At 42.6% G+C, this 1,151,668-nt stretch overlaps 8 protein-coding genes and 5 long non-coding RNA genes across 63 annotated transcripts; 4 read left to right on the forward strand and 9 right to left on the reverse strand.

Annotated features, from left to right (window-relative positions):
• Nucleotides 1–61,966: 61,966 nt before the first annotated feature.
• On the reverse strand, nt 61,967–76,999 carry LOC120391654. 2 transcript variants are annotated; one of them, XR_005591428.1, is made up of 3 exons: nt 76,852–76,999; nt 68,115–68,463; nt 61,967–62,855 (listed from the first exon to the last, which is right to left on the reverse strand). It is a non-coding gene; the product is annotated as an uncharacterized LOC120391654 (long non-coding RNA). The 2 variants fall into 2 exon arrangements; XR_005591430.1 differs by lacking the exon at nt 76,852–76,999 and adding an exon at nt 68,553–68,685.
• Nucleotides 77,000–100,142: 23,143 nt separating this feature from the next.
• LACC1 (laccase domain containing 1) lies at nt 100,143–144,802 on the reverse strand. 11 transcript variants are annotated; one of them, XM_039521055.1, is made up of 7 exons: nt 144,739–144,802; nt 144,183–144,226; nt 107,841–108,465; nt 104,833–105,014; nt 104,091–104,256; nt 102,225–102,450; nt 100,143–101,567 (listed from the first exon to the last, which is right to left on the reverse strand). In XM_039521055.1, the coding sequence occupies exons 3-7, from the start codon at nt 108,412–108,414 to the stop codon at nt 101,393–101,395; spliced, it is 1,323 nt and encodes a 440-aa protein (XP_039376989.1). In that variant the 5' UTR covers nt 108,415–108,465; nt 144,183–144,226; nt 144,739–144,802; the 3' UTR covers nt 100,143–101,392. The 11 variants fall into 11 exon arrangements, with proteins under 11 accessions (XP_039376989.1, XP_039376986.1, XP_039376993.1 ...); XM_039521052.1 differs by lacking the exons at nt 144,183–144,226; nt 144,739–144,802 and adding exons at nt 111,096–111,242; nt 112,626–113,072; XM_039521059.1 differs by lacking the exons at nt 144,183–144,226; nt 144,739–144,802 and adding an exon at nt 118,006–118,098.
• CCDC122 (coiled-coil domain containing 122) lies at nt 121,888–131,370 on the forward strand. Its single transcript, XM_039521062.1, has 5 exons — nt 121,888–121,906; nt 122,037–122,152; nt 126,504–126,902; nt 130,125–130,241; nt 130,841–131,370. The coding sequence occupies exons 1-5, from the start codon at nt 121,900–121,902 to the stop codon at nt 130,988–130,990; spliced, it is 789 nt and encodes a 262-aa protein (XP_039376996.1). The 5' UTR covers nt 121,888–121,899; the 3' UTR covers nt 130,991–131,370.
• A 4,509-nt stretch (nt 144,803–149,311) lies between the features above and the next one.
• Nucleotides 149,312–670,410, forward strand: ENOX1 (ecto-NOX disulfide-thiol exchanger 1). 21 transcript variants are annotated; one of them, XM_039485148.1, is made up of 18 exons: nt 149,312–149,432; nt 206,793–206,862; nt 270,647–270,720; nt 327,299–327,376; nt 476,643–476,783; nt 477,259–477,396; nt 526,627–526,797; nt 528,906–529,112; nt 537,999–538,232; nt 555,242–555,454; nt 582,205–582,311; nt 586,958–587,075; nt 613,306–613,490; nt 631,401–631,508; nt 636,243–636,299; nt 660,315–660,417; nt 663,552–663,637; nt 669,486–669,617. In XM_039485148.1, the coding sequence occupies exons 5-18, from the start codon at nt 476,774–476,776 to the stop codon at nt 669,615–669,617; spliced, it is 1,869 nt and encodes a 622-aa protein (XP_039341082.1). In that variant the 5' UTR covers nt 149,312–149,432; nt 206,793–206,862; nt 270,647–270,720; nt 327,299–327,376; nt 476,643–476,773. The 21 variants fall into 21 exon arrangements, with proteins under 21 accessions (XP_039341082.1, XP_039341138.1, XP_039341214.1 ...); XM_039485217.1 differs by lacking the exons at nt 149,312–149,432; nt 206,793–206,862 and adding exons at nt 173,260–173,548; nt 387,133–387,195; XM_039485164.1 differs by lacking the exon at nt 149,312–149,432 and adding an exon at nt 205,623–205,678.
• LOC120370498 lies at nt 219,203–287,377 on the reverse strand. 3 transcript variants are annotated; one of them, XR_005583769.1, is made up of 7 exons: nt 287,264–287,377; nt 283,867–283,931; nt 283,485–283,653; nt 229,623–229,689; nt 228,635–228,789; nt 221,233–221,392; nt 219,203–219,259 (listed from the first exon to the last, which is right to left on the reverse strand). It is a non-coding gene; the product is annotated as an uncharacterized LOC120370498 (long non-coding RNA). The 3 variants fall into 3 exon arrangements; XR_005583773.1 differs by lacking the exon at nt 287,264–287,377 and adding an exon at nt 287,028–287,166; XR_005583770.1 differs by lacking the exon at nt 287,264–287,377 and adding an exon at nt 285,955–286,049.
• LOC120370511 lies at nt 323,004–339,519 on the reverse strand. The gene is made up of 3 exons (XR_005583777.1): nt 339,443–339,519; nt 325,219–325,308; nt 323,004–323,084 (listed from the first exon to the last, which is right to left on the reverse strand). It is a non-coding gene; the product is annotated as an uncharacterized LOC120370511 (long non-coding RNA).
• On the reverse strand, nt 340,323–353,247 carry LOC120370505. Its single transcript, XR_005583775.1, has 4 exons — nt 353,189–353,247; nt 345,168–345,289; nt 342,681–342,755; nt 340,323–340,371 (listed from the first exon to the last, which is right to left on the reverse strand). It is a non-coding gene; the product is annotated as an uncharacterized LOC120370505 (long non-coding RNA).
• Nucleotides 670,411–714,743: 44,333 nt separating the features above from the next.
• DNAJC15 (DnaJ heat shock protein family (Hsp40) member C15) lies at nt 714,744–760,480 on the reverse strand. Of its 5 annotated transcripts, none has more exons than XM_039520859.1 (6): nt 760,192–760,408; nt 743,919–743,992; nt 743,339–743,375; nt 729,034–729,110; nt 718,493–718,563; nt 714,744–714,983 (listed from the first exon to the last, which is right to left on the reverse strand). In XM_039520859.1, exons 1-6 carry the CDS (start codon nt 760,267–760,269, stop codon nt 714,913–714,915), a joined length of 408 nt encoding a protein of 135 aa, XP_039376793.1. In that variant the 5' UTR covers nt 760,270–760,408; the 3' UTR covers nt 714,744–714,912. The 5 variants fall into 5 exon arrangements, with proteins under 5 accessions (XP_039376793.1, XP_039376792.1, XP_039376794.1 ...); XM_039520858.1 differs by lacking the exon at nt 743,339–743,375 and adding an exon at nt 746,297–746,348 and having other exon boundaries at nt 760,192–760,376; XM_039520860.1 differs by lacking the exons at nt 718,493–718,563; nt 760,192–760,408 and adding exons at nt 746,297–746,348; nt 748,013–748,095.
• Nucleotides 760,481–790,351: 29,871 nt separating this feature from the next.
• Nucleotides 790,352–871,027, forward strand: EPSTI1 (epithelial stromal interaction 1). The gene is made up of 12 exons (XM_039522119.1): nt 790,352–790,679; nt 801,716–801,774; nt 806,324–806,407; nt 812,340–812,413; nt 814,122–814,205; nt 824,113–824,186; nt 841,984–842,077; nt 845,643–845,726; nt 857,791–857,864; nt 861,754–861,859; nt 868,013–868,057; nt 870,457–871,027. Exons 1-11 carry the CDS (start codon nt 790,486–790,488, stop codon nt 868,031–868,033), a joined length of 948 nt encoding a protein of 315 aa, XP_039378053.1. The 5' UTR covers nt 790,352–790,485; the 3' UTR covers nt 868,034–868,057; nt 870,457–871,027.
• Nucleotides 871,028–938,166: 67,139 nt separating this feature from the next.
• FAM216B (family with sequence similarity 216 member B) lies at nt 938,167–951,481 on the reverse strand. Of its 10 annotated transcripts, none has more exons than XM_039497106.1 (6): nt 945,585–945,702; nt 943,669–943,777; nt 940,754–943,135; nt 940,445–940,554; nt 939,958–940,078; nt 938,167–938,462 (listed from the first exon to the last, which is right to left on the reverse strand). In XM_039497106.1, exons 3-6 carry the CDS (start codon nt 940,848–940,850, stop codon nt 938,332–938,334), a joined length of 459 nt encoding a protein of 152 aa, XP_039353040.1. In that variant the 5' UTR covers nt 940,851–943,135; nt 943,669–943,777; nt 945,585–945,702; the 3' UTR covers nt 938,167–938,331. The 10 variants fall into 10 exon arrangements, 3 of the variants coding, with proteins under 3 accessions (XP_039353040.1, XP_039353041.1, XP_039353042.1); XR_005587501.1 differs by lacking the exons at nt 938,167–938,462; nt 939,958–940,078; nt 945,585–945,702 and adding exons at nt 945,716–945,857; nt 950,421–950,505; nt 951,360–951,481 and having other exon boundaries at nt 940,551–940,777; nt 940,874–943,135; XR_005587498.1 differs by lacking the exons at nt 938,167–938,462; nt 939,958–940,078; nt 945,585–945,702 and adding exons at nt 945,716–945,857; nt 947,217–947,335; nt 950,421–950,505; nt 951,360–951,481 and having other exon boundaries at nt 940,551–943,135.
• On the forward strand, nt 944,232–958,462 carry LOC120378187 (snaclec bitiscetin subunit beta-like). Its single transcript, XM_039497105.1, has 6 exons — nt 944,232–944,273; nt 945,736–945,823; nt 947,645–947,868; nt 951,322–951,459; nt 957,054–957,189; nt 958,259–958,462. Exons 2-6 carry the CDS (start codon nt 945,763–945,765, stop codon nt 958,339–958,341), a joined length of 642 nt encoding a protein of 213 aa, XP_039353039.1. The 5' UTR covers nt 944,232–944,273; nt 945,736–945,762; the 3' UTR covers nt 958,342–958,462.
• Nucleotides 958,463–1,013,845: 55,383 nt separating this feature from the next.
• On the reverse strand, nt 1,013,846–1,040,118 carry TNFSF11 (TNF superfamily member 11). Its single transcript, XM_039520923.1, has 5 exons — nt 1,039,858–1,040,118; nt 1,033,279–1,033,446; nt 1,023,393–1,023,441; nt 1,023,215–1,023,313; nt 1,013,846–1,015,647 (listed from the first exon to the last, which is right to left on the reverse strand). The coding sequence occupies exons 1-5, from the start codon at nt 1,040,080–1,040,082 to the stop codon at nt 1,015,226–1,015,228; spliced, it is 963 nt and encodes a 320-aa protein (XP_039376857.1). The 5' UTR covers nt 1,040,083–1,040,118; the 3' UTR covers nt 1,013,846–1,015,225.
• Nucleotides 1,040,119–1,054,033: 13,915 nt separating this feature from the next.
• Nucleotides 1,054,034–1,090,913, reverse strand: LOC120395862. 5 transcript variants are annotated; one of them, XR_005592857.1, is made up of 8 exons: nt 1,089,706–1,089,748; nt 1,086,447–1,086,555; nt 1,083,736–1,083,802; nt 1,074,490–1,074,580; nt 1,070,669–1,070,900; nt 1,069,357–1,069,506; nt 1,055,603–1,055,728; nt 1,054,034–1,054,930 (listed from the first exon to the last, which is right to left on the reverse strand). It is a non-coding gene; the product is annotated as an uncharacterized LOC120395862 (long non-coding RNA). The 5 variants fall into 5 exon arrangements; XR_005592858.1 differs by having other exon boundaries at nt 1,083,736–1,083,811; XR_005592860.1 differs by lacking the exons at nt 1,083,736–1,083,802; nt 1,086,447–1,086,555 and having other exon boundaries at nt 1,054,037–1,054,930; nt 1,089,706–1,090,913.
• Between the last annotated feature and the right edge of the window lie 60,755 nt (nt 1,090,914–1,151,668).

Genomic DNA, 1,151,668 nt, shown 5'->3' on the forward strand with positions numbered 1-1,151,668 from the left:
TCACCCCTGAAGCCCGAGGCCCCCCCCCACCCCCCGCCGGAGGCCCAGGCCACACCCCCACGGCTGGAGGAGCCCTGCCAGCCTGCCCCAGCTTCCCCAAGTCACTGGCCAGCCCACCCCAGCTGCATGGGCCAGCCCAACCCCGGGGCCACTGGATGGCCTGAGCACTGGGTCGTCGGTTGCCCAGAGCAGCCCTGGCCACCCCGGCCCCTGGCCGCCAGCACGAGCCCCAAGCTTCAGGCTGCTCACTGGAGCTGAGCCCCCGCCAGCTTCAGGGGAGAGGGGGAGAAAGGGTGGGGCCTCGGGACGGAGCATGGGTGAGGCCACAGCCTGGGTTATGGGAGGCTTAGCCTCCCCTGGCCTTTGATACCTGCCACGCACATCCAAAAGTACAGGAGCTAGATTCACCATTGGGAAGGCAATTTGTATCCTATTGCGCCCATGGGGACAGCTGTGCTGGGGGAGGAAAGATTCACCACCAGGGGTTCTGACATGGGAGCCCCGTCAGGCACCGCTGCTGAATGAGCACATCGCCATATAGCTTAACCTCCTTAACCTGCCCCACTCATTTTGAGGGCTGAGCCAGACACCTTAGGACAGGGCTTCTCAACCTGGGGGTCGGGACCCCCTAAGGGTGTCGTGAGGTTATTACCTGGGGGGTCGTGAGCTATCAGCCTCTACCCCAGGCTCCAATGCCTCCAGCATTTATAATGGTGTTAAATATGTAAACAAGTGTTTTTAATTTCTAAGCACTCAGAGGCTTGCTGTGTGAAAAGGGGTCACCAGTACAAAAGTTTGAGAACCACTGCCTTAGGGTCTCGCAGAGAGGAGGGGTTCCAATCGGTTACATTTGAAGAACATGGTGGTGCATTGATTAAGCAGTAATTCCTGGGACACGGGTTAATAGTTAGAGCAGGGGACTGGGAGTCAGAAGGCTGGGCTGTATTCCTCTGTCACAGACTTGAGTTAAGCCTTTAGTGTGGTGCACAGAGCCTGGAACAGGCCCGCTATACAGATGCTTCATTCCCCAAAGTGAAATGTCATTTGTTGCACTGAGCAAATGTTTTAATGTCCAACAATACCTTGTGCTTTATAGTATCTTATAGGTGAGTTTCTCAAAGCACTTTGCAAGCATTCGTGAATTCCCACAGCACCCTTCTGAAATAGCAAGGGGAACTAGTCTCATTCTCATTTGACCGATGAGGAAACTGAGTCACAGAGACGGTCACATAACCCCCTCAGGATCACATAACAAGTCTGCGGCAAAGCTGGGAAGAGAAGCCAGATCTCCCTGACTCCAAGTCACATGCCTTAACCACAGGACAACTCTTCTGCTTAAAGAAGCAGCTTCAAAGCCAACAATGAACTGACAAACAGAGCTTATGTTTTCAGTGAACATTGTGCTAAATATTTCTGTGAACAAAAGTTGGATTTATGTAGCTATCCTTGCAGCAGGCTAAAAATGAATCCCACTGTACCCTTATGTATGTTTGCCATGGGCAAGAATACAGAGATCCAAAATATACTGACTATAAGGGCAGAATTTCAGTAACTTGTAGTGTGTGCAATAGGTGTCCTTACTAGTTTACAGGAGTCTGGAGTAGATGGTTTAATTCGCTTGGAGTAATTCCTTCATTAACCCTTTCCCCCTGTGACCTGAGCCTCAGTCCTCCTGTGTGGACTTCAAAGAATGCACAGTCAGCTCCCATGGTTTAAAAAGATACCAGCTGGCTTTAGCATGGCCCTTGTAAACCTGGTTCATCTGCAGAGCTGGCTGGCAGTGGCAAGGCTTAGTGCAAACCTGAGAGACTTTAAGGAACTTGGCTAAATCTGGAGTTTGAATAGAGAAAGTCCAGTAGAGTCAGGATCTCCCTCTCTCTCCATAATATGTGTGTGTGCACAGTATGAACGAGCTAAGTCTTTGAGATCTGGGGCTGATATTCAGAGGTGCTTCAGTGAGAGCGGCAGGTGTCCAGCATGACTGAAAATGCATCTTGTTTTATTTAGAAGCCCCCCCCACAAATGTAGGATCTGACTATAGGCAGACAATGCTGCTTTTAATGTTTATGAGCTACAAACATTGCATCATTCAGATGTAGTTTCTGTAAATTTGCTGTACAGAGGCAAAACCAGCCAGTCCCCCACTTCCTCCAGCACTGACGCAGAGTTTATTTACCACATCTGAGTCTTGTCATTTGAAATGTAATATGTATTTGCTAATAAAACTCAGGAAATTTGGGGGATTTTTTTTATTTTGCTGATGGCTAGAAGCAACATATTGACATGTTCTGTGCAGCGTCTGAGCATAAACGAACACTGGAGCTCTTTGTTCATGGGATAGTTTCTTTTCCTTAAGAGAAGCCATCATTATAACAGCTTGTGGTACATGTTCAGGAGCTTTATGAGTCATGCCCAGTTGTTGTTTTTCTTCACAAGTGGCTGCAGGTTTAACATTCTGTAGCTGGAAGTGGGCAAGTGAATTTGTGAAATGTTGGCACCTTCAATTATTAATACACCCCTACCCAGATATAATGCGCTCCTCGGGAGACAAAAAATCTCACCGCATTATAGGTGAGACCGCGTTATATCAAACTTGCTTTGCCCCCTCTTGTTCCTTGTTCCCTGACCGCCCCCTCCAGAGATCCCCTACCCCTAATCACCCCCAGGACCCCCCCTGCTCCCTGTCCCCTGACTGCTCCAACCCCTATCCACTCCCCCACCCCCAGGCAATCACTGGCAGCCTGGCCCCAGCCCACTCCACTTTGCCACCTCCGAGCTGCGGTGCTCCACTTCCTGCCCCTGGTGAGTGCGGGGAGGTTGGGGAAAGGATGCCCCCCTTGGTCTCACCTGTGGTGGGAAGTGGAGCAACATGGCCCCAGCCCACTCCGCTTTCCTTGCCCCGGCCCCAGCCGTGTCACTGGGGGGGGGCGTGGCTGGGGAAAGGTCCTGCACTCACCTGTGGCGGGAAGCGGACCACCACGACTGGGAGCTGGTGGAGTGGAGCTGGCTGGAGCTGGGCTGCTCCACTTCCCGCCACCGGTGAGTGCGGGGAGGTTGGGGAAAGGACATCCCCCCGTACTCACCTGTGGCAGGAAGTGGAGCGATGTGGCCCCAGCCCGCTCCACTCTGCCACCTCCCAGTCACGGCGCTCTGCTTCCCGCCGCCATTGAGTGCAGGGAGGTTGGGGAAAGGACGCCCCCTGTACTCACCTGCAGTGGAAAGCGGAGCGCTGTGGCTGGGAGCTGGCAGAGTGGAGCTGGCTGAGGCCGGGCTGCTTCCGCCACTGCTGGTGAGTGCGGGGGGGATCCCTTCCCCCAACCCCCCTCCCCCAAGCAACACAGCTGGGGCTGAAGCAAGGAAAGTGGAGCGGGCTTCTCCTGGCCCCCCGCTAATCCCCAGGGCCACTCTGGGACTGCGGGCCCCCCAAAAGTGTCCTCACACAGCTCCTGCCCCCCAAACCCTGGGGCGGGGGGAGCCCCTGGCCGCCCCTGAGACCCTCTGCCCCTTATCGAACCCCTTGGCCCAGGCCTGGCCTGGCACCCTTAACACGCTGCTCAGAGCAGCGTGCCAGAGCTTTACCGCCTTGTATGCGAACCCGCGTTATATCGGGTCACATTATATCGGGATAGCGGTGTATTTAGATATAGCAATGGTAGTTGCAATGAGAGAAGGCTGGAATGGGATAGTTATACAAGAAAATAGGTCTATTATTGCATGCTATTATTTAACTCGGTATATCTTCCCACTGGTATGGGAAATGCATTGGAGTTATATACATACCAATGCTACATTCCTGCGAACTACATATTTATATGCAGAGTGTACACGGATCTGAATATAAGGTTCCTGTTTAGTCCCTTGCTTCTGAGCTGGCAAATGCATGGGAAGCATATTCAGCCCTTTGGAGAGGGAGGTCCTTGTGGTGTTCTCTAAATACCACACAGGGTAGCTCAGGAATGTCTTCACATGTTCAATAAAGAATTACAACCAGTGCTCCTTGAATGGAAGGCTGGTTTGGTCAACATAGGGGTAAAAAGGAAGACAGGAAAGTTGTGGAGATTCCTGGGGCTTCCAAAGGCACTTGAAGGAGTGAAATATTCCCCTGCACTCCCCATCCCAAAACCCACACAAAACTATGTACAGTGTGGGATGCTACTTTTACCTTCCTCGGGCTACAGTGAAGGGAGGGATCATGAGACCACATATCTTGGCTTTACTAAGATAGTCCCCGTTTTTCATATAATGTGCAGGTATTCCAAGATATTTTGAGACTCCTGAAATGGCCTGGATTTTCATTGCATCGGTCAAGATCATCACTTTTTGAAATATGTTGTAAAAGGTGCAGCGTTTAGTGAGTGTTTGCCAGGAAAGCACCGTTCAGTGGCTTGAATGTTCACTGTTTGGGAAGAGAAAAGTCAGATGAGTTTAGACCCTATTCCCAGCTCTTTTGCTCAAAGTGAATGTTAACAACAATTGTTCGGTGTTGCGTGCTAAATTTATTCAGTCTGGGATTTTCCAAAAAGCTGTAGGGGAGTTACGTGTCTAGATTCCATTGATATTCCATGGAAGCTGGATGGTTCAGTAACACCCTTAGGTTATGTGACAATCTCAAACTCTATTACTGGAAAAACTCCTCATTCTCAGAAATATGTCCAGTTGCGGCTGAGTCAGAGATTGGCAGGAGAAGCAACAACATGGTTTTTCAAATAAAAGATTCATAGGCTATGTCTACACTGCAATTAAACACCTGTGGCTGGCTCGTGTCAGCTGATTCTGGCTCACAGGGCGCAGGTTATGGGGCTGTTTAATTGCAGTATTAGACATTTGGGCTTGGGCTGGAGCCCTGAGAATCCAGAGCCAGGCTCCAACCCAAATTGGAATGTCTACACCACAATTAAACAGCCCATAGCCCACACTCTGGGAGCCCAAGTCAGCTGACATGGGCCATCCTCAGGTGTTTGATTGCAGTGTAGACACACCCATAGAGTGTAAGGCCAAAAGGGACCATTGTGATGATCTAATCTGACCTCCTGTGTACCATGGTCCATAGAACTTCCGCAAAATAATTCCCTGAGTGTATATTTTAGAAAAATATCCAATCTTGATTTAAAAAATTGTCAGTGATGGAGAATCCACCACAACTCTTGGTAAATTGGTTCAATGGTTTATTACTCTCTCTGTTGCAATATTATGCCTTATTTCCAGTCTGAATTTGTCTAGCTTCAACTTCCAGCTATTGGATAGTACTATATCATTCTCTGGTAGATTGAACAGCCCATTATGATATATTTGTTCCCCGTGTAGATACTTATAAATGGTGACTAAGTCACCCCTTAACCTTCTCTCTGTTAAACTGAATAGATTGAGCTCCTTAGTCTATCACTAGAAGGTGGGTTTTCTAATCCTTTAATTGTTCTCATGGCTCTTCTCTGGACTCTCTCCAATTTATCAACATCCTTTTTGAATTGTGGGCACCAGAACAGGACAGAGTAATCCAGGAGTGGTCAAGCCAGCTCCAGAAGTAAAATAACTTGTCGACTCCTTCTCGAGATTCACCTGTTTCAGTGCCCCAGGAGCACATTAGCTCTTTCAGCCACAGTGTCACACTGGCAGCTTATGTTCAGCTGATTAGCCACTATTTAAGAGGCACTGCTTCCCAGGATAGAGTCCCCCATTTTGTAAATATGGCCTGCATTCTTTATCCACATTTACATTTGGCTGTATTAAAATGCATATTGCTTGCTTGCACCCAGCTTACCACTCTATCACTGACCTGTCCTCTTCACAATTTTTGTGTCATGTGCAAACTTCATCAGTGATGATTTTATGTTTTCTTCCAGGTCATTAACAAAAATGTTAAATAGCTTATGGCCAAGAACCGATTCCCGTGGGACTCCACTGGAAATAGACCCACTCGATGATGAGTCCCCATTTACAGTTACATTCTGAGATATATCAGTTAGTCAGTTGTGTAGTACTGTCTCATGGCTCTATAAAATGTTGCCACATACTTGTCTCCGTTTTTGATTTTGAAAATCTGGTAATGTAAATGATAGCTCACTTGGGGAGAAGCCTCAAGTGAGTTATTTAGTCCTGCCTCTCCCAGGAGTGAGCCAGTGTGTATAAAAGCAGCATCTGACCAACACCCGTTTTGTGTATTCTTTATAGTACACTTTTATAATAGCTATCTTTGCAATTAGCAATTCAAAAGCAACGGGGAACAAAATAGAAATGCTGTCGCTTCCTTATCATCTCTGCCATCACTGCAGTCCAATAAGGATAATAGAAGCATCCTACATTATGCATGATCTTTTGTGGTAGGAGGTGGAGAATGATCGCACGCTTGCTTTGGAATCTCCGCAATCCGCCTTTTTTCCCCTAATCTTGCTTACTGCTAGGTAAGGATACTCACTACCATGAGTAGTCCCATTGACACCAATGGAACTAAGCCAAGTAAGAAGTGTTTGTGTGATGGCCACCTTTTTGGCCAACACACTGGGGATTGAACCGGGGACCTCCAGAGCTAAAAACATGAGCTGCTATAGCTTGAGGTAAGGAGCCATAGTTCTGTAATTTGGGACTGTAACAAATAATAGCCACAGAGCGGGATCTGTAATGTACACTCACCAGTGGCTAGGGAACTAAATGCATTGGGAAGCGGGGAAAAGCAAGGAAGTTGAGAATTGGAGAAGACTGAGAGGAGGACAAAATTAATGTCAAAATTTCCACATCAGCTTCTGTGTTCAAACTCTTGGGTGCTTTCTAGAACAAAATGTTTCAGATTCTCCCATTAATTGTTCATTCTTATAAGAATCATTATGGTTAATGTAACACTTGGTTGTATAGTGTTACATTACTATAAAAGATCTAAAGTAAGAGTTCCTACCCAAAGGAGCTTATAATACAAACCAATGGACAAGAACTCAGAGGGAGATCTGGAAGGTACTAGTTCAGGAGACGGTTTTGTTTGTTGCAGTGACATCCTGATTGTCATGCATTAGCATTTGGAAAGCTCATAGAAGCAGTGAGTTTTCAGAAGGAATATAAGTGAGGAGTGTGTGGATGCCTGGATGCGGTGGAGGGGGCATTCCAGGTGTACGGGGCAGCATGGGGAGAAGAGAGAGGGAGAAGTAAATGCAAGGAGGAGATATAGTTCATTAGTGGAGCTGTGGGTGAGAGAAACAAAACCAGAGACATAAGCTGGGTGTGTTGGGCAGTATTCCATCCCTAATCATCTATTAGCAAATAACAATGGGTCTGATTCGCCATTGTCCTAATACAGTGCAAAGTGGTTGTAAAATGCTACTGAATCAGAAAGGTACCATTCTGCAACTACTTTGCCCTGCTGTAAATAACTACACAAGGTGCAAGACAACAGGGAATCAAGCCTGCAGGGGAAAATCTCCACTATCTTGTATCCTGGTAAACAAACTGCCAGCACTGGTATTCTCAACAAGTCTTCAGATGAAACGAGTGAATTAATTTTTAACAGATCTAATCGCATTCTGCATGGACATGATCAAAAACATTTCCCAGCATATGCTAGCAATAAAACTGACTTTGTACGTTTGGGAAAGCAGTGCCCCTCTGCAGAGCGTTACTAGAGTCAGGCACGGGAAATAATGTCTGAGTCACCAGTTTAAATCAAAAGCTTTCTGTTCAGCACACCGTGACAGTATTCATTTGACTCCTGTATTTTTAGACTATGCTTGTGCCAGCTCTGAGTCAATTACTGAGCACCGAGGGCCTGATTCTCCACTGCCTTAGTCCTCGTTTAGTCATTTAGATCTGTGCAAATGAATGTAAAGCACAATCAGACCAGAATTGTATCTTTTTATGATTTATACTACAGGAACCCTAAGGCCAGGACACCATTGTACTAAGTGTACGTGTAGCCAGAGTGAGAGACGATCCCTGTCCCAAAGAGTTTACAAGCTATATAGACAAGACAGACAATGAGTGGGAGGAAGGCAGTACTAGTATCCCAAGTTGACAGGTGAAGAACTGAGGTATAAGACTTTGCCCAAGGTCACGCACAAACTATGTGACAGAAACAAAGCCAGATGTCCTGGGTCCACAGCCTTAACTACAAGACCATCTTTCCTCTCTAAACTCACTTTAAATAGGTATCTATGACAGCACAAGCTGCAAGGCAGCAAGGAATCAGGCTCCAGCTGTCGCTGCTCATGTGAAATGTTACAAATGTTAACAGGGCTCAGCTTGAGGCTGTATATTGGTGACACTACTAGCTTTGGCCCACCGCCAGATCAAGGATCTGACTCAGGACTTGTCTACACGGAGCTGCAGTGTGCTCTACAGAGTGTGAATGGCAGAGTGCTTTAATGTGCTGTGCTCTGATTGCCCTGTGTAAATGCAGCTGGCATGAACTAAAATGTACCTATTTGGGGGTTAAAATAGTCTTGTTTGAAATGGGACTACATCAGCACAAACGAGGCACCTCTTAGTTCACACCAGCAAGGTTTACACAGGAGCAGTTAGAGCACAACACATTAGAGTGCTCTTATAATGCACACCTCTTTAGATAATACTGTGGTGCTGTGTAGACAAGCTCTACACAAGTAAGGCAAGTATACCGTAGAAATACATAAGAATGGCCATTCTGGGTCAGCCCAAAGGTCCATCTAGCCCAGTATCTTGTCTACTGACAGGGGCCAGTGCCAGGTGCTTCAGCAGGAATGAACAGAACAGGGCAATCATCAAGTGATCCATCCCTGTCAGCCACTCCCAAAATAATAATGGTTCTGTCATATGAAATGAGGGAAAGATATAAGGACTGATTTTGATTCCCCTTCCACCAGGATGATGCCACTGAGTTTAGCAGAGTTACTTCTGATTTATGCTAGAGTATGTGAGATCAGTACCAGAAACTAGCATTCTGTTGTTACTAGAACTGCTTGGAAATGTTCAGAGTGAACGGTTTTCCATTGCAAAATGCTGACTCGTTGAAAGCAAAACATTTCACAGAAATGTGTCAATTTTGAGAAAATTTCATTCACAAAGAGAAATAAAAGTATTTTGACAAGGTCAAAATAGAAGGTTTCCATTTTCTGTTTCCACATGGCTTTTTTTCAGTTTCTTAATTTTGTATTATATAAACATTTTTTTTAAATGTTAAAATCAAAACATTTTGATAGACATGAAAAAACATTTTTCTACAACTTTGTTTCACAGGAAATGTTTTGGTTTTGTTCTGTTTCAGGATGATTCCCCCCCCCCCCAAATTACTGATTTTCCAACAAAATGAAAAACCCAGTTCTCAGGCATCTCCAGTGTGTATTTTTTACCACTGGGCCTGACCCTGCCAACTCTCATACAAGTCAGCGGGGCTACTGTATTCAGGATGAGTGGGTCTGTTCAGGTTCTGTCACCTTACAAAATGATATCACGTTCAAGCACAAGTATGACAAGTCGAGTTAGCAGACATAATGCTCATGAATAATAATAATAATGCTGACCTGAAGAAGAGCTCTGTATAGCTTGAAAGGTTGTCTCCTTCACCAACAGAAATTGGGCCAATAAAAGATTTTACCTCGCCCACCTTGTCTCTCACAAATAACCAGTCAGGGCAGACCACGATGAACTGTGTTAGTGTCTTGATAGCTAGTGGTGAGTATTGCAGTCTTGCCAACGTTCACAAGTGAATCCTGAGGCTTCTGATATCTGGTGTTTTTATTAAAGACTCAGCTCCTGCAGTTAGGTTATTATGTGAGAATCTCAGGTGTCCTTACTTTTTTGTTTCTTTTTTTTAAGTAAGTGTAACAGGGTGTGTGCTTTCCCTTGCAAGTGCCACAGGGGCCTGTGAGCAGCCAGTCCTGCCTGGAGAAAAGCTCAGCAGGTGGTGCACAGAATCATGGGACCCAGCTGGGCAGCATCAGGTAACTGGGTCTGATGACTACCAGCTAGAGGAGGCAGAGGAAGGCCTCAGCTCCATTAGGGGAGACTGAGACCAGGAGAGGGCTATGAGAATGCATTCCTCAGTTCCTGTAACTACAGACCAGGCTGCAGGCAGTGCAGCGGAGGATTGCATAGGGGCAGGAGGCCATGTGGACATCCCTAGGCTGGATGGAGGCCCTGGCTACAAAACTGCCAGAAGCAATAGGACCCACAACCTGTGCTAGGACAGGACCATGGCTATATGCTTTCACTCAGGGCTGACAAGAGGAGGGCAAAGGGAGAACAATTGTACCGAGGCCCTGAGCTCAGGGGTTCCCCAAAATGGCTGTAGCATCTGTGTGAATAAAGTGAAATGGGAGCAGGGCCGGCTCCAGGCACCAGCATTCCAAGCTGGTGCTTGGGGCGGCAGTCTTCAAGGGGCGGCAGTCCCTGTTGTTTTGCCCCCAGCAGCGCGCCGAATTGCCGCCGCGGGGGCAGTCCATGTGCCCTTAGGGCGGCATGTGTGTTTCCACGGTGGCGGCAATTCGGCGGCAGCTTCTATGTTTATCTGTCCGTGACGGCTTCAGCTAAACATAGAAGCTGCCGCCGAATTGCCGCCGCCGCGGAAACGCGCCTGCCGCCCTAAGGGCACCCGGACTGCCCCCGCCACCCGCGGCGGCAAAATTCGGTGCGCTGCTTGGGGCGGCGAAAACTGAATGAGCGGGATTGTGGTCTCAGTAAACATGCTCTACTGGGGCTTCAAATATGTCTCAATGAGCTTTTTTCACGCCACATTTTTCTTCTTTTGTGTTGGACAATTATCAAAGCCCCGACGAAGCCGAGGGCTATGAAGTGGGTCTGGCCTATTATCTTCCCCCAGGCTGGTGACTGGGCCCACCAGGCTACCGTAAGTTTCCAGCCTGTGGGATTGTGGAGAAAAGCTTAGAAACATAAACCACAAAGGCTCAGCAACAAGAAGGCAAATAAAGAGAACCCAACATTTATTATTTTTTAAAAATCCCCTGATTTTAAAACAAATCTCATGATTTTGGGGGCCTGACTCATGATTTTTGAACCCCTGGGCTTGGCAATGCTGGGAGTGAGTCCTAGTCCTATTTGGGTCCAATTCCAGACACAATATGGTGCACAGCTGATTTGCTGTGCAGTTGTGACATCGCTGAAAAGGCCCAATTACACAAAGCAGGTGGGGCTGGCTGAGGAGGGAATAGGACCAGGACACCCAGGAAATGCACAGAATCAAAGCATCTCCTGGAGAGCTGGGCTGCTATGAAGCTCATTTGAAATTTTCCTTTCACGGACAGAACCCCAAGGAAGAAGAGCAGGTAATAATTTCCCCGCTGTCACAGCTGTCCCTATCGGTGCCAAAAGCTGTGCAAATTTCACCCTCCTGTCTTGCGCATGCAGGAGAAAATCAAATCCTCTCCAGTTCCAGGGCCTCAGTATAAAACACTGATCTATAGTTAGCTGAGAAGAGGAAAGCACTCTGTTACCCTTGTACTCATGCTGACAAGTATTTTTACTGAAGAATCAATGTAACCAAAAGCAGGTGGATTCAGCAGGCACTGAATGCTGAGCAGTGGAAGGCTGGTGCTGATCCTGAGGGGCGACAGAAGTGAACGTATATCCGAAATGTGCAGCATGAACAACAGAAGACCTGAATCCTGTATTTCAGTTTAGAATGCCTCCTACATGCCCAAGAGCTGCAATGAAATATATGTCCTAAAAGAGGGGAGGGGCAGAGATGTGTTTGGTGGATTATCCTTCCCTCTTTGGTTGGCTGAGATTTGGAAAAATAATTGTAGCTACACAATTCCCACTGAAATTAAATTTCAGCCTATAGAAAATCCCAACCATTCACCTTTGAGTGAATGCTGTCTTTTGTATCCAGATATCAAGACTAAGGGGCTAGTCTACACTTACCTGCCGGGTCGACGCGGTGAGTTCTACTTCTCGGAGTTCAAACTATCGTGTCTAATCTGGACGCGATAGTTCAAACTCCCCGCGCGCTCTGGTTGACTCCGGTACTCCACCACTGCAAACGGCGGTGGCGGAGTCGACCTTGGAGCCGCGGACTTCGATCCCGCGGCGTCTGGACGGGTAAGTAGTTCGAACTAGGGTACTTCGAGTTCAGCTACGCTATTCACGTAGCTGAACTTGCGTACCCTAGTTCGACCCCCGCCCTTAGTGTAGACCTGCCCTAAGTTTGTCTGCACAGGACACAGAGCTTGCTCGGAGGTCAGCCTGAGACAGTGGAATCGTAGAAGATGAGGTCTCTTCCAACCCCAAGGAGGTCATCTAGTTCAACTCCCTGCTCAAAGCAGGACCAACCCCAGCTAAATCATCCCAGCCAGGGCTTTGTCAACCCGGGCCTTAAAAACCTCTAAGGATGGAGATTCCACCACTTCCCTAGGTAACCCATTCCAGTGCTTCACCACCCTCCTAGTGAAAAAGTTTTTCCTAATATCCAGCCTAGACATCCCCCACTGCAACTTGAGATCACTGCTCCTTGTTCTGTCATCTACCACCACTGAGAACAGCCTAGCTCCATCCTCTTTGGAACCCCCGTTCAGATAGTTGAAGGCTGCTCTCAAATCCCCCCTCAGAACTTCCCCAGGAACTCAGGACCATCACAAACCTCCCCATCTTTCTTCCCTCCTAGTGCAAGATGGACTTCCTTAACCTTGTCTTCTCTAATAGAAACAGAGAACACCATGTACAGATATTGTAAACTGCCCCCCCCACCCCCAAAAAAACCCTACCAAAAACAAACACTACTCTGCACGCACGCTTCTCTGCCTGGAGAGAGGATGAGAGAAGAAATCACTCATGACAGATGTGTAGTCACATTGCTTAAAGCAGTGCTGGAAGGTGCTCAGTGATGAGCAGGCATAAGAACCTATGTAGAATAAAATTGAAATCCATCAAGAGAACTTCGTTTACTGGGATTCCCCCTGCCCCCCGTGTTTTCTGAAAGAGCTGGGTGAATACCGCAAGCATTTCCCATTCAATTTCACTTTGGCCAGGTGCATATCCTTCTGTGTTTGCTTTTCACAGATGCTTACTTTCTCAAAGTTACATAAACATTAACAATGTTTAATATTCCCATAGGCGTCTGTCTAAGACCAGAAATAAAAACAGAGTGAGGACCTTACGATGTCATCCACGGAGAGCTCATTCTGCCTTTTTTTCTGTATGCCAGAGAGAGAAAAGGAAACCAAGAAAGAAAACTGATCCCAGTACTTTGGAATTGGCACTCAGCAGGCAATACAGAAGATAACCTAGTACTGTTGACTAGAGTTTGCTTGGGAAAGGACTCTGTAAAAGCCTTAGCTTTTAGCTCCAAATAAATAAGAAAATGCTGGCTTGTTTTCAGCATGGATAACATAGGCTCATAGATTTTAAGGCCAGAAGGGATCATCATGTCTGACTTCCTGCAGCACAGACCTCACTCACCCACTCCTGTAATAGACCCATAAGCTCTGGCTGAATTACTGAAGTCCTCAAATCATGATTTAAAGACTTTAAGTTACAGGGAATCCTCCATTTACACTAGGTTAAACCTGCAAGTGACCCGTGCTCCGTGCTGCAGAGGAAAGCAAAAACACCCAGGGTCTCTGCCAATATGACCAGGGGAAAATTCCTTCCCAGCCCCAAATATAATGATCAGTTAAACTCTGCGCATGTGGGAAAGACCAGGACCCTCCCCATCTAATGTCCCATCACTGGAACATTGGAGATATTTGCTACTAGTAATTACAGATCGGCTACACGCCATTGTAGGCAGTTTCATCATACCATCCCCTCCATAAACTTATCAAATTCAGTCTTGAAGCCAGTTAGGTTTTTTTGCCCCTGCTACTTCACTTGGAAGGCTGTTCCAGAACTTCATTCCTCTGATGGTGAGAAACCTTCACCTAATTTCAAGACTAAATTTGTTGATGGCAAGTGTATCTCCATTTGTTCTTGTGTCCACATTGGCGCTCAATTTAAATAACTCTCCTCCCTCCCTAGTATTTATCCCGCTCATGTATTTATAGAGAGAAATCATATCTCCCCTCAGCCTTCTTTTGGTTAGGCTAAACAAACCAAGCTCTTTGATTCTTTTCCCATGAGGTAGATCAGGGATCAGTAACCTTTGGCACGCAGCCCGCCAGGGTAAGCACCCTGGTGGGCCGGGCCGATTTGTTTACCTGCCGCGTCTGCAGGTTCAGCTGATCGCGGCTCCCACTGACTGGTTCACTGCTCCAGACCAATGGGGGTGGTGGGAAGCGGCATGGGCCAAGGGATGTGCTGCTCTGGCACGCTCTATCTTTTGTAAAAACAGGTTGTATTTTATAACAATTACTGTTTACCTCTCTGTCCTTAAATACTTTCTCTTTCAAAATTTGTTGCAAGACACTGCATACAATTGAGGTCAAACTAACAGGTCTGTAGTTTCCCAGATCACCTTTCCCCCCCCTTTCTTAAAAATAGGAACTATATTAGCAATTCTTCAGTCATAGCGCACAACTGCCCCCGAGTTTTAGATTAATTAAAAATCCTTGCTATTGGTCTTGCAATTTCATGTGCCAATTACTTTGATATTCTTAGATGGAGATTATCGGGGGACCCCGATTTAGTCCCATTAAGATGTTTGAGTTTGACTTCCATCTTGGATGTGGTAATTTCTACTTCCAAATCCATGTTCCCATTAGCCACCCGTCACTACACCTAAACTCTTCATTAGCCTTATTAAAAACTGAGGCAAAGTATTTGTTTAGGCATTGGGACATGTCTAGATTATCTTTAGTCTCCACCCCATCCTCTGTGTTTAGTGGTCCCACTTATTTCCTCATTTTCTTCTTATTTATATGGCTATAGAACCTTTTGCTGTTGCTTTTAATTTCCTTTGCAAGGTCCAACTCTGCTTGACTTTGGGCAGTTCTCACTTTATACCTACACTTTCTGACCTCCAAGAAGTAGCTTTCCTTGTTGATCCTTTCGATCTTCCATTCTTTGTCAGCTTTCTGTTTTCTCTTACCCACCTGTTTGAGATGTTTGCTCATCCAGCTTGGTCTGCAACCCCTACCTACATTTCCCTCCCCACCCCCCTTGCTTGGGAGGCAGGCTTCTAATAGCGTCTCCAATTTTGACTTAAAGTAATTCCAAGCCTCCTTCACATTCAGATCGTTGAGTTCTTCAGTCCAGTCCACCTCCCTAAATAAATTCCCTTAATTTTTTAAAGTTTGCCCTTTTGAAATCAAGGACCCTAGTTGCAGATCTATTTTTGTTTATCCTTCCATTTAATTAAAACTGACTTAGCTCATGGTCACACAAACCAAACAGTTCTTCAATGAGGTCCTCACTACTCACCAATACCAAATCTACAATGACATCACCTCTTGTTGGTTCAGAGTCTATTTGGTGAAGAAATCTGTCAGCTATCCCATCCAGGCTAATCTGGGCCCCACTATTATTAGTAGCACTTGTCCTCCAATCTGTATCTGGGAAGTTAAAGTCTCCCATTATCACACAATTCCCAGTAGTGTTTATTTCATTAAAACATTAAAGAGGTCTCTATCCATATCCAAACTGGATCCTGGTGGTCTGTAGCACACCCCCACTACTATATCGGGGAACGTCTAGTTGCTTTCTTCCCCAAAGTGATTTTGACTCAGACAGACTCTGTTTAATCCATTACATCACTTTGAATTTCTTTACAGTCTACTTCATCTTTAATATATAATGCTACTCCACCACTTTTTCCTTTATTTCTGTCTTACTTCAACAGCACATGCCCTTCAATACCTGTACTCCTGTCATAACTACTATTCCACCATTTTTCTGCTATCCCTATAATATCACGTTTCACTTCCTGCACCAGTAGTTCCTCTATTTTGTTACCCAGGCTCCTAGCATTGGTGTACAAACATCTTAGTTGTTTCTGCTTGGCTTCAGCCACATTCCTCACCCAATTGAATACAGTCATTCTACTGCCAGTATCACCTGCCTGACTGTTAGTCCTCTTGTCTTTTATTCTCCCTTGCAATCTTCTGTGAGTCACCTTGTAGCCTCCTGGCGCTCTGAACTCTGGCTCTCTCCATTGACTTTTCCCCTCTTCTTATAGGACTAGCTGCTCTTCTCTTCTTCCTTGCGCTCCCACCTTCAGTTACTGCCTTCTGTGCCACTTCTTCATTTTCCAACTCAGCAAACCTGTTCCTGAACTAAATCTCTCCATCATTGGCTGGTCTTTTCCTCTGCCTGGTTCTTGTAGTCATATGCTTCAACTGACCACTTTCCTCACCCAGCAGTCTCCCCTCTGAGTTCTTCATGATGGAGTGGATGCTGGTACTCAAAAAGTCCAACCATGTTATCTTCTCTCTTCCCATAACTAGCCACGTACTTGGACATTTTGTTCTGACATGGAAACCATAGATTCATTTTAATGAAGTCCAGCCACTCTACTGCAAAAGACAACTTAACCTGTTGGTAAGTGTAACACATGCAATGGCTAAATCTGGTCAGAGTAAATCTTCAGTGTAGGGCAGTAGAGGTGTTGTACAGTTATATGGAACAGGGCCAGCCACAGATGCATCTGGAGCTGCAAGTACTTGCAAACAACAATATCCTGGAGGAGAGGCCATTTTTATCACCCATTTTTGCAGCTTAAGGGTCAGTGCTGACAAGCCCTAAGTCCTCTCAGCTGACCCGTAAGACTCGCCTTCCATCTGAGATGCTACTCTCAGGCTACTGTTGCTGTAATTCTCATGACTGGCATCATGAACTAAACCGACCTTCTCCCTAATTATGGAATAGGCAATGGTCCTTATAAACATGTTGGACGGGATTCACAAAGGTACTTAGGCACCTTACTCCAAAATCAGTGGGAGTTACACACTTAAGTATCTTTATGAATCCCACTCATTAACGCTAAAATGTTTTTTCAATTGTGATTCTCACTTGGTGCTCTTGCAATAGGCCAGCCTGTTTATTTCTATTGCAAAGTGTCACTCGCTATGGAGTAACTGATCGACCGGGAAAAATCACCACATGTAAATGTTCTAAGCATGCAACAGATTTCCGGGGGCTACCACATCTAAATGAACCCACCAACATCCACACTTAAGAAAACATCCACTGAAGACAATTCAAGCAAAGGAAACTTTACTCATTTGGGGACATATTCAGTTTGCTGTTTTCACAGCAACAAACTCTTATTCTTGCCACCCACTGATGTAAAGCTAAAGATTATTCCTTAGCACAGGGATTATAGAAAGAGCATTATTCTGGTGAAAACCAAATTCCAACTGTGCTATTCTACCAGAAAAAGCCCCCCCCAGTTCATTAGTCATAAAAAGCCAACCCTGTTACCACAAAAGGGTATCTCTGATCATGAAGCTGAATTGTGTAGGCTGTAAAAATATCGGGGAGGACCCATATGGACTCACTTCGGCAGGTGCAGAGTTGGTGCCTAGTAGAAGTTTATAGTTTATTCACCAAAATAAAAGGAAACGTAAAGACATCATGCAGTTTAAAACTGGAGTTACCCTGGAAAATACATGACATAGAGTTACCACTATGATCTCCCATAGCCACCCTTCTAAAGAGAAAGATCAGTCACTGAGAACTGCAATTTTCTTTTTGTATTATGGGTGGGTAACATCCATGTTGCACGGAGTCCCAGGTGCTGCTTTATGCCCCAGCCTATCACCAGTCTCCTGGAAGTGACCTCTTTAGAGGATCCACAGAGGCAAGCCTGTTGCCTCCAAGACTCCCAGACTTGGCTGTTGGCACCAGCAGTCCCCGTCTCTTTCTGTGGCTTCCTGCAGCGAATCCAGCCAACCCAAACTCATGCGGGAAGTTTGTACTCTACTCTTCTCAGTGAGTATTCACAGAGACACAAGCTGCCTTTTCAAAACAAGGTAACCATTTATTATTAACCTGGCATAATGAATCTGAAAGTTCTTAGCTTAGCATAGAGAGGTAGAAATTAAGCCATAGTCCACCCTCATCAGACAAGTGCCCTGGTGGACCAGCCAAGCTGTGATGGACTCCATCTCTGGAACTCTTACTCATCCTTTGTCTTCCTTGGTCCAGGCTCCCTCCAGCTCAGTTCCCAAGTCTCACCTGCTGGCATTTCCTACTGTCAGGTGTTTGATTTTTCAGTCCTTGGGGCATCTCTTTGTCTTGCTGGACTTTCTGTTGATTTGGGTCAGCTTGAGCCAGTTCTTTAATGACTCTATTCATTCTCCCCAGATAGCGCACATGTGCACGCACACACACACTTCCAGTCTACTGCACTGTTCCAGGAGCAGAGTTAACCCCTTTGCACCCATTCAATAGCAATGCAACATACAGAGGGAAACTGAGGCATTCCTAGAATTTATAGAAATATTGCAGAAAATTCCCACTTTGTCACACCATGTGCCCTAGGCGCAGGCCAGACAGCAAACCAGTGTTACCTAGCACTCACTAATAAAGTGCTTTTCTGCCAACTTCCTTTAACACCTCCTACCAAAAATCAGTCTGGGAATTTGATTTGTATCAATTTAACCACAAATCATTAAAAGCCTGTGCTCCTAAATTTAACTGTGCCAAAACTGCATGCATTTCCAATACTGCTTCCATCCGCTTTATTCTGTGATGACAAATCTGGAGGCGGCAAAGGAGTGTGGGGAAGCAGTGTCAGTTAGCAGAGCTTCTAGTCTAATTACCATTTAATCAGCCCCAGCAATGTCAAAAGGAAGTGCAGAAATGTCAATCCATTTTCAACCACTGTGTCCCTGGGAGCTCAGAAGATCCCCTTAAGTTTGTACATTGGAAATGCAATCTTTGGAACTCTAGCTTCTTCTTCTAGTCCTGTCCCCCCCCTCCAAAAAAACCCTAAAAAAACAGTTTGATCACAGTTCCAGACAGCAACCCGACCAATCCAATATAGCCCCTGAGAAGCTTCCTCAATGGATGTTTCCAATCTGACAGAGATTAAATGGGAAATCTACTTGAGAATGATGGAGGTTAAACAAATAAAAAAATCAGTCCGGTGAAAGATTTGCTTACAATTATGTCTTGCCAGAGAGGATGGGTTTAGCTTCCCCTGAATTATGACAGAAGTCAGGGAACCAGAAAGTCATTATTAAACTAGAGATGGAACTGAATCAAAACCACAAATCCAACCATCCCCAAACTTTGAGGAAGTTCTGATATGGTGAATGACTTTGCTTTTGGCCCCTGCTTCTGTCTTGGGCCAGATCAGAAGCCTTGATCCAAATCATAGAATCATAGAATATCAGGGTTGGAATGGACCTCAGGAGATCATCTAGTCCAACCCCCTGCTCAAAGCAGGACCAATCCCCAGACAAATCCCCCTGAATTTTCGGAAGGTTTGGATCTGGATCTACATTTGGCATTTATGGGTTTGATCCATCTTTGTTTTAAACCTTTTGAGCGAATTCTGGTTCCCCCACTTCAGTTGCACAACAGGGAGCCCTGTTCTGTCACTACATATGGCAAAGCCATAAAGCCAGTTGTGGCATTCAGCTATGTGAAGGGGAAGACAGACCAGCTTAGCCACTTGAGCAGTGCAAAGGAGAAACAGCAGGGCCAAGGATACAACTGTGTATTGGAGTGTGTGTGTGTGTGTGTGTGTGTGTGTGGGCGGGGTGTTAACACTTATTTAGCTCAAACTTCTGACTAACACTAGAGGGAAAAGTTCTCTTTGTGAAGACGCTATTCAGGGCAAGAGCCCGGCTGACAGCTGGCAGGAGAGCAAACAGTCTGGTGTCAGCACTTCACCTAAAAAAACCCCTGTTAATACTTAGCTAGCTGCAATAGCCAAGCACACCAGCCTTCAACTGAGGGCTGGGAAAATTTCTTCTCCAGACTGTCAGTGAAAACAAGTCTTGATATTTATATTTCTAAAATAGAAAAACAGAAGAAAATGGCCCTTTCTAAAAGAAACTGCTCAACAAGTCTGTCAAGTTCTCTTTAAACACCCAAAAGCAGCAAAAAGGGGCAGATACATTTATTTTTCATTTTGAAGATCGCCGTTAGCACACCCAAACAACACAGTGGTTTAATGTGAAATCCCCACACATAAAACTTGGAGCCTACCATCAGAAAAACACTAGATTGGTTCTGTATCCACATACACAGGACCCCAAAGCAGCAGTCTATGGGGAAAACCAGTAGACTTGGCAGGTATGAAAGTGTTTATTGTTAAAGATGCTTCACCTATGAGCGCAGGCATTTCTGCTAACATTCCAGAGCTACTGCAACTTGTTTATTATGAGTAACTCGGGGGGAGTTGTCACATGGTTCCATTCCCAAGATGGGATTTGATTGCATTTTATTATAGTAGGAGACATTTCATGATATGCTGAAATGCATCATAATTAGAGCTGGTTGCAAAACGTTGAGTCTTTTCCCTATGGAAAATGTTGACTTTTCGTCAAAAAAATTAAAAATTTGGCCAAACAGGTTTGGTTTTCAGGTTTTAGGTTTTCTAACTAAAAGTTGACAATTTTCAAAGAAAGGGCCTTGGGCTGTTGGTTGTGATTTAACCACAAGATCACCTTTCCTCTTTACACCAGCATCTCCTCTAGATTTGGGTCCCAATCAGCTGCTCTTCACCGAGGGGCTCATCTTGCTCAGGCCCTGGGAAATCTGAATGGTGGGGCTGGGGTGTCTGTGTTTGATGTGCACTGGAACTAGACTTTTTTGGGGGGCAACACCTAATTCTTTTCTTTCTGTTTTTGTTTGTCTGCATCGGAGCTGCCCACCTCAAGAGTTACTGGGGACTGTGTGTGTATTAACCACATGATCATTACTTTGGAGCGCCAAACAGAAATCATCATATTCCTTGTTCTTTTGTTTCCTGGAAAAGGCACCATCTTTCCAAAAGGCAAAACATCTGACTGCTCAGAGCAGTAGTACAAGGAAGACAATGTGATGCCTATGATTGTGCCTTTGTATGGAAACTTGGCAAGAGCTGCACTGACAACAACTGGCTGGCGAGCCCTGAAGGGCAGATATTTGAATGGCTGTGCTCACAAGGACCAAACATGTTTTTAGTGGGTTTCATTTTGCTAACAATGGTGCTAATATTGCCAAAGCCACCGGTGACACTTTCTCAATAATGTTTTTTACCGATTGCTTGAACTTGCTACTGAAGTGTGACAGTTTTTCATAAAACAATGGTGGGCACTGTCAAGCCAAATATTAACTCTTCATATCTGCTCTATCAAGGCCTTTTGAATGTACCTGATTGGTAGGGAAAAAAATCTCTGCTAGTTGCCTGTCACAGAAGCCAGTGATGTCATCAAAAAGAAACAAAGTTTTCCATTGGTCCAGTCTCTGTCAGAAAAGAGGGATCCATCCAATCAATAAATTTTAGTCTTCAGGCCTCCATTTATAATTTTTACATTTGCTAATTGCAGCTCCTTGGAAGAGTCTGTGTGGTGGTGCGTGTATAGGGTGTGGAACTCAGTACTGGAAGGCAGAAAGCTAAGAATCATTTTATTTATTAAGGGCTTCCGAAGGCACAGCCTATATTAAAGGGGTGGTGTGCCATTGCAGTGCTCCAAGCGTAACACTGGAAGACAGTCTGCAGAATGGCTCCTTGGCAGACACCCAGCTTGCTATGACCCATCCTACAGACAGCTGGCTAGCCGGCTCTGCTGCCAAGAGTATTGGTGGGAGAAAGGATAGTCCTGCCTCTCTCCTATGTCTTCAACCCTTTTAGTATGCCAAGGAAGTACGCACAGCTCCTGTGCTCCCCTGAGCAAGGAAAGGAAGCTCTTTATTATTACGCTGTTGCCAACTGTTGCATTTTCATCCTGAGTATCACAATATTTTACTCAAAGGCCCAGCTCCTGATTACTTGAGAATCTCCACTTTTCTTGTTTTTTTAAATATGGAAGTTTCCAGCCATCATAATTGGGGTGAAAGGGGAGAAAATGTGATCTCAAATCTCCAAGACCAGAAGGGAAATAAGAAGAACTTAAAACTTATTTAACCCTCCCCCCCCCAAAAACCTCATTATTTTTAAGACTGTCTCATGTTGTTTTGACTGATTGATTTTTTGAATGCTTGAGCTATCTGGTACTCAGAGATTAACACACAAAGGATCATCAGATTAATTGTGGCAAATCCACTCTGCCTGCAGCAAGCCTGCAGTTGACCATGCAGATGAGCACTTCTGTGTTCAAGGTGAGGCTCTGTGAGCTCGGGCAGCTACAGTCAACAGTTTTGCATATGCAAATACTCACTGGCATTCGCAAATATGAGTTTTTTGCATATTCACCCATTGCTTCTTCCTATGAAAATGTAGCTTATAAATAGCTACATTCAGTTTTAATAATTTTTGACTCATCCCTAATGATACCTTCCAACATGCTGCCTCCTCATCATGTGAGCCCATGGTTGGTATTATTATTATTATTATTCCTTGGTATACCTAGGAACCATAATAATGGATCAGGCCCCACTGTGCGAGGCACTATACAAACAGTGCAAACTGTCTCTCTGGGCATCTGAAAAGCAGAAATGGCTTTACAACATGCCTGGGAATCAATTTTTCACAATGAAGTTTTTTAATTTGTTTAAAAGTAGAGTGTGTTCAAAGCAATTCACTTTATCCTGCTCAAACTAATTCATGATGATTTTCAAAAGTTGTGAACCTGAGACCTAAAAGCTTTATGTGTAATCAAGTATTTTCCAGCTCTGGTTTAAAAGTATTTTCTTTTTGGAACGGAATTTTATTTAACAAGGCTCTGGTTTCATCACAACAATTTTTCCAATGTGAACTTGTTTTCTGTTTAATTTTGATAACAAAGAAAGGAAATCTGCAGGAGACATATCACAATGGAAGTATCCTGAAACCTCTGGCCCATTTCACAGAAGCCACTAATAATAATAAATAATAATAATATTTCTATACTGCAGTTCATCTTAAGCATTTTTTAAAATTATTTTCTGATTTAGAGAAGCATAAACAAGCGCTCACTCTAAGCTCAGAGCAGTCAGGCATAATTTAATGTCACCCCCCTCTACAAAAATTACAATGGCTTCCTCTTTCAGACATAACCAGCAGGCAAAACTGAACTGAGAACCTCTTCAACCCTCCCCACTCCTTAAATACCCAGGAGAAAAGATGAGTGCCCAGACTGATAACAAATCCAGGCTCTGGCAGACCAGGGTGCAGAGTGAATCTCAAAGGCAACGCTCCAGCTCCTGTACCTCAGTTGAGCATAGCTGCTGCAGTGTGGTACTGTGAGAGACAGGGGGTTGTCTCCCAGGTAGCCACTTCTCAAATTGTCGAGGGCTGCACAGGGAAGGCAAACACCTTGGATTCCTCTCAGGAATTGCCAGGGAGCCCACTGCAGATTCTAGAACGCTGAGGTAATTTGCTTCCAGAGTGAAATTGAACTTAATAGTCTGGCTGCTTCAGTTTGCCAGTGGTCTCAGTGTACAGAGCACATCATATTAATCCACACTCGTCTCAGGCAGAGAAGAAAAAAGTGCCATTGGTCACTGTCATTCCCTGAGCATTCAGAAAACCAGAATCTAATAACACACCTAGCGTGCACTCCTGCATTACAATCACAGTCTTTCAGCAATCACAGGCCTTCAGCGGGGGGCAGTGGCATAAATTCTGGTACCCAGCCCCAACCAGCTTTCTTTCCTCTCTGGTCAGAGCCACTATCAGCCAGCCCTCACCCAAGCCCCACGCTCATGAAGACACTGGAATATTCATTCCGCTGCACAAGCCAAGTCAGAAGTGAGAGATACTTAGACCTGGGTGTCATCAGCAGGCTGAATACATTGCACATCTCTTCACTAGCCGCCCCCTTCCACCCCCGCCGCAGCAGTCTCATGTATACATTGAAGAACGGGTGACAAAGTAGACCTCTGTGCGTGCACCCTTCATGAGAGAGGCCTCAGGACAGAAGAGCACTTTCCCACTTCTCCTTTCTGGGTCCTCTCAGAACAAGGGGAATTGGCATCTATATATCAGATGTGTGCTAGGGCCTGCAGATGTTTCCACATGCCCTCATGGTCAAGGGTCTGAATGGCTGCTGACAGATCTAAATGAAATCAGTACTGTCATTCTGTCACCATCTGCAGAGAATATCATTGACTAAAGCAAATGGTATGGTTTCTACCCCACATTCAGGCCTAAAGCTGGCTCATGTTTCACAATGATTCTGAAATACTCTAGAGTATAACTCCCTTTGGCCACACAGTCCTCCACACACCTTGTTAGATAATTGCTAATATGCCCGCACTGCTGGACTTGTGAAATGTTAGAGGTTCAATATTTTCAAGAGGTCTTCTGAATGTTAACACATTTTTAGGACCAAGTCCAGCTACAGCAGATGGTAACATACCTGGATATCCATGCAACTGTGGTCATCAGCAGGTCCCCTGCTGAATAGGCATGTGGCTGCTACTGTGAGCTGGTCACATCTGAAGCAGTTATGCATGAGAATCCATTCTGTTCATTGAGAAGGGCGATGATGCGTTGCTTCACCCTGTTGACATTGTTGCACTTGTATCAATTAGAATTCATGTGAATTGTGTGCAAACCAGTAATTATTGAAGCAGTAAGATATAACGGTGACTGATATCTAAGCAACAACACATCACAGGGTGTGTTTTCATCAGTCCAGGAATAGTCAGAGAGACCACAGCTACTGGGCTAAAGGTTGTATAAAGCACTTGCTTTGTGTCTCCAAGAGATCTGAGTTAAAATCCTGTGTAAAAATAATACATACATGAAACTGAGCTTGTTGGTCTCATCATAGTCCTGCCATATTTGCCACATCACAGAACTTTGAGTAGTCCTACATGATATGGCCTGATCGTCAAGAAAACCCCATGCCTGGGATAGCAGGGGTGCTGAGCACAGTGTTGGGTTTTTTTGAAAAAGTGAACCTCAAGTCTTAGTATTTCCCACAGTCATATGGGAGCTCAGGAGTCATTTCCTAATTTCAGTCTGCTGCTCCGTGGGCTGATAGGAGCTTTCAGATTCAAGAAGGAAGGACTGGCTAGCATGAGTCAACAGTGATACTTTTGTCCATACCTCTGAACCCATCAAAAATCAAATGGAGACTGGGGACAAAAGACCATGTGCAGGATTATGTTCATTAGCAACTTCATTATAAATCATTATCCCTGCAAGGAACCCTCAGGCAGGAAAGAAATGGCCATCCTTGGGCCGCAATAGCCAGGGATTGTTGTCCTTCAGAGCACCCTACCAGATGCATCTTCTTGTCTGGGCTGCTGGACAGGTTGGCACTTGATGTGGGAGGTTATTTATGGGGACGGAGGGTTGGTGGGAAGTCCTCCCTATTGCATTGTGTTGGGAGTGAGTTTTGCTGGAGCTCTTCCTGGGAGTTTATTGCTGGGTTGTATTTTTTTTTTTAAATATCAAAGGCACCCAGAGTAGCAGATGGGCATGACACAGTGTGGTGTTCTCCATTACAATAAATAAAATAGTCTATTCATAATTCTGCATTCCCACAGAAAACAACTGAAAACCAAAAGGGAGCTCCCTATGTAAGGGACACCTTGAGAATTTTCCCAGTGGCCACTTCAAGTGAGGCACTGATTGTCTCCAAAAGGAGGTCAAGCCTGTTCTCCAGAGCTGCCAGCAGCAGGTGTACAAACCGAATGGCCAGATTGAAATCAATGGGATTACTCCAGATTTACACCAGGATAACTGAGCTAAAAATTTGGCCCTGCTGGGAGGCACCGATAAGAACAGACACAACCCCTTTCAATGCCTGTAAAATAAAAACTAATAACCTAGTACTGCAGTTGTATAGTTACAAATGGAAACAATAATGGACACTGAATGGGTAAATATAACTAAGATAATCTTTAGGAAAAAAGACATGATTATACAGTGTATTTAGTGAATCAGATTAGTTCCTAGAAAGAAGGGGATAAAATCAATTGACACAGTTACCTAATTATGCAGCTTTTGCTTTTCTTTGCAGAGAAGGTAATGAAAACGGCACCAGGAAAAGCTGCTTTAGTTTCTCTTAGAAATCAGAACTAACAAGGGGAACATGCTCTGATTATAGAGTATCAGTGTCCCTTTTCCCGACATCTGAAATAAAAACACTTGCAGGAGATGAGCTGCCTGGACACTTTGCTGACTCAGCCAGCGTTGTTTGTTGGTTTGCAGGCGAGCTGATGGGGCTCATCAATCTGGCAGACTCTTGAGACTCAGCACATTAAGTCTGACAGGGCGCACCATAACACTATAGTATCTGTCAGCAGCATTTCCCTGGGTACTTTCCATTCTAGCTGGGCTAATGCCAGTGCAATCATTTACATTGTTACATGCTATTATATAGACACACATTCCCTTGCACATTGTGAAAGGCCGGACCTGAGGCTCCGTAGCACGCTCCAGAGCATGACTAAGCATTAACTCACTGTAATATAAACAGGCAGGGGGCAGAAACTTGTTAGTCTTGTCAAATAGTTTGGAAAAGGAGAATATGGTTTGTTCCCTCTGCCCTGTGACCCACTCCCCTCCACACCAACACTGAGAACAAAGAGATAGTGACAGGTCTCAGAGTGATGCCTCTTGGTTGTCGGGGAATGAGGTGGGGGTGGAGGGACATGTGTGACACTCATGTGAAGGCCCCTAGGCCTCACTGAACACTGACAAGTGCATATCTGGAAATCAGTCTGGCTCACCTGTGTGTTAGTATTGTTAAAACAGGCATTAGATTTATAGAGATGTGTTTAGTGTGTGGACTTTGTGAAATGCTTGTGAGTTGCTGCCTGCCTTAATCTCACTTACAGTATCTGGATTCCATGTTATAAGGTCATATTTAAGTATTTGCTCTGTAACCATAAAAGTGGTTGCTCTGAAACTGGAAACCCCCACAGCCAGGAGGGAAGCATTACTAAGCGTGAATTAGGAGCTCACCAGTAGAGATGTCATCCCCTGCCCAACAAAAGAAGGCATACAGACCCCAGACAAACCACTGTGGAACATCAGTGGACAAAAGGCTTTGTTGATTTCTCCTTCAAACATCTATGGAGAGGGAACATGCATAAATCCTCATCCTCTCCCAGGTTGAACTTTGGAGGACAGCAATAAAAATCTCTGATGGATGTGTATCGCTATGCTGCTTGGAATTTGGAGAGGGGAATATTTCTAAGCATAAGCAAGGGATCCCCAAGCTGCTTAGCTTAGGCTAACCCTAAAGGACTTCTAGAGCTTGCATATTACAGCAGCTTCTATTGTATTTTGAAACCTAAGACTAACTAATTTGTGTGTGTATGTTTACCTGCTTTAACCTTGTAAATAACTCTCATTCCTTTTTCCTAGTTAGTAAACCTGTAGTTAGTTTATTACAGGATTGGTTTCAAGCCTTGTCTTTGGTGAGAGACCTAAGATAAATTGACCTGGGGTAAGGTTTCAGACTGGTAGCCGTTAGTTTGTATCAGCAAAAACAACGAGGAGTCCTTGTGGCACCTGAGAGACTAATACATTTATTTGGGCCCAAATAAATTTGTTATTCTCTCAGGTGCCACAAGGACTTCTCATTGTTTTGACCTGAGGTAAGTGACTGATCCTTTGGGCCTCGGAGTAACATTGTTGTGATTTTTGGTGTAAGGGACCATCTATCAGAATGGTAGGCTTGCCTGGGTGACAAGATAGACTGGAGTGCCCAAGGAGACTGTCTGTGACTCCATGTTAAGGCTGTTATAGTGCTTGAGGAGTTCACACTTGATACTTGGTTTGTGAAATCTAATTATAGAACATACATAGAACATGGTCTTGAGCTACTTGTGACGGGGGTATATGAAGTTTTTCCTACTCTGTACACTAGTGACAAATGTGATAGTTCCAGAGATCTCCCCAGACCTGCTCTCATGACCTAATGCACTGAAAGATCAAGTCAATGGTTAATGAAACATGTATATTTTTCTTTTATATTTAACTAAAATTTCCCCAGTCCAACACGCTGTAGCTGAATGAGGAGGCTCAGAGGGAACTGCATAGTTTCAACAAATTGGTTTGATGTCTCCTGGGTATTTGGGCTTTTCTGTAGGAAAGACTGAAAAAAAATTGCAACCTCCTCACAACTAGGGATATTGTTGTTAAATAAAAACAGGAAGCAAGTGCTACCTGAGTAAAAGCTTGTGCAATCTGTGTTTGATTTGCAATGTAAAGTGTACAGCACTGAAAAGGAACTACTCTGCCTTCGGAAAGCCAGGGTGGGAAATAGTGTAATAGTGTTGGTTGGCCTCTTCATTCTAAATATAGAATTCGGTGCTGGTGAAAGGGCCCCAGTTGATAGGAATGTAAAGTGAAGTTCTCTATTCATCTACACAATGGGTACAGTCTGGACTGGGCAGTGAAAAGCTTCCTTCACTTTGCTCTGCCAGTCTACCTCAGCCCTACCTTGAAAAGACCATCTCTAGGAGGTCAGAGGGTAGGTTAGGCCCTGTTCCTATTGAAATTAATGACAACCTTCTCACTGACTTCAGTTGTGCAGGATCAGGTTCTTTTGCCACAAATTTTGCTCTCAGTGCATTGTAAATCTGGAGTAACTCCATGAAAACTGACATGCCATTTTCACTGGTGCACTCCAGCTGCTTTGCACCGTCGTAGCAGTACACAACAGCTATGAACTAAGCTCAACTGGATAGCTAAGCTGAATTTTCAGGTGTTTTATGTTACAGGCAGCCAGGGCATACCACTGAACCTAGCCAAATGGACTAACTGATGATTTACACTAGCATAACTGAGAGTGGGATTTGACCCTGTGGGCCTAATTCCCCAGGGGTGTTCCCTTTGGGCAGCCGTTTATACCTGTGTAAGACGTTCCCTTGGAATACTCAAGCCACTGGGTGCTCAGATTACTTGGGTGTGACCATTTACCAACTTGGAAAATCCCCATGGCATTCAACTACCATTTGAGCCCCCAGAGAGGTCAAAAAATTATTTGCACCTTCCCAAGCCTTTGAAAAGTCTGACCTTGCTGTGCTGGGGCTGTGGGTAAAGTGGTCAGTTACTGAATGCCATTTTTGCACTTGATTTTCATAGTAAAAAAAAATCTATATTCACAAAGAAAACACTAGGTAGGGGAAGTGCGTCCGTCATTGCGCTTATCTCCTCTGCGAGTGACATTTCCATAGGATCCAGAACTCAGTCAAATAAGGTAATGCTGCAACAGTTGAAATCCTGGCTGAGGTTCATGGGGGTTCTTCTGCTGATGTCCTTGCTCACAATCAAATTTGCAAGAGATAAATACAATGGTCAGATTTTTGCCTTTTTACAAATGTGCTGTAGCTTTGCTCCATTTCCTCTCTCGCTTACTGTTGTTTGGTTGGTGAGAAGATAGCTTTCAGAGTATCAGCTCCCACCTTGCAGTCTGCTCAAAGCATATCCCCTGGTTTTTAAAAAGAAATGGAGGTAGCTCTTTTGTCCAGGAACAGTTTATTTTCATTGGAATGGTTCTGCCTATTGTAACCCAGGCGCACTCCAGTGTTCTGAAGCTTTGCCAGTTCTGATAGGTTTCCTTGACATTACTGTAGCAGACAAGGCTGAGCACAGCTGTCTGGTGCCTGCAATCCTTAGGAGCCCTGCAGGACTTGAACAAGTCAAATAAACTGAACTTAGACATAATCGGGCCAAGGGTTTCTTCAGCCAAATCCAGTGTAAATAGGCAAGAATCAAAGTAGATACAATGGGTCAAATTAATCCCCCGTGTACCTCTGTTAACTTCAGTGAAGTTATATCAGGAATGAATTTTCTGCAGTTTGTCCTCTAAATGAATCCAAATAGTAGGGGCAGGCTAAGTAAACCAGAACCTAAGGCTCAGCCCTCAGATTTGTTTTATCTTAATATATTTGAGTTATGGTTTTTAAAACTACCAAAACTCAAGAAATGAATACAATTGACCTCAGTCCCCTGGGGCACTGCAAGGAAGAGTTGGCAGTAGTGGTAACATACATTGAATAATCCAGTTCATATTTCATTTGGTGTGTGTTTGTTAGCCCACTGAGCTGGGAGTGGCATAAAAACGTAGTTGGACAATGTATGCCAAAGCACTTGGAAATGCTCAAAAAGCACACGAACGTTTCATGCAATTCTTGCTTGGGAGAGGGGGGATAGAGATCAGTGTGGAAGGTCTTTTTTTTTAATTGGAAGAACATTTTGATAAATTACCAAGTTTTAGAGACAAGTGGATCCAGAGCAGCTAGGTCAAGAGCTAGAAGTACATTCCAGATGGCTGTGCATAAGAGACAGACATGTGGGAAGATCTTGATAAACTGATGCAGAATGTTTAGAATCCTGAAGCCAGGGTGCTACCACAGCCTGCCTAGTGTTTAAAGACTGTGGGACTGATTTTTCCTTTGTGTAAGCTTCGTGGGTGAGGGACCATCTTTTTGTTCTGTGTTTGTACAGCCCCTAGCACAATGGAGTCCTCGTCCATGACTAGCGCTCCCAAGCATGACCGTAATACAAATAAATAATACTAGAAGTCATTGTGCTAAAATCTTATCAAAATTCTCTACGCACATCCATGGTAGCATTTTGCACCCTCTTTGCAAAGGTGTAAATGACTACACAATGTGCAAAGTAATGGTGAAGCAGGTTCTCTGGCTCCCAGTTGTATTTTCTGTCATAGGGAAGGTGCATTCTCAAATGGGGATGCCATTTGGAATGTATATCATGGCCGTGGTGCACAGGCTAAAGGTTCATGAGATGACATCTCATGTGGTATCAGTAAATGTTCTACTGTTGAGTCAGATTCTGCTTCCAGTTGCACTGATACAAATTGTGAGTAACTCCATTAGGGAAGATTCATCACTATGCTCTGGCTGCTTTGTGCCTTTGCATCCAAGGCTCTTACCCCAAAAGTCCCCCCTTAGTTGCAGTGACAGGATTACATGCATGAGCATTGTGCGCTGTACTAGGAGCAAAATATGATTCAATGATTTTGCTTCCTTTACCACACAAGGCACAATCCTCCCCTGTACCTGAGCTTCCAAGTGCCTGATATGCCAATTAGAAGCATTATGGAAATGGTGCGCTCACCCTGAGTGACAGGCGAAGGAATCAGATTCAGGAGAGCATTGCAACTGCAGTTGCATACCAGGAAATGACATTAAAAGAAGACAAATGGTGAATGGGGGAAGTTTAGGAAACCTTCTAATCAGCAAGTTCTTATTTTATTTTCAAGTTTACTGGCTTATAATCAATCACTCAGACCTGATTATTTAATGACACTAGAGAACCCTAACATTAAATATAATACTTGAATAGTGTTTGGGGGTGCTTACAAAACTTGGACATGTCTGACTATTTAGAGTCCATGTGGTGGTTTGCATAGCAAACATTTCATCTCTCATGCAGCCTCTCTCCTGTGTCCTCTCGCTAACTTTTTAAAATGAATGTGCCAAATGAGAGGTAAGTCCAGGTGACACAAATACTTTTGTCAATATATAGTCACAAAAATATCAGTGCTGGCAGTGTGCACACTACCTCCTTGAAAGCCCTCTGATGGCTTGCGGGTTTCTCAGTCAGGGAGTAAAAACAACACCATGTGATTTAAGTGGCCAGTAACATGGCATGACTAGCAAATTACAAACAATGAGTACGCAAAGCAATAATCATAGCAAACAACTGGCAAGAAATCCACACAATAAAATATGTTTGCACAAACCACTTGGCAAATAATAGTGAATAATACAAAAAGGATGGGCTAAATTCCTCAGCAAAACTGTACCCTGCATATAGTTCTCACCAACCTCTAGCTGTAAACAACATTGCAGCCTGGTTCTGGTCTCTCTCTCTCTCTCTCTCTCTCACACACACACACACATGTACGTGTCCCAGATAAAAATCATATTCATAGCAAATATTGCAATTTCTTTTGACAATTCAAAAGAATTGCCATTCTACTTTGATTGCCATTCTACTCACCTTCCAGAGTCTGGTGTGTTTATTAGAAAATACCACAGCTACTCTTTGAAGGGCCACATGATGTTTCTAGAAAAATGCTTTTTTTGTTAAAACGTATAAATAAACACGTACTTCTAAAGTATATATCTATATTATAGTAGGCACTTGAGGTTTATTTTCCCAAGACAGATCGTGTGCCCATATAAAGTCTACCTCAATAACTGCCAGCTGTTTATTATTATTTTTTTTTAAATAAATGCTGTTCCCTTGCTGGAAACCCAGCAGGAATATTACACTCAAAGGCATGTTCTCTTGTGTAGGAAGGGATCCATGTTTGCTCAGCTGTGGTGAGAAAAATCCAACTGTAAAAAATTTTCTGCTATGGCCAAATAAAATTATTTAACAAATATAATGGACCACATTCATCACCCCTGTAACACCACTGAAGCTAATGCGGTTCTACCTTCTTGTACCGAGGCTGAACTTTTTCCTGTACATTAATATAAATAAATAGAGCATACACAGTTAGTCTAGATAGGCTGAAATTACAAAAGCTATCAATCCTCATGCTTCAGGGCATAATCTGATTACCAGATGAGGTCAGCTAGAAATTTCCCCTACTGGTATAATATTGCATAATTAGATTCATTATGGGCATTTTATGCCTTTCTCCAAAGCATCCGGCATTAGCCACTAGATGGACCATTGCTCTGTTCTGCTATGGCAATTCCTATGTTTCTAATCTACAAAGCAGTTGGCAATGGACAGCATGGTTCCTGTTTTATGCGTCACTCAGGCAGCCATGCACCAGATGGAACTCGGCCTATATCCCAGCTCTTTCTCAAAAGGCTGCTGCTACCTGCAGATGAAGCTTCAGTCTGGATGCAGGGGAGGAGAAGAGGAGGAGGAGCTTTTCTGCCACAACGAGAAAGTCTCTGGAATAATTTTCTTTATAGTGGCATAAATGGAAAGACATCATTTAACCTGTAACTCAAGTAACAGCAACACATAGTGGCTTTAAAGCGTGAAACTGAAGTCTATAGACTAGAGTAGATATTCCCAGACTGGTCTGGGGACGATTGATGGGTGGAAGGGAACTGGGCAGTCATATGGTATGGTCTCTTCTTTTTTCCCACCGAAGAGAAACAGAACAGATGGGGGAGGGAGAAATGAAATGAAGAGTAAAAGTAGATTATGTGATCAACTGTATTCAATGTACTAAAGACAGCAAAATTATATAACTATTTCCTGAATATCACTTTTCCATGTAAACAAATGTTGCATTTGTTCAGGGATATTATATGATCACCAATGGGAGTGAAGAGGGGTGGGGGGATGCCAGACAATTGTGAACTGGGCAGGGATGACTGTGCACAAGATAATGTCACTATTAAAAGGTGGGCTGGAAAAATGAGACTGTTGTCCCCTATCTTGTTGAGTCAGAGTTCTAGGTTTATGGCCTATTCTGCACCTGTTGCCATCCCATTGCGAAGATATCCCAGTTCAACAACACACAGACTCGACGTGGCGCAACGCTGTTCTTTTGGCTGCTTGCCTGGAAAGCGGGAGACTTTTGGACTGTGTGCCTCCCCGTGACCTGGCCCAGTGAAGTGATCTGTACTCTCACTCTGTCCGAAGCAGTGACAGCTACAAAGTAGTGTCCTGCCACCTCCTTATATGGAAAATACTAGTGCTAGGTCAGGGATAAAACTAGTCACATTAAGCCCCCTTTATACCATGCTGGTGGAGTAGGGGCTGTGAAGGGTCCTTAGTGTACATGAGAATCACCCCCTGCCCCAGTGAGCTTAGCAAGTGGAATGTGGGCGTTACTCATTAAAAAGAAGTTCTTGATAGATAAACATATCAGTCATGAGTCATTTTTACAGGCTACCTCCACTAACATTGAAATAAATATTTGTTTGGATTCCATTTGTTGCTTCTGTTTATCCATGAAGAGGAATTCAGCTCCCAGTAGTTCTTCTGTCACACCTTATGTCAATTGCCACCTATGGAAGTTAGAACCATGCTGCTGGAGTACCTCTGATTTCCCTCAGAAATAAAGCTGGCATCTCTGTAAAAGTTTCTGGGTGGTTTTGTGGAATTACCTTTAAGGGCCTGATTCTCATTTACACTAACTCCACTTTGTGACATTCTGGCAGCTGAAAGGGGCCTTTGACTCACATCCACTATAAGAGCCGTATAAAGTGGCCCCTGTATAAATGAGAATCAGACTTAAGACTTTAGTGTCATTTTTACTAGCATATCCTAGAAGTCGCAGATGAAAATGAGGGAGAAAGGCATTAGCCTTAACACAAGATACTCATTTTGAAATTGTTTCTCGGGGTACCAATTTCCTCTAGTGTAGCATAAGGACATTCAGGAAGTTCACACCAGCATAACTAGAATGCTTTGGATGGAAGGAGCAGCAAGAAATGTTCATCATGGGGCAATTTCTGCCTTTGCCTCTGCATATGCACGGGACTGAACATGCAGCTAGCCCAGTGTAGTTTCCCCTGAATGGGGTGACAAGGATTTAGGAGGATACACACCTTCTGTAAAGCACAGAGCTCAAATCCAGAGAGGCTCTCTGCTTGCTGTCATGTAAGTGGATTTCAGGATGGAAGTCTCAAAATCTGCCACTATGCAAAGCACCAATAAGGAAGAAGAGCCAGGGGGAGGCAGTGAAAGGGTTGCATAGCCATGGGGCTGGATTTGTAGCTACAAAGCTATTCTGTGGCCTGGGGGAAGATTTTACAGCTCCATGCGTTTGTGAAGCTCTCCAGCCCTGGTGAGAGGGTAGGGGTTTACGAGCACAAGTTATGCTGCCACCACACTCTCCCTGTGACAAATCTTAACCAGGAGAAATAAGAAGTGACTCACAGGATTTCATTGTATTGTTTGTACTGAATTTGGTTCCCATGGAAGGTGCCAGATCAACAGCTCTGGAGACTCAAGGCTTGTATTTCTCCACAGGAAAAGAACAGCAGAGTGTTGGAAGTGCTGGCTTCCCCCATACTGTCCTCGCAGCGGGCCGTCATCTGAACGGAAAGGGGACCACCTATAAGGAGGCAGAAGTCTCCATTTCCATGAACTCATGGCAGAGACTATAGCACTTCATCCTATTTCTGATTTAAAGCATGAGCCATTTTCCAAACGCTCTCTTGCCAGGCATATAAAAAGAATCTAAACGTGACTTTTAAAAAAATTAAAATAAAATGTAGTTTAAAAAATGATTCAGGACCCATTCAACCTTTAGATGTGGGTTAAAAAAAAATCAATACGTTTGTAACTACACTCCTGGTGAGGTGTAAATTTCCCACCCACATTCCACATCACAGACAGGAAGCCAGCTGGTTGAAAGGGCCATGTATTTACTGTCACCATTGTACAATTATCATGGTGGTTTAGTTTTTTCACAGAGCTAACTGTGACTGGTCCAATTTTTAATTCTGCCTTTGCCTTTTTATGTTTCAGATCAACTGTGCATTTCATCCACCTCTTGCCCACCAGCAATCATGAAATATGAGACGTTGTGGGAAAGCAGAGTCATAGAAAGAGTTTCTTGTTCCAGACTCCCCAGACCAGCTGCTCTCCGGGCAGCTTTTGTGATGCTAGGGACAGTAAACATCAGCCTAAAAAAAATCAGACAGTTTGGGCATTTTGGCTTCCAGCCATTGGACAGCTTCTTCTTATTACTGACGCATGGCTATGAAAATAAAAGGGCCCTTTAGTGCTAATATCTTTGGAAGCTGCTATGTGATATATCTGGAATCAGTCCAGGATATTCCTACCTGCTCTGCATCCTATGCTATAAGCAATCAAAGCGATTCTCTTCTTCCTCTATGCCTCAATCTACACCAATTTTAATCAATTTTAATTTCTCCTTCCATTAAATTGGCCTGTCCAACCAGACTCACAAATAATGCAACAACATTGAGTTTCTGGAGCCCTGTATTGACCGGAGTAACTAGACATATCTCTTCACATCTGGAGTGGTGGATATGGCACAAGTATTTTTTCTTAACTGCAATACAGGGAATTAATTTATTTATATATATTCCATTTACAGGAATGCCACACATCAGGCTTTCACCCTGTCAATTTGTATAACAGGATCAGAAGTGGCAGGGAAAAGGCAACACTCATTTCTGAGCATTTTTCGTTTGTTTTTTTCCTCAAGTAACTTAGTTAAAGACATATCAGATTTTAACTGTCAATGGGCCAAATTCATCCCTGGAGTAACTATTGACTTCAGGGGGCTTATAGGAGGAATGAATTTCTTACCTGCCTCACAACCTGCTCAGTTTCCACTTCTAAATTCTATCCTTAGCCTCCGCGTTTTTAGTTCTTCTCTGAGGTCTTATGTTAATTCTCTCAGTTCTGCTCAGCGCTACACTTCAGGAATCCAAAGACTGGCAGAAAAATGCAACCTTGGCATCACTGGCAGTTTGCCACACCAATTAATGTCATGCAAGGAGCTCAGATACCCTGGTGATGGGTGTGGTATAAGAACCTGAACAGAACATCATGAATAGACTGTACTACAGCTATGCTGTGGATAGCAGGCATATTTCTAAGTGCAGGGCTGGCTCTAACTTTTTTGCTGCCCCAAGCAAACAAACAAAAAAAGGTTCCGCCCCGCCACAACAACCCCCTCGAATGCCGCCCTGATGAAACAAAAACAACCCCCCCGAGTGCCACCCTACCTCGAAAAAAAAAAAAACACCGAGTGCCACCCCGCCCAACCAAAAAACCCAAAATAACCCGAGCACCGCCCTGCCATAACAACCCCCCTGAGTGCTGCTCCACCGAAACAAAAACAACACCCCCAAGCACTGCCCCACCAAACCAAAAAAACCCCCCGAGTGCCGCCCCGCCCCACGAAACCAAAAAAAACCCCAACCCCGAACATCGCCCCGCCCCACCAAACCAAAAAAAAAAAAAAGCCCTGAGCGCTGCCCCGCCAAAACAAAAAAAACCACCCAAGGGCCGCCCTGCCGTAACAACCCCCCCCCCCAAGCGCAGCCCCGCCAAAACAAAAACAACCTCTCCTGAGCGCTGCCCCACTGAAACAAAAAATAACAACCAAGAGCCACCCCACCACCCCAAGGTTGGCCGCCCCTTACAAGGTGCCGCCTCAAGCATGTGCTTGGTTGGCTGGTGCCTGGAGCCGGCCCTGTCTAAGTGACTGTTCTGAGTGGATATACATGCAGTATTCTGAACATATTTTTAATGATAAAGGATTAAATTCACCCCTGTGCCAGGGTCTAGCAGAAGTTAAGTAGGATTTCAGTGGTGCTGAAGTGGTCAACATGTGGAGATCTAGATTTGATTCCTGACCCTGCCACAGAGTTCCTGTGGGGCCTTGGGCAAGTCACTTAATCTCTCTGTGCCTTTGTTTCCCAACTGGAGGATAATAAGACTTTGTTTCACCCACTCTTTGACTGCAATGCATATTGTAAGTTCTCCAGGGCAGAAGCTGTCTCCTATTGTTGTACAGTGCTTTGTACAAGGGGCTCTGGTGTAATCTGGGGCTCTATGTGCTACAGTAACAAAAATAATAATTAATATGAACCACCTGACTAGTTCAAAACATCAAGTCTTACTTCATCTGCTACACGTTATTGTGATGAAAGATATTATCAGACTCCATAACCACACCAAATAGCTTTCTGGCTCTGGTGCACAGTGGAGGTAAAACATACTGACTGAAGTGCTCCAGTCCTTTCTGGGTGAGCAAAATGTAGCATCCACTGTCTGGCTTACATCAACAGGAATAGTTCATGCATGTATGGAAGCCTTCTGTATGTACAGTAGCAAATGGAATAGACCAGTTTTCTGTGATCAGGATTTCTCTGCCAAAACAGTTATTCTTGTGTCTTCCCACACCTTAGGAACACATCTATGAGAGCAGTACAATGAGTCTATCCATGGAATAATCATCTGTTGGAGTGAAAGGCCTGTCAAGACTAATGGAAGCCGTGCACGGAATGTTAAGTGGAGTTCTGTACATCTGATCAAGGACTATATGACCAGTCCGGTCCTCCGTCTGTTTCCCAAAAATGGCCTGGACAGTTCTTCCTCTCTGCCACTGACCTGTTCTACAGTAACAGGGTTACATGTGCCAAAAGTCCCCTTGCAAAGTTGGAACAACAGTTAAGTAGGCCCTCAGCTGAGCTCGTCTGGAGTTGTTCCTCCACAGTGATCCTTTCTTATTACATTAGCTATTGTCCAGTTTTTAAAAAATGGCTTTGGAGGGAGTGGGATTATTCAGCCTATAGTCAGGAAAGGGGTGGCTCAAGCTACCTTAGAGCTTCCCTTTCCATTTCCCCAAATACGAGGTCATCAAGAAGGCAAAGAAGATTCATGGAATGTTATGCACTGAAAATGAAGTTATTAGCGTGCAGTCAGAGCATGATGTGCTCAGTATTCCTTAGAAAGCCGTTGTATAGCCATTCCGTGGTGTATTCTTGTCTTCCTTGGAAACTTGGACTTTGTAAAACCCAGATGCTACTTAAATATATCACGTATTATGTTTCTCGGACTAAAGTACATTGAACTAAATGAAAGTCAGTTTAAATTACAAGGCCCTGTTGTGAAGTTCAGATCTGGGTCCAAATCTGAACTGCCCTGGGACTGTCCAGCTCTAGCTAGTTATTTAGCCCAGTATATTTTATACTACCTTTAATTATGGTTGATCTGAGTTTGGGTTCTGGCCCATAGCTACTTATATTAGACCTGATCCAAGGTTCATTAAAAATCAATAAAAGTCTTTCCATTGGCTTCAGTGGGCTTTGGATCAGGTCCAATGTTAGCAATTAGAATGTATCATAAATGTATACTTTTGAATCTATCCTCTCCAGAATATCCATAATTAGGATTTAAAAACATATATCACCAACTGCTGAAATTTCAGATCCATCACTAATCCCTCTTGTCTTCCAAGACTTGCTGTGATTTTTGTTAAGGTGTTTGATAAACTCATCTGACTGGCTTCCTTTCCTTTTGCCTATATTTTATAAACATATCCTTTAGTTTACCCCCCAGTGTAGTTTGTTGCAGGAGTAATCTGCTTGTCCTGAATTATTAATTCTCATACTTGTCCAGAATACCAATATTCTGATACTTGTCCAGAATCTAAAATGGAGCTTAGCCAAATCTAATGCTTTTAGTACTGAGTTAGCCCATTTTTTTTTTTTTTGGCAACTTGGAGACAAAAGATTAAGTACTGGTTGGGCAATTAAAACTGGAAGATTAATGGCACTGCTTTAAAATGTGTGTCCCTTCCCTGAACATCACATCCTAGTTCAGGGGTCGGCAACCTCTGGCATGCGGCTCGCCAGGGTAAGCACCCTGGTGGGCCAGGCCAGTTTGTTTACCTGCCGCATCGGCAGGTTCGGCCAATTGCGGCTTCCACTGGCCGCGGTTTGCCATCCCAGGCCAATGGGGGTGGCGGGAAGCTGCAGCCAGCACATCCCTCGGCCCGCACTGCTTTCCACAGCCCCTATTGGCCTGAGACGACAAACCGTGGCTAGTGGGAGCCGTGATCGGCTGAACCTGCCGATGCAGCAGGTAAACAAACTGGCCTGGCCCACCAGGGTGCTTACCCTGGCAAGCCGCGTGCCAGAGGTTGCTGACCCCTGTCCTAGTTCTTCATGGTAGGGAAAGAAATTGTATGACTCACCAGCAGCTTCTCTAAGTTAGAATTTCTTTAAAAAATGAAGAATATAGTTGATCTTATCTCCTGTAGCCAGGATTTTAATTCTCTAAAGGGGGTCTGAAACAATGTATAAACTAGTGCTATTCACACAGAATCTTAGAATCATAGGACTGGAAGGGACCTCAATAGGTCATCTAGTCCAGTCCCGTGCACTTATGGCAGGACTAAGTATTACCTAGACCATCCCTGGCAGGTGTTTGTCTAACCTGCACTTAAAGATCTCCAATGATGGAGATTCCACAACCTCCCTAGGCAATTTATCCCAGTGCTTATCCACCCTGACAATTAGGAAGATTTTCCTAATGTCCAACCTAAACCTCCCTTGCTGCAATTTAAGCCCATTGCTTCTTTTCCTATTCTCAGAGGTTAAGAAAAACATTTTTTCTCCCTTCTCCTTGTAACAACCTTTTATATACTTGAAAACTGTTATGTCCCCTCTCAGTCTTCTCTTCTCCAGACTAAACAAACACAATTTTTTCAATTTTCCTTCACAGGTCATGTTTTCTAGACCTTTAATCATTTTTGTTACTCTTCTCTGGACTCTCTCCAATTTGTCTACATCCTTCCTGAAATGTGGCACCCAGAACAGGACACAATACTCCTGTTGAGGCCTAATCAGCACGGAGTAGAGTGGAAGAATTACTTCTCAGGTCTTGCTTACAACACTCCTGCTAATACATCCCAGAATGATGTTCACTTTTTTGCAACAGAGTTACACTGTTGACTCATATTTAGCTTGTGGTCCACTATGATCACCAGATTCCTTTCCTAGGCCGTCATTTCCCATTTTGTATGTGTGCAACCGATTGTTCCTTCCTAAGTAGAGTACTTTGCATTTGTCCTTATTGAATTTCATTCTATTTACTTCAGACCATTTCTCCAGTTTGTCCAGATCATTTTGAATTGTAATCCTATCCTCCAAAACATTTGCAACCCCTCCCAGCTAGGTATCATCCTCCAACTTTATAAGTGTACTCTCTTTGCCATTATCGAAATCATTTATGAAGCTATTGAACAGAACTGGACCCCACTCATTATGCCCTTCCAGCATGACTGCTAACCACTGATAACTACTCTCTGGGAATGGTTTTCCAGCCAGTTTTGCACCCACCTTATAGTAACTCCATCTAGGTTGCATTTCCCTAGTTTGTTTGTGAGAAGGTCATGTGAGACAGTATCAAAACCTTACTAAAATCAAGATATACCACATCTACTACTTCCCTGCTATCTACAAGGCTTGTTACCCTGTCAAAGAAAGCTATCAGGTTGGTTTGACATGATTTGTTCGTGACAAATCCATGTGATTGTTACTTATCACCTTATTATTTTCTAGATGTTTGCAAATTGATTGCTTAATTATTTGCTCCATTATCTTTCCAGCTACAGAAGTTAAGCTGACTGGTCTGTAATTCCTTGGGTTGTCCTTATTTCTGTTTTTATAGATTTGGCACAATATTTGCCCTTTTCCAGTCATCTGGAATCTCTCCCGTCTTCCATGACTTTTCAAAGATAATTGCTAACGGCTCAGATATCTCCTCAGTCAGCTCCTTGAGTATTCTAGGGATGCATTTCATCAGTCCTTGGTTACTTAAAGACATCTAATTTGTCTAAGTAATTTTTAACTTGTTCTTTCCCTATTTTAGCCTCTTCGCTTCTTACCTCATTTTCACTGGCATTCACTATGTTAGACGTCCAATCACCACCAACCTTCTTGGTGAAAACCAAGACAAAGAGGTCATTAAGCACCTCTGCCATTTCCACATTTTCTTTTGTTATTTTTCCCCCTCATTGAGTAACAGGCCTACCGTGTCCTTGGTCTTCCTCTTGCTTCTAATGTATTTGTAGCATGTTTTCTTGTTAACCTTTATGTCTCTAGCTAGTTTGATCTCATTTTGTGCCTTGGCCTTTCTAATTTTGTCCCTACATACTTGTGTTATTTGTTTATATTCATCCTTTGTAATCTGACCTAGTATCCACATTTTGTAGGACTCTTTTTTGATTTTTAGATCGTTGAATATCTCATGGTTAAGCCAGGGTGGTCTCTTGCCATACTTCCTATCTTTCCTGAGCAGTGGGATAGTTTCCTCTTGTGCCCTTAATCATGTCTCTTTGAAGAACTGCCAACTGTCTTCAATTGTTTTGACCCTTAGACTTTCTTCCCATGGGACCTTACCTACCAACTCCCTGAGTTTTCTAAAGTCTGCCTTCTTGGAATCCATTGTCTTTATTTCACTGTTTTCCCTCCTCCATTCCTTAGAATCATGAACTCTATCGTTTCATGATCACTTTCACCCAAGCTGCCTTCCACTTTCAAATTCTCAACCAGTTCCTACCTATTTGTCAAAATCAAATCTAGAACAGCCTCTCCCCTAGTAGGTTTCTCTACCTTCTGAAATAAAATATGTCTCCAATACATTCCAAGAACTTGTTGGATAATCTGTGCCCTGCTGTGTTATTTTCTCAACAGATGGCTGAGTAGTTGAAGTCCCCCATCACCACTAAGGCCTGTGCTTCGGATGATTTTGTTAGTTCTTTTAAAAAAGCCTCATGCACCTCGTCTTCCTGATTAGGTGGTCTGTAGTAGACCCCCTACCATGACATCACCCTTGTTTTTTTACCCCTTTTATCTTTACCCGGAGACTTGCAACAAATCTGTCTCCTATTTCCATCTCAATCTGTTCAAGTGTGTACATTTTTAATATATAAGGCCACACTTCCCCACTTTTTTCCCTGCCTGTCCTTCCTGAGCAAACTGTACCCTTCTATACCAATATTCCAGTCATGCATATTATCCCATCAAGTCTCTGTGATGCCAACTATGTCATAGTTGTGTTTATTTACTAGCATTTCAAGTTCACACAGTCCTACTTTGTGTTCAGCCAACCACTAAGTCAAACAAGTTTGTTTACATTTATTGGAGATACTGCTGCCCGCTTCTTATTTACACTGTGACATTGTACCCCATATTCTTCACAGTGATATTATTACAATATGATTATGGCATAATTATCATATATTTTATGCAAGATAAGGCATGTGCGATTTCATTGAAAAGGTTATAATTTATTCAATATGATTATCCTATTTGTATGCATGTATCATTTTTGTATCTGAAGTTAGGAATACTGACTGTCGGCAAATGACTGGCTGGCTGGGAAGGGCCCATTCAAGTTGGATGGCCCATCAGGGGAACACTTAGCTCACAATGGATCATGGAAGACACCCATCTACATCTAATGGGCTTTCCTGTAAATGTTCTAACTAAAGTATGGGGAATGGCCTCTGCTATGACTAAGGGAAGCATGCATGGGCATGTGACTTGCCCACGTGACTGTACAGGAACATGTGACCAGGTCACATGGTACTGGACTCCATCTTGGAATACCAGTGTTTTTCCACTGACTGGCATGGGAACAGAGCTTGGAGACAAAGGGTTCCCGCCATATGCAAAAGCTTTTTAAAGCAGGAGAGTAACATCATCATGGTTCTTCACTGACACCCCTCCCAAAGAAGACTCCTAGAAACACCTGAGGAACAAGGACTGAACTCGGGGAGAAGGGCTGAACCCAGGCTGAAGGGATTTTTAGCTTGAGAAAGGAACCCCTGGGGTTTTTAAACTGTAAGCAAGCACAGCTGGCCCCTTAAGAATTTTGCAGCCTGCTTGAATCATCATCTAGGGTGAGAATTGGTATTCATATCCAATCTCTTTAGTATATTAAGCTTAGTGTGCGTATTTTGTTTATTTGCTAGGTAATCTGCTTTGATCTGTTTGCTATGCCTTATAATCACTTAAAATCTATCTTTTGTAGTTAATAAACTTGTTTTTGTTTTGTCTAAAACCAGTGTGTGGGAGTCATAACTTGGGGCAAAAAGCTGTTGTATATTTCCTCTCCATGTTGAGGGAGGGGGCGAATTTCATGAGCGTACACTGTACAGATCTCTGTGTAGCGCAAGATGGTATAATTTGGGGTTTACATTCCAGAAGGGGGGGTGCACTTGAGCAGCTGGGTAGTTCCTTAGCTGTAGCCTCCCCATGTAGAGCTGATCACAGCAGTCTGTATGTACTGCAGCGAGGTGTGTCCTTACCTGTATGTATGCTGGAGCCTGGGAGAGGGCTTGGCAGGCTGATCACAACAGTACAGTGTAAAGGGAGCCCAGGCTGGTGGGTCAGGGGGGCTCCGGGGTACCCCATTTCCAGGTGGCACCTCGGGGGGTGGGGGAACAGTCACAATTGTGTCACCTGAAAATGAAAACAGGCATTCGCATGGCACTGCTGTAGCCAGTGTAATAAGGTATTTATGTGCCAGATATGCTAAACCAGGGGTCGGCAACCTCTGACACGCGGCTCGCCAGGGTAAGCCCCCTGGCGGGCCAAGCCAGTTTGTTTACCTGCTGCGTCCACGGGTTCAGCCAATGGCGGCTCCCACTGGCTATGGTTTGCCGTCCCAGGCCAATGAGGGTGGCGGGAAGCCACGGCCAGCAGAGCCCTTGGCCCGTGCTGCTTCCTGCAGCCCCCATTGGCCTGGAGCGGTGAACCACGGCCACTGGGAGCCGCGATTGGCCGAACCTGCCAACGCGGCAGGTAAACAAACTGGCCCGGCCCTCCAGGGGGCTTACCCTGGCGATCCTCATGCCAGAGGTTGCTGACCCCTGTGCTAAACATTTGTATGCTCCTTCATGCTTCGACTTGTAGATTGCACCATCTTTTTTTTCATCTTTTTTATAGTGCAAATATTTGTAAGCAACAATAATAATATAAAGTGAATTGTGGCACAAAGATTCTGGCACAAAGTCCTGCCATACTGAGGGGAACACAATTGCCTTGTCTGGTGCTGAAGTCAGACACAGTTCCATCAGCTGGGGATCATGGCAATCCATGGGACAAGCAGCGAGAATTTCCACCATGTAGGTGACCTTCCCAGTCTCAGCCATGACTGAGGATTCCTTCCAAGAGAGAAGGGGTATCTATTGGATTGACCACATTCAAAGCTGTATTACTGGTAATATGTTATAGATTTGTATTTGCATCGCATCACTAGTGTGCAATCTAAGGATCCTTCTTGCCTGACTCACAATAGGATCAACTAACATAATTGAGAGTAATCATCTGAGTAAGCCAATCAGGGTTAACAAAACAAATAACAAACAATGACAATAGATTAGGCTGAGCTGGGGGAAGAGAAGGTGGTAAAAGACAAACATTCAAAGATCTAAGGGACTAGATCAGTAAGGAGCAAATTGTTTTACACGAAGCTCATATAAGCTATTGTGCATTTTTGATCCGGAACCTGCAAACCCTTTCTCACTTGAGCAGTGGTTACTCACACAAGTAGCTCCACTGAAGTCAATGACTCTAGATCATCCATTTGTATTCTAGTCCATAGCAAGGGGTAGCGTATTGCTGCGCCACTCCTAGAGCATCCTGGGAACCACCACCATCTCCTTCCACAGGGTATGCCCCCTGAGACACACTGGCAACTACACTGCCAGGCTCCTGGGGGGTGCACAGCCTAGGGTCTGTCCTCTCCCACTTCTTCCCACCCACCTGTGGGAGGTGGAGGTTTTGCTTCCCTTTGCACGTTGGAAATTTGCAGGATACTTGGTTTGCTAAGATATTTTTTGTTTTCTTTAATAATTTCTGTCTGAAAAAAAAAATTCTGTTTTGCCCATTTACTACTAAATTACTGGATTTTTTTTAATTCCACCCCTTTCCTGTCCCTGTTTTACAGCCATTACCTTAGTAATGTAATCCTGCTACACACACCGTGCAACCACTCAGGAGAGGATCTGTAAATACAACAAACCCAGGAGAAATAGGATTCGAAGAAAACCATTTACTCATGAGACATGCGGTAGTGCACTGGCAGGATGAGATCACATCCTGGAAATCAAATAAATATAGACATGCCCATTCGAAACAAATATATTATACACGTAGTTTCAGATGGGTATAAATATAACATGCTTTATGCTATGGGACGTATATCTATAGGACGGATATGATCTCGTATATTGACTCATACAGCATGTGAACTAGTATGGAAACGGCCCCTTCCATTCAGTACTGTCCACACACATATGTGCCACAGATGAAAATAAATGACATTATCTATGCACATGAAATACACGTGTATTTCCACATGAGTCAGTTCAAACCAGAACCTTGATCTGACACCCCTGGCACTTTAGGAACATCCCCCAGCCCTATAAATTTCACGGGCTGACCCATTATAAAGCACAGGCAGGCAGCTAGTCAGACTGCAGAACATTTCTAACCTTATACATGTGCACACAGAGGGTGCCTCATGTTGTGGAACTAATTGTTCTTAGACTGTTCCATTTTAAGATAACACCAAAGGATATGCAACATTCTTCCTTGATTTTTAAAAATCTCTGATTTTGTGCATTATGTTTGTTTTTTTCAGAGCTTTAGAATACATTCACAGATTCCCATGTTTCTCCTGAGGAGTGTCACCTCCACAGTTTGTTCAGAATAAAAATTGTTTTGGTTTGCACTCTTCTAGCCTGACCCAGCACTGTTAATGAGAAATTCTAATGAATGAAATGAAAGTAACCCTCCAGGCACCATATGAATTTATAGCAAACACTGCCAGTGCCATCTAGAAAACAGTGCTCAATGAGAGGGATCAAATAGCGGCACACACCCTATATAGCAATGCAGATGTTCTATGGAAGCTGACTTTGCCATAAAAGACACACACTCCTTTTTTGATATCAATTATATTTCACACTGATATTGTATCTGACGAAGTGGATATTCACCCACAAAAGCTTATGCTCCAATACGTCTGTTAGTCTATAAGGTGCCACAGGACTCTTTGCTGAATTGATATTGTAGTGTACAATGAAAGGAATTCAATATATTGTCATGCCTCAATGTAGAGACAGACAAAACAGAGTCTGGATTCAATTAAGAATTATGGCAGCAGATTACAGTGTACTGTGTGTGTTGTTTTGTCTTTTTTTAATACTGTCACAATTCTGTCCTAGTTATGCACCTGTATAAGATTAGAAATACTTTGCACTCTGACTCGTTGCCTGTAAGTGCAGAGATGGGTCAGACCATGAAATTAGTAGGGTTGGGGGATGTTTCTAAAGTGCAAAGGGCCTTGGATCAGGATTCTGGTTGGAACTGACTCGTGGAAATTCAGCTTTAACATTAATTTACAGCACTAACTTCGTCAAGTCCATGTGTGACAGTCTCTCTTCAGTGCCTTTTCCTTGCAAAGGAGGGTGCAGTGCTCAGTGTTAGAAATCTTCCCTGCTTGAGATTTCTAACAGCAGATGTGGTGTTGTAGGGAAGACATTGACTACCACGGCAATGTTAATTTTGTAAAGATGTTAATTTTAGGTTCCATTACTTGGGGCTTTGGAAGATAATAAACAATCTAATAAATAATAACCTAACGGCAAACACTGCACAGGCGTTTAAATGCACTGTCTTGAAGAAGGAGCTCTCCACACTGCTCTCAGTTCAGCACAGTGTTTGAGAGCCATGCCAAAACAGTGGCCACCATTAAATCTTTAAAAGCACCTCATGCATCTTGCCTCCTGGGGTTCCCTGATGCACAGGAAGAGTATGGCTGCTGTTACACTCCGTTAGGTGAATGACTGGTAGTCAGAATAGGGGACTATGGTCTCACCACTAGTCCCTCCTCAATCCTTTTAGGGTCACTGTTGCTGCTTGTAGTCAGAGGTGAAAGTAAGCTGGTCCGGTCCAGTCAGGCATACCGGCAAGAGCCAGTACGTCGTGCCGGACCACACCAGCTTCCGCGGCCGGGATTAAAAGGGCTCTGGGCTCCCCGCAGCAGCGGGGAGCTCCAAGCCCTTTAAATCCCACCCACAGCTTCGGGGCCAGGCTGGGGCCGGGTTTTAAAGGGCTCGGAGCTTCCGGCCGCTGCGGGGAGCCCAGAGCCCTTTAAATCCCACCAGCAGCTTCGGCGGCTGGGCTGGGGCCAGGATTTAAAGGGCTCAGAGCTCCCCACAGCCGCAGGAGCTCCGAGACCTTTAAATCCCAGCTGGAGCTGTGTTGGGGATTTAAAGGGCCCAGAGCTCCATGACAGCCAGAGCCCCAGGCCCTTTAATTTGCCCATGAGCCCCGGGGGCTCCCAGCCACCTCTGCAGCTGGGAGTCCCGGGTTGATTTAAAGGCCCTGCCAGGGACTTTAAATTTTGAGAGGCCCCGCCTCTTCCGGTTGAGGCCACGCCTTTTCTGGATGAGGCCACACCCCCTCCAGACTCCAGCAGTACCGGTATGTCCTGTAAGTTACTTTCACACCTGCTTGTAATCATAGCCACACCGAGTCCTTGCAGTGACTAGTGACATTGCTGTTTAGACATGTTAACTCTACACCTGTTCTTAGCATGCAGTGTTTGAAAGGTTTCCAGCCCCACCACTGTGATATTGTGCAGATTAGGCCCCATTATTAGACTGAACACCCTGCCTTTTGTTCCACCCACTGGAGGTCTGAGGAGTTGGCCTTAAGGCAGAGGTCCCCAAACTGTGGGGCGAAGAACATTCAGTGCAGCTGGGGTGCAGGCCAACCCCCACGGGGGGTGGGAGCACCACCCAGCTCTGCTCCTGGTCCCGGCCACCAGCCCCAGCTGCCAGCCCCCCACCAAGGGTTTCACTACTGGTCCTGCACCCGGGGCCCCAGCTGATGGTGTCAGTCCCCCGGTCTCTGCTCTGCTCCCACCCCGAGCCCCAGCCCCAGATGTCCCGATTTTATAGGGACAGTCCCGATATTTCACGTTTTGTCTTATATAGACACCTATTGCCCCCCACCCCCATCCCAATTTTTCACACTTGCTGTCTGGTCACCCTAGTCCCAGCCCCAGCTTGGGTCCAGACTTGGACTCTTTACCCATGTCTGCATCCCCTCCTCCTGGAGCTGCAGCCCCACTCCTGGCCCCAGCTGGGCTGGGCATGATGCAGATAGGGGCATGAGGGGCGCAAGATATAAAGTTTGGGGACCACTGCCCTAAGGTTTTAGAAGTCCCGCTTACCCTTTCTAAGCCCCCTATATATCATTTTGGGGCATGTGCATTTTTGGCATCATCAGCCATTTTGGAAAAAAATGAGATTTGTTTTCATTTTTATTTAATTTATCCATACTGGAAGCATTACAAATAAATGAATAAATATTAATTTTATCCCTTTTCCCCCATTTGAGAGGGAAATATGGTTTTTGCATAGTTAGTATGATTCTAAATAAAGCTGATTAAATAATTGCAAAAAGGCCCAAAATATTAGTGACAGAGAGAGAAGACACAATAGTTACATGTGTGCAGGGCACAATTTCAGACACCTTTCACAGTGGCCAAAGAAAGTTTTAAAGAAGTACAGAAAGGAAAGTTAGAGAGAAGAGAAAAGCAGGTCACCCCTCAAAGTGTCCTCAGCCAAATGGCAAAATCCCCTGTTCTGGAAGCTTATGACAAACCATGCCTCACAAGCCAAGCCAATTAGAAGGTATTCTTTAATCCTGCAGCCTTCTGCAAATTCAAACATCATAGATTATTAAATTGCATCATATTGTCCTGAGCCAGTCTGAAGGCTATTCTAACCTCATGGCCTTTTATGGAATTATTCACCGTAACATATTCAAATGTAAATCAAACCTAAAATATCAGAAGGGTAGTCATGTTAGTCTGGATCTGTAAAAGCAGCAAAGAGTCCTGTGGCACCTTATAGACTAATAGACGTATTGGAGCATGAGCTTTCATGGGTGAATACCCACTTTGTCGGATGCATGAGGTGCCACAGGGCTCTTTGCTGCTTTTGCAAACCTAAAATGCCATTCAAAAGGAGCATGCATGTAGATTTCTTCAAACTTTTTTACAAAATCTATGTGAATTTAGCAATTAACCTTATTTCTCTTTTGGTTCTGGACCATGAATAAAATGTCCTCTTCCTCCACAGTAAACTTCAGCATTTGTCTTTAAAAACTTGTAGAGAAACCCTAATTGAATCACGCCTACACTTCATTCCAATTTTCCTTATTTAATTTCCTCTTTTATTTCTTTATAGTTTTTATATTCATTAGAAATTAACGCTTACTGGCTTAAACTATATTAGAGGTCTCAATTTTAGTTAAGTTTTTGAGAGACAGATAAATTAAAACAATATTTTAGCAAACATACCACACACACAGCACTAAGCCACTCACTCCTCCTTCCCCAAACAATTAAACATATGTTCAAGGCAACTTGTATACTATTTTATAGATAAACCGCCTCAGGCACACGTTTAAATTAGTTTAATATCATTTTATAGAGAGTTCCCCTCCCACCAACCCCCCACACATACAAAAGGCTCTCAGTTGTGGCCGCTCACTGACAAATTAACTCAGAATTGCAGAGATCCCTTGTTTAAATTGTCCCCATATTCATAAGAAAAGTTTCAGGGGGAAAAAGTTGTTGGGGGGTGGGGGGAATGTTTGAACTTTTCATCAGTTGTATGCCCTGTAACAGAGAGATCTAATTTCTATAAAATACAGGAAAAAAAGTTCAATTACTTTCCAACATATGAATAGGAAACTTCCCCCGCTTACTTCCCCCCACACTTAGCATCAACCTCTATGCCTCCCTCCTCCTTCCCAAAACAATTAACATTCAAACCAAATTGGCTTCTGTTTTATAGACATACCACCATAAGTGTACATTCATATTAGTTTTATACTATTTTATAGATGTCACCCCCCCACACACACATTCCTAGTTGTTTTTCAGTATTATTTTATATAAAAAGCACACAGCCAAATTTAAAGGAAGTCTAACTGTTAATTGGTTAATACACCAATGAAACAAAATGTATGCCTATTTTAAATTTTTCTATGTAAAATAATAACACTGTGCACTTCTCTTTCCGCAAATTATGTTTTTTTGTTGTTGTTAAGGTAAACCTGGAACTCTTTCAGAATTTATGAGACCCATATGGAACATAGATTTAATAAATAAAATAAAAAGAGCAATGGAGTTTTAGGGAAACCTATATTTCAGTATTTGGGAGGTAGTCTATACAAACAAAATATTCTCCTTAAGATTCAATATATCTTAGTTGCTTTAGCAGTAAATATTTTGCATTATTAACTTATTTGGCATATTTAGCACAGTATAAGAAGATATTGAAAGTCATGAAACCATTAGTGAGAGCGAGAGAAATCCAGTCTTTTAAAGAGAACATGGAAAAATAGGGCAAGGAGATGATGTAGAAGGCTTGGATACTGGGGAAAACTTTATCTGAAATCTCTCTTTTAAGTGAACCAATTTTATATTCATCCTTTGGTAGTTGTTATGCTTTAGCCTGGGTAAATGTGTGACACAGAAACACTCTCCAAAGTCAGAAGGCATTATATTCCACCCTCTGGTTTTCCAGACTTTTTAATCACTTTTTCCACAAAGGACAAGAAATAGTAAATAAATAAAACTTACAGTGGAGCCCAAAAGATGGGGTATACATACTGGGGCAAGACTGGTCATTTCTGGCTGGGATGAAAACCACTGTAATGTAACAGAACTTTTGTCTTTACACGTTTAATGACATTTTATAGAAGTACTTCAAAAGCAAGACTTTTTGTTTTCTTAATGCTCAATGACATATATTAGACTCTAAAAGGAAGATAGAGGGGGGCAAGACTCTGGAGATCTGTGGTTGGTGGCCCATACCCCGGTTGGGGTGACGGGCATGAATGATGATGATGATGAAAACCATTGGCAGCACAGTGCAGCCATACTGGTGCAAAACTCCAAACCCAGACATTTTTTGATGGATAAAAAGAGCCCTGTGATATAATCAAGATGCACCAACATCTTTACATTTGGACTGGTGTCCTCTAGAGGTAGCTGCAAAACATTTTTTTTCATTTTATTTTCCATCACATTGAAGTGGCCCCAAAGAAGTAATTTCCCTGCACTCCTATAAAATTTTACATTTTATAATGCCTTTTTATACATACTGGAACCTCTAGCACTCTCACCCTATATTTCACCTCTCCACCAGTTTGGCTTGGTCTTAAGCAAAGAAGAAGAGGTCTAGTGAAATAAAAATTACAACATACTGTTGGAAAGAGATACTATCCCAGCCTTTTAAAAATATCCCAGCCGTATTAGCTGTTTATTTTTAAAGTTTGACCTAAATAAATTGCATAGCATGCAAAAATCCCCAGCCAAACAAAACTTCTCTAAATGCCGTTTATCCAGTGTGATAAACTCAAGACAGATGGCTGCAAGGGAGGAGGGAGGGGAGATAGAAAACAGTCCCAGAAGGTTAAAAGGCCCTCCTGCCTATCAACTGGGGAAGGGTGGTTACAGGTCAATCAGGTTCAGCTGAGAAGGGGTTACCAGCGATCAATTAGGATCAACTGAGAGGGAGTTACCTGAGGTCAATTAGGATCAGCTGATTCCAACTAAGGGCTGTCTGAGACCTTTTTAAACCCTCCCCCGTTGGGAAAAGAGGGGGGGGGGAGAAAGAGAGGGGAGGAAGGAGTCAAGTTACCAGTAGGTGAGTAGCAGCAAGGGCGTAAGCCTCTCCAGGAGAGGAGGCTGCATCCCCTCCCATAAGGGAGAAAAACAAGCCCAAAACACTGGCTGAGAGAAGGACGGACTGCCCCGTGCAGCCAAGAGGGACTGTTTTACCCCAAGCTCGTCTCACCAAGGCAAAAAAACAGCTGAGGGTGGTGAGACCGAGAAGGTGCCTTGCCATACCATATCTAAGGTCATCATTTGTAAATTGTGAAGAATGTTTCAGATTCCAGATACAATATAACTCCCCACATTTGACATTAAAAATAAAATTTGAAAAGTCATAGCTTTCTTACTGCTTGAGGAACAGAGATAAAGACAGCATCTGACATCTGCACCCACCCCTCCTCCTTTCCTGAGTTTTTTGCTCTTATCTTATAAAACCATACCCCCTGCAACCCCCGTCTCCTCTCTTTTCCTGACTCTTTTAGCTGGTATCTAAAACTGCCATCTTCTCTAGCTCCTTTTGCTAAACATACTGTTTTTAATCAAAGGTCTAAAGAAATTAAAAAATGACATCAATTAGGATAGTTTTATCTTTTAAAACTTAAAACTTTTACAAGTATAACATGAGAAAAAACAGGGCATGGGGATATTTTTTCTCTTTCTCTAATATTTTGCCACCTTTGTGCGATTAATCAATTTTATTTAGAATTGTACTTGGTGCATCAAATATTTTTTCTAAACGAGGAAAGGGCATGATTACATATCTGTGTAGTAACACTCTTTTCTCCTCTGACATTACGACTTTATATAATTGAATAGACTTTATTTATAATTATGCTAACTGCATAAAAGACAAATTTCCATCTGGAAAAGGCATGAAATCCTTTATTCATTTATTTTTAAATGCTTCCAGTAAGGATAAATTAAATAAAATTGTTTAAAACTCTTTTTTTTTCTTTTTTAAACTAGCCATGTCCAAAAATGATATCTAAGGGCCCTGGAGAGGGCAGAAAGGGTAGGAAGGACGTCCAAAACCTTAAGGCCAACTCATTGGGCAAAAAGGGGATGGGACAGAAGGCGGGGCATGCAGTCTAATTGGCGCACTATCACCCAAGGAAGGCATGGAAACCTGGCAAAAAATATCTGCTGAGGAATGATATGGAGTTATTTCTACTTGTCTACAAACCCAGTGGTCCAAATTCAGCTGTTAGTCAGAGTGTGACAATTAAAATAACTTCAGAGATTTCAGGTCATTGATTTATACTAACCGAAGGCCTGTTCTACATACAGATTTTGTACTGGTATAACTATGTTAATTAGGGGTGTGACTTTTTATGGCAAGAGTTGTGCATGTGCCATCCTTATTATGGGTGCAGTTGTATTGGTATAATAGTGCCTTATACTGATATAGCTTGTAGTAAGAGGAGGCCCTAAGATATAAACCTTGGTATAAAGGCCCAGTATGAGGCCTGAGGCCTGAACTAAAGTAATGGTCAAGACTTTGCTAACATAAAGCAAAGTTAAGCTGTAAGCCAGAGGTAGGCCCTGCTCACAGAAGCTGGCATGAAAAGGGCTGATGCTGCATAAACATATATTCACCTAGCATAAACACAGCACTAGAACACACTATACTGAAACATTCCATAGATAACAGGAGGACAGGCCGACCCATCCCAATGACAGAGGCAAAGGGGTAAAATGATGGATAGAGTTGTTGATCGAACCAACATGTACAAGGTAGAAGGCGGCACCTTAATACGTAGAGGGGTTGTACCTTGCTACGTAGAGGGGTTGCACCTCAATACGTCAGGTGTGATGTGTAACTTGTTTGTATTTGTGTATAAGAATGCATCCCTAAGGGGGTGTCGTTGTCCGGCCGAAGGGGGAGTGGAAAGTCCCGCCACTGAGCCGGGTCCATTGCCAGGAGGCACTCTCTCGCAGTACGCCCGGTAGACTAAGTAATCTACGGGGACCCTGCACAGGTGTCCGAGGTCGCAATAAACCTAGCCAATGTGGCTTTGCATCTTACTGGACTCTGTGGTTATTGGGGATTCTTGTCGGGTCTGCTGTGTCAGCTATCTGCGCAGAGCTGGGGCAGCAAACAGAGGGAACACACACACGCAGCCGAGTGATATCAACAAGGAGAGCATGGTGCTCTGCTTTCTCCTTCACTCGCTCCGGGGGGCCCGGAAAACTCTTGTGGGGCCGGGCCCAGGAGCTTCTTCCGCTCCCGGTCTTCGCCAGCGGGGGGTCCTTCCACTCCGGGGTGGAAGGACCCCCCACTGGCGAATTACCGCCGAAGCGGGACCTGCCACCGAACTTCAGCTCGGTCTTCGGTGGTAATTTGGCGGCGGGGGGCCCTTCCGTTCCGGGACCCACCGCCGAAGTGCCCCGAAGACCCGCGGCGGGGGGCCCCCGCTGCCGAATTACCGCCGAAGACCAGGCTGCACTTCAGCGGCAGGTCCCACTTCGGCGGTAATTCGGGTCTTCGGGGCACTTCAGTAGTGGGTCCCGGAATGGAAGGACCCCCCGCTGCCGAAGACCCCAGGCCCCCGGAATCCTCTGGGCGGCCCTGGTTGAGTGTCGCATCAGGAGCGGAATAGGGCACACGAGAGAAAATGAATTGGTTTGTTATTTGCAGAAAGAAACCACCATTGGTAGCATCAGAAACTGATGAAAGAAAAAAGGAACATGAATGAAAGAAGCATTGCAGTTTGGCAGTAGGAGGCAGAAAGGTACAAGTTGACTGGAAAGAAATGTTTGCCGTTATAGAAAGAGATGGGAAGCCATTTTGTTTGTACAGCCCTCACTGTGTGCAAAACGTACAATGTAAAAAGACATTCTGAGACAAAACATCAAGACTTTCAAAGTAAATACCCAGAAAAATCTGAAGATAGAAAGTTGAAAATTAGTCACCTTGAGAAATCACTAAAACAATTAGCAGAATGTGTTGCGTGCCACATTTACAGGAGCAGACGCTGTGACACTTGCATCTTACAAAAATTCTTGGATGCTTGCCAAACACGGAAAACCATTTAGTGCTGGGGAGCTAGTAAAAGAAAGGTGTTTTTTTTTTTTTTTTTTTTAGAATCTGCGGATTCTCTCTTTAATGTTTTTGTTTCTCATATCAAAGCCATAAGAAGGATAAAAAAATCTGCAGTTAAGCAATGACATAATGTGGTGGCTTTGAACAAAGGAAGTTGCCAGATCCCCCACTAATGTAAGTATTAGACAAAATTAATTTTAAGAGTTAATGTTTTGACTTATTTTGATAAATTAAAATTCTCTTGGTAGACATTTGCCAGTGTTGAAATGAAAGGTTGAAATGAAAGATTTGAATCGCATTGTTGTCAGATAACAAATACCAAACCTTATTTTTTGTAGATTGTACAGGGAGTATATATATTGTGTGGATGAGGCCCTCATAACACATATGTTAACACATGTGAGAGCTGCATATGTGGCCCACAATGTTAAATAGGTTGAGAACCACTGAACTAGAGCTTCAGATCAGCAATGTACTGGAGCAGATGCTTCCCTTCTTTAAGCATGTGTTTAAGCCCCATTGACTTCACTTGCACATAAGTGTAACCCTTCTGCCAGGTGGAGCCGGCAGCAACCAGGGCTGGGTTCACTATCTAGGGGTTACTTTTCAGTAATACGACACAGAACCAGCTCGAGCCCTTGTGACGGAGTGGGGAGTATTAACCTGGTAATGTTGCATGGGTGTTTTACTGGTTTACTGTCTTTATAAACAGCTGGATGGTGCTGGATGGTGGTGGGATATCAGGGAGTGACTTCACTTGAGGGATGATACATGAGCATGTAACCTGAGCCCAGGAGGGGGTTGCAGCCAGGTGACACCATCTGCCCAGGAAACTGGACAAAGGCTGGAGGAGGAGCCAGGGGGGAGACTGCTGGAGGGGGTTTCAGTTTGGAGCTGGCTGGGGAGACAGAGGGGAGGCCCAGAACCTGGGTCTGGGCTCCTCACCCCCCAAGATGGACCTGACTGAGGGGTCCTGTTCTCTGTACCTAAAAGCTCTGTTTTAGACTGTGGTCCTGTCGTCTAATAAACCTTCTTCTTTTACTGGCTGCCTGAGAGTCACGGTGAATCGCAGGAAGTGGGGATGCAGGGCCTTGACTCCTCCATACTCCATGACAGACCCCACCCAGTAACATGGGAAAATTACACCCCACTCCTGGGTGCACATGTACTTAAAATTAAGCATGAGCTTAAGTGCTTTCCTGAATCAAGTTCTACAGCAATAAAAGACAACTGGAACCTTCGGAATATGCCTATTCTGTGCATTAGCACAATACGAAGCAATATGCTTAACTTCAACTTACATTATGTATAATGAAATAGAAGGATTCATCTAGTCATGGATTCCAGGGCCAGAAGGAACCACTGTGATCATCCAGTCTGACCTCTGGTATAACAGAGACCATAGAACTTTCCCCAGATAATTCCTAGAGTAGATCTTTTAGAAGAACATCCCATCCTGATTTAAAAAATCAGGAGGTGGAAAGTAAATCTTTGGCAAAGGCACTAGCTTAAGATGGCCAGGTAAAAAGAAATAAAAATCACTTTAAAACCACTAAATTACACCAGGCAAAATAAATTGAAGCTGTCACTGTAACAAAATAGCTAAGAACTCTACACAGGAAAAAACCAAAACAAAGCTGTTTTATATCAATAGCCAACATCAGAAAACAAAGCATGTAGGAAAAGAGAGTGTAAAACCATTTTAATAGGTCCTGACTGCATCAGACTATGAAAAAAAGTGCAGATTAAATCAACTATATTGAAAGAGATTTTATCAGGTGCATTAATAGGAAAGCAAGACACAAAGGAATTCAACCTCTCATCGATGTTACCGCACAGAAACTGACAGCCTCTTTTAAAAGAGAGGCACTTGATTCCCTAGTGATGTGTGTGCCAGTTACATGAGTTTTCTGTAAGATTTGATTTAAAGTGGGGGAGGGGGGGGAACCACCACAGACCACAGGAATGAATAAGGAAATTGTAATTTAATTTTAACAAGCTACCAGTCCCAAGGCAGCAGATGCTGTAGATAGAAGGGTTGCATGAAAAAGTCTTACATGTAAAGCAGAAGTGGGAAATGTCTTTTCAACAATTTCATACACATAACAGTATTTCTGATCCTCCCTTTCTTGTGGACATCAATCTCCCATTGATTTTAAGGGTAGTTTTGCATATTCAAAGAATACAGGATCAAGCTATAGAAGTAATGCGACAAAATTAAGAAAAGGGGAAAAAGCTCCCCAGGTCTTAACAATGGAGTTATCTCCTAATAACTCATTTTGGCAGTAAAAGTCTCCCAAAGAAGTATTTGACATTATATTGCTTGAAATATTTACTAGCCTGGACAACCCCCAGAAGCATATACCATAGTGCACAAGCCTGCAGTGGCAAAGGAATGAACTAGGTAAAGCAGGTGTTGGCAATCTTTCAGAAGTGGTGTGCTGAGTCTTCATTTATTCACTCTAATTCAGGGGTCGGCAACCTCTGGCACGCGGTTCACCAGGGTAAGCACCCTGGCAGGCCAGGCCAGTTTGTTTACCTGCCATGTCGGCAGGTTCAGCCGATCGCGGCTCCCACTGGCTGCGGTTCACCATCCCAGGCCAATGGGGGCAGTGGGAAGTGGCACGGGCAAGGGATGTACTAGCCGCGGCTTCCCGCCGCCCCCATTGGCCTGGAACGGTGAACCATGGCCAGTGAGAGCTGCAATCGGCCAAACCTGCTGACGCAGCAGGTAAACAAACTGGCCCGGCCTGCCAGGGTGCTTACCCTGGCGAGCCGCGTGCCAGAGGTTGCCGACCCCTGCTCTAATTTATGGTTTCGGGTGCCAGTAATACATTTTAACGTTTTTAGAAGATCTCTTTCTATAAGTCTATAATATATAATTAAACTATTGTTGTATGTAAAGTAAATAAGGTTTTTAAAATGTTTAAGAAGCTTCATTTAAAATTAAATTAAAATGCAGAGCCCCCCGGACTGGTGGTCAGGACCCGGGCAGTGCGAGTGCCACTGAAAATCAGCTCGCGTGCCACCTTTGGCACGCATGCCATAGGTTGCCTACCCCTGAGGTAAACTAATGTGTCTTTTTAATCTCTAAACTTCCATGATTCATGTTTTGAAAAATTGGCTTTGCTTATAAATAAAATACAGTATTACCAGTAAAGCCAGCTGGCCTTTTAACAAAATCAAGCTAAAGGTGCACTTCATAACAAAGGGAAGAGCTAAAAATCAATCAGAAAATCCCTCTTGCTGTGAGTTGTTTCCCTGAGTTTTGTTTGAGACTTAGGATCAGTAGCACTTCCAGCAAGAGAATGGAGTGACTCATGTGGGTATGTCAGGAACTGGGAAGAGAAGAGCATTGTAAAGTTCTCATAACATAAATGGCTTCTCGTCCTGCCCTTTGTTCTTTAAACAGATGCTCTTGGCACTGGTTCCTATTCCAAGGAAGAAGGAATGTCAGCAGGAGGCTGAACTGAAAGCCAGTTCCCCTGGCATTGCAGCCATATTGAGAGGCAGAACAATTGTTCCGAATGGACATGTTTGCAAAGAGGGCGAGGCAAATCACTCAAATAAAAACGAACAGCCCCAATTCATTGTTATGTTCTTTGCCTAATCATTTAGGCCAGCGCAAAGTAGATGTAAACCACTATCATTCTGATTTGATAGCATTTCCCACTCACTTTGCATTGCTGTAAACGATAAGGTGCCAGGACAACAGAGAATCAAGCCTGATGGCAGCAGTTGAAATTACCAAATATTTCCTTCCTCCCTATCTCCCAGTGTGCCTGACCTTGTTATCAGTTATGTCAGTGCCTGTTCCAACGATAGAATAACAGTAGTCACAAGAGACAGAAGGATTTTGGTAGGGTCCAAAACTTCAATTGGTCTATACATGGTTCCATTTCTCAGAATCTTTCAGTCCTGAATCCCAGCTCTAGGGTTGGGAACTGAATGATCTTGAGAGATGAGTCATGTTCTTGAGTGGGAAAGGTCTTATTTTCTGAGATACTGCTGTGGAGACAAAGCCCAACAACTGCTCCCTCTGCCAGTGCACCACTGTTGGCTGGTTGAAATGGTGTCCTCAGGCAATGGTAGAATAGTCAGAGGTACAGGATGGGGGCAGATGTCAAACTCCACCGGGACCAATTAAGGCTGATCATATCAAGTTTTCAGTAATCCCTGAAGGATGTAGATTTCTTCTTCTTCTTTGCCATTCTGCATTTTTGTTTATAGGAACATCGGAAAGGAAATGTACACACAGAAATCTGTTAATATGATCTCAAGGGTCTGGCTTTTATAAAACAACAGAACCAGGGACTCTTATTTTCCTCTTACTTTTAGGAAGTGTCAGTGAAGGGGAACTCCATTGGAGTCAATGGAATTTCTTATATCGAAGAAATACTAGCACAAGGCTGCAGTGCCACACAGATTTTGTACCAATTAAACTATATTGGTGAAGGATGTGATTTTTCTACCAAATAATTGAGGCACTATAACCCCTAGTGCGGCTGCAGTTATAATGGTGCAAAGGCACATTATTCCAATGTAGCTTCCTCCCAATGGTGCAAGTGGAATCCATTTCTTATTGGTACAGGGTGGGTGGGGTTGGAGGGCATGTGACCGCCTCACGTGACCCTCCACGTGACTTCTCCCCACCATGCTCCCAGTCTGGGGCCCCCATGCTCTCCCCGTCCCCTCCTCATGATCCACCCCCCTTACCTGGGGGGGCTCTTTCCTCCTGCTGCACCAGAGACTTCTGAACCACAGCAGGGAAGGGAGCAGAATGACGGCAGCACCCCATGACCGCCCCCGCCCCCAGCCCTGTCCTCCAGCTGTACAGATGGAGGAGACCCTGCGTGGAAGGGCTGGAGTGGTACAGCTGCGCAGAAGGAGCTGCCGGCATGGGCCCGCCACATTCTGCTCTTCCTGTGTCTTTCTTGTACACCGAACCAGCTATAAATATCTTGCTGGCACAGCGTACTGGACCGTACCACCCTACTTGCACCTCTGCTTACTCCCCTTTCCATACAGTATAAGCTATCTCAGTATAAGCACCCTTTTACTGATATCATTGCATCCACCTTAGGAGTTGTATTGCCTTCATTATTTCAGTATAGTTAAGTGGCACAATTTCTGAGTGTAGACAGTCCCTTAGAGGAGAACAAGGCCCAGGAATTCTAAATTGGAGGTAGCCTGAGCTGGCTTTTGCACTAACAATGCTAGCTGAGTGATGTTTGATATGAGTGGACATAGTAAAGTCTTTGCTTATTATTACTGCAGTCCTGCTTCATGGAAGAAACATCACCCCACATCTTTGCTGTATTAAGACTAAACCATTTTCTGCTGATTTTTGTGTCAACAGAGATGCTTCATCATAATTAGGAGTGGCATGTCAGTCAGTTCATAGACAGAATACTCCCAGTTATCCGAATAGCATGGGGGATATGGATTTTATATGGCTGATCGGGAGTTTGAGCATCAAGAGGGCAGGAGCAGCAACACAGGGACCCTCTGCAGCTCCACTGTCATGTCCCCCTTCCCGCTCTTGTGACAACAGGGCTGCAGCTCCCTGAGCTGCTGCAGAAGCCATTCAGCAGCAGTGCGGCCGCCCCTGCGACCAGGGGTCTCTACTCTGGTATCCAAACCTCCGCATTACCCAAATCCCTTCATGTTGAGGTAATAGGGTGTCGGATAATCAGGATCATACCGTAGTAGGTCACTTTGTCTTTGTGTAGGCTCTTTGGCTGAAGTAAATAAGCAGTCAGTAGAATTAAACTGGATTTGTTTATTCAAGCAAATTAAAGCAAAACAACCACCACCCTACCCAACAGGTCTTTCTCTCTACTGACCAGCCTCTTGTCCAGTCATTTATTTCAGCGCACAGTGAGTATAAAATGCCACCATTCTCATTCACCAAGCTTTTACACCCAGCTAGCACTGGGAAATCAAGCCCTACGCTTCCCATCATCTTAGATAACATTTACAATATGCATGTATTTAAACATACGCTGTCCCAGACCTAAAACGTACAAGCACATGGTGTTTCTATCCTGAGACAATGCCACATAGGCATTCTTCGCTATGAGTCTCTTTGAAGCAGATGTAATTGACCTATTTTTACTATGATACATTGCCACCTAGAGCTAGCCAGGGGTAGCTTAATGGAATCCACACCCCCTTTTTGTTTATCCACAGGAGGCCCCTGAGGAGATAAGCAAAACAGGAGTCCCCACGCCAGCTTGCTTGTGGCTGAATGAGTCATCAGGGTGGGGAAACATGTTCTACAGCCTTCAGTGACTGCTGTTTGCATGTCGAGGTCTGAATGGAGCCAGGTCTGGGTTCTTGATATACTTTCAAGGAAAATTTAATGTGAGAATTTGAAGATGGAGGGAATGAATCTCTCTCTCAGGCAGCATTCTAAGGGAGGAATCCATTAGTGAGCACAAATACTTGTAACAGTTCAGTGTAAAATTAATGAGAGAAGAGTCATGTTAGGGTAGGTCTATACTTACCACGCGGGTCGACGCGGAGAGTTCGACTTCTCGGAGTTCGAACTATCGCGTCTAATCAAGACGCGATAGTTCGAACTCCTCACGCGCTCCGACTCCGGAACTCCACCACCGCGAACAGCGGTGGCGGAGTCGACCTTGGAGCGCGGACTTCGATCCCGCGGCATCTGAACGGGTGAGTAGCCCGAACTAAGGTACTTCGACTTCAGCTACGCTATTCGCGTAGCTGAAGTCACGTACCTTACTTCGACCCCCCCACTTAGTGTAGACCAGGCCTTAGACTCTTATTTTCAACCAACCTCCAAACAACATGAATACTCAGGTTGTTGCACAACATTAGGCATTGTGTGAGTGCACGTTCCTCTGATGGGCTTCAGAAAAAGTCAAGTCTCCGTTATTAACGAAAAAAAATCTAAGGGCCTCATTTCAAACCCCACATTAACTCGTGTGATTAATTCTCTGATCGGTGATAGGAAAATGCTTCAGCTTAGATAGAGAGAGACCCAAGCTGCACAAGTCTCATTACCTGTGACAGAAGTGGCAGATGCAGGAACATCTGCCCCGTTTGGGTTTGATCATTGTAAAATTCATGCTTTAGTCATTGCGATTTTGGCAATTGTTTTGTAAGCCTCTGAAGATAAAAACAATTGGTCACACTTAAGAGGGAACCTTCTGTATTAAGAAGTTACCAAGGGACAAGCATAACTCTGCTCTGTCTTTATTAGAAGACTCTTTTCATAAGCAATCACCTTTTGTTGATCCCTGGAAGTAGACCCACCTGAACCAAAAATTAGCACTGGAGGGGCTAGCCTGGTGGCCTGATGAAAGAGCAATGTTTTTGCAAAGGACATCCAAATGTAGATCTCAAATGCAGTCCCTTGCTGCCATGTCAATAGGTGGGAGTACTGCAGAGATTGCATGCTCAGCTCTAGAAGGCAGAGGGATTGGCCCAATCACTAGCAAGCTACCATCCCAGCCTATCTGCAAGTACGGTTGATGGCGTCGGGGAGAAGCTTTGTTCCATCTGTCTCAGCTGGTATGACAGGTTGCTCCTGTGTTTGGTCATTAAAGGAGGAGGAAATAAAGCAGAAAGATGGGGAGTCCCAAATGGGGAAGAGAAGCTCAGAGCTATCCAGGCAAACACACCCAAGAAATAAACACAGCAAGGAGTGGTCTGTTCTGAAACTATGTGAAGCACACAAACAACTGCACAACTGGGAGTGATGAACTTGCAGCATTTCCTTCATGACCGTGCAGATTCCTTCGAGACAGAAAGAAAAGAAAACAAACGTTAATTCAATTTTCAACGAACATAGAGACATATGCTGCATGTTGTTTCCATGTAGCAATCTAAGTTACACAACACCTAACTGAGCCTGTTATACTACATCCATAGTATATGATTTATGAGGGGATGCTGAGGGAACTGGGCTTATTTAGTCTGCAGAAGAGAAGAGTGAGGGGGGATTTGATAGCAGCCTTCAACTACCTGAAGGGGGGTGGAGCTAGGCTGTTCTCAGCAGTGGCAGATGACAGAACAAGGAGCAATGGTCTCAAGTTGCAGTAGGGGATGTTTAGGTTGGATATTAGGAAACAATTTTTTACTAGGAGGAGGGGGAGGGGGGGGGGAGGGCCCCGGGGGGGGGGGGCCCCCCCAGGCCCCCAAGGCCCCCCTCAGCGCCCCCGCCTCCTCGGGCCTCGCCTCTCCTCCTCGCCCAGCGCCGCAGCCTCGCTCGCCCGAGCCCGCCCCCCGCCCCGCCGCGGGAGGCGGCGCAGGGGGAGCTGGCTGGAGGCTGCTGAGGCGCTCTGTGCTCCGCTCAGCCCCACCCCTCCCCCCCCCTGAGCCCTCAGCATGGAGGAGGGGCCTGGCGCAGCTCAGGCCGGCTGCTTCTGGCGCTGAGGCGCGAGCCCGGAGGAGGAGGGAGAGGGGAGAGAGGGGGGGGGGGGGGGGCGGGGGGCGGGGGGCGCGGCCGCCCTGCGCGGCCCGGGCGCGGGCGGGGCGGGGCAGGGCCCTTCCGCCCCGGGACCCGAAGCGAAGCCCCGCAGCCCCCCCCCGCGCCCGCCGACGCCCCGGCTGCAGCTGCAGCGCGGCGCGTCGGCGCTCGCGCGGTCGCCGGCGGGGGCCGGCCGGGCCGGCGGGCACTTTCGCGGCGGCGGGTCCGTCGAAAGGAAGAAGCCCCCGAAGACCCCCCCCCCCTGGAATCCTCTGGGCGGCCCTGCAGTGAAGCACTGGAATGGAGTACCTAGGGAGGTGGTGGAATCTCCTTCCTTAGAGGTTTTTAAGGTCAGTCTTGACAAAGCCCTGGCTGGGATGATTTTGTTGGGAATTGGTCCTGCTTTGAGCAGGGGGTTGGACTAGATGACCTCCTGAGGTCCCTTCCAACCCTGATATTCTATGATTCTATGATCTCTGCTGCAGTGCAGCCAGTGAAGGCAACAATTTTTTTCAGTCTATGGCAACAACATCTGTGTGATAAGTGAATAATAAAGCGATTAACTGATTGTGTGTTATTCAGGATGGATGAGCAGGTGGTAATAGTGAAACCTAAGGGTTGGTCTTATACAGAAAAAAAAAACACATAGCTGCTTATTTTATAGACACAGATCAGTTGTCCCCGAACCTGGTTAGAACACGAGTTGGTTTTGTAGCATAGATGGGCCCCTAGCCATGTAATCAAGTCCCTTAAGTGGTTATTTTGCAGTGTGCACGGGCCTTATAGCAGGGGTGGCCAAATTTGCTGACCCTCCGAGCCACATATGGCTTCTGAAGTTCGAGAGCCATAAGACATGCACACAACCTGCCTGCGGAGTGGTGTGCAGGGCAGAAGCCCTTAGCCCCACCATCCTACCACAGGGCAGAAGCCCCAAGTCTGGTACGTGGAGAATAGGAGGGAGGTGTGGGAGCTCCATGAGCCACACTTTAACTGTAAGAGAGCAGCCTACGAGCCACAGTTTAGCCACCCCTGCCCTAGAGTTCGGTAACTCAACCAGAATTCATACTTAGGACCAAATCCCGCTTCATTTGCCCCATGTAGCCCCATTTATGTAAGTAGCACTATGCAGGTAAGTGAGGGCAGAATTTGGCCCTAAGGGCAATATTTAAAAAAAATAATTGGCACCTACAAAATACAAATGAACAAAGTAGTTATCAGGGATTGGCTCAAGTTGTACAATTTGGATCCAGATCTGAATTTCTCTAGAGTTTGGGGTTGTTTGGATCTGATTTTTGGTCCAGAGCCATATCTGGAAAGTAAATCTTTCTGTGTATATGGTGGGTGAACTAGGTGTGTAGGCTATTATCGGTTCACACAGGGATTCACATGCTTTGTTTCTGAAAATTGAGCCTGCAAAGTCCAAGGGAGCTTCTGTCACTGTAGAACATGCTGTTGGAGTTGTGGAGAAGGGTGACTGAAAAAGGCATGTCCACTGAGGATATTTTTACAAGTGACAGCCCCAGCTCCACCAACTCCCAAGAGAGATGTCAGTTTCTAACGTGTTATCCCACTATACTCACTTGGCCTTTTCTTACAGCTGTGCAAAAAGAGAACCTGAAGGAGGATCAGTTCCATGCCAATCTCTGCTAGATGTGTTGTGTGTAACCCTGGTTTCTGTTTCTCTTCTAACAATAAGCTGCAGCTGCTGCTTCAGGGAACCAACAAGGCAGTATTTTATGCTATATCCATTTAGAAATGACACACTCTTTCCATTCTGGGCCTTTCATGTAGTAATCCACCCACACATAGACTGTATACACAAACACACACATTACCCGGAGGCTAAGACTTGCTGCAGAAATTGATAGTAAGCTGTTGTTGTTTTAATTATGTGCTGGCTTCCTTAATTAAAACTATGCCACAGGTCATTTACTGTAGTACAGAGTCCATGGACATCAAGCCAGGCTGTGTTCTGGAATTGCAAAGTTCTCATTAGCATAGTATTGGCTGCAAGTGAAGTGTACTCATCTGAAATTCTTTACAAAGGAATGTAAATTAGCATCAGTGGCCTCAGTGTATTATTGACACAGTGAATTATTTTGCTGACTAGAGGTGAAAATGAGCAAGGCAAGATGGAATTCATATTTGCAGCTCAGTAGACTACACTAACTGTTTGCTATAGGGATTTGTATGGGTCTATCCACAGACAGAGAACTCCCAAATTATCTTCTTCACTATATCATCAGTTTTGGATGTTGCAATTCCTTGTTGCAAGGGCAAAGCCAGGGAATCTGTGTACACTGAAGTAATGACTGAGTATAAAAATGCTTTATAATGCCTTGTTAATTTGGTTTTTTTTATAGCACAAAAACTCATACTAGGAATAGACCCTAGGAGAATTGGTTTTGAACCCTATTCTAACAAAAGGATTTTACACAGACATATTGCCTCCCTGGTCAAATCATGTGAGAACCCAGTTTGGCTACAGCCTGGTATAAACTGTGCTTTAGAATGGTTTTTAACTTTGGCTATTACATGAGTACAGAAGGGCCTTGATACCAGATAAGCCAATTAGTTGATGCTGAAATGGAGGCAATCCTTTCGGGATGGAAGATTCAGCATCAAAACTGGCAAGACGCTGCCTGATGGATAAGAAGTGGGACCACTAGCTGAATACCCACAGACAGGCAATTGCCAGAGGATGTTATGAAGTCCAAGACTATAACAGAGTTCAGAAGAGAACTAGATAAGTTCATGGAGGATAGGTCCTTCAATGGCTATTAGTCATGATGGGCAGGGATGGTGTCCCGAGCCTCTGTTTGCCAGGAGCTGGGAATGGGCGACAGGGAATGGATCACTTGATGATTGCCTGTTCTGTTCATTCCCTCTAGGGCACCTGGCATTGGTCACTGTCAGAAGACTGGATACTGGGCTAGATGGACCTCTGGTCTGACCCAGTATGGCCATTCTTATGTTCCATGCTCAAAAGATAACAACAAGAGGAAGACGCACCCACAGCATTTCTAGTTTGCCTACAAGATCCGCAAAATATTTTCCTTGTCATTCTCATGTTATCCCTTCCATAGCCACCAGTAAAGGAGAGTAAAATGTCTTCTTCGCTTTTTTCAATGCTTTACACTTTTGTGAGCCTTCCTGAAAAGATCACAAAGCACTTTGCAAACAACTAGTGAAACAAAAACTCCACCCCAGGAGGCAGGTTTGTGGTATCCCCATTGCAGAGATGGAGAAACCAAGGTGCAAACAGGCAAAAAATCTGACCGAGTCACACAGGAAGTCCTTGACACAGCCAGGAATAGAAACCAGGAGTTCTGACCCTCAGTCTCTTGTTCTAACTCTCAGATCACACTGGCTCTGTATTTAATGGCTATGGCAATGTCGAATTTGGGGGACTATACCGTCATCAATTAATTTCCTACAGGAGACTGTTGGGTTTAGATCAGGGGTCGGCAACCTTTCAGAAGTGGTGTGCAGAGTCTTCAATTATTCACTCTAATTTAAGGTTTTGCGTGCCAGTAATACATTTTAACATTTTTAGAAGGTCTCTTTCTATAAGTCTATAATATATAACTAAACTATTGTTGTATGTAAAGTAAATAAAGTTTTTAAAATGTTTAAGAAGCTTCATTTAAAATTAAATTAAAATGCAGAGCCCCCCGGACCAGTGGCCAGGACCCGGGCAGTGTGAGTGCCACTGAAAATCAGCTTGTGTGCTGCCTTTGGCATGCATGCCATAGGTTGCCTACCTCTGGTTTAGATAGTAGAGCCCATCTCTTCCTGGATAATTATTTCACTAGGATATCCCCCTTCTGATCAAAAGCCAAACCCCTGGCCTGGGGAGTTGCACTACCGCTGCCATATGGGAAACTCAGTTTCAAATTAAGGATTCCGTTTCCTGATGGTGGATGGGAATACTGCACAACCAGGACTTCAATCCCATGAGGAAAGTTGCTATAGTATTCCACCATCCTGGGCCAAAATGCTAATTTTACAAAAGTGATAGGGCAGTAGTAGTTTATAAGGGTGAGGAATGGGGGCAGTGAGTGACAGGGCAAGTCCTGTTTTTCTCCAGGAGTGAAACTGGCTTGTTCTAAAGGGTGACCTTGCTAGCAGTCTTAACTGGAGGAAGAATAGCAACTCACGGCTGTCCCTAGCAAAGAGACTACATTAAAATGTGTGAAAATGGCCAGGGATCCTCAGGCCCACAGGCATTTTTACCCAAATCTAGATATCTAAGGTACTTATATTTCCCCCCATTACTGTGGTATCTGAGTGCCTCACACCACCTGTGTGATGTAGGGCAGTGCTATTATTCCCATTTTACAGATAGGAAACTGAGGCACAGAGAGACTAAAAGACTTATACAGGAAGTCTATGGCAAAGCAGGGAATTAAATCCAGGTCTCCCAAGTTCCAGGTTAGCACAGTAAGCACTGGGCCATCCTTCCTCTCATGGAAGTGAGGAATAACTATAGCCAAAATGCTAAATCCCCAAATGCTGCCAAATCCCATCTTGAATAGTTTGCAGAGAGCTTTTTTTTTTTTTTTTTTTTTAAAGTGTTCAACCACCTTCTGGGAAGTAAAAATGTTTTTCTTTGAACTTCTGATGGGATATCATGTGTGTGTTTTCTGTCAGCTCCCATAAAATTAGCTTTCCCAGGCACAGCTCTACTTTCATCCTCCATTTGCTCCCGGTCCCCAGTTATTATTACTTTGATGATTCAACAGTGACATCTTGGGATCAACAATCATTTGATCTTCAGGCTAGAATACAAAGAAGGTACATGCTGGGAAACATCTCCAAGGAACATCTGAGCAGCACGATAGGAGACCATGAGCTGAGAAAGACCCCTGTTGCTCTTCCAGGATTTGAATATATTTTGCATTCTGTGGTTTCACACCATGTATCCTGTTTTTACTGCAAACAAATATTTACACTAGTTAGAATGAAAGTGAGGAAGGGTTATACAGAATATATACAGTAGAATGTTCCTCATATGCACTCACCAGTCCTTGCACTTCAAACTCCATGCTAAAAATCTAACCCTCAAGAATTGAGAATTGCCTCTCTTCTTCTGGGTTCCAGGACCAGCTGCTCCAGAAACAGTCATTTAAGGTGTCAAGAAACTTTATCTCAGCATCCCTTCCTGAGGTGATATGTACCCAGTCAATATGGGGATAGTTGAAACCACCCATTATTATTATTATTATTATTATTGAGTTTATTTTAATAGCTTCTCTAATCTCCCTGAGCATTTCACAGTCACTAACACTATCCTGGTCAGGTGGTCTGTAATATAGCCCTACTGCTATATCAGGGGTCGGCAACCTCTGGCACACAGCTCACCAGGGTAAGCACCCTGGCGGGCCGGGCCAGTTTGTTTACCCGCCACGTTTACAGGTTCGGCCAATTGTGACTCCCACTGGCCATGGTTTGCCACTCCAGGCCAATGGGGGCTGCGGGAAGCGGCGCGGGCCGAGGGATGTGCTGGCTGCGGCTTCTCCCCGCCCCCATTGGCCTGGGGTGGCAAACCGCAGCCAGTGGGAGCCGTGATCGACCGAACCTGCAGACGTGGCTGGTAAACAAACTGGCCCAGCTTGCCAGGGTGCTTACTCTGGCGAGCCGCGTGCCAGAGATTGCAGAACCCTGTGCTATATTCTTATTTTTCAAGCATGGAATTACTATCCATAGAGATTCTATAGTACAATTTAGTTCATTTAAGATTTTTACTTCATTTGATTCTAGGCTTCCAGTTACCACATGCTCCTCCGCATGTTACATTAATAAAATACCACCAACAGGATCTTATAAGAGGGACAAGGCAAAATGCCACATTTATTGCAAATACAACAAAATAGTTTTGACAGCTGTTATAATCATTTACTCACACACACACTCACACAGGTTCTGCAAAGATAATTTATAGTTACCAGCCTAAGCGTTGCTTATGCCAAGTCACTGGCCAGGTGGCCTGGACACAAGAGTGGAGCCAAGTCGTGTCAGATGCGCATCCGATGCTCCTGGAGGGTGGTCGCAGAACCAGACTCAAAGAACACAGTCCAACGTGCACCTATTCGTTTCCCCCCAGCCCTTAGCTTAAAAACCCTCGTGCCTCACCTCTCAGCAAAATAATTCATAGAAGCCAGTGGATTTCAATATGCTTTGCATTAGGCCCATAATGAGTTGTCCATCACTCTGCCTTTGCTATTTTTACAAAATACAGACTATTTAGGGCTTGATTCTTCTACCCTCGTTCACAATCATGGACTTATTCATGGACCTACTCCTGCGAGTAAGTGCTACTCAATGTGCATAAGGCCTTTTCTACTACACTGTGAAATATCATAAGTAATTAAAGGCAAATGATCATTTTCAAAGTATATTAACAAAATGTGTTTGGTCATGATTTATTCTTGCTTTTATATAATATTTAATTGCTTAAACACTAATTTGCAATGGGTCCTCCCCAATATTAGTTTAAATTAGCGAGGTTCTCATTTGCTTTGGTCTATTGTTCGTAGATTTCAGGGGCCAAGGGCCACTTGATCATCTCGTTTGACCCGTGTAACACAGCCCTCAGAATTTCACCCATTGACTCCTGTAGTGAGCCTAACAACTTGTGTTTGAACACAGCAGATCTTTTAGGACACCCAGTCCTGGTCTGAAGACTCTAAGAGATGAGGAATCCACCACCTCCCTTGTTAGTTTGTTCCCATGCTTAATCACCCTCACTGTTAAAAATCTGTGTCTCGTCCTTCTTCGAAAAGCACCTCTGTCATGAGGCCTATAAGAAATAAGCCAGTTAAGGATGGTTAGATTGAGTGGAAATTGGAGGTTATTTACAATAACCCTCTGCCAAAAAGCATATTAAAATTCTTGGTGTTGACTCTGTGCTCATCCATCTATTTGTGTCTCTTGTCTATTTTAGTTTGTCAGCTCCTTGGGGAGGGACTGTCTTATGCTCTGGGTAGTGCCTAGCGCAGTGGGGCCATGATCTGCTTGGGGCCTCTCGGCATTACAGCAACATAAATGCGAAATAACGAAAACATGGACAAAGTGCTCCTGCGCTCAGAGGCACATTTTCAGGAGCAGGGAGGGAGACAGGACATTTCCTGCCACAATTTTCAGTTGGGGAAAAGCCCTTGGTATGGAGGGAACATAATGGGGACCTGAAACAGATGTCCTGTGGGAGGCTGGAGTGGAGATTACAAAGAGCACCTGGTATGAGAGATGCCAGGGGTGGCTGATACAAAACCCTCAATGTGGAGCAGTGAATGGCTGAAGGGACAATACAGGCTCCCTGATATTGTGGAATCGGGGGAGGCAGAGGGGTGCATCCAGCTCTTCGTCCCCCCACAAAAAAAAAACCTGTTGCATCAGAATTGCTCTGCCTTTTAACTTATGAATCAATGGCTTATAGCCAAAGAGATTTCATCCTATCAATACGAAATCTACCCAGATCGAGCAGTCTTTGTTCAATTCACTGAAATGAATGAGCTTTTCCAGAGTAAAGAAGGGCACATGATTTCGCCCGTGATGTCCCCCCAAGAACAGCGCCACCAGTAATTACTTTGTTCTGATTTGCAGAGGCAGAAAGGAGAAAGCAGGCCATGCCCATTTTGCTCTCAAAGCACATAGGGCACGGAGAACCAGCCTACCTTGCTTTCGAATGAAGGCACAGCAGCATGCTCCCCAGAGGCATTGCAGCTGCCTGAGACAGTGTCTCCCAGAGCACGCATTGTGGCACTGCACCTCTGCTCCACAGCCAACCTGAGGCTGTGACTTAAATCACCATCAATCACAATCACGCCATTAATTGCTTAACTAGGGTCACACATCAAATCAGTTGGTGGGGAAGGAATCCATATCCTGAGGCTCCTACTAAATATATGAAAAGCTAAAAAACAGTTTCACACGAGGGATTGACAAAAACCTCTTGTTTTACACACGTTTTGTTTAAAGCTGCAATGTCAATGTTTTTTTTGCAGCAAAAACATGTTTAGTCACCTCTTGGCTGACTTCTCCAAAATATCCATTTGGCACACAAGGAAATTAGCAAAGCTAAACGTGTCAGTTTTGCCTGACTCTCTAAGGGCTGAAAGGAGAAACCAGGGAGAGGTGGGGAAGAGAAAGATACAGACTGTCCAAACATAAATAGTAACATCTAGAATTGGCCAAAAAATATCAGAACATGAATTTAAAAAGTTGGCATTGTTTCTGTTTCACAGGGTTGAAATTTCCCATTTTTCAGAATATAAATTTTAGTAAAATGTATACAAAAATCTTTTTCAAAAAATTGTTGTTTATCAAACACCTTCTCAGTTAAACAAACCCACAACATTTTCAGTAAATGGCCATTTAAATAATGATTTAGAAATTGATTTTGATTAAAACAAAGTCACTGAAAAATATTGTGGAAAATTTTGCAAAAAAGAATATTTTAATAATATTGATAAATTTCATGAAAAGTTTTATTTTTGGAAAAAAGAGGTCATTTTTATGCAGGAAAATAAGTAGGGGAAATTTCAACCAGCTCTGATTCTGAGCATTATGGAAGATGGAGTGACAATGTTCACATTTTAAAATCAATCCAACACTTTGGCTCAGATCCTCAAATGTTGTAAAATCATCCTCAGACCTTATATACTGGTATATTGTAAGCTACATCCAGAATCTTCTACGCTTATAGTGGTATTCTTTCTCTGTCTAAAGACTTCACCAGCACTGTATGAGAAGCTTTGAGTGGAAACAGCCTAAGATACTGTAATGCTCTTATATTGTTTCCCTAAGGTAAAGCATAATAAAAAATACCAGGAGAGGAATTAATGCATTCTGAAATACCGTCAGAGTGCAGGTGAAACTCCTGTGATGTCACAGATTATTTTGCAGTATCTGTTAAGCATTCCTGGACAGACAGTGCCACTCAGTGGATCACGCTAGTCATTGCAAGATCTGCTATGTAAATACCATTGCCAGCGTCAGCAGCTAAAAACAAAGGGACCACTGCAATGCTGTAACGTGAAATGATCATGTCTCTGCATTTTGATCCTAGTGCATATACAGTCAAGTCTTGTGTTTGGGCCTGATCATGCCAGATGCTAAGCTCCACCAGGACTGGAGAGAACCGAGCACTTTGCAGGAGGAGCCCAGCCCCTCGCAGGATTGGGCCTTGTTGCTGGACAAGACAACTATCCTGGGGCACTAAGAGGACTGGCTGGACTTTTTCAATTGGCTGCTGCACCAATCAAAGGGTGCTTCAAGCTCTGTCCCACTTTCAGGAATGAAAGTGGGGCAATGACTCTGGGGTTCACAATCTGCTTGATACCCACATGGACAGTAATGCATAGTAATGCTAATGGGCCCCCTCCTGAGAGGTGCCCAATGCCTCCTGAAAGTTAACAGGAGGTGAGAGCAGTGAGACTCTCAGATCCTATCTGTGGATTGCCTTCCATTGAGAACTGAATTTTATACACTCATAAAATACATCTTGAAGAGGTCAAATAGCTCCAGTGTTTTGGCCCACACAGAGCCTCGGCTCAGAACCTGTGAGGTCTGAGCCAGTAGAATGCTGTTTCACAGAATCACAAAATATCAGGGTTGGAAGGGACCTCAGGAGGTCATCTAGTCCAACCCCCTGCTCAAAGCAGATCCAATCCCCAGACAGATTTTTGCCCCAGATCCCCTTTGCCAGTTGACCATGGCAATGAATAGATGGAAATGGATTGTGCCTGTTTAGGTGTGGATGGGATGCCTAAGGACACTTTTTAGGCTGTGTCATTATTTTGGTCCTGGACAGACTTGTTTTCCTTAGAAGACCAATAGAAATGAAGTGAGATTATTCCCTTTTTACCTATAAGGGGATATGATAAGACCTTTTGATTCTGCTATTTGTAGGAACCTCTGTTCCATAAACTGGGGGCAAGCAGGCACGGTCTTATACTAAGTCTGACACAAATAGGCAGGCTGAGGAGGCAGCGAGGTCCTAGTGGCCAGGGCAAAGTGAGGTCCTAGTGGCCAGCTGCGTTACTGACCTGGGAGACCCTGGGCAAGTCACTTCACTTCCTTGTGCCTTGTTTTCTTCCACCTTTTTCTCTTTTGTCTATATATAGGTTAGCTCTTCAGGGCAGGGGCTGTCTCTGGCTATATGTTTGTACAGCACCTAGCACAGAGGTCGGCAACCTCTGGCACGCGGCTCACCAGGGTAAGCCCCCTGGTGGGCTGGGCCAATTTGTTTACCTGCCGCCTCCGCAGGTTCAGCCGATTGCGGCTCCCATTGGCTGCGGTTTGCCGCTCCAGGCCAATGGGCACAGCAGGAAGCCACGGCCAGCACATCCCTCACCGCTTCCCGCAGCCCCCATTTGCCTGGGATGGTGAACCGCAGCCAGTGGGAGCCAAGATCGGCTGAACCTGTGGACGCGGCAGGTAAACAAACTGGCCCGGCCTGCCAGGGTGCTTACCCTGGTGAGCCACGTGCCAGAGGTTGCCAACCCCTGACCTAGCACAATGCAGCACCAGGCTTGGTTGGGATTTCTAGATGGTACCATGATAGAAATAGTAACAGACAGTAAATATAACATGAAAAAGCTACAACAAATTCAGGGTGCAGGATAAACATTCGCCTATATCGCAGTGGCAAAGGGAATGAAACAAGAAGCTTTCCTCCACTCCAGCAAAGAGAAAGTCTCCAGGGAGAGCCCAGAGAGGAGGATTCTCAGGCTACTCTAGGTGTCAGAGAACACCATCCATTCAGTCATTCCAGAATAAGCAGCATGCATTTTTCTACAGTCAACCCCTGAATCTACAAATGAATACTGTGCGATCATTGTATTAGCTGCTCCAACGCCCACCTGCCCCTCCCTCTCCTTTAAAAGTGACTGAAGTGAAGCCCAGAGGCGTTTAATTGGAACTTAGGTGTGCACTCTGTGGAGAGTGGATCTAGTGTCACAATACAATGCAGATTCCACACATGCTACCCATTCTTCAGAGGTCTCTTCATCACAGAAAATGAAACTTATGAGTATGGGGCTCAGTGGCATTTCACCAGCCACTCTTCTGGCATTCACTCAGGTTTTAACTTCTCTCTTAGCTGGTTGTGTCCCTTTTAGAGAACTAAAAATTATCCTGCAGCCTCTTGAAATATCCTACAAAAAGACCCAGAAAACTGGAAGTAATATTTCGAGAGAGCAGGCCTGATTCTGCTGTCATGTACAACAATGTAAATCAGGAGTAAACCCACTGACCTAGATAGAGCTATACTAGTGCAACTGAGACCACCAATATTTTGGACCATTCTTGTGTAAGGTCCCAATTCTGCAAACACTCACTACCAAGGCATACCAATTACCACCATAAGTAATCCCATGTAATTCAATGGGACTCTTCCTGGTATGCCCAGTAGCGTTTGCATTATCTAGTTCTAACACTGTCGTGCTTTCAATCTGGGTAGCCTCCCCACTTTTTCTGAGGACCTCAACAGATGTTCCTCTCCCTCTTCTACCAGCCATAGGCACCAGCTTTCGTTCCAGGTGAAGATCCCAGCCTGGCTTCGGCAGGAGCGGAACAGTCAGGGCCTTTCCTGGCCTCCATGATTTATTTCTTCTGCAAGAGCAGCATAGCCCAACTGCTGAGGTCACTCCTGAATCTAGGGTCTGAGCAGGAACAGTGCAGCAGAGATATGGCAGGTGGCATGTCTCTTTCCTACCTGTCATGCTATTTCAGCACAGATTCTGGAAATAAATTCATCCCACTCTCTTGGCTGCCGTGCCGTGAAAGATCACTGGCAAACAAAGACTGCAGTGAACGTATACGTCAATGCAATCATCATATGAATGAGAGGAAATAAAAAGGGGATACATATCCCTGCTCTGATTTCCTCACCAAAACACACAGACATACCTGAAAATGTTCACAAAAAGTAAGCATTCATAATCTGATTATCTGCACCAGAAACCTGATTCTAAAACTTATTCCCATGCCATCATGCTGGTTGTTGGCACTCTTTTTACATGCCGTGGGGAGGATTCCGTTTCCCCTGCAACACCTACATTACTGCCTCTTGCAAAGAGCTTTGATGGAGGATTTGCAAGGGGATCAAAATTTCACCCAAGCTTTTTTCCTGTTTCCCTGATGCAGTTTGCAATAACTGGTTTAAAAAGCAGGAGGGCTTTTGGGACACAGTCCAAGTAAAGTTCTCTGTTTTTTTCTGTTACATCAGTTAACAAAAAGACACAGTGTTCTCTGTCCCCAACTGACTCTTCTTAACTGAAGTCCCCTTCCCTGCAGTTGTCTCTAGCTATTAGATCACGCATGCCTGGGTTTACATAACAGAGCAGAGCTGGCTGTGAGTGAGAGCCACCCACACAAAGAATGAGAACTGTCCGCAGTGGAGATGTTAATATATGAAAATCAGGCTACCTACTGTATGTATGTTTGTCCAGCTACATACACGCACAGAGAGCTGGCTAGACAAACACAGATCCTGGAGACGTAGCTCTCTCTCCAGTGCACTCTCATACATATGTATGTATGCATGAACAGTACATCTTTTTTCTTGATATATAGTGTATCTTTTGCACAGACACAGAGGAGAGGAGAACAGTCAAAAATAGCACTATGTGACTGCAAAACCATGCAAATTCATAGGCAGGTCTAGAACATGAGGCTACCTTTAAATCATTTTTTTTAAATTGACTAGTTTTCAATGTAACAGTATCCTTCCCAACTCCCCCCCCCTTTATTTTTTCCTGGCAAAGTCTCCTCTATTTTCTAAACCTTGGAACAAATTCTACCTTATTTACACTCACACAACTTAATTTTCTATGGCAGCTGCACAAGTACAAGGTCATATTCTGCTCTCATTACACCATTGACTCAGTGGGTTGCATTTGAGGGCTGAATTTGGCATTCACGGTACAAATAACAACGTTGTATCACACACTTGCCCATGTTAGAGCACCTGCTTTAGGAGCTACATGGGAAGCATACATGTGTGAGTTCAATTAACCCTGCCCCAGTCGATGCTGCATAGGGTGACCAGATATCAAGTGTGAAAAATCAGGACAGGGGGTGGGGGGGTAATAGGGTCCCATATAAAAAAAAGTCTCAAATATCGGGACTGTCCTTACAAAATTGGGACATCTGGTCACCCTAATGCTGCATGGTGTGTCCTTCTAACTGGCCAGCAATCAACCCTCTGGCCAAGGCCTCTTGGCTCTTTTGTCTCCTCTTGGGGGGGGTCTCAAGTGAAACAACAAAAAAACCCACAAACAGCAAATGAGGTTAAACAAAAGAAAAGAAAACAGAAACCTGTAAGCAGCTCCCTCCAGGGTAGGGGTCTCTACTGTCCACTTCATAGTTCACTGGGCTCCAGTGCAAATCTCAGCCATGTCCCACAAGCGTAGGGGCTCTGCAGGCTGTCAGCCCTTTCTTAGGGACTGGAGAAGTTCAACAGCCTGCTCCCTTCCCAGGGTTGCCCCAGCTGAGCAGATTTTCCTCATTTTAATTCTTCCTCCAGTCCTGGCATGATCCACAGGTGTGGAGGGGCAGGTCCACTCCAGCCCAAAGCAGTACCTTAATCTCTTTCATGCCAGTGCATGGTTTATCTACGCCATCAAATTCTGCCATCTGCCGTACATTTTGAAGTAGTTTATGTTCTCTAACAGAGGATAGCTCACTGTGCTTTGAGAAACAAACAAATACATAACTAGGCACATATGTGAGGTCTGATTTTCAACGAGGTCTCAGCCCAGCTTCCAGCGGTGCATACTCAACTTTGCACATGCACATCTGCATACACATTTAGTTTCTCTTCAATGGCTTATCACCTTGAGTGCTCCTTTAGCATCTCGATCGTCCAGTGGCCCCACTGGTTCTTTAGCAGGCTACCTGCTTCTGATGAAGCTTTTCTGTTGCAAAATTGCCACTTTTAAGCCTGTTACTGAGTGACCAGAGAGGTTGAAGTGTTTTCAAAAACCAGTAGGAGAATACTTCAGCCTCTCTGGTCACTCAGTAACAGACTTAAAGGTAGCAATTTTGCAGCAGAAAAGCTTCAAAAACAGATTCCAACGAGAAACTGCTGAACTTGAATTAATATGCAAACTAGATACCATTAACTTAGGCTTGAACAGAGACTGGGAATGGCTGAGTCATTACACAGTTTGAATCTAGTTCCCCATGTCAAGTATCCTCACACCTCTTGTCAACTGGCTGAAATGGGCCATCTTGATTATCACTACAGAAGTTTTTTTTCTCCTGCTGATAATAGCTCATCTTAATTAATTAGCCTCCTAGAGTTGATATGGCTACTTCCACCTTTTCATGTTCTGTATGTATATATATCTCCTTACTATATGTTCCATGCTCTGCATCTGAAGAAGTAAATTATATTATAGTCACTATTACCAAGTGGTCCAGCTATATTCACCTCTTGGACCAGATCCTGTGCTCCATTTAGGACTAAATCAAGAATTACCTCTCCTCTTGTAGGTTCCAGGACTAGCTGCTCCAAGAAACAGTCATTTAAGGTGTCAAGAAACTTTACCTTTGCATCCCATCCCAAGGTGATATGTACCCAGTCAATATGTGGATAGTTGAAATCCCCCATTATTACCGAGTTTTTTATTTTAATAGCCTTTCTAATTTCCCTGAGCATTTCACAGTGACTATCACCATCCTGCTCAGGTGGTTGGTAATCAGGGGCGGCTCTAGAAATCGGGCTGCCCCAAGCAGCGCGGAGCGCTGCGCCGCTCGGTTGAGCTCCTGCCGGCATGCCTGCGGCAGGTCCACGCAGGTCCGCTTCGCCCGGCCCGTGGACCTGCCGCAGGCATGCAGCTCCACCGAGCCAAATGCGCGCCTGCTTGGCGCGCTGGTGTCTAGAGCCGCCCCTGTTGGTAATATATCCCTACTGCTATATTATTGTTGTTAGAGCATGGAATTACTATCCATAGAGATTCTATGGTACGGTTTGGTTCATTTAAGATTTTTACTTCATTTGATTCTAAGCTTTCCCCCTTTCCCACTCCCCCACCAGCACGACCTGTTCTGTCCTTCCAATATATTTTGTACCCAGGTATTACTGTGTCCCATTGATTATCCTCATTCCATGAAGTTTCTGTGATGCCTACTATATCAATATTCTCATTTAATATGAGGCACACTAGTTCACCTGTCTTATTATTTAGACTTCTAGCATTGGTATATAAGCACTTTAAAAATTTGTCACTTTTTAGCTGTCTGCCATTACATGATGTAATTGAATCAGACTCTTTTTCATTTGACTGTTTCTGATCATATCCTACCTGTATTTTATCATTTCCATCCTTTCCTCCTTTCTAGGACATAGAGAATCTCCTTTAATAGATCCTCCCCTCAGGGATGTCTCTGTCCGAACCATGTGCTCTTCCGCACCTGTTGGCTTCCCCCCAGCCCTTAGTTTAGCAGTTTGGTGGTGGGTCTCGGGGCAGAAGGACCCCCCACCGTGGGTCTTCGGGGCACTTCGGCGGCGGGTCCCAGAGCAGAAGGGCCCCCCCGCTGCCAAATTGCTGCCAAAGACCGGAAGCAGAAGAAGCTCTGGGGGCCTGGGCCCCATGAGCGTTTTCCGGGGCCCCCAGAGCTAGTGAAAAACTCCAGGGGCCCTGAAAAACTCTTGTGGGGGCCCCTGCAGGGCCCGGGGCCTGGTGCAAATTGCCCCACTTGCCCCCCCTCCCGCCCCGGGCGGCCCTGACATATTCAGGATGTAATGATAGATAAAGATATTTGTGCAATACTATTCTTTGTACAATATTGAAAATATAGTTATCTCACGGATTCCTTGCCATGCTCAAAATGAAGCTGCGCTGAAAGTCTTTCTAACTTTCCTGTTTATCTTTTTCTAGGGCCTGGTGGTAATGTTAATATTTTTTATGGTTCTTCATCTCTCTGTTGGATCAAAACAACAGCCTCAGGAACCTGTTTTTCAACCTTCTGTCCCCATTGTTTACAGGTGGGAGGAGATCACCCTTAATCAGCTTAATCCTTCCTGCCTACTCAAAGTACAATCTGTACAGTATTAGGTCACATGCAAAACATCTTAAGTAACCTTTTTGAAACAAGCATCTGATTTATCTGAACCCTGTATAGGCCCTGAAGCAGTAGAGCACTGGAGTGGGCCTACTCCCATGCCCAAAGATAAGCACATAGGTACATAAGTGCTCTGCTGAATCAGGTCTGTAGTGTGTACTAGTATCTGTGACAAAACCCTTGAACTCTCTCAGGTATGAAAAATTCTCAACAATTGATGAACATAAGAGCCAGTCTGGAGGTGCAGATGGGTAGTGATGGCATGGTAACACTAGGTGGGGAATAGAGTTCAAGGTACACAATCAGCTGTGGAGACCACAAAGTCTCCACTTATGCTCAGTAGGTAGGATGGGCTTCGTGTCCCTCCATGATGAGGATGCTGTTCAACCCAGCAACAGTTTTGAAGGGCTCTACACTCCAGAGAGCCCCTTTTTACTGAAATTTAAGTAGTAAGCTCTTTGGGGGAAGGGACTGCCATCTACTATGTTTGTACGGTCCCTAGCACAATGGGGCCCTGACGTTGTTGAGGCCCCTAGGCACTACCACAATAAAAATGTTAAATAATAATCACAGTAACTAAAGTTTATACAGTAAAGACTGAAAGCCTTTGAGAGTGGGGTTAAAACATAAGGCAGCTCTTTAAGTCACCTCCATGAGAAGTGTAGAGTCAATGTCGATGTACTTAGGTCAACTCAGTGTCAGTGTAGACACTGCGTTGCTTACATCGACTGTTGCTGTCTTTCAGAAGTCGTCCCACAATACCCCATACTGATAGTTCAATAGGTGCAAGGGCTCCTGATGAAGATGTGCACCGCCGACACAAGAAGCAAAGTGTAGATATGCACAAGTGATGTAATAACTGCGGCAGCTGTATGCCAATGTAGGTTAGGTTGACTTAATTTTGTAGTGTAGACACAGCCAGAGTGTCACAGCTAAATCCAAGGTGAAACAGATTGTTTAGAGTACATAAGTAGTTATTGCATATTTCAAGGGACCATTCGAGGTGAAGTGGCCCATTAACACTCTTCCAGTCATAAGGTTTTTCATAGATTCATAGATTCTAGGACTGGAAGGGACCTCGAGAGGTCATCGAGTCCAGTCCCCGGCCCTCATGGCAGGACCAAATACTGTCTAGACCATCCCTGATAGACATTTATCTAAACCTACTTTTAAATATCTCCAGAGATGGAGATTCCACAACCTCCCTAGGCAATTTATTCCAGTGTTTAACCACCTTGACAGTTAGGAAGTTTTTCCTAATGTCCAACCTAAACCTCCCTTGCTGCAGTTTAAGCCCATTGCTTCTTGTTCTATCCTTAGAGGCTAAGGTAACAAGTTTTCTCCCTCCTCCTTATGACACCCTTTTAGATACCTGAAAACTGCTATCATGTCCCTTCTCAGTCTTCTCTTTTCCAAACTAAACAAACCCAATTCTTTCAGCCTTCCTTCATAGGTCATGTTCTCAAGACCTTTAATCATTCTTGTTGCTCTTCTCTGGACCCTCTCCAATTTCTCCACATCTTTCTTGAAATGCGGTGCCCAGAACTGGACACAATACTCCATCTGAGACCTGACCAGCGCAGAGTAGAGCGGAAGAATGACTTCTCGTGTCTTGCTCACAACACACCTGTTAATGCATCCCAGAATCACATTTGCTTTTTTTGCAACAGCATCACACTGTTGACTCATATTTAGCTTGTGGTCCACTATAACCCCTAGATCCGTTTCTGCCGTACTCCTTCCTAGACAGTCTCTTCCCACTTTGTATGTGTGAACTTGATTGTTCCTTCCTAAGTGGAGCACTTTGCATTTGTCTTTGTTAAATTTCATCCTGTTTACCTCAGACCATTTCTCCAATTTGTCCAGATCATTTTGAATTATGACCCTGTCCTCCAAAGCAGTTGCAATCCCTCCCAGTTTGGTATCATCTGCAGACTTCATAAGTGTACTTGCTATGCCAATATCTAAGTCATTGATGAAGATATTGAACAGAGCCAGTCCCAAAACAGACCCCTGCGGAACCCCACTTGTTATACCTTTCCAGCAGGATTGGGAACCATTAATAACTACTCTCTGAGTATGGTTATCCAGCCAGTTATGCACCCACTTTATAGCAGCCCCATCTAAATTGTATTTGCCTAGTTTATCGATAAGAATATCATGCAAGACCGTATCAAGGTGGAGAGGAAAGGTGGGGAAAGGCAGCTTGGAGGTGGTTGTTAGTGCGTTATAGATTGTTGTCAGAAGCCATAAATCCAGTATCTCTGTTCAAGCTATGATTTTTAGTGTCTAGCAACGTTATGAATTTAAGCTCTCAGGCTCATATTTCGAAAGTGTTGAGCAAATTTCCTTTAGAATGAGGACTGATAGATCAGAGATAGTGGGATTACTCTTGAATGAACTCACACAGGAAAACGATAAAAGAAACAAAAATGTTATATCACACTTTTCACAAAGCAATAACTTCACCTGGAATTGTCCCTTGAAACATGTGTTAATTACTTATGCTAAACAATCCGTTCCATCTTGTGTTTAGCTATGACACGCTGAGGCCTGGTCTACACTACAGAGTTATGTCAACACAAGGTAGCTTACAACCTAACTCTGTAAGTGTCCATACTAAAAAGTCATTCCTGCCAATAATAACTTGCCCACCTTGCCTATTTAATAACTCCACCTCTGCGAGAGACTACATGTAACCCATGCCTGCTTGGTGGGGCACTCTGTTGCCCTCTAGTCAGGGGCGGCTCTAGGCACCAGCAAAACAAGCTGGTGCCTAGGGCGGCCAAATCTAGGGGGCGGCAGGCTGCGCCGGCGGACCTGCCTCAGTCATGCCTGCGGGAGGTCCACCGGAGCCGCGGGATCCGCGAACCGGACCTGCCGCAGGCATGACTGCGGAGGGAGCGCTCATCCCGTGGCTCGGCTGGACCTCCCGCAGGCATGACTGCGGCAGCTCAAGCGGAGCCGCGGGATCCGCGAACCGTCCGCAGCCGCGGGGTCCAGCCGCCACGCGGACCAGCGGACCCTCTGCAGTCATGCCCGCGGGAGGTCCGCTGCTCCCGCGGCTCCGGGGCGCCTCCCGCGCATGACTGCTTGGGGCGGCCAAAACTGTAGAGCCGCCCCTGCCTCTAGTGGCACCTTGCCTAGCTAGAGATTGATGAGTCTGCTACAGCTTTTAGCTTATGCAGTAGAGAAGCATAGTGTGGATATGCAAAAGTGATTTAATTACAGACGTGGCTGTACGTCGACGTAACTTAGGTCGACTTAATTTTGTAGTGCAAACTTGCTCTTAGTGCATTTAAGAGCTCTGTGTAAGTTTAAAAGCTTCTCTCTCTCTCACCAGCAGAAGTCAGTCTAGTAAAAGACATTACCTCACCCACCTTGTCTCTAATATCCTGGGACTGAGATGACTACAACAACATTGCATGCAAAAATATTGGTATTATAATAATAATAATAATTATATTTATTTATTTATTTACAGCATCCCAAAATATGCCAAACACTTAGAAGATATGAGGCCAGATCCAGGGATCTGGATGAACTACACATGACACAGGTCTGGGGAGGGTGCTATAAAGGTGTCATAAAGCTCACCTTTTCCCTCCCTTGATCATGGACTGATTGTGTACTGAGCTGGTCTCCAGGCATAAAGGGTGATCTGAGTTCTGCCAGTCACCAAAAGCCCCAGAGCACTTTAACAGCAGCCCTAGTGATGAAAGCAGGGGATCGGAGGGATGTAAGGAAATCCCAGCCATGCCCCCTTTCCCCTTGCCATGTTCATAACAAGGAAGGTAAAATTGGTGTAGGAAGATCCATAGCATGAGAAGATCCTCCTATTTTGAGGTGATCCCTCCATGGCCAACTGAGCTGGGTTTACAGCCAGAATTTCTTGCTGGTACAGTGCAAAGAGGCATTGCCACACCACAGTTTCCAGCCCAGCCTCGTTGAGCTTGCAATCTACAGAAAAGCATGACACAACACATGGATTAAGAGGAACAAAAGGGCAAGATGGAGCAAGAAGATCAAGGGTTACAACAACAAGTTTGTGTGGTTGTTTACTGTCTAACATATGCATCTTAATGGGTTTTTAAGTTGTGATTCATTTTGATTGGTTCCGTTTCTATCTTTCTTCTTATCTTCTTGTCATTTTGACATATTTGTTAAAGGCCAAGAAGCGGGGGAAAGCAACAAAATAAAAACAAACAAAAACATCCCCTATTATTGCTATTTCCAGCTCATAATTTAAAACTGAAATGTAACAAATAATCTGTGTTAGGTACTTAGACTCAATATGGAATCATTTAAATTTGAGAAGGCTATTGTCATGGATTAAGTCGATATAGATCTAATCTAAGTAGAATTCAACTTTTCTTCTCAACAGGGGCGGCTCCAGGCCCCAGCACGCCAAGTGCGTGCTGGGGGCAGCAAGGTGCGGGGGGGCGCTCTGCCGGCACTGAGAGGGCGGTAGGCAGGCTGCCCTTGGCGGCTTGCCTGCAGAGGGTCCGCTGGTCCCGCGGCTTCGGCGGACCTCCCGCAGGCGTGCCTGCGGGAGGTCCGCCGAAGCCGCGGGACCAGCGGACCCTGCACAGGCAAACCGCCGGAGGCAGCCTGCCTGCCGTGCTTGAGGCGGCAAAATTTCTAGAGCCACCCCTGCTTCTCAATCCATTCAGGAGGTTTTGCTGAAGTGAAGTAGGGTTGAATGATTTCACATTTAGGAGAGTTCAGAGTTTCAAAACAGCTGTGACCAGAGTTCAGTGCTAACTCAGGAAATCAGTGGTTTGCCTCACTGGGAAAGGTCAGGCAAAACACATATTGAAACTACAGTTTGAGAACTGTGAGAACATGACTATGGTTGCATAAATATGTAAATACTTCCGAGAATGGACTAGCCAGAGAATTATTGTTTGACCGCCGGCCTAAAATATAGAATAAAACCCCCCAAACAAACTCAGAGAGTTACTCTTGCATACATTTTAAAACATTGATGCACGCATTGTGGCAGCAAAATGTGCATTTGCATGCGTGCAGAATGGGTATGCATATATGATCTATGAATTTGATCTGATTAGTACCTGTGTGCTCAGAGACTGTACCCATTTGTACACTCCAGGATCTATTTTTAATTGCAAATGAGAGTTTTGTTTGCACAGTTCCCTGTTTACATATTCCCAAATGCAAAATGAACTATTCTGAGGTGCTGAAGACCTTTGGTTTAGTAGCTGGCAAAACTTAGGCCCTGATCCTACACAAATGCTTAACTTCAGTAGGAGAATTAACAGTGCATAAAGTTACATATTTGTTTTAGTCTTTGCAGGATTGAGGCCTTTGGAGCTATATTTGAAAATCTCACCCCCTTTGTTAGTTCAGAAGTGACGAAGTGTAGCCAAACAATACAGAGTTATACTGTTACGAATTAATGTAGAACCCAGGATGTCTTAGAATGACAAAAGATAAAGAAGAATCATTAAAGATTAGAACAAGAAGGCACAGAAATTGTCAGCCTCTGGAATATTTAATTTACAGTTCTTGTCCCCTAAGAATTTTTTTCTTTCTTCCTTTAAATCCCTCCTTCAAAATATTCCCTATATGAAACTTTCATATGCCGGTCATGTTACCAGTATATCTCCTCAACTGCACTGCTATCTGATGTTTGTTTTCTGTCTGAATTAATGCCCCATGTAAGCATACCAGAGCCGCAGGAGTCAATCCTTACATTGTAAGCTAGTTATTACTAGAGTTGAGCCTGAACCAAACTCCCAGACTCAAACACATCAAAACTTGAAAACAGACATTTATAACTAGGCAAACCAAAAGACAAGGTCCAAACATCCTCAAATTTGACTTCAAAATCTGGATCCAGATCCAAATGCTGAGGCTTGAATTCTCTTTATACGTAATATTATTAACAACAAAATGGACAATGATGTTTTTATTGTGCTCATTATACAAAGTGATCTGTGAAACTCACTTTCACTGAAACTACTATGCTATTAACACAACACTAATTGCTACTGAAAGGAAAGCCCCATACCTATGGGTGGGACTCTCCATCACTTACATAAGAAATGTTTTTATAAGAATCATAGAATCATAGAATCATAGAATCATAGAATTCAAGATCAGAAGGGACCATTATGATCATCTAGTCTGACCTCCTGCAAGATGCAGGCCACATAAGCCGATCCACCCACTCCTTAGCAAGTGAACCCTGCCCCATGCTTCGGAGGAAGGCGAAAAACCTCCAGGACCATAGCCAATCTTCCCTGGAGGAAAATTCCTTCCCGACCCCAAATATGGCGGTCAGCTGAACCCCGAGCATGCGGGCAAGACTCTCCAGCCAAACCCTCTGGAAAAGGTTACATCATACCAGGCACATTGACCTATTGACTAAGCCCGTTATCCTATCATACCATCCCCTCCATAAACTTATCTAGCTTAATCTTAAAGTCGTGGAGGTCCTTCGCCCCCACTGTTTCCCTCGGTAGACTGTTCCAGTATTGCACTCCTGATGGTTAGAAACCTTCGCCTAATTTCAAGCCTGAATTTCCTGACTGACAGTTTATATCCGCTCGCCCTCGTGTCCACATTAGCACTGAGCTGAAATAATTCTTCTCCTTCCTGGTATTTATCCTCTGATATATTTAAAGAGTGTAATCATATCTCCTCTCATCCTTCTTTGGTTAAGGAAAACAAACCGAGCTCCTCAAGTCTCCTTTCATACGAAAGGCCTTCCATTCCTCGGATCATTCTAGTGGCCCTTCTTTGTACCTGTTCTAGTTTGAATTCATCCTTCTTAAACATGGGAGACCAAAACTGCACACAATACTCCAAATGAGGTCTCACCAGCGCCTTATATAACGGGACTAGCACCTCCTTATCCCTACTAGAAATACCTCGCCTAATGCAACCCAAGACCGCATTAGCTTTTTTAACGGCCACATCACATTGCCTACTCATAGTCATCTTGCGATCAACCAGGACTCCTAGGTCCTTCTCCTCCTCCGTTACTTCCAACTGGTGCGCCCCCAGCATATAACTAAAGTTCTTGTTAGACATCCCTAAATGCATAACCTTACACTTCTCACGATTGAATTTCATCCTGTTACTAATACTCCAGTTTACAAGGTCATCCAAATCTCCTGGAGAATATCCCGATCCTCTTCCGAATTGACAATACCCCAACTTGGTGTCATCCGCAAACTTTATCAGCCCACTCCTACTCTTGGTTCCCAGGTCAGCAATAAATAGATTGAATAAAATCGGACCCAAAACCGAGCCTTGAGGAACTCCACTGGTAACCCTCCAACCGGACAGTTCCCCTTCAATACTACCCTCTGCAGTCTCCCTTTAACCAGCTCCTTATCCACCTCTGGATTTTCACTTCGATCCCCATCTTTTCCAATTTAACCAGTAATTCTTCATGCGGTACCGTATCAAACGCTTTACTGAAATCCAGATATATGAGATCCTCCGCATTTCCCTTGTCTAAAAATCTGTTACTCTCTCAAAGAAGGAGATCAAGTTGGTTTGGCACGATCTACCTTCGTAAATCCATGCTGTAATCTATCCCAGTTGCCATCGGCCTCATGTTCCGAACCATTCTCTTTTTAAGATTTTTTCCATGACTTTGCATACTACAGATGTTAGACTAACAGGCCTATAATTCCCGGTCACTTTTTTCCCTTCTTGAATATAGGAACTACATTAGCTAATCTCCAGTCAGTCGGTACAATCCCGAATTTAGGGATTTATTAAAGATTATCGCTAACGGGCTAGCAATATCCTCGCCAATTCCCTTAATATTCTAGGATGAAGATTATCCGCCCCCGATTTACTTCCGTAAGCTGTTCCAGTTTGGCTTCTACCTCAGCTACTGTAATGTCTACCCCCATATCTTCATTCCCATCGGTCCTCTATCACTATTCCTTAGCCCTTCATTAGCCTCATTAAAGACCGAGGCAAAGTATCTGCTCAGATATTGTGCCATTCCAAGATTATCCCTAATCTCCACTCCATTTAAAGTTTTAAGCGGTCCCACTTCTTCTTTCTTGGTTTTCTTCCTATTTATATGGCTAAAAACCGCTTTGCTATTGGTTTTAATCCTTCGCTAGATCCATCTCCACTGTCGCTTGCCTTTCTCACAGCTTCCCTGCACCCTCTGACCTCAATAAGGTAGGTTTCCTTGCTGATCCCTCCCATTTTCCACTCCTGGTACGCTTTCTGCTTTTTCTTAATGACCCTCTAAGACGCTTGCTCATCCAGCTCGGTCTAAAACTGCTACCTACGAGCCGTTTCCCTTCTCGGATACATGCCTCTGACAACTCCTGCAACTTCAACTTGAAGTAACCCCAGGCGCCATCTGCCCTTAGATCCCTAAATATGTTAGCCCAGTCCACTTCCCTAACTAGTCGCCTTAATTTAGTAAAATTAGCCCTTTGAAATCATACACCCTAGTCTCAGATGCACTATTGATTATCCTCCCATTTATTTGGAAACGAATTAGCTCATGATCACTGAGCCTAGGTTGTCCCCTACAACAATGTCCTCAACAAGGTCCTCGTTACTCACCAAAATCAAATCTAAAATGGCATCCCCCCTCGTCGGTTCAGCAACCACTTGATGAAGGAATTCATTAGCTATCACGTCTAGGAAAAGCTGAGCCCTATTATTATTACTAGCATTTGTTTCCCAATCTATATCCGGGAAGTTAAAGTCCCCCATGATCAAGCAGTTCCTATTAGTGTTTACCTCCTTAAAAACATTAAAGAGCTCCCTATCCATCTCTAAGCTAGATCCCGGCGGTCTATAGCACACCCCAATCACTATCCTGGATGAGGCTCTGGTAGTTTTCTTCCCCAATGTGACCATTGCCCAAACAGACTCTGTATTGTCCATTGCAGCGCTAGTTATCTCATTACATTTTACCTCATTATTGATATACAGTGCTACTCCCACCTTTACCTTTGCATCGGTCTTTCCTAAACAGCACATACCCTTCCATACCTGTACTCCAGTCATGGCTACTGCTCCACCATGTTTCTGTTATTCCTACGATATCCGGTTTCAATTCCCAGACCAGGAGCTCCAGTTCCTCCATTTTGTTACCTAAGCTTCTCGCATTGGTGAACAAACATCCTAATTTTTCCTGTTGGGCTCCTCTCACTCTTTTACCCAACTCGGTAGGGACACAGTACTTCCAGTATGACTTGTAGATCTAGAATCTGTCCCCACTCTTCCTTACACTTAACTGCCCTCTCTGGCTATATCTGTTATCTTGTTGTCCTACTCCCAATGTGAAAATTTGGCGTGGAGAGCACCAGGACCTCTCCCGACCGTCTCCCCAGTGTCTAGTTTAAAGCTCTTTAATCAGATGAGCCAGCCTCCCTCCTAGAAGTCTACTTCCTTCCCTACTTAGGTGGAGCCCATCCCTTGAGAACAGTTGTCTGTCCCCAAAAGCCTCCCAGTGCCCATACATCCCAAAGCCCTCCTTGTAACACCACTCCCTCAGCCAACTATTAACCATCACGATCCTCTCACCCCTTTGGCGCCCTTCCCTAGGGACAGGTAGAATCCCACTGAAGATCACCTGAGCCTCAATTTCCTTGAGCGGCTTACCCAACCTGGCATAGTCTCCTTGATCCTCTCTAGCGAGAATCTAGCCGTGTCATCTGCTCCCACATGAAGGATGATCAAAGGGTTCTACCCGCTCCTCTTAGGATCCTTTTCAACCTCAGGTCCACATCCCGTATTTTAGCACCCGGTAGACAGCACACCCTTCTGTTCTCCGGATCGGCCCTGGTCACAGGCCTGTCCAACCTTCGCAGTATGGAATCCCCAATCACGTAGACCTGCCTTCGCCTGGGGACAGCACGGTCCTCTAACCTATCCTCCGTTCCCCTGGTCGCAAGCTCCTTCCATTCCTATCATCCCTTGTGGTTCCCTTAAGCCATCCTGTATCTCCCTGGGCCCGAACTTGGTGCTACTTCCATCGACTCCTCCCTTTATCTATGGACTGGCCGCCGCCTCTTTTTCTTTGGCCTCTCACTGTCAGTTACCACTTGCTGTACCCTTCCTCATTCTCCAAACCTTCAAACCTGTTCCTTAGCTCAATTTCCCCTCACTGGCTCTCCTTTTCCTTGGCCTGCTTCTCACGGTCACATGCTTCCACCGCCCATCTTCCTCCTCTGGTGGTCCCCCTTCCTTGGCCTCAGCCCCTGCTCCCCCCTGTGCCCCTGGGTGTTCCCCCTCCGTTACTGCTTGCCATTGCTCCATCAGCCTCTCAAACCCCCTTCTGTTCTCTATCAGGGTTTCCACCTGCAGCTCTAGGCCCTGGATCTTTTCCTCCAGCAGCTCTATTAGGCGACACTTCATGCATATATAGTACTGTTCTGGGTCCCCTGCTAGGACCAGGTACATACCGCAGCTGCTGCATGCTCTCATCCTCGGTGTGTCCTCTGCTGCTTGGCTCATGGCTGCTGGCTGCTGCTGTCTTGGCTCCGCTTGGTGTTCTTCCCTGGGGGGCGCGGGGCCTCCCCTTCCACCTCCCCCTGCCAACTCCCACGCTAACTCCCCTGTTGGCAGCCCTGTTTGCTGCCTCCTGTGCCGCTGCTCGCAGCTGTGCCGCTGCCTGGCTGGGCGGCCGCTTTTATAGGCCCCTCCTGGCCTGGCTCCTCCCCCTACTCAGGGCTCAGCCAATCCTGGCTCAGCTGCCCCTTCAGCAGCCTGCCCCTCTGGGCCTCTACAGCGAGATACAAACACTACACAAACAGACGCAAAGACACTCACCTGCTCCTCCAATGGCAACTCCCACGCTAACTCCCCTGTTGGCAGCCCTGTTTGCTGCCTCCTGTGCCGCTGCTCGCAGCTGTGCCGCTGCCTGGCTGGGCGGCCGCTTTTATAGGCCCCTCCTGGCCTGGCTCCAGAGATATTTCCTTCTCTGACAAAAATGCATTTTAACACTCCCTCACCTAAGAAGCGTACAACACATGGACGGCCTCATTACAACAGTCTGATTGCTCCGAGTCGAGATGAGAGCACTAAGGGTGCTCTAGGTGAGCCTTGCTCTGCCCCGTTATCATTACATATTATAGCCCCTTCAGTGTGGTCCTCTCTCTGTGAGTCTTGCATGTCAAGGATCAAATCCTGTCTCCTCCTGGGGAATAGGACTTGTGAGCCACTTTGCTCACAATGGGCTGTGCCGCAGCAGGGCAGAGTTACCCACCTAATGGTCCAGGAAGCATGCGTAGGGATGTTGCTCCTGCATTTGGCACTGCTCCACAAACCCATGGTCTTCTCCGTCGGGCATATGGTCACATCCTCAGACCACCAGGGCAGGTGCTGCTCTTTGGTAACAAACTTACTCACACAGGAGTGGAAACTCTGTGGGTTTGCACTCTGGTAGTTCCCCCCCTGATTCTCTCAGGAGCAAGGTAGAGTTTGAGCCACCCCTCCCTGTGGCAAGGGCAAGGTACTCAACCACCAAACCCAGCTTTTGAGGGATAATGCTGAGACTTCTGTACAACCCTCTCCCTCCCACCTCTCCTGACAATCCTTTGATATAAAGGTTGCCAGAGGCCTCTCCAATTACTGCCACTCCAGTAGAATCCCTTAAGCTGTGGGAGGTCGCAGAGTGGAACACAGACAAGTTCCAGTAGAGTGAGTGCAGGAATTTGCTTGGGTCTAGCTAGCCCCTGAATTGTAGAGGAAAATCCAGCAGAACCTAACAGAACCAATGTATTCCTTTCCACCCTCTCCCTAGCGCCAGAGCTGGAGCCCTGCACAGAGGCTTCCATGGCTTAGTGAGGAAGTAATACCCCATTTTTCTGCACCCCCTAGGTACTGGCAGGATCTGCTAGATAATGGCCTTGCTCTGCTCAGAAAGGGCTAGTCTCTGCCACCCTTCTTACCTGGTGTTTTATCTTACCCCACCAATGAGCCCCTTGTTTGCAGTGTCACCACTCGCAGAGTAAGGTACTTCCCAGTGTGAGTCAGAGTGGCAGAATCTGGCCCCAAAGCAGTGGGGAGCATAAGACCCTGAATTAGAAACTCCGGATTTGGTCCGCAGCAAGCAAGAAAAGATTCCTGAGCAATTCTAAGCTCTCAACTCTTGAGCCAAACACACCTCACGCCACTTGCTATTACAGCTGACGGCAGAGAAATATTGTGGTAGGAATTCTTTCACATCTGCACAGAAGCTGAACAAAACAGAGAGAAGTTTCTTTTTAGTATTTTCAGTCCAGAAACACATAAAGAGATGGAAAGAACAGAGGCTCACCATTCACTGCTTCCCCTGTCATCCTAGGAAATTACTGTGGATCATCTCAGGCTCCAGCAAATCACTTAAGCAGATTCTTAGCCTTATGCCAGGACAGCATAAGTGTATTGCTAAACTGGGGTCTCAGTGCTTCCTAGGAGGATGAAAACCACTGTATCCTTCCCTGCTGATGCACACCCCTTTGGGGGATGGGAGTGAGGAGAGAAACCTTTCTCAGACTTGATTTGGAGATTGATTTAATCCTGTGCAAGTGGGTATGAACTTCAACTGCCAACTCCGGTTCCTTGAGCCTTTCTAACCCTTGAGCCTTCAGGCACATATCTTGTTTCCCAGCTGATGGCAATCTAACCTTTTCCTCTGCATCTGAGTTTCATGCAAAATAAATGGTGTCAAAATGAATACCTCCTGTTTGAGCAATGCGATGCTAGGTTGGTGCTGCCCACAATTAGGTGTGCCTCTCAGGACATTTGCCAGGTGCATCCAAGTAGATTGTGCAGGTGTCGCAAATCCCAAAGAGGAAGAGGAGGTAAAAGTAAAAAGGAAAGAACTGAGACAAGCCGATGGGTGATGTGTGTCCCATACTTTTAGCAAACTCAGAAAAAATCGACTACCTAATTTAAAGTAGCCGTAAGCATCATGAGCATTTGTGGCCAATAACTTCACAGAGGAACACTCCGGGCAGTATTATTCACCTACCTTGGTGACAATTACGGGGGTCACATTTTCACACAGATGAACTGTTCCTGAACTACCTCTTCAACGTGCTGTCATAGAAATGACTTCATCCTCTTTCCACCTCTTGTTTTTCTCCACAATCTCTAACCATTAATGTTTAATGTCCTCTGACAGCATCCCAGGGCAGATTTTGTTCCTCACTCCTGTCCATTTACAGGAACTTTCCTTATCATGACTCCAGAGCCATAGAGTGACAAAATATTTATCGCTATTTTTCAACAGCAGTTATTGTGCTGAAAGGAGGTAGCTCATCCTCAGATTGGCAGGTGAACATCTCTATGGTGAGTGACCCCGAGACTATCTGCCTATAGCATGCACTGGCACTGGCAGCACAGGACATAGATCAACTGCCCTTCTTAGATTCATAGATTCCAAGGCCATTGTGAACATCTAATCTAATTCCAGCTTTGGACCAATAACTTGTGGTTAAATTACAGTATATATTGCTAAAAGACATCTAATTTTGAGGTAAAGACTTCAAGTGACTAAGGATATGCCTCAATCTTAGGTAAACTATTCCAGTGTATAATTTCCTTCGCTGCTAAAAATGTGCAACTCTTTGGTTTTCTATTGTCAACTTCCAGCCACTGGATTTTGTTATGTCATTGTCCGATGAACTAAAGAGCCCTCTCATCTCAGATGCCACAGCATCAGGAATACCACCAGTTCAGCTGAGTAAGGCCTGTCCTCCCCCCACTCACGCAGGTTGCTTGTGGAAGAATACTATGGATTATGAATTATGGCTGGGGAGGCTAAAATAAATAATTATTAAAGCGCAGCAGGCTATGAGTCCTTTGCAAAAGAAGAAGAAGCCAGAGGTTGCTAATGTGGCTCACTGCTCCAGAGTTTGGTAGTGCTGTGTTGAAAATTAGGTATGAATTTGCTGTCTAATGGGAAAAGACCAGTGCAGTTTTACACAGCCGATACAAGGGCCTCTATGCTGCTCTGGGGTGACTGCACTTGGAATAATGCATCAGTTCAATTCTCATCCTTACCTGAAAGCTACTGATAAACTGGGAATAGCTCACAGAAGAGCAGAGGACTAGAGGGGTTGATTTATGAGGAAAGATTCAAGAAGCTAACTATTGTAAATAGGTTAAATGATGGCAAGGGGGAACATGATAAGTGCTTATAATATGTGAAGGGTGTAATCACCAAGGACGAAGAGGGGTTATTTTGGATCTTTCAGAGCAGTATGCACAAGAAATAATTTGAGCTGTGAGGAGAACAGAACTTCCGTTTTGTAAAGGGCTTTGAGATTTTTTGATAACAAAATTCCATTACAATTCAGAATGAAACCCCAACGTTTTGAAATTCTCCATGATTCCAACTTTGTTTTAGATTATACTATAATACATAGTACAATACAATATAAGTTGTTTCAAAAGGAAAAACTTAAACTTTTCATTTAAAAAAATGTTGAAATGGGACATTTTGACATTGTCAGAACTCCTCCCCACCCCACATACACACTCTTTTTTTTCTCCACAACAAAATTATGGCAAAATTGACATGATTTCATTAAGTATTTCTATTTCAACCACACTTCATTTTACAACGGAAAGCTGTTCTCTAAGATATTTTGCCAGATCTAGAAACAATAGAAAGTAAGAAAAAAACATTAGTTGAATGTCACAGTTTCTGACAGAGTGATGTATTAATAGTCTGGAGTGGCCTCCCAAGAGGAACAGATGACAGTCCCATATTTCAGAACAGATAAAGTTAGGCCATGTTTACACTTAAAAACTTACAGCGACACATCTGTAAGAGTGCTCGTGTAGCTGCATTATGCCAATGGGAGAGAGCTCTCCTTCAACATAATAAAACCAGCTCAATGAGTTGTGGTCGCTATGTCAGCAGGAAAGCATCTCCTGCCGACGTAGCGCTGTGCACACGAGCACTTATGCCGGAAAAATGTACATCACTTGGGGTGTGTTTTTTTCACACCCCTGAGCGATAGATGTTTTGTTGACATGAGTGTGAGTGTAGACATGGCCTTAGAATGGACAAGATACTAGACCAGGTATCGGCAACCTTTGGCACGCAGCTCGTCAGGGTAAGCACCCTGGTGGGCCAGGCCGGTTTGTTTACCTGCCACATCTGCAGGTTCAGCCAATCATGGCTCCCACTGGCCACGTTTCACCATCCCAGGCCAATGGGGGCTGCAGGAAGCGGCGTGGGCTGAGGGATGTGCAGGCCCCCGCGTCCCGCCGCCCCTTGGCCTGGGACGGCAAACCGTGGCCAGTGGGAGCTGCGATTGGCCTAACCTCTGGACACAGCAGGTAAACAAACCATCCCGGCCCGCCAGGGTGCTTACCCTGGCGAGCCGCGTGCCAAAGGCTGCTGATCCCTGTACTAGATCACAAACCATGTGGCCTTGGCAGGGAGGTGGACTGCATACTCTAACAGATTTCTTCTCTCTCTTAGAAATTAGATTTTGTGAAAAACAAGAGATATATTCATTACTGATTTATATTCTCTGCTCTCAATTCAGTGGCCTGGTCTATAGTGAGCATTTCTTGAAAAAAACCCTACCATTACTGTATGGGATTTTCACATTTGTCTCATTGATGCTTGTTCTAAGCAGGGTTAGACAATATAAACACCAATAGCCAGTCTATGTTAGCGTTCCCACCATGGCTAGCACGGATGTAGTTGCAGCTATAATACTGCAATGGTGGGAAAATTTGAGAAATATCTCAGTGTAGTACCAGCCAAAGGGATTGCACAAGATATAAATGCAGATTTGGCAATAAACATCCATGAGGCTAAGGTGGCTTGCTTAACTCAGGTGAACTCCTGAAACTCTCGTAAAGCTTTCTACCAAAATTTGCTAGAGAAGGAACTGAGACACAATTATCTGTATAATCATCATTTTAATACAGATTCTATAAAGCATTGACAAAAGCATTGTAACTAAAAACATTCATTAGGCCTGATTCTCCCATTACACTGGGTTTTACAATGTTGACTTTAACTGAGTTACTTGTGATTTACATCCATTTAGGGGAATCAGGCCCAGGGTCTTTCAGATAAAAACAACAAAATATTTTCATTACACAATGATAACAACATCTATAAGAGTCCCTTTAAGATGGAGTTTAGTGCCTCCACGGGAAGCACTGAAGCACTTATCTCAGGTTTCTATAGTACCATTGTCAATGACATATTACATTTGTTTTAACTAAACACCAAAGCAAAATTTCGCAGCGCTGCCCAAAGGCATTATATCAGATGAGAAAAAATAAATTATGTATATTTAAATGTAAAGAGTTCTTAGAGCCCACATTATAAAAGAGACATGTTCAAGTACTATGTTAGGTTCCCTTCTTTCAAAATAAAGGATGTCAAATTATTATAAGTCACTACAGTCATTCAGTCCTATGCTAAATGTAGAGATCACACTGCTAGAAAAACAATCTCATTCAATATTTACTAGCTCTGAATTACATTTGCAGTAGAATAAAGGAAACAGTCCCTTAGGTATAATTAATTGTGAAAATGAATCCTAATAGTTTAGCACAGTCCATATTGATTTTGTCTCAGATCTCTTTTATGTTGCAGGAATCAAATGGAAATCCATGCAGTGTCCTTGTTCCCAGGATTGCCAGAAGACAGGTTGCCTTAGAGATATGATGTCACATTTGTAAAAGTGGAATATAGATATTTCAGCCAAATTGCTCTTGATAGATCAAGCCTCTGAAATTCTTCTTGGCAGGGGCGGCTCCAGGCCCCAGCACGCCAAGCGCGTGCTTGGGGCAGCATGCCGTGGGGGGTGCTTTGCCGGTTGCCGGGAGGGCGACAGGCGGCTCCGGTGCACCTCCCGCAGGCGTGCCTGTGGAAGGTCCGCTGGTCCCGCTGCTCCGGTGGACCTCCCGCAAGAGGTCCACCAAAGCTGCAGGACCAGTGGACTGCGGGACCAGCGGACCCTCCGCAGGCATGCCTGCGGCAGGTCCACCGGAGCCGCCTGCCGCCCTCCCGGCAACTGGCAGAGCGTCCCCCGCGTGCTTGGGGCGGCGAAATGTCTAGAGCCGCCCCGCTTCTTGAGGTCTCTTTTGAATGGATTACAGGGAGAGAACTCACACAAATAGATTCAGCAAAATATCTGTAACGTGTGATACTACTGTAAACTAAACATTTTGTAATGAAAGATCACTTTAAAGGCTAATTCCCTATTATTCTCAGAGTGACATTAGGAAACACATAATTATGCTTTCTAGCAGAACCAAGAAATGTATATTGCATATTAAAGGGAAAGCAAGCAAGTGAAACCTTTTAGTGTTACAAAAATGTGCAGTACTGTATAATAATTTATAACATCCTGAGTGCATTTGATACACATGCCTAAAATAATTCTTAAATTAAATACTTCAAATGAATGCCTAAATTATTCACTCATTGGAAAACTCTGGTAAATGTCTGCTGGAAATGGAAAGTACAAGTCAGTTAAACTGTATTACACTTGGGTTGCCAGGATTCTTTGGCGGCACGTGTCCCTTCCAGCAAAGCAAGACATTATTTTTCCTGTCACATGTAGAATTTAGCATGCCCATCAATGTAGCGTACTGTTACGTTGTCACACAAGAGACCCAAGTTCATGAAGGACTATGGGACTCAAAGGACAAAATCAGGGCACACATGATGCTAACACATGCAGCCTCGGGATAAGTGAATGCAGTTCATCTCTCTCATTGCATTACTCAACAGCAACTGATCCATGAAGTGAAATGAGGACAGCATAGACTGAATCTAGGAATGTTGACTTGTTTGCTTTATAGGCTGATAATGGGGGGCCATTGTGAAACCATCATATGGGGTATGGCCTTACAAAGATCCTGTGCTCAGGAGGTAGGCTCCATGCTGGCTCTATGCTATTTTAGAGGGGACTGCTGGGGCTATGTGTGAGAGAGCACAAATAGCTCCACACATGGTTCCTGTCTAAGAACTGCTGCATAGAAAGACAGACTGTGCAAAGGCTGCACTGCATCCCCACAGGGTAGATTCTGTCTCCTTAAACACCTGCTCCGGACAGTCATATGAAACTCTTTTATTCCATTTACAGGGGCCTTTTGTGGCATTTGTGAATTTCACCATACAAAAAGATAGCAGAAGATAACCACGAGAAGAAAAAAAAATAAAGGAAGAAAAGACCCAGTGTGCAAAATACAGTGCTGTCTGGGAAAGGTGAAACCCTTCCGGCATGTTAGTGGTTGTAATTTTTGGTGCATATGTCACTGTGTGTTACACCAGTCAGTGTGTATCACATGTGCTGCTCTCTGCTCAATCCACAGAGGACTGGAGCCTATTACAGCTCTCAAGCTCTGACCAGAAGACCACACAGGAAAATCGACACCCCCACTTCAGAGACCTGAAGGTTACCGCTCAATGCTGAAGCAGCGCTGTTCTAATATAACACCTGATCATTCATTTCTCAAAGCCTGCTCAATAATTGGAATATATCAATGCAAATGAAAAGCTCTGTCCAGAATTTACAACTGCACTGAATGTTAATTATGCTGTATATTTACAGAAGACAGTATTCAGTATGATAATATACTCACACTCTCCTCACAGCCCATCCCAGTAATAATTAATAATACCATTTACTAACTTGATAATAGCTCAAATATTATAAATTCATACTAGAAGTTAATGGGTGGGAAGGGTCATTAAACAAGTATGTCAGAATAATTTATGAAACAGGTTAAAAGTTCCCCTAGAGGTGGTGAGCCTCGGCTGCTACTACTGATCTGTTTATTAATACAAACAGCAGCAAAAAACTCTACGCTTACAACCTGTACACACAGCTGTGAAAGGGCATGCTCATACCATTGTTATCCAGTCTTCCCTGCATCTTTTATGTCTTGTCTTAAACTAAGATTATAATCCCTTTGGAGCAGGGACTGTATTTGATTATATGTAAATATATTTGTTACATAGTGCCTAGTGCAATGGGACGCTGACTTGGTTGGGATCTCACAATTATTATTTATTTATTGTATGGTGGCAGCACCATCATGCTAGGTGCTGTAAAAAAAACCCCAAAGCTGGTCCCTGCTCTGAAGTATAGTCTAAGTCATGTAGTGTAATAGAAATAATGGACAAGGATGGTAACAATGGCTTGTGAGGCTCAGTGTGAGCAAACTTTCAGTGGAACTGCTCACTTTGCACTTGTTCTGTGACTTGGATACCTTTCTTACCTTTAAATGGTAATTTTTCCAGCAGACAATGTAATGTCACACTTGAACAGGCATGAGCGACCTGGAGGAACTGCAGAATGATCTTAAACCTCCACTCACATCCCAACTGCAAATGCTACAGCACTAAAGCTACAGCCAGAAGCCGAGATTATAGCTAAAGAATAGTTTCAGCAGATCGTTTGTCCATAAAGTCCATTTACAAAAAACCCCCACAGATTTAAAAAAAAATCTATTTCCAAGTGGACAAGGAAAGTCTCTAATTTGCTAGGCAGTGAACAGCAGCCCCACCAGGAGAACAGATTACTGTCCAAGCACAGATGCCAGAACGACTTGGCCGAAGAACTATTGGCAAAGTCATAAGAAGTGTCTACTTTAGAGTGTCTTATAAAAGTAGCTTTGGAACACCAAACTGCAGCGCCACAGATCTGCTCCAACCAAGCATTATCCTGGCTAAAGGGATGGAAAGCTGAGTGCGTGAGCCCTGATCCCCTAGGGGGCAAAATGTATCCTGGACGGTGCAAGGGACTGCTTGAAAAATAGAAAAATAATTTCCAGACATTCCCCCCAAGACTTAAGCCAGAGAACTCTGCAGGTTACAGTCCTCCTAGAAATGGACCTGGCTGATAAATGACTACAGTACAGGGAGGCTCTTTTCATTCGTATATGATGATCAATGATGTCTATTGTAAAACCAGAATGTCCAGATGCACATTTTCAGTAGGAGCATAAGAAGGGTGCATAGTTAGATTTTACTAGCAGAACAGATAATGGGGTTAAAACAGGTTTCTTTTTGATGTATCTAGGTTCTTGAGTTTAGATCAAGCATAGAAGATAGTGTCTAAAGTAAGCTCAAGCTGGTAAGAAAGCATTGGCTACTAAGACCAAGCAGTGTGGGAGAATAAGAAAGTTTCTGAGCTTTATTGAGATCTACCTGGCCACATCCCCCTGAACAACAGAACTATGCTCTATGTTTACTGGAGCTATGGTTGCAGATTTTATCTACCTCAGGATCTGCTGCCAAAAGCAGTTGGTTTAATATAATAGAGCTGGGGTAGGCAACCTATGGCACAGGTGCCGGAGGCGGCACACAAGCTGATTTTCAGTGGCACTCACACTGCCCGGGTCCTGGCCACCGGTCCGGGGGACTCTGCATTTTAATTTAAGTTTTAAATGAAGCTTCTTAAACATTTAAAAAATCGTATTTACCTTACATACAACAATAGTTTAGTTATATATTATAGACTTACAGAATGAGACCTTCTAAAAACGTTAAAATGTATTATTGGCACGGAAAACCTTAAATCAGAGTGAATAAATGAAGACTCGGCACACCACTTCTGAAAGGTTGCCGACCTCTGTAATAGAGACACATCCAGGCCAAGTCGCATTGCCATATCACAAGAGGAGTTCTCACTTGACCTTTTTCAGCTTTGAACCTTGCTTGAACTGTAAAGGCCTAGTGAGACCAAGATGCTGAGAGGAGCCATCAAGCTTACCTGGAATTGTATAAATTTGCAATTCCACTGATTGTTCAAGCCTGAAACTGACCTTGTTCACTAAGAAAGGACTTAGTGTCCAGTGACGCTAGCTTAGGAACTTTAATCATCTTAAATTAAAATCCACTGGGAAAAAATAAGCAGAAACCAAATCATGAAACTGTGGTTATTTATTTCTAATGATCCCTTTGCAACTTTCATAATGAGCTCAAACATTTCAGTCCACCGAGCATACAGGCAGGGGAAGCTGAGGGCCAAAAAATATACACAATAGAAAAGAAACATCCCCTCTCCAATATGTCCCTCTCCTCTGATTCTGTGTCTCTTAAAATGGCATGCCCATAGCTAGAGCTTGCACTCCTTTTTACTGACCTCTTGGTGCCTGCCAGCTGCCCGATTACTAAGTAGCATATAATGCTCTTGGCTGCTCAGTGCAGTGGGAAATCAGTGTGAGTAGAAAGGCTGGAGGAGTGGGCACATAGAGAGGAAAGAAGGATTTGAAAATACCTCCCCATTGTGTAGATACCAGGGGCTTCAGTGCAGAAGCCCAGCTTCATGAAATTGGTAGGAACATGGCCCGGGACGGAGAGGAGTCAAGGAAATAGCAGCTCTACACAGCATGCTCTGCTTTCAGGGCAGCACAATCGATGTTGCAGCTTACACTGAATGTTACTGCCGCTCTGAGAGAAGCAGTAACTCTCTTCAGGGACTTTCCCACACTACAGAGGTCTGGGAATATGGGAGGTAGAAAATGGAAGTCAGACAATGGAGCCATGTTGCTGGTATAATTCAGAAAGGTTTGGGGGTGTGGTGCACGGATGGTCTAGCTCCCAAAGATCTTCACTTTCCATGAGAACTTCCCCATGCAACCCTGTCTCTGGCTCTTTCATCCAGCTGCTGGTCTCGCCTCCCACAGGGGAACAAGGCATCCCAACAGTTACAAATCCCTTATGATAAGTCCACTTCTTCCTCAGCGCTTATCAGGTGAAGGAAAGGGGAGAGGCCTACTATCAGGAGAGTAAGATGTCAGGCAATGCTAACAGTTATTGTCCGGTTACTACCCAAGGATAAGAGACACTATCTCAGTCTCTGATCGATATGAAGCCAATCTGTGTGCCAAAGTTAGTGCCATCGCGAACGTGAGAGTAAAATGTATCAGGGTGGCATGCTGTGCAGAAAGTGAGACTTTGGTTGTGGTCAGTGACAGAGTCATCCTGTATGTTCTGAGGCAGAATCCCTCCAGTCTCTAGAAGAATTCTTAAAGGAAGAAAAAGAAAAGATGGAATATTTTATCAAATGGCACATTCCTTAAGCCAGTGTGTTACTGCTATTGCAATACTGTAAGACAAACTGTGTTAATACCATTTTTTCTTTAGATTAAAATAAGTGGTTTTGCTCAGACTTTAGGACACATACTTAAGCTTGAACATGTATACAGAACAAAGAAGCTACTCTTAAGGCATAAAATAGCTGAAAAATAGCAACATTTGAAACTAGAAGAGTTGGTTCTGTCCTGACTTGCTATTAGAGGAAACTTGATACTTTGGCAACACATGCAAAGCATAACAAAACTTTGCTTGTAATGTTGTTATCCAGGAAAGCGAAGTTCAGTATATGATGTTCTTGGAGGCAGTGGGGATTTTTTTGTGTCCATCCCACCCAATTTTTCAAGTGGGATTGAGTGGTACACAAGGTGAGCAAATATCATCCCTAGGTTCATTCATTAAGGGCTTGATACTGCAATGCTCCCATGAAATTCTGAGGGCCCTCAACTCCTACCCAGCAGGATCACACTCCCTATCAGTGACTAACTGGGACTAGAACCTAAATTTCTTCTGATTCAGTCTTTTATCCTCATCCCTAGACTACTTAGCTCAACAAACCAGAGCACAGAAAAACACATATCAGACTTACCGTGTTGCCCTTCTAATATCAATATAGGGCCTTGGAGATTCAAACTGTCTTACACAATTTGGATCAAGATTGTAAAATTCCTTTGCTGATTCCCGAGGAAGTGTAAAACAGCATGGTCCAACAGATGGGCCCAGCACCACAAGTATATCCTTAACATTACAGCCATATTCTGTTATCATAGCATTTACTGTAGCCATAGCAATTCCTAATAAAGTGCCTTGCCATCCTAAGGAAAAACATAAGGGGAAAAAATCCTGTAAGATTGTTTTTTAATTGAATGGTTATAGAAAATTATTATTATTAATTATTATTATTATTATTATTATTAAGGATCTACAAGCCAAATACATGGAGGAATAATTAGCTTTTAGCAAACATTAACAGTCCGCAGAGCATTCTTATGAAGTAGCCGTATTACCATTTTACAGATGGGGAAACTGAAGGAAAAAGGAACCTTTAATTGCCCAAGGGCAGAGGAAGTCAATATTACAAGCGGGCTTAGAACTCAGGAATGCCTTGCTCCCAGCCCTGATTTTAAACCATTCAATTACACCTCACTGTTCACTCTGTGCTGCAATATCTCATGGGTTAACTGTAAAAGTTTCTTTACAATCTCACATGACAGCACTGTGGAAAAATATTATTTAAAGACAAGGGAAAAAACATTTTATATGAAAAAAAATCTCCTTATCTGTGCTACTTGGCTGAAGCAAGTGTAAACTGTGCTGCATGCCAGGATTGCTTGGACTACAAGGAAGAAAGCCTAGCTCTGACTCCCTGTGCCTTACACAGAGCTCAAGACAGGCTTTGCACAGAACTGAATGTGCCTTAAAGTAGAGGCAAAGGTATTTTGTTTCTTTTTCTCCCCTCCTTTTCTGTGACCCCTGGCTACAGTCTGGGCCACAGAATGGTATTTAGGGGTAGTCAGAGCAAGGTTTAAAGCTATTTTTAAATGTTTATCAAAATAATTTGACCTGCTACTGACTTCAGGCATGGATTTGGGGAGCGCCAGGAGGATGGAGATGGGGGAGAGAATATGTGACTGGTCAGGGACATGGTAGAATACAAGGCACGTGGATTGGAGAGAGGGGATTGGGTGACATGCTACCTGGTCTTGGAATGGGAGGGTGAAGCAGCTGGAGGGGGTGCATGGAGAGGGCACAGGAAACTGGCAGAGAATGGACAGGGTGCAGCAGCTTGGGAGTCAGGGAAGGAGGGAGCAGGTAACTGAAGGGGGAACATAGAAAGGGACAGAGCATGCACAAACTCTTATCCACACTTTTAACACTTAACATTTCTAGATATAAAACTTCAACCTCTTAAAATTGTCAGTGTGGATAAAAGCTTCTCTTTTATCCCCGCTTCGTTCCCGTCACCACTCACTTCCCCCATGTATATAATACACACACATACACCCGGTGTAGATCCCTGCACACATACATCCTTCCTGTATGTATAAAGCCTGCAGAGGGAAGCTCCACTCTGATGGGCCTCCTAAGAGCTATTAGATCCATTGTCCTCCGGCACAATCTGATTGAAATGTTTGATTCTCACACTAAAAACTGGGCAATTCACAAATACAAACCTTGTTAGAAACAGTTAAAGTTGCAAGTGTGTTTGACTGGAATCCAGCTAACTATTACATGCTCTTCAGAAGAATTCTGCATCTTTGAAAAAGAATGATATTAGGAAGCCTGGAAAGGAAAAGTTAAGGGATTCAGCCTGGAATCTTTCACTCACTGGCTCTTTAAACCCAGCCTTACTACTTGATTATTAATGCTGTTTACTATTCAAGGGATCCATTCCCAGTACTTGCCTAGTATTATATTACTTTGATTATGTGAACTGAATACTACATGCCCTTACCAGAATGAGCAGCTCCACATGCTTTTTTGACAGGATCAGCAAAAAGCACAGGTATGCAGTCAGCGCCGGGAGCTGCTATTGTAACATCTTTCTGATTTGTTACTATTCCATCATAGCTGTCAGGCTGGGGCTTTCCCATAATCCAAACATCACTGGCATGATTGACCTGTCAGTACAAAGACAGATGAAGCACAGTTATAAGGCAGTGAAAAAAAATTAATTCATACTTTGCTGAATGCCCTTTCTCCAGCTCTCTTGTTCACACCCTCTTCAGGCCAACCCTTATGTTTAGAACTCCATCCCTCTTCTTGTTCGACAAACAACCACTGTCTTTGCCTTCAGATCCCTTCTTAAAACACACATCTGGTGTGCAACCCATCCGCCTAAGAAAGAAATGATTTAAAAAAAAAAAAGATATCTGCACCACTTTGATTTTGGATCTTTATCTGGTCATATATGGTATTATGTCACTGAACTAACTGTATGATCTATTAGAACAAACTTCTTGGGAGCGGGACTGAGTCTGCCTCTCTATATAGCACCAAGTGTGTTGACAGCCATGATGACAGTTTCATCATGATAAATTGCCACAATAACTGTCTTAAAAAGTTGTCCTACCACTTATAATCTCTTGCTAGGAAAGAGAAGACTAATGCATAGTTAAAAAACCAAAACATTCACTGCTACACAAAGCAAGCTCTGATTAGTTAATATAGGAGTCCACCACTATCTGATAACATACCTTCACACTGTGAAATGTCTCGGGGTCAAAACCTGCAGCATTAGCTAACCTGCGCAGGTTTTCTTTAACCACAGCCTTTGGATCTCTCCGCTTGGAACTGCTGAAGAGGTTGAAGGAGCTGAGCGTTGGTATATAAGAGATCCCACCTGTCCTTGTGGTGAACCCATGTAGGAAGATGTGACCTGGTGAAGAGAGAGAATTTGTTTGAAACAAATGAGAAACCTGAAAATTATACCAGGTTCTGCCAAATGGAAGGGGTATCAGCCAGTCAGATTGTTGGATGGCTGATCCTTATTTAATGATGACATTTAAAAACAAGGATCCCATGCTCCCTTCTCCTTCTGGAGAGTAAGTGAGAAAAACTGTGACTCTTGCCAGGGTAAAGCGTGGAGTGAGTAAGAGCTAGGACAGGGGCATGTTCCCTGTGATCACATTATCCCTGAACTCCACAGAGCTCCAGGTCAAGGGATGTGAGTCAGCAGGCTCTCTGCTAGATCTAATATTACCCTCTCCCAACTTCCAGGGTAAACCCAAGCAAATTACTGGTGTCCAAGCCTCTAGCAACTCCTCCTCTGAAGATACTTCTGGGAGCACCTGCAGTGGAGGGGTCCCTAGCACACAGCTCCAACAGGTGAAATACTGTCTAGGAACCACAGAAGCCTGGGTGGGGAGCTGAGCAGCAGGGCAGTGGCAAGGGATTTTGGGGCAAATGGCGCTTCCCTCCACTGGAGATCTCTAAGGAACTGCAGGCTGAGGGAGAACCAATCTTCTGCTAGGTGGATATGTGCAGGGAGACCCACTCCTTGTGCTGTAATAAAAATCCATTCTATGATTGCTTCATCCAAGCCAGGACTTAGATGGACACGTGTGGTGACAATGTGCAGCAGAGGCTGTGGCAGGGGCGTGGCCACGGGTGGCTTGGGTGGGCCACGGTCCACAAATTTAGCATCCAGGTCCACCCAAATCAGAGCAGGGGTTTAGTGCTGCCACAGCAGCCCAGAGCATCACTCGGGCACCTGAAATCCAGGATGGAGCTATGTGCCCACCCTTCAGAAAGCTACACTCCAGCAGCTCTGCCTTGACATTTTCTGAGCCGCCCCATGCACGTTACCAGCTTGGCAGGTGAAGTCCTATGTCTGGGGACACCAGGGCTAGGAAGAGGGTGTAGTGTTCGGGGAGAAGCTGATCTAGCACAGTCTGTCATTGCCCATCCACCAGAAAGTTGGGGCCCACCCAAATTTCCACTTCTATCTGTGCCACTGGACTGTGGCTATGTCTACTCTACAGACACCAGAGCGACATATCAGTGGTGCTGCAGATGTGCTGTGGTGACACAAGGAGTTTTTCCATCGTTTTAGTTAATCCACTCCCTCAAGAGGTGCTAGCTAGGTCAACAGAAGAATTCTTCCATCAACCTAGCAGTGCCAATATCAGGGCTTAGGTCGGCTTACTTACGTCCCCCACAGGAGTGAATTTTTTGCACCCGTGAGTGATATAGCTAAGTCAGCCTAAGTTTTAGGTGAAGACTGGGTTTGTATCTGTGACCTAGGTAGCTAAGGAGAATTACAAAGTGTGTGTGTGCGTACACGTGACTGACAGAGTGAGAGACCAGGCACCCTGAATAAAGAATTCCCTGTGCATTCTCTGCAACCAAATCCTCTACCTCCTCTGCCACAAGGGATGCTGTGCTATAATCTCCTGCCCCCTGAAGGAAGAATTCCAGGAAAACTCAAGTTGAAAAATCCCTTTTCTCAAGCTGGGAATAATGTACATAAAGAAAAATGAGGTAACAAGTCTTTGAATAACTACTGTAAGGTATAACTGATTTTCTGACTGGCTAAGGCATGTAGTGGGTGTGTTTTTGAAGACAGTTTCAGCAGTCCATATTTGTTATCTTAACATCCGAACAGATACAGGATATAGCCAGATAGAGATCTTCCAACAATTCAGTTCTTTGACTTGGGGAGTGTCATTTCAAGTAGCTGGAATATGAAGAAGGTTGTTTTTATCTAAACCGTGAGCTGCCCCCCTCCAACAGTGCAGGAAAAAATAATATCCAAAGATTTAATTAAATGTAAGGTGTGAGTGCCGGCAGAGCAGGATACAGGCAGGGCCGGCTCCAGGATTTTTGCCGCCCCAAGCAGCAAAAAGAAAAAAAGAAAAAAAAAAAGCCACGATCGCAATCTGTGGCACTACCACCACCGGTTCAGTCTTCGGCAGCAATTCAGTGGCTGGTCCTTCGCTCCCAGAAGGAGTGAGGGACCCGCCGCTGAAGAGCCGGAGGTGCCGCCCCTCTCAGTTGGCCGCCCCAAGCACCTGCTTGCTGGGCTGGTGCCTGGAGCCGGCCCTGGATACAGGGAACCCCTTGCCCACTGCTTCCTACCCAGAACTTCAACACAAGACACAGCCCTCGTTTGGCTGCTTAGAGCCCACAAGCGCTGGGATGGAAAGCAGTTAGATTAAGGGGAGCATTGTGCTCTATGGCTCCACTCAGACAGGTGTTTGCTTTTTGTTTCTTCCCCATAAGAACCATTGCTACTGTCCCCATCAGCTGAGATGGTGTCTCTGTTTTCTGCGTCAGCACTAACACTGAACACATAGAATCTTACCCTATGTTGTGCCATTCTTTAAACCACATTTGCTTCTTCCCAATTTTGGACTGCTCCAGTGTGATTTAGGCATCCTGTGGGACTAAGTTATTCAGCAGTGCCACTCAGAATCCCCAGAGTGCTACAGGCCCACCCCTTTAGGCCCCTTCTCTACTCTCTGTGCCTGGACTTACACGGGCGGGCTGCATAGGACAATCTATGGCTATCTTATCTGATGTCTGCACTGGGGACTTCTCCCCTGGCTGGCTATAGGGATATCACAGCAGCAGAGAGAGATTTTGGGGATGAAAAATTCACCCCTAGGACCTCATGTTGCTAACCCCTGAAGTAGAAGAATCTGTAAACTGAAAACTGAATGAAATAGGTTTAAAAATCCATAAAATCTGTTTTCCAGTTTACCTGGGATCAAGGAAGATTTTAGAATGGTAAGCTTCCCTTTCAGGTCTGGCAGACTTTCCAAGTATGTTTGAATCTCACTCCTGATGAGTTCCATCTCATGGGCAGGAAGTGTTTGTATGTCACTCTGAGGTTCAGCTATTTGTTGGAGGTTGTTTCCTTCACAATCCACCCCAAAATCCTCAAACTGAAACTGGTAAACAGCAGTGAATAAGTGGTCTATAAACACTTCCATTAAGGCTTTCCTTTGTACTGGTAAAATGATTTTAATGATGCTTAAATCCTTTTCATCTAGTTTTTGTTTAATGGTGTACAAGGCAGCAGCTGTACTTGTCTTGCAGACAACCTCAATTCCTTTCTTCAGAATCTGAAAACTGCTGATTACTTTAAGTAACGAATCTTGTTCACTGCTCCTTTCGCTTCTCGGAGTTTGGTAGCACATTATGTAAACAAATGGAGCACTGGCAGAGAAGTGTTTTTCAATCCTTTCTAGTGTGCTACATAATAACTTCTGAATGCCATTAGTTTGTGAGTTCATTTGTAGACTGAACAGATCAATCAGTACTGCTTCTGCCATCTTCCAGTTGATTTAAGGAGTCCTAAAGGTACCAGATATTGAATAAAATGCCTTCCAAAAAAAAAGGAGAACATTATTAGTCTAAATAAGCAAAGTTACAACTTATTATTTGTTGTTTAACATACTGAAAAGTAATGTAATTTCAAATATATTTTCCATTGCATCCAGTGTTCAGAGCAAAAGGAAACTAAAACAGAAGGGAATTGTTCTGCTTGTGTTTAAATGCCCCTACTGCATTCTTTTTGACTTTCTCCAGATCTGAGATGTTAGAAGTATGGCCCACAATATAATCTGGCTTTCACAAATGCATTTTAATGACCTGGGCTCCTTTCCTCCCAAATACAGCTTCTAAGGTGAACTTGAGGTACAGCTTCATGAAGCAGTTGGTGCCTCTTTGTTAACTGTATGCTCTGGAACAGTGGTTCTCAGCCAGGGATTCAGGGCCCCCGGGGGGACCAGGAGCAGGTTTCAGGGGGTCCATCAAGAAGGGCCAGCATTAGACTTGCTGGGGCACAGGGCAGAAGGCTGAAGCCCTGCCACATGGGGCTGAAGCGCAGGACCCTCAGCCCTGCCATACGGAGCTGAAGCTGAAACCTGAGCAATGTAGCTTTGCAGGGGCCCCTGTGGCATGGGAACTCAGGCAATTGCCCTGCTTGCTACTCCCTAACACCGGCCCTGGCTTTTATATGCAAAAAACTAGTTATTGTGACACAGGCGGGCCGTGGAGTTTTTATAACATTTGGGAGGTGAGGGAGGGGAGAAGGGTGTCAGAAAGAAAAAGGTTGAGAACCCTGCTCTGGAGGACATTGAAACCTGGCTCCAAATCCACATGACAAATGAAGAACATTCCTGGATTTCATTGTCACCTTTTTCAAAGCTGGTGTGTCATAGTCCTAGTGGAACTCCTCCAACTGAATACTTATCAAGTTGCTGTATTTGGATCCCACCGTGCTGGATTTGTGTACTCTAAAGCTTCCCTTGATCTGAGTAGGCTCCAACACTGCTCTTTCCTTCACCTCTCTGGCACAATTCTTAGGCACAGGCTCTCTGCCTATTAGCGCTTCATGGAAATGGGACCTCACAGGCCAGCTGCCCTAGATCCCCAAGACCTGTCCTGAGCCCCTGTTGCTTAAGCACACCCATTTCCAGATCTCCAACACTGTGGACACTCTGGTTTACAGCTACCTTTCCAGGAACACGTGATAGTTGAAGCACATACTGCACAGACTTTGCAAAAGGGATTCTAAAACATTGACTCTTTACTTTAGGACAGTGATTCTCAAACTTTTGTACTGGTGACCCCTTCCCACATAGCAAGCCTCTGAGTGCAACCCCCCTTATAAATTAAAAACATGTTTTTATATAGTTAACACCATTATAAAAGCTGGATGCAAAGCGGGGTTTGAGGTGGAGGCTGACAGCTCGTGACCCCCCGTGTAAAACCCTCGCAACCCCGAGTGGTCCCAACCCCCAGTTTGAGAACCCCTGCTTTAGGTGGCCCAAGCGATCTAATATCCAGATAAAACAATAAAATATGTACATACCCTTCCCTGTCTCCAGCACTCTTAGGGCTTAGGTCAGAGACCTCTAGGGCAGTGTTTCTCAAACTGGGATCCCCAGATCCCTGTGGGTCTGCAAGGGTGCTCAAGGGGGGCTACGGGCACCACTGATCAACACCTCCTCCTCCTTCCCTCCCTCCCTCCCAGTGCCTCCTGCATACGGGGAAGAGCTGTTCAGCAGTGTGCAGGAGGTGCTGGGAGGGAGGGGGAGGAGCGGGGACAGGGCACGCTTTGGGGAGGGGATGGAATCATGTCCAGGGCCGCTGGCCCTGCTGATCAACTCTTCCAGATCCTCACCCTTCTGTTCCTGCACAGCATTGCTTTCTCCTTCTGGTCTCTTCCCCCTCTTTCTAAAATGGCTATCGAGAGTTCCTTTTTATAAAGTTGCAGTTTCCTCTGTCATGTGACCTTGTCAGATGTTCAAAGTCCACCACCTGGTGATCTGTTGCCTGAATACTAGGCTTCCTGGCAGAACCGGGTTTTCTTGGTTTGGCCACCTTATTTTTTCCAGGTTTTTCCCATTTGAATAGAAGACTAATCTTCCATTGCTAGCCCTGTGTCATCACCTCTTGGAATTTCATCCCAAAATGGAAGTAAAACACAACAGAGAAGCCAGACTAGCCTTACAATCAAAATGAAGTGTGCAGTTTGGTAAAGATACATACAGAGTTCATAATCTCAAACAGGATTCATAATTGTATGTAGACAGATTCCCCAAATCGTCACAGGGTGTTACAGAGAAACAATCTGTACTCATTCTGTCTCTCATGGGGACTTACAGTTTGTTCCTTTCTTATTATTGTTTCCCTCAAACGGAATTTAAAGTCATCCTGACTAAAAGTGCCCGTTTTCTCTTTGTGTACAGAATACATAAAATATTTCATTTGTGCTATCAAACGCAGAGGACTTGACTGGTCTACTTGAAATACGCTTGGACTCATGATCAAAACCTGACAGCTGGTGACAGTGTCTGTCAAGGGATTTATGACTCTCAATCTCCCTTGGAGTATTATTACATACAACTGATGACACCTACTAGGGAAATCTGCTTGCTAATGAAAATGCATGAGGTAGGTCAAGGCCACAGACCCAACAGCTGTCACCAGAGAACTCAGAACGTACCTTAAGTTACAAGCGGCAATAATAAGGTGGCAGTTGCAGTAGGCACCTTCCTTGCCCTGCTGCTCCCAGTGGAGGGTGCCTGGCCTGTTTGCCTATCAGAAGATCCCAGTTGAATTATAGGCAACATCATACCCCACAAAAGGAAACCTGTCTGGGACAAGACAGGAAACTGCAACTCCCTCTTACCTCATACATATGAGATGGGGAGGGCAAGCAGGGGTCACTGACTCCCACATCTTCCCTCCTTCCTAAAGAAAACACCACCCCTGAAATGAAGGAGGGAGGATGCCTGTTGAAGGAGAAATATCTACCAGCACAATCATTAAGATGTGCGTGTACAGAAAGAAATCCACTAGGGCAAGTATGAGGCTGTGCACAAATGCACATAATGAAGCTGATTTGCTAGTGCATTTGGCCAGTTTTGCATCATATAGCTCCATTGAAAACAATGGTGTTGCACTGGCATTATTTTTATTGCAAATACAACATTTTGTTTACATTAGAGTGGAATTTGATGACTGCTTCTTGAGATATTCACAAAACACTGGGTACTGCTATACAGCCCATTGTGTGACAAGCAAAGCAGTATGTTAGGTTCTCTATAATGTATCATGGTTGTTAAAGTTTGAAAATCCTAATGCTCCATAGAATGTGCAACTGCCAATTCCTTCATCAGAAAAGATTTATTAGAGAGCAGTTCATTGCAGTGCACAGTGAAGGTCTGTAAATTCATGCAGGTTTGAAGACCAAACCTGCAAATTCACTCTCTTCTTCTGCACACCCTCTGAAACACTCAGTACACAAAGCTGGATGATAAGCAGAACCCATGCCACAGACCCTGTCCAAAGAAAAGAAAGGAAGGATAAAATGACAGGAGGGGAGGATCAAAGAGGGAAAAGAGTGGTGCGGACAGCTAGAAAAAGAAAAAGAAGAGAGAGAGAGAAAAAAAAACATTAAATGAAAAAACACAAGTGGTAGAAAAAAGCCAGGTCAGAATAGAAAAATATCATGACAAAAATTTACCAAAAAATTAAACTGAAATCTGAAAATGAAAATAAACTGAATATATTCCCAGTGTTGGACTAGCAAAGACTGCCACTTTCCCTATATTGACCTCCTTTGGAGCTTATCTATCACTCTTATTTTATTTTTTGAAATGTAAAGAGGTATGTGCAGTTTTGAAAAGAGATAAAAAAGCCAGAAAGCATTAACATCTTATGTTAGGTTACTAAGTGAAGACATGCATCAACTCCAGAAAAAATACGGAGGGTGTTTATAGTTCCACACAACACTTTTAATAAATCACTATATATCAACAAGCGGAAAGCCATGGAAATGTAGAAACCACTCTTAACTTAGGAATATTTATGTGTATAAAAGAGACAGAAGTTAGCATTTACAGTTACAAAATACGAAGTACATCCAGTTTCCATAAATAAATATAAGCTCAAAGACATAGGTACACATATTTACTTACAGAGGTGGACAATCCTTTTACAGCTCCCAAGAGAGATCATACAAAATACTCACATACTGTTATGAGCCTTATATATCTGCATAATTGTAAGTCCTGCAGTAGATTTGTGCAAGATGGAAATTCCCTTCCAGGTGAGACGTGAGTGGGGGAAACCCGCCTTTTCTCTGCCTGAGGCCCTGAGTTGCTACTATCACTGTACACCGGAAATCCCAAAGGATACTCAAAGGCACTAACATGATTAATTCTTAGGGTAATACAAAACCAGGAAGCAGTGTTAACCCTGCCATACCAGTTCTGGGCAGCAAGCAACTCGTTGTAATGATATGTGCATCTGCGAGTGATCTGTTCATGTATATGCAGCTTTACATAGCCTCAGAAATGCCTGGAGCCCAAAATAAGAAAATAAATACACGAAGTAGGGGGAAAGGCAGCATAGAAAAATAAAGGCGTTCTCTCTGCTATTGCGTAACTCCCTGCTCTGCGGAGAGGTTTGGCAGTAAATCAAGAAGAGAACAGCCACAGAAAGTTAACTCAAAATTACCGAAAGAGAGAAGGGGCTACAGGAACAGAGATAAGGAAGGATCTGCCTTAGATGCACGGAAACACGTGAAATATTTTTAAAAGGCGTCACTAAAAACAGGAAGTGCTTTTTCATTTTCATAGGAGCCAATAATTCCTGTGAGCCCTTCAGAAATTTTTAACTTCACTGGTACATTAGCATGGCCACAAGAATAAACCATTTCCAGCGATTTTGCAGCCAACAATTGGATTGTGTATGGTACCCGAAGAAAAGTACAGAAAATAAAACTATGATAAAAGTAGAAGACACCACGATAACAGCTGGTGAGAGTGCAGCAAAAGAGGCAAACAAAATGTTAAGAAATAAAAAGACTGGAATACAAAATAATGCCAAAAATATTATAGTGACATGATATTAATTGATATTACCTCACCACCTGAAATATTGTGTTTAGTCTGAAGAGGAGAAGAGTAACAAGGGACATAGTATTATTGAGTAAAATAATGAATGGTGTTGGGAAGGAAAATCAGGTCCTCCTATTTAACCTCTTTCATAACCAGAGAACAAGGAGAAGCCAATGAAACTGATGTTCTCAGCAATTTACAATGAATGCCATCAAATTTTAAAACTGATTAAAAAAAAATCACATTTTAACACAATGAATTAGTTAAGCTAAGGAACTTGTTACCACAAGGCAACATGGAAACAAAGAGCTTAGCATGATTTAAAAAAACCCCCACATTTATACAGATAATGATACCATCAGTTAAATTAAGTAGGATAAAAATTGTAGGGATATAAATCTTCACATTTGAGGGTTGCAATGACAAAAGCATGACCTTTTCCATTTTTTGAATTGCAAAAAAAATCATTTTTCTTATTACTGGAAATGTGAAAGCCTAATTAATAAGAAATTTAAAATTAGAAATGGATACACCTTCATGTTAGAAAACGGAAACAAAAACATTCCCCATAACCCACATTTTACACAAGTTTCTAGAAAATCAGGGTGAGAGTCTGTCCTTCTATGTATGTCTTCACTGCAGAGTTAACTTGTGCTCTTACTCAGATGTTGCCCCTAATCCCACTCCCATCCACACACAAAACCCCCTCACACAAGTTTAGTGGTGCTTTAAACCTCGGCTAGATGGCACAGCTGGGGGCTTAGGCCAGGGCCCAGGTGCTGCTTTCACTCTGACAGGTAACTTGCCCTCTTTACAGTGAGGATTCAGGCTAGGAGATGTAGCACAAAACTTACAGCCCATGGGGTGGGGTAGCAGATGGGGGTGAGCTAAGGTGGTTTTAATACACCTTTATGCCCAGCTGAGCCTGGGGTGTTTTGGGGGTTGGAAAAGCCCACTGGGTAACTTACAAAGCCCTGGCCTAACTTTTCTAAGGCCTGGTCTACATTGGGGGGTGGGGTGGGGTCGAACTAAGGTACGCAAGTTCAGCTACGCGAATAGCGTAGCTGAACTCGAACTACCTTAGTTTGAACTACTCACCCATCCAGACGCCGCGGGATCGAAGTCCGCGGCTCCCCCGTCGACTCCGCCACCGCTGTTCACGGTGGTGGAGTTCCGGAGTCGACGGGAGCGCGTTCGGAGTTCGACATATTGCGTCTAGATGAGACACGATATGTCGAACTCCGAGAAGTCGAACGCTACCCGCCGACCCGGGCGGGTAGTGTAGACTTACCCTAAGGGTATTGCTACATTTCAAGCTGAAAATGTAATGTCCAGCTTAAGGAAGCATGCCCTCACTAGCTCTGATCGATCTATAGTACTAAAATTAGACTGTAAAGGAGCAGGGGCTATCCATCCTGAGTACAATCCCATCCAAGATACTCGTGCATACCTGGGGTGGCTAGCCCCTTCTGCTGCTGCAGCTATCCTGTTTTTAGTGGGCAAGCGCTGACTGAGCTTCCGCTGATCTGTCTCCTTAAGATGGAATTTACACGTCCCGCTCAAAGTGCAGACGTACCTTAAATTACAGCAGCCTCCTAAGGCACAGGTCACTGTGCAGTGCTGGTGAGACGAGAGGCAGACAATTGTGCCAGGGTCCTGAGCTCAGGGTGACCCCCAACACTGTTACGTAAATAGAATGAATAGGGAGAGGGTGGGGCCCCAGTGAACAAGATGTACTGGGCCCCACATGTCTCTTGATGGGCCTGACTGCACAGCCAGGAATCTCAGCCCCACCCCTAAATTAGGGCTTGCAGAGGAGTCCTGTAGCTGTTCATATCTTTCTGCCTTGATAAGTTGCTTACTCTCTTTATTTTGTCCTCTCTTCTCCACCCCTGCACTCCCTTTTGTTTTAATTCTTACACAACCCTTTTCGTCATTTGCTGACACTTCTTTTATATGGTTTTCCCTTCCACTTTCCTTCCTTGTTTGCCAGCACATCCAGACACGCCACCTCTCGCGAATTTATCACGAGAGACGCACTAAGTAAAATTAAGTCCCACTCATGATCTCGCGACAGAACTCTCAAATGTCAGGATTTTTTCCCCAAATTCTGATATTTGAGAGTTCAATCATGAGTGAGGCTTAATTTACTTTAAAATTGCTGTAAGCCCTGGGCAGCGGGGGCTCCCTGCTGTCAGCCAGGGAAGTGGGAGAGGGGACTTTACCGCAGCCCCCCAGGCCTGGGGAGAGTGAAGAACCCTAAGAGGAGCAGAGATGAGGCTGGGAGGGTTGAATTATGGCCTGGGGCAGGGATCGGCAACCTTTGGCAACCTTTGACACGTGGCACATGGTAAGCACCCTGGAGGGCCAGGCTGGTTTGTTTACCTGCCACGTCCGCAGGTTAGGCTGATCGCGGCTCCCACTGGCCGCGGTTCACCATCCCAGGCCAATGAGGGCTGCGGGCAGCAGCATGGACCGAGGGATGTGCTGGCCGCCACTTCCCGCAGCCCCCATTGGCCTGGGATGGTGAACTGCAGCCAGTGGGAGCTGCAATCGGCCAAACCTGCGGACGCAGCAGGTAAACAAACCAGCCCAGCCTGCCAGGGCTGGTGCAACCATTTAGGCAAACTAGGTGGTCGCCTAGGGCGCCTAGTGGTTGAGGGCGCCTAAAAGCCTGCTCAGGCGAGGAGGTGGAGTGGAGGTGAGCTGGGGTGGAGGGGGTGAGTGGGGAGGGCCACCCGCAGTAACGGGGGTGGGGGGGGGGCGCAGAGGGGAACCGCTCCCTGCCCCAGATCACCTCCACTCTGCTTCCTCTGCTGAGCACACAGCCCCCGCTCTAAGTCTCCTCCAATCGGTGCCGCAAGCCTGGGAGGGAAGGAGAATTAGAGCAGTGCCGGCGTGCTCAGCGGAGGAGAGCTGGGGAGGGCTCCCCAGGCAGGGTTAGCTGCCGCAGCGGGCGGAGTTAGCTTCCACGGGGGGCTCCCCGGGTGGTGTTAGCTACCGCGTAGTGGGGTGGTGTTAGCTGCCGTGGAGGGGGGCGAAGTTAGCTTCCACGGGGGGGGGGCTCCCCAGGCCGGGTTAGTTGCTGTGGAGGGGATTCTCAAGTGGGGAGTAGCTGCTGCAAGGGGGGGCTCCCCGGGTGGGGGGAGGGTTAGCTGCCACGGTGGATGGGGTTAGCTGCTGTGGGGTGGGGCTCCTCATGGGAGGGGCGGGTGGGCGTAGTTAGCTGCCACGGGGGGGGGCGGTAGGTGGGGTTATCGGGGGTGGTGGTGCAAGGTGGATGTTTCGCCAAGGGCGCGAAACTTCCTTGCACTGGCCCTGCAGCCCACAGGATGCTTACCCTGGCAAGCCACAAGCCAAAGGTTGCCGATCCCTGGCCTGGGAGTTTCCTGAGGGGGCTGAAGTGAGGAGGGTGGGGACTGATGGGTAGAGGGGCTGTATTGATGGTGGGTTCTGAGCATATGTGGTGAGTTCTGGGAGGGTAAACTGAGGGCAGTGGGGGTCGATAGTGTAGGGGCATTGAACTGATGGGGTGGTGATGATCGGGCTGGGGGACTGAACTGATGGGGGTCTGGAGGACAGGATTAATTGCTGAGCAGAATATGGGCAGATGTGGGGGTGAGAGCACCTGCAGCAGGGGCCAGAATAACCTTATCCGGTACACGTGGAAGAGTGGGCAACACTAATTGTCACATGCACATACCCTGGGGACAGGCCAGGTGGTTTTTTGTTTGTTTGTTTTCAAAAATCAAGAGACTGGCCTAAAAAACATATCATTTTTTAAAAATTGTTATGATTTTTTGGGCCAATCCCAAGATTTTGGAGGGTCCAACTCACCATTTTTGATCTCCTGAAGTTGGCAATACTGCATTTCCCCTTTACCTCCTTGTCTCCCTGCCGGCTCTCTCCTGCTTAGACGCTCCCTTCAGCTTTGTCGATTCTTCTCTCTCATTTCGCCCCTCTTTAGAGACGCTCCCTAACCCTGGCAGGGGCGAGCCACCACAGGTTTCCTGCCCTGAGGGAGCAGGCAGCAGCAGGCCCTGCTCTGGGGCTGTGTGACACTGAGGCGGGGACCGCAGCAGTTTCCTTTGCTTCCCCCCTCACCCCAAGGTGCACAGGGGTTGGTTGTGGCACTGCAGGTGACCCCGCCACACACACACACTCCCTTTTCTTTGTTTGCAGGTTTCTTTTTAATGCCACAACCTCTAGCCCCCTCCCCACTGCCTGGTGGAATGGGAGGGGGCACACCCGTTGGCTCTAATTCATACACCACACCCCGGTTTCCTGGCACACTCCTCCCCTCAGAGGGGCTCTCACAAAACCTTTCTCCAGGGCCATCAGAGCCAGCGCTAGGCATAAACAGACTGAGCGATTGCCTAGGGCCCCAAGCAGCTCAAGAGGGCCCCCTATTAATTATTAGTATGTGTGTGGGGGAATATTCCTGCTTAGGGCCCTCTGTGGGCGAGCACTGCCTCTGAGGGCAATACTAACTGATGCTTAGCCACTTACTGGATGACTTCTGTATTAGAATTAATCCTGAGTCAACTCCTATGGGCAGCCCCCTGGCTGTAAAAGGCCCAAAACACACATGTCACATCTCCCCTGCACATAGCCGCCAGGGAGCAAAGGCCGCACAGAGGGAATGTGACTCCCACACACTATGGAGCAGATCTGTTTAACCTCAGGTTTTCATCAGGGGAATTTCTCAGGGCTGCAGAACAGCCAACCCTAAGGATTAAAAATATTTTTTTTAAAAGTCATGAATCAGGCCTCAAAAAATTAAATGATTGTCTTAAATATCATGAGCTTTTCTTTCAAAAATAATAAATGTGGGGGCCTTTTTATTTTCCTTCTGATTCTTGAGGCTTTAAGGTTTTTGTTTTCTCTGCAAGCACCAGGGCCAGAAATTTACTCTTTAAAAAATGATAACTTAGATTCTGACACAATAATATTACTTCAGAAGCTTGGGCTTTAAGCAAAACATAAAATATTATCGTGACTCATAATACCATCCTGTGTGGTAATATTAGGACTGCTCCCATAATTTCAAGACTATTTATTTATGCCACAGATACGTCGTCCACAGAAATTGCAGCTGCCAAAGTAATGTTGAATAGAATAGAGGGTGAATTAAGAATGTAGACAGGCCAAGGGTTCAGGAGTCCCACTAGTATTCAGTTTCACCTAAAGAAGCAGGCATAGTTGTTTTCCTGATTTAAAATAAATTGAAATGTATTTGATCATTATCCCTGTCCCTCCCTTAACTCAAAATGGTATAGAGAAATCATCTGAAAGGAAAATCTCTACATTTTTCTATTGTGGACAAAAATGCTGGAAAATGGAGTACTCCTCAGTGGCTCTCCTAATTGAGCTATGGCTACATTGTCCATACACAGCAGATCTCCACGAGGCCAAAACTGTATGGGGAAAAGCAGCTGCTCATGTCCAATATTCCCCACAGACCCAGTTCATGGCTAAATTATGTGCTGGTGACTGCAGTTTAGTACTGAAGATATCCTTAATATGTGCCCCTTTTGTGAACATTTTTTTTCCAGAGCATTTAGCCAGTTTACTTGACTCTACAGTGATTTTCTGTATTTAATTAACCTTTATTTGAAGTGATACAAACAATATCAATAGGCTTCAGGTAAATGGTTGTAAATGAAGTCAATCTGACAAACACATTGTGTTCTCTATTATTGTTTCATTACTGTGTCTTTTTTTCAGTTTTTTTGTTTTACCTGAAGAAGGGATAAAGGGGTAAATAAGCAATTTAATTAGGCCTGTCACTTAATCACAGTTAAGTTACGTGATTAACTCAAAAAAATTAATCGTGATTAATCACAGTTTTAATCACACAGTTAAACAATAGAATACCAACTGAAATTTATTAAATATGTTGGATGTTTTTCTACATTTTAAAACATATTAATTTCAATTACAATGCAGAATACAAAGTGTACAAGTGTACAGAGCTCACTTTATATTATGTTTATTATAAATATTTGCACTATGAAAATGATAAACAAATAATATTTTTGAATTCACTGCATACAAGTACTGTAGTACAATCTCTTTATCGTGAAAGCGCACCTTACAAATGTAGATTTTTTTTTGTTACATAACTGCACTCAAAAACAAAACAATGTAAAATTTTAGAGCCTACAAGTCCACTCAATCCTACTTCTTGTACAGCCAATTGCTAAGAGAAATAATTTTGTTTACATTTACGGGAGATAATGGTGCCCGCTTCTTATTTACAATGGCACCTGAAAGTGAGAACAGACGTTCACATGGCACTTTTGTAGCCGGCAATACAAGGTATTGTGATACAGCATGGCCAGAGGGCAGCAGGAGAGTGTTAGCAGGGAGCCTTATTCCCTGCAAGGGGAGGAAGGTTTGCTATAGATTAACTAGAGCACCTGAAGCCAATTAGAGCACCAGCAGTCAGTCACATGATATAAACCCTCTGCTTCAGTCAGACAGTGTGGGTGTTGGAGCAGGAAGGTTTGGTTGGAGCAGAGAGCGGTTTGAAAGAGTTGAAGCAGAGAACAGTTTTGAAGAGAGACAAATGGAAAGTTTGGAAGAGTGCTGCGATGGGCTGAGAAGTCCAAAAACCCTAGGTAAGGGGCACCTGGCTTGTGTAGAAGGAAGGCAAGAAGCCCCTCCACAAGCTGAAGGGCAGGAGAGGGAAGTAGCCCAAGGGAAGGAACCACCAGTTCAAGTGGTTCATCACTAACCTCAGGGCCCCTGGGTTGGGACCTGGAGAAGAGGGCGGGCCCAGGTCCCTCCCTCTCCACTGCACTCCACTCCTCAAGGACACTAGTGGGGTAATTAAAAATACCGGTTCAAAGGCAAGCAATGGCACCCTGAACCTTCCCCAAAGAAGAGAAAGCGCGAGACCCAGCATAACAGTACCGGCAATTTGCCACAGTATTTATGTGCTGAACATGCTAAACATTCATATGCCCCTTCATGCTTTGGCTGCCATTCCAAAGGACATGATTCCATGCTGATGATGCTCGTTAAAAAATAATGTGTTAATTAAACTTTTGACTGAACTCCTTGTGGGAGAATTGTATGTCTGCTACTCTGTGTTTTAACCACATTCTGCCATATATTTCACACTATAGCAGTCTCGGATGATGACCTAGCATGTTGTTCCTTTTAAGAACACTTTCACTTCAGATTTGATAAAACACAAAGAAGGTACCAATGTGAGATTTCTAAAGATAATTTCTAAAGATAGCTACAGCACTTGACCCAAATTTTAAGAATCTGAAGTGCCTTCCAAAATCTGATTGGGATGGGGTGTGGAGCATGCTTTCAGAAGTCTTAAAAGAGCCACACTCCAATGCGGAATCTGCAGAACCCAAACCACCAAAAAAAATAAAAAATCAACCTTCTGGTAGTGGCATCTGACTCAGATGATGAAAATGAACGTGCATTGATCTGCACTGCTTTGGATCGTTATCGAGCAGAACCCATCATCAGCATGGACAGACGTCCTTTGGAAGGGTGGTTGAAGCATGAAGGGACATATGAATCTTTAGCACATGTGGCACGTAAAAATTTTGCAATCCTGGCTACAACAGTGCCATGAGAATGCCTGTTGTTACTTTCAGGTGACACTGTAAACAAGAAGTGGGCAGCATCTCCTGCAAATGTAAACAAACTTGTTTGTCTTAGCGATTGGCTGAACAAGAAGTAGGACTGAGTGGACTTCTAGGCACTAATGTTTTAAATTGTTTTATTTTTTAATGCAGTTATTTTTTGTGCATAATTCTAAATTTATAAGTTCAACTTTCATAATAAAAAGATTGCACTACAGTACTTGTATTAAGTGAATTGAAAAATACTATTTCCATTATTTCTACAGTACAAATATTTAAAATAAATATAAAGAGAGCACTGTACACTTTGTTTTGTGTTGTAATTTAAATAAATATACTTGAAAATGTGTAAAACATCCAAAAATATTTATATAAATGGTATTCTTTTATTGTTTAATAGCATGATTAATCACACGATTAATTTTTTTAGTCACTTCACAGCCTTAAATATAATAGGAGTTTATGATTAAGTTGCATCAATCATACATTGCTGTTGCAATGTTAGAATTACATTAGAATTGTAAGCAAACAATATGGGAACAGATCCTTAGCACACGTAGGGACCATATGCAGCTATGACTGTTCATACCAGATGAGGATCTGCCCCATGAACCAGCAGGAAGAACATTTATAATGCTCAAAGGACAAATTTTAGTTTTACAGAAGAAACACAGCAGTGTAGATTTTGAATGCTCTATCATCATTTCCTTTGAGTTTCAGACCATTCATTATGTTTCCTTGATGATCAAAAATGGACCAGGAGGAATAATTTATTGATCTGGGTTCTTATATGAAGAGTAAGTCCAAGAATATTTTGAAAGTATTGTCCTTTGTCTTTATCAACTGTTTAACATGGGAATCAAACTAGACTATGTGAAAACAATATATTTTTATTCTGTGTTCTTACAATATTACCCTTTTGTCTAGAAATGGCTAAGCAAAATTCTCCATCATTAGTTGAAGTTGTAAAACAAGTAGCAGAACAGCAATATTCGCAAGCATCAGAAATAGAAAAAAGCAAAATAGTTCTTTCTCAGTTACAGGTAAGATCTAATTTAGAATGTTGAATTTACAATGTAGTACAATAGACAAGGATGTATTACTATGAATAAGGGAAGCTGATATTTCTCTATTTTTCTGGGGTATCTTAATTCAAAGTTAAGGCAGTTAGTCCATTCTTAAAAACAATGAGGAGTCCGGTGGCACCTTAAAGACTAACAGATTTATTTGGGCATAAGCTTATGTGGGTAAAAAACCCACTTCTTCAGATGCAAGTCTCCATGCATCTGAAGAGGTGGGTTTTTTACCCACAAAAGCTTATGCCCAAATAAATCTGTTAGTCTTTAAGGTGCCATCAGACTCGTCGTTTTTGTGGATACAGACTAACACGGCTACCCCTCTGATACTTAGTCCATTCTTAATTTACCGCGTTGTACTTAGGCTTTGTCAAAAATTATATATGCCTATGTCATTATGGTGCAGTTTTAACAGAAGTTTTATTCTTTTATTTTGCAAAAATTTAATTGAATGGCAAAACCCAAAACATAAAACATAAGCTTAGGCCATTTTTTCATGGTGGATTGATTTAAAAAAATGAAGGGTTTGATAAAGAAAGGATAATAAGAGTTTAAAAATCACCCTATAAATTTTTCCACTGGATTATGTCACTTTTTGGTATCCTTTTTCAAGAAACCTAAAATCCTTTGGGACATGTGGGTTTTCACTGGATGGGGTGTGTCCTGCCTCAGCCCTCACTGCCGTGCGTGTAGGTTTTGTTTGGTAATGTATTATATACTGGATGTATATAGCTCTGGCTAAGATTGCATAATGGTTTCTGTTCTGATCCTTGCAAAAAACTTGCTTGGTTTTTTGAAACTCTCACCTTTTGGACTGAACTATTCAGCTTTGATTTCTATCTGAAAGTTATATTTTTAACATGGGGAGAGTAAAAAGGAAATACATTATTCCCAAGCTAAAAATATTCTTGCAGCTATTTTTTGGAATAGTCCTACATATAAAACAACCAAGGTTTGAAATTTTGTATGAAAAGTAATTCCTATTAGAGAGCAGTGTACACTTTTCCTCCTGACAAAATCTGTTTTGATTTGACCAAGTTACATGTATTGGGAAATAACATATTGAGTATGCATATTGAGTAGATTGTTTTTGCTGAGCTCAATGGGCACCTAAGGAAGATAGGTTTCAGAGTTGCATGTGTTTATTAATAATAATAGGAGATGTACCTATCTCTTAGAACTGGAAGGAACCTTGAAAGGTCATTGAGTCTAGCTCCCTACCTTTACTAGCAGAACCAAGTACTGATTTTGCCCCAGACCCCTAAATGGCCCCCTCAATGATTGAACTCACAACCCTGGGTTTAGTAAGCCACATTCAAACCACTGAGCTATCCCTCCCCTTCTGTAGTCTGTATTTGTAAAAAGAACAGGAGTATTTATGGCACCTTAGAGACAAATTTATTTCAGCATAAGCTTTCGTGGGCTACAGCCCACTTCATCGGATGCATGCAGAGGAAAATACAGTAGGAAGATATATATATATACACACAGAGAACATGAAACAATGGGTGTTACCATGCACACTATAAGAAGATAGTTTCACAATCAGTGGCAAGTCACCCATACTGCTGAAATCATAAGGAGAATCACCACTGAGTGATGGGCTCCTGCTGTCTTTTTAAGGTGCATAAGTTAGGGGCCCCTTTATTACCTTATCAATCTACTATTTACCTTAGTAGCTCCCCTGCACCTTCCCCAGTTTGGGAGCTCTAAAGTTGCACAGAAGAGGAGTCCCCTCTTTTGGATCTTCTAAGGTCTGTGGAACAGTAGCTTCCTTCTTTAGACCTTCTTGGGCACATGACGCAGGGATTCCTTTCTGCAGACAATTTTTATGGCTCACCAGAGGGAACCTTGCTCTGGCATGCCATGAAAGCTTTTATCACCTGCAGGAGAGGTGCCTCCTCCCGCAGACTTCCTAAGGGGTGTGCAGCAGAATATTGAGATATTGTTGCAGCAAATAGTTCTAGATTATAATATTTACACAGGTTATATGCAACTTTTGGGAAGCCCACAGAGCTTCAAAGTCCTGGACAATTACACTCATTCATTTTCTTTTAGTTTCTTCATTTTTTGAACCTAGAACATTCCATACAAAAGCTAGCACTAATGTTAAGGTTGAATAGTTATGAACTCAAAAGTCAGGAAACACCAAAATTAAGATTGTATGTACATCTCTAACTCTACTTCCTTATGTGTATTTCACAGAAAGCACATAAAACAGTCGTTTCTTCTCCAAAATTCAAGATCTTTGCCATTAGGACCTTTCACTTGTCTATCCTAGATGGCTGGTAGATCAGAGATGATGCCCAGTTTTATTCATAGATATTAAGACCAGAAGGCACCATTATCATCAGATAGGCTGATTTACTTAATAAAGGTCATAGAATTTCATGAACTGATTCCCACATCAAGCCCATAAATCTGGCAGAGCTACAGCTTGATTTAAAGTGATTGAAAATCCACCACAGCCCTGGATAAGTTGTTCCAATGGATAATTACCCTCACTGTTAAATATTTTCAAATTATTTCTAGTCTGAATTTGCTTAATTTCAGCTTCCAGCCATCAAATCTCATTATGCCTTTGTCTGCTAAATTAAAGAGCCATCTATTGTCAGAAATCTTCTCCCCATGTAGGTACTTACAGACCTTAATCAAGTCACCTCTTAACCTTCTCTTCGATTAACTAAACAGATCTCACTTCTTTAGACTCTCAGTGTAAGGCAGATTTTCCAGACCTTGAATCATTCTCATAGATCTTTCCTGAATCCTTTATTATTTTTCAACATCCTTTTTAAAATGTGGACACCAGAACTGGACACAGTATTCCAGTAATAGTCTCTCTAATGTTGTGTATGGTGTTAATACCCTGCTCCTACTTGATATTCCCCTGCCTATACATCTAAGAACCATATTTGCTCTCAGCATCTGCATTACAAGGTTAGTGTTTAGCTGGTTGTCCTCAGGACCCTTAAATCCATTTCTGAGCCTTCCAAAATACAGTCCATAGTCCTATTAATGTGCCCTAGATTCTTGGTTCCTAAATGTATGACCATGCATTTAGTTGTATTAAAACATTTTGATCAAGTAAGCCCAGTTTACCACAAAATTGAGATCTCTCTGTAGAGATCTCTCTATAGAAATCTGTCTTTATCATCATTTATCTCTCCACCAATTATTGTGTCATCAACAAACTTTACCAGTGTTGATTTTATATTTTCTTCCAGATTACTGATAAAGAGATTAAATAGCATTGGGCCCAGAGCAGATCCCTGTTGTAGCTCATTAGAGATGAGTCATTGGATGACAATTCACCATTTACAACTACATTTTAGATGAATCACTTAGCCAGTTTTTGATCATTTTAATATACGATTTTGTATATTGCTATTTTTTCCCCTCAGAATGTCAGGTGGTACTAAGTCAAATACCTTCTAAAAGTCCTGGAGATCACAAGATTTAGGCTTATCTAGACTAGGAAAAAGTGGTTGATGCTAGGAAGATCTGAGTTAACATAAGTTGACAGGAACTAAGGACCATCACTACCTCCCACTGCAAGTGAAAGGCATACTTCCTTGACCTAAAATAAACACATAGCAGTACATACATTTTTACAAAACTCCATACCTAAACAATAAACCTTACACTGCACATGCAATTCTCCCCCTCGGGAGAACATGAGAAAGAGAGAACAAACTTCACCTGACAGATGTTATTCATGTCACTTAATGTATTATTGGAAGGCACTCAGATATTATGGTGATGAGAGCAGTGTAAGAACCCAGATCAAACTGAGTTAGCTAAACCCAATTAACTCAGCCACTTTTCCTAATATAGATGCAGAGCAACACCTTTACCTTGGTTTTAGTCTGTTGTCTCCTTATTTTACCCCACATCCACAACAGGAAAAGTAGTCGAGTTTAGTTTGGCCTAAACTCCTAGCTTAGATAAAACATTAGGGAGACTGATACGGTTAGGGTCTCTGACACATCCAACTATACATCATCTGAATATGAAGAAGCTGAACCCATTTGAAAGATACCAGATTTCATGTACACTTATCTTTAAGACCAATCCAATAAAACCTCAGATATTGTCACTTATCATGTCTGTTCGTGATGATTTTAGGAAATGGAACTCTAGTGAGCTATTCTATTCAAACTATTTTTAAGTTGCATAGATTTCTTTATTGTGTGTTCTGTATTAAATGAAAAGAATTAATTCTGTTAACTAAATGTAGATGATATTGTTTAAATAGCTTGCTGCTATACTCCCAAACATTGGCTCTCCACTGATAGGAGAATATTACAATATTTTACAGGCTGAGCTTCAAGAACTTGAAAAACAAATGGAGTCTACTTTATTAGAAACAAAGGCAACAGAAAGGCAAATTTATCAGCAAGATGATGACATAGAAACTACAAAATATCACTATGAAAGTCTGGAGTCCCAAGTGAGATCCCTGTATGCTGAAAAGATAAAGCTGAAACTTGACACGGAAGCAGCACAAGAAGAATTTGAGATGATGCTTGCAAGAAATGGTGCATATCATGAGAAAATAATGGCTCATAAAGAGCGTTATTGGGAAGCAGAAAGCAAAATGCCAGTTATGCTCGAACTTGCTAAAAAACGAGACATGGTTAAAGAGCTAAAGACAAAGAAAGAAGAATTAATGAATGACCTCCAGAATCCTGAAGGACAAGTTATAAAACAAGTGCAGGTCAGATGTTTCTGTTTCTAGATACCTTTCCTATTGTGTACAAAAATATTTTACAATTTTAAATAATAATCTGGTCTACCTTTGCAGTGCTTGCTATGGTGTGCGGAAACGTGTAATATCTGGGTTCATTGCCCAAGCTAGATTGAGTAAATAGTGATCTTAGTTTACAGTAAAAATGGTACTGGCCACTATTCGTGATGTTTGATTCCAAAAGCTAAGTTCACCTGATATAACAACATTAACTTGGCTGTGAAAAACTACAGTGCGGTCAGCTAAAATGCATCAGTTGCTTCCACGTTATTTGTAGGATACTGCAAGGTCTTTGATAAACCTACATATACACTTTTCAGAACACACACTGTATATCCCTGTAAATGTTACTACATTACCACTGTCAGCAAACAGCACAGTGCTTAGTTGGTAACAAATTGTACTTGAGCTATGTGAGAACAAAAGGTGGAGGGGTGAGAAAAGATGACAGAAGAAGGGAGAGGAGAAAAAATATCAATTTTGATATGTATAATCTCTAGCATGTGTGTGTGTGTGCACATGTGTAATTTTAATGCTTTATTAAATTTGTAAAAGTTAAAGCAGTCTGAGCTGCAAAAATGTACAGCTATAGAGGAAAACTAAGTAACTGCATATTTGAAATTGTCTCAGAATCACAGAGTGTAGTTCTGATGTAACTTACACTGGTATAAATCAGAAGTAACTCCACTGGAGAATGGAGTTACACTATTATAATAGTAATGTGAGATTAGATTAAACCTACAGCTCTCAGACTGAAAAAAAACAAATTTCATAATAAACCAAGTCTTGCAACAAGATTAATGGACAAAATTAAGGCTTGACATGGGAAGGTTACGTCTCATACTGACTACAGTGGGGGTTGTACCTGCTTATGTAAGGGCTAAGTTTGTTCAGGGTTTAGTGTCTCTTTCTTACATAAATGGCATTGAACTTTTACAATTGTTCAAATATGCCATAATCTGTACTTTCCCCCGGCTCAGATCTATAGTGGAAAAAGTGTATATTACATAGGTGATCAAGTGATTATATGCACTATAGCTTAGAATTTAAGGTTTATGTAAATATATAGAGACATCTATATTCACATCTGGTGCTATAAAGAGGAACATGGAAGATATGCTGTCTTTTTGCTGCCTGTAAACTCAATTAATTGTTCTGCATTCATTCTGTGGCTTGTGATTGCATATACTTTAAATTCCATGTAGCTTTTCTACAATAAAAAAGCCTATGTAGAATGAAGGTTTTATCTTGTTGTAATCCCCTCTTTCTTCTCTGAGAATGAAGTCTGTATAGAAGCCAGCTTTTTTATTAGAAATCATTTAGTTATGTAGGCGACATTGCTATTTGAGCATTATCATAGAAAATTACAATAGGTGAGATATGATTTATTATGTGTAAATCCATTTACAAATGTGACCCTTCTACCAGGTGGAGTCAGCAGCAAAAAGGGCCAGGTTCACTATCAAGGGGTTTATCTTAACGCTATAAAACAGAACTGGTTTGAGCCCCCACCCAGTAATCTGGGAAAATTGAACACTACCTCCAGGCGCCTTTAAGAGGCAATACGTACGCACTCACAAGCACTGAATCTATGTCTAACCAACAAGAACTTTTATTAAAAGGGAAAAGGAAGCAAGCATTAGTTTGGGAAAACACCACAATCATATTCAAAAGTAGGTGATCATGTGATCACCCCACCCCAGAGTACGCTGGGCAGTGTCCTTCGCCCCAGGTTCTCACCTGACAGTGTGAAAGTCCCACAAACAAGTGTTCCTTTAACAAGCCACTCCCCTCTCCCTCCACTGCACCCCACTCGCAGTTGCTGTCCTGGGTCAGCAAAGATCTAGAGCCATAGCCACAGCAATTGGCTCATAGTTGCCACCATTCGCTCTGTATCCCTGCCCGCTGCCATCACTGCACTGCCGTTCGCTCTACTCCCATTGGCTGCTACACCATCGCTTTCTCTGCTGCCACCTGTAGCTCTTCTGTAACCTCTGTGACACTATGTCTTGAGATCCAACCACCTAACCCAGCTCTCAGTGATTTCTGCAATTCATGGGAATCTCACAGCCTCTGCAGGCTGTTTTGCTGAAATGCTGCCCCACAGCAGGTCTAAGAGCAGGTCTACACTTAAAATGCTGCATGGGCACAACTGTGCCACTGTAGTGTAGACCTGGCCTAAGGATTAGCATTTGGAACTTGTTTTCAGAGACTTCAGCTATAGTGATCGCTTAAAAAATCAAAAGACTCTCAACTGAATTTAATTACCTCTGTCTTTAAAAAGTGGGGAGAGGAGTATCAAATAGCATCTAAGACATTTAGAAAGAACCCACGCCACCAGGTCACAACCACAACCACAACCGTCCCCGTCCCCGTCCCTGCTCCCCTTTCATTGAGATTTGGCATCCCTATCCGCTGCTTAGCAAGTGCAGTTCAGTTGAGGGTGACCCTCTCAATCAGCACGTGCTAAGCACAATTCTGCTGCCCTTTACTATAAGGATAAAATTTATTTACCCCTGCACTCAATGCTAAAGTGATTTTTAACCTGACACCAGCCAAAATTGATCACTTTGGCAAAACAGTTTGTCTGCTGAATACTGAGGCAGAGTAGGTGTGTTCATGTAAATACAGTGGGGTCCTCAAGTCTTTTTCCCCCAGCTCATCACTAGATGTCAGGGGAGAGCTCATTCCCTGCTTACACTTTGATAAGCACAATAGCCATAATTCCATCAGCATTAGATTTCACATGGGAGGAGAATGTAGTTCACATATTATGCACATTATTCCCCATAATTGAATTTTTAAAGTTGACTATTAGTCTTGTATATATTCACACTTCTAAATACTTTTTAAAAAAAAAAAGTTGTGTGCAATAGTGTGCTAGATAAATTCAAATGGTTGCATCCTTGTAGCTGTAGTCATGTCCCTGAGCAATACTACTGTTTAGTTTTTGTAACTTTATCAATCCATATGATTTGCTAGGTAGGCAGGAAGTTTAAGTCAAACTTTTAAATTGTTGAACTTATTTCTTTAGCTAAAGTCAACGCTTATGCAAATAGATTGTTAAAATGACATTACAGAAGGTAAACCATTCGTATTAGAGTTATCTTTGTTTTACAAATGGGGTTTGGGTTTTTTTTGTTTTTAATTGTAATTTTTGTTTTTGTTTTTAATTCCCACTTGTATCTTCAGGAAGAAATTACACATTTAATAGAGGAAGTTACTATAGTAAAAGAGTCTATCAATGAAAAGAAAAAAATGCTTGAAGAAGAGAAAAAAGTGCATGCTAAGCTTAGAAAAGAGATTGAGGTAAGGTTTAGAGTTATTTGACTAGAATATAATTACAGTCATATGACAGAACATACATATTGTAATTGAAGTTGTAAAATATTTTACTAAACAGGTTGCTACATATCTAAGCATATACATTAACCAATGATAACACCATTAGACTCAAATCCTGAAGAATATTTAATATTGGTAGAACTCATCTAACCTTGAGAGCAGATATTTGAATTTTTGAGAGCATGGGAAAAATTTTAGTCATCAGCATTCAGGGCTTCAGCTTTGGCACTGGGTCCCTGCATGTCTAATGCTGGCCCTGGGGACCCCATTAAAATAGGGCCATGACCCACTTTGGGGTCCTGACCCACAGTTTGAGACCCACGGATCTAACTTATTTCTCTAGTAAGCTAAGTTATCGTCAAATCCAGTTTTTGAGGAATGAAAAAGTATCTTCATCCTCTGCTCTTTGTATCGTCTATAGTCTTTTCTGTACAAATTAACGTTTGCCAGAGCAGTGCAGCTTTCCTGACCGTAGAGCCCTGCCAGCTACATTAGTCTGAATCTTTGTGTTTCATGTGTTACCTGCAAACAGCCCTCAGATGTATTTTATTCTATTTTATTAGGTACAGAATAAAAGATGTGATGCTATTCTAAAACGTTTGCATTGCCAACTGAACAAACTCCAGTCGAACAGAAGACAGTGGCACTGGAATATTCAACAGATGGAAAAAAAGGCAGCTGAATTAAGAAAGTGTCTTGGAGTAACAGAGTGATATATAGTACAGTACAATAAAATGCTCAGCAATTTATAACATATGTCATCCTTTATATATAACAGGTGGTTGTTGGAAATAATCCCTTGAACCTTGGACTAAGGATGAGTGATTTTTCCTGCTCTGTGCCCTAGAATACTTTGTGTTCTGTGCCAACTTTAATGGCCTAAAGCAATGTTCTCTTTTGTTCATGGGGCCAGTGACTTCTCAGGAAGGAATTTATTACAATTCCCAGACTGCTTTCAAAATCATCTACCAACATTTGCAAATCCCTTAAGACCATATAAATTTGGAAAGTTCCTTTTTGTTTGGTTGGATTTTTTTAATATTTTTTTTAGATCAAGTTCTGCATTGTTTTTCACTCTGGGAAATTTATATGAGGTGGATAATTGCATTTAATGAGATACAAAAGCTTCAGATCTTTCATGCACAGCTCTAATCAGTGCAGTGTACTAAGTAACTCTGAGCTCTCTGGTAGTATTTTGCCATGTGGAAGAGTCAGCTGTGCAAGATACTATAGCTTTCCTGCTCTCCGTGTGCCAGGATTCCCCTTGCCCTAGCACAAGTGTGTGGGAGAGAAAGAAGACATATATAGTCTTTCCTGCTTGCTTACCATGAAAGGGCCTGGGAAAATCATGGTTTAAGGATTGCACCTCCTAAAACAATCGCTCTCAGAGCTCCTGGTAAGGCTGTGCAGGACTACACTACCCCTTATTCAGAGTTGTGGCTAAATGCCACAGTCTAACTCTATGGAGGCTAAAGCATGGGTAAAATTAATTCTAGTAAATAAAGATGGAGACCAGTTTTGTTTGAAACACACAGATGTATGTTTTCTGGGGTTGGGTGATGCAAGGAATGTAAAGAGTAAAATGGCAGTTTAGGATAACATGATGCTGCAAATTCCTCCATCCTTCTGAACCAGTTCCTATGTTAGGGCCTGAGACTATTCCTATTAGTACCAATGAGAAAACTCTTCTTGAATTCAGATGGACTAGGATCAGACCCTTGTGGTGCGCTGTTGATCTATGTCACAATGAAAGAAGAGGGAGACAACATGGTACGATGGCCTTTTCCCTGGCAAACAAATAAACAAACAAACCCAAACATTATTTAAACTGTAATTTTTTTTAAAGTCAGCTTTGTGCAGACTTTTTTACTGCTCTGGATAATAGAAAATGTGAAAGTTCAGCACAACATTACCAAGTTTTCTCAGTTCACTTTTTTCTTGGCTGTACTGAGGTTTTGTTTTTACAGAACTGATCACTTGTTTGTCTCAGACTTCAATTAACTTTCTGTGCTCAAAGTCAAAGCTTCAGAGGAGCACACAGCATTGTAATTACAAGACTTAAGTCATGCATTTCCCCAGGACTTTTGGGAAAGAAAAATGAACACCAAATCACCATTTATTTGAAACTTCATGTCAGAACCTTAGTGAATAACCAGTTTCTCTGCATAATAATGTTTCTCTGCATGATTTGTATTGTTTTGTGCTTTGCATTTCTGGAATTTGTATTCATTGTTTATTCTTATAGTTTAGATGACAATTCACTCTTGAGCCAATCAATAATATTCATATTTATTCCAGAAAGTATTTAATATTGTGGTTGATGAGGTATTGGTTTATGTAATTTACTTTTGCCTTTAAGCATATGTGCATGTATTTGAGCAAGTTGAATATTTATGTTTTACTTAGTTTCTTTTTATTAAACTGTCTCGATACTGTCAGTTTTAGGAAGCTAAAATTAAATGCATTATTAGTGTTTTAATTACTATTTTATTCTTAGTAAGAAAGTTCATATAAACATCTATATATTTTAAAGAGTATGTGTTTTCCTTCCTATAAACTGACAGGTTTTCCTTCCTATAAACCCATCACAATGAATCTCAAAGGGTCAGTATCACTTGTTTAGTCCACAAAATTTGCCTGCCTTAGATAAAGGTAAATTCCCCATACTGTAATCCACCTAAGACACATTTTTAACACAATAACCTAGAAATGTAAAGCTCTATATCCTACTGCAATTGCCTGAGATGAATAATTTGCTGAGTTAAAATAAATTCACACTGTTTGATTTTAAAAGAAGACAAAGAAACATTACTTAAAGCAACACCATCCACCCCAGAGTCCCGTGAATGTCTCCAGTATAAGTCTCTGCTCCTTGTTAGCCCAAGGGATTGGTGTTCTCCTTTCTGGGATGGCAGAGGCTTTTTTGGCTGCCAGACTTCTCTCTGGGCCCTGGCAAACTCAACAGTCTGTTCCCTTCCCAAGGGTAACCCCAGCTGAGTGGAGTTCCCCCTTTTTAACTCCTCCTCCAGGCCCTGATTTGCAGATGCAGAAGGGTGGGGCCACTCCAAGCGAAAGCAGCTCCCTAACCCTTTGCATGCTGGTATAGGGTCTGTATACCCCATCACGGCATCCAGTCTTGATTTGAGGACAATAAGAGATGGAGAATCCAACACTTCCCTGGGCAATTTGTTCCAATGGTTAATCACGCGCACAGTTACATTTTTTTTTCTTTATTTCTAATTTGAATTTGTCTGGTTTTAACTGCCAGCCACTGGTTCTTGCTATGCCATTAGACTGAAGAACCCCATCATACCTGGTATTTTCTCCCCAGGAAGGTATCTATACACTGTACTCCAGTTGCTTTTAACTCTTATTTGATAAACTGAACAGACTGAGCTCTTTAAGCCTCTCATTGTAAGGTGTTTTCTCCACCCGTCGAAGAGTTTTTAAGTCTTGATTCTGCTCCATCTCCAGTTTTTCAAAATCTTTTTTAAAATGTGAGCACCAGGACTGGACACCGTATTCCATTGTCAGTGTCATCAATGCCATAAAATTGCCTGCCTACTCCTACTCACTACTCCCCTCTTTAGACAGCCAAGGATTGCATTAGCCCTCTGCTCACGTTCAGTTGCTTGTCCACTATGACTCCTAAATCCTTTTCAGTCGCTTGTTTCCAGGATATAGTCCCCTTGCATTCTTTTTATCTAGATGTAGGACCTTCAAATTGGCAGTATTAAAATGCATTTTTGTTTGAGTGGGCCCAGCTTACCCAGTGATCCAAATCAATCTGTATGGCTGCTTTGTCCTCGTCATTATTTACCACTCCATCCATCTGTGTCTCATCACAGATGTAATGAGCAGCGATTTCTTATTGATATCCAGGTCACTGATAAAAATGTTAAATCACATTTGGCCTAATACTGATCCCCGTGGAACGCCACTAGAAAACCCTCTATCTGAACATCACTTCCCAGAGTTAGCCAGGTCTCAGTCTATTTAATGCTTTATACATATTGCATAGCACTAAGTTTTTAATCAGAATGTTGTACAGTACTAAGTCAAACATCTTCCCAAACCTAAGTGTATTACAGCTACGCAGTTACCTTTATCATATGGTACAGACAATAAAATTCTCCATTATTGTGATTACTCTTTACAACCCTTGCTAAATGCTGCAATTGTAGGCTTGGATCATGCAAACAGTTAAGCATGTGCTTAACTTTCCTACTGTGAGTGGCCCCATTGATTTCATTCCATTTCCTTACAGTGCTGACTGCTCACTGAAGATTTATTGAGTCCATTAAAATTTGTGTTCAACAGGAGTTTAAGGCTCTCAGGACTTCAGAGCAGGTGTTCAGTTCTTTGGAGGAATAGGCCCACCTTGCTGAGACCAAGAATTAACTTCTTTTTAAGTGTAATTCTGTTTTACACAATATTTTTTAAATTTTTATCGTATGTGGAAATTCACATCATCCCAGCTTCAGGGGTTTAATATTTAAGAAATAGTGCACACAAGAAAACAGGAGTAAAACCTTGCAATAATGAATTGCAGTGTATCAGGAGAGAGCGTTGTTTGAAACAAAGGAATGTATATCATTGCCTGCTCCTGAGCCTATCAGCATTCTGTGCAAGACAATGCTTTCAAAATGTTTGAGTTGTGTTTTATGCTGCCCTTAGAATGCTGACAAATCTTAACGGGGTGATGAGGCAGTTAATTCTCGGTGTAGTATTCAACAGTAATCGTTTTCCCCAGGGGCATTCGTTCCTTCAGCAAGCAGACACATACAACTGGAAATGACATCTAATAAACAGAAATAATCCAGTGCACGTACATGCCCATTTTTACGTTGTATTCTTACACATGAACATACTGCAAAGCTTTCCCTCTTTCTAGCCATTGTGCCTTTTAACAGTTATTTATATACGGTAGACATTAGTTTTATGTAGTATGTGTGACAAATAAGGCAAGTTCCTGCAATATCTTTGGAAGACCATATGGTATTAAGTGTATGAATGGTTTATATATCGTTGTGGGCCAGGATTGTATGCACTCCAAGGGGTGCGGGAGGAGGGTTACCACAGCTCCACCAGGAAATGAAAACAGTAGGGGATGATCAAGGCAAATGACTCAGGTTATAACACCTCCAGGGAGGCACCACCTCCTGGGAAGGGTTGCTTGGTTCAAACTGGATTCCCCAGAGACCAACAGACAAAGGAAAGACTTTTCCATTAATAGCTGGAGCTTCAATTGACTCAGGGCATTTATCCTGGTTACTGATCTAAAGACTGATATGTATGTGTCACCGCGGGGAAAACCCAGTTCTGGGATTTGAAGGACTGACAACTCCCAGAGCCCTATGTTGGAGTTGGAGATAGCTTTTTAGCATGCATATAGGTTCTTTGATCATAACAATATGTTCTCTCTGTAAGGAGGAATAAAGCTGCTTGCTTAAAAGGAGCTGTGTGGAAACTTGAAAACTGCTGGTGATACACTGTCCATAGCCCTCAGAGAGAGAAAATTGCAGATGCTAGTCTCTTAGGCAGACTGACTTGCTGGGAATATCACGGCGTAGACCGGGGAGCAGCTGTGTGGCTTTAAAACCCTGGTCAGAAGGGAGTGAGAGGCCAATTTATGCCCAGGAGAGGTGACAGCTGGGAGCTGGAAACCTGTAAGTGGGTGCCCTTGAAGGATCTCAGAGAGAGAAATACAGGTCAAGTTACCTTGAAGCTCTGACAATGTGTATTCATTTTCCCCCTCTCTGTCATAGAATCATAGAATATCAGGGTTGAAAGGGACCTCAGGAGGTCATCTAGTCCAACCCTCTGCTCAAAGGAGGACCAATTCCCAACTAAATCATCCCAGCCAGGGCTTTGTCAAGACTGACCTTAAAAACCTCTAAGGAAGGAGATTCCACCACCTCCCTAGGTAACCCATTCCAGTGCTTCACCACCCTCCTAGTGAAAAAGTTTTTCCTAATATCCAACCTAAACCCCCACTGCAACTTGAGACCATTACTCCTTGTTCTGTCATCTGGTACCACTGAGAACAGTTTAGGTCCAACCTCTATGGGACCTCCTTTCAGGTAGTTGAAAGCAGCTATCAAATCCTGCCTCATTCTTCTCTTCTGCAGATTAAACAATACCAGTTCCCTCAGCCTCTCCTCATAAGTTATGTGCTCCAGCCCCCTAATAATTTTTGTTGCCCTCCGCTGGACTCTTTCCAATTTTTCCACATCCTTCTTGTAGTGTGGGGCCCAAAACTGGACACAGTACTCCAGATGAGGCCTCACCAATGCCAAATATAGGGGAATGGTCACATCCCTCAATCTGCTGGCAATGCCCCTACTTATACAGCCCAAAATGCTGTTAGCCTTCTTGGCAACAAGGGCACACTGTCGACTCATATCCAGCTTCTCATCCACTATAACCCCTAGGTCCTTTTCTGCAGAACTGCTGCCTAGCCATTCGGTCCCTAGTCTGTAGCAGTGCATGGGATTCTTCTGTCCTGAGTTCAGGACTCTGCACTTGTCCTTGTTGAACCTAATCAGGTTTCATTTGGCCCAATCCTCTAATTTGTCTATGTCCCTCTGTATCCTATCGCTACCCTCCAGCGTATGTACCACTCCTCCCAGTTTAGTGTCATCTGCAAACTTGCTGAGAGTGCAGTCCACGCCATCCTCCTGATCATTAATGAAGATATTGAACAAAACTGGCCCCAGGACCGACCCTTGGGGCACTCTGCTTGATACCAGCTGCCAACTAGACATGGAGCCGTTGATCACTACCCATTGAGCCCAACAATCTAGCCAGCTTTCTATCCACCTTATAGTCTATTCATCCAGACCATACTTCTTTAACTTGCCGGCAAGAATAGTGTGGGAGACCGTATCAAAAGCTTTGCTAAAGTCAAGGAATAACACATCCACTGCTTTCCCCTCATCCACAGACCCAGTTATCTCCTCATAGAAGGCAATTAGGTTAGTCAGGCATGACTTGCCCTTGGTGAATCCATGCTGACTGTTCCTGATCACTTTCCTCTCCTCTAAGTGCTTCAGAATTGATTCCTTGAGGACCTGCTCCATGATTTTTCCAGGAACTGAGGTGAGGCTGATTGGCCTATAGTTCCCCAGATCCTTCTTCTTCCCTTTTTTAAAGATGGGCACTAAATTAGCCTTTTTCCAGTCATCCGGGACCTCCCCCGATCGCCATGATTTTTCAAAGATAATGGCCAATGGCTCTGCAATCACATCTGCCATCTCCTTTAGCACCCTCGGATGCAGCGCATCTGGCCCCATGGATTTGTGTTCATCCAACTTTTCTAAATAGTCCCGAACCACTTCTTTCTCCACAGAGGGCTGGTCATCTCCTCCCCAAGCTGTGCTGCCCTGTGCAGCTGTCTGGGAGCTGATCCTGTTCGTGAAGACAAAGGCAAAAAAAGCATTGAGTATATTAGCTTTTTCCACATCCTTTGTCACTAGGTTGCCTCCCTCATTCAGTAAGGGGCCCACACTTTCCTTGACTTTCTTCTTGTTGCTAACATACCTGAAGAAACCCTTCTTGTTACTCTTAACATCTCTTGATAGCTGCAACTCCAAGTGTGATTTGGCCTTCCTGATTTCACTCCTGCATGCCTGAGCAATATTTTTATACTCTTCCCTGTGACACCGATCAGCTAAAAAGAGTTACTTGAAAAAACAGTACCATTTTGTTTTCCTTAGGAAAAGGGGTGGTTTGTGTATTTCCCAGGATTTCTTGTCTTCCTGTGCTAAACTTCAGTGTTTCAAGTCTTGGGGACACTTTCTGAGCATGGTGGATCGAGATTATCTGTTCCATTGATCTTGCCTTATGCCCCAATTCAGCAAACTTACTTAAGCATGTGCTTAAAATTAAAATATAATTAATATTACTTTGGCTATCAAAGTTGTTTGTAGTGTGGTTATAGTCATGCTAGTCCCAGGATATTAGAGGGACAAGGTGGGCGAGGTAACATCTTTTATTGGACCAACTATAGGTGAAAGAGCCAAGCTTTCCAGCTTATAGGGGTGATCTGAAGATCTCTGTGTAGCTCAAAAGCTTGTCTCTTTCACTAACAGAAGTTGGTCCAATAAAAGATGTTGCTTCATCCACCTTGTCTGTCTATCAAAGCCTTTCTAACATTACTTTGGTTACTGCATAAAGTTAAGCACATGATTAAGTGCTTTGCTGAATGGGTCATTAGTCTTGCACTAGTGGGGAAGAATGAATAGTTTTCCAGTCACAACTCACAGCATAAACTCTGCATCTTCTCAATAGACCAAAAAACAGTTACGGTTGAGGTACAGGAAGCATTTCTTCTCTCCTAACCTCTCTCACTGAGCTGCCTTTACAACTCCACTGGCTGAAGGAGCAAAAGGCCAAACCAGGAAACAAACTGAAGTCTCTTTGACTGCAGTGCACTGCACTATTATTAGGCAGCCAAGTTTGCATTCTTTTATAATTGACACATGCTGCACTGAATAAAGAATACATATATACATGAACTTGCTATGCTGCTAGCCTAGTAGGACTTATCTTTTAACCTCACACATCCATAGCTCCTAGACATCATATCCCATCACATTGTGCTCCCAGGTCACCTCGACAAGGTGTTTGGGGAGGTGGCTAGAGCACCAGCTTTGAGCCCCATTGATTATGACATATTTGCCAGGATTACTGTTAGAATTATTCTTTATGCAGGGTATTACCACACCACCAATTCAATGATAAATTCCATTCTTAAATTCAAAGACTTAGTGGAATTTATACACTTGCTATAAACATGCCTCAAAAGCGTAAACGATAAGCCATTCATTACATCCAAACAGTAACACAACATTTATAAGTATTTGACCAAGTTACTTACAAATGAACTAAACACAGGGGTGCTTAGACCCATATTGGTCAGCTCCAATTTGGTCAGCCAGATATTAGCAATGCATCCTCCAAGAGTTTATTTTTCTGTACCCTTTAGCAAACAAGTGGTGTCATTGCCAGTTATACGACCTTATCTAAGGGCAGGTGAAGGAGTTCCTTATATAGACAATTATTTACTGCACCTGGTACCCAATTAACTGTGTTTTATTTCCATTACTTTAGCTCAAACCTTAAATAAGATAACATTTGTATTTTGAAGGGTCACTACAAGTTTAACACAACAACTTCTTTCCCATGCTCTCTTCCTTTTTGGTCACATGCTTTGGGACATTGCTCATGCTAATATTCCATATTAACATAGTTCACCCAAATCTAACGTGGGTCTATATTCCTACAGTTACTCACACATAGAGTATGTGGTAGGGTCAGAAGCCGATAGCAAGGTTCACACTAGTGTAACAAGTAAAGAGTGTGGGCATAGGCACCGACTCCGTGGGTGCTCCAGGGCTGGAGCACCCACGGGGAAAAATTAGTGGGTGCTCTGCACTCACTGGCAGCCAAGCTCCCCTCACCCCACCTCCTCCTCCCGTACTGAGTGCGCTGCGTCCCCGCTCCTCCACCTACCTCCCAGCGTTTCCCACCCAACCGCTGCCAAACAACTGTTTGGCAGCGTTAGCACACTCCAGGAGGGAGAGGGAGGAGTGGGAATGTGGCGCGCTCAGGGGAGGAGGCAGGGAAGAGGTGGGGCTGAGGCAGGGATTTGGGAAAGAGGTTGGAATAGGGGCAGGGAGGGGGTGGCATTGTGGCAGGGACTTTGGGAAGGGGTGAAATTAGGGTGACCAGACAGCAAGTGTGAAAAATCGGGACGGGGGTGGGGGGTAATAGGAGCCTATATAAGAAAAAGACCCAAAAATCGGGACTGTCCCTATAAAATCAGGACATCTGGTCACCCTAGGTGAAATGGGGTGGGGAAGGGCTGGGAAGAGGTGGGGCAGTGGCGGGGCCTCATGGAAGGGGTGAAGTGGGGGCAGGGCCGGGGCCAGAGGGGAGGTCGAGCATCCACGGGAAAGAGGGGAAGTCAGCACCTATGAGTGTGGGGCTTTTGTTTTGTTTTCTTTTGCTGGGATATTGTATGAGATAATCACGGTGTACAGTAACAAATCAACAGTCTTCAATGCCGGAAGCTGCCTTGCAGGACTCATAACGAATCAACAGTCTTCAAGGCTGTTTTATTTTGTTTATTTTGGCTCATTTGTGCATAAATGATTAATGAACTGAGCAGGCACGGGGGCATTGCCTTTGCAATGAACTCTGACTTGAATGGGGCCCCGCAGCCTACTCTCCACTATCTTTTTAATAAAGTGTCCAGAGGAATGATGTCAAGAAATTAATCAGCTGGTAACTCAGAACATCTAAAATGTACACAGCCCTCACACTCAGAGACGTTCAATATGTGACAGTATCCTAACACATCACATGGCCTCTTCTGTTCCCTATTAGCCCTATAAATAAGTGTCTGAGCCTCTCTTTCACTGAGGTTGAAGTGATTTTCCAGTTCTTGGATCTATTCTTATTACAGGTTATACAGCATCCAGGGTCTGGTTTGTCCCCAGAATAAATTAGAGCAACTTCAGGGCTGTTCCAATTTACATGGGCTTGTAGTGGCTCCCAAGGGACATGCTACCTCTCTCCCCCAACATTTTCCAGCATATTCCCTATGACACTGTATTGTGGTACAGCCTTATGCCACCTTGGGGGATCCAGAGCTGCCCCTAGCTTCTCGGCCATTAGAGTAGCACCAAAGTATTGGAGCATGAGACAGGATCTTGCCCATAGGATCTACCATACTGCATGATATCACTGGTCAGTCACGTATGGTATCTTGCCATAGACCATATGTGATGCAGAAGAAGGTGTTTAAAAAAAACAACAGCATCATGCACTTGATCAATTGTGCAATGCTGCCGATGGGGAAAAAAATCCTTCTTGACCCCTTTGTTAGTTGGTTTACTCCCAGACACATGAGAATTGACTACATTGCTCTTTTCAGCTGCTACTAATGTCAGCACTGGTAATACAGTGATCCAGCCCTTTTACAACATCCAGCTACAGTATTTAATTCTGAGGCCCCTTGAGGCAGAGAATTTCAGAAGAGGAATTCCAAGCAGACTGTAGAAATAATTTTCTTCTATTTGTTCTACTGTGCGGGAGCCAGAACTTTCTCCAGGACCAGGCCAAGACTGTGGAACTAACTCCTCTAGGAATTAAGGGCCAACACAAACGTCACCACCTTCGACTCCAAGTGCAAGTCACATTTCTTTGTCCTGCATTCTCTAAGATAAGCACATAGTAACATGTATATTTAAAACAAACAAAACTCTCTCCAAACAAAACCACCCTACCAACCACTGCACAGACTTCTCCCTTAGGGAGAGGATGCGAGAACAAACAACACATGACTGATGTTAGTCACTTTACTTAATGTTCTACTGGAAGGTACACAGATACCACAGTGAAGAACATGGTATAAGACATAAAATAAAATAGAACAGAAAACGTTTACATGTCATTAATTTAAATTAGTGGCCCTTTATTTTAGGGGACATTTTTCACACAACTCTTTCTACGTATTTCATTTAATCCCTTTAACTTTCCTCTTTACCATGCTAAATAATCTTATTTTTAAAAAATCTCTAATTTTATATAAATCTCACCATACTCCAATATTTACTGACTAAGTGTTAACACAAAAGCTCTCATGTTCTGATAAAAAACAGTTAAATTTAATGTATGACTTAAATTATTTTCAGCTAAATTACAAATGATTTCCTTATGTGCAAATAGCACTATTTACGTGAAATGTGTTCTTTGAATTTGTTTGGGCTTATGAGTGCTTTCATTCAGATTTTCTGCCATTTTTGTCCAAAATTCAGTGTAATGGTTCCCTCTAGTGGTCAAATTTTGTCTTTACACATGGTAACATGAAAGTCTTTTATTTGAGTTTTATGGGAGAGTGTTAGTACTTTTAAAGCAGTGTGTCAATATGTCCTGTAAACTATTCTTCTGCATATGTTCTTTTATATAGTAAAATGGAAAAATCTGAAGGAGCCATGTGATGGTTCCAAGCAAAGTCCAACTCTTACAACAATGAGACAATGGCATGAAGGTTGGATTTTTTTTCCTTCTTAGTTATTTGTTTTAAAATTAAGCAACAGCTTCCATCCAAGATGCAGAATCTTCCACTTAAAACAACTCTAAGTAATGGAAAAGAAAAAAGACAACATTTGAAAAGCTCCCCACAAATTTTCTCTTCTATTATTACTACCTACCTCTTATATAATGCTTTTCATCAATAGAGCTCAAAGTGCTTTACAAAGGAAGTTAGTATCATTGCTCTAATTTTACAGAAGGGGAAACTGAGGCACAGTACAATGCTGCGAGTTGCCCAATGTCACCCATCAGGCTAGTGGTAAAACCAGGAATAAAAGTGAAGTTTTCTGAATCCTAGGCCAGAGTCTAGCCATCAGGCAGCACTGTCTTCTACAACCTAATGACTTAAACTCCTCTGTGAATAATATAGAAAGGTTTCTTTTTTCCTAACAACTTTTTAAATGTGTTTTCTTGAGATAAGAGTGAAACCTGGGTTCAAATTACTTGTCTTAGTAGTTACTGTTGGCAGGGCCCGATTTAGAGACCGGCAACCCAGGTGACCGCTTGGGGTGCTGAGTTTGGGGGCACCGGGCTTGGGGTGCTGTTTTTGTTGTTAGTGACAAAGGGGAAAATAGAATGTCTGAAGTAAAATGTTTCAGGTATTCTGTATGTGGATTCATTTTTCACAGACCTCTTAGAATGTTCTGGACCTTTGTAGAATCTTGTGGAAACTTCCAAACTTTCTGAGAACTACATTTTCCTCGAACCTCCTAGAATGTTGTCAGCCAGGCCGTCCTGGGTATATTTGCTTATAAATGGCATGAACAAATACAGATTTACACTTCCTAGCATGCAAATTTATTGTCTTATATGACAAGGATAAATTATGCATGCAAATCGTTCATCAAAGTAATGAAATGGGCTACAAATGCAATAAAAATAAGGTATTCAAAAATTTAACCAATGGAGGTGGCAGGTGCTGAAGACGCTCCTCACCTGGAGTGCCATTTGGTTTAAGGCCAGCCCTGACTGCTAGTCTTAGAACTATTAGCTGTTTTGAAAAATGTACTGTGTTTTAAACAGATTAAAGGCTAGCTAAAAGAAACCCAGCTGATTAAAACTGATTAAAGCTGGTAGTGCCTCCATTAGTTAGAGTTTTAGGGTATTTTCCAGTATAAGAATATTTTTTTAGTTGTTTATAACTTTGCCAGACTTTAACCGTTAGGACAGAAATTTTCCATGCTGGCTGTCTACTTCAGGCTAAATTGTTCTGGAAAAGTTTCAACACAAATGGTTCAGCCATTTCCAAGAGCAAGATTAAGAGATAATGCTTTGTTTTTCCCATGTTAAAAACATTCTTACTTCCATTTCACTAAGAAGCTGTAGCATCTCCATGATTTGAAGCATAGACTTGAAATTCGACAGATGGTTGGCCTTTCTGTCAGGGTTGTGCTTTTGATCTCACCATGAAAAACTGGCCAAATATGATCAGCTTGAGAAAAAATTCAGTTCACAGATGCTCAGTAGAGACTTGTTGGAGTTTGGCAGCTAAATTTCCTGAAGATTCCATCTGCACGGAGCATGACCCAGCCCACAGCTTCAGGCCTGAGCAGCACTTTCCCTGCAGTTGCTGTTCTCAGTGGCTACACTGTGGTGCTGGCATCCCCCTCAGTCTAATGATTCTTCGGGTCTTAATTCATTTTATAATTAAGAGGTGGATCATCCCATCCTGATATGTTTAAACTGCTGCCATACACTGCCCAAATGGAGTTAAATCCAGTTGGCCATTCTTGTTGCAACAAGGGATTATCTGCAATCCATAAAACTACACATATTCAAGTACTAATCACCCCCAGCACTTACATTATCTCCTGCATCTGGGAGATGGGCTGTCTCTCCTCCAGCGTCTTTGTAAAGATCAGGGCAATAGAAGAACAGAAGCAGAGAGTCTCAGTAATTCCATCTTAGTGACTAATATTCTAAAATGTTCCCCCTGGGAGATGCAGTCTGCTGTATCCTAGACATCAGTTACATTCTGTATTCTGGGTCTTACTGTATATCCCAGCAATAACTCTGACTTTTTCCTGGGCAATTTTCCACATGAGAATCCATTTCCACATGGTCCTCGGGGAAGCCCACCTGTTTGCAGTCAGAAGAACCAAAGTAAGCAGGGCCACTTAGAGAAAGGGGAGGCAAAAGGTAGGGTGACCAGATGTCCCGTTTTTAAAGGAACAGTCCTGTTTTTTTGGACTTCTTCTTATATAGGTGCCTATTACCACCCACCCCCTGTCCCGTTCATTTACAGTTGCTATCTGGTAACCCTAGCAAAATGGAAAGTCTGGCTTGGGTCCCCTGTTTGAGATGGCCCCCAAACTGAGCAGCATTGTGAACCACTGTGTGGGGTCCCAACACCACTCACTGAAATTTGGCCCAGCAGCCCCTCTGTCAGGATGGAGGAGTGGGCAAGCCAAACCTAAGTGGCACTACAAACCAGCATGTCAGATCGCAATGCCACTCACAGAAATTTGGCCCAGCAGCCCCTCTGTCACAGAGGGGCAGCCAGGCCAAACCTGAGTGGTGCTGCGACCCTGCACGCCAGGTAACAATGCCCAGCGCAGGGAGCCAGGCCCAAACCCCACAGGACTGCAGGATGAGTGCAATGCAGTCTCGCTCTCCAATTTCAGGAGGGTTTGTACTCAGCATGGCTAAGCCGTGCCTTTGCTGCCTCTACCCATGCTACCATAGTTAACCTGCTTTTTATATTCAGGCTAGCTTGATGAGAGCTACCACAAATATGTAGACACAAGCAGGGAAATCACACCCCTAGCTTGTAATGTAGTTGTAGCCCAAGTTGACAAGAGATGTATCATTTACATTGAATGAATGGGCACTAAGGACAAAGCCCACAAGCAGTGATGAGCTGCCAAAATTTTAACAACCGGTTCCCTATAAAAAGTTCTGATTTAAGGGGGAGGGCAGGGGAGGGGAAGGGGCAGGCGGAGACATACTTGTGGGGCCGGAGGCCCCTGCAGGGCCTGGGGCAAATTGCCCCACTTGCCCCCCCAGCAGTCCTAGAGCTTGCAGCCCCTTCCCCCCTTACCTTGCTGGCAGCTCAAAGCAACTCCGGAGCTCAGCTGAGCTGCCCAGCTGGTGCCGGCGGCTGGCCACGCTGCAGCTGGTGGGAAGCGGGAGAAGGGCCAGAGGAGCCTCAGCCTCCCCAGCTGGGAATCCTGGGAGCAACAGGATGGTCCGGCCCGCGGACCGGAGTTCTTTGCCCACCCCTGGCCCTTTAACAACTGGTTCTCCATGGAGGTCTAATTTTAGCAACTGGTTCTTGGGAACCTGCTCCAGCTCACCACTGCCCACAAGTGTGTGTTAGCCAAATGGGTCAGAAAATGTATCTGTGTATTTTACTTGCCTTTCTTTGATGTTAATCATTGTTGTATCTAAGCACCTCACAAACATTAATTAATTCGTCCTTACACGTCAGGTAGGAAAGTATTATTATCGCTATTGTTCAAAGGGGGAACTGAAGCACTGAGAGTTTCAGTGACTTGCTCAAGGTCACATAGGAAGTTTGTGGCAGAGCGCTAAATAGCATCAGGGTTGCTTATAATGCATAGGGCCAGCCGTGTAGATAAAAGATCCGTACCACTGGAAGAAATGTCATTTCTTGTCCTATTTCTGAAACTGACTTTGTCCATCAGAAAAACATCATTTTACAGCTAAGAAAATGTTTCTGTTCAGTGTGTTTGTGTGAGCATACACAACTAAAAGGTCTCCCAGTTGCTGGAAAATGTCCCTTTTATACCTACACCCATTTTTAATTAACACCTCTTTTATAATTGTTCAATTATCCCACCTGCTGTTCAAGGAAACCAGCATAACAATCATCTAACACAACCCAGGGGCAATTAGCACCCAGAAGACAACAAGGAAACTCATCACAACTTAGAGTTTCTATATAACACAGGAAGAGGGATCAAAGTATGACATCAAAGTCAACTCATTACAAACCTCCAAATGGAGCTTGAGTTCTTATGGCAGTGACCATATTTTGGTGTTTCTGAATTCTTCAGTTATTAAAAATAATATTTAAAAAGAAGATACAGTCATCATTTTTACATTTTATCTAACTCTCTTTGCCCTCATACTGCCTGTTCAGCTGAAGATGGCATCCTTTTCATTTTAATGACTTTTTGAAGAGCCTGTACATTTGCTACTTTTTTTCCCTAGGAATTCTGTTATTTTATTGCTGATGGCACAGGGGATTTTAACTACTTTTTAGGTTGTTGGCATCAGAGACATCCTTAACCATGCTTATTAGACCTTCAAGAGTGCTAATTTCCTTGTACAAAGGGGGTTTTGAGCTTTCATTAGGATATTTCCCAGATGTTTTAATTTTCTGATACCATTTAGTATAATTATGTTTGCTTTTAGTACATAACATGGAAAATAATGTGCATTAGGAAACAAACAAACAAAAATGCTGTCATATTAAAGCATAAAAAAGAGCAACTGATAAGGAAAAACAGCCCTGGCAACATTGTTTTAAAAGCCACGGGACACATAAAGAGCAGACATATTGTGATAGTAACAACTTGAATTACCCACGCGTAAATAAATAAAAAGAAAAGATAAGGGAATATATTAATATGAGAAGTTCAGGGATGTGCAAAACTAAAACAGAAAATCCCGATGAAATGTCTGAGTTGAAAGAGATTTTTCAAGAGTGGCAGCCTATAGGGTATAGTACAAGACATTTGCATAAAATGACCCTGTTGCTTTGAGTCAATAGCAAGGTGGGTATTTCTTTTCACTGGGGAATAGGTGGTGATGAAAGGGAATGGTCTGTGCTATGACCATTTGTTTTACCCTTTCGTCAGTGTGCCTAATGATGTCATGTTGCGTGTGATGTACATTATTAGCTAGATAAATGAAGATTTTGCATTGTTCTACTCACAAATTCCAAATGATTTTTCTTCAGGCAAAATTCTCCCCCTCTCTCCTTGGAACACTTAGCAGCACACCTATTCACTCCCTGCATAGCTGCAGAGAGCTCTTTGGCAGTGAAACTGATGCTGTTCCACTAGGCAAGGATAAGGACAGGATGTGCAGGAAATCACTAGTATGTAAACCTCTTATGTGCTCAGAGCCCAGCAACGCACCTGGGGAGTGCAAATTGGGACAAGAGCAGAGCTAGAAGATATGAGCTGTGAGAATGCTCATGTCTCCTGACGAACAGGGCAGTAAGGAGGGCAGATAGGCCCCAGCACGGCTTACTTAAACCACAGACCAGTTCTGTAGCTGCTCCACGGCATGGATTCTTCCTCCATCTCTGTCTCCAACAACCATTTTCCCAGCATCCAGCCTGACTATTCAGGGGAGCGGCTGGGCTCTGGCTTCTGGGCTTACTGAAGATTTTATTCTTGTTCCATAAGCTCCCATACAGAGTTCTGTATGTGGAACAAATGGAAAAATATATTAAAAAAATGTCTGTAATGTGGGTAAGAGATCCATAAGGGGCATGAGAAAGAAGACTACAGATATATCATTTCAATATTTTTCAGCTTGCTTTGTTTCCAGTTGTTTCCTACCCAGAGCATGCTGAGCAAGCTAATCTTCATATTCATAGGTCCTAATTTAAGTGCTAGATGTGACTCCCAAATTCTCAATGTGTAGTACCTTACTCCACTAGTATTCCCATTGACTCCAGTGGTGCTATATTGTATACGGTATTGTACAAGGCACTATTCATGAGTAAAAGTACCACAATCTGGCCCTGGATAATTCTAGGATTTGGTCTAGTGAATAACACCCTTATGGCACTTCCTGTTAAAATACCACTAGGGATAATCTGTCTTCTTGAATTTTGTTGAGATGGAAATGGTGGCATTCAGGAGAGCCCAGGCAGAGAAGCTTTTCTCTTTGATTTATTGCAGCATTGCCATTTGCGTTGATGTACTGTATTGATGGCTCTGCCAGCATTTCACATCGTGAGCTCCTATTTTTAGAACTATAGAGCTCCCTCATAAAAAAGAAAAATGTGGAACTTGACCCACCAGAACCCAGACTGAGAGCGACCTTCATTTTAGATAATTAAACAAATCCATAGGGTGGTTTTTGAGTATTATCTCTTCTTCTTAGACATTAGTGGTTTAAGATGATATTTTGCATCCCTGTAACTTTTTTATTTATGTCTTTAAATGGTAAGTGACTAGTCTGTAATAGAGGTATTTTTCAAGTTTAATTAAGATGGAAACACTCCAGTCCTGCCCTTAAAAAAAAACAGACCAAAATTAGTAACCATGCTTCAGAGGGAAAGGTTTATAGAGCTGAGTTCTTGGATTTGGTTCCTCTTCCCAGCCATTACAATAGTAGCTTCATAGAAGAGAAAGATACCTCAAAGAGATTACACTCCAAGACTGAGATCCTCAGCTGCAGAGGCTCACATCCTGTGGGCAAGGATTGCTCCGCATAGCTCAGGAGCAGGGGGAAATGCAAAGGTGGCTTACTGCTGAATGCCAATCCCACAGTGTAAGTTAGAACAGCCTCATGATGGTTTTTACGGGTTTCAGACCATTCAGAAACCCTTCAGTTGTAATAATGGCTATTGGGATTTTTAAGAGAGGTGAACGTTAGTCTGTGACAGTACTACATACTTAATACTGCTTTCACTTGACATGTATGAAGAGAGAGAAATCCCTGGCACGCATCATTTGATCTGTTAATAACATGTCTGAGTGCAAGATGCCACACAGCACATGTATTTTGTACAGTTAAAGAAAATGCTTTTTAGCACTACACTCTCCTGTTTTATTTTGTTTTGTTTCAACTATCTATAGCTCTCTGACGTGGCAGAGTGGGGAGTATGAGGTCTCTGTCCATCAAGGGCCAGGCATAAAAAAAGACCACTTAACAATGTCCCTGTCTATGTCATAGACTGGGATGTGGGCAGTCATACCTCGTGGTCAGAGCAGTGGTGGTCAGGGCTAGTGATTAGCATGAGAGCCAGGAAGCAGAGGTCAAAGTCAGAAAACAAGCCAACGGTCAGAGCTGGCATCAGTAACCAGGAGCTGGGTGTAGAAGCAGGAATCTGGAACAAGGCAAAAGGTAAGGCCAGGCTAGGCCTGGCCCTCTAAAACCCCATCCAGACTCCAATATTGCAGTCAGACAGGGATCCACCTAGTTGCTCAGATAACTTCCAGTGCCTCCTTCTGGCTTAAACAGGGAGTCTGAGCCAATCAGAGAGGCTGGAATTCTCCAGTTGGAGCTTCATGGGTGGTGCCTATGGTCCACCAGCCCACATTCCTGCAAGCTGCTAGCTGCAGTGTAAGAACTGCCTGGAGACCTGCATTCAATACCTACAATCCCTCACAGTCTAGTATCTAACCTTGTGTTTGCTTCCTGCATGTTATCAGAGCCAAGCATTGAACTGGTAACCTCAGGGTTCATAGATAACAAATCTCTCCAGTGTTCCACATTGTGCAAAATGCTTTTGATTTGGGTAGGACAATGAAAATCAAAATCTTTCCAGAGCTTCTCCTTCTTGTGTTTAGGTTTCTTATTTTAGAGAAAATTCATCCTGTGGAGAGAGCCAATGCAAAGACTGCACAACACTTAAGACCCATCTAAGACTTATTTTGAGGACTTGCGCTGGCCCTCTGTACAGAAGTGAATTAATTTTCATGCCCCAGCCACTTCTAGAATCGTGACTGATCTTGTGGAAGGAGTGGACATATAGGGAGTTCTCTTTCCCAGGGGACAAAAGTATCTGCGAATGATAAAGAACGAAGCTAGAGAGAGAACGATGGAAGCAGAAGGAAAAGAGAAGCTGTGTAAGCCCTACTGGAAGGCTTTATCTAGTTATTTATAAAGCTCTAGCCAGTGCAGTATCCAGGCACTGACAAAATTCAGCACTGGGTAAATCTGGTGAAATGAGGGGAAAAAAAAGAATTACACATTCTGTATTCTCTTTCTATTGATAGGAAAACAAAACCAAATCCATTAGCTGTACTAAGGAAATCACACAGTGCTTATTCATTTTCTACTGGCATACCCATGCAGTGCTTTGAACACATAGCACAAAGTGACTACTATGAATCTTAGCCCTTTGCTATACCTTTTTGGAAGTCATGAAATCATAGAATATCAGGGTTGGAAGAGACCTCAGGAGGTCATAGTTCAACCCCCTGCTCAAAGCAGGACCAACACCAACTAAATCATCCCAGCCGGGGCTTTGTCAAGCCGGGCCTTAAAAACCTCTAAGGAAGGAGATTTCACCACCTCCCTAGGTAACCCATTCCAGTGCTTCACCACCCTCCTAGTGAAATAGTTTTTCCTAATATCTAACCTAGACATCCCCCACTGCAACTTGAGACCATTGCTTCTTGTTCTGTCATCTTCCACCACTGAGAACAGCCTAGCTACATCCTCTTTGGAACCCCCCTTCAGGAAGTGAAAGGCTATCAAATCCCGCCTCACTCTTCTCTTCTGTAGACTAAATAAGCCCAGTTCCCCCAGCATCTCCTCATAAGTCATGTGCTCCAGCCCCCTAATCATTTTCATTGCCTTCCGTTGGACTGTCTCCAATTTGTCCACATCCTTTCTGTAGTGGGGGGGCCCAAAACTGGATGCAATACTCCAGATGTGGCCTCATCAGTGCCTAATAGAGGGGAATAATCACTTCCCTCGATCTGCTGGCAATGCTCCTACTAATGCAGCTGAATATGCCGTTAGCCTTCTTGGCAACAAGGGCACACTGCTGACTCATATCCAGCTTCTTGTCCACTGTAATCCCCAGGTCCTTTTCTGTAGAACTGCTGCTTAGCCAGTTGGTCCCCAGCTGTAGCAGTGCATGGGATTTTTCCGTCCTAAGTGTAGGACTCTGCACTTGTCCTTGTTGAACCTCATCAAGTTTCTTTTGCCCCAATCCTCCAATTTGTCTAGGTCACTCTGGACCTTATCCCTACCCTCCAGCATATTTACCTCTCCACCCAGCTTAATGTCATTTGCAAACTTGCTGAGGGTGCAATCCATCCCATCATCCAGCTCATTAATGAAGATGTTGAACAAAACTGGCCCCAGGACCGACCCCTGGGGCACTCTGCTTGATACCAGCTGCCAACTAGACATCAAGCTGTTGATCACTACCCATTGAGCCTGATGATCTAGCCAGCTTTCTATCTACCTTATAGTCCATTCATCCAATCCATACTTCTTTAACTTGCTGGCAAGAATAGTGTGGGAAACCGTAACAAAAGCTTTGCTAAAGCCAAGGTGTATCACGTACACTGCTTTCCCCATATCCACAGAGCCAGTTAATTACAGAACATACAACCAGCTTGGGGTGCCTGCCCTGCTTTTTGATAGTCTACCCTCAGATTGGCACTCACAGTCATGAACCCACTCCAGACAGCATGACGCCATACATACGTCACGCAAGAATATTGATAATCAGTGAGTGACTAGCTTTCCAATGACATATCACATAACACCTTTTAGATACAGATTATAACAGAGAGTCAGGGCTGCTGAAACTCATTGCTTGATACCAGGGAGCCTCTTGCTTTCTGGCATAGGAATGCTCTTATGGTCACAGCCACCATTCTGGTTGTTTAAAAAAAAGTAATGGAAACCAACCTTATTAGGAGAGTATACATGCTCAGATCTGAAAGAAAACATCTAAAACTAATTACAAAATAAAGGGTTAAAGCGCCTATTAAACTGACATTTATAATGCATCCTTAACTATGGAGTCTTACCCAGCAACTCCATGATAGTACCTTGCACTTCCAAGAATCTCAGATGAATCTATGAGGCACATAAGTGTGATCTTCATTTTACAGATGTGAATCTGAGACACAAAAAGGTTATAACTTGTCCACTAGCACACCGCAAGTTGTGGAAGCAATAAATCCCAAGACTCCTGACCTCTTCCCCCAAGTCTTCTGATAAGATGCTTCCCGACAGATTACAACCACCATTACAAAAATTGATTTGCATATTATTATAGATTTTAAGGGGGCTAACGAGCATTATCCAAAGATATTGAAAAAAACCAAACAAACAAGAAGATTTTGTGCCAAATTCAGCTCTCAGTTACACCAGCACAGTCTCCTGAGAATCAATGGGATTGTAACTGAAATTAGAATATGGCCCAGCATTTGAGACACATTCACAGGGCCACTTATGTTCCCATTCACACTGCTGTATACCAGGAATAACTGTGCTGAGATCTGGGAGCAGAAACAGGCTTATAATTTCCATATCTATCTACACTGTTTCTGTGAGTGCTGCTTTGTTTTTTAAAAAAAGTGGCTGGGGCAGGGACTAAAAGAAACAGCATCACTCTATAACAAAGTACTTTTACTGAGATTTTTAAACATGGACATAAATTGGGAACATCTGAACCACCTTCTCTCTGTACAGTCTCATCACTGCTGGGGCAACAGCCTTCCCCTGTGCCATTCCTGCCATCTGGGTCAGCTTAATTACATCCCTCTTCCTCATCAAGCCTTCATCCAATTTCAGTTTTCAACTAGAGACATTTCAACTAGACACCTTGTAATTTCTCTCTCTTCCTGTTAGTGTGTACTATTTAACTTTGGAATTGTTTGCTCTACAGAAGCTGCTGTAAAGCATTCGGAGAGGCGATGCATATGAAACATACTATACAAAATAATATGAGTGTGATTTCTTTTTGAATTTTAATTCCACTTGCAGTAGCAATACTGTATAATCAAAACCTGATGGTGAGCCAAAGCAAAAAACAACCAGTAGATGGCACCATTTATTACGTTATAAAAGATTCATAACTACAAGCTAGAGGCCCCCACCCCTAAAACCTGGTTGTTAGTATAACATAAATCAAACCTCCATTTTAAGAGATGTTTCTTATAAGCTCAATATAGCCCTAACTTTATGTCCCTTTCCAGTGCTTCCTGTGGAAGATTTGGTGGTGATCCCTTAAATGGAAAAAAACATTTTAGAAACAATAATGGATCTAGAGGGCAATAGGACACTGCCCAGGAGAGTTTTCTTCTGTTCTGCTCTTAAAAAAAACAGGTTACTTCTTTTCATTCCTCTGTTAAATAATAGAGCTGCTTCAAGGGACATCTCCCTACCCGACTGACATAACTTAGAAAAGGTTTAGGCAATGGGCAGTTATAAACACGGTTATAGCCATTTTATAACAATAAATAATAATATACACTTACAATAAACAGCAGCTGTTACCCAGGACTTTCAAAGTGCTTTGGAAACATTACTTAATTAAACAACACCTCTATGAGACTGGGAATCCTAACACTCCAGTAATCCTCTTGACCTCATTGGGATGTCAATGGTTCTGCTTGTATGAGTAAGCGTTACTCATGCGGGTAAGGACTGCAGGATCAGAAGTAAATACTGTAATATGTTTTCTGCTATTACAGGCATATTTCTTCCAGGAGGGAAAAAGGAGGAAGTTTGTTGTGTTCACTTTCTAGAAATTAATCCCTGCAAAATATTTGTCAGTGGTTCAGGGTGTGTGTCATTTAGCTATAAGCTTCAAATCTGTAATGTTTGTACTATGTGTGCTTAAAAGGCAGACTTAGTGGCTTCAGCATAATTTACTATTTAAGGTTAAAAGCTGTTGCTTTCTCTAATCTTCTGCTCCACAGCCAATGCAACTTTAATAGTGCAAGCCTGGGAAGAGGATAGAAATGCATTGCTGAAACATTTAGCATGATACAGTTTTCCATCTTTATTTTAAGTTATGAAAACTGTCTGAAAAAGCTAGTGAGTGTTTCCAGTCAATGATAGTTTCCTGGCATCAAAAGATTAAGAAAATGAACTGAAATATCCAGAGGAAGAAATACTGAGTGGAGAAGATAGATTACAAAAAAATCTTGTATTTTCTATATTTATCTGTATGCTATGTGTATCTGCTTTACTAGGCTGTCAATTTCAATTGGACTGAAATCTGCAGCACTAGTTTAATTCAGAATTCCTGTTGTTACTTCTTCCCTATATTCCACTTAAATAAAAGTGTTGTAAGAGTAGTGATGTTAACCCCAGTGTCCTGGCATAATTCCAGCTCAGATACTTATGGTCTGCCTACATAAATTCTGCCTTCAGTTTCATCTGAATACTTTATTCTTCATTTCCTTCCCTAATGTGTTGTATGGCATTGCTCTGTGTTGTTAAAGAGCTGCTTTACAACCCAAAGGTGGCTGCATTTTAGTGGTTTGAGAACTGATTTCTATACATTCCAGATAAATTAATTAGCAAATGTTTGCTATGTGTCCTGAGATCCCTGGATGAAAGGAAGTGTAGAACCACAACATATTATTATTTGTCCCTGAAACAGAGAAGCTAATTATCATTCTTGCCTACCTGTTTTGGTGGGCTGTGAATTTTTTGTTTTGGTGGGTGATTATTGTTGTTTGTAGCTTTGCTACAAAGAGGGTTAAAAAGGAGTTTGACTTGGCAGACAAGACCCCATGTAAAAGACAGTGGAAATCAATTATGGTTTCAATTTTAAATGATGGAGCACAGGACAATAAGATCCTCCCTGCTCAAATAGAATTCCTGCCTATTTGCAAATCGTAAGGATGCCATGTGTGCCAGGCAGAAATCACGTGAACTGAAGGTTTGTTGCTTTAAAAGAAATAACAATGTATTTTGTCTCAGTTTTACATACTGTTATGGTTTGCAGGACCATTGTATTGCAGTGATGTCACTGCAAAAAGCAACATAATAGTGAATATTCGTGTGGACTACTCAGAAAGATCTTCACATGCAAGATAGGCCAGGAGAAATCTTTGACTTGGAGAAAGTAATAACCCTACAGTGGGCTACAACTTGACAATCTTCCCAGTAGGTCTGTGAAAGGGGGGAGAGGGGGATGTGATCACCTGAAGAAGGAAGGAGAAAAGTCTTCTGACTGATGGGTTGCAAAAAACTGTGGCAGTGCTCCCTGACTGCAATTTCTAGAAATGGAAGGATTCCATTGGGTAAAGAATGTTATGCCCAACTAATAGTCCCCAAGAGGAGACTAGATTCCTGCCCCTTGTTTTTATAGATTTCTACTGGCCTAGAAAATAAAAATGTATAAAAGGTCAAATCCTGTCTCTATACAAATGCATTATCTCCAGATACCTAGTTTTGTCTATGTTTTTTTTAAAAAGGTTAGCGATATCTGAAGAGGGGTATTTTCAGAAGCATTCAGCATTTATTCAACTCTGCTTGCAAAACACCCAGCATTGAGTTAACTCAGCTCCCATTGACTTCAAAGTGGGAAAGGTACCGAGACTTCAAAGTGGGAAAGACTTTTGAAAACCCCACCCTATAATATTACCCCTGGTACCAGATAGTACAGTGAGGGATGTCTAGAACTATATGTAATGATAACGAGGATTATTCATTCCTTTCCAGAATCCTGCTCTGAGTGAATTATAAATGAAATAAAGTCCATATTACAAAATTGGCAGAGATAATAAAATACAACTGGAATTCAGGGATCAGCAGAAAAGAGACAGCACAAAGGTCAAAACAGCAATCTTCTCTTTCAAAAGAGCTCTTACTACACAATGAGGAGAAGATTTTGCAAGGTACAAATGGCAGTTAGGTACCTAATTCCCAGTAAATTTCAATGAGAGTTAGGCACCTAACTGTCATTTGTGCTTTGGAAAATTTACCACCTAGTCAAGCAGAGGACATCAGTTAACAGAAGGTATATTGATATGGTAAAATAGCTAAGCAGCACATTACCAAATATTGGAACTGCATTTTAAAATGTGTTAATGTTGTTATTACCTGCATTGGCTTCCCTTTCTGTATTTACTTTACTTACTATTTCCTCATAGGTTGCTTTTGTATTTTGTCCTTGGGAAATCCTGAATAGCGTCTCTTAATAACAAGACATATAGCTTGATGCAGCACCTGACTCACCTGAGTAATCCTTACTCTTGTGATGAGCCTACTTGAATTCATCAGGACTCCAGTGGAACTACTTGCCTGTGTGAGAATTACCCATGTGAATAAGGGCTTTCAGGATTAGGCCCAAATCCTGTCAAGTGTTTTCTGTTTTTTCCAAGTGTAAGTCTTCAAAGGTGGGGAGGAAGAAGAACAAAACCTGTTGTTTTTCCTTTCTAATGGCGACTGGGAAATTAAATACAAGATGTGAGGCTAGTCATAATGCATAACAGTCCTCAGAACTGACAGCATTAGCTTTTGTTTCCAGCTGTACAGCAACGACGCAAGTCTTAGCACACAGTACATGGAGAACTGTCAGCTCTGTAGAAATCCAATTAAGTTACATGGTTTCTAAACCTAGATGATTTGAGGAAGTTTAAAACAGAGAGTGAGCACTGTGCTGGCTCAACTGTTGTGCCAATTATCCGGTGGGATGTTTTTGTAGCTCCGGCTGCTATGGTATTTTCAGAGCAAGACCAGGGTGAATATATTTCAGGGTTAATTATGAATTAGCATTATTATTTATTTATTAAATAAGATGTCTAATATGTATTTTAAAGAGATATTGGCACCATCTGAAAAATGGGATGAGTGCATCCTACCTTTTTCAAAATGATTATTGAAAAATTGAATAAAAAAGTACCTCAATGGTAGTTAAAGTGGAGTCAAGTGGCGTTAATGCCTGTAGAGTCCCTTCCAGAATGGCTGCTCTGTGGGAAAAGCAGCATGACTCTTGCCAGAACTCTGCTGTTTCTATTCTATTCCATCTGGTTTTTTGTTTTTTGTTTTTTAATCAAGGCCATCAACATAGTATTTGAAGTGGGAAGATAAGAGTAAGAGCAGCAACATGGACGGGCAGCCTCTTCATGGAGCTACCTTTTACCTCTTTACAACAGGGGGCTCTTTTCTCCATGGATCTGCACAGGGAAGAGGAAGCCATGGCCTCTGCCCACTCTGAGCCCTTCCCCCAATTTAACCTTCCATGCAGGGAGCAGTTTCCTGGAAGCTCAGCCTTGCAGTTAGCTAGATTCTCCCCCTCCTCCTCCCCCCCACCAGTCCTCTTTCCGCAGTCGTCTTCACTGGAGAAGGCGAATAGCTCTCCTTTATTTATCAGTTTGTAAAATGAGCTGAATTACGGCCTCTTGGGATATATGTGCAATATTAAAAATAAATACATCTCTGATAACTGACATCAACAAAAATAGTCTCCCCCTTGCCCCAAAGTCATCTAAATATGCTGTATCTAGCTCCAAGCCAGTTGTATGCCTGAGAAAAGAGATGGACCTGACATCATGTTCTAAATGTCAGGAGTTCAGCCCTGTTGGTCTAGTATGGAAAGGTAAATTCCAGTCAACAGCTGTCTAGTTAATGCATTCTGCTATCGCTATCCCAGAATGAAATCCTGACCCTATTAATGTCACTGACAAAACTCCCATTAACTTCACTGGGGATGGGATTTCACTGGGGACAGATATTTAATCTAGGAACAGTTATCTTGAGCACCTCATCTGATCTCAGCTGCCACTTCATTACATAGGGAGTGAGGGCATCATCTGCAGAACCAGCAGCACCTGCACAGCCTTGAGAATGCCACTGCCTGGGGGCTATATTTTAGAAAAGTTGTACTGCAGTAGTAATGTGAAATGTATAAAATGAAATAAAAAAGCAAATAACAGAACGATAGCTCTGCTTGTTGACTAGCTATTCCTGTTCTAATTCTGCTTTGCATTAGGGTGTAAATCCCAAGTAACTCCACATTTACACAGAGTAAGTGAGAACAAGGTTTGCCCTTGTGCGCTTAGGAAGTGCCTAATGAAGTGCCCAACTCTAATGAAAAATGGAGTCCTCTATTGATTTAATGCAATACAACTAGTTTAGTGCACAGAGTTCTACCAATTGTTGTCAGATGCTACCGGTGTGGTGCTCTGCTTTCTCCAATGTTAATATCACTCGGCTGCGTGCGTGTGTTCCCTCTGTGTGCTGCCCCAGCTCTGCAGATAGCTGACACAGCAGACCCGAAGAGAACCCCCAATGACCACAGAGTCTAGTAAGGTACGAAGGCACGTCGACCAGGTTTATTGCCGTATTGGACACAATAATAGTTCCCTGTAGGTTTCTGAGCCTAACTCAGGGCATACTACGAATATGCACCCACGGTCAATGGACTCGGCTCAGTCAGTGGCAGGACTTTCCACTGCCCCCTTGGCCGGACAAAGACATCGCCCCAGGGATGCATTCTTATACACAGGTACAAACAAGTTACACATCACACCTTACGTATTGAAGTGCAACCCCTCTATGTAGTGAGGTGCCGCCTCTCACCTTGTACATGTTGGTTCAAACAAAACAACTCTATCCATCATATTACCTTTTTGCCCCTGTCATTGGGATGGGTTGGCCTGTCCCTTGTTGTCTATGGAATGTTCCAGTATAGTGTGTTCTGGTGCTGTGTTTATATTATAATACACTAGGTGAATATATGTTTATGCAACATCAGCCCTTTTCTTGCCGACTTCTGTGAACAGGGCCGGCTTCCAGCTCACAGCTTGCTTTTTGCTTTTAGCTAAGGCTTGACCATACTTTAGTTCAGGCCTCAGGCCTCAACTGGGCCTTTATCAGGGCCTGCACTTACTACATTCCCCCACTTTTTGTCTTTTTTATGGGGAGGATGTTTACCCATTGTCCCGGAAAAGCATAATGTACGGACTAAAGATAACCCAGTGGGCTAAACACGGTTATGTGGTTACCTTATTTTACCATCCATACACTCATGCCCCATCTGTCTTTATAGTCTGCACATTCCCTTGTACGACTATTAGGCAGATTTTATTATCCAATTAGTTCTTAGTCCCTTATGTTGGGCCTGGGAATGTTAGGCCCGGGACCATGAATACGTGGGGGTCAGTAGCCTCTCTAGTGTTTTATTGAGGGCCTCGTGAGAACATACAAACTATACTCAAAATATAAATGTGAAATATAGAATATACATATTATATATAGATATGTATATTATGTAATATATAAAATATAGTGATATATACTAATCATTACACCTATGTGTAGGTATATAGCTTATAGATGATTGTTACAAATTTTTTAATTAGTATGCTTTAACTCCCTATTCCATAACATGATTGTTTGGGTGTACCACAGCAGTGTTGATTGCCATTTCCATTCCCTTGTTCACTCTACCTTGCAACTTGGCTTTTTTTGTTTGATGGAACATATAGGAGCACATGCCTATTAACACCACAACCGTTAGGGCCTGGATCCCCATTAGGAGTATGCTTAGAGTGCAAACTACTGGATGTAAGGTCACATCCTCGGGGATTGCCCACCAGGGTGTTTCCACCGCCTGTTGCACTGCTTCAATTTCACACATTTGCTGTTGAATTAAATGGGTTATTGGTATGAGAGATTCCTTAGTTCTGGCCACTAATTCATGTATATCTAAATGTAAGAATTTAACAGGTGGAAACAGATCAACCAATAAGCTTTGCAGGTGTTCATGAATAATGACCGTTTCAGTGACAGCCTTACCCTTTTTTGTTGGCCAAAAGGCATGGGCTCCTATCTGAATAGTGCCTGTTACGGGCACACAGAATCCTGCCTCACTTGTGGGGCAGATATTGCCATTTATAGAAAAATTGTGATACCCTATGGCGCAAGCCATGTCCTGAATGCGCACTACCTCCTGAACCAATTCCTTTTGTACTAGTCATGCCCAGCCTTTTTAGTGGCATTAATGTCAATTTTGGCATAGCATTCACACAGCCACCAGCCATTATGCTTTGTGCAACATGCTTGATTGATTTCTGAGCCAGTTTCCGTTACCAAACGCACAGTGGGGTAATGCTGCACATATGTTTTATTCACCAGCGTCCCCACACTATTAGCATAGTATACTTTAACTGGCTCCTGTATCCATCTAGGTACCGCCATCATGAGGTGTATGCACTTACGTTCTCCCTGATTTCATTTAGGTATGTTATCAAACTTAGCAAACCCTAGAAAGATAGGCATCATATGGTCTATGCCCTGTTGTATTTGGTTCATAATGGTTGCACGGTTTAAGATACGTGGCCAATTTTGAAGCTGCAACTGCAGCAAACTTTGCTGTACTATCTCTATTACCTTATCACCATAGGCTGTACAGGCCACTGCCAATGAAATGTCATTATTTTGTATGCTGTTAATAAGGGACAAAACAGTGGCATTTAGGTGTTAAAACCCTTGTGCAATAACATGCATATTGTCAATAGTGATTGCATGTTGGTCCAATAACAAGCTACTAACACCTCCCCCTGTTTTAACTGCTTTACCTATTCCATCCACTACGGTGCTTATTTTCCAATTAAGATTTTTAATATCCGCCAAATTCCATAGGGACATGCCAAGGCTAGACCCTCCTAGGGCTGTCCCTAATATATCTCTCTTGTATTTATTTTGTTGTGGGATAATTTGAGACCCCTTCCAAAGTTGTAACTGCATTTGCAGCTCAGAGTTAAACCAATTTTTATAATGGCTAGGACATTGTTCCGGCATGGCCATTCCTGCAAAATCTAGTTTTAGTGGTACATAGAGCCATCCTACATTTTCTACCATATATTCTACAGTGGGGTGTAGGAAAATCCCGGATACAGGCCACGGCTGTATAGCTGGGCATCCTTTCTTTAAGCTGAGATCAATGTGTGGAGGAAAGGAAGGAGGTGGTGTGGGGCCTATACTGGGACAGGCATCTTCACAAACCTGCACATATCCCATAGCCGTAGTATTTAATATCTGATATAGGACCAATTTACACCAGCTTTTGTTTCTTTTTTGCTGGCTCCTGCCGGGTGTAATCTGTGTTTAACAAATCCAGTATGATTTGATCACTTAGTGGATTTAGGAACAGGAATCTTGTCCCTAAAGGGACAGTGGGTACGTTATTAATCCATGAGATGCCTGGTCCCAACATCCACAACGGCTGTTTTCCAACTTGGTCCAGTATCCACACAGAAGTGTCCTTGTCATTCCACCAGATGGTGATCATATTACCAATACCCCAAGTAAACTGACCTTTTGCACATAGTTGTCTGACCGAATAAGGTCTAGACAATTTAAAGTGTTTTAATTGTCCCCAAGCGATGTACAATAACACGCAGGGTGCAGAGGGAGCTCTGAGATTAAAGTTTGTAAAACTTCCATTATTTAGCTGGAAGGTTTCCATGTTACTTACCGTTCTTGCTTATCCTGTATATTTTTCTGTAAAGCAAGCAAAGACATGTAGCATACATGTTTAACCCTTATATTCCTTCAATTGCATGGCATGTTTCCAGCGCGGCTGTTTGTCTATATCAATCAGGTATAGGGAGGGTCCTAATTTTTCCAGAATGGGCCAAGGCCCGCACCATTCTGCCTTTGGAAATCTTTTCTTGGGACCTGATTTAATTTTAGCCATTACCTGGTCCCCAATTTTCCATTGTTTAATGTCACTATGTTTATCAAAAGCCCAATTCATCTTTTGCTGTTCTGCAGCCTGTTGTGCTGCAGCTGCTCCTTGAACTGTGCCCAACCAATATTTAAAACTATTCATCCAGGTGGTAGTTGCAAGTGCTGTAATTGTTTCCCAATCTGGAGGGTAAAACAAGTTTTCCCAACCTGGCATAGATCTTCCAAAAAGAATTTCATATGGGCTAAATCCTGTCATGCGGTTTGGCCGGCTACGGATCCTCATTAGGACCCATGGGAGTACCATGTCCCAGTTTGTTCCTAATTCATTACAGACTTTAGACGATTCAACTTTTAAAAATTTATTCATTCTTTCTACCTGTCCTTCTGCCTGAGGGTGATAGGGAATGTGTAGCGGTAGGGGAACACTGGCCCAGGTACCCATATCCCGGTATACCTGCCCAATAAAGGCGGGACCATTGTCAGAATCAATGCTGTGTGGCAAACCCCATTTTGGAAAAATTTCCGCTATTAACAATTTTGCGGCGACCGCACTGGACTCTTTCTTTGTAGGAAAAGCTTCGACCCATTTACTAAAACTATCCACAATTACAAACAAGAATCTGTTTCCCCTAGAAGTGGTAGGTAGAGGTCCCACGAAGTCAACCAGCAACTGTTGAAGGGGACCTTTTGGCGCCTGGTGCATTAATTCTCCCCATCTTTTCCTTCTAGCAGGGTCCTGTTTGGCACATGTTAAACAGCTGTGAAGATGTAAATTTAAATCCTCTCGCATTCCAGGCCACCACCCCAATTTTTTAAGTTTTTCCAATGCTTCCTCTAATTTTGGGTGACCTCCCACAATTGATCCATGTCCCCATTTTAACAGAAGGTACGTCAATTGTTGTGGGATTATCATAACCCAGTTATTGTCCGGTTTAGCTAAAATAAGCTCCCCCTCCTTTTTTAAGGGGACACCCTGCCACTGTGATGGGCACTCAAGTAACCATTGCTGTATTGAATCATCTTTTGCCTGAAGCTCTTGTAAATCCTGTATCTCCTTCTGGTAGTTTGCTTCGTTTTCCTGTTTTAATTTTGCCTGTGCTCTAGTAGTTACTGCCACAGGCATTGGTTCCCACAGAACACCGGTAAGGGCTGCCTCCTTAGCTAATGTATCTGCTTGTTCATTTCCCCACTGTAAGGGTCCTTTTTTCTTATGGGCTTTTATTTTGACCATATGGATTTTTTTATACTGTTGTGACAATTTTTCTATTTGCTGCCAGAGGGTTTTGTGCTTGATTTCTGAGCCGTCGGTCCCTGTAAACCCCATGCTTTGCCACCACGGGAGGTAAATAGTGGTACCCTTATACACATAATCAGAATCAGTCCCTATCACAATTTCAGATTGCTTGCCCTTCATTCTATTTAAAACTTCCAAAACCGCTGATACCTCCGCAGCCTGGGTTCCTCCCTTAGCCAATTTATACTGGAAGGACTCACCGCTTGATTTATTCCCATTTAAACAAATTCCTGCAAAGCCAGTGACTCGTTCTCCTTCCTCATAGTACGAGCTACCATCCACAAACCAAATGGTTTTTCCAGTCACTTGGTCAATTGGGACTGCTTTAAACACAGGATGAGCCCTAGATTCCGTTTGAGGCTCACATATATGTTTTTTACCTTTTACAGTCAATCCCCATACAGATATTTCTGGTTCTTTTAGTGTGACTAATTGAACATTTTCTGACATGAGAGTGAAGACCCATTGAATGGCTTTATCAACTCTCACATGTCCTTTTGACAGATTTTCCTGACTGAGTAACTTTCCCAGTGCATGGTGACTTTTTACAATCACCTTGCTCGCTCCTACAATTGCCTGGGATTTTTGTAGCGTCCAGTAAGCAGCCAGAGCAGTTTGCTCACAAACCCCCAGTTTGCTTTCTGGGCTGGTTAGCGCTCTGCTGTAGTACGCAATAGGTCTTTCCCCAGCCCCTGTATCCTGGGCAATCATGCTTACGATACAGACATTTTTGACACTAGGATACAGTACAAAAGGGAAATTATTAGGAGCGGCCAAGGTAGGTGCCTCCATTAATCCCTGTTTTAAACTTTCCAATGCCTTAGTTGCCTCCTCTGTCTATGTCCACTGTGGTCTTTTAAGTACCTCATACAGGGGACCTGCCTTCTCAGCATATCCAACCATAAATTCTCTGCAAAAGTTAGTTAGCCCCAAAAAGGACTGCAGGGACTTGGTATCCACCGGCATGGGCAGGTTAACAATGCACTTTACTCTTTCCTTATCCACAGACCTTCCCCCAGAACTGAGTCGAATTCCCAGATACTGCACTTCTTTCTGTTTAATCTGAGACTTCGAGGGGTTAAGTTTTAAGCCGAAAGCTTGGCAGCAAGTTAGCAGCTGCCGCATTAACTGTTCATGTTCCTGCTCTGTTTTACTGACTATTAAAATATCATCTACATATTGAACAATTCTTCCCGTCTGCAGTAACCCCTCTCTCTCCAGCATATTTCTTACTACAGTATGGAAAATTGGTTGGTGCGTCACAGTACCCCATTGGCAAAACATTCCAGCAGTATTGCATACCTTGGAATACAAAAGATGTTCGATACTGAGACTCCGGGTCTAAGGGTAAACTCCAGAAGCCATTTGCCACATCGAGTACTGAGAACCACTCCATTTCAGGGGTTACCACCTCCAACAGTTCGGGGTAAGCTGCCACTATGGGTACCCCTCGTTTGGCCGTTTTGTTTAACCCCCGATAGTCAATCATTAACCTCCATGTACCATCAGGTTTTTTAACTGGCCAAATTGGTGCCGCGTTAGGCGCTGAGCACCTTTTGATTAAATTTCGTTTTTCCAATTCTGTTATTACTTGCCTCAATGATTCCTTTGCCTCCTGGGGTATTGGGTACTGTTTTATGAATGGGGGTATATCTCCCTCTAATGTAACAGAGGTCTGCATTTTGCCCGTATCTAGGGAGTCCGCTGCCCAGACGGTTTGAATTTCAGTCCACCAGTTTTCCCAGCCATTTGGTGCGGGAGGTGGTTTTTTAGGCTTTATTGCTTTCACCGTCTGTGTAGCCAGTCCCATAGGAATTAGATTGGTATCATTTGTGCCTTGCATTACAGTGAGAGTTTGTCTAATACACATGTTTGGAAAATCCAAGATTAATCCCAGTCGCTTAATAGTTTCAGCTCCAATTAGATTCTCTCTCTCTGCAATAGCGCACTTCTCGTGAACAGTATGCATTCCAAACTGGAGGGGAAGGGTTTTAACATCATACGTTTGATTAGTTCCAGATATTCCCTGTATTTGCACCGACTCTCCAACTGGATATGCATTAAAGTCACCTTTTACTATAGGAATTCCAGCCCCCGTATCCAACAAGAAATCTACTAGCCCCTCCCAGACTCGAATGCTTAAATGGGGGCACCCCCAGACATCTACTGTCATGGGTTGCTGGAAAATGCATTCTGAGTCATGGGTAGGACTGTCCTATGCCACTAAATCAGTAGCGACTGGGTCGTTCAATCCTGATGTCAGGACTGTCGCCCTAGCTACCTTCGTCACTGTCTTATCTTTTTCCTGTTGAGACTCCTTACCAATCATACACGCCTGCAGCTGTGCCTGCAGCCTCTCAATTTCTCCTTTAAGGTTTAAGTTTTCCTGTTTTAACACTCCAGAAGGTACCCACACACTCTCTCTATCACCTCCTCTACCTCTATTCAGTCCACGACCTCTCCAACCCCAGCCACGACCACGGGGAGAGTATCCAGGACCCTCTGTTTTCCACTGTCCTAACTTGAGTTCGCAGCTCACTGACAGGAGTTCCTTCCTGCTGTTTAACTGCTGTCTCTACCTTCGCAATCCATTCATCCCAAGGTACCTCTTTACCTCCATTCTCACACCAAGCATTCATCCAGTCTAACACACCGGGAGGCAGCGCCTCCAAAACAATTTGCTTCAAATCTTCCATGTTAGTAACCCCTGCTGATAATCTAACATAGGTCTGAATCCTATCTGCCAGTTTAGCCGGAACTTCCCCTGGCAACCATGCCATTCCTTTAAGGGTTGCTAACTCACTAGCTAACTTAAAATGCTTTTGAACTACGCGTTTAAGCATCTGTGCAACATCATCATCAAAACCAAGGGTATGACAGTTGAGGGTCCCCAGAAGGGTTTGTACCAGAATTGGTTCCTGCAACATGTCAATTCCTACTGCTTTGAGTAACTGCTCGCCTTTATGGAGCCATGCCACAAATTCATTAAAATTTTTAGAGGGGGGAGGTCCAACAGCTCTGGCTAATGCAGTTAGTTCATTAATCTTTAAAGCGTCGAGTCTGGCTGTTAAGCCGCTCACACGTGGTTTGCGGGGGGTACTTTTATATTTGTGATCCTCTTTCCTCTCTGCATGGGCACGGCGGAGCCATGGATCTTTTAAATAATCAGCTAATTTTTTTGTTTCAGTTTCCACTTCATTCCATAACCTTAATGCGGGGGGGTGGGCTATCTGTACGTGGGGCTTTATCGAGGGTAAAGTGGGTTAGAGGATCTTCACTAGGGTTTTCAGTCCCATTTTCACCCATTTCCCCTGTTTTTACCGGAATTGATCTAGGTTTTGGGGAGGGCTTGCCCAGAACCTGGCTCACATCGTAAGGTGGCGGTTGCGGTGCGGTAGCCCCTGCCCATGGGTCACGAAAGGATGTTTTAACAGAGTCATTCCACATGTCCCCATTGCAACACCCATCCCAACTGTCCCATGTTCCATCTTTTATTTTGGCAAGATCCACCTGTTTCCATTTCTGTCCCCATTCTTCAGGCACTGTAACAGCACCTGAAGTACGCTGAACCCCAGGGGACGGCACTTTTTGTTTTTGCAGGTTTTCTACAGCTGTTTCCAATTTTTTATTTTCCTGCTTTACTTGCTCGAGCATATCATGAGTTTGGACCACCTGTTGCCCTGCTAAAAGAGCTTGGGCTTTCCAGTGCTCGACTGCCCGGCTTGCCTCTTCTACTTCCCCTCTATTTTCCATGACTTGTTTGGCCAGCATGCCAGCACACTGTCTAAGCCATCTCACTGCCATAGACACGAGTTGCAAAATTCTTGCTTTTTTACTTTTATTACTATTTCTCAGAGCCTCGGTTTCTACCATTGCTCTACATATGCCAGTCCATGTTTCCCCACTCTCTTTTTTAAATTCATATGGACCCCCCTTACTGGCAATCCAGCGGGTCCAAGAGTTATCAAACTCTGTGGGGATCTTAAGGGAGGGGATCAGGGGGTTCCCTGACTCAAGGTTTTCTGCCATGTTAGATTGCGATTCTTACAGCGGACAGCTCACCAGATCAGCGGTCGGAGTCACCAGTGTTGTCAGAAGTGTTGTCAGAGTGCTACTGGTGTGGTGCTCTGCTTTCTCCTTGTTGATATCACTCGGCTGCGTGCGTGTGTTCCCTCTGTGTGCTGCCCCAGCTCTGCAGATAGCTGACACAGCAGACCCGAAGAGAACCCCCAATGACCACAGAGTCTAGTAAGGTACGAAGGCACGTCGACCAGGTTTATTGCCGTATTGGACACAATAATAGTTCCCTGTAGGTTTCTGAGCCTAACTCAGGGCATACTACGAATATGCACCCACGGTCAATGGACTCGGCTCAGTCAGTGGCGGGACTTTCCACTGCCCCCTTGGCTGGACAAAGACACCGCCCCAGGGATGCATTCTTATACACAGATACAAACAAGTTACACATCACTCCTGACGTATTGAGGTGCAACCCCTCTACGTAGTGAGGTGCCACCTCTCACCTTGTACATGTTGGTTAGAACAAAACAACTCTATCCATCATATTACCCTTTTGCCCCTGTCATTGGGATGGGTCGGCCTGTCCCTTGTTGTCTATGGAATGTTCCAGTATAGTGTGTTCTGGTGCTGTGTTTATATTATAATACACTAGGTGAATATATGTTTATGCAACATCAGCCCTTTTCTTGCCAACTTCTGTGAACAGGGCCGGCTTCCAGCTCACAGCTTGCTTTTTGCTTTTAGCTAAGGCTTGACCATACCTTAGTTCAGGTCTCAGGCCTCAACTGGGCCTTTATCAGGGCCTGCACTTACTACACCAATGTGCTAGAGTTCTGCTACAGCAAAAGTCCTCAGGTGGTTCGGTCTTCAATACTTATTCAGTCTTGGGCTTCTCTGATAAGAATGCCTATATGGTGCTGGTTTCACTGGTGGTTTTTGCAGTGGTTGAAGTAAACTGGCTGAAAAGTACATTGACTCATCCAGCCTCCATACTACCCCGCATGATAAGAGCTTATACTTTTTGTTTATATTTTGTTTCCAGGCTGAATTTGGAGGAAGAGGGTGGATTTCTTGTAGTGTGGATAAACAATATAAATGCAAATATATGACAGTTGTTATAGGAATAAGGACCCCAATGACTTGTACAGAAGAAAGCGTGAGAAAGGGATGAGAAGAAACACACAAATATGATGCTATTTAAGTCACTGGCAAAACTCCCATGGGAGCAGAGTAAGGCCAGAAAGAAGGAAAGAAGTCAGAAGTGTTTTTGATCAGTTTCATGCCCCATTTTCTTTTGTGTTTGTTATTTTTCTTAATCTCTTTCATGTACATTTTGGAAGTTTTATGCATCATCATAACGGAATGAGCAGATGAGGGGGGTGTTTTGGCTGCTGGCTAGTAATCTGAATATTCAAAGCACAGAAGCCAATCAGAACAGAAGGATTATAATAGGTGGAATAGTGATATTTGCATATTCAAAGTACAGTTATTGGAAAAATCACTGTACAATAATCATACAATGCCCAGCAATCTGATTGGCTGATAGTCATTATTAGCCAATCAGAGTTCAGGGATTCAAATAGCATATGGCTATTGAGAGCTAACCATACAGTAATAGTATAAATCAGATACCAAGAACCAGAGTGCAGGGAACTAAGTGGAAGAAAACAGCTTGGTTATGCCTCTGTAAGTGTATAGCATCCCTGTCCTCTGATTGGTTGAGACAGTTCCATTCCAGTGTAATGTATCATATTGTGTATATTAATGTTTCAGCTTTACAGTTCCATTTCCATTAGGGGAAGATTGCCTATGAGCCTCTTAGTGGATAAATAGGAATTTACAGCTTTCAAAAAATCTCTTAAAGCTTGCAGTATCCAAAGAAGAAGGAATTACATATGACTATTTTTGAAGCTTTAAAAGTCCAGAGGGCCTAATTGTGCCCTTAGCTGTGTCTGTGCAATTCCTATTGAAGTCAGTGAATTTATGAGGGCTGAAATGAGGTCTGGTGGGGTTTTTGGTTTTGTTTACACTATCAGTCACATTTTCTGCTAAAAACAAAGCTCCAGACCAGGCCTAGGGGAATTCACCCTTCTGACTACAAAGATGACATCAAAAATAAATTCTTTCCATTTTTAAAAATCATCAGTAATTAAAAAAAAAAAGATTGTGATGTCTTCTGGGCAGGGGATGTGTCTTCCTGTGTGTGTACAGTGCCTAGCGCAGTGGAGCCTTGCTCCTTATCAGGGCCCTTAAAACCTACTGAAGTACAAATAGCAAAATGCTCAAATGGACTAGTTCTAGTTAAATTCATATCAGATAAAGTCCTTTCTGCGTCTCAGGAGGTATAGACGTGTGCAAAAAGAGTTCTGTGAGCACAGTTGAGAGAATATAAGACAATAAAAGGGACAACACTTAATTGCCAGGAAAAAATAATTCTTTAAAAATGTCATCACTGTAGTCAGATATATTAAACAATTTCAGTGTCATTTGTAAGATTATATATTAGCTCTGTTTTATATCACTCTCCACTTACATAATTGTCAAACGGAGCTTGTTTATACTGGGTGGAGTCTTTTTGTTTTTTAATTTTGTTTTTATTTTCAAACCAAACAAGCAGGAAGACTAAGAAGCAAAATAAACAAAAGTAAACAGACAACTGGAGAGTTACTTTCAGAGACTGGGGTTTAGGACGTATTTGTTAATTATGCCCTGATCCTGCAGACACTTATGCTTAATTTTAAGCATGAATAGTCCCGTTTGTGGTAATGTACTTGAGTGGGAGTACTCATGTATATAAAGTTAAGCATATGCGTAAGTACTTGCAGTATTAAATTTTAACATTCTGTAACATAATTCAATAGGTTTGTTCCAGTGTAAATAATATAGGAGTGCGTGTTCAAATTATGACTTTCTTTCACCAGGACTGCATCTGATAGAAATGCCTCCAGCAGCTATTCTTTCTTAGTTATCTGTGTCATTGTCCAATCCAAATCAAAGGCAAACTGGTGAAAAATGAACTACAGTGAGAAAATGCAGGGCATTCATTCCCATCTTTGCATTGGTGGGTGATTATTGTTTGTTTTTTTAGAGTATAGGTTGTTAGCACTTACCTAAAGCAGTGAATTAGTTTCTATGCTTTGTCCTCTACACGGATGTCCTTGTGTTGGTTGGTATAAATTGTGTCAGTATTGCTTGTTGTCATTACTCAAACTGAAGCTGTGACACTAACCCTGCCAGCCAGGGAAAAAAGCCACACACAGAGGCAATGCAAGCCAGTACCGTTTAAATCAGGCAAGCCTAGTGGTGTGGAAATGACTTCTGTTGCATAAAGTGTATTTACTGGTAAACACAAAATGATCTGGTAATGTAAATACAAAATTAGCATTACACCTTTGGATATATTATAGTGATGCTTTAATGAACGAAGACCCTCAGGAATGAAACAAAATATAAAACAACAATCCAACAGCTTTCTACCACTAGCAATTTAGGATGTGTCCAATATATATGAAATGTTTAATATGCTACTTTAATATCCATGTTTCATACGATTACTTTACATTTACCAAAGTAATTATCAACCAGAAGTATTCTGAACCACATTGTAAACTGATATACAAAGGCATCACTTTATCCAGCACCAAAACACAGACACCTCAGCTGTTTGGAGCACATGACAACTCTGCACCACCATTTAGGAAAGGATTTGAAGAATTCACTTTTCCAACTGAAATTGCAGGATGAATTTAGATTAGTAAACACATTCTGCATGAGCTTAAATTTGGCCACAAAAACAGTATTAACACTTCGGCTCATACTAGGTGTGCCATCTAATTGTTAATAATAGTACTTAGTTCATACACAGTTCACTTTTCATCTCTAGGACTCAGATCCTCAAAGATATATCTTTGAGGGTCTGAGCCTAGTTTATTAAAGATCACTACATATGTACATTTGTATAGATAGGATAAAGAAAGCACAGAGAGGTGATGTGACTTGTGCAAAATCACAACAGGTAATGTTAGGAACACGACCCAAGGTTTTCTGACACAGTGTAACGCTCTGTCTGCTGGATAATACTGCCATAGGCAATCAAGTCCTTCTGTAGGTTTATGTCCCATTGGAAAAAAGCACCTCCAGCAGCAGTGCCCTAATATCATGACTGATAGATTCTAAGGCTAGAAGGGACCATTGTGATCACCTAGTCCAGGGATCGGCAACCTTTGGCACGCGGCCTGCTAGAGTAAGCATCCTGGTGGGCCGGGCCAGTTTGTTTACCTGCCGCATCCACAGGTTTGGCCAATCGTGGCTCCCACTGGCCGTGGTTCACCGTCCCAGGCCAATGCGGGCTGCGGGAAGTGGCGCAGGCCGAGGGACTTGCTGGCCACCGCTTCCCACCGCCCCCATTGGCCTGGAGCGGAAAACCACGGTCGTTGGAGCTGCGATCGGCCGAACCTGCGGACGCGGGAGGTAAACAAAGGTTGCCGATCCCTGACCTAGTCTGACCTCCTGTGTAACACAAACCATAGAATTTCCCCATAATAATACCTACACCATCTCTTTTAGAAAAACATCCAGTCTTGATTTAAAAATTGTCAGTGATGGGGAATCCACCATGACCCTCAGTAAACTGTTCCAATGGTTAATTACTTGCACTGTCAAAAATGGACACCTTAATTCCTGTCTGAATTTGTCTAGCTTCAACTTCCAGTCATTGGATTGTTATACCTTTCTCTGCTAGACTGAAAAGCGTGTTATTAAATGTTTGCTCCCTAGGTAGATACTTATAGATTGTGATCAAGTCGTCCTTTAACCTTGTTAAGCTAAACAGATTAAGCTCTTTGGGTATGTCTACACTGCAATAAAATACCTGTGGCTGGCTTATGTCAGCTGACTTGGCCTGGGGCTGAGGGCCTAAAAAACTGAAGTGTAGACATTCAAGATTGGGCTGGAGCCTGGATTCTGGGCCCCCATGATGAGAGCGAGTCCACAAGCCTAAGCTCGAGACCAGGCTCTAGCCCAGTGCCTACATTCCAATTTTATAGCCCTGCAGCCCAAGCCCTGTGAGTGCAAGTCAGCTGGCACAGGCCAGCCACCAGTGTTTTCTTGAAGTGTAGACATACCCTTTGAGTCTCTCACTATACGGCACTTTTTAAATCATTCTCATGGCTCGTCTTTGAACCCTCTCCAATGTATCAACATCTTTCTTGAATTGTGGGCCAAATACAGAGGTAAAATACATGTCCAACAGGAGTAGAGAGGTTATGTTAAGGACATTGATTTAGACTCCATACTAACTCAAGAGGTCAGAGTGCTACTAACATTACTTCCTGTAGCACCAAATTCTCCTTGGAAGATTCCTGACCCAGTCAAACTGGGCATACATTTGGACAACTGAACAGGAGAATAAAGTGGTTGCCGATGTAAACCATTCACAAGTGTTCTTTAGTGCTGACCTGTGTGTAAACTCAGGAGGGCCTAGAATGCCAGATAAAATGAGCAGAAATAGCAGTTATATTTTTGCTTTGACAGCCACCTCGTCCCCCTCACTCCTTCCTCCCCGTGGAAGATAGCCCTGTGGGGAACCTCCTACAGCTGCTCCTCTATTAATTCACTGTATAGTTGATGCTGTAACTAAGCAAACAGAATTCAGTGCCCCCTTTCCTGGGAGCTAATGTAACAGAACTTTCATGGAGTGAAATGGGGTGGATATATTTTAATCAACGCCCCCCCCCCCCAGAGTAAACTAAAGTGGCAACCTGCTGTCCAACGTTTAACACAATAGGAGACACAAGGAGGCTCTGGGCATCAGCTATGAATGAGCCGGAGTCTCTTTATTTAAAGCACTCCGGTCCCTTCTGTCCTTCTCCCCCAGAGCTCTAGGCTGAGGGCTAAGTCCCTTCGTGCCCCCCGCCCTTACAAGCATCCCCTCCTATTCACGGGCTGCCAGCTCAGTGCCAGTTTGCCCCGGCGCCTTTCAAGGTCGCCGTGGCGTCCGTAGGTGACCGATTCACCACTCGCTGCCCTGAGGAGCTGAAGCCGCTGCCGCTGCCTCTGCTTCCCCGCGCGCGGCCCCGGCACGGCGGCAGCTGCCTGCTGCTCAGGCGGATCCGTGCGCTCCCTCCCAGGCCCCCCTGCCCCCGCACCAGCCGCCAACCCCCCTCCCGCTCCCTCCCCAGCACACCTGCTCTGCCAGTTGTCTACGGTTTTCCTAAGCGGGGGAATTTTCCCTCGCTCCCTTGCCGCATCCCTCACACTCGCGCGCACCCCGAGCCCGACACTGACACACACACACACACGTTTTGGATCAGAGGCAGCTGTTTCTCCAGCGCCCCTGAGCCGGCTCCGCTCGCCGCCGCTCGCCGGGGCTTTCCGCCGCCACGGGGCGTCCTCCGCCCGCAGCGCTGCAGGCTCGCGCGGCCGGGCTCGCGCTCTGCCCGGGACAGGGGTGGGGGCTGCGCGGCGCCGGCCGAGGGGGAAGGGGCCGCGCCGCGCCCCGGCAGCTCCGCACCGCCAGCAGGTAGGGAGCGTAGGGCCGGGCGGCGGCGGCAGCATCATCCCCCGGGCTGCGCCGCTTCCCGCGGCTGCCGGGTCCCCCGCCCGGCTCGGAGCGGGGGCGCTGCCGCGCGGGGGCGGGCACGGGGGGCTCGCGGCTCCCCCGCTTTCCAGCGCCCATCCGCAGCTGCTGCCTCCTCCCCGCCCCCGCGCCAGCATCCCTCTGGGTGCGTGTCCCTTCCCCAGCAGCGCCCTGGCCGCCGCCTCCCCTCCCCCGTGGCGAGCCCGGCCGCTGGTCCCCGGGGAGTCAGAAAGTTTGTTCTCCTCTCCAGGGGGGGCATTTCCCTTTTGGCAGCCGCAGGGACGGGCTGGTCCCTCCCGGGCAGCTGCTGGCACCGGGAGTGGGGACAGGGCAGCTGCGACCCTCCCCCGGGCCACGCTCGTTCCTCCTCCTCCCACCCAACCTGTCTGGGCATCCCCCCATTCCCATAGTGTCCCGCACGCGTGGCGCTGACAGGGCCCCCCCGGCCGCACGTCTCCTGCCCACCCACCCTGTAGGTCGGGCACCCGGGGCTCCCCCTTGCTGATTGGCTGGAGGGGCAAACCCTCTCCAGCCCGGGGATCCTGCCCTGAGGACCAGCATCACTTAGACCCTGGGTGAAGGAAGCCATCCTTGGAAAGTCTCTCTCTGCAGCTTCCAGGACAGTTTGGTTGTAACTAAAGAGCAGCTGTACTAGGTGACTGATTTTTTTTTCCTCTTGGTCCCCTGGGTGATTACTTAAGACAGGTTTCACTGAAGTTGGAAATGACAGGACATGGGTGTGCGGCCAGCCAGGGGCAGAGAGACCCTTAGGTACCACTTGAACAATATCGTTTGTGGTAGCATATTCTGCCTCTTGGCAAGGGGATGGATTTGGTCATGTCCGTCTCTAATTTCTCTGTTCCTATTGCTAGGGTTAGTTTATTGTTGTGTGCTATGTAGAGAGCTGGCTTGCATTTCACTCTTACTCTTAATTTTAAATGTACATTGGTAATGACTATCGGGTTCTTTAAGGAAAGGGTAGACATTCGAATAAATTCAACTCTGGGCTGAGGAGAGAAGGAGCTCTGAGATCATCCCTATGATTTGTGTATTTTATACGCTGCGTGTATTATTTTTAATATCAGAAGTTCCATTGTAATATGTCAAAGCTTTGATGTCTTTTGGAACATACCTCATTCATTTTTTCTCTCAAATTTAATGCAACAAAAAAGTAATATGCATTGATAAATTAAAAAAAACTTGAAAGGCCTTTGAAATACTATGTGTTGTAGGATGTGAAATTTCAGGTATGCATGATAAAGTAACAGCCACTCCACAGGTTTTATTTAAAATCTTTCTTTGAGGCTATATCTGTGCATACATATATTCACCTGTCACTCTATTTCTAAGTATGATTGCCTTCTACTAGGTTCTGATGATGCCATCACAGGCACCTACATTGTCTGGCAGTAACAATCTTTTTAATTCCTTGTTTAGGAAGCTTTGATAGTGTAAAAATATGTGACATTTTTATGGTTAGAATTGTTGTTTGCAATTTTAGATACAGTATCCTGCATTATCTTTTGTTATACTGAACACAGGAGGAACCTCACTTAGACTTTTCTATCTATCGTATACAGAACTTTACAGTTCACAACAATAACTCTAAAGCAGTAAGGGGAGGCATGTTCCACTTGGAAAAGGATATACAATATTCTTTGACAAGTTAGGGAAATAATATAGATATGATTGCAAAAAAATGATTGTGTGTGTGTGTATTTCAGTAGAGTACTTAAATTAGCTTGTTTTGGTTGTCTAGGGATATTTGCATATTTTTTCTTTAGTAAGTTTTAAAAAGGCATCATGAGATTCTTATTCTTTCCCTCTGTCTTTATTTTTCTTATACATAATAAATTAATAAGTGACCTCTGTTAAATTTTAGAAAGCATTATTGCCAGGCAAACTGGGCAATAGATCATGAAATCACACAATAGTATTTTGTTCCCTAGCAACCACATACTGTGAAAAGAAAACAAAACGGTGGTGGATGCTTCCAAATCATGATAGTCATTGATCGAAATCCTAAAGCAGGTGCAGAACGATAAGTGAGACTTGCTCCTGTTCATTTCCTTTTAAGCTGCTTTTTAAATATTCTACTTTGGCAAAAAAGGGATTTACTATGTTTTGCAATTAAACAATTAAAATTTCACTCAAATGCTTATATATATATATAGAGAGAGAGATACCCATCTCATAGAGCTGGAAGGGACCCTGAAAGGTCATTGAGTCCAGCCCCCTGCTTTCACTAGCAGGACCAAGTATTGATTTTGCCCCAGATCCCTTAGTGGCCCCCTCAAGGATTGAATTCATAACCCTGGGCTTAGCAGGCCAATGCTCAAACCACTGAGCTATCCCTCCCTTATAATGTGACAGTTCTGCATGTAAGAATAAAAGGACATAAGACTGGTAATAACGAAAGTTTTTACAAATAACAATTCTAAATAGTTTTTAAAAATATTTTTATCGCTGGTTTTTATAATAAAATATTACCAGACCTTTAAAAATCTGACTTAAATCTATTTATTACCCACTATAACTACTATGCAATATTTGTTGGCTATTATAGGAATGAAAAAGAAGTATAGCATGTGCTCTGTCCACTGTATTTATTACAATTTAACATTTCTTTGAGTGACAGAAAGTCTAGTAAGTAAAACCTCTGGTGCCTCAAGGTCTTGTGGCCCAACATAGTCCCATGGAAATTAATGGATAAACTGCCACAGTGGGTGCTAAACTATTATCCTTATAAAATTTATTTTGATAATGCACTAATGCCTCTAATTTAAGACTATAAACACTGAAATGAAATCTTGACACTGGACCATATTTTAATCTTAAATGCACTGTGTGTACTGCCATCTATCTGAAAAAATCCATTATTGCATGTTGTAAATCTAACCCAGTATCTGTGCTGCTTGCCTATCAGTTTACAACTTTTTAACAAGCTTTAGCGCTCAAAATTCTGGTGGTGATATTGAACTATGGCAACAAAGGGAGTTGTATAGTTTAATGTGATGAGGATTTTGTGCATTATACTTCTTGCTCCTGTCCCCCTATAGGAGAATGTTACTCTGAGTGGCCTCCTCCTGGGTGCTCCCTTGTGGCATCAAGTCAGCCCTGCAAACAGCCCCTCACCTCAGTTTCCCCTCTTAGTTCCTCAATAACCCTCCCAAATAGTTTTTACAAATCCAGTAACTGATCTCCTCTAGGGTTCAATTTGAAATGTTCAAAAAATAAACTCAAAAGTCTCCCTCCAGCCTTAAACTGGGCACAGCTTCCAAGTTCTCTGCTGTCTCAGCATCTTCCCTGGTTTACAAGGCTATGCTCAGACTTTCCCTCTCCCAGTTGTGTGCTCCTGCTTTATTTTGAGTGTTTATTGATCTAATGAAGTTTTCAAGTCCATCCATTCTCACAGGCCTTCCTGGTTATCTCACTCCCCAAGTTTCACATTTTTCTATTGGAGCCTACTCACTCCCAGCAGCCTATATGGATATATCTGTGCTGATTCTGGGGAGTGAGCCTCCCAGCCCAGGTCTACAGACTCAGGGATTATGCTAGCCCAAGCTCCAGCCCAGCTCAAGTTCCAATATCTACACTACACAGTTATTTTAGGCACACTAGCAGGAGTCTGACAACTTGGACTGGGAAACTCACTCCCAGATGCAGTGTAGACGTATCCTATATTTCACTCTGTTCTCTCTGAAAACTCTCTCTCCAGGGCCAGCAGCCTGGCTTCTTCCTGCTGCTCTTTTAGGGTAATCAGGTAATTCCTGCTCAATTGTGCCTCCTTAGTAAGCATGGCTGGCTGGCCCCAGGCCTCTAGCTCATAAGGAGCAAGACACCCTGTTAAATTTACAAAAAGTTCTTCATATAGCTTTATGTATCCATCTTCTGTAATATAAACAGACTATGTTGTGCAGTGGTTAATTGTCTTATTCACTCCCAAACTGGTTGCAGACTTGAAGCAAGTGAAATAGAAGTACTTATTACATTCGAAAGAGTTAAAACATCTTGTATTTGCAATCTATAAAATCACAAGGAAGATTTGATACTGGGAGAGCAGCAAACTTTGATCATATATGCATTATTAAACAGCAACATTTTGTATTCGGCATGGAAACTGGATACCCTGAGTGACTTCTGGGGGTTCACAATGTTTCTTAAAAGAGCCAATATGCTGTCATATACGATTAATTGATATCACATACAGGTGTGTTCCTAGCTCATTTAAAACAGTAAGATTCACACACAATTTGAATAAAAATGATTGAAGTTGAATGGTGAGAGAATATTATAATTCTGTCAAGTATCAGTGAGTAGCTGTTTTCATATATACATTTCAAAATGAACATTTTAGTAGTGTAGCAGATGTGCACAATTTGGTGTATAGCATATTAATCTAGTTTTGGTAGCCTGCGTGATTTTGTAGCAAATAATAATTTCTTCAATATTTTTCTAAAGTGGCACTCCTGAATCTAGAACCTTACAACCAGGTGGTCGACAGACTAATCTCACCATGTCTTAGAAGAGTGACAACAATTTCACATCCCCTCCCTTTCCTACCCCCTGCCAGTTTACAGAAAGTAGATGAAGAAAAAGGAAAAGAGAAATGTGTTAGAAAATCAAAAAATGGGAAGAAAGAAAGCAAAAACAGGAAGAGAACGATAACTCAGCAGTTCTGCACACAAACCTAAGGCATTTAGAAGTGATTTTTAAATACTCGCCATGAAACTCCTGTCATGACAACTGCTATGGTTTTACTAGTGGTGAATGTAAACTCTTGGATTAAAATTGTTGTGTTATTAGGGTTTTACTCTTTGCTGCACCGTCCTTTTCACGTCCAAAGGGTGCTGCCCTTTCTCCCTCCTAAATTCCATTCCATTCAAGGGGAAACACTCAATAGGGTGACCAGATAGCAAGTGTGAAAAATCAGAATGGGGATGTGGGGAGGAGGAAATGGGGGAGGGTAATAGGTGCCTATGTAAGACAAAGCTCCTAACATCAGGATCGTCCCGATAATATCGAGATGTCTGGTCTTCCGAACACTCAGCCTGGCCCACTTCATGTAAAAGTGTTCAGCATGCATGAATTAAGAATTTGACATTTTTGTTCCTCAAGAGCTCCTTTTCTGTCTGTGAAATGATGGGCCTGACTAGTTGTCACAGTTTCACAGGTCTGGAGCTCTGGAACAGCCCTTGGGAGGAACTCCCTTCAGTGTGCCAGCCCTCCTTGAGGGTTGCACTCTCTATCTGAGGTAAGTCCCTTAGTGTCGCCATCTCCTGGGACCAAACCTCAGAACCTTCAGCACCCCTACATCATGCCATGAGCTCCCCTCAGTAAGTCCATTCAAATTGGGCACCTGGGGAAGGCTTGCACAACCAAAGGGAGCAATACACCTCGACTTTCTTCGACTGGAGTGACTCTCCAGGCAGTGTTGTAAAAGCAGAAGGGGTTTTTAACTGTCTAGAAGACAGTGTAGAAAGTTCTTAGGTTGGCATAGAAAATGGAAGAAAAACAGCAAAGTCCATCTGGGTGGGTACTGAGCTCAGAGTCTCTCTTCTCTGCCCCCTTCTGAGTCCGATGCATGTGGCTTGCTTCACTGTACACTGTACTATCCGCAGTGGCCCTCAGTTCTTTGTTCTTCCTGGGCAATGACAGTCACATGGTCATTCTCCTTAGCATCTTGTTCTCATGCTGGCCAAAACTGGTGGGCTTCCTGAAGAGGGTGGGTCCCAGGGTCGTCAGTTGCTGAGTTACAAAATATCTGGGCCATTGTCTGAGCCTAGGCAGCTAGACGACAGTCACACCTGGATTACTACAAAGAATAAACCACCTTATTCCCACCACCTACTTAAACATGCAGCACATAGGGAAACTGAGGCGCACACAAATTTTCATACAAAATGTTATGAAAAAACTCCACTTTGTCACACTAGTGGACTAGCAATGTGTTCATTCCAGGCTTTATCTGAGATTAACTGGCTGTAACCTTGACTTGTGATTTTTCATTGACACATTTTTCTCTAAGGATGGTCACAATTCATAATAACTTACTGGAAATTTAAATCTAAAATCTTAATGATTGTTGCTTTGTTGCATGTTTATTTCAATTTATTTAAAAAAAAAGGGAAAAAAAGAGGGAGTGGGGTCCCTATCCTGAGACCTAGGAAATGTTAACACAGTTTAAAAATTAAATTCTACAATAGCAAAAAACCTAGCAGCCACTGCACACCACATACCAAAAAAATCCAAAACAGCCCCCCCTCAGCCAAGCAGTTATAAACTGAAAATACTGAATATATTCTATCCTCATCTGTTACTGACCTCCCAGAGATCCTAACTCTCAGACATCCTGACCCCTACCCTGCGTCCAAAAGCCTAGGGGGGGAAAAGATGGATTTTGCAGCATATCATGAAGAATGACAAATTTGGAGCCAGTGTGTGGGGAGTGAGTTCCAAAGCCAAGGGAATTACCTTCTAGGAACCCTCCTCCTTCCCTGCACATGCATTTTAAACTTTCAAAGGGAAGGGGCCATCTCTCAAATAGGCAGGTTCCCTCTGCCATTTAGAGAATTGTTGTAGGCCTCCTGCTTCGTGGCATTGAATTTTCTTTTCTTATTTTTCCTTGTTTTTTTTTCCTTTGGAGTGTGTGTGTGTGTGTGTGTGTAAAAATGGAGGGTATGTCTACAATGCAAAAAAAACCTCCATGGCAGAAAGTCTCAGAGCCTGGGTTAATTTGGATTTGTAGGGCTTGTGCTACAGGGCTGAAAATAGCATTGTAAGACATTCCTGCTCTGGCTGGAGCTGGGGCTCCAGCCCATGCAGGCACATCTACATTGCTATTTTTAGTCCCACAGCATGAGCCCTACAAGCCCCAGTCAGTTGACCCAGGCACTGAGACTCTCTGCTGTGTTGTTTTTTCTTTGTTTGTTTTTGGCAGTGTAGATGTAACCTGAAGCCCTGATTTAACAAAACTCTTAAGTGCATGCCTAATTTTAAGCACATGCTTGAGCCCCATTGGCCTTGCTGAACAAAGAGGAATTTAAGCATATGTTTTAAGTAGGGTTGGCAGAACTCAATTTTGATTTATTTTTTATAATTGTGACAGATAACATCAAAGTTTATTTTTAATATTTTTTTTATTTGTATCAATTTAAATTTTCAGTTGCACAAAATATGGGTCTTGAGCATTTTTCCAACTTCTATGTATTTACATTTTCACAGTTGTGGGAAATTATGGGGAGGTCAAACAGTGGGCGGGGGGGTCAGACCATAATAGTTTAATGACAATAGATGTTGAGATTAAAAAAATGAAAGATTTATAAAAGACAAATGTCAGCATTACGTATCAAAATATAGAAAGTAAATATCCTTAAATCAATCACTAAGAAGTTCTCAAGCAGCATTTTTTTTCTTACTTTGCCTATCTGTAAATTTTCATGATCATCAATGGACATTTTTTTCATTGGTTTTTGTTGGCATGCAATGAAATACTTTGTTGAATTTGGGCTGGAAGCATTTGTATTTTGGGCAAAACATATAACCTTTCAAACTAACAATATTTTAATTAGTGATCTAGGAGGGGGAGTAAGAAGAACAAAAATAGTGAGATAACAAAATTGGGGAAAAGTACAAGTTCGTGGGGGGGAAAGGACCTGAAACATACACACTTGATGGGAGGGAGAAACTTGGGAAGCAATAATGGTGGAAGAGAGCTAAGAGTGATATCAGACAGCAAATTATGCATGTGTGCGATATGGTTACAGAAAAGGCCCATTCACCTTTGAGCTGAATATGCAAGGGCATTGTGTCACAGAGCAAGGAGGCGGTAATCCCTTTCTGTTAGATGCTGCTGTGAGCACACCTGGAATTTCTGGACACATTATTACCAGAAAGCTGTTGAAAATTGGATGGAGTTCAGAGAAGAGCAACAAAAATACTCTGGCCTGAAGGCATTGGCTTATGAGGAAAAGTTAACAGATATATATAAATAGAGAGAGCTTGGCAATAAATACGGTTAACAGTGTACAGCTATTTTGAGAGTGTTAATGTAAAGAATAAAAATGATTATTTAACGTGGTACATGGGGGAATTCCTGGGAGTAATGGGATGAAATTAAGAAAAGGGTATCTTTGGCTGAACGTCAGGAAAAACTGCTTGACAATAAGTTGTACTAGGCTGTAGAATAGTCAAGGGAATAGTGAAAGCCCCATTGACTGGGACATTTAAAACTAGATTGGACTAATCACTAATAAATGTACTGTAGAGAATAATCCTGCATTTTCCAGGCGATGGAGTGGATGATTTAATAGATCTTTTCAATGTGTAAATTTCACTGTTGTAATTTAAGGTGTGGTAGAAAGTAGGACACATTTTGGGTCTAGCATCCTTGACACAGTCTCTCTATGCCTACAATATTTATATTTTGGCAAAGTAATTTCCAGAGTAAGAAGAATTGTTTTGAGCTTTGTAAACGTGTATTGTGACCCTATCCTAAGTCATAGAGTCAGCCTGAGTTAGAATTTTAATAGGGGACATGCAAGAATCACCTCCAGCAGATGGCATAGGAAATGCTATTGACTTTTCCACTCAATCAGCAACCTGTAAGGGTAAGGGACATTGTGCTGTGAGAGCATCCATTTCTTAGTTGAGAAATCAAATCAGACCCAGTGCTACTAGGTGGCATTTGGGGGTGCTGCCTCCCTATTCCTGCCTCTGAGCTCATAGCAGCTGCCTCATGTGATCTGGGTGTACTCTGGACAGCTGCTCATCAGTGCCCCTCTGGCTGACTGCCACATTAGTGGAGGGGAGGAGAGAGAGAAGCTCTGCAAGCCTCAGAGAACAGGGTAAGATCTGGACTGGCCTTGCTTGAGCCCTGATGAAGAGAGCATCTAACTCAGCTCCCCTTCTCACGCAGCCTGGATAGGAGGAGGAGAACCTGGACAGAAGCCTGCAGGTGAGAAGCTGTGGCACTAGCTCTCATTATATTTGGTGTTGGGCTTGAAGCCCCAGCCCCTGGAGTCATGTAATTACCAAAGAATCTCCGGGTTCATTTAAAAAACAAGCATTTCTAGCTGTCACGTTTTCAGACAAAAGACTGCAGTGTGACCTGCAAAGACTTGGAACCCCGCAGGCTGATCAAATTAAACAGGAGCTTGCCGCTTAGAAACAAATCCCATGATTCCTAAGTCAATCTCAGGCTGTGCTAGGCTCCAACTCACAATTTTTGCACTCTTGGGGTTGGCAGTGCCGAAGATGAAGGCCACGAATCAGCAGGTCTGCGTGCAAGCCTGTTGCACTGAGCTGAGGGAGGCAGGAGATTGGCTAACTGGGGTTGTTGTAGGGGCTAAGGATGAAATGACTGGGGTTGGCAATGCATTGCCGAAGGTAGAGGATCAGTTAGTTGATTGGGGGATGCCTGTGGGGCAACGAGTGGACTGAGTATGGGACATGGAATGGTTGGGTTTGGGTCACAGAGAATTGCAAAGAGTGAAGTTGGGGCAGACTGAGAATGATTGAATGGATAACAGATACAGATTGGTGAAAATAGATAGTTGAGGAGATGGCAGAGAATGTACTGGCTTAAGAGGGCTACTTGTGTGTGTTAAAGTTACTGTCACACACAAATGTTTGTAGGATCTGGGTTTACCTATTGGTATTCTTTAGAATGACAGAGTAAGATTATTATTATTATTCTGTCTGCCACTCTTCCAAAGAGAAATAATGCCATCAACAACCTTAGTTACAGTTTGTTAATGTTTATGTTGTTTTTATGTCTTTTTTTTTTACTTTTAACATGAATGATTTTTTTAAATTAATAGTACTTTAGCATGGCCTAATATTGCTTTAGCGCACAGCACATTATGCTTTAGGTGTACTTGATCTCATCAATAGACAACAAGAAATATGTTCTTGTTAAATATTTGTCCCTGCTCAGTATGATTTTAAAAAAGCCAAATTGTCAAATAAAAATATTTGGTTGCCTAACATTTTGTGTAAATTTTAAAAGGGAGCTCAGCTCATAAGTCCCAACAAACAGCGGGAGAAATTTAGACAGGCAGAATGTAATTATTAGAATTGGAATTTGGCCAGGATATCAGTGTTAACACCCTTTTATGAAACCAAAAGATTCCAAGGGGAATGTGAGAGTAGAGTCGACTTCTTCAAGTCTTAATCCTTATCTGATCATTTTTAAAAAGTTCAAGAAAACACACACACAGCCATGAGTGTTATGATTTCAATAAAAATCTTACATTTCTATATGTAGGATGCTAAAGTGCTTTACATGCTGCACAGGAATGGTTCATATACAGTTGAAGGGCAGTCACCTCTGGAGTGGAACATGACAGGTGTTTAACAGCATACTGCAATTCTATTTAGACATTTCTAATACACCTGTCAGTGTGGTATACAAAAACGCTCTCATGGGAAGTGAGAAAGAAATGAAACTAAGTATTATCCAACTAAAATTACTGGCTGGATTTAGGAGGATAGAATGTTATTAGTTAAATTAGATTGCTCACAACAATGATGCTAACACACCAGATCTTATGAAAAATGTTGAGGGATCTTTAATGATGTCAGACAGTTCTATCTTTCATCTGAAAGTAGCAGAGTGTCTCTTAATATTATGCTGGTGACAGGATGGTGAAGGCTGCTGTCATCTTGTACTGATTGGTCTGCATACAAAATAAGAGCTTACTACTGCTACCAGCTAAGGGAGTTGCCCTCAAGTGGGAGAGGCCCATGCTTTGGTGCCAGAAGCCCTTGATTTAATCTCTGCTGATGACCCAAGGTGGAGGTTATAACGTTATTTCAAGACTGACTCAGAGGAAAGAGTTATAGTTACTAAGTGACCTACTTAGTTCATGAGGGTTTTCCTTGGCAGTGTGGCCCAACTTAGCTGTGAGACCTTATCAGGTCACAGACTAAGCTGGAATAGTTATAAACACACACAAAATGGTTACTTTTACAATCCTCTGCTGCTGGATGAGGATGACAGGCACATACACACAAACTCTCTTGACACATTTTCTCGAAGCAGAGATGCAGCATGTTCATGCTTATTCATGCCTCCCTTCTACACGGATGTCTTTTGTGGTCTACATAGTAACAAGGTAAACAGAAGGGTGGTCAGCAGTTTTATTTGAATGACAGTTTTAAAAACTGGAAACTGTTAAGTACAAAAGAGATGGAAATTAATTCTCATTTCAGATGTTTCTTGAGTTTCTTAAAAATAAGTGCTCCTCTGGCAGATTTCTTCTTGAAAAATGAAAGAACATTTTGCCAATTTAGGTAATCAGAAAGTGCACATATATTAAAGATGTGAGGAAGTACCAGGAGTGATGATATGTTTTTTGGGATATAGTCATTTGTCTCTTAAGAACCATAATGAAACAACCATCTTATTTCACTAAAGAGCCATCAGCTGGCATTTTCAGTCATAGAGACTTGGTCTAAAATTTAACTGGTAACCTACATAAGTATGGCCATAGTTGGTCAGCCCAGTGGTCCATCTAGCCTAGTATCCTAATGCCAGATGCTTCAGAAGGAATGAACAGAACAGGGCAATTATCAAGTGATCCATCCCCTGTTGTCCAGTCCTAGCTTCTGGCAGTGAGAGGCTTAGGGACCCCCAGAGCATGGGGTTGCAGCCCTGACCATCTTGGCTAATAGCCATTGATGGACCTATTCCCCATGAACTTATCTAATTCTTTTTTTAACCCAGTTTTAATTTTGGCCTTCAAAATGTCCCCTGCCAATGAGTTCCGTAAGTTAACTGTGCTTTGTGTGAAGGAGTACTTCCTTTTGTTTGTTTTAAACCTGTTGCATATTAATTTCACTGGTTGAACCTGGTTCTTTGTGTTATGTGAAGGGATAAATATCCCTTCCTTATTCATTTCCTTCACACTAGTCCTGATTTTATAGACCTCTATCATAGCGCGCCCTCCCCCCCCTTAGTCATCTCTTTTCCAAGCTGAAAAGTCCAGTCTTATTAATCTCTCCTCATATGGGAAGCTGTTCCATACCCCTAATATTGCTTAGAAAGTAGAGAGTGGAGTTGTGAACTGCTAGAATGGGTTTGATTTGTTAAAATCCTGAGAACTGAAAAATCCTTTAGGCAGATTTAAAGCTTTCAGGTCCACTGCTAGATTCTGCAACTGAAGAAACAGAGGGAATGTTGAAACAAGAAGAAAAAGAATCAACATTGACATTAATGCAAGATGGTTGGTTGAACATGAAAAATGACCTGACAGTGGCGACAAGCATCCATACCAGGAAAAATGCATCCCTACTTAATGCTATCGATTATATCACCTGAAAAGAAAACCACAAAATATTGTGTCCAAGTTTTTGAATAGATCAACCAAGAACGCTGAGAAAAGCATGAGGAGGTGTTCTCCAAATACTTAGAGAACAGCTTCCCTTCTCCCCAACAAGAAATGGAGATCTCTTCAAGTGCAGTCTTTTTAAATTTCTCATGCTTGGGTGTTCAGGACATTTTTTAAATCTCATAGAACAACAGTCCTAAAGCACTTTGTGTATTTCAATAATTCTTCCACAACCACCATCATCTTCATTGGTGGATGGAAAAAGGATGATTTATGCCCTCGCTTCCCAATGACACTTGTTGGAACCCTCAGGAAGTTTGTCTCTATAGTTGATCTAGTTATACCATAAGTGCATATAAATTAGTGTTGAGCATGATTCTTGCAGGACTCTGATCAAAACATAGTATGAATCTTGTACAACAAGGGATTCTACAGAGAATCTCAAAACTTAGCAAAGCAACTGAAGATGATTTCAGAAAGACTTTGGCAGATTACAGGCTGATGACACCTCAGTCTCAGTGGAAATCTAGCTTGATTTAGTTAGTAACCAAAGATGTGGAGCCACAAAAGGACAAAATTGAAAAATGATTCAGAGAAGCTGTAGTAGCTTAATTGCAAGATTGGATCCTAAATATAAAGGTCAAAGGTTGAGTACAAGAAGAAACATGAAATATAGATTATTCGGGCAAAATTCCTTTCTGTCACTTAAAATTGAATATCCAGATTTCCACCCTAAATCTATGTTTGAGGGATGGTCACAATTAATTGCATCAAATAGTGGAAAATTATGGAAGTAAAATCATGGAAGACAAGACAAGTGACTTCAGATATCTTTTAGTTTTGAAAAGATCTGCTGTCCTGTCCAGCCAACTCCTTAATTGTGCATTCTATTATCTCATTTGTTCTGATTTAGTTGAAACATTGTATTGGGCTGGGATGCTGGGAATGTGAGCAAGTTATTAAAAGTGTATCTGTATATAAGGGTAGATACAAAAGAGCGAGAGGCCTGACTTGATGATAAACTCATGTCTCAGCGGTTGTATTCTTGTATTTACTTATAGAGTTGCAAGCTTTTCATTTTGAACAGTGTGTGAGCATTTTCATGACTGAGGAATAATCGTGTTTACAAAGTGAATTGGATAACGTATTTTGTGTTTAATAAAATCTTTATAGGCTTTTTGTAGGGTGTTGTTTTCTCTCTGGCTGTGTACTTGTGGGGAGGGAGAAAGTTGTTTTTAGCAGAAGGGGGTGGATAATGGACCCCATATTTTACCAATTTAAAATACACAGTAGCATCAACATCATTTGTGAAGAAAGTAGCACTTAGGTTAATAAAAATAGCAGGCAATATTAGGAGCATCAAGGCAAGACGACTCCTTTTGCAATGTTTTCTGGACTGTCCTGCGAAATAAATTAGTTCCTATGCATGACACATTGATGGAGATTGCCTCCTTTTAGGTATGTATCGATCAAATGTTCAGATGGAATTAAAATCTATGAGGCCAGATTCTGATCCATGCTGTTTTAAATCTGGAGTAACTTCACAGACTACAATGGAGTGTTTCTTGATTTACATCAGAGCAATTGGTCACAATTTGGTTCTTAGTCCTTAGGCTTCTGATACGGTCACAAAAGGATATTCAACTATACGTTTTCTAAATCTCTGGTCAGTTAGTTACTTAATTCAATGTTGTATTCATTCTGGAGTGAGGTTGCTTAGCTTGGATTTGTGCGTGTGTGAAATACCACACAACTAATGCATAGTGGTGACCTTAACTAATTGTATAATTATCCAGATACATAGTGCTATCATTGCCTTGAGTTACAATGTAACTACTGTTATTTCAGTAGAGAGAAACCCTATTGTTGTAATGAAATAAAACACTTTATTTTGCAGTAAGTATGCAGTTATCTCATATAACCTCTATGCTTGTTGTGCCTTGTAGAAGAGCCAGGGTGACATACAGGTATGAGAACAGAGACCTGGAGACTGAGGGGACAATACTGAAGTTAATATCAGAATTCACAGTAGCTGTCAATAAAATGTCTATAAAGCATCTAACTTACTAGTGCCATGTAAATATTAACAGATAATTATTGTTTCAGTTATTTTTTTTTTTTTAGTATTCTGAAGGATGGAAAGAATAACTGGATAAAATTGGGTGGATTGCTGTTTCTTGAGCACTTTTCTGTGCAGATATTTTAGTAAAAAGTGTTATCCACATCAAACAGTATGAAATCTGTTGTCACACACACAGTATCAGGGCTGCCCATAGGATTCAGGGGGCCTGGGGCAGGGTCGGGTCTTCGGCGGCAATTCAGCGGCGGGTCCCCCTTGGAGGGAAGGACCCCCCCCTGAATGCAGCCGAAGAATGAAGTGGTGGCGGTAAAGCATCCCAAGTGCTGCTGATCACGGCTTTTTTTTTTTCCCCACCGCTTGCGGTGCTTGTACTCACTAGGCGGCACTCCAAGGCTTCAGCAGCACTTCAGCGTTGGGTCCTTCACTCGTTCCGAGTCTTCTGCACTCAAGGACTCACCGCCGAAGACCCAAAGTGAGTGAAGGGCCTGCCACTGAAGTGCCGCCGAAAACCCGGAGCAGCTCATGGGGCCCCTGTGGGGCCCGGGGCCTGGGGCAAATTGCCCCACTTGCCCCCCCTTCTGGGCAGCCCTGCATGGTATCCATTACATGGATCATAGTTCATGTTGTGCTCCCTGTCAGTATCTGGTCCAGGTTGGGAAAGCTAATGATCCAACCAGCAGACCAAATTTGGTGATGAATCCTGGTCACATGCCATCTGAGGCACATTGCATACACGTTAAGAAGAATAAATTGACGTTCCCAATGCAATTTATTTCTTGTACAATCTTCAGGTAAAAGAATACATTTGTTTGAATGATTAAAGTAAAATTAAGTTTTGTATGCACTCTTCTTGCCTCTAGGGTTTGTAGAATGAAAGGTATAGTAGCTTTGTATTATTAATTCTTCACAATAGAAACGAGAAGTCCTTGACGTCTACAATGCAGTATATTTCATTTAACTGGGGCATGGTTAGCCTTCAGAGGACACTGCCGGCTCTCATTTCCTTGCAGGAGGCCGTTAAATTGTTGAGTGACAAGACTGGTAATCAGGAAAACCACGTTTGCTAGGCTCATGTAAATCCTTGTGTGGTGTGAAGCAAGGAGCACAAGGTTTTTAAACTCCAGTTCAAGGTAAAGCATTGGGTGTAGTCTTCCATGGTAGTATCAACCCTATCTGACATGCTTTACTGCCAAGAGCACATGATCAAAGGGAGAGCAGGGTTGATGGAGAAATGTGCGGTAGCATAGCTATATGATCCCTCTCCGAGTATGTACACATTGCGACTTGAGATGTGATTGCAGCTCAGGTAGACATATCAGTGCTAACTTTGCCTGCACTAGCATGGCTAAAAATAAGAGTGAAGATGCAGAGGCACAGCCTTCAGCACAGGCCGCGCAAGCATACTGGGGACCCTGGGGACCTAGTTGCATTGCTAGCTGGTGCCCCTGCATCAATGCTGCTATTTTTAGCTGTGCTAGCAAGGGTTTGTTTACCAAGCTGCAATCAGACCTTGCAGTGCAGTGTAACCCTATCCTTCATCCTTGGCTGTTTCTGTTAGGCATGAGTAACATGGAAGTCTCACAAAAGAGTTCTCATTAATGTGGGATTGGCTTCTGCTGCATTCCCATTCAGGCTTATCACTTTCTACCTTTGACTTATAGATGTAACACTTAGTGCCTGTGCAGTGCAGGTTGAAGTCCATAACTGGGATGTCTGTCAGAGAACTGATTTAGTCTAATAATTGTGAGTGATGGCTATTTTAGTGGAAGAACTTTGACAAAATTTGTGCACAGCGGTAGACACATTTGACCAGTTTTATGAAATTAAGTGTTTTTAATTATCTCTGAAATTCCAACCTGTGGTTCCTTAACAACAACAACAAAAATTGTCAAAGGTTAAATGAGAAAATAAATGCTTTTATTTAGTAAAATATTATGGAAGAGCATGGGTGGTTCCATAATTAAGGATGAAGGTCACTTGCTATTATTGGGCTAATTTGCAGACTTCCCTAACTTCACTAAAACCAAACCAATCCACCTCAGAGACATCACATCTCAGACTAGCTTTTTTTCTGAAAAGCATGGGTCAAGTCAAGAAAAGAGTTTCAGAAAGGCAAGAGTTTAAAAAACATACCTGTCATTCACTTTTCAAAGGCTTTCCTCCCACTGTTTTGACCCCATATTATTTCTGAAACAGATACAGTTTCAAACTTTACTTTCTCAGTATAGCCTAAGGACTAGAAGTGATTTAAAAGTGGACTTTAAGGTCAGGTTGCCATGATTTAGATATGTAAAGGTATTATTGTGTAAATACCAAAACACAGATGCCCCTGCAGTTAAAATATATACCCATACGTTATGTACATGTGTAATTTCAATGGGTGTATTATATTACATGCACCAATTAAACACAAGCTTTTTCAAAAGTGTGTGGGGCTCAGATGCTAAAGGCCCTTATGAGGAGAGGGAAGAGTGACTATCTGGGAGCTACACAGTAGGGCAGATTAGTAGACCAGGGGTCAGCAACCTCTGGCACGCGGCTCGCCAGGGTAAGCATCCCGGCGGGCCGGGCCAGTTTGTTTACCTGCCACGTCCGCAGGTTCGGCTGATCGCGGCTCCCACTGGCCGTGATTTGCTGCTCCAGGCCAATGGGGGCTCCGGGAAGCGGCACAGGCTGAGGGATGTGCTGGCCGCTGCTTCCCGCAGCCCCCATTGGCCTGGAGCGGTGAACCATGGCCAGTGGGAGTTGCGATCAGCCAACCTGCGGACGCGGCAGGTAAACAAAACAACCCGCCAGGGGTCTTGCCCTGGCGAGCCGTGTGCCAAAGGTTGCCGATCTCTGATGTAGACCCTTAAGGCTATGTCTACATTACAAGCTAGGAGTGTGATTTCCCCCCCACCCCCCGCTTGTGTAGACATACTTGTGCTAGCACTCACTGAGCTAACATGAGTATAAATAGCAGTGTAGCTGCAGTGGTATGGGTAATGTCATGGTAGGCAGAGTTTAGCTAGCCGAATATGTACCTACTTGTTTCAGGTGAGTTTGTACTCAACACGGCTAAGCTATGCTTCTGCTGCCAGTACTTGTGCTACTGGGGTTACAATGCAACTTTGTACTTATGCTAGCGTATATGTACACAAATAGGGGAAATCACGCCCCTAGCTCAGTACCAGATTTGCCATGGCACCGGGACCACACTCCAAAGGGGCCCTGGCCTGGCCCACTCTTCTCCGCTCCCTGCTCTCTCCTGCAGGGGCAGAAGCTTGGTGCTGCTGGCTCCTGAGGCTCCGCTGACAGCCAAGCTCCTCCCCTGCCTCTTCCCCCAGTGTGCTGCATTCCCACCTCTCCCTGCTGCTGAACAGCTGTTTGCTGGCGCGAGGGAGGGGGAGAAGCAGAGCAGCAGCATGCTCGCCACTTGGGGGAGGTGGCAGAGAAGAGGCAGAGGTGGGAAGGGGCTGGAATCAGGGCATATCGCCTTTAGCCCCCTACCGTGAGCTGCTCAGGGCAGAGGGCTGGGAGCACCCCCACGACCCCAGCCCACACCCCCAGCCCCTGCCCTGACTCCTGAACCCCCCTCACACACCCTCACAACCCCAGCCATGACTCCTGCAACCCCCACATACCCAGTCCCCCCACAGCCAGTGCCCTGACTCCTGCACCCCCCCACATTCCCACCCTCACCCTGAGCACCAAACGGGAGCTCTTGCGCCTCCACCCACATTCCCACCTGCACCCCTTGCACCAAATGGGAGCTGCCCCAGGTAAGTGCTACACACCCCACCTCCTGCCCCAACCCTGAGCCCCCTCCCTCACTCTAGCTCCTGGCCAGACCCTGCACCCCAACTCTGAGCCTGCTCCTGCACCCTATCTCCCTCCCAGACCCTGCACCCCCAGCCCTGTGCTCAGTGCACCCCCCACGCTCAGCTCTGTGCAGAGAGAGATGAAAAGAATGGGCTAGAACCAGGGAAAAGGAAAGTACCTGATCCATGTGGGCAGGGGTGGGGGCGGGGGAGGAATCCTGTTTACTCCTTCCCCAGCCCTGCTGCGCTTGCAGTTTGCCCCTGGTCCCTCCCTTGCTCCAGGGATGAACCCTAGCTCCCACCCTGCTGTGCTTTTGCCCTCAGCCCCTGCCTTGCTCTAGTCAGCAGGGACTAATTCCCCCTGCCCCCGTGTCCCACTGTGCTCATCTTGACCCTGGCCCCTGCCTCGTTCCAGCTGGGGACCAATCCTCCCCGCCTCCCATGCCACTCTGTCAGTGTGGATAAAAATCAATGACTGTTTTTATTTTTTTAAAAAATCTGATTTTTTTTTAAATTTAAATCAGATTTTTGAGGAAAATACCTATCTAAAGATAGTTTTAATTAAGATACATTATATCTCATCATGGAATAGGGATTATAAATTCTAATTCTATATTATGAGACAATATATTCATGTAATGTTTAAGAAAAGTTTTGTAAATGAGTTTCACTAGTTCATGGATTAGGGACCCAATTTTATAGGGTTCCATAGTCTTCTGTATAGATTATTTAGGTTAATCTTTCTATCTACCCAATGAGACTCAGTGCTCAGTCTAGAAGATACCATTAGAGATGCTTAGTTTTGCAGTTCTCAGACTGATTTGTGTCTCCAGAGGTAACATGCTTGTTAACAGCAAAAATGTTTTAAAATAAATAAATAATATATAGAGGTGAGAAATAACAGAACTCAACTCTATTGTCCCTCTGCAAATTTGTGTACACAGTGTCAATCCCTTACCTCTTTTTTTAAAAGTAAAAATGTTTCAAAAAGTTCAATGAATAGAAGATTGTTGGGGGCGGAATAGATCTGGACAAGGAGAAGAAGTCTGGAGATAAATGTGAGAAGTGAGGGACATATGCTTTTTTGTTAAAATATTATGTTTGCTGTTGAAGAAAAAATCCAGAATAGTTAAATAAAACAATGTAAATGTCTGTCTGGTGATGTTCTCCTCCTAATACAGCCTGGCAGGAAAATCCTCCAAATATTAATGATTTACCTCTTGAACTGGAGATAGTTCACCTCCCAATGACTTCATAAATATCTGCTTCAATTATCTTTGGTAAATGAAATAACCAAACAATCATTCATTTTCTGATATAGCTACTCATCTGAAAAGTTTTTTCAAAATAAATCACTGTTTAAAAATGTATAGTGTGTACCTTCTAAAAATGAAACCTACATCTATCTCTGAGTTGTGAAGAATATATATTAAGATTAGAACAACCAACAAAAATGCACTTTTATGTAGAAAACCATGATTAAATCAATTCTTCCTGATTAGTGATTTAAATCATGATTTAAATCAAATCCACCCTGCCTGCTGTGCTCTTGCCCGGCCCCTTCATTCCCCAGGGGGGCCCACAGATGTGTTTGGCGCCGGGCCCAGAAAAAGTTAATCCGGCCCTGCCCTAGCTTGTAGTGTAGACATAGCCTGAGATAGGTGAATCTGGCCTGCAGGAAACACCAGAGGAAAAGCCACATGGGAAATGAAACACAGCAAGCCAGATATGGAGGCAGAAGGCTGTCTGTAAAAGAATAGCTTTTATCCCTGTGTACTTTGAAAGGTCAGTCAGAGCACCTTGCAGTGTCTGAAGGAAGCCTTCTCATTGAGCAGTTCTTAAACATTTTATTAGCCTAAGACAGCAGTTCTCAAACTTCATTGCATCACGACCCCCTTCTGACAACAAATATTACTACATGACCCCAGGAGGCGGGACTGATGCCTGAAACCCCACCCAAGCCCCGCTGCAGCAGGTGGCGAGGCTGAAGCCCGAGGGCTTCAGCCCAGGCAGTGAGCCTGTAACCTGATTTCCACCGCCCAGTGCTGAAGTTCCCGGTGGGGCTCGCGCTTTGCCTTTGGCCCAGGCCCCAGCAAGTCTAAGGCAGCCCTGTGAGCCCATTAAAATGGGGTCCTGACCCACTTTGGGGTCCCAACCCACAGTTTGAGAACCGCTGGCCTAAGACATTCTGAGGCAAAAGGCTTACTTAATATGTGGTTAAAGTTGAAAGAATCTGTCATTTCAGACAAAAACCTTAAGAGAACATTGCAATTTTCTAAAAAATAAAAATAAAAAATCCAAGTTAAGGTTCCATTTTACAAAATCAAAAAACATTGTAAAGTATACAAATACATATTTAGCTGTAAAGGTCACCAATACTACCTTAACAGCCCCTATCACCCCAAGAACAAAGAGAAACAGAGACCATCATATCCATCATGCAGTTTCATCTCATTAGTCACCACATAAATGTTAATCTCTTACTTTATAATATTACTTGGAGCAGGGACTGTTTCTTACTCTGTGTCTGTGCAGGCACTCGGCACAGTCCTGCTTTAATGACATTAGCGGTGCATTTTCATGCAATCTCGTTAATTTTTTTTGCGAAGTGGCCCTTTAGATTGGAACTTCCCAGCTAATGCTTGGTCTTGTTTTAATCTAAGAAGACACATTTCGTTAAGATATTTTAAAATATTTATTGATTACAGTCTTTATTTTCTTATAAGCCTCTTCAGAGTTTTTTGAAGGAAGGTTTCTCTCTCTCTCTCAAATCGTAACAGCCACGTCATTGGAATGATAAGATGTTCACTGGTGTATCCCAAATAAGAGTGTTCTACCCTATCAAAAAAACCCTTGAAAACCTTCAGTAAAGCAATTTCATAGAGATTGCTTGGCTAATTGGCTTAACAGTCCATAACCTGTTCTGATAAATTGGCCATTGACAGGTGATAGAAGGATTTATTAGTACTGTACGCTATAATAAGTGGTTTGATATCTCTACTTAATGACAGGCCTCCTAATTACAAGTGCACAGTAGTAATTGTGTTGGTATGTGGGATATTTTGGCAGACTGTGAACCTTTTTATTCTCTTGGCTATTGAAGGCTGGTCATCATCAAAGGTGCAGAGCTGATCTTATGCCATACATGGCACCAGGCATTCAAGAAGTGGAAAAATCAGTCATGAGTTGCCTTTTTACTCAGTGAGATTACCATGAGAGTTAAAAAAGATCTGGCACGAAGTCCCACTGCTGGACAGGAAGCCATGAGTGTAGATCTTGAGTGGAAGCTTCAGTAGCTCAAAGATATCCACACTTTATTAGCTCCCCTTTAAAAGGTTTCCTTTGTCATTTTCAGGGGAAAAGCTATGGCGTAGCAGTGTTGGATATTCACTATTTTATCTGTTTTTTCTGTTTTCTCCTCCTCTCCATTCTTTCTTCTTTGTCTCTCACCTTGTCCACCTTTATTTCTGTTTAACTCTCTCCTTCTTTTGGCTCTGGATTAGTCTGTCTTTTTGTTGGTCTCTCTTTCTTATGTTCCTCATTTTCTTCTGGCTCTTCTAATTTGCCTCCTTTCTTTCTCATCTTTTCTTGTTCCTCTTTTTCTTCTGTATAATTTTATCCTTCCTATTTTCTGCTTCATTCTCTTTTTACTAATTGTTTCCTCTTGCTCACTTTCTTTCTTTTTGTTTTTAATCAAAGCAAGCTCCATGTGTGAAGTGTTCTTGCTATGGGATGCTACTTCATCTGTGCCTGTAGCCCATTGTGGTATTACATGCTGGTGGCAGACCACTAGGTATGCTCATGTCATGTGTGATGAAGACTGATAATGTGTGCAGTCTAACGGTGCATTGTTTATTTCCACTAATGTCCATATTTAACCTTTTCTTGTATTTATCATTAGATGCAGGTACTTCCCTCAAAGACTATTCCATTGCTTGATTACTCTTACTATCAAGAATACTTTTCTCATATTCTAAACTTTTCCTTCCTTAAACTTGGGTCATTGCTTCTTGTCCTACCACATGAGTGGCTGTATGCACTTGTACAGTAGTATTAGGTAATTCACAGAATTTTGATACAGTTTGCTCAAAGAAAGCTGCCAAAGAAAACTGAATAGGGATCCTAACTTTCACGTAGTAGCTATACAGAGGAAATTATTGGTATAGTAGAGTATTGCATATCCTTTATCATTGTGGTAAGTCAATAGGAGAAATGCTCTTGTGTTCATAATGTCACTAATCCTAAATGTTCAAAAACGGTACTCATGTCTTCAGTTTCAGAATCCTTGTGTGAAATATTTAGTACCATAGGAAAGCTAAATTAGTGGTGAGTCAATGTAATTAAGGGAAAGAAAATAATCTCCAAGGTTCTCATTCCCCATGAAACTAATTTCATATCTTATCCTTCATGTGTTTTAAAAATAGTTCCCTGCTAATTCAAGATGCTTGTGTACAGTGTTTGTGAAGTGCACTTCAATTCTATTGAAAGGATGGTAGATTAGGGAGTTATTTTCAATGGATTGATTTTTTTTTTAAAGCTAGACATTCATTTTGACAACATGAGTGAACAAACTGTGCTCTAGAAACCGAGCATCTGACACACATGCTCTAAAGCAGGTGATGAGCCAATAATATTGTGTTAATTTTCAGCTAGACAGTTAATTTGATTTTAAATATAGGGACAGTAGAAGTATTTTTCTCTCCCAAGATTTTTTTCATTATGCTAAGCGATTGATTATACTCCATGCCATTTCTGTTTACCTATTTTACCTCCAGTAGTCTGTTTCTTCTCAGTGACCGTGCCATTGGGAATGCAGATTATTTTTGTTGATTTTTTGCAATGATGGAACCCTCCAGAAAAGACAAGTGGAAAGTATTAATTCATCAAAAATACTGGAGAGCTGCAGCCCTGAATAGCCCCAACATAAGTCTGATGGTGACTCAATGGGAGAGTTACTGTTAACTCCATCAGTATCTCTAGTAGTCCCCTTAAGAGGACTAATGCATGCTTATGACGTGTCTCCTGTTGGCTGCACAGAAGAAAATAAATCTTAAATGTATGTGTGTATGTATTGCCCTTTAACTCCATACATTTTCAACTGACCAAGGAAGGTTGAACATGTAACCCACATGTGGATTTCTTCCTCTTGGACACAGAGGAGTAAGTAATGATGCGAAGCAGGAAGACTGAAAGAGTCGGGGACCATCAGGATTCAGATGTACATTGTACAACACATATGGTATACTGATGCTTGTGTACACACCTATACCAGCAGAGGATCTGTAAGTGTTAAAAAAGCAAGTACATAGGCTAATTAATAAATTAATTTCTAGAGAGAAGTCAGAGGAAGGACTTCAGTCTGGGTCGGCAGCATTCCCAGATGAGGTAGTGAAGCTACTCCAATTACAAGAGACTCTCTGATTTATTACTTGCAGGTCCTAACATTAGTTTAAGAGGATCCAAACTGTGTGGTTGTATCCTGCTCTCTGAAATCGCTGAGGAGTTCTATGCGAAAAGTTACTGCTAGGCTGTGGCCCTGTAGGTTTCGTGAAAGGAGGAGACCATCAGCTGGTATTCCTGAGAGCAGGTTAAAATAACCTGTTATCTTTAGTGGAAAGCTGCTTTTTATTCATTGATCAAAGAAAATGGTGAAAATAATTGGCAAAATGACTCAAGGGAGGGGAAAAGTAGAATTGAGGAGTATTAGTAGTAAGTTGATTCTTAAATCTTTCATATACTTTATGTGCTGTAAAGAACAAGCCTTCCGTTTTTTCCTGAGAAAAGCCCTGATGCTATCTCAGTAATTGAAAATAATCTTCTAAAGTTGCTCTTTAACTAGACTTACACAATTCCCTTTTAAATCACCTGTTATCTTTCAGTGGATTTTGCAGTAAATGTTGCTGCGTGCACTTGGACGGTGTGGTCCTGTATAACAAACAAGACTAAGTGCATTCTACTCATGACTCCAAGCAGAGTGTTTCTAGCCCAATTACAGTGGCTCCTGGCAGTGCTGCTGTAATTGAAGGTGCCTGTTGGTGTTTCCATTATAAATTGTGTTTATGAGGGTACTTGGATGGCACCAGGCAGAAGCTTGACAGTCTTTTCAGTAAGGCAAATTTTTCCTTCACTTAAAAAAAAAAAAAAAAAAAGAGAGAGAGAGACTTAAATTGGGAAAACAATGTTGACTTCTAGAATATAAAAACATTTCCCCCATTTTTAGGCACTTTTTAGTCACAACACAAAGCTGTTATATAATGTACATGGTTACAATTTATTTAACTGTGTAAACTACGTCCACAGACTTTGTCTGTTTTAATGACACAAATCCTTCTATTTAAAACAGGGCTGGGAAACACACAAAAGGTATGCAGTTATCTCCATCAAGCAATCTGCATGTACTCTCCTCTTTGAGAAAACAGGAATAATTGAGTTGCCTAAGTTAAGTGCCTCTGGGCAACGTTAATTTATGGGCTTCTCACTTATGAGAAATATTGCCAGATGAATTCCTCCGATTTTCAATAACACTGAACAATCCCTCTAGACATCACTCAGTAGTCATATCCATCACAAGCCATATTTATGCACATTAAATATCCTGTCCTTGCTCACTGCATGATGACCACTATTAAATCTAGTTTTATTTATTAGTCATTTTTGGATAGGGGTCAAGAAGGGATAAAACACAAACTGATTAAATTGGGCCACGTTTCAAAAAAAATGCTATAAGGCTGTTTTCTCAACAAAATGCCCAGTAAATTTCCTTTCAGGCTGTGTAGAAATGCTGGTAGTGGCAGGGGTTTTGGAGGAGGACGATCTCATTTACAACTCTCTCACTTTAGACCCTGCTTAGAGTCATAGCCCTGGATCCACAAAGGGACTTAGGCATTGCAACATTCAAGGAGAGGGAGGGGGAGAGAGAGAATGTGACTGACTCTATAGTGTGGTATCTAGGGCACACTTATCTGGGAGGTGGGACATCCAGGGTCCAGATTTCCTGCTCCCATGACTAATTAAGTAAAAAAGTAGAACAGCATCCACAGGAAAGATTGTAAGAGACCCACATGAGTATATGCCTTAAATTAGTGATTAAAGCACTCTCCTAAGAGGTGAGGACCGTGTTCATATCCTTTCCTCCTGATTGAACCTGTTTTCCCCACATCCTGAGTGACTGCTCTAATCACCAGGCTAAAAGTTTTAAGGGAGGCACCACCAGCACTTCCTCTGGATGGATTTTGAATGGTTCCTGATCTGGAAGGTGTGCTCAGAGCAAGTCTACTGAATTGGGCCCCTCAGGTGAGATAGGAGAGGGGGAGCACCTATCTTCATCTGGTTTGAGGATCCCATTGGGGCTTAGGCATGAGATGTGTTTCTGGATGCCTAGAGTGAGGCATTGTGCACATGCTCAGTGGCAGAAACTGAGGCTCCTTTACAGTGAAAATTTTAGGTGCTGAGGGATTATAGGTGCCTACAGGGTTATGTGGCAGCCAAGCAGGGGGATTTGAGGATCTCAGTAGTGCCTACATTTTGGATTTAGACACCTAAAATGGGGAATTAGGTGCCTAAGTCCTGTGGTGGATCTGGGCCACAGGGCATGATTCAAAGCCCACTGAAGTCAATGGTGGGAGTCTTTCAACTGACCTTCCAAAGCCGTGTCTGCCGAAGTCTGAAGAGGGACTGAAGCAATGGTTTTGAGAGGCATAAACTGGATCTATAAATCTCAATGGGGCATTAATTCCAAACCACAATGATGTGAAAACAAAGGTAGAGTTTAACTATGACACTGCTTGTCAAAGTGCGGGAGACTTGGGAGGGACAGTCATGTGAGGAAGCGCTAAACAATCTAATTGCATGTTTTCTTATTTTGCTTCTCATGTTGGCGGAGCTTGTTTATAGGAGTTGCTTGGGAGATTTCTCTTCCAGTTTGACATCTGATTTGCCTTCATATTTATAAATAATTTTACTTTTTGCACCATACTTCTTGGGCTTGTGGAAAAGCTTTGACAGCAGTGTCTCCATAAAATAGAATAAATAGCCCCCATTACTAACAAATTAACATTTTTGTAAAAGCTCTTTCCAAAAAACTATTGCATATCACTGTTTTAGTAATAATGGGTTTTCAAGCATATGCATTCTAGGACATGATTGTGTGTGCAGGAATAAGTGTATGCACACAAATTGCAGATGTATGCATTGGGAATTTGCACACAAAAATCAGGTGTGCACAAAGCCATGTGCACACACATTTGAGAAGTTGGGCCAATAATATTTTGCATTTCTATATGATCTATAAATCTTTGGAATCCTATGATAAAATCATGTAAATTTTTTTCACAACAAAGAGATTTTTTTTAATATCATATTCAATTTTATACAAAAAATATTTAGATCTCAGTCCTGTATGAACTGTGGTCCCCCACCACTCAAAAGAGACCCCATCCAAATTTCGGAGTGTCCTTGACATATTTTAAAAACACAAGAACATAAGTAAACATACAGAAATTAAAAATGGACCAAAGCAACACTACTTCTTACTACATTTCATTTGCTCATCAGTCATGTAACCAATATGGCTTAAAACCCACATTGCAGTTTTCATCAGATATATTCCATCCTCTGTTGCCTCAGTCCTCCACCAATGATTGTTCGGCAGATGGTCTTTGCAGCATGTCACAAAGTCAACAAATATTAATGTATTCCAGCTCAAATGGAACATTGGGGGAGAAAACAGTCATGAATAGTAGTATGAGAAAGAGACAAGAAATGGAATATACTCAGAAAGGTTTTACATTTTAAAAAAAACAGCCTGTTTTCCATTTGTATGGGAAGTGTACTGAGTGTTAGCATTTTACATATTCTGGGGTGGGAGGAACAGTAAAATTCTGAAGTGTTCTGCTGGAAGAACAACCATTCAACCTTCTAAGACTTATATTTGTCATAATACCTTGTTCCAACTTATTATTTATCTTTTGATATATAAAAGCTCATTGCTTCATCTCTCACAGTATATAAAAAATACGTAACTTACTCTCCAACACTGAAATTTTTTTGAAAGACTCACATCACTCAGCTATATGCCACATCCATAAACACACTGTCAGGCAGTAGTCTGAGAGAAGAGGGATGGGGGCATGGGAAGTGGGGTGTGCATACATGTTTCCCCCACCTCATAGGAAAGCAAGTAATTTTATGTTGGGTCTGTAATTCTCCCAGCAGAGCAGTGACTCTCAGGTGACCACAGCAGTATCTGTTCATGCACATCTCTTGTCCAATGTATTCTATGAACCCTTCTGTTCTATTTGTAATACGTCTATACAGCATTTACTAGAAAAGTTTTGAGCACAGTCCTGAATTGGTACCGTTGATACACAAGATTTTAACTCTTCATAATGTTAAAGCACAAAATAATAGACGGACATACATATAATGTGGTCAGAACACTGCTATACTTGTGCAGACTCTGGCTCATATAATGGCTCCTTAGGAGCGGTTACCAGCTTGAGTAACAGCTTGAAAGTTAGATTAGTGTTGAGGCTGCTCTAAATTACCCAGGTTTGAATTGGTCCCTGTGCAGTCCCCCGATTAGGGGCAGTATAAAGGTGGGACTCAGGGATCCCCTTCTCTAGTTTCTATGTTGAGTGAAGCTCAGCCAACCCAGGCATTGAGCGCAATATTCCCAAATAAGAGATTTGAGAACTTCAGTCAGAACACACTTATGATCTTCTGGATAGGTCTTGTTTAGTCTCATCTCAGACAGATGTTTCTTCTGTGCCTTTCTCTAAATGAGAAACTACTTATATTAAACCAGAGATCAGCAACCTTTGGCATGTGGCCCGTCAGGGAAATCTGCGGGTGGGCTGGTATGGTTTGTTTACCTGAAGTGTTCGCAGGTTCAGCTGATTGCAGCTCCCACTAGGCACGGTTCACTGTTCCAGGCCAATGGGGGCTGCGGGAAGCAGCCAGCACATCCCTTGGCCCATGCCGCTTCCCGCAGCCCCCATTGGCCTGGAACAATGAACCATGGCCATTGGGAGCTGCAATCGGCCGAACCTGCGGGCCCAGCAGGTAAACAAACTGTCTTGGTCCGCCAGCGGATTTCCCTGACGGGCCGCATGCCAAAGGTTGCCGATCCCTGTACTAAACTATCTGTTCAACCTTATGTTTAGCTGTTACACTTTGAGTACCTTTTCTAGACCTGAAGAAGAGCTCTGTGTACCTTGAAAGCTTGTCTCTCTCTTGAGAAATTTGCCCAATACAACATATTACCTCACCCACCTTGTTTCTCTAAATGATTCAGAGTAAGATCTCAGGATCTAGAATAAGTTTTTATGGGAATCATAAAGCTTCCTTTGCTTTATTAGTTTATTATTTGTAGTTAGTGAAATCTTGTTTGATGTTTCTGATTTTTTTTTTAATTTTGTCTTGTGTCATGGGTTTAAAATAAAGATAGATACAAAATTGGAATATGGACGAACGTGGTTCCTGTTGTATTAATTTCAATGAAATAAATGGGCCAAAGGTGTTAACATCACCAAGGCACTGTCCAACATAAAACAGTGTTAAGGAAGGCCCAGGGTTTAATATATAGAGACCTCAGCCTGCTTAGTACCATGGCAGACACACCATTGAAAATCCTTTTAATTTTTTTTAAAGATACAGAAAAGAAGGGAAAAAAAACAGTTGAAGCATTTTGAAATGTGAAGTATTAAGTAAGGCTTTCATTTTAACTACATCCCTTGTTCCCTTTCCCTTTAGCTGTAGAGAATTTTTAGAAGGAACCCCCCCCACCCATTTCTCCCTGTTTGACAGTCTCTTGGGTGGTAATAATGGTCCCTTTGGGGAAGAAGAGAAAAATTTAGTTGAGATGGGTGAAGATGTCATTGCTGCAGTTACTGTTAAAGTCCAGTCTTAGAAGGAATACTCCCCACCCTTGTTTGACAGTCTCTTAGATGGTATTAAAGATGGTAATAAGTGTCATCCCATGTGGTATTTGGGATTAAGCTGGAGCCAGTAAGGGTGGTTATGTCACCTGGGTCCCTCTCTCTCTGGCCCAGTCCGGATCAGGATGATGGAGGCCCAGGGTCCCAGGAAATGGTGGGGGTGGAACTATGACAGTGAAGCTCGCTTCAGTCATCTTTGTCTGTTCTTCCTGATTGTTCTTTTTGTTCTTTCATACTTTCCCCACAAAATCCCATTCTTTTAAGGACCCCCAAAGGGAGTGATAGGTGGAATAGCCCATCCCCTTATTATTTTGTCCACCAATTAGGCTTAATATCTGACATGGCAATTTTGGCTCATTAACTTCCAGTTTCTTATCTCCTGCTTTTTAACCAGTATAATTTCAACACAGTTTTTTAATCTATTCAGCTTGGCCTTTTTGTTTAGATTAATCAATTATTCTTTTTCCCTTTCATATCTTTTCCCATCAGCATTTTGTTATTATAGGTTATTGTAACCTCTTGTAAACTTTTACATACTTTTTACAGTTGAGATCACAAGTTGGATAAATTTGTAGGCCCCCTGCTGAGTTTGAAAATTATGGGCTTGGTTCTTCGTGTTTCAACTTGCGTTTCAAGGACAACATGATCAGGATCAGTATGTTAACCAGATCAACACATTAGTCTGGGAGGTTGTTACTGTGGCAGAAAAAAGACTAATGGTGCAACTTCATTTTTATTATCTGTGCATGTTGTTCTACTTCCATAAATAATATGAATGGGACAATTATCCTAGGGGATATAAATTTTCATCTTTACCTCTAGAAAGGTCACTGATAATTGTGGCTTAACTTTTTGGAGAAGATGTCTTCAGATCTGCCTCTGCGTGTTCATTTTCCACAGATCTGCATGCATGGGGCATCAAAAAGTGTGCACAGTAGAAAACTATTGTCTGAAATAGTGCTGCTTTTTTAGTATACAGTAAAAGCTTTGTTATCCGGTATGTTGGGGGGATTTGCGGGTGCCGGTTAGTCAAAAATTCCGGTTAACTAAGAGTTATACTTACCAATGGAGGGAGGGAGTTTGGGTGCAGGAGGGGGCCCAGGGCTGGGGTGTGGGAGGGAGTGCAGGGTGCAGGCTCTGGGAGGGAGTTTGGGTGCGGGAGGGGGCTTGGGGCAGGGGCACTGCAGGAGTTTGGGGGTTCTGGATCTGGGCGGTGCTCACCTCAAGCGGCTCCCTGGAAATAGCAACATGTCCCTGCTGCTCCTAGGTGGAGGCACAGCCAGGCAACTCTGCACGCTGCCTCTGCCTGCAGGCGCCACCCCCGCAGCTCCCATTGGCCAATGGGAGCTGCGGAGCCAGCGCTTGGGGTGGGTGGGGACAGTGCACAGAGTCCCCATGGCTGTTCCTCTATCTAGGAGCAGCAGGGACATATTGCCGCTTCCGGGGAGTCCGGTAGGGAGCCTGCCAGCCCCGCGCCAACTGGACTTTTGGGAGATATCAGAAATGCCAGTTTCTAGAGCTTTCTGGTTGGTAAAGTGCCAGATAACACTGCTTTTACTGTATTTTGAGAAGAGAGGGAGGATGAGGACAGTCTTTTATTTTAAATTTTCCCCAGATTGCTGCTCCCTCCAGCTCCCCCTAAACCAGAATTTCTTTTAAGACAACAGATCATGGTGACTCTCCTTTGGCTGAGGAAGATTGGATAGTACTCCGTCAACACTGCTCAGAGATTGGAGTCCAAATATTTTCATTTTGGGTTCATCCAGGGGCGGCTCCAGGCACCAGCGCAGCAAGCGTGTGCCTGGGGTAGCAAACTGGGGCGGGGGGCGGGGGAAGGGCAGCGTGCTGGTCGCTGTGAGGGCGGGAGTCTGGCAGCCTTCAGTGGTGTTTCTGTGGGAGGTCTGCTGGTCCCGCCGTTTCGGCGGTGGGTGTGCCGTAGGCACGGGACTGGCAGATCACCCGCAGAACTGCTGCCAAATCTGCGGGACTGGGGCAGACTTCCTGCAGAAACGCCGCCGAAGGCTGCCTGACTGCCACGCTTCGGGTGGCAAATAACATAGAACTGCCCCAGGGTTCATCAATGTTTTTTGGTAAAGAATCATGGGCTGTCAACATCAAAATGTATTAAGGAGCTCACTGTAAGAGAGCAGAATGATGGTATTCCTTCTTTCAAGATACGTTTTTCAGATGAGATCCAAAAAATGTGGTTTGTTTGAGTTTTCAGCTATGATATGTATTGCAGTGAAATAAATCACTCTGACTTTGTTTGAAATTCCTGATTGTTTACATATGGGTACAAATCCCACCTGCATGCCCTACAAAATATGCATTATCATGCCCCAAGACAGATTTTCAGGAAAATCTTAAGTCAATTTTAAATAAATATAAAGAATCAAGTGTTTGGTATCTACTAGGCTACATTTTTCACATAGTTATATCTGTATAATCCCATTGGAGTTGCCTGGGTGAAACTGAAGGGAGAATTTGACCTACTGTTTCTTTTATAGGTTAAGGAAATAATGTCTCTGGTTATTTTTTAAATTAGATTAAAACACACTGATTATCAGGTGAGGAGAGAATCTAGTTTTCCTCCTGGGAAGTAGGTGGGTTCTCCTTCGGCTACTCTATTAACATACTTACTGTATTACTATTACTTTTTAACCCAGCAGGGTATTTCTGTGGCTACTTTACTTTGCTGTAATCCATTCAATAGATATTCATCTCTATTCACCTGTGTTAAAAATCAGACTCCGAAGAATGTTAAGAGATGGTTTTGCTTTTAGAACACTTTGTTATACTCATGCTTGATATGATTATGCCAATGAGTGATTTGTCATTTGTTTATTTCAGAAGCTCATTTGGAAAGGGTGGAAACTGGTGCAAAAAATACAATATCTGATTCAAATCCATTTCCTTAAGCAAATGTAAGATATTTACCTTAAGAATTTTTTTAATGGATGTTGATTCATAGTATTGATTTTTGATTTGTGCTTTCAACTATTCCAAACACCTGAATCACCAGGAATTAGAATACATACTTTATTTATAATAAAGGGTGAATCTATTCTTTTACTTTTTCACCTAACACCAAATGATAGCTATTTGTACTTGTCAGGTACTAAATAGGGATGTAAAATGTTAAGCGGTTAACCGGTAAGCATTAGTCTTACCAGTTAACCGCCTTAACCGTTAATCCTTGGGCTGACTGGCCTGCTGGCCCCAGCGGCCCCACACCGGCTGGCCCAATGACCCCAGTGGCCCCATGCCACAGCCCGAGCCCCAGCCATGCTGGCCCCAGCCGCCTACTTGGTTAACCATTTAAATGAAATATTTTTTAATAATGTAAATGGTTAACTTTTTAAACGGTATTTACATCCCTAGTACTAAATATGAATCTGAAATTAATGCCCTGTAGACCTTGTTAGTTCCCGCTCTGTCTGTGAGATCTGAAATCCCTTAGCAAGTGTGCATTTGCCAGTAACTAAGGCTTCCATAGTGTAAAATCCATTAATCAGCTGTTTGTGTAGCTCCACTATGCGGTAGAGCCAACAGGGGATAAAAATCTGGACTGTCACTTCTTGGAATCACAAACACTAGCAAAGACAGCCAATGCATTTGGTGAGAGTGTGTGTATGTATATGTAAGAGGCCACCATAAGCCCACGTCTCACTAAAAAGGCTGTTTGCGGTGTCCAAGTCTAATATGGCCAACTGACTGCATGACTTATACAGAAATTTGTGCTATATACTGTTCATTTCTTTGATGTTGGTGGGGAAAATAGGAGGCAGCACAGCTCTTCTAAACCACGGAGGGGATAAAAACCACCTTTTACGCAGCCTCCCTCAAAACCCCCTCCTTCCTGTCCAAATTTTAATTACTCCTTACTAGTTTAGAACTGTTTGCCAACTGTTTGCCTGCTCGATCCCAGCTTCCAAAAGAAATGGACAACTGTCAATCTCTTATCTGTTTGTAGGTGCCATCAGATAGTTAAATATCTAAATGCCTTTACTTAACACCTGCATTTTTTTCTTTAAACAGTTTCTCCCTTCACATTGATTATGGACATACTGCACAGTTGGAGAGGTTTGGAGATGAGCACAGAGAATGAGTAAGGGCATGGAAAAACTCTCAGATGAAGATTGATTGAGAAGCCTGGAAATGTTTCCTTTAGAAAAGAGATAAATAAGAATGGACATGATAAAAGTGTACAAAGTAATGAATAGAGAAGGCAGATCAGGAACTTCTTTCTAGTCACCCTGTCTTGTAACACAAAACTAGAGATACCATTCAATGAAATTGGAAGGTAGCAAATTCAAAACTGACAAAAGGAATTTTTTTTCCAAACAATTAACCAGTGGAGCTCCTTGTCACAGGGTTCTAGGCCAAGAGCCTAGCACGCTTCAGAAAGTATAGAGACATTAATATGGACGAGAAAAATATCTAGGGTTGTTATAGTAAAGGTTAACAATTTAGTATCCCTTTTGTTTGATGGCCTAAGCTGACCTCTAATTATTGAGGGTTTGGAGGAAACTTTAGAGACAGACTATCCCATGACCGCCTGCTGCCACTGCTGGAGACAAAACACTGGACTAGATGGAACACTGGTCTAATTGAGTATCACAATTCTTGTGTTCCTTTGAGGGTGCTAATTTGGAAGACTTCTTTAAAACTTTAGCCCAAAAAGGTTTAAATATTAAACCTAACTTCAACATAAAACTAATTTGTGAGTAAGCTTTCTCATGTTTCTTTCTCTGAATTCCTTAGGAGAACACTGCCTTCTCTCTGGCTAGCTTGTAATATTGTTGATAATTCATAAATACTAATATGCTGTTTAGCTATGATTTATATTGCAAACTTTGACTCATCACATTCCTTAAGCAGTTAAGCACCAAGGAGAGTGGTTACATGCTTTAGGTTGGGTTCAAGGTCAGTGCTAAATTTATCTTGTTTAGGTCTCTGTCTCATATTGTTGGCAAGAGTTGATTGGTCCATAATGGGTGAAAGCAGAATACTGTATAATAGTGCTTGGAGTGCTACAGACCCCCATGATCTGATTTGGATATGGATAGAGACATATTTAATATTTTTAAATGAAATAAATACTGCTGGGAATTGTGTGGTTACAGGAGATATAGATTGGAGGACAAACTTACCCTGGCGAGCCGCGTGCCAGAGGTTGCCGACCCCTGACTTACGTGAATACTATGCAACAGTTTTTAATAAGGCTAATGAGGATATTAGGGGTAGTGGCAGGGTGGTTAATGGAAATAAGGCTATGGAAGTAGAAATTACAACATCTGAGCTGGAAGTCCAACTCAAACAGCTTACTGGGACCAAATCAGGAGGCCTGGATAAGCTCCATCCAAGAATATTAAAGGAACTGGCACTTGAAATTGCAAGACCAATAGCAGGGATTTTTAATGAATATGACCCCCAAGTTTACATACCCTATGACTAGAGGATTGCTGATATACTACCTATTTTTAAGAAAGGGGGGAAAAGTGGTCAAGGACATTATAGGCCTCTTTGTTTGACCTCAGTTGTATGTAATGTCTTGGAACAAATTTTGAAAGATGAAGTAGTTAAGGAAATACAGGTAAATGGTAATTGAGGTAAAATACATGGTTTTATAATAGGTAGATTATGCCAGACCAACCTAATCTCTGAGAAGATAACTGGCTTTTTAGAAAAAGGAAATTCAGTCAATTTTATCTACTTGGATTTCAGTAAGGCATTTGATACATTTCCACATGGGAAATTATTAATTACATTGGAAAGGATGGAGATTAATATGAGAATTGAAAGGTGGAAAAGGAACTGGTTAAAAGGAAGACTACAACGGGTCATACTGAAAGGGGAACTGCCCGGCTGGAGGGAAGTTACTAGTGGAATTCCTCAGGGATTGGTCTTGGGACCAATCTTATTTAGCATTTTCATTAATGACCCTTGGCACAAAAAATGGGACTATGCTAATAAAATTTGCAGATGTCACAAAGTTGGGAAGTATCGCCAATACGGAGGAGGATCAGAATATCCTACAAGAAGATTTGGACATCCTTGAAAACTAGAGGAATAGAAATGGGATGAAATTTAATAGTGCAAAGTGCAAGGTCATGCACTTAGTGATTACAAGAAGATTTTTTGCTATAAGTTGGAAGTGACAGAGGAGAGAAAAACCTGGGTGTACTGATTGATCACAGGATGACTATGAGCCACCAATGTGATGTGGCCGTGAAAAAGGCTAATGCAATTCTAGGAGGCATCAGGCAAGGTATTTCCAGTGGAGCTAGGGAAGTGTTAGTACCGTTATACAATATACTGGTGAGAACTCATCTGGAATACTATGTATGATTCTGGTTTCCCATGTTTAAGAAAGATGAATTCAAACTGGAACAGGTGCAGAGAAGGGCTAATAGGATGATCGGAGGAATGGAAAACTTACCTTATGAAAGGAGACTCAAAGAGCTTGGCTTGTTTAGCCTAACCAAAAGAAGGCTGAGGAGAGATGATTGCTCTCTATAAATACATCAGAGGGATAAGTACCAGGGATGGAGAGAAGTTATTTAAGTAAGCACGAATGTGGATGCAAGAACAAATGTCTATAAACTGGCCATCAACAAATTTAGGCTTGAAATTAGGAGAAGGTTACTAACCGTCAAAGGAGTGAAGTTCTGGAATGGCCTTCTAAGGGTAGCAGTGGGAGCAAAATGCCTAATTGGCTTCAACACTTATCTTGATAAATTTATGGAGGGGATGGTATTATGAGACTGCCTACAGTGGCATGTAGCTGATCTGCGATTGCTAGAAGCAAATATCTCCAATGGCTGGTGATGGAACACTAGATGGGAGGGCTTTGAGTTATTACAGAGAAATTCTTTTCCAGGTGTCTAGCTGGTTGGTCTTGCTCCAGGTTCAGCTGTTCGCCATATTTGAGGTCGGGAAAGAATTTTCACCGCAGTCAGATTGGCAGAGACCCTGGGGGCTTTTCACCTTTCTCTGCAGCCTGGGACATGTCACCTGCAGGTTTAAACTAGTCTAAATGGTGGATACTCTGTAACATGAAGTCTTTAAATCATGATTTGAGGACTTCGGTAACTCAGCCAGAGGTTAGGGGTCTATTACAGGAGTCGGTGGGTGAGGTTCTGTGGCCTGCAATGTGCAGGAAATCAGACTAGATGATCAGTTCTGGTGAGTGGTGCAAGTAAAATCAATTTCTTACCGGTACCGGGGAGGACCAGCTAAGTGGGGGGGGGCATGAAACCTTCCCACATGACTCTCCATGTGACTCCTCACTGCCCTGCCCCCAGCCTGGGGCCCCCACGCTCTCCCTGTCCCTTCCCCATGATCCATCCCATGTTACCCAGTGAGGGATGGAACTCTGCACCGGAGACTTTGGGACAGGGCTCTCCCAGGAACCGCAGCGGGGAAAGGAACAGAAGGAAGGACGAAGATGCAGCTCTGTGCATGGAAGGGCAGGGGGCAGAGCTCAGATTTCTGCCCCTTTCCCAGCCTCGCCTCCCCAGCCTGTCATCCTGCTGCTGTTGTAGTACACAGACGGAGAAGACGCAGCTGGTGTGGGGCTGCCCAGTGGCTCCATGTTCTGCTCCTCTCCCTGCTACAGTTCTGGAGAGCCTTGCTATGGTGAAGTGGATGCTGATTTCTATCCACAGATATCCGCATCTGCAGATCAGTGCCGTAACAAGGGCGAGGCAAGTGAGGCACTTGCCTCGGGCGTGCAAAGCGGAGGGGTGCAGCTCTACCATGATCGGTGGCCCTGAGTCCCTCTCGGAGGGAAGGGCCTTCTGCCGAATTGCTACCGCCGCTTCATTCATTCTTCGGCGGCAATTCGGCGGTGGGTCCTTCTCTCCGAGAGGGACTCAGGGACCCGCCACCGAATTGCCATCAAAGAATGAATGAAACAGTGGTGGCAATTCGGCGGCAGGTCCTTCCCTCCGACAGGGACTCAGGGACTTGCCGCCAAAGAGCCTGGAGCTGGCCCTTGCCTCAGGCGCAAAAATTCCTTGTTACGGCTCAGCTGCGGATAGAAATTTATATCTGGTCAGGGCTATGAATGCTTTTAGCCTGCCCATACCTAAGGCCACCCTGATCTGTTCAAGACAGTTGATTGATCGCTGCTTGCCTGTGGTCTCATCGTGATGGTTGAGGAGCACCATGTGCTCCTCCAGTTCAGGCTGCTCTGGTCCCCACATTTCCCTTTCATATTTGAAATCCCCTGACTGGCAAAGTGACCCACATATCTCCTGGTGACAGCCCACCATGACATTTAACTCTGAATTCTGCTGGGACAACTGCCTCCTGACTTCCAAACTTGAACCTTTGCCTGGGCTCCAGAAACAGAGAGAGGTGCTCAGGCAACAGAGCAGGCTTCTCTGCTGTGAGGGTCAGCCATCACTCTTCCCATGAAGTACCAGGAATGTTCACGTCTTCAGAAAACAAAGCACAGACACACTGCCCCCTCACCAGCAATATGACCATCTGAATGACTTACAATCTGGAGCAAGATTCTGTTTGGCCAAATATACTCTGTGTCAGAATCCAAATTAGCTGCTCTTCAGAATTATATCCACCAGGATCTTGAAAAAAGTTTTATCCAGCATTCCACCTTCCTGTCCAGGGCCTCTGTCCTCTTGACCGCAGCTCTGGACTGCCCCCAGCCAGCTTTGGTCAATGGGTATTACAGTTACACAGCATTCAATTTTTTTCTCTGTTTCTTGCAATCAAAGAAGTACTCAGACTTCACGTTTATTTCAGGTAGCCTGAACCATGTCTTGCTATTAATTAAGATCTGCAGAGTTAATCTGAGATGGTTTAAATAAGGATTGAAACTAAGTGCAACAGACCCCATCTTTGGGCTAGTAGGCGCTTCAGAGACACTTACAAACCCTTCTGCAAATCTTTTTTTTTGGGGGGGGATTTTTCTTGTTTTTTTTACTGCTTATTAGTGTTCCTTAATAAACAAACATATGAGGCATCAAATGTCAGAATCAAAATGTTCCCTTGCTCTAGATTTTACTAAATTAGGCTATTTATTTAAAGGGATAATTTAACTAATTATAAAGGACTTATTACTAAGGTTGGAGGAACTAAGTTAGGGATCTAGGGGGGTTTCAGGAGAGTTGTCAGAGGAGTTCAAAGAGAGAGGTAAGGAGAGAGAGTAGGGAGAGGAATCGAGCAGATCTAGAGAAGAGGATTAGAGCAGAAGAGGAAGAGAAGATGAAGAGAAAAAAAGAAGAAAGAAAAAGAGAAAAAGGCAAGGAAGGGAAAGAAAAGGAAAATGGGAGAGATCAGAGAGGCAAGAGAAAGGAATGAAAAGCAGGAAGCTGAGAGAAAGGCAAAGCGACGAGGGGATGGGACTAAAGGAGAGGGGATTAAAAATAATTAAAAAGAAAACTTTAAGAAAAAGAAGAAAGAAGAAAAAAAAAAAAGAAAAGGAAAAGAGGAGATTAAACGGAGTGGAGATAAGGGAATAATATAAAAGAGAATTCTTTGAGGCTAATAATGAATGGCTAAATCTGGATGGAGGGAATGAGGATAATGAAGGAGGAAGGGTAGAAGGGAGAGGGAATATGGAGAAGAGGTGAGGGGGGGTAGAAACGAACTTGAAAACTGTAGAAAGGGGACGGGGAGGAAGAGAATAATAAAAATATAATCGGATAATCTATATTGGATAATATTATCTTTAATAAATCCCTAAATAATAAATAAACCGACTAACTGGATGGGAAATAAATATAAAATTAAAATGGGGGAAAAAAAAAGTGGAAAAAGATAAGTAAAAAAAGATTAGGATTATATAAATAAAAAGTATGGAAAAACAAAAAAAGAAAAAAAAGTCATGAAAAAGAGAGTGGAGAATGAAAAGAGAGCATGTGATGGTGAGGCATGGGATGGAGATGATTAGGGAGAAATTTGCCAAGAGAATCAACTTGTAGAAAAGATTTTTCTTCTTGAGAAGAGTCAGATTTTTTCTCATAGGATTTTTTTTATATATCATTATCTGGATTTCAGATCTGATATTTGTACTGGAAATTTGGAAAGAATGGGGAGTTAAATGAAAAAAAAAAGGGAAAAAAAAGAAAATCCAAAGGGGGAAAGAGAGGAGTTAAAGGGGAGGGAGGAGGGGAGGGGACTGGAGGGGGGGAGGGGGGGAGGGGAGAGGGTTGAGTGGGGATTTTATTTTTTTTTGGGTCTGATTTCTGGGAAATCTTCTGATGCTGATGACCAAAAGTTGAGATGGGGCTGGGAAGGAAGTTGGGGAGGAGAAACAGGGAGGGGGGATTATTGGGGAGAGGAGGAGACAAGGAGATCGGAGGGGGAGATAGATAGGATGATTGGTAAATGGATGATAGTGTGGTAGATGAAAGTGTTAGAGAAGTATAAGTACAAGATTTTATGCATTTAGGGAAGAACTTTGGTTAAGTTAAAGGAGGAGAGGGGGAGGAGGAGGAGGGAGGAGGAGAGGGAGGAGGATGGAGAAGAGATGATGATTGGATGGTAATAAAATGTAATTAATATTTGGGTTGCATGATTATAGGTATTTTTAATAGGGATATGAGGTAGGAGGAGGAGGTAGTAGTAGTATAGAGATAGGATCAGGTTGAGTATTATTTGTTAGTGAGTGTTTGTGCAGTTTTGGTGGATGAGTTTGAACTAAGATAGAAACAAACAAGAACAGGAAGAAAGGAGAGAAGAAGATGAGATGAGAGAAGAAGAAGGAGAGAATGGAAGGGAGAGGAGAGAAGGTTTTTTGAGGAGAAAAAAGAGGGATAAGATAGAGAGATGGATAAGAACTTATATATATCAGAGGAAATAATAGGGAGGAAGGAGAGAAATTATTTCAGCTCAGTGCTAAGGTGGGAGACGAAGAAACGACAGATATAACTGTGTCAATAGGATTTCTCAGGAAAAAATAGAGGTAAGGTTTCTAACCATCAGGAGTAAGAATGGAACAAACAATACTGGAAACACAGGGGGGGGAGAAACCTCCATGACTTTAAGATAAGATAAGTTTATTTTTTATGGGATAATATGATATAGGAGAGGGCTTAGTCAATAGGTCAATTAAAGTACCACACTGGTAACACAACTGGTCAATGGTATGGTATGATGATATTTTATCAGATTTTTTTTGAGAGAGTCTTGCCCGCATGCTCGGGGTTCAGGGTTCCATATTGGGTGGGGGGAAGGAATTTTTCCTCAGGGGAGGAAGGAAGATGGCTGTGGTTTTTTTTTTTTCTCCTCCGGGAAAGGGGGGGGGCGCGCTTGCTGGAGTGGGTGGTGGACATGGTGTGCCTGCATCTTGCAGGAGGTCAGACTAGATGATCATAATGGTCCCTTCTGATCTTGAATTCTATGATTCTATGATTCTATGATTCTAACCTGCCCTCTTTGGACAAGGGTATTGAGAAAGTGACACAGAGTTGACTGGCAGTATTTAAGATTTCAGATTTCTTTATTCTCTGTTGACCTGGCTCAGGTCTGTGTATGACACACAGATAGCATTGCTCTTGTTGGTTGATGAACCCCTCCTAGAAATGGATAAAGGTCATTTGTCCATGTTTACTCAAAAGCTGTTTATACATATACAATGCCTTTGACAGTGCTCTTTGTTGAACTGATTGCTGATCTTGACATGGATGGAAAGGAATATTTTTGAGTGTGTGTTCCTTCCTCTCAGAGGGATCCCAGAAGGTGAAGTTGAATAATTATCCACACTAAGATATTTTTATCTTGAGCAGTTCTGCTAGGTAGGTTCTGTTCTAGCACCACTGCTGCTTAATGTCTCTGTAAGGGAGCTGGTTTGGGGCTATGGTGCGCTTAGTATGCTGATGATGTGCCAGTCTGCCTTCTTTTCATTAGATCCAGATGGTAACTGTCCAGTGCTTGAGGGAGATAGAGACTTGGACATAGGTTAACTGACAGAACTCAGTCCAGATAATTTGAAGATGCTGATGGTTGGATTCTGGAAACAACTACAATGTTTGGCGAAGATATACCTTTTCTCTTCTTCAGCACTCTCCACCTCCAGCTTTTGAAAATGTTTGTCCACTCTTTCTTAAGGGGCTTGGCATTCCAAGTTTATTTTATGGACTCCTGATTGTTATATATGGCTTTGGTGGTAAAGAGTGCACATTTTCATCTGTGCAATGACTATGAACGTTTCTTTTGGATTTGGTCCTTACCACAGTTATCCATCTTGTCATGTCCAGATTGGATTGCTGCAATGGGCTGCTCATGGGGCTATACTTCTAGGCCACTTGGAAACTTCAGCTGGTCCAGAATATGACAGCTTGGTTACTTTGTGGGATCAGCTGTAGAGATCAATAGATTACTCTAGCTTCATGTTCTTTCTGGTTTCAATTCAAGGCACTTCATACTGAACGGTGAGTCAGACCATAAATACCTCACAGGCCACTGATCTCTCATGCATCTCTGCAACATAAGTGTTTTTATTGTGCCAGTCACCGTAGTGTCTAGATACCACATACAAGAATTAGACTCTGCCGTACTCATAGAAGGACCATGTTTTCTCCACCCCACCCATGGAGGAAATGTTTATTCCATAGATTGTGTTCCTTAAGGGAGAGATGTGTTGCTTGCCAATTATGAGGTTTTCGTTTAATTTCTATTATGGTAAGGCCTCTGCAAACAGATTTGTTGCATTGTCTTTTAAAGAAGGAAATACATGCACTCATCCCTCCTGACCTTCTGCAGTAGGAGTGCACATCTAGCCAACGTGGGCCTGTGTTCTTCAAACTGCATTGTCCCAGTTGATAATGGGATTCTTAAAGTAGTGTAAAGAGAATAGGTTTTTTTTCGGTAGTCAGACCACAGCCCTCAAATTTCATCCAGTAGTAGATTGGGAGCTGGTTTAATGCACACAGCACTAGTATGATTATTTTCCCTCCTCTACCCCTCAACTGATGGGTCCACTTTGGAGACATGTGGCTGCATGTTTTATAAGTTAGTTTCCACTGTATGTAGAAAGCTGGTAATAGAGAACATTGCAGCACCTCTTTGTAGAAGTGACAAAGGAATAGATCACTGAGGTCAGGATCTGCCTCTGATGGAAGCAGGTGAAATCCTGTCTTATGGAGGTGGTGGGGAAAAATATTTCTGGCCACTGTTGCAACTAAGGTGTCCAACCATACAGATGTATATGAATCTGAACATGCACCTAGAGGTATAGCATCTAATTCAAAGCACAGGTAGAAATACTCCAGTTGACCTCAGTAGACTTTGGATTCAGCCCATAATGAACACTTTTGAATTCTGAAAAATAAATAAATAAAAGTAACTTAAGCAGAGGACCTTTTAAGAAGTTAATTTTCATGCATGTGTAGTTTGTCATCTTGGTTGGCCCATGTCAAAACTCTCAGACGAAATGGAATTAAAGGATTATTATTATTATGAAGCGATTTGTAAATGAGTTAATGAAAACATTACTTTGCTATACATGTCATTGAGTATGGGTCATTAAACAGGGTGGTAAACATCTTTTGATACATCTTTCTTTAGTAGGCAATTTGCAATCTATTTTCGTTGCCATGTATATGTAGGAAGAGGGGTAGAAATAAACAGTAATTAAAATAACTTCTTTTCCTGCGGGATTTTCCTCCTTCATTCTTCTTATGAACTTGCTATATTATATTTCCTTAGCTTTTAAGCATTTTATAGTGGTGTATTTGCTTGTGTTGTTGGGCTCTGTATCATTTTATTTTAAAACCTTTTTTTTCAAGGATATATGACCTTAAAATAAACATAAAAAATACTTCCCGAGGTCCAAACCTAATCATCCAAGATCATCCTGGAAATAATGCCTTAGGTATAGGGTTGCCAATTTTGGTAAGACATATTCCTGGAGGTTGCATCACATTACATAATCTTTAATTAAAGATTAATCTTTAATTCCTGGAGACTCCAGGAAAATCCTGGAGGGTTAGCAACCCTACTTAGATCCCAATCTTGCAATTACTTACAGATGTGCTTAACTTTAAACATGGAAGTAGTTCCTCTGAAGTCAGACTGCTCCCATGCTTAAAATAGGGCATGTGCATAAGAGTTTGCAGGTTTGGGGCTTTAATTATGAGCATTCAATCCCTTACATGAAGTACAAATTTTGAGTTGTAGTATATCTAAAGGATAGCTTCCTGAATTGGGGCTATGCTTTCTTCTAACAGACCTAGAAGAAGAAAGTGGAAAAGAACCAAGGTCTATTGATGGCATGAAATTGATCATATGAGAGAGACTACACAGTCACTCCTTTTACAGCATATACTCCCATTTATTCATGCATTTTTAGGTGATGGAGTAGTGTGACAGCAGCAAAAACTCACAGCTTAAATATGCTGGCCCTTCTTAACAATCAGTGTTTTGGTTAGTAAATTTGCATGGTGAATAAGAGGGTTTAATATGTGATGCTCTATTTTAACAGCTGTTGTAACTATTACATTATGGTATTGCCCATTAAATCTTATTAATTGCTGCAAATTACTTCTAAAAAGGTGATTTTCCCTCTCCTGCCCCCCAGGAAAGTGCTATTAACTTCAACAGAGAGTTGCTACTACCAATGGTTCCATTTTTTAAACTGAACCAGAAATCCTCTTGGTTGCAGGTTTGGGTGTTCTGGTAGCATTTTTTTTTAAAAGGTTGAGGGTAGAGGGGAAAAAAAGAAATAGGAAAGCTAGAAACAAAGCTGATGGTTTAATAGGTTACCATAGGCAATGGAGATAAAGGGGGAAATGTGGAGATCTGGAGCAGAAAGGAAGAGGACAATGAAATAAGAGAAGGGTGTGTGTGTGTGGGGGGGAATAAAGTGGCCTGCTCTGTGATATGCAGGGATTAGTGTATAGAGCTCCTAGAAATACCAATGGAAGCATAATTTTTCACATGTTGGAATGAGATTGTACCCTCCTTTATTTTTTTTTAAATCCTATTCTGCTTTTTTTCACTCTTCCAAAATATGTTTTGCCTAGGATTTTTTCTCTGATTCTTGCTTCGTCTCTGGAGCTAGAGTCTCACTGATCATGACTTCCTATAACAGCTATATTTCACTGGAAAAGTGGAACTGTCAAGCTTTTACTGTCAACTGTAAAATTTGTATGTGCAGGTGATAGGGCTTTCTTGGAAACTAACCAAGGAATCTGAAACTCACATCCAGAAGAGATGGAACAGACAAGGATGAAATGAATTATGGTAAATTTACAGCAAAATACAAACACCACTTTTTTTGTACTTAGTCTATTCACACTAATGCACACTCTCACATCCTGCCTCTGCTCTGTGAGTGTGTGTGAGTGAGAGAGAAAGAGAAAGATGTGATATGTTCACTTACAGTTTTGCAAGGCATTGGGAGAGGAATGGAGATACCTGAACCAAGAGAGAGTTCTTGAGCCATAATGAATTAAATCTGTAAATTAAATGAAGCAAATCCTCGCAGGGGCCTTACCTAAAGAGAAACTCCTAGAAATCTAGGATGACTCTTTTTTAAAAAAGAGGCTATGAGGAAAGAGTATAATAAATGTAGTAGGCACTAGAATGCAGTAGACTCCTCCAGTTCTTCCAATTTAGAGTTCTCTTCTTTTCTCGAGGACAGTGATCTACTAGAGTTGGAATCTAAAAAGTCAGAAATGAGAACCCAGGAGAAATTACTTCCCCTCGAAAATCGTGGAACTTTTTAGGTTTGCCAGCTGCACTTTGCTACCATAAAGTTTATCTCGTCTGCAGCTTGCAGCAGGAATAGAAGGAAATAATTCCACTTGTAGTGAAATATTCCCCTAGTATTATCAAGAAAGGAACCCAGAATGTCTCTTAATCTAATCAAAACAGTAAATCAGAAAGGAGAGAATAATCTATGAGCAAGTGGCTAAATGGATAGCTCATGATATTTTCTACCTTCCAAAAGGCACCTCGGTTCCTTTCCAGGGTCCCCGTAATCAAACTGGCGGTAGCAGTAGATAGAAAATAAACTGTAGTATCAGTGGACTATGATTTTTTACTGAAAGACCAGGTAAATAAAAAACTCAATCAAAAAAATCAAACCTTCACTTATGAGGAGTTAGGGAAAAAAGTAGCCACAAAAGTAATTGAAGTGAACAGTCACAGTCTTGCTTAGATCCAGAAGTTGCAGTTGAAATTAGGTCTGATAATTAGCCCTCAGCTCATCTTGTTTTTGGAAATTATATTGGTGTCCAAAAAGAATAATGGGTGTTCTTGCATATTATGCATGCTGTAGTCCTTAGGCACAACATGGTGAGTTAAGGACAGAATGTCAGGCATAATTTTCATCCTCAACTCTGAATTTGCTTGCTGTTGTGGACTTGTGTCAGACTATTAATACTTGGATGTAGTTTTTTTTCTGGTTTCCTGCTTTTTTTAATGTCTCAGCATGCTTTTTTCCCCCTCTTCAATTTCAATAGTGTAGAATTCTGACATTAAACAGTTTGTCTCCTGTTTTCATTCTTCTTTATTTTAAAGAAAACACCCTGTTAAAATAAACAGTATAAATTTTAGTGTTTATTTCACTTTTGTAAACACTGCAGTGTGTTTTATAGATTACATTATTACTCTATCATGTTTTCTTATGTATGACAAAAGTATTTTGGGCTGGTCAGTAAATCTATCTTCTATCCATATAACTACTTGTAAAGGTCACCTCTTTTTCCTAAACAATATGCTTGCCAATATGTTTAACCACTCCCTAGCTTGATTTATCTTGTGTAGTAAAGCAGTTTGCTAAATGTATTTCAAAAATTGCCAAAGGACTTTATTTCACAAAAATGAATAGCAGTTTCTGTTCTTTCTCCCATATCTTGCTACTGCAAAAATATTAGCCAGTTTTGAGAACATATACCATTGATTTCCATTTATTTTCTGTTATTAACTTGGCTTACATATTTTACACCTAAAGCCAGTGCTTAATGGAATGAAGATAATTTCCCAGAGAGAAACACTGCTGTGTTTGAGAAAAATTTGCCTTAAGATTATATCTGGAGCTTCCAAACAAATGGAGGGAGACTAAAACAGTCTCTTCCTTGTTTTAGTTTGTTTATAAATGCTGGTGATACACATGTGCAACCCCAGGCACTTGAGTGTGGTGCTTTATGCATTGTTCATTTGAAATTAATTCTACTGTGAATGTTTCAGAATGACACATTGTGTGTGTGTGATCTTTGTTAGAGACAGGCTAAATTAGACAGTGACTTATACCCCTGGTAACCCAATTGACTTCAGTTCAGAGTTTAGTCTATTGTTTCAAATGCTTGTGCTCTGTGCTAGATATTTTGGTTTGCTACTATAATCTGGAGAGAGTAGAAACCTGTAAGCTTTTTGTTGCTGTTCTTATTACTTGGATATGATTTGTTGCTCCACGCTTATGTCTTTCCTTCATTTAGACCCTTGTCCTGTTTACCCTGCCCCTTGTCCTTGCTATTAATATATAGAAAAGTCAACGAGAAGGAAAAAACATCAGGCTGACTGGAAAGCCGGGAAGCCTCCCAGTGTTTGTACTAGAGAGAATCTATTCCATGAGGCAAAGAGTTAAACTGAAAGACTTCTGTAGACTTACACAGCCAATTAAGTATGTGCTGTCTCTTACTCTGCATGCATGCCCTTGTGCAGTAAAATGTAATTGATGTTAGTAATGTATGCTGTCCCTGCTTAGTGACCTGGGCTCAAGCTGTGACATATTCAATACACTGTGACAGTGAAGAGAGAAGACCTACATATATACACATGCGTAAGACTGGATTCTTAAAACTGGAATAGCAAGGTAAAGTTAAAGACTGTATTGTCTGCTCTTTCATTGCAGGCAGACAAAAATCAGATCTTAAGATATATGCTTGTTCTTGCAAGGTCCTTGGACAGATATTAAACTGCTTGGTGTCAGAAGGACCTGCCAAGTTGGCAACTAATGAGAATTAACCTGGGTAAGAATTTTTTAAATTAATAGTGTATGAAATTGTAGACACTGGATTCGCTTGTCTCTTTGCTGCTTCTATTAGCTTTTAAGCATTTAATAGTTGGGAATCTGTCAGTTACTTGGAGGTGAATTTATCTGAAATGGTATTAAAAGTAGGGGGGTCATTTTCTGTTTCATAACTATTTTCTGAGATTTGAGAATGTGTTTGGCATCTTTTAAAGGGATGTACACAGATGTAATGCAGAAGTAGTAGATTTTCAGTGTTAGACGTTTTGCAGAGAATATTTTTGGTGTGTGTATATGCAGTATCTACTGAAGCACATGTACTATATGCCTACCTCGTACTTGTACAAATATGTAAAAGATGCATCTGAATTTCTGTGATGCACTCAGATTTATAAACCAGAAACACTCACTGTATTTTGTCAGTTGGCATAAAAAAAGCTAACCGACAAACAAAACCCAACAATAGCAACACTAGAAGACATTCTCTCTATTTCCTACCATTAACTCATGATTATTTCTTAGTGACTTAACTGTTGTCTTTATGCTATGTTTGCTTTCCATTTTGGAAGGTGCTGCAGACCTCTCTGATGTATGAGTTGTTTATACTGGTCAATGCTATTTAATCCATCTAGCCATGTTTGCCACTCATCACTGTGGTATTGGTCTGATTCAGAAGCAACCTCAACAAAGGCTTGAATGAGAGAACATAAATGAAGAAACATATTATCAGCACTGTAGAAGCTTAGGACACATACTGTACTTGGAGATTACCTTAAAGAATAGCAGAACTGATGGCTGAAGCCATATTAGTCTATAGCTACTTTTGAAATTCCTTCTAGGAGTTGACTAATAGCAGTAGCATGAGCACTGTCAAGAAGAAGGTGGCCCTATCAGAGAACTGCATGCTGCCTGGGGAATACTGTTTTCACAGGGGTGAGTTATACATTTATGAAGCCAAGTAGAAAAACAACTTGAGGGAGTTAGCTGCAGCCCACCCTAAGTTAAGCATGCACTTGAAATAACCTTGTATTAGAATTTAAAATGTGCAGAACCTATTACTAGGCTAGTAAATATGTATTCCAGTGACCTTTACAAAAATGTTCCTACTTTATGGTTGTGCTAGTAGAGGTTACTACAGTGCTAGTTTTATATCCCCAAAGTACAATGATACTGGGAAGAGCTGATTTAATGTTTATTGAGAGTTAACTTTAGGCAAACTAATCAGATCATCTGCATCAATGGAGGGGTTCAAACATACCATACAAATCCAGTAGAAAATGGAATGGGTAGGGAAAGTTTTTGATTTGTGTGAGAGTGGATTAAAAGTTTCTCTGCAATATAACGCTCAGCTAGAACCTGTCCGATCTTTAAGTCTTAATGGCAGAAGCTGTAGGATCTAACATTTCATATGGCACAAATTAAGCTAAAGGCACAAGTATAAGAATGGGATATTATGTGAGTAGCTCTTTATTTTGTTCCTGCATCTGGATTTGAGGAAAAGAAATCAAGTATGCATTCCTGCAGGTGAGTTTATAGGGGAGGCAAATACTACAGTGGCAGGAAGAAACCCCTTGCATCATTCAGCCTTTATATTATCTGTCCACTTTGGAAGCAGAGTTGATGGACCTCACAGGGGGTGGCATCTGTTCTTCCTTGACTTGAATGGTGATGGCTGCTATGCAAGCTTTAAGAATTTAGGGAGCAGGGAGATGGAAAAATGTGGTCCCTTGGGGCTTCAAGGGGTGCTCAGGAAAGAAAGAGAGGATGTGTGGATTTCACTCAGTTATGGGTAGGGCTGCAGATTTGTCTCAGCATTTTTTAAAATAAAAAAATCACAGTGCAGTCATTGTAAATGTAGTAAAGGTCACAGGTTTAATGAACTTGATTTTTACAAAAATGACAAATGAGGAGGGGCCCTGAAGGAGAGGTTAGAGGGCAAGCCCCACCCCACACTCACCACACAGTGGTAGCTCCTCGGCTCCTGTCCCGTGGGGCTGGGCCCAGCTCCCCACTTATGGATTTGGGACCTAGCACATGGGGTTGCAGCATTGCCTGGTTTGGCCTCATTGAGATCTTGTGCATGGGGCCGCAGTGCTGCCAAACTGAGTGGTGCTGCGACCCCATGTGCCAGGTGGTAACTCCTGGAGCGGAAAGCTGGGCCCAGCCCTATGGGACAAGAGCCACAGGACACAAAGCCAAGTCACAGACACATGGGGAAATCATGGTATCCATGACATTTTTCCCACTGTGACAAACCTGCAGCCCTAGTGATAGGTTCTAGATCCTCATTTGATGTAAATTGGGATTGCTCCACTGAAGTCAATAGCTGTGCCAGTTTACACCAGCTGGCTCTATATCTACAAGAGAATTGAGTTTTCAGGTCAGAATTTATATAAAGCACATGGGTATTAGATACACTTACAAACCTTGAGGAGACTTTCTGTTATGGGTGGCCCAATTTAATTCTAGGAAGCCAATTTTGTCAAATAGAGAGTCTTAATCTTGAAATTAAAAAAAAGTTAGAGGAATTTTGGGGCAAGATTATCCCTGAGTTATTTGACACATCATAATATAATCATAGATCTGTACTGGTAAAGATGAAGGCAGTATGTCCTGTCTGATACTAGTTATAATATGTTTATAAATACCTAGCTAATGTTTCAAATGAGGTCATTCCCAATTAGGAGTTTTGGCTCCTAATTAATGAAGAAAAATATTTCAAAGTCGAATTCAACTTAAACATTAGTAGATCGCTGCTGATGGCATAACTTTGAGAGTTAATGATGAGGGTTAATCCCTATATTTAAAAAAGAAAATTAAGCATGCAGCATCATAGTGCCCTTCATTTATTTTGACAAGTGTCAGTTTTAATGTAGGGTACTTCATACTATACTAGTAATGTACTGTTGTGTAATTTGTAAGCAAAATAGTAATAGGGGACTTTGCTGTTGTTAAGTCTGTGATGAAAAATGAGGGAAGATGCTGGAGGGTTGTATGGATGTGTGAGATAATTTATGTAAAATGGAATTAACCAGGTTCTTCTGTCATTTATAGAGCCTTCTCTATTGTCTCCTTGATCCCCGGGATTGGTAGGGGATGTTGTAAAGGTTATGGGCCAGGTTCTGATCCACACTAAGGTCCATTTTGTGCTGCAGGAGCAATGCAAAAGGGTCTCTTATAACGAGCCACGAATAGGGAGCTGAAGATTTCCACAGTGTGAGGCAATCATCAGCTGGTGATATTGGCTGTATGCCAGCCTCTCCTGTCCCATTCTCTTCCTCCCATTCTCCCCCACAAGCATATGGGCTCTATGTATATGTAAAAAAAAATCTCTACTAAGACAAAACATGCTTCTCCTCCTGGAGGGAGGATTAGAAAAAAAACCACATGACATAGATAAGTCACATTGGGTAATGTGCTACTGGAAGGTGGTCATAGTGATGAGCGTGGTACAAAAACCTACACAGAATAGAATATGTGGTAAAGCTGGAGCACACTCAGCGCTGGTGATCCTTGCTAACATGTAATGGTCCTTAAGGCGTATTACAAGCTGGCACTAGTTAGAGCTGCCCTTTAGACCACTCCAGCTTGCACTGGAGGCTGGATCAGCCTCAGGATTGGGTACTGGGAACGGAAAGGTCATTTAGAGCCACCTTTGTCTCTTCCCTCCACTCAGGTGCACTGAACTCTGCTGCCACAGAGCTAGGATTATTTAACCCTAGGTGAAGAGGTTATCTGACAAATTATACAAGGTGGTTAAAAATATTTTATATTTAGGGAGAAAGAAGAAAATACAGAGAATTGCAGGCAAAATTAACAAGTTAAAAGGGATTCACAAACTATTCCAGGACAATATTTCCTAGGTGAAAAAATTGTTGTGGGACAGGAAAGAGAAAGTACTTGAGAGTTAATTGCTATTGACACAACACTTCTTATGTACAGAGTCAGGCCTTGTTGCTATGATAATAAGAAGTTCAGCTGAATGCAGAGGCCTCCTCCAAGGCCCTTAGCACCACTTAAATTGCACAGTAAAGGCTTAAGTAGGGCTTACGTGGCATGTAGGGCCCTGTGTGGGGGTTAATTTCAACTATGTAGAAGATGTTGATTCAGTTCATTAACTCCATTCCCTCTAAGAAAGCTGAACATACAGTCTCTACTATATATACAGCTGCCAGAGAGACTGTTCCTGGGGAGGGGAAAGAGTCAGAGGCATTTCAGTATCTTTAAATGGATTCATATAAATTATCATATAAATCTAGAAAGATTATCCTGGAGTATTTGAAGTGGGGTGAATAATTGAGAATAAATAAGGATGACAAAGAAGTTTATTTGCCAATTTGAGATGTAAATCCTGGAGGACATTAAAACTTTAACCCAGGTAAAAATATGGATAAATCAGTCCCCTGTGGAATTTTATAACAGCTCTGTGAAATATTGATCCTATTACTACAAGAATCTTTTGGATCAAACTCTCCAAGCAGACAGTCATCTTTCTTCACTGTGTAAAGCTTTAACTGATTTTTTTTTCCAAAGGTTCTTCCAAAAAGCTTGGACTAAATTTTTCCAAAACGATTTATTAAGACCAGGTGAGATTTTGGGGAAAGGTTTATTGGGAGGCAATCTGTGAAAAATGTGACATCTATTTCAAACATTATTAAAACTGTGCAGTCCTGCCACGGTGCTGTCCTTGGCCATTGGGCACTGGATTAAACTTTAATGGTGACATTTGCATCCTCATCTATTAAGCATCTGTCAGTTTGTTACACAGATTCATTTCAGGATCAGTATTTGATACATGCAGCAATGATGGCCAGTGGGATCTGGTACCCTTTTGAAATTTTTACAGGCCATGCAAGCGGAGTTTGGACTCTTTCAGCAAAATTAAAACACATATGGTGGTTGCGATAAAAAAATTAGCACTTACCAACACCTGGTGGGATATTTTTTCCATACTTGGAATGGTAGACAACTTTGGAAATTTATATTTAGTAAAAGTGGATTTATTTATTTATTTACTTTTCATAGCTTCTACTCCATGTGTCAGAGGATAAGTTGTGGTTGCTGTGAGAAAAGTGAAGGAATTTTCTGACTTCTGTGCTTGTAAAACATTTGAATCCTAACATTGCATTTTGTGTGCTGATTATACTAAATAGTGTCTATATATACATACTATATGTAAATAGATTCACATGACTACCTGTAATAACCACAGATTTTAACAGTGGGGAAAACAGAAATATTGTATAAATAATAATTGTGTAATGTTTGAATTGTAGTTACACTGTTGTTCTTCCTCCTTGTTTCTTCTAAATAAAGATGTCTTGAAACTAACCCTTAAAACTGAATGGATCTCTACTAGGGCTGTCAAGTGACTGAAAAAATGAATCATGATTAATCGTGCTGTTAAACAATAAAATACCATTTATTTTAAATATTTTTGTATGTTTACTACATTTTCAAATATATTAATTTCAATTACAACACAATACAAAGCATACAGTGCTCACTTTATATTTATATTTATTTTTATTACAAATATTTGCACTGTAAAAAACAAAAGAAAAGTATTTTTCAGTTCACCTCATACAAGTACTGTAGTGCAATCTCTTTATCATGAAAGTGTAACTTACAAATGTAGAATTATGTACAAAAAAACTGCATTCAGAAATAAAACAATGTAAAACTTTAGAGCCGACAAGCCACACAGTCCTACTTCTTATTCTGCCAATTGCTAAGATGAACAAGTTTGTTTACACTGATGGGAGATAATGCTGCCTGCTTCTTATTTACAATGTCATCAGAAAGTGAGAACAGGCATTCACATGGCACTTTTGAACCAGCGTTGCAAGGTATTTACATGCCAGATATGCTAAACATTCGTATTCCCCTTCATACTTCGACCATTCCAGAGGACATGCTTTCATGCTGATGATGCTCGTTTAAAAAAAAAGTGTTAATTAAATTTGTGACTGTACTCTTTGGGGGGAGAATTGTATGTCTCCCACTCTGTTTTACCCGCATTCTGCATATATTTCATGTTATGGCAGTCTTGGATGATGACCTAGCACATGTTCGTTTTAAGAACACTTTCACAGCAGATTTGACAAAATGGAAAGAAGGTTTCTGAGATTTCTAAAAAATAGCTACAGTACTCGACCCACGTTTAAGAATCTGAAGTGCCGTTAGGGTGACCAGATGTCCTGATTTTATAGGAACAGTCCTGATTTTTGGGTCTTTTTCTTATATAGACTTCTATTACCCCCTATCCTGTGTCATGATTTTTCACGTTTGCTGTCTGGTCACCCTAAGTGCCGTCCAAAATCTGAGTGGGACAAGGTATGGAGCATGCTTTTAGAAGTCTTAAAAGAGCAACACTCTGATGCTTAAACTACAGAACCCAAACCGCCAAAAAAGAAAAACAACCTTCTGCTGGTGGCATCTGACTCAGATGATGAAAATGAACATGCGTGGGTCCGCACTGCTTTGGGTCATTATCAAGCAGAACCCATTATCAGCATGGAAGCATGTCCTCTGGAATAGTGGTTGGAGCACAAAGGGACATATGACTCTTTAGCGAATCTGGCATGTAAATACCTTGCAATGCCGGCTACAAAAATGCCATGCAAATGCCTGTTCTCACTTTCAGGTGACATTGTGAACAAGAAGCAGGCAGCATTATCTCCCATCAATTTTTTGTATTAGTGATTGGCAGAATAAGAAGTAGGACTGAGTGGACTTGTAGGCTCTAAAGTTTTACAGTGTTTTGTTTTTGAGTGTAGTTATGTAACCAAAAAAATCTGCATTTGTAAGTTACACTTTCATGATAAAGAGATTGCACTACAGTACTTGTGTGAGGTGAATTAAAAAATACTATTTCTTGTGTTTATCATTTTTACAGTGCATATATTTGTAATAAAAATAATAATATAAAGTGAGCACTGTGCACTTTGTATTCTGTGTTGTAATTGAAATCAATATTAAAAATGTAGAAAAACATCCAAAAATATTTAATAAATTCCTATTGGTATTCTATTGTTATAAGTGCAATTAATCGCGATTAATTTTTTAGGTTAATCACGTGAGTTAATTGTGATTATTTGACCGCCCTAATCTCTACATTAGAAAATTGAGAGCTAGATTCTCCATTGGCTTAACTCTCTTTTAGTCAAAATCTCTTTTCCCCCCTATTATTATTGGTTCAGTTATGAATAGGGTCCTACCAAATTCATGGCCATGAAAAACGCATCACAGACCATGAAATCTGGTCTCCCCCCGTGAAATCTGGTCTTTTGTGTGCTTTTACCCTATACTATACAGATTTCATAGGGGAGACCAGTGTTTTTCAAATTGGGGGTCCTGACCCAAAAGGGATATGCAGGAGGTACACAAGATTATTTTAGAGGGTTTGCAGTATTGCCACCCTTACTTCTGCGCTGCCTTCAGAGCTGAGCAGCTGGAGAGTGGCGGCTGTTGGCCGGGCGCCCAGCTCTGAAGGCGGCGCTGCCGCCAGCAGTAGCACAGAACTAAGGGTAGCAGTATCACGACCCTTCCCCCTCCAACTCCTTTTTGGGTCAGGACCCCTCCAATTACACTATCATGAAACTTCAGATTTAAATAGCTGAAATCATGAAATTTACAATTTTTAAAATCCTTTGCCCGTGAAATTGACCAAAATAGACAATGAGTTTGCCATGAGCTCAGAGTAAGGGGCAGTGATTTGTGACCAAAGCTCTTACCAGTCTTACCCTGTTGCTCCCACCTGTACAAGGTCAACCTGTAGCAGTTCTGTGGAAGCTGATTCCCGCAACTGCCGACTGTGGTGCCAGTGCCCAGCATATGCCCTGTTTCTTCCCACCCCACTCCCCGCCCTCCTGGTGACACTGCATTAACTGGGCCACAGGTTGGCTCTCCACTCCAAAAGGAAAAAATATACCAATAAATCGTGCTGTATGGTCCTGATATGAGCATCCTCAGCTCCTGCTGAAATGTGCCTGATCCTGCAAGGTGCCCAAGAGCACATGTGACTCCATTGACTTCAGTTGGACCGGCGGGTGTTCCACATCTTTCAGGATCAGATCCAGGAAATGCCTAGAAAAACAAAAAGTTAGACTCTTTCCATATAGGACTAGATGCTGTGACCATAACTGCGTCCCCTCCCATTCCCCAAGAGAAGAGAAAACTCAAGTCAAGGGAAATGCCTAGTAAGATGGAGCCACCCTCCAGGACCTTATCCCTCAACATCTGTGCTCCTCAGGAACAATTAAATTGTCTGCCTCGAGGATGAAACTTGTGTTTGTTGGAGACAGAGCTTTCCTGGCTGCTAGCATGTGCATATAGCACTCGCTCCCACAGGATGCCAAAATGACCGCTTTCAGGCCCACATGAAAGACTCATTTCTTTGACCACTCAGTTCCATTCAGCAACACACAATTTCACTCAGCATTTATGACAGAGCAAATGAAAGCCCTTATAATTCCTAACCAAGGCTCAGCAGCAAGCTGTATCATCGCTGTGCATCACAATTCCTGGATTCTGCACCACTCTGATGTGGCAGGCAGGAAATTCTGCTGAATTTATATTTAGAAATACAGGGGTTGTAATTTAAATATAATATGTAATAATACAGTCAATACACTAATCTCTGTGGTGTTTACTTTCATAGCACATTCAGTTTATTTTACATTGTCCTCCCAGTTGGGATATGCCAAAGATTTTTGGAGTTGATAACGCATCCTACACTGGAGAGAGTGAAGCTGGTGGTTTTGGTAGTTGAGCAGGAAGAAGATGAGGCTTTGGGGCCCCGGGGAAGGTGTAGGAGGCAGTTGGGATTACAGGATAAGCACAGTACTTAGCACAGTACACAGCACAGGATAAGGAACACCAATAAAATGGTTAGCAATGTTGACATTTTAACTTGTCACCTTTACAGATTTACCCTCTCATTGACATGAACAGGGTGGAGCACACAGGGCCTTGCTTGTAGATCTCCTAGTCAAAGGGCAAGAGAAATACCAAAGATTAGATCCTTCTCTGGGCTCTTGCCCATAAAGTGCTTAGCTACTGTGGGTGAAGGATGTTGTAAGAAATCTCCATAAAACAGAAGTGAACTATCGTATGGTCTTTCCTTTGCTTTGGTCTGCATAACTCACCAGTGCCAGCAAAAGATCTGAGTAGTGGGTCTTTCCCATTGCTTAGGAAATGTGCTACCCTTTGTGGCTGAGAGATCTTACATTTGCTAATGATTCGTCTAATCAAATGGAATCAGTAGGAGGATAAGTACTGTAACTTGGATTGTATTAACAACAACATGAAAAATGGGTTCTTTGCATCATTTCCTGGTGTTCACAATGTTATTTAAAAGACCTAATGTGCTGTCACATATGATTTATGCAATGCAGATATGTTTCTATTACATTTGGAGCAGATATGTATTACAAATAGTATATTGCGATTTTGAATATAAAGATATTGCAGTGGTGTGAGGTGATATCCCAGAAAGTTGTTTCTCAACACTTGACTGGGACTCAGGAGACCCGGGTTCTGTGCCTGACTGCCACTGGCCTGCTGGTGACCTTGGGCAAGTGACTTTAACCGCTATGTGCCTTAGTTTCCCCATCTGTGGAATGAGGGGACTGATACTGACCTTCATATAGCACTTGGAGATCTACTGATGCAAAGCGATATATAAGAAGTAGGAGGTATTATTCTACAGAAACATGCAGCCCTCTACCTTTATTCTTCTCCAACAAAATGTTTGCATGTTTATTTTTTCTTAGGCCTGGTCCACACTAGGACTTTAATTCGAATTTAGCAGCGTTAATTCGAATTAACCGCGCACCCGTCCACACTACGAAGCTATTTAATTCGACATAGAGGGCTCTTTAGTTCGACTTCTGTACTCCTCCCCGATGAGGGGAGTAGTGCTAAATTCGACATGGCTATGTCGAATTAGGCTAGGTGTGGATGCAAATCGACCTTAGTAGCTCCGGGAGCTATCCCACAGTGCACCACTCTGTTGACGCTCTGGACAGCAGTCCGAGCTTGGATGCTCTGACCAGCCACACAGGAAAAGCCCCGGGGAAATTTGAATTCCTTTTCCTGTCTGGCCAGTTTGAATCTCATTTCCTGTGTGGACGTCGTGGCGAGCTCAGCAGCACTGCCAACGATGCAGAGCTCTCCAGCAGAGGAGTCCAGGGAATCTCAGACTAGAAAGAGGGCCCCAGCATGGACTGACCAGGAAGTCTTGGATCTCATTGCTGTGTGGGGCGATGAGTCTGTGCTTTCGGAGCTGCGCTCCAACAAACGGAATGCAAAGACCTACGAGAAGGTCTCCAAAGCCATGGCACTCAGAGGATACAGCCGGGATACAACACAGTGCCGCGTGAAAGTCAAGGAGCTGAGACAAGGCTACCAAAAAATCAGAGCGGCAAATGGACGCTCCGGAGCCCAGCCCCAGACATGCCGGTTCTACGAGGCACTGCATGCCATTCTCGGTGGGTCTGCCACCACTGCCCCACCAGTGTGCGTGGACTCCGACAATGGGATAGTGTTGACGGCCAGTTCCTCGGCGATGTTTGCGGACGGGGAAGATGAGGAAGGAGATGAGGACGGGGCGGGGGGGGGGGGGGCAGTCGAAAGCACTTACAACGCTGATTTTCCAGACAGCCAGGATCTCTTTATCACCCTCACTGAGATCCCCTACCAACCCTCCCCAGCCGTTACCCCGGACCCTGAATCAGGGGAAGGATCAGTCTGTAAGTGCTTTAACCATGTTAATATTTATTTTTAATGGAGCAGGAAGAGTTACTAGTTGAAAAGAAGGTCAATATATATGGGGATGGAACAGAAATCCTCTTGGGAGATTTCCGAGAAGCTCTCCTGCAGGTAATCGAAAAGCCTCCGCATGAGGTTCCTGGGGAGAGCTGCCTTATTGGGTGCTCCGTGGTAGCACACTTTTCTGCGCCAGGCTATCATCAGGTACTCCGGGAGCATTGCCTCCACGAGCATGGCAGCATAGGCCCCTGGTTTGTGCTGGCTTTCACGCAGCATGCGCTCTCTATCTGCCTCAGTGACCATCCTCAGGGTGATCTCGCTCGGAGACTCCTGCATTTAATTACAGTAATTTGTGTACTATTAGTATTGGGAGTGCTTCACTGTTCCTTTGCATAACAATGAGCGTCACTTTACAGCCATGTGGTGGAGGCTGCAGAGTGGCAGCATACAGGGATCTTTCCCAGGGAACAGACGTGAGGGGGTGCAACAGGGGCAGAGTTTATGCTTTCAGGATTGCCTGTAGCAAGAGGACAGTGGTATACATTGACTTTTAAGCAGCCAAAAGTTTTTGGCTTACCATGCCTGGCTGCTCCACGGATTCTGCTGTCCTGCCCCGCTTGTCTGATCTGCAGTGCAATCCCCCAGGCAATGAAAGCAAATTCTGAAAATTCGAACTTTCCCTGAGTGAGTGCTGTGCATGGTCTTGTTCACAGAGACTGACTAGACTATGTTTCTTCTTTGCAAAAATGTATCTTTGTAAGGAATTCACTCCCTTTTTCCCATCACACAGCTGCAACTGTATCCTGACCTGCTCCAGCATGCCCCTCACAGAGGCTGGCGCAGATTAGGTGGCGCAAGAAAAAGACACGGGACGAGATGTTCGCAGAACTTATGGGCTGCTCCCGAGCCGAGGCGGCCCAGCAGAGCCAGTGGAGGGAGAACTTCTCTCAGCAGCAGCGCTCACACAGCGAACAGGAGGACAGGTGGCGTCTGGAGGACCAGCATGCGACTCAAACGCTGCTTGGACTAATGAGGGAGCAAACGGACATGCTCAGGCGCCTTGTGGATGTTCTGCAGGACCACAGGCAGGAGGACAGAGCCCCCCTGCACTGTATCTGCAACCGCCCTCCCCTGCCACAAAGTCCAATACCCCCCTCACCCAAAATAACAAGAAGGAGGTGCACCAGGGGCCGTGAAAACTGTCACTCCACCCCAGCAGAGTGCTCAAGTACCAAAAAGCTCTCATTCGCTAAATTTTGAGAAGTCCTTCCCTTCCTGGATCACCCAAGCCCAAATCCCAGTTTCGTCCCCTCACTGTGTAGTTGATTATTAAAAATAGTTTGCTGTTCATTACTGTTTCCGTCATGTTTCTTTACAGAAGACTTTGTGTGAAGGGGGGGGGGAGGGATTTGGTAATTGCATAGGACGGTCACCATTACCTGGGTACAGACACGGGGGCAGGATCTACAGCAGGTCACACACACAGTGCAGTCACTAGGCACCCTGGTCAGTCTGGGAGGTGTTTTTCATGTTCTGTGCATAGGCGGCAGGTGCCCTGCTCCAGCTATATTTGGAGCTGGGTCTCTCCCCCGGCCCTGCCTGGATCGGGCCCTGGCCCCCACGGGTCTGCAGAAAAGCAGTCTGGTGCCACAGCGTCCTAACCCCAGGCATACACAAATGGCAAGGCAGGCTGCCCTTACCCTGCCCTTCCACCATAGCCCTGAGCCTCTCCAATGCCCCAAACCCTCAGCCCCAGCCAGAGCCCTCATCCCCCTACACCTCCTCCCCCTTCCCACACACCCCTCACCCCTTCCTACGCCCCCACCCCCAGCCCAGAGCCTGCACTCCTCACCCCTTCCTTCACACCCACCTGTAAACATCCTCCCCCCAGTCCTCCCCCGCCACAAGGCCACATAGCCCCCGCACACAGAGTCCCAAAAAGGAGGGATGGCAGGCTTCGTTGAAACAACCAGTCCGGCAGTGCAGACCGCTCTAGGGGCAGGAGCCTGTCATTCCTCAAGTGTAGAAGCGGTCTGTACATCACTGCACACCCTACCCACCACAGTCTGCATCCCTGTTTCAACCCTTTAACGCGAATTCATTAGTAAAGAAAACATTGTTAATTAAAATATTCCATTAACTTTATTTTTAAACGTGTGTTGGAAGGGGGAAAACATGGTGAACGGGCTATGTAACCGCAAAAGAAAGTCAACAGTAACTGAAAGAGGGGCAGGTTCAGCTTCTCTGTAAAGAACCTGAACAGTCACAGGTTACCCTGCAACCTGAGGAATCTATCTTTCAAAGCCTCCCGGATGCACAGCGCTTCCCGCTGGGCTCTTCTAATTACACGGGTGTCTGGCTGAGCATAATCAGCAGCCAGGCGATTTGCCTCAACCTCCCATCCCGCCATAAAGGTCTCCCCCTTGTTCTCACAGAGATTGTGGAGCACACAGCAAGCAGCAATAACAATGGGGATATTCGTTTCGCTGAGATCCGAGCAAGTCAGTAAGCTTCGCCATCTCCCCTTGAGACGTTCGAAAGCACACTGCACCATTCGGTTATATACTGGCTGGCCTGGTGGGCTGGTCCCAGGATAGGGATGAGAATCGCTGGCACCATAGCATGAACATGACCCATTGCAGCATGAGCTCCACGGCGGTGAATACCCACTTCTGAGAGGTCTGTGCCACCCTGAGACTTCATGTCCTCAGGGCTGCAGGCCTGTATATATAAGCATCTGACTGTTGAAGAGGTGTAGAGATAACGAGGTTAGATCGCCATAAGTGCAGGAGGATGAGGCCCATGTTCCAGCAGCTGAGGCGTGCGCTGTCACTAAGGGAGGAAAAGTGGTTCTGATTTGGCAAGTGATGGTTGACTGCTGACAGTTACCCAAGACCACCCTCGACACAGTTTTCCCCCCAGCATGCATTGGGGGGGAAATCCCAGAATTCCAATGGGCAGCGGGGAGTGCGGGAACTGTGGGATAGCTTCCCACAGTGCACCGCTTCCAATTTCGACGCTTGCCCCGTTAGTGTGGACTCACAAAGTCGAATTAGTGTCCTTACTGTGGACACACAAATTCGACTTCGTAAGGTCGATTCTACAAATTCGACTTAAGTTGATTCGAACTACTCTTGTAGTGTAGACATACCCTTAGACAAAAGTACACTACATGACAATCTTTTACATGCTTTAATAAAAAAATGCAAGAGAACTGAAATAGAATATAGATAATTTGAGAGACAGCTCTTTGTGAAAGATTTCATTTTGAAGTTGTAGATTACCCTAGATTTTTACAGAATTCAATGTCATTTAACATTGTATAATTTTGTAACTTTTTTGTGAACAACAAAAAAAAATCTAGTGAGTGATATTTAAATCCTCTGCTCCTTTCTAAAATCAATATTTTGCTTTTCTCCATGAGCATGCAAGTAACAGGGAGCAGTGATCTGCTGCACTATTGTGTACCCCCCCATGGGCACTCACATAACTACAACATTGAGTGGGAGAATAAAGCACCATCCTTTAAGCTTCATCTCACCAGAAGTGTAACATTGTCTCATGGTGATTTCTCCTGTTCTGCTGGTGGATGTGATGTTTAGCTCGACTCCTAGAGCTAATGTCTTACAGCACTGGTGTTTGTCTTAGCAGCGAGGGACTGCTGTGTGTGTGTGAAGTAGCTCATTGCTGGATTCTGCTTGGATCACTTGTACTATATGCATATACAGTCAACCCGAACTGGAATTGTACTCCCAAATCTCCCAGATAAAAAGGGGTCATTCCATTACAGCATCATCAAGTTGGTTAGAATAAGTTAGGATGGTATTGGATACAATATTTTCTTGAGATGGCTGGGGAGCATGCCAGGCCAAGTACTGAGGCTGAAATGTTCAAACTCAGGTGCCTAAAGTAAGGAACCTAAATTTACACTTAAGCACCTAAATACAAATGGCCCAATTTTCACAGGTGCCTAGGTACTCACAACTTTGCAGTCAATGGCGCTACAGCTACTCAGCAACGCTAAAAGTTTAGGTCACTTTTATATAGGTGCCTCTGGGATAGCCCACCACCTTACCAGCCCAGGAAGAAGCAGTGACACGCCAAAGTCTGTTTTGGCCCTTGCCTTTGGCACAATTTATTGTTCAAACACAAAAAACTCATGAAGTAACACTAAAAAAGTGATTCCCCGACCAAAGCTGTTGCAGTCCCCAGAGGCCTTTCCCTTTGCTTCTCTCATCCCTGCAAAGAGGACACACCCTTTTCTTCAGTCCTTTGCTGAGTCCCGTGACAGGTAGCCCTTACCTGTTTCCTTGCTTTTTCTCCCTGTCACCCCACTCTCCCTTGAGACTCTCCCTTCCTGGAAAATCTGCATTCACATGGGAAGCACCAGATCTGTGTTGCACCATGAAAGCGCAGAGCCAGATACCAGCCTGGGGTTGGTCTCCTTCACAGATTGCAGACATTTCAGGGGGCAATGGTCAATCAACGGAGTAACAGGTGCCCCAAGCAAATAATAGCTCAAGGCCTCAATTGTTCATTTTATCACTACACCCTCCTTCTAGACTGCCAAATAGTTGTTCTTTCTGGGAAGGAGCTTTCTACTGAGGTGTGGTGCTAGGTGCTCTCCGCCATCTAGTGCCTGCTAGAGAAGGACCCCAAACCCTGCCGAGTCCTTAACCCTTTCCTGGCTCTTTCTCCCTGTCACCTTGCTTAACTTTGAAGTATCCCAATCCGAAAATTTTGGACTACTCCCATTATCTGTGATGGCATGATTTCAATCCACCTCCGACTAAAATTGCAACCCATACACCACCCTAAACAAAGAAGAAAGTTGTCTACTATTTTCTTTGTGTTATTACATTCAAACATCATCATTGTAGTAATATTTGTTACCTTTAGCCTTAATCCTTGCTTTCACACTGATACTTAAACATACACTTATATATTTTGACATCTTTACTAACTCCTGCTTTTCCACTCTGCTTGTTCGGCCATCTAAATTTATGTCTTTGCTTCATTTGCTGTCTGTTTAATTCCTCCAAGTGCATTGCTGAGCAGGAACACCCTCAAACACCTCTTTAATTCTCTTTCTTGATGCAGAGCTTCATCTGCTTCTCCTGTCTGTCTCTACCTTGACAGTGAATTCTGTCTCATTCAGTATGTCTCATTAGTGCTTCTAAGGCCATGTCTAACAGGATTGATGCTGCTGCTATCGATGCAGTGGGGGTCGATTTAGCGGGTCTAGCTAAATTGACTGCAGAGGGCTCTCCCATCGACTCCGATACTCCACCCACAGGAGGTGGATTACGGACAGCGACTGGGAGAGTTTTCTCCCAGCGCTGGATGCAAGTGTAGCCAAAGCCTAAGTCGACCTAAGCTACGTTGACTCCAGCTCCGTTATTCACATAGCTGGAGTAGCGTAACTTAAGTCGACTTAGGCCTTGTCTACACTATGGGGGTAACTATTGCCACCTTCACAACATTACTCATTACACCAGTGCCTCTGTATTGAAATCCACATCCATTCGTCTGTCTCCTCTTGCTTCAGATAACTGTAACTCTCTTCCCTGTGCTATTCCACTTGTCTAGGATTGCTCTTCTCTCTCTCCTGCCACACCATTGTGCAACCGCTTCGTGCTGTGAAAGGATACTTTGGGAGTCAGCCAGCCATTTGAATGCAGCAAATACAAAATTAACAGTGGGTTGAAGGAAGCAAGTCACTCACAGAGTCAGTTGGACTGTATGTTCTGGGGCTGTTTTAAGTACGACAATGCAAAGGGAGAATTTCAAGAAGCAGTGAAGAGTTACCAATATTAGGAGGCAGCGCCTTCCAAAGTGCTCTGCACTCCTGTCTGCTGCTTGGAACCAGGCCTGCTCCTGCCTCAGCACAGGCGAGTAGCAGGAAAGGCTGTGGTTAGAACTGCTATTGGTGTCCAAAGCAGTGTCTGCATTCCCTTCCACTGCTCTGCCTCTCAGACTACACTTAGCCCAGCTGGAACGCTTATAATGTCTCCTTTGCCAGCACGTTTTAGTTTTTCATTGGCTACTAATTAACTCTGTATTTTTGTTTTCTACTGTAATTCTTCAGAACAATTTGTGGCACAATACACTTTTTATTTTTAATACAGATTGTTATTTATTTATTGTTCTGTAGGAATTTATTTATATTACTGTAGTGCCTAGGAGCCTTAGTCATGGATCAGGACCCCATTTTGCTGGATGGTGTTCAACCACCGAACAAATGGCAGTCACTGCTCCAGGGCTTACGATCTAAGCCCCAAACACTTCATGACAGTAGTAGGGTTGGCCATAGGTTGTGTGGAGGGAAATGCAACAAATTAGTTTTGGGAGCCTTGGGGTCATTATGCCGTTGTCAGCTGGATACGTCCTTTCCTGGATATGTAAATGTTGTTTGCACTCGCTCAGTAGATATCCACATTTCCTGAAGGAAGTAGAGTTTCTAATCCCCTCTTTTAAATTACATCTCTTGAAAAAAACTGCAGAAGAGAGTGTCTAGGAGAAGACTGTACATGTCATTCAGTTAAGTCTTTTGCACTGGTTCTTGCACATCTTTCATTAGTACCAAAATAGCAGATGAATTTGCCTTTAAATAGCACTGTTTTTTTTAATGCTTTGTTTAATGAGAAGTCTAAAACTGCAGATTTATTAATGTTGTACATTAACATGATTCATAAACATTAGGATCTATTAAACACTTTGTAAAGCCTTCAGGGAAACCTTTAACAAATGTTAGTTTGTATTTATAATTTAGAATCCATTAGAAATTGAGTTATCATTAGTTTCCTGTCAAGGTAAAATGTTCCAGAAGAGTAGAAAGGGTGATCGAACATGACCTAGAATGAAAGTCTCAGTGAAAACCTGGTGTGTAGCCTGACTCTGATCTTGCCTTTGAAACTGGTGTATCAGTGGACCCTTGGCATTAACATCTAAGCAAATACAAGGGAAACAAGAAAAAACCTAGGTAGAAATTGAGGTTAGAGTTTGCACAACTATAATTTAAAAAATGAGTGGAAATATAATCTGATTACTTATTAGATTGGCAGAAATCCAGCTCAAGACAACATAATACAGAACATGGCAAACCTTAAATATTCAAAACAGGAACTCGCTTCTTTGCATTTGTAAAATCGTGGTATGAAAAGATTTGTATGCTCTTGTAGCATACAAAAACTAATCTAGCAATGTGCGAAAGTAATTAAAGCAAAGCAAATAATCTCCAGTGTTCTTATTCTCCAGAGAAATTGTTTAATATCTTATCTTTCAAAACTAGTTTTCTAAAAATTCATGATGTCTGTGTAAGATTCTTCAGTATTCATGCAAGGGTTTCAATAGTGAGAGAGTATCTCCTAACTATTATGTGCTTTGGGAACTGCCCCAACTCCAAAGAGACTTTTTCCATAGAGTGGAAATGCAAAGCATAAAACCAGCAATTGAAATTCCTAAATTGGCAATTGCTGTGTATAAATTGGAGAAGCTTTGTTTTACTGGTGTTGGTGATTCAATAGATAGTACTTGCTTTAAGTTAGTGATGTGCCAAGGCCCCTGCTGTTGGAGGCTGTGGACCTGATTCTGATCGTGACGTTAGGGCAAATTATTAGTAACTCCATAGAAGTAAATTGAGTTACATCAGTGTAAAATTCACGAGATAAGGATCAGAGTGTCTTATCTTTTGTTTGATGCAGACATATTAGGTTCTGATTACATACGGTTGTTAGAGTTCCCTTGGTACTTTTCACAACAGAAGTAATATTATCCCCAGTGCTGTGGCCAGATGCCCATTTGGGTACTTGCGGGCACACTTTGGATACCTACATTTCCTGTGCTATTTCAATTGGATATTGTATCCTTTTTGCTCTCCTTAAATGTTGCTCATTGTTGCTTTGTACTGTTAAACAACAGCCAGGTTTGTTTCAGTGACGGATGAAATGAACCAGGTCCAGTGGTTAGGGCATTAATTCTGCAACATACTTCTGTGTGACCTTGAACAAATCAGTCTCTCAGCAGTTTCCCACTTGTATGACCCTACATCACCAGAGTGTTGTAAGGATAAATGCATTAAAGACTGTGGGGTACTCAGGTATCATGGTACTGGGGGGCCATATATGTATCACAGATAGGTTCGGAAATGACTCCTGTGTATAGGAGTTAGTCTTTGTATAGTGAAGACTTTTTTTATTTTATTTAACAATATGCAAATTACAAGTTATTAGTCCACAGCTCTGAAATTGAGACTCTGATTCTTTGTATCAGAGTTGGTTACAAGAAGCTTCCATTGCGCATGCACAGGAGTGGGAGGAGAGTAAAATTTTTTGGGACTATTTGTGATAGAAGGCCCTGTGAAAATGAAATATTTTTGAGGTACAGATTTAATTATTTTCATATATGAACTAGTATCTATACAACAGTTACTGTAACCAGGATCATGATCATCAGTAGTATGCTTTGAATTACCAATTTTGAGCACACAATTTTATTTTCAAATGTTAATTTGTCCATAGTGAATAGTGCTTCTCCTCAGGAGAACTTTCAGATAGATATGCCGAGCAAAATCAGCAGAGCAGCTTCCTTTTAATGTTTCTTGACATTAACAGCTCCATTTCTCAATTAGAATAGGAAATAAAGTTGATTATGCATGTCCATGGGGTGACTGTACATTTGATCAGTAGCTGTAATGTAAACTGGAAAGGTCACTATAAATAATGTTTTAGTTTAATTGTTCCTAGAAGGACCACAGTGACTCACTGTAGCTTTTTCCTATGGCTAATAAACACTGTTTAAAAGAGTAATTTCTACATATTTATAAAGGATTGCAATTTGACAACATGACCATGGTATTTCAGATACTTTCTAAAAATATCACTATGCTTGTTCTCTTTACTAGAGTTTGCTTATTTTTAAACTCATTAATATGTTATTTTATTTTGCTTGCAGTCAACACTACAAATGTGAGCTGGCCTATAAAAACAACTTGTAGTCTTCCTACTTCATATATTATTTGTAATAGCAACTACATTTCTATATTATACACTGCAGATGGTGATATTTGAAGTAAATAGACTTTGGATAATGATGGCCCTATAAAAGTGACAATAATAAAGACTTGTTGGAACTAATAAAAACTGATGAAAGAATCCAAAGCAAAAATGTTTCAGTGTTCGTCTTTATTTTTATTGTCACCAGTTATGCTGGACTCATTTCCCCAAGAAGGAGATCTGATTATTTGTGCTAATTAGAAGTACATCACTGCTCTGAATCACTTTTGTAATTAGTAGAAAGTTTGCAAGTGGATGGCAGAGATTTCCTGTGTGATTTGTACTGTTAAGTTACCCCTCCCTCCCACGTCTGTGGATTTACTGGAAAAATCAACAACAACAACAAAAGAACAGCCAATTCTCTTTCACAGACAATGTGCCAGAAAGTGCTCCATTTTCTTATATTGCTATTCCTTTTGCTCTTGGTTGAGATGTGCTGAATTTTTTGTTTGTGGACAGCACTAGTGTGTCATAAAGAAAATAAGTGGTGATGGGAAGCCAGAAAATAAACCTGTTTGCTCTTGTCAGTTGCTGTGCCTGGTAATTCACCGTACAGAAGTGCTGGAGCAAAGAGCACTCCTCTAGACTTGCTGCCTTGGTTTCTGAGACAAATAGCAGATAAAAATGCTGGAGCAGGAGAGAGAAGAATTTGAAGGAAGGCTAGCAAGAAGCAGGCCTGGGACATGGAAGAAAAAGTGAGCCATCAGTAGGCTGTTTTAGTGTACCATATCTTATTGATTCCAGATTGGAAGTTAGATACATAGGCCGCCCCCCCCGCCCTCACTGTGTGTAAAATGAACCAACGAATGGCTGCTAATGTAGATGACAGGATAAAAATGGCAACCATTCAAGCCATGAGCAATCAGCCTATGGATTTCTGGCAATCTTAACTGCATAGATATTTTTGTCATTTACTTGTACATGTGCTCTGGAAGGCTGGAGCCTATGTGCCTGTTTCCAGCTGTGCTAGGGTTGCCAACTTTCTAATCACACAAAACCGAACACCCTAGCCCTGCCCCTTCCTGAGACCCTGCCCCCTTCCCTGCCTCTTCCCTGAGACCCCGCAGGGGGTTGGGCTGTGGGGGTTGTAGTGAGGGCTCTGGCTGGGGGTGCAGATGCTGAGGTGGGGCCGGGATGAGGGGTTGGGTGCAGGAGGGGGCTCTGGGTTTGTGAGAGGCTCAGGGCTGGGGCAGTGGGTTGGGGTGTGGGCTTACCTCAGGCAACTCCCAGTCAGTGGTGCATCAGGGCTAAGGCAGACTGCCTGCCTGCCCTGATTCTGTGCTGCACCCGGAAGCAGCCAGCAGGTCCAGCACCTAGGCTTGGGGGCCAGGAGGCTCTGCATGCTGTTCTTGGTTCCTGGCCAATAGGAGTCTGGAGCCAGTGCTCAGGCAGTGCGTGGAGCCCTGTGCCCGCCATGCCCAAGAGCTGAACCTGCTGGCCTGGGCTGGTAGGGACTAGTCTGCCTTAGCACCGCAGTACTGCCGACCAGACTTTTAACAGCCTGGTTGGTGGTGCTGACTGGAGCCACCAGGATCCCTTTTTGACTGGGTGTTCTGGTTGAAAACTGGACATCTGGTCACCCTAAGCTATGCATACACATGAAATAGAGAAGCAAGCTAAGCCACCAGTCTCAGTGCTGCCCGCAAAGATGTGCATGTAAAACACAAACATAATTTTCTTCTCTGGTGGTTGAGACCTTAGGCTGCTGTTCATACATATATTTGTCAAGGGAGACCCTCTCTTCTTATAAAAAAAATGAAATATGGGGAAGATCCCAAGTAGGGACAAGTATGCATGGGATAAAACCCAGGGATTGAGGATCCCCAAAAGAAATGGAGAGTTGCATTAAGTGCAAAACTCTCAAGCTATTCAAATAGCTCTAATGTATCTCTGTAAATAATGGCTCCATAAATATTGAGAGTTAAACTAATGTTCATCTAGAACAAAATGTGCTATTCTCCTCGGAAGAAGACAATGGCCACAGCTAGGCCTTAGGCCAAATGAAGCCGTTCCCAGTTGGCCACACGTTCCTTACAATACGTGTAGAGTAAAAATCTACATATGATTTCCATTAGTCTCTGCCTGCTCCTGCTGTGTCTACACATGGCTAAGAAATAAGTTGAGACGTGTCTGAGTCACTCTTTCTCTCGCTATTTCTGACAGAGCCCCTCTTAACCCACGAATAGCTGGGAAGTGATGTCAGAATCCAAGTTTTACTCCATTCAAAAATGAGAGGTCTTTTCATTCACAGGATAATTGTCAATCACAAAGGAAAGAGATATCCCATCGTTTCTATTGGAATGCCGCACCTGTTTACTCTTTGCTAATGAAACGTCTTCATTTGACATTCTCCGGTGTATGTGTTCCTCTCTTGTTCCGCTGGAAGCTCTTTCTCATATTTAAGGATTTGAATTTGCCAAGCACACTGACTCATTTCTCTGCTTTTTTTTTCTTTAGTGAAAACGCTAAAAGCAAACTGCACAAGTGCCTCTTAGCGATACACTCACTACCTTTGCACACCTGTTTTGACTTGATTGACACAGGAATTATCCACAGCAGTTCTAGGTGCAGCACCTGTTCCATTAGCAGTCAGTGCCTACTCAGCCTTTCATTAGCACATACAACACTTCACCTCTTATAGGACCTTTTCCACTATGTAATCTAGGAAGGCTAGGAGGAAACAAACTCATTCACCAGAGGAAAGTGCCAATAATCAATGTAATCAAACTTTTCCCAAGAAGGAGGGCATTACTGGTGGAGGAGGCAGTGAAAATGTTTGTTCAAGTGGACCCATTTGAGAATCCAGCTCTTTGGCACAAAATAATGGATAAAATATTTTCCATGAAGATTAACAATAGGGATCTTGGGAAATCAGGCTGATGCAGCAGGATTCACAGAGACAGTTGAGGGGGAAAGTGTCTGGACTCAAGAGATCATCAAAGTAAACAGGCAGAGAGTTATTCTAGGTTCCAAGCTTGACAACCCAGAGAGATGCATTGCTACAGCCCTTAATCAGATAGCTGTAGACTGCCAGTTTTTGACATCAGCATTTCTCTACGACATTCAGATAATAAAGGCTCTATTTTAAGATCCATATGCACTTCTTTGAAGTCAATTTACAGGGACATGTTGTTGAGAAACTGTCAGTGAAAGCAGGGATGGGTATAAACAAAATATCAGCTTTGAGGGAAGGGAAGGATTTCAAAATCTGGATCCAAATTTTCTGGCTCAGGATCAGTTTCTAGTAGAAAATATTCCTGTTTGTTTACAGTCTCTAGGGCTAAAGGTCATGGGGAAGATGGGTCATTTATTTAGTTAGTTATAAAGAATCCTCAGAAATATCCTCTTAAAGAGTGAAAAATGGAATATAGAGTTGATGCCTTACACTGTTTGGAAGAAGGCAACCCTTCAGTTTTCACTTTCTCAGGGGAGCTTGAAGGGGGCTTTCACATACATGGAGGTTCACATCCCTACAGGTGTAGCTGAAGAACTTTGAAGTCACTGAATTTTCTCAGCTTTCCACTTACCTGACCATTGGCATTAGTTTTGTGATGAGTAAATGATGGAGACCCTGTTACTCTGGCATGCTAAGTTTGTATTTAGAGCCCATGGTACTAGGATTTAGGGACACAAGGAAAACACTGAGGTGCTGCAGAACTTGTGGTGAAATCAGAGGTACTCTGATTAGGCCAGGTTAGGTTTGTTCTGTTTACTTTAGTTCTTGTACTGAGAGCAAGACTGCTGAGTGGTTGTCTCAATAAATATGATCCCTAGTACAGGCTTGTATTTTATGGCTTTTGTTTTGTTATCTGATCTGGTATCCCCATGGCCTGGTGATGTAACTAAACAAAATCTGTATTCATGCTGCTGAGTAAACATTGTGATAAGAACCTACCTGCAAAACTGAGTGCCGTTAATCATTTCTTTTCCTTTGCTTCCTTTGCTTCTTTTCCTTCGTTTCCTTTGCTTCAGTTAATGTTCCTAAATGTGATTTAGCAGGTTCTTGCACCTCCTCCTATTTAGGCTGTCTACACTAGCCCTTTTCTTGGTAAAACATTTGTTGGTGAGGAGTGTGAAAAAACAGCCCTCTGACTGACAAAAGTTTCACAAATGAAATCACCAGTGTGGAGAAGCGCTATGTTGGTGGGAAACGCTCTCCTGTCAACAGAGCTATCTCTGCTCGTTGTGGGTAGTTTAATTATTCCGGTGGGAGAGCTCTTTCCCGTTGGCATAGAGCAGCGGCACAGCTGCAGTGGTACAGCTGTGCTGCTGTAAGGTCCGTAGTGTAGACGTAGCCTTAGACGTGGTGCATTAATTACCCCTGGATATCCAGTAGTGATCAGTTACTGGCTATGATATGCACAACAAGGCATGCACAAGTATCATGGACTACAGAATAATGAACCAGCCAGTTCTATACTACAACCTGAATCACAATTTTAGAGTGACCTCTACCCACTCTATAACTTACATGGGTAAGAACTATGTGGGAATTTAGAAAGAGAGTTAGTTGTAAGTCGAGACTTCAGAGTGACACCATCTTAGGGAGCATGATAACTAAAGTTTTTTGTCCTCACCTGAAGTCTTACAGTCAAGCTGCTAAAGTAGAGATGGCAGTGAGATACAGTGGTACCAATTAGCCACCTGTGTGAGCTTTTGCTGACTCAAAGAACTAATGGAGGGCTGATTGCGTCTTCATGTTTGTGCTGCATGACATGATCTTGGGTGCTTGTCTGCCATATTCAGGACCTGACACTTGGCATTGCACACCAATCTCAATCATTCTCATTCACTATGACTGTCTAAGAAGCAAGTTGTGTGTGCATCTGGTAGTTCCCAAGGCAGCTGGAAATTGTGGCATGCTATAGAAGGTATCCATTGGTTGGTGTTATTGCTATACTTATATGAGAAATCAAGCATATTAAATAGTTTTCTTCAGAATATCCCCAGTAACGCTAAACCAGGGGTCAGCAACCTCTGGCACGTGGCTCGCGAGGGTAAGCACCCTGGCGGGCCAGGCCAGTTTGTTTACCTGTTGCATCCACAGGTTCGGCCGATCGCGGCTCCGACTGGCTGCGGTTCGCTGTCCCAGGCCAATGCGGGCTGCAGGAAGTGGCACGGGCCGAGGGATGTGCTGGCCGTGGCTTCCCGCCACCCCCATTGGCCTGGGACGGTGAACCGCAGCCAGTGGGAGCCACGATCGGCCAAACCTGCTTACCCTGGCGAGCCACGTGCCAGAGGTTACCGACCACTGTGCTAAACTGATATGAGTAATGCCTATAGAATCTCTTACAATGGTTTAACTTTCCAAGAGCTCAGTTCTGCCACCTTTGCTCAAGAAGTAGGTTTACTTTGTGAGTAGCTGCATTTATTTCTGGTGCGCAGTCCCAAATGCTAGGCTTTGGATTTTGGTTGTATTACATGAAGAGGAAGGTGCTGTCAAGCTGTTTGGAATGACTCAAATGCCTGAGTATGAACCTTAGAGCAGACTGTTAAGAAGCAGCCACACACCCTAAATTGGTGAGTTCTATACATAGATTTCACCAACTAAATATCAAATGTGAACTCAAGGACTACAGCAGCCTGAACATGGAGTCCCAGACAGTCCCCTTGGGCAGTCTGATCTATCTTGCCACCCAGCTAAGCCTGCCTTTGTAATAGATAGTCCCTTGCACCAAAAATCACAGTACTATTCAGGTTACTCCCAGTCCTAAAGGACCAGTCACTTACCCCTGATCAATTGCACTTTAGATCTTGCACCAGTGATAACGCTTGTGTCAATCCTATAATAAACTAAACATTTATTAAGTCAGAAAAATAAATGAGTTATTTATGTGGTTAAAGCAGATAAACATACACACACAAAGGAGTTACAGTCTTGTGTTCCAAAAGGTAACAGAGGGCTGCTCAAATTATATGTCCTCTAGGACAGTGGTTCTTAAAGCCGGTCTGCCGCTTGTTCAGGAAAAGACCCTGGCAGGCCGGGCCGGTTTGCTTACCTACTGCGTCCGCAGGTTTGGCTGATCGTGGCTCCCACTGGCTGTGGTTTGCTGCTCCAGGCCAATGGGGGCTGCGGGAGGGGCAGTCAGCACATGCCTTGGCCTGGGATAGCTCAGTGGTTTGAGCATTGGCCTGCTAAACCCTAGGTTATGAGTTCAGTCCTTGAGGGGGCCACTTAGGGATCTGGTACAAAATCAGTACTTGGTCCTGCTAGTGAAGGTAGGGGGCTGGACTTAATTAACTTTCACGGTCCCTTCCAGTTCTATGAGATAGATATATCTCCATACATTATATTTTACCTGCTTTAACCTCTCAATAACTTTCATTTCCTTTTCTTAGCTAATAAACCTTTAGTTAGTTTACTGTAGAATTGGCTGCCACCATTGTCTTTGGGGTAAGATCCTGAGACCCAATTGATCTGGGGTAAGTGATTGGTCTCTTGGGACTAAGTGAAACTTGATGTGGTGTGATTTTAGGTTTAAGTAACCTTTTCTCACAAAATTCCATTTGTTTGGCAAGAACGGCTGGAGAGTCTAAGGCAGGGATCGATAACCTTTGGCATATGGCTCGCCAGGGTAAGCGCCCTGGTAGGCCGGGCCAGTTTGTTTATCTGCCATGTCCGCAGGTTCGGCCGATTGTGGCTCCCACTGGCTGCAGTTCGCTGCTCCAGGCCAGTGAGGGTCTGCGGGAAGTGGCGGCCAGCACATCCCTTGGCCTGTGCCGCTTCCCGCAATTCCCATTGGCCTGGGATGGCGAACCGCTGCCAGTGGGAGCCGCGATCGGCCAAACTGGCTGACACGGCAGGTAAACAAACCAGCCCGGCCCGCCAGGGTGCTTATCCTGGCAAGCCGCATGCCAAAGGTTGCCGATACCTAGTGTAAGGGGACTCTCTGTGACTCCATAGTAAGACTGGTATAGTGATCCAGGAGTTCATGTTTGTTACTGGCTTGGTGAATCTAATTATAAAATATACCACAAGTTTGGGGTGTCTGTCCTTGTTTTCTGACAGTCTGTCCTGAGAGAGGCACAGTTGTGAGCCACTCCAGACAGCATGAAAATGGGATACCAATATTACAAATGGGATTAATGCATGCAGCATCCTATAAGCATTTCATAAAGCAGGCCTGCACAACTCGTAAAGCGGCGAGGGCCATATTACTCCAAAGAAAACAGCCGACCCCCCCTCAGTGCCACCAAGCAACCCCCAAAACACAGCACCCCCCCAGCACTAGCCAGCCCCCCTGAAATACTCGCCCCCCAGCACCACCCACCCTGTGAAAACAGACCCTCCTTCCCCAGCGCTGCCCCACCGAAACAGCGGTATTGAACCTTGGTAATATGTTATAGTGGGCCTCTAAGGTAGTATAATTAAGGTAAAAGAAAAATGTCTTTTTGCTAGAAGTAGAATAAGATCTTCCCCCCACTTTGTAATCAATTGCCCTGTTGAGTGAATGAGGTGTGAATGAGGAAGGCGTGGAAGGCAGGCACCTCCAGACAGCTGCAACCCTTGGAGAGGGGATGGGAGCCAGACCAGATCAGTAGATCAGGTCAGCCACTGACTCCTCGCCTCCTCAGCCCCCCATCCCCCCCCGGCTCGCCTCCTCACTCCCCGCCACTGTCCGCCCGCCTCTTCAGCCCCCCACCCCTCTCCGGCTCACCTCCTCACTCCCCGCCACTGTCTGCCCGCCTCTTCAGCCCCCCTTCCTCACCCGCCGCTTGCCTACTCACCCCCCATGGGCCGCACAGTGATCCCACCTACTCACCCCCGTGGGCTGCACAGTGAGCCCACGCGGGCCGCATGCGGCCCCCGGGCCACATGTTGTGCAGGCCTGTCATAAAGTCTAAGCACCAATTTAACATCTATTTTAAATATTTCGGAAACCAGCCTGGTTTTCAATTTTGTGTTGGTCAGCGTTCTGTTGAGGCCTAGGGGCCTCAACTCGTGAATCTGGAGTTGGCTTTGCGGTTAAGAATCATCTTGTCCGCAAACTTGCCAGTCTTCCCAAGGGCGTGAACGATCGACTCCTGACACTGCATCTTCCACTACCGAGAGGAAAGCGAGTTATACTAATCAGCGCTTACGCACCCACAATGACGAATCCGGATGAAGTAAAGGACAAGTTTTATGAAGATCTCGATGCCCTACTTTCATCCGTGAAGCGCACTGACAGGCTGATTCTACTTGGCGATTTTAACGCGAGAATAGGATCCGATCACTCTGCCTGGGATGGCGTCATTGGAAAAAATGGAATCGGCAAATGCAACAGCAATGGCCTACTACTATTGAAGACATGTGCGGCTCGTGATCTGATCACCAATACCATCTTCCGCCTGCCCACTCGCAAAAAGACGTCCTGGATGCACCCACGTTCCAAGCACTGGCATCTCATTGATTATGTCATCGTGCCGAGGAAAGACAGACAGGATGTAAGGGTGACTAAGGCCATGCCGAGTGCTGACTGTTGGACTGATCATAGACTTATCATCTCTAAATTAAGCCTTCACATCAAGCCAAAGAGACGTCCGCAGGGAAATAAAGCTCTGATGAAAAAGATCAACGTCAGTAAACTGAGGAACCCCAACACAGCAGCTTCACTAGTAGAAGATCTCGACAACCAACTCTCAGAGCTGCAATTAGAGGAAAACGTTGAGAGGAACTGGGAACGCTTCTGAAATATTGTGCACTTTTCTGCACTAAAGGTTCTTGGACCCTCACACAGGAAACAGCAGGACTGGTTTGATGAAAACAACGAAGAGATCAAGGCTTTACTTGCTGAAAAGCGCTGCCTTCACCGTGCTCATCAGAACGACCCGTCGTCAACAGCTAAGAAAAATGCCTTCAACAACATTCGCAGGACCGTACGGAGCAAGCTTCGTAAGATGCACGACTCCTGGTTGAGTGCCAAAGCAGATGAAATCCAGAAGTTTGCTGATAGAAACAATGCCAAACGGTTCTACGAAGCCCTTAGATCCTTGTACGGACCTCAGCCTTCAGGGAGTTCCCCTCTACTGGATTTAGATGGTGTAACTCTCATTACTGAGAAGACTCTGATTCTACAGCGTTGGGCTGAGCATTTCCAATCCGTACTGAACCGCCCATCTTTCATCAATAATGAGGCGATTGACAGAATGTCCCAGGCGGATATTAATTACAGCCTGGACGTTCCACCATCAGAGACTGAAACCCTACAGGCCATCAGTCAGCTGTCTAGTGGCAAGGCCTCAGGATCTGATGTGATTCCAGCGGAAATCTATAAGGATGGTGGTGCAATGCTTGTTGACAAACTCACTCAGCTGTTTCGGTCCTTCTGGAATCAAGGGTCCATTCCTCAGGAATTGAAAGATGCGTCCATCGTACACCTCTACAAGAGGAAAGGAAATCGAAAAGTCTGTGATAATCATAGAGGAATATCACTGCTTTCTAGTGCAGGTAAGATCCTTGCACGAGTGTTGCTGAATCGCCTGATTGACCACCTGGAACAGGGTTTACTACCCGAGACACAGTGCGGCTTCCGCAAAGAGCGTGGCACTGTGGACACGATCTTCGCAGTTCGACAGCTCCAAGAGAAGTGTCAAGAGCAGAATCGTGAACTGTATACCATCTTCGTGGATCTTACCAAGGCTTTTGACACAGTCAGTCGTGAAGGTCTGTGGCGCATCATGTCGAAGTTTGGGTGCCCTGACAGATTCATCCTAATGGTACGTCAGTTCCATGACGGCATGACGGCTCGTGTTCTGGACGACGGAGAAGCTTCAGAGGCCTTTCCCGTCGCAAACGGCGTCAAGCAGGGGTGTGTTTTGGCACCAACCCTGTTCAGCATGTTTTCAGCCATGCTGTCAGACGCCTTTCAGAAGAGTTCCTTGGGAATCAGCCTGAGATACAGGACTGATGGGAAAGTGTTCAACCTGCGAAGACTCCAGGCTGTCACCAAAATAAAGGAGTCTGTGCTAAGAGACCTTCTTTTTGCTGACGATTGTGCCCTGAATGCTGGATCAGAGCAGGAAATGCAAGCTAGCATGGATAAATTTGCAGCAGCATGCGATAACTTCGGCCTCCTCATCGACATAAAGAAAACCGAAGTGATGCACCAGCCAGCTCCGAAAGCCCAACACCAAGAGCCCACCATCATAGTGAAGGGGCAAAAGCTGCAAGCAGTGGACCAATTTACATACCTTGACAGCACCCTTTCTCGCGCAGTGACAATTGACATCGAGGTCAACTGCAGAATCGCTAAGGCAAGTTCTGCATTTGGCAGACTGTTGACCAACGTGTGGGACCGCCGTGGAATAAGCCTTGCTACAAAGCTTAAAGTCTACCGAGCAGTAGTGCTAACTACCCTGATGTATGCCAGTGAGACTTGGACTGTATACAGGAGGCACGCTAGGCAACTGAACCACTTCCACATGACTTGCCTCCGCAGACTTCTGAGGATCCGGTGGCAGGATAAGGTGCCAGATACAGAAGTCCTCTCCAGAGCAGGCCTGCCGTCAGTTTACACTCTGCTTATGAAAGCCCAGACACGCTGGGCAGGCCATGTTGTAAGGATGCCAGACCACCGCATCCCCAAACAGCTCTTTTATGGTGAGCTGTCTCAAGGAAAGCGATCGCACGGGGGACAAAAGAAGCGATACAAAGACACGCTGAAAGCCTCTGTTAAATCCCTGGATATTGACATCACCTCCTGGGAAACCCTGGCACAAGACCGATCGACATGGCGTACGCTGATCCATCAAGGCTGCCAGACATCTGAAGCCAGAAGGATAACTATAGCACAAGAGAAGCGAGCACTCCGTAAAGCCAGAGCTGTAAATGTTGTAACAGTGGTGCCCACACATGTCTGCCCGACATGTGGCAGAACATTTCGTGCCTGTATTGGCCGTATCAGCCACCTGCGGACGCACTGTAGACAGCTCACAACCTGCTAGATGTCAAGGTCTTCTTCGAAAACGATGGACGAACATATACATATAGGGGCCTTGGCATGAGCAGGCACCTGGTTTGCCACGAGGGTTGCCAGCCCTCTAGGATTGTCCTGGAGTCACCAGGAATTAAAGATTAATTTTTAATTAAAGATTATTTTATGCAATGAAATCGCCAGGAATTTGCCACTGTTTGCCACTGTCACAGATGTTACTACTCTGCCAGAGTAAGAGTGGCAGAGTAGGGTTGTACATTTTCTTGCAGTTCCTGGCATGGGAGATAAGGAGTGGCAGTGGTCTGCTTACCCAGATTTCCATCTTTCAAACAATTCAGTGAACTGAAGAAATGACAATCCGAGACAATAGTTTCTCCTGAAAATAGATATCACCGTCCCCAGAACAGCCATTGTTTCAACTAGTGCTAGAAATCTGGGTGGCTGCTTGGGGTCAGCTCAATGCACTGAGGATAATTGCTTAGTCATTCATGCTTTTTAATATAGACTATTAAGACTTCAGTGGTAATTTTTGATTAGCCATGTCCATATTGTTAAAGGGGGGATGTGTGTGGGCAGATATTTAACTTGTGTGGCTCTTGACACAGAAAGATGAGTCTCTTACATCTCTTCCGAGTACAGTAATCTACCCCCCCGGGAATGCAATGTGGTGGTTGGAGAGGGTTTTTTTTTTTTTTTTGCATATCTAATCCTTTACTCTTGGGAAAGTTGTGAGGATCTGTACCTCTAAAAACTCATTTTCTAATATACAAGTTCTGCATAATGCTTTCAATATCTAGCCCTCTGTGTCTTAGGAAGGCTTAAACTGAAAAATCCAAACCATCTGGGGTCTGGTGAAAAGCTGGGAAGATTTGCTTCCCTTAAAATATGTTGAGTGGCGTGCTATGCAGGAGTGAGTATTATCTAACTGATGGGGATAATTTTAAAATAGGATGTGCCTGTATTGCATGAATAAAATTGGCAGTGGCGAGTTTATTTGGGTACACAGTTGCATTGCAGACACTTTAACATTTAAGCACCAATTAATACATGCAAACTTCTTGTATTTTCATGTGTAGTTATGATGCATTTAAAAACTGCATTTGTAATGCATTAGTCTCCATTTCTTCAAGTCAGACTACTGAGGGATTTATTTGATTTTGAGATCATTTTTTGAAGGGATTTTAGGGCTTTTATTTTGTTTTAAGCTAATTGGTACAACTGTGCAGTGCTGTGGTATATCAAGTCTTTAAGGTACTAGTAGTGCATTAGGTGTCCCACAGCTCAGAGGCAAGTACTGAAGGTGCTTCAGCTGCTAGGCCCTTATAGGTACTAACAGGGGTGGCTCTAGGAATTGCGCCGCCCCAAGCAGGGCGGCACGCCGCGGGGGGCGCTCTGGCGGTCGCCGGTCCCGCGACTCCGGTGGACCCTCCGCAGGCATGCCTGCGGGAGGTCCACCGGAGCCACCTGCCGCTCTCCCGCGGCACGCCGCCCCAAGCACGCGCTTGGCGCGCTGGGGTCTGGAGCCGGCCCTGGGTACTAACCCTGGTGGGTCCCCCAAGACATGTGGCTAAAGCGGAGTATTTTACTAGGGCTGGCAAGAAAGGGAAAGCTGCAAATGCCATAAATAGAGTGTCTTAAACAGGTACAGCTCAAAGTAAAACAATAGTGGTTCCTATTTGGCCCTTGGAGGGGAAGCGTAGTCCAGTTCTTTATTCAAAGCAAATAAGGGGCTTCAGATTTCCAGGTCAGGCTCAGGTATCGTGTGTCATGTTGCGGGCCCTTTGCACTGGCTCCCTGCCCAGTCTCTGCTGCTTCGTCAAAAGTTCCACACAGACCTGAACCTGCCTGCAGTGTCCAACTATCACGCCCTGTTTCACACATGGGTTCCCTGGCTGCTGTTGCAGCCTTCTCTGCACACAGTTCCCTGGAAATTTCCCTGCATTCAGCTGCTCCTGGCTTGCCTGCAGCTGCTGCTTCACCAAAAACCAGGTTACTTCCTGGGTCAGGGTGTTTCATAGCATTTCTGTCGTACTGGCTAGGGGAAAGGGATGTGGCCTGCGTATTCACCTCCAGAGGGCCCTAAATCAGTGGACAGAAGGTTGATGGGAATTGTAATTTCCGGTTTTGTAGATTAGTCTATTGGAAATAGATTGGAAAGAGCAAAACTATTTTATTTAAAAACTCAATAAGTTAAAAAGGAAATTGGGAAAATAAAATAAACTGTGACAAGTATCAGAGGGTAGCCATGTTAGTCTGGATCTGTAAAAGCAGCAAAGAATCCTGTGGCACCTTATAGACTAACAGACGTTTTGCAGCATGAGCTTTCGTAGGTGAATACCCACTTCGTCGGATATCTGATAAGGTGAATACCCATACCGTCGGATAAGGTGCCACGGGATTCTTTTCTGCTTAAACTGTGACAGAATACTGTGGATCAAATCCTATGGCCCTCTCTGTAGTCCCTTAATTAAAACAGATTTCCTACTGACATTTTAATGAAGGTTTTGCCTGAATAGAGACTGTAGAATTTGGTCCTACACATAAAATGAAAAAGTACATACTTCAGCAGTGTCCAATCCACAGATAACAATGCTGTTAAAGAGGGAGCATCACATATACTCACAGTTCAAGGACATATGAAAAAGATGCAACCTCTATTCCAGAGGTTGGCAACCTCTGGTATGCAGCTCGCCAGGATAAGCACTCTGGCGGGCTGGGCCAGTTTGTTTACCTGCCGTGTTGGCAGGTTCAGCCAATCGTGGCTCCTACTGGCCGCGGTTCACCATCCCAGGCCAATGGGGGTGGCGGAAAGCCGCGGCCAGCACATCCCTCACCCGCGCCGCTTCCCGCAGCCCCCACTGGCCTGGGACGGCGAACCGCTGTCAGTGGGAGCCATGGTCAGCCGAACCTGCCGATGCAGCAGGTAAACAAACTGGCCCGGCCTGCCAGGGTGCTTACCCTGTCGAGCCGCATGCCAGAGGTTGCTGACCCCTGCTCTATTCTATTCTGCATGGGTGCTTACACTGCGTTCATCACCATAGTATCTTAGCACCTTCCAGTAGTGCCTTAGGTGACATGACTAACATCTGTCACATGTCGTTTGTTCTTTCATCCTATCCCTAGGGGGAGAAGTGTTCGTAGTGAAGCATTTTGGTTTGGTCAAGGGTGTTTTGTAGGTTTTATTTTGTTTTTGTGTTTTTATATATGTTACTATGTATTAGAGGAGTCAGGTCAAAGACATGCACTTTGCACTTAGGGTGGAAGGTGATGAGGTTTGTGATGGTTCTTAGTTCGTGGGGGAGTTGATTCCACGGTCTCGGATCAGCCCCCAGGGAAGTTCTTTCTCTCTCACAGATGAGCTTTACCCTTACTGAAGAGGGTTCCATTGTCCCAGTGATCTCATATGTTACCGTGAGCAGTGAAATAAAGGGGAGAGATGAGTGTTTTACCCTACTAATCTGGCAGAGATGAAGTGGTAGAGTCTCTAGTGTCTTTATGGCACAGCCAGGTGCTAGGGGCACTGTGGAGGTACACTGCCCCAGCCTCCTTTAAGTATTGTTGCTGCTGCAGGCACAATGCTTTCCAGAGCTTTGGGGATCACAGGGTGTGCACACAGCCACTCTGTCACTTCAGAAGAGGGTGCAACATCTATTTTCTATTGGGTCTGGCCTGCTCTGCTCATGCCTGCTCGCTTTAGACAAGCTACTACCAGCAGTGGCACTGGCCTCACTCCTATCTATCCAGCTGTCTAGCTTCTTACGTTGGTAGCAAGCAGTGTAGTATCTGGGCACCAGTATGTGCTAGACAAACATTTTGCCTAGCTCTGGTGTGCGTGCACAAGGTTAGAGAGCTTTCTTGTGTTGTTGCCTTCAATCTCATCCCCTTTGTGGACCAGCATAGAAACTGAACATGGTCTTATCTTTAGTGTTTTTCCTTTTTCTTCCTGACAGTTATCTTGGGGATAAGCATTAAAGGTGACTCTAAAGTATAAAATTCTAGTATTTTAATTTAACATTTTTGTCTTAGTATCAGTGTGTGTGTGGGCAGTTGTAGCCTGCTATAAATTTCTTTAGTGTTGGTGAGCAAAATCCAGTGGCTGAAGAGGAGTGTGGGAAGGGAAAGGATCTGGCACAATCTATTTGCATCACACAAAACTGGAACAAATAAGAGGGGACAGGATCAAGGAGATATCGATCAGTGTCCAGTTGTGCAGGCATAGATTTCCATTAATGTTTTGAAAATCAGAAATTCTGCATCTTCTGTTTTATATTAATGGAGCACTTCGGGCACAAAACAGCATGCTGATACATTCCACATCTTCAGCTGCATTTCTTATATTGCTTTAATGAAAATATGTCTCTTGCTGTCGCATCTTAAATGGATTCTTTGAAAATGCAGCCCTGTCCATCTTGGGGAAGAAACTTATTCTGCTTTAAAAAGTCAGAATGCTATGGGAAAAGTGGAGTTAGAGAGGATTGGTAGGAGGCTACTGTTACACTTGAAAGCACGTTCCTCAGTATTTGTATGTGTGAGTTATTGAAAAGATCTAATGTTTCCTGCTAAGGGAAATCATGATCCTTTGAACGGAATGGTGATTCTTTATGAAGACTCCTCCAATTTGCTGTTGCAGTGTTACAGACCAACAGCAGTAAGTACATTAAGTCTGTGGCTCCCTCAAGTTTCTTTTTAAACTAAAATTAATCTACAAACCTCTTCAAAATTTATTTGAGCTTTCATATAGAATTAAAAATTAATACAATTATTTAATGAACATATTCTGGTTTTTTCCCCCTTCAACATGTAGCTTGGTTAAGTGGAGAGATGTACCGAACAGATGTTTTGTTTGTGTGTGTTGCTTGACAGCAAATGGCACCTTACATCGGGAAAGCTTAAACCAATTATGAATAGCTGACATAGCAAAAATCAAGATCAATACAACACAAGGTCGATTTTTTTCTTGTAATATTATTTTGTTGAGGAGTTGGAGGGAGGTTAGGGAGGAAGGAACAATAAAATGTATGTTTTTGCACTCCTATTTTTATGACTGCAGAGTGCAATCAGTGTGTCTTGTGACAGGGAAGTGGTATCTCATATCTCTTTAGAAACGGCAATAATTGTACATAAGAACAGGAGTGCAAAAATATACATTTATTGTTCCGTCCTCCCTTACCTCCCTCCAACTCCTCAACAAAATAATATTACAAGAAAAAAAATCATCTTGTGTTGTATTGATCTCCTTCAGAGCTCTTCCTGTGCCTTTATTCTTGATGTGGAATACACCCCTACTCCAAGTAACAGGTGCAGTCTCAGTGTGTACAGAATGGAGGTTGTTACAATGTTCTCTGATAGGAAGTAAAGCTGTCGATTTAATTGCAGTTAACTCACGTGAGTAACTCAAATAAATGAATCATGATTAAAAAAATTAATCGTGATTAATTGCAGTTTTAATCGCACTATTAAACAATAGAATACCAATTGAAATCTCTTAAATATTTGTGGATGTTTTTCTACATTTTAAAATATAATGATTTCAATTACAATACAGAATACAAAATGTGCACTGCTTACTTTATATTATTTTTATTACAAATATTTACATTTTAAAAATGATAAAAGAAATAGTATTTTTCAATTCACCTCATACAAGTACTGTAGTGCAATCTCTTTATTGTGAAAGTGTAAGTTACAAATGTAGATTTTTTTTGTTACATAACTGAACTCAAAACCAAAACAATGTAAAACTTTAGAGCTTACAGGTCCACTCAGTCCTACTTCTTGTTCAGTCAATCGCTAAGACAAACAAGTTTATTTACATTTACAGGAGATAATGCTGCCCACTTCTTATTACCATGTCACCTGAAAGGGAGAATAGGCATTTGCATGGCACTATTGTAGCTGTCATTGCAAGGTATTTATGTGCCAGATATGCTAAACATTCGTATCCCCATTCATGCTTCGGCCACCATTCCAGAAGACATGCTTCCATGTGGCTGATGCTCTTTAAATAAATAATGCATTAATTACATTTTGACTGAACTCCTTGGGGGCGAATTGTATGTTTCTTGCTCTGTTTCACTCGCATTCTGCCATATATTACGTGTTATAGCAGTCTCGGATGATGACCCAGCACAGGTTGTTCATTTTATGAACACTTTCACTGAAGATTTGACAAAACGCAAAGAAGGTACCAATGTGAGATTTCTAAAGATAGCTACAGGATGGTATGACTCAGATTTTGCCCCCCGGCCCAGAGTGGTGGGGCTCAGGTGGGCTCAGGTGGTTCCTCTCCTGGGGTCATGTCATAATTTTTGTTGTCAAAAGGGGGTCGTGGTGCAATGAAGGTTGAGAACCCCTGACCCAGGCTATTTCCCTATATTGTTTATGAGAAGGTCATGTGAGACAGTATCAGTTGCCTTACTAAAGTCGAGATATATCACATCTACTGCTTCCTCCCTATCCACCTGTGAAGGGCTTCTTGATATCTCCATAATAAAGATGAGTGGTTGTGAGGTAGACTTTGGCCACCTTCACTTAAAAGTACTTGGCTGTCCTGACATTGCTTTAGTAGCACTTCACTGGTCCTGTTCTGCCACAAGTCTGTCTACTAATAACTCTTTCCCTGGCAAAGTACTTGTCAATATTTCCGGCTTCTCAACAGATTCATTCTTACACCCAAGAAACAACAACTTGTAACACCTGGGTCCTACTCCTCTCCTTTTATTAGGTGGCAGAGCCAATCACTGACTAGTCTTTTTGGACCCCTCTCATTGGCTAGTTACTCCTGTTCCCCTTCAAAGCTCCAGTTTCCTCTCTGCTGCTGAGGCAGATAGGGAAGTAGACTGTGGTAATTACTTTCCTTTCTTCTCTGTAAAGCTCCTTTCTGTTGTGCTGGATACAAAATGAAAGGCAAGGAAGCATCAAGACTCTGAGTCCCAGTTGGTTTCCACCATCAAAGGGATCATTTGCAACAAAGGAGGGGGAATTGGTGATCCTTTAGTTTTTCCTCAGCCTCCTTGCCCCATTGTGAGGTTCCCAGTTAGTCACTCATTAGTGGCCACATCTGGAGCAAAGCCAACCCAAACCACCCCTTTTTTCCAGCCCCTGGTGCTGAAGAAGAGAAGATTAGCCTGCCAGAGGATGAGAAACTGTGAAACTCCAGGGTAAGCTAGCAATTGAGGTTGCTACACTGTTAGCTGGCCTGCCCACCATTTAAAACTATGCATGCAGGGAATAGATGGCACTGTCAGGTATGTCTCATCTCTTCCTTCCTGCTAAAAATAGAACAGATCTAGAGACGGACCATGGGATTAGCGAGTCTTCCATCCAGTTCTGTGAGGATAACTCATTTGAGGAAGTGGTCAGCTTAACAAAGATAGTTCCAGCATGCTGATGTGGAGAGATGAGGCATTATTCTGAATTTGTCACTGCTGCCTATGTAGAGAATGAGGTTGATCGCTCAGAAACCTTGCAGTGGCATCAAAAGTTGAAAAGTTGCTACGGAATATAAACTAGAGGACAAGAATACCTTACTTCACTTACTGAGCAAGACATGATTGTCCTTCCAAGCCCATTAAGGAACATTGTTGTCCTTGGAAGATATAAGAGAAAGTATCCTGCCTGTCCACTGTTCGGTAAATTCTCTATCCTCCATCTGGAGCACCCCAATCATAAATTCTTGATCTCCATAACTCTCATACACTATGATGCCTTATGGAAAAGAATCAGGCCATTTGAGGAGTATCCTTCAGCAGTCTCTGGTCCTACCACAGGTAACACCTCGCTGGATGGCAACATATTCCCAGGAATACGGTAGACAAGAAAATGTATTGAAATTTCAAAGAAATGTTTGCACTCCCTAACTATTTCTATGGCTTTCTCAGAATGTGTTTCAACCCGGCTGTTGAATCTGTCATCCTCCCCAGTAAATCCCAATCCCAAACCCAATTTGAAAGGCACATTCCTTTTATAGCCTGGCTGCAGAAGAGGGTGTGCTAAGAGTTTCAGTTTGCAATACAATACGGTGGCTAAGAACATGGAATGATGATTTATCTGAGTCATGCTTTACATTTTTAAATCCTGTCATCAAGAACAGATATTCTTTCAGTGACTGTTCAGATCAATCTCTAAGCAATGTTTCTGAAGAGAGGCTGTCTTCCAGACAAGCCTCCCAGAAGTACCAGTGGTATAAGGGAAGTCATCCGATAACTGTATTTGTCTGGTTCCTCCTTTAAGCAGGTCTGTGAGAATCTCTGTTAGTGTAAGGGGGTCTAATTTACACCACCTTACATATGACATCTAAAATTGGCTCTAGATTACTAAAAGTGGCCTCTATTCTGAACCTGCTCAGATTGCCCTTGTAGACATAGTCTCGAACTATGTAGGTTGTATTCCACTCACTTGAATCCCTGGAGTTAGTTTCCCCCATTTTAATTTCCTTTCCATTCTTTGAATCTTCTTCGTCTTGGTAGCTGTCACATCAGCTGGAGAAGGTTGGGGTTAGTGAGTTATTGGACCTATCCTATTCCTTGCTGTAACCCAGTCTTTCATCGGGTTAAAACAGTATTGTGTGTTCCTGTCCTCCTTCTAATAAAAAAAATCTGCATATTTCCCTCCTCAGTTTCTGCTCCAACCTCTAGATTGCAAAAATGACACTATTGTTTTTTACAGTTTCTCCTCCCTTGGTGTTCACACCTCAACTGCTAGAAGAGGGCCTCATCCTCCCTGATTGAACTAACCTCATTATCTCTAGACTGATTCTTGCCTGTATATTTATACCTGCCTCTGGAAATTTCCATGACATGTGTCTGATGAAGTGGGTATTCACCCATGAAAGCTCATGCTCCAATACATTTGTTAGTCTATAAGGTGCCACAGGCAGGGCCGACTTTATGCCGATTCCCTGGAATCGGGCCCCGCACCGAAAAGTGCCCCGCACCCGCGCCTAAGGGGGCCCTGCTCCAGGGGTCTTCGGCGGCATTTAGGTGGCGGAGGGTCCTTCAGTGCCGCGGAAGACGCAGAGCAGACCCTCCACCGCCGAAGCCCCGGACCGCTGCCGAGTATTCCAGTCGGGCCCTGCAGGTCATAAAGCCGGCCCTGGCCACAGGACCCTTTGTTGCTTTTTACAGATCCAGACTAACATGGCTACCCCTCTGATGCTTTTTCAGTGTATCTGAGGCCCTTTTACACTTTTGTAGCAAGGCAGCTTAGACATTGTATTATCATTGTATTATCCTTAGCCTTGCTGGATAATGGGGCCATTCTGCTTGTTGGACCACTACTTCTTCCTGGGCACAGGCAGGGGAAAAGTTTCACTTGAGATATTTCTACGTCAGAAGGCTGAAAAACTCTTTGTGCTTTCACAAAACATTTCAGGTTGGGAGTCTTTGCATTTTCAGGTTCTGTGTTTGACACAGACCATAGGGCAGTGACCCCTTAGTTTTTCTTAGCTCTCTTTCTGAGAGTGGATTTTTGAGGGACTTCTAAACAGTTCCCAACCATTAGAAACTGGTTTTCCTTGGGTATAGGGTTTTTTTTAACCCATTAATTTCTTTCTTCATCAGGGAATATCTGTTTGTAACAACTTGTGTTAAGGATAGTCAAATAGGTTTTCACTTTATAGTCAACTTCACTTTAGTTCAGGACATTCCCAGAGCCATTTGTTGCTATTGCCTCAGCTGATGCCCAGAGTACATAGTTTCTTTGGAAGTATTCAGCTGGTGCTGCTTAGAAGAGCAGGCATTGGTTAATAAACAGGGGGCTCAAAACTGTCTAGCTGGTGATTGGCTCTGATCCTTGTTCATCTACTTCATTACCTGCAGCACACTCCATTGCACAACATATGAAGGTTATTTTGCCAGTGATGCACATGCTAATATATTTTATTGAAGCTATTTTGATATACTGAAGCTGAAGTCATCTATACAGACTTTTCTTAAGTCTATTAGACATTGCATCTTAAGAGAGCTTTAAGAAGATGTAATCCCAGAGGTTATCTTTTACTCCCTCTTCCAGGGAAAAGTTAGAATGTTTCATTTAATTTATGGTAATTAGTATAATTTCATCTGGGTTCAGGGGATAAGAGAGGAGGTGGGAGAGACTGAGCTTCCTTAATTTGCCTTTATTAACTACGTCAAGCAGAAACCTGTTCCTCTTGATGTAGATGAAGGGTAGAGTAAAAGAAGGGAAATTTTGCTGTACTTTCAGATTTATGTTAAAAAGAGACTGAAAATATGAATGATAATGATGGCGATGGTAAGGGAAATCTGAAAAATTAGGTGTGTGATGATGTGTAGTACAGCAATACTTGGCATATTCATTTATTTTTCATATTTCAGTCTTTGGCTATATGTGCATGGGACTCTCTGAAGCCAAGGGGAGCCACCGGCATGCTTATTTAAAGGGAAAATTAGGCCTAAGTATTATAACGAGCATCCTTGTTAAATTCTGGTGCATCTTAAATGGGTGTCAGATTATTTACACAGTTAACATTTGATTGTCAGCTGAGAATTCAATGGTGTAAATAATAAAATAGAAGTTTAGAATAATGTTACCAAAAAGGCATTTTAGTATGTATTCACTTGTAGAGACAGAAGAGCCATTTTCTACCATATTTGTCAAACTATTGACTCTTCAGTGTAACAGAAGTGCAAGAGTTATACAAATTAAAGCTTATTATTGGGAAAATGAGGTGTTTGTAGTGATTTTTTGATGATGTATTTCAACCTGCGCTTTCTGTTACAAAGAATTTAGTTCATTTCTGCTGTTGATCCAGATCCTCTAATTCAGAGATGCAAAAGTTTTATATGGAACACTGTCCAATTTTGTCATTTTGCCTAATGAGATGAGTAAAACCCGTGTCTGTTTGTTAGCTATGGTAAATACTTCTACAGTAGTATGAAATGGGTAAAGGATGACCTGATACTTGTTAGATGAGGATACTTATCAGACAAAATCTGTTTGTTTAAATTTTTAAGATTACTAACAAGCATCCATGCTATACTCAAATAATGGACTGCTCTTGATGCACATATTAATAACCTTATAATTGTTTATTAGTAGGTATTTTTCTTCACAATCCTATCACTAGAAACTTTTCTCTAGACTGTCAAGGTTGGAAGGGACCTCAGGAGGTCATCTAGTCCAACCCCCTACTGAATACAGGACCAATCCCCAACTAAATCCCCCAAATGGTCCCCTCAAGGGTTGAGCTCACAACCCTGGGTTTAGCAGGCCAATGCTCAAACCACTGAGCTATCCCTCCCCCCATAATGTAAGCCTTGATCCTGCAGAGTTTGATAACCTCTGTCAAGATGAGTGGATTTTTCCAGCCCTGATATGTGGCATCTAAAAGAATTGATGCAGACATCTTTGGGGCTTCTCCATCACTGCGAGATCATCAACAGAAAGTGCTGTTTCTGTCTCATACACAGATCAAAAACCAGAATGATCAGGATCCAGGAAATCTGTAGCTTTCAGTTGCTGCTGGAGTAGCTTTGTCACAATCTGCTTTCCCAAAAATATGATACACTTTCTTCTGAGAACTCTCATTGTAAAGCTGTGAGTGGAAACTGCCTAGCCTAGCCTTTAATTCCAAGTGTAGCCTATTGGCCAACTGCAGTCCACACAGTTCTACCTTGTGGCCTAGGCTCTCCTCTTCATTACAGAGATGTGGCCTGAAGAAACTACAGGTTCCAACATGCAATGCTCATGGTGGCTGCCATAGCTCATGGAGACATGCTGGGGTCTCTAGACATATGTCTCAAATATATCACGGTTGCTGACATTCCGATACTAGTGTAAGGAATGTGGTATAAACATTCTATTGCATAGGTGGCAGGACTGATTGAAACGTAGCAATTATTTGTCGTTGGAAATTAAAAAAAAAAAAGTATTTCCCCCATTGCATTTGCCACAGTTTTGTTTGTTTGTTTTTTTTTAACAAAAGATTGACACCTAAAACCAAAACATCATGGTTTCTAAAAAGAATTTTTAGGAAAAATGTTCAGATTTCAAAAATTAAGAAATTGTACCATTTTTTTCAGGTTTTGTTTGTTAATTATGAAAATCTGGAAAATGTTGACTGAAAAGCCATTTTTCACTGAAAGAACTGGTTTTTTTTGTTTGTTTTTTTTGGTTGGGGGTGGGAATTGACCAACTCTACTACCTACTGTTTAAAAAGAAAGGCAGTTGCAAATTGGGCTTCTGATAATTTTTGATGCACCTGTGATTGTAAATATTAAGAACGCCCATACAACACAAAACTGAGCCTCACTTTAAATTCTGACTTCAATGGTGGTAAAGCTTACAGCGCCTGTGAAAAATAGGGTGTGTGTTTAAATTCAGCAGGCTTGGAAGTAATGATTTAAAAAAATGCCAAGATGTCAAAACAACTAGGAAAAGATTGAAGTATACCAGCATGTAACAGTGCACTTCTAGTTTATCTGTTGCTGAATTTTTTCAGTTTAATAATCCTGTCTTCCAGGGTCTAAAGTGGTGGTTCTTTGTATGTAATGTTTTACTGTCACTCCACCAGGCATTAAAAAAAAATTGCAATTATCTTGAGGAAACCAAATCCCTTTATTGCAAAGACAAATTAGATTGATGTATCTTACCATTCTCTATAGATTTCTTCATAAGCACATCACTTGTTGAAGTGGTACCAGACATTTTGTATATTACAGCAATTTGCATACATTCATTAAGCTGTACTTTGTAAGACTTACTGACAGGGGCATTTGATGATTTTTTGTGTGTGCGCATTGTATTGTGTCTTTACACAGGGCAATCTGTTAAATTATGCCTTTGTCCTTTAGTTTGTCAATATTGATAAATGAAGCAAATGTTAGTAACTGTGGGAGGGCTTTTGGTGTTCGCAGAATAAAGTGGAAGGCATGATTTGTTTGTGAAAATTGCAGTCAGTGACAGTAAAGAAAGAAGAGCACTACAAATAAATACTTTTTCCAGCTTGTTGTATATATGTATATGCTTTCAGGATGGCCTGCTGAATAACCACTTCAAAAATAAATGCTACTCGGTACCAGGATCCAGAATTGAACTGGTGGTGAGAGAGAAGAGGTTATTTCCTTGTGCTGTTCTCTACATCTAAACAATTAAATGTTCATGTTGTTTTCTGTCACTTTTGCAGTAGAGTACTAGGAAGGAGCAGCCTTCTGCAGGCTGGCTGATTATCTGGGTGGAAAAATGTGACATTTTCCCAAATTTTGCCTGCAAACCAAGTTCCACCTACTTGTGATACCTAAATAAGATGCCTCTCCTAGTGTGCTGTGCATAAGATGATTGTCCCTTTTGTTTATTGCACGCTTTCAGTAAGGCAACTATTTCAGCTGTGAAATAGTTCATAACGTTGACATTTAAATTGTCATAATGGAGCTTCAAAGTTAATTTCCATTTGAGATGAATGGCAACAGTTCACCTCCCTCAGACCTATTGTTTCAGGCTGTCTGCAGATTCATTTGAATTTTATTGTGGTGTTTTACACTCAGTTCACATTCTGAAGGCAATTTTCACAACTGTAAGGTCCAGAGAATTAATTTTTAAAAATAAATCTTGGCCTCTAGAAACCAATATAGCAACCTCTAGGAAAAGTACTGGCTCACAGAGTCATCCCAGTTCAACCCATGTGTGCACTTAATAATGTGGAGTAAACACTATGGTAAGAGACTGGGAATAAAGAGGAAAGATATGGACACCAAGAAGGGTAAGAGATGAGAGAGAGAGAGAGAGAGAGACAAGAGGGGAAAGGGAAGACTATAGACTGATGGTAAAGTAAAGGTTACCCTTTTGGTCACTTAGGAAGTCTTCAGTTGCTCGTCATGGTACATGTACTAAGTAGCTTATACCATTTTGCAGGTGATATTTTGCTGGTTTTTCACAGTAGCTTTAGTGGGATTTCTCTTTGTGATTCCTATATTTCTCATATCTGAAGAACTGACAGGTTTTGAGATCAAATAGAGCAGAGGTCAGCAACTTCTGGCACTCAGCTCGCCAGGGTAAGCACCCTGGCGGGCTGAGCCAGTTTGTTTACCTGCTGTGTCGGCAGATTTGGCCGATCGCAGCTCCCACTGGCTGCAGTTCACTGTCCCAGGCCAATGGGGGCTGTGGGAAGCGGCGCGGGCTGAGGGATGTGCTGGCCACGGTTTCCCACCTACCCCATTGGCCTGGAGCGGCAAACCGCGGCCAGTGGGAGCCGCGATCGGACGAACCTGCCGACGCGGCAGGTAAACAAACTGTCCTGGCCTGCCAGGGTGCTTACCCTGGCGAGCCGAGTGCCAGAGGTTGCCTACCCCTGCAATAGAGGATGCAGAGATGTAGTTCTATTGTTCATACTCCTTTATGGTGGATTCTAAACTTTCAAGTCTGTCTTGTCTGCATTTGACATAAACATTAAGAATGGCAAACCAGTATATAGAGTGAATAATCCTGGAAATTGTCATATTTATAAAGATTTCTTGAATACATAGAGCAGAGTAGTGTGTGGGGGAGTTATTTGTTCTTGTTGTTCTTGTCTGAGTGTGTTTATGCATGTTTTAGCCCAACCCGTGGTCTCCATCCTTCCCCTCCTCCCACACAGAACATCAAATATGAGCATATGTGCCCTTTGAACACATATTCATGCATACAGCTGGGATTATGGGCTAAAGCGTGAGTTTTGCTGTAAGGTGTTCTCCTACCTTCCCATCTCACAGTAAAGATGCCACTAACACACATGTTGTTGAGCTCGTGTTTAGATAGTTCTCCAGTGCCATCCCACAACTCTTGGGGCCTGTGTGTTCTGTCCCTTCTACCTACTCACTTCCGACACATCTCCTATGCACTGCAAGCTATCTGCTGTGTTCAGTGCGAGGAGCCCATCCAACATGTAAAGAGTATCTACCACAAGGCTAAGGATGGCAAATCCAGCAACAATCTGTCTGTGTACTCTTACCACAAGGTATTCAACTACGTATTTACCGCTGCCCTGAGCATGGAGCCTTCAGTACTGCATAACATGCTTCTAAGCAGGGCACGTTTGATTTTTTTGTTTGTTTTTTTTTAAGACCAATGCAAAGATATAGGTGCACAAGACATCCCTTATTCCATTGCTTCCCTGGACCCAGCCCCAGTAATGACAGGCACACCTTTTGGTTGCTTGTATGAAGCCTGCAAACCAGCAGTGTCTTGAGTTCACTCCATGGGAAAATTCTAGTCCTTATCCTCATGGATGTTGTGCCAGCCACACCATAGATGCAACTGGCTGCAGTGGTATCCAGACAGATTTGTAGGCAGCACCAGCTTGCTTTCAACCTGCCAGATGCACACTCCAACACCATCTGCAACTGCTAAGTGTGTAATTAATCCTTCTTCTGCCAGGTGCTCTGTGGTGAGGGTATGGTTTCATAAGCCATGACAGTATGGGGTAAATGAGATCTCCTAAAATTATTGAGCACAAATACCCCATTGATAATCATATTATTTGGAGGGAATAAGGTCCCTGCTTGTCCAAATAGAGAAACATCAAATCTCCTCAGCACCCTGGTGTCATGCACGTTTCCTGTACATCCCACATTGGTGTTCATGAACCTGCCTTTGTGATTGACCAAGGCCTGCAGAACAATACGGTAGTACTCTTTGCAGTTGACATATTCATGTGCTCCTTGTGGTAGGCAAACTATGGGCACTTGAGTGTCGTCAGTGGCCCCAGCGCAGTTTGGAGACCCCATTCTCTGAAAGCCAGTTATTATTTCAGGCATATTAGCAATGTCTACCACTTGTGGGGAAACCACAGTATTAATGGTCTCACAAACTACCACCAGCACATCATTGACAGTTGACTTGCCAATAGTAAACTGTAGTTAGGGGTAGCCAGCTTCCAGATGGCAATAACAACCTGCTTCTGGACTGCTATGGCCTCCCTCATCTGCAGTCCTGGCCCTGGAGGGTCGGTAGAGGCAAGCTCTTTGTACAGATCCAGGAAGGTGGTCTTGATCATGCAAAAATTCTGTAGCTACTTCTAGTAATTCCAGGTTTGCCTGACAATGTGATCCCACTGCGCTGTGCTAGTCGTCCTGCATCAAAAGCACTAGTCTGTATAGGAAATCAAAGTTGCAGCATGCAACAGATATCTGCCGTCTGCCGTGAATGAGCTCTCCTCCAAGTCTTGTCACCACCTTCCATTCAGCAGGAAATGCTGCTGAAATGTCACTCACCGTCTTCTAGACCCTCTGTCTGTACCCTGTTGGAATAACAGTTCAGCCATAAGTAGAAACAGCTCATCCAGTAGTTCTGGATCCATGGCTTGGCACCAGCTGGAACAGACAGAGCCGGAAGTGCCTCTGCTAAATGCTACACCCCCTACCACACGCCTTTCAAGATCCAGGGGTCCTACACATGCCTATCACAACATGTATTGTACCTCATCCAGTGCACAGAATGCCCCGATAACAGCTATGTGGGTGAAACCAGACAATCACTGTGCTCTTGAACGAACTCACACAGGAAAATGATAAAAGACAAAAACACCCTGTCACCTGTGGGTGAACACGTTTCACAAAGTGACCCCTCTGTATCTGACCTATTAGGCCTCATCCTCAGATGAAACTGCACAACACTTTCTAAAGATGAGCCTAGGAGGTTAAATTCATAACTTTGCTAGACACTAAAAATCATGATCTTCATAAAGACACTGGATTTATGCCTTATTATGACAATCCATAACCCACTAACCCCCCTTTTTGGTCCTGTGATTACAGGGATGTTAACGGGCCACTTCACCTTGAATGGTCCCTTAGAATATGTGTTAAAACTTATGATTAAGGCTGCAAGTCTGTCATGGAGGTCACGGAAGTCACGGACTTTTGCAGCAGCTGGTTCTGGCTCAGGAGCTGCCCAAGCCGGGGCTCGGGGCTCGGAGCAGAGGGCTGCGGGCGGGTGCTTACCTCAGGTTGGGGGGCTCCCACTGACATGGCTCTGCAGCTCCTAGGTGGTGGAGGGGCCGGAAGGGGGGGCTTTGTGCCATGTGGTGCCTGTGCCGCAGGCCCCGTCCCTGCAGCTGCCATTGGCTGTGGTTCCTGGCCAATGGGAGCTGCAGCAACCAGTGCTTGTGCTCCTCCACTGCCTAGGAGCTGCAGGGACGCGGCGCCGGGTAGGGAACCCCTGCCAGCTCCGCCAACCCTCCCCGCTCCCAGTGCCAGTGGGGTCCTGGGCCACCTCCCCCGGCACCTGTGGTGCAGCCGGACCGCCCCCCTTCCCCCCGCCGAGCACCTACGGCCCCCACCCAAGGTTTAGGCATAGGTATTTTTAGTACAAGTCATGGACAGGTCAAAGGCTATGAATTTTTGTTTTCTGCCCGTGACCAGTCCATGACTTTTACTAAAAATACCTGTGACTAAAATGTAGCCTTAGTTATGATAAACTATCTGTTCAAGCTTATGTTTACCTGTGACACTCTGAGTACTTTTCCCAGACCTGAGGAAGAGCTCTGTGTAGCTCAAAAGCTTGTCTCTCTCACCAACAGAAGTTGGTCCAATAACAGTTATTACCTCACCCACCTGTCTTTCTAATATCCTGGGACTGACAGCTACAGCCAGACTGCATTTTGCTAATTGGGCTGGCTAGCTAAGAACACATCCTCACAGAGGCCCAGGAAGGACAGACAAGTTCTTCTACAATACACCAACCAATTCCTAGGGTGGCTTAATTTAGTAAGGCACTAAGAACACTGGGATACACCCCCAAAACATATGTAACTGCAGTGTCAATGTTGATGCCACTAGATGGGAATGGGGCATGTGCAGCTCTCTAGTGTGGATATTTGGCGGTGGGTTTGGCAAGCACATGTGCATATACCAGGGATCGGCGACCTTTGGCACACGGCCAATCAGGGAAATCAGCTGGCAGGCCAGGACGGTTTGCTTACCTGCAGCGTTCTCAGGTTCGGCTGATCACAGCTCCCATTGGCCACGGTTTGCCATTCCAGGCCAATGGGAGCTGCGGGAAGCGGCTGCCTGCACATCCCTCGGCCCACCCCGCTTCCCACAGCCCCCATTGGCCTGGAACGGCAAACCGCAGCCAATGGGAGCTGCAATCGGCTGAACCTGTGGACGCTGCAGGTAAACAAACCACCCCGGCCTGCCAGTGGATTTCCCTGATGGGCTGCGTGCCAAAGGTTGCTGATCCCTAGCATATACGTATGAGCCAGGATACACATACACTCTGCAGTGTAGACATACCCTTAGAAATCCTTAAGATAGTGTGGTAGACAAACTGATGGAGCCACCAGGTAAGTGTTGGTACAGAATAATGACCATTCCCACCTCAGTCTGGCACTTGAACTGTTGTCTTTTCTGCTTTCTTTCTTTTTCTATCCCTTTCCATGTCAGTTAAGTCTTTTTTGTTTGTTTTTTTTCCTTCTTTTGCCACATCTTACAGTTTTAACTGTTCAGTCTTTTCTTTTTCTTCTTTCTTTAGCAACTGTATAATAAAACTAATTTGTTTTGTCAAATGGATTATGCACTGCACAGTGCTGATATCTGTATCACTGTGTCAGAATCACCAGGAGAATTTATAGAGACTCTAGATACTAATTGTGGGTAAGTGCTATGCACATGCACATGCCTGAACATGTGTCTGCTTTAGGGACAGGAATATATGGAGCCAGATTATGGAATCCATAGTAGAATTGTCATATTTAACCTTTCTTAAGGATAAAATGGCAAACAAAAATGATGCCCTTTATTGATGCATGGTTCTCTAATTCATGCTGTTGCTCTGCTGCAAATCAAAGGCAGAATGTGGCTCAAATGTATGTCAGTTTGTAGGTTTTTTGATAGATTTTTATTTTCTGCCATACCACTAGCCATTGTACATATTGAATCTGTTGGTTTTAGTCTATCATTACTGATAGTTGTCGTACAATTACTATTCTGAAACTTGATGTTTGCAGGAACTATCCTGTACTATTTTTGAATTCCCATAAGCAAGCTTACTTAAAAGCTTTATGATACTGTATATGTCTTATATTTAATATTTAATAGATTATCCCACTAGTCATCATTCTTATCTCCCACAACATGCATTGCTCTACACATAGCTGTAAAGGACAATATTTTAAACTTATTTCCAGATGGAAGTTTAGCAGAATGGTTTTGCTCTGCTTTTATGCCCAAACTATATACTTTCAGTGACATATTTTTAATGTCTTTGCAGATCTTGGTCACTGAACTTGAAGCAATCTTTGGATACATGCTTCTACAAACTTGGTGAAGATATACTACAAACAGGTACTGTATAGGATAACTCCAGAGTTGGTCTTGCATTGTTTGGTTATTGATCAAAGTTTTTATGACTATTTGTTGTAATGTTGCACTTCTTAAATCCACTGAAAAATCTCAGTTGTCATTAATGGAGTAATGTGGTAGATCTTTGTATGCTACGTTTTTGGTAATGTATGTAGTATTTGTATTGGAAAACAAAGAAATGCATGATGCACATGATTGTTTAGAGAGAACTTCATAGAACTAAATATACAGGTTTAATTTCAAAGTGGGCACAATTGTAGGTGTACATGAGCACCTAGGCAGTGGGGTTAAGATATAGCCCTGCATTTGGGCCCAGATCTTCCAAACTCTGACTTAACTTTGCTTCTGTAAGTAGTCTTGTTGATTCCAATTGGAATTATTCAAGGTAGTAACATTAAACCTATGAGTAAATGTTTGTCGAATCAGGGCTGTAGAGGGTGAAATCCTGGCCCCACTGAAGTTAATGACAAAACTCCCATTGACTTCCGTGGGGCCAGGATTTCTCCCAGAATGCCTGTGGCGAATGCACAGGCAGTTTAAAAAATGTGTACATTCATATAACTAAGCAATTATTAGATGATTTGGAGTTATTCAATTAGGTCTCAAAAGTTGGGTCATGCCTTGTGACACTTGAAAATATTGTGCTACTGGAGATGAAGAATGTGAAATGAGAAGATTTAGAACAGTTTATTCATCCAAAAGGATTTACAGAGCTAGATAATCTTTCTATTTTATATCTGAAGAGAAGCAGAGTTTTTCAAAGATATGGATTTGACAAACAAACTTTATTTGATCCTATATGAGGAGCTTAAAAGATTTAGAGGGGGAAAGGATGAATTGTTCTTATGAAATAAAAACTAGGGTCAGATCCAGGGTATAGTGGTCCCCCAGGCAAAGATGGGATTTGGCAGTAACCTGGTTGTTCCTTAATAGGCCTGTCTTCACATGAGTAATTGGACACAGGTGACTCCTTATTTCTTGGGGGGCAGGATTAGGGAGGTAAATGGATTAGCAGGCTGAAACAGAAAGTCTGTACTAGCTAAAATAAGGGGGAACATCCAGTGAATGATTTACAATGGACAAGATAACAATGGGTAAAATAAGCCTGGAATATAAGGTGAGGTAAAGAGTAAGTTGCACATGGACAGTGCATGCTGTACAGTGGTTTTGGCAGTGACCAAGCCCATCCCAAAAAGTTTAATGAAATGTATAGTTTCATCTATAGATTTTAGTGTTTGTTGAAAAGCTGGAGAAGTACCATTATCTCCATTTTCTGGAGGAAAAAATATGATTTTTTTAAATTAAAAAGATTTTTTAAATTTAAATTGGATTTTTTATTTAAATTGAATGTTTGTTTATAAAAATATTTACAATTAAATTTGAAATTTACAACTTATGTTAAGTCCTAAACTTACTATAATCTATTAAATCATTTAAATTAAACAGAAAAATAATACTAAGAAGTACATATTTGGTGCCAAATTCTAAAGAAACAGCACTGAACTGGTGGAAGTCACTCAAAATCAGAGTTTGCTGAAGTGCTAAACCAGCTTTTGACAGCAGTAACCTCTTCTGCAGGTACAGAGAGAATATTTTGTGCATTACAGTGTATTCAACTGGTTTTGCTCAGTGATTAGTTCATTCAAAGTTCAGAAACCAATAGGGACTTGGACAAAAGCAGGAAAGCTTGTTTTTCCTCTTCCAATCTGTGGATAAAATTTAGGTGTGAGAAGATGAGATCTACTAATTCTAAAATCTTGAAGCATAAGGTGACCAGAAAAAATCAGTTCAATTTGCTAAGCATAGAATAATGGTTTAGATAGATAGATAAACTGTTTAATAACTTTACTTTTAAATGCATAACATGTTTTGATAAACCTTATTTTCTTATGTATTGGGCACACTGAAGGTACTTTATTTAATTTTAAAAAATAATTAAAATGCTATTTTTGTGCATTTTTAATTGATTTGAAGAGAGCTTGACACAAATTGCAAGTAAAAATTAATTATCTTGTAAATAAGATATGCAACATTCACCATTTTCTAACATAATAAAAATGTAAAAAATAAGAATCTGAATAAATGCAAGTTCAGATATCTAATTGCTTAAATAAACGTGTATTATAGTAGTGCAGTAGTGCCACTATCGTTAAGGTTCCATAACAACTTTTATTTAAACCTAGACCTTTCTAAGTCCTATAATATTGACATGCATTGTCAGAGTCCTTTGAAATTTGATGCTCATCAGGAGGGTGCAGTATAGGAATAGTGATTGAAATTTGGGATCATTCGAAATAGGGGTTGCGGAGATATAAACCCTGAAAAAAAACATCTGTTTTTGAAAAAGTTTTTTATTTGCAGAGCTAGAGATAAAACTGTTGATGTGATGCAGGTCAAAATCATCTCAATCTGTGAAGTTTTACCCAAGGTCATTTATGACACCCACTAAATCTTTGGGGTCCCCAATCTGAGCATGGTACATAAGAACATGTTTGCTTCTTTGCTTGCATAGATGTGTAATCCAGAAGGATTGTATTGTGCGTGCACCAATAAAAAAACAACCTTGAGAGGATTTCTGTGCAGCCACTTTGTACTTGCCTGGTTAGTTTGAGAGAATGTGTCAATGCTACTGCCTCTGGTGAACATCCCACCATTTACATTTCTAATCTGTACACCTGTGCAATAAAGATTTAATAATTCATATTGCTTGCTGCAAGTCGTCTCTGTTATAATGTGTTTTCATTTTATGGGGAGGTTTGCTGTGAACAGAAGAATATTTTTGTTGTATCAGCTGGGGAGGAGCCAAAGACAGCAATTGGTGTGTGTATGGAGGTGGAGAGTGGCAGGACAAGGACAGGGTGTGGGGTTGTGGCTGCAGAGGGGTTGGGCAGTGAAGATGGATGTAGGCAAGCCTTGGACTGGTTGTTTGAGGAAATATCTGTATTGTAATCCCCTGAGGAGCTGGGAAGGGAGGGAGTGGCTACTTGCTGAACTCAGGGTAGGTTAATGTGGTGTTTTTAAAGACCCATAACATGGAGGTTTGGAACTGACAGTGCAGGTACCTTGACCACTGAGAGAGAAGAAATATGTGCGCTGCCATAGTTCCAGCGTGTGGATTCCTGGATCGTGAGGTTGCAAAAGTTTGCGGGAGAGCAAGGGGTACAGCATGACATGGGGACTGCTAACTGCAGGCTGATTTGGGAGGAGAGAGATGGCCTGCATTGGCATCATATTTTACCCACTCTGCAGCATTTATGTGGTGCCAAAAGAAGTTGTGATCTACTGGACATTGGGTGATTCACTCGGGCAGAAATGATCTGGGACTTATTCCTGGTGTACACATCAAACTATGTCTGAGAGCATATTTGGACTGCATCAGTGATTTGTGTCCAAGAGCAGTGATGGCTTTCTCTGACTTGTCTGAGCGTCTACATAATTGCCTCAGTGACAATATGAAAGCTATTAATATGTTCTGGAAGAACATTTTTGGGGAAATTTGAGGATTCATGGTGTCACAGTTCAGGGCCACTGCACTTTCCTTCCACCTCCCTGGTCCAGCGAGGGATATGAGCCTCTCCCTCCTGACCAGGGTATTTCCAGGCTGCACAGTTCCCTGCCTGCACTGTGAATTCCCCAGCAAGTCAGACTGCCTAAGGAGGCCTGCTTTCCCTTCTTCTCAGATGCTATAAACAGTGTCATTGGCCATGGTTTAAGGTTACCATGCAGCTTTTTCTAAGCAAGCACATTTATTCTTAAGGGACAAGCATTACAGAGAAAACATGTTAAAACAATAAAAGAACCTACATGGATATTAAGTTTACCAGAAATCATCTACCGCCTCTCTCCATGAGGGCTTTGGTAGATGTCAGTCCTTCCTTAAGGATTGGCGCCTGCCCTTTGGACAGAAAGTCCTTTCCATTTGCTGGGTCAGAACGAAGGCCCAGAGTCAGTTTAAACTCTGGCTATTTATCCAAAAGTCCTTTCTTTGTCTGTTGGTCTCTGGAGAATCCAGTTTGAACCAGGATAATTTGAAACTTGACAAGGAAGTGTTACCTCTTTGGAGGTGTTACAATCTAAGTGAATTTGCCTAAGCCACTCCTCCCACCTCTGTTCTTAGACCCTGGAGAGGCTGTGGTTACCACGCTTCCCCAGGGAATTACAGGCAATCCCTGGATTCTATTGCATTCTGGAGGTACACATGCAGCTCTTCCCCTTATTCACACACGTCAGAGTCTTCAAACGTACATCTCCTCATATAACCATGGTTCTGTCACACACCTCCAAGTAATCCATGTGTGTTGCAGGCCCAACTTCTGCCTCCACTATTTAGTGTCAGAACACCTAATACACTGACTGCACCTGGACTGTATATAAATAATTCCCATTGGTTACTGCCAGCTGTAGGAGAACAGAGGGAATATGATGTGGACAACTGATTCTTTTTTCTTTCTTTCCTTTTTGTCCTTTTAGTGTTAGATGGAATCCTCTGGGTGAGAGTGGGGCTGGGGGTGTAAAAGGAGTTAGAGAGCCTGTACATTTCAGCCACTGTGGGGTTGGCAAAGGAAAGTCTTGCACTTAAGAAGGAAGAATCCCATGCACTGCTACAGCCTGGGGACTGACTGGCTAAGCAGCAGTTCTACAGAAAAGGACCTGGGGATTACAGTGGATGAGAAGCTGGATATGAGTCAGCAGTGTGCCCTTGTTGCCAACGGCATATTGGGCTGTATTAGGAGCATTGCCAGCAGATCGAGGGAAGTGATTATTCCCCTCTATTCAGCACTGGTGAGGCCACAGCTGGAGTATTGCATCCAGTTTTGGTCCCCCCGCTACAGAAAGAATGTGGAGAAATTGGAGAGAGTCCAGTGGAGGGCAATGAAAATGATTAGGGGGCTGGGGCACATGACTTACAAGAGAGGCTGAAGGAACTGGGGTTATTTAGTCTACAGAAGAGAAGAGTGAGGGGGGATTTGATAGCAGCCTTCAACTACCCGAAGTGGGGTTCCAAAGAGGATGGAGCTAGGCTGTTCTCAGTGGTGGCAGATGACAGAACAAGGAACAATGGTCTCAAGTTGCAATGGGGGGGGGTCTAGGATAGATATTAGGAAACACTATTTCACTAGGAGGGTGGTGAAGTGAAACACTGGAATGAGTCATTTTAGGGAGCCGGTAGAATCTCCATCCTTAGGCCCGGCTTGACAAAGCCCTGGCTGGGATGATTTAGTTGGTGTTGGTCCTGCTTTGAGCAGGGGATTGGACTAGATGACCTCCTGAGATCTCTTCCAACCCTAATATTCTGTGATTCTATGAAAGGTATGTGTGTGAATCGGTCTTAATGGGGTGTTGCTGTAAGAGGGCAGAGTTAAGGTTGCATGAACAACTTTAACTGTGCATTTGCTGGTTTTCAGAAGTTTGTTTTGCTCTACTGAGTGTTCTTCAAGGGTATGATATACCACCAAGCACCTTAACTCTGCATTAACATAGTTTTTTGCCATAGAATAGATATAGTGTACCCTTCTGGTTTGCCAAAAAAAGCATCATATTTAGTGTAAAAAGTATATTTGGTTGCACATCAATGTGTTTTAATGCTTACCAACTAATGAGAATCAACCTTTCTTTAGGAAAATAACTAAAAAGTACAAATACAGATCATGAGTAAAATCGATGATTTAAATCAAGGTTTTCTGTTTGCTGTTTTAAAACATGATTAAAATTGATGATTTAAATCCATTTGATTTTAATCAATATACCCTGATGAATGGGGGAACCTCAGACAGAGAGAGGCCAAGTGTCTTGCCCAGGGTGATACAGTGAGATAATTTCAGAGCCAGCAAAAGACACTCGGTACTTTGCTGCCAGAATTCTAGCAGTAATGCAACTGGTACAAAGGATCCTGAAATGCAAATTTTTCTGATTGTCTCTCCCTCATACTTCCAGCCTCTAGTCACTTCTTTCCTTTCCTTATTTCTCTCCTTTTCATCTGTTCCATCTTCATGTTGTGCTTTAGTTCTATAGTTTGTTTTTCTTCCCTGTTTATTTTGCCTTTTCACATCTTTAGTGTTTTACTTGCCTTTTTAATTCATTTTGGTAGTGTTATACATGGGAGGGGTTGCGGATGACAGATGGAAATTCACTAGACCCAGTTTCCTTTATATATATATCTACTCTTCATGGAGCCTGTTCTAAAAGGAAACTTGCAGGCATTCTTGTAAGTTTCCCTTTGCATTCAGCTCTGTTGGGTGTCCCCTTTGACTTTGTGCCTTATGGGCACCTGCTTTGCAGTTTATGTCTAAACCTAACTGGAATAAGAACAAACTTGAACCTTATCCTATTCCTAAATAGAACTTAAACCTTTATTAAATGACCCAAATTCTCCTTTCTTAGAGGAATTTAAATTCTATACACTGATCCTAGCGTTGTCTCTAATGTGACCCATACTTAGGCATGCACAAGCAGATATATACTAATGGGGCTGCTACTTTGTCTGGACTGTGTTTTGTTTTGCCTTGTGTGTCTGTGCTGGGGCTGTAGCAGAACTCCTGGAGCAGCAGCAGTAGCTCTGAACTAGAAGTTCCAATTGTTAGTAGGGGAACAGGCAGCCATGGTTCATCTGTGGACCTGCAGTCCTAGAACGGGGGCAAAATGGCCTTTTCCTGTCTTACTTCTACCCACCAATGCCCTTTCCCAAAGTGAGGTGAGTTGCTCTCCTTTTCTTACTGTGCAACACCATCAGTTACTGAGAATTATGCTTTAAGTTTTACAGCGATACAACGTGCCAGAAGTATAGCACTAAGCAATGCATGACTTCTTTGGCTTAGTTAATTTTCCATTGCTCCTGGGAACTACTGACTGCATGCACACAGCTGTTTGGGCACCACCCAGTGACAAAGTGATTCTTCACAAATAGCAAGCCTATAAAGCCATCAGTATTCAGGCTGTAGTGTATGGAATGCCAAGCACTGATGAGGCAGCCAAATTCTCTGAATCCTGTCATTTTGCCCAAGATTCCAGGAAGGAATGATTACATATGTGCACACATTCTTTGACAATCTACCAGGCATAGAGTATTTGTAAATGTAACCTCCAATGGAAATATGGATTTGTATGATTTTTTTTAAACTAACAGTGGTTGTGTAAAAGTGCATTCCATCTGTCTCTTTGTCTGAAGTACTTTAAAAGTGAATGGGATGCACTGTAGTGTTTATGGCACATATGTTTGTCAGGAACATGAAAGAAAAAGTAAAAGATATTGTGTCAGATTGACCTCAGTTTATGTCAGCATAGTCTTGGTGGAGTGCCCTGATGGCAAACTCTTTTGCAAGAGTTCAGGTTATGGTGGCAGGGAGTGGCTGTAAGTAATCTAGTTGATGAGGAGGGTGGATGTGATCAGCCAATGCAGTTCTAAATTGACAGCTCAGACTTTTTGAAAAGGCGCATAGCCAGGTTAGCCAGGGAATGCCCCAATTCAGCAGTTTCCCTCAAGGTTCCTATTGGCAGAGTTCTAGCAGGAATAAAAGCATCCCCACTTGCTGGAAATTGAATACAGAACAATGATGCCTTCCCTTCCCTTCCCTTCCCATTGGCCATAGAAGACTTAGATGGCATAAGATGGTGTACTTGGTCTGTTATTTTTTGAAATTAGCTAGCAAGAGACTGAAGTTTAATGCATGGAACTCTTGTTTGTTTAAATCAAATATAGACCAGAAAATGCCTCTCTGTTCATAGATGCACTTGTTACTAAGGAAAGGGTGTTGTCAGTCTTACTGGGCACTTGCCGTGTTAAATTGCTAAAAATTATTAAGTGAAGAAACTGGTCATTTTTAGGGGGGAAATCTGTGTTTCATCTGTGAAAGCCTGTGCAATACAACAGAAGAGGTGAAAATTTGGCTCTTGTAACCTTGGAAATGTAACAGGCATATTTTTACTGTCGCTAAATCTGAAATATTAAACACAAAACTGGTGTTAAATTGTGACCAATTGACAGAAGCCGGGAAATTCATGCTCAGGACTGACAGGGAATCAGATGAAGTGTGAGTTTAGGCAGCTTTTCAAAGAGCATATTAATTGTTGTGTATTTGGTTGTCATGGTTTTGTTGCTATGGCAACTGAGTTAGATTATTATGGGTTAGCTCAACCGGTTTCAACCGGTTGAGGAGCTCTCTGTATATATGTAAATAAAATGGAGGTTTTGGTTAGCTGCCTGCTCTCTGGCCTCAAGTGATTGCTTCCTACACCGGCTGCCCCAAGGATATAACACTGGCGACGAGGATGGGATTCCGGTGCTGCTCCAGTAACAGAAGGAAGTAGAAGTCAAGATAAAGACCAAACAAAGGAAAAAAGCTGCTTCTTTGCACTGACTGTGAAAGTGAAACTAAAAATCATGGCTACTCTGACCAGGCCCCTGGAGCCTTTTGATGAGAATACAGAGCAGTGGCATGTTTATACTGAGCGTTTTGAGCTTTTTGGTATTGCAAATGACATTACAGAAGCGAAGAAGGTGCCAATATTCTTAACTGTTGTAGGGGCTTAAACCTACTCTCTGCTACGCAGCTTACTACACCCTGTTAAGCCTGAGACTAAATCTTACAGTGACATTGTGGAAATCCTGGGGTCTCATTTCTCCCCAAAACCACTGGTAATTGCTGAAAGATATAGGTTCCACAAAAGAGACCAAAAGGAAGATGAAACAGTTGTACAATTTGTAGCCATTTTAAAAAAGCTAGCAGAACACTGTGAATTTAAAGAAATGTTACATGATGCCCTGCGTGACAGGTTAGTGTGTGGCCTGTACAGTGAAGCTATACGGAAGCGCCTACTGACAGAGGCTCAGCTTACCTTACAGAAGGCTGTTGATATTGCTGTCTCCATGGAACTGGCTACAAGGGAGGCACAATACATCGGTGCACCCCCTAGGGTGCAAAAAGTGTCACAAGAACCGACCCACAAAACTGTGCAGAGTCAAGAATGTTACCGCTGTGGTAAGCCGGGTCACCAGGCATCAGAATGCTGGTGTAAGGACCTGGTGTGTCGACACTGTGGCAAAAAGGGACACATTCAGTGTGCCTGTAAACAAAAGAAAAAGAGGCCTGTGGTCTGGCCGACAAAAAGAGGAACCCTGCATACCCTAGAGCAGACCCAGGATGATCAAGGTGACACCTCATCGCAAGAGGAAGTGCCACTGCATGTTTTGTCTTTGGCAATGGGCTCACATGAATACTGGGTAACCCCGTTATTGGATGGCAAACGTATACGCATGGAACTGGACACCGGTGCAGCCGTCTCACTGATCTCCGAGACTGTGTATAAAGAAAAGCTACAGCATCTTCCGCTTAAGGCAACAAAAACTGTTCTGAAGACGTATACGGGAGAAGCTGTGCCTATGCTGGGCACTATTGATGTTAAGGTGGAGCTCAATGGACAGGTGGCTAAATTGCCACTGTTTGTGGTGAGAGGTAACTACCCAGCCTTAATGGGTAGGACTTGGCTTGGGAAGATTCAACTGAACTGGGCAGAAGTGCACCGGATGACTAAAGAAGAAACCAGTCTAACCCCTATACTAAGGAAACATGCTGCTGTTTTTGGAGATGATTTGGGAAGTACGAAGGGAATCACTGTGACATTGAAGATTAAACCTGGCAGTCCACCAAAATATCTGAAAGCCCGAACTGTGCCATATGCCATCAGGCCAAAAGTTGAAGCAGACCTGGAGCGCCTGGTCACCAATGGAGTCCTAATACCAGTTACCCATAGCTCATGGGCCACTCCTATCGTTCCAATCGTGAAGAAAGATGGCTCTCTCCGGATTTGCGGTGATTTTAAAGTCACTGTCAACCCAGTGTTGTGTGCAGAGCAATACCCACTTCCCCGCATCGATGACCTCTTCGCAGGCCTGGCTGGGGGACAAAAGTTCAGTAAGATTGATCTGAGTCAAGCATATTTACAGATGCACGTCGATGAAAAGTCCCAAGAGCTGTTGACTATTGTGACTCATAAGGGGCTTTATCGATACTGTCGTCTACCCTTCGGAATAACATCTGCTCCCGCCCTGTTCCAGAGGGCTATGGACCAGATCTTGTGTGGCTTGTCAGGAGTTCAGTGCTATCTGGATGATATCCTGGTCACTGGAAGAAATGACGAGGATCACTTAAAGAATTTAGAGGCTACCCTACAAAGACTGGAAGAGTATGGCCTACGAGTTCGCAAAGACAAGTGTGAATTCTTCAAGCCCTCTGTTGAATATTTGGGACACATCATTGATTCTGCAGGTCTTCATAAGGCCCTGCAAAAGTTAAAGCTATTGTGGAGGCTCCCCACCTCGAAATGTAAGCCAGCTGCGCTGCTTTAGGACTCCTGAACTATTATGGAAAGTTCATCTCACAGTTAGCCACACTGCTAAAACCACTTCATGAGCTCCTTGGGCAGAACAAGGCCTGGAAGTGGACTGAAGCCTGTGATGTTGCGTTTAACAAAGCTAAGCATGCATTGCTAAATTCTGAAGTTCTAACGCACTTTGATCCATCCTTACCACTGCAATTGGCCTGCGATGCCTCCCCTTATGGAGTGGGAGCAGTCGTGTCACATATTATGCCTTCAGGAGAAGAGAGACCTATTGCTTTTGCTTCACGCACTCTAAGCAAAGCAGAAACTAACTACGCCCAAATCGAACGTGAGGCATTAGGAATTGTTTTTGGAATTCGGAAGTTTCATCAGTACCTGTTGGGCGAAAATTTACTCTTCTCACAGATCATCGACCTCTGACATCAATTTTTGGACCTTACACAGGCATTCCCCCATTAGCTGCTAGTCGTATGCAACGTTGGGCATTGTTACTTTCAGCACACACATATGAAATCAAATATCGGAAATCCACTCTACATGGCAATGCAGATGGCCTCTCAAGGTTGCCTTTGCCGGTCAAACACCACGATAGTGCCCACAAGGAAATCTTCTACTTTGAACAGGTAGAGAATACACCCATCACTGCTACTCAGATAAAGAAGGCAACTCGCGTTGACCCAGTATTGTCCCACGTTATGGACCTGGTGATGCATGGAACATCTCGACAAACCTCTCCGGTCTCATCCGACCTTGTTCCCTACATGTCCAAGCGGACGGAGTTATCGGTCCAATCTGGTTGTTTGTTGTGGGGGAGACGTGTCATTATTCCACCACCACTGAGATCACAGATGTTAGAACAGCTACAGTCACTGTGGAATAGTGCGCATGAAGGAAATTGCACGAAGCTATTTTTGGTGGCCTGGACTGGACAGCGCTATTGAAGAGAAGGCAAAAGCTTGTATGTCATGTCAGGGTGTGCGGAATGCACCCCAGTGGGCACCCCTACACCCATGGGACTGGCCTGAAAACCCATGGCAACGTATTCACGTTGACTTTGCTGGCCCCCTTGAAGGAAGCATGTTCTTGGTGGCAATAGATGCCCATTCTAAATGGCCAGAAGTCTCTATAATGCAGTCCACTTCTGCAGAGAGTACTATCCAAAAACTACGAGGACTCTTTAGTCGTTTTGGTCTGCCAGAACAACTTGTGAGCGACAACGGACCGCAGTTCGTTTCTCAGGAGTTTCAAAATTTTATGAAAGCAAATGGGATACACCACATCACGTCAGCACCATATCATCCGTCCTCCAACGGATTAGCTGAAAGATTTGTGCAGACAATGAAAAACGCTTTGAAATCAGCAAGGGGACATCACTCCATTCAAAAGCATCTGGATACCTTTTTACTTTCCTACAGAAACACACCTCATGCTACGACCCACGCATCTCCGGCCTTTCTAATGATGGGACGACAGCTGCGCACTTGCTTTGATCTGCTGAAACCTTCTGAACCCCGACAAACTGTGCAACATCAGCAGCAATATCAAGTCATCAGACGGGCACCCAGAGCAAAAGACCGAACCTTTAGCCCGGGACAGCCAGTTTTGGCTCGGAATTATACTTCCAGAGCTAAATGGGTTCTGGCCACAGTCATCACTCAAACAGGACCTGTTTCCTACACAGTCCGGACTGCAGAGAATCTTACCTGGCGGCGACATGTAGATCAGCTGTTGCCAGGTCATGCCAGTCCTCAGGACCCATCTGCAGTTGAGGGGTCTCACTTCACCTCTTCTGGTGAGGGATCGAATCACGAGTCACCTGTTTCTGACTGTTCTCCTCCATTACTGCCGGTGGCTGAGATACCCCTTTGCCCAGCACGAGCTGATACCCCCTCCTCACCTGTTCGTGCTGCGGACCCTGAGCCCCTAGTGCTTTCGGGTGCAACAACACCAGTAGTTCGCCGTAATCCACCTAGAGACAGAAGACCTCCTCATCGGCTGGATCTTTAGCTAGGGCGAACCCACGGTTATGGGGCAAAATAATCCCCAGGGTTTAGCCGGGAATGGAGGCAGTCTACCCTCCTTCTCTAGTCTAGTGTGTGTTTTATTTAGGGGATGTTCTTATTAGGGGGGGAGGAATATGTTGTGTATTTGGTTGTCATGGTTTTGTTGCTATGGCAACTGAGTTAGATTATTATGGGTTAGCTCAACCGGTTTCAACCGGTTGAGGAGCTCTCTGTATATATGTAAATAAAATGGAGGTTTTGGTTAGCTGCCTGCTCTCTGGCCTCAAGTGATTGCTTCCTACACCGGCTGCCCCAAGGATATAACATTAATGTCCTCAGTTGAGTGAGACTACTTGCTATCTTGTAATTTTTTGTAATCTGTCCTAAGTTTTCTGAGTGGAGTCTAACCTGTAGTCACAAGGCTGAATCCTGAGCCCTGCTCTGGCCATTTTGCGCTCTCCAGTGGTGCATGCTGGTCAGAAAAATGGCAGATCTTCCTGGGTAGCATGTGTAAAATCTGTGTAGCTGATTCCTACACCACCTCCAGCCCCTTTTTGGCCTCTGGAGTAAGGCGGTCCTGGGGGTGGGGAGAATGAGGGATGGTCAAAACATAGAACTGTAGTTTGTGCACTAGATCCTTGGGGCCATATCCAACTGGATATAGTTTAGAACAAACTTGAGGCTGCTGCAGTATACAACAGGGGCTGAAACAGACCCCAGCCAGCCCAATAATAGAGAAGCTGAAAACAGCTTCTTTGTTCCCTCCTATCCAGATGTACCAACCTCTTACCTTGAGTCCTGATCCAAACAACTCCCTTTCACTTCAGTGGGCTTTGAACAAGGCTCCTGGTGCACCTGGGGATTGAGGCAATACTGTATTTTAGTTAATGCCAATGGGCAGTAGTAGTTTTGAACGTTTGTTTAGATAAAGCATCAGTTTCTGCAGTTTTCCCATGATTTGTAATTTACCCTTTGCTTTCTAAAATAGGTAACCGTTCCGGATTTTCTATCAGAGAATATATTTCTGCTGTGATGTACCCTATATTTAACAAAGTTGTGCAAAAATAGTACCTGTTGACAATTTTATTTATCTTATGCTGTACTTTTTGGGTTAGGTGTTGCAAATATTTGTCTCTGTTAGCAATGCTAGAAAGTGTGTTTAGAGTGGAGGATTACAAGCTGCAATACTTGGTTTAGTAATTCAAGTCTGAAAGCAATTCTTCCCTGTGATTCACAGGAACAATTGTGGGCGAGTCACAGTGCGAAATACGCCATATTTTATCAAGTACCATACTATACTATAAATTGAAGATGTCAGTACTGCATTACACAACTGTCAGACTTTAAATTAGAGCAATAAATAGGAACTTTGAAATTGTCTTGGTTAATATTGCTAACCATTTATAGTTCTAGTGAAACCAAACACAGATTTCATTTTAAACTAAGAAAAGTAAAGGAAAACGACTATAGTCCTTCTACTTCTGCAACTTGATTATTAAGGTGTGCGTATAGTAAATGTATGGTACCATCATGGTGCAAGTGAATTTGGATCACCTAGTAAAATCCAGATAACTGGATTATTATGTAACTTCACCAATCATAACTGTTTCTCAGTGACAATCTCTCATCCTGTAAACAGTTACTGCGTGTCATGCATGCACGGTGGTGCATGTAATCCAATATATTTACACACTCAATATAGATAATGAAAGGCTTCTTACACGACCATTCAAGGAACTGATACAAAGTAATTGCTTAACAGGTGTGGTTGTCTACTAATTCTTTTGCGCCTTTGTACTTGGTGTATTTGGGGATATTTGAGGCTGTCTCTTAAAATAGAATGTAACTATACATACTCATACTCTACATACTTTCTATATAGATATTGATCTTGTACTCTTTATATATTCTGGCCCCAATGTATCACAGTGATATATGTTGATATTTAATTCATTACGTTATGATTGGATCCATATTATTCTAGTCACTGTGGTTAACATAGGACATGAGTAACACATTGTTTTGTGTGAAGACAGCCTACTAACCAGAGGGTGCCATAAATTGGTCACTGGCAGTAAGTCACTTCGATGATGATGAACCATGGCTAATGTCAACTTTTTGAACAGCTTACTCTTTCTGCCCTTGAAAGCTGCCTCTTGTAGAAGCTAAATTTGAAAATGTAAATATGATGTGATTTGTTTGTTGTGATGTGATTTAATTAGGTCAATAGATGGAGGCAAAGAAAAATTAGACAATTAAAAACAGTTAAAAATGGAACCACTTTCTTGAGAAATTCTCTACCAATAGAGTTTTGAGAAATCGAGCTTTTTTATTTTTGGAAATAGAGAGGGATGAAAAGTGGGCTTACAAGGTTGACAGAAGGAGGAGTAAGGAGTAATGGTCTCAAGTTGCAGTGGGGGAGGTTTAGGTTGGATATTAGGAAAAACTTTTTCACTCAGAGAGTGGTGAAGCACTGGAATGGGTTACCTAGGGAGGTGGTGGAATCTCCTTCCTTAGAGGTTTTTAAGGTCAGGCTTGACAAAGCCCTGGCTGGGATGATTTAGTTGGGAATTGGTCCTGCTTTGAGCAGGGGGTCGGACTAGATGAGCTCCTGAGGTCCCTTCCAACCCTGATATTCTATGATTCTATGAATCTATGATTCTAAGGTAACGCTGGTTACAGCTTCAGTTATGGAAAGATTACTTATCTCCATAATTACCATTATATTAACAGAAAGTTTTCATTTATTTATTTTGAAGTGTTCTTTGTTTACAAACCATCTAAAGAGTTCTAAAGTTTGAAAATCACTGGTCTCTTATCTTGGGTCTATGGTAAGGAATAAGTTTCAGCTTAATATTGCAGATATGCTCTGACCTACCTGGGGAAGAGCAAAGGTTGATTAAATTCACAAAATAAGGTTCTTTCCAGTTTTCTAAATATGTTACTTGGCTTAAAATTAATGCAATTATTTACTAGTCACACACATGCTAATGAATCCTGATAGTCTAAATTGGCCCATTGTGAAGAACTTCACCGTCATCTCCATTATTACCCTGGCATTTTCCCGAAAAGGAAATAATTACTCTAGTGTTTATACATGTAAAGCAAAATGCTTTTGGATTTTTTTAATACATTCAATTTCAGGTTACCATTAATTTAATTACATTTAATTAGTAAGACAATAAAAGAGCCACTGTATTTTTGCAAGCCTGTTTTCTAAACTTAAATCCCTAAGAGACCTGAGAGAAACTGTGTTAAACAACAGCTGAATAGGTTTGGGGGCAAAAAAGAGACTATTGTACTGAAGCTGAGGGCTGAGTTTCCAAATGAGGGTCTATTATATTATGTAAGAATGAGCTCTTAGGAAAACATTTACAAAAATGTAGATTAAAAGAGTTTGGGTATTAATATGATTATTCTTTTTAGGTTTGAGTCAATATTAACTATGTGCAGCCAGTAGCTTCCGCTAATAATGAAAATAAAATATTCATTTAAACTGTAAAATATTGAAATTTTTTAATATGCCAAGTGATACTGGTTTGTAAAAACTCAGATTATTTTACAATTATAATTATCAACAATTGTGGGTATATCTTTACTTTCAAAAAGAATGGACTGGGATGTTAAATAGTGGCTAGCTTTAGCCCTCCAAGTTTTTTTTTTTTTAAAGCTTTGTAGAGTCCTGGGTAAGAATCCCCCTTGACTTGCAAGACAGACACAGCTGTAACATGAGCAGGGATAGATGGAGTACCAGTCTAGCTGAAGAGATTTCTGGCCTAAGGCTATTTCAGGCAGGAAAATGGATACTTTGTTTAAAAAAAAACCTACAGGGCAATGTTAAGCTATTTGCAGACAGCTGCATGTTCAGCCTTTTTGGACAGTATGGTTAAGTGGTTAATTAAGTGGACAAGTCAGATCTCAGCAGGCCCTCAGGGAGAAGGCTGCCAGTACCTCAGCTTCCCATGAAAATTTTGGCAGCTGTGGGTCTGATGCCATAGCAATCTCATCTTGCAGAGTGGCTATGTGTGTGATCTTCTGATATGGCTTCTCAAACCAATTTTATTGGATTTCCCCCTGTCGCTGCCACCCACAGGCAAACATTTAAAAAAAAATGCAACTTTTGAAACCAAAATTCCACTGCAGCGACTTTTTGTATTTTTCCCCATTGTACATAACTAATAACATACTTGTGAATAAGTGAAGATTGTTCTTGTAATTGCTCTGACCCTCTTACCCAATTCGTTCAGTGACACAAGCTGTAGATTATGACCTAACAATTGTTTCCTTGACGACAAATTGCAGTACTACAAGCTGCATGTTCAGGCATCAGTGGATGAATCAGGTAAGAGCAGGAGGTTGATTAAAAAAGGAGAAACTGCCTACTTTCACAAAGGAATCAGTACTGAAGGGGAAACATTTGTAGGAGCGTGGCCCAGAGCCTTAATGAAACATGATAACACACCTAGAGTTTTAGGTGCTTCCAAGGTGCCCTCAATATCCCCATGTTATCTAAGTACAGAAGTATCTGTGTATCTTGGAACTGGGGACACTTTGCAAGTAACTAAACAAATAAATAGTCAGGGCTAATTCTTCATCTTCAGTGGAGCTACCAAATGTCACCAGCTGAGGATCTGGCCCAATGAATTTAACTGCAAAAAACTGAGGGTATCCGTGTATTTCCTGACTCACATTCCATCAAATAGGTAATAGGTAATAATTGGAGATATACCAATCTCCTAGAACTGGAAGGGACCTTGAAAGGTCATCAAGTCCAGCCCCCTGCCTTCACTAGCAGCAGTAGGCTTGTAAACTCTTTTGCACTGAGACACTGTATTTCTTTGTATTTGTACAGTAGCTAGTACAATGGGGCCTCTGAGTTCTGCAATATTGAATATATAATAAAGCTTTTTAAAGTATATTCTGTAGCATACAGCACTGTAGAACACAGTCATTTTAATTAAGGTTTATCGTGTCAATATTTGCATCTTGAAAGGTCTTTGCACAATTAGTGCCATAAAATGGATCTGGTTCCGATCTCACACTAACATAAATCTGGAATAACTCAATTAAAATTAGTGGAGTTGCGCCAGTTTTATAGTACAAGAGAGATCAGAATCAAGCCCAGTCATTTCAGTGGGGGTTTTCAGATCAAAAGTCATCTTTTCAAAAAGCCCCAAATTAAAATGTTACACAATATACTGTATCACAACAGCTTTAAGGGAATATGTAGTTATTTGGGGTAAATGTTTTACGATTCCAGAAAAAAAACAAAACCAAAACCCCTCAGCATTTACCTCAATAATAGTTAATTTCATTCTCATCATGAGAGCTTGCATTGGGAATATTGTGCATTGCCTTAGCTCAGATGTTATTTCCAATAAATATGGAAATAATGGCTCACAGTGCTGCAACCTGTTAAGAGATCTCGTGGGAAATCTCATAAGATTACGTGATGGGTTTGAAATTAATCCATGTCCCCACTGTATTTACACAATATACTATTGTTTCTCTGCCTGCTCACAGGGAAAGGTAAACACTGCAGTCCTAAATTGGTAGGGAACCTGCAGCAATAAATTCTCCCAGTAGGAACTAAATTTCTTTGTATTAAAGCAAGCAATAGACAAAATAGATTATGTACCTTTTTTACACTATGGACATCAGGCATACCGCTGTTTGTCCTTTTAAATTACAGTTTGTAACTCTCTTATTTGCATCACTTTCTGCAGACATTAATTTGCATTATCCTTATCAAAATCTGAAGGAAATAAAGAAGGATTAAAAGTGAATGAAGAGCATCTTCCTTTTATTAGTGGATGTTGCCCAGCCGTGTACCTACCATCTGTCATTCTTAGCCTGCTTCTGTTCAGGTTTGTAGGGCTGTGACTCTTTTAGCCAAACCAATCTCCCCATTGACTTTACCAAGGTGCAGCACGGATTATCAAGCCAGAGATATTTTGTCAGACCTGTAGCCAGTGAATCACCCTGTGACACTGGCTGACCACGTGCCAGCTCTTGCCAAGGTTTTAGGCCTTAGCCGAGCACTGACAGATTCATTGCTAGAAACCAGTCTGTTTCACATAAGAATGTAAGAACGGCCATCCTGGTCAGACCAAAGGTCTATTTAGCCCAGTATCCTGTCTTCCAACAGTGGCCAATGCCAGGTGCCCCAGAGGGAATGAACAGGTAATCATCAAGTGATCCATTCTCCATCGCTCATTCCCAGCTTCTGCAAACGGAGGCTAGGGATACCATCCCTGCCCATCCTGGCTAATAGCCATTGATGGACCTATCCTCCATGAATTTATCTAGTTCTTTTTTTAACCCTGTTATAGTCTTGGCCTTAACAACATCCTCTGGCAAAGAGTTTCACAGGTTGACTGTGTGTTGTGTGAAGAAATACTTCCTTTTGTTTGTTTTAAACCTGCTGCCTATTAATTTCATTTGTGACCCCTAGTTCTTATGTTATAAGAAGGAGTAAATATCACTTCCTTATTTACTTTCTCCACACCAGTCATGGTTTTATAGACCTCTATCATATCCCCCCATTAGTTGTCTCTTTTCCAAGCTGAAAAGTCCCAATCTTATTAATCTCTCCTCATACGGAAGCCGTTCCATACCCCTCATCATCTTTGTTGCCCTTTTCTGAAGCTTTTCCATTTCCAATATATCTTTTTCGATATGGGGTGACCACATCTGCACACAGTATTCAAGATGTGGGCGTACCATGGATTTATATAGAGACAATATGATATTTTCTGTCTTCTTATCTGTCCCATTCTTAATGACTCATAACATTCTGTTCCCTTTTTTGACTGCCGCTGCACATTGAGTGGATGTTTTCAGAAAACTATCCACAGTGACTCCAAGATCTCTTTTTTGAATAGTAACAACTAATTTAGACCCCATCATTTTATATGTTAATTAAGTTAATTAATCATGAGATTATGTTTTCCATTGTGCATTACTTTGCAATTAATCAACATTGAATTTAATCTGCCATTTTGTTGCCCAGTCACGCAGTTTTGTGAGATCCTTTTGTAGCTCTTTGCAGTCTGCCTTGGACTTAATTATCTCAAGTAGTTTTGTATCATCTGCAAATTTTGCCACCTCACCTGTGTTAGTATGGTTAAAATGGGTATTGGATTTATAATAATGTGTTTAGATTTCATGAAGTGCTTGTAACTTGCTGCATGGATGACTCTCAATTATAATTTCTTTATCAAATGCTATAAGATAATATTTAAGTTTTTGCTTTATGACAGTAAAAAGTATTCGCTCTGAAACTGAGAACCCAGTCAGAAGGGATTGTCTCCTAACCATCAAAAAAGGTCCATCAAAACTAAATGGGCCATTGTGGGACATCTCAATACAAAGACTTTGATTTCCCTGTCATGCCCATGAAGAGGCTACATGCGAAAGGGCTCATCCCCTTAGCTTGAATTCTGGAAGAAGGAAACAAAGATAGCTGTCAAGAAAATTTTTCATCTCTCTTCTGCTGTTTGGACTTTCATGGGGCTGGAGCTACAGAACAGAAGGAGAGATCCCCCTCGGTCAACCTAGGTTAGCCCTAAGGACATTCAGAGCTGACATATTGCTACAACTCTGTCACCTTTTAAAATCATCGACTGTAACTCATTTGTTTATCAATGCTTGCTTGCTTTAACCTTGTAATAACTTTCTCATTTCTTTTTCCTAGTTAATAAATCTTTAGTTAGTTTATTACAGAACTGGTTACAAGTATTGTCTTTGGAGAGAGATCTCAGGTACAGATTGACCTGGGGTAAATGACTGGTCTCTTGGGACTGAGAGCAACCTGAATATTTTGTGATTTTTGGTGTATAGCAGGGGTCGGCAACCTCTGGCACGTGGCTCGCCAGGGTAAGCGGGCCAGTTTGTTTACCTGCCGCGTCGGCAAATTCGGCCAATCACGGCTCCCACTGGCCGCAGTTCGCCGTCCCAGGCCAATGTGAGCTGCGGGAAGCAGTGGGGGCCGAGGGATGTGCTGGCTGCGGCTTCCTGATTGGCCTGGTACAGCGAACTGCGGCCAGTGGGAGCCGCGATTGGCCGAAACTGCCGATGCGACAGGTAAACAAACTGGACCGTCCCGTCAGGGTGCTTACCCTGGCAAGCCACGTGCCAGAGGTTGCTGACCCCTGGTGTATAGCAACCAGCTAGCACTAAGTCCAGCTTGCCTGGGTGGCAAGACATACTGGAGTGCCCAAGGGGACTGTCTGTGAATCCTCAGTAAGACTATTATAGTGCTTCAGGAGTTCTTGTTACTGGGTTGGTAAAATCTAGTGATAGAACAGACAACCAGTTTGGGGTCTGTGCCCTGCTACATGACAGTTTCCCCTGAGCAAAGGTGCTGGAACTAGGGGTGCTAAGGGTGCTGCCACACCCCTGGCTTGAAGTGGTTTCCATTATATACAGGGTTTACAATTTGGTTCAATGGCTCCCAGCACCCTCACTATACAAATTGTTCCAGCATCCCTGCCCCTGAGGTTGACACCCATAGTCATGAGCCACACCAGACAATAAGCAAATGACAGTCCCTAGCCCCTGGGTTAGTATCTAACAGTGAAACTTGAATATTGGCTGATTTTGATCCAATAAGCTAATACTACACTATGTGCACCTAAACCTTTATAACTGAGTGTTTTCTGAAGTCTGGTTACATGGAAGTCCCACAGAAGATGTGCTGTTAAAAGAACAAAAACAAAAACAAAACATTTTTGGCTTCATGTACTATAATGTGTATTTGTTCAAACAAGGAAATGCTTATCTGTTGAAAAGATAGCAGTGATATATTACTTTGGCTTTCATGCTTACCTACTATTTCCTTTTTGGCATTAAATCCTTGGCTGAATCAATTGAGTAGATAGGTCTAGACTCAAAAAAGTTAACTTGATGCCTTTTCCAGCAGAGCTTCTATAACCTGGCGATAAAAAGGAAAATTAGGCATCCAAGGGGCCATCTAGTATAGGTTAGACATCACTGACTAGATAAAGGACTGTAGCGTTTACCTTTTCTTTTTTTAACTGTATTAATTTTCAAAGGGTGTACAGGTCCTCTCCTTTCACTGTCATGAGTGTGACACATTAGATATCAACAGTGTAGCCAACCATCTGTTGAATCTAAATAGCATGCAAATAATTCTTCTTTTCATACTTTTCCTAACTAATTAGGGTAATATTGCATATTCTCTCTTAATCCATCTGAAAAAGGACTAACTCAACAATAACTTTTTAGTATTCAAGTCATTTCTTAAATTCTTTTGTCACTGACTTTAAAGTTCAAGGGCCTGTTTTATTTTGCATCAGACAACAACAATTTCTCTCTGTTGAACACGAAGTATGCAGAACTTGTATTTTCCATTTTAATGACTTATTTTGAGATTCATCGGTCTTTTCCCCCTTGGTGCATACATGGTTTGCAGGACAGGAGTATGCAGCTCAAAAAACAAAACAAATAACAGCAATCAGTTTGAAAAATGGAAAGTAAATAAAACAAAAATTAACAGTATTAGAATATTTGTGTCTAAGATCTAATAATTAGGAACACTTATACCATTACTGGTCAACATACTTGTTGTACAGATAAAACTACACAGGATCTTTTCAGGGGGCAAGACAAAGATGCCACATTTATTATGATAACAATTTGATTTATGACCAATAACTAATATCTTAATCCTTATACACATACATTAAACCTAATACCTATACACACACACATTCCCACACATACACATCCATCAGATGTTCTGCAGCTGCTGCATAGTTACCAGTCCTGAAGATAGCGTAAGTTCATGGCTTGATTTTGCAGCTTGGGTTCGTAGCTTGTGGCGGCTAACTGGCCGGGAAAGCCGGGCACAAGGACGAGCTGGGTCTCTGTTGGACATGTACCGATGTCCTTCCATGTTGGCAGCAGAATGTTACCCTTCAAAGTCTTCCATTCCACCCATCCTTTTTGTAGGCTTTAGTTTGAATCCAGAGTCTATAGGTCTTGTTGTGTCACGCTGCCTCTGGGTTTGGTGATTGATCACCCGTCAATTGCAGGCGTGACTTTCAGCCTGGGACCTGGCTTTGATCTTCCTTCTATTGTACCTTTTCTTTTTAGGGTGGACTCTTCTTACTTTGTTGGGGCTCTTGTCTGCATCTTCAGCCGGTGGGGTTTGAACTTTATTTCATCAGGACAGGCTGGGGCTGGAGGTTGATTCCATCATCCATACATACCTCATTCTTCACACATCTAAACTAACTAATAAGATTACAGCAGGGTTTGCAAAAATGAAGGTTGGAGGAAGCTTTTACAAAATGGAGTGAGCGTTTTAAAATGGGGTTTGAATTACAATATGGCAAACAGTGAACAGAAGTTACATTAATAAAGTGAACAATTAAAAACAATTTCATTTATCAGTTCTACATATCATACTTATTACAGTTATTGCCATATGCTTGCTAAAACTTACTATATAATACAATGTTATGATCCTTAAAATACAGGAAAGTGAAATTCCTGTACATCAACTTTGATCTGACAGGCCAGCTTTTTCATGTGGGATGATTCTATACTCAATTATTTTTTATCTCTTCCTTTCCTATGTATTGTGATATGATTATCAACATAAAGGATAACCATGAGTGAACTCTCCAAAAGAATTACTCTGTTGTTTTTAAGCTGGAGGGAGCATAGTCTAGTGACTAGAACACAGAAATCAGAAGTTCTGGGTTCTCTTCCTTACTCTGCTACTGAGTCACCTAGTGCCTTTCTACAAGTCACATGTCTATGTCTGTGTGTGTCCCAGTTTCCATATCTGTAAAATGGGGATAATTGTACTGATAATGATTATTACAATTATTATTTGTAAATTTAGTATTATTATAAAGTATTCTCTGAAGTGTGATTTTTTTTCTTTTTCCCCTTAAGGCACAATCCTGCATGGTTCTGTAAGATCCTTACAGTAGGTTCCAGTGGACTGCTCCATGCTCCTCAAAGGAACTCCTTTTTAGAGCATGATCCTACAAAGGCAAAAAACCCCTCAACTCCCATTAAAATCAGTGGAAGTTGAGGGCACTCGGCACCTTTCAGGAACTGAGCCCTTCTCAAGTTCAATGCTCTGAGCTAGAGTTTTGGTACATCTTATTTTTTGCTTCTCACTCTAATGAAACGAAAGTAACAGTAGTACTGCCTCATAGAGTTCTTAAATTATTAGGTTTGTGCTGATCTTCTGCCCAAAAGAAAATATTCTGTTTGTAAGAGCTGCCTGACAAAATGTTTTTGGAAATGTGAACTTCCCCACATTGCTTTTGATAAAAAGTATCTCCAGGACCTTAGTATCCATGTCATTGATGTACAGCCAATCGTTTAACAAGGTGCTCTCCCCAGAACTTTCTTAGTCTCTAAAAAACCCTTGTGTGCCTGGGGTGCATTAGCTTACAGAAGGGAGGGAATGGGGAAACTATCAATATATTTTCAAATTTAAATAAAAGGGATTTTCTCTGGATCATAAGAACAAAGGTAGTTCTACTTGGCAAACAAACGTCTGTTAAATGCACTTCACTGGAAATGTTTATAATGTTCTGTGACCTTGCTGTCTTTTTATTGGTGGTTAGCACAAATGGGTACATTCTCCAGAAAAATTACAGCAGTCACTAGTTAATTAAACAAAAGAACAACCTATTGCTGGAAGAGCTCATCTCCTGCCACTGGTGTGGCTGACACCCCAACTTCCTTTCTGCATTACTTCCTGAGCCTGGGGACCTTCCCATATGGGAGGAGCCATGCTGCTTGGGAGCTGTTAGGGTTTGTGCCCTGATACGCTCGCTCACTCGCTGAGCCAGCACTGGCAATCTGTTACAATACATTCTTCCTGAAAAAAAATATTCTGAGTATGTCAATAATGTTCAACCTGGATAGTTTGAAATGGGAATGAAGGAGGCAAAGGCTTTTTTGTGAAGCCCGGGGGCATCATCTTTTGGGAAACCATGTGACATTGGTTGGAATCCGGTCCATTGCACACATGAAGAAATTGCTCTTCCAAATATTGTGATGAGCCTTAAGGGTGAGCCATCTCCGGTAGGTGTAGTTTTTAATAGCATCCTGAAAGTTATCAGAGTCCATCAGTGACAGGGAAATCTCCTCAAGCCACTCTTTACTGTTCCCCCTGAATTTCCTGCAATGTCCCTGTCACAGATCTAGTCAAATGCCCTCTCTCTGACATCACTAGACTACTCTGTAGAGATCTAAATGCTGAATCCCTCATGTGCTTTAAATCTTGGGTGTCTAAACAGAGTCCAGGCGCTGCACCTGGCTTGCAATCTCTAGGCACACTTTTGAGATGCAGATTTTCTGCCTAGCACTCCTCCTGAAAGTTGAGACCTCCGCATCCAACTGCCCAGCCCCTGGGACTCTTCAGGTTCCTCCATAGCTTGAGCACACCCTCACCCAGAACTCCAGCTGTGTAATGTTTGGGATCCTCAGGTTAACTCTTTGAGGGCAAGAGATAGGTGTAACATATCACACAGTCAGACTTTGCACAGGATTCTAAATCACCATTGCTCTTTACTAATAGCACAAAAATACACAGATCTATACAAATATAATAAGCCTTATGTGCATTTCCCTGCCTCAGTTTCCTTACCACTGTGGCACACTCTTTGGGCAGGGATCAGAGTCCGCTGGGGATGTCCTTGATCCTTCTGATACAGGACATAGCTTATTTTCTCAGCCTTGGAGCACCCTCCATCTCTCCCCAGGTCTGCTTGCTTCTACTGATCTTGGTTGGTTCTGCTGCTAATCTGCTCACCCTGCTACAAAAGCATTACCATCTCTTCTCCTCTCCTGCTGAAAATTTCTTGACTGGGTCTGTGAGTCTTCTCTCTGACACTGACAGTCTCTGTGGTTTTTAAAGGCTAGCATCATCAACATCATCTTGGCTTTGTTCTGCATTTGGGGATTTGGTAGGATAAAAATGGACATTTGTTGAATTCTGAGGACCCACCACTGTACGTGGTCTGGTGTTTGATAGCAAGGGTGGAATCCACATAGACATAGAGGTATTAAAAATATAGCAATACCATTAGAACAACTTCATAGCATCATCCAGCATTTCCAAGTTGTACATGCAGATTCCCCAAATCATCAAGCTCTGAGTGACCTTTCTAGCATGTCACACTCTATCTGAAACTTCATTGCAATGAAATCATCAGGGAAACAAAGAAATCTATCCCGGCTAGGTAGCTAGTACTGTGTTACTAAGAGGCAAACATTTTTGGAACATAAAATTTCAGTAGCTCTGTTGTGACCACAACATTATTCTGTCTTTCCTGTCTCTCCGTGTTAAAAGTCTTTTTTCTAAAATGGTCATGAGGAAATGAAATGCTCTGTGATCAGCAGCCTGCCCTTGTATTGACCTCCTTCTAATGGTGACCCTGTGTTTGCTGTCATCATTGGCCACCTGCTTCCCGTCAAAGCATCCTCATGCAAAACACAATCAATTCAGAATAATCGTTGTATATTTGGAAATGACAAAGCAATTCTCAGAGTCCACTGATTAGGTTGTATAGCATCCCTACTGTATGTTGTCTCTGCTGCTTGAAAGGCTCGTAGCTGTTTGGCAAGCTGCAGAAAAAGTGCTTTTATTTTATTCCAGAGCGTTATATTATTTTTCTAGTGGTGTGACTAGTAAAGAAAATACACATAAAGCTAAATAAATTATTTATAGTATTGTGGACACTAACATAAAATGGTTCCAATGATTGTGTACATTCAATTTACGCTAGGTTTTTGGCTCACTCCTTTGTTGCCCAGAAATTTTTTCCTGACTACCAATTATTTTATTACAAGAAAATTGATCCAGGTCTCATACTCAGCTTTGTATAATACTAAGTCTCTATCATTTTACTTGCCATTTCTGAAGGTAGATGGATCTTCCTCATATTTCAGTTGCTGTTTTAACACTGATGATACTTCTAGGGTGACCAGATAGCAAGGGTGAAAAATTGGGGCCGGGGGTAATAGGCACCTATGTAAGACAAAGCCCCAAATATCGGGACTGTCCCTATAAAATCAGGACATCTGGTCACCCTAGATTGTTCTAAGAGAGTGAGCACAGGTGGATTAAAGCAGGATCCGGCTCCTGGGGGCCCCCAGGAACCAGAAAGCCTGGGTTCAAGAGGAGTGTGGGAGGGCATCAGAAGAGGACACTGGAGTCTTTAGAACTAGGGATCCGGAATATCACTGGCACAGCGTGGAGACAGGAGTGCAAGGAGCACTCTTTAGGTTGGACAAGGGGAGCTTTCTTTTGTTTGGGTGCCCATTGGCTGGTTTGGATCCAAGCCCCATTTTCTTTTAAACTAGTGCCGCATGTAACAGTACTTATGAGTCTCATTGAAATTCCTCCCCAAACTCATCTCATCTTTTTTCAATCAGTTTTGCAAAGTGAGCCAGGTTTCAGAGTAAGATCCGCCCTTACAAAATCTGGGGCAATAAGCAGGGGCGGCTCTAGCCATTTTGCCGCCCCAAGCACGGTGGCACGCCACGGGGGGCGCTCTGCCGGTCGCTGGTCCCGCGGCTCCGGTGGACCTCCCACAAACATGCTTGTTGAGGGTCCGCTGGTCCCGCGGCTCCGGTGGACCTCCCTCAGGCGTGCCTGCGGATGCTCCACCGGAGCTGCGGGACCAGTGGACCCTCCGCAGGCATGCCTGCGGGAGGTCCACTGGAGCCGCCTGCCGCCCTCCCAGCGACCGGCAGAGCGCCCCCCGTGGCGTGCCGCCCCAAGCACGCGCTTGGTGTGCTGGGGCCTGGAGCCGCCCCTGGCAATAAGGCATTGTGAATGTGGATCAGTGTAATAAAAAAATCAATATGAAAATCATGTTAAAATGTTCTAAAAAGTGTTTAAAAGGTCTGCATTATGATGAGCAAAATACATTAATGAGCTAGAATGACATATAACATTATTCCAGTTTAAGGGCAGGTCTACACTAAGGGCGGGGGTCGAACTAGGGTACGCAAGTTCAGCTACGTGAATTGTGTAGCTGAATTCGAAGTACCCTAGTTCGAACTACTCACCCGTCCAGACGCCGCGGAATCGAAGTCCGTGGCTCCAAGGTCGACTCCGCCACCGCCGTTTGCAGTGGTGGAGTACCGGAGTCGACCACGGTGCTTCCGGAGTTCGAACTATTGCGTCCAGATTAGACGCGATAGTTCGAACTCCGAGAAGTTGAACTCACCGCGTCGACCCGGCTGGTAAGTGTAGACTAGCCCTAAGAGAGAGAGCAGATGATTACAGTCCCAGAGGTTGAGCCTCTAAGACACCGAGCCAAGCTTCATACTGCTGGAGACTTGCTTGCTTTGGAAATTCAATGGTGACTCATTGTTAAACCATATTGTGTGGTGACGAGACTATTTTAGAAAACATGAAAAGTCCTTTGTATAATAGCCTAGGTGCTTGTAACATTGTTCTGCAAAGACTGTAAAATATACGGACTCCATAGGTAAAGAAATTGCAGGGGAGGAGGGGAAATGGGGGAGGGAAGAACCTCAGAAGAGGGGGCTTCTTTGTGGGTGGGTAACATGCATCTTTCTAATCCTAAAGAAATCCAAAAATACTTTGGTGTGTCCTAATAGTATGGAGAGACTTGGCCAGACATGTAGCTTGAAACTTGGGTCTAGGGAAATATTAAACAGATAACCATTCCCACTGAGGTTAACAAGATTTATAAAAGCGGGGATGTAATCATTTATGTTAAGGGACCCTACATTTTCATGTTGAATGAAAACAGAAGTTTTTCCGTATCTGCTGTTTGTAATCCTGCAGAGCCTAGTATGGAGAGTGTAAAATTCATTAACCAAAACAAATAAATAAAAAAAATAAATAAATCTCCAAACAGTACATAAGAGCTGAGAACACTTTGACTTCATAACATCACTCTAAGAATTACCTCAATGGTCTGTTCCTGCTAATATAATTTACATTGTTTGAAAAGCTGCTACCTCAACACCCTCTGCTGTTAGTGTTCTGGCACATAGTCTAGCAGTGGCTCAAAGGGCAACTTCTCTATTTTCATATGCCAAAAAGAAGAGGCCAGACTTCAGTCCAAAGGGAAAATGTTTTATGAAAATATTGTTTTCTGTAGCATAAGAGAATTGGGGGTGGGGCTGAGGGAGGGAGGAATCACAGGTTTGGAACAAAGTTCAATAATTTATCAGTCCTTTGGGATGCTATGACCAGGATGTAAGAGAATTAAAACTGTAATGGAGGAGACTCCTCAGGGATGTTTCAGAAAGGCATGTTGTTCTTGTAACCTCTTACAGTGGTTTTCTGAAAGAACCAAGCAGGAGCCTTGAGTCAAGATTTCCCTTCTGTGGGTAATGATAAATACATTTTCTAGGAAAAAGTAAAGGAAACGTGTAATAGAGTATGCAGTAGCCATGCCCAGTGGCTAAGGAACTGCTCCAAAAACATACAAGAATAAACCAGTAAACTTCACCAATAACATAGCTCCTGGATCCTTGCTACTATGAGTTAGAGAATACATGAAGTCAGTGTACAGGGGCAGCCCTACCCCAGGTGTCACAATAAAATCTCAGAGTTACAAACTGACCGGTCAACCACACACCTCAACCCAACCAAAAGTACGCAATCAGGCAGCAGCAGAGAGAGAAAAAAAAGAGAGAGCAAATATAGCACAGTATTATGTTAAATGTAAACTACTAAAAAAAAGGGACAGTTTTAAAGAAAAAGATTTGACAAGGTAAGGGAACTGTTTCTGTGCTTGTTTCATTTAAAGTAAGATGGCTAAAAGCAGCATTTTTCTTCTGCATAGTAAAGTTTCAAAGCAGTATTAAGTCAATGTTCAGTTGTAAACTTTTGAAAGAACAACCATAATGGTTTGTTCAGAGATACGAACATTTCAGAGTTATGATCAACCTCCATTCCTGAGATGTTAATAACTCTGAGGTTCTTTTGTATCTTTTTTTAAATCTGTTTATATTGTAGAGCCTCTAGATCAGTGAGGTCTTCAGGTAGCCCCTTGTGAAAGCCCCTAGTGTCACTCCATGGAGAGGATGTAGAACAAATAATCTTGTGGCATTTTCAGTAGTTATTTCCCCCACCCGCTGTGGGTTTTCCTTTGGGAGGAGCACATCAGGCAAAGTATGCTCATTAGTCATCATTAGATTTTCCCTTGTAGAGTATTATGTAGTGTTAAAATTTGAGCCAAATTATGCCCTCATGCATATGCTAGGACTCCACTGATCTTAGTGGGAATTGTATCTGAGGGCAGAATTTGGCCCAGTTTTGTGTATTAGGCACATTTTTCCTCTGGACTTTTATTTTTTTAGAACTGAAAATGACCTCTTTATTGCAGCATTGTTGAAGAGTCTGAAAACATTTACTTTCCTTTTCTTGTATTTGGATTGGACTGCATCGCACTGGTCTTGCTGGTATTTTATTTATGTGTATTATAGTAGCCTCTACAGAGGCAGACCAAGATTGGGACCACATTGTACAACATAGAATAAGAGACAGTTCCTGCCCTGATGTGCTTACAGTCTAAATAGACAAGACAGATAAACGGTTTGGGGGAAAGTATATAACATGTGAGCAGACTGAAAAATGGGATGGTTTGCAAATGTCGACTTAGTGCCACAATTTTTTTTATATATTTAGAGTGGAGATTACCTAAACAGAGAGACAAAGGAAGGCAGAGAGGACCCTGTCGGGGAGGTAAGGGAAAAGTGGGGGAAGAAAGGAAGCGTGGAGAACAGATGGAGTGAGGTTGAAGTGAAATGACTGTGAGGAAAGGGGTGGGAGGGAGTTGGAACAATCAGCACAGTGGAGAGAATGCCCAGAGTAAAATCTGTAAAAACCAGTCAGATGCTGTCTTAAGGCATGCTGCAGCTACTTTTCTCTTCTCTTGCCAGGAGACAAAAGCCCCCTAAGAAAATATGCAGCAGTGAAGACTTGAAACTCAGCTTGGCTTCAGTCCAGTTTCAAATTTGTGTAGGTGTACAAATATTATAGTGTAATTACACATTTGTTTAGCTAAATGGGAACAGTTGTGGGCAGCTAGCTACCCAGTTAACACGGGCAAAATGAGAAGCCACATTTTAATAAGCCCTTTCCCTCACTTAACTTAGATGGAATAATGATCATTTATAGTTTTCACCTGTAACATTACCAAGTACGGGCATATAAATTAGACTGGAGTTTGGTGCAGTCCTCTAGTTGTGCCATTGTTAATTCTTAACGGTTGTTCAGCAAACTTCATGTTTCCTCATAAGGGACTTCAGTAAAGCATTTAAAAATAAATAAGTTTGACATAACCGCTGTATTAAATGGCAAAGACACATGCATTCCAAAGCTGGGTCTGGTTGAAACAATGCAGATGTTGGGGAGGCTTCATTCAGATGGCCGGACCTGAGAGTAAAATAAAAAAAACACAACAAGGGTGAGACAGGCTTTTCCAGTGATTTACTCCCGTGTGTGCTGTGACTGTGATTGTGCTTTTTAAGCACAGCTTATCCGATGGTTATGGATAGAAAAAGAAAGGATTCTGGTATTTCCTCAGAAATAATATGGGGAATAGGACAATTTGAGACATTCTATATCAATTGTTGTGAGTGTATATATATCAAGTAAAGCACTTGAAATACATCAAGATGATGATATAGTATGTGGTATGTACTGTATTAGCATGACCCAAAGATATAAATGGGCAGTGATGTAATATATATACTTTTTCTTTCTTCTAAATTATTTTAATTTCATGTTTATTATTTCTCCCACACATTTGTGTGTCTGTATTGTTTATTTGGACTGTAAGCTGTTAGGGGCAGAACCAACTTATTTCATACAAGTAGAATGCCAGGCACCCTCTTGGGGAGTAATTACATAAAAGCAGTAATAGCCAGGATATTTATGAAAACTATACTCTAAACTTCAGCATAATGTCATTTAAAAAAAAACCTAATCTTTTCTAATAATACTTTGTCCATCTGTAATGCTTTTCATATGAGGATCTCAAAGAACTATCCCAACGTTAGAGTTAGAGCTAAATTTAAATGCATTCCCACATGAATGTATCTTTTTTGGGGGGTAAGATGTTCCAGAGCCAATAAGTAGCCCTGGGAATGGAAACCACAAAAATGAAAAACAGCAGATGTGAAGCCGTGGCTTTTGAGAACACATGGCTTCCGGTGTCGGCACACCAATGTGCTGACTTAATAACGCCAGAAGAACACCCTTCGAGGTCATGGAAAAATAACACCAAAGTCATTTGCTAAAAGAAAAACAAAACCCAGCAACAACCAAACGTGCATTTGTGCACACAGAAGTAGATCCCTAGTAAATATGTTTCTCAATATTGCTTTATGATTTCTCTCTATCCAAATGAATTACTGTGAAGAATCAAAGCAATCTATAGTGTGGGTGCAATTTTTTTGAGAGAGAAAGAGAAAGCAAGCTTCACACTTGTACATCTGGGTTATTTGCACTGACAGGAGGGAAAAGGGTAGTGGTGGCACCCACAAGGTACAAAACTTCAAGCAGTAATTCCCTTCAAAAGTAATAATTACTAGAAATTTTAATCCAATTACACTAGCTGGCCTGTGAATTAGCAGGCTTTCATTCTGCTGGTATTGTGTGGAATATTAGTTGAGCTATGCAGCTGAATAACTTGAGGATTTAATTATGACCGTTACTGGTGTTTTTCAGAACATCAAAGACCTAGCTAGCAGATTATGAAGCCAGATGTATTACATGAAGTAAAAGTTGATCACAATTTTCTGGATATTTGTATCATGTATTAGGCAAAGGTGTAATTCAATGCTTATTGCAAGAAAATGTTATAGCTTTTTATGACAGTTGCCTTTATCTGCTGAAATTTGAATTTGCCCTTAAGAGAACTAGTGAAAAAGAAGCAGTCGTTTTTAATTAGTCCAGTACAATCTTGTTAGACTCAAAAGTTTGTGGTCCTGATGCACTAAAGCAAGAAGTAAATTGGTTTTATTTAAGACTCAGGATTTTCTAAATGATGCAACCTGAGTAGAAGTTTTTCTTCAGAATTAATTTGGGATTCAAAAGCAATGTAAATATCTCTTTTAAATCCCTGTTCTGAAGTAGGGATGTTGAGAGACACTGATGATTAGCTATAACATAAGCACAGGTATTTCTGTCAGTGGGTTGACAGGTAGGGTTGCCAACTTTCTAATTGCACAAAACCGAACATCCTTTTCCCGCTCCTTCCCCAAGCCCCCTCCCCTTTTATGAAGACCCACCCTTCTCCGAGGCCCCACCCCCCACTCTCTCCATCCCGAGCCCCTCCGTCACTCACTCTCCCCCACCCTCATTCACTTTCACTGGGCTGGGGCAGGGGGTTGGGGTACAGAAGGGGGTGAGGGCTCTGGCTGGGGATGTGGGCCCTGGGGTGGGGGCCTGAAATCAGGGGTTCAGGGTTTGGGAGGGGGCTCTGGGCTGGGGCAGGGGGTTGGGGTAGAGAAGAGGGTGAGGGGTGTGGGCCCTGGGGTGGGGCCAGGGATGAGAGGCTTGGGGTGCAGGAGAGGACTCAGGGATGGGGCAGGTGGTTGGGGTGCGGAAGGAAGTGTGGGCTCTGGGAGAGAGTTTGGCTGCAGGAGGGGGCTCAGGGCTGGGGTTGGGGTGCAGGAGGGAGCACGGGGTGTGGGGTGCAGGCTCCAGCCAGGAGGTGCTTACCTCAGGCCTTCCGGGTCCATGGTGCAGCAGAGCTAAGGCAGGCTTCCTGCCTGCCCTGGCTCTGTGTAGCTCCCGGAAGTGGCCAGCATGTCTGGCTCCTAGGCAGAGTGATGGCCAGGCAGCTCTGCATGGTGTGGCTGCCTGCACCCACAGGCGCCGCCCACCGCAGCTCCCATTGCCGCAGTTCCCAGCCAATAGGAGCCACAGAGCTGGCGCTCGGGGCAGGGGCAGCGTGTGGGGCTTCCCTGATTGCCCCTGCACCTAGGGGCCACAGGGACATGCCGGCCACTTCCGGGAGCTGTGCGGAGCTGTGCTGACTGGAGTGCTGACTGGAGCCACCAGGTCGAAAACCAGAGGCCTGGCAACCCTGTTGACGGTATCCTGCTTTTTTGAAAAATAATACATTTTTATATGGTTTCTTTATTATTATCAACTAGAAGCTACTCATGAAATGTTTAGACTTTTATAGGAGTAATAGTAGATCTCATATCTTCTGTAGACTGCAGCCAGTAGAGAGTGACAGTGATACACAGGACTGTCAGAGGCCGGAGAGGTAAATGTGTATTATATAGTAGATAATGTCTTTCAGTTGACCTTACAATGTGTTAAATTCTGATATTATAATAACTGATAATATACTAAACCAGACATATTATCCTGAAATTATAAGACCACTACTACCAACCAGCATAATAATCATGTTTCAGCTATTTAGAATCAAAATTATACACCAAATTCATTGGTGGTATAAGTGTGTGAAAGACCATTGACGTCAGTGGAGCTTATCCCATTTACAGCAGCAGAAAAATTGGCTCGATTAGGACTTTAAATGTATTTCCCTTTGTTCCTCATATCTTCCCTTCTATTGATACAGACTGGTATAAATCCAATGTAGTATATGATACAGATTGGCACGGGAATATTGTATAGATTAGTATAGCTCCATTTTCCTCAAAAGTGCTGAATTCATCACATCTTTCCAACAGCCCTAAATAAAAGTGATTTAGTTTATATCCATAAGAACTTCTGTGAACAGCTGTAAAAACAATTTGTACAAGCTTTTAAAGAAAAGCATAATGTGTTAGGAGAAGTATGTTTCCTAAAGATAGCTGAGAGTTACAGTACAATAGATATTTCTTCTATGATTTGCCATGAAGGGGTTGTATTAATTGTAACAGACAGTTGTGAAAAATGTCCCTTTATATGCTAGTACTGCTGGAAAAATTCTGTAGGGAACAATCCTTCCTTGGGGGGGGATGGATTAGGCCTCTTCTATCTAGCAAGCCTTTTCCATTTCTGTTTACAATAATTAAGGGAAATACTTGTTCAGATTTTATTGGGGAGTCATATAATTTATGTGAGAAAACTACATCTGATTTTAATGGAAACATATTTTGTCAGCAGCAAGATGGCATGTCAGGACTCATCTGGAGAGGGTGTGCCCAGTTCTTCTCCTGACATCTGTTTAGTGGCAGACATGAAATTCCCCTTGTGAATCACTGCAGTGCTACAGAGCCTGACTATCCATGTTCCTTCTCTCTCAAGTCATTCATTATCACACCCATGGATGGGGGGAGTAATGGTTTACTTAAGGAGAATTCCAATGGAATGAAAGATGTGAGGAACTTGAGGAAATACATTTCAAGTTCTCATTTTGCAGATGTTTTAAAGTTTAGCTCTTGTTTATGGCATTACTTCAAATGATCTTAAAACTGTATTTTAATTTTTTTAAAGTATTAATGATTGCTGTAATTTGTCCTTTCCTAAGTATGTAGTTTAGCTGGAGAGTAATTAGCAATAACCGTAATGGCAAAGTGGGGATATCTGTGTTTTAGAATCAAGAAAATTAGAGCCTTAATAATAAATTATAATGTATCAGGCTTTTGGCTAGTTCAAATTTCCCTCCTTCTGGGTTTCTATGTCTAACAACATTTCATGTCCCTTGGAAATTACATATTGATTTTATACATTAATTATTGTGAATATTAAAGTTGAAAAATGCCAGATCCTAGACATATTAAGCAGTTTTACAAGTGGTTGGATTTTTATTATTTCCATATACTTTTGGAAAGAGTATATCCAGGTTTGTAAGGAAATACTGTACAATAGAACTGATGTGATTGTTCTGAAAATGTATGTAGGCAGATGTCACTCTTGCTGATAGACGGGAAATGATCTCTAGTATGTTGCGTAAGTTGCTGCGTTAAACAGTCTGCATTTTCATTAAGAAACAAACAAGATTCTTCTCCGGCAATTGTCATACACAAGTACAAATGCAAATTTTATTATAAAGACTGTCAGAATGCAGTCTTGCCAACTCTTATGATTTTATGCAACTGTAGCAATTTTGGGGTAGTCTTTTGTCTGTGTCATGATAACATGATGAAAGGCTGCAAACTCTCAATTTTCCCCTTATTCAATATGGCCATTATCTCCTATTACTGTCAATGAGGTTGAAGCCAGCAAGATGGCCGCCATTGCCCTACAGTGACTCTGCATGTGGAAGCGAGGCTGCCCTTAACAAAGTTGCCTGCTGCCTCCCCCTGTTTTTCAATGGGATTGAAGTTATGTCTGCAGGCAAAATGGCTGCTACTCTAGGGTTCGGGGTCTAGATGCTGACACAAGAACTATGAGGCACTCAGAAGAGAGCTGAGATAGGGAGAGTGAAGGGTGGCAGGACACTGGGGTTAACCGTTAAATTTAGGGGGTACAGGGTGACTTGGGGAGGAGGAAGGAGACTGGGGGTGTGCAGAGGATAGTGATGGGATGGGGGATGGAGGGATTCGATGGCAGCTCTCTCACCCAGGTGGCAGTAGTGGTGGAGAGTCCCCTCCAGGCAGCCAGAGGAAGTACCTGTCGAAGGAGCTTCTGTGATGATGTGAGAAGTTCTTCTGCTCCTGTGGAGGAGGGCTGGACAGAGCTCTTTGTGAGAACCTCAGGGCTGAGGGGACAAACCTGACCTGCCACTGAGCTCTGCTTCCTTCAAAGTATGATTCTATATTGTTGAGAGGGTTCTGAGGCAATGGGAGACCCTGGGCCTAGCAGCATCACTTCCTGCCTTCCACTGCCTTGGAACTTCTCCTCTACTTGGGATCTGGGCAGAGGACAAGCCCTGCAAGGTATACCGCTAGGCAAGGGAGAGGAGAAACTGGGGAGGCAGTGTTGCTGGGTCTGTTACCTGGGGTTCTCTCAATCCAAAGCTCTTGGTAACTTTACTGTTTGCGAGGTGGTGTCAGGAAATAAATCAATGGGGACACGGCCCATCTGTCCAATTAAAAATTGGCACAAACCCAAAGTGCTTTTAATCCAAAATTTTATTTTAGATCTATTTTATTAGATCTCCAGCACATACAGATATGCAAAAGGTTAGAGGTCCCCAAATCTATAGTTACCCACAATCTGGAGAGGTCTTGAGTGTTGAACAACAAGGTTCAGGTGGCCAGCCCTCTGCCTGTCGCTGGGGATTCCAAGAGATGTCCGGAAGGTCAAATCCAAATCACTCAGACCTCTTTCCCTTTTTATGCTCAAAATGTCACATAGCTTGTCAGTCACCAATAACCACTGGGCAAGCTGTTTGTTAAGAAGTTTCAAGATGTTAGTTATGTAGATGTGTTTTTGGAGCGTCTACACTCTCAGGGGCCCCAACACATACACCAGAAGTCAAATATAGATAGACTTCCTGTCTTTCCAAAACCACATATTTCAGCAGTTTGAAAGAAGCAAGACAGGATGGTGCAGGCTCATGCTCAATTCTCGTGGTCACTCCCCCTCCCCTTCTGGCCTGCCTACTTATGCTAAAGCTGCTGCAAAGGCCTTACAGCTGCTTTTGGCAATAAGCATAATAATCGATATTCCAATACTGGCAGTGGCCTAAGCATTTTGCTGGGCTATCAAAATCTCCCCTAACAGGTCCAGGGAAGGGGAGAAGCCCTGGGGGGCAGCAAGATGGAGGATGGGAGTTGGCTGAAAGTCAAGACAGTAGTAGGAAATGTATGGCAGTTCCTCTATCTTAGGGGTGAGGAAAGGCTAAGTGGAGTTTCCAGCGGGCAATGGCATGCATTTTTGTGTGCAACGAAGACTGACTTTTCAACCTAAAATTATCACACACACACATAACCATAAGACTAGAGGGAGGTTAAAAACTCAGAAGACAGACTAAAAATCATGGTTTAATGGTGTTGTTAAAATCTTATGATTTGTGGGGCCAATCTCGTGATTTGTTGAGGATCTGACTCATGCTTTTTGATCTCTTGAGGTTGTCAATACTGAAAATGATAAACTTTGAGTTTGCTTTTTCATAATGGCCAGAGGGGAATAATTGTCTTTCGTTCACTGTAATATCCTGACAGTATTCAAAATTACTCCACAGCTTGTAGAATTCATGGCTAAATTCACGCTAGGGCAAAATGTCTGACATGGCTTATTCACCACTTAAGGCCAAAGATGGGGCTTAGGTGAGATTTAGGTGGTGCATAGGCCCTTGCAGGTCCTCTGTGTTATAGCATCCCAATAGAGGACACTAAAGTATGTTTATGTTTAGGAATTTAGAGTAGTCTAAGGAACTGATTAATGAGAGAGGACAGTATACGCGGAGAAAGGAGTAAAGCTGAATGTTGTGCTATCTTGGTGCTCTCCCTCTTTAAGGTTGAATATTGAACATGATGTCACCCATGAGTCGGCTTCTGCAGATACATGAAATCAGAAAGTAGGAACATTGGAAAAAACAAAAAAAATGAAAACAGTAATTCTAGCAACCTACAAGAATCCTGTTCCCAAGCAAATTAATGTGAAAAGGGGCATGTTTAGGCAATTGGACATTCTTTAGATCATAATGAGGAAATTATGAAATTGTAACAGGGAAGGATAAAGAGGAAAACAAAATACTCTATTAGCTATAATGGGCAAAGGCCACCACATATTCCAAAGCATCTGGAACATGTCAGCAGCAGACTGGTGGGACCCACTGAAAATCCTAGAAGTGCTTCCAAAGTATCTTCAAACTGTGTAAAATGGCTAACTTGTGCAATTACTTAAAAGATTGACTAATTTGTGAAAATTAGCAATATGGATGGAAGATTCAGGAGCTAGAATAAGAATGCTCACTAACTCTTCCTAGAGGTAGAGACATGTGCATAGTTACTGAACAAGCTTGCATCCAAATTCAGAGCATACGTGGAGTAGAGACAGAGCTAATTCATGAAATAGCACAGATAGAGCATGAAAAAACAATGAAAAATGCATCAAAATTTATGCAAAAGTAAATGCTCAAATATGAAGCATAGAAGACAAACTAAATGCAAAACTGATCAATACGTGCTCCGGAGAAAACCATGGTGAGGTCATATTGTTCCCTTTTTGCCTTTTTATGGATACAGATTTGGCCTTAAGCGGCAAGGTATGAGTGATTAATTGATGAGGCAGAAAGTGGCACCTTTATCTTTATTGAAACAGTGCACAAAGATATTTGCATGAAATACCTAATCTTTGTGGAAACTAGAACTTGCAGCTGATTATACAAGTGTTTTCAAGATCAATTTCCCAAACAAGACTACTTACAAATTAGCCGTTTATCGCTTACAACTTCCCTCTTTTTACACATGACAGTTACGCATGTCCCCTTTGGTACACGTTGCACATTTCCAAGTGCATATAGCGATGTTCAGATTTTCCATACTAATGGGATTAGTACATTTTATGGTTAAAAACACTTACTTTGATAAAAAGGCTATTATACTTAACGACTAAACTTTGCATTCTTAATACTATCAATAAAGGTCAACAATCTTAGTTTCATCACTCTGCATTATTATTATTACAAATTATTCTTAAAGCTTGCTAGGGGTTTGGTTCACTTAACAATAGGCCTTTACTTAACAACAGGTCCTTTGGCCTAATGCTGAACAATATGCAATAATTGTGACAAGACATATCATTATGCCTAAAAATTGCAGACAAGAAAAACAAAGAAAACAAAAACGGCACCGTTTTGAGGAAGCAAGTAGTGATTCAGAGGATGAGATTTTGCACATATGACATGAATGCAGTGTAAAACAGAAAAAGTAAATGGTTTGAAAAGCTCGTACTAGCCCCAGATGCAAAGACAAGGCATCCAGCACACAAACAAACAGGAAATTGAATTCCAAACAGACACTGGGGCATCAGTGAATATGCGAGGCTACGAAGACTTCATCAGTATTATGCAGGAGAAGAAAATGAAATTGCAACCAAGCAAAGCTAAATTAAAATGATATGATGGCACAATTGTATTACCACTAGGATAATGTAAATTACAAGCAGAATACCGTGGAAAGGTATACAGGCTGAAATTCCAGGTAGAAGGCTTTAATAGCAGCTGGGTACAAACTTGAAGTCAAGATGCACACTTTCCTTGATCCGTATAGCCCTAGCTTTATTACAATCAGCAGTGGAAGGAGTAACAAGCAAAAAAGAAGAGAGACTCAGAGGCCAAAGCTTATTATGACTGAAAAGTGAAGACCTTTCAGAACTACAACCCAGGGACCTTGTCAGGATTAAATTGTTTCCTCAGGATAAATCATGTACTTCAAAGCAAACTATGTGTGTTGAACAGATAAACCATCACTCATGTAACATAGCAGTGGATAGGCATATATTTCACCAAAACTACAAATATATTCACCCACTATGAACACAAGGCAAAAACACAGATGTGGAGGATGGTGAAATATTCACTCGGTCACGTCTTGATCAGTAGGAGATGGAAGGACTACAGGCCTATAAGCAACCAATAGATATTGGAAAAGACTATCAAAACACCACACAACCAGAAAAACCCAAGTGCAAGATAATGTCTCCTGTCATCACAGGCTTTTGCTCGCTCCAACACCAAATGGCTTGCAAAGGTATATATAAAGCTTTGTACAATACTGAGGCTTGAAAGAACCCTCCCAAATCCAGAGGAAAATATCCTAGATGTCAAGCAAGTTGAGTTATTTAATTTAAAAAAAGTTGGTGTTATGTTTTATATATGATGACATAGGCTTTATGGGGGGTTTAATAGAATGTATGTAGAAGTATGTAACCTGGTTATGACGTTCATGTTTAATTTTGCTATCTCAAATATGTGACAAAAATGATGTTACAATAACTAGCTTCCCAATAGGGGGCTCTATAGTATGCTTGTGCATAGGAATTTAAAGAACTCTGCTTTCAGGAATTCCCTGATGAGCAAGAACAGCATCCTGAAGGAAGGATATTAGAAAATATCTGGTTCTCATATAATACTGTTACACAACCTCATGGTCTATTTCTCGGTGGTTTATCACAAACAGGCAGAGTCCCCAGAGCTGTGGCATAAGCATGATCTCAGTAAAGAAAGGAAGCACATCTATTTATGGTTGTGAGTGGTTGACAAGGCAGTTCCCTTCAGCTGCTGTTGGTATGACTAAAGTATTACATATTACTAAACTATTATGAGATACACAATTGGTTGGGCTCACTTGTAGGGCTAACGTGACAAAAGCATGTGGCAACTGTCTTATTTTATTCTCCAACCAAGCATAAAACTCTAATTTTAAGAGGATTCTATATTTGGTTTAGACTTATTTTCATTTTACAGACCCTATTTAAATCTACTTTAATGAGATGATTATACAGTAAGTTATATTTAAGTTGGGTTTTACTTGGCTTGAAGACATGTACATACAGCCACAATGAAATTTTAATGACACTCACTCTGTTAAAATAACGGATGGTCTATGAATTATGGTAAAAACACCTGAAATATAACTAATTTAATCTACCTACCAGCCAACCAGGAACTGCCTGCCTGCCTACCTGCCATGATTCTGAATGTGGAATGATCAGGGAATGGAGATGCCCCTTGCTCTGCTGCTACTTGGGATCAACACTGCATTGTTGTTGTAGTGTGTGTAGTACAAACTTTGATACTGTTTTTAGTTCATGGTATATTGTTTAATGGGGAAACTGAAGGTGAATACTAATTATATTCTAATCAGCACATCTAATTACCAAGGTTTAGTGAATTTTTTTTTAATTAAAGGGTAAAATTTTGGCTGGCATTTACTCATGGATGTGTGTGAGAACAGTTAAGACCAGAGTGGGGATGCAGGATAAAAGTGACTGACATGATTCTGATTCTCCCAAACTCATGGTTAGATGGCTTCATGGAACCTCTGTGAGTGGTGGAAAAAATGGTGCCTCAGTAGAGATCTCAGAGCAGTGTCTAAGGATCAGGAGGTATAGCACATGGATGTTAATCTGCACAACTCCTGAGATGACCTCTTGTGCTCTTGCTATATGCAGTTTTTTTTATTGTGGGGGCATTGCTTGGGGCTGGTGCCAGCCACAATCCAAGTGAAGAATAATGTTTCTTTTGCGATATTAATGTGTGCCCACTTCCTGGCCAATCCAGAGTTTGTCTCCATACATGTTTTCAATATAATAAACAAAATACTTAAAAATCAAATAATGATTTGCTGCCTTGACCAGCTGGCGATTCAAACCGAGATGCAGGAAATAACACTTAAAACTGTTGTAAGTTTCCTTATTCTTTTCAAAATAATTCAAATAACGATTATATTATTTTTATAGACATTTGTTTAGACTTACAACAGCTTTGAAAATCTGTGCCTATCCTATGGGAGTGAACCACTTTTCAAATGAAAAAAAGTTCCATTCAATTACATCATGTAATGGCAGACAGCTAAAAAGTGACACCTTTTTAAAGTGCGTATATACCAATGCTAGAAGTCTAACTAATAAGATGGGTGAACTAGAGTGCCTCATATTAAATGAAGATATTGAAATAATAGGCATCACAGAAACTTGGTGGAATGAGGATAATCAATGGGATACGGTAATATCAGGATACAAAATATGTCATAAGGACAGAACAGGTCGTGCTGGTGGGGGAGTGGCACTATATGTGAAAGAAAGCGAAGAATCTAATGAAGTAAAAATCTTAAATGAACCAAACTGTACGATAGAATCTCTGTGGATAGTAATTCCGTGCTTGAATAATAAGAATATAGCAGTAGGGATATATTACCGACTACCTGACCAGAGACATTAGAGAGACTATTAAAATTAATAACTCAATAATAATGGGAGATTTCAACTATCGTCATATTGACTGGGTATATATCACCTCAGGATGGGATGCAGAGATTAAGTTTCTTGACACCTTAAATGACTGCTTCTTGGAGCAGCTAGTCCTGGAATCCACACGAGGAGAGGCAATTCTTGATTTAGTTCTAAGTGGAGCACAGGATCTGGTCCAAGAGGTGAATATAGCTGGACCGCTTAGTAATACTGACCATAATATAATTAAATTTAACATCGCTGTGGCGGGGAAAACACCACAGCAGCCCAACACTGTAGCATTTAATTTCAGAAAGGGGAACTACACAAAAATGAGGAGGTTAGTTGAACAGAAATTAAAAGGTACAGTGCCAAAAGTTAAATCCTTGCAAGCTGCATGGAAACTTGTTAAAGACACCATAATAGAGACTCAATTTAAATGTTTACCCCAAATTAAAAAACATAGTACGAGAACCAAAAAGTGCCACCATGGCTAAACAATGAAGTGAAAGAAGCAGTGAGAGGCAAAAAGGCATCCTTTAAAAAGTGGAAGTTAAATCCTAGCGAGGAAAATAGAAAGGAGCATAAACTCTGGCAAATGAAGTGTAAAAATATAATTAGGAAGGCCATAAAAGAATTTGAAGAACAGCTAGCCAAAGACTCAAAAAGTAATAGCAAAAACATTTTTAAGTACATCAGAAGTAGGAAGCCTGCTGAACAACCAGTGGGGTCACTGTCTGATTGAGATGCTAAAGGAGCCCTCAAGGATGATAAGGCCATTGTGGAGAAACTAAATGAATTCTTTGCATTGGTCTTCATGGCTGAGGATGTGAGGGAGATTCCCAAACCTGAGCCATTCTTTGTAGGCGACAAATCTGAGGAACTGTCCCAGATTGAGATATCAATAGAGGAGGTTTTGGAACAAAATGATAAACTAAACAGTAATAAATCACCAGGACCAGATAGTATTCACCCAAGAGTTCTGAAGAAACTCAAATGTGAAATTGCAGTAATACTAACTGTAGTCTGTAACCTGTCATTTAAATCAGCTTCTGTACTGAATGACTAGAGGATAGCTAATGTGACGCTAATTTTTAAAAGGGCTCCAGAGGTGATCCTGGCAACTACAGACTGATAAGCCTGACTTCAGTACTAGGCAAACTGGTTGAAACTATAGTAAAGAACAAAATTGTCAGACAACATAATTTGTTGGGGAAGAATCAACATGCTTTTTGTAAAGGGAAATCATGCCTCACTAATCTACTAGAATTCTTTGAGGGGGGTCAACAAGCATATGGACAAGGGTGATCCAGTGGATATAATGTAGTTAGATTTTTAGAAAACCTTTGACAGGGTCCCTCACCAAAGGCTCTTAAGCAAAGTAAGCTGTCATGGAATAAGAGGGAAGGTCCTCTCATGTATTGGTAACTGGTTAAAAGATAGGAAACAAAGGGTAGGTATAAATGGTCAGTTTTCAGAATGGAGAGAGGTAAATAGTGGTGTCCCCCAAGGGTCTGTACTGGGACCAGTCCTAGTCAACTTATTCATAAATGATCTGGAAAAAGGGGTAAACAGTGAGGTGCAAAAATTGCAGATGATACAAAACTACTCAAGATAGTTAAGTCCCAAGCAGACTGCGAAGAGCTAGAAAAGGATCTCTCAAAACTGGGTGTCTGGGCAACAAAATGGCAAATGAAATTCAATGTTGATAAATGCAAGGTAAATACACTGGAAAATATAATCCCAACTATACATATAAAATGATGGGGTCTAAATTATCTGTTAACACTCAAGAAAGAGATCTTGGAATCATTGTGGATAGTTCTCTGAAAACATCCATTCGATGTGCAGCGGCAGTCAAAAAAGTGAACAGAATGTTGGGAATCATTAAGAAAGGGATAGATAATAACACAGAAAATATCATTTTGCCTCTTTATAAATCCATGATACGCCCACATCTTGAATACTATGTGCAGATGTGGTCCCCTATCTCAAAAAAGATATATTGGAATTGGAAAAGGTTCAGAAAAGGGCAACAAAAATGATGATGGGTATGGAACGGCTTCCATATGAGGAGAGATTAATAAGACTGGGACTTTTCAGCTTGGAAAAGAGACGACTAAGGTGGGATATGATTGAGATCTGTAAAATCATGACTGATGTGAAGAAAGTAAATAAGGAAGTGTTATTTACTCCTTCTCATAACACAAGAACTAGGGGTCCCCAAATGAAATTAATAGGCAGCAAGTTTAAAACAAACAAAAGGAGGTATTTCTTCACACAATGCACAGTCAACCTGTGGAACTCTTTGCCAGAGGATGTTGTGAAGGCCAAGATTATAACAGGGTTCAAAAAGAACTAGATAAATTCATGGAGGATAGGTCCATGAATGGCTATTAGCCAGGATGGGAAGGGATGGTGTCCCTAGCCTCTGTTTGCCAGAAGCTGGAAATGGGTGACCGGGAATGGATCACTTGATGATTACCTGTTCTGTTCATTCTCTCTGGGACACCTGGCATTGGCCACTGTCAGAAGACAGGATACTGGGGTAGATGTGGATACTTTGGTCTGACCCAGTATGGCCGTTCTTATAGTCCTACTGGTATAAATCAATCTGAGTTCCCACAGGAATAACCAACATATGGTTGCTGCAAAATCTGAGTTCCAGCGGTATGAGTCACCAACTCAGTCACAAAGAATAGTTAACAGAAACAGGTCATGTGTCTTAATTATATGAGCAAGAGAGAGAGAGAATCCACGGTGAAATAATGTATTTTAAAGGGTTGTTGGCATAAATTTAGGATGGCTACATTACTCACAAATGGTGGAATGTAGAGGACATTAAGAGGTACAATGGGTATGATTAAAAAGTTAATGCCAATAAAACCTTTAAACTATACCACCTAGTCCCCCTTTGGGGCGGCAGGGGTTGGGAGGATTGTCACATATTACAGAAAATCTGTTGCAGCTTTCTTCCTAAAATGTTAAAATTGGCTACGAATAAGGTTTTGAGGCCCCAGCTGGATATAAGGGAGTAGGGCTGGCTCCAGCTTTCTTGCTGCCTCAAACAGCAAAGAAAAAAAAAAAAGGTAAAGCCGCGATCGGTGGCACTTTGGTGGCAGTTCTACCGCGCCACCGGTTCTTCCCTCTGAGAGGGACTGAGGGACCCGTCGCCGCAGACCCGTACGTGCCGCCCCTTTCCATTGGCTGCCCCAAGCACCTGCTTCCTGCGCTGGTGCCTGGAGACGGTCCTGTAAGGGAGCGATGTGTGGCCTTCTGGACAGAAAGAATCTAGGTTGTGGGCTGGACAGTTCTGAGGGAGGAACCTTAGGAATCGCAGTTCCTATGGTGAAGGGTTGAACTTATCACTGTTACATTTGTTGTTCCCTACCTGCTTCTTAACTGAGCTGAACCCCAAAAGAGGTGTGTGTTTGGACCTCATATAAAGTGTGAACTGTGTCTATAGTTGGGAAAAGAGGCAATGTCCTAGTCAAATATATCAAATATTATGATCAAAAGAGAGAACAGAAGAAAAGCCTAACAATCTCTCCCAACCCACATTGGCTACCTGCAGTCCAGTGGGAGCACTCTGCATGCACAGGAAGGAGGACTGAGTTTGAATATCATCCTCTTGTTCCCCATGCTAGCTGCTGCCTTGTCCAATCACTGTTTCCAAGTTGCTTTACCAGTATTTTAGTAAATGTGATGCTATTTGCTTCCTGACTGTTGCTGGGTTGCAGGTCAGGGAACAGGATTGGGAATGATCAGAATTGGAAAGCAGTGGAGTGGGGAGGGTCATGTTAGCTGCCCTATGTGCACTACAAGATCACTTCATGCCTGGGCTGATGCCAACTTGTGGGAAATGCTGGCATTAATGTGGTGGGTTTATTTAATTTCCAAATGTAACAATACCCTCCCAGAGATTAGCGGGGTTCTAGAGTACTAGGAAATCTTAGTCCTTATCCTTTTCTCCTGCTTTCATAAATCTTCATCTCACCTTTACCTCTCTTCTTCCTCTAACTCATGCTAGCTCTACTGATACTGGTCTAAACCTGGCCTTCGATCATGCATATCCACATTCTTCACCGCCCATTGTCATTCCCACGCTCTACCCTATTAAATCTGTTGCCATCCACTTCCTTCCCTTCTTCTGCTCCCTCTGGAACACATGCTACTGCTACATGAAAAAAATAAAAAAATAAAATAGTAGTAGTATCAAGATGTGTATAGAGTGAACCTAATTAACCATGTAATATCATTACAATCCTTGTCCTCCCTTCCCCTTTTCTTTCCCCTACTGTTTATTGTTCTCTTTTGCTGCATCACTTCTGAAATTAGCTTGTAAACTCCTTGGGGCATGAAGACTCTCTTTTGTTTATGTGAAGCACCCACCCACTTTAGACACTATACTAACAATAATCCTCCTCATATAAAACTATTTGCACTGACTACTCACGGTGTAGCATCTGCACCTAATTACTGGAGAAGTCTGCCTTATTCACATTAGTTAAACAACAATTAATCTTGATAGGGAACAAAATGACTAATAATAACTGGCTAGTTCCAGCATTAAGACAAACCAGATTGCTGAGAATAGTTGAATGTTTGATAATGGACAGGAATGGAAAAGGGACCTTGGGAGCCCAATTTACTGAAAATGCAAAGGAGCTTTATGGAAATCCCACATACTCTACACTGGATGATATTCTGCACTAATATTTCAGTTTTATTATTAGACAGAAAAAAATAAAGTTCCCAAGATGCAAAAAACCAAAAAGGGCTAGATAAAAATGTGCTTACTCAATGCATAATGCATTAACTATATTTTGTTCCATTTGCACAGAGCAAAAGAGAACAAATAACCAATATTTTTGGCCCCTCCTGGGCCTTTGTCAAGAAGAATTTCCCTCAGCAGTTTGGTGGGGGAAAAGAATTAAAAAAAAGAAAAAGACGTAGACAAGTTTTTAAATGGGTTCCTCACGTGAGCCTACAAATCTGTATCTACAATTACCTATGTTTTTCTTTTTCTGTGCACAGTCACTTTTAGTTGTGAATAATAGAATGTATATTTCTAGGTATTGAATTAATGGGTGGAAACTCATGCCCACTGATCATATAGTCCAGGCTCAGTCCTGCAGACCTGACTGTTGCAAGCAGCTGTTACTCAATGCAAGTAGTTGTACTGAAGTTAACGGGGCTATTTGCATGTGTAAGGGTTTGTTGGATGAGGCTTTTACACACACATGCTATTATTTGTACCAATGAGTGACTGTCCTCAAAACTGAGAGTGTAAATTTAGAAACTGTTTGTCATGAAAGTAGATTTAAAGGCTGTAACTTAAAACCAACCTTTTTCTTCTGAGAGAAGCGCCTGCCTACTGTTCACTGCAAAATTAACTTAGGTTCTGACTCAAATGCTGTCCCCAACCCAAATTCTGTCCACACACAAAAACCTCTTGCTCAAGTGTGGTGGTGCCTTACAGCTGAAGTAACTGGGCCATCTGGGAGTGCAGGCTTAAGCCTGAGTTTGGCTTACACTCAAAGTGCCAACAGGGCTCTGCACTGTGGATGTAGGCAGGATTTACTGTAGACTTCTTCATGCCATCTCCTGAAGTATAGAACATATGGCAAGATACCATCAGTGGAGAGTAACCAGTGGTTTTAACAAACACATCTGAACAGTGACATTGATTTGCTTGCATTTTTGCATTTTTCCCAATTAGTGTTGGCCATACATCTTTTCATCCATAGAAACTGCATTAATTTCATTGCAATTCCTGAAATGACCTGTGACTATCTTTGTATTTCTTTGCGTGTGTGTGTGTGTGTGTGTGTGTGTGTGTGTGTGTGTGTGAGAGAGAGAGAGAGAGAGATGGATGGCAGGAGAGAGATCACTTGATCATTACCTGTTAGGTTCACTCCCTCTGGGGCACTTGGCATTGACTACTGTCGGTAGACAGGATACGGGTCCAGATGGACCTTTGGTCTGACCCAGTATGGCCATTCTTATGTTCGTGTGTGTGTGTGTGTGTGTGAGAGAGAGAGAGAGAGATGCAAGCAATCAGGTGTTTCCTGTATGCCTATTTTTAAGGGACTCTTCAAAGGTTTGTATAAGGATTTTTTTATTATGCTTCCTCTTAGCTCAGCCATTTGCTTCCTGTATGAAAGATATTTGTATATCTGTAAACTAATTTTCTATTTTTATAGTATTTTCTGTATTGAGAATCATTATAAGCTAAATAAGTCTAAAGATTAACTTATAATTGATGATAATGTGTGAAAATATAAGCTATGCATTTCTGAGAAATGTCACCATGTTTGATAGTTTTTGTGAGATGACAAACTAGTCATGTGATGCTGCCCTTGTGGGCTAGCACTGTCTTTGAAAATGCCTTGTGGTTCTACTTTCTTGCCAACACAGCTTTTCAGAGGTACAAAGAGGCCTCTCACTCTGGATAACTACCTCTTAAATATACTTAGAACAGATTACAAGAAGCCTTTAGGTCAAATGTTCACAGTGGTTTCCATTTGTGGTAATACAGCCGTTGTGTATATAAATCACTTGTGCATGCAGTTTTTGAGGGTTATTAGCTCATGGCTCCTAAGGTATATCTACACTGCATGCTTTTTTGGGCAATGCGTAGAGTGCATACACAAATAGCCTCCTTGCATTAGTATAAACTGCCTCAAGGGTGTGGGTTTGTCAACACCCTACATAGCTCTCTACTTCAGGGCCGCCTTGGGGGGGGGCAAGAAGGGCAATTTGCCCCAGGACCCGCAGGGGCCCCCACGAGAGTTTTTCAGGGCCCCTGGAGCAGGGTCCTTCACTCGCTCAGGGTGCCCCCGAAAACTCTTGCGGGGCCTGGGCCCCTGGAACTTTTTCCGCTCCGGATCGTCATTGGCAATTCAGTGGTGGGGGGTCCTTCCTCTCCGGGACCCACCGCCAAAGTGCCCCGAAGACCCGCGGCGGGGGGTCCTTCCGGCACTTCCAGGACCCGCTGCCAAAGTGCCGGGTCTTCAGTGGCAATTCGGCGGCAGGGGCTCCCTGCCGCCAAAGACCCCAGGCTCCCTGAATCCTCTGGGTGGCCCTGCTCTACTTGCCCAGACCCTGCCTCAGTCTCAACACTGCTGTTTTTAGCTGTGTAATGTCCTACTCATAGGCGGCAGGTTTGTATAATTTTTGGTGGGGCCCAAAATGGTGGTGCCCCCCTACTCCCGCCCTGTAAGCCGATATAAAATGAAGCTACAACGCGTCAGTGCCACAAGATTACAAGGGTCAATTAAAAGTGGAAAGTCAGAAGCAGCACTTGCCTACTTCAATATACAGTATTATATTTTGTTGCACCTGTTGTGATGAAGTGGGAATGTTCTTAATATTTTCTCTGAATACTGTGTGGGTGCCTCAGTTTCCCCTGCAAGATGCCAACTGAAGGTGTTGGGGACAAAGAGATCAGGTGGCCTCCTTGTCCAGAAGAGACACAGAGGCCAGAGGAGGGAGTGTCAGTTTGGAGCTGGCTGGGGAAATGGGGAGAGACCCAGAACTTGGTTCTGGGCTCCCCACCCCCCGAAGATGGACCTGACAGAGGGGTTCTGTTTTCTGTACCAACAAGCTCTGTTTAAACTGTGTTCCCGTCATCTAATAAACCTTCTGTTTTACTGTCTGGCTGAGAGTCACATCTGACTGCGGAGTTGGGGTGCAGGGCCCTCTGGTTGCCCCAGGACCAGCCTGGGCAGACTCACTGTGGAAAGTGCATGATGTGGAAGGGCATGCTGAATGCTCCAAGGTCAGACCCAGGAAGGTGTAAGCTTCTTGCCCTGGAGACAGTCTGCTCCGAGAGAGGAGGCTCCCCCAGAGTCCTGACTGGCTTTGTATGGAGTTGTTCCAAAGCATCACAGCATCCCCTTCCACACCGTGCACTTCCCAGAAGTCCGCACAAGCACTGACACTCCCTCCTCCGGCCTTTGTCTCTTTTCCAGGCATTAGGAGGCCACCCGATCTCTCTGTTCTCCAACACCTTCAGTTGGTACCTTGCAGGGGAAACTGATTTGGGAGAAATGAAGTAAAAGCTGCCCAAACCGAGCTTGAGCACTCCTGAATTTTGAGGTGTTCAAATCCGGAAGGCAGGTGCTGGGGGTGGGAGAGGGCTGTGGGCTCCATGGGGAAGCATGGCAGCAACTGTCTGGAGCTGCACGGAGCCAGACACGCTGGTCTGAGTGGCACAGTAAGCGGTTTGGGGGTTGGAGAAGAGGTAGGGGGTTCCGGGGGGCAGTCAAGGGACAAGGAGCAGGGGCGGTTGGATGGGGCAGAGGTTTGAAGGGGCAGTCAGGGGACAGGCAGCAATTGGATGGGCATGGGAGTCCAGGAGGTTTATCAGGGGACAGGTAGGGGGTGCGGTCCTGGGGGGGAAGGTGGGTGGGGTCTCAGGAGGGGGCAGTTGGGGACAAGGAGAAGGGAGGCTTAGATAGGGGCTGAGGTCCTAAGGGGCAGTTAGGGGCAGGGGTTTCGGGAGAGGGTAATCGGGGAACAAGGACCAGTGGTGCTTATATAGGGGGTGGAGGTCCTGGGGGGCAGTTGGGGCAGGGGTCTGGGGAGGGGGCAATCAGCGGCCAGGGGCTGGGATTCAAAGGGCTCTGGGCTGCTGGCAGCCGCGGGGATCCCAGAGCCCTTTAAATCCCGCAGTGGGCAGCCCAGAGCCTCCCTGCCCGCTGCGGCGGGGAGCCCAGAGCCCTTTAAATCTCAGCCGCGGCTGGGATTTAAAGGGCTCTGGGCTGCCTGCAACCGCGGGGAGCCCAGAGCCTTTTAAATCCCAGCCGCGGCCGGGAATCAGAGGGCTCTGGGCTGCCCGCTGCGGCAGGGAGCCCAGAGCCTTTTAAATCCCAGCCGCGGCCGGGAATCAGAGGGCTCTGGGCTGCCCGCTGCGGCTGGGAGCCCAGAGCCTTTTAAATCCCAGCCGCGGCCGGGAATCAGAGGGCTCTGGGCTGCCCGCTGCGGCGGGGAGCCCAGAGCCTCTGATCCCAGCCGCGGCTGGGAATCAGAGGCTCTGGGCTCTCACGCGGCAGGCAGCCCAGAGCCCTCTGATTCCCGGCCGCGGCTGAGATTTAAAGGGCTCTGGGCTCCCCGCCGCAGCGGGCAGCCCAGAGCCCTCTGATTCCCTGCCGCGGCTGGGATTTAAAGGGCTCTAGGCTGCCAGCAGCGCAGAGCAGGGGAGAAACCTAGCTCCAAATATTGCTGGAGCAGAGCCCCTGTCTGTGAATATTCCTGGGGCTAAAGCCCCAGGAGCCCATATAAGTTGGCGCCCATGGTCCTACTAGAGGAAAAGCTCCGGCAGGGGAGAGGCATCAGGGAAAGGTTCCATCAGGTCCTTGCTGCTGGAGACTTTCCCCACTGCTTCCCCCTGCCAGAGCCTTTCACTGATATGTATAGCTACACACTGCCGTGTGGACACAGCTTGCTTTTCACTGCAACGTGTAGCTACACATACCTTACCTGAGGCCAACACTAGTGTGTAATATAGAGCTACCTCTAGATTCCACAGTGTTGGACACATTACAAAAGTGTATAGATGTGACTTTGCAAACACAAGTGGAATTTACATGTGCAGAACATGGCCTTCATTTGTGTGTGTGCAGTAACTTGTGTGCAAAATGTTTTAGGCCTATTTTTTCTACACACTAATGATAGACTGCACATGCACAAAAATGAGTGCTTGCACAAATTGAACATGAGTCAAATACAGAAATGTTTTGTATGTGCATGTGGTTGCACAAAAACTGTGCATGTATATGATTTGTATAGGCAAAATTATACTTGCACAAAAGGAAGCCATTAGCTACATGTCTACACTGGAATAAAATACCTGAGGCACAGCTGTGACTGGCTCGGGTCGGCTGACTTGGGTGCGTGGGGCTCAAGATGTTAGCGCTCGGGCTGGAACCCGGACTTTGGGATCTCACAGCACAGAGTCCAAGAGCTTGGGCTTCTGCCTGACCCCTTCTACACAGAAATTTTACAGCACAGCCCAAGCCCTGTGAGCTAACTGGGGCCAGCCACATGTGTTTAATTGCTGGGTAGATGTACCCTTGAAGGCTCCTTTGAAAATATAGCTCTACAATCTTTTTGATTTTTTTTTTACCTGACATTTCCTCTGTGAAACTAGTGATTAGAACTTCCAGAAGGTTCCCAAAGGCTGAGGTGGCATGGCAGGAATGAATCTGAAATCAAACAGTGAAGGTTTTAGGATCCTAATAATACTGAGGTTTCATAAAGTCTCCATAAGACTGACTCCTGGATAAAAAGTAGCTTGTTAAACTGAAGCAAGTTGGTGAAGGTGAAAAGGAAGTGTCTTGAAGAATAATGTTGTGTGATCTTGTAGTCTTCTCCATGGAGGGTTAGTGAAAGCAGGCAGAGTCCCTGGAGTGATGACATCGGCATGAGCTCAGTAACAACAGATATGTATTTATTACTGGAAGGATGGACAGCGTCAGCTCCCCTCCTGCTGCCGCTGACTCCAAAAAATATTTTCAATTCCCTTGGACAGGAAGCACCTTCCTTTTAGGGCTTGTCTGTGGATGTATCACACACACAGACTCAGCCAGCATAGTAACTTGGTTTCAATAATGACCCCTCCTTCCAGTGAAGGTATATGCCCTCTTATTTTATGATGGTGTGAGATCTCAGAATTCTTCTGATGTTTTTGCTGCTTCTGCATTTCCAAAGAACCAGAAACACCTTTTTCCATCTCAGGCTGGACAGGAGGCTACATGCCTGTTGGGTATGGACCCTGTCAGTGTGATCTGCACATGCACTACTTGAGCCTGGAAGGAATACTATACACTATACATGGTAATGAAAGTGGAGCCTATGAAGAAGCTTCAATTGATCTAATGCAGAGCAGTTTATCTACTAAGGGCTTTCTATACTTAAAACACTACAACGGCACAGCTGCACCACTATAGTACTTCAGCGTAGACGCTACCTACAGGGATGGGAGGGATTCTTACATCTGTCTCAGCTGAGAAGCAGTAGCTACGTGACCATTGATGAAAGAATTCTTCCGTCAACCTAGCTCTGTCTACACTTGGACTTAGGTTGGCTTAACTGTGTCACTCAAGCATCTGGATTTTTCACACCCTGACCAATGAAGTTAAACCAACCTAATTTTCTAGTGTAGACCAGGCCTAAGTACCACAGGTTAATGGGAACATTTCCCTCTAGAGCTTTGCTTGATGCATTATCTCCCAGTCCAATAATGAATACAATTCCCTGTCCTGTTTTCATTCATCTGAGCCCTAAATGATATATGCCTAGCTCTCTAAAGGATTACTTCTCTCTCTCTTCATGAACAAGAACAACAGGTACCATCAATGGGTTAAGTTTGCAGGGCCAAGTACAAGCCTTTCTCTATGGCGTTTGCTTGGCTTCAGAATCCTGTTCAACAAGAAGTCAGATTGAGCCCAGGTCGTAGCCTCTTACAGCTAAGTACTTGTAAGCAAAAGTCTTCCCATAACAACAGTGTAAAAATGGCTGGCAAACTGGAAATGAGTAGACAGAAAAACTAGAAGATATGCATATGTGCCGTTTATTTAAAAGGATGTCCTCCCTGAGGATTCCTGTTAACTCTTACTAATTTCCTACTTTTTTTCCTAGTACAAATCAACATACTATAGGTTTCATGCACCAAATGTTGGGTAATAACACGAGGAAACCATGTTTCTAAAATTAAGTTAGATATTTATTAAAAGAACCATTTTAAGAGATGCTGCAACTTCAGCTACCATTCAAGCTATGTACATACAGATTCACTTCCTCCACACACTTCCCTCCTGCAAACTATGCTCTTGCCTCCAGGTTTCACGCAGTTTGATACACTGTATATTGGTGGTCAAGTTGGGAGAAAAATGTATTTGAAGCATATGACAGAACTTCCTCTTGGATTTAGATAGAAAATTGTGTTTCATAACATGCTTGATTTCTTGCCAGCGATTGATTAGGTCATATTCTACTTTCAATTACGGTAACATAACTCTGGAGAAACACTGTTGTAGTCAGTGGATTTACACCTGTTTTGTCTCATTCAGACATCTTTGTAACCTTTCTCATCGTCACCTCCCTGAGGACTCTCCCATGTGACCTCTGCTTTTTCCACCAACCCAACTCATAAATTATTATGTTTTTAAATAGCACTTAGGCTGTCGTAGCTGCTGGTAGCCTTGAAGATTTGTAGTGTACCCTGTAATTTTGAGATGAAAAAAATTGGTTAAGTGACAGAAGAAATATTGCACTTCAAGATAAAACTACTTTTGTATTTCATTTTCTGTTCAAGTCATTCATATCCCTGTCACTAACCTCATTAGGTCAAGGGCTTGAGGCAGGGAGCGGGCATAACATTTTTGGTCATAGTGATCCATTCTTCAGCATCCGAGTATTTGCAAATATCTGTAATTTCAAAATTGAAATGAATGTTGTATTTATTCCACAGGCAAATATTATAAATACAATGTGTTATTGAAGTTTACATTCCTCTGGAATTCGTAATTAACTGGCAACTTTCGGCAATTCAAACACACATGACTTGGCGCTTGTTATGCTGGACATATTAATGAATCTGCTAGTGCCAAGGCAGTTTCTTAGGATGCCATCCTTCTGTCTGTGAAGCAAATCCTACATTTTCAGAACGTATAGGAAATTCTATGAGCCAAGTAGTTGAAATAATAAAATAAAATTAATCAGGCACATATTAAATGTGAACCATGGAATGAAGCATCTGCAGCACTCAGTGGATGTCTGGATAACATACTTGCAGTGCTATTTTGCCAGCTTTCGTCTGGAGTGGTTCATCAGAACAGAACAGATGCTAGTGTGAAATAGGTCATTAAAGCAGCAGGGCATTAGAACAGAGACATTTCTTTTTTCTTGCAGCAACAGCTATTCCTTTTTTATTCACATCAATTATGAAAATGTTAGCCAAATCTGAAATATGAATGCATGTATTGTGACAAACTAATACTTGCAAAGGGCATCAAGGTAAAAGCTAACTCAGTGATGAAGCTTCACAAAGCAGTCCTTTTATAATATAGATAAAGGAACCTTCACAATGCTCATGTAGGCTGTTTCTTGTTTTGTTTTCTGTTTTTTCTGTTTTAGTATAGACGTTACTGAATGCCTTCTTGGTGGCAAATGCCCAGAAGCAGAGATGCTAATTCTCATGAGTTTCATCAGTCATTTCAAAGGAGAGGTCACACAGATAAGAAAAATGAACAGCACGCAGTATGTGAAGCAGTGACATTCAATGAGTCCTTGTCACTAGCAGCCATTAGCATGCAAGCCTGCTGTTATGTTTCAGTGCTTTATGTGCTTTTCTTGACCAGGCAGGGAGCCTTGGAGCACTGTAGCAGTTAATACCAAGCAAGTTATTGTTTCTTTCTTGAATGCCTTATATTTTTAGTACCATTGAGATGCTTCTTTGTCCCCTGTGCATCTAAAATTTTAAAGAGAATCAAAGAATGCATAATTTATATCTTTCCCAGAGGTAATGGAGTGACTCAGTGATATCTGTGGAGATGATTTTAAATTTCATGTCTTATGCAAGAGGTGATTTTTATATGAAAATTGTAAGAGTTGGCCTCGGGGATACCCAGATAATTATCCTTACAACAGTGGGTGTGGATTCCAGGGGGATTGTAGCTGAAAGCTATAGTGTATTAGATTTACCCTTGTGTATCATAGTTGCCATAATGGAAAACATAGCAACTGATGCATCTTGGGGAATAGAATTTGTATTTTGACTCTGAATAGCATACACTGGAGATATGAGAAGGCAGGGTTTCCATGATTGTGTTGAAGAATTCATAAAAGACTTAGGCATTTGTTTACCACTGAAATTCTTTCTGTCAGTTAAAAGAAAAAAAAATTGTTTACTGATGTAGGGCAGGACCCATCACTACATCCTTTATCACGTAGCACAGCTCCACTAGACTATTTCTGGTTTCATCGAACTAAAAGCCTGGAAGTGCCATGGCTAGAAATAAAGGTCTGCTGCTTTGATATGCTATATGTTTGAAAATGCACTTTAAGGTCTGTATAATAGACATTTCAAAGAGAATATCAATTGGTGCAGCATTCTTATTTTTACAATCCAGTTGTATGTATCCATTGCAGTTTTATCAAAACTGTTTTCAGTAGTGTTTTTAAAAACAATTTCATGTTATTTTGTATTCTCCTTTTTCTGAATTATAGTAAATAAACCCCTCTGAACTTGGACTTTCCAATATTTTGGAAACCCCTCTGATCTTGGTGCTTCCATAGTTTAAGACGTTTAACAACCTCTACACCAATGCTACAGTCAGCTTTTTAGCATTTAGTTCCTGGAGAAACAATGATTTTTTCCCCCTCCATTGTTTTTAACTTTTGTTTCTTGATCTTATAGGACTGGCCATGAGAATTTTTTATCTTCCTTCAGAAGTACGCTAATGGGGCTGCTGATAAGCAATCTGCTTTTGTAAAGGTCTGTAATTTATATCGAATCCCTGATTATTTCAGCATATACTTTACTGCATTGATTAGTATATAATCTGTTTATTACTTTTAGAGCATTGATATATATGAAATAAGTAAAAAGTTATAATTTTATTCAGGAGGGGCTAGGTTTTGAGGGAGAGATGGAATTATTTTTATTTCTTGCAAAATTGTTAGGTCATAATTCCATTCTGTTACACTGTTGTAAATCTGAAGTGACTCCATTCATTTCCCATTTCAATGGAGTTACTCCAGATTTACACTACTGTACTTGAAAAAAGAATTTGGTGTCTAAGTAACTTGACCAGACAATAGTGTCTTGTAGTATGTGGCAAAACAACATTATCTTAAAAGTCATTGTAGTTTATTGCTTGCTTCTGCCATTCCTGTGGTTAACTTGTGAGTAGTTTTGCAACTAACACTGCAGATGGTGCCAGGAATAGAAGAACAGGGGTTGGCAGAGAGTCAGTTGAACTGTTTAAGCTTTTGGGCCATAAGATGAGCTCTGGCTCATGGAATGTTTCAATATATTTTTTAAAAGGTTTTGGATATTTTAAGAAACCATAAAAAGACCAGCTTGTTGCATGTGAATTATGAGAATAATAATGGTTTGAGTCCTGAGGTTATAGTGTGGTAAGGGATGGTGAAGGGATCAAATATTCTTGTCAGATATAATTGAAGTCTAATAAATATGGTAACCTAAGACCAAAATGATTTAAAGAATAGAAAACACTGTACTGCATCTCAGTATATTTTTAAACATAGGTAGGCATTCTTACAGTGCTACGTTTTCTATAGATATTTGGTGGGAGAAGTTAATAGAAATCAACCTACCTATCAAGCTGCTTACGACTGCCATCACTACAGTACCTGAGCACCATAGACTTCAATGGAAGTTGTATTGAACCTAATAACCATTTCTAAATGAATATCTACATCCAAAATATGCCCTATTTATTGAGTGTGTTTATTTTGGGATGGATGTTTAAAGGTATTTAGGTAAACATCTGACTTTGTGCTTGAGACAGCACTCTTTGTATAGTCAATTTCACGGTTTCCTATGTATATAATTATGTAGTTACAGAGGGAAATTTGCTTGTAAACGCAAATGTTAGCAGGGGGATTTGGACAGGTGTAATACCTGAAACTACTTTTAATTCATTTTTTAAAATTGACTACATTTGAAGTTGAGTGTCTTTTTAAGAGGGCTCCAGGTCTGAACCACCTCTAAGGCAGTTTGGATCCAGATCTGAACTTCACACAGCTTTTATATCTATAATGGAATGAACAAAAATCCCAGATCTGGCCCATTTGAAACTGAATAGATACAATGAATTTTATGTCATTGTGTAATGGAAAGCTACATATTCTGAATTTGGACTACTCAGAGTTAGAGAAAATTGCATAACCATCAAAGATTCATGTCACTCTCAGGCTTTACAAATTCTTTGCTTCTTTCTTGCAAGCTGTGACCATGATATTCCCTGGGGCAAAACTTGCGTTTTTGTTTTTGAGGAGAGAAAAAAAAGTGCAGACACTGAAAAGGATTCAAGATAAAGGGAGAAAACTTACTGTTAGTGTTGGCATTTGGAATGTAAATCCTTTACTATTAACTGTGATTTTTATAAAATCTGGCATTCCAGACTTGCCTAGGAGTGACTTTGGGTCATGGTTCACTAAAGTCTTCTAAGAATTATGGCTGAGTCTGTTTAACAAAGTGGTTGGGATTGTTTATCCTTTTACCTGTGTGTCTGAAACATTTGACACAAATTGAGGAGATGACTATTGTGCAGATGTGGCAAGATTAGTCCTTTGTTTAAAGATACATTTTAAGGAGGGAAGAGCTCTTAGGTTCATTGTTCACAAGTCTGATTCTTGAAAAATAATGGTTTCTGATTTATATATAAATTAGGACTATTTAGATTAGAGAGCGGACAAAGAAGAATTGAGATGATATACATATATTAAAATCATAAGTGGCATAGAGAAAGTAGTTTGAGTACTCCTATATACACCTTTCTTATAATTCAAGAACAAGGGACAACGAATGACATTAAAAGGCAAGATGTTTAAACTAAAAAAGAAATACATTTGTACACAGTTATTGAGGCAAAATGTTTAGTAGGATCTTGAAAAGGGTTAGACATTTATGTGAATAATTAGAGTATCAGCCACAATTACATTGTTTACACTAAACATTTATAAGGCATATCAACTTACATACTTTAGGACATAATTCAATCACCCACTGACTAGTTTCAGGAAGAAACTTCTGTAATATCCATGTTGTTGTATAATTGTCCATTATGGGGGTTATACACCACCTTCTGGTACTGCCTGTGGTGGGAGAGAGGATGCTCCACTGCATGTATCATTGATCTGATCCGGCATGGCAGTTCCTGTCTTTTATGTTTAATTGCACACTTTTGTTATTTTTTTCCTACTACTATTTTCCCTCTTTCTGCACAGGTTTTTTTTTTGCATTCAGTATTTTTATTTCTTGCTTGTGATGCCTCTCACATTCTTTCTCTAAGCCTCTTTTCACTTTCTCTTCCAGATTTTTTTTTTCAGTTTGCTACTTATTTGCTGTTGGAATTTCCTAATTCCCCTCTCGGTGTTTATCTGCAGAGGACACATCTACCCAACAGTCCTTCTGTGGACATTCTAAACTCTACCCATGATATTCCTATGGCAAAATATGTTTCGATTTTAGGGGAGAAAAAGTATAAACATTGAAAACAATACAGACTAAAGAAAGGAAACTCATTACTGTGCTGGAATAGGAAAATCTTTTTAATGCACTTTTCCCCCCATCTCTGAGTTGTGTTTCCCTCTCCCTCACTTCCTCTTGTTCTATAGCTTTCTGCCTTTATCTCATTGCTTTCTCTTGGTTTTTCATTCTGAATATGCTCAGATTGACTATAATCCTACTTCAAAATAGAACATTGAGTCTAGTGAATGCCACTCGGTTGTTGGTGAACTCAGAACGGATTTAGGAGCAGCAGGCCTTCTCTAATATAATGAGATGCAAGCATGAAAATACCAATTTCACAAAGGCCGGGGAGGGCAGTTTTCCTACAGTAGTGTAAGCATGGCAACCCACTACCTTCGATCTTTCTTTCAGAGCCATGCATATATCTAGTATGCCCTTCTGCTCTCATACATTTGGAAATATATACGGTTAAAAAACAGGGTTTGTGTACATCACAACTTTAAACGGAGATCTTCAGGGTCACCAGCCTCTCTTCCTTCACTGGTAGCTGCAGGGCTTTTCGGGACGTCTGCTCACAGCTCAGTTCTCCTGCTAGAGGCTGCAGGAATGATGGAATGGCTACTCATGAAGGATGTTAGTAACTTTGCAAATATGAAGCAGGGGAAAGTAATGCATTAAACAGAGAGGAGTGGAGGGAAACAGGAAGAATTTGCAAATTCTTCCATCAACCTACTCATGTCTATATCAGGGGTTATGCGGACCTATCTGCAGTGCTCAGGGTATGACATTGTTCATAGCCATGAGTGACATAGCTAGGCCAATCTAATTTTTAACTATAGGTCAGGCCTATGATGCGAATTGTTCTAGAATCGGATTCCTCATTGATCACACCTGGTGATCAGTCTCCTCCCATTTCAAAGGTGGCTGTTAGTTCAAACATCTTAGCCAATCTCAACTATCATGGTATCACAGAAGAAAGGCTGTCTCTAAAGTAGGTTGGACAAAAGCCATCAGTGCTCACATGCCACATTGATGAGCCTATATAAGAACCAAGATAGAGAATTACCCCTGCCAGAATATAGAAGCCAGTGCAGTTTTAGTAGCCCAGGTATAATGTGTTCTCTGTGAGCAATGCTACTAAATAAGCAGTCAGATGCATTCCACACCAGCTAAAGTTTCACAATTATTTTATTTATTTTCATTTTGTTAATAAAAAGGATGCCTCAACAAAGCATCTGGTGCCCTGCCAATTATAGCTTGCCTCTGTCGCTCCTCTGTCCCCTGCCACTGGCCTCCTGGCGCTGAGCTTCTCACGTCCTTCTCTCTGTTTCCTCCGAAACTCCTGTAAGAGGAGTTTTACCAGGACCCACTGTTCCCTTGTCATCTGCCCCAATAGTTCGTGCAAGGCCCACTGTACCTCCCACTGTCTCTCCTGGTTCTCCCAGACAACCCGGAGCTCGGTCTTACGCTGCTCCTGTGTCCTGCCAGTCCTCCTCTGTTGGGGCACTGGCACCGGAACCCAGCCAGGGACAACACAAGAGTCTTCTGCAAAGAACACCTCCCTGTATTTGGGATCCATCACCCCTTTGCTTCCCTGCTTGGCAATAGTCCCAGTCCTTGCCTTGCCCCTTAGAGTCCCCTGGTATCAGGGTGGACCGCACATGCCCACATTCTCCACCACCTTGTAGCACGGCGTCGACTCACCAGTGCCGTACCTCCTGCTGGTTGTCCAGGGAATTAGGTTTTCCAGCCTTGGAGCGCCCTCTGCTGGCCGGTATCCCGCATGTCTCAGGCCCCCGTGTCCCTCCCAGACCTCGGTGCCCCTTTACCTTGGGTGGTGCCCCCTGGCAATACCCCCACTCTCTGGGTCTCCCCACCCAGGGGAACCTTCAAACCTCTATCCCCACTTTGCATCAGTGGCTACTGCCAGCCATCGTCTAGCCCCCGCTCACTGGGGCAGGCTGCAGTCTATAAACCACTCATCATCGGTAAGGGGAGTTTGGACCTGCTGCCTTTCCTAACCCTGGGCTGCACCTCTGCAACCCAGTACCTGCTTTGGGCCTTTAGCCAGGCCTGCAGCCTGGGGAATTGCCAGGCTGGAGCTCCGCTGCTCCTTTGCCTTTCCCCAGCCCTGCTTTACCTCAGGCACCCTGCTCAGCTCCCAGGCACCCAAGTCCTTCTCTCTCCATTGCTAGAGAGAGACTGCCTGAGTTGCTGCCTCATGGCCCTTTTATAGGGCCAGCTGTGGCCTGAATGGGGTGTGGCCCCAGCTGTGGCTGCTTCCCCAATCAGCCTAACCTATTGGCTCCCAGGGGCAGCCCTTTCCCAGGGCTGTTTTAACCCCTTTCAGGCCAGAGCGGGGTAACCGCCCTGCTACAGTAGCATAAAACATATTCCAGTTATGTCATATTTACATTCATAAGCATATTCCATAAAGCATTATGGGGTGCAACATCACAACTCCCTCAACCAAAGGAACTGATATTGCCTTTGCCATTTCTTACTGATTCTTCCAAGCCACCATCATCATCATCTCAGTTTCCTGAGGATGGAGCTTCTTCCAGCTCATTCTCATCTAGGCTCCAGTCTGAGCTAGTTTCCAACTGGGACCCTGAACCACATCATCTGATTGTGTCTAAATAGAGACATAGAGGTGGCTGCCATCAGCATATTGAAAACACCACACCTAATGCCTCATAATGCTCCCCTGAATATGCTTTGAACAGAAAGAGTGACAGAATGGCACTGCACAGCACCCTGCTCACTTGAAAGCTTTTTGGGAAGTGAAGCAACTATCCTCAGCTACCCACCAGTTCTCTTTGAGAGAAAAGAATGGAGCCACTGATAAGCAGCCATGTCCACGCTCTCCAGGGTCCTCTGGTGAGTCAACAATGCCTCATAATCAATGGTATCGAAGACAACTGATGATCTAATAATACCGGCATTCACATTTGGTCTTCATCCATCGTCGGGGGAAATCATCAACCAGCTGAATGAATTCAGTTTCTGCACCAAACCAGAAGTTTTCAGAGATAGCTCTAGGTAGAGCATGCTGCAATAATCCAAAATGAAGGTGAGAAAAACATGCATTACTAGGGTGAGTTCAATATCCAAAAGGAAAGGTAGCAACCTTGCAGCCAACAAGATGAGAAAAAAGCAGTCATGGTCACTGCTACTCTCTGAAATATCCAAAAGGAGCCGTGGCTCCAATAAGACCCTTGAGTTACAAATGTGAGAAATGAAAGATGGTCTAGCTCCCTCAAAGACAGCAGTGCTATGAAAAATATTTTCCCCTTTCCTACAAAAAACCCATCCCAACATTGGAAAGTGCAAATCCTTTCTCTTTTGCTATTTATCTAAAAAAGTGCAAAAAATTGGTAGATTTAACATTAAATGTGCCATTGAAAGTCACTTTACTGAAGTGGAAGAAGAGAACATTGAGTTTGATGATCTTACAGTGGATACATTTGCAATTCCATTGCATTAGCAAAACTAAGCTGTGATGATAGTTCCAGCAACCTTTGGCATCAGCTTCATTCAGGAGCAATCTCTGTTCATCCCCAACACTCAAAAAATCTTCAAAGTTCCATCTATGATTATATCATAAAAGAGCCATAAGACAAAGACTTTGATACGAAAGTTGCAAACTACTTCTAGGTTATCAACATCTCCTTCAGTGTTGTACAAAATGAACATTTTAAAGAAATGATTGAAGCACATCTCCTGGGATGTACTGCTCCAGGCAGATATAGATTCCTGGGATCAGTTATTAGCAGCTACAAGTGGAGACGCAGAAGGGATAAAGAATGTAGAGCTAAAAAGAATCCATATCAGTATTTAATGCAAGATGGTTGGTTGTATGGGAAAAACAATCCAAGCATTCAGGGAATAATGAATTCCTACTTAATGTTATTGATTCTACATCTGACCACAGAATATAGTGTCCAAGATGTCTTATAAGAACACTATGAGAAGTGGGACAAGACAGTTTGGCTCAGACACAAAAATAAAATACAAAAGATGAGAGAATGTATCGTGCAGTCACCCTAAAATTCACCTGTCTGGGTATTCAGCACACTATTAAAAATTCACTGAGAAAATCAAAATGCATAGCACCCTGAAAGTATATTATGGAGCTTGAAAAGTTCTTCCACAGCTACCCTCTGCCTGGTTGTCATGTGAAAAAAGGGGATTGGTGACCCCAGTTTCCTAATTACACAATGTAATTCTCAGAAAGATTGTGCCTTTATATTTACATCCATCTAGCGTAAGGACGGTGACATTTTGCACTAAGTAGGAGAGACATTTGACTGAAACATGACACACAATGTACAGAGCAGGACTGCACAAAAGTGCATTAAACTTATGAGAGCCATTAAAGAGGAACCTGACAGATAACAGGCTGATGACACTATTGTCACAGTCTCCGTGGAAATCTGGCTTGATGTAATTAATAAAGAACTTGAATTTGGAACCAAAGGCACACTTATTCTGAGAGGCCATGGAACCTTTCAATTTCTTAGCTAATGAGACTGATTCCAAATACAAAGGTCCTAAGTTGAATCCAGTAGAGGGGAGAAGATGAAACATGACTGCTTATTCATAAACTTGAGTATTGGTATTCTTGTGTTTTTACTTACAGAATTGCAGCCTTTTCATTTTGGGAAGAAAAATGTGTTCCTTTTATATTTGAGGGATAAATATGCTTACGAAGTGCATTGCACTGTTTTATCTCTTTCATTTAGTGAAACCTTTCATGAGTTTGGCTTTTATTTTGGAGAGGGAGTGTTCTTCTCCACACTCACTTGTGGGGTTTTTGCGGGGAGGGGGGAGTTGGGGAAAATTACAGCAGCCTTGCAAGAAAGGGTTTCAGACATAAACTCTGTTTGTTCTAGTTGTTTTCCATGGCCTGTCAGCATTATCTGTCTCTTATCCTGGGTGAGGTTCTGCAGACCAGTTGCTATCAAGTTTTCCTCTCCACCAGACATGAGGAAAGTCAATCAAATGAATTATCTGGGTTCAGTGAAATAGAGACCTCGAGCTGGATGTCTTCTGTATGCAGAAAGAAGCACAGTCTGCACTGCTTCAGTATTTCCCTAAGATGCTCATATTTACATAGAACAGGAGGGTGACATTGAAAACCTTTGATGCCTCACAGGTAATAGGATATACATCAGACAGTATGATCAATTGCCAAATATTACTCTTTGGGTCTTCTCAGAGGAAAAAAAGAGAAAAACCAAATGAGTACCGCAATGTCTCTATCTCCTACAATCTGCAGCCATGTCAACAGTACCTTGAAGTTAGTGGTGTCAAAGACAGAAGAGTGTCTACATGGACAGTCAGACTAGTACATTCAAAAGCAGGAATCTGACTTAGAAGCACAATTCTTATTGAAAGTTTTGAAAATTCTATTCAATCTTTTGTTGCCAGAAAGAGGATGTTGACCAGTGAGACCAGCCCAGTCCAAGTACTGGACCTAGGACTAAAGCCAGTTTGATAAGTGTCAAGGAAATCTGAGTATGTCAGATGTTGCTTGGTTACCACCTTTTCAATGATTCACCTTTCACCTCTCCTCAAAATGAGGCAGATTTTAGGGAAAACAATAATTGGAATAATTCTCAGTTTCAAGACATTACTGTTTGAAAAAGCTGAACAATTACTTCTTTGAGATGCTGTCACCCTGCCCTCCAGAAAGAAAGAAATGAAAGTGTTTTCCAATAACAGACCTGATATCTCCCTCCTAGAATTTATCAGGCAAGAAACACATTGATCCAATTTGCAGGTTGCAGCCTGAAGGTCCCTAAGCACATCTAAAACCTCAGTGTGTGACAATGGCTTAAATTTAGAGAAGACGCTGCATTTGGTCCCTGGCATTTGTCCCACGGTCCAGGCCACCAATCCCATTACAGTCTGAACAGCCTTGTCCATGAAGTAGATGAAACTTCCTCTGCTTCACTGGTCAGTTTCTCTCTTGTTTATAGGCAATTCTACTGCCTCTCTCCCCTTCTTTGCTATCATGCACTAGCTCAATGCTATAATGTTCGGGTTGCAAGTACTGCATGGAAATGTTTAAATCCAGGCCAAAACATTTTTAAAAAATCATAGAAATATTTCTGTTGCTCTTAGGTTTTGTAGTATGTTGTCTTTCAAATTTGTCTTAAGACAAAATTTTCACTTAAAAAGACAGCGTCAGTATGATTTAATTTCCTTGTCTGCTTTTTAAAAATCACCTGAGTATTTAAATTGACGTCTTATCCCTCTCAGAAAGCCTTGTTGTAACGATTCATTATGCTTTACCAGCAATAATAAAATCATTTGGTTTCTGATTGATTTAGAGTTAGAAGATAATTCTTCCTTTGTTGTTAGAGACAAGTTTAAAAGGGCTACTATGGCAACCAACATTAATGACAAACATAGAGGCTGTTAATCATGCAGACTGAGTGGAATAAGAAAAGCCTTAATCTTTACTGACCCCATTTAATACCATTCCAATTATTTGTGTGAAGAGTTAGTAGGTGCATCTCTCTAAAGAGTGGCTGGCACCACTGACCTCACTGACTAGAAAAAATGAGGTTCATGATACTAGGCAGAACCTTTGTGGTGGGTCCTACTCCTGTTGATCAGATGGGGCATGATCCATGGTCTTTGGATTATGCTCATAGTGGGCCACTCCCATCTTATTATTTGTCAAGTGCTGATAGTGTGCTTAGTGCTTAGACAGTTTTTGCCCCAAAGAGTTTACAATCTACAAGGCAGACAAATGCCAGGAAAAAAGGTACTGTGGGATCCAGGCAACCATGGTATCATAGGGTATGTCTACACTGCAGTAAAAGACCTGCGATACTGAATCTCAAAGCCCGTGTCAATTGACTTGCGTTTGCAAGGCCCAGGCTGCAGAGCTGAAAATAGCAGTGTAGACGTCCAGACATGGGCTGGAGTCCAGGCTCTAAAACCGGGCAAGGGTGAAGGGTCTTGGAGCCCAAATATCAACACTGCAGTTTTTAGCTGCGCAGCCCAAGCCCTGCAAGCCTGAGTTAGTTGACCCAACCTCTCAGACTCAGTGCTGTCATTTTTTCTTTTCAGAATAGACGTACCCTTAGACTGCTTTTTAAAATATTATTGGAGGCTATAGTGATGCGATGTTGATGTGTGTTAATGAGCCTGATGTGACAGACAGGACAGCGACACCTCTTCGTAGAAAAGGAGGAGTCTTCAGAGCCATGCAAACAATTAAATATATAAACAAATGGTTTTATATTACCAAAGAGGGCCTCTTATGCGCTATAAAGCAGGATTGATCTATTTTCTGCCGTGTGAGAATTGGCCAACAAACTGATTCTAGACATGCTTTGTGGACAGGCTGATCTGTTATCCTTTTGGAAGAAAATACATCCATAGACAGAATTTAAAGTATGCAACATAGATTAACTGTTCATTTTTATCTGTGCATTTATCTCAGGGCTCCAGATGTATGGCTGAATCCCATATGGTCAACACCCCATTAGGTTGACAACCATATGGCTGAAAGCCTACGTTGCCAGAAAATTGATGGGGGGCTGGGAGGGAGAGTTACATATCTGCAGGTTCAGAGTGCAGAGAGTAGCTGTCACTTAGCAACATGATGCTGACTCTCCTCTTCCTTTGAGGCAGAGGTGTCAGCTTTCCAGCCATATGGCTGTTGACCTTATGAGGTGTCAGCTCTATGGAATTCAACCATATGAAATACAAAGTGAAGAATCAGAAAGTACCCACTTTGATTTCCATAACAAAATTCTTAACTTTAAGTCAAAAGGAAAAAGTTTCCAATGCTGTGATAGAAATGAAAAGCAACAACTTAAAGAGCTAAGTAGTATTCACTCTTTTACAGCAGCTCTTCAATAAAGATCTAAACTCAGCCTGACTAAAGAAAGCTATAGATTAGAATATTTGCTGCACACTGTGTAGTATTTTGTCTGTAGGCCCTTTATGTTCAATAGGCACACAGGCACCTGTTTTATTTCACCCTTCCTCAGTAGGCTGAGATATTAATCCAATAACTAAAGGATTAATTATATGACACAGTAATAGATAAATGACATATGTAATACAACCCCAAACCACTGTTGCAGTTACTCTATTGTGGTTAATAGCAATACATAAACTTGTGACTCCATGTTGTTTAATCTGTTGTGGCATATCTAACTCCAACACCTATTACCTATCTGTTGTCAGGGAGTCATCTACTGTACTAAATATATAGATCAAAATCCTGCAGTCTATACTCAATCAAAACTCTCACCAATGTTAACAGGCGTTTGCCTCAGAAGGAGTGCAGGATTTGGCACATTGGAACAAGAGAGCTAAAAGTCATTGTGATATCCAAACTGTGAACATGTGATGTTTTGTTTATTTCGAATTTGGCAAGTGTTTGAAAATTTTGCAGTCCCTAAAATAGCTTTCAGAATGTTTCCTCCCTTCCCTCCTTTACCAGAAAAACATGTCAGATATTTAAAGATAATATAGGTGGATGAAGAAAGAAAATGTTGTGATTAGTTGGAAATGGATTATTTTCAGTATAATAGTTAGAATACCAGAGACCGCCATGCCCTCACAGCACTCCCTTAGCTTCTGCCACCTATGATATCTATACTAAACACAATGTCATCGGTTAGCTACAGTGGTGCAGGTTCATACATATTTACCGATTTGCAAATTATGCATGTGCAGCTCTGAACAGAGCTGTTCTTTCTTTGTCTTTCTGCTTTTCTTCCTTCACTAATGATTCAAACTGCTTACACGTCTGGCATCAGAGGGTTGTATTCTGAGCTTGTAGTTTCCTTTGTACACCAATTAGGTCTTTAGCATTTAAATTACAATTTTATTTGCTGATTTGGAAGCATCCTTTTTGGTAGAATGAGATTTTCTTAATCCTGCAACTGTTCTTTGATATAATGATTTATTAAGGTACGAGGAGAAATATTGATCCTGCTAATAGCTTCTGCCTTGCCACATAATGCTTTGCATTTTACTCAGCTGAAAGGGCCATATTCCTTCGCTCATCATCTGATTGACCATAAATGCTTTGGCCTTTCTCCAGCAATTATCACACTTACCAAAGCAGTGGGTAAAAGTCAAGTATTTATAGACTAATTAGAGAAGTCAACACGTCCAAATAGTATACTTTACATAACACAAGGAATCATTAGCTAGTGGTGTGTGTGAAATTAGGGAGCAGTTCTATACTGTTTAAAAGCAAATTTAGCAAATTCATAATTTTTGTATGTACATTATTGATTAGGCCTCTCTTTTGTGGGGAGTTATACCCTACAGCTGTGATTTATTAATGGCATTTATGCTTACATTTCATTGATATTTTCAGTTGTATTCTCTCTCCTGTATCCTCATCTCCTTTTGAAAAAGCTTTCCAATGTTATTGCCTATAGAAAGATGGCGAAAGATCAATTGGAACCGATTCCTATTGTGGTTTTCACTATTCAACTTGGAAAGCGCATTATTCCTTTAGTAATGGTAACAGCCATTGGTAACCACCTCTATTGGAAGGGGGGAAAAAAGACAACTAGATGAAAAATATAGAACAAAGCTTATTTTTAAATGACAACAGTCCACACTACTTTATTCACCAAAATGAAGTCAAATGCTCATTACTTCTGAAAACTGCACATGCTCATTACTTCTGAAAACCAGGTCTTTGGTGTCCCGCGTTGGGTGCTGAAAACCATAGACATAAATATTGATGGATACTTTTTTGAAAACATTGTCTTAACCTCTTCTTTACCTCAGTTTCACCTCTTGTAACTTGGCATATTAATACCTACCACTGAGGGATATAGTGAGGCTTAATTATTAATTAATGTAAAAGGTGGCAAATTAAAAACTAATAATGTGATTTTTTTCCCCACACAGTGTGTAATTAGACTTGGAACTCATTGCCCCAGGATGTTGTTAAGGCTGAGAATTTAGCAAGATTCAAAAACAGATTTATTGTTTATATGTATAATCAGAATATCCAGCTATAGTAATTAATGCTAACAAAAAGACTAGAAGAGATATAAGCCTCATGCATCAGGGTTTTAGCCAATCTTTAACTATTAAAGGTGAGGAGAAGACCTAGTGCATATAAGGGGCAGATTATATATAAATATCTACTGTAGGATACTTTCATCTTCCTCTGAGACATCTGGTGCAGTCTGGACCTCTGGTCTGATCCGAGGTGGCAGTTCCTGTGTTCCTCTATTCTAAAATGATCTGAGAACCTCGGTGGGAAAGTTCTGTGGAAACGTAAAGCATTATTACTGTCCCAGTTGAAGTTTCTGTTTATAAACACACTTTTAACACCCAATTTAAATACCAGATGGCGTCTCTCTCTCTCACACACACACACACACGCTTTTTTAATGGTGAATTTAATATTTGTGGAGATGGTCAGAGTGACAGCACTGGACAGTGAAATGCTTCACCCACAAAACATGTACAACATAGGTGGCTGCAATTGAAGCTCTACTGCCTAACCCCTGTGCCTTACCTCTGACTTGAAAGTAATGCACCTCATTGTTCAGTCCTGGCAGCCTCTGCTAAGCAAATGCTAAGCAATGAATAACTTATTTGACAAGTGTTTTCTGATTCTTTTACTGTTTGCTAGCTATTTGCAAACAAATCATGAAATTTCAAGTGTATTCCTTATTCGTAGGGTTGTTCAGTGAATAATTCTTTTATTATTTGTGAATAGCAAATATCTGCATTTTGTGCTGTCTTGGTTGGTTATGGGGTTGATTTTCTCCAGTTTGTGATTTTTACTGGGAGTATGCAGTTCAAAATTTGCTTTCAGTGAATATTTTTAAGCTTCAAATTGAATTGTTTCCACTGTTCTGCCAGCTCTGTTGCCAGCAAAAGTGCCGCCTAGTGCTAGTTGTGATGGTGTAATTTGTTATGTTCTTAATTATTTGTTTAGGAGTTGGCTTAGAGACCGCCAACTCATTTGACAATAAGACACCAAGTATCTGATGCTTTTGATTACAATTGACCCACAACTGATTTGAACTAGTGAGACCAGATCCTCAGGTTGTCTAAATCTGCTTAGCTAATCATTGATGTCAGTAGAGCTGTGCTGACCTGTATCTGCTGAGGATCTGGCCCATGAGCTGGAGGTGATTCAGGCTATTCCTGAGTTACGTTACTATGTTATTGCATCAGAAATGGATTTTAAGCAGTAGAAATGAGAAAATATTTTATTTTAAACTGTTCTCTTGGATGTGTTCCAACTTTTCCAGGTACAGTAACTGTTGAAGTGTCAACAAAGTCTCAGCATCTAACAGGAGGAAGGAAGGGGCAGGAAAGCGAGGGCATGTCTGCACTGCAGTTAGATACCCACAGGCTGCGGCTGGTCCATACGGGGCCTGGGCTAAGGGGCTGTTTAACTGTGGTGGAGATGTTGGGGCTTGGCCTGGAGCCTGGGCTCTAGGACTCTGCAAGGTATGAAGGTCCCTCAGCTTGAACATCTACACCACAATTAAACAATTAAACCTTAGTCAGCTGGCTTGGCCAGCCGCAGATTTTTAGTACGCTTAGATTGAGAGGAGGATAGACTTGGCAGAATAGGGGGAAGCGAGTAGACATATAGAGAAAGATGATCATTGACATAGATGGAAGGGAAAGAGAGCAATATTGATGTGAATTTGAAAGAGGCTTTATGGGTGATTTTGTACTATGGAAGATGGACTACAACTGTGTGGCTTCCTCATATAAATTTCAAGATATCTAGAACTTGTTAGGCTGCATGATTTACATTATAGCCAGCCTGGTTATATCTATGATACTGTATTCCCCTTATGGCACCTGATACAAAACCCACTGAAGTCAATTGATAGACTCCCATTGACTCCAGTGGGTTTTGTATCATCCCATATTCAAGGTTGTCAATAGATGCTTCTGCATTTTATTTCTTTAAGTTATGATATCCTCTCCAAATGCTAATTCATAATCTATGTATTATTATTTATGATGAGTGCACTCAATAATTCAATTCTCAACATTTAAATCAATGCTTCATAAATGACTCTGCCTTGTCAGCTTTTAAGATCAAGTAACAGATCCAAAATTGACATAATATAATTGAGAACAACAAAATCACATCGGTAGGACTTGACCCTGCAAACACTTACGGGCACAAGTAATTTGACACATGCGTTGCTCCCTTTGAGCTCATTGGGACTAAGTGCTTGTGTACAGTTGCTCATGTGTGTTTGAAGGATGGAGACAATAGTATGTATTTTATGTTTAAATCAAATTATTTTATATTCACCATATGTTCAAATGAAACTAATCTATCTGATGCCTATCTGGATGTTTATTAAAAATATTATGTAACTGTCAAAAAGAGAAAATTGCTATTGAATCAGAGGACTAGCAATGCACAATTTTATGGACAATTTTTCTATCAGGATATTAAGGTAAAACTGTAACTGTGCTTATGGTACCAGATGCAATCTTAGTTTGTATACACAACATGCAATCATCAGACCTTATTAAATATATATAAACTAAATTTGATTAAATTGTAATTTAATTTTAAAATATAAACCTTTCATTGTATGCAATGGCTTTGGTTTTGTAAGAAGGTCAGTCACTTCCTGGGGGATAAATATGCCATGTAATCCTGTGAAGATAAGCAAACCCATATGACTCAATTTTATTGCTCCATCATGAAGTCTTAATATGGACAAATGTCAACTGCTTTCTATGTGAATGTTGTGTCTGCAAGAGGATTTAAGAAATATTACTCCTTGGGAAGATGCTGTGTTCATATATAGCTTTATTGAAAAGAGGAAAAAGAAACTAATAAAATGCCTAAGCATATGTTTTTAATATTTTAAACATTAAAAAATTATCTAAGGTTCTCCTTTAAAACAAAACGTAGAGAACTATCTTGAGGCTATTGTAAGTGTGTTTCTTAAATAATGCACAGATAATCACAGAGGTTTCAATGTCTGAAGTGAGTATAGTTTATGATCTAATGTCTGAAGACCATTAACTAACATCTGCTAGTAGCTGGAAAAAATGGAGAAAAAAGCAAATTTTAACTCTTCAGTTATTAAATAACCCTTCTTCTATAGTACTGTTAGTAATGAAGAGAAAATCTTGGTGAAGTCTAAAGCTACTATTTGTACCTAACTAAAATTAGGTTGTTCTTTGTCATTCATAGTTGACCTAGAGAAATCACTTAGTTTTTCTTATAAATCAGAAAGTGGTTGTTATGCTTTTTTGTCTTGCATCTTTTAAATGGCCTCAGGCAGCCATGAAGGCTTTTAGGCAGGAACAAGTGTGTTTTGGCCTGTGGGCCATCGGCAATGGCTTCTCATGCACTACTTACTCTAATATTGTAATTTTCATTTAATGTGTTGAACATTCTAACTTGGAGCCAGATTCTGATACCCTTACTCATGTTGAGTAGCACCATGTGTTTCAATGGGTCTGTTCTTGGAGCAAAGTACTATTCAGTGTGAGTAAATCATTTGGAATCAGTCCCTTAATGAGAATTTCTGGATATGAGATATGCCAATCCAGGACTTGTTCCGTTTGGTTATATAGCTTTGTTTGGCAAGAGGTTAAGAGTTCACATAAATCAGATGGAAGCTGGAGAGTGCTGCACATATAGGCTGTATTCACAATATATACATGCACTGTCTTCTGTTTTCTATTTATGAGTAATTCTTACACTCACAAGTTTTTCCACTGATCTCATTGGGCTGCTTGCATGAGGAAGCTTTGCCAGATTGCATCCTTTAGAAAGGAAGACTACAGATAGAAGTGCATCATAGTACATTATGGATGACATTTTCAAAATAGGGACATCCTATTGAATTCTGCTGTGTCATCACTTAAATGTTCACTTTTTCATGAGACGTATTCTTGATTAAAATGTAACACAAGCATTTCCTTCAGACCTATGTTATTTCTGTCCTGACCTGGATTTAAACTCAACAGTTTAAAATAAGTTTAAATAAAGATGGTGAAATAACATCAACTGAATTGTTTCAGTAGGGTTACATTTAAAATAAGTAATTTCCTTTTATCTCTGTTCTCCCATCTGTAAAATGAGGATAAATAATATTTACCTATCTCGCAGTGTTGTTATGAACATTAATTCATTATTGTTATAAAGCACTTTGAGAACCTTGGTTGGAAGGCACTATTGAAGTACAAATTGTGGTATTTATTTATTTAATGGTGAAACACTTTCAAAACCCTTTGATTTGCAAAGTGAACATGAATGTTTAAGTTTACTGAGAAGAGCAGAGGTGAAATCATTATTGCATAGCCTTTAGGATTACTAAGTTAAATTGTCCTTAACAAGTGCTATAAGCCAAATGCTTCTCTTGGCTACATGGACTGGTGACTCTGGATATCTCAGATTGTCCCCATGCATCGTTTCTTATGGGTAATTGAGAAATCTGCAGTTGTTCGCGTGATTCACGGTGCTGTGGTCCAAAGAGAAAATGGCTTCTGGGAAAAATGAAAAGAAATGACAATACCTGTACATTTATGTTTACATTATCACAAAAACAGAAGAAGTCAGAACATTTAAAATTCTGTCTGATGTTATGGGCCAGATCCTCAGCTGATGGAAGTAATCAAAATCAATGAAACTACGCTGAGTTAAAATAGCTGGCGCTCCGTCACTCCATCTTAACTGACATGCTTCATGTAAGAAAAAAGTCACCACAGAATGGATTAAAGGGTAGATTGACTTTTTTTATTAAGTTGAAAATCAAGTGAATATATTAAGAATTAGTTTTAAATTAACCTTGGTCAATTAATTTATTAAAATATCCTTTTTGTCTATCTGTGTGTATTTAGTGCTTTTGAAAATTGCTACCTGTACCACCAAGGAAACTGGATTCCTTTTTAAACCACAGCTCTAGTAAAATATGGGCTAAAATATTGTGACCTTCCCTCCACTGTCCTACTAATGTGCCTCAGGCTTAATGGAGAAGGCCTACTCAAAGATGGTTCACTTTTATGTGGACTTGGCCAGTTCTTCATAATCATCAAGCAATCCTTCACTCACTTTTCCTTGGGAATCCCTCCCTCTTCTTAATCCTGCCACCTTCAGTGCTCCTCATACCAACCACCATCCTTCGAGTTGAGTAGGACTGGATGGACTGCCCCTTTGGAGTGCTCCAGTATGTGCTGTGAAATGTATTTTAAAAAACATTAATGTGCAAGCACAAAATACTGTGTTTCTAACTTGACATTTTATATGCATATATAAAATGCCAAGTCAGTAACACACCATATATTTATATATATAAAATCACCAGGCATTGTCAGGCACCACTCCACTTTATGGACCAAAGTTTATTAGAAACAAACATGAGAACTACTGGTTCTGAATTTTATAAGTTTTAAAAAGATATTAGCGACTACAAACTTCTGTTTTTGTGTTTTCAGAGTTGTGTAATTTACCAATGTTATAATCACATTTTTTCGTTATTATGGAGAAGGAGAAAACTGCCCTTGGCCTGTGGTCATACTGAACACAATTTTATGGTGGTATTATAAACCCCTTGGACCTAGGGATTTGTAAATTCAAAGGTACATGCAACTTTGAAATGTACAGTTTCAGCATTGTTGTTATCGTAAATATGGGCCATAAGGCAAACCTCTCCTCTGAACCAGATTGGATCAAGCATCATTGCTGAGACTCATTTACTTTTTCCTCATGTGCTTCCACTGAGCATCTGGTTCTATACTTCACTCTTCTCCGTTTCAAGGTTATGTTTTGTTCCAGTGCTGGAGTTAAGGAATTGTCACATTCCAAGGGGAATCTGTTTTATTATTTAATCTATCTTGCTGTAGGTTGCTGCAGCAAGTAGCTTCAGTAATCCATACTGATGAGTTGTCCCCTCTCAACATATGGCTGACAGGTAGACTTACGAATGAGGAAAAAAAAATCTGCCACAAGGGATCACTGCTGCTAATGCACGTAGGAACTCATTTCTGCCCTGCTTCATTAAAGAGCAGATGCTGACATGTAACTTGCCTCAGAAGAGCTTTTATTCTTCAGAAGATACCTAAGAAGAGGATGAAACAGAGAAATAAGAGGGCTTTTACTAACTTCTCTGCCTACAATGGCCAGCTACCCAGATAACGAAGGTCCTGCATGCCTAAAATTCTTGAGGTTAGACTTTATCATTATATAACAATAAAGCTTTGGCTAATGCACTTTTCAGACAGAGTTTTCAGGGCTGTAGCAGAAAAAGGAATTGTTAACCTATCTGGTAAATAGGTTTCTGTGAGAGTAATGAGTATAATCTCTCCAGTAATTCATACACCTGACCACTTACTGTTATACCATGTAGCTGAATGATGATAATGGTTTCTGTTACTGTGTTAATTCTGGGTCTCTCTCTCCCGTGGTCCCCGTGTGCACTAGCAGCAGGGACCTCTTTTGGTGATAGATACTTCTCCCTTCTGCTTGTCTGTCTGCTTGTCAATCACATGTAAACGGAGGCATGAATCTTGTTAGCATGGATTAATGGAGACCCTATTACGTTTTGCAGGTAGGGTTCTTCTTGAAGTTCTGGTGCTTGTTTAATATGTAAATGTTATGAGATATGATTGTATATGAATCTCTAAAAAGCCTCATTTTGTAGCTTCCCTAAGTCACTCAAAAATACATGAGGATTTCTTGTTTTGTTTTGGCATACAGTATGTGAGTGGTTCCTTTAGTCCCACCAGAATAAACAGAAAAAAGCTCTTCTCTGCTATCTGGTGATAATTTTCTTAAGGTCAGTGTTGTCAATTCCTTTTACAAGAAATGCTGCCAGTCAATTACTGCCCAAAAATGCCATGAAGATACTGCTTTTCATTTCATTCCCAGGAGCCAGAGCAATGGAACTTTCCATGTCCAGCTCCCCCTCAAAACCACCTTTCATTCACTGGTTTCTATGCATTGAGCAAATGTTGTTTTCTTAAAAGAGATATCACCATCCAAATCATCTCTGTCCAGGCAATTGTCCTCTCTCCTTCAGATTAGTTAAGAAAACCCTTGCAGATGTATGGTGTAGGTTCTCAACATGACAAAGTTTGTTAATTACTGATGTGGAAATTCCTTCCCTTGTTTAAAAAAAAAGAATTTGAGATTCATACAAGGCAAAGAGGATATAACTTACTAAGTAATTACTTCATCTTTGACACTTAGAGGTCGCATGTCATTGTCAATGTTTGGGCAGGAAAAATGAACAGACTAACATCACTTAGGGAAAGGAACATTTTAATTTGGATTAAACAAGTATTCGTCTCCCTGAACTGGTCAAAGGTCAAAAAGAAATTCTTTTTTTGCTCCTGATCTACTAATTACGTGTATAGGCAAACCCAAATAAGCATTCTCTACGTGCTTGATCATTAAAGAACGGAATATGACTGATTGAAATTACTGTATTTTCATCAAAGATTTCTGTGGGTCAGATTAGCTGGCAGGCTTTATTGGCTAAAAGAGAGGAGGTCAATGGATGTCAACAGTTAAGAAATGTGTAGTTCTGTTGGAGGAGGCATCCTTTCTTGAAAGTCTTTTGGACATAAAAAAATGAATTTCTCTTTTCTTATTTTCTTTTCTTATTGCTAGCATCTCTTCAAGCCCTGGCACAGCATGGACATTAATTCTAAAATACTGTAGTTTCTTGTCAATTTTTATCCTTTCAACCACCAAGAAACACTGTCTGAGGTGCACACTTTGAGTCCCTCTCTCAGAAAAGAAAGCACAGCAGATCATGATGGCAACATTTAATTTTCACAGATTGCGTTTCATTTTAGGACTTTATTGTCTACAGTAGGGCTTCGGTTTTCCTCAATGTGAGCAGAGATGCAATCACTTTCTTACTGTAATAACTGTCTTCTGTCCCCTCCCCTGGCCTCACAGAAAAGTAGATGAGAATGGAATAGTGAGGAGAAATATGACAAAAAGAGTATTTCTGAGGGTCAGTTTCATGGATAGAAATAACAGTAAATGACATCTAAGGGTCAGCAGCACAGGAGAATCATTTAGGGAAAGAGGAACATCTCCATTTACTATTTTAAAAGGGACAGAGAAATAACTTCGGAGCATCCTTTTTTCCTGTTGTAAAAGGTATTTTTCTAACTCTTGATTTCATTTTTTTTTTTAAATGGTTATACACTCAATTTTGAAAGCCCCAGTAAAGCACAGAAAAATTACAGGTGTCAGACACCAAATCCTATTTTCCAGGTACAGAAAAGAAACCCCTGTAATACAAAAGAATTTCAGAAGGATGAGGCTGTAATTGGCAATTTAAAAAAAAAAGATAAACACATAAGTTAGTTGACTATTGCCAGTTTCCTTATCAACCAACTTTATATGTGGCATGGAAGTAGGACCAGAAAGCCAAGGACATGCTGTAAGGCTCACTTTCCCAAGCCATTTTAACCGTATTATTTCCATGTTGGCATGAGTAAATTCACTAGTACATCAGAATAGTACAAAGACTGGCCCTAATTCTTGATTGAGGGTAAATAGTTGGCTTAGTTGTATCAGTGGCTTTGAAGGTCCAAATGAGTCAGATGCACCTCTCTGATTCTCCAGCACTCACACAGATCAGGTATTGCAGTCTGGCATGTGGCCATAAGTGGAAACCAAGGTGTGGTGTAGGAGGCCACACCCATCCTCCTCTGTGTGTTCCTTAGCCTCCTCTGGCTCCCAGGGACTTTGGAGACCTAAAGCTGGTTGTCATGTCAGCAATGCTAGGGAAACACACTGATCACCAAAAGGAAAAAAATAATCTCAATGTTACCTGTGTTGAACAAGCCAGCAGATTTAGCCATCACAAAAACTGATCAGATCTGTAAGAGCAAACACCAGTTTGACCACAGCTGAGTCATCCATCCCATGCCCATCGGAAAAGTCCATTTCAATTTGCACATGAGAGATACCAATTTTCCAGCCTGGAGGTTCTATATGGAACATCAGAGTGCTGCTTTGGTGACCTGCTGGGTTGTAAAAATAGCCGTGAATAGTTTCCTGCAGAGATAGTGAGTTAGTGGATAGTTGCTAGACAGTCATTAAAACGTAGTACTGCCGTAAAATAGAAATATTCAGCAATGTTGCCCTGTATAATCCATTAACTATTACATGTGCAATAATGATATGGTTTTTATTGGTGCATGGAGCATTTCCTGGCAGTGCATGGAGAGCTGGCAAAGCAAGCATGTCTGTCCCTTTGTTTGCAGCCGCTTAATTGCATTAAAGGACAGCTAGCAATACATTACTTTCCTAATGTTTTTTCTCTGTGAGCAATTTCTGAGTGGGCACAAGGATTCCTTGGGGTTGTGAATGGGAGAGCAAGTAAACCATGAAATAGTCGCTGTTAAAATGTGATCCATATCTTTGAGAAAACCTGTGCTGGAATATAATCTTACTTGTTCCCTCACCTTTCTGCCTGCTAGTCCATGTAGTTTGCAGCACAATCTGGAAAAGTAAGCTATTTGTACAGGAACACAGGAATTGGCATACTAGATCACTCAGCAGTCCATCTAGTCCCATATCCTATCTTTGACAGTGTCTGCTCTCAGATGCTTCAGAGGAAGGTGTGAGCACTGTGTAGTAGGTAGATGAGGGGTGGAGCAGACCACTTCACGACATTAGGTCTCATCCTGGTCTCTAATAGTCAGAGATTGGCCTAAGCCCCAAAGCATGATGCTTAATATCATTTCCACAAACTTTATCATTAATTAATTATAATTGTATATTCTTTATATCCATATAAATGTCCAATCCCTTTTTGAATCTTGCTAAATTTTTGGCCTCAATGACTTCCTGTGGCAATGAGTTCCACCGTTTAATCACATGTTGTGAGAAAAAGAATTCCCTTCTATGAGTTTTGATTTTCCCACCTTTATAATTGAATTGAATGTCCTCTTGTCCTTATATTATGAGATAGGGAGAACAGAAGCTCCTGATCTACCTTCTCTAGACCATTCATTATTTTGTGTATGTTTATGTCTTCTCTCATTCATCTCCTTCCTAGGGTAAACAATTTCAGACCTTTTGATCTCTCTTCATATGTGTTTTTTCCAGAGCCTTGAGTTCAGCAATATGCATTTTGAGAGTAGGTGACTGCGCACACAATTCCAGATGAGTCTGCACCATTGATTTACATAAAGTCAGGATAATATTATTGTATCATTAACCATTCCATTTCTTATATATCCTGACATCTTTGTTCCTTTTTTTGACCACAGGCATACATTGAACAGAGGTTTTCATTCAGCTGTTTTCAGTGACACCCAGGTCCCTTTCCTGAGTTGATACAGTTAATTTTGAACCCTGCAATGTGTACATTGTTCCTTGCAATGTGCATTATGTTTATTTATCAACATTGAATTTCATTTACTGTTGTGTTGCCCATTCACCTACTTGTTTAGATTTCTCTGAAGTTTCTCACAGTCCTCTCTGGTCCTAAATATCTTTGTGTCATTGGCAAATTTTGCTACCTCAGTACTCACCCATCTTTCCAGATCATTAATAAACACATTAAACATAGGACCTAGTACAGAACCTTGAGGCTTTAACGCTGCAGTTAATCTTTTGCCATGAGGAAAATTCACCATTTAATCCTGCTCTTTGTTTTCTGTCTCCCAGCCCATATTTGCTCCACGACAATACTTTGCCTTTCACTCTGTGACTACTTAGCTTTTGTAGTGGTCTTTTCCGTGGAACCTTGTGAAAGGCCTTTTGGAAGCTTAATATTTTTATGTCAGGTGGTTCTCTTTTATGTTTTGACACATCCAAAGAATTTTAAGGCATTAGTGAGACACAGTTTTCCTAAACTGTGCTGGTTTAGTCTGTCATATCAGTCTTCAAAGTGTTTTGTCGATGTTTTTTTAATTATTGTTTAAACCAGGTTGCAAGGTACCAGTTTACTGGCCTGTAGTTCCCCAGATCACCCCTAGAGCCTTTTTCAATTATTGGTACAATGTTTGGTACTCTTGAAAAGTGTTTGCATAGTTTTGTTAGCAGCTCAGCTACTTCACACTCGAGTTTCCTCAGAACTCTTGGATGTACCATCTGGACATGATGACTGATCATTTTTCTCCAGCTTGTCTTCTTCTGTCACCTCAGTTTCCTAGAATACCTCATATTTATTGCCAGAAAAGAGCAGGACCAGTGTAGGAATCTCCCCAACAACTGCAAAGGTGAAGAATCATATAAAACAATAATCTAGCTTCTCAGCCATGTCCTTATTTTCCTCAATTGCTCCCTTTAACTTCTGGTGATCCAGCAGGCCTGTCGTTTCCTTTGCAGGCTTCCTGCTTCTGATACAGATAAAAAAAGATTCTTGTTTGTTTTTACACCAATAGGTGTTTGCTCTTCATAATCCATTTTGGCCCTTTTAATTTCCCACTTACAAATTGCTTGCTGTAATTTATACTCTTCTTTACTGGCTTCAATATGGTCAGATTGCCATTTTTTGAAGGATTTCTGTTTAACTTGAATAGCCTTTCAAAACTCACCATGTAGCCATACTGATTTACTCCCTGCCTTCCTGGTTTGGGGGTTGGATTAGATGACCTCCTGAGGTCCCTTCCAGCCCTGATATTCTATGATTCCCTTTTTGTTCAGCAGCACACATGCCTTCTGAGACTCTATTTTCTTAAAGGATTTTATTTCCTTTCCTTTTGAGTCTTTTTGACCAACCTATGCATTTTATTGAAATCTCCTTTTCTGAAGTTCGGTCTCTGTCACCTTTTGGTGCACCTACCTGCTCTTTGGATGTTGAAACTAATTATATTGTGGTCACTATTACTTAGTGTCTCAGCTAATGCCACGTCTTGAATTAGGTTCTCTGTTACTTAAGACGAGCCTGTCCTCTTGTGTGTTCTAGAGCTAGCTGTGCCAAGAAGCAGTCACTTAATGTATTGAAAAATATTTTTTCTAGACTTTATCCCTTTGGGCCATTTGACTAGTTTGTATGTGGGTTATTGAAGTCCACCATTGTTACCATTTTGTTAGATTTTTCTGCCTCTTTCATGTTTCTCTCAATATTGTTCTTTCAATTTCTTTTTCTTGATCCAGTGTAGCTCTACTGATATGTCTACATTGTTACAGCTTGAGATATTAAAGAAAACTTGAAAAGTTGCGATCACTTTTTTATTTGCTGGGGAAGGAAAAATATTATCAGTTGAAACTGTGTGTGTGTGTGTGTGAGAGAGAGAGAGAGAGAGAGAGAGAGAGATTACCCCCCCCCCAAAAAAAGGTGGGGAAATTAATCACAGTCCTGAAGGGTGGTAGGTTTGAAAAAAACTATTTGACATAGTTGTCATTTCCCAATAAACACTTCTTTAGTAGCCCTTTACTTTAGCTCTGAATATTCTTTCCCAGTCACAGTCCTCATTAGTGTTTCCCACACCCTCTTTCCTAAGGCCCATTTCTTGCTCTTTCATATCATGGAGACTTTGCTTAGGGGGTTAAATCATCTCTGATTGGAGTCAATGGGAGTTTTGCAATTGACTTCACTGTATGCATGATTCAGCTTTAAGTGCTTAAGTGCTACTTGTGATGGTCCCTAGATGTCCCCAGATTTGAGGCACCTCACCACGACCTGCCCTTATCATGAAGAAGTCTTGTCTGTTCCTGCTGTGGATCAAGTCCCTGAAACCACCAGCCTCTGGCAACACAAGCCCTACCTTCCAGACTTTCTCAGGCCTCACTCTCTCTGTTCTAGTTAGCAATAGGTATACACCAATCCCCAAGTTCTCAGAGCATTCCCTGTAGTACCCAGCCCCTAATCCACTGAACACTCACAGAATTACAAGGTCTGCTGTTCCCAAAGGAACTGTACACATCATCTTGAAAGATTCAGCTCGGGACCACCACTTTGCTTAGTACCACATCACTTAGATTTATTTTTGTGTTAACTGTACATATGTTTATCATCAAAGAATAGAGGGATTCAAGTGAGAATGAGTAAGAATATTGGAAATGAATGGTTACATACAAAATGAAATCATAATATGCTTTTTAGAGACTAAACTTTACTAACAAGTTATCCTCCTGTCTAAAGAAGCTTATCTCACCCAAAGTTCTCGACAGCAGCTTTCAGCCAAGCCAGCCTGAGACTCCTCTTTCATGAAGTTTGAAATATTTATACACAGAAGTAAACAAAGTGATTAACAGATCATAATGGTCAAGCATAATCAAACAAGATTCTACAGGATAAAAAACAGTTAAAATGTAAATTAGAAAAGACAAAGGAGGAGATGGCTACTTATTGGCAGAGTTGATTAAAAGTTTCAGACAGAGACACATAGTCTGAGAGTTAAGTTTCAGTTCATAAAGAGTTCAGACTCAACATTCCTCCATTTGTAGCTTTGGGATAACTATTTAGCATTATCTTCATAAAGAAAATAAAAAAAAAAAATAAATAAAAAAAAAACACATGTTAAAAAAAAAAAGGTCCTCTTTTTTTTTCGTCAATTTAAGTCTGATGTCTGAAAGAGGTAAGCTGGTCCACTGGTCAGAGGCAGTGTCCCTGAGGCCACTTTAACCCTGTTTCCTGACAGTATTTAAACAAAACCAGTAACATAACTGTCCCGGATGGTCTTTACAGTGTACAACTTCCTCTAGACATTTCCTGTCTGTACTGGAGTTTCCTTCATTCCATAACTTATTTACAATCCCCAGCGGACTCTCAAGAGGGAAGTAAACAAAGATTAACACAGATCATAATGGTCAAGCATATCAAAACAAGATTCTACAGGATAAAACAGGTTAAAATGTAAATTAGAAAAGGATTAAAAAGTTCAGAGAGACATGTAGTCTGAGTTAAGTTTCAGTTCATAAAGAGTTCAGACTCAACAAAGTAAACTCACTGTCCATTTACTTCTCAGGTGAAACATGCTGGGTGTCTTCTTTGTTCCATAAATATACTAGAGCAAACTTTTCATGTGCATTTTAAGATAGGCTTCTTCCTGCCCCAGATCCTCCATCAGTTTACTCCTTCCTGGTACTTTTCTCTCTCTGAAGTTTTCACACTCCTTCATTAGCATTCGGTTCAGACTGGTGAGTGGTGACCCATTGTGAACTATACGGTTCTTAATTTACATGTAAACAGAGAGAGAGATAAATGTTGCTTGTCTGACAGCACACCTGTTTTTCACCTTTGCTGATGAACAGTCCCTAGATACAGAACATAATAGAATCATAGACTTTAAGGTCAGAAGGGACCATTATGATCATCTAGTCTGACCTCCTGCACAATGCAGGCTACAGAATCTCACCCACCCACTCACTCCTGTATCAAACCTGTGTCTGAGCCATTAAAGTCCTCAAAACTTCAAAGCCTTGAAGTTCTGGTTTAAAGACTTCAAGGTGCAGAGAATCTTCCAGCAAGTGACCCGTGCTGCAGAGGAAGGTGAAAAACCCGCAGGGCCTCTGCCAATCTGCCCCGGAGGAAAATTCCTTCCCGACCCCAAATATGGCGATCAGCTAAACCCTGAGCATGTGGGCAAGACTCACCAACCAGACACCCAGGAAAGAATTCTCTGTAGTAACTCAGATCCCACCCCATCTAACATCCCATCACAAGCCATTGGGCATATTTACCGCTAATAGTCAAAGACCAATCTCATTATATCATACCCTCCATAAGCTTATCAAACTTAGTCTTGAAGCCAGATATGTCTTTTGCCTCCACTACTCCCCTTGGAAGGCTGTTCCAGAACTTCACTTCTCTGATGGCTAGAAACCTTTGTCTAATTTCAAGTTGTTCAGTGTACATACATAATTCCTTACACAACTTCTGTGTATGTGTTTCACAATGAAATTGATGACCAGTGTGACACCAGTTTTGATTTGAGACCTCACGTGACATTCTCTGGTGAACTAGAATGTACATGCCAGACTCAGGAGATTCCTGTTACCCTTATGCACCCCATCTGTGCCCCTTGCTAGTTGGCACAACCTGGTTTCTGATTCGCACTACTCCAGTCCAAAGGATTATTATCCTCTTCTTTGAATGGAAAGATGCATCCTTAGTAGTTTTCTCCATCTCTATTTAGGGATAAGGCTTGTTTTACTGAAGAAAATAAATAAAGACCATAGGGAAAGAATTTTTCTTCCTGTGTGATGCAGGAATGAAACCTGGTCACCTGATATACCTTTTTTTTGAGTTGTTCTTTTGTTCATATATAATATAAACATTGGGCATAGGGTTATTTTCAAACCAGCTTTATAAAAAGGCAAGATGTTTGATAAAAAGATAGAATATTAATAGAGAAAATCATCCACCTATTCATTTACAAATTCTTTATTAAAATGACTATAGCTTTTTTAAAAAATAGTTTTTGAAGTCCTTGAATTTACCTTCTTACTTTAAATATAGTTTCTTGTCCCTTAGTGCCCATTCTTATAGCTTTAAGGCAAGTGGGGTGAAAAATTATCAGGAATGAGGAAGGAGGCCATGTGCAAAATGTCACCTCTGGTATTTAAACATAAGTTAATCTTGCTTTGATGCTATTAACATTTGCTAGTTATTTTGGAGAGGTAATTTGCACTGCTGTATGGTAGTGTAGATATCATTTGGTTTTGGGCCAGTTCCACCTACAAGCAAGTTTCACTGTCTTCACATTGCCAATTTAGACCTCACCTTGTATGGCTTTTCCCAAATAGCAGAACACATGTATGCTGCCACTTGTAGGCAATTTTATAAAATAAAAAGTCACATGAGTGTATAGGTTGGAAGAATGGCAGTCCTAGTTAATTGTTTAAAGAACAGGTACAGTTGTGGGCAGAGGCAGTGCATGTAGGGTATCCTGATTTTATAGGCGCAGTTCTGATATTTGGGGCTTTGTCCTATATAGGCAACTATTAGCCTTCAGCCCCTTCCCAATTTTTCACACTCGCTACCTGGTCACCCTAAGTGCATGCTTCCCATCACTGCCTCATCAATGTACTAAAGCTTTACCTAAGGACATTACCTCTATGGCTAAAGGGTAATTTCTACTGAGACTGCCAGTTGCAGTTATGGTATTTTGGTATGGTATATTCTTGTAATGTGGACATTAGTCAAGTAGGAACTGGATATAGATCACCAAATAACTTTTGATCACTACTGATTTTGAATGTATTTGTCTTATGGAGAACAAGCTGTCTAACCAGTTACCACTTCCTGAGTCATCCATTCCTAAGAGAGACAGTTTCCATTTATATCCAGTCTCACATTATATCTATTATATAAACCTTACAGATATGCCATATGTATCTAAAGGTAGAATTTTCCCCTTCCAATAAAGAAACTGGTGGAGCTTGTCAATGCTAGGTTTACAGGGCTTTCCCTTCAGGGCACACTATATATATCCTCCTTCCCCTCCAGTAATGATAGCTTTGGCAACACTCTCAGACTTCATTCCCCAAAAATAACATGTTTATTTTTTTAAAGCTAAAACTCAGCAGCTTTTGTTTTTGCCCCGTGTCTTAAAAAACAAAACTGAATTCAGGATCAAGTCTGATACATTATTTGCAATGTATCATTCCAAACACTGGGGTCAAACATCACCAACCGGGATTATTTGTCTTGAAAACTCTGGTAGTTTTATTTCAGAAAAAAAAATTAATTTCATTCTGCTAGAGTTGTCTTGTGCTATTTTACTTAGCTTCGTGTACAAGTACACTAGTAAAAACATGTACATTTACTTAGCGATTCAGTCTATGAGTGAAGGTGGGTGAATGTGTGTGTTTTGCTGGGGGTGTGCTGTTGATTTATGTGGGGATTGTTTCATGCTGGGAGAGTTGTTTGTTTGTGCAAGTGGTGTATGGGGGCGTTGTGCAGTGGGGAGGGGCTCTGAGTGTTTGGGTTATTGCATGAGCTCTTAAACTTTAAGGTTAGAAGGAACAATCATGATCATCTAGTCTGGTTTGAAGAACTGTGGTAGTTGGGCCCACTAATTCACCATTTGTGCAGCCCCCTTCCATACAACCAATGAAATTGCTGCATACAAAATAGCTGTAGAGGAAGGGAGGTGATTGGTGGAGACAGTTACTTCTGGGATCACAGTGGTCTAGAACTCTTGGCATGACATAGATACATGCTTTGTTGTTGCATGGATGTAATTCTTAAAGTCAAAATGGCTGAGAATGTAAACATTGTACTGTAAAAATACTGCACATCCCAGTGATGACTGAACTTGGTGATATTCTGAGCGTAAAGAGCTCTCAACCTTGCTTGTAGCCACTTCCATCGCATCACACTGACTTGACAAACATTCTAGGCTACAGAGTGACACTAGGGTTGCCAACTTTCTAATGTCTGAAAACTAGGGCTGTCAAACGATTAAAAAAATTAATCGATATTAATCGTGTGGTTAAACAATAATAGAATACTATTTATATAAATATTTTTGGATGTTTTCCACATTTTCAAATATATTGATTTCAATTACAACACAGAATAAAAAGTGTACAGTGCTCACTTTATTTTTTTATAAATATTTGCACTGTAATATTAAAAGAAATTGTATTTTTCAATTCAATTAATACAAGTACTGTAGTGCAATCTCTTTATCATGAAAGCTGAATTTACAAATGTAGAATTATGTGCAGAAAATAACTGCATTCAAAAATAAAACAATGTAAAACTTTAGACATGCGTCCATGCTGATGATGGGTTGTGCTCGATAACGATACAAGGCGGTGTGGACCAACGCATGTTCATTTTCATCATCTTGAGTCAGATGCCAGCAGCAGAAGGTTGATTTTATTTTTTGGTGGTTTGGGTTCTGTAGTTTCTGCATCAGAGTGTTGATCTTTTAAAACATCTGAAAGCATGCTCCACACCCCATCCCAATCAGATTTTGGAAGGCACATCAGATTCTTAAATCTTGGGTTCAGTGCTGTAGCTATCTTTAGAAATCTCACATTGGTACATTTTTTGCGTTTTGTCAAATCTGCTGTGAAAGTGTTCTTAAAATCAACAATATATGCTGGGTCATCATCCGAGACTGCTATAACATGAAATATATGGCAGAATGCAGGTAAAACACAGAGCAGGAGACATATAATTCTCCCCCAAGGAGTTCAGTCACAAATTTAATTAATGCATTATTTTTTAAACGAGCATCATCAGCATGAAAGCACTTCCTCTGGAATGGTGGCCAAAGCATGCAGGGGCATATGAATGTGTAGCATACCTGGCATGTAAATACCTTGCAATGCCGGCTACAAAAGTGCCATGTGAATGTCTAAAGTTTGACATTGTTTAATAATAATCGACATTTTAAAGTTGCACTTTCACAATAAAGAGATTGCGTTACGGTACTTGCATGAGGTGAATTGAAAAATATTATTTCTTTTGTTTATTACTTTTACAGTACAAATATTTGTAATAAAAATAATATAAAGTGAGTACTGTACACTTTGTGTTTTGTATTGTAATTGAAATCAATATATTTGAAAATGTAGAAAAGCATCCAAAATATTTAATACATTTCAATTGGTATTCTATTGTTCAACAGTGCAATTAAAACTGCAGTTAATTGCAATTCATTTTTAATCACAATTAATTTTTTTGAGTTAATTGTGTGAGTTAACTGCTATTAATCAACAGCCCTACTGAAAATCAGACCGCCTTACCTCCCTGAGGCCCTTCCCCCGGCTCCGCCTCTCCCCCAAGGCCCCACCCCGCTCCACCTCTCCCACAAGGTCCCACTCCGCTCCACCTCTTCCCCAAGGCCCCACCCCGCTCCAACTCTTCCCTCGAGGTCTTGCCCCCCCACTCGCTCCTCTATCCCCCTCCCCGCTGCTCTCTCCAGCATGAGCAGCCTCAAGGGAATTGCAAACTCCAGCTCCAGCAGGCCGCCTGAGAGTGCAGGTCAGAAGAGCTCTGCGGCTGCATGGGAGCAGCCAGGCAACCCCACTGGTGAGCTAGGATATTTCCCGCCCTGGCTACAAAGGCCATCCAGCGGGAGAGGAGGGGAGGGGGACGGACGAGGACGACTGGACTTCTTGGACTCGGTCCCTCTCGTCTCGTCACACGCCGGCGGGAGTTCTCTGGGGCGGCGGGCCCTTGGGCCCCTTGCGCCGAGGAGGGGGGCTGTCGGGGTTCTCTGCTCTGTGTCCCCATTAGGCTCCCTTCTTATCTTCCCTGACACCACTCCTGTCCCTGTTCTTTTATTAGTTGTCCCCGCGCACAGTGGGGGTTTCGGTGGCCCTGTGCCCCTCCCCCTTAGGGGGAATCCGTTAGTATGGGGCGGGCTTGCGCCCGCCCCATTTCCCAGGAACCCAATAGATACATGGCAGCCTCCTGCCTCCCTCTGCTCTGCTTGCCCAGCAGCCCCCTTTCCTACATGCTTGAGCCCTCCCTGCCCCATAGCTGCTTGGGAGCGTGGCATGGGGAAGTGCTGGCTGGTGGGGCAGCTCACATTCCTTCCCGCCCATGGAACATTCAGTGCCTGCTCAGAGCCCCTTACCCCTGCTTGCCATAGGCCCTCACGCTCTGTCCTCCACTGCAGCCCTGCAAAATGTGCTCTTCAGAGGTGCCGCCCGAACCAGTGATTGCATGCTGCCGTGGGAGCTGCTGTTTCAGAGCTGGGCGACAGGCTGCCACTCCCCCCCACTCCCACTCCCCCCCACTCCCAGCGGTAACCAAACGTTTAGTGTTCAGTCATCTGACCGCACGCTGCTAGGTCCCCTTTTCTACTGGCCTGTCCAGTCAAAAAACGGACACTTGGCAACCCTAAGTGACAATCCTGGAATCTTATTATATATATGAAAGTGAAAGAAGCAAATAGTAGATAATCACTCAACATTGCGGCTCATACAGTAATTGTAGGTTGGCATATTGGCTGTAAATTATCATGGAAATACAGGGCAGGAGACTGTGCTGTGCAGTCCAGAAAGGTAGTGGGTCCTAATATAACTTTGTCATCTTTGCCCGCTCCCAAATCTGGGTTGCTTTGGGACCCAAGTGGCCCCGGTGTTCTTTAGGGCCATCTAAATTAAAGCAATATGTCCCCAGCTGCTTTTGGGAAGCAGTGCCTCCCTACCAAGAAACTCTGCAATGCTCAATGCTGCAGCGCTGCCCCAACGTGCCCCATATGCAAGAGCCTGAGCAAGAATCATAGAATTCAATCTGTGTCTGTTTTCCGCAGTTCTTGCTCTGGGTAAATCATCCCCTGACTGGATCCAATGTTACATAGCCCCTTTACTCTGCTCCAGGCTCTCTACCTGGTGTCCTGGGCCAAGATTTGGAGTGAGAATCTCACCCAAGATCTCTTACTCAAGCTAGAAATGCTTTTTCCTTAAAAATAATGAGGTGCAAGTTATCTAGCACCCTCAACTCTTAGTGAGCTCCTTGCAGGATTGAGCTCAAAGAAGGGAATTCGAACTCACAGAAGAGTTAAACTGTTTAAATGCAGTGTTGTTGTAGCCTTATTGGTCCTAGGATATTAAGAGAGACAAGGTGGGTGAGGTAATATCTTTTATTGGACCAACTTCAAGTTTACACAGAGCTGTTCTTCAGATGTGGGAAATGTACTGAGAGCATCAAAGCTAAATACAGTGTCACACAGATTGTTTAGCATAAACAGTTAACACATTTCAAGGGACCATTCAAGGTAAAGTGGCCTGTTAACACCTCACCAGTCATAGGGGAAAGAAAAGCTGGGACGAGTGGTGGGAGGTTAAATGGATTATAGATTGTTGTAAAAAGATATAAATCCAGTGTGTCTGTTCAGTCCATGATTTTTAGTATCTAGCAAGTTATGAATTTAAGCTCCCAAGCTCATCTTTTGAGGGTGTTGGTCCAGTAAAAGATATTACATCATCCACCTTGACTCTAAACTATTTAAAAATAGGCAAACCCATATACTACTATACAAACTTCCTGAATAAAGGTGCCCACATGTCACTAATGCAGGTTCATTTTCCGAGAAAGAGAAAAACAAACAAAGATTGTTACTTAAAAAAAAAACCTCAACAAAACCTGAATATTTCGGATGGGTGGGACTTATCTTTTTCGTGCACCACCATGACCCTAAAAGACTATGAAATATTACACAGAATTCTGTAGAGCTCACAGGTTAGCCAGCGAGTAAGGCTGTCAGAATCAGTACCTCTCCCCCTCGGTCAGCCCTATCCAGTTGTGGATCCGAGTGCAGGGGTATCCCCAAGCACTTGACACAGTGGGCACTGGCCTATGCAGATGCAATGCCCATTTTGGAACTCATGGGGTTTTCCCATTATGCAGTTGCCCCTTTCCAGGCATTCATACTCAGTGGTCTCGAAGAGGAGAGCACCTCAGTCCCTTCGGCCAGCACCAGACCTGGGCTCCAGTACCAAACTTCATACCGACCCTCAGAACCTTGACCCGTGAGACCAGGTCAGTGCAGAAGGAGAGGAGGAGGACCTCCTGCTGGTGCAGGCCTCCTCTTCCCCTTCCCCAGATGAAGCAGTGTGCGGGGCGTGCATATCACCTTCCCATGACAACTTCAGAGCTCATCAGGAGCTGTTGAAGAGTGGCCTCAAAGCTTGAGCTGGAAGTGGAGGTAGTCAAAGAGTCCTCCCACAGCCTGGTCAATATTTTGACTCTTCCATCTGAAGGTGCATCGCTCTTCTCAGAGCAAATGGATGCGAAGCTCCATGGCCTGAAAGACTCCAGAGCCACCTCATGTCCCTGGATCTCTATGCCCTGGCATCTTTAAGGAAGCACTTCAGACCCCAGCACTCCACCTGTTTCTCAGCTCTGCCACCTGATCAGGACCTGCAAAAGAAACAAATCTGGGGGTTTAGATGCAGGGAACTGCCCCCATCCGCCTCAGCATCCCTCCCCTCCCAGATACTAGGGGCCAGCCGAACGGAACTTTTGATAGGACGCCCAAGAGTGTTATGTCCATTCCTGTGCCACTGGATCCTGTCGTTCCTTTGGTTTCAAACTGCTTATCCCACTTCAGCTTGGCATGGTTTCTTATCACCATGGACTACTGGGTGCTGAACACTGGAAAGAGGTTATATGCTCCAGTTCATTTCCATTCCCCTGCCATACCTCCCTCCTGGTCCCTCTTCAGGGACCCTTCTCACAAGCAACTTCTGGCCCAGGAGGTGCAAACCCTCTTCCAAGTGGGATCCATGGAGGAAGTTCCTCAGGACTTAAGAGGGAAAGGGTTTTACTCATGATATTTTCTAATTTCAAAGGCCAAGAGGGGTCTCTGACCCATTTTAGTCCTGCGCTATCTCAACGGCTACTTCAAAGAACTGAAGTTCCTTATGGTCTCCCTGGCCACCATCATTCCATCCCTGGATCTGAGGGATTGGTAGGCTGCCCTCGACTTGAGAGACACTTATTTCCATGTCTCAATTTTCCAAGGCCACGGGAGGTTCTCCATATTTATTGTAAACCAGACACACTACCAATTTATGGTTCTCCCATTTGGCCTTTCAACAGCCCTGTGGGTTTTCACAAAATGCTTGGTGATAGTGGTGGCCTTCCTCAGAAGAAGAGGTGTACAAGTCTACCCACACCTCAATGGCTGGCTGGTCAAGGGCCAGTCCTTGCACAAGTGGAGACCAGTATTGACTTCATACAGTCAACCTTTCCGGTGCTGGGCCTGCTTATAAATGAGCAGAAGTCTCCTCCTGTCCTGGTGCAGAGGATAGAGTTTATTGGAGCAGTGCTCAATTCCTGTCAGGCCAGGGCTTTCCTCCCAGAAGCCCGTTTCCAGACAACGGGGTCATTGATAGCACAAGTCAAGGCCCACCCAATCACGACTGCCTGTTTCTGCCTCAGACTGTTAGGCTGCATGGCCGTGTGTACATACACAGTGCAGCAGGCAAAGCTATGCCTCAGACCCCTTCAAGCTTAGCTGGCCTCAGTGTACTCACTGAGTCACCACTATCTGGAGTTGGTGCTCACAGTTCCTGTCCTTGTCTTCACCTCCCTTGACTGGTGGAGGGATCCTCTGTTGGTCCTCTCAGGAGTCCCCTTCACCAGGTGCCAGCCTTCATTATTCCTAGTTTTGGATGCATCAGATCTAGGATGGGGGGCTTACCTAGGGTACCTCAGGACACAGGGCCTGTGGTCTCTGGAGGAGCTCTCCGTGCATATAACTTCAGGGAGCTAAGAGCAGTCCACCTGGCCTCTCAGATGTTCTTACCACACATCGCGAACAAGAACATGCCAGTGCTCACAGAAAATACAGTGCCTGTATTTTACTTCAACAGGCAGGGAGGGGCTTGCTCTTCCCTCCTGTTCCAGGAAGCTGTCCACTTGTGGGAGTTCTGCATAATGCACTCAGTCCATCTTAAAGCTTCTCATCTTCCAGGACCCTGAAACAAGCTGGCAGATCACCACAGCAGTTACTTTTCTCCGGTCACTATGAGTAATCCTTTCGCTCCGATGTAGTGAGGTTAGTTTTCCAGTAGGGGGTAGACCTGTTTGTGACCAGGCAGAACAGGAAACATTACCAGTTCTGCTTCCTGCAAGGCCACAGCCTGGGCTCACTCATGGACACTTTTCTGCTTCCTTGGATGGGGCACCCATTCTACACATTTCCCCCCTATTCCTCTCATGCACAAGGTCCTGCTGAAGTTCAAGCGGGACAGAGCATGAGTCATTCTCATAATCCTAACCTGGCTCCACCAGCACAGGTTTACCACACTGTTAGGTCTTTCAGTAGCAGTTCCAATGCTGCTTCCTCTCCCTCTCCCTCTCCTCCCAGACCTGATATTGCAGTCAAATGCTCTTCCCAAAACCACATGCGAGCAGGGAGGAGCAACATCTCCCCACATTGGCTTTTAGATGCACCCTGGCTTTCTATATTGAGAGGACAAGACCATTCCATAGATCCATGCAGATCTTTGTGGCAGTAGCGGAAAGGATGAAGGGCCTTCCTATTTCAGCTCAGAGGATTTCATCCTGGATTACATCGTACATCCATACATGCTACAAGCAGGCATGGATCCTGCCACTGGGTATAGTGCTGGCCCGTTCTACAAGGGCACAAGTTTCCTCAGCAGCATTCCTGGCCCAGATACTGATCCAGGACATCTGCAGAGCAGTAACTTAGTCGTCGATACATACATTTTCATACAACTATGCCATCAGCCAGCAAGCTAAAGATTACGCTAGGTTTGGTCGAACTGTGTTGCAGTCAGCGTGTCCGTGAACTCCAATCCCACCTCCTATGGTACTGCTTGGGAGTCACCTAACGTGGAATGGACACGTGCAAGCACTCGAAGAAGAAGAAATGGTTACTAACTGTAACTTGTTCTTCGAGATGTGTTGCACGTGTCCATTCCACAACCCACGACCTTTCTGTCGCAGTTGGCCAGAAAGAAGGAACTGAGAGGGTGTGGGATCGGCCAGAACCCTTATACCGATGCATGAGCACACGGCAGCAGAGGATGCTAGAGCCGACCTGATGGATACCACTGAGGGAAAAATTTCCAGCAACTGTGCACGCAACACATGCACACCTAAAGTGGAATGGACATGTGCGACATATCTCGAAGAACGACAGTTACAGAATGGTTAGTAACCATTTTTTTCCTGCTTCACAAAAAAAAAAAAAAAACCCCAAAACCACAGATAAAACATCACCCACCTACCACCACCAAGAACACACCACCCACTCTCTTCTCCAGCTTGTGTAGCAGAACGTGGAGTGGGACCAGATGCAGCCCTAATGCTATGGGAATGTGAAACAATTACAAAGAGGAGGAGGGCTATCCTTGCCCAAAACTGCTACAGTCCGGGTGATTGTGACCCATAGAAGGTCAGGAACCCTTTCACCAAAGCAGCAGCTAGCAGTAGCACTTAGAGGTTGAGCAAGGTACAAAGTGAAAAAGCTCTCCTGGCTCTGTGGTTCCTTCTGGAGCTGTTTCCCCCAATTTTCCCATACATGCCCCATAAGAGTTTAACCTGATCACAAACCCTAGAGATAGTCATGGGCAAGCATCCTTTCAGCACCCCAAAGTGATTTCAGTGCCTGATGATCCACTACCAGTTTGCAAGTGTCACCAAGGGTATGTGTGTACTGCAGCCAGGAGGAGTCAGTGCAGCACAAGTTAGCTTTGATCTGGCTTGCATATTAATAGCTGTGAAGCTGCAGTAGCATGGACTAGTCCTGACTGCCCAAGACCCTGGATACATGCTTGAGTGGCCACCATTCGTGCTGGCTTCACTGCTGGGGTTACTTGAACGAGTTTGATCTAGCTAGATCAAAGCTAGTGTGGGTAAGTCTACTCACGCTGCAATCACACTTCCTGATTGCAGTCTGAACGTAACCTAAGACATGTTTCAGGATAGACAAAAGGTTGCTACACTTTGGCTCCCTATTGAAATGATATAGACAGTTTAGACTTTTTTGTACAATAACTACTTTCATTTTCAGATTTTTTCTCCCTGTTCCTTGTATGCAGCCCTTTCTTCCACATTCTTGCCTAAGCTGAATGGGAGCCAAATGGTATTTGAGTCTTACTTTCAAACCCATGATGTTTGACTAGATATGAAATTAGGCAAAATAAGTTAGTCCATCCCTAGTTTTAATAAACTGTTTTTCTGATTCTGATAAGGAACCCTATTAAAAGCCATGGAGTCTATTTTAATAACATTACTAAATGAGGCACATCACAAATTAAAGATTCACCATGAAAAGAAAAAAATGATATACTGTGGTTTATTAACTTGAATTCAGGATTCTGTAAAGAGCATAGCACTCACTTCCTCCCGCCCCCTGTTTTGACACCAGTTTCTTTGCTCCATAGTCAAGCAAACCTCCTGTTAAGAGCTGGGAAACAGTTCCACAGCAGTTCTGTGGACTGAAGGAAATGGGAGGTTTGACTGAGGAACGAGGGGAGAAAATATTTGCTGTGAACACTTTATTCATCAGATCCCCCTATTTTCTGTTGTGAATTGTTTTGTAAACAGATTGTGATTTCCAGAGTTGTTTGCTTTTCAGAACTCAACAGATGTTTTATGTGAACATGTTTCAGCCCGTGGGTTTCTCATGAGCTTTACTTATAGCTTTGAATATCCAGTGTTTACAGTTTGAGATATGTTTGTTGTCTTCTATCTTCTAACTACATGGGGAAACCCAGGTTTTTGGTGTAAATACGTTCACAAAATCAGAATTTGCGTTCTGAAACATTTCTGTAACATTCACTTAGAATTCACTATTTTGGCAAACATTTCTGCTAGTAAATTTGTTGGCTAGAATATTTGGGGAAATCCAACTCAAAAGGATTGTGAACACAGACAAAAGAAGCTTATTTAAAAGTTCAGACAATTGTGTGCAAATATTTTTTGACGTCTTCTTCCTCAGTTTCTACCTCCCTCAGTCAGAACTAAGGATTTAGCCCTTAATTACATAGTTGAAGGCAAAAAGGGAAAATATCTATACCAGTCCAAAGGTATGATCACAAGTGTAATGATCATGCTTTTACAACAGTTTTTAAGTGAAAATTAGAGTATTTTTATTGACACTATCCTATAAACAGTGATATACTTTCCACGAATGTCTAAATGTCATATGCATATTAAGTACCTATTCTCCTGCCACAGTTTAGTAAAATTTATATTTTGATTTGCATGGCAGTAAATCAGAAAAAGACTGGATGAATGCAAGTGCTTTAACTTTTCTAGCTAAAAGAACAAAATTGCATATGCAAAACTAGTTACCTGCTTCATTAAGAAATATGAGTGCAGACAATTTATATGAAAAAATTATGGGAAGCAATTGGCTAGAGAGTGATTGCAGGAGTTACTCTGGGTACTAATTGGCTTGTTCAGGGCATACCCCAAACCTGATTTACCAATCATTTCTAGCTTTAGTAAATGATACAATATTATGGCAATTAAAACATGATTAATTTTCCCAAGTTGTTTATATATTAACTTAAAATGACCATCTGGGCTTAATTCAGATTAAAGAAAAATAGACGTAATCTATTTTAAAATGTTACCTTTCATGTCTTATTTTTCTATCAACCCTTTGAGTGTCTATCAGTGTCTGGCATACTGAAAGTTCTCATCCTCAAACTGCTGATCTTAAGGATATTTACATGAATCAGACCTTCCTCCTATCAACGTTTTTCATACTTGAAGTCATATTTCAGCGGAATGTGGTATCAACAGCTATTTCTGCAGTAACAAACGTAATGTCTTTTGAAACTGTGATTTCCTGTTACAGAGCAAAGAGCGCTAGAACATCCCACAATGGTGTGTGCATTAGAGAAACATAGAGTGATGAAAGGAATTGAACAGGCTGAACCTTGAGGTATGTGGAATGTAATAAGGATGCAGTGAATCAAAGGTGGGGAAAAAAGGCTGAGGCAGAAGAACTTAATGGTGAGATCTGTTAGATTGTGGAGTCATCTCCCAATGAAAGTGGTGAAATTCCCTTCTTTGAAATGAGACTGGATGAAACAAATTACCTATAGAAAACATTCCAAAATCTCTTATTTCTGTAGTTGACAAACAAAGGTGGTTTAAAGGAAGAGCCTAGGGATCTGGACTCCGTGCTGTGAGGAGATCTATGCAGCATACTCACACTGAGAAGACAAGTCTATCGGTTGGGCAAGGGGCAAGCCTGAAAGGGCAAGATCAAGGAGTCTGATAGGTTTGGAGGGAGACAGTGAGGATGAATCAGTTCCTGGGAATAGGCTGATCAACTAGAGCTGACTCAAACTTGGAATTTCCATTCCATGGGAAATTCTGACATTTTGAAACAGTGTCATTCCGATTCGGAACAAATCCTAGACATTTCAAAATTTGCCATTGAGGAAGGGAAATTCTGAAAAAAATTGTGTTTAGGAAAAACGGAACCATTTTGGTTCCATTTTTTTCAAAATGAAACGGAGCAACTGGCTAGCCTGACTCTGGACAGTTCCTGTGGAGGCAGGGGAGTCCCTTGCCACAGAACAGGGAGCCTAGAAGCCCTGGGTTGAGCTGGGGACTCTCGGAGCTTCTAGTCTCCGTGTCACGCCACAAAGAGCTCAGACCTTGAGAGGCCCAGCAAGAGCTGGGGCCCAAAGGCTTAGGGCAGTCCACTTGGCAGGGCTGCCCCAGAGCCATGGAGCCAGGAAGCCCACAGTCCCCAGCAACCTGTCAGGTGAGTTGGCTGGAAACCAGGCAGGTTCATGATGGAAATCTGCCTGGAGGGAATGGGATGGTACCCTGCCTGTTTTTCCGCAGAAGATAATGGAAACCAAAACATTTCTGTAAAACATTTGGATTGTGATGAATTAGCATTTTCCAATGAAAAATCACTTCTGAAAATTCCTGACCAACTCTAGCGGGGACATAGTGGATTTAGTCTTAACTCAGTCTTGGAGGGTGAGAGGCGTTTTACAGTTATTTCCAAGTAGATACAAGAATAAGAAGCAGAATCTGATGCAAACAGATGAAATGTTTCTCAGAGTTTGTAAAAGTTACAATGAAAGATGGGCTGTGACAGCTTGATTCTTATTTGCCTATGTTTATACATCATGCTGAGACTTCTGTGGGGCTGTGTGTTTGATTGTTTTGGGATTTAAAAAAATCTATGCAGTTTCAACAAAGTAAATTCTACAGATTTCATGTTAACAAAACCCTTTTATCCCCTCTACATTTTCTCTTTCCTACTAAGGCAAGACAGAAGTGAAAGGTGCAAGCAGGGGAGTTGCTGGCTTACTGTGGGGTTAGTTATTGCATCTTCCTGAATCTGTGCTTACGAGATTCACATGGTTGTTTTCCAGGCTGTTCATTAACACTTGCCAGTATGGCACTGCATGGCTGAGCTTTGCAGTGATTTAGTTTTGGTCGTAAGCTGAACAGAGTTATTGTATTTACATAACAGAACCAATTTATTTTAGTACTTCAGGCTTCTTATGCAAAGGACAAACATTTGTCAGTATCTATACTTCCTCTTAAATATTAATCTAAATCTCTGCCCTGATCTCCAACTACATCTCTGCTCAGTGCTCTGCTGCAGACTCCTTACCCCTTGTCTCTTTCTCCCACTTGCATGCATGCTTTTTTACTCGTAGATAAGCATTTCCATAGTCTATCATGTGGAGTTGCAGTTGGATTTTAAGTTTTGATTTATAGTTAGCTGTGTACCATTAAAACTAAATTGTTTTGGAGAAAAATATAACTTTTTTAGTTTCTGAAGTGTTCTTTAAAGACTCTGTCTTATTTCCACTGACATGAATTACAAAACTTCCCTTGACTTCCATGGTGTGGGATCAAGCCACTGATGCATATGACACATAGAGCTAGATTTAAAAAACTGTTCAACATCCACAATTGGGGCCTGATTTTCCAAAGTGCTCAGCTTCCATTTAAGGGTCTAAATAAGTGGCCTGGTATTTTCAAAAGAGATCAACATGCTCAGTTCTTTTGAAAATCTGGGTCCAAGTGTCAAATTGAGAGTGGTTGTGTGCGCTAAGCTCTTTTGAAAATCTGGCTTTTATTTATGTGCACAAATTGGATTCTTTTGAAAATCTGGCCTCACTTGAGGATGCTGAGCATGTGAAAATCTGGTGTTGAGTTCTTTCCGGCCTAATGAAAGGTTGTATCGCCATCATCACCAGAATGGATGCCTGTGCAAAAATACTAACTCTGAAGCAATTGTACTCAGTGCCTAAATGCTTGATTTTTAAAGGTTTATTTTGGAAACCTTCCAGTATTTCTAGCAATGTCAAAATCTTTTGTCATCTTTCTATATATGCTTTCTCCTGCTGTGTCTGCTTAGCCTCATTGCTTCCACAACATCAGACTGTTTGGGCTATAGCTGATCAGTATTGTATCCAATGTTCAGTGCAAATAAAATTTGGTGTGGATAGTTTACAACTGTCTCAAGGCAGTATTAGTTCAACCACCACACCGAGCATTAGCTTAATAGTAAAATATTATCTGTCCACTGGAGAGTTTATCCTATGTGCTGAATTATATCTTGAACTGAACTCAAAACATCAGCCTTGCTCATTTGAAGGTTCTTGCTGATTGGGTTGTGTTGAACAGCTTATCATTACCTGTTCTATTTGTAAATATTTTGTTAGTAATCGACTAGTTCATAGATATACTTAGTAACAAATGTACACAGGCTGGCCCATATACTTCAGGCAGAATAATGATAATTATAATACCCACTTTTATATGCTGTCTGGAGTGGCTCCCAACTGTGAGTGCCAACCTCAGGTCAGACTGTCAGAAAACAGGACAGACACCCCAAACTAGTGGTATATTCTATAATTAGATTTCACTGAGCCAGAAAAAAATGTGCACTCCTGGATTACCATATTAGTTTTGCCATGGAGTCACAGACAGTCCTGTTAGGCTCTCCAGCCTACCTTGCCACCCAGACACACTGGACTTTTTTATATTGGTTACAATACCACATTTCATTAGGTTGCTCCCAACCCCAAAAGGCCAGTCACTTACCCAGTGTCAGATTGGTACTCTGGATCTCACCAAAGACAATGCTGAAGCCAGTTTCTCTAGTAAACTAACTAAAGGTTTATTAGCTAAGAAAATAAATGAGTTATTGAGAGGTTAAAGAAGGAAAAATATATTAACAGGTGAGTCAAAGTTTGATGGCAGAGATGTAGTAATCTGCTAATTTTCCATAAATCTCTCAGAGTTACCCACAATAATTCTGAGGATCTCTATCCACTTGTTCAATATTCCACCTTGTTAGAATCCAAAACAGTTCAGAGATACAGGATCGATCCCTGGATCAATTCTTATAGTGTCTTTCCACGGAAGGCAATTTGACAAGTGTATTCATTCACAGCATGATGGGCTCTTCCTTTGTTGATAAAATGTAAACAGAGTCTTTGAACTTCCATTGTTGAACACAATGACCCATGCTTTGAAGTTAGCAATCTTTTACATTTCTAAGGCTCCAATCTGGTGTGATGGGTAACGTAAAGTAAACACAATGTGATAGCCAGAAACAATCCTTCATTAGTTTTCATAAAGTTTGCACATCAAGTAAATTCTCATCTTAATACTAACACACACTTTTGATCTAGGGTTAATGAAATACAAGGATCTATATAATGTAGTGCAGTGGTGGGCAACCTGCGGCCCGTCAGGGTACCCGCTGGCGGGCCACGAGACAGTGTTTACATTGACCGTCTGCAGGCCTAGCCACCCCCAGCTCCCAGTGGCTGCTTCCCACAGCTCCCATTGGCCAGGAACGGCAAACCGCGTCCACTGGGAGCTGTGGGCAGCCATGCCTGCGGACAGCCAATGTAAACACTGTGCAGCAGCCTGCCTGCGGATTACCCTGACAGGCTGCAGGTTGCCCATCACTGATGTAGTAGATAGCAATCAACAGGTTATAGATAAGTGAAGACAGTATCATTTACATTTCCTCTGAAGTAAATTAACATTCGAGTGAATTAGTACACTTAACATTTCTTTGGTATTCACGCAAGTGAATTGGCCTATTGTGCTGACCTGAGCTGGCCTGTCAGTGTCACAAGCACTTTTGATATTTAAAGTGTTTTGCAAACATTAATTACAACAACCCTATGATGTGACCATGTATGTATCATTTCTCTATTTTTCAGATAAGGAAATGAGGAACTGTGAATGTAAGTGACTTGCTCAATGCTACAAATGCCAGTGAAGGAACTTGAATTAGCTCTGAGAAATTTGTAGCTCCCAGTCTTGCGCTCTGACCACTAGACCAGTGGTTTCCAACGTTGGGGTGTGCGCATCCCAAGGGGTGCACAAGAGGATCCTGGGGGGTGCACGCCAGGAGGAGCGCTTTTTTTTTTTGCTTTGGCAGTTCGGGCAGGAGTCTGTGGTTTTTTTTTTTGCTTCGGCGCGGCAGGGGCTGCGTGCTCAAAAATTTTTTATGGATAGGGGTGCGCGATCAAAAAAGTTTGGAGACCACTGCACTAGACCATGCCTGTCTCACGTTTAAAATGTTTTATTAAAATATTCACGACTGTATAGTAATATGCTCATAAGCAGCTTAATTTAAAAGAAATACATGCCAAACTGGAAGATAGGTTTTGGACACTGCAGGCTCACTATATTTCTGCCTGCCTGACTGTTGCGACGTATTTATTATAGACTTGAAATATGGAAACTGATATTTTGAAAAGACTGGAAATTCAACATTCACAAGAGTCGGATACCTCATGTAGGAAAGACAGCCTCGCAATTTTAGAGTTTCTCTGCACTTGGCCATTCACTTCAATAATTCCTTCCTATTAAAAAGTAATAATAAAATATTTTTATTTAGCAACCTACCTTTTCTGAACTGTTCTTGAGTTGAATCACTGATGGCCCTGTCTGAGACCCTCTGCCTGCTGTTCTTAATGATATCACATTGCTTATCTTATAAAGTCTTATATCCAGCATCTTTATTGTTTTAGTTAGTTGCTTTTAATGTAACAGTATCTCAAATTCCCTGTACCACCCCAAGCTCTGGGCTGTGATGGCAACCAGTGGACAATCTTATTGTAATTTTACCATTGCTCAGCTCTGTAGAGCTCACTGCAGGGTTCAGTCCTAACCAGAATTTACACAGCAGTGTGGGGAATGTAAGCTCCAGGTAGTTACATGAAGTGGCTTCTGCACTGAGCTTACCTATTCAGAGAGGTTGGCTTGACTTATAAGCTGAGGAAGAAGGGAACTGAATCTATTTTGTTCAGGATGGAGTTGCAGAGCTGTTTAGGGGGATGGAGAACTCCATGTAAATGAGCTCCCTATCCACTAACCACAAGTAGCATTGGGAGTATTTCTGATTCCTCTCTCCCACTCTGCTGGGAAAAGGAGTTACCAGCACTCATGTTGTAGCAACCCCTTTGCCGTTCTAGTGAAGCAAGTCAAGGCTGCATTCCCATGCTTTTTGATTAAAAAAAGAAGTGAAAAACTGTCCATTGTGTGTGTTTGCCCAAACATTATAGTATTCTACTGATTCATGAAAATGTGAAAGTGAAATGGACTTGTCTGTTTTCATTGTCCAAGCTAAGAGACATGGGGGAAAAGAAAAAAAAAAAGAACGAAAGTAAGTAAGTACCAGCATAAATGAGGTTGGGAAAACTAGGTTTTAAACTTTGTTTTAATAATCTAACACACTGTAGTTAAAGGAAATTGTGTTTTTTAAATATTATCTATTTTCCTTCAAGTGTCTTTTTCAGGCCATGACACAGTACCATACAAAATAAAGATTAAGAACACTTCTGAATGCTGGGTTCAGAAATTTGAATAATATAACACGATACGAAATGGCATAGCCTTCAGTGTCTTTAATAATGTTAGTTAATTTCCTGCAAATGCTACTGGAATGATGCTCTAGTCAACTGGAATATTTTATTCATAATCATGAGGTGTTCAGTGCCTGTAATTACCAATTGTATTCCAATTTGTCAAGCTTCATAAAAGAGAAATGGTAGTATAAACTACAGTTTGATTTATCTAAGGGTCAGTGAATCTTTCCCATTATAAATTCTGGCTTTCAGGGGTTTATTTCTTAGTTGTTTCTAGGTTTAACATTCACTGTGTTACTCTGCTATCTTAGGGTTTTAAAAAAAGTTACAGTAGCCAGTTTGAAATTACACTACTTCATGACTAAAACAGACTTCAGAACAGCATTGAAGTTTAATTTGAGAGTAGGGAGAGGGAATGTCCCCTTGTGATCTTTCAGAAAGAGCTGGCAATGGAATAAATTGCCCTTCACTTTTCATTTGGGGCCTGATCCTGTGAAAGGTTGAGCTCCCTGTATCCCCAGTGTTTTCTGTGGAGGTTGAGAGAGCACAGCCCATGACATGAACAGGGCCTTAACCTGTTTCTCATTCACATGTACCCTCTTTCCCCTTCTCTTCCTTTTCCTGCTTAAATCCATCCTGTAGGCTGATAGCTATATAAGTGACTGCAGGACATGATCATCACACTAATTCTTGAGTACCTTGACATTAAATCACAATCAGGCATCCAAAGGAGGATAATTAAAAACAAACAAACAAAACCAATCAATGGTTCTACCAAATCAGTGGCTCATTCCCTGCTATCAGAGTAAAGCTGCATAATTGCATCAATTTTCTTCTCCCCTGAAGGTGAGCAAAATTTGAAGCCTGGGTATCAGGAAATCAGTCTTATACAGACCACCAAGGTTTCCTATCCTGCCTGGTGCATGTGCCTATGGTTATTGTGGGGAACAAGCTGCTAAGAAGACTTCAGCCAATGGTTGCATTCATTTTCCATATCAATCGATTTTGTGTTTAAAAACCCCAGTACAGCAGTACTGAGATGATGCTGGGTTGTTGTTTGTTTGTATTGTGGTAGTGCCTAGGAGGAGCCCTAGCCATGGACCAGAGTACCTTTTTGCTACAAAGACACAAACAAAAGATGGTCCCTGCCTCTAAGAGCTAAAATTAGAATGATCTGTGACTCCGTCAGCTGTAGTTTATTCATAAACTATCCCTCTTAGTCTGATTTTATAGAAGCCTCTGGTGTCACAGTCATTGAATTCTGTGGCATTGAAACTGCAGCCCGGGTTTAAAGGGGTGGGAAGGGAGGGATATTTGATTGTTCTGCTTGGATGCCTGTAATGAGGAAAAAGTAGTGAGTTACCTGGACAACTAACTGTAAGCACCTTGCGTCTCCTAAACTAGTTACCTCGTATAACCAGCACCCTTTTTTATGCCTATATATTAATGAAAATGAATAAAAGCATTTTTTGGGAAAAAGGGAAATTTAGGCTGTTCAGCTAACTATGGTATTGGGTGACAGAAAAGTGGTAGCTCAGTCATCACAACTAGCCAGTAAATATGTAGGCTTGTGTGTGGAGTTTGTTACCTTGTAATTTTATGTATGCTTGAAAATCGTCGTCTCAGTCACGGAGTAAGTGCAGTAGGGACGGACAAGATTCCTCTCACTGCCTAACCAATGTGCCCCAAACCTGCCTTGAGGGAACACCTCTAAGGGTCAGAAGGAAATTCAGATTCCATGGCTTATGGAGTCCCTGGGCTTTTTGCTGACACTACCAAAAATAACAGAGCCAACTATGGTGTTGGCTTGTATTATGTGGCTACCTTTTCACTAGCAACTGTGTTGAGATTGCTGAGTCATTTCACATAGGTAACACTGTCAGACAGAAACAATTGTTCTAGGCAGGATTCAGAGCTGAAACCTAGATCTGAAAAGCTCTGTATGCAGTTACCAAACCCTTAAACTATCCAATCAACTTCACACTCCATAGGGTTGCCAAGCTTCCAGGATTGTCCTGGAGTCTCAAGGAATTAGAGATTAATTAAAGATTATGTCATGTGATGAAACCTCCAGGAATACGTCCAACCAAAATTGGCAACCCTATGCTCCAGAGAGAGATTTTCAGTTACTTTTCCAAAAAATTTCTTCTTTACCAGCTTTAACACCGAACTGGCTTTTCTTAGCTCTCTCCTTCTGACTCTGGTGTTGCTCCCTGTTTCTGTTCAGCTATCTGTAGTCTGCATGCTCATTTATTCTACTATACGTTTCATTGCCAGTGCTGTAAACTATTTTGTCAGGTTTTCAAAACAATGTATTTTGAAGGGTAAATGTGGCGTAATGTGTCTGATTGACCCAATATTCAAAATAAATCTGTATTTTTATGTTGGATGAATCATACGAGCAAATATTTTTGTAATGAATGTTTCCAGACTTTTTGTATAAATAGTAAATGTCATAATAGTATTCACAATATGGATGGTATTTTAGGAGATAGAGAGTTTACTGCATCATTGCCCAATAGACTAACTCAATGGAGTATTACAATTCATATTTAAACAATTTCCATTCTTAAAACTGTCCCTGAGTTTTAAATCCACACACTGTTGTAACCACAAGTCTCTTCTTATTTCAAGTAGTGCTAGATTGGTCCATGTGTGGTAAATCTTATGGGTTAGAAATGGATGCAGAGCCATCAGTTCCTAGGCTACCAGTTCAAAGCCTGGCGAGGCTGGCAGTAGTAAAATGTCCTAACCTTCTAAGGGCAGATTAGATGAACTGTTAGTGATCTCTGTCCATTTGTATTGGAAATGTATCCCCAGCATATACAACAAAAACATAGTTGATACTGCCAATTTTGTTGGCACCTCTGCAGTCAGACTAACATATGGTGATGGTCCATAGTGGTCACAAGTAAATAGCTAACACTTGTGATGAGTTATCACATTGTGGGATAGAAGATTGCCATAGTTTTTCTTGCCTTTACTTAGAACAGGATATAAAATTGTGTGATAAAGTATTTTTTAATACTCTTATTTTATTATTTCACAGTTAGGGTGGAGGTACATTAGCAGTTCATTGTGGGATAGCCTGAGCTGCTGCTACCTAGGGACTGACTTATTCTGGGTATAAAAACAGGAGTTCAGTTTCTTAGTGTTCTCATTCTGTCACTTGATCCTTCTTATGAGCCATAAATTCACTCCCACTCCTGATTTATTTTAAAGGGATATTGACAAATAAAGGTTGCCCTCCTTAATGGTGAATAAGGGAAGGGAAGTGGAGAGGACAAAATATGAAATCTTCAGCTAAACTGTTCCTTACCATCGCTGGCTGTAACACTTTAAGACAATATGGCATACATGAAATGAGAAAATCTCCCATATTCTTGTTTCATATTTGTCAGGTATGTAAATTCCTCAAATTATTTTTCTTAAATTATCCGCAAAGGGGTTTTATAACTAGTTTCTGCATAAAATATAGTTGTAGTTCTCAGGTTATCTTTTATGTAGTCAAACCATTTTCTTGTTTGCAGGCTAATCTAAACTTCACTCTTCATCACTGAATAACTTTAGTAGCCTTAGTCTGGCACTATTATGGTATTTTGCTTTGGAAAGAAAAATGAACGTGTCTGTTTTTCTTAATCTCAAATTCAGTCTCCTATTTCTTTGTTATAATTCCTTTGATGTGAACAAAACTCAAAATCCATTTTTTATGAAATGTAAGTAGCAAGTATATTTAAGAACCCCTATGTATTATCAACAACGTCTCTGTAATTTAATGGTTAGTAAAAGCTGGGGAACTACAAAATTCTGTGTCTGAAAAGGTTCTTGTTTCATGCCTCAGTTTTGATTATCCTTGAGATGCAATTTCTAATTTCCAAATGAAATATAGGACTTGCTGTTCTTCTTCGAGTGCTTGCGCATGTCCATTCCACATTAGCTGTGTGTGCACCATGTACACCCTTGGCAGAGATTTTTCCCTCCGTGGTATCTGTCGGGCTGGCTCTAGCACCCTCTGGTGCCACATGCTTATGCACCAGTAAAAAGGGCACTGCTGGCTCTGCACCTTCTCAGTTCCTTGTTACTGTTTGTGATGGTTGCTGGAACATCTCCTCTTGCTTCGGCAAGGTATTTTTAAGTGCTTCTCTGTAACTTAGTTTATTAATCTTAGTATAGTTGTAGTGTAAATACTGTTAATAGTACTATTGTAGATAGTTAGTCCCCCTCCTTTATTGTAGAGGGGCTCCCTTCGCTCCTGTCCCCGGGCTTCAAACCTTGTGCTTCCTCTGGCAAGCCTATGCCTGTGCGTGACCCACACTCCAGTTGTCTGAAGTGTGGGAGAGAATCACATAAGAAAGCGCTATCAGATTTGTTGGGACATTAAGCCTTGTACGAAGAAAGACAGAGAGGCTAGACCAGAGGTCGGCAACCTCTGGCACGCGGCTCGCCAAGGTAAGCACCCTGGCCAGCCGGGCCAGTTTGTTTACCTGCCGTGTCAGCAGGTTCAGCCGATCGCGGCTCCCACTGGCTGCGGTTTGCCGTCCCAAGCTAACGGGGGCAGCGGGAAGCCACGGCCAGTATGTCCCTTGGCCTGCGGCGCTTCCCGATGCCCCCATTGGCCTGGGACGGTGAACCACAGCCAGTGCGGAGCCACGGTCCGCCGAACCTGCCAACGCGGCAGGTAAACAAACTGGCTCGGCTCGCCAGGGTGCTTACCCTGGCAAGCCACGTGCCAGAGGTTGCCGACCCTTGGGCTAGACTGAAGGCTGACTTAATAGAAGCTGCTCTTAGACTGGTGTTGGAGCCAAAAGGCTTGGATTCAGCATTGAGCATTTCAGGCTCGGTGTAAAGCACCCCTCTAGCACCACATATTTCCGAGAACCATTCTCCATCTCTGGTGTCAAGGAAGAAACATAAAAAGCAGCGCTCGGAGAGAGGGTGCTCTCCGGTGCTGAAGAAAGGCAATTAAGTGAAGGAAGTGGAGTGCGACCCACGTCAGGACATTCTTCCAGCCCTGATCCCTTGGTGGCACTGTCGACTCCACCCAGAGGGACATTGATTCCAGTGCGGGACCCTCCCCTGATGCCAGGAAATTGTCACGGTGCCTGTGGAATCACAGTGCCTTCTACCCTGGAGGCCTTTGCAGTGGCCAGGGATGTATTATCACTCTCAATATCACCAACTCCAGTGGAACAGCCGTTGGTTCCGATGAGCACAAGCAGAAGAGAGCATGGTGCTCTGAGCTCCTTCCCAGCACCAGGTCTCTTGGTATCTTCCAGGGACAAGCCAACCCTACTTTCTTTTATGAGGTCGTCTCTGGCCTGACACTGGTCCGTGGTCTTTACCGTGGGCCTCCAGGTCTTTACGAAATGCATGGCAGTGGCAGCAGCCTTCCTCAGAAGGTGAGGGGTCCAAGTTTACCCACACCTCGACAATTGGCTGATCAAGGGGCACTCAGAGGCTCAAGTAGAGACCAGCATCACCCTGGTCCAAACTACCTTCCAAGCTCTGGGCCTGTGGATAAATGAACAAAAGTCAACTCTCATTCCAGTTCAGAGAGTAGTTTATCTGGGCAGTGCTAAACTCAATTCAGGCCAGAGGCTTGATGCCAGACAATGTCAGACCTGATATCCAGGGTCATGGTCCACCCAATCAGAATAGTCCAGGTTTGCCTCAAGCTCTTGGGACATATGGCCATGTGCTCTTACTTGGTATGTGCCTCAGGCCCCTGCAGCCGTGGGTAGCTTCAGTATACTCACCGAACAGACACAACCTGGACTCTGGTCCACACCTCCCTCAACTGGTGAAAGGCTACCCCATTGGCGATGGCAGGTGTCCCCTTTGTTGCTCCCCAGCTGTCAGTTTCCCTAGTGTCAGATGCTTCAGACCTAGATTGGGGAGCCCACCTCAATTTCCCCAGGACACAGGGCCTGTGGTCCCAGGAAGAGCACTCCCTGCTCATAAACGTCAGGGAGCTCAGAGCAGTCTGCTTAGCTTGGCAAGTGTTTCTCCCCCAGATCACAGGCAAAGTGGTACAAGCACGCCTCTACCCTGATAAAACGCGGTCCTCGGGAGTCAAAAAATCTCACCACCTTATAGGTTGGATCGCATTATATTGGGTTTGGTCCGGTACGGACTGGACCGGCTTCCCTGGCAGTGATTTAAAGAGCCCGGTGCTCCAGCCACTGCGGGGAGCCCCGAGCACTTTAAATCATCACTGGAGCTCCGGCAGTGGGGCTTGGGTGGTTATTTAAAGGGCTCGGGGCTCCACATCAATTCGGATATAATGCGGTAAAACAGCGGGGTTCAGGTGACACTTTAAAGGGCCCAGGGCTCCCCACTGCTTTACCGTGTTATATCCAAATTCGTATCAGGTCACGTTCTATCGGGGTAGAGGTGTACTGATGGACAACACTGCAACCATGTTGTATATCAACAATCAGGGAGGAGTGTACTCCTCAGCCCTGGGTCAGGAGGCCATCCATATATGGGATTTCTGTGTGAAGCACTCCATCCACCTTGAGGCTTCCCATCTTCTGGGAGCCTGGAACACCCTGGCAGATCACCTCAGCATATCTTTCTCCTCTCACCATAAGTGGTCTTCACAGGTCACCAGGTTCATTTTCCAATGGTAGGTGTCTCCCCAGATAGATCTATTCGCAACCAAGCAGAACAGGAAATGCCATCAGTTTTGCTTGTTGCGCAGGTACAACCAGGACTCCTGTTTCCATGGACAAAATTCCTATTCTACGCATTTCCTCCAGTTCCTCTGGTTCACAACGTCCTTCTGAAAATCAAGCAGAACAAGACGAGAGTTATTCTTATAGCCCTGGTATATGGCCACGCCAGCACTGGTTCGGCACGCTGCTAGACTTATCAGCAGCACCCCTGTTACTGCTCTCACTCCGACCCAACCTGATCTCAGAAGGCCACAGTCGTTTACTCCACCCAAACTTTGGGACCCTTCACCTGACTGCATGGAAGCTCCATGGCTGAACCTGGAGGAACAGCCAGTTTGGAACAAGTCCGCCATCTACAAGTGCTACCTACTTTGCAAAATGGAAGCATTACTCGATGTGGTCATCCCAGCAAGGCCTTTCTCCAACTCGGTCTTCCCTTCCATCTATTCTGGTTTGCCTGTTCCATCTAAAACAGCAAGGTCTGGCCCTCACATCTATCAAGGTGTACCTAGCAGAAATTTTGGCCTTTAATCCACCAGTGGGTGGTAGGTCAGTTTTCTCTCACGAGATGACAATCCACTTTCATAAAGGATTAGAGAGGCTTTACCCTCAGGTTCGCGAACCAATTCCCCCATGGGATTTAAACCTGGTCCTATCAAAACTCATGAGCCCTCCCTTTGAGCTGCTGGCATCGTGCCCTCTGCTTTTTTCTGTCCTGGAAGGTCACTTTCCTGATAGTGATTACCTCAGCCAGAAGGGTCTTGGCAATCAGGCCCTTACCTCAGCACCACCCTACACAGTGTTCTTCAAGGACAAGGTTCCCCCATCCAGCCTTCCTGCCAAAGGTGGTCTCGCATTTCCATACCTACCAAGCCATTTTTCTGCCTGTTTTCTTCAAAGCTGCACAAGAATTCTGAAGAACACACACAGAATAGTGAACCCTTCGCCAACTTGCACCAATGGGTCTCTGTGTCACAATAAGCAACTTATGAAGGATGGTATGAGAGGGAAATGACCCAATACTCAGACTACATCTGGAACCAGGGGTACACAATCAGGCAGCAGAGACCCCCACAAAAAAAAGCAAATACTGTAAAGTACTGTACTGTAATGCCGTACGGTACTGTGTTAAATGTAAACTACAGAAATAAAGGGAAAGTTTAAACAGAAGATTTGACAAGGTAAGGAAACTGTTTCGGTGCTTGTTTCATTTAAAGTAAGATGGGTAAAAGCAGCATTTTTCTTCTGCATAGTAAAGTTTCAAAGCTGTATTAAGTCAATGTTCAGTTGTAAACTTTTGAAAGAACAATCATAACGTTTTGTTCAGAGTTACAAATGTTTCAGAGTTATAAACAACCTCCATTCCTGAGCTGTTCCTGTACTTTTTTATTGAAAAATTTATTGTTTCTCTTTGAAGTTCTTTGGATCCAAAAACTGAAGGGTTGACGTTACTTTTTTGTCTGTTCACATCATGGATTTTGGTATGTGTTATTGCTTCCAGAACAGAGTTTGGTTTACATGTAGCTGAAGTAATAGACACACGATTCAGTAAAATGCTCATTCATTATGACTCAATAAGGCTAGAAATCTAAGTGGAGAGGAAAGAGGTGAAAGAAAACTGGATATTCCATTTTGCAGGAAGTAGCCATTTGAAGCCAAGTGAGTTGTTATTAGGGCAATCATCATTTACTGCTTTATGTAAATCTGTCCACAATTAATCCAATTATAAATAACTCCTCCAATAAAGAATGAAAGCCAAACAGTGGTAGTCTCAGAGCTTCTCATTTAAATTGTGTTCTGTATTTAAAGAAAAACAGCTGAGGACAATAATGGTCATCATGTGACACCCAATTAACATATGCAGTGTTTTTGATTCTGTTAAAAATTGTGAAGTTTGTAAAATGCTGGGACCAAATGTTCTTGATCAAAGACTATCCTTAATGCCAAATGATGACATTTTATTGAAAGCTCTAAACAAGCAGTTTGCAGCAATAGATTAATATAAAAGTTTTTTAAAATTGAGTAATCACTGAATGCTTTTCCAGGGTTGTAATATTTCCTTACCCCTCTCTAAAAAACACTTTTTTGGAGGGGACCCAAAATAGTGACACTTTTCCACCTTTCCCCAAAAGTCTTTATAAAAAGAAAAGAAAAGCTACCAATTTTAAGCAACTCACTTCATAATAATATTTATTGCTCATACCAAAAAAGTGCACACTCTGTCTAGAATGCAAAGCTTGCAATTCTGTAAGAAAAGCATAATGATACAATAAGCAAGTCCCCTGTCTGCTAACTAGCCAGGCCTACCACACTTTTGTGTTGGCCATTAATTACAAATGCATTTTTACTGACATTTTCTTTTCCATCATCGACCAAAAGTGTTGACCAACCATTCTGAATGGGTTAAAATAACATTCAATTGATAGGTGAGGTTGGTTGGGTAGCAATGTATATATTTTTAAAACTAACAAAATTATGAATTCAGAAGTCTTCTATGATTTCACATCCACAGTTTCCCACCATGTTGATGCAGTGGAATGTGATATTACTTCCTTGGCAAATATAAATTTAGGTTAGAAATCTGAGTCCACAGTTTTAAATTCTGGAATAGATTAAAGGAACTCTTGAGTTATATTCATTTAGTCATTTCCATGCCATTTTTCTTGTTTGGGCTTAGACTTTGATCTTTGTTTTTATGATCAGTCACATTGGCTACGTGATGAAAGGGCTCCTTAGCTTCTGTGAATCATGTTTGTCCTTGTGCAATTCCAATACTTTATTAATTAGATCGACCCATTTTATTTTTGTTGGCCAGCAAATGGAAAAGACCTCCAGGTCATAGTTTTCATTCTTGGCAGCCATCTTCAGCAGCTTGGATGTGATGGGCCAGATTCTCAGACCAGGCAAGGAACACTCAGCTCTGTGTTGCACAAGGGTGCAATTTGCACTTCCCTGACCCGGGGGTCATTCTGTGCTGGCATGGTTTCCCAGCTCAGATTAGAGCAGTTTGAGAGCAACTTTGGTCCCCCTGAGGCTCTATAGAAGCTGAGAATTGAAGGGTAACTGTGGAGCCCCAGTCACCCTCCCACTGCACTGGCAGCTGGGAAGCGGGCTGGCATAGGAGCTGCTACAATAGTTCTATGCTACTCAAGGATCTCCCACCCAAATTCAAGGGAGATCTTCTGGGAGCTGGATCCACTGGATTTAGGCTGCTTTGTATCTCTGCAGTGGCACATAGATCACAGCCAGTAGTCTCTTGTTTTCTTTTCAGACACAGAATCAATAGTATTAAGTAGAGATGCATTTTTCCCTGTATGGATGCTTGTGACCATTACTGGATCATTTCTCATGTGCGACTTTTCTTCACTTTCAGCATCTAGTAGTGGACCTGTGAGTTTAAACCTGTCTGGAGAACAATATCCAGGGTAAAGTGCTTCAGTCATGTCTTTAAATTGCTCGTTTTCATTGCAGGAGAAGTTGTTAGCAGAAAAGAAAGGCCAAGACTTGAACTTGATGTAACTTTTAGTTTGTCATAGCAGTTGGAAATTTGGCACCGTTGTTGATTGATCTTTGCCCTTTGAGAGGATGGAGAAGACAAAGAGATGCTGCCCCTGAATGAACCTACCATTTAATTGCTCCTGAGAGGCCTGGAAGAGTGATTTAAATTAAGGTGGTGGTGGTGGTGGTGGTGGTGATGATGATGATGATGATGATGACGATGACGATATAAAACCTGTTTTGTGTGCAGGATTATAAATTTAATCAACATTGTGCTCTTCTATTTCAATGGACAAAGTTTCATTCGCTGGCACATTTTATTTTGAATCAGAGGAAACCAATTTCTGCACCTTTTGAGATGGAAACTAATTTTATCTGTGTTCTGCTTAAGAACGACCATGTTTACATTTTATTTTAGGAAATTGTTTTCATTATTTTAGACTATTCAACCAGAAATTTCCAACTAGTTGCTTCAACTTAGGCATGTCAGATAAATACATAAACTGTTGTGTAATAAACATTACTGGACCTTTTTTTGCAGTTTTGATCAGCAGCTTTCACATCTATTACAGTTTAAATGAGAAACCATAGCAAAGAATGAAAAATAAAATGTGAGAGTTGCTTTTATATAGAACAGTGATATTAGAGCTTCCTCCCACCTTCCAGACATTTCTAGTTTCTAGGAAATCAAGTTCCCTAACAGGCTTCTATTCTACCCACTTTTCTTTCTTCAACATCCAGTACAAGTTAATTGTAAGCATTTCCCACACTCCTTTATCCAATCATCAGTGACTCCATTCATTCACATTTTCACCACTGCGATTCCAGACAGTTTGAATACTTTCATGTTGTTTCCTAAGAGGCCTAATAGACATAACAAGAACACTTATGTCCTACCCCGTGAAGTCTCCCCTTTTAACTTTATTCAAAAAAAATTTATATACAGATTGAAATTAGAATCCAATGTTTCTAGAATCAAAAATATTTCCATTACCTGCTCATGAAAATACTTAAAATGGCAGAGATGTTCAGAAAATAAAGAAAACACAAAAAACCCCTAATAAATCTGTGATTTTTTTATTATATAAAAGAAATATTTCTTTTTCTATTACCCATGTATTTCACAGGCCTGAACTTTTCTGCAATTGTTCTGGAAGAAACTACTAATAAAATAAATCCTTCTGGTTAGACTGCTTGTAAAATTTATGGGCAGATTTTGGTGAGCACCTGAGCTATACACTGTATTCCAATCTAAATTGCTGTATTTCTATCCACTAGTTACATATTTATAACTATTCAGTTTTATTAACTTTGAGCCACAGAATTAACTGCTTTTGTGTTGTTGTTTTTTTAACAATGTTGTTGTTGGGCTGGAATAAGTCTGAGTTTTAGTTCACAGAATAAGAGATGGTGCAGAACCATGTGTCAGCCTACAATAGTTTAGCGCCTGACTGACTTTTAAGCCAAAGCCTGTGGCAGATGGTGCATGCTGCAGCAAGAGCCTCTGGGATGAATTCAGAATGTGTGTGCTGCCATCCTTTCAGTGGGTGCTCCTCCACCTGCTATTTATCACTGGCTACTCCATCAGCTCTTGTGACAGGTGCAAAGGGAATGGTTGGGCTATGGCCCCACACACTTATTCTAACCCTTTCCAATAGCTAGTGCTTGCATGCCCCATTTGGATTATGCCCGCTTCCTGCGTATGGCCAAGTTGGGAGACAGATTCCTTTCACCTCCTCTCCCCTCTTTCTTCACTACCAAACAGCGAGGAATACTCCTAGCAGTATACCCATTGTGTATAACGTTAGCATGGAGTGGAATTTGTTTACTGTCTTTAGCAATTTGTCATATCAAGACTTAAGTATAGCAGTTCGTAATGTACTGCACTTTCGTGTCCATTAACAGAATTTCTGTTACTTTGTAGTGTTAGTCTTCAGGCACTTGCTATGCCTTTGAGCAAATACTTGATAAAAGCACAACTGGTATTACAGTCACTGTGCTTTCTCCTGTAATAAAATCTCAGTGCTCTTGGTTGGGTTCATCTGGAGTTTTAGAGGCCAAGTCTGGAAGGAGGTTATTAAACTTGCTAACAGTTGCTGCTGGTGATAGGTTTCCCACTGAAATGGACATGGAGTGATACAGACCACTGGTCTGATACCTCCCAAAGCACTAGAAAGAGGAGAGAGTAAGAATCAGTGAATCGGCACAATACAGACTGTGAACTTGTTATTCTGAAGATACAAAATGCCCTAAACTATGTTGCCTGTTTTTAGATTTTGCAACTTTTATTTCCCTCCCATTTTTTTGTAATCTCAGGGATTCTTTGTCATGCCAGTTGATGTCATCTGCAACCATATTGATCCTAAATTTTTATCTATCTTGATATTGGGTCCTATCTGAACAGTCCTACTGCAAGAGCTGCAGCCATATATACTTTTTTATTATTAAAAAGACAAAAAGATCCTTGCTACATTTAGAAGTAGCAAAGCCATGCATTGTGCTAGGGAACAATTTGTTTGTATTTGTGTGTTTATGGTGTACTGAAAAGCAGGTAAAATGCTCCCATCATGGCAAGGAAATGGAAAAATTTCTAGGCACTCAGAGATGGGAGGGATATATAAATTTCCTAGAGAAACAGATAATGTATCTCATAGACCTTACAAGTGGCACCGCTATCAACGTAGATCAGTTTTTAGCCATAACAGCCGTGTCAAAAACCCTTTAATGATACCAACACTAAACAAATCCACACAGAGAGCTTAAAATTACATTTTTCCAGACTGTGTCAGAGACAATATTTTCTTCCCAAGACCTTTCCCACTGTAATGTGATCTCATTTTCCTCTCCTTTCTTAATTAAGCCTTTCCAAACTCTCTGCTTCAAGAGTTTGACTTTTCTTTAATGATTTGGAGCAGAATACTGGATTTCATACCACCCATTCTTCAAACACAAGTTCTCTACTCTGGTCCAGAAGAGGATTAGTTTAACTCATATTAGCACTGTGCTTGGAAAATATTCAGTTGGGAAGAGAAAGGGAAATTATGCAATTTCTTTTCCATTTGATGTATGAACCAGAATTCATTTGGTCAACCTCTGTGTGATGCAGAGAAATTTCAGTTGAATTAGAACATCAGAAGTTTGCCTTACCACAGCATCTTCGGGAAAAAATGATACATTTATAAAAGTGCTGCTCAGACCTCTCAGCTGGAGATGGTACAGAATGTACCTCACATTAGATCTAAATTTAATCTAACTATAGTCAACTAAAATCAGATGCAGCATAAGTCATATAAGTGGGACATAAATAATCAGGACAGACAGCCACTTTACTGGAGCAATCTTTAAGGAAACAGTTTTTTTCTATTAACTTGTACGATTACTCTGTTGCTCCAAAGGGATGATCACAACTGATCAGACCATTTTGTTGGGATATTTCTTGTCTGAATTACTATGTCAAATTTAATAAGAGGTGTTTAGTATTATGAGAAAGGGTCATCATTTGCTTGTGGCTCTTATTGTCTGCCTGTCTCATTCAATGACAACTAGGAAAAGTCTAGTATATACTGGATTTTTTATGTTCATTTCAGCATTCTAATATTTCAGATCAGTATATTGCAAGTTAATCATCTTTATGCATTTTTAAGGTACATATAAAACATTACCATGATTCAGCTGAAGGAAATGATTGCAGAGCTGGTATAAGAACCGTAAGTAACATTAGAATACATGTCATTTAAATGAGATCCCTTAAATGGGACAAAACTGTATTTCAGAGCATCCCTATTAAGCACCGTCAACTGTACTTAATTTCTGCATCATTTGGGACACATACTATAGGGTAGTATTTATTCTTCAAAATTCCCTGTGGTTTAAATGAATGTCATGTAGTGTGCATCGCTCTTGGTAAATTATCTGACTCTGACCCCACAGCATGGGGAGACGCCCAGCATGGGAAATTTACTCCAGAAAGGACGGCTTCGTAGCACTGTTGAATGGGACGGGGGAGCAGTGTACAAACCCCACAGATCACTAGTTCCATGGCTAGGATTGCCTCTCTTCCACACTGTTCCCTATCTAATGGCATGAGAGGAGCATTTTCAACTCCTTTATGAATTTCTGATTGGATTTCCCCCAAGTCCCCAGGGAACATGATATGGTGAGTGGCTGCTGCCCAGCCCAAACTCCAACACACTCCTGTCTCAGAGAGCTCCAACTCTGTGGTATGCACACAGAGCAGTTTTGAAGGTTACTAGAGAGTGGGGCGAATGAATGCTGTTGAACTAGCATATCTCGCTTTCATATTCCCAAGCCCAGTTGCATCCAATTTTGATTCTTTCTGCCAGTACAAGTGGAGGGAAGAATCAATTGAGATGTCTTTACTTTGGAGTGTGGATTATTGCACTCATCTTGGGTTGTGGACCACCTACAGATATGAGATCCAGAAACATACAGATTATGACAAAAAGGGAAGGCAGGTAGCTCAAGAAAAGTTATTGATTTTTTTACCTATGTTCCATTTTGGAAACACATTACCAAATGCCAATGTGAAAATTAAAGTTATCTTGGCCAGCTCTAATTACATAAACTGATCTATATCTAACAATAGCCGTCTTCCTACCCCAAATTATTACCGACACTAGTCTATAGTATTGATTACATGATGTATAATTATGCTTTGTTTTTAAATAGTGGCTGCATCAAGAAAATATTTAAAGCAATTATATATTGTACATGTTAATTTACTCTTTGGCTTTGGGTGCACTAGATGAAAGATGCAGAGCTCTCTCTGGCCCTCTCCTCCTTTCCAGTATTTTTTAATGTATTTTGCAGTTACTTGTTGATGTGCATTTTTGAACTTGTATATACTCTTGGCAAAGCTATGAAGTTTAAGTGCCAGTCTGTGCAGTTTACCAGAGGAGAAAGGAAATAAGGTGCAAGGACATTCTCTGCCTCCAATAGGTTATTTGCTATGTGGCAGAGCTAGATATTGCATTTTTCAGGACAGATTTTCTCCTAATGTCTTGTCACTTAAACATACGAAAAATCTAGAGACCACATTCCAAAGTGCTGAAATTTTGCTTGGTCGCTAAAGATTCAATCCTTGAAAGTGGTGAACATCTTTTGAGAGGTGCTGAATGCCCACAGCTCTCATTAAGAAGACTCTCGGGAGGTGTTGAACACTTCACAGGATTGGGCACACAAATAGGTCCACTCTTGCTTAACATCTATTTCTGTGTTATGCAGAAAACATGCCCCTTGAGTTGTGTAATCCTCAGACAAGGGGGAATAAATATGCATTTGTAAGTATAGTACAAAATATTAGAATTTAGCCCTTAATGTAGCTAAGTGGCAGACTTATTTCATCTGAAGGACACAAAGCTCACATAAATACCCATTATTTTCTCTAATTCTGGAGAAACAAAGCAACAATAATATTGTAGCACTTCACCATCAACAATCTCTCTTGTTCTGTAAAATGTAACAAAGAGGGCGTATATTTTCTCTATATGGTAACAAAAATCTTTTTATTCCCAAATGAAACCCTGAGAAGGTCACATTGGAAACTTGACTCACAGGCTCTGTAATTCAAATGTGAGCTAAGTTTAAAAAATGATGTGTCTGCAGGTTGCCAAGTACCATTAAAGTCTACAGTGTTCATTTGGATTCAAGTCGAATAGAAGAGGACCCAGTGGGGAACTGTACTTTCCTGAGCCGTGTGTATGGATTTTTTCCTACATACCTTTCCAGTAAATATTACTACAGCAGAATTCTAATTTCCCATGAATTCTCTGTTTAGGCTTAAATAGTATGTAAAAATCTGATTTCACGGGTTGGTTCTGACACAAGTAGTTAATTCTCCAGTTTATCAATTACCATTAGAGAACTGTATTAACACATGTTTTTATGACTGATATGCTTGAAGCTTTCTAATGAATATAACTTGTAATAATGAAAGTCAGCTTATTAACGGAACCCAAAACCTCTATTATACGATAAGGAATTAAAAAGAAAATATTTTAGATTTCAGTCTCAGAAAGACGACTCTGGTTTTGCTGTTTAGATCCATGGTGACTTCAACCTCCTTCCATCAGACATATAGATTGACCACTGAACAAAAGTCAATCTTCTCTCTGGTTCCATTCTGTTGTTCTTCTAGGGATGATTTTTCCTTCAAGTAGTGTCCCTATGGGTGCTCCACTGTAGGTGTGTCTGCATCCCTGCACTGCTGATCAGAGAACTTCAGTAGCAAGGTCCATTAGGCCCGCACATGCACTGTCTCTCCTCATGCTGTGCCACAAGGCTAGGATAATCCTCCTCAGTTCCTTTCAACCCTCCCTGGCTAGAGATGGAGCCATTAGCTGTCTATGAAGACTAATTGTTCTCCTGTTTGCATTAACACTTAGATAGTTTCCCCAGTTCTAGTTATAGTTTTAGTTGTTAACTCTTTTTTCCGGTCTTAAAATTTTTTTAAAATCCCACAGATCTTTATTTTCTTCCCACCTTTTCTCCTCACCGGGGGCCCTTCCCCTCAGCAGGGTATGCCCGGCTCCCCAGGTTTCAAGAAGTGCCGCACCTGCAATGAGGCAATCCCTGTCCAGGGTGCATCCACTGCCCTGGCGAGGGCCACATCCCACAAAAATATACCCTCTGCCAGCAGCTTCGGCCGAGATCCTGCAAGGACAGAGATCACCGCCAAAAAATTATCTTCACGGAGGCAGCTCTCCGACCTCAACCTCCCAGAAGACGTGAGTCTTCCCCAAAGCCTTCAGCTTCTATGGGCAGTGGTTAAAGAAGCTGGATGGGGACTCCTTTCACAAGTCTAAAAGGAGAGTGAGAAGTCCCTTCAGTGAGCCTAGAGGTAGCTGCAAGCGATCATCTCGCTTGGTATCCTTGGCATCGAGACCAGTTCAGCACCTGTGCCTCAGGGTGACCATCTGTATCCGGTATCACTGACAGGCTCACAGCCCCTTTGGGCATAGGCACTGAATCTTTGGTACCAAGAGACAAGAGCAAACACCCTAGGAAGATGCTCTTGGTACGCAAGTTGACCTTGGTACTGCCAGTGGTGGCAGCCCGCCCAGCACCGGAGAGACCAGTGCAGACCGCCACCACCACTAGGATGCTGAGTACCAGCAGAGTTCCACCAGACCAGAGACTTCTCCATGATAGATGCACCATGAGAGATCCACCCTGCTTCTCATGGGTGGTGGATATCATAGGCTGGGGGGGGCTGTGCCTCCTCAAACAGCTAGGCATGGCCTTGCTCACGCTCCACCCCCAGGCCCCTTCCTGCCAATTCCCCGTCCCTGTGCTGTGGCCCTGGCTAGGATTCTGGCTGCAGCTGCGCCACCCACCCTCCTGGCGCTCTGGGGCTGGGGAGGCTGTGGCCACGCCCCCCGCCCCCTGGTACTCCAGGGCTGGAGAGGATGGGGCTGCACCACCCACCCTTCCCAGCAATCTGGGGCTGGAGGCGCTAGCCTGGGGTGGGGACTGGCGGCCGTGGTAGGGGAGCTCTGGGCTCCGGTGGGGGTGAGAGCAGAATGGGCAGGGTCTTGGGCGGAAGGGGCAGGGCTGAGGGCTAGCCTGCCCCTGCCAGTGGTTCCTGCCCCACCCATGCTGCTTCTCAGCATAGACATTGCAGCACTGAGACTTTACTGGCCACAGGGCATATCCCACAATCATGCCAGGCCCCTCCACTGTCTAGCATGGGGTTGGACAGTAAGCCAGAGGAGGTGGTCTCACAGTGGTCCACAATCCACCCTCCTGCTCTCTACTCTGGAGTTCTTGTCAATGACACTGGGGTAGAGAAGACTGAGGAGGGTTAGCCCGTGCGCGCTGACTACCCTTGTGGTGCAGCACAAGGAGAGACAGCACTTGTGCGAGCCTAACAGACACTGCTACTGAAGTTCTCCGACGCAGACACACCTCCAGTGGAGCACCCATAGGGACACACCTCTCGAAGAACCACTGTTACCGCACAAGGTGAGCAAACTCTGCTGTCTCTTATATCAGTGTAAATATATAGTAAATGGACTGAGACTACTGTAAAAACCAGTGTGAGAGGAGAATTTAGTGTTATTCTTCACTCAGCCTCTGCACAGTTCAATTGCTCCAAATAGACCAAAATTGGTTTATTACTTAGTAATGGCTCAGGTCTACGTTTTTCTGAGCATGCCCTTCGAGGACATTTCTGGGACCAGGACTGGTACTGGCAGAGTTATGCCTTTGCTACAGGCCAAAATTTCTGAGTTCAAAGAAATAGAACGTGAGGGTTTGATCTTGAAAGGTTCTTAGTACCCACAACTTCTTTTGACGTCAGTGGGAGTTGTGGGTGCTCAACACCTCTCAGGCTGTGGTCCCTGCTGCTCTTTGTAGGTTCATCCTCAGTCCTGTAGCCTTTTTATAGCCACCCATTTCTGAACAGCCTGCAAGAAAATCGATAGCACGGAGAGGCAGATCCAAGTCATAATGACTGACATCAGCCGTACGGTGGGAAAACATTGTGCTTAGATAGCAATGGTGAGACCTGGGTTCTCTCTGAATGCAATGACACTACCCTGATAAAGAGTCTTTTGCCTGATGCCACATTTCTGAACATATTGGTGTTCAGAGCATGAATAAAGCTATACTCTAATGTGTTTTACACTTAGAAAGCAAAGAAAATGTGCCAAGTGTTAAAACTAATAACAGCTGCAGAATGTAGGATTCATGTTGCTAAGCATGACTTAAAGTGCAGTTCTCCTCTGAAAAGTGGCTGTTAATATGGCACCATCTTACTCAATGGATCTAATCCTTGTGTGTATTCAGAGGCCTATCTTCTAATGCTACTGACAAAAATAAGGGTTTTTTCACTGCCTTTTATTTCTGATATCACTGTAGAACCAATACAGCTAAGAGTGTGGATTCTGTTCCTTCTCACATGTCAATAAAATTGTTATCCAAGTTCCATTTAGAAAGCCAGATTCTACTTCAGTGGTGTGTGCTGAGGCATTTGAGTTGCACAGATATAACGGAGGCTGTGTCTGTATTTTGAGCTATGAATGTGATTCCCCTGCTTGTGTGCACATACTTGCACTAGCTTGATGGGAGCTAGTGCGAATATAAATAGTGATATAGCTGCGGTCGCACAGGTAGCAGCACCAGAGCAATGGCTTAGCTGTGCTTAGTACAAATCTGCCTGTAGCCGGTGGCTAAGCCATGCCTCTGCTGCGGCTACCCATGCTACCATGGCTACACTGATATTTATGCTCATGCTAGCTCGATGAGATCTAGCATGAATATGTGTACACGAGCAGGGGAATCTCACACTTGCCTTGTACTGTAGCTGTAGCAGAAGAGAGACTAGAGGGCAATGAGATTCTGTAGGCTTAGCTGAAGACAACAGAATCACACTGTTAGAACCCAGGACATAATTTAGCCTATAACATCTTCGTTACTGGTGATGTTGTCTGAGAGGAAAGAACACAGGTTGAATTGCAGAGTGCAGGTTGAGTTTTCACAGCTGGTAATTAGAAAAGCCATATTTTGACTTGCAAACTTGAGCAGATTGATCCTGAAAGCTGGAGTCCCAATAACTTTGATCTGAGGGAGGAAGGATGATCTAGTGGGTAAGGCACTGGACTGCGATTCTAGCTTTGGGTTCAGTTCCCAGCTTTGCTATAGAGTTTCTGTGTGACCTTGGGAAAGTCACTTTAACTTTCTGTGCTTCAGCTTCCCATCTCTAAAAAGTGAATTACTGCTTCCTTTCTCCTCTATTTTTACTTTATCTAAACTGTATGGTATTTGGTGCAAGGACTGAATCTACATAGTTTGTACAGCACCTCGCACAATGGTATCCTGATCTCAGCTCAGGCCTCTAGGCACCACTGTAATACGAATAATAATAATGTGGAGCTGCATTTTCAGAGCCTTTTTACTGTATAAAACTACTCTTCAATATGTGTATGACAGAAGTCAATAACGTTACTAGAGGACATGGCACTCATACAATGAATACATTTGAAAACCTGGGTGAACAATGCATTGGAAGTAATCATAAAGTTAAGCATCATCTATGAAATTTTTGTTTTCTCATTGCCATTGACTAGTTGAGAGGATGGCAGGAGACAAAGGAGAGGGAGATGGGCCTTGACATCTCAGGCAAGTAATGTAGTGTGAGCTATGTGGCTTCATCTTTGTTAGATGGAAAAGTGAGGAAAATGCTTTTGGTGTTTCCCCATCTCTGTTGCAAGGAAATAATCTGGAAGAGTCACACAAACTGTGGTATTTAGTATAATTTATTATTTATTTTATTGTTGCTATGAATAAACTCATCAAACAATAGCACAGCATACACCTTGCTTGCTGTTAGTTCTGCTGTGGAACCAGAATGTCTGACTTTTTAAATCCCATCTTCACCTTTTTTCAATTGCTATTGTAGGAGGGTTTTACTTCCTTCACTGTTGCAGTTCATTGATTAGAGATTCATTAGCAAACCACATGAAAAATGTGATGGTTTCTAGTTATAGTCATTTCCATGTGTTTTTGGAAACACCCTTTAGCCCAAAGAATTTTAGCTCAAAAGCAGAGCAGCAGTGAAGCAGTGGCAGAGCACGTAAATGAGTATTAGTGTAGCTAAGTGCACGTGGGTCCTTTCCCCAGATAAATAAAAAACAACACTGTACTCTATCTTCAAGGGTCAGAAAAATATTCACTTGTATGTGCTTGTAGCAATGTCATTGTCCATGTGCCTACTGATATACTGATAGGCATACTATTAGAATTGGGAAAAATACTTAAACTTGTCTGCTTTCACATTTTATTTCATTCAACTATTTTCACCCAATGAAGGATAGAAATCTAGACCATATAATCAGATCATACATGCAATTCCCACTTCCTCCATTTGTAGCAGTCTCCAAGGATGACGGAAGATCCAACCTTTCCTCTTATGAATGTCTTTTATGTAGATGAAACTGTGTTTTCATAGTCATAGATTAGCACAACGAGGCCTTATGATACTCAGTATGATTTATTTTGCTTCCAGAGGAGGAGCACTTTTAAGATTTATGAAGCATTTCATCTTTTATTACTAAAGTTCTTACATAGTCTTGTTGACTCATTTCTAGATAAGACATTGACTGTGGTTGGATTAGAACTTCAACATCCACAAGTTGTAACATTTTAAAATAAATATGCCAATATATCAAACACTTATTTTATAAAATACTATTTCAAGTGCATCCATGTGTCATGGAGAAGGTAAAAGCAGGTTCAACATCAGTAAAGGATCTAATATTTATATCAAAAGAGAAGTAATGATAGCAAACTGAAGAAAGCTTTGTTATAAAATGACCACTGGACTCCAAAGCCCAGCTTTTTAAAGGTATTTAGGCATTGCTATGCTTAGTATTGCAATGCCTAACTGATTTAGGAGCCTAAAATCTCATTTTCAAAAGGGATTGGGGATTTAGTAGCCTAAAACCTATCAACTGTCAATGGGATTTTAATTCCTAAGTGCCTAAATCCCTTTTGAAAATGAAATGTAGGTTCCTAAATCAGTTAGATGTTACTACACTGATTACCGCAATGCCTTAATAACTTTAAAAATCTGGGCCTGATTCCTCTGGAGAAGGAAGGCTCATGATCTTGTTATGGTGATGGAGCATAGCATATGGTGATGGTGATGGTGCACAGCATCCCATTCATCTTGCTCTGCTGAACAGGGAGCAAGGCATTGAAAGTCATTCGTAAAATACAGGATATTGCACAGACATGGTGGATGAGGTAATATCTTTCATTGGACCACTGTCTCTTGGTGAGAGAGACACACTTTCGAGCCACACAGAGCTCCTCTGGGAAACATACTCCCAGCGTCACAGCAAAATGCAAGGTGGAACACATTGTTTAGCATAAGTAGTTAGCACGTATTGTAAGGAACCATTTAAGGTAGAGTGGTCTGTTAAAACCTCTGCAGGCGCAGGACAAAAAGAGGGAGTTAGTAGGTTACAGATTGTTGCAATAAGCCATAAATCCAGTGTCTCTCTTCAGTCCATTAATACGGTATGTCCACACAGCAAAGAAAAACCTATGGCTGGCCTTTGCCAGCCAACTTAAGCTGCAGAGCTGTTTCATTCCTGTGTAGACTTCTTGGCTTGGGATGAAGCCCTAGCTCTAGGCTCCTTTGGGGTGGGAGGGACCCAGAGTAAGGTTGCCAACTTTCTGATTGCAGAAAACCAAACACCCTTGCCTCCCTACCCCTTCTCCAAGGCCCCCCCGCTCACTCCATCCCCCCTTCCTCCATCGCTCGCTCATCCCTACCCTAGCTCACTCGCTCATTTTCACTGGGCTGGGGCGGGGGGGGGTTGAGGTGCGGGAGGGAGTGAGAAGTGCAGGCGCCGGTCTGCGCTTACCTCAGGCGACTCCCAGAAGTGGTGACAGGTCCCTCCGGCTCCTAGGCAGAGGCATGGCCAGGCGGCTCTGTGTGCCGCCCTCACCTGCAGGCGCTACCCCCACAGCTCCCATTGGTCAGGAACCATGGCCAATGGGAGCTGCAGAGCTGCCATTCAGGGAGAGGGCAGCGCATAGATCCCGTGGCTGCCCCTGCGCCTAGGAGCTGGACATGCTGGCTGCTTCCAGGAACCATGTGGGTCCCAGAGTTCAGTCTCCAGCCTGAGCTCAGAAGTTTACACAGCAATGAAACAGCTCTGCAGCCTGAGCCCTGCAAGCCTGAGTTGGCTGGCACAAGCCAATTGCGTGTTTTCTTTGCTGTGTAAACATACCCTTAGTGTCTAGCAGAGTTATGAATTTAATCTCCCAGGCTCTTCTTTTGAAAGTGTTGTGTAGGGTTTTCTTTGAGGACGAGGACTGATAGGTCAGATATACAGTGATCGCTTTGTGAAAACTATTCACCCACAGGTGATAGGGTATTTTTGTCTGTTATCATTTTCCTGTGTGAGTTCAGTTGAGAGCATAGTGATTGTGTGGTGTCACTGAATGCAACATATTTTACAAAAACTTGTAGACTAGCTCCAATTCGTTAGACATCTTTAATTCCTAGTCTGGGCAATGGCTTTCAGTGCCAGGGGAACTAGAAAATGATACCAAAATAAAATCCCCATCAGTTGCCCAGGTACCCATTAAATGTACCCATTCTGTGGGTGAGTCAGACACATTTTTTTAACTATCCTCTGTGATATCTATTTGCAGGGTTCGTGCAGGGTGAAAGGCAGGAAATCCAGGCAGGCATGGTTATGTAGAAATCAAAGTAAAGTTTCCTTTCATTTTTCCATTGTTCAGTATTTTATATGTCAAATTTTAAAGCTCACTAAAAAGTAAAAGAATGCATTAGTGCTTCCAAGAAAAGCTGTTTTATATGTTTGGCGCAAAGTGACCTGCCTGCTAGCAGAGAGGCCAACAACTGAATAAAGAAGAGAGATAGACAGCTTCCCTTTCAGAAAGGATAAATTGGCATTCTCTGGATTTTATGAAAGTTTGTGTCCTCAAGACCTCAGTAGAATGGTGTTCTGCATTACAATAGTTGGATCTGAAGAAAAGAAAGAAAGATAATTTTTTTTTCATTTTACTTCAGGACATTAAAATATCCAACTGAGCTGTTTTTCTGGATAACTTAATTGCCATTTAGGAGTCAAAATAGAGTGTCCTGTATTTTTTTAAATTATTTTTACAGTTGAAATTTAAAAGCACCTCAAGATTACATGAGTGTTCTTACATATGAGAGAGTATTGTGGATGAGAAATCAAGTCCTCAGGACTCAGGAAATTGTAAAAGTCAAGGGCTTCACTACATTAATTTGCTTAGTTTGCACATCCTGTGCATAGATAAAATAAACAGTAAAACATTAAAATTTACATTTATTAAGAAAAAAAGAGAAACGGAAAATAGTACGTGTGTTCAATGCAGCTGAGTATTAAGAACTATTACTTTGGAATTTCCTGAGGATTCTGTGCTTGACTTTTTGTCCTTAACATTGAATTAATATTGGGTTTCTTCTTTTAACTTTTTTTTTAATAAAGAAAAGGGAAAAAAAAACTATAAATGCTTTAAAGATGCCTCAGTGGTGCTAAAGCACTTTAGGAGCACCTCAGTGTAACCAAACACCTCAGCACTGCTAAATCACTGTAACAATGCATTCTTATCTGTGTATCTGTCTAAATATGTAGTCTTAGAGGCCTTATCTGTGCATGTCCAATGTTCTAGATCTGTCTAAGATAAGGGCAACAGAAAAAAAAAGGAATAGGAAATGTTAAAGAGTTTGAAAATGCTAAATACACTGTGACAAATGTACCCCAGTGTAATCTCATTTCATTAGTTGAGTTATTGGGACTTTTGACTTTAGAAATACTAAACCTAGTGTCTTATTGTTATTTATTACAGTAGTGCCTAGAAGCCCCAGTTGAGATCATGACATATGATGCTAGGCTCCATACAAACACATAGTAATAGACAGTCCCTGCCCTAAATAACTAACCATCTAAATAGACAAGACAGACAAAAGATGGAACAAAGTAAATACTATTCCCACTTTGCAGAATGGAAATTGAGACGCCGAGCGCTTAAGGCCAAAATTGTCAAAAGTAACTAATTTTGGATGTCCAACTTGAGACTTCGTGTCTAATTTTTCAGAGTACTTAGTATTTTTGTGTCACTTTGTATGATCAAAGCACAGCTCTCATTGACTTCAGCTGCAGCTGTGATTGTTCAGTTGGACGCCCAGAAAAGGAGGAACATGCAGTGGCCACTTGTACAAAATTTGTTTTATGGTTTTTGCCCAGCATCTCAAAGAAACTCTATGTTAGAGGCAGCGATAGAATCAAGTTCTCCAGGGTGGAATTCAACAGCCTTAACCACGAGCCCATTCCTTCTCTTCCTACAATCCCCTGCCTCATTGAGACAGACAACAGCCTCTTTAACAGCATAACTCAGATCCATTCAGTAAGCACAATCCATCCTGTGCACTGAATGAAGCAGTTGTCCTGTGGGGGAGGGGGGAATATCTTGGGATTATGTAATTAATGACTGTATCATAATACATATGCACAAGAGGGTCTAATTAAGGTTACCTTAATTCCAGCATTTCGTAATTATTGAGAGCTTGACTTTGCAACCTTCATGTTCTTTTAATGTAGTTTTTTAAGATGTAATTTCCTAGGTCTAAAAAACTGACTGAAAGAAAAAAAAATCTGCCATGTGGAATCATATTGGACCTCCCCACAGGTTAATAGTAGCTCTGACACACAGATCCAGAGCACAGACCTCTACCATTTGAATTAATGGAATAACTAGCGATAGTAGTAGGCGGTTGGTCCTCTGTGTTGGCCAGGCACTAGATAAGATACACATTTTGCCAGAGAGTTTCACAGATGTTTGCTAGCAACAGAGGAATGTTATCACTCAGGAATCCTGGGTTCGGCTCCAGATTCTGGAGGGGAGTGTTCTCTAGTAGTTACAGACCCTTCTGCCTCTCTCTCCTGCAACCTACTACCTTCTTCCCCTATCCCCTAGCATGTCCCTCCCCAGCCTGTCTCATTCATCCCCTATTCACCCTGCTCCTTCTCTTCTCCCTCGTTTGGCTCTCAAGTGAGGATGCGTCCTCCTTTTTTTCCTGCACAGGGGTCACTGAAAGCACAGAACAGACAGTCTCCATGCTCTTAGATCGGGTGCTCAGCACCACATCAGCTAGAAGGAGCAATTGTAGCAAAAGTCCTGCTCAGCCCTGGGCTGGATAATGTGGAGATGGAGCATGCTTGGTGTGGTTGGAATGGAGCTGTATAGCTCATGCTTGCAGCAGGTGTAATGTATGAAACATTTGCTGCTTGATCTTAGAATCCTATGCAAACAGTAATTTTCAGAGGATTATGATGCAGCCAAAATTGAGTGGACTTTCATATGGACAGCAAATCGCCTTTCCCTGACCCCACGGGAAATGCAACAGAAAAGAATACTATCATGCAAAGTGTTATGTACCCTTAACTACAGGTGTCACTACCAGCTCTACTTATACCTATGAGGGGTGTACCAGGTGTTTGATCCCCCCCCCCCACCTGAGGCCCCAGTGCTTTGATGCACCACACCTGAAGGGAGTGTCCTTTGGGAGGGAAAGAGCAGTCAGTCAAGTCCTTCAGGAGCTGCCTAGAGAGGCCATTAAGAACCAGCTGTTGATGATATCAACAAGAATTGGTCCACTAGCAGCCGGAAAGGCCATGAGCAGACAGAAGCCAATAAGGGCCCAGCAAGCAACATAAAAAAAGCTGATTGCCTCCTCCAGGAGATGGTTCTTGATGAATCTGGAACAGGGAAGGAAGGATCTTCCCTGTTTTAACCCCAAAGCCTGCCACGTCAGGAGCCTAACTCTGACTATACTTTTTGGTTGAACCTGCAAAAGATAGTTTTGGTTTACATTGTGGAATTTAAAGCTCAGGGTGATGTCTATGCTGCAATTAAAAACCCACTGCTGGCCTGTTCCAGCTGACTCAGGCTCATGGGGCTTGGCTGAGGGGCTGTTTAATTGCAGTGTAGATGTTCAGGCTCAAGCTGGAGCCTGGCCTCTAGGACCCTGTGAGGTGGGGCGTTTGCAGACCTCAGGCTGCAGCCCAAGCCCGAATGTCTGCACTGCAATTAAACAGCCCCTTAGCTTGAGCCGTGTGAGCCTGAGTCAGCTGGCACGGGCCAGCTGCAGGTGTCTAATTGCAGTATAGACATACCTAAGGTGGCCATGCTGAGTTTGGGTATTGATTGACTGCTTTAAAATTAAAGGGAGCTTGTTTTGCAAGATGCTCCACTGGTTCAGGTCATTATCATACCACATACACTTCCTTTTTGCTGCAGCTAGAGGTGTGAAAATACCTCACCCAGGACCCAGAATCCAGGCAAGGGCTGTTCAATAGGTTTATATAATAAGTCAACAATAACATAACAAGTACAACACAATCATCAATGTTTGTGTGGATATTGTTCTTTTTTTTGGTCTGGCTGAGAGTCTTGCCATTGCTGGGGTGCAGCAGCTGATCGCCATATGGGGGTCGGGGAATTTTTTTCCAGGGGGGTATTGGTGGTGTGGCCCTGTTTTTTGCCTTTTGGGGGGGGGGGGGCTGGGCTTGCTGGATTATCTGCTACTTGAAGTCTTTAAATTGATTGATTTGGAGCATTCAACAGCAGAGTCAAGGTGAATTTAGTTCAGAGTGGGTGGATGTGGCATGTGGGCCTGCATCTTGCAGGAGGTCAGACTAGATGATCATAATGGTCCCTTCTGATCTTGAATTCTATGATTCTATGATTCATCACCTTAAACAACTTATAACTTATATTTTGGGTCCCTTATCTCCTTGAAGCAGTGAAGATAATTACCATACTAGTCCAAGCAGAAGTTGCTGACTTTTCACCAACTCTTTCAATCCAGCCTACTTTGCCCTTGTGCTATCAAACCTTTTAGGAGTCATGCTAAGTAGTGTGCACAATAAAATGAATAAATAATAACAGGAGTTCCTGCTATGGAAGGTACTATAATTTTAATGGCATAGGACCTGGAAATTCATTACGAAGAAAGGGAATGTTCTGCAGTCTGATTACCTAGTGTGTACTCCATCACAAAGGCTAGGCTCTGTTTCTTTATTTTTCAAAAATAAAATAAGCAAGAATAAAGCAATACATGTCCCATATGTGACAGAAATGTGTTATTGGACAAGAGAAATTTAACTTTAAAATAAAAACGTAAAGGTTTCCATTTATCTTCATATTAGCTTGTGATTTAAAGCCAAATGACCCCATCCTCTGTTTGTTTGACTCTGTTTGCCAGAAGCTGGTAATGGGCAACAGGGGATGGATCACTTGATGATTACCTGTTCTGTTCATTCCCCCTGGGGCAGCTGCCATTGGGCATAGTCAGAAGACAGGATACTGGGCTAGATGAACCTTTGGTCTCACCCAGGATGGCCGTTCTTATATTTTTATGTTTTTCTTGTGCACCAGCAGCAGTTTACTATATTTCAAGTAGTTACATCTGGGCAAACACACTGAAGGCAATGGGGCTGTACAGATGTCACTGAGGGTAGACTTGAAGACAGTGGGATAGTAGATGTGCAAACGATGGCCTGATTTGCTGCTGATGATAATGTGGAAGGAGGAAAAAATCCATCGCATTTTTGGATCCACGTTTGAGTTTGCAGAGTTGGAAGTTAGGAGAAAAAAAATCTTTTTATTTGTAAACTGAGCACGTTGTATATGAAGTCATTGAAAGACAATAAATATGAAACCACATGAAGACATTCCACAGTATAACTTTTCTTTAAGCCCATTATACATGGGTTGTAACTTGATTTGACTGTTAGGAGTGCAGACACCGCGGTATGAGGTTTTCAGGATCACCAGTCCTAGGCACCATTGCTTCCATTCATCTGTGTGTGTCAGGAACACATCAATACAGTATGCTAAACCATGTGTAAAATTCTGTTCTAAACCTCCACTGGAGAATTTGGAAAACTTTGAAAATCTCATGGATATAGGGAGGACTGTATTTACTGTTGTGAAATTAAAGTGTATTTTAAAAGGGATAAAGTTGCTAAGTCAAATTCATGTTTGTTTTTCCCTTTAGAGTTCCAAAAGTGATTGTAGTATGCAGTTCTATGGATTTACCACTTGCCAAGTTTCATATTTTTTTAAATCAAAGCCATTTTCTATTATAAGACCACTAAGAAGCATTAAAAATGTCTTTTGCACTCCTAGCCACATACAGATGGCCCAGATTTAATTTGTTTGTGACAAGAAAGTATTCCCAGGCTGAAGTCTTCTGTGCCAAGTGTTAGTTTGTAGTGTATGTTTAAGGCCAAATTCTAAACCATGGCATAACAAGGTTTATGATGAAGATCCAGCCTTGATTACATCAGTGTTGTTGAGCACAATCGTACTATTTAGGGTTTGTCTACACAGGAAAAAAGCCTGCAATAGCTGGTGTGCACTAGCTACTACTCTGCACTAATTCCCAGTGAGGACACTCTTTGGGTATGTCTGCACAGCAAAGAAAAACCCACAGCTGGCCTCTGCCAGCCGACTTGGGCTCAGGGGGCTCAGCTGCGGGGCTGTTTCATTGCTGCATAGATTTCTGGGCTCAGGCTGGAGCCCAGGCTCTTGGATAGGGTTGCCAACCCTCCAGGAATTAAAGATTAATCTTTAATTAAAGATTATGTCATGTGATGAAGCCTCCAAGAATATGTCCAGCCAAAACTGGCAACTCTACTCTAGGAGCCTCGGGTGGGAGGGTCCCAGAGCTTGAGCCCAGAAGTCTACACAGCATTGAAACAGCCCTGCAGCCTGAGCCCCGTGAGCCTGAGTTGGCTGGCCTGGGCCAGCCGCCGGTATTTCTTTGCTGTGTACGCACACCCTTATTGCTCACTAAAGAGTGCCTTGGTGTGCATTAGCTTAATGCACTTTGGAAGTGTACTATGCTAAACCACCCAAGGGCACTTTTAGTGCACAGTAAGAGGTAGTGGGGAGTAGCCAGTGCACTTTAAATTCACACCCTAGCTTAGTGTGCACTAACTTCCTTGTGTAGCTAAGCCCTTAGCCTTTCCAGTGTATCCATACCCAGTGCATTCATTTACTAGCTCACTCATTTGTATAACAAGTCTTTTAATTCTACATTCATGCTCTTTCAAACCCCACTAAAACTGTATTGGTTGATTGGGTTGTTTTGGTTTTTTTTTGTTGGGTTGGTTGTTTTTTTGGGTAGTGAAAATGTGATACAAACATTCTGAATGTACATTGTAGCCAATGTGCATGGAACCGCTTTCCTTTTTATCTATGGTTACAAAAAGCTTATATTCTAGTTCTGATAAACTGTCCATGCCTGTTGTCTGTAAAGTATTTTTTTCCTGCATTGTTCATAAAAAAATTCACAGAATGCTTCCCATCTCTACCCAGGGATACCCAGGGCTATACTATACTGCCTAGCTCTAGAAGCAGATGAGTGTCAGTCATAAAACGGGAATGGCTAGATCTGTAGAAAGGAAATGAGGCGTACAAGGTTCTGAAGGCTACTTCAGGTGATGGAGAAAAAAAAATCATGGTCAATGATAACAAATGCCACCCTAAAGTAAAGAAAAAAAATAGGAAAGAGAAATAAAGATTTTTTCCCCTAAGATTTTGCTAAGAAAGGAAACAGAGAAGATGTGCAAGGTGAAATCAATTATACACTTGTGGATAATGGAGGAGTTACATTCAGAGAACAGACCTGGAGAAAAGCATGTTTGAGTGAGGATGGATGAAGGGAGAGGAAATGAGTCAATTGGATAATTGAAATCTGGTTGTTTGGATTACAATATGGATAAGGGAGAGGAGTCTGCTATAGAAAGGCAGGGATATGACGCTCTGCTCTCAAATATAAGGATGGGGAGAGTATCAAAGGGGATAGGGAAAGGGAAGATAAACAGGGAAGTCTGTCAACAGGGTTGTCAAGAGCTTTGAAATCCATTATATTTTTCATTCACTCTGTTGATTGTGGGTATTGAAAGTGATAGGCTAAGGCTTGAGGATCACTATTTTGCGGGATCATTTTTTCATTCACACAGCAGGGATTTTGACACACACACAGTGCTGCATATTAAACAGTGGCCACCGGTGGAAGGACAGGTTTTTTCATTATTATTATTTATTTTGGGGGGTGGGGGAGTTATTTTTCAGGGAGTCCTAAATCTAGTAAAGAATAATTCTGGCATGATCGTGAATTAAAGCAATTGTATTTTTTTCACAAAATAGAGTTTTAAAAGAAATAACTTAGTTTCAGCCTCATGTAATAATATTTTTAACTTATAGAGCACCTTTTATATACTAAGCCTCACCACTTCTCTCCCAGACTGGTAAGTAGAACTATTGCAATTTAAGGAATTTGAGGAAACTCAGGCACAGAGAGCGATTAAGGCCAATGCTTTAAAAATGTCCATCGGTCTTTCTTCCTTCATTTTTCTGTGAGTGGAACAACTGACTGGTGGAGCTCAAGTTAACAGCCTATGAACACAACTCTTCCACTGCCATTCTCTCCCTTCCTCCCCATTTTTACTCTGTCCCCTTTCTTGTTCCCTCATTCCCTTCATTCACTCATTCCCTCTTTCTGGTACCTTCCCTTGCAGAAGTCTTCCTGCTCATTCTTTCCATATCCCATATTCATCATTACCTTCTGTCCACCACTAATTCTCTCTCTTTTCGGCCTTCTATTTTCCTCTCTCCATCCTGCACGTGACTCAGTGTGTGTGTGTGTGTGTTTGTATATGTGTGTGTTCAGAGAGAGAGAGAGAGATTTTTCGGTCACTCATCACTATCACTGCTTTCATTTTACACTGCAGGGAAAGGGGTAGTCCCACAGAACCTTCCTCCCCACCATAGCAAGACCTGATACACCACATGCAACAGCTAAAGAATGGGATCCCTTGAGCCCCCTCCGCCCCAAAGAGCTAAGAGTGCTGGAGCAGCAAAGGGAAGGAGAAAGCTCAGAGCCCTTTCCCACCACTCAGGGTGATTATCAACTGGAGTGGCTGGAGAAAAGAGAGGCTTGGAGCCCCTTCCTGCCTCCCCACAGGATGGGAGACAGCAAGAGCAACTGGGGAAAGGGGGGAGGCTCTCCCACCTCCCCAGGACCACCAGCACCAATAACCACTAAAGGAACGAGTGGAGTCCCACTTAAAAAAAAAATCTCCCACAAAGACCAGAGGCAGCCAGGGAAAGGGAGGAGTGGGAAAAGTCTGGTGAGAGGATGGGATCGGAGGATCCCTAGAGGGAACATGAGACACCAAAAGCCTGATTTTCGGAGGTGCTGAGTGTGACAGGGTGTACACACCCCGCATCAGCACGGAAGGAGTTAAGGAGCTGCTGTGGTCCAGAGCGACCTCTGGACCTGCAAATAATGCCAGATTGGAGGAGGAGTTAAACAGTGGGATCTCTATTCAGATGGGAAGGAAACTGGCTGCTGGGCATCCCAGCTCTCAGAGAGGTCTGACAGCCAACAGCCTTTGCCCTCGCAGAAAGGAGAACACCAATCCCCTGGGTTAAGAGGGGAAAGAGACTTATACTGGAGACCCACCCAGAGAACTCTGGGATGATTGTGATAGTTCCAAGGCCCTCTGAAGTAAGAGAGGCCAATACTAGGCCTGAAGCCGCCTGCAGGTTTTCTTTCTTTTCCTTCATGCTTTTACTTAACCTTGTTTGTTTGCTGACTTAGGACTGTTTGGTTTGTTTCACTGGGGACCCTGAAAAGGAAAGAAACAGCCTGAAGGCCTCGTCTGAAGGGTCAAGCAACAGCCCTGCTAGACTGAGATGCCCCGCAGCTCCTGCAAGGGTGGGGGCAATTGGACCTGCACATTTATGCTTAGCATAGCTCCCAAAAGGGGTGCTCTGCTGAGGACAGATTCACAACGCTGAGCGAGCACCCACAGCTCCCACTGACTTCAGTGCTGAGGAAATGTGAAAATCCAGCCTTGGTGTCTCACGTTGCTCGCTGCCCCCTCACCCCCCAGATACTGAGCTTTGCAGAATTAGTGGACACTTATGACATACTTTACGTCAGTGGCTTGCCCAAGGTGTCTCACAAAGTGACAGAGCTGGGGATTACAACCAGATCTCCTGACGCTCCTACTCCTCTGCTTTAGGCACAAGACCATCTTTCCCCTCTTTCCCATTGTGACTAAATACAAGTAGCAAATGAATCTGTATCTACGCAGAGGCATTTTACTGTCATGTTCTATGTTTTAATCTGATTTTAAAATGTATGAATCATTTTTAATTATCCTATTTTTCCAGAGTGTAACATTATAGATGAGGCCTGTGACTCAAACTGAAAAGGATAGGCACTGTACTATGTGATAACATCCTACATTCAGACAACTGTATTATAAGTGCATTCTCATAAAAAACACTAGCATTAATGGAAAAAAGTTAAATATGGAGATCTGCATATGTGTTGCAAACTGCTCTTATTGCCTCTCTTAAAAGTCTTGCCTGGAGAGATCTTGCCTGAAACAGATTAGGCATAATCAATCTGAAAAGAGCGATGCGAATGGTGGAGGGCAGGGAACTGCATGGATGGGCACATGTGTATTAAAGTTGCATATATTTATGCATGATAAAGTCAAAATGGTTAGTCACATTTCCTGGTTTATGAGCACTTACCATGCAGCCTTTACATTCTCTTAATATAGGGCTTTTCTGGTGGAATTATATTTTAGTTTTTTGAAGCCCCACTGATAATCATTCCCCATATGGCTAACTTCCATGTCAGTGTGACCTCCAGAATGTGCTATGCTTTGACATAAAAGATATTATGAAAACCCTATTGGAGCAGGGAGCCATAGCGCTAATTAGTCAGGTACAGCATGTTCTGTTTTTAAAAATATACGTAGTTTGGTGCTTTTCTAGTACTTTAAAAATTATCCGTATGTCCTAAAGGGTATGAAATAATTTGTAAAAGCACTGACGAGCCATCTAAGAAGCTGACCCCTTGCTCAAGCAAGGTTTATGGTAGCTGCAGTATCTCAAGGCTTGTCTTCACATACAGTGCTACAGAGGTGCAGCTGCGCGGCTGTAATACTTTAGTGAAAACACTACTATGCAGACGGGAGAACTTCTCCCATCAGCATAGTTCAGCGTAGTGGTGGGCAACCTGCGGCCCACAGGCCTCATGTGGCCCATCAGGGTAATCTGATTGCGGGCCGCAAGACATTTTGCTGACGTTGACCGTCTGCAGGCACGGCCCCTTACAGCTCCCAGTGGCCGCAGTTCGCCGTTCCCGTCCAATGATAGCTGCAGGTTGCTCATCAGTGGTGTAGTTAATCCACCTCCCCAAGAGGCAATAGCTACATTGACAGGAGATGCTCTCCCATTGACATAGCACTGTCTACACAGGGGGTTAGGTCAGTATAACTACGTTGCTCAGGGATGTTTCACACCCCTGAGTGACATACGGCAGGTTTACACTACAGGGCTAAGTCGACCTATGTGATGCAACTCCAGCTATGTGAGTAACATAGCTGGAGTCAACATACCTTACTTAGGTTGACTTATTGCAGTGTCTACACTGTGCTGGGTCAACGAGAGAAACTCTCCCATTGACTTACTTTATGTTTCTCGTTCTGGTGGACTACCGGAGTCGATGGGAGAGCGATCAATGGTCGATTTAGGGGTCTTCACTAGCCCCGCTAAATCGACCCCTGGTGGATCGATCGCCGCGCATCAGTCCCCCGGTAAGTGGAGACAAGCCCATAGTTATAGGTCTGTAGCATAGACCTGGCCTCAGGGTGGTGCATATGAGGACATTACATCTGAGCAAGAGTGAATTGGCCACCTCGGTGATGGACATAATATGACAACTAAAGAAGAAAAATACATTTTGAAGTAATATTGTATTGAATAGATTTCTTCAACAGCCTGCTTGAGGACCTTCCCCACACATTAGTAAGGTTACTTTACTTTTACAGGTCACCTTCACATTTTCAGGAGAGGAGCCTAATGTTGATCCTAACTGTCACACCCTATATTTGGTACAGCCTGTGTTTAGCAACTGATGTAGAAAGGCACCAATTTTTTATATTCCGTCAAGCAAGACAGGCCCACAATTAAATTGTTTTTAACTGGTGTGTATTTATAAATTTCCTAATAGGCAATCCTGGAAAGTGTGAACTTTACAGGAGAATAAATGGGAACTATAATGTTATTCTTTTAGTCTGCAATTGTCTGAAATACTTGTCAATAGAAATAGTTGCATACATTTGTCTTCATTAATCATTTCAAGGTGTTGCACTTTGATGCAGCTAGCCTATCAGTTCACAGGCACTTTAATTTTCCAATTATTGTACCTGTGGCTCAGAACAGATACTGATTAGTTTCACATTTTGCTCGATGGGCAGCTTAATGTTCTTGTCACCTTATATTGAATTTTAAATGTTCAGAGTATAAGAGAATGTCAGATGTGTTCCAAAGACTTTTGGGTCATGCTCAGTAAGTTACTGAATACAGTACTGATAGCTTTCTGAAATAATGATGAAAGAACAAAGTATGGAGCCAGAATCCTACCACAAAGGAAACGATTCTTGTAAGACGGGTGTGAATGATTTCATGTCTCATTCTATTTCACATAAGAGTGCTTAGGTGAACATGAACATAATACTGCTTGAGTCATATCACAGCATTAGTAGTAAGACTTATAAAATCAAAGAAAGCTGTGATTTTTTTTCTGTATTTACACATAACTAAAAGACATTTTACAAACTGTTGTACTGAGATGTCTAGGAGAAAATATACACTCTGAAAAACCCTAAATATAAGCCTAATTTTATAACAAATACAAATGTTGCTTGCCTACACTTTGTCAATAGTATACCAGTAATGACTCATTCATTCATTATTTTGAAAATTGCCATTAAAAAAGTTCCCTTCAGAAACACAAAACCACCCTGAACATCTGCTGTCTAGGTAGCCATTAGATCTTTTTGCTGTGCTTTTGGTGAATTGCCTGGGAGTGAAGTTGAAGCATTTACTGGGACTTAACTTTGTGCCAGTATTAGTAGCAAAGATGATGTAACATTTTGATAAAAAGAATGGGAAATGTGAAGCATGTAGCTTCCCAAACATAAACTTTATTTACTGGTCTCTGGTGTAGTTTGTTTGCCTATAGTGTTGCTCACACAACTGATAACAGAAAACGTATTTAATAACTCCTCAGTGCTAATATGCTGTAGTATGCATGGCTGCCTAATTTAATTTATCTCTGATTAAGCCTATTATGTTTGAGATCACTTTACAGAAGAGACTTCTTTTTGCCAGCTGTAAGCTTATTTGAATTGTAATATAAGTTAATAATGTGTGAAATAACCAGTGGTGCCTGCTTCTAAATGTTAATTTTACCAAATGACTTCCTGAGTTAGTACATAGACAGCTCATCCTTTGCAATGCAGTTAGTATGTTTGGACAAGAAGACGGTATATTTAATAAGGCAGGGGGTCAGGTGAATGATATTTTTGCTGATGAAGAGCAGAGAACAACAACCATGGTATTGCTAATGGTGACACCGTGTCTATTTGGTGACAGTGTAAATTCAGGGCAAATGGTTGCAAGTAGTTCAGCTATGTCACTACATATATTCTGTTAATTTGAAAATGTTCATTAAACATGTGCTTAATGAAAGAAAACTGCAATAAGCACAAAGTGCAATCAGCAATACCCAGAACAATATCAAAAGAAATAAACTAAATAAAAGGATCTGAGGGGAAAAAACAATCACTGAGTTGGTTAAAAAGCAAAAACTAAATGATGGGTAGATTTGTATCTGGAAGGCTGCACTTTTGTGGGATCCTGGAATTGTCTCAAGCTGAGTATAGAGCAGACCCCTCAGAGTGGCAAGAGGAGGAGTGAAAGAAAACTGCAGGAACTTAGGATAAAGGGAACCCATCTCTCATCAAGAAAACTGCTCTTCCTCGGGAAAGGAAGAGGACTGCATCTCCTTCCTCCCAGGTAGGGAGAGGAAGGAAAATAAAATATGCTCAGCACAATATTTGCTTTTATTCTTCCATCTGCATTGTGGTTACCATGGTCTTCTGGTAGAGAGTGCATGTTCTGCAAAAAGAAAGGCCTGGTTTAATTTAGAAATGTGCATGTTATGAGCAAACATGAACATTGCTAGTGCCATAGTGATTTTCTACCACAACTGCCTCCTAACTAATGCTTATCCTTCCTGGAAGAATCTGTGCCCCTGACTGCATAGATATGGAATGAAATGGAAAGCAACTGGTATTGTAAGTGTACATGCATGTCTGTGACTACACAGCAACACACACTGAAACTCTAGCAGTTGATTGAAGCCTTATGACATCCATTGTGAATGAATAACTGAACAAAGCAATACAAAACATCACAACAGACAGCAAAATAGGCTGTGATCTTGCAAACTCATAAGGTTGTGTGTAACTTTACTCATATGAGTTGTTACAATGACTTTGGACTGTTTGAATGAGTGAAATTTTGCATGTGCTCAAGTGCTTGCAGGACTGGAGCCATAGTCACAGCTGTTTCAAAGGATCCAGTGCAAGATGTAATGCCAATAGTTCAGATACAGTGCAAAAAGACTGATGGCATCCTGTCACTTGCCTGGCATGAAGGGAAAATTGTCACACACAATTTCCTTTTCATGTCATTCTTTCTCCACCATGCAGACACCTCTGGCATGTGATAACATACAGTATGTCAAACCCAATTGTTCACATTTTGTACATAGTATCACATTTATTTATAGGTCAGTGGTTTGTGAGTGAGTCAAATGGGACTCTGGTTCTGAGTTCAAGACTTCCCTTCCCTCAGTGGTATATATCACTTCTGGCTCAGCTTATGTGAGGTCTGTCAAATGCTAGTTGACAGGACAAAGGTTTGGCTTTTATAGTGGTGGATGTCTGAATATGTATATATTACATGATCAGAGACATTAATGAATGTGTGATGCAGAGACCAAGTTTCTAGTGTTAAAAACTATAAAGGTATTTTATGTAGGATCCTGCACCGAGATTTCAGGATATTTGTTCTATAGTATTTGTCATACCTGAAATATCTTGTATTTGTCCAGAATAAATCAATCAACACATTACTGAAGGGAATAGCTAGTGGGAGCCGGCTCTTCACATCAATCATGGATGTGACTGATAATATTATTAACATTAACTGAATGTTGTTTCAGATAGGGTCAGTCGCAGAGAACATATTAGATCTGTTCTCCAGACTTTATACTGGCTTTTGACTTGTTTTCAAGTGCAATTCAAAGTGTGGGGGTTGATTTGTAAAGGCCTAAATGGTTTGTGCCCTGGCTACTTTAGAGATGGCCTTTATTTCCCTATGCACAATCACAACTGTTGAATCACCTGGAGGTGCTAGCAGACCTGAGATTTGAACATCTAGAAGCTGGAGACAGGATGTTATTGTGGGAAGGGCCTTTGGTATCAGAATTGCATTGCTTCACTGGCTTGCCAGAGACCAAGATTGTTGACCCACAGAGGAAAGGGCATCTGTTTTCTCTTGATTTTGCCTAAGTGTGAGGAGACTATTCCTCTTCCTGTATTTGAGCAGTTTATTTAAAATGAAGATAAATTATCAATTGTGGAGGGATTTTTTTAAGCATAGTTGCGCTCTGAAAGGTGTCTTTGTAAAAATGGCACTGTGAGCTTCCTGGTTAATGTCTCAATGATTTTCATATCAAATGCTTCGTTTAGAAATGAAAAGATGTTACGCTCTGTACTAACTACCAGTCCTGAAAACTCAGTTTGGGATCTGAGAGAGAAGTCTTTTTTTTCCCCATCTTGTTCATCATCACCAACATAAAGGTACTGCAGGCTAAATTAGATCTCCTTTACACCTGTGCAACCCCGTTGTCTTGCAGGTATGCCCTCAATGAAACCTGTGAATCTCCATTGCTTTCAATGGATTTGAAAAGAGGTAACGGTTTGGAATTTAGGTAAATATTTTTTTGTTGCTGTACATTAAGGAATAGAACTGGCAACTCTTACTCCCTTAGGTTATGTCTATACTCTGAGCTAGAGGTGTGATTCCCACATTCTCCTGATAGCTTGATGAACTAGTGTGAGTATAAATAGCAGTGTAGCCATGCTAGCACCGGCAGCAGCAGCAGATGTATGGCTAAGTCATGCTGTGTACAAACCCGCCTGAAACCTGTGTGTATGTACTGGAAATGGCTCAGCCATGCCTTCACTGCCTGTGCAACTGTGGCTACACTGCTATTTATATCAGGTCCCGAGTTCATAATGTAGACACAGCATTAGGGTATATCTTCACTTCAGTGTTCACTCGGGGCCGTCTGAGCACCTGGCTTAGACTAAGCCAGGTGTGAGCAGCCACTGGTGCTTCACTCACTCATGAGAGCCTGTAGGACTTCTGGAGGTGTATCCTGAATTTCTTTGTGCTGCAATAAGCTGAGCCGCTCTGATTCTTTCCCAGTGAATTGTGGGGGAACTTGTCTGTCCTGGGGGCACTGTGAAATTGTGAGAAATCATTGGAAGACTGTCAGCACTTGAGTGATTTGGCCTGTGTTCACACTGCAAAATGGGGGTTACCAGTCCAAATGAAAGCAGCACCTGGGCTTTTGGCTTGCTAGCTAGCAGCCAGCTAGCTCAGACAGAAGGCATCGTTTAACTCCAATGGGAGGGTTTTGTGTGGGGATGGAAGCGGGAATAGGGGCAGCCACCTGTATAAGAGCCCCCACTAACTCTGAAGCAAAGACATACCCTTAGGTGTGTTACCTTTTCAATGCTAACAAGCAGTAAAACAAACACAAATATTAAGTTTAAAATAACAAAACAAAACAGGGAAACGCCTCAAAACTTTTGACACTAAAGTCAGGAAATCTGACAGAATGTGTACAGGGAGTGAGTCCATTGAATAAGATGGTGCCTTTTTTAAAAAGACACTTTTCAAAGTAGAGCACATTTTAAATGTGGTGAAATATGATGATGGACCTGTATGCAGAAGACAAAATGGGTCAAATATATCTCTGTTATTATGCTGCTGTTTTGAATGTGGCCCAATGAAGGAACCAGTATACATATGACAGGGAAACAAATATTTAGAAAGCACCTAGAATATAGTGGGCATTAACTTCCTTCTGGTATAATAATGACCATTTTTATAGAAATGTGGATTTTTGAAACTCGACCTCTAATCTTATATATACACAGATCTGTGGTGACCTAATAGGCAGATTATGCTATAATTTATATACCCACTCCTGTTGCAGGAAGACCTACCCATATTTGCCAGTTATGCACATTTGGCGCCAGGTAGATAGAATTTGGTTCATATTTACTCTTCCTGTGCAGAGGAATTGTGATGAAAAACAATACAGAAAAAGTGTTTAAGTATTAGCTCTCCATACATTTTCAAAGAGTTTCACACTTTTAGCAGGTTCGTTCCCTGGTTGTTTTGAAAATATACCCATTAGTACATGCATTATGTACCACTATCAACAAGAGAGTCATTTCTGTACAAAATCCAGTTCGCAGTTCAGGTTCTCTTGCTCTTTCTGTTGCTGAGTTCAGCACAGAAGCCATCCAGGTATCAAGAAGTGTTACTACTTTTCAGAAGACTATCGAAAACTTTTGCCTCCTCCTTCCCTTCCCCCATTTCTTTCCAAATACTAACTGAATTGAGATCCCCAAAATGTATCATTTGACAGCAGAAATGTTAATCGATAGAGCCAGAGAATCACAGGTGGTGTGTATCTAACTGCATAGAACATTAAAGGCTGCTGAGCCATTGTTTAGCCTAAATTTACTTTTAAATAAAGATTAGCAAGGATAACTTATGTACAAGGCTGTAAATCTGCTTAGTATTCCATGACTGTTGTAGGCAAATAATGCTTCCTAAACACAGTCTTTGAACATTTCCGAAGCTACTCTTCTAAATGATTAAGATATAAAAGATAATAGGACCATTTCAGCTCAGAAACCAAATAATCTTCAATATGTTAAAATATAGAAGGAAAAAACCCCAAAACATACCATATATATTACTTAACCTTGTTATATTACCGCTTAATAGTATATACATATGTTTTTTAAAAAGTTACACTCCATAAAATGTCTTTATGAAGTGTTTATTTTGGCACAGGTTCTTAAGATTTACCTTCTGTTTAAAATTATAAATAAAATCTCTTTCTAGGTTTCACTACTTTAGGATTTATTTCTAGCTTATTATTTGAATTTTCATCTAGTATAAAAAAAACCCCACACTGGGGCTCATGAAAAAACAGACTTCAGTGAGGAATAACATATATTATCTACCATTACAAAAACTGTACTTGTTTGATTTGATAAAATTATGAAAACAATAGATGTATGAACGGTCAGGGTTTTTTTACAGCAGTGGTTTTTTTAAAAAAAAGAAAAGTACTGCTAGAGAAAAGCTTTTTATACATAAAATGTGATTTTGTTTAATTTTTTAAATTTTCATTGTAAATATTACATAATGCTTTCCTTTTGTTTTCAATAACCTATCAATCTAATCAAGGTAGCATTTTATTGTTACAGACTCAAAACCATATGGCAGGGATAAGTCTATTATTTATTTTGAAACAATTCACTGTTTCCCATTTCTTTTCAAACTGGTCCAATTTTGTGATGTTCTTGCTGAGACTTGCTCTGTTATAAGGTTTACTTTGATCAGGTTGAGCCGTTCAGTTCTTTGTGGTCCTGCAGGGTTTGTCCATGCCATCAGAAATGCTTTTTCGGCCATTGCTAACAATAGTAAGAGATCGCTTTTATCCATTTTCTGGCATTTTAACATTTCAGCAGCGTCTAGGGTACCCAATTGTGGTTTATAAGGCACAAAAATCTCCAACACACCTTTCACTATTTGTGTCATTTCTTCCCATGGAAACAGAAAACTGCTTGTAATTTACAAAAGTCTGACGAAGTGGATATTCACCCATGAAAAGCTCATGCTCCAATACGTCTGTTAGTCTATAAGGTGCCACAGGACTCTTTGTCGCTTTTACAGATCCAGACTAACATGGCTACCCCTCTGATACTTGTAATTTACAGTTATTGCAAATGGTTTTTATTTCCATATTGTATCATATAAACCTAAGAAAATAAAGCTCCTATGGAGTGTAAAGTTCTGAATTTGCATTTGTGCATTATTTCTGGAAATATGTTTAATTTAGTAAGCCATAACCATAATAACCTGCAGCCTGCCAGGGTAATCCGCTGGTGGGCCGCGAGACAGTTTGTTTACATTAACTGTCCACAGCCACGGCCACCCACAGCTCCCAGTGGCCACGGTTCGCTGTTCCCAGCCAATGGGAGCTGCAGGCAGGGCCGGCTCCAGACACCAGCCGACCAAGCACGTGCTTGGGGCGGCACCTTGTAAGGAGTGGCCAATCTTGGGGTGGCGGGGCAGCGCTCTGGGGTTTTTTTGTTTGTTTGTTTTGGCGGAGCAGCGCTCAAGGTTTTTTATTTGTTTTTGTTTTTTGGGGGAGGTTTTTGGTGGGGTGGCGCTCAGGGTTTTTTTTTGTTTCAGTGGGGCGGTGCTCCAGGGGGTTGTTTTTGTTTTGGCAGGGCGGTGCTTGGGGGGTTTGTTACGGCGGGGCGGTGCTCTGGTTTTTTTTTGCTTCGGCGGGGTGGCGCTTGGGGTTTGGGGGTTTTTGGATTGGCGGGGCAGCGCTCGGGGGGGTTTGTTATGGCGGGGCAGCGCTCTGGGTTTTTTTTTGTTTCGGCGGGGCGGTGCTCGGGGGAGTTGTTTTTGTTTCGGCGGGGCGGCGCTCCGGGGGGTTGTTATGGTGGGGCGGTGCTTGGGGGGGTTGTTACAGTGGGGCAGCGCTTGGGGGTTGTTGTTTTTTTGGTTTGGCAGGGCTGGGCAGTGCTCGGGGTTTTTTTTTTTTTTGGTTGGGCGGAGCGGCGCTTGTTTTTTTTTTGGGGGTGGGGCGGTGGGGTTGTTTTGTTTTGGCAGGGCAGCACTTGGGGGGGAGGGTTGTTATGGCGAGTGCAGCACCCTGCAGCACCCCCCGCACTCTTAGTTCCTGCTCCTATGCTTCCAGAATCCTCTGCCTTCTGTCTTCCTTCGCTAATGAACAGGCAGAATCTCTGAGATCATTTAGAAATTCTTCTCTTTTACCACCCTTCAGAGTTGCATGGTTCACAAGTTGGCCTTCTATTCCAAAGACATCCTAGCTGTTTTAACTCAGCCAAAACAATCAGTCCTAGGACACATGTTCATTTTCATTATCTGAGTCAGATGCCACCAGCAGAAGGTTGGTTTTCTTTTTTGGTTGTTCAGGTTCTATAGTTTCCTCATCGGACTGTTGCTCTTTTAAGAATTTTGAAAGCATGCTCCACACCTCGTCCCTCTCAGATTTTGGAAGGCACTTCAGATACTTAAACCTTGGGTCGAGTGCTGTAGCTATCTTTAGAAATCTCACATTGGTACCTTCTTTGCGTTTTGTCAAATCTGCAGTGAAAGTGTTCTTAAAAGGAACAACAAGTGCTGGGTCATCATGTGGGTAAAAAAGAGCAGGGGACATACAATTCTCCCCCCAAGGAGTTCAGTCACAAATTTAATTAACGCATTATTTTTTTAACGTGTCATGAGCGTGGAAGCATATGCTTTAGAATGGTGGGCACACGAATGTTTAGCATATCTGGTATGTAAATACCTTGCAATGCTGGCTACAAAAGTGCCATGCAAATGCCTGTTCTCACTTTCTGGTGACATTGTAAATAAGAAGAGGGCAGCATTATCTCCTGTAAATGTAAACAAACTTGTTTGTCTTAGCGATTGGCTGAAGAAGAAGTAGGACTGTGTGAACTTGTAGGCTCTGAAGTTTTACGTTGTTTTGTTTTTGAGTGCAGTTATGTAAAAAAAACCCTACATTTATAAGTTGCACTTTCACAACACAGAGATTGCACTACAGTACTTGTATGAGGTGAATTGAAAAATACTGTTTATTTTGTTTATCTTTTACAGTGCAAATATTTGTAATCAAGAATAATATACACTTTGATTTCAATTACAACACAAAATACAATATATATGAAAATGTGGAAAAAATCCAAAATATTTAATACATTTCAATTGGTATTCTATTGTTTAGCAGTGTGATTAAAAGTGTGATTAATCGCGATTATTCTTTTTAATCATGATTAATTTTTTGAATAATCACTTAACTGTAATTAATCGACAGCCATATTTTTCACACATTCAGGTTGATTCTGATACTCTTGAAAAGACCTAGTATTGCTCTCAGCTTCAATGACACATTTCATGACCTTACAGTGTCAGTGATGAGACTTTCCATGTTCTTTGACTTATAGCTATGCTAAGGTGGCAATCATGCCTATGGCTACGAGTCTGTCATGGAGGTCACATGACTTTCCGTGACTTCTGCAGCGGCTGGTGCTGGTTCATGCCCAGCTTGGGCAGCCCTTGGGCCAGAAGCAGCAGTTTGGGTTTGTGGGAGGTGGCTCAGGACTAGGGGCAGGATGTTGGGAGGATGTGGGGTGCATTTACCTTGGGTTGGGGGGCTCCCCGGCTCCCACTGGCATGGCGCCCCCATAGGCCCCACTCCCCACAGCTCCCATTGGCTGCGGTTCCCAGCCAATGGGAGCTGCAGCAGCCGGTGCTTCTTGCGGGAGCAGCGGCACCCCTGCCCTGGCCCCTCCGCTGCCTAGGAGTTGCAAGGACACAGAACTGGGTAGGAAACCCCTGCCAGCCCTCCCCCCACCAGTACCAGTGGGGGCCCGCCCAGCACCCACAGCCCCCCATCCCGCCCCCCCGAGCACCCGTGAACCCCCCACACACACCCCAGAGCACCCGTGGCCCCCCATCCCACCCCACAGAGCACCGGTGGATCCCAACCCTGCCCCCCAGAGCACCTGCGGACCTCTGCCGAAGTTTTAGTCACGGCACGTATTTTTATTAAAAGTCGTGGACAGGTCACGGGCCCGTGAATTTTTGTTTATGGCCTGTGACCTGTCCAAGACTTTTATTAAAAATACCCGAGACTAAAACGTAACCTTAATCATGCTCAATGGAAGTCTAAAAAACAAAAACAAAGAAACCAAAAAAACCCACACACAACTGTTACACACACACACACAATTTGTTAGAAAACAGCAATGGAATGTACAGACAACATAGAACAAGTGGGCATAAAATTATTAGCATTTAACCCATACAAATTATTGCTGCTTTTGTACATAAAGTAAAAAATGAATCTGAGGTTATTCCAATAGTTTCTGCTGAGATCAGACCATCATTACATTTTCCTGCAAATTCTGACTTTTTTAAAATTTATATTTTGAATTTAGGGTACATTTCACTTCCACTTCAGGCTAGTTCCCAATGTAAATTTTATAGTAATATATTTAAATATTCATTTTTAAGATGACACAAGACACTTCATACAACCCTCTAGACCCCAAAGTAGAAAAACCTATTAGATATTACTTTAAACTTTAATCCATTCTGGGGTTCATGAAATGCTTTATCTGTAATGCCGTTTATATTAATCATTATAAATATTTTATCCTTTCCAGAGAGGATGTGCTGACATATTGTCTCACTAAGAGAGAGAACTTGGCTCAGCTACTTTAAAATGCTTGCTTAACTTAAAGTGAGTACCAAAATGTGCCAGCAGAGGTGTTACTCATAGGATTGCCAGGGGTCCAGTTTTTACCAGAAAGTCTGGTTGAAAAGGGGACCTGGCAGTGGCCACTCAGATGTACCGCAGGCAGACGGGGGAAGGGGAGGCACCAGGTCATCAACCCATGCCAGCTCCTGCTTAGCTGGGACCACCTCCTACCTGCCTCTCATGGGCAGGGAGGCAGCAGGCTCCATCCCAGCCCTGGAGCAGAGGGAGCCCAGCTTCAGGGGAGGGAGGTGGAGAGGATCAAGTGACAAGGAAGGGGGCAGAGGGAGAGCAGCGAGCGATGGGTGGGGAGGGAGTGAGCAGGTGTTGGGGCCTTGAGGGAAGAGGTGGCATGGGGTGGGGCCTTGGGACGAAGAGGTGGGGTAGAAGGACCAGATGTTCCCATTTTATAGGGACAGTCCTGATATTTGGGGCTTTCTCTTATAGGTGCCTATTACTCTGACCCTCTGTCCAGATTTTTCACACTTGCTATCTGGTCACCCTAGGTAGAAGGTCCAGTTTTCAGAAATTAGAAAGTTAGCACCCTAGTCATGCAGATAATAAAGGGAAGAATCTGGGTAGAAGAATATTATTGTGCTGTTTGCTTGCTTGGTGTTTTTTAATTTGCAGAAAATATAGTTGACTTTCAGTTCAGTTATACAAATATATTATAGGCAACAACCCCAGTTCTAAAACTGGCAAAAATGTGGGGGGCGGGGGGAAGCAAGAGCATTAAAGTATGAAAATGTATTCAAAAGCAGATGGTTATTTACTTGTCCTATTGTTTGTATGCCACGTTATAAAGAATGGTACTGTTGACAAGTTTGACCTAGCAGGACTAAGCTAACAGAAATTCCATAGCTGTGCTCGGCTTATTACGAAGAGAGGGAGAGAGCAGAGAGAATGGTCTAGGAGCTTGAGCATCGGGCTGGGAGCCAGGAACTTCTGTTTTCTAACGCTTGCTCTTCTATTCATTTGTGTGAGCTGGGATATGTCATGTAGGGCCAGATCCTAATACTCTTATTCGTACTGTGTAGTACACTGATCCTCAGGAAGTCCCGTTGATCATAACAGGACTACTCTTACAGAAGTTACTACTCAATATGGGCAGAAGTTTTAGAAGCTGGAGTTAAATCTTGGCTCATTGAAGTCATTGCCTGGCCTTTAGTTGTAAATAGGCCCAAACCAAAACCCCAGACCCAAACTGCAGATCTATTGTAACCTTCGAGTGGGCTAGAATTCACTTCATTGTGCCTAAAAAACCCGACTCCCATAGAAAAGTAGCTGGAGACCCAGAGTTCAGTTTTTAAGGATTTTCAGCAAGGATTGCACAGGGTCAACCTCTCCATATTCAAGTCCCGAAAGGAACTAAAATTAATTTAATTAAATAACTTTATAAAAATCTTACAATAAAGAAACAAATAATCTAATTGTTACATCATAACATGGCTATATTATAATCCACAGACATTATCTTCACAGTTATACATACATGCCTGACTAACCTAATTGCCTTCTATGAGGAGATAACTGGGTCTCTGGATGAGGGGAAAGCAGTGGATGTGTTATTCCTTGACTTTAGCAAAACTTTTGATACGGTCTCCCACAGTATTCTTGCCGGCAAGTTAAAGAAGTATGGGCTGGATGAATGGACTATAAGGTGGATAGAAAGCTGGGTAGTGATCAATGGTTCCATGTCTAGTTGGCAGCTGGTTTCAAGCGGAGTGCCTCAAGGGTCAGTCCTGAGGCCGGTTTTGTTCAATATCTTCATTAATGATCTGGAGGATGGGATGAATTGCACTCTCAGCAAGTTTGCAGATGACACTAAACTTGGAGGAGTGGTAGATACACTGGAGGGTAGGGATAGTATACAGAGGGACCTAGACAAATTAGAGGACTGGGCCAAAAGAAACATGATGAGGTTCAACAAGGACAAGTGCAGAGTCCTGCACTTAGGATGGAAGAATCCCATTCACTGTTACAGACTAGGGACCGAATGGCTAGGAAGCAGTCCTGCAGAAAAGGACCTAGGGATTACAGTGGACGAGAAGCTGGATATGAGTCAACAGTGTGCCCTTGTTGCCAAGAAGGCTAACGGCATTTTGGGCTGTATAAGTAGAGGCATTGCCAGCAGATTGAGGGACGTGATCATTCCCCTCTATTCGACATTGGTGAGGCCTCATCTGGAGTACTGTGTCCAGTTTTGGGCCCCACACTACAAGAAGGATGTGGAAAAATTGGAAAGAGTCCAGCAGAGGGCAACAAAAATGATTAGAGGGCTGGAGCACATGACTTATGAGGAGAGGCTGAGGGAACTGGGATTGTTTAGTCTGCAGAAGAGAAGAATGAGGGGGGATTTGATAGCTTCTTTCAACTACTTGAAATGGGGGTTCCAAAGAGGATGGATCTAGACTGTTCTCAGTGGTACCTGATGACAGAACAAGGAGTAATGATCTCAAGTTGCAGTGGGGGAGGTTTAGGTTGGATATTAGGAAAAACTTTTTCACTCTGAGAGTGGTGAAGCACTGGAATGGGTTACCCAGGGAGGTGGAATCTCCTTCCTTAGAGGTTTTTAAGGTCAGGCTTGACAAAGCCCTGGCTGGGATGATTTAGTTGGGAATTGGTCCTGCTTTGAGCAGGGGGTTGGACTAGATGACCTTCTGAGGTCCCTTCCAACTCTGATATTCTATATATTCTATAAATAAAGAAAACAAATTAAAATCTTCACAGTTCAGTCCCCACAGAAATAAAGTGAGAAGAAACTGGGAGTTCCCAAAAGCTTAGGTTTGGTTCACCTAAGTCTCAGAGTCTTTGATCACCAAATCTATACTGTCTGCTTAGTCTAAAACATCTTCCCTCCACTTGCTTGTAGGAATCTTCAGTTGGAATCCATGAAGACTCTTCCTCTGCTGAAATCATTGCTAGCCAGTCAACTGACTGATTAACCCAGGGGTTGGCAACCTTTCAGAAGTGGTATGCCAAGTCTTCATTTATTCACTCTAATTTAAGGTTTCATGTGACAGTAATACATTCTAACGTTTTTAGGTCTCTTTCTATAAGTCTATAACAGGGGTCGGCAACCTCTGGTATGCAGCTCGCCAGGGTAAGCACCCTGACAGGCTGGGCCAATTTGTTTACCTGCCGCATCGACAGGTTCGGCAGACCGCGGCTCCCACTGGCCGCAGTTCGCCACCCCAGGCCAATGGGGGCGGCGGGAAGTGGCGCGGGTGAGGGATGTGCTGGCCGCGGCTTCCCACAACCCCCATTGGCACGGGACGGTGAACCACGGCCAGTGGCAGCCGCGATTGGCCAAACCTGCTGACGCAGCAGGTAAACAAACTGGTGAACCATGTGCCAGAGGTTGCCGACCCCTGGTCTATAATACATAACTAAACTATTGTTGTATGTAAAGTAAAAAAGTTTCATTTAAAATTAAATGGCAAGGACCTGGGCAGTGTGAGTGCCACTGAAAATCAGCTCGCATGCCATAGGTTGCCTACCCCTGGTAACCAATCACTCAGTTAAGTGTACACATTTAAAGAAAACCCTGTTACAAGAAAATACAAAAATTGAGAATAGCAAAATATCAACGACTCTTTCCCCATTACTACATTTAAAGAAAAGTTGGTGAATCAGACTAGTTGAGACAATTTAACTAGAACGGTTTGGCTAAAATAAAAGAACATTCAAAGCATACAATTAAAATAGAAGTTGTTGTTTTCCCTCCCAATTTCTCCGTGCTATAATTAGCATTGCCCATGCTCCCCTGTTAGAGGGTTAACACTATCACTAACATGCAGCAAAATGCTTCAGAGTTAGGGACAACAGCCTGTTTTCTGCTCCTGGGCTCAGCTTCTCCCAACACAGGACCCATGGCCCTTTGTAAAGCAGCTGCTCTGACTGCTTGCCCTCATGGAGTCCCAACAGGAAATCTGTTGGAGCAGACTGATAACTACCACACCCAGTTCCAGAAGCTTCTGGATGTGGAGTGATTAATCTGCCTAGCAACAATGACACAGACATAACTTATTTTTACCTCCCCACAATGGGTCTCTTAAAGAGATATTTCCCTATTAGTCACATGGGTTATACCAGGGGTCGGCAACCTCTGGCACGTGGCTCGCCAGAGTAAGCCTCCTGGCGGGCCGGACCAGTTTGTTTACCTGCCGTGTCCACAGGTTCGGCCGATCGCGGCTCCCACTGGCCGCAGTTCGTCGCTCCTGGCCAAAGGGGGAGGCAGGAGGTGGCGCAGGCTGAAGGATGTGCTGGCCGCGGCTTCCCGCAGCCCCCATTGGCCTGGAACGGCGAACCGCAGCCAGTGAGAGCGGCGATTGGCCGAACCTGCAGACGCGGCAAGTAAACAGCCCGGCCCACCAGGGTGCTTACCCTGGCGAGCCGCGTGCCAGAGGTTGCCAACCCCTGAGTTATACTATCACATCTCTATAAGGGCCAGAACATATGGTCAATATGAATATATGTATCATACAGGGATATCATAGAAATTAATGTTACCACACTTTAAAAATGTATGTTGCTATATTAGTGTTAATTGCTATATTGCTGTTACCACTATTTAAACTCCAGTAAGATGTACTAGTTACAGGATGTATTTGGAGTAGAACTAACATGATTCATAGTACAGTATTTTTAAACATTTCTATATTGTAAATATTACAGACATACGTGTGTGTGTTTTCATTTGTTTCCAGTAAATCTATCTAAATGTAAGGACTGAGTTTTAAGCAATCTATTTTTACATGTCCAAGACATTGACAATAGACCTTTCACTTAAAGAGCCTTGAAGCAACTGCATGTACTCATTAGGGACCTGATCCAAAATCCATTAAGTCAGTGGTTGTCACCTCATAGTCTTCAGTATACTTTGGTCAAGCCCTAACAACAAAACACATTGTACAAGTTTTTGAGATGTATTCACAAATGCAGGAACGCATCATTCAAAGTATGATCAAGCAGTTCGTGTGTATAGTCTCTTTGCTCTATAGTATTTCATGTAAATGTTCGTTGGTTTACCTTTTGATTAGTATGACCACTGACTGTCTTAATGGAAACATCTATTTTATAATAAATTCATCTCCCGCAAGTACTGTCAAATCTCTATAGCTGGAACAGATTGTTCCAACATATTTATGTGCTTTTTTGATTAATTACAATGATTGTTTATTGTGTACATTTTTAAGGCAGATTACTTGCATTCCATGGAGCAAGCGCAGTATGCCATTTGACACTACATATACAGTCTTATTAGCATGAATATATGTTTGAGTTTTCTACTTGAGTGAATCATTGACTTACACATAATAACTTCTTACTGGATGCGGAGCTTGCCAACCCAATTTGCAGCAGCCTCATCACCGAAGTGCAGAGCCGTCAAACCACCATCAACCATCAGTGATGTGAGACATTCTCTCTTTGGTCACAGCTGCATGTGAGAGCCTTTCATTGGCCCCAGGTATGACGTCTGGCTGCACATTGATACTGGCCTCTTCAAAATTGGTTCAGAAGGGCCTGTGAGTGCTGCGGCAAATAAAAGCAGGGCAAACACATGGTTGGGTCAGTTCTAAGAGACTGGTTTCTGACAATCAGCTGCAGACCATTCTTCATGCCACATCAACATCACAGAGAAATCTGATCAGGGCAGATGGGCCCAGAATGGGTGCCTCAACAACTAGTGTTCTCTTGGGTGGTCAAAGAGGTCTGTGTATACTGGTAAGCTCAGGTTTGCCCTGATCTTCTCAACCCTTCTGGTTGTATGATCCTCATGACAGATGTGTGGAAGAGCGATGTTGCTTAACACAGGGTGCCACAGTACTGGTGTGGGTCGAATCATCCCAGTTATGATGCACATGCTTGAACGTAGCTGTGTGTCAGTCAACTTGATGTGAGATGAATGGAGCCAGATCAGAGCACAGTATTCTGCTGCAAAGTAACAGAGGGCTAAAAAGCATGATTAGAGAGTCTGAGCATTTGCTTCCAATGAAGATTTCAGAGCACTAGGACCATCAACATAAAGTGGTTGAATTTGAAGTGATGCTCTCCTATTAACTTTTGACAGCCACCTATGTCTATTAAGTGTGGGAGGTGTTTGCTTTCTCACTGATAAATATTGTATATAATCAGATCCTCCTCTTTAGAAAATGTAAAAAAGGGCTAAACATTTTGGGGAAATCTCTGAATGCTGTTGGCACAGCAGGACTTACACGAAATTCTGCCCTGGCTCCCATGCAAATTTCAACATAAAAGGTTTATCTTCACTATGGAGCTAAATCGGTTCTGCTGCAATCGATGCAGCAGCATCGATTTAGCGGGTCTAGTGAAGACATGCTCAATTGATGAGAGAGTGCTCTCCCATTGATTTCTGCATTCCACCTCAATGAGAGGCAGAAGCAATGTTGGCGGGAGAACGTCTCCCATTGACATAGCATAGTGTGAACCCCGTGGTAAGTAGATCTAAGCTACGTAGCCTTGAGTTATGCTACTAACGAAATTGTGTAGCTTAGATCAACCGGCGACCCATAGATCTGGCTGTGACATTGGTTTGCATATCTGCACTTCGGAAACACCCAGTCCTTGTTCAGTGAATAGCTCCAGTGTGAAGCTTGACTTCAAGATGTTTTTCATCTAGTCATATAGTGTCTTATTTTAGCTTCATATCATTCAGTGTCTGATTATCCCAGACATTATTCCCTGCCACTGTTTAGAATGCTTTGGGCAGCAGTGAAAATGACAAGAATTGTGTCACTAGCATTTTGTTGCTGCTTGGGAAAGCTATGAGTAGTAGCCAAGGCAGGCAGACGCTGGAGTATTCATAGGAGAAGAGGTCCCAAATAAAAGCTGGGGGAAGGTACAAAAGTAGAAACTCTTCCCTTCCTCTTCCTTCCCCCTGCCTCCCCCAGGAGGCAGGAGGAAAAGTAGAATAACAGAGTCCGCCAGCCACTTTGCAGCATCCAGGAGGTGCAGGGGTTAAGAGGAGAGACAGAGTAAAATCCATTTCCTTTCCTAATAGCCAGATGGGGCTAGGAGGGCTTCAATTTCTCATACATACTAAACATACAAAAGATAGACCTCTTGTCTAGGCACTGCACCTTGGTAAAATCTCCAGTGCTTTCTGGCCAGTAGTCATCTAGTAAATTTTTCAAATCCTGTGTATTTTAACATTATTTATTAGGGCTTGCAGCATTACTGGGCACGCAAGTCAGGGAAGCGATAGGTATGTGACATACAGTCTCTTCAGCTGTATTCACAGCAGTGATTACTGGTGGCCTAGCAGAGCCATAAAGTAGGCGCCTGGCATGCTTTTTGTGACACTGACATTTATGCCACACAATCTTGTGGTTTTGTACAAGCAGTTTTCCTGCGATGTTTGCTCGAATACAATGTAATTCAAGAGCTAGCAGAAAACAGTTACCATTTTGCTGATTATCTGTGACGTTTCAAAATATGTTGCCAAATTAATTGCTGTTAGGGTGGGGTGGGGATTTGTGTGAGAGAGAGAATTTACTGATGCTTGTTATCTTTTGAAAATTTGGAGCGGTGGTTTGAGGGAAGATGGATAGTTTTCCTTTAAGAAACATAGGGTATGGCTATAATGCAGCCATACCTGATCTAGCTTAAATCTATCTAGCTTGCATACTAATAGCTCTGAAGCCACTGCAACACACGTTTCAGCGTGGGCTGCATAAACCCAGTTGGGACCCCTGGAAATTGCTTGGGCAGCTAGCCCATGGTGAAGCACATGCTGCTGTGACCTCACTGGTATCAGTACATGAGCTAGCTAGATTAAAGTTAGCTTGGGTATGTCAGCATTTGCTTCACTGCCTCCCTCTCCCCTCCCCCCATTGCAGTATAGACATACCCATAGGCAATTAGAGAGAGAATATATCTGTCACATATGAAAATACAATATTTATATTTCATTGTAATGTTTTAATTGGATCCAGAATCAAAGGAGTGTCCTGAATTCACACAATGTCCTGAGCACTACATTTTATCTCTGTATCTGTAGTTTGCTGAAAGATGTAGAAAATAATCCATTTCCTTTCAAATCGGAGGTGATTCAAGAACACTGCTTATTGCAGCTGAGGTTAGCATTAGCTTACAATAAAACTATTCCTTCCAGATCTACCTACTTAAGATCATAGCATATAAATACAATGGATGTCATTAAAATCTTAGAAGCGCCTTTGTGAGTAATTAAATTACTGTGACATTTGTTGAATTCCCTATACTAAGATTAGGGAGTATCACAGTAACATAAAATACTTACAAAGGCAAAATTATAAAGATGTCAGCTGGAATTTACTATGAAAAGTGGCTACGTAAAAATATTTTGGGGTGCAATGTTTGTCTCACAATGATTTCCGTGCCCGATATCTTCAATTTACAGGGGTTTTTTTGTATGATTAAACCCTGCAAACTCAACCTCGGCTCTGGGAGTCAGATTGGATCCTTTACTTCTCATGCATCATAGCTGGTTCCAAGAGTTCTGCAGTCCACATTAGACCCTCAGTTACATCTGAGTAATTCCATTGTCTTCACATTATGCCTCAGTGACACAGCTGTATAACCTCTTTGCCATCAATGGATTTGCACAGGTGTTACTGACTGGGACTTAGTAAACAATTCTGCTGATTATGTACGAGTTAGAGTAGAATCTAGCCACTCCCTCTTATGTGTATTTGTTCTGTGGGGCTAATAGAAGTAAAAAGCAGAAAACTTATATTAGTCACTAAAGTCAGCAGTTGATTGAAAAAAGAGAACTGGGTTTAAGTAAAAATCTGCCTTTTTTAAAAATAAAAAATGTATAACTGCTCTTTAATGATGACCTCTTTACATTACTTCTTCACTTCCATATGTTGAAAACATGCGGCTCTGCGGAGCTTTTGTACTCTAGCAAGTTACTGTAAAAAATGACAGCTTTTTTACAGAGACACCAGGTAAGCCTAGTTTACTGTCAGCCCATTCATAAATTTATATAGCCCAAACCTGGAACTGTGCAGTGCAGAGCTGGTGGAAGAATCATGCCCTAGGACTTGAGCAGTTATCATGTCTAGTTAAAAGACGGTGATTTCTTCAGCTTATATTCACAATTCATGTGATGGCAAGCTTTGCGGGACAGAAACATTGTCCAACTTTGTAGAGCATCAAGAGATCCCGTGGCACTATACTTATGTATTGATTTAATAGTGTGTTTGTTACCAAGAAGCTATATAAGTAGTGAATGATGTATGTAATTTATATAAGTAATAACACTATCCAAGTGCACTTCACTTCAATTTCATTCCACCCTCATTGCCCTTTCTCCTTCCTGTGCTCTTATGCCCATGTCCTCCCTTTCTCATCACTCTTTCATCATCTCCTTTGGATTGCTGTTCCCACTCCATCTCTCAGCAGGAGTCTGACTGAGCACTGTGGTCACCTTCTACAACTCATGCCTGGGTGACTTCATCTGTTTGTATAGCTTCAGCTCTGTTCTCTGTGCTTTGACTCACAAATCTACCTCTGCACAATTTTGTCTCCTGTTATCCAGTCCCATGTTTCTGACTCTGGCTCTGACAAATAATCATGAGTGGCCCACGCCAGTTCAAGTTTAAATATGACATGCTCTCTTCCCCAGCTCCAGAATAACTCGTATACCCAGAGTGTGGGCAGAAGGGCTGTTATAGGATTGGTGTTAGCTCAGAATTCTCACAGTCATCTGCTGTCTTAAGTCTTCCTTGCACTGCTTGAGTGAGGCACTAAGGGATTTAGAGGAGTCCTAGGATATCACCCAAACATCTCTCTCCTCCATCATGTCCAGAATGGAACTGCTAAAATTATATTTTGCACACTTTTATGAGTCCATCCCCTTTCAGTCTTTCCTCTGGTTCCCCTTTGCCCAGCATATCAAATTTGAACTTTTGTTACTTGCTTTCAAGGCCCCTGCTCAGTTCTAGAATCTTGTTAGTAATCATGTCTCACACTTCACGTCACACAACAGTGCAAGACTTAGCACATTATTTTTTTTCCTTTTTACATCCATGCTTCTCCCATCTACCTAGAAAGGTTTTTCATTTCCAGTGCGTCAGGCCCTTTACCCCTTGTCATTCAAATGAATCCACTTCTTTCCCTGTCTAATTTATAAAGCATTTTCACAAAGAACACTTTTGCTGTGAGACCCTCAAGTACAAACTTCCATCAGTCAAATGCTCTCTCCACCACAGTATTTCAGAAGAGGCAAACTAGAGGAAATAGTACTAATCATAACAAAAATATTGTAAGTTAACAACATCCTCTTTCTGATTTCTTGTAGCTGTTGTAATCCATCTAGGGCAGGGACTGTCTTGTGCATAGTACAGTACTGAACATACCATGACACTTTAGTATTAAAAAGTATTTAATAATAGCCTGGATGTTAGTATGCTGCTACATATTCTTGGATTTCTCACTGATGACCATTACACAGTGAATGACGCTGCCTGCCTGCTTAGAAATACTGAACAAAAATAAAGAAATGTTTCAAAAAGTGATATATTAATGAATTAGAGCCACAGGGTTGGTTGTTTTTAATAGTCAATAAGTGTGATTCCTGGTTTAAGTGAATCAGAGAGATGAAACATACTAGTGTGTTTCATGGAACAAAGCTCTATAGTACCTCTGAAGAAATACTCGTAACATTTCTTCTGCCCTGTTTGATCTTTAAGAAGGGGGACAAATGTGGGATAGAGGGAAGTAGCAATATTCTTCCAAGCTCTACTCACAAAACAAACTTCATGCAGTTGGGACACACAATTATTCACTACTCATAGAAGATGTTCAAAATATAATATGGTCATGGTTGTTTGGCTGAGCTCCACTGGGTTTGGAAGGGCTTGGGCTTATGAGGTTATCAGTTGAAGTCTCATCTTGCCTTAAGGCCACAGAATATTAGTTGCTATGCCACCATCATATTAGCTGCATGCTTCTCCAGTGCTGACACTTCTGTTGAAAGAACTGGAATCATTTTCTTCATCTCCCAGGTGTAAACAGCTTCCCTCCCTACATTTTCTCGGGGGGAATCAGCTAATATCAAAAGCATAAGGGTACAGCGAGACATTGCTCAGTTTCAGTCCTTGAAGTGTTGAATGTCAGGATATTGCTCAATGTTTTTTAAAGTTTTATTTACAACTTTAGTAAGATCATTCCCAGCATTCCTTTAGCTGTGAGTTACTACTTGTACTCACTGTATCTGAGTCACTGGACACAATACCAAGAAGATACTTAATGTATACAACAGACATAGCATACTAAAGCAAGAGATTCTTCTTCCTGCCATAAAATGTGTATGCATAATGTATTATTTCTGAGTTCAAATTAAAAAAAATACTTGCTTGGGAATGCAACAATTTTAACACAAGTCTTATCAGAAGACACAAGTATTTTATGCTCCTGATACAAGAAAAGCTGAAGGTATGTAGATTTCTATAATAATTTTTGGTCGAGGGACATCTAGTATGAATGTAGATGAAAGACTTAACAGGAAGCAAAATGCACAGATCAAAACTGAGTAATTCTATGATCTATCTGTTCTAATCCTTGTCCTTCTCCTTCCACTCTTATTGTTTGTTATTCTCTATCATTATATCATATCTAAAATTAGAGTTTGATCCAAAGCCCTGTAATATCACTAGGGTAATACCTACAGTGCAAAGAAAAACCTGCAATGTTGAGTCTCAGCGCCTGGGTGAATTGACTCTGGCTTGCAGGCCTTGGACTGTGGGGCTAAAAAGAGCAGTGTAGATGTTCCCACTCAGGCTGGTGCCTGGGCTCTGAAATCTGGCGACGGGGGAGGGTCTCAGATTCCAGGATCCAGCCCAAGCAGGAACATCTACAGTACTGTTTTTAGCCCTGCAGTCTGTGCCCCACAAGTCCAAGTCAGTTGACCTGACCTCTGAGACTTGATGCTGCAGGTTTTTCTGGACAGTGCATCTATAACCAGGAGTCCAATGATTGATTTGATTGTGTTTTGGACCAGTCCCTTAGATTTTAAGCTGTTTGGGGCAGCAACTGGTTTATGTCTTTTTAATTTAATCTGTAAAGTGCCTAGCATGTTTCTGGGTGGTGTTACGTAAATAATGATAATATGTACAGATCCAAATGTTTATGGAATTTTTTTAAATTGTGATAGTCCTCTTTAAAAAAATACTGATTTGTTGCCAATAGAAAAGAAAACTAATTTGTATAAAAATAAGGCATGTTTTGATGTTTTCAGTACCTTCCTTCCTTTGTCCCCAAGTTCCCTACAGAAATGAGCAATGGAAAGGTGCCTAGGTTAAGTATTCTGTGAATTGCAAAATCAAACACTTAACTCTGGAACTACACATTTTTCACATTCTCAGTGTTTCTAGTAGTACCACCTGGAAAGCTCATGTATGCACAAATGCTTTTGGGGCTTGAGATATCTGTGTCCAGGAATAAAATATATTGGTCTTTTATAACCAAAAAGAATAGAAATGTTCTACTGTTCTTAGGAAAACTAGAATTGGTCTGCATTTAGATCAAAAAGGTAATCAGGGATGTACTAAACTGTTATTAAAGTTACAATTATGTGTTTATTCACATATGAATATAAGTAAGAGCCTCACTGCTTCTTCTGGCTGGTGCAGATTCTTCTGGCTGGTGGTTCTTCATGTGCAGATTCCTTCTTTTCAGTGGATCTTTTGAACATTCGTCTATGCACTGTGCTCATAATAAATCAACCAAAGAAAATCCTAGATACTATTAGAGATAGTCAGGAATTGTTCAACACTATGTTATTTTGTCAGAAAATGCTGATCTCTTGAAACTGAAATGTTCACAGGGAAAGATTGGTCACAATGAATGTCCCATTTCAAAAACCTTTAAGAGGAAGAAGGGTCAAAATTACATTCTATAAAAAACATTCTATTCTGTTTTTTAGTTCAAACCACTTTTTTGTTTAGAAATTTAATATATTGTAAAAACCATATAAAAATAAAGTCAGAATTGAAATACTGAGAAATTATTGACACGTTTTGATTGACCTGATGCAAATTTTTGTCAGTACATAAAAAGTTTTTGAGATTCGTCTTTTTGTCCCTTTCAGAGATCCTAGCACCCCTTCCTCGGCACCCACTAAAATTGCTGTGAGGGGAATTCAAGCATCCATGCTCTGGATTCCCAGGGTGTTCCAAGCTCCTGAAGCCTGAATGGAGTCCAGGCACTGCCCCCGATTTCGGTATATCTAGACATACCTTCTATCTGGCACCCCTCTTCCAAGTGTTGGAGCCCACTGGCCAGCTCCCTAGCCACTCTGTGCACAGCACTGACCCTTCAGACTCCCCCATACTTAAACATACCCCTGTCCCAGAGCTCCACCCCAAAGGTGTGAAGCTTTATAGTTTAACTCCTTCAGGGGCATGAAGTAGTTGTGAAGCAGTCAACACACACACTTTGTTCACTCTATCAGCTTTATGTTCTATAGAGTTATGTAAAGCACAGGAGAATACAGATCACACCAAACTATAAAACATGATAAATGCAACGTCCCTCACCCTTCCCTTGGGAGATCATCTGTGTTCTGTCAGGCAGGACAGAACTATCCTGCCCCTGCAGCAAACTTCCTCATCTTAATCTGGTGCAAGATGTCTCTGTCCCTCAGTTCCCCCTGTGAGTGCCTTTATGTCTATCCATGAAATGAAATGGAAACCTGCTGGGATCTACCTGCAGGTCTACCTGCTGGGATCACCTCTTCTTTTGTTCTGACTTTTGGTCATTTTCCATTACTCCAAAACCCCATTCCCCTCAAACAAGAGGAGGAATTTTTTTCCCCAGGTAGAGCAAACCTGTTGTCCCAAGATGTTTTACTTTGAATAGATGATGAATGAATGCTGATCTCTGTCCTGGCAGAGACATGACACACTGTGCTAACTTCTGGGAGATTCACATACACATAGTCTTTCCTTAACACAGTAATTTCATGATACAATTTCCTAAAATCACCCAGAATTCAGATATGGTGCAGACAGAACCCCTAGTTCATCACAATCCCAATTTGAGAAGAGAAAACATTTTGAAATCCCAAAATCTTGCAGGAAAGGAAAGCAATTCCTGTCCAGCTCATGGTACTACTCAGTATGTAGTAAAGCACACAATTTAGCAAAAGGTATATTTGAAGTATGAATGGGATTCTTTTTAGACCCCTTCCCCCTGATTTTTATGCTTTATTCCTGTTGGAGCCGCTGGGAGTAATAAGTGCACAGCTTATGGCAGAATTTGGCTCCTAATTCATAAAACACTTACGTGATATTGAAGACACATGGGATACATCCACTAGATTATATAGTGGATCTCCTTGAATCCATATAAACTAATGGTAGTGTTGGACTTTAATATAGGAGCATAGAAGGAAATCCTTCAAAAACATTGCTGCATGGAAAGTGATCCTATAGTGTATATGCATTTTGCCCCTTATGGGAAAAATGAATTGAGTGGCATGTTCTTAAATCGTTCACAATACCTGTATTTGTAAAAGAAACATGGACAGAAGACAAGCATGCCTGCTTATCATAAAGAAAAGCCCCGTGCTTCCTTAATTTAATATATTCAAATGCAGTTGCACTATGTGAAAGTGAGATGCTTGCAGTACAGCTGATAAATACAGACCTAGTAAATAAATAATGGTCACACACCAAAATTGGACAGGAAGAATTCTACATTTAGGCTAGGTTCTGTTGCATATGCGTACGTGCTTGTGCACTTCCATAATGCATAGAGTGGAAGTAAGCACGTAAATTGTAGTTCTAACGTAAACAACATACATGGTTATTTCTGTCCAACACACCATACTGCAAATTGTGTTGTAATTGTTTCTTTGTAACTAGTCATTTCATTCTTCAGGATAGGCCCCAGTCTTGTTTAACCAGAAGGGAATTGGTTTGGGAAGGATATGAAAATTCCCTGTGAAAAACTGAGTACTCTTGTAAAATATCCGTGCATTATAAAGACCAAATGGAGCTTGTCAATTTATTTGCTTAACCAGAAGGGCTGTTTATCACTACGTATGTATGGTATGTAGTATTATTTTATAAATAATGTAGTCATGCACCAGATGCAATTATTGAAGTGTCACTGTTATTTTCTTTTGGAACCTTCACCAGGTTGGCTATGTAATAAAATAGGGAGTTAAGCTTTCACTTCCTATGCAAATTAAGCAAAAGTAGTTTTCTCCTTCCTTTTGTAGAACTTAATTATCCTGCAACTAATCAAGACTATTTGTTTTGGAAATAATGCAGCAAGTGGTTCAAGTGGTTTAAGGGAGTTTTCATGGGAAGATGTTGAAAGTTTTCCTTAACATACAGGACAACATTAGGCAAAGTGTTGGAAAATTACACTCGGTTCCATATTGTTGCTCTTCAAAATGCTTGTTGATGGATTCAAGGGGTTTTTTTTATTTATTTTGTTTTATTTACAGGAATTGCTGAAGTGGCCATTGCTATAGTCTCTGGACAACAATTTAATAAAATTCCTACATTCTTGAGAGCTCATAAGATATGTTATAAGGGATTAAAGATTTGAGTCTTTTTCTGTATTAAAATCTAGAGGGAGGTTTTTAAAAGTGCTTAATGGATTTATGCACACAAAATGGACCATTGGTCTGACCCAGTAAGGCCATTCTTATGGTCTTACATTGCCAAATACTAATTTTAAGAAAAAATCTATTATGTGTACACCAAAGTATTTATTCTATATATGTATGGTGGTCTTAAATATATAAATTTAACAGTGGTCATCCTTAAAAAGTCAATATTTGTCAACAACTACTACACTGGGACTGACCCTGCATAGTGCAGATACAGAGTGTTATACAAGAAGTAAAGTAAAAAGTGATGAGCAGGGCAGAGCATATAGGGACCCTGTGACAAGACATCTGTTTTTCAACCATCTATTTACTCCTCCCAAGTACATGGAGTAAAGCCTGAGAGTGGAATGCATAGCTAAGTGCCACACTACCATAATGATGATCACACATAAAGAGATACTGTCAACATAAAAAAATCTCACTTCTTGCCTAAAAAAAAAAATTACCAATAATTTTACAAGAAACATCTATGATTAGTGTCGCTGGAAAAAATTAGACAAGTTATTTTTCTCTCTTTCTGTTTGTTTATTTTGTGTATCTGATAGCACTCTATATAGTATGATTCGTTGCTTTTTTGTATAGTTAATTATTTTCTACTGACTCTTCTAAACTACTTGTAACTGACTACATTTAAAGTTATCAGCATCACTTTAAACCCATGTTTACTCAGACATTCCCTGTTCTCTAGTCTTTCCCTGCACTATTGGAAATGAAGGAGCAAGTGTATAAGAAACTTCAGGTTTATTATCGATGTAAAGGATCGTGTCCAGAGCTTATCCTCATATATGCCCACATATAGCTTCTGATTGTACCATGGATGGTGCATCTTGCTGTGTGCCACACAAGGACTTGCAGGATTATCCCAGTGTTCCTTTATATTTAGAACGGGAATTAACTGCAGTGTCTCAGATACTATGCTGTGGTGACTTTTGGTAGATACTGAATTTTTAATGATGGAACCTTTGGAATCACCAAAATCACAGTCAGCTAACAAAATTATTTTTTGCAGTGATGAGGAAAGCAGAAGACTTATAGCTCATGATTGTGATATCATAAGCAGTAAGAGAGGACATAGAGTGTAGTTTTAACACAAATACAGTGTTTTTATTGGTCAAGTAGAATAGTAACTATATGTTAACTAATAGACTTATAGTATGATTGCAATATGTAAATAGTATCAGAGGGGTAGCCGTGTTAGTCTGGTTCTGTGTTGGTCTATAAGGTGCCACAGGATTCTTTGCTGCTTCTACAATATGTAAATAGTTGGTTGTGCTGAGAGAATTACCTCTGTCAGTGTTGCTGCTACTCACTACCACTTGAAAAGCGCAGAGTCTCAGCTTGATCCAAACTAAATTAAAAAAAAAGAACTCTGTCAGTCTCTTTCCTTTAATGCCATTAGGGGATGGCTCAGCTGTTCTCTGCCTTGCAGGCTTACTGGATGGGGAGAAGGTGGCATCCTTTACCTCATCATTGAAATACAGGGCCGCCCGGGGTGGGGGGGGGGGCAAGTGGGGCAATTTGCCCCAGACCCCTCAGGGGCCCCCATGAGAGTTTTTCGGGGGCCCTGGAGCGGGGTCCTTCACTCACTCCGGGGACCCCGGAAAACTCTTGCGGGGCCCAGGCCCCCGGAGTGTCTTCCGCTCTGGGTCTTCGGCGGTAATTCAGCAGCGGGGGGTCCTTCCGCTCTGGGACCCGCCACCAAAGTGCCCTGAAGACCCGCGGCGGGGGGTCCTTCCGCCCCGGGACCCACCGCCGAAGTGCCGGGTCTTCGGCAGCCATTCGGTGGTGGGAGACCCCAGGCCCCCTGAATCCTCTGGGCGGCCCTGCTGAAATATTGCTGTATGTGATGCAATTGAAGCACACTGAATAATTTACTTGACAAGTTCTCCCTCTTGTTCTGCTTGGGGAATGATTTTCTCCAATTTATTTGTTGGTTGAGTTTCCTGATGGGAAATTTCTCTCATCACCTCAGTCATTGACAAACAGAAATTAGATGTGTGTGTACATGGTCCTAACTAAGAAGGGTGCAGAAAATCAGATCCTTGACTGGTGTAATTACCTTTATGCAGTGGCTCTGCCAGCTGTGTCAAACAGTACCAATCCTGTATCAATTACACCAGTTCTACAAGGGAATCATAGGGCAAGGCTACACTTGCGAGTTAGAGTGCATTAAAGCAGCCCTGTGTGCTTTAACTCACGATGTGTCCACACTGGCAAGGCACACAGAGTGCCCAGATTCTGTGGCGAGAGTGCTTCTGGTACTCCACCTCGGCGAGCGGAATAATGTTTGATGCACCCCCACTGGAGCGCTGCAGCACCAGTGTGGATGCCGTGGTCTGTGAATGCGCTCTGATCAGCCTCCAGAAGTGTCCCACAATGCCTGTTCTAGCCACTCTGGTCATCACTTTGAACTCAGGTTACCAACCATCAGACCCGCCCTTTAAATTCTCTGGGAATTTTGAAAATCCCCTTTCTGTTTGCTCAACCAGGCATGGAGTGCTCTCAGCGAATCTTTCCAGGTGACCATGCCTCCACATGCCAGGAGATCCCCAGTATGGAGCAATGGCGAGGTGCTGGACCTCATCAGAGTTTGGGGGGAGGAAGCTGCCCAGTCCCAGCTGTGCTCCAGCTGTAGGAATTACGATGCCTTCAGGCAGATATCAAGGGACATGACAGAAAGGGGGCATGACCGGGCCGCACTGCAGTGCAGGATTAAAGTGAAAGAGCTGTGGAATGCATACCGCAAAGCCCGCGAGGCAAATCACTGCTCCAGTGCTGCCCCCACGACCTGCCATTTCTACAAAGAGCTGGACACGATATTTGGGGGCGACCCCACCTCCATTCCGAGGACCACCATGGACACTTCATAGCCTAGTTCAACAAGGCAGGAGGAGGAAGACATCCTGGAATCCCTAGATGCATTCAGCCAGGAGCTGTTGTCAAGCTAGGAGGAAGGTAGCCAATCACGGCGGCCGGTGCTTGGGGAAGGCCAAACACCAGAGGAGGTTCCCAGTAAGCAGCTTTTATTTTGGGAAGAAAGTTATTCGGTGCGGGCTCTTGGGGCGAGGAGGGTTAAGGCTGTCTGCATGCCTAGATGTGGAATAGGGTGTTGATGTGCACATCATGGAATCGGCCTCAGTGATCTCTTCAAAGGTCTCATCCTGGAGTTGAACAATGCGCTTGCTCAGGTTTCTTGGGAGAGCCACTGTGGTCCTTGTCCCAGTCAGGCTAACATGTCTGCGTCACTGTGCCCTGAGGGGCGGGGGGACCATTGCTGCACTCAGGCAAGCTGCATATGGGCCAGGGCGGAAGCTGCGTTGTAGTAGAAGACCCTTCCTTGCACCCTCAGCAGCGTGATATCTTCCAGGACGAACTCCTGTGGAAAACATGGGGACAGTGTTCAGTATAGCGGCCCTCTTCAGCTGTTGGCTCTCCCCAAGGCACAGAAACCCAGAGGACAGTACTGCCATGAAACAATCACTGCCATGACTCTGTGCTTACTCACCATTTTGGGGCTCCCATGGGTTATGTGCTCTCACTTTGAGACGGGCAAATTATGCTATTGTGTAGACCGTGCTTTCCCTTAAGTACAGGGGAATCATTGCTCTGTCTGGTGTGAACAATGCTGCCTATGTTAAGTGTTGCATTTTGCCTTTACAGATGCAACCTTGAGATCTCAGCCATCCGTGTTATCACTGGCTGAAAGACTGCAAAGAATTAGGAAGAGGCATGTAGAAGCAAAGAAAACATGCTGCATGAAGTAATGCAGCAGTCACTTAATGAGAATCTAAGAGCGCAGGAGTGGAGGGAGAGTGAAAGGAGGATCCGACAGCAGAATGAGGAGCGCCGGCACAAAAGCACAGAGCTCCGGCAGCAAAGCACAGATCAGCTGATGAGCATAATGGTGCGCCAAGCGGACTTGATCCAGGTGCTCATAACCATGCAGGCAGAGCACTACTGCGCACCCCCTTGTCCCAAAACTCTTTCCCTTGTGCCCCCATGTCACCTCCAACCCACTTTCTTCAACATCTGGGCTCTTATCGCCACCAGCTGCCTCCAACACTTGTAGCTTCATCACCCAGCCCTGAAAACTACGACCCTTACTCACTGCACTTAACCCGAATCACCATGCATTATAGCCATCCTGAAGTGCAGCACTCATTGCACAGCACTTCAGACAGGAAGGCTGAGTATGATAACAGGACATACGCAAATCTGTGATTGTACCGTTCCCCACCCCACCCCCTTGCCCTTTCAGTTTCCCAAGCAGTTGTGTTTCTTTTCAATAAATGGATTTTCTTTTCAATAAATGGATTTTTTGGCTTTGAAAACATCCTTTATTATGGCATAAAGTAAAAGATACCTTAGCCCAGGATTCGGAAAGCAACAGACACTGCAAGTCAGCGTAGCAAACACAGATTCCTACTAACATTGGAACCACTGCACTTCACTCCCATGCAGGGCACCAAACATTACTGGTGGCTTTCAATCTCAAATTGCTCCTTCAAGGCATCCCTAATCCTTGCAGCCCCACACTGGGCCCCTCTAATAGCCCTGCTCTCTGGCTGTTCAAATTCAGCCTCCAGGTGTTATGGAGGGTACAGCATGCAGATATAACCACAGGGATGTTGTCATCGGCCAGGTCCAGCTTCCCATACAGAGAGCACCAGTGGCCCTTTAAATGGCCAAAAGCACACTCCACAGTCATTCTGCACCGGCTCAGCCTGTTGTTGAACCACTCCTTGCTGCTGTCAAGGCTCCCTGTGTAGGGTTTCATGAGCCACGGCATTAAAGGGTAAGCAGGGTCTCTAAGGATCCCAATGGGCATTTCGACTTCCCCTACAGTGATCTTCTCATCTGGGGAAAAAAGTCCCAGGTTTCAGCTGGGACTGAACAGGCCAGTGTTCCGAAAGATGCGTGTGTCATGCACCTTTCCGGGCCAGCCTGTGTTAATGTCAATGAAATGCCCATGGAGATCCACAAGCGCCTGGAGAACCATAGACAAATACCCCTTCCGATTAACGTACTCAGAGGCTAGGTGGGCTGGTGCCAGAATTGGAATATGCGTCCCATCTATCGCCCCGCCACAGTTAGGGAAACCCATTTGTGCAAAACCACCCACAATGTCTTGCACGTTACCCGGAGTCATGGTTCTTCTGACCAGGTTGCGATTAATGGCCCTGAAAACTTGCATCAACATGAATCCAACGGTCGACTTTCCCACTCCAAACTTGTTAGCGACCGATCGGTAGCTGTCTGGAGTTGCCAGCTTCCAGATTGCAATACCCACCCGCTTCTTCATTGGCAGGGCAACTCTCAATCTCATGTCCTTGTGCCACAGGATGGGGGCAAGCTCCTCACACAATCCCATGAAAGTGGCTTTTCTCATCCGAAAGTTCTGCAGCCACTGCTCATCATCCCAGACTTGCAGGACGATGTGATCCCACCACTCAGTGCTTGTTTCCCGAGCCCAAAAGCGGCGTTCCACAGTGGTGAGCATGTTTGTGAATGCCACAAGCAATCTCGTGTCGTATGCGTTACTCGAGTAGATATCGTTGGAGTCCTCACTGTCAGTTTGGATCTTAAGGAGTAACTTGACTGCCAAATGTGACGTGCTGGTGAGACTCTTCAGCATATTCCTCAGCAGTTTGGGCTCCATTCCCACAGACCGAAAAGGAAGACAGAGCCCCCAGTACAAAATACATTGAAAGATGGCATCAAATGTGGACAGAAACACAGGGATTGCTGGGATGTGAACCGATGCATCACGAGGCATTGGGACAGGACCCAGAATGCTCCGCCTCCTTCCCACATGCCACAGTGCCAGAATGGGAAGAGGTGCTCTGTGGGATAGCTGCCCATAATGCACTGCTCCCAATGCTGCTGCAAGGGCTTGCAAATGTGGCCACGCCAGTGTGCTTGCGGCTGTCAGTGGACAGATTGCAGCACTTTCCCTACTGTGCTCTCCGAAGGGTGGTTTAACTCAAAGCGCTCTACATTTGCAAATGTAGCCATGCCCATAGAATGCATGCTTCAAATTTGTTTTGCACAGGCATTTGTGGGAAGCAAACATAAAAGGGGGCTGGGCCCAACCCCAGCAAATACATTTTTAAATTGGAATGAATACTTGCAACCATTTATTTAATGCTATTTACTTGACTCTAATAGTAGTTATTTTGGTGGTCAACTAACTGCCTAATTGATGACAGAACAGAATTTTATGTCCCTAGATTTCCCGCTCCGCCTTTTTGTTAAATTTTATCCTTAAAGTCTTTATTGCTTTTTTAACAGGGAAGAGGTGTTTTTATCTTTTTAACAGTACTGGAGACCTGCTTTAATAAATGCCTATTAGTTATAACAGAGAGATGTATACTTATTTTTAGTTAACCTAATTAATGTGAAATCTTAGCTCTTGATTGCAACAAAATTGACTAATAAAAAACAGGTTGGTAGAAAATAAGAAGTTATAAGGGTGTGTGTGTGCGCGTGTGTGTGTGTGTGTGTGTGAGAATAGGGTTTTTGAAAAAGTATTCTTTGAAATAAACTAAACAGCAAGTTATGGGTTAAAGAAAAATACCAAGAGAAAGTTTATATTGGATTGAAAGAGGCTTTATTGACATGATAAGATATACAAATGTTGCCAAAGTGTAAAGGCCCTTCAGTTATATATCAGAGGTGGACTTGTACAGACTGGTACTTTATTAGCACACTGTCTGTTGTCCAGCTTTAGTACACAGAAGTGCATGGTTCTTTGGAAAAGAAATCTATACACACGCGTAATAGATCCGTCACTATTTTATTGGCAGAGATAACACTCTGCAGAAATTCTTGCAATACTGATCCTACCTGCAGTGATCAGGTTCTCAGATTGCAGCTCTCTGGTGACCTTAAAGGTACACACCATTACAAGCACTATTAAACCAAGATATTTGTATCTGTGTATTTGGAGACCGCCTTCACTGCAGGGACAAAAAGGCTGCTGAATCAATAAAAGGCATTGTCTGGACAGGGAGATGTGTCCGTGGGGCCCATGCAGAGCCTCTTTACTAGGCTGGCAGGTTTGGTCTCTGCCAAGGGCCTCTGGCTACTGTAGAGAAGGACCACAGGATGGATTGACTGAAGTCAAAGTGATTTAAATCAGCAAGCAGGAAACCTCAATTTAAATCATCAATTTTAATTGTGTTTTGCATTTGTACTTTTTAGTTATTTTCCTGAAAGCTGATTCTCACTGGTGGGTAAACATGAAAACATGTTGATTTGTAGCTAAATGTAGCCTTTACACTAAATTTGATGGTGCTTTTTGCCAGTCAGGAGGATACACTATATCTATTTATTTAACCATTTGTATTGCTTTACTTATATTTATTCTGATTCTTAATTTTTACATTTGCTATTCTAGAAAATGGTGAATGATGCATTCCTTTAGTAGATGAAGATTAATACCTTACTTGTGATGTGTCAAGCTCTGGTTGGATAAAAATTCAAATTGAATTAAAAATACACAAAACCAGCATTTTCTATTTGTTTATTTTCGTAAATAAAACTACCTTAAATGTGCTGGAAATGTAAGGGAAAAGAGTTTATAAAAAAATTCAAAACCTGTTTTCCACTTAAATCTAATTACTTAAATAGACAAAGGAAGTATTATCTATAGCAGGGATCGGCAACCTCCGGCACGCGGCTCACCAGGGTAAGCACCCATGCAGGCCAGGCCAGTTTGTTTACCTGCCGCATTGGCAGGTTTGGCCAATCATGGCTCCCACTGGCCGCGGTTCATCGTCCCAGGCTAATGGCATGGGCGAGGGCAAGGAATGTGCTGGCTGCAGCTTCCCACAGCCCCCATTGGCCTGGGAAGGCGAACCGCGGCCAGTGGGAGCTGCGATCGGCTGAACCTGCTGATGTGGCAGGTAAACAAACTGGCCCAGCCCGCTAGGGTGCTTACTCTGGACAGCCACGTGCCAGAGGTTGCCGACCCCTGATCTACAGGTAGTGAATCGAACTGATTATTTCTGGTTCTTCAAGATTTTAGAACTAGTAGATCTCATTCTCGCACACCTAGCTTTTATCCATAGGTTGCAAGAGGAAAACAAGGGGTTTTTTTTGCTTTTGTCCACTTCTCTATTGTTTTTTTTAATATGACTGAGCAAATCATTGAGCTGAACTAGTTGAATAAACTGAAATGAAGAAAATATTTTCTCTGCAGCTGTAGAAGAGGCTACTGTTGTAATAAGATGGGTTAGTGTTTCAATAAACTCTGGTTCCAGGTGCTTAGCTACTGACTTCCATCAGCTCAGTGCTTTGACTTGCTTTGAAACTTGGCAGCAAATAAGTATGGCTTAATACTATATTTTAGTTTAATTTAAATGATTTTAATAGACTATAATAAGTTTAGGCCTTAACATTTATTAATTTCAAATTTAATTTTAGATCCACCTCTCTGTGAATTAGGAGAGAAGTGGAGTGCAGGGGATGGAGAAAAGCTTGGCTCAAAGTATAGTGAGAATAACCTATGAGATTTCAGTCAACCTGTGCTGGGTGGAGCAAAGAGGAATCTAGTGATTTTGTGAAATCTACTTTTGTGTGATTTAAACTGTTTTGCTAAGGCTAAAGATGCAGAAACCAGGAGATGTTTCAAAACCATGTCAGAGAGTGCAGTAAGCCACCCCACTCTCAAATTTCCTAAGCAGTGTTATTGTCTTGCAGTTTCATCTGCACTGAGGGCTAATTCATTAGTGCAGTAGTGAGGGGAGGATCTTTTCTCACCAGAAGCTGTGGGCAGGCAGGTGGGCTGACTTTTAATTTGTGGAGTCACCTGACTCCTCTATTCTTGCTCCCATATTCTTCACAGTGTGGCAGATGCATGTATTACAAAGGAACTTGAATATAGCACAAAAATGAATCAGCCGCCAATCCATGTAATAGCTTTGGGAGTGTTGCAGCGGGGGGTGGGAATTAGCTTCCTTGAAGAGATCAGGAGCGCTGGATAGTCTGGCTGAAATTGGGAGTCTCCTGGCAAAATAAGTTGTTGGCATGCTAGGGGAGAAAAAGTGAGAAAGCAATTAACTTTGGTGTTTAAGGATACTCTGGAGGATGAGGCACAAGACTAGGATGTAATAGGGCTTGGATTCTGTTGCCAGCTCTGCCAACTTCGTGTGTGATTTTGGACAAGTCACAACCTCTTTGATCCTCAGTTTCCCCAGGTGTTAAATAGGGATGATAATGTGTTTAGTATGGTGATGATTCTTGTGTTGTGAGGATTAATTCACAAATGTTTGCAAAATGCTTATCTGTGTTATGTTTTTGCATGTTTATGATGTAAATAGGGAGAAGGATGGCCCTGTGGTTAAGACACTGCACTGGGACTCAAGAGAAGTGGGTTCCATTCCTGTGTCTGCTACAAATCTCTTTTGTGGCCCTGAGCAAGTCACTTAAATCTCTCTTTGCCTCAGTTCACTGTCTGTAAAATGGGAATACTACTACTTACTTTCTACCACTTTTTGCCTATGTTATGTACTTAGTCTCTTTGGGGCTTCTAGGAGCAGCTCATCATCACCATGGCAAATCCCAAAGGAAAGAGGCCACCTTGCATATTGAGCACCACCCAGCTCAATCTCTGGTAAGGTGCTTAAGGTGGTTGGATCGTATAGTCAGTTTATGTCCATCCTTGGAGCAAGTGTTAATTAATTCATTTTGTCGCAATATTTTCCTTACGTGGAAGGACAGGAATGGGATGGGGTTTTCAATAGTTCCTACTTGCATTGGGATTTGAGCACTGAACCCTTTAGGCACCTTTCAGGATTCAGCCTTAAGCACTCTTAGCACTGTCTTGTTGGTGGGGGGGTTGGAATGCTGCGCATTCCATTATCTCACTATGAAGAAAGAGACTGTAGTAAATACTCTGCACAAAGCCCTCTGAACTACTTTGTTAAACAATCATAGGAAATATAGGCCCTGATTCAGCAAAGCATTTAAACATATGCTTAAGTCCCTGCCTATTCAATAGAGCACTTAAATATGTGCCTAAACATTAGCATATGCTGAAGCTTTGCTGTATTGGGATGAACTCAAGAATGTGCTTCAGTGCTTTGCTGAATTGGGGCCATAAAGGTAGATTACCAAAGTTTTCCTATAAGAAAAGTCTCTGTGGAACAGATGGGCCAGTACTAGTTGCATTGCTAGGAGAGAGACCGGACCTTTTGTGTTTCTTCTTGCAGTTAAGGTAAGAAATGTCTAAAAATACTATTTAAATTGCTCCCTTCTGTGTAGTTATGGTAACTTTCATAGTATAGATGAAAACAATCATTTAATTTGATAGAAATCTTTTGAGGTTAATTTTATGATCCTTATTGGACTAAAACAACAACCAAGTTTTTTTCCATTTTGGATTTATCTGCTTTTGCTCTGGAAAATCTGCTATTTAGTCTCAAGTTGGGCACCCAGAAATGGAGGCATCTGAAACCACTGGTCGTTTTTGCAAATCTTGGCCGGTGACTAGTTCAGTGTTGAGGGGAGGGATATTTTTCTCCTTATAATTCACTCACTCTCTCCTTATAATTCTCATGCCTGAGGCGCCTAAAAATTTCCAAGAGAGACTCCCCCTGGCCCCTCTAAAAGGTGCTCGTACCAACCCATTGTTTTCCTCTATTCTGCAGTGTGCGCAGTGAGCATTGTTCTGTACTGTCAATAGATTTTTCAGGAAAGGGCATGTACTAAAAGTTTATTTGCCAAACACTGCTGCCTCCTTCCATGGTTCCGGGGAAACATTTTGTTGAAATGGAAAAAACAAATGAATAGTTTCCCCAGTCTGTGAGCACACTCCCTTAGGACATGGGGTTTATTATAGGCTAAGGGGAACATTTTTGTGGGAGCCCTTTGTTGAAACATTGGCAGCACATCACAGGACCAGTTGCCGATACATATGGAATGCTTTGCAGCACAGATGGCTTCTCAGTATTTGAGGAAGAGGGAAGGTACTTTATGTACACTAGTGTGTGTGGAGGAGGAGGGGGGAGACATTCCAAGCATATGGAGTGATATGCAAGAAGGCTCTTTTTGTACTTAGCACAGTTTGTTGCACTTAGAGTACAGCAACCTCTCCTCAAGTGATCTGGTTGGGAAAGTATAAACATGAGGCACAGCAAGTGTCTAAAGTTATTGTAACACTTTAATTGGAGGAAGTAATGCATACAGAAGTAATAAAACCAAAGGCATGGCCTACAACAGCCTACGTTCCTAAGTTTATAACTAACTGTAACATCCCAGGGACTGAAAATTACACCAGAGTCAGAGCCAAAACAGCACTGCTGGAACAGGGAGCCTGTTACCATTTTAAGGTTTGTTGTCTTGTGAACAACTATGCCTAGAGATAAATGTTTCCCATCAGTGGGAAGCCAGTAATCCTAATTCTCCAACAGTGTATAGCATCCGTGTCTCACCATGATGAGCCTGGTGTGTAATGGCACCATTTTGATACCATCTTGCCTTCTTCCCTGTCTTTTCCCTCCTCCCTGACCCTTCAATGCCAGTTTCATTTTAGGCAGGACTAATGCTGTGCATCGCCTGAGAGCTTGCAGTCTGGTCTTTCCAGCCATGTAAAGTGTTAGTAGCTGCCCTGATGTTTCCTGCTAAAAACTTGATGGAATTGTCATGCTGTTTGGAGCGATTCATGACCATGAGTGCCTACCTCAGGGCAGACTGTCAGAAGCAGGGCAGACACCCCAAACTGATGGTATGTTCTGTAATTAGATTTCACCAACCCACTAACAAACGTGAATAGTCCTACCATAGAGTCAAAGATAGTACCGTTGGGCTCTCCAGTCTGTCTTACCACCACAGCAAGCTACACTTAGAGATAAATAGTCACTTCCACCAAAAATCACAAGATATTCAGGTTACTCCCAGTCCCAAGAGACCAGTCACTTACCCCAGATCAATTTGTACCTTAGATCTCACTCCAAAGGCAATGAGGGTTATCAACCCTCCAGGATTGTCCTGGAGTCTCCAGGAATTAAAGATTAATCTTTAATTAAAGATTTTGTCATGTGATGAAACCTCCAGGAATACGTCCAACCAAAATTGGCAACCCTAAAGACAATGTGGTACAAGACAGTCCTATAGTAAACTTATTAAGGATTTATTTATAACTAGGAAAAAGAAATGGGAGTTATTTACAGCTTAAAGCAAGCAAAATATGCACAAATGAATCCAGTCAGTGGTTCCAAAAGATGACAGGGATGTAGTAATCTGTCCGCTGCATGTCTTTTAGGCCTAACCCAGGTTGACCCTGGGGCTCACTGCTTTTTGCTTCTTAGCTCCAGCCCTTGTAAGAGTCCAAACAGATGAAAAATTTTCATGTCAACTATCTTTATTTCCCTCTTCCAGCATTTCAACCGATGGGATCAGGCCTTCTGCATATACTTCTCCATAGATGGGTGGTGCAACCATCAAAGCTTTTGTCCTACAATGGCCCATTTAATTTTGATAGCCCTCCTGGATAGGTGTGGTGAGCCACTCTTCCCATCTAAATTCACAAGTTCAGAGCTGGCATTTTTACAATTATAAAATGAACTTATATTTTACCTTGCCGCATGGAATATAGACATTACAAGAAAAGACTGCTGCATGCAGCAACTTGCAAACATTTTATAGAGACTAAACACATCCCTACAAGTCTAATGCTTATCTTGAACAATATTATATAGATGAGCTGGTCTGGTTTCCAGCTATGAATTTGTCAGTGCTCAGCTGATGCCAACAGACTTGGCAAGAACTGGTTTATAGCATCACAGGAATTACAAAAGTGGACCATGATCAGAAAGTAACCTGAACTGAAGGTGTGCATGCCACTAGATTTGTGAAATTATTTTTCCATTGCTGTTATTAAATATTAACAGTATGAAATTTCTCAATCGTTACACAAAAAATGAAAATGAATATTTGTACCTTGACTATGGTACAATTTAAATTGAGAAATTATTGGACTTCATCTCCCCCCCACCACACACACACTGTAAGTCTTAGACTTTCTAAATTTAATTTAATCTCTTATTTCGTATGGCGGGTGTAGAGCAGCAACTACAATTTCACCTGAGGTTGATCGAGCCAAATGGCTACATCAGGAGTAGCAGAATTTATTACAGTAATGCCTCCTTCATATTTATAAATTGGGAAGTAGGTAGTGATATGTGCGATGGTCTGTCATGGGGAACCACTCACACACCAGGGAGTCCTTGATTTTCCATTTGTGTACTAGTTGTCCACATCTACCATGGTTAGTTCAAATTCAGTTCAGAGTTGACCAAGATGACCATGGATGGTCAAACCCAGGAACCTTCTGTGTGGGATCTGGCACAAGGTGCTTATTTTTTAAGTCTTATTTAGCCCAATCTGCTTTCCAAGCCTCCTTCTGATCATAACCTGATTGCATGAAGCTAAACAAATGTTCCCAGAAAGGCTTGTAAAACATAAGACGTTGCGAGGGGGCGTTGTCAAGGTCTTGGTGAATAGGAAGACATCTGTTTTCACAGGTTCACTGAACTTCGCTGAATGTTGTAGCGATTCGGCATATCGGTGGGAGAGCAATGTTGGATAGGTAGCCAGTGTGTTGGAGTTGACTTAAAGGCTCCTGTGATGCACCACATCACTGTATTTAGCTGGGTATTCACAAGTCACATGTGCCTGCATACTGATGCACAATATTCAGCTACTGAATATGCAAGTGCTATTGCAGATGTTCGCAACACTGATCCACCCAGGTTGTACCTGCTAATTTCTGGATTATATTGGCTCTTTTAATCTTTGCAGCTACCTTCTCAAGATGATCATGGAAGGAGCTGGTGTGGTCAAGTTTCACTCCGAGATATGTTGGAGTGTAATTGTGTTGCACATTTTTACCACAGAAAGCTACTTTCAATGTGGTTTTGGCACTCTTATTATCTAGATGAAATGTGCTTACTATTGTTTTTCCAGGGTTTCGTTTGAGCCTCCATTTCTGGAAATATTGTTCCATATTTTGGAGGTCCTCAGTTAATGCTTTCTCAGTGTCATGGAGGTTTGATGCTTGGATTGTCATGGCAAGATCATCTGCATATCCAAATTTTTGTGATTTAGTTGGAGGTATGTCACTTCTGTAAATATTAAAAAGGGTTGGAGCAAGTACAGAGCCTTGTGGTAGCCTGTAGCTTATGATGTGGGGTGAGCTGGTCTTAATACCCAGGTACACCCGCAGGCATCTGTTACTCAGCATGGTCCACAGCAGGCAGGTTGGATAAAAATCAATGATTTAAAAAAAAAATAAAAAAATCGGATTTTTTTTATTTAAACTGGATTTTTTTTATTTAAATCAGATTTAAATTTGATAAAATGCTTTTTGAGGAAGCAATCCGCCCTAACAGCAGGCGAAGTGTTTGGTAGCAAGGTATAATTCTAGCATCAGGCCCTTACTCCATACAGTGTCATATGCAGATGACAAGTTAACAAGTACTGCACTAGTATTTAGGTTTTTTTGATACCCAGCGTCAATGTGAGTTGTGAGTGCCAGAGCTTGGTCACAACAACTACATTTTGACCAGAAGCCAGCTTGTTCAACAGGGATAATTGGCTCAGAAAAGGGCGTATTCTTTTGAGGATGATACATTAAAGAAGTTTATCGGTCATACATAATAGAGAAATTGGCTCATAGCTTCCTGCTTCATCATGGGGCTTTCCAGGCTTTGGAATGGCAATTACTATAGCATCACACCATATTTCGGGGATCCATACTGTCCTTAAGGTAGTGGAGTACAATGTTGCTAGCCACTGGAGTCCTTTGGGGCCGAGATGGTGGAGGAATTCTGGCAGAATACTATCAGGGCCTGCAGCCTTCCCTTTGTCCATTACGGTAAGTCCTTCTTTTACTTCCTCAATGCTGACAGTGGAAGGTTCTCCTCAGGGCACTGAGGCAAGTGTTCGGTAAAGTTGTTGATACACGTCTCTTCTTGTGTATTTATCAGATGGTCCTTTTGTGTTCTCCACCTGTTTGGAGGCTATTGAGTTTAGCTGGATTTACGGTGGCCAGTACTCTGTGGGATTAGTGGCCACAAAACGCCATAGTAGTGTCCAGGCATGGCGACTTGAACATGTAAAATCAAGGTTTTGCCGCACAATCAAGCCAGTGCTGGTGACTTGCTGTGTCAAGGGAGTGTAGCGGGGCTTTTGTGATATGAGAGTTCCTGGTTTGATAGTATTACTAGAGCACCTGATGCTTCTCTTTCATCCAGCAGGAAGTGTGCTTTTTCTGGAAGCCTCAGGGAATGTTCTTTCCTGCTATTTTCAGGAGCCCTGCAAACCGTTGATAGTATTCCAGTCTTGCTGGAATCCTTGCAACAGTTTTCTCAAGTGTCTCTTTGTAGGCATACCAATCAGCTTTAGCAAAATTCCATCGCAGTACCTATTTTTGAAAAAACACAGGAATTTCAATGCCTATGTATATCATTATAGGCTTGTGTTGGCTATTTGGAAATGCTGATAGTACTTCACGTGTTACGATGAGAGTGTTACCACTTTGGTCTTTAGACATGAATGTTAGGTCTGGATTGTCCCCACGTTGCCAGCGGCTTGAATGGAATGTTAATTGTTGTTTTAGTTCATAGACTAGTTGTAAGTCTTGTGTAGATATCCAGTCCATGAGATTTTCACCATTGATTTCATTTGTTTTATAGCCCCACATAGTGTGGTGACTATCAAAATCACCTGCATAGATGCATGGAATAGGAGTGCTGGTTAGCGCTGGTTTTGGCCATCATGTGCTAGGGTCTTTATAGACGTTGTTAATGTGGAGCTCCTCTACTTTGATAGTTGTGGTAAATGTGGTCTCCTCTTTGGTTGATGGAATAACATTAAAATCTGTGATGGTGTCCTTAATGTATATTGCCAAGCCATATTTAGGATGAAAAGGGCTAGTCGTTAGATTATATCCATAGGGTCTCTTGCAACATGAGGATATCAGTGTTGTAAGTCTTCAGCAAGTTTCCAAGGTACTCACATTTTGCTGATGAGAGTCCTTCAACATAAACTTGGAGGATTCTTATTCCAGGGCCTATTTGGAATGTTGTATGGCCCTGAGGAGGAACTTTAGGATTTGTTGAGTTGCTGCTCTGATGACCAGGAGATCGCTGAGCAATGTTTGGTCGCCAAGTTGATGTCATTCATTGTGAGTTCTCACTTAACAGAGTGGGCCCTGGGAAGGCTGCCATCTTCCACTTGACTTAATTTAATTAAACTATTGAAGCGCCTCTTGAATGTGAACCCACAATCTGCTTACAATATCAGTGGCATCAAGACTTCTCTGGGAGGTAAAAATATAATCTTTTCTTTAAACTGTGACTCTGTACTGAAAGTACTTGTATAAAACAGATCACTGACTCAGAGCCATCTGGATCGCTTGGTAAATCATGGAATCATAGGACTGGAAGGGACCACAGGAGGTCATCTAGTCTAGGGCACAAGCACATAGGGCACAAGCAAACAATATGTGTTTTAATATGGCTAAATGTAAATATATACATCTAAGAACAAAGAATGTACAGCATACTTCTAGAAGAGTGGAACTCTATCCTGGGAAGTATTGGCTCTGAAAAAGATTTGGGGGTCATGGTGGATAATCAACTGTACATGAGCTCCCAATGTGACGTTGTGGTCAAAAGCCTAATGCAATCCAGGGATTCATAAAACAGGTGACCCTCAAGTAGGAGTAGAGAGGCATTTTATCTCTATATTAGGCAGCAGTGCTACTGCTGCTGGGATACTGGTTCCCATAATTCAAGAAAGATGTTGTTAACTTTGGGAGGGTTTAAAAAGAGCCACAAAAAGATTAAAGGATTAGAAAACATGCATTATGGTGATAGGCTCAAGAGGCACAATCTATTTAGCTGAACAAAGAGATGATTAAGGGGATCACTTGATTACGGTTTATAAGTATCTATGTGGGGAACAAATATTTAATAATGGGCTCATCAGTCCCACAGAAAAAGTATAACACAATGGATGGAAGTTGAAGTTAGACAAATTCAAACTGGAAATAAGGTGTAAATTTTTCACAGAGAGAGTAATTAACCACTGGAACAATTTACCAAGGGTCGTAGTGGCGTTTCCATCACTGACAATTTTTAAATTAAGATTGGAAGCTTTTCTAAAAGAGATGCTTTAGGAATTATTTTGTGGACGTTCTGTGGCCTATGTTATATAGGAGGTCAGACCTGATAATCACAATGGTCACTACTGGCCATGAAATCTATGAATCGATAGAAAATGGCATCTTCTTAAATAATAGACCTACTTCATACGACTATTCAGAGTCATAGCCGCTTCCTTTGGTGACAAAAATAATGTTTTACTCCTTTTTACCTCAAAATAACTATGGGAGAGTGTATTGGATTATAGTCCGGTTCACACAGCAGCTAAATTCCTGTTTGCAGGACCAAATTCTGTGGAAACCACTGAGATGTAATAAATAGTGAATTCCCCAATGACATTTTTATATAAACACTTTTCAGAATAATCAAAATGAGCATCTTGTCTGGACCACCTCCAAGTGTTACACCCATAATTAATTAGTTCCTAACCACAAAAAAACCTCTCTTTTATACAAAAAAAAAAGAAGCAATTTTTACAGAGAAACAAATGACAGAGAATTAATCTCTCAAAGAAGTAATTGTCTAAGAAAGAGATGGGGATTCCCCATTTCTAATTGAAAACTATGTAATTTTGCAGCCTCACTAAAAACAATATGAGACTAGCATCACTTTGCTACATAATACCCCCTAAAGTTCTCTAGAGCTACATCTGGTACTTCTCTCATTTATTTCTACTAACAACCTGTACCACAACTGGGCTTTCTTTCCTTCCCCCCGGCCCAATCTAATCTGGTTGTCTCTGGAAACGAGACTTGAGAATAACAAAGTATAGCCCACCTTCCTCTCCTTGCCTGGGTTTAGTAAATCAGCTGTAGAAAATAAATATTTCACATATTGGACAGATGAAGGATTTCACGCAATTGCAGATTGCTTCCAAGACAACCAATTCTTGTCACTTGAATGGCTTAAACATAAATGCAATGTTGAAAACAAAGCTTTTTATGTTTCTTCAACTCTATGATTTTATATGTAAAGCATTATCCATCTCCCTCTTGTCCCTTCAACCACCAGCAGATACAGAAAAGCTGTTAGCATTAACAAGTAACACAAAACAATTTATTACCTGAATCTATTCTTTCTTCCAGTCAAGATGGGATGAAAAATATCATGCCACTTCACAAGCCTGGAATAAATATTTTGGGATTTGAAATTGCTCTGGTTAGTGCCTATAAATCCTCAATATGCAACAAATGTATCCAAATGTAATACAACATTACACATAAAGTACACTGTTCCCCTACTACAGTGAACAAAATCTGAATGGGTCGCGCCCCAAAATACCCAAAATGCCATCATCCTAAAGTAGTGGGGGTTTTGGCTATTTTGTTTTGCACAAATCCTTCCTTTGGGCAAAGTTACTTGAGAAGCTAGTGGCAAGTGGGCTCCAGCCACGCCCGATCTCTCACAGTATCTTTGTCCTTTTCCAATCAACAGGTCATGATAATGGACATGGTGCAGATAGCATTTGTAGACAAGCGCCTCATGACAAATTTCCATGCTGTGGCTTTTAAAAGCTAGCCGTTGAGCAGACTCTCCTTATCTGACTTTTCTTATTTCTCCCCCATAGAACTCAGTGTTATAACTGGCAACTGCACCTCCTCCGGGAAAGCTGCTCCCACCTGCGGAGCAATTCAGCTGTCCTGTCTCCACTTGGTCTTCTGTGCTCTGCTCCCCCACCAAATCTTGATCAACATCAAGAGTCCAGTGCTAATCTTTTTATAGACCCTCAATGGGCTGGAGCCTAGCAAGCTCAGCAACCACTTCTCTAAGACTGCTCAGGCTACCAGAACAATTGTGAGCGCGTCTGATGGAGCAATGGTGAAGTACTTGATGGCTGGACTTTCTCAGCAGCGAGCCTGCATTTCTGGAATCTTTTACCACCACAGATCAGGGTGACCTGAGATTTCCTGATGTTAGTGTGCAATGTGAGATGCATATTTTAGTGAAGACTGTGCCTTAATACAGTGGCAGCAGAATGGTGACATTTTTCCAGGGGAAGAATAGATGGATGAGATTCAAGGTGCCTAGATACGCTAATGATTGGCACATTAAGAACATAGCTGGCTGCTTTCAATGCAGCCTGGGGATTCAGCCCCTCTACCTGCTTTCTCCTAATTATTATACAGCTTTTTGCACTGGCTGAGGATCCTCTCAGACTATTGTATTCAAGGGGGTGGCGAGGATGTGATAGGAAGTTCTGAGGGGCAGTTGAAGCAACTGATGTCTGTGCTGTCTTAGGGTGAATGTGTGTCCAATAAAGTCTCACTTGTGGTAAACTGGCCTTGTCTGAGGCTCACACGTCCGTAGCAGATCTCACGTTAGGAACAGTTGAACTACCGCTGATCATTCTACATTGTTCTTTCCATTGCCAGGCTTCTAGATTCCAGCCAGCAAGTCGTGAGTTAACTACCTACCATCCTTATTCACCGCTATTTATTTCCTTCTGTGCAGCAGACAGACTTTTGAGTGTTAGGTACACGAACTTGGAGACATTTTTTCTCTACCCTACAGTCTTAATAGCAAACAGTCACTCCCTGAGTCCCTGCAGAACTTGTTTCTTCCTAGGCCCAATGGGCTTCAGGACCATGCCCTTCCCTTACGCTTTTCAGATTCTATTAAAGGCATCCACTTCAAGGAACGATAAATGTTCTTCTGTGAGTATGAAGTTTGGAAATACTCTCAGGACTCCTGCCAGTACGTGCTTGGGCAGTGAAACTAGACAGGTTAGTTTTATTTTTTGGTTCTCGTGCACCAGCACGAAGATATTGTGTTTTGAGTTTCCCGTGCTGCAGGGGGAAAATTCTTAAATATTCTGAGGGCATCTCTACTCGTCTTGTGTTTTATAACCACACGCCCCTTTTTATTTTACAAACTGTAAATTTGAGGGCAGTGTGTTTATTAATGTAATACTGGTGAAAGAGACCACACTGGAGACAGGCCCTCTCTATGAAACAAGGACAACTTGGGCAGGAACAATTCAGGCTTTTCCATACTGCCCTGCCAGTATTTCTCAACTCTGACCTGAGGAGACAACCATCCTCATTCTTTCTTTTGCTGCTCCACTGAGACTGCCAAAAGGGATCCCAGTTAGTGCCACTGTGTAATCCACTCTTCAGTCAATAGATGGTAACAACTTTCAGTCACAGCTCCCTGGGACCGAGTTGTACTAATGACCAGAAATGAGTGACTCTGTATCACAACCGCATTTCCTTCACTCGCTCTTCCATGGTATGCTGAATTACCATTGTGCATCTAAACATGATTTCCCTCTTTGATAGTCACTTTTGTTTCTTAATACATTTGTTTCTTGTTTAATTGAATATGAGTCAACAATGTGATGCAGCCTAATGTCATTGGGGGGTGTATTAACAGGAGTGTTATATGTAAGAGACGGGAGGTAACTGTTTCACTCTACTCAGCACTGGTGAGGCCTCAGCTAGAGTATCTTGTCCAATTCTGGGTGCCACACTTTAGCAAAGATGTGGATAAATTGGAGAGGGGCCAGAGGTGAACAACAAAAAATGATTAAAGGTTTAGAAAACCTGACAGGCGAGGAAAGGCTAAAAATGGGCATGTTCAGAGAAAAGAAGACTGAGGGGGAACCTAATACCAGTGTTGAAAGATGTTAAGGGCTGGACAGGGATCAATTGTTCTTCATGTCCTCAGAAGGCAGGACAAGAAGAAATGAGCTTAGTCTGTAAAAGGGAGATTTAGGTTAGATATTAGGAAAATCTTTCTAAGGCTATGGCTACACTAGAGAGTTTATAGCGATGCAGTTGCACTGATGCAGCTGTGCCACTGTAAGCTCTCTAATTACTTCAGCCCCCGTGAGCGGCGGTAGCTATGTCAGCGGGAGAGCTTCCACACTGGCACTTCAGTCCACACTGGCGCTTAAAGCGGCATAAATTATGTCATTTGGGGATGGCTAATTCACACCACTGATAGATGTAACTTATGCCCACTTAAGCTGTAGTGTAGCCACAGCCTAACTATATGGGTAGTTAAATTCTGGAATAGGCTTCCAAGGGAGGTTGCGGAACCCACATCATTGAAGGGTTTCTAAGAACAGGTTGGACAAACATCTGGCAGGGATAATCTAGGTTTACTGGGTCTTGTCTCAGCCCAGGGGGCTGGACTTGATGACTGCTTGAGATCCCTTCCAGCCCTACATTTCTCTGGTTCTGTGATTTTAATTATTTTAGGCTGTACCTAAAACAAATTGATCAGAATACAGTTGAATGTAATGATCAGTGATCTCTCTGTGATAGAGGAAATTAGACTGTCTAATTTTTGGAAGACAAAGGGAGAGATAAGTTGTGAGCTATTGAACTTTTTGTAACCGCACCATTAATGCCATTGGCAGCCAGGAAATGCCTTTTTGTATTAGCTGGACCCAGTACTTTGGGGATATGCCTTCGTGGAAGAAAGTGATACAGTTGGTGAAACTGTACCTTTGGGAACATATAACAGAATCCTTCCTGTGATATGCAAATCATGCTGCCAAATTGCTATATAAACAATTCATGAGCGAAGCAAAGAGAGGTGGCTAAATCATTGGATCAAATATCAGAGATAAAAGTAATGGGGGACATGCATAAAAAGAATGTTTTTGCTTTGCATTTTAAAAAAAGAGAATTTAAATGCAATTCTACATAATTCTATTCTCAAAGCGTTTAATTGTATTAAAGAGTACATAACAGATAATATACCACAATTGTTACAGCTCAGATTAAAAGACAGCCTATAAATCTAACATATAAGTACAGTTTGCTGCAGAAAGGTGTTTATTAATCTAAGCAAGACTTTTATTGGACAGTAAAGAGTGTCTAACCCATCAGATTACTTTTTAAATAAACATATTACACCACAAATGTTAATCTGGTTACTTTTCAAGCAGGAAATTAGCATTGATTATATTTTTTTTAGTAATCTAGGCAATCCTGTCATTCCTATTCTAACCATGAGCAATAATCTCATGAGAAACAGTTCAGAGTCATATACTGCGCTACATCAATGTGCAGATATCTTGTTGATGTTAATGGGAGCTGCGTGCATAGATTTGGTCTGCATCACTCAGGTTGCTTTATTTAATACTATACAAGAAAAGAATTTAAATTAATCACACTTCCCCCCCATCAAGTATTGTTATTTCATAAATGACACCCAAATCCTCACTGGCACTCTGTCCAATCATAGTACTTTTCCATGGTGGTCCTTCCTTCCAAAAATTTATCTCCCTTTAGTCATCTCCAGTGCCTGTTGTTCACATAAGGCTTTGTCTACACTGGAACCGGAACAACAAAACTTTTATCATTCAGAAGTTTAAAAAAACCACACACCCAAACGACAAAAGTTTTGCTGACGAAAAGCGCCGTTGTGAACAGCACTTTGTCAGCAGGAAACCTCTCCTGCCCACAAAGCTACCACCGCTTGTTGGGGTTGGAAGTTTTGTGTCGGCGGGAGCTAAAAGGTGACTAGTGTAGCTATAGTGTTGCTAAAAGGTGACTAGTGTAGATATAGCCTAAGATTTGATCCTCTTCCATTAAGTCAACAGAAAGACTCCCTTTGATTTCAGTAGGAGTTGGATCATGTCCCTAAGATCTTAGAGGGACATGAGTAGAAAACTGAGAAGGCAGCACAGAATTATCATGAGGCAAAGAAAATATGTTTTGTTCATGGGTTTCTTTTATTTTGTCATATAAGAGGAACATCATGCTAGGCAGAGGCATGGCCTCATTATAAACAGATCTTGCATTGAGCAAATATGTAAGATTTTCTTCAATGTTAAATCACTCATAAAAAACTGCCTCAGATTCTCTTCCACCAGGAACAATATCTCTTTGTCAGCAGTTGCTCAGGTATAATATAACAACAGAATGGGAAAATAAAAGGATTTGTCTTTTAACATTTTGAATTTGGATCTTTTTTCAGCCAACTCTCCAAGTATGCGGCAATTAATGATAGCAGCGAGCAGGCCATTCTCAGTATAAGACTCACCAGTTTGCACAGGAGGGTCTCAATTAAGTAAGTCACAGTTGCTGTGACATTGATTTTTTTGGAAGCCAGTTGCCAGAAACTGACCACTTTTAGGTTAGTAGTTTCCAGACCTGGTTAGAAGAAAGGTCTGGTATCACGTCTTCAGTTGCTTCAGAAAAGACAGTATTAGAAATCCCACAATGGGTATGGTGTATCTCTTAATTTTGTATGGTGCTCAGACATGATGTTGTAGTAAACAGGTAAATGAACAAGCTCATAAGGGAAATTCCTAGTGAAAATCCCCTTAAATTGTGCTATCTGTTTAATTTTCTCTCCATTGAGCAGTATCAGATTCCAGAAGTTGAACCATTCTTGTTGCAGGGGAAATCAATGACACAGAGTCTTGGTATAGTTTAACTTAAACTGGTTTGTTTCATACTGTATTTATAACCTGTTTCTGGAACAGAGGAAGCTACAGACAGCACACGGACAATCCCCATCTTTCAAGCATCTCAGCCTAAATACCAATGCCCAGTTCCCAGGGAGCAACTCTGCCCCAAGAATTGATTCTAGTTAGACAGATGAAGGTAGAGAGCAAACTGCCTTGCACCAAGTTACAGCTCCCCCAAAGAAACACCATCAGAAAACGAAAACCATCACTACATTTCTACCACGACTGAAATCTTTTTTGCACACTGAGGAAACAAAAATACAAGACGCTGTATCATTACTATCTGGTGACCACTTCCATAACTATTGTGATTTGTTGTGTGTCAATGATGTGCTTTGTAATGTACAAGACTGAAATATGGACAGTCTCTGTTCTGAGGAATTTGTAATCTAAAAGACAAATATAGATAAGTATAATGAAGATTTCAGCAAAAAATAGTATTTTGTTTTATAATAAATGAACATCAATAATAAATGTAATAACGATATTAGTACAAGGTTAAGGTTGCCCAAGTTAACACTCAGAAATCAGGAATTGCAAAAACGAAGGTGGAATGCACATCTCTGACTCTACCTCTTGAGCAGATTTATTAAGATGAAGTCTAATGGTGTGATCACCTATTATTTCCCAGACAATACAATTAGGTGTTCTAGATTTTGATTTTGATTTTTACTAATTTTTGTCATTTGTTTTTGTTATACATTTGTACCAGAAATCAGTTTAAGAAATGAGATAAACACAAAAGTTAAAAACAAACAAACAAACAAACAAATACCCATACAGGCTTTTATAAATGATTTAATTTATTGTTTGCATCCTAGGTTCCCATATTTAACTAAACACACACAGAAAACCCCAACCTATTTTACCATAGTGCTGTTATGCATGACTAAGAAATAAACTTTAGATAGAATGAACAGGATGAGATACAAACTGTAATTTACAGCTGACAGAGTGTGAATTTCATTGGAAATCCCTTTAAAGGAAACTTGCAATTTCCCCACCTCTCCCAAGTGTTCCTTGAAAAATTATGATCATTGCCTTTTTTGTTTTTGGTTACATTGAAAACTGCATTCTCTCAATATAATACAGTGCAAATTGTTATAGAGGTGTAGATCAGGGGGCCATTGAAGTAGGCACAATAAATACAGACAGTGTAATATTTCTAGTAGGGCTGTCGAGCGATTGAAAAAATTAATAATGATTAATCGCGCTGTCAAACAACAATAGAATACCATTTATTTTAAATATTTTTGGATGTCTTTTACATTTTCAAATATATTAATTTCAATTACAACACAGAATACAAAGTGTACAGTGCTCACTTTATATTTATTTTTATTAGAAATATTTGCACTGTAAAAAAACAAAATAAAATGTATTTTTCAATTCACCTCATGTAAGTACTGTGGTACAATCTCTTTACCATCAAAGTTGAATTTACAAATGTAGAATTACGTACAAAAAAACCTGCATTAAAAAATAAAACAGTGTAAAACTTTAGAGCCTACAAGTTCACTCAGTCCTACTTTTTGTTCAGCCAATCACTCAGACCAACATGGTTGGTTACAATTTGCAGGAGATAATGCTGCCTGCTTCTTGTTTATAATATCACCTGAAAGTGAGAACAGGAGTTCACACAGCACTGTTGTAACTGGCACTGCAAGATATTTACGTGCCAGATGCGTTCAAGATTCATATGTCCCTTCATGCTTCAATCACCATTCCAGAGGACATGTGTCCATGCTGATGATGGGTTCTGCTTGATAATAATCCAAAGCAGAGCAGACTGATGCATGTTTATTTTCATCATCTGAGTCAGATGCCACCAGCAGAAGGTTGATTTTCTTTTTTGGTGGTTTGAGTTCTGTAGTTTCCGCATCAGAGTGTTGCTCTTTTAAGACTTCTAAAAGCATGCTCCACTCCTCGTCCCTCTCAGATTTTGGACGGCACTTCAGATTCTTAAACCTTGGGGTGAGTGCTGTAGCTATTTTTAGAAATCACACATCAGTACCATCTTTGCATTTCTGCTGTGAAAGTGTTCTTAAAACGAACAGGTGCTAGGTCATCATCCGAGACTGGTATAACATGAAATATAAGGCAGAATGCATGTAAAACAGAACAGGAGACATACAATTCTCCCCTCAAGGAGTACAGTCACAAATTGAATTACCACTTTATTTTTTTAATGAGCATCAGCAGCATGGAAGCATGTCCTCTGGAATGGTGGCCAAAGCATGAAGGGGCATACAAATGTTTAGCATATCTGGCATGTAAATACCTTTCAGTGCCGGCTACAACAGTGCCATGCGAAGGCTTGTTCTCACTTTCAGGTGACATTGTAAATGAGAAGCAGGCAGCATTATCTCCTGTCAATGTAAACAAACTTGGTTGTCTTAGCGGTTGGCAGAATAAGAAGTAGGACTGAGTGGACTTGTAGGCTCTAAAGTTTTACAGTTTTATTTTTGAGTGCAGTTATGTAACCAAAAAAAAATCCACATTTGTAAGTTACACTTTCACGATAAAGAGATTGCACTTCAGCACTTGTACGAAGTGAATTGAAAAATACTATTTCTTTTGTTTATAATTTTTAAAGTGAATATATTTGTAATAAAAATAATAATATAAAGTGAGCATGGTACACTTTGTATTCTGTGTTGTAATTGAAATCAATATTGAAAATGTAGAAAAACATCCAAAATATTTAATAAATTTCATTTGGTATTCTATTGTTATAAGCGTGATTAATCACGATTCATTTTTTTAATTGCGATTCATTTTTTTTAGTTAATTGCATGAGTTAAGTGTGATTAATTGACAGCCCTAATCTCTAGCCAAGACTTACAAACAGTGGGAGAAAGAAAGAATTATCCCATTTTTTCTGATGGGGGAACTGAAGTGCAGAGATTAAATGACTTCTCAAGTTCACTCAGGATTTTTAAGGCAGAGCTGGGACTAGAACCCAAATCTCTGGACTGGGTTTTAGTCCATGGCCTTATCCACAAGAGCATCCTTCCACTTCATAGTGAAGAAGAATGGAAGTCCATTCTTGGTTTCATGCAAATAGCAGTTCCAGCCAGCACAGACGATGTTTAGCGATGGTAAAAGCCTATTATGTCATCAAGTCTTTCCCGCGCCAAGAAACATTGACGCTATAATAAATGTGGACTGTCCAAACCACTCTACTTGCTGCTTTTCCATTTTCACTTTCCTTGATCCAAAGCTCTGTCTCAGAATAGCCTCTGCTGGAGGTCAAGAGGAGGGCCAGTGAGCTAGGTGAATTTGGGGAAAAGAGCTACACCGCACAGTTTCCTTCCTAGTTGCATCATTTATGTCATATGCATATTCATAGACTGAAGTCAGAATTTGGTCCCAGGAGAGCACTGGTAAAGAAGTTTATTAGATGACAATATAAATTAACAAGTCAAAAGCTATGAAAGTTACCATATTCGTAGCTACAGGCCAAATGCTTTATTCATAATGTTGTAGTGGCATCATTAACAGTATGTTTGTTTAAAAAGTAACTACTATACTGTTTGTGACCCTCATAATACATGTGTTAAGCAGAGTGTGCTGCTGGTTTACACTGGTTACATTCTGCTTTGTTTTCTTCCAGGCAGATTTCCATTGATTTTTATTGCCATACCAAATGCTGTTTATGAATATGGGTAACTAATTGACCAAGATTTCTCACAGTTACTTCTAGACTGGCCGTTCACCCTTCCCGAGTAATGGTTCTCAGGAAGCTTTTGGCCTCACTGTTGATTCCAGGTTTTTCTGGTTGTATCGTGAAGACTGGAAATACTGGATTACAGGAAAGGAAATAAATAATTTGTGTTATTATTACAAAACATTTATACAGTGCAGCAAATTTATATTGTACTTTACTAAAATAGAGACAGACACACTTCCTGCCCTGAAGAACTTATATCTCAGATAAGACAAACAAACACTCAAGACAGGGAAAGGAAGAGGATTATCAGCGAAGGGAAGGAGGGTAGATTGCTTGGGAAGGGGGGTGTTGTTATCACTGTTGTCTATATTACAATAGTGTCTAAAGCTTCCAAATGAGACTGAGGACCTGTTGTGCTGGGTGCTGTACAGACACATTGTACACACTTCCCCAACAAGTCTAACTAGTTGAGACAGACAAAGGACAGAAGAGAAGACAGAGACACACAGAGGCGAAGTAACTTGCCCAGGTTTGGACAGCAGGTCTGTGCTAGAGCTGTGATCAGACTCCTTATCCAGTGTATTATCTGGTGGAGCTATTTGGATGAGAGAGGGGTGTGTGGCAGGGAGAGTGCCTCAGATGTGAACTCAGGAAGCCATGAGTGTACCAAAAAAAGAAAACTGGCAAAATAAGTTGAGAGGGACGGGAGGCAGGCAGGGAAGGGGTGAGATGGGGAGTAGGGAATATAAAATTGTTGAAATTATGTAAGTCCTTGTAGGTGAAGACAAGGATCCTGAATGAGATGTGACAAGAGTCAATGGATGGATTCACAGAAGGGGTGGCATAGCTGAGTGGAAGAGACTCAGAGCTTTTCTTTTAATGGGTTTTATCACTAGAAACCTTGACTTTAAAAACATCTCCCAGTATCTCTCTTAGCAGGCATTGTACAGAGAATACGTGATGCTGTCACATAAAGTTTGCATTGCTATGAGTCTGGGGTGGCTGCACTGGCTCAGTGACAAAGGCACAAATGAGTTATGCAGATTGTCCCAAATTAGAACCAAAATAATATCACATGAAACCACCATGTACTTCTGTGTATGCCACAGATTTTATAGAAAAAAAAAGGATTTTAGAAATTTTAAAAGAATTTGATTGGCATTTTTTAATTCAAACCCCTCTGTCTGTAAAGCCAGGATGCCTTAGATCTAGGCATTCAATTATACAGGACTTGGAGGCAGAGAGAAATGATAATGAATATATTTTAGAAATCCCTAAAAATTACTTAAATTAGCTTCTCCATACATTACGTTGCTATGTGAAGTTCAGCTATCTCCTCATCTTCCAGAGCTAGAAGCAAATGCTGTATGTTCACAGCTGGAATCTTGCCATTTCAATGATGTTAAAACTCCTGTTTCTAGCCCTGATGGGTTGTGAGATACTGGATTATAAATTTGTCACAGGTGCAGGAGTGACTATGGGCAGTTACACATCAGTCCAGTTTAATTTTTTAGGTGTTGAGTGTGTGAGGATTTCTCACTGCATCGAGATGGGAATGGCAGAAACGTTCTGTGGTAGGTCACATTTTTAAAAAAACAGAGTCTGAAGCTTTTTTTAAATAGCTGTGGTAAGAATGGATTAATGGACAGAATGTGGTAAGGTGAGCAAAGGCACATGATAAATGCAATTTATTATATCGGGATCCCCACAACTATATATATAGAGAGAGAGAGAGAGAAAATATCTGATGTTTTTTGTATTATATGGCATTGGTGAAGAGTCTAAACTCAGCTTATCAGTATAATTCAGTCTTCCAAAGGAAGCGGTGAAAGCCCTGCTGCTTGAGACATCCCAAGCCAGACTGGAAATGTACTGGGCTATAGGGAACATTGCCCTAGTTCATCCCCTCCAGCAGAAAGCCCTGTGAGAAGAGGCTGTGGTGAGGAAATCTCCACGAGGTTCCCTTCATAGAGATCCCCCCTCCCCCATGTTATCCTGCCAGGTCAGCGCAGGTGACATCTTCCCAAAATCCTGGTAGATTCCCAAGAAGCCAGCGCAATCCATTTGGAGGCGCTGGATCTCCAAACTGCTGGTACCACCACCACCACTGCTCCCACAGCAATGGAACCAGGCTACCTGGGCCTCCCCTTGAGCACTTTGTTCCCTTGATCACTTCTGCACCTTGCAGGCAGTGGTCTATGCAGGAAGGATAATACAGTCCTGGGCTGTATTTTTTTCTAACTAATTTCTATCAGGTTGTGGAGAGGCCTCCTCAGGGCCCAGAGGCGGGAGGAAGGTATCTTGATGGCAGCTGAGCCGCCTTTCCATTTAAAAAAGGGAGACTTGCATCTGGAGGCTCCAGTCTTTGGGAGAACAAGCTGGCCAAGTGGCAGTGGACTAGACTAGATGACTTGCTAGGCCTTTTCTTCTTAATATTTCTATGGCTTTTATTATTTCTTAAGTTTCTTATACGTATTTTCTCACTTACCTTCTTATTTGAGAGTCAGAGTATTCATGTAAGAAAGAATTTTTTCCCCAGTATGCCTCTGGTACAGAAGCCTCCAGTCCTACACAATACAGTCATTTTGGTTACTATATTTTATTTTTCTGCTGTAAGACAGGTTGCTGTATGTGCTTCCTTTATTGTTCGAAATATTTATTTGAGGAATGTCATATTTGTAAAAAAGCATTTTGAGGACCTTGGATGAAAAGCAGCACTATATTTTTTAAAATATTATCATTATAATTTGATTAGAATATTTCAGAAGCCTCAAATATATATGTATTTACATCTGTAAGGCTTAAAAAACTGCAATATGAAATGGCAAAATGGTATAATATGTTCTATAAGCATTCTTTCTCTGAAATGGAAGGCAAGCAATTCGCAATTTAAAATCAGCTCCTAGACAAAGCGGAAAAACAGAGGCCATCAATGGCACTTTGTATTTGAGCAATATCCAAATTTGCTTTTATCATTAGTGCACTGCATTGCTAGCTTGCAAACTTGCTTTTTTCCAGATAATTTTAGTCCTGCATATGCTTTTGTTATCCCTAAGCCGGACTTCGATAATGTCTTGCTTATTGTGTCTCCAGAATCTGTTATTTACAGACTTCAGTGTATTCAGGCTGCAGCTGCTAGGATTCTCACAAGAGAACAAGCACATTTGTAACCTGTTAAGACCTTACATTGGTTGCCTGTGAAGTTCTGGCTTTGATTAAAAAAAATGTTGCTGAGTGACTTTTAAAACAACATTACAAAGGAACACCTATTTATCTCACAGACATTTGTTTTATTTTTACTTTCCTGAAATCTTCCCCTGTTCTACTTTCTGGAGGAAATCTGGCCTTTGTGTGTGCCAGATATTATCTTCCAAAACTGCTGAGCCAAAACATTTAGAAATGCAGCATCCTGAAGGAGCAATTCTTCCAGACGATGTGTTGTGTGAAAATTGGCTTTGCTAGATTTCAGAGTAAACTGAAAATATGTTGTGACTTTCTCTAAGATGTCTCAGGTCCATTGACATAATTATGATTTGTTGTTTGACTGCAGTGCAATGACTACTTGTGTAAATGCTCATATGCAAGTATGCAAATATATATATATACACAAACATACATTGTACATACAAGATGTATAGTGAAGTGTTGTAATATGATAACTTTCATTTTGATAGTTTATAGGATTACATAATTTTCTAGTGGCCAAGTCTGGAGTAAATAATGGTATCATAATTCATCCTAAATGATTGAAAATCAAAAGAATAATTTAATTTCTCACCATTTTAATTCTATAAATATACCTCCAGTGTTCATTGTGTATATAAGTTCCTGTTTCCTGAAGACTTATATTCTTAAACACCTGCCAGTTTCAATAACAGATTTTGCTCAACCTCAAAAAAGTTAATCTCCTTATTGGTTTATAGTTTGAAGACTGGATCTTCCACAATGGGCACAGTTTGTTCAACCAAACGTTGTAAGTTCCAGATTTTGAGGTGCTCAGCATCCATAGCTGGAATTGAATTTTTAAAAGAGTTCAGCTCCTGGCTAGGTGCCTAAAGAAGGGACAGATTTTCAAAAGTGCTCTGGCCACTCGTTTTGGGGGCCTCCTATGTTTCATATACCCAAGTGCGGAGGGAAAGTGTTAGCAGTTTTTTGGTGCAGAAGGATATTGTTCATTTCATTTTAGGCATTTTCAAACCCTTTGAATTTCAGAGTGCAGATGGGTTTGGAGTTTTCAAACTATACAAAAATGCAAAAAGTCACCTTCACTTGAAATGCTACACTCATGAAATTAAGAGGAAGCCAGAATGGTACAGAAGTCATCTCAGAAATGTTTCTTCTGTATGCTGTAGGCAAGAAGGCTGGGATGATAGGGAGAGTGAAAATTCTGTCATGATGTTGGCTGCAGCTGCTAATGCTTTCTCTTTCTCCAAGTTTCTTCCTCCAAAGATGACCAAGTAGATATTTAACACATGGTGTGGTCTAACTTTTTTTTTTTAAGCAAACTCTGCAGCTAGGGTTGCCAACTTTCTAATTGCAGAAACCCAAACATCTTGCCCCACCCCTACCCTGAGGCCCCGCCCCACTCTTTCTCTGAGGCCTGCCCCCTGTTCACTCCATCCCCCTCCCTCCATTGCTTGCTCTCCCCCACCCTCACTCACTTGCTTATTTTCACCAGGCTGAGGCAGGGGGTTGGGATGCGGGAGAGGCTCTGGCTGGGGGTGCGGGCTCTGGGGTGGGGTAGGAGTCCCCAGATGGGGGTGTGGGATGGGGCTAAGTCCTGGGGCAGGGCATTGGGGTGCAGAAGGGGGTGCAGGCTCCGGGAGGGAGTTTGGGTGCAGGAGGGGGCTCAGGGCTGGAGAAGGAGGTTGGGGCATGGGAGCGGGAGAGGGTTTGGGGTGTGGGCTCCGGACGGACAACACTTATCTCTGGTAGCTCCCAGAAATGGCTGGCATGTCCCTCTGCCTTCTAAGCAAAGGGGTGACCATGGGGCTCTGCTGAATGCTTCCCACAAACACAGGCACCACCACTGCAGCTCCCATTGGCTATTGTTCCCAGCCAATGAAGTTGCAGAGCTGGGGCTCGGGGCAGGGGCAGCACGCGAAGCCCCCATGGCCATCTCTCTGCCTAGGAGTTGGACATGCCAGCTGCTTCCGGGAGCCGCATGGAGCCAGGTAGGGAGCCTGTCAGCCCCGCTGCACTGACAGCACTGCCAGCTGGACTTTTAACGGCCCAGTCAGCAGTGCTGACCGGAGCCACCGGTTGAAAACTGGACACCTGGCAACCCTATCTGCAGCTCTACTAATCTGTAAATAAAAGCAGCAGCAGAGGGAGACTGGCTGAAAGTGTGTGGTATGTTGAAAACACCCTGCCCTGTCTGGGAAATGGCCTGTATTTTTGCCTTATCAGGTGGTGCAGTGACCGATCTCATGTCTAATATCTTATGAATCACAGTGTGTGTAGTCTGTCAGTTCGACGATGACATTTTCATGCTCTCTCTTTTGGTGGATTCTGGAGTGACTCTGAAGTCCAAAGCATAACACGCATGCTCGTGAGCAGATTGGACAGACAGTCATTGGTGAGCATCTTGGTAGCTATAGTAGTGGTATGAAGCTTTTCCCTTGCAGCTAACAATCGATTATTTCTTTCCTCTTCAAAGGTTTGGAAAGCTGTGAATGCTGTGTGTTGCCAGGCTAATCACTGATTTATTTAACGCAGCCTTCTCAAGATCATTCTTGGTTTTATTGCACCGAAATGTATGCTGTTCTTGATGCTGTCCTTGTAGCACTTTCTGGGGTGGCCTTGATTCTGGTGTCCTTGTGCCAATTTTCCATAGAAAATTTTTCTGGGGAGTCAATATTCAGGCATCCTAATGATGTGTCCAATCCAGCATAGTTGGGCTTTTATCAGCATGGCCTCGATGCTTATGGCATTTGACTTTTGAAGAACCTCCAGGTTGGTGATTTTGTTCTGCCAACGGATCCCCATAATGGCATGCAGAGATCGCATATGGAAGGCCTCTTGCTATTTGATATGCCATTTGTATGGTGTCCAGGTCATGCAGCTGTAGAGGAGAGATACGAGCACAAAAGCATTATAAAGTTTTATTTTTGTTGAGAGGGTTATGTTGTGGGATTTCAGGACTTTGTTATGTAACTTTCCTAATGACCGAGAAGCTTTTTGTATCCTGTTCGTGATCTCTTTGTCAAGAGATCCATCATGGGAGATGTTGCTGGCGAGATAGATAAAACTGTCAACTTGATTTAGTTGGATTCCACTAATGGATGTGCTAGGGGTTATGACACAGAATGGTGAAGATGATTGGTGCAACACCACAGTTTTCTCCAGGTTGATTGTGAGGCCAAACAATTGTGATACTTTAGTGAAGCGATGGACAATGCACTGGAGATCTCCCTCTGTACGTGCTAGGAGGGCACAATCACCCGCAAAGAGTGCTTCTCTTAGTAATAGTTCTGTTACTTTTGTTTTTGCTTTAAGCCTGGTAAGATTGAAGACTGAGCCATCATTTCTGTATCTGATGTATATGCCTCTGTTGAGCCCATCTGTAGCACGGTTGAGAAGTTAGGTGAAGAAGAGCTTGAACAGTACAGGGAGAAGGACACAGCCTTGTTTGACTCCATTTGAAATGGGAAAGGAGTCAGTGAGATCTCCATTAAAAAGTACCTGACTTTGCATCTGCCAATGAAATAAATGAATGATCTTTACCAGTTTTGGTTGGCAACCAAGTTTGCCGAGGATCATCCATAATCCTTCTCTATTAACTATATCAAATGCTTATGACAGATAGATGAAAACACTGAACAGATTCATGTTTTGTTCGATACATTTTTCTTGTATTTACCTGATACTGAAAATCATGTCTATGGTGCTATGACCAGGTCTGAATCCACACTGAGTCTTGGGTAGATTGGCTTCTGAGACAGATGAAATCAGTCAGTTCAGGAGGACACGAGCAAAAATTTTCCCAGCGACAGATAAGAGAGATATCCCACGGTAGTTATCACAGACCATTTTGCTGCCTTTATTTTTAAATTGTGGCATCTTTGAAGTCTTGTGGCATTTCCTCACTGTCCCAGATGTCAGTAAGGATCTTCTGGAGTGTTGTTCTCACTTTTGGACCCACAGATTTATATATTTCTGCCAGTATTCTATCTCTGCCTGAGGACTTTCTTGAGCTCAACAAACTGATTGTCTTTTCTATTTCTTCAAGTGAGGGTGTTGAGTCAAGGTGGTGCTGAATAGGCTTTTGAGGTATCAGACTAATAACACTTGTTTCAGTTGAAGATGGGCTGTTCAGTAGTTGGCTGAAATGTTCAAACCATCTCTATTCCATGCCATGTTTATCTTTGATGACTGTCCTGCCATCAGCCATCATGAGCGAACCTGTGCCCACCTTTGAACATCCATAGACTAGCTTCAAGGAATCAAAGAACTTCTTTGTTTCATTTGTTTCTGCATACATTTGAGTGTCTTCTGCTACCTTCTCCCACCATTTATCTTGTATCAAGCATAGTTGTCTTTGTGCCTTGCTTTGCAGGTGTTTAAATCTGTCTCTTTTTGAGGACTGAATATAATTTTGCCAGATTTGGAAAGCCTCATTTTTTTCTTTCAAAAGTACTATGATTTCCTCATCATTTTCATCAAACCTGTCACGGTGAGCCCTTTTCTTCCATCCAAGGATGTCAGTTGCAGTTTTTTGTACTGTCTCTCTAAATTCCTCCCATGTGACAGAGTTATCATGAAGGTTGGTTTCTAGTGCACTTTGTAGCTTGTCTCGATATGATGCATAATTTAGTTTAACGATATCCGGGGATGTCTTGATTGTTTTGGGGCATTTCAACATGTGGGTACAATGTGTAGATTCAGTAGTGACCTAAAAAGAACAGGAGTACTTGTGGCACCTTAAAGACTAACAAATTTATTTTAGCATGAGCTTTCGTGAGCTACAACTCACTTCTTCGGATGCATAGAATGGAACACAGAGACAGGAGATATTTATACATACAGAGAACATGAAAAGGTGGAAGTATGCATAACAACAGGAAAAGTCTAATCAATTGAGATGAGCTATCATCAGCAGGAGGAAAAAAAACTTTTTGAAGTGATAATTAAGATGGCCCATAGAAGGTGTGAGGAGAACTTAACATAGGGAAATAGATTCAATTAGTGTAATGACCCAACCATTCCCAGTCTCTGTTTAGGCCAGAGTTAATTGTATCTAATTTGCATATTAATTCGAGTTCAGCAGTTTCTCTTTGGAGTCTGTTTTTGATGTTTTTTTGTTGCAAAATTGCCACCTTCAATGACTAGTGACCTAATCATTCTATGATCCATCCAACATTCTGTTCCACGCATGGTTCTGGTGATTCTGACATCCCTTACCATCACATTGTCGGACAATGATGTAATTTATTAGATGTCATTGTTTGGATTTGGGGTGCATCCATGTAGTTTTATATTTGACTGCCTGTCTGAAGATGGTATTTGTAATTGTCAGGCTATGTTCTGCAAACTTGCTTAGGAGCAGAAGACCATTTTCATTCATTTTTCCAATGCCATTTTTCCCAATGACACCTTGTCAGTTGTAGTTATCTTTACCTAATCCTACATTAAAATTTCCTAGGATGATTAGTTTGTCGCTTTGTGGTGTTGACTTGATGAGAGAGTCGAGATCAGAGTAGAACTGTTCCTTAGCATCGTCAGGGCTTGTTAAGGTGGGCTGGGTGCATATGCACTGATAATGGTAGCAAATCATGACTTATTTAGTGGTAACTGGAGTTTCATGAGTCTTTCATTAATGCCTATTGGAAAGTCTTCAAGACATTGCAGGAGTTTTGGTCTTAATGGCAAGTCCCAATCCAAGGATTCTATCTTTGTGTGGTTCTTTTCTCTTCCAACAGAAGGTGTAACCCCCAGCCAGTTCTGTAATAATGCCCTCATCTGCCAATCTAGTTTCACTGAGCAATGTCAATGTCATACTGGACCAGCTCTTTTGAAAGGAGAGCTGTTCTTCTTTCAAATCAAGAGGTATCGTCTTTGTCTATTATAGTCCTGATGTTCCAAGCAGCACTCTTCAGTGCTTTTTTAGTTATCTTTGGTTTTTGACCACGTTGAGGATGATCTGTCAGCTGCAGTCAGCGGCGGCTCCAGACACCAGTGCTCCACGCGCATGCCTGGGGCAGCAAGCCACGGTGGGCGCCCTGCCGGTCCCTGCAATGGCGGCAGTCAGGCAGCCTTTGGCAGCGCACCTGCAGGAGGTCTCCCGGTCCCACGGATTCGGCGGCAATTCGGCGGTGGGTACGCCGAATCCGCGAGACCGGCGGACCTCCCGCAGGCATGCCACCAAATCCGCGGGACCAGGGAGCTCCCACAGGCATGCCGCCGAAGGCAGCCTGCCTGCCGTGCTTGGGGCAGCCAAAAAGCTAGAGCTGCCCCTGGCTGCGGTAAGCTGGCCAGATTTAATATGGGCAGGCAATGTTTGAGGCACCTTTTCTAGCCCCTTCCCTTTCAAATGGAGAGCAGTGCAATCCTAAAAAGGGATGCTTTGTCACCTGGGATGTTGCCGAGCTTCCTGCTGCTCTTGGGTCTTGGATGGGTGACCAATGTTCCAGGCTGCCTGCATGCAGGCTTGTGGCTACAACTGCCAGTAATCATCATCACCTGTCACTTTGGCACTCCCCCATCGCCACAGGACTTTTGAAGAGAGATGTGCGTGAATGACGTGTGCGTGAAGTTGATTAAAGAGTCGGTGCACTGGGACAGTCCCATTCTCTCGGCTGCTGAAGCTTGGCCCAGTGGCACAAAGGTTGTTACAACTGGAGTCTCCTTTAGCTGCAGTGGATAGCCATGACTCTTTTAGTGCCCCTTCATGCTTTTCGCCTTCCACAATACATTGCTGCACTGCTTTTCAAGCCATTGGACCATCATGTGGTCTCTTTCGCCTTGGCTACCATAACAGTCTTCGTATGCTTGGGAGGGCAATCCCTAAATCACCATCAGTTTCCACACTTCCGGTTACCCTCATGCGGTTTAGCCCACCTGCCGAGGTGGCTTACTGGGATGTAGCCACTGTCTCATACTTACAGCTACTTGGAGCCACACGTGAGAGCTGGGTGTACAGTGAGGACCAAAGAGGAAAAGAACCACTCAAGGAGTCTGGCAGTTCGGATCATTCAAAGGTACTACCTATCCCATACACCCCATGCACCCCTATGAATCACAGTGGATGGAAACAAATGCTGTAGTCCTTTGGAGAGGTTGGAAATCCAGCTAGATCTGGTGGCTCATGAGATATCAAATCTTAAAAAGAATCACATCATTCTGTCCACCCTCATGCCTTTTAATCCCACCTGATTATAGTGGCCACTGTCTTTAGGACTCTTAATCAGCATCAGCAATGTTTATTATCTGAAAGCTTGTAATCCTCATTTTCAGAAAGCTGATATCATCAATCCCCAACTTGAGGCATGTAGTATTCACAGAAATTACGGAGTCGTAGAAGGACTTGCCCGAAGTCACACAGGAGGTCAGCCGCAGAGGGTAGAATAGAACCTTCTCTTGACTACCCAGTCCAATCCTCACTGCCTCTGAAATTGCTGGCATCTTTGGCTGACCATTTTACCTGGGCATTCTGCTAGCAGTTTTGACAGTAGGGAGTTTAATTTGCTTTGTCATATTGCAATTCAATTGTCTGGGGTGTTATGGATATCTAAAGGGTATGGTTTTAACTTAGCAATCTGCTGTGTTATTGAATTAGTTTTATGTTGTGTTAATCTCTTTGTCTCATGGCATTCATTGCCTGTGATAATTGATGCACAATATATAACCAAGTTCTGTATTCACTTGGGTAACTGCATTTAATTGCCTGGTATAAAATATGCGTACTAAATACAATCTGCTATGACTGAGAAGCTCTCATTGGTATGGACTTGTCGGCGCTTTATCTTCCTGACAGCCTGTCTGAGGAAAGTCTAAAAGTCTCCCACAGCCCACCATGTAAGGATGAAGAATGGATACTTGCTCTGTGACTACGAAAAGAGAGATTGCCATAACTGTTCTGTGATCATTTCCAAGTTCTGTTTGTGTTTACTGCATTGGGCATTAAAACTGCGTTAACTGGAAGCGCCATAAAAATAAAAATAAAAAATATACAGAATATACAATGTTCTCCTCTATATTATTTTTGGGACTAGATTCAGCTCACTGGAGATACTCACCTGACTAAAGTGTCTCATGTGCATGAGTGTTTGCAGAACCAGAACATTTATTTTGTATGCCTTCATGTTACTAATATTTAAAGGAGCATACATTGGTTTAAAATCATGGGCCAGCTCCTCTGCTGGGGGAAATCAGCCTAGCTCCCCAGGAACTCAATGGAACTATGCCAGTTTACACCAGGTGAGGATCTGTCCCCATACAGTCTTAAACAAATTTCCCTCCCTATCTTATGAGTAACACCTTTAATTATTAAAAGGGGGAGAATTTTTAAAATTGAATGCAGTTTTCATCCTTTATATCTGTTTGCTTGTTGCATTACATACAGTGTGGACAGTGAAAACAAAATAATCAGCTTCACTTTTGTTTCTGGTTTATATGACTTTTTAGCTCTGGTGCAGAACATTTCTGCAGTGTTCAGGTGGCAAAAACTGCAGGGAAATATTTAAAGCCACACAAAACTTTTTATTAAAAAAATCAAACTTTTATTTTACTATTTTGATTTGTAAAACTATTTATTTTTACAAAACCTAAATGTTGAGACTAAACTGACTGTTGAGCATCTCTGTAAGATTATTTCATGCAATGTCATTTTGCATAATGTTAATACAGTGTAAGAACTTTTCTCTCATAAAGATTCTGTATTGAGAAAGAAGGACAGATCAATATCTTGTATTGTACTAGCACTGTTCTCAATGCTATAGCTACAGTTTTGTCAATGCTATCATCATATATCAATTTTTGGGTGGAGTTTCTTTAAGGATTTTTAGAATTAGTAGATTCTAACTCCAGAGTCCAGTCCTGTGCTGCTTTTTTGCACCTGTCACCAGTTTTATGTACATCATTTTGCAGAATGTTCAACAAGGAGCTTAGGTGCACAGATTGTAGCTTTGTTTCGCTGACAAAATAGCCTGCAGCAACTCTTGGTTAGAGGGGATCAGTTCAGCTCCAGGCTTTGGCTCACCTTGTGACATTTTGACATTCACCCCACCCTACGGCTATTTTCTTCTTCTTCTTAGCATATGTGCAACGTGCCTCAGGTGGCACGTGATCAGGATTCATCACCGAATTTGGGCCGCTGGTTGGATCATTAGCTTCCCTGGCCCGGGTACTGACAGGGAGCATGACATGAATGCCCAGCTGGTCAGGGAGAAAGCAAAGCAGCCCAGAGCTACCTTGGAGAATCCATGGGCACTTTACAACCAGGAGCTCCCCAGATTCATGACCAGAGCTAGTGACACTGTTCAATAAATGAATCATGAGTATTTTTATGAGTTAACACAATGAATTTCCTTTGCTGTTATTTGTGCAGTGACATTATTCATTTTCTGCAAGTATTTGGACAACTCACAGTTTAGTCAAGAAAATGTTCATAAACCCCCAAAGTTTCTGGTGTTTTAGCATGAGTGGGGATTTGCCACTCATCGTTGTCCTGTCACTCATCATTCTACTGTCACTCATCATTCTCCTGTTTAAAATTTCTCTCATCCAGTCAAGAAGCAGAAGCAATACCAAGTGATTTAGCTGACCAGCAGTGCATCCCAATAACACATGGTAAAAGACACTGTCAAAACAAATAGTTTGCACCCTGCCAATAGGCTGAAATTTGTTTACTTAAAATGTTAAGCATTTGTTTGTGAATAGTAACGTAGAAATCAGGATTTAATTGTGAATGATTCATAAAGAGGAAAAAGGATGTACTGAATGTCAGATAACTTAACAGCAAATAATTCGACCAGCTCTAACCTTGACATCGATCTTAATGGCTCAAAATTTGTAGTCTGAGGCAGATGAAGGAGCTAAATATGGATTTAAGGAGCTGCAGTTTAGGCACCCACTTTTAAACATCTCAGTATGTAGCTTTCTTGATGTAAGTCACCCTCTGTTCAGAGAATCCTGTGACCTCTGGCCAGTGTTTTTGGTAAGTAGTGATTGTACTTAAAACGTCAGTTTTATCATAGCACAATAAAGAAATGACATAGCAAAGTCAAATACTGAAATACGATAAATATTGAGGTTTAAGTAGACCCAGTGTGCAGGGGCGGTTCCAGGCACCAGCGCTCCAAGCACGTGCCTGGTGCGGCAAGCTGCGGGGGGCGCTCTGCCGATCACCGTTAGGGCGGCAGGCAATGTGCCTTCAGCGGCATGCCTGCGGAGAGTCCGCTGGTCCCGTGGCTTCGGTGGACCTCCCGCAGGCGGACCCTCCGTGCTTGGGGCGGCAAAATGTCTAGAGCCGCCCCTGCCAGTGTGTCCCAGAACAAAATATGTTTTAACTTAGTAAAAGTGGCCATTTGTAAGTTACAACATATTATAAATGTACAAAGTTAACTGATTACATTAAGCGATTTTTTTTTCACTTGTGTGGCTTTTAAGCTGATCACCTTTATATGACATGAGTTGTAATCAGAGCTCCATGCCTCTGCATTACCTATGGAAGGGATGCTATTTGTACAACCATGTTCACCCTTCTGGCTTATATTATAGTCACATAATATTTGCAGATAAAAGTGTGGGAAGAATTAAGTGAAAATCTTCATTCTAAAGATGAAATATTCAGATTTACAAACTGGAAACAACACGCTTAACGTCTATTAAGTAATTTTCATAAAGAAAATTGAATGTGTATGATCTGAACTTCAAACTATCTACCAAAAAGGCGCCTAAAATTTTTTATTCAAACCCACATTTACACTTATGTATGTTTGGTTGTTTACATAAACATTTTGTCTATGCAATTAGCCGTTAGCACAAGCAAATGTGAGGTTTGCACATTCAAATTCTCTATATGCGTTTTTGGATTCTCTTTTGAAAATCTTATCCTTAAAGCCTCTTTTTGCTTCCAGTGAAATTAATTCCAAAACTTCAGCTGACTTCCGTGATGAAAACCTGGGGTCTTAAGGTTTGAACCAGCCAAGCACAATTAAATCAATGGGAATTTTTCCATTGACTTCAGTGAGCTTTGGATCAAGCCCTTAGTGCTCTTACACAGCAGTGAGGCAATCATGACAGCCTGTAAAGGCGCCAAAAACCCCACTGCAGTCTGTTACATAAGTAATGCATAAAAGACCTAAAATGGGCTTAGCTATGTGCTTATCTCAAGCAAAATAAATATTCGCTCTCTCTACTGTAAGAATTTGAAGGTGTTGTTATAATCAAAGTTGTCACCTCTCAGTTTGGTTTCATGCTTTATTTTCCTTTTCTTCAAATCCTTTTAACTTTCAGAAATACGCAGACACAATGAGAGTCACAGACAAAAGAATTACCTTTATGTAAAATTCATGTTGCAACAGAAACCTTACCAAAGCAAAGGCATTTCAAATGGAGGCTGGTTGCTTCATTGGTGTCACTTTGTGGGCTCAGGATATTGTGTTTGTTAAAGAAAGTACCGGTATGTCTTCTTTAACATAGCAAGCCCTTCCTGGTTTGTGTTCCACTCTTAAAGTTACTCCTTCGTCTGGAAACATATTTAACAGGCAACTGTTTCCTCGAAACTCACAACATCAATTAATTTTTAACTTTTTAAAAAATTCATATGCAGCCCAAGTATGTCCTTTCAATTGATGTTGGCATGCTGAGGTGGCTGTGCGGGTACTGATAAAACCTAATTTGTGAAGGCTTTTCAGCCAGAGGCAAGACACCTGATAGGTTCATACATGGGCACCGTTTATTCAGTAAGCAAGAATGCAGGTTGGCTGAAACTCCTTCACTAACACTTGATGAAGGTGTACAACTGAACTGGATTTGGAGATCCAACTGTGAGTAGGTAGGAACTTCATATAGATTTCAGTCAGGGCATGCTGTTTTGAAATTAGACTTTAAAGTCAGCAGTTAATATCTAATTACTTGTGTTTTCTTGCAGCGCTTAATGAACTGTGTGTGGACTCTGCATTCAATGACAGACATATTCTCCCATCGCAAGATGTTATTAATACAGTAGTGGATACGTTCCTACTTGAAGTCAGTCAACGACAAAAGGAACCAGTTTAAACGATGGCTGCAGGTAAACATCTGCACTATGCAGTGGCCACCAAAAATATTGTTGCTAAAATGATTAGTGATAATTACCTTTTGTTTTCAAATGGAACTTAATAATCTTTTTCCTAAGACAAGTCAAACTGGTGTGACCTCTTTTTATACGGTTGCCTAAATAATGTCACAATTTCTTTAATAAACTAAGTTTCATGAGAAATGTGTCCCTTCTTTGAATATGTGGAAATCTCATGATTTGTATTTCCACAGAAACATTTGTCATTGATTCGGTAGTCTTAAATTATAAGATCTTTTGAGCAGGACTGTATCTTCTCTCACTTCTATATAGCACCTAGCAATTTTATGTGTGCTCCAAAAAGTTGTATCATAATAATAAACAAAATTAATTGTTTTCAGTGAGATTTATTTATGTCTCAAACACCATTTTCTGTTAAAAATTGTGGCATATTGACTTTTAAACTCAGAATTTGTCTCTTTTGCCACAGCTGCTGATGGTTTGGGAAGTACAACTATAGATACCACACAACTTAATATGTCAGTCACTGATCCAACAGCTTGGGCTACTGCTATGAATAACCTCGGGATGGTTCCAGTAGGATTAGCTGGACAACAGCTTGTGACGGGTAAGATTTCTGTTAGAGATTTGTTGCAGATGTCTCTGGATTTTTTCAATCTTTTTATAAACACCTGGAATCATTGCTGAAGACAGGTGTATTTTTATAGTCTCAGAACAGTGTTTGTAGGTGCACAACTTCTATGATTAATATTGCATACTATTTATTAGTCTCTTTGTATAATGGGTATGTAATCCATACCATGTTTTAACCTATTGGAATAGCCAAAATCTTTGGGGAAATTAGAATTCTAAACCATTGACCTCCAGGCTCTATGCTGGGTCTAGGTTAGGGATGGGATCAAGAGATGTACTTAGTCTTTGAGAGAGAGCTGATTTTCCTTCCCAGTAGCTTTCCTCGAGGTTTTGCCAAGGAATAGCATGGGCAGCAGTTGCAACCTCTTGACTGGAGGAAAATGGTTGTGCTGACAAAAGAAAGTGCAGCTATAAATAGATTCAGAAAAAAACTGCGAATCACATGCAATTCATATCCACTGGTAGCATTAGCTAACTGAAAAAGAGAAGCAATCCCTTCTTTCTTCTAATTTTTTTTGAACACCATAATTAATTTTCAAGGGCTATTATTCTTTGACTTTGTCATTTCATTTACAGCTTGCGAGAGCTCTGTAGTCAATCACTTAATCTTTCTAGCAATAATAAAAATATTATTTTGCCCATTACAAACATTGAAGGTTGAGTCCTGCTCCCATTGAAATCAGTTGATTTCAGTAGGAGAGGAATTGGGTCAAAGTGAATTAAGCTTCACAACACTCCTGTGAGGTACATACAATGGGCCAGATCTACAGCTGATGTAAATCAGTTTAGTTCTCCGTAAGAAAGATAGGGTATAAAAACAACTTTAGGTAAGCAACTGCTTAACTGATTATTCGTACCATCTTGCTTAGGGTTCTTTTAATTCTGATTGCTTAACTAAAGAAAAGGACTCGAAAGATTAATTTAGTTTTATAGCATTTCATTAAATATCCTTATCAACAGGAATTAATAGCACAGAATATAAGAAGGCAAAAATGGTATTGGATTATGATTTGGCTAACATAAGCTAGGAAATTTGTCATTCTAACCATGTAGGTTTTCAGAATCAAATTATACAAAGACAATAGAAAATAACACTTTTACTCAATCACTATGTTGGGAAGATGATTTAAAAAAAAAATGGCTAAGGATACATCTATACTGCAAAAACAAACAAATAAACAAACAAAAACCCATGGCAGCAAGTCTCAGAGCCCGGGTCAATTGGCTCCAGGTTGCAGGGCTTGTGCTATGGGGCTGCGAAGAGCAGTATAGACGTTTCCACTTGGCATGGAGCCCAAGCCTGACAGCCCCCCACCCCCACCCCGACCGCCTCAGGGTTCAGAGCCAGAGCTCCAGCCCAAGTAGGGATGTTTACACTGCTCTTTGCAGCCCCATAGCATGAACCCTGAGTCAATTGAGACTTGCTGCTGCAAGTTTGTTTGTTTGTTTGTTCTGCAGTGTGGTCAGGTGTCCTTCTAAATACACATTTTGGTTCTAGTTCTTTTTATTTACTGACGCTTCCAGCATAGACGTATTTCACTAACTCGATAGCACAAACATGTTTGATTGCAAACATTAGCCTTACTTCTTCACTTTATCACTTAATCTAAAAGAAACCAATGTGAACGCAGCCCTTTCTTTTCTAACAGGATTGCCCATGAGGTAAACCCTGTCATTGAAATTTACAATATTTTGCCCAAAGCTGTATCACTTATAGGTGACCTCCCTTTTATACAAATTTTGATTATAACAATAGATTCCATCAAGTTCCCTATTTTACAACCCTGTCTGGCACATCATAGGAGATCAGTATTTGATATTAATTTAATGGTTATTTTTTTAATTCATTCACCGACAGAAAAAAGGGGGAATTCTCTTTAGCTCCACTTGATCTTTTACAAAAGAAATGTCTTTGAAGAAATCCAGCCATTAGACCTTCAGTTTTTCTTCTCGTAGGCCTCCATTCTCTCTTTTCTAAAGGGCCTTGATGCCTGGCAAATCTTAAACTATAATAACTCATAATTCTGGGGCCTTAGTTACTGCAACTATATCTGCCTCCCAGGGGGATTTGTGAAGTTAAATTTTTGGCTGTCCTTTCTGAAATTAGGCATTGAATGGAATTATGCCTATTTACACTAGCTGAGGATCTGGCCCAGAATTACCCATTTTAGAGATGGGTAAACTAAGACACAGAAAGGTTAGGTTACTAGTCTAGGATCACACAACCAGTCAGTCTGGAGCAGGAAATGTAGCTGATGTAGATCTTGGGCTGATTCCCAGTCCCCTGCTATAACCATTAGATACACTGTTTTCCCAGCTATACAGCTGTACCTTGTCTTAGATTTTTCATCCACTTGGTACATTGGTGTTCAGTTGTGCTGTAAACTAGAGAGTCACACACTTCATTGCTTATGTAGGCCGAACTGTACACCCAATGAGGGAGAGCAACATATTTAGCTGCTGCCTGTTATGCATAGGCAGTGGGTGGTGTGAAGATTTCTCTTCCCGTGGTACCAAATGAACATTCTGTGGGCCTGATTTTCCAGTGAAGGCTTTTCCAGTTTTCCAGTTTTCACCAAAAGCAAAAGCTTGTTGATGCCTAGAACAGTCTCTAAAAAAAATCTGAATTGATCAAATGTGTTGTTCAAAAGCTATTGTGTCGCAGACAGAAATGCCATTGAGTTGAGTATAGGGCTTTGCTTCGCTTGACCGATAAATATGTGCCCCCTAGAAACAAACTAACCCAGTGCTCTCTTGATGTGCTTTACTGAACTTTGACTTTATTATCTCCAAATCTGGAAATGATTTTGTGTCAGGGTGCCTTTGTCTGGTTCCATTTATCAATGTCTCGGTTGTATTTAATGTAGCAGGATTTGCACATTTCCTTTCGTGTTCCCTCTTTCTCTCCACTTTTTTGTGCAAATTCTTCTCTCAGCAACACCTCTATAACCTCCCCATTGAGTCAACAGTTTGGCACAGATGGAATTGAATTTGACCCCGTTCGTATTATTTCCATGTGTGAGGATCTGGAGGACTTTAGTTTATCACGCTCATTGCTGCTAGTTTATTTTTGGAACTATTTTTACCACCTATATTAGAAGCACTGCTTGGATCAGTTAATATTTGTACAGCACTTTTAAAGTGTAAAGTGTGGCATAAGTGATAAGTATTAATTACTGGAGTGGAATATATCTCCTTATTTCCAGTGAGGAGTAGAAGAGTCCCCTTCTCTCATGCCTTTTGCTTTCCTATGAATAAAACTATGTACAGTAGAATCTCAGAGTTATGAACAGCAGAGTTACGAACTGACCAGTCAACTGCACACCTCATTTGGAACCAGAAGTATGTGATCAGGCAGCAGAGAATTAAAAAAAAAAAGCAAATACTGTACAGCACAGTATTGTGTTAAATGTAAACTACTAAAAAAATAAAGGGAAAGTTTAAAAAAAGATTTGACGAGGTAAGGAAACTGTTTCCGTGCTTGTTCCGTTTAAATTAAGATGGTTAAAAGCAGCATTTTTCTTGTGCATAGTAACATTTCAAAGCTCTATTAAGTCAATGTTCTGTTGTAAAGTTTTGAAAGAACAACTATAACGTTTTGTTCAGCTTTACAAACATTTCAGAGTTATGAACAGCCTCCATTCCCGAGGTGTTCATAACCCTGAGGTTCTACTGTGTTATGTATTTCCCAAAGTAAATAGGTGCTTTGACATTTCACTCATCCCCTCCCCACGATTTCACAAGTTTTGACATTTTTCACCATGACAAAACCATGATTTTCACAATACTTTGCCACGAACAGAATTATAGCTCTACTGGTTATGGCACATTTATCTGCACTGAACTACATTTTCCATCCATTGTTTTAGCCCAAGTACTTAAATGGTTCTTCACCCTTCCTGACTCTGATGTTCATGATTTATGTTAATTCTCATGATACGTTAAACTTCTTCAGCATTTACACTTTGCTTTCAATAACCTCATCAACAGTATTTCTACAAAAGAAAAAAGAGGAGACCCCTATGGTATCCGAGCACTAACTTCTTTCTAGCTCTAAAAAGACCTATTTCTGGCTGTTTTTATTTTCCTGCCCTGGTGCAGTAAATACCTTAGACTGAGTTTAGGTTGAGATTTATCTTGCATATGAAATGTTACCTAAGCTAGCACAGTCTGAAATTCTGACTACAGTACCAACTTGTGGTGTCCTGGTGCATCAACTTTGTCTACAATCCTTGAGTTTCCCCAAAAGATATTCAGGCACGGCTTTCCCTTCCTGAAGGCCATGCTGGCTGTTACTAAGCTTTAGAGTTTTCCCCTCCACTTTTCCTCCATTTGATCTGCTCAAACATTTAAAGTTTTTTTTCGTCCCTTTCTTCAGCTGATGTTAATTTAGTTGCTCTGTAATATCCCAGAACGTGTGTCTTGTAATAGAATTATGCTGGCCACTTGGCAGCTTGCAGGACTCTCTCCTGAACTGAGAATTTGTAAAAATGACAGCTTAGGCTTCTGCAATATCTGGCCAATTTTTCTATAAAGCTCTGCGATGTGTGTTGTCTGGTCCTGGTGACTAATCAATTTTAAGCACTGCTAACCTTTTAATACCTGTTTAGATGTTATCTGTACACTATTTCATTCCTTATCTCCTAGTGCTGTAAAATTGGATTTTTGATCTGGGCAAATGTCAGAGCCTTTCATTTGTAAAGATGGATTCTTGTGAATAAATGTATCACATCTCTTCTGTTTCTATACTCTTTGCTTCTACTTCTTGTTATTTGGAAGGCTCATCATTACTGGTTATATTTGGCTACTGCATTACATATAATTTAATGTATGTAAATTAATATAATGTAATGTATAAAGTATACAATAAATAGAGTGTAATAATGCATTTAGTTTAATTGTTAAAGATTGATGCAGTATAGTTATCGTTCTAAGCCCCTCTCTTCAATAGGTTATAATTTTTCCAAAAATTGGGGCTGAAATTTCTCATGCTTGGTCTTAGCCTAGAGGTGAAAATTTTCTGGCAAAAAAATTGGAGCAAATCTGTTAAATAGATTTGGTTGGAGCAAATCTGTTTGAATGATCCAAGCACTGAAATTGGTGTTTTCCAGCTCAGAGACTTTGAGAAATATTGTCAGTTTCTTCTTTCTGCTACACCTTTTGTGAGATTTGAAGTCCTCCCCATTCACTTGATGGGAGTCACAGCAATGATTCTAGTACTCCACTGCCCACTATTTAATGTATTTTGAAAAAATGTTATTGATCACAGATCATTGGAGAGACTTTTATTTTGGTTTGCAGTGCAAATTTTTCAAAATAATTTTAATACTACTGAATATTGTCATTTTAGGGTTGTGTTTGCCTCAGCAAGTGGCATCAGATCACCCTTTTTTCTGAAAGGCGACATGCTATCAAATGGGTGATTTGTTTCTCCTATTTCTTTCTGATTGTTCTTTTGGTTCTAGGCCATCATTGTGAATATAGTGAATTAGTTTGGGTATTTATTCACTGAAGTAATTTTAAGTTTAGGAGACTGTTGTTGAAGAAAAATTTGCCACAGTTCGTGAATCTAAGATGCCGGATGGGCAAAAAATGTTGAAACTATAAATAAAAGTGAGGATGGGTATAGTTGCCTGAAAGTCAACAGCTGGACACCCTTAGACGCTTCTTTAAACTCTTTGTGCACACATGTACCATGTGGTAAACCAAACAAAAACCACAAGTCCAGACTGTGACGGGTACCCCGGGGTTGCCACCTGGAACTGGGGTAACACTGAGCCCCCGTGACCCACCAGCCTGGGCTCCCTCTCACACTGTGCTGCTGTGACAAGCTGCAAAGCCCTCCAAGCTTGCTCTTTCACCAGCATTCACACAGGTAGGGACACACCCAGCTGCAGTACTTACAGGCTGCTGTGATCAGCTCTGCATGGGGAAGCTACAGCTAAGGAACTGCCCAGCTGCTCAAGAGCACAACCCCCTTCTGAAGGGTAAACTCAAAATTAAACTGCCTTGCACTGCACAGAGATCTGTACAGCGTAGGCTGAAATTTGCCCCCTCCCTCAATGTGAAGAAGGATATTCAAGAGCTTTCTGTACCCAGTTATGATTTCCACACACTGGTTTTAGACAAAACAAAAACAAGTTTATTAACTACAAAAGATAAATTTTAAGTGATTATAAAGGATAGCAAAAAAAATCAAAGCAGATTACCTAGCAACCAAACAAAACACACAAACTAAGCTTAATATACTAAAGAGATTGGATATGAATAGCAAATTCTCACCCTAAATGATGATTTAAGCAGACTGCAGAGATTCTTAAGGGGCCAGCTACACTTGCTTACAGCTTTAAACCCCAGATATTCCTTTTTCAGGCTAATAATCCCTCTAGCCTGGGTTCAGCACTTCCCCGCAGGTCAGTCTTTGTTCCTCAGGTGTTTCTAGGAGTCTCTTTGGGTATAGAGTCAACAAAGAACCACGATGATGTCACTCCCCTGCCTTAAATAGCTTTTGCATATGGCAGGATCCCTCTGTCTCCAAGCTTGGTTCCCACACCTTTCAGCAGAAAAACACTGGCATTCCAAGATGCAGTCCAGTACCAGGTGATCTGGTCACATGCCCCTGTAGTGTCATAGCAACCATGACTCTGAGACTGTTTGTAGCATCCTCAGGAAGGCTCTCTGGTGGGAGATTAGCTTCTTCTAAAACAGGGGTCAGCAACCACTGGCACACGGCTCGCTGGATAAGCACCCTGGTGGGCTGGGCCAGTTTGTTTACCTGCCACATCGGCAGGTTCAGCCGATCATAGCTCCCATTGGCCGTGGTTTGCCATCCCAGGCCAATGGGGGCTGCGGGAAGTGGCGCGGGTGAGGGATGTGCTGGCCGCGGCTTCCCGCCGCCCCCATTGGCCCGGATGGTGAACCGTGGCCAGTGGGAGCCACGATCAGCCGAACCTGCCAAAGTGGCAGGTAAAAAAACGAGCCCAGCCCACCAGGGTGCTTACCCTGGCGAGCCGTGTGCCAGAGTTTGCCGACCCCTGTTCTAAGACCTATTGTTCTCTCTAATGGTCCACTGACTTGAATGGACCCTTCCCAACCAGCATCTAGACTGACAATCTTTTGCCTAGTGGGTGTTCCCCAGGTGTAAACACATTTGTAATAGATACATCAACAATATTCCTAACTTCAGGTGCTAAAATGATACAAGCATACAAGTAGGATAATCATATTCAGTAAATCATAACATTTTCAATGATATCATACATGACCTATCTTGCATAAAATATATCATAATTATGCCTTACTCATATCATAATAATAGTACTATAAAGAATATGGGGTGTAGTGTCACACAGATGTTCACCAAGAGAGTCATACACTTGATCTATAAATAAAGTTATTCCTGGCAAATTACACCATCTGTCTATTAATTGACCTGTATGCCTGAAAACTGTGATCACTATGGTTCCTAGAATCTTAAGTTAGAAAAAGTGAGAAAACAGATGACTCAAGCACTGTTTGTGGAAAAATGCAAAGTAGATTCAAGACAGACTATGACTTAAATAATTCCTTTAGCTTTCTCCCTGACTATCAAAAAGGCCAGGAACTAATCTCTTTTCCACCATAACAATTGCTGAAGCATGCCCAGGAAAGCTGTTCCAGACACAAATCATCTTGTCCTGATGTCAGTAATATTAATTGTTGTTTTCACTGAAACGTTTTGCTTATGGCTTGTTTTTGTACTCATTTTTGTAAAGTGAATGAAAAAAAATCATACAGAACAGAGGGGACAGTGGTCATGTCTAGCAGTTTCCCCAGAGATGGAAGACCGCTAGTGAAGACTCTGAGAGGCGGTCACTTGGCCAGGAGGCTTTGCCCCATCCTGCTGGCTATACACCTGGTGAAAATATGCCACTTGTTCTTGATCCCCAGTTCTATTATTGCAGTAAGCTATACTTAGGAATTAATACAGCAGTCTACTGACACAGCAATGTAGGTCACTGGGAACTTATTACCTTGCTGCTCCAGACTCTACATTGACTTGCAACTTAACACTGGAACAAATTCAAGGGTCTAAGTCTTAATCTTCAAAACCTTCAATGGGCTTTCCTAAAGCTTTGTGGTTACAGGATCTTGGGAAGATCCTTCTTTAGAAATCATGGCTTCAGACCATTCATATAATACAAAGCAGGGGAAAAAATCAGGGGCACACTAGAGAAAATAAATGAGCAGAGTTCCCTAATTTTATTCTAGTTCCTTCCTCTGTGCTATACTTGCACAGTCATTGTTGTGGACATGCTGGGTTTTATTGAAGAGGAGGAAGAGCAAAGATTGACAGAGTTTAAGTTCCCTGAATATGCAATCAAGATAATCAAAGGAAAGAGACACACAATATACTATAAAGGTATAGAAGACTAAAGCCTCCACACTACTAAAACAATTTATGACATTCTCAAGACTTGAGAAAGCATTAAGAATAGAAGAGGTAATGTCAGAATGCAAATATGTGGACTCACTCAGAACATCAATAAAGAAATCTCATGTATTAGTGTAACAGGTTGGTTTTTTCATTGACCCAAAAAGCACCTGCCGAGTTAATCACACATTCTGTGATGTGAGTGTTACTCAAGGAGATTTCACACCAGGGGACTTTAATCCTAAAATACTAGGAACAGACACGACTAGGTTACAAAAAAGGAGAGTCATCTAAAGGGGAGAGAAAATGTGGCTGAGATACTAAGAGTCTTTGATACGCTATTCAGTGTAAGCATTCCTCTTAGGTCATTTCAAGTGTGTCCTCTGTATTGGTCCTTAATTGAGGCCAAGGGTAAAGATAATGGTTAAAGTTTGTTTTAGAAATAAGTTGTACGTTTAAAATAAAAGTTGTAACTTTGGCATTAGGGCTAAATGCCCCCAAATAAACAGAACTGGAGGGTCTAGCCAGGGCATGTTAGCACATTTGTGAATTGAAGGGATGCACTTAACGTAAAATTCGTGCTGTATATTGTAGGTTTTGTATTCTGTTGTATTCCTGTCTTCTGTTGTACTGTGCTGTTGTGGCCTGAGACCCTTTGAGAGAAGGAACATGCCAACTGCTTGGCACAACTTAGATTATAAAGTGCTAGGTACATTTTTAGTGCCATATAATTCATACTTTTTAAAAATTCTGGCTGCTGTTACTAACACCAAAAAATCTTGTTTTAATTTAAATTAAAAACACAGAAAATATTCTATTCAGGTTAAGGTTTTATAAAACTTTTTTTTCATCCTTTTAGTTTAATTTGAGGGTAATGTTCCTTTATAGTTATTACTTTTTCTCTCTTCTCCTCAAGTCTCAATAAAGAACAGATCACAAACCATCACCAACCTCCTACTATACAAAATAATCCAGCATACTCTGTGGGACAGTTTCATTCCCACCATTCATTCATGCTGGAACACAGATTATTGATACTATTTGTATACCTCCTCCAGTCAAAGGATCTCAAATTCCCTTTTCAACATTAGTGAACTAAGACTGACTCCTGTGCCATAGGAAGAGAAGTATTATTCCTGTTTTGCAAATGGGGAAACTGAGGCATAGTGAGATTGTGGTTCACTCAGGGCCACACAGGAAGTCTATAGCAGAGCCGGGAATAGAACACTGGTTTTATGACTCTCCGTCTTATGCTTCAACCACAAGATGACCTTTCTTCTTAGTTTGCCTGTGGTGAGGTAAAGTTCTGCTTAATCCAATAGCATTGTGTGGTTTCAGTTAAATAATGGATTTACCTGACCATGTATCTTCCATGCTCCACTGGTGGTGAATGACGGGTCTGACATCACCAGCAGATTACAGAGTAATGTTTTATGCAACAGGGGGCAGCTGATCCCTTACAGACTTCTCTTGGTGGACTCAGAAGAGGAAAAAAATGACATTTAACATGTTGAAATACTTTCTAATCTGTATTTAGACTGTGTTCGCTGCCCAAGTATTAGAGTTACTGTCTGTCATAGGTCTCACCCCCACTTAGAGCTGTGTCATAGGTCTCACCCCCACTTAGAGCTGTTGGGTTGTTGGGTGAATGTGGGGACCTGCCTCTAGTCTAAAAAAAAGTAATATTTAGATCTAGCTGCCACCACCACACCCAATCACAAGATTGAGACACCCTCCTTCCCCCCCCTAAATCCTAGGGGATTCCAAGCCCCCCCCAAATGGATGGACCCACAAACAATTCCCCCCCCCCCCTCCCCCCCCTCCCTTCCCCCCCTTTTCCTAGAGACACACCGATTTAACTACAGATACCTCCTCTCCCCCCCCCCTGAGAATCCACCAAGAAAAGAAAACCAAAAACAAAAAGAAAAAAGAAAAAGAAAAGAAAAAAAAAAAAAAGAAAGTCTCTTGTCAAAAAAAACAACACAATACAGGGTCTCTAAACTTATCAATCTCTGGATTCCCCCCCCCCCCCTCTCTCAGTAAAAGCAATATCAAACAGGAATAAAAAATTTCCTTTAGCAAACACACAATTGCAAATATAGAAAGCAACTCAAAAGCTAATCCCGCTTTCTAAATTAATACTCACTATTAATAGTAGAAACTACTCAGGAGAGAACTGAGACATGATGACCTCTCTTAGATCCAAAGAGAGCTCTAACAAAGAACACAGACAAAAGCTTCCCTCCACAGAGATTTGAAATTATCCTGTTCCTTGATTGGTTCTCTGGTCAGGTGTTTCTCAGGTTACTGAGCTTGTTAACCCTTTCCAGGGAAAAGAGACCTTAACCCTGATCTGTTTATTTATGACACTGTCTTACTGTGGTTTCAAGAATTTGATATAGCCTCATTACAGGCAATTCCCTTTCTAATGTATATGTATTCAGATTCCTCACTATCAGGAATTTTTCCAGAGGATAAAAGCTATCCTGACTCTAAATGCTTTCCATTGTCAATTAATCTTCATCTTCCCATACCCACAAAAACAACATTATTCTTATTATTCATCATTATTATTTTTATTTATTTATTTGTATTAGGGTAGCATCCAGAGGCCTATTGTGCTAGGCACTGTACAAATATAGAACAAAGGCAGTCTCTGCCCCAAATTGCTCATAGTCAAAGTGAGAGAAGGTGGGTGAGACAAACTTGTCTCTCAGCAACAGGAGATGGTCCGATAAAGATATTACCCTCATCCACCTTGTCACTCTAATATCCTGGCACCAACATGGCTAAAACACCTGTGCAAATTACAGTCTAAGTGTAAGACAATAGAAGAGTGGATAAAACAAATAGATGGGGGAGCACAAGTAAAGAGTGAGATGACACTAATCAAGATGAAAAGTTATGGTCACACTAAAGCAGTTGCCTAACCATTGTCTAGTTATTTTGTAGGCATTGTAGCAGAAGGTAGTTTTAGGAAGCGATTTGCAGGAAGGTGATGAGGTGACTTTGCTGACATTTGCAGGATGCTCCTGGCAGGCAGGTGAAAGCATGATGGTTCTGGTTGGAAATCTTTTTTGAATGGGTGATCAAGATTGGCATCGTTTGTGGAACAAAGGCAGAAGTCAAGATCTCAGTACCACGTAATAGGAGATAGGTAAGGCAGGGATAGGCACGGTTCATGTTAAATGTTTCTTAAACTCATTTTGTGCTCTCTGCTGTGATTGTCTTGCCCAATTCCTTATTCCTTATTTTACTCTTTGGTGAAATAATTATGGCCAACTTCCCTGTTTAATGTTTATTACCTAATCTTTAGATTGTCCCTAATCAAGCAATGCTTTTAGCAACTTTATGAATCCCTTTCAGGACTCTTAAAATGTAGGCCTCAATCCTTAGGCATGCATATGTGTCTGCAGGATCGGACCCTTACATAGTAGCCTAGGAATGGAAGGAGTCCCTAGGCCCCTCTTGTCTAGGAAAGTTGGTGATAACTCTTCCATCTCAAGCCTTATTTTTTTGACTTTTTAAAAACTTTACAAAATGTACCAGAGAAGAGCAACATCAAAAATAAAATAAGACCCACAAAAACCAAAAAATAAAAAAAATAAAAAAAAAATTAGGAGGGCAAATGAGAGAAATATGGCTGTTTTAAAAAAAATCTCTTGACACTCAGAGTATCTCTTCCTGAGCACAAAGCTGACTACTGTCTATTTAATGTATTAAATTCTATGTAATCATCTGCTTTTTGCTGAAATGCACTTCAATACTTCAGCAGTGTAGCAGCCAGGGGCGGCTCTAGGAATTTGGCCGCCCCAAGCACGGCGGGATGCCGCAGGGGGCGCGCTGCCGGTCGCCGGTCCCGCGGCTCCGGGGGACCTCTTGCAGACGTGCCTGCGGAGGGTGCGCCGGTCCCGGGCTCCGGTGGAGCATCCGCAGGCATGACTGTGGAAGGTCCGCTGGAGCCGCCTGCCACCCTACCGGCAAAATGCTGGGGTCTGGAGCCAGCCCTGGTAGCACCCTACATGGAACCTGGAGGAAGGACCATGGGCTGCAGGAGGAAGGAGTTTGGAGAATGAGTGCTGTGTGAGATGGCTAGGAATGTGAAAATACAGTTGGAGCTGTTCTGAAAAATGCTGTCTGCTCGCATTGCCAGGTGAACATCCCGAGGATTTTTAGCGCAGCAACACCGCGGCGGCAGCTACCGGCGGCAACACCGGCGCGCAGCTATATTTAGCGGCCTATTGGGCCGCTATGCGCCCCCAGCCCGCCCCATCTCCCCCAGTTCGGCCCTCCCGTCCTCTTCCGCAGTTGGAGTTGTGGCGCTCTTGTTGTTTAGCTAGTTTCGCCGTTTTTTGTTGTAGTTTGTTGTTTATTGTATATAGTATTGTAACTTAGTTTAGGGAGTAGTTAGTAGATACTTTAGGGAATTAGGGTCTTTTTTAGTCTCTAGGGGTCCCGTGCCTCTTTCACCGGCTGGGCCGTCCCGGCCCAAACCGACCTCCTCGCCGGTCGGAGTCCCCGGGCCGAGCCTCCCCGTCCCGCCGCAAGCCCCGAGCGGCTCGCGGCAAGGCTGAGCCTGGAGCTTTTCGACACGCACCGCCTCTTCAGCCACCGAGCCGGGCCTCCGGCCCGCCTCAGTGGGTAAACCGCCCCGGTACTCCCGGCCGGGGCCTTAGGGACTAGGAGACAGTCCCCATCCCGCCTCCCCTCCCTCCCCCACAGATCCGCCTTCGTCGGTCACCTTCCTCCCGGTCACGGTCGTGCCCATCACCGGTACGGCGCCATTGCAGTCCGGTACCGCGTCCCGCCTCTCCCGGTACGGTACCCGTCTCGTCGCGGGTCGTACTCCGTCCTGGTCCTCCGACCGGCCGGCGGTCGAGTCCACCCCCTCCTCACGCGCCTTCGGAGACGCTGCCGCCCGCGGCCGCTGACGCTCGTATCGAGATCCGATCCGCCTCCTGCCCCCGCGGTCGCTCGGCCCCCCCGCTCGTCACCCGGCCGTCGGCACGCGTACGGCACCCGGGCACCGCGGGCCTGTCGCCTGATGGGGCTGCCGGCTCCCTGCACACCGCTCCCTCGCGTCTGGCCCTCCGCCGCCTTCCTTGGCCGGCGGCAGCCGGCAGCGCGCAGATTACAGGTGGCCACAACAAGCACAAGACCTGGGTCAGGTCCCCAGCCCTGGGTTTCTGGCAGGCTGGTCTGGTGCCCCAGGCCCAGGTGCCAGGCCCCTCTTGGTCCAGGACCATGGAAGCATGGTGCCCAGGAAGCCACCATCCTCCAGCCCCCCTCAGCCTCCCACCGCCCCCACCCGCAGCCAGTCATCCCGCTCCGGCTGGCGCGCCGTGGTAGCCACACCCGAGCCTCAGCCTCAGCCTCTGCCCTCTCGGTCAGTCTCCGCCCCTTCCCCCTCCTCGACCGTGGTGTGATCATCATCGCCCGATCCCCCACCCCATGATTTACGTGCCATCCTCACCTCCAGGACCTCGGTGGTGAAGTGCGCTAACCTCCCCGCGCGGGAGGTCGTGGAGGACTCCGAGGACTCGCACACGAGGGTCTAATGAAGTGGGCCCCGATGCGGGCTTGGTTCGTTGCCCCGATTGACCATCCAGAAAACCGCTCTTCTCGCCAGTCTCCTCCTCCATTCCCACTGTCCCGGAGCTCCCGGAGGTACTCCGTACCCCTGTGGAGCACTGGTACCGCAGTACCCCGCCCCCCATCTCCCCCCGGTGCAGTCTGTGAATGACACTGAATGCGAAATGGTCAACCTGCACCTGCGCTAAACGCGCAAAGGCGTCGGAAGGATGGACCTGGGAGGTGGGAAGGTTGTGTGGCGTTCGGCCCAGTTGCGCAGCGCAAGCAGTTAGTTCTGGTGCCTGCTATGCTTATTGTTGTATGCTAGCCCTCTCCCCCTCTCCAAATCCTCCGTCGCCGTCTCCAGCAGAGTTCACAGCTTTGAGGAGGGAGGGGAAAAAGGCTAAGTCCTCTACTAGGTCTAGGCTCTCCTTCTGACTCACTGGACTCGGAGCCGAGCCAGGACCTTGGCATGTGGGGTGACAATGAGAAGCTGCGTGGCACCAACTTCTGCCGCCAGAGGTTCAGATATACGCTGCAAGATTGCCCTTCCGACACAAGGGCTTATTCTCGAGAAAACGGACACGGACACAGACAGACGATTGGAGGATGGCGGCATCCCACGCCAGGCCGGGCATGCACGCGCCTGCGCAACGGAGGAGGCCCGCAGCAAGCAACGCTTTCGTTGTTTCACCAATCCAGGTTCAGGCAGATACATACGCGCGGGCCCAGAGACTCGCCGAAGACCTTCCGCAATCGTGTGTAACCAGTCCCAGGATTTAATAAAGACTGATTATTTTAATTAGAGTGGGGTCCTCTCATGTTGTTACCCAGCACTCGGACCATGAAACAATCTCAACTGAAAGTTCATTCCTGTGATTCACAACCCCCTGAAAAATAAAATAACTCCTTAAATTCTTCCTGTATATATTGCCTTTTAACTCTGTGTCTCTTAGTTCTGGTCCATCTAATTACCTCAAGTATGTCATCAAGCTTAATTTTATAACAACCCTTAGTTAGTTCTGGCATGTCACCAGTGATTTATTGACTCCCAAAGCTAAGGCCTTTCAGTCTTGAGGCTCAGAACATTTCTTATTGCAATTCAGGGTATTGTACTATAAATCTAAATACAGTTGGGAGCTGTGATTTATATTTTCCATTCGTAAAAGTAAACATTCCAGCAGGTTTTTAGGTTTTTATTTTAGTTAGAATGGATTTTCTTTTAGAATGATGGAAACAACAAAACAAGAGTCCGATTCTGCAGAAGCTTGCTTACAAGTAATCCTCATTCACATGAATAGTCCTATTGGAGGCAATGGATTTCTCACGTGACTAATGATTACTCTTGCAAGTAACAGCATGACTGGGCCATGGGAAATAACACAAATCTCCATGTATGGCTCAGTGTGTCTCCTCCATAGCAAACTGCATCAGCTCTGCCTCACAAGATGGCAGGTGCCCCTGCAGACCGCTACGCTCCTTAGAAATGTGAAGGCACTGTGCAAAGAAAACAAAGTAATAACAGCTAATGACTATGTGCACCATGCTGTGTACCTTAGAGACTGCCTCTCTTTTCATGTTTTACCTCAGCAGTTGAGCTGGGACATTCTAGTTTGCCATCCTCTGAAATGTTCGTCTAGGGGCTGGAGGTTGGCTGATCTCAGGAGAGGTCTTTTTTTACTGTAACTCTTGTAGCTAACAACTAAAGGTTACATTCCTACCTCCCTGCTCCCTCAATCCCCTGGCCTCTAGTTTCTCATCAACAAAGCAACAAGGTAGGTTTTAATACAGTCTTACTTTCTAACGCAACGAATATTTCTAAGGTGCACTTGCAACTGCATGAAATAGCAGCACAAACACATCTCACTGCTCAAAGTCTCACACAGAGACATTGTCACTCACTTAGTTTTATATTTTACCTCACTGTTAGTACACTTTACTGGTCCTCTTTTTACTTCTGCAGGGCTTTGCATTATTGCCTTTAGTACTATTTTTTTTCACTATTTCCCAAATCCTTTTCCTTATTAGAATCCTAGGTGATTGTTTGATTTAACAGACATTGCATATGCTGGTTTCTTGTTTCTAGGCAAATCATTTTACATTTTTTACATTGAATTGCATTTGACTTCTGTAATCCCAGTCACCTAAATGATCCAAATCCATTTGAATCGGATTACATTGCTGCTTATTTGCTGTACTTCTAATTTTTGTTTCATTTGCAACCTCTGAGATCTTGTTTTTAATACCTCATCCACATTTGTATACCATAAATTAGAAACAAAGGAAGTCCTCTAAAGCACTTTACTTCACTCATAATCCATTTACAATTGGAAAATGGTTACACTTTGTCACCAGCTCGTGAAGCGTAGCTTTATCCTGGACTTCCATGTTTATTGTGTTTCAGGAACTTCATATAAAATGTTCTGAGTGTAGAAGTACTGCCAGCCCTGCAAACTCATCATGGGATCTGACGGGTAGCTTGTATTCCTTCTGATTTATGCTTCATCAGTAAAATACAGTGATAAGTAATTCTGCAGGCCGAATTCTGCTTTGTCTTCTCTGGGATTTCACAAGCATATAAAAAAATGGAGAATTTGACTCAGCAGTGTTAACAATTCTGCTGATACACAAACCAGAATAGAATCCAGGTTTCTTTCTCTCAACTGTGTAACTCTACAGAGCTAATAAGAGTAAAATGTTGTAAAACCTTTTGCTTTTGTTACTAAAGTAAACAGACACAATTCTGAACACATATTGCCAGATTATGCCTCACCTTGCACAGAAACCTTCCCCCACATCCTGTGTTGCCCCCTTACCCCAAGGGACAGGTACACTTGCAGCCCTTGCGCTCTCTTGAGCTAAGGGACTTCCTCAGATAGTTCATTTTAGTGCTTCAGTCACCTCAAAGGGGGAAGATATGGGGCAATGTTCCCTCTAATTTTTTATATCCATGTGTGGAATGAATTTTATTACGTGCACCACTGTTGAGGTGATGCATGGCGGGGGTGGGGCCAAGGGGTTCGGAGTTTGGGGTGCAGGCTGCCCCAGGTCTGGGGCCAGAGGACTCTCCCAAGCCCTCTCCCCGCCGGCAGCAGCGAGTTCCAGAGAGGGCCCCATTCTCCCCGCCGGCAGCACGGAGCTCCAGGAGAGAGGCTCCTCTCTCCCCACCAGCAGCAGGAGCTCCGGGGCTGGGGAAGAGGCCCGGAGCATCCTTGCATACCCCAACTTGCTCCCCTCCCAGTCCCCCCCCCACCTCTCTCCTCTCCTGGCCCCTATGGCGGCACGGCCCTTTATAGCCTGCTGCATGGTTGCACAGCTTAGAGGGAACTTAGGGCAGGACCCTGGCCAGGCCCCTCTCTCTCTCACACACACACACACACACACACACTCTCTCTCTCTCTCTCCTCAGGGAAGTGCATTCTATTCATTCCTCAGTGGAGGCACTCTATCTGTGTGTGGAATTGTGTCCTAAGGCAGTGCCACCCTGCACTTTTCAAGGCACAGGCCTGTGTCTTAATGGCAGAATTGGAAACATAGGGAATAGATCTCTTGAGGAAGAAGCCACTCTGTACTTCCTATTTCATGATGACTCTTAGTCACTAACGTCGGATATGGAATCTCATCAAATACTTCTGTAAATCTAAACAAGTATGGCACTTCCACAATTATTTCCCCTATTTATAACCATAATGTCTTTAAAGAATTCTTGCAGATAAGTGAACATTACTTTTCTCCCCCTGCCCCACATCACCTAAATCCTCATTTAACTTTAATCAAACTGGACTTTTGCAGGTCTTTCCCACCACATCCTTTAAGACTGGTATTTTTTTCACTGTGTGCCTTACCTTACAACCAGCTTTAACTCAGTGATTTATAGTGGGGTTTTAATGGGATTTAATGGACGTTTGGAGATTATACCCTTGTCATTATGTGTGTGTTTGCACTGTTTTGCATGTGTACATACCATGGGAGGGGAAATAACCCCCCTAAATAAAACTATTCTTTCTGCAATATTTCTCTGATCTCTTTTCAGTGAGTTTCCCCTGGAAGTTGAATTGCAGACCAAACATATTTTTTTGTTTTACGAAATTTCCCAATCTTTTTCTTAACCACGCAGTTATGTCAAAGTACAATGTATCTGGAATTCAATTACAGTGTACTGGCAGCCTTTCCACAATTAAGGTTGCAACTGAGCTTCCACTGTAAACCCAATTTCTGTGTCTCCCCTTTCCCCCCCAGAATCACAAAATTAAATCATGGCCTCAAAATAAAGTCAGCTCTGGGATCAAGGTAGAACATATTAATGTAAGTAGAAGTGAATTAGAGATGGGCTCATGAATTATGACGTGCTAAAAATTGAGGTGTTCAGAGACCAGATCTCCTGTCCCCATCTCATCTCTCTCCACAGCCATACAACAAAATAAGGAAAGGAGAAAGAGAAAATCTAGTTTACCAGATGGGCCTAGCACAGCAGATTTCATAAGTTATCAGCTTTTTAATTGGGAATGTTGCTGTGGCAGGTTGGCTCTCGCAAGCTATGTTTACCTCATTGGAAACTCCAGGGAGTAGCAGGAGGCAGTTGAGGAGCCGGAGAGGTTTTTCATTCCCTGAGTCCCCTGCTGGGGAGCAAGACTGGGGGTGGGGAATGCCCCCTAAGTACAGTATTGCTCCCCTGCCGTAACTCCTTATTTTCATTCAGTTACTCTGAACTCCTGAGATCCATAGGAAGGGAACCCTGCTTTTGAGGGATCTGGGAATCTACACTGAGGGACTGGAAGGAGCAGTGGGCTTGGCAGGGGAAGAAATAATGAGAATGAAATTTTTCCCTCCTTTCTAGTGGCCTCCTGAGGTCTGCTGGAGCAGAGAGCCCCCACCAAGCCTTGTGGGGCTCAGTGGCCCTCATCATGAGCCACAGGAGGCTTTTTTGAGCAGGGCCGCCCAGAGAATTCAGGGGGCCTGGGGCAAAGAAATTTTGGGGGCCCCTTCTATAAAAAAAATTGCAATACTATATTCTCCTGGGGGCCCTTACGGGGCCCACGGCAAATTGCCCCACTTGCTCCCCTCCACAGGCGCCCCTGGGAAAAATAAACCTTCCGCATTTTGGCACAAACCCAGTTTTGAGAAAACTTCTTTACAAGGTATCACTGGTTCTCAGCATCAGCTAGTGCTAAAAGGCACTAAAGCTCATTAAAAGGGTTGGACAAATATTTTCCATCAAAACTTTTTCTGGATCAAAAACTAGGGGTTTTTAAAAAGCAGAAAAAATCACGGACAATGTCTGCTTTCCTCAAAATTTGTTGTGGTTTTTTTAATTGAAAAGCTGAAATTAGTCTGCCAAAACCTGAATATGGTTTGAGGTTTCGGAAGTGTGTGGCCAAATATTTGCTGCTTGCTGTATTTGATTGTTTAAAGAAACAATAAAAAAAATTCTGCTTAAAAAAAAATCCAAAACTTTTGAACCACCTAAGCTTGTGACCAAACACCTGAGCCCATCCAGTCAGAGATTTTTCCAGTTTTCTGATACTCTGCTGGCTTTCTTGACTCATATCTGTCTCCATAAATTTGGGTTCATTTAGGTTAGAACATAAGAACAGCCATACTGGGTCAAACCAAAGGCCATCCTGCCCAGTATCCTGTCTATTGACAATGGCCAATGCCAAGTGCCCCAGAGGGAGTGAACCTATCAGGTAATGATCAAGTGATCTCGCTCCTGCCATCCATCTCCACTCTCTGAGAAACAGAGGCTAGGGACACCATTCCTTATCCATCCTGGCTAATAGCCATTAATGGACTTAATCTCCATGCATTTATCTGTTTCCTAGAGACTGGCTCCATGTGGTACCTCAGAAACTGGAGACGGTTACTGTGGGTTTTTCTTTACTATAGCTTATGTACATACTCCACGAACTGAGCATTTGAGCTTGTTCCAGAATCTGGGATGAGCCTATGTTGTCAAAACTGAAATGCTCAAAATAGCACATGCATGTGAATGGACACAGGGTGCTAAAGTTAAATTAATCCAGGGGTTCTCAAACTGGAGGTCAGGACCTCTCAGGGGGTCATGAGGTTATTACTGGGGGTCGTGAGCTGTCAGCCTCCACCTCAAACCCCGCTTTGCCTCCAGCATTTATAATGGTGTTAAATATATAAAAAAGAGTTTTCAATTTATAAAAGGGGGGGTCGCATCAGAGGTTTGCTGTGTGAAAGGGTCACCAGGACAAAGTTTGAGAGCCACTGAATTAACCCCTCTGAAGCCTCAGGGAATGCAGGGGAGGGGGGTCTCCCTTGGTAGGGTTGGGAAGGATAATGCTCTTCTCATGTGATCCTTCCCCCCAGTGGCTAATTTTAAATGAAGCTACCCTCCCCTGACATGAATCTCCCTATGGCACTGAAATTACATGTAGACTATAATTTGGCATTTGAGAAGTGAAAGGGATGGTAGCCCTAATAGAAAAGCTAACAGCTTGGCTCTTCTGCAAGCCTCAAACTGCTGAATGAGCTTTAGGGTAGGGAAGGCTGTGCCTCCCAAACAGCCTGGCTCTGCCCCTTATCCAACCTCCACCCACTTCCTGCCCTCCTCAGAATCCCTGACCCATCCTGGTCCTTGTCCCCTCACTGTCCCCCAGAGACGCCACCCCCCCAACCACCACCCTGGGACCCCACCCCTGCTCCCTGTCTGCCCCAACCCCTAGCCACTCCCCCGGAATGCCCACAATCCAACCCCCAATCCCTGCCCCTGACCGCCCCCCCCAGCCTCTTACCCCTGGCTCCCTCCCTCACCCAAAGCCTCAGCGCATCGCTGAACAGCTGCAGCGAGTCTCCGGCGGGGCCTGAGCTCCGTCCTGCTCCGAGCCGCGTGGTGAGGGGCGGGTCTGGGAACTCCACGCCGAGCGGAGGGAGCTGAGCTCAGCCTGGAGGCAGCTCACAGCCCCGCCCCCTCACCACACGGCTCTGAGCGGGGCGGGGCTCAGGGGCCCCGCTGGAGACACACCGCTTGATGTGCTAAGGCTCCAGGAGAGGGGCGGAGGCGGGAGCCTCAGCTGTTCTCTTGGGGGCCCCTGTGGAGCCCGGGGCCTGGGGCAAATTGCCCCCTTTGCCTCCCCCCCCGCCCGGGCGGCTCTGTTTTTGAGGGTCACACATTCCTCTCAAGCCTTATGCCCATTGAGATCCCAATTTCCTCAAGCCTTCAGAGGCTGCTAGGGATCCACCCCATGACCCTCTATGTAGGATTGTTAGTCCCCAGCAAATTGATTTAAGCTCGTCAGAGGCTAAGGAGCCTATTTTTAATCTCTTTGCAAGTTGCCAAGGCAATATGGGCTTGTTTGAGGCTTTGCAGTAGACTGTGGGCAGGCCCAGAGGAGCCTCCTGACATTCATGGGGTGGGCGGGGACTACGGGAGCCACCATTCAGCCCTTCCTATGGGGCTATAGGTTCAGAAGGCCATAAAAGAGATTACTAAGGCTCATAGGGTCAGAAAATAGCTGTTAGAGTTCATTTCAGGAGTCTCCTAAGACCCACAGCAGGCTTGGAGTTCCTAATGAGTCCCCTGAGGCTTACAGGAGAAGATGGTTGAAGGCTGTTGGGGGCTTATGGTACTTCTAAGGCTCATAGTGGGGGTAGGATCAGAGGGAGCAGGGAAAGGAGACTTTACTGTTTGGCTCACCTTTACCAGGGCTGAGGACCACAGGAGACAGGCAGATGGCAGTGGCAGTTAGAAGGAAAGGGAGACTGTTCTCCCAGTTCTGTTGTCCCCAACTCTCCTGCTTGTATATTTATTCCTCCTTTTCCTGCCCAGCTCAACCTAAAAATGAGAGTTCCAGTCCATCAGACATGATTAGGAAGTCGATAGGAAGGGAGCTACATACCTAAACACCTCCTAGCTCTGCATCAGAGTTGCTCAGCTCCCTAAAAAGCTACACAGGGTCTGAGAAGTTGGACTCCCTGTTTGTGGAATTTAGGAGGACTGGAGCATTGTCACTCCCGTCCACAGGATGGTGGGTGGAGATAGGACTAGCAGGAGATTTTACCACCACCCCTTCCCTGTGTGGACTTCCAAAGGTCTGGTGGATTTTTGTTCCCCTTTTGTGGACCTCATGGGGTATGCAGGGATGTGGTTTTAGGTCAGGGCTTAAGACCTCTTAAAAAACAAACAAAGGAAATGTCCATGACAAAAAGGGTTGTTTAAGTGAAATTAAGATTACAGGCATATATTAGTGTTTTGAGTAACCTAGAAAATTCCAGAACTAAGGTTGCATGTCCACAAGGAGCTATAGTGTCGCAGTCCACTGACCACCATCTTCTTCACTCTGCTTCACTGTTTGGGATAACAAAAGCCAAAACTTTTATCTGATTGTTGGGGAGACAATAACCATCCATTGCCCAACAACTGCTAGTACAGTGACTATGATGCAACTGTGATGTGGAATTTGGCTCCATGCAGTGCAGCTGTAATAAACTTTCAAATTTCACCCTGTCACAGATTCACATTCCATATACTCATCCAAATACTCAGTAGACAATCTGCCATTAGGTTCATAGGAAAAACAACTTTGAAATTCAAAGCAAACATGTGCCCTCATCTTTTTTCAGGAGTTGAAAGTTCCAAATGTGGAAGCACTGTAGATTGTTAATTAACAAATTACATATAATAACATAGTTTCTTAAGGTATTTTACATCATTAATGACCATTTAAAAACTAACAGTTGGCATATATAAGTGCATGGGTACGTGATACATGAAGATTAAATGGATTGTTCCATTTCTCCATTCATTACACTTAAAAATTAAAGATGTGTACTGTTGTATGCGTCAACATTTATTATTGCTGGCATTTACCAACAGAAAACATTTCCAAATAGCCTCCCTGGCCAGATGCTCATAAACAAGAGTTGGATTGTTGGCCCATATATCAATTCAACAATTTCATCATCAGTCTCTTAGGTGATGGTCACTTATGTTCATCTATAGAGTCAGATTTACTTGAGATGAACTATAAATATAACAACCGAGAAATCTTTTCAATGGAAAAAATGACAAAGCACCTTCTGTCAGGATCAAGTAGATTTTATAATGCATGGTTACATTTTTGGAATCTGAACACAGTAAGTACATGAATAATGATAAGAGATTGGCCAAACACAAATGAGTCTTTTAAAGATAAATACAGGTTATGACTAAGATTCATTAATACTTGTATGAAAAGTTCATATATGTTAATAACAATAAACTAAAAAGTTACAAAAATAACATCATGCAAATCTTTCTCAGTCAATCTAAAAATACCACATTGTTGAAAGAGGTCTGGGGCAAAGCTAAGGTTTTAGTGGTAGGTTTGTGTTTGATGCAAACTCAAAATTGAATGGCTTATTATGGAAGTGCCACCTTAATTCTTGAATTTCCTAGGCTTCTAAAGTTTGTTGTTTGTTTTTGATAGTTTCTTTAACACTGCTACGTGCATAAAAGCTTCACCCTAGCAAAGCTTTTTGTGGGATTTAAGATATAAATCAAATTTTTGGATATCTCTCAAGCAAACCAGTCTTTAAAACCATAGCTGGCTATTTCTGAGGCGTTTACAAGGTTAATAGAAAGTTTTGTTATTTCTGTTTCTGCAAATGTATAAATTATATTGAACACTGGGTTAAAGTTTTTCCAAATGCTTCGCACTCTGCTGTTGAGAGAATCAAGGTTATAGTATAATTCAGAACATTTTTCTTGCTTGCTTGGCACTTAATGACAAGAACGATTGAATGTTTTCTTACTATGGGAGTCTTACATCTTTGAGTAAGTAAATACATTCTGCTTATTGCTCATGTACAAGATGGGATAAATCCTGTTCTCAGGACTATTAATATCAGTGGAATTGTAGTGGTAGAAGGAAGTGATGCAAAATTTGGCCTGTAGTATATATTTTAGAATATTCTGCTCTCTATAATACATTAGTAGAATGTATTTCAAGAAAGAACTTCAAGTAAGGTGTTGGGTTGCTTTGTTTTTTTACCAGTACTTGCATCAGTCATGTCTAGTTGTCCTGAATTTTCCCTTTCCAAGGTATGTGATGTTATTTATTTCAATCTGGATGGTGATTTCTCTCTCTCTCTCTCTCTCTAAATTAGAAAATACTACTAATAAGCTATGGTTTGTTTGCCTTTGAATCAGCATTGCTGTGTGGTTTAGCTCTGCTGAATACCAGCTTTGGTAGCTGTGCTCTTTCATATTCATTTTACAACATGAAGGAGAACTCTGTTGGAATTTAACGAGCCCCAGGGAAAGTATTTCAGAAGAGTAAATTCAATAAATTACAGAAGTAGCTAAATTGAAGAAGATTTTGTATTATATGAGCCACTCTTGGTGGGAGGTGGGACAGGGGGCCTACATTTCTTCTTCAATCCATAACAACACTGATTCTAATTTTGGGGGGCATGGTGGCTTTGACTATGTTTAATAAAGTACATCTATAACCAGGCTGAAATGCTAAGAAAAGTGAGTATAAAATTAGTAGACATGAATTACTGGCCTTAAGACCAGAGTTATCTTGTGTACCTCAGGAACATAACTCATTTAGTGGTGTGCACCTCATAAGGAATATCCACATTCTAAATGTTTTTGAGCATGCAGCTATTTAATGCTTATATGACCATAATGCATAAAGCTACTGGCCATCATTTTATTTTAGTGTATATTTTTCTTTGAAGCTTTGAATAACACATGCTTGATTTAAATATGTAAAACTACAGTTCAGTATGTGCACTGCAATAATATCAGTGTTGTAACACAGACACCAAAGGAACTGTTCAGAAATAGCCCAAAGCTGTAAACTTATAATTTGGTTTTAAAACATGTGCTCTAGATGTATAATTGGCCCCATTCTGGCCCTTTTGTGCCACATCAGAGGTGTAAAGGAGCCCGAAAGCTGCCCTAATGTGTCAGGCTGAAGACTCAACTGGCTGGCAGAGATGGTTTAGCCGACACTGTACCATCCGTCGGGGGAGTGTGAGGTTGGAAGAGGGCACGGTCAGTGTAATAGCCCCTAGTGAGGTGCCACAAGCCAAAAAAACTTGCAGCTGCCCAGAGGCTGCTTGAAATTACACCAGGCATCAGACCAGTCCCCAGAAATCTTGGGAACTGGGTGAGCACAATGATCATTTAAAGCCTCCGCGACCCTCCTTGCCTCAGCTTCACAGAGCACAATTCTGGCACAATTGAGGCGCTGACCCACCGACTTTAACAGTTTTGACTGTTGTGAAAAATCAACACTTAGTAAACTAAATGATCCACACAGTGAAGTGTCTTACTGTGAGTATATTCTGAAAAATTCCATCTCACGTAAAACCCTTGTACAATGGACAAATTCAAATACGATGGCTGATGTATCCAAAGGAGAGTTTTTCAGAACTTTATATACCACTTGTGCATTTTGGGTGAAAAATATTTCACCAACATATGGTCAGAAAGAAATGAATAGCAAACAATAAGAAAATCTACTTTCTGGCTCTGACACTTAGTGTTCAGTTATTGGAAAATCATAGTCACAGCACATAGGGCAAGAACTAATTAGCTATTCCAGACGCAACAAGCTTTTACTAGAAACTGGCTGCTCAGATGTTGTTTTTATTTAGCCACTCTGGTCTTGGCAAAGTGTCACAAAGTTTGATTTGTCCTGTCTGGCTAAGCTGGAAACTTATTAGACAAAAGACAAAAAAAGGATAGAAGGCTACTCTTAAAATTTTAAGTCACAAAAATCCTAATGAATTCTTTCAAATGCTAATGGCCAAGAATGTAAGACTCATCTCATGTGTTAGTGAAATCAAGATTCTCTTCTTCTTTATCTCTTTCCCTGGTTGTACGCCCAGACAATGAGTGAATCTCACCCTCCTTTTCTTGCGTTTTGAATTTTTAAATTGTGGCCCAATCCCCATTTTACATTTATTAGACAAGACCAGTCTAGTGAATAGTCAGTCTGTGTCAGTATATCTCAATGCTAGCTTAACAACGCTAAGATGTAAATTTAACATGGTAGGGAACTTAACCCTAAATTCTCCCCCTCCCATGCTAATGTACAACGTAGCATAAATCCTGTTTTAAAAAAGCTACTGCCATCACATGGGTCAAATTCATGTTTACCATCATGAAGTTAGTCTTCCACTGCACTGACTGTATCTGGCTCCTACAGTGACTGAGGACTTTTGACTTTACTTTTCAGAACAAAGAATTTACTTGTGCTGTGCTGAGCACTGACAACACTTTTGACATCAAACACAACAAAGATCTAGGGCTCAGTTAGATCTCTGGCTCCTGTACAACTTTCGCATGTAAATCAGGATCATAAGAATTGCCATCCTGGATCATACCAGTGGTCCCTTTAGCCCAGCATCTTGTCTCCAGCAGTGGCCCATACTAGATACTTCAGAGGAAATTAGGGGGAACCCTGCAGTAGGCAGCTATGGGGTAACCTGCCCCCATGACGTCAAAGTTTCACCCGAATCCCAATAGTTAGAGGTTGGCTGATACTCCAAAGCATTGAAATGTACATCCCTTCCAAAACTCTTGTTTATTCTTTAATATATTATCACAACTCTGGGTATTCTTGTTGTCTATATAAAGGTCTAATCTAATCCTTTGGGGAATTCTTGGCTTCAGTGATATTCTGTAGCAAGGCTTTCCACAGAACAATTGTGAGTTGTGTGAAGAAATATTTCCTGTTTTCAGTTCTGAATTTGCCACTTTTCTGTTTCATCAGAGAACTCCTAGTTTCTGTATTGAGACAGCGTGAATAGAAATTCCGCATCTACCTTCTCTCTGCCATTCATCATTTTGTCATGTCTCCTGTTAGGTTTTGCCTTTTCAATCTCTCCTCATATGAACTTCTTTCCATGCCTCTAACCATTGACCAGCCATGCTGGAGGAAAGACAGCGGGCATTGGAAGGGGTTTAATGGGGCTGCAACTTTATTCACCTAAAATAGCAGTAAATTGTACAGTTAATTGACCTGTATCATTTCCTCCTGCTTCGGGGGCTGTCATCAGCCCTACCCATTTCCAACCTGGTCCCAGCCAGCCTGCTGCCCTCCCCTCATTTAAGTGTTAAGGGAGCTGAAAAGGAAAGGGTGTTGGCTCCCTGCTGTACCAGATGTTAGGAATCCTGTCTCACTCCTTCCCTAGCTTTCCTCTAAGTCCACTTCCAATCCATTTTATCTGCTTGCTGTATTCCTTCCAGAACTAGTGCCTGCGCTGGACATCTACCACGTTTTCAGTTACTAAGTGTGACATTTTAACCTAGGCTCCCTGCGCCACCGTGGGGGGAGGTGAAAAAACCCACCCCGCCTCAGCCAGTCTGGTGGTGAAAGGAAAATTCCTTCCCAGCCCCAAGAAGACGCTGATTAGTGTAATGCCCACAACGGATCATGAAGAAGCCTGGTTCTACTCTGACCCTTTGGGTGGGAGCATGGGTGACGACTGCCTCATCCCAGTGAGAGAAGGCTTCTCCAGAACTGCCCAGGATATAAATATCCCTCCTTCTCTACTCACCTGGTAGGGCAGGGGTGTCTCTCTCTCTCTCTCTCTCTCACACACACACACATACACACACACATGCACGCACGCACGCACCCCTAGTCTAGCCACTTCCTCTTCCTCCTGGCCCCATTCAGGTAAACCTTCCCCTCCTTTCCCCTTTGCCACAAATAGCAAAAGGAGCCCTTACTGGGGCAACAATCCCTTTTCTTCTGGCCAGCCAGTCAAAGGACCCACCACATAGGAGCACATATTCATTGCCCTTCTCTGAACACCCTCTAATTTTACATTATCCTTTTTAGAGACAGGGTCGCCTGAACTAATGCAGTATTCCTGATTAGGACATACCTTTGATTTATATAATAGCCCTATAATATTTACCGTATTTTTCTTCATCCAACTCCTTATGCATGCCAGCATTTTGTTAAATAGATTAAAATTTGGCTAAGTGATAGCTCTCAAAATGGAAATGGAGAATCATCATTGAGTGAGTGGTCTCTAGAAGGGTCGTGCAGGGGTCAGTTCTTAGCCCTATGCTATTTAACATTTTATCAATGACCTGGAAGAAAACATAAAATCATCACTGATAAAGTTTGCAGATGAAACAAAAATTGCGGGAGCGGTAAATAATGAAGAGGACAGGGCACTGATTCAGAGTGATCTGAATCACTTGGTAAACTGGGCACAAGCAGACATAAATGTTTTAATATGGCTAAGTATATATGTATGCATCAAGGAACAAAGGATGTAGGCCATACTTACAGTATGGGGGACTCTCTCATGGGAAGCAGTGATCCTGAAAAAGATTCAGGAGTCATTATGGATAAATCAGCTGAACACAAGCTCCCAGTGTGATGTTGTGGCCAAAAGAGCTAATGCCATCCTTGGATGTACAAACAGAGGAATCTCTAGTAGGATTACACAGGGTATTTTACTTCTGTATCTGACACCAGTGTGACGATTGCTGGAATATTATTTCCAGCTCTGGTGTCCACAATTCAAGAAGGATGTTAATAAATTGCAGAGGGCAGGGCCGGCTTTAGGCCGATTCCCCCCATTCCCCTGAATCGTGCCCCACGCCTAAGAGGGCCCCGTGCCCTAAGGAAGAGCGCCTAACTTTTTAATTTTTACTCACCTGGCGGCGGTCCAGGTCTTCGGTGGCATTTCGGTGGCAGGTCCTTCACTCACTCCAGGTCTTCAGTAGCATTTCAGCAGCGGATCCTTCAGTGCAGCAGAAGACCCAGAGCGAGTAGGATCTGCCACCGAAGTGCCGCCGATGACCCGGACCACCGCCAAGTCGGGCCCCTCAGTTCCTGAAGCCGGCCCTAGCAGAGGGATCAGAGAAGAGCCATGAGAATGATTAAAAGATTGGAAAACATACCTTCCTGGCACCCCCATTGGCCTGGGACGGCAAACCATGGCCAGTGGGAGCCACGATCGGCCAAACCTGCCGACACGGCAGGTAAACAAACTGGTCCAGCCCGCCAGGGCACTTACCGTGGTGAGCCGCGTGCCAGAGGTCGCCTACCCCTGCCTTATAGTGATAGACTCAAGGAACTCAAGTTATTTTGCTTAACAAAGGAAAGATTAAGGGGTGACTTGACTGTAGTCTGTAAGTACCTGCATGGAGAACAAATATTTGCTAATGGTCTCTTAGTCTAGCAGAGACGCTATAGCATGATCCAAAGGCCGGAAGCTGAAGCTAGACACATTCAGACTAGAGATAGAGTGTACATTTTTCACAAGGAGAGTACTACACTGGACCAATGTAACAAGGGACATGGTGGAGCACTGGCAATTGTTGAAACAAGATTGGATGTTTTTCTGAAAGATCTGCTCTAGGAATTATTTTGAGGAAGGTCTATGGCAGGGATCGGAAACCTTTGGCACACGGCTCGCCAGGGTAAGCACCCTGGCTGGCCAGGCCAGTTTGTTTACCTGCTGCATCCACAGGTTCGGCCAATCGTGGCTCCCACTGGTTGTCGTTCACTGCACCAGGCGAATGGGGGTGGCGAGAAGCCACGGCCAGCACATCCCTCGCCTGCGCCGCTTCATGCAGCCCCCATTGGCCTGGGACAGCGAACTGCAGCCAGTGGGAGCTGCGATCGGCTGAACCTGCGGACATGGTAGGTAAACAAATCGGCCCAGCCCTGGCAAGCCGCGTGCCAAAGGTTGCCAACCCCTGGTCTATGGCTTGTGTTACACAGGAGGTCAGAGTAGATCATCACAATTGTCCCTTTTGGCCTTGGAATCTTATTTGCTTTTTTGTCACCCAGTGCTGCACATAAAGCAGAGGTCTTCATTGAGCTGTGCCCAGTGATGCTCAGGTCCTTCTTGTAAGAGGATATCATTCATTTAGAACTCAGTAAAGTATATGAGTAGTTCAAATTATTCAGTGGTGACAAATGCACATGGCAGAGAATTTTATTTGTCATTATGTTACCCATTTGCCTCACAATTAAATAATGTTGTGCCATCAGCAAATTTTGCCACCACATTGCTCACCCTCTTTTCATTATCATTAATAAATACCTTAACCTGGGGCACAGCTGGGGAACCATTGAAAGACTTGCCAGAAACAGACAGGAGTTGCTGCTCTAAATGCCAGAGGCGTAATGCGAACATGATGATGATCCTGATGATGAACAAATACATCAAATCTTGTAGCACCCCACTGCCAAACTTTTGCCAGCATGAAAACTGACCATTTATTCCTGCTCTTTGTTTTCTGTTAGCCCAGTGTTTCTCAAACTGGGATCTCCGCTTGTGTATGGAAAGCCCCTGGCGAGCTGGGCCAGTTTGTTTACCTGCCCCATCTGCAGGTCCGGCCGATTGTGGCTCCCACTGGCCGCGGTTCACTGCTCCAGGCCAATGGGAGTTGCTGGAAGCGGCGCGGGCTGAGGGACTTACTGGCCGCCGCTTCCAGCAGCCCCCATTGGCCTGCAGCGACGAACCATGTTCAGTGGGAGCCGTGACTGGATGGACCTGCGGATGGGACGGATAAACAAACTGGCCCGGCCTGCCAGGGGCTTTCCCTATACAAGCAGCTACCCCAGTTTGAGAAACAGTGTCTTAGCCAGTTTGTTATGGCAGTATTTTTCTTCTCAGACGATGACTGCAAAGTTTCTTTAGCAGCTTCTTGTCAAAGGCCTTTTGAAAGTCTAAATAACCATACTCAATATGTACACACAGAGAATGCCAGATCAGTACAGTTTATGCTACTTACACATTTTTTGACCCATTTAAACCCCACATGTATTGCTTATTCTTTTAAAGTCACCAATTAATTTGACCCCTTCTCTTTTTTTTGGAAAACTCCTACAGGTAAAAACTGCAAAATTGATTTTTTTTTTCTTATTGGATAAAGTACTAAATCCATTGTATATCATTGAACTGGGACCTCGGTGCCAATTTTCAGTCTGGAACACATTTTTACAGTTGAGTTATAAATCTCTGACAAAAAAGATTTATAACAGAAGTCCTGACATGCCCAGTGCAGTATTAATGTACCTCTACATTGGTGAGAGGGACAAGGAACAATTTAATGTGAATAACATTTTCTAGTCCAAAAATGGCATAAAGAAAAACACTTTCCTCTTAAAATTGAAAGATGCATTATAATTTCAAACAGTCTTTCTGTCACCATTTGGTTTCATCTTTAATTTGCAAAGAAAGTTCTTCTTAAAGCAATAAATGGCTTCTCTGTGTTTATAAATCTTCATCTTTGTTGAAAGCACTGTCAAAGGGAGTCACATGTTAAAAATGCTGATAGTAAATTACAAGCAGCAGGAAAGGCTAATTTAGTTTTGAATGGTAGGATTTCAGTTTCTTGGAGGGGACACTAGGTTTTGTGTGTGTGTGTGTGAAATTATTATTCCTTTGGTTTACTGCTCTGAAATATTAACAAATAGATCTGTGCTTCAGGTTTCCAAAAACTACAGATGAACTTTTCTAGCAGCAAACATTCTGAGATTCCAATTTTGTACTGAGTCATTAATGTAGTCTGAATTAAAATATGTGTAGTATAGGATCAGCAAATCCTGGATTCTGCTCTAATTGACAGAGAAGTTAAACTAATTTTGAACACACAGGATCTCAGTCTGCTTCCTAAAGTATGTTGTTCACTTAAAAATGCCTCTGATTTCTTTTCAAATAAGATGCATCTTTCCTCTGTTAAGCTGGATAATTAAATATTATTTTGCAAGAAAGATGTCAAGATTTTTTAAGGAAAAAAAGGTGCCTTTTTACTGCTGAAAGGTAACCCAAAGCAGTGCCTTAGTTTTAAATATATTTGGAGGCACTGAAATGTAAGCAGTCTCAAAGAGATCCTTTCTTTCTGTTATAAGCATTTATCAGCTTTTTAGTCTTCTTTGTAAAGAATAAGATGAGGTGTGTGTTTGTTGTACAATAAACGCTGTGTGTGCTGTCATAATAAACTACGGTACTTGATGAGGCGTAATCTTTTTCTGTAACAAATCTAAGATTATAATTTTTAGGTTGACTTTCAAATCACCATTTTCTGCAGTATCTCTAGTCCTCCTGCTGAAGTTTCTGTTGTTGACATAGTGTTTTTAGCACACACAAGGGCTGCAAGCTGCGGTCCAGAGAGGTTGGCAAGTGGCAGCTCCATAAGCCACTGCTATTCCTTGATGGGGCATCTTGTGCTCCAAATTTTCAGCTTTTGTTTATTACAAATCAAGGCCTAGATTTTCTCCTGCTGTGAGGGGTATTTTTGGTGGGGGGAGGGCATCAGAGTGCCAGTTATTTCTCCCCAGTTCTCTGGCCTGTCCCAAAACAGGTCCAGGATAGCTTGGAAAACCCTTAAGATGCTTTAACCCACCAGTGGCTATCCATGGGACTACATATTGTCAGTCAAGGATTACCAGTTTGTGTTGTGCTCTAAACATGCCATCCACATTCCCACCTACACTTGGTCTGGGGGTGAAGCTGGCAGAATGGCTGGCTACTCTGGTTTCTCCAGGGACTCCCTCACACTGGGGAAATGCCCATGGTAGCTAAAGGGCTTTCTTGTGCTGCAGAAGTTGTGCCAAAGGAGTGGCGGTGAGGTACCAAATCTAGTCCTAATTCTCTAATCTTCATGGTTGTGACAGAAAGCTTTCAAATTGTGGCCCAAATGTAACCAGTGGAGCAATGTATAGCTGACTCTGCAGACAGCCTGAAATAATAACTCTGGGAACACTAAATTGCCTTTATTCATCTCATTGGGGGTACAGTCTGGAGCCTAATAATGGTGATTTCAATGGCAACCCTGTTCCACAGCTGTTCAAAGGAGAAGGCATAGGTTCATAGATTCTAAAGTTAGAAGGGACCACTATGATCTTCTAGTCAGACCTACTTTATAACTCAGGCCATAGAACTTCCCTCAAAGAATCCCTGTTTGCATGATCAGCTGGTGTCTCTGCATGCAGAGAATGCAAGAAAGAATTATTATGAGGATCTGGTCTATCTGAGGAGCTTCTAGTTTTATCATCTGGGTTCAATGGAGGTTAGTTTGTGGGTGGAGCCCAGACAAGTACTTTCCCTCCCTCCCCCATTTAACCCTTGAATATAGCTGCCTACAGTGGGACCTTTAAAAGCCTGAGAATTTCCTCCTATTCCTACCCCAGAGATACAAAGAAAATCAGTTTCTAGATTCAAAGAGAAGTTAGCACAGACTATCTGAAACTGGGGCCGCGTTAAAACTGCAATCTAAAAATTTCATACTGTCCAAAGTCTGGAGAGGTTTTGGTTAACAATGGAGGGGCACAGGGAACTTTGGTTAGTGAGTGGGTTCAGGAAGCATCAAACTAAATCTCTTTAGATCAAGGAAATGATTAATTCCACATGCTTGCCAGCTGTGAATCAATGCAATGCTAACATCTGGAAGCTGAATAGTTCAGATTTTATTCTCATTTGTTTGTTTGTAAAAGGAAAACCCATGCAAAATACAAGTGCAACAGTAAGGTTGAGAAACCATCTACTGCTATTTTAGTCAAACCAAACAAAACCAGGGGTTTTATTTTTCTGTAGCATCCTTAATATCCAATATCACAAAATGTTTAACAGAGAAAATCAGCTGCAAGGTAAAGAGGCAAGGAAGATGTGTAAGATTTACAGAGGAAGTGGCTAACAATGGGTGGGGACTGAGACACAGCAAAATACTGTGTATGAGCCAGCAGTTGGAGTCACTTTGGAGGTGGAGACTGAGAAGAGGCCAACACCAGAGAAACTGAGTCAGCTGGCAGAAAGATGGGTAGATATTTGTCCTGGGAGTAGGGTGGAGTGAATCCAAAAAGACTGCTGGAAAGCCAGGAGAGAAATAAGTGCATTTTACATATTATAATCACTGTATTTTATAGAATGTTATATTTACTCTACTTCTATAGTTTAAATATAGGATTTGGAGTTTTGAGTGAAAATTCATGTGTGATTATGCATGTCCTTTGTGGTTTTATTTTTGGTTTCACATTGAATCTTTAGCTAACTCTGTAACTTCCAGTGATGGGAGAAGCATGTTGGTTATGTAAAGTGTAAAGCACATACACAAAGACACACACATCAGAATGTGCTGCAACAAACAACACAAAGTTTTCCAGATCCTGGGCTCTCCTGTTTTTATCTTTCTCTAGTTGTCTTTTCCTCCTCTACTTTTGTGTTTCTTCTTTGTCCTCTCTGCATTTCCATTGCCCCTTTATCTTTCAGCTTTTTTCTGTCCTATTTTTTCTCTTTTTTCCCCTCCCTTCTACTTTTCATCCCTGCGGGTTTCAGCAACCACAGCAGCAAGGGTTTACACCTGGAAGAGCAGCAGATTGCAGAGGAAAACTGACAAGAATTAGTCAGTTTCTGTCTGAATCAAACTTCTTACATGTGGGGTTGTCAGCAATGAAAAACTGACAACTGTAGCTGGTTTCCCTCTTCATCAAGTGCTGAGTTTTCCATCTTGGGTTCAGGTTTTGTCAGAAAATGAGAGGTGGATGGTCAGGCCAAGTGGTTGAAGCAGCCTGGATGGTCAGGCCTAATCGTCGGGCTGGGGACAGCAGCCAGGTATCAGAGCAGGAATCAAGAACAGGGTTGAGACACGGCTGGAGCTGGAACAGGAGCAGGCAAAGGAACAGACTGGGGCTGGAACAGGAGCAGTCTGTTAGAACTTCCAAGCTTCCAGTGACACTTCTAGGGAGATAGCAAAATTGAGCAGACTAGAGTGGCTGTGGATTGGCTGAGCCCTGGCTGATTGATGTGGAGTCCTCAGATAAGCACCCTCAGGGATGACTCAGGAGGCTCAGCAGCACTTATCAAGCTCAGAGGCTTTACATTACCCCACCACCACCACCCAAAGACACCTACCAAGAGTCTTTAAAGCGGGCTTCTCGGGGTGTGACGGATGGTACTCTCAAAGCAGGTTGAGTGCATGTATGTTGTCAGCTGGTGCTCACAAATGATCATCTGACCATAACCCTTCCAATCAACACGATACATGAATTTGAGTCCAAGATCTGCTTCACCATGTGTTCCTCATGCCCCGGACCATGATGGGTAGAGATGGCTGTTGTACTCATCTGGGGAAGGAGTTGTCAGTGTCCTTTTTCAGCAGGGAGATGTGGAATACCAGGAGCATTTTCATCACCCCAGGCAGTTGGAGTTTGAAGACCACTGGGTTGATCTGCTGATTGACCTGGAGTGGGCCAAGATGTCAGCGTCCAACTTCCTTGAAGGCCAGGTAGAATCAAGGTATTGTGCTGAGAGCGATACTTTATCTCCAACTGTGATTCAAGGGGTTGCCTTCCAGTGAAGGTCAGCAAAACACTTGGAATCTCTTGTAGCTTATTTTAGGTGAGTTTTCAATTCTTCCTGGCTACAGTGAAGGTGTTTGACTAGATCAGAGGTTGGAGATACATAGGAGGCTTGTGGCATGAATGGGTGAAACCAAGGGTAGGAACTGAAGTTGGCATAAAAAGGACTCTGGCAGCTTGCTCAGTGGTCGGAATTATTGTACATGTATTCAGCAAAGAGAAGGAGGGAAACCCAGTTATTCTGTTGATAGTTAATAAAGCAGTGATGGTATTGTTCCAGAGTTTGGTTCACTCATTCAGTCTGTCCATGAGTCAGGAGGCATAAGCTGAAGAAGCATGTAGTTCAGCATGCAGGAACTTGAACAACTCCTGTCAGAAGTGTGAAACAAACTGTGATCCTCAGTCAGATATAATATTAGATGGTAGGCCATGGAGTCTGAAGACAAATTTGAAAAACAGTTGGGCTGTTACTTCCATGGTAGGAATTTTAAGACAGGGCATGAAATGAGACATTTTTGTAAGCAGGTCGACAACAACTATCACTGCTGTGCAGCCTTGAGAATTGCGGAGGTCAACAATAAAATCCAGGGAGATGGACAACAAGGCTGAGATGGAATTAGCAGTGGAATCAGAGCACCAGAGTGTTTGGTGCAGGGGGTCTTCATCTGAGCTCAGACCTCACAAGAGTTGATGTAGGACTCAATGGACAAATGTAGTTTTAACCATCAGAAATATTGAAAGACCAGCTTCATTGTTTTCCAGTAGCTGAATTTGCCAGTCGGGGGACAGAGTATTGCTAGGCATGGTTCACCATCTGGGTCATAGATCCAGTCCTTAAACATGAGAATCCCATTCTTGAAAGAGAATTTTGAGTCAGGAGCTAATTCTATACCAGTTGACATAAGGTTTGATGCAAATGGATTGTGGGATAGGAGAGGCTTCATGAGAAAAAGGAAGTCATTGTTCACCAACTCATTGATGAATTTGCAAGGTTTCAAGACTGTGGCGGGTCAGGAGCTGTGTTTTTCTTGTCCAAGTTCTCACTGTGACGTTGTTGACATGAACTGTGACCGTATAGATCATTGTTGCAACCAAGGTCCTATAGTTGCACCAAATCTTGTACAAAGGAGGTCCTGTAAGGTGTCTATGGAAAGGTTATGATTTGCTGGTTATGATTATGCTATCTTTATGTGTGTATCATTTTTGTAGTTGAAGTTATGAATATTGGCAATGTACTTGTTTCTTAATGTGTTTTGATTCTAAGTAGCCTCAGTGAAGTATTTGGTCAGCTTCTTGAGAAGAACTATTCTCAGTAAGTGCCAAATCAAGAAACACTTAACTGACAATGAACTTTAATAGACGCCAATCCACATCCGAGCTTTCTTGCGAACGTTCAAACTAACATGTAAACAATGGCATCGGCCTGCAAACTGAGTTGCCCATGTGACTCTAGACTCCATCTTGCTGCTGTAATTTTCCACAGTAAGAACAAAAGGGGCAGAGAATATAAAAGGCCATAAAAACCCCTCCATTTGGTCTTCTGAGGAACCTTGCTACAAACTGAAGCTCTGAACAAAGGACTGAATAACCCATCCCAGCTGTGGATGTATTCCAAAGACTTGATTTGAACCTGCAGTTTATTCCACCACTGCTACAAGCCTGAACCAAGAATTAGGCCATTATTGTATGTAATTAATTCCATTTAACCAATTTTAGCTCTCATCTATTATCTTTTTCCTTTTATGAATAAACCTTTAGATTTTAGATTCTAAAGGGTTGGCAACAGCGTGATTTGTGGGTAAGATCTGATTTGTATACTGACCTGGGTCTGGGGCTTGGTCGTTTGGGATTGGGAGAACCCTTTTTCTTTTACTGGGGCATTGGTTTTCATAACCATTCGTCCCCTTAACAAGTGGCACTGGTGGTGATACTGGGAAACTGGAGTGTCTAAGGGAATTGCTTGTGTGACTTATAGTTAGCCAGTAGGGTAAAACTAAAGCCCTCTTTGTCTGGCTGGTTTGGTATGCCTTAGAAGTGGAGAAACCCTAGCCTTGGGCTGTAACTGCCCTGCTCTAAGAAATTTGTCCTTAATTAATACTCTCAGAAGTGTCCCATCAAAGGCAGCATTGTTACACTCACCCTTGCAGGACAATGCATCAGGTTTATCATTCCGGTTAACCGGCCAATAAGTCAGAGTGTAATTGGACCTGGAGAAAAAAAAAAGACCACCAGATCTGATGCTGGTTGAGAGTCCTTTCAATCCACAGGTACTCCAGATTCTTGTGGTCTGTATACACCTGGACTGAGAAAGGAGCTCCGTCCAGGTGTTGATGCTATTCCTCAAAAGTGGCCTTGATGGCCAGTAGGTTTTTGTCACAGATTTCATAGTTTTGTTCTATCAACATGAGTTTCCAGGAATAAAATGCATATGAATATAGCACATTCTGGGGTCTATGTTGCTGTGACAATACTGCTCCCATCGCATAATTAAAGTCATCTGCTTTGTCAATTAAAGGTTTTGCCAGGTCTGGATGTACCCAGATGGGTGCCTTGTAAATGCTTCTTTTAATAGATCAAAGGCAGATTAAGCTTCCTATGTCTAAGTAAATGTGGTATTCAGAAAGTCTTTGATGAATCTTTGGCAAAAGTTGGCAAACCCCAGTAATCACTGGAAATTACACAAGTTCTCTGTTTATCATGCAAGAGGGAGTTTTGTGGGCTTCCTGTGCCTGTTTCTGCCTAACTCTTCTGAAAGAAACAGAAGGCAGCCAGACAAGAGCAACCTACTTTGGCTGAACCTTCTTCCAGCTGGAAGGGACAGGAAGAGGTTTTCAGTAGAGCTTTACACCACAAAAGGAATGGTTTGTCTAGCCTGCTGCCGGGTTTGCATGGAATCAGTCTGTGCACACTTACTATAGAAGTCAATGTTTGCAAGTTGTGCAACCAATTGCTGCGGTTGCCACTGCTGGGCAGTATTAAGTAGAGCAAGAAAGTGGAAATTGCATGGCTGAGTCTAAAGAAGAACTTGCTATGGCAGTTGTTTTTCTGTCCTTCCTGTGTCATGTTACACGTGTATCTTCTCTCAAGCTATATGAAAGCTACAAAGACTTGAATCAAGGCTCCACTAGTAAAGCTGGTAAATTTGGTCATCTGCTTAATGTGTCATCACCCTGCAACCAGTCAAACATTTTCTGGTCCAAACTATGAGCAAGTTATCATCTTTGTGCTTCATATACACTTAAAATATTGACATGTTCTTCTTGCAAAAAAACATTCAGTGTTCAAGAAGCCTTAAAAGTGTTATCAGATGGCTTAAACAGATTGATGCAAAAGATATGCCACATTGTGCAGTCTCAAATGGGTTAAAGATATATAACGTGTTGTAGGGTCCTACTGTAACTATGTTTCACTGAGATGGGCATAGTTTGATTGTGCTACCAGGAGTAGTTTCTAAGTTAAACTCATACATAACTTTTTATATTCCATAAAGTGTTACACAGAATAGACTCATCCTTGATCAGGTGGGTGGTTTGAGGGCTTTGGACTACTTTTTTTCCCTAAGTTTTGCAAAAAAACTTTAGGACCAGACTTCAAAGAGAAACTGCTGAGCTCCAGTTCATCTGCAAATTTGACACCATCAGCTCAGGATTAAACAAAGACTGTGAATGGCTTGCCAATTACAGAACCAGTTTCTCCTCCCTTGGTTTTCACACCTCAACTGCTAGAACAGGGCCTCATCCTCCCTGATTGATCTAACCTCATTATCTCTAGCTTGCTTCTTGCTTGCTTATATATACCTGCCCCTGGAAATTTCCACCACTTGCATCCGAAGAAGTGGGTATTCACTCACGAAGGCTCATGCTGCAAAACGTCTGTTAGTCTATAAGGTGCCACAGGATTCTTTGCTGCTTTTACAGAACCAGACTAACACGGCTACCCCTCTGATACTTTTTTTTCCTGTTAGCTAAACAGGATGTTCATAGCCTTGGCAGAAAAGATCCACAATATTTTTGGCAGTTGCAATCATGTTCCGTTCTTGCTGTTCACCTTCCAGAAACACATGAATTGAAAGATTGAGCCATTGGGCAAAGCATGCCACATGGGCAAAGCCACTTCCTGAAGTGCTTTAACAATGTAGTCACCATTGTCAATGCATTGTGAAGAAGAAAGCCACACTCTTATTTCTGGTTTAAACTCTTCTTGCTAATACAGCTTAAAATCTTAACTTTCCAAAACAGATGTTTTTGTGTTTTGAAATGTACGTCAAAGGCATCCAAACCTTTGGGATAGTTGCACTTAGTTGTGGAGTTTATATACAACCGAGACCTAAATTAAAAAAAAATAGGGTTAGTGGACATATTTAATTGTTTTGCAAGTGACAAGACTGGATGTAGACAGAAACAATGAACAAACACAACCATATAATCTAGTGTCTCATCCACATATCAGCCATGCACTGATAAGTCTCCCCTTATTTTTTCTGGTGAGTGCGTGTTTCAGGCTTGTGGGATTTGATATATTTTGTGAACATCAACAGAAGAGGAACTTGCAAAGACACAGAACCAGAAAGACACAATTCTTAGAATCTCTCATACCCACAGCATTACCTAAATAACCGTAGAAAAAGATAGCACTAATGCTGGATGGAGAAAAGGCATACCTATCTGGTAACCATTGGCTGTTTGTAGAAAAGTTAAAATACATTTGGTCTCATTTTAGCATACTGGAAGAAATAGTAGTCACTGACAATGGGCTGCATCTTGACAGCAGTAAGTTCTAAGCTTGAGGGGTACCGTATAATTTCAGGCATTTTATTTCCAGTTCCCTTTGGGGAATGGACTGGTGGAGAAAGTATAGTTTGCTAAGAGAATCCTACAGGGAAAAGACCTCATGATGAGGTATAGGGCAAGTCCCATGTCAATCACTGGAGCAAGCCTAGTTCGGCTGATCATCCATTGACAGATCAGAGCTGTGCTGCCAACTTTAAAGAGAAATCTTTGTCTCAAGTGGCTCTGTTAAAAGATGTGAGGTTGAGAGATACCAAACTGAAGAGGTTTAAGGTTTTTTTCTCTATTACTTGGAATGCCTCTGGAAGTTTACCATGGCACCCCATACTAATTAAAAACTGGATGAAAAAATATATTGGAAACTGCCCTCTGTTATCTGAACATAGCTGCACACCAAGATCCTTCCATTGTTATGTGACCCGGTGACAACAATTACCACATGACTCAAGGGCACTCATAGCACTCCATTAGTGAAGGCAGATAGTCCTGTTGAGAAAAATCCAAAATATGCTCTTCAGAACCCTATTACTGCACCTATGGGGTTTGATAATCCAAGTGAATTAAAACCCTCCTCAAGGCCAAAAGATGGCAAGATCTGGATGCACAGAAACCAGTGATTCATCTGGATCTATAAGTTGTGGTAAATTTCATGTTTACTTGCTTATACAGAAAAAGGGGACTGAGACAAGGGTATGCATACTAGCCAGACTATAGGAAAGACTGGGGGAAAGTTTTGGGTAGAAGCTCTACAGTGAAATAGATACAAAGAAGCTTTAGGGATAATATAGCTTTTCTTATTCTAATAAGGCTTCTTGTTCAGTGCTAAAAGGAAGTGACTCTAAGATTCTCCACCATTATCACATGAAGAATAGCATTGCCGGTATCTGTTGTTACTTGAGCAGCAGCAGACACAGCATTCTACTTGCCTTTTTCCAGGGTAACTCCGATTTTCACTTTCAGAAATTGATTCAACATTAATTTTCAGAAAAATCAACAAAGGTGGCTGCATTGTATTTTCAGATTTCTTGGTTCCAGAACTTCCCCCTCTACTAGTAACAACCCTTCTACTGCAAAAGCATGAATATAATGAGCTTTGCGCAGTGGCAGTATCGTAGGCTGTGAGGTGAAGTCTATGCATGTCCCACTGCATTTACTACTAGCGGCTGCCTAGATCCTGCTAATAACCACAAAACAAGTTGTTTGGCAACCGGATTACTGGATCTGGATATTTGTTTATGTCTGTCTACTAAAGCAAAGATAGAATATTTTTCTTAGATGTAAAATATCTAAGACAAATAGGGGGGGGAGGGATAGCTCAGTGGTTTGAGCATTGGCCTGCTAAACCCAGGGTTGTGAGTCAAATGAGGAGGAGGCTTAGGATCTGGGGCAAAAATTGGTCCTGCTAGTGAAGGCAGGGGGCTGGACTCAATGACCTTTCAAGGTCCCTTCCAGTTCTAGGAGATTGGTATATCTCCAATTATTAAAATTATCATTACCATTGATCTGCTCACCAGTGACCACTTTCCTAATTGGGTTGCTCACCATTTTGGGGCAACATAAAAGGCTATTTAACTGTTTTCACCACTGACATGCATATAAGGGGTAAGGAGAAAATATCAAAGTACTGCAGGCACAAGCACACTCAAGGTAAGAATCCCTCGAAGCATGCATGTACACGCGGACAAATTAGTGTTGGTACAATTTGGTGCCCTAATTAATTAAACAAATATATGTCTTGGCAACTGTTATATAACACCACAGAGGCAGTTGGCAGGGGCAAGCTGAACGAAAGGCACATCAGGTGGCTAAGTATTATCAGCAGAAGAACACAGTGACGTCCTTAAGAAGCAAAGATGCTCTTATTAAGCAAATACATAACTGGCTACCGCACAGCATGGCAACAACTGGCAGAAAAGAAGTGGCACGATGTTGCGGATGAAGCACTTCCTCCAAAATCACAGATGGCAGAATTGTGAGCACTTGTTATTGAAGCAACCATTTCACTTGGCAGAGATGAAGACCACTTGGACAGCAAGAGCTGGCAGGAAAGGACAGAAAGCAGCACAGAATGGGAACATTCAACTGCTCATAGCCCAACAGTTGTACTAGCAAAAGGGGTTGCCCCCTTCCTGTGCATCATATTAGAGAGTAGTTCTTTCAAAAGGATTTTAACTGTCTGCTCCATTTTTCAGAGCCTGAGATTTAATGTGGTTGTTTTTTGTCTCTGCATCTCCTTATTGAAAAAGTGAGCTTTTCAGAGCTGCTTTAAGTGTATGGGAAGAACATTTCTCTTCTCTGTCTCTTTAAGAGCCATTTTTAATATAAATCTTTTGTTTGTTCTTCAAAAGTTGGCATTGTCTGTCTTGCAGATCACTCATTAGATGAATCAGGACGTTACTCTTGTTTTGCGATAAATAGACAGAACATGGCCCTGAAAATATTACTGCTCAGGGCATCTACTAAACCAACACTGTGCAAGTGGACCCAGACATGAGAGTGTTCAGTGCTTATCTACAGTGTTCACATGGGTTCAAAGTGAAGCATAATGTGTTTGCACATTCTTAACTTGATTTAGTAATTTTTATGAATGTATTTAATATATATCGTCATGTCTTTTTTTGTAATTCACATTGTTAAATCCATATTTATATCACATTGTTAATGTTGATAATTACAGTTTCAACAGTTCAGAAAATGTTTGTATCCCTTTAAAAATAGTTTTAAAAATAAAAACCTAAACTATAACATCTTCACCCTTTATATGTGTTTCAGAGTAGCAGCCGTGTTAGTCTGTATCTGCAAAAAGAACAGAAGTTCTTGTGGCACCTTAGAGACTAACAGATTTGTTCGTGGGCTATAGCCCACTTCATCGGACACATAGAATGGAACGTATAGTGAGGAGATATATATACATACAGGGAACATGAAAAGGTGGGAGTTGCCCAACCAACTCTAAGAGGCTAATTAAATAAGATGAACTGTTGTCAGCAGGAGAAAAAAAACTTTTGTAGTGCTAATTGAGATAGCCATTTAAGACAGTTTGAAAGGAGAAACAAACAGAACTTTCACACTGAAGCCTGGCCAGTTATGAAACTGGTTTTCAAAGCTCCTCTGATGTGCAGCACACCCTGCTGTGCTCTTCTAACCGCCCCAGTTTCTGGCTGCACATAATCAGTGGCCAGGCGATTTCCTCAACCTCCCATCCCACCATAAACGTCTCCCCTTTACTCTCACAGATATTGTGGAGCACACAGCAAGCAGTAATAACAATGGGAATATTGGTTTCGCTGAGGTCTAAGCGAGACAGTAAACTGCGCCAGTGTGCTTTTAAACGTCCAAATACACATTATGCCACCATTCTGCACTTGCTCAGCCTATAGTTGAACAGCTCCTGACTACTGTCCAGGGTGCTTGTGTTTGGCTTCATAAGCCATGGCATTAAGGGGTAGGCTGGGTCCCCCAGGGTAACTATAGGCATTTCAACATCCCCAACGGTTATTTTCTGGTCTGGAAAGTAAGTCCCTTGCTGCAGCTGTTCGGACAGACCAGAGTTCCTGAAGATGCGAGCGTCATGTACCTTTCCCAGCCATCCCACGTTGATGTTGGTGAAACGTCTCTTGTGATCCACCAGTGCTTGCAGCACCATTGAAAAGTACCCCTTGCAGTTTATGTACTGGCTGCCTAGGTGGTCCGGTCCCAAGATAGGGATATGCGTTCCATCTATTGCCCCACCACAGTTAGGGAATCCCATTGCGGCAAAGCCATCCACTATGACCTGCACATTTCCCAGAGTCACTACCCTTGATAGCAACAGCTCAGTGCTTGCATTGGCTACTTGGATCACAGTAGCCCCCACAGTAGATTTGCCCACTCCAAATTGATGCCCGACTGACCGGTAGCTGTCTGGCGTTGCAAGCTTCCAGAGGGCTATCGCCACTCGTTTGTGAACTGTGAGGGCTGCTCTCATCTTGGTATTCTTACGCTTCAGGTCAGGGGAAAGCAAGTCACAAAGTTCCATGAAAGTGCCCTTACACATGCGAAAGTTTCGCAGCCACTGGGAATCATCCCAGACCTGCAACACTATGTGGTCCCACCAGTCTGTGCTTGTTTCCCAGGCCCAGAATCAGTGTTCCATGGCACGAGCCTGCCCCATTGCCACCAGAATATCCAAATTGCAAGGGCCCGTGCTTTGAGAGAAATCTGTGTCCATGTCCTCATCACTCTTGTCACCGTGCTGCTATCACCTCCTCGCCTGCTTTTGCAGGTTCTGGTTCTGCATATATTGTAGGATAATGTGTGAGGTGTTTACAATGCTCATAACTACCGCAGTGATTTGAGTGGGCTCCATGCTTGCCGTGGTATGGCACCTGCAGCAGAGCAGGAGAGCAGAGTGGCAGTGGAAGCAGTGGTTGGAAGACCAGGTTTGTAGACTTACTGCACCATCTGCTGCCAGGTCACAACAGCGGTGGTGTCTGTTAGTTGAGCTGAGCAGGCTGCACGCTTGCCGTGGTATGGCGAGACAAGAGCAGGAGAGCAGAGTTGCAGCGGATGTCAATGGTCATATAGAGGACCTGCGAGACCACCGGGAGAGCAGGAGAGCAGAGTGGCAGCAGAAGCGGTGGTTGGAAGACCAGTTTTTCTGACCTATTGCACCATCTGCGGCCACAGCAGGAGAGCAGAGCGGCAGCGGTCATTCGATGACGATGGTTAGCAGTCCTATTGCACTGTCTGCTGAAAGCAGTATGGTGCCTGCATGGAAAAAAGGCGTGAAACAATTGTCTGCCATTGCTTTCACGGAAGGAGGGGCGACTGATGACATGTACCCAAAACCACCCGCAACAATGTTTTTGCCCCATCAGGCATTGGGAGCTCAACCCAGAATTCCAATGGGCAGTGGAGACTGCGGAAACTGGGGGATAGCTACCCACAGTGCAACGCTCCGAAAGTCAACGCTAGCCTCAGTACTGTGGACACACTCCACCACCTTAATGCGCTTAGTGGGGACACACACAATCAACTGTATAAAATCGCTTCCTAAAAATTCGACTTCTATAAATTGGACCTAATTTTGTAGTGTAGACATACCCCAGGAGCCTGGTCAGGATTACCAGCTGGATGAAGACGATATGGCTGAAACTGAATCCAGGAAAGACTGAGGAGGTGCTGTAAGAAAGAAGTGCTTTGAAGAACTCATTATCTCCATAATACTGTCTCATAGACTCATAGACTTTAAGGTCAGAAGAGATCATTATGATCATCTAGACTGACCTCCTGCACAATGCAGGCCACAGAATCTCACCCACCCACCCCTGTAACAAACCCCTAACCTATGTCTGAGTTATTGAAGTCCTCAAATTGTGGTTTGAAGACTCAAGCTTCAGAGAATCCTCCAGCAAGTGACTCATGCCCCATCTGCAGAGGAAGGCGAAAAACCTCCAGGGCCTCTGCCAATCTGCCCTGGAGAAAAATTCCTTCCCGACCCCAAATATAACGATCAGTTAAACCCTGAGCATGTGGGCAAGACTCACCAGCCAGCACCCAGGAAAGAATTCTCTTTAGTAACTCAGATCCCACCCCATCTAACATCCCATCACAGACCACTGGGCATACTTACCTGCTGATAATCAAAGATCAGTTGCCAAATTAATTGCCATAATTAGGCTATCCCATCATACCATCCCCTCCATAAACTTATCAAGCTTAGTCTTAAAGCCAGATATGTCTTTTGCCCCCACTACTCCCCTTGGAAGGCTGTTCCAGAATTTCACTCCTCTAATGGTTAGAAACCTTCATCTAATTTCAAGTCTAAACTTCCTAGTGTCCAGTTTATGCCCATTTATTCTTGTGTCCACATTGGTACTAAGCTTAAATAATTCCTCTCCCTCCCTAATATTTATCCCTCTGATATATTTATAAAGAGCAATCATATCCCCCCTCAACCTTCTTTGGTTGATTATCCATTTTTTTTAAAAGGTCTAATTTTTAGTAATCTGGTCGGGGGGAGTGAAACAAAATGTTAAACAGAAGAAGAAAAACATTCCTATCTGGTAATAGATTGGTAGGGTGACCTTAATCCAGTTGAAAATAGAAAGGCAAAACTTAAGGTTTGGGAAACCTGTTACTGTGGCCAAAGAGATACTGTAGCCCATATGAGTAAGAGGCTTGGTGTGGTACTGGCCAGCAAAATAAAGCAGAACCTCCAGAAGGAAAATAAAATGTCAAGTTCTCACTTTGTGAGTAAATGATTAACTTGCTGTTATATCCCCAAGTTGTTCACAATGTCTAATGAAATAAAGACAACTAGAAAAGAAGTATAAAGCACCTATTTGCCATTACTGTATGAGTGAAACATAAGCATAGCACGTTGTATTGTATTATAGCATATCCACTGAATTTCTTTGTTGGAAGTTGCAAGGGGGTTGGCTACAAGACCCTAGTTCACCATCTAATACATGCAGATGTCATGGCTGGGAAATGTTTGCAACACTGCAATCCATAATAATAACTCCTAGCATTTGTATAATGTTTTTCTTCTTCAGTGTGCTTTACAAACATAACTAGTGCATCCTCACAAAACCCCTGTGAGGCATGCAGGCGTTTCATTCTCAATTTAACAGCCAGGGAAGCTGAACCTCACAAGTTAAATGACTTGCCCAAAGCCACAGAGAAAGCCATTGTGGACCTGAGCCAAAGCTCACTGAAATCAACAAGAGTCTTTCATTAACTTCATTGAGCTTTGGATCAGGCCCCATGAGACGTAAAATTAGTTTTCAGGAGCTCCTGACTATTCCTCTGTCTCACCACACGCACCTATCAGGGGACAGAGATGCCAAGGCACACTGAAATATATCACAGAAACATTGGCCCTATGCAACCTTTATACATCCTACATGAGTACAACCAGATGGTAGTGTTTTCCACCGGCTTCTAGAAAGCCCCTGAGAGATGCATAAGCATCATGGAGAACTTTGCCTGACTACCTGCATCTTTCAGAATGTGTTGGTCCTGCTGTGGATGCTGCATATAGTTACCTATCTGCATATAGTTACCTATCGACGTGATAGAAGGTATCGCATTCAGTACTATGTGATGTTACTTTTTGTTTGTGATGGAACTATCCAGGCACTTCTGGTAGCAAGTTGTAAGGATGGGCTTCTATCCACCGCAGGCTGCCTTTGGGAGATCATGGCCTGCTGTGACTGTCAGCAGTGTGACTTTTAAAAATGCGAGTGAGAAAATTAGAATCGCCTAAGGACTGGTGTGAATTGCATCCCGCCCTTTCACCTTTGAGTTTATCTCACAGCACTTCCGAAACATGAATGTTTAATATGGCAGCTACAGCCTCCCATGAAATAAATGGCAGCTGTGGAGTTTCAAAGCATAATCTGGAAGCAGTGTACATGCCTCTATATTAAAAAAAAAGAAAAAAAGAAAAAGGGAAAAAAATCACACCCAGAGCAAAACCTTTTTCATAAGCCCACTTATTAGAAAAAAGTAATGTAATATCATGAGCTTTCATTAATACTAGTCTTCAATAAGCCTAGAGCAAATTCTTGCTTGCTGTGTGCTTGCTATAAAATAGAATGGCTTGAAAGCAGAACATAGTCAGTGCTGGCGCAATCGAGAGTGTGCAGCGGAACTAGAGAGTATTTCTACTGGCATAGCAGTTCTCAGCCAGAGCATTTTGACTTTTGGTTTTTTGGTTATGTGAATTTGGTAAAAGAGAATTACTGGTATTTCAGCAAATAATAATACAGAGATCATATTTAGCACTTGCAGCGTGCTTTACACCTACAAAGTGCTAAACACGCTTGAGTTAATCTTTGCAGGTAGGGAAGTATTATTATACTTGTTTTGCAAATGCAGAGACTGAGCTGCAGAGCAGTTAGTACACTTGCCCAGGACCACACAGCATATCAGTGCCGGATCGAGGATTACAATTGAGGATTTCCAGGTTCTTGGGTCTATGCGTGGACCAATCATCATGCTGCCTCATAACAAGGTGTAGTTCAAATCTGCCAATTTGTGCTCTCAAAAAAGACATTTTTTCTCTTTGTTCAAAGCACACTCCCAAGCTGCTGAACTAACTCCTGACTTTGCATGCATCATTAAATACTTCGCAATTGCTATCCAGAAAGCTCTGCAGAAAACCTGTGGACAACCCAAGTAACTCACTTTTCTTTTAAATAATTGATGACATCAAATAGCAGCAGTGTTGTGCCAACAAAGAGATCACTCTCTCAAAATGTTTTATTTATTGTGCTTCAAGAAACCAAAAAACATATTTCTAACAAATGAGAATTTAAAAAATTGACCATGTTCATCTAAAACATCTGCTTATTCTAATTCAGGATGCCATGGGTCTAGTGCTATAAAATCCAACTAAATTTCAGATTTAAACAATATGTATGTAATGTTTGGCAAAGAGATATGGGGAAGGATGTATGAAAACCAAATATGCATTTCATATGAATTTACTTAAGGGGACTATAAGTATGTATTTAATAATAGGTATATTTAAGAGAATTTACTAAACCAGCTAAATACCAGCTTGAGAATAAGTTAATTCTCAGCTTCAAACAAGACCTTATTAGGTGCAGTAGCAACTTTAGTTTCCAAGAAAAAAACACTTGGAATTTTTGTCAGGCCAGACTTATATAAAACACACTTAGAAGTGGAGCTTTTTCTATGGTGTTCATAAATCAAGGTCACTTATGTGAGAAGACTAAGTTTTGTTAAAACTGACAATTAGATATAGAGGGCATATCAGTGTTAAATGATATTCTTCCCACATTCTGGGTCAGAAGGCAGTGTAAACAACACAGTGGCATTATAAAACAGAAAATTGCATTCCAGATAATAACAGAGCTTCATGGTGCATGGTTTTACACATTAATGTGCTGTGTTGCACTCAGTCATATTAATATTTTAAATTATATAAATTTCCTCCTTTATGCATAGTTTTAATTTGTTTTCAGTGGGCTGGCTGAAATGCAGCCTTTTTTTTCTTTTTCCTTTTTTTATCCAGTGATACCTAGAGAAAAAGCCTAGAGCAAAACGGTCTGTGCAGGAAAATGGAAACAAGAAGTAGTTTCAAGATTTATAAGCCAAGGTTTTATGTGATGTATTTACAGATTCAATCTGTGTACCAGGCTTTGATCCAAGCCTCAGCATGATGACTGGAATAACTCCAATTAACCCGATGATACCAGGCATGGGGTTAGTGCCGCCGCCGCCAACAGATGTGCCTGTAGTCAAAGAAATAATTCACTGCAAAAGCTGTACACTCTTCCCTCCAAACCCAAGTAAGTGGATCTGATGAAAGAATGCTTGGCAATCTTGTTTTCTTAATATTTTGCATAAAATGTTTCTAGCTGCCAAACAGTATTTGAGCACATTTTCTTTATAAATACAAAAGGAACCACAGTGGCATGTATGCAAGAAATAGAACTGATTTAATAAAGTTAATAATTTTTGGATATGCGCTGGTAACTAAAATGTTTCCAACCAAATTGTACGTAAGTGTTGCGTGTTTGCAGTGTGGTAGCATATTAGAACATGTTCATTCATCTTTACAAATACAAGGGCAAACATCGGAATACGTTTTGTAAGAAAAGAAAGTGGATTAATCTAACAAAGCGGAAGGAGACTGGAAGTCTCACTTAGTTTTAATAAGCCATTCCCCTCTGTATTTCTTTTTCATGTCTATGTCACTCATTCAAATCCAGCACAAGTCAGTAGCGAAGGAAAATTGTCACTGTTCAATGGTTATTCACTGGCCCTTATGAACTGAGTGTGGTGCTCTTAGATCAGGTGTCCACATCACAAAAACAGCACACAGATGGGGCACCTTTGAGACTGACAGTCTCAGAAGAGAGACTTCAGTGAGAATGAGCATGAAGACTCACCTATTGCCTCACCCCCTAGCCTGGGTTCCCTCTGAGTTGTGGGGAAGGTGGGTTGGTAAGGAGGTACTGGGAAGCTTACATAACGGTCACCCACTGTGTACCTCTTCTGGAGTAGACTGTGCAAAGTGCCCACCGGCAGTAGTAAGTGGTGATGAGCTGAGCTGTCCAGAGAGAGCACTTGGGAACTACCCAGGGTACAGGAGGAATGACATGGCATGCAGCATAGTAGCCTCAGGCTGGTGGCCAAATCTGGGGCTTGACATGTAGAGAGGGCAAATCTACAGCTCTCCCTGCCCTTTTAGAGCACCATATTTGCCCTGGGAAGCAGTCCCTATGCTCCCTTGAGTGCAGGGACTGGAATCTTCCCACTGAGCAAGGCAGAATCTTGTGACTAAATCAGAGGACTTCAGTTCCTAGGGTCATCAGTTGGCGCCTTTCACCAGCACCATGGTTAAAAAAGAAAGCGAAGCAAACAGAATTTTGCTCTGTGTTTGTACTGTGCATAGCCCATTGTTTAAGCAAACAGACTGGGTTTCAGAAACAATTAAAAGACTAACCTCACTCACCGTATTTAAGTGCCAAATAACTAATTCATATTAATCAATGTTGGCTTGTAACTGGGTTTTTTCCCCAGAAAAGTGCTCTAGTAATCTGCATATAAACAAAGTGAAACATTATGACAATGACGACAATGTACACTCTATCTTTTATACAGCCTCCAAAAATTTAAGTTTGCTCATTTAAATGTAAATGATGATCATTTTTTTTAAAGTCGCCTCATCCTGTGGTGTTTCACAGCCAACTGAGTATTCTGTGCGCTGTTAGGTTATCCTTCCCTTGCTCTAGCCTCTGTTCTATTATCTGGCAACAAGACAAAGTAGATAACGGGCAGAGGGTTTTCATCATGTTGTCATTGCATCGTGTTTCCCACTCTGTTTGCTGTGCTTCTGTATTTACAAAAGAGAAATGAAATTATGCTAAGACTGGGTAACATCTTCAAACCTGAGTGCCTGAAGTGTAGGCTCCCGTGTCCATATGCAGGCACCTAAACAAATGTGGCCTGATTTTCATCACCCATCGATTTGAGTTGGTGTTGTGTACAAAATTAGAGGTGAGCCAATGTGGCTGAGTTCAGACCCAGCTCAGATTTACACTAGAGTTTAGGGTTTGTGTCTGAGGTCATGTCAGCAGTAAGCTTCTTCTCATCCAAAATACCACAGACTTTTCTTGTGGGATTTCAATTGAATCCAAGTAGGAAAATAGACCCCTTTGGGTTCTGGATCTGACCTGGACAGCAAATCATAATGGCAGGGATTTGACTGTGAAACCATCAATCAAAACAGGGATCCAGTTTTGGCCAATCCCTAAAATATTTAATTGTCCCTCCCAAATAAATTACTATTCAGAATAATTTTTAGTGCATAAAATTGATTACGGGGATGATTGGGATGACTGGATAAAAAGACAAAGCCTTGTGTTCCAGTGTGATTTTTGTTTTTACTTAGATCTTCCACCACCTTCCACAAGAGAGAGACCTCCTGGGTGTAAGACTGTGTTTGTTGGAGGTTTACCAGAAAATGCTACTGAGGAAATTATTCAAGAAGTCTTTGAGCAGTGTGGAGATATTACAGCTATTCGGAAAAGCAAGAAGAATTTTTGTCACATTCGTTTTGCAGAGGAGTTCATGGTTGATAAAGCCATTTACCTTTCTGGTACTTCACATTCTTTAATGGATTTTCTGTGCTTCTCATTTGTATTTTATGATGCTAATGTGTGCTTATTTTCTTAGCCTTTATCTCAGCAAGTGTTGCTTGAGCTCAGCAGCTTTGGCTAGGAGTGGTAATGGTGCAATTCCACATTTTCCTGTGCTCACCAAGACTAGTGTGTGATTCAGTGAATTTTACCTACCCCGGAGCAATTTCCCACCATCCCTGACAATTATTTTCGGTTTTATGCAGGTTTATATGGTTTTTACTCATACATTGGGGCAGGGAGGGGGGGAGTGGAGGGCCCTGAGCCAGGATTGCTGCAGTACTTCAGTGCCAGTTTCTGTGACAAGCACTGGCAGTTTCACTGGCATATTTTTATGCATTCTGCAGTGTGGCCGGAAAGGATTCTACCTTCTTAAGCACATTATAGTCTGATTCTGATACCCATACACAGTAACACCTTTCTCCACAAAAAGTCCCATTGACTTTGATGGGAATATCTGTTCAATAAAGTACTACTCCTCTTGAGAAAATCTGACCTAGTATAGTGTTGGGGATGTGCCTTAAGATCTCCACCAACTACCATTTTTTAAAACAAAAATCAAGTTTCATGCCTTTAAACTTGGGTGAATGTTAAATTGTGACTTGGAAAAACCTCACTTACAAAGAGGCAGCCACTCTTTTAAAAAAAAATATATATATATATATATATTTTCAATTCCCTGTCTTTGGAGCTCAGGGACGTGAAATCATTTTTTAAAGAAATTTTAAAAGCCTTTTTTAAGTTTCTCCAAATTGTCCTCTCTTCCTTCCCTCCTTTCTTTTTTTACCCCATTTCTTCACTCCCATTCCCATCTCTTTTTCCCATCCCACTCCGGTTTCAGCTTTCCTCCTTCCCATCTCTCATTATTATTGTTGTGTTCATTTATTATTTCTACATCCCTAGAGTTTGTGTGGCACTTTACAGACAAATTAAACAAAGCTCAGGTCCCAGCTCAGAGCAACTGATCTACAGAGGTATTGATCACCTGCTATTCATAGTATAAGTCGTGGTTGCTTTGTGTTTCTTAGGAGGAGGTCCTAAATTGGACATAAGCCCCCCAAAATGAACAAAACAGTGCAAAGAGTGAGGGGGTGGAAGAGAAGATCATAGAGAAACAGAAACTCTCATGCTAGATCAGAATCAAAGTCCAGTATCCTGTCTCTGACAGTGACTGACACCAGATCCTTCAGAGGATGGTTACAGGAATCCTGAGGAGGCAGATATTAGATAACTTGACCCCAAAGAAAGTTTCCTTCTGACCCCTAATAGTCAGAGATTGCCTTAAATGCCAAAACATGAGATCTGCTGATTATTATATATGCAATGTATTACTTCCTATTTTGCCAGTTTCTTTTTGATAATTTACTATAGTTAGGGGACAGTCAGGAAAGAGAGCAGCGGTGGAGGTTAAACTCCCTTTCTGCTCCCCTTCCCCCTCATTCTGTGCAGTTTTATTTCCAAGCTCCCATGACTTTCTCCTTCCTGACTCTCCCCTTCAGTCTTCATTCCATCCTTCCCCCTCCCTCTTTCTTCACTCTTCCTTTTCACTGCTTCTTGCACAACTCTCCTCTTTACTCTCCCACCTCTGCTTTCTTCTATTTTCCTTTCCTCCCTATCTCCATATTTTCCCCCCTCCTTATCTTCCTCTTTCTTCGTTCCTTTTGTTCCTCTAGCGGAGACTTTTTACGTAGTATCTCCAGCCACACTAAAGAAGGGACAGTGGGTTGGGAGTGAGGCATAGAGAAAAAGAAACAGGTGAGCACTGCTGCCATAATCAGCTAACTTGTGCTGTCAGCCCTGATTTCCCTGGAATTCTGCAGTAAACTCGGAGCCTTGACTGTTTTCCAGCACTGCAGAGAAGACGGATCATGCGCTAGAGGCAGGTTTTAATTGTACTGAATGACTGTGTTTTTCTAACTGATCTTTATAGTGTTTTGAAACATAATGCATATAGAAATGGTAGAAGAAAAACATACAGTTAAAGCAATTTCCCAAGCCTATAATATACAAAAGAGACCTACAAATAGAAGGTATAATTTATTATAACTTCACTATATTTGTTATATGAGGGAAAACCATGCCTTTGATAATTATGAGTTAGTCTGTCTAATTGGTTTTATCTGTCTATCCAATCTAATCTAATCTATCTAGGTATTTATCCCATACTTAGTTCCATAGTACCTTATGCAATTATAAAATCCATTAAGCAGTCTAATCGCTAGTTCTTTCCCTTCTAACTCCAAATGGATGTTTGGGGGGGTTGGGAGGAGGCATTATGGTGGGTTTTGATTGCAGGACTGCTAAGCTGGAGATGCAAACATTCTGCTGTGAAGGTTGTGCAGTTCGCTGCCATTCTGATCTGTTATGGAAGTGAATTCCAAATAGCCATGACCAGCTGATGAGAAAGTTCTGCTTCCTGCCCTCATATGTTTCACCCTCGTGACTGGGATGGTTCCATAGCTCATGAAATTCTAAGCAATCATGGACACAAAGAGCAGGACAATATCTTAGGTTGCCAGTGCCCAGCCCTGTGGAGAACTTTCAAGATTATGGGAAAAACCTTGAATATGATTTATATCTGCTAATGGGTCCCAGTTTCTGCCCAGTGCTGAGTATCCAGGCAATGCATAATGTCATTTTTAAACTCCCACTCAATGCTCAAGGCCCTCTCTTTTGGATGTCCGAGTCCAGGTGTGTTTCTCCCTGTATTCAGGGCATTCACTGGCCAGCTCCCTGCTCAGTAACACCCAATCACAAAAGGTAAGTCTTGGTGCATATACTAGATGTGTAACATGGAAAGACTCGTTTTTATTTTTACAGCATAGTAATTGATTTTTCCTGATGCTGCTCTTTTAAAGTTAGGCTCCTGGTGTGTGACCAAAATCCCTTCCTCTGTCTGTGTGTGAGAAACAGAGATTTAAAATGACATATCCTGCATGCAGTTAATGCTAGCTGCTGTTCCAAGCACCTAGGTGGGAAGAGGTTGTGTGAGTGAAATTCATTGCTCTTCCAGGAGGAGGTCTGAAAAGGGTGTGGGGGGTGCTATTATCTGTTCAAATACCTTTGAACACTGTTAAGAGCATAAAATAATGGAAGATAGCAGGCATTCAGTCTTCTCTATAACTCACCGCTGCCATGCTGACTGACTTGCAGGGGGCTCTGTAAACAAAGCAGAGTCTGACAGACACACACACACACACACCCCAGTGTATGGTCATGCCAGCCACACACTTGTCTGAGTTTATGTCAGTCCAGGTAGTACTGTCCCAATAGTCCATTTAAGGACTGCTGAAGTGCCTAGATTGACTGTACCTAAGGAGGGCTGCTGTGACATTTTGAAACAGTGGGACTAGTTTTGACATTATGACATGGATGCTCACGAAAACTCTTTGGCTGGTTGGCCAGTGGCAGCCAGAGCGGCCAAACAGTCAATCTGATTTTCAGTCATTCATGGATGCACTCAAAACTGGCCGCCCTAAAGAGGTCTTTTGAAAATTCTCTTGTGAAGGACACCAGATCTAGTAGTGAAATGCAGATATTCATAGAATCATAGAATCTCAGGGTTGGAAGGGACCTCAGGAGGTCATCTAGTCCAACCCCCTGCTCAAAGCAGGACCAAACCCAACTAAATCATCCCAGCCAGGGCTTTGTCAAGCCTGACCTTAAAAACCTCTAAGGAAGGAGATTCCACCACCTCCCTAGGTAACACATTCCAGTTCTTCACCACCCTACTGGTGAAAAAGTTTTTCCTAATATCCAACCTAAACCTCCCCCTCTGCAACTTGAGACCATTACTCCATTATTCCTGTCTCCCTGTGCTGTGCTCAAACTGCACCTTCCTCTCTACACTTCTCTCTATCTGCTCCCAAAAGACAGGGCTGCTCTGATAAAATTCAGATTCCCAATCGCACACTCCAGATTTTCATTGGATTAGGGTGAAACCACCTTTATACCAGCCCTCCCACTTCACTCCTTTGTCGTTGTGAGTGGGCAGAGTTTGGACATATGTAAGAATCTTACTCTCTGAAAGGCTCCAAGAGCAAGACTCTTACCCATTTCAATACCCTATCTGCTCATAACAACAGGGGAGACAAGCAGAGCAGAGGGAGAGCATTCATAAGGTCACACAGAGTGAAAAACACAACACAGCTGGGAAATCTAATTTTAGGCTTATGACCCTGGGTACTTGGGCCGTGTCCCTCAAACACGACTGATAAGGTTCTGCGAGTTTTCATAATTAGTTAGTTGAGAAATACATGCTGGGAGTCAATTGATTTGTCTGACATTTGTCACGGTTACAGAGCTAGCTGCATGACAGACCTCTTCTTATGCCTCTCTGAGTGCACCCCCCACTGGTAGGAGGCCTCATACCTCTACCTCCCTGGAGTGAAATCACACCATTCTCCCACTCGCAGACCAGGTTCTTGGTTACAGCAGCCGGGGAGTCCTTACCCCCAACAGGTCTGAGTGGGTTTGAGTACCTGTGGTTCCTCCTTTTGATATCTTGTGGCCAGTGGAGAATACAGTGACACCAAATGGCTTTCTTAAACTAAAGTATTGTTTAACCTTAACTGTGGGAAAATGGCAAACTATAGGAGAAGAGTTTAAAACAGTAACAAGCTGTACACATGTTTATCTTTCGTAAAGGCTTAGGCAGGCCTCTCTTACCCCAGTCTCCTAATCTCTGGGCTCTGGGTGTCAGTTTGTTCTCCAACAGTCTCTCTCTGCCCTGTCCTTGTGGGCTGTTCTTTGTTCCAGTTTTCCTGTGATTGCAAGCTGGAACCCCTCTCCCCTTTGCCAAGCTAGACTGTTGAGCTCAACTGGGTGTTAGAGGTAAAACATCAAAGCAAATATCACCTTCATGGTCTCTTAAGTATCTGAAGCCATTGTCCCCTTTTCTGCATGTGTGCAGTCAACCTCTGTTTTAACTAACCCTTTTTAATCTAGACAATAACCCCCTTAACAACAATCAGATAGAACATATTATAGCCCTAAGTTAGAAATGTACTCAGTGTGTCACAGCATTCATCCCTCTCCGTTCAAAGCCCAGCTTTGCCCTTCCCCTTACAAAGCCCAAAGGCTGCGTTGGAACCTGTGGTATCTAGGAGGGACAGGATCAAACCTGCTCAAGGCACAGGCAGGCAGTGGCTGCTGTTCAAGTTTATGGGAAGAAAAACAGCTTCTGCCTTTTCATGTACCGTACACAGGAATCCCCAGTCATTGGGTCTTCATAAATGTATCAATACAGATGAATAGAGTGACTTACCTTAGGGACAGCCTAACCAGAGCCAGCGTGGAGCTCAGCTACCCAGCATCCAGAGGCTCCTATTGGGCTGTTCCCCTCGTACCCTCATGAGCAGAGCTATTGCAAGGGTGGGCATAGTGGGATTTGTGCAATCCTTCTGCAAAGTGGCGAATTCTACCTATTTTTCAGTGTCTCCTTGTAGACGGGTCGGACTCACCCCTGCGGTGCCTCCTGCTGGTGACTCCGGGAATTAGCTCGTTCCAGCGCTGGAGCGCCCTCTGCCGGCTGGTGATCCACCTGTCCTCAGGCCCCCCGTGTCCCTCCTTGGACCCGATGCCCTTTTACATGGGGTGCTGCCCCCTGGCAGTAACCCCTTTCTCTTAGGGTCTCCCCTCCCCAGGGAACCACCACCCTCTATCCCCACCTTGCCTCAGTATGTGGCTACTGCCAGTCATTGTCTAGCCCCACGTCCTGGGGCAGACTGCAGTATCAGCCTACTCATCACAGGCAAAGGGGTTTGGACCTGCTGCCTTGGCCTACCCCTGGGCTGCCCTCTGCAACCCCTAGTACCTGCTGGCCCTTCGCTAGGCCGCAGCCTGGGGCTTTCTAGCCTGGGGCTTCCCAGCTCCTCAGCCTTTCCCCAGCCCTGCTTCACTCAGGTATCCAGTCTCTAGCTCCCTGCAGCCAGGCCCATCTCCCTCTACAGGCAGAGAGAGACTGTTTGCCTCTGGCTTCCCTGGCCTTTTATAGGGCCAGCTGTGGCCTGATGGGGTGTGGCCCAGCTGCAGCCACTTCCCTGATCAGCCCAGCCTAAAGGCTGCCTTCTCAAGCCTCGGCCCCTTCTCAGGGCTGTTTTTAACCCCTTCAGGGCCAGAGCAGGGGTTCACCCTGCTACACTCCTGTGATTGTATGCATTGTTTACAGCTTTCTGCACTGGCTAAAATTTCCCCTGAAGCACTGGTTAAGAACTAGGAGGATTATGTTAAGATTTTCTTTCAGTCAGTAATGTATAACTTGAGAAAGGATTGTGATGGTTCTTGGGGTATCCAGGGCTTTGAGTCATCTGGTTACCTCCTACCATTAGCCAGAGGGAGTCTTGCCTGTGGTGACTGGGTGTTAGCTATCTGCTTTTCAGCCTCTCAAGCATTCCCCTCTGGGCTATACCACAGCTGAGAAGTGCAGCCCAGTTCCTGAGTCCCCTTGTGATACCCAGCCCCTGCCACTGGCTGCTCACAGAAATCCCAGATCCTCTGCCCCCACAGGAGCAGCGTGGCCAAGTTTACCAGTTTTACCCTAAATCATAGGCGCTGACTCTGTGAGTGGCTCTTTGGGAGGTGCTGACTCCTCCCACACCTCCTCCCCTGAGCGCGCCCCCGCATCCCCGCTCCTCCCCTACCTCCCAGCGCTTCCCACCCAGCCGCCACCAAACAGCTGCTGTTTGGCTGCTCCGGGAAGGAGGGGGAGGAGTGGGAACATGGCACGCTCAGAGGAGGAGGCAGGGAAGAGGCGGGGCTGGGACAGGGATTTGGGGAAGGAGTCAGAATAGGGGCAGGGAGGGGGAGGACTTGGGGCAGGGATTTTCAGGAAAGGGTCGGAAAGGGGGTGGGGAAGAGGCGAGGCCTCATGGAAGGGGTGGAGTTGGGACGGGGACAGGGGCAGAGGCAAGTCGGCGCCTATACCCTACATCACCCCACTCCTGTAGAATGCACAGCACTTGTGAGCACTTATAATAAAACGAAAGAAGGTTTATTTAAGAAAGAATACAGGTTCCATTAGAAACAAGAGAGGGTGATGGAAACAATACAAAACAAAATCATAAAATGTGAATCGGGTCTACCCTTCTTAATAGTTACCTTCCTATCTAATTTTCTCCCCGAAGTTCAGTCTGTTGCAGAGCTTCACAGGAACCACGGTCCAATCTTTCATGAAACAGCCCTGCTCAACAAGCCCTGCACCCTCTCCATGTTGAGATGGGATATACCAAAATAGTCTTTTGTCTTTATTCACAGATAGGGTGATAGTCTGTGTGTTGCAATGTTCCTTTTTACCTTCAAGTTGTCTTTGATGGTTTTCCATTGAATTTTCTGAGATGGGGTCAGGGTAGACACTTGAACAATACATTACATAATTGGCCAGTCAGGGAGAGATGACAACTCCCGAGCCACCTTGAATGGGCCATTACCAGGACATAAGATCCCCTGGTGACTCACTTTCACTCCAAGACCGTAAAGGCAAATTTTTTAGTAGAGTCATATTATTCCGTAAATATTACCCATACACATATCTCTCACAATGATCACAAGTACTGATAACTTACAAGCTTTCAATAACAACAAGGAGTCCGGTGGCACCTTAGAGACTAACAGATTTATTTGGGCATAAGCTTTCGTGGGTAAAAAAACTCACTTCTTCAGGTTTTTTACCCACGAAAGCTTATGCCCAAATAAATCTGTTAGTCTTTAAGGTGCCACCGGACTCCTTGTTGTTTTTGTGGATATAGACTAACACGATATTTGACACCATGCAAAGCTTTCAATAGAGACCTCCTATGCAACCCTTCATATATAGATACCATGAAAGTGATGTGTTGGGGTAGTGAGTTTGTCAGGGCTGAGACAGGAGCTGCTTTATAAAGAGCAGTGAACCCTTTGCCCATTGTCACCAGTAGGCATCTGTACAATATCCTGAGGATTCTTAGCAAAATAGGACCTATCCTAACAGCTCAGCTTATGCTGTTGTGCAATATTGTCCCAGCGGATTACCTTTCTTCATTTAGCACCCAGAGGATCCAATGAAAATCAGGGCTCATTGTGCATGGCCACTATATTAAAGAGCTTACAATCTGTTAGTTTTAGCAGGTGCAGTGTTGACCCACCTATGACTACATAAGACGTTACTGAAGGGACATAACAAGCACCTTTTACACATTGTCTACAACAAGATTGCTGCTTCTGATAAACCAGTGTACTCTATTACAATCATTTTCAGACAAAATATTGAGTATAAATGCAGTTCTTCTTAGACTGAATTTGATCATCTAGTTATATCTGCTTCCATGCTGTTAGCATATTGTGTTTGTGACTATGAAAGGTCAAAGCCTGAGGTCCAGCTTCAATGCAGAGTGTGATGCATTATCCCTGGGGCTGGCAATTTCTATAACACAATTTGCTCATTTATCTCTGGCAGGGATTTTCAAGGATTTCAATCTTTTGTCCAAATCTTCTGAACCAGAACTATGCCTGATCCAAACACTTCCTGGGTTAGGTGGGGTTCAAAATCCAAACCCAGTGTAGCTGCACAGTTTTGCAAATGACCTCTGGGCTTATAAAGATTTGGAACCTCAAACTGGAATACCCCAAAGTTTGAGGGTGTTCTAAACCTGGATCCAAATGTTGCTGGTGGTGATGTGTGCTTTAGCAATATAGAAGGCTGGACGTGTAGGTGGATGTATATGTAAATGACAATTAAAAGTTTGATATGAGATGGTAGTTAGGAGATCAAGGTGGCTAGGTAAAAGCAAATGAACTTTTGATTTTTTTCCCCCACTGCCTAAAAAGTATAAATAAATAAAAACTTCAACAGTTCTGCTTGTTGCTTCCAGGTTACCGCATGAGATTAGGATCTAGCACAGACAAAAAGGATTCAGGTCGCCTTCATGTTGATTTCGCTCAGGCAAGAGATGACTTTTATGAATGGGAATGCAAACAAAGAATGCTGGCCAGAGAAGAACGTCATAGGCGTAAAATGGAAGAAGACAGACTACGACCTCCCTCTCCTCCGGCAATAATGCATTATTCTGAACACGAAGCTACTTTGCTGGCTGAAAAATTGAAAGGTAATGGACATTTTTTTCCCACTGTATTATATTCTAAGAGCAGAAGCCACCCAGATGTAAGAACATTGATAAAGAAATCCCATCATAATAGTGCTGCTGATTTCTCTCTAATATGCTCTTTTATTTGCCCTCTTCCTTCATCCCTCTGCTGCTGGAGTTGCCACCATTATAATATGTACATACCTTTCAGTATGTGTCCCTCTGGCATTTTTATTTTAACAATTTCATTTAAACATTCAGAAGTCTTTTGAATGGTTTTTTTCTGCTTTTTTATGTCAAGGTATATATAGTACATGAGCAGGGAATCCATGAGCAGCATATGAGATCCACCTTGGATAAGGGGAGTCTTTCATGTGACATAATTATCCATCTTGGAGAAGGCACTCTTAATGCCACAATTTCTTACATACATTGTTCACATGTAGGGACCAATTCTACAGCTCTTACTCATGTTGAGTCGTACTGGGCTTACGCTGAACTCAACTACTGAACTACTTACGGGAGTATACTGTTCTGTGCAAGTTCTTAGACTGCTCTCATCATGGAGTGCCTTTCAGTAGCTAATTAAGTGCTGTGACTAATATCTGTCACAGGTAGTTCATTCTTACATCCTCTCCCCAGGGAAAGAATAGTGTGTGCTGTGTAGTTGTTTGATTTTTATTTTTGTAGGGTTTTTTTGTTTGTTTGTTTGTGTATATAGATATATATATACATGTGCTGAGTAAGTACTAGTCAAGGTCAGACTTGAAGATTTGGACCCATAATAATTAGTTAACATGTGAATCATCATAAAGATATAAACATTTTAAAGCAAATGGTTCCTCTCATCTCTCGGTTTCTTTTCCATTAGGCTTCTAGCAACTGGGATTAGTATCCTTTCCCCAGAGCAGAGGCCAAAAATGTTACCTCTGCAGCGTGCCAGCTCACAAGAAAATATGATTCTTGCCACTGTTTTCTTCCATTGTAACTATTCAGATTAGACTTGGAATATCTTGCTGTCAACACACTGGCATACTGTGCTAACTATGACACACACATTTGGAAAGCAGGATAAGAATAGCACACAGTGTGCTCCTGCATCTTTGGAGAGTCTCTGGGAGCATAGTGCTAGCCACACAGATCTGTATCACAGGTGGATCAAGGACACAAATCTAATTCATGTTTGGGATTAAATGCCGATAACTAGGAAATCACAATGATAGGTGGCATAGTTAAAAATCACACACACAAAACAAAGTCGGGCAGAGTAAATGGTAAGGTTCCAACAACATAAGCATGACAACCTGTGGGCTGGCTAGTGTGTGGCCTGCACAAGTGTGCATGTCCATGTCCCTGCAGGAGCTCTCCTCTGCTGAACAAGTAGTCAACTGCACCACCTGGGTCAGCTGAAGTAAACACACAGAGTTGGGTTTCATCATTATACTGAAGATATTGATGTCCATGCTCGCTCACTAATCCTTCCCAAGGACTCATAGACACCGTACACAAGAGGGTAGAGGAATAGAATGCTGTGGTGCCCCACATGAAAGAGACACCCTGGGACAAATAATACATTGGCTAGTACGACCCTGTGGCTTCTTAAAAACAGGAATGGAGCAACACAAGAGAAACATCATCTATCCCTGCTAGAGACCATAGACGCATCACCAGAGCCTCACAATCTGTGTATGGTATTGAAAGCAGCTGGCAGAACTAAAATCAGCCTGGATGCTGGATGCTTCATCCAGATCCAAGAACTGAGCTAGACCAACATATCTACTGCAGTTTCCATATGGTATCCAGGCTGGAATCAAGGTTAACTGGGACCAAAGAAATTGTAGGCTCGGGATGTTACCAGATTTGCTTTGTCACAATAGTCTTAACAATTTTTTGCCCAAAAAGGGAAGTTTAAAATGAGTCTGTTGTTAGGGAAGATTGTCCTCCATGAAAGATGGACTGTTGAGCAGAGATCTCACAATTGCTTTCATAAGGACAGCTGTTACCATGCCCTCCCAAAGCATGGCACTGACACCATCAATAATGAACCCAGTGCTTCTACACTAACTTTCATCACACAAGGTTTACAACTGCTGCAGTAGCTCCAGAGCCTCACTGAACAATACTGGCTAAAATTCAAGCAAAGAAATTTAACATCTCCCCACATCCAAAAAACCCACCCTCAGATACTGCTCTGCAACCACAGAGGCAGACAGTTTGGTCTGGATTCAAGCATTTTTCTATCATCAAAGTACCCATGGAAATTCCTGACAACAAAGAAAATCTGACTTGATAACTGAGTGGAGACAACCCGGATTCACCAGGCCATCCACACACAGCCCAGGCTAGCTTTGCTGCTTACATATTTGTAGATTCTATAATGGAGGTTCCAAAAAATCTTTCCTTGTCTTATGCACAACCCCAGCATAAGACATCAACAAATCATTGTACTCTGCCAGACTTGGCATGAAAACTCTGCCTCCATTATTCCAAACATCTTCCCACTTGTTTCATGTGTTGCAGTTTTTCTGGTGTACCATTGACCACTGAGGAAAAAGTCTGGTAAGAGGGTATAAAAGCTACTGTGTGATTGGCTGAAGACAAAAGTTCATTGTAAAATCCTATCAGGCAAGGTGATAGAGTGAGCTGTTTGGCTAAATAGTATTCTGCCTCTGTGCCATCTTGAAGTATATTAGTTCCATTAGCAACTGAACTTGGACAGTTAAAACAGATCAGAAGGGGCAACGGTCAGTCTATGACAAGGGTGCCACTTCCACATACACATACACCCCAGTCTCGAAGCCCTGCTTGAACACAAGGTCCAGAAGTTGGCCAGGTGCAAGAGTTATCAGAAATCAACCAGGATACTCCCCTGGTAAAGTGGATCTTAGTGGGGTAGGCCTTCATCCAGCAGTGGACTGAAAATGGCTGATTAAAGAAAAACAAAGAGAATTCCCCTATGACATCTTGACCTAACCCAAAAGAATTATCTGCATAGACATCAATCACCATCAGTGACTCTTTCAGTACCAGGAGTCTCAGTCCGCTCAGTCAGACCATCATGGTTAGTGGAGCAATGGGGGTTTTTGTACAAGTCCCCTCTTAATCCCATCCTGGAACTCACAAGCAAAAGAGAGACAGTCAACTGGAACCAGTTTTGGAATGATAGACCACCTACATTTAAGGCCAGGTGCAAATATGACGGCAACGCTACTTCCTGACTCTCCTTTGTTTTATGCTGAACTAAATACCCAGTTGGAAACAGCTGAGCCAACACAGGCTTTGTAGTGTCATCCAAACAGGCTTCAGTCAGAGGCCTCATCCTTTATTCAGTCATGGTTGTTTGGAACTTTATTAGCCATATAGACAATGCATATGATCTTGCAGTATGGACTGACAAGCCTGATCCCGATCATCTGATGCTCACATTCCTGAGAGAAAACTTCAGGCAAAACCAGTGGACCAAAATTGCACATTTCAACCCATGCTCATTATGCTTAAAACTTGATATTATCATGCCTGGTCTTCCTCTGCCATCCACAAAAAAAGGCTCAGAGATCTAAAGGACTCGGCTCTTTTTAAGCAGTCTCTTCCCTCCACCTCCCTCCCCCTGAGACCTCTCTACCCATAGCACATAGTCATTTATCACTCTTGGCCATCCTAAGGAATATGAGTAGAATTCTTTTTAATGGACCTAATATTTAAAAAAATGCAAATATATACATAAAAATGTTCTTTTTCTTTCTTTCTTTCTTTTAGCAATGCTGCCTTTTTCTAGGCCCGAGATTAGAGATTATAATTTTGCAATGGCAAGTATGTTCTCATAAACACAAATTGCTGCTGCTCATGTTAAGGATCTAGCCTGCAATGGGAGGAGCAACCTCATCTCCTGCTGTGCAAAACATTTAAAACATCGGATTTGCCATATGGAACAGACGAATGGTGCATCTCATCTACTATCCTGTTTCTGACAGTGGCCAATGCCAGATGCCTCTGAGAAAAAGCATAAAACCTCATAATGCACATAACTGTGTATTACTGTACCATGAGGGGATATTTCTTCCTGACCCCGGCTTGTGATCAGTTTATGCTCTGGAACATGAGAATTGATATCCCTTTTACTTCTTAACATAACTAGTGTAACTGAAAAATCCATTTTTCTCCTATAAAATGACTTTCTATTGCAATGCTACTTGGCAGGCATGCAGGGTATTCAAAATATTTGTTTGCTACATTTTCAATAGAGGCCAGAATTGCCATTTAAGAGACCAGTAGGTGAAAAGGTATTCCAAGAAATGCTCAAGGTGCCCTTCAGAGTATGACTAAGAGATTCTCTTTGAGTCCCTTGTTTTTGTTTATCAAGAAGAGAGTATTTGAGCTTTTTTCAGATACAACCACTAGTTTCACCAGCACTGTTTCACCGCTTTGAGATTTAAGCTACCTTCATTGCAAGATGCTTGCCCTGTCTTGCATAGCTAGTGCTATGATGAGATTTCAAAGACTGCTGCTGTAATCAATTCTTTTTTGCTTGTATGGGTCTTTGTTGAAAATCAGGGCCTCTTTGCCTTGCTATAAGAAGTTCAAAACAGCTGTAAACACTTTGCCATTACCATTATGCACTCTTTCAAAGACAATATCCAGATTTGTAGTCTAGTGCTGTCACTACTAAGTGTTTGTCCTCTGGTTTATCTGCTCCTATAGCATCTGAAACAGTAAACTGATCCATGTTCACAGATATAGGGTTGGATTGTTCTCCGCACTACTCTCCCTTTTACATGATTCTAACAGTGCAAAGGGGCCATAAACTCAGTGTAATTTACTCCCACTTCAAAGTCCCTTTACATTGCCACAGCAATGTTAAGAGGCACTGGTGCAAATCAAATTCAGGCTTTTGGACTTCAGGCATGGCTTGAGTCAGGGCTGCTGAATCTACACTTTGGTTTTCTGTGCTTGCTCCTCCATGGCATCTACTAATGCCAGTGTGAGGGACATATCCCATCTTGTGCCCTATTTTGAGGGGCAAAAGTGGCACTACTCTACTCAAACTGTGTCCACAGTTTATAATCCCAAACTCCTGTCATGTCACTAGAGTTACTGGGTGATTTACTAAACTGATAAGCAGTGAAGTAGTTAACAATCCTGATAATAAAAGTGACATCTTTAGGCTGTAGAGTTAGCCTATTTTGATGAAAAGGGGCAGGCATCCAGATGGTTCCACAAAAGCAGAGATATGAGAGGGAACATTGTTTGACCTTCATTTCCAGTCCCTATATCAGTTCATATTTGGAATTAGATCCCTTTGGAATAAACATAAGGGCTAGAAAAAATATTTTTAAAATTAAAGTTTAAATTATGCAGAAACTCATGCATCTACCAAGGGAGAGATCTAGTAAAGAGACCACTGTGATCCAGCTAAATCAATCACTGTCTCTATTTGCATTCTAGGACAGACAGTGAATAACATTTTTCTTTTAGAGATCCTCAGAGCCCTGAAAATTCCACTCCCTACTTTCTTTTCCCTGCAAAACCCTTTCCTGCTGGCAGATGAAGGCTGGGCGTTTTTATTTCCACAGAGTGCCTGATGTTAACCAGCACTTGCTTTGATCAGAAGGGATTTCAAAGAGTTTCCTCTCTAAGTGCCTATGTTGCCTTCAACACATCTGTCTATCTATCCATCTGGTCAGCTTTCACCATGGCATCTAAGTGCGACATCTAGCATCTGACACATTGCCAACATCTTGTGGCTGGAGAACCTGAGTCTGAGTCAGGGGTCAAATTTGCTGCCACAACACTAAGACTGGTTGCTTACACTTTTCCTGCCCTGTTCTACATTGATAGCAGCAGTATACAGAGATACTTCTTGCTCTGGTGGCAAGTTCATTTGCATCCTTATTTTTTCTTTAGTCCATTGATCACAGCCTAAGCCAACATGGATAGAACCCATATATACCACAGTAACAGCCTTTGCTAAGGCATTTACTATGTTGGCAATATCTGTCACAAAGAAACCAACTTTAATTTGGTTGTCAGAATCCTGTGTAATGTATGTAGCCCTTTTTCCTGGGTCCAACACGTGAAAAGAGCTGAGATTTGAACAAGAGGGAAAGCAGTGGCAGGATTATTAGAATGAAATGAGCATCAAAGTGCTGACATGATAGACAAGAGGATGAAGAATGTATGCTCATCCATATATCCGAGATAATGATAAAATATCCAGACCTGCGGTGGTTTGATGAAATTTTCAACCCCCTGTCTGAGGCACACTCATGCATCCTAGGTAGCAGTCCAAGTCTTTGCTGAAATGTGGTAACGAGTTGGCAGATAGTTAAGGAAATCATGCATTTCTACATTGGAGCGTGGCTGTAGATCAGAATCCATCATGCGAGGGTATTGGGGATACACTACTTATTTTAGCAAGGGAGGGGGGGATAGCTCAGTGGTTTGAGTATTGGCCTGCTAAACCCAGGGTTGTGAGTTCAATCCTTGAGGGGGCCTCTTAGGGATCTGGGACAAAAATTGGTCCTGCTAGTGAAGGCAGGGGGCTGGACTCAATGACCTTTCAAGGTCCCTTCCAGTTCTAGGAGATTGGTATATCTCCAATTATTACCTTTTTTTTAATATCAGATAGTGTGTTATGAAAATGTGGCGCCCATAACCACTTGTTTGTTGTACCTCTTTCCCCTGGTCTATATCTTTTAGATTTTGAGATCTTAGCACATTATAGGTGCTACTATAAATAAATAATTAATAATCAATCCTCCCAATCAGATGTATTGTTGCTGCATAAAAAGCTATGAGAACAGATATTTGGGACCACATTTTCATGCATGCGTATGACTATTCATGCAATTTTGTGCCCACAACAATGAGGTCCCAGCTAAAGATACACTCAGTATGTTGACCTTCTTTCTTTATGTGGATGCTGCTCTAACAGGTACATTGGAACAAATCATTTTAATCTGTATGCATGTGACATTTAGGTTCCAAAGTGGAGCTTTGAACACCATGAGATTCCTAATTCAAGCTCATCTGTACCTAATAGTATCATCTTCACAAAACACTTATTGCAAAGAGGCCATTTTAAAATACTGTGTCTGTCTTATTTGCTGCAGGTAGTCAAGCAGTCTTACTCTCTAATGAAGGCATCTCACCAAATCTCAATATCTGCTTTAAACTATTTTATAGGAAGGGAACATAAACATCTGTAAGACATGAACATTATTCTATTATTTACCTCCCTTTTAAATGCAGTGTCTTATTCTGAGCACAGCAAAGTAATCCACCTACTTTTCCATTTAAAAAAAAATAGAATTTGCAAAATTCAGAAGCTGCATCTATGCCAGGTACTGTATTATCCCCCTGAAGAGAGAACAGATTGGAAATTTAAATAAGTAGATGGCAGTTATAGTAGCATGAACTAACTAGGGACGCATCTTCTGCAAGATTCAGGTAACATCAAGCTTGTCAATCTCAGCCCTTGCACATACTTAGAAGTATAAACAATATTTAATTGCTTGCGAAATAGGATATTTTACTGAGAGGAAATCCACTCTGTTTTCATTATAACTCCATACTTCAAGCTAGACTTTTAAGCCTCGCAGAAGTGGTGCGGTTAGCCAAAGGGGGAACCTAATGAAGTTTAATGTAGTAGAGACCAAAAATAATGCATCAGAAAGGAAGTCAGTTCTGAGCTCCTTCTAATGAAACTGCAGAGTGCCTAATGTAGTTGCTACTGAAATAATTTTGAGGCATTTTTTGCATCCTATTCTTAATTATTATATTCCATACAAAGACATATAATAGACAAGTTTCAGCATTTTTATATCAAATTTGTTCACTCACCATTCCTGTGTTTATTTCAGTGTTTTTCCATTCCTTATTCCATATGCCATTGGCATCTGTTGTGAGACATACATCTGGCTAGATTTAGGAGTGACCAGCAGGAGCTGTTGTGAGAGCAATGTTGCCTTATGATAATGAAATTTAGGGTTCACTCAGCTATCAATGGCTGGGTAACCCAATTCCCTGGATGGTCTACTCATTACACCTAAAATAAATACATTTACTATTAAGTGTGTTCTGTGTGTGGTCCTGACTCACATAATCCATATTCCATCAATGTGAATTTTAAAATGTTAATATAACATAGCTGATTAAATGCACAGCACTGCCAAATTACTCAATTATAACTGACTCGGAAATTGCAGTTCACGGATCTAAAAGTTTCTAGTACGACTTTGAGAAATAGGGAGGAAACTCAATAATCTCATAATTACATTTTATTGGAAATAATAGCATCAGCAGAACAAGATAATGAATTTCTGTGTGTAACACAGAACATCCACCTATGGAAGGATCCTCTGTGATTTGAATTTGGAAGAGACTGATTAGACAATTTGAATTATTACAGTTGGGATTTTAGTACTTATTAGTAAGTATTTTTTTTTATTTTTAGTTTCAGCCTCAATATGTTATGATGTAAAAAGTTTCCTGGATATAATATATAGTTAAGATTGTTTAAGAAAAACTAAGATGGATGATTAATCATTCTTTAAAGTAACCCTTTGGCACGGTGAATTGGGATTTCCTGATGCCAATTTATTATGCAATGCCATAGGGTTTAAAATGCTCTTAATTCCAAAAGGACCAGCCAGATGTGTGAAGTATGACACAGTTATATACGGTATATGAGCAGAAAAAAACAAGAGTTTAGTAAACTTACGACTTAGGTTTCTAAATCAGTGGCATACATTGTCTGCAGGAAAGGAGCTTAAGCCAAGAGGAAAATGGGGCATCAATCAGGTACCAAACGTGGTGTATGATGGGAAGTAAATTATTTCTGGTGCATGGAAGATGAGGATTGAGTCTGTTGATGAATAGGGTTATTAAACTTCTACCCTAGCCTGACTCACCTGCATAAATCATTTATTTTGACTTTCTTTTATATGGGCTCAAACTTACATTTTAGAAATATAAATTACAGGTAAATAAATGACCAAGATAACATAACACATCAATGGCAAACCAAGCAAATAAACATGGAACATACCTCCCTTCCCCATCCGGCCCGTTTGGCACATTAAGGCAGGCCTCCAGTGCTGCTAAGTTATTGGCATGGTCTTTGGCAGCCTCAGAGCAGCCCAGACTCAGGACAACAAGCTGGATGCCATAGCCCCTTTCCTCTGGGTGCAAGTTCTGTGGTGTGCTTCTTAGAGGTGCAGTATAGGTTCTCATCCTAGAATATTAGGGTTGGAAGAGACCTCAGGAGGTCATCTAGTCCAATCCCCTGCTAAAAGCAGGACCAATCCCCAACGAAATCATCTCAGCCAGGGCTTTGTCAAGTCAGGCCATAAAAAACTGTAAGGATGGAGATTCCATCACCTCCCTAGGTAACCCATTCCAGTGGTTCACCACATCCTAGTGAAATAGTATTTCCTAATATGTAACCTAGACCTCCCCCATTGCAACTTGAGACCATTGCTCTTTGTTCTGTCATCTGCCACCACTGAGAACAGCCTAGGTCCATCCTCTTTGGAACCCCCCTTCAGGTAGTTGAAGACAGCTATCAAATCCCCCCTCACTCTTCTCTTCTGCAGACTAAATAACCTCAGTTCCTTCAGCCTCTTCTCGTAAGTCATGTGCCCCAGCCCCCTGATCATTTGCATTGCCCTCCACTGGACTCTCTCCAATTTCTCCACATCCCTTCTGTAGTGGGGGACCAAAACTGGACTCTATACTCCAGGTGTGTCCTCACCAGTGCCTAATAGAGGGGAATAATCACTTCCCTGGATCTGCTGGCAATGCTCCTACTAATACAACTCAATATGCCGTTGGCCTTCTTGGCAACAAGGGCACATGCTGACTCATGTCCAGCTTCTCAGCCACTGTAATCCCCAGGTCCTTTTCTGCAGAACTGCTGCTTAGCCAGTCAGTCCCCAGTCTGTAGCAGTGCACGGGATCCTTCCTTCCTAAGTGCAGGATTCTGCACTTGTCCTTGTTGAACCTCATCAGATTTCTTTTGGCCCAATCCTCCAATTTGTCTAGGTCACTCTGGACCCTATTCCTCCCCTCCAGCACATCTACCTCTCCCCCCCAGCTAAGTGTCATCTGCAAACTTGCTGAGAATACAGTACTATAAACAGGGCCGTCCCTAGTTATTCTCTGGCTCTACGCAGCTCCCCCATGGGGGGTGGGGGCAGGCCTCCATGGGGGATGGGGGATGGCCCCAGGCCTTCGCATGGGGGGGGACAGGGCTGGCTCTGGGGAAAGTGGGGAACCACCCCACCAGTACTCAGTGGAGCACGGCTGGGGCTGGGCCACTGAACTTTCCGCCGCTGGTGAGTTCAGGCCTGGCCCTGCTTCAGTCGTCAGGGGAGTGGGGGTGGGGCTGAGGCTGAGGTGGAGCAGGGGTGGGAAGAGGAGGAGCTGGGGCAGAGGCCATGAGGAAGAAGCAGAGCATGGGCTGGAGCAGCACACAGCTATGTGGGGCACCAGGAGATTTGATGCCCCAGATTTCCTGGTGCTACACAGCTGTGTACTTTGCATAAGGACAGCCCTGACTATAAATAAGGAAATGACAGGAACACTAGAGTGTCTGAAAGGCTGTCTCCAGTGTGATCAGAGTATCAGTTTGTCACCATAAAATGGGAAAGATTATAAGAACTATGGCCCAGATCCTGCCAGTGCTTATTCACAGGCTTAACTTTGCTGAGATGAGTACTCATAAAATTTCAGATCATGTTGGGGCAATTCTGCCCACAGCTACAACAGTGTAAACTGGAGAAACTCCATTCACTGAAAGTAGGATTTTTTTAAGTTTATGCTTCTGCAATGGTTCTTACAGTACCCAGGACTGTGAGTCACATTGTTACCCATCTGCCACTCATAGAAATTTGAGATCCTCTTCACCCAAAGGTGCAGCATACCCCAATGTACCAGTTTTACCTGAAAACAACTCCCCTGTAAACCATACAGCACTTGTGAGCACTTACAATAAAACAAAAGTAGGTTTATTTAAGAAATAATAAAGATTTAACTAGACACAAGAAAGAGTGGTGGAAACAAGTGGTTATAATACACAACAAAATCATAAAACATGAACCTGAGCCTACACTTATCAATAATTATGTTTCCTAGTTAATGAAGTAGACTGTCCTCCAAAGTTCAGTCTGTTGCAGAGGTGACTGTTTTTCAAGAGCCAGGATCCAGATATTAATGAAAGCACCCCAGGGGGGTTTCTCAGTGAATGGATCCAGTGTGCCATTCCCTACATTCTGTTATATTGAAAACAGCCCTTTGTTTCTATTCACAGGCAGTACAAACCCCTGCGTTCTTATAGAGCTTCTCTTCTACCTTTAAGTGGTTTCGATTGTTTGTTCTTGTCTCTGATGGCTTTCCATTGACTGTTCTGGAATGCGTCAAGAGAGACAATCAATCAGCTCTTGCATTACCTCGCCAGTTGACTAAGGAGGGGGTGTCAACTCCCTCTTGCTTAAAATAGCAAAGAGTCCTTTGGCACCTTATTGGTATTGGAGCATGAGCTTTTGTGGGTGAATACTCACTTCGTCAGATGCATCCGAGGAAGTGGGTATTCACCCACGAAAGCTCATGCTCCAATATGTCTGTTAGTCTGTAAGGTGCCACAGAACTCTTTGCTGCTTTTACAGATCCAGACTAACACGGCTACCCCTCTGATACTTGCTTAAAATAGTTCATCATCAAGAAGCATTATGTTCTGGTGACTAATTTCTATTCCAGGTCCATTATTCCATAAATATTGTCCACATTTATGGCTCACAATGATTATGAGTCTTGACAAAGTCATGAGCTTTCTTAGATACATTACATGTTACTCTTATGGATAAGTATCCTGTAAGAGGTGTTTCGTGTAGTGAGTTTGTCAAGTCTGAGGACAGAGCTGTTTGCAAAGAATGGGGGATCCACTGCCAATGGGTGTCTGTATCACAGCCTCTCGTATCCTATTTTGAGGCAACCTCAGCAGTAGCTGGTGGAAGTTTATGGGTTGTTTAGAGCTGATCAAAAAATTGAAGAAAGATTTAAAAATGTTCATCAACAATTGTTTCTCATTTTTCATATAAATATTGCTTGGAGAAATTTTCTAGTCAGCTCTAGGGAATCATTTCCCTTTCTTTATTTTTCCTATCAACTCGCTTTTGAGCTAGGATGTAAGTGCCAACTATTCTCACGTGACATAAAAAGAATTTTAAAATATATTATCTCTGGAAACGTGAAATGACTGTGTCCAGAAAAAGACACCTAAACATTTCTAGCAATTGACACCAGGCTAGCTGTCATCAGAAGACTGATAGCATTTAAAAGATACACATCACTACTTTCAATACAACTAAAAGCCCAGCAGACTGTGCATAACTACTATGTAGGTTTGTGTAATTGATGTACTGTCGTCAGAGGCATATTTTGTCTAAACGCACTTTAACTTTGGAGACTGCATTTAAGTGCAAGAAAATACTTCAATATATGGTACATTTTAATGGAACGATTATATAAAGAAACATACCTAAGAGCATTTATTTAAACAGTGCTCTGTATTTTTATTGCTGTACCTCTGAGGTGATACCTGTGAACAGAATTAGTTTCTGCCTAAACAAATGGCTTTAAAAAGACTGCAATCCAAACCCTGTTTAAATTAGATTCTCTTGTTTTTGTTTTCTCTGGTACAGAAAACTTTCTACTGATTAAGAATTTACATCAGATATTGAAAGGTGGTTCTCCACGTTAACTGGGGATTGCTCATAAAGAGTTACACTGTGTTCTGGATTAAGAAAATTAATTAAACTAGAGCTGCAATTTGCAAGTAACTGGGTAGTGGAATCATGGATTTAAAAAGTTAGGAATGAAGATGAAATTAGGAATATTTGAACCGGTAGAGAAAACCTATTATTAACTAATGTAGTTCTGCTGTGAACTTATTACCCTTTAGCATTTATTAAATTATTAGAAAAATATATCTCCTAATTATGTAACTAGTAAAATTTCTGATGTTTAATACTGAAGATTTATTTTCTGATTGTGAAGAACCATCAATTAGCAGGACCCTACAGCTCATTGGGATCAGGGTATGTTAAAATAGGTTTTCAGTAAATATACAGGTGAGGGAGCAGGTCAGTTAATGGGTTGAAACTGTTTGACAGAAAGATGGTGTGTTTATGAACATCTTGTATGGCCCCCAACTGTGCTTAATAAGAACAAAGGAGCGGTGTTTTCATTTATTGTAGGCTCAATAGCAAAATGGCATGCACTGGCATGCTGCACACAGATTAAAGTAAGAGAGCAAACGGGAAGATAGTTCTGCAAAAGTGCTTTTTAAAAAATGCATCACAACTAAATATTTTTTGTTCAGTTCTGCTGACTGTTTATTCAGAAGTTATACTTGGATTAGGCAGCTGACATGCACCATTTCTCTTAATTTTTATGAGGGGTAAAATATGCTGATACCTACAAGGAAAAAAGAGAAGAATCTATTAAACTCTGTATACCTTATGTTCAACATCAGCTGAATTTCCAGAGTTAAAAAGCTAGTATTGTCCACAAAATCACCTAGTTTCATGACGTTGCTTTATTGTGTAATCGGATTTTAAGACTATGCATGCTAACATTTACAGAAATGATTACAGGCTATTCTCTATTGACTATATTATAACTTCAATAAACCCTATGCTGTAGGGGCGAAATCGTTGTTCTGTTGAAGTCACCAGCAAAACTCCCATGGATTTCAATAGGATCAGGATTTCATCCTAGCTCAGAGGTCCTCAACCCAGTGATTTCTGAGCTGAATTCTATAAAGAGCTCTTTTAAGGTCTATATGTCTGGTGAGCTTCACTCGTGAGAGTGAATTAAGTGCTGGCATCCAAAAGTGGGACAGAGAAAGAGGAGACTGTGATGGGTTGGATCACAGAAACCCCTTTGGGAGCTGCCACCCGATGTGCCAAGACTACTTCTACCCTTGCCTTCCCTACCAGCTCAGGGCCCCAGCACCCTCTCCTGCTGAGCCAGAAACTCCCGTCTGCTCCAACAAAGACCCAGGGTCTGAATTACTTGCCCCAAAGCTGCAGGCTTCACTGGAAGCAGCTCACAGAAGTGTTCCTGTCTTTAAGACTCAGATGCCCAACTCCCAATGGGGTCTAAACCCAAATAAATCCGCTTTACCCTGTATAAAGCTTATGCAGGGTAAACTCATAAATGGTTTGCCCTCTATAACACTGATAGAGAGATATGCACAGCTGTTTGCCTCCCTAGGTATTAATACATACTCTGAGTTAATTAATAAGTAAAAAGTGATTTTATTAAATACAGAAAGTAGAATTAAGTGGTTCCAAGTAGTAGCAGACAGAACAAAGTAAGTTACCAAGCAAAATAAAATAAAACGTGCAAATCTATGTCTAATCAAACTCCATACAGATAATCTCACCCTCAGAGATGCTTCAGTAAGTTTTTTCCTCAGACTGGACACCTTCCAGGCCTGGGCACAATTCTTTCCCCTGGTACAGCTCTTGTTCCAGCTCAGGTGGTAGCTAGGGGATTCTTCATGATGGCTCCTCCCTTTAGCCAGCAAAATGGAGGGGTCTCCCACGGGCTTGAATAGACTTTATTTTTGTGGGTGGAGATCCCCTCCTCTCTCCTATGCAAAGTCCAGCTCCAAGATGGAGTTTTGGAGTCACCTGGGCAAGTCACATGTCCATGCATGACTCACAGTTTTTACAGGTAGCATCCATTGTTTACATGCTACCTTGAATGTCCTCAAGTAGATTTCTTATGTGGATTGGAGCATTCCAAGATCCATTGTCCTTTAAGTGTTTCTTGATTAGGTACTTAATTTCAATGTTTCTTTCTCCAGGAACTAACCAAATGCTCTACTAAGGTTATTTAGAAATCAAGCCAGTACACAACCAACATTCATAGCATTTATAACTTCGAATACAAAAATGATACATGCATACAAATAGGATTAATACATTCAGTAGATCATAACCTTTACAGAGATATGTTACATGGCATATGTAGCATAAAACACATTCTAAGCCTATTTCCATAAAGCCTTATGGGAGGTACCGTCACAGAGACCACATTTCTTTCCTTCTCAATGGCCACAAAATAAGTGAGAGAGAATGAGGGCATGGTCATGTGTGGATGCAAAGTCACAACACACACACAACACAATGCAAAAATAGGACATTGTGATGCTTTTATTTTGTGGATTTCTGAGAGTCTCTCAAAAGCAAAAAGTCTATCCAGCTGTTGTAGGTGACTGCATGGTTCAGCGAATAGGGGGCTGAACTAAGAGTCCAGAGACCTGGCATCTATTCCTAAATCTACCACCGACCTGCTGCATGACCGCAAGCAACTCGCTGAACCTCTCTGGGTCTTAGGTCCCCATCTTCTTTGTATTGTGATTTGTGATCTAGAATAAACAGTCCTGTATAACATATAAGAATTATTATTACTTATTTTTATTATTTCTTACAGATAGATTGTGTTACCTTACAAAACAATTAAAAATACTTGCCAGATCTCTCCACATCATTGGCTGGTTTTAGTATTTTCACATATTCATTTAAAATGGCATTGGGCGAAACCTCTGCGTCCTTCCCCCCAGAACAGTAGACATTTATGCAGCAGGGGAGAAATACTAATCATTTAAAATATATGAAGGAAGTAACACCAAGAATCGGGATGAATTATTCAGTAAATGGACAAAATCAGAAAAAAAAATCACATGTAGGCTGAATTGTAAGGAAGTTTTATTTCACAGTTTAATGGACCTCGCTGTAAGACTCTCTTGAGGAAGAGGTGGAAGAATCATCCCAGGAGATCTTCAATTAAAAAAAAGTATTAGATGAAGTACTAGGAAATATACTGCAGGGCGAAATTTTGCACTGGAAGAATTAGTGAGTGAGATGGACTAGTAGATATTTTCCAACTCTAATTTGCATCCCAATTCTTCTACTTTTACTGATGGTGAGTAGCGCTCTTGCTAGTCTCCTTGAAGTCACTGAGAAGCTTTGCATGAATAAATTACTCATTTAAAGTAATGTTGACAGATTCAGGCCCTTTATCATTATAATACTTGGGTTGGTCTGGTTTGGTTGTTGAGGTTTTTTTTTTAATACAACCTCACAAAAACATAAGAATGACTGTACTGGGTCAGACCAATGGTCCATCTACCCTAGTATCCTGTCTTCTGACAGTAGCCAGGGCCAGATGCTTCAAAGGGAATGAAAAGAACAGGGCCACTATCAAGTGATCTATACTCTGTCGTCCAGACTCAGGATCTGACAGTCAGAGGATCTAATTGTCTAGTCCAGGATCTAAATGTCTAGTGTACTTACAATGCTTCTCCGTTCCGTTTCTTGATGACCATAAAGTGCAGTCAGCATACAGTAATAGGTGCAAGTAGAGAAACTAAGTGTAGTGGGGGTCTGTGTCACTGGAAGATTTTGAGTGGATTTATTTAACATGCAGATCTAGACCCTGTGTTTTGACAAGATCCACAGAACGCAGAATTTTTATTGTAGAAGAATGTATTATTATTTGCCCAGCTTGAGGTCTTTGGGAACATGTACAAACCTTTAAATGCACAATACTAAAGGCTAATCAATGTAGACACAAAATGCAGGTGCTCCCTGACATAACTGAAACATCATGCTATAGCCTCCCACATTAAATCCCTTATACCTTTAATACTTCTAGCACCACACACACACACACACCCTTACCATTTCTTTAGTGCATGTGAAAATTCAGGCCACTTTTTTTTTTCAAGGAAGAGAACCATTATAATCACTAGAAGACAGGCTTTGGATGAAAATTTATGGAGTTTCATACGATAGCATCAGCTCCCTAGATCTGATGGAACAATGGACCAAAAAGTGTAACCCAATATGATACAGTGTAAGCACAATTGATGAGGATTTTAATGTGGCATAGCGCAGAAATTGTATCGTTCCTAGGATATTTATATCTGTAATTTAAAACCTGTGGTTTGACTGTTCTAGATGACAGCAAATTTTCAGAGGCCATCACAGTGCTGCTTACCTGGATTGAGCGAGGCGAGGTGAATCGTCGCTCTGCAAATCAATTCTATTCAATGGTGCAGTCAGCAAATAGTCACGTTCGCCGACTTATGAATGAGAAAGCCACTCATGAACAAGAAATGGAACAAGCCAAGGAGAGTTTTAAAAATGCCTTAACAGGGATCCTCACTCAATGTAAGTAACTCTTTTTGTCCAGTGTTGTTGTTGTAATTGTGGTAGTGGTGGTGTGTTTTGTGTGTTCGGGGGTAAGTAGTTATGATAAAGTCACATTCTACTTCATATCCTATTTCATACGCTATAGCAATTTGGAGGAACAAGGACCATTCCTAAGAGCTTATTTCTCAAGGTGAGCAAAGTTTCAGTAGTTTTTCCATTAATAGACTGAGACATACTATAGGATCCATAATGTTTCAGGAAACTGACCAAACAAAAGTATCCCTAATATGGAACAGAGAAAGATCATGCTTTACCTGGAGTGCAATGATCTCTTATCTGTGAGTTGTAGAGATAAGGAATTCTAGTTATCTTTGATACCTACAGAATAGAGCACATTCAGAGTGTATTTTTGAATTGAGGTTAGGTAAAAACAAGTTATAGAAATGAACCCCTTTCAGGAGGTTTATAAACAGTGTGCTGAGGCCACCCCCACAGCAAAAGAACTCTCTGCACCGCTATTGGCAGCACAAGTGCTCCGTTGATTTTCTGCCAGCATTTATTTGGCAGGTAAAGTGTCTAAAATATTTAGTGCTGGCAATTTTTCCCTGTACAGAAATATAATCAATCAACTCATCTTAATGGGGTTCCCTCATAAAACAATAATCAGGATAATTGCCTAGGGCCCTTTAAAACAATTGTACTTCATTTATGCAGGATTTTCATATGTATAATGCATCCCCACAATCTTCGTTTTTGTTTCATTCAGTCCATCTGCACCCAATCCACATGGAAAAAGGCTAGATTCCAATTACCTCAAGTTCCTCAAATAATGGATCTAATTATAGTTACAAAGATGCATCCTGCTTAAGCATACAAGACAAAAAAAATTAAGAATATTTTTTAGTCTGAGACCAATATGCATGTTGCACTGTTGTGTCTTAATTATGCCTTTGCTATTTACATATACATTAACTATATGCATCATAAACACTAGGATATCATGCTAAAAGATGGAGTTATTATCTGAGGACGTGTGCAGTGGGTGAGTTTTCAAGAACAGTTAATACCCATGGTAGTTTGGATAGGCAGGTCATTTTACATCTCAGTGACTGAAAAATAATGTGTGAGAAAAAGGAAAGTGAGCACTACCACGACCATGTTGTTCTGTTCATACCAGGTTTCCAAAACTTACATGTACAACAGCTGGTTCTAGTATTTAAAAATGTCTTCTTCAGCAGGGTTAAAAAATCACCTAGTGTCATCAGTCTGGACCTTAGTTAAATCCATCTAATTAATTCTGTTAATCATCAACGATTGTGGAACATCTGTCACTGGGAAAATTGAGAGCCTTGACGTTTCAGGCTATGTCTACACTACAAACTTTGCTCGGTGAAAATTATGTCAACATAAAGGCCCCACAATTAGTATATCACTTGTATGCATGCACATTTGGCTCCTAGTATTGGCAGTGCATGTACTCACAAGCAGTGCTTATATCAATGCATAGTGCATTGCACTATAGGTGGGTATTCCAGTGTGAAACTGCCCCCCCCCCCATCATTCAGCGCTCTGTCTTTTTTGGGAAGTTTTGGCTATGCATGGTGGCGCAAAAATGGGTCGTGAAGGGGTGACTGGGAGCAAGAAGTCAACTTTCCAGTGTGCAACTGTCTCCATCCCATAATATCATCCATATCCCATAATTTCCGTTCCTCTTTTCAAAATCCCCAAAACCCATGCAGCCCTCCTCACTGTCCACCATCTCTGACAGAAGCATGGAGCCTGCACAGCTCTGCACTATTGTTGTGAGTGTTGCAAGCTCAGAACACACAATCCTCTGGTAGTTGCAGAACCCTAATAGAACCAAATCAACAGGAAACATGACAGTTTTTGGAGGACAGATTGCTGTGGGACATAGCAAGAGTCAGCTCAAGGCTGGTGGTGGTGGAGCAGCTGCCGATGGTGAAGTGTCACTTATGGTCCTGAGAAATGAGCACTGACTGATGGGATCACATCATAATGCAGGCTTGAGACAACGAGCAGTGGCTGCAGAGCTTTCAGATGCACAAGGACACATTCCCGGATCTGTGGGCTGAGCTTGCCCAGACTCTCCATCTCAGGGACAACGAAATGAGAGCTGCACTGACAGTGGAGAAGTGAGTCACGATCGCACTGTGGAAAGTTGCAAAGCCAGATTGCTGCCAGTCAGCGGGCAATCATTTCGGAAAATCCACGTGGGAGCTGTCATCAAGTGTGCAGGGCCATTAATCGCCTCTTGTTATGCAGGAGTGTGACTCTCAGCAATATGCAAGATATAGTGGCTCGATTTGCAGCAGTATGGTTCCTGAACTGCGTTGGATCAATAGATGCTATACCTATCCCTATTTTGGCAAACCACCTTGCCACAACGTGACATCAATAGAAAGGGCTAATTTTCTATGGTTAGGCAAACATTGGTGGATCACTGGGGATGCTTCACTAGCTTCACTGTGGGTTGGTCAGGGAAGATACATGACACATACATCTTTAAGAACAAAGGGCTGTTCAGAAAGCTACAAGCAGGGACTTTCTTTGCTGACTGGTAGATTACCACTGGTGATGTTGAAATGCCAATAGTGATCCTGGTGGACCCAGCCTACCCCCAGTTCCCCTGAAGCTATACACTGGCCACCTCAACAGCACCAAAGAAAGATTCAACTAGCAGCTCAGCAGTTGCAGAATGACAGTTGAATGTGCTTTTGGTAGACTGAAGGGACATTGACATTGTTTACTCACAAGATTGGATCTCAGTGAGAAAAATATCCCACTGTTATAGCTGCCTGCTGTGTCCTGCGTAATATCTGTGAACCAAAGAGGGAAAACATTTCCACTGGGGTCGAGTGCAGAGGTGGAGCGGCTGTCTGCTGAGTTGGAACAGCCAGATATAAGTGCTATTAAAAGAGCTTAACACGGAGCTAAATGACTCAGGGAGGCTTTGAAAGAGTAGTTTAACAGTGAGAGGCAGTAATGCATTGTGGTGTACTGTGCTCTACCTGTCCCTGTTGTTTTTGGCCTGTTAGGAACTGTGTGGTGCTTCGTGTACATGTATGAATGTAACACTGTCAATGCACCTATTCATTTTGTTTGTTACAGATCCTATGAGTTGTGTCACACTGTACAGTAACCAGTAAGTGGATGCTCTCAGAACTGCTAGGCACTTTGCAGCATATGTTGTGAACTCATAAAGATGAATTGTGTTCCAAACAGTACAATTTTATTGTAACAAAATCAGTGAAAAGAAAAATCTGTGCAATTTTAAAGCAAATACATTGAAAACTTAATAAATTAACAGAACAGAACTTTCCAAGGGGAAAGAACATTCATGTACATTTTAGCTAAATACACCAACTGTGGCTTTCACAGGTCAGTGTATGTGAAGCTTTGGTGGTCTTTAATGTCCCCCCAGGTGGAGAGGTAGGGGTAGTACAGCAGCCCCTGATGACACGAGGAATGTTGAGGGGGTAGGTGTAGGGAGGTGCTGCAATTGAGTTCTCCATGGACTGCAGAGGGAGGCAAGCCCAGGATTGTTGAATCTGTAGGTCCACAAGAGTCGGCAGCATCTGTGTTTGCTGCCGGAGAAGCCTCATTACCTTCTGGTGCATATTCCTCTCCTTTTTCTGTTGGGACTCCTGGGCCTTTCTCCTTTGCACTTTTTCCTTCTCTAGGCTGTTTGCAATGTTCACCTTCCAGGCCCTGTGCTCAGGGTCTGATGCAGCGCTGGCTTGCAGGATTTCATTGAACATGTCATCCTGAGTCCTCTTCTTTCTCCTCCCAATCTGGCTCAGGCATTCTGCAGGTGTGGAGGGGGAACCCCTCAAAGCCACAATGGCAGCAACTGCAGATAAAACACACAGAGTACCATTGTCAGTATAGTCACAACAGAAAGCAAAAGATTCAGAACTCCCATTCCCTTCCTCCCCTAATGTTTTCAACAACACATGCTCATTGGTTCTTTTGCTTCGGATTACTGGTTCACGACACCACTCACAGCACCAGCCACAGTGGGTATGGCTCCTGAGGGTAACACAGAGAGAGCACAGCTGTTGTTGGCGTCCTGAAGCCACCTAGGCCTATATGCTGCTATCTTGTGTACTGACTACAATGGTGCCTGCTGAAGTTATCACTGACTGGCACGGGAAAATGCCCTACCATGGACGAAGAAATAAGACTTTTGTCCCTAGAAACCTTTGGGAGAGGATTTCAGAGTGCCTCCATGAAAGTTTCATCGAGATCTCTCAGGAGCAATGAAAAGCAGATAGCAGCTCTACCTCTCTTTGTTGTATCTTACCTCTTCTAGTCCGAGTAAATTAATGAAAAGTCGTGAGCTGCATCCTATTAAGTTAGGGGCATCATCACTGTAGTGAGAAATACATTTACACGCTTATCCGATGATCCTTCCCCTTCATTGGGCTCGACTGCCAGGACTGACTGGACTGTGGTGGAGTCCCAAACAAGTCCTGGCTTGTGGCATAGCTGGGCCCCAGTCACATGTCTCTCATCCTCCTCCATCTCCTTCTCATCCTCACTGTTCAAGCCGGGTCTTCGGCGGCAGGTCCTTCACTCACTCCGTGGGTCTTCGGTGGCATTTCGGCAGCGGGTCCTTCAGTGCCGCCGAACACACCTGGAGTGAGTGAAGTGTGTGCTGCCGGGTGAGTAAAAACTAAAAAGGCACCAAGAAATTGAAAAGGCGCCACTTGTACTCAGTGGGAGAGCGGCCGCTGCCCTGCTCCCCACCAGTTTACGCTACTGTCTGCAGGGTAGTGGGGGTTCTCTGCCAAATATGGCAAACAGCTCTTTGTAAAAGCAGCAGGTCTGAGGCTTGGCACTGGATTGACTGTTGGCCTCCCTGGCCCTGTGGTATGCCTGCTGAAGTTCCTTCACTTTCACGCAGCCCTGCTGCTGGTCCCTGTCGTACCCCTTCTCCTGCATCCCCCATGACATTTGCTCATAGATGTCAACTTTTCTATGGCTGGTCCATAGCTGTGTCTGCACTGCCTCTTCTCCCCAGAGGCTCACGAGATCCAATATCTCCTGTCTACTCCAAGCCAGAGCACGTCTGGAGCATGTAGCTGGGCAGTTGCACACAATAATGGAGAGCTGTAGGTGTACTCGCCATGCTGGACAATCAGGAAAAGGCATTTCAAAAATTCTCGGGGCCGCTGGGCAGTGGAGTTCACAACTGTGACCAGAGTGGTCAGTGTTGGGCACTGTGACAGCTGCTGGAGGACTGTTAGGGTCAATATAGGTCATGCAGTGTCTAGACTTGTGCTGTGTCAACTTCTACATCGACCATGGCTCAACGCCACTTGGGGAGGTAGCATTGCTATGTCGATGTAATGGGCGTTTACATCAGTGGGAGACACATTTAAGTGCAGACACATGGTCGATGCAAGGCAGTTTATGTTGACCTAACTTTGTAGTGTATATCAGGCCTCAGGTAAGACTTATATTTCTGTCTGGTTAGTTCCTGCCATGTACAGAATTGTGATGTTTCCTTAAAAGCAAAATTGGCCTTGGTGCAGGTAAATTTTTCAAAGCATGAGGCTTACACAAGCCTGACAAACTCTCAGCAGTACCCAGAAGGAAGGTAGCCCCTGGCTGGTCTGTCATTTGGGGGCAAGGACACTGAAAAGACATATTTGGCTAAAGGTGTCACCATCCATGTATGTTTATAAATACCAAATTTATGAGCTTACCAGATGCTCCAAGTTGTTGTTTTATCAATGTTGTAAATATGCCCCATTAATTTCATTAACATGTTTTCTTAAAATTCTCTGCAAACTCTTTGTGAACAGATGGACAATGTTTCATATTTCACATAAATATAGTAAGACCGAGAGTGCAAAACAAGGAATTGTGAAACAGGCTTCTCCTGTCAAGAATCTTGCATATCTCATAGTTAAATTAAGGAATATTCTCTCTCATATTTACATCATTCCCATGCACATAAAATTATGTATGTATGCCATATCAGCATAACACTCTTTGTAAACAAAAATCTGAAATTAAACTTGATACATCAAGTAGCATAGCTATCCAGAATAGGTGTGCTGTCTAGTAAGTTATGTGGAGCCAGTGAGATTCTAAAATACAACAGCTTACACTAGTGTAATACTGTAGTGTTATGGACAATTGATATCAGCATTACAGTACTTGTAAGAAAGGTATGCTGCACAATCATCCTGAAAAGAGAAATGTAAAGGAAGAACCTGGGAGGCTAAAAATGAGTAGCACAGGAAGTGGAGAAGAATTGTGTTAAGGAAATGGGGTTCAAGTGTATTTGTCTCAAACATATACAGAGTGCATGTTGGTCTCAATGTAAAATACTTTCTTGTTAACAAGGACTAGTGCAATCAGAACATTTTAGCTTATGGCCCAGCCACCAAAGAACCACAGGTAGTGAAATCCCTGTCACAAGTTTCTGACTGCAGGTATTTGAAAGTTTAGCAAGAGGATTAAACCTAAATATTTGGGTCATGTGTTCAATACATACATTAATTGTTTGACCTGATGCTTATGGCAGGATAATCAGCCAAATAAATGTATTATAGCGGTCACACCACCAATTTACTGGTCATGTTAAAGTTCTACAGATAATCTTAGTCTCTTTATTAGAGAGACAAGGTGGGTGAGGTAATATCTTTTATTGGACCAGCTTCTGTTGGCGAGAGAAACAAGCTTTCAAGATACACAGAGCTCTTGGTCCCACTCAGGTCTGGGAAAGGTAATAAGAGTGTCACAGCTAAATACAAGGTTGAACAGATAGTTTAGGTTAAGTATTTAGCCCGTAATGTAAGGGACGATTCAAGTAGGAGTTGCCTGTTAACACCCCTGTAGTCATAGACAAAAATGTGGGTTTAGTGGGTTACAGATTGTTGTAATAAGTGTTAGCAATATGTGTTCTTCATGGGGATTTCTTCTCAGGAAGCATGCTACCTATATGGAGTTCACAACCTCTTGTGTCCACTACCATGAGGTTGTATATACCTGGCACTCCTTCCCTGAACTTCCACACTCTCACTATTCATCCCTTCCCCAAAGCACAAGTTCCCCAAGAGGCCTATAAACCCTCATACTCATGCTAAATCAATGTTAGCACTATAGGTCATAGAAAATTAGGGTAAGCAGATGTCCCGATAAATCGGAACTGTCCCGATATTTAGCCCTTTGTCCCGCGTCCCGATCAATGTACAGTCGGGATTCCATTTGTCCCGATATTTAGGTAAGGAGGCAAGCGGGAGGGAGGTGCTGAATCCGTGGGTGCTCCAGGGTTGGAGCACCCATGGGGAAAAGTTGCAGCCAAGCTCCCTCGTCCTCGCCTCCTTCTCCCCCCCACCCCCCAGCATACCGCGTCACCGCTCCTCCCCACCTCCAGCGCTTCCCACCACCTAGCAGCTGTTTGGCAGCGCTTAGTGCTTTCCAGGAGGGAGGGGGGAGGAGCGGGAATGCGGCACGCTCAGAGGAGGAGGTGGAGAAGAGGCAGGGCAGAGGCGGGGACTTGGGGGAAGAGGGTGGAAGGGAGGTGGAGCGAGGGCAGATGCTTGGGCGGGAAGAGGTGGGGGGGTGGGCTAGAACCCATCCGGCAGAGGGGAAGTTGTCGCCCTAGGGGTGAGTGGCAGGTGGGAGTGGGTGAAGAGACGAGTGGCAAGGAAACTTGTGACAGGGATTTCACTACCTGTAGTTCTTTGGTAGCTGGACCATAAGCTAAAATATTCTGATTGCAAGAGTCCTTGTTAATAAGAAAGTATTTTACATTGAGACTGTCAGTCTCAGGGTCCTGATTACCCATCAATCCTTCCCCTTTTAGTACTGGGAGCTAGCCAACCAAAACACCCCCACTGAGTGTTAGTAAGGGGACTATTTGTCCCCTTACACTAAGGAAGTTGTTCCATGGAATTGTGTGATACATCTGGATGATTCTTGGGACCTAAGTCAAGTGGGGCTGCAGTTACACTGCTAAACAATAGGGCTTGGACAGTGGCTCCTTGCTTGACTCAAGCTTGTACCCTCCAGCCCTGCAGAGTCCTGGGACTCCGAGTCCGAGCTCTGGGTTAGCGTAATTTCAGTGTAGATGCAAGGGGGCATTTGCCTTGCCCAAGCACAGGTTGCATTGCAGGGTAGACATACGCATAGACACTTTTGAAAATTCTACTCCTACTCTTTATACTTATCTGTAAGGTGCCTAGCATAAAGTTGGTTCTAATTAGCAACAGCTCTATAATTATATCATAGTTAATAATAATAGCTAAAGGAAAAGAATACTCTATAACTCACTGGGAAAAGTCTTCACTAGAGCTGGTAAGAAATTTGTACTGAAAAAGGAATTGTGACAATAAATCAAAAGGAAAATGTTTGCCATTTTTATTCCAGCTCCCAGCCTGCTCTAGTGCTCTTGATCAGTGATTGAAAATTTCTATGGCATTTGGGAGCACATTTGTTTTTTAAATATGAGTCTTCATAGTTGTGGATAAAAAAGAACTTTATTTTTTAATTCTCTTTCAAAGAATTAAAAGTAACTGTAGAATTAACATGTATGTAAATTCATATTTTGTCCTAGACAAATAAATACAGTGCTCACAGAGCTAGATCCTCAGGCTTGATGTGGCCATTTTACATCACCTCAGTCGTGTGCTTTGCCCACAAAACCTGTGTATAAGGACCTAGGAGAATCACCCCAGTGTAAGGTTGATTCTGCAATGGCATATAGCCAGCCTACAAGTGCATGTATACCACATAGCGTCTCTGCTGCCATTGTAGTGAGAAATGGGGCTGTGGTTAATGAAAAGAGGCCATAGTTGAAACATACCTACCCTGTGCTCAGACTGGGCTAGGATTCCGGCCTCTTGTGGCCATGAGAGTGCTGGGAGGAGGCAGTGCCTAGAGCAGCACCAGGACAGTGCAAGTGAGAGCTTTAATCCATCTTTCTACTTCAAGTGGTGGTCCCCATGTGTATTCCACATGTGAGTACATATGCGCACCATGCGCCTGAGTCTGGACACAAGTAGTGTCCATTGGCACACACATGCACAGTAGATCTCCTTGTGCTCCCGAGTAAGGGTATAAGAGGCAGTGTGGGTCAACACCCCCTCAGTTTTACCACTCCATTGCCTCATTCAGACTCCAGTGTTCTCTCTTTCTTCAGCTTTCAGAGAATCTATAACTAAAATTTACAGTTATTCTTTTAGCTTAGTACAGTTATAGTTTTAGTGTCGTTAGTGTAGTTTTTGCTTCCCTGAACCAGGGAATCCCTCCCTGCAGTCTGGGACTATGTCCACAGTCCTGGGCTTCAAAAACTGCCTCTCCTGCCCCCGATCCTTCTCCATCAGTGATGAACACCAACTCTGCCTCAACTGTCTTGGTGAGACTCATTTCAGCAAAGTGCCACATTTGTCACTCCTTTCCACTGAGAACTCGCAAAGCCCATGTTCTTCACCTAACAAAATACTTAATGGAGAAGGCCATGAGGCCCCTCTCTGATCCAGGCCAGGGAGACCCCATATACATCAATCTACCAAACAAGTAGTGCCTCTCTAAGGAAGTGGTTAGGAGCAGAGCCTTCATTTGCTAAACCCAAAGACTTTTCCTGAGAGCAAGGGGCACTCTGATGGGTGCAAGGACAGATCCTCGTCAAAGACTGTCCATAAGAGACACACTCCTTCCCTGAGCCCTGATGCGCAGACCCTGAAGAACCAACTCCACAAAAAAACTCCAAGTTGGAGAGTAAAGCATGTAGGAAGAAGGATCCGCCGGTTCTGTTGGTGATCCCGGTACTGAAGCACAAAGACTGTCATCCGCCGGTCCCATCCACAAGGGTCTGGACTCCGCAGTATTGACTCATCCACCCAAAGATGCACCATGACTAGTGATGTGCCAGGTGCTGACCATCGAAACCCCCTACACACCAGGACACACAGAAACTTATATGGCACTGGAGGATATCTTCCTCCTCTACCTATAGTTTCCCCTCTGCTCTGGCCCAGGCCACCTGAGGGACATTATTACACTGGAAGATGACACAATTTCCATGTCCCAGGAACCATCTCATTTACAGCCATCAGGCAGAATTACCTCAATACTGATGGCTCTGCCATTCCAACAGGAGCAATTTTCATATTCATAAGAATCTGACAAGCCGATTCCTCCTTCATCCCCCTGAAGAGAGCCACGCCTGGACAGGTGATCCAGGATTCTCGGTGGCTCCCCTCGTGGACACAACCTCTCTAGGGGCCAATGGTCCCCATGCCCTGGGGTTCCACACAATCAGTTGGCCCCTCATTTTGGCCCACTGGGGGCTGTGGGATCACTGTAGCAAATGCCCAGGACCCATCCAGGAGTCTTTCCACTCTTCTCTTTTACATTAACAACTCGTTCTGTCGGTATATGAGGAGGAGGATGTCAAACCGGAACTGCAAGTACTGATGGTTCTGACAGGAATCTCTTCTCTTCCCCGGATGAGGCAGTCTCTCCTTCTTCCCCATCTCCACCAGATGACCATAGGCAATACCAGGATTTACTATGAAGAGTGGCTAATGAGCTCCAAATATAGAATCATAGAATCATATGACTGGAAGGGACCTTGAGAGGTCATCTAGTCCAGTCCCCTGCACTCATGGCAGGACTAAGTATTATCTAGACCATTCCTGACAGGTGTTTGTCTAACCTGCTCTTAAAAATCTCCAGTGATGGAGATTCCACAACGTTTTTAGGCAATTTATTCCAGTGCTTAACCACCCTGACAGTTTTTCCTAATGTCCAATCTAAACCTCCCTTGCTACAATTTAAGCCCCTTGCTTCTTATCCTATCCTCAGAGGTAAAGAAAAACATTTTTTCTCCCTGCTCCTTGTTATAATCTTTTATCCCTGGAGGAAGTCCAAAACTTACACCACCAACTGTTGGACATTCTGCAGCCTCAGGGCCCAAGTAAGGTGGCCCTCCCAGTTAACGAGATTTAATTGGAAGGGTGAAATTAGTCTGGCATACCCCAGCATTCAGTAACCCGACACCTAAGAGAGCCAAGAGCTGCTATTTCATCCCAGCAAAGGGAGACAAATTTCTGTTCTCCCAACTTGCTCCAAACTCTGTGGCGGTACGAAATAGGTCACAATGCCTAAGGACTAGCCCAGGGGTAGGCAACCTACGGCACACGTGCCGAAGGCGGCACGCAAGCTGATTTTCAGTGCCACTCACACTGCTTGGGTCCTGGCCACCGCTCCAAGGGGCTCTGCATTTTAATTTAATTTTAAATAAAGCTTCTTAAACATTTTTAAAAACTTATTTACTTTACATACAACAATAGTTTAGTTACATATTACAGACTTATAGAAAGAGACCTTCTAAAAACTTTAAAATGTATTACTGGCACGCGAAACCTTAAATTAGAGTGAATAAATGAAGACTCGGCACACCACTTCTGAAAGGTTGCCGACCCCTGGACTAGCCCATCAGATGAGGGTTCCAAGAGACTGGACCTCCTGGGGAGAAAGGTCTTCTCTGTGGGATTACAATTCCGCATCACCAATTACCAGGCTCTGCTAGCCATGTGTGACTTCAACAACTACTTCTAGGCTGGTGGCCTTTTAGGTCAAACGTTCCCCTGACAACAGACTACAGTTCCTCTCACTTCTAGAAGAGGGTAAATTGGTGGTGAAAACAGCCCTTTAGGCTGCAGTTGATGCAGGGGATTCACTATCCAGAAGCTTGGCCACTAGTATTGTTAGAAGGAAGGATTCTTGGTTGCAATCCTCAGGCTTCCCCAGGGAAGTGCAGCATACTGTCCAAGACTTTCCTTTTCACGAGTCGAACCTCTTTAATGAGAAAACTGATGACTCTCTTCATTCGTTAAGGTCTGCTCTCTACTCCCAGGGGAGCTACACACCCACCCTGAAGATGAAACACCAAAGGCAGACCTATAAACCAAGGCCTTCTCTTCCTCCTCTTCCTCCTCATGGTTTGTATTACCAGTGTCTTGCTAAGCCTTCCCAAAAGTGACAAAAGACACAGAGGCCCCGCTTTTCAGCCCCTTCTGTCACTGTGACCGTGACCCATTCCCAACCCACGGCTAGGCTAGGAGCCACTTTTGACATCTTAGTCAAGACCAACTTATCATCTCTGATGCCACTTGCCCTTCTTTGGTCACCTTCGGTGGCCATCTTACACTCGTCTCCCTCAACTGGGAGCTAATCATGATGGACAATTGGGTATTGGAGATTATCCATTAGGGATACTCCATAGAATTCCTCTCCTTTCCTCCTCACAAACTGCCTTCTAAGTCTCCCTTTGGGGACCACCTGTACACGTGAGTCTTCAACAGGAAGCAGAATCCCTATTACACCAAGGGGCAATAGAACTCAGACAATGTACAAGTAGGAGTCCCCTTCTCTACTCCCACTCCCAGTGTGACCATCGGAATAGATGCTTCTCTTCTAGGGTGGGGCACCCACTTGAACTGTCACACTGCATAGGGTACATGCACCCCACAGGAGGCCAGACTGCATATCAACATCCTGGAGCTGTGGGCAATTCTCCTTGCATGCAAGGCCTTCCTCCCACTTATTCGCTCCCTCCACATCCAAGTCATGTCAGAGAGTATCACTACTGTGGTCTGCGTAGAGAGAGAGAGAGGGGAGGAGAGAGGTCTCTCCCACTTTGTCTGGAGGCAGTCAGGTTTTGGAACTGGTGTATCAGACACAGCATGGCTATCCAGGCGGCATACCTCTTGGCTATTCACAACTCCTTAGCAGACAATCTTAGCAGGCACTTTTTGGCAAACCATGAGTGGGAAATCCATGACTCTGTTCTGACAGACATATTCACACAGTGAAGCACACATTTATAAGACTTCTTTTCATTACAAACAAACAAAAAAAACTCCTCCTAGATTGTTCCAAGGGAGCCATCGGCTGCAACTCTCAAGGTGGTGCTCTCCTATTATTGTGGGCAGACAATTTCAGATATGCCTTTCTTCCCATCTCCCTGCTTCCACAGGTCCTGATGTAGCGCTTCTAGTGTAGACTAGCCACTAGAGTAGAAAAGATTTGACTAGGGCCAACTATCTGTCTACATGGAAAAGTTTCTCTGCCTGGATACAGCATAATCAGTCTCACAAAGTCTCTCCAAGCATCCTGATCATTTTAGATTAGCTCCTGTCTGTAAAGGAATATGGTGTTTCAATCAGCACATTATGATTCCACCTTGCAGCCCTTAGAGTCTTCCTCCTTCCAGTAGATGGGTGCTCTGTCTTTATCCACCCAACTATAACACTAGTGTATGAGGCCCTGGGTTCAATCCCCAGCATCTCCACCACTAATGTTACCTCTATTCCCTTAAAAACCAACCCAAGGTCACACTTGTATTAGTTTTATTACAATGCTGCTGTTAGGTCAGATAGAAAAGAGATGGAGCTTATTCATACACGCACACATTCACTGCATTCATACCCTCATGCACCCACACACTTACACAAGCGGAGAGTTACTGGAGACAGCATGGAGGCTGAGAAGCCAAAGTGTGGTAGATCTAGTGTGTCCGCCTGCGGTCACGAATCCAGGCTGCTGAGCAGGTCAAGAAGCAGCAGCTGCTTGTGTGCATGGCTGCTTCCTTTTGCTGTAACTGGGCGGCTCCTGTCACATACACTGAGTTTTCCTTCTGTGTCCATCACCGAGAAGCATTCCCAGACCAGTTCCTTTCATGCATACCAGGTTCTTCGTTTCTTTACAGCACTTTGTGATTGCCTTCTCAGGGCAGATTATATTAGACACACCTGGCTCCTGGCTCCTTTCTCCTTGCAGTTCCTCTCCGCCCAGTCCCACATACACTCCCTTGTTCACACTCCCTTATCTTCCCCACACATTTCCTTGTTCAACTCTCTGATTGCGAGATGGGATATTACACAGCTTGGAAGTTCATACAAGTGGTAACTTGAAAAGGTTACAGAGCTTGCAAAGGGTACAAAACTTAAAAGGCTATGCTAACAATAACTGAAATTACAAAGTCTGCAAAAAGGTTGCAGAACTTAATGATACAAGTTACAGATCTTACAATCACATTTGAGCGGAGGCTTTACATAACACCCACCACTTCTTTTGAGATACTGTTCAACTGCCCATTCGTTTCTTTATGACGTATAATGAGAGACTGAAAGGTGTTTTTTTTTTGGCTGGGGGGGTGAGGGTCATGTAGTTTTTTTACCTTAGAAATATCATGAATGTCAGCTTTGATCTTCCCTGGCCATTCCCAGGGACCTTCTGTATATCTCAAAGGATTTATATTGTTAGTGCTCTCACATTTTAATGAAGGGGAATTGAATGTCCTTTCTCAAGGAAATATCGGTGTTAACAAAGACACATTCTAAACAGTCTGGCTAAAATTCCTTTCCCCTCTCAATTGCTCGAAGTTTACTCCCTTGTGATATGATTTCTTCAGTTCTAAAGTCATCAGAGTCTTCTCAGCTAGACAGGACCTGAATTTCTAATGTAAAAATCTAAGCAAAAAAAACCCCAACCAAACTTAAATAAAATCCTTCCAGGCCTTCTTCATGCATAATAAAAAGGGAATGGACCTTGTTTTTGTTTTGTCCCTTTTCCAGGTTATGTGCTCCATTATTTTACCAGGACAGAAGTGAGACTCATGTTGGTGGTTACCGGGATCACTCACCTTCTTGCCTGTTTTTTTTAAATATCAGCACGGCAATTACTTTCTCCCACAATCCATTAACTCCATAGTATGTTCCATGATTTTTCAGATATACAGTCAGTTCCACTACAGGTACAATAGGTTTGCTAGTTAAGTGTCTTAGAATCCAGGATGTAGATTATCCAGACTTTCTTCTAAGTATTCATACTTTCCTAGTATTCCCTTAATTGCTTTCTATTGGTATCTGTTTTAAAAAAGGTTTTCCTTAATTGCCCAGTCTTCTTTATTCCTTTTGCTAAAGACTAATTACAAAAATTGGAGTTAGCTATTTCAGTAATTTTTCAAGCCATCATTAAGCTCTTCAAGGCACGGATGGTCTCATCTGAAGTGTTTGTATAGTGCCTCGCACAATGGGGCCTAGTGTCCTTAGGTGCTAACAGAATACAAATAAAAAAAATTAATCATTAATATCATTATCCTCTGGTACTTCTTTTTCCTTTGATATATTTGTAAAAGACCTTTATGATCCATTTAGCCCCTTTGGCTGGCATATTAATTCAGCATTTTGTTTGTTTGGGTTTTTTCTAATAATTTTTTTTAGTAAGCCTTAACTGAGTCTCTATATTCTTACATACAGATATTTTTAACAAAGTTTTGTCCAAAATGCTGTTGCAATGCCAGAGGACCTATTCTAGGATGAAAGACTTCGTGTAGGTTTGTCCAGTGTTGTTATTCTTCCTTGCCTCATTTTTCTATATACCTTCTTGTTGCTGTATAGCCATGGTCTCCAACCCTAATGTTGTCTGATGGCTCATTCCTTTGTCATAAAATCATAGAGTCATAGAAGATTAGGGTTGGAAGAGACCTCAGGAGGTCATCTAGTTCAACCCCCTGCTCAAAGCAGGACCAACACCAACTAAATCATCCCAGCCAGGGCTTTGTCAAACTGGGCCTTAAAAACCTCTAAGGATGGAGATTCCACCACCTCCCTAGGCAACCCTTCCAGTCAGGGACGGCTCTAGACATTTCGCCACCCCAAGCACAGCGGCATGCCACAGGGGGCGCTCTGCCAGTTGCCGGTCCCGCAGCTCCAGTGGACCTCCCGCAGGCGTGCCTGTGGAGGGTCCGCTGGTCCCGCGGTTTCGGTGGACCTCCCGCAGGCGTGCCTGCGGAGGGTCCACTGGTCCCGTGGCTCCACCGCCTGCGGGAGGTCCACTGGAGCTGCGGGACCAGCGGACCCTCTGCAGGCACGCCTGTGGGAAGTCCACCGAAGCCGCGGGACCAGCGGACCCTCAACAGGCACGCCTGCGGGAGGTCCACTGGAGCTGCGGGACCAGCGGAACCTCCGCAGGCATGCCACCGAAGGCACCCTGCCTGCCGCCCTCCCAGCGACCGGCAGAGTGCCCCCCGCGGCATGCCGCCCCAAGCACACGATTGACGTGCTGGGGCCTGGAGCCGCCCCTGCTTCCAGTGCTTCACAACCCTCCTAGTGAAATAGTGTTTCCTAATATCTAACCTAGACCTCCCCCACTGCAACTTGACACCATTGCCCCTTGTTCTGTCATTTGCCACCACTGAGAACAGCCTAGCTCCATCCTTTTTGGAACTCCCCTTCAGGTAGTTGAAAGCTGCTATCAAATTCCCCCCTCAGTCTTCTCTTCTGCAGACTAAATAAGCCCAGTTCCCTCAGCCTCTCCTTATAAGTCATGTGCCCCAGCCCCCTAATCATTTTCATTGCCCTCCACTGGACTGTCTCCAATTTGTCCACATCCTTTCTGGAGTGGGGGACCCAAAACTGAATGCAGCATAGGTGCCGACTCCGTGGGTGCTCCGGGACTGGAGCATCCATGGGGAAATATTGATGGGTGCTCTGCACCCACTGGCAGCTCTCCGCCCCACCCCCCCTCCCCAGCTCACCTCCGCCTCCCCTCCGCCTCCTTCCCTGAGTGCGCCGTCGAGTCCTGCTTCTCCCACCTCCCCCTCTCCCAGCACTTGCGCTGCAAAACAGCTGTTTCGTGCGGCAAGCAGTGGGAGGGAGCGGGAAGAGGAGAAACACAGTGCACTCGGGGAAGAGGCAGGGCAGGAGCGGAGAATTGGGGAGGAGTCCAATAGGGGCAGGGAGGGGGAGGAGTCAGGGCTGTGCTGGGGGCAGGGCAGGGGGGTGCAAGCACCTCCCGGCGCCAAGGAAAGTTGGCGCCTGTGGAACACAGTACTCCAGAGGTGGCCTCACCAGTGCCGAATAGAGGGGAATAATCACTTCCCTCCATGTGTTTCATCTATCTTGGATTCCTTTGTTTCTCCAGTACTGTATAATTTTAGGCCCCATCGAAGCGAAAAGGAGTTTTGCTTCTGATTTCAGTGGAGCCTGAATTTCACTAATAAGACATCTCACTATTATTTTTATGTATTGTTTTATATAGGCCTATAAATGCATGTGGTGCTTTACAACCAAATAAAAGAGTTAGCTTCTAAAGAGTTTTCAGTTTAAGGCTTCAATTCAGCAGTACATCCCTAGTCATCTTGATCTTGCAAGGTGTTCACTTACATCGGAGTTGAGGGCACTCAGCACCTAACAGGATCAAGTCTCAAAGCACTGAAGCAATGGCTCAAGTCCCACTGAAGTCAGTGAACATGCTGAAGTGCTTTTCTGAATAGCTATGGAGTTAAGAAGATTTTAAATGCTTTAATGAAGTGGAAGCTAAATACTGTGTGGACATGACGTGGTGAGTGAAGATAATAAGGAACTGGAGCAGGGAAGAGAGGACAGGGGTTACACCAGTGAGATAGAGCGAATGTTTTGGTTAGTTGGGCACACTTCATGATGGCTGCACTTTTAAAACTTGATTTAGTTTGTTGTTTATAAATGAAGGACCAGACCCTGCTAATATTACTGGCTGACATGATTATTGCCCTCACTGGGAACACTCACATTAGAGAGCTCTGTCCGGTAGTAAGTGTTCACAGGATTGGGCCCAAAGGTAGTAGTTTTTTTATTATTACAAACATATTTGGGGTGGTGTGAGCAGGGCAGAAATGTGAGAGCAAAGGAAAGATGGAGATGGAGAGGGAGAAAGGATGCAAAAGGGAGAGGGTGAGAATGGAGGCAGCAAAGGAGAGGAGGAAGGCACAGGGTGCATATGACAGATAGGGGCTTGGAAGGGTTTGAGCAAAATAGGGGGAAGCAAACATTTTCCAGCGTTAGAAACTAGAAAGTTTTTTTCGGATGAGACAGATGACTTTTTGGCTGACAAATGAGGCCCTGTCTTTTTCCTCAGCAAAGGAAGCCATCTGACACTTGAAACAAATGTACCGTCCTGGTCTTCATTGAGAAGAAGGAGCCTCATAAAGCTGTCATGCTCTATTGCCCTGGTAGGTTGTTATTTCAGGAGAGTCCCTATGCATAGGGGAACCTGTCAGAGCCCATGCACATTTATGAGGCCTCTTCCTCTCAGGACCTCCTCATGGAGCTCTTTCCTGATGAGATAAAAACACAAAAGTAGCTGTGACAGTCTTGACTATCTACAGAACCATCCGCCACCTACAACAAAAACCACATCAATCCCAATTATCAAGGAGATCAGCTAATTACACACAGTACATTAGGGATAGCAGGAAATCCAGCCAAGGTGATGAAGACAGTCGCACGCACAGATTCTTTCTTTGTATTAGATTTGTTTCTGTGATGTCAGAGTATAGCCCACAAGCTTTATTCCTTACTGTACAATGTCAGCATTAACAGAGAAGGTACTGTGCATCTATACCTGCCCTACTGTGTCACACTGGCCTGGTGACAGGTTCCAGTTTGCTGAGAAATGACATGTAGGTGTAGTGGTCTTGTTAAATTCAAGTGATTTATTGCATGGCAGTGTGCCAAAGCTCTTTGTTACACTGGGCTGCCAGTTTCTTCACTGTAAATTAAACCACATTTCACATCTTAAAAGACTTTCAACATTTATTTTTTGGACAGATTTCCTAGCAATCCCTTGTAGGACATGGTGAGCTCTGTTTAATTTTAGTACATTCTGTTGTTTCAACATACAACAAGAAGTGTTTCTACTTTTCTAGAAGTAAGTGTTGTTTAATTATTAATATAAATGCTTTGGAACAAGTGATTGAGCGTGTTTTGTTATGGATTCTGAGGCATATGGAAGTTTCAGTATTTCCAGGATGTTCCCTCTTTATCTTTTCCTCATGCTGTTTCTTGGTAAGAGAAAAGCACATCCGAAGGACAGCAACCAATGATCATAGGGATAGTTTGACTGATATATTTGGGGGTGCAGCTCCAGCCAGGCCAAAGGGGCCATGCATGGGAGGCAAATTCCATGCCTGCCTGACACAGGCAGTTTGGGGGGGGCTCAGTGCCCTCCCACACTGCCCCCAAATTATGCCCATTCCAATGACAGTGAATTAGAAGGGCATCATGAGAAGGGAGGGTGATTATAATTAGTGTTGCAAAGGAAAGGCTAGGCAAGGTGGACTGGATAAAAACACTTATAAATGTTTTTTTCCCTCTACTTATATGAGGTAATTTGTATATTGTTACATGCAAAACTCAGGTAATATCACTGCCAGTCACCAGGGACGGCTCCAGGCACCAGCAAAACAAGCAGGTGCTTGGGGCGGCACATTTCTAGGGGCGGCATTCTGGCGCGGCCATCATAGGTGCTGACTCTGGGGCCTGGGGAAAAAGTGCCCCCGCCGCCCCCACTTGCCACCCCAGCTGGCCTCCACTGGCTCCCCTGAGCGCCCCCCCTCCACTTCTCTTCTCCCCCCTCCCTCCCAGGTTTGCTGTGCGTGAAACAGCTGTTTTGCACAGCAAGTCTGGGAGGGAGGAGAAGCCTAGCAGCAGGCAGTTGGGGAGGCGGCGGCAGTGGAGTGGAGGTGAGCTGGAGTGGGGAACGGTTCCTCTACCTCTTGTTACTTCCTGCGCCCCACCACCCTAGCTCACCTCCACTTCGCCTGCTCCCCTGAACGCGCTGCTGCACCGCTTCTCCCCCCTCTCTCCCAGGCTGCTTTCGTGCAGCAAGTCTGGGAGGGTGGGAAGAGAAGCAGTGGTGGAGCGGAGGTGAGCTGGAGCGGGGAGTGATTCCTCTACTTCCTGTGCCCCCCCACCCTAGTTCACCTCTGCTCCGCCTGCTCCCCTGAATGCGCCGCTGCTCCGCTTCTCCACCCTCCCTTGCCTGAGAGAGAGCGTGGAGAAGCGGAGCAGTGGCACACCGGGGGGAGCAGGCAGAGCGGAGGTGAGCTAGGGTGATTTGTCATGGGGGCCCCCAGGAATCAATGGAGAGGGAAATGCTGCACACCCGCGGGAGGAGGCGGGGCTGGGGATTTGGGGAAGGGGTTTAGAAGGGGTGGAGTTGGTGAGGAGCCGGGGGCCATGAAAAAAAAGGGGGGCGGCCAAAAAATTTTTTGCTTGGGACAGCAAAAATCCTAGAGCCAGCCCTGCCAGTCACCCAACTTCTTAACAACCAACATGGACTTGCACAAATATGATCAGTGGGGGGTGAGGTGGAAGCTTGCAGCAGCAGATTTTAAAAAATCTAACTATTTTTGTAAGAGTGTGTGTGTCGCTGATTGGGCCTCAGCTGGAGAATTGTGTCCAGTTCTGGGTGCCACATTTCAGGAAAGATGTGAACAAATTGGAGAAAGTCCAGAGGAGAGCAACAAAAATTATTAAAGGTCTGGAAACATGACCTATGAGGTAAGATTGAAAAAATTGGGTTTGTTTAGTCTGGAGAAAAGAAGACTGAGAGGGGACATAATAACAGTTTTCAAGTACATAAAAGGTTGTTACAAGGAGGAGGGAGAAAAATTGTTCTTCTTAACCTCTGAGGATAGGACAAGAAGCAAGGGGCTTAAATTGCAGCAAGGGCAATTTAGGCTGGGCATTAGGAAAAACTTCCTAACTGTCATGGTGGTTAAGCACTGGAATAAATTTCCTAGAAAGGTTGTGGAATCTCCATCACTGGAGATTTTTAAAAGCAGATTAGACAAACACTTGTCAGGAAAAGTCTAGATAATACTTAGTCCTGCCATGAGTGCAGGAAATTGAACTAGATGACATCTCAAGGTCCCTTCCAGTCCTACAAATCTATGATTCTATATAATCTGTATTTGTATAAATACATATATCTATACACACACACACACACACACACACACACACACACACACATATATATGGTACACCTAGACACTACTCCCTTTCTGTGGGTATGGAGGACCTTTAGATATCCCAGCCAAGGGAGATTTTTATTTAAGAATTAGCAATGACTGGGAGGAAGACTATAGTAAAGTGGGCCAGGAGGGCACTGTGGTTAGGGTCAATGTTCCTGACCCAGAAACCCCCTAATACTGGATACATTATCTGTTCTCAAATGCATTGTGGCTAGTTCATGAGGACAGAGTATGTAAATAAGAGAGGGATGAATCATACCCCTTAGATCCATGCAGAGAGAGGGGCCTTCATGCTCATTTCTTACTCTTCTCATGCAGAAGGTATGCTTCAGTGCCTATCTGGCAGCATCTCCCTTCCCAGGACCCCTGCTCATGGCTCTCTCCAAAGCTGAGATCCATATAGAGGAAAGGGACAGGCTGGTCGGGCTGGTGGTGGGAAGTGGCCCTGCATTGGATATGGAGCACTTAAGGGGAACTCACATCATTTTCCCCTTGAGACCATGGAGATATCCCAAGAAACATTATGCAACTTGGGGCAACAGATCCTTTCCCAGAGAGCCCCCAGGTGGTGAGGATCTTCATTTTAAGGGTGACCTTGAGGGCAGACATGGCAAGGGGGTATCCCTGGTAGCATGCCTGCATTGAAGCCTTGCAACCAGCAAACCAATAGACAACAGGACACACACAGAGCTTCTGCATGGCTGGCGGTGGTCTCTCATTAATCCCTTGGGATTCCTGGCACTTAGGGAGGGGGGTATTTTAGTCTTCCCAGTGACAAACCGTCGCTCCCACCCACCCACCAACACAATGTGGGAGGAGCTCCTCAAGAGGCTCATTGTAGAACTTCCCTTCTCTTAGGCTCTCCCATAAGTTTTCCTGTGAGATGGGATTGGCAGATGTGGCAGCCTCCCTTCACAATGCAGTGGCTCTAACCTGAAGAAAATGCAGCAACTCTGAGCAAGTTTGTTAGTTGATCACACAGAGGTATATTTACCCTGGTAAACTGTTATTTTCTGACTGAGTTGTAGCAAACGGTCATTCTCTCTTTGCCCTCATTTTCTTTTCAAACCAGGGTTTCTGGTTATTCTTTGTAGATGTAGTTGCACAGCCAGTATGATGTAGGTTTCTATTGTATAAATTCATTATGGGGTCTATCATAGCAAGTCTAATTGATTAGTGAACTCCAACATATGCTACTCTATATGTACTTTGCATTTCTATACTCTTCCCATGGGTGTTATTTTTAACTTTTATAGGTTACCTGCTCTGTTCTGCTGATGCCATTCACTTCTGTTTCTCCCTCTCTGGCAGTGTATCTTGGGTAACAATGAATGGGCTCTATTGTCTTTTGGCTGTTAATATGCAGATGACAAATAATTTTCTGAAAGTAAATACCATTGAAACCTAAATACTTCTCTTTGGACCCAATTAATTATAAAATTCTGTATCTTTCTTTACTCTGCCACTTAACTGAAATATTGTGTCAACATCACATGTCAAGTTGCCGAGGGTAATTTTGGTCTTGGACTCAGTGCTGGAACATAGTCAATATGTCACCAAATGCATATCAGGAAGTTGCCAGAAATACGCCCTTTTCTATCCACAGCTGACCTGGAGACGTTAATCCATTCATTTATAACATCTAGCCTTGGCTACTGTAATTCTTTGTTTGCTGGGCTCCCTGCCAAATTGATTGGCAGACTCCAGCTTATTCAGAATTCAGCAGACAGGCTTTTGACCAAGACCAGGCTAACTATGTACATTATTCTTGTCTTAGAATCCTTATTCCAAAATCATGTTTATGTTGACTGTAAAATTTCCTTTCAACTTTAATTTTATGGGTGAAATCCTTCTTTTATTTTCAGTATCACTTGTCATGCATTTTAAAATCTTTCTAAGATAAATTGCTGCATATTCCATTATTCCACCTACAATCATTTAGTGTTTGGACCATTTCATTCTATACCCTTCAATTTTGGAATTAGTTGTCCATGATATGAGTTCTGATTTTTTCTTTTGAGTTTAGGCCAAGCTGGATTCTATTTTGTTCATTGTTTCCTTTTATTGTAAAGTACTGGGAGACATTCAGTTGCCTATGTACATTTTTATTGCATAAAAGGAATAAGAACTTCGTTTATGCATAATAATCAATGAAATATCAAGCAAAGCACAATTTGAGTTGCTTGTTCTTGTCACTGGAACTTCAAGATGCAATTTCAGCCTTAACTTGTGTAGGTAGTTGAAAGAATGTATTTAATATACATAGTGGAAAACAAATGTTCTCCCATAGTCTCCCTATCTACAGAACTGTATAGCCCTTTACCCCCACCTTTTCTCCATTCAGTAAACATGCTATGTTATGGCATATTTTCTACTGTAAATATTCCACTTCTCCCTACAATTAGTCCTCTTTGTCCCTACCTGCTTAGATTTACAGTTTATATGTTCTTTTTAATTTACATTTAAGAGGAATATCATAATTTGGCCCACTTTGTTTATGGCAACAAATATTGAACAATGATGATGTAATTTCTATTTAATATGCCTAATATAAGTTTCCACCTATAATAAATTATCTTATAGTAATGCCGCAGTTGTGAACCATTAGCTGACACCTACATATCAACTCTGGTTTTCAGGGTTTAAAACTGAGCAGAAAAACAATAGTATAATAATCCTTTGTGTGAAACACACCGCATAAAGCATCACAAAGCCTTAGAGTGAGTTTTTAGGAAAATTGGAAACAAATCTGAATTATATTGAAGGAAAAAAGAATTGGGGTTTTTGCATCCTTCCAGAACAATGATGTTCTTAAAATTAAATTTGGCCAATTACGTATATTCTCTATCAACAAGAAGCAATTTTGCATATGGATAATGAACGTTTTATTATATAATTTTATACAGATGTTTGTTGGTGAATATTTAATTATACTTAATAGTAGTACATAGCACTTATACTCTACCATGCTGTTCACACAGAGAACTGAAGGAACTTTACAAAGATGGGTAAGAATTATGAATCCCGTTTTACAAATAGGGACCTTGGCCATGTTACACGGTGGCTGAGCCAGGGTCAGTAGCTAGGGCCTTAGATGTGTTTGGCCAAACTTCATCTCTGAAGGAAGGATGAGTAAACTGGAAGTGAGAACTCTGAGGCAGCTTCTCAGCTGATGCAAATTGTCAGAGCTCCATTGGCCCAATTGTCTACAATGGAACCATGACAATTTGCACCAGCTGAGGTTCTGCCTCCCTGAGTATTCTCTGTATGGCAGAGAATACATTCATATAGGGAAGAATCAGGCTCAGAGGGCCAGCTTTTAAAAGGTATTTAGGAGGCATAGGAGTTAAGCATGTAGCTGCATCTTTAGGCACCTAAATACCTTTAAAAATCTGGTTCTCTGAACCTGATATCTCCTGTATGGGTTTACCCTAAGCTGAAGCTGAGAAACTCAAAGGAGTAAAACCTCAGCTGGTGCAAATTGTCATAGCTCGATTGAAGTCAGTGGAGCGTCTCTGTATTTCCAGAGACTTGACTTAGGCAAATAAAATCAACAGAATTTTTGCCAGAGTGAAGACTGCATGATTGGGTTCCACGTATTCATATTCAATTGTTTTTTTAAATGAAAATAACTAAGTATGATAAGAGCTAATATATAAATGTTAGTAAATTCAAAAGCCATACTGACACATCTATGGATGAAAAGTGCTATGAGTGCTAAGTATTATTAATTGTTATGTTAATTATAATGGGCACTTAGCATTCTCTATTAGTTTTTTCCCTTTATGTATATCCAGAGCTGTAGCTTGGATAATATTGTGCATAACTGCTTGACTTTTTTAGCTTATTGCACACTTAACATTTACTTTTTTATTTATTTCTTGAACAACTGAGAATTTTGATCATTGAAGAAGGCCTCCCGTATACTCTTCACTTTGCCTATAAAAGAAAGAGAGGAAATCTCTGTGACCTCTTCCTGCCTTGAGTTTTCACTGAAGAGAGCCTCTGAAATGATCTGATAAAGATTTCTGATAGATGTTAGCACCTATAGAAAGAACTTTTTAATTAAACACTTAAAAGTTCAAAGGTTTCTACAAAATTCAGATGATCCTATTAATACCTTTTAGTGGAAAATGGTAAACCCAGCACTTCCTCATATTTTGCGAATCTTTTCTATTTGAATTTCTATTTGCTACTTAAACACAGATTGTTAATTAAGCAGGATACTCTGTGCACCGGGGTCACCAATGCAGCATAATCATTAAATTCTAGCCTTCATTTATATACATATAATCATGGGTACTCTAATCTTTTAAAATTAATTTAATAAATATATACAATTTAATTCCATCCTTATATATCTCCACCTTTGGAGCCAAACAAGTGTTAATATACTGAAATTATTGTGACTCTAGTCAGAGCTTGAACCAGAATGCCGTTCCAGTATTCCTTAAACAGTCTATGTAGTTTAAGCAGAGTTTAAAATTTCATTAAACATATTTTTGCTGTACTTTTAGCAGTTAATTAACCAGCCTTGATGATTTAAAGAAAAGGTTCCTCATGTGACTCAACCTAGTGTTGTCTTCCTGAATCTGGAAATAGCTTGGAACAATAGTGCAAAGAGAAGCAAGCTGTTTGTCTGTGTGTTTTAACTCTTGAGTCTGAGGATGAAAGTTTAAATGTCAATATTGCTAACTGTTTCACTGCTCGTCATTTTAGTAGAAACATCCATGGGCCTTATCCATTGGTTAGACATCATAGATGTCAGAGATTAAAACAACCTATTAAATTATCTAGCCCATTCTAGGGAAGCCAATGCAGGCTTGCTCCAAATACTGTATTCTCCAAGGCTGAGGACTAGTCTACACTAGAATGTTAGGTCGACCTGCTACATTGCTGAGGAGAGTGAAAAATTCACACTCCAGAAGAGACATCATTAAGCCAATCTAAGCCCCAGTGTAGACAGAACCAGGTTGATGGACAAATTCTTCCATCCATCTAGCTACCGCCTCTTGGAAAGGTGAATTTACTACAGCAACGTAAGAACACCTTCCATCGCTGTAGTAAGTGTCCACATAACAGCAGTGCAGGTGCAGCACTACTGCAGAGCCACTGTAGTGTTTCTAATGTAGACATAGCCTTAAAGTCCCACGATTTGAAGTGAATCACCAGGGGAGAGGAAAACAGCAACTAGGTGTGTGGATGAGGTAAGATATGGAGCTACCAGCTCAGGTGGCACAGGAAGTGGGACATGAACTGAGTTTCACCATCCTTTCCTTGATTCTAGTAGGCTTTAAAGTGTCTGAAACACAGAACGTGGTAGCTTTACAAAACAGACAATGCTAGTTTAGCCAACGAATCCAGAGAGCTAAATCTTAGAGAACTTCACTACAAAAATGGTGCTTATTCAGTTAAATTGATAGAACAGCACAACAGCTCAGCTGGTAGCACCGCCCCTTTAGTTGTGAAAAATGTGACCAAACTTAGGATACTTACACCTCAAAGTGTTGCAATTAGGGACCATTGCACTAGCTTCAAAGGGCCTCTTTGGGATAATGTTATTAGAGTGGGGCCCACCTCACACCTTGCCTCTAACACTTCTTCCTCCTCCACACAACCCCTCTCCCCCAACATTTATATGAACATACACACAGCACACAAATTATGCACAAGAGGCAACTGCATGCAAATTCTTCAGTATATATTTGTAACTTGTGTAGACTAAAGTTATGGAGACAGACTTGAAGGGAGACATCTCCAACATTGATAAAATGTAAGTACAAAAGACACATGATTGGATGGATATTGATGATGTTATTTCAGTAATGACATCATCCATAGACTCCTAGTGTCTTTGCTTTGATTCTCTATAGTGATCACAACATAAATTGCTTGTCTTGTTTGACTTCCTTGTTCACCAAAGTTGAGCAGATTGTGGCCGTTTTCAACGCTTCTACCAGACAAAAAGCTTGGGACCATTTCTCGAAAGCTCAGCGAAAGAACATAGACATTTGGCGAAAGCATTCTGAGGTTGGTGATTTTATTATTACTTTTTATCCATCATCTCACAGCTGGATTGACACAGAACAAGTGTGACTGTAGCTGGACGTACAGCATTCAGCAATATTTACGGCTGTAGTTTTAGCAGTTAATCAACTAGCCATTATACTATCTCATTTCAGTATGTATTGCTCCCATTGCTCCCATTACAATAAATGTTGTTAAATAACACTAAGTTGGAGAGCAATGTGTTTTTATTTTTCTTGTACAAGAAATGGGAAATCATTAGAGGAATATGTTTACCACTCTGAAATAATGAAATGAAATGGTGAAATTAGCAAAGATATTTAAAATAAATACATTTTAGAATTAAGTCTTTCACATACTAAACAATACATTTTTAGGAAGGCACTGAAGTCTGGTAAATAAAACAGATATATAGTATAGATATTTGTTCTGGTTGTATCATTATATGGTCATAGTAATATGAGTTTGCTGGAAAATAAAATAAAGATTTCTTTTCTTAATAATCAGTAAAGCATATTCAGTCCAGAGATGGGTGGTACTCTTTCCCATCTATTTCGTGTCCATCTTTAAAAAAATCAATCAATCATTTGTATTGACTCTAAGTTCATGGCTGGCAAACACAGCAGTATAAACGTAATAATAGTACACATTAGGGTGGCTATCCAAGTCCATGCATGTGTGACTGTCATAAGCATGAGCAAAGAAAATGAGAAAAGAGATCTGGGATTCCACTTTCCTTTACACAAGTGTCAGCAAAGAAATTAGTAGTCCTGTTTTGTGTTATTGGTCATCCAGCTTTCGATTTTAATTCAGTATATACGCTATGAACCCGTATTTTAAAAGTAAGTACCACTGTCTTTGTTTTCTTTCTTTTTTACGTAAAAGTAATTTACATACAGTTGCTTATTTCCATGTAGTACGGTATGTTAATTGTTAACATTACAGTCCTCTAAATGATTTTCCCTGTCTCACAACAAAAACTATAGAAGGTAAGATGCACTTATTTAATTATTCTGTAGTACACTTGTAAAATAAGTGTTGCACACTTAGTTTGAGAAACACTTAAGTGCTGTGATATAAATCATTTGGGTTGCGTTTTAAGTGCCCATTAACTAATGCTAAATTACAGTTGAATACCAATGGCACTAGATGTAACATCCGCATGAATACCAAATGAATTTTTATTATCAGTGCTATTATGGCGAATACCGAATGACTTCACAATAATGGGACACTTAATATAAAATGTTAGAATAATTTATTGTTAAGAGCTGTATTTTGCATTTTGTTCATAAATAGTTCAAGTGGGTGGCAAATAAAGTCTTTGTTTAACTGGAAGTTGGGGATGTGGGTGTTTTCTTTATTGTCTTTTAGGGAGATGTGAAAAGTGGTTTTCTGTTACTTTATTTCAACTATGTTAAAGTAATAAGAAAATAAGAATGGCCACACTGGGTCAGACCAATGGTCCATATAGCCCAGTTTCCTGTCTTCTGACGGTGGCCAATACCAGATTCTTCAGAGGGAATAAACAGAGCAATCATCAAATTATCCATCTCGTTATCCACTCCCAGTTTCTGGAAGTCAGAAGCTAGGGAAACCCAGAGTATAGGGTTGCATCACTGATCAGCCTGGCTAATCCCTACTGATGGACCTATCCTCCATGGATTTATCTAATTCTTTTTTGAACTCCATTATGGTTTTGACCTTCACAACATCCCCTGGCAATGATTGCACAGGTTGACTGTACATTGTGAGAAGTACTTCTTTTTGATTGTTTTCAGCCTACTACTTATTAATTTCATTGAGTTACCCCTGGTTGTTGTGTTATGTGAAGGAGTAAATAACACTTCACTGTCCACTTTCTTCACACCATTCATGATTTTGTAGACCTCTAGCATATCTCCCCTTAGTTATCTCTTTTCCAAGCTGAAAAGTGCCAGTCTTTTTAATCTGTCCTCATATGGAAGCTGTTTCATACCTTTAATCATTTTGTTACCCTTATCTGTGCCCTTTCAAGTTCTAATATATCTTTTTTTAAGATGCGGTGATCAGAACTGCATGCAGTATTCAAGATGAGGACGTACCATGGATTTATATAGTGGCATTATGACATTTTCTGTTTTATTATCTATCCCTTTCCTAATGATTCCCAACATTCTGTTCACTTTTTTTGACTGCTGCTGCACATTCAGCAGAGGTTTTTAGAGAATCATCCACAATGACTCCAAGATTTCTCTCGAATGATAACAGCTAATTTAAATCCTACCATCTTGTATGTATAGTTGGGATATATTTTCCAATGTGCATTATTCTGAATTTATCAATATTGAATTTAATCTGCCATTTTGTTGCCCAGATACCCCAGTTTTGTGAGATCCCTTTGTAACTCTTCACAGTCTATTTTGGACTTAATTATCTTGAGTAATTTTATATCATAAGCAAATTTTGCCACCTGACCCCTTTTTCCAGATCATTTATGAATATGTTGAACAGCACTGGTCCCAGTACAGACCCCTGGGAAACACCACTATTTACCTCTCTCCATTCTGAAAACTGACCATTTATTCCTACCCATTGTTTCCTCTCTTTTAACCAATTACTGATCCATGAGAGGACCTTCCCTCTTATCCCATGACAGCTTACTTTGCTTAAGGGCCTTTGGTGAGGGACCTTCTCAAAGGCTTACTGAAAGTCCAAGTATACTGTATCCACTGGATCACACTTGCGCACATGCTTGTTGACCCCCTCAAAGAATTCTAATAGATTGGTGAGGCATGACTTCCTTTTACAAAAGTCCTGTTGACTCCTCCCCAACAGATCATGTTCATCTATGTGCCTAGTAATTCTGTTCTTTCCTATAGTTACAACTAGTTTTCTTGGTACTGAAGTTAGGCTTACCGGCCTGTAATTGCCACTGGATCACCTCTGGAGCCCTTTTTAAAAAATGGTGTCACATTAGCTATCCTCCAGTCATCTGTTACAGAAGCAGATTTAAATGATCCCTTCTTAAACTAACTTTTCATGAAGGGACACATCATATCATTCATTTGCTGGCTTTTAAATGTATTTTAAAGTAAAATGCCTAAAAATAGGACTTTCCAGAAATGTTAATTCACAAAACATCTTCGCTTATTTAAAAGTTGTTACTCTTTTTTTCTTTCTGAAGAAAGAAAACAATAAAAAATAAAAAGAGGTTCTGAAATCTCTGGTTGAACCAATGTATATGGACAATTCCGATTTCTCAGTTGTAAAATATTATGCATATGTCAACAAATAGCTCTGTTGATTTAAATCATATTATTTGACTATTCCCTCCTTTGCTAATATGCTTACATTTCCATTATTGTTTGGCTGCTAAAGATAGTTTTGAAATAGATGCTCCTGGGACATTTGCAATCTAAAATACATTAATCATTTGGTTTCTAAGAAGATACAGCATACTCTCCGGTAAAGAGTGTTTGTGGCTATTTTCAATATGGAATTACAACGTGGTTTATGAATTTTTGTCTTAAATGCAATTAGTTCATTCAATCCTGGTTTTCAATTTACCATTTTAGTCAGTCCTCTGAATTTCAAATGATTCCCATGTAAAACACCCATTAATTAGCCTCTCTGCCTTCACAGTGATTAACAGATACATATACCTTTATTATGGTGTATGACATTTACTGATGAACTTAAGGCACAGCCCCAGGGAAACACCCTCCTTTTTTTTTCTCCATCCCACTATAAGAGTTTGTTGTTAATTGCATGGGTAAATAGTTGGAACCTTCAGCACTATTTATTCCTTCCACGTGACTTTTCCTTATTTCAAAGATTTCAAACCATCTCTTTGGGAATTGGGCTCTTTGTCGTTAGAAAAATTAGCTGTCTGCAGACTGAAAAGCGCTACACTAATCACTGTGCAACATCCCTGTGTTACACCTGACAGTATTATTAGGACAAAATAGAATTCTCTCAGTCTTCTCTGTGCTGCACCCATTAAAAAGCTAGCCATTACACCAGTACTGTCCTGTTTTATTCTTTGAGGACAAAGACGCTCTGGACTTTTATAAAGCCCACATGCTTCCTGATCATTTACTTAGTTACATACATACTGTCTGCCCTTGTAGGGGGGTTTCTGAGAATGGGCTGTTGGCTCTGTCATTTGTTTCAAATCAAGATGCAGATGTTACCAAAAAAGATGTTTCTATGCTGAGAATTTAAAATTTGTGGTATCTGAGTTTACCATGTGTAAGCATAGAAACCTAGGGCTTCTGAGAGTTAGAGCTTTTTATTTTTTAGCCAACTTGATAGCACTTTTGTACATCCATTTTACATGCAGTATTAAGTGTTGCCATTACTGAAATATATCTGCCTGGGTAGGACTGGTAATAATTTAACAAGGGGAAGTCATCTTCTCTGTTGTTTTTTCCCAATGGTATATTTGACATATTCAGTTATTTAAAATATTTTAACACAAAGAACTCCATTCCCTTCAATTTGAGCCCTTCTAACTCTGAGTCTTGTGCTGATTCTGTACTAATATTCTTGGGTTATTTATATGTATTTTTTAAAATATCAGACTATAAAATTTAAAATAGTTGTTTAGAAATAGAGAGATCAGTTCATGGAAGTCAATACTGATAAAGGGTCACCTTGGGTTTTAGGAGCTCCGGAATGCTCACAGCGAACAGCTCATGGGGATCCGCCGTGAAGAGGAGATGGAAATGTCTGATGACGACAGCGGTGACAATCCCAGTAAAAAGCTGAGAGTAGATGAATCAGGTAAAGTTGAAACCCTTCACAATATCCTGTAAGATGTTGAACTGTTCATTTCAAAACGTAGATTAGTGATGTTACCTCCAGTGATAGAAAATAGTTATATAACATAGAACATCTACTTTTAATTTAATTGTCCTTACATTTTGTCTTTGCATGATTCTCACTTGTATCTAGAGTGCTCTGTCACCTTCCAAGAAACGTACTCATCAGAATCTCCAGTTCTTTCCATAGTTGCTTCCATTTTGGGTCTTTCAACAAGGTTCTTCTCATCTTCCAAAACTGTATTGCATTCCAGGATATTAATAATGTCATATTTAAATAAAAGCAGCTAAAATTGTGTTTCATTCAATATTCTTTGAACCTCACCTTTTCTTTCTAGCAAATACATTTACATGTATATTATCTGAGTTTTCCATGGAATTAACTCTTAAAGACACACATTTCAAAGTGTGGCACTAGATATACATTAATTGACACTCTTGCCTATCATGAAAGGAAGAGCAAATACACTTGATATATTTCAGCTATCCAGTATAAACAATTCAGGAGGTGGACATTGGGCTGACTCAGTGACTTATGAGTAACTGGTATGCACTATGGAAGGGAATACCTTGGTTTGAATCATTCCCTTGATTTCTTGACCTTCATGTCAGCAATGGGTTAGAGAATTGTGAGGGGCTGACAAGGGTTGAGCCGCGTGTTACTCAGCATCAAAAAGGAAAGCCTTGCAGAAGGTCTAGATGAAGCTCAATTGAGCCCTACCAGACAGAGATGAGGTATATGGGCAAAGATGGGGCAAGTTATATGCACAGATTCAAGATATTAACAATGACATACGTTTAACCTAAACATCTGCATGCAGGTTCCAGATTCTATGACCTGACCCCATTTCTTCCACCATGGATGGTGTCCTATGTCTGTGCATGTGTACACATATGTGTTCTTACAGATTTGCAAGAGAAAAGTGTTTACCACACAGGTGCCAGTGGCTATGTGAGGTTAAAGATCTCCAGAAATAAAGTCTGAAAAGTAGGATACCATTGTGGAAAGAAACTTTCACTATGAACAGGAAAAGGGCACTTCTCCTACAGGAAAAAATGGTCTTCAGAAAGATAGATGGAAATAATAAACCCTCCTAGGGGCAGCTTTAATTTCTGCTTAAGATAATTGTATGGGATTGAATTTTCCAGTATTCATTAGTAGAGTGATTGGAGCTGACACAGTGGCTCTGTGGGCATAGGATTGCTGGCAATAACAGATTCATATGAACACATAATCATTTGCCTTGGCATGTCCAGTCTTATGGAGATAAATAATTATAATTAACATTAACAAAAAAAGGTGACCAATGCCAACTCACTGGACTCAAGAAAAATAATTATGCTATGAACAGTCATACTTAATATTTCATTGTGTTTTAACAAATAAATGCTTAGGTTGAGGTGCAGTTCAGCCACCATGCATCATATTAATCAGTAGAAAATATGTTTTTTCCCCTGTAGTAAAAAATATGTATTTTTCAGTAGGTTGGTTTGTTTGTTTGTTTCTTTTTGACAAAAATCAGAGATTTCTGTGATTCTCCCTCCCCTGATATTTTAGTTGATTTGAATTGGTCTCTTATTATTGTCTTGGATGGATCATTCCCATTCATAATATCATTAACAGTTTTGCTAATACATCACATACAAAGTGCAAATTCAATGGTATAAATCGAATACTGTGGTCATCCAAAGCCATCACTAGTGTAGCTCTCTTGACTTCAGCAGAGTTACACCAGGGTTGAATTTGTCCCAGTATGTAGTTGATCCAGCCTGTTCCCTATGAAGAATCACCCAATAACAAAACTAGATTCTACCATTTTCTTTTCCCAACATTAGACTTTCAAATAAATGTTTTGATTCTCCTCTCACTTATGCTGGTGTCAACTAAGAATAACTATTCGAAACCAATGAACTTACTCTAGCATAAGACTTGTCTGAGAGGAGAATCAGACCCTGCTTGTTGACGGTTCACCTTTTTCTATTGGTCAGGATCCTCACCCTCCTTTGCTGTAGATGTCAGGGTTTTTTTTTGTTTGTCTTTGTTGTTTTGGTTTTTTGCTTGAGTAAGTCATTCCTGACCCAACTTTTTTTCTTCTCTTATCTATTTACATGTTCTACAGAGAGAATATTTTTAAAAAAATCTTTATACTGCAAAGGAACACCTTTGTTCAGTAAGCAAACGTTGACATGTTCCTCATTGTTAAATCCTTGTCTATCTACAGAACAGTAAAAGTATATAATTTTCATAAAGGGTAGGACAGTTCAAGAATGACCAAAGATGAATGATTCAATCTCTATTCAATTTAAGAGCACCATATTCAAATAAACCTTTAAGAAAACTAATTACAGATTAGGGGTTCTAGTCAGCCCTTATATAAGAAAGAATGCCTCCCAGTGAATTCAGGTGCTGGAATTTTTTCCTAAATGTTCTCACTACTAGTTACAATTTCAGCAATCCTCTGAAACCATTTCATCTGCTTAATCAAGTACTATCATTCTCCTTGTGCAAAAATAACTTGGCATCCACGAGCATTTAGATACTACGGTGAAGAGTGCCACGTACGTCCCTAACATCTAGATTGGTTAGACTGAAAAAGCTATATTGGTGGGATCTTTAATGTCAATACTTAAGTCTATTGAGATGAAGAGGGGTGAATTCCAGCCCCATCATTTCCATTCACTATTTAACAGATGTTAAGAATAGGGCGATGCAAGAGTCCTCATCTGTCAGGTGTAGTCTGAAGTCTGATCAAGTTTAAGTTTCTGAGTGGCACTATGCTAATGCCAGGCTCTTGGACACTGTGGATTTTGTGCACTGTGGAGCAGTTGGTGAAACATCTGGCAGCGAGGTGTTTGCTTTGGGAACCGGCTTTCAGGCCAGTCGTGAATTTGTTGCAGATACATATTGCACTAATCACTGCATGTTTTGGTGGATTCAGGTTTGTTTCTTAAGGATATACAGTGCAGCTTAATAATGCCTCATTACAAAGTACATTGTTGCATTTTAGACTCAAATTTACTTCTTTTACCCACAAAACTATTGATTTTCTCACTGTTCATTTCCCTAATTTATTTATGTCAGAAATTCTGTATCTTAAAACTGTGGTCACACTGTGCATCATGGCAAAGCCAGTCTTATAACTCAGGGCCTCCTGACTCCCAGCCATGTGCTCATTCCTCCAGACCATGCTGCAATGCAGAGTCACAGCATTCTGAGCAAACACAACTTAACTCATGGCAATGTTGTACAGCGACATCACATTTTCAGGGCTTGAGGCATTCAGACCCTACTCACATGAGCGTGAGGGTGTACAGGTTATATCCCCTATACCTCCAGGGGCAGGGCAAACTGCAGTACTGTTGTACACCAGCAGAGAGGAGTTTTTAAACTGCTGCTGAGGCTCCATCAGAAACTTGTCACTGGAGCCTACCTCGGAGATGTATTGAACTAGCATGGATGGCTTGGCTGTTTCTCATTCCTGGCCAGCTATGCCCACTCTGTGGGGCTGCCTGATGTCTTCAGGCCCCATGGCAGAGTTAAGAGTCTTGTTCACCTTGTTGTATTCCCCATCCCTCTCAGATTGGACCCACAACCTGGGACTGATGGTGAACTCCAAGAGACACCACCCAGTGAGTCTGACCCACAGTTTGCAGCCATTTTTTTAGAGTCCTGTTTTCCACAACTCAAGCTTTAGATGTAAACACTGACTTATTTGCATTGTGGATTTTGGAGCTTGAAGGGAAAATAGATGTGTGCTGAGGTAAAACTGAGACATTGCTAAAAAACTGGCAACTGACTTCATTAATATATTTGAAAGTCAAGGTGCAGTTATTGAAGCATAAGTTCAGAAAAATGGTACCCTGCACAGAAGGCTAGAGAATAGAGGGAAATTTTTAGAACAATTGGAGTTTATGGATGGTTGGTCTCCTGCCTGCTGGCATTGGGAGCAGGGACTCAAAAGTAAAAGTCTCAGAAGTAATTTTAAGAATTATTGATGTGAAGCTGCATCCTGCAGAGATAACAAAAAAGTTTGCTGTATCCCTAGGAGATATCAATAATTTCCCTTTAAGGGAAACAGGTGCTATGCTGTTCCTAAGACAACAGATCCTGATGATGTGCTATTAATTCTACTGAATGCAACTCCAATGACGGAGAGAGTTTAGTAGGCAGCCATAAGAACTAAAAGACACTTAACTGCAAAAGGACACTGGATGGATGGTCCTGTGTAGGGTGACCAGGTGTCCGTGTTTCTACCGGAACGCCCAGTCGAAAAGGAACCCTGGCAGCGCCAGTCAGCACCACCAACTGGACCGTTAAACGTCTGGTTGGCAGTGCTGCAGTGCTAAGACCGGCTAGTCCCTACCTGTCCTGGGGCACCGCGCTGTGCCCCGGAAGTGGCCAGCAGTTCTGGCTCCTAGGCGGGGGGCCATGGAGCTCTGTGCACTGCCCCCATCCCGAGCACTGTCTCTGCACTCCCATTGGCCAGTTCACAACCAATGGGAGCTGGGGGCGGTGTCTGTGAGAGCAGCGTGCATGGCGTCTCCTGCCCCCACCTATTAGCACCAGACCTGCTGGCCACTTCCAGCGCACGCACTATGCAGTGTCAGGACAGGCAGACAGCCTGCCTTAGCCTCCCCTGCTGGGCTGCTGACCGGGAGCTGCATGAGGTAAGCCCGTGCCCCAACCCCCTGTCCCAGCCCTCAACCCCCCCAAACCTGGGAGCCCCCTCCTGAACCCCAAAGCCGTCATCCCTGGCCCCAGCCCAGAGCCAACACCCCCAGCCCAGAGCCCTCATGCCCCCTTGCACCTCAACCCTCTGTCCTAGCCCTGACCCCGCCCCAAACCTGGAGCCCCCTCCCACACCCCAAACCCCTCATCCCCTCCCGCACCCTAAGGCCCTGCCCCAGCCCAGTGAAAGTGAGTGAGGGTGGGGGAGAGTGAGCCACCAAGACGGGGAATGTAGTGAGCGGGGGTGGGGCATCAGAGAAGGGGTGGGGTTAGGGTGTTCAGTTTTATGCGATTAGAAAGTTGACAACTGTAGTCCTGTGGTTAAGACCTGGACTCAGAAAATCTGGGTGATATTCCAGCTCTGCCACAAAATACCTGTGTGACCTTGGACAAATCACTTATCTTTCTGTGACTCGGTGCCCCATCTGTAAAATAGGGATAATGGTGCTTCCTTTCGTCTACCTGTTGTCTGTTTTGCCATTTAGATTGTAAGCTGTTTGATGTAAGGACTGTCTCTGACTATATATATGTACAGTAGGGATCTTGGGCCTCTAGGAACTACTGCAATAAAAGTAATAAAAAGTTGTGTCTCCCATGTGTAAGCATGACATATACTTGTACATGTAGGACAGGCAGTTTCATGCACAACAGCAAATTAAGCCACTGTAAATTGTATATATAATTATGTGTTTGGGGTACATCGTTTATGCACATAATGTAGATACAACTTTCCAAAGTCAGTGCAGTTTGGGCCTTTAGGATGGGATTTTCAAAAACACCTATGTGACTTAGTCAGTGTTTGGAAATCACACCCTATGCAAATAATACTACACCCAGGCTTCTCCATCAATCTCACAAATTGCAGGCGTGATCACCACTTGGAAGAGAAATCTTCAAGGAAAGCCCCCAAAAATGCAGAAGTGACCTGGCTGATGTTGATTCATCGTGCCACAATCTTCTTGCCATGATTCAATCTTCTCTTGCCATTTCTCAGGCCTTGTCTGTATTCACAGTTGCACACGTTTAACAAAAGGTCTGATTTTAAGTTGATTTAGTTAAATGGGTGCAAAATGTTGTGTGGATAAACTGGTGCAATTGTGAATATTAACAAGGCCTAAATCTCTTAGGCATGACATTTTGGAACTTATTCCTGCACTTTATTTTTCTGACTTCCCCCTCTCAAAACTCTTGCTTTTTCCCCTCTTCATTCTACTCTAATGACTGGATATTTCTCCCTTCCTTTTCTGGTAATTTAGATATTTTGTTTTTACTTGAGACTATCAATTTTTGACTTGTTTGTTTTATTATTGCTTGTTGGTTTCCTTGCTTTCCACTGTTAGATTTTATGAAAACAATACTATTATGCTCAAATTTGACCTATCTTTTTCTTTCTTTATATCTGTTGACAAAGACCATGTAAAGTTCTAATTTATTACCCTTAAATGAATGAGTCACTGCCCTTTTTTCTTCATATAAATCAATAACATTTCAATGTAATCAGCAACCCAAACTTACAAGCAACCCTAAATAATAAATTAATATACATGTGAGGAGGAAGATAGAATTTAGTAAAAAACCTGCCTCTTTCACTCTACCAAGGGGTTTTGACAAGCAACAGAAAAGAAAACAGTATTTGAAATATAAAGGGCTAAATTGTAGGCACACTAGGGTAAGCCCCAATTTCTCGGGGATAGAGAACAACAGAAATTTATATCCCTTTATGCTCTTGGAGCAAGGCAAAGGTACTTTATTATAGGTGAGGATCTATCCCACAAAAAGCATATAGCCTAATCAAAACAGCTTTCCCTGAGGGGAAAAAGTCTGGACACAATTTCCACTAGAGACTTTGTGCACCAGAGTACCATCAGAGAGGATCACAAGAGAGCAAGACAAGATATTCACTCCCTCCACTAGGCAATAAGTCTGTACATGAGTTGGGAGCTGAGCTCAGGCAGGCCAAAACCTGGGCTTTCTAACAGGATTTTGTACACTGATATATATTGCATTTTTCCACAGCATTTACAAAAACAAGCCCTGACTCAGGAAGGTCTTTAAGCACATGTCTAACTTGAAGCATGTGAGAAGTCCCATTAACTTCAACAGAACTGTTCCTATGCTTAGAGCTAGGCCTGCATATGCATCTTGCTGAATCAGGGCCAGAGGATACTGCCAAACTTGCCTGATTGTTTTTTTTATAAAACATAACAAATGTCCCGTTCCATGTATCAGGTATGTTCCTCTGCAACATTAACAATCCTCAGCCCAGGAAAAGAGCCACATTCTGCTATAGTACAACACATCAGTGAATGGGGTTAATAGCCATACTTTTGTTTTTAAAAGAAAATTTAACTTTCAAAAATATTTACCTAATAAGGATTTGGAGAAAATGACCAGTTAACTGAAATCTGCAGTGTAAAGTCTGTGGTGTTTGATGCCTTTTGACTGCCAGAAATGCTATTATCTAGATTACATTTTATTATGTTTTCTGGGTATTTCATACCGATAAGGTTTGATGCAGGATCATTACATATGAGAATAGATTTAATCCTGTTTTTTAGGAAGCTTTAAGGACACTGAGGGATTATTTATGTAATAAGATGCAAAGTTGCTATGGAAAATGCTATAGCAACCTAACATCTTCATGAAACCAAGCAGCCACTTATGACAGCAATCTAAATTTACATTTATTTTAGTGTCATTTTATTGACAACCTTAGTGTCTAATTTTGACAGCATGTTAAAATATGTTTTGAGATTGTGCTGGAGCAAAATTAACAGCACATTGCTGGAATGAAAAGAGTTTATATAATTTCCTGAGCCAATATTAAAATATTTCACTTTTTGCAAAATTGTATTCAGAAATAGTAGAAAGGAGATATTTATGGGTGTCCCAAATAAACTAAAATCATTTATGTCTTTTCATGAATTCTCTTTTAAGGTTTTTCTGTTAATTTATTAGTAAAGCTATACTTGGTGCACGTTAAAAGTAACAAGAAAACATTTTTACAAGAGTAAATGTCAAATTAAAATGTTTTTATTTGCTTTATATCTTCATGAAAATATTTTCTAAAAAGAAATGCTTTTGTTCTTAGAATTGATTTCAAACCCTATACCTTTTACTGCAACTTTCACAGCTCAGGATACAAGCCATAATTTTTCATTAGGTTTAATATAGCAGGACAACACATCTGAATACATAGAGTTAGTCTGGTCCTAGCTCACCTTCTGAAAACACAAAATAAACAGTAGATTTAGCTTTGTTGGAGATGGAAAGAGACAGAATGAGCCGTGTCCTGCTCTCATTGCAGTTAATAACAAAACTCCCATTCTCTTCAATGAGAGCAGAAGCAGGCTGTGTGTATTGATTTTTTTTCCATATCCCTCCATTAAGAATCTTGAAGGGCAACCGTAACGTTGTTGAAGTGGGATGTTGGCAGCAAAATCAATAAAAGATAATAGTGGAACATATGCCGTTTTCAGCTTCCTCCCAACCTGATATAGCCTTTATTAGCATCATTTTCCCAATTACACTCCACCCTCTGTGGAAAGTGATCTTTGTTAGACCAGTTTGTCCGATATAAAGCTTTTGTGCCTCGGCTCCTAACTGCATTTACACTTTACTAGAATAAGATCTATTTCAAACACTGAAAATATTGGGCTGTGGCCTTGAATTGCATATGACACAAATCATAGTCATCTTTGATATCTTCAGGAGTAGCTCCATTTGACTTTCAGTTTTCTAGTTATTGTGTTACTATTTTGTTAAAGATCCTTATAATTTTTTTTATTTAAACTAAGCTCTAGGACTTTGGTTTTCTTCTTTATTATTCTGCACTGCATGCTTTGTTGAGCTCGGGAATCCTTTCTAACTCAAGATCGGCAGCTGTCAGACATCCTTACAAATACTTCTCAAGGTGGACATTTGGAAGCCAACTGACTGAAGTTTAAATCTGCAATATATACAGCTCTCACCCATGAAACCCCTGGCAATCTGTAGCATAGCATGGAAAGTAAATGGAATTTTTTTCAGCCTCAATGCACAGATTTTAAACTCATAGCTACAGACCAGGAAAGGGCACTGTTGGATCATGAGACATGCAAGGCTGACTGAGATCTCCGAAGTGTTTAAAGGCTTATCTCTTCAAAGACTGCAGATTCCACCACCCCATACAATCATCTGGCTTGCAGTTTGAGAAATGCTAGAATTCCAAGAGTTAAGAACCTAGCAAGCATGGCTAGCATTCAGAACTTGGTGACATTTGAAATTCCCAAAGCTACCAAGATTAGTGATGTTGTTGTTTGTTTTGATGAATGAACTTCAGATATTTTGGATTCTGAGGTGTTTCAAGATTCCCTGTTCTTTGGTGTTGGCTTGAAGACTCCAAAGGAAAATCCATGTCTACTAAAGTCTCATGTAAATTTCAAATCATATCTGGGAATTATACATTGAAGTATTTGGTTTTTAAAGCCAAATAGCAAAGGGGTAAAATGCTGCTTCAAGGTGAGTGACTGTTTTTTAAATTACAGTTGCATAGTGAAGAGGAGGAGGGGAAAGACTGTGTTGGAAGTCAAATCACAACTTCAGGAACTGGACATACTGTTTTATTCTTCTTCCCCACTAGTTTATACATATGGGTCAAAGAACTCTATTTCTATGGTATTTTTCTTATTCCTAAAGAGGTTAAGATTTTCCTCTGTTAAAAGAAAGATATTGTTGGAAGCTTTGACAACACACATTCTGGAGGTTCAGATTAGGGCTTTGAGCTGCTGTAAAATTCTTCCTTTTTCATGGAAGAATAGCTGATTATTTTTTAATTTATTTATTTAGAGTTCCATAAATTAGGTGTATTGCAATTTTTAAGTCATATACGCAGTGGTTTCTAACATGTTTTTGCAGTGGCTTATATACCCCTCTGTGATTTTTGAATTGCTTTTAGAGTTGCCAAGTGTCCATCTTAAACAATGGCGTGGGAAGATCTTCATGTTTGCAGGCCTCGGCCAGTTGCTACTTCAGCTCAGCTGTTTTTGAATTGGCCTTTTTCTATGTTCCATATATGGCTGCTTTGGCCTCTTGGATTCTTCTGAGCTCCAGAGAGGTGAACTTCTTAATAGATGAGGGGGAATGTGGTAAATGGTGTTAAATGCTCTATTCTGTTACATTATCCACCATTCATTGTTCTCATCACATTTTATTCAGTGGTTTCAAGATATGCTGTGTTAATGCTTGATCCTGCTGGCTTCTGAGCATTGCTGAAAGGAGCATGGAAGACCAAAGAGCTAGGACTCAGCTTTTGCTCAACATCTGTATGTGCAGTGATGCTTCTGCAATGTGGAGAAATGTGCATGGTGCTCAGCAGAGTCAGCAAATCTCTGCACCCATGCTGAACAGAGAGTAAGGAAGAGAGACAGAGGGCATGATGGGGTGGAGGTGGATGTAGTAAGGGTAAAGGCATGTAAGTGTAATCCAGGAATACAAGTTATGTGCATGGTGAACATTGTTAGGATTTTCAGTTATTCCAACTTCCTGCCAGGAGTGTTTCACTCAAGTGCACTGAGGGGCTGCACTTAAGGAAAAAACAGAGAGTGGAAAACCAGGAGGGCCAGACAGCTGGCTGGAGAGTTTCAGAACATTCCTCTGAAATGGTCTGTCTTGTAGCCAGCTTCTCCGTGTTAGTGATTATAATGAGTACAATAGTTTTGCTGAGTCATCAACTTGCAGCAGCCACTGTCTTCTCTTAGTTCATCTTGTTGGATTAGTTGCAACTAAGCACCATATTCAACAAGTCTACTAGTGGCTCACAACTCGCTGCTCTCTCACAAATCTCAGAACTACAGGACTGAGTTCTTGGGAGGGACTATTCAGTATTTTGTATTGTCTTTTGGGGCTTGGGAGGATAATGGTAGGCTTTATGTACTGGATTTTCTTGGATCTCTGTATTGATATATGGAGTTCAGTACCATATTTTTTCCTCTTTTTGGATCTAGTGAATTTAGAAGGGCCCAATTTTCATACCTGAATGTGTATATTTCAGCATCAAAATCTGGATTTGCATGTTGTACTATTTTAAGTAAATTGGTTAATAAAACTAAACATGGGAGAGGTTAAATATCATGCAGGTGAGAAGTAGAAGGCACTTGACTGCGATTCCTGAACTTTCCCTGGCGTCGGTGTATTGAAGGAAGTACCGGTGAGAGTATGTGGAATGAGAAGACTACAATGAGTATGTGCAGAAAGGCTAAGAAGATCTGGGTTTCCAGCAGTAGCCAAGCAGGAAACCTTATAGAAGTCTTGTTCTGATGTTAACTGTTCTTGGCTTCTCACTCTTTGAAGGGCTAGCTAAGGTCTCCATTCCCTGCAAGGGTCTCCAGTCTCTCTGGAGCCCCACTCTCTACAAGTTTGTAGCCACATTTTATTTCTCAATAGTTTGCAAAATATGACTTTTCAGATACCCTTAAACTTCGAAGGGGAATGGTTGTCTTTGTTTGTAGGCCCTCAAAGAGCAGAAAATGGGAATGGACTTGAGTGCTGGAGTGTGTGGGGCAAGGGAGAGGGCTTTGCTTGCAGCTGCAGCTTTTCCCTGGGCAGCTTCCCTGGAATGACTTTTTCAATTTACCAACAAAAACTCTAGAACTACTTTGCTGTGCTGAACAATTCAAGCAACTGAAAGATGCATTTGAGCAACTGTTCAAAATATTTCAAAGGGACAAAGAATATTCTGTTTTTTTGTAGACCAATTTTCACCTGAACCCAAACTAGAATGGACAAATTTCAATTTCATGAATTGACTTAAATACCACTCCAGTCAAATTCAAGGTAATGAAGCAAGCTTGGTGAATGAATAAAAATGCCTGCTATTTGAGATATAGCAGAATTTTGCAAGAAGGCTGTTTGTGCTCGCCTTTATGTGAACAGACCTTTTCTACTATGAATCAGAACAAGTTAAAACACACCAATCACCCAATAGACTCAGACCAAACCTGCATTCTCTAATGTGTATGGCCAGATAAAGATGGATATTGTGACGTTGATTTCAGAGCAGCAATAACAGTCTTCCTGTATTTACTCCTTCTCCTGCAGCTCCCAAGCCACATGTTGTCCTTCAATGGATCTGAACTTGCCCCCAGCTCATGTCCAAGGAATAGGATCTGGTCCTTTTTATTTTGTAAAACAAAATGTTCACAGGGATATTTCTTTAACTCCGATTAAAATTAGGAGCAGTATTTAAGCTCCTGAGAAGTTTCCAATGGCAGCCCTTACTACTGCAGAATGTTTGAACATACCAGATTATATTATTGGTATGTCTTACCAATTATTGCCCCTCTACAGTTATTTAAGATATAGCTGTATATTTTGAGATGGGGCAAGAGATGTCAAGGGCTGTACCGTGCTCACTAGTGTGGTCAGGAACGCTTGTTTTACATCTGTTTCAAGAGGCAGCACCTCCGATGACAAAGTACCACTAACACCATATAGGCACATTGGTTCAATATGGACTCAGGAAAGAGTGTGGTCTACTGAGTCACCAGTGCCACTTAACAGATTCCAGTAACACGAGCTTGTCTTACAGTGAATTCACTTCTTCCCTTCTCAGACCAAAGAGCTTCCTATTCATTTTCAGTATTAGAGGAATACAGTAATTTTTTTCAAAACATTGAATATAGGCAGAAGTCTACTTCATCACTGACATCTTGAATTCAAGCAAGGTCACCTCATAAACTTGTCTAAATAGCTCTATTTCTCAATTAGAAAAGAGGCAGAACTGTTTAAGGGTATTTAGTGTTTGATTAATAGCACTTTACTGGTGCTTTAAGCACTTGCAGAGGTTTTTCAAGCAGCTACTTTTACGAATAAAACATTACCATCTGAAAAGTTAACCTTATCAGAAACTGAAAACAAATCATTCCAAGCAGTGGGGTGGGGGGGGAGACTCTTTTTCACTATTTTTTTCGGAAATGATATAAGTTACAGGGTATAAGGGCTCCAAAGAGATGTGGCAAGTAGTTTAGGCCCCACATTTGACTTACTTTTAAATTGTTATGATCAGATGGTGAGTGCCCTCCAAATTCTAAAGGTACATTTTAAAAATTCAATGTAATATTGCTGCAAAAAAACAACAAGAAGACAATCATTATTTATGGGATATGGGGGAATGGGAAGAATCTTCACTGAAAAGGATACAGCTGAGGGGAGAAGAGGGGAACACCTGGAAATACTGGGGAGTTGGGATTTACAAATGAACAAAGGGATAGGACCAGTGGATCAAGAGCTGAAGGAGGCAGGCAGGGAGGGACAGAGAAGGGGCAATAGAGTGGAGAAGAAAAGGAGGGGCAGAAAGCAAAGGCTAAATGATGAAACAATGTGGGAGGAGGAAGGAGAAAGTGAATAGGAAAAAGGGGAGAAAAGTAAGAGGGTCAAAATGAGGAAAGGAGATGACAATGGGTGGAAAAAGATGCAAGGGGGAAGGGAAGGAGAGAGTAGACATGTTGCATAGTGTCCCTGATAAAACTCCTCTATCCTAAAACATTTTGAAGAGTGAAATAACACAGGACAGCAAAGAGTACAGATAGTCTAAATTACAAAGAAACAGTGGTTCAAAGAGACTGTATGAATAAATTAAAGCATTCAGTTATCAGGGCATTAACACAAGGAGAGAAAAGCTTAGAGGCAACAATACAATCAATATGTTCTAGGTGTCAGGAAAGGACAGAGAGATGGTTAGAAGCAATGAGAAGGGCAGTTCTGAACTGATGAATCCTAAAAAAAAAAAGAGCTTATGGAGTTGTTTGAGGTTAGGGTGATGTGGTCACACGTCTTTATAAGGGTGATGAAGGAAGATGAAAACACTGCACACACCAAGATGGGACTCAGAGGCTAAAAGGAAGGAAATGCAATAGTCTAAACAAGAGTAGCTGGAATGAGGATTGAGCGGTGTTGCAGCCAGTGGAGGTGGTGACTTGCAGACACAGGAGATAAGGGAGGCGTAGGAAAGCAAAAATCAGTGTTGACACCAAGGTTATGGAAGGTAAAGCAAAAAAGGAGATCTGAGTCAAGAGACATATTTTGGAGAAGGAGTTGTTTGAGGATGCGCTCTTTGTCCAAATGAGGCACTTCCGCCTTTGAGATAACTGGATGACGGAGGTTAAGACGAAGCCATAGTTTACCTGATCAAGACAGGCTGAGAGAATGAATGAGCAAAGAAAGGTTAATAAAGGTGGCAGACAGCTGAGTGTTATCAAGATAAGTGTGTAGGAAAAACAAAAAAATAAACAACTGAGGAAAGGTGGGAATAAAAACAGAGAGGAATGAAAACTATCCTGCAAGTCCCAGTTAAGTACAGTAGTTGTGACTCACTTGGTCTACAGTAGATATGCTGGGTAAAAAGAGAAGCAAAAAGGAAGGATGTCAAATTCCTTTTGGAACTAAAGAACTTCTGGGTAGTAATGACTATTGCCAAGTCTAGGGGAGAGACCCTGGTATTATCAGTTCCTCCCAGCCTCCCATTATATGTGGAATTTAAAATCTGCAGCACATACATTCAGTTCTTCCCTTGGTTTTTTCTCAGTTTGTCTCAGTATTGCCAATCCCAAATCTTCAAAAATCACATCTGAGCCCCCAAAATATAATGAAATTGGCTTAAAAATCATGATTACAAAAAAATAGGTATTTTTATTTGTCTTCTGGCATTTGAGCCTTTAGTACTTGAGTCACATTTAGTACTTGGGTCACTGCAGCCTTGGGGTCTTGAAACATAAAGCTGAGATTCTCACATAATCACTTGCCTCCAGGAGCTGGAGCTTTAAATAAAACAGCAAATATCATGAGACTAATGATAAAATCCCAAGTTAGCAACACTGACTCTCATTTCATTCTGAATCTACTGCAGTGCCAGTGTTTGCCAACAGCTTCTTGCCAAGGTTTTGTTATTAGACCCAATCGGACCATAAGCGACCTCCAACCTTTTCAACTCCTCTACACATCCAGTTTTGAAATATTTCAGTAACTGATTCCTCATTCAAAAAAATAGTCCTAAATAAATTACTGAAATTACTGGTACATTACACTTGCAGTAAGGCAAGAAAAAGACAGAACAATGTTGTTTAGAGTCTACTAAGCAGCTGTAGAAAAAATTTCAATAGGCAAAGAAAATGTTTCTTCAGTCTAATGCTTTGGTCTCTCAACCCTTATGTCTGCCTATAATGGAAATGGGATGGGTAAAACTAATGTTAGAGGAGGGTGGATTTTTTAAAAATTACTAGTTATCCTGCTATGTGTTGCTTGTTCAATCCCTAACTCCTCTGTGAATAGAAAGTCCTAAAATAATTCCCACGAGGAACTACTTTGAACATCTGCTATCACCATGGATGTAACTACTGTAATGAACTGCTGTGTGTAGACTGTAGGCAGCATGGTGTGGAAAGGACTTTAAAGCGACTCCATCTGAGTAAGAATAAGACTTTGAAATAGAGTAAATTACCTTCCCATTTATGCAGGCCTAACACCAACTAACATTAATGGGAGTAACCTACACACAGGATAATTAGTGCCCTTGGAGTTTAGACTCACAGCTATTGAGAACTCTAGCTAAAGTGTGCAAAAAGTTAGAGAAAATATTTAAATTGCTTCATTGTTTAGTTACATTGTGTCTGAAGGTGAAAAGCAAAATTCACATAGTACTAGAATAGCTGGTAATTGCCCAGATTTACTTTATATATACATATATAGTGCTAATTACATTTTCGCTAGTTATTTTGCAGTTTTCAAGCTTCCACCAGATCATTTTCTTAACGTATAAAGGATGATACAATCTATTTCCATTCTGTTTCCTAACAGTAGGAAGAGACATTTACCAGAGAATTCAATGTAATAATAATATTGCTATTATTGATTTATTATCAGAAGTATTTATAAGGTGACCATCACTGTGGTATATAAGCACCCCTTACCCTAGTGAGAACAAAGCCAAGAATGGGGATCACATAGTCAGCCACCGTCCAAAGAGGTGTGGCCAAGCTGGGACTCAGATTTATTTCTTGTAGGATCCCATACTTGAGGCATGGGCACACCACCAACAATGCCTGCCCCTGACTGCCTTGATCTACACTCTAGGAATATGTAGTTGAACTTGCTTTCTGAGAACAGTTGTCATGGTGGGGTATTGGAAAATGTATGTGAGATAACTGGATCTGTTTGGGCAGTATAGATATGTGACCAGCACCTGGAATTTTATTCAGAACTGAGCTGGCAGCCAGTGGAGATTACAGAGTCATAGGGTGAGAAGAGACCGCAAGGGTCATCTAATCTAACCCCCTGCCAAGATGCAGGATTTGTTGTGTCTAAACCATCCAAGACAGATGGCTACCCAGCCTCCTTTTGAAAACCTCCAGCAAAGGAGATTCCCCAGCTTCCCTAGGCAGTCTGTGCCATTGTCCTACTGTTCTTACAGTTAGGAAGTTTTTCCAGAATTTAATCTAAATCTGCTATGCTGTAGTTTGAACCCGTTGCCTCTTGTCCTGCCCTCTGTGGCAAGAGAGAACAACTTTTCTTCATCTTTTTTATGCCAGCCTTTTAAGTTTTTGAAGACCCCTATCATGTCCTCCCTTAATCTCCACTTTTCCAAACTAATCATATGCAGTTCCTTCAGCCTTTGTTCATATGGCTTGCATTCCAACCCTTTGATCATCTTTGTTGCTTGCTTCTGGATTCTTTCCAGTCTCTTAACACCCTTTCTATATATTGATGACCAAAACTGAACACAGTACTCCAGCTGAGGCCTCACTAGCACCAAATACAGCAATACTGTCACCTCCTGTGACTTGCGTGTTATGCCTCTGTCAAAACAACCTAAAATTGAATTTTGAATTTATTTTTTATTTTTTATTTTATTTTATTTTATTTGCAACAGCATTGCATTGCTGACTCATATTGAGGTTGTGATCCACCACAACTCTCAGATCCTTTTCAGCAGTACTGATGCCAAGCCAGTTATCACTCATTCTGTATTTGTTCATTTGGTTTTTCTTCCCTAAGTGCAGCAGCTTACATTTGTCTCTGTTGAATTCCATTTTGTTGTCTACAGCCTAGTTCTGAAGCTTATCAGGATCCCTCTGAATTTTAGCTCTATCCTCCAAAGTGTTGGCAACCCTCCCAGCTTGCTTAGTGTCGTCTGCAAATTTGATCAGTATGCTCTCTATTCCTACATCCAGGTAATTAATCAAGATGTTAAATAATACTGGACCAAGAACAAATCCCTGTGGAACCCCAATTGAGACCTCCCTCCAATGTTACATCATTCCATTAATAGTTACTCTTTGTTTGGGGTTGTTTAATCAATTATGTATCCACTTAATGGCAGCTCCACCAAGCCCACATTTCTCCAGTTTACATATCAGAATGTCATGTGGGACTGTGTCTAAAACCTTGCTGAAGTCCAGGTATATTATGTCCACTGCATTCCCCCTAACCACCAAACCAGATACCCTGTCAAAAATGGAAATCAAAATGATTTGGCATGATTTGTTCTTGGTAAATCCATACTGGCTGCCAGTGATTACCCCTTCATCCTCCAGGTATTTGCAAATTGAATGTTTTATACATTGCTTTGCTAGATTCCCAGGTATTGAAGTCAGGCTGACTGGTCTATAGTTCCCTGGCTCCTCCTTTCTCCCCTTTTTAAAGATGGACACTATGTTAGCCTTCTCTAGTCTTCTGGGATCTCTCCTGTCATCCATGAGTTTGCAAATAATATGGTCAGTGGCTCTGAGATTTCTTCCGGTAATTCCTTCAGTAGCCTCAGGTGAATAGATTCTGGCCCTGCTTATTTGAATTCATTAAAATTGGTCAGAAGATCTCTGACATGTTCTTTATTTATCTTGATCTGCATCCCTTCTCCTTTATTGTTTATGGTAACTTCACTGGTCATCTGGTCACATGTTATTTTTTGTGAGAAGACTGAAGCAAAGCAGGCATTGAGCACCTCTGCCTTCCTATCATCTTCCGTTACTAGCTCACTTTCTCCATTGAGCAGCCCACACCATCCTTGATCTTTTTTTTTTGTCTGACATATTTATAGAACCCCTTCTCGTTGTCTCTAACATTCCTTGCCAGCTGTAACTCATTCTTTGCCTTGGCTTTCCTGATTTTCTCCCTACACATTTGTGCTATTCCCATGTATATTTCTTTGGGGAAATGCTTCTCCTTCCATTTCCTGTATGTATCCCTTTTGTTTTTTAGATAACTAAAAAGCAACTTGTGCAGCCACATTGACCTCCTGTGGTTCTTCTTATCTTTCCTCTGCATCGGAATAGCTTGATGTTGAGTCTCTAGTAATACATCTTTTAGGAACTTCCTTCCTTCCAACCCCCTTCGACTCCTTTTCTTCCTAATTGGTCTTTCCATGGGACCTTGCCTACGATTTCTCTGAGTTGACTGAAACTCTAAAGTCCAAAGCTGTGATCATTTGGGATGGATGTAAAGAATAAAGTCTACACCCCCTGAGCGACTGAAGTTTTAGCACTGAAAAGTGACAGTATAGACAGTGCTTTATCGCCAGGAGCTGCACTCCCAGCAATAAAGCTACCACTGCTCATTCAGGGTGGTTTTATCACTCTCCCGGTGATAAAGTGTGACTACACTGCCCACATCATAGTGCTGCCACGGCTGCACTGTAATGGGGGCAGTGTAGACATACAAAGTTTTGATTTGCGTGTGACACACCACGTAATAAAGGTAAAAAAATATAAAGTAATTTGTGTGCCCCATAGAAGTGCTGGTAGGAGACAGAGCTGTATTTTCTGATCCCAATCAATCCTGAGATGGATTGTAAAATGTTAGTATTCTCTGTCCTATGTCAGTATTGTCTTACTGCAGTGGCTATTGCTACAAATCCTAGCCTTTCCAAGATTCTGCAGTGAAAAAGAGGTGAAGCAGTAACAGTCCTTTTTGCTGATGTTTCTGGAAAAGGATCTTTCCTCATATTAAGTGTTCTTTCTGAAGATAAATCCCTCTTAGAGTCCGCACGTTGTTTTGTAAGGAAACTCTCAAAGTTGATTGTCTGTAGATAAAAAGGGTGTTTTCCTATTAATTAATTTGGAAGAGTTATTAAGATTCAATTTTAAGAATTCCTGTCACCTTTTCAGGAATGATCTGAGTTGCTTTAATTTAAGTCCGGTAACAAGAGACCATTTATTGTTAAAATTGTGGGATTAATTTACAGTTGTTCTAGTACACCAAATTCAGTGTTATTTCTGCTTTAAAAAGTTAAATGGGTGGGTACTTTCAGTATGTTAATTACAAGTGATTATTTTGTTGTGTTGCAATTGCATTCTTTAGCTAAAGAAATGAAGGACTTTACCAGCTGTGCCTTCCCAACTTATCCGCTCTTGCTTATTCTGCCCTCTTCCCCAATACTCTGCTCCAGCAATAATGCTCAATAATAAAACTACGTGTTTGTCTACATCTACTTTCCTGGTGCCCCTTACACTTGAATGCTCGCCCCAAATCATAGAATATTAGGGTTGGAAAAGACCTCAGAAGGTCATCTAATCCAATCCCCTGCTTAAAGCAGGACCAACACCAACTAAATCGTCGCAGCTAGGGCTTTGTCAAGCCGGGCCTTAAAAACCTCTAAGGATTGAGATTACACCACCTCCCTAGGTAATCCATTGCAGTGCTTCACCACCCTCCTAGTGAAATAGTGTTTCCTGATATCCAACCTAGACCTCCCACACAGCAACTTGAGACCATTGATTCTTGTTCTGTCATCTGCCACCACTGAGAACAGCTTAGCTCCATACTCTTTGGGATCGCCCTTCAGGTAGTTGAAGGCTGCTATCAAATCTCCCCTCACTCTTCTCTTCTGTAGACTAAATAACCCCAGTTCCCTCAGCCTCTCCTTGTAAGTCATGTGCCCCAGCCCCCTAATCATTTCCGTTGCCCTCCACTGGACTCTCTCCAATTTGTCCACATCCCTTCTGTAGTGAAGGGACTAAAACTGGACGCAATACTCCAGGTGTGACTTCACCAGTGGCAAATAGAGGGGAATAATCACTTCCCTGGATCTGCTGGCAATGCTCCAACTGATACAGCCCAATATGCCATTGGCCTTCTTTGCAACAAGGGCACACTTCTGACTCATATCCAGCTTCTCGTCCACTGTAATCCCTAGGTTCTTTTCTGCAGAACTTCTGCTTAGCCAGTCGGTCCCAGCCTGTAGCAGTGCATGGGATTCTTCCTTCTTAAGTGCAGGACTCTGCACTTGTCCTTGTTGAACCTCATCAGATTTCTTTTGACCCAATCCTCCAATTTGTCTCATGACTCGCTGATAACATGAAGCCTACAAGTAGTTATCTATTATTCACGGCTTGCTAAAGGACTGGGGGTAACAAGACAAAATCCCTCACCAAAGGCTCTTAAGCAAAGTAAGCTGTCATGGGATAAGAGGTAAGGTCCTCTCATGGATCAATAACTGGTTAAAAGGTATGAAACAAAGGGTAAGAATAAATGGTGAGTTTTCAGAGTGGAGAGAGGTAAATAGTGGTGTCCCCCAGGGGCCTGTACTGGGACCAGTGCTGTTCAACATATTCATAAATTATCTGGAAATAGGGGTAAACAGTGAGGTGGCAAAATTTACAGATGATACAAAACTACTCAAGATAGTTAAATCCCAAGCAGACTGCAAAAAGCTACAAAAGGATCTCACAAAACTGGGTGACTGGGCAACAAAATGGTAATTGAAATTCAATGTTGATAAATGCAAAGTAATGCACATTGGAAAATATAATCCCAACTATACATATAAAATGATGGGGTTTAAATTAGCTGTTACCACTCAAGAAAGAGATCTTGGAATCATTGTGGATAGTTCTCTGAAAACATACACTCAATGTTCAGCGGCAGTCAAAAAAGCAAACAGAATGTTGGGAATTGCTAAGAAAGGGATAGATAATAAGACAGAAAATATCATATTACCTCTATATAAATCCATAGTATGCCCACATCTTTGATGCTGTGTGCAGATGTGGTCGCCCCATCTCAAAAAAGATATATTGGAATTAGAAAAGGTTCAGAAAAGGGCAACAAAATTATTAAGGGTATGGAATGGCTGCCGTATGAGGAGAGATTAATAAGACTCGGACTTTTCAGTTTGGAAAAGAGATGATTAAGGGGGGGATAGGATAGAGGTCTATAAAATCATGACTGGTGTGGAGAAAGTAAATAAGGAAGTGTTATTTACTCCTTCTCATAACACAAGAACTAGGGGTCCCCAAATGAAATTAATAGGCAGTGGGTTTAAAATAAATGAAAGGAAGTATTTCTTCACACAACACACAGTCAGCCGGTAGAACTCCTTGCCAGAGGATGTTGTGAAGGCCAAGACTATAACAGGATTAAAAAAAGAACTAGATAATTTCATGGAGGATAGGTCCATCAATGGCTATTAGCCAGGATGGGCAGGGATGGTGTCCCTAGCGTCTGTTTGCCAGAAGCTGGGAATGGGGGACAGGGGATGGATCACTTGATGATTACTTGTTCTGTTCATTCCTTCTGGGGCACCTGGCATTGGCCACTGGCAGAAGACAGGATACTGGATGAGATGGACCTTTGGTCTGACCCAGTACAGTCGTTCTTATGTTCTCGTGTTCTTAACAATTTTTTAAATGATTTAGACCCCTCAAGGTATCCTGTGTAATTCATGATCTTACTACTGCTACCCTCATGTTCTCTCCCCCATTTCCTCTTATTGTCTGTGACATTCATCTGTTGTGCCTTGTCTTCAATTAGTTTGTAAGCACTTTGGGACCTGGATCGTGTCTTTCTATGTATTTGTCCAATGCCTAGAACAATGAGGCACCAGCCCTGATTGGGACTTCTTGGTACTATTGAATTACAAATAATAATTGAATACTGAGATTCTGCTAAGTGACGAGAACTGTTCACGAGTATTATAAGCGCTCATGTTTCTAAAAAAACAGAAAGTATGTTGTTTCCTATGGTAAAGAGTCACTTGTAACTGTTCAAACAGTGTGTGTTACTTGATCCTTGCCCAAGAGTTATTCTTAAAATGTTGAAGGTGATAATATACAGCTCAGAATAAAATGTTTAGGTCTGTGGGGTTAGCTGTCTGGGTCAGGTAGCTAAAGATTAATTCAAACTTCACAAGCCTCCTTGTAACTAGCTTCTAATAACTTCGATGCGGATAGCAAATACTCTATAGCATTGCTTATACCTGTCACGTGAATTGGCAACCAGTATTGTCACCTGCAGGTGATTCTTACAATGTTTAATGGGCTCTTGTTCAGCCCACTTGCCAAACAGCAGTCAGCAGCATTGCACACTAAGCCTCAAATCCTCTCCCAGGCACCCAGCTCCAATAAATGGGCTGAGCATATCCCCCGGAGAAAGGGGGGAAGGAGTATTCCACCAGGGCCACATGTCTACACAGCCAACAGCAGTGAGCCTCTGGCTTGTGGCTTATGGCTCAGGCTGGAGCTTGAGCTCCGAAGACCAGGGCAGGAGTGGGCTTCAGAGTCCAAGTTCCAACCTGAGCTGCAACTTCAAAGCAATGTCTACACAGCCATTTGTATCGCAGTTGTGTGAGCCTGAGTCTGTCGACCTGGGCTCAGAGGCTTGCTGTCAGTGGCTGTGTTGACACACCCGCTGGCAGTGAAAATATCCACAGCTGTTATTCCGGCCAGGATAGGCTGTGAGGTCCTAGCACCTGAACTCCATCAGAGATAACAAGCCAACAGCTGTACAGACCCAGTCCCTTCCATCTGTGCAACAGCTTTCGGGGATTTCTCTTGGAGCTGGGTTAGGTGATGCACAGGAGATGCACATTCTTCCCATTGCCTCCCCAAAGCAGTGGAAAAGTACAGGTTCTGTTGCATTAGTGTCCCTTCTGTACCTAACAGAGTGGGAGGTTATCCACTGGTTAAAGTTTCTGTGTGGAAGTCAAGGTTAACCCAGTGATGGTGCATAGCACTGTGTAATGACTCTAGCTAACCATAAAGTGATGTCTGCTGGGCAGCATGAATATACTAGTTTATACATTTAGTTGCCTCGGTACACTGAAAAGAAGTGCAAAACTGCAACATTTGGAAGTTTGGTTCAGGCCTCTCTCTCTGAATTAGAGGAGCAAATTTAGAAAAATACTTTCTATTGGACTGGAGGTTTGTGTTTGCTTAGCCTATTTTTCTCAGATGTAGTTATTTGGTTGTTATGAAAAAAGCTTCTGTCCTCTTAGTTGCCCATTAGACTCCTCACAACAATTTCTTGAGGGTAAATTTTATCATGGAAGAATGATTACATGCTTTTCAAAACAATTTAATATGATATAGCAATTCTGAGGCTGCAGCTAAATCTTCCAGAGAGATGCTGTGGAGGAGCCAAATTAGACGCAACAATGAACTTATAGGTGTATTTTAATGACTACATTATATTTGCAATAAGGTATTTGTATTGTTTGCAAAATAATAGAAATTAATTGGGTCAAAGAAAGGTTTGTCCTGTCAAAAGTAAAGTATTTTTATTGCTAAAGATGTATTGAGATCGCCTGTTCAGACAACAAACTAGTTTGACAAAGATTTTGAGTCATGTTATTTGCGATTACACAGGATACAAGGGACTCTTAATGCAGCAAGGTCTGTTCAAGAGAGGCCTGAAGTGGTGTTAATATGTAATTAAGTGGTGGTGGTGTTAATATATTAAGTGGTGTTAAGTTAAGTGGTGTTAATATATAATTTCTTATCCTCTGGAAAGTAGCCATATTGTTACTGTCGATGGCAAGTAAAATTCTGTAATATCAAGCTTGAAATCATTTAATCAGGTTTGTGCTCTTATTACAAAATGCGGATAGAATTTTGGAGGGTTTTTTTTAATTGCAGCTATTTCATAGTGATATCACAGTCCAATAATAAAGATAGGACTGCATCATACTTTGCTAAGCCAAATGACCATTGTTGTTGCCAAGTATAAGAATGGTCAAGAGTAAAGTTCTTCTCTAGGACGTTAACAGTATCCCTGAAATAACAGCTGTCACACTTCCCTATGTGTATTTATGCTCAGATAATTTGTTTAAATAGTGTTCTTGGTATATGCTTTATAGCCTTCCACATTTTGCTATACAAATTTAGGCTTATATTGCAGACTGTGCAATTCATTTGGCAAATGTAATTTCCATCCCTGCATACTAATCGATTTCTTCACAAACACCTGTTGTCAGTTATGATAATAAAAATGCCATTCTAAATTGAAAAGGGGCCAAATGGAGCTTCTTAAGGAAATGACTTCAGTATCTTTCAATGCGGCTAATGTAGTAAAGTTCTTGTAGTGCCAAGTCTGGTTGTCGTTGGGGTTTTTTTTTTTTTTTATTATTTTTATTTTTTGAGCATTTGCATTTTATATAATTTTGCTCTACTACATCATTTCTCTGTCTAAATGATTCCTTGTAACCGGAGAATTCGCAGGGAGGCAGGAGTGTAGTTTCCACATTTCCTCTCTCTTGGGACCAAATCCAAAAAGCTTTACTTAGGCGAAACTCCCTAGCATAACAGGGCCTTAATCCTGACTGGAACCTCTGGGTGCTACCATAGTATAAATATTAAACAGTCACGTCAGTTTCTATAACATTGCTGGGCAAATGCTGTGAAGTCAATAAAGTTTTGCCAATTTAAGAACTTCAGAATTCTGCCTTTGCACTGGATGTCAGTTTCTTACCTAAAATCTATGTCTAATTTTAGCAGCCAGTCTATGAAGTGATTGAAATTTAGAGCAACAATTTATGGCCTCGTCTCTCTAACCTCTTGTTGACTATGCCCCCATCAAATGCTAATGTACACAGAACAAAACTGTTTTCAGCACCATTATGCCTTCCCACACTCAGAAATTTCGTGCCTGTTTTCAGAAATACTGAATCTCTAGTGGAGGTCAGCAGACATTTTTACCTCCATATGTGACTCAGTGGTAGAATGCATACATCTCAGCTCCACTGCAGCGTATGCTATCAGTTGTACAAGTATGACTGCACCATTGCTGAGACACAGGTAAGAAACTGTCAAGAGCAGATACTGCCCTTGTAGAAAAAAAATGAATGATTTCCATGTTACATCAGGGCTCTAGCACACTTTCAGAATCAGTGTCAAAAATTCATTCACAGCTAAACTGTTGTCAACACTAGTTTGAGGTGGTGGGGTAGGAAGAGAATCATTGCTGACATCTGTTGTCAGTAATAGGTCATTTTCTGAAGTCTCTCTTAGGACATTTCTCTTGGGCAGTGGTTCTCAACCTCTGTCCTTACCGTCAGCACTCTTCTCCCAACCTTTACACATCTGGCCACATCTGTCCTCCCATTTAGCAATATCAGAAAGGCAAGGTTGTCATGACCCCCTAACACCTATCTGCAATTGCCATGCGTATCCCAACCTCCATGTCAAGAAATCCTGCTTTAGGATATTTATATAAGGCCTTGTCTGCACTAAAGAACTGAACCATTTGTTACTGAACCAGATTAAGTGTAAAGAATTAAGTGTCTCCACGCTAGTCATACCAAACTGGTTTGTTTTGCCCCATATCCACACTTGTGCTGTCCTGAACTATTTCATTTGCAATTCCTTTTGTCTCACAATTCACAACTAGCTCCCAGAAGTAGTGCATCCTGGGAGATGTCACAAGGCCACTTAGGGCTTAACTAAACAGAAACGCTCAGGGAAGTGAATTAAGATAAATCGAATTTAGGACATTTTGATTCAGAATAAGACTTTTCCACACAGGAATTAAATGCAATTTAACTAACTCACTTTAATTTGGATGAACTTTCCTGAGTGTCCCCCTTTAGACAAGCCCTTAGTGTACTGTGGGGTATTAATAGGGAGGACTAGTTGGACCATTTCAGCTTGTCTGTGTTCACTCTGGCACTAAACCAGTTGAAATTGAACCAATGAAGCTGTGAGAGTTTATTAGTCCTGCTATTTCTAATGAGCTACTAGACTCTTTGTAAACCATTAGCAGACCGTTTGAGATGTTCCTCTGTGTGGTGGACTCTCCAGACCCAGAGTGGCAATGCAGACTTGAGCTGCATCCACACTACAAAATGCCTGGGCTCTGACCCACATCACAGCGGGACTCAGGCTCTGACGCTCCCTCCAGCAGGGTTCATAGGCCCCAGCCAAGAGGATTTCCTGACCCAAGTCAGACTCATTTCTGTGTGGATGGAAGGGGCGCTGGGGCATGAACCTGAGTCAGAGTTTGGGCTTAGTGTGCTGTGTAGAATCCAAAATGCTCTACAAATGTTCTTAAGGCTTTAACCAATTTAATTTCTCTAGACCAACCTAAGAGTGGAGTGTTTACCTTGTATATATTTATGCTGCATCCCCTTTTGTCTGAACAATGCCCTCTATGTTATTTGCCAGCAAATGAGTCATCATATTGATTATTTATTTATTTTTTTGGCATGTTCATTTTCTCATAGCTCTAACAGCCCAAGCTTATGCACTGAAGGAAGAGAATGACAGCCTCCGATGGCAGCTGGATGCTTACAGAAATGAAGTGGAGCTTCTAAAACAAGAGAAAGGACAACTCTTTCGGACCGAAGAAAGTCTCACAAAGGACCAACAGTTGAAATTCCTGCAGCAGACAATGCAAGGCATGCAGCAGGTACGATGAGTCAATTTTTAATGTCTTTTCTCAATAATGTATACGCAAAAGGGGCATTTTTGGTTAGGAAAAAAGCACTGCAAATTTTTGCACCGCTAAAATCAGTTTTTGTAAGATGCTAAGGGACCTGACAATGATTTCTTTGCATACTCAAATGCCTGTTGATTTCTGCAGGCTGTTTTGGGTGTATAAGGATGGCAGCATCAGGCCACAGGGATTAAAGACCTGCTGACAAAGGGGATGTCTACACTGCGGTCAGAGGTGTGATTGCAGCATGGGTTGGCCTAGCTCTGCAAGAAGGTAGCGGGTTTAAGAAGTCTTTTCCAACCTACCATGGCCAGTGCCCCAAAGGTAGGAGGTCAGGTATGGGTCATAGCCCCACCATCCTTAAACAGCATCAGAGCTGTGCAGTGCGCACAGGGGAGAGAACACACAGTACTACTGCAAAGGCTGTAGCAAGGACTGCTGTGGCCCATGCTCCCACGACACTTCTAAAGACACTTGTCCATGTCCTCAGCAAGTGTAAATTGACATGCCACCACTGAAGTCAGTGGCGCTAGATTGACTTGCACTAGCTGAGGCCCTGGCCCATTGTGACTGAGTGAGACATAATGTCTCCAGAAGCTGCTGCTGGTGTAGTACACCTCCACTTCCCCTCTACTGTGGCCAGTGGCTTAAAGCCACAGACTGGCCCTTTATTTCTTAGTCTCTTCTGTTTCCAAAATGTCAATCAGCTCCCACTTCTGATATTATTGTTGGAAGTCGTAAATCCCCTCTCTGTGACATTGCAGTTAGTAGTCATTGTGAGGCCCCAGACTTACGCCTTCTGACCAGGAGTGAGCTTCAGTACAGCTCTGTACATGAACACCCAGATCTCACCTTTCTTTTACAATATTGGGAGAATTTGTGGCCTAAGTGAATAATTTCTTAATAAAATATATGAGAATTAATAAATTAGGCATTAGTTGCTCTTCCAATTCAGGTATAAAAAAAGAAGCTAAAGTGTCTTAGGCCTTCAAGCACTTAAGTACATGCTTTAAGCATGTGAATAATCTCTTCCTTACTTAAGCACATGCTTAAGTGTCGCTGACTTCATTAATGTTAAGCACATGAACACATGCTTTGCTAAATCTGAGCTTTAGTGCCTGTTCTCGATTGCCCTGCACTTTGTATACTCATTCACACCAGTACAAATGGGTATAAGCTGCTACCAAATCCAAGTGGTAGTGATTTTACACTCACTTGCCACTGGTTTAGATTGTCACCTGAGGTGCAAGGGCACAAGAGAATCAGGCCCTGGAATTCTAATTGAATTAGTATTGAAACTTCAGCTAGATATCAATATTGTTAATCAAGCGTGTTAAGAGAAAGCCCATCGCTTATTATCCACTATCTAGCTGTGTCACAGCAACTGCAGTTTTCCATCCTCCATGTTTTTTTAAATCTTTGACATTTTGATGTGAGTTTTCGAATTTTTTGCTACTTTGGCATCTGGGATCAAGCCAACCAACTTCCTATGCGGGAGGATTACAAAAGGTTCAAGAAGTTGGAAAAGGGGCTATGGGGAAGCTGATTTGAGGATATGCTGAGGATTGCAGAGATCAGGAGTTTTGTTGGGAAGTTGTTAGCAGGTTCAACAGCAGAATGGAGCTGAGTTGGGTCACTTTTGCGGACAATTTTAATGGGTTTGAGTAGATCAGTGTTTCTCAAACTGGGATCGCCACTTGTGTAGGGAAAGCCCCGGCGGGCCAGGCCGGTTTGTTTACCTGCCCCGTCCGCAGGTCCAGCTGATTACAGCTCCCACTGGCCACAGTTCATCGCTGCAGGCCAATGGGGGCTGCTGGAAGCGTTGGCCAGTAAGTCCCTCAGCCCACACTACTTCCAGCAGGTCCCATTGGCCTGGAGCAGCGAACCGTGGCCAGTGGGAGCCGCGATCGGCCGGGCCTGTGGACGGGGCAGGTAAACAAACCGGCCTGGCCCGCCAGGGGCTTTCCCTACACAAGCAGTGACTCCAGTTTGAGAAACACTGGAGTAGATGGGTTTGGGTTGTTAGTAGCACTTGTGACACCTCATGACCTTTACACTTTTCCTGTGATTCATCCAGGAATATTTAGAAATTGGCCTCTCATTTAGGTAGAACCTATAGAGTCTGCGTTTGGTTTTCAGAAATGCTGAAGATTGACAGCTTTAATTGAAATCCATCAGCATAGCATGTGTACAGCACCTATGAAAATCAGGCTCTATATAAAATATTAAACTCACATCCAGGTCTTGGCTAGTAATGGTTTAACAAGAAGACCTCTCTCATTCCCTTTTATCTTGTTGTATATATTATATTTAATTTAAGACAAGATGAACTGGTTTCCACCGAGTTCCTGAGCCCTACCTGTACATTAAAAAATGTGTTCCTCATCCTTCTTCCTTTCCATTCACACTCACTTCCCTCCGCATCCCACCCCCTCCTCCCTCTCACTTTGAAAACTAAAGAATAATTGATTTGAGCTACAGTTGAAGAGCAGGTCTGGCTGAGAAAATGGATGCATTTTGAGCATCAAGGAATTTTCTGGGCACAGACTTGGTGCCAAACAGTAGCAAATAATGCAACACTGATATATTTTTAATGCACTCCAATTATCTGGTGATTTTTCAGGTTTCTTTTGCACACTTCCAGGACTGATGAAATGAGTGATTATTTTCTCTTCTCTCATCACTTCTGTTGCTCAAAAGCATTATCAGCAAAATCCCATAGAGATTTGCTCATGAAGTATACCATATGGGCAGTCATAGCAATCTAGCAATTTATGTTGTCGAAAAATGTGTAATAGCAGCTTAGGCATTGAAGTTATGTGTTTTTGAGTTAACTCCCTCCATGAATTTGTGTCACCATCTAATTTCATACCCACTATGAAGTCTCAAACAAATGGAAATAATGTCTTGTATCCATGGTAACAAACGAGGTACACTTTACCTGATCTTAAGATGGAAATTGAATTAACTTGTCACTACTATATAGGTGTTGTTAGCTTCCATGTATTTCTATATGGGGATGCACACACAAAATATATACCTTTTCAAATTGCTCTTTATTTGAGCATCTCACTTCTGGAAACGATGTAAGGAAACTATATGATCAGAGAGATTTTGCTATCAGAATGTTATTCCAGTGTTGTTTTGGGTGAATACCCAGGTCTTCAGATGCAGACCCACTTTTTGCATCTGAAGAAGTGTTATTCACTCAGGTGCTATATTTGAATCTTGTATGATCAGAGAGATTTTGCTATCAGAATGTTATTCCAGTGTTGTTTTGGGGAACAGGTTAGATATTTTAGGATCGAATGTTAATCACTCAGTGCTATATTTGAATCTTGCCTTCCTAACGTGAAATGATTGAAAATGCCCAGACAACAGGACATGGGTTTTTACCATATAGAGATTATAGATGACATATATTCTGAGTGATGCTGAAACTCATTTTGATTAATTTTTAATGCATACCAGATGACCTTATGAATTCCTTAGAGAATTATTTATCAGACTATTAACAGTATTGGCCTGTAGACTGTCCTATAGTGTGGACCTTGTGCTGTGTCCTCACACTACCTTGGGAACATTATTTCAGTTGAGACTTATGAAGAACAGGACTGAGGGTTTGACTTGGCCGTCTTTAGGAAGAGTCACAGGGAAGTCATACTGAACAAAGGAAATGTCACAAAAACATAGTTAAAAATACTAAGAGCAAAAGGATTAGCCTGCAAAAGAACCTTTGTTCTGCTATTTACAATGCAAACAATTCAAACAGTGCAAATGCTGTGATAACAAATGGCCACTTTGAACCCAGGTCTTAGACAGAACCGTCCTCTACTTGCCAGGGCATTTGGGTTGTTTTGCTGCGCATCCTGCATCTCCCACTGAAGTCACTGGGAGTTGGAGGTGCCCAACACTTGTCAGGTTTCAGGCTCTTCCTCAAAGGTACTTAGATGAAATCAATGGAAGTTAGATACCTAAATACCTTAGAGGAACTAGATCCTACGCTGTAAATTGGTTGATTATGGACCTTGCCATTACGTGCATTTCATTCATCATAAAGGATGCCATCATTATGTAGCAAATAGTAATAACTATTGGTGGGATTTTCAAAAGCACTCAGCATTCACCTAACTTTGCTGGAGCGCACTGGAGTTTGACCATTCACTTTAATGGGAGCTGAGTTTAGGCCAATGCTGGGCGCTTTTGAAAAGTCCACACTATTCTTCTAGACGTTGCTCTATCAGAGTTAAATTATGTAAGCCAAACTCCATCATAGTTGGAATGAAAAATATTGTCTTTTACCTAGAGGCAGAGGGGAAAATGTATATCATCATGCAGGAGCACCACCAGCTTTTTTGGCGCCCTAGGCAGCGGAAGGTCCCGCCCCCAAAATGCCGCCCCGACAGAGGCAGCGGAAGGTCCCACCCCCGAAATACCGCCGACAACTGGGGCGGCCGAAGATCTGGCAGCCGTGGTCGCCGCCCCCAAAATGTTAGTGCCCGGTCGCCTAATGGGTTGCGCTGGCCCTGTCATCATGATCCCATTGACTTCAGCGGACGGGGGCTGAGAGCATATTTCTTCACAGGGATGAGTTCAGTAAATTGTAGGATGGATGTATTTGAGACCTTTTTCTTCACTTCTTTCTTGTGGTTGATCCACTATCTAAACTCCCATGAACCTCAATCACATTCATTCCATTCACTCACATGCAAACTTTCCCAAATGTCAGAAGTCACAGATACTTTTGTAAAAGCCTGAAAATTGCAGAATCCAGGTCTGTCATGACAACTATAACAACCCATTCATCCTTAGGTGTGAATGTTCCAGCCACAGATGAATGCTAAGAATCATAGCGTGATCAGGTGGATGGGGCTTATTGTGGGTTATATTCATTACTATATCCTGACTACAGAAGGGCTTATTTATTCTGTTTTATCCTTCCACTCCGTACTCACTAAACATTTACTCAACATGTCGCCCAGCATACACACGATCAAGATTAACCTGTTTCTTCTAAAAATGCAGTATTAGAAAGGGGAGTAACTAAAGAGAAAAAAATATCACCCTTATATTCACTTTTTACCTGCTGAATAAATAGACTAGAGTGATTAAGTTGAAAATATTTTTATTGCTCTCCAGAGTATGAATCTTAATTTGATCTATAAATTTACAAAGAGCAACAGCATTAGCAAAAACCTGGTATTACTGAATGACATTTGAATTGTGAAAACAAGTAACCCTGTTTCTGGGAAGGGGGAGGAAGGGGCCCAGTAACAGTATGTCTGTTCTACAAGGGCTACATCTGTACAGATGCAGCACTGCAGCTATATCACTGTAGTGTAAATACTTACTACCACAACAGAAGGGGGTTTTCCATCACTGTAGTAAATCCACCCCCGGAGGAGGAAGTAGCTAGGTCAATGGAACATTTCTTCTGTCCACCTAGCTGCATACACATTGGGAGTTAGAGCCACCTAACTGCATTGTACAGGGTGTGAAATTTTTCACAGCCTTGAGTGACATAGCTAGGTCAACCTAAGTTTAAGTGTAGACCAGACCAAAGGATGCTTAAGCACTCTTTCCTTTACACTTTGAATTTAACATCCCATTAGGTTTACCATCAAATACCTACCTGCTGCTGTTTATATTTAAACAATAATTATTATTATTAATAAAGTGCACCTATAGGTTTACAGTACAATGATGTATTTTATCTCAGAATGGGAGACTGGAGTTTTCATCCAAATGTGGCAACCCCTACCTAAGGCATTGTTTACTGTGGGCGTTTCCCCCTAAAATTTCCTACTGTAGCTATCACCAGTTCAACTTCACAAGTCCTATCAGCAATGGAAGTGTTAGTGTAAATAAGGCCCCATTGAGGTTTTAACTACCAAGTCATCTAGATCTGTTCTGAGATGTAGATGACTTGGTAATTGTACCCTGACAGCTGCCACCAGTGATGGACCTGAAGTGGTGGCAACAGCAGTAGAGAATTTTAGGGGAAAAAGCCTAAGGTAGACACCTCAGTAGAAAGCACACTGACTGATGTTTACATGAAGATTATAATCTAGCCCTCTTGCAGGAAATCCTTAAACACTAAACCTCTCCCGCTGGTTACATTCTTCTTAGCTTTAGGGTGGAATTTTCAAAAGCATTTGATGTTGGCCTAATTCTGCTCCCATGAAGTCAATGGAAGCAAAGTTAGGCCAAGGCTGAGCACTTCTGAAAACTCCAGCCTTAGTGGTGAATACTCATTTCTTTAAAGATGAATGGTAAAATTAAAATTCATGGCAAATTTGAGTCAGCTCAATACATGAACCTTTGCAAAGTACAGTAGACCAGTAATTTTTATCTACACCAACTTCAAGGCTTTCTATTCATCTCTGTAGTTTCTCTAGACTCAATGTGTAAGATTTTTTTTTAACTTTGCTTTAAAGATCAATCAAATATTTCTTTTTTGAAAAAGAAAATCTAAAATCTAAGTGGGTTTGTTAAAAGTGAGCATGCTTTGGTTATGGAGAAGTGGTTTTATGCAATTTGTGGTCACATGGAGAAATAGACATACTTATACATATTATTCAGTGCTCTGCTTTTGTAGAATGAAATTGTCATCCCTTCTAAGTACAAAACAAATGTATGAAATTGAAGCCTGATTAATGTCTCATTCTGTGTGTGTGTGCACGCGCACGCGCACGCCTGTCTGCCTGTCTTGGGCTCAGCCCTGCCCTCTGCTGTGCAGCATTGAGACCTTCACACTCAAGATGTCAGCAGGACAGCATATAATACAGTAATATGCACCAAGAGGTAGGCCTGCCTAATGTCCTTACCTATGGGGGCATGCTTGTCCCACCCCAAATAAAAAAACACAGCTTAACATGCATGCTGCTACCAGCAGCATCAGCAAATGTTGAGTGTGCACTTTGTTCCTGGTCAGAAGACCAGCAAGGTTCACTGCTAAGGGTGGAGCCCTGGCCAGCTGGAGCCGGTAGCAGAGAATGCAAAGGGCTCTTAATCAGCACTGTGCCAGGTCAGGATTTAGATCCTTCTTCCATTACAAATCTCATCAGCCTCCCAGATAGTGAGATCCTAATGTATTCTGCAAAGTGGGCAGGGCTGGGGAACAAGAGGGCTAAGTGCCATAGCCTTCACCTAGCTGATATGCTGGATTTCCCTTCATTGTAATTTATAAAAATTCATTAATTACCTTTTAATTTGCCCAGTCTCCTATTAGGCCTGGTCATATGTTAATATAAATGCTGCAGTGTGGCTAGCTTCATTTACAACTCATTTCTAAAGCACGTGCTGCCATCTCCTTTGACTCGTCTTTCACATTTTCTTGTTTCCTTGGTGATTTGTCTGGTCTCATCAGTGTCTTGTTACTAATGCATATTTGCTCAGATGGGAAGTTGCGCTCCCATTATTCAAGGCTGCCATGCACTGGCCATTTATGATATGAAATCCTGTTTTAGTAATGTAGAAACTTGATATTCCAGCTAATCCATAGAGCTAATAGGTTTGATGGCTACAAATTGTGCGTGCGTGCGTGTGTATGTGTGTGTGTTCCTTCATTTTGCTTCATTTTTTTCTTTAACCCTAAGGAGAATTCTGTCAATAAATGTTTACATTCTTCTTTTCTTCTTTTGTTTGTAAATAGCCTCTAAGAAGCTTGAAACATATTTCCCTTGCTGATTTTTGGCCTTTTCCATTTTGCAGGTTCTGAATTCTCTTTATTTGTGTAGAATAAAGTTTTTAATTGACTTGACTGGGTTTTGCTTTCAAAAAAAAGAAATTGCTAGCCTGGATAGCTAATGGAATTCATGATGGGACAGGGAGACTTTCACCACTAGATCTCTGATTCAAGTCTGCCCCAGGGGAAATAGTTCCATTCATGCATGAATAAGAACTATTCACATGAGCAAACGTTGCTAGATCAGATCCTAGGTTGTTAGTGACTGAAAACTGTCACCCTCTGATGTCTGTTTGGTAGTCTAATTTAACTGGTTTGCTACAGATCCTGTTCAGTGGAAATGCCACAGCCATTTCAGAGGCTGGGAGGAGAGCTCATATCCCCTCCCAGGTAACTGAGTGGACAAGATATGCTATAATGAATACCTTGTTATAACAAACTTAAAGGTAATAATTGGAGATATACCAATCTCCTAGAACTGGAAGGTCATTGAGTCCAGCCCCCTGCCTTCACTAGCAGGACCAATTTTTGCCCCAGATCCCTAGGTGGCCCCCTCAAGGATTGAACTTGCAACCCTGGGTTTAGCAGGCCAATGCTCAAACCACTGAGCTATCCCTCCCCCCAGGTAACTTGGTTACCTCGTCAGAAATGTTCATTATAGCAAGTGTAATGTACTTAAATTTTTAGTAAAGTTAAATTCTTATTATCATTTTGTGTTTCACTTCCAGCAGCACTAAACAAAATTGTGACTGAAAGAGCAACAGTAGAAGCATTTGGTGGTATAACAGCTAAATATATTGGAATGGCAGGGGTTCTTTTTTAATATCCTAAAAACCTTACAGTCTTAAATATGACCTAAGGCCTTGTAGTCTATTTCTAGAATATGCTTGTTGGGCTATTTAGATAGCTGGTTATAAAAGATGTTTTCATGGTGGAGCCGTTCACTAGGGACGGTTTGTCCATTGTCCTTGCGGGGTGGGGTGTATACTTATGCATATACGTCTATATGCATGTATATAATATATATTACGTTTATACATACAGTATTTCTTTTGGTAAATGCAGGGCTTGGGGGAAGTATTCAGTGGCTTTGCGATGATGATAAACAGAAAGCTATTGCTTTACCTTTAGGGATTTTCATATGTTTGGGGGTATTCTGTTTTGTATGGATGTCAGCATTCCTAGCCACGCTGGCACCACATTGCACACAGCCTGAGTAATTCAGCTGGCTTCTAGAATGCCTTCTATATTTAATATTTCAGAAAAAGAGAAGATTGGTTTAAGATGGTAATTTGCTGTTTGCACTTTTGAAATCTGTGCAGTATGGGTGATACTGAACTTTATTGGAAGATGTTCAGCATTGGAGATAGGGAATGTGTAAAAAATAAAATAAAAAAAAAAAGCTACCTTTTACAATCTGCAGGGCTGCTTTGATAACAGCTATTTTAGTCCTCATGAATGATTCCAGATTAATAGCACTGGAGATTGAAATTTTCTGATTATGTATAAAGCAGATACAGGAGAGTCAGTGGTAATGTAAGCAAACTCCTTGTGATGGGGTATACAGATTTCACATTGGGAAACACAGGATTAATGCGTTTATGTGGGCTCAGTTGGTCCCACCCAACCACAGCTGTGAGAGAGGTCAGACTTAGAGGGAGGAGCTTAAAAAGGGAAACACAACACAGTTAGCATTAGACCAGACCTCTAGGCTTTGACTCCTGGAGAGAGGACTGGCTGAAGGCAAGAGCTCCTTAGATGACCTGGACCTATTCCAGAAGTTCATCTTTCATAGACTACCAAATGGCCATCTGTAGATGATTATTTTTGTTCAGTGTACACCTGTGCAGCTTTCAAACCAGTGACTGGTAGAGGATAAAGCCTCTGCAAACATCTAAGGCATAACAGAGCCACGAGCAATACATGTCATGGATTTTTAACGAATAGATCTTGTCCGTAAAAGGCTGACCACTTTCACTGAGAAAATTGCAGAATTGCTGATTGAAGAAAATGCAGGAACGGTATTAAAGTTATGGAAAACCAGGCACCTTCAGTAAATGTTCACACCGGGGATAAAGTGGTTGGAAGTAGTTGATAGTTGAACAAATGAGCAAGTACTTTGGTGACTGTGCTAAAAGCAATTGATTATAGTCTGTGAGTATCTACATGAGGAACAAATATTTAGTAAAGGGCTCTTTCAATCGAGCAGAGAAAGGTATAACACGATTCAAGGGCTGGAAATCAAAACTAGGCAAATTCGGACTGGAAATGTCGTACATTTTTTGACAGTAAGAATAATAAGCCATTGTAACAATTTACCCAGGGTCATGATGGCTTCTTCATCACTGACAAGTTATAAATTAAGACTGGATGTTTTTCTGAAAGTTACACTCTAGGAATTATTTGGGAGAAGTTCTATGGCCTGTGTTACACAGGAGGTCAGACTAGATGATCACAATGGTCCCTTTTAGTCTTGGAATCTGTGAATCTAGGGCGGGGCATAGCGAGCATTGAGACAAGGCAGGAAGAGATAACGTGAGTTAAACAGAGAATCAGACAATTGGGGGATTGGGACTGTCAGAGGGGCAGGAGGAATGGAGATACCAGGAACAGGCAATACAAACAAAAACACAAAAGGATTCCAGTTTTACCTTAAGTTAATGCAATTGCACATTAAACTGAAGAGCAGAAGAAATATCTATGTCAATTTTTAATAAGCATAATAATTTCATAAGCAAAATAATTCAAAATAATTAAATACTGTTATTTTGTCATAGTTGCTTGGGACCTTCATGAAATGACTGATAATTTTACACAGGGCTGGTAACACCACATTACATTATTAAGGTTGCCTGTCCCTTCCCATTATCAGACCCTGTTTTCAGTTGCTTATCACTTTGCCAAACTTCAACTGTTTAGGCTGAAATTTTGAATGCTTAGTGTTTTGCCTTAGGTTGAATTATTTTAGAAAATTTCAGTCAAAACAGTTTAACCTTTTCTGAGAATAAGGCTAGAGGAAAATGGGTTGTTTTGCAAAATTAAAAAAGTTGTGACAACCTTTTTTGACACCTCCCTTTGGAGCAGGGACTTTACATTTATCAGGGGCATGGCTTTGTGTCAGTGACATGCCTTTTGCTGGTCACATAAAAATCTGTCCAAATTTGGCTAAGTTATAAATCTTTGGAAAATTGCAGTTCACACATGATCAGATACTTCTTAGAATTTAGCAGCTAAAATCTCTGAAGATACCGTCTCACCCAAGTGCTTCAGCACTCCTAGCACTGACCAAACTGAATGTGGTCCACCCGCTTACAGCTCCTATAGGTGACCAGATTGCACATGTGCCGTCCCACAGAGCAACTGAGCATCATTCATTCCGGGGGAGAGTGGTGAAGCTGGACTTAACTCGTAATTGTAGCTCCTGGATGTTCTGGGCATCAGAGCACCAGAACTGAGAGAAAGGAGTCTGCCTCTCCTGTGCTCCCAATGACCCTCCTCCCGCTGCCCTGGCAGCATGGAGGAACAAGCTGCCTGATTTGAATATCAAGAATATAACAGCTGGAATGGGGAGAAGGAAAGGAGACTGGTGAGACTGGAACTATGGGCGGGGAAGGGCACAGAGAAACTTGCTGGGAATTGTGTGTAGGGAGATGTGATGAAGTGGGAATTTTCCTACTGTTTTGTATGAATACTGTGTGTGTGCCTCAGTTTCCGTTATGTGTTGCACAAGTGTCTAGGTGGTGGGACAAGGGTGTGTGATTGTTGCACTGCCGTCTAGCTGCCTGGGCCCAGACAATGGCTGGATATTCTGTATCCTGGCAACTGATGGTCAAGGCCCATCCTCTGCCAAGATCCAGCCGGCTGCAACGTGTTGGAGAACAAAGAGAGAGGTGGAGACCAGGTGACCAGTTTGTCTGGGAAAGAAACAAAGGATGGAGGAGGGGCAACTAGGCGTGACTGAGGGTGGGCTCCTGGAAGCTGGTCAGTCTTCTGGTTTGGGGCTTTGGAGGAGAGTTCTGGGTTCTGGATCTCCCCAAGATGGGCTTTGCTGAATCTTCCTGCTTTCTGTGCTAATAAGAACAGTTCTGTGCTGTGTTCCAGATAACTAATAAACCCTTCTGTTTTACAGTGCTGGCTGAGAGTCACTGCTGACTGCAGACATTGGGGGTGCATGGCCTCTTGGGGGGGGTGTAAGGCTTCCCCCAGTGTCCTATTCGGGTGGACTTACTGCAGAGAGCCCACAGCATGAAACGGGTGCTGAACGCTTTGAGGTCAGACCCAGAGGCACAGAAGCCAAGGAGGCTTCCCCTAGTGAGAGTATGCCCGGAAGGGTTGTCACACTACAAGAAGGTCTTGTCTGAACTTCATTCAGAGCGGTTCCAGAGTACCAAGCCTGTTCACCCACAACAGGGGGTACTGGGACTAGTTGAGCAGGGAGACTGGACCTGAGAGCCTGGAGAAGCTGTGACTAGTTGGGCAAAGAGACTAGTAGCCAGGAGAGGCCAGGAGTGAGGGGAAGAGATATACCTATCTCATAGACCTGGAAGGGACCCCGAAAGGTCATCGAGTCCAGCTCCCTGCCTTCACTAGCAGGACCAAGTACTGATTTTGCCCCAGATCCCTAAATGCCCCCCTCAAGGATTGAACTCACAACCCTGGGTTTATCAGGCCAATGCTCAAACCACTGAGCTTCCCTGTGGGAAGTGGTGGCCAGCACATCTCTTGGCCTGTGCCACTTCCAGCAGCCCCCATTGGCCTGGAGCAGTGAACTGTGGCCAGTGGGAGCTGCGATGCTGAACCTGCAGACGCAGCAGGTAAACAAACCAGCCCGGCCCACCAGGGGCATTCCCTGAACAAGTGGTGGACTGGCTTTGAGAACCACTGCTCAAGAACACACTCTCTTCCAAAGCCTAGAAAAGAACCCAAGACTCCTGAGTCCCAACATTCCTCTGCTGTCAGAAAATATCTGTGAAACCCACTGGCAAAGTGCACGTTTCGTCCACTCCCTCTGATGCTGGGTCCACACAGAGAATGACAACCTACTACTTCTGACAGTTATTTCATTGGCTCAAGTGGCAGAGATTGGTGTAGTGGATCTGCAAGGTCCTACCATACTGATGACCTGTGTTGGCATCAATATGATGCAACATGGTGAATTCTTTAGTCCAGGGGTCCCCAATCGGTGCCCATGGGAGCCGCGTCCTGGCCGGTGGTGTTGGGTCATTGTAAGCATTGTGAATGTATATACAGATAATATTTAAAGACTTATGTATCTATACTAAAAATTATATTCTTAAGGTCTTGGAGTTATGGCAGGTCACCAGGATTTATCATACCTGCTGCCTGAAAGGAACATTTTCAAGTTAATAAACCCCTATCTCCCTGTCTGGTCATTTGTGTATTGTATGTCTCACAATATATGCCTTCTTGCATCCTAAGCCGGGGTGGAATGAATGATTGCAAAATCTACAAAAGAGAAAAATTTCAGGGTGAACAAACTGCAGAGGGGTGTCCTGCTTATGAACAAAGATTGTTATGGTATATCTTGGGGTGCAAGGAAACACAGAATCTTTCACCCAGGCAATCTGACAGCATGTCATGGAAAGACGGTCATAGCCAGCCTGTAAAGCGAGGATTTTGGTTGAGCAATACTCTACAAGATGTGAGAGCATCTTGTGGATTAAGTCTAGGCTCTAAAATGCGTGTTATGTTTTCATAGGTAACCATTTGTTTCCAATACTTCTGCTTGCTACTACTTGAATCTCCATGTTTTGTTAAATAAACTTATGCTTGATTTAATTACAACTTATCTATAAGATTACGTCTTCACTACCCGCCATATCAGCGGGTAGCAATCGATTTCTCGGAGTTCGATATATCGCGTCTCATCTAGACGCGATATATCGAACTCCGAACGCGCTCCCGTCGACTCCGGAACTCCACCACCGCAAACAGCGGTGGCGGAGTCGACGGGGGAGCCGCGGACATCAATCCCGCGCCGTGAGGACGGGTAAGTAATTCAAACTAAGGTTCTTCGACTTCAGCTACGCGAGCTGAAGTTGCGTACCTTAGATCGAACCCCCCCACCTAGTGTAGACCAGGCCTAAGTTCTGCATGTTAAGCGGGGGGAGGGCGGGGGGGCGTGATCTGGGTTGCACTGGAATGCTGGGGTTTACTGTTTATTTGGAAGCAGCAAATCTGTGATCAGTATGAATGTCCTGTCCACTGCTTCCAAATAAACTGGACACTCCAGGGAGACGCTCGGAGGATTCAAGGATTGGGGTTTGCCTATTGCTCACCTGTAGAGTGACAGTGGGGCCTGCAAGACTGAGAGAGGAGGGTCTTTGTTGCCTATGCCCAGTGGAGTATGGGAGTTGACCCACAGCAGGCACAGACAAGGCTTCCTCACGCTAAGGGCAGGTGGTTGTGAGATGCCTCCAGGAAGCATCTCAGGCACTCAAAAATTTGTGGACATTTTTTATCTTAATCTGTGCCTCTATTCCCCGTCTGTAAAATGGGAATAATATTACGCCCTCACTTCTCAGGGGTGCTGTGAAGATAAATTCATTAATGTCTGAGGAGCACTCACATATGTAGTGATGAGCACCATGGAAAAGCCCATGAGGAAATGGATAATTCTGCTTTCAGAGCAGAGTTTGAATAGTATGAGGTAAATAAGTCGTATGGCTACACATTGAACAGTGAGGATAAACCAAATATCAAATAGTTGCTCATTAAGTGAGCACCGTCCATCCTTTACGCAGAACGGGACAGGGGTCCTGTGGGGGAAAAAAATGTCCTGATGTAGTTAGAGTGTGTCGTAATCTGTATACACATTAGGATTGAATTAAGGTTGCACAGGAAACCTCCATTCTGGCTAACTTTGGAGGACTTGACTTTGCAACCCTAATAATGTTTCTTTAGCATAGTTGTTCATGTGTAATATGTAAGCACTAGAGCCGAGCGAGAACAGGATTTTCCATTCTATGAAAAAATCTGAGATTTTGAAAACTTCTTTTTCTGTAGAGAAAAGAAAAAGAAATCTCACAATTTTTCACAAGATGGCAACAAACAAATCTTCCAGGAAACCAGCCGAGGAAGCCAGCCAAGTAGGGAACCAAGCTAGAGGAGCCTAGAAGCTGGGGCTCCCAAGGCTTCTAGGCTCTCAGGTGCCACTCAGTCTACCAAGCAGGCTACTGAGGAGTCAGGAAGTCCAGGCTCCCCAGCAACTCACCAGATGGAGCTTGATGGGTCAGAAACCTGCCTGATTTTCATTGGAATTTTGACATTGCCCTGCAGAATTGGGGCTTTCTGACAGAAAAATGTTCCGATAGAAAATTCCCAAGCAGCTGTAATGAATGTGTATATTTAATAACAGTGATATACAGGTTGACTAGGTGCTCACCTTCTCCATGTTCTCACCACAGCAAGTTTATGGTACCTTTATTAGCTGCCTCAGACCACTCAGCAGACCCAGATGCATTTTCTGCTGGTAAATCTTAAAACATATATAGCTTCAAGGCTTCAAAAGAACGTAGGAGTGAGAAGCCACTAAAGCAGTGGTGCCCAAACTTTTCCTCTTGGGCCCCCTGCTTACCAGGAATGGAATGTGTCCATATCCCCCCCTGGCCGGGAGCAGAGTTGTGGCTGGGCCAGGGGCCGGAAACGAGGGCTGGTGGCTGAGAAAGGGGTCTGGGAGTCGGCGGTCAAGTCACAGCTGGAGCCAGGGCAGCAGCTGCGGCTGGGGGATGGGGCCAGAGATGGGGCTGGAGCGGAGCTGGGGGCAGGGCAGGGCTGGGTGGCACTCCCTCCCCGCCCCACCATGGAGTCTGGCCTGAGCCCCACCATGTCCCCTTGGACGTTTCTCCGTGCCCCACTAGGGGGACGTCGCCCACAGTTTGGGAACCACTGCACTAAAGCAACCTAGCTATAGTTTGGATTACCGTCACAAATACAAAAAGATGATTTATCAAAATTTACTTCCATCTAGCTGTGGTGACCCAGCAATGCCATGGGAGGTTGAAAAGTCTGGGAGTGTTCATAGGAAGAAGTTTATGTAGATTGTCTAGCCCAGGAACCAATGGGACTGAAACAATTTTTAATATTTGCTTCCACTTGCTATGCAAACTTTGTCAATCAGTTTAGATATGTGTCATGGCCCAAATTGTATAAACGTGTAAGCTATTTAGCATGTTAATAAATGGGACATTCTGTTTCATAAATGATTATTATTTGTTTGGTTTCATGTGGCTATATGTTGTCTGATGGAATGCGATGCTTTGGATTTTCTGAATCGCCCTGGAAAATGAGCACAATTAATTGGAAAATGGTGTGTGTGTAATGGCAGTGTTAGAGACCTTTAAAACATTGAATTAATCCATCCAGCTGGTAGTCATTCACATCAGGAATTCTGTATCAATCTCTACTCAAGCCTTGATGCTTCAGACATTTCCACGCAGCTCTAAAAGCAGGTTTTGCACAGCACTGAAGAAGAAACTTTGATGCTTAATACTGCTAACTACATGATATAAAATTTGCGCACTAAAAGGGCCCACAGCATTAGCTGAAGTCAGAGAGTTATGGGTACTAAACACCTGGGTAAATTAAGCCTTAAATGTTTACTATGTATAACACCAGTAACTGAAGTTTCTTGCTACTAATGCAATTGTTCACTTACACACTCTGTTAAAAAATAGTAATCAAAGTACCATGTTTTCACAACAAATAATTTTTCCTTGCTTGATTACTAAAAGGAGAGATACTAAACCAGTTTGTAATCTCTTGATTGTATTTATTTGCTAGTTAGCAGGGTCTAGTACAGGGGTTGGCAACCTTTCAGAAGTGGTGTGCCGAGTCTTCATTTATTCCAGGGGTCGGCAACCTCTGGCACGCAGCTCTCCAGGATAAGCACCCTGGCGGGCTGGGCCAGTTTGTTTACCTGCCATGTCGGTAGATTCGGCGGACCACAGCTCCCACTGGGCGTGGTTCACCATCCCAGGCCAATGGGAGCGGCAGGAAGCAGCGTGGGCGAGGGGCATCCTGGCCACAGCTTCCCGCCACCCCCATTGGCCTGGGATGGCGAACTGCGCCCAGGTTCGGTCCGCCAAACCTACCGACGTGGCAGGTAAACAAACTGTCCCGGCCCGCCAGGGTCTTACCCTGGTGAGCCGGGTGCCAGAGGTTGCTGACCCCTGGTTTATTCACTCTAATTTAAGGTTTTGGGTGCCAGTAATACATTTTAACATTTTTAGAAGGTCTCTTTCTATAAGTCTATAATATATAACTAAACTATTGTTGTATGTAAATTAAATAAGGTTTTTAAAATGTTTAATGAGATTAATTTAAAATTAAATCAAAATGCAGAGCCCCCCGGACTGGTGGCCAGGACCCAAGCAGTGTGAGTGCCACTGAAAATCAGCTTGCGTGCTGCCTTCAGCATGCGTGCCTTGTCCTCTCTATACAGAAATACATAACCAGTGACCAGTTCCTGGCAAGTCCCAATGTCTGTTCATGACTTACAACTGGATGGAATGAGGGGAGCCAGGCCCTTAAAAAAGTCTCTATGTTTCAGAAATTCTCAGCGGAAGAATAATCTTTTGGTCATCATTTTGTGTTTTGACAGATCACATCAGCAGTTTTCTTGGCTGATGCATTGATTGTAGGGCATCCGTCTTGCTGATCTAATAACACATCACCATCATAGCATGAGAAGAAACAAAATGTTTAGTCTTCTTGGCAACTAAGTGCAAATGCTTTCCAGAATATTGCTTTGTGTTGAATGAAATGGCTTTGGGCCAGTGACTAATTAGAGTAAAGGGTTGTGCTTGTGAATTATGCATGTACTGTAGTGTTTACCCTAGTATTGTTAAAACCACAGCATATACTTCTACAAATGACGTTGTTGTTCAGATGGATGTGACAGTCCTTCTGTGGATGATATACTCTACCAAGTGTTTGTGCTTTAGTGTAACAAATAGCTTAACGGCACATTTACAAATGTATTCCTTGTGTTGTACTGCAGTGGAAGGAAATCCAGATGGAAGTAATTTACATCCTGTTCAACTTAGACACAACAGACTTAGTAACAATAATAAATATAGAAATAATGTGGAAAATGTTGCTTGCAGTGAAGATTTACAATATTTAAGATTGCTCAGATTCTGATGGTGCTAATCACACTCTTTTTGCCTACCCAGCAATTGCTGAGTATACAGGAAGAATTAAATAACAAAAAATCTGAACTGGAGCAAGCAAAAGAAGAACAAACACATACACAAGCCAGGCTTAAAGTTCTTCAGGAGCAGGTGAGTGCTTACATTGAGCATAATCCTTATTTAGGACTACACCGGAGGGCCTGATCCTGCACCTTTGAAATCAGTGGAAGTTTGGCCATTGACTTCATTCTAATCAGTATATGATCTTATGTGACCTGTGTGTGATCTAATGAGCATATACAAAGTTTAGCTGAAGTTAATTGATAGTATAGTTTGGGGAAACTTTGTCAAAGTGAAATTGAACTCTGTCAGTTTTGCAATATCAGATATTTAATCTCACATCTTGTATAACATTTTCTGTTATGTTCCTCCACACAGATACCAGTGATGTGTGAATGATTTCTATCTGAAAACAAATGAATTTTGGGAGAGTTCAATATACCAGCAAAGCAAACATATTTCAAAAAAGCCAGCCATTTCTTTTAAGACTAGTAGTGGGGAAAATGAGTTTAGCATCTCCTGTATTATTCATGCAGACACATGTATACAAAGGACTGAATCATGATGACATAAAAAAAAATCTCCAGTGCATCAGTGCACTTATCTAACTGTGGTGAGAAGCAAACCTTTTATATACTCTGCAAATCTGATCGTTTCATTTTTGCTTTCATTGATACTGAAGTGCTGTATGACATTGATAAGTGTATTTGAAAATATTGTCTAATATGCAGGGCAAGATGGATCATTTCACAGCAAAGGATGATCTGTGCCTGTTTGTGTAGTACTGGAGATGAAATACTGTGTTGTCCACGCACACAGAGTATACAAATAAATGTTGTGTGTCAACAATTTGATTGTGGAGACAGTAGTCACCACTCCATAGTTTTTAGCTGAAGTAGACAGTGGACTGGTTTTTTGATTGATTAATGTAATCTAGTAAAAAAAATTCAGAAGTGTACGACGTAAATTATTTAGATGTCAAGGATTCAAAAAGTCTATGGTTTTCACAATTTTAAAAAATCCTTCTGAATTTTTGAATGTTTACATATTTTTAAAGTTATGCACATCGGACTTGTCGTCAGATGCAGTTGGCACAAATATACATTATAATCTGACAATCCAGATCCTGCAAAATAAAGTTTTGACTTTAAAAAAATATTTCTAGCGCTTACGGTTGCAAAGTTAACTTTCTAAATGTGAACTGATATAACGCCATCTTAGACAAAAGCGTATGAGGAAGAATGGATTTGATTACAATTTTTTTGGCACCTAAAACATCAGATGAGAAATGGGCTAAGGGACCTGCAGGATCTATATACTATATAGGAAACATAAATATATATACAGGGTATTTTAGGTCTCAATTTTACCATATGTTAGTAGCATTAAAAGGACAGCATTATAAAATACTGTTTAAAAATATTTTTACTATAGCACTCAAAATATTATAAAACATGTAGGAAGATCTTACAATCTGACAACCACCATAGTGCAACTACGTTTTCATTGCAAATATCTGTGACATGCTGAATATTGAAAATCAGGGGCAGTCAAATAAATGTGAACATTTAACATCAAAATAAAAGCACAGGGGCTAATGGATTGATTGTATTATAATTTTTTATATTACATTCAGCAAAACCCACTATTTTTAAAAGTTAATTTAAAGCTGAGGCAGAATTTCCAGCCTGTTGCACTGAAGTGCCACAGAAACCAAAGTTCTTAGTGCAGAATTTTGATCCAGCTGGGCTTTGATCTGTATATTTTTACACATGGTTACCTGTAGAATGTGAATGATCCTGTAGAACAAATGCCCCCCTCCCAAAAAAACCCCCATGGGCATTTCAGTACACTGCTAATGTGGTAACCCTTCTGGTTTCCTTTCAGGTTCATGAAGGCAGGGGTGGCTCCAGGCCCCAGCAGGCCAAGCGCGTGCTTGGGGCAGCAAGCCGCAGGGGGCACTCTGCCGGTGCTGCAAGGGCGGCAGGCAGGCTGCCTCCGGCGGCTTGCCTGCGGAGGGTCCGCTGGTCCCTCTGCAGACAAACCGCTGGAGGCAGCCTGCCTGCTGTGCTTGGGGCGGCAAAATCCCTAGAGCCATCCCTGCATGAAGGGTAGCCCCTTGGCAATTGCTGGCTCTAGTTCAGTGTGATGCATCCGCATGCTCTTTGCTGGTAACCACGCTTGCCATTGAACAGCGATAGAGCCTGCCTCTGGGGTAGGGCAGCTCCTGTTTTTTCCAATATTGTATGTTTTTCAGAGGTTTCTGTTACTATTTTATACCATTTAGGATATAAGATAAGAATATAATTTAAACTTAAACAAAAAAAATTGGAAAAAAGGGATGTTACCCTTTGTGTGTCTGCATCTAGGCGTTTTTTCCTTAACATTTTCTACTATCGCTACCCCCAGTGCAATGGTGGGCGTTCTAGTGTAGACAAGGCACCAGTGGCCACTAGCATTTTATCCTCTGCGCTGTCTAACCCTGCTCAGAGCAGATGGCACAGAGGTGAAAATGTCCACAACTGCCAATGCTGTGGCTACACAAGAGTTACCATCTATGAAACTTACCAGTGGTGGTCATGGGCTGGAAAAAATTTGGGGGGGAAAAGTCTAATATATACATTTACCTAGAGGCAGATTCCAGTCTCTAGCAGAGTGAGAGTGTAGTTCAATGGTGAATCTGAAGTCATCATCAGTAGAATACATGCTGCCCAACTCAAGTAATAGCCAGTGATTGTAGGGTGGCTGCATTTGGTGAACCTGAAGAAGGAGGGGGTAAAGGTAAGTAAACATTTGAAATTAGCTAACCTCCCTTGCCTTTTTATTTTGAGCAATGAGCAGGTTATCTTAAACAACAAGACAAAAGCCTGCTCTTCTGACCTCTTACTCGTGTGAGGGAGTCCAGCAGTACTCAGCAGGACTGCTTGAGTAAGGATGACTTGTGTCATTAAGAGTGTGCAGAATCAGGATTGAAATTACTAACTTTTGAGTTACCACAGAATATAATTTAATATAAAACTTCATAACTTTGGGGCTTTGTGGAAGTGATTTTCTTGATCTCTGAGAGGAATCAACTGTTCACACTGTCGCCTCCTAGTGACCATTTGTGCAGTGTTGTGGTTTTACAGAGTGGCTTGCAGGGCCGGCCTTATGGGTGGGCGATGTGGGAAAATGCTCAGGGTGCCATGGTTAGGGGAGCACTGTGGTCAAGAGGCAAGGCAGGGTGGGCCTGGGGTCTGAGGCTGCAGAAGGGAGCTCAGGGCAATGGGGGGGAGGATGGGGAGTGGGGAGCCCAGGGAGGCAGTGGGGACCAGGGGAATGGGGATAGATGGGGAGGTAAGTGGGGACCGGGGTGGTGGGGATGGATAGGGACTCTGTGGGAGTCAAGGGGATGGGTGAGGGGATGGACGGGGAGGCAGAGGGGCTAAGGGTGATGGGGAATGAAGGGGGTCTGGGGTAGGCAGCAGGGGCCAGGAGTGATGGGGGGGATGGTTGGGGTGTCCACGGAGGCAGCAGAGGCTAGGGTGGCTGGGTGGGGAGCCAGAGGCAATGTGGAGGATGGATGAGGAGGCAGCGGGGGCAAGGTGCTCCAAAATACAAGTTCACCCAGGCTGCCATTTTCCCTCAGGCCAGCTCTGGTTGCTTGTCATTTCATGGAAGTGGTGCCACATTCATATGGAATGCATTGGACTGCTCTAACTATAAATAGCATCTGTTCTGAATCAAACATACTGGTGTCCATTTTTACCACAATTTTAGGGTTGTTCTCACACAATAAAGCATTTGTGTTAGGCAGAAAAGATATCTCTTATAACAACTGCTACTTCCTTAGTAAAAACAGGTTGAAACAAAGGCATACAGCAGAAAGAGCTGTTTACTCCCCCACTCTCATTTTGAATAGGTTAGAATAAAGACCTACATTTTTTAAAGAAATACACACACCTAAGTGCAAATGCACTTTGTTCTGCATGCTTAAATCCCCAGTTCATGCAAGCATGTGAAGGTTGCAGTGGTGCATACTTGTCTGTTTGGGTTCATCCGTAGATTGGATGTGCATATATCTTTGAAACTTTGGCCCAAAATATCGTTAGGTAATTTCTTAAATCTTCTGATAGTGACTATTTTATAATCTCCCATGAAGTAATCCTGAATTTCTATTAAAAATCTCATTTACTTTAAGAAAAAAAAAGTTTTGCTTCAGATCACCTGTAGTGAAATTGGCAGTGTCTTCCCAGTTCTTCCTCCCGATAGCTAAATAAATGAGTTCCACATCTCTTCCTCCTCCATCATACTCAGGAGCCGTGTCAGTTATCTGTATACTTCCTCAAGAAGGCAATATACAGGAGCACTCTGACATTTGAAACAGCTCAGAATATGTCATTCAAAAGTAATCATAAGCCAACACTATTTAGCTAGTGGCAACTTGCAAACACTGCAAAGCTTAAATTAATAGCAACAAGAATGGGAAATGAAATAATTTATTCTTCTTGAGAGCCAATTTTGTACACTTTTTATGCCTTGAAACTGTTTTCTAATCTTATTATTTAAAAAATAATGATCCAGTCTTATTATTTTCCTTACTCCCCCCTGACTAAACTTATCAAGCCTTAAATATGTTGGTTTCAAAATGGCTTGAGCAAAAACCTCATTAGAATTATATGCTCCATCTGTTTTTCTCATTGGAAGCTTTATAAAATGCTACTTCAAATAAATCAAAGATAACTGTGTGAAATACTCCAGTAATGTTCTTTGTGTGGTGTTTTTTTTTATTTTTGTTTTGGTTTTGTTGCTTTTTTGTTTTGTTTCTCTCTTTAAACTTTGCAGTTAAAAAGTGCCAAGGAGTTAGCAGAGATCAACGGCCATGACGAATCTCAGGCAAATGTAGGTACAGCTCTATTTACATTTTATTATTGAAGGTTATAGAATGGTTTATTGGTTTAAGGGCTCAGGTTTTGAATGCCTACTTTTCCTACAGCGACAAGTTCAAATCCCAGCAAGTTTCATTTCAAGGTAGTTAAACTGAGTTCCGTACAATTTACTTTGTGAGGTTATTTGGATGAAATGTTAACAGCCAAGGTTCTGCCTGCTCTCTATGGATGTTAACGGTACCATGGCAATTTTTGTAAGAATAATATTTTGCTTAGTATCCTGGTGCCCAGTGCTCTTCCCTTCTCAAAATGTTTTTCAGGAACATATATATTTAATTTAAATTCTATAGGAAATTATCAACACGTTTCATGTCAGCTTATGTATAATACAGTCAAAATGTTTTGACTTGTATATTAATTATAACAGGGGTCGGCAACCTCTGGCACACGGCTCACCAGGGAAAGCACCCTGGCAGGCTGGGCCAGTTTGTTTACCTGCCAAGTTGGCAGGTTCAGCCGACCACAGCTCCTACTGCCGTCCCGATGTGGCAGGTAAACAAACTGGCCCTGCCCGTCAGGGTGCTTACCCTGGCGAGCCACATGCCAAAGGTTGCCGACCCCTGAATTATAATATAGCAAAAGCCAAACTGATAAAGTCAAAATGAAATATGTAAATAAGGTTTGTTACCAGGGAAGCCATCTCCCATGCACCCCCTTGTGGCCTGGGCTTCCTCTCCAGCACCGTGCCTCAGTTTCTCTTCTTCAGTGCTCCTTAATAAACTCCACACAGACCTTTGGTCCAACAGTATCCCTTATCCCAGGGTCTAACTTACTGACATAAAACTGAAAACAAAACTCTGTTGTCAGGCTTCTCTCCCTCTCACTTCCATTGGATTCTGTTCTCTGCTGCTCTTCCCAGATTTAGCAGGCCATTCTCAGCACTACCTGCCTGGAGATTTGATCTGCTCCCCTGGCGTCTGCTCTGTCTTCAGCCCTATGACTCTGGCTTCTAGGCTCAAACCCTTCCCTGTGGTCAAAGATGGTCTCTTGCAGGAGCTTCCAGCTCTCTGCAATCTCTGCCATAGCTTCCTCTCTCTGTTTCCTGTTCCCCTCTGGTTCTTTATCAGGACCAGCTGCCCACTATCTGGCCCTATCCAGAGGCTGCTAATGAGACACAGATGGGCTGTTCCTTCTTAAAGGGCCCAAGCCACCCAGCTGACAAGGTCATTTCAGACTTTTTGTTTTGAAGTAAATTTTAAAATTTTGACTTTTTGTTCTGATTTGGGATGAAAGGATGTTTCAAAAGATCAGCATTCCCCTCAGCAGGGAAATTCCATTTTCCAGCCAGCTCTGCTTCAATCCCTCTGCTTGATGCCCATGTGCACCTGCCAGTGATGGGGCATCAATGGGTAAAGAAGTGCACTGTGATTATTTACATCCCAAAGGTCTCCCTCTTGATGTTGGATCTATATGAACAGAAAGGTCCTCTTCTGTGCAGAACCAGTCCCAGGATCCAGCTCCTAAGGAAAGAAGTCACTGCCATTTCTAAGATAATGGTTCAGAAGAAAATTAGACAACTGCACTTGTCAATCCACAAATTCAGTCCAGGGTTGGAAAATTGTCCCACCTTAGGATAAGAAAGAGATTCAGGAACACAAATATAAATGGCAATAGAGAAATTTATTTTGATACCTAATAGTGAAAGAGTGAAAATGTATTTGCTGCAGAAATGGACACGGTTGGTGGACAGGAATTGAGAACCCTCTAAAGAGTACAATATGATTAGGCTTCCGATTTTAGGTTTTAACCAATAAACATAGAGAAAACAGCCCTGACACAAATAAAAATTAAATCAGTGTTTGTCCAGTAAATACCAGAAAAACCCTGGAAATGTTTTTTTGTACCTAAGGGCTTGTCTACATGGAGCAGTAATGAAGCTATGATTTCTAAAGCACACTAAAGTGTTACACATTAATTGGTCTAGGTAGATCCTGCTCATGCACACTAATCATTCCCTAGTGCGCTTTAACACAGTATTATTTGAAACAGAGAGATTACTCATTACTGTATTTACAACTAATATATATAATATACATTACTCATTACAGTATAGACACAGAGGAAAGTCCCCCCCCCAAAAAAAACAATTTTTGACATCTACGTAGAACTCAAAAATTGCTAAAAATAAACCCTCAACAATGAAATTAATAAAATCCCCAAACCAGAAGCCCTAAAAATGATGAATGTTATTTACACTGAATATTTAATACTAATGTGCTTCTCCTTGCAAAATGCATCCAAAGCTAATTACCAATAGAGTTCGTGGTTCTTGCCCTTGGCCGGTATCTAAATCTGGGCTGATCAAAGAGGAAAAGATGTAGTGGCTCCTACATGGTTATTAGTGGACTGTGATGCGTATAATAGGATTAGTACATATTTGATACAGTTGACAAGTTGAATTTAGCAAATGAAATGCCCTGACATTCAAGACCAGATTGAAAGGTATTGGCAACGAAACATGAAAATGTCTATCTGTGTTCCAAATAGTATATATGACCTTTCACCTTACAACACCCTACTTGTACCTTGTACTGTAGTAGTAAAAACTGGATTTTTTTAAAAAGACAGTGGCAACTTTTATGAAGATTGCTGCATGTATAGTGCTGAATTGTACTCCAAGAATGTCCTCTCTGTATTGCTATTACAGTTTTTAAAAATAATTTTCCTGTGTCCTAAGGAACCTTTTCTACTAGTGGCATTGGCCATGATATCATAGGTATTTTACATTATCTTACTGTTTCTTGAAATAAAAAATTAGAACATTTTTGGTAGCCAAAGAGTATAGACAACATGTATTGCAGTTACTTAAAAGGCTGGGGCAAGGGTAATGTTAGACCCACTGCTACTGCAACTCATAAGCAAAGCTAAAAAGAAAGAACAGATTTTTTGTGCACATCAATTATTCCAGGGCAGTGCAAGAATAACTCATGTGCAGGACTCTGCAGACAGTCATGAGGCCATTTCACGAATGGCTTGTCAGGTACAGGTGGTAATATTTGTTACATCTGGTCACATTTCACATGATTTGAAGTGGTTTTTAATCCATTGAATGTGTCATTCTTGCTTGTGGTGCATTCTGTAGCAGGAAAGCCCTGACATAAGGTGCATGTTGTGCCTGGAGCAAAAATCCTGGCCCTGAGGGAGACTTGAGTTTAACAGTAACCTCAGCACTCCCATTATGTGGGCTAATAGAAGTGTTCTGACATAAAACTCATTTCTGGGGGCTTAGATGTGATTGTCCATTGTTCTTAATGCTGCTCAATGCATAGAGCAATGTGTTAATTTCCCCATCATTGTTGGACACAGTGATATATAATTCAGATCATCCTCTTAATTGAAGAGAAAACCCTAAGTCAATGTACAACTATAATTTCAGATTTCTTCCTTCGTCCAACATGTTCCTTTTCCCCCATGACCGGACTAGTCCCATCTTGAAAAAAAAAATGCTTCTTCTTTCTGAAGTGGGGTGGAGGGGTTACTAAATGGTTTATGAAGAGAAACCACAAAACACATGCTGTGTGATTTGAAACATCAATGTACTGTATTTATTCCTCAGCTGTTTCTGGCTTGCTGTAGAGTCTCTTGCTGTGTAAAACATGTGCTGTGTTTTGATCGACATTGTGTTTCTGTGCACTGCGAAACTCAGCATACTTAGGATACCGGATGTCAATGCAATGACATAGTCTTCCTGGGACAGTTCATTAAATGACATCGGGAAGCTGGGGCATCAATCCTATTTCAGACAACCACTGTGAGACTGATGATAGAATTTTCGAATGTCCGCAATGTACTTAAGGCATGAAATCCCAGCCCCATTGAAATCAATGGCAAAACTCTCTGTGGTGGGGTGTAATACCTCTTTAAGGGACAGTCTAGCACAGGGGTAGGCAACCTATGGCACGGGTGCTGAAGGTGGCACGCAAGCTGATTTTCAGTGGCACTCACACTGCCTGGGTCCTGGCCACCAGTCCGGGGGACTCTGCATTTTAATTTAATTTTAAATGAAGCTTCTTAAACATTTTGAAACCCTATTAACTTTACATACAACAATAGTTTAGTTATATATTATAGACTTATAGAAAGAGACCTTCTAAAAATGTTAAAATGTATTACTGGCACATGAAACCTTAAATTAGAGTGAATAAATGAAGATTCGCCACACCACTTCTGAAAGGTTGCCGAGCCCTGGTCTAGCACTTACAGCCAAGCAATCTGAGCTCAGTCAAGGAGTGCCTGCTCCACCCTGGGGCTGGGCTATATAAGCGGGAAAAAGAAGCTGAGCGAGAGAGAAGGGACCAGAAGCCACACTTGTGGCTATGGGTTGCAGGACCCTCAGGCTCCAGGGCATTAGCCTAATCTGCCTCATAGAGGCTTTGTTTTCTGGCTATACATTTGGTTGCTCTGATTGAAGGCACTTGAACTTGGTTAAGCTGCTCCACCCTGACTTGAGACCTATGGGAAATGGAGAAAGCCTGCCTGCCGCCTAGAGCAATAAGAGAATTGGAAACTCTGCTGGCCAAGGTTGGTTTGGAGGCCTTGTAAAAGGTCACTTTGGGTGGTTTTGGTTAGCTTGGTTTTGGCCTCCCGTTCTATAATCCTGTATGCTTCCATTGACCTCAGCTGGGCAAGGATTTCACCTAAGGACTCTGTTAAGTGTTACTGCTTTCTAACCAAAGTTTAAATAGTGTGCTAAACACAGACATCTCAGAAGGTTAGAGTGATTACACCTGAAAATTTCTATCCTCTTTTTCTGTTTTCATTGCCTGAACAAATAGCAGCGCCTATCTTATTCTGCTTTCTCTGCATCTTTGGTTAGCATCTCCAGAAACGTGGACACAATAGTCTGTGGTTTTCTCTTCAGGCAGGGAACCAAGGGAATTAAGTAGGGATGTATTTTTCCCTTTGGATGCTTGTAGCCATTATTGGGGGAGTTTTCATGTTTGACGAACCTTCATCCATTAATGTTGATTCCTTTAGTTCTTCCTTTATTTTTCTCCCTCTATTTCTGCACTTGCAGCATTAGTAGTGAACCTTTGAGTGTAAAACTGTCCAGAGGAATATACCAGGGTGAAGCATTTCAACCATTTCACTAAATTGTTCATGTAGTGCTACGCTGAAGGTAATGTTATCTCTTATCAAGTTCAAGTCTTCGCCTTTAAGATGTTTTTATGAGGGTAATCACTGGATGATCCTTACTATTTTGGGATGGCAAAGATAGAGACAGTCCCTAAGTGAAGCTGATCTTCAAGATCAGCTGGAAGATCTTAACAAGTACATATTATAACAGCTATATTTCCGGGATCATGATGGCATCAAAATTGTTTCTTTGCAGGATCATCAGACTCGGTATTCTGCTCTTCCATTTCAATGGACAAAAAGTTATTTTCAATGACACATTTGATGTAGAAGAATCCAAAGAAACTGATTTTTCTACCTGTTTGAGATGAACACAAATGCTATCTTTCAACTTAACTCTTGACAATGTATACATTTTACTGTACAAGAAGAATATGTTTTCTTTGCTGAAGGCCATTGAATCACTTGCTTCCTACCATTTCCTTCAACTTTAGGGATGTGGAGTCAGGTAAAGTCATAAAGTGATGATTACTTCATCAGATGCACGGAGTGAAAAATACAGTAGGCAGGTATAAATACACAGTACATGAAAAAATGGGAGTTGCCTTACCAAGTGGGGCAGTTCTAATGAGACAATTCAATTAAGGTGGAAATTGGTAAGGCAACTCCCATCTTTTCATGTACTGTGTATTTACACTTGTCTACTGTATTTTCTACTCCATGCATCTGATGAAGTGGGTTTTAGCCCACAAAAGCTTATGCCCAGATAAATTTGTTAGTCTCTAAGGTGCCACAAGGACTCCTTGTTGTTTTTGCTGATACAGACTAACACGGCTATCACTCTGAAAAGTGATGATTGATCGTCCGTTTGCAGTATTAATCAGCAGCTTTCATATTTACACTAGCTAGAATGAGAAACAGCCACCCAGTGAATTCGGCACTGAAAAATTACATGAGCTCTGACTTTGTACAGAGCCATGTTTCAGATGCCCTGTTCACCTTCTAGAAATTTCCAGATTCTGGAAAATCAAGTATCCTCACAGTTCACAGCTCCACTCTCCCGCTTGTGATTCTGTACATTAGAGGAGAGTGATACGTACACATTTGATAGTTCATTATGGTGCAGTGTTTAGACCTGTGTTCTTACAGAATCACAGTCTCTATGGTTTGAGCTGCAGTGCCTTGCGGAGATCCAGCCTTCAGGAAAGTGCTGTAACAGTGTAGGCTGAGGCATAGTCTAACGGTGAATATGTTATCTGAAATGGCCCCAGGCTTTAGTGATAACCCCTTCGTTAACATGGAGCAGCAAATCATACCACTTCCCTTGTTCCTAATTGGAAGTGCCACACTGGCATACTGGCTTAGCTTTTGACTGAGTAGGTTCATTTAACCTCAGCAAGAGAGCAGAGAATGCTCTGAAACACAATGTTAAAACCCATTCAGCCACCCACTCTCAGCAAAGCACAGAAGTTTCTGACTTTGGATTTCGTGAGCTCTGTGGGGATACATGTACGCAATGCCCAGAGCTAGCAATAGCACCTGACATTTTAATAATACCTGACAGTTCTGTTCGGCCTTTCTTCCTACAGTGCTGTACAAAATATATAAACACACATACAGGAATCGTTTCTCCCATCAGTGAAATTGAGTCACTTTTAATTACATATATATGCACCTGTGTGGATACCCTGCACTTTGCATAGGGTTGGCAGTGCAATCTGGCTCATCGCTGTCACTACGCTGTTTGTCTTTTCCATTACATGGGCTCCCTAGCAACTGCACGAAGGATTATGGAGTATCTCTCTGCTTCTGCTGTAAGCCTAATAGTGCTGGCTGTGGGAGTGTTTACTAAGTCCCACCGCCCTAAGGGGGAATCAGGCTACTTCTTTCTCCTCTCTTCTGACAATCTTAATGAAACATGCAGTGAAGAATATTTGGGATGGTGGGGGGAACCTGCGTTGATTGCTCATAGGAGGCACTGATTTGGGGCGTGTTCATCGTTCTGGTCAAGGTCCTGTATAGGAGGAGGAAAAATGGCTGATATCTAGTGAAAAACACACTAATAGCATCTCTCATAAATGCTAAGTGCCGATATTTGGCCCCTGTAAATGGGGAGGTTGCCCTTGGCCACAGGGTTTTCAAGTCCCAACAGCTGGCTAAGAGTATCTCTCGAAATCCACTCAACCTCTCAGAATGGATAAGGGGTTTTTATGATTCCTTCTGGTAAGTTTTTCCAGGGTGCCTATCAGACCATCTCACAAACCCACAGAATCTATTTCTAGGGTAGAATTACCTTTTTTTTCCTCATTTCAATGTTTTTCTTTTTTTTAATGCTTTACTGTTCTGATGCTGGAGAAACATTTTGAGAGCATGTTATTATGTCCAGATCCTGCATATGAGTGCTATGGGGTGCTGAACATCTTTAATCCACATTGATTTCAGTGGGAGTCAAGGCCAGTCAATACCTTGCAGGATCCACCCCTTGGTTTGCATAGCAGATAGTCAGGGCCGCCCAGAGGGGGGGGGGGGGGCAAGTGGGGCAATTTGCCCCGGGCCCCACAGGGGCCCCCACGAAAGTTTTTCGGGGGCCCTGGAGTGGAGTCCTTCACTCGCTCCAGGGGCCCCAGAAAACTCTCACGGGGCCGGGACCCCCGGAACTTCTTCCACTCTGGGTCTTCGGCGGCAGGGGGTCCTTCCGCGAGTCTTCGGGGCACTTTGGGGGCGGGTCCTGGAGCGGAAGGACCCCCCGCCGCCGAATTACCACCGAAGCAGGGGGCCCCTGCTGCCGAAGACCCCAGGCCCCCTGAATCCTCTGGGCGGCCCTGCAGATAGTGTATCTACGATGAGCTACAAGTATCCATTCGGCTTGCAAAGTTTAATTTACACATGCACTTTGTGCTGTTCCAGCAGCACAATATGCAGGAAAATCTACAATTTTATCACCATGTAGGTCTAATACTTTGTTTGAAAAATGCGATGATTATTGCTATTATTTGTATAATGTCAAAAGTGTGCAAGGCACTGTACAGATACGTAGAACAATCTTTTCCCATATCAAATTATCTTCAGCCACCTTCAGACTGCATGAAAAATAATATTCCCGTGAGTCACCAAGAATCTGCCCCCGTTTAATACTTTCAGAATATAAGGAAATGACGCACCTGACCACGCATGTATTTTTAAAAGTAAATATCAAAGTGACTTTAACATTAGTCATCACATATGCATCGCACAGTGTATAGCCACATAAAATATTTGTGTTCAAATACTATGGTAATGAGAGCCGTATAAAAAGATAGCTGAGATTAGACAGCTATTTTGACATTATTACTAGTTGCCCAAACTTGCCAGGTGAAAGTTATAGTAGTGAATGTTTTTATACAAAAACATAAAAAAGTGTCCCTCTGGCAAGTGGACTGGAAAAATGGTATGTCAAAAGTGCTATAATGCAATTAATCTCCACTCCTAAAAATATTTCTATCATGCGGGATAAACCAAACAGACTAATCTTAGATGCAGAGACATGCATTTTATAGTGTCTCATTTGCAAGATCTTTTATTTGTTGTTCTAATTTTTCTTCTTCTTTGTTGACGATGTATTTTAAACGCCAGTAAATTTTTCAGAGTTGTCAACTGCTTATTTGTTAATGCCAACACACTTCTTAACCATACTCGCATGGTATTATTTTCACTATTAGGGTAGTTTAAAAAATAATTGTGTGCGGTAACAGAAGAACTCACTGCTAGGTTGGGACAAGGCACCAAAGATAGGTTAACCCCAAAGGTCACACTTGACTTGAGTGAAAAACGACACTAATTTATTTTCATACATTTTCAAATGATAATATTCTTAAATCACTTACTAGTAAAACCTGTTATGGAACTGACCAATAGCATAATATGTTGTAATGAGCTAGTAGGTACCCCATTAGCTGGATTGCAGGGGGATGTGGATCAAGAGAGATGCTGTGGGACTAGGATTGAAACAAAGTGTTCTGGTGGTGGGTGGTGCAGCCTGTTGCCAGCCTGTTAAGGGTGTAGTTGCATGTAAGTCAGGTTAATTTTTAGACAGTGTGGTCTTGCCTCATTTCTTCAGATACCCCCGATATACAACCTATTCTGTTAGCCCAAGATGTCTGAGGTGCAAACCTCCACATACCTAAATCCAACTCACAGGGAAGAAATCACACTGTTTCTAGATGCATGTGGAGCTGACATGCTAGGCAGAGAGAGATTTCCCTGCTCCAAATATATGGCGAGAGTGTATAGTGGCCAACCCTCCAGGATTGTCCTGGCATCTCCAGGAATTAAAGTTTTAATTTTTAATTAAAGATTATGTCATGTGATGAAACCTCCAGGAATACAACCAACCAAAATTGGCAGCCCTACAAGAGTGTGGCCAGTAGTTCAAAAGCCAGGTATCCTCAAGGTGATCGTTATGTTCAGGTCAAGTCTTTGGGCTTCTCTACACAGGGGTTTTAAAGCAGATCAAACCAAGTTAAACCAAGTTAAGTTTGAAAATGGTTGCATACACACAACACAGTCTATGACTGCCACTAGCTCCACATTTGCCACAAACTCTGGAGTCTGGTTGCCAAGTGCATCAGGTTTGCTGAGCATTGAATTAGTGGGGTCTGCTGTTTGTGTGAATTCAATTGCTGCACACCACTTTTTTTTTTTTTGCATGCTTCCAACAGCTATCCCACAGTGCTTAGCAAATCAATCATTACTGACCTGTCCTTGCTCTGGTGTCAAGTTCTCAGGACATCCCCTCCTGGTGCAGAGCCAGAATTTGCCTGTTTGCTCCTGGATCTAAGTGTATCAGCATTCTTGCAATACAGCCATGACAGTACTTCAGAAGCCCTACAGCATGCCTCGTGCAGCTGCTTGGAGGCATGGTGAGACTCTGGATCTCCTTGCCATGTGGGAAGTGTCAGTACACGACACTTTTGTGGCCAATCACCAGAATAAAGACCTGTTTGTGCATGTTCCCAAGCACACGTCCAAGAGGGGTCATGACAGGTCTGCTGACTAGTGCTGGATAAAGAGCAAGCAGCTCAGGAGTAAGTATATTGAAATGAGGGACAAAAGGAGACAATCTGGCAGGGGGTATGTGACCTGTCCATTTTATGGTGAACTGGCCAGAATCCTACATTATTATATAGCACAACCCTGCCAACCATGTGGCACCTGCTGGCCGCACTCTCCCCCACACTGAGAATGACCAGCAAGGCTCACTGAAGTTGAGCAGGAGAATGCTGGAGAGGAGCTTTCCTTTGAGAGCCAGGATCTTTTGGAGACCCAGGACCCTGACATCAGCCAGCTGGAAAGCCAGCAGCAATCACACCCTGCTGCAACGTACCCCAATTCCTGCCAGGCATCAACCAATCCCAAGTCCTAGCCAGAAACCCAGGCCAGGACTGAAAAGGCAGAACCCCGGAGGGAACTTCATCATGTAAGTACCTATCATTTCAATTTATTATTTATTATTACTGTGCTATACAGCCGTTCCGTCTTCTGCTCTGGGTGCCCCCTGGCCACAGCCATTTTAGACAGATGAGAGCTAGGAGCTCTTCTGAGAATCCAGCCCTCACCTTCCTCTGTAAACTCACGCTGCCCATTTGTCCCCACTGTACATGTTTCCGAAACAGTGGCTGCTTTGCCTGGGCAATTCACACTCCTGGAGGAATTCTGCGCCAAAACATTAAAAATTCTGTGCACAGTATTTTAAAATTCTGCAAAATTCTACATATTTTATTTGTCAAAATAACAAAATATAATCACACCGGTTTCAATTATTTTGGTAATTTATTTCAAAATGCCCATCAGCAACTATGTCTGTAACAATACAGATAACAAAAAAGATGCCCCCAGGAGTAGAAAGGTAAAGAAACCCCTATGACAACCAAGCTCCTGTTTCTCTGTTATGCTTTGTTGGCTGCCTCAGGCTGGGAGTGTCACACATGCCAGCTGGGCACATTGTGGGGGAAAACTCTGCCCCTCCAGTCTTTTAGTGGATTCTTGTTTTTTTACCCTGCCCCGTAGGGTTAAAATTTTTCAAGTTGTCAAATAGAGGGTACTGTCAGGGGAAGGGAGAACTGGGGTGGGTGGGCACAGTTGTGGGGGTGCTGAAGGGGTGGGTATGTGTACTTAGAGGCAGTATTTGGGGGTGCCAATGATGATATTTTGGGGTGCTGGATGAGTAGGTGTATTTACTGAGAGGGAGTATTTGGAGGATGTTGGAGAGGGTATTTGGGGGTGCTGGAGGGATGGGTGTGTACTGGGAGGGGAGTATTTGGGGGCACAGGAGAGGGCTGTGTGGGGTTCCCATAGCCTAGACACCCGCAATCCCTCCCCAGAGCCCAGCTGTGAGGTGCCCCCTGGCCCAGATGCCCCCATTTCCCTTCACCTCCGAGCTCAGACACAGACTCCACTATGCGCAGCTTCGTTACTGTCCCACTTTGGGGACATGGTGAGGCCCCTCACTTTCTCACCCTTTGCGAGAGCCAGCACAGCCAGGTCTCCTGGGCCCTCTCCCATCCTTGGGAGGATGAGGATCAGGCCCAGCAGCCAGAGCATGCAGAGCTGCAGGGCCTCCATCCCCACCAGGCGGCGCGCACCTTTCAATGTGGGACCACAGCTCACATGCTGCCTCCTTCATTCCAGGCATTCCGAGAACCACAGCCCACCTGCATCTCCCGTGCAGGCACACTGTGAGCTGGGGAGCTGGGCTCTGCTGGGTCCAGCAGCTCTGCAGTGCCAATTCTGCAGGGGAAAAATGAATAGCGACAGGCCCATGCCTCTGGTATAATTCGCAAGCCCCTTCCACTCCTGCAACACTTCTGGAGGGAACCATCCTGGTGCATAATTTCAGTGTATGTCACTGGTCTGCCCTTTGCCGTTTTGAATAAGGCCTTCTCTGTCTCCTAGTCACCCACCTTAGTGTAATGTCATCAAGAGTAAGGATGACCTAAAGGGGATGTAGAGGGGGTTACTATCTGGCTTGGCCCCCCCCATAACCTCTCATAACCCCTCTGACACCAGAGGAGTCCCTTAAATGCACAAATAAAACTGCAAACCAAAATGAGAGCATAATTCGACCCATCCCACCTCCTAAACAACACAGCGGCAAATAGTATATACAGCAGACAGAAATCCTGGTGCACCCAGCACCTCCTCACATGCCCACTGCTTACCATCTCTGAGGTTCCCCCAAGGCTGGGAAGATCCTAAGGGAGGTCAAGTCATGGATGCATATTAAAAAATGCTATCATGCCCTGTATGAAATGTGAACAATAAGTGATTTTTCCCCCATACTTCCAAGGCACCTAGAACAAGCAAACCATCAAGGACCATGCCTTTATCTACTGCTGGCAGGCAAGCCAACCTGAGGAGATGGGAAAGGAAGACTCAGCTCAAGAGGTTTGTAGAGCTTATGATAGAGTCCCAGAGGAAGACTGCACTGGCTGAGAAGTGCAGGCAGTACATGGTGACCCAGACAGAGAAGGAAATGAAGCTCTCCCAAGAGATCATGGCAGTGGCCAAGGACAGTGTTATGGAGGTCAAGGACAGCATCACCCTGGCCAACGACAGCATGGAAAAAGACAGGGAGATGCAAGGCAACTTATGAATGCTATCTGGATCCAGAATCCTCTCCTCCAAAACATGCTACTGCCAGGCAAGCGGTCCTTTCAATCCTGTAAACCAGTACTTACCCACATCCTTCAGCCCCTAGACAATAGCGGCTACTGGGACCATCAACAATTCCTCCCCTCTTTACCCTGCACTTATCCCAGAGACCATTCTCCTCTCAGATCCATCATCTGCCCAGCAAGAAGACTGGCTTCTGGAAGCCCAGCACTTTTGACCCCTGCAATGCACCTGCAAATTTTGAGCTGTGGTACTCAACTCCAGAACTCCCACATGCAAGAAAAGGCGGAAGGAAGATCTATATGTGCCTGTAACTCTAAGCTACCACCACCACCACCACCTTGTTAGTTTTGCACATTTTGCATTGTTGCACTTTCAGTTTGGTTTGCACTGTTGCTTTGTTTAAAGATTTGCTTTTTGTTAGTCAGTGAGTAGATTGTTCTGGTAAATGTATTTTCAAATAAAAAGCTATTGTTATTTATCCATTGGTTCAATTAAACTTTAGTTTTGATCTTGTTACTGTTCCTTTATAATAAAAACCTTTTAAAATCCATTTTGGTCCATTATGACTCATCACTGCATGTAACACACAAAATCCTTTAAATGAAGCTAAAATAATCCATACGGCTTCACAAAAGTATATAGGCAATGTCTCACTTCCACCACCCATAAGCAATACTGGACTGTTCACAGTCTATCTTACCCCCCATGGATTAGCAGGTGAATGCACAGCTACACATGTTCAACCATGAGACTCAAAATATGAACAGTAGGCATCCCAGACAATATTCTCCCTGGCATTAGCATCCTCTATGGGACACCGTGCTAGCTGCTGAAACCACCAAGCAAGCATCAGTACCTCAGCCTCCCACCAATCATTGATGCTTTCCCCTTTGGTCTCACAAATATTGAGCAGAGCACAGCACAACTCTATAATGGTCAGGACATTTTTTTCTGCTGCTTCCAAATTATTCTGTGACAGAGTGCTGAGAGCTAACAGCTGTCCCAGCACTCTGATCACTTAAGCTCTGATTAGTTCCCCCTAGAGAAGACTTGACTGAGGAATGAAGTACTTACCTTACCAGACTGGGGGCTGGGAGCATTAAGAAGCTAATTTTCCTGTCAGCTAGGAGGGGTAGTTAAAAACGGAAACACAAAGGGGAAAGGGGAAGGCTAGCAGAGCTGAGACAGAAGAGATCTTAGGAGGGTGCAATCTCTCCCTGGAGATTGGGTTCATGTCTGAAGAACGCTGTCGATAGAGCTGCTATATGGGATTGTGACAGTGGTGGTCATAGTAATAATCCCATAGAGGTGTTAACAAACAAGAGGCATACAACACTGTGTGGGTTTGCAGGACAGGAGTGGAGCCTGCCCTGTTACAGATTCCTTAAACATTGAAATCTGCATTTCAAATGGTCAAATACATAGTCGACCACCACTCTGCAGTGACTCAGGCAACAGTTAAAATATTCCTTCTTCCTGACCAAGTGGCCGGTGAATGGCTTTGTTCACCAGGAAGCAGAAGATAAACTGTGTTTCCCAAAATAATCGGACCAGTCTCCACACCACTAATGTCCATAGTGGTCCTAGGGGCAAACAACCCTTTCGCCATTAATTTAAATAGAACTAAGTTCTGAAAGATCCTTGCATCATAGACCCCCTCAGACCACCCTGCATTTCTGTGTGTACGCCTGCTGCAGTGGTTAACCACTGTGGAGAAATACCCCTTTCTGTTTATAAATACTGCACCAGGGCAGTGGGGCAAATGATAGACACATTGGTTCCATCAGCTGCCCTAATGCAGTTTGGGAACCCCATGTGTGCAAAGCCATCAGTAATCTCCTGAGCATTATTATAACCCAGCTAGCTAGTACCTTAATGGCATAGCTGACCTGCATGAGACTGGTCCCAATGGTTCATCTCCCCAAGCCGAACTGGTTGGCTACAGACCAGTTACATTCTGGGGTGGCCAGCTTCCAGATGGTAATAATTACCTGCTTATCTACAGGTATGGGGCACTGCATGTTGGTATATTGTCACTGCAGCGCTGCACATATCTCAGTCAAAGTAGCCCTCCCCATCCCAAAGTTCTCGCACCACTGCTGGTGATCCCAGGTCTGCAGAATGATTCTCTCCCACCAATCCACGCTGGTTTGCCAGTCCCACAAATGGCACTGAATGCTGTGTAGCTGATCTAGGGAGTTGTCCTCTAGTTCCAACAGCTCAGCATCCTCATCCTGCTGCAACAGCTTCATGGTATTTCTCCTGCTACCTGGAGGAGACACTGTTCTGACACTGAACATTCTCCTGCACCTGCACCATCTGCTTGGTGGTGCAGCGGACATCGACCAATGCAGAATGTGCCCAGGTTTGAATGCTGTAATAGCGCCATACCATCTGGAAGCTGGCCACCCCAGAATGTAACTGGTCTGTAGCCAACCAGTTCGGCTTGGGGAGATGAACCATTGGGACTGGTCTCATGCAGATCAGCTATGCCATTAACATACTAGCTAGCTGGGTTATAATGCTCAGGAGATTACTGATGGCTTTGCACACATGGGGTTCCCAAACTGCATTAGGGCAGCTGATGGAACCAATGTGCCTATCATTTGCCCCACTGTAGTACAGTCTTTGCATATTCACACCTGCTGCCATAGCAGTGTGGTGCATTTCTGGGTCCTTGCTGGCAGACAGCAATTTCAAAATGATGCTAGCCCTCCCAGAAAGGAAGACTAGGGCAGAGACAGTGGAAACATGGTTTCAGGATTTTTTTATTTCAACCTGCCTGGCTTCTGCTTTGCATACCACAATTCACAGTGAAAACAAACCCACAATGCACACTGCTCAGCTGTGAAGCAAAGAACCATGGGATAGACCCCAAGAATGCTACTCCCTCACTTCTCAGCAAACTGCCACCATGTGTTCACACAATGCAAATTGGACAGGCATCCTGTGTGCATGCTATTGGTGAGACTTGCATACTGCAGATTACCAGATGCTCAACAAAAAGCTTCACATTAAATCCCTTGTGTAAACAGACCCTTAAACTGGAGTGAAACAGCATTGTGTGCCTTGCAGGAGTCCTCTGAAATAGTTCTTCCTCTAAAGCAGAACCAATGATTTTCTGGATTCCATCACAACAGCAAGATAATTATATCACTCAAATATTAGAGACTTTCTAATAGTCAGAATATTTTCAATCAAATAATTGGTAAGGAATCCAGGATGGCCATCATGAGAGAACATGTTGAAAAGCAGAGGTGTGTAAATATCATGCTTTTTTCCTACTGTTTGGGACTGCAACTTAATCTGTGTGTCCCCTGAAATCTAAGAATGTGCCTGACCCAATGTGCAATGAAGTCAGTGGAAAGGCTCCCACTGAAGCACTGGAATGGGTTACCTAGGGAGGTGGTGGAATCTCCTTCCTTAGAGGTTTTTAAGGTCAGGCTTGACAAAGCCCTGGCTGGGATGATTTAGTTGGGGATTGGCAAGGGTAAAAGTAACTTAAAGGACTTACCGGTACACTGGAGTCCTGAGCGGGGGGCGGGGGAGGGGGGGGGGCTCAACCAGAAGAGGCAGGGCCTCAACCAGAAGAGGTGGGGCCTTTAAATACCTGGGCTCTTTAAATCAAGAGTTAAAGGCCCTGGGGCTCCAGAGGTGGCTGGGAGCCCTGGGCTCAGGGGCGATTTAAAGGGCCCGGGGCTCCCCACAGCGGCTGGAGCCCCGGGCCCTTTAAATCACCACCAGAGCCCTGCCACCACTACCCCAGGGCTCCGGCAGCGAGGCTTGGGAGGCAATTTAAAGGGCCTGGGGCTCCGGCCAATGCAGGGAGCCCCAGGCCTTTTAAATTGCCAGCCTGGGGAAGCCAGGTCCAGCATGGCATACTGGCTCTTGCCAGTACGCCATAGCGGACTGTACTGGCTTACTTTCACTTCTGGGGATTGGTCCTGCTTTGAGTGAGGGGTTGGACTAGATGACCTCCTGAGGTCCCTTCCAAACCTGATATTCTATTATTCTATGATGACTTCAGTGGATATTGAATTAGACCCCATGGGGCAGAACACCAAGATTAAATTATTACTTTGTGTGGCTATGGAGACATACGTAACCAATTGTCAGCAATTGTAGAAATAAATGAAAACTAAGTTGCAGCACTTAAAGATTGGGGAAGCCAAAAGCAGTTGTACGAGGGTTAAAAAAACAAAGCAAAAAATTATATGTAAGTGTAGTGTAGAAAGGGGTAGTTTTAAAACTGTTGGATCCCAAGTAATGTTATTCTAAAAATGGTTAGTTTAGAGAAACAAGAAATGGTAGGCCAGCTCTATTCTCTTACTTCCAGCTCAGGGATGTGTCTCCCATTATTTAGTCAGAGGGGCTTTTTTCCATACTTTAGGGGACATCCATGATCAAGCAAAATAAGCACAATTATTAACCATAGCTATTTTATTATTAAAGACTGGAAAAGAAAACGTTAGACAAAACACAAATGGCTAAACACAAATAATAAATTGGTTACTTCTGTTACAAACTCTTGTGTATGTCTCTCTGTGGAGAGCGTTTAACAGAAATTACATCTTTGAGAGTGGACCGCGTCTGAAGGGCTCTTTTCCCTTTGTAAGTGAAGACCAAAGTGTATTGTTGTTCACAATTACTGTGAATTCAGTTTTAGTATCTTATTAGATGTTTAAAACTGTTTATGTATGGGCAAAATAATATGTTTAAGGGCAAATGAAATCTGTCCAGTTATTAATAATAACCTAAACAGTTTATAGCTGGACAAAGTAAGCAATCTTAACTGTGAAATCAAAGAAGATTTTTAAATTAATTATTTTGAAGTAGCCATTTAAGGAGCTGTCCTAAGCCAGGCCAATTACAAATTACAAGAATCTTAAATCCCATTACATCCCACTATTTTGCTGTTTACCAATGTCTAGCCCCTATCTCTGCTTCAGGAATATATAGTCTAACCACTTGGTGATAAAACAGGAGAAAATTATAGTAATTTAAGTTACAACAGAATTTGCATAGCCCAGTAAAATCATTACAAGAGTTTTAAATCTAATCCACTGGCAGTCTTAACTTTTTCTCATCAATCCACGTTGAGGTCTTGGGAAGGTTTTCCTTCGGTTGGTTTTTTCCCAAGTCTTCTCTGTCTGTGGCAGCTTGCTTGTAGAGCTTGATGGATGAGTCATGGAGTACTTACTGTCTAGGCAGTGTAGCAGTGGGGTGGTGTGTAGGGTTCTCACTTCAGAGTCTTTATACTCTTCTCCTTACTATTTTCATGACATGATAGGAAAACACACCTCTCTCAGGCTTGTTTAGATTCAAGTTGGTTGTTGTCACTTTCACTGGCATCATGCCTTCAGGGTTGGCTTAGCTGACACTTTCAGCGCCTGAATATGCAGTCCGTTTAATGAATATGCAGTATTTCTTTAATTGCCTTTGTTCTTTTTCTAGCAAGAAAGATCCAGATAACTTTTAGTTAGTTTTAATTCTTCCTTTTTATTCAGTCCATTTTTGAGACTTGATTTTATTAGCATTTGAGAGGAAATGAAATTGTTTTCAAACAGTCCAAACATTCCTGTCCTTTATACACAAGTTTTTAGCGCTCAAAAGAGACTTTTTAAATTAAATAACTCTTACAAAGACTTTAGTTTAAATATTTAATAGTTGTTGACTCTGCAGAACAATTTTTGGAACATCGGTTTTTATTGTCTTCCTGCATTGGTGAAGGTTTGCTTGTGCACTGCCAGTAACTAATTAATTCCCTATTAATATAAATATTTTGCACTTACATTAGTAACTAGTTTAGCATCAAATGAGCTTGTTATATTTATACAAATGACATCTTATTATTCATACAACAATGCTATCAGACAGTTATTATATGAAGGTTTACATTTAGATATAAAATATTTGCAAATATACATTTTGAAAGCTTATGCCATCGTAAACATTTGAGAAACAACAAAGGTTTTCATCTTTAAGTGGAAATGTGAGTTGGAATTAATCAGTATCTTCTGCAAAACATTCCCCACCATAAATGTTCCCCAAGTGCAAAGAAAAAAGACTTTAGGGTGTTTACAAAATAAATCAGTTTCAATAAGGCTATTTCTGGAATTCTTTCAAACTCAGGTTTCCCTTTGAAAAGAAAAGAAGGAGCTGGTGTGGGCTCACTTGTCAAATATATTTATGGCTCTGATAACACACCCTACATTCCTTCTTACTCTACTTAAAACATGAATGGTCTGTAATGTTTGCTTGTCCTTGGGAGATAAAAGCAGAAACATTCTGGAATTTCTTTGATTAGCTTTAACACTTTGTAACATAAATAGCTAAATATATGTATTGTTGTATTTCCAAGCAGCCTGGCTATAACATTCTTGTTGCTATATCTTAATATTTAGGAAAGGTGAAAACAAGTTTGAAATGAAGTTATAATTGTATTAATCTATTTTGCATTAATATTGAGGTCTCTTCCCCACATAAGAAAAAATATACTGTAGAAAACAGGTGATCTTCCTACTGGAGGCCAAATTCTATTCATTTTTATAATGAGATGACTAGGATTACATGGGTATAAATGAGCAGAATTTAGCCCATATGCTTAAAATCTGAGGCTGAATTCTGCAGTCCTTAACAAAGCAAAACTTCTGTTGGCATCGGTAACCGTTTTGCTCAACTGAGGACAGCAGAATTTGGCTCTGCTGTTTTTTTCTCCTTCAAAAATATAGATTGCCTTTTCTTCACATGCCTCCACCCTGCTCTGGATGACCTGCATGCCTCTTGCTTTTGTTTCAAATACACAGCTTTTTCCCTCCTCCTCACCTTTCTTCAGAGAAAGCCTGGGGTGGATAAGAAAGGGTAGCAAACTGCTTATGTATGGCCAGCACTCTGCAGTTGCTCCCTATGTGCCCCACACTGCCAGACACCTAGTAATGGCCTTCTCTACTTCCCCTTCTCCTGCTACTGTTGGCATAACTGCACAAAACAGCTGTTAATCGGGCTCTGTATAGTCAGTATATGTCAAAATGTGCTGTGACCTCACACAAAGTGTGGTAACTTTTATTGGTTTCAAAGTGGTAGCCATGTTGGTCTGTATCAGCAAAAAGAATGAGGAGTCCTTGTGGTACCTTAGAGACTAACAAATTTATTTGGGCATAAGTTTTTGTGGGCTAAAACCCACTTCATCAGATGCATGGAGTGGAAAATACAGTAGGAAGCTATATATATAGAGAGAGAGAGAACATGAAAAGATGGGGGTTGCCATACCAACTGTAATGAGACAAATCAGTTAAGGTGGGCTATTATCAGCAGGAGGAAAAAAAACTTTTGTACTGGTAATCAGGATGGCCCATTTCAAACAGTTGACAAGAAGGTGTGAGTAACAGTAAGGGGAAAATTAGCATGGGGAAATAGTTTTTAGTTTGTGTAATGACCCATCCATTGACTGGGAGAGGACCAAACAACATTTGGACCAAAGTAGGGGAGGGGAATTCAAGTCCTTTCACCATCTGTTTGAGGAAAAAATTAATATGATACTCTGGCCCCACTTACACCGAAAGGTCCCTTTTTTGGTAACTGTGCTAGCACCATAAGGAATGACTCCATCCACACTGGGCAGAAAGGTTTGCCTTATATGTAGTCTGTTCTTGGCTGTAGCACTGTAGTCATGCATCCATGTTCTACAGTTACCTGATGAAATTTGTGACTAATGAATACTCCTGGGCCCTAATGGCTTCCAAATGCTATTTAACCAGCCACATATTGCATTTAGTCCTTCCAAGGTCATTTCACTTCTAATTAATCCTAATTTCTCTATGCTCAGCCACGCTCTTCTCCTTTATTGCAGTAATACAGATGGTTGCAAACTATTTATTTCATAATGAAACCTGGTAAAGGGGACTGCATAAAGGCCCAGAAAATAACATCTCCCAAGTAGAAATGGCCTCTGAACTAAGGGTGGAACAAAGCTGTACTGGAAAATGGAGATATTCTAGTGCAGTGTTTCTCCAACAGTGCTACAGAGACTGCTGGTTGCTGATAGCCCTGCTTATGTCACAGGGGTGAAACATCTGTCACTCTGTAACCCGTGATCCTTCCAGTTAGTTGTAGCCTAGTCTAGCACTCTTCGAGTAAATGTCCAGACAGGCTGACGTTTAGTTGTCCTGTTTGCAGACACAATTTGTGCCTGCAAAAAATACACCATTTTTTTCCCTGCCCACAATTGAACTGGGTGGCTGCAAAGCTTAGTGGCTTCATACCCACCTACCAGATTTGCCTCTGGAATACATACCATAGTTAGATACGTAATTAGTAAGATTTTCACTGACATTAGAATTGCAAGTGCAAACTCTGGATGAGTTGCAGGTGAATTTTGTTTGGAAATATGAACAAGGTCATTTCCTTTTATTTCCACTCCTGATTCCTACCAATGTTGCTACTGCCTCCTTTGACCGTTCTGAGCTGTCCTTTTTTTGCTATGGCATGAATCCCTAAGCCAGACTTGGCCGTATTGGCCATCAAACTCATACAAATGTCTCCATTTATCATCTTCTCTGGGGCAGCAAGTCTTGCACAGAAGAATTTTATTCCCTCTAAACCCATTCACTCTTAATTGCGCAGGTGCCTGCAACCTGCTTTTTAAGCATCCTCTGTGTCACTAGCAAGATTACCACTGTTTCCCTGCTTTCTACCCCAACCATCTGTCCAAGCAAGGACAACTTCCTGTGACTTCCTCTAGTCTCCATTAACACTGCTCCATAAATCATGCCGAGGGTTTTGCACATCCTCAAACCTGCCCATTGCTCTCTAATTCCAAAGGGAGTAGAGTTTCTTTCCCTGTATCACCGCTTGACAAAACTTCCTAACTTTCCAAAAAAGGTAGTCGGGTGTTTTGGGGGATTGTTTTATCAAGTGCCCATCCTGTTGGTCTCTCTCCTCCCACTCCATAATTACCCTTTTTAGAATGCTTTTATATCCTTGGAGACAAAAATTATATCTTAATGTATACAGTCTCTACTGACTTGCATTGCTCTGGCTTCATACTATATTCTCCTTCATCTTCCTCCTAGCCCAATTATTCTGCTCAGTGAGGCTTCCCTCCCATTGCTGAACCCATAGATAGATACATTTACAGGCTTTCATTAGGATTCTTCCTCCTCCCCTTTTTGTTGCCCAAAGTCTGCAGCAGATTAGTACTTACTTCCGCTGCAGGTTGTATCTGGAGCAGTATCATTAGTGTTATCCATCCCAGGGATGATGATGTTGTTGTTATCATTTATTATTTGCATGACAGTTCTACAAGTTAGTTAATGCCTAAATGACTTTCTTGTCTAAGGGCTTGGCTACACTGGAGAGTTGCAGTGCTGGTGGTGGCTTTACAGCGCTGCAACTCACTCACCGTCCACACTTGCAAGGCACATACAGCGCTGCATCTCCCTGGCTACAGCGCTGGCTGTACTCCACGTCTGCCTGGGGAATAACGACTGCAGCACTGGTGCTGCAGAGCTGGAATGCCAGTGTAAACAGTGATTAATCTTACTACGCTGTAACTGACCTCCGGAATTTTCCCATAATGCTTTTAACTAAAGAACTCTGTTTGTTTTGTTATGATGCCTCTCTTTGTTTTGTTGTGAACTTGGGGCTCCCGGAGCTGCTTATCTAAAAAACAAACACAGCTACTGTTTGCTGTGAATGAGGCAGGCAGGGGGATGAATGTCCACAGCTAGTGTTTGCTTGAGGAGAGCAACAGCACGGCGGGGGGCAGTGGGGAAGGGAGTCCGTCGGAGCAGCTGCTTATCTGGTCTGAAGGCTATTTGCATTTAAGAGTGTGGGGGAAATGGTAGGAATTTGCAAGGCAGGGAGCTGACACAGTGTCGGCTCCAAAAATCCACTCACTCTATCTCTCTCTCCCCAACACTCCCTGTCACACTCCACTCCACCCCGCTCTTTTGAAAAGCATGTTGCAGCCATTTGAATGCTGGGATAGCTGCCCATAATGCACCACTCCCAACACCACTGCAAATGCTGCAAATGTGGCCACACTGCAGCGCTGGTAGCTGTCAGTGTGGCCACACTCCAGCGCTTTCCCTACACAGCTGTACGAAGACAGCTGTAACTCCCAGCGCTGCACACCTACAAGTGTAGCCAAACCCTAAGAAGTAGAGCTGGTTAACAATCCTGCAACAAAATGGTTTTTCACCAAAAAATGCCAATTAGTGGAAACTGAATTTTTTTTGCAGGAATTTCTCAACTCAAATTTAAAAAAAAAATCAAAATTGTTGAAACGTCATTTTGAAATTGTCATTTGCTAAATGAAAAATTCAGATTTTTCCAGTTCCAAGCCACTTTTTGTTTCAAAATTTAATCTAGCTAGTGTAAAAACATTTAAATAAAAAATGACTGAAACTGAAACAAAACATTTCAAAATGATCAAAACAAAAATTTTCAATTAACCCAATTCAAAAAATATTGGTTTTGTGGGACACAAACATTTCTAAAATTGTGATTTTTTGGCACTGATTTGGGATAAGAAAGTTTTAAAAAAATTTCGCAGGACAGGAAAACAGTTTCTTGCTTAGCTCTACCGAGAAGCAGCTGGACCAAACACAGCTACTTAGGTGACTGACTGCCCATCAAGATTCTACTGTAATTACTGCTTCTTGGAACCAACAGTTCCCCCCTCCCCACACACACACACACATTTCTAACTCTTTTTGTCATGATGATAATTTAAAAAATGTAAGTCAATTACTAGAGCAGAAAGTTTGTCACAATGATTTTTCTTTAAAAAATGTGCAATATTCACAGCCTGTCAAATCCCTCCTTCAGTGTCAAAAAGCCATGTAAATATAACAGTCCAACCATATTACCTAGCTGTCGCCTTTGGTCTGAAATTTTCTTAGGCGGTTATAAGAGTCCCATTCTGCTTGCTATAAAAGTGGAATTTTCTAAACCTCTCTCGTTTACAGTATCTACCTTCAGTCATGTCTAATAAAGAGGCAGCTGTGACAAAGCTGGCACCTACTATATACAGGAAATTCCTCTGCTTGCAGCAGTTGGGGAAACAGTGCTTCGAAAAGGTCTTCTGCAAACAGCTCAATTATTTATAACTGTTTTGTCCTTAGCTGTAAATTAAAGTAATGATCTTTTATAAAGAGAGTTAAAAAGCAGCAGGCAGGGCTTTTATTGAAATGAATGAAATCTACATAAACACCTGTTTTGTTTTTAAACTTTATAGGAAATCAATATGTTGACAGTAGCATTGGTCAACCAAGAGAGAGAAAAAAATTCTGAGAAACGAAGCCAAGGTCTAAAATCAGAGAAAGAGGCACTATTAATAGGTAAGACAACTCAGTACTCAGTTAATCACTGCATATAACAACCTAGAAAAAATTATCGTAGAATCAGCAACCTTGAAGCTATTGTTTATTGTCAATGTATATTTACATTTAACTTCATTGAATTAGAACTAAAGACTGTACTGCTTATCATTCCCATGTGTTCCCATTGGTTACAGTCAGAACAGTCCAGTGGAATAAATAGAAACGTTTTCATCATAAGGGATATAGAGCCAGTCCTACAAGGCTCACTCACATGACTAAGCCTTACTCACCCAAGAAGACTTACTGGTTTTAACATAAGCATTTCCTATGGAGGACAAGTTGCAGGATCTGCCTCTATGCTTGTAATGTGACTATAGGTAGATACTGAATTTAGTTGTTCGAGGGTCTCATGCAGGGCCGCCCAGAGCGGGGGGGCAAGTGGGGCAATTTACCCCAGGCCCCAGGCCCAGCAGGGGCCCCCATGAGAGTTTTTTGGGGCCCCTGGAGCAGGGTCCTTCACTCGCTCCGGGGCCCCCGGAAAACTCTCGGGGGGCCCGGGCCCCTGGAGCTTCTTCTGCTCCGGGTCGTCGGAGGCAATTCGGCGGCAGGGGGTCCTTCTGTTCCGGGACCCGCCGCTGAAGTGCCCCGAAGACCCACGGCGGGGGGTCCTTCCGGCACTTCGGCGGTGGGTCATGGGGCGGGTCTTTGCGGCAGGAGGTCCTTCTGCCCCAGGACCCGCTGCCGAACTGCCGGGTCTTTGGCAGCCATTCGGCGGCGGGAGGTCCTTCCGCATCAGGACCCTGAATCCTCTGGGTGGCCCTGGTCTCATGGAATAGAACAGTGTGAATGGTTATCTACCCATCACACTAACAAAATGGATGAAAGAGAAAGGAACAGAAACAATATTGAACAAAATAAGGATGCCCTTAACAGTTTCCTTTTTTTTTTTTTACATTAGGTGACAGTTTACTGACAAGAATAAGTATGGGAAATACCACAAGGACAGTTAATACTTTAGCATACCTAATGAAAAACTTGGAAGGGAAATTATATCTAACGGGCATTGGTCCATTCCAGGAAATGAACTATGACTGGCATGACATGATACAGTGAGGATGGATTGTGATATATAAGGTTATTAGTTTGGGTTCTTTTTAATTTTGGATCAGACATTCCATACATAATTTCGGTCCCAGCATTTGGCTTGCTTTTCATTGTAGCTGTAAATGAATGCCTTTGATTTATTCATGGCTAAATTGAGGTAGATGACTTGGTATATTGGGAATTTTATGTAGAGCTTTTCACTGCTAAGTGACCAGTTATTTGAATCCAGCCCACTTTATGGCTGTCCCATGGCTCATGTGAAGTGAGCATGTGGTTTCAGTCCTGGTCCTAATGATCAGATGTTCACATGAGACAACCATCATCAGAACTGGTGGTCTTAATGGGAACCAAGGACTGCACAGGCATGGAAACCCAACATTACTCTTTCCTTCACAATCAGAGATGAGGCACATTGGTGATTGGTAAGAGGAGACTTTGCCCTAAAGCTGCCCATTCTCTAGAATTGTCGATGTTTCACAAGCACTAAAATTCACTTAAGAAAAGCTGAGTTACTAGGTTGGTATCATGCATCTATAGGCAATAATTACAAGCATATTTTCAAGCAGCCTTTTATTTCCTTCATATTAATTAAAGAGGGGCCATAGGTGCAGAAATCAGATCTGGATTTTGAATACCCCAAAACAGAGGCTTTGGAGCTGAAGTTTTGGTTCAATCTATAACAAAGATGGTGCCATTAGCAAACTGAGGTCTGAATACAGGTTTGGATTTCCAACGGTGCCAGTCAAAGTTCAGTGGTATTTAGTTTGGGCCCAGTTCTGCAATTATTGACAGAGACCTTGAACCTGCAAAGTTTTACACATATGCTTATCTTTATACACTGTGGACGGCTAGTTCCATGGATTTCCATGGGATGACTCACTATGTAAGTAAGTCTTTGCACGATCAGGGCCAGAATTTGCAAACATAAGTGGAAATCTGAAAGAGAAAAAGGAAAGATGTAAAATGAGTTAAGCTTTACTTATCTTTTTCTACTGTTGCCAGTGTTTGGGAAAAGTGGAAATTTAAAGGTGATTCTATTCCAGTCAGTATCTGGACCAGCAGAGTGGCTTGCAGTTCACAAGATACAGGGACCCATTTTTGTAATTTGTAAGCATTTTGCTCTTGCTCTGTTTATGCCTTAAAAATAAAGAACTGCTCCTTAAGGTTTATTAGTTAAGAAACTCAACCAAAGGGAGCTGAAAATATCTTTGAATCTTACTGTTCAACTCTCAGCAAATAGTTAGTGACATGCATGTTGATGACCATTACATATACTCACTGTTCATGTAGAGAAGGAGAGATGGGATAATGCTTTTAATAGCAATGCTGACGTCCAACATCCTGCTTTCCTGATTCATCACTATTATGAAGACACTCGATTTCCACTACAGGAAAACACCTCTAGATTTAGAAACTGACTCCTCCTCAGCCCTTTATTCCCAGACCTTTTAACATGAACTTGTAAATTGCAATGAAGAAAGACAGAGCTTGCTCCCTTTTAAGGAAAAAAAAAAGTATGTATGTCAGGAAGGATTTGTGTTTCTCTCAGCAACACTTAGGGGTAATATGGATTAAACACTTATCATAACTAGCAACAACGTAATTATAAGAAAAATTCAAGGCGCTGCAGTTTCTGACACAGTTTATATGAAACATTTTCACAACAGAGCTTCCACTGAAGGGGAAAAAGCAATAATTTTTCCATTCCAATATCTACTATTACATATTGGTAAATCAAGCATAAAATAGGTAATTGAAATGCTTCCAGCAAGTCTTTGTTTAGAAATCCCTTTATTCATCTGTATATTATCTTGGTCACTTACTTGCTAACTGCTGTCATTCCTGAAGATGAGCGATTGTTTTTACTGTGCTACTATGGCTGTGTTAAAAATGTAATGTTCTCTTTTGTTTATTGAACTGTGTAAGAAATATAAGAATTGTAACTCAGACTGAAAAACTTGAAATGACTTATTCAGAATTACTGTGTTTAGACATATGATATATTGCCTCAGGTAATTTCAATACCTTGTGTGTTTGTTTTAATACAGGTATCATATCCACATTTCTTCATGTGCATCCTTTCGGCGCCAATATAGAATACCTTTGGTCTTACATGCAGCAGCTGGACTCTAGGGTAAAAAAAAGTTAATCAAAGTCTGGTTTCTTTATAGAACTTTTGTTTTGTTCTTTACTGCACGTTAAACTCAGCATGAGTTTCCATTAGAGAGATAATGGGATGTGGGGCTTGGGGGTTTGCAGTCTTCATTCATTCGCAAATTATGTTGCGCACATGTACCTGAGGTCTTTTGCCTTTCATTACTTTGCTGTGCTTTTGTGGCAAGGAAGGCTATTGTATTAAATGGCAAAGACTACCATGCTGATTCTAGGAAACATGATTCTTATTTACTTCGTGTAATTTGTAGGAAATAAATTAAGATGTAGGTTTAGCTCTGGCCACCAAAAGGAGAGAGGATGGCCAGACAGGGACCATTTCTTGGGACTGTGCCTCTAAAGAGAGCCTTGTACCCTGCAATGCGTCCCTCACTGTACCCCAATGCTGCCCCTCAGAGCTGAGAATGCTCTTGATACTTGGATCAGTGAGCCCTCTGTGCACTTTGGAGTATGAATTATGCAGTACAAATGGTGAGTGGAGTGTAAAGCACTGATAGGGCTGCAGGCCCTATCAGAGGAGCTATAGAAGTGGTCACCACCTCAGGCAACAGCATGCAGCTGGACCAGGGGAAGAGACTACAGTAAGCTAGATAATACACCGTCTCTCTTCTCACTTCATCCCATCCACATAATCAACACTGTGCTTATGAAAAATATTCTTTGCTCATCGGCTAAATGTGGTGATGCCTGTGTCAACGCAACAAAAGTCTGATTAAATAAGTCAAGTGAAATTCATGTTCCTATTATGTTCTCTTCCTCTGGTCAGTATAACTTGGTTCTAAATAAACCCTTTCCTTCTGAAGTAAGGAGTTAAATACTGGCCCTTAACAATGATTTGCGTAGCGGGTTGTTGAGATAAAAGTAACTAGTTACATACTGTAGGTCAAATCCTGCACTCCTTATACGATTGACTTCAAGTGACTGCAATAACCTCCCACTTCCTGTCCTCCTGGAATCTCCCCTCCTCAATCTATCTAACATTCGGACTGTAGCCAAGATAATGTTCCTTTCCTTCTGCTCTGACTATGCCACCCCTCCCTAGCACCCTTTTGTGCTCTCCATGCAAGATAGCGCCATAGCTGAGATTAGTGGAGATGCTTTAGCTAGAGCCCTATTAGTGTGAGAGGGAAAGGGCAGCCGGCCGGGCCCTGCCCCGAGCCTTTGGAAGTTGCTTCCTGCCATAACAGCCCGTTTGTCAGCACATCACGCCCGTCATTTTTCTCTTGTCCTGAAGGAAGTGGGTGCAGGGTAGGGCTGGGCAACAGTGGGTATTGGGTGGCTGTGTTTTCATTGCAGAGTTGTACAAATCCGAGTGATGACATGTTTCTTTCTGTATCGAGTTCAAATTCCTGGTCCTGACTTCCAAGGCACTTACATCTCAGCCCCTTTTTTTCCCCACTCCTCACCTTATGCTGTGCTCTGATGCTCCATATCTTCTCCCACTCGTGCTTTTGTGCCTCGTTTCATGCTGTTCCCAATCTCTGGCATATACTCGCTCTGCCAGTCAGCCAAGCGTCCTCACTCATCTTTCATATCCCTTTGTAATACCAGCTGCTTTTGATTAGGTTTCCAACTGCTGTCCTCTCCCAGGGTTGGCCACTCCTGCTTAATTAACAATTTTTAAAATATAGGCTCCATGTGCTACATGCCAGAGTTCAGACTGCTATTGGTTGTACCCCTAATGCCTCTTTTCCATCTCCTACTTCCTGTTGGAATAATTTCCTGTGTTTAATTCAGGCAGGGCTGGTGCAACCCATTAGGCGACCTAGGAGGTCACCTAGGGCACTAGCATTTGGGTGGCGGCATTTCGGGTCCTTCGGTGGCGGCCGGATCTTCGGCCGCCCCGGTTGTCATCGGCATTTAGGCGGAGGGAGCTGGGGCAGGGGGGCACGGGGAGGGCCACCTGCAGCAAGTAAGGGGGGGGTGGCACGCAGGGGAACTCCCCACCCCAGCTCACGTCTGCTCCGCCGCCTCCCCTGAGCACGCCACCCCACTCTGCTTCTCTCCCTCCCAGGCTTGGCGCTGCAAGCCTGGGAGGGAGAAGTGGAGCGGCGACAGCGTGCTCGGGGAGGAGGCGGAGCAGAGGTGAGCTGGGACAGGGAGCTGCCGCACTGCTCCCCAGGCCAGGGGGAGCTGCCGCGGGGAGGAGAGGTGCCACAGGGTGGAGTGGGGGGACAGAGAGCAGCTACAGGGCTCAGGGGGGTGCAAGGTGGAAGTTTCGCCTAGGGCGTGAAACATCCTTGCCACCAATAAATTCAGGCCCAGTGCTGCAATCTTTACTCACACAAATTGTTTCATTGACTTCACTGGGAGCATTCACAGGGTCAGACACGTAGGTTGTAAACTCTTCATGGAATGGAGCTTGATCTCTCTCCCTTTCTGTAAAGTGCTGTTTAAATTTGCAGGGCTACATCCGTGCCAAATAATGAATGTAGACTGCAGGATTTGGCCGGATGAGTTTACTTCTGAAGTGACTGACAAGAGTAACAAATTACTTTTTAAAAATGTGATCCGGAGATGTAATCTCTAAGATTTATTTCATTTACTTTCCATGGATACCTTTTCATTACTAACCTAAGCAGGAATGATAATGTCATAGTACCCGAGTTGGCTGCAGTCTTGCTGTGCAACTCACACGTTACACAAAAGTAACCTGCTAGCAATTACTCTTATGAGAAGTAAGAAAAATATGTACCAGATTTCTTTTTGGCTGTAGATTGATTGGCCCTGGCACTGAGTCTCTCTGACACTTTTCTGCAAATCACTTAAACTCTCTGCCTCAGTTTCCCCTTTGGGAAAATAAAGGGGCATGGCTAATATTTTCTTATCTTGCTGGGGTGGTGTTGTTAGGCTTAATTAGTGTACTTCCTGTTGGTAAAGTGCTTTGAAAATGAAAATACTACCAGAGTAGTTAGTAGTGTAATAGTAGTGTATTGTAATATGTTGTCCACGAAACTGCTGATACTGGAACTGGCAAATAATCTAACAAATATTGCATGCAAGCAGTCTCAGTTATTTATTTTTTATTTTAGTGTCAGGATGGAGTCCCCAGTCCCCAGTCAAAATGCAAGCTAAATGCTAAAAATGCAACAACACACACACGGAACACACACACACTGCACACAGTCTAAAGCAAGTCTAAAAAGAGACATGGGGTGAGGGGAGGAGAATACAAGCAGAGTGATTAGGGGGACGGCAGGTTTTGAGAGTCCCAGTTATTTGAGTGCCAGAAGCTGGGACTGGAGAATGGGATGGATCACTCAATAAATTGCCCTGTTCTGTTCATTCCCTACGGCATTGGCCACTGTTAGAAGACAGGATACTGGGGCTGGTTGGTCTCTATTGGTCTGGCCATTCGGCCTTTCTCATTCTATTTCTATTTTATTGGTGGTACCTGACCTGATTTTATAATTTATACTACTATTCTAATGTCATTTTAATTTATTTTTTTTTTTTTTTTTTTTTTTAAAAAAAATTTTTATTTTTATTTATTAACTATCCGAGAATATTATTTTCTCCCATAGCGTGTGCCTTACCACTGACCCAGAATAGACACCTGTCGGACCAAGATGGTGGTTCAGTTTCCATGGTCATTCTGTTCTTGGTCTCTTTGCTGATTCTGCAAGGGTGCGCCCCTGTGGTGGTGATTTTTGGTTTTTGGGTGATGATGGGCCCATCTTTCCCACTAGAAACTTGACTGAGGTGACCAGCTCACATAGCTCACCAAATTTACAAAGACTTTGAGTGACATGGAGGCAGAAACAATGCCTCCTAAAGCTCTGCGGCTGCTGCCGAATCCTCAGGCAGGGTACCATGGAGCTCTTAACCTGCACTGTGCCTCAGTGGGTCACAACTCAGAATGCCAGGTTCAGGACAAACCACTGAGAAATAGGGCAGGCTCAGCCCAAACTGGTGGTTATTCTATTATTAGATTATACCAAGCCAGTAACAAAAGTAAACTTCTGTCTCACCACGCTGGTTAACAAGAAGTCAGAAATGCACTCTGCTTAGGCATTCCAGCCCTTGTTTCACCACCCAGACACGGAACTCTATGATGAGTGGTTCCTGAAAACCAATTTCATCACATATAGGGTCCTCTAATCCCAAGAGATCAGCCACATAGCCAGATCAGTATATAACTCAGATCTTACCCAATAATCATGCTGTTGCCAATCCTTTAGTGTCTAATATCTAATGGCTTATTTATAAGAGAAAAGAAAGGAGAGAGTTAAAATGATCAAAGAAATAATATACATACAATCATTGCAAAGTTCTTAGATCAGGTTTGTAGCAGTGATGTTGCAGATTGCTGGCTTGTAAAGTCTCTTGGAACTTCCAAAAGATTGGAAGGTCCTCAGTCTATAGTCAATATGCTCCTTTTAGTATAAATCCAGAGTCCAAAAATCAGAGCAGGAAAGAGACAAAATGGTGATGCTTTCAGGGTCCTTTATACCTTCTCCCATGTGGAGGGACTGCTCTCAGTCTTAGTTTGTGGAAAATTACAGGCACAAGATGGAGTCCAGGGTCACATGAGCAAGTCACATGCCCTTGCATGCTTTGATGACTGATAGGAGCAGCCATTACCCATATTTTGGCTAAAGTGACCACAGGAAGGCTCACGGAGTGTGAAGGAGCTTCTTCTATGGCCCATTGTGAGAGTTAAGTGTTCTTTGATGGGCCATCAACTTGAATGGGCTATTCGCAATGTGCTGGCTAGACTGGATGTAACCTACCTTCTGGGTGTTACTGTAGGAGCAAACACATTTGAAATACTGGTACATAGTCAATATTCATAACTTAGGATACAAAGATGATACATGCACACAAAACAGGATAATCATATTTGATAAATTGTAACTTTTCCATTGATACTTTACATGACATACTTTGAATACCATTTGGTGCTATTGTCTAACAGTGGCAATATTAATGATATAAATGGTCATATTTCAGTCATACGGAATCACACCAGCTCCTCTTGCCAGGGTGGAGAAGGCCCTGCCCCATTGTGACCATTAGCCTTGTAAAGTCCTTGTGCTCAAGGGGGTTCAGGGACCAGGACTGTGGCCCTGACCTCACACACCCATTGCAATCTGGCCCTTAATGGTTACCTGCTAAATATAATCCATAGTTTATGAAGTAAACTATTTTAAATACTGCATCTACATTTTAGCTTAGCTGAAAGTGCCTGACCAAACCTTAATCAAGGGAGCCTTTATTTATCTTATTTTAATCATAAATATGGAAACCAAAAAATAAAACTACTATTTTAGGTTTTTTTTCAAGAAAATTAGAGTGCTGAACCTCAAGACCAATTAAAGTATATACACTTCTTAGAGAGACTAAAGCAAATGTTATGCAATGATAAGGCCACTGAACTAGGACAAGAAGCAATGGTCTTAATCTGCAGCAAGGGGGATTTAGATATTCAGAAAAACATTCTAACTACAAGGGTAGTTACTCTCTGGAATAGGCTGGTGGAATCCCCTCACTGGAAGCTGAAGAACAGGTTGGATAAACACCTGTCTGGGATGATCTAGGTTTCCTTGGTCCTGCCTCAGCGCAGGGAGCTGGACTTGATGACCTCCTGATGTCTCTTCCAGCCCTACATTTCAATGATTCTGTGTCATGGTGGGAATATGGATCTATCTGTAGATGGCATAAAATGTTATAACCTCCCAAAAAGAAATGCTGGGATTTTTAGTTGACCTAGAAAATGTTTCTTCTACCTGTATTCTCTACATTTCCTATTTCTTAAATATAACCCAATTGTTTCTCACTGTAGTTTTGCTTTTCCCCCTCTTTCACAGATCTCTGCAAATGAAATAGAAATGCTTTTGATGAGATTGCCACGCATGTTTAAACAAGAGTTCACTGGCGTAGGAGCAACATTGGAAAAGAGGTGGAAGTTTTGTGCCTTTGAAGGAATTAAAACTACCTGACTGTGAATAGTAAAGAAGTATGCAGAAGAAGAATTCCTAAAGCATGGCAGGGTTACAAAGTATTAAAGTATGAAATTTGGTTTTGCCACACAGAAGTACGTTTTCAGAGTTATCCAAGCCTAATTTTAGTTACATTTGTGACGTTCTCTTGTGAGTGGAAATGTGGTTGTGCACCAGTTCCTAAAAATAAAAATATAAAATATTTTAAAATGTGACACATCTGTTTCCTATGAAAACTGAAGAAAGATACCACAGTTATAACGATGTCAAGATATTAATGTGCTACATCTAAGAATAGCTCACTGAGCAAATGGATAAGGGAAAAGATTGCCTAGTTATGGTTGCTAAGCTACAGCAATGTATATGTAATATATAGCAGAAATCATTATGTTATGTTCCTGAAAGTCTTTCCGTTAAGTAATTGTACAGTGAGAAAAATTATACCAAAAGAAAACTTGAAGATGTGTCTGAACAGTTATTGTCTTTTGTAAATTAAGTTATATGCTGTTCCAGGGATTTTTGCCTTATTGAAAGAGGCCTGAAAATGTGATTGGACTCCTCGAGAATGCTTTATCAAGAATATTATTTTTCTAATGTAACTATTCTTCATTATAAGTTCCTTTAACATGGATTGCATATCAATTTTCATAAATATGTAAATAAAGAGGAAACCAGTGTTACTGTATTGTATTTGGTATGTAACATTCAGGTTTATGCATCAAAATAAATATTCAGTTCATTACTGTTAAGGATTTTATAGCAAATATATTAATTTTTTTTCAATAAATATGACTTCTACCATATTGTTTTTACAAGTTGTTCTGATGTTTCTGAATTGTTACAAATCCAAAAAGTGTCTGTCAGTGTTTGTCCTCCTTCCACCCAAACCAGCTATTGCAAGCCTCCCGATGAAATGTATTGAGTACTGTATCAAAGAAGAGACTGTAATATTAGCTTAAATCAAAGGAATTAAAATTAGCACCAGAGGAAGCTCCAAGGTGAAGATTGTGCTTTTACAAACTGAACAGATTTCATTTTGTTTTAAACATATCTAGCCAAGCAGCAAGGTATTTAAAGAAACAAAAACAAAGACATAAATTTCACATTTTGCGGCGTTTTGCTGGGCAGCTACAATGCAACCAATTAGTCACTCTTTCTAACTCCAGTCCTGGTTAATCCTTTTGTGCTGTGAGCTGCATAAGGAACTAAGGGAATTCACATTTGGTGGTACCCCTTAAATATTCAAAGAGAAAAGTAGGGATTTTTTCCTCATTACCATTTTTGGAATCTGCTTTAAAATGCACAGTATTTAGAAGCCAGCATGAGGCCTTGCACTACATGTGTGTGTATTGCACAATGTGTACATTTATAAAACTCAAGGAGAATACTGCAGAAATCACATAACGAGCGAGACATCTTGAAGATCCACTGCTATACAACATGCTTTCATGCAGAGCTGTATAAACAGTAGGAAAGTCCTCTCAAAACCATGGCCCTAAATGGGCAGAAGAAGAGGCTGTGACCAAAGTGGTTAAAATCGATCTCAAAAGAGCTCAAAATCTCTGACCCTTGTAATCTACAACAACAAATGTGACAAAGTACAACAGATTCAGGAAGTATCCAGTGTAGATATATGCTGAGATAATTATTTATTGGAATGAAGCAATGAAAGTTGAGTCAAATATAGTTAGCCATAGAGAAACTACCATATATGTCTGTTAGCAACTACTGCTCTGGATAATCAGCATCTGTTGTAGGATTACAATACATAAATACTAAATTAAATATTATTTGTATGAAAAAGAAAAACAGAATCAGCAGATATATTGTCAGAGAAAATTCTACTCTCAGCTGAAACATGCAAAGGTGTTTTAGAGAATGTACACACTTACAGTTGCTAAAGTAACAGTATGAAGGCAAGTGACTCAGGTGAGTCTAGTAAATATAAACGCGTAATGGTCATGAAACTTAACTATTCTCATCCAAACGTCAACTCTTTCTGCACTTGCATGAACACATGTATGAATAATGCATATGAAAGTTTGTTATATCTGCCAGTTCTTATATAATAAAAATGCAATGGTCCCACATAGTGCAATTTACTTGCTGTTTGGGGCACCAGCCTCAGAAATAAATTGCAGACGTTCTACAGTAGAAAGTTGTAGTTTATGCAAAAGTTCACATTTTAGCCATTTATTTGGATTTACAACTACACTTAGCACACGGTCCACAGTGAAATTCAACCCTATAGAGAGGGCCAGCAGGTGAACTACATCCCACTTGAGATCTTAAGTTATAAATATGCTTTGTGCCAGCCCTGTGTGCAAGTGTGAATGTTATCCTTGGTACTTCAGGCAGAGCAAAAAGTGCACACTTTAAAATGAAGTGCATTTTACACTAACACAGTATTTGTTGTTTACTGAACACTGTATTATCCCCTGCCACAATTTTTTTTTCTAATGTAAACTCATGCGCTGTTGCACATAGTGAAACCCAATTGTTTAATGAAATGTGTATCGCAGACTAAACTTGCATGATCTCAATTCCCATACCATCATACTCACTTAGGAATAGCTAGGCTTAGATTTAGTGAACATCCCATACAACGTCACACTACATTTGGTTTTCATGTACAGCAGGGATTGGCAACCTTCGGCACGCGGCACACCAGGGTAAGCACCCTGGTGGGATGGGCTAGTTTGTTTACCGTCCGCAGGTTTGGCTGATCGCGGCTCCCACTGGCCATGGTTCACCATCCCAGGCCAATGTGGGCGGCAGGAAGCCGCAGCCCTTCACATCCCTCAGCCCGCACCGCTTCCTGCAGCCCCCATTGGCCTGGGACGGTGAACCACAACCAGTGGGAGCCGCGATCGGCCGAACCTGTGGACGTGGCAGGTAAACAAACTGGCCTGACCTGCAAGGGTGCTTACCCTGGTGAGCCGCATGCCAAAGGTTGCCGACCCCTGATGTACAGTAAATTTTATGCAGTCTAAAGCTGAAAACACTTATGTAAAAGCATTTGAGATTGTTTAACTCAAAACTGTAGTCATGTAAATTTTTTCCCTTTAATAGTTTTGAGCATAAAGATTTCTATAGTATAAATTCCCGGTGCTGATCTTTTTGTACTTCCATTAATATCCCTGGTCAGCTGTATGACTGGTGCTTAGTTATCACATTCTATCCTTCTAATGCAGGGATGGGCAAACTTTTTGGCCTGAGGGCCACATTGGGGTTGCAAAAATATATGGAGGGCCGGTAGGGAAGGCTGTCCCTCCCAAACAGCCTGGCCCCTGCCCTCTATACAACCCCCTCCCACTTCCCGCCCCCCCTCAGAACTCCTGACACATCCAACCCCGCCCTGCTCCTTGTCCCCTAACCACTCCCTCCTGGGACCCCCCCACCCCTAACTGCCTCTGGGACCCCACTCCCTATCCAACCCCCCTGCTCCCAGGCCCCTGACTGCTCTGACTCCATCCACATCCCTGCCCCATGACAGACCCCCCAGGACCCCACGCCTATTCAACCCCACCGCCCGTTCCCCATCCCCTGACCCTATCCACACCCCCGCTCCCTGACTGCCCCCCTGGGACTTCCACACGTATCCAACCCCCACCTGTCCCTTGACTACTCCCCAGAACCTCCACCCCATCTAACCGCCCCCTGATCCCTGTGCCCTGACTGCCCCTCGGGGCCCCCCACCACTTATCCAACCCCCTGGCCCCAGCCCCAGCCCCCTTATCATGCTGCTCAGAGCAGCATGTCTGGCAGCTGGAGCCAGACACGCTGCTGTGCTGATCGGCAGGAGCGTGCAACTCCACTGCCCAGAGCACTGCCCGTGCGGCCAGGTCAGGCTTTTCTCATAAAAAAGCACGGAGGAAAGAGAACGTGATTGTGATGGTCCTTGGGGTACCCAGAACTGTGAGTCACCCTGTGACACCCCTCCCTCCACACACACACAAAACCATGAGGGACAGTGGCTTGTGCTTAGTTGGGTGCTAAACCAAACCTGCTAGACCCTCAAGCACTCTCTTCTGGGCTTCACCAGCCCTTACTTTGTCTTGCAGGCTACCAATAGGTGCACTCCAATGCCTGAGTCCCTTTAAAGCATTCCCCTGTGATAACTGGCCCCTGACTTTGGCTACTCACAGAACTAACAAGCTTTCTGTTCCTAAAGGACCAGTATACACACCAGATTTTAAGATTCAGCTCAGGATCAGCACTTTGCTTAACACCACAGCACTGAGATACAGTTATAGTGCAAACAAGAAAAAAATATTATCAAAGGCTCAGGAGACTCAGGAGCTAGGAAGGATATTGGAAACAAATGGTTACATATCAAATAACATCATAACACACTTTTCTAGAAACTAAGCCGGTTAATGTCCTAAAGAAGATTAGCTCATCCAAAGTCCTTTGCAATGTTTTCAATTAAGGTTGGCTGAGATCCAAATTAATCTATTTTATTAATCTACTTCCTACCTGCTGAATGGGTGGCGGAGTCTTTTTGGCTGGCTACATATATCCCCAAAGTTTGTTTTTCATATGTGCTATTTCCCATTGATTTCAGAGCTCTTTGTTAACATCTGACTTTGTATGTAAATGGACATTCATTATGTTAGCTTGCAATGCTTCATTTACATCCCACCAGAGAGCTATACTGACCTTATCTCCTTCCCGGAGGGAAACCTGTTTTTCACCTGTGTCTTGATGCAGACCGTCAAACATATTTGCAGTATATATATATACACCTAACTTATAGACCTAACTCCTTCCATAGTATCTGTACATAAATTTCATAATGATAACAATGAGCAGTGTGACACACACACACACACACACACACACACACACACACACACACACACACACACACACACACACACACACACACACACACACACACACTTAAGACCTCACATGATATTCTTTAGTCAACCAGAATATTCATACCAGAATCAGGACATTCCTGTTAACCCCTTGCCAGCTGGCATTAAGAGGTTCTTGGGTCATAGTGGTGGTGATTCCCTGCCCCCACCTCCCCACCCCAGTTTATACCTAATAGTTTGAGTACTCACTGGGATGTGGGAGACATAAGTTCAAATACTGCTCTGCCTGATTGGCCTATGGGGCTCGAGCTTAGGGGCTTCCCACCTCGCAGGGTCCTAGAGCCCAGGCTGTAGCCTGAGCCTGAATGTCTACAATGCAATTAACCTGCCCCTCAGTCCAAGCCCTGTGAGCCTGTGTCAGCTGGCATGGGCCAGCTTCAGGCATTTAACTGCACTGTAGTAATACTCATAGTGTACTTGGATTTTTCACAAGGTCCATCACCAAATGCTCTTAAGAAAAGTAAGCAGTCATAGGATAAGAGGGAAGGTCCTCTCATGGATCAACATCTGGTTAAAAGATAAGAACCAAAGGGTAAGACTAAATGGTCAGTTTTCACAATGGAGCGAGGTAAACGGAGGGGGCCCACAGGATCTGTATTGGGATCTGTGCTGTTCAATATATTCAGCAATGATCTGCAAAAGGGAGTGAACGGGGAAGTGATAAAGTTTGCAACTGATACAAAATTATTCAATAGTTAAGTCCAAAGCTGACTGCAAAGAGAGGCTTCTCACTAAACTGGGTGATTGGACAAGAAAATGGCAGATGAAATTCAGCATTGATAAGTGAAAAGTGATGTAAGTTGGAAAAAATAATCCCAACTACACATATATAATGATGAGTTCTAGATCAGTGGTTCTCAAAGCCGATCCGCCACTTGTTCAGGGAAAGCCCCTGGCGGGCCAGGCCGGTTTGTTTACCTGTCACGTCCTCAGGTTTGGCCAATCGCGGCTCCCACTGGCTGTGGTTCGCTGCTTTAGGCCAATGGGGGCTGCGGGAAGCAACGCGGGCCAAGGGATGTGCTGGCCACCCTTCCCGCAGCCCCCATTGGCCTGAAGCGGCGAACCGCGGCCAGTGGGAGCCGCGATTGGCCGAACCTGTGGATGCAGCAGGTAAACAAACTAGCCCAGCCCACCAGGGGCTTTCCCTGAACAAGCGGTGGACCGGTTTTGAGAATCACTGCTCTATATTAACAGTCACCACACAAGAAAGAGCTCTTAGTGTCACTTTTGCCAGTGCTCTGAGAACTTCAGTTCAATGCACAGCTTCAGTGAAAAAGGCTAACAGAATGTTAGGAACTATTAGGAAAGGGACAGAAAGTCAGAAAATATAATAATGCCCCTAGATACATCCATGCAATTACCCTCTACTACTGACACTAGCATAGGTTTGCCTTTTTACAAGAATGATTTCCCATCATGCCTTGTGGTGGGGAGTGTATTAGTCCAGCAGAGAGAGCACACTCCAGTTCTAATTCAACCAATTTGCAACTGGTTGCTGCATTTTTCCTTTCTTTCAGCTGGCAAGTGCTCCTTCTCCTTTTTAAGTTTTCATGTTCATAGTTTTTAAGTGCAGAAGATCATCTAGTTTGACCTCCTGTATATCATAGGCCATTAAATTTCACCCATTTACCTCTGTATTGAGCCCAATAATTGATGTTTCACTAGAGAATAACCTGAGTTTGGCTAAAGCATATATTCCAGAAAACCATCAAGAGCAGGAGAATCCACCACTTCCCTTGGTAGGCTGTTCCAGCAGGTAATCATCCTCACCATAAAAAAATTGTGTCTAATTTCTAATTGGAATTTGTCTCTCTTCAGTTTCCAGACACTTCTTCCTCTTATGCCTTTCTCTGCTAGATTAAAGAGCCTTTACTTACACACTCTAATCAAGTCACCCCAACTCTTCTTTTTGATTAAATAAATTGAGCTCTTTAAGTCTTTTCCCTGTAAGGCATTTTCTCCAGCCCTCAGATCATGTTTGTGGCTCTTTTCTGGCCCCTTTCCAATTTTTCAACATCATTTTAAAAATATGGACACCAGACCCGTACTCAGTATATCGCCAATGCGTTACTGAGGTAAAAACTCATCTCCTTACTCACGCTTCTGTCTCTTATTCTTAAGAAACTAGCATCTTTTCACAAATGTCAATAGTGTAATTCAAAAAAATAGCTATGAGGTCATCTAGCATGTTTGACCGAGCGTACATGATTCCTCTGAACAATATGCATGTGTAGACTGAATTTCTACTGAAGCCAACGTTAGTTTTGCCTGTGTAAGGGCTCAGAATGGTCTTCAGGATTTGTACTCTATTAAAAGGGCTAGATAATGGCATGATATTTTCAGTTACATATGCCAAGAAAGGGGTAATTGAATCTTGTGCATCAGAGAATATTGGTTAGTCGTCTCAGGTATTACTAGAAATGAAACAGCACAAGCCTTATCTACGCTCAGATTAAAATGTTTGTTGTTAGCACGTCAGCTAATGAATTCCAATTAACGCCTTTTAAAAGTCTTATGTAAACAAGGCACAAGGCCTTTAACTCATGCTAAGTGGGTTGTGTTAAGCTCTAGGGTGTTAAAGTCTAGACTGCCTTGTCTACATTAGCTTTTCAAAACTTGTTCTTTAGGACAAGTTAGCTAAGGGATTGTTTATAAAGGGAAGTTATTCTGGAAGGGGGTAGAGTTTGAATTTAAAGTACTATAGCTGTCCGGAAATAAGAATGTTGCATGGGGAGCTCTTCCAGAAGGTCCATGGTAGAATAGGTTTCAGAGTAGTAGCCGTGTTAGTCTGTATCCGCAAAAAAATCAGGAGTACTTGTGGCACCTTAAAGACTAACAAATTTATTTAAGCATGAGCTTTCATGAGCTAGAAGTGAGCTGTAGCTCACGAAAGCTCATGCTTAAATAAATGTGTTAGTCTTTAAGGTGCCACAAGTACTCCTGTTTTTTTTCATGGTAGAATAGTTACTCTGGAATAGTTGTGCTGGTCAGTTTCCCCATGTAGATAAACTCTAACAAATTCTAGCTTGCACCCCTGAAATACTAGTCTGGACAAAGCCACATACACATCCTATACAGCTTTATACAGTTAGCCAGGTCTGATAGGCTGTTCCACTGAAGGCCCATTCTAGTGTGAGAAATCTTATGCTGAATATTTTACAGATTGGTCCCATGAGTGGTTTACTTCTTATTCCCTGCTGAGTATATTTGATTTTCTTTCCTTTTTGGGAGGGGAGGAAGGAGAACTCCTACACTCTATAGTGCTGATTGCTGATGTTAAAAGCCCATTCACATGCCACAAGAGAGAACATGGAACAGTCGATGTAAGAGGAAAGGAAGCACAGCAGTGAAACACAAGAAAATGGGATTAAAAATAGAGACCAGAGGGAATTTGTCAGAATCCTGGCACTCTGTCCAAAAAGAAAACAAAACCTACAGCCGAATGAGGTCAACTGTGAAGCCTGCAATGAACTAAAAGGGGCCGAGAGAGTAGACTTTTTCCCTTGATAACATTTCTTACAAATATCAGAGGGGTAGCCGTGTTAGTCTGGATCTGTAAAAGCAACAAAGAATCCTGTGGCACCTTAGAGAAGAGAAGACTTTTTGACGCAGCATGAGCTGAGCTGGGTGTGACCACTTCTTCAGATGCAAGTTGTATTTCTTACAAAGTATATCTCTACTGACCACATTTGTGTGTGTTTCTCTCCATGTGTCTGCACTGGGTACTATTTATAAATTACATTTAATTCAGCAACTATGGCTCAGTTCCCCAAAGGTATTTAGGCACCTAAGTCCATTGTAATCGATGGGAGTTTGTCACCTAAATGCCTCTGAGGGTCTGGACCTCTGGCCTTTGTATGATTCCTCCCAAACTTGAACATTCCAAAAACTTTCCAGAGTTAGCCCCAGCCCTGAGATGGACAGATCTGCATAACTTCCAATACACAGGCAGCTGCTGTTGTAAGAAAACCCAACGATTCTATAGTTCTTTGCTAGGTTCAGGTGATACTTTGTTAATAAAATAAAAAAAAATTCTTTTGCGAAGGTTAGTAAATGAATAAATCGCTCACCTATGAGTGTGACTAGTAGCCAGATATTCAGTCAGGGCTCGTACAAGTATCTCACAGCTTTTCCAGTGCTCATCCTTTATGAGTTGCTGTTCCTTGACCAGACAGTCTGAAAGTGGCAATGTTCTCATGCACATAAATGTGGTTGGGTAGAGCCAATCAAACTCATTGTGATCAGATCAGCATTTGAACTCTGGTCTCTGGCAACAAATGTCTAGTGGATTATTGTACCATATCAGTAGTCCTGGACCCACTTACCTCTGGTGAATTGCCTATCCAAAGCGGGCCCAGGGGGCGGGGGGCCGGGGCCCGGCCGGGGGGGGCCCCGGCCCCCCGGGGGGGGTTCCTGGGGGGCTCTTTTGGCTGTTGCTGCTCCGGCAGGTCAGCGGGCGCAGGTCAACCGGGGCCGGCGGGAGCCGACGCATGCGCAGCCGGCGCGTGGCGCGGCGGGTCCCACGCTGCCGCCCCCCTGCCCTGCCGCCCCGCAGCGGAGCCCGCGCAGCGAGCCGCCGCCGCCCCGCCGCCGCCCTGGCAGGTTGCCCCTGGCCCCTCCCTCCTGCCCCCGCCCCTGCCGCATGCGCTGAGGCGGAGCTCAAAGGAGGTGCGGCCCTGCGGTGCGGCGGGGCCTGGGGCAAATTGCCCCTCTTGCCCCCCCCTCTGGGCGGCCCTGATCCAAAGAACAAGCTAGGAATTGTTTAATGCGGAGATATAGCAAAGTCTATTAAATACTGTAAAACACATTGATAAAAATGAAGCCAGATGGTGGCTCAGCAGTGGGGATTTTTCTAAAATGAATTTACTGCCTCTGACAGATGCCGGATTGATGGCCCTGCTACCCACCCAGTTACTGTTTACCCACAAAATAGGATAGGCAACAGCAGTGCAAGATTCTAACACTGCCCCAGCCAAGACATGGAGCCATCACTTGTAGTGATGAGACAGTCGTCTTCTTCCTAGGCCCATTAAATCTTTGCCCAATTTGTGCAAATTACAGACCAGGGAGCCATTTGTATACACTTTGCACTGCTTTGATGCCATAGAACATCTGTGAGTTATAACTCTTAGTCACAATCAATCAGGGCTAGGTTGCACCAGTAACCTACACATGTATCACTCATGAGGCTATCATCAGTCTCCTGAGCCATCCAGCAGCAGTTTTCTTTCAAGCACAAGAATTACAGGTGATGAGGCAAATTTACTGATGCGCCTCAGAAATGACCTTAAATGTTTTGGATAAATTTTGTTTGGAAAAAAAAAAAAGCCCCACTCCATTAAAAGAAGGAAAAAGAGGTTCCCCCACAATAACACTATTTTTCACAGCATTTCTATAGTCTAAAGAAAAACCTCTCTAGTTTACAACCTTCAGAGACATTCCTAAAACACAAGCTAGCACAGAAGGGCAATCCAAAATTGTATGTACGTCTTTTCTTGCAGCTCACCCCTTCCCTTCAACTGACCTTAGAAAAGAGTTACATATGTACAACGTGGCTACGTGACAGCAAAGGGTGGGGATGTGATGCTATGACATGTATGTTGGGGAGGATGAAAATGCCATGGAGAGAAACGTTTTAAAAATGTCTTTCAAAATCCACTTAAGGTTCACAGTCATTTGCAAATATTTTTTGAGAACTTCGTTAGAGTTGCCAGTCAAGCTCTAGAGTTTTGGGAAGCCATACTCCATAGCTGGGCATCATATCAACCAAAACCAGGCACAATCTGGCATTTTTGGCTTGCACTTTGAGTTTTGGTGGATCCATTAAATTGAAAATTCAAAGCAAATTCAGGAGTATCAACCCAGGTGAACCAGAACTGAATGATGGTTCATGCAAAATGGAACAGCCCACTTTTCTACAGCTCTACTTAGGCTCCATTTGTGAAAGGAAACCATGACTACAGTGTCATGGCAATTGGTCAAATGGTCACTGAAATATTCTTGGCCATGCTTTTTAGGAAGTGAGGGTCCCTACTATCATTTATATGAATAGCACATGCTCAATGTCATATTTAGCTGGAGAAACACATTTGGATAGGGGCCAATTTTTTCCCTTGGTTATATACCTCATTGGCATCAAGAAGGGTTGAATTGATGAGAAACCTTCCGTTGGCTTCACTAGGCTTTGAATCAGGGCCTATCTAAACGGCCAGTAGAAGGCTTTGCACATTGCCTTCAATAGGCTTTAGATCAGGCCTGAATAAGGTGAGAATTTGGACCTCATAATATTGTGTCTACTGAAAATTTCATAGTCAGTCAGCTTTAGATGTAATTGGAGAAACAAATAATATAGTTTTTAAAATTTTCATAGATAATTAAAACATGACTTTCTGGGTACGTCTAAACTGCAATTAAAAAAAAACAAACCATGTCTCAGGACCCAGGTCATTTGACTTGGGCTCACGGGGTTAAAAATAGTGGTATAAACATTCAGGCTTGGGATGGAGCCCTGAGATCCAACCCCCTCACAGGGTTTCAGAGCCTGGACGCCAGCCTGCGTCAGAACATTTACACTGGACTTTTTAGGCCTGCGAACCTGAGCCCCACCAGCCCAAGTCATCTGACCCAGTGTGCTGCAGTGCAGTGCTTTTAATGAAGTGTAGATGTATCCTAAATGACAATCAAGGCATTTACCCTTTTAGCTCAAGCTTGTTGTAGTCCCCAAGTCTAAACAGGACATAGGGCATATGATTCAGAAAGAAAATTAAGTTCCTGACTTTAAGAAGTATAAGTAATTCACAGCTTTTGGAAGGTTGCAAAAGAGTCCCCAGCTGGGAGACTGAAAGGATCAATGCTAGTGTTTTTCTGTGTAACTAACTTGAAATAAGGTTTTCATTACCTCTCCTTATTTGATGCATTGGGAACCAAACAGCATACGAATTGCTAACTATGTTTGTCAAAAAAAGGAGACAAAATCCCACAAGAACATAGCCAAATGGTATACTGCAAAGAGCTATATAACAAAGGAAGTAACTGCTGATGTGCTAACTTCGTCTTGCTGCTAAGCAGGAGCCAACACCAGCACAATGCTATGAGTGAGGTCCAAGACCTTTTTCTTAAGGATGTTTGGAAACTGCTACTTTGTACCAAGTCAGAAGAAAATAATTTATCAGAAATAACTAAGGCTATGATTTTGTCATGGAGGTCACAAAAGTCATGGAATCTGTGACTTCCAGAGACCTCCGTGACTTCAGTCCACAGTTGGGGGCCCCGAGAACTTCAAGCTGCTGTGGGTGGTGGGGGTACCCTGCAGCTCATGGCCACCATGGGCCCCCCTGTAGCTCCCAGCTGCTGTGTGCAGCAGAGGGAGCCTGCAGCTCAGAGTCGCAGGTGGCGGGGGGACACTGCAGCTCTGAGCCACAGGGGACCCTGGAGCTCTGAGCCCACACTGGCAATGGGGACCCTGGAGCTCCAAGCCCCATGGTGTGGGGATTGCACAGCTTCCCCATTTGTCACAGCTATTTTTAGTAAAAGTCAGGGATAGGTCATGGGCTTCCGTGCCTTTGTCTTTATTGCCTGTGACCTGTCCGTGACTTCTACTAAAAATATCCATGACAAACTCTTAGCGTTAGTAATAACTCTTTAGTAATCAACATACAGGCCTGTCTAAGCCACAGTCCTCTAAGTTTTGAGCACTTTGATGTCACTTTGAGAAAAGAAAAGTGTAAAAGCAAGAAGACCAGTGCCTGAAAGGAACAAATCAGGGCTCCAATCAGGAGCATCATGATGCATATGGCCTATCACATGCCTGAGCCTAAAGTTCTTACTCAACCAAAACTTTCACCGAAGCCACCAATAACTGGAATTTAACCTGAATAGGGGCTGAGGGCTAGACCTGCAAAGGGACTTTTAAGTCTAATATTTAGGTTCCAGAGAGGTCCTTGCAACCCCTGGTCAGCTTCTACCTAATCCTGTAGGTGCCAAATTCCCATGGTGCGTAAATTTCTGCTGATAAAATCCTCTATCATGGGGTGGTAGTGCTCTTGTTCTCTCTGTTTTTTCATGAGAAAGGGCTGACCTGGCTTAGTAACCTAACTCCGGAGTGTGGGGTGGAGGCTGTCACAGCTCTGAATCCCAGGTGGAGATAGGCACATCCCACCATCCCAGAGTTAGGCGCCTAATTACATTTGGCATTTTCTACTTTACTAGTTTAGGTGCCATACACACATCCACACTCAGCTTATTGGCATCTGTGAATCCCTTTCTCAGGTGCCTAACTCTCCCCATGCACTGAGGAACCTGGGCACCTAACTCGCCCACTGTGGGGTCCACTGGGCTGCAGGACACCTAAATGTTACATGTTGCAACACTGAGCAAATCTAGCTTTTTGTGGATCTAGCCCTGAATAAATCCTTCAGGATAGGGCCCACAGCCCCTATATTAGTGACATTTGCTCCACCGAGTTATTATTAGGTTTTTGAAGAAGTAGATATTAATTGGGAAGGGTCATTAATTGTGGAACTCTCCCTTCATCGAAAATTGAACATGAAGTCTTTATTTTGACTTTATTGATAGGTACCGTAAGTAGTAGGAATAATTTAAAAAACCCTCCGTTTCAGTCAGCAAACCGTATTTTGGGCAACTGTGCCCAATATACAGTTTATTACTTCAGGACTGTATTAAAAACTTGATTTTGAATTATTTACTCAGTCATGAATCAATGAAAATGTCGTTATTGAGTTTTTCAATAATATGCTGTTGATATCAATGGAACTTGCGCTTCTGCAACTGAGGTCAGGATTTGGCCCTTGGGAATGAAGACTCTGATAGTTACTAATTTACAGTTTAATAATACTGGGATTTTTTTTTTTTTTTTTTGCCTTTCAAGCACTGAACTATGAATTTCAGGCATCCAAATGTAACCCACACACCTCCTGGGTGTGGTGTTCATCTCATCGAGTGGCACTGAGACTACTTAGAGTGAGATTAATGAGTTTGTTCTACGGCCTTAGCTAACAGTCATATGGCTTTTAGCTCATGGAGTAGAGCAGGGATCAGCAACTTCTGGCGCATGGCTCGCCAGGGTAATCACCCTGGTGGGCCGGGCCGGTTTGTTTACCTGCCACATCCGTGGGTTTGGCCGATCGTGGCTCCCACTGGCCACGGTTCGCCACTCCAGGCCAATGGGGGCAGCGGGAAGTGGTAGCCAGCACATTCCTCGGCTTCCCACTGCCCCAATTGGCCTGGGATGGCGAATCACGGCCAGTGGGAGCCGCGATCAGCTGAACCTGCGGACGTGGCAGGTAAACAAACCAGCCCGGCCCGCCAGGATGCTTACCCTGGTGAGCCGCATGCCAGAGGTTGCTGATCCCCGCAGCAGAGGCTCATGCATTTAGCTCCAGCGGTCCCAGGTTCAATCTGCCTGCCTACGATCAGCATCTGTCGGTGTAACACAAACATAAGACAAACAAAATGTTGTTTAATTAGAGCCTTTTAAAGCAGTCCCTATAGGTGAGTTTCTAATCCAGCTCTCCCGATCCAGTCTTGTTTGCAGACAAGACCATCCAGCTGGTCTTTGGGTTCTTATCCCATCAACACATTGTGCCTTTCATTTGTTCATTATGTAATTTCTGTTTATTTTATTGGCAGTTTTAGGAATAGATGGAATTGCAAAGGAAAAATATCTGTCAATCCACATAATAAAATATGTATAGTGACAATCTCATGCATGTAAATGGCAATCCATCCAGTTTACAAGGAAGTAAGAAGCCAACAATTACAATGAGAACCCATAAAGATTTATATAAATGCACAACAGTAATTAGTTCTGAAAGATGAAAGGCTAATTGCTCAGTTATTTAGCCCTGCTAGATGAAAGTCTACCGGCTCACAGCTATTTAAATCTTTGTTCAGATTACTCCTGTTTGAACTATAGTTGCCATGTGCATTTTATATGGGGCTAGTTCTCATTCCGAATCCAGACAAGCTGAAGAAGGAACATAACTTTTCTTCAGAAGTATGGATCAGTTGTCTTTGGTGTCATGGACCAGATATAGAGCAGTGCAATCATTGGAGTGAAGCCAGGGCAACAGAAGAGAATTTGGCCTCTCACACATGTGGTGACAAGAAAATGCAAGGTCACAATAGCCAGTCGTCAATGACTGCAATCTGATGTCCATAACGGAGAGCTCTGGAACATGAGTGAACAATACATATACCAGTGGCTTATTCTATCCTTGTTTTAAACTCTCCCAATCAAAGCTAGTTGTTGTATCAACCAGGCAAGGTACTAACAAACTTCAACAGGACTTTATTTTTAAAGTGGAAACCTCTTTACCAAGCTGCTGCTGCACCCTCTGTAACTCTCATTCTGCCTCCTCAACTCCTCCCCCCTCCTTCCTGTTTCCTGTCCTTTCAGACTCCCAACAGCCAGTGCTCCCAGTTCTAATAATCACAAGCAACATCTAAACACCACACCAGTGTTCAAGTCTGAGGTGCCTGAACTACCTACAGGCCTTGTGCACTATTTCAAGTGGGCCCTGGATTTGTGGAAGCACTGTAGTTGCAGCCCACTGGAGTGTTACACTGCATCCCATCAGCTTTCCTACTGAATTTCAGTAAAAAAGGGGAACATCTGGCAAGTGTTATCATTTTAAACAGGTTTTCCTGTAACAAGGATCCTGATTATTGTAGCCCATGGTGCTCCTAAATCTGCAAACCTCCTCCCTGCTCCTTACCCTGCTCCCTAAAGGTATTGGTCAGTGGAGAACAGTGCCCCAGCTGATGCCTATAGGTAAGGCTATGTTTTAGTTATGGGTATTTTTAGTAAAAGTCATGGACAGGTCATGGGGAATAAACAAAAATTCACAGCCTGTGACCTGTCCGGGTCTTTTACTAAAAATACCCATGACTAAAACTTTGGGGGGTCTGCCTGGGGCCCCCGCGGGTGCTGGGGAGGGTGCAGGTGGTGGCGCACGGCCTGGGACCCCCACTGGGGAGGGGGGGTGTTGGCGGGGATGGTAGGCTCCCTACCTGGTTCCACACCTCCCCCAACAGCAGCAGCAGAGTTTGGGTGTGGAGGGGGTTGGGGCATGGGATGGGGTGAGGCGGGCTCTTGGCAGGGCTTACCTGGGGGGCTCCCCGGAAGCTGCAACATTCGCCTCCAGGCACTGCCCCCACCGCTCCCATTAGCTGCGGTTCCCAGCCAATGGGAGCTGCTAAACTGGCGCTCCCAGCCAATGGGAGCTGCCTGGCCACGCCTCCACCTACCAGCAGAGCAAGGGTAGGGTGCCCAGATGTCCCGATTTTATAGGGACAGTCCCAATTTTGGGGGCTTTTTCTTATGTAGGCACCTATTACCCGCCACCCCCATCCTGATTTTTTTACACTTGCTATCTGCTCACCCTAAACATGGGGCATGTCGCCACTTCCAGGGAACCCCCAGGTAAGTGTCACCCAGAGCTCACCTCACCCCGTCCCATGCCCCAACCTCCTGCCCCCTCCCACACCCAAACTCTGCTGCTGCTGGGGGAGGGGGCGCAGCGGCCCAAGACTACCCCAGCAGCAGCCAGTGCGGCTGGCACAGGGGCTGCCTGGGCTGCCCCTGAGCCAGGCACACCAGCCACTGCAGAAGTCACGGAGATGACGGAAAGTCATGGAATCCATGACTTCCGTGACAAACTCGCAGCCTTATCCATAGGCAATGATTTATTTGTGACACTTCCAGAGGAAGTAAGTCACACAACTCTTGGAGGTGCAGATGAGCTAACTAGCATGCTGGAATATATTTAGCAATTGGTAATGCAAGACATTGTAGAATATAGGGAAAGGAGGGGGCAATGCATATTTTCTCTGGCTTGAAATTTATTGAACATTGAGAGCCAGGGAAAATATAGATTACAGGATGTAGGCGGGCAGGAATTTTCCTGACTTCTGCCCAGCCATAAAAATAAATCACTGAATATAAGATGCAACAATGAGCAAAGCACTTTGGCACATGACTAAGACACAGTAATTTAGATTTATATTTGAATGCTTTAGAAAAAGCGATTGCAACTACATAAACTTCTCAGGGCAATTTTCAGATTCATGAGCTTATGCTCGGATGGCCTAGACATTTTCCAAGTGCTTTGCCAAATACGTTTCCACTGTTGCACTGAAATATGACGCTGACACTCATCAAACTGTTTCTTTTGTACAGCTCAAACATACGTTCTCTTCATGCCTCCCATAGACTCATACATATTAGACACACATCTTTGGTTTTTAATTATAAAATTAATGTAGACAGCAACCAGAAATAAAGCTGACAAATCTAATTTCCCAAATAACTCAATATCATCTAAAGACTTCTGAGGGAGAAGAAAAAATATTTTTCTGAGGTTTCCAGAATATTACAGTAGGGAATACACTAAAAAAAGCTGACCATTCACAATCATTTCCTCAGTTTTCAATTCCCTCTTCCTCACAAATCGGAACAAGCTGATGAGTTTTTGAAAATGAACTGCTTTTTTAAAGCTGTTTAGTCCCAGATCCTAAGCTGAAATAGATGTGTAAATGCTGACATTACAAATGTATTTTAGAATAAAATAATTATTTATTATATATACACATGTGTACAAGCCAAGCCCCGCCCAATTCTCCAGAGCTTTACATTTTTTTTTTTAAAAGAATGACCCATCTAAAAGCAGAGTGGTTTTATGCTCAAGTATATACAGCAGGCTAAAGAGCAACCATGGAAGGCTGGAGAGCTTTCGGTGCAAATCCAGCTTGAGGTCCCAGATAAGAGGTGTGGCAGGGGTCTAAGAGACTATGCTGAAATGGTTTTAGTTCTTCCTAAAAGGATGCACCCAAAGATTAAAGAAGGAAAAGTCACCTCCACCAATCAACCCTTCATTTGTAAAGTTCCACAAGGATCAATTCTCTCTCCGGTCATATTCAGCATCTACTTTCAGCAACTAAGCGAACTGGTCAGCAAACATGGACTAAAGTACCAGCAAAATGAGGAAGATACTCTGTTCTACCTATTCTTCACCACATACACCCAAACCACAATGACAAGATGGCCCAGTGCTTGGATGAGATCAACTTGTGGATGAAGAACAACTGGCTGAACCCAAGCAAGAAAGATGATGTTGATAGGCATAGGTGAGTCTGGTGTGCAGAGTTATGTTGGAAAACTGCAAAGCTGGCATATGTGGAGCTCTGTGGACTACATACATTAGTGGTGTGTTTCGTGTCCCTTGAGGTTGGGATGCTAAGTAGGATTTCCCATTCCCCCAAGTTGCTCTTCATCGTCCACATGGAGGATGAGCACCTCTATTCTATTCTATTCTATTCTGAGTCTTACACTGCCCTCTTCACTATAGCATCTGCAGGGGCGTCTCTAGCTTTTTTGCCGCCCCAAGCACTGCAGTCAGGCAGCCGCTGGTCCCACGGATTTGTCAGCTTGCCTGTGGGAGGTGCATCAGTCCTGCGGCTTCGCCAAACTGCCACCAAATCTGCAGGGCTGACGGACCTCCCACAGGCAAGCCGCCAAAGGCTGCCTGACTGCCGCACTGGCTGCTGCTGGGGTAGTCTTGGGCCGCCCTTCCAGTACTAGATTAAATAGTGTCTACTCTCTGTCACATGGTTTGGTCTCTCTTCCTATGCATGCATTAGGTAATAATTAGAGATATACCAATCTCCTAGAACTGGAAGGGACCTTGAAAGGTCATTGAGTCCAGCCCCCTGCCTTCACTAGCAGGACCAATTTTTGCCCCAGATCCCTAAGTGGCCTTCTCAAGGATTGAGCTCACAACCCTGGGTTTAGCAGGTCAGTGCTCAAACCACTGAGCTATCCCTCCCCCCAAAAGAGTATTTTGTTTTGGTTTTGTGTTGTCTTTTTTAATGTGTGCACACTTCTAGGACAAAGTCAAAGAAGTGTGTCTTGGTGGTGAGATTTGCAATGATTCTAAGATCCTGAGACAGTGCCATCTCCTGTACAGACTAGCTTTATCCCTATGGTAGAAAGATCCAGTGTGCCTGAAGAGCAGAGTTGTCAACCAAGGCCCACATTCCAGAACTCTAGTCAGTCTTTACAGAGCCTAGGCCCAGGCCATTGAGTGTCTTGACAATTGGGACAGAGACCTTGAACTTGATTCGATATTCTATGGGTAGAAACCAGGGTAGAGAGTGGAGGACAGCTCTGATGTGCTCACAATAGCCTGTGTTGCTAAGGAGATTGCTATAACATTCTGGGTTACTGCAGTTTCCTAAGAGCTGATGGGCTCATGACCAGATATATCAGCAGAGGTGACAAAGACATGTGTAGCCAAAGCCAAGTCATCATCTGCCAGGATGGGATGGAGTCTCCTATCGAAGCAGAGATGATAGCAGCCTATGTCCATGATGTTTTCTGTGCTAGAGCTTAGTATCAGCAGGGAATCTGGGAGCTCTCTTAAACTAGGGACTATAGACTGAGGCTATGCCTACACTGTGCTGTGGTGCAGCCATGTGTGAATTGCAGAGCTCACCAGAGTCCAGCTCTAACTGCCCTGTGCAGATGCTTTGGGCGTGAACTACAAGGTACCTCATTTGCATTAACATAGTCCTTTTTCAAACAGGCACATTTTAGTTCACGCCAGCACCATCCACATGGGGCAGTTAAAGCACAACTCTTTGGTAAACTCTGCAGTTCACACCTCCGTAGTTTGCACTGCAGCAGTGTAGACAAGCCCTGAACTGATCAGTTGTAGGTATGTATCTTCAACTAAAGGAAACTACAACCTGGCTGCCACCTCTTCACTGGATTATCGCAGGGCCTAGCAGTTTATAAATTACAGGAATTGTTGAGTGATGACTTTCTTATAAGCCCCTGTGTTTTCTGTTGCTGATCACCTTGGGAAACGGGCATGGGAATAGTCTTTTTTGCCCCCATGAAAATCCAGCTGGATGTGGTGGCATGGGAAACCTCTGAAAAATCACTATATGCTCATGCCCATTAGAGTTGCTGCTAAAATCTCTGACCATTCCATATATACTAAGCATGCTTCAGCCCCACAGAGCTCCCTGCATGACAAATGCATTGAGTAGGCTCCTGCTCCAAAGACACAGTGCTAGTGGTCCAGACAGAGGGTGGTGTAGGGAACAATTCGGCACCTGTAGCAGCATGTGCTGCTGCCCCTTTGGCCTATGAGAAGGAAGGTGTGCGGGGTGCCAGGAACCCAGCCACACGCTAGTCTCAGCTCTTCTACTAGCTGTTGTTATGGATGTCTGAATTAATAATTCTGTGTACTTCACAGCTTTTATTTTTGAATGACACCTCAGACTCCTTCCTGAGGAGACAGGCAAGTGTCATTCCCCCCATTTCACAGATGAGGTGACTGAGGCTGTAGAAGGCCACTTCTGAAAGAACTGGGAATGGAACCCAGGCCAAGATTCTGCTCCTCTCCGGAGATGCAGCACAAAAGGTGCAGCCCCAGGGAAGCACTGAGAGGGGGCAAAGCTGGTGAGGCTGACTTTTCATCTCCCAGATTCTGGGCTGCTCTTGAAGTGGGGGAAGGGGGGCATTAAATTAGAGCAGCCTCATTCAAGGAGCCTTAGCCAGGTGCTTTATGTGCTTCTCTGCAATCCAGAACTGCCACTTTGCCACGCTGGGGTAGTTTAAAGCCATATATCTACCCTAGCATGCTTCTGTGCTGGGAGAACGCCCTCAAGAGCCACTATGTCCTGTTCACAGTCCCTGGATGCTGTTATAGACATAGTAGCATATGGCAGACCCAAGTCTCCTCCACCTGGCCACACTGCCTTTCAGAATGAATGTGCTAAACCCCTGCAGCTGGCTGTGGTGTTTGTAACCACCTAGAGCTCCTGCAGAGCCAGGAGTCCAAGATTCTTGAGTCCCAATTTTCTTCTGATGTCTAACAAAACGGATGTGTAAGTCGCCCGCAAAAAATGTCATATCTCCTTCTAGTGACTCGTCCACAAGCCTTATCCTGCTTTCAATTGCTTCTTTAAATCACATGGTGGAGGTACGTGACCTCATGCCTTGAACTGATTTAGAATCTCATATGTACAGGATGTGTTAGTTCACAGACAAGCAGACATTTCAATAGAGGAAAACAGTTTTATAGGGCTTGGGAGACAGAGAAGTTTGGCTTATGGAAAATGATATTATTCTGCATATCTGCTGTAAACAGTAAATTGAGGCTCAAAAACTTAAAAGGATAGAAAACAGTCATGAATGGCTAGATCATATGGTAAAATGAAAGCCAGACTCAATAATTATTGAGGGCTAAGTATTCAGTTTCTTCTCTGGCCATATACAGTAAAAATTCTTAAAACAGAGTTCCATTTGAGCAGCCAGTTCTACAGGTTCCTAGCCTCAGGAAGACCATAATAGGAAAGAGTATCTGTAGTCATCTCAGATAATTTGATAGCGCCCCATAAGGTCAGAGTGAGTCTAGCTCAGATCTTAGGATCACATTCAATTTCCCTTCCCAAGATAATTCTTAAGGGACAATATCAAGGAATGTTGGGCCTTAAGTTAACCCTAGATGCAACCCTTGCCCTGGCCTTGTCTAGGCTAGGAAAATGAGGTGTGTTTAGCAAACATGTATTAATAAATTTTTAAACAACACTTAGCAGCTAGTGTACACTGGTGTTTAAAAATGTATCGGCTGGGCCTGGTCAAACCCACGGTCTCTCTTCCCACCCTGTCCAGCTAACACATTTTATTAAAAAACAGTTTTTCTCTACTCTATAGAAGCTAAGTGGTGTTTAACATGTTAATTAACACAGATGACAGATTTGCTAAATCCATTTCATGTGCTTAATCTTGGCAGGACCTAGACAGACAGGATCTGTCCTCCCAGGTTTTTTTTAATCTCTGAATTCTTGCTGTAGTCCTGTGACAGTGACCATGGTGGAGAAGAGAGAGGACTTTGTCATTGATGTGAAGGGAATTATCTACAGAAGCTATTGGACAGCGACAGTATCTGGTAGCTCTGTCTGGCTTTCTAGCCCCCAGACTAACACAATCGACTATCACCACAGAAGATCTTTGCAACATGCTGGCATAGACTATGGAAGTGACTGTTAATTATACTACAGAGATTAGGCACTTGACTGCTATATATTGTGAATTAAAGCCAAATAAAGTTTCTGACAGTTTGCAATGTTTCACTAGTTTAAGTGCTAAAGGAGATGGCAATAGAGTCAAATTAAGCACTCAGTGGTGTTAACCATGTCTTATTCTTTCACAGGTTAGCGTGGTCAGAATAAAGACTTTTATTCACCTGACAGAAGATCATTGTTAATTTATTCTTTAGGACTGCAGCAGCCTCACCTGTAAGGCTTATAGAAGCCATGGGCAGGGCCGGATTCACTTTTTGTGGGCCCCCATGGGGCAAGGTGCAGGGTGGGGCGGGATGGTCAGTCTCCAGAGTGAAGGGCGGGCTGGGGGCAATGAGGCACAGCGTGGCGGGAACAGCCCCACTCTGTGCAGCCCAGCAGGAGGGCACTGTTTACAAACCGGCAGCTGCCAGATGCACACTGGCCTGCCAGTTCCTTCCCCTTGAGGGCAGGCCCACACCACACCACCCCCGTGCCTAGTGCCCCACCCTTATGCCCAGTACCCCCTAGCCGAGAGACTTCCACCACAGATCTCTATGCCCAGCCCTCACCCCTCCCAGAGACCTTCCCTGCTGGCCTCCCACCACAACTGCACAGCACCCTGCACACCACACTGCTCGCCCAGCACCCGCGCCCATAGACCTCCTCACAGTCCCACCATCACAGCTGCACAGCACCCCATATTCCTGAGAGGATTCTGCACCAAAACATTAACAATTCTGTACACAATATTTTAAAATTCTGCAAATTGTATTTGTCAATAAATAAATGTGGAGGCTCCAAAATGGCAGTGGGGAGCACAGGCCACTGGTTTAATGGAGGTGGGAGATTACCCTGCAGCCTCCCTCCCCCAACCCCAGGACAGGGACTTGGCAGTGAGGCTGCACCCGACCCTGACACAGTGCAAGGGCCAGGCCTGCCCCAGAAACACCCTGGGGCCCTGCCCCCCGTGCCAGGCGCATCAGGATCCAAGTGCAAAGGGACTTAATGTGGGGGGGGATCCAGGTGGGGGTGAGAGAGTTCTCTGTGGGGCAACCTGGGTGCGGGCGGCTCAGTGGGAGATCTGGATTCACAGCTCATTGAGGGGTTCCAGGTTCAGGGGCAATGGGACTCTGCAGGGGATCCAGGTGAAGGTTTTTGGGGCTCAGCAGGGGAGGTCTAGGTGCAGGGGAGGTGGGGCTCATTTGGGTGGGGGTCCAGGTGCAGGTGGCTGAGGCTCAGTGGGGACGGTGTCTGGGGGGCTCATCGGTATAGGTGCAGGGGAGGTGGAGCTTGTCAGGGTGACAGTCTGATGGGCCTGCTTAACAGGGGAGTCCCAGCTTCTGCCAAGGGGAGGCCGCATGCTGGGCTCCAGATTCCCCATCCCCTTCTCTTCCCCATCCCTACTGCTCTATCTCCTCCTCATCCCACCCTTTCTTTCCCCCTGCCCCTGCCTCCCCTATTCCCTTCTCTTCCCCATCTCCTCACCTTCCCACCCCATTCCTTCCCCTATTCCCTTCTTTCCGCATCCCATGCCCCTCATAATCGCATGACTAGAGGAGCTGGAGCTCTAAGAAAACCATCAAATAATATGAACGTTAAAGAGCTCACGCGCATGCTTCACACAAACACAAAAAAATGTAGTGTTCAGGATAATGTGTAATTCATTATAAAGCGGCCAGTATATCGTACCCCTGCCATATCATAAACAGATTCATTTAAATCCTTCCAGGAATTCAAGCACTGTAGCTTGCTGCTACTGTAATGACTGCTGGGTAGCCAGCGGAGGTCAAATGCTAGACCTCAGGCTTCTCAGCTCAATTTTTTTTCATTTAAGCTAAAGAATAACTCTTCTATCAGATTGCAGTAGTAATCTGTTATCCACTAGCAGACCACTCACTAGAGGGGTGACACACGCATCTGGTGCTGTCAGCATTTTCAGCTGCTGCTGCTTTTCCAAAAAGCCTGTTCAGCAAGTGGCCATGATGCTGAATGGTCTTCTGGACCCATCCTATGTAAAATGCAGCAACAAATATCTCCTTATGTCCATTTACAGATATGTAGCTTACCCCACCTCACACAACACACTGCTAAATTTAGGCCTTAGACTGGAGTGATTGCGTCCTGCACCGTAACTATTATTTTGGGCAGCATAGTGGTCACAGGAACAGGTGTCTGTTTTTCTGCTTAGAACCCACGTTACCCTCTAGGTCCCAGATCCACAGAAGTACTTAGATGCATAAGTCCAGCTTGACGCACCACCATATCCACAAAACTCTCACTCCGCGTCTGTCTAACCCTTCAGGCAGCTGGAGTCTCAGCACCTACAATTTTTGCTGCAAATTTCCCTCTATGCCAAAGTTCCCACCTCTGGGCATGTGCACTGCTGCCTCCCTTAGGTGTCCAACTACTGGATTGAGACCCTTTCAGAACCTGACCAGAGGAGGTGGTGCTGCCACCTACCTTATGACTTTAAGGCAAGTAGTTAGAGCACTCACCTGGGATGTGGGAGCCCCAGGGTCAGTCTCCACCTTCTCTGCCAGAGAGAGAGAGAGAGAGAGAGAGAGAGAGACCCCTGTTCAAATCCTGCCACACCTCTCGGGAGAGTGCTTTAACCACTGAGCTACGGGATCTTCAGATGTGGGGCTCCCCTCCAATTGTTCCACTTCAGAAGGAAGGCAGAGAGAGAATGAATGAATGACTGTATAGTCAAGTGGTTAGAGCAACCACATGGGGGACCCAGGGTCCAGTGCTTCAGTGACTATTTATACACAAAGGAACAGCTGCTACAGGAGAGATTGAGGAAGCCCACATCAGAACATCACTAGCTCAGCAGTTAGTGCAATTTCAGAGGTAGGAGATCTCCTGTTCAAATCCTTTCTCCGATCAGGCAGAGGGGAGAATTGAAGCTGGGTCTTCTGCATCCCAGGTAAGTGCTTTAACCTGGACTAAAAGTTTTTAGAGGGCCCCACCACCTTTCCCCCATTTTGGATGGAGTCGGGAAGGCACAAGATTCTTCAAGAGAAATAATGTAGGCCCTTAAACCCGCTGACTCCAGGAGAGGAGTTCCTGCTTGTGAATTGCTTGCAGAGATAGGCACCTCCCTGCAGCCCAGACTTTGGTGCCTAGCTCCATGAGAGGGGCAAGGCTTAGGACACACCCTTCGTGTCAGCAATTTTCACCGGCTAGGTCAGGCGGGTCCCCAACTAGCATACTGGTGTTCGTGGATGGCATTCTAAGGCACCAATCTTTTCCCATTCATTGTATACGGAGCACAAGCATCAACTGAGGCTTAGTGGATCACAGTGGTGTTCCCATGATTATCTAGATGCCTAAAAGGTGATGCTGAGCATTGCAATGCCTCCAACACCCAAGCCCTCTTGTGGATCCAGTCTTTTGTTACAGCACATGTGGCCGCTTTGGTGAAGGAGGAATAGTTTGGTGGTAAGGCACAGAAATGGGAATTGGAAGTGAGCTTGATTCCTGGCTCCACCTCTGGCTTGCTACATGAAGTATAACTCGCTTTCCCAAATTGTAAAACAGAGATGAGGAAGAATGCTACAGTGCTAGCCTGAAACCTTGGTTCAGTTCACAGCTGCCCTCACTGACTTTCCTGTGTGACCATGAGTAAGTCACATATTCTCTCTCTCGTTCAGTTCCCCATCTGTAAAATGAGGATAATGGCATTTCCCTACCTCATGGAGGTGCTGTGAGCACAAATACACTAAATATTGTGAAGCACTCAGTAATGGGGCTGTCTGAGTACCTACGATAGATAAAATGTTGTTGCTAGAGCATGGGGTAGATATTTTTAACATATTTGAATAAAAAGTTAATTAAAACAGGGATAAAAGCACTTGCATAACAGGAATGCTGGGAGGCTTAATCATTGTTTGTTTGTAGAACACTCCGCGATCCTGAGATGTAAGATGCTATAAAAATTCTTAGTGTTCTAATTATCCTATGACCTATACAACCTGAACATTTTGGACTCCAGAAGATCAACTGAACCAGCCCTTGCAGATGTAATTGATTTACTTTAAAGGCAATCATGACCATTTGTTCCCTGTGCATCATAAAATATAAACAACTGTTTGTACATGGGGGAGGCTTCTTGGGGAAAGAATGCTGTGGCTTTACAAAAAGTAATCAAAGACTCATCTACATTAAGGTGGGTACTGCTCCATATTGATTATCCCCAGGAAATACTTCTGTAATTATATCATCCTATCTAGTACTAGGCCAGGCATTCAATTGCCCAAGTAAGAAGGCTAAGGAAAATTCCTGGCCCCCTAGAAGGTGCATCAAAGAGAGAAGCTATACAGTTCCGAACCTAGCAGGTTAATATCTAAAGCAATAGCTTTACACTGAGGAAATACACCCCCTTTAAATGAAAACCCTTGTGCTGCTGAGGAGAGTTTTCTATTTTGGCAGGAATGTGGCTTCCGTGGAATGGAAGCTTTACTCAGCTGTTCTGATCCCTTCAGTAAATATTTATGTATTGTCTGTAAGAAGATATAAAGTTTCTTGGGAATATAGATAATGTAGCGCGAGGGAAGGTAATTACAGTAATTTTTGCCTGTGCTTTTGGAAAATAATCTACCTCATAAGAAGCCCATTTACATTTCATGAATTATACTGATCAGCACGTGTGCACCTTCGCTAGAAAGGAAGAGTTATCAAGCATTATTGGGTCTATAGCTAGCAAGGTGACTTGCCTGGGTCTTATTAATTTTAAAATTAATATGATGAAGATGTTGTTGAGAGGAGTTGTAGCTTTGTGTCCTCTTCCTGTGAAAAGGTCAGTTCAGAGCTCAAAGGGGATCCCTAAGGAGTCACACTATCATGGGAAAAGGAAGGCAACTAACTAGCACAGTTCCCTGAACCATGCAGCTGTCCTCCATTTTCTTCACAGATCATTGTGGTATGCAGCCCCACAAGCCCTCCCCACTCTAGGGATTAAACACTGCAAGAATCTAGCAGGGTTTACTGAATTTTTTTCCCCTCTTCCCATAGATTTTTTTCTAGGAATGGAAAACATCTGGCCCATTGATTTTTCTAGGGATATGCAGACTGACTTAAGAGAAAGCTCTTGAGTTTCCTGTACAATAGCCTTCACCCAATGGCATGTTCTCCATTAAGTGAAGTTTCTAACCATTAGAGGAGTGAAGTTCTGGAACAGCCTTCCAAGGGGAGTAGTGGGGGCAAAAGACATATCTGGCTTTAAGACTAAGCTTGATAAATTTATGGAGGGGATGGTATGATGGGATAGCCTAATTTTGGCAATTAATTTGGCAATTGATCCTTGATTATCAGCAGGTAAGTATGCCCAGTGGTCTGTGATGGGATGTTAGATGGGTTGGGATCTGAGTTACTACAGAGAATTCTTTCCTGGGTGCTGGCTGGTGAGTCTTGCCCACATGCTCAGGGTTTAACTGATCGCCATATTTGGGGTTGGGAAGGAATTTTCCTCCAGGGCAGATTGGCAGAGGCCCTGGAGGTTTTTCACCTTCCTCTGCAGCATGGGGCACAGGTCACTTGCTGGAGGATTCTCTGCAGCTTGAGGTCTTCAAACCACAATTTGGGGACTTCGATAACTCAGACATAGGCTAGGGGTTTGTTATAGAAGTGGATGGGTGGGATTCTGTGGCCTGCATTGTGCAGGAGGTCAGACTAGATGATCATAATGGTCCCTTCTGACCTTAAAGTCTATGAGTCTAAGTGACTTATAATAATAAAAAAAAAAAGTTGGCACTGACATCAGGCCCAATCCTACCAGGTGCTAAGTGCCCTTGCCAGGTTCTTTGAGTACTCTTAGCCCCTCTTGGCATGAACAGGAGATGAAGGCACTCCGCATCTTGAATGATTAGACTCATAATGAGAACATTCTCTCTCATCAAAATGGCACCACCTTCCTCCAACCCAAGACACATGTTAATTTGTATTAAATACCTGTCCCTGGTAATTGCTTCTAACTGCATTCATTTGACCTTGCCTTCCTTTCAGTACATCCTCTAACGGGAGAGAGAGCTACAACTTCAGATGCTTGAAGATTTCCCCTCCCCACCCCCCAATCAGCTAGAGGTCACATTTAATATGATCATTACAAATATCCAGATGTACATAACATGGCTATAGCAAAATTGCTGCTAATACAAACCTTACTTTGGAGAGCTAAAGGGAGATGTTTTTACCAAAAGACCAACAGCTATAAGCAACAACAGGGCCGAGCATATCAAACATTGCATGGACTCAACTAAACAATGTTCACATGACATAGACTACAAACATTTTTGTTCATAAAATATCTTAAAGCCCCACCTTCCCTCTCACTCATTCACCTCCATCTGCAGGAAGATGCCCAGAATATTTCTAGTGACTGGTTTATTTTATACACCATTTTTCTTACCAGCTACATCCCAAAGCAATTTACACTTGTACCTGTTACTAGGCTTCCTATGGTATAACTTAAGGAAAACAGCCATGGAAAGACACTGCACAGTACAAAAAAAAAATTAAAACATTCAGTCATAAGACCAATAACTGAGGGACAGTAATCAAGAGTCATAAAACAAACAGACTCTTTTTGTTAATTGTTTATTCAAATAATTATTCAAAGAGCTTTCTTTCTAGCTGCGCCCATTGCTGTGGTCCTTGAGTGCTTTACAAAACGTTAATAATTGTAAGCGATCTAGTCAGAGTTCTGATATTCATCTTTCTGCCTCTGTCCAGAGGCAGGTAGGACTAGTTAAAACTCTTCTCGTTCCACATTCTGAAATTCAGTGGAGTATTAGCACTGGACATTCATAGGGATAATGAGAACATTCATATTACATTGGGGGTGGAGGATTCCAATTAGGTAAGCCATATGGTAAGCGGTACTGCAACAGCTTGGTGGCGCCTGTACATATTTGAAAAGACAGGATTAGCCTTAAAGAAGGTTTAAAATGTCCAGGAGCACTGTAAAGATCCTGATGCCACAACCTGGGGGCAGGTGAAACAAAAGTTACACTTTTACTTTTAATTTATGAAAATAGAAGAAAAAGCAATTGCCACAACACCCAAAGTTTTAATGGTTTCCTGACACTACATAAGGTGTTAATAGTCAGAAAGGTGGCTGGACAATTTTATCTCGTCACCGCATATATCTGCATGTTTTACTTAAAAAAAAAAAAAAAAGCTCTCAAGCTTATTACTAGCAACAATGAAATTACAATATAGCTGTGTAAAAGCATGGGGGCGGGGTTTTTTTTGTAATTTTGTTTATATAGGAGTCATCTTAGCTACACATGTACATAAAAAAAGCAAAACTACTGATAATTTTGTGTAAAGAAACTGTCAGTACAAATTACACAATACAGACACAGATAAGTATTTTCAAAACAAACAGAGCCTGGATTTATGCTGACCTGTTAACCTAGTTCTAGAACAGCTCTTGAGACTATGAACAAACAAAACCATGTGTGTGTATTGGAGAATCCTATCATCAAAACTCCCTTATTTTTGGCTAGCTTTTCATCATTAATCTCTACTCTGCCATTCTCTGCATCACTCTCACTTATAAAAACAAACAAGAACAATGTGAAACGATTATAAATCTTCCCTTAAAAAAATACTCCCTAACCAACATTATTCCCTTCCCATTGTTTACTTTTACACCCTCAATTTCCTTACCCTCCCAGCCACCTTAGCCTTTTTTTGGGGGGGGGAGGGGGAGGGAGGAAGTTGGGCAAGGTTATCCATCTTATTTGGATTGTAAGCAAGCACTTCCTCTCTTTTTACTTGTCTAAAACTGCCATGCACACCAGTGACATTGTAGAAATAATATTCTGCTTAATGCCTCATCAGCTGGGTAAGTTTTGATTAATGAAAATTATATATTATAACAGCGTTTAAAAGAGAACTGGATAAATTCATGGAGGTTAAGTCCATTAATGGCTATTAGCTAGGATGGGTAAGGAATGGTGTCCCTAGCCTCTGTTGGTCAGAGGATGGAGATGGATGGCAGGAGAGAGATCACTTGATCATTGCCTGTTAGGTCCACTCCCTCTGGGGCACCTGGCATTGGCCACTGTCGGTAGACAGATACTGGGCTAGATGGACCTTTGGTCTGACCCGGTACGGCCGTTTTTATGTTCTTAAGTTCTTATGAAAATTGATAATTAAAGTAAAATGATACACCTTAAAGGAAATGGAAGCATCATGGTCCAGTGGATTGGTGATAGGAAAAGAAACTGGTATTTCCTACATTCTAACCCTGATTCAGCCACTACTGTCCTGTGTGACCACGGGCAAGTCCCTTAATATAACTGAGCTTCAAATTCAGTTACATTGTTACAGTTACATTCAGAACAACAAATTCAGTTACATTGTTTGTGCTCATGATGATAACAACTATGCATGGAAATTGCATATTTGTTTATACAGCTATAAAGGTAGTTAACTGCTTGTGTATAGCCAATTGTGATGTTTGTCTGCACAACTGTAGGAATGTAGTTATTCTGGAGACCAGAGACAGAGGGGAAAACCTAGACCATCCAATCCAGTGGTTCTTTCTCAACATTTTCATCCCATACCCACGTTACAGCACAGAAAAATCTTAAACGCCCCACTTTTCCTATCTATTCATAAAGAACAAGAAGGTGTTCATAACTCCTCTCTGCCCAACTATATATCCCAAGTTTAAGAACCCATGATCTTGTCGATTTCTCGGCCAATACAGAAAAGCGAATGAATTGGATATAAAGCTAACAAAGAAGTTCAGATTCCGTATCTCTGCTGAAACTTCCAGCAAGGTGCAAATATACTTGATTTTAAATACCTACAATTTCAGAAGTGGTATTGCAGTTACAATGGTGTCTTTAGTGGTGGGGCCACTCGTCCACTAGAAACTGGACAAAGGTCAACTCATTGCTAATAGGCCAAAGATTAGACTTCAGATTGATACGTTTTCCTATCTCTAGTAACCTGGGTCACATTCAAACCCAGTGATATACTGTAGCTATCATAGGCTCCATAGCTCATACTGAAAACCCCATGTGGCTGGCCATGTACCATAGGAATTTCAGTCTTTAATTTAGGAATTACACACTCTCTTCAATCTGATACAGCCTGATCTTTACCAACAGTTGTACATTTCAGTTTTGCCTGCACACTTTCAGATGTCACCAGACTCCAGTGGTCTTACCTAGTGAACAATAGGTACCCTTGTCATGTCTAATGGCCTGAGTATATGTGGGTAGATATTTTAATGTTAAGCTTTGTACAGTACCTACTTCAAGAGAGTCACCAGGTGTCCCAGTGTTCTTTTAAGAGCAGTCATTCTTAGCCCTTTACTTATCCAAAGCTGGGTACAAACAAACATTACTTTATTTTCACAACTTCCTTCTTAAGTATTATTGCAAATACAGAAGTCAAGTCACTTTCCCAAAGTCATGGAAGGTCTCTTTGTCAGAGCCATTAGCTCAGGGGTTGGCAACCTTTCAGAAGTGGTGTGCCGAGTCTTCATTTATTCACTCTAATTTAAGGTTTCGCGTGCCAGTAATACATTTTAACATTTTTAGAAGGTCTCTTTCCATAAGTCTATAATATATAACTAAACTATTGCTGTATGTAAAGTAAATAAGGTTTATAAAACATTTAAGAAGCTTCATTTAAAATTAAATTAAAACACAGAGCCCCCCAGACCGGTGGCCAGGACCCGGGCAGTGTGAGTGCCACTGAAAATCAGCTTGTGTGCCACCTTCGGCACGCGTGCCATAGGTTGCCTACCCCTGCATTAGCAGCACTCTGAAGCTACTAGCTGTCAGCCCCATACTCATTCTAGTTCTTTCAACTTCCTTCCAAACAATAAAATCATCTTTGCAAGACCAACTCTGGAAGTCATGCTGCATCATATCCCAAGGTATTTCTCTGAGTAATAGGTAATTTATATCATAAATATCTGCCTACCCATAGCATATTCAAAGAGGTACATATTGTCCTTTTTACTAGCGCCTCTAGTTCTCCAGATTCATAATTCTTTCCATTCTCTGGGAGAGGATCAGGAGTCTAAAATTCTAGCAATAAGTGTTTAACACCTTGAATCTCTCTCAAAAAAAAAAAAAAAGCAGTGAGGAGAAAAATCTCTCAGCTCTCAAGAGTGATATTTCCTAAAAAATCATCTTAACAGTTGCAATTAACTTCCCCAATAGCCTTTTGGATAAAAGTTGTCTGATAAGAGATCAAGCAAGAGAACATGATTTAGCTCTAGCAAGTCTCAATTTACAATCTGTCTTCCCTGATCTGAGTTCACTCGATACAACTTCTGTGTCATTTTCGTCTCTTGCAGAGATGGGGGAAAGAGTTTAAAGTCCAAACAGATACGTGTAGAGTCTCCGAAGGCAAGGATGAAATGTCTTTTAATGGCATCTTCATGATACACTCAGAATTTCATCATATCCTACGGGGCTGTGATGAAGATTTTTTTTATCATCACTTACTTGAAAAGCTTTGGTAATAGTCTAAAAATACATAATTCTTTAATTTAAGACCCCTAAATATTTGGTGCAAACTCCTGGATTTCAGATTTGTGCCTGGGATGGTGGTGATGGGGTGAAAGGGAGGGGGTAAGAAACAGCCACATTTCCCCCCCACACTTCTTCCCCCTTCTATACATTGACTTTAAAAATCAATTTAAAGGTCCATTTTAAAGGCAGTAGCTAAACAGACCTCTCTGCGGGGATATCTAATTTTCATGAGAAAGAAAGAGATCCTTTTCTGCCCATTAATGATCCTGCTTCCAGGCCTGGATTTTTAAAACTTGTGTTTTCTAGATCTTCAATTACCTCAGATTCCTTTAATGTCTTTTAGTTTTATTTAGATTAGTAAGTGCTCACTACATTTTAAATAGTGAAAATATACAATCAAGGCAAATCAAACGCCTTGCAACTGTCTTTATAGTTAAGAATGTAAAACTGGTAACAGAGGTTAATGTTATTCTTAGGAGATATCACTGGTTGCTATGGTGAGGAAGTTTTCTGTCACTCACTACAGAGAAGATGGTGCCTGTGTTATGAATTGCTTGACTATATTTTTGCCATTGAGATTAGCCATAGTAATTATTCTAATGCAGACACTGACTTGTACGTTTCATTGTAGGGCTTTCATTTGTGTGTTTTGAATCTGCATAGACTAGTTTCCACCTTTTTCAAATGGGTCAATTTAACAGTATTGCTAATTTCTTCATAGCTGAAGAAATAGTGGAAAAGCAACCGTAGGCTTGTATTGAGAGACAACAATATTTAAATGAATAAAGCCCCAGCAATCACATTTATTAAATATATATGATTGTTAGGTTCATATACTGGAGAATGTTTAGTGTTTTTTTTTTAATATATATGTAATTTCATTAGGCCAGATCTTTGTTCAGAGCTTAATGATCTGCACTTCCCACTGAAATTTATTCAGGCGATATTCCACAAGAAATTGGTTGTTTTCAGTAGTTCATGACTTGTTATGTAGCGTTTAATAGAGTGGACGTTTATTTTGGTAACAACCAGTTCTGAGAAATTTATTGCCATTGTAAACCATAATCAGCCATTTGTATCACTACCAGTTTTTCCAAGAGATAACAATGGCCAGCTGCATGGGAAAATTATTTAGTCACTATAAACATTTGCATTGAAGATTATGTATGGAGTTATTTCACCTTAAAGGTCAAATGCATTTACAGAACCCACTCACTTCACTTCAGTGTAAATTATTCCACAGATTGGTTAAAAGCCAATCCCAGAAAGAGAATGCTGATACAATTCTCAGTCATTTTTTTCAATTATGGGTATGAAAAAAGGAATCTGTAGGAGATGGACAATGCAGAAGATTGTGTTTTGTTTATTACAGCATCAGGCCAGGAACTAAGGCTCGGTGCCTTTGTAGATGTTGCAACTGATTCAATGAATAATTTATTGCACTCTACTCACAAATAGCTCAATCATCAGGGTTTCCTATTTCTCCCTTATGCTTCTGGGCCACAAAACTCTTGATCTACACCTTTAGCAAAACGTTAGCTATTCCAAAACACTTCTAGCCCAGTTGGCATAAGACTTCAAATGAAAGCACATACATGCTGTATCACATTATATACATACTTCATGTTAAAATGTTACCTTGGCCTAAGTGTTCAGTAGAATTAAGTGAAAAATTCACAAATGAATAATTTATCTGATATTAATCTTTTTTCCTGCTCACAGACTATATCTGCAAGCAGACTGCAGTATCCTCAGTTGTATTTGTTGTTCAATTGTTGTTATTTTACTCTATTGATTTAATGGATAATGTGCAAATAATCAGTGCTGGAGATTTGAGCTGTAGTCTAGCTGTGATTGGTTAGATAAGTCACATGGTATTGTGTTCCCTGAATGGATAAACAAACTCAAACACATCTGATGCAAATACTCAAGTGTAAATAAAAAAAATCAGTTTCCACTACTACTCCTGTATGTGACAGCAAAATTCACTTTCCAAGAACATTCAGACCAATAAAATGTGCTTTCTTAGCTGTTAATCGAAAATGAATAAAAAGGAGCAAATAAGTGTGAATGAAACACATTCATTTAAAAAACTGGGGAAACAGTAGCAGAATATTTTTGTTGTATTCACCCAGCTCTTGTCTTTAAAGCCAGCTCTTGTCTGGAATTTCTGGTAGAAAGCTCTAACTTATTTCCCCCTTCAGTCTTCAAATATTATGAGTCAAATTTATCCCTGCTATAACTTCACTGAATTCAAGGGAGTTGTGGCAAAGATAATTTTGGCCATATATTTCTTAAGTGCTTCCATATACATGCTTCTCATTCAGATGAGAATGATTAAAGTTTTTCACTATTCATATTTAAATGACAGAAAATATGAATGCCACAGCTTTAATGTTCAGATGAATGTTGTGGATCTTGCCTTATGTAATTCTGTGTGGATTACTAGGATTGTCAGAAGTGTTTGGCTGTTGCTTTCCCACTTAATTGAAAGCAGAGGTTCACCAAACTTTGTATGGGCGCATGACAAGGAACAGGTGGTAAACTGATGAAAAAAGAAAAGAAAGAATAGACATACCAACTGGAACAACATTCTCACCTTGTCACTCTGTATCAGAGAAGGGGGAATTATTCTACAGGGGAAAAAGAGCTAGGAGAAAAACAAAACATATATATTTCCCTCATTCATGGAAATAAAACAACACTAAAGGAAGTGAGATTAATAAAGCCTATGGAAAACAACACAATATTCAAGCCATCACTGTCAGTAACACTGCTGAGAATTCTCTTTATGTCTTAGCATAGACAGCAGAGCTTTAGCAATTAGTATCAGGCAATCCTGACTGCCAGTCACTAGGTGCTAGCAATTCAATGGCCCTTAGGAACTAAAAAGCAAAGCAGACTATTTCATAAAGAAGTGAAAAGAAATGGATTTCTCTTGTGCAGAGCTATTAGGGAACTGGAAGTGGGTAAGTATTTAGGCCTATTAGTGCCTCTTCAAGAATGCAAGCAATACTTTCTAAAATTGGGGACAAAGAGATGGGTAATTCACTGTAGGATTACAGCTTCTTCCATCTACCTATGTCTATTAAAGGAAAATTAGCTCATGTATGAGTAGAATCATTAGCCACCTCCACCAAAGTTGACATAAAACTGGATTATGAATTTGGTGAAAATGTGAATCAGAGATTAGCACCTCTTGGTACAGACTAGTTCTTTAATTGATATTTTTTCCTTTTGTGCTGTCATTTCGCCCCTTCATACTGTTGCTGTTTATTCTTTAGACTAAGTCACTAGAAAGTTTGATAGCAGTTTTCTTCATGTGTTTGTCAAGGGAACAATTCAGGTATTATTGTGAATTAATTATCTTGTTCTTCTCCCTTCTTTTTGGGCATACACTGACCATAGCTTCTGTAACTATGATTTTTGTCTTATCTACTGTGGAACTAGGTCCTCGGCCGATTGCTATTGTTAGTGGCTTGTGTGTCATTCTGTTTTATATTTAAAATTATAAATAGAACTTAAAAGGGCTATATTCATGCATTAGGGATTGTTGATAGCAGCTGTGCACGAGACAGCTCTTATTGTATCCAGTATTCTAAAGCCATTTCACCACTTGCTAGTGAGCTAACCTTCACGTTTCTCTGTGTAGACTTTCTGGAACCACAAGTTCAGATCCCTAAGAAGGTCAGCTCAATCCTCAATTCTTCTGAGGCTATATTGTGCAATTTACTGTGAATGGGTCTTTGAAATAAGACCCTACCTACATAGGCCATGACTTTAAAAAATAAAAACAGGGAGGCACTTAAAGTTAGGCTCCTAAATCTATCACCTAAACAAGAGTCCTGACTTTCAAAAGCATTGGGCACCAGGCAGCCACCAGTAAAGGTACTTTTGCAACATACACTAATTTTACATTCTGTAGGGTCACTAAAACTCCCTAGTGTTAAGACAAACTTCTGGGTTCCTAACATTCAGCCAGGTCCACCTGGGACAAATCTCCATGCTATGTCTCTCATAGCATTTTCCTAAGAGTAGAGTTGAGTGTTGCCCCAGTGGCCCTAACCAAAATGTCTTCATATTCTGATACTTATTCTCCTTTCTTACAGACTTTGAAGAAATAGTTAGGAAAAGCTAACAATGCTGACATTTAAAATATCATCTGAATTAACAACCATTGAATTGAATAATGAGTTTCATATCTCTGAGGTATTGTTTCAAACTCTGCCAACTCCAGCAGGCACTGCCACGTTGATTTCACTAGTGTCACATTTTAAAGGTTTTCTTTATAGCCATAACAGAAACTTAAGAGCAGGCCCACAAAGGTACTTAGGCACCACTGACACTGAATACTTTGGAGCGGAAACTTGAACCTGACCCTCTTACATCCCAGGTGAGTGCCCTAACCACTGGGTTGGAGAATTGGTCTCTCTCTGGCCCAATGAATAGTTAGTTATACAAAGTGGAACAGCTCCAACATGACACACTGAGATACCCACCCCAGCATATCCTATGTGGGAGACCCAAATGCAAGTTCCTGCTCCAAATCAGGTGCTGCTAGAATTTTGAACCCTGGTCTCCCACATCTCGGGGAGTACCCCTAATCACTGTGCTACTGAGTATTTTCTGGAGCATCTCTCTTTCTCCTCCCCTCACCCACCCTCAAAAGGGTTGATCTGGCTTAAGTGCCTAACTCCAGGAAAGGGTTCACTGCTGAGGATCCTGAGTGTAGGGAGGGGGACTATTATGGCCCACCTATCAGGCACAAAAATACTTCTGAGGACTTGGGCCCAAATCCCACTCCTTTTCTTTGCATTTCTCTCTGGTTAGCTTAGGTGGCTCCCCACTCAACTTGCTGACTTCTGAATCTCCCTCTCGTCAGTGACAGATGAGCCACTGGGCCAATGGGGCCTGTGCCCAGGGGCTCCAGCCAATTGGGTGCCCCTGCACCCCGACCCCGCTTTGCCCGGCACTCCTGAACACAAGGGAGGGGAGACAGCATAGCAGACAGAGACAGATACACACCTCGTGTGTGGGGGAGAGAGAGATGCACACCGCCCCTTTAAGTAAGCTGACTCACTCTTAAGTGGATCAGGAAGTTGAGACAGCAGCTGCTACCCCAAGCTCTCTGTTTCTCTCCATCCGTGTCCCCTCCCTGCTCTATATGGAGAAGGGGTAAGTGGGGTGCAGGAGCAGGGGGGAAGGGGACACACTGGCATTAGCTTCCCCCTTCGTCCCCTGCACAGCAAGCAGGAGTCTCTGGGAGCAGCTCCAAGGCAGAGGGCAGGAGCAGCACATGGCAGTGGAGGGAGGGACAGCTGAACTGCCCTGATTGATAGCCTGCTAGGTGGCTGCAGCACAGGGAACTTAGGGGAGCGGGGAGCTGAAATGGGGGCTGCCGGTCCACCCTGGTTCCAAGCCCCCACCAGCTAGCTGCAATGGGCTGCTCTTCCTGCAAGCAGTGGACAAAGCAGGTGGCTGCCAAACAACGTTAGAAGAGAGCATTGCACAACTTTAAACAAGCACGTTTCCTAATTGATTAGCAACGTAACAACAAAACAACGTTAACCGGGACAACTTTAAGTGAGTTACTGTATGACAAATGCTCATTTACATAGTAACTTTTCACAAATAGAACCACACTTCAATACATAATAGTGTACGTTTAGTGAAAGCCTCCTAATGTTATATTTGAGTTTTCATCAATGAACAGACCTACATGCAGCAGTTTCTGCTGTAGTTGCAGTAAAAGTCATTTTTATTATTCTTCTGTCCAAAAAAACCTGGGGTAACTAAAACCATTTTGATGCATCTTCTGAAACAGAAGAACAACGAGGAGTCTGGTGGCACCTTAAAAACTAATGGATTTATTTGGGCATAAGCTTTCATGGGTCAAAACCCCACTTCTTTAGATGCATGGAGTGAAAATTACAGATACAGCTGCACCAAGAGATCTTGAACATGAAGCACATTAATATTGTGAGAATTTAGCTTGAAGTGAAGGCAGGAGTCCCAGTAATATCTGCAGGATTGTGTTCTTAATGAAGTGGGTGGAGTACAAGACCTAAACTGACTTACTGTACAAGGAAAAAAACTACGTAAAATAAATGTATGAAGATTCCAACTGAGCATGTGAGCAAGGTGCAGATGTTATGCTAGGGGTTAGCACCTGGTTTGCAGTTTATGCTCTCACATTAAGACCCTGTTGAAATGGTATTTATGTGCTGTGGAGAACAAAGTCAGTTAGGGGTTAAATATATTGAGATCAGTACAAACACTTGAAAGCTTTCATTTTAAAGCCTTATAAAATGGGGAATCTCATTGTTTCTCCCCATATTGTGGCTAAAGAAAATTCAACCATGACCATTGTATTCACTCACTTAATTCAGAAACCTGAATTGCTGTCAGTAACCTAAAACACTCAAATCTTTAAACCTCTCTTAGTTGATCAATTTGTCCCCTAGAGCAATTTATACTACAGTAATTCCCATTGACGCCAGTGAGGGAAGCACTAAACAATTACTGGCTGGCCTGCTGCTGAACTCCACTAACTAGGTGCTCATGGTTCCAACAGAGATTTCTGTTTGTTTTAGGCCAAAGGCAGCTTTACGAGCCAGATTTTCCTCTTCTTGGTATAACTGAGCCAAGAAAAACCCCTCACGACTCAACACTGAGAACAAAGTATTGACCTGACCACTGACTCCAAGGCTTGACTCAGAATCCTCTGGAGCACTGGTTCTAATACACTAATGTATTACTGCACCAGTCCACCAAATCTTAGCTATTGTGCTTTTCTCTGAATAGTCAAGGCTATTTAGAATAGGATTTCATATTCAACTGGAGCCTTGAACATTACAGCATATGACTTAATAAAATATAATAATAATAATAATCAAACACCCTCCCCGCACATACTCTACAGATTTTTTTTTCCTAAGCAAGCATGTCCTGCTGTTTTTAATGCCAGCCATCTATTTTTAACATTGGATTTCCCCTTATATTTCTGATTGTAGTCATTGTAATACTGTGTAGACTCATATTTTTCACAATAAGTTGCTATTTGCACAATTGCAGCTACATACATAACACTGAAGGCTCATGCATAACTTCCATGAGCTGGTGGAAGTCAGTACTTCCAGAGCCAGGCTTTGTACAATATTTTAACACCACAAAACTATACTGTGAGAGATGCTTGGACATCAGTTAAAAGAGTTTTACATGTAATATTTGTTATATTAAAAAAAACAAAAACACAATCCCCTCCCTATATGAATTAGTATAAATAGGAATCAGGAAATAGAATAGTACAATAAGGTTACGTTACTGTCATAGGAGGTTATACACCAATTACTGTCTGTACCATACATAATGCTCAGTAAATTTGATAATACTATTATCAAAACAGTATTTTCTCATTCTAAAACATTGGTATGTATTGCCCCAAATGTTGACGGAAGTAGTAACACTGCAATGCTTATTACTCAATTTAAATATAGGGTGTGCTTTTAACTATCCTGTAAACATTTGTTTCGGACAGTAACTTGGTTTAAAGATATTGGTCCAAGAGCATTACAGTATTTAAGAAAAAAACTGAATTCCAGTAATCTCCAAATGGCTTCTCAGTTTAAGTTTAAATGAAAATAATTAAAGTGGAACTTTTAACTAGGATTTTATTTTTTGGCAAAGGCAGAGGGGAGTTGTTTGTGAAATTGCAAGCACACATTTGAAGGTGGAAGTCTTACCAAGGCCTGGTCTACACTAAGGGGGGGGGGAGGGGTCGAACTAAGGTACGCAAGTTCAGCTACGCGAATAGGATCGATGTCCGCGGCTCCCCCGTCGACTCCGCCACCGCCATTCGCGGTGGTGGAGTTCCGGAGTCGACGGGAGCGCGTTCGGAGTTCGATATATCGCATCTAGATTAGACGCGATATATCGAACTCTGAGAAGTCGAACACTAGCCGCCGACCCGGACGTTAAGTATAGACGTACCCTTACTCTCAAACTGTAATTATCTGATTTACAAAGTCTATTTGGATTCTAAATTTGTTAGTTTTTTGTTTTATTAATTCTACTACTATATAACAAATGTTACAAACCAAACAAACTCTTTATGGGATCCTAAGCAGTCATGTGCTTATGTATTCTGTTGGCTGACTGCAACAGTTGAACAAGAAAACAAAAGTCTCAGAGTTGTACTGACATCATTGATTATGCCGATTCACAAACAAAGATGTCTCAGCATGATACAAGCCAATGCCTTTGTTGCTAAGCCAAAACCAGCAATGTTAATTTAATCTCTATTCAAACTGGAAGTTCTGGAGGCCGCAGTGGACAAAACGGGTGCCAGTCTATTCTGCTGCTTGCCAACAAAAAGAGAGGAAAAAACCCCCCACCTTTGTGCATCCACTGAAGACGAGAAAAAAAGCTATTGCTTTTGCACACACCAAAAAATCTGATAAAAGTGGTCATCATCCTAAGGAGGGTATTATGAATACGATTATGAGAAGTTTCAATTATTACCAAGCACCTGATGAGAAACTTTTTCGTAAGCAATTCGGTTACGGTAATCAAATGATGAACACTTTAGAGATTGAGGATTTGTTAGTCCTCCAGTTGCCCTCAAATGTACACAAGACACAAAGTTAGGCAAAAACTGAAACCAAATAAGTAATTCAGACATGCACTTTTTTCTCCCAGCTGTGTGAGGTTGTCACCATTCTCAAGTCCCATTGAGCTTAGAAAGACCTTCAGGTGTTCAGGATCTCCCAGGAGACACTCAGAATCTGTTCCTGAAATGTACTAAGTCAGCAGAGCCAATTGCTAAGAAGAGTGCCAAGTTCCAGAGGAGTGTCCTGGGAATTGTAGCAAAGACCAGGCAGACAAGCAAGTACAGAGACTGGCAAGTCATATTTTATTAAATAAATGTCAAGTATCAGAGGGGTAGCCGTGTTAGTCTGGATCTGTAAAAGCAACAAAGAATCCTGTGGCACCTTATAGACTAACAGACGTTTTGCAGCATGAGCTTTCGTGGGTGAATACCCACTTCTTCGGATGCAAGTGATAATAAATGGTGGCTCAGTGCTTTAATGGAGGAGGCTCTTCATACATTTTTCTTGCTAGTGAGTTTTGCTCAGGGCAGGATATGGCCCTTTGAGAGTAGATTGTTCCACTATTATAAAATAGTAATTTGAAGGGCATGTATTGTAAAACAATGTATCTACTTATTCCTGTTTCAACAGAGCCTAAGGACCCCAAACAAGTTTCAGCATATTAGGACTGTACAAACACACACTACACAGCGACCTTCCGGGCCCCAGAGAGCTCAAAACTTGGGATGACATATGTATACACACAAAAGTTAAGCCAATACTATTTCCCATGCACTTACTGTAAGCTAGACAGTATATATAGCATCTGCTCGATAGACCAGACAATTCCTTTAGAATTCAAGATAATTTTATACGATTTCATTAGTTTTTTGAAAGTTTGTTTGTACATGTTTAATTTAAAGGAAAAAATACCTATAAGTCTTGATGCACTGATCAAAGCTAAGAAATCACTAGCTAAGTCTGACAGACTCAATTGTTATTTCATTTCACTTTCCTACTTTACTTCCGAATATGATTTAATAGACAAAATATCAGCTTTAGTTTTCTTCTACTGCTCAGCCCCATGTGCAGAGTTATTGACCAGATTGTGCCTCAAATTGCAAACTTGTGCTGCTACACATGCGCCCGAGCACACAACGATGATGCTCATGCTACTCTATATCTGTCAAGTCCCACATTTCATTGGGCCCAATAGATTTCAGTGAGAGCCCAGTGACCAGACTTATGCCTGGCAGAATGGGTGGGGGAGACAAGTCTCAAATGGGACAGGAGGGAGCTATTTCAAAGAAAATGGAAACAATTGAACTCAAGAAGATATAAAGAAAATGTGGAGGAAAAATAAAATCAATATGACTTGACAGAAATGCTGCCTGGAAAGCAATTGGTACAAGCAGCGGATCTGGCAGGAAAGGCTCAAGTCACTTGAAATAAAATAAACTATGATCTGGGAGAAAAAAAACGTACTTCTTGGAAAGCATGAGAAGTTAATTAAGAACAGAGCAAAATTAACTATTTTTATTGTATTTGTTTCAATTGATATTTTTAAAATGTGAGTTTTTTATAAACATTTTTGCTCGGCAACAAGAAAAAAAGCTCTCATGTGTGAACAATAGCTAGTCAGCTCATAAAATCATTACAGGGAATACTTTTGCTACCTACCATGCAGAGGAGGTTTGCTTTTGGGCAATGGTCCAGATCAATTACAGATTCTATCTATAAAAATCAGGGACAGAAAACTCTGACAATTTTTTTCCTAATGCACACTAGATCAGTGAAAGGTATAGCTAATCTAAGGTCTACTTGAAATTGCTACTATTCTTTTTCAAAAGTGACGCTGTTAAGGACTCACTGAAGTACAGGCACGTTGCTTTAAAAATGTAATAGATTTGTTGGTCCATTTTCATCTTGCATTAGAAAGCCAATTAGATGGCAGAAGTCTATGTCCATGCCGGAGAAGGAGTCTCCCCCTCAATTGATCTTCAGTGCTTTATCTATTCTAATTTTAAATGTATCATAGGACCCACAAAATCTCATAGAAAGGTGGATAAAAATAAAAAAAAGAATTCTTTTGATTTAAATTTGATTTTTTTGTTATTTAAATTTTAATGTTGTTTAAAGAAATAAGCCCATTTAAAATGAAATCTGAATTTAATACAAAATATGTTCAGGCCTAAACTTATTATAATTTAGTTGTAAATGTGAAACATATTTTGATAAGAGAAGTTTATGGAGCCAAAACATTTAAGGTAGTGTTGTTTAATAAAAATAAATGTTATAGCTATTTTGTGTTTAATTAAATTTCAGTTACCATCCTAATTCAGCTTGACACAAATCATGACCAAAAGTTAATTATCTCGTACAAAAGCAACACATCGTTCACCATTTTCTGACATACTAAAAATGTACAATTAATAAGAAACTGCAAATACTAAGCTATAATTGCTTAAATAAATGCACATCGTTATACTGTGAACGTAGAAAAAGATGTACCAAGTTTAGTATAAAGGCTCCATTTATTTGTAAATCAACATGTTTTAATGGTTATGCCAACCAATAAAAATGCACCTCTCTTCAAAAAACAAGAAGAAATGAAACAATTATTAAAATCGATGATTTAAACTGAGGCTTTTGATGGTGATTTAAATCATGATTTTCATCACATTGATTTAAGTTAATCCATGCAGTCTCCTACACATCCTGCATCTGTGACTGGCAAGAAGTATGACTAGATGACCTAACCTTCAAGGTTTCTTTCAAGGCTGGCCTTAGCATTTTTTGGGTAGGCTGGCAAAACAGTTTCACACTCTTCCCCATCATCAGACTCCTATTAACAATGATCATTGCGCTACGTGGAGGACTAATCTAAGGATTTTGGGGAGGGTTAGTAAAATGGGCCTGTGTTCTGCTTAACTGACACATTTTAACACAAAAATGTGTGTGTGTAGGAAAGAATGGGAAGACAAGACAGCCCACAGCCTCTAGTTACAGAAGTGGAGCCCAGCTGTGGAGGGTTATGATTAGTTGCCAATATTTAAAAAAAGTTCTCCCAGGAAAAAACTGTCCAAGTAAGATGGATACCTAGGGGCCATTACGCACTCTGTATTCTGCTGACTGTTATCACACTACATGTTATCAACAGTAATTGTCCCAACCCTCTTCCCTCTGGGTATTATTTTATAGCGAAACTAAGGCATAACAATTAAATCAGTTGACCATGGTCACAAAAGTGATGCTAGTCAGTGCTGAATTAGAAAACAGGAATTCCCTGTTCTTAATCTTCTCGGGTGACGTCTCATGGAATTCTGTTGCTCCGCGGAAAGAGGTCATGCTGGTAACTCAGAGGAGTTAGCTCAGTTGCAGGCAGCTGATGTGGGGGGGAACCTACGGCAGCACTAGTACCATGAATGAATCTTGGATGTCACTGCCCCTCATATTCGCAAACTGATCTAGAGTCCTCGCAAAGGGATTTGTGGCACTGGTTTTCCCAAAGGCCAGCAGTGCAGTGAGGCATAAACAGATAGTGATTTTAAGGAAAGCTATCTTTCTCAAAGCTGTCCTAACATGGAAAAGGTCTAAGCACCTTAAAAAAAAAAATTCAGGCTGATATTCTCCTTTATACTTCTACATCCCTCAAATATAGAGATAAGGAAACCAGCATTTTGGCGTAATCTTCAAGTCATTTTGTCCCAACCAGCAGCTTTGAAATGGCATCTATGCTGCAAATCCCAATATTTCAGAAGAAAGGAATCCAACATGGGGCAAGCCTTCCAGTTTTACCTTCTAGCGCCACTTCAAATGACAGCACTATACAGCATCACCATTATCAAAATAAATAAATAAAAGCCTATATAATACAGACAAATGTTTCCATTTAAAAAAAATATAAGTTCCAGAAGTCCAGCCCTATTGAACAAACCTGTAATAAACCATTTTTAAGAACAGTCAATGAAGAACCAGCTTCAATGTTTAGAGTCAAAACAGATTGAGGGGAAAAAATATACTAGAAATGAGACTTCTTGTAAAATGTATCAGTTTGCTTTTTAAATAGTCTTAGATCTTTAATAATGAAGATAGAAAACTGACTATTTGATCCAGTGTTATGCAGCTATATAGAGCAGCACGTAGCTATTGCACAATATATCTACAGGATTTTCAGTAGAAAGGAATGTATAAAAAGTTCTATCACAGAAGTCCTTGGACATTAATTTTTGGTGCTGGAGTCTAACAAATCTTTTGCTTCGTTTATTTTTGTTGCTAAGTAGGGAGATCCACCTGAAAAAAGGGAGAAAACAGATTTATATCAGTATGAAATACAAAACCATTTAACTTACAGCATCCCTTTAATTACTGGGGATGTGGTTTATTAGTTTCCTCCCCCTCCAAAAAAATCGCTCATAAGCTTACGTGTCAGAGATAAATTTAACTAGTGGATAAGTAAACAGAACAAACATGCAATAAAATCTTAATCACTGTGAAAAATAATGCAATCTCCTATCAAAGTCAAGTCCTCATGAAAAGTCTAAAACTATTATCCGAAATCATCTTATGCTGGCATTTACCTGCAAGATTTAGACTGAATGCATTGTTCCTGCACCTGTTAAGCAAGGTCAGCTACCCTGAACAGTTCATCTCATGAGAACAGCTAGGATTCCCCCCGCATGGAAATTATCAGAGGCAAAATGTTATTAGCCAATTTTTGATACAGAATCATTAAGAACATACACCAAACCTATTCCATTCTAGATTCAGAGACACAGAAATATCAGCCAAAAAGTGTCACATTAAAGCTATTTAAACACGGTACGCCTCCTAACTTCTGGTCCTGAACAGTGTCATTGCTTTACGCTCCATCTAACAATCTGATTACAGTTCAGTGGTCTTTGTGTTTGTTTTTTTTTACTCTCCCCTTGCGTACCAACCATCTGTCTACAGTCACCAAAAACATCATAAGGTCTGTATCAGTAGCTCATCGCTCACTAGAGCACACCTCTATCTTTGTACACTAAAATGTGGCTGAAACATCACTGTGCCCTGAACAACCCTTTCCTAAGCATCTGTTCTGATGAATGAAAAATTATGAATAAAATTTAAAGACACAGAGAGGATAAGTATCAGTTCTAGATGCCTGGCAACAGAAGGAGATAGGGCTTCCAAGACTGGAGGACTTCACTGTGACTTTTAGATCAGGAGTCTAAGCCACTACTAACTCATTCCCAGATAGGGTTGCCAACCCTACTGGTTTCACTGGGAGTCTCCCAGAATCACACCCTATCTCTTGGAGGCTACTGAAGCCAAACCGGGAGATTTTAGGTGCTGAAGTCTGGCGGCGGCAGCAGGGCTAAGACAGGCTCCCTGTCTGCCCTGGTTCCGCGCTGCTCCCTAAAGCTGATGGCACGTGCCTGTGGCCTCCTTAGTCCTGCTACGATGACGCCCAGGAGCCACTCAAGGGAAGCGCCTCCAGGCTGGAGCCTGCACCCCGCACCGCCTCCTGCACGCCAACCCCCTACTGCAGCCCAGAGCCCCCTCCTGCACCCGAACTCCCTTCCAGAGCCCACACCCCTCACCCCCTCCTGCACCCCAACCCCCTGCCCCAGGGCTCAGCCCAGAGCCCCCTCCCACACTCCAAACCCCTCAGTCCCACCCCACAGGGCCCATACCCCCGCCTGCACACCAACATCCGACCCCAGCTCAGTGAAAGTGAGTGAGGGTAGGGGAGAGTAATCAATGGAGGGAGGGGGGGGATGGAGTGACCGGGCAGGGTCTCGGAGAAGGGGCAGGGCAAGGCAAGGGCATTTGGGTTTGTGATTAGACAGCTGGCAACCCTATTCCCAGATCTAATACAGAAACAACTGAGTGAAGTCCATATTTTTTTAAGTGTGTGCTGTGTTGTGTGTGTGTTTGGGGCAGGGGGGCACAACGGGGAAGAATGCCTACCAATACATATGTAAAGTTTTTCTGATGACTGGGGTTTTAGTAAGGAGTGGGGATTACCGAATTGAATGTAGCTTGTCTATTCCCCTTTGAGAGCAGAGGAATGAAAAATAAAATGATAAACTGCAAAAAGTAATACAAGCTAGAGAAATATTAACTATACACTGTTTAAATACCAAAAGTGAATTTTCTCAAAATAAAGTTAAATTTGCTAGAAGCATTTTTTGCTACATTTACATCATTAAGTGCACAACCTATTTCGTTGCCTTCCAATGAGAGAGAAACTGGTATCATGCAATTCAATTATTTGTAATTTTAGTTTCGATTCTCAGTGCAACAATTTTTGTGGCTTTCGTTGTCTATATTATTTCTCTAAAAACATTTGATTTTGATTGATTTATTTAAAATTGTGCCTTCAGATCCCATAGTTCTCTCATAACCAGCCTACATAACTGTAGTTTTAATCAGTTTCCATTGTTGCCCTTTTCCCACTAACTCCAATTAACTGCTACAGTTGTGTATTGTCTTAGGCTTCGACCCTGCCACTGGAGCCACATGGGCAGAGCCCTAATGAAGTCAAAGGAGCGCTACGTGGGTATATGGGCCTGTCTGGGTAGATGCAGGATTAGGACCTATGGCCCCAACTCTGCAATTGGTAGTGCACAGGTGGGCTGCTGAGTCCACACAATGCCCTGTTGAAGTCTACAGAGCTCCAGGCAAGTGCAACTGTCGGCTCAGATGCTATCAATTGTGGGAGTGGGAGACTTTAGTGTATAGTATCTTCAGAACAGGGATTGTCTTAATATGTTATTACAGCACCCAGCCGAAAGGAGCCAAGATCCTGATGGGGATCTCTGAATGCCACAGCAATACAAATGATAATGTTTGTTAATCTAAACTTTTAACATACTGTACACTAAACTGTACCTCTGACCACCATAATATATTACAAATACAACAGAGAATTCCTTTCCTATTTTCAGAGTACAGAGTATACTCACTTTATAGAAAAACAAATTAAAAAGCAGAATGACAGATACCATCTAAGCAGGACTGTTAAGCCATTAGCAATCCAACGAGATAAGGCAGGTAAAAGAAAAGTGCTTACTCAACACCTTATATTGCTAGAGGTCAGTTATCTATTTATTATGATGGTTAGGAAAAAAAATAATCCTGTAAATCTGTCAACAAGAAATAAAAAACGTCACTTCCCCCTTTTGACTTTTGAAATACAGTGCAATTCTACCATCTGTTATTGAAAAGTAGAAACAGGAATGAACATATGGGCTCTCTTTCTCAAGCAGCTGTAGTTTAGTTAAAGTTATAATAATAAGCCTTTCTGTAAGATAAATTTACATTAAAAACCTGGCCAATTAAAGCAACTGTGCCCAGCTTTACAGTTTTCCAAGATGTGTTTAAGAAATCCTGAATCTGATACATTTAGTGATTATAGCACATGTCCCTCAGAGACTTGTGTGCTCATATATTTATGGCCAGAAAAAACCCAGTTCAAGCATTTTTATGTAACGTAAGTGGGAACGTCATGGCTAGTGTTTTCCCTTCTTCAAAGCTCCTGGAAGACTAACAACTAGTGAAGTGCTGATCTAGAAAATGAACTCAAAAGGCAGCAGAGTAACCTAGTGCTACTACGGCACACGGAACTTGGCTAATCGGTCTTCTTTATTTATTAGAGAAAACAACAACATATAAAAGCTTAAGTCTCACTAATAAATATACAGCACATAATTTCATGAATTACATAAATGGCTAGCTACAACCAGTCTAAGTAAATTGAAAGGAGCTCGTAGTATGCTCTTTCCACCCAATATTAATGAAAAACAACAGTGTACCTTTATCAGGGTGATTCAAAATCATGATTCTCCTATGAGCTGTTCTAATCTTGGCCTTGTCAGCAGATGGACTGTAGAAATAAATTAAAGTGCTTACCATAGTGTCAAATTCAGATTGTAAATTATCAGTTTGCACTGATTTCAGACAATTTAAAACTAGAGGTTTTCACCATCTTGTGGACAAAACACACAATTACACCTTTCAGGATGTAACATTTTAATCTGCCTTTTAAGACATTTAAGGAAGTACACTTTTTTTTTTTAAAGCCAGTACAATGCAAGAATACTGATAGCTTTTGTCTGTTCCAAAACTTAACAGTTCCTGCCACACACACTACAGAGACTGTATCAACACAGTTATGTCAGCATAGCTATGCCAGCACTGCACTGACAGAAGGGGGTTTTCTGTCAGCGTAGGAACATCACCTCCCCGAATGGCATTAGCTAGGTCAACAGAAGCCCTCTTCCCTCACACCCCTGATCGATGTAGCTATGCTAATATAACTTTTCATTACAGAGAAAGCCTTACACAGATGTAACTGTTTTTTCCACCAGTGAACAGGGGAAAAATGATCCTTTTCCTGAAAAATGGTTATTTATGACCAATGACAAAATATCTAATATTTGTTGTAACTACAAATCTGTATAGAGTATTATTAAAATATGGCAATATTAAATAATTCCTCATTCTGGTGAGATCAGAAAACTCTGCATTTTTTGTTTTTCCAAAGCTGTTCAATGTGTTACACTCAGGGACATGTCAATTTACAAATGCTACATAAAGCTGCTCCTTTCAATGACAGGAAGATAAACTACGTACTTCAACTAAATTAAGTGTGTATCTTACCAGCAAATAGTCACTTATGGAAGCATTGTGCCAGCACAGTGGCAGAGTTCCTTCTGGTGTGCAGAGGAACATTTCTATTTGGATCTGTATGGTTTAGGTTTTTTTAATTAGTTGACATGGAAAATGTAGCCACCATTTGCAGCAGCATTTACCACTTCAAGAGAAGCCAGAGGAAGGCAGCTTTTTGTCACTCCACTAAAGAATGTTATGGGGTAACACTCTTTAGTGGTACAAAATTGCACCATATAAGGCGAATACATACTGCCCCTGCCTTTTCTTTTTAGCCTAAGGCTCCAAGAGCGGAGGCTAATACATACTTCCACCCCCATTGCCCCCTTTTTAGTCGAAGGCTCCAAGAACCTAACTCCACTATCTGTGCAGGAATGCCAGGTCTCAGCCTAACTATATTCTTGTGGCAGACTCCCCTAAATATAATTGTAATTGTTGCGCTTCAATCACAGGAAAAAATCAAAGCCTACATATGTTGCAGAAGTGGTGCACATAACTGCACTAGAGAACAAAAAGAAATGGAAATAAAAATTAGGTGGTCAGAAGCCCTGAAAATTACATAATAATTGAGAAATAAGATTATTTATATTTCAAATAAATTTTATATCAAACTGTTAAAGATCACAATTCACCATTATTTCAACCTATAAAGCTGTTAATAAATAGGCTGCTGTAATCTAGTGGATTGAGCACACAGTTAGAACCAAGTTTAACTGAGTTCTGTTCCCAGTTCTGCAACTCACTGTGTAACCTGGGACAAGAAACAATCTATATACTCCAGCATTACTTTAGCATTGCTTTAGCAATGTAGGTCTGAAATCCTCTGACAAAGGTGGGCAAACATCATTGTCCCTATGAGAACTACACCTGTGGGGTAACTGGAGTATATAGATTGTTTCTTGTCCCAGGTTACACAGTGAGTTGCAGAACTGGGAACAGAACTCAGTTAAACTTGGTTCTAACTGTGTGCTCAATCCACTAGATTACAGCAGCCTATTTATTAACAGCTTTATAGGTTGAAATAATGGTGAATTGTGATCTTTAACAGTTTGATATAAAATCAGGATTTCAGACCTACATTGCTAAAGGGCACTAAGTGCAAAGTACTATTAGAATCCAAAATGAGTATTAGTGTATTGTTTAGTGCAGTTCTGCTCTGAAAAATGACTGATAAAATGGCATGTAACATCAAGTTTGCTTAGTTTAACCAGATGACACTAATCCTACAAACTCAAAACCCTTTCTTCAACATCACCAGTAAAAAAGGTTCTACATTGCAAGTTACACTGCAAAGCCTCAGTTTCATTAGTGCCACCTTACTCATTACCTTCAGGAAGGTTACATGGGGTAACTGATTGGTCTTGTACATTTGGTCAGCCAGATGTCTCTGGATGCACATAGGAACAGATCTGTGGAGTAATGTGATGCTATTTTCCAGTCATTTTTCAGAGTATAATCACTCTTGAAGGTTGAATACACAACCTCAACTTTGCCCTGTGTATATGCATTGATTATACAATCTACTGTACTACTTCTGTAATGCAACATCTTACCATTTTTCTACAATCTTAGATTCTATTGTATATTCTTGCTATCTTTTTATTATTTCATACTCATTTTTATTGATTTATATACTATGTAATTTTTCTAGCTAACATCAATACTTTTGTCGCCATTTACATACCATATATTAAAACAATATAAAGATTTCCTTCGGAGAAAAAAAATCTTTATTTTATCTGGTAAGTTGTCTTGTAGAGAAAACAGTATGTACATTTTGAGTTTCTCTCATCTAGAACTAGCTAACTTACAATTCTCATTGGACTTATTCTGTAAATATAGAAAGTTCAGGACATTTGCGTAATACAGAGGGAGCTGGTAGCATCTACTATATTTAGATTCCTTAACATTTTCCATTATAGAAGGTTCTTGTGTACTTCTCTTTGAAAAGCTCTCACAACTCCATTGTTTGCAGCAGGCTTTTGCTATTTGGCAGGGGGAACACCTTTGGACTAGAGATGTGCCTTTTATTTGTCCAATTTCCCTCCTCATGGGCATCACCTAGAGACAAGAGTTCCCCCACCTCCCAAGCTGATGAGGAGAGAGCCAGGCTAGGCTTTCCCAAACCACCCTCTGGCCCCAGCAACCTATTCCCCTTCTCTCCATATGGAGCAGAGGCTTCTCCAACCTGAGGTAGTGATAATGGGGAAGGAAAGGAAGTGTGTATGTGTGTGAATGCGAGTCAGTTCGTAATTCTAGTATTGATAACTATGAGATTCTATTGTACTGTTCTCCAGCATACACAAAAGCAGCACAAAGAGTACTACAAGATGCTACATGTGCAGACTATCTAAGATCATTGGAAAGTGACATTTGAGATGCGATCACATACTTACACACAACAATGTATGTAATAAACACCCACAAGAAATGAGTCAGTTTTAAAGTCCTAAACTCTCACAGAACCATCAAAATATACACATACAAAAACTAAGTAGGCAGTGATCTTAGTAGTGTAACCGTTGTATTTCTTTATGTGTATCATCATATCACTGGGGCACATGGATCAGCATTCATGTCACACTCTCCGTCAGTACTCGGCCTGAGCCGGGGAAGCTAATGATCCAACCAGCAGACCAAATTCAGTGATGAATCCTGGTCACACGCCAACCCAAGCACCTTGTGCATACGCTAAAGAAGAAGGTCATATCACTTCTAAATTCAATTACATTCTGAGGCTGGGACCATTTCTTTGTATTTATTTTCTAAAGCACTAGTATGTGTTAGGCATTACATAAATAATAAAGAGAGGCACTGATAAGGGTGTGCATCCAGCTGTAGCTTTTGCATTTCCTAATTTCTGAGCAAATTACATTAATTGGTTGCATATGTTAATCTCCTTTTAAAAAATAATCCAGAGTTTTTGGGCTAGTCAAATTTGCAAGACACCCTTCTCCCTCAGTGGGAAGAAGCCTGATGGGCCAGATGCACTTTACCAAGTCTGCTTGTACTGGCGCTCCCTTTACTCCCTGGTCCTCCTGAGCAATCTCCTCTTGTGGCACTATATTTAAATTCAGAGTCAGTTAAATCTATCTACCCAGACTTTTTTAAATTTGAAAACTGTCTATGCAGACATTAGCTATGCTGCTAAATAAAGGCCCAATCCTACAAATATGCATGAGTAACTTTACTTACATATGTAGTCCCATTCAAATGTGGTGTTTGCAGGATTGGGCCACAGATACTAAAAACTATCATAGCTGCAGATGAGAGCACAAGTTACAAACTACTGAAAATAAAGGTTTATGATTTAAGTCTTGTTACCTTTGCTACAGCAGATGTTACCTCAGCTAACATAGAGCCTGCCATAATAATACTTCACTTATAATGCCTTCCCCATAAATCTCAAAATTGAATTAAGCCCCAGAACCATTGTGAGCTAAGGATTTCCTTTTTTACAGATGACAAAGATGAGGGACAGAGATTAAAATAATTTGCCAAAAGTCACAGAAATTTTATGCCACAGAATAGGGAATCACAAGACCATTTTTCTTCCCTGATTATGGAGACACCAGTTACTGCTCCATAGTTAATGCTGAGTTCCATTTTGCATTTAAAGTACAGATTAATCCTGTTTTACGTACACAGCCTCCACAAAATTATTGTTTATTTTGGGGCACAGAATGGATTTTCTGAGAATTTACAAGTCTGATAATTAGTGTAAGTTAAAAATTCATTAAGATTAGCCTCTAAGAAATTTAGCATCTGTCAGTGTTTGTCCCAAATGATTTTAATAATGGAACAACACAGACTCTTCAGATTATCCATTGAGTTAATTTTTGTTGAAATCTTGTGCATAAATTATGTTAGAAGAAATTAGGTGCATTTAAGCTATATTAATAATGAGTGTTGTATCTAATTGTTACATTTATAAAAACTACACACAAGGTCCAGTTAACAGCTCAGTTAACTTGTAAGTGGGGCTTTGTGACAGAGATAACTCAACAAATCACAACCGTTTCCCTACAGCTAATTTGCATGCATCATTTTGATTAGTTATAATGAGTCAGTGCTATGAGGAAAACTGGACACTTTCAAAATAAGGCTGTCAAACGATTAAAAAAATAAATTGCAATTAATTGTAAAAAATTAATCGCACTGTTAAACAATAATAGAATACTATTTATTCACGTAGTTTGGGATATTTTCTACATTTTCAAATATATTAAGAATGTAAGTCTGGCCCTACTGGGTCAGACCAAAGGTCCATCTAGCCCAGTATCCTGTCTTCTGACAGTGGCCAGTGCCAGGTGCCCCAGAGGGAATGAACAGAACAGGTAATCATCAAGTGATCCATCCCCTGTCGCTCATTCCCAGCTTCTGGCAAACAGAGGCTAGGGACACCATTCCTGCCCATCCTGGCTAATAGCCATTGATAGACCTATCCTCCATGAATTTATCTTGTTCTTTTTTGAACCCTGTTATGGTCTTGGCCTTCACAACATCCTCTGGCAAGGAGTTCCACAGGTTGACTGTGCATTGTGTAAAGAAATACTTCCTTTTATTTTTTTTAAACCTGTTGCCTATTAATTTCATTTGGTGACCCCTAGTTCTTGTGTTATGAGAAGGAATAAACAACACTTCCTTATCTACTTTCTCCACACCAGTCATGATTTTATAGACCTCAATCATATCTCCCCTTAGCTGTCTCTTTTCCAGGCTGAAAAGTCCCAGTCTTATTATCTCTCCTCATACAGAAGCCGTTCCACACCCCTAATAATTTTGGTTGCCCTTTTTTGAACCTTTTCCAATTCCAATATATTAATTACAACACAGACTACAAAGTGTACACTGCTCACTTTTTATTTATTACAAATATTTGTACTGTAAAAACCAAAAGTAATAGTATTTTTCAATTCACCTAATACAAGTATACCTCTCTACCTCAATATAACGCTGTCCTCGGGAGCCAAAAAAATCTTATCGCGTTATAGGTGAAAACGCGTTATATCAAACTTGCTTTGATCCACCAGAGTGCGCAGCCCCGCCCCCGCATTATATTCCGAATTCGTGTTATATCGGGTCGCATTATATTGAGGTAGAGGTGTACTGTAGTGTAATCTCTATTATAAAGTTGAACTTACAAACGTAGAATTATGTACAAAAAATTACTGAATTCAAAAGTAAAACGTAAAATTTTAGAGCCTATAAGTCCACTCAGTCCTACTTCTTGTTCAGCCAATTGCTCAGTTTGTTTACATTTACAGGAAATAATGCTGCCCACTTCTTGTTTACAATATCACCTGAAAGTGAGAATAGACATTCGCATGGCCCTGTCATAGCCGGCATCACAAGATATTTATCTGCCAGATGCACTAAAGATTCATATGTTACTCCTGAAGGCATTCTGTGCCAAAAAATTAAAACATCTCCACACAATATTTTAAAATTCTTCATGTTTTATTTGTCAATAAATAAATGCAGAGGCTCCAGCATGCCAGTGGGGAACACTGGCCACTGGCTGCACAAAAGTGGAAGATCACCCTGCAGCTCCTCCATCCCTGGGACATGGACTCAGTGGTGAGGCTGCACCCGACCTTGACACAGCACAAGGCTAGGGCCTGTCCTAGAAACACCCTGGGACCCTGCTCTTCTGCGCCAGGTGTGCGGCAGCCAGACTCAATCAAGCAGGATCCAAGTGTGGAGGGATCCAGGTGTGGAGTGAGAAGATTCTGTGTGGGACAATCTGAGTGCACGCAGCTCAGTGGGGTGTCTAGGTGTGGGGGTATCTGGATGCACAGAGGCTTGTTGGGGGGGCTCCAGGTGCAACGAGACTCTGCAGGGGCTTCCAGGTGAAAGGTGGTTGGGGTTCAGCGCATGGGTCTGGGTGCTGGGGGAGTGGGGCTTGGTGGGGTGGGGTCTGGGTGCAGCTAGTTGGGAGGTCAGTGGCATGGGGGTCTGGATGTGGGGGCTCAGGGTGATGCAGGGGGTGGAGCATCAGGATGGGGGTTTGAGTGCAGGGAGCTCAGTGGAGAGTGGTCTGGGTTCAGGGGTGGGGGTCTGGAGGCAGGGGGTCTGGGTGCAGGAGGACTCCGGGTGCAGGGGTTGAGGTTCAATGGGGTTTTCGGGTATGGAGGGCTAGGGGGGTTCTGGGTGTACGGGGTGAGACTAGGCAGGGGTGCCTGGGTATAGGAAGTCTGGATGCACAGGGGTTGAGTGGATGGGGGAGCAGCTCCCTGTACCATGACCCCATCCCCTCGTCCTCTCCTGCCTCCAGCCCAGACAGGCTGATCCCGGCTCAGGGTAGGAGCCACTGGCTGGGGTGTCCATAACCCCATGGTGATTTCTCTCTCTGCTGGCTGCTCCGGGTGCCTGAAAACGATGCACCTGTGCTGCTAGGGAGTGGTGCGTGACTGCTCTTGCAGCTTCCCTTGCTTCCCTGTCAGAAAGTCATTTTTCTGTAGGGAAGCAAACAAATCTGCAGGGGATATGAATTCTGCACACATGCAGTGACACAGAATTCCCCCCAGGAGTAATATGTCCTGTCAAGGTTCCTCCCCCACTCTGAACTTTAGGGTACAGATGTGGGGACCTGCATGGACACTTCTAAGCTTAATTACTAGCTTAGATCTGGTAACACTGCCACCATCCAGAAATTTCAGTGTCTGGATCACTTTCTGTCCCCCCAAAACCTTCCCCTCCTTGGGAAGCCTTGAGAGGCTTTTTCACCAAGTTCCTGGTGAACACCGATCCAACCCCTTGGATCTTAACACAAGGAGAATTTAACCATCCCCCCTCCCTTCCCCCACCAATTCCTGGGGAGCCCAGATCCAATCCCCTTGGATCTTAACAAGGAAAAAAATCAATCAGGTTCTTAAAAAGAAAGCTTTTAATTAAAGAAAGAAAGGTAAAAATTATCTCTGTAAAATCAGGATGGAAAATACTTTACAGGGTAATCAAATTTATATAGCCCAGAGGAACCCCCCTCTAGCCTTAGGTTCAAAGTTACAGCAAACAGAGGTAAAATCCTCTCAGCAAAAAGGAACATTTACAAGTTGAGAAAACAAAAATAAGACTAACATGCCTTGCCTGGCTATTACTTACAAGTTTGAAACATGACAGACTGATTCAGAAAGATTTGGAGAGCCTGGATTGATGTCTGGTCCCTCTTAGTCCCAAGAGCGAACAACCCCCAAAGAGCACAAACAAAAGACTTCCCTCCACCAAGATTTGAAAGTATCTTGTCCCCTTATTGGTCCTCTGGTCAGGTGTCAGCCAGGTTTACTGAGCTTCTTAACCCTTTACAGGTAAAAGAGACATTAACCCTTAACTATCTGTTTATGACATGTCCCTTCCTGCTTCAACCACCATTCCAGAGGACATGCGTCCATGCTGCTAACGGGTTCTGCTCGATAACCATCCAAACAGTGTGGACCAATCCATGTTCATTTTCATCATCTGAGTCAGATGACATCAGCAGAAGGCTGATTTTCTTTTCGGTGGTTCAGGTTCTGTAGTTCCTGCATTGGAGTGTTGCTCTTTTAAGACTTCTGAAAGCAAGCTCCACACCTCGTCCCATTTTGGAATGTACTTCAGATTCTTAAACCTTGGGTCGAGTGATGTAGCTATCTTTAGAAATATCACATTGGTACCTTCTTTGTGTTTTGTCAGATCTGCAGTGAAAGTGTTCTTAAAAGGAACAACATGTGCTGGGTCATCATCCAAGACTGCTATAACATGGAATATATGGCAGAATGTGGGTAAAACAGAGTAGGAGATGTACAATTCTCCCCCAAAGAGTTCAGCCACAAATTTAATTAATGCATTATTTTTTTAATGAGCATCATCATCATGGAAGCACATCCTCTGGAATGGTGGCCGAAGTATGAAGGGAGATATGAATGTTTAGCATATCAAACGTAAATACCTTGCAGTGCTGGCTACAAAATGCCATGTGAACGCCTGTTATCACTTTCAGGTGACACTGTAAATAAGAAATGGTCAACATTATCTCCCGTAAATGTAAACAAACTTGTTTGTCTTAGTGATTGACTGAACAAAAAGTAGGACTGAGTGGACCTGTAAGCTCTAAAGTTTTACATTGCTTTGTTTTTGAGTGCAGTTATGTCACACACAAAAAAAATCTACATTTGTAAATTGCACTTTCACCATAAAGAGATTGCACTACAGTAGCTGTATGAGGTGAACTGAAAAATACTATTTCTTTTGTTTGCCATTTTTACAGTACAAATATTTGTAATAAAAACAATATACAGTGAGCACTGTCTACTTTGTATACTGTATTGAAAATGAAATCAATACATTTAAAACTGTAGAAAAACATCAACCAATATTTATTTCAGTTGGTATTCTATTGTTTAACAGTGCGATTAAAACTGCAATTAATTGTGATTAGTTTTCTTTAGTTAATTGCATGAGTTAACTGCAATTCATAGACAGCCCTAATTCAAAATTCTTGTTGGCAGATTAAGGAGAAGTGACAATTGGGACAAGTAAAGGTTCCATGACCACATACTGGCTGGGGCATCAATACTTTAAAAGGCTCCCCACAGAACGGCATTCTTGCCTTTTCTCCACTGCACACTAACTGGGGAAACAAGCAGAGCATAAGGGATACCTTTAAAGTGCATAGACATTGGAATTATGGGGCTGGGATCTCCCATCCCTCCTTTACATAGCAGCTGTTCTCTAACACAGACCTCTGAAACAACAATTGTACTGGTGATTCTGGACCTTAATTTGCAGTTTATCGACTGCTATGAACTGTTCTGTCAAAGCAAACCAACTTTAAAGCCATCTAAATGGACCAGTAAGCTCTAGTTGCAATGCACTACTCTGGTGTGCCAGTGAATCTGCCCATAAATTTAATTTTAATAAGTAACTTAAGATTGCTAATGCATTTCTTCCAGTCACCCAAAATACCACATGGTACCATTCTCTTTGGGTTTCTTGTTTAGTGTGCATATATGAAATATTTGATTAGATTAAACTATTTTTAAAGACATTAAAGGCTCCCCATATGCTTTTGTCCCTTCCTGGAGTTGCTATTGGGAAGAAGAAAGGTGGTTTGGGTACCTTAGTTGTGCATTTCCATAACCTTAACTCTTAATTGCCAGGGTTTGTAATGCTTGGTATTGGGGATAATCACAATATCCCTGTAATGTGTTTTACCCTTAAATTACACATGCCTACACTCAACCTTAAATTCATCCTAATACACTGTACTGCATCCTCAACTCCTTTAACCACAATAAAAAAGATGTGAAGAGAGATTACACATACATTTGAAATGACAGACTCAATGGAATTGCTTTCTGCATTACTGATGCATTAATACAATCCACAGTATTGTATATCTTGATTTTGTAGTGAGATCAGAGTAGATGATCATGTTGATCAGCATAGTATGTGCTGTTCTGATTTATATTTACAGCATTTGCCCTCTACTGCTGTAAGTGGCCTGAAGGCATGTCGGAAGTTGCATGGCTGCTCATTTTATTGTATTTTTTTTTCAACCAAAATACAGTCTTAGAATGGCATATGGAACACAATTTTTTTTAACAAGTTACAACTGTGAGCACCATATAGCCCTATTCTTTCACCTTACATTTCTCCATTCAGTCTGGTGATAGAAAAAAAAACAGTATTAATGCAGATCACCTACCTTATGCCTAAAATAAGACTAGCTTCTCGTCTACTCATTTTCTGTTCAAATCCTCCTTTATAGTAGGATGAAAAACTCTATGGGGGGGAGTTTGGGGGGGGGGGGGGAAGAGAGAAAGAGAGAGAGAGAGAGAGAGAGAGGGGAAAATCATGAGTTCCATGTACACAGGTGTCATGATCTCAATGCTATTCTATTACCTTAGCAAGGTTGATTAGCATTTTATTAGAATTCATTTCAAGTGATAAAACTACTGCAAAACAAATATGGTTTAAAAGGAACTCTGTCAAACACTGAAAATCTGACCTCTTAAAAGTTACAGTTTGTGTTTTTACAGTGTCCCACTGATAATGAAAGACATTAATTGTTGCAGCCATTGATTTGTAGGGTTGAGAGTCTCCCTGCCCTGTGGCAGGGAAACCCTAATTGTCTAAATGCTGGGTAGAATGAAATTGCACATGAGCACTGCCCTGGGCTTCATGTGCACACAAATTCATGCTGACTTAACTGCCCCTGCCATTTGGGATTATTTGCTGTTTTTTCCCCAGATCAGAAACTGAGATTTTAACCACTGTTTAAAACAACTGAAAGAGAAAACTTGTTTTGGAGAGTGAGGTGTGGTGAATTTTTTAAAAGCAAAAACTGTAGTTGTCCAGGGAAGGGAGTGAGGATAAAACTGGTGCCTATCAACCGTGTGTTAAAATAAATTATTGAAATACCATAGCCAGTTACAGTAACTAAAGACATCAGTGTTTTGTTGTTTGTTTAAATAAAACAAATTAGGGACCAGTCCAGCATCACACAGCCTCAGCCCTCTGAGTCAAACAAGCCCCAGAGACAACAGATGTAGTTCCAAGACAGCCTGACTATTGGGAGCTGGAGCCAGAAGTCAGTTAAGAAGACTGAAGTTTTGTTAACTGCCAAAGTAAGCTTCACCTTTTTATCATCAAAGTGAAATCAGGCTTCAGAACTGTGCTTTTTACCCGCAATTAAAATATGCCTGGCCCTTACTGAAACAAGTTTTCAGCTAGCTACTAAATATAGCTAGTAATTATCAATAATAAAATTTATCTTACATTTATACAGCACCTCATGCCAAATGAATTTACAAACACTCATTTAAATTACATGCACTTATAAGGCACCTCTTACGGTATCTAAGCAAACTTCATAGTTAAAATTAGGAGCAGATAGTCTCCCAAACCATACTGCTTACACAACAGGGACGCTTCACCCATTACCAAAAAAGCAGCCACCTCTGAGATAATACACCACAACATTACAGCTTTAGACAGACAGAGAATTTGATACCAAATAAAACGTCAGAGAGCACACAGGGCCTGCTATTGCCCACTGAAGTCAATGGAAATCCTCCCAATCACTTCAATGGCCATTGAATCAGACAAATGGTTCTCAACCTGTGGGCCGTTTGCAGCCCAGGCCCAACTGTGTGCTAAAAAAATTCAAGTTTGCCAGTCCCAGCAGGTGGGGCCAGCTGAGGGGTAGACCATGGAGCCCGGCTGGAGCACTAGTGCCAGAGGAAAGGCGAAGTAGCCCTCTGTGGTGGGGGAGGAGCTCTGGTGGCAGCCTGCTGCTTCCTCCCTCCCTGGGACAAATTGTAGGGTTGCCAGGTGCTCAGTTACCACATATGGGGGAAGGCACCGGGTCATCAACTCGTGCCAGCCATAGGCATAGTTTAGGGGGGCATTGCCCTCCCACCTCTCACAGAAATAAGAGGTGCTGAGCAAGACTTGCTCTGCTCAGCCTGTTGGGGTGAGGAGCGTAGGTTCTGTCCTTCCCACACTGTCCCTCACTGGGCGCCTCTCCCCGGTGGAAGCTGGCAGCTCTGGGATGCTGCCTCCTGTGTCCTAGTACCTGTCACTGTCCTCTTTGTTGTACAGAAACAGGACCCAACACACGTCAGTGAGTGCCTATGTTAGGGCAAGGCAGTAGGGAAGGAAGAAGGATGGGATAGGGCAGGGGGAAGAGAAGGGGATGGGGAAAATGGGGCAGGAGGGAGGGGGAATGGGGCAGGGGACAGTGTGGAGAGGAAGGAGGATGGGGCAGAGGAAGAGAAGGGGATGGGGCACAGGGAAGAGGAAAGGAGAGGGATGGGTGAATGGGATGGGGCAGGGGACAGTGGGGATTGGAAAGAGAATGGGGCGGGAAGAGGAAGGGGACGGGAGAGTGGCGCAGGGGGAAAAGAAAGGGATGAGGGAGTGGGATGGGGAAGGGGATAGGAGGATAGGGTAGAGGGAAGAGAAGGGGATGACTGTGACTGCCACTGCCAGTGGGAGACCTGTCTCTTCACTTCTGAGCATCTGTGCCAGAGGCATCCATAGAAATGAGGGGGAGGGTGGCACACGCCCTCCCACTAGCCACAGCTATGTGTCACCTCTGGGGGTGAGATGAGCATGCTCCAGGCTGCAGTGCACCCTGGACTGCCTGCAGCAGACAGTGCCTTCCTGCCCATCCTCTGCTGGCCATGTCCAGACCCAAAGATCAGAGCAAGAGAAGGCTGCCCTGTAAATCCTGTCTCTGGGGGCAGAGCTGGTGCAGGGTGGAAATTTGTCCCATCGGTGGCTTCCAGCTAGGATCCCCCATGGCTCAGTGGGTGGGATAAACCCTGCCCCTTACTGTCTGGAAGCAGGTGTCGAGGGACATGTGCCCAACTGGGCAGCCACAGCAGGTAGGGTAGTATATATATTGCGTGGATGCGGCCCACATAACACAAAGAGCTGCATATGCAGCCCACAATAGTAAACAGGTTGAGAACTACTGGATCAGGCCCTAAGAGAGAGTAGAACATTACCACCTAAAGAGAAACTTGGCAATGATACCTTACTACTTCTTCCCCCAAGTTATTAAAGATGAGAGGTGCTTTGGAAAATGTTGCCTAAGTCTTTTTTGAAAAAAGGACTTAAGTGACAGTCTCCTAGGTGCTTTGGAAAACAAGTCCCATTTTCAAAAGAGACTTTGGCACTTAGGTGCTTTTCAAAATGTTACCGATCACCTCCAGCATAGTTCTCTAATATGACAATGGGATACTGATTCAGCAGACTTTTCTCCATCAGCACTATCCCCTGAATTATCTCCAGCTTCTCCCACAGAACCCTACCCCTGCTTTTGATAGGCTCTATTTGAGGTATTGACCAGTGCTCATTAACTTGAGATCACAGCCCAAGTCAGTGGTGGGCAAGCTGTGGCCCATCAGGGTAATCCGCTGGTGGGCCGTGAGACAGTTTGTTTACATTAACCGTCTGCAACTCCCAGTGGCCACGGTTCACCGTTTCTGGCCAATGGGAGCTGCGGGAAGCAGCACAGGCCGGCCACCACTTCCCACAGCTCCCACTGGCCGGGAATGGCAAACCACAGCCATTGGGAGCTGCAGGTGGCCGTGTCTGCAGACGGTTGATGTAAACAAACAGTTTTGCAGCCTGCCGCAGGTTGCCCACCACTACTGGCCTCAGTAGTATGGCTGCATGACAAAATACAAACTCCCTTTTTATAATTGTAAACATTCCTATTCTTAGCACCTAGGAGCTCTAGTCATGGACCAGGACCCCACAGCACTAGGTATTATACACAAAAGACAGGCCCTGCTTAGACTGCTTACTTCAGGGAGCCTTGATCTTTATAGTTTCCAAAAGGCATTAAACAAGTGCTTTGCCCTGTTCTTTTGAGAGGAAGACACTCAGGCTGGCTTGGACCTTTAAAATCCCAGCTAGGTCATTAAGGACAATGGTTTCCTTCTCCGAGGACACTTACGGCACAAACAGCCCCTTTTTTAATGAAAGTCCCACTCCTAAAGAGATTTGAAGCTTCCTTTTTAAAGCAAAGGAAATCAAACTAAAAGCCATCTTTGTCTAGGTTAGAGCAGGGATCGGCAACATTTGGCATGGGGCCAGCACATCCCTCGTCCTGCACCGCTTCCGCGCAGCCCCCATTGGCCTGGACCAGCGAATCGCGACCAGTGGGAGCTGCGATCGGCCAAACCTGTGGACGCGGCAAGTAAACAAACCAGCCCGGCCTGCCAGGAGGCTTACCCTGGCGGGCCGCGTGCCAAACACTGCCGATCCCTGGGTTAGAGGCATGGGCAAGTGAGGACAGAACATACCTAAAAAAAAAAAAAAAAAAAAAAGAAGAGATAGAAGGGCAGTTTTCTAGCTACCAAAGAAGAGAGAGGTTTGATTATTCATCTAACTTACATGTGCTACTCGGACTAAAATAGTGAAGTGTTTTCATGAAACAGTGCTACTTTTGATATTTTCCTGTTAGGAAAACTCCTCAAAGGTGATAAGGGAAGGACACTTCAGGCACCCTGCAATATTAAAGCCAGCCTACTACATCTGCAATCCTTGCTGGGCTGGAAAGATCACAAAGGTGAGCTCTATACTTCCTGATACTTCTGATATTTTGGGCCCCATTTAACCTTCTAGGCATGTCTTCCTTACATGTTGTGCCCTATACAGCTCATGATAGTTAATTCAGTTTCTTGCATGAACTCTATTAAAAGAGTGAAAAGAAAATGGTCAATAGCTTTAGGCCCCCTCTGTAAGTGTATGGATTCCCTCAACAATCTCCAAAAAAGGGCTGTCAGATAGGGAAGCCTAATTTATTTGGGCTGCGACGTCTTTAAAGACCTTCCCTGGCTCGTGTAACCCACCTTTCTGTTACAATGTCTGCACCAATAAGAGATATGCCAGTGTCCTTATGTTTTAGACTAATCACCACACCTTGTCTATACAGAAGCTATGGTTTTTTATAAAATGTGTATCCCCAAGTCACCACAATCTCTCACTGAAGAGACGATACACAACTCCACAAAATAAAAAAGCCGCTATATATATATTCTGCTAGATAGTAAGAATATTTTATGGGGAAAAACTATGTTAATGAAGATTTAAGGTTGCTTGATGGTATGCTGTCCCCTTGCAGTATGCTGAGTTGAATAAAACTCAAACTTCTGTAAACCAGGAAATGAAGAGTTAAGGTTACCCATGACTCTCCTTTCTTTCAGCAATGCCTCAACACCCCCCACTGTATTTGCATGCACACTTTTACTCTGCCAACCCTACAGTTGCTGAAATATACAACCTCTTCACCTCTTTTTAACCACTCATTCACACTCAGCCACAGGATTCTATCTGACACTATTAAAGGACAAAAAAGGGAGAAATGGGGGGGGGAGGGAGTTGCCTGCACCACCTGCCCTCTACCCTCTTCAAGCAATATATCCATATGCACATACTCACACTGGCTCTTGGCACTATAAGATTCAAGAGGTTCCAGATCCTAGTGTACACTCACCCATACAGCCAACTTTCGCAGAAAGAATACCACACATGTACAATTTAAGAATCACTTCATGGCCTTTTACAACTCCCTTACACTTACTCCCAGGATACCATCTCAACCTACACTTTCACACAGCCATCATTAAATCATTGGAATCTGTTCCTATTCCACCTCACTACTGACAACTGCCATTTAATAAAAGCCCTGTGCCTTGCTACTGACGTAACCTACACCATTCTATATAAAAGTGATGCATCCTGCAGGTACACATGCAGGTCTTCTCTTGCCTCACATGCTTCAGAGGGTGCAAAACACAGATTTCCACATATCACAACCACAGCCAATTTATCTAACTCTTTCATTGAACCCATTTATACTTTTGGCCTTTACATCATTCCCTGGCAACAAGTTCCACAGGTTAACTTGCATTATGTGAAGAACTTCCTTATGTTTGTTTTAAACCTGCTGCTATTAATTTCAGTGGGCGATCCCCCAGTTGTGTGTTATGTGAAGGGGTAAATAGCACTTCTCTATTACTTTCTCCACACCATTATGATTTTATAGACCTCTCTAATCCCCCCCTCCCACCCATCATCTCTTTTCCAAGCTGAACAGTCCCACTCTTTTTAATCTCTCCTCATATGGAAGCTGTTCCATAAGCCTAATTATTTTAAATTGCCCTTCTCTGTACCTTTTCCACTTCTAATACACCTCTACCTCGATATACTGCGACCTGATATAACACGAATTCGGCTATAACACGGTAAAGCAGTGCTCTGGGGGGGCGGGGCTGCGCACTCCGGTGGATCAAATCAAGTTCAATACAACGCGGTTTCACCTATAACGCGGTAAGATTTTTTGGCTCCCGAGGACAGCGTTATATCGAGATAGAGGTGTATATCTTTTTTGAGATGAGGTTTCCAGAACTGCAAGCTGTGGGCATACCATGGATTTATACAGGGGCATTATATTTTCTGTCTCATTTTCTATCTCTTTCCTATTTTGTGCAGTTCAGAGTACTATCCACCATCTATGCAAGTGAAAAAGTGAACTTAAATTCACTATTTCGGTCCCCCAAAGACTTAGTGGCTGCCATGCACTACTTGGGTAAAACTGACCAACAGAGACCACTCTGATCCACGTCACAGCAATAGATTGATCACTAGTTCTGTGCAAACCCCACTAGAAACCGTTAGAAAAATAATTTTGTTGTTTCAGGGCTTATATATCTGGAACCCCAATTCAAACAACCGCAACGGGGGGGTGGGGGGTGGCGGCGGGGGTCACTAACCCTACTCTGCACTCCCACAAAGCATAGCAAATTTCAAAAAAATCTATATAAGCACAAAGATTTTACAGCACTTAGAAATGTCCTCTAAACGTCCTTTAAACAGGAAGGCTAGACAGACAATGGACGGAAAAGGCTCTGTGCCCATCCATTTGCAGCACAGGAGGCTCTGAAATGTGTGAAGTGGCCAATTCATCTCAATAAGGTGTTTTCAGCTGAATGAGAACACCTCATGGAGATTAATACAACCTGAAACAATAGCTCTGAGAACTAGGAGTACTTGTGGCACCATAGAGAAGACCCTGGCAGCCTCGCAGATCCTGGCAGGGGCAGTCAGAAGGGCTCAGACACTCCCAGAGGGGCAAGGCTCCAGACCCCGGCTCATATGAGGAGGGCAGGGAGGGAGGCTCAGGACTTCCTAAAGGGGAAAAAGCCCCCCATATCTGGGTACATACATGGGAAGGAAGAATCCCTGCCTCTATTCTCCTCCAGTCCTCCTGCCATTCAACCCATTGTCCCCCTTCCCACTATCCCACCTCTCCTACCCTAATCCCCAAGCCTCTCTCCCCTACCACCAACCTCCATTCATCCCCCAACCCCGTCCCCTCCCCTTTCACCTCATTGCAGCTCGAAACCCCTCTCCTCCTTTCCCCCTACTTCTCTGCCCCCTAATTACCCCTTCCCTCTCAGGTAGAATTGACATCTCTAAATTTTCCCCAAAGGCTTTGGAGGGTGCAGGGTGGTTTGTGGGCAATGGCAGAGCTGTGGCATGCACTAGTTGGGGGTGCACTGGCAGAGCTGTGGAGTGCCACACTTCCCTCACCTCAGCCCCCAGCCTCTTCCCCTTCTCTATCACCCATCCCTATTCATGCCCCTTCCAATAGCCCTGTTCTCTTCACTGCAGCCTCAACCCCTCTCATCATATTCCCCCACTCCTCAATACACCTCCCTCCCAGGAAGCATTCATATGCCCAATTTTCTTTCCTTAAATACTTTGATTACACAACCCACCCCCCAAAATGAAATTACTACCCATGACTCATAAATTGTAGCCAATCTCCAGTCACTCAATCCAAAACTCCTTTTGTCTTTGGTCACTGGGGTGGGACGATAGAGGGGAGGGAAATGAGGAACTTATCCTTGGTTATGTTAATGGAAGGGTGAATTCACAGCCATAAGGACGTCTGTGATTCATCTAGTCATCAGTACTTCTCAGTGAAGCAGAACAAGGCAGCAGAAGGAAACTATTTTTTGACGGGGACTGTAACTCAGGAACCCATGGGTCAAATGACTCTAAATTTGGATCACTGGCACCCTCACAAGGCACACCGAATTTCAAAGCAATCCAATTCACCATTCAGACTTCACAGCACTTATAAGAATTGAGCTTTAAAGCATGCAAAATGGCAGGAATGGAAACCCACTAGCTATTTTTCTGTATTGGCACATTCACAGTGTAAAAATGATTTAGTGAGTGCCTGCACTACCTTGCGTAAATCTTGTCAGCTTGAAACCATTTTGACCCACATCACATCATCAAAAGTTTGATTTCTAGCTCTGAGAAAACAAAACAAACATGCAGCATTTTTCAGGGCTTCTCTCTCTGGAATCCCATGCCCAAATGACTCAAAATTTGGCTCACTAACTCTACCATGCATCCTCCTGAAGTATGCCAAATTTCAAAGAAATCCAACTAAGCAAGTTGATTTCAGGGAACTTAGAAAGATCAACCATTAAAAAGATGTCATGATACAACCTACGGTGGCACTCTGGTACCACTGTAATATTGCAAATCTCAAGATCATTTCCTCTTTCTAGACTATTCAACATCTTTACTTTATACATTGTGTTAGAAGGGCTGACTTGAGTTATATGAACCACAGAAGATGTGATCCCCCAATTTTATTCCTAGACTCTGACAGTCACATGATAGCCTGACTGAGTAGAATCCCAAACTCTGACTGGAAAGGAGAGAAGAGAATTGCAAACTAATTATTGTAGTACTCCATGTTTGCTAAAGAGGCGATATATTCATTGTGGAATAGGGAATTTCCATGATTGTGTGTACTGAGGGCCATGGACGTTCATTTTATCTTAGAATGAATATTGTTATAGCTCAGTCTTCGTATGTGTCAACAATTCAACAAGGGAGTGCCATTAAAATACCTCTTTTTCATTTATTTCTTACTTTAAAAGTGACTGAAGTTATAATAATGGTAATATCTACCTCAGTAATGCAAACCAATGACTAATTAATGTTTCCCTCTTTTTGGTGATGACAGGCTCATGTCACCGCAGAATTAGCTGAACAGTGTAAGCAGCACTAGTGACATCAGTGGCAAATGACACTTTGAAAAGCTAAGTTAATTGGAAGAGACGTGTTTCTCTGGAAAAGCCGCATTAGAGGAGATGTTAGGTGATGTAAACACTTAAATCCCCTAAAAAAAAACAAAATTATAAAAAAAATGAAAAATAAAAAAGAACAAAAAACAACAAAAAAAACCCAAATAGTTCCTCTAATCCTTTCACTGAAATAACATATTACAGTAGAAACCTGAAGGCTGGACTTCAATAGTATTTTCACTTATATACATATACTTAACTGCCTAAGTTACAGTTAAGTGGGAAGTAGTGATTCAGAGTAAATTTCAATACATTTCAGTTACTAATCTTAATTAAAAGATTACCAGAACTGTTGACTATTCATGCTTTTTGCTTATATAAAAAAATAGGTAAGAAACACAAGATACAGGATTACAGGCATTTTAAATGACCATTTAATAATCACTCAGCATGGGTTCAGTTAGTGATCTGGAAGAAAATCAATATGTTGTTTACTCTATCTGTGAATGTAATTAACTAGGAACTGATGCAAACATAAATAAAATTAGGATTTGGGTGAGGTCTCTGATTATACAGAGCCTCAGGTGAACCACAGGGACCTATAGCCTATACCCACGGGTCCCAAAATTTCCATGTGTCCTGCTAGTCTCTCCTGTGATAACATTAACCATAGACAACTGTGCTACTATTAAATGTTTGCTCCAGCAGCATGAGTAGAAGTAATGATTGCTGTGATAGCTACTAGTTCAGTAGTCACTGTCCAGAAAGCAATATGTTGTAGACAGAGGGGACTAAAAGGAACTATCTTATTGATTACGTTCTCTAGCTTTGAATCCCTCTTCACAAAAACCATACAGATAGAGCACAAAGGAGTTTGGGCAGCAGGGGATTCTGCAGGATCCTAGGGAAAGGATACCCTAATATGCTCTCTCCTTCCACAGCTGGAAGATGGAAATATCAGTTTTGTTCTGCTTTGCCCACATCTTCTGAGTCACAGGCAGAAAATAATTAAATTGATACATTCTGGGAAAACATATCCCAACACAGATACTCAAGAGGAAGATGCTTGTAAAACAGAAATGCCAAAAAATGTTGGTTGACTGTTGGACATTTTTTAATACACATACTGGACCATAAATTTACAACGCACTTTCGAGAAAAACAAAGATATTGTTCCTGCCCTGGCAAACAATCTAAATAAGACACACAGAGGAAATAATGGCAAACAAGGAAGAGAACAGAGGGATGAAGATTATAACAAATAAACACTGAACATGTGAAAGATGCTGAGTATGATGCTTGAAATTTTTAAGTTTGCAAATAGAGTAGGACAAGTCAGAAGAAAGAAACTGCACTGGAGACCATGCTTGCAAAGCTAGCCAAAGAAAGATTTAAAGAAGGAATTTGAAGGGAGGAAAAAAACGGTTATTCACCTTCTTGTAACTGTTGTTCTTCGAGATGTGGTGTTCACGTTCATGCCAATCAGGTGTGCACGTGCCGTGTGCATGGTTGCCGAAAATTATTCCCCCAGTAGCTCCCGTTGGGTCGGCTGTGGAGCCCCCGAGAGAGCCTTCATGGTGCTCAATTTATGACCCTGCCGACCTGGCCCCTCCCCAGTTCCTTCTTGCTGGCTACTCCAACAGAGGGTTAGGAGGATGGGTATTGGAATGGACATGAACAACACATCTCGAAGAACAAGTTACAAGAAGGTGAGTAATCATTTTTTCTTCTTTGAGTGCTTGTTCACGTCGATTCCAATCCGGTGACTTCCAAGCTTTACCCCAGAGGTGGGGTTGGAGTTAAGGAATCGCTGATTAGAGCATCGCTGTGCTGAAAGCTGCATCATCTCTAGCTTGCTGTGTGATGGCACAGTGAGAGGTGAATGTATGCACCAAGGATCAAGTAGCTGCCCTGCAGATTTCTCGAATCAGTACCTGGGCCAGGAGTACACAGCTGATAAAGCCTGTGCCCTTGTGGAGTGAGCCTTAAGAGGTGGGGCTGGGACCTTTTCCAGCTCATAACATGTATGGAGACAGGCTGTGATCCAGGAAGATAATCTTTGAGATGAGACCGGAAGTCCTTTCATGCGGTCTGCCACAGCCACGAACAGCTGGTTTTACCTCCTGAACGGCTTTGTGCGCTTGATGTAGAATGCTAACATGGCAATGAGGTCCCGTGCAGCCTCAAAGGTGTTCAGAATAGATGGTAGCCCCACTTCCTCCACCATATGAACTGTGGAGTCCAACGGCCCCAGGCTCAATGGTACTCCTTGCAGGTCTGAAGTTCCCAGTGCCAACTCCAAGGGTCTTGGGGCCAGGTGTCCCTCTCTGGGACGTGCCCCATTGGCCAAGACTGCAGAGGAGGGTCTCACAGGAGATCCGCCTCTACCCTGCTTGGCATGCCTCTTCTGCAGTGCTGGAGAGTGGGACCAGGCGGGGACCTGCACTTTGTTTAAGTTTGTTAGCATATGTATTGCGCTGTTACATTGGTCAGAAGTCAACAAAAGGGGAGGAGTGGGAGCGACAGAAGGTGTTTAAACAATGTTTTGGATTCTGTTTCTCCCCATTGGTCTGAATTATCCATGACATCCATACTGCATCGCATCAAGTTCAAATCATTAGAGGAATGCCTCTGCTTACACTGACCAGAGGACATTTGGATTCCGATGTCAGCCCAGTTCTGCAGCCTGATGGGAATCAGGTGTTGTCCCCAGTGTACCTAGAATTCTTCTTTGCAGCCAAACTAGTCTAACATGCATTTTGTTAACTGGAACTGGAGCAGCAAAACAAAGAAAACAAATGCCTCATTTTCCAACTTTGTAGGTCAGAGAACTATAAGTGAAGATTATAATGCTGGACACTGACAGCCTTAAATCAGCCAAGAACCTGCTAAGAACTTTGCTGAAAATATGTTCCTCATCTTAGCAACAGAGCTAAGACTTATCCCACATCTGCCCACCTTTATTCAAAGATGTGCCTTCTGATCTGACACTTCAGGCATTGTCAGTTTCATCCAGGACAATTTACAAAATTGGAACCTAATCCTGTAAACCCTTAATCATTTGATCCATCCCATTGAGGGCAATGGAACTATTTGCATTACTATGGACCACTTTTGTGAGATCTAAGAGTTTCAGGAGTTTGTTCCTATAAAGGAAGTTGAATCTCCCATTGAAATACAATGTTTGGGTACAATACCATAAATGCAGTTTAGGATACAGTTCTACTTAAAATTTCTCTTAATAAGTCATACATATGCTGAAAAGGCTCCTTATCCAATTCCACATTCCATATAAACAGACTGAAATACTACATATTTGGGGGGAAAGTGAGTAGTTAAGCATGTTGATGTTTGTATATACAAAGGGGGGTGTTGGAGGGCACGGGGAGAGCATGGGGGCCCCAGGGTGGTGGGGGGAGGAGTCACATGGGAGGTCAAGTGCCCCCCTTGTGTACCTCCCATGAGTGCAGTACCAGCAAGAAATGATTTCTACTTGCACCACTGCCTGTTGGCATGGGCTTGTTGCAGGACTTGCAGGGTTTGAACCCCAGGGATCGAGGCATACCCCAAGGGGAAAGGTCGGGGTGGAGGGGGAACCCCCCACTCCCAACAGAAACTACTACTAACTAATCAAACTAGAAAAGCGGTTCCCAAACTGGGGTTTGCGAAATGTTACAGGGGGTTCTCTGGAAAAAATTCCCTAATGGCGGACAGAGCTGTCCCTAGGGACCCTGGGCAGCCCGGGGCCAGCAGCCCAGAGCCCCTGGACCTCTAGAGCTAAGCAGGTCAAAGTAAGCATATCTATCACACTGAGGAGAGGTAAACTTCAAGACTCCTTATAAGAAATGGAAAGAGAGGTGAATATATTTTGTTGTTTTTTAAAATTAAATAGGCAGCTGAGCTTTGTTGTAACTTGTGTTGTTCGCCTGGACTGCTCAAGACTTGAATGCCTGTGTAGGAGGAACTCTTTGAATTGGCTTCTTAAATACCTTCATGCTTTTTTACATCTGATACTCCTTGATGAAACATAGGAGCCTTGTCTTATAACAGGCTTATTCAAAGTGATACAAGCTACGAAAGTGAGATCTTGGAAGAGTGTTACCGTTTTCTTAATGTAATAAAAATACTGTAATTATAAATAATAATTAATAATAAAGTGTGTAATAAGCATGTCATAAAAACAATTTTTATATTTCCAAGATCACTGCTTTTATAATTTATACTCGGGTAAAGGAGAAAATCCCTGGAAATATTCATTTTTAGGAGGGGGTTTGCGAGACGACATTTTAGTGAAAGGGGTTCACAGGTTGTTAAAGTCTGGGAACCACTGAACTAGAACAACTATATACTACTGAGATAAACTACACTAGAAAGCTAGGGGAAGCAAGGAGAACTTGCAAGCAAGCCACTTGCAGTTCCGAAAACTGTCACAGGCGGTAAGACAGAACTGAGGAGGGAGCGGGTCAGCAGGGTCATATATTGAGCGCCAAGAAGGCGCCACTTAAGGGGGCTCCACAGCCGACCCGATGGGAGCTACTGTGGGGGGAACATTTCCAGCAACTGTGCACACAACGCGCGCACACCTGATTGGAATCCCCGTCAACAAACACTCAAAGAAAAAGAGTACATTATTCTAGACAGAAGGGTAGTTAAGCTGGGGGAGGGGAGAACTTTGACCTGAGTGCCTTTTTTAGACCTATAGAGCAAGAAAGAGTCCACCCGTCAGCTGGACTCAGCCAGTGTACGGATTCTGAAGTCAGCCCTATGCTTTGCACATTCACTTACACACATGGCAGCGCATCCTAAATTCCAGTGTACCCGAACAGTAAGAATTTATTTTATAATGGTACCCACAAAAGTTAGATTCCACAATTTTGTTTTTTCTCTTAAGCTCCATGCTTTACCCACCTTTGCTCCCCATCTACATTGCTATAGAAGTGGCATTATCATGGCATCATGTGTGAAAAATCGGTCACTTGCTGTTTCCTTCTGTGTTCATTTAAATTCTACAACCTACTACTCTGCTTGGGAGGGTGAAGAGACCCTGTTGCCCTTGATCTCACCACAGAGGGGACATGGTGCTGACTAAGGTTTGCTTTTACTTGAATATCCATAAGCTTTGCGCTAAATATTAAACCTCAGCATGCCCCCTACAGGGAGAGCATTCCACACTGCGAAGTATACAGAACTGTCCATATCCTGAGGCCTCTGAAGGGATCCACTGAAACAAACAAATATCCCCCTTAGTGGGACTTTGCTTCCTCAGAGAGGAATGGGAGAAACTTTTGTTAGCCCAGATTCCAGGAGAGGACACAGTCACTGAAGCCAAGAGTAGATACTAAGGAGCGTGCACAGCAAAGATTCCACTGATGCACATACCATTTTGTGGAACACAGGATGAAGGAGAAGAGGCAACCTGGTTAAAAATTCAGATAGCTGTTAGCTCGGGCACAGTGGATAAAAGCACAACTGATCTGTCAGAGAGAAAACAGGCTTCAATTCTTTTTCATGTTACCGTGAAAAACCTCCCCAGCAATTTGTTTACGTTTTAATAAGCCATGTCTGAAAGAAAAGTGACTAGAGATTTTTATTTTCCATCATTTAAAGTGATATCTTAGGTCATGGGTAGTCATTTGGATCCTTCTAGAAGTTTGCCATAGTTAAGTGTGCCATGATTACATTCCTTATACACTCGCTGGCAAACAATTTTGAGACTAGGAAAATCATATTAGGGAACTAGACTCATACGCTATATTGCACCAACATCTTTTGAGAAAAATTCATCTGGAAGCATTTAAAACTACACCGAACAAAGCACTGGAGCATGTAGCGTTGAGAATAATCTTGCACTGGAAAACCTAACTAGATATCCTAAAATGTTTCTCTTCAATTTAAAATCATGTTTGTGATTTTAAATATAATTTAAAATTATTTATGGTAAAATAACCTCTAAACTTACAGAGGTTGCAATCTTCTTTGCTGTTTCTGTGAATACTTGTTCCAGTGGTTTCCAGACCTGGAAAGCATAGCGACCTGAAAAACAATTAAATAATAATAATTAAAAAAAAAAATCAAACTTAACATCTGTGAAGGTTTCTTTAAGTGTACCTGTGCAAACACTTATTTTGCAAGTATAATACCAGTACAGGACTTTTGGTCTAAAAATCAAAGCCATCTCTATTCATGTCATTTGTTTGCTGGCAAGCACTGTTGCACTTTACAGCTTTTCAAGATGTTCCCTGAGCAGTCAGTTTTGTAGTCAGGCCCAGAACAGTTCTCTGATGAGTTTGCAATAGGTTGCATTTTTCAATCTTTATATTAAGAAGAGGGAGAAGTTTGGTTTTTATCTAAAAAGAAAGTAATGAATTGCAAGATTCACGTTTGTTCCCCAGGCCAATATATTCAGATATGTTTGGCTAGGATAAACTGAGATATTTGGCTTGTAAATTGTAGGAAATACTGCAATTAGCAATTATAGCTTGTATTTGTAATGTAATTCACCAAAATAAGTACAGCTCAAAGTTGTTTCCAAATTTACTCCTTACAGTGTTCATACAACTTTGCACCAATATCACACTGAATGGTAATTCTTTGCATTCTTTTTTTATTTAGTGAAAAACGGAGTCTTTTTGATCCAGCACCATTAAAGACCCAACATAGCCATGACCCCTCTAAATACAAAACAGACTGGATGGAGCTCTATTCATCAGTCAGTAAATTCTACTCCATTTTGGGAAAGAATGGAGTAGGTCTACTAAGTTCAGTATCAGAAATTGCATCAGAGCCATGGTAGGAATGATCAGTTTTTTTTTGTTTGGTTGTTGTTTTGTTGTTATTTTTTGCTTACTATATACAGGAAAATTTAGTCATCATTATGCAATTTTATTTATTTTTTAAAATAAGATAATGCTTTCGCCAGATAGCATTTTGCTTTCATTCTTAACGATCAAGATGTCTACATAGGTCATTTCAATCATGCAAGTGTGTGCTTAGGTTTACAAAGAAATCAAGTTAATATGGTTTGGTTTGATTACCTGAAGTGAACAGAAATCAATTTGTATATTTCAAGGCCAGAAGGAACCCCTAATCCTCCCACATAACATGGGCCATAGAATTTCAACCTGTAATTCCTGAATTAAACCCAATAATTTGTGGTTGAACTAGAATCTATCTTTCAAATTAACATATCTTGATTTAAAGAGATGGAGAATCTACCACTTCCCTGGGTAAATTGTTCCCTAAGTTCCCTCTAAGCTGCACGTCCACACAGCTGCCTATTAAGCCCCATGCAGGGGCTCAGGGCTGTGGCGGGGAGAGATACCTCTCCCCAAATGTGGACCTGCCCCGGCAGGGAGAGATGCCCCTCCCCGCTGGCTCCAGTGCGGACCTGCCCCGGACTTGCCACAGCCAGGGAAGAGGTGCCCCTCCCTCGGCCCAGCCCAGCCCCACTGGAGCTGCCATGACAGGGAGAGGCGCCTCTCCCCCGGCCCCGAGCTGCTGCGGTGAGAGAGGGCTGGGGGAGTCCTCTCTTTCCACTGCAGCCCCGGGGCAGCCTGCACCCCAAACCCTGCATTCCTGGCCCCACCCGAAAGCCCACACCCCAAACCTCTGTCAGAGCCCTGAGCCCCCTCCCACATCCCAAACCCCTCATCCCCGGCCCCAACCCACAGCTTGCACCCCAGCCAGAGCCCTCACTCCTCCCCCCACATCCCAACCCTCTGCCCCAGCCCTGAGCCCCCTCCCACACTACAAACCCTTTGGCCCTACCCCCACCACATTAATTGTGTTATCTGCACCAATATGAAGGTGATTTGTCACACATCACCTCCATATTGGGACACATAACAAAATTCATACCGTACATGGACATAAAAAATTAGAGGGAACACTGGTTGTTCCTATGGTTAATTACCTTCACTGCTAAAACTTGCTAGACAAATTCAAAGTGGGAAAAAGGCGCATCACCTCTCTGCCACTGTATCTTGTTATGCCTTTGTAAACTAGATTAAAGAGCACTCTATTATCCCATATCTTCCTTCTGTGTAGGTACTTGTAGACTGATGAAGTCACCTCTTATGATCTTTGATGGCTAAACACATTCAACTTCATTAGGTCAGGGTTTCCAGACACCAAACCATTCTGGTAGCTCTTTTCGGAACCTTTCCAATTTTTCTATCTCTCTCTTCAAGGGTGGACACAATATTCCAGTAATGGGCTCACGAGTGGCATATGGAACCTCCCTACTCCAACTTCTTATGCTCCTGCTTATATATCGCATTAACCCTTTTGGGCACAACATCATGCTGGGACCGCATGTTCAGATGGCTGTTCAGTTACCTGCAAATGCAACAGCTGCAACACCCAGGCCAACTGTCATCATAGTTCTGGCCTATAACAAAAAAATTGAGTTAGTATAAAATTTAAGTTCTGATTTAAATAAATTGTAAATCTGTTGCAACAGCGAGCATTTCTGAAGTCTGAACGTGCATACCATATGGTCTACTTCTGTAAACCCTTTAGTGAATCTTCTAATAAGGTTTAATATTTTATTATTTTCTTATAAAAGGAAATGACAACCTTTTCTCCATGTATTTTAACTTTGGAATGCAGCAATATTTGCAGTGTGTAAAAATGTAATAAAATCTTCGATACGTTTTAATGCATGAAATTAGAAACAAACACTGGAAAATGAAATAGCTTTCATTGTTCTGTGGCATTACTTAACCTCTGACAAAACTTCATGTTTAGCTTAAAACTGACTCTTACTAGCATGTCACAATTATGTGATTTGCTAAAACATTTTCAAAGGAGATAATATAAAATGACACGCAAAACCATTCTGCTACAGTTACTTGAAATAATTCACACAGTAAAACTCCAATTTAGTTTAAAAAGGACACAGATAACAGAAAACTTAATAATGTTAACTAGAAAATCTGGGTGGTTGGATTGTGATTATGAATGGAATAAAGTTTGCATTAGGGCTTTGCACAGGAATCTCATCATGACAGAATTTCTGGGATTAGGAAAGGGAGTATTAACTCAGGCACAGTCCCTAGACCAGGGATCAGCAACCTTTGGCATGCGGCTCGCCAGGGTAAGCACCCTGGTGAGCTGGGCCGGTTTGCTTACCTGCCGCATCCGCAGGTTCGGCCAATCGCGGCTCCCACTGGCCGCGGTTCGCCGTCCCAGGCCAATGGGGGCTGAGGGAAGCAGCAAGGGCCGAGGGATCTGCTGGCCGCCGCTTCCCGACGCCCCCATTGGCCTGGAGTGGCGACCTGCAGCCAGTGGGAGCCACGATCGGCCAAACCTGTGGACGCGGCAGGTAAACAAACCGAACTGGCCTGCCAGGGTGCTTACCCTGGCGGGTCGCGTGCCAAAGGTTGCCGATCCCTGCCCTAGACTTACAGAGTAATAACTGTGACAACTCCCAACCTTTGGTACTACTTCCCCAATGCAATCAGCATCAGCTACAGCGGGTAAAATAGGGTCTACAGGGATACGTCTACACTGCAGCTGGGAGCCTCTCAGCCTGAACAAACACATGCTATCTGTGCTTCAGCTAGCAGATTCAAAAAACAACATGAATGTTGTAGCATGGGAGATGGTGTGACCTAGCTTCTCAAGTACAAGACTGATCCAACCACCCTGGGTCTGTACTTTGGTGGCTAGCCCATGCCGCCACGTGCACGCTGCTCTTTTTAGCACACTAGCTTGAACAGAGCTAGTGTGTTAGTCTATCCAGCCTGGGAGATCTACAATGCAGCTGGAAGTGTAATACTGCCTAGGGCTTTCTAGGTCCTCTGTCGCTCAGACTTAGACAGACCCCATCAAGGCAAAAAGTTCTGGAAGCTCTTGTTTTCCCTCCCACTACCTCCACATGGGGCACAGCAGCTGAGAGAAAGCTCGTGGAGGTGTATTTTTGAAACTCCGATGTTCTTCCCCAAAGCAGCTACCTTTGTCTTCCTGCTTCAAAGGGAGCCCTTGACTTGTCCTCCTAGCTCCTATTCCTCCTGGCAAGCATCAGCCTGCAGTCTTTGTTTTGTTTCATACCTTGAGACCCCATTCCTTCTGACTCCCCAGGCAAGTCAGTAGAGATTTGAAACTTTTGGAGACAGATGGGATTTTTTTCTTCCTGTGGAAACATCAGAATTGGTGGGATTGGGCGGGGCGGGGGGGCGGAATCATAGAAACCGCTATACCAAGTCAGTGGTCCATCTATTACAGTGTCCTGTCTTTGACAATGGCCAGTAATGGATGCTTCAGAGAAAGGTGTATTAAACTTCATAGACAAATATTCAATAACCGCCAACAAGAGAGGCTTCTTCCTAATCTCTATCTATTAGTCATTGGATTCTGCTTGAAGCATGGGATTTATATCGGTCCTAAAAGAGGTTTTCTTCCTATATTTTATTTAGTTTTTCTGTAACTGTCAACATTCTCATTATCAATTTAAATATCTAATCCTACTTTGAATGTAATTAGGATCTTGGTCTCAATGTTTAGCATAAAGTTTCACATGTTAATTATGTAAAAAACGTTTATAATCAGTTTTACAGTTGTTGCCATTTAGTGTCATGAAATTTCCCCTTGTACTATGGAGAAGGGTAAACAGGAGCACTCAATTTACTTTCACCATACCATTTATTACTATTTTTATATTCCCTCTTATTTATCTCCTCTCTAAATGTAATAGTCACAATCTTTCCAACCATGTGTCACACGGCAGCCTCGTCAGGCCTTTAATCACGTCACACCTGTTTTTGAACCTCTTCTATTTCAGCTATCTCTTCTGAGACAGGTGACCAGAACTTGACACAGTATTTCAGGGGAAGGCATCATACTGATACATAATTGCATTATACTATTTTTAGTATACTTTTTGTTTGTTTTGTTTTGCTGTGTACTAAGTAAAGACTTTCACTGAACTGTCCAAGTAACAGCTACATCTTTTTTTTTTAGTTAAGAGCCCAGCAACATGTGAGAGTAGTTCTCTTTATTCCATCCAAAGTTTATTATTTTGTATTTGTCAAAATGAAATTTCACCTGCCATTGCTCTGGACACTGGCCTAACTTTGTTGGTCCCTCTGAAATTCCTCAGTTTTATTTATTCTTGAATAAGCAAAATATTTTTTCATCTGTAAAATTGTCATTTTACTAGATATCTGATAAACACCACCAGTCCTAATGTGGGATGTTACAATTTTTCAGAAGTTGTGAATGGAGGTTCAAAAGTATCCAGGTTAACTGTATCTTGAAAAAAACTGATAAACAGCTCATGGTGTAATTTTTTAGTTTGCTGGATAAAAATGGGTACAGATTTCTTAAATAATTTAGTAAATACAAATTAAAGAGTCATTCGGTTGAACTGGTTTAGGCACACTATGGAATTATATTATTGAAATCTTCCATACACTAATCAAGGACTCAACTGTTATTTCAGTATTTTTAGTGCTAAACGGAAGTTTCTACTTTAGAGAAATCCACTAAAAATCTAAGTTGATAATGCTATATTCTTCCACATGACCCAAGATGAATCTAAATCTATACATAAAAATACTGTGTCATTAAATGACAGATCATGAGGTCCAGTAGAATGAACAGTAACTCCAAGTACCACTAATGACTCAATGAGTAGCCTGGAGTAAATCATTTAGCCTTCCCTTTGTGTCCTCATCTGTACCCACTTATCTCAGCTGGATATTTTAAAGAATAATCAGTTTCTACATTGCTTTGAAACTGTAACATGCTAAGTATTACTGATATCAAAAGCACAAGTCTTGAATTAAGCTCACAGATTTCTTGTTGATGTTAAAAGGCAATTTACTAGCACTCTCGAGGGGACAAAGATTTGTGTTATATAAGACTAGTATCACCAAACTATTTTTTCCTCTCATTGCTTGAAAATAAGTTATACATGCAGAATAGTAGAAACTGTATGAATAAAGGGTCATTAACTTTCAACAGCGTGCTTACTTAAGGTTTACATTTTGAAAAGTGTACTGTTAAGGAATTTGTAAAATATAGGCTTTAGATGTAGCTACATTTAAAGTATTCCCTTAACAGCGAAGTAACAAATTAATGTCAAAGATGTATGAAGTTGTAATGGAACAGAAGACAAAAGCAGCTGACCCACAAACACTTCTTTCTTTTTTAGTGCATCAGCTCTCCTGGGTTAATCATTGGTATATCCTATTGTGCTGATCTCAGTATTTTTATTCTTACTATTTAGTTCAATGTACAGTAACAAAGCTTTCTGGGTTCAGACAACACCAAGAAAAGTGTTGCTGAATCAGCAAAGGCTAGATTTATTTATTTATTTAAAAGAAATGCAGAGCAGAAGAGAGAGATTAGAAAGCCTGCTTCAGACATGACAGACCACACTGCTAGGTAATAAATAAAGGATGAAAAAGTGTTTACCCCCCAAATAAATGTTATTTCCATTATATCAATTCAAACAACGTCATATACCGCAAGTGTACAGAGGCCAACTCATGACCCTTTAAAGATGCATTATTCAACAGCTTTTATTCTATAACACAACAACAAAAAGATGCAATGATTTAATTCCTCTCTCCACAAATTCTCAATCTACTGTGTTGCATTAACAGCAGTAACGAATCACAGAAACAAAGGGCTGGAAGGGAACTCAAGGGGTCATCTAGTGAAGTCCATCTCACTGCGCTGAGGCAGACACAACTATACCTAGACCAGATGTGACAGACATAGGCGCCCGACGTACTGAGTTGCCGGGGGTTGCTTGACCCCCCACTCCGCCCCAGCCCTCACTCCACCCCTTCCTCCAAGCCTCTACCAAGCCCCAGTGTAGCTCGGACAAGAAAACTGGGTTTGCGGGCAAGGGGGGGAGGGGGTAGCAGGGAAGGAGCACCTATTTCCCCCCACCCCCTCCAGCTGGCCCTTAGCACTCAGCAGGCACCTGAAGATGAGGTTGCCTGGGGCACACAGACTGTAGGGCGTGCCCATGGGGTAGGGGCCCACCGGGGTTGAGCTCCATCCACCTGCCACTCCCAACCCCAGCTTGATGTCCGTCTGCCCGACCAGCCACTTCCCTCTCCGGCCGGCGCTGTACGCTGCTGCCCCAGTCTCTGGCCTCAGCGCTAGCCCTGCCCAAACGCACCTGAACAAGGCACACTCCAGGCGCGGGGGCCAGAGACTGGGGCAGCAGTGTGCAGCACAAGCAGGAGAGGGACACATCCAGGCCAACAGACACCAAGCCAGGTTTGGGAGTCCCAGCCTGTGGATTCAAGGGGCTTCGGCCTTGATTAGGGTGGGCCTGGTTGGATGCTAAATAGGTAGCCCGTGGCCCACCCAGGTCCACCTATGGCTACACCCCCCACCTCAGAATGCCCCTCCCCACTTCTTCCTGTCCTCACTCCTCCATTTCCCCCCATCCCCTCCTAGACACCGCAAAACTGCTGATCCATGGTGGGCGGGAGGCACTGGGCAGGGGAGGGGCAGGTGCTGACTCGCAGGGCTCCCAGCGAGTGCTGAGCACCCACTGTTTTTTTTCCTCTAGGTGGTCCAGCCCTGGAGCACCCACAGCATCGGCACTTATGGTGACAGATGTTTCTCAAACCTGTTCTTCTAAATCTCCACTGACTGGAATTCCACATCCTCCGTTGGTAACCTAGTCCAGTACTTAACTATCCTTGTAATTAGAAAGTTTTTCCTAATATTTAACCTAAATCTCCCTTGATGCATATTAAGCCAGATTACTTCTTGTCCTCCCCTGACTGGACATGGAGAACAACCGAAGAAATATCTATAAAATCTGTAAAATTTCTGTAATCCATAATTCTGTGATGTTCCATTCAATAAGGGGATTAGAGGAAAGAAAAAGTAAAACATCGACTATATCAAATTTCCATCCACATGTAAAGTTTTATTGCAGGATTATTGTGCAGGAATGACAGAACCACCTGATACTAATGTGAAACCAGTCTCTACGTTAATTTTTTAGGACATATCAGTTTACACAGAAGAGTCAAAGCATGGAGCTTTGAATCCTATGAGTAAGGGACTATGAAATCCACATTAATAAGAACATGGACAGAATCATGGAATCGAAATATTAACGTGGCATCCTGCTCTCCCCGGCACTAGGACCATACATAGCTACGTGCAGCCACACTTAAACAGAGTCTAGCTGCTCTAGATTGAGAGCATCAGGAGCCTCCTGATCTGCTGCGCAGAGCTGGGGGCAGAGGGCTAATGTTTAGGTGTCCCCGTCCCTCCCGCCGGTGTACCCAGTCTACACTGAGCTGGGGCAGGTGCCTGTCTTTGCACCAGCCTTTGGCTCAGGAGTGGCTGCTGCCTACAATTATCTGAACAAGTGTTCAGGCTGGTGAGTGCTCTGCTTAAAGAGACAGCACGGTAACACACACAGTCACCCAATACACACATATTCTCTCTCACGCACACACACACATATACTTTGTCTCTCTTTCTTTCGCACACGCTCCCTCAACATACGTCCCCCAACATACACAACCACTCACACATTCCCCCCCGCCACCGTCTCTCTCACACACTACCCCTACACACACACAGGCGCTCTCTGGCACACTTCCCCACTCCCTCCCCCTTTCTGTGGACTTCTTGTGTTACTGGTTTTTAGGCCTTTAAGTGGCTAAAGTATATTGCAAATGACAGGGAAAGAGAAAACACTTTTCTAGCCCATCAGAATTGATAAGATTTGGCTATTGATAGTGGTTTAGGACCCAGTTCAGCAAAGTACTTAAGCATGTGCTTAACTTTAAATATGTAAGTAGACCCTTTGAAATCAAAGTTGATTTAGGCATGTCCCTTAGTTTGATTTTGAATTAACTGTAAAAGAAATAACCTTGAAATCTAATCAGTTTCAAAAAGTGAAAGAAGTAGTTTCAGGTACTCCATCTAGCAAGTCCCATGCCAATTTCTATAATTCTACAATAACATTTTCCTATTTTTAGAAAGCTCTCTCTCTCACACGTGTGTGTACTCCTTCATGCTGAAACAGGGGAAGCTGACCAATATATTCTGTTAATACCTCCTTCAGAGAGCAGTATCAGTCAAACTCTTTGAAAAATGAATAGCTAGCTCAATCCTCAAGAAGTCCACCAAGACTAAAAAACCAAGAGTTAGTTAATTAATACAAAACAAAAAAGGGAAAGTTAAAAAAATGGGGATAAAGGCAAAAAAAAAGAGAAAAAAACAAGACAGTGAGGCCCTTTAAAAATGGTACCTTAATCTTTTAAAAAAAAAAAATAGACTAAAAATAGCCAAAAAAGTAAAACAACTATAAAAAAGAAGCAAAAAGAAAAAAAAGACTTCTAAAAAAAGTGGAGATGTAAAAGAAAGAGAAGCAAATAAAAAAAGCAAAAAAAACCTTCAAAAAAGTGCAAAAGCAAGGCAAAAGAAAGGAAAAGGAGAGCAAGAACAAAAAAAAAAGAAAAAAGAAAAAAGTAAAGGCCAAAAAAGAAAAAGTACAAAAAAATCTAAAATGTTTTAAAAACATCAGTGGGCCCCTGTTTTATAAAAAATAAGCAGGAGGGCCTAAAAACAATAAAAAAGAGCTAAAAAATATAAAAACAAAAGAGAGAGAGACTAAAAGGATTGGTCTCAGAGAAAAATGAAAGATATATCAGGAGGGTAGTTATGTTAGTCTGGTTGTGTAGATGTATAAGCAGTTGCTTTGTTTGTTTGACTGAGCCATTTGGATTTGATGCTTTACTTCTTGAATGGGATGATCTTTTCTTCTTGATTCCCAAACCTGAGCTTAGGGAGATTGGCTTTTTAGAAGCACTTGTTGAGGTTACAGCTGACTAGGGAGAGGAATGGAAGTGGATTGAAGTGTCACATAGAATTGGATTTATAGGTCAGGTTTTAACAAGTCAATTCAGGAAAGAACTCAGATCACATTCAAGTGGAACAATTAACTAATAAAGTAAAATGTCCCTGTGGAACTATTAACTACCCAATTGTAAAGTGCTTTAAAATGTAACTACAATTTAAAAAGGGCTCTTTAGATGGCCAGCAAAACCAACATTTAAAAGGTGATAGTGGTGATCAATTAATAAATTGGAAATAATAGTAAATAATAAAATCAGATACAAAGAAAAATAAAAAAATAAAGAATAGTATTAAAAAACAAAAAGAAACAAAACAAAGTCTTACTAATCTATTAGAGTTCTTGGAAGGTTCATCTTACTAATCTATAAGAGTTCCAGTAAGGGTCAAAGTGTACTTAGGTTTCCAACCCTTTGACAAGGGCCTGATAAAAGATAAGCCTCAAGGAACAAGGTCAAAAGCTCAAAAAAAAAAGGATCTTTCCTGGATGTCATAAAATAAAAAGGACATCCTGGAAGGGGAGTGAAAGGACAAAAGGAAAAAGAGGGAAAGGATTCAAGGAACAATAGTAATAATAAAGAGAGGTAACTAGTGGTGTAGTCCTGCAATAAAACTGCAATAAATGTGGATGGAAATTTGATGAAGTCGATGTTTTACTTTTTCTTTTTCTAATCCCCTTTTATTGAATGGAACATCACAGAATTGGATTTTTACAGAAATTTTTTGATTTTTATTATTTCAGTCATAGTATGTCCATGTCCAGTCAGACAGAGGAAAGTATCACAAAAGTAATCAAGCTCAAAGATTAGTTAGGAAAATTTATAAAAAAAAACTAAATTAGTTAATAAGTACTGTACTAGGTAGGGAACCAGAGAGGATGGACAGTCAGGAAGATTGGAGATGGGAATTGAGAAACAGGCTGTTGTGTCATGGAGATGGCTGATGCCAGGGGTGCTCCAGGTCTGTGCCAAAAAAAAAAAAAAGTGGGAAGCTGTGCTCTCGCCCCCCTCCCCTGCCACCTGCCACCTGCCCTCCTGCCCTCCCGCCCAGCCACCATGGATGTCAGTAGGGGAATGTGAGGAGGGGGGGGAGGGAGGAATGGAGGGAAGAGGGGTGGGGGGGGTGGGAGGGGGAGGGGGGGTGGGGGTGGGTGGAGGTGGTGGACCTGGGGCCACCTATACAGCATCCACCCAGGCCCCACCTAATCAATCAAGGCTGCCCCTCCACAGGCTGCCCCTCCCCCAAACCTGGCTGGGTGTCTGCTGGGTGTCTGCTGCTGCTGCTGTGCTGGCCCTGCTGCCTGCCTGCTGCCTGGCAGTGCGCTTTGGGCGGGCAGGCTCCTGTGCAGCAGTTTGGGGGGGGCTAGCGAGGCCCAGCGGAGGCAGCAGCAGCAGCAGCGGCCGGGGCAGAGGAGGCTGGTCGGGCAGAGGGCGGGCAAGTCGTTGGGGGTGGACCGGGGGCGGTGGAGGTGGCCAAACCCCGGAAAACAGAGGTGGCAAAGTTTGCAGATAAGTTACTACTACTCAAGATAGTTAAGAAAAGAAGAGAAAAGATGACAAACAAACAACATCACAAAAACAAAAAGCAAAACTAAAAATTGGGCAACAACAAAAAAAAAAAAATAAAAAATATGGTAAAAATGGAAAAAAACAACCCAAAAAAATATACAACATGATGCAACATAAAGAAAAATAATTAAGCTAAAATTGGAAAGAGTCATTGTGATAGTTCTCTGAGTGTGTTCAGTCGATGAATGCGGTGTGCAGCAAAAAGCAAAAACAAAAAAGATGATAGGAAAAAGTAAATAGAAAAAAGTATAGGAAAATTATATTATATTATATTAAAAATCAAAAATATCTCGTACCATAGTCAAATACTGTGTACAGATAAATCTCTCTCACTAGAAAAAAAAAAAGAAAAACTAGAAAAAACTAAAGAAAAAAAAGAGGCAAGGGGGGATTAAGGGTTTAGAGACAAGAGAAAAGAATTAAAGACTAGAGAAGAAAGAGAAGAGAAAAGGAAAGAGAAGGGGATATGATATAGATGAGATATGATAGTTGAGAATATGAGAAAAAAATTTTAATGAAATAAAGTTATTTACTTATTCAGAGAAACAAATAATAGGGGTACTAATTAAAAGGCAAAAAAAAAATAGGCAAATACTTTAAAAAGTTCTTCTCACAGAGCGCACAGTCAAACTCCTTACCTGAGGAGGTGAGGAGAGGACTATATATATATATTTAATATTACTGATAAAACTGGATAAATTCATGGTGGCTAAGTCCATAAATTGGAATGGCCAGGATGGGTGTCCCTAGCCTCCTTTAGCCTGTGGGATGAGGATGGATGGGAGGGAGGAGAGAGATGAGAGAGGCCTTGCCTGTTCTGTCCCTCCTGGGGCACCTGGCATTGGCCACTTGGCCACTGTGACAGACAGACTGGGCAGATGGACCTGTTGTCTGACCCTGCACCCTTCTCTATGTTGTTCTTATGTTCATCACTCGACCCTGGAGACCTCATCCTGTATCCAAAATCCCATTCCTGGGCAAAATAATTCAGAAAGTAGTAACCAGCAAACTCCTACATAATGTGATGGACTGGATGCTTCAGTCTGGTTCAAGCTAGGGCACAGAGACAGTCCTAGTGGCCCTAAAAGATGGACATGGTACATACACAGGCACAATGCCCATGTTCATATTGCTGGGTTTCTCTGCTACACACCAGACCACAAGATAATGCTAACCTGCCTACCTGACATAACAGGAGTAGATGGTACAGCACTACAGTCACTCTAATCATTCCTCTCCAACAGACCTCAGAATAGTGATGTCTAATTACTCCTTCTCTCCATAGGCCCTCACCTGTTGAATCCCAGAGAGATTCAGATCACCCCCTCTGCTTTTCAATATATACAAAACCACTGGAAGAAATAGTGACATACTATGGGCTCAGCTGCCAATAATATGCTGATGTCTAGAGCCCTACCAAATTCATGGCTGTGAAAAATGCCTCATGAACCATGAATCTCTTTTCTCCATGAAATCTGGTGCCCAGTGAGGGGCTCCTACCCTGTGCAGGGCTCCAGCTGTTAGTCCCATCTGGGGATGAGGAAGGACAAGGCTCTCTCTTCCCTGGCAGGGGCAGGTCAGACATAGCTCCAGGAACCTCCCCTGGCTGCAGCAATCTCCCTGTCTCCAGTTGTCACCCCCGCATACACACTGTGAGGCTGCATCTCCAGCTGTCACCCCCCGCCCCCCAAACACTGGAGCAGGAGACTGTCAGGAAAACCAGATATATGGTAACCCACCCCCCAGACCCGATGACCCACACTTCTGCTGCTGGTGGCACTGGCTTTAGAGCTAGATGCCCAGCCAGCAGCCTTCCTCTCTGGCTGCCCAGCTCTGAAGGCAGGAGGGCAGAAGTAAGGGTGGCAATCCCACTACCCCCCTACAATAACCTTGTGACCCCGCCCCCACATGCTATCCACCCAGGGTTCCAACACTGTGAAATTTCAGATGTAAACAGAAAATGACTAATTTTAAAATCCCCTGGCCAAGAAATTGACTAAAATGGACTGTGAATTTGGGCCCTATTGATGACACTCAGCTACAAGATTTTTCACCACTAATGCAACCATCCTCACTAAGATATCAGAAAGCCTACAAAACATCAACTCTTGGATTAAGTATAGTTGATTCAAACTAATGCCAAGCAAGACTGAAAGCAATGAAACTTTTTGAAGAACTAGCTGAGACACAGTCGAGACCATCCATTGAAGGACAACCCCTATTCATTGAATCAGTGCAAAGCCACCTTCTAAAATCTGACATCTCACTAAGCTTGGATAATCAGATAGCATCAGTGAATAAAAATGCCTTCTTTCACCTCCAGCACTCTAGGAAACTTCCACTCTTCCTTTCCAACAAGGACCTGGCCACAGTGATCCATTCATTTTTCAGCTCTAGGCTGGATTATTACCATTCGCTGGAGCAAAATGCAGGATACTGGAACAATTTTTATAGTGTGGATACTGAAGACTGAAACCATGTATTTTGGTTATTACTATTTCAAGACAGGAGCTACAGCAGCACCCCCAGCACTCTTAGTTTCAGCACCTATGGCTGAATGTGAAAACAATGGATTGGCTTCAAATAGTGCAAAATGTGGCTGCCCACTTTCTCCAGGTTCTAGATCACCACGAGCACGTAAGGCCTGAATTCAAATCCCTACACTCGCACCTACTCAGTTTCAGATGCCACTTTAAGGCTCTAATGCTAATTGTCAAAACAATTAATGCATCAGTCCCAGCTACATTAACTGAATTTCTATCTATGAACCCCTCTGACAGCAGTGCAAGGACAATGCAGATCACAAAACCCAGGATGAAGCACATGAGAGCTGGGAACAAAGGGATCCTCAGCTAAGGAGAACTGTCTATGCCATAGACTTTATGGAATGAACTTCTAAAGGGAATTAGGTGAATCCTGAGTCTGACCCTTTCTAGAAAATATTGCAAAACTTGACTCTTTGAAAAAGCCTTTTTACCATAGCAAGACAACAACCTCCTCCCAAAAAAAACAAAAACAAAAATCCAGAACAACCAATGAAACAACCAACACAAGCACAACACACAATACCCGAAGTGGAGCTTGGTCTCCCCTCTCCAGAAAGGGGAGAAGAACCAGAGACTACCAAGTCCACTAGGAGTTTTACTATTGCTATTCACTTTAAGTGGAATGCACTCAGCTACTACAATGATGGATGGCAGTGTTATAAAACCCTAAGAGAGACTACACAGAAAACAGTGAACCTAATTATACATGAAGTGCTGTCAAAAGCACACAAAATGAATCTACTGAAGAAGTGATGAGATGGGGAGGGGGGGAGAGAGCTCTAAAGTTATAGTAATCTTAACTTGTAACAACAGTGGATGAAAAATACATACAGAAGTGATTTTTTTAAAATTGATAGTGTCCCTTCATAGTAGAAAAATTCTTTGCGCTATGGCAACACAAAAAATGACATAAGCAAAACATATCACAGGGCATATTTTAAGTAGTGAAAGTTTCCCCATTGCACTAGAAGCATGTTTACTTTCAGTAATGCCAACTGTGGCCAATGTTTTAAGAACTGATCCATGCAGTTGCCTCCATTTTATTTTTCACTGTTCCATGAACTGATCACCAAAACGAACATAAACAGACACTAGATAGGGGTACAAAATCTTTTCACTAGACCACATTACCTAAAATTCAGCAGGCATTTTACCTCCATTTATTCCACAATTTACCCAGTGCTTCATGGGCTCTCTGTCTGATGAGAATTAAATTTTCTAAGTGTAACTCTTAGAGCCCAGAAAATAATTTAAATTTAGAATTAAAGTAATAAAACATCAGATGAGAATTTTACAGATGCCTTTTTATGGTATGCAAATAAAATAATCCTAGGCCCTGTCTCTACTAGGGAATAGAAGTGGGAGAAACTCCTGTGTACACAGGCCCCAGACTGTTAAAACAAGCTTTTTTCCCTTGAGTCCAAGGCCAGAAGGGACCATTGTGATCTAGTCTAATCTCCTGTATAACACAGGCCATAGAACTGCCCCTAAATAATTTCTACAGCAGATCTTTTAGGCAAATATCCGATCTTGATTTAAAAATTGTCAGTGATGGAGAATCCACCACGACACTTGATAAACTGGTCCAACGGTTAATTATCACTCGCTGTTAAAAAAAATTACCCCTTATTTCTAAACTGAATTTGTTTTGCTTCAACTTCCTGCTGTTGGATCGTGTTACTTTCTGCTAGACTGAACAGCCTTTTATTAAATATTTGTAGATACTCAGACTATAATCAAGTCCAGGTCAGCACTGAGGTCTTAATTAACATGGAGCTTAAAATCTTGGCGGTAGCAGCCAGCTAGGGCAGGGCTCCCAATCTGGCTCCCACCGGCGGGGCTGCAGTGTGTTAGCAGTGGTGGGAGACCTGCCTGTGGCGGTGGCACGGAACACGCGCTAGAGTGACAGTCACGAACCCATTTACCCTCTCAGGTGAATTCCCCCCCCAACCCCCGGCGCCGGCCTCCCCCGCCAGGCACAAGCGTGATTCCCTGCGGCGCCCAGGGCCGGGCACCAGGCACCCGGCAGGCTCCTTCCTCCCCAGCAGGCTCCAGGAGCCTTCGCGCCCCAGCAGGCTCCAGCCAGCGCCAAGGATTTATCCCCAACGGCTGAGGCGCGCGTGACCTCGGGCGGCGAGTCCCGCTCGGGGCCCCTTCCCCCGCGGCACAGGGAAGGGCCAGACTGGGGGCGCGGAGCGGTGACCGCCATCCTCGTGGCGGGGGGAGGGGGAGGAGCGCGACAGACGCGGGCTCCCTGCCCCACACTTACCAGCCCCCTGTCCATGTCGGGCTCACCCCGCCGGTGAGCGTAGCGCCGGGTCTCCGAGGGGGCCCCGGCACCTTCCATGACAGAGTGAGGGCGCCGTACGGGGCTCCGCTAGGGACAAGCGAGCTCCGAGGCCGGACACCACTAAACAAACGCGATTCGCGCCGTGCCAGCCCCGCCCCCACTCGCCTTCCTGTGAGGGGCGGGGCCAAGTGCTGACGTCAGGCGTCTGTGCAAGCGCGTCCTGGCCTGAGTCGGAGGGGTGGAGTGTGCGCGTGAGAGCCAGGCGGGGCTGGAGTGCCCGAAAGGGTTAAACATAGTCCAGTGCCTGGGGGGAGGCGGGCACCCAAGGGGCATTCATAGGACACACTCTGACCCTGTCACCGGGATGGGGTGGGGACAGAAAGAGGCTGCTAGTGTAGTCAGGGCCTGTGAACATAATACACATGGCTCATCATGAAGTGTTGTCACCACTAAGACTCCCATGCCCATGTGATAAATTACATCACCTTTCTACCTGTCCCTGGCAAGAGCCAGTACACCGTGCCGGAGCCCCGGGCCCCTTAAAGTGCTGCCCAAGCCACACTGCTGGAGCCCCAGGGTAGCAGCACCAGGGATCGGGTGGGGATTTAAAGGGCCTGGGGCTCTAGCCCCTGTGGGGATCCCCGAGCCCTTTAAAGCGCCACCTGAGCCCCACTGCCAGAGCCCTGGGGTAGCGGCAGCAGGGGTCCCATGGTGATTTAAAGGGCCCTGAGCTCCACTGTGGTAACAGTGGGAGCTCTGAGGGTGATTTAAAGGCCCCGGGCCTCCCAGCTGCCGCCAGAGGCCTGGGGCCTTTAAATCTTCTGGTTGAGGCCATGCCCCCTGCTCAGGACTCCTGAGTACTGGTAAGTCCTTTAAGTTACTTTCACCCCTGGATAGGCTCCTTGTTGCACCCTGAAGGTCAACAGGTTCAGGATATGTCACACCAGAACAGAAAGCAAATTACTGAGCCAAAGGCCCACCCCCAGAGAACACCTTGTTCCCATGTGCACAAATCTAGGAACTGTTTGTCTTCACTTTACCAGACCCTTTATCTGACTCCTCGTTAATTTGTGGTGGATGCGGACAGGAAGACTCCCTCAGTGGATTTTAAGGGTTTGGTGTAATTCCTTCCTGAGGCCAGGCAGGATTTTGCAGTTTGTGTCCTGGATGGCAATTAACCTGTATTTGGAAGGGGACACTCAAATTCCCTGTAATTCACTCCCACAATATGAGCTGCTCACTCTTCCAAATCCCAAGACAATTGAGGAGAAGGAGGATCTAGAGGAAGAAATGAAGAGATGTGAGATAATGGTAGGTAGAAACTGGAACAGAGAGGGGAAAAGAGGAGAGAGAACACCGAAAGTAAAGAGATCAGGAGAGAGAGGCCAAATAAGAAAAAAAAAAATCTTGGCCTATATAGAAGATTTCAGAGGAAGATAAAAAACATTTATAAATATGAAAAATTCAAGAAAAATTGGTCTGAGGAAAAACAGAGACAACGAAAGAGACTAAAAATGCATGAGTGTTTCTTTCAAGTTAGTCAAATATGATATATACTTTTATACTTAAGTTTCACAAGTCTCTTGTAAATCTAGATCAGGGATAGTCAATTATTTTTTGTCAAGGTCCAAATTTCTTGGTCAAGATATAGTCAAGATCCAGATTCCAGAGGAACATTTTTCACAGCGCAAGTGCCCCTGTTCAACAACACCTACAATTCTGTGAAATATACCCAGCGCCTATTGCTTATAATGTTATTGCATTAAATGAAAAATAAAATAAAACCATTGTGTGTAATCTGAAAATACCCTCCCCCCAAAGTGTAATAAATTACATCTGAGACTGTGAGAAAGTACTTAGATAAAATGTCAAATAGCATTAAAACACTTTCAGATAACTTTTAAGTTTTTAATGAGTTTTGTCAAATACAATTATTGTAGGCATATCTGTATATAGATAGATAAACATATTCAAAACTTTCTAGCCTCTTGTGGTTTATATAACAGAGTATCAAATAAAATAATACTTAATACATATGAACTCTTTATCTTTTATGATTCAAGTCTTTCCAATAACAAACACACCCACGTACATGTGTATTAAGCAAAAGAATCCTAAATAATTACTGTGACATACCTATTATTACTGTAGTATCACTACTGAAAATGTAATTTTATATAGCAACACAAATTTAAAATAAAGTATGTGTGAATAATGTATAATTTATACTACTGCCATCAGTGGGAAAAGTCCTCTGCTGTACAAGGGCCTTGAAATGTGGAGTGAGTTCAGTCAAGATAAGATGGAGGCAATTGCACAGACGATTATCAGTCAAAATGGAGCGATTATGTGATTTATTGTTGTTCATTGTTGGGAATGCTGACTCACACACATATGTTGAGCCAAACATAGTCAAAATGTTAGATGTCACCTTCCTCAAGTGTGGATACATGGAGTCCAGCACAAGGGTTATCCAGAAAGTTTCAGATGTCGTTTCAGTGTGCCGCACCTTAAGCACTTCGTCTGCTTGTAATTCAGTAAACTCCAGCTGTAGTTTTGCTTTTCAAACATCTGGAAAGTATGCTTTTGCTTGATCACACCAAGTGCCATTTGCTTGTACAACGAATGGGTTCCTGACAAACAGGAAGATGGCTTTAACACTTTCAAATTCTTGGAACCTCTGCTGGAAGTTTTGAAGAAGCCTGTCCAGAGATGATGCCATCTGATGCACGTCTGCAGTGACCCGGCAGCTTAGCAACATTGGGAAAGGCAGCATCTCCCCAGTTTTCAAATCAATTTAGAAAAGAGATTGTTTGTTTTGAAATGAAGAGACACTGCTGTGGAGATCCACTACATTGCAATTTTGCCCCTGTAGCTTTAAGTTGAAATCATTTAAGAGGTCTATTAAATAAAAAAAATGGACATATAGCTCTAATTGCGCTGTCTCTCTCAAATCACAGCATTTGTCCACTGCCATGGAAAACAGCCTGTCTGGTGTTACCTAGCAGCTCTGTGTTCTTGGAGAACCAGGGCACAGAACCCAGCCTGTCTGACTCATGAAAGACCTTCCCCCCCCCACAGCCTTTGCTTGAACCAAATCTGCATCAGAAGAAAGACTTACAAAAAGCAATGAAAAGGCAGTGGGAGACACACCTAAATCCCTGGGATAAGGATGACAGGATTAAGGAAACCCTTCTAGCCTCATTTGCATTAAAGATGGGACAAAGAGGCATCTCCATTAGCATACGGAGATTCCAAGGCAAGAACTGCACGGAACTCTGGGACCAGAAAAGCAGGGAAGCACTGTATGATTGGGGATCTCTGCTCCAGATGTTAATGAACCCACGCCTGCACAGACCCAGCTCAGCAGTTATCAGACCAATTCTAGTAACAAATTCTTTATTGGTATCCAAAATAGTGAAGCTCCCTAATTGCATTGTGAGCTCCCTCCAAGGAACACTGCCCATAGCCAGAAATGATCATCTCCCATTGTTTAGACTGAGCAAAACAACTTTGGTATACTCCCTTGAGCCATCAATTTACATATAAACAAATCTAGTGTTCTCCCTTGAACCATTGTTTCTCTACAAAAACCCCTTCCCATGCTCAAGTAAGTGTTCTGATGCCTGGATCCAAAATCTGCATCAGTTCCACTGGGATTTCATCGTCTCCTGACTGATCATGCTGTGGGCTCTGCCTGTCTGCAGCACTCTGGACCCTCAGTTACCAGCACCACCTGGGACCCTTGATCAATTCAAGCTTCACGGAGTGGTGAGAACCCAGCTCTCTCTCTCTCAGTCACACTCATGTCTGCTGACCTTGACTTGTGTGATCAGTTATAGTTTTCTAAACTTGACCTTTATAATCAAATTTAAGTTAGATTTAATATAACTGTTTTTTTGTTTGGCTCCCCTATGGTTATTACCTGGCAATAAATAACTTTCAGGATTAAACTGGTTGCTTCTCTCTCTCTCTCCCCTGCTCATGGATGTTTTTTGGTTTCCTCATTCACTCTGCAGCAACGCTCCCCGTACCTAAGCTAAACGCAGCGCTCAAAAATCCTGTGGGGTTTGTTCATCAAGTGGGTTACTACCAGAACAATTGTAATGTGAAAGTGGGGCAAGGGACGTGCTGAATCTGGGACATATGAGGGTAGCAGCTTGGAAGTGCTGCTCGACCTAGTCTGCTGAGTCCAGGGGCGTATGAGGGGTCAGCTTGGGAATGCTGATTAACCTGGTCCTCTCAGACACGCTCTGTTAATTTGTGTGTGTATGTGTTCGTCTGATTCGGGGGCTGGAAGAACCCAGCCCTGGGGAACCTAGGTCCTGCAGGATAGCTCCATTGGGAGGGAACTTGCAGCAGGGAGAAGCAGAGCTCTGTATGAAAACACAAGTGACAAGCAGCACATTGATAGAAGTACAGAATCCTGCCCCCCACTTAAGAGTAACCCTAATAAATGAGCATACCCCAAAGTAAAGGGCAAAGCTGGTAACACTGGCTACCCGAGGAGAATGAAGGAGAAAAGAAAGAGATACTTGAAAAGGAGAAACAGGACACTAGAAAACACTGGTCACAGCATAAAAGCAGTCATCAGGGGCCAACTTTTCCTGACCAAGAATTAAACCCTGGCTGTGGTAGTGAGAGTGCCAAATCCTGACCACTAGGGAGAAAAGGGTAAAGGGCTCTTTGTGTCCAGGCTAGAGACCAGCTTGGGACATGTGTGAGATGGCCATCAGGGCGAGGAGTGGCCAGAAGACAGGTCAAAGGCCCTTCCAGACCAGGCCCTGGAGGATGGAATTTGAAAGGAAGCATGGGGGAAGAACAAAGGAGAAAAGAAAGAGATGACACTTGAAAAGGAAAAACAAGACACTAACCACAGCCTGAAAGCAGTTGCTGGGGACCAGCCTTCCCTAAGAGGGAATTGAACCCAGGCTACAGCAGGGAAAACACCAAAGCCTGACCACTAGACCATCAGGGAGAAGCCCCCAGCAAGACATTGGACATCTTCTGCTCACACATGTGGGCTCTGCTGCCACTCAAGCATTGGGAACCTCAGCAGAGGAAGTGCTGCATTCCAGCTAACTGCAGCCAGAATGTTCCAGGGCCCCAGCAAAAGCCTCAGAAGGCTTTACTGTGCTAAGAAGGCCCCTTAGCAAAAACCTTGCCACTGCCAGCTGCATGGTCACAGCCACGTAGGGTGACCAGATAGCAAGTGTGAAAAATCGGGACAGGGGTGGGAGGTAATAGGAGCCCATAAAAAAAAAGCCCCAAATAGCGGGACTGTCCCTATAAAATCAGGACATCTGGGCACCCTACAGCCACCTGACAGCACACCAGTTCAGCTACAGGACAGCATGTCACATCACCCACCTGAAGGCAGAAACAGCCCACCTGGCTACCTCATGGCTGGGCCTTCAAGGGAATGGCCAAACTGGGTCAAAACAGTGGTCCATCTGCTGAAGGAGCCTCTCTTCTGACAGTGGCCCTTGCCAGAAAGCCCGCTCCCCCCCGGGAATGAAGTGGAGAGTGCAATTTTGCCTGAGCCCTCCCTCATCGTAAACTCTCGCCATCTAGCAGCTGGAGGTTTTGGAACCCACAGAGCATGGCCTCGCGGCCCTGATCATCTTCACTAACAGCCATTGATGGACCAACTCTGCACAAACGTATCTCCTGCTCTTTGGAACCCACTTATGCTTTTGGCCTTCACTACACACAGCCCAGGTCAAGCAGTTCCACAGGTTGACTGTGCCTTGTGTGAAGAAGTATCTCCTTTGCTTTGGTTTAAAGCTGCTGCCCATTTATTTCATTTGCTGACCCCTACCTCTTGGTTTTTGAGAAGGGATGTCGAACACTTCCCTAGTCCCTTCTTCTGCACCTTTCAGACCATCACCCTCCATTGAATCTGCTGTTCTCTATGCTGAAGATGTTATGAAGACCAAGACTATAACAGTATCAGAGGGGTAGCCGTGTTAGTCTGGATCTGTAAAAAGCGACAGAGTCCTGTAGCACCTTATAGACTAACAGAAGTATTGGAGCATAAGCTTTCGTGGGTGAATACCCACTTTGTCAAGGTTTTAAAAAGAACCAGGTAAGTTCATGGAGGGTAGATTAATCAATGGAGATTATCTGCGATGGATAGGGTTGATGTCCTTAGCCTCTGTTTGCTAGAAAGTGGGACTGGGTTACGGGATGGATCACATGATGATTACCTGTTCTGTTCATTCCCTCTAGGTCACCTGGCATTGGCCACTGTCAGAAGACAGGATACCTTTGGTCTGACCCAGTAGGGCCATTCTTGAATGTATTTGTGGGGACCCCATCTCCACAAGACATAAGCTTTGGGCATACCAGGGATGGATATAGTGGCATTATGATTGTTTTTCTTATTATCTATCTTTCTCCTAATGCTTCCTTACATTCTCTTAGCTGTTATCACTGCCTCTTCCTATCGAGAGGATGTTTTCAGAGAGGTAGCCACCATGACTCCAAAATCTCTTTGAGTGGGAACAGCTAATTTAGACCCCATCCTTAACTGGGAGGTGCACTAGGCCTCTCACTTCAGCCCCATCTGAAGCACGTGGGGACGGGCTTCAGCCTCACAAGAGGGAAGAGGGTTCAGTCCTAGTGCACCTAACATGGGGCTGAACCTTGAGTCCCATTGTGGCTGAAGCCCCAAGTCCTGGCTTGCTCTGGGGTCCTCTGAAAAGTCTCTGCCGGTCCAGATTTGGACCATAGGCTACCTATTGACTATCCCTGATCTAGACCATACTGTCATAATTTACTCTGTTTGAATGTATGCAATTACTTTTTTAAACCTTCAGTGGAACTGCATTTCTTGTAATCATAAAACCTATTTTAAAATCAGTAATAATATCCTTACCTAATCCTTTCTCTGTTCATTCACATAAAAGTAAGGAATAATGACACATTGCTTACCTACGCTTTCAATTAGTAAATACAAGTAAACCTCAAATAAACTAGAAGTACTGGCATCTTTAAAATGTGTAGAATAACTTAAACCTCTTGCCTTTTACTACAACTTGTTCAGGAAATTTGAGCATTTATTGAGGCTATTATTGATACACTTTGTCAAAAGGTAAGGAACAGTAGGAGAAGATGCCATTGTATGCATCTCTTTTTGGAGAAACAACTGAGATTATGGGGAAGTGAAGAAAAAACAAACGAGGTTGGAGGAGTACAAGAAATGACTCAGATCAGTGATGGGAGGAACTATACAGAATGAGGGGGATGATTTTTCCAGTTCAGGGCCAGATTCTGCAGTCTTTGCTCACTAGAAGTATTTAGTCACACAAGTTAAGTCCTACTCAACTCAGCGGGACTATTCGTATATGTAAATACTACTCAGCATGAAGAAGGATTATAGAATTGGTCCCTTAATGTTCAAAGATTTTTTTATCTCTTAAATGTCAAATGTGCATTTACAAAAAACAAACAAACAAAAAAACAACTAACTTTCAAATTTTGTGGATACTTCTGAACAACAGCATTTGGATTCCTTTATAGTATCAGTAAGACCCAGAAAACAAAAAATTCAATGCTTAGAGTACATCAATAATAATACATTTTAATAATGCTTTGCACTTCTACACTACCAAAGATACCAAAGCAATTTATATGGATTCATCCAAGCATTCAGGGATACAAAAGACATTTACAAACATTATCTAATTAAGCACTACAATATCCTTGTGAAGTACATTAGATAAAGGAGCCAAAGCGATCTCTTTATCCACAATTGAGATGCATTCACCACTGGAACAAAGTATGTCAGCTGTTCAGCAATGCTAAATAACAACAATTTAGGACTGGAAATGAAGAAAAATATTTTCTGCCACTGAAAATGCAGAGAAAGTCCAGGTAGACGGAAGAATTACCTGACTGAGCTTGTCCAGGTCACTGAGGTTAACACTGTCACTCATACAAATAAGAACACTGCAGGCGGGGATGGGACCCAGAAGTACCAAAGAAATGGTTATTCTCACAGTATTTATGTCCTGAAGGAAACCTAAAAATATTATGTCTTGTGCGAAAGCATGATAGAGTCAGATTTTCCAGTCCAATTTCTAAGCCAATGAGTTTTTTTGGGTTAACCTTTAAGGTGTGCTTATCACTAATTTATTTATTTCATAGGAGCAAAGTCTGCATCTCTGCCTGTACAGTAAGTATATTTTTCCTCATTAAACTAGATACATTTATGCTAGTTTATGCACATCACACAGGAAAAACATTTATCCGTCTTACATTTTTTAAATGATTGTTTTTATCTATTTTTCTCTGGTGCGTTTTCACTGCTTTCAAATTGAGAAGTCCTAAGAAAATTTGGAAATCCACTTGCTTAACTTTATTGTTTTTATCAGAATTGCCTATAGACAACAAATTGTGACTGAGGAGTGTTTTGCAAGTCTTACCAGAAGAAGCAAAAAACACAGAAATGAAGCTAAAGAAGCAGTCTGGGACTGTGTAAAGGAAAACCAAGCCAAACAAGAATGTCTTTTTACATTTGACTTCAGAATATATTTTCAGTTATTTGGTTGCAAACAGCACTTGAAGAACCAACATCAGGCTATGAGAGAGAGAGCAAAATGCCCCTCTGTATATGTATCAAGCATCTGATTATAGAAAAGGGTACTGTCCATCACACACATTAGTCTAAGAGTCACTTAGAGAAACATCTACCAGAGATACTTCATTGTTGTAATAATCGAGTAGATATTTATTGACTTATACTTTTTATACGATAGTTCCTCTTCTCTCTAAGATGTGCATTTTAATAGTTTGGGGCCAGATTCCATCACATTTACTTACATTTTGCCAGATCCTCAGCTGAAGCCAATAAAGTTATAAACTCCAGCTGAGGAAGTGCCCCACTGAGCCTAATCCAAAATCCATGGAAGTAAATAGCCTCATGGATTCAGCAGGCCTGGTTGTTGCATAATGTACTATTCACTGTGAATAAGGGTGGCAGGATCTGACACTGAAAGATATACACCTCTACCTTGATATAACGCTGTCCTCAGGAACCAAAAAAATCTTACTGCGATATAGGTGAAACTGCGCTATATCGAACTTGCTTTGATCCGCCAGAGTGCTCAGTCTCGCTCCTCGGATCACTGCTTTACCACGTTATATTCAAATTCATGTTATATCGGGTCATGTTATATCGGGTAGAGGAGTATGACCAAACTTTGGTCCAGCCGTACACAGCCATGCAAGTGTATAATGTGGAATAAGACTTCCCACACACATTCTCCTGAGTGTGCTTTTCAGATCACCACAACTTCCCCTCTCTAGCCATGCAGGTGGGTGGGAAGTGGGTGAAAAGTGATGGAGAATGGCCAGAACCTTGAATCTTCCTCCCCAGTATGCCAGCCACCACAGCTAAGATATCTGTTACTGTTAAGGGAAAGAAGCAGATTACTTCTCCTGGGAAAAAGGTGATGGGGCATAGAAGGAATTGTGACTCTTTGGACATATAGTTCTGTCCCCAAACTCCTCTTGTGGTGCTACAGCTACATACAAACCCTTAAGCAGGACTGTGCCCACAATCTAGCTCTTAATGTTTTAACTGAATTCTAAACAGCTAAAGAAGGCAGCACATTTTCACTATTAGTTTGCTTGATGGAACTTTCCTGTAGTATGTCCATTAAGTACAGTTTTCTGTGTACTTTTCATATAAAAAACTTTAATGAACCAACAGCCATACACATAGTAGTACAAAGACAAGGTGAATGAGGTGATATATTTAATTTATATCACCTCATCAACCTTGACACTCTAAAATCCTGGGACCAACACTGCATACACATAGTAGTACACAGTATTCCAAGATAGAGGAGCGAACTGTGTTTGAAGAGGGCTCTGATGAGGAAGAAGGAGAGCCTAGGTGTCAGAAGGGTTCGGGCGGTGCTGGGGAATCTAGACTTAGGAAATTGAGAGTCACCTGATGGCAGGGAGTGAAGCCACTGTGAATTGCTATCTGCCACTAAGCATTTCTAAAGCACCCATCACAATACCAGGGCAGGGGAATCTGAGATGGCAGTGATTGGAATTTGATGATGGAAATCTGAAGTTTCTGAGATCATAGAGAAAAGGGAATATAAGCAATTTAGTAAACTTGGCAGTCAGAATTTGAGCCTTGCTGCTCTGTAGTATGCATATAAATGAACCATGATAAAAAAAAAACCAAGAAGAAACATATACTATGGATTGCAATTGCCAGGTGGAGCCAGCAGCAACCAGGGCCGGGTTCAATATCTAGGGGTTCCTTTCCATCGATATAATGCAGAACTGGCTCGAGCGCCCACCCCGTAACCTAGGAAAATTACACACCACCTCTGAGAGGCAATACTTCCCCACTCACAAGCAGAATCCAAGTGTAGAAAAGAAACTTTTAATAAAAGGAGGGAAGTAATTCGGCATTAATTTGGGAAAACACCACAAACAGGGTCCATAAACATAAACCATGAGCAAAAGACCTACCCCCAAGTAGGCTGGGCAGTGTCCTTTTCCCCTCAGATTCTTAAGTCTAGCAACCAAAATGTCCCTTTCACATGCCCAACCCTTCTCTGCACCCCATTCACAGTCGCTGTCCTTGGTCAGTGCAGACCCAGAGTTCAGAAGTGCTTCTGCAGAGTTCACCTTCCACCCTGGGGAGGAGGGGTAAAGAGGCATCTCATTTGCTCTGCTGGCCGCTCACCAGCCACCAGCTCACTGCTCTCACCATGCCTTTCCACCAGCCACCCCACTGACTGCTCATCACACCTCTCTGCCACCACCCTGCTGGCAACTCATCACACCTCTCTGCTGGCTGCTCATCACACTTCTTTCCACCACCCTGCTGGTCACTCATTCACCAGTGGACTGTCAGTCACCTTCTGCCTCTCTGCTGTGACTTCAGCACATCAGTCTCTCAGTGATTTTCAGCTCTTTTGCAGGCTGGGCAGAAACATTGCCCCATCTCAAGTGATTTCAGCTCTCAGTGGTTTTAGCTCTTAGCAGGCAGGGTAGAAACACAGTCCTATCACAATTAGTTTCAGCTCTGATTGAGCAATTAAAATAACAAAAGAGAGTCCTAATTAATCCTATTTAGTTCTATTCTTTAAACAGTGGGGAAGAACAGGTTAAGCCAGTCTAGAGAGGACCCCCTAGGGAAGGGGTTGTATAGCCTCCTGACCAGGACCCCTGTCCCCACCCTTTACTTTCACAGGGCTCTGACATTCGAGCCCCTGCTTAATTAGGTTCTTTCAACTGGGGGTGCTCCCCCTCATTTGGGACAGGTTAAGCACAGTCCTGCTTTCCTGTATTCTTACAATAATTACAACATTGGTAGCCATGTTTCACTACCCCTGCCTTCAGTACTAAGGTCATTTGTACCCAACACCAGCCAAAGTTGATCCTTTGACACGGCTGTAAATGATGAATATGTAAACAGAGCAGGAGCAAACTGTATTTACATAAACACACCCATAGTCTCTTCCCCTCCCAGCTAGCTATCAGGGAAGCATTCATTCAGACCCTGCTTACAGTGATAATTCCTTTGAGAGCTAGTACTTTTCATAACAATAAATAATCCGTAAAGGTGTTTCCTAGATAAATACCTTAATAACTGCCAGACCAAAACCTTGGATAGATTAGACTACAGCAATGAACACTATACAAAACCCGAAAACAGACAGACAGAGCTAAAGTCCATTTATTCATTTAAGGAGTAGAAGGGGAAAAAAGGATGTATAAGTGCATAAGCATGAGATACCACCTTTTTGTGCAAATGAACTAGCATATAACAGGTTTCAGAGGGGTAGCCGTGTTTGTCTGTATCAGCAAAAACAACGAGGAGTCCTTGTGGCACCTTAGAGACTAAAAGATGTATTTGGCCATAAACTTTCATTTGCTATAACCCACTTCATCAGATGTATGGAGTGAAAAATACAGTAGGCAGCTGTAAATATACAGCACATGAAAAGATGGGAGTTGCCTTACCAAGTGGGGGGTCAGTGCTAACAAGACCAATACAATCGGGGTGGATGTGGCCCATTCCCAAAAGTTGACAAGAAGGGGTGAATATCAGAGGGAAAATTACTTTTTGTAGTGACCCAGCCACTCCCAGTCTTTATTCAGGCCTAATTTGTTGGTGTCCAGTTTGCAAATTAATTCCAGCTCTGCAGTTTCTCATTGAAGTCTGTTTGTGAAGGGTTTTTTTGTTGAAGAATGGCCACTTTTAAGTCTGTTACTGAGTGTCCAGGGAGACTGAAGTGCTCTCCTACTGGTTTTTGAATGTTACAATACTTGATGACTGATCAAGAAGTGTTTCTGTTGTGTTGTATGTCCATTAACACTATCCCAGGAACCAATCCCTGCAACAAACCCTGTTGTCAACTCTGTCCACATATCTATTCAAGGGACACCACTGTAGGACCTAACCACATCAGCCACATTATCAGGGGCTCATTCACCTCCACATCTACCAATGTGATAAATACCATCATGTGCCAGCAATGCCCCTCTGCCATGTACATTGGCCAAACCGGACAGTTTCTATGCAAAAAAATAAATGGACACAAAATCTGACAAGAATTGTAACATTAAAAAACCAGTAGGAGAGCACTTCAATCTCCCTGGACGTTCAATAACAGACTTAAAAGTGGCAATTCTTCAACAACAAAAAAACCCTTCAAAAACAGACTTCAGTGAGAAACTGCAGAGCTGGAATTAATTTGCAAACTTGACACCATCAAATTAGGCCTGAATAAAGATTGTCTGCGTTACTACAAAAAGTAATTTTCCCTCTGTTGATATTCACCCCTTCTTGTCAACTGTTGGGAATGGGCCACATCCACCCTGATTGAATTGGCCTCATTAGCATTGACCCCCCATTTGGTAAGGCAACTCCCATCTTTTCATGTGCTGTATATTTATAGCTGCCTACTGTATTTTTCACTCCATGCATCTGATGAAGTGGGTTATAGCCAATGAAAGTTTATGCCCAAATACATTTGTTAGTCTCTAAGGTGCCACAAGGACTCCTTGTTGTTTTAGCATATAACATGTACAATACAAACCTCCTCCAGCATCAGAAGTGCTTGAAAAAAGACATTTCAAGTCTAGAGAAAAACAAATTCAATGTGAAAACTTTGATTTCAAAACACAAAATTTTTTAGTAACAAAGATAAATAAAATTTCTATTCAAAGGTATTATTTTAATGTTGACAGCCTCCTCAGGGCCTTTTCCTTTCTGACCACTGCTCCAAGAGTAGTGGTGGAATAAGTTTATTGCTCTTGAAAGCATTTGTACAGTTTGCCAATTACCTTTGCAACAGTCTTTTCCAGGAAATCTCTCTCAAGTGTTTTCTAATGGCATAAAACATTCATTTCTAGTACTAATGGTTCCCAAAACATCAGACCTTTAAAACAGGCCTGCTCTATTATATTATTAATTATTATTATTTATATAGCACTATGGGTATGTATGGCACTTTATAGACATAAGAATACATTGCTCCCTGAATATAGCAATGCTTTTTCAGCACTAGTTCAGCACTGAACGTAGCAAGTCCTGAACATCAGAACAATGTAATTTTCAATCTCTGGCCCCTTTAACTGAAGTGTAACAGCTAAGCAGAGAAGACCATGCTGTAATACTGAGGCATATTGCAGAGAAAGTAGGGTTCCATTTCTTTTAAAGAGTGTAGGGTGATAATTGTTGACAGATACTGTCAGTTTCAGCTTTTGTAACAAAATGGAAAGTGTGTGTACCAATTCACATCTCCTAAATAGATTACGCACAATAAACACACACACTTGTCAAAGCTAATGACATTCTTCCTGCTGAGTCTGACAAATTCCTGTCCTGAATCTAAACAAGAATAAATCTTGGCCCAATGTAACATTTCACCCTTCTTCTAGGGCCAGTTCTCCAGGGAGCAGTGACATTTCCCTTCTTCAGCATCACAAGCTCTTAAAATTAGTGCTATCAACCCTTCAGAACATTCTGGTAATTCATAATGGAACATTTTATGTGAACTGCACAAAGTTGACAAGAAGAACCAAACAAATATTGTAGCATGGAGTCACAATATGTCATGTGTTACTGGTCTATTAGATTTCTGTGAGCTTAAATGTTGCACTAGTCATAATGTATGCTTTGCATTAAGTATTTTAAAAACTTGGCTAAATATTTCTCTGTTTTTTAATTTCAGGCTTTTACTTCATGGTTAATTGTACATCTTTCCAGCTGGATTACATGAGAATCTGATTTTTCATTTAAAAAACAAGTTTCTAGTTTTCATGGTTGTGGAAAAAAAACTTGAAAAATGTAAACTTTAAAGGCTTAGAAACCAGATTTTAAAATTGTGTTATTTTTTTAAAAATACATCATTTCCAAGCAATGTCATGATTTTTTGGTGGGTCTAATTCATGACTTTTTAACATGGGTTGTGCAATAGTTCTCTCTTCTCTGCCCTCCTCTGCTCGGATGTGGAAGCTTCTTTACCCATGTGGTGTCCCCAGAAGTGGGGACAATATGGGGTTCTGGGGGTGTATTTTGGATCTGGATAGCTGGGGAGAAGGAAGCCCAGTCCAGCCTTGCCCAGCTTCCCTCCTCCCCACTGTAGCCCACTGCTTCAGCTGCTCTGGCAGCTCCCAGGCATTCCACTATAGGGCATGCTGCCGCTGCTACTGCTTTGGTGGTGAGGGCCCAGCCTTAGAATGTTCTTGTCGGTCACTATTTTGTCAGCCTGCCAGAATTTTCCTGAGGAACACAAGTAAGAAAGGAAAATGGTGATTGTTAACACTTTACAACTCAGCTAAATCTGGATGGAATTTCATGAGACTGAGGAAAGCCATCAGTGTTGAGAAGTGCCTTTCCTTTGTCTCATGATATTCATGAAAGGAAAGGCACTTCTCTACACTGATGGCTTTCCTCTAGCAAAATATCAAAGGCTTGCTGCCAATAATGCAGGAGTTTGTGCTTTGCACAAAATAGCTCTCCACTCTTTCTTTGTATTTTTAGATAGACTATGGAATGAAGAAAAGAACCCAAAGCAGTGGAAGAGAAGCCTTATGGTAAAATTGTCAAAGAAGGGTGACCTTAGCAACTGCAATAACTGGAAAAGAATCACATTACTATCAGTGCATGGGAAAATCATATGCAACATCATTCTGGAACATATCAAGAAATAAATAGGCCTTAAACACAGAAGAATAAGCAGGATTTAAACTATTGAGATCATGGAAAGACTATATTGTTGTTCTCTGACATATTATAGAACGAAGTGCGGAGTGGCAAGCACCTCTTGTGATAAATTTTATAGATTTCCAGTAGGCTTTTGACAACGTATACCAGGGGTCGGCAACCTCTGGCACACGGCTCGCCAGGGTAAGTACCCTGGGGAGCTGGGCCAGTTTGTTTACCTGCCAAGTCAGCAGGTTCCACCGATCACGGCTCCCACTGGCCTTCACCTCCCAGGCCAATGGGGGTGGCAGGAAGCCACGGCCAGCACATCCCTCGTCGCGTACCACTTCTCGCAGCCCCCATTGGCCTGGGACAGTGAACCGCGGCCAGTGAGAGCCGCGATCGGCCAAACCTGCTGACTTGGCAGGTAAACAAACTGTCCCGGCCCCCCAGGGTACTTACCCTGGCGAGCCGCATGCCAGAGGTTGCTGACCCGGCATACACAGATACAGTCTTTGGAAAATTATGGCATATTATGGAATACCAGCAAAGTAATTAGATTAATCAAGGATCTATATGATAATACCAAATGTACAGTCAGAGATAGTGACAACATCAGCCAATGGTTTGCACTGACAATTGGAGTAAGGCAAAGGTATATTATGTCCCAACTATTGTTTGCACCGGTCAAGATCATGTCATGAGGATAGTAACCACAGACGGCAACTGAGGAACTTTATAGAAGAATGATAAAGCACAAATGTTTTTGTTGATTGTCCTGCTTAGTTCAACACATTGTTTAATGGAAGAAAAGACATCACTTTTGGCCGATACAGTAAAACAAGTTGGTTTCTTCACCAATAAGAGGAAGACAAAATATACGGCTATCAATGTTCCCAAACTAACCATTTGATTGGACAAAGAAACACTAGAAGAAGCAAGCCATTTTACCTATCTAGGGTGTGAGATGTGCAGTGATGGTGACACCATGCTAGATGTCAAGTAACAAATATCAAAATCAGAAAACAACTTTCATAAACTTGAAAAGATTTGGACAATTAACAATAATTGGCAGTGACACAAAGAAAACAAATATCTAACACCAGCATCATGTCTATCCTGCTTTATGGAGCAGAGTCATGGGAATCTTCAACAGAAATGGATAAGAAAATCAACTCATTCCAAAACAAATGCAGAAGATCTTCAGAGTCCATTGGAAGGAGTTTCTTGCAACATCAGAAATTCTAAGTAGAGCAAACCAATCTAGAGCATCAAATATGGTAAGAAGACAATGATGGATATATTTAGGACATACTTTAAGGATGCCACCAATGTGACTTCCATTGCAAGTGATAAGGTACATAATATGGAAAGAGAAAAAAGTGTGACCTATTGTGCAGAACAATAGAGAAAGAAGCCAAATGTATCAACACAACACTCAGAGGCCTGAACAGATGAGCATAAGACCAGTATAGATTGCAGAAAACAGTGGATATCTTATGCACCTGAGGGTGTGGGATGACAAAGTAAGAAGAAGAATTTACCACGTGTGAGATGCCTGCCATCTTGGCTGACGTTTGAGTTTGAAGCAGAAACTTTCAGAGTTAAAAGCATGAGCTGCGATAGCTTGAGCTAAAGAGCCAAGTTTCTGCACCAGGTGTCTGTAACAGCTCATATCCTCTGTGGATTAGCACAGAAAGAAACTTGTAAAACAGACTCACCAGTGAGTGTACACACTATCTTAACCCAGTCCAAATTAAAGGGTCCAGAACAGACATCTCCATTGAATTAAATGCAATCAGACCTCATTTACTTGCCTCTGTAGCTAATCACATGCTCCATTGCTTCTGGTCCAGATGACTAAGGAAGGATATTTTCAAAATAAAAGCTAGATACATTGATTCTAGTATATTTATCCCTCCATGTCCCCATTTATATTTTCTGTCTCTCAGTTTTACGTTAATTTTTAACCTCATTCGCTCAGAACTCACTTCTTTTTTGTTCTTCCTCTCTCCAACTCCATTTCAAGCACTGCCTTATTTGTCACACCTCTCCTTTGTCTGTATAATCGGTCTTCCTTATCTTTGTTCATTTACTTCCTCTATTTCTCTGCTTCTGACTGGATAGTAGTTGGTTTTGCCAGTCGCAGAAAGCTTTTCTCTTCTGGTCCAAAACGATATTTCCCTTGATATATTAGAGGAATGGAAGTTATCCATTATATTAGTGGATTACACTATCATGTAATCTCAGTGTTGTTGTCATCAAACCAGTCCTGATGGCGGTGGGTAGTAAGGCCAATGGATTCCTTGCAAACCTCATGGATGGTCTGTTTTAGGGCTTCCTAGTCTTTTTCGCCACTTGTCTTTTCATTTCCAGGTGTGCATATGGCCAGTTTTTCACTGAGGAGTGTTTGGAAGTTCTCTTGATGCACTAAGGTTTGAAGTCTTTGGATGTTGTATTGCCGTCTGTGTGATTTGGATTGCTTTCTGTTTTGGTGCAATCCTGATGGACATGACTGACTTCACCAAGCAGTGGTCAGTCCAGAAATCATTGGCTTCTCTCATGACATGGGTGATTTGGACATCTCTTAGATCCTGTGTTCTTATAGTAACATAGTCTAGGAGGTGCCACTGTTTTGAGCGGAGGTGTTGCCAACTTGTTTTGTACTTGTTGTTTTGTCTGAAGACTGTGTTTTTGATCACAAGGTCATGTTCTGTACATTTGCTGAGTAGAAGGATGCCATTGGAATTGATCTTACCCATTCCTTCTTTCCCAACAGTGCTACTCCATACGTTAGAATCTCAGCCAATCCTTGCATTAAAGTCCGCTAGGAGGGTTATCTTTTTTTTTTTTTTTAAATCAAGGTCAGTGTAGAAGGATTCATTCTGTTCTTCTTCAGCATCAAGAGTTGGTGCATGTGCACTGATGACAGTGGCAAATGACTTATTGACCAATTGGATGCAGAAGGTAATAAGGCGCTCATTGATGCCAACTGGGAGCTCAGTCAGGCGGTTGACTAGGAGGTTTTTGATTGCAAAGCCAACACCGTGTATTTGCCTGTCGCTTGCTGGTTTGCTTTCCAGAAGAAAGTGTAACCGCTGCCCTCTTCCCTCAAGTGGCCTTCATCTGCATGTCTTGTTTCATTGAGAGCAGCAATGTCATGTTGTACCTCGAGAGTTCTCAGGCAACAATTGCTGTTCTGTGTTTGGGTCTTTCACTTTTTGATTCATCTAGTAGGGTATGGACATTCCAAGTTGCAAGAAACATTTTTGTTTTTCGACCGCATTGGGAGTGATCCCTCTGGACACAGTTATCCAGTCAGGTATAGTGGGATAGCCGATATGTTTGGGGCCCCTTTTATAGCCTCTTTCCCATATGGAGTGAGTAGAAGGATTCCGAAAAAAGGCCTGCTCAGTCATGACCGCTGCTGCCCAAAATGCCCCCTATCCCAGTCCAGGGGCACATGACGACCATCTTGCAATCACCGCTTGAGTGTGGGTCTGTGACTAGTGACTCCTGGTGATCACTTCATCTATCCCTGTAGTCACTCGCCCATTGCCGCAGGACTTTTATGGGTAGCGGTGGGGGAAAAGTTCTTCCTGTGAAAGAAGCCTGCATGTGAGTAGTTTAATGTGGGGGAGCTGATGCACACCAGCAGCCACACAAATCTTGGTGGAAGAGGCAACAGTGTCTGGTGGCAAGATCCAAGATGACTGGGGATTTCTCCTCCGTTGCAGCCTTCGTCCACTTCCGCAGCCGTTGAGAGGTGATCCTGCTTCATCTTCCTGTTCTGATGTTGAGGTCTTATACTGGGTTGTGCTGTGGTGGGCTGCACTTTGTGTGTTACCATGCCTTCGACCTTACCGCCATGGGTGATCTACCAGGAGTACAGGACTCCAGATGGCATCGCTCGTAGGGTCTTAAGTATACGTAAGCTTCTCCAACATGTCAAGGTGGCAGCCCAAGGAGAAGACTCTGGATCAGTGATCTATCATCTTCCTTATTGACCATTGCCCTGATTTTTGTGTCATCTGCATATATTATCAACAATGATTTTATGTTTTCTTCCAGGCCATTGATAAAATCTTAAATAACGCCAGTCAAAGAACCAGTCCCTGTGAGGCCCCACTAAAAACAGATCCACTTGATGATGATTCCCCATTTACAATTACATTTTGAGACCTACCAGTTAACTTATTTGTGTCCCATGTTAATTTTATATCATTCTAGTTTTTTAATCAAAATGTCATGTGGTATCAATTCAAACACCTTGTAGAAGTCTAAGTATATGATATAAATACTATTACCTTTATCAACTAAACTTGTAATCCAGTTAGTTTGACAGGATCTATATTCCATAAACCCATGCTGGTTGGCATTAATTATATTAATAGATTCTAGGACTGGAAGAGACCTCAAGAGGTCATCGTGTCCAGTCCCCTGCCCTCATGGCAGGACCAAATACTGTCTAGATGATCCCTGATAGACATTTATCTAACCTACTCTTAAATATCTCCAGAGATGGAGATTCCACAATCTCCTTAGGCAATTTATTCCAGTGTTTAACCACCCTGACAGTTAGGAACTTTTTCCTAATGTCCAACCTAAACCTCCCTTGCTGCAGTTTAAGCCCATTGCTTCTTGTTCTATCCTTAGAGGCTAAGGTGAACAAGTTTTCTCCCTCCTCATGACACCCTTTTAGATACCTGAAAACTGCCATCATGTCCCCTCTCAGTCTTCTCTTTTCCAAACTAAACAAACCCAATTCTTTCAGCCTTCCTTCATAAGTCATGTTCTCAAGACCTTTAATCATTCTTGTTGCTCTTCTCTGGACCCTCTCCAATTTCTCCACATCACTCTTGAAATGTGGTGCCCAGAACTGGACACAATACTCCAGTTGAGGCCTAACCAGCGCAGAGTAGAGCGGAAGAATGACTTCTCGTGTCTTGCTCACAACACACCTGTTAATGCATCCCAGAATCACGTTTGCGTTTTTTTGTTTTGCAACAGCATCACACTGTTGACTCATATTTAGCTTGTGGTCCACTATAACCCCTAGATCCGTTTCTGCCGTACTCCTTCCTAGACAGTCTCTTCCCATTTTGTATGTGTGAAACTGATTTTTCCTTCCTAAGTGGAGCACTTTGCATTTGTCTTTGTAAAACCTCATCCTGTTTACCTCAGACCATTTCTCCAATTTGTCCAGATCATTTTGAATTATGACTCTGTCCTCCAAAGCAGTTGCAATCCCTCCCAGTTTGGTATCATCTGCAAACTTAATAAGCGTACTTTCTATGCCAATATCTAAGTCGTTGATGAAGATATTGAACAGAGCCGGTCCCAAAACAGACCCCTGCGGAACCCAACTTGTTATACCTTTCCAGCAGGATTGGGAATCATTAATAACTACTCTCTGAGTACAGTTATCCAGCTCCATCTAAATTGTATTTGCCTAGTTTATCGATAAGAATATCATGCAAGACTGTATCAAATGCCTTACTAAAGTCTAGATATACCACATCCACTGCTTCTCCCTTATCCACAAGACTCGTTATCCTATCAAAGAAAGCTATCAGATTGGTTTGACATGATTTGTTCTTTACAAATCCATGCTGGCTATTCCCTATCACCTTACCACCTTCCAAGTGTTTGCAGATGATTTCCTTAATTAGTTGCTCCATTATCTTCCCTGGCACAGAAGTTAAACTAACTGGTCTGTAGTTTCCTGGGTTGTTTTTATTTCCTTTTTATAGATGGGCACTATATTTGCCCTTTTCCAGTCTTCTGGAATCTCTCCTGTCTCCCATGATTTTCCAAAGATAATAGCTAAAGGCTCAGATACCTCCTCTATTAGCTCCTTGAGTATTCTAGGATGCATTTCATCAGGCCCTGGTGACTTGCAGGCATCTAACTTTTCTAAGTGATTTTTAACTTGTTCTTTTTTTATTTTATCTTCTAAACCTGCCCCCTTCCCATTAGCATTCACTATATTAGGCATTCCTTCAGACTTCTCGGTGAAGACCAAAACAAAGAAGTCATTAAGCATCTCTGCCATTTCCAAGTTTCCTGTTACTGTTTCTCCCTCCTCACTGAGCAGTGGGCCTACCCTGTCCTTGGTCTTCCTCTTGCTTCTAATGTATTGATAAAAAGTCTTCTTGTTTCCCTTTATTCCTGTAGCTAGTCTGAGCTCATTTTGTGCCTTTGCCTTTCTAATCTTGCCCCTGCATTCCTGTGTTGTTTGCCTATATTCATCCTTTGTAATCTGTCCTAGTTTCCATTTTTTTATATGACTCCTTTTTATTTTTTAGATCATGCAAGATCTCGTGGTTAAGCCAAGGTGGTCTTTTGCTATTATCCTCCTTTAATTCTTTATTAATCGACTCCTGTATCAACTGCTCCCTGATCTTGCCCAGGATTGATGCCAGACTGACAGGACTGTAATTGCCTGAGTCATCCTGTTCACCCTTTTTAGGTACTGGCACAACATTACCTTTCTTCTAGTCTTCCAGAACTTTTTCCAGTGTTCCAAGACTAATTAACAATCAACATTAATGGCCCAGGGAGCTCCTCGGTCAACTCTTTGAAAACACGTGGGTGCAAGTTACCTGTACATGCTGATTTTAAAACATCTGACTTTAGTAGCTACTGTTTAACATTCCCTTGATATATTAGTGGAATGGAAAAGGTGTTATCACCATCATATGATATGATTACATCATGTGTTTTTTCCCCAAATACAGAACAGAAATATTTATTGAAAACTTCTGCCTTTTCTGCATTATTATTGATAATTCTACCATTTCCATCTAGTAATGGACCAATAGCATTGTTAGGATTCTTTTTGTTCCTAATATACTTTAAAAAAATCTCCTTCTTATTCTCCTCAACATTGCTGGCCATAGATTTGCTTCCCTTATCAACTTCCTACAGTTCCTAGCTTCTAATTTAAATTCACTACTATCAACATCCCTTTTCTTCCATTTATTTATTTATTCATAGCTGCCTTCACTTCCCCCTCTAAATCAGGCCACTCTTTAAACCAGTAGGCATGTAGGGGGTGTGGCCCTCCCTCACTCTCAATCTCTGAGGGTGGCAACACTTTTTTGCTGTCACACCTCTGGAATAGCAGTCTAACAAAGGGGGGAAATTAATAGTCTCTAGGGCTCAAACCCTTAGGCAGGATAGAGCAGTGAATAGTCCAGAGGCTCAGGTAGGACAGGGCCTCTAGCAGTCTAGGGCTCCAACCTTCAGGCAGGATCAAGCAGGGAAAAGTTGAGGGGCCCAGGCCCTTAGGCAGGGCAGGGCACCAAGGAGTCTAGAACTCCAGCCCTCAAGCCAGGTAAGAGTCTAGCCCAGAGCCCAGCCTTTAGGCAGGGGTGAGTCCCAAACACAGTCTGGCATCCTAGCTCAGCGGACAGTAGATTAAGACAGGCCTCCTGGATTAAGGAGAGGAGGCTGCCACCCCATGGATTGGGTGACAGGGGGTTGGAGGACGCAAGCCCACCTGACTCCACTGCATCCCAGCCCAGGGGCCTAACTGTGGCAGAGTGATCTGCCACTGGGTTAGTGCAGATCCAACCGCAACACACTGACTTGGGTTCAGCCAGCAACCCAGCAAGTAACCCTGGGATACTTCCTCCCTTCCCCTCAGGGTGTACTTGGATCCTGGGTTTGTCCTCCATCTCCCCGGGGTACAATGCCAGTGGCAATCCCAGCAGCTCTTCAGCATCAGGCATGTCTGGCAGTACTGGTAGCTCGGGGGCATTCTCGGGACAGCAGAAGTCTCCTGGGGGCTCTGGCTCCAGCTGCAGGCTGGATGCATCTTTCCCCCTCAGCTTCTCCAGCTCAACTGAGTTGCAGGTCCCGCCTCTTATACTTCCGGTTCCTGTCGCGCCCCTCTGCTTCTGGCGTGGAGGGCATGGACTTCCTGGTTCCACCTACCAGGGGATGTCTGGCCCTCTCTCTCTGTCAATCTCCAAGGGAGGCCACACCTCTGCTACAGGGCATCTAATAAAATGTTCGTAAACAATTCATATATATCATTCATGTTTTTCTGATTAAATTCTTCTTCCCAGCTGATTTGGCTCACAATTGTTTTAAGCTTTGTGATATTATGATTGTAAAGCACCAAGTATAGATAGATAGATAGATAGATAGATAGATAGATCTATACTATATCTGGATTTTATTCTGTTTTCACATAATAAATGAGATCCAGCAATGAACACTTTTACTTAATGACCCTTAATTTTTAGTTCTTTGATCAATTCTTCTTTATCAAGATGAAGCCTAATATAGAATTCCCCCATGTTGGCTGCAACACTTTTTGGGTTAGGAAATTGGCATTTATCATACTTAGAAATTCAAGGAAGTTTAAGTACTGACAGCATAAGACCCCCAGCATATGTCCTTCAAACTGAAGTCCCCATGATTGCGCAGCTTTTTTTTCTATACATTATAGATAGGTGCGTAGTGAGCTGGTCATATTGTTCCCTAGTGTGATTTGGTGATCTGTAGTAGACCCCAATTAATACCCCATCTTGTGCTTTATCTGTTAGAACGTTGATGCATAAGCATTTGAGGGTTTTTTTTCTGAGTTATCAGTGATTTGGTAACAGGCAATGCCATTTTTGACATAAATTGCCATTCCCCCTCCCCTTTTGCCATCTCCATTCTTCCTAAATAAGTTATAACCATTGGTTTTAATATTCAGATCATGTGATTAATCCCACCGGGTTTCAGTAATACCAACTAGATATGAGGTAGGCAAACTACGGCCCGCGGGCTGCATCCGGCCCGTTGGACCTTTTAATCTGGCCCTCGAACTGCCACTGGGGAGCGGTTTTGGGAGCTTTCCCTGCTCCGGTGCTCCAGCTGGGGAGCAGGGATTTCCCTTCCTCCGCTCCATGCATGCAGCAGCTCTGCATGGCTCCCGGAAGCAGGGGCAGCCAGGGGGCTCCAGCTCCAAGCGCGGGCTCTGTAGCTCCCATTGGCCAGGAACCAATGAGAGCCTGCAGACGGGGCCCCACCGCCACATGGGATCCAGAGGGGGGATGGGCCACTGTTTCCAGTAGCCGCTTCAGGTAAGCGCTGCCCAGATCCTGCACCCCTGAGTTCCCCCCACGCTCCAACCCCCTGCTCCAGCCCTGATTGCCTTCCAAACCCTTTGATCCTAGCCTGGAGCACCCTCCTGCACCTCAAAACCCTCATTCCCAGCCCCACCCCAAAGTCTGCGCCCCCAGCTGGAGCCTCATCCCCCATGCACCTCAATCCCCTGGCCCAACTGAGAGCCCCATCCCATCCTCTGAACCCCTCCATCCCAGCCTGGAGCACCCTCCTGCACCCCAAACCCCTCATCCCCAGCCCAACCCCAGAGTCTGCATCCCCAGCCGGAGCCCTCATCCTCCTGTGCGCTCCAATCCCCTGCCCCAGGTGGCTCACCATACAATTTCCATACCAAGATGTGGCCCTCCAGCCAAAAAGTTTGCCCATCCCTTAACTAAATCAAATTTCTGCTCATAAATGAACAGTTCCAGTTGGTCTTCTTTGTTACCCAGGCTCCTAGCATTGCCATATAGGCAATTAAAGAATTTTTTCTCTGCATGTCTTTTGATTCCTTGATTAATTTTGTTCTCAAAAATCTCGATTTTGTGCCAAGTGCTCAGATCTTCCCTCTTTTTACCTTTCCCCTTTGCTACTAGTTTAACGTCCGCCTCACTACTCTAGCCAGCCTGTTCCTGAGAAGATTGGTTCCACTTCTGATGAGGTGGAGGCCATCCAAACTATAAAGCCTGCTCTCCCCACAGAAAGTGGACCAGTATTCCACAAAACCCAAACCCTACACCCTATGCCATTTACCTAATGGCATAGGGTGGATGTTCATTTCCAGCGGTTCACTTCCAGAATCTTCTGCCCTCTGCCATCCTCCCCTTGTGGGGCAGGAAGGATCTCAGAGAAGATTGCTTGGGCATTCTTTTTTTCAGCGTGCTTCCGAGTTCCCTGAAGTCATCTATTATCTGTGAGATATCCCATGATGCAGTGTCATTAACACTTACATGAACCATCACCATCAAGAACCATGAACTTACATGAACCATATTGACACTAATATGGCAATCAGGGAGAAATGTCACAGGCCCCTGGGAAAGGAAACACCAGGTCTAGAAATATGTGACAGTTGAAGGCAACTAGGAGCCATCAGACCAGAAGGAAGCTGTTGCCAGAAATTCAAATGACAATGTTGGGGTCCTCAGAATTGCATTGTAAGTCAAAACGTTGTAAGTTATAACCACTTTTCTCATAGGAATCAATGGTATAAAGGGGGATTGGTTCCTGAACCAAGGCTTGAGACACTATTTTCACCACAATAACCCAGATTTTTGTACTAAATGAATTAAAGATGACTAATGTAGCAACATCAATGTATTTATTTGGTAAACAGCATTCAAATAAACATATAAAATCACATATGCTTTGACTTTCCAATTTCCAGAACTTTTTGAAGAGCTCTTGGCTGGGGGCTTCTCTGAAGGCTGGGTCCCTTGCAGTCGCTTGTCTGATTGGCTCCCACGGCCAGGGTAGCGTGTTGCCAGGTAGCCTTGCTGATCATTTTTGATTGGCTCCCAGCCTGGGGCTCAGCCATCAGAAAGCTTGAACAGTGAAATCAGTGATTGACAGAGGCTCAGGATGTGATGTGTGTTGTTCTCCCTGCCAGCTTTCGTCTTAGGGGCAAAACAAGCCTTGCAGGGTTTTGACACGGGCAGTCAATTGAAAAGTGTCACAAGTCTGAGGACTCCTTGTAATTGCTTCCCTATAACTGGCTGCTGCTGCTGCTGCTGCTGCCGCCGAGGAAGGATAAGGAAGGTCCTGATGCTGCAGCAGGCTGAAAGTTCCTTAGTGCTGCTGGACTTCTGAAGACCCAGTAACTTCCTGTGTTGTTTGTCCATAAGTGCCTACACTGCCACTCACTCCCGGTAGACTGGATGCATAGGGTGGTAGAAAGAAAGAATTGAGAAAGAATATTCCTTCCTGCCTGCTCTGTATTCCTTGTAGGATTCCTTTACACGGCAAAAACAAATAAACAAACCACCTCTTCCCCCCAACATGTTATTACGTGGCTATGTGTCCCAGGTAGGGAGCTGGATTAGTCTGGCTGATTAGTCTGGCATGCTAGGAGAAAGCTGAATATGCACGTAAGTGTAGATGGTAGAAATGATGGGCCTGCAGCAAAATAGTTGCTGGATCTATCAGAATAAAGGTCCCAAATTAGACTTGTTACTGTTTTGTTTTGTTTGGTTGGTTTTTTGTACCAGATATGTTGGTGGTCAATTTTTATTTAATATTTTTTCCAGTATAGTAGAAGCAACACTGGCTCTCAATTTTTATTATACATTTTCTGTGTTTGTGGCCCAAAACTGGTAAGATCCAGCGGGATCCAGATGATGGATCTGAGTTTTCGTGGTTCTATTACACTGGGGTCTGGATTTTTAAGGTGCAGTAGCAGCTAAATGTGTTCTCTGTTTAGGCAATAAAATGTGGGCTCTTGGGACCAAAACCTGGCTGAATATAGGAGAATCTACATGTCAGTACATGTTAGTACTAGTATTTTTTTGGACACTGTTTTATTGATGAATTAGCATCCAGATTTCTTTGGTGCAATCTGAGCAGCTATCTTGTTCTTTATTTAGCCAGTGGCATTTGGGAGACTGCTCCCAACTTGCAGGAATCTGGCAGGATTTGGGTGTTGGCTCTAGGTTTCTCCAGCTCTGTTGCACTGGGATGTATTGGAATCCAGATTTTTTTGTTAGAATCAGGGCTGGATTAACCTTCTGTGGGCCTGGTGCCAAACATATTTGTGGGCCCCCATAGGGGCAATGGAGCATGGTGCGGGGGTGGGGGCAGCCTGGGGTATGGCATGGCGGGCAGCCCCGCTCTTCCGAGCCCACTGTGGGGCACTATTTACAAACCGGCAGTTGCCAGATGCATAGTGGCCCACCCAGCCCTGTGCTGCCAGCATGCCACTTCCCCTTGCGGAACGGGCCATGCCGTGCCACACATCCCCCACACCCAATGCCGGAACAGCCCTCCGATTCCCTGGCCAGAGCCTCCTCGGACCTGCTATGCCCAGCGCCCCCACCCCCCACCCCCAGACCCTGCCACAAATGCACATCACCCTGCACACCACCACTCCCGTCCAGTGCCCCCCTGCCCACAGCCCCACCACAACTTTTCCAGCACCCCACACAGAACCCCCACTTCCTAGTGCCCCAAACACACAGATTTCCCTGCCCCCTCACAGCCTAGCAGCACCCCAGGTTCCCCAGAGATCCATTCCCCCAGGCCCTGCCTCCTGTCCACACTCATTGGCCCTGCTGGGAGGCAACTGTGTCTGGTGGGCTGAGCTGCCAGTGCAGCCAGGGCTAGTCCTGGGGTGGAGAATAACTCCAGCCCCTGGGAATGGCACGATCAGCCAGGCCAGGGCCTGCCCCAGCCAGCCACCGTCAGGACCCACTTGCCTGGAGAGGCCCAGCCACGTCCTCCACACTGCCCCCCATCAACTGGCTGAGACTGGCCAGGCTTCTGCACCAGACTCAGGTGACTTAGCTCCAGGGAGACAGGTGGGGCCGCATAGGTAGTGGGAAGTAGAGACTGCCCAGAGCCAGAGGTGCACTGGGGTCTAGCCAGGGGGGCAGAGAGAATTATAGGAGATTAGGGTTGGAAGGGACCTCAGGAGGTCATCTACTCCAACCCCCTGCTCAAAGCAGGACCAACCCCAACTAAATCATCCCAGCCAGGGCTTTGTCAAGCTGGGGCTTAAAAACCTCTATGGATGGAGATTCCACCACCTCCCTAGGTAACCCATTCCAGTGCTTCACCACCCTCCTAGTGAAATAGTTTTCCATAATATCCAACCTAGACCTCCCCCACTGCAACTTGACACCTTTGCTCCTTTGCTCTGTCATCTGCCACCACTGAGAACAGCCAAACTCCATCCTCTTTGAAATCCCTCTTCAAGTAGTTGAAGGGTGCTATCCAATCCACCCTCCCTCTTCTCTTCTGCAGATTAAATAAGCCCAGTTCCCTCAGCCTCTCCTCATAAGTCTTGTGCCCCATCCAATCATTTTCGTTCCCCTCCACTGGACTCTCTTCAATTTGTCCACATCCTTTCTGTAGTGGGGGGCCCTAAACTGGACACAATACTCCAGATGTGGCTTCACCAGTGTTGAATAGAGGGGAACAATCACTTCCCTGGATCTGCTGGCAATGCTCCTACTAATGCAGCCCAATTTGCCATTAGCCTTTTTGACAACAAGGGCTCACTCTTGACTCATATCCAGCTTCTCATCCACTGTAATCCCCAGATCCTTTTCTGGAGAACTGCTGCTTAGCCAGTCGGTCCCCAGCCTGTAGCAGTTCACGTGATTCTTCCATCCGAAGTACAGGACTCTGCACTTGTCCTTATTGAGCCTCATCAGATTTCTTTTGGCCCAGTCCTCTAATTTGTCTAGGTCACTCTGAACCCTATCCCTACCCTCCAGAATATCTACCTCTCCCCACAGCTTAGTGTCATCCACAAACTTGCTGAGAGTACAATTCATCCCATCATCTAGATAATTAATGAAGATGTTGAACAAAACTGACCCCAGGCCCTAAGTGCCCTGTAAGCTGTGTGGCCACACAGCAGCCTATTTAGTGCCGCACAGGTGCTCAGGGAACCCACCCGGGGACCAGCCAGGGGAGGGACACCCCTTCCCTAGCCCCAATCTAACCAGGCCCCCAACCTGCCGCAAGCAGGGCACCTCCCCCCCACCCACCCCAACCTGCCATGGCCGGGACACCCGGCCCTGCCCAAGCCATGGCCTGGACCCAGGAGCAGCCCGGACCAACCCGGACCCAGGAGCAGCCTGGCCCAGACCTAGGTACAGATTGGGGTGGCACAGACCCAGGAATGACCTGGCCAGCCCAGGCCCAAACACAGACAGAACAGCCCAGCCCATCCCAGACCCAGGTGCAGCCAGGGCGGCAGAGACCCAGATGCGTCCGGAGCGGCCTGGCCCAGCCCCGCCCCAGCCATGGCCTGGACCCAGGAGCGGCCTGAACCCAGGAGCAGCCTGAACCAGCCCGGACCCAGGAGCAGCCTGGCCAGGACCTAGGCGCAGATTGGGGTGGCACAGACACAGGAATGGCCTGGCCGGCCCAGACCCAAGCGCAGACAGAACAGCCCAGCCTATCCCAGACCCAGGTGCTGCCGGGGCGGCAGAGACCCAGATGCATCCTGTGCGGCCTGGCCCGGCCCTGCCCCAGCCATGGCCTGGACCCAGGAGCGGCCTGAACCCAGGAGTGGCACAGACCCAGATGCGGCCGGGGCGGCCTGGCCTGGCCCAGCCCCAGGCGCAGCTGGAACAGTGTGTCCCGGCCCAGCCCTAGCTGCAGCCAGGGCGTCATGAACCCAAGCATGGCCGGAGTGGCCTAGCCTGGCCCCAGGTGTGCCCAGGGCAGCATGGCCCGGCCCGGCCCCAGACATAGCCAGGGCAGCATGGCCCAGCCCCGTCTCAGACCTCCTGGGGCCAGGAAAGGGGCGCCTATTCTGCAGCCCCAACCCCCAGAGCTGCTGCAGCAGCAAGAGGCGCCTCTCCCTCACAGCCCAGGCAGGTGTTGCTGGGGGGAGTGCTCTTTCCCCGCTGTAGCCCCGGAGCCCCCTCCCACGCCCCAAACCCCTCATCCCCAGCCCCACCCCAAAGCCTGTACCCCTATCACCCGGCTGGGCCATTAGAATGAAGAGCAGAAAAGCTTTCTATCTGTCCATGAACTCCAATTCCGAGTAACCTTTTGTGCCCTAGTCAGTCAAGTGATCAGTTTGAGCTGCAGGTGGAGTAGAGGTGATTGGGTGAATGAGGAAGGCTCCTGCATGTGTCAGAGCAGGGAGGAGCTGGTTTGGGGCGGTCTTATAAGAAATTGAAACCAACTGACTGTAACTCAGCAGTTTTTTCTTTCCTTTCCTGGCTTCTTGTTTTGTTGTCAAAAGTTCCGGGTGGGGCTGAATTTATAGCCTTCTTTGACAAGACAGGACACACTTTAAGACTATGTATGGGGCAACAGGATGGGAAAAAGACAGCAGGCGCAGGGTGGCTGCTGCCTCCACCACCTCCTACTCTAGGAGTTACCAGGAGCGGGAGAACTCTGGGCTGACAGAGGGAGCTGGAAATCCCAGAGGGGACCCAACTTCTGCAGAAGAGTTGGGGTGCCAGAAACCAACCAGTCAGCAGCAGGAGCAGCAGTAAGTAGCAACCAGTTTAGCAAAGTTTGTGTGTATTTACACAATAATATTGTATTAAGTGCCAGTGTTTCAACTGACTGTGTGTATGTATTTATATAAAGGATATGGGTATAGAGGAAGATTTTTTTGAAAGAGCTTAGGGTCAGACTTTCAAAATGCTTGGCCCTTAACTTTTCTGAGAATCTGACCACTTGTATTGGTGCCTAAATGAGAGCTGAGCTCTTTTGAGGACTCTGGAGATATGATTAAGAGATAATATTGCTGTGCAACCATGCACATGTACTTAATATGTTCATGTAAAAAACATAATCATTCTGTGTGCATTACACACCAAATTCTGTAAGCCTGCTGCACGTATCTCTATTGCTATCTGTTTCTAAGCGGATGGTATTACATACATTGTCAATACATGTATGGACTCTTAACAAGAGAAGGTTTTGAACTTGAATTTCAAAGCCAATTCTGATAATCTTTTTCACCTAAATTTAATCACTGAAGATGGATACAAATTGCCAGATCCAAAAAATCAACTTTGGTTCTGAGCTAGAGCTGATTTCCCTATGCAGTTTGGGTACAACCCATGATGGCAGGAACTGAACATCAGTTTTTAAATGCTTACCCCTGACAAATGTAAAGCCAAAGCCTTAGTCATGGGCTGTAGTTTAAACCTATCTGGGTTCCAGCCATCTCTAATTTTAACTTCCAGTGATTGTAATTAGTAGCAAAGAATCCTGTGGCACCTTATAGACTAACAGACGTTTTGCAGCATGAAGAAGTGGGTATTCACCCACGAAAGCTCATGCTGCAAAACGTCTGTTAGTCTATAAGGTGCCACAGGATTCTTTGCTGCTTCTACAGAACCAGACTAACACGGCTACCCCTCTGATACTTGATTGTAATTAGATATTCTGCAGGCTCTGTGTATGCGTATGCACCTACTATATGTATGCTTAGCTGGGCAGAGCTATTAATCACTTACATTTTTTTCCACCCAAATTTAATTATTTTTTGTTTTCAAGTTATTTCTACACTTAACACTGTTAATGATCATGTTAACTATTCTGTTGATCTTGCTGTTTTTCATTTCCTTCAACGTGTAGCTGATTTAAATTAGTACTGCCCACTAGAAGCTGTTTCAGTTTCCTTTCCTTTACTGAAACTCAAGGGGAAAAAAAGGGTGGAGCTAATGTGACAACAGTGGGACAAAAGATCATAAACACTTAGTAGGATGTTTCACTTTTTATTTTCTCTAATTTATTTTAATTCTCTAATGTTGAATGCTTGAACATCTAGCAAGTTGTAAAATGATCTACTTTTGGTATGTATGGGCTATTTAGATCTGGATAACTTCACATAACTTATCTTCTGTTTGGGAAGATAATCATGCAATCATGAATCTGATTAACTTCCTGCCTCTTCCAAAATTAGAAACAAGCAAAATAAAGACAGTTTATGCCACCTTTTTTTTTTCTTGCTCTATTCTGGGGCCAGCCAGAGATCAATTCAGCCTCTAGCATAAATTTAGAGTAGCCCCAAGGCTACTCTAATTAACACCCAGATAACTATGCGCTCAGGAGATTTTTCCTACCCCCAGCTGGGAATAGCTAGAATGCAGAGGCATTCTGGCCACCTCCTTTTCTTTGCATGCCAGTAACACTCCTTATACCTGGAAGCTTGGGAAATCCTCTGTCTTTCCAGCTATGTGCTACGAAGGAATTTGAAGAATAATCAGACCAAAGTAAAATCTCAAACTCTTTCAAACTGTTTCTGTTCCATCAGGATGCCTGGCAATGGGAGGGAATCACCTGTCAGGAACTTAGCCAGCAATGTCTGTTCAAATTCAATTTGGAAATGAAACTGAAATGCCTGGGCAAAACCCTATAGAATATCCTGTAGACCATTGTCCTCTGTAACTGCCAGATGCTCTTCAGTGAGTTCCAGAATCCTCTGAATTACACAGGTTGTTTAGGGCCTAATTCTGTACTCAATTCACAATTGAGGCAACAATGGGGCAACAATGAATCAACAGGTTAACAAGAGCTTGAAAACACCTACTACTTGCTACAGTCAGTTTGTGCCTATCAGGTTGCTTGACTTAAAGTCTGTAAGGTGCTGTGAGGTTACATTTACGTGTAAAAGTTGATTTCCAAATTGCGTCTCTTCAGAACAAACCTGAAACAAAAGCTTATCCTGAAAAAAATCAGGAAAAGGTAGAAAATGAAAGGGCTGCAGTGTAGTCAAGTGACTAAGAAAGTAAAAGGTTGTGATGGCCCCTTTTCTTCAGCAGCCAGCCTTGGCTCTCTTCTTTATTATTATTTTTTAAAAAATCTGACTGTGTAAAATAGTTTCCAATAAATCCACCTTCAAAAAACAAAGCTGCTATAATAAAATCCAAGGATATGACATTGTACAAATGGGAACATGTAGGATGTTGCCATGCCATGTAGGATGAAAAGAGAAAGGAAACAGTAAAACACTTGTTTACAGAATTCTTGTACTTAGCATTTACAGTTTTAAAAAAATCTAGTTTTCCAATCTTTATGCTCAATTAGAAAAAAAAATCCATACACTCTTCAATCTGTTACCAATAGAAAGCTACTTGCACAAAGACTGCAGTTTTATTTTCCATTTGTCTAATCTGAGATTTTTAAAGGCCCTGAAAATGAGTCCATTAAACTGGAGGTAAGAGGCTCTTTAAAACATTCCTGTAGACCATTGTCCTCTGTAACTGCCAGATGCTCTTCAGTGAGTTCCAGAATCCTCTGAATTACACAGGTTGTTTAGGGCCTAATTCTGTACTCAATTCACAAGTAAATCTCCCATCACTGCACCTTTCAGGATCACACTCATTCATATAGGGTTGTCACCTTTCTAATTGCTGGCAACCGGATCCTTGAAGTCCTGCCCCTGTCCTGCTACTTCCCCACAAGGTCCTGCCCCCATTGCTAACCCTCTCCCCCCTCCCACGGTCGCTTGCTGGATTCTCCCAAGGAGCCTGCCTGTAGGTAAGAGGGGCTGGTGTGGATTAATGACTGAGCGCCTCCTCCCGCCCTATGGTAACCGGACTCTTAGTTCAGGTGCCATTTAAGGTTGCCAGGTCCCCTTTGGATTTGACTCTCTGGTCAAAAACCAGGAACATGGCACCCAACACAGAAGCCAAAAACCAGACTGTCTAGGTAAAACCCGGCCAGGTGGCAACCCTACACTCATAGTCATTATTGGCTAGTGAGTCATCTAATTCATCCCCCTGTATCAATTTCCTCAGGGAAGCGTGGAGATAAATATTTCCTTTCACTGTTGGCATTCAGATGAAATCTACTGAACAGCAGACAGCAGTTCACCATGATTTCATTTTAAGGTAACTCTCCCCCAATCTTAAACTGTGTGATAGTCTAGTGGACTACCACACACACAGTTTGTCCAGAGATGGTCCTGAACTAAATCCTGGGATCTAAATTCCCCCCTGCCACTCCCAAAAGTTCAATTCAGGATCCCAGGTTTATGGCTTGGACCATAATCTCCAAATTTGGTAGCTCACCTCTAAACTTTATTGACTGTGGTGTATTGAAAAATGTCTTAAAATTAGAAGCTATCACTTTAGATTCTCAGGTTTTTTTCCTGGCCCTGCTTGCAGGCCACGGGTTTCCATAGGGAAGCATGCAATCTCGGTCTTTCTGCAGTCAAGGTGCAAAGAGTCAGCCAAAAGCAAGGTCGGTGAGTTGTGCATCTCTGCCTTATGGTCCAGCTTGCTTGCTCATTCGTTCCTCTCCCTTTGGTTCTTGTGTGTTAAGTTGCAACCTTCCAGTAAGTGTATTTTAGATGACCTAATTTTTCTGGTTGTATAGTGTGAACATAGCTGAGAGTCACAGAGAATTATACAGCAGAAAAGTATATTCAGTGCCAATGTTAAGACCACAACTCTTGTTGCAGCCCCTCATGCTTTTTTCTCTCCTTTCCTCTCCTTCTGATCTCTTTCCCTATGTAAAGGGCTTCTCCACTCAGGGCTGAATCCTGTAGTTCTTTCTTAGGCCTCACTCAGGCAAGACACCCTACTGCAGGGGTCGGCAACTTCTGGCACACGGCTCACCAAGGTAAGCACCATGGCAGGCCAGGCCAGTTTGTTTACCTGCCGCATCGGTAGGTTCAGCCGATTGCGGCTCCCACTGGCCGCGGTTCGCCATCCCCTCGGCCAATGGGGGCTGAGGGAAGTGGTGTGGCTGAGGGATGTGCTGGCCGCGGCTTCCCGCCGTCCCCATTGGCCTGGGACAGCGAACCACAGCCAACGGGAACCACGATCGGCTAAACCTGTCGACGTGGCAGAAAAACAATCTGGCCTGGCCCGGCCCGCCAGAGTGCTTACCCTGGTGAGCTGTGTGCCAGAGGTTGCCGACCCCTGGGCTAAGTGTCAGTAAAAGTGACACTGAAGCCCTGAGCTCCAGGAGGTATCTTTTGTGGGGCTGGAGTCCTGAGCCCCGGCAGGCCTCTCCGGTGAGGCTAAAGCCGCTAGACCCCCGCCCCCCCATTGGGCAGAAGCCCCTAACCCTACTATCCCACTGCAGGACAGAAGCCCCAAGCTCCCCCATAGTGTGGTAGGTGGAAAACGGGAGGGGAGGGGGGTCTGCAAGCCACACTTTTACTGTAAAAGAGCAGCATGTGGCTCACAAGCCACAGTTTGGCCATCCCTGCTCTTGATGTTCCCATAAAGGGGTTTCTGGAGAAGAGAGACAGTGGCTGACTGGCTGGCTGCCTTTTATTTTGGGGGCTGGGAAATCAGTGCCTCAGCAAACAGCCCTCTCAGTGAAAACTCCCATTGAAATAAATTAAGACTATAGGACTTGTCCAGTGATTCGAGGAGAATTTAATGAGCTCCAAACCTGTAAATGGATCCATACTGCTGGACACTTGCGCCCACACAGAGCCCTGTTAACATCGGTGTGTCTTTGTACACAGATCTGTTTGTAAGGATTGGGACCTAGCACTGTAATTTCCAGTTATCCATTACAGCTCGCTCCATTTAATGGGAAACAGACAGCTACCAGAAAGTTGTTCCCCAGTAGCATGGACCCACTTTGGGAAAATGTCTGATTTGGCAGGATGGTGACAGCTTCATGTGTGGCTGGTGCCCACCAACACATGGTTCAGCAGCCATGTTGTCATAAACAGATAGTTAAGGGTTAATGTCTCTTTTACCTGTAAAGGGTTAAGAAGCTCAGTAAACCTGGCTGACACCTGACCAGAGGACCAATATGGGGACAAGATACTTTCAAATCTTGGTGGAGGGAGTTCTTTGTTTGTGTTCTTTGTTTTGGTTTTGTTCGCTCTTGGTACTGAGAGGGACGGGACATCAATCCAGGCTCTCCAAATCTTTCTGAATCAGTCTGTCATGTTTCAAACTTGTAAGTAACTAGCCAGGCAAGGTGTGTTAGTCTTATTTTTATTTTCTCAACCTGTAAATGTTTCTTTTTGCTGGAAGGATTTTTACCTGTTTGCTGTAACTTTGAACCTGAGGCTAGAGGGGGTTTCCTCTGGGCTATATAAATCTAAGTACCCTGTAAAGCATTTTCCATCCTGATTTTACAGAGATAAAGGTTAAATTAATTAAAAGCTTTCTTTTTTTAAGAACCTGATTGATTTTTCCTTGTTTTAAGATCCAAGGGGATTGGGTCTGAACTCACCAGGGATTGGTGAGGGGGGACAGAAAGTGTGCTAGACACTGATTTCTGGCTGGTGGCAGCGTTACCAGATCTAAGCTAGTAATTAAGCTTAGAAGTGTTCATACAGGTCCCCACATTTGTACTCTAAAGTTCAAAGTGGGGGTTGAAACCTTAACACATGAATATGTGCCTTAGGAAATGGAATATTCTTAAGCAGTGCCTGACAATTGAATGCTTAGTCTATCTGTGAGTATCCTTGAAGGTGATGATACAACACTCCTTGACCATTTGCTCCTTTAAGTCAACTAGCCTTCGTGTACCTTAATGCAGTATTGCATGTAAACTTTCTCTGCTTCTTTCCATTGACTAATCAGAATAAATGATTCTTGTCCTCTTTATAGCATTCCTTTTCCATAACTGTTGACAGTCTCCCTGAGCTTCTTTTGTCTAGACTGAACCTGCCCAAATCTCTTATTTTTCCAGACCTTTCATCCTTTGTGATGCTCTCCCTTTGACTCTCATGTTTCCATCTCTTACTGCAAACTGAACATCAGATGAGATCATCTAGGGCCATGGAGAATGGAATAAGTAGCTTGCAGCCATTTGCATTGGTGCATATGCTGTAGAACTGGAAATAACTAATAACATTTGCAAATGTAACAGTTCCAATTTCATTAGCATGGCTCTGCAGGGATAGTGACAGGAGAGTGCTCATGCTGCTGCTCACATTGCCTCTTGCCAGGTAACATGAGAATTTCCCAGCCAAACAGCAAAAGTAATATGCAAAGTTATCAATGGGCGTCATCTGGCAAAATAGGACATGTGCAACCAAAACAGTCTTATGTTGTATAATTAAGTAATCAAAAACTATGCACAAGGAAGTGGAGTAAAAGTTATGAAGGTCCAGGTCCTACAAGCATTTTAAGTATAACTTCATCAGGACTATTGCATGAGTAAGATAAATACATAAGAGTATGTATACTTTGCTGTTTTTTTCCTTTACTTCATATCTTCTCTATTTGAAATAGTGTCCCTACTCCCACCCACACAGTCAAATAGTCCTTTCCCCCATAGAATATGTGGAATTTGTCTTCACAAACTCATAACAATTTTCTTTTTAAAAAGAAAGGGCACTGCAGTGTCAGGCACTGTACTCAGATCAATATCAAAGAAGTCAATGTTTGCGCAAAAGTGGTAGTCAGCCAAAATGTATTTTCTCTGTTTCTGTGAGGAAAATCTCAGAAAATCCACCAAGGATTTTCTGAGCACATTAATTGGATCTCTATCAGGGGAGATGGGGGAGAAACACATCCTCTATAACTCTAGAGACATTACAAGGAAAAGTGTTTTAAAAAAATAAAACAATAGACTTTTTCATTAAGCACAAAATGACTTTTTTTTTTTAAAAAAAATCATTATTTTGGAGCCTGAGTAGTAGAAAACATTATATTTCCTTTTTTGTTTCATGCCACTTTTTCATAGTCTTTGTACTTCACATTGTGTGCAGTATTGATAATTTGAAATAATCTTCAAAATTAGGACATTTCATTAATTTCCAGCAAGCCAATTAGGATAACTCATTTCCAAATAGAGTTACTGCAGTAGCTCAGATTCTGCTTGAACAGAAAACTGACTGGAATGTTAAATTGCTCACTTGTAACTAGGATCCTATAGGCTTTGCAGGATCAGAGCGTCTGTGAGAGGATATGTCTGACGTGGTATTGCAAACTGGCTAAAATACGGAGTAAAAGAATTCCTTTCGTAAAGAGGAAAAAGCAACAGTTAATGCAAAGGTCTTAAGGAAAAAGCAAAATAAATCAGAGTATGGATTTAAGCCCTGATCCTGCAATTGACAGTGTGTGTGTTGACTGCAGTGCCTGTACAGAACCTCATTAAAGAACACCCAGGGCAACTGCAGGACTGGGGACTTAGACTTTGGTCCTGAGTTTCCACACTGACAGATTTCCAGGAAGCCTTGGGTGTCCAAAGCCACACTGACTGTTCAGCTGGGTCTTCTCTAATGTTACCAAGTCATTTACCAACTCCCAATGGTGCACACCTGGAATCTCCTCATCAGTGACCTCCCAACCCTACGCTTCTAATGCAACCTACATACGTGGGGTAGGTACATGCATAGAGACTTTACTCAAGGGAGATAAAAAAGATGTTTATTTCCCCCTATTTTGAACTGATAGTTAAAATAACCAAAGCACTATATCCGGGATCAGCAACCCTTGGCATGCGGCCCGTCAGGGAAATCCACTGGCAGGCCAGGGCAGTTTGTTTACCTGCAGAGTTCGGAGGTTTGGCTGATCGCAGCTCCCACTGGCTGCGGTCCCCCACTCCCGGCCAATGGGGGCTGTGGGAAGTGGCGGCCAGCACATCCCTTGGCACGCGTCTCTTCCTGCAGCCTCCATTGGCCTGGAACGGTGAACCTCAGTCAGTGGGAGCCGCGATCGGCTGAACCTGCAGACGCTGCAGGTAAACAAACCGCTCTGGCCTGCCAGCAGGCTTCCCTGATGGGCCGCATGCCAAAGGTTGCTGATCCCTGCACTATATGATAGACTTGAAGGAAGCCAAAGCTGGTTTTGTCCCTTTCCTGCTCTGCATCTGCCTCTCTACTTATTTTGAAGCTTTCATCTGGTTTCCAAATCAACTTCAATAATATGAAAACCCATTCAGCTTTTAATAGTCTCCTTTTAACTGCACAGGCTTTTACGGTGCCGTTTATATCTTGTACCTTGCACTGATGCATACATACATGTATACATGATGCATACAACATACCTTGTTGCTGATACATACATTTGAGCTAATAGGAATGTCAGATTAAGGAAATGATCATCTTTATGGAGATTATGTATGTTTTGGATTTGATGACGGTTCTTTTCATCAATATTTTTTAATATAGTGTTTTTTTGTTTGTTTTAAACAAAAACTGGGGATCTAAAGGAGAGGAACCATAATACTGTGAAATTTCAGAGCCTTAACATATGAGAGTAAATTTAAAGGCTACTTCCTATCTCTGTCTGTATCCACAACCTTTTATAGGGATCATCACCATAGTCCCTGAAGTCATTCTGAAAAAGGAGACTATACATAATTTTCTTTAACTAAGTTTGGAGAGACCATACAGGAAACAAGAATAGGACTGAAGTTGACAAACTCGTGTATAACATCTCAAGAGAAGATGTAGTCCGAGATCTGGCTAGTTTAAAAAACAACAAAAAAAAAAACACCCATAAGAACAAACCTAACAAAACCTTCAAAGAGTAGAGCATATGACATTCAAGCTTAGTTGCGAGGGAAAGTCTAAACATTTTTAAATACAGCCAAATAAGGGAATGCTTGGAGAAGCATACAGTAATATAATCAAGAATAACAAGTTGCGTTAAATAAGGATAAGCTTTGCCAACTTGCCTTAAATTGGTCATTAACTTATCTGCAATGCTTGAACATAAGAACGGCCCTACTGGGTCAGACCAAAGGTCCAACTAGCCCAATATCCTGTCTTCTGACAATGGCCAATGCCAGGTGCCCCAGAGGGAATGAACAGAACAGGAGATCATCAAATGATCCATCACCTGTTGCCCATTCCCAGTTTTTGGCAAACAGAGGCTAGGAACACTGTTCCTGCCCATTCTGTCTAATAGCCATTTGTCATGGAGTTTTGGGGGAGACCAGGCCCTGCACCCCTGGCTTCCTGCGATTCACCGTGACTCTCAGCCAGGCAGTAGAACAGAAGGTTTATTGCATGACAGGAACACAGCCTACACCAGAGCTTGTAGGCATAAACAGGACCCCCTTAGTCAGGTCCTTCTGGGTAGTAGGGAATTTAGCCCCCAACCTTGGGGTTCTCTACGATTCCCCAGACAGCCCAAGACTGAAACTCTCTCCAGCCCCTCCTTTCTGGCCTTTTCCTCTTTCCCAGGCCAGGAGGTCACCTGATCTTTGTTCTCCAACACCTTTAGCTATCCCCTTGCAGGGGGGGGAGGGCCCCGGCCATTAGTTGCCAGGAGACAGAGTGCCGGCCATTTATGCACACTGGCCCTTTGCTCTGCAACAATCTCACCCCCTAGAGACTTAAGAAATGCATAGGGGAAACTGAGGTACCCACACAGTATTCAGAGGAAACCTTAAGAACAGTCCCACTTTGTCACACCATTGATGGACCTATTCTCCATTAACTTATCTAGTTCTTTTTTTGAACCCTTGTAGTGTGAATTTTCATCTGCGCAACCTCACAGCACTTCATGTTAGCCAAATTTGTGATGGTGCAGTACATACTGCTTCCACTGAGTTTGCAGCACTCCAGTTGTTAAGGATATTTGACTGCATGGAAAATGTTCAGTGGCTATCACAATAATAAGATAAGAAAGGATTGTATTAGCTGGTTCCATTAATGCTAGCAGCTCCATCTTTACTAGTTTAATTTTTTAAATTAATCCATCTCCTAGAATAAGCCTTCAAAGAGAAATCAGTAATTAAACAGATATAAATACTTTCCTTCCCAGCCCTGGATCCCAGTGATATGGCAGCAGACTGCTTTTTGCAATTGGAGCTCTGTGACATATAATAATTTATTTTCCTGTCCCCTTTTCAGTTGCTTTCCCTAAGCACCTCCTGCCTCTCTCCTTCGTAGGTCTCCCACTGCCAGCCTTGTCCTTCTTGCCCACAGTGCTCCTCTGTCCTTGCCCCATTCTTTTAATGTCTCTCTTTAATCCCCTAGGACAACTGGAAACCATTCTGGATTGCAGGATGGGGGCATGGGGAGGAGGCTTTCAGGCACTACTGCAAAATAATAAATATGCCCAGAAAATTTTAAAGTCCTTCATAAACATTAAGCTTCATGACACCACAGTGATGTACTATCCCCATTTTATAGATGAAGAAACTGAGGCACGGGCCAAAGATGGACATCAATAGGTGCTTGAGAGCAATAGGCACCTCCTAGAATGGAGTGTGGGAAGAGGAATAGAACCAAGAGCTACTAATTGCCATGCCTTCTCTGTTAGACCACATTCGTCTGATGTTCATGGACAGGATGTACTATGGAATGTTTTGTAGCAAATCTATGGAAATACAGTCTGTCTTGAAATGAAGGAGATATGATATTAGCAGTGAGGGTGGGACTTTCGTCAACAGAGTTAAGCCAATGCTGAATATTTCTGAAAATCTTATTCTTGGCGCACATGACACATAGCATGGCTTGTGATTGAAAACATCCCTATGTATATACCTACTGCAGAAATCCTACATCCAGATTGTTCTAAACCTTGTAGCTATTCTTACAGAAATTATAAAGGTCCATATTGAAATAGAGGATAGTAATGAATCCTTAGGCTCATGTGACAGTAATGATCAACTTTCTTTCCATTCCAGTACAGGCGCATATGTCTTGATACCTCCAAATGAAACCAGAAGGAACCAGATACAGAAAAGTAAGTGCGTTATCTACCACACTCTAGATGAATTTGTTTGTTTTTACAAAATGCAGCTTTTTTTCTGTGCTTTATGACCCTTGCAGTTTTATCTCAGCCTTTCCATGGGTTTTATGTGTGCAGCTGTGATAATATTAAAGCTACCACAACATAGAATCCACGGCCAGAAGGGATCATTGTGATCAGTGCTTAATTCGTAATGAGAGGTGATGGGACTCAAGCAGTTTTTCTTACTTTCATAACTGACGCTGCAAGCCTAGAGGTGCTGGGGCTCAGGCCTGGCAAGCCCCAGCACAAATTAAGCACTAATTGTGATCACCTAGTAAAGGCAAACTCCATCACCATGCAGACTTTTTCTTGTATGTGTTGTAAAATATTTTGCATGGGTAGAAAAGCCAAATTAGGAAAAGAATAGTTCAACCATAGAAAGATGGTTCCCATTAGAAAGGTGGTGTCATAGCTGTTCAAATTAAGTTCTACAAGACACATTCAGAATTAATTTGATGCCCCTCTGTAAACATGCGTGCCGGGGCAAGACCCTCTCCGAGGGGCGGAGGGGAGCCACACCAGCTCACCACACCCGTCTGGTCCGGGTTGGTCCCCCGGCGGTCCTGGGCGACAAACACAAAGTCCCACGGCACGGGCCCTCTTGGTCCACGGCCGGGTAAAGCACAAGATTCGGGGGGGCTCAGGCCCTCTACTTCAGGGCTGAGCAACAGTACAGAGTCACAGGAGTCCAGGCCCTCTGGTGCAGGGGCTGAGCAGACAAACAGTTTAGTACATAGGCCCAGGCCCTTACACCTGAGCATTGAGGTGAGGGGGAAGACTGCCACCCGTGAGTGGGGTGGCAGGGGGGACGCAGGCCCACCCACTCCACTGCGTCTCAGCCCGGGGCCCTAGCAGCGGCTATCACCACTGACAGTCAGTGGGGATCCTGACCGCAACACACTGACATAGGTTCGGGTGTGTCTGCAGCCTGACTGGGGTCGGCTGCCCCCGGGCTACTTCCAGTCTCCCCTTCAGGGCCTACCTGGTCCGTGGCGTCGGTCCCTGGCCAGTCCACCAGCATGGGCTCCTCGTGGCCAGGGCTTGGTGGCAGGTCCGGCAGCTCCTCGGGGAAGTCCGGCCAGGTGTGTTCAGGCGGCTCCTCCGGGTAGCAGCAGGGGTGGGGAGGCTCTGGGGGCTCCTCCGGATAGAAGGCGCGGGGAAGCTCTGGGGGCTCTTCCAGGTAGTGGGCGCGGGGAAGCTCTGGGGGCTCTTCCAGGTAACGGGTGCGGGGAAGCTCCGGCCAGTCTGGGCGGCTGCCCTGGGTCTCAGAGGTTTCCCAGTCTCGAGCTCCCTGCGGCGGCTGGCTCCTGAGTGAGCTCTAGCGGCTGGCTTTTATACTTCCTGTCCCACTCCTTGACTTCCAGGGGGCGGGAACAGGCGGTGGTGGCTCCGCCCACTTCAGTGTCTGCAAGGGCGCTCCCTCTGCTGGGCAGGAGGGGAGCCACACCGACTCACTACAGCATCCTAAAGTTAATAACCCTTCTCCTCTTTTCTCCCCCCACCCCCTACCCCCACCAGCCGGGTGTCAAGTTTAGGTTTGAAGATCAAATTTTGAGTCTTGTTTAGCTATCCATTGTCAAGTTAATGTTTCTGTAATGCCAGTGTGGGCATAGTATACCTATTGGATGCTTATATGGTTAAATTGTTCATGTGTACTGTTTTCAGAGAGAAAATGTCCATTTCTAGAATGTGCTTAACAAATTCTCTAAGTACAACTGCATAATGTAAGGCACCTTACCTCCAATGACTTGATTTTTTTTTTCTGAGCAGCACTGAATATCTACATCGCCTATGGTTACATGTCTGATTTAAAGAGTTGAGATTGTCGAATAACCGGCTGAACTGGAATTGTTTAATCAAAAATTATTAATCGGAGATTAGTACAGCATTTTGCAGAAAGAAATAGACACATTACCACACCTATGTTGTCTAACCAAGAAGTGGCTCTGTGTCTCTCCTTTACTGTATCTAGAGGGAGGTGCAGTTCTCATTCCCCAATTATATTCCCTTACCAGTGTCCTCATACAGGGTTTAAAAAAGAAACCCACTTTGCCAAAATAAACAGATGTTCTGATGTCACTTCTACGCGTTCTCAGTTTACCTGACTAAGTGCGAAGGCATGATTATTTACAGCTGAAAGGACCAACAATTCTTCAAGATAATGTCTTTCAGTGAGTCCTTCTGACCCCACAATCATTCTTCCCTGTTGATTCCCCAACAGAAAACCTCTGCAGTAACAATCATCCCTCACTAGTTTCCCAAGTTTGTATGTGCACACACACATATATGTATATATGTATGTATGTGTGTATATATATATATGTATATGTGTATATATGTATATGTGTCTGTGTGTGTCTGTTAAGGAGGTGGTTTCCAAGAATATCTGGAGTTTGATATAAACGTGAAGGCACTACAAATTATTAAATACAGCCTAACCCATACAATTCCTGAATAGGTTCCTTATTGGTGAAGGACCAGTGTTCTGGGCCTTAGAATTCAGACATACTCTTTGTTGAATATAGAGTCTAAGACTAGTTAATATATAAATGACTCAAATATACAGAAAGAAAGAACTAAAAGGTTTAATATTTACTAACCGATACTAAACCCATTGACGCTCAATGGGTTCTTGTAGACATTTGCTGCCTCCCCAAACCAGGTCTAATATCTAAACTTTCCTTCCATGTTGAGGGACTCAGTGAAATGCAGCAAACCCTTAAGAATTGCAGTAGCCCATTTTACTGAAAATTTGGAGTATAAAATAAAATCATACATCATATACATTAGAAAAGAGAACACCACAAAATCCAGGAATCACAAGAACTGTGTACATAAATTCCTTGGTAACAAGCTCAGAGACACAAGTGACTTACATACAATTTTATGAATGCTGACAGGGTATACAGTATGCATACAGTAAACATTCTTTTAGATGGCAATCTAAAGTATTCTTTCATTGTAAAAGTTCTTATTGTTTGGCTTAAAGATTTTTGTTTAGCCACTGCTAGTAAATAATGCATACACATTCTGGACAGAAAAAATTAGGAGTAAATTAAGGAGTTTTATCTGGCAGGAACTGGAAGATTTTTTTCATAATTTTTGTTCTTATATTTGGGAGTAACTCTGCAATGTAATTTTTCACCAATATCTTTCATAGTGTCAGAGAACTACCATGACAGGGTAGGAACAGTGAGTGAGCACTGTGTGGTTTGAAACCCTTTGGAGAGTATGGTTAATTTTAATTTCTTAAATTTTAAGACTCTGTGGTTGATCCAGAGCTCACTTCACCTCACTCCTGGAGTAAGCTGGCGTGGGGTTGTGGCATTCTCCTCTAGAAAGAGCGTGAACTCTGGTATCTGTTCCATTGCACCAAACCACCACCATTGGCCCAGGAGGGAAACAATTCAGGCAGACAGTGCTGCTGTCATGGTGGTAGTTGTGTTTGTGTTATGGCAACAAAACGTTAGGGCCCCAGACCAGCAGAAAACTTAAGCATGTGCATGGTCCCATTGCACTCAAAAAGTTCTGAAAGCACCTTGCTGGATTGAGGCCAAGATGCTTTACAGACAAGTAAAATGACAGGCAGGAGAATTCTTCCCAGCACTAGTGCAGAGTGGCATGGTGACTGAGGCCTTGTTTTCACTAGGAAAGAAGGTATATCTGAACCTATAGTAACCAGAACACATTTTACCGCACTGTATAGGCCGTCTGAGAGGGGAAGTTTTATTTTCCCTTTACTAAGTCTGGCAAGGATCAGACTGGCCCCTGGAGCAGGTTAGAACAACCCAAGTGCCATCCTAGATTGTGTCCCCTGTTGCCATAGTCCCCATGCAGAGGGGAATTACCAAGATGCAGAACTGCCACAATCCCCACCCCATCTTCTCTAGCCTGCTCCTGCCCTGCTCTGCCAGGGTGCCATAATTCTGCACCTCACAGGAAGTTCTGCTGGGCGGGGGAACTTATGGGAGGGTGGTGCAGCTAGTTTCCATGGACAAAAATGGCTGCAGTGAAGAGATGAACTTTCTTGATAGTCCCACAGCCTATAATATCAGTAGAGAACAGATGAATCCAGAGAAGGGAAACAACAAAAAGCAGCATGAGTGAGCAGTGACGGATGGCATGTGTCCTGGGAGTTCAATGCATTTATTTATAATTATATAATTTTAAATAGGTAATAGCTACTAGCTGGGAATGACCATGACTATAGTCTAGATATCTATAGTAGCCAGCCCTGTTTAAGACAACAATAATAGGATTTGAACTTGAGGCTTTCAGAGATGAAAGCAGTCCCCTGGGTGGTAGCCAGCACCATAGGCTCATTAATCTTTCATATGGACCAGCCATTAGTGTGGATTGAACTATGTTTGTGGAGAGTAGAGTAGACCTGCTCATGAGTGGGCATAGTTTTTAATGTGATGTAATTTAACAATATTATAAGTGCCTTACAGCAGTGGCTCTTATTTCTATATGCTGATTGTTTGTTTTCTTTTTGATTTAGTTGCCAACAAAGAACTGGAGAACTTGGAGAGGTGGAAGGAACAGCACCGGCCAGGACCAATTAACATGAAACCACAGAAACTGGGTAAGGAAATAGAAGTGAGCTAACTTGGTGGATTAAATAAAATAAATGAAAAATGTTGTGATTTTATTTTATTTTTTTTGCTCTGGTTTTTAGAGATTTACTGTAGGTTAAAATGTTAGCAATAATAGCTACTCTTAGTGAGATTTTAATGAACTTGACTATGACGAAGTTCCTAAAACATAAATACATGGCTTTCTCCTTCATGAAATTTCTTCTGACTGGTGCAGAAAACCCTGTAAAACATTATCACTTACATATTTTGAATAGTTATTTAGGCAATGGAAGAACAACTTGAAGGAAGCACAGTGAGTGACTTGGCTGAGAGCACTGAAAACTGTAACATGAAAATTATAACCACAAAAATAGACACAAATACAAAAGTGCAGCATTAGGCTGGAATTTAAAAATGGACTCCTTTTTTATTTATTTATTTTTTTAAGGTGAACTCTAACAATAAGGGGGTGGGGGAAATGGTTGACCGGCACGTCCGACCTGCTGTTTTTCTAAACTCTTCTGGCTCCACTCAGCTGGTTGCACCCCAGACTGGACTTTCAGAAGAGGGCATGAAACTACTTGCATCTTCTTTCTGAAGTACATCATGTGGTTTCCTAATTACTGGTGTTTACAATGAAACTGAAGTGGGAGATCACTTTTTCAAGTTTCAGGGTGGATGGTCAATAAATCAAACTCGGGGTGTGTGGATTGTAATTTTTAAACTGCAGATCATATCTTGTGCTCGAGGAAGGAATGTGACAAAACATTTTGTAAATGACTCATTTTGGCTACTAAAAATCATTCTGAGCAACCACATTTTCGTGAAAGATGATCAAAAGGTTTAGGAAACGTGACCTATCAGGAAATGTTAAAGAAACTGGGTGTGTTTAGTCTTGAAGAGAAGGCTGGGCAGGAGGGGATCTGATAAGTCTTCAGATATGTTAGAGATATAAAAAGGATGATGATCAATTGTTCTTGTTGTCCTCTGAAGGCAGGACAAGAAGTAAAGGGCTTAATCTGAAGCAAGGAAGGTTTAGGTTAGATATTAGGGGAAACATTCTAACAATAAGGGTAGTTAAGCTCTGGAATAGGCTTCCAAGGGAATCCCCATCTTTTGTGTGGGTTTTTTTTTTTTTTTTAAGAACTAGTTGGACAAAAACCTATCAGAGATGGTGTAGGTTTACTTGGTCCTGCCTCAGCACAGGGGGCTGGATTTGATCATTTCTTGAGGTCCCTTCCAGTCCTACATTTCTATGAAATTTGGGATCCAGGTTGCTGCAATTTTGCTGTCTATGTATGAAGGTAGGCAGAAAAGTTAAGGTGATTTTTTGCCTACGCTCATGCACAGAGAGACTGTTGTATTGATGAAGTTGAAACCTCATTCACAAACCAACCTTTGTAGTTTTTGTTTTTAAATAAGAACAGCATAACTGAAAAACAGTATGTAATACTGGAGTGAAATCTTTCTTTCAAGCGATCTTGAAAGGTGTAGAATACAAGGCTAAGGAGGTGTATGGTAGGTGAAAGTGAACTGCAGGGTTTGAAAAACTTACAAGATATTTAGAAACTGAAGGTCTAAACTTATTAGCTCAAGACTGAATGAATGCTTAAGATGGAAGAGTGGTGGTGGAATGCTGCAGAAGTGAAAAGCCCACGCCTCGCCCCATCTTCTGGGGAGGAAGGTGCTGGGATTCCTATCCTACGGCACCCTCTTCCATATCAACCACTAGCTACTGGGTGTTTAACTTTGAAAGTGCATCTCCCAGCTACTGGAAAGGAAAATAAACTGTCATTCTCTTGTCCTGGCTCACTGTGTGTTGTGGGGGAGAAGGGTTCACTGTCTGCATCCTAGTTGCTGAGCAGAGAGAGTTCTCCTCCACTCTGCCTCTCTCCCAACTTCTGTGTTGTTTATCCGGAGGGGAGGACTCTTCAATCAGCAACAGGCTTTCGCTATTCTATCTGAAATTATGCTGAATGTGGCTTGTCCTTGTTGATAATTCCTATCAAACCATGTTTGTAGGGATATTAAAGAAGGTACTAACAGTGATTCCCCCAAGTGACAGTGACCCCCCCCCAGCCAGTTTCACCAAGTACAAAAATATTTTAGTCCTTCTGTTAAAACTTGTAAGCTCCTGTCTGCAGAAAACATTGATTGTATCTGTCCTGTGAAAGATAGTTATTACTATGTAAAACTTACAAACAAGTTAATTGACTTTGTTCTTGAAGTGGACACTATGTTACCACCCCTGCTGTGAGCCTTAAGCTGTTAATTGACTCTGCCTAAGATATGGAATGTATGTTGATGAATGGTTAGAGAGGTGCCAGCTTAGAAAGGATCCATCGGCCGAAGAATGTGTCAAGCGGACCACCAGACAACCCCCCAGAGGGTAAACTGGGATCCACCCCAAACACCTGGAAGGAATGTGCCACTTTAGACAGCGTGGAGCCACCAGAAATGTGCCATCTGCTGATTGAGTCAGCAACAGCAGGATGAAACAGCACCCATAGACTAATATAGGAATTAATTCCTATAAGAATGATCTCCAAAAACTGAGGACTTTGAGTCTCTGGTTCTGCTACCAACCTCCAGGAGCATCAGGTGCATCTGACAGACTCGGCTCCATCCTCATGACCAAGATACCTGGCCAGTAACTTGGCATGAGCAACTTCTAGGCTGGTAACTATACCACCTATACAGAACTTGAATGGGTGTGTGTGTGTGTGTGTGTGTGTGTGTGTGTGTGTGTGTGTAAGTAGTGATAGGAATAAGTAGTATCAGAGGGGTAGCCGTGTTAGTCTGGATCTGTAAAAGCAGCAAAGAGTTCTGTGGCACCTTATAGACTAACAGACGTTTTGGAGCATGAGCTTTCATGGGTGAATACCCGCTTCGTCCGATGCATGTATTCACCCACGAAAGCTCATGCTCCAAAACGTCTGTTAGTCTATAAGGTGCCACAGGACTCTTTGCTGCTTTTACAGGAATAAGTAGTTAAACAACATTGTTTTTTATCTTTTGCTTTATTATTATATTTGCAATAAATATGGCATCTTTGCCTTACCCCTCTTAATAAGATCCTGCTGGTTTTTATTATATTGGTATAACATGTTCAACCCTGTTTCAGCAGCTCCTATTGCCAGTGGGCAACTTTGGTAGTGTAGACAAGGCTAGCAAGGTGTTGAAGAAGGTGGAGGCTTCCCCAGTCAGAATTATCATCCAAAAGGACATGGACTCAAGGGTCCTCTTAAACAAGGCATGTTGTAGTCAGGGCTATGCACCTCCTTGTGCATGGAGATGCCTAATGACCATGGATAAGAACTTGGTTCAAAGGGTATATGGTGACAGTTCTATAGAAATAGATGACTGCATCTCAGGAGGATGCATATCTCTGCCATGGAAAGCTTCCCAGTGGTTAGTAGGCAAGTTATTTTTCAAGTTCTGTTGAACTTGGCATTCTGCCCTCTTATTAGCTCACACATGCTAATACTAATGCTGCCTTCATGTGCGTTTTCTTGAAATGGCTCAAGTTACATCCTTGGAAAAAGAGAGAACTTCAGAGCTTATGGCAGGCAAAAGAGGAATCTGAAGGAAACTATGGAGCTGAGAACACCCACCAACAGCTCTTTAAAGTGAGTGGAATGACTAAGAGGGAACCTCGGAGCTTCTGTCCGAGGAATCAGAATTGTGGCAAATGCGCAATAATTAATGCATATTAAAAGGCAGATTCACTTCCTTGGTGACTTCACTGTAGATACAGAACAGATGTGGGAAGAAATAACAGGTTTCTGACATGTAGAAACTTAAGCATTTGAGGAGGCTATGTCGACCCTTAGAGTGCTGGTACTTTCCAAATTGAAGCAAATACACATGGATGATTGGTGAGAAATGTCCACTATATTCAATAGCTGGTGTTAAGAACTTTAGCTCTGTACTTGCTCGTGTAGGCTTAAGAGGGCCAGCAGAGGTTTGAAGAAAGGAGAGATTCACAATGGTGTCTTTAATGGCACAACTGAAGAGGTTCATTCAATCACAATTTTTTTTAATGCCTCTTCTCTGAGAGTGACTCTTCTTAGAGAAACTGCTTCATTTTTAGTGTCCAAATCATCAGATTTCCTCAAATTGAAATTCAATAATTGCTTGGCTACCTTGATTAAATATTGTAAGAATTCCAAATCTGCACTATTTCTGTGACTGGCAGACATCCAAACTTTCCAGGTCTAGGTAATTTCAGGTACCATAGAGAACAAACAAATAAATTTGAGTTCCATACTTTCCCTTAGATAATAGAACTCTAAGCAATAAATTAGCATAAATTTATAAAGAACAAATCATGCCTGACAGCCTTCATTGTTTTTTATATATAAAGTGAATGCAGGAGTTATAACACATTTTGATTTGATTAAAACATTTGATATACTGCTTCACAAAATCTTATTTGAAAAATTAATTCAAGCTGTCTTGGATATGAGCCCTGTCGAATGGATTGAAAACTGGCTGGCAGGCTGTAAGCAAAGGGCAATGATGAACACCAATATATTGAGTAGTGGCTGATGTCCAGTGGTGTGCCTGCGTTGGAGATTGATGATGCACATGGCTTTAATTAACATCTAGAGCTGATGTTAAATTTGCAGACGATATTAAAAGGCACAGTGTTGGCAATACCAGGAAGGGGAGGAAAAAATAATACACAGGAACCCAGAGAGGCTAGAAAACGTTCAGGCAGTAACAAAAAAAAAATGCTCAACCTGGAAAAAGTATTTATAGTACCAACTGTGTGCTGATTATAGTGCCAACAGTAGGTATGTTGTCTTGCATACTACATAGTCCCATTGATTCCTAGAGGGACTACACAGGTGTGTAAAGTTAAGCCTCAGGGTGTCTGCACAGACTAGGAAGGTAATAGTTCTCTATGTAGCACTAATGCAAGCAGCTTTTGTAGTCTTGGGTACCTCTGTAAAGACAAAAATGTTGACAAATAGGAAGGAATTCAGGGAAGAAAAATAGAAATAATTATGGAGCTGCAATTAAAGGAATTAACTTGCTCAAACAACAAAGGGAAACCCGATTGGCTTCTATAAATGGAGGGAACATCATGGAAAAGAGGAATTGTTCAGAGAAGCCTAGCATAAGAACTGAGAATAATGAGATTTAAATCAATTCACTTCTTTCCTCATGCCCTGCCATGGGAGTGAAGATCTATTGGGTCCCTCTTGCTGTCTGTTCTAGAGTTTACAGTTTCATGGTTAGAGGCTGGGTGCTCTCAATAGAGGACCCATACCTCAGAAAACTATACCTCCTACTATTTGAGCCTTAGTTTGGCAAGGCTAAGATGCAGGTGAGACTTGTGTTTTGAATCAGGTTTTTGATTGCTTTAAAAAATGAGTGTTTTTTCCCCCTTGCTAACAAAGAGCAAATTCTGTGTTTTCACTGATGTTAGGTGCTTTGGTGATGGTTAGAGGCCATCCAATTAGAAACCTCAATAAAAATTTCTATCAATTTTAAAGAAGTATTTTTGAAACAATTTCCTCCCCTCTTGGTTAAAAAAATAAAATAAAATCTAGCACCAACATACTGAGCAAAAGAAAATTTAGGATGACCACCAGGAAATTAATCTAGAAGGCAAGACACTGTTAAACCGTGAAATAGTCTCTCAAGTAAAATGAGGAACCCTCATAACTTCAGTCATTTACCAGTAAAAAGGACAATACAGCGAAGAACATTCTGCAAATAACAAATATTCTGTGCTGGTGAAAGACTGACATTAGAAAAAGAGATGAACAAAAAGATAAAATAGGTCTCTTCGATCTCTCATTTTTTTTATGAGCATGATTAGGCATACATGAGAATATTTTCATGATGTGTTTATATTACAGTGTCTCTTGTTGCTGACACTTGGGCTTAAAATTTTCTAACATGCAGAATGCAATTTGTATTTTCTAGGTGGAAGAGAATCCGAGGCTGAAGCTAGGCAAAAACAACACATCAAACACCTGCAATCTAAATACCAGCAAAAGGTCAGGAGGAATACATGTAATTTTTAGTTTAATTTAGGAAATACTGTTTGTTTTTTGTTTTTTCTCCCTCTGAGGGCCACTGTTCCATGTGGCTGTAAAATGAACTCCCAGTTGTTTGACAAAAGAAATAGAAGTCATGAGACTTCAAAAGAGACAAAAAGGTGGACTTGAAAGACTTCACAGTAATGTAGAAAATGAGAAGACTGTTAGATAAGTGTGTGTAAACAATGTTGCAGATAACGTCTAAAGTAATGAGGTTAATGATAATGCCACCAACATTGCCCTTCATATTTTCAACATGCTACATAAACGGTAACCAGTCAATCAACACAGCGACCCACATTTCAGGGCATGTAAGTATTTATCCTCATTATAAAGGGCATACGTGCTTGTAAAGGTCCGCCATAAGAATGGCCATACGGGGTCAGACCAAAGGTCCAACTAGCCCAGTAACCTGTCTTCCAACAGTGGTCAATGCCAGGTGTCCCAGAGGGAATGAACAGAACAGGTAATCATCAAGCAATCCATCCCATGTCACACATTTCCCACCTCCTGGCAAACTGAGGCTAGGGACACATCCCTACACATCCTGCCTAATAGCCATTGGGGGACCTATCCTCCAGGAATTTATCTAGTTCTTTTTTTAATCCTATTATAGTCTTGGCCCTCACAACATCCTCTGGCAAGAAGTTCCACAGACTGAACGTTGTGTGAAAAAATACTTTCTTTTGTTTGTTTTAAACCTGCTGCCTATTAATTTCATTTGCTGGCCCCTAGTTCTTGTGTTATGAGAGAGAGTAAATAATGCTTCCTTAGTTACTTTCTCCACACCAGCCATGATATTATAGACCTCTATCATATTCTCTCCCCCACCCCTTAGTCGTCTTTTTCCAAGCTGAAAAGTCCCAGTCTTATTTATCTCTCCTCATACAGAAGCCGTTCCATACCCTAATAATTTTTGTTGCCCTTTTTTGAACCTTTTCCAAGTCCAGTATATCTTTTTTGAGATGGGGCGACCACATCTGCACACAGTATTCAAGATGTGGGCATACCATGGATTTATACAGAGGCAATATGATATTTTCTGTTTTATTATCTATCCCTTTCTTAATGATTCCCAACATTCTGTTCGCTTTTGTTTTCAGAGAACTATCTACAATGACTGCAAGATCTTTCTTGAGAGGACACAGCTAATTTAGACCCCATCATTTTATATGTATAGCTGGGATTATGTTTTCCAGTGTGCCTTACTTTTCATTTATCAACATTGAATCTCATCTGCCATTTTGTTTCCCAGTCACCTAGTTCTGAGAGATCCTTTTATAGCTCTACGCGGTCTGCCTGGGTCTTAACTACCTTGAGTAGTTTTGTATCATCTGCAAATTTTGCCATCTCTCTCTTTACCCCTTTTTCCTGATCATTTATGAATATGTTGAATAGGACTGGGCCCAGTACAGACCCCTGGGACCCAGTATGGTGGGATGCTTGCATAACCACCTACTGATAACAGATTGTTCAAACCTAACATAATGGATGAGCTATTGTACAGTTCATGTCTCTGTTCTCTAATTACAGTGAAGAGGCACACATGCTTGATTTTTTTTTTCTTTGTAACTTCATCAGAGTCAAAATTTAGGGTTGGAAGAGGTACAATACAAAAGACAAACTGTGTTGTCTCTGTATGTGTTCTTCCCCCTATACCATATAGCTGAAGAGAGAAGAATATGCAAGAATCAAGAAGGAGACTGAAGAAGCTGAAATCCTGACAATGAAAATGATTCAAAGAGAAAAGGTAAGACTTGTTTGAGTCTGCAATAGTCAAAATATCTCACTGGAACAGTGCTTTACCTGGATGAACCCTATGGGATGGATCCTTGACGCATGTAAATGGGCTATACTGATTTACACCAGCTGAGGATCTGGTCCTTCATCTGAAGTTTAGCATATCCCCTTAGATGAAATCTGGGCTAACGTTGTGCTGTGCTCACAAACTCACTTTGATTTCTGTGGCTCTAGTAGGGAAGCAGGTTGTTCTGGGTGCCATGAAAGTTGTTCAGTTACTTGAGTTGTATACCTAATGGGGGAACAGTTATTTCTAATCAAGAAGATATGCAGAGCTGGAACCACTGTGGCACCTCTCTCTAAGAGAGGAACCTGTTAAATCTGCCAGAAGTACCTGTGACTGACTATTGGACCATGGATCACCTATTGGCCTGATAGTATACTCCAATGTGCTAGCTTCAAAACAAGGTATATTGGAGGCCCAAATGGTAAACAAACCAGTTCTGGAGGTGAAGGGTGCAGTGGAAAATCCCTTTGTGTTGGCTGATACACCTTGGTTTTTGTTTTGGTTGAGAACAGTAAGGATAACTGCTCTGATTCAGGGAATGTATCTATAGAATTACACCATCTCTTCAAAAGACTGAAGGACAGGTGTTTTATTTATTAAATAGAATGCTCACCATTGGCAGCTATACAAAAAGACCCTATTTTACTTGTCCTCCAGCTGTGTAGCGTGATGTGTTTTGAATTTATGAAATGAAGATGGCTACCCTAGACACTCTTCAATTGATGTTGAAAAGGGTTGTCCCATTGATGTAAATGAAGCCATTATGGCTTCATCTACAGTGTCCACTGTAAGAGCAGAACTAAGGGTAAGAAGGCACAGAACAATGCTCTAATGCAGAGGTTCTCAAACTTTCTTGCACCATGATCCCCTTCCGACAACAAAAATTATGACATGACCCCAAGATGGGACCAAAGCCTGAGCCCACCTGAACCCCTCCACCCTGGGCGGAGGGCCAAAGCCCAAGGGCTTCAGACCCAGGCAGAGGGCCTGGAACCTGAGCCCTGCCACCCAAGTATGAAGCCCTGGGGCGGTGGGGCTCAGCCTTTGGCCCGGGGCCCCAGCAAGTCTGTCAGCCCTGGTGACCCCATTAAAATGGGGTTGTGACCCACTTTGGGGTCCCAACCCACAGTTTGAGAACCACTAATGCCTATGGCGAACTTCTGTAATGCTGCACTTTCAGATGTAAACCTGCAAATTCAGATGGAAATGCCTCCATATGCTGAGGTCATGGTGAAACCGATTTTCCTTAGTGGTTTACACTTTTTCCACTGAAACTCCAGGGGCAAGTGGTATCCCTTCCTTCTTCCAGACTGCAAACTTTCAAGCCTGTCCATTCTTCTGAAATGCAAACCTCCCCAAGTGGTAAGTGCAGACATGGTTTTGTTGGGAAGTATTTACCCCATCTTGGGAGCACTTCAAAAGAAGTTGTGGAAGCTCAGGATGAAATCCATGGACCTATTGAAGCCTCAGAGTCCAGTTCTTAAATAATACTATGTGGTCACATGTCGCCTCTAAGAGCCCATGTATTGTGACACCCCATCTACACATAAATGACCTACCAGCCACACTATCACTGATAGTGTGCCTGGCAATGCTCACTGATATGCTATCGGGCCTACCTTCTTTTGCTCTCTTTCTATCTGCAGTCCTGCATCAGTGGTAATGCCAGCACTGCAATATCAGAGTTCCTACTTGTCCATCACCTTACTGAGTTGTGCTAGCTGACTAGCTTGAATGTCCCATCTGTATATGAGCCTTGGACCAAAATGTTTTATCAAGACAGTGTAAACACATGTAAAATGGTCCAAGATATAATTATGATTTTCCAACATGGCTGGATTAAACCATGTGGCATTGTTTTTCATCAAAAATTGGAAACATTTTCTGGGAAAATCTTCTCTGGGCCACCCTTTGCCCCCACCCCAAATCCCCATTGTGTGAGGCTGTAAAGGTTGTCTGTCTGCTCAATGCCATCAGCCTCCATTCTTCTGGATACATTAGGGATTCAAAAGGCTGCCTGTGAGATTACCTTGTGCCCATAATGATCCCCCTACGTCCTTCTGTGGCTCTGCTCTGGAAGGCAAACTGCAGCCTTCTCACATTCCCTTTTCCAGTATGCAGGCTTCCACCTTTGCCTCTCTCTGCCAGGGACATAATTAGCTATGGGGTAAAAGGGACAATTGTCCTTCCCCCGCCCTGCTCCCCAAGATGTTGGACCCAATCTTTAAGAAAGCAATAATTGCTGAAGTTTTCTCCCCATTCCTGATGCTACTTGGGACAGAGAATGTTCTGGATGCTGACACAACTTCACACCCCTGGTCTCTGCTTCCCTCCAGAGGACAGGGATACGGTGTCTTTAAGAAACCCTCAGGAGACTAATTAGAACCACTTTTAAGCAGATTGCAGGAGACTTCAATTTTAGAATACAAAATTAGTATGTATTGGCAGTTTACAGAAGCAAAAACAGACATTAAAATGCTCTAAAAGATTAGAGGGGAGGGATGGCTTAGTGGTTTGAGCATTGGCCTGCTAAACCCAGGATTGTGAGTTCAATCCTTGAGGGGGCCACTTAGGGATCTGGGGCAAAAACTGGTCCTGCTAGTGAAGGCAGGGGGCTGGACTCAATGACCTTTCAAGGTCCCTTCCAGTTCTAGGAGATGGGTATATCTCCAATTATTATTTTTAGAGAGACCTGTTTGGGAAACACAAAACCATCCCTTCCAAGCTATCCCCCCATCTTTCGGTCAAAAATAATTGCATGGCTAACTTTGTCACATAGCGATCTCTTGACCTTCAAAGTCCTGAGGCAGATTCTGTGCTGCACTTTCAAGAGTCTAGGTTCCTCTGGGGGCTAATACGGCCTTTAGCATAAGTTATAGCAGCCCTCTACCCCACAACCCTCCCAGCTGAGCCACAGGCCAAAATTTCCAGATTGTAAAGTACTCTCACTCCTGTACTAGAGACTGTGATGGGGTCAGTTTAGGGTTTTGTACACTGCCCCTGTGCAGGAAGAATGCCCCCTTAGTCTTCTGGAGCTATGTAAAGTGGTCAGAGGAGGGGCCAGAATTTGGGCTCATGACTCTAGACTATACTCAGCCTATCAGCTGAGAAACGAATGTGAGCTCAGCCTAAAAGCATCTCAGTTGCAGGCCCCTTGCTTTTCAAGAGCAGCATGTCACAGTTCCAGATATACATTAATATTTGATTTAAGATGGCCTCCTTTCTAAGGTCAGTCACTACACAAAAGGTAACTCCCTCCATTCTAGTACTCCTCAGTAGTTTATTTCACAAATGTCGCTTATCTACAGACTCTTCTACAAAGAAGCTCTTAGTCTTCCTGGTGACATCTTACAGCTGAATAAACCTTCATAAATAACCTTTCAGGTTTTTGTTGTTGTTTGAGATATGGTAGCACTTCGTTCAGAATATAACATGACAATAAAGAATCTTCTAGTGATAGGCCACTGATTGTGTCATGGAGGCACAGTTTAGGTTTTAAGGCCAAGTGGCAAAGACCACTTTAAGAATAATCTTCAGTCTAGAGATCAAAACTACTAGACTCCCAGAGTTACTTCAGGAATTCTTTTGCTATTAACTTGTCTATAATGGGGAATATCAAACTTGCAGTATTGGGGCCTTCAATGGCTACTCCTGGAACCTTGCAAAACTGTCATGAATATTTACAAGCCCATGCACAAAAATCCCCCTTCTCCAGGCTTTTCTATGAGCATTTATGATGGGGGAGGGGAAAAGGGAAACAAACTTTATTCACTCATTTTATTTATATATATATATATATTATATATATATATAATAAATTGAATTATTGTCCATGACAACTGGACAGGTTTCAAGTCTGCAGTAACTACAGTTATACCCGGAAAAAGTATTGATGTAGCAGTTTTGTTTTCCTACTTTTACAGCTTCCTGGCATTCACATCCACAGAATGTAAAATGTTTATAGGCCTTGTAGGTAGTAAAATTCTAAATAGTGATTTCGTAAAAAGTGCAATATCATAGCAAATACCTCCTACTATACAAACTGTTTATTTCCTAGAATTAAATTCATATTTTTTAAAGCAAGTTGGGGAATCTTGCAAACCAAATAAGTAAATAGGTATCAAAGGGAACTTTAAAAATAATCAGCTAGTCTGAAGATGTTTTTTTGTAGTAACCGGGGGACTGGTGGGGATTTTGACTGAAATATATTAACATGCTGAATAATCCACCCTGTTTCATAGAAAAAATCTGCAGTGAACTACAAAGCCACAGAAGGTTGTTGATTTGGCTTGTGCCCCCAACAATCTCAGCTTGGCTGCAGACATATCACTTGTGATCTGAAGAAGAAATGGGTAGGGAAGGCAAGAAAGTAAAAATAAAGGGAATAAGCTTCCCGATTCTTTAGAACTTTATCCCTGCTGAGTCAAACAGTGTTTGGCCCTGGTTATCCATGGAACAGTGGTTGACTTTTGTTTTTGTTTTGTTTGCAAATGACATCTAATCTAGCTGAAAACTAGAAGAATTGCCAGCTGCACCAGCAGAGCATCAATTAGGTGCATGTCTTTGTTCAAAAGGAGGATTTCTGTAAGATATGGGGCAGGGCGAGATTTCTGATTTTCTTTTTTCAGGCAAAGTCACTATTCTATCTAGTCACAGCTATCTAGTCACTAGTCACTATTCTATTCAAAGTCACAGCTATCTAGCCTTTCAAACAGTCATACAATTTAATAAAAATAAATTGTATGACTGTTTGAAAGGCTAGATAGCTGTGGCAGCAGGGGCAATGAATGGCAAGGTTGTTCTCCAGCTGTGAAAGTTTCATGTTTATTGGGAAAGAGCTACAAAATAATGTGTGATTGTTAGACATTGTGCTGAGATGCTCATATAATAAAGAGGAGTTTGTGTAAGGATGATGCATCATAAATCAATGTTACTATGTATAGATACAACCTCTGTATGTGATATTGCTCAATGTCATCTCCTACCTTCTCTTGCTGCAGAGAATAATTCTTGTTCTGGGGAGGGAAAATAGAATCGTATACTCTCTTCTTATCCTTGCTGCTGGGAGGCACAATAGGGTGGACAGGAGAAGGCTGGATCTCAGTGTTTTTTTACAGAATTGATTTGTTTGCCTGGTGTTCTCCTTGTTGTCTTGTGTCTATCAGCCTAGGCTAGGAATGATCATCAATCTTGCTCATTGTACCTGTAATCCAGGCTAGTGTGAGGAGCACAGATCAGCTCTGCAGACTCCCTGAGATTCTATATGGAATCTTCAAGACTGCTAATCAAATACCGCTGAGCTTTGTAAATCCTGCAAGCCCTTCCTCGTTTTCCCTTCGCCGCGCCCCTCTTCCCCCCAATCAGCCTCCTCTTGTCTAGGTGGTGATGCTGGAGCACTCGCTGAGAAATTTTATTGGAGACCATCTGATATTAGTGAAGATGTCCATTTTCCCATGTATGTGGATGTACCTAATCTGTAGGAATGGAGGGAATAGATGACCAGAGGCAGCATTCCTGGTGCCTTTTAAGGAGACTCTTACAATTCCAGATAGTGCTGAGCTTTATAGACTTCAAGTCTCAGAAGCCCACACAGGGGTTAGTTCCAGAGGCCCTTCAGAATGAGAACTTCCTCCTGATAGAAACTTAACTTAACTTGAACTTTATTGTAGTCTTTAGAATAAAAATCCTGCAAAAGCTTCTGGGGGTGGGGAGAGGTAGATAAAGCTGAACTCATGCTATCAGTGTAAATGGTACAGGTGTAAAACCCTGAACAAGACATCCCCACTCATAGCTCAAAACTTCTGAAAGCAGCAAGGTTTCCTGAGATCAAACGCAGTATGATTGGGTCAGATCTGTTTCCTCTGTCTGGCATGTTCTGGTCTATAAGCTTGTTATTCCATTAGCATTTCCTGCACATATTCCAAAGTTACATAGTTAAATGTGTAAAGATTCAAATTAAATGAAGTGAGAATACTATTGCACGTCACTAACTTTTTGCTGTGAGTATCTCTCTAAATAAGGGTCTTCATAAATGGCAGTTCTCTCCATTTAAAATAAAGAAAACAATATGGAATTAAATCTTGTCTTATCAATGTGCTCTGTATTTTAGTAACAAGTAACTGTACTAGCAGGCTTTTTTCATTTTTAGTGTTTGCTGAAGCCAGGAATTTTGCAGCCTTTCTACACACATCTCCTAATGCACTCCAACATGTTTATCTACAGTACCACAGCTGTTCTAGTCCTGGCCCTCTTTGAAGAGAGAGTGCCAGTTGTGAAGTGTTTTTATGATGTTTGAGATCACTTTCATTTATGACCTAAGCAAGGATTTCAAGCTAAACTGATAGAGGTGAAAGGCTAGTGCAGTGGCCAGTTAGTTCAAGCCCTATTCTGCATGGTAGTTATTGGAGAATCCTTGCTGCCTTTATCCATTGTAGTCCAATATTTCCTGCAGTTTCTGTTTCATACACAAAATCACTCTGATGTGACAAATCCCTGCTTTTCTGTATGAACAAAAATATGTCTGGAGGAGATACACGTGGCTGGTGTTTCAGCCAATAGTGCCCTCTTGAGTCCTGCAGTGCTAGGGAGTTTTCCATCATTCTGGGGAGCCTTCCAACACCGCCAGTAAGATGGACTCTCAACCATCTGGTGGTTAAATTCTTGAGACAATGGATCTGTTGTTGAAGTGAGCAGTCCATGTGTCCCTTTGGGAGGTCAGGGTGCCAACTTCCCTTTAACAAGCATTGTCCTTATTCATGGAAGCCCACATAGGGTGACCAGATGTCCCGATTTTATAGGGACAGTCCCGATATTTGGGGCTTTTATTATATTGGCTTCTATTTACCGCACCCCGCCCCCCAGTCCCGATTTTTCACACTTGCTATCTGGTCAACCTAAGCCCACCTGTGATACCAATAATCTCTCTCATTGTCACTTTTGTGGAAGGCGGTGTTTGAAGCCACTCTGACAATAGCTGGTGTGCTCAGATTTCCTCTGACACTGATCAGTCTTATTTTAGGGCCAGGTATGGCATGGATACTTCATCGATGAGGGATAAAAGTCATGTGTCTCTGTTGATTTTTCTACATCCGTCAGCTACTCTTGGTATATTTGACACTGAGACACAACTGTGGATTCCTGCAGGGATTAAAAAAAAAAAGTTCTAAGTTGCACAAAATTTATTTGCCCATGTGAGGGGCTCTGCTTACATGGAGCACATTACTTGTGTGCCAAGCAATTTGCACAGGCTTCCTTTAAATGCACCCAGAAATGAATGGATATTGGTTTTAACCTACCACAGAAATCTTAAATAGGTTGAATCTTGGCTACTTCATAGACCACCTTAGTCTCACTGTCATATTGCTGTTATTAACTGAGGCACCAGAGCTCAGTCTCTGGATTTTAATCATGAGGCTCCCACCGGCTGCGGTTCGCTGCTCCAGGCCAAAGGGTGCAGCGGGAAGCACTGCGGGCCGAGGGATGTGCTGGCCATGGCTTCCCACTGGCCTGGAGCGGCGAACCGTGGCCAGTGGGAGCCACAATCAGCCGAACCTGCCGACGCAGCAGGTAAACAAACTGGCCCGGCCCACTAGGGGGCTTACCCTGGTGAGCTGCATGCCAGAGGTTGCCGACCCCTGCTCTGGCCTCTTCTCTGCTTTTGATACCTGTATCAAGATACTTTATTTTAATTGCTTTGCATTCTTTAATTCTGTATGCACCAGTATTTTTGTTCATTTCAGTACTTCTGCTTATAGTGTTTCATTCTGATACGCTTACATGAGCTAAGGGGTAGCTTACTGAATGAGGATTTGATTTATTTTTTTCCTTCAAAATCTGCCCCCAAGTTATGCCCACGTCACTGTTGCACCTGCTCATTTAGTTACTGAGCCACTTACAAAATATGGTGCAATCGGCAGACATTAGACAGATATGGCTTTACTCAGTGGAAGCTGAAGACTGATTTACCTACTGTAGTGATTTGTTTCACAAGCCTTCTCCAAACAGTCTTTCATTAGCCATATATATTAAAAGGGGGAAAACCCTGAATTCAGGGCAAAGTAACTGTCTGATCAGATCTCAGTACCTGTTTGTCCAATACTTTTCCATCATTTTGAAAATTAGGGATAGTTGTCTGGTATGCTGTAACATCAGTGCCTGTGGTTTGAAAACTTAATGTTTCACCAAACAGGCATCTTACAATTTAAAAATATAGCAGGATTGAAATGAAAATTTGGAACTCTTGATTTTTGCTTAAAATACAGTGAAGTGTCTTAACTGGTCATCCAGAGACCATGTGTTGCACAAAACGTGGCTACTTATCTTTTTCACTGGAATTAATTTAGAGGAAATACCTTTGTGCTGCTGCTAAGTTTGTTTATTTATTACTTCAAAATTTTATACTGCTTACTTTTAAAGCCCTCCACAGACGAGCTTTATGCTACTGGCTTCTAAATGTTGTATGCAGTTTTAGATTGGAGATCCTATATTGTATTATTTGTGCTACTGAATGTACTATGGATTTTCTTGGTGCCAGAATTTCAGTTGACACTTTCTCAGTGGGTGTAGTATTTAAGGCTTTGTCTACATGAGGAAATTGACTGGAGTAGCTATCGCAGAACAAACTGTTGCAGAACCACTCCCTATGGGGATGCTCTATTCTGGAATAAATTCTTTTATTCTGGAACAATTAATGCAATTCCAAAGCAGAGTAATTATTCTGGAATGAAATAAAGGTTTTTAATTCAAGAATGCTGCTAATATGGGGAGCTATTATGGAATAGCTTATTCAGCAGCAGCTATTCCATTCCAGTCAATTTCCCCATGTAGAGGAGTCCTGAATGCAGTAAGAGAACACATGAGGGGTGTGTGTGTGTGTGTGTGTGTGTGTGCGCCGTCCCCCTCTGCCCCATTATCTGCATAGATTCAGCTTCAGCCATAATTTGGCCTTAAGAAACCAAAAATCTGATTTCCATATGTATGTGCATACATTTGCATTTCAGATCTCTAATGAACTCACTTTTTCAGTGATTTGCATGCACAATTGGTTTTGTACCAGCAAATGCTTGTGAACTTGTGCACACAAGTTCACAAGCATCTCCCAGTTTCTGATGTGCTATCTGAACACCTGGGATTAATTAGGTCATTTGGGCCAGATTCTATTCTGTTGGCTTTGACTCATTTGCACTGCCAGAATCTAGCTGCAGCTGTCAGCTGAGAGTTCCTTTGGTTGGCATGCATTGTCGGCTGCTATAAGCCAGCAGTGCTAGTTCCTAGAGAGGGAAGATAGTCCAGGGGTTAGGGAAGTAGACTAAGAGGACCCTGGGTCAATTCCCTGCCCTGCCGCATGCTTCCTCTGGGATCTTGTGCAAGACATTTAGTCTCTCTGTCTCTGTTCCCCATCCGTATAATAGAGATACTAGGATAAACAGTATGGAAATTGGGGCATATAAGTATGTAAGCCAACCACCCCCCCTCCCCCACATGTCGAAGGATGGAGCACATTCTCAAAGCAACCTCAAGGAAACTTACATCAAATTAATTTATTGTAGTGGTAACCTGATTTAGTGGCTGGAGAATTAGGACGCATAACTGGGTCTCTGATGAAAATCTGACCTATTATACTGAATTTTTTTGTACATGTTAAATTAGTCTTTTGACCCTGGTGCCAGGAGGTATTTGACTATTGGTCTGTTTTTAAGAGTACAGTCTAGGCTGAACCCTCTTTAAAATATTTTTCCTGTGATTTGGGCTATTGTATGCTTGGGTTTGAAATCGAATGGATTATTAAAACAAAAATAAGTAGTGAAATCATTCATTTCTCACTTAATTCTTAATCTCTTCAATTTTGCAGGCTGATAAACTGGAAGAAAAAAGAAGGCAACAAGAAAAGCAAAGAAGAGAAATGTTTAATGAAGATCACTATTTGTAAGTAAAACTTTAACTCTGACTACCTAAGTCTGAAAGAGGTCACAGTCACTTTGTAGGCATAGGTGATAACTACAGATTCCAGATGACAAGCAGATGAAGTAATTCTTCCAGCAATGGCATCTGGCCTCTTGGCTCCAGGCTGTTGTTCTGAAGCTGACCCTCTGTCTGTCACATGGTTAGGCTTCAGAGGCTAGGATATGTCACATGGTTAGGCTTCAGCGGCTAGGATATGTCCTTTTCTTCCTCAAATATGTTCCTCTGGTTTATCTGTATTCTCCAGAATTTCCAGAATTTGAATTGTTGGAGAATGGCTTTTGTACTGACTATTCCTAAGATAGATGTTTGTTTTTCTTAGATCATTGTCAGTACAGAATATTTATTTTAAAAAATCCAAGAAAAAAGGCTGTTGGGTAATTCTATAAAACAGAGGATCTGTAACTTAATTGTTTCTGTGAATAAAATCTACTGAAAGAGTACCAAGATACCATGGTGATGGGTGCTTTTACAAATGCATTGCTAAATGGAAAAGTCTACTGGTATAGCAGTGCAGCAGTAAAAACATAGTTACAAGTTAAATCTTACTCTGAACCCTAATTTTCACTTGCTTACAACTTTCTCAATGCCTCTTTTTGTCAGACATTTCTCAAGCTTGGTTGCAACCCAAAACTGCTTAGTGTGTGTGTTTCTGAAAGTTTGAACAAATTCCAGCTATTCTTTATTATGCAGAAATGGGAGAGAAGCTTTAAAAATTGGCCAGCATCACCTTTGTGGCAGCTAATGGGTTTGTTTTAAGATTTCCTACTAGGTGCAAAGGTATTGCTAAATAGTAACTTGTCTTGTATGAATATATTTTAGGTTTCAGATACAGGGCCAGATATTGCCCTCCCATAGAAATAGCCCTGGGATGGGTATAAGAAACACAGCAAAGTTGGAGTTTCCTTCAAATACTTCTTTTTAAGGGAAGTGTGAAGGAGCCACTGAAGGAAGAGGAATATGGCCACCCAGTCCTGCAGATCCTGGAAACTTCTAGGGAAAGCGAATCTGTCATCCCATGGAGGTTTAGCCCCCTTTTGCTAGAGATGAAGCAAAGACTTCTAGTAAGCATTGTTCTCTCCAGCACTCCTGGATGCAGTAGGTCTGCTCCAGTCTTATACAGGTATAACAGCTATTTGTCCCAACTCAGGCACAGCAACTCACTATGTACTGCAAGGGCCTTCATTGAGCCCTTGCTGTACACTGAAAAGTAGATTCAATACGTATGTTGGTCCCTCTGATTCAGACATACTTGAATGCTTTCAGCTGTCTCCTTAACAAACTGAACCGACTTGAATGTAACTGAAGTTAAAGACCTAACTTTCAGACACTGTCAAGCCCTGTTTGAGCAGAGACTGCATGTAACTGTCAAAAGAATAAACTGGTGGAAGGTAGTTTATTCTCTTCACTAAGCATATACTGCGAAGCTCTACTGAATGGCAAACCTGGGGAAAGTTGGACAGAAAATTAAATTTAATAGTATTCTACATATTTAAGCAAAATCTATTGCATAGTGTAAGACAATGGTATCTTCCCAAACACGTACCTGTTAAAAGAATCGGCTACCATGCAGAATATAAGGAACCTGTGAAAATTATTCAATGATGAATTTATTATGTAGTGATAATACTTTTCAGGATACTTTTTGTGCAGCACTGTGTTGCACATTAACTCCATTGAGTAATGTGAAGATATGTGTGACATCTCATCTTGTTATGACATTAACTCAAGTTACTGTATCACCTTTTGTAAACCCATTTGAGATAGGCTTGGAGAAAAGTGCTATGTATAAAGCACAGAATATTATTCTTGGGCCTGATCCTGCCTATATTTTTGTACAAAATGGGAGTTCAGAATGTTAATACCTTATTTGCCACTAACCATGAGGTTGCAATCTCTCTCTCAGTAAGTGTTAATTGGAATAGTTTATCATCCATCACCATGTACTCATAGACTTTAAGGTCAGAAGGGACCATCGTAATCATCTAGTCTGACCTCCAGCACAGTAAAGGACACAGAACCTGAGCACTCACTCCTGAAATAGATCTCTAACCTCTGGCTGACTTACTGAAGTCCTCAAATCATGGTTTAAAGACTTCAAGTTACCATTTACACTAGTTTAAACCTGCAAGTGACCCTTGCCTCATGCCATAGAAGAAAGCATAAGTCCCCCATGGTCTCTGTCAATCTGACCGTGGGGGAAATTCCTTCCCTACCCCAAATATGACAATCAGTTAGACCCTGAGCATGTGGGCAAGATCCACCAGGCAGATACCTGGGAAATAATTCTCTGTAGTAACTCAGAGCCCATCACATCTAGTGTCCCATCTCCAGCCGTTGGGGATTTTTGCTACCTGCGCTTGCCATTGGGCCACCTGCCATTGTAGGCAATCTCATGATACTTCCCTTTCCAGAAACTTATCAAGCTCAGTCTTGAAGCCAGTTAGGATTTTTGCCCCTACTGCTTCCTTTGGAAGGCTGTTCCAGAACTTCACTCCTCTGAAAGTTAGAAACCTTCACCTAATTTAAAGCCTAAACTTGTTGATGGCCAGTTTATATCCATTTGTTCTTGTGTCCACATTGGCACTTAACTTTTCTCTCCCTGGTATTTATTTAAATTATCCCTCTGATGTATTTATAGAGCGCAATCGTATCTCCCCCTCAGCCGCCTTCTGGTTAGGCTAAACAAGCCAAGCTCTCTGATCTCCTCTTATAAATTAGGTTTTCAATTCATCAGATTATCTTAGAACCCCTTCTCTGCACCTGTTTCAGTTTGAATTCCTCTTTCTTAAACATGGGACACCAGAATTGCATACATTATTCCAGATGAGGTCTTACCAGTGCCTTGTAGAATGGTACTAACACTTCCCTGTCTCTACTGGAAATACCTTGCCTTATGCATCCTAAGATTGCATTATCCTTTTTTACAGCCACATCACATTGATGGCTCATAGTCATCCTGTAATCAAACAGTACACCCAGGTCTTTCTCCTCCTCTGTCACTTCCAACTGATAAGTTCCCAGCTTATAGCAAAAATTCTTGTTGTTAATCCCTAAATGCATGACTTTGCACTATTACATTTCATCCCATTCTATTATTCCAGTTTACAAGGTCATCCAGATCTTTTTGTATGATATTCTGGTCCTCCTCGGTATTGGCAAAACCTCCCAACTTTGTGTCATCTGCAAATTTTACTAGCGCACACTCACTTTTTTGTGCCAAGGCCAGTAATAAAAATGTTAAACAAGATCGGCACACACACACAAACACACACACACACACACACACACACACACACACACACACACACACACACACACACACACACACACACCAGAATACCTCCCACCCCCAAACTCCCCTTACAAATTCCCACTCAGTCTCCCCTGTTTACTGCTCTGTTTGCTTCACTTGTGCCACTGGCTGACTATTTGGCTGCCTTTCTAGGCCCCCTAATCAGGACTCTGCTTCTCACACTGCCCCCTACCAGCCCCTAAAAACTGAAAGAAAAAAACACACAACATCCACAAAAACCTCACTCCCTAAGTGTACTGGTGGGAATAGTGAGCATGTTGCAGAATCTTGCATTGTGGATCTGTTCCAAACAGTAGGCAGGGTTAGACCAACAGTCTCTCCACTGACATTAGCATCTCCCACGGCAATGAAGTCTTTTTCTAACTTGATGAAAAGATCAAATTAGTGTGTGTGGTTTATTTTTATTTTTTCTCCGAGTGGCATTGCCAACTCCAGAAGCCATGTTAGAGCAGAATGAGATGGTCTCTTCACATTCTTTGGATGTTTTGTACAGATGGAGGCACTGTTTGCATCAAACTCTGTAAAGAAGTCCTAGCTTCTTATTTGGTCTAGAAAGATGCACGTGGCTCTAGCCTGACTGACTGACAGTATCTGTTATGCAGTACAGGGCATCTGGAGTACTGTGTCCAATTTTGGTCACCGCTGTATAGAAAAAAATGTAGAGAAGCTGGAAAGGATCCAGAGGCATGTGACCAAAATGTTCAAAGAGATGGAATGCAAGCCATATCTAAAGGAACTTGGTATGTTCAGTTTGGAAAAGAAGTGATTAAGGGGGAGACATGACAGCGGTCTTCAAATATTTGAAAGGCTGCCATAAAAAAAGATGGAGGAAAAATGCTTCTCTTTTGCCACAGAGTGTAGGACAAGACACATTGAGTTCAAACTATAGCATAGCAGACTTAATCTGAATCTCAGGGAAAATGTCCTAACTGTAAGACCAGTAGGACAATGAAACAGACTATCTAGGGAAGTCATGGAATTGCCTTCACTGGAAGTTTTCAAAAAGAGGCTGGGTAGCCATCTGTCTTGGATGGTTTAGACACAACAAATCCTGCATCATGGCAGGGGGTTAGACTAGATGACCCTTGCGGTCCCTTCTAACCCTATAATTCTAAGAAGCAGAGAGTAAGGTCTAGATCCTCAAGGGTATTTATGCTCCTAACTTCCATTCATTTCAATGGAAGTTAGGAACGTAAATATCTTAGATCAAGATCCTCAAAGTGACTTGCCCAGGGTCACACAAGGAGTTTATGGCAGAGGCAGGAATTAAAGCCCAGTTTCCTGAGTTTCAGGCCTGTGTCTAACTGCAAGAATATCCTTCAATTCACAATGGGTGACCATTACTTTAGAGGCTGCCTCTCATGGTGACTGGCAATGCCAGCTGCATGAGCCTCAATAATATGGTACAATGTAATACCACCTTTTCACAAAATTAAGCCCAATGTGTGGTCTTCATTCACTCTTTTATATGATTTCCTGATACCTCAGTGTTGGGTGTTTCGGAAAGTGGATGGATAGGCTGATCTGTTAGTATAAATAGGCAGGAATATAACACAGACTGAAAGATAGCAGCTCTTTTACATAGCCAGGTACACATCCAATAACTACTCAATAATGCAGAGCTAGAAAAAACTGGTGGAGGAAATATAGATGATTTTGAAGGCTTCATTCTTATTTATGGATGTCAGACAGTATAACTATGGCATACATGTATGCTCAATATATTGTGTTAAGAATTTAGAGCTTCAAATGCAGCGTTTGCCTGAGTACCATAAGGTGAATATTCCAAATATAGTGCCTGAATTTCAGCACCACAAGCTCTATTCACTAGCCTGCCAAAGCAGCCTATTCAAAAGTCATAAAACAAAGAAAATAAAATATGAACCAAAATAGGATTTATTTATTTTATTGTACAAGACAACTCCTAATGTCCTTGCCAGTTCTCAGGGCTCTGTGATATGTGGTTCAAACAGCAGGCCAGTAACAAATTTTCCTCACAGAAGTGCAAACCCAGACCTGACTAGACTGTAAATAAATGCTGCTAAAGAGATAGTCACAGGCACTGCAAAAACTGCTTTCAGCCTTGAGAATCTTTTGTTTGCTCTCTTTCACCACAGTCGTCTTCACTTTGTTCATTTGTTCCTGATTATTTTAAGCATTGTCAATTATTTAGCTAACAGGCAGAAAACTAGGCTTTTATAGACATCCAAAGGGACTCTCCTGAGTGTAATAATGAAGGCAGTTTATTGAACGCCTGTGAGGTTGCTTTCTAATTGTACACATTAATCTGCCCGTGCAAGCTGGCTGAAAATATAGAAGCAGATTGCATGTGCAGATGGAACGCACGCAATGGTTTGTACAGAAAGACCTCAGCAATAAAGTTTTTCAAAATGGTCCTTTCCTTGAAAACTGGATTTATGCTGACTATTACAAATAATAAATGAAATAAATAACTTTCCCTATATTCCTTTTGCTCTCTTCCTCCCCCCCCCCTCCTCCGCTATTTCAGATCACTGGGGGGAATGGACCCTAAACCATTAAATTTAATACAAGGGTTGACTATTTATTTAAAAAAAAATTGGTGAAAAAGAATTGGTGGGGGATGCTATTTTATTATATTTCTTTTTAATTCTATACTTTGCTAGCCTGACACTAAAAGGTGAGAGAGTGCCACATTGTTGATAAAAGTGGTATTTAGAATTTAAACTGTCAATATACAATGGCTACATTTAGGAATATTATTCCATCTGAAGATACTGTTATCTGAACAGCAGAATTGAGGTAACAGGCCCTATTTTGCCTGTAGATGTCTGTATGATTGCCAAAGATGTCAGTGGGAGCTTTGTGAATTTGGGGTCAGATTTTGGCATGTAGTTACTGAAAAAGGGCTTAGTGGTAAGATTCTTCAATGGGGTGGTGAGCACCCTCTCCTTCCATTAAAGGTCACAGAGAATGCTTTCAGCACCTTGCAGGACTGAGTGGGTGTTTTGGTCATGTCCACTTCACCTAATAGCTTTCCAGCAAAAGATGATTGCAGGCACATGCATCTGGTCATAACAGCATGCTTGCAGGGTTTCCAATTTTTTGTTAAACCCAGCACAAAGTCTATGGGATAAATTCACTTCTGTAGCAGGAGTAGAGTGTAGGGGAGACAACTGCTCCCATAGGTCCAGAACATGCAGCTATACCTGAGGGCAGATCCACTGCCACGGAAGGCAGTGATGGCAGTCTCCTGCCTCCCGTGGTGGGAGAAGATGGATATCCCAGTCCCACCGCCTGTAGTTTGGCTCATCCCCTTAAAAAGTGTCCTTCAGCAATGCCACTAATACCACACTACTGGGTCTCACTACTTCACCCAAGATTGCTGGGAATTAAAATAAATTGGGAGAGGGTAATATTCTCCTCAGTCAATTGTCTATATTGTAGTTGGTCAGTTTGCTGTGTGAGACCTACACGGAAAAGCCGGGGAGGAAGAATTAGAAAACTGTTCAAAAGCCCCAAATTGGCAGAAAGCTTGGTTAGCTGAAAAAACATGGAACTGCTCAAGCACTCAGTGGCTTCAGCTGGAGTGGAGTTAGAGCAACTCGAATCATTCATGAAAACCCCAACCTTAAAATTGAGCTATGGCTCCATTGGAGGCCTCTTTTCCCCATGTCTCTTAAAGTAGGCTCCCTGGGAGAGTCAGTGAATCAATACAACTCCCCTCTGGCCTGGTCCTACTCTCTGGGCTTGGCTCAGCCCCATTTCACGGTTGCAGCAGTAGCTAATTCCAACTGCCCCTCTGGGGAAAGGTGTGCAGGCAGCTTCCATGGCTGAGCTCTCATTCCTGGTGGATTTTCTGTTGCATGAGATCACAACTTGGGTTTCACCAGACATGAATAAAGCCTCTAAGGGAACTAGATTAAGCATGTTGATTCTGATGGGCAATGCAGGAAACTGTGTGTATATATGAATTTAGCTGTATAGTGGTGGTATCTGGAATGAAACTTAAATATGTGATTACAAGAAGTCCCATTATTATATGGTAAAGGGCAGATAAAAAATGTGCATGCAGGCCAGGAAAAAATATCTAGAACACTATTCATGGGGGACTTTAACTACTCTCCAGTTGGACCAGAAGAGTAATTGTAGCATGAGTAGGACAAGCATTGTAAAATGACAGAGCAGCCATATAATCTGATAGCTGTTCCCCTTGTTCTTCCACAGACATTCCTACATCTTGGTACCCCATTGTTATTTTATATCTCCAATTGGCATGCAGGCTTCTCTGGTCAGGGATCATGTATTTTATCTGTTCTGAGAGAGATCTAGCATGCCTTGGGGTGCTGTTTGAATAATGGAATACAGCTGTATTGCTGGAGATCCCACAGTCTGAGCAGGCAATGAGTTCAGAAGCTGTTTTGTTTGTTAATAAAAAGGTATGATTTTGAAAAAATGAAAGTAGAGATTAGTGAAAATCATAAGGAGAAATAAATCCTAGCATCAGATCTGTGATGGATGTGAAGGTATTGTGCAGAACAAATATACCAGCTTTTAAAAAATAGATAATGGTATCTTACTCTCCACTGATTAAAGCAACAATATTAATGGTGATTAGTTTCATTCAGAAATAAAAATTAAAAATACAATAGGGATTTTTTTTTAAATACAGTCAAATATTTTAACATAGCTCTGCAAAGTGTTGCCCATGGAGTTTTTTTTCATAGGAATTTAAAATATCACACTTAAAAAACCAGACAAACCATAATTGTAAAGGGCAGGTAAGGAAACTTGTTCCCAGGCTGAAAAATGTAGTGACAGCTTTTCAGGGCATCTTACCACCAGACAAGGTGCCCAATTCAGCATCCTTATCTCATACACTGAATCATTAAATATGCACTTACTCACAGGCTTTTCAAGATTGGGTCCTTTGTTGTCACCTCTTTAACTATCGAATCTACAATGACATATAAATGATTAATCACAATAAAATAAAAGGAATTGTCAAGAACTGTACTCCGTGATTGTCATGTTCCTGTACCAGATATTGACTGGCTAAGGGGTCGTTTATATACATATACCAGCTGTGGTCATCATATGATCTTTGAATGCTCTGCCTGCTATGGCTGTGGTTCTTTTAAATAAGGTATTTTTACACACAGCACCACCTAGTGGCTGAACAATATAATAGTTTAGCATTCCATTTCATCCCCTTTAAATTCTACATTCCTACCATTTACACGATCACTTTGTCTTTGACGTTCAATATGGATCAGTCTGTTAACTGTGTCTGAATCTTATTGGTTTTCTAATTACATGACCCAAATGCATAATAACTTGGTCATCCATTAGTTGTAACGACTGGCTGAGGTCAGTTTGGAATCCTTGAGACTTAGTTATCTTGTTCTTCATTTGCTGTCTGTGGGGTTTGCTCTGTTGATTGTTCTTTCTGAGGAACAAACTGTAGATGTTAGTGGTTTCTGTTGAATGCTCCATTTGGTCTTGTTCACATATGGTCTGGGCACTGAATTATTTTTCTTTATGACAGCTGGATTTGGCCATCCTTTTTCTCCAGCCATCCAATCTGACGTGATCTTGATCACCAGGTTCTAGACCTGGCAGCTCTTTGAGTGTTGTCTGGTTGCTTGTAAAAGTGTTCATAGGCTTTTTGCCTTTTGAGACAGATTCTAACTTTGGAAAACAGTAGTTCTGAATTGTCTTCCCATTGAGAGTTGTGCTGAACTATATCCAAGAGCTGATATTGGTGTTGATGTGCAACTCAGAAAAGCAAGGAATGGATCTTCCTGCTTCAAGATTTTCTTGGCTGTCTATACAAGCTCTCTCAGCTTCTCCATTCACTTGTGGGCAATGTGGACTACTAGTAATATGAATAAAATCACATTTCATTCAGAATGACTTAAATTTTGCCACAGTGAATTGTGGTCCATTGTCTGTCCATCATGAGTTGTTCTGGAAACCGAAGTGAGCAAAGGTGCACTTCAGTTTCTCGATAACACTGATGTTCGGTCTTTCGAATATATTATTTCTTTATACCTGGAAAAATAGTCCACAATGACTAGGTCAACCAGTCTTTTGAATTTGCATAAATCTGCATCTAGTCTCTTCCAAGATCTCTCTATAGAGGTGTGTCTACACTGACTGATCCAGAATTGTCACTGACGTTGATTTTTTTCACTGGATCTCCTTTCAAAAGTCCAATATTATCAAATCCTCCACAGAGTTCTTTCACCCTTGTTACTAGGCCCATCATGGCTGCTACACTCCAGCTGAGAAGGTTGTTGGTCTTTGATCCTTTGATCACATGCACTCTGAATGCATAGTTTTTTGTCTTCGTAAGTTGTTTCTGTGGTGAACTGGCCCATGCAGTTTGGAATAGCTCCAGGGCCAAGCAGAGCTTTTTCAGGTGATTTAAGCTCTGGGAGGGCTTGAAAGTGACCTCATGTTCCTTCTGAGATGACTGTGACACCAGCTCCCAAGTCACTTTTAGAGTAATAATCTTGCTATGAATATTCAGTTTCACTCTCCAGGCAAGCTCTGTCATCATAAGTGATTAATCCCAGAAACAGTGGCTCTTGATTGTCTATCTGTAATATGAGTCAACTTCCTGACCATTATGGTGAGGCAAACAAAGGTACAAAATGTCCATATTTCGTGCATGTATTACATCATGCGCTTCTGGTTGGACATGCATCCTCTCTTGGGATATGACTTTTTTTTCCACACCTTGTGCACATAGGCTGAAATTTGTCTCTCGTAGCCTGGGAGTTCTCTCCTTGCTGCGGGGTTTTTATTATAGTACCTTTTCACATGCATGTGTCTGTTTATAGCTTCTAAGCCGGTTTCAGGTTTTTCAAATTGCTCCTGCCTTTTGTTCTGTTGCTTGATTGATACTGAGTGCTTTGCTATCTGTATAGCTGGTGCTAAGGTCACATCTCTCTTTAACTGTAGCTGTTGTGAAAGGTTTTTATCTGTAAGCCCAATAACCATCAAGTTTTTTATATCCCAAAATCAGTTTTCAGCCAATGTATGCAGAGCTCTTATAAAACATTCAACATTTCCCCCTGGTTCTTGAATTCTCAGGTGAAAACATGCTCCTTCATAAACCACATATCTCTGAGGTATAAAATATGCATCAAACATGGCCAGAACTCTTTCCTAGTCATCTTTGTGGCTGTCCTCATTAAAGTCAAAGGATTTAAAGATATGGTCTGTCAGCTTCTCCATAACATAAATTAAAGAAGATACCTGTATATTTCCAGTTTCTTTGTGAAGCTTGGTAGCAATGCAAAATCTTGCAAAATAATGTTTCCAGTCTGTCCATTCTGGAGTTTGTCAAAGTTGTTGTCTGGAGCACTGAAGACTGGTATGTTGATGAGATCCTGCAACCTTTGTTGCTATTTTTCTTTTGTTTCTGTTCTTAGTTTACTCCTGACACCATGTCATGTGCTTCTGTACCAGATATGGACTGGCTACAGAGCTTGCTTATACACACCAGATGTGCTTATCATAAGATCCTTTAATGTTCTGCCAGTTATGGCTGAGGTTAGCTTAGATAAGGTATTACACACTACCACCTGGTGGCTGAACAGTACAATAGTTTAACATTCCATTACAATGATGACTAGGAATTTTAGGCCTTGATGCTGCAGTCAGATCAGAGTTTAGAGGTCTGCCAATATTGATTGAGTTGTAGGACTGGGACCTAAATCTCTTGTAGATCATGATTTTGTTGGGAGTACCAACAGTTTGCTGAAAATTCAATGGACTTTATTACACTGCTTTCTATAATCCCACCTCTGACTAGAAATACAGGGATTTTTATTAGTTTTCAAAAAATTACATACAATGATATTTAAAATTACTCTTTGTACAGTTTGAAGATGAGGACTCTGACAGGGCCTGCAGTAAGCGTGTGTGTGTGTGTGTGTGTGTGTGTGTGTGTGTGTCTTGCAGTAGAAACTTTCATTTGAGCACACAGCACTTGGTAATAGCATATATTGTGCAAATACAAAGGCATTGCACTTCTGTGACTTGTGTTACAGTTGCGTAGAATTCAGTGTTTCTGTATGTGATCCTATATTTCTTTCTAACTCTTCTTTAAATGCAGCTAAGTTGAGTTTCTTTTAAAAGGTATTTTCTTTTCTATACCGTTATACTGAGGCTTGTGACCTTGACTGTGGCTTAAAGCTACAGCCTTGGGTTACAGAGTAGCAGCCATGTTAGTTTGTATCCGCAAAAAGAACAGGAGTACTTGTGGCACCTTAGAGACTAACACATTTGTTTGAGCATAAGCTTTTGTGGGCTACAGTCCGCTTCATCGGATGCATAGACTGGAACATACAGCAAGAAGATATTTATACATACAGAGAACATGAAAAGGTGGAAGTAGCCATACCAACTGTAAGAGGCCAATCAATTGAGATGAGCTGTCATCAGTAGGAGGAAAAAAAACTTTTGAAGTGATAATCGAGATGACCTATAGAAGGTGTGAGGATACTTAACATGGGGAAATAGATTCAATTAGTGTAATGGCCCAACCATTCCCAGTCTCTGTTCAAACCTAAGTTAATTGTATCTAATTTGCATATTAATTCAAATTCAGCAGTCTCTCTTTGGAGTCTGTGTTTTTTTGGTTGTAAAATTGCCACCTTCAAGTCTGTCACTGAGTGGTTAGAGAGGTTGAAGTGTTCTCTGACTGGTTTTCGAATGTTATGATTCCTGATGTCAGATTTGTGTCCATTTATTCTTTTGCGTAGAGACTGTCTGGTTTGGCCAATGTATATGGCAGAGTTGCTGGCACATGATGGCATATATCATGTCGGTAGATGTGCAGGTGAATAAGCCCCTGATGGTGTGGTTAGGTGATATGATTAGGTCCTATGATGGTGTCACTTGAATAGATATGTGGACAGAGTTGGCATTGGGCTTTGTTGCAAGGATAGGTTCCTGGGTTAGTGTTTGTTGTATGGTGTGCGGTTGCTGGTGAGTATTTTCTTCAGGTTGGGGGGCTGTTTGTAAGCAAGGACCGGTCTGTCTCCCAAGATCTGTGAGAGTGAGGGATCATCTTTCAGGATAGGTTGTAGATTCTTGATGATGCGCTGGAGAGGTTTTAGTTGGGGGCTGAAGGTGACGGCTAGTGGTGTTCTGTTATTTTCTTTGGGCCTGTCCTGTAGTAGATGACTTCTGGGTACTCTTCTGGCTCTGTGAATCTGTGTTTTCACTTCAGCAGATGGGTATTGTAGTTTTAAGAATGCTTGATAGAGATTTTGTAGGTGTTTTGTCTCTGTCTGAGGGATTGGAGCAAATACAGTTGTATCTTAGAGCTTGGCTGTATACAATGGATCATGTAGTGTGTCCAGGATGGAAGCTGGAGGCATGTAGGTAAGTATAGCGGTCAGTAGGTTTCTGATATAGGGTGGTGGTTATGTGACCATCGCTTATTAGCACAGTAGTGTCTAGGAAATGGACTGTTTGTGTGGATTGGTCTAGGCTGAGGTTGATGGTGGGATGGAAACTTGTTAAAATTATGGTGGAATTCTTCAAGGGCTTCTTTTCCATAGGTCCAAATGATGATGTAATCAATGTAGCGCAAGTAGAGTAGGGGTGTTAGGGGATGAGAGCTAAGGAAGTGTTATTCTAAGTCAGCCATAAAAATGTTGGCATATTGTGGGGCCATGCGGGTACCCATAGCAGTGCTGCTGACTTGAAGGTATATATTGTCCCCAAATGCAAAATAGTTGTGGGTGAGGACAAAGTCACAAAGTTCAGTCACCAGGTTTGCCGTGATATTATTGGGGATACTATTCCTGATGGCTTGTAGTCCATCTTTGTGTGGAATATTGGTGTACAGGGCTTCTACATCCATAGTGTCCAGGATGGTGTTTTCTGGAAGATCACCGATGGATTGTAAGTTTCCTCAGAAAGTCAGTGGTGTCTCGAAGATAGCTGGGAGTGCTGGTAGCATAGGGCCTGAGGAGGGAATCCACATAGCCAGACAATCCTGCTGTTAGGGTGCTAATGCTTGAGATGATGGGGCATCCAGGATTTCCAGGTTTATGGATCTTGGGTAGCAAATAGAATACACCTGGTTGGGGTTCTAGGCATGTGTCTGTACAGATCTGTTCCTGTGCTTTTTCAGGGAGTTTCTTGAGCAGATGGTGGTGTTTCTTTTGGTAATCATCAGTGGGATCAGAGGATAATGACCTGTAGAATGTGGAGTTAGAGAGCTGCCTAGAAGCCTCTTATTCATATTTCAACTTATTCATGATGATGACAACACCTCCTTTGTCAGCCTTTTTTATTATGATGTCAGAGTTGTTCCTGAGGCTGTTGATGGCGTTGTGTTCAGCACGGCTGAGGGTATGGAAGCGTTACCATCTCAGCGGGAGTTCTGGGACTGCCACCACTGTAATGGCTGCACATGTGGGAGGCTGGCTCTGGCTCTGTGCCATTTCTACTGGGAGATAAATGCCTCCTGAGCTGCTGAACTATGCATCAGGGAGGTCCCATTCAGGTCTCAAGTGAACTGTTGTACTAATGGCTTTTTTTAACTTTGTTTTTTCCCCACATTAAGAGCCTCTAAACTATGGTTTCCTTTTGTATCTATTTACTATAAACTCTGGACACACTCTCCTTCAGCTGACATCAGCTCCCTCATTTCACCCAAAGGGACACTTATTAGATTTTTGTAGAAATAAACTTTTTTCAAAGACTGAAACCAATAAGCATTTCTAGGAATTTTTAAATTATTCCAGTGGAAACAATTTTTTAGAAACTAACTCACTCTTCCTGTGGTATCGGCAACACCCCAAAATGCAGTGTTCTGTAAGTGCATGGGACCCTGAAAGTAAAATTGATTAGAAATATCAAGGGAGGTTGATCAGATAAGCTTTGGCATTTCTCCCAGCTAGAGAAGTAAAGATGAAGTAATCAAATTCGTAAGTCAAATTCATTCTTGCTGTCTATGAAATTTTACATTGAATAATCTAACGTGTTGCTTGTTACAAATATAAGAATTTTGTGGGGATTTTTTTATTTTTTTGGTTGGTTGGTTGTGTCACCATGCCTCCATGGGTCACCACTGAGAATACCAAATTCAGGACAAACTTCTGAGAAATAGGGCAGACATCCCCCCACCCCTAAACTGATGGTTATTCTCCCATAAGATACACCAAACCAGCAACAAAACTAAACTTCCGTTTCATCACACTGGCTAACAAGAGGTCAGAAAAGCAGTTTCCCCTAGGCATTCCAGTCCTTGTATCACCACCAAAAACACTAGACTTAAAGATGAGTGGTTATTTAAAACTAGTTTCATCAAATAAAATGTTCTGATCCCAAAGGACCAGCCACGTACTCAGGCCAATATACATCTCAGATCTTACCCAATAATCATGCTGTTGCCAATCCTTTAGTATCTAAAATCTAAAGGTTTTATTTATAAAAAGAAAGAAAGGTGAGAGTTAAAATTCGTTAAAGGAATCAAATACATACAATAATTACAAAGTTCTTGGTTCAGGCTTGTAGCAGTGATGGAATAAACTGCTAGCTTAAGTCAAGTCTCTGGTTGCTTCCAAATCATTGGAAGGTCCTCAGTCCTTTTGGTTTGAATGCTCCCATTAGTATAAGTTCATATTCCAGAGGTTTGAGCAGGAAAGAGGCAAAATGGAGATGTCCAGGGCCCAGCGGTGTATTATTTCCTAGGCTGACAAGGCCTAGGCCTAGGGCGGCAAATTTGAGCACCCATGGAGAAGCTCCCCTGCTCCAGCTCGCCTCCTCTGTGAGCGTGCCACCACATCCTATTTCTCTCCCCTCCCTCCCAGCGCTTGCTCCACGAAACAGCTGTTTTGTGGGGAAGGGAGGGAGGGGGGAGGAGGGGGAACGCGGCACGCTGGGGGAAGAGGTGGGGCCGGGATTTGGGGAAGGGGTTGGAATGGGGGCGGGGAAAGGGTGGGGCCAGGGGCGGGCGGGGTGACAATTATTTCAGGGCCTAGGGGTGGCAAATTCATTAATCCACCACTGCCAGGGCCTTCTGACTTCTGCCACGTGGAAGGAAACCCATTGTTTCAAACAAAGCCCTCAGCACAGCTAGTGGAAAATTGCAGGTAAAAAGAGGGTGTTTGGAGTCACATGGGCAAGTCACATGTCCATGCATAATTTCACTTAGTCACAACAGAGGCCATTACCACTTGTTCACATGAAAGTTCCTCAGGCGTAGATGGGCGTCTTCCATAGTCCATTGTGAGTTGAGTGTCCCTTGATGGGCCACTTAACTTGAATAGTCCTTTCAAAGATGTGCAGGCTAAATACCTTGTGGGCGTTACCGCAGGAGCAAACATGTTTGAAGTACGGATACAGAGCCAATACTCATAACTTCAAATACAAAAATGATACATGCATACAAATAGCATAATCCTATTCAGCAAATCATAACCTTTCCATAGACACCTTACTTGACATAATTTGTACAAGATTTTTTGCAATTATATAACAGTGGTAGCAACAGTGATCTACATGGTCGCATTTAATCAGATAACGTCACAGGTTGGGTTTGTTAAAATAGTGTATATTATTTTGACATTACTGTCCCTCTTAAAATTGTATAACACTTTAGAGAAACGGCCAAATTCTCTGTTGGTGTAACACAAATGAAGCCAAAGAGCTACACCAGTAGAGAGCTCAGCTCACAGCTTTGATGACTAATAAAATTAGGAAACTACCAGTATGGAAAAAACAAAACTACTATGACACTATTTGGATGCGGCTTGGCCTCTCCAGGTTCTCTTCCCTCTTTACTGTGTTAAGATCCTCTTGACTACGTTGAAGCTCATCTTGGGTTTGAAATGACTACACCAGTAATTCAGCATGGTGTCAAAATAAGCTGGCATGCTCTTCAGAGTAATACAAAGAATGCAGCAGCATTTAAAGACGAAAAACATATCTACTGGGGACGGGGGAATGCGGAGGGAAGAATCAGACAAGTATACAGCAAGATCCTGACCTTACTGCTGAGACTGGTGCTGTTTATCATTAGCAGGACTGAGTAGTAAGCACTATTCTTTTTTTAAAAAAGCATTTGTAAGTGGCCCAGTCTGCAAGGAACAAAGTGGCTGAGTGGTGCATCTAGCATGCAGCTGCCAGAATCCATATGCAACAGGCCACAAAATGCTGCAGTTGTCTCTTCCATATTAGCTACACTGTTTCTAGTCTGTTGCGTTTGGGCACAGATGGCGTACAACATTATAAAATGTTGTACCACTTTGTTTTTCAGCCCAGAAGCCTGAGAATGTACAGATACCAGTGGAGTTTTCATATGCATTTCTAAGCTTTGTTAAGCTGAGAAGTGCAGATTATCTCTTCACATTTGTGTGTGGGAGGAAGGGCTTCTTTTGCATAGTCTCCTTATAAACACTATAAAACCTATGAGAGCAGGCTGTGCTGTAAGTTGCCATATATTTCTTTATGAAACTATAATCTGCCACAGTGTATCCCAAATCCATGTCTGGTTTTTTTCAGGTTTTTTAAAAAATGTGCTTATGAATGCGTCTAAGCACAGCTATGAAAAAAATCATAGTGCAGCACAAGGTTAAATTCAACAAATCTCTACAAACCATCAAACACATTCTCACCACCCAATCACACCTGCATACAGAGACTTGAATAACAGGTATACCAGGCAACTTGCGGTGGAGGTCAGGAAAGTCTGGTTCGTGCCCATCAATGCCTGCATGAAGATCTTTCCTTGGCAAAATCTGGCTTCATTTTTATATTGCCTGTGCATGACTACCATGACTGAGCATGCGAATCAACTATTTGCCTAATGGAATGAAATTAGGCACACAGTTACATGGATGCTTTTTTTGAAAATCAGGTGCAGGGTGCATGTGTTGATAAATTCATCCATTTGGCCAGTGGACCTATCGACAGACTATGATGCTGCACAGCTTTATTTCAATTCAAGACAAGAATAACTCTTCTAATAAATTGGATTTTATTTAACCCAGTAGAGAGATGAAAGAATTTGATGTAAGGGTTCATTGTCCTAAGCATGAAGAAAAATACTTTAAAATAATCTTGTCGTTGGAATGCTGGTGGGAGGGTTTAAAACAAAGGATTCAGGTAAGCAATTATACGCTGCTGATGGTGAAATCTGATAGAATGTGTATCAGAATAAGATTGAAAATGGTAGAGAAAGGCCCCTTTAACACAGAAATAGCTCTGCTTTTTCTCTTTCAAACAAATCACTCCCAACAAAGGCTTTATCCATCATATCAGTTCTGTTTCTGATGTTCCACTTCATTCTATCTAGCTCTCAAACCTTTTGTTCCAGCTATGGTGCTTTTCTGTTATGTCACGATAAATCTAGGTTAGAATCTAGGGGTGCAATTGTAGGCTGTATTTATATTTCAAGAAAGCACTAACAACTCTGTTTGGGTTTCTCTGTAGCAAAACCACTGAACTATTGGACAGATTGGACTTGGGTTTGCCAAAGAGAAACTCCTGTCAAATGGCTAATCCTAGCCCAGAATCTACAGCATGGGTAAGTCCCACCATGGAATATGACACACTGTAATGTTCTGCCAGTGCTAACGGTGCTACCAACAGTACAATGTTAGCATTTCATTTAGTTTAACATACTGCACAGACTCAGTGAAATGCATACCATGGAAACATTTGGCTTGGAAGGATGGCTACAGCCTCACAGACCCTTTCCCTGCATTGCACGGACTGACTTCATTGTTCATAAGTCCATCCCTGAAAAGTTGACCCTAACTGAAGTGCGCAGCACCCAGCAGTTCCCACTGAGAGCAACTAACCCTTCCGGTTGCTAAACCCTTTTGAAAACCTGTCTATTTCATTTAGATGCATAAATGGAAGCTGCTGGGTGCTGAGTTATTTTAAAAATCCAGCCACAGGAATAAAGTCTACTCTCCAGTATCTCCTAGAAAAATTATACCAAAATTAACTTGGGTGAGTTGCCCCCTTTCTGAACTGATCTGATATCTTATCTCATAATATCACTACTCTAATCAGCCACCAGTAACTAATCAGAATAACTGCTCTTTACATCTTTCCTGAGGATTTTTTCCCCCTACATTCTTAACAAGGGAAAGAACACCTCATTGTTTGTCTAATCGATAATTTCTGAAGTGCACTCAGCTGTTTGGGCTGCCTCGCTTCTGGAAGCATTTGCCATGGGGAGTCATTATGCCAATGTTTGCAGAGCCAGGCCCAGGTTACAGGTGCAGCGACGGGCAACAGATCAGCTACTGTGTGCAGAAAGAAATTACAGCTGGTTGCTACATACCCTGGAGTCAGTAAAGCTTGGAAACCTTTACTGAATAGCTCGTATGCCATAGAGGCTTTAGTGTCTACTGAATCTTAAGTGTCAGCTACTAAGAAGGAAAAAAAAAAGAAAAGAATTCCTCTCCCTTTTGGCTTTAGCCTTCCTGGAAATACATTGGAGCCTCACAGGTTGAGAAACCTTGATGTAGAGAGAATATGTTCAGACCTCGGCATTTCCTCATAGGCCTTGCTTCACAGTCTCTTTCCGTGTCCCTCAACACCATGAACTGAGAAGGTAGCGGATAGACTTTTTTTTTTCTTCTCTTTGAATCTTTGGGACCAGTTCCCAGTGGCTTCCTTTACCTTTACCACAGGCCTAAGGGTCTTAGAATGGGTGGAAACAGCCTTTAGGGAATACACTGGCTGTAGAGGAGGGTCACTTCTTGGCACAGAGCTGGAGGAATGAGTTTCTAGTGCCCCTTGTGCAACCCCCAACACACAGGGTGTGCAGGTAAAGGGAGGAACATGGCTGGAGTACAGTATGCTCTGGGTGGCTTAGCGGGCCACCCTCAGGGCTGCTCTAACTTATGTTGGGGACCAAGCAGGCCACTGAAATGGCAGAGAATATGAGAGGCAGAAAGATGATGTAAAGCTATGCTTGCCTCCCCTCCTGTCACCACATAAGAACTGAACAATGAGACCTGGGCCTAGTGGATTTATCTGAGGCAGAACTAGTCCTACAAATTTCAGTAAGATGTACTTGAATTGAAAACATCCCCAGGACTGGTCCTGATTTCAGAGACATTAGTATGATGGCCCTAGGGTAGAGAGAAGTGGAGTAGGTGCAGCTCCATGGCTGAAGCCCTTCACTCCAAAGCGGTTTCAGTTTTATGCCTTTTATTCCAATCTGTTTTATGTCTGTTACACTCTGCAATTTGTGGGTTTTTTTTAAACATATAGTGCAAGAAATGTGTATATTTCCCCTCAACTCTGGCTTAATCAGTGCCCAAGTAAAGAGAATGAATTACCTTGCTGCTTGTGTATATGTGATACTTTTATTAACACAAACCAGTATAGCATATGTCACTTTTTGCTAGCATGACTCTATGGCCTTGTGTTTGTAAAAGATCTGCTCAGACAAGTAGAACCACTCTACAGGTAAACTAGCACCTGTTGTGCCCCATTAAGGGAGCTATAACACATAAGCAATGGAGTACCACTCGATGTAAAACCATTTGAGCACTAAGAGGTAATAGTAAAGGGGAAATGTTATACTTGAATTGTGCTAGTTTGATGTGGTGTTTTGATCTAGTCTGTGTTTAACCTGCAAAAAATTGTGACTTGGTATTTTTTTATTTTTGTTTGTTTAACTTCTAAAATATAAGAGATCTAGTAAAGACATATTTAATAAAATGGACACAATAACTGACTTTCAGTTCATTAGCCCTTCCAAAAACGTGAAAAATATTCATTTCAGGTCAAATGAAATGTTTTGTTCAATGTGATTAATTTTTGAGTGGTTCACGTTATTTTAAATGAAAATTTGAAAAAATTCAAAACAAGAAGTCCTTTAGAATCAAAACATTTTGACCTTTTTGGAATTTTTGTTACATGAACAATTCAGCAAAACTGACACAAATTCCCCAAATGTTTCCATGTTGCCAAATTTGTATCTTTTTGCTGGGAAAAGGGTGAGGTAAAATTTTTCACTCTAAATTTTAATTTTTAGCATTGTTATGATTCTCAGTGGTTGCATGTACTAGAAAAGGACATACAGTTCTTGCTAAAAACAATTTACATTTCCCAGATCCTTTCCGTAGTATTACTGTATTACAGTGCTGAAATATCACTGGATACACATTTATCCCATTTACTGGATGTAGACAAATTCAGTTTCTTTTTAGGCACTCTCCTCTTTTTATTGGTGGCTTCTCTTCTTCCCCCGCTCCCCCCCCCCACATGTAATCAATTAAGATGATAATCAATTTTAATCCAGTCTTCCAAAGTGTTAACAATCCCGTCTAGATTTTTATTGTTCTCCAACTTGATTAATATATTCTCCACACAACCGCTCAAGTCATTACTGAAAGTAATAAATAATATTGGACCCAGAATGAATCTCCCTGGACACATCTAACAGCTCCTCCAGCTCGAGACTGAACCCATTAATAATTGCTGTCTCCATACAGCCTTTATAGCAAACTATGTACCCATCATTCAGTAGCTTCATTTGATTCACATTTATCAAATTCCTTTGAGAATCTTGTGTAGAATTATATCAAAGCCTTTATTAAAGTCAAGTTACATGATGGCCACCACAACTTTTTGTACTAAACTAAGTTAGTTTTAATATTAATAATGTGCTAAATAGGATATACACACAAAGGAAGGCACAGTCCCTGCTCAAGGTAAGAGTAATACATTCCCCCAATAACTGCAAATGACAAGAGAACATGCATTGTGAGACTCATTATAAGTAAGGATTGCAGAACCAGATCACTTGTTAATGATTTCAGATCTAGTTCATAGACTTCTCCCATTCAAACAAATCCCCCAGAGGTGTCTGAACCATAGAGCACTGCAGACAGGGTCTCTCTGGAGAACAAACCACCCTAGCAATTGAATTACGGAAGGTATATAAACTAACTTCTAAATGGTGGATTTTTAGCAAAAGAGCCTCATGACTGGTTTTTAAACTTAGATTAATCTATTCCTAAGTAATCAGAAATATCTTCAACTAGTTTTGTTAATTTATTCTATAAAGATTGAGAGTGGGATCTTCTGTCAATATATTGCTTTTATGCTCTGCTGTGCAATAGACTAGAAGCCGCACTTATAAGCAAAGACTCCAGGAGGATGAAAACAGAAGACTACAGGAAAAGAAGGCAGAACAACGGAGGAAGGTAACATATTACAGTTAACAGTTTATGTATAACGTTTCTGTACTGAGCCGTGTTCTGTAATCAGCTTTAAAAAACATATTATTTACTGTGGCATATGAGCACCAGGTCTCCTAAGGAAAAGTGCTTCAGACCAATTGTAGGTAGTCAAATAGGCAAAGCTCAGATATGATTTGAAGCATCTACAAAGCTTACATCAGGGATCGGCAACCTTTGGCGCATGGTTCACCAGGGTAAGCACCCTGGCGGGCCAGGCCGGTTTGTTTACCTGCCGTGTCCGCAGGTTCAGCCGATCGCGGCTCCCCTGGCTGCGGTTTGCCATCCCAGGCCATTGAGGGCTGCAGGAAGCAGCGCGGGCTGAGGGATGTGCTGGCTGCCACTCCCCACCACCCCCATTGGCCTGGAACGGCGCGGCTAGTGGGAGCCGCGATCAGCTGAACTTGCGGACGCAGCAGGTAAATAAACCAGCCCAGCTGTTACCCAGGGTTCTTTCAACCCAAAGCTCTTGGTAACTTTTACTCTGTGCGAGGAGGTGTCAGGAAATAAATCAGGAGACACGGACATCCATCCAACCGATAGATGGCTGGCACAAACAGGACAACATGAGAGTGCTTTCACTTAAAGCTACACTTTACTAGTCTCAAGTACTTACACACGTCCACAACAAGATTAGTAAAACACCCCCAACCCTTGATAATTACCAAAGCTGAGTGTGGCTTTTGAGTGACACAGCGGCAGGCCTCCGGTGGCCAAATCTTCTGTCTGCCAGTGGGGACCGCAAGGTGTATCCAGTGGGAGAGTCCAAAAGAGTCCCCAAACGAGTCCAACTATCTCAAGCTTTTTCCCCTTATTTATACATTAGTAATAGAATGACATGTCCCTTAAAGAAACCTTGTTAAGTAAGCAATTTCAATCATCAAGCAAGAGGTTTCTTCTGATTATTGATTAACCAGGTGTGGGTTTTTCCAGAGTCTGCAGCCTTGAGACCCCAATAGACATTCCTGAGGGTACATCCTGCTCTTTTAAAATGCATTATTTCAGCAACTTCAACACAATTCTTATCAGGAAGGACGCGGGGTCAAGCTGCCCTTGCTGTGGCACCCAAAACCCCCTCCCCTCCTGCCTTGGTCAAGCTGCATGGCCACTTTACAGCTTGCTGACTAGGCCGCCTTTAACAATAAGCCATAGTGGTTTTAGGCACTTTACTGGTTTGCCAAAGTCTCCCCATACATGGCCTGCCAGGGAGCTTACCCTCATGGGCCACATGCCAAAGGTTGCTGATCCCTGGCTTACAGCTAGTTGGCTCTGAACTATTAGTTTATGCTTTTTTTTTTTTTTCTTTTCCTGCATTTAAACTGCATAACACCTTTTTTTAGATTATGGTGCCCAGTTGAGTATTCTAAGGAACCTAATTTCTTCTTTGAGTGTTTGCACATGTGCATTCCACTCTTGGTGTGCACACAGTCTCTGGAAATTTTTCCCTCAGTGGTACCCGTTGGGGTGGCTTGAGCACCACCTTCTGCTGTATAAAGGGCTTAGCTAACCCTGAGCCCCCTCAGTTTCTTCTTATTGCCCGTAATGGTTGCTGGAACGGCTCATCTTGCTTTTGAAAGTGTTCTCAGTGGATTGTGTACTCTTGTACTCTATTGTAAATAGTTCAGTGTTATTCTGGTTATTACTGTTTTAGTACAGTTGAGTAGGTTTTACCCCACCTGAGGGTTTTGGTCAGTTCCTGGTGCAGAGGGATGCCTCGGTCAAGCCATACATTGCCTGCTATGCCCCTGCGTGACCCGCTCTCAAGTTGCTTAAACTGTTTGGCGGAAGCTCATACAGGGGAGCATCGCCAAATTTTCAGAGACTTTAAACTTCGCACGAAGAAAGATTGTCACCAGACTAAAGTTTCCACTCATGGAGGTGACCTTGAGACCTCCATCTGAGCCAGGTCGGTCAGACTCAGCACCTAGTGCCTCAGTGTTGTTAGATTTTGGATTTTGTGCCTCCTATTGTACTGCTCACCATCCCCAGTACCTAAGAAAAAACATAAGAAGCAGATGGCCAAAAGGGGGAGATTCCTCAGCATCGAAGTCTGTTAGGCATGTGGATCAGAGTAGAGTGTGGTCTAAGCCCAAGTACTCCTTGTCACCTAGGCTGGTACTGTCAAGTCTGGAACCAGAAGGAGCACCTTCCACATCTGTGGCACCATTCTGTACCACTGTCTGGGTACCGACCATGCCAGAGGCATTTGCGGCTGCCAGGGAGCTTCTAACCCTGACAGAGCCGGTATCGCCAGCATTTCAAGGGTCAGTCCTATTGGTGCTGGCAGACATTGGAGAGTCAGCAGGGTCACCACCAGACCGGCCCAATGTAGACTCATAAGAACATAAGAATGGCCGTACCGGGTCAGACCAAAGGTCCATCTAGCCCAGTATCTGTCTACCGACAGTGGCCAATGCCAGGTGCCCCAGAGGGAGTGAACCTAACAGGCAATGATCAAGTGATCTCTCTCCTGCCATCCATCTTCATCCTCTGACGAACAGAGGCTAGGGACACCATTCTTACCTATCCTAGCTAATAGCCATTTATGGACTTAGCCACCATGAATTTATCCAGTCCCCTTTTAAACATTGTTATAGTCCTAGCCTTCACAACCTCCTCAGGTAAGGATTTCCACAAGTTGACTGTGCGCTGCGTGAAGAAGAACTTCCTTTTATTTGTTTTAAACCTGCTGCCTATTAATTTCATTTGGTGACCCCTAGTTCTTGTATTATGGGAATAAGTAAATAACTTTTCCTTATCCACTTTCTCGACATCACTCATGATTTTATATACCTCTATCATATCCCCCCTTAGTCTTCTCTTTTCCAAGCTGAAGAGTCCTAGTCTCTTTAATCTTTCCTCGTATGGGACCCTCTCCAAACCCCTAATCATTTTAGTTGCCCTTTTCTGAACCTTTTCTAGTGCTAGAATATCTTTTTTGAGGTGAGGAGACCACATCTGTACACAGTATTCAAGATGTGGGTGTACCATGGATTTATATAAGGGCAATAATATATTCTCAGTCTTATTTTCTATCCCCTTTTTAATGATTCCTAACATCCTGTTTGCTTTTTTGACTGCCTCTGCACACTGCGTGGACATCTTCAGAGAACTATCCACAATGACTCCAAGATCTTTTTCCTGACTCGTTGTAGCTAAATTAGCCCCCATCATGTTCTATGTATAGTTGGGGTTATTTTTTCCAATGTGCATTCCTTTACATTTATCCACATTAAATTTCATTTGCCATTTTGTTGCCCAATCACTTAGTTTTGTGAGATCTTTTTGAAGTTCTTCACAATCTGCTTTGGTCTTAACTACCTTGAGCAGTTTAGTATCATCTGCAAACTTTGCCACCTCACTGTTTACCTCTTTCTCCAGATCATTTATGAATAAATTGAATAGGATTGGTCCTAGGACTGACCCCTGGGTAACACCACTAGTTACCCCTCTCCATTCTGAGAATTTACCATTAATTCCTACCCTTTGTTCCCTGTCCTTTAACCAGTTCTCAATCCATGAAAGGACCTTCCCTTTTATCCCATGACAGCTTAATTTACGTAAGAGCCTTTGGTGAGGGACCTTGTCCAAGGCTTTCTGGAAATCTAAGTACACTATGTCCACCGGATCCCCCTTGTCCACATGTTTGTTGACCCCTTCAAAGAACTCTAATAGATTAGTAAGACATGATTTCCCTTTACAGAAACCATGTTGACTATTGCTCAACAGTTTGTTTTTCTATGTGTCTGACAATTTTATTCTTAACTATTGTTTCAACTAATTTGCCCGGTACCGACGTTAGACTTACCGGTCTGTAATTGCCGGGATCACCCCTAGAGCCCTTTTTAAATATTGGCGTTACATTAGCTAACTTCCAGTCATTGGGTACCGAAGCCGATTTAAAGGACAGGTTACAAACCTTAGTTAATAGTTCCACAACTTCACATTTGAGTTCTTTCAGAACTCTTGGGCGAATGCCATCTGGCCTTTAAGGCCAGAAGGGACCATTGTGATCATCTAGTCTGACTTTCTGCATGTTGCAGGCCATAGAACCTTTTTCCCCCTCCTTCCCACTCCTGTAATGGACCCCTAACCTCTGGCTGAGTTACTAAAGTCCTCAAATCATGGTTTAAAAGACTTCAAGTTATGGAAAATCCACCATTTACTCTAGTTTAAACTTGCAAGTGACTTGTGCCCCATGCTGCAGAGAAAGGTGAACACCTCCCTGCCCCCCACCCTCAGAGTCTTTGCTAGTGTGACCCAGCGGGGTTTCAAACCAGTCAGTTTGTCAGTGGTCCCCAAAGCGGTGCATTGATGTGTGCCGCCTAGTGCCTAGTGCCCAGCAGAGGAGAGGAGCCGCGGCCCCCGCCTGCTGGGGACAGAGAACTCCGAGGCTGCGGGCGCCGGTGCTCTCTGTCCCCGGCAGGTGCGGGGCCGCGGCTTCTCTCCGGCTTCAAGAGGAGCCGCGGCTCCCCGCCTGCTGGGGACAGAGAACTCTGGGGCTGTGGATGCCGGTGCTCTCTGTTCCTGGCAGGGGTGGGGCCGTGGCTCCTTTTGAAGCTGGAGAGAAGCTGCGGCCAGCGCCTGCTGGGGACAGAGAGCACCAGCGCTGCAGTGTTGGAGTTCTTTGTCCCCGGTAGGCGCGGGGCTGCAGCTTCTCTCCCCTACAATGGTGTTGGGGACCACTGGTACCGTACAGTACTGTGAAAACATTATTTAAGTTATATCTGCCTTAAAGGGGAGCCAATCTATGATCGCGTTATATGCGATTTCATGTTATAGCGAGGCGCGTTATTGCGAGGTTTGACTGTACTTTCCTGTCTCTCTACTGGAAATACCTCACCTGATGCATCCTAGGACTGCATTAGCTTTTTTCATGGTCACATCACATTGGTGGCTGATAGTCATCTTGTGATCAATCAATACATCCAGGTCTTTCTCCTCCTCTCATTTCCAATTGATAAGTCCTCATCTTATAGCAAAAATTCTTGTTCTTCATGATTTTGCACTATTAAATTTCATCCCATTTCTTTATTACGCCAGTTTTTGAGGTCGTCCAAATCTTCTTGTATGATATTCTGGTCCTCCTCCGTATTGGCAATACCTCCAACTTTGTGTCATCCACAGATTTTATTGGCATATTACCACTTTGTGCCAAGGTAATTGAAAATTTTAAATAAGATTGGTCCCAAGACCAATCCCTGAGGAACTCCACTAGTAAGCTCCCTGCAGTCTGACAGTTCACCTTTCGGTATGACCCGTTGTAGTCTCCTCTTGAACCAGTTCCTTATCCACCTTTCAGTTCTCATATTAATCCCCATCTTTTCCACTTTAACTAATAATTTCCCATGTGGAATTTTATCCAGTGCCTTACTGAAATCCAGGTAGATTAGCTCTACTGTGTTTTCTCTGATAATTTTTTTGAGAAGGTATCTGATTTATCAGCTTGGACTGGCATGATCTACCTTTTGTAAAACTGTTATATTTTATCCCAATTACCTCTGTCCTTAACTACTTTCTCTTTCAAAATTTGTTCTGAGACCTTGCATACAATTGAGGTCAAACTAACAGACCTGTAGTTTCCCAGGCCATTTTTTTCTTTTTCTTAAAAATAGGTACTATATTAGCAATTCTGCAGAGATAGGGTATGATCTCTTAGTTTAGAAGTTCATTAAAAATTCTTGCTATCCATGTGCCAGTTCCTTTAATATTCTGGGGTGGAGATTATCCGGCCCCATAAAATTTGGTTCCATTAAGCTATTCTAGTTCAACTTCTGCCTCGGCTGTGGTAATTCCTACTTCCATATCCTCATTTCCATTAACCACCCTGCCACTCCCCTAATGGCCTCATTGTTTTTAATAAGGGTAAAGTATTTGTTTAGGTGTTGAGCCATGCCTAGATTATCCTTGATCTCCATCCCATCTTCAGTGTTTAGCGGTCCCACTTCTTCTTTCCTGCTTTTCTTTTTATTTCTATGGCTACAGTACCTTTTGCTACTGGTTTTAATTTTCTTTGCAAGGTTTAACACTGCTTGGCTTTTGGCAGTTCTCACTTTATCCCTTCACTTTCTGACCACCAAGAGGTAGCTTTCCTTGCTGATCCATCCCATCTTAAATTCCTTGTAGGCGTTCTGCTTTCTCTTAATCTGTTTAAGGTGCTTGTTCATCCAGTCTGATCTACAACACTTCCCTATGAATTTTTTCCCCCTTGTTTAGGATGCAGGCTTTAGATAGCTTCTGCAACTTTGACTTGAAGTAATTCCAAGCTGCCTCCACATTCAGATCCTTGAGTTCTTCAGTCCAGTCCACTTCCCTAACTAATTCCCTTATTATTTTTTTTTAGTTTTCCCTTTTGAAATCAAGGACCCTAGTTGCAGATCTTTTTTTAAGTGAACTAGCTCATGATCATTCAAACCAAGGTTATTCCCTACAACCAGCTCTTCTGTGAGGTCCTCACTACTCACCACTACTAAATCTACAATGGCATCACTTCTTGTTGGTTCTTGGTGACTATTTGGTGAAGAAATCTGTTGTTCAGGAAAATCTGGGCCCTACCAATTTTAGTAGCACTTGTCCTCCAATCTATATCTGGGAAGCTAGTCTCCCATGATCGCACAATTTCATTAAAAATGCACCTCTGATGGCTCTCCCTTTGGTATCGTCAGAGGAAAAACCTGCAGTGCTCACCACTCTGCACACCTCTTCACCTCTGCACTGGTCACCAGCACTGTCTGGAACTGCACCTCCATAGTCAGCAGAAGGAGGGTAGTCTTCCTCCAAATCGGAGACTGGGGCCTACCGCATCTGCTCTTGGAGCCATCCCTCCTCAAGACACCATTACTCTACCACAGGAGTACCATCCAGTGGTTGGCCAGGGAGGTCACTGGGGGCCTACGCCTGTCCAGTGGCCTTTTTGGAACCTGTTGGGTTTTCCCCCATATTCCAGGAACTCCTATTCAGTGGCCTCAGAGAGATGTGCAGCACCTACCCATGAGGCAGCACAGGTTTCTGACTCTGGTACTGGATATCAAGACCCGGCTCAGCAGGACCCTTTGCTGGCCTCCCCTTCCCCTGATGAGGCAATCTCAACAATGTATACTTTGCTTCTCCTGGATGACTCCAAGAAATGTCAGAGGGTTGCCTTAATCCTGGGCATACAGGTAGAGGAAGTAAAAGAATCCTTTCACCCCAGCAGGTCCTTCCAGAGTGGCCCTACCGCTCAATGAGGCCATTATATGAACTCCGATCCGTCCACCCATATTATTGGCTGGGAGTCACCACGAATGGAATGCACATGTGCAATCACTTGAAGAATAAATGGTTACTAGCCTTCCATAGCAGTTGTTCTTTGAGATGTGTTGCACATGTCCATTCCTACCCCTGTACATCGGCGCTTTCTGGAAAAAAGGAACTGAGGGGACTTGGCATCGGTTGGGCCCTTTATATTGACACTGCCAGCATGCGGCAGCAAAGGGCATTCAAGCTACCCCAAAGGGAACCATTGAGAGAGAAATTTATGGTGACTGTGTAAGTGGGGTGCATGCACATCAAGACTGGAATCGACGTGTGCAACACATCTCGAAGAACAACTGTTATGGAAGGTTAATAATAGTCTTTTCCTCTCCTTTCCTTTCCTCTCCTCTCCTCTTCTTTTACAAAGATGTTCTCACAAAGCCTATCATGGGGACATTCTGAAGGTGATGCTGAATAGAGAACTAATGCTTCACACACCATCTCCCCTCTGTTGTGTTTAGAATCAAGTCTTAAACAAAATCATGGAAATGTAGGCTTGGAAGGAACCTTGGAAGGTCATTTTCTCTCCAACCTCTGTGCTGAGGCAGGATTAAATACACTAGACCATTCCTGACAGTTGTTTGTCCAACCTGTTCTTAAAAATCTTTATTCTACAACCTCCCAAAGTAAACTATTCCAATGCTTAAACATCCTTATAGTTAGAAAGTTTGTCCTAATATCTATCTTAAATCACCCTTGCTGCAAACTAAGCCGATTATTGCTTGTCCTCCCATTGGTGAATGTAGAGAACAATTGATCACCATTCTCTCTAGAGCAACCTTTTACATCTTTGAAGTCTTATTTTCCCCCCTGCCATGGCATTCTCTTCTCTAGGCTAAACATGCCCAGTTCTTTCCATCTTTCCTTGTAGGTCATGTTTTTCTACACCTTTTAATTTTGTTGTTCTCCTCTAGACTCTCTCCAGGTTGTTCATATGTATCTTAAAGTGTAGTGCCCCAAACTGGACACCATTGATAACCATTCTAGGAATACAAAACTGGTTGAAAGGCCACTTTTCTTATAATAATTTCATCTAGACCATATTTCCTTAGTTTACTTATGAGAATGTCAAGTAGGATTGTGTCAACAGCCTTACTAAGTCCGGTGCGTATCCCTTCTCCTTTCAGTCCACTAGGCCAGTTACCCTGTCAAAAATGGAAATTTGGTTGGTTTGACGTGATTTGTTCTTGACAAATCTTTATTGGCAATTACTTATCACCTGTAGATTTGAACAGAATGATTGTTTAATAACTTGTTTTGATATCTTTCCGGGTATCGAAGTTAGGAGGACTAGCTTAAAATTCCCTCGGCTCTCCTCCGCACCACCCCCTTTAAGACGGGTACTATATTTGCTCCTTTCCAGCCCTCTGGGACATCACCTATCTTCCTTGATTTCTCAAACATAATTATTAATGATTCAGAGAAAATGTCTTTCAAGTATTCCAACTTGCTATTTTAGCAAAAGAATAGAGAATGGATCGATCAAACATATACAGATTCATATAAATATGATGTAAATTGACTTAAATGAGTATGGAATGGACCAGATCTTCGACTCCTGCATATGCAATTGCACCTGTTTGCACTAATTACTTAGATGAGTAGGTAAGTTGTCCAAGCTCACATAATGAGTCTGTGGTAGAGCTGGGCATATAACCCGATCTACGGACTTCCAGTTTCTTCTCTAAACATTAAATCATATCACTGCCTCTTATACACACTCCTTCTGTTGTTCCAGTAATTGGACGTACAGGTCCTTCAATAAATATGCCTCCATTTAATAAAATAAAAGTATATAGCTTATTTCTTTCCCATCATAGCATGCACCTTTTCTCTTCTGTACAGTTACCAACATATATTTTCTCCTAAATAAAACCCTTATGAAATTTCAAATGCTATGGGTATGTATGTTATAAATAACTATGGCATTGTACATTGTGCCATGAAGAAATAGTTTTTCATTTAAAACTAGCATACGCCTGAACCCTTCATAGAGCTTGGGCCAGGGCAACCTGGTGTGGAGGTCATTGTAGAGTTGGGGCCACAGTCATATCTAAGGTAAATCTCTCTCTAACTACATTTCTGATTTTTATGTTTTTTATTGATTTCCATCTCTCCCTAAAAAAGTATGGGCTGAGTGCAAATTTTTTGTTTTAATACATAGTACCAAAGTACTCCTTGCCTCAGTAGCTGCTATTAGAACGTTAATCTGTCCAGTAGGTATTTGTAAACCTACTCTAAAGTGTACATATTTTAAAAGTGCTAATAATTGTCCCTCAGATTTATGTTAACTCACTTCCACCTCAAGTTACTATTTTATTAACGTAATTGTAAATTCTGTTGTTGTGTGCACCTTCTAATGCAATATAGCTATTAAATTTATAGGTTTTGTCAGTTAATTTTTTGGGGGAAATAGGTTTTAATATGTATTGCTAGATGTTTTCCAGGGCACTTTAAACACAGTATTATGTACTTGCAGTATATTTCTGAAGGTATAGCTATTGCAGAAATCTAATGAATGCCATTAAAAGTCAAACATTAGAAAATCAGATACTGGATTTTAATTTTCAGGTTGAACAGTTATTTAAAAAGTGAAAATGAAGCTTGGCTTTTTTATTTCTTAATCTTGCTTTTCTTTTAGGGCTAGACAAACAGTGATACACAACACATTATCCAGTTATTGATTGATTATATTTACTGCAAAGCTTTTATTAATGTTCTTCTTAAATTGGTTTTTATTTCATTCTGTAGTTCATTTTTAGTTACTGAACCTTTCTATAAAATTCATCACTTTAGTTCACATTCCAGCTTTATTGGTGCTCCATTACTATGGCAAATGTGCAGGATAGGTCTGTTTTCCCTTGAAGAACCCTTTCAGTGGCAAAAGTTGGTAGCTTCAGTTCCTGTTGACTACCTGTAATGGCGTGAGATCCCTAGCATATCAGTAACTTAGCTGGCAGAGATGGCATGTTGCATAACATGGAAAGGTACTGACCCAGCCACTTCAGAACAAGTTATATGGAACTGATGTTCCTTTGGTTAGCATTAGCAGTCATCAGGCTGACCAGGACACTTGCTTGATACTTGGTGTGGCACGAATCCAAGCTAAACGATTAAACATGCATGGCCCAGCTCACTACCCTGATTTATAAACAAAACCATAGGGCCACATCATCATAACCTTAAAAAGTGTAAAGTGCAAGGAAGTTGGCACAACAATGGCCACACATTGTGTGCTTCCTTCCAACAACTGCAGCTGGTATTTGCCAATTGTAGTGGCTTCTCCCCACTCCTCATATGAGTTGGGTCCTGGGTTCTCTGTCGCGATGCCTGGTGCCTCCTCCCAAGGTGATTATTTTATGTGCTCAAGACACTAGGGTGCTGTCCCTTTGGAAAATAACTAATACAACTACTCTTAAGAAGGAGGATGATCCAGTGCACAAGAAACAAACGACAATAATACAAACTCCAACAAATGAAATGCTGTGCCCCAAAATAATAATATAACAAAGGGGGACCTTATTGTGGACAGGAAACAGACTCTCTCTAAAGAAGGAAAGCGATAAGGTTAACCAACAAACGATAAAATATTTATACAACCATTCACAACTGTACCACACCACCAGCTCCTTCCCTGGCATCTTTCCAGCTAGGTGGAAAGACTGTGAGTCCAGAGATGGGTGTAAGAAAACCAATTCTGCAACCCTTTTCTGCGTAAGCCATACTCATGGGAACAGCCCCTCTGACATCACTAGCAGCAGTTTGCATAATTTAGGATTACTTATAAGGGCAGCCGGATCTAGCTCTAGAACACCATTCAGTTTGGTATAAACAAGTATCCACAGACAGTACAGCAAGATAAGAATAAATTGAATGAGCATATTTACGTAGTTTAAAGCGGTCGCTATGGACTCTCTAAAGCCAGGTATTCTTCAAAACAAGAGGCCTGACTTCAGAAAGGCTCAGCATAAAACAGCATAAGTGTGGCTCCAAAGATAATAGTATGCAATTAAGGAACAAAGAAACATACATAAATAAAATTCCCCAAAACTTTGTCCCAGTAACAATGGACAGAGGTAGTTTCAAAACCTAGAGCTATGTTGTAAAAGGTCCTGTTCTCCCCTCCACAAGCAGAAGAGAAGTAAAACCTGTGGATCAGGGCAAAGGGAGGGACAGAAGGGAGGAGAGCATGTTCTATGGCATCCTCCCATGGCTGATAAACCATTTGGAAGCTCCTCCACAGTAGGTCAGCAGGAAGGCAGAGCCACACAGTGGGAGAGGGTGGGCCTGGGGCAGGGCTGCAAGGCCCTTCAAAGCTTGCTTCCTCCTTCATGGCATAGTGTCATATCACTGCAGACTTGCATCAGGAGGCAGCAGTGGTCTTTGGAACCACCATGAAGGATGGAGGTAAAGGCCTTCCATCTGGATGACACCTGCCTCTGGTAGATCCCCCTAGATCCGAGTTTAGCTGTCAGAACCCCCCGGCTTCCTTTGCAAGAGGACACACACCCTTCTATCCAGTGGAAGACTGAAGAGGAGATGGAGTACATTTTTTGGGATACGATTGGGTATTGTAAATAAAACTTACTTCCCAGAGGAACTAAAATAAGTAAAAGTTTGGCAAATTAAATAGTGCACTAGTTAAGGTTAATATATTGTGTAATTAATTGGGTTTGTCTTCTGAATAACTACATTAATTTAAAAAAATTAATTTGGGTTTCACTTTTATTGTTCCCAGGGTGAATTATTGGAACTGAGACGAGAGCAAGAAGAGCAAGAAAGAACAAAAGTGCATCAGGATGAACAGAGGAGGTATGGCTTACACTGAATTCTTGTCTAGACGACTTCACGAAACAGCAATTTTGTGCTTTAGGGAACAATTGCAACGAGGATGCTCCAAGTAACATCTTTAGCATCAACCTTGCACTCGGACAAGCCAATGAGACCCATTCTCACAACTCGTGTATAATCAATTTCTACACAATTGTGCAGTAACTTTTTTGCAAAAGTGGGTTTTGTTACTTACCTATTGGTCTGAAGACAGAATGGATCTCTCGGGATGCATTTGGAGGGGAATCTGAGTATAATCTATTATACTCTAAGGCCCAGAATTTCAGAGAACTGTGCATGTCACTATGCCTAACTTATCTTCTCAGTCATGGCAAATACCTTAGCAAATGACTGGTGAAGTGTGTAAATGACCATATGCATGTGTAATTATCAGGATGTCTGTACAAGCAAATTAGGTGTCCAAACCTGTCACAAGCTTTTACATAAGTATTCCCATACCATACTAGATCCATGGTCCATCTAGTCCAGTGTCCTGTCTATAGCATTGGCCAGTACCACTTAATTCAGAGGAAAGTTCAAGAAACTTCATAGTGGATAATTATGAACACTTTTCCTCTATAGACAAGTAACTGTTCCTAACTCCTATCAGATAGCGTTTGCATTATGCCCTGAAGCAAAAAGGCTTTATTCCTTAAAAATAGGTATTCAATCTACTGTGACTATAAATGTTCTTATTAGCCATATAAATATTTAATCCTACTAGTCTCATGGCTTCAAAAAAATGGTAGCTAGTATGAGTTCCATGGGCTAATATATATTCCTTTTCTTAGTGTTGACTTTCAAATCTATTAAATATACCCTTGTTCATTTATTTTGAGAGGGTAAGTAAAGTCATCTTATTCACCCTTCAGCCTGTCTTCTCTGCATGCTAAACAGTCCCAGTTTAAAATTCCGGATCTCTCTCTTAATTGATTTCAATTACAACACAGAATGCAAAGTGTTCAGTCCTCACCTTTATATTTATTTTTCATTACAAATATTTGCACTGTAAAAACAAAAGAAATAGTATTTTTCAATTCAACTAATACAAGTACTGGAGTACAATAGTACAATTTCTTTATCATGAAAGTTGAACATACAAATCTAGAATTATGTTTGTTTTATTTTTGAATGTGTTTAAAAAAAATGTAAAACTTTAGAACCTACAAGTCCAATCAGTCCTACTTCCTTTTCAGGCAATCACTCAGACAAACAAGTTTGTTTACATTTTGCAGGAGATAATGCTGCCCACTTCTTGTTGAGAATGTCACCTGAAAGTGAGAAGAGGTGTTCTCATGGCACTGTTGTAGCCAATGTCGCAAGATATTTATGTGACAGATGCATGAAGAGACATATGAATCTTTAGTGTTTCAATCACCATTCCAGAGGACATGCGTCCATGCTGATGATGGTTTCAGCTCAAAAATTATTTAAAGCAGTGCAGACCAACGCATGTTCATTTTCATCATCTGGTCAGATGCCACCAGCAGAAAGTTGATTTTCTTTTCTGGTGGTTCAGGTTCTGTAGTTTCCACATCAGAGTGTTGCTCTTTTCAGACTTCTGAAAGTATGCTCCACACCTCATCCCTCTCAGATTTTGGAAGGCACTTCAGATTCTTAAATCTTGGTTCTAGGGATGTATCTAGCTTTAGAAATCTCCCATTGATACCTTTTGCATTTTGTCAAATCCTGCTGTGAAAGTGTTCTTAAAATGAACAACATGTGCTGTGTCCTCATCCGAGACAGCTATAACATGAAATATATGGCAGAATCATAGAATATCAGGAGGTCATCTAGTCCGATCCCCTGCTCAAAGCAGGACCAATTCCCAACTAAATCATCCCAGCCAGTGCTTTGTCAAGCCTGACCTTAAAAACCTCTAAGGAAGGAGATTCCACCACCTCCCTAGGTAACCCATTCAAGTGCTTCACCACTCTCTGAGTGAAAAAGTTTTTCCTAATATCCAACCTAAACCTCCCCCACTGCAACTTGAGACCATTACTCCTTGTTCTGTCATCAGGTACCCCTGAGATCAGTCTAGATCCATCCTCTTTGGAACCCCCATTTCAAGTAGTTGAAAGAAGCTATCAAATCCCCCCTCATTCTTCTCTTCTGCAGACTAAACAATCCCAGTTCCCTTGGCCTCTCCTCATAAGTCATGTGCTCCAGACCCCTAATCATTTTTGTTGCCCTCCGCTGGACTCTTTCCAATTTTTCCACATTCTTCTTGTAGTGTGGGACCCAAAACTGGACACAGTACTCCAGATGAGGCCTCACCAATGTCGAATAGAGGGGAATGATCACGTCCCTTGATCTGCTGGTAATGCCCCTACTTATACAGCCCCAAATGCCGTTAGCCTTCTTGGTGACAAGGGCACACTGTTGACTCATATCCAGCTTTTCGTCCACTGTAACCCCTAGGTCCTTTTCTGCAGAACTGCTTCCTAGCCATTCAGTCCCTAGTCTGTAACAGTAAATGGGATTTTTCCATCCTAAGTGCAGGACTCTGCACTTGTCCTTGTTGAACCTCATCATGTTTCTTTTGGCCCAATCCTCTAATTTGTCTAGGTCCCTCTGTATCCTATCCCTACCCTCCAGCATATCTACCACTCCTCCCAGTTTAGTGTAATCTGCAAACTTGCTGAGAGTGCAGTCCACGCCATCCTCCAGATCATTAATGAAGATATTGAACAAAACTGGCCCCAGGACCGACCTTTGGGGCACTCCACTTGAAACCGGCTGCCAAGTAGACATGGCGCCATTGATCACTACTCATTGAGGCCAACAATCTAGCCAGCTTTCTATCCACCTTACCATCCATTCATCCAGCCCAGACTTCTTTAACTTGCTGGCAAGAATACTGTGGGAGACCGTATCAAAAGCTTTGCTAAAGTCAAGGAATAACACATCCATTGCTTTCCCCTCATCCACAGACCCAGTTATCACCTCATAGAAGGCAATTAGGTTAGTCAGGCATGACTTGCCCTTGGTGAATCCATGCTGACTGTTCCTGATCACTTTCCTCTCCTCTAAGAATGCAGGTGAAACAGAGCAGGAGATGTGCTTAAGATTCATATGTCCTTTCGTGCTTTAACCACCATTTCAGAGGACATGTATCCATGCTGATGACACTTTTTAAAAAAAAAAAGGAATACATTAACTAAATTTGTGACTGAACTCCTTGGGGGAGAATTGTACATCTGGCACGTAAATATCTTGTAGCGTCGGCTACAACAGTGCCAACCTCTTCTGACTTTCAGGTGACATTGTAATTAAGAAGTGGGCAGCATTATCTTGCGTAAATGTTTCTCTTAGCAATTGGCTGAACAAGAAGTAGGACTGAGTGGACTTGTAGGTTCTAAAGTTTGACATTGTATTGTTTTTTGAGTGCAGATATGTAACAAAGTAAATTTGTAAGTTGCACTTTTATGGTAGAGATTGCACTACAGTACTTGTATGAAGTGAATTGAAAAGTAGAATTTCTTTTTATAATTTTTACAATGCAAGTATTTGTAATAAAAATATTAAGTGAGCACTGTACGCTTTGTATTCTGTGTTGTAACTGAAATTGATATATTTGAAAATGTAGAAAAACATCCAGAAATATTTAATAAATTTCAATTGGTATTCTATTGTTTTAACAGTGTAATTTAATCATGATAGATTTTTTTAATTGCAATTAATTTTTTTGTTAATCACGTGAATTAACTGCGATTATCGACAGCCCTTGTTTTAACTAAGCAAAACGGTTCACGGATGACTTTTTTTAAGCACCAAAAGTCATTCACAGAATTCATATAATATTGAATTTCAAAGTCTATCAACTTCTTAACAAGTTGCTGTTGTTAATGTTTTTCCCTTGGTTTTTAAGGGTAAATAATGCTTTTCTGGACCGACTACAAAACAAAAGTCAACCAAGCGGTATTCATCAATCTGGACATTTTGAAAATATGGATCGTTTTGGCGGTGATAGCTGGGTGAGTAACAAAAGCATCTTTCAAAACTCCACAGTTGAAACCAATAAAGTTTTTTGTTTTTAATGTAGCTACCTACTGCCCAGATATTATTCTTTTAGTGTTCTACTTAGTCTGATGGGCAGTCTGCCAGGATGATTACTATAAGTTCTACAATAGCTTTTGAGAGAAAAAAATCCTGATATAAGCAGTCTTATCAAAATAAAAAATGACAGCTGCCTTTACTGCAGAACTAGATTGCCTTGAATACAAGATGTTATCACTGCTTCCCTAAGTTTAGAACAAAAATAAATGAAGTTTTAAAGAGATTTTCGAAAGACTCTAAATGAAAGATGCTTGGAAACGTTGTAAACATTTTTTATACATTCTGGAAGGGAAAAAAATAGCACATCAAAGATGCAGCTGTTCATTTTTCCCCATAAAATTGTGACAAGAAAGATACAGTGTATCCAATTTAAAATATGAAACCTTCTGCATGGCTTCTTTGAAGAAAAAAAATCATGGAATTTTGCTGTAATCCATTAAATATACAATATTAGATACCAAACTGAATTCACGCATTACTAAAAAATGAATGTGACTACCATTCTGCATAATGGCATCGAGTGATCCAAAAATATTTGTACTAGTCCCTTATATTTAAATGAACCACAGCAGAAATTGCCCATTAAGGGCAAATGCAATTGTTAAAAGGATAATCTGCTGAAGAGGAAATCCTGCAAAGGGATTAAACATTGCAGAAAGACACACAGGGTTAAGTGAACTGGCAAATGTAGCGAAAACCAATGCTAGCTTAAATGATAAACAGCAACTTTGAGTAACCATGGTGATTGTCTTCTGATGTGTCTGTTTCCAGCACATAGCCCAATCCTACAAAGACCTGTATACATGTTTAACATTTATACATGTGAGCAATCCCATTGATATCAATGGGACTATGAATGTGTGCAAGGTTAACCATGGATAGAAATCTTTGCAATATAAGGGCCATCCCCATTGAAACTATCCATGTCACAGTTGTGCTAAGAAACCCCAGGCCAGTTGAGCCCACCAACCACACAGAAAGAGACAGATGTTTAGCTCTTTGAGGAGGGTCTCAGTAGATAAGATGGACAAAGGGCAGAGAGAGGAAGTATTACAATCCCCACTTTGCAGATGAGGGAACAGAGACACAGACTAAATGTATTTTTCAAGGTGCTACAGAAACCTGTTTTCCAAGCCAGGACCCTAAACCCAGATCTTCTGAGTTCTAGTCCAGGGTCCTAACTGCAAGAAGATTGTCTGCCCAATTGCTGAGAATTTTCACAATGACTTCAGTGGGAGTAGAACGTTGCCATCAGAGCCAATCACCATAATGTACTACCCTACACAATACATGATTCTGTTACGAAACTGAAATAGTTTCAATCTATGTATAGATCACTTAATAATCTATTATGGCTGTATGCAGCAATCTGTGCTATTGTGTTTTATCCTTGCTTCTTTTTATAAGAACAAGCTAAACAAAGCCACAATACAGAGAGGTAGCAATAACCCTGCTTTAGAGGCCACCAGGTAAATAAAACCCCAAGCTACAATAGCCTGCCTTCTACTGGGTAAAAATGACAAAGAATGGCTTTCTGTTCCCAACTATAAATGTACAGAAAAAAGAAGGGAATAGTAAATAAAACAAAGAAGAGTAAAAAATGCAATGATGCATCCTGGGAGGGAATTTAAAGTGGCAACTTAAAAAAAAAATCAGTGGGGAGGGGAGCCTGGAAGACTACAAGCACAAACCAGGATTGGGAGAGGCCACCACTTGCAGGACTGAAACTTTAGACTCTGATCCTACACAGACTTAAATATGTACTTAAATTTAAGGATATATGAGTTGTCCCATTAAAGTCAATTGCGTTACTACATAGAGTGCATAAAGTCAAGCACATGCAAAAATCTTTTCAAGATCAGGGTCTGAGATGGTAAATTCCTCATTGGAGGGTTTGAATCCTGCTATCCAATTTTGAAGAGAATGGAGTATATAGTCTGCACTCCAGAATTCAAGGGTGACAGCTTTATTTTAAAGGTGTATTTGTTTCAGAGTTTGATGTGATGTGGGGAGGCAAAAAAGCAATGAAAAAAATTGGGTCAAATTGTGGTTTATGCAAATCTTTAATACTCAAAATTGGTTTAAATTAAGTATAGAGAAAAAAATAATCAGTGACTCCTCCAGAAGGAGGAAGGTCTCAAATGTTCCATGATATTCTACCATCAAATTGAAGGGACAGATGGGATGATTTCCTGAATCTGAGAGTTCATCCCTTCTCTGGATACAGCTACCTGCCAGCAATGTAGTTCTTAACATAGTTCTGGAGAGCAAATATTTTGCTTTGGAACAGATCAGATTCCATGAAGTAACAAGGATTTTAGTGTCGTGTGTTTTTAATAAATAAATAAATAACCTGTCAGATGATACCCCATCTAAGGTTTTCATCCACCATAATCCACTTATCTTCAAATGATCTAAATTGAACACTGTGATATGCTAACCATATACTCAGTACACTTTGTTCTTTAAAAGTATAAAGCTTTCCAGCAAAATGCAGCTTCGTATCAGCTCGTTTACCAAGTGCTTTTACCTCCTTTCTTGGTTGTGGGAGACAAATGTGGATTTTTTAAAAAATGGAAAACAAATTAATACCAGACAGCTCTCTGCAAGCTGATGCTCCCTTGGGATGTAGGGTTCATCCCAGGCTAAAAGGGAAGATCTTGAAGAAGGCTCCAGTTAATACATTGGCAACCACTGTAAACCATTCTTTCTGGAAAACAGTAACAGTTGTAAGCTCAGTATGGTTTATAATTTCACACAGCATTAAAGCCCAAGGTTTAAATTGTGGATAAATTATCTCAACTATTTTGACACTAATAATGGATCTAAATGGTGTGCCTGGCTTAATACAAATACATTTTACTTCTGTCTTTATGAAAAGAACAACTTCAAATATTTTGCACGTCTTTATATGCAGTTCAGCTGAATTTTTACTCATACTTAAAGAACTGAGGGATTTATAGAGGCCAAGTACTAATACGTTGCAAGTCCCTTAATGGAGCTCTTATTTTTGTGTGAAAATCAAGGGCTCTCCATGGACCTTTCCTTTATCCCGTTCATAGAGAGAAATCACATGGTAAACTGCTGAAATTTATGTAGTCTTCTTTTAACAAAATATAAGCTGCCAGGTTGAAACCTTACAGAGCTACAATAAACTTGGGACCTAGAAAGCAACCTAAGATAGTACTGTCTCATTTCATGTCTCCATTACACTGTGTGCCATGCATAAGAATGAGGAATGCTTTTTGGATGCTGACTCTGCTCCTTTTGGTGATGCACAATTCAAGTATGAATACTGATAGGGAGGGGAAAGCTCATACACTGAAGGCATAGGTGCACTGAGATGATAAACCACATTGTGTACTCCTCCAATATGTAGAACAAGAATCTACTGGAAAAGCAACTGTCTAAATGAATGAGACTGACAATGTCAGTGTGATTTTGTACCATGTTGTATTGGAATGATTCTTTCGGAGTCTTATTCAATAGCCACCATGTGCTGTTTGCTCCTGCTAATTTTTCAAGGGATGAAACATGCCATAAAGCTTATTGTTGCATACTAAAGAAATAGTCCTGGTTAAGGAATGTAGTCTCACATGACAAATCAATGTGGTCCAGTGGTGAACAGCCTAATCACATGTGGAAGGCTACATTTACACAGGGATTTTTATTGCACATATTACACTCGTGAACACTTGAGAATCCAAACCAATTTTGCTTTCAAATTCTGCTTACTGCCAGACCAGTATCCAAACAGGGAGATTGGATACTGGTCTGGCAGGACAATGAATCCAATCCAGTATAGAAATTCCTATGTTGAAAAAAATTGTTTACTGCTAACGGTTTTGCCTGGCTGGTATTCATTGGATGGGGCACAACTTAGATCAGAAGTCGGCAACCTTTCAGAAGTGGTGTGCCAAGTCTTCATTTATTCACTCTAATTTAAGGTTTCGCGTGCCAGTAATACATTTTAATGTTTTTAAAGGTCTCTTTCTATAAGTCTATAATATATAACTAAACTATTGTTGTATGTAAAGTAAATAAGTAAATGTTTAAGAAGCTTCATTTAAAATTAAATTAAAATGTAGAGCCCCCCGGACCGGTGGCTAGGACCCACGCAGTGTGAGTGCCACTGAAAATCAGCTCACGTGCTGCCTTTGGCACACGTGCCATAGGTTGTCTACCCCTGACTTAGTTAATTAAGATGTGTGTTTAATGTTGAACCCTTCAGGTAGAACTATGAAAGAAATGGATGTTTAAAACCACTTTTACAGCAAAAACAGCAGTACAGATAGGGGGCTTATTGAGTGCATCCTGAGTGGTTGCAGCTGAGTTTAATGATTATCTGAAGAGTGATCAATTAGCATATGTAAATATGTGCTATCTGATCTGAGGTAAAGAAATTTCTCTTGAATAATGGTATTTTCAAAGGAAAAAGTTAGGGCTCCTGTGTAATGCTGTTTGGAGTGGCTCAAGGGCATGACTACCAACTTCATGGCAGACAGTTAAGCAGGGCACACATCCGAAATTGGTTGAGAGTCCTGTACTTAGATTTCAGCAACCAAGCATCAAGTGTGAACTCCTCAGGCACGACAACTGCCTTAACATGGAGTCATAGACAGTTCCCTTGGGTACTCCAATCTATCTTGCCACTCAAGCAAGCTTGCCTTTTTGATAAATGGTCACTTACACCAAAAATCATAACAATATTCTGGCTACTCCCAATTCCAAAGGACTGGTCACTTATCCCAGGTCAGTTGCACTTTAGATTTTACACTAAAGACAGCGCTTGTAGCCAATCTTATAATAAAATAATGAAAGATTTATTAACTAAGAAAAAGCAAGTAACCATATGCACACACACCAATGAGTTATCGTTTTTTGGTTCCAAAAGGTAATAGAAGCTGCTGTAATATGCAAGCTTTGTGTCCACTAGGGCCAGCCCAGACTAAGCTGCTGGGGATCCCTTGCTTATGCTTAGAAATCTTGCACTCTCCAATCTCCAAGCAGCATAGAGACCCAGTTTCTTCTCATCAAGAATTTTTATTCACTTCCTTCCAGAGTTCAAGATGATGGGATGAGTTCATGCACAGGTCTCCTCTTCATGTGGGGGTGGGGACAGGAATACAATTAACAAAGTCTTTGTCTTTTGTTTCACAATGGCTCACCTGGTTGCAATGGACCTTCTTGGGGGAAGGATCTAACACCTTCTGTAGGAAGCCAGCATTTTATATTAGGTCGTACTTCTTTCCTCTGAGTTACAGTTATAGATGCTTACAATGCAAACACTCAATATAACTTTATAACATGGAGTACAGATGTTATAAGTGAGATTATTACATGAAGCATCCTACAAGCATTTAATAAAGTCTAAATATTGAACACATTTTTATAACTCCAATACCTGTTTTAACAATACCAATACACAGGTGAGCCAGACTGGTTTCCAGCTATGCATTTGTCAGTGTTCAGTTAAGGCAGGGTTTCTCAAACAGGGGTCACTGGAAGCAGTGTCTGGCCGATTGCGGCTCCCACTGGCCGCGGATCGCTGCTCCGGGCCAAAGCGCTTCCAGCAGCCCCCATTGTCCTGGAGCAGTGATCCATGGCCAGTGGGAGCCGCGATCGGCCGGACCTGCGGACAGGGCAGGTAAACACACCGGCCCAGCCCACCAGGGTCTTTCCCTACACAAGCAGCGACCCCTGTTTGAGAAACCCTGAGTTAAGGCCTTGGGACCTTTGCATGAGCTGGCCCCAGGACTGTCAGCATCACATCCAGAAAAAACACCTTTGAAGTGCAGCACTATAATGGTGAGTGTTCCAGATATCTCAAAAACCATTCAGAACAATACCTATGTTGACTTGATTCAGTGAACCCACGCAACCCATCCTGTTGTTCATATTAGAGTCAATATTTGCTTATTTTTTTTACTGTCATTTTATTACCCAATCCCATATGTGCCTTTGAAATTTTCTCCCTAATTATATATTTAATAATTCTTCCTTTTAGTAAATATTTCTGTGCATATGTATTTATACTATATTAACACAGGTACCTTTTCTTTCTTGTCTAGCACTCAAGGTATTTTGAGTAAAAGAATAATACAACCGTAAAAAAGGTAAGAATAATAAACTATATTAGTTGTCTTTAAGTGTTATGCAGATGTCAAAGTTAATCATTTTTTTTAAAACTGAAAACTAAATTATTGGAACTTGTAATTAAATGTCACAACAAGAGGTGATTTGTGTTAAGCAGGTAAATGATTAACTTTAGTCTACACAGTTACATAATATAGCTATGATTTCATATATATATATATAAAAATACAAAGACACACACAATTCTGAATTCAGCTATAGCCATGTGGTCTCATTCACATAGTAGAGTTGTACATGCGTAACTGAGGGCCAAATCTGATCTATACAACTCCACTGAAGTGTATGAGACCAGCTGGCTGTAACCAACTGCAGAATTTGCATCATTGTGTTATGTATAATATTTCAACCCAAGGTAAGCTGCACCACTAAGAGTTTAAACTGGAGTGTCACAGCTACACTAGCATCAGTATAGCTACATCAGTGCAACTACACCATTGACCAGTTCTCACTTCAGAAAACCTGTTTCCTGGTACACAGTTATGGACATTGGCTAGGGTAGGTTTTTGAAAACATGGGGTGGTGAAGTACCGTAAATGAAATGCAAGTTGTGTATCTATATGTATGCTATCTATTCTTCCATTTATGGATAAAGTTTCTAAAATGTTGTGGCCCTAATCCTCCTCCCACATACACCCATGTAAATTAAAAGGGACATCACAGAAGTCAATGGAGTTCATTGTCCTAAAACTGGTGGAGGTGATGTGGGAATCAGGTCCTTTGTTTTAAAGTGGCATTTTCTTCTTTATTGCGGCTAAGTTTATCTTCTTTTCATCAGTCTATTGCTTTTTTCCTCTTGCCTGTACAAATTGCCACACTCAGTTCTGCAAATCCTTAAATCTGTAAAGTGTTAGTCTCTATTATACCTCTCTCTGTGATACTGTTTGAAGGATGCAACATAGAAATAAACAACTGTATTTTTAGAAAGGAAAGGATTTTCTTTAGATTTTCTTCCCTGCTAATTCACAATCCCCAAGGAAGAGAATTGAAAGTTTTGCAGAACTAGGACTCCTGGAATCTTAAAATATGAGGTCTGGGGTATCTGATGCCCCAGTATTGATGTCTTTCATAGCTCTGGCTTTGAAGAGATGATATTCTGAGCCCTATTCCAAGTGCTAGAATGTGTGTGCAGAGACTTAAAAAAAACACCCTGTTTTGTTTAAAATTTTGTGGGATTACTTTGTTTTTAAATGTTCCCTTTCATTGCTGTGTCCCCTATGGGACAAACCCCCCTAGTGGTTCTTCTCTATTTTTTTTTTTTCATTAATTTAAACAGTTAATTTTGGAATGAATTTTTTTAACATGGATGTATTCTGAAGGGTGAATTTATAAAAATATTTCAGTGCTCTATATTGATTATCTTTTCATGAATTCCAGATCAAATCTGCTCATCTTACAAGTTGAGTGTGTGCGTGTCAGGGGGAGTGGGGGGGTTAGAGGCAGGCAAGTTAAGTGCCAGCTCAGCAAGCATAACCTGAAATCTGAAAGCCAACCTGGGTTCTCTGTGGTTCAGACATTGCCATGCCTACCACTTTAGCCAATTCTATCACTGATACATGAGCAGGGGCGGCTCCAAGCATCAGCACGCCAAGCACGTGCTTGGGGCGGCAAGCCACTGGGGGCGCTCTGCCAGTCGCCGCGAGGGTGGCAGGCAGGCTGCCTTCGGTGGCTTGCCTGCAGAGGGTCCGCTGGTCCCGCGACTTCAGCGGACCTCCCACAGGCATGACCAGCGAAGGCAGCCTGCCTGCTGTGCTTGGGGTGGCAAAATGCCTAGAGCCACCCCTGTACATGAGCCACTATAAAATGGGCTCCCTCTGCTGTATTGGCTCTGCATTGGCTAAGAGGAGTAAATTGCAGTAAAACCTTACTCTGGTTGGTGAAGTAGGCATATATGGTGGTGAATGGACACAGGCAGTATGTCTATGGAAGAAAGTTCCATTTTACCGTCACTTTTCAGAGCACAATACTTCAGGGTTTTTTGTTTTGTTTTAAACCCTTATGTAGCTAGATGAGCTGAGTTCATTGTAACTCATTTTTTTTCATAATCCCTACAATATCTGATACATAACGTACATACCCATGATCCCGGTATACTCTCTTGTGAGCCTTATTTCACTATTGATATGAGAGCACCTCCCAGACTGCTACATTACTATATTGTTCAAAGAGCTATTCATGTTTCTGCAGAAAATTAGAACATTTTGTGAGTCAAATTTATAATAAGATAGAAAAATGAAAACCTTATAAATTACAAAATAAAACATGTCCGAGGGGAAACACTGTAGCTGTATAACTTTTTTATTATTATTATTTTTGTTTTGCTACATAAGGTATCTTGAATTCTGTTTTTTCTTTATTACAGGATGTTGGTGGAATATGTACTTTTATCTGGCCTTGACCAACTGACCTTGAAAAAGCTCCAGAGATGCTCCCTTTTATAACGTTTTATCTTGTTGAGCCTCACTGTGATTTTTACCCTGACTTCAACTTCACACCCACTTCCATGAGCAATCTTCAGTGACTGGTTTCTCTCTGTCATTATTCACGCATATTTGAGGCAGTTAATTATCAAAGTCATATTTAATCTTTAATGACAGTGAAAGATTTCATTATATTTTTTTTGTAATTTATTTTTCAGGAGGCAATTATAGCAGGATCTCATGAAAGAGACATGCTTGTAGCTTCCATGACTATGGAATCTGCAGGAATAACCTGCTCTCTCCTATATAATTAGCCAAAAAAACTGACAGCTTGCAGAGGCTTGTGGTGGGGGAAGGGAGAGGGGCAGTCTGTTCCTTTTTGCTTGGTGGTTATCTGCTGAGGTTTTAAAGAAAAAAATTGAAATATTACTGTGTGCACTAGACTGAATATTTTACTTTTTAAATGTTTTTAAACGAGTACAAAATGTATGATAATAAAACTTTGAAAAATACTTTCAATGTGATTTTTAATTTATGGGGAGTTTTCTGTGCTATAATATACTGACTTTTTTCACTGTGCTTATTTTTCTTCAATTTTGTCTAACTTCCATGGGGAAAATTGCATGTTGGATTGCTTCATTGGCTTCTTTTTCTCTTCCTCCCTCCCATTCTAATGGAACTGACCTGTTGTAATATCACTATTTCAGTAAGGTGCCATTGTGCTTTCCACAAAGTCCAATGCACAAGCTAAATCTCTGCCTAATGTAAAGTAGATGCTTACACTGCCTGGCACGTAAACCATGCAGATACGAAATCTTCCACATTTAAAGCTGTGTCTTATGTAAAATGGTGAAGGTTTCGCAAACAGTTTTTTCAATGCGTAGATGTACCATGATATTTTGCATCCCCATTATAATATAGAATTTATATAACAGATAATAAGCTTCAGCCACAGCTTTATTCCAAAGCTTGGATGCACCTATAGTTTTTGCCCTGCAGGATTATCTTTGCAATGCCCATAATTATGTCTGTTTCAGAGAATCACTCACCATCTCATATACTACTAGATTGAAGTTAATTGTATACCCTGACCTAACCTTAGAGTGACTCAGTGTAAATACCTCTGCATCTCTATGCAGGTATTAAGCATCTGACATCAAAGAGATTCAGCAGAAGAACTCTGCAAATCAGTAAAATGAGCCTGTAATGCAAGCATTCGTCATTGTACTCTGGTGCTTCTATAAGGAGGAGCTCCCCTCTCCACCTTCTTTTCATAGTGGTCAGAGCCTGGCACTTGGTTGTCAGGGTGAATGATAAAGTGGTGATGATTTAGGAAATGCCTGTGTTAGCTCTTGCATTATACTCTCTACATGGTGAGTCTCACATTCAGCCCGGATTAGTAGTAGTGTAGTGAAACCCTCCACTAGGAATACTCTGCCTCTCAACACCATGAATTCATACCTCACGTGTCAGCTGAAATGTTCCTGCTGAGCATGACTGAGGTGGCAGAGTGTGCAGAAAGAGGCATTCTGAAGGTAATTAGACAGTGATCCCTGTCTAAGTCCAAATCCAACTTGGTTAGGCGACTGTGTCCCTCATCCTAAGAGGAAAGGATGTGTCTATATTTACTGTTGCTATTTTCACATCCAGGAACTGTGCCGAGTCCAATAGGACTGCGCATCCTCTTGACCACCAGAAGGTGGATTTGCTCAGTGGTAAAAGACACCCGTTCTTCAAAGTGTCCCTTTCTCAATCTTTTTCAGTTTGAAAGTATTCTGAAACCCGTAACTGATTTCTGCACTACCTTTCCAGAATCATTACTGTGCACGTCTAAATTGTCCCACTTTTTTCTTTTCTGTTTTTGTGTAATATAAAAATACAGAATAAATGGTGTCTACAAACAGAGAGCCAGTCTGTCACTTAAAAGTCATGGCCTGCAATGGACATGATGAGAAGGGGCCATAATGCAGCAGAATCACCCGGAGGAATTCTTGCTATCTCAGCTACAACATCTTCCCAAGCTTGTCCTGCAGTGACAGACTAGATCTTATTTTCAGAGGGCTGTATTGTGCACTCTACCTTTACCCAGGTGTATAACTAGCAGTGGTGGTGGTGGCATTACCAAGGAGCAATGTCTGCACTCTCCTACAGGGTTGTGCCTGGCTGTGCATGAATACAAGGTGTGGGGAAAATGTGTTGTGCCTGTCTTTTCACAGTTGAGCTCAAACTCCAACCCTTCATTTCAAGATCATGGGTCCCTTGTATATGACACATTACAGCAAAACCTGGGTAACATCTTATCTTCTGCCATGCTGTTTCTATTGTGGTGGCTGCCGCTTCCCGCAGCTCCCATTGGCCAGAAACAACGAACCGCGTCCGCTGGAAGTTGCAGAGGGCCGTGCCTGCAGACAGTCAACGTCAGAAAAACATCTCATGATCTGCAATAAGATTACCCTGATGGGCCGTATGCAGCCTGCAGGCCACAGGTTGCCCACCACTGACCTAAAGGCACTCAGAAGCTCTTGGCTGATTTCTCTCTGATTTTGACCAATGAAAAATATTCTGACAAGACAGACCTACCAGCTTCTGGAGCTCCTAGAAAAACTGGTTCATAGATATATAGGTTTTAACTCTAGAATGAACCATTATGAGCAACTAGTCTGACTTCCTCTATAACATGGGTCATAGAATTTCACCAAGTGATTCCTTCATCAAGTCCAAATGCTCTATCTCAACCATAAATCTTCTAGAAAGACATTCAATTTATGTCCTGGGATACGAGACTGGTGATAATTTACCCTAATTCTAAAAAAAGACATGGACAGTCTTCATTATGACAATGACCACTCCATCACTGTTGAACCCAGATTATAAAATTCGGACAAAGGTTCTCACTTCACACTTAAACATTGCTATATCAATCATTCATGGAGACCAAGTGGATTTTATTCATAACAGATTAGCGGGAGACAGTACTCGGAAATTATTCCATTTAATCTGCCAGGCACAAATAACTGGTGCTCCCAGCTGCTATCCTATCATTAGATGCTGAAAAGGCCTACAATTGAGTGGGATGGCCATACCTACAAGCAATCCTGAGAAAATTAAGATTTGATTTAAATTTCTGACCTGGAGTGGTGATATTCGCAAATCATCCCTTGCCTCTGTTCTGGCAAATGGTGGTGTCTCCTCCACTTTTCAGTTAAATTGAGGAACACGTCAGGGATGCCCTCTGTCACCTCTACTATTTGATATTGCCGTGGAACCTCTAGCAGCACATATCAAACACCCTCCGTTGAAGGAATTGCCATCCGAGATAAAGAATACAAGATTAGTCTGTACATGGATAATACTCTGCTCACTCTCAAGCATCCCTCCTCTTCAATTCTACCACTACTCTCTGCAGTAAATGACTTTCATGATATATTGGGATTTTGGATGAACTGTAATACATCTCCAAGTGATGGATATTTCGCGTGGACCAAATCCATCTCAAATACAATCATTCTCCTTTCATTGATGCAAAGAGAGAACCTATTTAGGAATCAGGATATGCTCTGATTTATCAAAGATTGTGTCTGCAAACACAGATGTCAGACTAAAAGTGATAAGACATGAAGAAATGGCATTCACTACCACTATCTTTATTGGGAAAGATAGAAGCTATTAAAAATGAATTTAGGACCAAGATTAATGTATTATGTTTAGCTTAATTCCTTCAATTTCCTGCCTCAACTTTCACAAGAACAAGAGTTACACAACAATTCTTATGGAATATGAAGACATTATGTATATCCCATAAAATACTTAACCCCTGGCTGTCACTTTGTCCATGATTTCTTACCTGATTTGTATTTATATAATTTTGCTTTTTTTATTAAGATTTCTAATAAAATTGTTCTGTCCCACCAATTCTTCCCAAAACCCAGTGTGCCTCGAGATTGAAGAAAAAAGTAGTTAACACCTTTTGGCTCCCTGCACTTCCATTTTTAAAACTGTTGCCTGCATCTTTAAGGTGAAATTATAATATTTATCTCCTCTTAGAGTGTTCTTCAGAAAATCAAGTCCATTACCTCTTCTAATCTCACCAACTCACATCCCATGCCAATCTGGAATAATCCCCAATTTAAATTTGCTAATAGACTGAAACTCAAATTAATCTGGCTAAGCAAATGTATGTTAAGCATAAAAGAGATTATTGAATGGACAACTGTAGCCTCCTTCACATCTTTGTGATAAATACCAGCTACCAACAGAGCAAGGTCCTTTCTACAATAAGCTTTCATTTAAGATTATAGAAGAGCTGGGGAATTGCTGGCAGGCCATAAATAACATTCCACTGGAAGTGCACCTTAAAAGGTGTGTTTACTGACCAAATGTTTTTAGCTATGCATACAAATGTCTGAACTCCTTGATGTATCCTACTGACTATACCCTAAAAGAAAAATGGGAGAAGGACCTAAACATCTCCATTTCCTCTGACAGGTGGGATAACATCTGACATAATACATGTAGAACATCCAGTTCTCTGTTTTTTGCATTTTTCAGAACAAAATTCTGAATATTCTTCGACCCCTGTGTGATTTGCATGAAGCTGGACTTACTCCACATACTAAATGTTGATGTGACAGCTCTAAAGCAAAACTGTCTCATGTAGTCTTTGAATGTCAAAATATACCCACACCAGGAAACAAGTGTGTGGCACTCTGTTTAAGGTGACTGATGTAGGGAAAACTCCTACCATGAGCCTCTGTATTTTGGGCATTCTAGAAAATCTACCCTGTTTGAGTAATATCAGGAAATGGATTGCTGCAGCACTTATAATGGTCGAGTCATTTTAAGAAAATGGAAATCTTAACTCGCACCCCCCCCACACACATTCTTTGATTGGCTAACTCAACTAACAAACACTGCCCTCCTGCACAAACTGGCAACAACCTATAGAGGCCCAAGATCTAACTATGAAGACACCTGGTCTTTCATGAGAGCATTACAAATAGGGTGACAATACATCCCCTTTTGGCAGGGACAGTCCCCCTCTTTAAGACCTGTCCCTGCCATCCAGACTAGTTTGGCAAAAGTGAGCATTTGTCCCATTTGCTCTTGCCAACTTGATCAGTTGGCAAGAGCAAACGAGACAAATGCCCACTTTTGTCAAAAACTAGGGTGCACCAGAACATGTGTGGGGGGGTGAGTGGCAATGGCAGGAGGGGTGGGGGCAGCCAGAAGAGAGAGGGGCCCCCCTATCTGGTGGGAAGGGATGCAGGCCCAGCCTTGGGCCCTGGGCTGACCCCACCTGGGTGCTGGGTGACTGTGCTCCTGGCTTGGGGTGGTCTGCCTGCTGCTGGGGGGGGTCTGGCCCCCCTGGCCCCCCCTGAGCAGCCTGAACTGCCCCCTGGCCCCCCCCACCCCAGCCCCTGCCATGGGCCCCCACCCCCACCCCCCCCTGCCCCCCAGCCCCCACCATGGTGGGCCGGGCCCCCCCCCTCCCCCTGCCCCTGCCCCCGGGGGACCCCCTGCATGGGCAGCCATGGCATGGGGCTTGGCAGGACCCTCCCAGGGGCTTGGACAGCCCTCATGGGGATGCGGGGAGGTCCCCCCTCTTTCCCCCCTGGCCCTTCTCCCTCCTTGGGAATATGCCCTGTTTAATTACAAATATTTTCTCCCTTTATTAATTACAAGTGTTTCTATTTTTGATTGAGGAAATATATTTATTTTTTACTGTTCTATACTGTGTTGTTAGTTGTTTTATAACTGTCTATTACTGTTTTTGTTGTGTTTTTGTATTTGTGTGTTACTGTAACTTGTATTATGTTTTAAAATATTTTTTCATAAAGTATGTCTTTAAGCTGTCTTTTTTAAAAGCTTTAGTAAGTTCTTGTTTTTTGTTTCATAAGTATGTGTGATGGATATATATGTAATGTATTATTTTGTTGGGGGATATATGTCTCACTGTGGGGTGAATGTATTATATGTGATTGGAATGTATGTGTGTATGTATTGCAGGGAGAGAGGTTTTGTGGGACAGCTCCTGGATAACTAAAAAAGTGGGGGCAAGGGAAACAGTGGGTTATCAAGGAAAAAAGGGGGGAAAAACAAGATATATTATTACCTAGGGTTTGTACCAATTTGCATCTAAGTCTACCTAGGTCCTTGTACCAATTGTTATATTACCTCACCCAAGTTTGGCTGGTTCTGGTTATGTTTCCCAATCCTTTCACCAGTTAACTGTGCTGGGTCTCACAATCTCATTTAATAAAATGTATAATAAACAAAACCAGAACTTTAATAAATTGATGATTGATAAATGAATGCTTTTACCTAACACTTTTTTTTAATTGAACTTCAAGCACAACACACTTTTACCTAATACTACTAGTTCAAAGAACCTCAAACCCCCTTAGTAAGTCACTACCTAGAGTGTTCATATCTCAAGTCATCAGGAGTTTCACTGTCCTTCTGTCACCTTGATGGGGAGTTTAGTGTGTGGACTTCAGAAAAAGACCCTTTGTCAAACTTCCTGGACCAAAACCTCCCTATTTTATAGAATAAGATTTTAAAAGGACATCCCCCAATAGGATAAATCAATGCAATCAACAAACAATAACAATAATTGATTATTCCTTATCAGCAAAAAGCCTTTTCAGCAAAAAAACACAAACAACACAACAACCACAATCAAAGGTCAGTTTCACAATCAAGGTCCCTTTCCCTGTTCACAAATCTCCTATCTTTCCACTCTAGTAAAATTACAGTTGTTTTTGTCTACCTCTTGTTTTGCCAGATTTTATTTAGTACTGTGTGTGGTCCTCACTTCACTTGGGGGGGGGGTGGGGAGGGTTCAAAAAAAAGTTCAAATGGTTATTGTATAGTGTCAAACTCTCTCACAATCATCAAACAGGGTTCAAAAGCAGTTTGATCATCACACAAAAAAAAAAAATGATAAGGCTTCAAAAAAAAGAACTGATAAACTCTTCTTCCTTTCTTTCTTCAGGGACAATCTTCTCTTCAAAAAGGGGAGGGCCCCCACTAAACAGAGACAAAGCCTGGAACTGGTAAGGTACTAGCAGAAAGATAGAAGAGTAGGGTCTGGTAAGCTTTAAACATATATATAGAGTATTTAATTTTTTTTTATTTATTTATTCTATACCTTAAGAACCTTAAGAATAAATAAGCTGTTAAGAAAGAAAGAAGAAAGAATACTGATAGAGATACAGCAGCAGCATGCTTGCCAGAGGCACCCACCGGTGCAACGCACAAACCCTTCGCACAACCCATTAAACAAAATGCAAAAAGCTCATGCTGCAAAACGTCTGTTATGCTGTAAGGTGCCAGGTTCTTATGCCCTCTTTACACTCCATTCTACTCTGCAGCTACAGCCAGATACCTCTGTCTGTCTGAAAGAAGGGCTTGTATAAAACCCTGTAAGCAACAGCAATACCCACACCCTGGTAGCTGGTAGATACAGACAGCAACAGGAAAGGGGGATATCACAGGGGCAATCACCATTGCCGGGGAAGAGCAGTGTAAGAGCTGGAGTCAAGAGGATCCCCAGTCCAAGGGGAAGAGAGAGAAGATTCTCTACCCAAGAGAGCCTATGGCTGCATGGAAGTTATATAAGAAGTGCCCACTGAATACATTGCAAATTACAGTGCAGCAGTGAACCAGAAACAGTGACTGTATTTACACCTCTCACAGTGACTCTCTCACCTCTCAGCCCTCTTAAGCTAAGCTCTGCTCTCTAAGCCTCCCATTCCAAGAGTCTGTTTTGCCCCCCCTGTGACTCACCTGTCTGTGATATAATGGGAGTCCTCTGATATGGACGGATGAGGTCTACCTTGACCTGCCATCCAGACACGCCACCTAGGGACACTACCTTGCCACAGGCCCAGGATGCACACAAACCCATCATGGTGCCGCAATGTGAGTGTCTCAACATGTGTGTGCCTTTGTCCCACCAAGTGTGTGGTCTGCAAGTAAAGTGGAGCTCCCCCCAGCCTGGGCCCCCCCCCTTCCCCCCCCCCTCCCCTGCCCCCCCCCCCCCTCCTCCCTTGCCCCCCGCCCCCCCCCCCCCTCCCCCCCCCCTCGCTTGCTCCTCTCCGCCCTGCCACCTCTGCCATAAAGTGAGTCCTCATGGTGTTAAAGTGGCCTTGATTCTACTTTACTATAGGGATTATACAATACTATCAACACCTGGATTCTTCCTCCACCTTCCCCCCCAAATGTACAAATGTATATGTGGTTCTTGTACTATCCCTCCCCTATTGGGATGGTTCAAATATATTAAATCATATATTCCTTATTAATAATATATATAATTTATATTATCTTTTTTTAGTTATTTAAATAGTTACCCAGAAAAACACTGATTAAAATAAATAAAGAGAAGATTTAAATAAAAGTAATATTATAGTAGCATAAGTCAGAAGAGTAACAGAGAAAGAAAATAAAAAAAAAAATAATAAAAAAAAATAATAATAAAAAAAGAATCTATAAGACAAACACAAACCTATCAGAAGCAAACAAAACCCCACAGGCTTCACTGTCAGGTCAGGACTGACCCCTCTGTCAGGGACCCCCCCCCTGGGAGTCCAATGGGTATTTTCTGAATGAGATGGGCAGAGAGATGGAGAGGGAGGAGGAGGGGGAGAGGTCCCTTCCTTTTTTTGCCCTCCTCTCTCTTTTTTTCTGTCTCTGTTTGAAAAGCTTTTCCAGCTGAGAGAAGAGACAGGAGAGATGACTGAGGTGAACATGAGAGTCCCTCTGTGAAAGGGAGAATGAGTGGTATAACCTCCTAAGATATTGATGTATTTCTTTGCCCCTTCTTTGCCCCCTTTCTTGCCAAAGGATGGCCACTTGATATGAGATGGCCCATCAGACCTTTGACACCTACCATCTTGCCCATCTTGCCCTTTCTCTTTGAAGCCCTCCTGAAACTGGATTAGCCACTTATTATCTAGGAAACGACAGTTGCATGATTTCAGTTTGCTCATAACTTTACACATAATGTTGCTACATGAATTTTACCATGCTATTACTGATCAGCAAGTTATGAGTTTTCAAATAGTACCTCACAAGGCCTACCTTGTACAAAGATTATTAAAATGGTGTGTAGGATCTGAATACAGGGGTGCATTCAGTCACAACTGGCACCAGTTCACAAGGTTCACTGTCAGAATATGTCAGAATATAGTGTAATAGTAAACTGTAAACTGGACCTGCTACTGATATGTATGCGTGATGTATGTGATGTTGTGTAAATGTGTGTTGTGTGTGATTGTGGTATGGAAATAACCCACCAATGATGAAAGTGGATAAAGTAGTTTGGCATAGACAAAGGAATATTATTTTACCTGTTTGCCCATGTCTCCAACATAAACTGAGCAAGAAGAGGCCAGAGACAATGGAAGTACATTTACATCTAAGGAAAACAAAGTGATTAAGACAATCAAATAAGCAAATTGACCAGAGCATAGCAACTATGCACCCACAAGGACTGTGGAACTGTCTGGGTTTATATTTCAAAGGTTTACTGGACTATAAAAAGAAGGGGAGAGAACCCCTTATTTATCTCTTACTTAGGGAAGACGGGACAGCACCCTCTAATTCCATGAATGTTGGATCCTCTGGCTTGGAGGGTTGGCAATGCTGGTAACTTGATGTAAGTGAGAAAAATGCTTAGGCAAAGACTGCAATTTGTTAACATTTAGGGTTTAGTCCATAGAAAGCATGTTATCTTTGTTTTGTTTGTAACGATACCTGTCTCTTTTTCTCTTGCTTAGCATCATTTAAATCTGTTCTTTATTAATAAACTTACTCTTAGTTTTACTGTAGACCCTGTCAGTGCTGTCCTGCTGAAGTATAGAGTCCTCAGCTAACCTAGCAGGGTGGCATGCGAACCTGATAATTTCTTTGAGTATCCAATGAGAGGGGCTGGAGACTGCAGATAAATGTCTCTGGGGAGTTTGGGAACTGGGGCTTACTGAGTGTTACCTGCAAGGCAAGATAAAGCCTGGCAGAGTCTCGAGGAGTTTGCTGGTGAGGAAAAGAGGCTGGTTTGGCAGGGAGCTGACACACACATTAATCCTCAGCAGAGCTCACTCTTACTAAGGCAGAGGGGTAACACCATGGCTTACAGTTCTGAGTGTCCTGAGGAGAGCATCACAGCTCTCCTTTGAACTCTCTCCTATTTTTCCACATCCTTCTTGAAATGTGGACACCAGCACTGGGCACAGTATTCTAGTGGTGGTTTTACCAATGCTGTCTACAGAGGCAAGATCGCTTCCCTCCTTCCATGTGATAGTCCCCTTTTTATACATCCAAGGATCACATTAGCCCGTTTACCCACAGCATTGCAGAGCACTCAGGTTGAGGGGGTTATCTACAATGACCTCAAAGTTCTTTTCTGAGACACTACTTAACAAGACAGAGCTTCCATTCTGTAGGTATAGCCTGCATTCTTTTTTCCTAGGTGTACTACCTTGCATATGGCTGCATTAAAACACATTTGTTTGGATTGTGACAATTTAACCAAGTGATTTAGATCCCTTTGCCACAGCCACCTGTCTTCATTATTTACTATCCCATCAATCTTTGTGTTAGCTGCAAACCTTATAAGTAAATATATATATTGTCTAGATCATTGACCAAAAAAATTTAAATACCATTGGGCCAAGAATTGATCCCTGAGGGATTCTGCTGGTACTGCCTCCACCCACTGATATCTTCCCATTCACTAATTTTGAGATCTGTCAGTGAGTCAGCTTTTAGTCCATCTAATGTGTGCCCAGTTAATTCCATATAATCAAGTGTTTTTTTTAAATCAAGATATTATGTGATATGAGGCAAAATGCTTGGAGAAATGCAAGTATATTATATCAGCACAGGTGCCTTTATCAACCAGGCCTGTAATTTTGTCCCAAACTGCTCCCCCTCCCCCTACTATACCCATTTTCCAGGAAATCATGTTCTTTGGCATTAATTATATTTTAGCCTCTATTTCTTTATTGATAGAATCTCAAATTAACCATTTCATTATTTTGCCTGGTATTGATATCAAGCTAACTAGTCATTTCTCTGCGTCATCCCTTTTACTACTGTTAAATATTGGAATTACATTGACAGTCCTCTAATGCTTTGGAATTTTTCAAGATTTGTTAAAAATTAATATGAGTAGTTCAGAGGGCTCTTCAGGTCATTCCTTTAAGACGCTTTAGTGTGTTCAGGTCTGATTTGAAAATGTTTACATTTAGCAGATGCTGCTGCTTCACATCCTCCTTTGTTACAGATGATAAATTTTCTGTTCCATCCACAACATCATATGGGATGAATATATCCTCCTGCTTCATTCCAAATATAGAACTGAAATAACTATTGAATACGTCTTTTTTTTTCTACATGCCTATTTATGATTTTACTGTCTGCATCTAGCCATGAACTTATGCCTGACCCAGGATTTTTTTTTGTTCCTAATATGTTAAAAATGCCTTTTTCTTGCCTTTAACCCTATTGGCCATTGATAGTTCATTGATCCCTTTAGCTTCCCTTAACAGTCACCTACATTTTTAATATATAACATATTCATTGTCATTATCTTCCCCTTTTTTGAATTCTTTATATATTCATTTTTTTGTTTTGGTTTATCACTGCTCTTGCATCTCCTTTTAACCAGGATGGCTTTTTGACCAGTGTCACTTTTTATTTCCTATTTAGAATCATGGCTTTTGAGGCATCCAGTTGGATGTTCTTGAACAATTCCTTGTTTTCATTTTAACACTTCCTACTTAAATTTATGTTCCCAGTCAGTTATAACAATTGTTTTAAGCTTTAGAAAAATGCCCCTTTTATATACTGGTTAGTGCCATATTCTGTTTGCAAATAGTAGGTTTAACCAGATCATGATCACTGGTACCTAGGCAACCGCTAACTTTTAGGTCAGAAATTAACTCTTTTCTGTCCATCAGAATGAGGTGTACAATTGAGTTAACATGTGCCAGATGAAGGACTTTCTGTGTTTAAAAAAAATTGTGAGCTGACATAAACTTCCTGAGTTCAGTTAAAACCTCATTTAAAACTGATGTGTGAACATGCACTTCATTTAAGATAATTGTAAAAGACAGTTAAGGGGCTACACCTAAATCAAGGCAGAACAAAGTCTGCACCTGATGGACAGATGCTTCAGGAGCAGTCTTGGTGGTTTCTGAAACCCACCAGTTCCACATCTTTAGTTTTATTAGTAAAAACCTTAATCCGTACATCTTTGAGGTTCTGTGACTCTGAACTGTCTCTCACTCTGACAGGTAACGGTGTCTTTGATGTAAAGTGCCACCTCTTTTTTCCCATTATATCCTTATAGAACAAGTTTTAGCCATCAATTTTAGTGTTCCACTCACGTGACCTATCCCACCAAATTTCATTAATGCCATATCATATTTCTTCTTATATAGTTTAACTCTAGCATCCTGCCTAGCGACTTGGAATAAAAAGTAGTTCATTATTACTGTAAATTGTGAATATGTCATCCATCTTCCTCCCGAACACAGAACAGAAATATGTATTGAACACCTCTTCTTATTCTGCATCATTATTGATGTTTTCATTATCCCTAGTCTATTTTGGTCTGCTAGCCACTTTATCAAACAGAAATAAGCTATCAAAACTCTAGGTAATGTGCATTATTATAAGTGCATGCTTGTTGTAAATGTCCATTAATATAAAACTTTCCCCCATTCTCCATCTTCTCTTCACATTCATCCTTATTCTGCTTGTTACTGCATGGACTCTGTGAAAATCTATTTTGTAGCATACCCTGTAGCTCATGAACTGTGGGCTCTGGCAGGGAATAGGGTCTTGAGTACTGGAAGCTTTCACTGGAAATGCCCTGACCTGGTTCTACTGATATCAATGGAAAGACTCCCATTGACTTCAATGGGGAATTGGACTGTGCCATTAAATAGGGATTAGGTCAAGTGCCTCACTTGATTATAACTGCTGAGCTATCATACATGAGAGAGGCAGTATCTCAGGTAAACATCACCCACAACCCAACTCATCTCTTCACACAATCCAAGATGGCCAACCAAAAGGCTTTGGGTTTGGGGGGGGGTCCCCCCCCCGATATTCCTTCAGAGAAAAAAGTGAAAGGTTGACAGGAGGGACTTATTTTATTTTGGTATATCCTTTATTTCACTTTCCTTTTCAGATGCTCTGTGGTACCCTGTCACATCAACTCAAAGCTGATGAATATTTTGTTCCCTTGAACTTTTATATTTCTATATGTGAGACCAGAACTCCACAAATGCCAATTACTTTACTCTTTTTCAAATCAATGCCTCGCCTGGCTCCACTTTAAAAAAGAATGTGTAAAATAGTGATTCATTGTGTTTTAAGTGTTTAATCTGATAATATGTTTCCTATGCTATTTGTGCCTTGGCAACTGTCTCCAGGCAGGAAGCAAGTGGAGAGATTGGAATTGAAATAGTTTCCAATTCATTTAACCTGTCACAACCATACAGACCAACATTTTCAAAAGTGACCCGTGACTTTTAGGTGCCTCAGCTTTTGGATGCCCAGAAAGAAGAAGATCAAATGCGGCTTGATCTTCAGAGGTGCTCTGTAACCACAGCTCCTATTGACTTTAGCTGGAGTTGTCACTGGTTCAGCTCTTCTGAAAATCAGGCCTACATTGTCATGAGCTGGGCACTCAAAATCAGAGGCTGCTTTTCAAAATATGGGTAGGATCTGAGGAGAAATAGTCAACTGAAAAAGAGTCCCATTCAATTACATCATGTAATGGCACACAGCTAAAAAGTGACAAGTTTTTTAAGTGCTTATATACCAATGCTAGAAGTCTAAATAATAAGATGGGTGAACTAGAGTTCCTCATATTAAATGAGGATGTTGATATAATAGGCTTTACAGAAACTTGGTGGAATGAGGATAATCAATGGGACACAGTAATACCAGGGTACAAAATATATTGGAAGGACAGAACAGGTTGTGCTGGTGGGGGAGTGGCACTATATGTGAAAGAAAGTGTAGAATGAAGTAAACCTCTTAAATGTGCCATAGCATCTCTATGAATAGTAATTCCATGCTCTAATAAGAAGAATATGGCAGTAGGGATATATTACCGGCCACCTGACCAGGATGGCGATAGTGACTGTGAAATGCTCAGGGAGATTAGATAGGCTATAAAAATAAAAAACTCAGTAATAACGGGGGATTTCAACTATCACCATATTGACTGGGTACATGTCATCTCCGGACAGGATGGAGAGAGAAAGTCACCTTAAATGACTGCTTCTTGGAGCAGCAAGTCCTGGAACCCACAAGAGGAGAGGCAATTCTTGATTTGGTCCTAAGTGGAGCACAGGATCTGGTTCAAGAGGTGAATATAGCTGGACCACCTGGTAATGGTGACCATAATATAATTAAAAGGGGTAAACAATGAGGTGGCAAAATTTGCAGATGATACAAAACTACTCAAGATAGTTAAGTCCCAAGAAGACTGCAAAGAGCTACAAAAGGATCTCACAAAACTGGGTGATGAGGCAACAAAATGGCAGATGACATTCAACATGGATAAATGCAAATTAATGCACATTGGAAAACAATAATCCCAACTATACGTATATATAAAATGAAGGAGATCTTGAAATCACTGTAGATAGTTCTCTGAAAACATCCACTCAGTGCATATCAGTAGTCAAAATAACAAACAGAATGTTGGGAATCATTAAGAAAGGGGTAGATAATAAGACAGAAAATATAATAGTGCCTCTATATAAATCCATGGTACGCCCATGTCTTGAATACTGTGTGCAGATATGGTTGCCCCATCTCAAAAAAGATATATTGGAATTGGAAAAGGTTCAGAAAAGGGCAACAAAAATTATTAGGGGTATGGAACAGCTGCCATATGAGGAGAGATTAATAAGATTGGGACTTTTCAGCTTGGAAAAGAGACGACTAAGGGGGGATAGGATAGAGGTCTATAAAATCATGACTGGTGTGGAGAAAGTAAATAAGGAAGTGTTATTTACTCCTTCTCATAAAACAAGAACTAGGGGTCCCCAAATGAAATTAATAGGCAGGAAGTTTAAAACAAACAAAAGGAAGTATTTTTTCACACAATGCACAGTCAACCCGTGGAACTCTTTGCCAGAGGATGTTGTGAGGGCTAAGACTATAACAGGGTTCAAAAAAAGAACTAGATAAGTTCATGGAGGATAGGTCCATCAATGGCTATTGGGCAGGATGGTATCTTTAGCCTCTGTTTTCCAGAAGCTGGGAGTGAATGACAGACTGGATCACTTGATGATTGCCTGTTGTGTTCATTCCCTCTGGGGCACCTGACATTGGCCACTGTCGGAATACAGGATACTGGGCTGGATGGACCTTTTGTCTGATCCAGTATGGCCGTTCTTATGTGGCCATTGTTGTGCGCGTGCGTGCGCATGTGCACACACACACACACATATATGTTTTGTAGAATATCTTGTAAAATACGCTGCCTCCACTGGACATCTTTCCCACCCTTTCTCGTTTCAGTTTAACCAGAGGCAATAGCGATATCTGTAGCTATTGTGTAGTTGAATAAGTTGCACAGGCATACTCCATATTACTACAGGTTATGTATCAGATCTGTTCACTTTATAACAAAGTCTTGGGTGCGGGGGTGAAGAATGAACATAGTTAATTTACAGAAACTGATTTTTTTTAAATATTCTAAAACATTTAGTATATGGTTACTTGAATATGTTCTCAAGAACCAAGACATCCTATATTTGCAGGCGTGTCTGTGCCAAAGTGACTTAGGTACAAAGGAGAACGAAGGTATTTGTAGGAAACTCTTTCTAAAGTGTTTTTATAGCCAATTCAAAATGTTTACAGGAAAAAATTAACATAGAAATTTTCCTGAACTACTTTCTTATATGAGCACATAGCATTTCCCATTAGCTTGATGTGCTGCATACATTCGGTCCATACTGCATTTTCTTTAGAACTGCTGGATTTAATTCACAAATCATTTTTAAAAAGGAAAATATGTATCCAATTTTAGAACATGGGCCTCAATCCTGCATTGGGGTTTGCTACCACAACCACCCGCTGACCCGCAACTAGCTGCAGTTACATTTTGTGATGGGATATATAAACCCCATACCAGGCAACACAGGGTTAATGAGCTAAAGTGGTTTATAGTTTGGTTGCTAGGGAGTAGGTATGTAGTCAGACCATATTAATGCATAGAATTTATTAGGAAAGGATTGATGCAAATGGTTATTATTAATGATTATGGTTAAATATGGAACCCAGAATGCCACACATGGAATAGGGGCATGCATTGGCCTTATGATAATTAGGATACCAGAACAAATATGGGTATACACCCATGACCCCTGCGTCATGTGGGGCATAAGACACCATACCTAGTCCCTTTTCTCAGGTTCTCTCTGGCTCTGAACTGGTATCAACTGGATCCAAGACCTTCTGAGGTTCTACACTTGCTCATTTTTCATCCTTATATTTTCCTTATCTTTTAGAGTGCAAGTATGAAATGCATTTATTAGCATGGCCCTATTGGGTGCACAGGGTTTGTACTGTTTGGATAGGTTTATGCTGTTTAATTATTATAGATAGTACAACTTTTTGGTTTCTTTGTAAGGTTATAGTTAAATCTATGCTACTATACCACCAGTCATGTCAATCCTAGAGTGGAGTTTCTAAAAGAAAATCCTATGTAGCCTGTTTTGGGAAAGAACCTATGAGTGTAGTAGTAAACATTGTAAGTGTGGCAAATCAGTTGTGTCATCATCTGTAAGGGCTCCAGAAAGGAGGGGCGGGGGGGGAATAGAGTGAGGCAGAAGAGGGGAGCCTGGAGGTTGATGTGAAGGAGGGTGTTGGAACAGACAGCCAGTCAGTATAGGGGAGATAATGTCTGGAATTAAAACTGTTTGAAGATGGTCTGATGGTAGTTCCCATCACTGCCTGCTGCAAAACCAGCCAAGGTCACTTCTGCCCTACTCCAGTTACCCGAGAATTTTTCTGGCCCCAGGAAGCTGGCTTCTCCTTGGAATCCCTCTTCCCCACATGGCTTGGGGAAGAAGAAGCTCCTTGTGAGTCCTAATACCACCACGTGGAAGGACCAGGGAGAACCACCCTGGCACAGTTCTGGCTCGGCTATGCTAGGTGGGAGGGGTAGCCTCAACCTAGGCCACTTCTTTCTTCCTCTGTCCCCTCCCTCACTGCCCTGCCAATGCTGCACCTGCTGAGTCTGTTTCTACCATCGATAGGATTTCACACTGGTACGGAGGTCCATGCTATCCGATCTCAGAGCAGGTCTGAGGCCATCATGAAAATTTGATGTGATTTACCTAGGGATTCTTCTTATCCTTTGGGTGATTGTAGCAGGGCAGTTACCCCACTCCTGAGAGAAAAGGCTGGGCTGATTGAGGAAGCAGCCACAGCTGGGGCCACACCCCAATCAGGCCACAGCTGCCCCTATAAAAGGGCTGTGAGCCAGTAGCTAAGTCAGTCTTTCTGTAGGGGTAGAGGGAGAAGGATCTGGCTGCCCGGTGTCTGGAATGGAGCAGGGCTGGGGAAAGGCTAAAGGAGCTCGGGAGCTCCAGCCTGGTAAACCCCCAGGCTACAGGTCTTTTTAAGGGCCCAAGAAGGTACTGGGCTGCAGGGAAAGGCAGCAGGTCCAAACCCTCCTTGCCAGTGATGAGTGGATTACAGACTGCAGTTTGCCCCAGTGAGTGGGGGCTAGATGATGACTGGCAGTAGCCACTGAGGCAAGGTGGGGACAGAGGGTTGGGGAGACCCAGAGTGTAGGGGCACTGTTATGCTTATAAGAAGCACACTGGATCTTTTTCAGGGAAAAAGGCAATATGCTGCATTTATGGAGAATACAAGCAATTAACATATGCTTTTCAGTTACACACACCCTGCACACAGTCATACCAGTTGATGTTTATTGTTACCAGTCCAGAGTCTGGATCAATTTAGTGGCCAGCTAGATTGGTCGCAGAGGGGAGCTGGGCTCTGTCGGTCACAATCCGATGCTCCTGGAGTTGTGTCAAGATGAACCCAAAGTCCCATGGCCAAGCACCCTGATCTTATAGTCTTTTTTTCTCTCTTGAAGCCTATGGATTTTGCTGTGTCAGTTTGTGACCAGTTACTCCTTAATTAGTGTTATCTTTTGATGTTAACATTCCAAAACACCTTCAAGAGGATCATTCTGTCCTGGTTTCAATTTAATCATTTGTCTTGTCTTTAGGGGTGCCAGCCTCCACCTCAGGGTCCTCAATCTGCCTTTCCTTAATTATGGATGTGTGTTGATGGTTCTCTGGTGGTGTTAAGTCTCTTCACTCCTTGTTCCTTGACCATCTGGCTATAACAATGGCCTTCACACCTTATCTTTTCCTGATGCATGCATTCCTAATTCACACAAAGTCTTTTATAGAGACTTTCAAAGGTATGGATTTTATGTTGAGCAAGAAAGGCATTGTAAATTAAACCTTACTAAATCTTGTAAGCAAAACAGTTCACATTGTGGCCCAGGCCTTCAACATTCCTCTAATCTCCTTAACATAGACACAAGATCCTGTTTCTTACTTACTAAACCTCAAAACAAAGAAATGTATATTTAACTAGAGTTAATTTATAATATGTATAGGAAACCATAGTAGACATTATGGTCACCCTTTTGCTTTAGGATAAGTTATAATCAGTCATAAGGATTCTTCTGGTCTGTCCATGCCTTAATATCAGTACAGATGCTGGCAATCTGGTAGAAATGCATCTGACAATGTCCCAGAGGGTCATTCCTTTCTGCTATTCAAAAAGGGTGGCTGGCAGGATGATCAAATCATACATTAATTCTGAGAGTACAAATATAAATTCCTGCTCCTACAGCACTGCCAAGGAGCACTGGGGTCTGGGAGGTACACAGGGCTTGAGGCAGGCAAGACACTGGCCAGCAGAGGGTGCTCCGAGCTGGAATTGAGCTAATTCCCAGGATGACCAGCAGAAGGTGCCACACCAGTGAGTCTTCGCTTCACTACAGTGATCATGGTTTATACTGTTTGCATTTGCCAGACATTCTTTTGGAGTAGGTTCCATTCCATTCCATTCCATTCCATATAGTATGTGATTAATGGCACATGATACATAGTTTTACACAGCGAGTGAATGTAGACCTTGCAGGGGTCTAAGCTACCTTTAAATGAGATCTAAATATATTGGGACAGCTCATCAGCTGGCCTAAATTGGCATTGCTCCAGTGAATTTTGGCACTTCAAAATGTAATATGAATATCCTATAATGGTACAAATATACACCAGTACAAACCTTGGGCCAGCCTCTGCTCTTAGCTATGTCTGAAGTCAATGGGGTCGCATGACTATAGCTGAGAGCAAAATATGGCCCACTGTATTAAATTGCAAACAGACGTTGATGTCAAAATTATGTGAATTTTTTGTTCAACAATTTCCACACTCCCCTTTCAAATGGTAAAGAACTTATTCACTCAGGTGAGATTCACCTCTATGCAGAGGGCCAGTATAAGACTTCAAAACAGGCCTCTGCTCACCAGTGAATTTCAATTTTATATTATTTGACCTTGCATGCTGAAGGATCAGAGCTGATGTGTTGTGTGATGCCCACACCTTTGTACAAGACTACAGCGTATTGACTTGTTTAACCCACTTTGCTCTGTTCTGCCTGTCAGATTTGCACAGCAGCATTAGTTGTGTTCTCTCAGTTCTTCCACTCCTCTCTGAGTGATGAGTACAGCTGGGCAGTGGGGACTGGTGAGTCATCAAAGGGCATAAATTCCACTCGGTGTTAAGTGTTAAAAAGGTGGTAAATGCATGAAACACATGAACAGCTTAAATCTTCTGCCATTGGGAAAGCAGCATGCTATTACACAGAATATATTTAAAATACCTCTAGTATTTCACTGGTAAATATCACATAGGAACTTTTTATTGTGCTGTAATTTAAAATGAATGTTTCAGCACTGTCTGCTGTGAACTGACAATGAAATTAGAAATAAATTGGTGAGGGGAAATAATGGCTAATGGGACTGGACCAGAGCTAAGAGAGGTCACAAAATTGATTTTATTCCTCATGTGCAAGTGTGCCATTTAGGAACATTTAATAGAAACCATATAACTTAGTACACTCAAATTAATCTTCACTGACAGTGAAATGTTTCATTAATGGTTACTGTGAGTTGGAGTTTAAATAGCGCATATATGTCCTGTTAAAATAATGAGCTCAGAGACAACAATTAACAGTTTAATCAAGAAATGTCACAATGCCAAACATCACAAAAAGGCAAATACATTTAAATAGTAAACTCTTTGGGACAGGCACTGTCTCTTTAAATGTGTTAGTATTAGAGCTGGTGGAATAACTGTTGTTTTCTTTTAGTTCACTGGTCGTCTTGAAAAATTGGGGGGAAAAATTCTAGTAAGGTCAAACAAACAGGCAATTGCAAAAAAAAAAGTGAATTGAAAAAATCTGTTTGGGGTATTTGTCTAGGGCTATATTGACAAAATTAGAAGGCTGCGGACAGATGTGGTGAGAGTGGTGTCCTTATTATAGCTTGTAACCAGTGGTTAGGGCACATACCTAGGATGTCAGACTCATGAGTTCAATTCTACCCTCTACCTAATGTGAAGCTGAAATTCTTGACAGGACAATTAACTTATGACATTTTTAGCTTAATTCTTCTGTTCCTTTTTTTCTTTAATTTTCACACTAAGGCACCAGTTGTATCAGCTTTACCCAGGCGAGTAATCCCAATGATACACATGTGTGCCTTGGGTTAAGCATGACTAAATTGTCTCTACTTGGATTGCTAGAGTGAGTAAGGTAAACAGAATTTGACTAAAAAAAAATCAGTCTTTCATGACATTGTGCCTGCTTTCCTCCTTGTTGTTTTTCTGTCCTCACCAGCAACACATCTCCCTTCCCCCTTCTGCTGTCCATGCAGTACAGCCGCCATCTAGTGATTCGTTTAACCACCTGACTCCCTACTGTTGCTTTACAATATGCTTGTCTTGCAGCTCCGATCTTTCATTTTACAGCCTGCCCTCTTCCTCTTTTTCCCTTGTGTTTATGAGCAATATCAATTATAAAGCACTGAAACAGCCCACCAATTCCAGAAAAGGACACACCAAATGTGATATTAAGTCATAATTTTTGTCCATATAATATTTTTCCTCTTGTGTTTTATAGAAAGGCTATTAGATTTCTGTGTTTCACTGTAACCTTGCCATCAAATTAAAAACCCTCAGCAAGGAAGAAGGTCATTTATCTCACTGGTTGTGAACCATTGTCTAAATTACCCTTGTCTACACTGGTATATTCTGCACCTATTCTTTGATTGTGTGGGCTTGTTTGTTTTCTTCATAAGTGGGTGTAACTGGACCAGTATAGACATTTGCTGAAATAGTAGCATAGATGGGGGCTCGAGTGTATTCAGCACTCTGTCAAGGAAACCTGCTCAGAGCAAATCTTCTTGACGGGGTCCTTAAGAAGATAGAGCCCTAATCACGCTAGGTGATAAACTATTGTCAGCACCAGTGTTGCTGCACTCATTGTGGACAAGAACTACAAAATGAGACAGTGTATAGGCAAAGTTATAGAGACACAATCCTTACCTGGGCTCTTTATTCACCTGCTCTAAATAAGATGCAAACTGGCCTTAATTCATGAATGTTTGTGCAATGCTCTGAAGAGGTAAAGCACTGTATAATTATTAAATATTATAATTAATTCATTTCCAGATCTGATGCAATTAAAACAGACTTCAACTGGATTTTTTGCAAGGCAATGTGAGACATGGAATGTTTCAAATGTGAGGAAATTGAAATATCTTCCCCCAAGATCCTAGCTATTTAAACTTTAGAAAATGCCACTCTTTTGGGGGAGGTGAGAAGGGGAGAAAATGAAAATTAAACATTTTACTGGGGGAGACAAACATAACAAGTCTCCAGAATGACAGGCAACCAGTCCATCTAAGAAGCAATGATAGCAGCTGAGAGCCAGAAAATATTGTTTCCGATACATCAGGGCCAATATCATATAAAGGAAATGGACAGTCTAAAGTACTCGAAAAATCACTGAGATTTACTTGAAGTACCCATGACATCCCAGACACCTGTTAATGCAGGAGAAAAAGCTGAAAGCTTGATTTCTCAATAAACAGATGGGAGGGTGATAGGATCTGCCTCAGTGCCAGCCAGGATCATTGCAGACACCTGCAACATCAAGACACTGAGTGCAGAGACATTACAGACATGGGCACTGTAAATGTCATTGAGTCCAAATAGAAACTGGCTGAAGCTGCAACATAATCAGCCTGGAGTGAGTTGTATTCTGTGAGTGGTGTCCTGAGAAAACCAGCTAGATACATCCAGGGCTGAAATACACTTTGGAAACTACACAGAATCTATTCACCACTTGTATATTCTGTTATATATCAAAGGTTGGTGTTGTCATAAAATAATTCAAGTAGCTAGAAAGAAAGAGGGCATGTAGGGACAAAAGACTAGTATATAAGCAGAGTGGTGCAGGGGGAGCATGCTGGGTCCATAACCCAGCGGTTGATGAATCAAAACCATCCTCTGCTATGCATGTGCTTGTTTCTTTGGGGGAGAGGGATAGCTCAGTGGTTTGAGCATTGGCCTCCTAAACCTAGAGTTGTGAGTTCAATCCTTGAGGGAGCCTTTAGGGAACTGGGGTAACAATCTGTCTGGAGATTGGTCCTGCTTTGAGCAGGGGGTTGGACTAGATGACCTCTTGAGGTCCCTTCCAACCCTACTATTCTATAAGTGATTATGCAACTGGGATGTTAGTATAGAACTAGTGACTATGCTCATATGTGTTAAGCCAAGTATGGGCTAGCTGTTTTCCACAGTCTCAGGGTACATGCTTGTGATGTTAGCAAAAGTGCCTTTTCTCCAAGCTACTTGCTGCTTAAACTTTATTGAGAATATATGGGACTCTCCATTACAGCACTACCTGGAGGTGGCTTAAAACATCATTAGCATACTTTTCTGTTCATGAAAATCAATTTACTTTCATATTACAGCTGTCTCTCCTCTTGATTTTTAATGTATAGTATAATCCTATAGTGAACCCCATCCAACTGAAACTCTCCATAAACACACAGGAAAACATACTTTCAGTCAAACATTCCTTTTTTAGGTTAAAGAAGCAACAAAAAACAAGGAAAGCAAACTCCACAGAAGAGAGCACAGTGTGTTTGTGTGGATGTCCTTTTGTAACATGCTACAGTCACTGCGAACAAAATGGCTGCAGAAAACTGCACTTAGGGAGAGTTCTCAGAAAATTAGTGATGCAGCACCCAGTAAACAAAATGCATCACAGTTTCAGAGCGACATCCAGAAATTATATCCTTATGAGCTGGGCTTTCCTCTTTGTTCTGCCCTGGGCTCTGAAATGCAGAGAACAGTGAGGAGATTTTCTTTAGCAACCTACTCCACGAGATGGTGTCAGTAAGCTTCCTCCAGGTCTAACAGAACTGCAGAAGCAGGCTGCACTCCAGTGATGAACTCCTGGCCCATTGAAGTCAGTAGCAAGATTCCCACTGACTTCAAGAGGGTCAAGATTTCACTCCAGGTTCCTGCTGCAGAGCAGAGTGAAAACACATGCTATTTATTCAGCTTTCGGGCTATCTGGCTTTATGGGGTTGTTGGAAATCATCCTCTTTCAGCTGGTCAGTATCTTATAAAATTGGCCATTTGCTAGTTACATTGATGAGCTGAAGCTTTTGAGTATCCCTGAAGGCCTTTGGAGAAAAAAAGGGTTCTACTGTATTTATAAGGGTCCCCTGTCCAAGTCTTTCATTTGCTCTTTGGAAGGCTCTCATTTGCTCTTTGGAAAATGCAAATAATTATGACTTGCATGTGTTGCCAAAAGAGTGGTGTTTAAATGTTACTTCAGTTATGCAATTCATTTATTCTATGAGCTAAACAATATTCCACTGTAGTATTGCAAAAATGCCAAAATGGGTTGTAACATCAGTTGTTTTAGGCTGTAAAAGGTTTCTCTTGAGATATCTATTACTTACTCAGTTGCAGTAATACAATGTACCATATTCACAGGAACTTTCCTATCAGTTTTTACTATCCAATTAGGTGGTCATGTTTACTTAAGAAGCCAAAGAAATACTTTGTTTCAAGTATTCACTGATCTTCAGTCAAAAATAGGGCAAAAGTTCAGAATAAAATGAGTGTCCTATAATACAAGTATAGTGTGGTTCTAGAACAACCCTTGTTCTTTTTTTTTACTATTCTGATTGGCTGGTTGGACACAAGGAAATTAAGCCATAAAGAATAAGTTGCTGTACATGATGGTTCCATTTTGGATAAATGGGAACAGAAATGCACAGGCAAGAGTCTAGTACATTCATCTCCCCAGGTATCCTGAAATGAAATGAAATGTCACATATGACAGTCCTCATGCTGCATTGCTATTTCAGGGTTTTCCTTTCAATAAAATATTTCACTGAAATGTTACAAAGATCTGGCCCCTGGCTGCTTGAACAGCTTCAGCGTGGCCATAGTTCTTTTGTTACATAGATGACAGCTGTCTACAACATGTCCCTCTTATCTTTCCTTTCAGGACTGTCTGAATTTCAAATGGCCAACAATGTGTAACCATATCACTTAAAAACTGGTACCGAAGGCTCTCCTCTTTGAAGTGTTCGGCTCTTAATGTAGTTTTAGCAGGTGGCTAACTAACCTCAGCAGGACCCTCCAATGAAATATCAAATCTATTCTATAACCACCACTTCATTTCTTTTTCTTAATTTTCCCATTTGATACCCGAGCAACCAATTAGACTGCAGAAGAAAGTAAATTACTTAAAATACTCCACAAAATATAAAATGCAGTTTGATCAGCAGTTCACTTATTCTTTTACATCCACCTTTGCTTTTTCCGTACTGAGAGAGAACATTTTCTTTTCATGGCCACAGGGATGCCAGCAGGTGTTCCCTTCAAGGCAAGCTACATTTAGCTGTAAATTTAGATATGGTGCACAGCTGCCACGTTTAAAGAATTGTATTGTACATTGGGTCTTAAAGGTGACGTAGTAAAAATGTCTCCACTTTACATAGTAAGGCTCAGTGTGCACATATAGATCATTAGCAAGTATTTCTCCCCCCTCCTCCCCAATAAATAGACCTACTAAAGGAGAAAAAGTCATAAAGTTGCTGACTTGTTGCTAGATTTCCTGTTTGGGGCCAGGTCAAATGACCAGACGTCATTAACAGTGTGTCCGTTATCTTCCATGAATACTGACTTGGAGCCTAAGTGAGATGTCCTATGTTCATTCATTTAATAAAGTCAATAGCACTGCTGGAGGGTGGGAACCTACCTATGGAGGAAAAAGTCTGATTTTATTTAATGCTAACCACCAGTGGTCCCTAAGGTGATCTCTTTAACATACTTGCTCTTCACTAGTGATGATCACATTTTTTGCAGGTTTTTTTTTTTAGTTGAAAAATAGCCTTTTAATTTCCTGAAAAACTTTCAACATTTTTGACCTGGAATGAGATGAATCAGCTAGTGCAGGGCATGTTATATGCCTCCCTATGACATCTTGTGTAAACTTAGTCCATTGTTTGCTTTAAATGGTGTCATTATTATTGCTATTTTGTATTGATTTTTGGTGTATTGATAGATGGAAGCATTGTTAGCCAATCAAATGACTGCTTCAGTCCAAGCTGCATGATAAACTGATAGTTATGCCAAGCTATTGTCATGACTATTTGTAAATACACCGGTGGGCAAGCCTGTTTCTGCAGCTCACAAAGAGGAGGACAATTTCTAAGATTTTTCTATGAGATTGAAGTATTAAGTTTCAGGGTTCAGTTATTCACTAGAAAGGGAACTATCAAGCATTCTTTTTTCCCCATATCACACTGATTTTGCTAAACTGTGAGTAAAATAGAAATCAGTACCACTAACACAGGCTGGGCATACATTGAGCCTGTGACGGGAGCCTGTGGTATTGAGAGATAATTTGGTGGTTTAGCTGTGTGTTAAACCTTGCATGGAGGCTATAGTGGGACTGGCATAGTTGAGGGAAAAATCTAGTCTTAAAAAACACAATGGTCTTTTTTCCCCCAGCAGCCACTTGCTTCTATGGCCACTAGCCCAGTGGGGCTATATAGGTCTTTTGTGCTCTGTAGCGATGAAGGCTAATAGCACTGATTGGGGCATCATGCTCTCTCTTCAGTGGCTACAATAACACCCTATTAGATATTCTCTACAGTATCATTTTCATGGGAGGGGGAGTGGAAGGCTATCATTCTGTCTGCTATATGGGCTGACTCAGGGTAATCAGGGAGCCTCTGGAAATTGACACCTTTATGGCCCTTGTCTGCAAGATTCAGTATGTGGCTTTATTCATTCCAGGGTCTTCAATTACATGGGAAATGTAGAGAAAGGGGGAAAACTAATGTGTTCAGAAACTGTGTGTGTGGGGGGGGGTGGTTATAGGGTAGTTGTTGGAAGTCTTCTGTTAAATAGGAAGCATGGGAATCTACATTGTACTCAAGCGAGAGCTATGATAAAATAGAAGACATGCTGGTTCCCCAGGGGCTCAGATTAACACTTGGGAACTCTGCCAGTGGATCATACTTCTTGCTGTGTAGCACTGGAGTATGAGCCATAAACACGACACTTGCTTGTGTAACCCTTCTGCCCATCTGAGTTGGCAGCAACAAGGCCAGGTTCAGTATCTAGGGGTTCTGTTTCAATAACGCAATGCAAAACCGGCTCGAGCCCTCACCCAGTGACCTGGGACAATTACATACCACCCCCTGGGCTCCTCTAAGAGGTAATACTTCTCCTCTTGCAAGCACAGAGTCTGAGTGTAGCAAAATCCTTTTAATAAAGGAGGGAAACAATGTGGCATTATGTTGGGGAAACACCACAAACAGGATTCATAACACAAACCATGAGCAAAAGACCCACCCCCCGCGAGTAAGTTTGGCAGCATCCTTTTCCCCTCTGGTTCTTAAGTCCAGCAACCCAAAAAATCACCCAAAGTCCCAAGTCCAGCAACCCAAGAATCACCCAAAAGTCTCTGTCCCTGGTCAGTGCAGCCCCAGAGTTTTACCTCCCAGCCTGGGGGGGAGGGGCGTAGCAGAGTTAAGGGGCACCTTACATGGTCCAAGGCTGACTGCCCCGCCTCTCCATGGGGATCTGCTGCAGCCTTCATAGCGAGCCACTCCACCAGTAGCTCTGCTCCACCAGCTATCCTGTGAGCCGCTCCAGCCGTTCCACAAACTGCTCCGCTCCGCCAGCCACTCTGCTCCGCTCCACCAGCTGTCCCGCGAGCTGCTCCAGTCATCCTGCAAACAGCTCTGCTCTACCAGCTGCTTAGCAACATATCTTCAGGCCCCTCCACAGCACTCAGTAATTTCAGCTTGTAGTAGGGATGCCTCAGTGTTGGTGCATCATTGGCCCAAAATGAATTCAGCTCAGCAGCCTGTAACTAGACTCCTAATTGAATTAAAATTAGCTCTGATATGCCACAGTAGAGAGAGGCGAAGGTACAATTAGTATTTCAGGCCCTCAAAAGGCACCCATACTATCAGGTACAAATACCTGTCCCCAGCCTCTCTCAATTCACTGGGTTTTGGAACCCATGTCCCTTGTCTAGTGAGTGCTCCTTAGTTGATGGCTAGTGCCTCTGTCATAGTTTCATTGTCCTTGATTCCCATAATCAGGGTAACAACACTTTATTCTTCCTGTGCCAATAACAGAGAAACTGGGGATCCCACAGCAGCCAAAGTGACCATTGGGCTCATGCTAGGTGGGGTGGGTGTGCCTACGCAAACAAGATCAGCCCCTGAAGTTCTTTTCCACAACTCACCACAATTCACCACCAGATGTCAGGGTAGAGCTCATCCTGATGTCAGGGTAGAGCTCATCTACTTACACTTGGGTTACCTGCACTGCTGGAGAGCTATGGCTAGGGTTGCCAACTGTCTAATCTCACAAACCCAAATACCCTTGCCCTGCCCCTTCCCGGAGGCCCCACCCCGGCCCCACCCCTTCTCCAAGGACCCACCCCGCTCACTCCATTCTCCCTCCCGCCATTGCTTGCTCTCCCCAACCCTCACACACTTTTACCAGGCCAGGGAAGAGGGTTGGGATGCAGGAAGGAGGTGCAGGGTGCAGGCTCTAGGAGGGAGTTTGGGTGCAGGATGGGGCTCAGGGCTGGGGTAGGGGGCTGGGGTGCAGGAGGGGTTTTGGGTTGCTGGCTCTGGGAGGGGGCTCTGGGCTGGGGCAGGGGGTTGAGATGCAGGAGGGGGTGAGGGGTGTGGGCTCTGGCTGGGTGGCACTTACCTTGGGCAGCTCTCAATTGGCGGTGCAGTGGGCTAAGGCAGGATCCTGCACAGTTCTTGGGATGGGGGCAGCACGTGAAGCCACCCTGACCCCTCTCCCCCCAGGGGCTAGACATGCCGGCCGCTTCTGCGAGTGGTGCAGGGCCAGGGCAGGTAGGGAGTGTCCCTTAGCCCTACTGTACCACCAGACTTTCAGCAGCCTAAAATCTCCCAGCTTGGCTTCAATAGCCTCCAGGAGATAGAGTCTGATTCTGGCAGACTGCCGGTGAAACCGCGATGAGTGGCAACCCAGCTGTGGCAGAATTGTCTGAACCAGCCCAGATAGTCTGGTGTCTGTACCATGAGCCTCATTCTCCAGAATCTTCCACAAAATCAGAATGGCAGCATTTAATGCGCACTTTGCACAGGAATACATAACTGCACAGGAACACTAGGACTGCTATACAGTAATAGACTCTTGTTAGTAGCAACTAGGGTTGTCAAGCGATTAAAAAAATTAATCACGATTAATTGCACTGTTAAATAATAATAGAATATCATTTATTTTAATATTTTTGTATGTTTACTACATTTTCCAATATATGGATTTTAATTACAACACAGAATACACAGTGTACATTGCTCACTTTATATTTATTTCTATTACAAATATTTGCACTGTAAAAAACAAAAGAAATAGTATTTTTCAATTCACCTAATACAAGTACTGTAGTGCAATCTCTTTATCGTGAAATTGGACTTACAAATGTAGAATTAGGTCTGCATTCAAAAATAAAACAATGTAAAACTTTAGAGCCTACAAGTCCACTTGGTCTTATTTCTTGTTCTGCCAATTGCTCAGACCAGTTTGTTTATATTTGCAGGAGCTAATGCTGCCCACTTCTTGTTTACAATGTCACCTGAAAGTGAGAACAGGTGTTCTCATGGCACTGTTGTAGTCAGCGTTGCAAGATATTTACGTGCCAGATTCACTAAAGATTTGTATGTCCCTTCATGCTTCAACCACCATTCCAGAGGATATGCATCCATGCTGATGATGGGTTCTGCTCAATAACAATCCAAAGCAGTGCGGACTGACACATGCTCATTTTCATCATCTGAGTCAGATGCCACCAGCAGAAGGTTGATTTACTTTTTTGATGATTCGGGTTCTGTAGTTTCCGCATCAGAGTGTTGCTCTTTTAAGACTTCTGAAAGCAAGCTCCACACCTCATCCCTCTCAGGTTTTGGAAGGCATTTCAGATTCTTAAACCTTGGGTCAAGTGCTGTAGCTATCTTTAAAAATCTCACATTGGTACCTTCTTTGCGTTTTGTCAAATCTGCGGCAAAAGTGTTCTTAAAATGAACAACATGTGCTGAGTCATCATCCGAGACTGCTATAACATGAAATATATGGCACAATACAGGTAAACTAGAGCCATAGACATACAGTTCTCCCCAAGGAGTTCAGCCACAAATTTAATTAATGCTTTTTTTTTTTAACTAGTATCATCAGCATGGATACATGCCCTCTGGAAAGGTGGCCGAAGCATGAAGGGGTATAAAATGTTTAGCATATCAGGCATGTAAATACCTTGCAATGCCAGCTACAAAAGTCCCATGTGAATGCCTGTTCTCACTTTCTGGTGACATTGTAAATAAGAAGTGGGCAGCATTATCTCCCATAAATGTAAACAAACTTGTTTGTCTTAGCGATTGGCTGAACAAGAAGTAGGACTGAGTGGACTTGTAGGCTCTAAAGTTTTTGCATTGTTTTGTTTTTGAGTGCAGTTATGTAACAAAAAAATCTACATTTGTAAGTTGCCCTTTCACGATAAAAGTATCAGAGGGGTAGCCGTGTTAGTCTGGATCTGTAAAAGCAGCAAAGAATCCTGTGGCACCTTATAGACTAACAGACATTTTGGAGCATGAGCTTTCGTGGGTGAATACCCACTTCGTCGGATGCAAGTAGTGGAAATTTCCAGGGGCAGGTATATATATGCAAGCAAGAAGCAAGCTAGAGATAACGAGGTTAGTTCAATCAGGGAGGATGAGGCCCTGTTCTAGCAGTTGAGGTGTGAAAACCAAGGGAGGAGAAACTGGTTTTGTAGTTGGCAAGCTACAAAGAGAAACTGCTGAGCTTCAGTTCATCTGCAGATTTGACACCATCAGCTCAGGATTAAACAAAGACTGTGAATGGCTTGCCAACTACAAAACCAGTTAAGGTAAGATTTCTATTTGCATGTTAGTCAGAACCACTCCTTTTGGGGGGGGGGGGCTCTGCAAATGAAGCTGACAATCCCAGTTTTTTAGCCAGTTGATTAAAATCTCACCTATCATCCAGGCATTTGCTGAACTGACATAACTGAGGGAAAGTTTCCTGAAATCCTTTTGAAATCATCTAGGTCATTTTGACTTCCCCATCACGAACATCAGGCGTTTGTCACTCCCATCCATGTTGGCAGAGATGAGCACGGTCATGCTGTCCTTTGAAGCTTTCCCTACTTCTAGCTTTTCATTTTTCCCTGCATGTTCTTAGTCACAGAGCCCTTTCAGACAAAGTCCTGTTTCATCAGCAATGTAGATGCCCGCCGGGGAAAACTTTTCAAGAATGTGAGGAAGTTTTTCAGACTGCCACTGCTCAGCTGCTAGTTTATCTGCCAACTGTTTTTCACCATGCTCTTTTTCTGTAAGCAACACTGAAGCCTTTCTTCCATCTGGTAAACCAACCATCATTTGCCTTAAAATCGTTCAATCCAAGTGAAGTGGAACGTGGAAGGGCTTTTTCCTTGATTGTGTGTTCCCTGTGCCCTCTTCTCCTTAAACCATATAGAGAGAGCCTGATCAACATCAGGGGCTTTTCCTTCACACCCACACTTATGGCAGCTATTCAGCTGTTCATCTTCATATTTAGCCAAAAGCTTATCCTTCTGCTTCCACATTCTGCATACAACTGGCCTGTGCAACTCCCACTTGACTGCAACTTGGTTTTGAGTATCCCCTGGAGTTTGACAGTCTCGGATAATCTGTACTTTTTTTCTTTCAGTGAGAGACTTCTGGGCATTTTGTCTGTTTTTACCACAAAAACTGATGCAAGTAAGTGGAGGATGTGATTTCACTAAATCACAAATGTTGCTCTTGGGCAGCCATTAGGCTGCTGTTACAGAGCGGACAATTCACGGTAGGGAAAGTGTGCCTAGGGGAAATGTTGCTCGTAAGTGGTAAGTGCTGGTTGCTCTTACAAGGTGTTGCTGCAAACAAGCGTCTACTGTACCAGGTCAGACCAGTGGTGCATCTATTCCAACATCCTGACTGATAGTAGTTGGTAGAAGATGCAATAAAACCATAATGGGCAATTATGGGTAAATCTGCCCATAGGGAACTTTCTTCCTAATTCCTGTCAGTTAGTGACTGTTTTAGACCTGGAACCATGAGGGTTTATATTCCCTAAACAGTCACCTCCTATGGGAAATTCTGTTGAAGGCTCCAGCCCATATGGTATTCTGAGGGAGTGTGTGAGGGGGAGGGGTGTCCCCACAGTCCTGGCTCCACTGAAGGCAAGGAACAAGGAGGATTTGGGTAGGCCCCCCTCCCTGGGGTTGGTGGTGGCAGCTGCTGCTGCTGAGATTTTCGTTCCTAGAGGGTTCTGGGACATGCTAAAACAACCACTCCTCAGCATCTATTATACCATTGTAGCTGCCTGAGAAAACTAATGCCATTGTAGTAAAATCATGCTACTCAATACTCCTACTCAGCTATAGCACTCATACACTATTCTATGCCTTTTTAGGGTAGAGATTGTTGCACTGAAGATAAATGTAATTTCCTACCCACCTTACAGTGGTGGTGTGAAAATTAACCAGTTAATGTTTGTAAAAGCACTCTGGACATGAATTTGCTAGATAAGTACTAAGTATTATTTTAATTATAAGTATTAACAATGACAGAACAGGATGGAAAGCCTTTCCATGGCTGTATAACCGATTTGCAGAGGGAGACCTTAAATTGACCTGCGTATTTAACAACTTACAGCTACACAGTGTAGATAATTAAAACTAAATTTCTCGCAGGGTTCTTAAAAATAATTGAAAATCGTGTTAATAAACTTAGGGGAAAAGGGAGCCCAGTGCAAAAACCAATCTAACTCAGTTATCCATCCCAGGAGTTTCTGAACAAGTGCATGGGATCCTAAGCCTACAGGATATAGAACAACTCTCCAAATCACCAGCCACCGCCAGCAAATCTTGTTACTTCCCTAAAGATCTGACTTCTTAAGAACTGGAACAGAATCAAATGTGGCTAGGTGTATCTAGCAGGAAACAGGATGCAGCCTCCCCCTGAGACTTAGCTGAACACAAAGTATGAATACAGCAGTTAGTAGGCATATCAGGTCATGCTGTTGGGGGTGGGGGTAAATGCTGTTCGATGGTCAGAAGGGCCATAACCATCCCCTTAAACTCACATCATTAAAAGCTCAGAGAGGGTCAGCTGTAATGAATCCATGTGCTGCAGCCAGCAGATGCAGTTACTAGATAAAACAAACACACACCTTGGGAGTCTGGGACAAGGGCTGTGGTCCAGCAGTTCTAAGCACCAGCCTCTCCGACTTGAGTTAAAAGAAAATGCCCTGAAGTCCTGATCCAGCAAAGTACTGAAGCCTGGGTGTAGCTTTAAGCACTTGAGTAGTCAGACCTCCGAGGGGGGTCAGCCACTAGGTGGCAACATGATGTCACATACACATCATATTTTTTATTCCTGGCTTTGACCACATCAGGTTAAATTTTCACCCTTCTATGAGTCCTTCATACTCGTGTACAGGTGCCATAAAAGTCATCTGGCCAGCCAGGGTAAAATTTCTGTCCTGCACAGGCTCCCTCACAATCCCTGGTCTAGGGGGTATGCTGGGGCTAGGCCTATCACATGGAATGCTATAGGGATTGTAGGTAGCAGCAGCTTTTGCCCATAGGCAGCCCAGACTGGGCTGTACATTTTGTAATTTAAATATCTAGTAGATATTACTGATAGTCATGAGGGAAAGGGGTGGGGAGAGGGTAGGGAATGCTCATGGGCCATTGGGGTAATATCAACAGGACATCAGGAAGAATGAGAATTACAAGTCCGAGTGGCTGGCAGGAACGGGGACAGAAAGGAATCAGAGATGTTTGCAGGGTATGGAGGCATTCCAAGAGGATTGAAGTGGTCCACTGTAAAAAGACCAAAAGAAAGAGGCTGTTAACTATATGGAGACAAGTGGTTTCTGTACTATTGCCAGAACAAAACTGAGATGGAAAACGGCCAAAGATTTTGCTGGTTGGAGTGGCTGGAGAAAGGAGAAAATACTATGTCTCTGACTGCATAGTTGAGACCGGGAAGGACAAAGATGGGGTCTTGAAGAGAATTAGGATCAAGGGGAGGGTATTTAAGAAAGAGGCAGAATTTAGAGAGCTGGGGAAAGCACCGAAGTCAAAGCAGCAATGTAGGGAGCAAAATCTAGAAGACAGAACCACGTGCTGAGAGGGAGAAGGGGATTGAGAGCAAGCATAGTTTTCTCAAGAGATTGGATTCCTTATAGTTTAGATATATGGACTATAGGCAGGGACTGGAAAGTGCTAGGGAAGAGACAGTATTAATGGGGAGGAAACCAGGCTGGTGTTAGAAATTAGAATTCACATGTTCTATTCTCATAAATATTTTGCAAATGTGCCAACCCCAATTAGTCATTCTTTACTGCCCCTAAGTACAGTGAAAGATTTCTTCTCCGTCTCTGGTTCTAATAGCTGCAAGAAGCAGATTCAGCAATGAAGAAATGATCATTAATAACAATAAGATCTGATTACCATTCATCTGCATAAACTCTGTTATCCAGCCCTTCTCTAATTCCTTCTAGGCTGTGCCCTCCTTAAGCTCTGCAGCTGTGCTAAATGTCAATAAAGTGAGAGTCGTGACTGCTCGTGGTTTAATCAATAATAGATTTAGGAGATGAAGTCATCCTGTGCTCTCCATTTTTGGATCTCAAGCCCCATCTGCTGCTCACTCATTGATTGTGTGCCACTCAGGAGCTCACTCAAGTATGTACTTTTGCAGTCTTCCCAATTATAGAAGACATGGGTATTGCCAAAATACACTCTCTTTTGAATCATAAATACTGCATAATATCATGAACACACTTATTTTCAAGTCTTCCACCCTAGAAATGTGCAGACGAATTGTAAAATAATACGGAAGAGATTTAGATGGGGAAATCACCTCCTGCATCTAATAACTTAAATTCTGGTGAGGCATCAAATATAGGCTATTTTGAGTATTTTGAGCTAGCTTTTCATAAAGGACTCACTCTAGTCAGCCCATTACATGTAGAACTTCTATTGACTCATGCATGCAGGTGAGTCTCCCACTTAAGGCTCAAAGGATTGGGCTGAAGGGAGGACCGCATGTAAATGTTCATGCCTATATTTGTATACACAAATACCACAACTGTGCATACAAAGTAAGCATTTGTATGTGTTAATGGGCACTGAAGTACCTCAAGCCTTGTCTTCACCCAGGGAATAGCCCCAGTTCAGCAGCTGACTGCAAACTCTCAGGGCTTGTCTACAGGGCTTGTCTATGTTCAGTAAAATTAATCTGAATTAACTTTTAAAGTTGATTATGTAAAAGTGTATTAAACCCTGGGTGGACACTCGTATTCAGAATGAAAATATTGTTAATTCAATTTAACTTAATTCACTTCCAAAGGTACAGCTGTACCAAGCGCTGTCCACTGATGGCTAAACCTGGGTTAGTGCCAAGTGTACACATGTCTGCAACCTTTTGCATGCAACAAACTTACATATAAAATCGATGTCGTTGCACGTGCAAAAAGCGTGCAGACCTCAGGTTGCACTTTATGGAAATTTGGCTGAGAGTGTTCAATGCTGAGCTGTTGCTAGCACTGCCCCCATCCAGTCACTTCCTAGTGTATAAACAAATTGACCATAAAGAACAAGAAAGAGAGATTTTAGCAGTCTGCTCCCATGAGTTTTACAACAACTTTCAAAGCATTTTTCTAAATGTTATCTAGAGGACTTTGTTATCTAGAGGACTTCGTAGAGAGAATCTGTAAAATCTGTTGTATTGTGGAATCATAAAAATATACAGAATTAAAATCACAAAGAATAGGTCAAATTCAGCCCTGATACAAGTGAGTACAGATCCATTAATATCAAAGAAATGTCACTCACTTACACCAGGGCTAAATTTGCCTCAATGGGCCTGATTTTCATTTACAATAAGGTCATTTTACATTGCTATAACCGTGCAAAGAGGTCTTAAAAAGTGGGTTCAGTTGCAAATATAAAAAAACCTAAAATCCCAGAACAGTATAAAAGCCAGGTGTATGCTGTTTTTGAACCAGTACAGCCGTTGTGATGTGATGGCTTTTTACCAAAATAATTATACCAGTACAATGTCTGATGCGGGTGCAGTAATCAGTCCAAAGGAGCTTTATTCCAGTATAGCAGCCTTTCTTGCTTTGTCTTGCCTTTGGTCTCTTTCAACCTAAGACACCGCAGTTCTGAAATTTCTGTCAAACATGGGGTTCCCCTTCAGATCAGAGGATTGCCAATCCCTAGTTCTTAAAGGGGTCTGGAAAAAAATCTGGGCAGAGGGGGAGTGTCATATCCTTATCCCAGCCAAAATAAATGTTCATGCACTTGGCAAGGCAGTGATTAAAGCGCACACATCAGCAATCTGGCTCAATCAAATATATTTTGCCAGATTTGTGACACCTTGCAAGCCTGCCCACTTTAAGCAATGCCAATTCCCCTTTTCCTTTTTATTACATTTTTTAAAATTGCTTCCATATTCTACCAAATTTGAATACCTTGGAAAGGTAAAAGTAGAACCTGCTTCTATTCACACAAAAATTTGGTTATACATACCAAGGAAGATAATGGACCTAATTCTCCACTCTACTACACTGGGTTTACACTAACATAACTCCAGCTTCAGTGAAGCCTGCATAAATCTGGTGTAATGAAATTATTCAGGCTCTTAACACTTCCCACCCACCTTTTTTAAACTGAATGTTGACAGCTACCGTGTATACTCAATATTATATACCATGTTATTTCTCTTACATTTCAACTGTCCTGTCATTACATCCCTGCAATGTGGCATGTTATATTAAATTGCAACACAACACATTGCAATGTGGCACAAAAGTGAGACAAGTATAAACAAAGGAGACCATAAATGATGGCTCGCAAACTGGGGGCATGTGCCTGTGGCAAACAGAGATGAGCATGGAGGCACACAAATGTGATTTGTGGACAATGTGAACTCACAGATGCTGTGTTCCGTAAGGGTATCAGTCTCTTTCTCAGGTTTACTGTTTTTTGACACATCACACTTTCTTAGTTTAACATCTCTGAACCTTGGGATGTTGCCGTTTATTTCAACCACTCTGTTTTGAAAAGGGGTGGGAGAAGTAGTTTGCTTTACAGATCCCTTGAGGCTGGCAAGTACAATAGTGCTGAGAAGATAGCAGAGTTAGTGCAGGTAAGTTGTCGGAAGAATGATCTTAAAGGCCATTCTGGCTTATTAGGGAGTAAAGTCTGTGTATTCTGTATGCAGTCTAACCCTATCTTCCCAAATGGAGGATAGATCTGTAATGCAAACCTTTGGCTTTGCAAGAGGGAAGAGGAGTAATATGTTGGGCTGGCCGGCCCAGTAGCCTAATAATGATGATGATCATCATATAATCATAGAAATAAAGGGCTGGAAGGGATCTCGAGCAGTCATCTAGTCCAGCTCCCTGTGCTGAGGCAGGACTAATGATATCTAGACAATCACTGACAGATTTTTGTCTAACCTGTTCTTAAAAACTTCCAAGACAGGGTTTCCACAACCTCTCTTGGAAGCCAATTCCAGAGCTCTAACAGAATCAGAAATGTTAGGCTGAAAGGGACCTCGAGAGGGCCATAAATCCAGCCCCCTGCGTTGAGGCAGGACCAACTACACTTAGACCAGCCCTGATGGGCTTATCCAACCTGATCTTAAAAAACTGCATTGATGGCTATTCTGCGCCCTCCCTTGGAAGCCTATTCCAGTGCTCAACTATCTGTATAGTTAGAAAGCTTTTCCTAATATCTAACCTTAATCCTCCTTACTGCAGATTAATCCAATTGCTTCTTGTCATACCTTCAGCGGACATGGAGAACAACTAATCACAGTCCTCTATAACAGCCTGTATCATATCTGAAGACTGTCATCAGGTTCCCCCCTAAGTCTTCTCTTCTCAAGATTAAAAAAATATATTTTTTTAACCTTTCCTCATAAGTCAAGTTTTCTAAACCGTTTATCATTTTTGTTACTCTCCTCTGGACTCTCTCCAATTTATCCACAGCTTCTCCTAAAGTGTGGCACCCAGAATTGGACACCAGACTCCAGCAGAGGCCTCATCGGTGCCAAGTAGAGTGGGACAGTTACCTCCTGTGTCTTACATACAACACTCCTGTTAATAGACCCTGGAATAATATCAGCCTTTTTTCCAGTTGTATCACATTGTTGACTCCTATTCAATTTGAGATCCTCTACAACCCCCAAATCTCTTTCTGCAGTACTACCACCTACCCCGTTATACTGCATTTTTTATTTGTGCACTTGATTTTTTCCTTCCTAAGAGTACCACTTTGCACTTGTCTTATAGAATTTCATCTTGTTGATTTCAGACCAATTCTCCAATTTATCAAGGTGCTTTTGAATTGTCCTCCTCTCCTCCAAAAGTGCTCATAAACCCTCCCAACTTGCTGTTATCCATAAATTTTAGAAGCATAGTCTCCACTCCATTATCCAAGTCATTAATGAAAATATTGAATAGTACAGGACACAGGACTAACCCCTGCGGGACTCCACTTGATTCATCCTTCCAATTTGACAGCATACCTAAATAACTACCTCAAATTGCAGATTTCATTACTGCTGCTGCTGCTGCTGGGGTGGTAGGAATGCATGGTGACACCCCATTAATTGATCTGATGTAAGATGTTATTGTGTGACAGACTATTGACAGTTCAAACCAGTTCTTCTCTCTGTACAGTGCTAACAAAAATTGCTGCAGTTGCTTTGTTGTGATGGTGCAGGGAGAAGAAACTGCAAGGATATGTCTAAGGCTAGACACCTTGGGTCAGATTCATCTCTGGGCTAAGCCTGTGGACTTTGATTAGGGATGAATTTGACCCTTTGGAGATCTTTCCCCACCCCCCGCCCCGTGCCTCTGTGTAGGGTCCATTATTATAGGCTGTCCTTCAATTTTCTCCAAAAAATAGTTTATCCTTCATCATCATGGCAAATCCCCAAGGGACATGGTCTCCTTGCAAATCAACCACCAGCTGGATCCATCGCTGGCAAGGTACATAAGGTGGTCTAGCTGTATATTCACTTTATGTCCCTGAAGTGGAGCTGAAGTTTTTTGGTGCCCACGTGATCACCAGCTGTGTAGCAGCATTACATGGTACACAGTCTTCAGAATTCCTTGATCTTCCATTCTAATAATATGTCTGTACTACAAAAGTCATCAAAACTGAACAAGTGCTAATGAAGGTGGTTGCTGGGCTCAGATTCTAATATCCTTATTTCTGATTTCTTACAGTTTATTTTTGGGGATTTCCTAATAAGTATAAAGTATGACAATAGCATGGAAGAAGCATGATTTCTGGGATATTCAGTGAACCTGTTCATATGGTTAGCTACAGTCTTGTTAGCTACTGCTTTGACCACTCAATGTAGTATACAGACTTTACAGTTAACTGGAGCTGAGTGATACATTATTTAAACAATCCCTCTACCGGAGTACACATAATTTCTGTGCTGTCAGCCTTCTAAATTTTGAAGATTGGATGGATGGTCCCTTTGGAGATACACTATAGCATGGATATTTGTTTGAATCCTTTTCTTTAAATCACAAAGATCATGTACTGTAGATGTGTAGTCACTGGAGAAATTGTTGGTACTTATCTAAACTTACAGTAGACATGGCCCTGTCCTATGAGTCCACTTCTACAACACAGAAGTATAAAGCTTCTGCACACTTCTTTTTCAGTTAAAGATTTAATTGGTCTTACATATTTACTGATGCCTTTCATAATAGACTTGAGATAAATGAACTAGATACTCATGAAGACAATACATATTTCTTCTGTACACTTTCAGCTGATCATTGAGCTGATCATTGAGCAGGGGGTTGTACTAGATGACCACCTGATGTCTCTTCCAACCCTAATTTTCTATGATTGCTAGGAGGACTGGCTCTGGCTACATTGCTAATGCCAGTTGCTATTTAAATTATACTCTCTGTAACTTTATGCCTGACCTAGCAGGTCACTAGTTTGTCCAACAGGTGGCACTGTATCTTTGAGCATTTAAATTTACTTGCTGAAGTTGCTTTGGTACAGTAAAGATCTTCCCTATAAATAAATGAAGCTGGTTTGCCGTTTTGTTAAGTGTTTCTGCTGGGTTTTCAACCACAGACCTTTTTAAAATAAATCCTTAGGTAAGTGTTTAAAAATGTACAACTTCAATAAAAACAAAAGTTTGATTTCAAGTTCTGACATCTAATTTTAATGTTGTTAGGGCTAAAAGCAATCTAAGCTCTGGAGCCAAGATGTGCAGGTAAGAGATGTCTCCACTTTGGGGAAATGCTTCGGGGATCACAGAAATTCCCAGCTTCTAAGCATGGTCTCCACTATGAAAACTAAACCGTTTCCCTGTTGCAGTCTCTCTCATTCGGATTTACTGGCTGTAGCATATTAAGAAATAAATCCAAATATAATAAACCATGAAAACAACTCTTAATAAAGTGGATCCAGCTCAGAATACCAGGCACAGCACCAGGACCAGTGACATCAACCACCAATGCCCCATCCAAGTGAGCTAGCCACAGCCGGCTGCTCTGCTGTGCCATGCTCCAAGAGTGCTTGCTCCTTCCCCAGAGTACCAGAGAGAGGCCATAACTACCACAGGACTTCCACGCTGCATGTGACACAGTGTGTGTCAATTCCATGGTGTGATTCTGCCTCTGTGCCGCCTGGAAAGCCTGGGACTGTAGCAGCTATTTCAATATCCAGTGACCAAAAAAAAAAAGCACCTCTGCTACTGTAGCTGCTGACTTGTACTTCCTTCTGAGCTTCTCTCTTCCTTTGGACCTTCTTCCACCTTGCCATGTGTCTCCTTCAAGTCCCCTCTTGTGACCCCACTACACTTTCACACCATGCCATCATCATTTACTTTTTGGCTCCCGGTTTCCACTTTCTTCTCTACTCACATTTTCCTCCTCTGCCTCTCTGGACCCCATTGCCATCTCTCCCTGCTTATTCCTCCATCCCCTTTTCTATTTCCATAGGGTGTCCTGCATTCACCTCTACCCAGCACCTCATCCCTCTTCCCTCAGTCTCACAGATCCCCATCCCACCTTCTCTTTGTTCTCCTCCTCTTTGCCGCAGTGATTTCTTCACCCTGCCCCCAATCTCTTTTCATACTTGTCCTCTCCTCCTGTTCCCGCACCACTGTCATGTCTGTCCTTGGACTCTGTTCCTACTACCCTTATTCCTATCTACAACACTCAGCTTTCTCTTCACCAAGTTCACCTTGATCTTTGAGCTCTTCATCACCTTCTCCTTGTGCCTCCTGGTGGCCATTCCTCCCCTCACTCCCCCCAAAAGCCATGGCTGTGATGTCAGTTTCCTCATCTCCCTCCTTCTCATTTCCAACCACGCTCCCCTCCCACTTTCTATTCCCTCTCATTTGAAGTCCACTCATTTTCTCTTTCCTTCCTCCAAATGGCTACTATCTACTTTTTCTGTGCTCCCTTCCCCTAGGCTGCCATGCTTTACTGTGTTTCCTGTGCTCACGTCCTCTCTTTGTCATGGGTGACTTTAGCTCCCATGTTGATAACCAGTCCGACTCCGCTGTCTGTCACTTCTTTTAATTGAACCTTCCTCAGCTGGCCTCCAGCTTTTGATTAACTCCCCTGTTCGCTTCACTAAGTCTTCACTAAATCTCTCCAGTCCTTCGATCTTGGAGTTCTATTTCTGTCAGTGATGCTTGCTCTGCCTCTTCATGTCTCTCTACCTCACCCCAGCCTTCACCAATGCTTTAGTGAATTTCAATCTATCGGCTCTTTCTCAGCTCTGCCATTGTCCATGCTGCACAACTTTCCATGTCTCTGATCCAGTTTTGAAGCTCTAACCCTCTCTCCTGAAACCTTCCTCTCTGCCTCATTCCTGTACTGTTAATCTAACCTTTTCCTCTCTATCCAAAACATCTTCCTTTTCCAATGCTGCAACCCCATCACTCTCTCCTTGTAGCCCTTTGATTCTGATGCCATAAGAAATCATTGAATCTCCACATTTTTTCTTCAAGGCCCAGCACAATATTGTCCTAACTACATTTCTGCTCTCCTTGCCTCCTATGCTCCCTCTTCTTACTGCTCTTGTTCTGTCTTTTTCCCCACTCTCTGAGTCAGACCTTTCACTCCCACTGTCCCTTGGAACAGTTGTTCACTAGTTGTCTGCTTAGTGACCTCTCTGTCCATTTAGGTAGCCCTTGAAAACTCATAGGACCAAACTCTGTGCTGGTGTAAGTCCAGGGTTTGGCCCACTATCTCCATGAATCCTTCCTGGGTTGGTCTCTTCACTAACTATTGCCCTGTGATTTGTTTTGTCTATGTTAGACTCTTTAGAGCAGGGAATCCTATTTAGAGATGGTCCCAACAGAACCGAATTTGAATTATTCCAAGGTGCTTTGGTGTCGCCGTTGAACTCATGATAGAGTGCCCTGGATCCAAATTCACCCCCAGTTGGCCTCTTATAAAATACCTGGCTCAACGTATTGCTTGTATGTTAAATCTACCTTAATAGTTCCTATGGGCTGTGGGTAGCAGTAGTTACCACCTATGGTAACTTGTAATGATGCCATGTCCCTGCTACACTGGCAAAAATAAATAGTGTATGGATACCATAGTGAGAGGGACTATATAAGCAGCTAGAAAGATACTATGGATAGGAATGCGTGTTTTGCATAACATGCATTATACAAGATAAGAAATTTATTCTCCAGGGTTTACCATAGCTGCAGCTATCTCTGACTGTGTGTTTTTTTTTAATAATCCAACAATCTTCATGTTTTATTCACTTTTTCTCTTCTGAGTGGTAATGCATAAAAATGTCTTTTCCAGTAAAACGATCCCTTTACAATTTGGCTTTGATACAAAACCAGATTCCGACCAGAAAAGTTTTTACCTCTGGGTATATTGCAACATATTTCCTTCCTAATTAATACCACATCTGCCTCCATATTTCATTTCAGCTTCTCAATGAAAATTGATGCGGCAGCCAATCACAAACAAGTATCATATACCGTTGATAGTTCAATCAGCACAGTTTCCAGCATATCTCATTATTAAAGCATAACTAGTCTGTGAGTGAGTGGCTCTTGTACATGCATTGCTTATAGTGTCTTAGTATAAATGCTTATTAGCCCACATGAGCATGACTATTCCATGGCCTACCACCAAAAAGTTCATCTGTACGAACACATGACAAAAATCTAACTGGGTAACTGAAAAAAGCCACAAATTTCAAATTATACAGGGTCAGATCCTGGGTTGTGGTCAAATAGAACACAGCACAGGATGGGGTAGAGACATGCAAATGTGGGATTAAACGCCATGAGCACTCGCCTCATCCTCAGGAGGCTGTGTGCAGGGCCATTCCTATGGCATTAAATACAGCATCTTAAGAACAGCTCCAATTTATACAGCTGCTAATGGCTCCAAGTTGAAACCTAATTTAACCTGACCACCTCTAAGCCGAGAAGGTGCTTCAGCCTCCATAGTTAATTCAGTCCTTACCCTCTTCTGATGCTGCTAGTGGTCAGGCTAGTCAATGCCAGTTGTAGTGCTGGTATTTGTGATGGGAACGTCTGTTCACTGGGAATCAGACATAGGGTACGTCTACACTGCACACTTCTTTCGGCCGGGAGCAAAGTACATCTCCACATAGCCCCTCCTACCAGGGGTATAAATAACACCCTAGCTGATGAGGCACTGCTTAGGTGAGTAAAGACATGCTTGAAGGGCTTGGGTGTGTATGTCAGCTCTCTGCTTGCCCAAGCCATGCCCCCATCTATTTTTAGCAGTGTAGTGTCTCATTTCCTCCTCGCCGCTAGAACCTTTCCTCGCCACAGGAAAAGACTCCCCATTGGGGAAAGGCTGCCTCCCCCTTGACAGAGCCTTTCCTCACCGCAGCTGGGAAAGACTCTGGCAGCTCCCTGCAGGGAAAGATTCCAACAGTGGGGAAAAGCTCTGCCAATTCCCTGTTGCTGGAGCCTTTCCCCACAGCAAGGAAAGACTCTGGCAGCATACAAAGGCTTCAGCAAAGGGGAGCTGCTGAAGGCTTTCCCCACTGCACCCCCTCACCCCCGTGCCAGCTCCTTTCACTGACGCATGCACATATACACTGCAGTATGGATGCAGCCTACTTTTCACTGCAGCAAGTAGTGAAACATAATCTCCACTCTACCACCAGCGGTGTGTAGCGTAGCCATAGCCTAAGACCAACCCACAGAGGCCTCCTTTCAAGGCCTTTCCGTGGCCCTGAGGTCTGATAATGATGTGATATTTAGTTTACCTCCTTCCTAAGTGTGTACAAAATCATTCCTAAATATTTACAAAGGTAAACATCCTCTCCCTGAGCATACACAGTGTGAAATTACGTACTACCTTCTGGTAAAACATACAAATTAACCATCCCACTAAAGTCTTTGTGTTCAATCAAGAGGATCGTCTCTGCTGATTCTCAAGCCCACACACATATCTTCTCTTTTAGAATGGTGCATGGAGAATATTAACTCACCTCCACTATCTATAAGAAATTATGGAGACGGGGGTGGCATCCTAAAGGATGTGTTTTCCAGTTGAGAGGGTATTTAGAAAAGAAGTGAACCTTTATGCTAAAGTTATAAAACATTTAGAGGAAAATAGAAGAACCAGATACTGGCAGTGGTCTCCTAACGTAGCTGTAACAGCAAGGGACACAGTTTCTTCTATTTGGCTCTTATCCACCAGGCACAGCTGTTGGTTGGTAAATTTAAAAAGAAATCCTTTTATGTAGAAGCAGATGCATTGGTTCTAATGTTTCTAAATCTATTTGCCTAGGTCTAGTTTTTTTTTTTTTTTTTTTTTTATTTTTTTACTTTTTTAAACTATAAATGTAATCTGCATAACTTTGTCTCAAAATTCTCAAAAAAAGTTGTGATAAAAAATAAATACAAGCATAAGCAGAGCTACCAGACTACCAGGAAATTGCAGTTTGTCTTTGTCTTAACTCTAGCTCTCTCTTAATCTACTCTAATAGATATGACTACACTATACATTTTGCACCAGCATTTTTGCACAAGGCCTATACATTCAACAAATTTTATATTCTCACCCCATTTCCAATGGAAATGGCTGGTCAATGGAAAACTAAAAAATAGTAAATAAAAAGCTTGTAATGGTGGCAATGGGCAGCAGGGCAAAAACCTATGAGACTGAACTTGAACTATTAAAACTAACACACTGGTACTGGTGTGTGGTGGACAATCCCCCCCATATACAGGCTTCAGATCTGCCCTGGAGAGGAGAGGAGAGGAGATTTTAGTTTATTTATTTTAGTTCAGAACTTTGAACTCTCTTCTGAGAGTGCAAAAGCATGCCAGTCGTGATGATTCTTTCTTTGCATCATTAGCTAGTAGCTGAAAAACCCCACCAAATGGGTGGTGCAAATGTGGTAAGAGACCCACCCACCCCACAGTCTCCATCCCCATACCACCAACAACCAGTGAAATTCTATGCATTAGTAGAGTAGTAAGAGGGGGACTGGTGGAGTTTACTCTCTGTGGCTTGCTTAATTATTGATTGACATGGCATAGAGAGGTATCTTATCTCCTGCTGCAGAACTTAGAACCTATATAGACAAGAAACAAACAGAGTAGGATGGGAAACAGAGGATGGAAAAGCCCAGTTCCTCAGTGTTATGTAGGCTTTCCATTGATTTTAGTAGAAGTTAGGAGCCTAAATACCTTTGAGGATCTGGGCTGAAGTGACTTGCCCAGGGTAACATAACAGCTCTGTGGCAGAATTTCAAATAAACCCAGACTCCTGATTCCTAATCCAATGTCTTAATCCACTATACCACACTACCTCTCATTATTTAAAATTATGAAGAGCTCCTTTTTTTAAAACAAGAAAAAATATCTTTTTAAAATCACTAATCCTATGAGTTTACATACTTGTCTATAGACTTAATTAATCTGATATTGTGCATGCATATTAAAATATTTGGAAATAATTTCCTTCATTCTTTATCTGCCAGGTCTCAAGTGCTGTGTTCTCTGCCTCCCCTGAGGATACACACATATAACAAAAGTCAGAGTCTGGTCAATGGTATGTGGTATGTATATGGTATGTATGGTATAAAACTCTCATTGAGTTCGATAGCTGTCAGATCCTGCCCAGAAATCTTAAAAGAACAATAATGTTCCTTTAAAATCTCTTTGCTTTTCATCCAAATGGAAAATAACTTTCACCAACAAAGTTTGCAAGGTTATCCAGGCTGCCTGTCATTCAGTAATGTTTAGGCCCTTTGGTGGTTTCCACTTATGGCATATTCATCTTTTAGCTATTAAGCTTGCAATTAACAAGAATTTACCCAGTGGGCTATTTACGTTTACGAGATTGTTAAAATCCCATAGTGGGAAAATGTTCAATTTATTAGGCACATCAACCACAATTGAAGAATCTGTTGACTCTATATATTACCTTTTCCCATGATGTATTTCATAAACATTTGAAAGCGCTGTGACACTCCCCAGGGATACCCAGGGTTGCGGGTTACCTCACCACCACCTGCCCTTACTGTGAAGCAGTCTTGTCTGCACTTGCTGTAGATCAGCTTCCTAAAACCATCAACCTCTGACAACAGAAGCACTTCTTCCAGGCCCCGCGGACCTCACTCTCTCTGTGAAGGCAAATGATAGGCACAGACCTCCCCCGACTCCCCGTCCCTCCCTGAGTCCTTGGAGCACTCCCTGCAGCATCCAGCCCTTAACCACTGGACACTCACGGAAATCAGCAAGTTTGCTATCCCCGAGGGGACAGGTACACACTAGCTTGTTTGATTCAACTGAGGATCAACTCCTAGTCAACACCATAGCACTAAGATGTATTTATAGTGAAAAACTCATGTTTATCATCAGTTTAGATTTTAAGCGATAGTAAAGACAATTAGAAGCAAAATGGATACATGTAAAACAAAATCATAAAATGTAAACCTGGATCTACACTTATCAGTGGTTACCTTTCCTATATAATAAAGAAGATTTTTCCCCAAAGATTCAGTCTTTTGCAGAACTAGTTGGTTTCAGATTCATAGACTCATAGACTTTAAACTCAGCAAGGACTATCATGAGCATCCAGTCTGACCTCCTGTACATTACAGATCACAGATCTTTGCCCACCCACTCCTCTAATAGACCCATAACAATTGGCTGAGTTACTGAAGTCGTCAAATCCTCACGATTTAAAGACTTCAAGTTACAGAGACTCTGTCATTTATACCAGTTTAAACCTGCAAGTGACCCGGGCTGCATGTTGCAGAGGAAGGTGAAAAACTCCCAGACTCTCTGCCAATCTGACCTGGAAGAAAATTCCTTCCCAGTCCCAAATATGGTGATCAGTTAGACTCTGAGCATCTGGGCCAAACCCCTTGAACAGACACCTCGGAAAGAAATCTCTGTAGTAACTCAGAGCCCTGCCCAACTATTGTCCAGACAAACCAGGATCCAGATGTTCATGAAGCACCTACCTCTCACCAGGGGTTTTCTTCAGTGAAAGAAAAACTAAACGTCTCCTTGAATTCTTTTTATATTTGTAAAAGTTCATTTCCCCCCTTCCCCTGCCCTTAGACAGCACAACCTCCCGTGGTTTAATCTCCAGTGTCTTCTCATTCTCCTGGTTACTTCATATGTAAATTGGGCTCCCACTGTGTTGTCTCACAATGCTTAATTGACATGTGAATGGAGATAGGGACTATACATCCTGTCTGGAAGAAACCTGTTTTCTCATTGGTTGGTGACAGACTCCAAAACATATTTTCCGTACATACATACAACTCCTTAAATATCATCCATACATCACACAATGATTATGAAGATCAGTATAGCATAAGCTTTTATTAGAGACCTTACATTATATTCTTTATGAATAAATGCGATTAAAGCCATGCAGTAGGTGTAGAGAGTTTGTCGGGCCTGCTAAAATTTGCTGTTACAGGTCGGTAAACCCTTTGCCAGATGGCACTATTAGGCCTCCATGTATCACATATGCATTTTATCTGCATTCCTCATTGTTCCAGCAATTAGCATTAGTTTTATCCCTGGTTTTGGTGGGGTTTATTTCCCCCATTCTGATTTAGTAGGAGCAGAAAATGTGCCTAATTGAAGGCTACCTTGGCAACTTTTCAGGATCCTGAAGGGGACACAGCCTATTTTCCTTAAAATGGAGGAGACTGCAGCTGTCCTCATTTACAGTAAAGAGATTAATTCTGCTAAAGCAAGAGGTTCTAGGATGCAATATACTCCATCTGGATCCCAGAGGCCTTTCTGTAATTTCTGCAGGTCACACCCTACCTGTTAGGTCCTAATCTTGCAAGGCACTGACTTCAGCAGGAATTGAGTTTGCTCAGATTTAGACTTAAAAGATAGGGATGACTCTTGGGTTATATTGTAGAATCATGAGGGTGCATTTGACTCACAGACTACGTTTTGCCCACCTCAGCTCTACCCGTATTCATTGTGTTCTAAAACATTGACTAATTTTTACATCTTTTGTGAATTTAATGTTTTGGTTGTATTTATTCTGTCACTTATTACCAGTGCTAAATATTTAACTCTTGGCTCCACATTCCTCCTGTCTATTGGTATTTTAGTTGCTGAGAACAGTAAACTGTAGACTGAGGAAACTAAAATTCTTACTGTTATTGCAGCCATCTGTCTAGACTGTCTAATAAGGGGATTCTTCTCGGGTGGCCTCATATTCTTTTTAATATTGACTATTTGTTCCCATAATTGCTTTCTTTGTAGAGATTGCCAATGTTGTTCTCTTTTTGGGTTATATTTTTCTTTTGCGGAATGAAAAGAGCACAGATTTCCCTTCAGAACTGCTCTATAGATATTTCCTTCTCAATCCAGTTAGGCCCCCAGCATGGAAAAAAAAAAGTCCTGTAAAAAATCCCTGCCTATAGTAAAAAAATAGTAGCTATAAGATGGACACCTGGAGTCAAGCGAAAACAAGGCCACCCGAAAATAACATGGTGAAGAGCCCTGGAAGCCGAGCTAAAAAACCCAGGGCACAGCTGGGGAACCATTGAAAGACTTGCCAGAAAAAAGACAGGAGTGGAGGAGCTTCGCCACTGCCCTAAATGCCATAGGCGTAACAGGAACATCATGATGATGATGATTGATGATGATGATGATATAGTAAAAAATGCCGTGCTGGTTTTGGCCAGCAACATCAGGAACTATACACAATTATATAATATTCAGGGTTTCACTCTGCAAAGCCTCCACATACACAAGCCAATGTGAATTCCATGCAGAATCAGGTTCTCTGGGTTGTAGATCACTAAAATGTCAGTGCTTGTTTTGAAATGTCACTGCAGATATGTTCCTCAACACAATATTTTAGATTCTGGCTAGACCAGCGCATTTTTTTCTTCTCAGTATCGTACTCTGGGTTGTTCCAGAGCATGACTATTTTTAAATGAATGAAAAGTCTGCGAAATACAGCCCCATATCCTGTAGAACTCTAAGCACCTCTTTGAGGTTCTGAGCTCCCTTAACATCCATTGAAGTCAACACATTGCAGGAGTGAGCCCAGAGCTCTTTTGAGCTATGGTAAATGGTCTAGTATTATTTATACAGTGTCATGGCTGAACATGGAACTTCACAGACAGACTCCACCAGCCCCACAGGGTTTATAATCTAAGTAAGATATGATGGTCTATGTCCCATCCACACAGCAAATTATCACCAGATCTGTAACTGGGCATGGCAATGGTTAAGCTCAAAACAATGTTGAGTATGTACAGAAAATGTTAATGACCACTTACAACTGCTAAATCCATCCACTTCCCTTTCTAGATGCTTCATCTACTATGCAGCAGATTTGGTTATGACAGATGTGCATTGATGTGTCACTGTAATTGGTAAACTAAGTCATCTCCCCACCCATTTTTCTGTGGTCAGACCTCTCCCAATGGTTTTCTGGTTAAGGCACAAAATTGGGAATTGAAGATTGTGATTGGTCCCCCCCCGGGGTGCCACTTGGAACTAGGATACACTGAGCACCCCCTGTCCCACCAGCCTGGGGTCCCCTTACTCTGTGTTGCTGTGACAGGCTCTGAAGCCCCCTTCAGGCACACACACAGGTAAAGACACACCCAGCTGCAGCGATATTCAGACAGATGCTGAGATCAGCTCTCCATGAGAGAGCTCAGCTAAGGAATTGCCCAGGATGCAAGTGCACATCTCCTCTGGAGTATAAGCCCAACATGTATCCTCTTGCACTGCACCAGGAAAGCATAAGCTCATAAAATTCACCCTCTCCCTCAATGTGGAGAGAGAGATGAAACAACTTCTGCCCCAAGTATGAGTTCCACACTGGCTTTAGAGACAAAACAAAACAAATTTATTAACTACAAAAGATAGATTTTAAATGATTATAAGTGATAGCAAACAGATCAAAGTAGATTACCTTAATAAATAAACAAAAAACACAAACTGAGCTTAACACACTAGATACGTAGGATATAAATCAGCAAATTCTCACCCTGAGTGATAAACAGGCTGGCAGATTCTTAAGGCACAAGCTGCCTTGGCTTTCCCAGGTTTTTATACACAGGCTAGAAATCCTTCTAGCCTGGGACCATCACTTCCCACAGTTCAGTCTTTGATCTTCAGGTGTTTCCAGGTGTGTTGTTTCACAGAGAGTGAGGTCTCTCCATGGTGCAATTTTCCCCCTTTTATATCTTCTCCCCACTTGCTGGAAAGTTCTTTTGCTGTGACCTGGGTCAAACGGTCCCTGTTGTGTAGTGCTATCTCTGAGAGATTTCTATTGTACACAGTTCCTGGGGTAATCCTTGTGCTTGTGTGCAGTTCCTCAATAAGCCATTAACATTGTTTGGCCCTTTTATTGCATACCTGAAAGGCTCTGGCTGGGGGTACAGGCTCTGGGATGGGGCTGGGGATGAGGGGTTTGGGGTGCAGGATGGTGTTCCGGGCTAGGACTGAGGGGTTCAGAAGGCAGAAGGGGGATCAGGGCTGAGGCAGGGGGTTGGAGCACGGGAGGGAGTCAGGGGTGCAGGCTTGTGGGTGCTTTCAACCTCATGACATTTTTCAGTAACACATAGATAGCCAAACTTCATAACTTCACATATGACAATAGCACATACAATCCAATGAGATACTACTGTCTAGCAGATCAAGACTTTTAGAATGACACCTCACAAGGCATGCTTTGTATAAGGCATATCCTAATTACATGACAGGGGTGAATAGTGGAGTGTCAGGGTGTCACAAGGATGGAAATTCTATTCCTGCCATAGAGCCTTCTTGTGTGACAATAGGCAAGTCACTGTGGTTAGATGTTGGCTGTGTGTGTGTTTATTTATTGTGTTGTCTCAGATCTGCACAAATAGAGGAGATAGCAGACCTTAATTAAACTGCCCCATAAATCCACAGACTCGGTTTTCAGCAAAGGTACCCGGTCAGGTTTATTGTCGACAAAGCACGGTAATAGCAGCTGGCAGACTCTACCAGGATACTAAGACATGTATGCCCATGACAATGGAGTCAGCTCAGTCAGTGGCAGGACTTTCCATTGCTCCCTAGGCTGGACAAAGGCACTCCCTCTGAGATACCTCTTTATACACCAGGGGTGGGTAAAATACAGGCTGTGGGCCACATCCAGCCCACCAGCTGATTTAATACGGCCCTTGAGCTCCCGCTGGGGAGTGGGGTCTGGGGCTTGCCCCACTCCCACACACCAGCCGGGGAGCAGGAGCGGGGCCTGCTCTGCACGTGTGTGCTGCAGCTCCTGGAAACAGCGGCATGTCCCCCCTCTGGCTTCTATGTTTAGGGGCAGACAGGGGGCTCCGCATGCTGCCCCATATGCAAGCACCACCCCTGCAGCTCCCTTGGCCTGGAACTGCAACCAATGGAAGCTGCAGGGGCAGCACCTGCAGATGGGGCAGCACGCAGAGCCACCTGGCCGTGCCTCCGCATAGGAGCTGGAGAAGGGATATGCCGCTGCTTCCAGGAGCTGCTTGAGGTAAGCGCCACCCAGAGCCTGCACCCCTGACTCCCTCCCGTGCCCCAACCCCCTGCCTCAGCCCTGATCCCCCTTCTGCCTTCTGAACCCCTCAGTCCTAGCCCGGAACACCGTCCTGCACCCCAAACCCCTCATCCCCAGCCCCATCCCAGAGCCTGCACCCCCAGCCAGAGCCCTCATCCCCCTGCACTCCAATCCCCTGCCTCAGCCCGAAGCCCATGCCCACACCCTGAACCCCTCATTTCTGGCCCCACCCCAGAGCCTGCACCCCCAGCCAGAGCCCTCACCCCCTCCTGCACCCCAACCCCAATTTCATGAGCATTCATGGCTCACCATACAATTTCCATACCCAGATGTGGCCCTCGGGCCAAAAAGTTTGCCCACCCCTGTTATACACCAATACAAACAAGTTATGTATTGTCCTCGACATATCAGGGTGCCACTCTTTGACATATTAGGGCACCACCCATAGCCTTGAACATGTTTGTTTGATTAAAACATTTTTATTCATCATGCAATCATCCTGACCTTACCTTTAGTATGAGTCACTGTGTTCCTATTATCTTTGGGGAATATGCTGGGATTGAGCTGTTCTGGTACCACTCTTTTGGAATGTGCTTGCCTGAGTGCTCTGTGCCCACCACCTCTTAGCAAGATGTGCTTGCCAAATTTTGTGAACAGGGCCTGCCTCTTGCTTACAACTTAACTTTGCTTTATGTCAGCAAAGCTTTGACTATTTTAACTTAGGCCTCAGGCCTCATACCAGGCCTTTGATACATGGGCTTATGTTTCAGGCCCTCTTCTTACTACAGTCACCTGCTGCCTCACTTTTCCCCACTTGTGACATGGTACTGTTAACATTTCCCTCCCTCACCTTGTTGTGAGGTAAAATTCATTAATGATATTGTGGTGGTCATATGCTACAATGGTGAGAATCATAAACAAGCCCCTGGATAAAAATATGTTTTAAAAAAATCACCTTTTGGCAGATACAGCGTGTGCAGTTTTTTACCCACGAAAGCTTTTGCCCAAATAAGGCATAAGTTAGTCTTTAAGGTGCCACCGGACTCCTTGTTGTTTTTGTGGATACAGACTAACACGGCTACCCCCTGATTCTTGTCCCTATAGGAACCACTGTAATAATTTGAGAAAATAAGTTTTGTCAAAATGCCTACAGTAAACAACTGTAGACATGCAATAATCTTTTTTACCTCACTGTCTAACTTTTGTTTGTTTTATAGGATGTATATTTATTTTCAGATGGTTTTATTATATATATCCATAATATGTTATTTCTTCTGCTACCCATTTAAGTATTCAAGTCAACTCCCCTTTACAGTTGTCATATTGATACATTATGCAAGAATCACTGTTTGATCTGGTCTTAAAGATGAAATCTCTAACTGCTACATAATGTACCTATAGCGTCTAAGCATTAGAAATGCATTGGATCAATTTCCTTTCCTATTGTTTGTAGAACCAGAAGTATTCAGCAGAAAAACTAAAAATAAATCTCCAGCCAGCAAAATATGTTCTGTAATATCTTTTGATGTAGGCATTACCTCAGACTCATTTGAGATAGGGAAATTCGGCTCTATTTTAATAACGCTGGAATTGATGTTTGCAGTTTCGGTCACACATACAGAGGTGAAGTTAGTGTCTGACTGTCTAGACATTTCAGCTGAGCTCATCAATGTGTGGTACCTGAGCACCTTAAAATATTTTGTAGAGCTAGCAAAATCTAATAATGACCATCAAATATCATCAGCATGTTTTCTTTGTAGTTAATGGCATCAGTTTTAATTCTTGTTCTCCTCCACACACAACTCTGTGCACTGCTGCCATAGGGTCTTTTTCAAGGTTGAATGGGAATCCTTTTGAGTCTGGCAAATGTATATATATCTACATCATTTTTAGTCCATTTACCAAAACTGAACCCAATTCCAAATGAGCTCAGTGTTGAGGAACCGTATCTCTTACTCTCCCTTGGGGTGACCATGACCACTGAAACCCAGCAATATCCCTGTTTTCAGAGCTTCACTTGGTGTTTATATTGGTTTTACAAAATTTAAGGTGAAATCCTGGCTGTATTGAAGTCAATGGCAAAATTCCCATGGACTTTAATAGGGTCAGGATCTCACCCATAATGTTTGTCCCTGTTTTGGTAAATGCTTTTCAAATTGTGGCCTCCTGAAGAAGCTGTCAGACAAATGAGGTAGTGAAATTTATAGCAAGCTAGCTGAGCTCATGTGCATTTTAAGACCACTCACCACAAGACAAATCAGAGGATGCCATCTTGCTGTTCCTTCTCTCCAGTGATCTGGCTAGAGCAGGGGTCAGCAATCTGCAGCACGTGTACCAAAGGCGGCACGCAAGCCGATTTTTACTGGCACCCTGCTGCCAGCCGGGCTCCCGGCCACTGGCCCTGCTCAGCCTGCTGCTGGCCTGGGTGAACGGAACCCCCAGTCGGCAGAGGGCTGAGCAGGGCCAACGGCTGGGACCCCGGCTGGCAGGAGCCGGCAGACAGAACCTCAGACTGGCAGCAGGATGAGCTGCTCAGCCCGCTGCTGGTCTGGGGTTCCGGCCGCTGGCCTCTTGCCAGCCGGGGTCCCAGCCATTGGCCCCGCTCAGCATGCGGCCGGCCTGGGATAACAGCCGCCAGCCCTGCTCACCTCACTGCTGGTCTGGGTTTCCAGCCGCCCGGCCCCCTGCCAGCCGGGATCCGGGCCTCCGGCCCTGCTCAGCCCTCCTGCCAGCCTGGGGTACTGGCAGCCAGCCCAGGGCTCTGCTCCTGGCCTGGTCCCAGCGCTCTGCAGCTCTTTTTTAAACTTTCATTTTTTTAAAGTTTTGCTTTTTGGTTTGTTTCCTTTTTCTCCCTTTTCAAACCCCGCCCCCCCCTTGTTTTCTTTTTCCATTTTGCCACTGAAAGAGGAAGGGAAAAGGGTGGGGAAAGGAACTGAAACTGAAAATACAAAAGCCAGAAAAAGAAATTCAAATTGTATCCAAGTAGAACAATTTTGAGAAACAAAAATCAGAAAAAAATCAGATATTTTAAAAAAGGGATATTTTTTGCTTTGAAAATTGTGCAGAATAATTTCGTAATGTAATCAGCATATTTGTAGTAAATCTTGGTGGTTTGGATAAAATGTATGGCTCTGGGGAGGGGAAACTCATTTCAGTCCTTATTCTGTTAGCCTTCTGTACCTATTGCGTTCCGGGAAGTGGGCGGGTGGAAGCCCGCCCACTGCTAAAGGATCCCCTCCCCCAGCCTAGGGGGAGGATCTACAGCAGGGGTCCCCAACCCCCGGGCCGTGGACCAGTACCGGTCCCTGGCCTGTTAGGAACCAGGCCGTGAACCGGGTGCACATGGAGCTCTTGCTGGCAGCCCAGAGCCCTTTGAATCCCGGCCGCGGCCAGGAAGCAAAGAGTTCTGGGCTGCCCGCAGCCACGGGGAGCCCTTTGAATCTCAGCCGCGGCCAGGAGTCAGAGGGCTCTGGGCTGCCGGCAGCGGTGGGGAGCCCAGAGCCCTTTAAATCCCAGCCACGGTCGGGAATCAAAAGGCTCTGGGCTGCCCGCAGCTGCAGGGAGCCCAGAGCTCTTTAAATCCCAGCCGCGGCCGGGAATCAAAAGGCTCTGGGCTTCCGGCAGCGGCTGGGAGCCCAGAGCCCTTTAAATCCCAGCCGCGGCCAGGAATCAAAAGACTCTGGGCTGCCCGCAGCGGAGGGGAGCCCAGAGCCCTTTAAATCCCAGCCGCGGCCGGGAATCAAATGGCTCTGGGTTGCCCGCAGCGGCGGGGAGCCCAGAGCCCTTTAAATCTCAGCTGCAGCCCGGAGTCAGAGGGCTCTGGGTTGCCCGCAGAGATTCCCAGCCGCGGCTGGGATTTAAAGGGCTCAGAGCTCCCCACGGCTGCGGTTAGCCCAGAGCCGTTTGAATCCCGGCCCGCAGCCGCTGTTTGCCCCCTCCCCAGACCTCTGCCCCAACTGCCCCCCAGGACCCCCACCCAACCGCTGGTCCTTGTCCCCTGATACGCCTCTCCTGGGACTCCTGCCCCTAACTGCCCCCCAGGATCCCACCCCCTATCTAAATGCCGCTGCTCCTTGTCCCCCAATTGCTCCGTCCCAAGACCCCTGCTCCAACTGCCCCGTGGGACCCCAGCCCCTATCTAAGCCTCCCTTCTCCTTGTCCTCAACTGCCCCCTCCTGAGACCCCCCCCAGCTTTCCCTCAAGACCCCACCCCCTATCTGTCCCCTGATAAACATTTTCAACATCCTATCTTTGTGAAGCAGGGTTTTCTGCAGTGACAGCAACCAAAACGAGATTACAGAGTAGACTGGACATAAGCAACACACTTTGGGTGTCACTGTCTCCCATCACCCCCAGATGGGACCGTCTAGTTGCAGGAAAACAAGCTCAGGGCTCCCACTAATTCTGCATTATGGTCAGTTGTATAATTTCATTATATATTACAATAATAATAGAAATAAAAGTACAAAAATAAATGTAATGCGCTTGAATCGTCTCAAAACCATCCCACAGGTCCGCGGAAATTTTTTTTTCTACGAAACCGGTCCCTGGTGCCAAAAAGGTTGGGGACCGCTGATCTACAGGACCTCAAAACCCAACTGAGTTCAGGGGACAACTAATAAAAGAACAGGGACAGGAGTGTGGTCAGAGGGTCAAAAGAAGGGAGCCTGACGGGGACACCGAGCGGAGAACCCTGGTCAGCGCCCATTGCTCCTTGAAGGCAACAAGGGAGCCAGTGGACACCGCCTAGAGGAACTCTGCCCAGATACGTAAATGGACAGAGGATCGGAAACAAGCCTCACAGTCACAGGAGTCTCCATTGGCCAACCTCCTCTCCCTGGTTTTGTAGATGGCTGTTTTAGCCAGGGCTAGGAGGAGGTTGACCAGGAGGTCCCGTGACTTTGTAGGGCCACGGATAGAGAGTGCATAGAGAAGGAGGTGAGGGGAAAAGTGCAGCCAGAAATGCAACAGTATGTTCATGAGGAGCCGGTACAGGGGCTGCAACCTGGCACACTCTAAGTAAACGTGCGCCAGGTCTCCCTCGCGCCACAGAAGGGGCAGGTGTCTGGGACAGGGGTAAACCGTGCCAAATACATGCCCGGTCTCACAGCCCTTTGAAGGAGCCACCAGCTGATATCCCCGGCAGGCCTCGGGACCAGGGTGGAGTATAGGCTGGCCCACCGGGGCTCCTCACCCTCCAGAAGTGGCAGGAGGTCCCGCCACTTTGTGTCGGGGTGGGACACGAGGGTGAGGAAGTGAAGGGTGTGGAGCACGAGCGTGTAGAGATGTTTCCTTGGCGCGGTTTGGAAGCAGACCGGCTGCAGATCGTGCAGCCAGCTTACGGAGAAGGAGTGGGGGGGCCGGTTGGGTCCACGGGGCAGGGGCCCAATGAAAAGGTCTGGAGGGCTCGGGGTGGGGGGTGGGTGGGGCGTGCCCTCACATAGGACCCGGTCGAGGTAGGCCCAAGCAGCGGGTGGCAAAGCGGCCCTCACCTCCTGTAGTAGCGCCGGGGAGTACAAGGTCTGGAGAGCCCCATACGCCAAGTGAGCATCAGGGGATCCAGCCAGTCTCCCTGGTCATAATCCAGGAGGTCTCCGACCCTGGTAACTTCTGCCAGGACCAACCTCTGGCGCACCGCGGGGGACTCCCCCACCTGCACACGGAGCTGGGGGTTGTGTAGCAGGGGCTCCGCGAGGAGGTCCGCCCCCTCGGTGGCCGCCACGGACCTGGTCGCAGAGAACAGCTTCCAGGTCCGGAGGAGGTCCTGGTAGAAGACCGGCAGCCCGGAGAGGTCTCACGGAAGGCCCCTCGGATCGAGATAAAGGAGCTGCTGGTCATATCGGAGCCCTCGGAAGTGGCGCAGGAAGGCGTGCGCCAGGGCTCTCCACGCCGGACTACCCGCACCGTAAAGGAGCCTCTGCAGTGCCTGGAGGCAGAAGACATGGACCTGAGTGCGGAGGCACTTCAGGCCCTGCCCTCCCTCCTCCAGGGGCAGGTGGAGCACCCCTGCAGGGACCCAGTGCAGTCCTGGCCAAAAGAACTCCAGAACCACCCTCCGGAGGTCGGTCAGGAACACCGGGGCCGGGACCAGGGTGTTGAGCCGGTACCAGAGCATGGACAGGACCAGTTGATTGAGCACCAGTGCCCTCCCTCAGAGGAAAAGGCACCGGAGGAGTCCTGTCCATTTCCGGAGCCGCTCCGCCACCCTGCCCTGCAAACCTTGCCAGTTCTCCGGCGGAGAGGGATGCGTGGCAGAAAGGTAAACGCCGAGATAGAGCAGCGGACCCGCGCTCCACCAGATGGCCTGAAGCGCGGGTGGGAGGGAGCTCGCCTGCTACCCGTCCCCGACCACCAGGCCAGAGCTCTTGACCCAGTTGACCCGGGCGGAGGAGGCCACCGAGTACATGGTTTGGCAAGCCTCCACCGGCGCCAAGTCGCCCGGGTTCTGGACCACGAGGAGCACGTCGTCGGTGTACGCCGACAGGACCAGCCGCAGCTCTGGCTCCCGAAGCACCAACCCCGTCAATCTCCTGCGGAGGAGACAGAGGAAGGGCTCGATCACCAGAGCATACAGCTGGCCCGAGAAGGGGGCACCCCTGCGATACTCCCTGCCTGAAGCTGACCGGCTCGGTCAGGGTCCAGTTGAGCCTGACCAGACACTCTGTGGAAGTGTACAGCACCTGGAGAAAACCCACAAACTGGAGTCCGAAGCCTAACGCTCGCAGAGTGCCCAGGAGATCCCCATGGTCCCCACCCTGTCGAACGCCTTCTCCTGATCCAGGGACAGGAGAGCGAATGACAGACCATCCCTACACCCAAGCTCCAGGAGATCCCGGACCAGATACAGGTTATCAAAGATGCTACGGCCCGGGACGGTGTAGGTCTGGTCTGGGTGGATCACGTCCTCCAGCATGGACCCCAGCTGTAGCGAGATGGCCTTGGCTATGATTTTGTAGTCCGTGCTGAGGAGCGAGATGGGACGCCAGTTCCGTAAGTCGTGGAGGTCCCCCTTCTTTGGCAATAAGGTAAGCACGGCTCGCCTGCATGAGAGAGGGAGGACCCCGTTCTGCAAGGACTCAGCCCAGACGGTGACCAGGTCCGGGCCGAGGACGTCCCAGAACACACGGTAGAACTCCACGGTCAGCCCGTCCATGCCCGGAGATTTATTGGTGGGCATGCGGCGGAGGGCTTCCGAGAACTCGGCCAGACAGAGAGGCAGCTCTAGCTGGTCCCGGTCGCCCGTGCTGACCATTGGGAGTCCGTCCCAGAGCACTCTGCAAGCAGTAGGATCAGTCAGATCCAGGGAGAAAAGGTGTGCGTAGAAGGTCCTGGCCCTCTCACACATCTCCACTGGGTCCGTGAGGGGGGTGCCGTCCTCTGCCAGAAGGCAGGTGACGTGCTTCTTGGCCCCCCTCTTTTTCTCCAGGGCATAGAAGAAGTGGGAGCCGCGATCCATCTCCCGAAGGAGGCAGATGCGGGATCAAACAAAAGCACCCCGGGCCCGATGGTCAGCCTTCTGTAGCAGGGTGGTTACCCCACTCCTGCCCTGAAGGGCTTAAAACATCCCTGGGGGAAGGTTGTGGCTGAGAGCTACTAAGCTGGGCTGATTGGGAAGTGGCTGCAGCTGGGCCATGCCCCAATCAGGCCACAGCTGGCCTGTATAAAAAGGCTGTGAGCCGGGAGCTCAGATAGTCTCCCTCTGCCTGTAGAGGGAGATGGGCCTGGCTGCAGGGAGCTAGAGACTGGGTACCTGAGTGGAGCAGGGCTGGAGAAAGGCAGAGGAGCTGGGGAACTCCAGCCTGGAAAGCCCCAGGCTGCGGCCTAGCATAAGGCCAATAGGTACTGGGGGTTGCAGATGGCAGCCCAGGGGTAGGCAAAGGCAGCAGGTCCAAACCCAACCTTGCCAGTGATGAGTAGGCTGATACTGCAGTCTGCTCCAGGGGTCTAGATGATGACTGGCAGTAGCCTGTTACTGAGGTGAGGTGGGGATAGTGGGTGGGGGTTTCCTGGGGAGAGGAGACCCAAAGAGAAAGAGGTTACTGCCAGGGGGCAGCACCCCAGATAAAGGGGCACCGGTTCCTGGGAGAGACACAGGGGGCCAAGAGGACAGGTGGATCACCGACCTGCAGAGGGCGCTCCAGAGCTGGAATGAGCTAATTCCTGGAACAGACCAGCAGGAGGTGCCGCAGGGGTGAGTCTGCACGTCTGCACCTTCTTAAAGCCATTTGGGATAGTAGTTTATTCATTTAGGACCAGATTGTGACCCCCTAACAATGGTGAGCGGTTATTCACATGAATAATTCCTTTCACCTCAGTGGGAATACTTGTGTGAGTAATTGCCTATGAATGGGCCAGATTCTGATATCCCTACTTGCGCTGAATAGTACTGTAATCCACCACTAGTTTTACTGAAGTCAGTGGCACTCCTGATGAAGTAAGGTACTACTAAACTACAGTAGCAGCAACAGATCTGACCCACCGTGAATGAGGAGCGTTCATGTTCTGGGCCTTACTAGTTTCATCTTTTTTCTTTTTTTGAGATCACATTAAGAAATACATTTGTGTTACAGAAAAATATGTTGATAGCCATATAATCTGCCCTGGGCAGGGACAGTCTCTTCATCTGTGTTTGGTACAGTGCTCCACACAATGCCCTCTTATCTTGATCCTGATGGGGCATTAGGGCACTACTGTAGGAAAAAAAGATTAATAGTATTTAAGGGAAAGTCTGAGAACACTGTCTTCACACCGGTGAGAAGTTAATCACAGGAGGAGTCCCACCAAATTCCTTCCCAATCTGGATCAGTAAATGATATTGAATTGAGGGGTACTGCACATGGAAGTCACTCCTCACCACTGGGAATAAGGCATTCTCAGTCAGGCCCTACACATTCATGGTTAAATGGATTTCACTGCAGTAGTGGTCTGCTTGTATGTTTTCCATTCCGTACAGGAAACAGTGCAAATTACTGCTTACTTTTACCCCTCTAATTTTTAGTGTCCAAAAAAGTAAGCATATATATTTTGTGGAGTAAAGTGCTGATAGTTCCAATTGGCTACAAGACTATTCCTCTTATTTGTCTGTGGACAGTAAGGGGATGGTAAGCTAATAGAATTCTGTCATTCAGGAATCAATTGCAAAGGAGCACAGGGCAGAGGTCAGTGGCTGAGGTGAGCAGGACGGATGGTAGCTAATAAATCACCTTATTACTTCTTGCATCTCATTGGAGCTAGTGTTCGTAGCAGTGTGTATAATCTCATTACTGTACTGCAGTTCTTCTGTATGGCTGTGGGAAGGGCAAACTCATTTCAATCCTTATTCTGTCAGCCTTGCCGATGTTGTATAGTACCTTACTCCGAGCCAGATTCTTGATACCTTTAATCCCACTGAATACTCAGGGTAGGATTCTGTGCTGTGCCTCTAAGAGGTGTAACACACAACTTCCAGCTCAGAAAGCGTGGGAGACTAAGGTAGAAGGCATCTTTGTCCTTCCTGATCCTGGGCTGTTCCTGGGGCCCTGTCTATGTTACAGCAGCCTCCCTGGGGCTACCCTATTGGCCATAGCATTGCCTGGAATCTCTGCAATGCTGTATGCTGTTGGTCTTGCACCCAGTGTGCCCCTCCTGTCACCTAGCATGCTCCTTACATCAGGGTTCATGATTAGCTCTCTGGAAGGCAGTCATATGGCTCTCTCCTGCTCTGCTTATGCGACAAGAATCCTCCCCTACTCACACACACCAACCAGACAGGAGACTCTTAGTGCTCTCTTGTACCACTCCAGCCCTCTGACTCAGTATAAATGGGCCAGAGTGGGGTCAGGATCTTGCCCTAGCGTTTTACTCCATGAGCAGCTACACTGGTATCCACGGGCACAGCATCAGGTAACGCTCGATTTAAATAAAGGTTCAGAATTGAGCTCCATTGACTTCAATGGGATTATTTCCAGAGTAAGGTACTGCACCTTGTGAGTAAGTCTGGAAGAAACTGAACTTTTAGACTTTGCTTATCAGGCTGGTGATCTACAGTAAGGACTGCAGATGTTTTCTGAGAGAAGATTGTTTTTAAAAAATCTGTTTATAGCTATGTGATGTTATTGATATAATCTGGGACCATATAGATCATTGTTGCAACCAAAGTCCTGTAGTGGCACTAAATCTTGTATAAAAGGGATCAAATGAGGTGTCTAAGACAAGGTTCTGGTTTGCTGGTTATGATTATGCTGTCTCTATGCATGTATCATTTTGTAGTTGAAGTTATGAATATTGGCTCTATACTGTCTGTGTTTCAAACTTATACTGTGCTTCTGGGTGACACCCCAGACAGGTTGGTGTTAGCTCTGCCTAGCCTGCTTGATGGCCCATTAAGGACCATCAACTATACAATTGACCCATTGAGAGAAGGCAGATGCGCCTTGTAACTCAGCAAAGTATGCAGGAACTTGCCCATGTGACTCCAGACTCCATTTTGCTGTAATTTTCCACAGTAAGAACAAAGAGGCGGTCTTACACCTGGAAAAGACTATAAAAGGCTGATGACTCATCTCCATCTTGTCTTCAATCCTGCTTCATACCTCTGGAGGGACTTTGCTACAAACTGAAGCTCTGCACAAAGGACTGAATGACCCATCCCAGCGGGGGATGTACTCCAGAGACTTGATTTGAACCTGCAGGTTACTCCATCACTGCTACAAGCCTGAACTAAGAACTTTGCCATTACTGTATGTAATTGAGTCCATTTAACCAATTCTAGCTCTCATCTATATCTTTTTCCTTTTGTGAATAAACCTTTAGATTTTAGATTCTAAAGGATTGGCAATAGTGTGATTTGTGGGTAACATCTGATTTGTATATTGACCTGGGTCTGGGGCTTGATTCTTTGGGATGTTGGTTTTCTTTGGGGCGTATGGGGCGTATGGGGATATTGGGGTGTTGGTTTTCATAACCATTCATCCCCAGGACGAGTGGCATTGGTGGTGATACAAGCAATTCCCTTAGACTCCAGTTTCCCAGTGTGACTTGTGGTTAGCCAGTGGGGCGAGACTAAAGTCCTCTTTGTCTGGCTGGTTTGGTTTGCCTTAGAGGTGGAAAAACCCCAGACTTGGGCTGTATTTGTGTGACTATTTGTATGACTGCTCACCATTATCAGGAAGGAGCTCACAATCTGTCTCTTAACAAATGTGTAGTTTCTGAGTTCTGGATCTACATTAGGGTTTTATAGATATTCTGGGCTAGATTGTGACTTGGACTCAATGCCTATGTAAAGGAGTAAGCCTACCTGGAGCTTTGCTTCAGGTGTGTAGGCAGAGGCAGCTGCTGCACACTTATCCCCCACCCTAGAGCAAGTGGGTGAGGGAGGGAGTGAAGCTTTGACAACACCAACCCCACTTGCTGGGCAGTGCAACTGTTGGTAAAGGCTAGCAACAAATTATACCCCCTTTCTGAAGCAAGGAAGGAGAGAGGAATTATTAATCAGAGGTGTCTCTGCACAGTGTCTTAGTGGAGATTATACATCACCCCTTGCTCCAGACTGTGCCTAAAATACAAACTGATTTTACAATAACTCTCATTGCCACCAGCAGAAACAGAATCCTTTCAGGTGCTCTCACTGCTGCATAAAGCTTCAGCTTCTCATGTGGGATTTAACACAGCTGCCAATCATAGTTCTTTGTCTCCAATGCTTTCCTTGGAAGAGTATCCACAGAAAAGGGTGGGGTTGGGATAGGGCAGTGGTTCTCAAACTCCATTGCACTCTGACCCTTTCTGATGACAACAAATTACTACACAACCTCCTTGTTGCTCACATTGTGAGGAATAGCAGGCATGATTCCTCTGCTCTCTCCCACCACCATGCCTGAGCTCAGGGTCTTCAGTAGGTCCTCCACGACCTTGCAGGACGTTACTACCATGCACAGCCACACAAGTCATACCCATAATCTAGCGCAATGACTTCTGTTTACTAAAAACTACAGAATGATGCGACTAAACTGCTACATCAATTGGTAGTATATACCAAATAGCTATAGTAATGGATAGCAGGACTATATTGAATAATACGTTGTAATGGCGTAGTAAAATATATTGCAAAAACAATATGCCATGCTTGACAAAATTTCATCTTGAGATACCAGTAATGTTTATGGTTTGTTTTGTCTTTTATATATTCTCATTACAGTGAGAGAGTATGTTTTTGGAAATTGATCCATAATATAGGATATGTTATATTTTCAGCAATAAAACTACCCACGGAAGAGAGCAGAGGGAACTCTAGATCATTACCACAATGTGAATTTCCCTTTGCTAGCTAAAAAAACCAGTAGTTTTCTAAAGCAAAACCCTTGGAGGAAATCATACGTAGAGCTGGGTTGGATTCCAGGCTGGTGCAGAATAGGATTGTAGTCCATCTGTTGTTAACCTCCTGTCACCAGAGGCAAAACATTGTTTTCTCTCTTTAATGGCTCTGTCAGGGAGGGAGAGGGTCAAAAATAATATGCGAGATATATTTTATATCAAAGAGCCTTATAGAGAAAACATTTTGTGAATGAGCTCAGCTGTAGAAAATTAGTCTCCTAAGTGTCCTAGAAAAATGTGAATGTGTATATAGGATTGCACAGGGAACAGCGTTCCAAAAGGAATGGTATTTTAGACACCTGACTCTAAAAGATGATGAGGTTAACCTACAAAATGTCCTGTCCCAGCACCATATTCCATCTTGGGTACAACTATAACATACCTCCCCAGTTTCCGTCTGCTGTCTTCACCACTCCCCTGAAGTGTCATAAATTGCACCGAATGTCAAGCTTACATGTTTTTATAATGTACTCATCACTATGGTATCTGAGCACCTTCCTGTGATCTCTTAAACAGTTGCTGTGTCCTTCAAGAGGTACCTTCAGGAAGAAAAGCTCTCTGTCATTCAAGGCCTGCTTCTTCTTCTGTCATTATGTAGGGATTAGTTTCCACTGGTTCATCATTTTCTTGATGGAGTTTTGAGGAAAGGTTGAAGGTATGTTGCCACAAGACCAGAGGGTAAAAGGGGCTTTTGTGCTGCTATGATTTACTAGCTGTCTGAGTTAGTGTTACCTGTATACAAGCTTTTAATGTTGTGGGGTTGTCATTGTAAATCTAATTAATCATTGAGCCATCTATATCTTTCCATATGGGTGCTTTCAAATCTAAATAAATGAATAAATATTGCTGTGAGCTTTAGTCCAACTCAGTATTTCAAAGCTGTCAGGATGTCTTCCAATTATAATTAGGGGTAAATCTAATTGTAAAAGAAAAAGGGATTTTCAGTGCTGGGATTGTATTACAAGTTAATTGATGATAGGCACGAGCCTAAATGAACCTGATAAAATGATTTATTTACATCAACTCTGGTGCATTTAGCAATTCATTATGATTGTATAGACACAGATGTCACTAGGACTTCATGCCTTTGTGGTTCTCTCTAAGGCTAAAAAAATTGAGGCAAAATCAGAAAACTGCCAGCAATCCAAGGGCCCCATCCTGCAAGGTCCTGAGCAGCCTGTGTTCTCGTTGGGTCAGATGGAGTGCTGCTGATCAGCAGCCCCTTTGCTATTACTCATCCCAATAAAGTTGAATGTAATTAGATTTATTGTTAGCCTAACAATAAGGCCTTTAATTTCTGCATAATTAGCCTGATTAAGTGTAGAGCTGCTCATAAAGGGGGGGGGGGAACCCCCTGTGGAAAATTGCAACTTTTCGTCAAAAACCCGCAAATCAAATATTTTCAACCAAAACTGAAAGTTTCCATCAGGAAAATCAAAACTGCCACAATGTTTAGTTACAGGGCAGTGTCCGCCTATGCTGCCACAGTGTTTCATGGGTAAGGTGACCAGATAGCAAGTGTGAAAAATTGGGGCAGAGGGTAATAGGTGCCTATATAAGACAAAGCCCTGAATATTGGGACTGTCTCTAAAATCAGGACATCTGGTCACCCTACTCATGGAAGTTATAGTTTGGGTGCCTCATCCCCCATTCTCCCATATGGGCCAGGCCTGCCAGGCTGGACTACATCTTCCAAGTCAAAATTTTCCACTGAAAACCCAGTTTAGCTCCCATTTAGCCAAAAATCCACTTTTCCATTAAAAGACAGTTTTGATAGAAAAAATTCAGCTGGTTCTATTAAAGTGAATTTGGTGCTCAGAAAAGGGTCTGGATTGACAGCCTTGAAGAATGATGTGCTGTAATCACAGAAGAGACTCAGCAGTGGCAGCAGCAGTGCCAGCTTCCTCCCACTTCACCACCAATGTGCTTCAGCCCTGGCCGGAACAAACCACTTCTGCTCCATTGCCTGTAATATCCTTGCCCTCTATGCACGGACTGTCAGCAGGGGTGCCAATTAGCCCCAACCAAAGTTAGTATTTTTGGTAACAACTCCTAATTCTTAATCCTACTGCATTCTTTTGAATTTTTTCCATCCTCCTTCTTTCTCAAGAGTTAAAGACAAGAGAGGTTGGTCTGGATTCCTGTCTTCCAGTTGTTAAAGGGGGCATGGTTCAGGATGATCTCACTGTTGCCCTCCTTAGGGCTACGGAAGATGGGTTTGGAAACTAATTATTCCAGGGAGAAGAGGCCCAGTTCTTTCAGACATAGATGTGGTGGGAAAGCCCTTCAAAGAATGCAGGAATAGTATATCTGGGTTATGCAATATATGTCACTGTGTCACTTGGAGGTCGGTGCAGATCAACTCAAAGCAGATCTGCAGTACAGTGAAGCACATGAAATGGGAGCTAGTGAGCCTGGGTCTTGCTCCTAAAGGGAGGAGACAGACAAAAGATTGGATCCATGGTCATGCAAGTTTCTTCTCAGACTTTAAAAAAAAAAGTAGCTGTCTCCATTTTGTCCAGCAGAAAGTTCATATGATGGAACAGTTTTAATTTTGTTTACACATTGACATTCTTCATTTCATGTTTAAGGCTGGGATTTCAAAGGAAGTTCAGCATCCAATTTACACTGAAAGTCTTTTGCCTTTGGACATCTAACTATCTTAGTCTCTATTGAAAATCCCAGCCTAAATCAGTACCACAGCCTAATGGACACTGGTTTATGCTGTCTGCCATCCAGCCCCTCCCATCCTGCTCTTGTCACCTCTCTCTGTCCTCCACAAGGCAGACAACACAACAGCTCAGAAGTGCCAGTCTTCATTGCAAACTTTTTAACGTTGAAATACAGCCAGTGCTTTAAACACAGAAAGATGGACTAACTGCCAATCCCTCCAGTCCCTACAAAGTCCACCTGGTTGGACACAGTCACTGTGAATTCCTACAGATTGGTGGGAAAGATGGAGATTAAATTTAAGTGAGGGATAGTTTGGTATCAATTAATGTCAGAGTTAGACTCTAACAGAAAAAGGTTAGTGAAGGACAGACACTTCTCAGACATCTTTCCACTGAGACTTCAGTATGTCCATGCTGCCTTTTCTAATCCAACCTGATTTAACAAAGGGAAGGTTAAGGGAGGAGGGATAGCTCAGTGGTTTGAGCATTAGCCTGCTAAACCCAGGGTTGTAAATTCAATCCTTGAGGGGGCCACTTAGGGATCTAGGGCAAAAATTGGTCCTACTAGTGAAGGCAGAGGGCTGGACTCAATGACCTTTCAAGGTCCCTTCCAGTTCTAGGAGATTGGTATATCTCCAATTATTACCTTCATATCTTGTAAGTGCCTACCTGGGAAATAGAAAAGTTGAAAATAGGCTCTTCAGTCTAGCAGGCAAAGGTATAACAAGATCCAACAGCTGAAAGTTGAAGCTAGACAAATTCAGGCTGGAAATAAGGCACAATTTTTTAACATAGAGTAATCATTGGAACAATTTATCATGGGATATAATAGTGGAAATTCCATTACTGGCAATTTTTAAATCAACATTGGATCTTTTCCTAAAAGAGAGGTTCTAGTTCAAACAGGGATTATTTGGGGGAGTTCTATGGCCTGTGTTATACAGCAGGGCAGACTAGATGATCACAGTGATGTCCCTTAGAATATGATCTACGGCTGAGTTCTCCCAACACTAGACTTCAGAGAGGCGCTGTTTCTAGCTGAGACCTTTCTTGGTTCTCTCTCTTCAGCTTGATCCAGGAAGGAGGTGTAAAACTGGACTTCATGCTCAGTAATATGACCTGGGTGAAAGGATAGGGAAAATGGACAGGAATCAAGTATTATACCAGCGGTCGGCAACCTCTGGCACGTGGCTCTCCAGGGTAAGGACCTTAGTGGGCCAGGCCAGTTTGTTTACTTGCTGTGTCAGCAGGTTCAGCCGATCGCGGCTCCCACTGCCCATGGTTCGCTGTCCCAAGCCAATGGGGGTGGTGGGAAGCCACAGCCAGCACATCCCTCGGCCCGCACTGCTTCCTGAAGCCCCCACTGGCCTGGGACGGTGAACCGCGGCCATTGGGAGCTGCAATCAGCTGAACCTGCTGACACAGCAAGTAAACAAACTGTCCTGGCCTGCTAGGGTGCTTGCTCTGGCAAGCTGCGTGCCAGAGGTTGCCATCCCCTGTATTATACACACATACATACATACACCGAGTGCTATATCTTTGATGGACAGTGATGTTGCATACCAATACATTCACCAGAGAGGGGAGCCTGCACTGGAAAAAATCAAGCTGCACATAAAAACTAGCTGAACAAGTGATACAGCAGCATCACTTCATGCAGCATGATGTGTTAAAACTGAAGGGATGAGAACTGCTCCTTGCCATGCATGAGCTATGAAGTCTGAAGATAATATTTCTAACTACAATTAGAGCTTCAGAACCTTTTGCTGGCAGCTGCTGTCTCACGGAGACGTGACATTGTCCCTGATGTGGTCAGTGGTGAGAGAAGAAATGATATTTGAGACTTGTGCATCTGTGATGCTAGCTTAACCACGAGAAGAAAATTTCTGCTGCTTGACTCTCTAATTACATGGACCATAATCTCCTCCCTGTAACTTGAATGGAATTTAATAAGTTGATTTTGTCCTTACAAAGTCCTAAATAGCTTGGGATCCAGGTACCTCAGAGACTACCTTTCTGTGTGGATATCACTGCTGTTGTGGTCAGCACAGACAGTTGAGCTAACAGTTCTTTGGGCTGCAAAGTGTGGGTTTGGAGAGGGTGTGGCTGGTAGGGCAATCTCCATGAAAGGTCTTCAACTCAAATTCATTGTCTATCAAAGCCAAAATTTGTTGACCTTCAGGGCATGTCACAAAGATCCATCTGATTTTTGTTGGTCTTTGGTAAGAGTGTGGGATGAGGGATGGGAGGTTGGATGAAGAGAATGGCTATCAGACACCTTGATGGAAGGAGATGACATAGTATCATTATATTTTATCCTCTGATCTTATGCATTCAACATTTCTGTAAATAACACCTGGAGCTAGGGATAGGTACTCTGCGAATGAATAAATAACAACAAACCTACAATGTTTTGCTGCTTGTTGTCACAGTGGTTTCTGCTGAGGAAGGCAGAGCTCATCAGCCAAAGTATTCCAGGCTCCATTTTGTGTGTCCGGTGTATTATATGGCACCATAAACTTCTCATCCTAATTCCCTCAAACCCCAGGTTTACCCTCCAGACTCCAATTTCTATAGATTGCTGATGAACATGGCAATACCAGCTGGAACTTACCCAGCAAATTCTGGCGCTGGAGATTGAGCATGTACTGATGAGACAGCATTTCCCTCAGAGGTTTGCTGTCATAAACTCTCATGATGCTGTAGAGGTAGCATTTCTGGCCTCGCTTCAGGTCCTGTAAGAGCAAGGCAGCACATGTCAATTTAAGTGTTAGGACTAAATTTACATCTGATTCTAAACTGCTTTCAAACTGTAATGAGGGGATTCAAGTCCACTGTTCTATTGCAGGGGGATTTTATTAAATAAAGCAGAAATTAAACCTGAGGAAGAAACCTTTATAGACAAGTTTTAATTGCAACTTCTTTAACTATTTATATACACTCAGAAACTAAGCTACAAGAATGGATAGCACCCTCTAAGATGTCACCTTTGCTCCTAAAGGGACATTTTTGTTTAATTTAACTAAAAGAGTTAAGTAAGACCCCAGGGCTGTAAGTGAAATACCAAGAAAGCTAAACTAGGCCTGCTATCAGTCTGTTACCTTCAGTAAGTAGGTATCCTGAGCAGATGGAGGAACTTGTATGCATGAAACTTTTGGAGAATGACGGGGACCAGGATTCCTCTTCCAATTTTCACCCATCCTTACCCAGCCTCTCAAAAGACAGGTTCGCAAAACATGAGACAAAAACAAACTTTATATCAATAATTATTCATGATCTTTCAAATATCCAGTACAACTCCTTGGAGGGGAGGAACAAAACCAGAACTAAATTACCAGACCCACATGGAATGGGCTCTGGTTGGAGGCCCTGGAAAGAAGCATAAAGAAGAACTGGATCACTGTGCCCACCTGGAATGAACTCTGGGTCCAGCCCTGTGGAAGAGAAGAACCAAAACCAGAGTTCTGTCTGTCTTGTCTTTTTCTTGTGCAAATGCTTTGCTCTCATAACTGTGAATTGTAAATTGTCACCTTTCAAACTGGACTTTGGAAACCACACAGACCTCACACTCCGTAATGCTTAAATGGAGACACCTTCCTATCCCTCTTCACCCATTGTAGAGTGCTGGTGCTAGGGATTAATTTAAGTATATAATTATTTACAGAGAGAATACATAGATAATCCCTGCCCCAAAGAATTTACAATCTAAGGGTCAGATTCTGATACCCTTACTCACATTAGGATATGCCTTACCCCACAAAAAGTTCCAAGGAAGTCAATTGTGAGGAAGGTGCTATATAGCAGTAGTAAGCCTATTTAAATTGTAAATTGGATATGGTATGACATACTAGAAGGGGAAATGATGCAGGGCAAGCTAATAAGGTTGCTTCCTTTATACTTTGGGTCACAGCACTATCAGCTTTTTAAATGTTATTATCCTACCTACATTAGAAGGGCAGCATGGGTGTAGGAGTCAGCATTGGAGAGAGCGTGGGAATAGGCGAGTTGTGAGGAGGAATATGAAGGAAAGGGAGGTTACATGGGATGCAGGATTTGGAAGGTATTTCAGGCATAGTGGAAGGCATAGCAATTAAATCTTTCCTGAAATCATAAGCTATTTAGAGCAAGGTGATCCCACCCCACCTCTGCCCATGGTGAAATCAAAGATCCCATGGCACTTTTCCAATATGCATATAAAGGATAATCTAGGTCAACATTTCCCCTGCTCTCTCTTTTAGGAGAACTGCTTCTAACATCTACTGCTATGTGTGCTGCTGCTTAATGCACAACACTTGCTACATTTGTCTACACTGTTAGTGAGTTGCTAGCATTTAGTTTACAATGTTGTGCATTGAGTTACCTGGAATATGAAAGACCTCATATATAAAACAAATTCTATTCAACTCTGACTCACCCCTGGAAATACAGCTTCACTTTCAGGAACTGTCACTTTCATTCTGTTGACAAATATCCTAGCAACATAGAGGGGGAGAGAGATCTCTGGGAAGTTGGCTAAGTGCCTTGAGCAACCTCTGACCATCAACCTGCTGATTTTTACGACTACATCTTTGCTGTGTAGTGATGGGTCTGACCATTCTAATTCTCCCAGGGATCTGGATGTTCTCTGAACAGCTAAATGAAACATTTGCTCAGTCATCATTTTGTGGTTATAAAAACACTTGTGCGCAGACAGCTGGGGTTGCTGGGAGAATGCCTTAATTTTGAAGAACAGCACTTCCAATAGAACAGTGACTCTTTCTACCATGCAGGTGTGCTGGGAAATGGAGCATGCCCCTATTATGAGAAACAAACAGCAGATAGACAGCCCTATACAGGTAGAGAGAACAGAGAATAGACCCAGGTGAATCCTACAAAAATGTTCGATAAATATACCTTCAAATTTATCAACAAACGTGCTTCAACTATGTTAACAGGAGGAATTTTCAAATGCACCTAAGTGAGGTAGAATCACAAGTCCTATTGACTTTCAATGGGACTTGTACCCCTAAGTTAATTGAAAGTCCCATCCAGCAACTTTCTCTATTTATTTTCGATGAATATTCTAGCAAATGAATGCACAGATAGGAATGTTCGCAGAAACTGTGAATTTCCAAGGAATACTGCAGGATATTCATGGAAAGCAAATTTTAAATGCATGCTCTGTAACTTCCTTCTCAGAATTATCTTCATCCAGGCAGGAAATGGAAGCGTACAATGTGGCTTATGTGTCTGATCAAAATAACACATTTTTTTAATACGCTCAATGAGCTGCTCACAAAGAATCTACAGGCTGAGAATTATCTGCAGAAAGTATTTAGTGAGTAATTTCAAGTAATGAATAAATTCAAGAAAATCATTATCAGATCACAGACGAGTCATGAACCAAGTAAGAAGAGGTCAGATCCATTCATTAAATGAATTGGTACCATTACAATGTACTTATCTAGTGGTAGTGGAGAGACATTTTGCTATATAGTAAATGGCATGCGGTATGTGCTCAGAAACTGATTTTTATAAATATATTATGGTGAGAATGAGAAGTGGGTAAGCTACTCAGAGCGCTTATTTACCATCATTTTATGGGTTTTGTACATAATCATCCTTTAACACATTGCCCTTCACCACAAAACAAACACCAAACATCTTTTCCCATACCACATTACCCGGAAGGGCAGGAGAAACAGCCTAGTGATGAAGGATAGGACTCTGCAATTGTTGCTCACATTGTGAGTATCTCGCCTGATTAGATGCTTCTCAGTGTGAGTTAGGATAGCTGAGTCAGGCTTCATATGCTGTTTGTAAGATAAAACAAAGGGAAATTTGCCACTGGGATACCCTGGAGCTATACAAAACCAGTCCCCCAGTCCATCTTTAAGGAGGCACTAGGATTCAGCCCCTGAGGTCTCTCTAATGAATACACCCCAGCTAATCACTATACCTCTTTTTAATTTTAAAGCTTTAGGGAACAACTCTACCGGGACCTGGTGGCAATGAAACTATATTTGTACAAAGAGAGAGTGAAAGGAGTCCGTTTCACCCCTTTAATAAATATTTAGGTTTTAAATGAATGCATGAACTCAAACATATGCTCCAATCACATAGCGTGATTCAGAGCATTTAATGGATGCAGGAAGTATTTACTGTACATGAGGGTGTTTGGACAAGGTTTAAGAAAAGGGCATGGCACGGGGAAGTTTGTGTCTGTTAATATTTAGTCCTGCCATGAGTGCAGGGGACTGGATTTGATGACCTCTTGAGGCCCTTCCAGTCCTATGATTCTATGATTCTATGTTTAATGGAGCTTGAATGGGTTCTCAGCTCTGACCTGTTCCATTGTTTCATCAACAGACCTGAGCCTTGTCCTGAAGGGAATGTCTTCATCTGATGGGTTAAGAAATATAGTTTCCACATTCTCTCAATTCTAGGCTCCTGTCCTGCAAAACACACACACATAGACTCCTCTCTCTCTGCTCCTCTACCTCATCCTCCCTTAGACAAAGTATTCTACAATGATGGGCACAAATATTATAGATGTTACTGTTGTATTTGTAACCAGAACTGTAGCCTATTTTTATAAGGGTCATCCTAAAAGGACCGCCCTACCTCCTCCCATGTTGTGCAGGGAACTTATCTGTTCTCATATCATTTCTCAGTAGACACTTCAGATTAAGGTGTGTTTCTGAAAGGCTTCGCTAAGCAAGCCAAGGGTGCTTAAAATAGCACAGATGTCAGAATTGGACCCCACCCATCTTTGTTTAAGGGAGAGAGAGACTATATAAAAAAGATTTCAAGCTAAATATTGGAGCTGGCCTCATTTACCAAAGGCCTCATCCTTTCCAAAGCTGGCATCATAAATATCTCAAGGACAGAGTTTGTATCTCACACCAAAGTGAAAAGGAGGAAGAAAAAACAGAGAGAATCTGCAATTTGGTATTTATCAATCTCTTTTTTTACTATGCCTCCTTCTGCATGTCTCTAGTTCTCTATCTCTCTGTCTATTTATTATATTATTTTTCTTTCTATCTATTCATATGCACTTTACATATATACACACACACCAACAGTTGTCTTTCTTATGCATGTATCAGCTTCATCTTTATACATTTCTTACTTTTTTCTCTTAGTCACTGGGGGGGAGGGGGGAGGTGACGGGAACATGGTGTTTTCAAGACACTGCACCTGATTCTAATCTCCACTATACTTGTGTAAATCCAGAGTTACCCCAATGGATTAAATGGAATTACTCTGAGATTTGCCCCCAGTGTAATGAAGATCAGCATCTAGCCAAGTCACACTAGGGTTGAGTTTGGCCTGTTGTGTATCAGAGTTAGCCATGTGATTCACATTAATGTTAATTAGAGTCCACGGAGAAATCCTCATTCATCATGCTGACAAAGTTCCTTTCCCTGGGCTGTTCCATCTTTCTTTCTTTAGTATCCAATTACTCCATTTTACCCCTTTCCTGCCATTATTATTTTAGCGCTGCAGCTATTTTCCTCCTATTCAGTCCATCATTGGTTCAGCATGTCACTGAGACTAGAATATAAAAGTGTCATCTAGGAAGCTCCAGTGTGACTGCACAGCAACTTGTCGCTGAGCTGCCTCTGAAGGGTGCTATTGCTGTTCGTTCATTCACTCCTGTCTACCCTCTTTCGAGCTGGAGGTACAGACTTACAAAGGAAGATTAAAAGAATGAAAAAATGTACAGTTTGTCTAAATAAATCGTGGGGTGGAGTGGAAGAGGAGGATATAATTGTCTCTGTGTATCTGAAGTGTGTGAACACCACAGAAGGAGTCTTATTTTGAACAGAGGGTTATAACTAGGAAGAATGAGAGAGAATGAGGAAGGAGAATATTTAGGCTGAACCACAGGGCAAAATTTCTGACAGTGGTATCTTTTAGAATCCCAAAGGGAAGTGGTGGAAGCCTCATTCCTGAAGACACTTAAAACTTAACTGGACAAAGGAATATGAAACACAGTCTGGGAACAAGCCTACAAAGAGAGGTGTTTAGTCTAGATGAGATTAGGGCTAACACTTTCTGTGGGAGTTAGGCACATAACCTGTTTAGGTGTTTTTGAAACCCCAAGTAGGCGTCTTTTGCATCATTAGGTGCCTAAATACCTTTGAAAATCTGGCCCTAGATCACTACTGAAAATGGTGCTTAGGCTCCCAGGTCACCTAGGTATTTCTGAATATTTTACACAACATAATGAGTCATGTTGATGATAAAACCATCTACCATCTATGGAGTATGATGTAAAGACGACATTTCTCTCCTCTGTTATCCTGACACCAATGGAGATGCCCTGGCAGATCTCTTCCATTTCTTACTTTGACCAGCAGTCAGGTGCCTTGATAAACAATTTCTACCTGATATTTACACATTGCAGGCAACAGTGTTGCAAGGTCTCGTAGCAATGAAGTCCCTTCCATTTTTGTTCCTGCTGCTAGGTGTACTGGTTCTCCCAGGCTTGGAAGGTGAGTATAATGCATCTAGAATGTCTGTCTGATGCTGCAAAAAAAGAGATTTGCTTCTTGTTGTTAGCAGCACAGAATTATTTTTAAGTTAATAGAGCAAAAGTCCGAGGCTTTGGGGATTTTTAACGTAGAATGAATCTGGTGTATTGTTTAATATTTCTGCAATGCAGTGACAATGAGCAAAGGTTGGGGCCAGGTCTAGTGTGATGTGCCCTCGTGCAAGCCTTCTACATGGAAAGAGCTGCAAAAGGTCCTCAGTAATTCAAAATGATCCCGCCCTGCCCTCAACCCAGAAGTACAGCTCTTCCTGGTGTGACTGAGGCAGGGACAAAATGAAAATGAGCTGCTTTAAGACTGACAGGCATAAGAGATGCTGCGGGAGAGAGAGAGTGAGTGTGTGTGTGTGTGTCCATTGACTTGCCCTTGCATTAGAGGTGGTGTGGGCTTGTGTAACCCGCATACCTTCTGAGTGTGGTGTTCTGTCCCATCTAGTGGCACCAAGACCACTGATAGAAAGAGTTAAATGAATTTGCTCTACAGCATTAGCTAACAGCCAGTTGGCCTTTAGCTCATGCAGTAGAGGCTCATGCACTAAGCTCCAAAAGTCCCTGGTTTGATCCTGCCCACCAACGACCAGGGTCTGTTGGCGTTATACCTGCACCACCCTAAGGAGTGCTCCAGGAGGGATCTCTCATGGAAGACCAGAGAGTGTGCCTGTACTGCCTCTGAAGTTGGTGCAGCATGCTCTGCTCCTAGCCATCTCCACTGATTGTAAGGTGGGGTTGAAGGAAGGGTGCAGCACCATAATTCACCCATCCCTCTCCCCTTTGGGATGGCTTGAGTCCCCAGATACTAAAAATGACCCAGAATGTGCAGTATCCTAGCAAGGAGCTCCAAGGGGAGAGTGGGGGGATGAAAATGTTCATTGCACCTTCCTCCCCATATTGTTGCTGGGCTAGTGCCAGGCACATCTAGCTCTAGAGGGGAAAATGGGGCTTCCACAAGATGACATTTGAATGGATACAAGCAGATTCTAAGGAGGTAGAGGAAATTACCATATGTGGTTTTGGGAGATAAATCAATGATGTTTGGAAGTTGACTCCAACTGTGCTGATTGTTTACTAAGAAGGATGTCGGAAAGAAATTGACTGCAATAACTTTCACAAAATTAATCTTAATTCTGGCCTGACAGACCTGTATTGTTCTAGTATTCCTCCTTCTCTCCCAAAGGTGTTGATACACCTCAGCCCTAGGCTGTAATTCATGTTGCTAGTTCTGTCCTGGGTACTCCCTGACAAAGCTTTGCTTATACACATGCTCCTGATCTGCAGAGCTGACTGCTGTGTGAGTCTGGGGGACCAAAAAATACCCGCCAATGCCTTTCAGTTCTGACCTGCTGCACCCCCTGCAGTCTCTCCAAGGGGCACAGCCAGAGAGGAATCAGCAAGCTGCGATGCATTGCACCAACCACTGACATGGTTTTGTGAAGTAGAGAAGTGGATCCATTGTATCCTGCAATGAGAGCAGCAAACTAAGATTGTTTATGACCTCATCAGAACTTGACTCCTAAGACGAGTGCACTTCATTTGCTGAATTTTCATTGTCCCGCTGAATATCTAGTACAGTGTTTGCTCTTAATTATATTCAGTAAATCATCCTTGTTTCACTTTATATAGACTCTCCCTTGGAACTGTTATAACTCAGTTTAACTAGATTTAAAGAGACATCCAAGGTGAGAGGGAGACATATGGTCCAGAGAGATACGTGGACTTTTGTTCTTCCCGTACCTCTCTCTGGGAGTCGGTTTTGTATTTCTTATAGGTGAGAAGAACCCAGATGTCAAACGTCGTTATGTCCGGTTCTTGTCCAACATGCTTGAGGACAGTCAGTCTTCATCTAAGAACATTCAAGTCCCAACTCAAGCTGACTCCTCCTTAGTAGAATCAAAATTGTTCTGCCAAGGTCCCTGCCAGGATGGATGGTTCAGTAACATGGGCCAGTGTTACAAGTTTGTCCAGGAGCAAAATACATGGGCCGGTGCTGAGGTACCAGGTTCTTCAAAATGAGAATTTTCTCTCTCTCTCCCCTTGTTCTAACTTCTTTTACTTTTTTTGGTTCTTTTCTCCTTCCTTTCTGATTTTCCTGAAATGTATCAATCCTGGAAGAAGGTACTTGATACACATTTCAGGGCTGAACATGTGGGTGAGCTACCAGCATGAAGCTTAGCAATGTGAGATGCTTGGGTAGCTATGAACCAACTCCTACTCAGCTCTCAGAACTTTTGAAATTTGAACACAGCTCTCATTTAATCCCATCTCTCTCCGGTGGTCAGAATTCACTGCCTTTCAACATTGGCATTTTTCCATCTAAACTCGGGAACAAGCCGGAGAATTTCTAATTCCTTGTTAAAATCCTAACACCAAGCTGGAGAGAAGGTTAGGGTGATTTTCCTGTTTGTGAGGCAGTCGGCTCCACCCTCACTCTGAATATGCTAACTCATCCCTAGGATGCTTAACTTTTATCTCTCTGCCTCATAAAAACACTTAGAATCATAGAATCCTAGAATATCAGGGTTGGAAGGGACCTCAGGAGGTCATCTAGTCCAACCCTCTGCTCAAAGCAGGACCAATTCCCAACTAAATCATCCCAGCCAGGGCTTTGTCAAGCCTGACCTTAAAAACCTCTAAAGAAGGAGATTGCACCACCTCCCTAGGTAACCCATTCCAGTGCTTCACCACTCTCTGAGTGAAAAAGTTTTTCCTAATATCCAACCTAAACCTCCCCCACTGCAACTTGAGACCATTACTCCTTGTTCTGTCATCTGCCACCACTGAGATCAGTCTCGATCCATCCTCTTTGGAATCCCCTTTCAGGTAGCTGAAAGCAGCTATCAAATCCCCCCTCATTCTTCTTTTCTGCAGACTAAACAATCCCAGTTTCCTCAGCCTCTCCTCATAAGTCATGTGCTCCAGCCCCCTAATCATTTTTGTTGCCCTCCGCTGGACTCTTTCCAATTTTTCCACATCCTTCTTGTAGTGTGGGGCCCAAAACTGGACACAGTACTCCAGATGAGGCCTCACCAATGTCGAATAGAGGGGAATGATCACATCCCTCGATCTGCTGGCAATGCCCCTACTTATACAACCCAAAATGCCATTAGCCTTCTTGGCAACAAGGGCACACTGTTGACTTATATCCAGCTTCTCGTCCACTGTAACCCCTAGGTCCTTTTCTGCAGAACTGCTTCCTAGCCATTCGGTCCCTAGTTTGTAACAGTGAATGGGATTCTTCCATCCTAAGTGCAGGACTCTGCACTTGTTCTTGTTGAACCTCATCAGGTTTCTTTTGGCCCAATCCTCTAATTTGTCTAGGTCCCTCTGTATCCTATCCCTACCATCGAGCGTATCTACCACTCCTCCAAGTTTAGTGTCATCTGCAAACTTGCTGAGAGTGCAGTCCACACCATCCTCCAGATCATTAATGAAGATATTGAACAAAACTGGCCCCAGAACCGACCCTTGGGGCACTCCACTTCAAACAGGCTGCCAACTAGACATGGAGCCGTTGATCACTACCCGTTGAGCCCGACAATCTAGCCAGCTTTCTATCCACCTTATAGTCCAATCATCCAGCCAATACTTCTTTAACTTGCTGGCAAGAATACTGTGGGAGACCATATCAAAAGCTTTGCTAAAGTCAAAGAATAACACATCCACTGCTTTCCCCTCATCCACAGACGCAGTTATCTCCTCATAGAAGGCAATTAGGTTAGTCAGGCATGACTTGCCCTTGGTGAATCTATGCTGACTGTTCCTGATCACTTTCCTCTCCTCTAAGTGCTTCAGAATTGATTCCTTGAGGACCTGCTCCATGATTTTTCCAGAGACTGAGGTGAGACTGACTGGCCTGTAGTTCCCCGGATCCTCCTTCTTCCCTTTTTTTAAAGATGGGCACTACATTAGCCTTTTTCCAGTCATCCGGGACCTCCCCCATTCACCATGAGTTTTCAAAGATAATGGCCAATGGCTCTGCAATCACATCCGCCAACTCCTTTAGCATCCTTGGATGCAACGCATCCGGACCCATGGACTTGTGCTCATCCAGTTTTTCTAAATAGTCCTGAACCACTTCTTTCTCCACAGAGGGCTGGTCACCTTCTCCCCATACTGTGCTGCCCAGTGCAGCAGTCTGGGAGCTAAAGAGTTCTGAAGAGCAAATTCCTTTTGCCTTGTCTATGTTCCTCTAAATCTTAGAGGCTTGCTAAAAGATATACTGACTTCACTTCACTCCCTGTTCTAATGATACCAGATGAGGCCAGTGCTACGTTGATGTACCGATATATATTTGTCAAAATATGCAAATTTTCAAAATGCAGACACCTCCCTCAAATGCACTCAGTGTAACCATTTGCTAAGTGGTGCTGCCTCCTTCCTTGGTTATGGCTATGAGACTGTGTTCAGTTTAAATGGCAAAACAAATGCCTTAATTGTCAAGGTGAACTGGCAAAGGACTCCTTAGGGCCAAAGAAACTGCCTTCATTTCAGGCTGCAGACAAAGGGGCCTCCTGCCTTAGGGGAAAGAGAAACCATCTTCTTACCTCAGGATAGAGACAAAAATCACACAATCTCACTCAGCAGAAGATAGTTACGAGAAATCTCTACCCCATCTTGATTGGTGGATGGCTGGGGAACACAGGAAGAAAAACTATTTCTTAAACACTTTTGTCCTTTCAGTTTTCTCCTTCTTCCTCTTCTCTCTCTACTTTTCTCCCTTTCTGCCCTCTCTCCATTCCACACTTAATGTTCTTGTTTTCCCCTTTATCATTTTTTTTTCCTCTCACACGTCTCCGCTCTGGCCTACACCTTGCCAGGACCGCCCAGAGGATTCAGGGTGCCTGGGGCAGGGCCGGGTCTTTGGCAGCAATTCTACAGCAGGTCCCTCTCAGAGGGAAGGACCCGCCGCTGAATTGCCGCCGAAGAATGAAGCAGCAGCGGTAGAGCAGCCTAAGTGCCACCAATCGCGGCTTTTTTTCCCCCCCCACCGCTTGCGGCGCTTGTACACACCGGGCAGCGCTCTGAGGGTTCGGCAACACTGCCACGGTGGGTCCTTCACTCACTCCAAGTCTTCCACTGCACTGAAGGACCCGCCATCGAAGACCCAGAGCGGCTCGCAGGGCCCCTGTGGGGCCTGGGGCCTGGGACAAATTGCCCCACTTGCCCCTCCCCCCCCGGGTGGCCCTGCACCTTGCTCCATTTGTATGTCTTTCTCTGCTCCCTTTATACAACTTTATCTCTTATGTCCTATTTCCCCCCCTTTCTATTTCATTCTCCACTGCCCTTCTCTCTTCACTCTCTCTTATATTCTTACCTCTCTTTCCCTCTTCACACCCATTCCCAAACTTTTCCCACTTTTCTCTCTCCCCTTTCTGTTTCACAGACTCTCCCCTCACTCTCTTTCCCACTCTATGTTCCCGGGTCTAATATGCTTTTATCATGCAGAGTGTTTGCCAGAGGATAGCAGGGGGAGGTCACCTCACCAGCATCTCCAATGCAGCTCAGAATGATTTCCTTGTGAACCTCGCCAGTTATGTAGACAAAAGGACAACCCAGTTCTGGACAGGAGGAAGTCATCAAAAGGTAAGTGTACCCAGAAAAGGCATGAAAATTGTTGTGTATTTGGTTGTCATGGGTTTTGTTACTATGGCAACTGAGTTAGACTATTAAGGGATAGCTCAGCCGGTTTCAACCGGCTGAGTGAGCTCTCTGTCTCTGTAAATAAAATGGAGGTTTTGGTTAGCTGTCTGCTCTCTGGCCTCAAGTGATTGCTTCCTACACTGCCTGCCCCAGGGATACAACACTGGCGACGAGGATGGGATCCTGGTGCTGCTCCAGTAACAGAAGGAAGTAGAAGTCAAGGTAAAGACCAAACAAAGAAAAAAAGCTGCTTGTTGCACTGACTGTGAAAGTGAAACTAAAAATCATGGCTACTCTGACCAGGCCCCTGGAGCCTTTTGATGAGAATACAGAGCAGTGGCATGTGTATACTGAGCGTTTTGAGCTTTTTGGTATTGCAAATGACATTACAGAAGCGAAGAAGGTGCCAATATTCTTAACTGTTGTAGGGGCTAAAACCTACTCTCTGCTACGCAGCTTACTACACCCTGTTAAGCCTGAGACTAAATCTTACAGTGACATTGTGGAAATCCTGGGGTCTCATTTCTCCCCAAAACCACTGGTAATTGCTGAAAGATATAGGTTCCACAAAAGAGACCAAAAGGAAGATGAAACAGTTGTACAATTTGTAGCCATTTTAAAAAAGCTAGCAGAACACTGTGAATTTAAAGAGATGTTAAATGATGCCCTGCGTGACAGGTTAGTGCGTGGCCTCTGCAGTGAAGCTATACGGAAGCGCCTACTGACAGAGGCTCAGCTTACATTACAGAAGGCTGTTGATATTGTTTTCTCCATAGAACTGGCTACAAGGGAGGCACAATACATCGGTGCATCCCCTAGGGTGCAAAAAGTGTCACAAGAACTGACCCACAAAATGGTGCAGAGTCAAGAATGTTACCGCTGTGGTAAGCTGGGTCACCAGGCATCAGAATGCTGGTGTAAGGACCTGGTGTGTCGACACTGTGGCAAAAAGGGACACATTGAGTATGCCTGTAAACAAAAGAAAAAGAGGCCTGTGGTCTGGCCGACAAAAAGAGGAACCTTGCATACCCTAGAGCAGACCCAGGATGATCAAGGTGACACCTCCTCACAAGAGGAAGTGCCACTGCATGTTTTGTCTTTGGCAGCGGGCTCACATGAATACTGGGTAACCCCCTTATTGGAGGGCAAACCTATACTCATGGAACTAGACACCGGTGCAGCTGTCTCGCTGGTTCCGGAGACTGTGTATAAGGAAAAGCTACAGCATCTTCCGCTTAAGGCAACAAAAACTGTTCTGAAGACGTATACAGGTGAAGCTGTGCCCATGTTGGGCACTATTGATGTTAAGGTGGAGCTCAATGGACAGGCGGCTAAATTGCCACTGTTTGTGGTGAGAGGTGACTACCCAGCCTTAATGGGTAGGTGTTGGCTTGGGAAGATTCAGCTGAACTGGGCAGAAGTGCACCGGATGACTAAAGAAGAAACCAGTCTAACCCCTATACTAAGGAAACATGCTGCTGTTTTTGGAGATGATTTGGGAAGTATGAAGGGAATCACTGTGACATTGAACATTAAACCTGGCAGTCCACCAAAATATCTGAAAGCCCGAACTGTGCCATATGCCATCAGGCCAAAAGTTGAAGCAGACCTGGAGCGCCTGGTCACCAATGGAGTCCTAATACCAGTTACCCATAGCTCATGGGCCACTCCTATCATTCCAATAGTGAAGAAAGATGGCTCTCTCCGGATTTGCGGTGATTTTAAAGTCACTGTCAACCCAGTGTTGTGTGCAGAGCAATACCCGCTTCCCCGCATCGATGACCTCTTCTCAGGCCTGGCTGGGGGACAAAAGTTCAGTAAGATTGATCTGAGTCGAGCATATTTACAGATGCACGTCGATGAAAAGTCCCAAGAGCTGTTGACTATTGTGACTCATAAGGGGCTTTATCGATACTGTCGCCTACCCTTCGGAATCACATCGGCTCCCGCCCTGTTCCAGAGGGCTATGGACCAGATCTTGTGTGGCTTGTCAGGAGTTCAGTGCTATCTGGATGATATCCTGGTCACTGGAAGAAATGAAGAGGATCACTTAAAGAATTTAGAGGCTACCCTACAAAGACTGGAAGAGTATGGCCTACGAGTTCGCAAAGACAAGTGTGAATTCTTCAAGCCCTCTGTTGAATATTTGGGACACATCATCGATTCTGCAGGTCTTCATAAGGCCCCTGCAAAAGTTAAAGCTATTGTGGAGGCTTCCCCACTTCGAAATGTAAGCCAGCTACGCTCATTTCTAGGACTACTGAACTATTATGGAAAGTTCATCTCACAGTTAGCCACACTGCTAAAACCACTTCATGAGCTCCTTGGGCAGAACAAGGCCTGGAAGTGGACTGAAGCCTGTGATGTTGCATTTAACAAAGCTAAGGATGCATTGTTAAATTCTGAAGTTCTAACGCACTTTGATCCATCCTTACCCCTGCAATTGGCCTGCGATGCTTCCCCTTATGGTGTGGGAGCGGTCGTGTCACACATTATGCCTTCGGGAGAAGAAAGATCTATTGCTTTTGCTTCACGCACTCTAAGCAAAGCAGAAACTAACTACGCCCAAATCGAATGTGAGGCATTAGGAATTGTTTTTGGAATTAGGAAGTTTCATCAGTACCTGTTTGGGCGAAAGTTTACTCTTCTTACAGACCATCGACCTCTGACATCAATTTTTGGACCCTACACAGGCATTCCCCCATTAGCTGCTAGTCGTATGCAACGTTGGGCATTGATACTTTCTGCACACACATATGAAATCAAATATCGGAAATCCACTCTGCACGGCAATGCAGATGGCCTCTCAAGGTTGCCTTTACCTGTCAAACATCAAGATAGTGCCCAAAAGGAAATCTTCTACTTTGAACAGGTAGAGAATACACTCATCACTGCTGCTCAGATAAAGAAGGCAACCCGCGTTGACCCAGTATTATCCCAAGTTATGGACCTGGTGATGCATGGAAAATCTCGACAAACCTCTCCGGTCTCACCCGAACTTGTTCCCTACATGTCCAGGCGGACGGAGTTATCGGTCCAATCTGGTTGTTTGTTGTGGGGGAGGCGTGTCATTATTCCACCACCCCTGAGATCACAGATGTTAGAACAGCTACATTCCGGTCACTGTGGAATAGTGCGCATGAAGGAAATTGCACGAAGCTATTTTTGGTGGCCTAGATTGGACAGTGCTATTGAAGAGAAGGCAAAAGCTTGTATGTCATGTCAGGGTGTAAGAAATGCACCCCAGTGGGCACCCCTACACCCATGGGACTGGCCTGAAAACCCGTGGCAACGTATTCACGTTGACTTTGCTGGCCCCCTTGAAGGAAGCATGTTCTTGGTGGCAGTAGATGCCCATTCTAAATGGCCAGAAGTGTCTATAATGCAGTCCACTACTGCAGAGAGTACTATCCAAAACTACGAGGACTCTTTAGTCGTTTTGGTCTGCCAGAACAACTTGTGAGCGACAACGGACCGCAGTTCGTCTCTCAGAAGTTTCAAAATTTTATGAAGGCAAATGGGATACACCATATCACGTCAGCACCATATCATCCGTCCACCAACGGATTAGCTGAAAGATTTGTGCAGACAATGAAAAACGCTTTGAAATCAGCAAAGGGACAACACTCCATTCAAAAGCGTCTGGATACCTTCTTACTTTCCTATAGAAACACACCTCATGCTACGACCCAGGCTTCCCCAGCCTTTCTAATGATGGGACGACAGCTGCACACTTGCTTTGATCTGCTGAAACCTTCTGAACCCAGACAAACTGTGCAACATCAGCAGCAATATCAAGTCATCAGACGGGCACCCAGAGCAAAAGACCGAACCTTTAGCCCAGGGCAACCAGTTTTGGCTCGGAATGGGTCCCGGCCACAGTCATCACTCAAACAGGACCTGTTTCCTATACAGTCCGGACTGCAGAGAATCCTACCTGGCGGCGACATGTAGATCAGCTGTTGTCAGGTCATGCCAGTCTTCAGGACCCATCTGCAGTTGAGGGGTCTGACTTCACCCCTCCTGGTGAGACACTGAATCATGAGTCACCTGTTCCTGACTGTTCTCCTCCATTACTGCCGGCAGCTGAGATACCCCTTTGCCCAGCACAAGCTGATACCACCTCCTCACCTATTCGTGCTGCGGACCCTGAGCCCCTAGTACTTTTGGGTGCAACAACACCAGAAGTTCGCCGTAATCCACATAGAGACAGAAGGCCTCCTCATCGGCTGGATCTTTAGTTAGGGCGAACCCATGGATATGGGGCAAAATAATCCCCAGGGTTTAGCCGGGAATGGAGGCAGTCTAGTTTAGTGTGTGTTTTATTTAGGGGATGTTCTTATTAGGGGGGGAGGAATATGTTGTGTATTTGGTTGTCATGGGTTTTGTTACTATGGCAACTGAGTTAGACTATTAAGGGATAGCTCAGCCGGTTTCAACCGGCTGAGTGAGCTCTCTGTCTCTGTAAATAAAATGGAGGTTTTGGTTAGCTGTCTGCTCTCTGGCCTCAAGTGATTGCTTCCTACACCAGCTGCCCCAAGGATACAACAAAAATAATAACCAGCTAGGAGAGGTTCACAGAAGGATTGCAAAAATTTTCCATAGAAAACTTATTGGTTTGCAGTGATTTTCAACGTAACATTTTTAGCTTTGAGCCTCCGCCCAAAAGTTGGTTTTCGATTGCGGAAAAACCAAACTATTTTCAGTTGCTTTAAACAATTTGTTTTCAGATTTGATTTTCTAACAAAAAAATTCTTCAGAACCCCATCCTCCCCCCACCACACACACACATACACAGACATTCCAGCCAGCTCTAGTCCAGAACGGCAGGATGACCTGGGTTCAGGCTTCGCTGGGTAAACTGGCTTGTGGATAATGGGTTCTAGATTTAATTTCTGCCTAGCAGAATGTGAGCTCAGTAGAGATGAGTTAATATTTATCAAAAGCTTCTGTGGATATATTTATTCAGATATTTTGTAATGAATTCACTTGGACTGTCTTCTCAGCAATATTCTAGGAAATAAGTTTACTGGTAGGAGCTTTTGTTGATACAATGAATTTACAACTAGTATTGTGGAATATTCAAAGAAAGTGAACGTCATATTTGTAATCATTACTATTTGAACTAGAAACTTGATTCTATGAGTTATATACGTGCAATCAGGGACCAGAAATGTACCATGTGTTCTCAGTGTCCATTCCAAACATCTCAAAAATCGAACACCAAATACCTACAATGAACTCCTCATAAGTGAGTTATAGATTGATGCTGAATAACAAATAGATTCAGGAAAATTGCAATCTATTTGAGGACAATTCACAAAGGGAAGAAGAGGTGAAGTGACTATAATACATTATTCAAAATGAATTATTCATGCAGCTCTATAGGCCAATGCGTGACTATAGGCAATAAGGGTACACACACATTTCTGCAGAAGCCCCCTCACATTCCTTCACTCATTTTCAATCCCAGAAGAGTATTAGAATACCTCTCCTCTCTGCAGTTCTCATTAAACTTCTCTATTACTTTTCTGCAGGGTTCTTCTCTGAGCTGGACTGATGGATCACAGACAGATTTCGTCCAGAGGCCTCTGAGCTCGATTTTCAATGCCATTGGTGGATTACTTAACAGTATCTTCAACGTACGAATCTGCCTGACTCTAAATTTAGGAGGTAAAGAAAACAGGGATTGATTTCTGACTTACACTTTCATACTAGGTAGAGTGTCTGAAGGTAAGGAACAATTGTTTCTGTTAGATTAATAGATTATGAGGCTAAAAGGTACCACTGTAATCATCAGGCCATAGGACTTCCCTGAGTTACCAGTAATTCCTGTTTGAACAACAGAATATCTTTTAGAAAAATATCCAATCTTGATTTAAACATTTCTAATGACAGAAAATCCATCACAACCCTGGTAAACTGTTCCAATGGTTAATACCCTCACTAATAAAAAATTTGTGTCTCATTTCCAGTCTGAATTTGTCTAGCTTCAACTTCCAGCCACTGGATCTCATTATATCCTTGTCTGGTAGACTGAAGAGCCCATTATCAAATTTTTGTTTGCCATGTAGGTACTTATAAACTATGATCAAGTCGCCCCTTAACCTTCTCTTTGTTAGTCTCAGGGAGATCACTCTAGGTTATCACTCTAAGGCATGTTTTCCAGTCCTTTAATCATTCTCGTGGCTCTTCTCTGAACCCTCTCCAATTTATCAGCATCCTTCTTGATGTGTGGATATCAGAACTGAACATATTATTCCAGTGATCCTTTCTGTTTCAAGACAGTTTCCTTGTCATCAGGGTCAGAACTTCTCCCCAAAACACACCGATGCACGCGCGCGCACGCGCACACACACGCGCGCGTGCACACACACACACACACACACACATGCCCATAGAGCTCCACTATTATAACTCAACCCTGCTCTGTGAACCATTTTCTCCTGGGGTGAAACAGGAAGGTAGTCTCCATTTTATTTAATCATGAGCTTTCTTCAGCCTTTCCCTACAAATGTACCCCAACCACCCCCTGATCGGACCAATAGTTCCTGAATTAGTTGGAGAAAATGTCACCTTTTGGTTAGTGCAATTTATATATTTTGTAAACACAAATTGAAAGGACAATCAGTTTTCCAGGGACTGAGCTGAGCCCAAAGGAGCTCATGTCAGACATTAAAAAACTCATTTATAAATAGTTCTGTTACTTTTCCTTTTCATCTTCATTTGTCTTTGTTTCCAGTCCAGGGTATATGGGATGGCTGTGACTGCAACAAGAAGTTATCATTCATCTGCAGTTACAAACCCAATTTGACTCCTCCTTAGCCTGCAACAGGAAGTTGATGCTGATGATGAAATCTGACCACTTTTACTGCACTCAGAATGTCGTTCAGCCACAATTAATGCGTGATTCTTTCATATGGTAAAAATCAAGATGTCAGTTTAAAAAGACCCAGAATGTTAACGCATATGATATAGATAGAACAGAAAACAGTAGAAGAAATTAAAAAGCGACTCACTTGTAAACTGCATTTAGAACACTGGAAAAAGGGTGCTATACAAATAATTTCTGATTTGATCTGAATGCTTGATGAAATCAGTGCACTATTGGGCTTTTCCACAGGGGTTTCAAGAATATTCATGAGAGCTCTTTAATTATTAAATAATTACAAATCATTACAACATTACTCATTTTACCGTTTAATCACACCACTTCAGACATTTTAAATCCTGGAAATTCTCCTTTCTTAATGTCAGATAAATCCAAGAAAAGTCAGTTGAATGTTTTCCATTTTTAAGTAGTTAAATGGCTAGTTCATTGAACTGTAATATAACCATAAAAAGAAGTACAAATCATATGGAACAGTCATGTGTATAGCATTATACAGAGAGATGATACAGAGCTTTGTTACCTGCATGGGATGGCATTTTGTTAAATGAAGCAAAACTTGTTGTTAGGGCTATGCATGTTAAAATGACTAAATATTATACATTACTGTGGTCTGTGTAAACAAAAATCTTCACTTTGTTTTTCTTAATTATAAGTGACTGTATTGCTTTTGACTCATTAGTTAGTTGTAAGTTCTTACTGTAATTGTGTCCCTCCCCAAGACAGGAAAGTAACTGGCAAATCTTCATAGACTAGTTGGATCATTCAGGTGATAATGGAGCATCGAGGTGAATAAACTTCCCTTGGCAGCAATGGTAGGAACACTAACATAGGCCAACTACTGGCATTTTAATGACTGTGTAATCTAACCCTGCTCGGAGGAGGACTTTGTGACATGGTGGTAACTGTTGGGGGAGGGATAGCTCAGTGGTTTGAGCATTGGCCTGTTAAACCCAGGGTTGTGAGCTCAATCTTTGAGGGGGCCATTTAGGGATTTGGAGCAAAAATCTGTCTGGGGATTTGTCCTGCTTTGAGCAGGGGGTTGGACTAGATGACCTCCTGAGGTCCCTTCCAACCTTGATACTCCATGAACACCAGCTGCCATTGGTGCTTTATCTATACTAGAGTTCACTCTTTTGCTGATAGCAGTTGAGCTGCAGTTGTCAGAGTAATAGTGAGAAATGTTTTTAAATGTACCAGTTTTGCTCTAACATAATGACTCCTCAGTATCAGTGGCCATACTTATAATAATTACAGGGTATGCGACCGATACTGAGGTGAACATAAGAACGGCCCTACTGGGTCAGACCAAAGGTCCATCTAGCCCAGTATCCTGTCTTGAGACAGTGGCCAATGCCAGGTGCCCTAGAGGAAATGAACAGAACAGGTAATCATCAAGTGATCCATTCCCTGTCACCCATTCCCAGCTTCTGGCAAACAGAGGCTAGGGACAACATCCCTGCCCATTGATGGACCTAACCTCCATGAATTTAGTTAGTTCTTTTTTGAAACCTGTTATAGTCTTGGCCTTCACAATATCCTCTAGTAAGGAGTTCCACAGAATATCTCATAGCTCAGTGATTAGAGCACTCTCCTGAGACAAAGGACATCCCTGTTCAAATCCAGTTGAAGCTGGGTCTCCTACATCCCAAGCACATGCTCTAGCCATTTGCTAAAAGTTGAAAGGGGGAGACAGCACCAAATCCTTCCCTTCCCCCAAGCCTGGGTTTTGTGTGAAGTGATTCAGGCACCTAACCTCAAGAAGCAGCTTCCTCCCAGCAGCCTGGGCTTAGGTGCCTATCTCCAAGAGAGAAGCAGGACCTAGGACATACCCTTTTCATTGGTTAGCCTAGAGTGCTGGCTTTTGTGGATGGCATTCTTAGGCACATGTCTCTCCCCATTCATTGTATAGAGAACCTAGGCAGCTAACTCTGGCTTTGTAGTTCACAGTGATGTTCACATGATTTTCTAGGCCTCTACAAGTTAGGCGCTGTGATGATCAGCATTGCAACGCCTAAGTCCCTTTGTGGATCCCACCCTAGGTGCCTATCTGCACCATTAGACACCTTATTACCTTTGAAAATCAGGCCCTTAGACATATTGGCAGAACAGCCTTGGGAAATCTCCCACACGCTGTAGCTATTCTATGGACAAAGGCCTTCAGTATCCAGGCAATAAATCCAATAGCTTTATCACAGTTAGTGCTCATGGAAGATATTTGTCCTTTTAATTAATTATTGCCTTTCCATGAGAATATGAATTATTCTGTCTGTAGTCTGTGACGTTGAGCCATTATTAATTTATTTATAATTTATGTGATAGTAGTGTCCAGAGGCCCTAATCAGGGACAGGGCCTCACTGTACTAGCTGCTATATAAACCCATAGGAAGACATGGCTCCCAACCAAAGAGTTTACAGTCTAATTCATGAGCTGGGCGGTTGAGCTGATGAAGGAGTTAGGATATTATGAAGCAATGACCTAATTTGCAGTGGTGTTTTCCCAGGCTTTGTTACAATGTCACCATCTGTCTTTTGAAATGTCTTCACTGTTTGTTCTCGTGTGGCAGTGCACAATGGGGCTGGGAGTGGAGGAGGGTATTTCCCTCCACAGAGGACTCCTGAATGGTGTTTGTGGTAGTTACATCCAACTACTTGCAGACAATTTGAAGAGAAATGGGAGACAGTACAATTGATCACAGCCCTACCAAACCATCCAGTCTCTGCGGTAGTCCCATGCTAGGGTTTTTTTGTTTGATCGATAAGACAAAACCAAAACATATAAACAATCAGCCAATATGTTGGCCTACTAACCTGTGAGATCTGGTCCCTCAAGCTGTCAGTGACATTAGGTTAGTGGCTGTTTCTACAGGCAAATTGTCATTTCAGAGCTTTTCCTTCTTCCTACAATGCTGAAGAATGCTTTTCTGAGAAGTATATAATACGAGAGCCTGATTTCCTAAGCTATGCACACACAATTGTGTCCCTTAATTGTGCATGCAACTACTACAACATGCAAGCAAATTGGGTAAATGTGGGCACTTGATTACTTGCACATACAGTTACATGTATACCTGAATTTTCAGTTTGTCTGCCTTTCTTTTTGCTTGTCTAGTTCATTTGTGTGTGCAAGTACCTGATGTCACACACAAACACACAAATTAGGTGTGTGCTTGCAAATGCACAATTTTGAATAAATGCCATTCTTGGATAATCACATGGAAATTTTTTTTGTCAGATCAGTACTCTTGTCTTGTACTATCAAAAGAATCAATACTGCAGTAAAATGCCATAGATTTTGAGTAAAAAGTCCACAGGAGTTCCACAAATGACCTAAATCAAGGACTTCTAACCCTATGGCACCTTTTGCTTTATTGCCATAGAAATGACAAATGACCCCAATAACTGTCCCCACTTTGATCTGGTAGGAAACACGTAAACCCTGCCCTCTTCTTTCTCAGGCAGGGAAGTGGTTTCTGCAAGCAGCCTACAGTTGGTCATGCTGACAAAAGAGAATTCAGGTTAATGCAGCTTCAAAACCACTAAAATACACCGCAGAGCCCTCAGCAGCTTTAGACACAGCCTTCACCTCAAGAGACTCTAACAATTTTCTCCTTGCCTCTCCGTAATGATGAATGCACAGGCTGAAATACACAAAAGGGTAATAAAATACCCCGTGAAGGTGTTGAAGGCGCTGCCACAGCTTTCCCAGGGAAACAGCTTTTCTAGTACTGATACATTATCTCTCCCAGTAGCTTATTTGTGAAGGTGGCACTGTGGAAAATGGCAAAAAGGAGAAAATAACACATTCCAATTAATAATTAGTAGCACTGGTAGCAGAGCACCTGCTGTACATGTGTGAAGAGGCTAATTAGGAAGGAGAGGAGTATCTTTGACAATGCACCAGCAGAAAGGGAGAAAGCAAAAATGGACACAAGGAAGGATCCTTTCAGAGGAAAGGGGTAATTGCATAGGGGTCTGGGAGGAAACCTAACCTTTTTCATCTCATTGTCTTATTGTGAATCAGCAAGAATTGACATTCTGAGTACTAGCGAGACAAGAAGACAGGGTCTCTCACTTTACTGCTTCTCTGGGGCCTCTCTACACAAGGGAAAAATTAGAAACCATTTCCAGTGTTGCTCACACTGGTTGAGCTGAACCAGGGCATGTTGGGAGACCTAACATAACTGCTGGCCATCATTTGCAGCACCGTGTTGATTACCCCTATTTCAAGTAGGGGTATTTGCTTAAAACGTTGTTAGCAGCAACAGGTCAATCTACTCATTATCATGTATTTATAATATTATAGCACCTAGGAGCTCCAGTCACGGACCAGGACCCCTTTGTGCTAGGAGCTGTACAAACACAAAACAAAAAGAAAGTCCCACTCAATCTCACCAACTGAACCAGTGTTAGCAATGGAGGGAAATTTTCTCAAAAATATCTCTAATGTAGATAAGATTTACAAAGGGATCTTAGAAACTTAAATTTGGTAGTTAATGCAAAAATGTATCCCATGAATTCCCATTCATCATCTTTGCACTTCATAGTAGTAGTAATATTGGTATTATCGTAATGCCCAAACAATATCAAGGTTCCATTGTGCTACGCAGTGTAAAAACACACAAAACAAGGCAATATCTGCCCAGAATGGCTTTTGTGTTCACTTCAAGAAATCCAGTTTCCTGGTGCAAATATTCACGGAGAATGAATTTCAAAGTATACATGCCAGAAGTGCTTGTATATTTTTATCCAGGCTAAACAACAAGGACTGCAGAGCTACAGCAAGGAAGCTAGCCCCTTGAGTGATTGATGAATATACTAGAAATGCTTGGATAACTGGGGAGACAGAAGCAGAGATTAACCAGGCACTCAGATACTACACTATAGGTCATGGTAAGAACCATGGTTGGAGAGATTGAGAGAATGTGTGTGCATATAACCAAGCAGTGATCACAGCCAGATTGTGTGGGTGTGGTGTAGGTATGGGTGGCAGGACCAAGCAGTGGTCACAGCCAGCTCACATAGGAAGTCTGGCTGTCCGTAAAGTAAGGATACGTGCAAACTGACTTTCTGGGCCAACAGCTGAGAGGAGACCATGATCAAGGAGCTAGGAGCAAGAATCGTCCCGTGCATGAATGCTGCTTTACACAATCTTTACTGCAATGGAGAAATGTTCAGTGGTTTAATTTTTAATATCACAGCCAATGGTCGAGAAACACTGAGAATATCTGCATGTAAAATATATCTTGATCACAATTTGTGCTTCTTCTTCACTCTACCCCTCCCCCTCATCCTCGCCCTTTTTAATCAATCACATAATCACCTTGAGCATGTGCAAGTCTCTGCTTCATACCAGCAGCTTTTCTAAGTACTGCCTGGATTAAACCCATGCTCTGTGTATATAGCAAGAAAAGATGATCAGTATGAGTGCCTTTGAGTACAAAAGGTCGATTTCATTATTTTAGACCCATGTAACAGCAATCAACAGCCTACACTTCAAATCAGGAGAAGCATTTCTGAGACAGCTAGCAGAGAAACTCAGACTGTGCATTAATAGATTCAGGCAAAATATTGCCAGTTAGTGTCTAATTAGTCAGCTCTGTATGTACACCAGTGGCAGTTGAAAAGATCTGCTTTATTCTGAGTTTCGGGAGCACTCACCACAAGAAACAATATTTTATTATATGTTGATTTTCTGCAAAAGTCCTTAACATAGACCAAGTCTTTTCAACAGTAAAGGCTGTATCTAAAAAAGGAAAGAAAAAAGGTCATAGAAAATAACTATTTTAATAGAAGAACCAGGAATTATTGATCCTATGCTTCTCATACAGAATATAAAGCATATATAATTTCCAGGAGGATGTGACTGATGGTGTAGCTCAACTAAGAACATTCTTCATAGATTGAAGTAGACAGGTACCATGTGTGGGGTCATGACAGCACAGTCATGCAAGAAAAAGCTTTGAACAATTAAAAAAAGGGAATTCTTCACTACTATTTCAGAAGTCAGCCCACAATTACATTTTTGTTAACTCTTTAGTGGTTTTGAAAGGCTCAGTAAATGGACTGTTTCAACACAAAGGCCTTTTTCAACTCTGTTGTACCTTTTCTTCTTTGAAGAGCTATAACATATTGATCATTTCTGTAAAGACTCTTCACCTGTCAAGCACTATTTTTGCCCTGTACCATACAATCTTCACGTTGAAAAAACACGTTTATATGTTTGTGGTGCCTCAAAAGGTTTATCGTATCCATTAAAGGGGATTAAAGTTGCTTATGGTCTTCAAAAAAGAAAGCCACATTTAGAATTATACGACTACAAAGAGAAAAAAAGGAGAATTTTTGTCCTACATTTCATTAATTAAATGTCATGCAGGTCTGCCACCTTCAAATTCTAAATTCCTGCTGGAAGAAAGTGTCTTGAATGGTGTGTTTTTTACAGAAACTCTGTGTTATTCAATGGATTTTACCCTGAAGAGCAGAAAATGCTGTGCAGGGTGGAATCCCAGACTGTAAACTGATCTAATAAAAAGTAGTAACCAAGAAAGTCTCTTTGCAAAACTACTGAAGGTAAAAAAGGACATTATCAGTCTAATATGAAAGCAGGAGAGATTATTCCAAATTGACTATTTCTACATATTGTTTGGATCTCTAGCAGTATAAATTTGATATACATTTGACACGAATTAATTCATCACAAAATATGTAACACGGTAAATGGCTCTGATTCTACAAACCATTACTTAGGAAAGTAGCCACTACTCACATAAGTCATCTCAGTGACGTAAATGGGACTAGTTGTATAGAAAAGTTTATAGCACTGGACCCTTACTATTCTAGCGCTAACAGTGGGATTTTGATGTGGACTCAAGGATTAAGGAGGAGAGTGATGGGAGCTGCTTCTTTTCCCCATGCTGTTGTGCACAGTATATGCTCTTCACGAACGGTGCTTCATGTTGTGGAGGAAGATTTTTTTTAAAAATGAAACCACAAATGGAAAAATACGTCTCTTGAGTTATTCTAAAAGGCTTTCACTGTGTTCTTGTGTTTTATGTTACAGATCAAAACAATGAGTCATCTTTAGAAGGTGGTAATCGATGGGGCTGCGATCACGTGGCACAGCAACATTATGAGGTTTTTAAAATTTATTTGTTCTGTAATAGAAAGAAGAAAACACGTAGGTGCATTAGCTAGAATGTATGGGACCTGTCTGAGCATGCAAAGGAAAAATAGGTCTCCATGCTATGCACCCTGCTTACCAATGCCATTTCCTTTAACGCTTAATTTTTGTATTATATACCCAGAGAGTTTGCTGCTCTTTAAATTGGATTGCTCAGTGCAGAGGAGGAGACTAGTCTAGACTGTTAAATGGAATTAAATCAAAGGAGACTGTGTAGAATGGATGACTTATAGGCAGGGATGGTAGCTCTGTTTATTCTTACCATTACCTGACACTTTCCATTTTAAGACTCTGTTTTCAGTTGCCAAACTTTAACTGTTTCATTTCCATGCTGGGTGTCAACGTTTTTGAAAGTTTCAGCAAAAATTGCTGAGCTGTTTGTGAGAATGGGCTGAGGGGGAAATAGGTTGGTTTGTCCTTTTATTTTTATTTTTTTTAAAAAGATGCTATTTCATTGAGATGGTCTAGCACAGGGTTTTTCAAACAGGGGTCGCCACTTGTGTAGGGAAAGCCCCTGGCGGGCTGGGCCAGTTTGTTTACCTGCCCCGTCCACAGGTCCAGCCGATTGCGGCTCCCACTGGCCGCGGATCGCTGCTCCAGGCCAATGGGAGCTGCTGGAAGTGGCACCGGACAACGGACAAGGGTGGCTCCAGGACAGTGTGACTGGAATGGAGATTCACCACCAGGGTAACCTCTACTGACTGCTGCCCCTAAAGAGAAATGAACAGCACAGAGTGGAGCTACAGAATAGCCAGGCAGCCTCAGTCTATATCCATTTTTCAGCAGATTCCCTACAGGATTTAGATGGAGAGTTGAACCGTGCATGTTCCTGAAACCAACCTTCTCACAGATCTTCAGCTCTGGAGTAACTCTCAGTGGGTCCTTCTGCAAGTGTTGGGTTCATATGCACAGGGTCCTCTCTACACAGGTCTAGGGAATATGGTCTGGTTCTGGAGGTGGAGTTCTCATTGCTTCAAGGCATGCAACTTTCAGTTTCACAAGTAGCATCTATCATGACATTTCCTGACTTGCCCCCAAGAAATTTGACATGGACCTGTCATTAAATTCCCCTGAGTACCTGTGAGAAAGCAGAGCCAGGAGTTGACCACCTGCATCCGGGGGACTGTATAGGGCCCCTGAACCATGCTACATGGAGGATGACCTCAGGGTACTTCCAGGACGAAAGCAGATTTGCTTAAATATAAAGGTCTGTTTTAAGAAACCCTCCTTCCCAACTTTGAGTAACATCCTCCAGTCCAGACAGATGAATTTATTAAATGACATGGACTAGCAAAAAGCTCCTGGTACACTAGACCAAAGAACAAACTCTGAATAATCAAATGAGCTGTGACAGCTCTACTAAGACAAGCTTACACTTTTATTTCAGGTGAATGGACTGAAAAGTCTAATGTATCAGCCACAAAAGAATGCCCTTGATGAAGGCCATTTGTGACATGATGTACTTCAGCAGAAACAAACTCATACTTTGGAACTGAAGACAGGGGCCAAAAAATGTATGGTATGATCAGTTTTCTTCTGAAGAATGGACATTTAAAAAAATATTGGTGATTAACTTCAGTGCCAAGGATCTCAGTAGCAATTAACATGGGTTAAGACATATGCTTTCAATAAGAAAAAAGACCTTAGTGTTATTTTAAAATGAAGGGCCAGATGATGCTTTCCGGCAATGGGAATTTGGACTGCACAAGGATTGCTGGGTCAGGCCCAGTTTAAAACAAGACAGAGCTATATAGGGTTCACATTTCATTCAGAGACAAATAATAAACTGTAGCTCACAGATGCACTTTTCATGTGTAGATTTCAAAGGTGGGTAAGCGTTATTATCCCTTTTTACAGATGGAGAAATATGTTTCACTGAGAAGTGAAATGATTTGTCCACCGTCACGCAGGAAGTCAGTGGCAGATTCATGAACAGAATTCAGGTCTTCTAGTCTGGTGCCCTATCTACCGGCCCTGGCTTCCTTCCCATGATAAAGGATGGTACATTAGATGGGAAGTAGACTGTGTAAAAGTTTTGCAATGAAACCTCAAACCAAGCAGGTAAAATTCAGCAGGGTTCAGATTTTGTTACAAACACCAAACACAGGCAAGGGTCTCCAAAACATTCACCAAGGTTCATAAACTTTCTCGTGAGTCTTGGCTGTGGTTTGTGTAAACCAGGGCTGAGTTTCAATTGAAGGGCCTATTTATAGTTTCAGGCAGAAATCAGGCCAAACACAGTGGTTTTGCATGGTCTCCATCTGAAACTAGGCAAAAATTGGCCATTTCAGCTGATTTTCACTTTGGGTTTTTTGGGTTCATTCAAAATTGAAACTATAAGCAAAAATAAGGGTGTGTGAACCTCACAAGCCAAAACTGCAAAAGGTTTGCATAAAGCCCTGGGAACTGAAACCACTGCAATTTTCATGTCTCTAATGGTAAGTAAAGATTGCATGTTGAGCGATAGTTTTGTAGGATTTTAAGAAACTGTGTCTGTTGAAGAGAAACTTCATCATAAATAGGTGGATTGAGAATGTAATAGAATGAATTATAAGTTATTTATTCCTCTGGGGAAGAGGAGAGAAAGGGAGGAGGTGAAGCTGACTTGATACTGCTCTTCTTACAGACCCCCTTAAGGACTTCCATTACTTCTGAGGACATTCTGTGCCAAAAAATTAAAAATTCTGTGCCAAAACATTCTGCAAGCTTTATTTGTCAATAAATAAATAAATGCAGAGTCTCCTGCACAGCAGTGGGAAGCACAGGCCACTGGTTGTACGAAGGTAGGAGATCCCCCCTGCAGCTTCCCAACTCCTGGGACATGGACTCAGTTGTGAGGCTGCACCTGACCATAACATAGCACAAGGCCTGAGCCTACCCCAGAAACACCCTGGGGCCCTGCCCCTCTGCGCCAGGCGCACCAGGTCTGGGGCAGGCAGGCTCAACCAGGCAGGATCCGAGTGTGGGAGGATCCAGGTGTGGGGTGAGAGGATTCTGTGTGAAACAATCTGGGTGCCTGCAGGCCACAGCGGGGGTCTAGGTGTGGGGGGATCTGGATGCAGAGACTGATTGGGGGAGGGGTGTTCCAGGTGCACAGGCAATGGGACTCTGCAGGGACTTCCAGGTGAAAGTGCTGGGGCTCAACGAAGAGGTCTGGGTGCTGGGGGAGTGGGACTTGGTGAGATGGGGTCTGGCTGGAGCTAGTTGGGGGTCAGTGGCATGGGGGTCTGAATGTGGGGGCTTGGATTGGTGCTGGGGAGTGGGGATCATCAGGGTAGAGGTGTGAGTGCAGGGAGCTCAGTGGGGGATGGTCTGGGTGCAGGGGTGAGGGTCTGGAGGCAGGAGGTCTGGGTGCAGGGGGGCTCCAGATGCAGGGGTTGAGGTTCAGTGGGGTGGGGTTCGGGTATGGAGGGCTAGAAGGGTTCTGGGGTGTATGGGGTGAGGCTTGGCATGGGTGTCTGGGTATGGGATGGCCAGATGCATGGGCGTTGGGCAGATGGGGGAGCAGCTCCCTGTATAGTGACCCCTGCTCCCGCAGCTGAGGAGCAATGGAGGCAGGAAGCAGAGAAGGATGCTGAGCTTCCTGCAGCTGGGGGAGGTTTCTGAGGGTGGGACTGACAGAGCCCCAGACACTCCTTGAAGGGGAAGAGGAAATCCCATCCTCTCCTGCCTCCAGCCCAGCTGGGACTAGCATCTGATCCCAGAACAGGGTAGGAGCCACTGGCTGGGGTGTCCCCAACCCTGAGGTAATTTACCTGTCTGCCGGCTGCTCTGGGTGCCTGAAAGGATGTACCTGCGCTGCTAAGGAGTGGTGCATGACTGCTCTTTCAGCTTCCCTGTCAGAAAGTCAAATTTCTGCTGGGAAGGAAAGAAATCTGTGGGGGACATGAATTCTGCACGCGTGCAGTGGCGCAGAATTCTCCCAGAAGTAATTCTATTGTAAAACCAGCAATCAATATTTCAACATCGAAAATCTATGCAGCTCACACTTCTCAGCTATGAAACCCTACAGATGTATAACACCAAAAGGAAGCCCTGTGATTAGGGTTGCCAATCTCCAGAATTGTCCTGGAGTCTCCAGGAATAAAATATTAATCTTTAATTAAAGCTTATATCATGTGATGAAACCTCCAGGAATACGTCCAGTCAAAATTGGCAACCCTATTTGTGGTCCCAATGATGGTACAAAAGAGCTAGGAACTAAGAGAAGCTGAGTCACTGACTCAGGGTGTGATTGTGACTGTAAAGAAGCTATTCCACCTCCTTGTGAGTCAATCATCCTTGCTCAAAACTAGCTTTAAAAAGCAGGTATCGCTGAAAAATACCCGCTCACATTGACCTATTTGATGAGTCACTGTGCATGTGATGTTTCTGGAAACTTTCTTGTCATCATATATATACCTTATGAAGGTCAAGAACGCTGAGGGAATAATCACAGCTGGATGTCTCAGGTTCATGCTACCATACAGAAAACCCCCTAAAAGGAAATTAAACTATAGCAACCCAAAGCTATGGGGACAATGGATACAATTTTCAAAAATACCTATGTGACTTTGAAGCCTATGTCCCATTTTCTAGTGTGAATTACCATTAATTTACTATCATTCGTTTCTGTTGGGTTATTTTACATGTCAACATGACTAGATGTAAGGAGGTGGAACCAAATAAAACGAATGATCATAAACTATTGTTGCCCCTATGCTGAGTGGTAGAAGATTTTGGGGCCTTGGAGTTCGTTTTCCCATTGAAGGAGACATCAGTGACTCAGAGATAGGGTATTTTACCCAGTATCGCTGTACAATAAATACACAGTTGCAGTCAACAAGCTCGTTTCCTTAAATTATGCTGTTTTTAAAAAGGAAGAATAATTTAGCATAAGCAGAAAGTTAACAGGCAATGTGCAAATTCAGGGTCCACCCTACTCTTCTGACTCTGGTTGTGGACTTTTACTGTCCCAAAGGCACTTTCTTCCCACTGTCTCCCAAGCAACACGTGCACGTGAACACACACACAAAACATGAGCTCGTTTAATTTCTTTGTTCCTTTGACTGAATATGTAATGGTGGCAAATATTGTAGCCAATGTGGAAAAGTAAAACATTTACGTGCAAAATACTGTGTGAATCCAGGAGCTAAAGCTTATGGTGGCTTATGGCTTATGGTGCCTATTCCTTTAACTGGCTCTGGAAGTGCTCTGTCAAATCTATCCCTTCTAAGGATTCTTCCTTGGCTTTCGGGCAGCTTGTGGCTGTCGGAGCAGCACATCACTACCAATACACCACAGAGAATAAGCCCCCATCTATTTACTTGGTAAAGATCTTATATTAGTTAAAAAGCACAAATGTCAAGGGGAAAAGGTGCTGCAGAGCATAACTCTCAGAAACATTCAGATTGCAATTACTGTAATTATATCTTTCAAAGGTAAGGTATGAAAATGATCACGCAAATGAGAGAACAAGGAAAGCACAGGGAACAGCACGTTATTTTTCATCTTATCTTTGTCTCTGTGCCATTGTGCTGAATTGCTATGATTATGTTCTGTTAAAATCTTTTCATTTTTCTCACTGCTCTCTAGGGATCTAAGGCTCGGTGAACAAAGCAGGGTTATCAAACCAATTTCAATTTCACAAACTCCTCACGGGAAATATTTATGAAAATGCAGACTTCAGAAAGATCAGATGCCTGTCAAACTTTCTTTTATGGGTTTGATAAGATTATGAACAAGACTGAATGCATCAGTGCTGCATTTTCTGTAGCAATATTAAGGACGCAAGAAATTTCAACAACAAGAAAAAGCCATCAAGCCCAACATGCCTCGTCCTTTTGGTTTAGCTTAATCCCACCTTCCTGATTTCTTGCCATGCTCTTCAATCTTTCCTTCTCCTGAAAAATGAGGTGTCTCAAAATTCTATATATTCTCTGTTCAGTCACCTCCTGCATAGGCAACTTATTTCATGTATCTGTTGCCCTTTACATGCCGTAGCCCTACTTGAGCCTCCTACTCTTCTATTTATTGAGATGATGACTCCTAACCTGTGAACTCCTTACAGTATTCAAATATATCTCCATCAATTTTACCCCAAGGCTTTTAAAAATATTGGTGACCTTAAAATGCTGGTGGTGTTTGTTAATTTTAAGAGGCACTCCTTATACATTGAACCCAGCCCTTGTTGTCGACAACAACTAGCAGGATTACATAGAAAGAGAGAGGCGGAGAGAATGAGAGAGAGAAGAGAGAGAGAGAGAGAGAGAGAGAGAGTGAGACTACTTAATAGCTCCCTGGAAACAGATTGTTTCCAGGCAATGTTTGCAGGAGTCACTGTCTCAATCGCTGGCTGGTGCATCGCAATGCTCTGCATCAGTGGAAGTTGGTTCCCAACAGGAGTGGGGAGCCTGCAAGTAGCAATCTGTACCCTCATCTCAGCCCCACAAAGTGGTCAGATTTTTTAAATAAAATGCTGGCGTACTCAGGCTGGGGGTGGCGAAGTCAGAATATAAAAGACGGTCCCTTTCCCTCTTCCAGAATGAAAAATAGGGACATTTTACAGTGAATGGTATGATGGGAGAAACCGAATGTAGCCCCCTATTGCTCCTTCACTGTTCTCCTAGTGCTAACCTCTAATGTCCAGTCTACTTACCACACCATCCCACTCGCATCACACCACAACCCCACCAATCCACCCGCTGCTTCATTCTTTCCTTCTCCTCCACCCTCCCATTAAATCCTACCAATCAGCCCATCCTCGCCTACCTCTGGACCTCCCCAAGTGCCTTCAGCAGCCTCCAAACCCACCCCACCTGCTCAGAAATTCCTACACACACTTAGCCCTCAAGCTGAGAACCCCTCCTCTTCCTGTCAACATCCCTACAGAACATTACCATGCCCTTAGCTCTGAAGACTCTTCCACCTGGCAGTCCCAAGCTCAGAATGCACCCCCTTCTTTCCCTCCCCTCCCTACATCTTCAGGCTCAAAAACACTCAAGCCCATGCTCCTACTCTTTCCCCTCCTATTAACACCCGCACCACAAGGCTCAGAATTGTTCCTACTTACTGCTGGAAAAGGAAGAACAAAGACAGCTGGTAGCATCTGCAGACAGCCTTGTACTCTGCCTCTTTGGAGATAGTCCTACAAATGCTTGCTCTGTGCCTCTTTCCTCCACTGCTCCTGGGTCTGAAGTAGCTCCTGCCCCACTCAGCATCTCCCAGTGGCAGGAAGTGGTACTGCAATTTGCGGTACATCAGCCACACTACACGGTTGTGACATCATTGGTGGGGTTAGCACCATTAATCCCTAATGATCAGCCACTGCTACATAGACTTGAATTTGCTGCATCAAGTAGGTAATACGTTCATGTCTGATCCTGTGAAAATCATTTACAGAGTCAGAGATGACCTAGGGTCTTTTGAAAAGAGATGAGCAAAGTTTTTAATATTATTTTGGTCTTTGATGGTCCTCTGATTTTCTTTTTTTCTCTCTCTCTTTGAACTGGGAATTTGCAGTCATGAACATTAGTAGCTTGAGGTAACCGTGCTTAAATTAAACCAGATAGCACTGAACTCTCCATGAAACTTGTTAAATTACCATCAGCATACTTTAGTAGGGTCCCCTCCCACCCCCGTAAACTATGTTAAGTGTAGAATTAAAGCTTTAAAACAAAAATATGATTTAAACATTCAAAAGGTTGAAAACAGTGAGTCTTAGCACTTAACATCTTCAAAGAGCCGCACAATCTTTACTAATTCCCACCAGGCCTATAGAAAGCAGGTCAATGAGTACTAGCCCCATTTTACAGACAAGGAGACAGAGATACACCAAGATTAAGAATCAGTTATGAACTGAAGGCACAGACTTTGGGGCAGTGGGTGCTCTAAGAGGCATTGTGCTGAAGCAGTCAGAATGCTCCCAAAAGGATCTGGGCAGCACAGCTGCTATGCAAGTGCCTTCTTTGTATACTGTTGTATGTTCTCTCCTCTGAGCCCAGCCATCTTTGAAAACATTCTCCCTGGGCTGAGGTTATCATGCCCCTTTCATCATGTCTCTCCATTTGAAGTTAATGCAGGAGGCTGGTAGGGTGAGATGCAGGAGTTTCATTTTTTCCTCCGCTCTACCACCTTTGCATCACCTAGAGCTTATTGTGGTGCTAGCTCTTCAGTGTTCTTGTGCTCCTACCTACAAGAGTTTCTTTTGGCCTTTGAGCATCAGCACACAGGACTCGGCTTCATCTGACCTCTATGGCTTGCTCAAGGCCACCTAACAAATCACAGTGGCAGAGACAGTATTAGAACTCAGCAGTTACTGGCTTTCAGTTTGTTATGAATATAGGCTAGTCCCTATATTCTATATGAACTCCCAATGTGATGTGATGGCTAAGACAGCAAGCTTGATGCTTAAGTGAATAGAAAGTGGCATGACTATATACATATATATACTATATATATATAGTAGCAAGATCATTACTAGACTATTGTGCCCATTTTTTGGTGTCCACACTTTTAAAAGGATGTTGACAAATTGGAAAGGGTTCAGGAAAGAGCTACAGAAATGACTGGAGATCTTAAAAACCTGTCCTACAGTGAGAGACTAATTTACTCACTCTATTTAGTTTAGCCAAGAGAACACTGAGGTGACTTGATCGTAGTCTATAAGACTGTACTTTGGGGAAATATTTCTGATAGTAGAGGGCTCTTTAATTTAGCAGCCAAAGAATTGAGATTTAGCAGCTGGAAGCTGAAGCTATACAAATCAGACTAGAAATGAGGCATGCATTTTTAACAGTAAGGGTAATTAATCATTGGAACAACTAATGTAGATTCTCCATCCTTTGAAGCCTTTAAAACAAGGTTGGATGTCTTTCTAAAAGTTATGCTCCGTGAGCTTGATGCAGGAATGACTTAGTGAAATTCTATGGCCTTTGTTATGCTTCAGCTCAGACTGCATGATCATACAGGTACCTTCTGGCCTTCAAATTTATGAATCCCTGAAGATGTAAGTGTCTGTGTAGTGTGTGTATACAGTTTGAGAGAGAGAGGGAGAGGGAGAGAGAGAGAGAGATCTCCATCTAGTGGCATATAAGGATAACAACGTGTTATATTGGTCATAAAGTTTGTAAGTGCAATAAAGTTCTTATCATGCACTGCAAATTGCTTCCTATGTGCAGCAATTAACACAGTCTATGCTTAGTCCACTAGCCTATGGTTCCTTAGTCTACTAAAATTTTCTAGTTGGGAAGGGGGAAAGTAGAGCCTTATCCTGCTTGCATTAAAGTCAAGGGCAAAACTCCCATTAACTTCAGTGGAAGCAGGATTGGGGCCTTAAAAATTAAAGTAAAAAAATTAATGTCACTTTCTTTTCTTCATCTCTCCAATTCCCTCTTTCTCCTTTCCTTTGAAGAAAGCAATTTCTCTGTCTCTTGATCGTGTACCTCTTTAGTAGGGATGGGGAAAACCTGGAGAACTACTGTGCTTAATTAAACATTTTTAGCTTCTTTCAAAGGAACATTTTTTTAAAAAAAGGTAAAAGAAAATTAACATTGTTTCTCTCTCAAGCTCTCCTTCATGATCATCCAAGGAGAGAACAAAATCTTTAAAAGTTCCACCTCTGTCCATTGACTTGGCAAACTTTAGGAACAATGGCATTCCAAAAGACACTGTCATGAGTGCTTCCCACTCTATTTTATATCAAAGGCTGGATTTTAAAAAACTGGGGTTTCAGTGGCAAAGCTCCCCTGGACATGGCTCAGGAAGAGGCCCTGGATGTGATTTTATCTGTAATGTGATGCCAAATGTTTTAAAAGTTTCCTTACAGCCTGACCCAAATCACATTAAAGCCAATGTGAGTTGGATCAAGTGCTTAGTCTCCAGCTTGTGTGACTGTGGTGTTCAACACAGGTACATAACAGATATGGACCCAAGTCTAATCATGATTTTTTATTCATCCAAAGCTCTTACTAAAGTTAATGAAAGCTGAGTCTGAATATGGACTGGAGGCCAGGCCCCTGAAGAGCCAAGGGCTGGCCAGCGTTCAGCTGACTTGTATGCAGTTGATTGCAGGTGCATAGATTTTTCAGCTGTTTGGCTGGACTCTCCAGCTGATGGGATTTTAGGCTGGCCAGATGGCCCTAAACTGACTTGATAGTTAAGGGCAGACTAGAGTAGACTGATCCTGAATACACTGGCTCAGGTTGGGCTGGCCATTCTGCTCCTCTGCTACCTCTTTTGTCTGGCGTTCTGACAGCCACAATCTTGTCTTTTTTAAGCTCTGCTGCCTTGTACTTTTTCACAGAAGGGAAAGCAGGTATTTTCTTTTCATGCATCACCAGTGACTTGCTGCACAACCACTGATCTGCTGATTATTAACAAAAGAACAGTGTGTGAAAAGGCGGCACATGCAAAAGAACAGTGTGTGAAAAGAAGGCACATGCACCTGTACAGGGGTATGAGGCCACTGAGGCAACACCTCAGCACAAAGTTCACTGATGTCCTTCTATTAATTCCATGGGTTTGGGACTGGGCCCATAAAAAGAATATAGCGAGCAAATTTGAATTAGTTTTATCTGCCTCTCTAAACCATACATACTTACCATGGTATCTGAGTATCAAGCTGCGGCAGTCAGAGAGGAACATAAGCAAGGTGCCGATAGTCTAACTGTGACACAGTTCTCTAGACTACTTGAAAAAGATTTCAGAGTCCATACTCTGAACATCCCTGATACATTCCCTGGAAGAGTATAATAGATCGGATAGACTGATAGATTGACTTCATGTGACTTATCTTAGCCAGGTCTGCACTGCAAATGCAAACCTGCTCTCAATGTATTTGGTCTAGTAAAGCAAAGGTTTAGGATTATTATTATGTTCAGTTTTTGAAACCATACTGTAAACATATTACAAAGTGGGCTTCGTATAGAGTAAAGATATTAGTCTGCTACAAAGATGAAAGGGTAAACACTGGCGCTCAAAATATCTTATTATTGAGGCAGTATAGCTGCCAGATGTCCTATTTAAAATATAAGAAGCCTGAAATGTTAGAGGCAAAGTCAATGCAATTGTTTTTCACCACAACACAGGGAGTAAGAAAGAAACTAGATTATAAACAGAATCTGGGAAGAACTACATTCAGGTTAAGACAGCTTTGAAGCCGCTTACCAAAAAAGCAACTGGTACTGAGGCAATAATTAGGGTTGCCAACTTTCTAATCGCACAAACCAGAACACTCTAGCCCCATTCCTTCCCCGAAGCCCCACCCCTACCCTGGCTCTGCCCCAAGGCCCTGCCCCCCCACTCACTACATTCCCCCTCCCTTGGTGGCTCACTCTTCCCCACCTTCACTCACTGTCACTGAGCTGGGGCAGGGGATTGGGGTGGGGGGGTAAGGGCTCTAACTGGGAGTGTGGGCTCCAGGGTGGGGCCAGAAATGAGGGGTTCAGGATGCAGGAGGGGGCTTGGGGTGGGGCTGAGGGATTCGGAGTGTGGGAGGGGGCTGCGGGTTGAGGCAGGGGTTTGGGGTGTAGGAGGGGATGAAGGCTCTGGGCTGGAGGTGTGGGCTATGGGGTGGGGCCAGGCCTGAGGGATTCGGAGTGCAGGAGGGGGCTGCGCATTGGGGCAGGGGTTTGGGGTGCGGAAGGCGATGAGGGCTCTGGGCTGGAGGTGTGGGCTCTGAGGTGAGAGCAGGGCTGAGGGGTTTGAGGTACAGGACGGGGCTCCGGGTTTGGGGGGGTTCAGGGCTGGGGCAGGGGGTTGGGAATCGGGGTTGGGGCAGGCTTACCTTGGGCGGCTCCCGGTCAGCGGTGCAGCGGGACTAAGGCAGGCTAGTCCCTACCTGGCTGCACCCTGGAATCCTTGCCATGATCTCTGCATTCTTGGATGGCACCTTAAGTAACCTGGACACATTTCTCTGTGGTTTTCTTTCCAAATGTATTTGGAATAGCATTAAGGAGGAACACCTGCATGGATGGTTTTAGCCATCGTCTGGTCACTTCTCGCCTTCAGTGAACCATTTTGCATTGATGTCAAAGTTAATTTTTTGATTAATTGCCTTTATTTTTTCCACTTTTTCTTCACTTCCAACATGAATAGTGAACCCTGTGAGTTTAAATATTCAGAGTGCAGTGCTTGAACCATTTTTTAAAATTTCTCCTTTTGTGCTACATTGAAGGTAGCATGATGTTAGCATGACAGATGGTTCTGATTTTCTTATTAAGCTCTTTTCCTTATGGTTGTTGTTATGGAATCATCATTGACTGGACTTTACTGATAACAATGGCTAAAATGAATCAGGAATGTAAAGACGAAGTAAAGAGTAAGTTGTACGTGAACAGTGCCAGGACAGAGCATGCTGTATCCCAAGATACAAGCCAATCCCAAAACATGTGATATAATGTATATTAAATGAAATGTAATGTGTTAAATGTATATAAAGGAAGAGGGTTTCTGTGTGGTTTGCCCTGTACTCACCCCTACACTTGAGTCTGATCAACTCAGCATAGCTTTGCTGCATGCCAAATAAAGGAACCTGAGTGACAAGATGAGAATCAAATTGAGTTCTTGGCAAACCAAGTGGAAGAGGTCTCGGGGAAGCGCCAACATTTAAATCCTTGGATAGGTTCATTTCCATAAAACCTGTACTACCTTATCTTCAGCTGTCATTATTGGGGATAGTGCTCTTTCGTGTTTTACATATTATATAAAGCAATCATTTGCTTGCCGCATTGTGATACAATCGATTTTAATGCTCAGTTTGACTGTGTAAAAGAACATGCCTGTGCTGTCTTTTTGTATTTTGAATTGAAAGAGACTTTTAAAAATAAGTTCAATAATAGAATCATCTGGCTCAATGGGTAAAAAGAATACTAAAACTTTTATGAGAAAAGAAATAATCTTGTTAGGCATGGTGAATAAATGGCATACAATATTGCTAGCATCAGTGCTCATCATGGGCCAAATCCTCAGCCCAGTTGGCCCAGTGATGGGCTGAGTATGGTGCCACTATGCTGCATAATAGTACAAGTACTCTGTGATATGGTCAAACTTCTCCTGCCCTCCTAGGTCTCTTTTCTAGATACGCTATCATTGATTCTGTGTATGATTGAGCCTCTAATACTGTGCCATAAAGTATGATCCACCCACCCTGAAAACTAAAAACTGTATAGTTTTTTATCATACAGAGTGAAGATCACTCTGTATGATCCTAGCACAAGACCCATGTACTATTCATATTCTACCTAAGCCTTCAATAATAGGGATTAAATAGCATTTAATTGGTTCACAATGAATTTCATTCACAGTGCATAGCAAATTATAATAAATCAAGATATTTAGGAAATATTTAAGAGGACCTGTCCCAGAATGAGGTGTCATTAAAGAAGGTTTTGGAACAAATTGATAAAATAAATAGTAATAAGTCACCAGGACCAGATGGTATTCACCCAAGTGTCCTGAAGGAACTCAAATGTGAAATTGCAGAACTAATAACTGTTTTAACCAATCGTTTAAATCAGCTTCTGTACCAGATGACTGGAGAATTTCTAATGTGACACCAATTTTTAAAACAGCTCCAGAGTCAAGCCCAGCAATTACAGGCTAGTAAGCCTAGCATCAGTACCGGGCAAATTGGTTGAAACCATAGTAAAGAACAGAATTAGCAGACAGATAGATGAACACCAGTTGTTGGGGAAGAGTCAACATGTTTTTTGTAAAGGGAAATCATGCCTCAACAATCTACTAGAATTCTTTGAGGGGGATCAACAGGCATGTGGACAAGGGGGATCCAGTGGATATAGTGTACTTAGATTCTCAGAAAGCCTTTGACAAGATCCCTCACCAAAGGCTCTTAAGTAAAGTAAGCTGTCGTGGGATAAGAGGGAAGGTCCTCTCATGGATCAGTAACTGGTTAAAATATAGGAAACAAAGGGTCAGAATAAATGGTCATTTTTCAGAATGGAGAGAGATAAATAGTGGTGTCCCCCAGGGATCTGTACTGGGACCAGTGCTGTTCAACATATTCATAAATGATCTGGAAAAAGGTGTAAATCATGACTGGTGAGGATAAAGTAAATAAGGGAGTACTATTTACCCCTTCACATAACACAAGAACCAAGGATCACCCAATGAAATTAATAGACAGCAGGTTTAAAACAACCAAAAGAAAGTACTTCCTCACATAGCACACAGTCAGCCTGTGGAACGCATTGCCTGGGGATGTTGTGAAGCCCAAAACTATAACTGGCTTCAAAAAAGAATTAGATAAGTTCATGGAGGATAAGTTCATCAGTGGCTATTAGCCAAGATAGTCAGGAATGCTTCCCATGCACTGGGTGTCCCTAGGCCTCTGACTTCCAGAAGCTGAGACTGGATGACAGGGTATGGATCACTTGACAATTGCCTTTGTCTGTTCTTTCCCTCTGAAGCACCTGGCATTGGCCACTGTCAGAAGACAGGATATTGAGCTAGATGGACTATTGGTCTGACCCAGTATGGCCATTAAAAAAATAATCTGTTCATATTGGCTGTTCATGCTAGATGACTTGCCCCTGTGTAAAGAACCAGCACAAGGCCTATGGTGCATAGATTATGTACCAGCAAATTTCCACATTATCCCTATTTTGAGGCCTTTCATAGGACTTCGTCAGTGCATAGTCCTTGTGCTGGCCCTCAGCATAGGGGTGAATCTCATCCATTGGGAATACGCCTGATCTATAGTACAGCTTTTCTCAGCTAAGGAGTCAATGATCCATGTCTCAATACTTCAGCTAAATATGACAGGTGTTTTGCCTTGCTGCTGAAGCATTCTTCATCTAATCAGTTATATGCTGACAAAATTTTCACTAGGGCTCCCTCAGAAAATTTCCTCTTTTGTCAGAAAAGCATGTAATATTAGCTGGTAATATACTTCCCCTCTCCTTCTTGCTCCTGATCAATGAATTAATCAACTGGTTTTTAAAAATCAGTTCACTGCCCCCCTGCAAACCTCCCTCTAATTCCATACTCTCTACCTCCTCAGTGCATCAGTCCTTTCACCCTCGTCCCCTTCAGCACAGCCCCTTCTCACCCCACCATACTTCCCTCTCATCAGTATGTCACTGAGGCTTCTTTAGGTCGCTTCCTCACTTGCTAACTTCCTCACAGCAACATCAGTGGCAACAGATGATCGCCCTGCAGTCTCTGGTCAGGCAGGAAGCAGGCCCCTTGGGCAAGCTGGCCAGTGAAAGAGTGGGTCCCTTTTAGGTTTTGAGATAGACCCACCCACACCCACCCACACCCCCAACCTCTAGAGGTCTCCCTGAGTTGGTACAGGTGACTGGAGAATGGGTCTCCCCTGGCTGCTGGACGGTGACAAGGTCTCCTGGTTCCTTTCTAATATAGTTTCTTCACACTCTGAGATGGGAGACTCCAGCAGAAAGAGAGGCAGGCTGTAGTCGCTTCAGGAATCCCACTCAGTACATAAGCAGCATGGCCCCTTTCCAGCTCCTCCTACTCCCCTTTCTACACTGCTGGAGCAGCAGTCATTGGAGGAGCTGAAAGGACTCTGGTGCATCCCCTATATGCACCAAGAGGCACTGGTGAGAATACAACAAAGGAATGTCCTTGCAGCAGCTGCTTCTGTCAAAGTGATAGCGAGCATCCTCGAAGAAGGCTCTAACTTTTAATAAGCACAATCTTGTCATTTTTACAGTGATTTCCCAACTCAAATGTAACCAATTTCTGTCCATGTTTATCACTTTACTATGCACAGGGCCGGTAAAGGATTTATGGGGAGTGAGATGATTCTTTAAGTTACATACAGGCCAGACTTAACTGATTTGAAAGAGTAGGTGTGGGGGATCTTTAGGTTCCGTATAGGTTCTTGCTGCAGAAGTGAAGCCTAGCTGCATTTTAATCTTAGCAATCAGTTTGCAATGGTGCACATTTTCAAAGCTATCTTCACACTGAAAAGGGCTAGAGACTTCCTTTTTCTTTTTACTGGGAGCTTATGTTCTCCTTATCAGGGCCCAGAAGTTGGATCTGTTCACAAACCCTGCATGCCCCTTGCATCTGATCAGGGGATCCATTACATTTTAGAAAGACTTGATGAGAGGCTGTGTCTATTACAGGGGTGGGCAAACTATGGCCCGCCAGCCATTTTAATCTGGCCCTTGAGCTCCTGCTGGGGAATGGGGTCTGGGGCTTACCCCGCTCCAGAGCTCCAGCGGGGAGCAAGGTCGGGGAACACTCCACATGGCTCCCAGAAGCAGCAGAATGGCCTGCTCCAGCCAGGAACAGGGTCGGGGGCCATGCCATGCAAGCTCCCAGAAGCAGCGGCATGGCCCCCCCTCCAGCGCCTACGTATAGAGGCAGCCAGGGGCCTCTGCTCTGCGTGCTGTCCCCGCCCCAAGCACCACCCCTGCACCTCCCATTGATGGGAACCGCAGCCAATGGGGCTGTGCCTGCAGACAGGGCAGTGTGCAGAGCCACCAGGCCGTGCCTCACATAGGAGCTGGATAAGGGACATGCCGCTGCTTCCAGGAGCCAACTGAGGTAAGTGCAACCCAGAGCCTGCATCCCTGAGCCTCTCCCCATGTCCCAACCCCCTGCCCCAGCTCTGATCCCCCTCCCACCCTCTGAACCCCTCAATCCCAGCCCAGAGCACCCTTCTGCACCCCAAACCCCTCATCCCCACCCTGGAGCCCACACCCCTAGCTGGAGCCTGCACCCCTTCCCGCACCCCAATCCCCTACCCCAGCCCTGATCCCCCTCCCAAACTCCAAAACCCTCAGTCCCAGCCCAGAGCCCCCTCCTGCACTCCAAACTCCTCATCTCAACCCCACCCCAGAGCCAACACCCCCAACCGGAGCCCTCACCCCATCCCACACCCCAATCCCAATTTTGTGAGCATTCATGGCCTGCCATACAATTTCCCAGCTGTGGCCTTCAGGCCAAAAAGTTTGCCCACATCTAGTCTATTAACATCTCTCCATTTAGATTAGATTGAACCTCTTAAAGGTGAAATCATAAACTGCATTAAACTGTTTTACTCCTTCATTGTTTTCCTTACTGTTAAAATGCTGCCATCAGGGCTCCTCTTACTGGTATTGATTTCAATGGGGATTTTCACTCACCCTAGCAGAGGCAGGATGTAGCCATGGATCTCCGAAAGGTGGTATTTGCAAGAGTGCTCAGTGTCGGCCTAACCCTGCATCCATTGAAGACAATGGTAAAACCTTCGCTGAAGTCACTGGGAGCGGTGCTAAGCCATTGATTTCAATGGGAGCAGAGTTAGGTCAATGTTACGGCTATTTGCAAATCTAATTCTAAAGGTCCAGGGAGGTAAAAGCCACTCCATTAGAGAATCCTGTCCTCTATCCTTGCCTGAAAAGTAGTTTAAACTACCAAATATTATTCCCTAAGCCATCTATAATTTTCATTTAAGTTAACGTATTTCTACTACTTACCATCAATCCTAAAGACTTCTTAAAAGGAATTGCTATGGTGTCTTGATTTCAGAAAAAGCTGTTCTACCACCATTTATATAGCAGTGAAACCAAGGCTATATCAGGATATGATTGAGAGTTTCTTTTCTATCACACATGTATGTAGGACAAGGTTTCTACTGAGCTACAGTTTCTAAAAGGTCCATTACTGAAATTTCAGTCTCAAGAATTACATCTCCCCCAGATAGCCAGGTCCATTCCACTGGAGTAACATTAATCTTCTACACAGACAGAGGAAAGATGTTCCCATTATTCACTAAGATAACTAGTTCCTCATTTTTTGCTGACAAGTCCTTTTTCAGCTACTCAGACCAAAGAAGCTGGCAGAGTTCATTAGGAGCAGAAAGAAGCTGAGCTTAGGATCAGTCAATGAATCTCTGAAGGTGTTAGTTCTTTTCATTTCAATTCTGATAAATGTGGAAATAACTTTAAGGTGCATTGGTAAATGCCTGGAATTGCAGCTTCTACATAAGTATATTCTGTACTTGATATATCAACAATTTGATATATACATCTTGGGTTGGATCAATTTTCTGCTTAAGATTGCCTGTAGAACATTGACAGAAAACATCAGGTCTTTTGTTTAGAAGGCGTATGCTGTGGACCGAGTTTTCAGCTTGCCTCAAGATAGTCTCCAGAGTTACAGGACCAATTTTGCATTGTACAAGCAATTGCACCTGCAAAACTGGGAATACAGAATTCATGTCTGTGAACACAAATTGGCTGTGTGTGTGCCCCAAACAGATGTACTACCAATTAGTTGTGCACATAAAACAGTATGCAAGAAGTTGAAAATGTGGTCCAATACACTTCTGGGGAAAGTACATAACTAAAATGGAATGTTGAAAAAGGTTTATGGGTACAGAATAGGTGAGAAGGGGGAGTAGAATAGGATGAACTTTTCTGGGGAAAACTTGGACTTCCCTAATTTAGCCCTGTCCCAATCTTCTTAATGAATATGAACTTCTGAGATCTCTGAAGATTTCATGACTCCAAGATCATAGAAATGTAGGGCTGGAGGGGACCTCAAGAGTTCATCTAGTCCATGCTCCCCCTCCCCTGCCCACTGTGATAGGATTAAGTTTACCTAGACCACCCTTGAAACATGATAGAGTTTTTCATAACCGTACCTCATTCCAGTGTCAGCCTAACTGAGTCCATATTCCAGAACCGTATTCCCTCTCTGAATAGAACATTGGTCACATAGGAAAAGGACTGGCCAAGAAGATCCCAGTGATCTCAGAGCCCATATTTCAAGCACAAGCAGAAAGAGATTTGCTCATGCTTTTCATTGTGGCTTCCAACCAGCGCTCCAAGAATGTCTTCACACAGCACAAGTTCTTCTGTACTGGCATTCCTATCTAGGTTCTTGTTCTGCACTCATCTCTGAGGTAAATGAATGCTCATAATGCAATGCAAATTTTGCAGCTAGACTATTATCCTAATTGTCTTTGGCACTGCCCTCTCCGAAGTCAAAGCTCTTCTCATCTGTTGTGAATATACATGAACAAGACCGAAGGAATGACAGAGTAGTCTAAGCACCAGGAGAGACCATTCAGAAGTCAAAATCCTTAAAGAAAGTTATAAGAAATTGTATTGCTCAAGTTTGGCAAATAATTGTAAATCTGAATGACTTGGCTTCCATATTTTTTTTCTTTCAATATTCCAAAGGGGATTATATCACATTAGGGACTTTTCATCTGCCAAACGTATGTAGATTATAAACTTTTCAGAGCAAGTGCCTTATCTGTATTCTTGTCTGTAAAGTGCCTTGCAACACTATTGGCCCAATATAAATAGAAAATGTGATTATTTATTATTAATTATTATTATTACTTATAGGTAATAAAACATTTCTAAAACCAAATCTATTTTTGAGTTATAGGAATATGAAAACATTTAAACAGGTAGATTAAAATACCATAACCAAACACAAATTAATCTATTTTTACTTAATTTTTTTTTTAAATTACTTCTGAGCTGAAACACAGTCAAGTTTCACCCTAGAGCAAATTTCTGTGGCTGAGTTATAAATCTCTTAATAATGAAGTTTTTAATGAAAGCAAGGCTAATATAGTGTGAAAGGTAGCAGAGCAAATTGTGTCACTATAGCCGTATCTTAATGGAAAACTATGGAATACTGAAAATGTTTTCTGATTATTGCTTAATTTATCAAAACTACATCATTTACAGCACACAGTAAATGAGGCAAAATCGTTTTTAAAGATGCTACAGAGATAATTATATGAAAAAGTACTGAGTAGCCAAGGAATGAGTAGGCAGAAAATAAGTCACATGAGAGGAAAAAGTATTGCCCAGCTAACTGGGAGTCCAACAGATATATCAAGTAATTACATTGCCAGCAATCCACAGGGGTGCACCAAGTAAGTAAGTGGAAATGTGATTGTGGCTGGTGGGATGGGGGTTATTTCTGTAACATTTTCATCTTGAGATATGGTATAGCTGTTATATATTGAGGCATTTTAACAAGAAGCTTTAGAAACAATTAAGCAAATGAGCAGCTATAACCAAAGGGCCCCAAAAGAAAGGAAAGGTTAACAAATTAGCTGCGAGGCAATAACACTTAGCACTCCTATAGCACGATACATTTCCAAAGCATTGTACAAATATTCACTAATTAAGAGCCTTCTCCTGATTACATTGAAGTCCATGGGAATTATGCTTCAAAGGGAGCAGGAACAGCCCCAAAATGAGATACCCAAGTTCACAAAGTACATGAGTGTCAGAGCTGGCATTAGAAAGCGCACCGATGCTATGATGACGGGTGGTATAGAAAGCCCCAGAAAAGACAGAATTCAGGAGTGACTGATGCCTAGGACACCAACCATAGTGCTATGTGAGGTGCATTCTGGGAGCACCAAAAGGGCAATAAAGGAACACACCAGGGAGCTAGTGGTCCAGTAAACAGGTTAAATAGGTAATTGGGTAAGGCAGAAAGCTTGGGAGTAAACAAATTGTTTCATGTCTGTTTACTGTCTGAGCCAGCATTGGCTCTGAGGGGGGCATACATTTCCCAGTTTGCCCTTCAGCTGATTCTGAATAGTCTCAGCACAAACAGACGTGGTGAACATTGTAGAACATGGCATGATTTTGACGTTTCTGAAAATCTGACTCTGAATCTAAAGCTTCGGTGAGCCATTTATTCCAATACACATTTTGTGGTTATTAGTTCAATCCTGTATTGTTTTAGAGAGGAGCCTGGCATACGCCTACTCCTGCCCAGGACTTCGGAACAACTGAAGTCGGTCTTCAAAACTCCCCTGAAGAATCCAGCCACACATTTAAAACAAAAACAAGCCAACAAAGAAACACATACATTATAGTACATCATAGAATCATAGAATCTCAGGGTTGGAAGGGACCTCAGGAGGTCATCTAGTCCAACCCCCTGCTCAAAGCAGGACCAAACCCAACTAAATCATCCCAGCCAGGGCTTTGTCAAGCCTGACCTTAAAAACCTCTAAGGAAGGAGATTCCACCACCTCCCTAGGTAACCCATTCCAGTTCTTCACCACCCTACTAGTGAAAAAGTTTTTCCTAATATCCAACCTAAACCTCCCCCTCTGCAACTTGAGACCATTACTCCTTGTTCTGTCATCTTCTACCACTGAGAACAGTCTAGATCCATCCTCTTTGGAACCCCCTTTCAGGTAGTTGAAAGCAGCTATCAAATCCCCCCTCATTCTTCTCTTCTACAGACTAAACAATCCCAGTTCCCTCAGCCTCTCCTCGTAAGTCATGTGCTCCAGCCCCCTAATCATTTTTGTTGCCCTCCACTGGACTCTCTCCAATTTATCCACATCCTTCTTGTAGTGTGGGACCCAAAACTGGACACAGTACTCCAAATGAGGCCTCACCAGTGCTGAATAGAGGGGAATGATCACATCCCTCGATCTGCTGGAAATGCCCCTACTTATACAACCCAAAATGCCATTAGCCTTCTTGACAACAAGGGCACACTGTTGACTCATATTCAGCTTTTCGTCCACCGTAACCCCTAGGTCCTTTTCTGCAGAACTGCTGCCCAGCCATTCGGTCCCTAGTCTGTAGCAGTGCATGGGATTCTTCCATCCTAAGTGCAGGACTCTGCACTTGTCCTTGTTGAACCTCATCATATTTCTTTTGGCCCAATCCTCTAATTTGTCTAGGTCCCTCTGTATCCTATCCCTACCCTCCAGCGTATCAACCACTCCTCCCAGTTTAGTGTCATCTAAACTTTGAGAGTTTTAGCTATAGTTCCAGGCATTCATTCCAAAAGGATGTAGTCCATTAAATTGCTAGTGCCTTACATTGTTAGAGTATTAATTCAAGGCTCTCACAAACCTGAAACAACATAATCTGAAATACCACACCCAGAATATTAGGACCTGGGAAAGCAGGCTGATTTAGTTACAGCACCACTATTCTGCTGTCTTGTTAACTGCTGTCAATCTGCCTCTCTCCCATCACATTTCCAAAAGTACCACTGTACCTGCTGTTTCAGTTATTCCAACTTGCTTCTGTATAGGCAGACTAATGGCAGCTGGCTAGAGAGACAGTTTGGACTGATGGAGGCATCTGCAATTTTGCAACAATAAAGAAAGGTCAACTAGTAGAAGGCAGCTCCTTGCGTGATTTGTTGTCCCTAGGTTGCTTAAGTAAGGGACAGCTCACCATAGACGCACAAATTCTTAGCGGAGATTGGGAGCACACCAAGGTCAATGGAGGTGCGAAGAGCAGGCTGGAGGCTGTGAGTGCCAGTTAATAAATGCATTTAAGATACATAATACCAATATTGTAACTTTTCAGGAAAATCTTCCTGACAGTGAATTTTATTCTCTCATGGTACAGTACCACTAGACTGCTGAACAAAACACTAGAAAATAGATTATGAGGAGCAGCCTTGCCCTCTCTAACATCTATCAACCTAAAATTATGAAGAAGGAAAATAATTAAAAACAATGCAGACTATACTGACAGATTATAATAAAAAAGCACCTCATGTGGCTTAATATTATTTAAATAGCTGAGAGAGTAACCAAATTCTTTTTTTTTTTTTTAGGGGACGGGGGATAATCCACGTTTAGCATCAATTTCAAGATATCTAGTGTCTAGGTCACTGGAAATTGGATGCATTTTCCAGATGTATTATATCATTGAGGGGAATGGTTCATACCTGCTTAATAAGAGTGTATCCTCAGCCAATCAACTGCTAGCTCATCAGTAACAGTGGTCTTAGTACAGGTCTGACATCTTGCTCTCCCAACAAGAGGATTGGACTTCAATAGGGGATACTGCAAAAGGCTGGAATCAAGGGGTGACGTTCTGCCACCCTTACTCAGATTGGGTAGCACAGATTGGGCAGCGCCATTTATTTCAGGGAGGGGATGTAGATGGCATAAACGAGTGAGACATATGCAGATGTCTGGTGTCACAAGGGGAAGTAACCACAACAAATGCAATAGGGAAGATTTGGCTAAAATTGAAACATGGAGTTAATAAGGCTCTTTGGAGGGCTCTATGGTGTAACTTAGATCCTGAAAAGAACGGATGGATAGCATCAGAAAGCAGTTTATGACCGCAGCTGATTTGCAAGGTGAGTCATTGAAGCAGCTACTTCAGAAGAAGGAAGTGCCCAGTAAAGAATGAATATATGTGGCAAACCACACGCCAGCACTGCCTCAAATTCATCAGCTCATGTAACGATCATGTTTACAGTCTGTGTACAGTGTCTATCCCACAAACAGCCATCGGTTCTTCCAGGCACAGTAATATCTTTAACAATATTTTAACATAGATTCTAATAATATATATCAAGTCATTTGCACTTTGTGCCTTATCGGCTGAGAGAGGAAAAGGAACCAGCTGAGAGGCTGTGTCATTTAATGTAATTTAGCCTGTCAAGCAAGAATGCGCCTCAACTGGGGGTGTTTAAAAGGGAATAAAGCTGCTTGTGGTGAAGCAGCAAGGTCAGAGATTGCCCTCCCACTGTCTAAGCACTGGATGCAATTCCATTATGGACCCTGCTGTGACAAGGAAGCCTCAGAAAAAGCCAGCAGTTGTGCAGGGCTGAGGTAGCTTTTGCTGCAGGAGTGGAGACAGGGTATATGCCAACATGAAGAGTTTTATTTTCCCTAGACAGCACCAAATTCTATTTTTCATCAGATCTTAATGCATTGCCAGCCAGAGTGGGTATCAATGGCATGCAACTACTAAATTGGTTACTTTGGGAGATTTCTAAAGGCACAGAGGGAAGCTAGGGTGGGATCTACGAAGAGTGGGATCCACAAAAGGTATTTAGGTATCTAAATCCCATTGAATTCACTAAGTCCCCGTGTGAATCCCACCCTAAATCATCTACTGCTGGAGATTGCGGGGGAGATTTTCAAAGGCACACCAGCTCCCACTGAAAGCTAATGGGAGTTGAGGACCTACGTCACTTTTATGCCTTGAAAATCTTCTTCTAGAGATAGATATATGTGGTGAGGGGGAGAATCAAATCAGCCAGTGCTGTTAATTATACCACCAGCATGCAGCAAACTGTGGGTAATACTTCTTTAAAAAACAGTAATTCAGAGGGGGAAATGCCCTCTTAAATTATGGTTCTATGTTTAAAAAGCGGCATCATATTATTGCCCAGATCTACTGCCTCTGGGATAAGTTGTCAGTACAAACATAGTCATACAATTCCCATTACTGAAGAGTCTTGTGGCTATGTCTCTGCACATTACACTGAACATTTACTCTTATGTAGCTTCCAAGACGTATCGCCTCAGTTTACTGACACAATCAAATGTTTACTGCTTTCAACATGGCACAGCCCATATAGCTGCTGAACAGCAAGCTGTAGTCTAATCTACCTTTTGCAGCAGCATCAAAATTGCAAGCTAAATTCTGATTTCAGATGCTTCATTATCGGCAATGCAGATGTACAGAACCAAAAGAAGAAGATTTGATTTCCAGAGCCCATCTGTCATTCCAAAAAATCATATTTTTTCTCAACTATAAATTGAGCACATTTCATCTAAAAGTCATTGACTAAACATGGAGCTTCATGGTGCATATTGGTCTGAATGATCAAAAACAGTCCCCCTGTATTGTGGGCACAATTAGTGGCAACTGTAATTCCAAGCAGTTAGATGCCCAACATCCTCATTGAACCGACAAATCAGCTCGTTAGGCATCTTCTGTGTGTGTAGTTACAAATACAAATGGTTATGTCCACAATTTTATCAATGCATTTAATTATGGATGCTGATTGTGCAACCAATATGGGATAGTGTGAGGTGGGCTAGGTGAGGCCTGATTAAAAAATTAGATTTTCAAAAATACTTGCCTAAAGTTAGCCTCCTAAATTCATATTTAGGCACCTAAATATTTAGCCTGCTTTTCACAAGCATTGAGCATTCAGCAGAGCCCAATAGGGCAGGCGTGGCATGAGGAGAGAAAGCAGGAGGGCTTTGGTTAACAGGAAAGACAAAGAAATGGACAGTGGCCATTCAGGAGCAAGAAGAAAGGGGGAAGGATAGAGAGGCGGATAGAAGGTAGGGAAGTTTCAGCTAGAAATGTCGGACCAGGAGTGGGAATCAGAGTGAGTATGAACAGCCAGTCAGCAAAGGAAGGAGATCTGTGTGTATTCTCACACATTACGCATGCGGTATATATACCTGAAACAGACACCACCACCAGCCAGCCATTCCGTCTGTGTTCTGCACCTACCTATCAGTCTTTGCACTGCTAAACGGCTGACATATTCTGCCCCAAGGCTGGATGCGTATCGATGCTGGGTGAAGTGATTCCTGCATATGTTTTGAGAAGAGCTTTGGGATAATACAGTAGGATGTTATTATTTATTATATTGCATGGCATCCAGTTTCACAGACTTGGAAAAACATGACCATTGACAGGCGGATTAACACTGTCATTTGCTATGGTTACCAGCAAACATTGCATTAAATTCATTGCCGGGAGGTAAACCACATTACCACAGTTTCACTTGTTTTATGGCTATGAAATGCTATGTAGTAGGACTTCACATACTGGAAGTTAAAACAGACCAAAAAAGTGGCCAGCTGATTAACTGCAGTTAGTCAGTCATGGCATGTTGGGTGATTTTTCCACCACCTCAATACAGTTCTTAGTGATGGGCCAAAGAAGTGAAGTTTAGATCCAGAAAACAACTTATTCAAAGTTTAAGGGGGTTCCCATTTCAGGTTCCAGTTCTGATCAATCTCTAAATAATAATCCTTTCTGCCTACATATAAGTTATCCATATTATTCAGTTAACAGGTGAACAGAATGAGTTCAGCTCTTCTAAAGGGAAAAAATTGGGTTGATAATATAGGGGCAACTGCGTTCTGGTTATAACATTAAACAGTGTCATTATGTTAATCTTTCCAAAAATATTAGGCATTAAAGGTTCTGAAAAAGACCACACTGCAGCAACATTTTAATTTGTGACATCACTAAGCACAATATGCTGGTGCTGTCTTAATTGTGTTAGACAATATGCCAGCAAAGTACAGTGCGTGCAATTAAGAATGATAGAAGTACAAATAAACAGTGCCATCTTTTGGCCATTGCTCAAACTCCACATTTTAATATATAACCTATCTATTTAATGGGTTGTTTTAGGGCAGTGGTTCTTCACTGGGGTTACGTATACCTCTGGGGGTATGCAGAGGTCTTCCACGGGGTACATCATCTCATCTAGATATTTGCCTCATTTTACAACAGTCTACATAAAAAGCACTAGCGAAGTCAGTACAAACTAAAATTTCATACAGACAATGATTTGTTTATACTGCTCTATATACTATACACTGAAATGTAAGTACAAGGTTTACATTTCAGCTGATTTATATTTTAATTATATGATAAAAATGAGTAAAGCAGCCATTTTCTAGGCATAGTGTGATGTAACACTTTTGTATATCCATATCTGGTTTTGTAAGCAAGAAGTTTTTAAGTGAGGTGAAACTTGGGGGTACATAAGACAAATCTGACTCCTGAAAGGGGTACACTAGTCTGGAAAGGTTGAGAGCCACTGTTATAGGGTACTAACTTTATAGCCATGGAGAGGAAGGATCATAACTCCCAGGAGGTACGAGCCAATGAGGAGGAACGCACAGAATCCACACATAGAATCATAGGGTTAACAGGGATTGCAAGGGTCATCTGTTCTAACTTGCTTACTTAGTTCCTGGTATTAGTATCTTTGTGTTCTGGTACATGAAAAGTATTAGAATAAAGCAGAAATGGGTCAGTGAGTTCATTTTTTGGCTGGCAAGGAGGTCCCCTCTGTTTAATAGAAGCCAGTGCAAGGAGGAACGGGATAAGTGTGTTGTCAGACTATTAACATTCTGGGTCAGACTTTTAGTGCAAGAGAGATGTGTGCATGTGGGAGAGAGAGAGAAAGACCCTTCTTGCAGACTGTATTTGCCCAGCGTGGTCCACCCTTTGTCACTGTCAGGCCTGACTGTTGTAACGTGCAAGAAGCTCCGGCTGGTTCAAAATGTGCCTGCTAAACAACAAAGAACAACAGAGGCAAATCACCACTGTGTTGCAGATACTGCACTAGCTCCCTAATGATTACTGCATCAAATTCAAATATTTCTAAAGGGCCACCCCCACAGTATTTAGGTGCCAATCTGAAAGCAGACTGAATCACACGTTACATTAGGGTGCCTTTTAAAATAGTTTCTAAAGGGTTAATGCTAATTAAAAGATGTTATAAGCATGTTACAGACATGAGTAGTGTATATGTGCACTAGATGGTTATAAGCACATTGACAGAAAGGTTATATAGAAGGTTCTCTATATAGAGAGAAGGTTATAAGCAACCTATCAGTCCCCTAGATACTAACACTTGATTAACCATTTAGAAAAATATCTATTAATCACTCATTAACCCTTTGTAAGCTATTTAGACATAGAACCTTACTGTTAAGTGACTATTCAGAATAGTTACTGAAGACATGACCTAAATAAAGCTAAATGGACTGGGGAAAACACTGGCTTCCTATGCTGCATTTTGTGCATGCAGCTTCCAATGGCATAAAGCAACTTTATTTACTTATCGGGTCTTTGTGGCCTGAATTCTTTATAAAGGTTAGAAGTCAGAACTTTCAGAATGTCCCCATGTCTGCCCACAATGCAATTATATTACCTTGCACAGGAGTGTGTGTGTGTATTTTTTTATATATATATATATATATATATATCACTGCCACTGCAGGTTTCTCGCCCTGGGTTACACGTGTGGAAGCACTGACAGAAAGCTAGAACACTAAAAAAACCATGGGAGATTAGGCATTAGATTCTGACAAACAGCATATGAAACCGAGGTGGAAGCAGAAAGGAACAATAGAAGGAAAGAAAGAAAGACAGAGAGTGAACCCTAGAGGCAGAAGATTGAAGGCAAGAGACAGTGACCAGAGCGCAGAGAGTTCTAACAGAAAAAAACCAGCTGTATGTCTGCAAAATAATGTGTGTCTATTTTACAGACATAGCCTTGTCTATCAGATCTCTTAATGCTCTATGGACATTGTCTCACTTTCTGTTTTCTTTTATGTAACTGCACCGGCCAGAGAGACAGGGGATGCATTGCTTCTTTACAGCCCCAGACAGCCTTTTCTGGTGAGCCCCAACAGCAAGTAAAGATGCCTTGTCCCAGGTATGATAGCTATTACAACCCTGTGCAGTATCCCTGAGGGCCATTTACTACATTTATTAATTGTTTGTGTATGATTGTGTTCTACTCCATGAGGGAGGATTACCACAGCTCCTGCACAAATTCAAACCAATGAAGGGTCATGAAGGCTAAACAACTCTAACGAGGTACCATTCCTTAGAGAGGGACTCATATCCTGGTTCAAACTGGGTTTTCCAGAGACTCCAACAAAAAAAGGGCATTGAGTATAAAAAAGGCTACGTTTGAACTGACACCAGGCCTTCTTTCTACTCCAGCAAACACACAGACCCCTCTGTCCAAGGGCGAGCCACAACTCTTGTGGAAGGGTTGGAAGACTTTTGCTCACCTGGGGCCTCCTGAGACTAGTGGGTGATCTCCAGTAAGCCTTTAAGGTGACCAGATGTCCCAATTTTATAGGGACAGTCCTGATTTTTGGGTCTTTTTCTTATATAGGCTCTTATTACCCCCCCACCCCCGTCCTGATTTTTCACACTTTCTGTCTGGTCACCCTATTAGCCCTTAGCATGCGTATCGGAACATTTATTGTTTGTACGTTTCCGCTGTAATGCTTTTATCCTACGAATAAATGTATTTTGCTTTGTGAAGGCCAGCCAGTAACCGGTATACACTGCTGTAGCCCTGGAGAAAGTGTTAACCACAGCTGCTGGACGGCAGTCAGACCTGCTGGGGAAATAACAGTGAGGTGAAGAGAGACAGCAAGCCTAAGCCACTGGGGTGGAGGAGGAGAGAGACACTGATTTCTGTCCGAGAAAGATGATGTCTGGGAGGCTGAAAACCTTAAGTGGGTGCCCTCAAGGAAGAGTGTGGGGAGAGGTGGGGTGTCACAGGTGCAGTTAATCCTGAAACTGTGACACTGGGTAAGAGAAAATCACCTTGCAGTGCAGCATTTTCACTAGAGCAAGTGTTGTGAACTGAATCAACCTCCTTGAATGGCCAACGCTGGTAGCAGAAACGGACAGTCTGACAGCGCCTGAGTCACTCAACGAGCCTTTGCCTGAGACATAACCTGAGTGACGCTTTTCTCTGTGCTACCACGTTCTTAGAACTTCTTGCAGGACATTATGGCTGCCTAGCCTTCTCTAGCTAATACCTTTCAGCCGCCCCACTCCTCCCCCTCCCTCCACCCGCACCCCTTTCTTTAACAGTCCCTTGTGGTTGGATTTTTATATAGCTCCATAAGAATCATTAAAATGTGAAGTCTGCCTGTACAAACTATTCTTTCAAATGTGTATGGTTCACTCCTTTAATTAGAATAATTTGGCAGCAACAACAACAACAGCCAAACTGCATGGTACACATTGCATAGAGATCTACGCACCAGAACACAGCCAACTTTCCTGCTCTTACCAAGCATATCACATGCTGCTTTGTGAATGATAGAAGGCTTGATGGGATGCAGATGCCCTGTGTCTGCCACCCCTGCTTTGAGCTCAAGCCGTTTGACTCAAGTCTCCGTTAAAGGGCTGCTACATTCACAGTGGACCTTAGATGTGGTGATGCTCAGTGTCCCCACTCCTCACTTGTAGACACCTCTGTCTTTGACCCATTGATTCTTTCATTATTTATCCACAGTGGAGCAGAGTCAATAGCAGAACAGAGAGACAGCAAGAAAAGAGAGAGAGAGAGCCAGAGAATGACTTTGTAACCTGGTGGTTCGTGTGCTCACCCTGCAGGTGGGAAACCCAGGATCCAATTGCCCTGCTCCAATGACTTTTTAAAAAATAGTTATACAAAGTGGAGCAGCTTCAACAGGAGAGATTGAGAGAGCCCCACACCAGAATATACCATGTTCAGTGGCAGGCACATTCAGATGTCAGATAGTTGATCCAAATTCAAATCCCTGCTTTCCCTCAGGTGGAAGGGGAACTTGAACAAGGGGGTCTCCCATACCCAGGATAAGTACTCTAACCACTGGACTACAGATTACAAGGGAGGGTCTCCTCCAGTCGATGCGGTCTGAGCACGCTTACCAGATTGGGCCCCACAAGCGAGTTAGGCAAAGAAACACCTATCTTCTCCCAGTTTGTACATCACTCTGGGGACCTAGTCATCCCGCTGCAGTGCTGCATGCTCAGAGGCAGAAACACAGGCACTGAGGGAGCTTTTACTGCAAAAATGTAGGTGCTGAGCAACTTACGGCACAGAGCAACTTCAAGGGCAGCTGAGCAGAGGCTTTGTGAATCACAGTGGGGTCTGATTCTGGGATTTTGGTGCCTAAAGTGGCAGTTAGGTGCCTGAGTCCTTTGGTGAATCTAGCCCAAAGTGTAAATTAAAAAACACATCAGTATCTTTTTCATCAGGAGACTGCTTGGATGCCATATACCCACAGATTCATTTTGCTAAAACTTGTATTTGAACTTCTCCTCAATGGCAAAGAGATCTGAAAGAAAACACCTTGGGTTGTTTTCCAGTGACAAATGAACCATTGGTTCGACATGTACTGCATAGCTGTGCTTTCAGATTGCTCTGTCCTTTGGCATTGTTGTTTGTTAACCTGTTTAAAAGTTCCTCAGAGCAAGCCTGAGAACACAGGCCCCAGGATACTTTGATGGGTGACTCTCTCCTCAGCCTGAGGAGAGCCCTTACCCTCAGGGGTCAGCACCATCTCTGTGCTTTCAATGGGGCCTCTAGAAGGAGTTGTGAGGCAGTACTGCTCTCTGCCAGCAACACACTGATGACATCCAACTTTCTCTCGCTTTTGCAGAAGATGTGATCAACACCATATACATGACAAAGATGTCCTAAGCCCAGAGCCTCAAGGTGCCTAACTCCCATTGAAATCAAGTCAAGCACCTAAAGACCCTTGAGGATCTGGGCCCTAGTGCCTAGAAGGGTAATGAGAATCTGAATGAAGAGCAGCTGGCCCAAAAGCTGAAGTAATGCTACGCAGGAAGAAAGAAAAGCTCTAGCATGCACAGAACTCTGCAGCCTGCCAGCACACCACTCCTATTCTCCACCCCCTCCCTTGCCTCTAATTTCTTCTGGTGTTGATTCAAGCCCCTGATCTTAATCTTCAAGGCCCACAATAGAAGCGATAACAGAGACTGCCTGACTAAATCATGACCTTCTGAGTCTGAGCCACTGGAAGATCCCCTGCACTGGAGTGATCATCCCGTGGCTGATTGCAATAGCGATGTGGTGCAAATTAGTTGCCCTGCAGCACTGAAACTGGGCCAGAGAATATTCCAGACCAACAGTGCCTAAGTGTGCATATGGGGTTGCACATAGAAGGCAGAATCCAAGCAAATACAAACCCTTAGATGATAAAATTCACTCTGGCTATATAGATGTAGCCATAGCTCTGAATAGCCACCTAATATCAGCAAACACTTCTACCGTCCTGTAACTCCCCAGCCACATTGACTAGGCAGGCCTTCATGGTGTGCCAGGAGTCACTGAAGTGATTCTGCAGCAATAATATAAGCTATTTCCGCATGGAAATATATCATTCAGATATCTAAGGTCACATCATGTTGCAGTCTTTAGCCAGATGCCTAATATCAGGTAAAATTCACCTTTCTGCAGAGAGCCAGTATAAGACCTATGCACCTAAGTCTCAATGGGTGTATTTCACACATCTTACATTTGAAAAGCACAGAGCAACATGAGCAGCTTGCATATACACTGTCAGAGCAAAGTATATCCATGCCTATTTTATCTACCTAACCTATGTTAGCATTTTAGCTAGCACCTATCGCCATAGTATGTAAGCACTAATTTCGGTCTGGTATCTTACCAGCAAAAATGAGACCTTGCTTGTACCAGCCAGCACTTTGATTAACGGTTATACCTACATTGTTGTGGTTCCAGGGGATGAAAGTTTAGTGAGAAAGTATCATATTTGCAACAACAACAAAAAGGGTAACATAGGCACAGTACTTACTTACATTCATATTGGCTCTTGTTCATTTCAGCTTCCAATTTAGATCTAAAAGTGGCATTTTGGAAAAAATGACTTTAAGGTCTAGCAGGCTATTTAAGTCTAATACTACTTCGACGGGACATTTTTTTAAAATGAATCACAGATTGATTATTAGGAATGATTTAATTATTTTGAGCAATTACAGTTTTAGCTGCTGAATTCTAGCATGTATTGTTGTTATTCCCTATGTCAGCATAACTTGAGACTTTGCCAGACACTCAGTTCTCTGTTTCTTTCATAGTGTATGCTGCTTAAAGCAAGGAGGAAATTGTACACAGTGCAGTGTATTAACAGTTATGCATTACACTGCTCCATATTACTGCTGTCTGCTGCTCTTCAGTGGATGCCAACTAATTGCCAGGTGCAGTTTAGTGCTGTTGATGTTGACCTATAATGCCATCAGTAGTTTGGATCCTGGCTAACTTGGAGACTTGCTTTATTCCCTTGTGCTATGACAGCAATTGTGGCCAAGGAAAATACTCTAGATCTCAAGTTTACATGATATGAAGAAGCTGCTAGGGCATTAGCAGTGAAGCGTCTTTAATTTTGGACTTTCTCCAACACCTTGGTCAACTGACTGGGGGGCCCATCTTGCATATGTGAAGGGGGAGGTTTGAGTGGTTGGAGGGGCTGGTTGCAAAACATGTATTTGGTAGGGACTGGAAGGGTTTTAGTTCTTGGACATTGAAACAATGTATAGGAATTTTATACTATTATTTGTATTTGTCGGGGAGGAATGTTTTTTTTCAGTAGGCAGGGCCCTGGGCTGGGTGCCAGGAGGCCTACTACTGTCTTTTCCACTGACCTGTTGTGTGACCTTGGGCAACTCACTTCACCTCCTTGTGCCTGAGCTTTTCCATCTGTAAAATGGACATGATACCTACAGTGTTTTGAAAAGTGTTTTAAGATCTATGGATAATGGCTTAGTCTGAGCTTTTCCAAGCCAATTAGGGGAATTCACCGCACAACTCCCATTGAAATTAATGGGAGTTGTGTGGCTAAATCCTCTAGCTGACTTCAGCCCAATTATTCATCATCATCATCATCATCACCATTATTAATATTTTGCATGCTGAACTTTTGGCTGGGCACATTATTAACTATCATAAATAATGAATGCCCATGCGATTGTTTGCACTAACACATAGGCAGAACATTTCAGGAATTTTAAAAGCCTCCCTCAAATATCAACAATTTCTTGTACCAAATCAATACTCACAGGTATCAGCACACAGATGTCAAAGTTTCAGACCCTTGAGTTTTAGTTAATTGACGCTATGGATGTGGTGTGCAGCTAACCCTACTTTTTCCATAAGTGAGTCTAAAGACTGTCTTGAGTAGCTTAGTTTCTCTTGAATAATAGCCAATAGCTGGCCTATTACATATCTCACAGGATGTTACGAGGCTTAGTTTCAGTTTTGTTAGGCTTATTAGTTATCACCCTTACAAGATGAAGGTGTAAATTCCTCTTCCACCCATGCAAACCTGGTTGACTGCAGAATCTTGCCCAGAAAGCACTCTCTATATTGTGACAGGTTTCAGAGTCGTAGCCATGTTAGTCTGTATCAGCAAAAATGACGAGGAGTATTTGTGGCACCTTAGAGACTAACTTGGTAAGGCAACTCCCATCTTTTCATGTACTGTGTATATATACCCGTCTACTGTATTTCCACTCCATGCATCTGATGAAGTGTGTTTTAGCCCATGAAAGCTTATGCCCAAATAAATTTGATAGTCTCTAAGGTTCCACAAGTACTCCTCATTGTTTTTTCTCTATATTGTGCATGTTATATGAATGGACACAGAAGAGGCTGCATTAATTTTCCTGATCACATAATGTTAAATGACTTGATGGCAAGTTAAACCACAAGCAACATAAATAAATGTTTGCACCATCAATTATTTTGAAAGGGAAATACATTTCCATTTTCATGAGACAGAGGAAGATAAAGTGATATTTGTCAGTTTCCTCTTATATGTCTAGCTGGCTTTGTGGAGTTTTTTGGATAGCACTTTATCATTGTTGGGGCTTTTCCAGGAAATGAACATTTACCAGATTTTGAAACATATACTCCCTCTACTAGTCAGTAAACATGACCTAGTTTAAGTTACTGTATGAAGATGTGACCTAGTTTAAAAAGAAACCTGTGTCCATTTTACTCAGCATAATATTCTAAAATTTGAGCTGTCTTGTTCCCTCCAAGTATGGATCTCTGACTTGTGTCACCACAGCTCTTGATCCTGTTTGTCTTGATGCCTGCACACCTGAAAAGAGACTAATAGATCTGCCAGAAAGCCCTGGGTGCTTCTTCTGTCTGTGACTGACAGGAGGAAAGCCTTTTGGGAACCATTGGTAGGACCACTTCAACCCTGAAGGCATGGGTGGAAAATTGACAGATTCAGAAATGCTGGCATATTGAGAGGTGCTGCAGACAGGCAAGCAGCATGAAAGAGATACAAATTAACAATGGAAAAGTTGAATGTACCATGGTTTTTCTCATAGAAACTTTGCAGCAATAGAGGGAAATTTTCTTTGCCTGCAACTCCTATACCCCAGCAATCCCATATTGCTCCCACCACACTTCTAGCAGAGGAATTTTGGGTAGACTTGTTTTTTATAACCCATCTATGCCACCTTTTAACTATCTGGAGGGTTAGGGATAGATCAACAAAGGGACCAAGCCTCAGTGTTGCAACACCTAACATTTAGGTACCCTGCCACCTACTGGAATCCACATCCTTGAGTTAGGTGCCCAGGCTTTCCATACAATGTGTGGGGAGTTTTAGGCACCTGAAGGCATCTCAACACTACAGGGGCTACAGCAGCACAGCTAAGGCACTGCAACTGTGCTGCCTTCACACTGTAGTGTAGACCCTTCCTCCATCAATGGACATGGTTTTTCCATTGATGTAGTCAACCCACCACTCCAAGAGGTGGGAACTAGGTCCATAGAGAATTCTACAGTCTAATGTGGGGATTGGGTGAACTTAGCTGCATCACACAGGGTGCAAAATTGTTCACAGCCATGAGTGAGGTAGCTAGGTCAACCTAAGTTTTAGGTCTAGACCAGGCCCAAGACTGGAATTCATAAAACTAGCTGGCAGGAAATGCTAAGGAGAGGAGTGTGGTTCAAGCCCTGCCCCTCAAAGGAAGTTGGGTGCCCAACTTTGGGCTGGTGGGAGACAACTTCCTCCACTCAGGATTCACAGCCATGAATCTATGCCCATATCTTGGCGCCTAAGCAAGATCAGCACTTTCTCACAAAAAAACAAGGAACTGATGATGGAGCGATTTCATCGTGTATGAAATACTTAAATGTTCATTGGACTGGAAAGAGAATGTAGAGAATTACTCTACTGCAGAGTGGTTAGGGCACTCAGCTGGGAGAGCCAGGCTCCAGTCCTTACTCCAATGACTATTTAAGTATTTATACAAAGTGAAACAGCTTCAACAGGAGAGGCTGAGAGAGCCCCATCCCAGAATACCCTGTACCCAGTACATAGAACACTCGCCTGTGAGGTGGGAGAACTGGACTCAAGTCCCTGCTTCAAATCAGGCAGCACCAACACCTTGGCAGTGTTTTGTGTGGAGCCCAATCCAGTAGGCACTCTCTGAGCACATTACCAGATTAGGCCCTGCAGTCAGATAGGCTAGGGCTGATTTGAGGATCCCGCCAAAACTTAAGCACCAAACAGCTCAGTGGTGTTATGACTTAGGTGGCTTTGCATGTGCTCAGCAGCATAAATTTAGGCACTTGGGGGGACTTTACTGGTGTACAAGTAGGCACTTAAAGAATTTAGGTTCCTACAGGGCTAGTCAGCAGCTGAGCAGGGGTTTTGTGAATGCCAGTGGTGTCTAAATGTTGGATTTGTGCCTAACTGCCCCTACAGGTGCCTCTCAGTCCCCTTTGTGAATCTAGCCCAGTGTGGCCCCCATTTCCCCCTTCCAGTTTCCTGATCAGATGCAGTATTCAAAAGTTCTCATGTTACACCCAGACAAACAAACAGACAGCCACGCGGTGAAATGCCATGAAGTTGCGAGGAGGGCCTCACTTCATTCAGCCAGATAAAACATTGGTGGAATTAACATGGAGGTTCTTTCTTACCCCAAACTGAAGACTAACAAAAATCATGTTTATAATAACAATGGCTCTGGTCACCCATCTAGTGAACAGCTCAGTACTCTAGTAGAAGGGCCACCGAAATGTACTGTATTGTAATTCCGAAAAGGAAAGAATATACTTTCCAGAGCAATACAGAACTTGATCCTGGAGATGTGCATTAAAAAGTGAAACAAATCAGGCTATTATTGTTACTAATGCAAAAGAATTAATTAAAAACATGAGGGTAACAGGAAAGCGTGGTACTAGTGATACATTGTCTCATTTCCACATACAAGAGATAATTAATTGAACGCAGCCATTCTAGTGTTATATGCACCATTCAAATCTAGGTCACATTACGAATTTCAGAGAAAACTTCTGAGTTTAATGATACATTTTTAACTAGCAAAATATTTCCGAGCATGCAGTAGTCACATTAATACGAGAAATGCCAGCATTTAACGCAGTGTGACCTTCTCTCACTCTGCAGTTAGCACTGTGGTGAACTTTCAGGTAACGGTCATAAGGAGGAAGCAAACAAGTGCTCAAGGGTTTTACTGTAGCCTAATTTTACTGCCTAATATCATGGTTGAAGCAGCACTCTACTTACTATAACCTTCATTTCCATTTTGCTGTCTGTGAGCATCCTGTTGGTGTGTGCTAGTGCTGGTATTCAGCCCCAGGCACAAAAGGACAAACTTCAATACAAAATAGTTCATTTGCAACAACTGGGCAGCACCAGCTATCATTACCTCAAGAGGAGGAGCTGGTATTAAACCCATGGTACATTCTTGGTGTGGGTTCTTATTTTAGTGGCTCTTAGCATTTGTTGTTTTTTCCTCCCTCTAATGGCCAAGAGGGATGGGGAGATCCTGCACTGGCAGCAGTGACTTTCTCCAGCAGACTCTTTGGTAGCTGGCCCATTCCCATTGTTGATTCAGACTGTCTCATGTTGGTAGCCAACCCACATTCATATACTTTTGCTGAGAGAACTTAAATTGCTCTTAATTTAATGTGTCTCTAACCCATAATGGTCATAAAGCCCATCTGTGTTCTCAGACTTTTGTCTGAAGGGATGGGGACAAAGGATGCTGGGCATGGCTTCCCTCTGCCTCGCACCTTTTATGGTCAATTACACCCTGTGCAAAGTGGATACCAAAAACTACCACCAACGGGGAGTGAAGGGTGATTTCTGATTTGATCATGTTTTGCATCCACTTTGCACAGGTATACATACAAGGTGCAAGGCAGCAGAGGATCATATGCCTTATGTTTCCCGTTTCAGTCTGTTTACTTTCAGTTGATGCTAGATGATTAATTTTGTATTGTTCTTTATAAAACTGGCATAGGAGCCAAAACACAATTTGAATGGGTGTATTTTTAGAAACTTGCCTCATGAAAGATCTCCTGAGAGCATGATCGATAATATGTCATCACTTTTAGCAAACCCCATAGAACATGTATGTCCAATATTATCATCAATCACATTTTACCACATAAATGTATATGAGGCAATTAGAGTAGCTCACCTAGAACACCACTGACACTTGGTTTTTTTAAAAAAATCAGTTTAATGCAACACAGAGTAAACAGGTAGCAGCATAAACTATAAGGATCAACAACTATTTCAGAGAAATTGTCTTTTTTTTTTTTTAAATCTCATCTATATTCTATTGACATCAGTAGAAAAATGCACTTTGATTTCAATGAGAAGGCTCAGGCACTATATTACAAGTAACACACTAGATTATTAAAACTGATTTTTAAAATCACCAATATGTGTATTTTTCAGAGGGTTGTGGGTTTTTTTTACAATTAGCAAGTCTCACAGCTGAGCCAATGGACTAGGCAGTTACATGTTTTATTACAGCTGTTTTTTTCTAGTCAAATGTCCATCCAGCTTCTCCTACATCAGCAAAATGTTGCAATGTACAGATTATAAACACTGCAGGAGAAAAAAATTTTAAAAAAAATATTCTTTGGACTTTACTAAAACCTGAGCCCACTAGAAATTTTTTCATTTTTTTGTTTTATAAAATCATTAATTTGAACCACATTTGACCGTATGACTCTAATAAACAAGCATAATAAAAGTGCTATTAATCCAAAGGCTGCAGTGCTTTAAATTGGACGGCTAGCTAAAACTGCTTGTTTTTGATATTTTATGGGTTGGGCAACATCACTGACCCTTGTCAGTGCAGCACCCTCTTTCATTGGGGGAAAAGGTAAGAAACGGTAGGGGCCTCAAACCAAAACACAGACACTGCCCAAAGCAACGGCACATCTGAGTCTGCTCAGGAATTAGAACTATGTGGGCAGAGGGTTTTTCGCTGGGTATCATTCTTAGGGTGGTGTATGTGTGTGAGAGAAGGGGAGAGATGCCAGAGATGAGCAGGGAGACGAGAGCAGAAAGCCAGACAAGGCCTGAGCAAACAGAGAGTGGCCCTGAGGAAAGTCTAGCGAGAGAGTTTTTGTGCCAAGGAATGGCTGAAAGGGACTTGGATCTGTGAGCAAAGAAACTCTCTCTTGTTTGATATCTTCCTGGGTTCAGGGAAACAAGACTTTGTACATGCTATGTAAATAAACAGGATTGTATCAAAGATACCTGAACTCCATCATTAATTTCCCCTCCTAGTGGAAACAACTTACAGGTCCCCAAACTTGGCTATTTGTTGGGTCAAAAGGGAAACAATACAATACGTATAGTAATATGAATCCATAGTTATTAGTTACAAATAAAATAACAGGATTTTTTTTCAAATTCACAGTGATCAAGTAGGAGAACTGGTTAATGTGCATTGAAAGAAGGGGGTTCAGACTGATCATGTAAACAGCAAGTTGAACCATAAACCATAACCATAAAGCAAACAAACGGATTCTAAATTGGTGAGATAGTTAAAAACCTCCTCTCTGGACAGGGTATTCCAGACTTGCCCACCTTCAAATTTCTTCTATCTTCTGCAGTATAGAATTCTGGATACTGGAGTAGGTGGAACCACTCTTCTGATTTGCTATGGCAATTCCTATCTTCCTACGTTTGACATTACACAGAAGAAAAGTATTTAGTAGTGTTAACTTTGCAAAATATGACATAACTAATGAATCAGTCAAACTAACTGTGAAATTGTTCTGAATAATACAGAAAGTGTAATAAATGGGATGTTAACACAAAAATAACAGAACTTCTACATACAGTTGGTGATTAGTGTAGATTCAATGGAATTATAACAGCAAGGAATTTGAAGGAAAACAGGCTCTGTATAGTTGCAAAAGAGTCTGAAGTCTAGAAATTTGCATATAGCTATACCGTTTACTGTATTTCATTTCAGCTGGAGCTCCAAATCTGACAAAGAGAAGAGCATACTAGGGAAGGGAACCAAGTGGACAGAGCTGAAAGAGAACATAAACAGACTAAAACAAAAGCAGAAAGGTGAGAACAGTAACAATGATTTTTTTTTAACTTTCAGCACATATGCATTGAATATAATTGGGATTATTTCAGTTAGTCAAACTGTATGTAAACTGATCCAAATTTTGTGATATGATGGTCTTTGCACAGCATCCGAACTAAAGAGGTGTGCCTGATACAATCTAGAGAAGATGACAGGAGGTGACTGGTGAAGTAGTTGGAATGCAGTGCATTTGGCATGCAATAATTCCTGGACAAAAACCTTATTTAAAATGGTGCTAAGGCTGTGAGTACATATCAATAATTCTAGGATTTAAAAAACCCCAAACCCTTACACTACCATTGTAGCTACTGAAAATATACTGGAGGTCTAAGAAATGCAGAGTTAAGACTAAACTTAAAAAAAAATCATTTGGAAGTATGAGAAATCACAGAGACTCCTAATTCTGCCTCCATAGTGACACCAGCCTCCCATCTTCATCCTTTTCATACCTAGGTCTCAATCGCAGAAACACACATTGCCTCCCCGCTTGCCCACAACCAAAGAAATTTCCTCTAACCTCTCCTTTCCAATTCTACCAAGCAGGAAAAAAACCCAAAGATCTGAGCAATGAACAAATTCTTGGTCTCTCTGACTTTTGGGGATTGTGATTCTTAGAACTGGGATTTGAAACCTTTCATTTGTGTTGCTAGTTCAATTCTAGCTCAGGCTGGTAGTGAATAAAAGGTATTAAGCCAGCTGATATTTGTGTTTTAGACTTTATTTTGAACAGCTAATATCTTTTAGACACAACACACTATCAAAAACTGGCCCTACTGTTGGCACTTTCAGAGGTCTACTTATATCACTAGAGACTATCCTTTAGAATAGGTTTGATGCACAATGTCTGGGTGATGCAGGGAAAAAATAATACTACTTCCAGAGCTGGAGGGAAACTTGCTCTTGTTTTGTTCTCTAAAAAGCCTTCAGTTCACATGTCTCATACCCCACCTCACCTCAAGATTTATGGGCTTCCCCCGCCCTCATTTGTCAAACATGAATGTCATTCTGAAATTAACTAGAAAATAATTATGAACATTAGGTGCCAATTTTGACCTGTAAAGGAAAACTAACTATTCAAAAGAGGACTTGAAGAGGAAGTGATTAGATCATCAAGGTTCCTGTTAGGCTTATGAAACAATAAGTTATAGAACTACCTGAAAGCTAATGAATTCAGTCACACTCATTGTATTGCCTCTCTGCATTTGCATCCAACCGCATAGGTTGGAAGTTTGCACTAAGCAGGAGGATGACTGAGCAATACATACCATGCTACACATGAGACTCTACAGAGAGGTGCTAAAGTTACAAAAGTAATTGAGGTTTCAGATGAATTTGACAGATTTCAGGTTGATGGCCCTTCTGTTACAGTCTTAGTGGAAATTTGACTTAATCTAATTAACAAAGAAATGGAACCACTCAAATGGAATCATAAAGAGGTGAAAGGACAATTCAGAGAAGCTAAGTTATGGACCCTTTCCATCACTTTCCCCCATGACTGACCCAAATACAAGGACATAAATTGAGACTAGAATAGGAAGAAGAGCCTGAAAATGGTAGGGGGTGGGGGAGTATAACACTGAGTTTGCTCCTTTTTGTTCGAGTATATGAAGCTGAAGACCCATATTTCTACCCCGTAAATCTATGTTTGTGAAGAAAATTCTGTCAGTATCTTGCATCAAAATCAAAAACATTGAAAATTAAATTCAGAATGTTATCAGTTATAAAAAATACTTGTACTCCTGTCCAGTCAGCTCAGCGGTAATCAAGCAAGCATTTAGATAGGTTGAAATCATTAGTAGTCTAGGAACTGGAAAAAAAAAGTTTGTAAAAGTGTAATGGTGGCTAAAGTCAGACTCAAAAGAGCGGTAGATCCAGTGAGCTGGACTGGGGACTCAACTATTGTGTTTTTATGTTGAGGAATAAAATGTTTTATGAAGTTAATCATACAGTATCTGTATGGCTTCATTAAACCACCTTGGGGTTGTGAGACGTGGGCGATGTCTCTCCCCCCGCAACGAGAAAACTTTTTTCTGAGATGGTGGGGAGGACAAAGAGGCAGGGGAATCACAGCAACCCTGACTACTGCTGTCAGCGTTCTGTAAATTTCAACTACCTAGCCTATCTGACCCCCATCAGGAGCACTATCATTCGATAACGGACATTTTTAATGTTCATCACCGTAATATTTTAACCAAACACAATTAAGACTTGCATTATTTTGGCCATAAAGGCCAAACTGTACTTCGTGTTACCTCTGCTCTTATTTTGACCTGATTCTTCTCTCACAGCTATGCAGAGTGTGTGTAAGTTCATCCAATTACTTCAGCAGAAAGACTCCTGATTTATGTGTAAGTGAATGCAGATTTGAGCCCATTAATCTCTTTTTCATCCCCTTTTAAATTTACCTCATTCCACAAAACCATAAAACAAAGAGTCCAGGAAACCAAACGCCAATAGGTATAATCTGTGTCTGAATAATAATGAAATTCATGTTTCTGTGTAATTCCCTAGAATGAGCTATACTACACACAGGTTGCATATTCCAGTAATGTGAATAAGGTGGGGCACACAAGCCCCACACTGGTAAACTAAGAGTTAATGAGCAGCTCTGGGCCCAAAAGGTACCACCCAGCTGTACCTACTGGGCATGCTCAGAGGGGAGGCTGAGCTCAAAAGAGAGCAGCTCATTTCAGTCTAGGCAGACCAGCCATGTGCTGCAAGCTCCCACAGAGAAGCTGCTGGAGCTCCATGTGGCTAGGATGAGGCACCCACCATCAAGTCACTGCAGCCCCTTCACCCACAAGGGCTGGAAATGATGGGCTATGACTGATAGAGGAGCATGATCGGAGAGGACTCCAGGAGCAATCCAGATGCAGACCAATGGAGTCAGTGGAGGAATTGAAGCCAGGTTAGGAAGTGGCCCAGGGACCAGGTGCAGGGGTGCCCGTCCCAGGGCCACACAGTTGAACTATTACTTACAGGACCCTGGGTTGGAACCCGGTGGAACAGGGAGAGCCTGGGTTCCCCTAACTTGGCCAGTGAGTCTCACCACTGGGCGACACGGACACTGACTGTCACACTAGGTGGTGTTGCCAGGTTTGGACTTCGGCCCCCGACACATGGTGGAGAATGTGGACAGCAACAAACTCCTGTTAAAAGGACAGCAGGTGTGACGGTTAACCCGACAGAAGAGAAGCCATTGACATGGAAAAGTTACTGAAGTGGATAGTGCAGAGCCAGCAACAGCAGGCAGCTCAGCAACAGCAACAGCTACTCTGGGAACTGGCAACACAGCATCAGGTGCAAGAAGAGCAACAGATTCAGCAGATGGTAGCAGTCGTGCAGCCCCAGAGGGCATCTAATGCCATGGCGCCTGCACCCTCCAGGGATGTCCTCTGCCCCAGGTTGCCCATCAGGCTCATGAAAATGGGCCCCAGAGAGGACCCAGAAGCCTTCCTGGTCACCTTTGAATGGGTAGTCACAGTGGCAAGCTAGTCACAGGAGCATTGGGCCACCTTGATAGCCCCATATTTGAGGGGACCTGCACAAGACACGTCTTGGGGCTTGATCCCATAGAAGTGCTAGAGTACACCAAGGAAAAGGCAGCCATCCTTGAGTACCTGGACATCAGCCCTGAGACATTCCACCAACAGTTCCGAAAAGATAGAGACCTGCCAGGAGCCTGGCTTGGTTGATGGCCCAATGCCTGAAGGAACAGGGCTGGCACTGGTTGGACCCAGAGAAGCAGACTGCAGTACAGGTGGCAGAGGCAATCACGTTACAGCAGTTCATCCAGGTTCTCCCAGCTGACAGGAAGGAATGGGTGAAGTACCATCAAACCTAGCAGAGGTTGTTACCTTAATGGAGAACTACGTGGCAGCTGATAGTCCAGCCTTGACCACACCTAAGACAGGGTCCCCTGGAACCAGAATGCCAACCCCTTGTCAGGGCCATGCTAGGAGGGGAGGCTGAGGGTAGCTGAACAGGGCTTCCCCCCCTTTGGGTTGCTTGTGCCTAGAAGACAGGATCCAGACACCGAGGCAGAGCAGAGAGGAAACTGGGATCAGAGAGTGGAGTATGCCCCCCTAGGAGGCCCCATGGCCCCAGAAGCAAGCCAGCCAACCATGACCCTGAAGGGGAGCTGCTTCAAGTGTGGGCAGGAAGTTGCATTTTAGGTGGGCGTGCCTCTTCATGGACTGCAGCTATGGGTGGGCATGGACAGCAGTCACCAGAATCCATAAGTGAGGCCTGGCCAAGATGCTTCTGCCAGGATGGGTTAATAGCACTGAAGTGACGGGCCTGGTGGACTCCAGGTGTAGTCAAACCATTGTACAAGTAAGCTCTGTAGAGTCCACTAACTTGCTGGATGCCCCTATCTACCTCCAGTGCATCCATGGGGAAGTGCAATCCCCCCATGACAAAAGAGCAACTGAGAGTAGGAGGCCACACTGAAACTTTCCTGGTCTGCTTAGCAGCCACCTTGGCCTACCCAGTAATTTTAGGGCAGGACTGAAGATGGTTTGGGGAACTCCTGAAGCAGTGGAGCAGAGCCCCCCACCTCCTAGTGGAAACTAACCCAGGCCCAAAAATGAGGGGGCTTGTGGGCCAAGACAAGGTGGAAGACCCTGGAAAGGGCCCATCCAGAAAGCCAGAAACACCAACCTGGCAATCTGCTAGCCCTATGACATCTGAGGAAGTAAGCCACAGGGGGCTATCTGAAGATGAGGACTTCATACGGTAACAAGAGGACCAGACTTTGAGCCGGGCATGGGAGCAAATAGCTGTTGCCAATGGGGAAGAGGGTGAAACCCAATCGTTAAAGCAGTGGCCCCAATTGTAGTTCTAGAACGAGCAATTCTACTGAGTGACACAAGACCCCAGTCCCAAGAAATAAAAGTTCCATCAGAGTTTTCTCCACTCAGTGTCATGTGCTGGGCACTTGGGGAGAGAAAAGATGCTAGAGAGAGTGGCCCTTTGGTACTTCTGGATGGAGATCCACTCAGAAGTTCATGATTTCTATGCCTTGTGCCCAGAATGCCAGCTAGCAGGGCCCAAAGGGATGCCAAAGGCCTCACTGGTTCTACTCCCACTGACAGGCATACCCTTTGAACAGATAAGAATGAATGAATCTAGTGCCCCTCAAGAAGAGCATATCAGAGTACCATCACATATTAGTGATAGTGGACTCTGCTACACAGTACCCCCAAAGCCATCCATGACAAATGCACCCGCCATAGTAAAGGAACTCATGAAGGTCTTTGCGAGGGTCAGAATACCAAGGGAAATACTTACAGACCAGGAAATCCAATATCTCATCCAGACTTCCCTACTCCATTCAGCCCCTATCAGTTTGTAACAATGCCCTTTTGCCTATATGGGGCATCTGCCATCTTTCACTGACTGATGGACCAGATGCTGCGGTCCCATGACCAATACAGCCATCTACATTGATGACCGCTTACAGCATATCATGGCAGTCACCCAAGCCCTAGAGAAGGAGGGACTTACTACAAATCCTGCCAACAGCCATACCTTGGCTACACCCTGTGGCAAGGCCAGCTACACCCCCTGGGGTGGATAGGGGCCAGGCATTCACTGATTGCCCAATCCCATCAACCAAGAAGTAGATGTGGTGTTTCCTAGGCCTTGACAGCTATTATGGGCAGTTTGTACCTGACACTGCCACAATAGTGGTCGCCACTTCCTGACCTGGTGAGAGGCACTTGTTCCAGGAAGGTGCAATGGACCAAGGCCTGCAACAAGGCTTTCAGAACACTGAAGAACTAGGTAACCCAGGGGCCAGTCCTTTTCCACCCCAACTTTTCAACACCTTTCATTCTTTAGATGGACACAACAGAAGTGGGTCTTGGGGATGTGTTATCCCAAGAGGTAGAAGCCAAAGAACATCTGATATTATATCTGACTAGAAAACTGTTCCCACAGGAGGTGAACTATTCAATGATCAAGGAGGCGGCCCTGGCTGTGAAATGGGCCACAGAGACCCTAGCCAGGAGTAGTTTATTTTTTGTCAAGATCCAAATTTCCAGTCAAGCTATAGTCAAGGGCCAGACTCCAGAGAAACATTATTCAACAGGGGCACTTGCAGCGTGAACACACATTACACAACATTGTACCTAGCCATTTGCCTATATTTTGAAAGCATTAAACGGAAAATAAAATCAAACCACTATATTACCTTAAAAAAACCTCCAAGAAAGATGTAATAAATCTAAGACTTTGAGAAAGTACTTAGCTAAAATGTCAAATATATGCAAATATTAGCATTAAAACACTTTCAGAAAAACTATTTTAAGTTTTGCATTTGTTTTGCATTTACAAAGACTACCAACTTTGGTTTTGTCAAATAAAATGATTGTAGGCATATAGTCCCCATCCCAGCGAGTAGGGTGACCCCATTTCCCTAAAATGGGAAGGGGACCCACAGGGCTGACCTGAACCATCTGGCATTGCCACTCATTTCCCATCCCCCAACCCCTCCAAAAATGTCCCCCCATGTCCCCAGTTGAACCAAGTAGCAGAGATAGGGGCAGGAGGAATTGATCTGGACAGCCAAGTAGGGTGAGTGTGGGTACTTTTGAGTTCAGAGCCAGGAGGTGAAGCTATTGGACTACGATCCAGCTAGCAATGCAATGCCCCTTGGGCAGCTTGGATAGCGGAGGGACAGGCAGGAGACTCCAAATAGCAGCCCTTTGGAGGTGCGGGGATGCCGGGATGTGGCAGAAGCAGGCAAATTGAGGCAGACTGGGGAGTGAAAGAGGCCAGTTGCGATGGGGGGGCACTGGAGAGGGCTCCAAGGAGGGCTCCAAGGAGGGCCCCCCCCCAAGGACAGGGAGGACATGAAGCTAGGGTAAGGACAGGGGCTCCAGGAACCACTGAAGGGCAGAAGGCACAAGGCCAGGGGAGACTGTGCCAGGCTCAGTGCCCCAGCACAAATGGATGCTGGAGAACCTAGTCAAGCACTTACCAGCTGGATTGCTCAGTCACAGCTCCATGGTGCAGCTGGCTCTGCAATCTCCACAGAACGCAGAGAACAATTTGAATTAGGGCCCCTACAGCCCCTGCCCTCTGATTAGGCTGCGGAGTGAGCATGTGATACCTCATTGTTCCCTGACTGAAGGGGCAGGGTGTAGCAGAGACATTAGGCTGTCTGCAGGGGTGTGTGAGAGAGATGTCCCCCCACCAAACATCACTGCTCCTCCACCCCCATACCTGTGTGGCTGCTGTGGCTATGCAAGCAGCCGGCCAGGGACATAATAGTGCCCCGTAGCCTGACCCAGCCTCCGCAGCCTTGGACTGGGGAGCAGCATGGCTCTGCAGAGTTCAGAGCCAGCTCCAGGTGTTCTGTCACCCCAAGCAGCGAAAATAAATAAAATAAAAAAAAAAAGCAGCCAATCGGCAGAACGACAGCAGCTCAATCGTGCCAATCCGTTCTTCGGCGGCAGGTCCTTCACTCCCTCCCTTCCTCTTCGGCGGCACTTCAGCAGCAGCGAAGAGAGGGACTGAGGGATCTGCCACCAAAGACCCCGACATGCCAACCCAATAGCGGACAGAGTGCTGCCCCTTTGTATTGGCTGCCCCAAGCACCTGCTTCCTTAGCTGGTGCCTGGAGCCAGCCCTGGCTCAGCTTCAGCCTGTGCAGGCCATTGAAAAGCATCTAGCAATCCAGATTTGGCCCACAGCCCACTTATTAACTACCCCTGCCCTGTGCTGTTACCTACTAGGGAACTCCTCCTTGCTCATTATGGGCCACACCCTTCTTCATAGAGTTTAGCCAACTGAGGACACCAACACCCAGATCATGAGAACGTACCTCGCTCTGTAGTCTTACTGCCACCCCCTGGGAAAGGCACAAGCAAATGCTCATTTCCCCCCCCCCACTCAGAATAGAGGAGGAAGACCCACTGCTGGGTCCTAACCTGAGAGGGAGGGTGTGTGATGGTGAACTAAGGGTTAATGAGCAGCTCTGAACCTGAAGGACTTGCCTAGCTGTACGTGTTGAGCATGCTCACAGTGGAGGCTGAGCTCAAAAGGGGGCAGCTCGGCTCAGCCTCTAGGCACACAGAGCAGGAGAACAGTCATGTGCTAAAAGCTCCAGCAGACGCGCTGCTGGGGTTACATGTGGCCAGAACCAGACCCCACCACCAAGCCGCCACAGGCCCTTCGCCCATGGCGGACAGGAATGATGGACCACAACTGACTGACTGCTCTCCAGAGGGCTTTCCTCTGAGGGGACGCCAGGGAAATTCAGATGCAGACCACTGGCACTAATAGAGGAACTGAAGCCACAGTAGGAAGTGACCCAGGGAGCAGGCAGAAGAGTGCCTGCCCCCTGGAGGCACTCTTGAACTATTACTCACAGCACCCTGGGTCGGAACCCAGTGGAGCAGGGAAGGCTTGGGTTCCTCTACACCCGGGCACTGCCACTTGCCAGGTTCAGACCTCAATCACTCACAGAAGCACAAAAATGAAAAAGAGGAAAAAAATAGGCCACACAGTTTCTTTTCTTTAGAAATGTATTTTGTAACAAAATATTAACATTCAAAAGAAATGTTTATTACACAATATAAAATAATTGCTACTGAATTCAGCTTGGTTGCTTCAGTAAATAAGCCTCTGAGGAGGTGTAAAAACATGTTTGGTATTGTACAAAAATTCTACTACAGGATTTACAATTTGCTGTAGGAAAAAATGCACGTTCAATAATTACATAAATATTCTTGACAGATTTCTATGTCCCAGTATGTACTCTTTTCAAACTGGGAAGGTAAAAAGGATCTGATGACCAACCTTCTGGTCTAATTATTCATGACAGTTTGATTTTCTATAATACTGAAAAGTTTAACAGAAATCTATTAAGTTAAAAAGAAAGAATATATTACATTTGCTAATTGCAAACAATCTTTTAGCTGCAATTTTTCCCATTGGGATTAACAAAGTGCACCAGTTAAACATACATTAAAAACAGTTTAAAAACATTAAATATACAACAGGAAGAGATTTTAAATATTTTGTAACAAACACTATAGGACAAATATAATTTACAATTTTTTTGCACAAAACATTACATCTGAAATATAACTTTAGATATTACAGACTATAAAAATACATATTTTTCCTCTTAAAAAAGTATTTGCAGGTTCTGGCACAATGTAACAGTTCAAAGGAATTTAACACTTCAGATTTCTTCATATGTAATTGGATGTGCAATGATAATTAATCAGACTTACAGTTTACTTTCAGTTATAGAAGACCAATTGCAAAGTCAGATCCCCTAAAAGAGCCCTTTCTAAATAATCCAAATGTAGTACCGGATTAGCTACAACACATATGGTGTGAACTAGGGGTCATTCCTGTAAGCACTGACCACTCTAGCCCCAATTCAACAAAAGCAAGCACATGCTTCTCTTTAAGTACCTGCATAGCCCCACTTGCTTAAATCGGACTAGTTACATACTTAAGTTTACTACAAACTCAATTACTTTGCTAGATCAGGGCCAGAGCATTCAGCACCTTGTAAGACTGAGCCCCTAATGAATTCTATGGCCACATTCTGCCCTGTCCTATATTTACACTGAAGTCAACAGGGTAACAGCATGTCAGGATGGAATTTAGAACTAGCAGTTCAAAGACACAAGAACATCAGGCCTGATTCAGATTTCAGTTACATCAGTGTAAAAATCAGTGGAGCCAGTGGAGTTACACAGGTATGAAACCGGTGTAAGATCAGAATCAGGCCCATTGTGTAATGTTACCCTAATGTGTTTTTCTGGGGATCTCTCTGAAGCAATCCTAAGGCAAAATTCAACCTGAAGAGTTATATTCTGCCTACAGTTACTGCAACTGGGCCCTAAAGATTTTTTTTCCAATCATGTCTCCCAGTAGTCTCTGGCCCAGCTATATAACCATCAAACTTAAAAAAAAGTCCTAAAAAAATACATATTAATTTACAGGCAATATCAAGACTCAGTCTATATCCCTTACTTTAAATGCCCCAAAATAAGTTGCTTCTTGAGATGAATCCAGTAATGAAGGGTTTGATACCTGGATACTTATTACTTCTCCAGACTTTAGTTTAAAAAATCCTCCTATGTTTACAGAATAAAAATGAAATTCTGAATTTCCTGACCAATATTTGGTGCTTCCTCCCTTCATCAGGACATCAGAGCGTCTTATTTTAAGGTTTGTTTTAATCATATACACCATCAGCTGAAGCCCTCTTCTACTTAGGTCTCCTGAAGTTTCATGGTGTCTAAAACAAATGTTGGCATACAAGTAGTAAAAGCCATCTTGATTGACTATTAGTTTTCCATCACGGAAGGTCATATTCGATAAGTGTGCCTGGCCTTTGTCGTGATGCCAGGATGTAAGGTTCACTTTGCGTGTGCCTAGGGAAAAAGGGTTTAGCAGAATGTTACTTCTGTTCACAAACATTTTCTACAAAGTTAAAAGAGATACCTTGGCTGGACTTTTAGTGTCAATAACAAAGGTAGCTATATAAGCTAAGGTAAAGGGTAAAAGTGAGGGGAGACATAGCCTTTTGGCTACAGTGTAAGATAAGGTCAAATAAGTCTCAGGCTTTAGGATATAAGCCAATTGCCACAAAGGACAAGTAGTTTCCTCTTCCCTTGTGAATACAACTAATTAGCTGTTTCTACCCACCCTTACTCTGGAGCATCAGCTATTAGCATGAATCAGGATAGGTTGTTTGTTTCACCAATAATCAGATCTTGGCAAATCCTATATGGAATCAATTGCTAAAAACTGTCCAAAATAAAAAACATGTTTATTTAACATACTTGAGAGTGGATTTTGCACTGGCCAAGGAAAAATATTTGCTCTCCTTAACTATTTATTCTTAAATGCTTTGGTTAGTATTAATATAATTTATAGTTATCTGATATAATCAGGGTAACCACTGTCTTGATAACTAATCAGGATTTTACCAAGTACTGCTCTCCATCACCACATAATTTGTTTCAATATTACTCACCACCAACCCAAGCGTGTACTAATTTCAAGACTGACTCACTCAGCTTTTCTACAGTACTCAACTCCTTCATCTCTCTGCTTCTCATCTGTTGATTCCATCTCCAACTCCACTCTTCTGTCTGTACCCACTCCCACAGTGGCTGTCCCACCGAATGGTAACCTTGTCTTCTCATCTCCATGCCCTCCCCCTCCACCCTGTCCTGTTCTCTCACTGCAAAGCACCTCGGAGAAAAAAAAGTCCACAATGACTTTGTACTTTCAGGTACAAAGTTTCTCCCTTCTTCACCTCTGCCTTTTACCTTGCTAAACAAATCTACTTCTTGAGACTCCTACATCTGCAGCCCCCTTGACTAATAATTTCCCTGTCTCTCCTCAGCTGAGATTCTCAAAATATCTTGAAAGCCAAAACAGATGTTCTCTGAACAATGCCATCGTTTTCTGCCCCTCCCAGTTGTCCTCCTAATTTCAGAGAGATTTCTCGTAGTATCCAAACTAATCTCAAATCCTGACTTTTCTTGCTCCATGCCATATCTTCTTCCTCACCCTTATGGTCAACCTCTCCCTAATCTAGGACCTTTTCTTCAGCCTTTTTTTTTTGGACCAGTAGCCACTACCCATCTCCCTCAATCCTTTGTCTCCAAACTCCTGGAACAGGAGTGGCCAAACCACAGCTCATAAGCTGCATGTGACTGTTACAGTTAAAGTGTGGCTTATGGAGCCCCACAGTCCCCCTTTTTCTCTACCTACCAGACTGAGGGGAACTTGGGACTTCTGCCCTGTGGTGGGGTGGTGGGGCTAAGGGCTCCTGCCAGAGACAACTGGTGCCTACTGAGAATGGGAGGGGCCCTACCATTTAAAGGTCCCCTGCAACAGCTTGAGTTGCCCACCAGGTATGCCCCCCCTTACCCTCAGTGGCCCCCCTGCAGTTCCCAGGTGATAGTTCCCCAAGGAAAAGTAGCGGCAAACAGCGGAGAGCTGCAGAGAGGGGTCACTGCTTTAGCTCCATGGGGAGAGAGAGAGGCAGCAGCAACTCTCCTTGCAGCTCCCAGCTGTTAGCCACTGCCTCTCCCCAGGGCCGCAGCTTCCAGCCTGCCAGCTGCTGCAGCAGCCATGCAGGGATGGGGCCCAGCAGCAACATGTAACTGAGTGGGTCCAGCAAACCCTAGCAAAAATGGGGGGGAGGGGGGATGTGACCCTATGTGCCCTGGGTTGCCTCTGGTTTCTACCCAGCAGGGAGGGGAGTCTCACGGCTTCAGCCCCGCATAGTATGCCTGCTAGGGCTCAGGGCTTCAGCAGGAGTGGGGCCAAAGCCCTGAGCCAGTGCAGGCACCTTCCAGGGGGCTGAAGCCCTGACCCACACTCCCTGCAGGACTGAAACCCCAAGCCCTGGCAATTGTTGTATGTGGCTCAGAGGGACAGTAAGTTTGGCCATCCGGTCCTAGGATGTGCTTTCCCACATACACAGTCGCAACTTTCTTTCCTCCAACTTCCCTAAAGTCTGCTTGCCATCTCTCCACTCCATTAAAGTCACTATAAAGTCACCAATGGCCTCTTCCTGGCCAAGTCTATGGCCCTCTTTGTCTGTTCTTCTCAATTTCTCAGCTGATTTTGACATTGTCAATGACTCCCAGCCACCTCTGCTTGCTGCTCTACCTGCACTTGCCTAACTTTATGCTAATCTATTTCTCCTACCAATCCAGATAGGTGGAGGAGTAAATACATCTGTGTAACACACTGCATGGGCTGGCAGTAAACTTCTGTATGCAATTGAAGGTGCTGGTTAACAATTAACAGATGGTGAGCTCCTTGGTGGAGGGATTTTTTTTATTTTAAAGAGCCATGCATATTTATGGCACTGAATTTAAAAAAAAAAATGCTTACCACCCACAAAGCCCTCCTGTCCTGCCAACCAGCCATCTCCGATGACCTCTCCCTCTGATCCACTAGTGTCCCATATGAACACAGGCAACTGTCCCAAAGGTGAGGTTCACAGGAACCATTCTTCAAACCAGAGCCCTATTAGTGGTACTGCAGTAGCACCAGGAGGCCACAGTAAGGCTCCTTTGTTTGCACAGTGCCTAGTACATGTAGTTAAAGACGACAGTCCCTGCCCAGAAAAGCTTATCTTGGTCAAGATGCAACAGGTGGATGAAACAAAAATGGGCAGAGGTTGGAGGGAGGGAAAGAAATACAAACATGTTATGTGAACTATGTGTACACCTGCCTAATTTATCAGCTGGTAATGTGTGTCAAATCACATAGGAGAGGGGGATAGATTTCCTCTTTGCCAATGGAATTCACTACTATTGGAAATACACATAAACCTAAGGTTGGGCCTATTAATAAACTAGTGTAAGATGCACCTCTTTGTCCTGGCTTATCAATTCTCTTATTTGGTTTACTAGTCTTCATCAATGCATTCTAACATTGTGGAGTGGAGGTGGGGGACATGGGATATTAGCTCCTTGTACATAAAGTGTCTACCATGTAAACTCAGCCAGATTATAGAGCTGGGAACCATATGAATGTTTGTAATAAATAGACAACAGTATCTGAAAACTAAGTCTGGAAAGTTCAGTAGTAGGTTCCCCATCTCCCCTGCATGACAGCTTCATATTTCTTCCACATTTAATTTATTGGGCACCGCAAATTTCATAAAAACAGGCAATAAAAAGTAAACATGGTTTTAGCTTGAGATAAAGGAAAACTAGAAAAAAATCAACATAACTGTGCATTTTTGCTATAGCATAACAACGTGTATTGTACTTGAGGTACATAAAACAAACAAGTGGGAAAATACTCCAAATACTTATGTGCTTATAGGCTTAACTCAAAGCTTGAATGAATTCAAGACTCTAGGGTATGGCTTAGTCACAGTAGACTTGATGGTGATTTAGACAAGGGAAATGCGGTGGATCTAATATATCTGGATTTCAGTAAGGCGTTTGATATGGTACCGCATGAGGAATTACTGGTTAAATTGGAAAATGGGGGGATCGAAAAAAAAAAAAGAGGGTGGATAGGAGAGGCTAAGGGGGGGAGCTGCAGGGGGTCGTGAAGGGGAACTGTGTCAGGTTGAGGGGGTTACCAGTGGAGTTCTCAAGGTTCAGTTTTGGGTCCGATTTTATTCAATCTATTTATTGCTGACCTGGGAACCAAGAGTAGGAGTGGGCTGATAAAGTTTTGGATGACACACAGTGAGGGAGTATTGCCAAATTCGGAAAGGATCGGATATCCTCCAGGGAGATTTGGATGACCTTGTAAACTGGAGTATTAGTAACAGGATGAAATTCAATAGTGAAAAGAGGTTATGCATTTAGGGATGACTAACATGAATTTTTTTTTTTATAAGTGGGGGCGCACCAGTTGGAAGTAACGGAGGAGGAGAAGGACGATCGAGGATGACTATGAGAGACAATGTGGATGTGGCCGTTAAAAAGCTAATGCGGTCTTGGGATGCATTAGGCGAGGTATTTCTAGTAGGGAGGAGGAGGTGCTCGTCCGTTATATAAAGGCGTTGGTGAGACCTCATTTGGACTATTGTTGTGCAGTTTTGGTCTCCATGTTTAAGAAGGATGAATTCAAACTGGAACAGGTACAATGTCATATGAAAGGAGGAGGAGGAGAGAGGTTTGTTTTTTTTAACCAAAAAAAAAAGAGAGGAGATATATGATTGCACTCTTTTAATATATCAGAGGGATAAACACCAGGAAGGAGAGGAATTATTTCAGCTCAGTGCTAATGTGGACACGAGGACAAGCGGATATAAATTGTCAGTCAGAAATTCAGGCTTGAAATTAGATGAAGGTTTCTAACCATCAGGGAGTGCAATACTGGAAACAGCCTAGGGGAAACAGTGGGGGCGAAGGACCTCCATGACTTTAAGATTAAGCTAGATAAGTTTATGGAGGAGATGGTATGATAGGATAACGGGCTTAGTCAATAGGTCAATTAAGGGCCACACTGAAGTAAATAGTACAATGGGTCAATGATATGATATAACATTTTGCATGCTCGAGTTCAGCCAGCCCCGCCATATTTGGGGGGGGAATTTTTTTTCCAGGGAAGAGATGCAGTGGCCCTGGTGGTTTTTTTTTCCCCTCAAAGCATGGGGGGGGGGGGGCGCTTAAAAAAGAGTGGGTGGAGCGGCTTATGTGGCCTGCATCTTGCAGGAGGTCAGACTAGATGATCATAATGGTCCCTTCTGATCTTGAATTCTATGATTCTATGATTCATACATCATTCTAGCTCTGTAAGAACTGTACAGGAACAAGATCCTTATATTTCTAGGTGGTCAAATTAGTGGAGCTCTCAGGTCAAGAGTTTCAAGAGGGCTTGAATTCTGGGGTCCTCAACTTGAGATACCTTTAAAGGGTCCAATTTAAGAGGGTGAGTATTCAGCACTTTGTGAAAATTAGGCCCTTTTAAGTTCTCATATTGGGGACCCACAAACTAAGGCACCCAAAATCCTTGCTCCCCCATTCCTCTCATGGAGACTGATATATTTGGGAATCAGGATACAATGAAAGGTATAAAACAGCATAATTTAGGGGTGTTAGTAGAGGTGATCAAGGTAATAAATTATTCCAAAGTGGTTATAGGTAAATACGGGTTGTTTAAATTGTACGTAAACTGGAAGATTCTGGATATGGCTTTTGTGCATACCTGGAAGCTGCCACCTTAATAGTTAAGGAACCTCAATGCTTTGTAAGGGTGATTAAAAAAAATGAAGGGTTAGTTGATAGCATGGAAGGAATTTTTGGAATAGTTTTAGGGGGTATCATTTTGGTGACCCCATTGGATGCTGGGTTCCCATTTACAAATACAATGAGATGTGCCAGATGTAGTTGGACTTAGAACATATGATTGAAGGACTTGGTGTGCCCAGAGATGGCCTCAGGAGAGGTTAGAAAGAAGTATACTGAGATTTCTTCCAGTATTGGTGGCAGTCACCACTGGGGTGAAGAATGTAGTAACCAATAGATTCATTTTTGGTGGGATAACCTGACAGCTAAAGACATCTGTGTTGTGTTGAAAAATATTCTGATGTTCAACAAAGAACATGTTCCCAGTATTGACAATAGTATGGATTCAGGGAGCTAGCATCATTCACCAAAGACCAATTGCCAGTGATTTATTTTTTTCTAGAGCCATGGCTCCTAACATTGCTAGGACTGACAGAAAACTCCATTGCCTCACTGACATTTAGCATCCATTGCAGGTGACTAGATATACAGAGTCGTTAATACACAGACCGGCAGCATCCACCACATCAGGTAATCTCCCCGGCCTGTCATTTCATTGCAGGCTGGTGAGATTTGCTGATCTGTTAGAGGATTCTTGGTCAAGACGCTCTCGGAAGGCTGGTCCAAATGTGAAGGATGCATAGAAGATGCCCAACAGATCTTTTAGGTCAGTCGAGGCTTTGCCTCCAGAGTATGATCGTGGCGGGGAAGAGGCATTGCTCTAAGCGTTTGTAGCGTTTAGTGTTGGTAAGATCATGTCTGGGAAACCAAGGGACAGTTCCAGACATGAACTGGACTGGCAGAGGGGCAGGTGAAATAAGGGTCGAAGGCTGAACAAGCAGAAGTGGGGAGCCATAACAGAGCTAAGAGAATGCCCAGATGAACAGGTATGGCCAATGAAAGCCATAGGAACATTTCTGGGCCCTGCACAAGAGCCAGATGTTGTATTGCACATGGCAATGGCAGCTACCTGACCAGATATCCATTTGCTGCAATACTGAGAAAGGTGTTAGTCTGCGTGTAAGGTGCAGACCAGAAAAATTTGGCATGCATTCATTTATGACCAGTGCAGCAACATCTGAGGCATTTGATTATCTGCAGGGTCCAGGTGGCTGGACTCGTGATTGGAATGTTCTAGCCTATGCCTGCCCTACAATGGGAACAAAGGCAGATGTCTGGATTTGCAGACACCTGAGCCCACAAGAGGGAAAGAAAACAGCAGGTAAGTCACAGATGGGTTTTCAGGGCAGAGTTGTCTGTCTCTGATGATTTAGGAGGAGCAGCATGTTGTAGGCCAAGCGCATGCCTCTTCTGTGCTCCCTGATGGGCAATCACATCTGTCTTGAAGATTCACTGAAGGGAACGTGATCTTGGGTTTTAGATGGGGTGGATTTGAGACTCGGGAGTTAACAGGAACATCAGCCAGAGTACCCAGCTGTTGCTGGTCACCAACCATGGTTGTAGTGAAATGCTCACAAGGTGGGTATGACTGAAGCAATCAACCCTGCTACTGTGGATTGGGCCTGGAAAAGCGTGAACCAAAAGGTCAGAGTCTTTGTGAACACTGATGGCACAGATATCACACGCAGAAGATTCAGGGGTGGCATTCCTGAGCATTATAGGAAAAATTGGCATGTTTATCAGACACAGGGACTGATGTGGTTGGGAGAACTTACAGACTGGACTGATGGGTGGCAGAAAGCTTGCCCACACCACACTGCAGGGTATCTGCTGGCACCACCATATCTGATGTCTAGTGCAAGTGAGACTCAAAGAGGTAGGTTCCCAGGAGTAAACAGAATACCCAGAATGGTGGCCCCAATTAGTCTGGAGGAAGAAGAGGAGACCTTAAGACTTCACAGACTGAGGTGCCCTTCATGTGTACCCTCATTCCCCATTGAGGAGAAAAGCAAGAAAATCCAAAGGAGTGCTGAGTCCTAAGGATTAGATTCAAACCTGGATATTGGCACAGAGGCCATTTAGCACCACGCTGCACTCCAATGTCTGGTATTTGGGTGTGGGGGATAAGACCTACATTCAAGTTAACAAAATTACAGCCTTCCAATTTAAAATCCATCCCTTTGTATTTCATCCTCCTGCTAGTCCTGATCATCAGCCACTTTTGAAAGTGTTTCTCCCAGGGCTTTATGTATTGCTCAAAACTGTGTAATGCAGCCAAAACGTTCTTACAGAAATATTTGATTAAAAGTGAACTTACCAGCTGGAATATTTTTATCATCAATAATGAGATGTGCAAAGGGCTGTTTCTCAGGCTTGCTTCTCTTGGACAGATCAAACCATGGTGCGTCCATTATAACTAGAGATAAAAAGTTACGTTAACTCAAAAGAAACAAATTTAGTAGGATTTCAAATACTTATTATAAGCCACTTGTTACCTTTTCCTGATCTTGGTGGCTCTCTTCCAGCAATGATGCGCTGTACCTCCTAAAATGAAAAAGAGCTATTACTCTATACTGTCATGTCCTTAATAATGTACTGTACTGCAGATGATTTATTACATCACATTACATAATGCTGAAATAATTTTTCATCACTGTGTATTCAGGTGTCTGGAATATATGTTTTCAACCTTCCAGGACATAAAACATGACTACAAGGGTCAACTTACCAGAATCAACTCCTTTCTATAATGGGGGCACTATGTCCAATACTTCCAAAAAACGGAAAACAGGAATGACAGTGTTTATAATTACTTCACAGTATCTTCGACTATACAATTATCAGGGGTACTGTCTGAAAACTGAAGATCATGCTGAAAGGATGGCTACAACCTTTTATTGTCACTGTGCTTAGAGTAAATGCCTTTCTGTAAGTGTAAATGATCAGAACAACCAAGTATTGAACAAAGTAAAGTAAATATTTGCCACACTGAACATTGTGCAATATGGAGTAATTTAGGTACCTGGGGCCAGACTGTGCCATACAGGGGCAGCATGCAGTCACATTCACAAGAATACAAGGAGGCTGAGCATGTTGACTGCATCACCCTTTATGGGTGCTTAGGAGGCTGCAGAGAATTCTCTCCCTCACAACCAGCCATTTACGTGGGCTGTTGCAGAAGGACAATGATGCTTCTTCCTTTGGGATGGGGCTTGTGCCCTAGAGATATCAGCAGGCAGCTGTCCCTGCACACAAATGAGTGAAGGGATTGCCTGGCCCTTTGTAGAGTATGCAAGAATGAGATGGGTAAGGCACCTTGCACATTCATACAAGGTCCAATCACAGCCTGGACAAGTGTTCATTAAAATTGTAAGTTAATTTCAATGCTAATGAAAACAAGGTATGTATTGGCCAGAGCCAGGCATAGCACAATCAAGAGATATTTAAGCTGCCACATATGCACCTCTGCTCCTGAACAGTCACTCCCCAACATTCCAGTCCTGATCTATTTCCATTCGGATCTTCTTCGCAAGTAGATACTGAAATTGTAACTTTAATAAGTGGAAGCAGTGTTTTGTGAGTAAGCCACAAAACTGGGACTCAGGAGTTCCAGGTACAGTTCCCAGCTCTGCCCCACACTTCGCAAACTTGGGCAAGTCACAAACTCAGAGTGCCTCAGTTCCCCAGCTAAAACGGGGGTAAAACTTTCCTTCTCCTACCGTCTGTGTTGTGTAATTATACGGCACACTCTTTGGAGCAGAGATTGTCATACTGGTTTTGTACAGTGCCTAGCCCTTAGGAGCTCCAACCTTAGTTGGCCTCCAGACAGTATGATAATACAAATAAATGATAATCAGAGGTTTTATGATGCGGACAACATAATCAATCCCTCATCTCAGATTTTTCAATGTGTCCCTGTTTTATGTATGTTTATCCTTTAGTCTAAATTCTTTGGGACAGGGACTATCAAAATAAATGAACCAAATGCATTTTGTAATGCATTATTATTTCTTTTACTGTTTGTTCTCTTCCAATTCTCAGTATTATTTGCAACAGATCTCCTAGCTATTCATCTAAATTTGCAATAATCTATTGTATTATGAATTACTGCCATCTTGTGGAGTTTGATATGTAACACCAATTCTAAATATCAAGGAAATGTTGCTTTTATGTAACTTTGTAACCACAATTAAATGAAGGTGCTCTGTGTGTGTAGATATCTGCTGAAAGGGGAAAGTGAGCATAATTCAGTAGGCGTCTAAATGCTAAACCAAAATGGAAAGCCACAGTAGCATGAAAGTCATAGTCTGACTATCAAAGTAAAGTAGCTGTGCTGAAATGCTGATGAGTTGATAGATAAGATACTTTCTGCTGTACAGCTGAGCAAAGAAGCAGATGAATTTTATTTTTGTTGAAGTTGCAAAGCATTCCTTCCCCAATGTTGGTGGGAAAGTTAATTCAGCCCCCTTCCCCTCACTGGTTCTTCTGCTCTCATGCCAGTTATTAGAATATGTGGGTCAGCACAAGCTGTGATTTAGTCACAGAGAAGACTGGATGCAAGCAAAGATCTACTGTGGCAATATGAACTACAGCACCAACCTCTTATCCACCCACACAGACCTTTTTACCTCACTTGAAGGGGTAAGAACAACAATGGTGGGCACTGAATATTCCCTTGTGCCAATAGCTACAAGGTTCCTGAAGAGGACATGCCACCATGAGAGGGCAGATCTAGAAAGCATAATGATGGACAGGCCCTCTATGAGGATGCCCTTTCTTTCAGAGCATCCATGAGATTAGTACCCTTTGGTTCCAGCCCCCTCCTGCCCACCCACCCCCGGCCAGCCCCCATCCTCCTTCCCTAGAGGGGATAATCCCTTCTTTACTGTGTTGCTCCAGAGTCATGGAAGTATTTGCGTGGTAATTTTTCCATTCTGTGTAATTTGGGGACATGACTATTTAGTCCTAGATTTGTTTGTTTGAAGGGATTAATTAACTGTCCAGTTGATTAGGAAGTATAGTTACTGCAAATTACATCCTTCTTGAGAGACCATACAAAGACTAATTTCTTTCATTGTACAGCGAACTACAGTCAAGCACTCATGAAGTTGCACTCTTCTACAATCCCAGCAGTGGTTTCAGGGGTATCTGACATGGGAGACTAATCACTTTTTGGCACAATGCCAGGCAGCGATCATCTACCCCAGTGATACTCAGAGTATGGTTCATGAGCCGCAAGTGGCTCTTTAATGTGTCTCCTGTGAATCTTTGGAGTACATGGTATTAAAACTGTGTGATTTAATAATTAACCAATCTAAGTTAACAACCAATCAGTATGCTTCTACTAAGAACATAACATAAGAACGGCCATACCGGGTCAGACCAAAGGTCCATCTAGCCCAGTATCTGTCTACCGACAGTGGCCAATGCCAGGTGCCCCAGAGGGAGTGAACCTAACCGGCAATGATCAAGTGATCTCTCTCCTGCCATCCATTTCCATCCTCTAACAAACTGAGGCTAGGGACACCATTCCTTACCCATCCTGGCTAATAGCCATTTATGGACTTAGCCACCATGAATTTATCCAGTTCTCTTTTAAACACTGTTATAGTCCTAGCCTTCACAACCTCCTCAGGCAAGGAGTTCCACAAGTTGACTGTGCGCTGCTTGAAGAACTTCCTTTTATTTGTTTTAAACCTGCTGCCTATTAATTTCTTTTGGTGACCCCTAGTTCTTGTATTATGGGAATAAGTAAATAACTTTTCCTTATCCACTTTCTCCACATCACTCATGATTTTATATACCTCTGTCATATCCCCCCTTAGTCTCCTCTTTTCCAAGATGAAGAGTCCTAGCCTCTAATCTTTCCTCATATGGGACCCTCTCCAAACCCCTAATCATTTTAGTTGCCCTTTTCTGAACCTTTTCTAGTGCCAGTATATCTTTTTTGAGGTGAGGAGACCACATCTGTACGCAGTATTTGAGATGTGGGTGTACCATGGATTTATATAAGGGCAATAATATATTCTCAGTCTTATTCTCTATCCCCTTTTTAATGATTCCTAACATCCTGTTTGCTTTTTTGACCACCTCTGCATGGACATCTTCAGAGAACTATCCACGATGACTCCAAGATCTTTTTCCTAACTCGTTGTAGCTAAATTAGCCCCCCACATCATATTATATGTATAGTTGGGGTTATTTTTTCCAATGTGCATTCCTTTACATTTATCCACATTAAATTTCATTTGCCATTTTGTTGCCCAATCGCTTATTTTTGTGAGATCTTTTTGAAGTTCTTCACAGTCTGCTTTGGTCTTAACTATCTTGAGCAGTTTAGTATCATCTGCAAACTTTGCCACCTCACTGTTTACCCCTTTCTCCAGATCATTTATGAATAAATTGAATAGGACTGGTCCTAGGACTGACCCTTGGGGAACACCACTAGTTACCCCTCTCCATTCTGAGAATTTACCATTAATTCCTACCCTTTGTTCCCTGTCTTTTAACCAGTTCTCAATCCATGAAAGGACCTTCCCTTTTATCCCATGACAGCTTAATTTACGTAACAGCCTTTGGTGAGGGACCTGGTCAAAGGCTTTCTGGAAATCTAAGTACACTATGTCCACCGGATCTCCTTGTCCACGTTTGTTGACCCCTACAAAGAACTCTAATAGATTAGTAAGACACCATTTCCCTTTACAGAAACCATGTTGACTATTGCTCAACATTTTATGTTTTTCTATGTGTCTGACAATTTTGTTCTTAACTATTGTTTCGACTAATTTGCCCAGTACTGATGTTAGACTTACTGTCTGTAATTGCTGGGATCACCTCTAGAGCCCTTTTTAAATATTGGCGTTACATTAGCTAACTTCCAGTCATTGGGTACCGAAGCCGATTTAAAGGACAGGGTACAAACCTTAGTTAATAGTTCTGCAACTTCACATTTGAGTTCTTTCAGAACTCTTGGGTGAATGCCATCTGGTCCCGGTGACTTGTTAAATGTTGAGTTTATCAATTAATTCCAAAATCTCCTCTAGTGACACTTCAATATTACTATATTAACCAATTGTAGTTAATAAAATAATACTTGATCAGTCATTTTGCTGTGTGAGATAGAGATTATAAAAATAAGTATTTCCTGTCATACTGGTTAAATACGACTATATAGTACTACAGTAAATGAAACAATGAATTCTCACAACTGTGGGTCATTTGGGTAACGCTGATCTCTAATTTGGCTCCTGAACCACTGAGATCTGAGTATCACTGATGTACCCTGTCTCAGATGTATTCACTTTAAGATTCTGCCTCAGTAACTTTTACAGCAAACTGAGTACAATTAGGATTTGCACAAAGCAGGAATAGAACACAGCTAACACCCCAAATTACTCCCAGTTATAGGTTAATTTTCAGGTCACAGTTACATACTTCAGTCTTACTCTGTATACTTAAACCCAGATATAAGCAATGTTCCAGATCTTAATAGTTTATTATAATTTCCTTTTCAAAATATGTCATTTCCTTTTAAAAATGCAATGGACCATATTTTGATTTTTGCAGGCAGTCAGTCACCTACTCAAACTTTCTAAGGCCCTGATCCTTCAAACGCTGACACTTCTATATTTAAAATGGGCCTACTCACAGTAGTAAAATTAAGCATGTGCATGTTTTTAGGATTGTTCTTACTATAATCATGTAGCAACCACCACAATGATAGGCCAGAAATTCAATTTAGACTACTCTACAGCAAGTATTAAATGCCCCCAAAATCTTCAGTGCTAACCAGGCAAGCATTTCAAAACCAAATGAATCTGTAATTTAATGAATTTTTTAACAATGTGATGCATTTACAAAGGTCTTATTTTCATAAAACAGAAAAAAGCCTTTACTGAGACTATTCTGGTATATTATGATTTTTTTTTTAACTTTATTTTATTTATTAATCAGAACGACTTTTTCAGTAAAGGTCCCCTTGGGTTTTCACACAGCCCAGCAGAAAAACATCACAACGGTACAGCAATTTTAGCATTTATAAAAGCAGGTTGTTTTAAGGGGTTTACATCAGATTGCTGGTCTAACATTTCACAAGCCATCAAGGGATAGGGTGTTTTATATTCCTGGAGAGCTGAGAATTCTACTTTCCAAAAGGATGCAACGCTTTACCTCCAGTAGATAGCTAGATATCAGACTTAAAATTACAAGTACAACTTTCAAAAGCACCTAACTGACATAGGAGCCTAAGTCTAATTGTACTTATGAACATTTGTATCTAATATTACTATTTATAGAAAACTATTTTAAATGAATTTATGAATTCTAGAGTTTAGTATAATTTTATTCTCTTAGGCTTTGTGCAATTTCCCTTCCCACAGTCTCGAACAAAGGGATGTAAATATCTTTGAAAAAGCCTCCAGGCTTTTGAAACCTAAGTGGACCCTTTTGACATTCAGATATATTACAGTAATCCCTTATGGTGCTCTCTTTAATGCTACTACCTCTGTTCATTTAAAACAAATTGATACCAGGAAGACATTCTGATCATCTTGCAGGAAATTTAGCAGTTTGAAGAATTCTCCAGAAGTTACATTAAAGACACCAATCCTGTAACTCTTAATAATGTGTGTATTCCCAGTACCTGTTACAGAAGAGGTTGCAGGATCAGGATCACAAATATTGGACAACTTGTAACTCTGAAGCTTGCCTCTGAAGCACTTTGTTAATAACCACATGTGCTTAGAATGTTTGTTAAGCACATAAAAGTCTTTATAAGGGCCATCCTGGAGGTCTAGCAGCGAAGTGTTTTGTTGCCATGTGGGAGACTAGTTTAGGCCTGAAGCTGCCAGTGTCCAGGAACACTGCCAAAAAAGTGTTACTTAATGGATTGACCCCAGCTATGTGTTTGTCGTTCTCTCTTTACTGCCAGACTTATGATAATCTTTATAAAAAGTGTGGTCAGTGTATTTGGACTGCCAAAGGGCTTTTAGGGTTACATGAAAGAAAATAGCAACCAAGCCAAGCCATGCAACCACAAACAAGAAAATTATATTACTTGTCTACCTAAAGCTGTGAGACCATGTTTTGATCTCAGCTACATCAGTGTAAATTTAAAGTAACTCCACTGATGACAACAAAGTTACTCCAGATGTGCACAGGTACTTGAGATCAGAATCTGGTCCGTGATGAGGAACCACCACACTAAGGGTGAACAACTCCATAATACACTGATGCTTGTAAAACAATAATAGTTTAAATGCCCCTGAACATGCTGCTCTCTAAGCAACAGTTCCATCACCCAAGAATGTGTCAAGTAATACCAGCATAAATATTAGATTTAGTTAGAAAGTGTTTTATGAGTATTTTTAGAGGGAAAATGTTTTGGGCCCCATCCTGCAATGGAACTCCCAATGACTTTAGTGGGAGCACTAAAATACTTCCAGATTAGTCACTGTTGTGGAAGTAAACAATAATCTATACATATGTAAGGAACATATGCAGATACATACCGGTGCACCAAAAAAACTAGAAAATGCAGCCTGCTACATAGAACATGAAACTGATTAGTCTATTTTCATTGGCCAAACTGAGTGAAGTAAAAAATCATAAATGACAAGAAGTTAATTAGATTTTAAACTGTTGCATTTCAGTAACTTATTGTATAATTAGTATTGCAAATAAGGAAGTGTGGATTTTAAAAACATACATGGGATAATATTCTCTGATAGGAAACTGCACCTAGAGAACTTGGGAAAGCAACACTCTCCATCCATGCCTCCGGTATACCCCTTATACCCGGGGCTAGAACCAATAGAGAGATCCAGCCAATTTCCAGCCACTTTGCATTGTCAGAGCAGTGCAGATGGAGATGGTGCAAGCCACAGGATCCAACCCATGATTTTTACCTTGACATTGGCCCTTTAACATCTGGGATATAGGCTCGTTCAGCTGAAGAGATGCACCTGAGGCTAAGTTAGCACTTATTTTTCTTATTTTTACTTGCCTCCCTCAGTGTCAACACATAGGGCTGAATGAACTAGGATGGAGACCTGGTTACCCAGTGTCTCATATATACATTCTCTTTTACTGTGTTCAAATACATTCAAAATCAGATTTTGGCAAGAGAAATTTTACTGTTCTCTAATGGCCATCAACCAAAATAATCATCCTAGTCATTCAACCTCTAGTCAGGATGACACATCATGCAGCTTTCACTAAAGCCAATGCCTTTGTTGATTAACCAGCAGTGAATGACCAGCAGATAGTGTTTCCCATTCACTTACTGAAACTATACACTCCAACCACTGAGCTCCCTGGAACAGTAATGCACTATATGCTCACAGAATACATATATAAACACTTGCCATTAACTCCCTTTTTCCCCTCTAAAGTAGATTGTGGATGATTTCAGCATATATTAGGAGAACACCAACAGTTGAGTCCAAATTTTCCTGATAGACTGGATGGATGGAAGGGGAAAAATATCTGAAATCTTAAGAATGTACAGGAGTTCATATAACTGAGGGAGTTTGTACAATTATCCTCAGACAAAAATAGCCTGTACCTTCATGTAACCTGTGGTATAATTCACGGGGCAGATGAAGGCAGCAAAGAAGTAATGGACCAAGGGATTCTGACACATGAGACTATTATAAAACAGAGAAGTCAAGGATTTAGCACTCTCAGTATTTAAATAAATTCTTTATTAGATGGCAATTAGGTTGAAATAGCACAAAATACTCATATGAATGTGCTCGGAGATCAAAAGCATAAATTGCCCTTAGGAACCTGGCTGATCGTGACAGGTACACCAAATTTGTCCAATTTCCCCTCTCCTCCACACCCCCATTATGGCTAATGACTTTATCTGACTAATTTCCCTGCAGGGTTTGTCTACCCTGGCACTTTACGGCGCTGCAACTTTCTCACTGAGGGGTGTGAAAAAACACCCCCCCGAGCACTGCAAGTTTCAGCGCTGTAACATGCCAGTATAGACAGTGCACCAGCTCTGGGATCCATGCTCTCAGCGCCAGGCCCCTCGTGGAGGTGGGTTTTTTTTGTTTTTTTTTAAGAGCGCCCACAACTACATAAGCCACATTGAAGTGCTGACGTGGCAGCGCTTTAACCTTGCCAATGAAGACGTGCCCTTAGCGTTTGGGAGAAGGCTGTAACTCTGAAATGCCAAGCAGGCGCTACTTAGTTATTATGCTAATCAAGACTTCCTTATTACATTGTTCAGACTCATTAACAAAAAGGATCTGCTAATGGGTATGTGTGCAACTCCATGTGTACAATGCAACTGTTGTAAAATTATATTAAAAGGTGTGTTGTCTAGTTTTAGCCCCTTTCTGCCAGATACATAGGCTTTGTCTACACTGGAAACTGAACAAAACGTCTGTTGTTGAGGTGTGAAAAAAATGCACCCCCGAACGTAGCAGCACAGCTGTGTCACTAAAAGGCATATAGTGTAGACAATCATATTTTCAGCTACCGTAAAGTAAGAAGACTGCTATGCATCTTGCATTACTTCAAACTATCTTGTGTTTGTCTTCATTATCCCACTATCCTACTGCTATAAGATTATCCTACACTCTGTAGGCCCAGTGCGGGAGCTGACACCACTAAGCAGAGTTCTCATTCTCCCTCAGGAGGAACAGTCCCCACACAACAGAGAGACTGGCATGTGGAAGACTGAGTTCTCTGTGCAAAGAACAGGAGCTGTTATCTCTCACATGGGGGGAGTCACATTCCTGGAATCCTACTCCATGCACAGAGGGCAAAGGGGGAAAAAAGGAGAGATGCACCATTCCCTCCACAAGGAAATGAGAGTAGATGCCCTCCATCTGGTATTTTGCTTGCCCACCACCTTCCCTCTGCTTGGGAATCTTGTTTGGCAAAAGAATGTCATCACATCCGACTCACCAGGGACACAATCAGGAAGATTGGAGGTAAAAAATAAAATAAAGATACTCTAGCTCTTTCAAAACCAAAATGCTGATAAATCTATACATTAACTGGGATAAATTTCTACCATTTGGACAAGCCTGAGTGACAAATTGGCCAATCAACTAACCACAAACATTGTTTTTCCTCTTAGTGTGAATCCAAACTTTCCCCTCTTTAAACAAAATAAATAAAGAGAGAAAAATGCTAGTCAAAGCACATTAGTCTGCATACAGACATGGTGAACCACTACCACGGGGCTCATGAACAAATGTAACAAAATACCAAAGATGTTAAAGATTACAATGCAACCACTAGTTCTATGTGAAATAGTAAACAGGTTTTTTCCCTCCTAAAAAACTTACACACACACCCCCTCCAGGTTTTCAGAAGCTCACTTAAGTTTAAATATTAGTTAAATTCTGAGGGTGCACTCACCTTTTGCATAACTCCTTGCAAAGCCTGTTTTATTCTCCAGCATGATTCGGACATTAATTTTGTTTCCTGATTTTCCACTGTTGTCTCTTGCAAATCTGTGCTTTCTTGAAGTCTTAAAAGTGCTGTGAAACAGCGAGTGTCTTCTTTTGTAATTCTGTTAGAGTCCATCTGAAATAGGTTTAAAAAATCCATAATCTAAGTTTGTCCAACAGACCTTAACTCTGTATAACCCAAAGGTACACTCAATGCCATGTCATACTAATCTTACCTCTTACTGCTATAAAATATATTCTCAACACACAAAACTTCTATTCACACAAAATAAGTAAATGGCAAGCAAAAACACAGATGTCTTGTATTAAAGTAAATCACACCAGATAAACTCATAAGGACTTTCAGATATAGTAGGAGCATGAAATAATAGTTTCTTTTAATATGCATTATGCTTTGCTGTTAAGTGCTGGACTTCGTTATTTTAACTTACTCATCCTTTTTTCCCCAAATTTCCTAGGGATATATACCTGTAGGACATGAGATAACAGGACAGAGTATTTCCATGAAATCTTGAAAGGGACTCTATACTTTGCCTGTGCAGCAAATGGAACAGAGATCATGAAAATTAATAAGTTTGGAATGAATCAGACAAATGATCAGTAAATTTGGAACTTGATCACATGAAGAATGATCTTGCGCCAACTCTAACCTCTGGGCAATTACATAAAAAATTAATTAATCAAGCTTAGAAGATGCCAGTACATGGATCAGTGTCTTTATGTCAAACAGCTTTAAAAGATGAACAAAATTTTGCAGTGGTAAAGTCAATTTTCTCTCTACTTGATATGTGACAAGGAAAAACTGCCTTCAACTCTGTACACCACACTACATATTTATTGACAAACTGAAGCAGTTCAGGACAGCATTGCAAAAATCATCAGTAGCTTTGAGGGATTTATAAGGAAAGATGTTAAATACATATCAGCATGGCTAGGTGATAACCAAGTGTGTGGAGAAAACGTAATAGTCTACAAATACTTGAAGGGTGAAAACCTCATGAAGGGAGAGGAATTACTGAGCATAGTACAAGGAGGTTATAACAACTGGAAATGCAGTGAAATGAACAAAGAGAAAACTTAGCCAAGTATCAGGGAAAACATCTCAATAGCCAGACATACTGGTCTGTGGAACAGCCACCTGAGGGATGTGGTAGAAGCCCAATACTTGGAACTTTCAAACTCAGCTAGAAAACCCATCATAAAATGTACTATGGAGAATACTCCTACATTAGCAGAGGGATGGACTGAAGATTTAAAAAGTATTGTTAGGCTCTAAGTTCTGTGATTGAATCAAATGTGTTAAGATTTAGAAGCATAGGATTAGAATCTATTGCCATCCAATTTGCAGCAGCTCTTTTTCTACATTTTAAAGAGTGACTGGAACCTAAAATATTGTAAGCACCGCATCTTAGAGTTCAATCATAAAACCATTTATTTCACATACTGAAGAAAAGAAAAGAAAGCAGCCTTCTCTCAGGAGCCCAAGCAAAAACAAATATGTATCATTTGTACTCAAGAAGAGGGACCACAGGGCCATGCAAATGTAGTGTATGATCAATGGAAAGCATGTTAAAGAAAGTATTGAACTTAATGGAATACCAGAGGTAAGGTTAGCTGGATACAGAATTGCTAGCCAAAAACCCCAAATGAATTCCTTCATATGCATTCTAAAGCATGAGAATGAAAAAGATTCAAGCTAGCCTAAAACAAAAACAAAACAAAAACTTCTGATCAAGAGTGAATTTTAGAATAGTGATCGCCATTTAAAAACAAATTAATTTTTACTAATAGATACCAAACTGCAGTGAAAAATAAATGTAGGCTGGAATTATCAAAGGGACCTGAGGGATTAGGGCTATTCACCAGGAGTTGAGTTTCTAACTCATGTAGCCCCCCCTTGAAATTCTTATCTACTATATATAGTAACTTCAAGTATATGTTTACTTTTCAGTGGCAACCACTACTGGCAACAAGTTACTACTGCAGTTTTTAATGTAATCAAAATAAAAGCTTCTGAAAAAAGCTGACATGGGTGTTGTAACACAAACACAGGAGATCAAACTTTGTAGGGGCCAGATCCGCTATACAGCAAGTCAAGTTCATCTGCAGCATAGCTTCATAGACATCACAATAGGCAATCAATCATGTGCGTCAAATGGAATGTTGCTTGAACAAGATCAACAATGGATTGTATTAAAGTATTTAGCTGGATTATCGCTAATTTAGTACCCCATTTACTAAATGCTATTGGATAATACCCTGGAGAAGATCTTTACAAATGTAGTTGGAAAGGTTGATGGGGATATGCTGAGAAATTTATGTGATTACTGATGGCTCTGAAAAGATGTGCAGGATTAGTTTAAATAATTCTGGTGAAGCTAGAAAATGATAGGGCTTCAGGGAGAACATTTGATTTGTGGTGGTCAGTTAACCTAGTTGATTGCCGCAGTCTTTCAAGGGATACTCACCCACCCACTGCCATTCCCATACGGTTTTTATTGTTTTTGAAAATTAGCTTGCCTGAGTAAAGATCTAAACAGAAGTTATAGGAATCCACAATATTAATCAGAGGAACATTATAAAAGTTAGTCACCAAATTCCCATAGCATCAAATAGACATTACACAGAGTTGGGGGAGAGAGGACGGGCAGATAAAGCTGCAAGCAAGAAATCATTGACAAGACTTTTTTTAGGAAAGGCACTGAGAATTAATCACACACATACAATCAAAATCAAATATCAAGTTTCCAAGAAATTTGTTGATATTCAGGTGAAAAGAATGCCACTACAATATTTTCAGTATTATTTTCTATCCTATCTGTTACATATTTTAACAGTTAGCGTGCCTTTTTTTTTTTTTAAACAAACACACGATCACTGCACAATGAGTTGAGGTTTTCATTAAGCTCTCCACAGTATCAAATTGTCACAATGTAGCATCTACAAACATGTATGAATAGTTCATACTTTTCCTTCTGATATACATTACCATGCATTTGTCAAGACTAAATTTCACCTGCCAACCTGTGGCCCGTCATTCTAGTACATTATGCCCCACTGAAGTGCCTCAGTCTTTTGCAGCTTTGATTAACCTACATATTATCTCATTGGTAAAGTTTGTCACCCTACTGAACCCCCCGCCACACACACAGTCCAAAGGAATACATTTATTTAAAGAGCTGGTAAAAAATGGTTACATTTGTTTCAAAAATTTCAAGTTTTCTGGAAAAAAATGAAAACTTCATTTTGGACTCCTTCTCTCCCCTCTTCTAGTGGCCAAAAGGAAAAGAGGGGAAAGGGAGAGCAGGGGAAAGAAACAAAATCCAAAACATTTTCCATGAAAATTGGAAAAAGTTTTAGTTTTATAATTGAAACATTTTTTATTTCCAAAGATGTCAGTTTCATTGAAAAAAGTTTTAAATAAAATATTTCAATCTGCCCTTGTATGGAACCATCAACAACCTTTTGTCACATTGAAAACTGACCATTTATTCCTGCTGCTGTTCTGCCTTTTAACCAGCTTCCAATCTACCAAAGAACTTCGCCACTCACTTTATGACTACTTGCTTTCCCTAACAACCTCTTCTGTGGCACTTTCAAAAAGCATTACACAAGCCAGTTCTCATTTATCCACTAGTTACCCACAGAATAGTAACAGAAATCTGAAAGACTTGGTATATGAAAAAAGCTTGTGAAATAGTCTTGTGTTAAAAGGTATATTTTTCCAAATATTCAGTAAAGCCGTTCTAATTCACACTTGGTTAATCTACACACCACTAGTAGCTCAGCATCTTTGAGAAGAGTGCTCTGAAGATTCCTACTTCTAAGCTGCCATTACCTTAAAATGTACTAAAAGGCGTGTAAGTATACTATGAAATACATCAGCATCATAAATAATCTAAACCATACTTGTCAAAAGTCATGCTCCAATTCACAGTGAAGTCAATGGATGTCTTTTCATTGATCTCATGGAGCTGAATCAGGCTCTGCATGAGTAAGTGCATTTTCTCAGGCAGCATAATTTCTGTTTCCCTTTCTGACTATATCAAAATTTCTGAAAATCTGGAATAGGTTATCATTCAATAGTGTGAATTAATGACGTTCTCTTGTATTTTATGTGAACTTTTCTATTTCTCCGTACAGAGAGAGATGACATTAAAAATACTGAAGTCTCATTGTGTCTACAAACTGTAGAGAAATACTTTGTGAAAATCTAGTATCAAGTTGGGTCATTCAGATATTTTGGAACTAGTTCAGATTTACAAATAAATAAAGGATTGAGTCCTTTATAAGTCAATAGGAGTTTCATATCAGTTAGAGGATCAGGCTCTAAATGTAGAATTATATTTATATTGCTGTTTTTACATTATGCAGACTAAACAATAATGTATATGCCATGGGAATAATTCTGCCCTTTGTTACACCTGTATAACCTCACAGACTACTTCACATTGTTTACTTCAGAAACAGGGAAAAAAAGTCAAGGATTCTATATGACTAAATGTATTTTGTTTATTTTGACAAGTAAGTTTAGTTGCAATGACTTCATAGCATACTAATTAACATACTATTGGGTGTTTTCTATAAGTTAAGATGTCTTAGTGGAGATGTTTCAATGGGTTTATAATGGAGAGAATACTTTTTCACCCTACAAGCTGAGTTACTGTATACATTAGTCTATTTCACTGCCAAGAACACAGGTAATTCTAACCTACTTTACAGTAAGTACCATAAATGAACTGTCACTCTGCTAAGGTATAGTCAATTAAGTATGTATAAGTTTGGAACAGGTCATATATATCTTTTAAAGGTAACTAATAAACACAAAGCAGTTGGCAATAATTGAAAATAGAAAGGAATGAATAAGTAGGTGCAAGTAACAAATATAAAAAATATAATAATAAATTTGGAACTGTCACTTGTTTTATTTCAATCACTTATTTAAATGTGCATGCATTTGCACTGCATCCAATCTGTAGGTGGCCTAGATTTAGAATATATTTTGTTGTTAATGTATCCTGTCTGTCCCGGGGCCCAAGAACGATTCTGTCTACCTAAAGCATGACCTGAAAGAAAAATAAATAGATTTCCACTTCTTCATTGACTTCATAGAAATGGTGCTTTTCTTTTTTTAAAATTTGGAGACAGACTACTGTTTGTACTACACATATAAAAACTTCTTAACACCCTAATTAAAACATATCTCCAGTTTTTGGACAGTAAAACTTATATCAGATTCTACAGCATCTTTAGTTCATCTATTCTGAACTAGTAATCTCCTTTTTTTGCAAATGTGAAAGAGCCCAATCTTTTGTTTTACCCCTGAGAAAGAGCAAACGTCGGCCCCCCACTTCCTTTGAGAAAGTTCACAGAACCAGGCCAAAAAAAAAATACGTTAAGTGCATCCAACCAATGCAGTGTAATTTCCAAGAACAAAAAATAATCTCTAAAAGCTTAAACCACTAGAAAGCATAACACTGTAGCCTGACCCCTCCCATCCTATATCTCTGCAGCTCAGATCTAATGTGCATAGCATTGCCCAATCAAAAATGTTACTTTGCCATATTTTTGTGGCCTAGTAGGGCAGTCTAATTCTCCTCTCCTGGGAAATAAGCTAACAAGTTACAGAAGGTATCTTTTCCCCGTGCCAGCCATTATACACCAAGTTCCACAGTGAAGAGCAGCAGCATCAAATTCACAAGGAAGGTAGTCTCTAAAGACAATCCTGGGACAATTCTTGTAAATTTTAACGCTAATGGACTCTGTTGGCTGGAAGTGCCAAGAGGTTTTAAACAAAGAAGTTTAATATAGTAGCTTGCAAGTAGTTATTCTCCAAAGGGGAGCCAATGATAACTTAAATAAAAGGCAGACTTCAGTCTAGCGGCCCTATTTGTTCAGTGCAACAGGAAAACTACTATTTGTTAGGGTCATACATACATACAAACCTAGTTTAGATTATTCCCTTTATTTTCTGAAATCTCATTTACCTGTATGTTTTGGATGTCTTGGAAACGGAGTCACCATCATATTATGATGCCTATTTCTAAACTTTCCCACCCCTGGGCAAAACTAAGCATCCGGGTGTGGCATACATGGACCAAGCATGGCAGATGGCCCCCTTTACTCAGCGGGGCAGTGGTAAGAAACAGAAGTGGGTAAAACTAACTTGTCCTGAACTAGACTCCCCACGTGAGAAGTGAATAAAGTCAGTTTGCCCAGCTCACCCCCCAGGACACGACTCCCTTGACTGGAGCCCACCTTCTTCCAGCCCTCTCAGATCAAGAGCACCTGGAGAGTAAGTGTAAAGAAGCAGCCCGTGTCTCATAACCCAACCCCTGCAGTGAGCAGATTCCCCGGGCGCTGGAGCGCACGAGCCCCTGGGTTGCCCTGCAGACACTGGGGTCTCCTCCGCCCCAGAGGCGCCCAGCCCCCACGTCCTCCCCTCCCGCCTTCTGTGCCCCAGGGCTGCTCAGCCACCCGCCCTGCCTCGGCGCGGGGGGGCCAACAAGAGGCGCCGCGACGCTACCTGGGCTCTGAAGCAGAAGAACAACGCAACGCTGCAGACCACCTGCCCCAGCCCGAGCAGCACCAGCGGGACCAGCAGGGCCCTGGCCGAGGCTGGAGGCGGCGGGTGCGGATGGGCCGGCGGCGCCGACTGCGGCTGCTGCTGCGAGCCCTCGTGGGGGGCGCTGCCGCCCAGCTCCTCGGAGCCGCGCAGGTACTTGGTGTAGTCTCGGCTGGCGCGCCGCATGGCGCTTCGGCAATCTCCGGCCGCCGCGGGCAGGCTCCCAGGCTCGGCAGCGCCCGGCGCCCGCGGGCGGCGGCTCTTATAACCTGGGGCCGGGCTCCTCAGCCAATCAGGCGGCAGCCACGAGGCTCGTTCTGCCCCGCCCGCCTCTCCCTTAGCCCCCGCCCTGCCCGCCGCAGAAAGGTGCGGGCTGCAGCCTGCAGCCGTGTCCCGGCGCCGCGCTGTAGCGGACCGCAGGTAGCGACGCTGGCCACTGAGCGCAGCTCTACCACCAAAGCCCAGATCCAGCCCCTGGACCCTGGCCAGGCCTTCCAGGGTGGGGACCCGAGAAATAGGAAATCAGTTTAGCTGCCTTGCAACAAGTTACATCCCGACGCCCCCCTCCTTGAAGCGCAACAGCACTTGTGAAACTTTGGCCGCAAACTCAGAAATCATTCCATTAAAATAGCTACCCTTGTCACCAAACATTAAAATGACATCAGTGCATCCTCTCGCAAGAAAACTCCAAAATGTGTAATATTGTGGCTGGATCTGGCTAATTTTTATAGTCAAACTCAAATCCTACTTTGCCATCTAAATTTAATACATAGGCAGTTCCTCCTAGTCCACTGGAATATTGCAGATGATGGAAATCCTAATTTTGCTGCTCACCAGGGATCCTTTCAGAAAGGATCTAATTTATTGGTTAATTTGCTATTCAAAATTATAACCTACCCCCTCCAAAACAACTCAGACATTTAAAGAGCATTCAGCCAGTATAACGATAAAATAAGAATGAACAAATAAAAACAATATATAGTAGCTTTCCAGTCCCTGGACACTGTAAAAGTTGTTGTAGACTTATTAGGTTGTTACACTTTGTATTATTAATGGAGTAGGTAAATGATACATATCAGAGAGAGAGAGTCTTAAAGCCCTGTGAAAGTTTTGAGGTGACGGAGAGCAGGTCTCTCAGCTCTGCGATGCTGTAAAAGTAAGTTTGAAAATGCTCCAGACATCAGAGAGAGAAAGAGAGAGAGATGACACTCAGGCACAGTCTGTGATCAACAGGTAAGAATGACAGGGAGCAGTGTTCTGTAGGCACAGCTGATTTGGGGAAGAGAAGCAACAGAAGAAAGTTTCACCTGTGATTCTTGTTTTAGAACGTAGTGTTCTGCACTTGGGAAAAACTGTCCTCCTGAATTAGGAATTTCCTTGCTTTTGTGGCTCTAAATCTCATTGTTAAGAGTATATAATCATAGACATGTCGGGCTGGAAGGGACCTCAGCAAGTCATCAAGTCCAGCCTCTGCACTGAGGCAGGACCAAGTAAACCTAGAGCTTCCCTGACAGGTGTTAGTCCAACCTGTTCTTAAAAAGCCCTCCAATTATGGGGATTCCATAACCTCACTTGGTAACCTATTCCAGTACTTAGTTACCCTTATAGTTAGAAAGTTTTTCCTAATATCTAATCTAAATGTCCCTAGCTTCAGATTAAGTCCATTACTTCATGCTCTACCTTCAGTGGGCATAGAGAACATTTGATCACTGTCCTCTTTATAACAGCCCTTAACATATTTGAAGAGTCATCAGGTCCTGTGCCGTGTCCCCCTTCCACCCAGTCTTCTTTGCTTAAGACTAAGCATGCCCAGTTTTTTGAACCTTTCCTCCTAGGTCAGGTTTTCTAAACTTTTTATCATTTTTTGTTGCTCTCCTTTGGACTCTATCCAGTTTATCCACATCTATCCTAAAGTACAGCGACCAGAATTGGACACAGGACTCCAGCTGAGGTCTTACCAGTGCCAAGTGGAGTAAGACAATTAGCTCCTGTGGCTTACATACAACACTCCTGTTAATACATCCCAGAATGATGATATCCTTTTTTTGCAGCTGCATCACATTGTTGACTCATATTCAATTTGTGGTCCACTATTACCCCCAGATCCTTCTCAGCACTACTGCCACCTAAGTAATTAATCCCCATCTTATACTTCGGCATTTGATTTTTCCTTCCTAAGCACACTATGTTGCCCTTGCTTTTATTGAATTTCATGATGTTGATTTAAGACCAATTTTCCAATTTGTCAAGGTTATTTTGCATTCTAATCCTGTCCTCCAAAGTGCCTGCAAACTCGCCCAGCTTGATATCATCTGCAAATTGTATAAGTATCCTCTCTTCTCTATTATCCAAGTCATTAAAAGAACAGTCACAAGAGTGCCTGCAAGCTGCATGGAAACTTTTAAAAAACACATAATAGTAGTTTAAAGTATATGTATACCCCAAATAAAAAAAACAGTAAGAGGACCCAAAAAATGCCACCATGGCTAATCAACAGAGTAAAAGAGACAGTTGAAGACAAAAGTCATCTTTTAAAAATTCAAAGTCAAATCCTACTGAGGAAAATAAAAAGGAACATAAACTCCGGCAACTCAAGTGTAAAAGTATAATTAAGCAGGAAGGCTGCCAAACAATCAGTGGGGCCACTGGATGGTCACTGTGCTAAAGGAGCACTTAAGGAAGACAAGGCCTTTGCAGAGAAGCTAAATTAATTCTTTAAATCGGTCTTTACTGCAGACAATGTGAAGGAGATTCCCACACCTGAGCCATTCTTATAGATGACAAATATAATAAACTGTCCCAGATTGAGGTGTCAGTAGAGGAGGTTTTCAAGCAAATTGGTAAATTAAACAGTAATAAGTCACCAGGGCCAGATGGGATTCACTCTAGAGTTCTGAAGGAACTCAAATATGAAATTGCAGAACTACTAACTGTGGTATGTAACCTATTACGTAAATCACCTCTGTTCCAGATTCCTGGTGGACAGCAAATGTATAGCTGATTTTTTTTAAAGGCTCCAGAAGTGATACTGGTAAATATAGGCCACTAAACCTAATTTCAGTACCAGGAAATTGGTTGAAACTACAGTAAAGAACAGAATTATCACAGACATAGATGAACACAGTATGTTGGGGAAGAGTCTACATGGCTTTTGTAATAGGCAATCATGCCTCATAAATCTCTTAGAAATCTTTGAGAGGTCAACAAACATGTGGACAAGAGTGATCCAGTGGACATAGTATACTTGGACTTCCAGAAAGCCTTTGACAACGTCCCTCACCAAAGACTCTTAAGCAAAATAAGCAATCATGAAATAAGAGAGAAGGTCCTCTCATGGATCAGTAACCGGTTAAAAGGTGGGAAACAAAGGGTAGGAATAAATGATCAGTTTTCACACAGAAGAGAGGTAAATAGGGGGGTTCCTCAAGGATCTGTACTGGGACCAATGCTGTTCAATATATTCATAAATGCTCTGGAAAAAGGAATAAACAGTAGCTAAGTTTGCATATAACATAAAATTACTCAAGATAGTTAAGTCCAAAGCTGACTGTGAAGAGTTACAAAGGGATCTCATTAAACTGGGTGACTGGGCAACAAAATGGCAGATGAAATTCATTGTTGATTAATGCAAAATAGTGCACATTGGAAAACATAATCCCAACTATACATACAAAATTAAATGAGCTGTTACCATGAAAGAAATGTTTTAGTCATTGTGGATAGTTCTCTGAATATGTCTGTTCAATGTGCAGCAGCAGTCAAAAAAGCAAACAATGTTAGGAACCATTATGAAAGGGATAGATAATAAGACAGAAAATATCATAATGTCACTATGTAAATCCATGTTACTCCCACTCCTTGAATGCTGCATGCAGTTCTGGTCTTCCCCCTCTCAAAAAAGATAGAATTGGAAAAAGCACCAAAATGAGTAGGGGGATGGAACAGCTTCCATATGAGGAAAGATTAAAAAGACTGGGACTGTTCAGCTTAGGAAGAGACAACAAAGTGGAGATATGATAGAGGTGTATACAATCATGAATGGTGTAGAGAACATGAATAAGGAAGTGTTATTTGCCTCTTCACATAACACAAGAACCAGGAGTCACCCAATGAAATTTATAGGCAGCAGGTTTAAAACAAACATAAGGAAGTATTTCTTCACAAAACGCACAGCCAACCTGCAAAACTCATTGCCATGGGATATTGTGAAGGCCAAAAGTATAACTGGGTTCAAAAAAGAATTAGATATGTTCATGGAGGATAGGTTCATCAATAATTATTAGCCAATATGTAGGGCCCTACCAAACCCATGGTCCATTTTGCTCAATTTCACTGTCAAAGAATTTTAAAAATAGTAAATGTCACAACTTCAGCTATTTAAATCTGAAATTTCCTGTTGTTGTAATTGTAGGAGCCCTAACCCAAAAAGGAGTTGTGGGGAGGTCGCAAGGTTATTGTAGGAGGGGTTGTGCTACTACTACCCTTTCTTCTGTGCTGCTGCTGGCAGTGGTGCTACCTTCAGAGCTGGAGAGCGGCAGCTGCTGGCCGGGATCCCAGCTCTGAAGGCAGAGCCGCCAACAGCAGCAGCGCAGAAGTAAGTGTGGAATGGTATGGTGTTGCTACTCTTACTTCTGCACTGCTGCTTGCAGAGCTGGGCCCTCAATCAGTAGCCTCCTTTCTCCGGCCACCCAGCTCTGAAGGCAGCAATGCAGAGTAAGAGGTGGCATGGTATGGTATTGCCACCTTTACTTCTGCACTGCTGCTGGCAGGGCGCTGCCTTCAGAGCTGGGTGCCTGGCCAACAGCCGCCATTCTCTGGCAGCCCAGCTCTGAAGGCAGTGCAGAAGTAAGGGAGCACTGCCCCCCTAAAATAACCTTGTGTCCCCCCCAAAAAACCTGCCTTTTGGGTCAGGACTCAATCCCATCCTTCCATGGGCATCCTAGTAGATTGTCAGCTGCTTTTCAACTGAAGGGGATGGGGGGAGAGGAGAGTGGTGTGTCTGGGGTGCAGGAAACAGCAGGCTGACCGACCTATCCTGAAGCATGGGGAGGAGACACCCTCTCATATCAGCTCCTAGCTCTGCTCCACACAGCAGTCTCTTCCACCCCTCCCACCCTGGCAGAAGCAGACTGCTTTGCCTGCCTGCCTATGGTTTTGTGATTCCCTATGAGTTCTCCCACAGTCTCCTCAGCTCAGCTGCAGGGGAGCGGCATCCTGAGCAGTTCTGTGAACTCTTGGTACTGAGGAATGTCAACCCAGGACAGCAGTGTCCTGTTCCCCACCCCACCCCCAACACACACACACACACACACACTCTGCAGCAGCAGTCTCCCTGCTGCTGTGTTCCTAGTGGAGAACAGGAGCATTCCACACTAATTATTTGCTCTTTGTTCCCGGAGCAGAGCAGCACAGCTCAGCTGTCAGATACTTCCAAAAGCTTTGAAAGGAGAGGGGTGCATGCCTGCAGGGCAACTGAGATCAAAACAGTGAGCAGAGCGGTCATGGCAGGCATTGTGGGATACTGGTGGAAGCCAGTTATGTCAACAAAACAAACAGCAGTGTTAGCTACTGGCAATTTTGATTTTTCAGGTTGTTTTCAGGTGTAACACAATTTATAGTAGCGATATGTAGTTGACAGTTCTGAACCACAGTGCACAGGACAAGCTACAGTGGGCACGTAATAACATGTAAGAAGCACAGAGACTGTGCAGTTCTTTTCAGTGGCTAGCTATCTAGCTAACGGTCTTCAGCCGAAAACCCCACCCAAAATGGCAATGGCAAGGGAGGAGCCAACTACCAAAAAATAAAAAAGACAGTGCAGATACAGGACAGAATGGGAAGCCACTTACACCTGGATTCGGAAATCCTGTGCATGTGATTCAAAAGCCTTTTGTAAAGCATGCAAAAAGAAATTTAGCATTTGCCATGGCAGTGAATCTGATGTTAAGCATCATGCTGATTCAGAAAATCATGAACAAAACACCGAGACTCACAAGAGCAATACCCTGAGCTCACATTTTTTCAGCAGGCCAAATGAATCCTTCAATAACAAGGTTATCGCTGTTGAGCTAACTCAAGTTTACCACACAGTAGTCCATCAACACTTCTATCGCTCATGTGACTGTGAACTTAAACTGGCGCCTACCTTGTATCCAGATTCAACGATTGCAAAGCACATCAGCTGTGGCCGGACTAAAGAGGAGGCATTGATAAAAAATGTGCTGTCACCACTCTCAATGGAATTTTTAAAAGACCTCAGCAAGCCAGACAGTCCCTATTTCTCAGTGGCCATAGATGCATCTAACAAGGGCAATGTGAAAACTTTCCCCTTATCGCTGAGATACTGGATACCCGAACATGGGGTCCAAGATAAACTGTTAGACTTCTATGAGCAAAGCAAAGAGACTGCAGAGGCAATAAGCAACACGTTACTTGAAAAACTTGAGTCACACAAACTAGACCTAAACAAAGTGTCTTCCTACTGTGCTGATAATGCAAACGTAAATTATGGAAAGCGACAATCCGTGTACCAGAATTTAAAAAAACAAAACGAAAATATCTTGCCTGTAAACTGCCCTGTCCATGTTGTGCACAATGCTGTGAAACATGCTAGCAATACCCTACAAGTTGACATTGAGACTCTGGTGATTAAGACGTTCAATTATTTCAGCAGTTCTTCTAAGAGAGTAGCAGCATTAAAGGATATGTTTGATTTTGTGGATATGGAGTATGCCACTTTACTGCACCACATTCTGAGACGCTGGTTGAGTCTTTTCCCAGCTGTAAACAGGCTTGTAAATAAATGGCAGGCTGTTAAGTGCTACTTTGTTTCTCAGGGCAGTGAGAAGTGCCCAAAATCTCTATGGATGCTGTTCTCGGACATGGAAAACAGTGAACAAGGTGAGGGGCCTACAAAGTTGAGGTTCATCTGTTTTTCCTCCAGAATGTCCTGAAAATCTTCAATGATACTGTGTTCTGTTTTGAAAATGAGAGTATGACAGCATGTGAAGTGTATGCCATAATGAAAACTCTGAGAATTAAACTTCAGCAATGGAAGAATGACAAATTCTTTGGCTCCAAAGTTGAAAATGCATTAACTGAGATGCTGCCTGTCACTGCTGCATGTCTCCAGAAAGACTTCATGAAATTTTATGATGTGTTGATCCTATATTTGGAGAAATGGTTTGATTTTTCAGCAACTGGCTACTTGTTCAATACCCAGTGTTTGAACATCAAAGTTAATAGAGCATTCGAATACAAGGATCTGTCTGTGGCCGTGACAGCTGTAAAAACCTCCAGAAAACAGTGGATCTTGATCAGCTCTATGATGAGTACTGTATCATCAAAGATACTGGAAACTACTCAGTTGAGGAACTCTGGTCTCAAGTGCTGAGAAACAAGGACAGAAGCACTGAATTCCTGAACACGACAAATCTAGTGTCATACGTGTTCAGTATACCAGGAAGCAACGCATACACAGAGCGTGTATTTTCAATCATGAAAGGTGCATGGACTGATGTCCGGAATTGAAACAGCATAGACTTGGTGCGGAGTGAAACCCTTGTCAACATGAATTTCTGGATGAGTTGCAAGGACTTCTGCAGCTTTGTGATTGCCCAGAAGCAAGTCATGACTATGGAAAAGTCATCCAAGAAGTACTAGACTTCTGGCATATCTGAGAGATATGCAAATTGGGAAGTTGATTTATTGACTGAATAAAACACCCGGCCCTTTACCCCTGTTGTTTGTTTAGTGTACAAATAAATCTGTATGTTTAAATATAGATTACAACTAAGTCTATAATTTAGTCAGGGGGCCATGACACTCACTGATTCCAGACCTCTGTGACTTAGTCTACTTCAGCTGTCAGTGGCTGAAGCTGGGACTGAAGGCAGGACTGTGGGCCTCCCCTCTGTCCCTGCAGCTGGGGCTGGAGCCAGGGCTAGAAATGAGACCCTTCGCTCCCCTGCCCTGCAACTGGGTCTGACTTTGCAGCCAGGATCCTGCGGCTTCAGCTGGGGGCTGGAGCTGGAGCCCTGTGCCCCTGGCCCCATGGCTTCTGCTGGGGGCTGGAGCTGGGGCCATGAGTCATTTCCCCATGGCTTGTGGTGCGGACTGCAGCAGGGGACATACACCCCCCTCTTGCAGCCTCCTAGGGCTGTGCTCCCTCTCATGGCTCCGATCGAGGCTGTGCACCTGTGGCTCTCTTCCTCCCTCCCCCCACTCACCCAATGTGTCCTGATATTTCACTCTTGCGATCTGATCACCCTACAGCCATCTTGATGCTATCAGTTATTAGCTCTCCTTCCCTGCTAAGCAGAGAATCTATGCTTTCCTTCCTCTTTCTCTTGCTCCTAATGTATTTAAAGGACCTCTTACTAAGGCCTTTTATGTCCCTTGCTAAGTGTCTCTCATTTTGTGCCTAGGCCTTTATGATTTTGTCCCTGCATGCCTCTGCTATTTCTTTGTACTCCTCCTTAGCAATTTGCCCATGTTTCCACTTTCTGTAGGATTCCGTTTCGATTTTCAGGTCATTAAAGAGCTCCTGATGGAGCCATATTGGCCTCTTACTGTTCTTCCTGTCATACGTTTACATCGGGATAGTTTGCAGTTGTGCCTTTTATATTGTCTCCTTGAGAAACTGCCAGCTTTCCAGAACCCCTTATCCTTTGGAGTTTCTTCCCATGCGACTTTACCTATCAGTTCTCTGAGCTAAAGTCTGCTTTTTTGAAGGCCGTTGTTTTTATTCTGCTGGTCTCACTCCTTCATTTCTTTAGAATCGTGAAATCTATCACATTTCATTATCACTTTTCACCCAAATTATCTTCCACCTTCAGATTTGCAACCAATTCTTCCCAGTTAATCAGAATCAAGTCTAAAATGGTTTCCTGCCTGGTTATTTCCTTCACTTTCTGAAACAAAAAAAGTTGTCCCCCACACATTCCAAGAAATTTTTGGAAATTTTCTGTTTTGCTGTATTACTTTTCCAACAGATGTCTGGTTAGTTAAAGTTTCCCGTTACTACCAGGTTTTGAGTTTTGGATATTTGTTCTAGAAATACTTCATCCAACTCCCCTTCCTGATTTGGTGGTCTATAGTAAACCCCTACCATGACTTCATACCCAGAGACTTTTGACTGATCTGCCTCTGACCTCCTTTTGGACCTCAGAACAAGTGTATACATTCTTGATGTACAATGCAACACCTCCTCCCTTTTTTCCCCCTGCCTGTCCTTCCTGACCAAGTTGTATTCCTTTATACCAATATTTCAGTCATGAGATTTATCCCATAAGACCTCTGTAATATCAATTAAGTCATAATTTATCTTATAAATAATAGTGCAGTTCTTCCTTTTAATCTTCATACTTCTTGCATTTTTGAATAGACAGCTAAGGACTTGAGCAGATTCTTCGGTTAAGGTTGCCTTTTTATGCTTACCTGTGGGCTTTTATCACCTGCCCCTTTTAAATCTAGTTTAAAGCCCTCCTCACTAGGTGGTTGAATCAAGTGTGCAGGTGTCATTGGTTTTTCACATCGTACAAGATAAAACACTTAAGCATTGTCTTAACTTTAAGCATATGCTTAAGTCCATCCCTATTTAGCAATTTATTTAAGGACATGCTTAACTGTAGGCACTTACAAAAAACTGAAAATAGCAGTTAGAATGGAAAGTTCTTCCTTCTCAGACTTAACCATAGTGTTCATTTATTGTGAACCTTGCAAGAGAGAGAATATATGGAACAAAGGATGGACAATCTGTTTAAATTACGAGGTTTTGCAGCCTTGTTGAACTATATTTTGGGGTTTGTAAAACTAGTATGAATTTCTGAACTTTTTTCTCCCTATAATTTAAATCATTTTTTTCCCACAAGGATAATCCAGTTTAAAAAAATAAAACCACCACAAAAAACAACCACAACTAAACCCCCTCATGTTTTACTAGCTGAAGTGAAGTCTTAGGAACACTCCTCCAAAAGCTAGCAAAAAAGTGGTCCCTGTTTTATAAGCAGACGGTCAATCTTCAGCTGGTGTAAATTATCATTCAGTTGCCTTCAAAAGAAAATTTTTTGCCCAAAATCTGTAGCTATACTTATAGCTAGGGCTGCTGAAATATTTTCATTTTAAATAGCCCTTTTCAATTTCTCATAACTTTCTTAAACATTTACTTTTTTTAGCTGAAATTTGGAACATTACCTAAGTGAAATTTTTCTGAAAGTTTAAGCAAAAATGGTACAGGCATTTTCAAGCACAGAGAGTGAAAATATACACGTTTTCAGTTACCAAACATGTTGTTTTTTAATAACTCAAGTGTATCAGTGAGACATGATAGAAACTTGTCTTTTGACAGAGACATAGTCCTTAGTTTATACATATGCATGCTGATAATCCAGTGAACATCAGTTTTGATTTGGCCATCTTACCAGAATTTTTACAATGTGTTTTATGCTTGTACACTGAATATATTTCTACAGCTATACAATCTGACAGTGTTCCATTGACACTGCACATTAAATATAAAATCTTTCAGTAATCAATCTGTGCATAAAAAGGTTGAGTGGAATTCAGACATATTATGTAAAACTTGTTAAATAAATAGTATATGACTGTTTGTGTGAGAGCAGAAAAGGTGAGAGCCCTGGCCCTTGCCTCTTGGAAGAAATAGCCTTCTATAGCTGCACATTTCTTCATCATTTCTCTTTTCTGAAAAAAAAAAAGAAAAAGAAAAAGAAAGAAAAAAAGAAATGCACATAAAAATCTTCATTGAAAGAAGGTTCTGGTTGTAAAGTGGAGCTCGCAAAAGCTTGACATTGACAAAGTTAGGGTTGCCTGCATCTCCTGAGGGTGGAACTTTAGAAAGAACCACTACATTTTTTCCTCTGTTTGACTCCTATTAAACAGTGAGGATCCAAATAAATATAATAAGCTGTCTCATTTCTACCTCACCATCCAACCTTCACATATCATGAGGCAGCATTCATTAAAATCCATGAGATCTATGTAGGCAGCTGGATTAAATCTTTATTGAATTAAGCTAAATTGGTATAAGTAAGGTTTACATCTATTTAAGAGCATCCACTTTAGGTGTTTGCATTGGTTTAACCACATCTGTTTCTAAATCAATATATATAACATTCAAAAACCAGTCGGAGAACACTTCAACCTCCCTGGTCACTCAATTACAGACCTCAAAGTTGCAATATTCCAACAAAAAAAACCTTCAAAAACAGACTCCAATGAGAAACTGCAGAATTGGAATTAATTTGCAAACTGGACACCATTAAATTAGGCTTGAATAAAGACTGGGAGTGGATGGGTCATTACACAAAGTAAAACCTGTTTCCCCATGCCAATTTTTCCCCCTACTGGTACTCACACCTTCTTGTCAACTGTTGGAAATGGGCCATCCTGATTATCACTACAAAAGTTTTTTTCTTCTGCTGATAATAGCCCACCTTAATTGATTAGTCTCATTACAGTTGGTATGGCAACACCCATTTTTTCATGTCCTCTGTGTATATATATCTTCCTACTGTATTTTCCACTGCATGCATCCGATGAAGCAGGTTTTAGCCCATGAAAGCTTATGCTCAAATAAATGTGTTAGTCTCTAAGGTGCCACAAGGACTCCTCATTCTTTATAATTGAACCAGTGCACAAAGTTTACCCTTGCTTTGTACAGACACCAAACATGGGCTTACATCACCTCAAAGCAAATCTCTACATTACCTCTAGCAACACTGAAGCAGTCTATGCTAATGTCCTACCCAGATGGATGGGAACTGTTGCGCTGGCCCTCCCAGGTCTGTCCCAGATTGTTCTCAACCATTGACCTTCATACAGAATTCCCCATTGGTTTCAGTTAGAGCTGAGTGAAAATTGGAATTTCCATCCCACAGGAAATTTTTATATTTCAACATTTATTTTCAGCTGGAGACAAAAAGTCAAAAATATAGACATTATTCAAAGAATGAAAAGCTCTGAACAAAATCTGATTTGGAAATGTCAAAATATGCATTTGTTGAACCAAATCAAAATGGTTTGTTTTGAGGCACTTCAGCATAAACTGCATCTGCTTCTGGTGCTGTTGGGCCTCATGGGAGCAGTAGTTCAGGTGTCTCTTGCTCCCATTTTCCTCATTGGCCAGTTTTACTGGCTGGACTATATCTCCCATAGTGCAGCCACAGCTGTTTGATTCCCATGATGCACCACACAACTCAATCAGAGGAGAGGTTGTGTGGCATCATGAGAGTTGTAGTCCAGCCAAGTAGCCCAGCCCATAGGAGAAAACGGGGCATGAGGTATCCAAACTACAGCTCCCATGAGTCACTGCAGTATCATAGGCAGATACAGTTGTAATGTTGAACTGGGTTGAAACAAAATGTTTTGGTTCAGTTCAAATGTTTCAGTTCATGTCAAACCAAACTGAGACAATACATTTCATTTTGATTTTCCCAGTGAAAAATATAAATTAGAAAAATTGAAATTTTTCAGAAACTGCATTTTAAAAAAAAAATAATGTTGACAGAAAATTCCTGACTAGCTCTAGTTTAATGGGCAATTCCACATGTGACTTTATGACAAAATATAGAGCACCAAATATTTTATTAAGGAAATCTTGTTAAACTTCAAGTTGTAAATTTACAAACCAATCAGTACTATATATTTTTACATTCTTATGACCTTTTTCTTAAAATAGCTCTACCACTTCCATTGTTGGCAGATGACCTTTGACATTTAGTAGAGGGATTGCCTTGGAGCCAGGGATGTGCTTTTTGCTGGTATCATATAAATCTGCTCATATTTGGCTAAGTTATAAACAGTTGAAAACTCTCATTTCCAGACTCATTTTCCGGCCAACCCCATAAAGATTCTGATGATCTGTGCATGTGCCTTGCCCCAGTGCCTAATTGCACCGTTCCCCAAAGCTGAACCTCAGACGGGACACAGATAAAATGGATTTAGCAGCAGCTCCATGTATGTTGAGGGTGGGATAGAGAGGAGGGAGAATGAGACATAGAGAACAGGGGATAAAACCCTTAGACACAGAGAGTTTACTGAATATCAATGCTTGTCTATTTTTGTAAAATGAGGCTACACCTGCATATGTAACCAGCTAGTTATCTTGTGCTAATGGCTGGTCCATTGTGGTTAACTCTGTTGGCTACTTCTAGCTAATATAGTCAAGTTTTCAGTGAAGTATAGAAGGGCCAGGGTTCAAACCCTGATGATGATGTGGAGGGGCAATTGGTACAGTTTTCCAAAACAGGCTGTTTTTTACTTCTCCTCTTTTGAAAATACTTACAAAGTTATGTACAAAAAATGTGTTAAAAGAAGGTTATTTTATTTAGGTTGCAAAGTCAAGTATGTGACAGTAAAGAAACCTTAATTCTGTCTTCTTGTGTGCATGTTTAGAAAAGAGACGACTTAACTTAGAAAAGAGATGACTCGGGGGATATGACAGAGATCTATAAATCTTGACTGGTGTGTAGAAAGCAAATAAGGAAGTGTTATTCACCTGCTTCACATACAAGAACCAGGGGTCAGAAGACAATGATAGGCAGCAGGTTTAAAACAAACATAAAGAAGTACTTTTTCATATAATGCACTATCAACTGCAGAACTCGTTGCCAAGGGATGTTGTGAAGGCCAAAAGTATAACTGGTTCAAAAAAAGACTTTGATGAGTTCATGGAGAATAGGTCCACCAATGGCTATTAACCAAGATGGGCAGGAATGCAATCATTTGTCAGGGGTCCCTAAGCCTCTGACTGCCAGAAGCTGGATGACAGGAGTGGGGGGTGTGGATCACTCTATAACTGCATTATTCTGTTCATTCCCTGTGAAGCATCTGGGACTAGTCACTGTTGGAATACAGAATATTGGGCTGGAGGGACCCTTGGCCGTTCTTATGCATTATGAAACAATCTTTAATTACATGAGCACTTTTTTTTTTTAAACACAAAACTCTCTTACCTCATTCAGTGAACGGAATGAAACATTCTCACGGAATAAGTCAGCTGTTCAACATTTCCTTTTATTCTCAATGTGTGGCCCCTGGCTTATTTACTGAACAGCATGCAAAGCCTTTATTGTATACAGAATTGTTAATAGCCTCATGGTTGCCTTTTTTCTACCCTCTCTTTTTTAAACATCAGAGTGTAAAGGGTCCCCTGTCGGTTGAGGGGCTGCTCTTTGCCCACCGGCCGCCTGGGGACCAGGTCGCCTCACTAGACACGGGTAGTACAGTCGGGGAAATCTATAAAGCCCAAGCCCTGGTTCAGGGTGGGGCAGCAAACACAGGTACAGGGCTCAGACCCTCAGGCAGGGCTGAGCAGCAGTTCAGGTAAAGTCTATAAAGCCTCCTCAGACCAAGGGGAGGGGGGACTCTGCCACCCAAGGAGTGGGTGACACGGGGGACGCAGGCCCTCCCACTCCACTGCACCCCAGCCCGGGGCCCTAGCAGTGGCAAAGACTCGCTGCTGTCAGTGGGGATCCAAGCCACAACACACTGACATCGGTTCTGGCCACGTTGCAGCCAGACTGGAGTCGGCTGCCCTGGGCTACTTTCACTTCCTCCCTCTTCGGGTACCTGAGTCGTCATGGCTTCGTCAGCGGGGTCAACCACCATTGGCTCCTCCGGGTGTGGATGCACGGGTGGGCTCAGCGGGCCCTCGGGGTCAGCGGCCACGGTCAGGCTCGATTCCTCCTCCGGGTAGCAGGAACGGGGCAGGCTCGGCCAGTCCTCCTCCGGGTAGCGGGAGCGGGGCAAGCTCGGCCAGTCCTCCTCCGGGTAGCGAGCGAGGGGGAGGCTGGGTCGGCCGCCGCCTTCTGCAGCCTCCCCGGCGGGAGCTCAGTCGCGGACGTCCGGCCTCTTTGAGGGCTGGCCCCTTACTGAGCGCGGAGGGCCTGCCTTTGTACTTCCGGGTCGGGGCTTGACCCTTTGCGGGGCGGGCCCAGAGCCCCGTAGCTCCGCCCAGTCCGGCCTCCGGCTGGGCTCTTCGCCCTCCGGGGCACCTGGGGACCAGGTTGTCTCACTACACAGAGTGAGTAAATATTACTTTCACCATTTTACAGATGGGGAAACAGAGAGAAAGGCAAAGTGACTTACCCATGGCTACACACTGAGACAATGAGAGAGCCACAATTAGAACTCAAGTATCAGAGGGGTAGCCGTGTTAGTGTGGATCTGTAAAAAGCGACAAAGAGTCCTATGGCACCTTATAGACTAACAGACATACTGGAGCATAAGCTTTCATGGGTGAATACCACATGCATCTGACGAAGTGGGTATTCACCCACAAAAGCTTATGCTCCAATACATCTATTAGTCTATAAGGTGCCACAGGACTCTTTGTCAATTAGAACTCAGGATCACCCACTTCCTACTCCTGTGCTGGTTTCTCCAAACTATACTACCTTCATAGCTACAGCTATTGAGAGTATCTACAGCTCCTATTGACTTCTATTGGAGTTGGACATGGTGAGCATTTTTGAATGTCAGTTCACAGGTGTATCAAGAAAATGAGGAATACACAGTTAGTGAGCAACAGAAAACATTCCAGTTTAAGTGACTTGCCTAGCATAACACAGGAACTCTGTGACCGAGGCAGAGAGAGAATCCAGTTCTCCAGGGCAGCATTCAACTGCCTTAACCACAAGACCAATCTTTTGTTTCCTGTAGTCCCCCAGCTTCATTCTCTACCCACCTTCCAACTTCTGCAGCACATGAGGCTGAGGAGATACACACAATTTGATACCATAGCCTCATTCACTCCGCAGCTGTGATGCAGTCTCTGAGCACTATCCATCTTGTACTGAATGAGACAAAGGTCCTGTGGAAAGAGGGTGGATTGATGTAAATCAAGGTGATTTAATTCTACCAAGTGGAAATCCATACTTATCTATTTTTATTGACTTTTCCATTTGTACTTTAATTATTTTCTAAAAAACAGTGCGTTCTCACTGGTTGATATAATCATTAAAATATTATGATTAAACTAAATAACTAAATAAAGACTTTACACTGGATTTGATACATCTTTTTGCTACCTAGGAGTATGCATTATAACTAGATACTATTATTTTAACAATTACTGTATGTAGCTTAACATTTTCAATTTCTTATTAATTGTACACTTTTAGAAAATGGTGAATGGTATATTGCTTATTTACTAGATAATTAACTTTTTGCTCACAATTTGTGTCAACCTGCATTTGCATGGTAACTGGAATTTAATCAAACACACAAAACAGCATATAAAAATTTTTAAAAATCTTAAATATTTTGGATACATGAACTTTTCTTATCAAAATGTTTCACGTTTACAACTAAATTATAAATTTGGGCCTTCACATGTTTTGTATTAAAGTCAGATTTAATTTTAAACGGTTTTATTTTTAAAAAGAAAAAAATATAATTTAAATAAAATCAACAAAATCTGATTTTTGTACACTTTTTGAAAAAACTCATCAACTTTTATCCACCCTGGGTGGAAAGAACAGTATATTATTATGTAATTAAAGACTGTATCATAATGCAAATGCACAAGGCAGAAGAATTAAGATTCCACAAGTCACCTTAATTATGGAAATTCCTTACTTTTGAGCACTTGACTTTGCAGCATAATTTTTTAACATACCAAGTATGGGGCTTATTGTATATAGTAACAAAGAATTTAGTTGGACTGACTTACTCTCTCGAGGAGACACCCAATAAATGAAGAGCAACAAATTTAAAAGGAATTTTATAAAAGCATCTGGTACTAGCCAGTGTTATATATAGGTTGTTGAACTGATGGATTGTCCATTTAATATGGTATTGTAACTCCTGTAAGGACTATAAGATTTGGCATATTATAGCTAATATTTGAATATTAATAGTAATATAGATAGGATTACTGATATATTTGAATTAGTAAAATGTAAAAAACTAAAAAAGCCTATGTTCATTTAAAAAAATAGAGTAACGTGGGAAAATAAATTACTGTGAAAATAAAATGTTCATCAAAATGTGAAGTAAAAAACAGAGGTAAAGAACAGGTTTGCTGTTATAAAATAATTCTGAAAAATTAATGATCTGAATACATCCTTCATGTAACTGACTAAAGTCAGTGGAGTTACACCAAGTATTAACTTGTGCTACATATGAGTCTTTCCCATGTTAGATTGTAGTTAGTCTGCTCCTATGAAGTCCAGGTACACGCCCTGATCGTGGGAGCCTTGGCCTCGTGGGATCCCCGCAACGAGCCGGTTCTGAGAGCATATGGGGTTGGTCGATGCTACGCCCGGCTCATGAGACAGCTCATGGTGTCCGACACCATCAGGTAGTCCAGAAACATTTATACCGAACACATCACCGGACGCTGCCAATACCACACCGAGTAATTGAGACAGCCAACCAGGGAAATCACCCACTTCCTTCTCTGACGGACCAAGGGACACACCCCACCCATATACCTATCCGCTCCACCAATACTGACTTGGACTCCTTATTCATTCCATGGGTGGCATACCTGAGCCCACTTATCCACTGACACTTTAAAAACCCTTGCACCCCAATCTGGGTCTATGCCGGTTATGCGATATGTATGTATCTTTTCATCCTTGCAAACGATATCTGTAACCCCCATAACCCAAGCCTGACCCCAGATGTACAGTACCTTCCCTCTCAACCTGTATATATTTCATTTCAAACATTTACTTTAATAAAAATTTATAAATGGGTAGAGGATCAGGCACAAAACTCCAACAGTCCTAAGGGCAGGTAACTTGTAACTTTGCATAGCTGATATATTTAAACCGTCAGAACATTGTCTGTCCTGAGTACAATTTTTTCATCTAACTGAACAGGAAAATGTATTTGGTGTTATTACCACCCCACCCCAACCCCAGGCTACCCGTATCACAGAATAGTACTAGCTAAACACACAGATAAAAGGGCAGGAAAATGTAAAACTAAAAAATACCAAAGCATATATAAAACAATGAGGGGTAGGTGGGCACAGAAGGAGGCCTTTTGAAGTGCATGGTTATGCAAGACATAACAAAGAAGTTTCATGATACAGAAACAAAAAATCCCACCCACATACAGGATGCTTAACTTTCCTTTTCTTTCTTTCTCTCTTGGCCTAAAAGCAAACAAATCAGCTCTCCCAAAATTGTTGTGCCATAGACCTGGGCCTCATTGGGCATGGTGGTTAATATGGCCCTATGTTCGTTCCCTTTCCTAGGCAGCTTTACCTAGGTCAGGCAACAATGAGCACTGAGTAACAAGCCAAGCACCTAATGCCAGCTGCTGCTGTTGCTGTTTTCCCCCTTCGGTACTCTTACCTGGTACCCTGAAAATACTGAGCACAAATGCTGAAGTCTCTTGGGGTATGTATAAACCTTAAGGCTGGGTGTGTAAATTCCAGCTCGAGGAGACCTACCCATGCAAGTTCTCATTGAACTAGCATGCTGAAAATAGAGTGTAGCCATGGCGGCACAATTAGGGATGGAAGCAGGGAGGGCACTTGGCCTTTCTCAGTGTATATCTAGGGTCTTGGACAGGCTTGTACTTGGGGCAGCTAGCCCCTCCCACTGCTGCAACTACACTCTGGTTTTAGCCTGTAGTTTGATCGGAGCTAGCATGGGTATGTCGTCCCCTCAAGACAGAATTTTCACCTCCAGTTCAAAGTGTGGACGTACCCTTAGGCAGCTTCTTTTGTTGATCTAATCCCAACTTCAGTGCAAGTTCACTCTCCTCCACAGTGGTTTGAACACTAATCTTGTAGAGTCAGAGCAGCCTACTTCAATGGGCCTCCAAAGTCCTCTGCCCAAGTTCTGTCCTTCACCAAAAGCCAACATATAGTTAAAATAAATACCATCATGAAATCTTCCATGCAACTGCCCAAAGGACCCCCATTGAACAACACATGTCAGAGTTAGGGTTTGCAGAATAAGGTCCCAAAACTGTTGTGGTACAGGCAGGAAGCAAGGAGCACAGACAGGAACATGTGCTTACAACACAGGTAATATAACCTTTTATTAGTAATAACCTGTAAGCACACAGGTAGGCAGCAATACTTCCAGTTGTAATGAGACTATAGGCGTAGCTGTTTAAGTGCTTTTCAGCAAAAACAAAACACAGAACTATGATAGGATACTCATAAACAAACACCTGCATAATAATCAGACCACGGAGTGTGTCAGAATATACAAATAGAATAAAAAATTGAACGAAGGAAAGGAACAGACTGAATGGACATATGGTTTACACAGGAGCAGTTGCACGTGAGGTATTCAAAAACAGATCAACCCAGGGTACTTGGTGATGCTAAGAGAATGCTGTCGTCAGATGTTCGGCTGCATGTGTGTTCTCCCTGTGTGCTGTTTCAGCTCTGCGCAGATAGCTGGCACAGTAGATCTCGAGTGAATGACCCAATGACCACAAAATCCGTTAAGGTGCAAAGGGGCTTGGTCAGGTTTATTGTCAGAAAAGCATGGTGCTAGCTCCCCGGATCAATGTCTACAGTTACGCTAGCACATGTATGCCCATGACAATGGACGCAGCTCAGTCAGTGGCGGGACTTTCCACTGCCCCCTCATCTGGACAAAGGCACTCCCTCAGAGATACATCTTTATACACCGATACAAACAAGTTATGTGTCACCCTTGACCTATCAGGGTGCCACCCTCTGATGTATTTGGGCACCACCCATTACCTTGTACCTGTAGGTTCAATCAAAGCATCTCTATTCATCATGCTGTCATCCTGATCTTATCCTTAAGATGGGTCAGCGTGTTCCTGTCATCTTTGGGGAATGTGTTTGGTATCGGGGTGTTCTGGTACCACCCTTCTGGACTGTGCTTGTGTGAGTGCTTTGTGCCTAGCAACTCTTAGGAATATATGTTTTTGCAATATCAGCCCTGTGCTTTCCAAATTCTGTGAGCCGGGCCTGCCTTAAGCTGTGAGCAAGACTTTGCTTTATATCAGCAAAGTTTTGACTACTTTATTCAGGCCTCAGGCCTCATAGCACATGGGGTTATGTTTCAGGCTCTCTTCCTACTACAGATGCTTGGAAGAACACCTGTGGCCTATAAAAACACTCAAAGCTTTTCTAGCCATACAGAACCCACAAAGCAGATCCACTATTTGTACATGGGGATGTCAGAAACCTGACCAGTTATTAATTCGATGCAGCAGCGAAGATGGCATTAGCCTACTTAGGGCTCAATACAGCTAACTTTGGCACACATTCCTTCAGGATTGAGGCAGCAATGCCTGCAGCCTCAGAGGGTTTTAACTCCCAGAAGAACTAGGCAACAGGGTGCTGGAAAATGAACTGTTGCAAGACCTATGTTTGCCCCTCGGGAGATGTTATTGGGGCAGACAAGAAGAGTAACTAATCTGCCTGTGATTGCAGTAGATATCCCAAACAAGGCAGATGTCTCAACTCACGGGCACTCTGTAGTGCATTGGGCTAACAAGAAGGCAGCTAGGTTGGTGAGTGGATGGTAGGTGAGCTTCAGTGTTGAGATCTGCATTCAGTGGTTTGGCAGGAGAGGCATACTGTGGGATCAGCTCATGCCTCTTCTGCACTTATTGATAGGAGAATTACAACTGACCATCGAGAGTGCCCAACCTATGTCCCACCAGAGCATTTCATAAACTTGTGGCCTGCTTCAACACAATATACAATGGCTGATTCATTACGGTTTTGTCATCAAATTTTATGCACTCATTTCTTTATTTGTTTTTAAATAGACAATGCTGTACATAGGTTGTTTCTATATAAATGCCTACGAAACAAGATGAACTTAAAATATAAATCAATACAGGTGACTTTAAATCTTATTATAGAATCTGTTTGGCCCACACAAGATTGTTCTTAGGTTTACGCAGCCCTCCTGTGTAAAAAGGTTGGGCACCACTGATCTAATATCCTGGTTATTCACCTTGATGAAAATGATCTTGGGACCTACATTGGAGGCAGGAATACGGTTTGGAGGGATGTGGGATTGATTTCATACACATGGTTGAATGTTGGTTTGGTCAGAAATGATCAAATGAAATGATTGGAATCTGGTGGGGAGCTGATGAACCATCCCACATAGATTGAGCTTGAAAGAATTGGCAGAGGCCGCTATCCCTTGATCCTTGATATGAGGATGATGTCTGCCTGGGGAAAAGTCATTGGTGAGACTTAACATGGCTGAGGAGTCCAATTTGTGCTTTACAGATTTTTCCACATGTGTGACAAGTGGTTGCTTGGAAAGAGGACAACTGCTGGCCAGGATGCTGTACCCTTTCCTTCCTCCTCTACCATTTCTCAGCCTCTTGAGCAAGGCAATGTCTTCAAAATGGGCTGAGGCTTGATATGTGATGCAACAACATTGAAGTCTATTGCCAGCCAGCTCTTCCCAATTTGTGGGGTCAATGCCTCCCTTCTTACTATATACTTTCAGGATTTCTCTGATTTCCCCACAAGTCCTCTTACCATGACTAAGTTGAGAAAAGAGGACATGCTTCAGAAGATGGGTACCAGCCATCCACACACACAATGACCAGCACAGCGAAGTTGATGTTTCATAATCTTTGCCTCAGCACTGGTGATGTTAGCTGCAGAGAGAACTCTGGCATTGGTGTGATGGTCTTCCCCAGCTGATACAGAGAATCTTCCTACGGCAGTGCTGTTAGTACCGCGCCAGACACTTAAAAGGGCTTCAGTATGTCACCCATGTCTCACACCCACAAAGAAGGGTGGGGATGACTACTGAATAGCAGACCAGGATCTTAGTTTCCATCCACAGATCTCTGTCAATAAAGACATGACAAAGCAAATTTCTGAAGGATACACGGGCACAATGGATCCTATATTCAATCTCCACATCAAGATTGGCTGTCTGGGAGAGGCGGCTACCAAGGTAAGGGAAATGCTCAACGTTTTCCAGGGGTTCACCACCGATGACAATTTGTGGGAGGACAGGGACGACTTCTGCTGGGACAGGCTGGTGGAGCACCTTAGTCTTCCCAGTATTGAGGGAAAGTTCCAGGCTATGATAAGCATCTGAGAAGAGATCTAGGGTGGATTTAATGTCAGCCTCGGTGTCCGCGAGGGCAGGACAGTTGTCAGCATACTAAATGTCGGTAATAACAGTCCTGATTACTTTAATTTTATAATGAAGACGTCACAGATTGAAGAGCTGGCCAACCATGCGATATTGAATCCCAATTCCAGAAGAAAGGTGGTCATGAATAAGAATCAATATTCCAGCAAGACAGAAGGAAAAAAGGGTGGGGGCAATAACACAGCCCTGCTTAACACAAGTATGGATGGTGAAAAGGTCCATCTCCAACCAGGGCCACCCGGGAGTGGGGGAAATTGGGGCAATTTGCCCCAGGCCCCGCAGGGGCCCCACAAGCCCTGGCCCAGCAGTGGTCCGGGTCTTTGGCCGGCATTTTGACGGCGGGGGGCCCTTCAATCACTCTGGATCTTCGGCGGCATTTCGGTGGCAGGGGGCCCTTCAGTGCCACCGAAGACGCGGAGCGACTGAAGGGCCCCCCACCACTGAAATGCCCCACAAGCCCTGGCCCAGCAGTGGGTCTTCGGTGGCATTTTGGTGGCAGGGGGACCTTCAGTCACTCTGGGTCTTTGGTGGCATTTCGGCGGCAGGGGGCCCTTCAGTGCTGCCAAAGACCCAGACCGCCGCTGGGTGAGTACAAGTGCCGCAGCTCCCCCGCTTTGCCCCAGGCCCCCTGAATCCTCTGGGTGGAACTGTCTCCAACCCATTACAGAGCACAGTGGTGATCATCCCATCATGAAGTATCCTGAGAACATGAATGAACTTCAGTGGACAATCGAACCTAGACAGCACCTTCCATAATGCTTCACAATTGATGGAATCAAAGACCTTAGATCAATAAATTTGGATCTGCCATGCAACGAAATTCATACTAGTGGTGCCCCAAGATGGTCTGGGATTGTGGAAGGATGGTTTCAGCAAGAGGGTGGCATGAAAGAATATGAACCATAAGGTTACTAGAATCATTATGGATGCTGATGGTCCCATAATCACACATAGAGGCATCCAGTACAATTGACTTGAATTTTTTGGGGACAATGGAGTGTACTTGTCTGACACAGGGACCATCATTTAGCTTTGGGACATTAGGGGTTGGATCAGGTAGGAAATAGGTACTAGGCAGTGGGGATGGGGAGTATGACCAAGCTAACTGCCGGTGACCCCATTGTCTAGGGCAAATAAAGGCCAAAAGAGCCAGCTCCCAGAGACGAAAGAGATCTGGTGGACCTTGGGCCTATGGGAAAAGGGGAGTCTTGAAGTCTTCACAGATCAAGGTCCCTTTTTGGAACCCTCTGTCCCTCTCATGGAGGTTTGGGTGACAGGATTCAGAAGAGTGAGCAGAATCCTAGGGGTAGGCTGAGGAGAGGTCTACCCAAAATTAGGAGATATATTGTGGGAGCTCGGTAACTAGATCCACTTAAATGCCTAGTATGTGAGAGTTGGGGGAGGCAGGGCATGTAATACCCCTGTGTTACGTTAGTAAAGTTGTAGCCTGCCATTTAAATCCTTCCCTTTGTCTGTCCTCATTCTCCAACCGGGCCTGATCCAGCTGCTTTCTTTTGCACAGGGGAGAGGATTTTGCCCTAATCAAATCACACAACATCCCTCAGAGGTGGATAAATGCTGGGGTAAACTCCAAGAAGCATTATTTTAAGGATTTAAAGAAGAATTCTATTTGTGTTAATAAAATACTGAAAAAAATATAATAGCTGAAAAGAAGAGAAACCTGCTTTGGGTAAAAGCCAGTGTGATGGGGTGGCAATCCCACACAAGGTCTGAGTAGAGAGAAAGAGCCAGTTAACCTTGCACCTGTGGAACAGTCAGGACTGATAGGCTTTTAATTGATGATGAAGCCCAGCTGGGCAAAGGGCAGGCTAAGCTGCTATAAAACCAAGAAAGTCAAGTGTAAGAAGGTAGCTGTGGTACAGAAGGTCTGTGGCCACTTGCTGGGCTTAGAAAGGGAAAAGTGAAAACCAGGGGGAGAATAGAAGGGATCCTGACCCAGAGGAAGGATGGGGAGAAGGAGCCTGATAGAAGCTAAGTAGGCAGTAGCCCAGAGAAACACCAGCAAGGTTTGGGACAATGCAGACCCTGGCTGCTGATTGAGGGCCCCTGGGCTGGAACCCAGAGTAGTGGGAATACCTGGGCTTCCATACCAGCCAGCGGAGAAGTGGCACAGAGTGAGGAGTGGACAAGAAGACTGCCTGAGACAGTTGTTCAATGGGACTTTGATATCCCAGAAGGGGAAAACTATAGTGACTTGGCTGGAGAACCAAGCCACAAAGAGGGAGCACCCTGAAATGTAGATAGCTGGGTCTGTGATGACCGGGAGAACCGTATGGTGACTTGCCTGCCTGGTGCGAAGGTTGCGGATCTCTCGAGGCATCTAGATAGACTTATGTGTAGTGCTGGGGAGGAGCCGGTGGTCGTGGTAGATGTAGGTACCAATGACATAGGGAAGGGTAGGAGAGATGTCCTGGAAGCCAAATTTAGGCTGCTAGGGAAGAGACTGAAATCCAGGACCTCTATGGTGGCATTTTCAGAAATGCTCCCAGTTCCACGCGCAGGGCCAGCTAGGCAGGCAGAGCTTCAGAGTCTCAATGCGTGGATGAGACGATGGTGTAGAGAGGAGGGGTTCACATTCATTAGGAACTGGGGAAACTTCTGGGATGGGAGGGGCCTATACAGGAGAGATGGGCTCCACCTAAACCAAAGTGGAACCAGACTGCTGGCACTAAACATTAAAAAGGTTGTAGAGCAGTTTTTAAACTAGGAGATGGGGGAAAGCCGACTGCTGCAGAGGAGCGTGTGGATCAGACACAGACTTCTCTTAGGGGAGAGTCTGATGATAGAGAATCTCCAGGTTATAGTCAGGAGCAGGGGAATGAGAAGTATAATGTAAGGGCCGGATCAGATGATAAACAGTCACATAAAAAAGAATCTGGCACATCAGAAAAAGGCAGGCTAAAAAACAGGGACAAGTTTTTAAAGTGCTTGTACACAAATGCCAGAAGTCTAAATAATAAGATGGGTGAACTAGAGTGCCTTGTGATAAAGGAGGATATAGATATAATAGGCATCACAGAAACCTGGTGGACTGAGAGCAATCAATGGGACACAATCATTCCGGGGTACAAAATATATCGGAAGGACAGAACAGGCCGTGCAGGGGGAGGAGTGGCACTATATGTTAAAGAAAGTGTAGATTCAAATGAAGTAAAAATCTTAAGCGAATCCACAGGTTCCATAGAGTCTCTATGGATAGAAATTTCATGCTCTAGTAAAAATATAACAGTAGGGATCTATTATCGACCACCTGACCAGGACAGTAATAGTGATGATGAAATGCTAAGGGAAATTAGAGAGGCTATCAAAATTAAGAACCCAATAATAGTGGGGGATTTCAATTATCCCCATATTGACTGGGAACATTTCACTTCAGGACGAAATGCAGAGATAAAATTTCTCGATACTTTAAATGACTGCTTCATGGAGCAGCTGGTACGAGGAACCCACAAGGAGAGGCGACTCTAGATTTAATCCTGAGTGGAGTGCAGGAGCTGGTCCAAGAGGTAACTATAGCAGGACCGCTTGGAAATAGTGACCATAATACAATAGCATTCAACATCCCTGTGGTGGGAAGAACATCTCAACTGCCCAACACTGTGGCCTTTAATTTCAAAAGGGGGACTATACAAAAATGAGGGGGTTAGTTAGACAAAAGTTACAAGGTACAGTGACTAAAGTGAAATCCCTGCAAGTTGCGTGGGCCCTTTTTAAAGACACCATAATAGAGGCCCAACTTCAATGTATACCCCAAATTAAGAAAAACAGTAAAAGAACTAAAAAAGAGCCACCGTGGCTTAACAACCATGTAAAAGAAGCAGTGAGAGATAAAAAGACTTCCTTTAAAAAGTGGAAGTCAAATCCTAGTGAGGCAAATAGAAAGGAGCACAAACACTGCCAACTTAAGTGCAAGAGTGTAATAAGAAAAGCCAAAGAGGAGTTTGAAGAATGGCTAGCCAAAAACTCCAAAGGTAATAACAAAATGTTTTTTAAGTACATCAGAAGCAGGAAGCCTGCTAAACAACCAGTGAGGCCCCTTGACGATGAAAATACAAAAGGAGCGCTTAAAGATGATAAAGTCATTGCGGAGAAACTAAATGGATTCTTTGCTTCAGTCTTCACGGCTGAGGATGTTAGGGAGATTCCCAAACCTGAGCTGGCTTTTGTAGGTGACAAATCTGAGGAACTGTCACAGATTGAAGTATCACTAGAGGAGGTTTTGGAATTAATTGATAAACTCAACATTAACAAGTCACCGGGACCAGATGGCATTCACCCAAGAGTTCTGAAAGAACTCAAATGTGAAGTTGCGGAACTATTAACTAAGGTTTGTAACCTGTCCTTTAAATCGGCTTCGGTACCCAATGACTGGAAGTTAGCTAATGTAACGCCAATATTTAAAAAGGGCTCTAGGGGTGATCCCGCCAATTACAGACCAGTAAGTCTAACGTCGGTACCGGGCAAATTATTTGAAACAATAGTAAAGAATAAAATTGTCAGACACATAGAAAAACATAAACTCTTGAGCAATAGTCAACATGGTTTCTGTAAAGGGAAATCGTGTCTTACTAATCTATTAGAGTTCTTTGAAGGGTCAACAAACATGTGGACAAGGGGATCCGTGGACATAGTGTACTTAGATTTCAGAAAGCCTTTGACAAGGTCCTCACCAAAGGCTCTTACGTAAATTAAGCTGTCATGGGATAAAAGGAAAGGTCCTTTCATGGATTGAGAACTGGTTAAAGGACAGGGAACAAAGGGTAGGAATTAATGGTAAATTCTCAGAATGGAGAGGGGTAACTAGTGGTGTTCCCCAAGGGTCAGTCCTGGGACCAATCCTATTCAATTTATTCATAAATGATCTGGAGAAAGGGGTAAACAGTGAGGTGGCAAAGTTTGCAGATGATACTAAACTACTCAAGATAGTTAAGACCAAAGCAGAGTGGGAAGAACTTCAACAAGATCTCACAAAACTTAGTGATTGGGCAACAAAATGGCAAATGAAATTTAATGTGGATAAATGTAAAGTAATGCACATTGGAAAAAATAACCCCAACTATACATACAACATGATGGGGGCTAATTTAGCTACAACGAGTCAGGAAAAGATCTTGGAGTTATGGTGGATAGTTCTCTGAAGATGTCCACGCAGTGTACAGAGGTGGTCAAAAAGCAAACAGGATGTTAGGAATCATTAAAAGGGATAGAGAATAAGACTGAGAATATATTATTGCCCTTATATAAATCCATGGTACGCCCACATCTCGAATACTGTGTACAGATGTGGTCTCCTCACCTCAAAAAGATATTCTAGCACTAGAAAAGGTTCAGAAAGGAGCAACTAAAATGATTAGGGGTTTAGAGAGGGTCCCATATGAGGAAAGATTAAAGAGGCTAGGACTCTTCAGTTTGGAAAAGAGAAGACTAAGGGGGGACATGATAGAGGTATATAAAATCATGAGTGATGTTGAGAAAGTGGATAAGGAAAAGTTATTTACTTATTCCCATAATACAAGAACTAGGGGTCACCAAATGAAATTAATAGGCAGCAGGTTTAAAACAAATAAAAGGAAGTTCTTCTTCACGCAGCGCACAGTCGACTTGTGGAACTCCTTACCTGAGGAGGTTGTGAAGGCTAGGACTATAACAATGTTTAAAAGGGGGCTGGATAAATTCATGGTGGCTAAGTCCATAAATGGCTATTAGCCAGGATGGGTAAGAATGGTGTCCCTAGCCTCTGTTCGTCAGAGGATGGAGATGGATGGCAGGAGAGAGATCACTTGATCATTGCCTGTTAGGTTCACTCCCTCAGGGGCACCTGGCATTGGCCACTGTCGGTAGACAGATACTGGGCTAGATGGACCTTTGGTCTGACCCGGTACGGCCTTTCTTATGTTCTTATGTTCTTATGATTAATGACAGGGAGTAAGCTGACTCCAGAGAGAGCAAGTGAGACCACAGGGTGAGAAACCAAAGGAGAGAGCGTCAGACTGGTCATGAGCTAATTCCCAGATGGGCCACAAGGAGCCGCAATAGCAGTGACTAGAGCATTGGTTCTCAAACTTTTGCACTGGTGACCCCTTTCGCATAGCTAGCCTCAGAGTGCGACCCCCATTATAAATTTAAAACACTTGTTTATATATTTAACACCATTAAAAATGCTGGAGGCAAAGTGGGGTTTGAGGTGGAGGCTGACAGCTTGCGACCCGCTCCATGTAATAACCTTGTGAGCCCCTGAGGGGTCCTGACCCCCAGTTTGGGAATCCCTGGACTAGAGCACATGCACACCTGGTAGCTGGAAATACTAATAATGGTATCAATGCATAGGCCCAAATACTCTTATCATTACATGGAGTAAAGGTGAGTATTGAATATTGACCATATCTGCCTGATGCAGGTGAAAGGGAGAGTCGAGTCACTGACTGAGGCATGTTCCACCCTTTCCCTGATCCTGCAGTAAGCCCTGTGTATGTGAACACTTCATGGGTGAGTTCTGATGAGCATTGTATTGAGGCAGAGAGGGCAGAACTGGCAGCAACCATTGTACATAATTTGCTTCCCTCCAAACCCAACCCATTTTCTGCCAGTAAATGCCTCCGAGTTGAATACTGCTAAGATAAGCGAAGGTCACTGAGTACAAGCACAGGACAAAGACCACTGGAAGCAACACCATTAAGCCGACCATGTTGCCAATTGGGAGGTGAGTCCAGAGAGGAGCACAGACTTCTGTTCCACACACACAATCTGAAATTCTTGGTCAGGGCCAGAATGCACCACCTATTATTAGACTGCGTGCAGGTGGGAGACTATGCCCCTTTCCCCTCTGTGCCAGAACTTAAGTCTTTCCCCTGAGGGGTGAATGAGTCAAAAAGTCAGAGAGCTTAGTTTTCTACTTACTTTTTTCCCTTCCGGACATGTGTGTAGAAGGGATAATTTGGCCCAAGGTTAATTTTTAGCTACAAGACTCATAATTTATTAAATGGCAGTTTACTGTCCATATAAGCCGTGATGGGATAGTAAAAGTTCAAGAAGTTCATGAACTGGTTCACCACAGTTATCTTGAACATGAACTCAGTGATTAGTCAATAGTTTAGAAAAATAAGGTTGGCCTGCTGGTTTCTGTGCTACTTACCACAGTCTCAGGGCAGGGACAAAGGAAACTAAGGGAGGTTTTTCCAAATACAAACTGCCAAATTTTGCAGCTCTCCAGCATACCCCATAGATGCTTGGTTTTATTTGCTCTGGAATCTTACATACATTGTAATATACTTATATACTCTATTTTTTGATATATTCATATTGACATCTTAAATGACTACTGTTTCTTAACTCAATATACCACCACTGCATCTGGCTGTTTCCAGTAGTCTGGGGAAGTGCCCTACCGCAAGGGCTTGAGCCACAGAAGATGGTGAGACAGATGAAGCTAGATAGTCTTTTTTTATGTCCATGAGGGTCAGTCTTTCAACACCGAGAAGAACTAAGACAAATAAACAGAAATGGGACACACTATAATTAATGGCTCCAGAACACAATAAATCTGGACAGCTTCATAGTTTCAAACTGTGGGTCATTTCAGACTAACTTAAAAGTAAAAGCTAAAAACCCACTGTGGTCATTTCTTCCCTCTTAACTACTCTGAACTGGATCTTTTGGACAGAGGCTCTTTCAAACTAAATATGCCTGTAGACATAGCAGTCCCCACACCTAAAAGCTGTGTGCGCATGAGTGTGTCATTTGACAGTTGTCTTCCCCTCCCACTGTTGACTTATCCTAAGAAAACACCCAGTCCTCAAATTATGACAGTGTAACAGTATTTCAAAAATGTTGCCACGTGGACTTGTATCCAATACAACTCCATCCTGCTTAGTCCTCATGTACTGTTTGGTGGCGTGGAATACCAGATGAATTGTTATTGTAAAGTCTTTCAACACTGGCCTTAAAAAGAGGACAGAACAATAGCTACTAAGCTATCCAGATTACTAAAGTCACAGACAAGACAACAGTATAGAAATAATGGTGCATGACTGCTATCATGGAAAACTAACAGTGATTCATACTGGTTTGATATTCATGATCCATAACCCCCATTCACATCAAAATCATAATCCAGAATTAACAGCCCCTTGCATCTTCAAGATAAGATGATTTTGAATCTTATTTCATATTATGCTGGTTGTTTTAAAAATTAGTCAAGTACTAGAGGCCTAATTCAAAGCCGGCTGAAATCAATGGAAAGGTTCCCATTCCAAAATCAGGGAGATATGAAATGCTTCCTACCCTTTGTCTTTTATGCCCTGTCCCCCTTCCAAAGACCTGGGCTAGACTCTCCTCTTAAGGCACTGATGCTGGAGAACGAGGCAAGAGAAGACCGAATGCTTGGAGTGAGACTCATGAAGGAGTCTGTACCATTTTAATATACACTTTGTTTTAAAATTAGCTCCTTGCAAGCCTGTGGTTCTTTGTCACTCATTGCTGAACATATGCTACAGGGTTATAGCAAAGCTTCCAACTAAACCTCACTTAATTGGGAGAGACTCCTACTTACTGAATTTTTAAGGCTGATTTTTGAAATACTATACCCCCCTCTTACGATGAAAGCTTTTGCAATATATTTTAGAGCGAGACGCTTCAAATCTCACCCATCACTGTTGTAAAGGTTTCCACTCATTTGGATTGTCACCATCTGACAGTCCTCTAACATACAGCATGTTGTCCTTCAGTGCTCTGGGCCCCTTGCCCGGCCTGGGAAAAGCAGTGTGCTGGGAGTTTCTGGCCTCCTCTGGGGTTAGGTATGATGGTCTCAGCTGTGCGTAAGCAAGTGGTTTCAATCCTTAATTGCGATGGGGAAGTGGTCAGACAACACACTCTGTCCTGGCAAGATAAAGGGTAAGATGTCTTGGAAGAAAATCAGGAAATAACAAAGTTACATATGAAATAAATTTATATTTCTAACATTCTGGAAAATTTCTAACGTATTCTTGAAAAACAAAACAAAAGGTTTTTGATGGCACTTATGTGAAGCTGGAAATACTATCTCATGCTTCCCACTCTTTATGAAAGTTAAATAGCCAGTTTAACTATTAACAAGACTGTTTAAACTGTTGTTCTTTACAGCACAATTCAAAACACTTATGAGGAAATGGATGTGGGTTAGGATTTTTATAGCAGTTGTCAATCAATAGCAAAACACCAGGAAGCATTGATTTAGTTTTACATAGGAAAGAGAACTTACTTCATCATCATGTAATAGTAATACCTTGCAGTCAGGGCCGTCCCTAGGGGGGTGTGGGGCCGAGGGCAGAAGTGATGGATTCATCTCTTCCTGGACCAACTGTGCCAGCCAGTTGCACCAGCCTGCGGCCCCCCACCAAAGTGCAGGGCCTGGAGCAGGGGGGCTGGGGCACAAGTGATGGATTCATCTCTTCCGGGACCAAGCATGCCGGCCAATCGCACCATCCTGTGGGCCTCCCACAGAGCACAGGGTCTGGAGAGGTCACCCCGATTTACCCTACCCAAGGATGGCTCTGCTTGAAGTTATATAACACGTCTTCCAAAGATCTCAAAAATCTTTACAAATATCAGCTCATTAAGCCTTACTGCATCCCTTTGAGTTACTCTTTATTTTACCCACTTTACTAATGGTTAGCCTGAGACATGGAAAGGTTTTAATAACTAGCTCAAAGTCACACAGTAATTCATGAGCAGATCTGGGAATAGATTCCAGTAATCTTGACCCAGTGCCTTCCTATAAACTCTATTTACAATCCTGTTGATAATGTGTGAGCCAAAATAGAATCCAGCTCATTCTCCCATGCTGTGTGTATAAAACGGATTGACTTGAATAAACAGTAGCCTTTGAACATATTACTGCAGAGAAATCCATCAGATGAAAACTATTGTTTAGATTTTCAAAGCCAACTAGGGACTTTTCTCACAACTCTCATTGAAATTAATGAGACCTGAAATTGGCATAGGCCACTATTTTCAAACTTGGGCACCTAAAGCTAAGCTGCTCAATTCATATTTAGACATCTAAATAACTGAAGTGATTTTCAGAGGGCAGAGCACCTACTGTTTTCATTGACTTCACTATATATTGATTATTGCTTAGAGTACACAAGCACTACCCTCCGAAGTGACCACATAATGGCAGTGTCCTTGTCACCTTTTGTTCTTAACAAAAGACCTGATCTTGCAAACACTCATGAATAACTTTAGATTGGAAGCTTTTCTGGTCAGGGAATCCATTTTTTGACATGTTCTGTAAAGTCTCATGCATGTCAATGGTGCTATATATTAAATAAATAATAGTCACTCCCATTTTATATCGGCCCAATCCAAGTTTTGCATGAAGAACAACTTCCACAACTGCTGAATCCCCAGCCCTCGGGCATTAATGTTCCTTTTGTTCAGTATATATTCAGTTTCACTATTTTCATCATAAAATGGTTTTCTTTTAAGCACCTTGCAATGCTCTGTGTATGTTCTTCTATTATCTGTCTTATTAAAATCAATTTAAAGGTATAATAGCGAGAGGCGAGTGAGGTAATATCTTTTACTGGGCCAACTTCTGTTGGTGAAAGAGAAGCTTTCAAGCCACACAGAGTCTTCTTCAGACCTGAAGCATAAAAGCTCCATAGCGCAGAAGCTGTGTAGCTCAAAAGCTTGTCTCTCTCACCAACAGAAGCTGGTTCAGTAAAAGATGTTACCGCACCCACATTGCCTGTCTAATATCCTAGGAGCAACACAGCTACAACAACGCTGCAAACTTAAAAAGTATATAACAGACATGCAAAAAACCCTCCAAAACAATCTACCAATTATGCATTTGTTTTCTCAGAATATATTCTGTCTCCTAAATTATGTAAAAGACCAGGAGCAGACTTTATTCCCGTGGCCAGAAGAATAAGGTTAAAGAGTAGAGTGCAAGGAGAGAGAGCGATCAAAATTTGTTTTCGCACATGAAAAGCTATTGTCCTTTGAGACTATTTCACATATTTATCTTATAAGAGAGGAAGAGAATTACCACTAGATAGACTGGAAATTTGACAAAGGTCTGAGAAATAAGATCTTCTCAGGCTTTGTCAGTAGGTGGGTAAAGTCATAATGGCTCTGTTTTTCTTGGTTTTCTTTACATGAGAAAAACTGTGTTAAAATGCCTAACCATGCAAAATTGTGAGGATATTAGTCGCCTTGAGTCTATTTTACACTGTATCTCAGTAAACTAAAAGGCCAGTTTAGTTATTTTCCCTTCCTCACATCCTATACTGGGCGGCCGGGCAGGGTGGGTTGGGGGAGAGGATTTATCCTCCTCTCGCATTTAGATAGGTTTTTCAGATTTCAATGAAAATGATAGCTGTCACCCATCTGCCAAACAGCTTCCTCCCATAGCAAGGACGACTCTGGGGTGACTGAGATTTTCCCTTCCATACATTTTATCTCTTGGTTCTCAAGCACAGGGCCAGTCAGTACTGCATCATGTTTAGCAAAAACAGCTGTCGTGGCTTCATTGTAAAACCCCTCTGTCTTATGACTGAAAAATATATCGTTTGTCTAGCCATGTGTACCTAATTATCCTATAGACGATGAAGTGTATTAACTTTAAGATCACTGTAATTAACTTTGGTTTGTTTCCCATGCAGCACTTACAAACTTGGGTTTCATACAGATCTGGTCAGATGTAGCTTTCAGATTTCCATCTTAGAGCCTGATCCAAAACTTACTCTAGGCAGCAGAAAGACTTCCATTCACTTCAGTGGGCTTTGAATCAGACTCCCTTGTCCCCAGATTCTTTACATGGTAAATTAAGAAAATGAAATGGGTCTAGCAACCCTTTAATGCAATAATATTTACAGACAAGGCTGGTAGCCTTCCCAGTGGCTTAGATGTAGCGTTAATGTGATGCCAAACAGGGAAATACATTGAATCTTGACTTAGCCTCTCCTCCCCCACCCAAAACAAAAAACAAAAAAAGGGGGCAGTAGATTGGATCACTGTAGCATCAGGATGTTGAGAAATATACGTTGCTAGCGATTGAGTTTGACGTTAACTGAGATCCCAATGAAGCCCATTTCATCTCTAGGTCAGAATCACATGCAAGCCACCAGCAATTCTTAACTTTAGTAACCAAGTGGAAGCTGAGCTCTTTTAAAAATGATATGAAGCATCCTAATTGTGAATGCTGAGCACTTTTGAAAATTTGGTGCAAGTTCATTAAGAGCAAGGATCAAAGCATTTCCGCTACTGACAATTGTGTGGATAAAAAAATAACTCAGGCTACACAAAGGTCATTTTTTGTTCAAAGGTACTTGAATTTTCAAGGGGTTATTAGTGTCAGCTCTGCTTTAGTCAAATTTCCCCTTCAATATATTTTATATTATATATAATATTATTATAAGCTTGATTCTAAAGCATAGTACCAGTCAGTGCTGCACCATATTTAATAAATCCGAGTTCATACCTCACAATCCACTCCTTGACTTTCAACATAATCCCACTGGTTTGTTGCACTGCTGCTTCTGCTCTCCTTGATGAGCATCTTCTCAACAGAACTAAAATGTCAATGGAGCAATTGAGCTCTACACAGAAGTGTTTGGGTAATACTGTGGCTTACTATATTGTCTACAAATATGTGGATCTGGTGTGTATTACCAATGCCTCTCAAGAGACTGGCTAACTACTTTTTAATATCTAGACTTCTGACCTATGTGTTAACGTGCAGTTCTAGTTGGAAAAATCACTCTCTCTTACTCAACAGAGTGGCTCCTTGTGTGTGTTCCAAGTCTTACTTGCTGACTTAATTGACGCATGTATGTTTTTACCACTTTTAGTCCTCTTGAATTCTATTATTGCCAAGTACCAATTACACAATCTTTTTACTGGTGATGATACATGACTTTAAGATCCTAGGCTGAGTTTGTGGGGCTGGCAGTTAGGAGGGAGAATGCATCTTTTTAATTGTAAACTGAGAAAAATTGATCAGGAAAGCACCAAGGCCCACAGCCACAAGGGGCATAAGCATTGCAACACTCAGGGTAGGTCTACACTTACCTGCCGGGTCGACGGGCAGCGTTCGACTTCTCGGAGTTCGAACTATCGCGTCTAATCTAGATGCGATAGTTCGAACTCCGGACGCGCTCCCGTCGACTCCGGAACTCCACCAGAGCGAGTGTTGGTGGCGGAGTTGACGGTGGAGCCACGGACTTCGATCCCGCGGCGTCTGGACGGGTGAGTAGCCCGAACTAAGGTACTTCGACTTCAGCTACGCTATTCGCGTAGCTGAAGTTGCGTACCTTAGTTCGACCCCCCCCTTAGTGTAGACCAGGCCTCAGTGTCAAAGCACCTAACCTTTAGGGGCCTAGAAAAATCACTGGAACAATAATGGGATCCACAAAGCCTGATTTAGGCACCTAAGCTCCCTATACAATGAACGGGGAGAGATAAGAGCCTTAGAATGCGATCCACAAAAGCCAGCATGTTAGGCCAGGAGCCACCTAAATTAGCCTCTGGAGATGATGACAAGAAGGGGTGTACTAAGTCCCGCCCCTCTCATGGAAATAGGTGCCTAAATCCAGGCTGCAGGGAGGCGCCTATCTCTGCTAGTGATTCAAAGCAGGAACCCCTCTCCTGGAGTCAGGCAGCTTAGTGCCAAAGTCATTTCTTGTGAGATTGAGTTAGGTGCCTGCCTCACTGCACACAGCAAAGAGGAGGAGGAGTGGAAAGCAGTGGTTTCTATCTTTGAGTGCAGTGGCTAATGCACTCACCCAGAATACAGGAGACCTAGATTTAATTCCCCCGCTCTGCCTGATGAGGAAAAAGGATTTGACAAGGGGTCTTCTACATGGGTCAGGAGAGAGCTCTAACCATTGAGCTATGGGATATTCTGATGGTGGGAGGAGTCCCTAAATCTCTCCTGTTGAAGCTATTCCACTTTGGATAAATAATAAGAATCACTGGCACCAAGGAGCTGGATCCTGGGTCTCCTGCATCCCTGGTGGTGCCCGAGCCACTAGGCTATCGAGTCATTCTCACATATGCTCCGGCTCAATGACTCTTTAATTATTTAATCCAAAGTGGAATCACTTCAACAGGAGAGACTGAGCGAGCCCCACCTCAGAATATCCCAGAGCTGAGAGGTGTGAGAGACTTCTATTCAAATCCCTTTCTCCTCATCCGGCAGAGGGAGAAATTGAACCTGGGTCTCCCACATCCCAGGAAGGCAGGGCCAGCTCTACTATTTTTGCCGCCCCAAGCAAAAAAAAAAAAAAAAAAAAAACGCTGCCCGGACTGTGCTGCCCCAAGAATGGATGGAATGCCACCCCTTAGCATGTGCTGCTCCAGGCACATGCTTCCTCCACTGATGCCTGGAGCCAGCCCTGCAGGTAGGTGCTCTGACCACGGGGTTAAAAGTTATAAGGAGGGCAGCAGCAGCAGCACCACCACTTCCTCTTCTAGCCACCTTTTGAAAGGGACCCAATTCAGGAGGCAGTTTGAGAACACCTAATGGATACAGCCCCCTGGATGAGATAGGCAGGGGAGTGCTTATCATCCGTGGTTTGTGGATCACTCTGGATCTTAGGCGGGAGATAGACATCTGGATACCTACAGTGTAGCACCACGGCCATGCCTTAAGGCGGAGACATAGCTGCCTAGGGAATTTTTGCCCTGAAAATTTAGGTGCTGAGTAAGTTAAGCTCCTACAGGGTTTTAGGCAGCATCCAAGCTGGATTTTGTGGATTGCAGTGGCACCTAAAACTGGGACTTAGGTGCCTAAGTTTGGGGTTTAGGCATTTAAGTACCTTTGTGGATCCGCGCCTGAGACAGTAAACCTGGAAACATATAATGCCATTTGTAGTCAGTTTTCAGAGTAGAACTGAACATATTTAAATATAATATCAATAGTTTCTTTCTCTTCCTTCCCATCTTTAGTGCTGGTGTGGCAAGATACTTAAGCACATATTGAAGCATGTGAGTAGCCCCATTTACTTCAATGGAGCTACTAGGATGGTTTATTTGTCTGCACATTGATGTAATTATATTTTTGTATTTTTTTAAAAAAACAATAATATAGTGTTCCAAAAATTACTAATTTGACAGGCAACCTTGTGGCTCTGCAGAAATGAGCAGCATTATCTCACAGTATGAAACAGATAGCTACAGTAGACTGAGATATTGTAGCCCGGCTTTTGTCTTGCAAAAACGTTGTAGACACAGACGAACAGCTTGTGGGAGGCAGCCGTATTACCTATTGACTATACAATTTTGCCTATGATTTAAAAAAAAATATTCTGATGTTGTGTGGGAATGTGGATGTCTAGTCTCAGATCTGAATAAGTGAATTACTAATCAGTCATCACATTTTTTTAAGTGAGGAAATTGGCCTTAGCTGTCATAAGCTTTTAGACCTTGACATGTTGGGGGATGATTCAGCTGCCCAAATCCTGTGCATAGTAAATTTTGTATAAAAGTGAATACTGCATTAGTGTAGCAAATGTATACTGGACAGCCCTGTTTTTAATTATAGTGTTATGGTGAGCTATGGCCATTCCCACACAATAACATTTGATACAGTAAGCTCTGAGAAATGTAACTATTGCTAAAGAAAAATATGTACAGAGAAGTAGATGCTGATTTCAAAACAATTATCTTTTAACTTCTATACTGTAGAACTTCTATATTCCTTACACTCTATATGCATAACAGGTTGATGATTGTTTAGGAAACAAAAAAATAATTTTTGAGTGCAGGTGAATAAAATAAGAAAATAGACTTCCAACATCTGATCAATCTGCTTCTTAAAACTTTAGAAGTCAGAGTTCTGGTAGCATTTTTGTACAAAATATTTTTGTTGTACAAGATATTATTTTTGTAGGCATTTTTAGTGAGCGCAGCTAAAATAAAAAGGCCAAATAAACATTTTTCTATTATTCCAGACTCTTGTTTTCCATTCTCTAGCATAAAATGGATTGTTTTAATTACACTGGTCTACAATTTTTGAGAAGTCGTCTGCTTCAGAGATAAAATATGCTATTTACTATGTATTTTGATGTGCTGAATTCAAATATGACAATTAAAACAACTGATTGGCTACTGTTTCTAAGTTATGTAAGTTTTTACATTTTATGTCTATATATATTGTGTAGATAGTAGAGTTTTAATCATAAATTGTAAACCTAGGTCTTTTCATGTGTTTATGGTTGCTTTACATGATAATATTTCACCTGTCCTGTTTATGTAACACTTTAAAAATCAGCAAAAGGGTTATATAACTAAAATTTATTATGAAACAAAAGGCAAAAAACTATTATGTACATAGTTTAGTCCTATTCAGTGTCTACTCGGCGCTTCTTGGCTTGTCTCTTGTATTCATTAAATGGAGCATCTCTTGCCACTGTCCAGCAATAGTCTGCAAGCATTAATGGGCTCCATTTGCCCTGATAGCGTTTCTCCATTGTTGCAATGTCCTGGTGAAATCGCTCGCCGTGCTCGTCGCTCACTGCTCCGCAGTTCAGTGGAAAAAAATCTAGATGAGAGTGCAAAAAATGTATCTTTAGTGACATGTTGCAACCAAGGCTTTTGTATGCCTTGAGGAGGTTTTCCACCAACAACCTGTAGTTGTCTGCCTTGTTGTTTCCGAGAAAATTTATTGCCACTAACTGGAAGGCTTTCCATGCCGTCTTTTCCTTGCCACGCAGTGCATGGTCAAATGCATCATCTCGAAGAAGTTCACGAATCTGAGGACCAACAAAGACACCTTCCTTTATCTTAGCTTCACTTAACCTTGGAAATTTTCCACGGAGGTACTTGAAAGCTGCTTGTGTTTTGTCAATGGCCTTGACAAAGTTCTTCATCAGACCCAGCTTGATGTGTAAGGGTGGTAACAAAATCTTCTTTGATTCAACAAGTGGTGGATGCTGAACACTTTTCCTCCCAGGCTCCAATGACTGTCAGAGTGGCCAATCTTTCTTGATGTAGTGGGAATCTCTTGCATGACTATCCCATTCGCAGAGAAAACAGCAGTACTTTGTGTATCCAGTCTGCAGACCAAGCAAGAGAGCAACAACCTTCAAATCGCCACAAAGTTGCCACTGATGTTGGTCATAGTTTATGCACCTCAAAAGTTGTTTCATGTTGTCATAGGTTTCCTTCATATGGACTGCATGACCAACTGGAATTGATGGCAAAACATTGCCATTATGCAGTAAAACAGCTTTAAGACTCGTCTTCGATGACTCAATGAACAGTCTCCACTTATCTGGATCGTGAACGATGTTGAGGGCTGTCATCACACCATCGATGTTGTTGCAGGCTACAAGATCACCTTCCATGAAGAAGAATGGGACAAGATTCTTTTGACGGTCATGGAACATGGAAACCCTAACATCACCTGCCAGGAGATTCCACTGGTGTAGTCTGGAGCCCAACAGCTCTGCCTTACTCTTGGGTAGTTCCAAATCCCTGACAAGGTCATTCAGTTCACCTTGTGTGTGGTTCAGCGGAGGAGGATGGGAGAAAATGTGGGTCCTGTGATATTGATGGTTCAGGACCAGAAGTTTCATCCTCTTCCTCTTCCTCATCTGACTCAAGTGAGAATGATTCTGGTGCATCAGAAACCAGCAGTCCTTCTCCATGGGGTACTGGGCGTATAGCTGATGGAATGTTTGGATAATGCACAGTCCACTTTTTCTTCTTTGACACACCTTTCCCAACTGGAGGCACCATGCAGAAGTAACAATTGCTGGTATGATCTGTTGGCTCTCTCCAAATCATTGGCACTGCAAAAGGCATAGATTTCCTTTTCCTGTTCAACCACTGGCGAAGATTTGTTGCACAAGTGTTGCAGCATATGTGTGGGGCCCACCTCTTGTCCTGATCTCCAATTTTGCAGCCAAAATAAAGGTGATAGGCTTTCTTAACCATAGTGGTTATACTGCGCTTTTGTGATGCAAAAGTCACTTCACCACAAACATAGCAGAAGTTATCTGCCCTGTTCACACAAGTACGAGGCATCTCTGCTCACTTTGGCTAAACAGAAATGTGTCCCTTTGCAAAATCAAACACTGACAAATAAGAGAGCATGAAACTGTATGATTTCTAGAGCTGATATAGGGCAATTTGTTCAGCAGAGTGATGTAAGCTTCATTATGATTGCATCATCCATGACTTCTAGGAATAACATGATGCAATTCATATCATGTATGACACAATACCAGCTTCAGATTGCATCATTCATTATTTTGCCTAAAAAGCAAGTACTGTCCAAACTCAGTCATAGATTTATTCATAGATCCAGTCAAAGATGTAGTTTAGCCATTTCTGGTTTAAATTGAGATCCCTTCCCTTTATAACTCACTTATCCTCCGCTATTCCCAAGTCAAGGGTCGTATATACTGACCCAATAGCATAACTTGAAAACTAGAGCCAATCAACAATTTTAAGCATCATTTTCATTCTCAGTGACCCAGAATTAGTAAAGTTTGACTACATTTATTTCAGAAGCATTTTGGCTGTAGAGCAGTGTTACCAAAGTGCTGAAGGTTTTGGGGCTCAATCCAGCTCCCATGGAAGTAAATGATACACCTTTCTAAGTATTATCCCTAATGGTCACTTAAACCTTTTGATATTTTGAATTTTTACAGTAATTATTGAGGATATAGCATAATGAAGTGCTTAGTTTCTATAACATTCACTTGAACCAAGCGCATTCTCATTGTATCTTCTTTCAGCCTAAGGTGCTGAGCTCATTTTTAGTTGGTTCTTACTCAAGCTAAACTTCCACGAAGTAAATGGAAGTTTGAGTAAGTAATGAGTAAACATGGAGAATGATGGCATTTCCTTCCCTTGTGACAGATTGAGAGTAATATGCTGCCTCTGTCTTCGACTTTCTAACAGTGTCACATCTGGGTCATAGCCAGGAGGACAAGCTGAATACTGAAGGGGTAAATTTTATATATTATTTGGGTGGCCTGAATAGAAGAGGATGCCTGCAGTGTAGACGTACCCTACGGTTCAGTGCAGGGTATTGGAGTGCCTGGACCAGCAGAGCTGTAGGAGAGATGCTCCCAGCCTTTAGGGTAGTCATCCCCAAACTTTTCAGGGTTGCACCCCCCATTACCGCTGTCCACTCCTGCCCCCAAGCTGGCGCTGGGAGCGGACTCTTGGCTCCGAGGTGGGGAAGGATATGGACAGGGGTAAAGGAGCTGAGGCTGGACACAGCTGGGGGCAGGGGTGGGGCTGGGAGCAAAGCCCAGGCTGGGAGCAGAGCCCTGGCTGGGGGCCGAGGCTGGAAACGGAGCTGGGTAGTGCTCCCTCCCCACCCCCGCATGGGGGCTGGCCCAGGCCCCAGCTGGGCCTCTCCGAACAGTCTTCTGCATTATGGGGACCTGTGTTTTAGGACATGGTTTAGCTAATATCCTTCGTCCACAAACCTTGAGACTGGGCAAGCAGGTGGGGGTAGTCTCTAAAGTGTGTTCTATCCATCTTTCCATGGTGCTGAGTGTGCGGAGTTGTGGTGGATCACAACCTCAACATGAGTCAGCAATGCAATGCAATGTTTCAAAAAAAGCAAACGCAATTTTAGATTGCATTAACAGAGGCATAGCATGCAAGTCATGGGAGTTGCTAGTACCACTCTACTCGGCACTGGTTAGGCCTCTGCTGGAGTATGGTGTCCAATTTTGGTCACTAATATATAGAAAGGATGTAGAGCAGGGGTCGGCAACCTCTGGCACGAGGCTCGCCAGAGTAAGTACGGGCCGAGCCAGTTTGTTTACCTGCCGCGTCAGCAGGTTTGGCCAATCACAACTCCCGCTGGCCGCAGTTTGCCACTCCAGGCCAACAGGGGCGGTGGAAAGTGGCACGGGCCAAGAGATGTGCTGGCCACGGCTTCCCACTGCCCCCATTGGCCTGGGACAGTGAACTGCAGCCAGTGGGAGCCACGATCGGCCAAACCTGCCGAAGTGGCAGGTAAACAAACTGGCCCAGCCCACCAGGGTACTTATCCTGGCAAGCCGCATGCCAGAGGTTGCCGACCCCTGATGTAGAGAAACTGGAAAAGATCCGAAGGCAAGAGACAAAGATGATCAGAGGGATGGAATGCAAGCCATATGAGCAAAGGCTGAAGGAACTAGGTATATTTAGTTTGGAAATGAGATGATTGAGAGGGGGACAGAAAACCAGTCTTCAAATACTGGAAAGGCTGCTGTAAAAAGATGGAGAAAAGTTGTTCTCTCTTGTCATAGAGGGCAGGACAAGAGGCAATGGGTTCAAACTACAGCATAGAAGATTTAGATTAAATCTCAGGAAAAACTTTCTAACTGTAAGAAAGTTAGGACAATGGAACAGACTGCCTAGGGAAGTTGTGGAAGTTCCTTCACTGGAGGTTTTCAAAAGGAGGCTGGGTAGCCATCTGTCTTGGATGGTTTAGACACAAGAAATACTGCATCTTGGCAGGGGGTTGGACTAGATGACCCTTGTGGTCCCTTCTCACCCTATGGTTCTATGATTCTATAATTCCATATGGTTTTGAAGAGGATCATTTTGAAGGCCATAATTAGAGGTGGGCATTTCCCATATGGATCTAAACTTCCCCAAAGTTCAGTGGTGTGGGCTCTCACATTTTGGTTCAGGGCCATCTCTAGGCATTTTGCTTGATTATTCTGGGCTGTGATTCAGCTGAAACTCCATAGGTATGCATGTACATGTGTTTATATATACCTGCAGATTATTTAGTCATTGCAACTAGGAAATTACTCTATTTTACAGGAAAGGAATTTTATCTTTTAATGTCATGGTATTTACCTTACTAATGCCCTTTTACTACATGATATTTAAGGTAATTAAATGAGCAATAGTTATAATGCAGGCAAAAAGTACCTAGTATAAGTAATTTGTCCACTGAAATGTAGATTCAGAAATGTAATATAAAAGGCATTCTGCCTTTGGGATATTCCTTCCAAATTCCTAAAGTGTTTTCTAAACTATAATATTTTATGAATTTAGATCAGTAAAAATAAATTATAAATCATAATAAAAAAGAAGGGCAATTTAAAATGTAAAAAGATCATCTCTCTCCTCCAGTGAACCAGCCTCAAATGAAGCAGAATCTGCTTATATTCTACTCCTTAGATAAGTCTTGTAAGTTACACATTCAGGGAACTAATTCAGCTTCTGCAGAAGAGGCTGCACATTGCTGGGTGTCATATGATCTTTGCAAGGATTGTGGACTGTGAATGTTCATAACTACTTTAGCCATATCCTCTCTGACAATTTCATGATCATTTGTCCTGTTGCTACTGACTCAGTCTTCTAACTGTCTCTCACGCCTCTAGACTCAGTGTTAAACCAATAATTCATAAATTTATAATTGAATTAAACTCCAAAGAACCAGAGACTACAACCAGTCAAGTGCCATCACTGATAGTATTCTTCCCTCCTCTATTCTATATTATGCTCTCTTAACCCAGCATTAAACTCTTCCAAGTTTATCCACTCATAAAAAGCAAGCTGGTATGACACTCAGGAAAACTCCCCTGACTTTAGGGTATTGTAAAGTCTTATAATTTTCATAAAATGCCATTCTGCAACAGGAGCAATTGGGGAAAGCTTTAAAGTCAGTAAAAATGTAAACATGTTATGATGGCCCTGCCTTGAATTCACAGTGAAATTAAACATGGTTCAGATAAAAAGTAGAATTAAATTGACATACCCGATTTAGGACTTCATTCAGCTCCCATTAAATCCAGCATATCAGGCCCATAGACCCCACCTCGGTCCTGAAAACACTTACAGATTGAAGTCAATGAGACTACTCTTGTGCTTAAGAGTCAACCACGTGTGCAAGTATTTAAAGCATCAAGGACCTACTGCCCAGTTCTGCTCTCACTAAAATTAATGGCAAAATTGATTGACTTTAATGGGAGAAAGAGCAGGCCATTAGACTGCAACTATGTCTTCCTTTATCTGCCCAGCACCAAGCATGGTGTTCAGTGGTCACTCAGTGCTTAAGGTACTTGTACAAATGGCTTGCTTTATTGTGTCTGGTTCAAACTGGTTGTGCATAATGAGAGCTTCACAATGCTCTGGGCAGAGTCTCTGCTTGGGAAGCTCAGCCCTTAAAGGCACAGTCCCCAATACGACAATTGGTGCTTATCAATCTATAAGTATTAACAATGAATAATATAATAGAATTATGTATAGAACATTTTGGAATGTTCTTCCGAAAATGTATTTCTCCTTGAACTGCATGGGATTAAAAGAAACTAGTAGCTGTCGCATGGGTATAATTCATAAAGTATCATGCATTTTTTTTTAAAAAACCTAACATGGCTCAGAACTTAAAAAACTGAGTGGCAACAAACTGTGAATACCAGTGATGATTGAAGCTGGTGATATTCAAAACATAAAGAGGTCTCAGCCATGCTGGTAACTGTTCCCATCACAATAGACATTCTATGCTTCAGAGTGATGTTTGGGGTTATTGTGTGTGCTTGTTGTGTAGGTGATTGTGTTAATTTGTGTTGAGGGGCAGTTGCTGGAAGATGTGTTGATTTGTGTGGCACTTGGGCCAAGTAATCTACCATACAACCAATGAAATTATTTCATGCAAATTAGCTGTAGAGTAAGCGTGGTGATTGGTTGAGTTACCACTGACATCACAATGGCCTAGATCTCTTGGCGGGGCATAAGTACATGCCTTACTATTGCATTAGTATAATTAGTAAAGCCAACATGGCGGAGAACTTAAAAGTTGTATGGTAACAGACCGCGAAACCCAGTGATGATTCAACCTGGTGATATTCTGAACAAAAAGAGCCCTCAACCATTTTTGTGGCTGCTTCCCATTACCTCACGCTGACTATACAGACATAATCGGCTTGAGAGTGACAATCCTGGCATTTTATGATATGGATAATGTGGTTCTATTCTCTCCTTTGTCAGTGATTTAAAACCTGACATATCTTTAAATGTTAGGGGTTTTACAACTATATAAATTACACTTTAATATCATGAAACATATTGAAATACTGTAGCATTTCAGACCTGATAAAGATGATAGTCTTAAACACCTCAAATCTATGGACCTTTCTCAAAAGGTCATTCTTCACAGCTTCTCTTTCTGCACCTTCAGTTTGTACTTGTGAACACAATTAACTGCAGTCTCACAGGAGGACATGTAGACATCTCTCTGATTTCTGGGTGTCTACATGGCCTATTTTTTCCATGCAATTAATCGCACCTTCAAAATTGTACCCAAAAAACATACATACAAAAAGGGATGTCAGGTTTTTGGAGAAAAAACAGGTCCTTAAAGGTGTTAAAAGCAGTTCAATTACTATACAGCAGCACTGACACACATGGTCATTAAATTCACTGTTTTGCCAGCCAGAGAAGGAGAGTGCACAGAAGGTCAAACAAATATACTGAGTGCATTTTGCATTACTGTGGGAAAATGTTAGGGTTTAGTATACATGTATGTGTATTTTGTGGGTACCCAAGCATTGTAATACAAACATACATATACACTACAAATTGGACTCAGTGACACATTCTCTCACCAGCCTGAAGATAAGTTGGCTAAGCAAAACATTTCTCAGGGTAACAGTGTAGAATTTGGCCTTTTATCAAAACTGTGGTTATCTGTGGGTTCTAAACATATTCTTGCACACTACAGGGGGAAATATTCTGTCCATCTCACACTGAGAACGGGTTAAGTACTCACTGTCACTAATAATCTTTTGCCTATTTATTTTCACTGTACAAAGAATGAGTGGTTATTCTCTCTTGTTACAGTTTGCTAATGAACTGAGCACTGCCATCTTGTGTTTTTGTGAGCAAGTACATTTATAATTTCATAAATGATCACTTTAAAGCACTTGAGTAAAATGTGTTGATGAAGAAAAATCATAATGGCAGATTAGTTAGTGAATAGTATAACCTTCCCTTGATATGTGAGCCCTTCAGTTCTTGAGTACAGACATGAGAACAAAACAAAAAAATTAGAGTGAAGAAAGTGTAGTAAAATGAAATAGAAAGTTGACATTTTAAGCTTAGATTTAGATTTTAATCTTTTGACCTGCAATTTTTGGAGCTCATGAAAGTTTGTAATTAACAGTACTGTCCAAAGCTCACATCATACAAGCAGTTGCCTGTAAGCTTCCCTGAACAATTCTTTTAACACATTTAAAGTGACATTGTGAACTTAAAACCTAGTCAATTTTTAAAAAAATGCATTGATGCAAGGACTTGGTGTTTTAAGGGTGGTTCTGTGCTGATATCCCAAACCTCAAAGCCTTCCTGTGTCAAAACCTCACTCTAGCAGGCAATGATTCAAAGGCTGCATTTTGGAAGTTGCACTAGGCAACAGTTTTGAGACAGCTGCCTTTGAAGTCCTCCAGGCTGAGAATGGGCCTGACTTACATTTTGAGATCTCAGGAAATCTGAAGTGTTCAACTCTTCCCAAGGAGCTTCTGGTAGCATCTCTAGTTCAGGAGAAGACCCAAATACAGCCTTGAAGAACTATTCACTTCTGAAGATCACTTGAGTCAAATATAAAAAGGAAGAGACAAAGAAAGAAAACAGTCTCCATTGTAGCAAAAGAAGTTGCCCAAACTTAGACAGAGAACTCAGTACTTCAGGATAAATTTGGGGGTCAAAGCTGCAAAGCATGCTGAAAGGTCAGTGCTGTTGGTGAAACACGAGGGTGTTGATGTGCCTAGCACCAAAGGAGTATCAGCACCTGAAGGAAACGAAGAAGCCAATCACCCCTAGTCCACTGAAATAGATGCAAATGAACTAACTGCTCCCCTCAAAGATGCACTGATAATTCAAAGTTGACTTCAACTAAAAGCATTAAAGGAAAATGGCACTGTGAGAAGACACACTGGGTCAGTGGGGATTTTGGAATTAAAGAGGAAGTGGGAAAATCAGTTAAAGAATAAAGATATGCCATCTAAATTGAAGTTCAAGGGCAGCACAGAGCTGGATCCACCTTAAATATTTCTGGCTCTGCCAGGGAGCTCCTCTACTGATCACCATTAGAAAAGAAACACAATTGTGCTGAGCCACTGGCAGTTGGTCTCAAAATGAGGTTGACCTGCCTCCATCCAAGGGGACCAAAATATTTTGCGAGCTGGGGGACTTCAGCTGGACTCATGCTAGGAAGTTGAGACCCAGACATAGGAATTCACTTTCCCTGCTTCCACAGTATCTTTAGAGACAACAATTTCTTTTGGCAAGTACAGCATGTATCTACTCTGCTGCTATTTAATTGCATGATGTTTTTACTCTGTAGTTGCAGAATGTAATGTCATAATCTGATATGTACAGCTAAGGAATCAGACTTTTTGATGGAGCATCATCTACTGGTTAATGCACAGGCCTGTAGCCTGGTCTACACTGACGGAGGGGTGGGGGTGTCGATGTAAGATATGCAACTTCAGCTACGGGAACACCTTCTTATTTTGACTTACCTCCTGTCCTCATGGTGTGGGATTGACGGCCGCGCCTCCCCCATCGACTCCACTACCACCGCTCGCTCTGGTGGAGTTCCGGAGTCAACGGGGAGCACGTTCAGGGATCGCTATATCGCATCTAGACGAGACACGATATATCGATCCTCAATAAATTGATCGCTACCCGCCAATAGGGTGGGTAGTCTGGACGTACCCTAAGAGTCAGGAGATTTGGGTTCTACTTCCAGATCTGTCACTGATTTATCATTTGACCATAACCAAGTCACTTCACCTCTTGGTGCCTCAGTTTCTCCATCTATAAAATGGGGATAATGATTCTTACTGCTTTGTAATGTACTTTGAGATCTACAGATGAAAAGCACTGTGTAAAAGCTAGGAATTATTATAAACTGCACAGCATCTCTGGTTAGCAATCTGTAAAATGGGAATAATTGCCTCACTGACGGGGTCAGTGTTTGTAAAGCATGTTGAGGTCCTCAGATGGAGCGTGCAGTATAAGTGGAGACTATGATTATACAAACATGTAGTAATTTAAAGGATAGTTTGACTCCAGGAAATGACATGGGGATGTTTTCCAGTTATTGTGACTCAATGATTCAGTTCATAAGTTAAACGGTGAGTTTTTTCTAACTGCAAACTCATCTTCAGACTTGAAAGCCAAGCTCTGTTTTTTCTATTTTGTCCATTGCCACCAGTAACAAAGATCCTACATGCCAAATGGTGTTTTCTGTTGCACCTCTGCAATGTATTCCTTCAGTGGGGTGTCATATCGGTATGTGTGGACACAATTTGAAAACAGGGGTTGTGCAGGTGGGCCTTCAATTGAACACTACTTAACAATTCTGTGGATGACTTATAAGCAGAAAAGAACCCAGCTCACTCTCCCAGAGCTTTGTTGTTTCGGCAGGGCAAACTATGAGGCAATTGTTCCCACTTTACAGATTGTTAACCAGAGACACCATGAGGTTTATTATAATTCCTAGCTCTTACCCAGCGCTGTTCATCTGTAAATCTCAAACTGAACATTAAACATTTATTTGGGTTCCTAAAGTCAGCATAAATGACTGCATGCACAGAGGGAGCAAATTTGTTGAGGAAGAAGGTGCCATCTTTACATAATCACTTTTCAGAGTAGAACTGCACTTTAACATGTTTAATGATGCAATTAATATTTGTCAAAATACCAATAAACAATTCATCTTCCCTATGGCCCAATAGCCTGTCAAAATGTTGCTTCTTTTTTACGTAGTTTCTAAATACAGATAGTGTGCACAGATAATTATGCCTCCTCAAACGTAAAGTAGTTGAGTTTCACAAATCACAATGCATGAAGCTGGTTTTGTTAGCCTGTCTTTCTGAGCCAAGCTGATATAATGTGATCCTGGTGCATGACGTGTAGTGGTTTTATGAAAAGCATTGGGAGGTTCAAAACAGTGCTGTATTGTGTTTCTACTGTGTTTAGATTAGGTGACCACGTGGGCGCAAATACCCGCCGAGGCAAGCAGAAGCTGACTTTGTGGCCATCTACAACACATGGAATATGGCTTTTGTTTTACACATGCAATAACATTATTCTGTATGTTATTTTTTTCCTTAGCTGAAAGCGCATTTTTTGACTTTTCCCATCAATGTAGGAGCAACAATTTCTATTGTAGGTCATGAGACAAAAACAAACAAACAAACTCAGGGCTTTCTTTCTAAAAAAAAAATTCTACCCATATTGTTTCCTAGTTTACCCAACTAATAAGGCAACTTATTTTTCTCCTATTTCCAAAACCCTAACAGCTGTAAGTAAATTTTCAAACCTACTGTTGCCCCTTTGGGCCTGAATGACTAGGCAAAGTTTGGGGCCCTGTGTGTAACCAAGTGGAGAGTAGAAATTGGTGGTACTCAGGTATTTCTTTGAGGTAATTTGTTTACTTACAAAGAGCATACAAAAGCCTGTGTCTCCAAATGCAGAAGGAAGCAACAGAAAACAGCTTCTTTTGCTCACAGCACAAAGCGCACTCTTGTCAGCCTTCACCTTGACCCAAAAACCTCTCCTTGGCTTTCTTACAGGACCAGCCACACTCTGTGAGTTGCTCCTTCAGGCTGTCTCTCTCACTCAGGCCTGATCTACACTGGAGGGGGGGATCAATTTGAGATACGCAACTTCAGCTACGGGAATAGCATAGCTGAAGTCGACGTATTTTATTTTGACTTACCTCCCGTCCTCACAGCGCGGGATCGATGGCCACGGCTCCCCCCGTCGACTCTGCTACCGCCGCTCACCCTGGTGGAGTTCCGGAGTCGATGGGAGCAAGTTCGGGGATCGATATATCGATATGCCGATCCAGCGGGTAGTGTAGACATATCCTCAGTCTGTTCTTGGCTAATCTTCATTTCTATGTGATCTCTCTTCTCTCTCTCTCACACACATACACACACACACACACAAACACACACACACACACACACACTAGCCCAAACAACACTAGGCTGCAAGCTGGTAAACACATGCCTTTTGTCAGAGGTGAGGGGCTTATACTTATCGTTATGTTAACTAAAGGTTGAGTTCAAACTTACTAATCTCAATGGGGCTTTAACTCAACCCATAACAAGGTTTCACCAGCTTCTGCTTTCACCAGATTCTGATACGTGGAGTGAGGTGCTGCTCACTATGAATAAGGGTATTTGGATCTAGAGTCAAATGGCAAGTTTTTACTTGTCATGATAATATATAAAGAGTATATAGACAAAACACACATTTTTTCACCCGGATATTAAAAATAACAACTTCTAGACTCTAAAAGGTAAATGCACAAAATGTGTCATCTTGGTAAAGGAGATACATTGATAGGATTGCCTAAATCACTGATCCACAGAACAATGCAGGCAAGTAGCATTGCAATTTACCTCAACAGCAACTCAACAATGTGTCCCAACCTAGATCTAATGGCAATCCTCTTTAGCAGTAAGAGGGTAGTTCATTCTCAGTGCTCATTCACGCCTGGAGCTCTGTTGTGATTGCCAGTTGGAGTATTGTTTTTTGTGATGTGGACTCTCATTAAGAACTGGCCTGAGATGACCACCTCATTTCATTCATTGTCCATGTAGATCATGACTTTTTTTTATCACAACCAACTGGCTTCAGATTCAAACTAATGATGGACAGAAATCACTGGTAAAAACTTGCCATTTGACTTAAATCCAGATACGGTACTCTTATTCACCGTGAGCAGCACCTAATTCCAGGAATAGTCCCATTCACTTCAGTGGGACCACATGTGGAGTAAAGTGCTACTCTATGTGAGTAAAGGTATCAGAATCTGGTCCTTGGATAGCCAAAAGAGGTTACCTCAGTACCGTAGAACCTCAGAGTTACAAACACCAGAGTTACAAACTGACCAGTCAACCACACACCTCATTTGGAACTGGAAGTACACAATCAGGCAGCAGCAGAAACCAAAAAAAAAAAAGCCTCAGAGCAGCAAACACAGTACAGTGCTGTGTTAAACATAAACTACTGAAAAATAAAGGGAAAGCAGCATTTGTCTTCTGCATATTGAAGTTTCAAAGCTGTATTAAGTCAATGTTCAGTTGTAAACTTTTGAAAAAGCAACCATAGCATTTTGTTCAGAGTTACGAATATTTCAGAGTGATGAACAATCTCCATTCCCAAGGTGTTCATAACTCTGAGGTTCTACTGTATTTGATCTATTTCCTATGTATTCCCTATAGTAAGTTACCCATTTTGAATATGCAGTTCTATTCAGACACATAGGCACCTATATTTGAAAATTTGCCCTTTCAAGTCCAGTCCTGCAATATGATGAACAGCTCTTGTGCTAACCCTTGCACACTGAAATAAATGGGAACTGAAGTCATGCAGTGCTCTGTAAGATTGGACTTTTAGGCCCTGATTCTAGGCTGTGTCCTGGCTCCCTGGTGCCACTCAGGTAGTATAAGTGGACCAGAAGCTGGCTGGGTTTTCCTATCAGGAAATACCCCTCTGTAGCGGGGTGCTTACCCCACTCCTTCCCTGAAGGGATTAAAACAGCCCAGGAGAGGGCTGTAGCTGGGGCAAGAAGCCTGGGTTGATTGGGGAAAGTAGGCTCAGCTCTGGCCATGCCCCAATCAGGCCCAGCTGGCCCCTATAAGAGGCTGTGAGCCAGAAGCCCAGGTAGTCTCTCTCTGTTTGTAGAGGGAGATGGGCCTGGCTGCAGGGAGCTAGAGACAGGGTACCTGAGTGAAGCAGGGCTGGGGAAGGCTAGAGGAGCTGGGAAGTGCCGGCCTAGGAAAGCCCCAGGCTGTGGGCCTAGCTGAGGGCCTAAGACCAGTACTGGGGCTGCAGAGGGGCAGCCCAGCTATAGAGGCAGCAGGTCCAACCCAACTTTGCCTGAGATGAGTGGCATATACTGCAGTCTGCCCCAGGGAGTGGTGCTAGATGGTGACTGGCTGCAGCCTTACAGTGAGGCGAGGTGGGGTTAGTGGGTGGGGGTTCCCCTGGGTGGGGAGACCCAGAGTGTGGGGGTACTGCCAGGGGGGCAGCAACCCAGAGAAAGGGGCACTGGGGTCCTGGGAGGGACACAGGGGCCAGCGGTAAGGCAGATCACCAGCCTGCAGGGGGCACTCCAGGATGCTGGAAGAGCTAATTCCCATGGACAACCAGCAGGAGGTGCGGCAGGAGTGAGTCCACTCCCTTACACCCTCCCATGGAGGGGATTTGCCAGCTGGCAGAATTATTAATAATATTTTAAATTAATATTAATATGGGAGACTACCAGACACTAATTTAACCGTCAATTCCTTTAAGACGAAAGAGTATTTTATACAATTGTTCTAAATATGCCTAACAGACTGAAAATAAGCAGTCACTACACCCAACACAGTAACAAGGTATTTACAAGCATGTGATAAGTATACTTACCAATAGGCCAGAGCTAGGGAAAACCATTTCCTCCTGGTTCTCTGGCATGGTCAGGTATGGGCTGACAAAGAAAACCTTCAGATTCTTTATATGCTTCAGCTATTGTGCTAACTTTAGCAAAAACCCAGTGTGAAGCAGTTTATCCTTGCTACTTTCCTTCCTCCAAGAACTTCCTTTCTTATCTCCTCTCCCTCCTTGTTTACTAACAGAACACTGGGAAGGTTTGTGCTTGTTTCTTAGAAGACCATTTTCCTTTGTCTTGTTACTGCAGTGTTTCACTGTATCGGTTACTTTTTGAACCTTACATCTTTCCCACACTACAAGTAATAAGTAATATTACTTATTCTCACAGCCTCCTCTTACTTGCTGATTAAGGCCTTTTCCGTGCTAGCCACAACCCACAAAGCAGATACATTTTTTTCATAACCATACTTCACCTAACTTTAATTCTCTTAATTTCATAACTATCCCTATAGCTACCTTTCTCACAGTCCTCAGAACAGGGCCATAATGGGGACATGCCTCGGGGGGAAATATTAGGAGAGGAGACAGAGTGGTCAGAGAGCTTGCTCTGCAATCCAGTTTTTTCTGGGCTGTTGGATGGTCCCTTGATGATCATTGCAGTCAGGGCAGAAATTAGATCAGCTGTGGGGCAACTCTAGCTTACCCCAGGGACTAAACCCAGCAGCCACACAGTCTGAAAGGACATAAATCTCTCTTTGGATGGCTCTAAGCTCAGCTCGGCCATTGCACAGCAGCTATTGCTCAGTTTCTCCATGTTAGAGTGCAGGAGTCACTAGCAATATTTCTTCTTTGTTGAAAAGTATACCCTGAGGCAAGAGATTGCAACTTCCTGTGTTTAGAAAGGGCTAAGCATATTTTGGGTACCGCTGTTCTCTACATAATAAGTAACATCAATAACTAATCTTTCTCCATTTAAAAAAAATACAGTAACGCCATTTTTAACCGCACTTCTTCATCAGGAAAATTTCCTTGAAGAAATCATAGCGTGATGCGTTCTGAAAACTATAGTCCTCAGTCAAAATTCTTTATTTTTGCTCACTCACCGCATACAGATATCACTTAAGATTTAGTGGCACGTAATACTACACACAGAAGAGTCAGACTTACTGGTGATTATCTTGTGGACAATCCCTCATTTCTCTTGGAAACATTCCAGGGATGAAGTAACAGTAACCACAACGGGAAAAAAAGTAAAACAAACAATACAGTATTATGGTAACTGATTACATTTTATTCAGAAAACATTAAGGTCTCTGTTCTGGCTTTTTTTTAAAAAAATACTTACACATACCTCTTTTTGCCCTTTGGGGGTTCTTTCATACTTTCATAAAGCAGAATGGAGGCATTAGTGACAATCCAGAGGGACACCCAAAACATGGGACATAAACTGACTCCTAGACTAATAATATGTATGACTGTGAAATTAAATATGGCCCTGGGGATTACTTGTGTGGTCGCCGGGAGAACCAGTGTGAGTTTCAATACACACTATATAGTTAATACAGCCGTCTGATCACAAAAGTTTACAGCAAATAATCCGTAGCCACCAGAAAAAGGATTGCAAGGACTGTACAGGCATCTCTCAGATTATAAATCAGATTAAAATTAATACCTGAAAACAATGATGATACAAGAGAAAAACAGTATCTAGCCAAGTCACAGAGCACGTTTAATATACATTAAAAACACAGTTGCACAACTAGAGTAAAACCACATCTGCTTTTCCTCACCCCTCAAACCAAGAACTAACCAACCACAACTGAAAAGCAAAGCCTAAACAGTAGCCTATCCAACCCAATATATCAGATTTCAGCACATTTGTTTCCAAATACTGAGAATAATAGTCGGCATTTACAAATTAATATCCCCTAAAGGTCAACAGGTTTAGGTTATTTGGGATGGGCAAGGAAAAGGTGAATTCCAGAATTCCTTGCAAAGAAACGCACTGTCGACAATCCTGCCTCTTTTTAACCAAGGTGGATCTAGGTCAAATGCTTCCACTGGTCGCAACAGAGTATTAAGGACAGGGTCAGTTTCCCCAGCAGGTAAGTTCCAAACAATTAGGGATGTTATTGGAAACCCTGCAACAGTCAGTCCAGATCCTGAGGCACTGGTGTCACAAGCTCACAGTGAGATACATTGCTTAACTGTTTCCGAAAGGATTTAAGAGATATCCTTAGGTCAAGAGCATTTTCTAATCTCAAGGTGACAAATGCATAGTAGCAAAAATGCATATCTGAAAAATGCTCACAAACTCCTAGCCACACATAGATGAAAATGTCTCACTTGCTGCTGCTCATTGATCAGCTGCAGTGGATGCGACAATGCTCTGAGAATGCAAATTCAAGGAGGAATACCAGTTGCTTCCTCACATTTGTAATGTGACATAAGAATACATTTAATTTGCACCTTTCACCTGAAAGTCTCAAAGCATATTACAAAAGCTTATTGATTGAGCCTTAACATTCCTATGAGGTTGGTAAGTAGAATTATACCCATTTTACAGATAAGTAATATGAGACCCAAAGAGATAAAGGGACTTGTCAATATCACACAGAGTCAACAGCATAGCTGGGAACAGTGTCCTAGCTCCCAATCATGTGCTCAAACCATAAGATTACAGTGCCTCATGTAACCTTTCAAATATATACAAAAATTGCAACCAAGTTTTTAAAATGACATTTTCACTCTAAAGAGAAACCTTTTCTCTGTTCTCACATTTATGATTTTCACAACTGTCATTCCATTGCAAAAGTGATTAAATTCAGCGTAAGGAAAAGTCACATTTTTTTGCTGAGCTGGAAATTAAACTTTATTTTTTCAGTTACAGAAAGTTGGGTTTGCTTATCATCATGGTGATACTGCTTTTGTCAAATCCACAGAATCTTCTGAAAATATCATTTTCCACAAGTAAACTGAGCCAAAATTGATAATTTTGCACAGCCCTAGAAGCGATGGTTTAGAAAAATATATATACATATTTGTCAAAATTCTGTCATGAACAAACCTCGGGCAACTCCATTAAATTCAATGGAGTTACTCCAGATTTACAATAGTGTCATTCAGAACACAATGTAGCACACGTTACATTGATTTCTAAGGAATTTTAAAACTCTAAATACCAAAATCAATAGCAGGATATAATCCTAAATAAAACTTTCTTTACACTATTTATTTATGCCTCGGTATTAGACACAGTGGAACTCAGACTTTAATTGCTTTGACAAAAAAGAAAGCTGAAACTGTGGAAGAAGAAAAAGCAAACTGTAAAAAAAATTCTGATTTAAGATTTTTAATTAATTGCTTTTAAATGTCACCAACTTTAAAAACAACTATATTAGTGGTACCTTCCATTTATGTTTAAATCAAATGTAATGTAGGGCTGCATATTTCTATATTACTAATATTTTGCTACAGGACTGGCCACTAAACCAAAGGCTGCTTTCCAGCGGTGCACTCAGCCTGCCACAATTGCGCAATAATGCAAATACACATAAACAATATATCTTAAAATGCATGACATATTTAAAACCCACAATCAACAGAGGGCACAATGGGGACTCAGGAACCCTGGCACAGGCACTAATGAGTTTATCTAGTGTGGACCCTTTGCCCCTGAGTACAATATGGTTGGTACATTTTGGAAAAACAAATTGGGCCACTGCTTCATTCCTGAGTGTAATCAACAGGGTGCCAGACTTAACCATGCTGGTTTCATTTCCTGTAGGAGAGAAGATAAAGAAATACACCCATTAGTGTAACAACCAAAATATCTGTCAGAGTTTTCGAGTTGTTGGGTGGTTGGGTTCACATGAGAAAAGTTCCATAGGCATCTGATACGTAGCCTTTTCTAGTCCTGAGGGTTGCTCTGGGAGATCACAGAGCCATAGTACCTGGGGCAGCAGAATGTAAAACACACTAAGAAATTATTCAGCATATTAAATCTACCTGACCAAGTGAAGTGCTTTGTAAATTTAGCAAAATAGATTTTAAAATGTTGAACTATTTAAGAAGCCAGTTCGGCTGTACATAGCCCAAAATGCTGAGATCAGAGTGATAAATGGAGGGATTTTAATCTGGGAAGATCTGCAACAGCATCCAGTTTGGAGGATCTGCACTCAGGTATTGCAATACGAAACCCGAAGATAAAAGATTTCAGTGATTAAATCTGAATAACAAGACCCAGGTCCTCAAAGGTATTTAGGCACATTTGATTTCAGTGGGAGTTAGGTACCTAAATACCTTTGAGGACGCGGGTCTTGTTATTCAGATCTAATAGTTGCAAATAGTACCAAAATCAAGAGACAAAGGAGGCAATTGCTATGTTAAGCAATCCTGTGAGTTTGTGTATTTAATGCCATGGTTTCTTATCCCCTGACGTTAGCTGAGCATTTGATGTGGTGATATTTTGAAACAGTATGTTGCCATTTTTGTTTGTATGATTCATGTCATCAATCTTTGAAAATGCTGAACATAATTGAAATGACCTGCCATTCCACATAGCTATAGACAAAATAATGTTTATAAACAATTTTTTCAACATTTTGGTCTTCCTCATCTTAAAAAAAAAAAAGACAGGTTAAACAGTAAAACCAACAATTCAGCAATGACACATCAACTACCGTGACACTGTATTAAAAACTTGCAACTGAACTTAGCTCATCCCATTGGTGACTAATCAGTTGCAATAAGTACACTCCCTGTGGTATAACCAAGCTTTCATACCAGTCTGCTGCATATGAGTCATCCTCAACATTAGTCACATCAATGGATGGGTCAAGACTGCCTTCACTGTTTACTTTCCATCACTGGTCAGCAGGGATGGAGCGGACACTCTTATAATAGGGACTGCTTCTAAAATCCTCATTCAAGGTGTAATCCACAAAGATACCTAGGCACCTAAGGCCCGTTTTTAAGCACCGGTGCAATCCACAAAACTCCCGCTCAGCAGCAGCCTAACTCTGTAGGTGCCTAAAGTCACTTGGTGCTACGTTTTTGCCTCTGAGCATGTGCACTGCTGCCTCATGATAGGCATCCGACCCCCTGCCTGAGCTCAGAGCAATTGACAAACTTGGAAAGACATCTGAAGAAGTGGGTATTCACCCACGAAAGCTCATGCTGCAAAACGTCTGTTAGTCTATAAGGTGCCACAGGATTCTTTGCTGCTTCTACAGAACCAGACTAACACGGCTACCCCTCTGATACTGGGAAAGACAGGCATTTGGGAACCTAAATTGGGTACCTAGGGCCCAATCCAGTAGGCACGCTCAGCAGTCACCCACTGGACTGGGCCACTCAGGCAAGTTTAAACAAAATGGCCGAGAAGAAGGAGGAGGACTTCTCTCATAACGTTTAGCCTCGGGGACTCACCCAGGATGTGGGAGACCCCTAGTTCAAGTCCCCTGAGGGGGGGAAGGGATTGGAACAGGATCTGCCACCTCTCAGGTGAGTGCCCTAATCACTTACTACAACACAGGACTATAAAGAACTCCACTTAAAATTCTTCTAAGATTCTTTGAGAGGTGTATATGGAAAGACCAAAACATTATTGTGTGCATGAACACCTGCTAATCAAAATCTTGCTCCCATGTTGTGACAAGGACAACTGTTTAGACCTGTCTGGCACCTCCTTGGAAAAAGGGTCAGCACCACTCTTGTCTCAGAGCCCAGAGCACAGCTCTGCAGCCCCGTTACTCAAGCCATCTGCCCCCATTCAGCAGGATGAAGGGGCACAAAGTAAAGAAAAAGAAAAAGTCAGGATTCCTCTGTGCCCACTAATGACAGAGTCCAGGGCCTCCAAAAAGCCAAGGAGGAAAAAAGAGAGAAAAGAACCAGCCCTTCTCCTTTGGGAGGGAGTTTGGGCAGCCAAGGATCTCAAGCAGTTTCCCCAGTCAGTAATCACTGCTCCCAGGAGTTGGGACTCTCTGAGTTACAGCCCTGTTCCATCAGATAGCCACCCTGCACTAAGCAGGGACCTCCCTTTTAAGGATCTACTCTTCTCCAGGCTCCACAAGCCTCACAGATGTGCAGGATTGGGGCTGATTGTGCCTAGAGGAGCTCTTTAACCCTTTACAACTACAATACTTCTGTAGCTCAGCTGCCCTGAGCAAGTTTTAGCACAAGGTCATGAATTCCTATTACATACACATTTCTGTTGAGGAAAAAAATTAGGGTGCCACTTTTTCTGGTGGCTTTTGCCATTTTACAATAAACCCTTTTTGGCTCATAAACCAAATGGAGAAAAAAACCTACATTGTTCACTTATTGGCTTAATATTAAAACAAGATGTTGACAGCAATATTTCTTTTAAAATATACCACTAGGGGAAACTTTGTCCTTTGCTTTTTTTATTTGTAAGATGTCATGTTAGAATCACAGTGCAACATCGTGAAATATTTAGTAAGCAACACTGAGTTTTGTTCGGGTAAGAACTCAGTAAGGACTTCCGGATATAATGGATATGATCTAAGTTGGACACAAAGTCCACATTCCAAGCTGTAAGTCAACTTCTTCAAACTGAATCTGCACCATATTGTATACAGCTGCATGTCAAAGAGGTGATGATTTATTAACTCTACATATTGATGTATAATTGCTTCATGTTGCAAATTTAGGTCACCAAAACTTTGTGGCAGTAACAGAGACATTTCTTGTTTGAAGCTACCATTTGAATTTTCAATGGAAATGAAAAAAGTAGTAATTTGTTAATAGAAATAAGATTCTTATGAATGTTACAAAAAACCCATTACTCATGCTCCATGATATCCAGACCCTTGTGAACTTGATGTGAACTTGGACAGATTATCCAAAGAATGTTTCCGGACAATGTCTTGTATATAATCCAAAGCTATAGTTCTGGGAAAGCAAAACAACTTGATGATGCCAGTATTTAGGATGGGGATATGTGCTGTCTCTTACCATTTATCAGTTATATTTATAATGCCTTTGTAATCAGGGCAACACAGGAAAGGAGCTTATTGCATACTTGAGAAATGGCTTTTTTAAATATGCAGCTGAAACGCTGGGCTGAGGAAGAGACCGATATAAATGAAGAACAGCAAAGAGAAGACCGAAGAAGAGCTTTCGGCCAGGACATGACACCTCTAAGAAAAGCCACACAAGCCAAACCAAGGACAGCCACTATTAACATTCTGTCAATATTTCAAAAGGCCTGGTTAAGGTAAAAATTCTAAGTGCCTGATCATTCTCCTAGAGCAGCAAGTGTCAAGACTTACATAGTTAATGCACTCTTAAGGATCGGAATTTAGACACAAATGGTAGAATTCTCAGGTGCATCACAGACCTTTTGCACTGGCTTCAAATAGCCAGGTGAGTGTGAAAGATGGAAAGATCCATTCCATTCCAAACCCTATTTTTGCAAGGGGACATGAATTTCCTGACACTTTGGGCCTGATTCCTCTGTCGAATGTCAGTACCCTTTTATATCTTCTTCAGACCCAGGCATAGGGGCAGTTCTGGAGAAAAGGCTGGCCAGAGTATCACGCTACCAGCTGCCAGAATGGACTTTTGGGACCATTGCAGTCAGGTGTAAATTAGAGCAGCCCCACTAGAAAGAGAGGACAGAGGAAATATATCATACATCCACCTTTGCCACCCTTCTCCCCAGGGCCTATGTTGAGCAAATGAAGTTGGCTAGCTCTCAGAACTGCACCCATGATGTCAGGAAATTATCAGTTAAAGGAATGATGTGAGACATTCAATCTTAACATGACCATGACTTCACAATTCTGTGCGTAGCTAGATAGAGCACTCTCTTTAGGCACCTAAATATAAGTAATTCTGTGTGGATAATTACTGGCTTGTTATCCAGAGGTATATTGCATATTCAACATTAATGCACCACAGATTCATGGCACAAACCTTTCATTTTCCGTCTAAGCCTGAAAATCTGAATGAGATGAGGCACAGGCCATTAGAATGCTCAAGTTGAGAATTTGAAAATGAGAACACACTCCTGAAGAGCTTTCAAGTCACCATGCCTAGAAACCAAATGCACTGGCTCCTATTAATGTAGGTTTTTCAATTTTTTCTTTTTAAATCTGTTGTGAACATTAAAATCATGTTCCACTCTAGCTCTAATTGTACCTTTAAAACAAACACAGAAAAGAAAGAAAAATGCTACTAGAGGAAATTTGGGTCCCTGGCGATTGCTGATCTTTGTGTGAACAGAAATTTAGCTCCAAGGACAAGTGTGACATCTGAAAGTGGGCAGGAAAAACTGAATATGATTTGAGCCAATTTACTGGTAGAGCCGCAGGCATCACCCATACCGCATCGTGCTGAAAAGAGAGCAGGCCAAAACCTATCCTGGAGAGTTTTCATTGATTAGCTCCCACACTGTTTACAATGGCTTGGCCCCTGATTCTATTCTCACTGAAGCCATTGGGAGTCTTTCCATTGACATCAGCAGGAGTTGGATCTGGTCCTTAAGTAGGAGATTAGGTTTCTGTTGCTTTCCTTCTGTAAATTATGCATGCTACAGTTTGCTGTTCAGTTCCGTGTGAATGTTTTAAATCATGCCAAATCTCTAACTTTCCACAGTGAAGCAAGACAGTTGTAGGTGTTTCTGTGCTGTAATTGTTCCTTCCTTTTCCACAGCTCTGACAGTTATTTTTCAAGCACTCGTGGAATGTCTGAAGTGACCACAGATTATCAGGCGGAACCCTGTCTGTTTTCCCTTATCCTCTCACCATGTGGAAAGTCATACATGATGAGGTTCAGGCATGCAGCAAAGCAGAAAGCATACGAGGAGTTGCCACACTGCTATTAAACATTGACTCCATTGCCAGCGGCAGGGGGCCCATATGAAAAGCCGCTGAGGGGGTAAACTACACATATGGTTATTTGTTCAACTTGTTCAGAATGTAAGCCGTAATGAGATCTTTCTCAAACCACTTAAGCAATGGGCAGTCTGCTTCCCGAAACTTGTGCCACTGCTGATACTGATGCAGGAGACATATCAGAAATTTGTTTTAAAAAACAAACCAAATAAACAATCATGGTTAAGTAATAAATTATTCAGCCACTTGGGGCCTTATCTTTTCCCCATTCATTTTTTCCTCTTTGTTGATATCTGAGGGGGGCATTAGATAGTTTTCTTTGGTCGATGGATATGAATCAGCACTATGTTGACTCTAGTAAAACTGGTCACTTCCTACCCAATAAAATTAATTTTAGCTTCTTCTTTGCACTGAACTGAATTAAATTTCATACTTTATTGTCAGACACATTCAGGCACTTTAGTTGGCAAGGGGGAAGTTGGAAAAAACCTGAAAACTCAAGGAGAAAAGAAAGTGGGCAGTTTGGTTAGAATGAATCCCTGCTAATAAAATGGGAAGGGTAAGTTGCTAAAACACTGTTCCATCTACGTTAGTAGGAACAAGGCTGGTCTCAAACTGCAACCTCGGTTCTAAACACCTTCCAAATTTAGGGAAGCTCAGATCCACTAACTTCAGCACACATTGGATCAGGCCCTTTATGACTTCTTCATAACTGTTGCTTAGCACTTGGATACTAAAGTAATATGTGACTTAGCAATATTTAGGAGAAAAGAACCCCGGCAGAAAGAAGCTGTGTAGGAGAGGCTGAGATGGCACAAGGTGATCACAAATATGCCATCTGCTGAGCCAGCCCCATTCAGAAGTGGGTGGGGCTGGCTGAAGAGGGAATACTTACAGGACAGCAGAAGAATATACTGATTCAGTGAGCCTCTCTTTCAACCTCTGCTGGCAGGGCTCCTATGGCATTGTTGATGGAAATTAAAGGAGTCCCTCGCTATTGGAGCACTTCTGAGAAGACAAATATCAAAATACTCCCCTTACCAGGGTGAATTCCTTCCCAGAGCCTCCCCAAAGTCAGCATTCCTTGCTGGTGCACCGGTGAGGATGAATCTAGTACAATTACTATTTTTGCAACATCCCTATGAGCAAGTGAATCCACGTTATTAGATATACAACAACAATTCTTTTGGGAGATTGAACCACTTATAAAATTATCAGGGAACTAATCAACGAGTAAAATTCTGTCTACTTTCTATACTGTGTACTTTCCTTAGTACTGTGTAGACCAGGGGTCGGCAACCTCTGGCATGCGGCTCGCCAGGGTAAGTAGCCTGGCGGACCGGGCCAGTTTGTTTACCTGCCATGTTGGCAGTTTCGGCCGATTGCAGCTCCCACTGGCTGCGGTTCACCGTCCCAGGCCAATGGGGGTGGCAGAAAGCGGTGCAGGTGAGGGAAGTGCTGGCCATGGCTTCCCGCCGCCCCCATTGGCCTAGGACAATGAACTGAGGCCAGTGGGAGCCGCGATCGGCTGAACCTGCTGACACAGCAGGTAAACAAACTGGCCCTGCCCGCCAGAGTACTTACCCTGGTGAGCCGTGTGCCAGAGGTTGCTGACCCCTGGTGCAGACTCTCTCTTCATTAACATTCAGAACCTCTGCCAGTTCTAAAGATGTTGCCGACTACTCAGACTGCTAGGAGATTCTTTTAAAAATCTGAAAGTGATAATAAAAGTTGAAGAACTGACTCAAAGTGGAAACGTTCACCACTAACCAAAATTAATGCCAATGATTCTCTTCTCCTGTGCTCCCAGTTACCCAATGGGAGCTATGTTTAAGAGGCAGCTGTAGCAGCTGAACAGTGACCCTTGATTTTGAGAAGAGGAGGAAGCACGATATGAACAGAAGTGCAGATTCAGAAGTACATCTGGTCAGGATTTTTTCAACAAGACTTTTTTCATTGGAAAATGCTGATTTGTCCAGTGGGAGCTGCAATGCTGATTTGTCCAAGACAAAAATTTGGGCAGGAAAGAAACAGCTCTAATGCAAATTTTGCTGGAGTCGCAGGTTCAGGATGGAATTCCTAATTGGAGAGAGGCTGAGACCCATCCCAGAAGAGCCAATAGCAGCATGGTCAGGGCACTCAGCTGGGATGTGGGAGATCAAGGTTCAAGTTCCTGATCTGTCAAACCCACATCTCACAGGTGAATGCCCTACCATTGGGCCTTTCTGCTGTAGCTAGTCTCACTTCCTCTAGTTTCTGAGGTTACATCTACACAGGGATAAAAAAAAAAAACCCATGACTAGCCCAGGTCAGCTGGCTCAGGCTCATGGGGTCAGGCTGAAAATTTGCTGTGTGCATGTTTGGGCTGGGCTCAGGCCTCAGCTCTGAGACTTTACAAGGGTGCAGGGTCTCAGAGCTCAGGCTCCAACCCGAGCCTGAATGTCTCCACAGCAATTTTTAGCCCCACAGCCCAAGCCCCATGAGACTGAGTCAGCTGACCAGGGCCAGCTGCAGCCATGTCATGGGTCTTTTATCCCTGTGTAGAGGTACCCTGAGAGTGAGGCTGTGTGTGCTGTGTGCACCAGCTGTGTTTCTGGTAGTCTGTGTTTGTTTTTGTTTTGTTACTTGCTGTTCCTTTGTTTTAGGGGGTTGTTGGCTCCCTTCCTGTTCCTTGGGGTGATGGGGGGTTTTCTCTATGGGGTCTGTCACGCTGTCTAGGTTGGCTCAGGACCAGGAGTGCCAGCCTCAGGGCAGACATCCCAGACTGATGGTGTATTCTATCATTCGATTTCACCAACCCAGTAACAAATGTGAACTCCTGGATCACTATAGCAGTCTTGCCATGGAGTCACAGACGCTCCCCTTAGACTCTCCAGTCTATTTTCTCACCCACACAAACTGGACTTAGAGATAAATGGTCATTTACACCAAAAATCACACAATATGTAGGTTGCTTCCTGTCCCAAGAGACCAGTCACTTACCAGAGATCGATTGGTACCCTAGATCATACACCAAAGACAACATGTGTAGCCATTCCTGTAATAAAGTACCCTTTAAGGGTTTATTAACTAGGAAAAAGGAATAAGAGGGTTATTTACAGGTTAAAGCAAGCAAACATATACACAAATGAGTTACTATTTAAATCCTAAGAGTAACAGAGTTGTAATGATCTGTCTATTCAAAGTGTCTTTCTGTGCTATCCAGGAAGACAGCCCCTGGGGATCTCTGGCTTCAGTTTAGAGTCTCTGGCTGTGTCAGAGTTCAAACAGCAAAGAGAGATGGAAAATTTTCCTGTCACTTTGTTTTATTTCCTTCGGTTAGCTTCCAAGGCCACAAGACAAGTTTCCTTGAATGTAGCATTTCCAAGATGTGATAGGGCCATTAACCAATCCTTTGTATTGTGGTGTGTTCCTTGATGGTCCATCTGATTTTGATTGTCCTTCAGGATGGTCAGGAGGGATGATTCTGGTGCCTGGGCTCACAAGTTCAGAGCAAACATTTTCAAAGTTATAAAGCCAAACTTAGTATTCCATGCTATAAGAAAATATGTGACATTACAAGTGAGATTAATGCATGCATCAACTTACAAGCATTTCATAGAGTCTAAACACTAAATAAATTCTTATCAGACTGTGACAGTCTGTACCCCTATGTTCACCCCTTTTACAGGACTGTGTCTGGATCTAATACATCTGAGGGTGCTGAGGGAGTTGGCTGATGTGATTGCAGAGCCATTGGCCATTATCTTTGAAAATTCATGGCAATTGGGGGAGGTCCTGGACGATTGGAAAAAGGCAAATATAGTGTCCATCTTTAAAAAAGGGAAGAGAGAGAATCTGGGGAACTACAGATGGGTCAGCCTCACCTTGGTCCCTGGCAAAATCATGGAGCAGGTCCTCAAGGAATCCATTTTGAAGCACTTGGGGAAGAAGATGATCAGGAACAGTCAACATGGATTCAGCAAGGGCAAATCATGCCTGACCAACCTGATTGCCTTCTATGATGAGATAACTGGCTCTGTGGATACGGGGAAAATGGTGGATGTGATATATCTTGACTTTAGCAAAGCTTTTGATACGGTCTCCCACAGTATTCTTGCCAGCAAGTTAAAAAAGTATGGATTGGATGAATGGACCATAAAGTGGATAGATAGCTGGCTAGATCGTCTGGCTCAACAGGTAGTGATCAATGACTCAATTTCTAGTTGGCAGCCGATATCAAGCGGAGTGCCCCAGGGGTCTGTCCTGGGACCTGTTTTGTTCAACATCTTCTTTAAAGATCTGGATGATGGGATGGATTGCACCCTCAGCAAGTTTGCGGATGACACTAAACTGGGGGGAGAGGTAGATGTGCTGGAGGGTAGGAATAGGGTCCAGAGTGACCTAGACAAATTGGAGGATTGGGCCAAAAGAAATCTGATGAGGTTCAACAAGGACAAGTGCAGAGTCCTGCACTTAGGACGGAAGAATCCCATGCACTGCTACACGCTGGGGACCAACTGGCTAAGTGGCAGTTTTGCAGAAAAGGACCTGGGGATTACAGTGGACGAGAAGCTGGATATGAGTCAGCAGTGTGCCCTTGTTGCCAAGGAGGCTAAGGACATATTGGGCTGCATTAGTAGGAGCATTGCCACCAGATTGAGGGAAGTGATTATTCCCCTCTATTCAGCACTGGTGAGGCCAGTATTGTGTCCAGTTTTGGTCCCCCACTACAGAAAGGATGTGGACAAATTGGAGAGAGTCCAGTAGAGGGTAATAAAAATGATGAGGGGGCTGGAGCACATGACTTACAAGGAGAGGCTGAGGGAACTGGGCTTGTTTAGTCTGCAGAAGAGAGGAGTGAGTGGGGATTTGATAGCAGCCTTCAACTACCTGAAGGGGGGGCTCCAAAGAGGATGGAGCTAGGTTGTTCTCAGTGGTGGCAGATGACAGAACAAAGAGCAATGGTCTCAAGTTGCAGTGGGGGAGGTCTAGGTTGGATATTAGGAAAAACTATTTCACTAGGAGGGTGGTGAAGAACTGGAATGGGTTACCTAGAGAAGTGATGGAATCTCCATCCTTAGAGGTTTTTAAGGCACGGCTTGACAAAGTCCTGGCTGGGATGATTTAGTTGGGGTTGGTGCTGCTTTGAGCATGGGTTTGGACTAGATGACCTCCTGAGGTCTCTTCCAACCCTAATCTTCTATGATTCTATGTTAAATTCTATACAAAGCGTACTGTGTAAGATATCACTTGAATACTCATGATTTGCTGATCATTATTGTCCTGATAAAATATGTGGGGCAACATTGTATGTAAAGATATAAGATTCCACAGTATGTATTACCAAGACATATTCCAACATGTTCTGGAGGGCAGTCACAAACAAGTTCCCCAGAGACAAAAGCCTAGCCAAGACCTCAGCCAGGTGTCAACGAATCAAGTGGCCCGCCGCCTGATTAAGTGGCCACTGTTCAGTGTGAGAACAAAATCTACATTTTTGACAAAGAAGCAGCTTAAGGTAAGGTTCCTGGCCATACCAAATTTCTGTCTCTGAACATGAGCTGGAGATGATTTTTGCACAAGAGAAAGGACTATAAGAGGAGAGGGCAGACACCGCAAGTCATCTTTCCCTTGCTCTCTACCCACGGCATCATCAAACACTGAAGAACAAAGGAAGCAGAATTGAACTGGGGGGAGAGAGCCTGACTGAAAGAGGTTCAGCCAGTAAGACTTCTGGAACATGTGATGAGAGAGGCCTTTGCTTTGTAGTCACTTAGCTTGTTAAGTTAGGTGTTAGTTGTGTTTTACATTTTATTTCCTTGTAACCAGTTCTGACTTATATGACTCATTACTTGGGGTAACTTAAAAATCTATCTTTCTGTAATTAATACATTTGTTATTTTACCTAAACCAGTGTGTTTGGATTGAAGTATGTGGGAAACTCCACTTTGGATAACAAGATTTGTGCATATCATTTTCTATTAATAAAAGACGGACTTTATATGAACTTACATTGCCCAGGAGGGTGCTGGGCAGTACAAGATGTACATTTCCGGGAGAATGTCTGGGACTGAGAGTTTGCTAGTGTTGCCCTGGAGTTCATGAATGGCTGGCTACAGCACTCATACAGTATAGCTGGGAGTGATTTACATGCTGGAGGCTGTGTGTGAGAAGACCAGGAGTGGTTGCTCTCACAGCAAAGCAAGGTAAATAGCACCCAGGTTGGGGAATCGAGAGGACACAGCTTTCCATCAGTCCAGATTGTACCATGGATAATGTCACAAAGACTAATACCTATTTTGAACAAAATTAACATACATGTGAACTGGCCCGGTCTCCTGCTACAAGGTTATTAGTTCTTAGCTAATGCCTCCAGTCTGGGCAAGAGCTAGCATCTGGCCTGCCAGCCTCACACCCCCAATGCAAAAATGGTATAGAAAGGTGTGTCACTGACGAGCCTGAATACGCCTGAGGGTCCCCCCATTCTCTACAAGGCATCATCCACTGCATTTTCCTTTCCCTTGATATGAATTATTTCCAGATCAAAGTCCTATAGGGCTAGACTCCAATGAAGAAATCTAGAATTTGTTCCCTTAGATTGGTGCAGCCATGTCAAAGGGGCATGATCGCTTAAAACAGTACATTTTTATTACACAAATAAGGTTTAAGTTGCTTGACAGCCCAGACAATGGGCATAGCACGCTTTCCTGATTACCTCTGCAGCCCCCATCTTGCATTGGGAGACCTTGACAGTGAGGCTGGCTTCTCTCAGCCTTTGTAACACTAGTCCCACATGGTTTAAGTGGGCTTGCCAAGAGCTACTGATAATAGTCATGTCATCTATATAGGCCCTGGCAAAGGTTTGTAACTCACGCAGCACCTCATTGATAAGCCACAGAAAGGTAGCCCCTGGATTTATTAATCCAAAAGTCATGACTTTAAATTCATGTAGTCCAGATTTCCACTATAAAAATGGATTTTCCTGGGCATCAGCATCTAAGAGAATTTGCTAGTGGCCACAAGTCAAATCCAGTGTGCTTATGAATTTTGCGCACACACCGCCAACAGATCCAGTAAGTTCTCTATTCAGGATGTGGAATATAGGTCACATTGGGTGATAGCATTTAACTTTCTAAAATCCACACCAAATCTCCTGGCTTTATCCTTTTTAGGTACCATGACAATAGAGACACCCAGGGACTTTTTGACTTAATAATTACCTCAAAAGGTTCTTCTCAATAATCCTGCATTTTGTTTTTCCTCACTGGGATCAGCACTAACACCAAATCACCAATATCAAATTATCTTTCTTCAGCATGCTGATCATACCAAATTTTCTGAGTTTCATGACTTTCCTCAAGATTCTGTTGCACTAAATTCATCATAACATATAAATTCTCCTTTAAACGAGTGATATATTCCCCTACAGGCTGTCCTGTCTCCTCTGGACTGCCCTCCTAAGAGCCTTGAATTAAATCTAGGCATCCCCTAACCTGCCTCCCATACAGGAGGTCAAAGAGGGTAAAGCCAGGAGATTCTTGGGGAATGCTTCTGTATGCATATACACCTCTACCCCGATATAATGCGACCCAATATAACACAAATTTGGATACAACGCGGTAAAGCAGTGCTCTGGGTGGGTGGGGCTGCGCACTCCAGCGGATCAAAGCAAGTTCAATATAATGCGGTTTCACCTATAACACGGTAAACATTTTCGGCTGCCAAGGACAGCATTATATTGGGGTAGAGGTGTAGTAAATAAGGGAGTAACACATCCCAGTCATTCTCATACCTGGAGACATACATTCTTAGCATAGCTTTTAACGTTCCATTAAATCTTTCCACAGCCCCATTAGTTTCTGGATGATAGGGAGCAGCCTATGTATGCTTCACTCCGCATAATTCCCATAATTTTTTAAAGACTACAGACATGAAATTTGCACCACGGCCTGTCAAGAGTTCTCTGGGAAAACAACTCTGCTAAAAATGGTGACTAAAGCTGTAGTCACTATTTCAGTTTCAATATTATACGTGGCTTCAGGGTACATGGTGGGAGACTCCACCACAACAAGTATATATCTCTTTCCATTCCTAGAAGGTTTAGTGAGAGGTCCCACAATATCTACAGACACTCTGGCAAACACCTCTTTAATAATGGGCAAAGGCTGCAGAGGTGCTTTGCACGGTCCCTTTAAACCCTTGTGCTTCTGACATAAGTCACAACTCTTACAGTAATCTCTTACAGTCCCCTTTCCCCCCAGCATGTGTTCGGCTTTCTCGACCCCTGGCAGCTGGACCCGGGTGAGAGGTGGCCTGCCACCACCTCTCCAGCCAGGCTCTCTCAGGTAGGGTGACCAGATGTTAAGGGGAAAATACCGGGACCGCCACAGTGGGGGGGGGGGGTGTTTACACTCACCCGTCCAGGAGTTCAGCAGTAATTTGGCAGAGAGCCCTTCAGTCGCGGAGGGTCTTCGGCGGTATTTCAGTGGCGGGTAATAAAAACCTTGCCGCCAAAGACAGAAGCACCCGCCACCGAAATACCACTGAAGACCGTCCACAACTGAAGGATTCTCTGCCAAATTGCCGCCAAAGACCAGGGAACAAAATATTGGGACAAATGGCGTCCCAACCATACTCTGGTCGGGACGCGGGACAAACTCCTCAAAATCGGGACAGTCCCGATTTTATCGGGACGTCTGGTCACCCTACTCTCAGGAAGCTGCTGCGCAGCACAGAGGCAGCAACCAGGAGCAGCCAGCCCCACCCACGAGAGAAGCGACTCCCTCCCACTCCCCACCTGGGCCTAGCTGCCAAGGAGAGTGGCCGAACGTGCCAGTGCACAGGCACACTGGGAGAAAGACAGAGTCCCCTCTCCCACAGGTAACGTGGGGCAGGGAGAGCGAGGAGGCCCCAGGCTGGGCACAGGGCACAGGGGGTCACTGGGCAGAGGAGATACATGGGGTGGTCACGTATCCTCCCCTTTAGATTGTGCCCCCCCCAGTATGGGGAGGTGTGAGTCGTCTGTGGGCCTTTCCCTCTCCTGTTGCAGCCTTCCCTGCTCACCACAGACAAAGCAGGTGAATCAGATCAATACTTACTTTGGGACTGGGTTATAACATGAATATGCTTAGACATGGCTAAAATGTTATTATGTATTAAAATATCAGTGGGCAGCATATTTCTGAGCAGGCAAGAATACAAGGCTCAGTAGCCAGGTAAGCAGGAGAGGTTCAAAGCAGCAGACAGCCAGGGATTCCTCTAGTTGTTCAGACAGTTCCTGCCTGGCTAACTTTGTGCTGGTCACGCAAAAGCAGCCCTTTTGTAATCTCACCAGAACAGAATGGCCAGGGTAGAGCAGTGTGCTGTGCTAGGACTGTTCTGTGCACTGATTGCATCCTGGCTGTGGCTTGATTACACTTTTTATAAATTGACTTATAACCTGGACAATATTTTAAGTGAACTTGGTGATGCTGGTGCTTTAGTGATACATGTTTAATGTTCATTTAAGACATGTTTTGCTTTATTTCATTCATATCTTTTTGCATATATACTGTAATTTTATAATGTTTTAATAGTTTTTAATTTGATTTTATGTGAATAAAGGTGTTTTTCATGTCCTCTCTATCTCTCTCAATTTCAAAAGCACTATCTTTCATCCCGATACAGAACAGGAAATTTTTTTAAATCTCAAAAATTTCCATGGGATGTGACCAGCTCTATTCATAAGCACCAGCAAATAACTCCACTACCATTTTAGTCTTACAATTAAAAGGTAAAGGCAATTTAAGAACCTGAACCTGCAAACACACACGTGCATTACTTTACTCAGGCGAATAGTCTCATTAGTGGGACTGCTCACATGAATAAACTTACGTACCTGTATAAACATTTGCAGGAACAGATGCTCACAATGCAATGTAGCCAGGAGCACTTGGTTACTCTTGGTTTACTTATTATCAAATAAAATTTACATGGGTCAGCTGTCAGTGAAGCAGCTTCAAGAAGTTTGTGGGAATAATGTGAGGATGCAACATTTGCTTATAGCAGACTGGCAACAAAATAAATCACAGCATCACAGAAATTAGACGTAGCTACACTAGTATTTGCCCTGCCAATGCAAGGAATAACATGTAGCTAGCCAGAAACAATAGGCTAATACTGGATTCTCTCTCTCTCTCTCTCTCTATATATATACACACACACACACACACACACTTAATTTAAATTTTTTTCTCCTTTCTTTTCCTCACTATGAAGGGTTTTTGCTTTATGAACCCTTTCTGCACTTTCTGATGCATGACATACTTTTCACTTCCTTACCAACATTCACCTTTCCTTTAATTAGTCTTGCTTCATTTTCTCCTTTTTGGCTGTAGGGTTGTTGAAGAAAGAAAACTTGCAAAAAATATGTTCTAATGGGGAAACAACAATTCAAACCATTCAAAAAGTAGTTCAAAACCTTCCAAAAAAAGGTCACCTGTCAGCAGAGACCACCCACCAAAATTTCACTTTGAGGTGGAAGTTTCAAGAAGGTTGAAATCACTGAAAACAGGAGATTAGAAGAGAAAATGTTATGCAGCCTGAGGGCCACTACAATCTGCTTAAAATTTGCTGTTTCTATTAACATTTTTGCTAGAAAATTAATTCTCTAGAGTATGCACAAAAGCTGAATACAAGTGGGATGCCAATTACAGCCAAAAGTGAATTCAATTTGAGTGAATATTCCTGGAAGCAATTTCTTGCATATTCATTCAGCTTTATTCAATACTATTAAAAGTACTTAAATACTTAAAAGTAAAGGCTGCTTTTTAGCAACTCATTACTCATTTGATGGGATTCTTTTTAATTACACAGTATTTCTGATCATTTTTAAGTGCCCTTTCCAGCAGGACTTTGCTGCAACATTTCCAATAAAATGTATAGAACAAATAGGGTTGCCAGGCGACTAGTTTTTGACTGGAATGCCCGGTTGAAAAGGAACGCTGGTGGCAGTGCTGACCGGGTGGATAAAAGTCCAGTTGGCAGTACAGCGGGGCTAAGGCAGGTTCCCTGCCTGCCCTGGCTCTGTGCGGCTCCCAGAAGCAGCCAGCATTTCCACCTCCTAGGCACAGGGGCCAGGGAGGGTCCGTGCACTGGCCCCACCCAAGCGGGAACTGTAGCCAATGGGAGCTATGGCGGTGGTGCTGGCCAGTTCCAAGAAGCTGGATGGAGCCAGGGCAGGGAGGGAGCCTGCCTTAGTCCCACTGTATCACTGACCAGGAGCCACCTAAGGTAAGTGCCGCCCTGCTGGAGCCTGCACCCCAAACCTCCTCCCACACCCCAAACCACAGCCCCAGGTTGGAACTCGCTCTCACACCCAAATGTCCTCTAAGAGCCCACACCCCTTCCTGCACCCCAACCCCCTCATCCCGAGCCCCACTCCCCGAGTCCACACCCCCAGCCGTAGCCCGCACACCATCCCGTACCCCAACCCCCTGTCCCAGCCCTGAGCCTCCTCCCGCAATCTGAACCCCTCAGCTCCAGCCTGGAACTCCCTCCTGCACCCCAACCCCCTCATCTCCAGCCCCACCCAGAGCCCTAACCTCCAGCTGGAGCCCTCACCCCAACCCACTGCCCCAGCCCAGTGAAAGTGAGTGAGGGTGGGGGGAGAGTGACTGAGGGATGGGGGAGTGAGCAGGGGCAGGCCTTGGAAAAGGGGCGGGGCAAGGTTCAGTTTTGTGTGATTAGAAAGTTTGCAACCCTAAGAACAAACTCACAGAATGCTTGTTCCTGCTCCCACTTACTTCAGTGGGTGCAAGATTAGGCCCCCGATTATGCTACAATCTTGGAAAATCTATGGTGAATTCTGTTCTTTGCTCTATCAGTTTGACCCTGAAAAGTGCAGAGAGCTCTGACCCTGATCCAGCAAAGCACTTAAGCATGTGCTTAACTTTACACATACAAATAATACTTTTGACTTCAGTGGAACTATTCACATATTCAAAGTTGAGTATGTACTTAAATACTTTGCTTAATTGGGGCTGGAGTGTTCTACACTTTGCAGAATCAAGCCCTGTGTCTATAGCTTACTGCTGAACTAGCAGATAACTATCCAACATGGATGACTACTTTCTTCACTGACGAAAAATTGTACATGTACATGCAACACATGTAACATTACACAAAGGAGTTTTAATTTACCCAAAATTTACTGCTAAATTTATATAATGGACTTATTGGTAGATATTTTTAATACACAGATTCAAGAAGCTAACAAAAATGTCACAAAGAAAGCTTGCACTAGTCTCAAATCACAGCATTTCTGGGTACTTACTTAATTTTGCACTATTGTTAGCACATTTCACACCAAAGACATGATAGTGGGGAGCAAGGCATGAATGACGATGAAAAAATTGGCATTTTCTTCTTTTTTTAATAATGAAGGATTTTATTTTAGATTTTTCTTAGGAGACTGTGCTAACCATCCAAATCAAATAGCATTGGTGCTCAGTAAAAATATTTTGTTTGTTTTTTTTCTTGTTTAATAGTATTTGGGGAACAAAAAGGAGATAGGGAAAGATGTGCAAGAAAATAAAATTCAAATAATCTCAAAGTTTTGTACACTCTTTTAAAAATATATATTATTTTCAATTAAACAAAACTCTGGAAATAAATCATCCAAACTACCCCTGCTAATAGTTTACTGTCTGGTTTGAGTGAGCTTAACTTTAAGGTGTGGTAGGCTCTGGAAACTTACTGTGACTCATTGAGTAATAAGTAGCTACAACATAAAACATCAACCCACACACAATTTCTCTGCCTCATTCTGTATATCTTTCATTTGAAAAGAAAAATAAATGAATTATCTCAATAAAATCTGTTTTTAATCTTTATGACAGAAAATAATGTATATAAAGGAATATTACTTTTTCTTGAAAACTTATTCATATATCAAAGAAAATAGTTCCCTTTTCCATAACTGGTGTTCTTCGAGTGATTGCTCACGTCTGTTCCACAATAGGTGTGCGTGCTCACCAAGTGCACTGCTGCCAGAAGGTTTTCCCCTAGCAGTACCCGTAGCAGGGAGCGCCCCCGGCGACCCCTGGAGTGGCACCTGCTTGGCGCGGTATAAGGGGAGCTGCTCGCTCCCCCCACCCTCAGTTCCTTCTTGCGGGCAGCCGGTAAGTGGAAGGCTTTCAGGTGGATGTCGTGGGCTATACAGAAGTCCCACTGCCTGAGGGCTTCGAGGCAGAGGAGTGGGCTCCGCCTTGCCTGTTGATATAGAACATCGAGGCCGTGTTGTCCATGAGGATCCTGACTACCTTGCTCTCCAGGTGCAAGCGGAAGGCCATACACGCCAGCCACACTGCTCTGAGCTTCATTATGTGTAGGTCAGGTCCTGAGCTGACCCAAGGCCTTGGGTCTGAAAGCTCCCCACATGGGCCCCCCAACCCAGGTCCGACGCATCAGACACCAGCTCCAGTGATGGGGCCCTGTGCCTGAATGGGACCCCTTGGAGCATGTTGTTTGGGGTGGACCACCAACGCAGGGAGGTAATCACAGCGTCCGGCACAGTGAGGACCTTGTCCATCCTGTCCATGGCCTGGGAGAAATTCGAGGCCAACCAGAGCTGGAGGGGCCTCATCCTGAGTCTGGTGTGACGGACCATGTACGTGCATGCCGACATGTGACCCAAGAGCTGCAGGCAAACCCTGGCTGTTGTCGCCGGGAACCTTGTGACCGAGTCGATGAGACCTTTCAGGGTCTCAAACATGTCTGACAGGAGGGAGGCCCTGGCCGACACTGCGTCCAGGAGGGCCCTGATAAATTCTATGCGTTGGACCAGGACTAACGTGGACTTGGTGTTGTTTACCAGTAGGCCCCAGGCAGTGCACGTGGACAGGAGGAGCACCACATAATCCCTCATCTGCAACCAGGAGGTGCCCTTGACAAGCCAATCATCCAGATAGGGAAATATCTGTACCCCCCGCCGCTGTCTGAGGTAGGCCGCTACCACCGATATGCATTTTGTAAACACTCTGGGGGCAGTGGACAGTCCGAACGGGAGGACCATAAATTGGTAATGAGTCTGTCCCACCACAAAATAGAGGAAGCGCCTGTGCCCCTCAAATATGCGGATGTGGAAGTACAAATCCTGTAGATCAAGGGCAGCATACAGTCCCCGGGATCTAGGGAGGGAATGATGGAGGCCAGGGAAACCACACGGAACTTGAGCTTCACCATGTGCTGGTTCAGACCCCGTAGGTTCAGTATGGGCCTGAGACTCCCTTTGGCCTTCGGGATAAGGAAATAATGGAAGTAGTACCCCTTGCCCATGAACTCCTCAGGCACCGCCTCTATCGCCCCTAGTCCTAGGAGCCACCCCACCTCCTGCTTGAGCAGAGCTTCATGCGAAGGGTCCCCTAGGAGGGATAGGGGCAGGGGTGGTTGGGTGGAGAGGAGGTAAACTAGAGGGTGTAATCCTGGGAGATGGTGTTGAGGACCCATAGGTCCAAAGTGAGCCAAGACCATTCCGGAAGGAACGCACAAAACTGGTTGGAGAAGGGAAGCTTTATTGGGGGTGGATCCCTGATGAGGATTGGTGGGTTGTCCCCGAGCATCCTGTCAAAATCACCTTTTCCCCACCTGCTTGCCCTTGGAGGGTCCAGGCTAGGGGGCAGGCCAAGACTGTCTGTGAGGGAGTCTCTTATAGTCCCCTTGCCTCTGTTGGTCGGCCTCGTACTTCGGGAGGGCGGCCGGGTCGGAGTCTGCTGCGGCTTGAACGTAGGTTTTGCCGGAGCTGGGACATAGAGACCCACAGTCTGGAGGGTCGTGCGGGAGTCCTTCATGCCATGCAGCCTTGTATCTGTTTCCTCTTTGGGGTCGGGGCTGGCTGACCCTGGCATTCCGGGCATGGTACTGAGGACGATCGTCCCACCGACTCCTTTGTCGGGGGTCTGGAGAGGGAGGCCAACGGTACTTCCGAAGCTCCGGCCACCGAGCGAGCTCCCACCAGGGGCTGCGCCAGAGGCCACAGTGCCCACTGGTACCACTGGGCCAGCCACGACACTCGGTGCCACTGCACCTGCTGTGGCACTGGCAGGGCCGGCTGCCTGGGTTGGCTGGTCTGGCCCGTTGAAGTATGGCTATGAATGGAGACCGGGCTGGTGTAGTATCCACTGCTATCTCTCGACCAGGAGGAATGGCTGAGCTGGGATCTGCGATGGTCAGAGGACTGTGATCTCGATGTGGAGGACCAGTACTGATGGTAATGGCTGCGCTGCAAATGGCCTCAACGGGCGGACCCGCAATGGTGAGGTGCTGGCAATCGACGCCCGGGCTGCGATGCCTTGGCTGAGACTTGGAGCAGAAGCCCGAGCGGGAACGGCGTTGACATCCATGCCATGACTGACTGCGGTACCCTCTCCAGGACGAGGACCGACGATGATGTCCACCGTGGTCCCGTCGATATCTGCTCTCTAAGGAGGACTGGTGCTGCACGTACCTGCCGGATGGAACCCAGCCCAAGAGTCCACATGGACTCTGCCCCGAGCGGATGCTGGGTGGTGATCGGCATCGGGAATGTTCTCTCAACCGAGATCAGTACCGAGCCGGGGGTGACTGCGGAGATCCCAGTGGAAGCTTGCCTCTGGAGCGTGGGGCCGACATCAGTGGCGCTCTGGGCACTGGCATGGACAAGACGTCCCGGACCGCCTGGAGGGCTTCAGGCGTGGATGGCATCTGGAGAGGCCTGTTCCAAAGGGGCCGGGCTACTCTGCTCTACGTGAGTCGGAGGCCTAGGGCCCGGTGGGGATCAAGGACTGCCCGACATGGGCCTAGCCTCAGTGCTGCTGCGAAGAGGGAGTCCTCTTGGCGTGCCCCGTGGACGGGGAGTGGTGGCGACTGGACGATGGCACCGGCGGATCGCTGCGTACCGACATTGCGGTGCCTGGTACCGGCTCGGAGCGGCATGCCGGGTTGGGGTCGGCGCCAACTCCATCAGAATGGCTCGGAGCCTAATGTCCCTTTCTCTCTTGGTCCGAGGCTTAAACGATTTGCAAATCTTGCACCTCTCACTGATATGGGTTTCTCCCAAGCAGCGCAAACAGTCTGCCTCTTGGCATAGAACACTGATGAGAACCACATGACTTAAATCCTGGGGCTCAGGGCATGCCCTGGCCCAGGCTCGCTGACTAACTAAACTAACTACACTAACTAACTACAGGTACTAAACGAACGAACAGTTCTGGGGATGACCTACAGCATAGCTGGAGCAGAGCAATTCCGACCAGGGCCGGCTCCAGGCACCAGCTGAGCAAGCTGGTGCTTGGGGCGGCAGATTCTAGGGGGCGGCATGCCGCTCAATCCTAGGGCGGCACTGACGCTTTTTTTTTTGTTTTGTTTGCTGCTCTGGCTGCCCTGTAGGGCGCGCAGGAGGGGAGCGCCCTGCAGCAAACTCAGCAGGGCAGCCCGCGTCCTTCCCTCCCTGCCGACCGGAGCAGCGCGGAGCTCTCCCGGCAGATGGCGCGGCAATCGGGGCCACGGGGTGAGCTCCCCGCTGAAGCGCTTGCCGCCCCCCTTCTCTCTCTCCTCCCCCTCCCCCCACTAGACCAGGTGCGCACTCTGTAGCACAGGGAGTCCCCCTGCACCCTGGGTCCAGCCGCCCCGTAGGGTTTTTTGTTTTGTTTTTTCCCCTGCTTTGCCAGCCGCGCCGTTGTCCCCGCCCCCCATCCCCCCTTTTGCCGCTTCAGACGTGGTTTTTGTTTGTTTGTTTGTTTTTTGTTTTTTCTCCCCCCTGCTTTACCGCTCCGGCTGTGCTGCAGGGGGTTTTTTCCCCCCTGCTTTGCCGTTCCAGCCGCACCGGTTTTTTGTTCCCCCCCCACCCCGCTTTACCGCTCCGGCTGTGCTGCAGGTTTGTTTTTTTTCACCTGCTTTGCTGCTCCAGCCGCACCGTTTTTTTTGTGTCTCCCCCCACCTCTAGCCGCGCTGTGGGTTTTTTTTCCCCTGCTTTGCTGCTCCGGCGCCCCCCCACCACCACTTTTTTTTTGTTTTTTTGCTTGGGGCGGCAAAAAAGCCAGAGCCGGCCCTGATTCCGACGCACCTTCACTGGTGGCAAGAAGGAACTGAGCGCGGGGGGAGCGTGCAGCTCCCCTTATACCGCGCCAGGCAGGTGCCATCCCAGGGGCTGCCGGGGGCTCTTCCCCCTATGGGTACTGCTAGGGGAAAAACTTCCGGCACCGGTGCACGTGGCGAGCACACACACCTAGTGTGGAATACACATGAGCAATCACTTGAAGAAGAAGAAAAAATAGATAGTATATTCTTAAAAACTCTATTCTGCAATCAGCCCTGTTCCTTTTCTAACCTCTGATTTTTTAAAATGAAGTTTAACATGTACACTATAACAAGCAAGCATTTAGGATATATGAAAATAAATGTATAATGTGTACACAAATATTATTAAAGCTAGTAAGGCAAATCTAAAACACAAATCACAGAATAAATATTATCTCCATCCTTCAAGATATGAGTGCAAAAATAGGCTCTGCTCCTGCAAACCCTCAAGTGAATAAATCTTTGCTCGCATGAGTAATCCAACTGACTGCAATGGATCTACACACATGAGCCAGGGTTGCAAGATTAAGCACATAATTAGGAGAACTGTTATCAGATGCATATTATAAGTAAATGAGGCAGCACCTGCTATTAATACCATCTATTTCTTATTTTCCATTTGCCAGCTTTCCAGTATCTCAGGAAAATATTTCTTTGCTCTCTATCTGCCAGTAACAATCCAAACTATATACTCATTGGTCAGGTCTCCAAGTTTAGGCATGACTTGTAATAAACATAGCCTTGGCATAGACAAAAAGTAGGTGCTTAAAATGTGACTAAGTATAATTTGTACTTTTTATCAGAATCCCGTGATCTTATAACACTCCCCAAATATGTTTTTTATATAGCCCGCCAGATGAGAACACTAGCAATCTATTTCAAAACCGTTTAAATCAGTGATACTGAAGCTTTAGTACCTCATACAGCTCTCCTCATGGATATGAATCCTAAAAATGAAGCACCCATTGCCATGGGAACAAAATGACAATTTTGAACAACTATGTATGTGCAGCCAGATGGGTTAAATCTGTATGTGCTGTGGTAGCTAGCTGAGTTAAGTAAAAACACCTCACATTGAAACATCGTACAGGATGTCTCTGGGCCAGTTTCTCTGACTGTGTAAATTGGCACCACTCCATTGATTTCAATGCACCTGCGGCATTTTAGACCAGAGAATTTGGCCCTTTGAATGTCAGTGACATGAAGCCAAACACAACCAGTCAGTTGGAACCGTCAGTTTGCAAGGCCTATGATTCAGTGTGTGACCATCTCTCCTGCACCTGCCCCAAACTCCTATGCCATGACAGCTAGGGTTGTTCAGAGTCATGGGAAGATGCTGTCAAATAGGTAATGTCTCTAGACCTGGTGTGAGGATTGGCAGAGAATGATAGAGAAACAATGAATGTTAAGATCTGGACAGGAGATCCATTATTCCCCATCCACATGCACATGGCAAACACAGCCACCTCAGCTTCTCACTCTTTTCTTTTGCCTCCTTGTCATCCCATTCCAATGTCCAACAGAGAGGCATTTGTGTAGGGATCACCCTCTTGCTGGACTATGCTGAACCATCCTAAACTGGGGTGGCTTTTATTCCTGTCTTAGAAGAATGCTTCTGCCAGATTGCACGAAATAGAAGGGACTTCTGAAACATTCTGCAGGAAAATAATCCAGATCTCTCTACAAGGTTAAGAGGTTGTTGTTTTCTTTTAAAATAGAAGACCTTATATTCCAACAGCGCTTTCCTAATTTTGGTAGCATAGGCCTCTATTAGTGGTGAGGGATGAGGTTACTCTGAAGGGCAGAATAAGTGAACCATAATATTCATAGCTCCAAGCAGCAGCTAGACATCCGAATCAGTAACATGATTGTGTAACTCAAAGACATCATGTGCAGACCAGAAAAACATATAAGTAGAACAGTGGACAATTCTAGAGATTTCATGTACTACACTGTCTACTACATTCCCAGGTACATGTACACATGATACTAGTGAGCTACAGCAGTTTTCAGAAAGAAGTTTAAAGACAGTGTATAGATTAGCAAGCAAATATCAAATACATAAATATTCACATGGACGCATTTGGGGCCAGGTTTTAAAAAAAAATGTTAGACTTGCAATTGCGTGAGCAAAAATACATGTACAATTGTATGCCTAATTTTTGCACAGTTACTGTTTGCACATGTGAGTCAGGTAGTTGCACGTGCAAAATACCAGAACTAGCTAGTTGTGTGTACAGGCAGTCAACTGGTGCAGGTAGTCACTGTCATAGTGCACACACGTTAGCGACACAACTGCATCCGCACTTCTGTACATGAATTTGCATGCCTAATATACTTTATATTTTTGCCCTTTTGTAAATGCTATGGTAACAAAAGAAATGGGAGGAATGGACAGGATAGCAATTTTCAAAGTCCATGGGATTACTCATGTGAGTAAGGGTTTGCAAGATCAGGCCCTTAGACATGCATTTTAAAAAAGCTTGTTTCCCGCACTAAATTTGTAGACAGCACAGAGTTTCTCACTGTCCAGTGTCTCACACAAATTTTGTTTGTGGCCATCTTGGACGCCTACAGCTTTAAAGGTGGTAATTATCCCAACCCATATGCTGCTGAGTGCATTTTCCACTGCAAATGATAGATAGGAAACAACTCTGTGGATAAGCCAACGGTGTTTTCCACGTGTATAAAGCACTTTGTGGATACAAAGGGGCATGTCTGGTCAATACATTACGAAAGTAAACACTGTGTATAATCTGCAAGCCTCATCTTCTCCTGGACATACTTAATAATAAGTACATTTGAACCATGCAAAAGAGTAACAAATAACCCATTTCTGCTTGTTAATTTAGAATTGCTCCTTGATATTCAGCACTGGTGAGGTTAAAGCTCAAATTGTGTAGACAGTTGGCACAATCTTAAATTAAAGGTACTAATACACTGGAAAGGATACGGTGGAGGGTACCTACCATGACCAAAATGATGGGGTAGGGAAAAATCTTAAAGAAAACAAAGAACCAAACGTGTAATCGTAGGAAAAGAAGTTTCAATGGAACATGACAAAGGACTACAGATACACAAACTTTTGTCTCTCACCAACAAAACTGGTCCAATAAAAGATATTACATCGCCTATCTTGTCTCTCTATGGATACACAAGGTATTTTATGAGGGAAAGAGAAAATCTGTTTACCCTAGTCAAAGAAAATAAAATCAGAAATAATGAACTAAATCTGCAGCAAACTAAATAGTAAGAAAGGCAGGGAAGTGATGGACTGGGCTTGATAACTGTTGGAGATGGTATGTGAATGCTTCAAAGTCTTGCCAAATCACATGAGGTTGAAGTAATTAATCTATTAAAGGCTTCTTCCATCCCCCAAATGTGTACAATATTGTGTTAATGTAGCTGGTCTAAAATCTGCAGTTGATTCATAATACTGTATCAAAAAGGCTGTCCCTACTAGCAAAATAAATCACAAAATAAAACTTATTTGAAAATCATATGGTTAGATCTTTCTTTTGATTAATAGCATGTAACTATAGCTTGAGAAATTAACAAATTCATAATTGCAAAATAATTTCCATTTATGTTAAAAAATGTTTAGCAGGTAGAGGGCTGAAAGTATAAAATATCAGCATTCAAAATTTTAAGCAGAATTTCACAAATGATAAATCCCATCACTACCATTTGAGCTGAGTGAGCCAACCTAAGTTTTGTGCAAAATTGTTAATGACAGCAATGGAGAAGCGTTATTGCACAATAATACATGCATATGTTTCCATTACTTATAATAACTAGCAAAGCTAGCAATAGTGTATTATATGAGTTAAACATATCTGTGCAATCCCAAGTACTGAGCAATTGTCTTATTTTTGGCAAATTTTTGCAACTTCTGGAAAACACCACAGTTCTAAAATATCAGTGGGTATGTTACGGGTCATATTATCAAAAATAAATGCCTAAGAAGCATTCACAAATATGCAGATGACAAAAAAAAGTTGTGCATACAAAATTAATTACCGTGCACACAAATGTATACTTATGCAAACAAGGGCCCATTTTACATGTGCAAATGCATATTTTATATTTGTAATGACCTGTTTCTACAAATATATTTTCGATGAGTGTTTTGAAAAACTAGTCCTTAAATCCTGTTCGAGTGACATTGTGGATCACTGAACCCTAGAAGAAATGGCAAGGAACCCATAGATCATCCAATCTATCCCTCTGCCAATGTCAGATGGTTTTGGCCGGTTGAGTGTAAATATCCCAAACTATGGTGCTTCCACCACTTCTATTCCATAGAATAATAGCTCTCACTGTCAGGGAGTTTCTCTTAGTATTCATTCAAAAAATTTCTTAATTTCATTCCATTACTTATGCTCACAGGTAGCATCCCAAATAATTTTCCCCTTCTTTGTTATTTACATTCTTCCAGGCTTCATACATTGTAATCACAGTTGTTATTATGCTGCCCCCTTCATTTAAATTATATTGTGATTGAGATATTTTTGTTTAATAACATTGTTAACCCCAGGCACTCAAAAATTCTAAGTCAAGGGGATCCCAAAATAATGAGAGTGAGTTAAAAAAATCATGAGATTTCAAAACCGTTACATTTGGGTTCTTCAAATCCCACAACATTCATGGGAACAGCAGAATGGCCGCCATTTCCCATTACTTTTAATGGGAATGAAGCTAGGCTACCCATTCTAAAGATGGCTGCCCAATCTCCAAAAGCTTTGCAGGTAGAGCTGTAGGTATTACTTGTGAAGATGGCTGCCATCTCCTATTGAGTTCAATGGGAAAGTAGGCTGCCCTCAGAGAGGATGGTGAACCCCAGTTTTTTATGAGTGTTCCAGGCAAGAGAAGATGAGTATACAAAAAAATGTATTTGCAGGCCCGGGGGATTCAGAAATGTGGAGTGATTGGCAGACTGAACGGAGGAGGACAGGTAATATGTGGGGCAGAAAGGGAGACTGAGAGCAACATGGGAATGTGTGGGGGTAGAAGGGAAACTTGTGGGAAGGCAGGGAGAGAGAGTAGGGAGCAAACCAAACTAGAGGGAAGGACACATGAAGAGTGAGGGTGAGTGTGGGCAAGAGAAATGGACAGAGTAGAAGATTTGTGTGGGAACAGGATAATATTGGTGCAAGAGACAAGGGCAGGGTGGGGCGGGACAGGCTGGAGGAATGGAGAGCAATAGAGTAGGAAGAAGAAAAAGTGACAATGCTCCCACCCCAGGGTTTAGGAGAGAATAAGTGGAATCCCCTTCCTAGAAGGCTGGGTGGATACCTACATTTGTATTTTTGTGTGTCTGTCCGGGTGGGTAGGTGGTGTGCACTAAGGCTGAATTTTCAACCTCAAATGATCACACATACAAATTAAAGGCAAGGTTTCCACTAAAGGCTCAAAGATCTGAAGGCAGACTGAAGAACGATTGAATGTATTTGTTTATTTTTAATATCATGATTTTAAACTAATCATGAATTTTGGGTCTGACGCTACTTTTGAATACTTGGGGTGAGGAATATTGTGATAAAAGGTCTTGAGATTCCTAACTGGGAACTTAGACATGTTTAAAATATCCATATGCAGGCCCCATTTCAGGAAAATACTTAAGTGCTCTGAAAAGTAATGTTTTCACAAATCAGGGCCATATCTGAGAAGAATTAGAAATGTACATGTGAAAAATGAAAAATCAAGTATTTAATATGTTTTGAAAAGTACAGGCTGACAACCAGGGCTGAGAAATATTGTATTTAATCTTCAAGGAAGAGTAGTTTAATTACAAAACATTGGGGTACAAATCTTTAAAAGGATAATTTATAGATTTTAAAATGTGTGTGTGTGTATTGATAAGTAAATGCCATTCCTGTTCATTGAAATAATACAAGTATAAAAGGTAAATAAATTAGTTTAGTGGTTACCAAATATTGATGCTCAAAAGAAGCAACAAACCATCTGCAGTGTTTACACTGGGGATTTCCAAAAAGTATAGGGTCACTATGGAGGCTACCTTAGAACAACTTTTCACGACTCTCAGTCTTCTGAGAAGATTAAAGCAAACCGCATTTCCCTTCCTTGCATCAGAAAACACCACTCATACCAAGGTGTCAATATATGCTGAAAAACCCTGAATTGTGCAATCCCACAAATGAGCTACAGGACATTACATTCGTACCACACAGGACTGGTAAATGGTGGCTTTCCTCATTTGTTTCCTGTGCAGAGTTCTTTGAAAAACGTTGACTTGTTCACTTACATTACTCAGAGGAGGATATAATGAGCAATTCTTTTGCAGCATTGTCAGAACTTGAAGTACAATGATAATAGGACCAGATTCTGATCATTTTCACTCAAATTGAGTAATACTACACCGTACAAGCAGTCCCATTTACTTCTGTTGGGTACACACAGAGTAAGCTGTTACTTAATGTGAATTAAAATATCAGAATCTGGCCTATAACTTTAAATAGGTAACATAGCAGACTAATATCTCTTGAAGCTTTCTATTCATCCTCACAATCAAGACTATTTCAGTAAGTGAGCAACCAAACAGAACAACTTTAACCAAGATATATTTATATATATATAAAACAACTTCTATTGTATTCTACAAGCTCTTAAGCATTGATACGAGATTCATAAGTAGAAGATGAGCACATGGTAAGTTAAGTCCTCCATGTGTCAGCATGTGCTGTACTATTACAGTCAAATTTATGCTGCAACCACATTAGCACTAAAAATTAAATAACAAAAGCAAGGAATTCAGGTGGATGGGGCGACAGCCATAGCCCCTACCACTGAATTAGGATACATGTACCTACTGTGGGATGAGATGAGACACTTTTTTGAAATATCTGCAATGCCTACACAGGCACAATGGAACAAGTGAAAGTACAATTTTTCTGCTCTGAAAAAATGGCTCTGTAAAAATGATGTGAGATTCCCATGTTTGTCCCTATCCCTGTTTTCAAATATGGCCAGTTTACAAGTAAACGTTCATGTGTTTGCTATTGAATCAGTGAGTCACCCTTAAACAGGGACTACACAATGACATTTTTATAGTCATTTTGCAAAGCTGATGTCCGTTTTAAGAACTTGAACCTATGTGACACTGAGTTTTGAATTTTCATTCCCTTGCATTTTTTTCCACAGAGAAATGGAGGGTGTGGGGGAGAAACCTATGAGTCATTTTGCCCACCACTTGTCTGGCCATGAGCATCCCCCTGCTACAGTAAAATTCTATGTGCATTCTCATTTCCAAGTATCCAGAAAAGTGTACTTATGCATCCCTGAACAGAATGGCATTTGCTCAGAGCCGTCAGTGCAGGAGTGAAATATATTTTCCACTACTAGAACATTTTAGAACATTTTTTGTTATTTATATATCAGGATTGAAGCTACATTATTCCAGGGTCTATATGCACACACAAAGAGCTTACTTTTTCTACTATAAAAATAACCGAGTAAAATAACACACATGTAATAAAAGAATTACAAATGTACTGTAATGCACGGGAAGTAACTATGCTTCTCATTCATCATTTGAACTTACCCCCAAACTTACTACCTTTGAGAGGCACTTTCTGAGTAATAGACAGGACTTATGATGGGCCCAGGTTCAGTGGTCATCTCACAATGTCATAGGTTTAGAATGGGATTTGCAAAAGCACCTAAGTAATGTAGGAGCAGAAGTCCCACTGACTTGCAATGGGATTTGTGCTCCTGAATAACTAACTGGATAACTGTGATTCTTAATTACAGACTTCATTGCAAATCTAAGGTAAATTACTTTTGGTATATGGCCTGCCCCTCAACTTCTAGTCATGTAAGAGGACACTAACTGGATAACTGTGATTCTTAATTACAGACTTCATTGCAAATCTAAGGTAAATTACTTTTGGTATATGGCCTGCCCCTCAACTTCTAGTCATGTAAGAGGACACTTCCAATCATTCATTCACATATCCACAATCCATAATTATAGTATCAGACAAATTTTTAAAAAGAATAAAGGAGTTCTTTACCTCAAAAGCTCGGCCAAGTATATTTAGTACAATACAGGTGTCTCTTTAAGCCTTACTTCTGCTGTGATGACTCCAGATAAGATGATTAGCAGGCCCAGACACAGCTGGTGTACCCAAACCATGTTCATATTACATCACCATCTTCAAACCCCACCCTTCTGTTTGTTTCTTGCACCTTGTCATTAACAAAGACTATTAACTGATCTTGATTGTGGCTGCTAGTTGTTACAAATAATCAATAGTCATGATAATATAACTGCTACTATTATTTGACAGTAAACATTCCCACACCGGAAATGGTTTTGCACAGTGTGAAACAATCAACTGTTATTGGCTCATGACTCCAAAGTTTCCCAGAAGGCAGATAATATGGTAAATACTGAGTCATAATTAATTTCAGTTTATTAATGGAAATTATACAATTCAAGGTCAGATCTAAATCACTAAGGCTAATGAAAATCAGGACTAGGGGATTTCTGGTTGATTAGGATTATTCATCTGGCAACCAATTCTGCTTATAATGAGCATTTTTAAAAACAAGAGTCATCAAAATCCATGAACCCAGGATGTCATAACATGTCACTGGAATAAGTCCAGGCAAATCTTTTCCAGGCTTCCTTCATTCATCAGTGTCTCTGGGCCCTGCCTTTCACATCTTGCCGATTGTCCAGTATATCTGCAACAAATGGTATTTTTTGTTGAATAAACCTTAGTTTTAGATAGTCAGTGGATATATATATATATCCAGTAAGTTCCCACACTGCAGCACTGAGATTATATTACATAGTGGTCTCCCTGTCCCATACTGTCATGTGTTTCCCTCTGTTAGAGTCAAATATGATGTGTTGTAGCAGGATGCTGGTTATAATCCATTATGGTTAAAGCCGTGTACATTGTTTCCATTTTGACTCCTTTTATTCACCTGCGGATAACTTTCTACAGTTTCAGCTCTGTGGCTGGAATTTTCCATGCTTGTTCTTTGCCCAAAGATTAACTTGCTTTTAAAATGGGTGCAAAAATGAGTCAGCCCTTTTTGTGTAAGAAACAAATGAGGAAGAGTATTCCCATTCTTTAAAAAAGTGTGTGTGGTTTTGGGGTTGTTTGGGAGGGTGGCAAAGCTCTGGTTGAAGGTGGAAAGTTGGCCTGGTTTCAGAATTCATTACAGAGCTGTTCGAGTTTTATTGTGGGAGAAAATTGATGAGGTTTTGACTAAGTGATCTGCATTTGAAGTCGGCTTCGGGGCTTTGAAGGAAGGTGTCTTAGGCGAATTCTTAACATACATTGGCCGCAGCGTATCACCAATGTTGAAGTGAGCCGATTAATGGGCATCAACAATATAGTGGATGAAGCCAAACAACGAAGATGGAGGTGGCTGGGGCATGTGTTGAGAATGGATGCTGACAGACACCCTCGTATTGCCCTACAATGGACACCACAAGGAAGAAGGAGGAGAGGTAGACCATTGGGGACGTGGCGAAGGACCATTGAAGAGGAAATGAAAGGTATGGGAATGAAGTGGGATGAAATCTGCTGTCTCGCTCAAGAACAAAATGAATGGAGGAGAGTGGTTGGCGCCTTATGCTCCACAGGGAGTGAAGAAGAAGAAGAAGAATAGGCAAATGTAGATTTTATTATTTTTTGCTAAGTTCAATGAAGGCCTGATCTGAAGCCCACTGAAGTTAGAGGGGGATTATTGATTGACTTCAAGGGGCTTTGGATCAGGCCCCAAATGTGCAGCAAGGGAAGAATGGACAATGCATGCAAGCACAGCTAAATTATTGAACTGTCGTCATTTGCAGCAGAGGCTGAAGCAAGTGCTTCTGCTACCCTTGTAAGGTGAGCTCGCGCCGCGACAAGGGCTCCTGACCACCTTGTGATGTGCTCAGAAACTGAGGCAAAGGCTCTGGCCAACTTTGCCAGGTGCACATGAAATGAGGAGCAGGAAACAGATGATGTGCTAGATGCACTGATGAGGGAGAGGTTGGGATCTGACAGGCAGGAAGGTTTGAGAGCCTGCTGGGCTGTAATCATTTTTCTGTAGTAAAAAAAAAAAAACAAATAAAAAACCACATATGGTAATTAATCTTCCCATTAACTGCACTAGTGAAAAACATATAGAGAAGCTAATATGGTGTTTAGCCCATAGTTACTGTGTATTCTACGTATGGAATAGCAACTGGGTTTCAACTAAAAAGCAGAAGATAATAAGCACACTATTGTTTCACTAACATACTGTTTGGGGCAACTATTATCTATAAATGATTTTAAAGACCTTATCAGACAGTTCTTTGCTTCATTTAATAATATACTATATACTATACATAATATACTACTATGAATCTGGAATGAAATTGTGACATTGTTAAATCCTAAGAGATTACCAGTGAAGTCCCTTCTCCTGAGTAAATAAAGACAAATCAAGACAACATGAAAGGAAAATAAAATAGCTGGAAAACTTAGAGCTCCAGTTTCTCTCTGCCAACTGACACCCAGACACTGGAATATACACATACGGTCAGAGTGGGGGCGTCTCCTGGTCTCTGGCAGCAGCTCAATTGCATGAGGAAAAAAGAGTGTCTCATCCAGCTTCCCTCAGCAGCTGGTGGAAGCACTGGCAACAGACCACAAGGGACCTAGCCTGAGTGTTAACTGTGCTGATGTTCGAGGCATTTCGGTTAAGTTTTCTCTTGCTCAAAAAAAATCAGCTACAACTCTGCAGGTGTTTTATTCTCTGTCACCTGACCAGGATTTAACACAATCACCGTGTCCTCATTTGTAAACACACGTTAACTCAAAACAAGGTTCAGACAAACACATTTCTTCCCACTAAGACTGATAGTGACATAAAATTCCATTTGCCGAAAACAGAGTAAGTGGCCGAGTAAAAACAAGTGAAAGATTTGAATGGATCCAGAAGCACAAAAAGGCATATAAGGCCAAAAGATTGCTTTGAGCAGAACTTTCCTTGATAGCTTTGATTTAAGAAAAAGGTCAGTGCACTCATTGTGTCATCAAGAAGGATCTCCCACCAAAATAAGTAAAAATAAAATAAAATACTTAAATCCTCTATAGAACTTTCAATCAACAGACATTACATTTCTGACAGAGCTCCACTCGCAACAGCTCCCTTTGCAGGTGCTAAGCATTTTTGAAAATCTGCCCTTTAGTGAGTTAAAGCCTTATGGGTAGGATGATGGGACACTGCTATATTCATCCTTGTGGTAAGTAAATGCAGGGATTAATTTATCAGAGTCAAAACATAATAATTATTAACAAAGTCCTAACTAGCACCTAAAGGCAACAGGGTTTGTCTGTGTTTTCACAACATCCTCATATAGTTAAATCCCTTTAAAGAGAGAGAGAGAGAGAGAGAGATCTATATTTTCCCTTATTTATTTATTGAAAGATGTAAGCTGTGAAATTAATGGTCTCAAGAAAGAAAGAAAGAAAGACAGACAGACAGACAGACAGACCCAACCCACTGCTTGGGACAACATGCCTGAGTGAGAGGTGAGCTGTAGCATTTCCTTCTGACAGAATGCCAGAAGACTGGTCATCACAGGGCAGAAAATGGTAATAGGAGACAGGGAGGATGCGATGTACCGCAGACAGGGCACTGAGTTTTTCGTGGTTAAAATGACAGCAAATGCACACCTCTGTCATCAACTCTCAGTATAATATGACTAGTAAAGACCACTGAAAGCCATATCCATGAGGAAATTTAGAGAAACAAAAAAGAACCTCAAGACAACTGAGGTTTTGTTTATGAATAATGATAATGTACTGAGGAAATCCATTATCCTATTTATGGTTTGTTATTCAGTGTCAGTGCCCATAGAGTACAGCACATTGTGGATATATACATTATATCATTAGAACGGGTCAGGACACAGCTGTTATGATTTTGATGCAAGATGTAAGCCAGGAACTGAATGGTCTCAAAAAACAAACAAAAAACCCCATCTACTGTTTGAGACAACACACTTGAGTGAGAGGAGGTGAGCTGTACTGTTTCCCTCTGACACAACATAAACCCTGTAACCTCAAAAGGTGAGGGGGGGGCTTAGTTTGCACTGGTGGGGGGAAAGGGTAGGGCTCCTTTAAGGGTCCCCCTTGAGTTGGGGGTTGGGAGATAGGGAAGTTTCAAGCATTTTAGCACAAATTATTTTTTCATCTGAAAATTTGTACAAGAAGAGCATTATTTGTTATTTGTCATTGTCTTACTTAAATTGTTTCTAATCAGGAAAAAATGTGACTTAGGTGACCAATCGCATACTGTGAATAGGCAAGGTAAATCGTTTTTAAACAATCCATGAGGTGAAATTTATTCAAATATACTATTTGGCAAATACTTGTGAATACAGCTGTTCAAAACACAGAATTTCTGTTTTACAGGAAATTCTGAGGTTTTGACACTTGTCTGCATCTCAAATTGGGACAAGAAGTCAGAATAAACATACAATTGAAAGTTCCAAAAAAATTTATTCTGAGATGTCAAAATATTTTCTTTCAGGTCAGTTTGACAATCTGTATCTGTCTGAGCTGCTTCAGTACTTCATGAGAGTTGTAGTTCAGGTGCGCCCCTATGCATCGGGCTTCCTGGCCAGACTATCTCTTCAAAGATGCACCATAATCATGAAACTCTCATGATGCTCAGCTAGAGGAGACATCACAGTGCACCATGGGACATGTAGTCCAACTAGCAAGCCCCACAGGGAATACTGAGGGCATTCAGAAATCAAAATACAACTCCCATGAGGCACTGTGGTGGCTCAGGTAGATGCAGATTAACATTGAACTGATCCAAAACAAAACATTTCAATTTGAGTCAGACCAGTCTGAAACAAAATGCTTTATTTTGATTTGCCTGACTGAAAACTGAATAATTTTGGCAAAAAGTAATATTTTCCTATGACAAATTTTGATTTTTCCAGACACACATTTCCATTTAAAAAAGTAAAAAATGTCCAAGTATCTATACTTATGAATAATAAATACATCCATGAAACCAAATTCATAATGATTGTTTCCAAATCTCACAATTTTATTGTAGGACTCATGATATTTGGTGTTAAAGCCCCAACTGCTGGAATCAGGTTATTACCTGAGAATGTCAGTTTCCAGTAAAAAGAAAAGGTAAGTTTCTAGCCCTCATGATTGTGGGGGAAAAGCTTCAAGCACCAGAAACATGGGTGGCAGGTATAATAGACCAGGAGAGGCTCTGCCTCCCCTGCAGGGCCAGTACAAGGATGTTTCGCGCCCTAGGCGAGACTTCCACCTTGCGCCCTCCCCCGTCCCCGAGCCCCCCCCCCTGAGGCTCCCCCCCTGCAGCAGCTCCCCCCCTCTGCCCCAGCCCACCCATGCTCCGCCTCCACCTCGAGCACGCTGTCGCTGCTTCACTTCTCCCGCCTCCCAGGCTTGTGGCGCCTAAGCTGATTGGCACCGCAAGCCTGGGAGGCAGGAGAAGTGAAGCGGCGATGGCGTGCTCGGGGTGGAGGTGAAGCAGGGGTGAGCTGCTTCACTTCTCCCACCTCCCAGGCTTGCGGCACCAATCGGCTTAGGCGCCGCAAGCCTGGGAGGCGGGAGAAGTGAAGCAGCCATGGCATGCTTGGGGAGGAGGCGGGGCAGGGGTGAGCTGGGGTGGCTGCCCCCCCCTTACTTGCTGCAGGGAGCCCGCCCCGTGCCCCCCTGTCCCAAATGCCTTCGCCTAAATGCCAGCGGCGACCAGGGCGGTCAAAGATCCGGCCGCCACGGTCGCTGCCAAAGCAAATGCCACTGCCCAAATCCTAGTGCCCTAGGTGACTGCCTAGGTCGCCTAATAGATTGCACCGGCCCTGCTCCCCTGGCACTGCTGCAGCCGCCAGACCTCCGGCTGGTGGGGGGAGTTTCTGTTTTATTATGCCCCATGCAGGTTCCAGGGCAGCTGAACAGGCAGTAAGTGCTATTCAGTTTCCTGGGTTCATCAGTAACCGCCATCAACCCCCTGGGGAACAAAGAAATGCCAAAAGCTTATCAAAGAAAGCTCTCCAGAGGATTATTCCAGAGGAGAGCTTGAGACAGTGGAGGCTGGGTGCTTGGTGGCTAGGTGTGTGGTGGTGGTGGTGGGCCCTCAGGGTGCAGGTGGGTTGGGGCTGGGGGGCTGGGGGCGGGGGCCAGTGGGCTCCTGGAGGGCCCTCTCGGCTCCGGCCAGGCCAGCCAGCCAGGCCGGCCAGCCGGGTGCTCCTCTGGCCCCAGGGTGCCCAGAGCTCCCTGGGGAGGGGGGGGGAGGCGCGCTCCCGGAGCGGGGGAGGGGAGGCCATGGCTCTCATGGCTCCCGCGGGAAGGAGGAGCAAGGGGCGAGGAGGGCTCCTCCTGGGAGGACTCCACTCCAGAGGCATCACCAACAAACTGATAAAACACATAAATCATTAAAACAAACTAATGTTTAAATTAAATTATGAGTGTGGAATACTTGGGGAGTGGAATACATGGGGTTGAAAACCTGCTATTGCTTTTGGAACTTGCTATTGCAGTCAATTATTTATTTTACCAGTCAGAGTGAGTGTGTGATCAGTCCCATGCCAGGCAGCAGCTCATAGGTCAGGGATCAGCGGCCTCTGGCTCACCAGGGTAGCCGGGCTGGCCGGGTGCCGTTTGTTTACCTGCTCGATCCGCAGGTTTGTGCTGGCTGCGGTGCGGCTCTCACTGCCTGGGGGCCAGGCCAATGGGGATGGGCTGGCTGCGAGGATGCTGGCCCCAGCGCCCCCTCCCCCCATTGCCGCCCAGCGTGGGCCGCGCCGCGGCCAGTGGCAAATGCATTGGCCTGCAGGGCAACAAAACAAACCGCCCCGCCCCCACCTCCTGGCAAGCAGCAGGCCGCAGGCAAGCCCAGACCAGCAGCAAGCCCAGCGCCAAGCGCGCTTGGGGGGCATTTGCTGGGAGGGCGGCAGGCGGCTCAGCCGCAGGCATGACATGACAGGGCGGTCGGTCCGGGTCACCCGCAGCTCCAAATGACGCCAACCGAAAATGCCTGCGGATGGGTCATTGGAGCATGGCTTCATTGGGCATCATGCGCGTGGCCTGTGGAGGGAGCCGAGCCGGAGACTCCGGGACTCTCCCTCGGCTGGCAGGGAGGTCCCGCGATCGCGCGGGACGGCGACCGCCAGAGCCGCGCGCGCGCCGCGCCTGCCCTGGCGGCAGAATTCCTAGAGCCGCCCCTGGCCGCATGCCAAAGGTTGCCAATCCCTGGCCTAGGTAATGCTGCCCCTGTGCCACACAGCTTTCCTTACCTCAAAAATACATCCTTCCACATTGGCTAAACGCTTATATAAAGGGTTCAGCTATTGGTACCAATTTTGATATTATTTACTGATAATGATTCACTTTATTACCTACAGAAATTCTAAGCTCTGTTTTGCTATATTTTAAAATACTATTAATAACTGAGTAGTATGAAACAGACCAAGAGGGCATCTCCATTTTTTTGTTTATACCCTATGCCAGTGGTTCTTAATCCCCAACTCGCTTGTGGCCCAATCAGCAGACAACTGTGACCCATGTGACATCCTCAGGGCCATGCAGGTAGTATATATAATGTGGATGCAACCCATATAATACTGCTTCTTCCTCTTCTTTTTCCTTTATGCCGCTTTTCCTGGTGAGAGTTGTGGCAGCAGCATGGAGAGTAGGGAGGACCAGACATCCTTTTCCTCCACAACAGCTTCCAGCTCCTCCTGAGGGATTCCCCAGCGTTCCCAAGCCGGTTGGAAGATATAATCCCTCCAGCGTGTCAGGGCTGGAAAAAGAAAACCCACAAAACAACCTGCATGTATTCAGCAGTCTGATGACCACAGGTACATTTTTCAAAAGCCCCTAGACCCACTTTCAAAAGTGACTTGGGCACTTAGGAGTCTAAATCCCATTGATTTCAGGCTCTAAGGGTGGGATCCATGAAGGGACTCAGGCATTGCTACTCTGAGCTTCACAGAGCCTAACTAGGTGCTAGAAACTAGCCTAAGTAGCCTAGATGCTAAGAAAATCACAGGAACAATACTGCAAGCCACAAAGCTGAGTTATACACCAAAGCTCCTATCTGATGAATGTCGAGAGATAGGTGCCTTAGTCTATAACCCATAAAAGCCAACACGCTAGGCAGGGAGATGCCTAAGCTAGCCAGTGGGAGATACTGACCGAGGTGTTTGTCCTGAGCCCTGCGCTCTTCCCATCACAGTGATAGGCACATAAGTCTAGGCTGAAGGGAAGAGCCTATTTCTACTTAGCAGTCCATGAATGGGAACCAGCCACCTGCTGTCAGGCACCTTGGTTCTTCACGCATTTCTTGTGGGAATGAGTTAGGCACCTGCCTCACTCTACACAAAACAGCTGTGTTAGCAACAGCTGCTGGCCACCTTATACCTTTTAGCTCAGTAGTAGGAGCACTCACCTGGGACGTGGGAGGCCTTGGGTCCAGGCAGGAAATTGGCTTCTGGGTGCTTAGAGTAAGGCAGTAGTGCACATGCCTAGAGGAAGAAATGTAGACAACTAAGGATCTTTTACCCAAAGACTTGGGCATCAAGTGAGTTTCGGCACCTACGGTGTTCGGCAGAAGTTCTGTAAATCGCAGGGGAACCAAAACTGTAACTTAGGCACCTAAATACCTTTGTGGAGCTGGGATGAAGTGCTCAAATCACTTTTAAAAATGGGACTTAGGCTTCCATGTCAGTTAGGCATTTTTTAAAACATTACCTCATATTTCATAGCCAAAAAATATTGAACTGACCAGTGACTGACTGGGGGAAAGAGGTTTGGAAGCACTTTACTGTTGTCTCATAACAGCCAAAAATGTAACAAAGTGAATGAAAGAGGCATGATGTAAGAGAAAAAATTTCCCAAAATAAGTGTTTTTCTGTCACTCTCAATCAGGACTTGTCCAAACAAATCTGGCGCCTACTGCAAAATCATTCAAGTGGTTTCCGGACTGTGATAAAATTTACCATATGAATTTCTGTCTGTCCCCAGCCTAAGTCAAACAGCTGTGCCAAATCTTCTGCAGGAAGTTTGAAATCCACAGGGTCAGTTGGGGTATGCCCAGGACTGGCAAGTGTATTTTTTTCCTCCTCAAGAAGGGCTTATGTTCTCTTCAGAAAGAATCAGCTTGTCCCTCATACCAGATGGCATTAGAATTTGAGTAGTAAACCTCTCGCTATTTTAAATATTCTCTTACAGGTAAATTCTATGTGTGACCTCTATATGGAGTTAGAAGCCTAAATTTGGCAGCAAAGTTTGAAATTTTGGGTAGTGATTTTTTTAGCTTGATGATGAATTAAGCAGGCAGGTAATTCCTGGCTCTGGCTAAGTCTTTCATGGATGATGAAATAAAGTAGGTCAAGGAAAAGTTTGTACAATTGAGAGAGTTTTAATATAAAACCAGAATGCTAATTAAAGGGGTATCGTGCTGTTGATTTGCTGATACCCATAGTGCCTGGAGTGTAGTTATGTCTACATTACAAAATTAGGTTGGTTTTATTTAAGTCGACATTGAGCCTCTGATTTAAGCAAGTCAGTTCTGCATGTCCCCACTATGCTCATTGTGTTGGTGGAGCGCATCCTCACTAACAGAGCTTGCATCGACTCACAGAGCACTGCACTGGGGGTAGCTATCCCGCAGTGCATAGAGCTGAGTGGAATGTTGGGTTGGGCTTGCAATGCCTCATGGAACCAAAACATTTGCACAGGTGGGTATGGGAACATAGCATTAGCATCTCATGATGCACTTACCTCCCTCCCTCCCTGAAATCAACAGCAAACAAAGAAAGCCTTTTTCACACCTTTTTTCCTAAGCCTGGGTTACCCATGCAGATGCCATAGCATGGCAAGCATGGTCCCCACTCAGCTGTACACTGTTGTTGTGAGCATTACAAACACCTCATGCCTTATCCTGAAGTATTTACTCATCCAAAGCAGGAGCCACCACACAGAACAATGTGATGCCATGGAAGCAGCTCTGCTGGAAGCCATGGACCGGAGCAATTTGCAGACGCTGGCAACAGTCGCACATCATCTTGACACAGTGGAGCACCACTTCTGGGCCCAGGAAACAAGCACTGACTGGTGGGACTGCATAGTTATGCAGTTATGGGATGACGAGCAGTGGCTGCAGAACTTTCAACTGCATAAGGCCACTTTCATGGAACTGTGCGAAGAGCTTTCCCCAGCCCTGAATACTAAATACTCAGTACTAAAGCAATACTAAAATGAGAACTGCTGTGACAGTTGAAAAGCAAGTGGTGATAGCTCTATGGAAGCTTGCAACACCAGACTTCTGCCAGTCAGTGGGGAATCAATTCGGAGTGGGTAAATCTACCGTGAGGTCTGCTGTGATCCAGGTTCCCGGGGCAATCAACAGATTTCAGCTAAGAAGGGTAGTGACTTTGGGAAATGTGCAGGACATAGTGGATGGTTTTGCTGCAATGGGGTTCCCTAACTGCAATGAGGTGATAGTCGGAATGCATCTCTCTATCTTGGCACCAGACCATCTTCCCAAAGAGTATATAAACTGAAAGGGGTACTTCTCAATGGTGTTGCAAGCACTGGTGGATCACCAGGGCTGTTTCACCAACATCAACACGGGATGGTCGGGAAAGGTGCATGACGTGTGCATCTTTAGGAACTCCGATCTGTTCAGAAAGCTGCAAGCAGGAACTTTCTTTCCAGACTTCAAAATTACCATTGGTGATGTTGAAATGCCAATCATGATCCTGGGAGACCCTGCATACCCCTTGCTCCCATGGCTCATGAAGCTGTACATAGGCAGCCTGGACAGCAGTAAGTAGAGGTTCAACCATAGGCTGAGCAAGTGCCGAATGGTGGTGGAATGTGCCTTTGGATGTTTAAAAGCCCCCTGGCATAGTTTGCTTACTAGGTTAGACCTCAGTGAAAGCAATATCCCCATTGTTGTTGCTGCCTGCTGTGTGCTCCATAATATCTGTGAAACCAAGGGAGAAAAGTTTCCGTGGGGAGTTGAGGCAGATCGCCTGGCAGCCAATTTTGAGCAGCCAGACACCAGAGCAATAAGAAGAGCACATCGAGGCACACTGCATCTCCATAAAGCTTTGAAAACTAGTTTAATCAAAGACCCACAGTATTATGACACTTATGTGTGTTGTTCCTTACCAAGCTGTCCCCTTCATAGCATGTACTCCCCTGTAAACTACACCCCCACTAACCACAGTGTGCTGAATGAATAAAGAGCCTTTTCTCCTCAATCCATTAGTTTTTATTATGCTCACAAACACTGAAAGGCAGCAAAGTAAGATAACCTGGGGTTAAGGGGCTGATAACACAGGGGGAAGAAACAAGGACAACTTGCTTAGAGTTGCACTTCAATAACAAGCAAAGGTGTGGGAATGGGCACCTTCTGGTCCTTGTACCCTCCCACAGAGTTGAGTGTAAGGGATACTAGACTTCTCCCCCACCCCCGCATCCTAGGATGTCTGGGAGGGGAAGATGTGGAACTTGGTAATGATGGCAGCCAGGTTCAGCATAGACTGCAGAGGGACTCTAGCATCCAGCTGCCTTTCTTAAACCTCAACCAGACGCTTCAACATGTCTGTTTGCTCCCTCATAATCCACAGCATCTCATCCAGCGTGTAACGCTCGTGTTCCCTGCATGCTCTCCTATCCTCAGGGTCATTGTGCAGGCTGTCGGACAGTGCAATCCTCCATGCACTGAGCTCCGTCTTGTCACTCTCAGAGGCATGCTTTAACTCATTGAACATGTCCTCCCGAGTCTTCTTTTTCCGCCTTCTAATCTGCGAAAGTCTCTGTCCCCGTGTGTTGGCTGCGCCTACAGACAAGGTTTCAGCTGCAAAGAATACAAAGCACAAGGGTAGCATTGACAGTGCATATATGGCTTCTGGTGTAAGGTTAATTCTTTTTATTAAAAAACACCCCTCAATGCATTTCCCTGAAAGCCACAACATAATCACAACCGCTGGCTACTGCAAGAGTCGGTTTGCTGCTCCAGCCATGGTGAATAAGGCCATGAGGCATGGGCGAGAGGTCTTGTGCTGCAACTTTTATTAAGACATCCATGGGATAAATGGTTCCAACCTCAGCACAACCCCCTTTCCCATAGCAGCCTGGATGGTGCTTGAGGACAGGCACTAGCGTAAAGCCCCACAAATACTTTGTTACAAAAACAGCACCAGGTTGGGGTAGAAGGGAGACAAACAGGAAGTGTTGCACCCCCCTGCCCTTTCTTTTAATGCTGGCTGCAATACAGGGTGATCCCTTCTAACCACAACCAGGGCGCTCGGGAAAGCAAGGTTGTGTGACCCAGAATTCACCAAAGAGAGGCGGATTACTTATTGAATTGCTCTCTCCAACAACAGTGATCTATGTGCTTCTTTGGTTTTACATTGGTCATGTTACTGGAAGCTTATCTTCCTTAGTCAAAATATGCACATTTTGCTCTCCAGATGCAGGATTATTCATCATTAACTTTACAACAAAGCTGCCTAGTTTCTTTCTTTCATTACCCTTTAGATAAGCTGCATAGTCTACTCTTTTAAAATCCCAGTCATTTCCCTACTTCCACTACATCTGTTATAATTCAGTAATATTGCCCTTTTCTGTGAACCATTTCAGCAATCAGACAGTATTGTGTATGGTGCTTGGTCTGTAGATAAGATAATGAATGACCTTACCTACATTTTGCCTGTGTCACAATTTTATTCTCTGTCATCTATGAGTCTGGGAAAAATGTGTTTTCTTCTGAATCTGGCATAGAAATCACATCCTTAGTCATAAAATTTATCATCAAACCACTATCTTCCTATAATCAGGAACTGCTGCTCCTATTGGAATGGAGGGGGGAAGAGAGAGAGGAATGTGTCTTCAAGACAAAGTAGGAATTTCAAAGGTAGGCTTTACATTTGGTGATAAACCAAGTTTTACTGTCATCTCTGACAAAAAGATAGTAAAAATGAAGCACATAAGCATGTAGCTAGTCAAAAAATAAAGCACCTGGCTCATTTGCAGATCAAAACTACACCATATGGTCCCTAAACACTGTTCATAGGATTAGGATTATTTCAGATACTTCAGACAATTGATACCCCTCCCTCCCCCCCCCCCTTTTTTAAAAAAAGAAAAAGCCACTTGCAGTACATGTAGATGATTGAAGTACATAAAAATATATATCACTAAAAGTCCTCAAACAGAGAAATCCAACGGGGTTCTTCCTTAAAGATACAGTTAAGTGTAAGAATTTAGATAGGAAATGTTTGCAAGATTCAGGTCTTTGATTTTATCATAATCATTGTTTGTTACTGTATGTACTGTATCCAGGCAAAGAAAGTACATGCAAAATATCCCAAACTTCTACTGATGTGCCTTAGATGAGGAATGGGAGCACTGGGTAAATTTCCAGATTTTATTATAGCATTTTAAAGCTCCTAATTTTGATCAATTGATGCCCTGAAATGTAGCCTGAAATTGCCGAGCTTGACGTTGAACTAGTAGAACTAGTATAAAACCACACACATGATTCTAGAGAAATAGAATATGGAAAACCCTGACTGATTAAAAACTGTCCCAGATGTGTTTACTCATCACTACACATTAAATGATTAATCACTTGTCCTCATTGTTAACATGAAAACAGGAAGTCCACAAAACCCGCACATAGTGCACTGCTATCTAATAAATTCTGACTAGTCAGTCAGTCACTGCATCAACTATTATATATTAATTTAATATATTGGCATATACTGAGAAACTGAAACTGTTTGCTAATTTATAAACAGCTGACAGCAACTATGTATTGTGACAAAGTTCCTCCTCTGCCTTGGTGGGTCCTGCACTTTTTGGCGGATTTGTTCACCTCAGAGGTTCACGGCAGCTTCTGCTAGAGGCTCAAACCTGCCGTTCACTCAGCTAACCTCATCACTGGCCAGCATAGGGGAAATGGAGAACAATCCCCGCAGTCTCTGTGTTCCACCTAGTGGGTTGGGGACAGGCCAGATCCCTTTCCAAATTAGGCCTTCCCTTCTCGTGTTGCTCACAGACCAGGTCAACTCCTCCTGTGTCCGATCAGGACTTGGGGGGATGGCTTCTCTGCCAAGAAGCCCTCCAAAAGCCTGATGAAGCCTCTGGAAATGGCGGGTGATACCATGACCAATAGAGGTGGGTGGCAGCTCAGGAGGAGTGGCTAATCTGCCAGTGTTGGAGGCTGCAGGGCCGAGAGAAGTGGCAAGGGTGGGTATAGCAGTTCAAGGTGGGTGGTAGGGACCAGCAAATCTGTCCATCTCAGTGTCCAGGGCACATCCCATTGTCTGCTGAACCAGGGCAGGGTACATGGAGCCGAGCCCCAGAACTCCTGCCATTGCTGAGGAGCATACACCCACAGGCTATCATGACCCTTGGTCATCGCAGGAACCAGCGGTGCCAATTTGCTTTGCCCTCGGCCTTTGGGGGTGGCCCTGCAGGGTCATCATATGACATCTCAACTGACCAAGCCTGCCTTGGGAAGGGAATGTGATGCATTGCAGTGGTCCATGACAGGGATCTGCTGCAGTGTTCATGAGAGCGCTTGCGGCTCTTGTTGGTTGTCTTCTCACATCTTGGCAGTGACAGTGAATCCAGGCCTGAGGCCAAGGGCAGAACACTCACCCCTGGTGAAGTGTGGTGCACCATTAGTACCAATGGTCTGGGATTGGATTCCGCACAAGGCTGAGAACCTCCACCATGAGGAACTTGCAGAAGTGCAGAAGATGAGCATCAAGGATCCTTGACAGGAAGGACCTGCACATGTTGCAGCGAGTGGCAACATGCATCTGGCCCAAGTAGTGGAGACAATCAGTGATGAGCTGCCAAAATCTTAACAACCGGTTCCCTATAAAAAGTTCTGATTTAAGGGATGTGCCACACTAAGTATTTTTTGTACCTTTCTCCATAAGAAGTGGCAATGCATTGAGTCGTTGGGAGTCATGCTTTCCAATAAAAAAATAAAAAACATTTTTATGTTTATTACAATAGAAAAGTATTGCTTTATTAAACGAATTCAAAATACATTTGAAAAGAAGAAAATATAAAGAAGAGATGTATGAGTAAGCAAACGATAATATTTAAGAATGAAATGCCTATTATTCTTGTATTTTAAAATATTACATGTGAACTACTTAACTTATTAAAAATAAAAAGTGTAATATATTAATGTTGAAGTATACAATGCAACAAACAATATTTTAAAGAATATTTAAGTGCATTATTTATTACTAATTAGGTAGTAATTTCCAAATGGCTTCTTGATCTTCTCCATAATCTTTGGTGTTGGATACACGAACTCTGGTATCTAATGTGGATAGATGACTTCTCATCCATGATTTAACATAGTCTATGAGTCTATATGGTATTGGGTTCCAGGAACTTAGTAGTTTTCCCAACAAATTGATGGTCAGAAAGCTTGAGATATGTTTAATTGTTAAATTCACCCTTTTATCACTACAAATAATATTCATCAACAAAAAAAGCTCTTTCTGCTTCTGCAGAACTAACTGCAATTGTGTTCATAATTTACTTTGCTCTCCTTATTGTTTCTGGATCAGGAAGATTTTTTGATTGAACGTTATTCTCTACGTAGTCACAAAAATCATTTAAATCAACTACAAATTTTATGAATTTATTTAATTCATGCACTTTTTCTTCTTCTGTTTTCCAAGGTAACCTGACTTCTTCAATATTCCATGAAGTGGGATCCATAACACTGAATAATTCAACTATTTTAGGTGTATTACTAGAATGACCTAAATTATCTTCTTTATATTTAATGCGATTTTTGTTTAATAATCTTGCCTTTATTTTTTCAATAATACACTCTATTACTGTGTCTCATGGCAGTGATTTAAAACTTACATTATCTTCAAACTCTATGCATTTAAAAGCATCATTTTTTATCATTTCATTAATTTTATTTTCGTGTATACCAGTGTTTCTTAAAATGGGGTCGCCGCTTGGGTAGGTAAAGCCCCTGGAGGGCGGGCCAGTTTGTTTACCTGCCCCATCCGCAGATCCGGCTGATCACAGCTCCCACTGGCCACAGTTCACCGCTGCAGGCCAATGGGGGCTGCTGGAAGTGGCGGCCAGTAAGTCCCTCGGCCTGCGCCACTTCCAGCAGCTGGAGCAGCGAACCGCGGCCAGTGGGAGCCGCGATCAGCCAGACCTGCGGACGGGGCAGGTAAACAAACCGGCCTGGCCCAGCAGGGGCTTTTCGTACACAAGCGGCGACCCCAGTTTGAGAAACACTTGTGTATACTGTAACTCTTTTAATTGTATGAAAAAATCAATCATTCATTTGATTAGCTTATCTGCCTTTGTTAAACTCAATTGTCTCGCTTGCAGTGAATTTGATAATGAAGTTCATCCAAAATGTCAATCATTAATGAAAAGTCTTTTAAAAATTCTTTGTTTTTCAATCTTTTTTCCATGCCAGAAAATTTCTTATTTTTGAAAAAATAAATATAAAGAGCTGGATAAGCTCTCCAGACCGCTTTGACAGCTCTAAGGCTACAAGAAGCCCATCGTGGACCAAAAACACAGCCTAATTTGATGATTTCAATATATAGTTCCTCAGAAACCTGTTTAAGTTCAAACTGACTTTTATTTGACTGAATGAAAAATTGCATAAATCTTGTCCAAAAAAATCTTGAAATGGCTTATTTCATTGATACCATTTACAGCATCATCTAAAGCCAGTTGTAGCCGATGATTCAAACAATGCCAAATTATAATGTTTGGAAAATCTTGAATCAGTCTTGTAGCAACTCCAGATTTATGTTCAAGCATGGTGCTCGCGTCATCAGAACAAAATCCAGTTACATTTTTCTTTAAATATTCTGTATCAAATACTGTATCGGTTAATGTATTTCTCAAAGCATTATAAATATTTGCTGCTTTTGTTGATTCTAATTCCACTAAATCAAGTAAAATTGTTGGTGAAGAATCTTGTAATTCACTTTTTATAAGAATTACAAGCACAGTTTTACTTGAAATTGTAGAAGCTTCATCAATAATAATACAAATCTTTTCAATGATTTTACTAAAAAATTTTCTTCTTCTTAATTCGGCAATATGCTCTACGATTCTGATGGCCAAAAATCAAGAATGTAGGCAGTTCCCTGAATCGGTTTCATTCTTAATTTGTAGTTCTACTTCATCCTCCCTATCTGACATTGGTCGGTTTCTTTTTACTAAGCTGTAAACTATGTTGAAAATTTTGCTGGTCATTGCAATTTTTTTTTCAGTAAGTTTATCAATCACTGTAGTGAGAGGCTCTTTTTTAGATTCATTTAAAATATTTATAACTCTCAAATGAGAGCTTGATTCAAAATGTTCCTTCATTTTTTTTCTTAATGAAGCTTGCTGAACTATTTTATCAGTTCCAGATGCTTTAATACAGGGGTCGGCAACCTCTGGCATGCGGCTCGCCAGGGTAAGCACCCTGGCAGGCCAGGCCTGTTTGTTTACCTGCCGCATTGGCAGGTTCATGGCTCCCACTGGCCGCGGTTCGCTGTCCGAGGCCATTAGGGGCTGCGGGAAGCAGCACGGGCCAAGGGATGTGCTGGCCACGGCTTCCCGCCACCCCCATTGGCCTGGAGCAGTGAACTGCAGCTAATGGGAGCCGCAATTGGCCAAACCTGCCGACGCGGCAGGTAAACAAAGTACCATAGTGCAATCTCTTTATCATGAAAGCACAACTTACAAATGTAGATTTTTTTTTAATTACGTAACTGCACTCAAAAACGAAACAATGTAAAACTTCAGAGCCTGCCAAGTCCATTTAGTCCTACTTCTTGTTCAGCCAATCGCTAAGAGAAACAAGTTTGTTTACATTTATGGGAGATATTGCTGCCCACTTATTTACAATGTCACCTGAAAGTGAGAACAGACGTTTGCATGGCACTTTTGTAGCCAGCATTGCAAAGTATTTACGTGCCAGATATGCTAAACATTCATATGCCTCTTCATGCTTTGGCCACCACTACAGAGGACATGCTTCCATGCTGATGATGCGCGTTAAAAAAAAGTTAATTAAATTTGTGACTGAACTCGTTGTCGAGAATTATGTTTCCTGCTCTGTGTTTTACCTGCATTCTGCCATATATTTCATGTTATAACAGTCTCGGATGATGACCCAGCATGTTGTTTGTTTTAAGAAGACTTTCACTGAACGCAAAGAAGGTACCAATGAGGGATTTGTACAGATAGCTACAACACTCGACCCAAGATTTAAGAATCTGAAGTGCTGTCCAAAATCGGATCAGGATGGCATGTGGAGCACAATTTCAGAAGTCTTAAAAGAGCAACACTCTGATGCAGAAACTACAGAACCCGAACCACCAAAAAAGAAAATCAACTTTCTGCTGCTGACTCAGATGATGAAAATGAACACGCATTGGTCTGCACTGCTTTGGATCATTGTCTAGCAGAACCCATCATCAGCATGGACGCATGTCCTCTGGAATGCTGATTGAAGCATGAAGGGACATATGAATCTTTATCGCATCTGGCATGTAAATATCTTGCAACGCCAGCTACAACAGTGCCATGGGAATGCCTGTTCTCACTTTCAGGTGACATTGTAAGCATTATCTCCTGTAAGTGTAAACAAACTTGTTTGTCTGAGCAATTGGCTGAACAAGAAGGACTGAGTGGACTTGTAGGCTCTAAAGTTTTACTTTGTTTTATTTTTGAATGAAGTTATTTTTCGCACATAGTTCTACATTTGTAAGTTCAACTTTCACGATAAAGAGATTGCACTACAGTACTTGTATTAAGTGAACTGAAAAATATTTTATTTTTACAGTGCAAATATTTATAATAAAAAGAAATATAAAGTGAGCACTATACACTTTGTATTCTGTGTTGTAATTGAAATCTATATATTTGAAAATGTGGAAAACATCCAAAATATTTTTATAATTAGTATTCTATTATTGTTTAACAACGCCATTAATCGCTTGACAGCCCTAGGTGAGGAAGATGATACACCCAGAAAATCTGGGTCATGATCTTCTTCCTCCACATATTCCTGTGGAGCCAGTTGCTGTTATTTAGGAGAGGGGCAATGAGACTCTAGTAGACTACTGAAATTGATGCCATGCATAAGGATCCCATAGACCCCAATAGGCCAGTACAAAGTGTCAAAGGCTGGTTGGGAGAGGCTCAAATGGACACTAGCAATCCCTTGCCGGGTACTCCTGCTTGGACGGTAGATGGGTCAAGGAAACTCTTGAAAATCCTGTCTGGACTAACCTCCCTGGGAGATGATTGTTCATCCTGGACACTGGATTCAGCCTACAAGGTCAGATCAGATTCCACTGCCGGTATTGTTGACACCAGTGGAAGGAAGCTCTGGCTCAACTAGGTGAGTAACTCCTTTTCCTTGTGGTAGTATCCTCTTCTTGGGTTAAAATGTCTCTCAGAAACAAAACTGGACGTAGAGGAGATTGTGGGTCCAGAAAGGTGAAAATACCCTCTGTGGGAGTATACATTTCAATCCATCCCCAGGTACAAGGGGGTCTGGTTGTTGATTCCGCCGGATCCAGTGCCATAGCAGACTTAGTGTTCAGTGGATCCCTAGGGGGCCAGGCCAGTACTGTTGGAGAGAGCCCAGTCTGGAAGTCTTGGTTGGTATCAGTGAGTGTTGGTCCTTCGGGTTGCTGGAGATCCTGGCCATCATCAGAGTGGGTAGTGAGGCTGTTATTCTTAGAGCTTTGCTTTGGCATGATTTTCCTCCAGGGTTAGGAGACATAGGCAAACCAGATCTTTGGGACCGGTGCATGAAGACTTACCCAACTTGGAAGGAGTCAGAGAAGGACCCTTTCTCCTGGAAGCAGAGTTAGAGAGGGATCTGTTTTTTGTCTGTAAGACTGCCCCTTTACTCTCATGAGAAGCCCAAGACAATGGGTCTTCAGGTTTTCAGATCTGGCTTCTGCTCCAGAGCTCATGCTCAGCAGTTGTGGCCAATGTTCTGGAGTTCTCCCTGGCCTGGATATGACTGAAGTATCATGGCCTTTTTTTATGAGGTGCTTCCTCAGTTAACGCTTTTGTCCCTCTCAGGTCAGGGTGGCAAGGAGCGACACTGTACTTGACAGAGCTATGCACCTTGCCAAGGTAGTAAAGGCACTAACAGTGGTGGTAGCCACGAAGCAAGAACAGAAGACAGTTTTTAATCCCAGAATTCTAGGCACAGCCATGCTCCTCAAAGGTGGGCTGGAGAGGGTCCCCAGGCTTGGGGAAAACTAACCTATGATAACTCTATGGAATACTATAAAACATTAACAAACTATATACAATTATAGTTACCGAGATGAAGACAATACAATGATAACTCCAGCCACAGGGGATTCTGACTCAAGGCATGCAGTGGAAAGGAGGAACTGGAGAGGTGGTCAGTCCACACTTCCCTTATACCTTCAGTGCAGAGCAGGAGGAGATTCAGGGCATAGGTGTGGACTAATGACACTATATGCAATATTTTCTGGTCTCAGGTGTATGGTGCACATGCATACTCACATGTGGGATACATATAGGGACCAGCCCTGTGTTTTAGATATGAACAAGATTATAGGTTATAGTACTTTGAATATACCCTATTCAAGACTTTGGTGCCAGACTTTGAATATAACACAGACTTTGAATATAACACAGATATGTCTTTGAATATAACACAGATACGTCTTTGGGAGAATGGTGAATGCTGGGAAAGGGTCATATGGTACCTCAGGCTTTTAGGAAATTTCTCAAGACTTCTGTAAAAAATCTCCAGACTTTTTAACAATGCAGCCGCTGTTGGTGCTAAGGTTATGGGTGCTACAACACTGAAGATGACATTGTACAAAATCCAGGAGAAAGATGTGCTGAATTATTATTGTCAAACCCACGTGTTCAAAAATTACGAGTCAGGACACCAAAAAAAAATCATGAGACTGGCTTTAAAGCCATGAGATTTTAAAAAATAATAAATTGTGTTCTTTCTTTGTGCATCTGGTTTCTATATGCACTTGGTTTACATTTTCAAGTTTTTCTCCACAACCATGATGGCTAGAAATTTCGTTTAAAAAAAAAAAGAAAAGAAAAAGAAAAGTGAGGTTACAAAAGGTGGAGGTTAAAGAAAAACATCACATTGTGGAACTTGCAAGAGTTGGCAATGCTGCTTGCTGTTCAGGCATAGTGGAAATTAAGCAGCTCTCCAACCCTCCATCAGTCCCTGGCTTCTCTCTCCTTCTACCCAGTAATCTGGATTCATTTTTGTAGTATGGAACATATAATTCTGATTGTATGTGTGTATGCACCTCTCCCTGCCCCGGACACACACATCCTCCAACATCTCTCAAACCACACAGCCCTGCCTGAAACCTAGCTAAAGGAATCCCATTACAATATAATTAAAAATGAAGTTGGATTTATGTTTCTCTCTTCCCTTCCAATAATGACAGAAACATTGAGCCATAAAGTGCAATGTTGGGATGCAAGGTAGCAATGAAGAAATCTCAGGGTTTTCAGTTGTTCTTTCTGGCACATCACAATGGCAGCTATCTTTAGAAAGGTTTGAGACACGCAGCACCTATCCCCCTTGATTGCCTGGAGATTAGTCACCCTGCTACAGATACCGGAGTTATTGCATGACTGTGTATTCGCACATGGGAACTGTAAACACAGGACACTTGTGAGGAAATTAATCTACCTTTAAATGAACTGAGATGTCTGGATCATTAGGGTAATATAACGAGTAAAGCCCTTGCTCTCTAAATTAAGTAGATAATACATGCATTTTTGGCAGGATGATGGAAACCTCATCTTAATTAGGGAATCTGGTGTTTAGGTTTTAAAATAGAAAATTAAAAAAGAATGATGCTACTAAACAGCCCTTATTTTGTTAACACGAGTACGGAGGGCTAAGGGTTATATGCCAATTCATCTATATTAGGGCAGCATGTTCTGTGGGTGGTTAGCATAGGAATGCTTCCTTTACTCAAATTATTGTTCTCTATAATTATAGAAAGCTATTACATTGAAGGAAAATATAAAACAAGTTTAACCCTAAGCATACCATAACTACAAGGTAAGCATGCACACTAAACAGCACACGCAAAGACAGTATAAGGAAAAGGAAAAAGTATCTTTAATCAAAAATGATCATTAGTTCGCCTCTAAAGCTAAGTCTATAAGAAGCCTTACAAACAGCTTCTCAAAAGCTCTTTGATCACATTAAGGAGGCCCCTCCAGACTCTTTTGGGAATTTCCAACACCCACCTCTTTATTTTCTCAGGCAGTCACAGGAAGAGAGAGGTTTTAGTGAAGATGCCAACATTTATGAGGCCAGTCAAGATTTCCAGCTTAACCCTTTCACTACTCCAACCACCCCACCCCAATGTTAGAGCAACCACATTTTTTCTGCTCTACGGATTTCAACTTTAAATTGAGATGTCGGTTCAGTTAGCTCCTAAATCAATGGTGTCTGAAATGAGCACCCTTGTGTTGCTATGGAGATGCTACAGCATAGTTCCTTTAAAACTCAAATGAATTTATTACATGTTAATTCAAAGTAACTAGTTTTAATAATTAATGGATATGTTACATAATAGAATAAATTTAAAGAGTTCAGTTTAACCTAGCAGTTAATAAATGTTACGCTGTCTCTGGAAGTGATTTCCCCAGGCAATTATGTTACAATGAGCTTCTTCCTCAGTTTATTTTCCATGGAGAGTTTCTTGCTTGGTCATTTCTTTTATATTCCATTCTTCAAAGGAAACATGATTTATCTCCTGTGAATCTAGGGTTTCCATGGTGACAAGATGGTCAGTTAGCCCTTTACTGTATTTCTGTTCATATTACACTAACATTCTTGGAGGAGAAGGAAAAGCATGACTGAGTTTGTGTGGTTAACCAATCTGGCTGTAATGTCTGCTGACAGCATAAGGTGAAGAGGTGATAATCGTGAAAACATACCCTTTTTCAATGACAAGTAAATAAAAAATCATATCCAGTTTGTTATTAAACATTATGGTCCAAACTGAGACGATGTAAGCAACTCTACTGATTTTGCTGGAATTGTGCCTGCTAATAGCAGGGTGAGTCTGGTCTTGTGTCTATGCAGGGTAGCAGCTTCCATACAGCACAGCAAATATGCTTGGTCTGTGCAAACAATACAGTATGTTAAATTTACATTATATTTCTGTAGCTACTTAGCCATGCTTGCTGGTCAGCATAAAATTTCAGAGTTTTGACAGTAATGAAACAGATCCCAAACCTAAACGACCAGATTTTTTTTTTAAGTGGGGGGAAAAAAGCTATAATTTAGGTTGCTTCTTCTACTTTGCTGCTTGATGGTTTCTGGGAGATGACCTCCTTCCATGGCTTATCCTCCCAACTGAACAGTCTCCCCAGTTGTTGGTTTTTAACCACTCCCACTGGCCAAGAATCAGCAGAGTGGGAGTCACATCAGGACAAGAAGCTGCGGTCAGGAAAGAAACAGTGTGAAGACAGCAGTGCTGATCAGACGGGTACAATGACACAAATGAAGTAGGTGTGAACAAGGAGGTACCCTTGTGGACAAGTGAAGTGTTCTGGCCACAGGGTTTTTGGAGGGTGAGCCTGGGAAGTGTGGCTGTGGATAGAGAAGTTGATGTGAGAGAAGATACCACAGGGATAAGAAACAGACAGAAGAAGAAGAATACCCTGTCATCAGTACTCTAATCCATCTCAGTAGTTATACAACTATATGCATCCAAAACATGGATTAAACAAATAATCCCATCTCTGCCACCTTTTCCACAAACAGGAAGAAGGCTCTTTATTATTTTTCTTGAAAACAGTGCTGAAGAGAAGAATCTGATTATTTTCTCCTGAAGGCCCTGATTCATGGTCCTTCTTAACTGTTGTGGAAACGAGCTCCAGGATCAGGGGCCAGTGCTCTTGTTACCACTCACACTGGTCTCACACTTGTCATAGACAGTTCCCTTGTTTCTGAGGATCACAGACTTTGCAACTTGCCTTGATGGGGGGTGCGATGGGGAGGGAGACTACCAGACATTTGATAGCTACCCAAGGTAGCAGTCAGAGCATCATTCTTCAACCTCAGCCTGCAGTCCTAGGATGACACTTCCCTGGCCACCTCTCAATCTGATCCTCAGGGTGGTAATCAGCATGGAATTCAGTCACATTGGGAGTTCAAGCTATGGACTGGGGAGAAGCCAGCAAGGAAACAAGCGATGTGTAAGGAGCGGGAGCAGGGTATGTGCTAGTGGAATGGTATGGAGTAACTGAGGACAACAGAAGTTTTAGTACGTCTGGATTAGACAGACATTGCCAGACTGACTTGATGTAGTTACATAGCTGAGCAGAAATCAGAGAGAACCAAAACCTTTTACAAAGAAGTTCCTAGAGGCAAGAAAAATCTCCAAATCATAACTATATCTTCCTTACTCGTCCCCACCAAATTTCCTTTTAGTCCCGTTTATTTTTTACCATGTAATGTAGCAAGACTGCATACAATATATTTTCAAGCCATTCAGTAGAGATTTCCAGTCAGTTGAATGTGAAACAATCAAAAGCATAAAAGTCTCCCTTCTAATGGATTTCTTGAAGCAAAGAATGTTACCAAATGAAACTATCAAGTACATACAAAAATATCCAACTCAATATCCATAAAGATGGGGTTTTTTGGGCTAAAATTATATTTTTTTTAAATTGTGAAATCAACCCCCCCAACTTCTTGCTCCTCAAAACAACTGTTTTCAATGTGTTAGTGTAGCAACAAAAATGTTAATGTAATTTACTTCTTCCTTGAGTATTTGACTCATTCTCCACATTGTGTCTTTGAATTTAGCACAGTCTAAGTCACTTTGATGTAGTTTACAATAAAGCAATTCCTTATCTGACAAGTTAAGCAAACCAACATTAGTTCACAGAACACCAGATCAGTTAAGTATTTTTAATTAATATACATATGCATATATTTTCATTACCACATATCTTCTTGCATTTATCCTGAAGACTCCATAGCAGTCTTTCATCCTTAAGGATTCCCCAAACACTGCACAATCTATGCAGGAATCACTTCACCAGCACTGAACTGTCAACACTTTAAGGAGCTGCTAAGCACACAACACTACACAACTGTTTAGAACAGGATGTGAAGAACACTGTATTGAACTGACAAGCCTAGGGGAAACTTAGGTGGGCAGGATGCAATTCTCAACTTGGAATTTGGCATTAACTTCACTAACTTTCATAAAAAGGACCATGAGATCTTTACTACAAGCGGTCAGAACCTTGGTTT

The sequence above is a fragment of the Mauremys reevesii genome, linkage group 1 (genome assembly GCF_016161935.1).
Source record: "Mauremys reevesii isolate NIE-2019 linkage group 1, ASM1616193v1, whole genome shotgun sequence".
Lineage (NCBI taxonomy): Eukaryota > Metazoa > Chordata > Testudines > Geoemydidae > Mauremys > Mauremys reevesii.

Bases quoted from the DNA above. Each gene is read 5' to 3' on its own strand.
- FAM216B (XM_039497106.1), bottom strand. From the start codon at position 940,850: ATGAGAGCAAAGCATTTGCACAAGAAAAAGACAAGACAGACAGAACTC. The intron at 940,079-940,444 runs GTAACAGACTGA...TTGCTCTTACAG, and splicing joins AGGATACCTACTTACTGAAG to GACCTGAAGCGAGGCCAGAA. The intron at 938,463-939,957 runs GTAAGTTCCAGC...CCTTTCACCCAG, and splicing joins CCAGCGCCAGAATTTGCTGG to GTCATATTACTGAGCATGAA.
- ENOX1 (XM_039485148.1), top strand. The intron at 477,397-526,626 runs GTAAGATTTCTG...ATGTATTTACAG, and splicing joins TGGACAACAGCTTGTGACGG to ATTCAATCTGTGTACCAGGC. The intron at 631,509-636,242 runs GTGAGTGCTTAC...TAAACTTTGCAG, and splicing joins TTAAAGTTCTTCAGGAGCAG to TTAAAAAGTGCCAAGGAGTT.
- TNFSF11 (XM_039520923.1), bottom strand. From the start codon at position 1,040,082: ATGCGGCGCGCCAGCCGAGACTACACCAAGTACCTGCGCGGCTCCGAG. The intron at 1,033,447-1,039,857 runs GTAGCGTCGCGG...AACCTATTTCAG, and splicing joins TCTTCTGCTTCAGAGCCCAG to ATGGACTCTAACAGAATTAC. The intron at 1,023,442-1,033,278 runs GTGAGTGCACCC...TTTTCATTTTAG, and splicing joins TGCAAGGAGTTATGCAAAAG to GAGGTACAGCGCATCATTGC.
- DNAJC15 (XM_039520856.1), bottom strand. From the start codon at position 760,269: ATGGAAGGTGCCGGGGCCCCCTCGGAGACCCGGCGCTACGCTCACCGG. The intron at 743,993-746,296 runs GTAACTGAACAG...ATTGTTTTTCAG, and splicing joins TGCAGCTGTTGCATTTGCAG to GTCGCTATGCTTTCCAGGTC. The intron at 714,984-729,033 runs GTAGGTGATCTG...CCCTTTTTTCAG, and splicing joins AGTCTTATTTTAGGCATAAG to GTGGATCTCCCTACTTAGCA.
- LACC1 (XM_039521055.1), bottom strand. From the start codon at position 108,414: ATGGCAGAAGCAGTACTGATTGATCTGTTCAGTCTACAAATGAACTCA. The intron at 105,015-107,840 runs GTAAACTGGAAA...TCTCTTCACCAG, and splicing joins AAAATCTTCCTTGATCCCAG to GTCACATCTTCCTACATGGG. The intron at 104,257-104,832 runs GTATGTTATCAG...TTGTACTGACAG, and splicing joins AGACATTTCACAGTGTGAAG to GTCAATCATGCCAGTGATGT.
- CCDC122 (XM_039521062.1), top strand. The intron at 122,153-126,503 runs GTAAGATCTAAT...AATATTTTACAG, and splicing joins TAGTTCTTTCTCAGTTACAG to GCTGAGCTTCAAGAACTTGA. The intron at 130,242-130,840 runs GTAAGGTTTAGA...CTATTTTATTAG, and splicing joins AGCTTAGAAAAGAGATTGAG to GTACAGAATAAAAGATGTGA.
- EPSTI1 (XM_039522119.1), top strand. From the start codon at position 790,486: ATGTATGGGGCAACAGGATGGGAAAAAGACAGCAGGCGCAGGGTGGCT. The intron at 806,408-812,339 runs GTAAGGAAATAG...TGTATTTTCTAG, and splicing joins CATGAAACCACAGAAACTGG to GTGGAAGAGAATCCGAGGCT. The intron at 861,860-868,012 runs GTGAGTAACAAA...TTTCTTGTCTAG, and splicing joins GTTTTGGCGGTGATAGCTGG to CACTCAAGGTATTTTGAGTA.
- LOC120378187 (XM_039497105.1), top strand. From the start codon at position 945,763: ATGAAGTCCCTTCCATTTTTGTTCCTGCTGCTAGGTGTACTGGTTCTC. The intron at 951,460-957,053 runs GTAAGTGTACCC...ACTTTTCTGCAG, and splicing joins CAGGAGGAAGTCATCAAAAG to GGTTCTTCTCTGAGCTGGAC. The intron at 957,190-958,258 runs GTAAAGAAAACA...CTTTGTTTCCAG, and splicing joins CCTGACTCTAAATTTAGGAG to TCCAGGGTATATGGGATGGC.